The sequence below is a fragment of the Microcaecilia unicolor genome, chromosome 2 (genome assembly GCF_901765095.1).
Source record: "Microcaecilia unicolor chromosome 2, aMicUni1.1, whole genome shotgun sequence".
Classification (NCBI taxonomy): Eukaryota; Metazoa; Chordata; class Amphibia; order Gymnophiona; family Siphonopidae; genus Microcaecilia; species Microcaecilia unicolor.
The window spans coordinates 139,462,457-140,586,072 of NC_044032.1; the positions used below are offsets into that span (position 1 = coordinate 139,462,457).

Consider the following 1,123,616-nt stretch of genomic DNA (forward strand, 5'->3'; position numbering starts at 1 on the left):
TGGGCCTCCTTGTGGCACAGTGCTTTTAATAGGAAATGAGGATAAAGATGAGTATGTAAAAATTTGGGATTGTGTTTTTTAAATTCCTTGTATATTCATTATCTCAGAGGCATAGCCAGACATGATATTTTGGGTGGGTCTGAGCCCGAAGTGGATGGGCACACAATCCACCCCCGTGCTTTTTATCCCCACCCCTGCTCCTATACTAGTGACCCCCAGCAAATAAATACCTCAGTTAGTGGGGATCCCAAGCCCTGCAAGCTGGAAAGGAACGCCAGTGGTCAGAACAAGTCATTCTCCTACTTGCTGCAGCCGGCGACACTGTCCACATGCTGCAGCTGTTCCGGCCTCTCCCCTCCTGCACATGCTTAGTTTTCATGCCTGGGCCCACACGTAGCTATGCCACTGCATTATCTCCCTCATTCTATAATCTTGTGTGAACATTTTCTCGCTTAGCATATTAATTTATATATGCAGGTTATAGAATATTCCAGTTACACACATAATTGCTTAATTAGACGCAAACTGACACTAACAAACAATAAGTGGCAATTATTGGAGTTAATTGGTACTAATTTGTCTTAATTTGCAGTTATGTGTGTAACCCGGCTCTCACCCATGTACTAGCTCCAGCCCGGGGCCATAAAATAAACCTTACACAAACTTCACAGTTTTCGCTCACTCTCAGGTCACTCTTACCACACACCTCATTTCCAGTACACTTACAGTCAAGCTGGGGTGAGTCAATGGTCTGGAATAGTGATCCGGGGGTTTGGGAGACACTTTTCCAGTTCCAGGTTCCAATCAGCTCTTCAGTCCAGGAACCACACTGCACGCCAAAGGATTTACTAACAAACTCAACTTTACTGTAACTTCCGTAACAGGCAGTTTCCAACTTCAGTGATTCTTTACAACAGTCACTTATAGAAACTGTTATTTAAATCAGTCTCATACTGCTGCCATTCCAGGGGGTACACCTATACCACTTTCTTCCTGGGTGTATGTACAGGAGATTCTTTTCTCTTTTTTTTTCGGGGCTGTTCACAAACACCCCTGTCCATGCCTATCCTGTTCGCCAGATGTAACCTCAGGGCTGTTCTCTTCTCTACCAACTCACTCCCCTTCCACAAGGCACAGTCCCTTATGGCTATCCTTCTTCCATGGGTGTACTTCAAAGGGTAGCACCCCGGCCATGAGCAGGCTGCGCCCTACCCTGAACTCCACTTATGGACCAGACTCCTCAATCCGCCCAAACGTTCTGACTCCTTCACCAGTTATTATGAGTGTGGCAAAAACTGCTCCTCATTTCTAGCCCAAACTTAATGTGGCACTCCAGGATCCCCCTGCTCCTTCTTCAGGTCACTTGGCAAGGGCTTGCAGGCAGCAAAAGACCCCTTTAAAGAACAAACTATCATTTTTATCTCCTTCCAATCTCCTCCCCCCATCACTCTTCAGTCTCATGGCACCATCTCTCTGCATTTTACTTCCAAACTACTCCCCATGGGCTAGGCTTCCTCCCACCCAGAGACCTTCCAGTCACTCCCCCCAGTGAATCTCTATAGTGTGTAACTGTGAGAGGGATGTGGATCTGGGAGGGGAATGGGTGGGGTAGTGGCATGCCAAGCAGTTACAGGCTAAGTTTCTAGAATACTGTCAATTATATGCATAACTGCCATATTTACACCTGCCATAGAGCTAGTGTAAGTGTTCACACCTAAAATTACCTGCGTAAATGCAGACTCACACTAATATTCTATAATGGTGATTAATTGCTGTTATAGAATTTCCCACTTAGCACATACATTTTAGATAACTTGTACACAGGGCCACCGAGAGGGAGGGGCAAAATTCTCTGTGCCCAGGTCTCCAAGGGGGGCCCAGCGCCAGGGTCTCTATCTCTCTCCTGCTCCTGATGGGACCCGGGTAATCGCATCCCGACAGGAGCAGGAGAGAGAAAACTCTGGCGCCGAGCCCCCCTTGGAAGGTGGGGAGGACCCAAAGGAGCAGACACAGCAAGCTGGCGGGGGGGGGGGGGGCACCAGCAGAAGAGATCTTTCTCCTGCACTGCTCTTCACAGTCTGCCGCACTGCCTTCCAAGTGACTGCTTTTCCCCTTAGGATGTGCATGCTCAGTTTTGAAACCGAGCATGCATGACCTGAGAGAAAAAGCAGCCACAGGGGCAGGCCGTGCAGCAGAGTGAAGAAGAGCAGCGCTGGAGGAACACTCTTCTGTTGGCGGGGTCTTGGGAGCCTTGCCAGCCAAGGTATTTAAAGGTGTGGGAGGTGGCAGTGGCAATGATCCTGGGGGGGGGTGGGGGGTGGCAGCAGCAGCTATGATCCTTGGGGGGGCGGCAGTGGCGATACGACGATCTGAGGGGGGGGGGCGGGCCCGGCTCAGTCTCTCAGCAGCCCTGCTTATACAGATTTACCTCTTAAAAGCCCCTTCCCCAATTCCTGGATAGTATTTTTTTTTTTTCATTTCCTTTGATTTTGAGCATTTGTCAACCTGAATGTTTTTCTTTTATTCCTCCTTTTTTTCACCAGAGATTCTGAAAGAATTGGGCTACTTAAGTGCTTTAGCATATTTAAATGAAGCAGTGTGTGAGCAAGCATTTTTATTTTCTCTTTGTTTTGTACCGCCAGCTTGCATGTGTATACTTAGTGTCCTGCCTTTTTCCAGCTGGAAACATCAAGTGAATAACTCAGCACAGCACAACAGGATTTATGATGGTAATGGATATCATAATAGAAGATAATATTCTATTATACTGTCCTCTATGGACACTGATATAAGAAATATGTCCAAGGCAGTGTACAGAAACGAATAGTAAAACAAATAAAAATTAACAAACTTCACAACTTAATAAATAAAAGGTATGCGCCCCTCCTTTTTTACTAAGCTGTGCTAAAATTTTGCTGAAGAAGGGAAGGAAAGAGAAGGCATGAAGTACAGTGATTTTAAAGTTACCACATGTTAACGACAAACTCTCTGTGCAGTCTGTTGGTGGCATGCCCAAACATTTTCCCAGAGAGTTAACACAGAGTCAGCACATTTATGGGGCAATTCTATAAGTTGGCACCAAGATGTAGGCACCACAATGAGGCTCAATTAGTGCCAATTCTAGGCTGGCTTCTGGGTGTGCCTATGTCATTATAGAATACTAATGTACAGTTGCGTTGGCATGCCAAAATATAGGCGCACCCACTTACAACAGGTCAATGGCTGGTGTAAGTTTATCATGCAACAGTGCAGCTGATAGTATTCACTAAGTTGCATCGCTTGGTGACACACCCATGGCCCACCTGTGCTCCGCTCGTGTCTATGCCGTCCCTTGCAGTTATGCACTAACCCCCGGATTCTATATATGGTGCCCAAAATTGTGTGTACAAATTTGGGCATGCAACCCAATTTGTGCGTAAAATTAAATTAAGTAACGAGCAGATAACTAGCAATAATTGGACACTAATAATCAATTATTGCAGTTAATTAGCTCCAATTAAGATATGCACCTGCGCATCTTGCTAAGTACTATTCTATAAAGATGCACAATCAAATCTTTTAGTATGCAATTGAAAAGAGGCATGGCCATGAGAGTGGCTTGTGTGGGGCACAGGCAGGTTAGGAGCATTCACTAAAAAGGCATGCAGTGTTAAGGAATTTGGGGGATCCGCACCTGTCTCACGCGTGAGGATTTACACAAAGGTTTCAGTTGCAGTAAATGCTTGCGCCCAAAGCTGGCCGTGGATCCTGGTGCTCCATGCTATGTTATAAACAGTGCTGTTTATAGAATAGCGCTCAGCACACATTTTCAGCAACCAAATTTGGGCACTATTTATTTATTTATTTGTAGCAGTTGTATCCACATTTTCCCACCTATTTGCAGGCTCAATGTGGCTTGCATTGTGCCGTAATGGCGATCGCCATTCCGGAATAAGAAATACAGAATATTATTACATTTAAAGTGCAAGTTATAAGGAGTAGATATACAGTTCAATTCAAGCATTAAAGAACAAGGGTAAATGTAGAAGATTCAACAGTAATAATGTTAATAAATTAAAACAAAAAGAGTTCAATATTAACTTTTTTCAATAAAGTTTTGATGTCTGGTCATTTATGAATGAATGAATATTTAGTGAATCTAGTCCTAAGTGATTTTGGTGTGTACTTTATAGAATAGTGCCCAGCACTTATGTGTGCAAATGACAATTATTGGGCACCAATTATATGCGTGACTGCTAGATTAATAAAACCTACATGCATATTTGGTGCCTTACATTGTGCACCAGCTTATAGAATTGCCTTTCACAGATGCATTAGTTGCATTGCTGATAACACAGATGCACTAAGGCCACCTAATGAGGTGGCATTAACTGCTCCACATAATCTGCTGTTAACAGGTTAATACACAGTAAACTACTGTGCTTTAATTGCAAGGCAAAGTCCAAGCCCATAATTCACTCTATTCTACGCTATGCGGGGCCACCGAGAGACACTGCTGGGCCCGGGGCAGAACAGGAGTGCTGGGCCCAGGGCAGAACTGCACCACTGCTCCCTCCCACCCGCCCGTCTCTGCCTCCAAAGGAGGGCCCAATCCCAGCACCGGCATGCCTGCCTGCCTGCCTGCTTTCTGCCTGCCTGCTCCCATGGTCTGACCTCTCCTGCTCCTGTCCGTGCCGGGAGTCGGGACCCGGATGATTTCATTAATGCCCTAATGCAATCATCCGGGTCGTGGGCGGCATGCAGGAGCAGGAAATGACAGACCTAGAAGCAGGCAGGCAGGGAGAAGTTCTTGGAGGCCGGGCCTGGGAAATTTTGCTCCCTCCCCCTTGGCGGCCCTGACACTATGCAGTTAATATGGGAATTAGTGCACACTAACCCCCAGAATCTGTATAGGTCTCCCAAAGTTATGCACTCAGTTTTGGGCATGGATTGCAGATCTGCACACAAAATAATTGACTAAATTGGTGCTAACAATCAATAGTTGGTGTTAACAAGCACTTAAATGGCGGTAATTAGGAGTTAAGAGCAGATCTGCCCTACACCCTATTCTATAACATACGCATCTAAATTTCAGAATGCACAACTCCAAAGTGGGTGTGGCCATGGGAGGGGCATAGGTGGGTCAGGATCATTCCCAGAATTTAGGCACGGTGTTATTAAATGCCTGCATTTCTGCACCATTAGTTGGGTGTGAGCACTTACTGTACATCAGCCTTTGGCAGGCATAAATGTTCATGTTCAAATTTAGGTGTGAAATGCGCACTATGCTGGTATTCTATAAAGGTCGTTTTCTACAGAGCACCCTTTATGGTTTGGTTATGGTTTATTAGAATTTGCTATACCGCCATGACTAACTGGCAGCTCTCGGCAGTTAGGAAAAAGGAAAGGAGCTTCAAAATTTGCCAGAGAGGCAAGGAAAGTGGAAGGATTAGAGAGTAGAAGGAAAAGGCAGTAGCGGTTTTCCAACAAATCAGTCTGTGGTAAAAGCTTTAGCAAAGAGCCAGGTCTTTAATTTTGATTTGAATGTTTTAAAAGAGGTTTCAGAAACGGATATCAAGTGGGACAGAATTGTAGTGAGAAGGGGCAGCAAAAAAGAAAGCACAATGATGAGTAGACTCTATCCACTCTTAATTGTTTGTCCTTGAGATAGTCTAAATCCCTGGTTACTTACTACACATGTATTAATTTGCTTCTTGAACTTATTGTAATTTGTATTATATTATGTACATTTTTATGTTTTATTCACTTTATTGTTTGTAAGCCACATTGAACTTGAGTCTATTTTGGGCTAATGTGGGGTATAAATGTCATGAATAAATAAATAACTGGGCACATTTTGGGCCGGTGAGAATTAGATCATTTATTGAATGAAAGGAATGAGCCGGACAGTATGAGATAGGGAGGGAAGAAAGCTAGTGGGGTAGCCCACGCCTATGTAAGGACTAACAATTTGAAGAGTATGGGCTGATGGATTGGTAACCAGTGGTATTTCTGAAGTAACAGGGATGCATGATCATTATGGGCATGGCAGAAAAGCCAAATGGCTGTATTCTGAAGGGACTTAAGCCTTTTAAAAGATGTCTGAGTACAGCCTAAGTATATGATATTACTGTAGTCCAATCTTGTAGTAAGTAAATCATCCCGGCACCTAACTTTGGGTGCCATTTATTGATTCTACACCTAAGTGTCAAGCCACTGTGTTAGCAGTTGGTATAGGGGTATATTAGCACATGCTAATTCTCAAATTAACTGGCCTATATTCAGCCCACAGGAGGCAGGCCGGCTAAGTTCTGCAATCAGCGCTGAGCCTGGATATTCAATGCCGGGCAGTTTCCAGTGGCCGGCATTAAATATCCAGGGGATTTTTTTCGACCGGTTTAAACTTAACTGGCAAAGTTAATATTCAGCACTGGCCAGTTAAGATTATAGCGTCCAAAAGTAATTCTGCTATTTACGCAGTCCTATTTGGCCACTAAACTTAGCTGGTAATGCGCTGAATATTCACAGCTAGCCAGTTATATCGTACAATACAGCCTGTCAGCCGCTACGCACCAAACACTAATATTCAGTGGAGATAACCAGCTATCTCATGCTGAATATTAGTGCTTAGCTGGTTAAGTGCTATTTAACCAGCCAGGAGCTGTTCCTGGCCAGTTAAATAGCACCAAACATCGGCCGGTAACTATTTAACATACATTAGCAAAAGGCCCTTAAATCAACTACCAGTCAACAAGAGAAAGGGATGAAGTTGTTTTAGAGTGCTGTAAACCTCATCCAGATTACTATTTGTACAGTGTGAGCCAGTGATTTCCAAACCTGATCCTGGAAGCACACCAGCCAGTCAGGTTTTCAGGATATCCACAATGAATATTCATGAGAGAGATCTGCATGAGGTGGAGGCATGGCATGCAAATCTCTTTCATGAATATTCATTGTGGATATCTCGAAAACCTGACAGATTGGACCAGGTTTGGGAACCACTGGTGTGGGCTAAAAGTTCTCTAAATTAAATTAAAGGGAGAATAAGAGAAGAGAGGCTAGAGGGAAGGAAGAAGAGATAAGCGAAGAAGGGAATGGGATTTTATGGTTACAATCATAGTAACATAGAAGGGCATAATCGAACTTCGCCGGCCAAATAGATCGCCGGCTATCTATGTTGGAAGCGGCGCTACAGCTGGCCGGAACCGTATTATCGAAAAAGATGGCTGGCCATCTTTTTTTCGATAATATGGTTTAGCCCGGCCAAATGCCGTGGAGTTCGCCGGGTTTGAGATGGCCGGGTTTGTTTTTCAGCGATAATGGAAAGTTATGTCGGCCATCTCAAACCCTGGCCAAATTCAAGGCATTTGGCCGTGGGAGGAGCCAGCATTTTTAGTGCACTGGCCCCCCTGACATGCCAGGACACCAACCAGCCACCCTAGGGGTCACTGCGGTGGACTTCAGAAAAGCTCCCACGTGCATAGCTCCCTTACTTTGGGAGCTGAGCCCCCCCAACCCCCCCCCCAAACCCACTACCCACAAATGTACTGCACCCACTAAAATTGCTCCAGGGACCTGCATACAGCCTCTAGGACTTATTGCTGCTGTATAACTTTGGCACACCAGTTCACACCTGAAGACTAATCGCTCTGAAAAGTCCTTTCTTGAAATAAGCACGTTTACTCACAGTTAACTGCAGATCAGAAGTTGTGCCCCACTGGCAAAGAGTCCCCTGGTACTAAGATTAGCAGTAGGTCAGAGCTGGCACAATGGTGTACAATGCCCTCTTTTAGCACCATTCAAGGTAAGAACTACGTTCTCCAACGTGGGTAACACAGGAAAGGGAACTAAAACTGGCTTTCAAAAATGGCCACTACCGCATGGACTACAACAGGAAACAAAACAGGGCACACTCTGATCCAGTTAGCAGGGGGGAAAAGCACCATGGGAGTAGAGCCCAGTACCCTACACCCACCACAATGCATTGCTAATGTGACTCTGCAGGGCACCTAACAGAAAAGGTGTCACACTCACCCGAGAGCCACATCGCAACCAGGGAAAGGCTGTCGGAGGATACAACACATTCTGCTGTCATGGAGGTGGGTACGGCATTTGAGGCTGGCATACAGGCTGGCAAAAAAGGTTTTTAGTTTTATTTTTTTAGTTTGGAAGGGGATTGGTGACCACTGGGAGAATATGGGGAGGTCATACCCCATTCCCTCCAGTGGTCATCTGGTCAGTTGGGGCACCTTTTGAGGCTTGGTCGTGAAAATAAAAGGACCAAGTAAAGCCGGCGAAATACTGCTTAACGCCGCTTTTTTTTCCATTATCGGCGATAGCCGGTCATCTGGTAGCCATGCCCGCGCCCGCCCATGTCCCGCCTTCGCTAATCTACCGACATGCCCCCTTGTACTTTCGCCGGCGATGCTGTCAAAAATGCCGCTTTTGATTATACAGATTTCGCCACTTTTAAGAAATCGCCGGCCATTTCCCGATTTGTGTCAGAAGATGGCCAGCAATCACTTTCGATTATAAGCTGGATAGTAACATAGTAGATGACGGCAGAAAAAGACCTGCACGTTCCATTCAGTCTGCCCAACAAGATAACTCATATGTGCTACTTTTTGTGTATACCCTACTTTGATTTGTACCTGTGCTCTTCAGGGCACAGACCGTATAAGTCTGCCCAGCACTATCCCCGCCTCCCAACCACCAGCCCTGCCTCCCAACCACTGGCTCTGGCACAGACCGTATAAGTCTGCTCAGCACTATCCCTGCCTCCCACCACCGGCTCTGGCACAGACCGGATAAGTCTACCCAGCACTATCCCCGCCTCCCAACCAATCAAAATGGTTTGCATATTATATACAGATATACAGGTACTTATTTTGTACCTGAGGCAATGGAGGGTTAAGTGACTTATTTGAGTTAAAGGAGCGGCATTGGGAGTTGAACCTGGTTTCTTTGGTTCTCAGGTCACTGCACTAACCATTAGACTGCTTCTCCACTCAAAAGAGAGTCTGCAGTCAAAACCAAGTGAAAGCAAGAAAAATACACAATAGAAATGAAAGAGAAAAAAGAGCAGCACAAATAAATGTTAAGGACACATTTTCCCAGGCTCCTACAGTTTCTTGGCTGAGAATCAAGACCAAATAATACTGCATTTGCACGGGGAATGACTTTTGTATGTCATGGATTTGTTTGTAAAAGTATTTGCCAAGCATGTTAAGTGCATTGCTCCGAATACTTTGGCTTAGTTTAAGTGTCTTTAATGAGTCAGTGGATTTATGAGTTTTTGCCATTTTGTGTCAATGGGAAAGTTCTTAGTGTCTCTAGCCCACTGAGTGGTAACAAACAAATGAGAAGGATAGAAGATGTCAGCAACAGATACAGTAAAGACTACATGATCCTCCTGGTCATCCCATTTGTGTCTTCCTACTGTGCTGTCACTGAGCTCGATTTTTGGTCTTTTTCCTATGGCCCTTTGTCTCAAACATGCTTGAACTCTTTCACTATTTTGGCTCTTCTTGCATCTGCTGGAAGTCTGTTCTAGCGCTAAAGTATTTTCTCACATTCCTGTAGATAGGGATTCTCAATCCAGTCCTCGGGACACACTTAACCAGTCAGGTTTTCAAGATACCCACAATGAATATGCATCATATAGATTTGCAATCCCTACCTGTATGCTGTGCAAATGTATCTCATGCATATTCATTGTGGGTATCCTGAAAATCTGACTGGCTAGGTGTGTCCCAAGGACTGAGTTGAGAACCCTTGCTGTAGAAGCTTCTCTTCTTCAGCTTCATATGATGATCCCTTGTCACTGAACTTTTCAATCATTGGAAAAAAGATACCTTCTGATTTTTTTCTCTTTATTTATTGAAGCACATGTTTAGAAAATGATATCTCTTAACCCTCTGTTGTCCCAGGTACAACATTAGTACAAGGTACTATCTAGATTATGAGCCCACTAGGGACAGTCCCAGTACCTGTAAAATGAAACTGTTAGCCGCTTAGGTCTAAGTGGTATATAAATACTGAAATGAAATGAAAATGAAATCTCAGCCACTAACAACTATTGTCAAAAGTCAGTACTTAAAAGAACCAAATAGAAAGCACACAATATAACTTTACAGAAACAACAAAAGTCTATACCCCCTGGTGGACTCTTATTATTGAAGCCTGCTAAATATGAGAATGCTTGAATCATGTCTCCCTTTTTCCTTATTTCTTCTAGAGATTTCATGAAGGCATATCTCCCTGTCCCTCATCCACCCGGCTTTCCCTGTCTCTCACCTAACCCACCCTCATCCTGTTAGACTTCACTGAAATGCTTTGATGCTTCACTTATATATACTGTCATCTACCAACATTTGCTTATTTCCGATCTGACGAAGAAGGGCAACCTTCGAAAGCTAATCAAAAAATGCATTAAGTTATGTCCAATAAAAAAGGTATCGTCTTATTTCTTTTCCATGTTTTATTTTGTTTTATTTCTATTGATTACCTTTAAAAGTGGACTAACATGGCTACCGCATCTCTCTACTCATGAAGATAAAAAGAAGGCTCACCTAGGAAATGAGGGAATTTTGGATTTAGCACACACCTTTCAGCACAAGATGAACTACATTTAGATATAGTAGCTGTTTCCCTGTGCCCAGGGGGCTCTCAGTCATAAAGCGTATTTCTATAAATAGTGCCTACATGTAGATGTCAATTGTGCATACTAATTTATAGAATAGGCGCATTTATACACATGAATGATGTCACAAATTGGCATTTACACACTTGTGTGCTAGGTGCTATTCTATAAAATTGGCACACTAGTCGCATGGCACATAACAGCAAATGGATTGTACCAGTGGGCGAAGCATGGGCGTGTCATGGGTGTTCTGCCTAGCAACATGTGCACCTTATAGAATAGTATCAAATGTGCACATTGCAAGACACACTTAGGTGCTCCAGCTATGCAGGCCATTGGTCTGTTGTAAGCTCTTGTGCCTAAGTTTCAGCACACCAAAATGGCTTCGCGCCACTATTCTATTAGGTTATGTGCACCCAAATGCCGTTATAAAATTAGCACTAAGTGCACTTCTTTACCATGCCTATATTATAGGCCCCACTTTAGTATGCTCCTGAAGCAATGGAGGGTTAAGTGACTTACCCATGGTCACAAAGCGTATCAGTAGGATCTGAATGCTGGTTTCCCTGGTACCCAGGCCACTGCTCTAGCCACTAGGCTACTACTTCACAAGTATATGATGTTGAAGAGTAGGAACGCTAAGCTACTTAGCTTTTTAGCTGTCAATATTGTTAATCTTCATTGGTTATGAAGATTCACACCTTGGTGTATTTACTTGATTGGTGTTCAGTACCCTCTATTAAACCTTTGCTTTTAAATATTGAATTCATCCCATTCATGAGAATTCTCCGGCAGGTCTGAAATATTGAATAACTATAATTGCATATCATTTTCAGGTCAATCCTTGGTTACTCAAAGAGCTACACTGTCCTCCGACTTGAACTCTGTTCTCTTTGACCTTGTATTTGTGGATTTAGTTTTCAGTATGTCAGCAGTCATGATAGACTAGCTCAGTTTTCCTCTCCATCTGCTCCTACAGATGGCACCTTTCATTTCTTTGATCTAATACCCTCTAGTATATAAAAAAGGAAATTTAATCTACAGTCAAAAACGATACATAGTCTGTGTATAGAAGAATATTGAAACACTTACTGAATATGTCTAAAGAAAATACCGAGCATCGAATCCCTGCACTGCAGTTAAAAAGAAACATACATCTGTACAAAGTCAAAACAGGGAAACAATAGCAACCCCACATTGTTCATTTTTGGCATGCAAGTAGCATTTAATTATGAAAACAACTTGTATTTAAGCAATACAACCAAAAAGAAAGAAATCAGATATTATAATAATTGACTTAAAATTAAAGGACCGAGCAGAAAATTATAATAGAAGACTGTCTCTGAGACTATTAAATTTTCCCAAAGTACCAGGTATAACAGCAATTGATCTATTTAAAAAATACTTAATGGAGAATTTAAGTATATCTCCTCAAGCTATCCCCCCTTGTAATAAAGCCTATTATTTACCATTACCTTTAAAGAAAGATGCACCTGGACAAGAGGGAAATATCATAGATTTTCAAAATTTAACTGCAATTTTGGAAGAATCGCTTACTGAAGTGGAGACTCGCGGAACATTAATTGTTTCGTTAATATTTGAGCAAGATTTAAGCTCCTTGATGAGACTTTACTTTAAGAACTCAATGAAACCATTTTTTTGTCAAAAAATATGGATCTATCCTGACATCACTAGAATCACACAGGAAAGAAGAAGGCAATTTTTGTTGTTGAGGAAAAAAGTAAGAGGGATGGGGGCTATTCCTGCTTGCTTATCCCTGTAAATGTGTCATCAAATATTTGAGTAATAAGTATATATTCTGTGATCCAAATCAGTTGCAGATTTTTGTAGATAGGAAAAGCTTGAATAATAATAATAATAATAAACTTAGATGAGGAAACATCAGATGTTAAGCTACTAACAACTGGATAATTTCCTAAATGTTTCTACTTAAATGACCTCCTAATCATTTTCACCACCCCACCCCCCTATTATATATTGTGGTCTGAGGAAGAGAAGTGATTGTTTCATTTATGACCCTTTTGGCTCATGTTTATTTTCTTTTGAATGTAAAATGATCTTTGTGTTTCAAGAAGTATGTTTTGCAACTTGTAAAAATAATTGAATTAATGAATAAATAAATAAATAAATAAAGGACTGTTTTGAAGTTTGGCACTACCAAAATTAACACATGGTAGTTGCAAAGCCTGTATGCGAATTTGGGGGTGCTACCAGTGTGTTTCCACACAGTTAGGACCAGATTCAATATATGACACCTAAAAAATCATTTGCTAAAAAAACCTGCACTTAGAACTATTCTATAAATTTTGCCTAGAGTTAGGCGTGGTTTATAGAATATGCATAGCGCCCATCCCCTCAACTAAAATTTAGGCGTGATCATTTATGCCAACTAAAATCTGGTGTAAATGCCTGCACCTAACTTACCCCCCTGTTTATTAAGCTGCGATAGCGGCTATTAGTGCACTAATGCCAACACAGCCCATTCACTTTGAATGAGCTGTGTTGGCATTGCTGCATGGCAGCTGCTAGCATGGCTTAGTAAACAGGCTGGTTAGGCACAGATCCAGTGGCGTAGTTCCCAAAGGCATTTGGCATTAAGACTCCTGATGCAGGCCTAACGGCCGAAACATGACGTTGTGTCGACCTCAATAAATATCTTCATTATTATACATCCTTTCAGTCTTTGGAATCCTTGGTCGTCCTCCCACTTTTATCTCATTTCTTGTTGTTGTCCATGGGGTGTCTAGAGTTCTCCGTCCTCTGGCGGATTTCTTCCCTCACAATATATGTGCACCATTTTACAGAATATGCTTAGAAATTTGCATATGTAAATTCTAATTAGTGCCAATAATTGCTTGTTAGTGGCCAATTATTGGCGCTGATTGGCTTGTTAAATAATTAAGCTGCATGCACAAATTGGCCATGTGGCCAATTTGTGCATGCCACACTAGTTGCCAAATATAGAATCCAGGGGTTAGTGCATAGAAAAGCGCTTTACAACATGGCAAGAGTATTCATAGTTAGTACATCAGTGCTAACTGCAACACTAAAATACTGTGTACTAACTGCAATGTGCATGGTGAAGCAGTGTGTACCATTTGTAGTGTTCATGGTAGTGTGTACTAATTAGTTTATACTCAATATCTACCAAGTGGGAATAAGATATTCCACTTGTGAATCTTTTTATTGTTTAATCAACCCAAGACCTCAACACTACCAAGCCTGGCTATTCCGCAAGGAATACTTGCTCTCACTCTTGCACTTATTAGAGAGCGCCACCACTTTTCATTGGAGCTATAGTCCTATCACCGGTCTTGTTCTTTTTATTCTTATTTTATAGCGACAGGAGCACTCAACAGCCAATGTAAATAAACTCAATCCTCAGAGAGAAAAAAACATTGTCTGTTAAGTCTACCTATCACATCCACCACTCATGCTGTGAGAAAACTACCTTCTACTCTATATACTCATAACCAAACATTATCATTTCCTAATTCTATTACTTCCAGTTTTCTGTTTTCAAATTGAACAGCCTTCACCACACCCCCTTCGTCTTGTACTTATCTTAGGCATACGCTCAATTTCAGCTCTTGTACAGACCATCCAACTGGTTGGTGCGCCTTTCACCTTACTGTCCAATTATTTCATGTAGTATCCGCTGAGACTTCCTGTTATTACTACTACTACTACTATTTAGCATTTCTATAGCGCTACAAGGCATACGCAGCGCTGCACAAACATAGAAGAAAGACAGTCCCTGCTCAAAGAGCTTACAATCTAATATACAAAAAATAAATAAAGTAAGCAAATCAAATCAATTAATGTGAACGGGAAGGAAGAGAGGAGGGTAGGTGGAGGCGAGTGGTTACAAGTGGTTACGAGTCAAAAGCAATGTTAAAGAGGTGGGCTTTCAGTCTAGATTTAAAGGTGGCCAAGGATGGGGCAAGATGTAGGGGCTCAGGAAGTTTATTCCAGGCGTAGGGTGCAGCGAGACAGAAGGCGCGAAGTCTGGAGTTGGCAGTAGTGGAGAAGGGAACAGATAAGAAGGATTTATCCATGGAGCGGAGTGCACGGGAAGGGGTGTAGGGAAGGACGAGTGTGGAGAGATACTGGGGAGCAGCAGAGTGAATACATTTATAGGTTAGTAGAAGAAGTTTGAACAGGATGCGAAAACGGATAGGGAGCCAGTGAAGGGTCTTGAGGAGAGGGGTAGTATGAGTAAAGCGACCCTGGCGGAAGATGAGACGGGCAGCAGAGTTTTGAACCGACTGGAGAGGGGAGAGGTGACTAAGTGGGAGGCCAGCAAGAAGCAGATTGCAGTAGTCTAAACGAGAGGTGACAAGGGTGTGGATGAGGGTTTTGGTAGAGTGCTCGGAAAGAAAGGGGCGGATTTTACGAATGTTGTAAAGAAAGAAACGACAGGTCTTGGCAGTCTGCTGGATATGAGCAGAGAAGGAGAGAGAAGAGTCAAAGATGATCCCAAGGTTTCGAGCTGAGGAGACAGGGAGAATGAGAGAGCCATCAACAGAAATAGAAAATGGGGGGAGCGGGGAGGTGGGTTTGGGGGGGAAAATGAGAAGCTCGGTTTTGGTCATATTTAATTTCAGGTGGCGTTGAGACATCCAGGCAGCAATGTCAGACAAGCACGCTGAAACTTTGGTTTGGATGCAAGGTGAGATATCAGGGGTAGAAAGGTAGATTTGGGAGTCATCAGCATAGAGATAGTAGGAAAAGCCATGGGATGAGATTAATGAACCAAGGGAAGAAGTGTAGATAGAAAAGAGGAGGGGACCAAGAACAGAACCCTGAGGTACGCCGACAGGCAGAGGGATAGAAGTAGAAGAGGATCCACCAGAGTGAACACTAAAGGTGCGGAGGGAGAGGTAGGAAGAGAACCAGGAAAGGACAGAGCCCTGGAATCCAAGTGAGGACAGGGTATCGAGAAGTATGCTGTGATCGACAGTGTCAAAAGCAGCGGAAAGATCAAGAAGAATCATTACTTATGTTTCATTCTTCTACAAGCACGTCTTGTTTCGCAATCTTAGTTGCTGCTTCAGAAAGAGTCTTGTGTACTAATTGCAATGGGCAGTCCGTGCCTATTCTCTGCCCCATAACAGGCTGTGCAGTTAGCACATGAATTAGTGTGCTTTGTTATACTAGCACAGTAACATTTACCACTCTGGTATGCTAACGGCTCATGCTAATTAATTCATTTACTTCTTGGCACACTTTGATGAAAGTAGCCCTGATCATTATGTAGCACAATTGTTCAACACACTTCTTTCCCTCATAAGCAGGCTGTATACTTACTAACAATGTAAGAGCATGCACCACTTCAGCCGTTCTTTGATCCCATGGTCTAGTAGACAGTCAATGACAATTCTTGAGCACTCTCATATCAGGAAATTGTTATTGCTGAGCATTTCACTTCTACAAGAGATTATTTTTGTTATAATTATTTTCCAGGAATGCTAGCTACTGCATTACCTTATCTTGCATAATTACACTATTTGGATACATTGTGAAATTAGGTAAATAAACAGTTGCACACAGTGAGCAGACATTAAATTAGTATATTATATAGATATGAAAATTTTACTTTCTAACCTTGTTTTTTTAATTCAGTGCTATATTAGGGGCTCTGTAATAAAGTGCTGTAAATTTTGCATTTACCACACAGTTAACAGTGTAATTACCATGCGGTACGTGCAAAGTGTCTGCGGTAAATGCAGGGGACGTGGCCAGCATCTACCCTGTATTTACTGCAAAGGACACACAGTTAATACACGGCCACCATATTACATGCCTGGGCCTATAGAATGGGCCCTCTATGTATGTAACACGTAGTCATGTATTAACGAACAGCAGCAGATTATCTGTGGTGATGTCACTCATTCCGGCCCCACACCACATACAACCCCAGTACCCTGAGTGGCCAATCCAGGTTACAAGTACTTATGTAGTTAAATGAGCTCACAAATGGCGGCAAGGTAAATGTAGAAATCTAGAAGTTTCCAAAAGGATGCCTATGATGCTCTGCCCTTACACAAACTGTAATTTGAATCTACAAGGTCACCCTCAGTGTGGAAGCTGGCCATTTAGTGCCTGCATGGAAAAACATCTAACAAGGTTTCCGGCAGTAGCACTATACATATAGAGGCACTAAATGTTAACATAGTAACATAGTAGATGACGGCAGAAAAAGACCTGCACAGTCCATCCAGTCTGCCCAACAAGATAAACTCATATGTGTATCCTTACCTTGATTTGTACCTGCCTTTTTCAGGGCATAGACCGTACATGTCTGCATAGCAGTATTTCCCGCCTCCCAACCACCAGTCCCGCCTCCCATCACAGGCTCTGGCACAGACCGTATAAGTCTGCCCTCCACTATCCTCACCTCCCAACCACCAACCCCTCTTCCCCTACCTGCTCCACCACCCAAGTTTGGCTAAGCTGCTGCACAGGATTCCTTTATGCATATCCCACGCATGTTTGAATTCCGTTACCGTTTTCATCTCCACCACCTCCCGCGGGAGGGCATTCCAAGCGTCCACCACCTTCTATGTGAAAAAATACTTCCTGACATCTTTCCTGAGTCTGCCACCCTTCAATCTCATTTCATGTCCTCTCGTTCTACCGCCTTCCCATCTCCGGAAAAGATTCGTTTGCGGATTAATACCTTTCAAATATTTGAACGTCTGTATCATATCACCCCTGTTCCTCCTTTCCTCCAGGGTATACATATTCAGGTCAGCAAGTCTCTCTTCATACATCTTGGAACGCAAATCCTATACCATTCTCGTAGCTTTTCTTTGCACCGCTTCCATTTTTTTAACATCCTTCGCAAGGTACGGCCTCCAAAACTGAACACAATACTCCAGGTGGGGCCTCACCAACAACTTATACAGGGGCATCAACACTTCCTTTCTTCTGCTGATCACACCTCTCTCTATACAGCCTAGCAACCTTCTCGCTACGGCCACCGCCTTGTCACCAGGGGTGTATCTGCGTGGGGCCACAGGGGCCTGGGCCCCCGCAGATTTCGCCCTGGCCCCCCTCCCCGCCATCAACCCTCCTCCGCTGCTTACTTTTGCTGGTGGGGGGCCCCAACCCCCACCAGCCGAGGTCCGACCCGAAGTCTTCATATTTCGTCTTCCTCCGACACCTCCGTGGCCATGATGTAAGTAACGCTGCTGATTCGTTGAATCCAGTTCGGAGTCTGACGTCGCAGCATGAATTTTGTAGGGGCAACACTTGTGAAGACGGATGCTTTCTTGTCACATAATGAAGTCTGCCTGAACCTACCATGATCCATCTATTCTTAGGTGGTTTTATCCTTTGTGGTAGTGGTGATAATTTGGTATGATTCTGGCAGTAAGATATTGTACAGTCCTAAATGCTGCTTTAAGTGCATCTAGTTCCTGTTTTACTTTACTGAGCTCGTGTTTTAATCTAGTGAGCTGTAGACAGATAGGGCAAACCTTAAGTCTCCAGATGATTGGTCTTGAAACAAAAGCACCACAATTATTACAGAGAATAAAAGTCATCCTGATTGGTTGAAATGGGTATGAACAGGTGTACTATGATGGAGTTACCAGTCTGGAAGACTGCCTGGGTGTGACCGAGTAAAGCCAACAAGTTTTCGCTTTATATATGACTGGAAAACCCTGGGGTGGGTGGGATTATTACTCCCAGTGAGTCAGCCAAGTGCTGTGTTAAAATGTTCTCTAGGTATGACCAGAACTGATACAGTCTGATCAAGAATTTTCAATTGATTTAACTTTCAAATTGCACTATAATATAACTAGGACTGGTAGAGCCTTTCCTTAAAGTTAGAATACTACAGGACCAGAAGCAGTTATAAAGCCTATTCTCTATCAGAGCTAGGCAGGAAAGGAAAGATAGTAGATCTATGGGTATAGTTGATTAACAATGATTTATTGATTATCCTTCCAAGATGGTACTGCCAACAGCGAGAGAAGCTTGATGAACAAGTTTAAGGAAGAGAAGGTAAAATGGTATCCTATGTGATATATAGTGAGAATAGCAGCCTATGGATATGTTAACAGAGGTCCTTATTATCTAGAGCAGTATTCCTTAGCTGGTGAGTAGAAGACTGGGGATTCCTGTGATAATGAGGGGTTTTCTTTTCAGAGATAGTTGTAATTTGGGTGGAGCTAATTTGTGATAAGTAGTGTATTTGGGAAAGTTATTTATGAAGTGTCAGTCTTGGGGTGGGTGGGCTTAAGTTTAAGTCCTTTGGAATGTGTTTGCTGTAACCTATCTGTAGAGCTGCATTTAAATGTACCAGAAGAAATGTCCAGGTCCACAGCTCTAAGGATTGGGACAAGCAAATCACAATTTTAGCAGAGTAGATAAAAACAGTTTTTTTGGAAAGATATAAAGATATAAAATTAAAGCCAGAGCAATTCTTATCTGTGAGTGTCCTTTAGGCAGGAGTCAAGAAAAGACCATGTGGGTTAAAAATGCACCTCCTTCAACAGAGCTATCAGCCACACCTGAGCCTACAAATGGTCTTTTACAAAGCCAGATGGGGGAGGGCTCAGCACACTTTTAGGAAGCAAACAAAAAAGATCTAATTCTTTTGGTAATTATATCTAGTTTTCAGATTAAACAGAGATCAAACAGATATGGATGTATACAATTGCAGTATGCCCTTATAGTGAGTGGGCACAGTCTGGGCATGTTTTGGACGGAACTAGGGGGGACCAAAATATGGAAATCCAATTCCAATTTCAGAAAGGGAAGAGATGTCTATCTCCAAAAGGATGTCCATTTGTATTTAGTCCTGATACCTGGACCCAGATTACAGAAAGCTGCTCCATTTGTGCAACTCTTTACTGGAGTAATTAAAGTTAGTGACCCCTTAATCACCCAGTGGTTGCTGCCCCCTCTCCCAACCCCCAAATGTGTAACTAGCAAGGGATACTGGGCTCTTTAAAAGCTTCAGAACTATGATCATTCATGGTACTAAATTAAAAAAAAAAAAAATTTATCATATAACATCTGAAGGCCTAAAGGCTATTGAAGTGGTGTACATTCAAGTACAATAGGCATTTTTCTATCTCGGGCAGACTCACAATTAAAAAAAAATACAATCACAAACAAGCTAGTTCTCCTCTGGTTCTCACCACTTTGATCTAACAATTAGGCTACGCCTCCATTCTGCATGGACCTCTATGTGGCCATTTTATAACATGGATGTTCCTATCCTGCCACAATGACATTCATGTCCCTTGTTTTGCCCAAGTCATAGTTTTGATGTTTCAGTCTGAAAAATGGATGCTCATGCTGGATGTAACCAGCATATGGACGTCCATTATCATTTTTTAGAGCAGGCTGTACATTCGCAGATCCTGTTCTAAATACTAGTACCCCAGTGACGTATTGACTTGGTCATCCGTATTCTGAGTTGGACATCCTTTCTACAATGCCATTCTCTGTATCTTAAAATCTCACATGATTTTGACCTCATCATTTTCTAAGATTTTTCAATCGTGTCATCCTAGTAATTTTTGCTGACAGCAATACCAATTTTTCTACACAAGTTCTAATATGTGATCTTTGCAGCTCTATCATGGTATTGCATATATACAATTTGGGTGATTTTACTATAGCCACTAATCAGTAGATCTATAGTTTCATTCTTCATTTTATGCAATAGACATTTGCTGTCATCTGAAATATATTTGATTTTGGCTTTGATGGTACTTGTTTGCAGACCCTGTTCATGAGCTACTATGATTGTTCCCTCAGTTTTTTTTTTTTTTTTTACTGCTACTACAACGCTAAGCTTTAGTAAAAGACCCTCTCAGTTTTATTGTTTTTTTTTCTGCTGCAGATACAACAGCTGCCATGTCAGATTCTATCCTGCTTTTCCTTCAATGTCATGCAAATATTGACCTTGGAGTGGTTTGTTTTTCCAGGTGTTGATCTGGCTTTTAATTGTTTTTTTTTTTTTCTTGCATTCCACGTTAGTTCTTCAGGTGTTGTTTCTTACAAACTTCCATAAGCAGTGCTTCTTTACTTTTCTGGACATAATCATTCAGATTGTTTTTCTTCTTCTACTGTTTGATTTATTTAAAACAGCCCCCTACCTCCTCTTTTATTGTTTATGTTTATTAAAATCTTGATATACCATCCGGACTAGCGAACAGATCACAGTGGTATACATTCTAAAAAGAAACCTTTAGAAAAGAGCTACAAATAAAGTAGAAACATTCGTCCAAGAACAAAGACAAAGTGTATTTGTACTGTATGAGTAGCCACCCTCAGGCCTAGCAACCACCATTGTTCCATATGCATGAAGAGCATGCTTTCCTTATAGTTTATAGTTATAGTTTATTAAAAATTGCTGTACCGCCCATACTGACTCGCAGAACTAGGTGGTTTACAATCAATAAAATTATATAAAAGCAGGAATGGAAAGGAACTAGAAAATTCTGATAAGAAAGAAAAGTATAACAGTCATATCAAGACATTCACAATATACTAGGCTAGGAAGAGGCAAAAGGAGGAAACCAGAGGGAACGAAGTAGAGCTGGGATGCAGGGAAAGGGTAGGAAACACAGGCAAGGGAATGGTAACAATCTATGGAGCTCTTTTACTAAGCCTCATAGCATCTACATGTGCCTAACGCGTGCCAAAATGGTGTTACCACCCGGCTACCGCGTGGCTATCGCGGTAATTTCATTTTTGGCGTGCGTCTGATATGTGCATTTCAAAAATAATTTTTATTTTCGGACGCACATATTGGACATGCACCAAGTGGCATTTGACATGCGTAGGTCATTACCACCCGGTTACTGTGTGAGACTTTACCGCTAGGTCAATGGCTGGCGTTAAGGTCTCAGACCCAACATGTACGCGCAGCAATTTTCATTTTGCCGCATGTCCATTTTCAGAAAAAAATTTTTAAAGGCATTTTTTTACACATGTGCTGAAAAATGATTCTGCACGCACCCAAAACATGTGTCTGCAGTACCACAGGCCATCTTTCAGCGTGCCTTTGTAAAAGGACCCCCGTGTAAGGTTCTGAGAAACAATAAATTATTCCAAAGAAAATGACTGTTTAAAAAGCCAATGGCCCTGTTTACTAAGCCACGTTATAGGTGTGATAGCATTTTTAACACACGTTAACAGTGTACGCGTCTATAATATCCTTATAGGTGCCTACACAGTTAGCACGCATGTTAACACACCGTGTTAAAAAAGCTAACGCGCCTTAGTAAACAGGGCCCCAAGTTTTGGTCCTACCTTAAAAATTCTTAAAGGATAGCTCAGCCCAAAGGGAAAGAGATAGAGAGTTCCAAAAGAAAGGGACAGTAAAAAAGAAAGCATGGTGCTGGGTGAATTCTAATTGAGCCAACTTTGAATAAGAAAGAGCTAGTCTATGATCGTTTATAGAGTGGAGCACATGAACAGGAGACTATGGAATAGTAAACATGGCAAGATAATCTGTTTTATGGTGAAGACTGTCCAGTTCAGCTTGTGCCCAATCAGTTATTCCAGCCTAAGGGGTCCTTTTACCAAGGTGTCCTGCGGTATGTTCTGGGTTAGCGTGCTCACACCACATAGTAAAAAATTATTGTTATTTTTACTGTGGCGGGGGTTTGTCTGTGGGTGGATAGTGGATGTGTCTGTGGTAATCAGCACAGCTACATTGCCATGTGCTAACTGATTAGCATGTGATTAGTGTGTGAGCCCTTACCATCTACAAAACAGGTGGCAGTAAGGGCTCACGCACTAAGCTTTTTTTAATGGCCACATGCTAATGGCAATATTAGCACATGGCCATTAATACAAAAATTTAAAAATCAGCTATTTTACTGCTGCATTAAAAATTTCCTTTGCACACGGGAAAAATTGTAGTAAGATATTGAGAAGTCAGTTACTTTGGATGACATTTGCAACCGATACAACTTTCATCTAAGCGACAGTTTAAAGTCCCCAGAAGCAGGTCTTTTGATCAAAATGCTGTTTTTCGTGAGCGTCAGCGTTGGTTGTTAGAACTCCTTGACCAGCGCTAAGCCTGCAAATTTAGGATAAGTAGTCACTTATTTTCTTCTCATTTTCTTACGGCAAATTTTGTTGAAATTTTAGTGAGGCTCTTTGTTTAATGCTTTAGTGCAGTGATTTTAGAAGCTTTTGTGCAGCTTGTGCAGTTTGCATAAATACTCTTTATTATATTTGAATTTAACCCCCCTATTTACTAAATCTTAGCTCAAGTTATCTGCAGCAGGGCCCATTGTTTTTCTTATGGGCCCTGCAGCAGATAACTTAAGCTAAGGTTTAGTAAACAACCCCCTAAATGTCTTTATAATAGCTGTTTAAATATAAATTGATGAATAAAACAGAGGGTTTGGTCCTTGGGGGCAAATGATTGATTACATGCAGTAGGCTCAAGGGTATGGAATAGCTTTGCGCTATAAGAGACCAAATAACCTTGCCACTGATGGACATCTGATACCTCCAGGTCCTTTTTCTTCTTTTTTTTCACTTTTTTCACTTTTTCACTGAGCATTTATATCACAGTGTTCTTTGTTCCCTTTGGGTGTACAGCAATGTTTGAGAAGCAAGATTTTTTGGGATTGTTTCTGTTTTTCCCTTTTTCTTTGTTGACTAATTGGGTTTCTGCCAGGTACTTGTGACCTGGGTTGGCCACTGCTGGAAGCAGGATATTGGGCTAGAAGGATCATTGGTCTGACCCAGTATGGCTATTTTTATGTTCTTATGTTCTCTACCGCTAACCTCCCTATCCCTTGCTCCCCAAATAAAGTAGGCAAATTATGCCTATAGGCGGGACAGAAGACAAAACTAAAGCCAATGAAATATAGACCTGACACACTATCTTGTAATACCTACCATTTACTGTTTTAGGGCTGGAACAATTACATTTAATCTAAGGCAAAAAAAAATCCCTTTATTTAAATAAGATAATAACTATTTGCTTTTTTAATGAAATTAAAACAGATTTTATCAATAAATCTACAAATTCTTTTCTATCCCAAGCTTCAAATCACCAAGGCTCTAAGTAACGCACAGAGATTTTCTATTCTCTCAGAACTCACTCTAAAAAGAAGTTACTATGAAGTGTTCAATACCCAGAGACACTGTGGCACTGTATTTTAGTGGTGGGATCTCATGCAGGATGGCAGAACATCTCTATCTGTTAGGTACTTAAGTGCCACCCCTATCGGTAGCATTCCTCTGCTATATTGGTATCTATAGGCTTTGGTGTTGGTTCATGTGGGCACATTATTTATGCTTACCTTGCCATGGTCATTCATGCTGCAAGGTGATCTGGTCTCTGTCTACCTGGGCAGAGCAGTGTGCCCTTGTTAGAGACCACAGGCATGCCAGGAAGTCATTCTCTGCCTTACAGAAGCTCCTCTCCCTCCTTGCCGCCATGTTGGTGCTCTTTAAAGAAGGCCCACTAGAGGACACTATGCAACAGAGAAACAGAAACATGCTATCATGGCTCTGCAGGGCAAGCTGTGCCAATCATATGGGGAGCAAACGAAGGCATGTACAAGTGGTAGGCTTAATGCATCTTACATGTGAAACTATACGGACATCAGGATAAAATACCACCACTTGTATGTGGATATCACCATAAGACTCCAGCTATTTTTTTTGCGTGCAAATTGACACTGTACCAATAGCCACATGTATATCAATCTTCTAGCAATTTGATCATGCTACTGCTCTGCTGAGCAAGGGTACAATACATGTTTCTGTTTGCCACTGCATAGCATTTACACATGGATGTCACTTGTTCTGAATTTGTCATTGTCATGGTGGAGATATGCATATTTTAAAATGGCCTCCACTTTCACCACTGCTCTTGTAAAATGCACTTGCAGACGGATGGCCCTGTTCTCTCATATGAGGTTTTTTTTTTAATGAGGCTCCACATTACATACATATTTTCAAGGATTTTTCTCTGATTTTGAGCCTATGGCATAATTATTTGTAAATAAAGACCACAACTTTTTTCTTTAGTATAAAACTATTTTCAAGACTTTTACCATAGTTGCAACAGAAGAGAAAACTTTTTATAGAGTATCATATATTCTTATTGATGTCTTGAGCTTCTCTGAAACATCCTTTCAGCAATGGGATCCCATCAATCATAATGAAATGACCTTTTTCAAGAACAAAATCTTTGCTTATGTCTTTTCAGATGTGAATAAAGTTATGATAGAATAGCAGGACTTATGACAAGATTTATCATATTGAGAAGTTAGTTGACCTGTTCGACAATTTCACATTTTGCAGGGGATAGGCAAATGCAGATGTAATTGTTTATGCAATCCTGCAAATGCCAGCAAAGTCAAACATCTGTCATGCCAGCTGAAAAAGCACAGTTCATTTAGTGTACTTAGCATTCCACTCATCACTGAAAAGGTCAGTCAGACTTGAACCAGCTTTGTGTGATTAACCTGTTCCTAGCAAATGACCAAGAATCCACAGAGACACACAGATTGTTTCATCAACAGTAAAAGTGTCACTTCTCCCTTCTTCCATATAACAGGAAAAGATATTTGGTTTTCTACACATATTGCATGGATGGCTATATCCAGGGTACTTTGACTCATCTAATTTATTTAATATGCTAATTAATACCCACAATCTGTTCTTTTCTAAAAGAATATGATAAGCAGCTATTACATTTTAAAGCTGTGTATTCCCATACTAATTGGTACATTATTCATTGTGTCATATAGAATGCGTTATCATCTACAAAACAGATCCAAATGGTCTTAACATGGGGATCACCATAATGGTATTTTGCCAAAGAAACCAATACATAGCTTTCCAAGCACTGATGATTACAGAGCACCTGTGAGGCCAATTTATAATTTTTATTATGCATAATTTTGTACTAAGAAAGGACAAGAGGACATCTGTAAAAGGGAAAGTTTATAATTCCAGTGGTCTTGTATTCCTTAAACAACCATCAGTCTCATTTGTTCTTCATTATTTTAGCTAGCTAGCTAGTTTTACTTGAGTGTTAAAGAATTCAATTAAGAGTACTACTCTGTTCAAATAAAAAGAATACAAATTATATATCATCCAGCTTAAAACAGTTTTTAAGCTTTAACTTAGTGGATCCTCCAACCCATCAGCCAGCAGCGTTTTTATGTGTCCCAACTAAAGAAAGCTAAGAGGCTATTTTATTCTAAACTGATTCATGACTTCAGTGATTCTGGTAGGCAATTGTTCTCAGTTTTTTCAAGCCTAACTTTGCCCATTCTTTAAAGGCCCGTTTATCACCCTTGCCAGATGTATTTAGCACAATATTATCTTTCTAAAGTATCTTTCCAGTGTTCTTCTTTTCCAGCTAAGTTAAAACAGAATACTGCCCAACCTTCCAGTTCCTCCTTAAAAACTCATAATTGACTTCCTTTACCTTCTATAGAAGAATTTAAGTCTACCCTTTCAGGTTTGAACATCACAACATGTGCTTTAGACCCCATTCCTACAAACTGGATTAAAGTCTCTTGGCGTGTTACCTCTAGTTCTTTTCTTAGTAACTAAAAGTTTAGCTGATGCAATTGTTTCCGATTCTCTTAAATCTGCAGTAGTTAAGCCTATCCTCAGGTCATCATCTGAAGACCCATATATTCCTTCCAATTACTGCCCCATCTCAAATTTATCTTTTTTGACAAAAAATCTAGAAAAAATAATATTTCTCCAACTCCAATCACATATTGAGGCAATCTTAGCATTCCACCCTCGACTGTCCGAGTTTATGCAGGGTTACAGCACAGAGATGGTGTTGACCTCTCTCCTTAGTGAAATATTTAAGAAACTAGGTGAAAGCTTTATCACCCTGATTTCCTTATACTTGTTTGCTGTCTTCAACGCCATTGATCATGACTTGCTTCATAACCATCTTTGTATCATGCATTCATTGGTCTTACGAGCACAGTCCTTGACTGGTTCACATCATTTCTCCAAGGCTGTACATTTAAGGTTTCCATGTCAAATAATCAACCTGATTCCTATCCTCTGTCATGTGGAGTCCCTCAAGGTTCCATTCTCTCTCCCATTCTCTTCAATGTTTTCCTGGGTCTACTTGGTACTTTAATACAATCCTTAGGTCTGAACACCTATTTTTACACAGACAACACTTGTATCATCCATTACACTACAAACAATAATTCTGATTTGGCTCCTCTGCAAAATTGTCTGAACAAAGGATCAGAATAGTTATAGCAGCAGTGACATATTCTAAATCCTCAAAAGGCAACAGCTTATTGGATCACAGGTCGCGTATCCCCTCATTGATCCCCATCCTATTCAGTACGCTGATCCAACCTGTGAGTCAATTCAAATACTTGGAAGTTATCTTAGACTCGAAATTAAGCTTCTCACTGCAAATCTCATCAATTTTAAGGGCCGGGTTTCTTGCCCTCCACAAAATTAGATCTGCTTGAGCTTTGCTAGACATCAATTCAGTGCAAAATGCTGTGGTGAGGGTAATTTTTGTGCTTGGTAAATATGAACCTATCACGCCTCTTTTACTGCACTTACACTGGTTACCTATAGAGACAACCAGTTCAAGGTATCTTTGTTGATCTTTAAGGCTTTTCATGGGAAGATTCTTGCTTATTTGAATGATCATTTTTCTATTTTAAATGGAGGTCTTTTTTAGATCTACTAGGAATCATCTTTTGTTAAGTTTTCCTTCCGTTTAGAAAATTAAAGTCTTCCATCCATTTAAGGCCCCTTTATCATATCAAGCAGCATCATATTGGTATCTTCTGCCTTTTTTTCTTAGACAAATAGATAACTACTATCAGTTCAGAAAGCTGTTCAAGACTTTTCTCTTTAGAAAATATTTTATGAGTTTAAATTGATTTTTTGTTTTTGTTTTATTTAGGTGGGTTTGGTTTGGGGTTATCTGATGTACTATAAATATCTAGAGAATGCTTCAGATTCTTTATTGTTACCCACATTGAACCTGACTGCTATAATGTAATAAGGGGTTAAAAATAGAAAAAAAATATATATATATTTTTTTTTTTTTACTTACCTCGGGCTCCGGGATGTTGGGGCTGATCGGGGGCAGAAAAGTGAGGAGGAGCGCTGCTGGGGCCGAAGGAAGAAGTGCCGCACTATAGGAGCGCTGCAGGGAGGGCGCTGTCATTTGTTTTAGCTCCCGGGGACGTTTGGACACGTCCCCGGGTCAGATGGGGTGAGCGGGTTTTCCTCCACTCGGGGCGCCGTTGTTTTTCATGTCCGGGGATGATTGGCGACATCTCCGGACCAGAAGAGACGGGGTCAGGTCCCGAAGAGCGCCGAAGATTAAAAGAAAATGGCCGGTGAGTCAAGGGAGCTGTGCAGGCGTGTGCATGAGGCGGCGAGCCTCATGCACTAATCGGGAGCACGCCTGCTCGTGTTTTGCTGGAGCTCCGGCGAGGCCTAGAAGCCTGGGCCTCGATTTTTGACCGGAGTTCCAGCAAAATGGCGGTTTTTGGGGCCGTTTTCTTATTTTTGCTCCGTTTTCGCCCCAGGACCAGCGGGACCGGAATGGAGGGCAGGCGTCATGTGTGCAGAAATTCAGGATTCAGGTAAGGGGTCGTTTGACCCAAAATTTTAATTTATTTAATTTTAAAATGTGGAAATAGCGTTTTTTATTTTTAAAAATTCGGGGTTTTGAGTTTTTTAAATTTGGTTTTCAGTTTTGGGGTCAGGGAATTTTTGGGGATTTTTGTGGCGGGTTAGATTTTGAATTTGAATATTTTTAGTGGGGGTTTTTGGTAGGGTGTGGTTTAAAGGGGTTCTGAAAGAGTTAATTTTTTTTATTCGATGGGGTAGGTTTAGAGGGGGGAGTTTGAATTTTTGGGATATTTTTTGAATTTTTTGGGGATTTTTAAAAAGGGGTTTTGGGGGGAAATAGTGAGGTATGGTTTAAAAAGGGTTAAATTAAAATTTTGAAATTACAGCTAGGTAGGGAATAAAAGTATTATTGAGTATGGGAATTTTGGGGTAGATTGGAAAATGTTTAATTGGGTTTTTATTTTAATTATTGATTTCCCCATTATTTTCTATGGGAAATCAGTAATTAAAATGGGGATTTAGCACTGCTGGCCAAGATTCTGCCGGTCAGCAGTGAAGCTCGGAATGTTGAGGGAGATGGCTGGTTGGTTGGGAAGGGCTTGGAATGTCACCGAAAGCTCCGTATCCTTGGTTACGGAGTCATTGGCGGTTGGCAGAAGGAGTTGGGACAGCGAAGAGAGCAGATGTGTGTTGGTGGAGTGGATTTTGTGTGAGGTAGAGGAAAGATAGCTAGATTAAATTAGACTTGGGAAGGGGGTGATTAGTAAAAAGGGAGTTCAGTGGAAAATTATATTAAGCAAAGGAGTGATTGTGTTATCATTTAATAGTTTAGGGGAATTTTAGGAAAGTTAGGATTTAAGTTAGAATTGGAAATAGAATTGTTGGGGTGGAGATTATTGGGAATTAATTGAATGAGTGATTTAAAGTGTTGGGATTTATATATTGAATGTTTTGAATGATATGATATAGGTTATGTGTTATCTGATAAGTTTATAAATTAAGAAGTGATTGACTGCATTGGAGTGTGATTGGAAAAAGAATTTATGTTCCTGAAAACTTGTGTCCCTCCTTCAGTAGTATAGGACATAAAAAAAAACATAGCATAGTGGATCTAGAATAGGAAAATTGAATTATTTTGATTTTAAAGCTAGTTTTGGCCCAGTCTTTCTAAATAAAGAGATCCCTTTAGTAAGGAAAAGAAATCCTGAAATATATGTAAGGAGCTAGGGTTTTTCTCCCGTTTAAGTTATTTAAGATAGGTTTAGGAAGAAGATACAGAAGACGCTGCATCATCTAAAAAAAAAAAAAAACAACGGGCCCCCACGCAAGAAAGACCTTTGGTGTGAAGCAAGAAGTTGGACTGAGCTACGCACTGAAAGGGAAGTGACTTTCAAAAAGAAAGAAAGAGGGTAGAAAAGAGGGGTACTTACCTGGATCCGTCGGGAGGGTTAAGGGTAATTCTGAAAAACAAAAGGAAGTTGACACAAAGTATCAATTCTTGAAAACTTCGAGAATTTGAGAGAACATTATTTCACATTTCTTTTAGAAAGTAAGAGTTAATTTGATAATACTTATCTGATATCTTGTAGCTGGGAGGTGAAGGGTTAACCTGTTGACAACAAAAGCACAAGTTAAAATGAATCTGACATTGCTGTATAATAACAGCCTGATATTGTAGCATAAATAAGGGGTCTTAATTTAGGGTTTTAAAGAGTTAGTTTTCACTGTTCTGTTTAACTTTTAAATTGAATAAAACAAATTTATTTTAAACACCAAGGCTTGTTTCTTTCAAATCTGACGGAGCCCAACAAATTAGTTTTTTTCCTCCCATCTCTAGCGTAGACTTGGGATGAGGATAGTGAACTGTGTCCTGTCCCTTTGCTCTAGGGTGGGTGACATTCTCCTGCTCGACTACAGGAAAAAGGGGAACTCTGCAACCTAAAAGCTAAAGATCAAGCTTCCCGGAGCAGGGGGTCCGGATTACATTTACAAGATACAAGACTGCAATGTAATGTAACAAACCATGTCTTATTAAACCCTCTTTATAAAAGGGTTTCAATTGAACTCTCTGATCTCTGGTCCCTAGGCCAGTATAGGATGCCCTCATTGGAGAACATCAAGATAGTTAACTTTCTAAAAGCTAATGGGTTACAGTATCTGAGGCAACATGGCTTTATCAAAGGGAAATTCTGCCAAAAGAATCTGATTGACTTCTTTGACTGGGTGATGAAAGAACTGGATAAAGGACATGCACTAGATGTAATCTACTTGGATTTCAGCAAAGCCTTTGATATAGTCCCTCACAAAAAACTTATGAATAAGTCGAGAGGGCTGAACTTAGGACCCAAAGTGGTGAACTGGATTGGAAACTGGTTGACCAACAAGTGACAGAGGGTGGTAGTACATGGAATTTGCTCAGAGGAAAGGAAGGTGAGCAGTGCCTCAAGGATTGATGCTGGTTCTGATTTTGTGTAATATATTTGTGAGAGACATTGCTGAAGGGTTAAAAGGAGAAGTCTGTTTTTTTGCAGATAACACAGAGATAGCCAATAGAGTAGATACCCTTGAGGGAGTAGAAACCATGAGAAAAGATATCAAAAATTAGCAGAATGGTCAAGGGTCTAGAAGTTGAAATTTAATGCAAAGAAGTACAGAGTGATGCACTTGAGGTGCCAAAATCCAAAGGAGATGTATCAGATAGGACAGAACTTGATAAGCTCAGTTCGGGAGAGGGACCTTGTGGTGATGGTTTCTGAGGATCTCAAGGTGATGAAACAATGTGACAAGGTGGTGTCCTTGGCGAGAAGGATGCTAGGCTGCATAGAGAGGAGTATAGCCAGCAGAATAAAGGAGGTGTTGATGCTCCTTTACAAGTCATTGGTGAGACTCCACTTGGATTATTGTGTTCAGCTTTGGAGGCCGTGTCTTGCTAAGGATGTAAAAAGGCTTGAAGCAGTTCCAGAAAAATGAAGCAAATGGTATGGGATTTGCGTAGCACGACATATGATAAGAGAGTTGATGATCTGAATATATATATATACCTTGGAGGAAAGGAGAAACCAGGGTGATATGATACAGATGTTCAAATATTTGAGAGGTATTAATGTACAAACAAACCTGTTCCAGAGATGGGAAGGTGGTAGAACTTAAGGACATAAATTAAGGTTGAAAGAGGCCAACTCAGGAAAATTTTCAGGAAGTACTTTTTTACAAAGAGGGTGGTAGATACCTGGAATGCCCTCCAGTGGGATGTGGTGGAGATGAAAATGGTAGTGGAATTCAAAAATATGTGGGATAAACTCAAAGGAATCCTGTTTAAAAGGCATGGATCCAAATAAGCTTAGCTGTGATTAAGTGGCAACATCAGTAATTGGGAAGCAAAGCCAGTGCTGGGCAGACTTCTACAGTCTGTGCCCTGATCATGGCTAAACAGATTTGGATGGGCTGGAATGGTTTTTTTTTTTTAAGGGCTTCGATGACAACTTCAAAAGTTTTAGAACAAGGACAGTTCCGGGCAGACTTCTATGGTCTTTGCCCTGAAAATGGCAAGGACAAATCAAGATCAAGTATACATATGAAGTATCCCATCATGCCTTGTAGTTTGAGTTTATCTTGTTGAGCAGACTGGATGGACCATACAGGTCTTTTTCTGTTGTTTTCTGTTACTATGTAAGTATGCCAAGAGCTTGCTCTTCGCCTCAGCAAAGTTCTTCTTTCTGTGTAAACAGTATTACAGTAATCCAAGCATGAGCCTATGAATGCATGATACAAAGTGCAAAATTTTGTTTTTATAAATATTTTTTAGCAGAAAAAGGAGGAAGCTGTTTGGAATGCTGCCTTCTAGCATCTTTCCTGTTTCATCTTTCTGGGGTCACAGGCCTGAATGCTTGAACCAAGTACCAGACTCGCAAGTGAGGTATATAATCCAATGTCAACAGTTTTCATCTATTTCTCCTGATCCTTATTCTACATCTGTTACCCCTCCTTTACCTTCAACTGTGTCACTTGGTCTTCTAAACTATAGATTGGTTCAAAATAAATCCATTGCTATAGCTGATTTAATCTCTTCTTCCAGCCTTTTCCTCCTCTGCCTTGCTGAAACATGGCTGAGAGAAAGTGAGGACCCATTACTTCATAACTGTCTTCCAGCAAATGTCTTTTTTTCTCCACCCACCCCCAACCCCACCCCCATCCATCATGGCGGGGAGGAGGCATTGTTATCTTACTTAACTCTGCTTTTCTTTTAGCCAAGCTTCATTTTTCTATCCTGAGCTTAACCTTGCATGTCTTCTGTCTAGTCCTCCCTTATATCTCCTCCTTATCTACCTTCCCCCATCCGCAGACAATCATCTCTGGGAACAACTTGTGTAGATGTTTACAGAAGCTGTTATTCGTTACTCCAATCTTCTCATCCTTGATGATTTTAACTCCCATATTGATAATTTCCAATGCTAGTATGATAAATGCTTCCTAATTTTGCTGTCTGATTCAGATCTCTCACTATTTGTTCATGGTCCTACACATGTCACTGGCCATACTCTAGACCTTATATTTTCACCCCTCATCTTTTCCACTACTCTGAACTTTTTCTCTTCCCCTATTCCCTGGACTGATCATTTTATTGTAACCGTTAATCTATGTCTTTACATTTCAATTCCGCTAGCACCTTGTCCCCCCCATCTCAGTTTGGAACACTTCCATCATTAATCTTACCTCTTTACCTCTACTCTCAAACTCTTTTCCTTCTGATTTTATCACTGTTCCTACTGAGAATCAGGCCTCCCTTTTGGGATTCTATTCTTTTCTCTGCAGCTAATACTACAGCCCCTTTTCACCCTAACAAACTATTATTTCATTCTAAACTGTGGTATCACTCTGGTCTTTGTCTATATGACAAGCAAAAAGACAAAGGGAAAAATCTAGGTTTTCTACCTACCAAAACTTTTATCTATAAACTTTTAGTTTTTACGGAGTCAAGACAAAAGACAATATTATATCATAAAAGTAACCACAGCTATAAATAAACCTAAAAAAACCTTTTCTCAGTTTTGCATGATTTAACTACTTCTTCTCACCAGGCTATACCCTCATCAGTCCTATCTGCTTCAAAGTTACCAATGCATTTCTCTGCAAAAGATAGTTGCCTTGATGAGGTCTTTTCAACATTATCATCCTCTGATCTAACAGTTCACAATCTGACTCCATCTTTTACATTGTCCACTTTTAATGAAATTTCCCTACATTCTTTTGAGAAAAAAACAATTTTCTCTATGAAATAGTCTTTTTCACCTCAAGACCTAATTCCTCCAGCATGGTTTTGCATCCCTCATCATGTTTTTGCACCTATTATTCTTGCTTTAGTAAATAATATGAGTCTTAGCTCTGGTGTTTTCCCTACGCCCTGGAAGAATGCTATAGTGCATCCTGTTCTAAGAAAGGCGTCCCTTGACCCTTCGGTCTTTGACCACTATCACTCTATTTCTAAACTTCCTTTTAATGCAAAATTAACTGAAAGGGTAGTTTTCCAACAACTGCCTCAACATGTTGAAGCTGCCAATGTACTCCACGCACGCCAATCCAGATTCAGGATTTGTCACAGCACAGAGAGAGTTTTTACTTCTTTACTAAATGAGATTCATACTGCTTTTGACAATGATCAGATATCCTTAGCTGTTTCCCTTGACCTTTTGGCTACATTTAATGTCATCAAACATTCATTATTGTTTACAAGACCTAGGGATATCAGACTGGCAGATACCATTCTTCGATGGTTTTCTTCCTTTTTTTATGATCATTCCTTCACTGTCTCCTTGAAAGACCCTGTTTCCTCCCACTTTTCTCTGACTTCTGGAGTGCCTCAGGGCTCTATTCTTGCCCCCTACTGTTTAATATTTTCTTAAGCCCACTTGCATTGCTTATTCGGACTCATTGAATCAGTGCTTATATTCATGTGGACAGCATTCTTTTACTTCACTACACATATTCTGAGAAACCTGATCTTACTCAACAAGTGACTTTCTGCTGTCTCTAACTGGTTATGTTCCCATTGTCTGATTCTTAACACCATTAAGACAATGGCATGCTGGCTTACTGAACGTCCACCTCAACCTTTGCTGTCCCTTATCATTCCCTGGTGTCTCTTGTTGATGAGTTTAAAATAAATACTTGGACATAGTGCTCAATTTCCAACTCCCTTTCTATAAACAAATTACAACATTGATTAGATCCTGCTTCTATACTTCACAACAATTTTGGCTCATCTGCTCACATCTTGATCTATCATCTCTGATGTCTGTACTTCATGCTCTTTTCCTTTCAAAACTGGATTATTGTAACATAGTATATATAGGTATTCTTCAATATGCTGTTAAATGGATGCAAGTTATTCAAAATGCCACAATACTATTCTTTCCCATGCTTATCGCTCAGAACATGTCACTCCTTTCCTTATGTGCCATCACTGGTTACCATTCACATCTCATATAAAATTTTAGTCCTAACTTTAAAGATATGGTTCACTATCAGGCTTATTTTCGAAAGAGAAGGACACCCAAATCGGAAGATGGGCGTCCTTCTCCCAGGGTCACCCAAATCGGTATAATGGAAAGCCGATTTTGGGCGTCCCCAACTGCTTTCTGTCGCGGGGACAACCAAAGTTCCCAGGGGCGTGTCAGAGGCTTAGCAAAGGCGGGACTTGGGCATGCCTAACACATGGGCGTCCTCAACCCATAATCGAAAAAAGAAGGGCGTCCCTGACGAGCACTTGGATGACTTTACTTGGTCCTTTTTTTGTTATGACCAAGCCATGAAAAGGTGCCCGAATTGACAAGATGATCACCGGAGGGAATCGGGGATCACCTCCCCTTACTCCCCCATTGGTCACTAACCCCTCCCACCCTCAAAAAAAGTCTTTCAAAATATTTTTTGCCAGCCTCAAATGTCATACTCAGGTCCATCACAGCAGTATGCAGGTCTCTGGAGCAGTTTTAGTGGGTGCAGTGCACTTCAGACAGGCGGACCCAGGCCCATCCCCCTCCCTACCTGTTACACTTGTGGTGGTAAATGTGAGCCCTCCAAAACCCACCAGAAACTCACTGTACCCACATCTAGGTGCCCCCCCTTCACCCATTAGGGCTATGATAGTGGTGTACAGTTGTGGGTAGTGGGTTTGGGGGGAGTTGGGGGGGTTGGGGAGGATTTTGGGAGGGTTTGGGGGGGCTCAGCACACACGGTAAGGGAGCTATGCACCTGGAAGCAATTTCTGAAGTCCATTACAGTGCCCCCTAGGGTGCACGGTTGGTGTCCTGGCATGTGAGGGGGACCAGTGCACTACGAATGCTGGCTCCTCCCATGACCAAAGGGCTTGCATTTTTCATTTCTGAGATGGGCGTCCTTGGTTTCCATTATTGCTGAAAATCAGAAACAACCAAGTCAAGGGAGGACCATCTCTAAGGACGACCTAAATGTCAAGATTTGGGCATCCCCGACTGTATTATCGAAACGAAAGATGGCCGGCCATCTTGTTTCGATAATATGGGTTTCCCTGCCCATTCGCCGGGACGTCTTGCGAGGACGTCCTCAGAGAAAACTTGGGCGTCCTTTTCGATTATGCCTCTCTATGGCTTCTTCATATATGACGTCACTTATTACACTTCACACTCCTTCCTGTCCTCTACTGAACATTCATAGTTTTCAGTTGTCTATTCCCTCTGTAACAAGGCCTTGTATTGAGTCCACTCAATAAAGTGCTTTTTCACATATTGCACCTTTTCTCCAGAACATGCTTCCTTTAACACTACTCTCCAATCATGGCCAAAATTTAAGGTGGTCCTTAAAACAATTCTCTGTACCTAAGCCTTTGGTAGCCAGAGTTAGAATTGATGACATGTACCTTGCAGCTCGGTGTTCTACTTTTCCCCTACCCTCTTTCCTTTGTTTGCCCTTCCTCCACTATTTTCTCCTTCTTCTATCGCTACCTTATTTATACTATGGAGTTCCTTTCTATTTATGATTTTATTATTAATGTAAACTGCCCTATTGGCTTGTCTAGAAACACAGTATATCAAATCAATAAACATAAACATAACACGGGACTTTCCCATGTGCTAAGACCAGATTTACCACGGCATTAAAGTCAGGCATTTTCTTTTTTTTTTCAGGTCATATTCTAATGTTCCCATTAGTGCACAGCACTTGCAAACAAAATAACACAAGAGCACTTACTGCCTCCTATTTAGTAGTGCTATAGAAATGATAAGTAGTAGTAGTAGTAGTAGTAATCCAGCATTATCCAGTTAGCATGTGGCAATCCTAATGAACTAGTTGGATAATGCAAGAATGCCCATTCTCTGCCTATAGCATGCCCCCTCAAAAAATAATTAAAAAATAATTAATGCACACTTACCACCTAATTCTATAAAAGCTGCCAAATATTGCATGTACTCAACTCTATAAATAAGCAAGTATGTGTTCCTCTCATATTTCAAAACATTTGACTTCTATTCAACATAATACTTTGTATTTAAGACTTAAATTGTAAACTGAAGGAAAAGACTTCAGATGCTCGGTTGTCACTACCAGAATTGTCTTCACATGAATGTCGGGTGAGCTTCCTCACGAGTCAGAAAAACCTCCGTTATATTTTTAGATTTTTAATTACAGTAGTCAATTGAAAATATATTAAACTGAAATTGTAAAAGTGCACTTATCTTAAATAAGGCTCACATATGTTGGTTCACTCAACAGAGAGTCTCAGTTTCACCATTAGCTTCTTCAGGAGACAAACCACTGGCCAAAATCAATGTGATGCCCTAAAGTAAATAAATATATGAATGAATAAATGAACAGAGAGGAATATTATGAGAGACCCATGAATATATTTTTCTACTTTACATAGTGAATTCAAGTTTTCCTCCTACCTGCTCGTTGCATTAATGCTGGTTTCTTTGAAGGAAAAAAAACAATATGGCGTCCGTGTTTTGAAAGGATGCTATCATGGCTCATCAATCAGAAGCTTAGAAGACCTTTTGATTTCTTAAAGAGGTATTCTAGTTTAAAGTCCATCTTAATACCTATAAAGAATGTGTTAACTGAATGGACATGCTTAAAGAAAAACTTTCCAATCTATCTTATTATTTAGTCCTTTAGGTGTCTGAGATTGTAGTCTATAGATCCATCGTTCAGCTTGAATTAATTTACAATCTCTATCACCTCCTCTTATAGATTGTGGGATGTGGTCTATGACTACACATTGATAGTCATTGAAATTGTGTTGAGCAGCCTGACTGTGTGGGACTATGGGAGCCTCCTTTTTTCTATGAACTAAATTATGTTTGCATTCACTGAGATGTTGTTTTAAGGCTCAAGCCTCGAGTAGTTTTCCCCACATAATTTTTTTGCACTTACATATCAATACATAAACTACTTGTGTGCCTTTACAGTCTGTGCTATGTTTCAGTTGATATTGTTTATTGTCTAGTGGATTGAAAAAGATATTGGTGGTAATCATATAGGGCAATATATATGTGATCCACATTTTTTGTGACCTATAGCCTCAGGTGGAATTTTAGTGGAATTCTCGCCTTGTAAAATTTTTCTAAGATTCTTTCCTCAGGCATATGCTATTCTTAATTGGTGGTCTCAGAAAGCTGGATGCATTTGAATTATTCTCCAGTGACGTTTTAGAATCCAAGTGAATTGTGTTATTCCATTAGTTATTTCATCACACAGATTTGTAAATTGAGATCTTCTGTGTTAGTCTTCTTCTGTTGTAAAAGAGTGTCTCTATGATTATATTTTGTTCGAGTATATGCTGATTTTAATATATTATCTGGGTATCTTCTATTTGTAAATTTATGTCTTAGTGTTTTAGCCTGATCTTTAAATATCTGTGTTTAACTGCAGATTCTTCTAAATCTTAATAATTGAGACAATAGCAGGCTTTGTTTACTTGCCCTTGTTTGATTACTTTGATAATGTAGAAGTGAGTTGCAGTCTGTGGATTTTATATATACTTCAGTATTGAAACTCTGTTGTTGCTGTGTTACCTACACGTCTAAAAAATTAATTTGTGTTGTTGCTTGGTAAACTTGATGTGAGGATCCCTATTGTTCAACCATGTATAAAAGGATTGAAGTTGTTCATGGTTCCCTTTCCAAAACACAAATACATCATCGATGTATCTAAATCATTTATATATATATATATATATATACTAGTAAAAAAGGCCCGTTTCCGAAACCAATGAAACGGGCGCTAGCATGTGGTTTTTTTGTGTGTGTGTGTGTGTGTGTGTGTATGTGTCACAGAGTTATTTTGTGTGTGTGTGTGTGTGTGAGTGTGTGAGGGTGCGGTGTGTGTGCAGGTTGTTGATGATGGAGGTGGTGCGTCGGTGTGCGGTTGTTTCGTTAGTTTGGCAGCCTGTCTCCAGCGATTCCTAGGCAGGGAAGGAGTACTCCTCCCCCTTCCTTGGTCGCTGTTTGCTGCTGGCTGGGTCGCGGGTAATCCTTCCAGCTGGGCCGCAGCTTGTCCTGTTCGCCCACATCCCAGATGGTGACGGGCACGTTGTTTTCCGGCTCCTCTGACTCCATGTCAAGTGATCCCAAATATAGTCTGTGCTATAGGCCCTCTGGCACTCTTCAGTACTGGCATTAGGCATTTAAAACTTTCTCCCCCCCCTCCCCCGATCTATTTTTGCACATACCCACAGCAGGAATATTCTTCTCTCGTTCCAGCGGTGGTTCTGTGCTCTTCGTGCTGCACAGATAATGAGCCATTCTGCTGGGGAATGCTCCTCCCTTATTGTCACGTAGTTTCCTCTGATTGGTCCGTCTTACGTTGCCTAGTGTTGCCTGGGAACGGTGTTGTGATGGTCCTTTGTGTTTCAGAATGTTGAGGGTGTTTTTTCTGATTGGTCCGTCATGCGAGGGCGGGGCAGAGAGACATGGTCAGTGTTGTGGCTTCACCACCATGAATCCATGAACCCTTCAGTGTGTGACTGAGTGACTTCAGAACATTGTCTTCAGAACGTTGAGGGTGAGTTTTATTATAGTAGATATATATAATGGGACCATCGATTTGAGGTTAACCATATTTTCTCAAATTGGATCATATATAAACAAGCTGTAGATGGGGTGAAAATGGTGTGAAGCCCCACCCAGCATATCCCAGGATGCACTGGGCAGGGCTGGCACCGCCATTTTTGAGGTGGTGCCGATGGAAGAGGAGAGAGGCCGCCTCCCTCCTCCAACGAAGGTAGGGGTGGGGAAGAGCCGCTAGACCACCAGGTGGGGGGGGATTGATTCGCGGTCCACTGGGCCACCAGGGACATCTGAGGGAATGCTAGGGAGGGTTGGGGGGGCTGATGTAATAATTATTTGACATAATGTTTTGGGAAAAATGCCTAGGGACAGTTGTTCTTGAATCCAATCGTATAATCCTAATTGAAAGGTGGTGATGCTTTCATTAAATAAGACTGATAAAATTGTCCCAATGTATAGGGAGAAAATTGCTCCAAATTCTATCACCTGGGATCTCTTCAGTAGTAGATAATAAGGGTTCATCCTGTAATTCAAATTGATGGCCAGAGAATCCTATTTGTAGATTTTTAATCTTACTTTGAAAATAATCAGCTAATTGGTTTGAAGATGGTAATAAATCATCATTTTGAAAAAGTATCTTAATAAGGAAATTAATTATCTGAAATAATTGCCTTATATTAGGGTGATCTTTATCAATTAGATTAGAGTAAAATTTTTTCCTAGCCATTTTTAAGGCTAATTTATAATGGTGAATACTTTTTCTCCAGTGTAAGTGCTATTCTATAAACCGTGCCAAACTTTATGCGTGGCTCATAGAATAGTGATTTGTTTTTGGCACCAATGTTTTTGGTGCAATTTATAGAATTCAATCCTCAGCGTGCATTTGGCATATATTATGCTGACTCCTATTCCCAAATCAATGGGAGCTGACTTGTCTAAGCTTGAAAATTATAGACCAGTTGCAAGTATACCATGGCTTGCTAAACCTTTTGAATCTGTTGTGAATACTCAATTATGTGACTACTTGAGCAAATTTGACATTCTTCATATTTCACAACACAGTTTCAGACCACTACATAGTACTGAAACTTTGTTACTGGAAACAGTAACTGAAATCAGATTGGCTCTTAGTAAGGGAAAGCAAATGATTTTTCTACAGTTCGTTATATCAGCCGCCTTCGATGCAGTGAACCATGATCAACTGTTGAATAGGCAGATTGGAGTGAGTGGTACTGTTTTAAAATGGTTTAGTGAGTTTTTACAAAGGAGAATATATGGTGTAAGAAAGGATTCTAAGTTATTCTTGCAGTAGAATGCAGATTGCAGAGTTCCTCAAAGTTCATCATTGTCATTGTAACCAGAGTGGGACCAGGCTGCTGGCATCGGCGTTTAAGAAGGAGATAGAGCAGCTTTTAAACTAGAAATGGGGGGAAGGCCGACAGTCGCTCAAAAGAGCATGGTTCGGGATAAGGTATCTTTCAAAGATATCACCATAACAGGGAAGATAGAGTATCCTGATAGTGAGGTTGCAAAAGAGATTGTAGTAGATCGGGTATCTTTAAATAACAATAAAAATCAGACAAAAGATTGCCAATTAATACTGTCAAGTACTAAGCATGATGTACTTAGGAACAACAAACATAGTTTGAAATGTCTATATGCGAATGCCAGGAGCCTAAGAAATAAGATGGGGGAGTTGGAATATATTGCACTAAATGAAAAATTAGATATAATAGGCATCTCTGAGACCTGGTGGAAGGAGGATAACCAGTGGGACACTGTCATACCGGGGTACAAATTATATCGTAGTGATAGGGTGAATCGGATTGGTGGAGGGGTAGCATTGTATATTAACGAGAGCCTTGAATCAAATAGATTGAAAATTCTGCAGGAAACAAAACACTCCTTGGAATCACTGTGGATTGAAATTCTATGTGCAAAGGGGAAAAGGATAGTGATAGGAGTGTACTACCGTCCGCCTGGCCAGGACGAACAGACGGATGCGGAAATGTTAAAGGAAATCAGGGACGCAAACAAACTGGGCAACACAATAATAATGGGGGATTTCAATTACCCGCATATAGACTGGGTTAATGTAACATCTGTACACGCAAGGGACATAAGATTTCTTGATGAAATCAAGGACAGCTTCATGGAACAGCTAGTTCAGGAGCCGACAAGAGAAGGAAAAATACTAGACTTAGTCCTTAGTGGTGCTCATGATCTAGTGCAGGGGGTAACGATACGAGGGCCGCTTGATAACAGTGATCATAATATGATCGGTTTTGATATTGGCATTGAAGGAAGTGAAACTAGGAAATCAAGTACGCTAGCGTTTAACTATAGAAAAGGTGATTACGACAAAATGAGAAAAATGGTGAAAAAAAGACTGAAAGGAGCAGCTCGCAGAGTAAAAAACTTGCATCAGGCGTGGATGCTGTTTAAAAACACCATCCTGGAGGTTCAGGACAAATATATTCCACGTATTAGAAAAAAGGAAAAAAAGACTAAACGTCAGCCGGCGTGGCTAAACAGTAAGATAAAGGAAATCATTAGAGCCAAAAAACAATCCTTCAGAAAGTGGAGAAGAGAACCAACTGAAAGTAACAGGATAGATCATAAGGAATGCCAAGCCAAATGCAAAGCGGAGATAAGGAGGGCAAAAAAGGACTTTGAGAAGAAATTAGCGTTGGAAGCAAAAATACATAGTAAAAATTTTTTAGATACATTAAAAGCAGGAAACCGGCCAAAGAGTCGGTTGGGCCGCTGGACGAAAATGGTGTTAAAGGGGCGATCAGGAGGACAAAGCCGTAGCGGAGAAATTAAATGAATTCTTTGCTTCGGTCTTCACCGAGGAGGATTTGGGGGGGACACCGGTGCCGGAAAGAATATTTGAAGCGGGGGAGTCGGAGAAACTAAACAAATTCTCTGTAACCTGGAGGATGTAATGGGTCAGTTCAGCAAGCTGAAGAGTAGTAAATCACCGGGACCTGATGGTATTCATCCCAGAGTATTAATAGAACTAAAAAATGAACTTGCGGAGCTACTGTTAGAAATATGCAATCTGTCCCTAAAATCGAGTGTAGTACCGGAAGACTGGAGGGTAGCCAATGTTACTCCGATTTTTAAGAAGGGTTCCAGAGGAGATCCGGGAAATTATAGACCGGTGAGTCTGACGTCGGTGCCGGGCAAGAATGTGGAGGCTATTATTAAGAATAAAATTGCAGAGCATATACAAAAACATGGACTGATGAGACAAAGTCAGCACGGATTTAGTGAAGGGAAGTCTTGCCTCACCAATCTAATGCATTTTTTTGAGGGGGTAAGCAAACATGTGGACAATGGGGAGCCGGTTGATATTGTATATCTGGATTTTCAGAAGGCGTTTGACAAAGTGCCGCATGAAAGACTCCTGAAGAAATTGCAGAGTCATGGAATCGGAGGTAGGGTATTATTATGGATTAAGAACTGGTTGAAAGATAGGAAGCAGAGAGTAGGATTGCGTGGCCAGTATTCTCAGTGGAGGAGGGTAGTTAGTGGAGTCCCGCAGGGGTCTGTGCTGGGTCCGTTGCTTTTTAATGTATTTATAAATGACCTAGAGATGGGAATAACTAGTGAGGTAATTAAATTCGCCGATGACACAAAATTATTCAGGGTCGTCAAGTCGCAGGAGGAATGTGAACGATTACAGGAGGACCTTGCGAGACTGGGAGAATGGGCGTGCAAGTGGCAGATGAAGTTCAATGTTGACAAGTGCAAAGTGATGCATGTGGGTAAGAGGAACCCGAATTATAGCTACGTCTTGCAAGGTTCCGCGTTAGGAGTTACGGATCAAGAAAGGGATCTGGGTGTCGTCGTCGATGATACGCTGAAACCTTCTGCTCAGTGTGCTGCTGCGGCTAGGAAAGCGAATAGAATGTTGGGTGTTATTAGGAAGGGTATGGAGTCCAGGTGTGCGGATGTTATAATGCCGTTGTATCGCTCCATGGTGCGACCGCACCTGGAGTATTGTGTTCAGTACTGGTCTCCGTATCTCAAAAAAGATATAGTAGAATTGGAAAAGGTACAGCGAAGGGCGACGAAAATGATAGTGGGGATGGGACGACTTTCCTATGAAGAGAGGCTGAGAAGGCTAGGGCTTTTCAGCTTGGAGAAGAGACGGCTGAGGGGAGATATGATAGAAGTGTATAAATAATGAGTGGAATGGATCGGGTGGATGTGAAGCGACTGTTCACACTATCCAAAAATACTAGGACTAGAGGGCATGAGTTGAAGCTACAGTGTGGTAAATTTAAAACGAATCGGAGAAAATGTTTCTTCACCCAACGTGTAATTAGACTCTGGAATTCGTTGCCGGAGAACGTGGTACGGGCGGTTAGCTTGACGGAGTTTAAAAAGGGGTTAGATAGATTCCTAAAGGACAAGTCCATAGACCGCTATTAAATGGACTTGGAAAAATTCCGCATTTTTAGGTATAACTTGTCTGGAATGTTTTTACGTTTGGGGAGCGTGCCAGGTGCCCTTGACCTGGATTGGCCACTGTCGGTGACAGGATGCTGGGCTAGATGGACCTTTGGTCTTTCCCAGTATGGCACTACTTATGTACTTATGTACCTTCTCTATTCAACACCTATTTAAGTACAATGAGAACAGTGCTGTCCACCTTGGGAGTATTGGTTTACTCACATGCTGATGATATTTTTCTTCTGTGTGAAGCTCAAGAAAAGTGTGAAGATACTATGACTTTCTTGAGGGAGGTTGTCAACAAAACTGATAATTGGGCTAAAGCCAATTTTCTGAAATTAAATAGACAAAAGACTAGGGTTTTTTGGTTTGATGATTATGAGAATCTGACAGATAAGGGTTTGGAATTGGGTACAAGGAGAAACTAATGATTGAGGACCACTCAAACGTGTTAGGAGTCATTAATGATTCAGGCTTAACTTTTGAATTACATGTGAAGGCTTTATCTAAAAAAAAAAAAAAATTCCGATTACGGCAGCTGAAAGCAATTCGATCTAAATTACACCCGGATAACTTTAGAACAGTGCCACAGGCAATCCTGATTCCATACTTAGATTATTGTAACTTTCTATTTGGGGGCTTTACTAAAAAAACATACAAAAACCTCCATTTCTGCAGAATACAGCAACCCGATTAATTTAAAGCCTGGGAAAGTAAGAAAGAGCATCCCCACTGTTGAAGGATGTGAAGTGTCTGTTTACGCTTTCCAAAACGAATCAGAGAAAATATTTCTTCAATCAACATATAATTAAACTCGAATTCATTGCCAGAGAATGTGGTAAATTCTTTTGTTTGATAAGAAAGATGTTTTTTTAGCTTCAGTGTATTTAATGAGAAAGATGCCTTTTAGTTTCAATGTACTAGATATGCAACTGTAATTAATGTTTAAGATGTGCAACTGATGAGAAAGATTGATTTTTTTTTTTTAGCTTCAATGTATTAGCTATACAATTGCAAATTTTCCTGAAGAAGGACTTATTGTTTGTAATCTGCTTAGAATCTCTTTTGAATTTAGCGGAATATAAAAATCATATAGCATAGCATACTATAAACAGGGAAATTACCCCAAAATGCTTTAATGTTGTTTTTCAGTAAGCCTTTTCTCGCATACTAACCACGCATTGGGGCTTTATGTCCTTTAGTAAAAGGGCTCCTATACCACTGTATTTGTGTTTTAGCCAGCTGGTTTTCTTTCCTCATATACTGATCTAATTCTTTAAAGACCTTTTTCACTTGTTGTGCAAATTCTGTGTGCCTTGCTTGATCCTGCTTGTTGACTTTCCCTCATTCTTTGTGTTCATCAGAATGCTTGTCCAACTTTAAGGACTAATATTTGGCAATTAAAATTTAATGCAAAAAAGTGCAAAGTGATGCATTTGGGGAGTAGAAACCTAAGGGAGCTGTATGTCCTAGGAGGTTAGAGGCTAATATGCACAGACAGGGAGAGGGACCATGGGTGATGGTGTCTGAGCCTCAATGTGAAAAAGTGTGACAAAGTGGTGGCTGGAGCCTGAAGAGAGGAGTAACCAGCAGAAGAAAGGAGATGTTGATGCCCCTGTACAAGTCGCTGGTGAGGCCCCACCTGGAGTATTGTGTTCAGTTTTAGAGGCTGTATCTTGCTAAGGATGTAAAAAGACTAGAAGCGGTCCAGTGGAAGGTCATAAAAATGATATGGGGTTTGTGCCATAAGGCGTATGAGAAGAGACTGGAAGACCTAAGTATGTATAGCCTAGAGGAAAGAAGGGGCAGGGGAAATATGATACAGATGTTTAAATACGTGAATGGTATTAATAAACAAATCTCTTCCAGAGATGGAGAAATGATAAAACTAGAGGGCATGAGCTGAGGTTGTGGGGTGGTAGACTTAGGAGTAATGTCAGGAAATTCTTTTTCATGGAGAGGGTGGTCAATGCCTGGAATGCCTTCCGAGGGAAGTGGTAGATAAACAAACAGTGACGGATTTCAAAAAGGCATGGGATGAACACAGATGAATTCTATTTAGAAAATGGATGGTAGTAAACAAAGATATAACAAAAAAAACTTAAATGGCTGCATGGGGTGGATGTATGAGTGACACTTGGATGACTACTCCAGCTGTAAAGAACTAAGGCCGATGCCAGGCAGACTTTGTAGGTCTGTGTCTATGTATGGCAATCCGGTTTAGGATAAGCTGGAAAGGGTTTCAGTGGCAACTTCAGTAGCTGGAACCGAGGACAGTGCTGGGCAGACTTTTATGGTCTGGGTCTTGCAAATGACAGGACAGATTTGGATAGGTTGAGGTGGACTTTGATGGCAGCTCCAGTAGGTGGAACATAAGGACAGAGCCAGGCGTACTTCTATGGTCTATGTCCCAGAAACACCAAAGAAAGACTTGTGATAAAGTATAAAATATCACATTCATTGTTGATTTAATCATGAATTGATAATGAGTGTGAATGTTGGGCATACTAGATGGACTGTTCAGATCTTTATCTGCCATCACTTACTATGTTACTACGAAACAGACTCTGGACATTTACTTTTGTAGTTGAACTCTTTTTGTGTATTGGGTTTTTTTTTTGGTACTTTTAGGTAGATGCTGTTAGATATATGATAGATCTAGATGTGTAATCTATAAGGCCCCCACCACTTTTCGCTCTTAGAATATACAATTTGGCATAGTTTGGATCTTATAAAATTACCCGTTGGGCAAGATTGATGAACCTCTGAAAAAACGAAATCTATAATTTGGGGCTAATCCACAATTCTAAAGCTGTATGACAGCACATAGCTTGTATCTTATTCCATACTCCTAAAACACCATACTCACTAAAGGAGAACCATCTTTTGCTGTTGAATATAACTATAATGCTTATAGTCCAGTGAATCACACAGTTCTCCCTCAAATGATAAAAATGAGAGATTATTGAAGTGGCTGGTGACCATCAAAACTGTTGTTGCTGTTTTGATTCTGTTTGTGATATAACATAGTTTTTAGTGCAGACTGTCATTGGTAAAGTGGTAAGAGCTCTTAAAAGGGCATTGGCATTTGGGAAAATGTCCACATTAGAGTTGTCTAGCGTGTCAATTATTGATGGACTAGTAAAACAGGCCCATTTCTGATACAAATGAAATGGGCGCTACCAAGGTTTTCCTCAGAGTGTGTTTGAGAGAGAGAGAGTGTGTGTGTGAGAGAGAAAGTGTGTGTGAGAGATGGAGTGTGTGTGTGAGCAAGAGAGAGAATGAGGTGACAGAGAGACAGACAGAGTGTGTGTGTCTTTGTGTCAGAGAGAGAGAGTGTGTGAGACACAGAGTGTATGTGTGTGTGTGAGAGAGAGAGAGAGAGAGAGAGTGTATGAAAGAGAGATAGAGTGTGTGAGAGACAGTGTATGTGAGAGACTTGAAGGCTTCACTTTCTCGGCTTCAGAATGTTGGAGGTGCGTTTTATTATATAGGATAAAGTTTACCTTCTCCTTCTTTGCATTTTAGCTGCTGAACAACCCCCCTCCCCCGTTTACTAAGCCACACTGGCACCAAAGTTAGGCATGGAGCAGGTGTGCATGTAGATTTTCAGAATGCCCACAACCCACTCATTCCACACACCCTTTTTGACAGCACACACCACTTTACAGAGTATGCTTAGCAAGCTGTGCATGTAAATTCTAATTAATGCCAATTAGTGTCAATAATTGCTTGTGAAGTGTCAATTATTGGTGCTGATTGGCGTGTTAAGCAATTAAATTGCATGCGCAAATCCAGAATATGACCAGATTTGCACATACAATTTCAGTCATGCTATATAGAATCCAGGGGATAGTGTGGTTTCTGTACTGACATTACCCAAAATCCCAATTGGGAATGATGTAAAATATCAATATCAAGATAGGTCATTAAATGCATGAGAATGCTTTTATAAAATTACCCCACATTACTTACAAATCCTGAGTTTGTCAAGGCATGAAAGATTCCAAACTGCATATCAGAGCATCTGAAACTGCATAGCTTCGGAACCCTCCACATTATTTCCCCTCTCCTTCTCCTGCTACACTTCTATTTTACTGCCCACAAAAAAACCAAACAAACACAATTATGGCACTAAGCCAGCCTTTCTCTATAGTATACTAGCCGTACTTTTGGAATGGGGGGGGTTTCTGAGACCCCCCCCCCCGGAGTCGCTGCCGCCGCTCCTCCACCCTGCCCGAGCAGCACTGTAAACGTACATCAGCACGCAGCAGCAGGCACATCAGCAAAGCTGCCGTCAGGGCGGGCTTCCTTCTCTGCCTGTGTCCCGCCCTCGTGTGACGTAACGTCGGCAAGGGCGGGACAAAGGCAGAGAAGGAAGCCTGACAGCAGCTTTGCTGATGTGCCTGCTGCTGCGTGCTGATATAAGTTCACAGTGCTCGGGCCAGATGGAGGGGCGGCGGCGATTCCAGGGGAGGGGGAGCGGTTCCGACATCTGCAGCATTCCAGTAGAGACTTCCCTCTCTGTCCCGCCCCCATCATCACATATTGAAGCGGGGGCGGGGCAGAGAGGGAAGTCTCTACTGCGCATTTGTGAGTGAGTACGGTCACTCGCCGTTTATATGTTTGATGCTCCTACATGAGTTACTGAAACTTACATTATGCTCTATCAATAAGTGGGATTTCAATATCCTAGATACAGGTTTTTACCTAGTCTACATAAATAATGTTATATTCTTTTTTTTTTCTTGGGAAACAATTTTGGTGAATAGGTAATAAATAAAGATTTATCTGCATCTGTGTATTTTAGCACAATACTTTCATTAGTTTAAGCACAAGCTACAAAAAGAAAAGTGCCAGACAAAAAAATATGGTTCATTGATTTTGACTCACAGTGTTAGATCCCCTATAAAAGATATCTACTCGACAAATGGAAACTCGGACTGTCACTGGAGCAGATAATCCACCTGTCAAGCACATTTTATAGGTGAGCTATTAACCTTGCTATACCTATAATCTTATATTTCAATAATGAAAATAAAAACAAAAAGGGTTTGTCAGTGCTAACTAGCTATCTCATAAATTTTAATATAATCTTATTAGAAAGTGATATACTGTATACCTTTAGGCTTTGTTTGACTGATATATATATATATATATATATATATATATATATATATATATATATATATATATACTTTTAAAGTGTCTGTATACAATTTGGGTTCTATATTCAAACCACTTAATTTTCACCAACTGTGGTCAGCATTAATCTCAGAAATTCAATGCTGGGCCATGTCCAGGGCATTGGCATTGAATATCCGGGGCCATGCTGGCATATGCTAGTTGCTGTGTCTTATGCTGGCCTGACTGAGATAAAGGCTGGGACTCACATAAGAGAAGCAGGTGCTTTCACCACCTCTGAGTCCATCCCTCCCATCCCTGATGACAGGAAGTCTCTGATCAAGCCTCACACCCCCCACCACCATAAGCCCCCCAGGCCTACCTTGTATATCACTGGTGGTCCAGAGGGTCCTATGGGCAGGAGCCTTGCCTACTCAGTCCTGCCCATCAAGGCTTCATTCACTATGACACTGCTGTCAGAGGTTGTGGTAGCCATTTTGTGACTACCATCTGTGAAAACGAGGAGCGAGTGGAGAGAGCAGCAATTTACATGTATACTTTACTTGTAAAAATTTGCATCTGCACCTGAGCAGCCATAAGTGTCCACGGCTTCAGTTTAACTATGATTTCTGCAGATTTTCTGGAGTAATTTTATAAAGACATGTGCAGGCAGCTATGGAGCTCATTTTCAAAGCAGATGAATGGCTCAAATGGTCAGATAGACATTTTTCTGGCGAATCCGTCCAACATACTTAACCTAAGCTGGCTGGGTTGGCTGGGTTCACATCAAGCTCTGCAACTTAGACTAAATAACTACATTTTCTGCTTATCTTCTGCTTATTTACAACCCAAACTTTTACTGACTTCTGCTCAGTCTGTGTTGAGGTACCAGTCCTCAATTTTACTCAGAACTTCTTCCATTTATTTTTGGCTGGAGAAAGGAAATTTTATCTCCCCTAAATAACTCTCCTCATGCTCTGAGATTGGAGCTGGATTCTTATTTACATCTATCCTTCCTCTGGAACAATAAAGAAAAAGCCTACAGCAACCTGTATCAATTGGACAATCCAAGGATATCAGAACCAGAAACTCTAAAGTTCATGACTGCAATCCGTGAGTTAAAAAAATTATTTTAACTACATAATCTATAATCTACTTCTATAACTCTGAAACTTTTAGATTCCTTAAAACTAAAGGAAGCCTATGCACTGTCTCCAAGAATTTCACATAGAAGTGCTAAGTGCAGCCATTTGTTTCTCTATTTGATGGAAGACTTTGATCTCGCAGGCCTGGTCTGAATTTACAACTTTAAAAGGTCTGTTCTTTCAACTATTAAAGCCTTAACCCTGCATTGCCAACTAGGAAGACTGCTGATCTACAGGGTGTACCTCAAAGAGTGGTTTGCAGTGCCACCCAGTGAAATTTTGCCTAACTAGCTTCTGACACAAAAATGTGTCATGAAAGCATTCCAGTGGTGTGTGGGAGAAGGCAAAAGAGAAGGCACAAGTGCAAGAGGTCAAACACCTACATATCAGTACTTAAAAGATCACCTCATTGCCACACCAAAGCTACCCACAACACCCCCAGACCACCCTTGGGAACTATAGGATTGGTAAATGCCAGATCAGATGCAAAGAAATCCTCTGTGATCCATGATGCCACAAATGAACAGCATCTTGACATCCTAGGAATAAGTGAAACCTGGCTAGATGAAAGTGGGGGTTTAACACTGGCTAAACTATGCCCAACAGGTTTCAATATCCAACATCAACCAAGACCAGGAAGACAGGGTGGAGGAGTAGCAGTATTGATTCGGGACAAAATCAAACTGTGCAGATTATCCACCCCCCAGCTACATGGATCAGAATCTCTTTTAATCCAATTTAAAGAGGAGAAGCCAATCTGGCTGCTCATGATTTACAGAGCACCTCGTAACACATTATCTGTGCAAGAACTCCTAGACCTGATTACTCAAGTGACCCTGAATTACCCTAGGCTGGTGACTTCAATCGACTTCAATCGACACATCAAAACCCCAAATACCACCACAGCTGCCTTTCTGGACACGATGACAGCACTAGGATTTACACAGGTGATCAATTCTCCAACCCACGAAAAGGGTCACATACTAGACCTGGTATTCTACAAAGGGGTGAATATCCCAGAATTCTGGGATAACAGTATTGAAATAACACCCCCATCATGGTCAGACCATTTTCTAATTAAATTCTCCCTAAGTGACCACCTGAAACAAATGGCAGAGTTTGGAAGGAGTTTGGAAGGAGATCAGAGAAAAAAAAAAAAAGCTGACCGCTGAGAATTTCCTAGATGCCTTGGACTATCTGAATATAGATGAAAAGACAACAGTGGCAGAACAAGTTGGCATCTGGAATACACCCCTAGCCAAGACCTTAGAGAAAACAGCACCACTAAAAAAGGTCTTATGCCCCACTCACACATGCTCACCTTGGTTTTCTCCAGAACTTCGGATCCTTAAACGCGAAGGATGAAAACTGGAAAGGAGATGGCGCAAATCTTACCTGGATGAAGACAGGCTAAACTGCAGGAAGCACATGGCAAAGTACCGCCAAGCCTTACCAGCAACCATAAAACAGTATTTCTCTCAATGCATTGCACAGGCTGCCAATTCAACCAAGCAGCTGTTCAGTATAGTAAACAGCCTACTGCAACCCCCACAACAAAACCAGCCTGCCCAGTCTAAACTGAACTGCAATGATTTGCTGCATACTTTGCCAACAAAATTAAAAGTCTCCACCAGGATTTACAGGCAATCCCACCCAGTTCTCAACCAGTCAACCAGGGGTGCACAAACTTGGCCCCTCCTAACAGCTCCTGAGGCTTTCCTGGATGTGACTGAGAGTCTGGAGAGGAGGGCTAGGAGGAGGTACCCTTATCAGAGAGTTTTCAGACCAGGACTCAGTTTCTGGACCTCAGTGACCAGTAGTGTCTTATCAGGCACTGCTTTGATAGGGCTGCCATACAGTACCTCTGTCAGCAGCTAGGGCCCCACCTCCAGACCCAGAAATTCAGGAATAATCCAGTGCCAATGCACCTTAAGTTTATAGCCTTCCTCGACTTCCTTGCCACTGGTACCTTTCAGTCAGTGCTGGCAGTCACTGCAAGTCTCACCCAGCCCATCTCTGGCACACTTCCTTGATGCCTTCCTCACCCACACCTCCACACCTCACAGTACATCTCTTTCTCCTTCACTGTTCAGGCACACCGGAACAACATGACCCAGTTCTACTCCATAGATCACTTCTCCTCAGTCATAGGGGTCATAGACCACACAAGCACATGGCCCTCAGACCCCATGGGCACAGGACACCTATAGGAATAGGAAATACTATCACTTCATGAACATGCAAGTGGTGTGTGCTGCTCAGGGTGAGATAGTGGATGTGTGTGCTTAGTACCTAGGGTCTTGCCATGATGCGTACATACTATAGCACTCAAGAATTTATCAGTGGTTTGACAGAAGGGAGATCAGTGACAGCTGGCTCACAGATGAGCAGCACTGGGATTCCTTCCCCTAGTGCCCCCTTCCCCCACTCAAAAGGTGACCACACCGGCTTCCCCAAGACACCCCCTGCCCCAAACCATTCTTCTACTCCAAGATGTCCATCCCTAATGACACATGTCCATGCCTGTGATCTTTGTCCCCCCCCCCCACACACACACACACAGAGGTGACAGAGGCTACCCCCGCGTACCTGGCTCATGACCCCTATTGTACACTCCCAAAATGAGACAGAGGAGCACTACAATAAATCCCATAAGTCCATCCATTCCATCATTAAAAGGACCTTTGGCATCTGAAAAATCGGTTTTGATGCCTTGACCATTCTTGGGGGAGCTCCTCTACACCATAGAGAAGGTTGCCAAAATCTTCATGGCATGCTGCTTACTGCACTACTCTACCCAGGAAAGAAGGCAGCCCCTGCCAGAACTTACACAGCAGTAGACACAGCAGCAGCAGGCAGAACTTGATTGAGAAGAGGAGGACATCCACTCTCCACTGCCTGCAGAGCAAACCATGCACCACACCAGCTGGGGATGCAAGTGTTACAATTAATGTTACAGTTAGGGGGAATTACTCAGAGCATGTGGTCGCAGCATGTGCTATATTTAATAAATATGGGAAAATTATATTTTTGATTCTATGTTTTATTCTCCACCAATTACCTATAAGGTAATAAGATTTATAATTGCAAGAAAAAGGGAGAATTAAATATTATCTCTGTTGAATTACATTAACCTGCACTGCCAGGCTTAAAAGCATGTGCTCAGAAAAGAAAAGACCATATATTTAGCTTCAAAAGGGGTTTATTTACAATACAGGTAATGTAATCATGTTACAAGCGAGAGGTAGCTTAACAATCTTTACAGGAGAAATTTGCTACAAGATAACAGATCTGAATCATAAACCATAAGTTAACTTACAAAGTCTTTGTTTGTTGTCCAGCTTAGTGATGAGCAACATGTGGTAATAGGAGCCCAAGAATTCTTACAGCAGTCAGCAGTGGGGGAGGGGGAAGAGGAGAGCAGCAGAAGAGAGCCTGTCTGTCTAAGAGGGGAGCAGCTCCTGCTTTTATCATGTCTCTAGGAGCACTCCGTCTTGAGTGATTTGCAAAGATTCATGGTCCTGGATGTACTGAATCCTGGGTAATTGCAAAGAATCATGGTCTTAGGGTGCACTGAATCCTGGGTAATTTGCAAAGAATCATGGTCTGCTGACAAATGGTTTATTGTAGCAAATCCTAGGTCTGAATTTGGCTTCCTGTTTATTGAGTCTTTTGTCTTTAATAGGTGGAGGTTTCACACATCTCCAGACTCTGTGTCTTCTGGTGTCTTTGATCTTTTGTTGTGTTGATATTCACTCAGCCAGGATCTTTTGATCAGTCTTTCAGGTGGGAGGGGGAGAGGAACTTGGGATTTCTTTGAATCAGTTTTAACTTATTTGTTTCTGAATAGTCTTTTGTTAAGGGTCTCGGTAGTTTTCCAGGGGAGGGGGAAAGCCAGACCAGTTGATCTGCTTCTGTCTCAATAAGTCTTTAAAGCTGTATCTTTATATTGGTGTCTGATCCAGCAAAACAAACTGATATCCTGCTACATATTTCAATAATTCTGACAATTAAACTCATATCATGCTACACAAGCATGACAAAGGCTGATACATAGACATTTTCAATGAAAGTGAGTTCAAAATTTATTTCTTAACAGAATGTGGCAAACCCATCAGCCCCCTCTTCCCTCCTTTTCCCTCCCCCTCCTCCTCTAACCCTCCCCCTCGCTCCACCACAACCTCCCACAACTGCCTGACACACCTACCTACCCTAAACCAACATACACCCAACCTACCCCATTGCCCACCCTCTTCACCATCATGCCACCACATTGATGTGCCTCATAGAACACTCTCGGTACCCCATGCCCTCATCCACCCCTCCCTCTACCATGTTCCTGCTTTTCCCCAACCCTCTTGCCCCTCCCTTTGCTGATGGTACCATGCTTTTTGATGAGATGGGCGCTGTCATACCCCCCCCCCCTCCAAGCTGGTGGCTGCTATGTTGGCAGCTGTTGCCTGTGCTGAGGGTGCTGCTGGACCCCTGGTGCCAGGTGGGAGAAAGGGGACTGATGGGTAGGCCAGGCAGATGTCTGGGCTTTGGGCTTGGCCTGTATGTCACTCTGGAGACCCACAAATGTCAGCAACAGATTGTCCCAAGCCTCCCAGGAGTCCCTCTGCATCTCCCACAGCACTTGCAGGCTGCTCTCCTGTGCCTCCACAGTGTACTCCTGCAGTTTCAGAGCCTAGTGAAGAAGCTCCACCTTTTCGCAGTAAGAGTCCACCAGCAGCTGGTTATGTGGATGCCATATTGAATACCTGCCATCTGTGGTGGGGCGCTCCACTCCATGGCTCCTCATCAGGCTCCTCAGCCTCTGCAGCACTACCCTTAAACTTGGGGGAGGGAGGAGAGGGAGAGACAGATTCCAAGGCTAACTTCTGCACTCTTCCTCCCCTGCAGATGTCTCCTGGCCTGGTTCCACTTGCTAAGACCTGCTTCTGCCTCTGGACCTGCAAGGTCAGTAGAAACACATATCTCATGTTAGCCTGTCACACCCTCCCAGAACACATCCCTCAATATGCACTTGATCTCACAGGTGATGAGGACTGCTACCATCTGCCACCACCCTATCTATACCCTCACATCTCACAGAGGAGAAGAAGATGGGTATCATGCATTGTCCACCACAGAACCTAGGAAGAACTACAGCCCCACACCCAGGTGGGTAAAGGATGCATGTCAGTGGGAGTGCAATGTCTGGGGTCAGTGTAGACTGGAAATGCCAAAGGGAGACAAGTGTCCTTTTCAAAGGATTCACTTGCTCCCTTTTGGCTTTTCAGGGAGGTGGGGGAAGGGGAGAAAGAGTCCACATCAAAAGGAGACAGATTAGAATTTGAACCATGGCCTCAGGGCTCCCAGACCAGTGCACGTACCATTATGCTATGCTGTAGTATTAGGGCTAGGCCCCTACAAACCTGTTGCACTGCTTGTAGCATGCTACAAGTGTTCCCATACTAAGGTAACTGCTAGGACAGAAAGGATTCCTACCATCTCTATTGTCCCAGCTAGACACAGAGAGGAAGAGATACAGAAGGCAGCATGTACCATGATCCTACCCATTTCCCAAGAATCTGTAGATTTGTCCTGGCTTCCCACCCCTTAAATGGATTCTACGGAAATCTTTGCGAGCACCATCCACTCCACAGCAGTCAGCTAGGTGATGTCAGCCTTCCTATGCTCCTTTCCATCCTTGGCCTTGACATCCCAGTTCAGCTTCCACCACTTGCCCTTGCAGTCTCCCATATCTCTATTCGCATGGAAAACTGCATTCATTTTGTGGACTATTGCAAACCACTGTTTCTGCTTGGTATAGACCCCAAGTCACTGGCCTTTAGGAGCAAATAGGTCATGATTGTGTGCCACCACTTCCTTCACAAGGAGTTCCACTTCACCTGCACTGAAGTTCTCCTTCCTACTGAGTACACCACCATCTAGCTTCAGCACTGCTCTATCTCTATGCAACAGCTGGGATTGCTATTGGCCACAGTGATTACGGGTAAGTTGATTTCACTGAGACAGAGCAGTGCTGAAGTAAGGGGCATTACAGAACTTTTTTTTTTTTTTTTGCATCACAGACAGGATACATGTTTTGGTTTTTTTTCCAGAGTTTCTGGAGTGTGTATAACCTTGTAGGCACAGTTTTGCCTTTCAGTGACACACTGTTTCCCTAGGAGAAATGAAGTTGGACAACTGACATGGAGGCTCTTCGAGAAAAATGGAGATTCTATCAGGAGAAAAAGTAGATGTAAGAAGAAATGAGAAGCTACGTATACAAGGTTAACAGAATGGTAAAGAGACCCTTGGTTATGACATGGTCATCATAACTGGCCAGTTGATACGAGATACCGGGAAGAAGAAACATGTTACAGAGAATATGATGGGGATTGTGAACCCCTGATCAGTACCAAGAAGTGTGCAACAGTGTATGAGTACCAGGAAACACAGCAAGAAAAGAACCAAAGATTGGACAAGTGATATCAGAGAAGCTGATGTGAAAGTGAACAGGAAGAGTGGTATCAAGAGATGCAGTGAAGAGAACAGAAGGTAGAAGAGTGGTACCAAGGAATACAGTGAGAAAGGGAGCAGAGTCAGTGAGCGAGATGTGGGATAAAATGGAGGTTTCAGAGGAAATTATGGGAAGTTTGACAGAAAAATACAGGATAAGAAAACAGTTTGTTGTGGGAGAGGAAGCAAATCTTGGTGAGACAGATTAAAAAGGACCCTGTTCCTCTTCTGGAAGAGAAGACCACTCCCATGATGATTCTGAAATGGTGGGTAATGGAGAACATGAAGAGCTGGCTAAAGAGTTTGCTTGCCATGAGAAGGGGGCACTCAGAAGTCTACTGATGGGCAACTGCTTGACTCTCCAGAAATAGGCTCCTACAGTGAGGAGGTGCTCCTGAAAGAACCTGAGAACCAGGTGGAGAAGGAGGAAGGGGAGGAAACAGTGCCAATGCTGAACGAACAAACATAATAGTTCAATGGCAACAAAACAAGATCACCTCAGGTTCCTGCTGACATGGAAGTTCAAAGAGGCATGGAAGGAGTTACAGTAAAAGACCTTGATAGAAGAAGTTATGACGGGAAACTTGGGAAAAGACTGAGGTACAGAAAAGGCAGAAGAGCTGAATTGTTCTACTCCATAAGGAGTCCTGGATGAGACTGCTCTCTCGGTAAATGAGTGTCAGAAGGAAGTGTTAGCAGATGATGAACAATATTTTCTTTCCTCTGGGCCAGGATTGGAGGAAGATTTGGGGTTAGTCCTCAAGGAGGGGACACAAAGTAAAATGGAGTTGGGAGAAGATGTCTCTAGAGCTAGAGAGCAGGAACTGCAGGATTCAACTGCAGTGATGAAACTCCAGGAGAAGTGGGAGATTCTTTCCAAGCTCATTGCAAAGCTGAGGAAGGAGGCTGAAGAGGAAGTGTCAAAAGTCTCAAAAGGGAAGGAGATGAGAAGGAAAAGAACCAGAAGGAAAGCAGAAGTTCCTGTGCAAGAGAATAGTCAAGGGAAAAGATGTACATGATCGGGAAAGAGGAGGCCACCTGAGAAAGTCAGCGATGAACAAGGACATGGAAATGATAAGAAAAAGGAGATCTGGATGAAGAACGCCCTGCCATCAAGGAGTGGTCTCCCAGAGTGCCAAAAGAAAAGCATTACAAAGTGTCAAGAAAAGTAATATTACAATTTCTGGAAGGGAAAGAAGAAGAATGGATTCCATGGGGACTTGCGATTGGACTCTCTCTCAGAGATGGGGTGTTGCGGGGTATCCTAGTGTGGAACCCAATGTTTCAAGGAAAATATTTGAGCTCTAGGGAATAAATCAAAATATAGGCACATCAGAAAGAAAAAGAATACATAAATGCAAATTAACTTGTGAATTGGAAGTGTACCAATTTTATAAACCTAAGTAACAAAATAAGGAAAAATTTGTTTCTGGGAGTATGTACCTGACAAAATATACTGTTATGGGAAGTTAGTGAAAATATTACGCCTGGAAAGATGGCATTATTTTATGGTGTTATATCAATAAATAAGCCATATAAATGGAAGATGGTTTGTTTTGATATTGTACGTTTTTCCTAAAGGCAATTTATTGTGATATATTTAATTTACCACCTCTATTTGAGAGAAGGAAACTATGAAAGTTTATAAGATCAGAATTCATATTAGGGAGGTGACATGAAATGTCTCGACCCATGACTCTGATAATACAGTTCACACTTACTGTAGGTAGCAGGAAGGTTAGAAATGGGAAAGGCTTGGGGGCTATCTGGGGCATGAATGTGTGATTATGGGTGGGTTATGTGGATGTTACAGAAGTGTCGGGGATGACATTTTTCATTGGAGGGACAAATTTAAGCAGGGTTTTAAAAAAACATTGTTTTACCTTCCTGGGGGTGTTTGGGGGCTTCAGATGGCTGCTGCTGCTCGGCAGTGCTAGGTGGTTCTGGGCTGATTCAGGCTTGGCCCAGGCAGGTGGTATTGGGTTAGGACCCATTCAGGGTCCAGAATGTGTCCTGGAGGCTTTAGGGCTGCCAGCCATGGCAAACATGAACTATCATGAAGGTGCATCTGCTGCAATTTTGGAAAGCAGGAAAATGGCTTTTTCCAGGGCCTGGCTGCCAAACATCTGTTACATACATGGTTTTTCATGCATGCGTGGTAGATGGCCAGAGCATCTGCTATGACTGGCAGCCCCAAAGCCCCCAGGACCCATTCTGGACCCTAAACGAGTCCCAATGTGGTGTAACCTGCCCAGGCCAACCCTGGGTTGACCTGGGACCACCCAGCAGTAGCAACAGCCACCCAAAGCCCCCAAACACCCCTGGGCAGGTAAAACAATTTTAATACCCCTGCTTACATTCATCCCTCCAATGAAAAAATGTCATCTCTGAAATATCTGTGACATCCCCCCCTCCCCCAGGCTTTTCCATTTCTAACCTTCCTGCTACCTAAGTGTGAACTGTATCATCAGTGTCATGGTAGGCCACAGTTGAAACCAGGGTCTCTATTAGTTTTGGGAGTTCATGTCTAATTGTGGGTGGTTTCTGATGTTGAGCAAGTTCCATCTTGACTGTATTTGAAGATGGAGGTGCTCTCTCTAGTCCTATGGGGGAAGGTGGCTTGTCATAATGATTGAACCTTCAATACTTATGAAACTAACTCAATTAATATAAATCCTGTCCCCCAAGTACTAGCCAGCATAACCCAGGAAGCCATGATGCAGCAGGACACCTCATTTGCAAGTGTCTCTAGGTAAGCTGAAACCTCAGAGCCTACCCTTCCCCTTCTGATAGGGAGATGATCTGAGACCTGGTCTGCATTCTGTTTCTTTTAACAAGGGATTCCTTGTATTTTGCAGAAACTGGCAGCTATGACATTTGCAACCCCCCCCCCCCCTTTAATTTGATCCACTCTGTCATTGTCATATAATTTGTACCCTGATAACACAATGTCCCACTGAATATCCTCCTTCCACCAGGTCTCTGATTTGGAGGGATCCGCATCACATTTACCAGGTTTCAGTAGGTGTAAATCTTCATGTCAAAGTTGGGGATAGAGCTTGGCTCTACACTCTATTCCAGCATTTCCCAAACTGTGCACTGTGGCACACCAAACTCACTGTGGTGCCAAGGAGAGAGATGTGATAAGGGAGCGTGCACACTGCAGAAAATCCCAGGCCCTGCAAGATACTGCAAGAGCACTGAATCCTGCTCTCTGTTGCCGCCACTGCTGCTGAGAAAAGTACTGCAACTGCACCCATAACAGCGCCACTCCTGCTTCAATGGGTCTGAAGCAGCAATTTCAACATGCTGCCTGCTGCTAACCCAGGAGCAGGACATGGCAAAGGGAAAGCTTCTGGGTTAGTGACAGGTACCATGTAGGAATCGCTGTCACTGCTGAGGACACATTCAAGCAGAGGGAGAAGTGTGGGTGGGGTAGGGGAGGGAAGGAAGGAGAGATGTTGCAGAAGGAATGAGAAGCATAATTGTTGGACATGGGTTGGAGGGGGAGGAAAGGAGAGATACAGCAAAGGGGTAAAATCTTGTATATGGGGTCAAGGGGAGGGGGTGATGCTGCATAGAGAAGGGAAAGGGGCCAGCAAGGGAGAAATATTGGACATAGAGGAGGAGGGAAGGGAAAGAAGGTGCATGGAGGGAGAAATATTGAATATGATATGTGGTGGGTGCCGGGACCTGTGTGGCTGGAAGGGTGGAGACCTGTGTGGTGGGGGAGGGGGTGCCCCAAAACATTTCTCAGACACTATGGGTGCCGTGAACAGAAAAGGTTTGGGAACCACTGTGCTATTCTATAAATGGCACCCTACACAGATCACCATTCATAAAACAGCATTCAGTGCACATTTTTTCAGCACCCAAATTTGAGCACCATTTACTGAATCTAGCTCCTAGGTGTATAAATGTATGCGACCTGTTAAAGAATGAAGGGGTAGGCTACTCCTTCACTCTTTAAACTTTAATGAATGGTGTTGCTTGCATAAACCTACTTGAGTTGGCATTCCATATTTTTAATCAGTATCTGCACTGCGTACTTCATTGGGTTGGTTTGTGTGTCATTGATATATTATTTATATGGTTCAATAATAAATCTATGCCACTGCAAGGCAAATGTTCACGGCTACAGAAAAGGTCCCTGCTAAGGAACTGAAATGCTGGATGCTTTATGTATACTAAATAGCAAGTTATATTCTTTCACGGGATTTCTTTTGCTACCACCTGTTCATTACTTATATGGTTCAACCAAATCTTGAAACCAGCTGCTCAGAAAAATAGTTTCAGAAATTTATGTTTGGGATTGAATAGTTCAAGGGCTAGGTTCACTAACATGCATTAACATACATTAATGCAATTTAACTCACATTATTGAATGCAGGACTTATTTAACAGCTAAATATATAAATTGCATTAATTATCACACATTAACATGGTAATGCACAAAAGCAAACCTAGCTCTAAATCAACATATTTCATGCTGTGTTGATTTAGAGCTAGCTTAACTAATGTGAATTCAATAGTTTGTGTTAAAATGCATATATAGATATAGAAATAGAGAAAGATATAGATATATTCAAACTCATTTATCTGATAGCAGCTCCTGTAATCCAGATAAGTGATACTTACCAGGACCATCCATTAATTTTCAATGGCACTCTCCTAATAGTGCTGCAGAAAATCATTACAGACCCCTGGCACTATTAGGATAGTTCTGAGCCAGTACTAGGAGCAGAGCATGAGTAGAATCTAAGAATCTGCCTGCCTCTTGCAACTGAAAATGCAATATTGAAGCACCACACCCCACCAGCAGAAATGCAGCCGGTGGATTCCTTCGCAACTTAAAAAAGAACGTCACTAACCATGGAGTCCATATATTGACCCAATGGTTTGTTCACACTTTCTTCCCCATACATTGGAAAAAATAAGCCAACTGTGTGGTCTTCCTGCCAGCTCAGAAGCACCCAAATTAAAGTTCCTCTGCCAGAACACTTCAGAATTTCTGGTGATCTCATGATTCACATCTTAATAGCTTCTGTCCAGCATTCGCTCTGCCATAAGGTGGAAAGAAAAATAGAAATTCTGATAACCATAAAAATACTTCTTTATCCCTTTCTTTCAGCTCCCATGTATGACCTGCACTATTTCTAACATAAAGTCCGTTAGGGAGTTTAACAAATTATCACTAGCCAACTGCCTGTATAAGAATTAACAGAGAGGGAATATTGCGTACAGACAGATCCTGATTTGAGCATACCCTCAGGACACATTAAAATGGTGGGCTTTGCCATCTTATCTTGTTCAATCATATTAATGGTGTTATTTGTGAAAAGCTGTATTATAAATCTCTATGAAATCACATCATGGCTCTACACTAGTTCTCGTGGAGATTATTTTTTATGTGGTCAAAGACAGTCAAAGACTGTAGCAAAATTACTTTTGTAGAGCAGACGGACTCTGTATGAAGTAATGCAGGCTTAGTACACAGTGCCCCCTGCAGTTCATTACTATACATACTGATAAATACAATAAGGTAGAAGTCAGCTTACTTGCAGCTCATTGGACTAAACAGAGGTTTTGCTGTGCCCCAAGGATAGTACCTTAGCCAAAATGTGACATCTTGATATTGCTATACGGTTCAGATTGTCAGGCATGATGTTTGCCAGGTTGTAATCAGTAATAAGCAAAACCAGAAAACAAATGAGAACACTCAAAGATAATAGCATTTGCAGCCTCAGAATCTGTAGTTCTCTGGAAGCCTTGTTAAAACTATTTTCTTATTAATGCATATAGGAGGAAACATGTTTGTAGTATGGTATTCTAACAATCCATTTCTTTGCTCCAAACTGTTTACAGTTCAGGTAATGACAGTATTATTTAATTATCTTAAGTATATTTATTGACACGTGCAATAACATCCATTTGTCATGGCATATAGACATTATAATTTAATAATGCAAAGTCTAGAATTGAACAGCACATTAAAAGAATGTGACTGATGTATCCATGACTTTAACATGTGTATTATAGAAGCTTCAGACTAAGTGTGCCTTACAGTTATTTCAGATGTGGGTGCTCTGTGGCAGAATGAGCCATGGATGTAAGGGTGGGGGTGTGTGGGGTTTGAGGGGTTTGTACATAAATTGTTTCTATGGGTGGAAGCAGACTGCTTAAGTGTTGGTCCCAATGCTAAATATTGGTCCTATTGAAGGCCAGACCTTGGAACTTCATGAGGCTTTAGAAGAAACAGCTGTAGTTCATCGCAGGTGGACATGGGACAAAAATAAAATTAGTAAAGGCTCTCTCTGTATACACTAGCACTCTCCTAGACAGTGTTAGTACCATGGGAATATTATCGCTTAGACCACATATCTCCATTACTTCACTCCGAACATTGGCTTCCAGTCTCCAGCCATATTACATTTAAAATCCTCCTGCTAGTTTTCAAAGGTTGCTTTCCTCCTGCCCCAGTTTATATTAATAATCTGCTTATCCCCTATGTTCCCTTGTGTCCTCTCCATTCCTACCAAAGTAAATTTCTAGGCCTATCTTACCCTCATAAATCCAGCTGTTTTCCTGTCCCTTCTCCCTTCCCTTGCCTCTAGGCCATTTTTCTATCTCTTACCCTCTACTCCATCTTCTATTTCCTCTCTTTTGCCATCATTTTAACCCCATTTCCACCCTCACTCAGCTCCTTTAGAAACCCATCCCCTTCATCGTATACCCCTACCCAGTATCCCCATCTCTTTAATACCTTTCATCCTCTCTCCAGTTTTCCAGGTGAGGGCCGAGAGGGTGTGTACAGAGTATGGAAATAGAGGACTAGGGCATGGATGAAAGATGAGGGGAGGGGACTGGAGTAAGAGAGAGGGGGCGGGAATGGGAGTACTGGAAATGAGATAAGAGGGAGATGGGAAAAGTTGGTAGGTAGATGAGGTGAAAAGGAGACAGAGAGAATTAGGGTAAAATCAAATGGACAGATAAAAATGCAGAGAAAAGTAGAAAAAACCTAAAAAGAAAGATCAGCGGCAGACAGATGAGGAAATGGAAAAGAAGACAAGAAGAGAGAAAACAAATGGAAAGGCAAACTTGGAAAATAGTTTGGGAGAATACTGACCCAAGGAAAGTGGAAAATAGACTGGGACCAGTCCAATCAGAAAAATAAAATGCCCAGACAATTTTATAGAGTACAAGAGAAAATACATTTTTTGTTTCTCTTTTAACAGTATTGCCCTGTTTATAGGGTCTAGTTTTCTTGGGCATAGGGGAGGGAGGTCTCCATTTCAGTTTTTTTATGCATGTCTTTGTAGTGTATCAGGTGAGGACCTATCCATGTTCTGCATCTGCAACTGAGGTGAAGGATTCTGCTAGCATGTAGTGTCTGTGTAGGAATCTGTAACAGGCCAGTGTGTTCTAGTTTCCCAGTAATAGGTATATTAGTGCTCTAGGGCCCAGTGTAATACTTATAGCACTATGTTTTTGAAAGTGAGTTAGGACTGTTATGGTTTGATAAGTTTGATATAAAGGTTTTGAATGTGTCTTTGCTAGGATTATCATATGGCTCCAGAAAAAGGAGGACAGATTGAGCCAGTCCGGGTTTTACTTCCATTGATTTCAATGGAAATGAAACCCGGACTGGCTCATGGTAACCCTGGTTTTTCACGGTTTTTTTGTGTTTTTGGTCTCCACATCCTGTAGAGTCACCACATAAACAAAATCCTATCTGATTTAATCAAAGTGTCTGGTAGTGGAAAGAGCATGTGCTACTCCTGAGGGGATGATCACAATTTGAATATTTTATGTATGAAGTGTTGTAAGAGGGATAGCTCCATTGTTAGGGAATATAGAGTTTGTAATACAGAACTGTAAGTGCAAGGTTTATACTGAGGTTCTATCCAATCCTGTAGAGAATTCAGCTGTTATGCCATATAGAATTGATTGAATGATGTTATCAATTATAATGGTGGTTTTACCTGGAAGCTGAAACTAGCTGGATGAGGAGGGTTTGTTTATGCATAGGCTATGTTGTCTTATTTGATAATTTTAAAAATGGGATTGGGGGAGGGTGTTTAATGTAGTGGGCATGATGTGTGGAAATTTCACTTTGGCTTGCCCCCTCCATACCTAGCTTCCCCCACCCCCATTGGCACCCCAATTATTTCTATCTGGAAACACCACTGTGGCTCATCCTAGATCCCCAAGTTGAGATCTTTAGAAACTGTTATTAATGCATATTGCTCATTAGGCATGTTCATTCATTTGAAAAGACATATGTTGTTTCATGTTGTTGACTAATGAAATTGATCAGAAAAACCTTGAATTTTTTTCATGTCCTTTCAATAGTGTGTACTCTTCCAAAGAATGCACACTTTTCAAAAGAATGCACACTTTTCACAAGGAGTGCTTGCACTTTCAGAAGAGTGCACCCTCTCGCAGTTGCTCAGAGATGAATGAATAGTGCACATTGTTTCGAAAGAGCACGCATACATTCCTCATTCAATCTTGATTCTTTCCCTCAATTGACACTCAAGGAATTGAATACCTCTTTGAATACAGCCTACAACCAAATCACTCCTCTCATCTCTCGCACTGTTCTCTCTCCATTAGTACACTCAGGATCTGTGCCTTTATAAACAACAGCTTTGTCAAGCTGAATGTTGTTGGCATCGCCAGCCATCCTCACTTATCTCATGAGCCCTGTGTCGGTTAACACCAAATACAAAGGGCTACAATGTCCAAATCACTTGCGAGTTGTAAAGACAAGTCTGATTTGGCCATCACAAGTGATTTGGCCATCGGAACCCTTAGCATTTGCAGGCTTATTTTCGAAAGAGAAGGACGCCCATCTTTCGACACAAATCGCAAGATGGGCATCCTTCTCACATGGTCACCCAAATCGGCATAATCGAAAGCCAATTTTGGATGTCCTCAACTGCTTTCCATCGCGGGGATGACCAAAGTTCACGGGGGCGTGTTGGAGGTGTAGTGAAGGCGGGACTGGGCGTGCCTAACACATGGGCATCCTCGACCGATAATGGAAAAAAGAAGGGCGTCCCTGACAAACACTTGGACAACTTTACCTGGTCCTTTTTTTCTTACGACCAAGCCACAAAAATGTGCCCTAAATGACCAGATGACCACTGGAGGGAATCGGGGAAGACCTCCCCATACTCCCCCAGTGGTCACCAACCCCCTCCCACCCTAAAAAAAATTAAAAAAAATAATTTTCCAGCCTCAAATATCATACCCAGCTCCATGACAGCAGTATGCAGGTCCCTGGAGCAGTTTTAGTGGGTGCAGTGCACTTCAGGCAGGCAGACTCAGGCACATCCCCCCCCCCCCCCCCCACCTGTTACACTTGTGGTGGTAACTGTGAGTCCTTCAAAACCTACCAGAAACCCACTGTACCCACATGCAGGTGCCCCCCTTCACCCATAAACTCTATTCAGACTGTTATATCATTACCATTCTCATTTTCATACCAAACAATGCAGTATTAAAGTGTGTTTTCCAGATAGATGTGCTAAAAATGCTATATTTATCAGATGGGGAGGGAGGGAATAGCCTTCCTTGAAAAATACTTCTTAAAATTTGTTTTACTTAAACTACCTTGAAGAAAATGCTATTTTATGTAATACATAAAGCACGTGATTCCTGTCTGCAGTAACCAATGTGAAATGAAACCCCTCATACTACAAATCTCTTGCTGTACCTACAGTATAGGCACATATTTTATAACTGTTGATATTTTCCAATATATCTAATGTTAGATATATAAGTATCTCTCTCTCTCTCTCTCTCTCTCTCTCTCTCTCTCTCTCTCTCTCTCTCTCTCTCTGTCATTCACTTACTCATTCTCTCTCTCTCACACACACACACACACACACACACACACACACACACACAAAGTGGCTAGCAGTATCCCCAGCGCAGGTCTTTCCCATGTGCTGAGGCCACTTTTAGAGCAGCAGTAAAATGACTGATTTTCTATAATTCCCATTAATGGCCACGAGCTAATTTTCCCATTAGCGCGTGAGCACTTATCAACACCTATTTTCTAGGCAGTAACAGCTCACATGCTAACCATGTGCTAATCGATTAGTACACAGTGATGTAGCTGCACTAACTGATTAGTGCAGTACACACCTACTCTCCACCCCAACCCCCACCCCCCAGACACGACCCCAGCACTAAAAAATAAAATCTCTTTTTTAGCACCTGGGAAGCAGTCATCCAAAAACTATTGTGGAACACCTGGGTGTGCCCCACAGCAGTGGCTTTTAACCTTCGGTAAGTATGTGTTAGTGCGTAATGCAGCTTAGTAAAAGGGCCCCTTACAGGTAGTATAGTAAAATCGTGCAATACCCCTGGGCTTGCCGATGCTATTAAAGGGGTAGATAGCCATTTCCACTTTTAAATAAACACTAGTAAAAGAAGAAAAATTGTTGAATGTTTATTAGAACTTCTTGCTGTTCATTCATTATTTTAATGTAACAGTGCAAAATCTGTCTATGTCTAACACAAATTGAACAAAAGTTCTTGATTTAGTTTCATAATAGCTATTGTACTAACAACTTAATAAGATCTCATTTAAGTGAGCCTCTCTTGGACTATAATTTTAGATTCAATAAAATATGTCTGGTTCAGTGGTTTAACCTTATTTTAGAATATTATGGGGAAAAAATGGGATAGATTCATTTATCAATCTGTTCATGTAGACATATGGATAATAAATGTGTGTGCATTATACATTGAATAATATCCATATATCTTATCCAAATGAAGGCTCCACGATCAGACAATTTCATTTAGAAAATGTATATGGAACCATAAAAGAACTATTAATCAGTTTTAATTTTGTCTGTATAGAATCTTAAATTTATTGCATCCCCATAAATACTATTTAACATTTAAATCTGAAGTGTCACGGTGGATATTTGAGAATAGAGATTCACAAAACTTATGCCTTTTGAATTGAAATGAATCAGTCGATGACCCTCATTAAATGGGTTTCTTGGATCTTGAAAAAAAGATTGGTAAAGATTAATAACTGCCAGTGACTTTTTGCTAAAGGCCACATGGAAAGAGTAAGAAAACAGCTTGCAGTTTAGCAATGAGCACTCTGACAATGTTGTTGGTGATTGTACATCAGTATGTTGCCATTTGGTGAGCATTTAATTTGATGTTATCCTCTTCAATTTGGTCATATGATTAAGGAGCCCTTTAAAATATGCTAAGCAATTAGCACATGAATTAGAAACTGGTAACTTAGCACACAGATGCAGTAATTGTTCCCGCACTGACATGACAACCCATGCTAATTCACGCTCTGACTGAAAAACGCCTGTTACAGTATGGCACATGGGTGGATTATTGGTGGGGAATGGGTACAGAGTACAGACTACACATTGCAGCTAGCACATATCTGTACTGCCTAAATAGAAAGCAGGAAGTGAGTTTTAGTCAGGGCCAGCCCAAGGGTGTCTAATACCCAAGGCAAACCGTTGAGCATTTACCATGTTAAGTGCAAAATATTTTTCCTATGTTTAGGCATCATTTCTACTGTATTTTGTGGAAAATAAAGTATATAGAAAATAAAGGATATCAACAGATAACGAGTATAAAATATATGTATTGCCTTTGTAATCCTTTCTTTTCTAAATTTTGTAAGCTTCACTCCATAAGAATTTCATTTCTCGTGAGTTCTTTTTTTTAATCATTTCCAATTTATACTCATTTCTCTTAGTCCTTGTTGCTTTATTTTGGAAATATGATAGTTAACAATCCTGATGCACCAGTTACATATGTTTCCTTTATATTCTGTTCCTGTTTTCAGATCTTGGCCAGCTTTTGACACAACACCCAGATAGCTGTCTGCCGTGCTCTGTTTCCTTTGTGCATTCATTATGCCTTCTAGTGCAGAATTTGGCGGTTTGCAATCAGAACCTCTGCAAAGACGACCACCAAATTTTGTGGCCCTTTTACTAACGTTAAGCGTGTGTTAACAATAGCATATGCTAAATGCTGTATGTCCTATTTTATACCTATGGGCCACGTGGTACTTAGCGCACACTAATGTCCATTAACGCATACTAAGCTTTAGTAAAAGGACCCCTTCATTTTCTAACCAGATTTCTGCCTCCAATCATCACATGTTGTATTTCATCCTAAATCATGTCCTTACAATGAAATTGCAGTCTAGAAAAAAAAGCACAAAGGGATCTCAAGAATGGAACAAGTGTGCTTTATTAAAGACCCGACACAGACTGTGTTTTGGCATAACTACTGCCTGCCTCAGGGGTCAATTCTACCAAGCAACACTGTGAGTTATTTTTTAACTTAAACTACAGTGACTCAACACTATGAAAGTCTGCCTGAAAAAGTAGAAAAATGCCTTTTCTTGGTATTTTGCTCCACAACCAGGCATTATTCTACTTATTCAGGCAGACTTTCATAGTGCTCAATAACTGTATTTTGAGTTAATAATAACTCATAGTGTTGCTTGGTAGAATTTATCCCTGAGGCAGACGTTAGTTACATCAAAACATGGCCCGTGTCGGGTCTTTAATAAAGCACACTTGTTCCATTCTTGAGAGCCTTTTGTGCTTTTTTCTAGACTGTTTGTACAGTGTACTCTGACCCTCTCCGTTGATGTTGCCTTACAATGAAAATTTCCATTTTTTTTCCATAGCACCTGATGTCAAATAAACATATTTTGTATATAATTTCCTTGTTATAAGCTCATTTCACTTCCATATCATAGACCTAAGAGTGTATGCATTCTGTCCTACTACCACTCTTAAGAAACTCCTTACAATTCCCAAAATATTATTTATCTTACCCTATTATTTTACTTCTGGTCTAGTGCTAGTAAAAGGCATATCATTAAAGCATATCTTTAAAAAAATAAAAGGGGCAATTCTATCACTGGCTGCTACAATATAGGCACCTCAAAGATGCATGCTGAGTAGATTTAAGGGGTCCATCACTTTAGGGCAGTGGGCTAATAATTGGATGAGTAGCAGCAATATATATTGTAAAAGGGGGATTGAAGAGGTGGGGTAGGGTGGATGGAAAGAAGAGAGATAAGGGAGTCAGAAGAAAGTTGTTGAAAGGCAGAAGAGTGACAAGAAGGAACTTCGGGGAAGAAGGGGATTGGTGGTTTGAGGGGAGAAGTTTGGAAGGAATTGTAGTAAAGGAATTTTGACAGGCAAAGAGTTGGTGGGTTGAAGAAGTAGGTGGCGAAGGGTGAGGGAACTTGGTGGTGGGTGCTTTAAAAAAAGTTTCAGTTTTTCTTCTTTCCTTTCTTTTGATTACCTGGTATGGTGGTTCACAGTGCGGTAGAGTCCGTGCATTTGTGGTGCAGGCATCAGTGTTTCCACCTTTTAAGTGGCGATTGGTGGTGGAGCGCACCAGAGTTTGTGTGCTGCAGAATTGATGTCAGGTGGCAAAGCGGTATCGGGTGCTGAGTTCAGCGGTGAATTTCATTTTTAGCAGGAAAGTTGGGATTTGGGAGAGTCAGCAGCGTAAGGTCCCAGTTTCCCTCCTGGTGGCATTGCTGTCAGCTCTTTGGGAAGCGCTAAGTAGAACGAAGCCTGGCTGATCTGCAAGGCTTTGTTCTGTTTCTGTGAGTCTGCGTCCTGCACGTACAATGTGCAGAACATCAGAAACAGAACAAAGCCTTCACGGGAAGAAGAGGACCTCCTCGGCTGGTGGGGATTGGGGTCCCCCGCCAGCAAAGGTAGCCCACAGCGACAACGGGAGAGGGTTGGTGGCGGGAGGGGGTTGAGAGGGTTGGTGGCAGGGGGGTCCAGGGCCAAATCTACGGGGGCCCAGGCCCCCCTGGCCCCACGTAGCTACGCCACTGCTATAGAAGACTATCATTTGCAGTAGACCAAATAGGGGACATGACCAGCATGCCACATACCACCATTTCTCTCAATGGAGGAGGGTGAATATTTATTTATTTATTTATTATCTCATTTGTACCCCACAGTTTCCCAACAATGTCAGGCTCAATGTGGCTTACAATGCACCACAGAGGCAAGTGCCAATGTAGCAAAATGAAACTAATACAGCAAATCTACAAGTGATAATGGGGAAGAATAGGAATGGATGGGGATAGAGGGCAAGCTGGTAGGGAAGGGAATATGTCCAAATGTCTTTAGTTTGGTGTGCGTCCAGCAGTGGAGTCACTGGGAGAGCCAGCAGGGTAGGCATTTCTGAATAACATGGTCTTCAGTGATTTCAGGAATGTTGGATGATCTGCAATGGTTCTGATGGACCTTGGTAAAGAGTTCCAAAACTGAGTCCCAAGGAAAGAGAAGGAGGTAGCGTACGCAGTTTTGTACTTGACTCCAGTGCAGTTCGGATAGTGGAGGGTAAGATACGAGCAGACAAGACGGGATGCATTCCGGAGCGGTAAGGAGATGAGATCTATCATGTAGCCAGGCACTTCGCCGTAAAGTATTTGGTGTACTAGAGAGCAAAGTTTGAAGGTGATACATTCTGTGACAGGGAGCCAATGTAACTTTTTTCGAAGGGGCGTGGCAGGTTCGAACTTAGAAGTACCACAAACCAATCTTGCCGCTGTGTTTTGGGCAGTCTGCAGCGTCTTAAGCAGTTGCCGTTTGCATCCGGCATACACTCCGTTACAGTAGTCCAGGTGGCATAGTACAATGGATTGTATGAGGCTTCTAAAGGCTTCTCGAGGGAAAAACGGTTTTATTCTTTTTAGTTTCCACAGCAAGAAAAACATCTTCTTTGTGGTGGCGTGAACGTGTTGCTCGAGTGACAGTGAGCGGTCCAGGGTGACTCCTAAAATTTTAAGGCTATCTAAAATGGGGAGGCATAAGGTTGAGGTAATTAATGTGGGAGGCCTATACTTGTTGTGTTGAGAAGTTAATAGGAGGCAGTGGGTTTTGTCAGTATTCAGTTTGAGCTTGAAAGAGGATGCCCAAAAGTACATTGTAGTTAAACAGCCGTCCACTTCTCTTGAGATCTCCGACAAGTTGTTTAGTGGAGTGCCACAGGGATCTGTTCTGGGAAAGGTGCTATTTAACATAATTATAAAAGATTTTGAAATCGGAACAACAAGTGAGGTGATTAAATTTGCAGATGACACAAAACTATTCAATGTTGTCAAAACACATATAGCTTGTGAAAAAATGCAGGAAGATCCTTAGAAAACTGGAAGACTGGGCACCCAAATGGCAGATGAAATTTAATGTGGACAAATGCAAGGTGATGCACATTGGGAAGAATAATCTAAATCATATTTACCTGATGCTGGGGTCCACCTTAGGAGTCAGAACTAAAGTAAAAGATCTAGGTGTTATTATAGACAATACACTGAAATCTTCTGCCTAGAGTGTGGAAGCGGCGGCAGCCAAAAAAGCAAACAGGATGCTAAGAATTATTAGGAAAGGGATGCAAAATAAGTCCAAAAATATTATAATGCTTCTATATTGCTCCATGGTGCGACCAAACCTTGAGTTTTGTGTTCAATTCTGGTAACCCTATCTCCATTTCCGAAAACTTTTGAAAACCTTTTTCTTTATAAGCTATGTAGAACAGAACTTAGCATAATGAGATAAGGTCAAAAAGAAAAAGAAAAAAAAGGGTAGCTTAACTGTATATTAGATTTTTAATTTGTACTGATTTTATTATGTAGTTTATTCTGGTTTGCTGTGCTTTCCTGTCATGAATGGAATTCCCATGTTTGTTTATTTGTATACACTAGTTGTTTTTATACATATGTAAACCGTTCTGTTTTGGAGCCGCAATAAGATATGGTATATAAATTAACATAAATAAATAAATAAAAAATAAATAAATAAAAAAAGATATATTGGAATAAGAAAATGTTCAAAGAAGAGTGACCAAAATGATAAAGGGGATGGAATTCCTTCCATATGAGGAAAGGCTAAAGAGGTTAGGTCTCCTCAGCTTGGAAAAGAGACAGCTGAGGGGGGATATGATTGAGGTCCACAAAATCCTGACTGGACTAGAATGGGTAAAAGTGAATTGATTTTTCACTCTTTCATAACGTACAAGGACCAGAGGATGCTCAATGAAATTACATGGAAATACTTTTAATGCAAATAGGAGGAAATATTTTTCACTCAATGAATAGTTAAGCTCTGGAACGTGTTGCCAGAGGATGAGGTTACAGTGGTTAGCATATCTGGGTTTAAAAAAGGTTTGGACAAGTTCCTGGAGGAAAGGTCCATAGTCTGTTATTGAAACGGATATGGGGAAAGCCACTGCTTGCCCCAGGATTGGTAGCATGGAATGTTGCTACTACACTGTATTTGGGATTCTATCAGATACTTGTGACCTGGCTTGGCCACTGTTGGAAAGAGGATACTCAGGGCTGTGCCAACACGGTAAGCGCGGTAAGCGCTTCAGGGGGGCGCCTGCCTTCAAGGGCGCCCCGCGTCGCGTTGTATTTTTTTTAAAAAACCTTACTCCTCCGCTCCCCTCCATCCCCGATTCCCCGGTGCTTTAAATTTACTTTGCTTCACCTCCGACGTCTGCGCAGCGTCAGTGAAAGCGCTGCCTGTCTGACGTCTCTCCACCCAGCCCAGCCTTCCCTTCACTCGTTCATTCCCTCTATGTCCGCCTAAAGGAAATGACGTCAGAAGAAGGCGGGACACAGAGGGAACGAACGAGCGAAGGGAAGGCTGGGCTGGTGGAGAGACGTCAGACAGGCAGCGCTTTCACTGACGCTGCGCAGACGTCGGAGGGAAGTAAATTTAAAAGTCGGGGAGGCGGCGCACGCATGCGCACCAACTGATAGTCTGGGGGCGCCAACTAATGGTCTGCAGGGGGGCGCCAGAGACCCTAGGCACAGCCCTGAGGATACTGGGCTAGATGGATCATTGGTCTGACCCAGTATATCTATTCTTATGTTCTTATATTCTTAGTAATTGAGGTGTTTTTTGAGTTTCCTGTTAGGACTCAGCTTGGAGTGAAAAGCCAGGTAAGAATACAGAGGAAGAAATGCATAGATTAGTCACAGCTCAGTAAAAGCTAGAGAACAGTTTTATACTGGGGCAAAACTCAAATGAAATCTAGAGCAAGCTAATAACAGTAATGGTAAAGTAATAGTCAAACATTATAAGACCTGTATACATTTTAGTTATAACTGTGACTAAACAAAGACAAAGTCATAAAGCCTGATATTCCAAAACAGCTGAACCTCTAGATTTTTGCTTCTAAATTTGTGCACTATTATAAGTCAAACGCTCCTTAATTTGGGAGCTTAAAAGTGCTTTATACATATAGACTTGCCATTTTTTTGTCTAGACTTATAAGCCTAGTGCTGAAAATCAGTGATAAGCTTCTAAGGTTTTCCACCCCCTAAATCTGCCCAGTTTTTATGCTCCTAAATTTAGAAGTTTGACAAAATTTTGAATATGAATTTAGGGCACTTGGCTCTAGTAAATTTTCAAAGAGGCCAATTCAAGAGCATAACTTTCAAAGTTAGTAGCATAAATCCTTTCAATATCAGGCCCGTAATTTATAATTTACCATTCCTTCATCCCTTTACTGAGAAAAATGAAGTGGGTAAGTGCATTTCAAAGCTTGAGCATATACATGATGCTGTATGTGGAACAGTGAGGACCAGTTCAGAGACAGCAGGTGAGGGTGGTAGTATTAATAAAAGAAAAAGTTATAGATATGATAAATTGATGATGATGATGCTTATTTGGAAATAGAGAGAGAGAGAGAGAAGAAAGGGATCCTTGCAGTACAGAATAAAAGTACATTAGAGCCTGGAAGGGAAGAGAGAGAACCTTTGGAGATTTGAAGGAAGAAATAGCCAGAGGCAAAAGGCATACACAGTGCATCACGAAAGCAATTGCTCATCCAGACACATTGAAAGGACAATTTTATTGATTTTTGGCTAAAGTATCAATTCACATTTCCAAGTCAGCACATAATATATCACACCTATTTCGGCAGGTGATCCTTGGCAAAATAGCATGATATAAATTGACCTATAAATTTTACATACAGGATTATAAATAAAACAGCCACACAAATCTATAAGCAGTTAACAGTCTATAAATGAAGTAAATTCTTTGGAAACTCAAATGTCTTTGGGTCAGTTTGATAAATATATATTGCATTTTGTATAAAATCTATAATGAACATAAATGTGGTACCATTTAAATAGCTTTCACATTTGTAAATTACATTAACATTAAATACAACTATCATCCAAATTAACTTTTGTCTATTTTTTAATCTCCTTGTTTAATAAAATATAACTTCAATTCTTGTAAAAGTGAAAGGACTCTAAAAGTTATTAATCTGATTTAGGGCTTCATTCATTCTTTGTTTGTTTGTTTGTTTTAATATAAACTTTTGACATCTCTTCTGCAATAAATTACATTTCCTTCTCTGGCTCCAACATTTATCTTTCTCTCCCTTTTTTACCATTTTGAGAAACATTTTTATTGCATTTGTATCTGAAATTCAGAATAATAAAAATAAGTGGGTCTGTATGGCTCTTTTTGCTTTCACATTCCTTTAGGATAATTTCCTTTACAAATGGACACAAGAGGATAAGAATACAGGGAAAGGGAATTGGGAGTTGATATACTGCCTTTCTGAGGTCTTTTGCAACTACATTCAAAGCAGTTTATATATATTCAGGTACTTACTTTGTACCAGAGGCAATAGAGGGTTAAGTGACTTGCCCAGAGTCACAAGGAGCTGCAGTAGCAATCGAACTCAGTTCCCCAGGATCAAGTCCACTGCACTAACCACTATTCTACTCCTCATAGCAAAAACAATTGCATTTGTCTAGGCACCTTTCATGAAACATTGTTCGGAAAAGTCATTCCAAGTCATGTTAGTTTTTAGGATGCACTTTCATTCATGATGGTTTGCCTCCATTTCCAAAGGAGTGCCATGGAAACAGTGGGAAAGGGGAAATAAGGGTCAGCTTTATTAAACACCAGAAAATAGTCTTCAAAGAAACTTAGCAATTAATAGCCTATCTATGAATGAACTGCCAGCTTTGAAAATTGTCCCCTAATTTCAGCAAGAGACGGCAGGCTTGTGAGGAGAGCAGATTGGGGCAACACAGTCATAATAGTAACCACAGGAAATATATACCATAATGAATACCCTCAAACTACTCCTAATAATCTATTCCCTAACACTGATCCACTTAACACTAACCACCCCACTTGCAGAAAACAACAGCATACCCATACTACACAATCATCCATAGATTGATCAAATACACCACACCTCACCAAAACTGATAACCAACCTAAACAAAGGAAGAACACTTACATGCGAACAACCACATAGAAGGGAAAGACGGGCCCCAAACAAAGTCACTTCAACAAAGAAACAACTAACAAAAGTCCACTTAACACCAATACAGAAGAACCCATTCCAAACAATCCAAGTGGGCTATGTCAACGCCAGATCCACTGTAAATAAAACAGCAATACTAATAGACTGGATCATGTCAGAAAACCTCGACCTACTCTTCCTCACTGAAACTTGGATCCATGACCAAAAGGACCCTATAATCCTAAACCTGTGCTCTCCGGGATACAAAAATCACACACTGGACCAGAAAGAAAAGAGAAGCGAGACAAGCACTAATTATCTGGTCCCACTTTACCACCGAAACCACTGCCGAGTCCATAAACACTTCAACTTGAAATTGCCTAAATCAGAATCCACAAACAAAACCCTACCGATCATGTGAATTGTGTCCTTGTTTTACAGACCTACAGGTAATTGGAACGAAGGCCAGACCAACGTTCATGAACTTCATTTCAAACACTTGTGTAACCAACTCCAATATCCTAGTATTAGGAGACATTACCTCCACCTAGAAGACCAAACTCTACCAACGCACTAGAATGCAAGGAATTCCTCCACTCATGGGATCTTAAATGGCCACACAATGCAAGAAACTCATGTCAAGGGCACACACTCGACCTCATCTCACACAATCTGTCCACAGACCAGAACCTAATAAATAAACAGAAAATTAAATGGACAGAAACACCATGGACCGACCACTACAAAGTAAACCTATCCCTAAATGGGCAGGGAAAGGGTTCACACCATATACAAGACTATACACCTACAGCATAAGAGGCCAAATAGACTCGGGAAACCATTCTGGCAACAGATATACAAAAACGAATGGACAGCACAAACGGACTTCATATACTACCTCTCAGAATGGGATAAAAGATGCAGAAGCATACTGGATGAAATAGCACCCTTACGAACAAGAACCTCACGTAGGCATAACTCGATACCATGGTTCAATGAAGAACTGAAAAAAATAAAAACACAATCCAGGAAACTCGAACGAGCTTGGAAAAAAATAAAAGACAAACACACAATCAACGCATGGAAACAAATACAAACAAAATACAAATACGCAATAAGACAGACCAAAAGGTCATACTATAAAACTAAAATAGGGCCAGATTGCAAAGATACAAAGAAATTATACCAACTCGTGAACAAACTACTAGACATCACCTTGGTCACCACAACCAATACAGACATCCCATCTGCCGACAACCTTGCTAAATACTTCAATGAAAAAATTGCAAACCTACGTAACATGCTACCTCAGGACAACACCGATATCGAAAATATCATCACTGGCTTGGACCCAACCCTTGGTGAATACCCAGCGGACCGAACCTGGTCAAACTTTGCTCTCCTCACCGTGGAAACAGTCACCCAGTCGATTAATATGTTCTCCAACTCTCACTGTAAATTAGATACCTGCCCCAGCTACCTAATATAATCTGCCCCCCACCGCTTCATAGCAGACCTTACATCCCACTTAAACTACATGCTTCAACAAATTCTCTTCCCTAAGGAAAATGGCAGCATCCTATTCACCCCAATACCAAAAGATCCCAAGAAAAAATCAAATGAAATCACTAACTACCGCCCAGTTGTCACGGTCGTGCCCTGGTTTCAGGCTCTCAGTCATCTCGCCCTCTGGTGGCCAGGCCTGTGGCTGCATTGGATTGTCTGTGTGCTGTTTCCCGTTCCAGACTTCAGCCCAGTCCAGTCCGGATCTTCCGGCCTGCCAGACTTGCTTGGCTTGTTTGAGCCTGCACAGCACCCGTAGCTGTCTTGTGATTGCTGCAGCTGAGTCTCAGCTGCTGCTGGGCTTATTAGCCATTTGGAAACTCTCTGCTTTGCCTTTGCATCACCTAAGGCCCTGGTATGTGGGTGTACGCTGTGCACTTCTGTCTAGTCCAGTTCTAGTCTGAGTTCTTTGTCTGTTTCTAGTTTGTGCGTTGTTAGCTTTGATTTTATTGCTTAGGTCCTAGTCTTGTTTCTGGTCTGCCTTTCCTTGTCTTGTGTTTGTGTTTCTTGCTTAGTGGCTGCTTGCAGCTTTCAGTCCTGACTCTCTCCTGTCTGTGGCTCTCTTAGTGGCTGCCTGGCAGCTTTTAGTCCCTACTCTGTTGTGTGTTGCCTGTTGGGATCCAGCTCCTGCCCTGTCCTGCAAGTCCTGCAGGCCACCTGCACCCAGGGGCTCAACTCCTGGGGAAGGGCGGCTAAGTGCAGGTGAAGTCTAGCCGTGAAAATCAGCCAGAACAAACGCAGTATCTGCTAGAGTAAAAATAGTGTAACCTAATACTGAAGAAACAAACCTCTAGCAAAAAAATATATAAGGCTAGTGCTTAATTGGTAATATGGAGAAAAAGCCCTCAGAAACCCAAGGCAAGCTGCCTAAGGTTTTGTGCGTGGTTATGAGTGGTTGAGTCTATAACACACGCTACGGTTCTATCATTGGGCAAAAAACTCCATATAACACGGGCATTTAAACTTCTGCCTCAAAAGTATAAATAATCAAAGTGAATTGCTCCTCAAACAGTCATATAAATCTGTAAGGTCACTTTCTGATGACAACCCTTATCACAGCAGCGAAATGGACAAACGTTCACTTAGCTTTAAATGAAGCACTCGTCATTATCCGTTCGGGGACCACCGTTTCACCTAGAAACACGGCTTCTTCAGGAACGGAGTGCTCTGATGTGATGCTGAGGTTCTGAAACTGACAAACATGACCACAGAAATATTGTTAAACGGAAACAAAAACTTCATATAGAAAAAGTTGCACAGAAAGATGTTAACTCTCGGACAGGCATACTTAAGTGGAAGCATTAAACATTTCAAAATGGCGCCTTGGCGTCAACGTACAAACAGCTGATTTAAACATTAGCGTAATCGTGGCGTAAAGGGCATTAATAGAAATTGTGCCAATCAATGGAATTATTAAGCCAGTTCGGTTCCACAGTGTCAAGTTCAAAGATCCACTTAGCCTCCCTTCTCAAAGGTTTAAGTTTGCGATCCCCGCCTCTGTGTGGGGTCTCAATCCGATCAATGGCGAAGGATCACAAATCTTCAAATTTATGATTGTGTGCTATGCAGTGTTGTACAATAGGTTCCTTAACAGCTGATCTCCGGATGTTAGAATTTATTTTTTAGCATTGGGGCGTGTCTGGGGGTGGAGAGTTGGCATATTCTGCGCTAATCAGAACAGCTACATAACCACATGCTAACCAATTAGTGCATGGTTAGCGCACGAGTCCTTACTGCCTAGAAAATAGGTGTCGGTAAGTGGCTCATGTGGTAATGGGGAAATTAGTGCCTACCCATTAATGGGAATAATGAAAATGGGGCCATTTAACTGCAGCACTAAAAGTGGCCTCGCGCTTAGGGAACACTGTGCTGGGGATAGCAATGGCCACTTTTTAGCACAGCTTAGTAAGAGGCCCCCTTAATTTGTTAATTATTGAATTTATGGATCCTTTTCCTAAACTGTGGTACAACATGGGATTTACCGGCACAGTAGCTGCCAATTATAATGCTGCACCTATTGGGGGAATTTGCACTATTTTTTATTGTAGGTCAGCATTAACATTTAGATGAATGCACAGTGCCTGCTCCTTTTAAAGTTGCAGCACTTAGCATCTCCTATTTAGTAGGCAGTAAGGGCCCCTCTTTAACTCTCCATTACGAACATAAAAAGATAAGCAATGCCATTCTGGATCAGACCAATAGTCCACCTAACTAATATCCGCTTCCAACAGTGGCCATCCAGATCACATGTACCTGGTAGAATCCCAAACAGTAGCAAGATTCAGTGCTACCCACTCCAGTGACATGTAGTGGTTTTTCCTATATTACTAAGTTTATGAACTTTTCCTCCAGGAACTTGTCCAAATATTTTTTAAACAGATATGCTAACTGCTTTAACCCCAGCATCTTAACAATGAGTTCCAGAGCTTAACTATTCATTGAGTGAATACATATTTCTTTTATTCAATTTAAAAGTATTACCATGCAAATTCATGGAGTGTCCCCTCACTTTGTACTTTTGAAAGAGTAAATGATCAATTCATATTAACCTGTTCTACTCCACTCAGGATTATGTAGACTTCTGTCATATACTACTACTACTACTACTTATCATTTCTATAGCGCTACTAGATGTACGCAGCGCTGTACACTTGAACATGAAGAGACAGTCCCTGCTCGACAGAGCTTACAATCTAATTAGGACAGACAGACAGGACAACAAGAGATAAGGGAATATTAAAGTGAGGATGATAAATAAGGGTTTCTTAACTAGTGAACAAGGGTTACGAGTTAAAAGCAGCATCAAAAAGTGGGCTTTTAGCTTAGATTTGAAGACGTCAGAGATGGAGCTTGACGTACGGCTCAGGAAGTCTATTCCAGGCATATGGTGCAGCAAGATAAAAAGAACAGAGTCTGGAGTTAGCAGTGGAGGAGAAGGGTGCAGATAAGAGAGATTTACCCAGTGAACTGAGTTCCCTGGGAGGAATGTAGGGAGAGATGAGAGTGGAGAGGTACTGAGGAGCTGCAGAGTGAATGCACTTATAGGTCAATAAGAGGAGTTTGAACTGTATGCGGAAACGGATAGGAAGCCAGTGAAATGACTTGAGGAGAGGGCTAATATGAGCGTAACGACCCTGGCGGAATATTAGTCGTGCAGCAGAATTTTGAACAGATTAAAGAGGAGAGAGATGGCTAAATGGGAGACCTGTGAGAAGCAAGTTGCAATAGTCAAAGCGAGAGGTGATAAGAGCGTGGATGAGGGTTCTGGTAGTGGCACAAATCTGCATTTGGATGTTTTTCTCACAAAAAAAGTCCAAATTGGTTATTTTCAAAACCAAATTTTAGATGTTTTTTTAATGAAGTCCGTCAGAAGTGTTTTCAAATCACAAGGGGGGGGGGCATGTCAGGGGCATGTTAATGGCAGGATCTGGACATTCCTAACACTTGGATGTTTTTTTTAGCCATAATGGAACAAAACAAAACCATCCAGGACTAAAACTAAGATGTTTTGAGCTAGACCTATTTTTATAATGAATAAGGCACAAAAAGGTGCCCTGAATGACCAGATGACCATGGAGGGAATCAGGGATGACCTCTCCTTACTCCCCCACTGGTCACTAACGCAATCCCACCCTCATATACTCCCTCAGCCATCTCTTCTCCAAGCTGAACAGCCCAAACCTCTTAAGCCTTTCCTCTAATGGGAGGAGTTCCATCCCTTTAATCATTTTGGTTGCTCTTCTTTGAACCTTTTCGGGTTCTGCTCTAGTTTTGTTTTGTTTTTTTAAAACTGCACACAATACTCAAGGTGAGGTCCAACCATGGAGTGATATAGAGATATTACACACTAAGCACCTTCCCCTGAGCCAGAAACCTGACCTTCCAACTTATACCCAGCCATCCCACCCCAACACACACACACACACACACACACACACTCACAAGTTTGGAGGCCTTCCAAGCCAAAGCAAAAGACCCTCCTCCACAACTCCTAAAGTCCAATCCCACCACCCACTGCTCAGAAACCCTGCCTTCCCCAGAAGCTGTTCCTCCTTCATTATCCTCCTCCTACCCCCCAACCTCCTACTATGCTCTACTAGGAGATATGCAGAGTTATTAGGTCATCCAGGATATTAGTGATCCCTCTTCACAGCCACCCAGGTCAGTGTCTCCTCCAAAATAGTGCCTTACCCTCTAGCAGTTGTCTCATGGTGTTATTTCACGTAAGTAGCATCAACATACCTAACACTTATGCACCTGCAGTTACACCAGCCATAGACCAAACTACAGGTATAACTTACAGAATATTGTATAAGTCAAAGCCTCGTCCATTGCCCACCCAGGCCCTGCCCATGTGTGTGCCCCCTGGCATTTATGCCACTTATATCTGACCTTATAGAATAGCATTTAGATGTCTTGCTAGCACGTACAAGTGCACTGCAAAAGTGCTAGTATTCGGTATTATTTATCTATCTTAAAAACTTATATACCATTTAATTAAGATGCTCATTTTCAAAAGAGAAAAAATGTCCAAAAAGTGGCACAAATCTGCATTTGGATGTTTTTCTCACAAAAAAAGTCCAAATTGGTTAATTTCAAAACCAATTTTTAGATGCATTTCTATGAAGTCCGTCAGAAGTGTGTTCAAACCACAAGGGGGCGTGTCAGGGGCATGTTAATGGCAGGATCTGCACATTCCTAACACTTGGATGTTTTTTAGCCATAATGGAACAAAACAAAACCATCCAGGACTAAAACTAAGATGTTTTGAACTAGACCTGTTTTTATAATGAATAAGGCACAAAAAAGTGCCCTGAATGACCAGATGACCATGGAGGGAATCAGGGATGACCTCTCCTTACTCCCCCACTGGTCACTAACCCAATGCCACCCTCCAAAAATGTGATTTAAAACATTACTTGCCAGTCTCAGATGTAATACTCAGGTCCATAAGAGCATCATGCAGGTCCTGGAGTAGTCTAGTGGTAGGTGCAGTGCACTGCAGACAGGTGGACCCAGTCCAATACTTACTCATAAGTACATAAGTATTGCCATACTGGGAAAGGTCCATCAAGCCCAGCATCCTGTTTCCAACAGTGGCCAATCCAGGTCACAGATACCCGGCAAGATCCCCAAAATGTACAAAACATTTTATACTGCTTATCCTAGAAATAGTGGATTTCCCTCAAGTCCATTTAATAACGGTCTATGGACTTTTCCTTTAGGAAGCCGTTCAAACCTTTTTAAAACTCCACTAAGTAAACCGCCTTTACCACATTCTTTGGCAACGAATTCCAGAGTGAAGAAAATTTTTCTCTGATTCGTTTTAAATTTACTACATTGTATCTTCATCGCATGCCCCCTAGTCCTAGTATTTTTGAAAAGCGTGAACAGATGCTTCACATCTACTCGTTCAACTCCACTCATTATTTTATAGACCTCTATCATAACTCCCCTCAGCCGCCTTTTCTCCAAGCTGAAGAGCCCTAGCTGCTTTAGCCTTTCCTCATAGGGAATTCATCCTATCCCCTTCATCATTTTCGTTGCTCTTCTCTGCACCTTTTCTAATTCCACTATATCTTTTTTGAAATGCGGCGACCAGAATTGAACACAATATTCGAGGTGTGGTCTCACCATGGAGTGGTACAAAGGCATTATAACATCCTCATTTTTGTTTTCCATTCCGTTCCTAATACTAACGTCTATTTGCTTTCTTAGCCGCAGCAGCACACTGAGCAGAAGGTTTTAACATATCATCGACGACGACACCTAGATCCCTTTCTTGGTCCGTGACTCCTAGCGTGGAACCTTGCATGACGTAGCTATAATTCGGGTTCCTCTTTCCCACATGCACACTTTTGCACTTGCTCACATTAAACGTCATCTGCCATTTAGATGCCAGTCTCCCAGTCTCCTAAGGTTTCGCTTGTAATTTTTCACAATCCTCCCGCAATTTAACGACTTTGTGTCATCAGCAAATTTAAATTACCTCACTAGTTACTCCCCTCTCTAGGTCATTTATAAATATGTTAAAAAGTACCTGTTACACTTGTGAGGAAATTGTGAGCCCTCCAAAACTCACCAGAAACCCACTGTACCCACATATAGGTGCCCCCTTCACCCTTAAGGACTATGGTACTGGTGTACGGTTGGTAGTGGGTTTAGGGTGGGTCTGGGGGGGGGGGCTCAGAAGACAAGATAAGGGAGCAATGGTAAGATGTATACATGGCAGCATATTATGAAGTCCACTGCAGTGCACTCTAGGGTGCCCTAGTGCTTTCCTGGGATGTCTGGGGGACCAGTCTACTAAAAATGCTGGCTTCTCCTACATCCCAATGGCTTGATTTTGTGTCTTTTGCACTTGGACTATTTTTTTTTTTTTTTTTCAAAAATGGACCAAAAAACAAAATGCCCAAATCACAAAACCTTGTTCTAAACAGTATTTTGAAAAAAAAAAAAAGTAGACTTTTTTCTTTTTTTGAAAATGACCTACTTTCCTTTTCATTGCAAAATGTCCAAAGTCGGACTGAGACATCATATCGAAAATGCTCCACCATGTGGTTTCACAGTTACGTTCTGACAAAAGTGGTGTATAAATATAGGGACCCATATGGGATGATCAAAAGCAAATGCCAGCACTAGAGGCTGTTAGCGCCATACTAGCACCGGCGTTTGCTACTGCCCAATGATCAGAGTCCCCGAGCGCGTGAAACAACGCACTCGAGGGCACTGAACACAACTAGCATGCAAATGCCCGCAAAACAGGGCTAAACATATTCATCCCCAATGATCAGTGACCAGCGTGCCAAAGATTGGGTCACTGGCTGCGGCAAACCCTATGCCAGCTCTGAGCTGGTGTTAGGGTTTGCTGGTCATTGGGAGGAATGGTGAGCCCTGCATGCTAGCAGGCCCCCATTCCCCCCCCAAGAAAGCAAACCTGAAGACCCCCCCCCCCCCAGTGACAGAGGGCTGGAGGTCCTGGCGGACCCTCCAGATCCCCCTGAAAGATCCCCCCCCCCAGGTTCAGGGAGGACTGGAGATCCAGTGGGTCTCCAGCCCCCCCCCCCCCCAACTCCCCTCAACATTTCCAAAATAGTCCGCTGGATCTCCGGTCCCCCTGACAACCCCCCCCCCCCCCGGTTCATTGAGGGCTGGAGATCCAGTGGGTCTCCAGCCCCCCTAAACCCGTCAACAATGGGTCCCTGGTGGTCCAGTGATCAATCCGCCCCCTTCCTCCTCCAAACCTCAAGGTAGGGGTGGATGGGTGGGGGTAGGTAGGGAGGGGGTGGATTGATCACTGGACCACCAGGGACCCTTTGCTGGGGGGTTTAGGGGGGCTGGAGACCTACCAGATCTCCAGCCCTCCCTGAACCTGGGGGGGGATCGTCGGGGGGCAGGAGGTCCAGCGGACCTCCAGCCCCCCCTGTCACTCAGTGTGTGGGGGGGGGGGGTTGGTCGCCCAAAGGCCACCAGGGACTGTTTTGGGAATGTTGAGGGGAGTTGGGGGGGCGGGAGACCCACCAGATGTCCAGCCCTCCCTTAACCTGGGGGGGGGGATCGACGGGGGTACCAGAGGTCCACCGGACCTCCAGCTCCCGTTGCTCGGGGCAGGGGTAGTTGGGGCCTAGTGGTCCCATGGACCTCCAGCCCCTGTGTTTGACAGGTTTGGGCTTTTGACAGCCCAGACCTGTCAAACAAGTGCGGGAGAATTGTGCTGAGCGCATGCTCAGGCACAATTCTCCCGCACTTCTACCCCATGATCAAAGATAATTGTATGCTTAAATTTGCATGCAATTATCTCTGATCATAGGTCTAATAACGCCCCATGCTGTTCCAGCGTTATTTTTGGAGCGCTGTTTCGAACAGCACGGGGTTTTGATCATCTGCTTACCAGTTATAGAATTACCCCAGTGAGGGCAATTCTATAAAAGTCTATCTATTTTTAGGGACTAAGAAGGCATCTATTTGGAGGCTATTCTGTAGATGCATTCTCTTCTTTATAGAATATTTGCATAGTATGGTAAATGTACACATATATTTCAGGCACAAGCACTTATACCAGCCATAGAACTGGTGGAAAAACTTGCACCTAGAATGTCAAAAATGCATGTGAATTGAACTATTCCATAATTTACAGACATAACTATGCACCCTTCCCGCCTGCCCATGATCCCCCCAGACACTGTCCGTGTGTATGTCCACCTTCAAACTATACACCATTACATTTAGAAGCAACAGAACAAAGGTATTGCCATATGGGGTAAGGCCGAAAGTCCATAAAGCCCAGTATCCTGTTTTCAGCAGCAGCCAGTCCAGATCACAAGTACCTGACAAAATCCCAAAAGAGTAAGATATTTATGCTGCTTATCCTAGGTATAAACAGTGGATTTTATCAAATCCATCCTAATAACGGTGTATGAACTTTTCTTTTAGGAACTTCCCCAAACCTTTTTTAAAACTCTTCTAAGCTAAAACCTTTTGCCACATTCTCTGGCAATAAATTCCAATGTTTAATTACACATTGAGTGAAAAAAATATTTTTTCCAATTTGTTTTAAATGTACTACTTAGTAGCTTCATTGTGTATATTCAGGCCTCTGCAGGTCTTCTTACCAAGTATATCCTGATGTGTAAACCTGTGGCTGTTCTGAACCTGTTTCCTACCAAATAAGAAGGAAACTCCAAACAAATGGAACACTTGTAAATGGAATTAATCTGGATTAGGATTCTGCCCATAAAGAATGAGTTTGTGCCTGTAATTTACTTCTCTCCCAGAGAGGAGAATTGTCACTGGCTGATAAATGAGGTACTCACAAACCAGCATCAGCAGACAGCATTGGCAGAAGCTAACAATCAACAGCAGCAGTCAACAGCCAGCAGGTAAAAAAAATCACCATGTCTTTCTATGTTTGAAAGGGATACTAAGCAGCCGGGAGCTACTTCAGTGTGGAGTGTTCAGGCACTCTGTATACACACTGGATAGATTATTAAGGGATATTTCTAACAGCCAGTTACCATGCTCTTCCACTAGTGGTCTAATGGTTAATGCAGTGGACTTTGATCCTGACAACCTGGATCCAATTCCAACTGCAGCTCTTTGTGACCTTGTGCAAGTCTCTTAGTCAGTGATGTGCTGTTAAAGTTTTAACAACAAGTTCTCTCCCCGGGTATAGTCAGCCCTGCAATTTGGGGGGGGGGGCTCAGAGGTGGACTGGGGGGTCCCAGTCCACCTCTGTGCCCCCACCCCCCAAAATTGCAGAGCTGACTATACCCGGGGAGAGAGCCTGGGGGGGGGCAGTGCATTACTCGCTCCAGGAAAAAAAAAAGATTCTAAATGCTTCCAGGTCCAATCTAATTCATGTTAAAATTTGGGGTAAAATGCTATAAATAAGTAAATAAATAGAAACTCTGAATGTTGAGCACTTGATTCTCATAATATGATGTCTGTTTTAGTGGCCCTTTACCAGGAGAAAAAAAATGTCTGCACAAATATACCATGTGCTAGGGTGTCCCTAAACCAGCCCCCCTCAAATGACATACCAATTACGATTTATACAAATTACTACTCTAGCTATGAAAAGTTATTCCCTTATTATACTTCCTCTGTGTATATCTGTATGCACAAGCCTCCAAACTGATTCCAAGGACTTTCAGATTGTCTGAGATGGGGTGAGATGACCCCAATGCGGTGATGTTCGTGAAGCGTTCAGTATAGTGTGAGAATAAGAGTGTCAGACAGTGTGTTTTTTTCCCTGTTCAGTTTCAGCTTGAAGGCTGATGCCCAGGATTCCATGGTGTTCATACTGGTCGATATTTTGGAGGTGATTTCTGATGGGTCATTTTTGAAGGGACTAAATATTGTAATATCATCAACAAAGATGAAGTGGTTAAAACCTTGTTTACATAGGAACTTGGCTAGTGCGACCATCATTAGGTTGAAAAGTATAAGTGAGAGAGGTGAGCCCTGTGGGACTCCACATTCCACTTTCCAAGGTGGGGAGATTTCAGAGTTTGCCTTTACTTGGTATGACCCAGTGGATAGGAAGCCCTTGAGCCAAGTAAGTACCTTCCCTCCAGTTCCTAACTTATCAAGTATGTCAAATGTACTGAACATGTCAAACTGGAGTAGGAGGATGTTTTTGCCTATTGAGATTTCATATTTGAATCTGGCCAGCAGTGTGATCAGCACCATTTCTGTGCTGTGGTGGGGTCCGAAGCCTGAGTAGGATTTGTCTAATATGGAGAATTTGTTGATAAGTTCATAAGTATTGCCATACTGAGAAAGACCAAAGGTCCATCAAGCCCAGCATCCTGTTTCCAATAGTGGCCAATCCAGGTCACAAATACCTGGCAAGATCCCAAAAAAGTACAAAACATTTTATACTGCTTATCCCAGAAATAGTGGATTTTCCCCAAGTCCATTTAATAACTTTATATGGAGTAGCCTAGTGGTTTGTGCAGTGGACTTTGATCCTGGGGAACTGAGTTCAATTCACACTGCAGTTCCTTGTGACTCCCTGGTACAAAATAAGTACCTGAATATATGTAAACCGCTTTGAATGTAGTTGCAAAAAAACCTCAGAAAGGCAGTATATCAAGTCCCATTTCCCCCTTCCCTTCCTTTAGGAAGCCATCCAAACTTTTTTAAACTCCGCTAAGCTAACCGCTTTTAACACATTCTCTGGCAACGAATTCCAGAGTTTTCCATTAGTTACTTGGCCACTATACCTTCCATCATCTTGGTCATTGGTGGTATGGATGCAACTGGCCTATAGTTTGAGATTAGTTTGTACTCCAGAGAGTTCAAGCAATTAATGAGGCTGTTTACATGGTATACAGCAAGGACTATCTTTTGTTTCAGATATTGAACACATTTACATTAGTTTGGGTTTCATCTCATTATCGGCATATATCCATTTCATGAGACACCTGAGGAAGGCCCTCACGGGCCAAAACACAACTCGTGTCGAGTCCTGGATATTCAATAAAAGTGCAAGTTTGTACATCGTCTGCTGTTTGTTTTCTTTTCTCCATCACCCTTGTTGTGACTGACCTATAATTTGAGATATCATTACTGTTTTTCTTGCCAGCTTATTTTCGAAAGAGAAAGACGCCCATATTTCGACCCAAATCGGGAGATGGGCGCCTTTCTCTCATGGGCGCCCAAATCGGTATAATCGAAAGCCGATTTTGGACACCTCCAAGTTGATGGGGGCGTGTCGGAGGCGTGGTGAAGGCGGGACTGGGGCGTGTTTATCGGCTGAGGAGAGATGGATCATTTCTACCCCACATTTTCCCACAAATGCAGGCACAATGTGGCTTACATGAATTATAAAGAAAAGAAGTACAATACATGAATTTTACAGAAGAATAAGGATACAACCAACAATTAGGATGAGTAAACAGCAGAGTTACTAATGGAGTATGTTTTTTCAAAAAGGAACATTTTCAGCAACTTCTTGAAAAGATGGTGATCAGCTTGTGATTTCAAGTGCAAAGGTAGAGCATTCCAAGTCTTCGGGCTGGAGTAGTGGAAAGAAGAGGCAAAAGAAGCTTGTATTTGACACCTCTACAAGATGGATAATGTAGTTGGAGATAGGAGCGAGCTGTTTTGATGGCATTTCTTGGCGGGAGATCTATTAAAGGAATCATATAATCTGGAGCTAATCCGTAAATTATTTTATGTGTTATTGTGCAGATCTTGAAAGCTATTCATTCTTTTCCTAGAAGCCAGTGAAGATTGAGACATAGAGGCTGCACAGGAACCATGCGCAATTTACCCAAGATGAGTCTCGCAGCAGTGTTCTGGGCAGTCTGGAACTTTCTCAGTAATTGCTCCTGGCAGCCCGCATAAATCCCATTACAGTAATCAAGGTGAGACAGAACTAGCCAGTGAACGAGTGTGCGGAAGAGCTCTCTGGTGAGACAAAACCTAATATGCCGCAGCCTCCACATTGTATAGAACATCCGCTTGGTGACCGCTCGCACTTGCAGGTCCAGTTGCAGATGAGGGTCCAGCTCAACACCTAGAAGTCTTAGTCTTTTTGAGATAGGAAGTGTCTGGTCTTTAATGACAAGGAAGCTTGAGGAAAACTTGGTAAGGAGGGACGAGAGTATAAGACACTGAGTTTTATCTTTGTTTAACTTAAACTGAAACACCTTAGCCCATAGATCCATGATGGAAAAACTTGCTTCGATGAAATCTGTGATTTCATCCAATGAGGAATAGAAGGGGATGTATATGGTGATATCATCTGCGTAGATAAATGGATTTAGGCCCAGGTTAGCTAGTGCGGTGGTAAGGGAAAACAGCAAGATATTGAAGAGTGTTGGTGATAGAGGCGAGCCTTGGGGGACCCCACAAGAGGCTTTCCAAGGCGCGGAATGAACTGGTATGTTCTTGTTGTCAGAAAACCCTTAAACCAATGCAACATGCACCCTCCGATGCCTAAGGTTTCCAGTAGATGTAGTAAGATGTTGTGGTCCACCATATCAAACGCGCTTGACATATTGAACTGCAGCAGTAATATTTTTTTTACCAACAGAAATTTCCCTTTTAAAATCTGACAGGGCTGTAACCAGTACTGTTTCAGTGCTAAACTGTGCACGGAAACCTGACTGCAAGTAGTGCAGCATGTCAAAGTTCTACAGGAATTCATGTTGCTAAGGCAGCTGAGAGAGACCTGGAGGGGCATAATCAAAAGGGAGGGATCGCCAAGTAAGTGGAGCTGTGGCCAAGTTGTTACATCACTGGTCTTGTAATGCAGAGGTGGCCGGTTCAAATCCCACTGTTACTACTAAAAAAGCTGTGAGCAAAAACAGTTTTGATTTTCCAGTTCGGGGAGAATAACGGCCATTAAGGGAAGTGTAGGTCAGGGATGGCCATCAAGGGAAAATGCACGCCAGGGACTTTTTAAATTTGTATGGTCTTTATTGAACATTTCTCAAAACAGTATCACAAAATACAGCACTCCAGAACAAGTAAGTCATAACATAACTGATCAGCAAGATCTAAATATCCAGAAGTACCAGTGTACTACGAATGCTGGCCCCTCCCACAGCCAAATGCCTTGGATTTGGCCGAGTTTGAGATGGCCGGTTCCAGTTTCCATTATTGCTGAAAAACAAAGTCGGCCATCTCAAACCCGGCGATCTATGGCATTTGGCTGGCCCCAACCGTATTATCGAAACAAAAGATGGCCGGCCATCTTTTTCGATAATATGATCCCGGACAGCTCTTTGCGGCGGCGCCAAAATAGATGGCCGGCCGATTATGCCCCTCTATGAGTCTCTGTTATCATAAGCAGTAGTAATTGCATCTATCTTGCAGGCATGGACAGTGGACACTTACATCTGCTCTCAATGAGGCCTAAATATCCTTTCCTGGATTGTGCAAGTATGCACATTGATTAGTATATGTTAATAATGTACATGCATTCTTGCAAATTCTGCTCATGCTCCTCCAAACAATTCATCTTTGTACAAGCCTTCTGAAAAAGTACATGCCATCATCTTATGGCACATATTTTTATACCAGTCATTATTTAGAAGAGGCCATTTATGCCCATAGGGCAGATTTACCCCCAGTAATAGTACCATGAGACTACCACTAGAGATCACAGCTGCTGTTTTGAACACAGAGCAGCATGGTAGGAGAGGAGGATTGCTTCTGCCCTGTCCACTAGGCTGCCAGGGATATCCCCAAGTAAGACGGGGGGGGGGGGGGGTTGAGAGGCTAATAGAGTACAGGCTATTTAAGAGGGTCATGAGGTCATAACTGGGGCCTCCTAAGGGGAGGTGGTCACTGAGCTGGGGAGGTTGTTATGGCTTTGGAGGTTATTGGTTTGGTTTTTAACTGGTTTGTGGCTGCACTACCTTTCTGCTGGGAGCAAGGCTGCATTGAAACACCACCTCTTGACCCACCTGGATCCCACTCCTGCCTGTACCAAGCAGCTAGCATAGGAATTTTACCACACTGGCTTGTTTAGTTTACGGTAGCTGTTAGCATTCTTTAGGCAATAACATGGGACCACACTAACACCCATACTACTGCTTAGCGCAGTTTAGCAAGCATCCCCCTTTATAAAATTACCTCTCATTGTGCATTGTATTGTGAAAATAGTGGTCTATAGTGTAGTATGTAGTGATACATTTTCCTTCAGTATAAAGAATCTCTGCTCACTATCATTAAGGATATGTAAATCTAGGATCAGGATACATTTGTAGACACCATGTTGATTTTATCACACTTCAGATTTTCCAAATGTGAATGACCCACTTCATATTAGCTACTACCACATCTATACTTAGGACCACTAATATGGCTTCAAAATTGCTTTGGTAGGACATGAAATTAAATACATTTTGCAAGAAAGTTCCCATATAAACAACTTCAACAATTATTTCATTCTTTCTTTGATCTGAAAACAGAAGGATATTATAACCCTAACTACAAATAATATAGCTGTTTTTTGTGCATCCTTTGTAACTCTGGCTTAGATTTAGCTTTGTAGGCTGCCATAGGAAACAGTAATGAAAGGATGTCCAGGTGGCTGTACTTTCATCTTGGAGGTTTACTCTTTATTGATTTTACTATCCTTTCTAATTAAAGTGGCTCTTAGCTTTTTGAAACTATGCTGTTTACATTGCATCCACTGCTTTTTCAGTCCAGAACATTATGTCTGGTGTTCATAACAAGAAGAAGAGAAGCTGAAACACTTAAGTTGCACTTCAGACAACACAAAAATGTAGCCATCTGTGCACTTAGGTTTCATAATATTCTTATTGCAGTGTGAAGCATTTTAAAGTAGCAAAACCTCATTGCATTACGCACTTTAAAATTTTGAATGATGAAGTAAGCAATGTGCATGAAAAAGATTACTCCACAATGGAAGATTTAAGGGTCAATAACTGGACACTACAAGTTAGCTACCTAGATGCAGTGCACTAAGCACAAATTCTGTAATGGCATCTGGGCACCAAGATTCTGTTGGTAAAAGAGAAGGAAAACAACCCTTCCACAAACAATCAGAAAACAAACAAAAAGGTGGAAGGCACCATGACAAAAAAAAACCCCAGGATGACCAGAAAAGTACAGTTTATTCTTCAAATTCAAAAGTATGTCCATAATAGAAATCCAAAGGGTATGTTCAGAATAAAATCTTCATACACAGTGTACAGGACATGCTGACAAAAAACACCCAAGGTCTGTTCATAACAAAATCACCATATGCAATATACAGGATGTGCTGACCAGGGCTGGCCCAAAGCAAAATGCCACCTGAGGCGGAGCTAGCATGTACCCCCCCCCCCCCCAGGCCGAGATGCCGTCCATCCATCCCCCCCCCCCAGCTGCAAACCCGGCAGCGATTCCCATACACTGCCCTGCCACCGGCACCCACCTCTTCCCTTTAGCGTCGAAGCTCAATTTTCAGGGGGCGCAAGATAAGAATATGGACCACAGATATGGGTATGATGTTAGTACTTTCTGTGATAACTATCAATAGATATGGGTCGCTTGGGGGCAGCACCACCTAGAGCTGATGCATGGCTCAACATTAACATTAGTCATGCTAATATATGCTACAGTAAATGCTATGGAAAGAATGGGAAGCTAATTTCAATACCGAATAGCTCCAGGGCTTGAAAATGATTTGAGAGTTTACAATGTGTAATGAAAATTAATTTGAGTTGTAATAATATTTCATTACTTTAAGAAATAAAGCTGGTGTGAAAGAATTTTATTTAATGTTAGTGTGAGTGTTGTTCATAAAGAGACATGTGCAAATGTCAATGTTATGACCATTCTGACCAATAAAGAGATTAAAGGAGTAGCCTAATGGTTAGTGTAGTAAACTAGGAGCTAAGGGACCCAAGTTCAAACCCCATTTTAACCCTTATTGGTTGTTTTTTTTTTTTTTTAATCCCTTCCAGAAACAGAAAAATGCCTACTGCCCTAAATATGTAAGACATCTGCAAGCTTGAAGGCTATTGAAGTAGGTTATATTCAGGAACAGTAGGCATTTTTCAGGTCCTGGAGGGATCACATTTATAAAAAAAAAAGAGTTATAGAGGCGCATTTTCAATATGATGTATAAGTCCGACTTTGGACATTTTGCAAAAAACGCACAAAAATCAGCCATTCGGATGTAGGAGGAGCCAGCATTCTTTAGTAGACTGATCCCACTGATATCCAAAGAAAGCAATAGAGCACCCTAGAGGGCACCCTAGTGGACTTCATAAAATGCACCCAGGTACACATCTCACCATTTCTCCCTTATCTTGTCTGCTGAGCCCCCCCCCCCCCCAACTGTACACCACTACCATAGCCCATAAGGGTAAGAGGGCACCTCTATGTGGGTTTCTGGTGAGTTTTGGAGGGCTTAAAGTTTCATCCACAAATGTAACAGCTAGAGTAAGGTAGGAGCCTGGGTCCACCTGTCTGCAGTGCACTGCACCTACCACTAGATTTCTCCAGTGACCTTCATTCTGTTCTAATGGACCTGAGTATAACATCTGAGGCTGGCCTTAAGACTGGCAAGTAATGTTTTTCATCACATTTTTGGAGGGTGGGAGGGGGTTCCTTTTACTAAGATATACTAATGGATTTAGCGTGTGCTAAATGATTAGCAAGTGCTAAATGTCATGCAGTCCATAGGAATATAATAGGCTGCATGGCATGTAGCGCATGCTAATTGTTAGCGCATACTAAATCCATTAGCACATCTTAGTAAAAGGACTTCTTAAAGATTAGTGGAAGAGGAAGATAATCTTTTTAAAATGTTTGCTTTCTTTATGATATTCTCTCTTGATACTGAAGAAACATGTAGATATTAGAATGGTTTGTAATTGGAGTATTTTATTAGATATTCTAGTGTTTAGAGCCAACAGCACAGAACCTAAAGGGTTAGATCTGAGTTTCTTATCTGCTCACTGTGTGGCATCCTGTAGATTTTGTAAACCTTTCAAGTCAGTTTTCTTCCATGTTTGTGCTGTAATGCATCTTCAGCTAGAGGCTTTAATTACCTGCAAGTTCAGGAATGGAAAAATAATATACAAAAAAAACTTTGCAAGTAAACACTTTTACAAGAAGAGCTATGAAGTTTTTCCTGTTTCTTAAATTTAGCACTTGTGGGCAAAAGTAATTTTTTTGATTGCATATTTTAATCAATATTGTATCCCTTCAGAAGTTACAGGAAATTAAACCCTTGAGCCAAATAACTCTGTTTCAAAATTGTGGAAGCAAACTATTCTCAAGCTTTTGGCACTTTTTTGACCTATTTTTCTTTCAAAAACTAAATATGACCCAAAAAAGGATAGAAGATATGCATCAGAGGCCCATACCCCCCTACCTGTTACATTTGTGGAGGAAATAGCGAGCCCTCCAACGCCCACCAGAAACCCATTGTACCCACATATAGGTGCCCCCTTCACCCGTAGGGGCTATGGTAGTGGTGTACAGTTGTGGGTAGTGGGTTTTGGGGTGGGGGCTCAGCACACAAGGTAAGGGAGCTATGTACCTGGGAGCATTTTATGAAGTCCACTGCAGTGCCCCCTAGGGTGCCCGGTTGGTGTCCTGGCATGTCAGGGGGACCATTGCACTAGAAATGCTGGCTCCTCCCATGTCCAAATGACTTGCATTTGGACGTTTTAGACATGGATGTCTTTGGTTTCGAAAATCACCGAAAGTCAAAGACATCCATGTCTAGGGAAGTCCATGTCTAAGGACGTCCAAATTCAAGGACATCCTTGGTATTTTCGAAACGAGAGATGGACGTCCATTCGAAAATCCGGTTTTTCCCGCCCCTGGATTTGGACATTTTACAAAGACATCCAAATCCAAACATAGGCGTTTCTTTCGAAAATGCCCCTCCATTTCTCAAACCTCTCACTAAAATAGCAGGCCTAGGTTTGTATGGCCACTCCCAACTCTTCTAAGTTAAAAAATAATTCCCTGCAGAAACTATTTTTCTTCCTTCCTCCAGCTCTTTAGAATTAAGGGGGGAAAAGACACCCCCAGGCATCCTGTCCTCCCTGTCTCTCTCTTTCTATACATTTTTAAAAGGGACAATTCTATAAAGATGTTTCTACTGTTACAGCATGTTTTTCCTTGGAAAAATTCACCCCACTGTATACGCACACAAAACAATCAAAACAATCTAACAATCAAAAATTTAAATCCTCCTGGGTCAATGTTTCTATGCATCTGCTCCTAAAATGAAGGTGAGGATGACTGTTTTAATATATAAAATAGTCCCTTTTAAGATGGTTAGAGGGTTTAAAGACCTTGAAAGGAGATATAAAATAATAGAGGATACTCTTAACTCTATGCATGCTCTAGTGGCCTCTTTATATGCACCTAATGAAACACCTAAGGCTTTCTTTAAATCCTTTAAAGTCTCAAATATGCACAGGATCTTGCTAGGGGACTTTAACTCTATTTTAGATCTGCAGCTGGACTCTTCAGCTAGAAATCAAAGGGCGTATGTGGAGTGCCCTCCCCCTGGCCCTAGCAGGTAGGATCTTTCTGTACAATATATTGATCATTCCACAGCGGTTGTACTTTCTACAAACCTTACCAATTTGATTACATAGAGGAAATATAGAAAAGCTCCAGAAAGCACTCAGAGGTTTTCTATGGGGAGGTAAAAAGCCCAGGCTTTCGTTACAAATATTAGCACTCCCCAGAGATAAAGGAGGTTTTGGCCTCTTGGACTTCTGCATATACAACTTAGCATCTGGATTAAGACAGCTTAGAGACTGGTGTTAGAAGAAGAATTCTTATGCCCTATACCATGCCTATACTTGTTACATGCTAAGAAGGCACAGATAAACCAAATCCATCACACTCATATTGTATGGAATTATATGAGGCACATCTGGCAGAAGCTATGTAAAGCCTTAGTGACTAATTATTGGGTATCTCCTTTTTTGCCTATATTGGGTAATGCTGACTTCATCACTGGGACAGATAATAAGATTTCAGGTCATAGCATTTGAAGGGTATAAAATGTCTGGGAGGTTTCTTAAGTGATGAGTCTACATTATTACACTTAAGGGAATTGCAGTCTTTATATGATCTTCCTAAAGTGAACATGTTTGCTTACTTACAGTTATAGCATTATCTGGCTACTCTTAATGTCCTGTATTTGTCCAAAGCTGTGGTGTGACACAAAACTGTTTGCAGATTTTCGAGGACAAATACCTGAGAAATGAGCATTATACAACATTTCTCTTGAATCTTCTGCCTAATATTTGCTATGAGGCCCTGGCTTAGGCTTGGAGTGCTGATCTTGGGTGTAAGCTATCATCAGATCTGATTCCTCATGTGTTTGGTGGCATTCCCAAAATATCTGAAAGTATGCTGCATAGTACACAAGAATATAATTTTTTACATACAATCTATCACAGGTTTGAATTCAGATGGGACCTGCCCTAAATGTGGAACAGTCAGAGCTACCAGAAGACATATGTTCTGGCTGTGCCCCACAATGTTGAATTTTTTAAACAAAATATGGCATACAATAACCTATTGTTTTAACATTTCAGTTCTGTGTAACAAGGAAATAATACTGCTCAGAAAGGCATGTCATATTGACAAGTTATCAGAAGGTAATAAAATTCATTTCACCAAGACTATGTTAATAGCGAAAAAATAATTTTGATCTCATGGAGAGCAAGTGCTGCTCCACAGTTTTTTCTTTTCAGCAGGGCTTGTACAAACATTATGCATCCAAATGGCAGATGTTCAATGTGAGCAAGTGCAAAGTGATGCATGTGGGAAAGAGGAATCCAAACTATAGCTGCGTGATGCAAGGTTCTGCGTTAGGAGTCACTGACCAGAAAAAGTACATAAGTATTGCTATACTGGGACAGACCAAAGGTCCATCAAGCCCAGCATCCTGTTTCCAGCAGTGGCCAATCCAGGTCACAAGTACCTGGCAAGATCCCAAAACAGTACAATACATTTTATGCTGCTTATTCTAGAAATAAGCAGTGGATTTTCCCCAAGCCCATTTTAATAATGGGCTATGAACTTTTACTTTAGGAAGTCATCCAAACCTTTTTTTAAAACCCCGCTAAGCTAACCGCTTTTACTACATTCTGTAGCAATGAATTCTAGAACTTAAGTTACACATTGAGTGAAGAAATATTTTCTTCAATTCTTTTTAAATTTACTATTTTCTAGCTTCATTGCATGCCCCCCAGTCCTAGTATTTTTGGAAAGAGTAAAAAAGCGATTCACATCTACCCGTTCCACTCCACTCATTATTTTATAGACCTTTATCATATCTCCCCTCAGCCATCTTTTCTCCAGGCTGAAGAGCCTTAGCCACTTTAGCCTTTCCTCATACGGAAGTTGTCCCATCCCCTTTATCATTTTTGTCGCCCTTCTCTGTACCTTTTCTAATTCCACTATATCTTTTTTGAGATGTGGTGACCAGAATTGCATATCAGTCACAGCATGTTTCTGGGCCACCCAATGGGCCACTAATGGGGGCTTGTAAATTCTGATTAATTATACACGATTATTTATGCTCTGTTAATCTGATCCTAATAGGACAGCAGATCCTGCCAACATAAATCAGACTGCAAGGGCAAAGAATGATATAAACTACATTCCTTGTCCCACAGTCCGTATTATTTTTAGCTCTTAAATACCACCCAGTTTAGGGATCCATCCAGGATACACCATCCATAGTAAGGCTACACCACTGACAGTGTCCTCAGGAAGTATGAGTAAATGTACCTCCCAAAGTCGCAGGCTCAGAATACCTATTTTTCCCCAAGAACTCACCTATTTTACCCCGTTCATAGGCAGTAGTTGGAAACTCCCTAAAGCATGGATACAACTGCATAATATGCCAGTGAGTTTTTAAGGATCTGCACTACTTGCTGGCTAATACTTGTATAGTGGTGAAAACAGGTAAACAGTCTTCCCTTATCCTCCTTATATTCCTGCAATAACAATGGACACCGTGCAAAACGAACCCTCAAATAAGCCTTCCTAACTGCTGATTTAGGATACCCCCTTTGCAAAAATCTCTTTTCCAACAATCCTGACTGAAATTTAAATGGAAAGGGGGTATCTACTGAGAAACAGTGCTGCTTGAACATCATACCTAATGCCTCAATTTCATCCTATCTTACTTAGAAGCCAGTTTAAAGATACAGTCATTGTTATTGATCTGTTAACTTTTACACTGTATTGTTAAGTTATATTCACTGGAGGATGCCTGCTTGCTTCACCATCTCCATATCCTTAAGCCAGCAGACTTCCCTGCATAACTGTTGATCTCCATCAGCAAAGCAGTAATATAGCTTTGTTTGTTCACTCACCTGAGGTACCAACTGTGCCCTGACTGTTGTTTGCATATGTTTTACTTATATATAGATACAATTCTTTATGTAATACTCAATAAACAGTTGTGCTTCGAAGAAGCATTGTTTCCGTTTAAACACATGAATACATTTCATTATCTATAAAGCTCCATTATTTGGATTAACCATAGTCCCAACCTTTTTTTGGATATTAGGTGCATTATGAACATTGTGGCTGTTGTTGTTTTGCTTTTAATTTTAGCTGACAGTACTTTGGTTTTATGCTCTGTTTGTGATGTCTGCGTAAGAGAAAGTACTTGGCCCAAGACAAAATTGGCAAATGCTAAACGCCCAGTTACTCATCTTTGGGCAAGCCTCACACGTCTGATCGCTGAGGTGAATAATACTGCAGGAGGCACACATTTACCACCAGTGAGGGATAAAGTTAACTCAAGTGCTCATGCTGGAAACGAAATCTCACAGGCATTTGAGGAAGGTACAGACTAGCGTTGCACCTCATGTTTCTCAAGGACAGCATTCTGACAGCCAGCTGCTACATTCAGTAATTGCTTTGCAAAAAGGCTTTCATTGCATCAGAAGAGATGATATTTTCTTATTTTGAAAGCTCTTCTTTTTCAAGACCCATTTTATGGTAACTACAGTATTTTGATACCTGGATAACCGTTTCTTCTTCAGGGACTTCTGCATCAGTCTTGGACAAATTTCTGTTGAGTACCTAAAACAAAGTCCTTTACCCAGCCAGTGTCATTTTGTTTTAAAGTTATCTTAAAACTTTTGCAGCTGTCTCTAGATAAGCTTGGAAAAGGCAAGCCTCAAGACATCTTTAATGATTTTAGCTTACAGTGCTTACTCAAGTGTTCACAAAGACAAATAACTGCACTTCAGACACTCCAGTGTCACTTCCAAGCCACTCTTTACATTTCAGTGTGTCAGTAGTCCAGGAAAGAGTTTATTTAACAAAGGAAGTGTTTTGAGGGTCCGTTTAACTTGCCCCAGAAAACATTAGGATTTCACCTTCACCATTATGAGAGTATGAGCTCTGAGTTCCACACAGTTTTTTATTTTTATTTTTTATTTATTTATTTATTCTAAACCGTTTACAATTTTACAGGTACTGGCACTGTGCCCGTCCTAAATAGGCTCACAATCTAAGTAGTATATTGTACCTGTTATCCAATCAAAACCAAAAGTAGGTGATTGCATCCAGTGACTATAACTAGTACTTCATTTTTTGTTTCTGGGCTTTCTCCATGTGTAAATAAGGTTTAAGTTTCATAAAATCATTATTCCTTGTCTCTGCTAAATTAGTCCAGACCAATATATTGTGTCTATATATCAGTAGATGGGTAGAGATACTGAACTAGTCCAGAGATATCACTGGTATAAGGGCTGGTGCAGCCTGGAATTCTCCAGTATTTCTCTGCCTCCAGCAGATGGTAGGTTGTTCTCCGAGCACAAGCAGGCCTGTTTATTACATAAGTATCCTTATTACATAAGGATCTAGCAGTCATCGCTGATGATACTTTGAAACCCTCTGCTCGGTGTGCTGCGGTGACAAAAAAAGCAAATAGAATGTTAGGTATTATTAGGAAAGGAATGGAAAATAAAAACTAGGATAATAAAAACTATAATGCCTTTGTATCGCTCCATGGTGCAACCGCACCTTGAATACTGTGTGCAATTCTAGTCACCACATCTCAAAAAAGATATAGTGGAATTAGAAAAGGTACAGAGAAGGGCGACAAAAATAATAAAGAGGATGGGACTACTTCTACTACTAATCATTTCTTTAGCGCTACTAGACATATGCAGCGCTGTACACATTATATGTAGGTACTTTCTCTGTCCCTAGAGGGCTCACAATCTAAGTTTTGGTACCTGAGTCAATAGAGGGTTAAGTGACTTGCCTAGAGTCACAAGGAGCTGCAGTGGGAATCGAACCCAGCTCCCCGGATCAAAGTTCCCAGCTAGGGCTCTTCAGCTTGGAGAAAAGATGGTTAATGTAAATTGCTTAGAATATAAGGCACATTTTAGCCCCCTGAAGCAGTCCTTGCTGGGTGAAACACAGCCATGTTGGGAATTCCTTTCTAACTAATTTATTTGTTAATAAAGTTTCCTGTTTTCTAACCATTGTGCCTGCTCCTACATCTTCATTCCTTTTTGTTTTTTAGTTTTTTCTTAAGAAATTGTTCAAACCTTTATTAAACCTTACTAAGCTAAATGCATTTTACCACATTCTCTGCATCAAATTCCAGAATTTAATTACACAATGAATGAAGAAATATTTTCTCCAATTTTTTAAAAATTTACTACTTAGTAGTTTCATTGTGTGCCCCCTTGCTTTTGTATTTATTCCACTTGGTATTTTATAGACCTCTATCATAACTCACCTCAGCTGTCTCTTCTCCAGACTGAAGAGCCCTAGCCACTTTAGCCTTTCCTCATAGGGAAGTCATTCCATCCCCTTTATCATTTTCATTACCCGTCTCTATATCTTTTCAAATTCAGCTGTACCTTTTTACAGATGCAGTGGCTAGAACAGCACAAAACATTTAAGGTACAGTCACACTTAGGAGCAATACAGAAACATGATAATATTTTCTTTTGTTTTCCATTTCTTTCCTAATAATTCCTAACATTTTATTTGCTTTCACTGCACACTGAGCAGAGGGTTTCAATGTATAATCAACCATGATGCCTAGATCCTTTTCCTGGACAGTGACTCCTAGTGGATCATTGCATCATTTGGATATAGTTTGGGTTTCTCACATGTATCACTTTGCAACTGCTGACATTAAATGTCATCTGCTATTTGGATGCCCAGTCTCCCAGTCTCATAAGGTCCTTTGTGTCATCGGCAAATTTAATCACCACACTCATTATTCTCATTTCTAGATCATTTATAAATATTTTTTAAAGCAGCCATCCCAGCACAGACCCCTGGGGAACCCCATTGTTTAACTTTCTTCAATGAGAATACTGACATTTAACCCTACTGTCTGTTTCCAATATTTGAACCAGTTATTAATCCACATTAAGACACTGCTTCCTAGGCCATGACTTTCTAATTTCCTCAGTAGTTGGTCATGAGGAACTTTGTCAAATGCTTTCTCAAAATCCAGATACACAATATCAACTGCCTCACCTTTATCCACATGTTTATTCACCCCTCCAATGAAAAGTAGCAGATTGGTGAGCCAAATTTTTCCTTGTTTAAATCCATGTTGGCTTTGTTCCATTAATCCATACCTATGTATATGTATGTGCGCAGTAATTTTATTCTTTGTTATAGAATCCACTGCTTTGCTCGGCACTGATGTCAGGCTCACTGGTCTATAATTTCCTGGGTCACCTCTGAACTCTTTTTAAAAATTGGCAATACATTGTCCACCCTCCAATCTTCTGGTACTACATTTGATTTTAAAGACAAATTACATATTACTAATAATAGCTCTGTAAGTTCATTTTTTTAGTTCTTTCAGTACTCTGGGATGTATACTATCCAGTCCGAGTGATTTCCTACTCTTTAATTTGTCATATTGCCCCATTACATCTTCTAAGTTATAGAAATTTGTTTCAGTTCCTCCAAGACATCATCATTAAATGCCATTTCTGGCATGAGTATCCCCCCCCCCCCCCCACACACACACACACACACACACACACACACCACCACCACCACATTCCACAGTGAAGGTCAAAGCAAAAAAAAAATCATTTAGGGGCTCATTTTCAAAAGAAAAGAATGTGCAAAAAGTGGCCCAAGGAGCATGTGGATATGTTTCTCATGGGAAAATGTTTGAACTATTTAATTAAAAAAAAAAACATTTAAGTCTGATATTCGTTGACAGAAAAAGCATTGTGTGTTAATTCCCTTTCTGATAGCATGGTGGAAACATTCTTCCTTCTTCTCTCCTTCCATCAGGGCTTTCTAAACCTGTCCTGGGGACTTCACAGCCAGTTTATTATGTTTATTAAATTCTTAATATACCACTCAAACAGGGAAAGCACAGAGCGGTTTACAAACTATACAGCATGGAAAGAAAGGAAATCCATTATGATACTTAGGACAGTAAAGAGAAAGACATGAGACAGACAACAAGGGAAGGGTAAGTTGAGATTTCAGGATATCCACTATGAATATGCATGACAGAGCTATCCTTGTATGCAAATTTATCTCATACATATTCATTACCAAGGTTTGGGATGCCCTGCCTTACAATATTGTACTATTTTCCGCTAAGCAACAAAGATTGGCAAATCCCTGGAAGAAAGTGAGGGAGGTGCCCAATGATAAATGTCACTAATTGTCAAGAATACATTTGTAATATTCAGTGTCCAGTGGTTTAAAATCATTTCATAAAGTTTTCAAGAGATTTTCTACAGTTAACTGTAAACTATAGAAAACTCACAAATTTATTGTATCTGTTGTTTAAAAAAAGAAAATCATTGTTTATTTTATGTTAGCCAGTATCCAGCCCTCAGGGTTTTTTCTTGACTGAAGCAAACTTTTGTGTCTATTGAAACTGTTTCAATTTCTGGCCCCTTGCCCTTTCTTATCATGAGCTCTCTATTCCCTAAACCAGTAAGCATGTCAAAATCAAGTGTTCCAGCCATTTCAGTAACAATTGTGCTTTATGCAGTGAATCTCAGACTGTATCTTTTGCATCCTTGTTTTATTTTTTAATCTGTCACACCCAGAAAACTCATATCTACATCCAGTGTCTGACACCTTGCCTTATGTAGGTCATCCATTTGTTTAACTATTTATTGACTGGAAAATTGGCATGAATATACCAAAATATGCAGATGGAAAATACAAGGATGCAGTTATTTCACTATAATATGAAAAAGCAAAACGGCTGTCCTAAATTAAACCACTTAGCTAGATAGCAAGCTGAATACTGCTGCTATCCATTTAGTGGTGGTGGTTGCCGATTTGAATGTATATTCAGCACTACCATCTATGAATAACAGCACTGAAAATATTTAAATGTTGCATTCACTGTTTTTTATGACCATATGATTTAAATTCTGACACAATTATTGCACAAGGTATCCTGGATAATGGACTCCCCTTAAGAGAAACATTCTCCCACAATTACAAGTTTAAAAAAAAAAAAAAAAAAGCAAAAGGGTGTATATTTTAGAAGCCTTATTCATGATTTGGATGTGCATATACTAGCAATTAGACATTTATAATCACTCATTTTAGAAAGTTGGGATATATACTTCCGTACTCAATTTTTAGTTCTAGCTTTGAGTTGAATTGTGAAGTGAAAACCACCAAGGTCTTCATTGACTCCGGAGCAGGTGGGAAATTTATTGTTGAGGCTCTCATTCAACATTACAAAATTCCTATCCAGGATCTACCCTGGTCTCCTCAGTGTATGGAAGTATTCAAGGACATTGTAAAGTCGAGACTGAACCCCTACATCTAAGAATAGGGGCCCTCCAAAGGGAGGCTATTGTTTTCTATATTCTTCAGTTGTCCCTAAATCCTATCATTTTGGGATTATCGTGGCTACAAAAGCATAATCCGGTAATAGACTGGGACAATAGGGAAATTGCCGCCTGGAGTAACCCTTGCCATTGCTGCTGTCTAGATCCAGTATCACCAGGTATAACTTTAGATGCTGTGGATATGTGTATTGCCTCAGGTCTATGTGGCTTTTTCTGATGTATTTTCTATGAAGCAAGTGGAGACACTTCCTCCTCATCAGGAAAATGATTCCCTATTGATCTCCTGCCAAGTAAGATGCCCCTTCGGGGAAAGGTTTATCCCCTATCAATACCAGAGACCCAGTTTATGTCTAACTACATCTCCTTCCTTCTACCTCTCTGGCAAGCACCGACTTTTTATTTGTGGGGAAGAAACACGGAACACTACACCCCTGTACATATTACCTTTGATATCCAAGCTCTTTGATCATCATCAAGGAGCTCACGTCTTCACCAAGTTGGATCTCAAGGGGGCTTATAATTTGATTCGCATTTGCAAAGGAGATGAAATGGAAGATGGCATTTAACACGAGAGAAAGACATTATGAATATCTAGTTATGCCATTCAGGCTCTCAAATGCCCCAGCCATCTTCCAGACCTTTGTGAATAGTGTCTTCTGGGTCATGTTTCAGAGCTGCATGCTGGTCTACTTAGATGGCATACTGATATATTCCAAAACACTGGCTCAACACCGGGATCAAGTAAAACAAGTCCTTCAATGCCTCTGTAAGAATCACCTTTACACCAAACTGGAGAAGTGCACCTTTGAACAGAGTGAGTTGTCTTTTCTAGACTACATCATATCAGATCAGGGCTTCAAAATGGATCCTGCTAAGCTATCCACCATCCAAGACTGGTCTCACCCCTGAGGTGATGAGCCCTGCAATGTTTCCTAGGCTTTGCAAACTATTATTATCAGTTTATCCATGGTTACACTACTATCACTGCCACACTTACATCCTTGACTCTGAAGGAAGCCAATACCCTGAATTGGCCTGAGGAAGCAATATAAGCTTTTGATCTCCTTAAATGAGCTTTCACCTACAAGCCAGTGCTCCAACACCTTGATCCTGAAAAGCCTTTCTTTGTAGAGGTTGATGCATCCTCAATTGGGGCCAGTGCCATCCTGTCCCAATCTGCCACCAATGGTAAGTTGTTACCCTGTGCCTTCTTTTCCAAGAAATCTTCTACAGCGGAGAAGAATTATACCCTCGGAGATTGAGAACTCCTAGCCATTAAAATGGGATTGGAAGAGTGGTGCCATCTTCTCAAGGGAACTAAGCATCCATTCACTATGAACACTGACCACAAGAATCTCCTATACTTGCAGAGGCCTGAAGACTCAACCCCCAACAGGCTTGATGGTCACTATTCTTCACTTTGGTTTGATTTCCAAGTAGTCTTTCTCCTGGCTGAGAAAAATATGCAGGCTGATGCTTTTTCCCAAAGATGTACTGAGCCAAATTGACAAATTAAAGAGTAGTAAATCACCTAGACCGGATGGCATACTTCCAAGGGTACTCAAAGAACTCAAGCATGGAATTGCTGATCTGCTGTTAGTAAAAAGTAAACTGTCGATAAAATCATCCATAGTACTTGAAGATTGGAGGGTGGCCAATGTGACACCGATTTTTTAAAAAGTGTTGTGGGGGTGATCTGGGAAATTATAGACCGGTAAGCCTTACATCAGTGCTAGGAAAGATAGTGGAAAATATTATAAAGAATAAAATTACAGAACACGTAGACAAACATGGTTTAATGGAACAGAGTCATCATGGGTTCAGCTGAGGAAAGTCTTGCCTCACCAATTTGCTTCATTTCTTTGAATAAACATTGGATAAAGGTGAGCTGGTTGATGTAGTGTATCTAGATTTTCAGAAAGCTTTTGATAAAGTACATCATTAGAGACTCCTGAGAAAATTAATGAGTCATGGGATAGGAGGCAATGTTCTGGTGTGGATTAGGAATTGGTTATTGGACAGAAAACAGAGGGCAGGGTTAAATGGTCATTTCTCTCAATGGAGGAGGGTGAACAGTGGAATGCCACAGGGATCTGTGCTGGGGCTGGTACTAATTAATATACAGTGCATTCCATTTAAGTGCACGTCAGATAATCGCATGCTCTGTTTAACTGCATGCCGTACTTCGGTCCCGTTTTTGGCACCATCAATTTCTATGGGGACAAACTTCGGTTTAGCGCACCACTGATAAGTGCAAGATTCACTTATATGCATAGTTCAAGACCACTCCTCTGCAGGAAAGACTCCGCATAAGCGCGCGCATGGAATATGGAAGCCAATTGGCATGTGACAACCAACAAGATTTCAGATTTAATGCCTCTTTAATTGCCACAGGAAGAATAAGCGAAAGAATGCTGTTAGAGCATGCACCGGGGTCGTCGTCATCGCAGTGGAACTGTTAGACTTTAACACTGGCTGAACAAATAGTTCTTAAAAAATTAGAAAACAAACAAAGTCAAGCATCTATTGCTAAAGAATATGGTGTCAATCCCAGTCAAAGTTCACGTGTCTTGAAGCAGAAAGACCAGCTTCTGGAAGACTGGCAAAACAATACAAATCCACAACGGAAACGAATACGGGCGGAAAAAGCTGAGGAGGTAGAAGATGCTCTTCTTCGGTGGTTTTCTCGAGTCAGGAGCAGACAGTTTCCTGTCAGTGGTCCACTGCTTATGGAGGAAGCTAACCAGTTAGCTGAAAGTCTTGGACTAATGAATTCAAAGCCAATGTTGGATGGTTGGAAAGATGGAAGGAGAGGAACAGCATAAAATTGAAGAAACAGCATGGTGAGAAACAAGACGCTGATGACTTTGGTGCTGAAAACTGGGTTGTTTCAGTTCTTCCTACCATCTTGAATGAGTTTGCACCTTGTGACATTTTCAATGCTGACGAAAATTGCCTCTACTGGCGAGCGATTCCTGATAGAACACTTGCATTCAAACATGCCGAAACTACTGGAGGTAAAACATCGAAGGACTGACTGACCATCCTCCTCTGCTGCAAGATGGATGGGAGTGAGAAGTTGGAACCCCTCATCATTGGAAAGAGCAAACAGACCCATTGCTTCAAGAACGTTAAGCCAGGGTTAAGAAATAATTGGACTTTTATTGCTGGCAGTGGATGTAAATTATACATTTAATTGAAGACAGTCAGGATGAAGCTGTATATGAAGAATAGACATTATTTCTTAGAAGTTTGCAATGTGTACTCTTTTTTTGTGCAATAACCAATTTTGATTAGAATTGTATGAATGAGGCTAAGATATAGGAAGTTTTAAAATGATTGTAAACATTTTAAAATGATTTGTAATCTAAATATAAAGGCTTAATAAAATAGATTAACACAGTTAAAAAAAATGTAAAAGTGGTTACTTTGGTAGGTTGATATATTTGTAATCAGATTGAAATTAAATAACTCAAAAGGGATATAAATATAAAAGCAGCAATAAAGATAGGTCCAAAGCCTTACCAACACCTCACCCACCTAACTCTCCCTGTTCCTCATCTAACCCATCCCACCCTCTTCCTGTAAGACTGTCATTGGAATGCATTTGTGTTTGACATATATTCTGATATTTGTCAATATTCGCTTATTTCTGATCTGAAGAAGAAGGGTTAGCTTTGAAAGCTAATCAAAAAATGTATTGGTAGTCCAATAAAAAAGGTATCGTCTTATTTTCTTTTCTGTGTTTTATTTCTATCCAACCCCTTCTGGAATCACTGGAAATGTGAGTATCCTCCAACTCTGCAAAGTTGCAGCAAGTGACATTCTAGTCAGCCTAACATCTGTGTAGATAATCAAGATAATCCAGTACTGTCGAACAACCAGCCAATGGGACATGTTAAGATCTTTCCCAGCAAAGATGGAGGTGTACGCAAAATTAAAATCAGAGCTACTAATTAATAGACAAGGAAATAATCCTTCAGACCTCCTTGTCTCTCAGGACAATGCATGAATATTATGGCCAATTGTCTGTTCGAAAAGCATATGGCTCAGAGATTTTTTTTTCTGTTTGTGTTGATCAATGTTTCTTGTTGTCTGTATTTCACTGCAGATCTTTCAGTGTGAAAAAAACTCCTTAGACAACAGAGAGACTATGAGTTTGAATATGGACTTTGTATGTCTTTAATGTTTCATTCTTTATAACATTTAATAATGGTGGTATCAACAGATACCTACTAGTCTTTTCTGGAGCCCTTAGTTCTTGTGATAATCTATTATTCATTTATTTTATTTTAATTTAGTTCATTTGATTGGAGTTTGATAAACCACCATTTGCAAAACCTTCATGGCAGTGTGCAAAATCATGGCAATATACGCCACACTAAAAGACAAGACCAACAATAACAACATAAACCAAGACAAACAATGTATCCATCATAGGGAAGGGATGAATAGAACAACAACATTAACCAGGTCTAACTGTACACAAAAAGATCATGAAAAACATAATAAAAATCGTATCCTATAAGCAATCCAGTGGATTATGGAAAAGCCCTTGAGCGGGGAAAGATTTTCAAGCCAACCTTAAACTTCCAAGCGGTGAGGAAATGTATAAAAGACTGACAGTCCCCCTTAAAGAAACTCCCTCCCTGGGCCACCTTGAGGAGCCAGATTCCCTGTGACATAGTAGCGAGGAGCAGGGTCCATGCAGGGTAAACCCAGCCTAGAAACAAGTCAAGGCAGCCCCAGGAAGAGAGGAGCAGTCTTCAAGCTTCTGTCTCTACTATCTATGGATAAAAAATTGCCAAGAAAGTAAGCTCTTTTTTTTTACTCATTCTGAAGATCCTTATCCTTTATGTTCAGACCAGAGCAAGGTTTCAATCTGTCTATTTGGAACCACTGCACATTGTATTGGGCCTGGCCAAAAGCCAACCCTAGTAACAGTGGCGTACTAGGGGGGTGGGGGCGGTCCGCCCCGGGTGCACGCTGCTGGGAGGGTGCCGCGCGTCTATCGGCAACTCTCGTTCTCTGCTCCCTCTGGCCCCAGAACGGGTTATTTCCTGTAACGGGGCAGAGGGAGCAAGGAACGAGCGTTGCTAACAGACGCGCGCCGCCCCCCCCCCCCCCCCCAGCAGGTAAAGATGCACCGGTGGGGTGTCGTTTCACTGGGGGGAGCTGCCCCTTTCTCGTCCCCTGTCCCTCCCCTTCCACGCCCTCACCTCCCCCCTGTCATCTCTCCTCCCCCTCCCCTCCCCTTACTCTGCTATCCCAATCCCTGGTGGTCTAGAGGTATCTCTTCGGGGCAGGAAAGAGCCCCCTCTTTCCTGCCCGGAGCTGTTAGCTGCCCTGCATCCTCCTGTCCTGTGGTGAGTCCGGCTCTCGGCGTTTCAAAATGGCCGCCGAGAGTTGAAGTCTCGCGAGGCTGCTTCAACTCTCGGTGGCCATTTTGAAACGCCGAGAGCCGGACTCACCACAGGACAGGAGGATGTAGGGCAGCTAGCAGCTCCAGGCAGGAAAGAGGGGGCTCTTTCCTGCCCCGAAGAGGTACCTGTAGACCACTAGGGATTGGGATAGCAGAGTAAGGGGAGGGGGGTTAGTCGTGTTTCGCCGGGGGGGGGGTCGCGTTGCACCCAGGGGGGGGGTGCATCGGTGATCTGCCCCGGGTGTCAGCCCCCCTAGGAAAGCCACTGCCTAGTAAGATGTGTACAACAGTCCATGTTGCTTTCAATGGTACCACAAAAAAAGTGGGGGTTAAAAGGGAGAGCACCCTTAATCCCTTTAGTGGAGCACTGCACAAAATGAAACAACTTCTAAATCCTTAATATATCTGGCAACAGGTACATCCTGACATTCATATTGGTGGACATAAAAATACATTCCCCCTTTGAAATAGGGAATCCACATGTATTATTTTAATCCACGCTAGATCACCCAAAACACTCCCAGATCATGCCCCTTTTCATGTATATGTGTTCATGTTTTAAATACATATCTCCTGGCTTTCTGAAATTGGCATTTAAACATGTATGCAATATACACATTTAAATGCAAGTTTCTGCATGTACAAAATACAAATATAATTCTAAAATGACCGCCTTTATATTTAAGCTATAATTCACGGACAGAAGTGACCATTCCACTTGGATTAGCAGAGTACTTGTAAAATAAATAAACAAAAAAATGTTCCTTTCTCCTAATAATTTTCTTTTTGCTTTTTAGGCTTTATTGAGGTGTTTGAATATCTATTTCATATTTACTTTTCTCTTTGCCTCCAGGTCCTTAAAGTGCCAGTTCAGTAATGTGAGATAATTTGATACCATGAATAGAGTTAACCTCTAAAAGTTTGGGTGTTCATATGGTCAGTAGAGTTTTCTTCACAGTAATGTGACCATGCTAAGGGGGTCTTTTACATAGATGAAGTAGTGTTTTAAGCGCACACTACAGAGACACCCTTTGTAAAAGGCCCACTGTTTTTATGCAGAATATCATCATGACACACCCTACAATGTTATATGCAATGATGTAATTTCCTGTGGGGAATGCAGCAGAGGGAAGACCCAGGGCCTGGCTGAAGGTAGCCTGAAACTGCTTCTGCCACCACTAATAACTTGCACATAGGTTACAGGATGAGAGGGATCGAGGAGAAGGAGCAACACCAGACCTGGGGGGAGTGGGATGCGAAGGGAAGAGAGAAAGGCTAGGCCTGTGAGGGAGGCAGAAGTGATACAGGAGGGGCCTGCAGATGCAGGGGACTGCCAATGCAAGCTGGCTCAGGGCACCAGAATCCTTTGAGTGGGCCCTGGTTTAGTATTCTCTTTTTCTTCAATAGCTTGATAGGTCGATAGTTAGTTGCCTTCTGCTTGTCCCACTTCCATGAAGTGTGATCACTGTTCCCTCTAAACTAAGTGGAAGTCCTCCACCTTCATTGCGGCCAGTGAGGGGTGGTGCTTCAACATTGTGTTTTCAATCATTAGGGACAAGCAGGTTCTCTGGAGTCCTGCAGAGCTTGCCTGTCCCTCACTATTGAAAATATAATAGTGAAACAGCACCCCCACACACATACACTGGCAGGACTGTAGGGAAAGGATTCCTACTCATCTTGGAGGGAACTGTGAGCGGGATTATATCTGCTTTCCTCCAATTCTTTGGAACCTCACTCTTTCCAAGGGCAGGTTGACTAGAGATATGAGGGATGCAATTAGCACTTTCTTATGCTCTTTCAGTGTTCTTGGATGTGCTCCATCAGACCCTTATCTATTTTAGTTCTGCTAGTAAGTAAATAAACTTTCTCCACTTCAAATTATTTCTGACCATTTCACAGTCATTAATGCCCCATACCGTGCCTCTTGTACCTTGCCATTTCCTTTCATGTACTTCAAGCAACATAATATTGTTGCCTTCTGCTGCCAATTTTCCTCGCTATCCCTACTTTGTCCTACTGTATTTTACCTGCAAACATTGGATTTTTGAAACTTGCCCGCCCTTAAAGTAGATAAACTTATGCATGCCATCCTAAAATAAGCACATTTTTTCATACACTTCAAATTATTTCTGACCATTTCACAGTCATTAATGCCCCATACCGTGCCTCTTGTACCTTGCCATTTCCTTTCATGTACTTCAAGCAACATAATATTGTTGCCTTCTGCTGCCAATTTTCCTCGCTATCCCTACTTTGTCCTACTGTATTTTACCTGCAAACATTGGATTTTGAAACTTGCCCGCCCTTAAAGTAGATAAACTTATGCATGCCATCCTAAAATAAGCACATTTTTTCATACATCTTCTACGTCACATGATGGATAAACATTTCACTGCAGTTTCATCCAGCTTCATTTTAGCCCCATGCTACTTTGTTTTAGCATGTGTTAACATGAAAATAGCACCAAACACATCGTCAGTAAATTGAGACAGTGGAGGCAACAAAAACAAAAAAACATACAGTGTGTGGTTAATATAAAGTCCTTTATTCAAACAATTGCTGTTCAGTTGCTATGAAGGACTCGACACGGACTATGTTTTGGCATAAAAGCCTGCATCAGGTGTTGAAAAATTATATGTTCAAGCAAACTGCATGCCTGAAGTGTCTAATGCAATAACTAATGGTCTTATTCCAAACCAGCAATATAACTATAAATTGCGTTGAAGTGAACCATCATTGGTGTTGAGACAAATCTAAAATATTTCCATATTGAATCCATAACAGCGACTGAACAGCAATTGTTTGAATAAAGGACTTTACATTTATATTGACCACAAACTGCATGGTTTTTTTTTTTTTTTTGCTTGTGTTTGTTGCCTCCACTGTTTTGTGCTGCTTTTATTCCTGTGTAGACTGCCTTTTCTTTGTGTGCCTGTAACATGATAATATGTATTCTGACCAGTGGCGTAGCTATGTGGGGCCAGGGGGGCCTAGGCCTCCATAGATTTGGCCCTGGACCCCCCCTGCTGACGACCCTCTCGACCCCCCCCCCTGCCCCCAACCCTCCCCCGCTGTCGCCGTGGGCTACCTTTGCTGGCGGGGGACCTCAATCCCCGCCAGCCGAGGAGGTCCTCTTCTTCCCGCGAAGGCTTCGTTCTGTTTCTGACGTCCTGCATGTTGTACGTGGACATCAGAAACAGAACAAAGCCTTCGCGGGAAGAAGAGGACCTCAGCTGGCGGGGATTGGGGTCCCCCGCCAGCAAAGGTAGGCGAAGGCGGGGGAGGGTTGGCAGTGGGAGGGGGGTTGAGAGGGTTGTCCGCAGGGGTCATCAAAGCTGGCGGCGGTGCGGGGGGGGTCGGCAATGGCGGAGGGGTCAACGGCGGGGGGGTCGATAATGGCTGGGGGGGTCGGCGGCACCGGAGGGGGCTAAAATGTGCCCCCTTACCTCGGGCTCTGGAACCCCTCCCGCCGAAGTCTGGCTATGCCCCTGAATTCTAACACAATGTACTCTACCACGAAATACCATATGCTAACATGAAATGAAAAGGAGAAAAAGAGAAACACACATCCTTATTGCTTAGGTCAGGGGAGAGAAATAACACATGTACATAACAATTTTAAACCTAGGCATATTATTTCTGAGGGAGATAGCACCCCCAAGATAAGCAGATGTAAATTTTTCCCAGCTCAAAAGCCAAAGAAAAACTATGTGCTTAGCTTTGTTTTCATTACTGGTGTAAACTTGGGGGAGGGAAGAGGGGTAAAAAGCACCTGTAGGGGTATGCAGGCAGTTTAATTATTGCCCCCTTAATCTTTATGATCCTTCTTTCTCTCTCTCTACATAATGAAAAGATTTATCTCCAAATTTTACTAAATGGGACACTTTTTTTCACTTTTCAAGCCTCTGCTCATTTAATGATCTTTCCTATATTTTTTTTCTAATAGCTTTGCCAATCTTCCTCCTGTCTCATTCAATTCAATTTAGTTTGACTGTTACCATTCAATATATTTCACTATCATAACTAAGACATTTTAATTTTAGATAGGGTATAGAGTGTACGCGTTAGATGTGTCAGCACCTGAGTGGGGCTTAGAAATAATCTACTGAAAAACTTCAAGTAAGAAGCAAATCTCTTTTCATTATGTCTATTTCTTGACTGTCATTTTGTAATCAAGGAACAGGAGATTTAGTAGGAAATGAATCTATATGCAGCACAGTATATCATCTCTTTCAGTTCAGTGCTTAACAGCTAATCCTCTTCACCTGCTCTATTACATTATCACCCCTCCCCCACCCCACAGAACTAGAGGAGCTGATGTTGAACAATAAGTAAAGCCTGTAAAAGGCTCAGTGCAATTTAGTGACCCTTCAGTAGAAGAAAAAAGAGAAAAGCAATTGCAATGCAATGAAAAGTTCAGGATAATTCCTTCAGGAGTTGATGTTATCAATCTGAACTTATTGTCTCATAACGTCTGATCATGAAAGAATCATTGTAAAGGCTTTTTATTGTGCAGTAACTGAAAGTGTTCTCTCCACCCCAATTTTAAATCTTTGAACTGAGCGAGATATGACCTTCAAGCCATAGAAACTATCATACTGACTACACAAAATGTCTCATTTTTACAAAATTACTTTTAAGATCAGAAGCCTGCATTAAACTTTCAGATCTGTCTGTGTAATACGGAACAGGTTAAGGTCAACATTATAGAGGCTCATTTGAAATTTCTTTAGCATTTCAAATGTTATCCAAGCTGGACATTTGCAATGTCTTTCTTAAACAAGAGGAACAAATTCATTTCTTTTATTGATCAATCTGAGAAGAAAAATGTCAGTGTATCTTCACTCTAGTCTTGTACTTTGAAACAATTATGAAAGTGCATCAAGAAAGCTCTCAGGCATTAACTTAGAGCTAATAACATTGGTGGAGCCAATGGAGGAATTTTTGTTTCTTTTTTTAAGGAGTAGGGGTGGGGGTTGGGAGCGGGGAGAAGAGGACTTATGGTTTCAGGGAAGAGGTTTAGAAAGGACAAAGTGTGGTATGAAAGTATGAATGTTTGTTACTGGGAATGGGTTAAAATAGAGAATTGAATAGGAATCTATGATTGGTAGATGGTAGAGGCCGACCGAATTTTGGTATCAGCTACAATACCAAAACTAGTCCAAAATCCATTTTCTGCCTGGTGTCGGTTTCACGCAAAAGGTTATTTTAATTTTTGGCCTTATTTTTCAGTTTCAGCTGAAAATGACCATGTATTTTGGTGTAAGATGAAAAATTGTACATTATCCTGTTTATCTCCCTCCTTTTCTCCCCCCAAGCAGGAGTTACCCCTCCTCTGGTTGCCCCAAAGTGCTTCCCCCTTTCCACCCTTAGGCCCCCCCCCTGGGATATCTACATTCCTTGGTGGTCTACGGGTGTAACTGGGGCAACAGCATCCCCAGTTACTTCTGCCCATTCTAGCTCTGCTCTCAAAATGGCAACCATGACTGTGGCATCACTCCTACCCTGACTACATCACTAGACCACCAGAGATTCTAAAGTAGTCTTGGGGTGGTTCTCTTTATATATTTGTTTTGTATTACGAATGAAATTAATGCAGTTATGATCTTGCACAATACTTTATATGGTAAATACAGTGCTCCAAATAAATGTTTTTGAAACTATATTTTAGCAAGAATTTCAATATGTAAATTTGGGATGATAAGCTCCTTAGGAATTAGCCTATCTGTGGAGTTAGGACATCAACTGTCACGTCAAGTATGGCGCAAAGTCTGCCACTGTAAAACCACCATTGTTTTTAGTTTAAGCATTCATTAGCTGCAGTTCATGTATGTGGAGGCTATTTTGCTTTCATTATTTAAATTATTATATTTTGGCTTGGGTACTGTGCATTTCCAACTGCAAGCTCTAACAATCCCCAGCAGCCTTCACTGGTTTACATTCACACAACCAAACTTGAGTTTTCAGTTCTGGTTTTTATTTCAATTTCAGCCAAAACCAAAACTGCAGCCAAAACTCATCACCTGGTTTTGGCCGACAGCTTTCAGGCAATTTTGGTGGCAGTTTCAGTTTCAGCTTCGGCCAAAACTGAAAAAAGCATTTTCAGTTGGCCTCTAGAGGACAGGAATATTTGGCGGGGGGGGGGGGGGGGGGGGGGGGGGAGAGGAATGTTAGTGAAAAGATTGATAGGGATTTTTTGGCAGACTTCTAGATATTATTGGAAAGTTTGGGTGGTTGAGAGGAGGGGAGCAGTGAGGTGATTCAGTGGAGTGATTTGTTTGTCTTGCCCTCCCCTGTCCTTGAAAACTAGTGGTTGAGAGGGGAAGAGTGGAGGTAGAGAATGTGAGGTTTATTTTTTATAGTGGCTGGTGGCGTTGGGGTGGATGGGAGGAATAGAAAGGGGGGTCACAGCTCCAAAAAAAGGAATAATATTCCAGGTGGTCAATGTTATATAAGGGTTTGATGGAGTTAAGTTGGAAAGAAATTGGGATGTGATTTGCTCCTGTGTGCCTCAAGAGGTGGTGAGTGTTTGGCATGACCACAGATCGTGCCAGGAATGTGTAATTTAGTCTTAGGTGAGGCATGTTTTGGATATGTTGGGCAGCCAGGTCGTTACTGACAAGCCTGAGGTAGATGGGGGAAATGGTCTGAATTGAAAGGCCACTCTGGAAGAAGTGATGAAGAAAGCTAAGATATTGTTCTTGCTGTTGAGATAATGAATAAAGTTGTGGCCAGTGTTGTGCCATAAAGATAAATTGTTTCAGTTATTTTGTTAAATGAATAATATAAGTACATAATCGGTGTGAATGCCAATGTTATGTTGAGTTAGATGTACTAAGCATTTATCTTAAAGACACCTAGCACTTTACGATAGTACAGCCAATAAAGACCTATAATCATGGGGTCATCTCACCCACTTTAAAGCCAGAAAGAACATCGGAAAACTACAGGCCAGTAAGCTTTACCACAGTAATGGTAAAATTAGCCTGTTTGATGTACAAAGTATTTCATGGTTTAGCTCCTTCATACCCAATAAATTGTTTTGCTTTGTACATTTTAATGTGTTAGACCTGATCATCTAATCTGTTTTCTTTTCTGTCTTTAAAGGGAAAAATAAGGAACAAAATTATAAATTCTTTAATATCTTACCAGGCTGCCAAACTGGGTAAAGATATTTCTTTTTTAATAGTACAGGCATCAAGCTATGGACAATTTAAACGTTTGTTTAAGACTCGTTTGCTTTTTAAAATTTTAATAGTAAATGATTGTTAGCTTGTATCCATGCAACTTTGTATTTTTGGATTGTTCAGATTTGTTGTTTGTAACCTGCATCGAACTGCGTGGCATTGCGGACTATAAAAATAAACTGTTATGCTACGTTATATTATGTTATGTTAACTGCAACACTACTAAAAGAAAGGGTATATCAATATCTGCAATCCAGTATGAATTTACCAGAGGCAGATGACGGTATTGGTGGCCAGTGCTGCCTCCTGTGGTGGCTACGGTGCCAGTCAGGAGTCTCCAGCGGGAGCCACACATCCCTGCTGCCCGCCACAGTGCTGCACAGCCAAGTTATGCCATCTCCAGGTCGGGTACTCTAAGAAAATGGCCGGATTAGGCCTGTGAGAGGAGACTCCGAACATGCAAGCTAGCACTCCCAGGTCAGCACTAGGCCCAAAGTGAAGCCAAGGCCTAAATTTGAGAGGCATCCCAGTGAGGCTCCACAGGCATGGGATAAATTGCGATGATTCCCCGTTTTCACAAAGGGTCCTCCAGGACTCGGACCAGTGGTTGAACTTGAGTGAGGACCCTTCAGGGGACCAGGTAAGGGGTCTGGTGGCCCAAGAAATTGTTTAGTTTTAAGGGTTAATTGTTGGTAAATTCTAGTGATAGTTGAGAATTTGAGATTCTAGAGAACTGCTTTAGGTGGGCTAGTACTTTGAAGTTTTTGGCAAAAATCATTTTGGGGTGAAATGAGAAGGTTTTAGTTTGGGCCAATTCTGAACTTTAATTTTTTTTTTTTTTTTTGAGCGGGCGACGCTTGGGGATGTGCATGGGGCAATGCAGAATTTTATTAGAGTGGATGCCTCTGGTTTTATGTGGGGGTTGAGAGTATAACAAAAATTTGTGAACTTCTTTAAATCTGTGTTAAAATGTATGAAAAAGTACAGTATGTATGGTTTGACAGGATTAATGGTTATAGGTCATTCTGAACAAATTTCATGGTAATTTTTGTGGTGTTTTTATTAAAAATTCAACTTTTCTGCTAATCTGTATGGAGAATTTCTCTTTCAAAATGGAGATTGTGGAAAGTTCAGTTACTACTACTACTACTACTACTACTACTACTACTACTTAGCATTTCTATAGCGCTGCCAGGGTCCATGCTTCAAAACGTTCTGTATTCTGAGACCTGATTGGCTAGTGGAGGCTGCTGATGCAATCAGAGTCACTGTTTTCCATAGCAACAGCTTGCCTGGCAGTGGGGAGAGGGGCTAAAGACACCAAAGAGTGAGGACATGTTTGAGAGCTCTGACAGTGTGATAGATTTCTGAGCCAAAAAGTGTTTGAAAGTTACTTTTTCCCCATACAGGCTTACATACTGAGTAAAGGTAAAGTGAGTTGGAAGTGAAAGGTGTGGGTTTTCTTTAGAAAAATCTGAAAACTGATTTCTTATTATCTGTGTGCTGTTTGAAAGTTTTGTATTTAAGACTGATGTGAGAAAATGATTGTATGACTGTGTGAAACAGGTTTATTTGAGTGGATTAGCCCCACTTAAGTCCCAAGGGAAACTGGCCATCAAGGCCTAAAATGTGATTTGCTAGTGTGACAATGTGGGGAACTTGCACCCTTTTGGGGATTCTTAGTTGCTGTGGGCAGTGTGACTACAGTGTGTAAAGAAGAGTGCCCTTCTTTGGTTAGAGTATACAGTGAAAAGTACAGGAGAATTATTCAAGGTTGCAAAATTAACCTTTATTTTCTTAGCTAGAAAGCCCCAGTAATCCCTATTCCCAGCTAGGGCTGTTCCTGATGTTAGCCAGAAAGAAAATCTTTTTATTGTTATTTTTTAAAGTGTGAGGCAGTAAGTTCTAAAGATGGAAGAAAGAATTGAGCTCCAACAAGCAAGGAGAAGAAAAGAAGCACCAAGAGAGACCAAAGCAAAGCTAAGTCTGCATCACCACATACAGAAACAAAGGACATTGAAATTTAGTTTACTAAAGCCTCCCTTTTTGGGGGGGGAGGGATTCTGGGTGTCTGCACCTGGAAAACAAAAAACAGATCACAAAGAATCAATTCTTAAGGCATACACTACAAAAGAGAGTTATGGTTATAGAGTAAAAGCAAGGAAGTGAGACAAATTGGTCAATGCTTATCTGATGTGTCGTGTTGTTTTGGAACTGTACTACTGTGCCTGTTAAAGAGATTTGAATTGTTAGTTATATTGTTCTACCAGAAAAAAATGTTTGAATGTCAGTTTATGCAACAAAAGAATCAATTTTGTTAACTTCAACACATTTCCTATACCCAAATTGGGTTTGAATAAACAAAGTAACTTATACTTTTCCATCTGTCTGTTTACTGTCTCAAAATTCTTTAAGTTTCCATTCCTTTCCTTAGTTTAGAACTTTGGAGACGAGGTTATTTTAAATGTATCTGAGCTCAGAGATGAGATGTGAGTTTGAGGTATTCTGGCCATGGGTAATGGTAAAACTCGCAGGGCTCTCTGAGACCTAGCAGCTGCACTAAAATATATAGGAAAAGACAGGGTCATCTTATCTATGGGTAACTCCCCATAGCAGTAAAAATCAATTCCACCCCCCCCCCCCAAGTCGGTGGCACAATTCAGAATCTCTCCCTCCAGCAGCTTGGGATTTGGTATCTCAGTTCCCTCTCCTCCCCCCCCCCCCCCCCCCCCCCCCACACTGTGTACCTTCAAATCTCTCCTATGTAGAGACACTGGTACATCTAGACCACCTGCCACCTGCTGCCTCCAGAGTGCACCCTCTGACTTCTCCCGCCCATGCAGAAACAGGAAGTTGAGTCAGAGCATTGCATTGCATTACATTACATTACAAGTCAGTCTTATATTCCACAATAGCCTTTACAGTTCAATGCGGATAACAGCTACAGACTACCAGAACAATTTATCTAGCACGGGCAACAAATTAACATATCATAAAATCAATTCAGCCTACACACTTCCTGAACAAAAACGTTTTAAGTTGATTATGAAAGCACCAATACTCTCCTTGACAGTGCACTAAAAAGAAGAGAATTCCAAACAGAGGCAGCCTGATAAGACAACGATGAAGATAGCTGTCTAAAATCTTTTTTTAATTCACAGACGGAAATCTTAAGAGAAGCTGACCCAGCATTAGTTGTCTATCCAGAGGTGGAAAGAAACTTTCAGACCAGTCAGGAAGAGTCAGAGGGAGCACTCTGGAACAGACTGCAGGTGGCCTAGGTATACCGGTATATCTTTACCCAGTTTGGCGGGGGAGGGGGGGATGTGACCAAAGAAAAAAACTGTTCAGAGAGGGAAGTGCTGTGTATACCGGTAGGTGGGCAGTATGGAAAAAAAAAAGGCATGCTTGGGTGTATGTGTGAGGAGCAGCAGAGAGACAGATATAGTGGCTGTGTGGGGGATCAGCAGAGAGATATACTACTTTATGTGTGAAAAAATCAGGACATGCTGCCTGTGTTTTCAGAGTGAGAGGGGTGCAGTAGAGGGACATGCTGTCTGTATGGATAGAGGGGAGGAACGCAGCAAAGACGGACATGTTTATGGCCTCAACTTATACATGGGTGGCAACATTTTTGGTCATTTTTATTCTGAAAACTGCCCTCAACTTACAAAGGAAATCAGCTTATAGATGAGTATATACAGTGGTCTCTTTATCTGTCTTCATTTTCTCTCTTTCTCTAAAGTTTTGCAATATTTATTTATTTTGATTTTGCTCATACCTTTTTCATTAGTAGCTCAAGGTGAGTTACATTCAGGTACTTTGGATATTTCTCTGTCCCAGGAGGGCTCACAATCTAAATTTGTACCTGAGGCAATGGAGGGTTAAGTAACTTGCCTAAGATCACAAGGAGCAGCAGTAGGATTTGAACCAGCCACTTCTGGATTGCAAGACCAGTGCTCTAACCACTAGGCCACTCCATATTGTTACTCCATATTGTTATTAACAGCATTCCAGCACATGCACACCAGTCAAAGTTCCAATACAACAAACAATTTTTTTCAACAGTCCAACATTTCTTTGTTTCAGTTTCTCTTCTTCAAGGAAGACAGAAAAAGCTATGGATTCTGTATGCTTACTACTAAAGAGAAGAAATGGGTATAAAATCCTCACTAACGCTGAATACAGAAGAACAAGCTAACCTTTTACCCCTCCTCAGGTCTTGCATTAAAACCCCAGCATTAGAGAACCTTGCGCTCAGCCTTCAGGTCTTCCATGCGCTTCTCTACATCTGCGCTGAATTCCTAATACCATCATTAGGAAGGGGTTTAAATGTGCTGTGCACCAAAGTCTACCTAAGCCTTTGCAAAGTTACCTCATACACAAATTTCCTTTTTTCATTGTGTACTCACAAAATTGTGCTCTGAAGCTGAGCTAACCTCTGCTCAAAGCACAATGTACTTTATTGCATGAGCTCCAAAATGGGCCATTTCAGTCATTAGCTGTCTTCATCTGCTATGATACTATGAGACCAATGGCAATTTGGAAAGACTATCAAAAAATGCTCTTCAGAGCTGGAGCAAGGATCAAACAGCAATAAACTGGGTGATCATTAGTGTGTAATGAAGCTTTTTGAGTCCACAGTGCTGCGAGCCACATAATGTATTAGCTGCCTCATTTCACTGTGTATGGACCCAAATATCCTTTTCAGCCATACTGGACACTCCTCTTTAAAAAAAAAAAAAAAAGGTCATGTCTGAGAAGGTTCCTGTATATTATAATGAGGCCAACATATTTCTGGCTTGCAGCTGAATGCACCTCAGATGCTCCATTCTGTGTTCATTTATTACCCAGTTCACTATTATTCAGCCCCTTGTTCAGCCCCTGCTGCAGCATCAAATGAATTTAATTGTATTCACTGGCTTACCCAACTAGATATATTCCTTCCCGCTTCCCAGTTTCAGATTTGTGTGGATCATTCCAAAGGCGTTTTGTGCTAGCACATTTTCATGCTAAATTAACTTGACTGTTAAACCATTCAAAATATTCTCACTATATAAATAAGATATTTAACAAACAGTAAATAGCAGGGGATAAAGCAAGGTCTTTATTTCCATCAGTTATTAATGTCACAGAACTGGAATTAGCTAGTGTAAGGCATACACAGATTATCAGGGCTTTTTTGTGCTGGTACGCACTGGTACAGTGTAACTTTTTATTGCTTGCCCGCTCATCCCCTCATCCCCCACCTGCTGCTTCTCCCAACGAGTAGCAGTGCAGGCAAAGCAAACAGTAGTAGGTGCAGTGCACCAGTGCTTGTGTGCATGCTGTCGGCTCTGCCAGTTCCCTGTCCCTCTGACGTCAACTTCCTGTCTGGGGCAGGGGTCTGGCAGAGAGGACAGTACATGTGCGAGCACTGCAACCTCTCATCTGTTACATTTTGCTTTGCCTGCCGCTGTTGCTCATCAGAAGAAGCAGTAATGCTTACTATTTCTGAAATTGTGTTCGATATGTTTCTCAGTTCAATAAAAAGATTTTTAAAAAAAGAAGAAGCAGTAATGGACCTGGAAAGAATGGAGGAGGGGGGAGGGAGGGAGGGGGAGAGAAATGATGGACAGCAGAGGGGGGTAGAAGGATGCTAGATAGAAAGATGGGAGACATTGGATGGAAGGAGAAAGAAAGGGGGAGATGCTGGATGGAAGGATGGGGAGAGAGAGAGGGGAGACGCAGGAAGGATGGGGACAAAAAGAGTGAAGATGCTGAATGGAAGTTTGGAGGAGAGAGGGGAAATGCTGGGGGAAGTGGGGAGGAGTGAGAGGGGAAATGCTGAATTGAAGTTGGGAGGAGAAAGGGGCAAACGATGGAAGTGGGGAGGCAAGAGGGGCACATTGTAGGTAGACACAGTCAAAAGAGAGAAACTAAAGACTGGATAGTAAGAAAGAGGCAGAAAATAATCTGAAAAAAGATGAAAGGAAAAGGAGAAGAGAAAAATGACAAACAGGAAATCCTTGCAATAGAATTAAGAGAAGATGAGGAAAATAGAAACCAGAGAATGGGACCAACACAATTGAATAAAAGTATGTGGCCAAAGGTAGAAAAATAATTTTATTATTAGTTTCAGATAAAGTAGTGTGGTATCTGTGTTCATTTTTTGTTTTATTTGTAGTTATTAATTTGTAATATAGCGAATGGAGTATGTCATTTTTTAAAAAAATTTACATCTGCTATCTTTATAACAGTACAAAAAGAAAATATTTCTGTTTTTCTGGTGTTCTGCATGCCAGAGTCTAGTTTTTGGGAGTTTCAGCTGAACTTTTGTCTACATATTTTAATAGTTTTATGGTCACTCTTAGGGGTTCTTTTAGACCTAGGGACTGGTGTACTATTTTCAATGATGCCTTTTTTATATGCTCCAAGGCTGGTAAAATGAGTGTGGCTACTGTGGGGGTGTGGCTACTGTAGGGGGCGGAGTCATGGAGAGTGACCCCACCCTTAAGGTAGGATTACCAGTACCTTTTATCGTACAAAAAAAGCCCTGCACATTACATTCTTTTTGGGTGTATCTGGGAAGCTTAACTCTCAGTACAAATTATGGAAAAATATGAAATAGCAACACGTTGGTATTAGACAGTATACTGTTTGGATAGCAACTACTTTCCCTTTATCTATAAACCCAAATTCTAAAGTCCAAATACTAGCAAGCACTGACACCGCACCCAAAGATATAAACATAGAAAATAATTTATTTATATAGCAGCAGAAACAGTGAAAGAGGTGCAAACGCACACGAAACACTAAGATAGGCTTCAAGTTCATCAAGTTATCCTAGCCCAGTAGGAACAACACAGCAACTATACAACCTGGACAGAGATGGCACATAATGTTCAGCAGGCAGATCAGTAAGAAGGCAGAGCAGGGACAGCACTTCTGATCTGATGGAGAGCAAAGCAGCAACTCTTTTTCTTGGATAAAAGTCTCTTCTTATTCAGAGTTTGCAGCCTGCAGCTGGGTTAGCGATGTGCATTCTGGCCTTTCTGTCTATGCAGCACCTCCAATGTTTATCATAACAGCTATCTATTTCAGTTGTTGTGACTTGAAAAGCCACACCACTGTTCCACTGGTGTCAAGCTGCAGGATCACCTTATCTATGAGCCATGGTTCGATAATCAATATGCAGGTGTTGTCCCAGCCACTGTGTCAGCCCGGCTGGCATGGAAAATTCTCAAGTCCTTGGCTCCTCTGAGACAAGGCCTATAGTTTGTATGGAAGGCTTTGTCCCAACATGTATCAGGATGTTTGAATGAGCTTCTCTCTGACTTGTAGTGCTACATTTTATAGTTCTAAATAGCTACGTTGTACAGTGCCATGTAATGCTATATATAGTACTTTATGTAGAGGCATTTTGTCCCATCTCTAAAGAAAAGTATTTTGGCATATGCTGGTCTAGTGTGCCTGCTTACTTTGGAGACAGAGGACAAAGGATAAGAATGGCATACTGACAGTGGGGGTATGGAAACCAATTCAGCATTGGCATCCACAACATTTGGCAGGTTGCCATTCTCATTCCAAACTACACATTTGCTGGCATAATTGGTGAATTCTAGAGTCTTAAGTGATGCTTCTAGAATGCGTCATAAAATATTTCCAGCCACTCATGTCCTACTTCTACTTGCTTGGCTTACTTTTTTCCATGGAACGATTAAAGCACATACAAATTAGGCACATAACTAGGACCCACATATTTAATATGGGTTCTCTTAAATGTACTAATTCAATGGCTCCCAAGTCAGATTGTTCTCCTGGTACCACTGTTCCCGCTAAACTAGACGGAAGACCCCCAACTGCAATGCTGCCAGTAGGGGGTGATGCTTCAATATTGTGTTTTCAATCGCTAGGGAAAGCAGGTTCCCTGGAGTCCTGCAAAGCTTGCTTGTCCCTGACTATTAAAAACGTGATAGTGAAACAGCACCACTGGTCCGGACCAGTATGACTATTTTTATGTTCTTATGGGCAAGGAAATAAGAAATGTGTGCAGAACAAATGTGCGCAGGAAAAGAGAAAGGAGACAGGGAACAAAAGGGGTAGCGAACAGAAAATGAAAACTGGGGAAGGAAGCAATGTGGGAAGAGAAAGGAGGAGGGAGGAAGGAGGAATCATCGAGGAGAGAAATATGGGAAGAAGAGATAGTAGGTTAAATATAATTTTACTGAAAAATATTTTGCATTGCAAGATAAAGAGGCCCTTTTGGCAAACAGCAGAAAAGATGACCCACAGTGGCATCAGCCCATGGGATAACCATGCACTAAGACCACCTCTGTGGGTAAAAGTAGTTTTATTTTTAAGGGGCAGTAAATAGCCGTGCGGTAATTTAAAAATTGTCATGCAGCCATTTACTGCTGGAAATGGTGCACAGTGGTAGGGCCTATTTCTCACCCGCAAATCCTTAGTAGCCCTTCCACCGAGTGAGTGAAAGAAAGAACTCCAAAGTGACAGAACCGGAGCGTATATGGTTGTAAGCACTGGATGGAGCTAAGAGTATTATACTTAGTTCTTGAATATAATAACTTGGTATATTTGATTCACAAGATTTTTTTATGGTAATCTCACTTGTGATATACAGTATACTGTGATTTCTTACTACAGCAGTGAGCCATATTGGCCCTTAAGAAAACTGGAATATTAGGAAATTTTGATACATCTTTTCTGTTGGTCATTTAAACAACATCACAGCCTACAACTATTTTAACACTGAATGAGTTTTTAATATCCAACTTCTTTTAGGAAGATGGATTAACATTTTTTTCTTTTGTTGTGTTAATAGTCCACATTTCCGTAACTGCTAGTACATTTGGAGCGTTTACATGGCTTTTTGGTCCGCACAGAGATTTTGATTCTTCGACCTCAGAGCGGACTATTACTATGTTACTATGCTGCTTTGAGCAACGGCTTATGTAATTAGTGTCAATTGACTGAGTTGACCCCTGAGACAAGCATTTCTTAAGCCGAAACATGGTCCGTGCAGGGTTATCAATAAAGCACACTTGTACCACTCTTGAAAGCCCTTTGTGCTTCTTTTTTGGACTGTTTTATGTTCTGTACTTTGACCCTCTTCATCATATGCTGCTTTAAAAAAGGTTAGAACAAGTTCCTGGAGGAAAAGTTCATAACCTGCTTCTAATATAGTCACGGGGGAACCATAGTTATCCATGGGATGAGTAGGATGGAATCTTGCTACTCTTTGGAACTCTGCCAGGTACTTGTGACCTGGTTTAGCCACTGTTGGAAGCAGGATACTGGGATGGATGGACCACTGGTCTGACCCAGTATACCTATTCTTATGTTCTTATATCCCGATAAGTAGTAGAACTTACTTTAACAGAAAAAACTGTCCTGTACTTTTAAGGGGAAAATTGTTGTTTATAATAAGGTACGGGGGAAGGGAGGGTAGGGAAGAGGGGAAGGGAGGGTAAGGGAAGGGGGAGGGGGGAATATGAAAACTGTCATGAGCGGATGGAATATGGAATAGCTGGCTGGAACTCTGCTCAGGTGGGCCTATTAGTTTCTTTGTCTGGTGATATAAAAGAGCCAGAGACTGGGTGTATAGTCGGGTTTATTGAACAATTTTGCTTTGTTATTGACTGCTTGACCGAGGGATGTCTCGGCACTGTACTTGTTACATTCATGACACAATAAAGATATTTCAAAAAAAAATAAGGTATGGGATAAGTACTGGAGGTTTAAAGAATGATGTGCTCATAGATCAGAACTTAGTGACCTTTTATCATGGGCAAAGAAGAAGAGGGGGGTGATGATGTTCTGCTGTTAGTGGGGGTGCTGGGTGTGCCTAATATTTTGTATAACCTTTGATTGTGAAGTGCATTGCCTGTTAGATTAAATAAACAGTTTCAAAAAAGAATCACTTCTAATTAGATATTTATACCACAATAAACAGCATTAAGTTTTATGTTCACTCTCATTTTATATGCAATTTTTATAGTTCGTAAACTGCACTGAAATGATTCATCCCATCCTTGAGCAAGGCTCATTTATAGAGACTGAGACTTGTGCTTTCTCAGTTGCAAGAATCGGGGGGGGGGGGGGGGGGAGATCTGATTACTACGATTTATAGATTGTAAGATAATACTCACTCTCTTTTTTGAAAGAAACATGGGCAAGGTTTGAGGTCCATAGTTGACTTGTTTTGTTTTATTTATACTTATTTTTATTTTCAACACAAGCCTGGTGTTTTAAACATAGAGACCGATATTCAAAAAGCACATAGATATTTGATGCCATGACCCATAGCTCTATGCATGGAGCAGAGGGGACATGGTTAGGTTGTTCCACGGTGGTATCAACTATACATAGACATTATGAAGGCAATTCTATAAAAGGGTGCCCACATTTACATGTACAGAATGCTGTGACTTTTGCAGGCAAGTGTACACTATTGAACTCAATTGCAGTGAAACACCTAAGCACTATTCAGTAAGGGCACGCATAAGTGGCATAGGGCCAGATTAAGGGGCCCTTTTACTAAGCTGCAGTAAAAATAGCCCTGCACTAGTGGTAGGGGCCTGTTTTGCCGTTCAATGAGGCTCTTTATACCGCAGTGGTTAAAAAGGCCAAAAAAAGAAATGCCATGCGGTAAGATTTCACTTACCATGTGGCCATGCAGGAGGAGGCACTTACCGCCACCTACTGAGGTGGCAGTAAGGGCTCCTGTGCTAACCCAGTGGTATCCAGATAGAGTGCGGCACTGCCTGTTTACTGCCAGGGTAGCATATTCAGAAATATTTTTTGAACATTTCTGCTAGCACCAGGGGGCGGAATACCACCGGTGCCCATGTTGGGCCGGCGGTAGGTCCAGATTGGTGTGCGGTAAGCCCACGGTAGGCTTACTGCCACTTAGTAAAAGGGCCCCTCAGTAAATGGTGCTCAAATTTAGGTGCCATGGAAAATCCATGCTAAGCCTTATTCTATAAAGGATGCACCAGGCTGAGCACCCTTTATAGAACAGTGCTTAGAGCATATTCCCATATCTCACTTTGGGTGCAAGGACTTATGCCAGCTGAAACCTGGTGTAAATCCTGGCACACAAGTTGGGCATGGAATTCCCAGAATTCTATAACACTGCGCCTAAAGTTTTGAAATGTCTCTGACCCACGCATGCCCTTCCCATAGCCACGCCCCCTTTTGGGTTGCATGCAAGACATTTTGGGCATGCAGTGTTACAGAATAGCATTTAGGCTGATATGTGTGTAAATCTAAATTAGTGCCAATTAATGTCAATAATTGGTTGTTAGTACCTAATTGACTAATTTGTTTATGCACACATCTAGGCCATCTGGGCAACCTATATAGAATCTGGGGAATAGTGCATAAATGCAATGGGGCATTCACATGGGCGGAGCATGGGAGGGGCTATCACTTACGGGATACAATAAATTACCCAGACAGTTGCCACATTTGGGTACCCCAGTTATACCAGGTCTATGGCTGATGTAACCTCAGACATCTAAATGTAAGTTTATGCTAGTATTCTATAATGGACTTTGGGTGCCCAGATGCCATTATAGAATAGGTCTCACCATATGGAATAGGTGTCACCTAAAAGGAGATGCCCACTTATAGAATTATTCCTTATACATATAAGGTAACAGAAGTGCAATTTCTTGCTCAGTGATATGAGTCCCAAACTGGAAGTCAGATACTGCAGATCTTTATCTGTCCAAATTTATAATAAATATTCTTATGCTTTCATAAATATTCTTATGTTTTCATATAAACATAAGTTAATAATGTTCAACAAGTTAAAACTTACCTTGATAAAGGGGAAATATGTGCCAATAATTCATAATATAAAATCTCATAGTCTATTTAAACATCTATATTCTATACCTGTATATATATACTTTTTTAAATGGTCAAATACCTTACTCGGTGTAACACACTGTCATAACTTCCCCTATCTCAAAAATGGTTTCAGAGTCTGACTTACATTTAAACAGATGCCGAGGTCAAACAACTTATTCACCAATAGCAATCTTGGATCAGATGAGCGTCATCCACTCTATCTCCTTGCTATGACTACCTGGTTCAACCATATGCAAAGATTAAAACCATATCTGTTCCTTATAATTTAAACATTGTTCTAAATTGCCTCTCTCCCACCCCGCATGTACTGAATCTATTACTCACCTTTGTAAATCCTCAACAGAATGATTATTTTCCTGCCAATGTTGTACAAAAGGTGCCTCGTTTCTATTATGTAAAATTTTAGATTTATGCTCAGTGAACTGGATCGTAACTGGTCTTGTACGAAGACCAACATAAACTTTGTCACCTGGACATTGAATAAGTCACCTTGAACTACTACTGGAAAGCTGGGAATAAAATAAAAATAATTTTAAAAGAGGTATACAAATGAAAATGTGGTATAAAATTCAACCTAGCTTGTTATAATCCACTGTACTGTTGAAAAACTGAAAGATATGAAACATATGTTTGGAAATTAAATTAAATATACAGTCAAGGACCTTGGCATTTCCCTACCACTCTTATAGGACCTTACTGTGAGAACCTACAAAATTACAGTTAGGATTTATAATAGGTTTTAAAAATAGGGATCTAAAATTGTAATCTAAAAAGTGGGTTCCCTTCTGGAGCAGTAATGTAGTATATAAGTCAAATATACATTATTTAAGTTGCCTTTTTTGACTATTTCATTAAAAAAAAATTGTAATATTGCTTCTTTAAGCATCAAACATAAAATAATTGCCATCTTTCACAATGACTCTTTGTAATGCTGCTAGATATGAACTCTTTCTAGGGGAATAACAAGAGAGGTCTTCATTTCCAATAAACAAGACGTTTTGACCAATCAACCCATAGAAGAGAAAGCTATGTATTTAAGTCACAGCAGCTAACCAAAGGGGCCTCAATGTTTTAACTAGATACTTTGATGCAACATGAAGGTTGAAAGAGCATTTGTTCAAGGAAAGACTGAAGCTGGATGCTTGATATAACACAGCTGTACATTTTCAGAATGGATTGGTGCAATTCTGTTGTAAGCTGGAAGTGGAACACAGCAGTACCTCCCTGAAGGAGATCAAAGTTCTCTCCACTATTTACTTTGGCCTGAACTCTTTGCCAACATGAATGAATGAATACTGTTGTTTGAACAGTGGCACACCATGTTCCTTTCTGTTTGCAACCTATTTGAAACATCTGATTTTGTTCTTGACATATGCATCTGCTTTATTTTAGCTCATTACCTCAGATCAGTTCTTGTGGCCATTCCCTTTGATTTTATTAGAGTGTTCACTTTTTGTTTGGTCCAGAAAAGACAGTATTGACTTACTGAAATGTTAGATGAGAGAATCTCACATTTCAGTTAGTCAATTTTATTTTTGAGTGTCAAAAAGCAAGAGATTACAAAACTTGGCAATTCAAGCACGTGTTGAGAAAAGCACCCCAGGAACAACTATGTTCTAATAGGAGACAAAAATTGTTCCAATAATCAGCAGAGCTTATGATCTTCAACTTTTCTTGAAATTTCAAAATCTTTGCTAAGGTGCCTATGCAATAAACTATATGGTGTGCACTAAAGGTAGCCAGTGGTCATACATAATTGCATGCTGTACACCATATCCTTGAATGGAGGATAAATCACTTCAAAATAATGTTAGTATAAACATGCTATAATTAGGGCATATATGATAATAACATGCATATTAGATTTTAGCAGCCTTGTGGTTCTTAGGGGTCCTTTTACTAAGCTGGGTAAAACGTGGCCTCAGCGCATTCTTACGCAGGTCTTTCCCATGCATTAAAGCCATTTTTACCATGGCTGGAAAATAGCCAGTTTTTTTTAATTAATGGTCATGCACTAATTTTGCCATTAGCATGCGGCCATAAAAATATTAGCACGTGAGCACTTACCAACACCTAGAACCCCTTTCACTAAGTGGCAGTAAGTCCAATTCGAGCTTCCACTTGCTAAACAGGAAGTACTGTCGGACTACCACAGCAGCCCAGCGGTACTTCCCACCCCTAGCGCGCCATCATATCTGACACTACATGTACTGCCTGAGTGTACCCGGCGGTAATCGAGCAGTGCCGCATGCTGTCCAGTTACCACCGGGATAGCACGGGAGACCTTACCACCACCTCAAAGGGTGGCGGTAAGGGCTTCCCCCCAAAATGGCCATGCGGTAAGTGCTCTACTTCCCGCATGGCCATTTCCTGCAGGAAAGAGAGACTTCCCTTTTACCATGAAAAACATGCACTGATGCCAGCGCAGGATGCCTTCTGCTGCAGCTTGGTAAAAGGGGCCCATATTTTGTAGGCAGTTAGAGCTCATACGCTAATCTTGCACTAATGAGATACACAGTAATGTAAATGACCTAAATTAGTGCAGAAACACCCACTCTCCTCCCCTTCTGTGATAAAAATAAAAATAATTTTTAGTGTGCAATTTGCACACACAGATTTGAAAATTACCACAGGATACCTGAGCACATCCCGTGGTAAGCCATTAAGAAGAGAAAGCTGAGAATGGACATGATAGAGGTCTACGAAATCCTGAGTAGAGTAGAATGGGTAAAAATAAATTGATTGTTTACTCTTTAAAAAAGAACAAAGACTAGGGGACACACCATGAAGTTACAGTATATACTGTAGTAACACTTTTAAAACAAATAGAAGAAAATATATTTTTCACTCAATGCATAGTTAAGCTCTGGAACTCATTGGTAAGAGCAGTTAGCATAATTGGGTTAAAAAAAAAAGATTTGAATAAGCTTCTGGAGACTAAGTCCATAAACTGTTATTAGCGTAGACCCATCGAATTTCATTTTTGAACATTGTACATACTATAGGGTCAGTAGAATGGGTCTGTGCAATTTTTTTCACAACTTTGATGTTTTCATATTGTACCGCCTAAAAGCTGCAGGTACCTAAAATGAAGTATGTGATTTCTGGGGTTAATTACTTTTTTATTGATAAATATTCTCATTTTTTTTAAAGATGTAATTAGTCCATACCTGAGGCTGAAATTTTGCAGGATTACGCAGTTGATATCCCTTTATCTTCTGGAATAAATAAGTCGCATACCCATTATTGGTACCTTTTTTGCTCAGTGGATCACATATTCTACACAGCAAAACTCCAACCAAACAGATATTCTGTGAGCCTCTAACCTTAGAAAAAATTATCTTCATATAATACAGTTACCTGCCATACAATTAGGCAAAACAAGGCACTCATCTCTTTCAAATCATTATTAAGGGCCTCTTTCATCAAGCCAAGCTAGTAGCTTCCGGTGCGATAATGACAACAAAGCCCATTCTCTTTGATGAGGCCCTAAAATAGCTAGTTTGAAGTAATATATTGATTTAGGTGTCATTTTTTAATTGATTATTGTTCCTAAGACTTAGGTACCTAAGTTTAGGAAGATTTCCAGCCAAATTACAAGCCTAAGCATATGGCTGAAAATTGCCCTAAGTTTAGAATTAGGACAACAGGGGAAATGATATAGCACCACAAATAGAGGCAAAGAAGACCTGAAGAAATGGAAATCCACCGGAAAAAAAACACTTTCTTCAGACCTGCATCTCTCCTTTGTTTTTAAGTTCCTAAATGTAGGATTAGAGTTCATGCCTAGCTTATTGTAGGTACCTAATTAGATATCTTAAAATGAAAATCAGTACGAACCCTTTACCTTTTTATCCTAGCCCTAACTCTATCCTATAGCTACTCACTTTATAGAAACTTGCATTTAAGTACTTATAGCAAATAGACACCTATATTTAGACACAGCCCCAGTCAATTTTCAAAGGACCAATTTTGGTGCCTAACTACCTAAGGTAGACACCTAAAATCTTTGAAACTTATCTTATAGCCAACAATGCACACTCATGCTGTGATTTCTCCATAGTTTAGCTTAGTCAAGAAATTATGGATACTTTACAATAATTAGTGGTTCCTTTGACTTTCACTTAGTATTATTATACTATATTTTATATTGATTTTAGCACTCTCCTATTCCACACTCTTTGCATACTTGCTTAGGTAGGACATTTCTATACTCTATATATCTTGTACTGAAGCTCTTAGTTCCAGTATTTTTATTATTGGAGAAAGAATGTTTCTTATAATAAGCCTTTTTATTGCTCGTTCTATATCACTTAGGGTTGTGATGCCACTAAAGCACTTATAAGGCTATCAATAAAACAATACTTACAGCTTGGCTTATTTTTGTTCCTAATAATAGTCAGGATATGTACTATATTTCAATTTACCCTACAGTGATAAAAGCCAGTGCAATGGAACACAGGACACAAGAGGAATCTTTCCAAAGCTAACAAGATCAGATCAATGGAAGACTATATCTAATGAGGCCAGTTGCTGAACAAATCTTTCCTGGGCTTCCTAATAAGTTTTACTGTACAGTAATTGATATGCTTCAAATTATTCTAGCTGGACAACCAAACTAGGCAGAATTGGCCTCAAAGTCACAGAACATGGTCTGTTTGCACAGGTTACCAGAGCACTTAATTATTTTTTTACAGTGTGACATCTACAATTTGAGAAACAGTTTCTTTCTAGCAATCATATTTGTATCGTAAATCTTGCATTACTTTTTAATGGGTACACCGGCCTCTTACTAAGGGGGTGAGAGTAGCCACTACATTAAAAAATATATAAGGTTGCTTGGTGCTTTAATTTGGAGAAAAAAAAAAGAGTTTAAAACACAGCAGAGCAGGTCACTGGCAAAATCAAAGGGTCTTGCTGGACAGAAGAAGACTAAGTTTATGACCTAAATTGCAGCAAATTGCAAAGTATAATTAATCTCTATGTTGGAACTTGCCTGTGTATATTTTTTCAAATAGTACTCTGGAATGCAAGTTATACTCTCTTTGGAAACTTTCACTTTCAAACGGAGGAAAAGACTTCAGAAATTCTGCACAGTGCTCTTGCACTATTTCTATATGCAGACTGCTTCCTTTCCTTTGTCAGTGATTGACCATTCTGTCTAGGATAAGGTACAAATCCCACTGCTGCTGCTCTTTGTGATCTTGGGCAACTCACTTAACCCTCCATTGCCTCAGGTACAAAATTAGATTGTGAGCCCTCCTGGGACAGAGAAATATCCAAAGTACCTGAATGTAACTCACCTTGAGCTGCTACTGAAAAAAAAGGTGGGAGCAAAATCTAAATAAATTAGTTGCCACAATGTTTGGGCCTGGCAAGGAGACAGCCCCTATAAGAAAGATAAAGAGGAAGTTGTTTATCTAGGGACCATCACTAAATGAGATTCAGGAGAAGGATTTATACACAAGAACTTTGTATTCTTGTCTAGTCTATTTACTTTATTTGAGGTAAGGACTGTATATATTTTATTTTCAGGGATCTCTTAATAAAGGTGTTTCTTTACTTCTTGCCTTTGCAATTTGCTCAAATAGTACTCTGGAATGCAAGTTATACTCTCTTTGGAAACTTTCACTTTCTAACTGAGGAAAAGACTTCAGAAATTCTGCACAGTGCTCTCGCACTATTTCTATTTGCAGACTGCTTCCTTTCCTTTGTCAGTGATTGACCACTCTGTTTAGGATAAGGTGCAGAGTCATCATCAGTCTAAAAAACCTCCTTGTAATTTTAAAGATATGCTGTATAAATTGTTTTTCATTTAATCATCACGTTTTTAATTTTTTACTTTTACACTTATCTGAGTTGTGGCATATTGTAAAGAGTATGTAGGACAGGCCCCAAAGGAACCCTGGGATAGGCCAGAATTCCCCCGTTATAGGCAGGCATTCCCCAGGAAAAAACTAGAAATAAAGAACTACAACTCCCAGCATGCCCCAAGGGAGACCGGGGATAAGAGAAACTATGTGCATTCCCAGGAGTCTCCAGAGGAGGGCCGCAGGGGAAGGAATAAGGCTGATTCTCCAACCTGGTGGAAGAGGTGGTGGAACAGGTGGGTGGAGAAAGAAGAGCCACCAAAGAGCTTTAATGAAAGAAAGGGGGAGCAGCTGGGAGAAGGGCGGGGCGAGGAGAATATGGATTGGGCTCCTGAGGAGAGAGAGGCGGAGGGTGAGCCTTGCCCTATGGAGTTGACTGAATCGGAGAACACCCTGGAAGAGCCGATGGACTTTTCAGCTCTGGCTCAGCGAAAGCCAAGGAAGTAGCGGGGCCAAGCCGGGTCAAGCGGGAGGAGGTCAGGTAGGAGTATGACTGACCAAGAGGGTTGGACCCTAGGCTTTGAGCCCGCGCAGAGGAACTGTGTTTTTGAAAGCCTGGCTAAATTGAGCTGTGTTTTGGAAAGCTTGGCTAGAACTGAACTGTATTTTGAAGCTTGGCTAGGACTGAACTGTGTTTTGCAAGCCTGGCTAAACTGAGCTATCTTTTGAAAGCTTGGCCTAAAATTGAGCTGTGTTTTTTTGAAAGCCTAGCTGGACTGAGCTATGTTTTTGAAGCTTGGCTAGAACTGAACTGTGTTTTGAAAGCCTGGCTAAACTGAGCTGTGTTTTGAAAGCTTGGCCTAAAATTGAACTGTGTTTTGAAAGCCTAGCTGGACTGAGCTGTGTTTTGTAAAGCTTGACTAAAAGTGAACTGGGTTTTGGAAAAACCCGCTACACTGAACAGGGTATTTGTTTTCTTTTTTTTTTTATTATGTGCTGCTACTCTCCCCCAGGAGGGAGGGAGAGGAAGCAGCTGTGGAAGCCGGGACTGGGCAACTAACCGGCTTGAAAAAGGTGAACGATAACTGTGCTTTGTTTTGTGTTTTGGTGCCCCAACTGAGGGAAGGAGGGAAGCCCCTCCTAGGCAATAAAAAGCTTCATTGTTCTGAGGGGAAAAGGAGCAGTACTGGAAGGTGTTCTTCAGGCTGTGGAGAGCTGCAACCGCTGAGAAAAGAGGGGCCACTTTACAATATGCAGTCAGGAACACTCAACAGAGAGCCTCCGTTTCTCTATCCACTTCCTCAAGAGTCGTACCCTCAAGACTGGTGCTCTAACCACTAGGCCACTCCTCCACTGCTGTCTGAGGTTCCTTCTATACAGACACCAAATTCATATCCTTTATGAGTATTTTGCAAGGTTCTCTCCTACCTTGGCAGTCTTCTTTCCACATATATATCCAACTCCTGGAGGCTGATTTTACTTAGTTTCCTACCCTGGGGAAACACTTAGGCTCAGGCTACTCCTCTTGGCTCAGGCCTGAAGCCTTTTCTCTCTTTCTGTATTGGTTGCTGGGAGGTCCTCACTCAGGGCTGCTCCTTTAAGACTCTTGACTTGGGCATCTCTTGCTACTCCCTTGGAAACATCTTGCCTCAAGGCCTCCCTGATCTGTTCTACCTCAGGGCATTTAAACATCTCCCTGCCTGAGCCCTGTCCCTCTGACTCCGCAGGTATAACTTCACCTACCCTAAGGTGGCTCACTCTCAGTCTTAGTGAGGGAGTGATCCTATGGGAACCTGCCTATGTACCACCTGTTTCCTCACAGGGCACTTTTGGGGGACTTGAATAGGGGAGTTCTTGCATCCATGGGACATTAATGTGTGGGGACACTTCGGAAGGGGTACTGACTTCTGGTGGGGGGGGGAACTTGGAAGAAGGGGGGGATATGTGTGCTTGTGTGGCATCTGAAATTCGATATTGTGCCCCCTTTAAGATGTAGCCTGGAAGCCATGGGCTGCAGCTTGGTGGCCTGATGCTCCCGGGCAGTAAAATAAACCTAGCTTTTTGCTGGGGTTATTTTACCAGCTATACCACTGCTTGTGGTATATACCCAGTGTTCATCGCGAGCAGCACTATAGTATTTATATAGAAACTAATTGATAAACATGCATTTGCATGTTTTGCTTCTCTTTATTATGTACTGCAGGGTAACCAAAATAACACCGTGTTAGGGCAATGCAACATGTATTAAAAACCTTTAACATGTGCTAAGGGTAAATAAAACAGGTTAGCGGCCTAACACAGCTTGATAGCGAACCCTTAAATATCTGTTGGGGAAAAGGCTTGGTGTGAGAGTGAGAGTGAGAGTGAGTGAGAGTGAGTGAGTGTGAGTGAGTGAGAGAGAGAGAGAGAGAGAGCTCTAACACAGCTTGATAACGAGCCCTTAAATATCTGTTGGGGAAAAGGCTTGGCGTGTGTGAGAGAGAGAGAGAGAGAGAGAGAGAGAGAAAGAAACTCTGCTTAGAAGGACTTGAAGCCTATCACATAGAGCTGACTACAACCTTTTTGGTGTACATAAACACTTTTGACTTTTTACCTGCAACCTGTGTGTTTGTGTGCCAAATTTCTATGAGGTCCTGCAGTCAGCCGCAAGCCATGCTGCCACATGCCCCCACCCTGAAGCCCCCCCCCCCCCCAAGAAGTGATGTGCTAAGCCAAGTCACCCCTCCTTCCAATTAGAGCCAATTCTCCCAGTAGAAGGCCCCTCCCCCATGTAGGCCCTCCTATCTACCAGTAAGTCCCCCTCTCTTTTCCCTGGTGTCTAGTGGGGCCTGGGCAACAGCAATCCCCAGTCACTACTGCCTTTACTGGTACCAGGGTAAACAAATGATGGCAGTGACCCCTAGCGGTAATTTCATGGTACTACCGCTAGAGGTCATGTTTTTGTATAAGAGCAAGGAAACAGTCATTCATTTACCACGGATTAAGTAACCTGTGGTACCAGACTATTGCAAGTTGTTGACTCTTGAAGTAAATTAAGGTGTGATAAAAGCCCGACCTTTACTACAGTTTAATAACTTCTCCTCGTAGATGGTTACATCTTCCTGAGTATACCAGCAATTCTGTTACTTGGTTCGTCGTTCTCTCCCTTGTTTGCAGTGTAATGCTGGTCAAGCCTAGCCAGCTTAGGGCCAGATGGATCACAAAAAATGCTGCACCCAGGCTGGGCTAAACCCCTTGGGCTCAAACAGCCTCTTTCCTGGTCTCCTCGTGGAAGGATGAAATTAAAAAAAAAAAAAACCTGGGCATTGGCTTGCAAGGACCAGTTCTATGGAGGTGATTCCTCCTGTCCTAGTAGTAGGTATTACTTAGGGACAAGGGACTCCATCAATAACACCTCTGCTATACTAGTTTAAAAGTACTGAATTTGCAAACCTTAGACTGAGTTAAAATACCCTAAGCTTAGATAAAACTATTCTTACACAGTTTTCCATACGACTCTGATCATGTACAGTGGATCTTTTAAGTAATTTGAGTACCACAAACTGCTTTCTAATACATTTTCTTGGCTGAGTTGGGCTCTTAAACAACAAAATGGGGTAAGTCCTTAAAATTTCCTCTCTCTAGTTCATTACAAACTTAGGGGCCCTTTACTAAGCTGCGCAAGCGTGTATGCGTGCCCAACACACACCAAAATGGAGTTACTGTGTGGCTACTGTGTGACCCTCGCAGAAATTTCATTTTGGTGCACGTCCGCTACGCACGTCCGAAAAATATTTTGTATTTTCTGGCGCGCATCAGCTACACGCAACAAGTGGCATTTGGCATGCATAGGTCATTATTGCCCGGTTACCGCGTGAGACTTTACCACTAGGTCAATGGTTGGTGGTAATGTCTCAGACCCAAAATGGACACGCAGCAATTTTCATTTTGCCACACATCCATTTTCAGCAAAAATTTTTAAAAGGCATTTTTTTGAAGGTGCGCTGAAAAATGATTCTGCGTGCACCCAAAACACGTGACTACACTATCGCAGGCCATTTTTCAGTGCACCTTCGTAAAAGGACCCCTTACTTTTATATACTCTACCATTAGCTCTGAAATTTACAAACACATCACAAATGCTGCCAGGAGTCTAATGTACTCTTAGTAGTCGCCAATAAACGAGCTTTCATAAATACCAATTGGGCCTTTACCAAAGGCAAGGTTATCAGGATTTCACTTCTAGTGCTTCCAATGGGTGATTTTATATATATCACTTGAATTTTAAGCCAATTTAGTATTAGACTTCATCTGGAAATTTTTTGCAGTTCTACTAAGTATTTTCTTTAGCTCTTCCTTTAGTAAAATCTCCACACTCATTCTAGAGCAGGTAATTTCTTGCTGTCTGCTCATAAATTAACTTTAAAATACTTTCCATTCTCACCTATTTAAAAGGGGAAAATATTCAATCATTCATTCACACACCACAGAGCTAATTATTTTTTTTTCTTTCAGCTTCTCAGATACCATAGGGATAAATCAGTATTTTATCCACAGGCCTCATACAATTTTCCCTTTTAATAAAACAAAAAGTCTTGTTTATTCAATTTGCAACCATCCCAAATAGCTGTTTTTCTTCTCTATGGCACATAATCCCCACCTCCTTAACTGTGACTTTTGGAACTCTCTGTTACTGATGTTCCTACTGCCAGAACTGCTGTCTTATGCCAAGCTGGGATGCTTAAGTATTTACTTATCCCCAAACTGCAGCTTAGCTTCTCTTTTTGTACCTGCTCTGCCTCTCTTCACCTTCCTATAGCACTTTGCTACCCCCTCCCCCACATACATACACACACACACGCACACGCACACTTTTGCTCATGCAGTGAGTTTCTTCCATGATTTTCACCACTCAACTCCCTAAAGACCCATTCATTCACAACATGGGACAGCCTAATTTCCCATTGTACCAGCATCCCAACTGTGACCAGTCCTACAGCTTCTATCACTTCTGTGGTGGTGGGAGGGGGGGGGGGCTTCTGGTACTCTCTAAACCTCTTAGTTGCTTTCTTCTAGTTGAGATGCCAGCTAAGGGGAAAAGCCTTATTAGAATTCTCAAAATCAGGGGGTTGTTATCCCTCTGAAAATCCCACAGGGCACTTACCCTGTGTTTTGGGGGGGGGGGGGGCTACTATTTAGAAAGATTAAAAAGAACAGAAGAGATCATAAAGGAGAGAAAAGCAAGGCAAAAATGCGGAAGGGGTTAAAAAAAACTCTGCTCACAATGGTTATAAATAGCATTACTCTGGGGAATCCAAGATGACAGATTAGAGGCATTTGTATCCCTTTCCAATTGTTATGTAATTGAGATATTCACCAGCTTTCAATATTGCCCTTCCTGGTGAATCATAATGTTCTCTGGGATACAAGCTGGCAAGTTCAGGAAAGATACATTCTCAGCCAGTTCTTCTGCTCCCCATTTGGCTCGTATTCGTGACTGCTTTTCAAGTGACAAAGATAACTTGACAACACACCTTCTACGTGATAGTGAGAGTAGCAAAGGTTTCAAAGGGTTGGGTTCCTGGATATCATCTTCTTACTCCCTGCATATTCCAGGTTTGGATGAGGAGGTTCTTCATTCACTTGAGAGCTGGAGGATGCAGAATGATCTTTGGATAGGTCTTCTAATGAGTCCACCTTGAGGGTTAAGCCCAGCAGCTGTTCAGCAACATTGGGAATGCCTGAAAGTCTGTAAGAGTGTTGCAGCTGTACAACACTTAGAAGGACCAAAGGAGAAATGAGAAACCATTAAATAAGGTTGTTCAAAATACCGCCTTTACAAATTTTAGTGGGAGCAGTGGTTCTGCTGTGAAAGCCATGGATTCTGGAGATAACACAGTATCAGAACATTATACTTCAAATTATGTGAATGTGGCTAAATTAAGCAGCTTTTCTTCTTTATAATCTGACTCTGATTTGAGGAAGGATATTTGTGTTATATCTGATCATTCTGTAGCAATGGACTGTGAGAGAATGAAACATTCTATAGATATACTATTGCAGGCTTTTGATAGATTAGAAAATATAGTTTTGACAAAAATTGAATTACCAGTACAACGAAATGTTATGGTTAAATTTGAATCTCCTACACAGCATTATGAAAAAACAACAGATAGGAGTGAGGAAATAATGGTTAATGTGGGTTTAAGGATTAAAGAGGTTCGAGATTTTTCTATTAGTTACGTCAAATCATGTATTATTAAGTTAAAGAATACAGAAAATATTTTGATAGGCTGTAATACTAGTTTCATATATTTCCCTAAACAGAATAATGTGTCTGCTACTAATTTGTTTAAGTGTTATATGAAAGGAGATTTTTGGACATCTCTGATGCCTCATTACTTTCACTAATTTCTATTTACTACTTGCCATCAATAAGCAGATCTAAGGCAAATACCATAGTGGCATGAGTTTCAATAACTTCGCCAGATGACTCCAATAAGTCTGTGATGTTATTATGAATAACAAAATTACTGAGCATATACATAGGCATGGATTAATGGGAAAAGCCAACGTGGATTTCGCCAAGGGAAATCTTGCCTCACCACTCTACTACATTTCTTTGAATAAACATGTGGACAAAGGTAAGTTAGTTGATATTGAGGGGCAAAATGGAAAGATCGTCCAAGTACAAATTAGGGCGTTCTTACGATAACGTCCAAAAATAGACCTGTATAATGGAAAAATAGTGTGGGCGGTTTTCGATAATCGATTATCCCTGTAAGAAAACAATCAAATGACGAGCGCATAAGCGTGACTAAATTGGGCGCCCTAACACGGTCGACTATTGCAGGTGCAAATGACCAAATCACGTGGTGTGTAAAATAATGTACATAGGTGTATCGCAAGTACAGTACATGTTGTTCAGGCCATCCAGGTACGGAAATATATGACGAACGCATATATGTGTCAACTACAGACATATCATGCTGCTCCACCCATACATTCATCATATGTGCCCATCTGAATGTGCGGATCTGCATGCACTGTACACCTACTGAACATGCAGTAAATGTATATTGTGTATATGTGAAAATGGTCGGGTGGGGTGCGTCATACTCATCTATAGAAGCCACGTTTCACACTCCTGCAGGCATGTGCACGTCAAAGACGTCTATGCTTACGAGGGCGTCCACGTGCTGATAGGGGCCATATATGGAATGGTCATCCATATATGGAGCTGTGCATGAAACGACGTCCCTCACGCAAGGTCGTCTATATAAGGCACTTCTTTTCCAACACGTGGAAAAATGGCACAACGAAGGGAACCCAACTTCGGGCAGGAGGAGAGCCTGATGCTGGTGCGGCTGTGTGTAAGGCACCGGCACAGGCTCTTCATTCAGCACCATCACCTGCCCCCCAGGCTGCAGGCCATGCGAGCCTGGTCCCGCATCCGGGAAAGGTTAGAGAGGTAAGGTTATGGCCCAACCCCCCTCCCCTCCTGTACCTACACATATAACAGCTCCGTCATCAATGTTACCAGCAGTAACTGGAGTGTCCATGCAAGGATCATGAGTAATATAGGAACATGCACAATCACCAATAATTTGTATGTTATTGAAACGACCACCATTCCCACATCCCTACAAGAATGTATTTCGTTAGGTTAGGTATGTGACTATTCTATTAGTGTTATGTGACAATTTCGTTAGTTATGTGAAGGCCACATTTTCCAACCCCTCTTTGGAGCCTCCGAATAGTGGAAGCATGAGACCAATGAAACCTATACCATACTTTATAACATGGTCATGATAACACATATAAAGTAGTTTAACAAGCATACATTATAATGTATACAAACGGTACTGTCTGGCCTCATGCCCACCTCTCTGGCATCATCTGCATAGGAACCAACTCGGTGGCTGCTGTGGGTGCTTCACCACCCCACCCCCAATATCAAATATGTATGGAGGGAGGGGTCATCTCCACTGGGGGTTCCACCCCCCAAAATGGAAAAAAGGTGGCTCCTATGATTCACTACCAATGGAGGTCCCCCCCCCCCCCAACACTGTAGACCCTCTCTCTCTGGTATGTGAATAGCAAATGAATGTGTGCAGAGGACAAAAAGGACCAACACCCCTGACCCCTGCTCTCCAAACTTATATCTTACAGACGCTTTGGAGTCCACCGGGACCTCGAGTCCCTGCGGAGGCGGTTCCGCAGGGTGAGGCGGGAGAGGCCCGACGTCATCCGGGCGGTGCGAAGGCACCTCAGGGCTCGCCGTAAGTATTCAAAAACAGGACACCTGTACAGATTACTACATACATTTCATGAATAAAGCAAATGTGTTGTACAATATCACTTCCCATGTGCCTAATAGCCACCTAGTAATACCATATCTGTCCCAGATCAAGGATGCAGGTTGCAGGGGTTCTCCCATGAGCGTGCTTGCAACGTCCGACCATCCCCCCGAGATGAATGAGATGATATGCCACACTTTACTATTCCCCTTACTGTGGTGGCTGATTAGTGTGTCCTGGTACAGTTGCCTGAGGCCCTACTTTTACTGCATGTTATGGCCTAACTCACATAAAAGAATTGTGCTCAACACCCTTCCCACTGCCCCCCCCCCCCCCCCAATAACTCCTACAACAACTGCCCATCAACCCCTCGTTGCATCTCACAATGCAAACATGCTGGTCAGCAATGAATTTGGTATGGCAACATGTCCTGCGTGGTGTGTATCAGAGGAGGGTCCAGGGTTCTGTGTCATGTCATCTGATGCAGCTCATTCCCCATGGGCATAGGCTACGCCTTACCACACCCTGCCCCATCCCCTGCCTCACGCCACCCAGCTACTGCACTATGCAAGCCATGTTGTATGCACTGATCTCAATCACACTCCTTTTACATACACAGGGCTCCACCAGCAGGAAGCCGAGCGGGAAGATGAGGAGGGCCACCACCTCCAGGAGGAGGAGGAGGAGGAGGAGCAGGAGGAGCAGGAGGAGCAGGAGGAGCAGGAGGAGGGGCACATGGAGGAGGAGGAGGAGCAGCAGCCAGGCCAGGAGGCGGCCCACCAGGGAGAAGAGGAGGAGGAGGACTCGGAGGAGGGAGTCCTCATCATAGACATTCCTGAGGACCCCTCCCCACCTGCAGCTCCTTATGAGGGCTCTCCCTCCCCACCTGCAGCGCCATCGCCTGGCCCACCTCCATCCCCTGGGCCAGCTTCTGTGTCCCCTGGCCCACCTCCATCCCCTGGGCCAGCTTCTGTGTCCCCTGGCCCACCTCCATCCCCTGGGCCATCTTCCGTGTCCCCTGGGCCACCTCCAGCCTTTGGCCCGGCTACGGTAGTGCGCCTCCTGCAGCAGCTGGTAGATGGCCAGCACCAACTTATAGTTGGCCAGCAGCAACTTCTAGTTGGCCAGCAACAGCTGCTGCAGGAGGTGACAGCCCTACGGCAGGGCAATGAGCAGCTCCAGGGCCCACTAAGGGTACTGCTGGGGCTGCTCATTGCCCTGCTACAGAGGGCCTTACTAAGAGGGCGTGGCCGCCCTTAATTTAAATAGGGGGGGCCTGTTGGGGTTGTGTGTGGGGGGGGAGGGAGGGAAATGTTGGGGTTGTGTGTGTGGGTGGAGGGAGGGAATTGTTGGGGTTGTGTGTGTGGGTGGAGGGAGGGAATTGTTGGGGTTGTGTGTGTGGGTGGAGGGAGGGAATTGTTGGGGTTGTGTGTGTGGGGGGAGGGAGGGAATTGTTGGGGTTGTGTGTGGGGGGGGAGGGAAATGTTGGGGTGTGTGGGGAGTTGTGGGGGGAAGGAGGGCATTGTTGGGGTTATTTTGTAGGGGTGGGGGTGGGGGGGGGAAATAAATGTTTGTTATAATATAACTATCAGGGTGTGTGTGTGTGTGTTTGTCTCCCTTGTGCATTACATATCACCAAATGGTGCTGTTGAGTTGAGAGGAAGGAGGCAGCAATATGCATAGCATTAAATGTGCTGTGTGAATGAGAAGGTGATGTATGTCTGAGAATGTTGGCCAGACAGAACGCCACCTGTTCATTCCAACCTGCATGGCTATATATGTGCAGGGGGGTTGGGCCGGGGAGGCTGGCTGGATATTTGTGTTCATGAATAAAAATGGCCAGCCAGCATCTCTCTCTCCCTTCCTCCCTCCCCTCCACCATACTGACCCACAATACAGAGTGCCATCAATAAGAGATGAATATTGTACCACGTGTGATCTGCCAGGTACACACTTCCACATAACTCCAGGTACCACATACACAGTGTTTGCTGTCTGATGGACACATATCTTTACCCACACACAAGCCACATTGGTGGGGTGGGGGGGGGGGGGGCCCAAGAAGGACCTACAAACAGCTGGCTCATATTTTCACATTGAATACATCAGCTATGGTATATAATGCTGAGGAGCAAAAGGGAAACAATGGGAAACCCAATAGATGGATGGTTACTTCATCACAGTTGCAATGTAATACTTGTGTTAGGGAAGGGCACAAATAAAAATGGTGCTCATTATTTGCAGGTGTGATCACACTTTCTCCAGTAGTGAACCAAGGTGTGTTACATTCAAGTATTCTGGGTTTGTGTCCAACTTTGTCTCTGAAGTGACTTGCCTTAGGTGGGATTTGAACCAGCAACCTTATGATTATAAGGCTGGTGCTCTAACCACTAGGCCACAGCAGCCACCAGGCTTTATCCACCACCAGTTACTTTGGGTTGGTACCTGTACACACACCCCTTTCCCTCACCACCACGTCATAGGCCTCAGTGGCACTACCTGTAGCCACCTCGATCATTTTGTCCAGGCTACCGATTAAAAACAATGTAATGTGCATGTTCCCTACCCTACTACCTATGGAGCAATTTAGGAAGGTGTTGCATAAAGTGCTATACACATCCATTGCATTAATCATTCTCCCCTCCCCCGCCTATGGACCTTGAGAATGGGTGGCCACTTCATAAATGGGGACTGGGGTACACCACATAAACGAGGAAGATGGAAGCTACCGGGAACCAATACAGCACCTCCAACAGCTGGCCCACACCACTGAGGACCTGCCAACCCCACAGTACAGTGCACAGGAACCTGGTGAAAACAGAGCTACCTAACATCTGACTCCAGACTACATACATACAGTGAATGCACACTCCTTGACTATGAGCACAAAGAGAAGAGGTGGGTGGCAGACAAACGAGAGCTTACCATGAACGTCTGTTTCAAGACTGTGTAGTGCGCCTTTTATCTTCTGGAACATTAGCTGCACATCTCCCTGATTGAAATGACCCTTACCGAGGGGTGCTTGATTTGGGGTGAGTGTAGCAAATTCGTGGCCCCCACACACTGCCTGCTACAACCAGGCAGAGAGAATGGGAGAAAGGAAGGGAGCATCAGGCGATGTGGAAGAGAGGAAACGGAAAGCGTGGTGGCTGAGGGCCAACAATAATTTCCCCCCCCCCCCCCCTAAATACACAGGTGTACCCAAGCATGCTAAGTGAGGGTAAAACCCTGTAAATGATTATTACGAACAACCGGCAAGGTCTCAGTGCAGGAAATGGCAGGTAAAATGGCAATGAAGAAAGGGAAGGCAGGTGGAGACGCCCATACTTATCTACTCATAATCGAAACCATGTGTTCCTAATCGCTATCTGAGCTGGGCACGCTTAGGAATTATGTGTATAATTGAAAAAGTAGCGCCCAAATCAGAAACGCCTATTCCCCCGTCTCAATGGGCGTTCTTGGCGCCTATATAAACGCCCACTCCGTATTTTCGAAAACCCCATTGGTACAATGCCACCACGCATGCCGCCGACCCGGAAGGGTAATTTTCTCGAGGCAGAGGTGGAGCTCCTGGTACAAGAAATTGTACAGCGGCACCGGAGTCTGTTTGCTCCCACAGGGCAGAGGCTGGCAGCAACAGTAAAGCAGCGGGAATGGGAGGCAGTACGGGACAGCCTGAATGCTGTCTTCCATGCTGGGAGAGACGTGGAGGACTGCAAGAGGAAGTGGCGGAAGCTGAGGAGGGATGTTCGGAGAAAGGCAGGGGCCAATCCCCCAGGCAATGACACTGCCAACCTTACACCCATGGAGCTGATGGTGTACTCCCTCCTACCCCAGGAGGGCATCCACGGGATTGGCTCCATGGACACCTCGGGCCAGGCTGAGGACTCAGGTAGGTGTTTCATTATGCAGTTGGGGTATCTGTTGTGCTGCAGTACACTTGTGTTATAGAAGTTGGGGTGAGGGGGAGGGAGGTGAGGAGTGGGGGGCAGGAGGAGGGAGGTAGGTGGGGGTGGGGGGGGGGAGTATCTCTGGCTGTCTTTCTGTATATTAACAGGCCACCTTTATGATGCTGTTGTGACCTGGTAACCCCTACTCACTAGCTCTCTACCCTTACTCCCTATCCCTACCGTTGTCATTGGGTTTCCTCTTACTTGTCCTGTGTGCCCATATGTATAGAATTAATTGTAAGCTCTATTTGAGTAGTGGTAGTGGTCATGTGTATTATAGGAGCAAGCAGACAGGGTGGGTGCTGTGTGTGTGTGTGAGCACCCCCAATATTGAGGAAAGATCATGTAGCTGTGCAGGGAGGAGTGTTGGTCACTGGGCTTAGCACCCCCAATACTACTTTCCAGTTGGCTCCTATGGGTGTGTGTAGGTTACTACTGTGGCAGAACTCTGGGGGCCGTCCTTCCCTACTACTCCCTCCTATTTTCCCATTACCAAACTGTGCCTAGTTCCTCCTGTGACCTCTGTGCTCTACTGAGTGTGGGCCACATGCATTCAACTGAAGGAGCCTGTAATGGGGGTCATAAAGCAGTCCTATGCAGTTTAGCAAGTCAGTAGTAACACAACACATGCTGCAATGTTGTTCAATTTAACAATTATACAACTAACAGCTTGAGCACAACGTTGTGAGTGGTGTCCTTCTCTTGGCTGCTCATCCACCACCTCTACCCAGCTGCCTGCGGGCCTCTCTCTTTCGTACCCGTGTCAATTCCATTCCTCCTCACCATCTCTTTGCTGGGTCATCAGGTTGGGGGACATACCAATGTATATGAATGCTGAAAGACAAAAGTGGGTTATTTGCACCAACACTATTCCTCACTCTTGTGCTATACAGGTGAAGACTCAGAGGAGGCTGGCCCTAGTGGCCTGCAAGGCCAACGCCCTACACCATCCGTCCAGCCTCAACCTCCACAGCCTGCAGCACCAGCAGTCCAGCCTCCACCACCTGCACCAGCTGTGCATCCTCCGCGTCCACCACCACCTGCACCAGCTGTCCAGCCTCTGCCACCACCACCACCACCTGCACCAGCTGTCCAGCCTCTGCCACCACCACCACCACCTGCACCAGCAGAGGCCGCACCTCCAGCACCGGAGGACTTTGTTGAGGAGGAGGAGGGCCCAGCTCCCCGCCAGAGGCCATCTGGCCAAAGGAGGCAACTCCTGCGGCTGGCCACGGAGCTACTCCGCCACAACGTGCGCTTGGAGGAGTACCGCCAGCAGAAACTGGAGCTGCAGCGCCAAGCACTGGAGGCACAGCAGCGAGCACACCAGGAACTCCTCCAGGCGCACCGTGAAGGCCACCAGGAGGTGCTCCAGCAACTGAGACGGCTGGAGCAGAGCATCCAACACCTGCGCCCTCAGGGCACCGCGCCTACTCCAGCCCCCGTGCTGCTGGAGCAGCCTCTGCCATCAACATCTTCCTCCACTGACCACCAGCAACCACCAGCTAAGAGGTGGGCATTGCGCTCCTCAGCCTCCGCACCCACTCCTGCAGCACCCGCGCAATCTGCTCCCATTCTGGGTCCTGTGGCCAGACCACTAGAAGCAAGAAGGTGGCCCGATTTCCACGGTGCAGCCGAAGCCGCAGGCTGCCGTGGGGATAGGGAGGAGGACACTGGGAGCAGCAGCTCAGAAGAGACTTCCCATGCAGCACCAGCTGCAAAGGAAGGGCGTGGGAGGGGTAGGAGGGGACGGGGGAAGGGAAGGGGAAAATGATGGGACATGCTGTAGGGTGAGGGTTGGTGGGAGGGGGGTGGGTGTGGGAGGGGGGTGGTGGTGGTGGTGGTGACCAAACACATATGCACTGTATGTACAAAATAAATGTTCACTTACATTCACCTAAAACTTGTTTCAATGAGTCTTTGTCTTGCTCTTACGCCAAGCTGGTAGGCATTGAGCTCTGCTCTGTGGGCTGGGGGTGGAGGGGGCTCCTCTTCCAGCTCATCTGGGGCCTCTTCTGGTGGTGGCTGTGGCTCCTCTGGGAGAGGCTGTCCTCTGCGCTGGGCCAAATTGTGTAACATACAGCACGCCACAAAGATCTTGGCCACCTTTTCTGGACTGTAGAGCAGCTCTCCTCCAGACCGGTCCAGACAGCGGAAGCGGTTTTTCACTAAACCAAAGGTGCGCTCAATGATCCCCCGGGTGCTGCGATGTTTTCTGTTGTAGGTTTCTTCTGGCCCTGGTTGTGGGTGGATCAGGGGGGTCATAAGCCATGTCCTCTGCGGGTAGCCTCGGTCACCTTTGCAGAAAAGCAGAATGAGATAGATGAGTGTGTATCGCTTGGAGCAGGTACGGGGGGGCGGGGGGATTTGGATAGTGGGTTGTGGTGGAGGAAGCCAGGGCGGAGGGTTGGCCAGTGGAGGAGGTCTAGTATGGGTGGTACATGCATGTTGCACTTACCTAGTAGCCATCCACCAATGAACTCCCCTCGCTCGAACCTGCGGAAGATGCCCGAGTGCTGTAGGATGTAGGCATCGTGGCTGGAGCCGGGGTACCTGGCACACACGTCTAATATCTCCCCCTGGGCATCACATACAACTTGCATGTTCATAGAATGAAATGCCTTCCTATTTCTGTAGGTGGCTTCGTGTGCCCGGGGGGGGGGTCTGAGGGCTACGTGTGTGCAGTCTATCACACCGATGACCGAGGGGAATCTAGCAACAGCATAGAAGGCGGCCATGTTGTTGTGCAGGGCCTGGGGGGTGGTGGGGAAAGTGATGTAGTGTGAGGTGTGAGTCATGAAGGCATCCAGGAACTGGGTGAGACAGTGTGAAATAGAAGCCTGGGTGAGGCCTGTGTTAGCAGCTAATACGGATTGAAAACTGCCAGTGGCCAGGACAGAGAGAGCGGAAGTGATTTTGAGGTGGGCAGGGATGGGGTTATTCCTACGTGTCTGGGGCTGAAGGAGGGGTATCAGCTGCTCACACAGCTGACGAATGGTGGCCCTATCAAACCTGAACCTTGTTAGACACTGCTGGTCAGTGAGTTGTAGGAAGGTGGTGCGGGGCCTAAACACTCGGGGCCGTGAATACCTCCTGCGGTGGGTGGCCTCTTCGTGTAGCATGCATGCCACAAGTGCATTAAGTGCATCCATATCCCCACCACCAGTGCAAGTATTAGGACTAGTAGTCAAACAAACAGCAACACACACAGATCTGTCACTTCCAGCCACCACGCCCTCTGGCCACTCACTCGCCAAACAGTACAGGCACACAGAGACAAACGGAGGTCAGGGAATAGAGTATACACGTGGGAAGAGTGAATGGGGAGGGATAGGGGGAGGGGAAGGGGGCGATGGAGCAAAGGAGTAGGAGTAAGGAACAACGGTGAAAGGGTAAGACACAAAAAGAGGCAGGGCACACAGACGACCGTCACAGGTACTCAACACGCTCGGCTTTCTCTCTGCAACCACCACTTCAGCTCTTCCACCAACAATATCGCCATTCTCCAACTACACACAATCGCTAATGGGTCTAAAGACGCTTTCCCCCTTGCTCTGGTCGCTTTTATTTCGGGTCCATCATATTACGCCCATCTTCCCGCTCAACCAGAGCCATTTCGCTATTCGTTATACGTTGTACCCGTCCACGTCGTATCACCGCCCCTAACACGCCCCCGACACGCCTCTTATTTGGGCGTTTTTACGTCCACGTACGAGCGACACGGGCGCACTGAAACATTGCTTTCGATTATATGGATTTACTCGTTTTTGTGAGATTAACGTCCATCTCCCGATTTAGGTCGACTCTTGGGCGTTTTTTTCGTTCGATTATAAGCAGGATTGTGTATCTGGATTTTCAGAAGGTATTTAACAATTCCTTAGAAAATTAGGATAGGAGGCAGTATCCTATTGTGGATTAAGAACTGGTTAAAAGATATAAAATATGGTTAAAAGATAGAAAGTATGGTTGGATGGTCAATGTTCTCAATGGAGAAGGATAAATAGTGGGGTTCCCTAGAGGTCTGCGCTGGAACCACAGCTTTTTAACATATTTATACATGATCTAGAAACAAGAATAACAAGTGAGGTGATTAAATTTGCTGACGGTACAAAATGAAATTAGAAGAGCATTGTGAAAAACTGAAGGAGAACCTTAAAAGACTGGGAGACTGGGCATCTAAATGGCATGTGGCATTAGGGGTGAATTCTATAAACTGTGCCTAAAAAAAAATTAGTGTGGAAAAAAAGTTTAAGCCCTATTCTACAAGCTGCGCCTACAGGTAGGTGCGGTTTATAGATAGCACTTAAGTACAGGGGTTACAGATAAATTTAGGCATGTCCATTTACATCAACAAAAATGTGGTGCAAATGCCCTTGCCTAAATTCATGTGCGGAACCCCCTAATTCTATAATTGCACACCTAATTGGAATCCACACCCATACTCCACCTTGAAATGCCTATGACCCTCCCATTTCTATTTCCCCTTTAACAGGACAGGTATAAAATTTAGTCAGAGACCACACACCTAAATTTACACACATACATGTTAATTGATTTAAATAAGCACCAATAATCGTTTGTTAGAAAGCCAATTATTGGCACTAACTGGCTCATTATTCAATTAAATTGCATGCACAAAATGGGTGCACACTCAAATTTGTAGCACAATTTTTGATGACATATAGAATTAGGGGGTTAATGTAAGCCAATGCAAAGTGATACATATAGAGAAAAGGAACCCAAACTATAACTACATGATGCAAGGTTCCACATTAGGAGTTACCACCCAGGAAAAGGATTTAGGTGTTGTCGTTGATCATACATTGAAACCCTCTGTTCAATGTGAAGCAGCAGCTAAAAAAGCAAATAAATGTTAGGGTTATTTAAAAAGGAATGAATAACCAAACTCAGAATATTATAATGCCTTTGTAACATTATAATGCAACCGCACCTCCAATATTGTGTGCAATTTTGATCACCGCATTTCAGAAAAGTATAATGCAATTAGAAAAGGTACAAAGAAGAGCTACAAAAATGATAGAGGGGATGGGACTACCCCTATGAGGAAAAGCTAAAAAGACTAGGGCTCTTCGGCTAGTGAAGAGATGGCTGAAGAGAGATATAAAAGAGGTCTATAAAATACTGAGTTGAGTGAAATGGGTAGATATGAATCACTTGTTTACTCTTTCCAAAAAACAAGGACTAGGGGGCAAGCAATGAAGCTAGTAAGTAGTGAATTTAAAACTTGGAGGAAATATTTCTTCATTCAACATATTCGGAATTCATTGCAAGAGAATGTGGTAAAAGCAGTTAGTGTAGCAGGGTTTAAAAAGAGTTGGACAAATTCCTAACAGAAATGTCCATAAGCCATTATTAAGATGGATTTAGGAAAATCCACTGCTTATTCCTGGGATAAGTAGCATAAAATCTGTTTTACTTTTTTGGGATCCTGCCATGTACTTAGGACCTGGATTGGCCACTGTAGGAAATAGGATACAGGGCTTGATGAACCTTTGACCCATTCCAACATGGCAATGCTTATATTCTTATGGTTTTAAACTATCAGGGGATAAAACCTTCCATCTTTGCTTGATTTTCCCTCCTTGGAATACTGAGCAGGTAAAATGATCTTGAAATAGGAGGAGTTGACTCAGATGGTAACTTTAATACCTTCCTAAAATACCTGCTTATTATCTGGTGGATCTGCTGTCATAGTTTTAAGGAAGTTAAGAAATTACAAATTAAATCTTCCTTGATTGCTTGATTATGCATTTCAGGTCTCCTATGGATCACCAATTGATACCTCACTATGGTAGAAATACATTCCTGCACTGCTGATAGCTGCTTTTCCACTTCATCCAATTTAACTTCTTGCCTTATCAATCACTGGTCCTATTAATCCACCTGGGCCTTTAATTCTGTTATAGCAGGTCCTACAACTTAATCAAATCATTGGTAACTGCAGCCTCCAGTGATAATACTGCAGACAACAGTCTCAAGAATACCCCAGAACAGCAGCCATGAGCCCAGAAAAGTTACCAACCTTCACTAATTGGAAAGGGAGAGGGAGAGGGAGAAAGAAAGAGTGTATGTTGCATGGAGGGGGGGGGGGAGAAAGCAAAGATGTTGGATAGAAGGGGACAGGAATGGAGAGAGAGATGGAAAGAGAGAGGGAGGGAGGGAGGAAGACACTGGGTGGAAGGGGAGAAAGAGAGGAGATGTTGGATGTAAGGGCTGAGATGGGGAGAAGCTGGATGGAAGGGAGGATATAGAGAGGGGAGAAGTTAGATGGGGAGAGGGGAGAAATTAGATAGAAGGGATGATATAGAGAGAGGAGAAGCAGACTGGGAGGGAGAGCAAGGGGACATGCTGGATGGAAGGGGACAGAGAGAAGAGGAAACACTGGATGTTAGGAGAGAGAGAGGGGAGATGGATAGAAGGGGAAAAGATGGGGGGAGCTGGATGGAATGGAAGAATCTGGATAAGGGAGAGGGGAGAAGTTGAATGGAAGGGAGGATAGAGAAAGAGGAGAAGCTGATTGGGAGGGAGAGCAAAGGGACATGCTGGATAGAAGGGGGACAGAGAGAAGAGGAGACACTGAATGGAATGGGGAAGGAAAGAGGGGGAGACACATGATGGAAGGGAGTAGATAGAGACACCAGAAAGGGGGGGGGGGGGAACATACTGGAGGGAAGGGGGAGAGGACAGAGTTAGTGAAAGACTGAGGAATAGGAGGAAGGGAAATGGGAGGACAGGGGTGTGGGAAAAAAGATTGAAAGCTATAGGTAGACACAATAAAAGGAGGAAAATTGAAGATTATACAGTAAGAATGAATGAACAGAATGAGAAAAATAAATAGAAGAAAGCTGAGAGGAAAAGATCGAAGTTGGAGATGAATGTAGTAAAGGACAAGAAGAAGATAGGAGGAGAGAAAAAAAATGACAAATGTACATAAAACCCTGGCATGAAAGTTAAGAGACTATAGAGGAAAGTAGAAAGCAGAAATTGGGACCACCATGATTAGAAAAATGAAATGACCAGACAGCAAAGACAGGAAAAATGATTTTATTTTCAGTTTAGTAATTGAATTATGTCGATGTTGAGAGTTTGTATCAGTCAGCTTTATCTTGCACTGTGCAGGAGGACATGCACTTCATTCTATTTCTCTGGTGTTACACGACATGCAGAGTCTGGTTGTTCTGCTTTCAGTTTTTATCTGCATGTTTTTTGCAGTTCCCTGTTTTGTATCTGGTGAGAATCATGTTCTGCATCTACAACTGAGGTGAAGGATTCTACTAGCATATAGTGTCTGTGTAGAAACCTGTAACAGTCCATCTTGTTCCCGTTTCCTAGTAGCAGGTATATTGGTGCTTTAGGCCTGTCTTCATAGGTGGGTTAGGGCTATTATGGTTTGGGAAGTTTCCTATATAGGTTTTGAGTGCCTATTTGCAGGGTTTTGTGTTATTTTTCAAACTGTCTGGCCTGTTTGAAAAATAAAAAGGCTCAGGACTAGTGGAGTCTCCATTTCTGGTAGAGCAGTGCTGGGCACACCCAGCCAGTTGGGTTTTCAGGATATCTACAATGAAGATGCATGAGAGCAGGACCTTTTTTGAGGGGGTACTTGGGGGGTACTGAGTACCAGCACCTTTTCCATTGTCTGCTAAAATTGATCCATAGTCCCCAAGTTTTAATGAACGCTATCAGGCTCTACACACTAATTCTGCCTTGTCATAGATTCTGTGACTGGTTGCAGGGGGCCTGGCTATTGTGGGGGTGGGTCTCTCAGTGATCACCCCACCCCTGAAGGGTGGCCTGGCATTTGAGTACTGGCACCTTTTTCGCTAGAAAAAAAACGCACTGAATGAGAGAGATTTTCATAGAATGCCTCCTTGGTATACATACCTATCTCATGCATCTTCATTATACTGTAAATATCCCGAAAATCCAACTGCCTGGGTATGCCCCAAGGATCTATATTTTTACTGAGGTTCAATTTTTGTTTTGTATCGTGATTTAGGGAAATGCCCTTTTCTGCTTTGCATCCATTCTTAGAGGAAGAGCTATAGGGGTTTCTGTGGATGCAAAATATGTTTAAATTAACAGCTTGATATTCCAGTCTGCAGTGGATTTATTATTTATGTACTGTGAGCCCGAAGGGACTTAATGGTCAGTAGCAATTCAAGTTGGAAGTGGATTCCTGCTTGTTTGGATATTTCTGTTTGTTTGGAGCTTTAAATTGCTGACGTTCCCTGATTGAGAGTAAGTGATTGGATGCGCATGATTATTACGTATCCTTTCATGGGAGGAGTTGGCTGATGGCGTTCTATTTAAATGTCTGCCATTTTGTGAAGTGATATTCGCGATGGATTGCAACGAAAACCCTTTTTGGTTTATTGTTTTTCTCCTGATGAAGTAGCGAAACAGTTGGGTCCCTTGCTGTCGAGAAAATAAAAGAGACATTGCGAGTGTGGAATTATTTAATCCACAAAAGATGTTTTGAGATCCAGTTGGACGACAGAACAGAATCCACCACTGGAATATAAACGTTGTTTATCTATACACCGGTGTCTGCAAGAAACGGAAAATATGACTCAGAATCATTCAGATAAGTTTCAAGATAACATTTGCTGGTCACATTGTTATTAGTGACGTTTTACAACAAGCACTAGATGTTGAAAATTAAGAACTGTGTAGTTATTTAATCTTGTTCCGTTAGTGGTCAGTTTAAGTGTATAGTTTAGTGAGTGGATTGTTGTGTTTTTCACAGATCCATCACTAATCATAGATGTTTGGTGTGGGTGGTTTGATCAAAATTTGATAATTGATAAATGATTCACGTTCCGTTTTTTGGCCACAATATTTTTTCTCCTCATAGGAGTTTTTTTGATGATTGTGGTCTTTTTCGGAAGGTGGTAGGGCCTGTGATGTTAGCCAATTCAGTGGAGTCCTATGTATAGGTTCCCTGGGCATCTGAGGCTGTTTTTTCAATTATATTTTATTTATTTTCTGATCATAACCCTACACCAGCATCTTTTATGAAAAAGGAGTGGCGGTAGTAGTTTCTTTAGACACTTTTTCTCTCCTTGCAGTTGTTTAGATATTATTATTATTATTATTATTAAGGAGTATACCAAGCACTACTCACACCTGTATGCCTAGAGCTCCTCTAAGTTAAGTCTGGGCCCCCCGAAAATGTGAGGTCTGGCTACGCCACTGCTGCATACTGCATCACATTGTACCAACAGCACTCTCCTATAAACAGAAACTCCCCCCCCCCCCCCCCCCCCCCCGCCTCCAAGAGTTCAGCTGCTTCACTCCAGGCTCTTTTCCAAAGGTTCCCCTATTTGCACTAGGGGGAAATTCTATATACTCTGGCTCCAAGCAGTGAGAGCCTATTTTATAACAGCACCTGGGCACCTGGATTCCATCATCTGGATGCCTAAAATCTAGGTGCCTGCAGTTACGCCAGCCATGGACCAAGGGCCCTGTTTACTAAGATGCGCTAGCATTTTTAGCGCATGTACAAAATTAGCACGTGCTAACTGTGGGCACCTACACAGTTAGCACACGCTAAAAACACTAATGCACCGCTGCGTTCGGCACCTAACCCTTACCGTTCAGTGAATCCAGACTGCCCCAATTTGACTGCCCCTATCGGACCGACCGTTCACTTGTCTATTAGATTGTAAGCTCTTTGAGCAGGGACTGTCTCTCTTTGTTAAATTGTACAGCGCTGCGTAACCCTAGTAGCGCTCTAGAAATGTTAAGTAGTAGTAGTAGTAGTAGTAGTGCAGTTTAGTAAACAGGGCCCCTAGTGTAACTTTGAACACCTAAATGGCATGTATAACCTACTGTAGTCTGTAAGTTATGTGTGTAATGCTAGCCCCGCCTATGTTCGTTTATGCTCCTCCCATATAAACACCCCCTTGCATTTATGCACTAAGTCAGAATAAACACTCAGTTGATTTTTGCCACTTACACATGTAAATGACAGTTTTTCTGTACAATTTTGTGCGCAAGTGATTTGTGACTGTAAGCGGCCTGTTAAAGAACTGCCCTTCACATGGCAATGCTTGCTCCATATTTGCAATCAACGAAGGTTGCATAGGGAAAACCCTGGAAACACAGGTAGGTGATGCACCTTAGAACTCAGAGAGGTCTCTGCCTCTCTCACAGCTAGCGTCCTGCTCACAATGCTAGTCTTCTTTCTTAAAATTCTACAGGATGTCTAATTGTGCAGATGCTGTTTTTCACAAAGAAAATCAGGGTTAGGTCTAATTCGCGGTTTATGTGTTTTCAATAAAATTGAATGATGCAGAAGCAAACAGTACAATAAAACATCAGTATTATCTGGAAAAATCACAGCTAAACTGCATACTGCTTTGTAAGCCATAACCTTCTTTTTGACTATAAGTGCACAAAACAGATAAAGTCCATGAAAGTATAATTAATCTCCCAGCCACAAAGCTGAAAAGGAAAAAGAAAGAAACTCAAAACATCATAAATAAGGCAGAGGCAGCAGTAATGCAATTCATCTGCCTCCTTTCGCACACAACCACTGTAAATAGGAATACAAATCATATTATGTATAAGACATAATTCCAGTCTTCAATGATGGTCAGAGAAGTCTGGAAATGCAGATCTCACGTTAATAAGAATTTTAATAAAAAGCAGATAACCGTTCTGGGCATAAAAATATGACTTCTGATTAAACATAATCTGATATTTACAGAGACAATATTTTTACCAAGAAACAATGACAACCTTACATTCCCCCTCAGGATAAGTATAAAGCGCAGGTCATCAAAGTCACTTGTAAACAGTGATGACAGAAGACTGTAAAGATATACCAGCATTAGGAGGAGGACAAGAGACTAGATGAGGTGGCAAAAGAAAATTAGAAGTAGTATAATGAACAATACAGCAGAAAATACAGAGGAATAGAGTGTGAGAACAGGGAGAAAGATGAAGGAAAGAAGTAGGCTGCCTCATTATCTTAGCTACTGGATAGGGGATTGACTTCACAGGCAATAGCAATTCAGAGACCCAACTATCTGATGGATGACTAATAACAAAAGGCCACTCCATAAACCAGAGAGCAAGAAGTTAACATGACTGTGTTTTTCCTGTTCATGTCTTTCCCAGTCTCTGATTCTGCTGCTCTCTATCTGTTCCCTTAACTCCCGTTTCCAGGGATTCCTTTCCATTTATTTCTTTACGTTCATCCTTTCTTCTTCATTTCTTGTTCTACATCCATAGGTAAAAGCTGGGTCCTCCGCAGACTTGACTGGAGGAGGTATAGAGTGGATCTAGTTTTTGCCTATTTTCTCCATCCATGTGCAGTTTTTCTCCTCTTTTCCCTTTCCCTCATCTCCGTCAGTATGCATCTCCTTCCTATTCTCCCCACCCCATCATTCATGTGCATCTCCTTCCTCTGTCTTCCCTCTCCTCCATTCAAGTCCAGCATTTCTCCTATCTCCCTAACCCTCCATCCGTGTGTATCTCCTTCCTCTGTCTTTCCTTCCCTCCAACATTTCTCTTCCCTGCCCTCCACTCCATCCATGTCCAGCATTTCTCCTCTCTCCCCTCCCCTCCATCCATGTTCATCTCCTTCTTGTCTTCCCTCTTCTCCATCCATGTCCAGCATTTCTCCTGCCCTCCCCTCCATCAATCCATGTCCAGCAACTCTCCTCTCTCCCCTGCCCTCCCCTCCCATCCATGTCCAGGGTAAACGTCTACAAAACAGATGAAGATGTGATTCCATGTGCCCCAATGAAAGGAGAGTTTAATTCTACTTCCATTTAATTTTAATATATACCATCATCTTTATAAACACCAGACTTCCCAAGGCAGATTACAACCAGTTAAGATGAACCCATCAGGAAACAGAATATTCTCACTGACATCTGGCCATCTGAATTGTTCAGAAGCATAGTGAAGAAAAATGAGCACAAACTACAGAATTTATAATGGATGTTTCTACTAGCTACAATAATTTTTTAAGTTGTTTTAGTGATCTTCTTTATCAGAGAAAAGAGATGTAAGTTTAACTGACATTTTGGAAAATTCAGAAGTTATAGATAGAGTTATTATTAGTGACTTTCGTCTTTGATTTAGATAGGAACAATGTTTTGAAATTGTATTTCTGATACATGGTTGATAGTTTTCTGGGTTCAAAGATGCATATATTTCCTGACACATCAAGGGAATCGCAGACTGGGAGGTGTGAGGTCTTGGCTTTTAAGCCAGGAATCGTTGCCCTAGGTGGGACCTCCCTAGCGCGATTCCCTTGTAAGTGTTTTATTTCCTTATTACTTATTTGTTTGAACCTAAGAAATTATAAGAGTTTGTGGAAACAGATGAAGAATCCTCTGCAGCAACTTCCTTCAGTTACCACTGTACCGGCTGCAATAACCGATTAACCTTCCTCCCTCAGAAAATGTGAAGTGTAAGATTAACCATTTTAAGTTTTTCTTATTTTCTTTAAGATTGTTTTCCTGATCTTGGATCTTCCAATTGTGGACAATTGGGTAAATATATATTGTTGAAAGAAAATGTTTTCCTTTTTCTATTAATTTCTGTATTTCCTTACATTTATGTGATAAATGTGAATGTAATTAAGTAAAATGATAAATAAATAAAATAAAATAAAAAAGAAGAAGTTGTTTTAGTGATATTCAATTATGTTTTTTCTCCTCCACCTCATAAGGCACTGCCTATCCAAGAAAAACAATGTTAGACTTGTTACAGATGGCCCGACAATAAAGAACAACAACGTGGATGCAGCAGCTCACAGGTTTGCTTGCTGTGTTTTATTTATTTATTTATTTATTACATTTGTACCCCGCGCTTTCCCGCTCATCGCAGGCTCAATGCGGCTTACATAGTAACAAGAGGATATAGTCTATAGTAAATGAATCAACAAAGGGGGTATGTGATAGGACAAATGAATAAGGAGTAAATGGGATAGAAGAGGTATGAGAAAAAGGATAGGGATAGGTAAGGCGGTGGAGCGTTTTGAGTGAATGGCGACAGCTGCGCGGGGGAGTGGAAACAGAGATTAATCAAATGTCTTCCTTACTTACAGTTGACTAGATAGGCTCACTTCCACTCCACTCTCTATTTACCAAAGTCGCAGCGGCGAACTGGCGGGCAGCGGCAGTAAAGGCAGCAAGTAGGCAGGCTCACCTCCGTCCTTCGCTTCCCTGCCCTCTCAGCGTCCCGCCCTCGTGGAAAGGAAATGACATCAGAGGAAGGCAGGATGTTGAGAGTGCACGGAAGCGAAGGACGGAGGCAAGCCTGCCTGCTTGCTGCCTTTACTGCCGTCGCCCGCCGGTTCGCCGCTGCGACTTCGGTAAATAGAGAGTGGAGTGGAAGTGAGCATATCTAGTCCACTGTAGGCATATATATGGTTAACATGCGTTAAAGAAGCTAAAAATAATGTTTTTAAAAGATAATGGAAAGCTGAAGTTGAATATTTGAGAAATTGTGTTCCAAACTTGTCTCCAAAATTTTTGAGTTTGTTCACATTCAAAAGTAAGATGCAGGAAGGTGCCTTGCTCTTTCTTGCATGACCAACAAAGGTTGTTGGAGATTAATCCAGCAACTGACATTTTCTCAGTTGTCCATATTGCTCTATGATAGAAAAAGAATAGTGATTGGATGATGTGTGCGTATCATACAGGGCAAGCAAGTTTAGACCAGAACAGGGTCAATTGCTTTTGAGATAAATGATGCTCCATATCTTCTTCCCAAGTACAGGTAATTCCTGGTTTTTGAGTAGAATTCTTGGTTAAAAGTAGCTTATATAGATAAGAAGCAGCATATTCTTTGTTAAAAAGAATATGAATATATTGAAAGATAGAAGACTCTTGAGAAATAAGATTTTCCAAAAAGCCACTTTCCTTGAAGCTGTGTTTCATTTGTATCCATTTGAAAATCTGATAGCTTGATAAGGATAATTGTGATTGTAATAGTTGGCATGGTTTGGTATCAGTTGATGCAATGATGTGATCAAAAGTCCAAATACCATGTTGAAACCAGTCTGTCCAGAAAATCTTTTTCTTGTTGATTTTAATTTTGGAATTGCCCCAGATGGTAAAGAGAGGTAGCACTTGGAACATCCATAAGATTATCCAGTTCTTAAATTTGCATGTAAGGATACAATTATGCTTTTAAATGTATGCTTTTGTGGTTTAAAAAAAGGTAAACAATTAGAAATAAGATATGGTTCCCAGAAACATGTTTCTAAGGAGAACCAAATGGGGACTTAGGCTAAGTACAGTCTCATCTAATAAAAGGACTGTTGGGTTATAAATGTTTTATGGTATAATAAAAAGTCAGGGAATGTTACACTGGGTAGGTCTTTTAGATTTTTCAAAGTTTTTAGAGCAATCATAGGGTTTTTTGAAGCCTATAAAAACTGTGTGAGAAGCTTGTCTAATTGTTTACAAAACAAATTGGAAAACAAAACATGCATCATCTTAAAATGAAGTTAATCTTTGGCATGAGCATCATCTTTATAGTTTCTAGTCAACCACACCACATGAGATGAAGGGAACTCCATGAGTGAATTAAACCCTTGAAAATGTTTACGATTTTTTTTTTTTAGAATTCACATCTATTGTGATTTCTAGACTTGTATGTAATTCTAAACCCAAGTATTTTAGACCACTTGATGACCATAGCAATCCAAAGGAAGATGCAATGTCAGGGGTTGCATGAACATTAAGGGGAATAACTTCAGTTTTCTGTGTGATAATTTCATAACCTGAAAAGCATGCATACATGTCTACTAATGAATAATCTTTTTGAATTACCCCCTCATAATGCGGTTTCATCATTTAGCGAATATCTTGTCTTGCATTTCCCTATCTGTAAGAATGTAATATATAAACAGTCTGGCCTTTTTGAATACAAAGAACTCTATTTGAAATTTTACCCACACCCTTTCTTTAAATCTCGTTTCCCATCTAGTCCTGCCTAATTATGCTCTCACCTATCTGCCCTTAATTATTTGTTTGTCCTTGACATAGTCTAAATCCCTGGTTACTTACTGCACAGGTATTAATTTGCTTCTTGAACTTATTGTAATTTGTGTTATATTCTGTACATTATTATGTATTATTCACTTTATTGTTTGTTTGTAAGCAACATTGAACTTGAGTCTATTTCAGGATAATGTAGGGTATAAATGTCATGAATAAATAAATACATAAAATAAATACTAAATTGAGAAAATTGGCAATGTATTGTTTTGGATTAGAGAAGAATTTCATGGCATCATCATTGTAAACTGCTGCTTTGATTTCCAGTGAGCTACTACTACTACTACTTATCATTTCTATAGTGCTAGTAGACGTATGCAGCACTTCACACTTGAACATGAACCCAGGTGGAAACCTGTTATTTCAGAATTGGTTCTAAGAGCAACGAGGAGAGGTTCTAGAAGCAAGTTAAAGAGGAGTGGGGAGAGAAGGCAACCCTGTCGGGTAACTCTGGTTAATGAAATATAGTTTGACAGGGAGTTATTCTCCATAATTCATACTAGAGGTTGGGTATATAAACTTTTTACTTTATTGATAGAAAAGGTAGGTGCACCAAACCACTATAGTGTTTTAAACAAGCAATCCCATTCCACCCTATTGAATGCTTTTTCAGCATCAACTGTATGTTTTCCCTGCCCCTTGTCCCTTGGGAGGGGAGACACTTCAGCCAAAGGACTGAAAATAAGAAAGACAATTAGGCTTAGATATAGGCGCCACCAGTAAAAATATTTATTGGTATATCACTAAGCCAATACAAAGTAATCGTTCTCTCTGGAGCAAGTTGTCTTACAGCAAAGCCAGACGCAAACACTGAATAACAAAGACTGCTCAGCTAACACTGTCCCAGCCATCGCATATGTACTGTTGTAAGTTTCGTTTCTCTTAAATCATGTCATTTCTCCTAAACTAGAATCATTAGGTAGCCTATGCTATATATGGATGTTCCTATATACTGTATTATATCAGTATCTCCTGATGTATGTTCACATGCACACTCGGTGGCTATTGGCTAATTAGTTATCAGTACTGCGTGCAAACTAAAACAATACCCTTGTGTCCTCTCTCCCCAAGACTGAAACATTCTGGACATCTTAGGCTCACTGTATCCTCAGTTTCTCTCACCACCTCCCAAGGTTATATCCACCTTATATGAAAGACACAGTCTCAGCTCCAGCCAAACTTGCATCCTTAAAGTGTCATTCCTCAGTCCTGAGAAAGCACTGTATGTTACAAAGATGGCAACTTATTAGGCTAACTTGTGAGAACCAAACAGAGCAATGTAAAGGCTTTTGTAACAGGCCTAGCCTTTGTAACAGGTCTAGCATAGGAAGGAATATACAACCACCATGGCAACCATTTGGTGGGGCCGGGATTTTGAAAAGATAGAAATCTGATAAAATAAGCAAACATTGTCATTTATAAGCCTATTGGGCACAAACCCTACTTGATTAGGGTGAATGACTGATCTAATTATTTTTACAAGCCTGTTTGAGAGAATTTTAGCAAAAATGTTATAATCCACATTCAGAAGCCAGATAGGCCTCTAATTAGATACTTGTGTTGGATCTTTGGTTTAGAAAGTATCATGATAATAGCTTCTGCAAACTTACTAGGGAAGTTGGGGTTCTGTTCTAGGCCTTGAAAAAAGGATTTTAGGTGAGGAATTAAGTCTTTTTTTGAAGAGTTTATAAAACTCATTGATACGATTATTTTTAGAGATGAAATAGCCTCTGTAATTTCCTTGTCCAGTACAGGGCACTGTAAAGTCTTAGGACTCTGTTTACTAATGTACGCTACTGTTTTTAGTGCTCACTAACCGTGGTGATGCCCATAGGAATATTATGGGCATCTACATAGTTAGTATGTGCTAATGCTTAGTGCTCACTAAAAACACTAGCATGCCTCTAGCGTGGCTTAGTAAACAGGGCCGTTAGTCTCATTTTCAGACCAAGTAATATTAGAGAGTCCTTTTAAGAATTCTTCTAAATCTGCAGGTTGATATATAGATTCTGACTTGTACAGATTGTTGTAAATATTGAAGAAAGCATCTAGTATTTCTGAAGTTTTGGTTAGACACTTCTTGTTATGTTTAATTAATGGAATTTGTGTCTTAAATGCTTTTCTTTTTAAATAATTAGCTAGGGCCTGACTTTTTGGCTTCAGATTTTACTATAGTCGTATTTTTGTTTATATAGAATGTTTAATTTAATTGGATCTTGAGTTTCTATATATTGTTTTTCTAAATTTTTGATGGAATGTTCTAGTTGTGTTGAATGTTGATCTCTTTCTTTCTTTATTGTGATGGGCAAATACAGATATGAATTCTCCACTTAATGAGGGTTTAAAGGCCTCCCAGATTGTAATTGGATTGACCACCTGTTTGTTGTTCTATTCAAAAAAAGTTTGAAATGAAGGTTTGGATTCTAGTATGGTATTCCTTAGTGGATAAGAGTTGAGATTAAGTCTCCAGATAGCTTTCTGGGAAGGAATTTGTAAGTGGATATGCAGAGGAGTGTGGTAGCCGTGTTAGTCCACTCTTAAGGTTATCAATAGAAATCAAACAAAATAAAACATGGAAAAGAAAATAAGATGATACCTTTTTTATTGGACATAACTTAATACATTTCTTGATTAGCTTTCGAAGGTCGCCCTTCTTCCTCAGATCGGAAATAAGCAAATGTGCTAGCTGACAGTGTATATAAGTGAAAGCATTCAAGCATTACTATGACAGTCTGACAGGGTGGGAGGATGGGGGTGGGTAGGAGGTATGCATGGGGGCATCAAAGCATAGTAATGCTTGAATGCTATGTTTTATTTTGTTTGATTTCTATTGATAACCTTAAGTGGATATGTAAATCTAAAGTTATAGCAGTATGATAGGACAATGTAATAGGGTTAATATCTGACATTTTTACACTAGAAAGTAAATTATTTGAGATAATAAAATAATCTATTCTAGAGTAACTTGAATGAGGGGAGGAAAAGAAAGTGTGGTTTCTTGCCTCTGGATTTAATTGCCTCCAGGGGTCAGTAAGGTGAAAATTGTTTGTAAGTGAATGAAGAGTTGTGTGAGCTTTAGGGACATGAAAGGTTGCTCTAGATCAGGGTTATTCAACCTTGGTCACTGAGGGCCACAGTTCAGTTGGGATTTCAGGATTTTCTCAAAGAATATGCACGGAAATTTTAAGTGTGATATATAGAAACTAGCCATAGATAGATTGATAGATAAATATCTATCAGTAGTATGTGTATGTGTGGATTTCTTTCCCTTGGCATCTCCTAGCGATAGGAATAAAGAGCCAGGTATCTAATCTGCCCAGGTGGGGGGGGGGGGGGGGGGTCTCAAGCAAATAGAGCAAGGTACTGGGAACTAGAATCAGAATATAAAAATTATAATACAAATTAAAATTTACCATCCATTTCTGAGCCATACAATACTAAAATTGTTAAACCTTTTCCAAACAGACCTTGAAATGTTGCAATTCTTTTATCCTTTCCTGTAACTTATTTCAAACTGTAACCTCAAACCAAGAGCTGAGAAAAAGGAAGCAAAGGCTTAATGTAAAATACCATTTCAGTGCAAATGTACTGTTTACTACTTATACATGGCACCCCAACATAATAGCCCCGACAAAATAGCCTTATAACAAAATAGCCCTAGACAAAATGGCCCTTGACAAAATAGCCCCTGTAACAAATAGCTCTTTTCAAAAATGAAAAGTATAGGCTATCCAAATGGAAAAAAGGAAAGGGAGATTAAAACAAGTTTGATCATCAATTAACATTTCTCCCCTCTTCCCATCTCTTCCCTTCAAACGCAGCTTTCCTTCCTTCCCATCCCATCCTTTCACATGCAGGAATCCCGTCCTTCAGATGTCTCTCTCTCCATCAATGATGCCCCTCTCTCTCCCCTCTCCATCCAGCATTGCCCCCCCTCTCTCTCTCTCTCCTCCCTCTACCATCAACCCTCAGCCTCTCTTTTCCCATCATCAGTATTACCCAGTTCTCTCCCCCCCACCATTAAGCTTTGCCCCTCTGTCTCTTCCCTCCCTCAACTATCAGCTTTTCCCCTTGTCTCTCCACCACTCCTCTCTCTCTCTCTCTCTCTCTTTCTTTCCTCCCATTTCCTGTCTCCAACATTACCTTCTCTATCTCCTTTTCCTCCTAGCCCCAGCCCCAGAAAAGAAAAACAAACTGAGAGCTTCCCCTCCCACTTGTCTGTCTGCCCAACCTGCTGTCTCCCGGAGTCATTGGTTGTCAATAAAAACAGAGCTCTGCAAACCGCTGACAGTGCTGCTGTTCCCACACCCTATGATTCATCTTCTTCATGTTCAGGCAGGAATGTTAAAGCTGTCAGCATGAACATGCATTACATGCAGCATGAAAATCCATTTTAGTTCAAGATGGCAGTAGCAGTGCAATTTTCCATCTCATTTTCTTTATAATGTTTAGATATTCATGGGTAAGAGAAAGGGGAAGACAAGGGTTTTCCCCCTCAGAGCCCTCACAACCTCCCCCTTACCTTTGGGTCCTATGGACCAATTTGTGACGCACGGAATACTCCAACTACAAGGAGCTCAGGAAATGTTGCCACTTGGTGCAGCTATAAAGAAGGTGACCCCTGTGCGTGCCCTAGCTGAAGAAACTTCTTTCAGCCCTGCTGAGCGAATGCCACCGTTGCAGCCAGCTCCCTCTTCCAACAAAGATGTGAGACCCGATCAATTGTCTGCCGAAGACAATTTATCGGGACCGAGGAGGAAAGGCTGTTTTGAGCCTTGCAATTCAGGAGAATGTACTGCCCACTCCCTCACTGGCAGAGGCAACTCCGGTAGTTCCCCTTGCATTTTCTTCTCCAATTTGAGTGCCTCCCTCCAGTCCTGGTTTGGGCACAGAACCGGGACAATCAGCAAAGTTTTCTCAATTTGAGTTTCGTCCTCAGGAACTAGAACAGTTCTCTTTGGAGACAATTTGAGAAGCAATTTCACAACTGGGTCAAGCTTTAAAATTGTCATTGAATACGTTTAGAGCTAAGTTTCAAGCACAAGAAGAAAACTTTCTAAGATTGGCATGGGCTTAGTTTGACTGTTTCATTTGGGGGGTGGCATAGGATGAGGCGGAGCATATTAGCATATTCATTTGCATATATATATATATATATATATATATATATATATGCATATATATATATATGCAAATGAATATGCTAATATGGAGGAAGGAAGGAAGGAAGAAAGAAAGAAAGAGCTGGCTTTTGGGGGGAATAACCATAATGAATATGTATGAGATATCAAGCCAGCTCTTTCTCCCTTCCTTCCTTCTTTCCTCCTTACCCAGCACTCCCTCTTCCTTTCCAGTAGTATTTCCCCACCTCCTTTCCCATACCATGCCAGAGGTTTTTTTTTGTTTCATTTGTACCCCGCGCTTTCCCACTCATGGCAGGCTCAATGTGGCTTACATTGGGCAATGGAGGGTTAAGTGACTTGCCCAGAGTCACACGGAGCTGCCTGTGCCTGAAGTGGGAATCAAACTCAGTTCCTCAGTTCCCCAGGACCAAAGTCCACCACCCTAACCACTAGGCCACTCCTCCTTAGAAATGCATAGGCTCTATATGTGGATCCTTCAAGAGGTAGTGTGTCATGATTTAGGCTCTACACTCTTTTCTGATGTTTTGGTGCCACCTCAGTAAGGCCAACACACAATCTCTCCACTGCAAAAACGCTATACACAAACTTGTGCAAAAAACACACATAACCTTACTAAACCATAACAGCACTAATTCCAAGGACAGGACGAGCTACAACCTTATGCGTGAAAAGGCAGAACTGCAATTACACCAGGCTCTAAAACACCAATACCCTACCTCGTGAAAAAAAAGCAAAACAAAAAGGGCTGCAAATAGTACATGCTAGCAGAATACTGCACCTTGATCACACATGAAAAACACATGACACAACAGTCATGACACAAGGAACTAGAAATCAAAAAATAAGAAGGCAAAATACTGAACTGGAAAGTAACTCCAGAAGTCAGACTCAGCATGCAGCAATACCAGAAAAATTGAAACTTACATGTAAAATATCACAGATGCACATTTCAAAAAGCTGACATATTCCAATTAATAAATTCTGAATAAAATACTTTTTTCTACCTTTGTTGTCTGAGTCATTCAGTTTTTCTATTCGCTTTGGTCCAGTGTCTTCTGTTTTATGCAGTGTCTTCTTTCCATTTGATATTTTTTCTCTCACCATGTCCACCATCCTCCTGTGTCCTTATGTGTCCGTCTACCATCTGTAGCTCTGTCCCTATCCTTCCTCGAGTTTCAGTATCTGCCTTCAACGTGTTCCAAACCAGCCCTTAGACTCAGCAGTTTACCCTCCATCCATATCCAGCATTTCTCCTCACTCCCCTCCATCCATGTGCATCTACTTCCTGTCTTCCCTCCCCTCCATCCATGTCCAGCATTTCTCCTCTTTCCCTTCCCCTCCATCCATGTGCATCTCCTTCTAATGTCTTTCCTTCCCTCCATCCTTGTCCAACATTTCTCCTCTCTTCCCTGCCTCCACTCTATCCATGTCCAGCATTTCTCCTCTTTTTCCCTCCCCTCCATCCATGTGCATCTCCTTCCTGACTTCTCTCCCCTCCCTCCATCCATCCGCCCAGCAACTCTCCATTCTCCCCTGCCCTCTCCTCCATCCACCCATATCCAGCAAATGTCCTCTGTCCCCTGCCCCCTCCATTCATCCATCCATGTTCAGCAATTCTCCTCTGTCCTCTGCCCTCCCCTCCATCCATCCATGTCCAGCAACTCTCCATTCTCCCCTGCCCTCTCCTCCGTCCATCCATATCCAGCAAATTTCCTCTCTCCCCTTTCCCCTCCATCCATCCATGTCCAGCAATTCTCCTCCTTCCCCTGCCTTCCGCTCCATGTCTAGTGATTTCTGTTCTCTCCCCTGCCCTCCTCTCCATCCATCCATCTATGTCCAGCAGCTCTCCATTTTCCCCTACCTTCTCCTCCATCCATCTCCAGCAAATTTCCTCTCCCCTGTCCCCTCCAACAATCCCTGTTGTCCAACAATTCTCCTCTCTCCCCTGCCCATCCTGTTTCTTTCCATCCCCTTCCCCATTCTATCCAGCGTCACCCCCCATCTCTCCCCCTTCGCAGCATCTCCCATCTCTCTCTCTCTTTCTCTCTCCTACTGGCAGCTTGGAGGAACCGTGAACTTACATGCTCTTCCCTTTCCTTCTCTGCCTCTCGATCTCTCACTCCCTTCCTCCCTCCCCCTCCCTGGCAAACCATAGTACAAGTGTGTGCGGGGCCGTACTCCTGCTGCGCATGCCGCTGCCAGCTTCCCTCCTCTGTCTTCCCTCCCCTCCATCCATGTACAGCATTTTTCCTCTCCCCCCCCTCCATCCATGTTCATCTCACTTCTTCTCTCTTCCCTCCTCTCCATCCATGTCCAACATTTCAACTCTCTCCCCTCCCACCATCCTTGTGCATCTCCTTCCTCTGTCTTCCCTCTCCTCCATTCAAGAATTTATAATTGCTGTTTCTACTAACCAGAATAATTTTTGAAGTTGTTTTAGTGATATTCAATTATTTATTTTCTCCTCCACCTTGTAAGGCACTGCCTACCCAACAAAAACAGTGTTAGACTTGTTAAAGATGGACCAACAATAAAGAACGAGGATGCAGCAGCTCACAGGTTTGCTTCAGGGGCGTATCTGCGTGGGGCCACGGGGGCCTGGGCCCCCGCAGATTTTGCCCTGGACCCCCCTACCGCCGTCAACCCTACCCCGCTGCCGTTGCTTACCTTTACTGATGGGGACCCCAACCCCCACCAGCCGAGGTCCGCTTCCACCTGCCAGTGCCACTGCGATGTCAGACTCTGAACTGGATTCAACAGCTATACAGCACGGGCCGGCCACGGAGGAGGAAGAACTTTACAGACCTCGGGTCGGCTGGCGGGGGTTGGGGTCCCCTGCCAGTTGAAGACATATTTTTAAAGGCAGCGGCACTGGCAGGTGGAAGCGGACCTCGGCTGGCGGGGGTTGGGGTCCCCTGCCAGTAAAGGTAAGCAACGGCAGGGGGGAAGGGTTGGCAGCGGGGGGGGGTGGAGAGAGTCATTGGTGGCAGCGGGGGGGGGGGGTCTGGCAATGGTGGGGGGCTAAAATGTGCCCCCTCCCTCTGGCTCTGGCCCCCCCTACCGCCGGTCTCCAGATAAGCCCCTGGTTTGCTTGCTGTGTTTTGAGTGAACGGCGACGGCTGCGTGGGGGAGTGGAAACAGAGATTTACCAAATGGCTTCCTTCTTTACAGTGGACTAGATAGGCTGGCTCACTTCCACTCCACTCTCTAGTACCAAAGTTGCAGCAGCGAACTGTCGGGTGGTGGTAGTAAAAGCAGCAAGCAGGCAGGCTCGACTCCGTCCTTCGCTTCCCTGCCCTCTCAGCGTCCCGCCCGCCCGAAAGGAAATGACATCAGAGAAAGGCGGGATGCAGAGAGGGCAGGGAAGGGAAGGACAGAGTCGAGCCTGCCTGCTTACTGCTTTTACTACCGCCACCCGCCAGTACTGGCACAAAAAAAGCACTGGGTAAGACTAAGTCATTTGGGGGGGGCAATGCCCCCCCCCCCCCCCCCCCCCAAACTACGCCCATGCTTACAGGTAGATTTTGAAAGCTCTAAGGTACAGATATCCTCTATAAAAGAGGTACAGAATGTATTGATAAAAATAATTCTAACTTAGAATTTAAAATTGAAATGTTGGAAAATCAGGTGATTATCTTTCCAAGGTATCTTTAAGATCGCCTAGAAAAACATTTATTAAATATTTGACTGAAATCTTAAAACTATCAAAAGAGTCTTTGCCACCAATGACACAAGTTTATTTGCCTTTAATTAAAAAGAAAATGGAAAATGAAAAACAGCCTGATTAGGAGCTAAGGTTTAAAATGTTTCACAGCTCTTGGAAACTTCTGACTCAGTATTTGCCTTGAAATTTATTTATTTATTATCTCATTTGTACCCCACAGTTTCCCAACAGTGTCAGGCTCAATGTGGCTGCCAATGCAGTAAAATGAAGCTAATACAGCAGAAAACCTACAAGAGATACTGGGGAAGAGTAGGAATGGATGGAAGGAGAAGGGAAACTTTGAGGGAAAGAGGGAAGGGGGATGTGTCCAAATGTCTCTAGATCGATGCGCTTTCAGCAGTGGAGACACATGAAGAGGCCATGGGATAAGCACTTCCAAATAACATGGTCTGGTATTTTTTCCTTTTCTTTTTTTTCTTTTTCCTTTTTCACTATGATGTATGGGTTTAATTACTTTTCTGTACAAGTAGTGTATGCTTGGTGAATTTATGTTTGTATTCATAACTTATATAGCAATTTAAAAAAAAATAAAAATAACCCATCCATTTTAGAAAAATAATTTCTCATACCGGAATTGGCGATCGCCATCACGGTACTATGTATGCCACATTGAGCCTGCAAATAGGTGGGAAAATGTGGGATACAAATGCAACAAATAAATAAAATAAATAAAATAAATAAATAAATGTCTAAAATATCAACAGGTCAAAATAGACATAAAGGTTTATATGACTACTGTGAGGGAGTGGATGTTATAGGGAAGAGTACTCTATCACTGATGATACAGTTCAGCCACCTTGCAGCTGGTAGGGCTGGTCTGCCAAGGCTGATGCTGAGTCAGAGAGGGGGGGGGGGCTCAGATCAGGCTGCAGATAAAAGCCCTGAGGCTGAATAAAGTAGGGAGGCGCCAATACAGAGGTTTCCAGGAGGGAGGTACAGAGAGAAAAGGACTCCACTGCAAGCTGGGCTGTAGTACCTGAGGAGACAACCAGTGAAGTGGTGTGACTCAAGCTTTATTGATATCAGAGTTGTGTGGGAAGACTGGCAAGTAGGAGACACCTTGAGTTATGTTCAGAAAGTCCTTGTTTTGATGTGAATAGACAATGTGTTGAGCTAGGTTGGGAGCTAGACCTAATTAGAGACTGGACTTGTGCTGGATGAAAGCCTATGAAGTAACAGGGGCACACAGGGTGTCAAATCTTCTTATATAATAATACTCACCTCACCTCAGACATCAGACGCACGAACACAAACTGATTCCAACTTGATCACATCCAGTGACGTCAACTGGGGCTTCGGAGCCCAGCGAAGAAAGTTACGGACACAGGTACGCGATGGCAGCGGGGGAGGTTTGGCGGTGGGAAGGGGGGGGCTCGAGAGGGTCACGACAGAGGTCAGGAACTCTGAGGGGGGTCTGGAAATCGGAGGGAGGGGTGTCAGGAAATTGGAGGGAGGAAGGCAGGGAGGTGGGGCTGCAAATCGGAGGGAGGGAGGCAGGGAGGTGGGGTCTGGAACTCGGTCAGCGGGAGGGAGGGGTCTGGAACTCGGAGGGGGGGGTCTGGAATTTGGATGGAGGGAGGGGGTCTGGAACTCGGAGGGGGGTCTGGAATTCGGAGGGAGGGGGATCTGGAACGGGGGAGGGATGGGGTCTGGACTTCGGAGGAGGGGACAACAGGGGAGGAGGGGGGGAATGTACCATCTGTACCAAAACTAAAAAAAAAAACAAAAGGAGGGGGACGACCCTGGAACTCAGAGGGAGGGGGGCGACCCTGGAACACGGAGGAAGGGGGGGGCGACGACCCTGGAACATGGAGGAAGGCGGGACACTGGAACTGGGTGGGTGGGTGGGAGGGAGGGGGGGACGACCCTGGAACACGGAGGAAGGGGGGGACACTTGAACTGGGTGGGTGGGAGGGAGGGACCCCAGGCACACACACACTCTCTCTCACAGACACACACTCGCACACAATCTCACTCACTCTGTCACACACACACACACACACTGACAAATTCACTCTCTCTCTCACACACACTCTCTCAAACTTACACACACCGAGGAAAACCTTGTTAGCGCCCGTTTCATTTGTGCCTGAAACGGGCCTTTTCTACTAGTAATAAAATATTTCCCTTTTTCTTGAAAAGAAAACCCTTTGTGTCTGACTGAGTTTTTAACCGAACTAAGCCACACCCTTGAGCACATTACCACATATGGTGGCAGTAATGGGATTTTTGTTTCTCTGCGGAAGAAACAACCGTCAGATCTCCAGGGCTAGGGGCCCCAGTACAGTTTGAGGGGGGAGGGGAAGTTTTATACAAAAGACAAAGGAAATTAGCTCCACCTTAGAGAGAGAGGGAAAATACAAAGTTTTAATGAGAACTGGACAAGCAGGTTCTATTTTCTCTGTGTTTTGGAAAAGTATGCAGTAGTGTAGTGCAGCAAAAATCTTGTTTGGAGTACACAGGAAGACTGGCCAGGACTCAGGAGGGGCCAGAAAAGTGCAGCATTTTGTGTTTGGGGCTGTTGTACAAGCCATACCAAGCCAGAAGAGTTGGCAAGGTGGAAGAGAGGGGAAAAAAATTTTAAAGTGTGAAAGCAAGTACCTTGAAAGCTGTCCCTGTTGAAAGTGGTGTTTAGGGTGGTGGACTTTGGTCCTGGGGAACTGAGGAACTGAGTTTGATTCCTGGCACAGGCAGCTCCTTGTGACTCTGGGCAAGTCACTTAACCCTCCATTGCCCCATGTAAGCCGCATTGAGCCTGCCATGAGTGGGAAAGCGCGGGGTACAAATGTAACAAAAAAAAAAAAAAGCACAAAGTGAGAGTGTGTTGTGGCTTCAGACTCATCTACAAACAGCAGAGTGCTAAAAGCAGGGAGCTTGATTGAGCTGCAGTCTGTAGCTGAGAGTAATCAGCAGAAGCTGGTTAAAGGCAGGGAAAGCTTCCTACTAAACTGAAAGTAATATTGGTGCTGGAGCAGCCAGGGCAAACAGGTCCAGAACTGGAGCTGCTATTGAGAAGCTGGCTCTAGGAAACTACAAATCAAAGAAGTATAAGGTTACAAGCTGTGCACATAGAACAGTATTAAAAAGCTTAACTGCTGCCAGAGAAACTGCAACTGGGGCAGTTCAGGAACATGATTTGGAGTTCCTGAAGGCTCTTGAATAAACTAGGAGACTCTTGAATAAACTAGAAGGGCTGAGGATAGGACCCGAAGTGGTGAACTGGATTAGGAACTGGTTGACGGGCAGACGCCAGAGGGTGGTGGTAAATGGAGTTCGCTCGGAGGTAGAAAGGTGAGTAGTGGAATGCCTCAGGGATCGGTGCTGGGGCCGATTCTGTTCAATATATATATATATATATTTTTTTTTATAATAAGTTTATTAAATCATAACAATACACCACAGAAAATGCAACAGAACAGAACAAAACACACAATATGGTACAGAGTGCTGAATTCTAACCTTAAAATTAGTCCTTATTGGATAGAAAAAGGTCTAAAGACTTCCATTTGCGGATAGCTGATTTGTGTCCAGACAGGGAGAGTACTGCAGATTGCTCATATTTTTTATAAAGCAGAATCCAATTCCACCACACCACCACATTCACATGGGAATTATCCTTCCAGTGCGAAATGACCAGTTTCAGCGCAACTGAAACCAAAAAGTCATACAATAACTTATCATTGTCCGTGTAGAGAAATGATATACAAACAGATTTCCATATCATATATTTAGGTAAAAAAGATTCTTGGAAACCAAAAATCTTTTCCAATTTTTATTCAATATATTTGTGAGTGATATTGCCGAAGGCTTACAAGGTAAAGTTTGCCTTTTTGCGGATGACACTAAGAGGCAGATGCACTAAAGCTAAATGAGCCTTTAATGACTCTCCAACGAGGAAATTTGATCCGTTGCATGCATCAAAGGGCTTTTACCGAGGAAGCCAGCAGCTAACGAAACGGAATGGAGATGAGCAATTAGTGTGAAACCCCATTGAAACGACATGCACTAACCTTTTCCGATTGCCTTTACGCAGGAAAAAGGCAGGAAATCTAACGAGAGGTCTGGACCACTCGTTAGGACAGCTCTGTGCCAGGAAAAATCATTAAGTGAAAAAATAAACAAACTTTGAGCCAATCCCAGCGCATTAGCAGAGCTAAAAGCGCTGTGATTGGTCCAAAGGACGTCAGAAAACACATAAATAAATAATAAAAAAAAAGGATCGGGAGGGGGCAAGGGCGCTCATCAGGAGCGTCCTGTACGGACGGCCTTGCCCCCCCCCCCCGCTGCTCCCCACTTTCCGCCACTCCCCCCACCCCAAAAAAGCAAAATTCTAGCAGCCCCTGCCCCCCTCCCTTCCTCACTACTCTCTCACCTCAGCTCCGCCTCCCGACATCCTCCGTCCTGTGCCCCGCCCCCTTTTGGGGTCGTCGCCGCCATTCCCCTCCTCCATCGGGCCCCCCTCCCTCTTACCGGGCCCGTGCAGCACCTCTCTCCTCTGTCCGAAGGCGCTGCACGGGCAAGAAGAAAGCTGATGCCTGCCTTCGCCCAGCTTCGATGGCGCGTCTTTCTCCTGCTGGGCCCGCCCCTGTCTGACGTCGGTAATCGTCCATACAGGACGCTCCTGATGAGCGCCCTTGCCCCCTCCCGACCCTTTTTTTTTTATTTTTGTTTTGATTTGGGAGCCATGTGCTTGTGATTTGACTGTGTTTTGACTGTTTGTGGCATGCGCAGAGCAGCTAACATAACGCTTGGCTGCTCTGCGCATGATTTGGGGGCCGATTAACGATGTGTATTGTGATTCTTTGATACATTGTACGTTTCAATACCGATCTCAGCATGTGTGACTTTTTTTTTTTGTGCATTTTTCGTTATTTTAAAATCGTTAGGGACTTTAACGATTTAGATTTTTTTACGTTTGGTTGCTGCATCTGCCTCTAAGATTTGCAACAGAGTGGACACCCCGGAGGGAGTGGAAAGCATGAAAAAAGATCTGCGGAAGCTAGAAGAACGGTCTAACGTTTGGCAATTAAAATTCAATGCGAAGAAATGCAAAGTGATGCACTTAGGGAGTAGAAATCCACGGGAGACGTATGTGTTAGGCGGGGAAAGTCTGATAGGTACGGACGGGGGCGGGTGATAGTATCTGAGGACCTGAAGGTGACGAAACAGTGTGACAAGGCGGTGGCCGTAGCTAGAAGATTGCTAGGCTGTATAGAGAGAGGTGTGACCAGCAGAAGAAAAGAGGTTTTAATACCCCTGTATAAGACGTTGGTGAGGCCCCACCAGGAGTATTGTGTTCAGTTTTGGGGGCCGTATCTTGTGAAGGATGTTAAAAAAATGGAAGGGGTGCAAAGAAAAGCTACAAGAATGGTATGGGATTTGCGTTACAAGACATATGAGGAGAGACTTGTTGACCTGAACATGTATACCCCGGAGGAAAGGAGAAACAGAGGTGATATGATACAGACGTTGAAATATTTGAAAGGTATTAATCTGCAAACGAACCTTTTCCGGAGAGGGGAAGGCAGTAGAACGAGAGGACATGAAATGAGATTGAAGGGTGGCAGACTCAAGAAAAATGTCAGGAAGTATTTTTTCACGGAGAGTGGTGGATGCTTGGAATGCCCTCCCGCGGGAGGTGGTGGAGAGGAAAACGGTAACGGAATTCAAACATGCGTGGGATAAACATAAAGGAATCCTCCTCAGAAGGAAGGGATCCCCAGAAGCTTAGCCAGCGGTGGAAGGCAGGGCTGGTCGTTGGGAGGTGGGGATAGTGCTAGACAGACTTATACGGTCTGTGCCAGAGCCGGTGGTGGGTGGCAGGGCGGGTGGTTGGGAGGTAGGGATAGTGCTGGGCAGACTTATACAGTCTGTGCCCTGAAAAAGACAGGTACAAATCAAGGTAAGGTATATACAAAAAATGGCACATGTGAGTTTATCTTGTTGGGCAGACTGGGTGGACCGTGCAGGTCTTTTTCTGCCATCATCTACTATGTTACTATGAGTAAAAGTTACAGCCATAATTCGTGCTAGGTGTCCTGAAACAAGGCCAGATCCTGAATACACAGCAGACCAGAGGGAGTATGAGAAATCAAGCTGTGGGCTGAAGATAGATGCTGCTACAACTGAAGCAGTTGGAAATGCTGGAGTGAAGTAGCTGTTCCAATCCAGTACTTCAGTATATATACTAAATTGTAAGCTCTTTGAGCAGGGACTGTCTTTCTTCTATGTTTGTGCAGCGCTGCGTATGCCTTGTAGCGCTATAGAAATGCTAAATAGTAGTAGTAGTATATACTGGTGGGGGACCAGTAAGCTTGACGTAAGGATTGAAGTACTCTCAGCTGCAGGGACAGATAAGGAGCAGAGGATCCAGGAGGAGCAAGAGAAGGTCTGAGTACTGGAAGGCAGGATCGCTGATCTCCATGGACAAGTATAGGAGATGTGCCTTCGGGAAGAGGAGTACTGTAAAAGAAAGATAGCAGCCCAAGATGTATGTATCCGGCTGCGGAAAGAGACAGCACTGTTGTCCCTGATGTTGACAGGATTACAGTGCCAGGCACTGCTGAACATGTCAGTCAAGGTGTAGGTGTGGAATGAAAGCGTACAGATACTTCAAGGGCAGCTGGCCCATAGACAAACCCAGCTAGCCCAGATGAAAGTCTCGAGGAGGGAGACCCAGATCAATAAAGTTACACAGACAAGGATTCAGTTGGAGAACCATCTCCAGGAAGTCAAAAGGGAGAATGAACAAGAGACAACTGATGCAAAGTGTACATGTCCTGGCTGAAACTAGGGAGATGTCTCTCCAAATGAAAGCCTTAAGGAGACAGTTGACAAAAAAGTTGGACATTACGAAGGGCATAATGGATGCCCTACAGATGGGCAGCCGAGAGATTGAAAGGACTCATGCTGAAGGTGTGCTGGAAACAAGAAGTGAATGCCAGGGGGCGCTAGTCCAAGCAGTCACTAACTTGGTTCAGTGGCAAACCAAGAGTACAATGAATGGACAACAGACATCAGATGGGGCACACATGAAAGAGAATGGTCTGTCTGACCTGCAGTAAGAAGGAGGGCCAGTCCAGTGTCCCTGAGTTCTGAAGAACAGCTACAATGAATGCAGGTGTCCTAAGTAAGCTACTGCAGACCTATGAGGAAGCCACTGTGAAGCAGTTGAGGGACATTATGGTGCAGTTCTTTGAGAGTGGGAACCCCATGAGTTTCAGATTGGAGTTTCACCCAGAAGCAGTACAACAGGTGGAGAGTTGAAGGGCCCATTGTAAAGAGGAGCCTTGCGAGGAGGCTGGGTTGCTGGAGCATAAGCCAACATTTGAGGAGCAACTGAGAGAGAGCAGGAGAAAGAAGGAAGCACAACTCGATGAGGTACAGATTGCTCACTCAGAGTTCATGCTGCCTCAACAGCACTGGGGATTGGAGCCCCGAGAGCCGAAAATGATATGGAGACTTGGTGTATCAGGTCAGGAAGGTGTAACCTGACTGATACTGAAAAGGATGGTCAGTCTGACACCCCAGAGGTGGAGAAAACAGTTCAGACTGCTGATTCATGGAGTGAGGTACATCAGGGAGATGACAGCAGTGCTGGACAGAGAAGGACAGACATCACTGTGGGAAGTGACTGTCCCCCGAGCCGAGTGCCTGAGGACACGGCTCCAGAATGGAAGATGAATGGCCAAGTCCTGCTGTAAGGCTTTTGGTGTCATGGGTCCCAATCACTGCTGTGCTTACTGTGCCCTGTCCACATGGTAGTGATGGGCACAGTGCCTATTTAGAATTGGTTTCTGGGTTTGACCCGAGGAGAGGTTGGTACTCTCCGGGTGTCAGTGGGAGCCCTGGATAACCTAGTGAGTATGGTTGAGCTGAGGGAGAGGGTATGTGAGAGAGTGAATGATATAGGGAAGAGCACTCTCTCATTGATGATACTGTACAACCACCTTGAAGCAGGTGGTGCTAGTCTGGCAAGGTTGAGGCTGATGTTTAGTTAGAGGGGCGGGGCTCAGATCAGGCTGCAGCTAAAAGCCATGAGGCTGAATAGATCAGGGAGACCCTGATACAGAGATTTCTAGGAGGGAGGTCCAGAGAGGAGAGAACTCCACTGAAAGCAGAGCTGTAGTACCTATGGAGACAACCAGGGAAGTAGTGTGGCTCAAACTTCATTGGTATGAGAGTTGTGTGGGAAGACTGGCAAGTAGGAGACACCTTGAGTTATGTTCATAAATTCCTTGTTTTGATGTGAATAGACAATGTGTTGAGCTAGTCTGGAAGCTAGACCTAATTAGAGACTGGACATGTGCTGGATGAAAGCTTGTGAATTAACAGGGGCACACAGTGTGTCAAATAATACAATGTTTTCCCTTTTTCTTGAAAGCCTTGTGTGTCTGACTGAGTTTGTGCCCGATCGAAGTCACACCCTTGACCACATTAACACACTGCACATAAACTTTTTATGTCATGGAATAGCCTGAACATAAAGGGATAGATATTCAAAGCAATTTAAACAGCCAGGAGAGGCTCATGACCATTTAAATCACTTGTCTAGTGCTAAGCATCAAAATTCAGCAGCAGTAACTGGATAGTGCTGTTAAATATTATCTCTTAATGACCAACCCTTAACCAGCAAGGTTAGAGGAGGACTGTGGACAGAGTTTTAGTGGAGCGATATTCTAACTTTATGCAGCTGTTCCAACTTTATGTGGGGAAGGTAACCCAGCACCAGTCTAAATATTGGCCAGTGTCCACATAAAAAAATATTGCCCAGATCCTGATCCCCCCCCATCCCAATCCCCCCTTCCACGACCCTGGAATGGAAACATCTCCTCCAGCCTGGTTCCCCTCCTCCTCACCCACCTGAACTGTTGTCACCGTCCTCCCCACCCCTGGCCCTCCCTGGACCTACTGTGATGATTCTCTGGTGGTCCAGAGGTAAATAGGCAGGAACAATATCCATTCGCTCCTGCCCATGTCTTGAAATATCATGAGGCTGCCACTAGAGGTCGTGGCAGCCATTTTGAAGTGGCCTCTGAAGCGGAGCGAGTGGGCATTGTTCATGCCCATTTTCCGCAGGACCACCAGGGATTCATCATGGTAGATCCAGGGAGGGCCAGTGGGGGGGAGGCCTGACCCTACTCAATCCTCCCCTGGTGGAAGTTGGAGGGCCTGGGCCTACCTTGCTCTATTTTAGGGAGGGGGGGGGCGTGGAAAAGGGGTTCAGACCAGGATGATGTTTTCCTGTTCTAGGGGTTGGGATGGGGATTAGGATGGAGGAGGAATTGGGATCTGAGCAATAATTTTAATGTGAATCCCAGCCAATAGTTAGTTGCATAAGCTCTGGCAGCTAGGGTAATGTGAATTAGCCCCAGATATTCAGTGCCGATACCCAGACATGTCTTGAGCATGAATATCTAGGGCTAGTTATACCCGCAGCAGTCAATGTTTAAAAAAAAAAAACACTGACCACCACAGGCTGAGTATTGACCAGAATAACATTTATCTTAGCCATTTTAAAAACAAGCTTTTTGTTTTTCCTGAAGCTGTCTCAGGGGCCAGTATCCCTTCACTTTTGAGCATGACTTCAAGCACTGAGGAATTAAGATAAGTACCTTTTTGTTTTAGAATTACGAGTGAACACATAAATTTTTTCCAAGCACTTAAACATGATACATAAAGTCAGCAATGAGAAAAGCAAGGAGTCTAACTTAATACCTGCTGCCTTAAGTGACTGTCCTTGAGCTTTATTGATAAAGCGTCAAAGAATGAGTGAGTGTGTTTCTCAGAGCGAGAGAATGAGAGCAGGAAAGAGAAAGTCCCTCAAACAAAAAGAGTCAGAGAAAAAGTGAGTGTATTTGTTTATCTGAGGGATGGGGAGTGTTTCTCAGAAGGTATGTGTGTATGTGTTTCAGAAAGAAAATGAGTCAGAGAGAAAGTGAGTTTGTATGTTTATCAGAGACATTCTGAGATTGTGCACAAACATTTGTTAGAGAGAGAGAGAGACAGCCTGTTTCTCAGAAAGAGAGAATCTGTTTGAAGCCTTTAGGGGTCCTTTTACATAGCTGTGGTATGTGGGCACATCTTTTGGGCGCGCACTGGGCCAATTTCTACCACAGCTGGGAATAAAGTCATTTTTTAATGGGCTAGGAAATGGGCGTGCGTAAAAATTAAAACTAGCACATGCCTATTTACAGCCTTAGCGGCAATAGCTCATGCGCTACCCACATGGTAACCATGCAGCATGTGCCAATGTGGCCATGCTGCCATTTACCATGGGATTCAGTGCACGCCAAACTCAGAATTACCACTGGGCGCACCTGCTACCCCGGTAGTAGTGCCGATTTGGCGTGTGCTACCGACACATTAGCCCTCCCACGCCTTTGTAAAAGGGCCCCTTAGTTTGGAGAAAACTGAACATTCCCAGCTGAAAATTACCACATGGTCTTCCTTTTGATGACAATGCAATAACAGAAGAAAGGGTCAAAGCACACACAACCGTGAAGACCTTTGGTACTTTTTTTTGTTTCTTCCTTTGATGAAAAAGTTTCCCCAACCAAGTCCGGTTCCATTTACTAGAGTGTTGTCCAAATGTGTACAGAGCAATCAGACTTTTGAAAATATACAGATAATAAGAAGTGTATTGATTTCCAGGGAGCTACTATCTCTTAGTTATGATGCTCCAAATCCTGCTTAGAATTTTATTTTTAAGTACCATTTCTATTCACGGTATCAATAAAAAGTTCAATCTGAATATACTATTTTTCATTGACATTGGCTTTATTGATTGAATATTGTTAAATCTTGTTTACGTTTAGATTGAGTCGGAGACATGCATTATGGCTACCATCTACTATCAGTTATGTAGTCTATAATAATTCACTTCCTGGGTGGTTGCTTCTGGTCATTTGTTTATGATAGTTGTATACAGTGGCGTAGCTACTATGGGGCCACGGGGGCCTAGGCCCCCATAGATTTGGCCCTGGACCCTCCTGCCAATGACCCTCTCAACCCCCCTCCCGTCGCCAACCTGTCGTCAACCCACCATCTGCTACCTTTGCTGGCAGGGGACTCCAACCCCTGCCAGCCGAAGTCTTCTTCCTTCATTTTGTTTCTGAGTCTGACGTCCTGCACGTACAACATGCAAGATGTCAGACTCACAGAAACAGAACGAAGCCCTGCAGATCGCAAGGCTTCGTTCTGTTTCTGTGAGTCTGATGACATGCAGGACGTCAGACTCAGAAACAAAACGAAGGAAGAAGACTTCAGCTGGCAGGGGTTGGGGTCCCCCGCCAGCAAAGGTAGCAGATGGCGGGTTGGCGGCGGGAGGGGGGCTGAACGGGTTGTTGGCGGGGGGGGGGGTCAAAGTTGATGGTGGTGGTGCTGGTGGCGGTGGGGGGTGTCGGCAATGACAGCAGGGGGGTCGGTGGCGCCGGGGGGGGGGCGGGCTAAAATGTGCCCCCCCACCTCAGGCTCTGAACCCCCCCCCCGTCCCCCGTCCCGCCGAAGTCTGGCTACGCCCCTGGTTGTATAAACTGGTAGAATTTGCAGAATGGTTTATCTTACATAAAAGAGATGACTTTGCACTAAGCTACTTGCAGACTGTCAGTTCCTAATCAGTGAGAGCTACCTTTTGCATAAGTTCCACGTTATTTAAATTAATGTACTTCTCATGAGTGCACGAGCAGTTTATTGCTTAATGATGACATTAACTGCACTAGGATACTTTTATAATTAAATTAAATAGACCTTTTTGACTCAATGCACAACTAGTTAGAACGTCATGGCTTTTGTTTTAGAAAATTTATCTTTTTCAATTTTAATCCGAGTATCAACCTACAGGAATGTTAGTATCCTTGAGTTAGTGTACACGGTGAAAGGAAAAAAGAGAACCTGCATGTTACCTTTTAACATGAGTTGTTGGGTATCTATTTAGGTCACATTTTTTAGTAAACATGCAGAAATGCATTGAAAGCAAGGTAATAGTGATACACATTACCATGTCTTAATCTTGTTCTCAAATACTTCATAAAATACATGGCTCAAAAAATTTGAATAAAACATAACTTCCATATCATCAAGCTGATCAATCCATAGACTGGTGGGTTGTGTCCATCTACCAGCAGGTGGAGATAGAGAGCAAACTTTTGCCTCCCTATATGTGGTCATGTGCTGCCGGAAACTCCTCAGTATGTTCTCTATCTCAGCAGGTGGTGGTCACACATCAGCAGCAGCTCTGGCTAGGCCTCCAAGCCTAATTTTTAGGTTTTGTTGAGTGCCTGGGGTTGAGGGCTCTTTTGAGCAAGTGCAAACCTGGTGGTGCCAGGTCCCTCCTTTTCTCCCCCCTCCCGCTGGCTCCGTTAAAAAAAAAAAAAAAAAAAAAAAAATTTGAACGGCCTTAAAGGCGTTTATTTCGACGTTTATTTAAGCGTCTATTGCAGCTACTCACTGAGACACCAGGTCGTTACGACTCGGAGCGGACAGCAGGTAATTTTTACCTTTTTATAGCGGGCGGGGGTTCCCCGATTCTTCTCCTCGTGGCACATGGCGTCGGAGGGCGAGGGCGCAAAGGGTCGCTCCCCGGGTCGCTCGAGCGCTTCTAGAGGGGATGCGGGGGTCTTCAAGCCGGATTCGCCCTTGGTGGGTGACAGTTTCGCGACCGATGCATGTCCCGGTCCTTCCTCCGGCGTGGCGGTTTTTCCCGCCATAAACGCCCATCCCCCGCTCCTCGCCTCCGCCATCTTGGCCGGCCACGCGGCTCGGACAGCTTCTTCTTGGGCCGCCCTTGAGGTTGGAGACATTAATGCCATGAACGCCCTTAATTTGGGCGACGGCACAGAAGCGGCTAAAGTTAAGAGCCGTTCTTCCCGCGCGGCTCCTTCGCGGAGTTTCGCGCCGGACGCCATTTTGGATGCGCAGCATGTCTCTCCCCCGCTGTTGCGAGCGCCGGTTGAGAGAGCGCCTAGGGCTGTTGCCCAGGCTGCGGAAGTGCACAGTCTGGGGGGTTTCTCCCCCGAGTTTGTTTTGCTGCTGCATCGGGCCTTCCTCATGCACAACGCTGCCCCCGCTCCCTCCTCTGGTAAAGAGGTTGAGGTTCCCAGAGGTAAACGCCCTCGGGTTGATTCCCAGGCCTTGGAGGAATTTGTCTCCTCCGATGTAGATGAGGGCAGCGTGTCTGGGGTCTCCCAACGGTCCTTTGCGGATTCCTTGGAGGAGACGGATCCCCGCTCGGATGGAGCGGATGACCCCTCTGCAGCGCGGCTTTTTCACCCGGAGGATTTGCCCAACCTGTTGTTACAGGCCATGGACACTTTGAAGATTTCCTCTCCGGAGGACGTCTCTCCCTCAGCCCCTGTTGGCTCTGCCATTATGCTGGGGACGAAGCGCCCGCCTAGAACCTTCCACGTGCATGATGCCATGCACACCTTAATTTCGGCTCAATGGGATGTCCCAGAAGCGAGCCTTAAAGTGGCTAGGGCTATGTCCCGCCTCTATCCTTTGGCTGTGAGTGAACGTGAGGCCTATCTGTGGCCTACCGTGGATTCTTTAATCACTGCGGTGACTAAGAAAACGGCATTGCCGGTGGAAGGTGGCACGGCCCTAAAGGACGCCCAAGACAGGAGATTGGAGGCGGCCTTAAGGTCGTCCTTTGAGGCGGCTGCTTTAAGTTTGCAGGCCTCAGTTTGCGGCTCCTATGTGGCCAGGGCGTGCCTGACTATGGTGCAGCGGGCTTTCCCCTCGGATCATTCCTTGAGGGATGATTGGCCAGCCCTGGAATCGGGCCTGGCCTATTTGGCAGACTTGCTGTATGATGTCTTGAGAGCCTCAGCTAAAGGCATGGCTCAGACTGTCTCTGCGCGGCGGTGGCTTTGGCTGAAACATTGGTCTGCTGACCACGCCTCAAAATCCCGCCTGGCTAGATTGCCTTTTAAAGGCAAGCTGCTCTTTGGGGTCGAGCTGGACAAAATCGTGACTGATCTCGGCACGTCTAAGGGCAAGAAGTTACCGGAGGTCAGGGCTCGGGCTAGTGCTCGTCCCGGTACCTCCAGAGGACGGTTTCAGGAAGCCCGTCGGTACCGCCCGGGCAGGTCGGGTGCTTCTGCCCCCTCTTCCTTTAAGAGGAAGTTCTCCCCCAAGCAGCATTCCTTTCGCAGAGACCGCCGTCCCGGAGGTGCTCCCTCCGGTCCTCCCCCAGGGTCTCGTACCCAATGACGGGGTATTGGTCCACGCCCCAGTGCAGATTGGAGGACGGCTGTCCTCGTTTCTGGGCGAGTGGACCACAATAACTTCAGACGCTTGGGTGCTGGAAGTCATCAGAGACGGCTACAAGCTAGAGTTCTGCCGACCCTTAAGAGACGGGTTTGTACTCTCTCCCTGCAAGTCTCCGGTCAAAGCTGTGGCAGTGCAGCAGACTTTGGACAATCTGATCCGCCTGGGTGCGGTCGTTCCGGTGCCAGAAAGTCAGCTTGGCAAGGGGCGTTACTCCATTTACTTTGTGGTACCAAAGAAAGGAGGTTCTGTCCGGCCTATCCTCGACCTCAAAGGGGTCAATCGGGCCTTGAAAGTGCGGCACTTTCGCATGGAGACTCTCCGCTCTGTTATAGCGGCAGTGAAGGCAGGGGAGTACCTGGCATCCTTGGACATCAAGGAAGCGTACCTGCATATTCCCATCTGGCCTCCTCATCAACGCTTTCTGCGTTTTGCAGTCCTGGGCCGACACTTCCAGTTCAGAGCCCTCCCGTTCGGGTTGGCTACTGCTCCGCGGACCTTTTCCAAGGTAATGGTGGTCATAGCGGCCTTCCTGCGAAAGGAAGGAGTACAAGTCCATCCTTATCTGGACGACTGGTTGATCCGAGCCCCCTCTTATGCAGAGTGCGGCAGAGCTGTGGACCGGGTAGTTGCTCTTTTGAGCTCCCTGGGATGGATCATCAACTGGGAGAAGAGCCAGCTGCGCCCGACTCAGTCCCTGGAGTATCTGGGAGTTCGATTCGACACCCAAGTGGGCAGAGTGTTCCTGCCAGACAATCGGATTGTCAAGCTTCAGGCTCAGGTGGACCAGTTCCTAGTAGCCTCTCCTCTTCGGGCTTGGGACTATGTGCAGCTGTTGGGCTCTATGACGGCCACGATGGAAGTAGTGCCCTGGGCCAGGGCTCATATGAGACCACTACAACACTCTCTGCTGCAGCGCTGGACTCCGATGTCGGAGGATTATGCGGTGCGTCTTCCCTTGGATCCAGCAGTGCGCAAGGCGCTGAGCTGGTGGATGCAGACAGACAAGTTGTCTGCGGGAATGCCTCTGGTGTCCCCAGAGTGGATTGTCGTCACGACGGACGCCTCGTTATCGGGCTGGGGAGCCCACTGCTTGGGAAGGACAGCGCAGGGGCTCTGGTCTCCTGCAGAGGCAAAGTGGTCTATCAACCTCCTGGAACTCAGGGCCATTCGGTTGGCGCTTTTGGAGTTCATCCCGGTACTGGTGTTGAAGCCTGTACGGGTCCTGTCGGACAATGCCACGGCTGTGGCCTATGTCAACCGCCAGGGAGGTACCAAGAGCGCCCCTCTAGCCAAGGAAGCTATGAGTCTATGCCAGTGGGCGGAAGCGAACCTGGAACAGCTGTCAGCGGCCCACATTGCCGGAGTCATGAATGTCAAGGCGGACTTTCTCAGTCGCCATACCTTGGAGCCCGGAGAGTGGCAGCTATCTGCTCAGGCGTTCTTGGACATCACGAAGCGCTGGGGCCAGCCGAGCCTAGATCTGATGGCGTCATCGGCCAATTGCCAAGTGCCGCGCTTCTTCAGCAGAGGACGGGACCCTCGATCCCTGGGAGTAGATGCTCTTCTCCAACAATGGCCGACACAAGAGCTTCTCTATGTGTTCCCGCCCTGGCCCATGTTGGGCAGGGTACTAGACCGGGTGGCAAAGCATCCCGGCAGGATAATCCTGGTGGGTCCGGATTGGCCCAGGCGTCCCTGGTATGCGGACTTGATCAGGCTCTCAGTCGACGATCCTCTGCGGCTGCCAGTGGAGCAGGGCCTGTTACATCAGGGTCCCGTGGTGATGGAGGATCCCTCCCCCTTTGGTCTTACGGCCTGGCTATTGAGCGGCAGCGTCTGAGGAAGAAGGGCTTCTCAGACAAGGTCATCGCCACTATGCTGAGAGCGAGGAAACGCTCTACTTCTACTGCTTACGCCAGGGTTTGGCGTATCTTTGCAGCGTGGTGTGAAGCAGGCTCTCTTTCTCCTTTCACTGCTCCAATTTCTTCAGTGTTGGCGTTCCTGCAAGAAGGTCTGGACAAAGGCCTGTCGCTCAGTTCCCTTAAGGTCCAGGTAGCGGCTCTGGCTTGCTTCAGGGGCCGCCTGAAGGGTGTTTCCCTGGCTTCGCAGCCAGCTGTGGTGCGCTTTCTCAAGGGAGTTAATCACCTGCGCCCTCCTCTGCACTCAGTGGTGCCTGCGTGGAATCTCAACCTGGTGCTGAGAGCATTGCAGAAGCCGCCGTTTGAACCCTTGTCAAGGGCATCTCTGAAAGACCTGACGTTGAAAGCAGTCTTTTTGGTGGCTATCACTTCAGCCAGAAGAGTTTCCGAGCTCCAGGCGCTCTCATGTCGAGAGCCTTTTCTACAGTTCACTGAGGCAGGAGTGACTATTCGCACAGTGCCTTCCTTCCTGCCCAAGATTGTTTCTCGCTTCCATGTGAATCAGCAGCTATGTCTCCCTTCCTTTCGTAGGGAGGACTACCCAGAGGAGTACTCTGCTCTTAAATATCTGGATGTGAGACGAGTCATCATCAGATACTTGGCAGTGACCAATGATTTCCGGAAATCGGATCATCTGTTTGTCCTGTATTCAGGTCCTCGTAGGGGTCTGCAGGCTGCTAAGCCTACAGTGGCAAGATGGGTCAAGGAAGCCATTGCAGCGGCTTATGTGGCCGCGGGGAAGGTGCCGCCTATCCAGCTGAAGGCTCACTCTACAAGAGCTCAGGCGGCCTCGATGGCAGAGGCCGGTTCCGTCTCCTTGGAAGAGATATGCAAGGCGGCAACTTGGGCTTCGGCCCATACATTCTCCAAGCATTACCGCTTGACTGTGGCTGCTCGGGCGGAGGCCCGGTTTGGAGCTTCAGTGTTGCGGTCAGGGATTTCTATGTCCCGCCCTGGGTGAGTACTGCTTCGGTACATCCCACCAGTCTATGGATTGATCAGCTTGATGATATGGAAGGTAAAATTATGTATAATCATACCTGATAATTTTCTTTCCATTAATCATAGCTGATCAATCCATAGCCCCTCCCAGATATCTGTATTGTTTTTATTCTGGTTGCATTTCAGGTTCAAGTTTAGTCTTCAGTTACTTCAGAAAGACTTCGTGTTCAAGTTTTTTCACTTGGATTCTTCAAGAGTTAAGACGAGTTTGTGTTACAGTGAGCTGCTGCATTCCTCTCCCCTCCGTTTTACGGGGCTGGATTGAGACTTAAAATTCTGCCGGCACTCCCTCCCGCTTCGTGCGGCTGTAGGGCAGTTTTGTACCCCTCCCGCTTCGGCGGTGTTAGGGTCAGTCAGCTCCTCCCGCGGTTGCGGTTGCAGGATAAGCCAGATCCCCCCGCATCGGCGGGTGTGGTGTCCCTCCCCCGCTCCGCGGGGATGAGCTGGACGGATTCCCCTCCCCCACTTGTGTGGGGATGAGCTGGGTTAATTCCCCTCCCCCGTTTCGGCGGTGGTGAGCTGGGCAGAGTGTCCCTTCGTGGGTGTAATTCTCTAAGTGCTGAGTCCTGCGGATGGAGCTTTGATATCGACATACTGAGGAGTTTCCGGCAGCACATGACCACATATAGGGAGGCAAAAGTTTGCTCTCTATCTCCACCTGCTGGTAGATGGACACAACCCACCAGTCTATGGATTGATCAGCTATGATTAATGGAAAGAAAATTATCAGGTATGATTATACATAATTTTACCATCTGTCCAGCGTACATAAAGCAAAAACTTAATGTGGTTGTTTTCGATTAATAGCAAGCATGGAACTACTTTTGCAAAATAAATGATAAGATTAATCTGAGTCAGTTTGTTTGCAAAGTCCTATCCAAGCAGACACACAAGCGTGAAGACATGTATGCCACTGTCTTATTGCAGCATAAATCATGCATTGATCAAGTTCTTCCATGGTTCAAATGTACCAGTTTCATCAATCTGGTTTAGAAGTTCTTTGTCAGAAATTCAGTAATAAGTCGTTTTGCACCATAATGTTTAGTTTTTCACAAAACCTTGATACGTTTCAATGTGTGTGTACTACCCATGCGCTAAAAAACATTTATTATTTTTTGGCCAAGGGGGTGTGGCCAAGGAGGTGGGTCTGGGGGCGGAGAGTGGGTGTTATCAGCGCATTAGTATTGCCTCGCATAAACTGATCAGCGCAGGATTATGCTAATCCTTAATGCTTACATAATAGGTCACGGTAAGGGTTCACATGCTAATTTTTTTAATGGTAGTGCATTAATGGCAACGTTAGTGCATATGCATATAAATACAGAAACTCGGTTATAAATAGGTAAGCCAGGAAAAGTCCTTCTAAAGGAGGAAAACACCTCAAGACTGACCTCTCCCGTATTTAAAACAGGACAAGGGCTAGAATTTCATCATCATTGGCGATACAAAAACCTGCTAGTACTAAATATTTTATGATTTTTGAGGTTTTTTTATATGTTATAGTTTTTTGATAAACAAAATTGCTCTGCCATATAGTCTTTAAAGATTACTTAGCTTAGGCAGGCTGCCGCATACTTCTTCCCAGACCGTGATCAAACTGTGGTCAACAAGTCCCGTTTCACATAAGCTGCTTCAGGACCACAGCTTTTTAACCGATCAATTCAACGGTCATAGTTGCTGCTAGAAAAGGAAGAAGAAGCTTTAAACTTCTGTGTTTCTCCAAACAGAACACTATTTATATATAAATATTAATGCTTACAATCCGTTCATAATGCCGACGGCATAGTGTTCTGTTTGGAGAAACACAGAAGTTTGAAGCTTCTTCTTTCTTTTCTAGCAGCAACTATGACCGTTGAATTGATCGGTTAAAAAGCTGTGGTCCTGAAGCAGCTTATGTGAAACAGGACCTGTTGACCACAGTTTGATCACGGTCTGGGATGAAGTATGCGGCAGCCTGCCTAAGCTAAGTAATCTTTAAAGACTATATGGCAGAGCAATTTTGTTTATCAAGAAACTATAACATATAAAAAAAAACCCTCAAAAATCATAAAATATTTAGTACTAGGAGGTTTTTGTATCGCCAATGATGATGAAATTCTAGCCCTTGTCCCGTTTTAAATACGGGAGAGGTCAGTCTTGAGGTGTTTTCCTCCTTTAGAAGGACTTTTCCTGGCTTACCTATTTATAACTGAGTTTCTGTATTTATATGCATTTGATATTTTGCACTGGGTATACTGGAGCTGTAACAGCTTACAGAAATGATTTATAATGGAAGAAAATCATGTTATTTTTTTCTCCTATACTAGTATAATATTTTCAATGATGTCTGTTTATATGCGCCATGGCTGGTGTAAGGGGTGTGGCTATCATAGGGGTGGAGTCATATGTAGTGACCCCGCCCACAATGAGTACCGGCACTTTGCGATAAATAATTCGATTTTGGGTTGCTGTTTGGGCACTCGGTCTCTAAAAAGTTCGCCATCACTGTCCTATAGACTCCCTCACAGTGAGGAAGGGGAAAAGAGAGGAAAAAAAGACAAAACAAAAACTCGTCCTATTGTGTTATAAAGGGAGACATCAAAGATTCATAAATTTCAGAGAAAAACATTGCTTTAAGACTGTTTGAAACTGTGCCAGTGAGAAAGGGTGAATATTGTTTGAAGAGTAATGCAACTGGCCAAAGCAGGCTTTAAGTAGTTAAAGCAAATTGCTGTTCTGTAGCACTCCGTGGATCATGAATCCTACATAGGTAGAGTTATTGAGTAAATATGAGGTCCACAAATGCTGTGCCTCAAAAACAGCAAAATAAGTTTATAAATCTTTATTTCACACAAATTAGAATTACACAGTTTAAATAGCAATTTTTATTTTGTTCTTATTTAAGATATATACATATATATATATATATATATATTTAGATATAGATATATATATATAGATATATATATATAGATATATATAGATATATATATATAGATATAGATAGATATATATAAAGAAAATTTTCCATTACTCAGTACGATGTTGTCCTAGAACGCTTCTACACTGGATCAATAAAATATATTTATTTAGCTTACTGACTACTTTTTCTAGTTCTACTTTTGCCTTGCTTTCTTAGCTGTCAACACCAGCAATGTTCAAGGTGTCTGCTACTCAAAGTTGCAACATCTATATATATAAAACTCACCCTCAACGTCCTGAAGACAGTGACGTCAGTGAAGCCAAGCCCTGACTTCCTTCAAAAAGGTTCGAAGGTTCGTGGTGGTGAAGCCACCAAAATTGCTCCGGGCCCCACCCTCGAAGGCAGAGCAATGGCAGAACAACGAAGGGGTTGGCAGGGAGGGAGGCAGGGAGGCGAGGTGGGGGGTGGGAAATTGCTACGGGCCCTGCCCTCGAGGGCGGAGCAATGGCTGAACAACGAAGGGGTTGGCATGGAGGGAGGGAGGCAGGGAGGCGGGGAGTGGGAAATCACTATGGGCCCCACCCTCACATCAAACGTCATGACGTTGAGGGCGGAGCAATGCCACAACAATGAAGAGGTTGGCAGGGCGGGTGTTGCCGACGAAAACCTTGCTAGCGCCCGTTTCATTTGCTCAGAAACGGGCCTCTTTTACTAGTTACTGTATATTTGATGCTATTTCTTTTTCTCTATCTCTGAATGGAAGGCCCTTATCATGATCCAGGAAGAGATCCTCACTGCTTCCCTCACTCCTCCATGGACAAAATCAAAGAGTTTACCAAATAATAGGGTTGCTCAAGCAAACACAGAGCTGGCACCTATGCTCCTCTCTTGAATGATGTCCCTCCATAGCACATCCTTCAGGTCCCTCTGCTGGGCTAGAGATCTCCTTCTTCCACTGACTAGTGTTCAGGAAATGCTTTTCCTTTCATTGGCTGTAGACAGGTGTATTGCTTGCTTGACACTTTATGACTGATGTATCTTAATGAGATATGGTTATTCATGGGAGGTTGGTCTTATGATAAAAAGGCATAATTAGCTTAAGCATACATAATCCATCATTTTGACAGGTCTGTTAATTATGACTCCACTTTAGTTAAATAACAGACCTATTTATTTCCTAACCCATTGAATGGGAATATTTACTGGGTTGAGCTGACCTTCGGCTGTACTGGCATAACTATGCACATCATGGTTCTTGTATGTCCCATCACTTTTAGAATATACATTTAAGCTTCCAAGTCAACACATTCTGACACAGCAACTTGGATCGATAATTGCTGACAGCTTAGTTCTCTCAATATCATATTTCAGGCCTGGGTTTTAACAGCTAAACAGCAAAGCCCATCTTGGCTTGTAGCTCCCAAAGTTGCCCCAACTAACTGTAACAAAGTCTTAATTTTAGAGTGTGCAGGGTGAATGTCACCCCCTGGGTTTCTAAGAGTTAGTCATAATAGAGCTTGCAGTGGTTGGTAAACTGCACCCTTGGAAACAAACAACCCAACAGCAGCAGAGATCTAAGGAAGGATGACGTGACAAAAGTTAATCCAAATGCAACTTTAATGGAAACAAGACCCAACCTAGCCAAGTTTCAGTAAACGTTTGTCAGGAGTCACACATGTTCCTAAAGTGTATTCACAGGTACAATGTATATACTGCAATACCTGCGATGAGAAGTGCTCTGGTCCAATACCAAAAGATTAAAACAGCTAAACTTCTTTAATCTTTCAGGTGAACTTTTATCAAGTCATCCTTCCTTGGATCATTGCTGCTGTTGGGTTGTTTGTTTTGTTTCTGCAGTGGTTTGTCTCCTGTTTGAAACTGCACCCTTGGACCAATTTGCCTTGAGTTCCTGCAATCTTATGCCCCATTGGCCTTTATGTGAAAAATATGTCTTCCTAGAGTCCTATTTCTAATGAAACTTACTGCTTAGTCAAATACAGTTTTTACAAATAATTAACAAGGCTTCATATTTTGAGAGCTGAAATAGAAGAAAAATGCTTACAGTGGGAGAAAATACAAATGTCAAGAATTGGTTTGCAAACCTGAAAAGAGCACCAGCAACTTACCCTGAGCAGAGGTGAACGAGTTGTCAATAAAGAGAGTATTTATATTTGTTGAGGTATATCATAAATGATGAATGAAGAGGACACTAGTGCTGTAGCAGAAATTACCAAGCTGACATTATTAAATTCCATGATAGACGCATGGTAATATTATTTTCCCCTTAGTGGAAGTGCAGACTATTGTATTTGTATTATTTGTCTCTCTACATTCACTGCAGTAGTTTGTTTTTCTTGTACCAATATACATTTTCCATAAAATCAATAGAAAAAGTAATTTTAAAGCTAAACATTTTAGCAGTACTGTAATGGCTACATAGGCACGTCTGTGTTTGATTTTCAGCAAATTTGAGGTCTAGACAAACATGAATGAAGCAGAAGAGACTTGCTAATAAATGTTACCAGTTTCAACAAGATCACTAAAGTCATTTTTTGTTTTTGTAAGCTAATATCTTTCTTGGGGGTCCTTTTACTAAGGTGCGCTGAAAAATGGCTTGCGGTAGTGTAAGCGTGAGTTTTGGGCACATGCCGATCCATTTTTCAGCGCGCCTGTAAAAAATGCCTATGTGCATCAAATGCCACTTGGTTCACATCCGATATGCACATCTGAAAATAACAGCCACGCACCAAAAATGAAATTACCGCAAGAGCCACGCGGTATCTCCATTTTGGCACGCGTTGGGCATGTGTAGATGCTTACACGGCTTAGTAAAAGGGCCCCTCGGTTTCTTGCGCACTCTTTTTTTAATAAAACAGAATTATGTTCTGTTTCCAATATTCTGTAAGAGTATACTTACACACACAGCCAAATTACTATTGGCTTATAGGCAGAAAAAATTGCAAAAAATAAATAGTACTAGGTATTTATGAAACATTGATAAGCAAAATGGTCTAGGAATCCTTTACTGCTCACAATTGATAAGCAAAATGGTACTCTAGGAACACTTTATTGTTCAAGGTACAAGTTCATTGCAGACTAATCCCCCTGTTTACTAAGCCACGCTAGCAGCTGCTGAGTGGCAATGCCGATACAGCTCCTTCAAAGTGAATGGACTGTCCGCATTAGCGCACCAGCAGCCGCTAGCACAGCTTAGTAAACGGGGGGGGGGGGGGGGGTGAGTTAATGTTCTTCTTCTGCCTCTGTATATTTTATTTTACTTATGTGGATAACTGGAGTCCTAATAGATTGCAGGACCTAAGGACCAAAAAAAGATATGTCAGTGCATGATCTATTATAGAAGGCACTTGTGAAGTCCTGAAAGACTTTGTGGTTAGTCCTGTGCTGAATCCAGGTATCTCTACGACCAATATAAGTACTAGAACTGCACTGATAAATGTGAGTCCTGAAAGTGTGATCTTTAGGTGTATGTTTTGATCTTACCCTCTACCAAAAATTTTTACTTTTAATCTCTACTAAATAGTAGGAATTGTGATCTTAATAGTTGATGTCAGAAAGACCTAACATGAGAATAAATAGTGAAACTATAGTGGTTGTGTTCTTCTTGATTTTCTTTAGCTGAGAGGATTTTGCTGAGGAATTCATTTGGAAGAGGTTTTCAATAGATGCTGGTGAAGAAGGTCTCTCTACATAGTCTTATGGATAGAGTGAGCAATCAGAAGGAATATGGAAAAAGAAACTGATGCCCCACCTGGCTAGAGGTCTCATTCCTGTGTTCAAGTCTCCGAACTGAATAATTGAGGACCTACAGCAATGAACTGTATTGAACTGCCAGAAAGTATATTCTGGGGGAAGTAGAATTGTTTTTGCTGCTGCACTTTAATAGATTCTGTTTGCTGAAATTTTGAAGATATTTTTCTGCAAAGTGACGGTGGAGGTGGGGTGGTAGATATCCATATAACTTCATATGGATAAGATATCTGTGGTCTGTGATCTCTCACTGGGCATGCATAACTCTATGGGAGACCCTAGGAACATACTACCTAGGAGGAAGCACTATCATAATTAGGTCTACCATCCGTGGTATATAGTTTTCTTGAGGTTGGAAGCAATTAAGGATGGAGGGCCAGTGAATCCTGGGACCATTCCCTTTGGCAACTCCCACTTCCAAAAGTTCACAGTCCAGTCCAGTTTGTTTGTTCTGAACCATCAGTATTTACTTAGGGCCCATTATTCAAAAGGGTTTAACCAGGTAGGAGAGGCACCTGCCTAGTTAAACCCATAGCTAGCTCTCCACCAGTATTTAGCAGCACTTAACCATGCAGTGGTGCTGAGTAATAGCTCTGATCACTGCTGAACTGTCCAGTTAGTACCAGCAGAGCTTGGGCCGAGCAAAAAGGCTTTCCTAACTTTATCTACCAAGCTGGTCTGATTATCAGCTAGTATGTGGTTAGCTTCTGGATAACCACTGTAATCCGGAGATGGCCCAGCATGGAAAATCTGGGCTCAGTTCACCCACAGTTGTCGGCAGCTTAAAAACAGCTGACTGCCATGGGCTGAATATTGACCCATGTGAAGAAACAGTGTATTTTAAGCCTGTAAAATGTATTGCATATTTTCCTGCATTGATTATGTTCTGAAGTGTAGTTCTCCTATTTGGCCAGCAGATGCTGGCTGTTGTTTCAGTCTTATCCCGGAAGGAAAGAGAGACAGATCTCTTTGCTGAGGCTCTGTGAACAGGTCTATATCCTGACCTTCCCAGGTACTATTTAGACAGTATATAGATGTTTAGTTAATGTTATAATTAGTCCATATTTCAGTTACCTGTTATTGTTCTGCTGATTCACATTTTTGTTCATTGTTCAATTTTTAAGACAATAAATAATTTAGTTTATTGCCTTTCTGTCTGGACTGATAAGGAAATTCTGGTGGTTTATGTGTTGGGTCTATGAGTGCTTTCTTTGAACTGTGAAACCACTGGGAGTGTGGCTCCAGTAACCTAGAAATCACTGTGAATAATTTGAGAGTGCGAGACTTGCCCAGAGGCGGTTGTGACCCAGTCAGTGGGAGGAGGGTGCTAGTGTAGAGAATGAGCGGCAGGTACCAGGTGGACCTGAGCTGTGCTGCGGATAGACCCTCTAAGTGGCCGTGGGGTAACCCCAGGTGGGTGGCTAGGCACTTTGTGACAGACAACATCCTTCAAAGATCCTCCATCTCCTAACATATGGTAAAAAAGTAGATTTTGGATTCCTGCCACTGAAATGTCTTCCAGATTATTTTCTGCTCATTCCATCAATAACTTCACCTCTTTTGCAACTTGATTCCTCTTTATTTGTTTACATATGACTGCTCTGCAATATACTAGATGATAGAACTCTTTGAGATCTAGATGGATACCTCACTTCTCTATCACTGGCTTCATCCTGAAATCAGCGACATTGAGTCCACCTGACACCGCAATGTGCCCCTCAACCAGTGAGGCTTGCATCAGTCATTACTGGAATCCAATCCAGCATCACCAGATTCTTTCCTTTGAGAAGACTGTCACCCATCAACCACCATTCGAGACTTCTTGGTTTCCTGAGTCATTGGTAATACCCAGTCATAATCCTGCAACTTGAAGAGACCACTGAGATAGAAGAGACTATTGTAAGGAGTGCATGTGCATCTTGGCCCACAGCACTAAATCCATAGTTGCCACCAATGATTCCAACATCTATAGGTAATACCACTGTCAGATATAAGGAAGTAAGAAATTCCCCTTTTTGAATCACTACAAGCACCAACTTCAAGGTCTCCATCCAAAAAATTGGTATTCATAAAAATACTGATTTGAGATCTAGAATAGGCTGAAAAGTTTTTCCTTTCTTTGGAACTACAAAGTAAAATGAAGCGCATCCAGTCTTTTCTTCTGAAGGTGGCACCAAAACCACCACTTGAAAATGAATAAGTCTTACTAGAGACTGCTCGATTGCCATTATCTTTAGACTAGAGTGACAGGGATTCCAGAAATGCCTCAGTAACAGGACAAGCAAATTCAAATGCAAATCCATCATTAATGACCTCTAGTACACAGAGATCTGACATTGTGTCCACCTTCGAATGATGCAAGTTGTCTTCCCATGGGAGGTATCAGTGAGTAGACCCACAAACCTTCATTGTGTACCTTTTGGAATTCCCCATTGCAGATGCAGGGAATCCTCTGCCACTTCTATGAGAATCTCAAAAGGACTGTCCTCTGAAGGGAAATCTTGCAATTTGAGAAGAGCTTACTCTGCCTAGTCTAAATTTTCTAGCCTCTGCAAAACATCTTTTGCCAGAGAACCCTCTAGCTATAGATGATTTAGGCTGATCTTCTGGTAACCTAGACAACTTGGACCCAAAATAATTTTTACCAGCTTCTCTAAATCTTTACCAAACAGTAAACTTCCTTTAAAAGGCAACTTACTAAGTTTAACCACATCCACTGACCCAAAGCCATAGACAATGGCAAGCCTAATTAAGTCATACAGAGTATCTGCCAAATAGGAAGAGCCCAAATCCAAAAAGGTTAGAGGTAGAAGAACCCCAGGCGAGGTGTGTTCTGAATTCTGTACCAGCTGCATAGCCCATCTAAAATAAATGCAGGCTACATAACCTCCACAAACTGCTACCTGTAAGCCTAGAGTGAAGACTTAAGTCTTGCTTCAGGAAAGATTCCATTCTACAGTCCTGAAGTTCCTTCAATGCAGCACCACCTTCCACTGGTAAAGCAGTCTTTTTTTTGTTACAGCTGAAACAACTGCATCAAACTGAGGTAGCTTAAACTGATCAGCAGGTTGAGTCCACCGAACAAAGCTGAGACACAGATTGCATCGCCCTAAAATTCACATCAGGGATTTCCCATTCAGAAGTAATAATATCATTCACTATCTTAAGCAATGGTAAAGCATTAGATTGTTTGCAGATCCCTACTAGCAAGGGGTCCTGAGAGGAGGAAGAGAAGGGAAAGTGCTTCACTAAAATCATAAGAGTAGACAACACCTGCACAATTAAGGTAGGTAATTCTTCCTTAGAAAAAATGCAGACTACTGAAGGATCCTCCCCCAAAGGAACCTCCTCATTTTCAGGCAAAAACTTTCCGTCCAGCCCTTCTAGCTGCTCCTCTGCAGACATATGCTGAACCTTTCCCTTACCAGAGAAAGAACAGAGAGGAGTAGCCTTATGGGTAGTGCAGTGGGCTTTGATCCTGGCGACCTGGGTTTAATTCCCACTACAGCTCCTTGTGACCTTGGGAACTCACTTAACCCTCCATTGCCCCAGGTATAAAAACTTAGATTGTGAGCCCTCTAGGTACAGAGAAAGTACCTGAATATATGTGTACAGTGCTGTGTACATCTAGTAGAGCTATAGAAATGATTAGTAGTACCAGAGAATACTGACCTGAAGTTCTCCAAGGCCTGGTCCAAATCTAACCTAGGACATTTTGTAGGGTCCACCATACAAAGTTTTGGAGCTGTAGTAAGCTACAAGGTAGGGGAGAGCATCCCTTTCCCTATACAGAAAACTTTATGAAACAACAAAATGAACTCCAGAGAGAAATGCTGAACAAAGTCTAAGCCAGAATAAATACCTGACATCCCTGGGGCTGAAAAAGCCGACAAGAGAGGGAACAGCCAAGGCAGACCATTTCTACTTGACCCCAGACCTGACTGCAAAGAGCTTGAAAAACGCTATGTCGAAAAGGATTTGCCAGCCACAGGCAAACCAGCTGCAACTGGTATAGTAAGGGAAGGAGAGCTTTGACACAGAGATGCCAGTTCCTTCCCTGAAAGAGAAAGTGTGGCGTCAGCCACACAGAGGGGAATTTCCTGCCCTAAAGTTCGCCTTATGCGTTACACACACACACACAGCTCTTCTTTCCTTTTTCATGTGGTGCCGCCATCAAGTTTTTAGAACAAAACTCTGTCAGAGTAAAATATAAGTGTCCATAGTAACAGCATTTCCACACAAGGCTAACTTCATTCTCCCCAGCTGTGGCCACTTCTTCTAGAAAGAAGAATTGAAAAGTACCTGACTTGTACTTGGACAATATAAATTTAACAGAAAATAAAGTATCTGACTTGTATTTTGTATTAAAATATAGAGTAAAATGTAGAGTAGACAGTCTTTGATTTTATACAATGTGCAGTATGACTTGATGCACCTATTATGCACTTGTGTCAGCAGAATATCCTAGTGGGAGGATGCATATCACCCTGCCAGAAGAAAGGAGCTTCTGTTTCCAGGCATATGGCATAGTCGGAAATTTTGATTTATGGGGCTTTCTCCTATTAGCACTTTAAAACCATGCTGCAAATATGCAGCTATGACTCGGACCTAGGGGTGTCACACTCCCTGCATCTCCATGCTCTGCTGCTTTGGTGGTGGGTTCCAAATCCTCATTTCACCAGAGGTAGATGGCCAGAATGAATACTGGCACATGAGGTGGGAGACAGTAAATATTGGATATGAGTAGTCAGCTATTTCATTGCCAAATTCAAATTCAAGCACCCTGCTTAACTGAGAAACAAATTATCTGTTGAACTGTATAATTAGTTTAGGCACTCATGAAGTCTTGCACAAGGAACTCCGAAGCACAAATTACCTACCCCTCCAAAGAAAAGTGTGTGTGTGTGGGGGGGGGGGGGGGGGGGGGGGAGCGAAACCTACAACCTCCGGGTCTGACACCCCACACAAGAGTCTGAGTGAAAAATTCAGTACTTTCATTTTTAATGTTTCTCACCTTAAGCCCCAGTTATTTTGTTTTGTTTTGTTTTTGTTTAGACTTACTGCTTGAGAGACCGAAAGCTTGCTTCCAAGGAAAGAAGACAATAAATATTCCTACCAGACCACTGCAGACTGCACAGGATTGCCAGAACTACCACCTGCTGGAGAATGAAAAATACTGTCTAGCCAAGCTGCTGCACAGGATTCCAAAGCTATGACATCATAACTCACTAGTTTCTCAGTCTCCACATGCTGATAGGATGGCACAAACCCAAGCGTCAGGACTGGTGTGGTGGGACAACAGAATGGAACATTTTCTGTATCCTTCTGTAACATTTGCCTGTAGTTTCTGTGATTTACCTGAAATGACTGATTTTCTTTCTCCATTAGATTCTTGTTTCAATAGGGTTTTTTTTTTCCTATAGCTGCAATATGCCACAACTGTCATTCTCCATATCTCAGTCAGCTTCCAAAACAAGCCAGGAAAACATAATACAGCTTTTAGTGTTCATTTTAGATTATCAGCAGATGAAGCGTTAAACCTGTTTCTTACAGTCACGAGCTGATGAGTAGAATCTTAAAATTAAATAAGCGAATGTCCCAGAAGGGGTTGAGATTCAGAAAGCAGTATATTAATTTTTGAATGGCTTTTCCTCTTGTTCCCTTTCTGTTCGCATTATTTATACTTGTTGAGCAAGTCACCTTTTCCAGAGTAATGAATTATTAAACTGTCTTTTATAACTCAACTGCCAGTTATGTCAGAAACATATTTTCAGATTCAAAAGAAACTTTCAGCACAAAATGTAGAATCACAAAAGGGCAATTTTCAAACTGCACAGGTAGTTTGCAGGTCAACAGAACATGTATATGCTACCAATGTAAACGTTTTACAATGCAGTAATTCTCTGTTCACATCCCCCCCCCCCCCCCCCCCCCCCCCCCCATTTTCTTCTCTTTTACTTCCTTTACTATTCTTGTAAATCACTTAATTATATTGCTGGGAAATATCTCAGATAAAGATGACCAATCACCGATATGTTTTCCAGAACCTCTAACCCCCATGGTAGACACTGGCTGCAGTGTTTAAAGTTGCACCAAAAGTTTCAGCTCTGGCCAGGACCTGGATACTAGTGCTGAAAATCCATATACACCCCCAAATTCTATATATGTTGCTCAAAATTGTGGGTCAGATTCTATAAATGGCACCTGAAAACTCCACATGGAATTAATTTCCACCTAAGAGTATTCTATAAGCAGCGCCTATATTTAGGCACGGTATATAGCATACGCTTAGTTGATATCACAGTGTTTACAACTACGTGCATCCATTTACACGAAGGGACACATGGCGTAAATGCCAGTACATAGATTTAGGCACACAGGGATATATTTTATAACAGTGTGCGTAAATTTTGGAACACCCATGAAATGCTCATAACTATGCCCCTTTTTGGCTGCGCACATTAGAATTTAGGCACAGTGCATTACAAAATATGTTTAAAGAGTTGTGCGTATAAATTCTAATTATTGACAATTAGTGCTTACTATTGCTAGTTAAGACCTGTTATCCATGCTGATTAGCTTGTTAAGCCAATTAAGTTACATTCATTGTTATAGAACGCATTTGGATTTTGGCATGTAACACTAGGTGCGACATATAGAATCCAAGGGTTTATACACAAATTTGGGCACACGCCTAATTTGCGTGTGCAATTTAATAAAATAATGAGCCAATTAGCACCAATAATTAGACACTAATAATCAATTATTGGCGCTAATTGGCATCTATTTGAATTTATGTGCACATCCTCCTAGGCACTAATCTATAAAGATGTACTCATACGTTTTTTAGTCCAGTAATTCATGTTCATGTTTTGAAACCTATCTGTAGGTTTCAACACAGTTACCCTTGGAAACCCAGACCTCCCGTGGGGACCACGGGAGCCTTGAGGAAGAGGTACTGTCACGACTGTGGTCATGACTCCCCTTTCAGTCTCACCTTGTCTTCCAGTGGTCAGCTTCAGAGGTGGCTCCAGTCTGTTCTTTTTCTTTGCTTGGTTGCCCCTGCTGCCACTTCCTTTGTGTTCCAAGCCTCATTCTGGTGTTCAGTGTGTTTCAAGCCTCTTTCCTGTAGTGCTTCCACTTCCTGTATGATCCAAGCCTCGCTCTCTTAATTGGGAAATAAAACCGGTGCTGGGCAGATTTCTACGGTCTACGCCCTGATCGTGACTGAATAGATAGGGATGGGTGGAGTGTAAATTTTAAGGGACTTCAACGTTAGCTTCAGAACTTAGTACAAAACAGTGCTGGGCAGACTTCTACGGTCTGTGCCCTGAGAATGGCAAGGACAAATCAAATTCTGGATACATATAAAGTATCACATACCATGTAAATGAGTTTATCTTGTTGAGCAGACTGGATGGACCGTACAGTTCTTTATCTGCCATCATTTACTATGTTTTATAAGGAAGTTTAGGACATTCATTCAGGGCCTTTGCAAAGCCAAAGGTCTCCGGGTTTGTTGGTGTGCTTGTTAGCACTTCTGCCCTGTTTCCTAGTTAGTGTGCTTGTATAGCACTTCTATCCTGTTTTCTAGTTAGCGTGCCTATGTGGCACTTCAGCTTTAGTTCTTCTGTTTGTCTATGTGCTAGGGTTAGCCCTTCTGCCTGTGTTCTTCTGTTTGTCTGTGTGCAAGGCATAGCACTTCTGCTTAGTTCTTCAGCTTGTCTGTGTGTTGGTGTTAGCACTTCTGTCTTGGTTATTGCCTATTTGTTCTCTTGTGTGTTTGTGTGGCCTTGTGGCCTCACCTTGTACTCTGCCTAGCCTGTCCAGCCTTGAGCTCTGCCTAGTCTCTCTCACTTTGAATTCTTCCAAGTCTTTCCAGCCTTGAGTTCTGCCTAGTCTGCCTTGCCTAGAGCTTGTTCCAATCCTGCCTGCCTACAGTTTCAGCTCCAGTCCTGTTGGTCCAGTCCTGCTTGCCTTCAGCTTCAGCTCCAATCCTGTTGTTCCAGTCGTGCCTGCCTTCAGCTTCAGTCCTGTTGTTCCAGTCCTGCTTGCCTTCAGCTTCAGCTCCAGTCCTGTTGTTCCTGTCCTGCTTGTTCCAGTCCTGCCTGCCTTCAGTTTCAGTCCCAGTCCTGCTGTTCCAGTCTTGCTTGTTTAGTTCAGTCCTGGTTGGAGGGTTTTGCCTGCTGCTGCTGCTCGTCGACAGCAGCCCAAAAGCTCACATTGTTCCTGAGTCCATGACAGTTTGCTTAAAGCCTGAGTCCGTGACAATTTGCTTAGAGCCTGAGTCTGCGACAGTTTGCTTAGAGCCTGAGACCATGACAGTTTGCAAAGGCCCTCGAGGCCTTGACTATGACATATGTTTTGAACTTGTATCAGGGAATACAGAGGTTTGCAGCACCAGAGTCCACACTCCCTGACAATATGTACCTAACCATGACAACCCAAAGTTTTTTCCAAACCCTGGAAATCCTGATTATAAAAGCAAGAAGTAGCCTGCTTAGTACTACTACGACTATTTATCATTCCTATAGTACTGCTAGATGTAAGAAGTGCTTTATACAAACCCATAAGAGACAATAGAGCTTACAAGCTATTGAAGAAAGACAAACAGAATAAATAAAAGATTATGGAGATTTATTTATTAGGAGAATGATTAAAACAACATGGGTGATAAACAAGCAAATTAGGGGTTAAGAGTTAAAAGCAACTTTTAAAAAGTGGGCTTTCAACCTAGATTTGAATAGGGACAGAGATAGAGCATGACATACTGACTCAGAAAATGTATTCTAGGTGTATCATATAACAAGATGGAAGGAGTAGAGTCTGGAGTTGGTGACAAAAGAGAAGGCACAGATAAGAGTTTCTAAGCAGGGGTGTAGAGAGAGATGAGGAAAGATACTGAGGAGTTTCAAAAAGAATGCCTTTGTAGGTCAGTAACAGAAGTTTGAACGGTCTACAGAAATGGACAGGGAGCCAATACAGTGATTTAGAAAGAAGACTAGTATGAGAATAGTGGCATCGATGGAAGATAAGTCATGCAACAGATCTTTGAACAGATTGAAGGGGAGAGAGATGGTTCAGTGGGAGACCTGTATAAAGCAGGTTGCAGTAGTCTAAGTGGGAGCTGATGAGAGTCTGGATAAGGATTTTTTTGGTAGTGTGTTCAGAAATGAAGGGATGAATTTTGGTGATATTATAGAGGAATAAATGACTGGTTTTAGCAGCCTGCTGGATAAGTGCAAAGAGAAAGAGATATGACATCCCCCCCCCCCCCCCCCCCAAGATTACAAGCTGAGGAAACAGGTAGGATGGCAATGTTAGCTACAGAAATACAGAATGGCGGAAGATGAGGGGTGGATTTAGGGGGGGGGGGAATTCAGACTTGGCCATGTTCAGTTACACATGGTGTAATGTCAAGCAAATACACCACACCCTCTCTCACCTCCACAAACTAAAAACCACAGGAAGAGTATCAGCAAATCAATGAGGACCTGCAATAGGTTATTGAGCTTCTAACGGGTCATCTCATTCCAAGCCTGAACCTAAGGTCTCATGTTCTTTAACATGAGTAGATCATTAAAGAACATGAGACCCTGGGTTCGGGCTTAGAATGGGATGTCCCATAAGAGGCTCAATAACCTATTGTTGGTCCTCATTGATTTGCTGATGCTCTTCCTGTGTTTTTTTAGTTTGTTCAGGTGAGAGAGGGTGTAGTATATTTACTGCCTATTCTTAGGTAGTGGCTATTGATTTGAGAGTGGCAGTCATTCTATACTCCTTTTTTTATTGTAATGTCAAGCAAGCAGGCTGAAACATTGCCCTGGAATCCTGGTAAAATTTCTGGCATAGAGAAGTAGAACTGAGAGTCATCAGCATAAAGATGTTATTGAAAACCATGGGAGGAGATCAGAGCACCAAGGGAATAAGTATAAAGAGAAAAGAAAGGAGGTCTGAAGTACACTGACTGAAAATGGGATAGTAGTGAAGGAGGATCCACCAGAGCATGCACTAAAAGTGTGATGGGAGAGATAAAAAGAAACCCAAGACAGAACAGAGCACAAAATCCAAGTGAGGACAGTGCAGCAAGGAGTAGATGGAGATCAACAGTTTCGAAAAGCAGCGGGTGAGTCAAGAAGGATAAATATTGAATAAAGGTCCTTGGATATTGCCAGTCACAGGTCACTGGAGATTTTGGGAAAGACTGTTTCTGTAGAATGTAGAGGGCAAAAAAACATGGAATTCTATAGAGAGCACCTGGAAAAAGAGGTTGATTAGCGCCTTCTAACTATCTTTACCTTAATAGACTGACTATTTTGCTTCCAGTTTTAACACTGTAACAGCTGCAAGGATCCAGCTTTCTGAAATCAGTTCATCTCCAATCCTCAATGAGACAGAAATATATTTTTTTACAGGAATTGCTTCCTTTTAACCTTGCTTTTCTATCCAACTTTTCAGTCAGTAATATGCTTCCTGAACATGTTAATGAAGTGAGAGCTTTGTCTGATCATTAAAAGAATGTCTGCTTGTCTAAAGCAGTTCCTTGACAAAAATATTTTTAGACATTTCTCACATGAGTGCAATGAGTTTCTTTTCTTCAACACAAGAAAACATCCAGATCCTTTAAATCCATGTTGACTCACTTAACTTTACATAATCAAACACACTTACCAAATTTCTTAACTCATTCAGGAAATCCTATTCACATTTTTCCTTTCAACACTCTCACTCAGGTCATCTTATTTTGAAAATTCTACAGTTGTATTGTCTCAAACTCTTCTCCCTAACACACATCTACACACATCCTTTTTTCTTCAATCAATCTCTCCCAACTGACAACTCTTACCCATGTAGAATTTTTCAGCCTTCCTGCTCCTACCTTGCAGCAGCCACAGTCAGCTGTGAGTTCCCAATATCACAATTCCACTTTACTTCCCTCAGCAAAACCCTTTACTTCACCTCCTTTACCTTGCCAGGGTCCTCAGTGCATAAACCTTCTCCAACTAAGACCTTCTTTATGCAACCATAGCCCCCCTTCACTGAGCCACACTGCTCTACCCATTCTTTTATAGTAGGATTGCACCCACTGCTCCATGTGTCTACCATCTTCCAGGTTTGGGAATTATTTAATTTGTAAGGCAGCTGCTGCCCTTCATACCTTGTAGGGGTCTGTCACTCATTGATATTAATAATGCCATCAATGAAGAACACTAAGCAATTTCTTCAGATGACCCACTAGCAGATAGCATAACCACATTATGTATCCATCATCAAATGATGCTTTTGCAAAACCATTGCACAGTCAAACAAATGGTATTCATGTAAGGGGCATGCTGATCATGGAAGAGAGCATGAGACACTGGAATTGGATCAGTTTTGGGAGGCAGTAAGTAAAGGAAGTATGACAAAAACAATTAAGTGTACTTTTATGATTGCTGTTCACTGTTGGCAAGTTTTTCAGGAGTTGAAAACATCCTGTAACCTAAAGAAGAAATTCTTCTTAGCAGGGTCTCACGGGTCACTGTTTTGCAATATCATGGACCATATCAGTTCTAGTGACCAAAAATTTAGCTAAAGAATTTAGGGTCCCTTTTACAAAGGTGCAGTACGGCTACCATGTAGGTAGTGCGTGCGAAATTGACCCTACCACCAGGGTAGCACAGGAGCCCGGCAGTAGTCCCGAAGTTGGTGTGCACAGTTTCCCGTGGTAGAAAATTATTTTCTATTTTGTACCATGGGGACATTCCCAGCGGTAGTCAGCAGCATGGCTACATTGTCACATGCTGCCCGATTACCACGGGGTTAGCGTGTGAGCCCTTACTGCCAAGTAAATAGGAGGCAGTAAGGACTCACGCAATACATAGACAGGCACTAATTTGGAACTTAGCACCTGGCCACTAATGTTGTAAACAGAAATTCCAAAACAAAAGTTTTCTGAAATAATAACATTAATGTGGGAGAAATCACAAAAGGTATTCACAAGTGAAAATTTAAATTTACCCTAAATTAGTGAATGTAAAGCGGAAGCTCTCAGTACATCAGCTTATGTTCTAAAGCTAATGGCTGTGGGAGCCATTCTATAACTGGGTGCCTCCAGTTAGTCACACCAATGCTGTGCACTGAGGGCTAGGGGTCCTCTCCCTACCTCCCTCCCTCTGTCCTCAGATCTCCCCCCCATCCCCTCAACCTCCCTCCCTCCTCACCCCCGCACCTCCCCGTACCTCCACCCTTTCCACTCCCCCCTCCCCTCCCCTCCTCCTCTCCCTTCCTTCCCTCCTCCCCCTTCCCCACTCCCCCCGTACCTCCCCCCTTCTCCCACCCCTCCTATTCGAGCACCCCTCCCCCTTCTGTTGTCTCAGGACCCCCATCCCCCCTCTTCTGTTGTCTCAGGACCCCCTTCTCCCCCCTGTCACCTCAGGACCCCCCTCTGTCGTTTCAGGACCCCCTCCCCCTTCTCTGTCCCTCCCCTTCGTGAGTGCCAGCTATTTAAAAGTTTTTACCTCCTGCTCTGCTGGCAACAGTGAAGCCCTGCACGCATGCACGCCGGTTCAGACAGACTTTGCTTTCGGTTCTGTTTCAGCTGTTCCTGTGGTCCTGCCCACATTTCCTGTTTGCGGAACGGCGGGACCACAGGAACAGCTGAAACAGAAGTGAAAGCAAAGGCAGTGTGAAGCGGCGTCCATGTGTGCTGGACTTCACTGTTGCCGGCGGACTGCGGAGCTGGAGGTAAAACGTTTTAAACAACAGCTGGCACTTACGAAGGGCCGGGGCACCCGCACACGTCCTGCTTGCAGTCAGAGGACACAGAGAGAGAGAGGGAGGGAGGTGGTGGGTGGAGGAAATCGGAGGAGGGGGTATCGTACTCGGACGGCAGTGGGGCCGTCGGACTGGAGCGCGCCCGTGGAACTGGGACGGACGGGAGTGGAGGGAGGTAGGGGGAAATTGAACAAATTTTGAATAAGTATGTTTTAGAATTACGTTCTTGGATACGGTGACATAATGTGATCTGGTTGCTGAGATAATTTTTGACTATTGATGTATATCCCTGCACATTTATTTATTTATTTGTTACATTTGTATCCCACATTTCCCCACCATTTTTAGGTTCAATGTGGCTTACATAGTACCGGAGAGCTGTTTGCAGACTCCGTAGTAAACAAATACAGGTGATGTTGTGGTAGGATAAGGTCCATGTGGTAGGACCACAGAAAGGAATCGTACAACGGGAGAGTTGTGTAATGACCATTACGAACTTTAGTGTTGTTGTGTCGCAGAAATCAGGCATTTATGTTGGGTCGGTAGAGTATGCCTTTTTAAACAGGTGGGTTTTAAGTGTTTTTCTGAAGTGTAAGTGGTTGTATGTAGTTTTCAAGTCTTTTGGTAGTGCGTTCCACAGTTGTGCGCTGATGTAGGAAAAACTAGATGCGTAAGTTGATTTGTATTTGAGTCCTTTGCAGCTTGGTTAGTGGAGAATTAGGTACGTTCGTGTTGATTCGGATGTGCTTCTAGTTGGTAGGTCAATCAAGACTGTCATCTATCAATTTTGTGAACCATAGTGCAGATTTTTAAGGCAATACGTTCTTTGATTGGGACCCAGTGTAGTTTTTCGTGGAGGGGTTTTGCGCTTTCAAATCGTGTTTTTCCGAAGATGAGTCTTGCTGCCGTGTTTTGAGCAGTCTGAAGTTTCTTTAAGGTTTGTTCTTTGCATCCCGCATAAATTCCATTGCAGTTGTCTACTTGGCTTAGTACCATTGATTGTATCAGATTGTGAAATGTTTCCCTCGGGAAGAATTGTTTCACGCGTTTGAGTTTCCACATTGAGTAGAACATTTTCTTTGTTGTGGATTACTTGGTTCTCTAGTGTTATGTTGCAGTCCAATGTAACGCTGATGATTTTCAGGCTGTCTGAGACAGGGAGGGTGTGGTCTGGGGTGTTGATAGTTGTGGGGTTGTCCATGGTGTGTTGGGATGAAAGGATGGGACAGTGTTTAGTTGAAATGCATTTGCCCAAGAGTCCATAGTATTCAAGCCGATCTTGATTTCGTTAGCAATTTCTGTCAGTGTAGATCTGTAAGGGATGTATATAGTGACATCATCTGCATAGATGAAAGGGTTAAGGCCTTGGTTGGATAAGGTCTTGGCTAGTGGGGTCATCATTAGGTTGAAGAGGATCGGCGATAGCGGTGATCCTTGTGGTACTCCGCAGTCTGCTTTCCACGGTGATATGTTTGATTTTGATTTTACATGATATGTTCTTGTGATTAGGAAACCCTTGATCCAGCTAAGTATGTTGCCAGCAATCCCGAATTTGTCGAGTAATCTTATTAATATATTATGGTTTACCATGTCGAATACACTAGACATGTCGAATTGGAGGAGGAGGAGGATGTTGTTACCTATTGCTATTTCCTGCTTGAATTTGGCTAGGAGAGTGAGCAGTACTGTTTCTGTGCTGTGTAACGGGTGAAAACCAGACTGTGATTCGTGTAATATTGAGAATTTATTTATATAGTCTGTTAGTTGTTTGGCTACCATGCTTTCCATCAGTTTGACTGACAGCGGGATGGATGCTACTGGTTGGTAGTTGGTGATTTCTTTTGCTTTTTTCATGGTGTCTTTTGGTATCGGGGTGAGTAGAATATTGCCCTTTTCCTTCAGGAAGAGACCTTGCTGAAGCATGTAGTTTAGGTGGTATGTGAGATCTGCTATGAAGCGGTCAGGGGTAGATTTCAGTAGGTAGTTGGGGCAGGTATCTAGTTTACAGTGAGTGTTATCAAACCTCCTGAGCGCCCGTGCTACAGTATCGATAGTAAGGAGGGCGAAGTTTAGCCAAGTGCGGTAAGCTGAGTGTTCTCCAAAGGTTCGGTCCTGCTCGTTTAGGAAGTTTTCGATATCAGTGTTGCCTTGGGGTAGCGTGTTGCGTAGGTTTACAATTTTTTCGTTGAAATACTTAGCAAGTCTGTCTGCAGATGGGATGTCTGTGTTCGATGCAGTGACCAGGTTGGTATCTATGAGTTTGTTCATGAGCTGATATAATTTCTTTGTGTCTTTGTAATCTGTTCCTATTTTAGTTTTATAGTATGATCTTTTGGTCTGTCTTATTGCGTATTTGTATTTTCTTTGTGATTGTTTCCATGTGTTGAGTGTGTGTTCATCTTTTGTTTTTTTCCATGCTCGTTCGAGTTTCCTGGATTGTGTTTTTAGCTTTTTCAGTTCATCGTTGAACCATGGTATCGAGCTATGCTTGCGTGAAGTTCTTGTTCGTAAGGGTGCTATTTCATCTAATATGCATTTACATCTTTTATCCCATTCCAAGAGGTAGTCTATAGATTCTGTTTGTACTGTCCATTCATTGTTGTATATCAATTGCCAGAATGTTTTCGTGTCTACATGACCTCTTGTTGTGTATGATGTGTGTTCTTGGATTTGGTGTATTCCCTTCTTTCACCAGTGTAGGGATAGGTTTAGTTTGTAATGATCAGTCCAGGGTGTTTCTATCCATTTATTATCTGTTATTGTTAAGTTCTGGTCTGTTGAAAGTTTGTGTGAGATGAAATCAAGTGTGTGCCCTTTGACGTGGGTTGCTTGCATTTGTGGCCATTTGAGATCCCATAGGTAGAGGAATTCCTTACATTCTCATGCGTTAATTGAGTTTGGGTCTTCTAAGTGAAGATTGATGTCTCCTAGTACATTGGAGTTGGTTACACATGTGTTTGAAATGAAGTCCATGAAGTTAGTCTGGCCTTCGTTCCAATTACCTGTAGATCTGTAAAACAAGACACAATTTAAGTAATCGCGTAGGGTTTTGTTGTGGATTCTGATTGACGCGATTTCAAGTTGGGGTGTCAAGGACTCAGCAATGGTTTCGGTGGTAAAGTGAGGCTACATCAATGCCAGATCCGCAGTAAGCAAAACCACAATTCTAACAGACTGGATCATGGCAGAAGACCTTGACCTATACTTCATCAGTGAAACCTGGATCCATGACCAAAAAGACCCCATAATCCTAGACCTGTGCCCTCCAGGATACAAAATCACACACTGGACCAGAAAGGAAAAAAGAGGTGGAAAAAAACACTTGACTTGTTTGGTATGGGTCTTCTGCGTTTGGTATTGTGTGGACTTTTATTAGTTGTCGTTCCTTAGTTGGGGTGAGTTTGTTTGGGCTCTTCTTTGCATTTTGAGTTGATTGTCTACATATTGGTGTTCTTCCTTTGTTTAGGTTGTTGTCGGTTTGATGAGGTGTGGTGTGTCTGATCAATCTTTGATGATTGTGCAGTATGCGTATGATGTTACTGTCTGCAGTAGGGGTGGTTAGTGTAAAGTGGATCAGTGATAAGGAGTAGATTATTAGGAGTAGTTTGAGGGTATTCATTTTAGTTTCTTTTCACTGTGGGCTAGTAATGGGGCTGTTCCTGATGACTGGATGTGTGGGAATAGTTTTGTTCTTTGGTGTGAGTCTGGTGTTTTGATCTTGTGTGTTATTTCAACTTGCCTTTCTAGCTGTAGAGGTCAGTGCTGGATTAGGTTTCAGTGGTGGGTTAATGAGCAGTCAGGCAGGCAGGCAGCTAGGAATTGGTGCCTTCATGACATTCACAGCTGCACATATCCCCAGGGTCCCATTGCAACTGTTTTACAACAGTAAATAGGTGATAGCAGTTTGTTAATGAGCAGGGGGGGGGGTGAGGGAGAAGAGACATACAGGGTCAATGATCTCCTTTAGCAGCTTTATGTTTCCCTCCCTCCTTGCCCAGGGAGACTTCAGGGCTCTTGTTACTGGCTTTAGCTGGAGGTGGAGGGGAGAGGGAGGACTTCAGAGCTCCTTCGCAGGGGGGGTGTCACACATGCAGCCCAAAGGACTTAGAGGCAGATGCAGCAACCAAACGTAAAAAAATCTAAATCGTTAAAGTCCCTAACGATTTTAAAATAACGAAAAATGCACCAAAAAAAAAAGTCACACATGCTGGAATCGGTATTGAAACGTACAATGTATCAAAGAATCACAATACACATCGTTAATCGGCCCCCAAATCATGCGCAGAGCAGCCAAGCGTTATGTTAGCTGCTCTGCGCATGCCACAAACAGTCAAATCACAAGCACATGGCAAATTGAATTGACACATAAAAAAATAAAACTAAAAAAAGGATCGGGAGGGGGCAAGGGCGCTCATCAGGAGCGTCCTGTACGGACTGCCTTGCCCCCCCCCCCCCCCGCCGCTGCTCCCCACTTTCCGCCGCTCCCCCCACCCCGAAAAAGCAAAATTGTAGCAGCCCCTGCCCCCTCCCTTCCTCACTACTCTCAGCTCCGCCTCCCGACATCCTCCGTCTGTGCCCCGCCCCCTTTGGGGGTCGTCGCCGCCATTCCCCTTCTCCATCGGGCCCCCCTCCCTCTTACCGGGCCCGTGCAGCGCCTCTCTCCTCTGTCCGAAGGCGCTGCACGGGCAAGAAGAACGCTGAATCAGCTGATGCCTGCCTTCGCGATGGCGCGTCTTTCTCCTGCTGCGCCCGCCCCTGTCTGACGTCAGTAACACTGGGAGCAGCGGGGGGGGGGGGCAAGGCCGTCCGTACAGGACGCTCCTGATGAGCGCCCTTGCCCCCTCCCGATCCTTTTTTTTTTATTATTTATTTATGTGTTTTCTGAAGTCCTTTGGACCAATCACAGCGCTTTTAGCTCTGCTAATGCGCTGGGATTGGCTCAAAGTTTGTTTATTTTTTCACTTAACACTTTTTCCTGGCACAGAGCTGTCCTAACGAGAGGTCCAGACCTCTCGTTAGTTTTCCTGCCTTTTTCCTGCGTAAAGGCAATCGGAAAAGGTTAGTGCATGTCGTTTCAATGGGGTTTTCACACTAATTGCTCATCTCCATTCCGTTTTCGTTAGCTGCTACTGTCGTTGGAAAATAGGCTTAAGTGCATGGAAAGGATCGGAAATTCTTCCCCGAGGGCTCATTTAACGATGAAAAACGTTTAGTGCATTTGCCTCTTAGGTTGGAAGATTTCAATTTCACAGCACCTTCACGGAATAAGCAGGGCGGTGTCATAAATGCATCACAAAGAATTCAGGTTGGGATTTTCCTTCTCACTTTGATCCTGCTTCAAGATTTCTGATCAATTTGCAACATACACTTTAAGTTAGTTTCAGTTCAGAGGTTTTGCTCTTGGTCAGGGAAAGGTGCTTGAATAACAATAGGAAGGCACTTGACTCAATTGCTCTTTGGTATGTGATCAGCAGGGGATGTTGGCTCTTAGATACTGTTTCAAACCTCCACAGACTCTTCTGCTCTTTCCCAGCCAGCTCCCCAGCAAATGTGCCAAACAGTCCCAAGCATTGCTTTCCTTAACTAAAATCTCGCCTCTATCAACATCCAGATCTATACAAGCAGAGCTACTTGATTCACTTTCCCACTGGTTTGGTCAATACATACAGATCTGCCTCTTCACAGCTTAGCCTCCCAACTTGGTCAGATGCAGTGCAGAAGGCTCTCAGCAGTGGCGTTCTAAGGGGGGCGGTCCGCCCTGGGTGCACGCCGCTGGGGGGGTGCCGCGCGTCTGTCGGCAATGCTCGTTCTCTGCTCCCTCTGGCCCCGGAACAGGTTATTTCCTGTAACGGGGCAGAGGGAGCAGGGAACGAGCGTTGCTGACAGACGCGCGTCACCCCCCCCCCCCCCCCAGCAGGTAAAGATGCACCAGGGGGGTGTCGTTTCGCTGGGGGGAGCTGCCCTTTTCACGTCCCCTGTCCCGCCCCTTCCACGCCCTCACCTCCCCCCCTGTCATCTCTCTCCTCCCCCCCTCCCCTCCCCTTACTCTGCTATCCCTGGTGGTCTAGAGGTACCTCTTCAGGGCAGGAAAGAGTCCCCTCTTTCCTGCCTGGAGCTGCTAGCTGCCCTGCATCCTTTCCTGTGGTGAGTCCAGCTCTCAGCATTTCAAAATGGCCGCCGAGAGTTGAAGTCTCGCGAGGCTGCTTCAACTCTCGGCGGCCATTTTGAAACGCCGCGTGCCGGACTCACCACAGGACAGGATGCAGGGCAGCTAGCAGCAGCACTCCGGGCAGGAAAGAGGGGGCTCTTTCCTGCCCCAAAGACGAAGAGGTACCTCTAGACCACCAGGGATAGCAGAGTAAGGGGAGGGGGGATAGTCGCGTTTCGCGGGGGGGGGCGGGGGTCGCGCTGCACGCGGGAGGCGCTGCACCCGGGGGGGGGGCGCATCGGCAATCCACCCCGGGTGTCAGCCCCCCTAGGAATGCCACTGCATTTATACCAGCTATAGGACTGGTACTGGTATAAGCGATTGCACCTAAATGTACATATGTCTTTCCAATAGAGTGGACACCCCGGAGGGAGTGGAAAACATGAAAAAAGATCTGAAGAAGCTAGAAGAATGGTCTAACGTTTGGCAATTAAAATTCAATGCGAAGAAATGCAAAGTGATGCACTTAGGGAGTAGAAATCCAAGGGAGACGTATGTGTTAGGCGGGGAGAGTCTGATAGGCACGGACGGGGAGAGGGATCTTGGGGTGATAGTATCTGAGGACCTGAAGGCGACGAAACAGTGCGACAAGGCGGTGGCCGTAACTAGAAGATTGCTAGAGAGAGGAGTGACCAGCAGAAGAAAGGAGGTTTTAATGCCCCTGTATAAGACGTTGGTGAGGCCGCACCTGGAGTATTGTGTTCAGTTTTGGAGGCCGTATCTTGCGAAGGATGTTAAAAAAATGGAAGCGGTGCAAAGAAAAGCTACGAGGATGGTATGGGATTTACGTTCCAAGACGTATGAAGAGAGGCTTGCTGACCTGAACATGTACACCCTGGAGGAAAGGAGGAACGGGGTGATATGATACAGACGTTCAAATATTTGAATGGTATTAATCCGCAAACGAATCTTTTCCGGAGATGGGAAGGCGGTAGAACGAGAGGACATGAAATGAGATTGAAGGGGGGCAGACTCAGGAAAGATGTCAGGAAGTATTTTTTCACAAAGAGGGTGGTGAATGCTTGGAATGCCCTCCCGCGGGAGGTGGTGGAGATGAAAACGGTAACGGAGTTCAAACATGCATGGGATATGCATAGAGGAATCCTGTGCAGAAGGAATGGATCCTCAAGCTTAGCTGAAATTGGGTGGCGGAGCAGGTGGGGGAAAGAGGGGGTGGTGGTTGGGAAGCGAGGATAGGGGAGGGCAGACTTATACGGTCTGTGCCAGAGCCGGTGCTGGGAGGCGGGACTGGTGGTTGGGAGGCGGGAAATACTGCTGGGCAGACTTATATGGTCTGTTCCCTGAAAAGGACAGGTACAAATTCAACTCAAGGTAAGGTATACACATATGAGTTTGTCTTGGGCAGACTGGATGGACCATGCAGGTCTTTTTCTGCCGTCATCTACTATGTTACTATGTTACTATGTTACTATGTCATTTGCACTAGCATTCTATTTTTCTTATAAAATAAAATGGTGTAGGGTTTGCGCCAAACGATGTATGAGAAGAGACTGGAAAACTTGAATATGTATACCCCAGAGGAGAGAAGGGACAGGGGAGATATGATGCAAACATTTAAATACTTGAAAGGCATTAATATAGAAACAAATATTTTCCAGAGATGGAAAACGGTAAAATTAGAGGACATGAATTGAGGTTGTGGGGTGGAAGACTTAGGAGTAATATCAGGAAATCATTTTTCATGGAGAGGCTGGTTGATGCATGGAATGCCCTCCCAAGGGAGGTGGTGGAGGAAAAAATGGTGACGGAATTCAAAAAGACGGGATGAACACAGAGGATCTCTAAGTAGAAAACGAATGATATAAAAAATAAAACTTAAATGGTTGAATGTGATGTTTGCGTGTCGAGTGGTGCTTAGATGGTGACTCTGGCTGTGAATAACTAAGGCCGGTGTTGGGCAAGCTTGTACGGTCTGGGTCCTGTATATGGCAATCCAATCTAGGATGGGCTGGGGGAGCTTTGACAGAAATTCCAGTTATTTGGAATGTGAGGACAGTGCTGGCTGACTGTGTCTCGCAAGTGACAAGATGGATTTGGATAGGCTGGAGTGGGCTTCAGCAACTTCAGTAGTTGAAACCTAAGGACAGGGCTGGACAGACTTTTAAAGTCTATGTCACAGAATTGCCAAACAGAGACAATGAACAAGTATTTTATATCGCATTCATTTTTGGTTTAATCATGACTTGATAATGAGATTGACTGCTGGGCAGACTGGATGGACTGTTCAGGTTTTTATCTGCCATCATTTACTATTTTAGAATAGGTTTAAAATATGTGCCATAATCAATGCCAATACTGGGCATCCTGTTATAATATTACCATGGTGCATTTCTATAACTGGGTGCCACAATTTAAGTGCCCAGTTTGGGGTGAATTCTATAAATCACACCTAAAAAAATCAGCGTGGAAAAAAACACTTAAGCACTATTCTATAAGCCGCACCAAATTAGGTGTGGTTTATAGAATTGTGCTTAAGCACTGAGGTCACATGTAAATTTAGGCATATCCATTTCCACCAAGAAAACATGGCGCAAATGCCCCCACCTAAATTTAAATGTGGAACCCCTTATTTTATAATTGTGTGCATAACTGAAATCCACACCCATGCTCCACCCTGAAACATCCATCACCCTCCCTTTTCCATACCCCCTTTTCCAAGATATGTGTAAAATTTAGGTGCAGATCATGCGCCTAAATTTACACACATAAATGTTAATTGATTTCAATTAGCACCCATAATTGCTTGTTAAAAAGCTAATTATTGGCACTAGTTGGCTCGTTATTCAATTAAACTGCATGCGCAAATTGGGCACATACCCAAATTTGCCTGCACAATTTTTAACAACTTATATAGAATTAGGAGTTTAAGTGGGTTGTCAGCCTATTCTATAATGGCAATTATGCACATAATTTCCATTACAGAACACTAGCGTAAGTCGACAGTTACATACCTTATACTTAGGCATGTCAATAATAGGCATAAAGGCACATGCTTAAATGTGGCACTTACGAGCATCACTTACAATATTCTGTAAGTTATGTGCATAAGTGGGAGACACGCCTATGGCCTGCCCAGGCACCTCACCCTGTGAAAATTTTCTTGCATTTACATACTAAAGTTATAGAATACCACTGAACATATTCCTAGCACTTAAGTGTGTACATTCTATAACTTAAGCACATAATTGGCACCTAACTTAGGTAACCTGTTTTAGCGGGTATGTGTTTCAATGTTCTTTCTCTGTGTTGGATTCTTGGATACACTATAGGAGTGAGGATTCAGGCCCAGCATCATTCTACTGCTTTCATGCCCTTTCATCGTAAGGTGTTTATTGCTATCCTTGTTCAAACTAGTGTCCCAGAGAATCGAACCCACAGTTGATCTAGATCAAATCAGAAACCACTTTTACTGCACATATGGAGCAAACATCCAGCCAGTGAGGTTTGGCATAGCAGCTGCTTGAGTTCCCCATATACAATCTTAGGGGCCCTTTTACTAAGCCATGTAGGCACCTACGTACGCCCAATGTGCGCCAATTTGGAGTTAGTGTCCAGCTACCGCGTGGCCCTTGCGGTAATTTCATTTTTGATGCACATCCGCTACACGTGTCCAAAAAATCATTTTTATTTTCTGACGCGCGTCAGCTATGTGTGTCTAGTGGCATTCTAAGCGAGTAGGTCATTACTGCCCGGTTAACACATGAGACATTACTGCTAAGTCAATGGCTGGCGGTCAGGTCTCAGACTCAAAATGGATGCGCACCAATTTTGTTTTACCGCACGTCCATTTTCTGGAAATTTTTTAAAAAAGGCATCTTTTACAGGCGCGCGCTGAAAAATGGATCTGCACGCGTCCAAAACCCACAAACTAATGTAAAAGGACCCCTTGGGGTATTCAAGCCATTTTGAGCTCTGACAATATCAAGTCCTATTGCGCTTACTTTGGGAATAGGTGAACAGCCCTTTTGGAAGCCAACAGCAACTTCATATCCTGTTGTCTGTGATTTAAAGCATCTGCTTTGCCAGATTTGTTCCTGTTTAATGCTTTCTTGCTTATATTCACACTTCACATTAAAATGTTATATGATATTTATTAGACATAGCTCTTGCTCACTCAGCAGCCATCTGTCTCTGAACATCACTGCCTCAAAATCTTAGAACACTGAGGAGTGTTGTAAGATAAGGACATTATAGAATAAATCTGGGAAGATGGCTACAGAATTCAATATATATTTAACTGACTAATATAGACTTTTCACTTTTTCTTCTGGCACAGTAATTTTTTTGCATGAGGCAGCATTAGCACACATTTTTAAATCAAATGTATTACACTGGATAATACCTTGTGGTCCTGCCATGTTATCCTTTCTCCTCTCTTCCCTGCCCTCCACTCCATCCATGTCTAGCATTTCTCCTCTCTTCCCTCCCCTCCATCCATGTGCATCTCCTTCCTGACTTCCCTCCCCTCCATCCATCCATGTCCAGCTACTCTCCATTCTCCCCTGCCCTCTCCTCCATCCACCCATAACCAGCAAATTTCCTCTCTCCCCTGCCCCCATTCATCCATCCATGTCCAGCAATTCTCCTCTCTCCCCTGCCCTCCCCTCCCCTCGATCCATGTCCAGGAACTCTCCATTCTCCCCTGCCCTCTCCTCCATCAACCCGTATCCAGCAAATTTCCTCTCTCCCCTGCCCCCATTCATCCATCCATGTCCAGCAATTCTCCTCTCTCCCATGCCCGCCCCTCCATCCATCCATGTCCAGCAACTCTCTATTCTCCCCTGCCCTCTCCTCCATCCATCCATATGCAGCAAATTTGCTCTATCCCTTGCCCCCTCCATCCATCCATGTCCAGCAATTCTCCTCTATCCCCTGCCCTCCCCTTCTCTCTCCCCTGCCCTCCCCTCCTCTCCTGTCCAGCTATTGTCCCTGCCCTCTCTCAGCTCCATGACAGCCCTCCTCTCCATTCCTTCCTGCCCTCCCGGCACGTTTAACCCTTTTACTTTCAGGCGCAGAGACGGCAGTGAAGAAGACAACACAGTGGGTTCTCCTCCAGCTTTTCCGTTCCCTCACACAGTGTCCCGCCTTCTGCGATGATGTATTTCCTGTTTCCACGAGGGCCTGTGCTGGTGCCAGTGCATGTTTTTGATGTGCACTGAGGCCCCTTTTTACTGCAGTGGGTAAAAGGTAGGTCTTTCTTTTTTTTTGTCTTCTTCACTGCTGTCGCTGCGACTGAAAGTAAAAGGGTTAAACATGTGGGGGGGGGGGAAGAAACGGTCGGGGAGCTGAGGTCGGGAAGGAGGGACCATCTGAGAGCTGCCTGCTGCGTTGTGCCGTGCTGGCCCTGCGTTTTGGGGGGCAATGCCCCCCCCCAAACTACGCCCATGGGCAAAAGGGGGCCTGTGCTGGTGTCAGCATGTGTTTTTGATGCGCACTGAGGTCCCTTTTTACCGCAGTGGGTAAAAGGTAGGTCTTTCTTTTTTAAAAGAAATGGCCGTGCTGCAAGTGCTTCACTTGCTGCACGGCCATTTCTGGGGGAGCCTTTACTGCCACCCATTGAGGCACTGCCCGATTACCGATGGGTACACACCGGCCTTACTAAAATAAATACATTTTTGTAGCGCCGGATATGATGGTAGGCTGCTGCGGTAGCCCAGCAGTACTTCCTTTGTAAAAGGGGCCATTAATGAGGTGATCCTAGACTGGGGAAATTATTTGAGTAACAAAAGAGTTTTCCAAATGAATCCCCCAAGCCGAATATGTCTCTGCTTTCAGGAAGCAAAAGTGCTTGCACTGTTTCACAGCACACATATTGCAAGTGAAAGGGACGTGGCCGGATTAGCATGGGGAAAGAAAAGTCATGCACAGGTAAAGCAGCTGTAGAGTCCACATGTACTTTTGAACCTGTCCTTTTCACCAACCCTGAAACTGTCAAAGGTTGCTGATCCTGCAAGCTATCCAGGCATTTGTTAAACTAACCCTAAATTTCCTAGATCTTAGAAGACTCCTCATCCATGTCTGCCAACACTCATCCATGTCTGCCTGTCAATCTCTTCTCTCTTTCCCTTCAGCTCTTTTATTTGCTTGCTGTCCTTCTATGGCTCTCTCTTTCTCTAAGAGTATGCAACATCCAACAGATGCCTCTGAAGTGGCAAAAGGGAGCATACTTTGGCCTATCGCTTTTATAAAGCAGGTTATTCAGGCTGTATTTTCGGCTTGCAGCTGGTGATAATTTCCTGACATTATTTTTTCTGTACGTGCCTTTTCACAACTTATCTCATTTTAATTAATAGCACCTGCTTACTCAATTTTGTGCTTTTGCCACATTTGCATGCCATTTGCATTCTGCGCAATATAGCAGGTCATTAATGTACAGGCACTTACGATGTTCATTCATTTGCATGCTCATTTCCATTTTGGTTTCTTTTCATGGAATAAAGTTATCGCTGCAGTAAAAAAAAAATAGTTTACTGAGCAATAATTCCTTCCAGCAATGGCTGAAAGCATTCCGAAAGCAGATATTCTAAAGGGAGGAAAAAAGAAAGCAAGGATGCACTATTCAGTACACCAGCAGTGTTACACAGAGCATTTTGGGCTTGATTTTGTAATGAAGAATCTATATAAAATGTCAAAAAGGACACCTATTTATGTCAACTTTCTACAGGCACTTAAGAAACAAACCAGAAAAATATTAATGGTGAGATAAATAATGCTAATCAAAATACACCTTATCATATCATGCAGGGGTCCTTTTACTAAGGCGAGCTGAAAAATGGCCTGCGCTACTTTAAGCGCATGTTTTGGACACGCCCAGACCATTTTTCAGCGCACCTGTAAAAAAGGCCTTTTGGGGGGGGGGGGGACCAAAAATGGACATGTGGCAAAATAAAAATTGGTGTGTGTCCATTTTGGGCCTGAGACCTTACCGCCACTCGTTCTCTTAGCAGTAAGGTCTCATGCGTTAACTGGGTGGTAATCGTCCACGTGCATACAATACCAATTACTGCCCGGTTAGCGCCGCGCGCCGGAAAATAAAAAATATTTTCCAACGCACGTAAAAAATGGAATTACCACCCAGGGCATGCTGTAGCCGGGTAGTAGTTCCAAATTGACGCATGTTGGATACGCATAGGCACCTACGCGGCTTAGTAAAAGGGCCCCACAATGACTTATTGGAAATAATTACTTCATAGTAGTGGTAGTAATAATGGGACTATCACAGGGGAGACTTCAAAATTCATTCATACGTCCTTCATATTTGAACCATTGTCTGCAAGTATAATCATCAGTCCCATATCTTATACAAGTTCTTTTCTTAATAACAGCTTTTTCAGATAAAGAGGGGGAATTCTATAAATGGTGCCTAAAAAATCGGCGTCAAAAAAGAACATAGCAGTATTCTATAAACTGCACCTAAAGTTAGGCACGGTTTATAGAATAGCGCTTAAGCCCAGGGATCTTGCCTATATTTAGACACGACCATTTGCAACCACAAAAACATGGTGCAAATGCCTACACCTATATTTAGGTGCAGAGTCCCCTTATTCTCTAATTATACTCATAACTGTCATGCCCCAATCCACTCTTGGCCCTCCCATTTCTGCACCCCCTTTTCCGACTCATGAATAAAATTTAGGTGCAAATCCCGTGCCTAACTTTATGCATTTACATATTATTTGAATCTCATTAGTACCAATAATTGCTTGTTAAATAGCCAATTATTTGTGTTAATTAGCTCATTGTTCAATTAAATGCGTGCAGAAATTGGGCACACACCCAAATTTGCATGTGCATTTTTAGCACTTTTTATAAAATCAGGGGGATAGTTGCAAAATGAAAAAGCCATTATGACAACAATTATTCAATATTATCCAAAAATTGTATAAAAAGCATTTAACTTTGCAGCAAACAAAAAACTCCAATGCAATCTCGAGCACTGGCTCTGCTTCAGGGAGTTGCATTCCACAAGGTGGCTTAATCATGGTTAACTGAAAAAAATATCAAATCAAATTATTTAATTAAAAAATCAATATTCAAAAGCACACCAACCCCAAGAACTCATACTTTCAACTAAATGATTCCACAATCTTAAACCCGTGACTTCAGGGAAACCAGAACAAAATGGCGCCAAGCACATACACAAATTAAAGAAGAATCAGCCATTTAAAATCACTCTCATGACAGCCACTTCACGAATCATAAAAAAGTTAACAATTTAATGGCTTCATTCAGTCCTCCTGGTTGGATAGTCTTTAATTTGTATATTATATACTGTTCCCTGTAAGTTAAAATTTGCACATGCTTGCCAACAAGGTGTAATGCAGGAACATTATCTATTACATGGTACCAAATATCATCCAAAGAATGCACATTCTTGGATAAAACTGTTTTTGTCACAATGGCTTTTTCATTTTGCACATATCTATGCATTATATCTTAAAAAGATGTTGTTAAGAAAGATTTTTGCCTAAATATCTCAGTGATGATTGCAGATGGAGGCTCTAATGTGATAGACATATGAATGAATTTTGAAGTCCCATTATTACTACCACTCATACGAAGTAATTATTTCTAATAAGCCCTTGCATGATTTGACAAGATGTATTTGGATTAGTATTTTACAAAGGCAACATAGACTTTTGTATGCCTTTATAAAATAGACTCCAAAAACTAGCCCCAGTAAAGCAGAAATCCTTTTGCATAAACTTGCACCTGTTTTGAGTCAGGTGCAAATGTGTGCATGTACTTGGGTATTTTACATATGTATAATCATAATTCTGCCTCAGGTCTGCCCAGCTATGTCCTAGGAACTCATATGTTTGATCCACATAAAAGTAGATGCTCTCTTTTCATGCTCTGCTTTTTACATGTGTATACCCGTATACAATTTTATAAGCTTTCCACATTAAAAAGCTCTATAAAATTACCCCCTGTACAACATACTGTCAGAGGGGAGACCAACAGGAGATAAAATGTCCACAGTAGATTGCCCTAATCGGCACTGTGCTCAGGAAAATGTACAGAAAACAGTAACAAACTTTAATAACTGTAAATCTTTCCTGATATGTCTAGCAAATAACTATACAGGATTTCATATACCTTGATGCAGTTATTCATACGATTCTTATTATTAGATAAGGGAATACTTTTGCATTCAGTTGGCACCATGCATGGTTTCTTGACACACTGAACTGAAGTGCTTAAGGTAAAACCAATTATGTAACACTTTTATATTATTGTTATTACAGTATTAGTGAAGTAGTTTTCCTGAGAGTATCCCATAATTTTCTATTTCAGTACTTTGGGGTGAAAAGTATCTGTTTGATACATGATGCTATTCTGCTTTTCAACCTTGGTTTTCTGAATTACTGGCTTCATAAAGCTCATATCCCAACACATTTTTAAAACCTCCCAAGAGACTCTAAAACAGTCCTCAAACTGTTGGATGGTGGAGTTTCCAGGATTCTCATTAAACTAAATGGGTTCTTTCTTCCTTATCATTCTCCGATACTGAATTCTTAATTCCTTTCCTAAACACATCAATGCAAAATAGAACCTTGAGGAGTTAAACAGGAAAGGGCTTTCTGATAAAGTGCTGCCTTCTAAGCCCTTAATGACACACTGATTTGAAAAACTTGGAGCTGTTTCACTCATTGTGAAAATAGGTGTGATATGCATCTGTATCTTTCTGAAAATGCAAATGGAACAATTTGCATAACACAAAGGTCCATTTCCAAAGAGCTGCTAAGTGCAGATAATTGACTAATTTTAGACAATTATCTTTAGGCAAATTTTTAACAGAGCCTAGCCAGCTAGATTTACAAAATTTGACCAGCTAAAATGAATGTAGCTGTCTTCCATGGCAAAATTAAGTCAGTTGTAAAAAAACAAAAGGTAACAATAAACAGAGAAACTGAAAATGACAGCTGATAAAAATCATATGGCTTATCCTGATTGCACTAGTCTTGGAAGAGAACTAAGGAATATGTTAAACAGCAATGGAGTGAGGATGGAGCCTTGAGGGACTCCGCAAGGAAGAGAACAGATGGTGGAAACAGCTATAGCTCCAGGGACAGCAAACATCCTATCCTTCAGGAAGGAAGCAAACCAGAGATCTACACCAGAGACACTAACAGAAGTAAGCCTAGACAGCAAAATGGAATGATCTACCAGATCAAAAGAGGAAGAAAGGTCCGAAGAGATCAGTAGTGCCACCTTGCCACAGTCAAAGGCCAAGTGGACTTCACTGAGTAAGGCAGTCAATATCATCTCAGTGCTATGCTATGGGTGAAAGTCTGACTGCCAGGGATGTAAGACGTCAAGGGCCTCAATATGCTGGTGCAGCTGCTGAAAAACTATGCTTTCAGTTAAGTTTGATAAAAAGCCCATAATCTGCCAAGGGCTTTTTTGACACCCATCTTACTAAAGCATGTTTGCAAGATGTAGGGAATTCACCAGTAGTTAAACTCTTGACAATCAGATTTAAGGCAATCAGAATGAGACCATGCTTAGATAGTTTCAACCAGGTAGATGGCATAGGATCCAAGGCACAAGTTGTAGCACATACAAAGTAAAACAGCTTATTAAAAGAAATTAAAGATAGTAAACTAAAAGACCAGTGCACCAGCAAAGTCAGAGCCTGAGTCTGAGAGACCTTATCTACAAAGTGACCTGCTATAGCCTCAGGCGAAAGAACAATAGCAGGGTCGGTCTGAGGAACAATAGAAGTTCGTTCAGCGAGGACAGAGAACAATTTTGGGGGGCTGATTAATGGCATTAAGTATAGAGGTAGAATAGTCTCATTGTGGTAATTCTTATAAGAAAGCTTGTAAATTCTCAGAGACTCTGTGTTGGATTCTTCCTCCAACAACGTTCAGCATGTCTCACCTGCCAACGAAGAAGTTGAAGACACAACTAAGACCCTAGCATCACGTAAAATATCATTCCAGAGTGAGACCTGCATCAACAGTGAATATGAATCATAATCCAAGGGAAAAAGGAAACAAAGTGGCTGCAAAGTAGATGGGTCTACATGACTACAGAAAACATGAGATCTGTGGAGAACAAGGGGAGGTTGTAGTGCAACAGAACAAATGAGCTGAAAGAACTGAAGGAAATGATTTGTTCACGGTATGATCAGAATAGCAAAGTGATTCACAGAAAGTTGACTTGTGCAAGGGGAAAGAACAAGATCTAAGGTATGTCCAATAGCATGTCTCAGAAGGACAACATGTTACTTCAAAGCTGTCAGAAGAGTGAGAAAATGCTTATCCTGAAAGTGAAGTGGATTATCCACATGAAAATTAAAATCACCTATAATAACCAACTAGGGAAGTGTACAAGCGCAGACGCCAAAGACAAAGAAAGAGAATCCCACATGTGGACATCATGAGAAGGAGAGAAATAAACAACTAGAAGGTGAATAGGTACAGAAAGGGACAACTTAACCAGAAATAGTTCTGAGTAAGGCAAAAAGTCAGCCAAGAGTGGGACTGGTTGCCAAACAGTCAGTGACATGCAGCATCACCCCACCTTCTCATCTGGATGAACGGGAGGCAGAGAATGCGGTGAAATTAGGGAGCAGACATTGAATGAGAATGGATGCTTCTCCAGGCCTAAGCCAAGTCTCAATCAATCCCAGTCACTAATAAACTTCATAAATGGCAGCAGATTTATTTTTCAGAGAGCAACAATTAACCAGAAAGGTAGGGATTGGGGAACAGAAACTCAAGCCTTTAATATTTGGACAATATTTGATGGCTGAAAAGAGCAATAGGTCAACTGTCTAGCTTTTGGCCTCAAGAAACGGTAATAGGGTAACCTGAGACATTATTATTATTATTATTATTATTAACATTTGTATAGCGCTACCAGACACATGCAGCACTGAACACCTGACATAGAGCGGCAGTCCCTGCTCAATAGAGCTTACAATCTAAAAATAATACAGACAGACAAGACAATTAAGGGCGAGGGGAAGTACTGGGTGAGAAGGAACAAGGGGAGGCAATTGAGTAGTAGCTAGGAGTCAAAAGCAGTGGTGACAAGGTGGGTTTTCAGCATAGATTTGAAAACAGGTAGAGACGGAGCTAGACGTACAGGTTCGGGAAGTCCACAAATGGGAGTATTGGTGAAGGAGTAGGGGAGGTCATGTGATACGAATTAAAAAATAGAGAGAATACTTCAGTGATGTAGAAAAGAAAAGATGAAACATAATTGTAGAACGATACCTGACCATATTAAGTCACCCCCAGAGTTGCCCCAAGGATCTCGCCCAAGGAGCATGTCCTGCTCCATGTGTGTGCTCTTTAGGCATGCACCAACATGGTGCAAAATGCCATTTGGGCAAGTAATTTAAATCAAAGAACAGCACACTTTACTACTGATGCATCCAAGGGGCCTAATCGGGAAGGGCTGGCAATGAAGAGCAATTGAGGGTCTGGATAAGGCAGGCAGTACCTGTAAAAGCAACAACAGAGGTAAAGTTACGGGAGCAACAGCAAGCAGTAGACAAAACACAACTTGGAAGAGCAGGAGAATCATTGGTAGAAAATAAAACAGCTGTAGTTTTAATGTGATTAATTTTGAGTCAGTTATTTATGAGCCAATCAGCTATGGTGTCCAACTTACTTGAGAGGTCAGGGATCAAATTTGGGGAGTTAGAGTCAACAATAGAGAGTAACTGAATGGCATCTGTCTAATGATTGATATTGAAGAGAATGGGTCCCAGAATGGAGCTCTGGGGCACACACCACAAGGAACAGAGTGAGAAGTAGATGTGGACTCCTGCCATCTAACCTGAAATGTCCTGTCCAAAAGACAGGATTCAAACAATAAGAGAACAGTGCCAGTAATATGTAAGTCTGATAGCCAGTGAAGAAGAATGGAATGGTCCACCAGGTCCAATTCAGGGTAGAGATCTAATGAGAGCAGAAGGACTTCCCTTTCCAAATCAAGAATGAGACTAATTAAATCAGTGAGTTTTACTAGGTGAATTCTGTACCATAGTGATGTCAAAAATCAGTTTGCTTTGGATGGATGGCATTAGTGTGCCCTGGGCCCCTGCCCAACTAACACCTGTACTGATCTCCGTACTATCGAGAGGTGAATGTTAGGAATAAAAATGTGCCTTAATATGGAAAAAAAAGAAGAAACTATGGGACCCTTTTACTATGCTGGATTAAGCAGCTAGTGCAAGTTTTACTGCACGTTATACATTAGCTCAGACCCAGGCTAGCAGTCACGGTTGGGGAAGGTGACCTCTTGGACTGTGATAAGGCTGGCTCTACCTGTGCAGCTTAAGCACAGCACAGGTCCTTGTCAACAGTTGCTGACGGAACCATCTGGCAAAGTCTGGGAGCTGGAAAAGGCAGGGCCGGACTCGGACTAGCTGGTGTAGGACTAGGCAACGCCTAGCAGACTAGCTGGAACTAGGGTTACCATAAGTCCAGGTTTCCCCGGACATGTCCTCTTCTTAAGGGCACCGTCGGGAGTCCAGGCGGGTTTTTAACTTTTCATTATTTCAATTTTATTTGTACAGGCGGTCACTTGACCTGCACCTGATCAGCTGATCTACTGGCGGTGCCGCCACATGTGTGGCAATCCTCTTTTGGAACCTGCTCCCCCTTAACCCTGCACGCAAGGTCCTCATGCAGTGCACACGTCACCTTGGCAGGCAACTAAGGTCAGGTGACAGGTCAAGTGAGCGAGAGAGAGGAGATCCGCGAGAGATCAGGACGGCGACGGCCAGTGCTAACTACAGTGTGAAATGTAAATAGAGTGAGAGAGAGACAGGCCAGAACTGCAGGCTTTGTCTGAAGTCTCCTGTCCTAAACTTGTGTGGCGGGCAGTGGCACGCGGCTCACTCACTCACCATATACCTGCTGCACAACACAGAAGGATTTGTCGCGTTCGGGTCAGATCCAGTCAGGAACATAATAAATTCAATCCTCAATTAATAAGCCTGGCCCTCTAAACTGAGCAGGAGTCCTCCAACTGCATTGCCGCCAGTGGGGGGTAGTGCTTCAATATTGTGTCTTCCATACTAGGGACAGGCAGGTTCCCTGGAGTCTTGCAGATCTTGCCTGTCTCTCACTAATGAAAATGTGATAGTGAAACAACACTCTCAACTGGCAGGACTATAGGTGGAGGACTCCTGCACACTTTACAGGGAACAGTGGTTGGGGGACATTTTGGAGGAGAGGGTTCTGACTGATGCAGCTGGAGAGAAGGGGAAGAGAAGGAAGGGGGCTGTATCATGGGGCAGAAGGTTGCTCCCTACGTCACCCTCTGTACTGCTGTGATCATTCCATTTTTTTATGGGCAGTCAGAGGCAATATTCAGCAGCACTGTCCAGTTAAGTGCTGCTACTACTACTACTATTTAGCATTTCTATAGCGCTACAAGGCATACACAGCGCTGCACAAACATAGAAGAAAGACAGTCCCTGCTCAAAGAGTTTACAATCTAATATCAGCACTTGGTGGCCAGAAGTAATTTAAGTGGACCTGAGTCTCTCCTGCCTGATTAATATCAGGCAGTATGTATTTTGCTAAGTAAGTCAAACTGTGTTCTTACAGCCGCTAGATACAGTACTTAACAAGCAAAATTCAAAAACAGCAAAAGTTCACTAGGTAAAAATTGATGAATAGAAATGGCTTGCACCACTTTTTTAAGTGAAGACATTTCTTAAAGCAGCAGTACTTATATAATTCAACCAACATTTCAATGAAACTCATCATGATTTGTATTCTGTGCTGGAGGATATGAGGAGGGGCATTTTTGATATGTCTAAATCTGAATTTGGACATTTTACACAAAACGTCCAAATTCTGAACAGGAAAGAAGGTCATTTTCAACAAAAAAAAGTCTATCTTCTTTTGAAAATACTGTCTTGAAAAACGTTTTGTGATTTGGACATTTTGTTTTTCGGTCCATTTTCAAACAAAAAATGTCCAAATGCAAAATGCACAAAATCAAGCCATTAGGATACAGACCATAAGAAAAGTTTCAGTCACAGGAAAGCATTCATAGAGGATAACAAAGTTCAAACTGCTGTAGAATCAGTCCTGTTACACTTGTGGAGGAAACTGTAAACCCTCCAAAACTCAACAGAAACCCACTGTACCCACATATAGGTGCCCCCTTCACCCTTAAGGGTTATGGTAGTGGTGTACAGTTGGAGGTAGTAGGTTTTGGGTGGGTTTTGGAGGGCTTAGCAGACAAGATAATAGTGCAATGGTGAGATGTGTACCTGGGAGCATTTTACAAAGTCCACTGCAGTGCCCCCTAGGGTGCCCATTTGCTTTCCTCAGATGGCACATTTCCATTATTCTACCTGATGGCAAGCTTTCTATTTTTTATAACATCTGAGCCTTGTGTTTATTGTTTATCAGTAGATTTGGGCTTTGAATTCAGATCTATATATAAACAGGAGGTCTCATTACATATATCTAAATACCAGAGTGCTATTTTTCCATACCTCATAGCAAGAGTGTACATTCCCTAATTACCTGTCCCAATGCAACTGAAGCCTTTACCTCCTCAGTGCATGTATATGGTTTCATTCCTGTGTGGATTCTCTGATGGTGTGTGAGGCTTTCTTGCCAACCAAAGCTTATACCACACTCAGAACATGTAAATGGTTTCACTCTATTATGGATTTTCTTGTGTATTGTGAGGTCTGCCTTCTACCTAAAGCCTTTACCACACTCAGGGCATGTATATTGTTTCACTGCAACATGGATTCTCTGGTGGACTGGTCTAGAAATGAACCATAGAATCCATTCAGAAGTTAAAACTGTTGCATATAGAAAGTGTGGCAAAAGCGTCATTGAGGACAGCCTCAGAGTCTTAGGAATGCCCAAGTTCCATCCTGAACATGCCCCTGGCACTCCCCCTTGAGATTTGGACACACTTCTGGCGGACCTCAGAAAAAAACATCTAAAAATAGGTTTCAAAAATGCTGATTTGGATGTTTTTTTGAGAAAAACATCCAAATGTAGACTTATGCCACTTTTTGGACGTTTTTCTCTTTTGAAAATAAGCCCAATTAGGGTTTAAAGATTTTAAACGTTCCTAATGGAGGAAGAGTTTTTGAGTGCTTGGAGGTTAGGCTATGCATCAGAATACAAGACTGCCCTTTACCACTGAAATTTGCATGACTGTGAAATCTTTGCTTTCCTTCTTAAGTGCATTATCTGTCAAAAATCAGGGTATTGCTGTGTAAGTTTATATCAGAACCATATGGTGTCATTGCATTGAATAAATGTACCAATGAAACCAAAATATTGTCTTAGTGATTATTAATAAATTATATTTTTTTTATTTAATGAGAGTGCCCAGCTTTACTGTTTTTGTTCTGATAGAAAGCAGTGTAACAATGACATGTTTGCATTGCTATGCGCACCTGATTTAACTAATATTATTTATTTGGAATGTCATGGGACATTTTCTAAAACTTTATTAATTTAAACCAGACATGAACTAAAGCAACAAACAAACTCATCAGGAAATGTCACAGGATTGTAGCTAATTTATCAAAAGAGAGCTGTACGTACTTTACTTTAGTACAGCTCAAAGAGAATTTAAAAGAACTATTATTTTAGGAGAGAGGGATTTGGATTTAGCACATACCTTTTCAGCGAAAACTCAAGGTGAATTAGCTTCAAGTACAATAAGTAAAGGGTAAAGGGCATAGGCATCTTTATAGGGTGGTAAGTGCATCCCCCCAAAATTGCATTGCCAGCCCAATCAGAATCACCTTATTCTGGCATCACATCCCTACTTTCCTCTTCCTTCCTTCCTTATCCATCAAGTTCAGTTTCCCTCCCCTCCACTGCAAGTTTACAAACTTTTTGCAGTTCCTGGCAGTGATTTGATCATCTGGCCAGCCCCAGGATCTTTCCTCTGTCACAACTTTCTTTTGCCACAAGGGCATGATGCAGCAGAAGGAAAGCCTCGGGGCAGTCAAAGGAAGGCCTGAGCTAATCACTGCTGGGAACCACAAGATGTATTATAAACTCACAGGAGAGGAGAATTCGGACCCTCGGGGGAGGGAGGAGGAAGAGGGGAGGGAAAGATATTGTACTCATAGGAGGGAACTGGGGTGGGAAGGAGGAGAGACAGTACCACAGAGGGAAAGAGAAAGGGAGACATGCTGCCCATGAAGGGAAGGGAAAGAAAGAGGAGAGAAATGCTGCCCATGAAGGGAAGAGAGGAGAAATGATGCCCACAAAGGGAAAGAAAGGAATGAAGGGAGAAATGCTGCCCATGAAGGGAAGGGAAAGAAAAGGAGGAAAGAAGGACGGTATACTCCCATGAAGAGAAGGGAGAGAAAGAGGGGATAAATGCTGTAAAAGGAAAGAGAAGGCAAAAAGAGAGAAATACGGCCCATGAAGGGAAAGGAAAAGAAAGGAAAGAGGGGAGAAATGCTGCACATGAAGGGACCAGGAGGGAACGGATGGGGGAAATGCTGCATACGAGGGGAAGAGAAGAGAAGGGAAAAGTGGGGAAATGCACATAAAGGGATGGGAAGGGAAGAAGGGAGAAATGCTGCATATGAATAGAAGGGACGAGGGGGAAAATCCTGCACGTGGATGGAAGGGACAGGATGGGACAAGGAATACTACTAAGCTTTCAGGCAGAAAAATGGAAGAAAACTAAACATGAAAGATCAGTGCCAAACACAGATGTAAGGCAGGAAGTAAAGAAGAAAGGAGATAAGAAAAGAAATAGCAAATGGACAGGAGGCCCTGGAAAGAGTTAAGAGCACAGACAGAGGGATTCAGAATCAGAGACTAGGAACAAGATAATCAGAATAATAAAATGGGATGTGTGCAGGGGGATGGGGGTGGTAGTGAGGGGTGATGTTAGAGGTGTTGCGCACTGTGAAGAGTCCAGGAGCATGGATTGGGAAACAGCTGAGGGAGGAAGAAAGTCCCCTTTGTACCCTAAAACCTCACGGGAGAACAGAACCTGAAGACACAGGTCCAAACATGTCAAAGAGAGCAGCTTGTCACCTTCCCCAGAGACAGCATTAGGATCTAAGGACTGCAAGTCCCAGCAACGCTTGAGGGAGACTCAGGGTAGAACCAGGAAGAGTTCTCCACACCACCAGTTGCAGAATTCCAAGGAGACAGAGGAGGATCTTGGGAGGATTAATCAGGAGAATGAGGGACAGCTGGAGGAGAGGGCTGTAGAGGAGCTTATGGATTGGCAAACAGGAGAGCAAAAATAAATTGTACATTTACCTTTACTCCCTGGTCAGCAATGTGGGCAGGAGGGAGGGGGCTCCTCATCCTCTGGGTCTGGATGCTGCTGCTGTGGTTGCTGGCTTTCCTTTGGCAGGGCCTGTCTTCTTCAGAAAGCCAGGTTGTGCAGCGGCAGCAGACCATTAATATTTTGGCCACCTTTTCAGGGCTGTAGAGGAACTCCCCTCCGGAATGGTCTATGCATGGGAATCTATTTTTGAGCTGACCAAAGGTGCATCTTATGATGATGCAGATGTTCTTATGCCTCATGATGTACTCCTCCTCTGCTTCATTTTGAGGTTGCACTATGGGGGTAGCCTCTGTCTCCAGTGGAGAGGAAGCAGAATCACAGGCATGGGTGTGTACTGGCCGATGGTGACTTTGTGGAGGTGGGGTAATGATTGGGGGTTGTGGGGGCATCTAGAGTGAGGTAGTGTGTTGAAGGTTAGAAAGGGGAGAGAGGTTATGTAGTTTGGAAATCCCTGTACTGCTTACCTAGGAGCCAGCCGCCAGTGATCTAAATGCTGAAGGACGTAGGCATCATGGGTGGAGCCTGGGTAGCAGGCAAACACATTCACAATCTTCCCCTGGCCATCACATACAACCTGCATGTTCATAGAGTGAAATGATTTTCTCTTCGTGTGCATGGGGCATCTGAGAATGATGAGTGTGAAACGATGATGCCTAAGACCGAGGGGAACTCAGCCATGTTGTTCTGGAGTGCCTGGGTGGTAGTAGGAAAGGTAATGTAATCAGAGGTGTACATGAGGAAGGCATCAAAGAACTGGGCAAGGCAGTTGGAGATGGTGGGCTGGGTGAGGCCTGCATTGACTGCTAGCAATGACTGGAAGGTGCCAGTGGCCAGAAAGGCTAGGGATGCACTGACCTTCAGGTGGACTGGCACAGGATTATTCCTGCATGTCCTGGGCTGAAGGAGGGGTTGTAGCTGGTCACAGAGGTGCTGTATGGCAGCCATGTCAAAGCAAAACCTAGTCAGGCATTCCTAGTCAGTGAGGTCCAGGAAGCAGGTGCGGGGCATGAAGACTCTCTGATAGGGATATTTCCTCTGGGGTCTCCCCTCCAAACTCATCCACCTCCAGAAAGGCATGAGCCACCAAAGCATTCAGCTCATCTATGATTGGGGGGCAGTTATCCCACCACCACAGGTGCAACCCACTGACCCTAGAAATACCTCCACCTACTGATCTGGCATTTGCACCTGCACCTACACTAGCACACAGTCATGAGACACACACCAGCAGCCCAACACACACACTCTCCCATCACCAACAAACAATCCAGACACACAGATGCAGTACTAAGCATGCACTCTCCCAACAGCAACAAACATCAGCACAAAGCACTCACTCTCCAAGGAGCAGCACAGTGACAAACTGGGAGTGGACAAACAGGGGAACACTGAGAGACAAAGCAGGTAGGGATGCAGAATAGTAGTCTTGGGGGTTTCGGGACAGTGAGTGTTTGGATGAGGGAAGGGGGCAAGATACAGAGGAAGGGATGGGTGTGACTGCAGGGTTAGCACGTGTGGGCAAGGAGTTGAGGAAGTGAGACACAGAGGAGGCAAGTCAGGAAATGTAAAAGTCAAAAAGTTCATACTGCGGCAAACAGACAAAGGTAACAAAGTACTCAGCAACTCTCCACTATTTCTCACAAATGACCATTTCCACCTCTCCACTTTCCAACTCAGCAAACTCACACATGGATCTAAAGACAGGTTTGGCCTTACCATAGACACTTTTAAAGCAGGTCTAATTCCAGACATTTTTCTTCCTGCCCCTAGGAAGTCATTTTTCTATCCATTATGGGCAATAAATATTCATCATATAACGCTACTTATGCCATGTCCACAAAACGCCTTCTCTGGGAATGTCTTCTTTTTGGTGGCTAGCAGATTTGGGAGATTTTTATTTTATTTGGTTTGACTATACACTTTAGATGTTTTTCTGTGAGAAAAAAGTATATCTGCTTGTTATGCCATTTTTTTGGATATTTTTCTGTTTCGAAAATGAGCCCCATAGTGTAGTTATAATAGTGGGATAGAAAATAGGTTTCTTACATGACGATATATTTCCTGATGATGATGGGTGGGTCTATTAGAACTGGAATGTGATCAGAAGTGGCCATATCTATTTCTGACCCAATTTTTTTAAAACAGTTAAAAGAGACAAATAAGAAAAAATATACATTACAACATTTGTGTACATGCAAGAAGGAGCATGTCCTGCTCCTTATGCATGCCTCGTTGGCATGCACATGTGGCACATGTGATTACATTTAAAGTGCTAGGTGTCTAACATCACATCCTGTAGGTGGAGAGATAGGCAGGGCTTGAACCTGCCGCGTTCACAGTGCTGGTAAGCTCTGGTACAGCATCAACGGGATGATTCAGGGCATCAAGTCTAGCCTTCAAACTTGTCTTTGAGGTAGCCCCAATATTATGGGGCCATTTTCTAAAGCTTAGTGTGCAGTAATGGACAATAGTGTGCTTTAAATGCTATGCATCCTATGTTTACCTATGGGCCATGTGGCATGCACCAAGCTTTAGTAAAAAGGCCCCTATATATATTTATATTTTAATATATTTCAATTGTATTATTAACTGCCATGCTACATAGGCACCAACATTTCAAAATGATTTGGGGTACCAAATACAGTACAAATGACCTCTTGCTGGACACAATGAAGGAGCTTGCTCAATACTAGGGATGCTCAGCACCCACTAGTACCCTCAGAGCTGGCTCCTATGCTTTGCTGTACTTTCCAGTTTGAAAGGCAGCGTATTAAGAAACTAAACCACGCAAGTTACTTACCTGCAGTATTGAGTTAGTGATTCATGTGGTAACTTTTGCTGTAGTAGAATGCAATGTTTTACTGCAGCTTAGTAATTACGGCCCTAAGGCACCCAAACAAATTATGGGGCCCTTTTACCAAGCTGTGGGAAAAAGGGCCCTGCGATGGCGGTGGGGGTAATTTTTCCCACATGTCAGGACCCTTTTTACCGCAGCAGGTAAAAAAGCCCCCAGCACACATGGCCATGCGGTAAGAGAATTCTTACCGCATGGCCATGCGACAGGAAGCCCTTACCGCCACCCATTGAAGTGGCGATAAGGGCTCCAGCGCTAACCCAGCAGCATGCGGCAATGCCCAATTACAGCCAGGTTATCACCACGCAAGCCATTTTCAAGGGTTTCTTTTTCCCCCGGAAATGGTGCACTCTCGCGGTGGGGCTACCGCTGGTGGCTGCATTGGACCAGCGGTAGTCCCAAAAGAGTGAGCAGTAATCCCGCATTGGGCTTACTACTGCTCTGTAAAAGGGACCCTATTTATTTATTTGGATTTTGCTCACACCATTTTTAGTAGTAGCTCAAGGTGAGTTATATTCAGGTATACTGGATATTTCTCTGTCCCAGGAGGGCTCACAATCTAAGTTTGTACTTGAGGAAATGGAGGGTTAAGTGACTTGCCCAAGATCATAAGGAGTAGCAGTGGGATTTGAACCAGGCACTGCTGGATTGCAGGACTGGTGCCCTAACCACTAGGCCACTCCTCCACTCCCTATGTCAATCAGACTACAAAATTCAGCTACAAATAGGCACTGCCCTAGTAGCACAGTGACCAATATATCCATTTTTTGTTAGAAAGGCTCAAGCATCTGCAACATTCTTTAATATTTTTTGCCTGATCCAGACAAAGCCAAAATATTGAATAATGTTGGGATTCTTATTGAGTTGAATCAGAATACTATCTGACCTTCAAACTATTTAAAACAAAGAAGGCTCCATTTAGTTTAAGACATTGGCATCATCAGTGTTTAAATGACTCCAGTCACTGAACATATCATTAAACAAAGGAAAGTAACCACAGATCCTGTTCCCAATTCTTTTGGTTTTATTTGCATTATATAAATAAAAAAAATTGTGCACAGATGAAAATACCCTTTGAACTTTTAACAAAGGACTGTTTGACTGTGGAGTAGAACAAATAAGGCAAAATGTTAGATATTTAAGAGTGGTTGCAACAGATCAATAATATAGTGCAAATCCAGTTGATATCCCTGCTGCTCTGTTTTAGAAGTGTTTGTTCAGGCGCACTGACTTATCTACAGTTTATTTTGGTGCCTTAATCCTCTGTCAGTACTTCATTTTTCATTTAGTTATATTACAAAATCTCTCAGATATTGCTCTAGAAATATTTTTATAATGCCACAAAAGTATAATTATGAGGGCAATTTTTAAAACATATTGCTGCATGTAAAGCAATATTGTATGCACAGAAATAGACACTTGAAGAATTGTGCATCTGATATATGGTGTACAGCGCTGCGTATGCCTTGTAGCACTAAATTATAAGTAGTAGTAGTATATATATATATATAGAGAGAGAGAGAGAGAGAGGTAGATAGATAGATAGATAGATAGATAGATAGATTGTATCTTTACCTATATATATATATATATATATATATATATATATATATATATATATATATATATATATATATGACTACGTGCATGTACCTTTATGAGTATAAATTTACCCAAAATGAATGGAGGTGTTCCTGTCAGCAGGGTTGAGACAGGGCTGCCGAGAGATCAAGCCAGGGCCAGGGCAAACAATCTTGAGGTTGCCCTCCCCCCCAAGCACACACACACACAGGCCTCCCACACGACAGTAGATTACTGCCCACTCGGTCTGTCTCCTGCTCCTGCATGACGGGTTATCACGTAAACTCTGCTCTGCCGGCCATGAATCCTTCTTCCTGCCGTGTCCCCTTTCACCTATGTGGAAATAAGAAGTACTTCACATAGGAGGCAGGACATGGCCAGCCAAGCAGAGTTAACATGATAACCCAACACACAAGAGCAGGATACCAATCCAGCCTTCTGCCTGTGCTTGCCACCAAAAGCCTGAAGAAAGCGTCTTTTCTATTGCTGGTGCTGGGCTCCCCCTCTGGGGCTGAACCCAGAGGAATCTTGCCCCCCCCCCCCCCCCCCCTCTGCTCCTCCCTCTCGGTAGGATCAGAAAAACAAACAAGGGTTGAAGAACGCCAAAAAAGTCCAATAATGACCACTTCTGAAACCACGGTAGTAAGAGCATACATTCCCTGCAGTAGTTTCAAAAAGGAAATATGCACATACTTTTCTTTTGAAAATCACTGGTATCCTGTGGTACCAAGGGCAAGCATCAGAACCCTGGCCTTTAATTATGCAGGCAGATCACAGATTAGATGCAACAAAGCATTCAGCTTTTCCTCTAGTCCTACCTTACAGACAATATCGGTCTTTTTTCTTATGACAATTTTGATAACCTGACAGCTGTTCCTTGCTATTATTATCACATTTCACACGTGGAGGGGCATAATCGAACAAAAACGTCTATCTCCATGGGCGTTTATCTCTGAGAATGGGTCCGTGAAGGGGCGGACCGAACCGTAGTTTCGAAAAAAATAGACGTCCATGTTTTATTCGACAGTTTGTGAGCTGGGCGTTTTTGCTTTTCAACGATAATGGAAAATGAAAGAGCCCAGCTCAAAAACGAATAAATCCAAGGCATTTGTTCGTGGGAGGGGCCAGGATTCGTAGTGCACTGGTCCCCCTCACATGCCAGGACACCAACCGGCCACCCTAGGGGGCACTTTTACAAAAACAAAAAAAAAGGTAAAAGAGCTCCCAGGTGCATAGCACCCTTCCCTTGTGTGTTGAGCCCCCCAAATCCCCCTCAAAACCCACTGCCCACAAGTCTACACCATTACTATAGCCCTAAGGGGTGAAGGGGGGCACCAACATGTGGGTACAGTGGGTTTGGGGGGGGTTGGACGACTAAGCATTAAGCAGCACAATTGTAACAGGTAGGGGGGGATGGGCCTGGGTCCACCTGCCTGAAGTCCACTGCACCCCTAACAACTGCTCCAGGGACCTGCATACTGCTGCCAGGGAGGTGGGTATGACATTTGAGGGTGAAGATAAAAAGTTGTGAAACATCATTTTTTGTGGTGGGAGGGGGTTAGTGACCACTGGGGGAGTCAGGGGAGGTCATCCCCGATTCCCTCTGGTGGTAATCTGGTCATTTAGGGCACTTTTTGGGGCCTTATTCGTGAAAAAACAGGGTCCAGGAAAAGTGCCCTAAATTCTAGCTACAAACGCATACTTTTTTCCATTATCGGCGAAAGGCGCCCATCTCTGTTCGGGTGATAACCATGCCCCAGTCCCGCCTTCACCACGCCTCTGACACGCCCCATCAACTTTGTACGCTTCCGCGATGGAGTGCAGTTGAAAACGTCCAAGTTCGGCTTTCGATTATACCGCGTTATTCGTTTTTGTGAGATAAACGTCTATCTCCCGATTTAGGTCGGAACTTGGGCGTTTTTCTCGTTCGATTATAAGCAGGATATTGTCCTAAATGTTACAGGTTAGGCCAGGAAGAGTAGCTAATATGCCTCTGAAAGTGTTCATCCTCTGCCCCTAGTTTCTAACGTTTTACCAGCCTTTGAGCTAACGTATGCGCTCACACCCAAAGTTAGGCACATAACTTCAGACTTACCCTAGTATTCTATAATGGCAGTTATGTGCATAATTGCCAATTCAGAATTTGCACTTTGGGCGCATCAAACCGTTTGAGAATTAACTGCATAGGGGAAGATTCTATATATGATGCCTAGGAAATCGACGCGGAAAAGATTTCTGACTAAGTGCATTCTATAAGTGGCACCTAGATTTAGGCATAGTATATAGAATACGCTTAGTCAATATCTTGGCACCTAAAACTACGCACCTCCATTTACACCAACAAAAATGTGATGTAGATCCCAGCGTGTAGACTTATGTGCAGAGGGCCATATTTTATAACTACGCATATAAATTTTTGAATGCCCATGAAACACCCATTTCCTCACCCATAACCATGCCCCTTCTTGCATGTTCACATTAGAAGTTAGGTACACTGTGTTACAGAATACGCTTAGCGCGTTTTGCGCATAAATTCTAATTATTGCCAATTACTGCTCTTTATTGCTTGTTACTTGCTGTTATCAAAGCTAATTTGTTAAGCCAATTAAGTTATGCACATTGTTATAGAATATGCCTGGATTTCAGCGCAGATATCTAGGCGTGCTATATAGAATCCAGGGGATAAGGGCTTACGATATTTGCTTGTTATACGAATTTCATGCTTTCTCACTATCATGATACCAAGATCCTTATGCAATACTAAATGTCTATTTTCTTATGTATTTCCACTACTCATGATGTAATGTAAGCCACATTGAGCCTGCAAAGAGGTGGGAAAATGTGGGATACAAATGCAATGCAATAAAATAAATAAATAAATAAATAAATGTTTTACAAAACTGGTCATCCAGGAAGAGACAATTAAGGAATTGAGAATCAATGTTCTTTTCTTTTTGGGGGGGAGGGAGCATGATTTATGATCAGAGTTAAACACCAGAGAGGTCAGCACAATTGCCCCCTTTAGTCACTCATGTAGACCCCAGGTCCACACGGGCAATTATCTGACATTTATGTACAACATAGCAACAAAGAAAAGACCATCCCCACTGCCAACGTTCAACCCAGATATTCATTGCTGGATTTATTTTCTAGCAACCAGCATTGAATATCTGGGTTTTTCAACACCGGCTAGTTCATACCGGTTAAGTCGATATTCAGACTTAAACATTAGCAGGCAAGGATAGGCCTGCTTTTTATGCAGCCTTATTTGGCCGCTAAGCCTGGCCAGTAAAGTTCCAAACATCAGGACTTAACCAGTCACGCCCCTGGAAAGCCCTCAACATTGCCAGCTTTATTTTTGGCACTAATCAGGCATTTTCAGCAGTGATAATGGTTAAATGCCACTGAAAATGACCAGTTATCCTCTGAGACACGAGTTAACCAGTCGGGCCCCATATGACCCATCTAGTCTGCCCATCCATACTATCTACTATTCCTTTCTCTCCTTTTAGAGATCCTATGTACTCATCCCAAGCTTGCTTCAATTCAAGTTTCCAAGTTTATTATAACTTGATATACAGCACTATCGAACATCTTCTGGGCAGTTTACAATAAAATCCACAAAAGAGAAAGAAAAGGAATTATAAAGTAAATAGGATAGGCAAAGATTGAGAGAAATATAGGAACAAATCCTAATAACTAAAGCAGTCCTACACATACACTCATAAAATCATACCCCATATACATATACACTCATTTCATAGAGCCCAGGAAGTCACACACTGTGCAGCAAGCAAGCAGTCAACGCGGAAAAGCCAAAGTAAATAAGAGAGTTTTTAAACCTTCCTTAAATTTCATTAGAGAGGATTCCAGAAGGAGAGGCAATGGGAGCTCATTCCAGAGCTGAGGCCCCACAACCCCAAAAAAAACATTTACGTAAAGTCACTGAAAGCATAGAACCATGAGTAGGCACTACCAATAAATGAGATTGCGAAGATCTTAGAGAATGGCTAGGTTCATATGGAATCAGATAGCGAGCCAGTTTTCACCTCCACCACCTCTGCCAGGAGGCCATCCCACTTTTTCACCACCCTTTCTATGAAGATGCATTTCCTTAGGTTACTCCTGAGTTTGTCCCCTTACACCTTCACCTTATGTCCCCTCATTCCAGAGTTTTCTTGCTGACCGGCTCCTCCACCACAGACTACAGCTTAATTTGAATAAGTATACCACATTTTTCTTTCATCGTGCTAGGGTTTTTCCAATTGTACAATGTGTTCAGATGGGTGGTCACATGCTGCCCGAGGTAGAAACTGTCCAAGTCCTTGGAGTGACCTTGGATTGTACGCTGTCCTACAGCCAGTATATTTCAAGTGTTAAGACCTGCTTCTTTAAATTACAAATGTTGTACTCTATCTGCTGGTTGTTCACCATCTCTGCCCTTCAAATCTTAGTTCACGCATTGGTAATTTCCAATTTAGATTAGAATAATGCTTTACTACACGGAGTTAGGCAGAAGGATATTAACCACCTTCAACTGGTATAGAATGCTGCTTTGTGATTCTTGACAGGTGCAGGATAGTTTGATCACATTACTCTCTTACTATGAGCAGAACATTGGCTCCCTGTGTCCTATAGAATCTTGTATAAGTTGCTGCCCAGTCAGTTAGAGCACTATAATAAGTAACTATAAACTATATAAGGTTCTTCATTCACGCTTTCCAGTATATCTCTCTCGGTTGTTACTGTCTTACTAGCTATCTAGGTCTGTTCATTCACCTCAAGGCCACCTTCTTTAAGTTCCTTCACATCATTCTGTCCATCTTTCTACTGCTAGAATGTGGTTGTTTAATGTGCAAGGTCCTACTCTTTGGAATTCTATTCCATTGGATCTTCAGATGGAGATTTCTTTACCAGCCTTTAAGTCTAAACTTAATACGTATCTTTTCCTTAAGGTTTTTTGGCCATAGAATGTTGCTGCTGTTGCTGCCGATTTGGGGTTATGGATTGGTTTTGGGAAGTGTCAGCGTTTAGCCTACTTTCTTCATGCTTTCTGTCCACTTTCCTATATTATTGTAGTTCTTTTCTATGCTGCAGTTTATATTTTTGCTATTGTAAAGCACTCTGATAATATAGTTTCAAGAGAAAACTAAGTCTATAATAAACTTGAAACTTAAACTTGAAATTAAGAGACTCGCCTTCTGTGCATTTGTGCCAGAGATATTTAAATGTCTCTATCATATCAACCCTTTCCTGCCTTTTTCTAAAATATGCATATTGAGATCTTTGTCTGGTCTATACGCTTTATGATGAAGACCAATGACCATTTTAATAGGCTCTCTCTGGACCAATTCTATCTTGTTTATATCTTTTTGAAGGTATGGTCTCAGAAATTATGCACAGTACTCTTGAACTGGGTATCACCAGACACATACAAAGATGCATTATCATCTCCTTTTTTACTGCTGACAATTCCTCTCTCTATACACCCAAGTATCCTTGTGGCTTTTGCCTTCACCTTTTCTACCTATTTGATCACCTTAAGATCATCATATACACCCCCCCCCCCCCCCCCAAAAAAAAAAAAAATCCCATTCCTTTTTCATGCACAGAAATACTTTACCCCCTAAACTGTACTGCTCCCTTGTGACTTTGTGGCCCAAATGTATGACCCTGCATCTTTTAGCATTAAATCTTAGCTGCCAAATTCTGAACCTTTCTTCAAGCTTTGCTAGGTCCTTCCTCATGTTATCAACAGCTTCAGGGTGTCTGCAGTATTGCAGATTTTAGTGTCATATGCAAAGAGGTAAACTTTCCAGACAGCACTTCCATAATATCACTTATAGAAATGTTAAAAGGAAGCTGACCGAGAATCGATCCTTGTGGCATACCCACTTGTAAAATCCCTTTCCTCAATGTGAGCTCTATTTACTATCATCCTTTATTGCCTTTCACTCAACCAGTTCCCAACTCAGCCAGTCACCACAGGGCCTATAACGAGGGTATTTAGTTTATATGTTGTCTATGTGGAACTATGTCAAATCCCTTTGCTAAAATCTAAGTACAACACATCTAACGCTATTCCTCACACCAACTCTCTAATCACCAAGCCAAAGAAATTAATTTGAACTGTCTCTAGTAAAACCATGCTGCCTCAAGTCTTGCAATCCACTGGATTGCAGACGCCTCACTATTCTCCAATTTGGAATTGTTTCCACTAACTTATTTACCACAGAGGACAGACTAATGGTCTGTAGTTCCAAATCTTCCTTAATTATACTGTTGTGGAGAGGAGCCTCTATGACAGCCTCAAATGTTAAAGTCAGGTCTATTAGAGCAGCATGCAGGTCCCTGGAGCAGTCTAGTGGTCGGTGAAGTACTCAGTAAGGGACCCACGATCTCCTCTACCTGTCACACTTGTGGTAGAAACTGTGACCCCTCCCAAAGTCACCAAAACCCTACTGTATCCACATATAGGTGCCCCCTTCACCCATAAGGGCTATTGTAGTGGTGTACAGTGGGGGACAGTGTGTTTTTGGTTGGTTTTGGAGGGCTCAGGGGACAAGATAAGGGAGCAAAGGTGAAATGTGCACCTGGGAGCATTTTCATAAAGTGCACACAAGTGTCCTTTAGGGTGCCCCATTGCTGTCTGGGGAATTGTGGGGGATCAGTCTGCTAAATTTGCTGGCCCCTCCTATTTCCCACTGGCTTGATTTTGTGCGGTATTAACTTGGGCGTTGTTTTTTTTCCGAAAATGGCCTGAAAAGATAAATGCACAAAGCACAAAACTTTGTTCGAAATGGTATTTTTGATAAAAAGATAGACATTTTGTTTTTTTCAAAATAAGCATGTTTTCTATTCGGATTTTGGACATTTAGCGCAAAGACTGACTTAGATGCACAATCAAAAATGTCCCTCATTACCAACTGCTAGAACAGTTCTTCCTGTAGAGAATCCATGATCTCCCTACTTCTGGATGACCCAGCAAAAGAATGATCCCAACCAACATTTGACATAGTAAAATTGCCTATTAATAGCACTAAGAACAGAAGAACAAAAGTGTAGCCATACTAGGACAGACCGAAGGTCCGTAACCTGTTTCCAACAGTAGCCAATCCAGGTCACAAATACCTGGCAAGATCCCAGAACAATAAAACAGATTTTATGCTGCTTATCGTAGAAATAAGCAATGGATTTTCCCAAGTCCATCTTAATAATGGATTATGGACTTTTCCCCTTTCTCAGCTATATTTTGAATGTCTTCAATTAAATCTCTGTCCACTACTTCTGCCTGTGAGGGAGGCCTGTATATCAAACCAATTATTTCACATATAATGCCACTCCTCCTCCCTTTCTTCCAACCCTATCCTTCTTAAACAGATTATAGCCCAGTATAACTACAGTGCAATCCGCTTAAGTGCAAGGGTCTGGGACGAAAGAAATGCATGCAGTTAACAGGAGCGTGCACTTAACCGTTATGACCTAAAGAAGCTTGACATCTGATAAACATATGTACAGTACTGTTTATTATTATAAATTTAGATTGTAAGCCCTTTTGAGCAGGGATTGTCTTTTTTCATGTTCAATTGTAAAGCGCTGCGTACGACTGGTACCGCTATAGAAGTGATTTATAATAGTAGTAGTAGTACAGTATACAGTCTCCATTAACTGACGATAGGCTTACTTGAAGTAAACAGTTATAGTCCTCTGTAGACTATTGGGTCTGTGAGTTCCATAGACTACGTCTGCCAGACTATAAAAACTGTCATAGCACTGACATCCAGTGGCCTGATAGGCTCGCACGGTGTTGAGACTGTCCAGCGCTCTTGCAAAAGTGACAGGAGGAGGTTGTTGAATTTCATCAGCATGTGCCTCGCTGCTCATTTCATTATCTGTTTCATCATTAGCTGTTGTTGCCTGCGTGTAGGCGCATATCTTGACATCAGTGCTGTTGTCAGCTGTTCCTAGATCGTAATCAACAGTTATGTAGCGATGAAACTCCTCTTCAGTCACACTGGCTGGGATGTCAATAACCTGTTCATCTGACGCGTTTGCAACAGCTGCATCTGTTTCATCCCTCTCCACATCCTTAACAAAGCTTGCCCGCTTCTAGCAGTTCACAATGGTTGCCTGTGTAACATGATTCCAGGCTTCTTTCTGCATATGTAGGGAATCCAACAGTGATAGATTACGAGCCAGTTCAACAGCACATTTATCCTTGCCAGTCTGGTCATCCATAACGCTCATCAGATGACGTAGCACAAGAGCCCGATAATGTTGTTTGAAATTGGCTATTATGCCCTGATCCATAGGTTGGATCAGAGAGGTAGTGTTTGGTGGCACCTTGACATTAGACAGCCTGACGTCATCCCTGTGTGCAGCACAATCACCACAAAGCAACAAAATCTGACACTTTTGTGCCCACATTCTAGTGTCTGACTTCTTTAGCCACTGCTTCCAAATTTCCCCAATCATCCATGAATTTGTGTTAGCCTCGTATGACACAGGAAGTCGCTTAACTTTCTTGAAGCAATGGGGCTGTTTGCTCTTTCCAATGACGAGGAGTTCCAACTTCTCACTCCCATCCATATTGCAGCAAAGGAGGATCGTCAGTCGGTCCTTTGACGTTTTACCTCCAGTAGTTTCGGCATGTTTGAATGCAAGTGTTCCGTCAGCATTGAAAATGTCAAAAGGTGCAAACTCGTTCAAGGTGATAGGAAGAACTGAAACAACCCAATTTTCAGCACCAAAGTCATCAGCGTCTTGTTTCTCACAATGCTGTTTCTTGAATTTTATGTTGTTCCTCTCCTTCCATCTTTCCAACCATCCAACAGTGGCTTTGGATTCAGTTAGTCCAAGACTTTCAGCTAGCTGGTTAGCTTTCTCCATAAGCAGTAGACCACTGACAGGAAACTGTCTGCTCCTGACTCGAGAAAACCACCGAAGAAGAGCATCTTCTACCTCCTCAGCTTTTCCTGCCCGTTTTCGTTTCCGTTGTGGATTGGTTTTGTTTTGCCAGTCTTCCAGAAGCTGGTCTTTCTGCTTCAAGACACATGAAATTTGACTGGGATTGACACCATATTCTTTAGCAATAGATGCTTGACCTTGTTTGTTTTCTAATTTTTTAAGAATTTCTATTCGTTCAGCCAGTGTTAAAGTCTTACAGTTCCGCGACGACGATGACGACCCCAGTGTAAACTCTAACAACATTCTTTCACTTATTCTGCCTGTGGCAGTTAAAGGAGCGGTAAATTTGAAATCTTGTTGGTTGTCACACGCCATTTGGCTTCCATATTCCGTGCGCACGCTTATGCGGAGTCTTTCCTGCAGAGGAGTGGTCTTAAACCATGCATATAAGCGAATCTTGCACTAAACTGAAGTTTGTCCCCATAGAAATTGATGGTGCCAAAAACTGGACTGAAGTACGGCATGCAGTTAAACAGAGCATGCGCTTATCCGACGTGCACTTAAATGGAGTGCACTGTATATCCCAGTCATGGTTCTCCATGAACCACATCTCTGTGCCCACCACTAAATCCAAGTCAGTTCTTTTATCATAATGTCTAGATCCAGAACCTTATTTCCCATATTGGGCTATATTCTGTATATAGCGCCAAAAAATCAGCACCAATAAAATTAGCACTAAGCTCTATTCTATAAAGGGCACTCATAGTTGGATGCCGTTTATAAAATAGCATTTGATGCTGAGATCTGTGCCCAATTTTGGGCATGAGGATTTACATCAACTGAAACCTGGTGTAAATACTTGCACCTAAATTACACATGGATCTCCCTTATTCTGTAACACTGCTTGCAAAACCAGGAACGTCCCTGATCCGCCCATGCCCCTCCAATGGCCACACCTCCTTTTTGAATCCACGTGTAAAATTTATGCACAGATCCCGGCACCTAAAGAAGCATGCATAAATTATAATTAATGCCAATTAGTGTCAATCATTGTTTATTAATGCCCAATTATTGATGCTAATTGGCTCCTTTGGCAATTAAATTCCACACAGAAATTGGCCGTGTGCCAAAATTTGTGTATACAATTTTCAGTGCCATACATAGAATTAGACTGATTATGGGCATTAGTATACAGCGCTTTCAAGATGTTGCCTATTTTTCCCATTTCTATAGAGGTTTAATGTTTCACCTACCTAAGGGCTTTCACTTCGCAATCCAAATTATTCTAGTTTAATTTGCCCGCAATGTATCCAGCACTGTATTGTCAAAACCCATCACAACAAGGTCACTGCAGAATTGAGCATAGTTGAAGCTTACTAAGAAGGGTAAAATACCAAGAGTAACAAAAGAATATAAGAATAGCCATACTGGGTCAAACCAATGGTCCATCTAGCCCAGTATCCTGCTTCCAACAGTGACCAATTCAGATTACAAGTACCTCACAGAATTCCTAATAGTAGCAAGATTCATGCTACTGATGCCAGGGAAAAGCAGCGGCTTTCCCCATGTCTGACTTAATAGCAGACTATGAACTTTTCCTCCAGGAATTTGTCCAAACCTTTTTAAAACCCAGATACATTAGCTGCTGATACCACATCCTTTGGCAATGAGTTTTAGCACTTAACTATTTGCTGAGTGAAAACATATTTCCTCCTGTACATTTTAAAAGTATTTCCGTGTAACTTGAGTGCCCCCTAGTCTTTGTACTTTTTGAAAGAGTAAAAAATTGATCTACATTTACCTGTTCTACACCACTCAGCATTTTGTAGACCTCTATCATATCCCCCCTCCTCCCCAGCCATCCCTTTTCAAAGCTGAAGAGTCCTAATCTCATAAGCCTTTCCTCATATGGGAGGAGTTCCATTCCCTTAATCATTTTATTTATTTTTATTTATTTATTTGTAGCATTTGTATCCCACATTTTCCCACAGATTTGCAGGCTCAATGTGGCTTACATTTGCCGTAATGGCGGTTGTCATTTCCGAGTAACTGAGTACAAAAGGCATTACATTAAGGTGCATATGTACATGGTAAAGAGGATTGCAAAAGAATTCTGCTATATCGTTTTTAAGATACAGCTACCAGAATTGCACCCAATACTTAAGGTGTGGTTGCACTATGGAGTGATACAAAGGCATTTGTCTTATTTTCTATCCCTTTCCTAATAATTCCTAGCATTCTGCTTGCTTTCTGGGCCACCACCACACACTAGGCAGAAGATTTCAGTGTACTGCCCATGAAGACACCTAGGTTGAACCTAGCATCAAATAGCTATGATTTTGATTATTCTTCCCAATGTAAAAGTTTATACAGAAGCCAAAGTTCTTTGTTCCCAAATGTTTTATTGCTTTGTTCTGAAGGGCTTTTACATTCAAAACAATTCTCAATAAATTTGGAGAGAAAGGTATGTCACAGGGGAGTGAATGGCTTATTGGTTAGTGCTGCAGGTTGCAGACCTGGGGAACTGGGTTTAATTCCCACTGCTGCCTAACAGACAGCAGTAGGTTGAGATCCTAGGGAACCAGGTTCAATTCCCTCTGCTGCTCCATATCTTCCTTCCTACAGAAGTCATTTAGCCCTCCATTGCCCCAGGTACAATATACTCCTTAGAATGTGAGCCTATTTGGGACAGTGCAAATACCTGTACAATGGTACATAAACCACCTCAGTTCATGCTCAAAAGAAGAAGAATATCAAAACAATGAGCAATATTATTATCTTAAAGTATTTTCTCATTGTCTAACTGCACTTTGCTTCTGGGGATCTTTTAATATAGCTTTTGTCTTTATGAAAAATGCCACAGAACATTACAGCTGTGCCATTAAAGGCCACCCTGCTTTTCTAAAATATTTCATAGTTTAGGACACAGCATTCATGTCTTCTCAAAATGTAGTCATGTTGTATATTAGCTAATACTGACATCTAGTGGTACTATCCATATGTAAGAAAATCACAATTATTGGTATTCATTTTTGCAGGGTAATTTTTTGCAGTGCTCCATATCTGAAATCAATCTATTCATAGGGCTTCATTGATCATTTCTCTTTCAAATATGTTTGATGCTAAATCAGACTTAATTATATCGCTAAAAACAGAAATGAATGAAGAATGTCCTGTGCACACCAGCTATACAAGCTGAGTTCATTAACATTTGATGGACTATTTCTTAGTCTGTGCAAACTAACAGTCTCATGTAATAAAACTGCATTAAAAATCTGCATTAGAGATTTCTTTTAGTTAGATTTAAGGGGTCAATATTAAAAGCAGTTTAACTCAGCAGGAGAGCCTCCTGACTGGTTAAATTGCTTGTGCAGGGTTATCCGTATTAACCACCAAACTCATAGCAAGCAACTTTTGTGGGTGCACCGGAGGCAGAATCAGCACTTATGCAGTTAAGTGCCAATATTTATTACTTAATCCCATAAGTTAGCTGGACAAATAGGACCGAATAAAACATAGTCCTATCATTCTCCAGTTTAGCTTATGGTATTAAGTGCTGAATATCGCACTTAACCACCTAAATGATAGCCAGTCATACATAACCAAATATTCAATGATAGTGCTCGGATATGGTCTGGCATTGAATATCCAGGTATACCACTGGCCAAAAAAATGCTGATACAACAGACTGAATATTTACCCCTACATTTTTATTTTACTTGGGAATGGGCTGTAAAAGCAGTAAAGTAAAATAGTGTAAAAATGGAAGTAAATAAAATAGTGCTAAACCAGAAGTAATGCAATAAGCTAAAATAAAGTTAACTTCAAAGTAAACTTTACATGCCTTTTAACTTCAACATTAAAATGGAAGTAAAGTGAAGAGATGCTGGTTTTAGTAAAATGAGAGTTCCTGAAGAAAGCACCAACGGGATGGGAAGATATAAGATGTAAAGAGATGAGACAAGACTTTTTCAGGTATATTGGAGAAAGGAGTTAGACTAGAAAAGGAATTGTGAGACTGAAAGATGCTGAGAACAGCTATGCAGAAAGTGATGAGGGAAAAGCAGACATGCTAAGTAATTACTGCTGTTCTGTGTTCATGCAAGAAAAGTCAGGAGAAGGATCACAGTTGACTGACAAAGATATATGTGGGAATGGAGTAGATATCACACCATTCACAGAAGAAAGTGTTTATGAACAACTTGAAAAACTAAAAGTGGACAAAGGCATGGGACCAAACGAAGTCCATCCTAGGATATTGAGGGAGCACAGAAAGTTCTTGTGGGTCCTCTCAAAGATTTGTGTAATAAATCCTCGGAGACATGAGAGGTTCTGTGGGTTTGGAGAAGAGTGAATGTGGTCCCTCTTTACAAAAGTGGTAACAGAGAAGAAGTCAGAAACTACAGGCCAGTAAGTCTCACTTTGGTGGTTGAAAACATAATGGAGACTCTGCTGAAGGACAGAATAGTAAACTACCTGGAATTCAATGGGTTACTAGATATGAGACAACATGGCTTCACCAAGAGAAAATCATGCCAAATGAGTCTGATTGATTTCTTTGACTGGATGACCAGAGAATTGGACTGAGGAAATGCACTTAGATGCAGTCTACCTGGATTCAGCAAAGCCTTTGACTCGGTTCCCCATAGGAAGCTCATCAATAAACTTAGCAAGTTGAAATTAGGACCCAACGTGGTGAACTGAATTAGAAATTGATTGATTGACAGACGATGGAGGGTAGTGGTAAATGGAATTGCTCAGAGGAGCAGTGTGCCTCAGAGATTGGTACTGGGCTGAAAATGTTCAATATATGTGTGAGTGACACTGCTGAAGGATTAGAAGGAAAAGTGTTACACAAATATTTGCAACCGAGTGGACACACCAGAGGGAATAGAAAACACGAGAAGAGATCTGCAAACATTAGAAGACTGGTCTAACGTTTGGCAGTTAAGATTTAATGTGAAGAAGTGCAGAGCGATGCTCTTGGGGAGTAAAAATCCAAAGGAGCTGTATGTACTAGGGGGTGAGAAGTTGATATGCACAAACCAGAAGAGGAACCTTGGGGTGATAGTGTCTGAGGATCTCAAGGCTGTGAAACAATATGACAAAGTGGTAGCTGCAGCCAGAAGGATTCTGGGCTGCAGAGAGAGGAATCACTAGCAGAAAAAGGGAGGTGTCAATGCTCTTGTACAAGTCATTGATGAGGTCCCAATTGGAATTTTGTGTTCAGTTCTGGAGGTTGTATCTTGCTAAGGACATAAGAAGACTTGAAGTGGTCCAGAGGAAGGTGATGAAAATGATATCAGAATTTCGCCAAGATTTGTATCAGAAGAGACTTGAAAATCCAAATATGTATACCCTACAGGAAAGAAGGGATAGAGGAGATATGACACAGAAATTTAAATATTTGAATGTATTAATCTACAAACAAATCTTTTCCAGAGGCAGAGAAGCAGTAAAACTAGAGAACACAATTTAAGGTTGCAGGGTGGTAGACTTAGGAGTAATGTCAGGAAATACTTTTTCACAGAGAGGGTGTTGGATGCCTGGAATTCCCTCCCGATAGATGTGATGGAGACAAAAACAGTGACAGAATTCAAAAATGTGTGGGATAGACAGAAAGGATCCCTAAATAAAAAGAGGATAATATCAAAACAAAATTTAACACATCAACAGCTATAAATTCATTTATGATGCGCAGAAGTGGTGCTTAAATGGCAACTCCAGCAATGGAGAAGTGAAGCCGGTGCCAGACATTCTTCTACAGCTTGTGTCCCATATACAGTGGTGGAAATAAGTATTTGATCCCTTGCTGATTTTGTACGTTTGCCCACTGACAAAGACATGAGCAGCCCATAATTGAAGGGTAGGTTATTGGTAACAGTGAGAGATGGCACATCACAAATTAAATCCGGAAAATCACATTGTGGAAAGTATATGAATTTATTTGCATTCTGCAGAGGGAAATAAGTATTTAATCCCTCTGGCAAACAAGACCTAATACTTGGTGGCAAAACCCTTGTTGGCAAGCACAGCGGTCAGACGTCTTCTGTAGTTGATGATGAGGTTTGCACACATGTCAGGAGGAATTTTGGTCCACTCCTCTTTGCAGATCATCTCTAAATCATTAAGAGTTCTGGGCTGTCGCTTGGCAACTCGCAGCTTCAGCTCCCTCCATAAGTTTTCAATGGGATTAAGGTCTGGTGACTGGCTAGGCCACTCCATGACCCTAATGTGCTTCTTCCTGACCCACTCCTTTGTTGCCTTGGCTGTATGTTTTGGGTCATTGTCGTGCTGGAAGACCCAGCCACGACCCATTTTTAAGGCCCTGGCGGAGGGAAGGAGGTTGTCACTCAGAATTGTACGGTACATGGCCCCATCCATTCTCCCATTGATGCGGTGAAGTAGTCCTGTGCCCTTAGCAGAGAAACACCCCCAAAACATAACATTTCCACCTCCATGCTTGACAGTGGGGACGGTGTTCTTTGGGTCATAGGCAGCATTTCTCTTCCTCCAAACACGGCGAGTTGAGTTCATGCCAAAGAGCTCAATTTTTGTCTCATCTGACCACAGCACCTTCTCCCAATCACTCTCGGCATCATCCAGGTGTTCACTGGCAAACTTCAGACGGGCCGTCACATGTGCCTTCCGGAGCAGGGGGACCTTGCGGGCACTGCAGGATTGCAATCCGTTATGTCGTAATGTGTTACCAATGGTTTTCGTGGTGACAGTGGTCCCAGCTGCCTTGAGATCATTGACAAGTTCCCCCCTTGTAGTTGTAGGCTGATTTCTAACCTTCCTCATGATCAAGGATACCCCACGAGGTGAGATTTTGCGTGGAGCCCCAGATCTTTGTCGATTGACAGTCATTTTGTACTTCTTCCATTTTCTTACTATGGCACCAACAGTTGTCTCCTTCTCGCCCAGCATCTTACTGATGGTTTTGTAGCCCATTCCAGCCTTGTGCAGGTGTATGATCTTGTCCCTGACATCCTTAGACAGCTCCTTGCTCTTGGCCATTTTGTAGAGGTTAGAGTCTGACTGATTCACTGAGTCTGTGGACAGGTGTCTTTCATACAGGTGACCATTGCCGACAGCTGTCTGTCATGCAGGTAACGAGTTGATTTGGAGCATCTACCTGGTCTGTAGGGGCCAGATCTCTTACTGGTTGGTGGGGGATCAAATACTTATTTCCCTCTGCAGAATGCAAATAAATTCATATACTTTCCACAATGTGATTTTCCGGATTTAATTTGTGATGTGCTATCTCTCACTGTTACCAATAACCTACCCTTCAATTATGGGCTGCTCATGTCTTTGTCAGTGGGCAAACTTACAAAATCAGCAAGGGATCAAATACTTATTTCCACCACTGTAAGGCAAGAGAGATCAGGATGGACTGGAGTGGGCTTCAGTGGCAACTCCAGCAGTGGGAAAGTGAGGCCAATGCCAGATGAATTTCTATGGTCTATGTCCTGTATATGGCAAGACAGATCAGGATGGACTGGAGTGGGCTTCGATGGCAACTCCAGCAGTGGGAAAGTGAGGCCAATGCCAGAAGAATTTCTACGGTCTATGTCCAATATATGGCAAGACAGATCAACATGGGCTGGAGTGGGTTTTGACGGCAAATCCAGTAGCTGGGAAGTAAGGCAGGTGCAGGGCAGATTTGTTTATGGTCTGAGCCCTAAAAATGGCAATGATAGATCAGGAGCAAGTATGCATATTTTATACCACATTTATATTGTATGAGTGTGGGTCTTGTATATCTCGGTGGGGGAGGGGAAGACCATGTGGAGGGGCATTTTTGAACAGGGACGCCCATCTCTAAGGGCGCCCATCTCTGAGAATGTCCCTTCAAAGGGGCGGGGCATCCCGTATTATTGAAACAAGATGGGCATCCATCTTTCGTTTTGATAATACGGTCAGGAACGCCCAAATCTCAACATTTAGGTCGACCTAAGAGATGGTTGACCTAAATGTTGAAATGGTCGAACTTAGAGATGGACCTCGGTTTTTGCCGATAATGGAAACCGAGGACACCCATCTCAAAACAACCAAATGCAAGCCCTTTGGTCGTGGGAGGAGCCAGCATTCATCATGCACTGGTCCCCTTCACATGCCAGGACACCAACCGGGCACCCTAGGGAGCACTGCAGTGGACTTCACAAATTGCTCCCAAGTGTATAGCTCCCTTACCTTTGGTGCTGAGCCCCCCAAAACCCACTCCCAACAACTGTACACCACTACCATAGACCTAAGGGGTAAAGGGGGGCACCTACATGTGGGTTCAGAGGGTTTCGGGTGGGTTTTGGTGGGCTCACATTTACCACAACAAGTGTAACAGGTAGGGGGGATGGGCCTGGGTCTGCCTGACTGAAGTCCACTGCATCCACTAAAAACTTCTCCAGGGACCTGCATACTGCTGTGATGGAGCTAGGTATGACATTTGAGGCTGGCATAGAGGCTGGAAAAAAATGTTTTTTAATTTTTGTTTGGGGTGGGAGGGGGTTGGTGATCATTGGGGGAGTAAGGGAGGTCATCCCCCATTCCCTGGTCAGTTGGGGCACCTTTTCGAGGCTTGGTCGTGAAAAAAATTGAACCAAGTAAAGTCGGCCAAATGCTCGTCAGGGACGCCCTTCTTTTTTCCATTATCGGCCGAGGACGCCCATCTCTTAACCACACCCCCAGCCCGCCTTTGGTACACTTCCGACACACCCCCGTGAACCTTGGTCGTCCCCGTGATGGAAAGCAGTTAAGGACGCAAAAAATCAGCTTTGATTATGCCGATTTGGGCGACCTCGGGAGAAGGACGCCCATCTCACGATTTGTGTCGGAAGATGGGCGTCCTTCCCTTTCGAAAATAAGCTAGTATGTGTCATTGTTGATGATACGTTGTAACCCTCTCCTCAGTGTGTAGCGGCAGCTAAGAAAGCAAATAGAATGTTAGGTATTATTAAGAAAGGAATGGAAAACAAAAGTGAAGACATTATAATGCCTTTGTATCACTCCATGGTGCGACCGCACCTCGAATATTGTGTGCAATTCTGGTCACCGCATCTCAAAAAAGATATAGTGGAGTTGGAAAAAAAACGTGCAGAGAAGAGCGATGAAAATGATAAAAGGGGAGAGCAAGATGGCCGACGAGAGCAGACGTGTCTGAAAGTGCTCCGCTTACCAGATCGTTCAGCGGTGCTGCAGATTCCAACCCCTGAGTGATTATGGGGAAACAGAAGGGAAAACCCAGTGCGCCAGCCTCCTTGGCCCCTGGGAATGTTCCTGCTACTCGGCAGACGGTCTTGGGGCAGTTCGGGCTTCAGCCACTGGCCATGCGGTTACCAGCTTTGGATTGTTCCGCTATTACATCAGCAGAACACAGCGCAGGGGCAATCTCCTTGAGCCCGCCGGCAACCACAGCGCCTCCACAACCCGGAAATAGTATGCTGTTGGCGGGGGATATCAAGGGACCGCCCGAAGTGGAAAGAATCCCCCAAACCCAAGGAGGCCTCGCCACAGCGTGTTACCCAGTGGTGAGTGAAACGGAACAGAGGGGTATGAGTACATCCACCCCCACTCTAATGGGCTCTATTCCGGTGATGTTGGATGTGAGAAGACCGACTGTGGTAACTTTAGATAATCTTTGGGATGCTATTCAGGGAATGAATTCTCTACTCTCAAAGGTAACTAATTCCTTCACTGAAGATTTGCTTAAATTGAAACAGTCTCAAAAACAACTGACTGAGAAAATTCAGAGTCAAGAAGTTCAAATGGAGTCTTTAAGGACTGAACTTTCTAATCTTCAGAATTTTGCTGGGGTTGTCGTTAAGGATAGAGAAATTCTGGCAAGAAAGCTAGAACTCCTCGACAATCAGGGGAGAAAAAACAACTTACGATTTATTAATTTTCCTAAATCACCATTGAACCCAGCTTTGGATATGCTTCGTAAATATGTCAAAGAAATTTTAGGAGTTCCAATAGAGGGGTTTCCCCCTATTGTACGATCCCTGTATATAACTGGGAGAAAATTAAATCCTCTGAGCCCTCAACAACAACCTGAGATGAATTTGACAGAATTTCTGGAAAATTCTATGGACTTAGTGTCAGAAAGGACTACCCTTATAGTTTCCTTTGCACTTGAAATGGATAAGATGAATATTTTCAAACTGTATTTTAAGCATTTGAATGATAAATTTCTTGGGGGTACCGTTAGGATTTATCCTGATTTGAACAAGGACACTCAGGCCCGTCGGCGAGAATTCTTGAGTTTAAAGCCAAGAGTTCTTGCAATAGGGGGAGTCTTTAAGTTAATTTTTCCTTGTCGTATTTTGTCCTTGAATGCTGTGAATTATATGTTTACGGAACCCAAAAAAGTGAAAGATTTCTTAATTGCCAAAGAAAGTAGTGAAGGACTTTCCCAGAACTCCCAATAGAGAAAATACGCTGATATATTCTGGCTGCTGATATCCGCATGTCCCTGCTTTATTATTTGTCTTTTTTTCTTTTTTGAAGTATAATTATTCCTTGTATCTTGCTCATACATTGTGGTCTAAATAATGTGCTACTTTTCCTATGTTAGAATTGTGATTTAATTTTGTTTCCATATCTTACATTTATGTAATAGATGTACTTAAATTTTAAATGCAAAAAAAAAAAAAAAAAATGATAAAAGGGATGGAACAACTTCCCCATGCGGAAAAGCTACAGTGGCTAGGGCTCTTCAGCTTGTTTGCAAGTTACCTGCATTCTTGTCACCTTGCTTGCAGTCTTATGTGCCTAGGTCCCTCTGCTCTAGCCAACAATCACTGCTGTCTGTGCTGTCTGTCTTCAATGCGTATAATTCCATCTTCTACTTTTCGAAAAGTGATGTTTATGTGATGGGACTGTCCCTCTGGAACAACATACCCATCCTTTTGCATACCGAGATCTCTCTCTCCTTTCATTTAAGGCTATGCTTAAAACTCCTCTTCCAGTTGGCCTTTTCTGATTAAACTTTGGTTTTTCATTGTTTCTGTGCTCTGGCCTTAGGATACTGCGAGACACATCAGGACTGTTTGCTTGCTTCTGCTTGTCTCCGCTTGCATCTGCTCATATTTGTTTATCTATATTTGATTTGTTACTTTTTTTTATTTTATGTGTGCTGCTATATTTACTTATATTGTAAAATCTTAAAAATGTAATGTACTGTGCTGTATGTGGAATTTTACTTTATGTAAATCGCTTTGATGGCTTTGGCCTTAGGCGATCAATCAAATAAATGTAATCCTTGAACCCTTGGAGAAAAGCTTGAGGGGAGATTTGATAGAGGTCTATAAAATAATGACTGGAGTGGAACGGGTAGACGTGAATTATTTGTTTACTCTTTCCAAAAGTACTAGGAGTAGGGGGCATGCAATCAAACTACAAAGCAGTAAATTTAAAACAAATTGGAGACAATATTTCTTCATTCAACATGTAATTAAACTCTGGAATTCGTTGCCAGAGAAAATGGTAAAAAGCAGTTCGTTTAGCGGGGTTTAAAAAAGGTTTGGGTAACTTCCTAAAAGAAAAATCCATAAGCCATTATTAAGATGGACTTGGGGAAAATCCACTGCTTATTTCTAGGATAAGCAGCAAAAAAATGTATTGTGCTATTTTGGGATCTTGCCAGGTACTTGCAACCTGGATTGGCCACTGTTGGAAACAGGATGCTGGGCTTGATGGACCTTCAGTCTGTCCCAGTATGGCAATGCTTATGTTATGCCGACACAGCTCATGCACTTTGAATGGGCTGTCAGCATTGCCGCACAGCTTTGTAGACAGGGGAGGGTATATTTGCTGATCTCGATCTCCCCCATGAGGTTTTGCTCCTTCTTTGTTACTTGATAGAATTACCCTCCACATACCTAAAAAGCATATATTAGGCATGTAAAATCATTTGTTTCTCTAATGGAGTTTTACAGCTCGAACTCTTTTCCCTTCCAGTCATCTTCCTTGTTCCATAGTTCACTTGTTAGGACTGCAGGAGATAGAAAATGCAGTTGAATGGCACATTTGCAATAATTCTGTGTGCTGAACCACTGAGTGTTAAGCAGAACACCAAATTCCTACTGGCCACATTAAAACATTTGTGGAAAATGTTCAAATCTCATGAAGAGGACTAAGAATGCCTCGTGAGTCCCATAACAAGTCACCATCATTCCACTGGTCTTGTTTACATTCCCACACATCACATTACACTGGAAACACTGCCAGGTGTGTGAGTAATATAATAAATGTAGTGTAAGATTGTTTTGGAACTCTGGGTTTCATATTAGATAGTACAAGGCAAACATACTGATGCATTTAAAATCCAGCTGTTAGGATATCTGTTTTAGACCAAGTCACCAATGCTTACAAATTACTCTTTATGTGCATACAGCCCCTTCAGTCAGCCTAAGACACAGATCGTCAGGTTTTCTCTGCAGTTTCTGTTTATTACTTTTGGCACTGCATAAAAAAACAGAGCTTGATTTCACCTCTAATAAGTCAAGTAGTAAGAGAAGAACTTATGCCAAGTCAAAAGAACCCAATGTGGACCCTAAAGTGACTGACTGGATTAGAAACTGGTTGAATGGAAGGCAATAAAGAGGATTGGTAAATACAATTTACACTGAGGAAGAGGGCAATACCAGCAGTGTGCTAGATGGATCAGTTCTCAGTACGGTTCTTAACATTTTTGTATGCAATATTACAGAAGGGCTATCTGGTAAGGTTTGCCTCTTTACAGTTGATACTAAAATACGCAATAGGGTAGATACCCCTGACAGTTTGGGTAACACGATGAGAGATCTAGCAAGTTTGAAGAATGATCCAAAATTTGGCAACTAAGATTTGAAGCTAAATATTTCAGGGTCATACATTTGGGCTGCAAAATCCTGATGGAGCAATATAGTATAGAGAGGTGAAGTACTCACAAAACAGCTTATTATTGTGTTGTCAAGTAATCTTCCATGAGAAATAAGAATAGAAGCAAGTTTTATCAAATTTAAGAAATTATTGAAGACAGTTGTTTAGGCAGGCTTTTGGTGACAACTGGGATATCAAACGAGGGATGCATTAGTGGGTCTGTGGATTGCTATCTTGAAGTAGAGACATAGATATTATTGCATGATTGGGTCTTGAGTGAATGATGAGTTTTTCCTATCAGAAAATAATGGAGATCTTTTAATACTCGTTTATTTTATTGTTAACTAGTTTTTAAAGTATTAAGGCATCTCAGAGACCTGGTAGGAGGACAATCAATGGGACACTGAGTTATCAGGGCACAAATTGTATCTCAACGATAGAGTGTATCAAATTGGAAGAAGGTTGCACTGTATGTTAAAAAGGAAATTGAGTCAACAAAATAAACATTCTACATGAAACAGCAGTGTGGAATCCTTATGGATAGAAATTTCATGTGTGAAAGGAAGGAGTTTACCGATAGGGCTGTACTACCATCCACTGGAACATAACAGACAGATGAAGAAATGTTTACAGAAATTAGGAAAGCTGGCAAATTGGGCAACAATTACCCCACTATTGACCGGATAAATGTTACAACAGGTAGCACTAGGGAGGTAAAATTCCTAGATATAATAAATGACTGCTTCTTGGAGCAACAGATCCAGGAACCAACAAGAAGAGGAGCTATTTTAGGTCTACTCCTTAGTGAAATGCAGGTCATAGTACAAGAGGTAACAGTGTTGGATTACCTGGGAAACAGTGACCATAACATGATCAAATTTAATGTGATAGCTGGAGTGAAGTCACTAAGGAAATCTACTATAGCAGCATTTCATTTACAAAAGGGCGACTACGCTAAAATGAGGAAAATGGTTAACAAGAAGCTAAAAAGATTGGCTGCAAAGGTTAGGACTTTAAATTGGGCATGGAGGCTGTTTAAAACTACCATCTTGGACACCCAGATCAGATGTATTCCATGTATTAACAAAGGTGGAAAGAAGAGCAAACAACAGCCAACATGGTTAAAAGGTAAACTGACAGAGGCTATTAGAGCCAGAAAAGCATCTTTCAGAGACTGAAAAAAATGTCAAATGAAGAAAACAAGAAGCAATATAAGTACTGGCAAGTTAGATGCAAAGCATCGATAAAATAATATTAAAAAGAATATGAAGAGAAACTTTCCACAGAGGCAAAAACTCATAGTAACAACTTTTTCAGGTACATCAGAAGCAGAAAGCCTGTGAGGACATATGTGGGACCATTAGATCATCAAGGAGCAAAAGGGGAATTCAGGGAGGACAAGGCCATAGCAGAAAGACTGAATCAATTCTTTGATTCTGCCTTTACAAAAGAAAATATAAGAGATCTACCTTTATCAGAAATGGGTTTCAAGGGTGATGATGTGGAGGAACTGAAAGAAATCTCATGAACCTGGAAGACGTACTGAGCCAAATCGATAAATTAAAGAGTATTAAATCTCCTAGACTAGATGGCATGCACCCTAGGGTTCTGAAAGAACTCAAAGATGACACTGCAGATCTGCTGTTGGTGATCTGTAACCTGTCATTAAAATCATCCAGAGTACCTGAAGAATGTAATGCCAATTTTTAAAAAAAAGGTTCCAGGGCTCATCCAGGAAATTACAGACTGGTAAGCCTGACTTCAGTGCCAGGCAAAATAGAGGAAACTATTATAAAGAATAAAATTATGGAACACCTAGACAAACATGGTTTAATGGGACAGAGTCTGTATGGATTCAGCTAAAGGAAGTCTTGCCACATCAATTTGCTTCATAAAGGTGAGCCAGTTGATGTGATAGTGTATCTAGATATTCACAAAGCTTTTAACAAAGTTCCTCATGAGATATTCCTGAGAAAATTAAAAAGTCATGGGATAGGAGGCAATGTTCTATTGTGGATTAGAATTGACTACTAGACAGAAAATAGAAAGTAGGGTTAAATGGCCATTTTTTTTCAATAGAGGAGGGTGAATAGTGGAGTGTCACAGGAATCTGTACTGTGAGGGCTGGCCCTAGCTCAGAGCTAACAGCCAATAGGGAAAGCTCACTAGGAGTCAATTACAGGATACTGCAAACTATGGGGGGGGGGGGGGGGGGAAGCACCAGTACATAGTGCTATCTATTACACAGACAATGCAATTAAATACAAATAATACTCATGTTAAATATACATAACAATACACCCTGCCTCCATGAATATGGGGACAGAACAGTGACCAAACAGGTAGAAAAGACAGGCCGCAAAAAACCTTGGTGAACATGGAGAGGCATGGCCATCAAGAACAAAAGAAGTGATAGTGCCTCTGTATAAGTCTCTGGTGAGACCTCATTTAGAGTACTGTGTGCAACTCTGGACACTGTACCTTCAAAAAGATATGAACAAGATAGTCCAGAGGGTGGCTACAAAAATTGTCAGTTGTCTTCATCATAAATCGTATGGGAACAGACGTAAGGATCTCAATATGCATACTTTGGAAGAAAGGAAGCAGAGGGGAGATTTGTAGAGACATTTAAATACCTCCATGGCATAATTTATTATTTATTTTTTTATTTTATTACATTTATATCCCACATTTTCCCACTGATCGCAGGCTCAAAGTGGTTTACAAAATCTGTAGTGCAAGCTACAGTACAAGAAAAACAATTATACAAATTGAGAATAATATATAAAATAATTAAATGTACAGGAGGCTAGTGTCATTTGAAAGGAAGCTCTGGAACAAGTGGGCATGGCATAAAGGTGAAAGGGGATAGACTCAGAAGCAATCTAAAGAAATACTTCTTTGGGTTATGGATGCATGGAACGTCCTCCCAGTGGAGGTGGTAGAGACAAAGACTGAATCTGAATTCAAGTAAGCATGAGACAAGCACCTAGGATCTCTTAAGGGAGAGAAAGGGATAGTGGATGGTATGGATAAGCAGACTTGATATGCCATATAGTCTATCTGTCATCATTTTCTGTGTTTCTATGTTTCCATTGCACAGCTAAAATTTGTGCTTTTAGTGTTCAGTATAAAATTAATCTTCTGTTGCAAGATTATTCCTCTGGATCCCTTTCTTACTTAGCCAACCTTTTAATTCTCTCTCATTCCAAATCACCCATTCCACTCCGTGTACTAGTGAGCTCATACTTTCTCCAGCTACAATCATTCAAAAGAATGCACACGACGGACCATTTCTTTTCTGGAACAATCTTCCTAGCATGTTAAAAAGCAAGGCCACAAGATCCCATTTTAAGATCAGACTTAAAATCCATCTTTTTACTACAGCCTTTGTTGCGTAAAGATCTCAGCTAAGATTGCTGTTGTCTTCTTCCTTCAACTGGTCTCCCTCTTTTCCTTTCCACCTTTCTAGGCAGGGAGGGAGTGGTTTTTTTTTTTTTTTTTTGTCATGTAAACTCTTTTGTTGCACTTCTGCACAAAAGGTGTATCAAGAGACTGACTAAACTAATTTAAACTAGATAAATACTGTGTGGTGTAATGCCAGAATAAGATCAGAAATATTATCCTCTTTTTTCTTTCTTGCATTATATTTGTTCTTTTCCCTTATCACAGAGTAGTTGACCCTGTACCTGGCACAGAGCCCTAAGTTCTGTCTCTGAGTCAGTTTGGTAAAGCATCCACAAAAAACAGTGATTTGCGCCAAATGATTACACATGAAACATACTGAACAGGGAAAAGTAAGCTTTTCCGGTGGCAGCTGGCCAATTTCACAAAAGCCAGGCAAGAGCTCATTTATATAATTAAGTCAGTCTCATTAGATAAGGATAACTTATACAGCATTTCTAAAGAGATGGAAACATAATACACTACTAAAATACATTTATGTAAGCACATCTTAATGAATAAATATCCAGTGAGCTTAGCAAACTAAATAGACTCTTAATAAATGCCCACTTCAGTTTATAAAAGAATATGTTTGGGCTGTTTTTCTGACTTTAATGGGACAATGATAATGAGGGCAGAGAGAGATTTATCTTTCTTTCATGGCACATCTACGGTTGTCACTCAACTGTATGTGATAGACAAAGATTTGATTCTAACCGTGGGCCAAACAAATGCACAGTTCAACTAAATGGGACACTTTGTAATAATTATTATGTTAGGTAAGGGAAGAAAACAGAACCAAAGCAGAAAGTACCCTAATATTTTAATGAGCACATTGACTGTTTTCATCTATATTTATCTCTGCTTTACTAAGCATTCAAGTTTGTGTCTAGAACATTTCTTACTTCTTTAAAGCACTACCACATATACAAGATACCATAATATTAGCAGCAGAGCCAGTCAAGTATCCCCCTAGGTAAATCTTCAGCCTTACACCCGCTCAATTAACCTTCAGACCCCTACCTGCAGCCCTCCTTTAATATTTTGATATTTAAACTCAATAATCAGAAACATCATACAAAAATCCTATAAAATACAGGTTAAAGTATGTGCTGCTGGTCCTTTGAGATTGTGTAACTCAAAATCTATTGTTTTGCTTTGACTGTAGTTGCTGTTTGCTGCCCCCAATAAACTGCTAGTCCTGCCTAAAGGTTGGTCCGGCTCGCATTAGCAGCAGATCCTTCATTTAATGCATACGGTCAAAGGTTTTCCTATGGATTTTGCTGCTCCATTGGGAAAGGGAAATTTTTTTTAGTATATTAAAAGCAGGAAGCCAGCAAAAGAATCGGTTGGGCCGCTGGATGACCGAGGGGTAAAAGGGGCGATCAAGGAAGATAAAGACGTAGCAGAGAGATTGAATTAATTTTTTGCTTCGGTCTTCACCGAGGAAGATGTGGGTGGGATACCGGTGTCGGAAATGGTATTTCAAGTGGACGAGTTGGAGAAGCTTACTGACTTCACGGTAAACATGGAGGATGTAATGGGGCAGTTCAGCAAACTGAAGAGTAGCAAATCTCCTGGACCGGATGGTATTCATCCTAGAATACTGATAGAACTGAAAAAAGAGCTTGCGGAGCTACTGTTAGTGATATGCAATTTATCCTTAAAATCGAGCGTGGTACCAGAAGATTGGAGGGTGGCCAATGTAACGCCGATTTTTTAAAAAAGGTTCCAGGGGAGATCCGGGAAATTATAGACTGGTGAGCCTGACGTTGGTGCCGGGGAAATTGGTAGAGGCTATTATCAAGAACAAAATTACAGAGCACATCCAAGGACATGGATTACTGAGACCAAGTTCAGCACGGCTTTTGTGTGGCGAAATCTTGCCTGACCAATTTACTTCAGTTCTTTGAAGGAGTAAACAAAACATGTGGACAAAGGGGAGCCGGTTGATATTGTGTATCTGGATTTTCAAACGGCGTTTGACAAGATACCTCATGAAAGGCTACAGAGGAAATTGAAGGGTCATGGGATAGGAAATGTCCTATTGTGGATTAAAAACTGGTTGAAGGATAGGAAACAGAGAGTGGAGTTAAATGGGCAGTATTCACAATGGAGAAGGGTAGTTAGTGGGGTTCCTCAGGGGTCTGTGCTAGGACCGCTGCTTTTTAATATATTTATAAATGATTTAGAGATGGGAGTAATTAGCGAGGTAATGAAATTTGCTGATGACACAAAGTTATTCAAAGTCGTTAACTTGCGACAGGATTGTGAAAAATTACAGAAGGACCTTACAAGACTGGGAGACTGGGCGGCTACATGGCAGATGACGTTTAATGTGAGCAAGTGCAAGGTGATGCATGTGGAGAAAAAGAACCCGAATTATAGCTACGTCATGCAAGGTTCCACATTAGGAGTTACGGACCAAGAAAGGGATCTGGGTGTCTTCGTCGATAATACACTGAAACCTTCTGCTCAGTGTGCTGCTGCGGCTAGGAAAGCGAATAGAATGTTGGCTATTATTAGGAAAGGTATGGAAAACAGGTGTGAGGATGTTATAATGCTGTTGTATATAAAATAATTAGTGGAGTGGAACAGGTGGATGTGAAGCGTCTGTTCACGCTTTCCAAAAATACTAGGACTAGGGGGCATGCGATGAAACTACAGTGTAGTAAATTTAAAACAAATCGGAGAAACTTTTTCTTCACCCAACGCATAATTAAACTCTGGAATTTGTTGCCAGAGAACGTGGTGAAGGCAGTTAGCTTGGCAGAGTTTAAAAAGGGGTTAGACGGTTTCCTAAAGGACAAGTCCATAAACCACTACTAAATGGACTTGGGAAAAATCCACAATTCCAGGAATAACATGTATACAATGTTTGTACATTTGGGAAGCTTGCCAGGTGCCCTTGGCCTGGATTGGCCACTGTCGTGGACAGGATGCTGGGCTCGATGGACCCTTGGTCTTTTCCCAGTGTGGCATTACTTATGTACTTATGAAATGGGACTTGATATACCACCTTTCTGAGGTTTTTTTGCAACTACATTCAAAGCGGTTTACATATATTCAGGTATTTATTTTGTACCAGGGGCAATGGAGGGTTAAGTGACTTGCCCAGATTCACAAGGAGCTACAGTGGGAATCGATCTCAGTTCCCCAGGATCAAAGTCCACTGCGCTAACCACTAGGCTACTCCTCCACTGGGAAAAAAAGACAATAATTCACTATGAGGTTCAAACATTGTCCTAAAAGAAAGTTATCAGTTCTTTGGCTGCTAGAAAGGTAGCACTGCTGATGGATAGGTAGCACTGCTACTGAACTGAATTAGGTGTTAATTAAGGTGTGAGGAAGTAGAAGAGTTGCAAAACTTACTAAGGGCAATCTGATTACTGGGTTAGTTTCAAAGGGTCTGTTTGAAGCAGTCCCCTTATAATCAAAACTATATAGAGAGGAAAGGTCCCACTTAACTTTCTGTGAAGTTCTGAGACAAGAGGACATTTCTCTGAGTAAGTGAACATTATTTTGCTCTGTGCTTTAGTAACTTAAAGACTGGGTTTTAAAACAGGAATTATAGGTTATTGATAAAGACAGAATAAAAAAAGAAAGCAAAATTTATTAACTAGTCTCCATACCCTTTTCCCCAAAGTCTTAGAACTTGAACTTTCTGCCACATACTAGATGGCACAGCAGGGCCTAGTTTATTCATCATTCCCATCCCATATCCCCACTCCCACCAACCCCTAGCACATCTCTTCATTTAGGGCCCTGTTTACTAAACCACGTTATAGGTGCGTTAGCGTCTTTAACGTGCGTTAACCATGTATATGTGTTAATATCCCTATAGGCACATATAAGGTTAGCACATGCTCTAATTGTAGGTGCGTTAAAAAGGCTAACGCGCCTTAGTAAACAGGGTCCTTATAGTCAATTATTCTAATTAGGATAACAAGAGGAGAGTTTTTATTAGAGTTTTAATTACATTTAATTAATCTCTGAGAAGCAAATACTAAATAAATTAAACATTATACCATATAATCTTAAGGCTCATTATACTCATCTAATATCCTTAGTACCTTAAAAAGTTTTAATTAAACAACTCTCTAATACTAAGATGCAGACAGCAGTCTAGCAGAGAGAGAGCTGCTATCCAATCTTTTGCACTGTAACATGTATGATTCTCTACCAGTTGGTGAGAGGTTATATGTGTGTGTTTGATGATGCAAAGAGCTCCTAGCTCTCAGAGAATGAGTCCATTCTCTTGAGGTTAGAGTAGCAGAGTTAGAGGAGCCGAGGGAGATAGAGAGGTAATAAAGGACGCCTACAAGGACGTTGTAGTGATTACCACCTCCAGTCTGGCAGCCCCTGTGCTGCCTTGGTGGAAAGAGGTCTCCTAAAAAGGAGAGCATCAACCTGAAGAAGGTGGAAGTAATCCTATAGCCAGGACCAGTCCACCATGTAGATAGCTGGGTGGCTGGTCCAAAGGTGGCAGACATCACGCGTCACCTAGATAGGATTTTAGATAATGCTGGGGAGGAGCCGGCTGTCTTGGTACATGTGGGTACCAATGAAATAGGAAAATTTGGTAGGGAGGTTCTGAAAGCCAAATTTAGGCTCCTAGGTAAAAAGCTGAAATCCATATCCTCCAGGGTAGCATTTTCAGAAATGCTCCCCCATTCCTTGCACAGGACCCAAGAGGAAGGCAGAGCTCTGAAATCTCAATGCATGGTTAAGAAGATGGTGCAGGAATGAAGATTTTAGATTTGTTAGGAATTGGACAAGATTCTGGGGTAGCGGGATCCTGTTCCAAAAGAATGAGCTCTACCTTAACCGGAATGGAACCAGGCTGCTAGTATCAACATTTAAAAAGGAGATAGAGCAGCTTTTTTAAACTAGAAATTGGGGGAAGGTTGACAGTCACTCAAAAGTGCATAGTTCGGAAAAAGGTATCTTTAAAAGATATCACTAAAACAGGAAAGGTAGCTCATTCCGATAGCGAGGTTCCAATTGAAACCATAATAGATCAGGTGCCTTTAAATAAAGAGCAGACAGATTTTCAAGATTGCAAATTAACTCTGTCAACTGCAGAGCGAGTTGTAAATAGGAACAACAAACATTGTTTGAAATGTTTATATGCAAATGCCAGAAGCCTAAGAAATAAGATAGGAGAGTTAGAATATATTGCATTAAATGCATTGATAGGGTGAATCGAATTGGTGGAGGGGTAGAATTATATCTTAAGGAGGGACTTGAATCAAATAGACTAAAAATTCTGCAGGACACAAAACACATCTTAGAATTCCTAGGGATAGAAATTCCATGTGTAAAGGGGAAAAGGATAGTGATAGGAGTGTGCTACCATCCACCTGTCCAGGATGAACAGACTGATGTAGAAATGTTATTAGAAATTAGAGAAACTAACAAACTGGGCAACACAATAATAATGGGTTATTTCAATTACCCTGATATTGACTGGGTAAACGTAACATCAGTGCATGCTAGGGAGGTAAAATTCCTTGATGAAATTAACTGCTTTTTGGAGCAACTGGTTCAGAAACCAGCAAGAGGGGAAAAATTCTAGACCTAGTTCTTAGTGGAGCGCATGATCTGATGCAGGAGGTAATGGTGCTGGGTACGATTGATAATGGTGATCATAATATGATCAGATTTGATATAAGATCTGGAGTAAATACACACAGGAAATCCAATATGTTAGCATTTAAATTTCAGAAGGGAGACAAAGATAAAATGAGAACAACGGTCAAAATAAACTTAGTGGAGCAGCTGCAAAGGTCAAAAATTTGCATCAGCATTTCTTTGCACTGTATTAGTTTTATTATTATTGGCACCTGCAGAGGGGCAGGCCCAAAGCACCTTAGGAAACTCAGTGCTGGTAGGCATACCAGCATAAGCAGCCAAAGTTTGTGTTTGGGCCAGTGGAGTAGCTACAGGGGGCCACAGGGGCCTGGGCCCCCCCTGAATTTGCTCTGGACCCCAAAGTCCAGCACACTCATTTTAGTGAAACTAAGCATGCCAGACGTGAGGGGAAGAGAGAGCAGGGCAGGCAATGCAGTGGCACCAGAGACCTACGCTGGATGAAGGCTTCAGCTGGCGGAGGTTGAGGACCCCCATCAGCCAAAATATATACAGTGGCCGCAGTGGGTGGGGAGCAGCATGGCAGTGGGAGGGGGGGGGGGCGGGGGTGGACCAAAATGTGCCCCCCCCCCCCCCACTTTGGGCTCTGGCCCTCTCCCACCTCAAGGCCTGGCTATGCCCTTGGTTTGGGCTATCAACATAATAGTGCTGACATAGGGTTGCAGAGAGCACACAGTACCAGTAGCTCAGCACTACACTTCTGTGCCAGAACCCTGGTATTCCACAGCAATGCCCAATGCTGAGAAGGGGTGGAAAATTGCAGTGACCTCTGTGCCAGCAAGCTGGGTTTTCAGGTTTTTCTGACCTCTAAGTCAGCTAATCCATCCTTGGAGCTGTCAGATGACATCACCAGTGTCAGGCTGATTCTTTCTGCTTGTCCATAAAGAAAAGCTATGACTGAAGGATAATTACTTATTATGACCAGCCCTCTTGGTTTAAGGTGTACTTTTCCCTAGTCTATATAGAGCCAGTTACAGTGATGTTTTCATGGAACAACAATGACATCAAGTGGGCAGAAATATATTTCTTGCTCTTTCTCAGACAAAAGATCTATTTTATCTGAAAGTAGCATTCTGAACTAATTTGTATTTCATAGTATATTTAATGTGACAACATATGCAAAACATTTTTGGTATATTTACTGCAGATGTACTACTAGTACTTATCATTTCTTTAGCTCTACTAGACATTCAAGGTGCAGTACACATTATGGGGGAGATTCTATATATGACGCCTACACAATTGGCTTGGAAATCAGTGCCAACTAAGCATATTCTATAAGTGGTGCCTAGATTTAGACATGGTATATAAATGCACTTAGCTGATATCTCAGCACCTATAACTACGTGCCTCCATTTATACCAATGAAAGTGTGACATATATCCCGGCGATTAGATTTAGGCACACTGGGCCATATTCTACAACTACGCGCATAAATTTTGGAATGCCCACAAAATGCTCATTTGCAGTGACTGATAACAAAGCAAATACATTCCAATTATCAGGGGAAGCCTATTTAGCATTATGAGAGCAGTATTGGATCTTTGAGTTTAATTCAATTACACCATGTGGATTAAACGAGGGAATTGAATGGAATGCTACCATTTGATTTGCTAGGCGTTTATAACATGGTGACATCAGATGTTCCAAATGCATGACGGTCCTATTATTCCCCTGTTTAAGGACTCTTGCAGCCAAGCAGTGAAGAACCAGTAGTCAACAGACCCAATTAAAGGTAGCACTGGAGTCCCTGAGGAAGGACCTGAAACAGAAATTTCTGTCGGACGTAGAGGAATGGACAGTGAAAACTGCAACTAAACTGGGAAGCTAAGTCTTGCTTCTGTCCTTTTCCATATTTTCTGGTGCTTATTATATCCTATTTAGTTTATGTCTTTTTTGAAGGAAAACCAAATTTGAATTTCCGGGAGAGAGATGGCCCCGGATTTTTTTCTTCTCTTTTGAGGGTCTATTTTTGTATTTAATGTCTTGGAACAAAAAAAAACATTATATTTTTTAAATACATTTATAGATAGGTGCATTGGAGCCGACTCTGTGGGTGCTGTGGGTGCTTGAGCACCCCCAATATTGAGAAAATTCCTTGTATGTGTCCAGGGAGGGGTCATTTCCATTGGGCTTAGCACCCCCAATAATTTTGAAAAGTTGGCTCCTATGGATAGGTGTGGGATATTACACAATTTAATTAATTTTTTCTCACTAAAATATTGAGGGCTTGAATTAAGAGAGTACTACTATGTATAGAGCTTAAAAGTGAGCCGCTGCCTAGCGGCTAGACTCACTGAAAGATATGCTCGGCTCTATACTCTTTTCAAGCAAAAACAAAAGACTAAAAGATACAGCGAACCGCTATGTAGATAATGATGAAGAAAAAGCCAATTTACTAAATAGATACTTTTGTTCGGTTTTCACTGAAGAAAATCCTGGAGAAAGACCGCGAGGGACTGGCAAAAGTACACCTGAGAATGGAATGGATATAGCACCGTTCACGGAAGAGAGTGTGTATCAACAACTTGGAAAGCTAAAGGTGGACAAAGCCATGGGACCGGACGGGATCCACCCCAGAATATTGAGGGAGCTCAGAGAGGTCCTGGCGGGTCCTTTTAAAGATTTGTTTAATAAATCCTTGGAGACTGGAGAGGTTCCGAGGGACTGGAGAACGGCGGAGGTGGTACCTCTTCACAAAAGTGGTGATAGGGAAGAAGTTGGAAACTACAGGCCGATAAGCCTCACTTCGGTTATTGGAAAAGTAATGGAAGCCATACTGAAGGAAAGGATAGTGAATTTCCTAGAAGCCAACAAGCTGCAAGATCCGAGACAACATGGTTTTACCAGAGGGAAATCGTGCCAAACGAATCTCATTGAATTCTTTGATTGGGTAACTGAAGAATTGAATCATCGACGTGCTATAGACGTAATCTACTTAGATTTTAGCAAAGCTTTTGACACGGTTCCTCACAGGAGGCTCTTAAATAAACTAGATGGGCTGAAGATAGGTCCCGAAGTGGTGAACTGGATTAGGAACTGGTTGACGGACAGACGACAGAGGGTGGTGGTAAATGGAGTTCGCTCGGAGGAGGGAAAGGTGAGTAGCAGAGTGCCTCAGGGATCGGTGCTGGGGCCGATTCTGTTCAATATATTTGTGAGTGACATTGCGGAAGGGTTAGAAGGTAAAGTTTGCCTATTTGCGGATGATACTAAGATTTGCAACAGAGTGGACACCCGGGAGGGAGTGGAAAGCATGAAAAGGGATCTGAGGAAGCTAGAAGAATGGTCTGAGGTTTGGCAATTAAAATTCAATGCGAAGAAATGCAAAGTGATGCATTTAGGGAGTAGAAACCCACGAGAGACGTATGTGTTAGGCGGGGAGAGTCTGATAGGTACTGAGGGGGAGAGGGATCTTGGGGTGATAGTATCCGAGGATCTGAAGGCGACGAAACAGTGTGACAAGGTGGTGGCCGTAGCGAGAAGGTTGCTAGGCTGTATAGAGAGAGGTGTGATCAGCAGAAGAAAGGAAGTGTTGATGCCCCTGTACAAGTCGTTGGTGAGGCCCCACCTGGAGTATTGTGTTCAGTTTTGGAGGCCGTACCTTGCGAAGGATGTTAAAAAAATGGAAGCGGTGCAAAGAAAAGCTACGAGAATGGTATGGGATTTGCGTTCCAAAACATATGACCAAAGACTTGCTGACCTGAACATGTATACCCTGGAGGAAAGGAGGAACAGGGGTGATATGATACAGACGTTCAAATACTTGAAAGGTATTAATCCGCAAAAAAATCTTTTCCGGAGATGGGAAGGCGGTAGAACGAGAGGACATGAAATGAGATTGAAGGGGGGCAGACTCAAAAAAGATGTCAGGAAGTATTTTTTTCACGGAGAGGGTGGTGGATGCTTGGAATGCCCTCCCGCGGGAGGTGGTGGAGATGAAAACGGTAACGGAATTCAAACATGCGTGGGATATCCATAAAGGAATCCTGTGCAGCAGGAATGGATCCTCAGAAGCTTAGCTGAAATTGGGTGGCGGAGCAGGTGGGGGGAAGAGGGGTTGGTGGTTGGGAGGCTAGGATAGGGGAGGGCAGACTTATACGGTCTGTACCAGAGCCGGTGATGGGAGATGGGACTGGTGTTTGGGAGGCGGGAAATACTGCTGGGCAGACTTATACGGTCTGTGCCCTGAAAAAGACAGGTACAAATTCAAGATATGAGTTTATCTTGGGCAGACTAGATGGACCATGCAGGTCTTTTTCTGCCGTCATCTACTATGTTACTATGTTACATAAAATATAAAATAATAATAAAACTCTATTATATTTAGTGGAGGTATTTGTTCTAAGACATCCAATCTTTTTGTTATTGACAGGATTGACTAATTTTGAATTTTGTATCAGGAGACTGGCAGGTGTTCATAAAAACACACTTAAGGATGAACAATATATGGCACAAATACACTTCACCAATCAAAATGCAAGTTTTGAACGTCAAACAACAGAACAATTAAATCCCAAAGGTGGCTTCCACACTTCGTGATGCACTGTCGCACAACTTTATAAATCTGGCTTTTCTTGACCATAGAGGTATTTAGTTGGTCTTTTTCCTTTTCATTTCCTTATCAAGCCTTGGAATTTATTGTCACTCAAAGACAAGATCTCTGACTAGTTATGATGTTTTTAGAAAAGCCATAAAAATGACTGCTCTGTGAATATGTTCTTTCTAAGAAATTGTAACTTCCCACTTATTTCTATCCACTTATTGATAGTGCTATTTTTTTGATTAATTGTAAATTCCTAGATATATATTCTAGCTCCTCATTCTGTAATCCACTTTGAACTTTATGGTATTAGTGAAATATAAGAGACGGGAAAGTAATGTAATGCATTTGTATTCTTGTTTTATTTGTAGATTATTTAAGTATTAGATGTTTGTAAATTTCTAATTATATGTTTTGATGTAAGCTACCTAGAATTAGTGAGCATTATTGAAATATAATTGTAATACAGTATACAGTTCCTTTACATCATTATTTCATGGCTAATTAATAATAATAATATTTATAATCCATATTATCTAAGAATTCTAAACACAGAACAATGTACATACACAGTAGAATAAACAAACTGTCAAAAATGTTACAGATTGACTTATAATATCATCATAAAAACAAAACATAAAATTACAGCTATCATGACAGACAGAATAAAACCTAATTATTCCTCCATCCCAAATACTTGTTGAAAGAAATAGGTCTTTAATCCTTTCTTAAATTGTGTTACATTCTTTATTACCTGAAGCTCTAATGGTAAAGTGTTGCATAGTTTGGAACTGATGATGAAAAAGATGGAGGACCTATATTCTTCCAACCTGACCGTGCGATAATTCCAAGAAACTCTGATAATGAGCAGCTGCTTTCTTTACTGTCTTTACAGCAGATCTCTCAGATAATGGGGCTGAGTGTTAACACCAGAGGTGGGTACACAATTTCAGTAGGGTCTGTGACCAAAACTGTATCTCTCCCAAAATTCCTCTCGCAATGCACACAGACTAACAAAGGGTCTCCTAATAACAGAAATAGTCAGGTGCAGCAAGGTTACATGGAAAAAGTAGCAGGGAGGACAAGATGGCCGCCTGAGTGGTAAGATTATGCAGGAATTCTGTGGCATTCCTGAGTTTGGGCTTTTTGTTTTCCTACTACTTACCATGCCGAAAAGGAAGGGGATAGTAAAAGGGGTACCTCCCAGCCCTTCAGCAAGTACCCCTCAACAAACAATGATCTCAGTGCATTTTGCCAGCATTTTAGGATTCCCTGGAGGTGAGCTTGCAGGGAAAGGGAGTCCTGCCTGTCTGGAGCTCAAGGTCACACTATCTCCAGAGGAGAGGTCCCGATTTCCTTATTCAGTTGTGAGTTCTGCAGCCAATGATCTTGGAACTTCAGTTTCTCAGCAGAGTTTTGCTGTAGTCCTACTGGAGGAGGTGATTGGAGGAGGCACCCAGGATATCGGGTGTGAAGTGGAAGAGTGTTCTGGAGTGGTCTCGACTCCATTAGAGAAGAGGGAACCAGATTTAGGAGCCATATAATGATATGGAATCTGTGCCACAAGACTTATGAGAAGAGACTTGAGGAATTGAATATGTATACTTTAGAGGAAAGGAGGGATAGGTGTGATATGATGTTTAAATATTGAAAGGTATTAACATGCAAACTAATCTTTTCCAGAGAAGGGACAACAGTGGAACTAGAGGACATGAATTGAAGTTGCAGGAGAGTCGATTTAGGAGGAATGTCGGGAAGCACTTTTTCGCGACGAGGATAGTGGATGCCAGGAATGCCCTCCTGCAGGAAGTGGTGGAGACAAAACAGCAATAGTATTTAAGAATACATGGATTAAATATAAAGGATTCTGATATAGAAAGTAGGTAAGGCTAGTGCCGGGCAGACTTCTATGGCTAGACAGATCTGGTTGGGCTGGAGTGGGCTTTGATGGCAATTCCATTAGTTGAAAATTATGCCAGTGCAAGACAGACTTCTATGGTCTGTGCTCTGAAAATGGCAAGGATAGGTCAAGATCAAGTATGCATTTATTATCATATCATATACTATGGGCTCAATATTCAGAGCAATTTAAGTGGACAGGAGAGGCTCTGGCCTGTTTAAATCACGGTGAGCCACCCAACCGCTGATATTCAATGGCACGTCAGTGCCGCTGAATATCATATCTGTTCACCCATGTTAAAAGTGGACAGGTCAGGGTGGCACTAGGGAAGAGTCAATGGTTATATAAGTGCTGGCTATATTCCATGCAGAAACCCACATAGCTAACCCAGCCAAGTTAGGTTAACACAAAAGCTGTCCTAACTTGGCTGGGTTAGAATGCAGGTACTGGCACTGGCACCAAAGATTGGGTCACTGGCTGCGACAAAACCTACGCCAGCTCCGAGCTGGCGTTAGGATTTGCAGATCATTGGGAGGAATGGTCAGCCCTGTCCAGCATGCATTTGCAAAATTTGGACGTCCTCAACTGCCCCGTCACAAAAACATCCGAATTTTGGACGTCCTCAACTGCCCCGTCGCTATACCTCCGACACCCCCTTGAAATTTGGCCATCCCTGCAACAGGGCAGTTGAGGACATCCATCTTCCGATTTAAAGATGGGCGTCATTCTCTTTTCATTGGTCTCCAGCCCAGACCTGTCAAACAAGTGCGGGAGGATTGTGCTGAGCACATGCTCAGGCACAATTGTCCTGCACTTCTACCCCATGATCAGAGATAATTGCACTGCTTAAATTTGCATGCATTATCTCTGCTCATAGGTCTAATAGTGCCCCGCACTGTTCCAGCACTATTTTAGAGCGCTGTTTGGAACAGCGTGGGGCTTTTGATCATCTGCCTGTGAGAGCAGAACACAGGGCTCATAAAGGCCAGTCAGAGAGGACAGCAGAAATGCAGGGACCTGGCCCATTATACACAGCTTAGTAAATATATAGACATGTAGTCTATTACACACAGACAACACAAGCCACCCCATGTAATGGGGATAGAACAGCCAGTGAGTTTATCAATAAATAAATCTTGTTGGGCAGACTGAATGGACTGTGCAGGTTTTTATCTCTCATCATCTACTTTGTTAAGATATACTAAGTGCAATAACCTCTAAGTGAACTATTGGAAGAATTCCCAGCTATAAAGTTAATGCAAAGCAATAGTTACTACTATGTGTTAACAACACAAACAATAATACAGAATGCAGTTAGAGTCACCACTTGAGGTGTAGATAACTGCATATCGTTAAGTGCAATGCTAACAGTTAACACATGGTAAAAATATCTGCATTAACTGAAAGGCAATCCCCATACACCCCATGATCCCTAGTAGGAATTTCCAATTATGAGGGGAATTCTATAAATGGCGCTTAAATTTTGTCTCCAGAAAAAAACACACTGTAAGCGTGTTTCTATAAAAGGCACATGCCCTTTATAGAATTGCTCTTAGTGTCAATTCCAATGCCTAACTTTAGGCGCCAGACTTATGCCTGCTGAAACCTAGTGTAAATGCAGGTGCCCAAGTTAAGCACCCTGAGGCAGTATTCTGTAACAATGTGTGTCATTTTTCAGAACACCTCTGACATGTTCATCCCTTCCCATGGCCATGTCCCCTTTTGAGTTGCAAGCTATTACAGTTAGGCACCATACTTTATAGAATAGCGTGCAGCTAGATGCAAATACAAATTTTGATGAATGCCAGATAACTTCAATAATGGTTGTTAGCACCCAATTATTGACATTAATTAGCTCATTAATCAATTAATTTGCATGCGCATCTCGGGAGGGCACCCAAAACTAGGTGCCATATATAGAATCTGGGGGGGGGGGGGGGGTAGATGTTTAACACAGCAGTTAGTATACTTTAAAAGCTTTGTGAAACAGCCAGAATAGCTTAGTAAATAGGCCCCCTTAGCAATAACATCTCTGGCTTGCCATAGAATTGTTTTTTTCCCAGATTTACAATAAGCCCAGAGTTGAATCTAAGAGTCTGTTTAGCCCAGAGTAATCATTTAGGATTCACAGTAAAATCTCATTATTGAATAGTGATCAAGTACAAGTAGGATTTGACAGTATTTTAAGATGGCATAGAGGGGCATAATCGAACGGGGACGCCCATCTATAAGGGCACCCATCTCTAAGGACGGCCCCATAAAGCGGCATCCCCGACCGTATTATCGAAACAAGATGGGCGGCTATCTTTCATTTTGATAATATGGTCGGGGACGGCCAAATCTCAACATTTGGGCCGCCCTTAGAGATAGCCGCCATTGGTTTTCGCCGATAATGGAAATTAAGGACGGCCATCTCAAAACTGGCCAAATCCAAGCCATTTGGTTGTGAGAGGAGCCAGCATTTGTAGTGCATTGGTCCCCCTCACATGCTAGGACACCAACCGGGCATCCTAGGGGGCACTGCAGTGGACTTCACAAATTGCTCCCAGGTGCATAGCTCCCTTACCTTGTGTGCTGAGCCCACCAACCCCCCCCCCCCAAAACCCACTCCCCACAACTGTACACCACTACCATAGCACTTAGGGATGAAGGGGGGCACCTACATGTGGGTACAGTGGGTTTCGGGTGGGTTTTAGAGGGCTCCTATTTACCACCACAAGTGTAACAGGTAGGGGGGGGGGGATGGGCCTGGGTCCGCCTGCCTGACGTGCACTGCAGTACCCACTGAAAACTGCTCCAGGGACCTGCATAGTGCTGTGATGGAGCTGGGTATGACATTTGAGGCTGGCATAGAGGCTGGCAAAAAAATGTTTTTAAATTTTTTATTTTGGATGGGAGGGGGTTGGTGACCACTGGGGCAATAAGGGGAGGTGATCCCCGATTCCCTCCAGTGGTCATCTGGTCAGTTCGGGCACCTTTTCAAGGCTTGGTTGTGAACAAAATGGAACCAAGTAAAGTTGGCCAAATGCTCGTCAGGGCCGCCCTTCTTTTTTCCATTATCGGCCGAGGATGGCCATCTGTTAACCACACCCCCATCCCGCCTTCTGTAAACTGCCGATACGCCCCCTTGAACTTTGGCCGTCCCTGCGACGGAAAGCAGTTGAGGCTGGCCAAAATCGGCTTTTAATTATGCCAATTTGGCCGGCCCTGAGAGAAGGCCACCCATCTCCTGATTTGTGTCGGAAGATGGGCGCCCTTCTCTTTCGAAAATGAGCTGGATTGTGAACTGTGACCTTAATCTTATTTGCACCATGCGTTTGTCACTGTACTGAGTGACACTCCATACAATGACAAAAAGGCATGGTGTAAATCATATTCATCTTGCTCTGTGTCTTCCACTTCCCTATTCATTCCACAGCATCAGCACTCCTGACCAGAATTTTATTTTATTTATTTATTTATTGCATTTGTATCCCACATTATCCCAACTTTTTGCGGGCTCAATGTGGCTTACAATTCATCGTGGATATGGGAAATAGAGGGGAGCATACATTTGTTATAACAGAGAGTTTAGGATTAAATGATAGTAATAGAGCAAAAGATAGTATAGAACATTTCTGGATAGTCAGAGGTTATTCACTTACATGTGTTGCTCTTTTTTGTATATCTTATCGAAGAGATAGGTTTTCAATTGTTTGCGGAAGTTTGTCAGTTCATAGACAGTTCTCAAGTTGCGTGGCAACGCGTTCCAGAGCTGCGTGCTCATATAGGAGAAGGTAGATGCGTGCATTAATTTGTATTTCAGGCCTTTGCAATTTGGTGGGTGAAGGTTGAGGAAAGTGTGAGAAGATTTTTTTGCGTTCCTGGGTGGAAGTTCTATTAGGTCTGACATGTAGGCTGGGGCGTCACCATGGATGATTTTATGGACTAAAGTACAGAGTTTAAACGTGATGCGTTCTTTGAGTGGGAGCCAGAGTAGTTTTTCTCGTAAGGGTTTTGCACTTTCGTATTTTGGTTTGCCGAATATTAGTCATATTAGAATATGAATAGAAATGAGTTTTTTGTGCTGTACATTCAAAAGAAAAGAATAAAATAATAGATTTGGCTTTTATTGGTTATAAGTTTTATGTTTTTAGATATTGAATCTAGCATTTCAAGAAAGAAAGGATATTATAACAGCACCTACTTGCAATTCATAAGCATAAAAGCATTATTGCATATCCTTTTCCTTAGTGTTCAGTGTTAAAGATATGTTTCTTAATGCCTTGTTACTGAAAGTATGAGTCAGATTTATACTTTTAAATTGTTTTTAATTTTGTTGTAAATATAACTAAAACAGTCTCCTACAAGCTGTGAATGTCTGGGAATGAATTTGTGGAGGTGGAGGTGGAAATGAAAAAGAACAGTGCACAGAAAAATGTTGTTCTTGGTACAATGCCTGTGGGAAAGTAATACAGAAGGAAATAAAAATCGGAGTTGTTAATAAAATGGTGTGGCATCTGAATTAGAGGAGCTTATTCTCAAAAGTGCAAGACTAAACAGTTATTCAAAACAGCATTTAACAGGCATGCAGTAATACAGCCTCTTTGAATGAGAAGTGTAATACTTAAGGGTTAATTAGATGCATTAATTGCCTTTTTAGGAAGGCATTCATTGCCTTTTCATTGCTACATTATACCAGTATGGAAACATTTTGTTTCCTTAAACAAAAGCAGGCATATAAAATGCAAAATATTTCAACAAGAAATATATAGAAGATGCTATGAGATGGTTATTAAATATCAGCATGCTAGGAACACCAGAAATGAGGTGAAGTGAGCTTAAAGATTTGTGTGTAATTATCTCAAGCTATTACAAATCTATAGAGAGTAGTACATAGATAATGTTTTAATATGTATTTTAAACAGATGTTTCACTTGATTTATAGTGTACATTTTTGGTATTTTAATTTGAATGTCTATCTATAGCTTCTCAGAAAAATGTCATGTCACTCAAGCTACAGCAGAGAATGACATATTTGCTTCAGTGTTCCAAAACCAACAAGCTGATTGGTGACTGTGAAGTGCTGGAGGCCACTACAGTGGAAGTATTTATTAGTACTGTCTTATTAACGATTCAAATCAATTTGCTGAATTGATTTGTCTAGGGGAAAGATTGAGAATTCCCCACCTCCCTCCCACCATCACCTAAGCCACTGCTGCTGCTTCCTTAGAGCAGCAGTGGTGGCAACAAAAGAAGCAAACTCATCACGGAACCAGACTCTATATTGGTACAGGCTGCCGGCTCTGCCCCGGAACAGGAAGTGACATCAAGGAGGCGGAACCTGCAGCTACACCATGGAAAGTCTGGCCCTGTGGTGAGTTTAGCTTCTTTTGCTGCTGCTGCTGCTACTGCTGCTGCTGCTGCTCTATAGAAGCAAAAGCAGCAGTGGCAGGGGTGTCAGGGTGGGAGGGGAGAACAGAAAGCAGAAGACACTGGATTGGGGGGAACAGAGATGGGACAGTGACTGGATGGAAGAGATGGGGGGAGAGAGAGGGCAAAGGATGGATGGAAAGGGGGCAGAGAAGGAGGGAAGAGTCTGGATTGAAGGGGAGAGAATGGGAGCAGACCGTGGATATATGGAGGAAAGAGAAGGAAGACAAATGCTGGTATTTCATCCAGATGTCCAAAAATGAAACTTCTTGATATCCAATTGAGGCAGCCATGGCATAATTATATATATAAGAAATCATATTAAGTGTTAAGTCTGTTAAAATCTGGGATTTAAAAGTGGTGTTTGAATTCCTATTTCAAAATCAGCTTTTTACCTTGCAAGCAGAGCAAAGGAATGCCAGATGGTTCATATTATTTGAAAGTCTTGGCCGAGCTAAGGTTAGGAAAGGTCAGTGAGAAATGAAACTCTGTCCCTTGTGAATTGCCAATGCTAGCTGGCACAGCTGTAAACTATTATGAATGAATAAAGGAATGAGCCAGACATATGATTAATTGTAGTTTAAAATGCTTAGATAGAAAATACTATTTAGAGAGAGAGAGGCAATAGATTAGTATTTACAAGTTTTTGATATTTAGAATATGTCTTATAAGAAATACTGATTCTGTGTAAATTAATAAGGTTTGTGTCTGTGTAGAATATCTGTTAAATTCTGTATTACTCTTTGTCTGCTGTTTAAGACTGCAGTGAGGAGATCCACATGTGGTTTGACTTAGCCATAGTTCTGGCTGGTTCAATGTATAAGCTGAGAGGTGAAAAAGGTCAGAACTAGTCAGCTCTCTTCTCCTTGATTAATTATAGCTAAGTGTAGGACTGGCCTCCTGGAAGTAATAACCTGATATGTATGCTATTAAGTAAGATTGGCTTTTGACCTCTTTAATGAATGCCAGAGTTTAGTTAGCAGTTAGTACTAGGAATATGAGAAATCAATCATAATAACATGTAAGAGACTGGAGACCAAATGTCTGGCTTGAGGGGCCCCAGGTCAGAGGTCAGTTTAGGATGTCTGGAACCTATGTAACTGATATTTCAAAAGTAATGATTGGTTGAGGCAAGGTAGCCAATCAATTTCTTAACCAATTGGGAGTAAAGGGGGCTAGGCTAGGAGGAGGGCTTAGGACCCTATTTAAGTAGGAGCAGAAGCAGTTTACGTCAGAAGGAGCTCAGAAGAAAGAGAAGGACAGAAGGAACAGACAGAAGAAGGAGAAGACAGCATAAGAAGAGAAGCAGCTGAGACAAAGACACAGAGAGCTGAGAGAAAGAGAAGAGAGCTAGAACTGATGTCTTGCTTTGTTTGCTGGCAAATAAAGAAGATTTTTCTCTCATTCTGGTGTGTGCTGTCTGACTCCTGAAGTATCACAAATTCATGCATCCATTCCTGCAACAATTCTTGGTGGCAGCGGTGGGATGAATCCTGCATTAATCCCAGCACCCAACAGACTGGAGAACATTCGCCGGGTATGTATTCTGTATTTTGTATTGTAATTCTAGCTAGAAAATTGTAAATCAGCCCCTCAAACCAATTGAGGAAGGAGAGCCTGATCAACTCTCAGCGAAGGCCCTAGTACCTTCTAATCTAGAGGAGATTAGAAGCGAAAACGCTTGAGCTTATCTGTATCTGAGAAATCTGAAATTGTTGGGTGGGATTTTCTGTATGGAATGTGTGATGCGTGAATGATTATTGAGTGCGGACTTCTTATAGCTGCATTTCCAATTAACGCGAGTTCAATTGGTCAGCAACGGAAGGAAGCGATTGCTGTCTGTCTACCTAGTGTCTCGAGAGTGCAGACCCCTTACTGCACTTTCAAAAATTCCCTCCCTTTTTGTGTGTTGTAACTGTAAGCATTATGGGTGGGACATCATCTAGACAAATTGATACCCCCCTAGATTGTATGCTTAAGAACTTCAAGAAAGGATTTTTAATTAATGACTATGGACAGACTTTAAGCTCAAGTACTCTAAGAACCTTGTGTGAAGTTGAGTGGCCATCTATGGGAGTGGGGTGGCCCCCTAGTGGCAGCTTAGATATTGAAGTAATCCGGAAGGTCTACAGCATAGTTGTAAGAGAACCAGAATATTTTGAACAACTCCCTTATATAGATTCCTGGGACAGCCTTGTGACTGACCCTCCCTCCTGGTTGAAAACTTATATGGGATCCCCAGTAAAATTCATGTTAGGTCGTGTTCAAAGAAAGATTAGAAAATCTAAACTAGAAGAGGGAAAGAGCCCTAGGAAGCTTACCACCCAATCAGTGGCTTCCGCCCCTACCCTGTCTGAGAAACCCATACTCTCTGATGACCCCTCAGATCTTGAGCCACCACCTTATGGCCCATTGTTGGGGTTCCGTGCTACCCCTAGAGATCCACGTCGCCCAGCCCAAGCTTCTCCAGCACAGGCTTCTCCAGATAGTTCCTCCCCCACTGTGCGAACCCCACCACATCCTAGGTTGGACTTTTCACCCGGCCTCTACCCTTCTGTGCCACATCCTCTCCTGTTAACCTCTGAAGACCCGCTTTGGGTTCCACTCCCTGACTCCTCAACTCCTGACAGCCCAGCCTCTCCCTCTAATACCCCTACCCACTCATCAGGGGCCCGGCATCCCTTTCAATGGACTGACTCACCTGTGACCACCTCTCAGTCTATGAGTACCCCTCCCCATCCCTCAGGGGTTCAACATACCTCCACTGAATGGGTTAGACCCGCTGCAATCACCTTTGAGCATGATAGGAGGGTAGCTCCTAGCTCTACCTCAGATTCCATTCCCACCTCCTCGAGAGTTCTGCCACTCCGCCAGGTAACTACCACTCGACCAGATCCTAATAATCAGGGTCAGGTTATACAGGCACAGGCCTATCAGTATGTACCCTTCACAACCACCGATCTCCTGAATTGGAAGACGCATTACCCCTCTTATACTGAAAAGCCTCAGGCAGTGGTGGACCTAGTGGCTAGCATTATGGCCACCCATAACCCAACCTGGACTGATTGTCAACAACTTCTCCTGACCCTCTTCACAACTGAGGAGAGGCGGAAGATTTTGCAAAATGCTGAGGCCATCACGCGAGAGCGTGTCCCCGGGGGGACACAGGACCCAGAGGGATGGGTTAGAGCTCGGTTTCCTCGCGCAGCTCCAGATTGGGATCCAAATGATGGGCAGCACTATGAACTGTTGTCTGGCTATTGCCGGGACTTACTGGAAGGTATGAGGAAAGGTATAAAGAGGCCCATTAATCTGGCAAAGGTCTCTGAAATTCTCCAAGGGGCAACTGAATCCCCTGGGGCCTTTTTAGAGCGACTAATTGAAGCCTACAGAACATACACCCCATTTGACCCTGAAGCCCAAGAAAACCAGAGAATGGTGAATAGTGCATTGGTGGCCCAGAGTATGCCAGATATCCGGAAGAAGTTGCAGCATCAGGAGGGATTCGCAGGGATGAATACCACCCAGCTAATTGAGATCGCAACCAAGGTTTTCATTAATAGAGATCAGGAGGTGCGCCGAGAGGCTGACCGGAAGATGCAGAAGAAGGCCGACCTTTTAGCGGCAGCCATTACTAATTCCACCCTTAACCGAGGTCGACCTCTAGCTAATGGGAAGCCAAAGTGGGATCCCGGACCACCAGTCAGGCCCCGAGATTCCTTCAATCAATCCCGGCCAAGGGGGGAGAATCCCAGACCAAGATTGGAGAGGGACCAGTGTGCCTATTGTAAGGAAAGAGGGCACTGGAAAGATGAATGCCCCCAGAGGCGCCAGGGACTGAGAAGGGGACCAGGAGATCGAGGAAGCCGAGGCCGAGTTCGAGAGGGAAGATATGAGCCTCCTGAATCTGACATCATCGGGATAGCCGAGATGGCAGAATGGGACGAATAGGACAGACCGGGTTCCTACAAACTGGGCTCCCAGGAACCTATGGTCAAGTTAACTATAGGGAGCCGCTCAATTCCATTTATGATTGATACAGGAGCTGAACATTCTGTTGTGACGGAGCGATTAGCGCCTGTGTCTGGAAAAACTGTCCGAGTGGTGGGTGCCACGGGGGTGCAGAACCGGAGGCCTTTCCTGACAACCCGTAGATGCCAATTAGGCTCACACATAGTCACTCATGAATTCCTGTATATGCCAGACTGTCCAATCCCTTTGTTAGGTCGAGACCTGCTGTCCAAGCTTAGGGCCCAAATTTCTTTTGACTCTGATGGCCAGACTTCAGTCTCCTTTCGGCCCCCAGCATCCAGCCCTAAGGGTATATTGAGTTTCTGCTGCCCTCTTGAAGAAGAATGGCGGCTGCATCAGTCGCAGGGCCAAGTTGACCTACCCCTGGCAGACAGCTTTCAGGTCAGTGGGGTATGGGCAGAAGATAATCCCCCAGGGTTGGCCCGAAATATTCCTCCTGTACATGTAGATTTACTTCCAAGTGCCCGGCCAATCCATCTTCGTCAATACCCAATTCCCAGAAAGGCTCTGGAAGGGATTCAAGCACATTTGAATCGTCTGTTATCCTATGGAATTATTCGTCCTTGTCAGTCTCCATGGAATACGCCACTATTGCCAGTTCAGAAGCCAGGGACTGAGGACTACCGGCCAGTCCAAGACTTACGAGTGGTTAACAAATCCACTATCTCATTACACCCTGTAGTGCCTAATCCATATGTCCTGCTAGGATTGATACCTTCTGGAGCTACCCATTTCACGACACTAGACCTAAAAGATGCCTTCTTTTGTATTCGGGTGGCCCCCGCCAGTCAGCTGCTTTTTGCCTTTCAATGGGAAAACCCAGTAACAGGAAGGAAGCTTCAGTATACATGGACCCGCCTGCCACAGGGGTTCAAGAATTCCCCCACCATTTTTGGGACTGCCCTAGGACAAGACCTTAAGACTTTTAAATCTGAGCCTTCCAGGCGAGTTTTACTCCAGTATGTAGATGACCTCCTGATTGCAGCAGTGACCCAGGAAGAGTGTTTTGAGGCTACTAGAGAATTGCTGGAGCTACTCTTGGATGCAGGCTATAAGGTCTCACGCTCAAAGGCCCAACTTTGTCAGTCAGAAGTGAAGTATCTGGGCTTTTGCATTTCCCAGGGAAGTCGGAGACTGGATGCTAGTAGGAAGCAAGCGGTAGCTGCAATTCCCCAACCCAAGTCCAGAAGAGAAGTTAGGGAATTCCTGGGAGCAGCTGGATTTTGCAGAATTTGGATTCCAAATTTTGCATTGATGGCGAAACCCCTTTACCAAGCCACAAAGGGGGGTGAAAAGGAACCATTTGAATGGGGACCTACTGCTCAACAATCCTTCATTGCCATAAAGAAAGCCCTACTCCAAGCCCCTGCGTTAGGCCTTCCTGATGTGGAGAAACCTTTCTCATTGTATGTCCACGAGCGACAGGGGGTTGCTCTGGGTGTGCTGACCCAGATGATGGGATCCTGGCAGAGGCCTGTTGCATACCTGTCTAAACAGCTGGATGGAGTGGCTAAAGGATGGCCAGCCTGCATGAGGGCCATTGCAGCAACAGCCTTACTGGTCCAGGAAGCTGATAAGTTGACCTTGGGGCAAGAACTGGTTGTTAAAGTCCCCCATGCAGTTCTCACCCTCATGGAGTATAAGGGCAACCACTGGTTTACAAATAACCGCATGGTTAAGTACCAAGCTAGCTTGTGTGAGAATCCACGGATACACCTGGAAACAGTGGCTACATTCAATCCTGCTACTCTTTTGCCAGCATCTGAGGGACCACCGGATCATGACTGTATCCAAACTATGGATGAAGTGTACTCCAGTCGACCAGATCTTAAAGATGTTCCTTGGAGGGACCCAGATGTAATTTATTTTACAGATGGAAGCAGTTATGTGGAGAACTCCAAGCGACTGGCAGGCTATGCTGTGGTGACAGAAGACAAGGTGATAGAAGCAAGAGCCCTGCCCCAAGGAACTTCAGCCCAGAAAGCAGAACTTGTGGCCCTCATACGAGCTCTGGAGTTAGCAGCAGGACTGGTAACCAACATTTATACTGATTCTAAGTATGCCTTCACAACCCTACATGCTCATGGAGCTTTGTATAAGGAAAAGGGACTCATAAATGCTGCAGGCCAACCTGTTAAGTATGGACCTGAAATACTTCAGCTGCTAGAGGCTGTTTGGGCCCCCAAGAAGGTAGCTGTCATTCATTGCAGGGGACACCAAAGAATAGATACTCCAGTGGCCCGAGGGAACCGCCATGCTGATCGGGTGGCCAAGGAAGCTGCTCGAGGACCCCCAGCAAGTACTGTGACTCCCCTGTTCCAAATCCGATTGCAAGAATGGACACCTATGTATACCCAAATGGAAGAGAAATGGGCTCAAGAGGAAGGTGCAGTAAGGAGACCTGATGGCTGGTTACATCTCCCTGATACCAGAGTTCTGGTGCCACGCCACCTAGCTTGGCCTGTAGTGTCTCAAGCTCATGACCTATCACACTTAGGGAAAACAGCACTAGCCCGTCTACTCAATCGAGTAGTGGTGCTGGAAGGATTGGATAGTCTGGTTGCCACTGCCTCTGCCCGATGTACTCTCTGTGCCCAGAATAATGCTCGTCAGGGACCCCGTATTCCACCAGGAGTTCAGTCTAGAGGACTAACACCCTTTGAGTCCCTAGTTATAGACTTCACAGAAATGCCCAGGAGCGGTAGGCTCCGATATCTCTTAGTCATGGTCTGTACCTTTTCTGGGTGGGTGGAAGCATATCCTACAGTCACTGAGAAAGCCACAGAAGTAGCTCGAGCCCTCCTTAGGGATGTCATCCCCAGGTATGGACTGCCCCTTGCCATAGGTTCAGATAATGGTCCCGCCTTTGTTGAAGCTACACTTCAGGCCCTGTCCCGCGCATTGCGCATTACCTGGAAATTGCATTGTGCCTACCGTCCCCAGAGTTCAGGGCAGGTTGAGCGAGCAAACAGAACCTTGAAAAATAGCCTAGCAAAGATTTGTCAGGAAACCCAATTGAAATGGCCACAGGCATTGCCACTAGCCCTCTTTCGCCTCCGATGCACCCCAACTAAAGGAACAGCCCTCTCTCCCTTTGAAATTGTGTATGGGAAGCCCCCAGCCATTTTACAGGGAATTAAGGGAGACATAGGGATTTTAGGGTCTGCCCAGGTGCAGGAGCAGGTAGCCCTCCTGGGTAAGATAATTTCTGAGCTTCAGTCTTATGTGAGAGAAATAAACCCTGTCCCCTTCCAGGCTCAGGTACATTCCTTCCTGCCAGGGGATAGAGTTTGGGTGAAAGACTGGAAGCTCCAGCCTTTGGGGCCCCGATGGAAAGGACCTTTTACTGTTTTGCTTTCTACTCCTACAGCTGTGAAGGTCGCAGGGATAACTCCATGGGTCCATTGGTCTCGAATTAAGTCTGCTGACCAGACTGAGCCCAGCACGGATCAGACGGAGCCTAGACAGTGGAGAGCAGAAAGAGATCCAGCGGAGCCATTGAAGTTGCGCCTGACCCGAACCAAAGAATCTACTAGCTGAAAAGAAGGGTCAACTGCATACTGCAGGAGCTGCTGAACTTCGGCTTCATACTGAGACTCTTTCTGTCCAGATTCTGGCTTTCTTGGAATTTGAAAGCTTGATCCTTATCAGTTGAGGGTCTATCCCAACTGGTATAAGAACTCAAAGACTGAGAACACTATATGAGAGTAATCTGTGATTAGCACAGACTGTTGAAATATTATTGCTTAATTAGTTTGCTGTATTTGTTTTAGATTAGGAAGAAAGAAAATGTTAGTAGTTTGGATGTTTTTGTTGTTTTCTACTCCTTGCCTCCTTGTTCCTAATACCCCAACTCGCTCCAACCTTTGGTTACACTCTGTCCAGGAACTAATTAGCCAGGCAAAGATTACTTCCCCTTGTATTGTGTGTTCCCGATTTTCTCCTTATACTACAGATGTCCCAGCTGTACCTGTCCCTGTGCAACTCCCAGCTCTTATACCTCCCTACTTTTCGAGTTCAGGCCCTTGGAGCCAGGATTATACTTGGTGGTCCTTTATAATGCTACTTCCCCCTCTGACTCTTCTCTAAGGCCAGTCTTTACGTCTCCCTATCCAGCCTCTGGAGTGTTTTGTTTAACAAGAAACATCTCAACTGTTCTTCCCATTCCCTGTAACTATACTAATGTTCTCCCAGAAAAAGGAGAATCTGTGTGGGTAGTTTCTCCAGGTACTCCTATGTGCCCTGCTACCATACCTGTAGATTATGACCCAGGTGATTATCTGGCTCCTAAGCGTACCACTGAGAAGACTATAGTGTCCAAGCTTATTTTCTACTTTCATAAGTCCCCGGGGTATGAAGAGTTACTAACAAATGAGCAGCCTGTCACAATTGGGGATTGGCGCCTATGGTGTGCACAGTCTCCATTTCGTCTTCGTTCCCCCTGGGATAGGGGCTCGCATTATGGGCACCCTAAGTACCCTGTCCAGCCTGAGCCAACATTTATTGGGAACTTTCCTCACCCTCTTCTTGGTCATTACTGGCTCTGTGATAATGTCCTCCACATGATTCTTCCCCCTACATATGATTTTTGTGTATTGGTAACCTTGAATTATTTTCCTAAAGTTATTCCTCTTAAGCCACTATCCCCGCACCGCTCTAAGCGAGAGGCTTTGTCCTTACCCTCCTCCGTTGCCACAGAGGATGAGGCGATTGAATTAGCCCTCCAGTATATTAATTCTACTTATCCTCTGACTAAAAAGAGACTTGTAGCCCTTTCTGCCACAGCCTGGATTCCAATTGGGGGCCCGGTAGCGGGTATTACTGAACTAGGTATGGCTACCCGGAGACTTCAATCCCTACTCCATGTTTTAGTTCATGAGCTGAACGTGGTAGTCAATGCATTGCAGGATCAAATTAATGAATTAAGTATAGTTTCTCGGTATAATCGTATGGGCCTTGACTATCTCTTTGCAGCTCAGGGTGGCCTCTGCACAGTGCTAAATTCTTCAGAGTGCTGTACTATTGTCATAAATAGGACGCATGTAGTTAGGCATGCTATGGATAAAGTCCTACAGTTGGCTAGCCTTAATGTGGAGGATTACCGAGGAGGATTAGATCTTACCTCCTGGTGGTGGTCATTGACCTCCTGGATACGTCCCTTGTTCATTTCCCTAATAGTCTTAGTTTTAGCAGGGTTGTTGTTTTGTTTCCTGGTCTCATGTGCTTCGGCAGTATGCCGTCGGACCTTAACAAGTAGGGTAATGGTGATTCACAAGTCTATTCCTAATTAGGATCACTATAATCTCCAGAGTTTGAGTTGTGAGACTTATCTCTGCATAAGCTGATTTTAGTCTCAAAGGGGGGAATGAGGCAGCCATGGCATAATTATATATATAAGAAATCATATTAAGTGTTAAGTCTGTTAAAATCTGGGATTTAAAAGTGGTGTTTGAATTCCTATTTCAAAATCAGCTTTTTACCTTGCAAGCAGAGCAAAGGAATGCCAGATGGTTCATATTATTTGAAAGTCTTGGCCGAGCTAAGGTTAGGAAAGGTCAGTGAGAAATGAAACTCTGTCCCTTGTGAATTGCCAATGCTAGCTGGCACAGCTGTAAACTATTATGAATGAATAAAGGAATGAGCCAGACATATGATTAATTGTAGTTTAAAATGCTTAGATAGAAAATACTATTTAGAGAGAGAGAGAGGCAATAGATTAGTATTTACAAGTTTTTGATATTTAGAATATGTCTTATAAGAAATACTGATTCTGTGTAAATTAATAAGGTTTGTGTCTGTGTAGAATATCTGTTAAATTCTGTATTACTCTTTGTCTGCTGTTTAAGACTGCAGTGAGGAGATCCACATGTGGTTTGACTTAGCCATAGTTCTGGCTGGTTCAATGTATAAGCTGAGAGGTGAAAAAGGTCAGAACTAGTCAGCTCTCTTCTCCTTGATTAATTATAGCTAAGTGTAGGACTGGCCTCCTGGAAGTAATAACCTGATATGTATGCTATTAAGTAAGATTGGCTTTTGACCTCTTTAATGAATGCCAGAGTTTAGTTAGCAGTTAGTACTAGGAATATGAGAAATCAATCATAATAACATGTAAGAGACTGGAGACCAAATGTCTGGCTTGAGGGGCCCCAGGTCAGAGGTCAGTTTAGGATGTCTGGAACCTATGTAACTGATATTTCAAAAGTAATGATTGGTTGAGGCAAGGTAGCCAATCAATTTCTTAACCAATTGGGAGTAAAGGGGGCTAGGCTAGGAGGAGGGCTTAGGACCCTATTTAAGTAGGAGCAGAAGCAGTTTACGTCAGAAGGAGCTCAGAAGAAAGAGAAGGACAGAAGGAACAGACAGAAGAAGGAGAAGACAGCATAAGAAGAGAAGCAGCTGAGACAAAGACACAGAGAGCTGAGAGAAAGAGAAGAGAGCTAGAACTGATGTCTTGCTTTGTTTGCTGGCAAATAAAGAAGATTTTTCTCTCATTCTGGTGTGTGCTGTCTGACTCCTGAAGTATCACAAATTCATGCATCCATTCCTGCAACACAATGATAGCACAAAGTTATGTTAGGATCACACCTATTCAAATAGTTAATGAACTATTTAATGACTGAAGATCACCCTACCACTATATCAAGAATAGGTCATCTATAAATCTTTTCCATGTAACAATTTGGGACCAAAAGACCGAACTGTACACAAAGTTTTCTTCAAATTGTTCCATATATAGACATGCTACAGATGGAGCAATTGTGGCTCCCATAGCTACCCCTTTTGATTGTAAATAAAACTTAAATCCAAACAAGCAGAGTGGTGTTGTCTATATCAAAACAAGGACATCAAAATAGTCCAACTTATTCCAGAAAAAAAGGGGGGGAAAAGTCTCAACAAGTGCTGCAATATTGAATTTTAATCATTAATTGTACACACAACAAGTCATCATAGACTAAAAAAAACCCAAAATAGGTCTATTTTTATTTTCTTCTCATATATTTATAAATGCTTTTATTCACACATGGTTCCAGCTCTAAAAAATCAAAAAAACACAAAATAACTTATCTTTTGTGGAAGAGAGTCACTGACGAATCTGTCCTGCGTATAGACTCCGACGGTCCCGTTTCGTATTTCTTCCTCAGGGAACCCAGACGTGGACTTGTAAGAAAATTAAGTGACTCTGAAAAAAATAATAATAAATGCCCGACAGTGAAACAACTGGACAAAAATAATGCTTAAAACAAATACAATATAGACAGCATGTCTTCATAACAAAAGACGCTGGACTGGACGCTGAATCAGCTGACATCTAACTTGTTGAATCAGCTCAGCTTTAAAATTAAGCAACCCAATAGGAAACTACCACATCAAGCAACGTCACCAACGTGATGACGTCAGCCTACGAGCTTGACACTCAGCTGATGTTGAAAAAAAGTGTCTATATATCGGAGCAGCTGCTCAAAGAAAAGCTGCCCACTGAATCGTAGAATTTAACCCCAGAGGTTCCAGGGATTGCAGTCTATGGATCCAACGTTGCTCGATCTGCAAAAGTCTTTTGCTGCGATCCCCGCCCCTGATGTGTAACTTAACACTATCAATGACCCAGCATTTAAACTGTTCAAACGAATGCTGAGCTGCTCTACAGTGAGATACCATAGGAGCTCCTAGCTTCTGTAGTGAAATACAAGACTTGTGCTCACTGAGTCTTCGATTAAGACATCGATCAGTTTTGCCAATATATAGTTTATCACAAGGGCATTGAAAAGCGTAGATCACATGGTCAGACCTACAGTTAGTGTCAAATTTCAACGTGTATATTTTACCATTAATCGGATTACAAAAACTACTACAGGCCAGAAAATCATCATGCTGCAAAAAATACAATGACCACAAGGTTGATGATGTGCTTCGATAGTAGTAGTTCTAGATAAAACATCCGCAGGGCACAACAACTTCAAGTTACGTTCTCTCAAAAAAGCAATTTGTAAATCCACATTCTTGAAGATATCATGAGATTGAATGATATCCCAGTTACTACGGATGATATTGGCCACCTCTTCCCCTCCCTGCTGATATCGCAAAACAAAAGTTTCTTTTCGATGAGTATTTTTGACATCAGAACCTGTATTATTCTTCAATAATAAATCTCTGTTATTGTACTTTGCCCTGGTATAGGACTTTTTCAAAACAGCGACAGGATATCCTCTTTGATGTAACGAACCAGCTAAACTTTTAGCTTGTTGTTTAAAATCATCCTTATCACTGCAAATTCTCCTATAATGCAAAAATTGCGAAAAAGGGAGGCTGTTTTTGAGAGAGCTGGGATGACAACTTTTATATTGCAAAATGGTGTTACGATCGGTTGGTTTCTTAAAAATCTTAGTACAAAAACAGCCCTCAGTCAATTCAATGGTAACATCCAAAAAATGAATGCAAGTGGAAGAACTTTCACAAGTGAACTGAAGAGCAGTATTCAAAGAATTTAACCAGTTGACAAAATGCTCTAATGTGGACCGATCGCCCTTCCACAATAAAAAAATATTGTCAATGAAGCGCTTCCATAATATTATGGAGCCCTTCCAATGATGATCTTTCAACCACTTGGACTCAAACATAGCCACGTACAAATTAGCCACAGAAGGGGCGAATGAAGCCCCCATGGCTACTCCCGAAATTTGCTGAAAAAAATCATGTTCAAAAAGAAAAAAATTTTTGCATAAAGCAAGCTCAGTCAATTCCATAAGGAATTCTGTAGGGACATCCATTGGTCTTACCCGCGACTCCAAAGTCGATCTTACAACTTGCAAGGCTTCTTGTTGAGGGATTGAGGTATATAAAGACTTCACGTCCAAGGTGACCATCAGAATGTTATCATCTGGATATATCATCACCTCATCCAAAACATTTAAAAAATGTGTGGTGTCTGAGGTATGACAAAGTTTCTTGCACAAAAGGTTTCAAAAATTGATCAACAAAAATCGACAAGGGTTCCAGCAAAGAATTTGTCAATGAAAGAATCGGACGACCAGGCGGTCGCTCAAGACTTTTATGAATTTTTGGTAATATATATAGTACTGGAACTCTTGGATACTTAGGGTTTAAAAATCTCCACTCTTTCTTGGTGATAAAACCTGATTCCAAACCTTCGGACGTTACAGATTTAATAACATCCTGTAATTCCACTGTAGGATCTGCCAAAATTTTTTGATAGGTGGTAGTATCAGATAATTGCATGTGAACCTCTTCCAAATATGCCTCTTTGTCTAAAACCACAATAGCACCCCCTTATCGGCTTTTTTGATGACTATTGAATCATCAGACGCTAGGCTACGTATTGAAGATCTTTCTTCTTTGGATAGATTGTCTTTTTTCCAACCAAACAAACTGGGAGATCTATTAATATCTCTCAATAAAACATCTTTAAAGATCTTTACAATTGGATCCAAAGAACCCGGTGGATTCCAAGAAGATTTAACATTCACCCTCGAATTATCAAATTGTTGTTCTTTATTTGCAAAATAAATACGCAACTGCAGTTGTCTAATAAATCGTTCTACATCGATGTGAGGAATATTAGTAAACTAGTAAAAGAGGCCCGTTTCTGACACAAATGAAACGGGCGCTAGCAAGGTTTTCCTCGGAGTGTGTATGTTTGGGAGAGTGTATGTGAGAGTGACTGTGTGAGAGTCAGAGTGAAAGTGTGAGTGTGTGTGTGTGAGAGAGAGAGTGAGTCTAGGTGTGAGTGTGTTTGTGAGAGTGTGTGTGTGAGAATGAGAGTGTGTGCAAGTGTGTATGTGAGACACAGTGTGAGAGTGTGTGTGTGTGCGAGAGAGAGAGTGTGTGTGAGACACAGATTCTCTGTGAGAGTGAGTGTATGAGACCAAGCGAGTGTGTGAGTGACTGTGTGGCACAGAGAGTGAATGTGATACATTGTGAGACAGAGTGTGTGAGAGTGAGAGTCAGAAAGACATTGTATATGAGAGAGAGAGTGTGAGCCTTGCCCTCCCAATCCATGCCCATCTGTCCCCTGCCCCCTCCATTCATCCTTTTCCAGCAATTCCCCTCTCTCCCTGAGCCCTGCCATCTCAATCCATGCCCATCCATGCTTCTCTGTCCCCTGCCCCCTGCATTCATCCTTTTCCAGCAATTCCCCTCTCTCCCTGAGCCCTGCCATCTCAATCCATGCCCATCCATGCTTCTCTGTCCCCTGCCCCCTCCATTCGTCCTTTTCCTGCAATTCCCCTCTCTCCCTGAGCCATGCCATCTCAATCCATGCCCATCCATGCTTCTCTGTCCCCTGCCCCCCTCCATTCATCCTTTTCCAGCAATTTCCCTCTCTCCCTGAGCCCTGCCATCTCAATCCATGCCCATCCATGCTTCTCTGTCCCCTGCCCCCTCCATTCATCCTTTTTACAGCAATTCCCCTCTCACCCTGAGCCCTGCCATCTCAATCCATGCCCATCCATGCTTCTCTGTCCCCTGCCCCCTCCATTCATCCTTTTCCATCAATTCTCCTCTCACCCTGAGCCCTGCCATCTCAATCCATGCCCATCCATGCTTCTCTGTCCCCTGCCCCCTCCATTCATCCTTTTTACAGCAATTCCCCTCTCACCCTGAGCCCTGCCATCTTAATCTTGCCCATCCATGCTTCTCTGTCCCCTGCCCCCTCCATTCATCCTTTTCCATCAATTCCCCTCTCACCCTGAGCCCTGCCATCTCAATCCATGCCCATCCATGCTTCTCTGTCCCCTGCCCCCTCCATTCATCCTTTTCCAGCAATTCCCCTCTCTCCCTTCCATGACCCCCCCTCGCATCCATGCTCTTCTGTCTCCCATGTCCCAGCATGTCCCGCCCCCTTCTTCCCCCCCCCTTCGCATCCTTGCTGTCGTTTCTCCTCTGCCCTCCCGCTCCCATTGTTCAACTGCCCACCCTCTTCTCTTCCCCCTACATCCCTTTTTTTTTTTTTTTTAATTTACCTCCGTGGCGGCGGTTCCGGCAGCGCAGCGTCAGGGAAGGAGGCGGCGCTTCCGACGTCTAGCCTTCCCTTCGTTGTGTTCCGCCTTCTTCTGACGTCATCCTTGACATCAGAAGAAGGCGGAACACAGCGAAGGGAAGGCTAGAGACGTCGGGAGCGCCGCCTCCTTCCCTGACGCTGCGTTTTTTTTTTTTTTTTTGCGCCGTCGACGTCATGACGTTTGCCCTGGACGTCATGACGCTTGACGCGAGGGCGGGGCAGAGACGGCTGGCAGCCTGGCTGGCTTCACACCACGAACGCCACGAACCCTTCAGGGAGTGTTTTAGTGACTTCAGAACGTTGTCCTCATTAGAACGTTCACGGTGCGTTTTATTATATTAGATAGCAAATTTGCATCTAAAGTTACCAATATTGTAGACCATTAAGCATATGAATTAAATGTGTTGAATCTCGAACCAAAGAAGCAATCTGGAGAACAAAAGGTTCTAACTATACATCCACATATTGTGATAAGGGTTCTAATATTGATCCACAACCAGACACTATAGGGGGGCCAAGAAGTTGAGTCAGAGGTTTATGTATCTTAGTAATAAAATTTAGGGAATTTTAGGAAATTGACAATTGAAAAAGTTATAATCCCTATAAGAAATAGTCCCCTATTGGTTAGCTTGTGATAGTAATGCTAAAATTTCATCCTGTAGTTGTTTAGGTGGATCTTCAGAAAGCTCCCAATAGAATTCAATATTAGAAAGCTGTCAGTTACTTTATTACACACAATTTGAATAGTATTTAATAATTTTGAGAGGGGTAATAGTTTTTCAAATACATTTCTCTTGTTTTTCTTTAATTAAGATGGGTTGGGATCTACCATGGTGACAGAGGTCTATTCCAGTGCCTCCAATGGTATAAAGGGTTGTGGGCAGAATGATAAACATACTGAGAACCAAACAGAATTACAGAAAGGAACCATTGTACCCAGGAGGACACAAGTGAGGGGAAAGGGGTACTTGGCATGGTATTGAAAGGTGGGGGAAGAACCAGGTATGGAGAAAGAGGGATTTGAGATGACAGATCTGTGCATAGAGAAACTGTAATCAGGCTACAAACTCACTCTCAACTCTCTCACAGTCAGCATCAACGTAAACAGTTACAGGGACATGCTGCAGTGGCACTTGTGATTTAAAGGTAGTCTAAGTCCCAACATTCATCCAGTGTTGGATGTACGTTAGCTTGCTATCATAATCAGGGATAGATGTCACTGACACAGATACTATTTTCATCTTCACCACTTCCACCAGGAGGCCATTCCATGAGTTCACCATCCTCTCCATGAAGAAGTATTTCCTCAGGTTACTTCTGATTCTATCCCCTTTCACCTTCATCCTATGCCCCTCGTTCCAGAGCTTCCTTTCAATTGAAAGAGACTTGCTTCCTATGCATTTATACCATGTAGGTATTTAAATGCCTCTATCATATCTCCCCTCTCCTGCTTTTTTACCAAAGTATACATATAGAGATCTTTAGCTCTTTCCCTACATGCCTTATTGTTGGATTATTTGTAGTAAATAATTAGCAGATTTTAGTACACACAGCTTCAGCTTTAGAAATGTTAATTTCTTTCTTCATCTCTCTCTCATACACCCCTGAATAATTCACTGCTGAGTCACTTTAAAGTTGAAGTAACAAAACATCTGTTTACTCACAGTTTGTAGTTAGATTATAATCAGACAGGCTTATATATACATATTACTATACATTTGTATTATCAGCTCCTTCCATGTGCTTAGATGGTAATGGATGCTCACACCACCATAGATCCTCTCAGGTTAGGAGAGATCATGAGCTCCATGTGCTCCATGTGCTGCATCTGCTGTGTCTGACCCCCACAGGAAGTTGCATAGCTATGTGACCTCTCTAAGTAATTCACATCAGAGGTCACAGAGTAATCACAGAGAAATAATAGGTGACAGGCAATGCATGTAAAAATACAATTACATTCCAACAAACCCCTTCTCATGCATAACTGTCATGCAATTATTTATTCATACAAAGTCCAAGCTTTATACGCAGATTCACAAAATGTTCTCTGGGTAATGGTTTGGTCATGATGTCAGCTGTCATCTCACTGGTGTGACAATAGTGTAGACTGATGACCCCTTCTTTCACCAACTCTCGCACGTTGTGGTATTTCGTTGCGATGTGCTTGGTGCGTGACTGAACCTTGTCATTCTGTGACAGTCGGATGCAGCTCTGATTATCTTCCATTATCTGGATTGGTCTCTTTTCAGCTATTCCGAAATCCAGCAAAAGTTTTTCAATCCACATCAGTTCTCTGCACGCTTCCGATACGGCCACATATTCAGCTTCTGTAGAAGACAAACTCACAATACTTTGTTTATGACTGGCCCATGAAATTTGTACATTTCCATACATAAACACATATCCACTTGTGGATTTATAATCAGAATGATCCCCTGCCCAATCTGAATCACAGTAACATATTAGTTTTGGATTACTATTGGCTGAAATCTTTAATTTACAATCAATGGTACCCTTTAAATACCTTACCATCCTTTTAACTGCAGTCCAATCTGATTTGGTAGGTGAGCTGACCCTTCTGCTCAAAATTCCTACTGCATTTGCTATATCAGCCCTGTATGTGGTAGCTAGATATAAAAGCTTACCTATGGCTGATCTATATTGGATGTTATCTGGTAAAGGTTCTCTTACTGTTTCATCCTTCAGAAAATCAGTGATCATGGGAGTGCTTACAACTTGGGCATCTTGCATACCTAAACTTTCAATAAGCTCATTTATTTTCTGCTTCTGGCTTAGAAGATAAGAACCATCATTTTGTTTCTCAATTTCTATACCAAGATAGTATGACACATTACCAAGTTCTTTTATCTCAACATTGTGGTTTAAACACTTTACAATGTCCTTGTACTCTTGCTCACTTTTGCTTGCAATGAGCAGATCATCAACAAAAGCTAAAATGTATGCATATTGTCCATTTCTGCACCTAGTGTACAAACATTTATCTGCTTCACCTTGCTTAAATCCTAAATTTGTCAATATTTCATGCAATTTATCATTCCAACATTTTTCACTTTGCTTTAATCCATAAAGACCTTTGTTTAATTTACACACTAGCTGTCTTTGTTTTGTATTTATGAAACCTGTTGGCTGTTCCATATACAAGTCTTCAGTTATATCTCCGTGAAGAAACGCTGTTTTCACATCAATGTGGTTGACTTGCATGCCTTTTGAGACTGCAATGCTCAGAAGTGTTCTAATTGTCGTGTGTTTCACTACAGGTGCAAACACTTCATCAAAATCTTCTCCATATTTTTGAAGATATCCCTTTGCCACTAATCTGGCTTTATACCTTTCCACTTTTCCTTGTGCATTCCTTTTTAACTTGAATACCCATTTGCATCCTATAGCTTTCTTGCCAGGAGGTAATTTTGTAAGAATCCAAGTATTATTTTTATCCAATGCATCAATTTCTTCTTGTGCAGCTTTATGCCATTCAGCAGCTTCTTCTGCTGGCATTTTCTCAATCTCATCCCATGTTAAGGGCTCTTGAGCTTCTGCTGACTTTGTTAGGTAAGACAGTCTTGGGGGTGGAATACCTTTGTTTTCCCTGGATGAGCGTCTGACAACAGGTTGGTCTGACCTTTCCGCATCCTCTAAATCTGAGAGTTCTTCTCCAATTGATTCCCCTTCTCCAACTGTACTGTCTTCTTCAATGATTCTTTCTGTGTCTGCTTCCTCTGCCTGTTCCTCGTTAGATACAGGTGAGTTGCTTTCAGACATCTGCCTTGGTATGGCATTTATATACACTGGCATGTCTATTATGGTTCTAGTTTCATATTCTGGATGATAAGGCTCATCTGGGATAATCCAGCCTTTATCAACCCTTTTGTTTTCATCAAAATATGTAACATGTCTTATGCCAACAATGCCAGTTTTCAGATTTAAAATTCTATATCCTTTGTGTCCTGGAGTATAGCCAACTAAAATGCCCCTTTCTGTTGTGGAATCCAGCTTATGCCTTCTTTGCTTTGGTACATGAGCATATGCTGTACTTCCAAATGTTCTTATGTGTGACAGGTTTGGCTTCCTACCATGCCATGTCTCATGTGGTGTGCGCTCAGCGCCTTTAGTTGGCATTCTGTTTTGTAGGTACACTGCTGTGAGAATGGCTTCCCCCCATAGTCTTTTAGGGAGATTGCTATCTGACAGCATACATCTGGTCATTTCCACAAGTGACCTAAATTTTCTCTCTGCAACAGAATTTTGCTCTGGTGTATAAGCTACTGTTGTGATATGCTGAATGCCTTCTTGTTCTAGAAATGTGCGCATGCTTTGTGAAGTGAACTCACCACCATTGTCGGTCTGAAGAACCTTTGGTTTTCTTTCAAATTTATTGCTCACCATGGCTACGTATTTCTTCAGCATGTCTGTGACTTGACTTTTCTCTTTCAGCAAATAGGCCACACAGTATCTAGAGAAATCATCCAAGAATATTAGCACAAATCTGTTATTTCCCAATGATGGGATATTAAACGGTCCACATAAGTCACTGTGTATTAAGTCCAGCACTTTATTACTCCTATTTCCTGTGTATGCAGGAAATGAGGGTCTTACACCTTTTTGTGTAACACAGTCTATGCATTTCTCAATTTTACCAGCATCTGCACTTATCTGAATGCCGGTGGCCAGTTGCTTACTGTAAAGATCCTGGATCACCTTAGAATCACGATGTCCCAGGCGGCGATGCCAGATTTCCAGACTACATTTACCATCATTCTTCCTTACTTGCGCCATATGTGAGGCTTCACCTGAAATGTTCAGCTTATAAACATCATTATGCATAAAAGCTTCAGCATACACTTCATCATTTTTAGAGATTGTGCACTTACTGTTTTCAAAATGAATCACAAATCCCTTCTTATCTAATGTAGATACACTAAGCATATTGCAAACTGCTTGGGGAATATACAAAACATCACTTACAGGAATTTCTTTAACTTCATTAGACACTTTGCATTTTAAGAATCCAATCCCTTTTGCTTGGATCTTAGCAGTCCCTGCGTTTGCAGTTTTAAGAATACCTTCCTCTGGACACATTTCCTGAAAGAAATCTTTACAATTGGTTAAATGGCATGTGCTCCCTGAATCCAAAATCCAAGTACTTTCATTTGAATTATTATTTACCATAGTCAAAGATTTTTCTGCCATTAGAAAGCCCTTGTGTTTATCTTTGTCCTTCATACATTTCCTGGTTTGAAAATTCTTTAGTTCCATTGGCTTAGGTGAGCTAGAGGGAGTGTTTTGTGTTTCCTTACACCATTTAGATACATGTCCCTCCTTTCCACATGAGTAGCAAATCAGCTTGCCCTTGGGTGGAGTTTTCCCATAGCTCCGCCTTCCTCTGTTCTTTGCCAAGAAATTTGTTTCATTTCTCTCTGACTTGCTTTGAGAACACATCTCCTCAGAATCATTTATTATGCATTCCTGCCTTAGTTTTGATGTTGCCTGTTCAAAAGATTGCCCTTCAATGGCCTCATTTACAGACCTAAAAACATCAAACTTCTTTGATAGTGAGGTAAAAAGAAATGCTCTTTTCAATGCATCACACATGGGAATTCCAGAAAGTTCTAGCTTTTGAAATGAAGACATAAGATGCATAATGTGATCATTACATTTACTTTTATCCCTTAATTTGGTTTCATTCAACTCTGCCAACCAAATTGGTTGCTGCTTTGCATATGTAGTTGCATACATAGTTCTCAGTTTATATAAAATGTCCTTTGGTGTATCTTTTCCCTCCACTAATATGGCTTGTTTCTCTGAGAGAGCTTCCAAAAGCATGCACTTCACATAATAGTTTGCATTGTCCCATTCAGCCATATTTTCAGCTGTTCTGTCTTGGTCTAAGCATATATGTAATCCTTTTGCTCGAAGGAGACATATGAATCTTAGTTCCCACTGCTGATAATTAAACTCAGTTAATTTAGGCACCTTGAGAGAATAGAAAAATGGTGAATTTCCTCCCTCAGCCATTTTCTTAGCCTTCTGTCTGCTGTGTGGGGGAGAGAGAGACAGACTGAATCTTTCCTTTAAAACTTAAGAGAAAAAATGTGGCCTTTTTTTCTGCCTGGTAATATTTCTCTTCTTTTTCAATTCCTGAGCCCTGGGCCCATAACCCTTTTGTTGGATTATTTGTAGTAAATAATTAGCAGATTTTAGTACACACAGCTTCAGCTTTAGAAATGTTAATTTCTTTCTTCATCTCTCTCTCATACACCCCTGAATAATTCACTGCTGAGTCACTTTAAAGTTGAAGTAACAAAACATCTGTTTACTCACAGTTTGTAGTTAGATTATAATCAGACAGGCTTATATATACATATTACTATACATTTGTATTATCAGCTCCTTCCATGTGCTTAGATGGTAATGGATGCTCACACCACCATAGATCCTCTCAGGTTAGGAGAGATCATGAGCTCCATGTGCTCCATGTGCTGCATCTGCTGTGTCTGACCCCCACAGGAAGTTGCATAGCTATGTGACCTCTCTAAGTAATTCACATCAGAGGTCACAGAGTAATCACAGAGAAATAATAGGTGACAGGCAATGCATGTAAAAATACAATTACATTCCAACACTTATGACAAAGACCACTGACCATTTTAGTAGCCTCCCTCTGGACCGACTCCATCCTGTTTATATCTTTTTAAAGGTGTGGTCTCCAGAATTGTACACAATATTCTAAATGAGGTCTCACCAGAGTCTTATACATTGGCATCATCACTTCCTTGTTCCTACTGGCTATTCCTCTCCCTATACACCGATGCATCCTTCTAGCTTTCACCATCGCCTTTTATATATCACTAGTAAAAAAGGCCCATTTCTGACACAAATGAAATGGGCGCTAGCAAGGTTTTCCTCGGAGTATGTATGTTTGAGAGAGAGTGTGTGTGAGAAATGGAGTGTGTGTGTCAGAGACAGAATGAGAGAGAGACAGAGACAGCGTGTGTGTGTGTTTGTGTGAGAGAGAGAGTGTGTGAGATACAGAGTGTCTGTGTGTGTGAGACTGTGTGTGTGTGACAGAGAGATAGAGTATGATAGACAGGGAGTGTGTCAGAGAGATTGTGAGAGACAGTGAGTGAGTGTGAACCCCCACCCCCCCTCTCGCAGGGCCCCCCTCCCCACCCCCACCTCTCTGATCTCAGGACCCCCTCCCCACCTCCCTCTCCCCTGCCCCCCCTCCAGCCATCCATGTCCAGCGACCCTCCTCTCCCCCTGCCCCCTGAATTGATGTGCTCTTTTCTGACCACTGACAGGTCATTTATGACTTATGAACTGCATAGTTATAAGGCTCAAACTTTTCTATACTTTTGCTAAAGGCTGAATCTTTCTGAAAGCCCTGACTTCAGCATTCTGTGTAATACAGCAGCAATTTTGCTGAGAGCTGTGAAAAGCTGTGTATCCGAGGTCACTCTGACTCTTAAGAGCATTATTCCACCCTCCCTGACAGAGTTGGTGCCACTGAGACTACTCCACAAGGTTGGAACACAGAGAAGGGTTGAGGATCTAGATAACACTTTGATAAGCCCTGGGTACTAGGAAATTCCTATAACAAAATGACGTCTATAATCCTCTGTAAAAGAACCTTGAACTTATTTTAAGATACTGAGTTTTATAAACATTATTCTGTAAGCACTGAGTGCCAATTTTTTTGGTAACAAATTTTGAGTGCGACAGGGAGGGGTCCAAGATGGCGGACGCTGCTCGTTGACGCTCATCGAGGCTCTGCGGACTCTTGTTCCTACTTTCCTGAATTTATCTTCGAATTACTAACTATGCCCCATACAAAAAGGAAAGGGTTGGTTAGGGGCTTACCGACTGCGCCAAGAACCTCCCAAGTAGTCCAGCGGACCCTTGATGGATTTGCGACGAGTACTCCACGGAATAGAGAGGCGAGGAGCCCTGCTGTGGAAGCGGTCGGAGGAGCGGCGGCTCCCCTAGGGCTAGAGACGACGCTTTCCTCGCCCGAATTGAACCCGCCTCCATGCCCAGCAGAACTCCGCGGGGAGGCGGAACCTTCGGAGGCGTCCGAGTTGGCGTCGAGGAGGGTATCGCAGTCGGAACCACCCCCGGAAAAGCTGCTGAAGGTTTTCACCAGGAGCTAGGAGCCCGCGTGGAGGTTTCCCTGGAAGGCATTTGGGTAATGCTACAGAATCTTCATAAGACAACTTCGAAAGCTGCCTTGGACACGGCTTCATTAGTGACTAAGGTAGACTCTTTGTATGATTCTTTTGAAAAATTCAAATTAGATTCTGAGAAGCAAAAGACTTTGATTCAACAAGAACTTACCTCACTAAAGAATACAACTGAAAGTTTGATTAAGGATAAAATTACCCTACATAACAAATTAGATCAAATTGAAAATTTCAACAGACGCCTCAACTTGAGGATATTAAATTTTCCAATAATGACAGAGTTGGGCCCAATGGAGTTATTTAAAAAATATCTAAGTGAAGTTCTCCACTACTCCTCTGATTGTATTCCTCCGATTAATAAAATATATTACCTCCCAATGCCACGAAAAAATGAGGAACAGCGGAGAACAAAGGTTCAACAGGATTTACAACCTTCAGGATTACAGGATTTGACAGCATTTCTTGAGAATTCGTTGACTGAGATCCAATCTCGTGCTACTTTATTGGTATCTTTTATTTTTGAGCCTGATGTTAATTCAATTATGAAACTATTCTTTAAGAATTCTCAAAAATTATTTTATGGTGCTCGAATATGGATCTTTCCGGATGTTATAAAATCTACTCAAGAAAAGAGACGGAAGTTTTTGTTATTGAGAGAGGATGTTAAAAAGCTAGGAGCCAGCTTTTTGCTGGCTTATCCTTGTAAATGTCTTATAAAATATCAGGATAATAAGTATACCTTTTTCGAGCCGGAACAATTGAGAAGTTTTGTTGAATTAAAGAAGCTTGCTAAATGACTTTCCAGGATAAAGGTTCAATATAGTGTTAAATACATCTGTGGTCAGGTCTAGGCCTTAATTCCTTTAAAATTTGATTGTGTTAAATTTCTCCTCAATTTTTCTGACCCCCCTCTTCCATAGTTGTGGTCTAAGAAAGGGAGATTTGTTTTCTTTGTTTTCTTTTTCATGTAATCATTTAATTGATTTTATATGACTTATCTCTCTGTATTACCTAAAGCAAGGATATCTTGTATATTATTGTTTGAAATTACAAATAAATAAATAAATAAATAAATAAAACATTATTCTGTAAACAATAATGTAAGACAGGATTTAGCTGATGTTACAATAAATTTGGCTGACATTGCAAGTTGTAGACTGGATGGGAGGGGATTTTTGCTCAGTCCAGTGTATATAAGACGCTGCTGTGCTGGATTTAGTCAGAGGGCTGAGATGACCAAGAGAGAGTAATTCTTTGCAGCTGTGGTTTCACTCCCTCTCAATAACAAATTACTATTTGTTATTTCCTAATTACCTAATTCCCAACCTACTCTATCTAATTACCTTATCTAATTACTATGTCCAATTACTCTACCTAATTACTCGTTCATCTAATTATTCTGTCTAATTACTCTAATTACTTCCTAATTCCAATTACTTTCTAATTACTTTCCAATTACTGTCCAATTGCTTCCTAATTCCAATTGCTTTCTAATTACTGCCTAATTACTTTGCCTAATTGTTTTATTGCCTAAATAGATTATTGTCTAATTGCTTTATCATCTTATTGCCTTGTTATTATCTGTACTGGAATAAAGACTATCCCTTTGGAAATAAAATAGCTTCTGTCCTTTCCATCACCCCTTACCTCGGGGTGGTTGGCCAATCATATCTGGGGTGGGTGTAAGGAGGTAGAAAAACCTTATTTGCCCCATGCTTCCAAATTGTGTATTTCTTATGGTATGTAGATATATCAGAAAAATAATCCCCACATAATCACGATCCTCACTGATACTAGGCTGTCAGAGGAGGCCCTAACAGACTCCACTATAAACACCCCCCTGCAGCCACCCATGTCCAGTGACCCTCCCCTCCTCCCCCCCCCTCCAGCTACCCATGTCCAGTGACCCTCCCCTCCCCCCCAGCGCATCAAACCCCCTCGCCACCTGCAGCTCCCAGTGGTAACGCTGTCCAGCCGCTGCTGCTTCTCCAGTTGAGCAGCAGCGGCCGCTACAAAAAGAAAAAAAGCAAAAAATGTTTTTAAACCCAGCCCAAATCATTCACAAATGCCCGAATCTTAAAACGCAGTCTCTGCAGCCGCTCCTCCTCTCGCCTGTCACGTCGCTGCTCTCCTCCGGGGTCTTAATCCAGGGGCAGTGACGTGGAGGCGGGAGGAGGAGCGGCTGCAGAGACTGTGTTTTAAGATTCGGGCATTTGTGAATGATTTGGGCTGAGTTGAAAAACATTTTTCACTTTTTTTTTTTTGTAGCGGTCGCTGCTGCTCAACAGGAGAAGCAGCAGCGGCCGGACAGCGTTGTGGCAGCTGCGGGTGGAGAGGGGGTTGATGTGCCCGAGGGGGGTGTTTGATGTGCTTCGGGGGGGGGGGGGGGAGAGGGTGTTTGATGTGCCAGAGGGGGCTTGGTTGAAGCGCCGAGGGAGGGGGGGGTTCTGTGGTGCCACGCTTGTAGTTTTTTGATGCGCCGCTCCGAAGTGGCAGGGAGTGACGCATTGACAGCTGATTCCCTGGCAGGGGGAGGAGTAGGAAACACGCTCCGTGTGTTTCCCTACTCCTCCCCCTGCCTGGGAATCAGCTCTGAGTGACGTCATCCTGGCTACGGAGCCTAGCTCAGCAACTCCAGGAGCCACGGACACAGGCAGTCCCACATTAGAACGTTGGTGGTGAGAATTATTATGTAGGATATGATCATATATGAAAATCTTAAGATGGTCAACATCTTAAGATTTTCATATATGATCATATCCAAGTCCCACTCATCTTTCATGCACAAAAGATCTTCACCCCCTAAACTGTACCATTCCCTTGGGTTTTTGCAGCCCATATGCATGACTCTGCATTTTTTAGCATTAAATCTAAGCTGCAAAATTCCAAATCATTCCTCTAGCTTCACTATGTCCTTCCTCATATTATCCATACCATCAAGGGTGTCTATCCTATTGCCAATTATGGTGTCATCTGCAAAGAGGCATACCTTACCAGACAGCCCTTCAGCAATATCGTTTACAAAAATGTTAAAAAGAACCAGCCCGAAAACAAAATGTTGCGGCACACCACTGGTAATATCCTTTTTCTCAGAATGAGCTCCATTTACCACTACCCTCTGTCGCCTTCCACTCAACCAGTTCCTAACCGAGTAAGAGGGGCATAATCGAACGAGAACGCCCATCTCCATGGGCGTCTATCTCCGAGGACGGGTACGTGAAGGAGCGGGCCAGACCGAATTTTCAAAAAAAATGGGTGTCCATCTTTTTTTCGATAATACGGTTTGTGCTGGGCAAATGCATCGGATTTGTGCGGATTTGAGCTGGGCGGTTTCGTTTTTCAGAGATAATGGAAACCGAAGGCGCCCAGCTCAAAAATGAACAAATCCAAGGCATTTGGTTGTGGGAGGGGCCAGGATTCATAGTGCACTGGTCCCCCTCACATGCCAGGACACCAACCGGGCACCCTAGGGGGCACTTGTAACAATTACCAAAAAAAATTAAAATACCTCCCAAATCCATAGCTCCCTTCCCTTGGGTGCTGAGCCCCCCCAAATCCCCCCCCCCCCAAAACCCACTGCCCACAACTCTACACCATTGCCATAGCACTTATGGCTGAAGAGGGGCACCTAGATGTGGGTACAGTGGGCTTTGGGGGCAGTTTGGAGAGCTCCCATTTACCAGCACAAGTGTAACAAGTAGGGGGGGATGGGCCTGGGTCCACCTGCCTGAAGTGCACTGCATCTACTAACAACTGCTCCAGGGACCTGCATACTGCTGTGATGGAGCTGGGTATGACATTTGAGGCTAGCATATAGGCTGGAAAAAAAGATTTTTGGGGGTGGGGGGTTAGTGACCACTGGGGGAGTCAGGGGAGGTCATCCCTGATTCCCTGCAGTGGTCATCTGGGCAGTTGGGGCACTTTTTGGGGACTTGTTCGTGAGAAAAAAGGGTCCAAAAAAAGTGACCCAAATTCTCGCTTCTGGCGCCTTTCTTTTTTCGATTATCGGCCGAGGGCGCCCATCTCTCCTCGGCCAATAAACATGCCCCAGTCCCGCCTTCACCATGCCTCTGACACACCCCCATCAACTTTGTCCGTTCCCGCGACAGATTGGAGTTGGAGACGCCCAAAGTCAGCTTTGGATTATACCGATTTGGGCGCCCACGGGAGAAAGACGCCCATCTCCTGATTTGGGTCAAAATATGGGCGACTTCCTCTTTCGAAAATAAGCTGGTAAGTCACTTTAGGATCCATACTGAGGGGACTTAGTTTTTTTATTAGACATCTATGTGGAATCATGTCAAAAGCTTCACTAAAATCTAAATACACCACATCTAGCACTCCTCCTTGATCCAGCTCTCTGGTCACCCAGTCAAAGAAATTAATCAGATTTGTCTGACAAGACCTGCCTCCAGTGAATCCATGGTGTCTTGAGTCCTGCAGTCCATTACTATTCTCTGTTTTAAAAGTGTTTCCATGAATTTACTTACCACAGAAGTCAGACATACCGACCTGTAGTTCCCAACCTCTTTTTTACTTCTGCTTTTGTGGAGAGGGACCATATCTATTATTATTATTATTAGCATTTGTATAGCGCTACTAGACGCACGCAGCGCTGAACACCTGACACAGAGAGACAGTCCCTGCTCGATAGAGCTTACAATCTAAAAACTATAGACAGACAAGACAATTAAGGGCGAGGGAAATACTGGGTGAGAAGGAACAAGGGGAGGGCAATTGAGTAGTGGCTAGGAACCAAAAGCAGTGGTGAAAAGGTGGGTTTTCAGCATAGATTTGAAAACAGGTAGAGATGGAGCTACCTCTTATCTACTCTTCTTCAGTCCTCCAGGACCACTCCCGACTCTAGAGAGGCATTGACTAGGTCAACCAGTGGAGCTTCTAGAACTTCTTTTTGTTGCTTGAGTATCCTTGGATGTATGCCCTCCAGCCCCATCGCTTTGTCCACCTTTAGTTTAGCCAGCTTCTCACGAATATAATCCTCTGAAAATCGTTCAGTGACTACCACCCCTCCATTCCTATTTGTATTTGTCTTCTGTGGTCCTGCTCCCTTCTCTTCAGCTGTGAGCACAGAACAGAACAGAAATATTTGTTAAGCAATTCCACCTTATCTTAGCTTCCACATATTCCTTTCCTTCACCTTTGAGTCTCACAATGTCATGTTTGCACTTCCTCCTATCACTAACATATCTAAAAAAATGTCTTCCCCCCCCCCCCCCCCCCCCCATTTTACCATACTGGCTATTTTTTTCTTCCATTTGCAACTTTGCTTTCCTGACTACTCTACCAGCTTCTCTTAGCTTTTTCAGATATTGTCGCCTGTCTTCCTCTTTCTGCAATCTCTTGTAGTCTATAAAGACTAACCTCTTTTTCCTTACCTTTTTAGCTACTACTTTTGAGAATCATACCTGTCTCCTTTCCTCTTACTTGTATTTACTTTCCTTACAGAAAGGTTTGTTGCTTTTACAATAGTTCCTTTCAGTTTTGCTGACTGCTTTCCAACTTCTTCCAGATGTTCTCATCCAAACAGCAGTTCTTTGAGGTAATCCCCCATCTTAATAAAGTTATCTCTTTTGAAGTCTAGAATCTTCACTTTTGAGTGAACACTCTTCACACCTATCTTAATATTAAACCTTACCATCTGTTGATCACTGAATGCCAGAAGATGAGCTACTATAACATCAGAACCACTCCCCATTAGTAAGCACTAAGTCCAGTATGACCCCATCCCACATGGGTTCTATTATGAACTGCTGGAATAGTTCCCCCTGTAGAGAATTCAGGATCTCCCCGCTTCTAGAAGTCCTTACAGTAGGGTTATCCCATTCAATATCTGACCTATTAAAATCACTTATTAGTAATACTTCCCCTTTCACTGATATATTTTGAATGTCTTCAATTAAATCTCTATCCACTTCTTTCTATGAAGGAGGCCTGTATATCACAGCAATCTAAATACTAAAGTGAGAGGTGACTTTGCAGAAGTGCACTTCACCCAAACAATTGTGACAGGGCCAACTGCCTGGAAGTGCTCAAATACATTTTTTGCACAAAGTGCACTTTTACAATGTCATTTTGTAAAAGTACACCTCACAATAGTAAACTTTTCTGTGAAGCATATTTAAATCATGCAAAGCAGCTTATTAGAGCAAAGAAAGTGAAAATGAACACCTGAAAAAAACTTTGCTGGCCCATTTTCCAGAAAAAAATGGCTTTAGTTCAAAAGCTATAGTTATATTTCTGTAGATGGCCTCCATTAACAGCCCTCCTTGCATGGCAACAGTAACACAAATTTAAGGGGCCCACCAGCCCAATTAAGAGGTTTCTCCAAATTCTTTTCCCCAGTGGGACCTCAAACCCCTGATGACCCAGTGGACCTAACCTCATGATACAAAAGTCGTCCCTCCCACCCCCCACCCCCGATGTGGAGTTAAAACCTCCCTTCTTCCCAAAGCCCTGATCCTTTCAGAAACTCCCCAATGTAAAAGGTTGGTCCAGCATCCCGAATCATCCCAAGATGTCCAGGGGGTGATACAGGCAGGAGTGATTCTCACTCGCTCCTGCTCTGTGGTTGTCTATCTCAAAATGGCCCTAACTGACCCCTGGTGCATACCCTTATTTGGCAATATAGCCCTTAATGAGAGTATCATGAGAATATTGCTTATGGTCAGCCTGCACCATTTTGAGATAGGCAGCCACCAGAGCAGGAGTGAGTGGGAATTGCTCCTACCAACATCACTTCGTGGACACTTCAGGTGTGTCAGGGTACTGGGGTTATCAAGAGGTGCAAGGCCAACCCTTTGCATTTGGAAGGGGCTTCATAGGTGAAGTTTTTAAAGGTTTAGCCCTGCCTTGGGCCTGAGTTAAGGGAGGCATCAAGCCCTCACGGCCACCAGGGAACTGAGGTTCCTCAGGAGGAGGGCCTCTGGGGGATGTTTGATAAAGGTCTGAGGGCTCTTTAAATGTTTAGTGCTGCTGTGCAAACAGACTTTTATTAACGGATTGCCACACAGTCCAGCATGTGCACAACTCTAATGAAGAATTTACTCACAAGAAACATACCACTAAAATGAAAGAAAGTACTTTGTGGTTGGCTAGGTGCCTGGGTGGAGCATTTGTGACACTAAAGTCTCATTGAAGAATAACTGCTAGCTCAAGATGGTCACTTATGCCAATTGTTTGACCAAATAGTAGCAGGTCAGGCAATGGCATAACCACGGGTGGGCCCAGGCCCTCCCATTTTGGGCTCAGACCCACCCAGTAGCAGCAAGCCTATGACGTGGCTGGCAGAATTCCCCAAGCCCCGACAGCTGAAAACATCCAACAACTCTTCCTCCCACATACCTTTTAAATAGTAGATCTTCACCAGCAGCAAGCAGCACCTATGCGGAAACAGGAAGTTGCATCAGAAGGAAGGTTGTGTGGCCAGCACAAGCAGTGAGTCTCAGTTGATGCTCACTGCAGGCAAAGATCTATTTAAAAGGTACGCTTTGGGGGAGGGGGGTTGAGAGACCATAAGGCATGCTGGCAAATTGGAGAGCGAGAGACCGAATTGCCTGTGAAGCGGGAATGGGGTTCTTCTGCCCACACACCTTGGGCCCAGGCACACCTAAAATTGCATATCTGGCTATGCCCCTAAGGCCAGATATATTTGTTAATAATCAAAATAACTCTCTAGGCTGGAATGGCTTATGCACTAAGAATAGAAAAGATTTGGTTTTTGATGCCTGGGCATGCAGTTCTGTTTTAATAATTCAATGACAAGTGAACTGATTAGATTATGATCCACATCATAATGAACTCATCCATACAAAGAAAATATGCAAATCATTTTCTAGCTTTTGATCCATTTGCATTTCAGTGCAGCACAAGTAAGAAGAATGAATGCTTTCTATTAGTACTAATGAGTGCTAGTAATATTCTTATATTTACTGATTAATGAAAAAAATTAAACAAAACATATTGTTTCATTGTTAATGTTCCTCAGGGACCAGAGTGGAATTTAATTCTATTATCTTAAAAAAAAATTCCAAGATAAAGATCTTTATTGTATGTGAAAGCTAGGAACAGTTTAACAATTAAGAAAAATTCAGATGTTAAACTTGAATAATATAGTAATGCTAACCCTAGGGTCCTTTTACTCGGCTGCAGTAAGCACTAGCATGCACTTACCACAACTTAAAGTGGCTTACCACAAAAGTGCTCAGACGTCCTGCGTTAATTTTTGGATCCGCGCATGCAAACCACATGCTAAAAAATATTTTATTTTTTAGCACAGAGGAGGAATGTCTGGGGGGAGAGTGGGTGTTTCAGCACTAATTAGTTAGCATATCTACATTTCTGTGCACTAACTGATTAGCATAGGATTAGTGAGTAAGCCCTTACTGCCTACAGAATAGGTATTGGTAAGTATTTATGTGCTAATATTTTTAATGGCCATGTGCTAATGGCAGAATTTGCACATGGCCATTAATGCAAAAAGTAGAAAATCGTCCATTTCCGGCTACAGTAAGAATGGCGTTAGCACACGGGAGAGACCCATACTAAAGCTACTTTTTACCACAGCTTAATAAAAGGACCCCCTTGTGAATTATACTTTCTGTTAATTAGAATTCAAAACTGTGATCATTTTTATAAGTAGTTTTGCTGGCTGGTTTAGAGACTAATAATTCTGTTACCCTCCCCTATTATGATCAAAAGGCTAGAATTTCAAATAATGACAACATATAAGGCAGTTCAGCCTGTTTCAAATACTCTTCTCCTTCTTTAAGAAAAATCTTCTCAGTCATTCTCTGAAGATGACGATAAATCTACTTGTACAGTTATTTTCACAAGTTTAATGTATGGATGGCAGAGATGTTAGGCATACACAGATTACACCCTTTTGGGTGTAATTGGGGAACGTGATTCTCAGTATGAATTACGCAAAAATATGAAACAGAACACTTTGGTAGTAGACAATGTACTGCCTGGAAAGTAACTATGTTCCCTTTATCTATAGACCCGAGTCCTCATGCCCAAATATACACTAACAAATACTGACACAACACACCAAGGTATTATAAAAATAGATTGCTTATTTTTTTACATAGCAGCAATAAAATATGAAAAGGCAAGAGTAATGACACAGAAAGTCTTAGCATAAAAGTAACTCAGAGTAAATGCACATGAACCCCATATTGGAGCAAGGAGAAAAGATAGGAATGGAATTGCGAGACTGAAAGATAATGAGAATGGCTATGTGGAGAGGGATGAAGGTAAAGTGAACGTGCTAAACAATTATTTCTCTTCGGTGTTCACAGAGGAAAATCTTGGAGAAGGACCGCGGTTGGCTGCCGAGGGAACATCTAGGAATGCAGTGGATACTGCGCCGTTTACAGAAGAAACAGTTTATAAACAGCTTGAGAATCTGAAGGTGGACAAAGCTATGGGGCCGGATGGGATACATCACAGAATATTGAAGGAGCTCAGAGAGGTCCTGGCGGGACCTCTTAAAGATTTATTTAATAGATCTTTAAAGACTGGAGAGGTACCGTGAGATTAGAGATGAGCAGATGTGGTCCCTCTCCACAAAAGTGGAGACAGGGAAGAAGTGGGAAACTACAGACCAGTAAGTCTCACGTCGGTGGTAGGAAAAATAATGGAGTCGCTGCCGAAAGAAAGGATAGTTAACTTTCTAGAAGCCAATGGGTTACAGGACCCAAGGCAACATGGCTTTACCAAAGGAAAATCATGTCAAATGAATCTTATTGACTTCTTTGACTGGGTGACCAAAGAACTGGATGAAGGATGTGCGCTAGATGTAATCTACTTGGATTTCAGCAAAACCTTTCATACGATCCCCCAGAGAAGACTCGTGAATAAGCTGAAAGGGTTGAACTTAGGACCGAAAGTGGTGAACTGGACAGGATACTGGTTGCCCGACAGGTGGCAGAGAGTGGTGGTAAATGGAATCTGCTCGGAGGAAAGGAAGGTTAGTAGTGGAGTTCCTCAGGGGTCGGTACTGGGGCATATTCTGTTTAATATATTTGTGGGAGGTATTGCTGAAGGGTTGGAAGGAAAGGTTTGACTTTTTGCGAATGACATGAAAATAGCCTATAAAGTGGATACCCTGGAAGGAGTGAAAACGATGAGAAGGGATTTCCGAAAGTTAAAAGAATGGTCAAGGGTCTGGCAGTTAAAATTTAATACCAAGAAGTGTAGAGTGATGCACTTGGGGTGCAGAAACCCAAAAGAGAGATACCAGATAGGAGGGGAGAGATTAGTAAGCTCGACTCAGGAGAGAGACCTTGGGGTGTTGGTGTCTGAGGATCTGAAGGTGAAGAAACAATGCGACAAGGTGAAGGCTGCATAGAGAGGGGTATAACCAGCAGAAGAAAGGAGGAGTTGATGTCCCTCTACAAGTCGGTGAGGCCCCACTTAGAGTATTGTGTTCAGTTTTGGAGGCCGTATCTTGCTAAAGATATAAAAAGACCTGAAACGGTGCAAAGAAAAGCTACGAAAAAAGTATGGGATTTGCGTTGCAAACCATAAGAGGAGAGACTTGCTGACCTGAATATGTATACCTTGGAGGAAAGAAGAAACAGGGGTGACATGATACAGACATTCAAATATTAGAAAGGTGTTAATCCGCAAACAAACGTTTTTCGGAGACAGGAAGGCAGTAGAACTAGAGGATGTGAATTGAGGTTGAAGGAGGGCAGACTCAGGAGTAATGTCAGAAAATATTTTTTCACAGAGAGGTGGTGGATATGTGGAATGCCCTCCCACGTGAGGTGGTGGAGATGAAAACGGTAATGGAATTCAAACGTGCGTGGGATAAACACAAAGGAATCCTGTTTAGAAGGAATGGATTCACGGAATCTTAGCGGAGATTGGGTGGCAATGCCAGTAATTGGAAAGCGAAACCGGTGCTGGGCAGACTTCTACGGTCTACGCCCTGATCGGGACTGAATAGATATGGATGGGCTGGAGTGTAAATTTTAAGGGGTTTCGACGTTAGCTTCAGAACTTAGTACAAGAACAGTGCTGGGCAGACTTCTACGGTCTTTACCCTGAGAATGGCAAGGACAATCAAACTCGGGTATAAAGTATCACATACCATGTAAATGAGTTTATCTTGTTGGGCAGACTGGATGGACCGTACAGGTCTTTATCTGTCGTCATTTACTATGTTACTATGTAATTCATCCAGCTACCCTAGTCCAATACAGCAATTACATACAACTATACAACCTGAATGCTGATGAAGTCAGACGTCCAGAATGTGTCAGAATGTTCCTCAGATGGACCAGTCAGGTGACTGAGTAGGAGCTGCACTTCAGATCAGATGGAATGTAAAGAGCCATTTGCCTCAGATATGAGCCTCCTTTTATACATTTCTAGCCTTGTCATCAATGCACAGCAAACTGTCTCAGATGTTGTGACTCGAGGGGTCACAATATTGTCCCACTGGCAGCAAGTTGAAGGGGTACTTTAACCATGAAGCCATTGTTCAAGTAAACAATATGCTTTTCTTGGGTGAAAATGAGCCTCAAAGTCTGCAACAGCAGTTTTGTGAATTCCCCTTGTGGTGAGGTAACCCTGGTGATGTTTTGCAGTCCTTGCTGACTGCACACAAGGCCGAGGCCTAACATGCAGCAGGCCTTGGCAGTGAAAGATGAAGTTAGCCAATGTCTGTATTTTAATGTCAGGATGGTAATGCTGGATAGCCATGTATTATAATCCTATAAAACTTTGTTATACAGTGGCATGTGGTTGTGCATATAATACCTTTTGCTCCTACAGAGACCTCTAGTGGTCCTACTAAATTACTGTACTGTGACTTTTTTATACCATCCAGTGTTTCCAGAATTTGTGAGAGCCTTCCTTACTAGTGATGTAATGTTAGGAGGAAACTTAACTCGGAAGGAAAACTGAATAGTATAGATACCAACTCTAAAGACAGTTTTTTGTGTTTCACTGACTTAGCCACTGCATCAACATAGGGAGCAAGAGTCTTTGGATGGCTAACAGGCTTATTTTCGAAAGAGAAGGATGCCCATCTTTCAACACAAATCGGAAGATGGGCGTCCTTCTCACAGGGTCGCCCAAATCGGCATAATCGAAAGCTGATATTGGGCATCCCCAACTGCTTTCCGTTGCAGGGACGACCAAAGTTCCCGGGGGCGTGTCGGACGTGTAGCGAAGGCGGGACTTGGGCGTAACTAACACATGGGCATCCTCGACCCATAATGGAAAAAAAAAGGATGTCCCTGACGAGCATTTGGATGACTTTACCTGGTCCAGTTTTTGTTACGACCAAGGCACAAAAAGGTGCCCGAACTGACCAGATGACCACCGGAGGGAATTGGGGATCACCTCCCCTTACTACCCCAGTGGTCACTAACCCCCTCCCACCCTCAAAAAAAGAATTTTAAACATATTTTGTGCCAGCCTGTATGCCAGCCTCAAATTTCATACTCAGGTCTATCACAGCAGTATGCAGGTCCCTGGAGCAGTTTTAGCGGGTGCCGTGCACTTCAGGCAGGCGAACCCAGGCCCAGCCCCCCCTACCTGTTACACTTGTGGTGGTAAATGTGAGCCCTCCAAAACCCACCACAAATCCACTGTACCCACATCTAGGTGCCCCCCTTCACCCATAAGGGCTATGGTAGTGTTGTACAGTTGTGGGTAGTGGGTTTGGGGGGGGGCTCAGCACACAAGGTAAGGGAGCTATGTACCTGGGAGATTTTTCTGAAGTCCACTGCAGTGCCCCCTAGGGTGCCCGGTTGGTGTCCTGGCATGTCAGGGGGACCAGTCCACTATGAATGCTGGCTCCTCCCACAACCAAAGGGCTTGCATTTGGTTGTTTCTGAGATGGGCGTCCTTAGTTTCCATTATCATCAAAAATCAGAAACGACCAAGTCTAAGGATGACTATCTCTATGGACGACCTAAAAGTCAAGATTTGGGCATCCCAGACCGTATTATCGAAACAAAAGATGGACGTCCATCTTGTTTCAATAACGGGTTTCCCCGCCCCTTCGCCGGGACGTCCTGTGAGGACGTCCTCAGGAAATCTTAGGCGCCCCTTTCAATTATGCCCCTCTAAGCCACAGAATTACAAAAATAGAAAATCAGTGGAAACCACAGGCCTTATACTACTCCAAAAAATATATATATAACTAGTAAAAAAGGCCCGTTTCTGGAACAAATGAAATGGGCGCTAGCAAGTTTTTCCTGGGAGTGTGTATGTTTGAGAGAGTGTGTGTGGGAGTGACTGTGTGAGAGAGTGAGCCAGAGTGAATGTGCGGGTGTGTGACATAGAGTGAGACTGTGTGTGAGCCTCCCCTCCCCCTCCACCTCCCCTGTTGCTTAGGCCGCTCACCCCCTTCCATCCTCCTTCCTCCCCCTTCCCCCCTCCCAGTTCCAGCGTGGCCCCCCTCCCTCCGTCTTTCAGGTCTGTGCCCCTCCCACCCATGTTCAGGGTCCCTCCCTGTGTCTGTCATTCAGGGTCCAAACTTCAGGGTCCCTGCCTGCCAACTTCAGGGTCCCTCCCTCCTACTACTACTTATCATTTGTGCAATGGCTCCCTCTGACGTTCAGTGTGTCTCCTTCGCTCCCTGAAGCCCCCCCCCCCCCCCGCCACGCAGGCTTCAGGCAATCAGGTGAAGCGAGGCATGTGCGAGGCCGTCGGCAAACGGGATCTGAGTCCAACTCCTGCCTTCCCCACCCCCGACATCATTGCGTTTTGAAACGAGGGTGGAGCTACAGTTCCCTGTTATCTAGTATAATACTGTTTTTCGCTGTGTGTCGGGGGGGAGCGTCGGAGGGCAGTGGAACTGGCGATTGGCTGAGTGTCATAGCCCCATCCTCCACGTCATCACGTTGTGACGCGAGGGCGGGGCAGACACTCATGGGATCTTGCAACTACAAATTTACATTTAGAATGTTGGGATTGTGAATTATGTGTGGATGGGGCACGGCTGAGGGCGGGTCTATGAGTGAGAGTGAGAGTGAGTGGTGCTGACAGCCTAGAAGACTACAGGGCTTCAGTGTTTCCCTGCCACACAGTGAGGTTCAGAACGTTGGAGGTGAGAATTATTTATATAGATAAGTTTATGGGAGAAAATACCTCATATGGCCAGCACAATAGCTGTAGCGCCAATGGGCTTGTGAATTTCTGCACAAACAGACCCCTTTATAATCATAGGTCAAAAACTCCCAAAATGTCACTCATGCAAATGTAACTCATGCAAAAAAAATTATTCTTTTCTCATTTCTCAATTTTCTTTTTTTTTCAATAATAATTTTAAACACTTTTTCAACAGTAGAACTTCTTTTCTGTTCCTTAATGATATGCAATACTGCTCAAAGTCCCATTAAATACCAAAGTTTGCACACACATACAGTGGGGGAAATAAGTATTTGATCCCTTGCTGATTTTGTAAGTTTGCCCACTGACAAAGACATGAGCAGCCCATAATTGAAGGGTAGGTTATTGGTAACAGTGAGAGATAGCACATCACAAATTAAATCCGGAAAATCACATTGTGGAAAGTATATGAATTTATTTGCATTCTGCAGAGGGAAATAAGTATTTGATCCCCCACCAACCAGTAAGAGATCTGGCCCCTACAGACCAGGTAGATGCTCCAAATCAACTCGTTACCTGCATGACAGACAGCTGTCGGCAATGGTCACCTGTATGAAAGACACCTGTCCACAGACTCAGTGAATCAGTCAGACTCTAACCTCTACAAAATGGCCAAGAGCAAGGAGCTGTCTAAGGATGTCAGGGACAAGATCATACACCTGCATAAGGCTGGAATGGGCTACAAAACCATCAGTAAGACGCTGGGCGAGAAGGAGACAACTGTTGGTGCCATAGTAAGAAAATGGAAGAAGTACAAAATGACTGTCAATCGACAAAGATCTGGGGCTCCACGCAAAATCTCACCTCGTGGGGTATCCTTGATCATGAGGAAGGTTAGAAATCAGCCTACAACTACAAGGGGGGAACTTGTCAATGATCTCAAGGCAGCTGGGACCACTGTCACCACGAAAACCATTGGTAACACATTACGACATAACGGATTGCAATCCTGCAGTGCCCGCAAGGTCCCCCTGCTCCGGAAGGCACATGTGACGGCCCGTCTGAAGTTTGCCAGTGAACACCTGGATGATGCCGAGAGTGATTGGGAGAAGGTGCTGTGGTCAGATGAGACAAAATTGAGCTCTTTGGCATGAACTCAACTCGCCGTGTTTGGAGGAAGAGAAATGCTGCCTATGACCCAAAGAACACCGTCCCCACTGTCAAGCATGGAGGTGGAAATGTTATGTTTTGGGGGTGTTTCTCTGCTAAGGGCACAGGACTACTTCACCGCATCAATGGGAGAATGGATGGGGCCATGTACCGTACAATTCTGAGTGACAACCTCCTTCCCTCCGCCAGGGCCTTAAAAATGGGTCGTGGCTGGGTCTTCCAGCACGACAATGACCCAAAACATACAGCCAAGGCAACAAAGGAGTGGCTCAGGAAGAAGCACATTAGGGTCATGGAATGGCCTAGCCAGTCACCAGACCTTAATCCCATTGAAAACTTATGGAGGGAGCTGAAGCTGCGAGTTGCCAAGCGACAGCCCAGAACTCTTAATGATTTAGAGATGATCTGCAAAGAGGAGTGGACCAAAATTCCTCCTGACATGTGTGCAAACCTCATCATCAACTACAGAAGACGTCTGACCGCTGTGCTTGCCAACAAGGGTTTTGCCACCAAGTATTAGGTCTTGTTTGCCAGAGGGATTAAATACTTATTTCCCTCTGCAGAATGCAAATAAATTCATATACTTTCCACAATGTGATTTTCCGGATTTAATTTGTGATGTGCTATCTCTCACTGTTACCAATAACCTACCCTTCAATTATGGGCTGCTCATGTCTTTGTCAGTGGGCAAACTTACAAAATCAGCAAGGGATCAAATACTTATTTCCACCACTGTATTTAAAAACATACACAGTTCATAAGGCAGTACTTTGTCGCAAAAAATAACAGCACTTATCTTAAATATTCTCTGTCTCGCCAATGGCTTCTTCAGGGGATATATGGGTATTGTTGTTAATGTCATTCAGTGTTGTGTGCAAACATCAGGAACTCTGTTAGACAAAATTATTTTTATTGAGAAGTATGCAAAATCAAAATACAGGCTATATTAACATCATAAATTCATGGTGAACATACCAATATGCAGCCAATGTATCAACTTCTGCAAACAGTAGCCCCTCAAAATGGCAACAGAATAAAACAGCAATGCCATAAAAAAACAGCCAATCAGCAACGGAGCAAGGTGTCTGCCCAATCATGGAGAGCTGGCCAGGGAGTTGTCAATTTAAAGAACACAAGGTGTCAAAAATCAGTAGAAAACAGACCATTGTATACTAATGTTGAAACCCAAAGGCTCTACACATTGCAGCTGATGTATCAACCACTGTTCCAGGGGCGTAGTGTTCCTGCAAGTAGATTGCAGCAATTTCGGTCGCAGGGCAGGCTCGGCTGGCAGCGATTCCCACACGCTGCCTGCCACTCAACAATCTCCTTGCAGCTACTAAGCGCTAACCCGGAAGCCTCTCCTCTGCCACAACTTGCAGTTTCTGCCCAGTCAAGATGCGGCAGAGGAGAGGCTTCCGGGTTAGTGCTTAGCGGCTGCAAGGAGGTCGAGCACTAGGCGGTGAGGTGTGTGGAAATCGCTTGCGCTACCAGCAACCGGGAGAAAAGAAGAGGATGAAAGATGAGGGTGAGGGAAGATGGGGTGAAAAATGCTCCATGGGAGAAGGGATGATGGGGAAAAGATGTTGCACAGGGAAGGGAATATGGGGGACAGATGCTGCACAGGGGTGAAAGAAGATGGAAGGAAAGATGCTGCGCAGGGGGGAGGGAAGAGGGAAAGATGAGGCAGGGTGGGTGGGGGAGATGCTGCACAGGGAAGAAGGGAGAGATGCAGCAAAGGGGTGGATGGGTGAGGAAGGGAGAAGTCTTGGCTGCATATGAGGAGGAGGGGAGGGAGACACGCTGCATAGAGAGGGGATAGGTGGTGATGGGGGGAGAAATGTTGAACATAGGGGTGGAGAGGAGGGAGAAATGGTGGGCATAAGGGTGGAGGGAAGGGAGAAATGTTAGACATGATGGTAGAGGGGAGGAAGGGAGAGATGCTGCATGGGAAGGGGAGAGAGATGTTGGACCCAGAACACAAAGGAGAGGGAGAGAGAGATGGTGAACAGTGGGAATGAGAGGGGGAGATGGACATGGGGGTGGATGAGAGGGAGGAAGAGGTACACAGTAGGTGGTGAGGGGAAAAAGAGGGAAAATGCTGGGCCATGGGGGAGAGGACAGGAATGAAGAGAGAAGGGGCAGGAAAATATAAGGCTACCAGGGTGGGGTGGGTGGGGAGGGGATCAGATGCTGGTTAGAAGGGTGGAGGGAGGAAGACGATGGGAATGGTGAAACCCTGTGGGAGATGCCAAGAGGGGGAGGAGGGGGTGGCAAGGAAATGAATGAGAGATAGTGATTACAGAGGGTAGAAATATGGTAATGGGGAGTAGATTAAAGATGAAAGGGAAAGTAAGGATGGGGAGGAGTAAGATGGGGAATGAGAGAGGTAGTGGGTGAAAGAAGAAGATGGAAATTTGATAGGTAGTTGAAAAGTAAAAAGGAGGCGAAGAAGGGTGAGAGAGAGGCAGAAAAGAGCTAAAAAGGAATGATCAATATGTCAGAGGCAGGAATAGTGAGGGAACAGACAGGAGAGAGGAGAAAAGACAAATGGACTGCAGCCACTTGAAGAAGAATTAGCAGACAACAGAGAGGAAAGCAGAAAAGAGAAATTGGAACCAGCAAGATGGAAAAATAAAATGTCCAGACAACAGAAACAAAGCATTTTATTTTGAATGTTTTAAATGGAATATGTTAGCTTTTGGAAATGCCTTTGTAATGTGTTCTGTAGAAAAGGAAATGCATTTCTGTTTTATGTTTCCAGTATTGCAGTAATGCTGTGTTTAACTTCTTGGGGTTCCCTTTCAATTTTTGTCTAAATATTTTTATTTCTAATTTGTGATCCTTGTTCTGTATTTGGTGAGGGTCTGTTGGTGTGATAGTAATGGCAGGTGGGAAATTGGAGGGGAGGCAAAGAGGAGAGGGAATCGGGAAGAGGAGCCCTCCTTTATTTTCTGACCTGGGCCCAAGCAGGTCTAACACCAGTCTTAACCCTTGCTATATAGCTGGTGAGGATTCCCAGGCATCCCCAGCTAAGGACCTCCTCAAAAGGCGGCCAGAACTCCCTTCTACCAAGCTCTGGCAACAGCATCCTTGAGCCATCGACAGCTAAGCATGTGTGTGGTGCTGGCATCAGTGACTTAGGGTCATTGCTGCTGCCTGCTAAGCTTGATAAAAGAGAGTTCTGGCCACCTTCAGAGAAAGTCTTCAGCTGACAGAGCTTGAGGATCCTCATTAGCTAAAGTATTTATATTTTGAGGTGGAGGTAGGCGGAGCAGAGAACATTTTGTGCCCACCCACTTTGGGCTCAGGCCCACCCAAAACTGGCTGTCTGGCTACGCCACTGGTCACATGTTCAATAGCATAACATACAAATTGACCAAAAGGATGACCCAGCATGGCACAGTGAGAAACCAACAGAGCCCCCAGTTTCCCACAAGAAATACAGAGTCTGTGCTCATTGATCCACATATGTAGACTCCATGTGGTTTTACCTACATATAACTTGCTGCAAATACATTTCAAAATGTATACAACATGGTTTGTTTTACAATTTGTGCTACATATTAATATATGCTGTTTTGATTTGAGAGCAGACATTAAACATTATTGAGTGAAAAAGTATCTAATTGAATATACTCCTGTTTTTCATTTTAGAGTTTCTACAAATTGAGTTTGAGAGGGACTTGACATTTAACTACATTAGAGTACACTAAACATCTAAATTACATTATAGAGGGACAATGGCAGGAGTTTCCTGCCAGTAGACAGGCAGTTGGTGAGTTTTGTGTGGAGGGACAAGCATATTAGGCCTTCTCTGCAGTGCTCTAGGAGAGCTTCATTTTGAACTCCTTAGGGCAGCATCCCTGGGAGAAGTCTTGAGAAAGGCCACCTTTCTGATAGCCATTACATCAGCTAGGAAAGTTTTGGAGCTCTAGGCCCTCATCTATAGAGATCCATATCTAATAATAGCTAAAGATTGGGTAACTTTGGCATGGTACTATCCCTCTTGCTGAAGGTAGTTTCTCCCTTTCATCTCAATCAGCAATCAAGTTATCTAATCCTATGAGGCTTGAGGACAAGCAAAGCTAACAGGGGCTAAATCTTCTGAATGTTTGGAGAATACACCACAGATATCTGAAGATGGCAGAACCTTTTTGAAAGACTGATGGGATTTTTCTGTTCTGTTTGGCAGTTCCCAAAGAGGTGAGGTAGCTTTGAAAGCCAGTATGGCCAGAAGAATAAGAGAGACCATCATAGTGGCATGTGGCTCACTCAGCTGTGAAGCTCTGAAGGACTTAAAAGTACAATGAACTTGAACTCCAGGACAGAGTATAGGTTGGTTTCGCTCAGATTCCTCCCACCCCAGATGAAAAGACTTTTATAAATCCCACAGATGAGAACCTGCATCTCCAAAACTTTCCTTGCTGCGTAATGGTTATCAGAAAGGTGGTCTTTCTCAAGTTATCCCATACCTGTTAACTGTCATTCTTTGAATCCTGCCAGTTCAGTTCAAGAACCTGCCCAAGGAATCTGAGAATGCTGAGAGGGATGGAGGGAACACTGCAGGTTGCACACTTTGTGTAAATATTGGACAATAGGCAATAAGAGATCCAAAGGCTTAGCTACACAAACAAGCATATTAGACCTTCTCTGCAGTGCTCTAGGAGAGCTTCATTTTGAACTCCTTAGGGCAGCATCCCTGAGGGAAGTCTTGAGAAAGGCCACCTTTCTGATAGCCAAAAGAAATACTGACAGACTACCTGCTATATTGGCTTTATCTAGTCTGTTGCATGGAGGTTATAGTCCCCTTTGGCATGGCTCAAAGAATCGCAGTTATCAGGTAAGGCATAGCTGTACTGTTATAAACTTTCATCAAGCTTTGTACAAAAAATGTAGTCAAATCACCATATCTGAACTCATATCTCAAACTGAGTAGAAGTGACTACCACAACAAGGAGGGGAGGGGGCCCTTTCCAGAGAATGCTTATTCTCTTGTTTTGAATAGACTCTACCTCATAAAAGAATGAATTAACAAGTGCAAATATTAGCTGGAATGCTGGGGTTTAGCAAAATCATTTGGGGATAGGGTTGTGTTTCCAGAGTACAAGGAAAGGTTTCTCTACTTGTAGCTTTGGGATGGATTTAGAGAGAAGAATGTGTTTTTTTGCAGCGTCTGATAAGAGGAGGGGTCCTAATGGCGTAGTTATACAAAACAATAAATGATATCCCCATGTAATTCTGATGCATTTAAGTAATTTTAAGCGATTTTAAAATCCACAATAAAAAGGTTGGGAATCATATGAAATTGTGAAGGGGGGAATAAAACCGCTAGAACACAAGCAGAAGGAAGGGGTGGGGAGAAAATGTTAAAAGTTTGATGACGGACTGTATTACATAGTTTTAAGGTGTTCATGTTTGTTTCGGAAGCTATGTGTAATCATATTATTGGATGTATTTCATTTAAAATGTCATCAATAAAAAAGATGAAACATAAAATGGAGGAAAAAGCTCAAATATTAAGGGAGCACTCCGTCGTTGATAAAACCAACATAAGGGAGGTCCCTTAAATCATCACGGACGAAAACCTCCTTCTTTTCATACAAAAGTATGGCTATGTGGTATTTTGCACTTTTTCTACAGATCTTATCAGTCAGACACCACAGACCCTGAGGCAGAAGTCGGGCCGTAGAGGGTGTCTAAGCGACTGTAAAACTAAAAGATAAGTGCATTTTGAACCATTTAGTAAAATTTACATGGTTAACATTCGTTCAAGAGTATTAGAGCAGAATAGCCATACTTTTGTATGAAAAGAAGGAGGTTTTTGCCCCTGATGACTTAAGGGACCTCCCTTATGTTGGTTTTATCAATGACGGAGTGCTCCCTTAATATGTGAGGTTTTTCCTCCACTTTAAAATCACTTAAAATTACTTAAATGCATCAGAATTAAATGGGGATATCATTTATTGCTATATGAATATTTGATTATTGGATATCCTAGATAGCTCTTTTTGTTATTTAGGTAGTTATACAAAGGTCAGGGACCTGACTTAAATACTTTCTTGTGCTTGTCAGCCCAGTTACAGAGAAAGGTATAGACAAAGCATGACTGTGTTCTACATATATTAGTAGCCCCTTGAATTCCCCTATTTTACACTCAAATTATTTTTTCTATAAGCTCACGTAAATAAACACACCATAATGAATCTGCTATTTAGTCTATATGTAAGCAGAAACTAATTGTCTTTTATTCAGTTGCATAAGCAACACATACTTAATTAAACTCTTGGGAAACCAGCAGGAGATTGTAACTAAGTATCAAATTATTGTGCGTTAGCAGCATTTAACAATAAAAATCCTCATTGCTAGAGTCATGGTGGGACGGAGAAGGTGGCTACTTAATATATTAAACATCTGTGAGAAACATTTATCTGTCATCCAACAAGGCATTTCAAATGAATTGACTGTCAACCAGCTATAACACAGAAACTAATTGTGGCTAAACTAGTATACTGATTGATATCATTAGTAACTTGCCATGTTTTGTACTGGACAGAGTAACGTGCTCAATTACATTTCCAATAAGTTTCAAAAATCTACAGTTTCATTAATGCCTGAGCTATAGAATGTAAAGACAAGGTAAGCACACAGCTCAATATTTCATCTGAAAAATGTCATCTCCACATACATAGGTTCTATAAATGGCACTGAAAAAATGCCATTCTATAAGCGCTTAAGTCTCAGGGGTCACATTTAATTTTAGGCATGTCCATTTGCACCAAAACCACACCCATGATCCACCACAAACCGCCTATGACTCTTTAATTTCCACGTCCCCTTTTTCAGGATGCATGGATCACGTACCTAAATTTATGCACATACATCTTAATTGATTCCAATTAGTGCCAATAATAGCTTGTTAAAAGGACAATTATTGGTGCTAATTGGTTAATTATTTAATTAAGATGCACATACAATTTGGCACACACCCAAATTTGCACACACATTTTTAGCATTTTTATAAAATTAGGCAAAGAAGTGCCCAAACACATTTATTCACAAAGATTAACCCAATTAGGTCATCCATATTACTTCCTGTACAGTACTGCATGTATAGTACAGAGCTGCATGGGAACGGGGTTTGCGGGAATCCCGCGGAACCCGCAGGATTCCCGCAGGGATGGAAGCAGTTCTGTGGGATTCCTGTGGGGTTCCTGTGGGGTTCCCGTGGGGACGGAAGCAGTTCTGCGGGGTTCCCGCGTGGGTGGAAGCAGTTCTGCAGGGTTCCCGTGGAAGTGTAAGCTACACCTGCACCAGCCTCTCATCTACCGAGTACCAAGTTCTTTGAGTGCTGTCTCCTCCTCCTTCTCCTCCTCTTCCTCCTTGCTTTAACAGCACAAATGTGGAAAATTTTCCATTAAGGAGGTGGTAGAGACATAAATGATGATGGAATTCAAAAAGGCGTGGGATGAACACAGAGGATCTCTAATTAGAAAATAGAAGTTATAAAAAACCTAACCTTAAATGGCTGCATGTGTGTGGATGTGTGAAGTAATGCTTAGATGGCGACTCTAGCTGTGATTAACTAGGGCCAATACCGGGCAGATTTGTATGGTCTGTGTCTAATGTATGGAAGTCTGGTTTAGGATGGGCTGGAAAGGGCTTAGACAGCAACTTCAGTGGCTGGAACATAAGTACAGTTCTGGACAGATTTTTACGATCTGTGTCCCACAAATGAGAAGACGCATAGACTGGAGTGGGCTTCAATGACAACTCCAGCAGTTGGAACATAAGGATAGGACCAGATAGACTTCTATGGTCTATGTTCCAGAAACACAAAAGAAAGACCATAATCAAGTATATAAATATCACACTCATTGATTTAATCACGAATTGATAATGAGTGTGACTATTGGGCAGGCTGGATGGACCATTCAGGTCTTTATTTGCTGTCACTTACTATGTTACAATTAATCCTCTTTGCTCCCGGGCTGATGAGCAGACCTCAGCTCTGACACAGGCATGAGCATCAGATGTCACCTGACCTACTGGCGGGTGCATGTGGTGACCTCTCAGCACACAGTGCCAGTAAATCAGAGACAAATCTTATATGTGCACAGTACACCAGAGTGTTCCAAGTTTCAGCTTCCATTCCTTCCTTGCCTACAGTGCTGTGGCTCAAATCCAGAGAGAGACTGAGGGAGCTGACTGGAATTTTCTTTTATGTACCATTAAATTCTTACAGGGATGGGTGGGTATGGGTTAAATTCTTGCGGGGACGGGTTGGGATGGGTTACATTTTTGCGGGGATGGATGGGGATGGGTAAGATTCCAGTGGGGACGGGTAGGGACGGGTAAGATTCCAGCAGGGACAGGCGGGGATGGGTAAGATTTCTGTCCCCGTTCAACTCTCTAATGTATAGCCCTTTGAAGTATTCCAGTTTGGTCTGACTACATTGAAAACTTCTTAGCCTCATAAGAATGAAAAACTTCCATATGTGCTAGTGTAGCGCCTCCTAGGCTTCAGCGCTGCTCGGTTTCTATAACGATAGCTAACTTTGCTATCGGTCACAATGGTCGGAGTAGGATGGTTCACCCTGAGACCCTCTCTCTCTCCACTGCAACTGTCCCTGACACCTTCAAGCACGCCATAGTCACACCACTCCTCAAAAAACAATCACTTGACCCTACCTGTCCTTCCAACTACCGCCCCATCTCCCTCCTACCCTTCCTCTCCAAGATACTTGAACGCGCTGTTCACAGCCGCTGCCTTGATTTTCTCTCCTCTCATGCCATCCTTGATCCGCTTCAATCTGGTTTTCGCCCTCTACACTCGACAGAAACAGCACTCTCTAAAGTCTGTAATGGCCTGTTCCTTGCCAAATCCAAAGGTCACTACTCCATCCTCATCCTCCTCGACCTATCCGCCGCTTTTGACACTGTCAACCATGAGTTACTTCTTGCCACACTGTTCTCATTTGGGTTCCAGGGCTCTGTTCTCTCCTGGTTCTCCTCTTATCTCTCCCACTGTACCTTCAGAGTACATTCTCAGGGATCTTCCTCCACCCCCATCCCACTCTCTGTTGGAGTTCCTCAGGGATCTGTCCTTGGACCCCTTCTTTTGTCAATCTACACCTCTTCCCTGGGCTCGCTGATCTCATCGCATGGTTTCCAATATCATCTTTATCCTGACGACACCCAGCTTTTTCTATCCACACCAGACATCACTGCGGAAACCCAGGCCAAAGTATCGGCCTGCTTATCCGACATTGCTGCCTGGATGTCCAACCGCCACCTGAAACTGAACATGGCCAAGACCGAGCTTATCGTCTTTCCACCAAAACCCACTTCTCCTCTTCCTCCACTCTCTATCTCAGTCGATAACACCCTCATCCTCCCCGTCTCATCTGCCGCAACCTCGGAGTCATCTTCGACTCCTCCCTCTCCTTCTCTGCGCATATCCAACAGATAGCCAAGACCTGTCACTTCTTTCTCTTTAACATCAGCAAAATTCGCCCTTTCCTCTCTGAGCACACCACCCCGAACTCTCGTCCACTCTTTCATTTCCTCTCGCCTTAACTACTGCAACCTACTCCTCACTGGCCTCCCACTTAACCATCTATACCCCCTTCAATCCGTGCAGAACTCTGCTGCACGTCTTATATTCCGCCTGGACCGATATGCTCATATCATCCCTCTCCTCAAGTCACTTCACTGGCTTCTGATCAGCTACCACATACAGTTCAAGCTTCTCCTTCTAACCTACAAATGCACTCAGTCCACAGCCCCTCATTACCTCTCTACCCTCATCTCCCCTTACGTTCCCACCCGAAACCTCCACTCACAGGACAAATCCCTCCTCTCAGTACCCTTCTCCACCACTGCCAACTCCAGGCTCTGCCCTTTCTGCCTCGCCTCACCCTACGCTTGGAATAAACTTCCTGAGCCCTTTCGCCAAGCCCCCTCCCTGCCCATCTTCAAATCTTTGCTCAAAGCCCACCTCTTCAATGTCGCCTTCGGCACCTAACCCTTATGCCTCTATTCAGGAAATCTAGACTGCCCCAATTTTACTGCCCTATTTGACTGACTGTACACTTGTCCTTTAGATTGTAAGCTCCTTGAGCAGGGACTGTCCTTCTCTGTTAAACTGTACAGTACTGCGTAACCCTAGTAGCACTTTAGAATTGTTAAGTAGTAGTAGTAGTAGTACTTACTATTTATAAGTACAGTTAACAAAAACATTAATTAAGTTGAGATCTGAGAGCATTTTACATCTTTTTTTTTCCTGTGCCTACATCAAAAGAAAAAGATGGCATGTGGGAACTTGCTCCTTTTGTTTTGTGGAATGCAGTGGTATATTATAAAAATGTACTTGCCTTTTATTTTTTAATTACTACTGTTTCACAGAGAAGTTATTGAATAATTAGGGAAGGGTTTCCTTCATGCAGAACTGTCCAGAGTCAGTCTAAATGTGCCAACATTGTCTAGTTCAGTACATTATTAGGCACTAAGTTCATATTATGTTCAGTGGAAAATAAATCTGCTTGCTATGTGAAATTTCCATCACTGTTTCATTATTGCTAACTTGTATTTCATATTAAGGGCATTTGCTTTATACTTTGTTTTAATTCATCTATCCAGTCCTTACATGCACATGATTCTGCTTTTAAACCCAGAGGTGAATCCTAAGAGTGGTTGAACAATTAGGTATAAACTGTGTTGTTTCTGACTTTGGTTGTTTTGGACTGCTTTGGGTCCTATTGATCTGTACATCTGCTAGCTAGGATTTCGGAAGATGGAAATGAGAAAATAAAATTAAGTTTATCAATTGTTTACTTTTGCAATGTGTGTATGGATGCCTGTTCTATTATGTGCATATCTATACATATGGCTATGATTTTTGAACATGCGGCATCATTAAAGGAAATGCCCATTTGGGTATATATGTTAATCTCAACTTTGTTAATTGTTTCAGACTTACTCATCTACTTGTTCCCATGCTATAATTGAATTCTATTATTCTGTCTCACTGTATTTTCAAATGTAAGCCACATAAAGACTAACTCAAAATAACCTGGTCTTTAGCTGGGCTCTAATATTACCATATTGAAAATGCGACCATACCATGGCTCTGTGGTTATGTTCCACTAATAAGTTAAATGATTAACTGTCTTTCTTGAAAGGATTATATAACCTTTTGATGCATGACTAGGAACACAAACATATACTTATTTATTCAATATCACAATTTCTCATGTAAGGGTGAAGGGGGTGGAAGGAACATTGTCAGGAACTCCAGGGAGAGAAAGCAGTAGAACCAGAGGAAGGGACAAGAAGACTTATTTTATTAATACAGCTTAATAAGGCATTTTATATTTGTTATAAAGCAAAGTTGAAGGATATGTGCCACTGAAGTAATTATTTTCCAGGAAACGGTGATGTTTGTTGAGAGGTTGACCAGACTCAAGTCTACTACAATGGCAAAGTTTAGGTTGTCGGATAATGCAACTTCATTTAAAAATGTCAGTGCTTCCAAGGTTTCCATAAGCGTGTATGTGGTTTATGTTGCTGCAGAACAGACTGTTTACTTAGAACTCCATTATCAAGTGCACTCTAAGGCATTATTTAGAAGTGTACCAAGCACTAGTTACACCTATATGCCTAGTATCCCCCATGTTAACTCTGCTCCCCCCCCCCCCCCAAAAAAAAAACCCCCCAAATGTCAGGTCTGGCTATGCCCCTGGTCTAGACAGAGTATGGGCAGGTCTTACACTTAATTTCTAGAATGTAGACTATGGGGTACTCTAAAAACAATATTCCCCTCCACATTCTCAGGCTGTTTAAAAAGAAAAAAAATCTTGTATTAAGAGAACCAAACAAAATGTAAGAATAAAGAAGGACTATGGGAATCATTGAAGAGCTGTCTCTTGCTGACAGAAGTCTCCACCTAACCACCTTTAAAACAGTAAACAGTTCTAGACCTGATCAATGATTTGTCTTTCTCATCTTTGTACATTCCAAGGAGTATATGGTCATTTAAGCTTATGATACTTATCCTTGGACCATGAAAGAAATTAAAATGTACTGCTGCTGCTGCTGCTGCTGCTGCTGCTAGTGTTCACCCTCCACTGAATCCATGATGGCCCCCCCCACAAAATAGATAGTGCAATTGTAAACATAAAAACTTAGAAAATGATGCCAGATAAACACCATGAGGTTTATCCAGTCTATCCATTCATGCCATCTACTAATCTCTACTATTCCTTCCTCAGCCTTAAAGATACTCTGTGCTTGTTCCATGATTTTGTAATATGGTTAAAAATAAAATACAAACGTTACCTTTTCCTTTTGGAGTGCTGGAGGGGTCCTCAGGGCTGCAGAGATGGGATTTTTAGGGGCAGGAGTTGTTTGCAACCAGCCCTGATGGATGGCTGGCTGGCTTTAAGTGAAGTAGAGACAGAGAGCATTACTGGGTAATGGCAGGTTCTGCACATGCTCAGTAAGGTTTTGAAGCTCTGAGTAGGCCTGAAATCGGGGCCTGGGCAGGGCCTTGGGAGGATTAATTAATTAAACTTTTTTTGGGGTAGTAAGGGCATTTGGGGGTCCTGTTTGGGGGAATTAGGGGGATCTGGCAAAATGAATATTGTTTATGTCGCGTCCCGCATTCCTACCTGCTCCTCCGCCGTGGAGGGCGGAAGCCAGCGTCCTCCGCGGCGAGGGGTAGCGGCCCAGAGGCCTCGGCGGGGATCCGGGGGCCGCCGCAGTGATGGCCGTTCCGGCCGGGACCGAGGCCAGAGACCGGTGACTGCGGCCACCAGTCTCTCGGTCGCCAGCTGTGGGGGCTATGTTCGCGCCGCCAAAGGAGGCGGCGCCGAGGCGCGATGGTCAGCATCTTCTTCCCTCCCGGGCGGGAGGGCCCGGAGCTCCGCCTCTGAGGCGCCGGATTGGGAGGCCAAGTTGGTGGTCCCGCCTGGGAAATCGGACAGAGCCAATCAGAAGGGCTCTGCCGATACCCAGGGCCGGATTGGTCGCCTTTACCTACGGGGGCGGGGCGGCTGATAGTGTACTGTATTTAAGGAAGGGAACTGAGCTAGCACTTTGCTTCAGGTTCTGTTCCCAAGGCCATTCTCCGTGGTTCCTGTGTCTCGTCGTTTCCCTGGTATTGCTGTTTCTGGATTTTGGACTGTTTCCTGGTTATCCCTGCCTAGCTGCCTGCCTAGACCCCTAGCCTGACTTTGACCCCTCTACTAGCCGCCTGCCTTGACCTCTTGCCTGACTCCGACTTCACAATTGCTGTCCGCCCTGATCTGCTGCCAGTTTGTGGACATTTCTTTTCCACCTGCCCGCTTCTCTCCCGGTTCCAGCCAGGTCAGTCCGTCAACCCCGCGGTTCCTGAAGTCCCGTTGACCGCCCGCAGCTGGGGGCTCAACCCTTGGTGAACGGCGGTCGCCGCGGGTGAAGACTTGGGGTTGCACGGCTGTCCTCTGAGGTCCTTCTGGGCCTTGCGGGACCTAAGGGCTCACCCACCTTGTGGACAAGACAGTTTATAAGTTGTCTATAGGGAGATATGCAGTTTCAAGGAGGCTGCGCATCTTTGGGGGGGGGTGTTTTGAAATTCCAATGGTTATATAGGATGGAGGGGGGTGTAAGGGAAATTATTAGATGGTGATCAGAGAATTTTATAAGTTATTTTATGGGGGTTTTTTAGGAAAATGCGGTGTGGTCAGGAGAAAAGGTATTTTTAAATTCTAAGGTTATCAGGGTACCAGGAGAGATGTGCTACACCCGCTCAGCGAGCGGGAGGGATGTGACATGAGCGGATGTCAAAATATTTAGGAAAGGTTTCTTCTCAATTAAGTCTATGGGGTCTGATGGTTTTCAAATGGAGCTGACACCAGGGAAACTCAGATTCCATATTCTCAGCGCAAACTGTAGCTTAAGTGCTGGAGAGGTTGATTGGCTCAGAAGGGACCGATGATGTCATCTGATTCTGGTTACCTGGACTACGGCTTGGGGACAAGGTTGCCAATTGGGCGGTTTTCCCGCCCAATTGGGCGGTTTTCTGTGACCCGCGGCAGGAAATTTTTGCCCGCCGCGGGTCGCAGTTTTTTGGGCTGTTTTTTTTTTTCCGGTGGTTTTTGTGCGGTTTTTCGGGCTGGTTTGGGCGGGGCTAGTGATGTTGTGGGCGGGGCTATTGACATTTTGGGTGGGGCTAGTGACGTTTTGGGCGGGGCCATGATGGAGGAGGCGGTGCCGATGACTGAAGAGGCGGGATTGATTACTGCGGAGGCGGGGTCGATGATGGCGGGGGCGGGGTTGATGACGGCGGGGTGGGGGTGTGAACTTTTTGGGCGGGTTTCGGGGCCGAGTACCTGGCAACACTGCTTGGGGAAGCAGGGAGAAGGATAGGAGAAAGAACTGACAGGGAGGTTTTTTTCTATGCTGAGAGAAAAAAAAGGTTTTTTTTCTGTAGAGTCAGCTGATAACTCAGAGGCAGTACTGGTAAGGGAAGGGACTTTTAAGGGGACTCTCCAGTACTCCAAAAGAAAGGGGGGTTTAGCTGTATTGGGAAAAGCCAGGGTGAAAGGTTTCCATCCCACATTTGTTAATTAACATATATGTTTTAATTAATTTTCATATATCCTTGGGGAAAATCCTTGAACAATAAGGATGAATGAATTCCAGGAAAAAGAAATTATGTGAATATCAAAATTTCTATAGCACTGCACAATTTTTTACAGTTAGTCAACATTGTTCCAGAAATAATGAAAGATTAATTTGAGTTTTATTCACTTGACATTGAGATCTCTTGGTCCTACTACTTCATGTTTTGATTAGTAATTAGTGCATTGATAATTTATTAACATTTAAAATTGTTAGTTGTTTCTTGCTAATGGCATCCAAAGTAAGCATTTTAAGTTTGTGCATAATTTAAATTATGCAATTTATCAACTCTTAAGCCAATTAAAGCATGAACATTACCATTCCCCATATTACAGAAATAAAACATTTAGTAACTGATCTTCATTATTATTGGTTACTAAATGAGCATCTATAAAACTATTTTTCTCTTAATTAGTCTATTAAGTGTAATGTTTGACAGCTACGTCTAAAGTATGTTTGCTTCAGTGGAATTAATTATGTCTTAATTATTATTTTAACTTTCTAATAGTCTTTAATACTGAAAGCTTGAATGCTAATTATCCTTACTACACAAATTGCTTTTGGCAAAATTGCATTGCCTTTTAGAAACATATAGTATTCCTGAGGGAAGGATGACTTTTAATAGTAACTTGATAGGCTCTCTGACGAGAATTGCTCAGAAAGCAAGCAGCAAATTATATGGAGCACCTATATGATGCAGTTTAAAGTGTGCCATCCACTAAAAAAAGAAAGAACATATTATATATATGTTTTTCTTTCCTGTGGATTCCATTGCTAACTTTTTCTAAATCTAAGCTCACAGCAAATTTTGTATTTAAGTTCAAATAGCAGGTCCCTTCTCAAGAAGGCTTATAATTTAAGTTGCACCCGAGGCAGTGAAGTGACTTACCCAGGGTCACAAGGAATGTCAGTATACTACTACTACTACTACTACTTATCATTTCTATAGCACTATTAGACGTACGCAGCGCTGTGCACTTGAACATGAAGAGTCCCTGCTCGACAGAGCTACAATCTAATTAGGACAGACAAACAGGACAAACAAGAGATAAGGGAATATTAAAGTGAGGATGATAAAATAAGGGTTCTGAACAAGTGAACAAGGGTTAGGAGTTAAAAGCAGCATCAAAAAGGTGGGCTTTTAGCTTAGATTTGAAGACGGTCAGAGATGAAAAGGGTTTACAGCTTGTTAGTCTAGCCATGAGGCTAGTCCTTGACCCAAAACTGTTCATTGTATCAGGCATTCATTATTCACTGTAGTGTATCCTACTAGTGATATATTTTGATAAGAATTTTAAGATGCTGTGGGAAACAATGATAAGTAGTAGTAAAATTGTGAGGAAATCAATCTCCTCTGATTGATCTTAAGCTTGCTAATGTTGCCAAAACTATAGATTTTTCAAAACTATAGATTTTTCAAAACCTCAGCTTCCCATAGGTTTACACAAGATCTGACTGACTCCTGGGGCTTTATTTTCAAGAAAACTTAAAGGTAGGTCATTCTCTGGTCTCTGTTTTACAGAAGGCTTTCGTACACCTCATTAAGGATCTTTTCAGTGTTTCATCTGTAGTGAGCACAGGATGAGGGATCTTCTTCATCCTGTGTTCACTACAGATGAAACACTGAAAAAACACCTATCATAACTAATAAATAACTTCTGAATCTACTCATCAGAAACACACTACTATCTAACCAGGCAACAGACATTAAAGGATTTCTTTTTTTTTAATTGCAAGTTTCGAGTTATAACGTTCAAACTTAAAAAGGACAAGGAAATGCAGATTGTATTAAAAACATAATCAAGAAAAGAGACATAACTATTTTATATAGGCCAAATCTAGAGGACTGATAAGAATATAGACCTTAGAACTATCTAACTTGAGCTAACAGCTGACTGCATCTGGGCCAATGAAATTCAGTCTTCTTCAACCTTTGCTCTATCATAGTAATTTTCTAGTCATGTTCAGCAAACTTCACGGAGGATACCTCCATGTATTTGCACAGTTAATTCAAAGTACCTTGAAAACAAGTTTCAATTCTATTCAAAGCAGTCAGTATGTCTTCTAATGTAGCAGACAACCCAGACCGAGGCAACATGGATCCAGTTATTATAGGCTATATGACAGGAGCAGGAAGTACTACTGGTACAACAGAGCCCAATAAAGAAGTAGGAAGAGATTCCACCGGAGAACTCACCACTCCGGCAGCGGCAGATAAAGCTCCTATCTGACTGATAGTAACTAACTCCTCAGTCAAAACTCCAGGCTGAGGAGGCAGGCTTTGCTCAAACAATGAAATGGACTCCACAGCCAGAGAACCTACTGTATCTTGGCTCACAGGAATTACAGAACACACATGTTGGTCCATTGTTCCTTCTACCGGTGCCATCTTTTTCATGGACCCCTTGATCTTCCTCTTGCCCATAAAGAAAAACAACCAGAGTTCCCAGCCCTTGGCTCCTCAGTAGGCTACAAAGGGGCAGGACCTGCCAATTTGGTCCTTATTTGTTAATTTGTACAGCGCTGAGTAACCCTAGTAGCGCTCTAGAAATGTTAAGTAGTAGTAGTAGTAGTGTTCCTTCTACCGGTGCCATCTTTTTCATGGACCCCTTGATCTTCCTCTTGCCCATAAAGAAAAACAACCAGAGTTCCCAGCCCTTGGCTCCTCAGTAGGCTACAAAGGGGCAGGACCTGCCAATTTGGTCACCCCACCCTCAACTCCCTCCTCAAAGTGCCCTCAGCTCCCACTCCCCCCTCACTCTCTCCACAATCTCTGGCCGACTACTTCCGTAACAAGGTCCAGAAGATCAACCTTGAATTCACCACTAAACCTTCTCCTCCTCCTATAACTCACTCTCTCAACCAACCTACCCAGGCCTCCTTCTCCTCTTTTCCTGCTATCACTGAAGAGAAAACCGCCCATCTCCTCTCCTCCTCGAAATCCACCACCTGTTCCTCAGACCCCATCCCCACCAACTTACTTAACACCGTCACTCCTACTATCACCCCCACCATCTGTCATATCCTCAACCTCTCTCTCTCCACTGCAACTGTCCCAGACACCTTCAAGCATGCCGTGGTTACACCACTCCTCAAAAAACCATCACTTGACCCTACCTGTCCCTCCAACTACCGCCCCATTTCCCTCCTACCCTTCCTCTCCAAGATACTTGAACGCGCCATTCACAGCCGCTGCATTGATTTCCTCTCCTCTCATGCCATCCTCGATCTGCTTCAATCCGGCTTTCGCCCCCTACACTCGACAGAAACAGCACTATCTAAAGTCTGCAACGACCTGTTCCTCGCCAAATCTAAAGGTCACTATTCAATCCTCATCCTCCTCGACCTATCCGCCGCTTTTGACACTGTCAATCACAACCTACTTCTCGACACACTGTCCTCCTTTGGGTTTCAGGGCTCTGTCCTCTCCTGGTTCTCCTCTTATCTCTCCCATCGTACCTTCAGAGTGCACTCTCATGGCTCATCCTCCTCCCCTATCCCGCTCTCTGTTGGAGTCCCCCAGGGTTCTGTCCTTGGGCCCCTTCTTTTTTCAATCTACACCTCTTCCTTAGGTTCCCTAATCTCTTCTCATGGTTTCCACTATCATCTTTATGCTGACGACACCCAGCTTTATCTCTCCACACCAGAAATCACTGCGGAAACCCAGGCCAAAGTACTGGCTTGCCTATCTGACATTGCTGCCTGGATGTCCAACCGTCACCTGAAACTAAACATGGCCAAGACAGAACTTATTGTGTTCCCACCCAAACCCACTTCTCCTCTCCCTTCACTCTCTATCTCAATTGATAACACCCTCATCGTCCCTGTCTCATCTGCCCGCAACCTTGGTGTCATCTTCGACTCCTCCCTCTCCTTCTCTGCGCATATCCAGCAGATAGCCAAGACCTGTCGCTTCTTCCTCTATAACATTAGCAAAATTCGCCCCCTCCTCTCCGAGCACACCACTCGAACTCTCATCCACTCTCTCATTACCTCTCGCCTTGACTACTGCAACCTACTCCTCACTGGCCTCCCACTTAGCCATCTATCCCCCCTTCAGTCCATCCAGAACTCGGCCGCACGTCTTATCTTCTGCCTCAACCGATATACTCATATCACCCCTCTCCTCAAGTCACTTCACTGGCTTCCGATCAGATACCGCATACAGTTCAAGCTTCTCCTACTCACCTACAAATGCACTCGATCTGCAGCCCCTCCTTATCTCTCTACTCTCATCTCCCCTTATGTCCCCACCCGTAACCTCCGCTCTCTTGACAAATCCCTCCTTTCGGTACCCTTCTCCACCACCGCCAACTCTAGGCTTCGCCCTTTCTGCCTCGCTTCACCCCATGCTTGGAACAAACTCCCTGAGCCCATACGCCGGGCCCCCTCCCTACCCATCTTCAAATCATTGCTCAAAGCCCACCTCTTCAATGTCGCCTTCGGCACCTAATCACTACACCTTTTCTCAGGAAATCTAAACTACCCCAACTTGACATTTCGTCCTTTAGATTGTAAGCTCTTCTGAGCAGGGACTGTCCTTATTTGTTAATTTGTACAGCGCTGCGTAACCCTAGTAGCGCTCTAGAAATGTTAAGTAGTAGTAGTAGTGTTCCCTCTACCGGTGCCATCTTTTTCATGGACCCCTTGATCTTCCTCTTGCCCATAAAGAAAAACAACCAGAGTTCCCAGCCCTTGGCTCCTCAGTAGGCTACAAAGGGGCAGGACCTGCCAATTTGGTCACTCCTATTCGGGCACACATCCACAGCCGCTTACCATGGTAGGGCATCCTCTAAGTAGCAGCTAGTCCTGGGAACAGCCCAATGGAAAGGTGACCATTCAGGTGCCTGCACTCTCCCACGTCAGTGAGCTTCCCAAAAAAGGAACAGTAGGGCATCCTCTAAGAAGCAGCTCGACCTGGGAACAGCCCAGTGGAAATGTGACCTTTCAGGTGCTTGCACTCTCCTGTGACACTTGCTCAGAAGTCAGTAAGCTGTTAGCTCATCTGTGAAAGATAGTTTGATTGTGCATACCAGATTAGAAATAATGGAGACTAGATCACTGGCCAGAAATTACCTTACTCCCTAGAATTATTAAAGATGTATTTGAAAGCGATTCTTCCATTCATTGACCTGGATTCTCTGGGTGTAGTGAATGTTATTTACTTGCCCAGGGGTAGCAAAGTAATTAATGAAGAAAGAGCCCATGACACTATTACCTCTCCTGGTAGTTTGGATCTGTCTACATTTTTAGAATCCACATAAGACTTGATAAATAAAAGGAATACTTTGTTAGTATCATTTCAGACAGAGAAACAGAAACAGGCTGTATTTCCTATAAAACATTTAGGGCCCTGTGTACTAAGCTGTACTAGAGGAGCGCTAGAGTTTTTAGAATGCGCTAAGCATTAGCACGCACTAACCGTGAAGATGCTCATAATATTTCTATTGGCATCTACACAGCACGAGCTAAAAACGTTAGTGCACCTTAGCAAACAGAGCCCTTATTGTTTTGTGGACAGACTGTACAATTGTTTCCTGATGTGGCCAGAGCTATGTAGTTATGTAGAAAAGCATTTCTACAGCTGAAGCCTAAGGTTTTGGCTGTGGGTGCATCCTTTATAGCTACAATTTCCATTTTATTGTCTTATCACATATAAAGAAAATCGGTTTATATTTCTGGACCCTTCCGTTTTGAAAAGTTTTCTCAAAGTGTGAGTAATTTTCTTGTATATTCTGAATTTAGGTGAGGATAGCTAACTGGGTTCATATGATTATTGGCTATCGTATCTCTTCTGGGGGGTGGTTAGGTTAGTTTAATTTTTTCCTTTTTTTTTTTTTATTTACTAGATTGTATAATGGGCATCCTTGTTATGTGGGCATGTTGATGAGTGTTTTTATTTTATATCTTTATTAGAATTCTTTTTTCCTACATTTTCTTTATACACTGTTTTGAGTTGTATAATATATAAATTACTACTAAATATATATATATATATATATATATATATATATATATATATATCAAACATATAAATGGTGAGTGACTGTACTCACTCGCAAATGCGCAGTAGAGACTTCCCTCTCTGTCCCGCCCCCACGTCAATACGTGATGACGGGGGCGGGATAGAGAGGGAAACTGCACAAAGCCGCCAATGTCGCTACCGCTCCCCCCCCCCGAGGTCGCCGCCACCGCTCCCCCCCCCGAGGTTGCCGCCACCGCTCTCCCCCCGAGGTCGCCGCCACCCCCCCCCCCCCCCCCGGCCCAAGCACTCTCTTCGGTATTGAACTTACATCGGCGAAACGCAGCACGCAGAACAGCTGAGCTCCCGCCGCCCTTTCTTCCCTGCCTGTGTCCTGCTTGCCGATGTTACGTCACACGAGGGCGGGACACAGGCAGAGAAGGAAGGCCAACGGGAAATCAGCTGACCTGCGTGCTGCCTGCGTTTCGCCAGTGTAAGTTCAATACTGAAGAGAGGGCCCGGGCCGGGTGCAGGGGTAGCGGTGACCTCGGGGGGGGGAGGGGCAGCAGCGAGGGGAGGGGGCCTTGCCAAAACCCCATACTAGCCCGTTTTAAAGGGCTCAACGGCTAGTATATATATATATATATATACCTAATATATATACCTAATCGTGACATGCTATGTTCAAAGAGAAATCTTTCTGTGAAGGATACCCAAATATATATTGGTTCCCTCGATAGGTAGTTAAAGGCTTACAAGGGAACTTAGAAAAAAAGTAGCCCCCGATGTTAACACTCTAGCTCTCAACTGAGCCGGCAACATTGGGAAAGATCTGAATCCACTGTCCACACAAAAATCTCATCATGCTTTTTAAAGTAGGCCCTAAAAACTAGGAACTTATTTCTATCATGAAGAAAGAGAGTTGCCCTAGATGCAATGGTGTCTGAGGAATCTTCAAATCAACACTATCTATAGGAGCCACTATCAGGCTTATTTTCGAAAGAGAAGGGCGCCCATCTTTCAACACAAATTGGGAGATGGGCGTCCTTCTCTCAGGGTCGCCCAAATCGGCATAATCGAAAGCCGATTTTGGGCATCCCCAACTGCTTCCCGTCACAGAGACGACCAAAGTTCCCGGGGGCGTGTTGGAGGCGTAGCGAAGGCGGGACTGGGGCGTGCCTAACAGATGGGCGTCCTCGAGCAATAATGGAAAAAAGAAGGGCATCCCTGACGAGCACTTGGCCGACTTTACTTGGTCCATTTTTTTCTTACGACCAAGCCTCAAAAAGGTGCCCGAACTGACCAAATGACCACCGGTGGGAATCGGATATGACCTCCCCTGACTCCCCCAGTGGTGACTAACCCTCTCCCATCCTGAAAAAAACAACTTTAAAAACTTTTTTTGCCTGCCTCAAATATCATACTCAGGTCCATCGCAGCAGTATGCAGGTCCCTGGGGGGGGAGGTGTGTGTGTTTCAGCGGAGGCATAGCGAAGGCTTGGACATCCTTCTTTCAAACATTTTGGACGTCCTGAACTGCCCCCCCCCCCCCCAAGGGAGTGGAGTGGAGGAGTGGCCTAGTGGTTAGAGCACTGGTCTTGTAAATCAGAAGGGGCCAGTTCAAATCCCACTGCTGCTACTTGTGATCCAAAATCCAAATAAATAAATAAAGGGGGTGTCAGAGGCATAGCAAAGGCATGGACATCCTTTTCACAGAAACATCCACATTTTGGATGTCCTCAACTGCCGTCACAGGGACATAGCAAAGGCGCCTAACACTTGGACGTCCTTCACCCATACTCAAAAAAAAAGATGTCCCTGACGAACATTTGGATGTTTTCACCTGGAGTTGTGTTTTTTTAAGGTTGTAGATGGCAATTTATTTAAGGTTGTAGACGGCTATTATACACACAGCTTGTCTGCGTGTATGAAGCTGTCTTTGGCATGTGCAGAGCAGCCACGCATAATGCTTGGCTGCTCTGCACTGGCTTCCCCTCCTTAGGAAGGAAATCATGTGCAAATAAGCTAACAGCGAGCAGCTCATTTGCATGCAATTTCCTTAATGCATGCCTGTTCCTTTCCGAATCGCTAAGGGATCGGTAAGGGAAGGGCTTTTTCCATTCAGTTAGTGCATCAGTTTGTCCACTGCAGTGCCCCCTAGGGTGCCCGGTTGATGTCCTGGCATGTCAGGGGGACCAGTGCACTACGAATGCTGGCTCCTGCCATGACCAAATGAGTTGGATCTGGTCATTTTTGAGATGGGCGTCCTCAGTTTCAATTATCGCCGAAAACCGGGGACAACCATCTCTAAAGTCGACCATCTCAACATTTAGGTCAACCATCTCTATTTGGGCGTCCCCAACCATATTATCGAAAAGAAAGATAGATGCCCATCTTGTTTCGATATTTGCGGGGACGTCTTGCGAGGACGCCCTCAGGAAAACTTGGGCACCCCTTCATGGGGACATCCTCAGGAAAACTTGGGTGCCCTGTTCAATTATGCCCCTCCACATGTGCATCATATTTAATTACCTACTGTATATGTGGTTGGCATGATGACAAACTGCTAACCAGTGTTTAAGCATGAATTTATTTATTTAGATTTTGCTCACACCTTTTCAGTAGTAGCTCAAGGTGAGTTACATTTAGGTACACTGGATATTTCTCTATCCCAGGAGGGCTCACAATTTAATTTTGTACCTGAGGTAATGGAAGGTTAAGTGACTTGCCCAAAATCACAAGGAAGAGCAGCAGGATTTGAACCAGCCACCTCTGGATTGCAAGACCAGTGCTCTAACCACTAGGCCACTCCTCTAGTGATTATAACCTGCATATAGTGGAGGATGCAGCTTCGCCTTGTTGGGCAGACTGGATGGACCGTGCAGGTCTTTATCTGCCATCATTTACTATGTTACTGTATAAAACCATCCGCCTTAGGAAGGCATAACTGAGTAGTATCTCAGCTGAAAGAAGAAGAAACCAAGGACAATTTAGAAACTAAAGTTTCCTTATTCTTTCAGAGTTTTCAATAACCTTGCCATGCAAGGAGAATCCATCTTTAATGGCTGTAATACTGATAGAATGCAATGAAGGAACCTTTATCTCAGTAGCTAACTTCTATTTTATAAATGGCACCTAACTTTAAGCGCTGTTTATAGTATAGCACTAAGTGCTTTTTTTCTGCACCAATTTTTTAGATGTCATTTATAGAATTTAGTCCCTAAGCTTTTAGCAACTACGGGGGTCTTTTACTAAGGTTTGTTAGCTTTTTAGCTCACGTTAAATATCAGTTAGCACTAAATGGGTGTCTCAGCATTTAGCACCTGCTGATTTGCTAGCACACCTTAGTAAAAGACCCTCTAAATTGGGTTGATTTGCTGGAGAAACTTTGGAGGACTTCCTGCAAGGCTGTGAGAAGCTTTTTACTTGTTCAGTACTTTTGTTTTTAGTTCTCAGTTTTTTTGGTATAGAGACATTGCTGCTATGCTTACAGTCTCATTGTTAGTTCTAGAGGGAAACATGATTTTCTAGTTTTACCTCTATACAGTGGCGTACCAAGGGGGGGCGGTGGGGGCGTTCCGCCCCGGGTGCACGCCGCTGGGGGGGTGCCGCGGCACGCACCTGCTCCTCCGAATTCACTAAACTTCGTTCGTTCGCTGCAGCTCCTTCTGCCCCAGAACAGGTTACTTCCTGTTCCGGGGCAGAGGGAGCTGCAGCGAACAAACGAAGTTTAGCAAACTCGGAGGAGCAGGCGCGCGCCGCGGCACCCCCCCAGCGGCGTGCACCTGGGGGGGGTGTCATTTTGCCGGAGGGGGGGGTGTCATCTAGCGGGGGGGGGGGGCGCATCGGCGCTCCGCCCTGGGTGCCATCCAGGCCAGGAACGCCACTGCCTCTATAGGTATGTATTGTTATTAACCCATAATTCTGCTTTCATAATTTGAACATTCACTGATATGATTGATCATCTTCACAAGTATGTTTCACTGTTATGCATTTTGATGTATAATTTTGGCCACCTGTCATATCTTGTTCACTGCAAGTAAGTTTTATGCAGGAACTATCAATGTTTTCACTTAGATAGATTTGTTGCATTTCTTGCATGGTTCTGATATGATTTATTTTATGTACTTTTACTTATTTATAAGTTCAACATTTATATAATTTCATGTTTTATTTTTATATAATTAACAGTACGTGTTTTTAATTTTGTTTGTTTTGCTCTACAGTTTTGCCTCCGATGCAGCCTTTGGCAAAACGTAGCCACGTCAGGTATAAGTATTTATTTGGTTGAATTAAAAGTCTTTTATATTACTTTCTGCATTTGTTGGTCTGCTGTTTGTCCTGCTGTGCTTGCACTGAAGGTCTTTTGCCTCTTTTGGGTTCCCCACTGCCATTGAACATACCAGTCACAGAGGCCACCCAAAACTTAACCTCATACTACATAGTAACATAGTAAATGACAGCAGATAAAGACCTGAATGGTCCATCCAGTCTGCCCAACAAGATAAACTCAGTTTACATGGTATGTGATACTTTATATGTATACCCAAGTTTGATTTGTCCTTTCCATTCTCAGGGCACAGACCATAGAAGTGTGCCCAGCACTGTTCTTGTACTAAAAGTTCTGAAGTTAACATCGAAGCCCTTTAAAATTTACACTCCAGCCCATCCATACTTATTCAGTTATGATCAGGGCGTAGACCATAGAAGTCTGCCCAGCACCAGTTTTGCTTCCCAATTATCGGCATTGCCACCCAATATCTGCTAAGATTCTGTAGATCCATTCCTTCTAAACCGGATTCCTTTGTGTTTATCCCACACATGTTTGAAAAAATACTTCCTGACATTACTCCTGAGTCTGCTCCCCTTCAACCTCAATTCATGCCCTCTAGTTCTACCAGTTTCCCGTCTCCAGAAAAGGTTTGTTTGTGGATTAATAACTTTCAAATATTTGAACATCTGTATCATGTCACCCCTGTTTCTTCTTTCCTCCAAGGTATACATGTTCAGGTCGGCAAGTCTCTCCTTGTATGGTTTGCAACACAAATCCTATACCATTTTTGTAGCTTTACTTTGCACTGCTTCCAGTCTTTTTCTATCTTTAGCAAGATACGGTCTCCAAAACGGAACACAATACTTCAAGTGGGGCCTCAGCAACAACTTGTAGAGGGGCATCAACACCTCCTTTCTTCTGCTGGTTATGCCCCTCTCTATGCAGCCTAGCATCCTTCTGGCCATGGCCGTCACCTTGTCACATTGTTTCTTCATCTTCATATCCTCTGACACCAACACCTCAAGGTCTCTCTCCTGAGTCGAACTTACTAATCTCTCCCCTCCTATTCGGTATCTCTCTTTTGGGTTTCTGCACCCCAAGTGCATCACTCTGCATAGTTAGACTGATTCATGATTAGCTTGGCAGATAAAGTTAGTACAAGCTTTTTGCTCTGGCGGTCAGAGATGATATTCAGCAGCACTGCGCAGTTACATGCTTGCTGAATATCAGGGGCCAGTGTTCTGAGCACAATTTAACCATGCAGAAGCCTCTCCTATAAAGATTAGGAGCTTCTTCTATTAGTGTGTCTCCTAATGTTTGAAATTTCCTTCCCTTGGATTTTAGATTGGAACCTTCCTATAATAAATGTAAGGCTGGTGTTAAAACGTAGCTTTTTTGGCACTCTTAATTCTTTTTAGACTGCTTAATTTTATAAAAGGGTTTATATCATTGTTTGTTAGATAATTTTTACCCTTTTATTGCTACTATATGCAGTTTTCTTCCTTATGTATGCCCATTATTTTATCTTTTTGGTTTATTTTATTGTGAAGTAATGGCAGCAGTCAGTTGAAGCATTGTATCCCTGAAGAAGCCTGAGGGTGAAACGGTCCCCTTTGGAAACAGATAAGTGCGCTGCATGATACATATAAGTTCATGATTTTGAATATGTTCACGTGCAGGACGTCAGACTCACAGAAACGGAAGCCTGCCCTTACAGATCAGCAACGCAGCCGCACCAGAGAAGAGGACTTCAGTTGGCGGGGTTGGGGACTCCCGCCAGCAAAGGTACCCGACGGTGGCGGCGGGGGAGGGTTGGCGGCGGGAGGGGGGTCGAAGGGGTTGGCGGCGGGGGTGGGGGACCAGGGCCAAATCTACAGTGGCCCATGCCCTCATGGCCCCACATAGCTACGCCCCTGATTAGCGCATTCTAAAAACACTAGTGCACCTTAGTAAACAGGGACCACGGTGTCAAGCCATTTACTTTGATAGTAACCTTCGCGTTAGATCCAGATTGTGACTGGTTACTGAAGATGTTTTTCTATTTTTGAATTGTAAAGTGAGAGGTTTTCCTAATGTGTCTAGGTCGACACAGAAGAGACGCCAGCAATTCCTGTAATTAAGACCTACATTTAGATTCAACAATTAGGAGCACTTTGTTGGCTCAGTTTTCCTTGTAAATGTGTAGTTAAGCTAAACTCAGTGAAATATATTTTCTTTGAACCTAACCAATTGGCTACTTTCTTGGATGCAAAAAGTGTTGTTTCTCCCTTTCAATTGCCCTCTAAGCCAGCAACATCTACTCTGTAGCTTATTTAGTTTAGCTCAACAGGCTTTCTTTCTTTTCCTTTATTGTTATTATATAGATATTATCCTAGAATTGTGCCTTGTCTCCTGCTATAATTGTGGACTTTAAGTTAGAGATAATAATACTGATATATCATTATTAGAATATTGTTAATGTTTATCTTAGCATTTGTTTGATGTCTAAGAGCAATCATGTGTGCCCTTTCTTTTTTCTGTATCAAGAATATTCTTGGATCTTTCAAATAATATTCATAAATAAAAAGTTTAAAAAAAAATAAACACAAATAAAAGGCCCTTTATCTGCTTTGTATGCCACTTTGTTGTCTTTGATGGAAGGCAATTAATCAAGTCAATAAATCTTAATCCTTAAAATGCACAGATAAGCAAGCTATGTGAATGCATTACTTGTTTTGAATAGTAGCACAAGAAGTTTTACAAAATGATAGATTTTTCTTTCATAGATCAGCTTAATAGATCAGTTTTCAGCCCTCCCCTCCTTCTATGATTCTAGTCTGGTCTTTGACATTCACGTTGCATTGAAGCCAAATGAATGTAAAAAGCAACAACTTATACTTTGGGTTCTATTCCAAAACCGTATTAATCCAGCACTACTCCACCCTCTTCTGGCAGTCTGACTAGTATCAGCATGAACTGGCAGTGGCAGTGGTTGGAGCTAATATCACATCAGATACTTCACTGCCAAACAACATATACTCAGTGCTAGGCATGAATAAACTGACTTGTGAGTTTGTTCTGGCTCTAGATAACAAATCTGCTTAAAGACTTCCAGATCTTCGTTCCCATCTTCACACACATACACCCACAAACGCACACACACACAAACACTATACCATAGAAAACATATTCATAGCTATGGTACTATAATCTGGAACATTGCCACTCCTTATCTCCCACCACCACCACTACCACTTGGAGCCAAAAAAAAAAAATCATAATTCTGTCCTGACATGGTAAGCAACTACACTCTATAAGAAGATTCATAACTTGCATTTTAAAGGTTTCTCTCTCTTGAACAGCAGGAACTACGTGCTTCGCTCTTGGTAGAATTCCAAAGTAGATTGTAACCTAATTAATTAGAATACTGAAGTCATGTCTGTGCTTCAGCCCTCCATCCATTTTTGTTTTGATTTCTTGTTTAACAGTGCCACCGTGTGGTGCATCACTGTGGTGCAGTCTGTTCCCAATTTCTCAAAGGAATACACAAGCAGGCATCATTCATTCCACTGAAACGGACAATACTACCATCCAGCATCTGTGCACATGCTTAATCGGTTATGGATTGGATGACTATTGTGCGTTCATTTTAATTTTCTTATAATCTGCTTCGGATTTAAGTGGAATATAAATGATTACAAATAAATAAATACTACTATTGTAACCCTCCCAGAATATTCTGCAGAGTCCTATCAACTGCTAAAAGTAATAAAAGGCAACACTGTAAAGATGAATCATCTTTAAAACTAAACACAAAAACAAGGTAGAAGCATTTGATAAGGAAAAATAATTTTTGCATCTTTTGGAAAGCAATTTTCATAATGCTGGCAGAGCTTGCAGGCCTGTTTGTACCTGGTACCTGTAGGCCTTTCTTTCAGAAACTGCCTGGCCACAAGTGATGGGAGGTTGCTTTTTCCCCACATACTTTGCAGGTGCAAAACTATGAAAGAAAAAGTAGGCAGAAGCAGGTGCAGGGATTTCATGCATACTTCTATCACAGTGGTTCTTGACCCAATCCTTGGGACACACTCAGCCAGTCAGGTTTTCAGGATACCCACAATGAATATGCATGACATAGATTTACATGCACTACCTCCATGGTATGCAAATTTATCTCGTATTCATTGTGGGTATCCTGAAAACCTGACTGGCTAGGTGTGTCCCGAGGACTGGGTTGAGAACCTCTGTTCTAGCAAACTGTCCTGGTTTAACCCCCAGCACACTCTATTTTCCCTATGGAAGGCAATTTTCAAATGGGGAGTTGTGATTCAGCTGAACACAGCAGTGGTATTACTACACTGTGCTTCCTCGAAGGCACTGGTGTCTCAAGACAGGAATATTTGGGGTGCCAATAGGGTGGGCAAGCCTAAGTGGCATTTCTATATATCATGCCCCTTTTTCCCCTCCACTTTAGTAATATAAGACACCATGGCCTTCTGTGCATAAAGAAACCCTCCCCCCTCTAGCCAGTTTCTGCTACCCACTAAAGTTGCCATTATAATTGATAGCTTCAGTCAACAAATGTTTATGTGGGAGTAGTAAATTACGCCCGTTAATTTCACAGAATGACTTTTGTAGGTTGCTACAGAGCTTGGTACTGACTGGACTAATGTAGTATTTGTTATGTGGGGCTGCCTGCAGTGCGTATACAGGCTCTGCAGGCAGTGATGGATTCGGCAGTACGCTTGTTATATGGATTGTCAAAATATGACTGAACTGGTTATCCACACAAGATAGAATCAAATTTAAGCTTTTGACGATGGTTCATTATGGTGTGCACCGTGACTCTTCTCAGTATTTAACTGACTGTCTTCATTCATATTGCCCAAAGTGGGTGCTCCGTTCGGACAGTACCTGTTTGCTAACAGTACCAAATTGTTTCATTTAGAGGATACTAAGAGGCATACCTTCTCAGTAGTTGGACCTACAGAGTGGAGCAAATTACCTGGACCTCTCAGGACGCAGAAGAATTCAAGGCTGATTAAGAAATTGCTGAAACAGCACTTGGTGGTGCAGGCCAACTAGTGCTTTATATAACTGACTAGCCATTAAGCCCGTAAAAACGGGTGAGATTTCCAGCTACCCTCATCGCCGCCGCTCCCTCCCCCCTCCATGCCGGGCCCCCTGCACTGACCTGACAGCGCCTCTCACCTCCGTGTGAAAGCGCTGCAGGCAGCAGCAGATTGCTCTGCTGCTGCCTGCAGCGCTTCCACATGGAGGTGAGAGGCGCTGTCAGGTCAATGCAGGGGACCCGATACGGAGGGGGGCAGGAGCGGTGGCGGGGATGGGGGGAGGGGGGAGGTTGGCGCGCGCGATGTTCGTTTCCAGGCTCCAGCGGCAGCAGCAGCGTCTGACAGTCCGACTCCATTTCCCTCTCTGTTCCGCCCTCTGACGTCATCACGTCTTGACGCGAGGGCGGGACAGAGAGGGAAGTCTCTACTGCCCATTTGCAGGTGAGTCGGTCAGTTGCCATTTATATGTTTGATGGTCAGGTGGCCTGTTAATTTGTGATGTCTTTATTGACATCTGTATTGAATTTAAGTGTTAAAGTGTTCTGTTATTTTATTTTATTTTTTTTTATTTTATTTTGTAAATCATGGTTATTCACCAATCCAACAAGTGGAGGAGTACACTAGTGGTTAGATCACCGGTCTTGACATCCAGAGGGTTCAAATCCCACTGCTGCTCCTTGTGATCTTGGGCCAGTCACTTAACCCTCCATTGCTCCAGGTACAAAATAATTAAATTGTGAGCCCTCTAGAGACACAGAAATACCCAGTATACCTGAATGTAACTCACCTTGAGTTACTACTGAGAACAAAGTTGTGAGCAAAATCCAAATAAATAAGTAAGTGGAGGAGTGGCCTAGTGGTTAGAGAACTGGTCTCAACATCCAGAAGTAGCTGGTTCAAATCCCACTGCTACTCCTTGTGAAACCCTCCATTTTCCTCAGGTACAAATTTAAATTGTGAGCTGAGCCTGACAAGGAAATACCCAGTGTACCTGAATATAACTCACCTTGAGCTATTACTAAAAGGTGTGAGCAAAATCCAAATTGACTGGGAACAAAGAAACCAATAAACCCTCCCCCCCAACCTATCTCCTATTGCCCACCCCATCCCATAACTTAACAACAACACACTGGCACTAGTACTATGCACCCATCCAAAAGCTCCTCATCTATTAATGACTCTGGGCTTCAGAGGATCTCAAGTGTGCTGAAATCATTTGCCTGGTGCTCTATCTATGTCTACAATTCCACAGTGTTTCATTGCTGCAGCATTAACATCCAAAGTGTTCTGTTATTTTTATTATGTACTAGTAAAAAAGGCCCGTTTCTGACACAAATGAAATGGGCGCTAGCAAGATTTTCCTTGGAGTGTGTATGTTTGAGAGAGTGTGTGTGAGAGTGACTGTGTGAGAGAGAGAGAGAGAGAGAGTGAATGTGCAAGTATGTGTGTGTGACAGAGAGAGAGTGAGACTAGGTGTGAGTGTGTCTGTGAGAGAGAGAGTGTGTGTGTGAGCATGAGAGTGTGTGCCAGGGCCCCCCCCCCCTCCGAGTTCCAGGGTTGTTGTCCCCCTCCCTCCCTCCCTCCCTCCCTCTAAGTTCCAGGGTCGTCCCCTCCCTCCCTCCCTCCCTGCCTCCCTCCGAGTTTCAGGGTCCCCTCCCTCCCCTGCATTATGCTGTCTCCCCTGCATTCATCCATATGCAGGCAATGTCCTCTGTGCCCTGCCCCCTCCATCCATCCATGTGCAGCATCTCTCCCCTGCCTGCTCCACCTCCCTCCAAGTTCCAGGCCCCCCTCCCTCCCTCTGAGTTCCAGTGTCCCCCTCCCTCCCATTTCCAGGGTCCCCCCTCCCTCTGTCCCTCCGTCCCTCCCTCCCAGTTCCAGGGTCCCAGGGAACTGGAAGGGAGGGGGGATGGAGGTTGGAGGAGTGACGTCAGCAGGTGGTTACAATCCCAGTGACACACATTGGAACGTTGGAGGAGAACGTTGGAGGAGTGATGTCAGTAGGTGGTTACGATCCCAGTGAGACACATTGGAATGTTGGAGGAGCAAATTATTATATTAGATGTTTTGCTTTCTACACCACTCTGGTTAAAGACAGTATATAAATGGTAATAAATGAAATGAAATGGGTTCTCTACAAGATTGGTCAGAATCTCAATATAAACTCTGAAGTTCCAGTTCTGTATTACAAACTTCATATTGCACAGCAATGGAGCTATCTGCCATACAACTCACCATAAAAAATATATTCAGTTTGCAATTGTCAATTCAGGAACAGCATACACTCCTTCCAGACAAGGCCAGATGCTTTGTTTAAAGCAGATGGGTTTTTGCTTGTGTGCTGACTTTCTTTAGGGGCCCTTTTACAAAGACACGTTAGGCACTATGTGCGTGCAGTGCACACCAAAATGATAATACCGCTAGGCTACTGTGCCCCCCTGGTAGTAATTTCAGATTTGGTGCATGCTCATACTGCCTGGATGATTTATTGATTTATTTCCTGCCACACGAATCGTTTCCGGCTGTAATCGGCATTTGGTGTATGCCAACCAGGTCACCGCATGTGTAGTGCATGAACCCTTACCACTAGATCAATGAATGGCATTAAGGGCTCGGGCCAGTTTTAGGTATGCGCTAGTTTCAGTTTTATCACAGGCCCTTTTCCCGTCTCATTTTTAAAAAGCCCTTTTCTGCAGACATGGTAAAAACTGGCCTGGTGCGCGCCCAATACATGCACCAGGCCACTTTTTACCGCGGCTTAGTAAAAGGACCCCCTAGTGTTTTTCAATTTCTCAAGTCAAGTATCCCCTAAGTTGAACAAATTTCAACTGAATACCCTCAAGCTCCTGGGTATTACTAAAGTGATAGATTTTTTCCAGAGCCCTGGAGTGGTAGGATGTCCCTGGATGGGAGGAAGCCCAGCCCATGGGGAGTAATTTTGAAATAGAATACAGAAAAATACTGCCCTATGTAAGGCCTCCACCACCGGGAAACTCTTGAGGTCCCTCGGCCCTTTAGCTGAGCTGTATGCTGTAATCCACTGCTAAAGAGCACACGGCAATCCACAAGGTCAGATCATTATACTTTATTGTAATCCCTTTGTGTCAACTGCTCCTCCAAAGGTAGTTCCCCCCCCCCCCCCCCCCCCCCCCCCCCACACACACAGCATTTTTCAAGAAGCATAGCAGTTCATCAGCATAGTATTCAAAACAAAACAAAAAAAACCAAAAGGTTCCAAAATCTCTGCAGTTCATATCAAGCAGTTATGCAAAGCAATTCTTCAAACAAAGTAGCTCAGAAAGGGTTCAAACTCCCAGCATTTCATGTATAGCAGTTATGCAAAGTAATTCCCCAAACACAGCAGTTCAGAAAGGGTTCAAACTCCCAGCAGTTCATGTATAGCAGTTATGCCCAAAACCACCACTCTCCCTTTCAAAAGAAATCAACCTAGGGAGAGTGGCAAGGGTCCCTCCCCAACCAGGCCAGCATTATACCCTGACCCCCACCCGCATGACCCTTCTGTGATAAACGTGTTCTCTCAGCTCCCCTCGTGGGATAGCCACTTTTTCCCTTCTTCTGCCAGTCTCTCCTCCCGAGCAGCCCTCTCCTGTTTTGACTCCTTTCCTTCCAGTTTAGTCATAACAGCAATCTCCATCGGCTCCTCTTGCTCTAGTTCCTCCCCCTTTTCTTCCCCTTGCCAGTCCATAGATTTCTCCCCACACCCATTGCTCAGCTGCTCTCCGTTTGCTTGATTGGGCAGGTTCAGAACTCCTTCCCTCATCCTGGCTCTCTGGGACAGGTTTTTCCAACTCCCTTCTCTTGCCCTTCTCCTGACCTCTTCTGGGGGCTGTTTTTATTTATTTGTTTCATTTGTATCCCACATTTTCCCACCTATTTGCAGGCTCAATGTGGGGTGAAGTCCCTGTTTCTGCCATGGGACCTACTGAAGGGCTGCTGGGAATTGTAGTCTTTTCCTTTTCTCCAATCCCCCAGGGGAAAAGCCTCCTTCCTTTCTCTACCCAGTCTCCCTCCCTCTTGAGCCTCCTCATTCCTCCATGTGCCTTCATTCTCCCTCTCACCCTCATATTCTTCACACCTGGGACTGAAACGTGACAGGAGGGAGGAGTTTGGAAGGAAATAAAGCTAAAGTTATGCCCTTTAGGGGGGGGGGGGGGGTCTTTGGTTGCCTATACCCTCACCAGGACCTTAGGGAGTAGAGTGGGATCCTGGAGTGCAAGGAGTAAGCTCAGGCTGAAAATAAGGAGCATCAAATGATCTATAAGGCATCTGGTGAAGGAGTCAGAGCTTCAGCTGGATTGGGAAGTCCAGACCGAAAGCAGAAGTCAAGGCAAGAGAAGCCTGCTCAAGGCTAAGGTGCAGCCCTGCGAAGTGCATCACTGGAAGGACAGCCAAAATGGTCTGTGCCTGAAGGAAGTGGATTGTTATCTAGAGGAGAAAAAAGGACCAACCTTTGGGATTATCACTGGCTTGCAGGATAGGCATGGAGAGGAGAAGCTATAAATACCTGTAAATATAACACCAAGTATCCTTTTAGCTTCTTTTTAAATATTTTCCTCATTTTATCATAGTCACCTTGTCAAAAATGAAATGCTGCTACAGTAGATTTCCTTTGCAACTTCACTCCAGATATTAACTCAAATTCGATCATGTTATGATCATTGTTTCCCAGCAGACCCAACACTGTTACCTCTCGTGACATGTATTGCATATCTAAAATAGCTCCCTCTCTTGTTAATTCCTGGACCAGTTGCTCCAAGAAGCAGTTATTTATTACATCTAGGAATTTGACCTCCCTAGCGCTCCCTGATTTGATATATAGTTCCAGAACTACTCATAAAGGAGGAGGGGTTTTTGATATTGTATAGAAGTTAGTTGACAGTGAAAGTACAACAGAATAACATTGTGAAAATCCTAGAATTTATAACTCTTGGTATAGGCATTTTGGCTAGTTATCCTCTAATAAGCTGTTGATCATTATGTCACCCCCCCCCCCCCCCCCCATGAGTACTGGTCCTCATTGGAGGAAACTATATTTGAAATCATTGCTCAACACTGTTTAAACTTTGCTGATAATATAGCATTAAGGGATTTTAATGTACATCTGGAAGATACTGAGGATTCTAATGCACTTTATTTTAAAGGTTTTTTGTCTTCCATTGATCTTAAGTGGATCAATACATCAGCAACTCATACTGCAGGACATGCCTTAGATGGATTTCTTTTTTTCCAGCAAGACTAAATTCTCAGAAATTGACTAGAGATATGTTTCCCCCTTGCTATGGTCCAATCATAGTAAGATAGAGTTTATTTTTTCTTTGCAAGGAGAAACGCTTCCAGTTAAAACTCATCAGTCATCTGGTAAATGGATTAGAAAAACATTTGATTATAGCAAATTCCAAAACATAATTTTTTCATACTTATCTATTTCTCAAACCAATGTGCAGGAAGTGATAGCCACATGGAAATGAAACACCCAATTAGCCATCACAGCTGAATTTTCTGCCCCTCTAAAATGGATTAATCTGAGAAATCATCACTCTCCTTGGTTTTCAGCAGAAATGAAAAATTTTGAAACTCACCTTGAGCTACTACTGAAAAAGGTGTGAGCAAATCCAAATAAATCCAAAATAAAAGTGCCAGAAATTTGAGAGATTATGGCAGCATTCCAATTTACAACAGGGTAGAATAAATTGGCAGGCATGTATTAAAATATATTCTTAAAAACCTATTGCCAAAAGATCCTATTTAAATGACAACATTGTAAAAGGAGGGAATGAGTCTAAAGAACATTTTTGTATAGTAAGGTCGATTTTCTACCCCTTCAGCAAATGAATTGGCACTGTATTTTGAAAATCAAAACATTAGGAAGCAATTTACTCATGTTACAGATGTTGTATCAGATGATTATGGCTGTCCTAATTATGATAACATCTTAATGATGCCAGTGATCAGTTCTGGTCAGAATTTAGGCCTTTGACAATGGAGTATTTAATAATATATTTAAAACAATACAGTAAAAGTAACTGAATATTGAACCCTTACCCCACATTGATGTTAGGCTCTCTATCTCACAGTATAACACCTTGGTTGTTAAATCTAATTAATTCAATGTTTCTTTCAGGAACTGATATAGGCACTAAAATTTTAATTCCTATCTTGAAAGACCAAACCAGATCGGCAGAGCTATGTTCAAATTATAGACCTGTGGCCAGCATTCCTTTTTTTAGCTAAAATATCAGAATCTTTTGTAATGTCTCAATTGCAGGATTATCTAGATAGATTTCATTTGTTGGACCTAATGCAATCTGGTTTTAGGAATATGTTTGGTATGGAACTTGCCTATTAACGCTGGTTACTGATCTTAGACTACAGCTTGATAAGGATGTTTCCTATATATTAATGCAACTAGTTCTTTAAGCCACTTTTAATATGGTTAATCATGATCTGTTGCTGCTTAAGTTGGAGTCTATAGGAATTACTGGTGGGATATTGTCCTGGTTAAAACATTGTTATTATGTTGTTGTAAAATCTGGTATAATATCAGCTACTTTAGTCCCCTAGGTTTAGAATTAAGAGCACTGGGCCTGAAATACTATATTTATGCAGATTACTATTATAGTTGGTGATTTGATCATTAGGCATGTAGATAGCTGGGTGGCTGGTGAATGTGAGGATCACCTGGTCACTTGTGACCTGGCTTGGCCACTGTTGGAAACAGGATACTGGGCTAGATGAACCATTGGTCTGACCCAGTACGGCTATTCTTATGTTCTTATGTAGATCATCTTTCCAATGTTGGGATCGTTGGGGAAAACTTTTCAAAGTATTGACCACAACTTTCGCTCAACTATCTAAATGGATACTGGATCAAAAACTGAAGTTAAACACTGAAAAAACTTAGGGCCTCTTTTCAAAGCTGTGCTACCGATTCTTGGTGTGGCAAATGAGGGAAAGCCCATTCAATTCCTCTCATTTGCCATGCGGGAATCGCTAGCTCGACATTATAAAAGAAGCCCTTAATTACTTTGGGTTGGAGGAAAGAACGTTCCATCATCAAATTCAAATTTGCTCTTAGAAGGAAAAATAATTACACTGCAATCTGCTGTACATAGTCTAGGCGTATGGTTAGATTCTAGTTTAGAAGGTCATTCACAAGTCAATCATCTGATAAGTACATAAGTATTGCCATACTGGGACAGACCAAAGGTCCATCAAGCCCAGCATCCTGTTTCCAACAGTAGCCAATCCAGATCACAAATACCTGGCAAGATCCCCAAAAAGTACAAAACATTTTATACTGCTTATCCCAGAAATAGTGGATTTTCCCCAAGTCCAAAGGCTGTCGGTAAGGTCACAGACCCAAAATGGATGCGTGGCAATTTTGATTTTGCCGCACGGCCATTTTCGGAAAATTTTTAAAAAGGCCTTTTTTACAGGCACGCTGAAAAATGGATCAGTTCGCACCCAAAACCCACACCTACACTACCACAAGCCATTTTTCAGTGTACCTTAGTAAAAGGACCCCTTAACCCTCCATTGTCCCAGGTACAAAAGCTTAGACTGTTAGCCCACTATGTACAGAAAAAAAGTACCTGCATATAACATACACAGCACTGCATACATCTAGTAGCACTACAAACATGATTAGTAGTAGTATTGCTCTGTTCAAAAAAAAAAACTATTTAATTATGCAATCTTATATATGTGGAACGCATGGCCATTATCGATCAGAAGTCAGTCTAAACCGAGATTGGATAGCAGAGCCGGTAGTGGGAGGCGGGGCTGGAGGTTGGGAGGCGGGGATAGTGCGGGGCAGACTTATACGGTCTGTGCTAGAGCCAGTGGTGGGAGGCGGGACTGGAGGTTGGGAGGCAGGGATAGCGCTGGGTAGACTTATACGGTCTGTGCCAGAGCCGGTGGTGGGAGGCGGGGATAGTGCTGGGCAGACTTATACGGTCTGTGCCAGAGCCGGTGGTTGGGAGGCGGGGCTGGTGGTTGGGAGGCGGGGCTAGTGCTGGGCAGACTTATACGGTCTGTGCCCTGAAGAGCACAGGTACAAATCAAAGTAGGGTATACACAAAAGTAGCACACATGAGTTGTCTTGTTGGGCAGACTGGATGGACCGTGCAGGTCTTTTTCTGCCGTCATCTACTATGTTACTATCCACCTTATAATTGAAAGAGAAAAACGCCTAGATTTCGACCCAAATCGGGAGATAGACGTTAATCTCACAAAAACGAATAAATCGATATAATGGAAAGCCGATTTTGGACGTTTTCAACTGCACTCCATCGCCGAAGCGTACAAAGTTGACGGGGGCGTGTTGGAGGCGTGGCGAAGGTGGAACTGGGGCGTGGTTATCGGCCGAGGAGAGATGGGCGCCTTTCGCCGATAATGGAAAAAAAGTATACGTTTGTAGCTAGAATTTAGGGCACTTTTCCTGGACCCTGTTTTTTCACGAATAAGGCCCCAAAAAGTGCCCTAAATGACCAGATTACCCCCAGAGGGAATCAGGGATGACCTCCCCTGACTCCCCCAGTGGTCACTAACCCCCTCCCACCACAAAACATGATGTTTCACAACTTTTTATTTTCACCCTCAAATGTCATACCCACCTCCCTGGCAGCAGTATGCAGGTCCCTGGAGCAGTTGTTAGGGGGTGCAGTGGACTTCAGGCAGGTGGGCCCAGGCCCATCCCCCCCTACCTGTTACAATTGTGCTGCTTAATGCTTAGTCGTCCAACCCCCCCAAACCCACTGTACCTACATGTAGGTGTCCCCCTTCACCCCTTAGGGCTATAGTAATGGTGTAGACTTGTGGGCAGTGGGTTTTGAGGGGGATTTGGGGGGCTCAACACACAAGGGAAGGGTGCTATGCACCTGGGAGCTCTTTTACCTTTTTTTTGGTTTTTGTAAAAGTGCCCCCTAGGGTGCCCGGTTGGTGTCCTGGCATGTGAGGGGGACCAGTGCACTACGAATCCTGGCCCCTCCCACGAACAAATGCCTTGGATTTATTCGTTTTTGAGCTGGGCGCTTTCATTTTCCATTATCACTGAAAAACAAAAACGCCCAGCTCACAAATTGTCGAATAAAACATGGACGTCTATTTTTTTCGAAAATACGGTTCAGTCCGCCCCTTCACAGACCCGTTCTCGGAGATAAACGCCCATGGAGATAGATGTTTTCGTTCAAATATGCCCCTCCACGTAATTAGTTAAGGTTCAGAAAAAAACTGAAGGCCTGATTGTTTGGTAAGTACTTAGGATAATCATATTTTCTTGTTTTATGCAACTAATTTTAAACCTACTTTTGGGTTCTTTTTTAATTTATATTCATTATATACTGTATGTAATTCATATAATCTTTTGTAAACTCAATCTTGAACTAACAGCACATACAGTATATAAAGCTATCGCTATTGTTGTTGTTTATTTTAGATGATAGTGGTAGCCTTTGGTGGCCTTTGCTCCAGAGCCTACTTTCAAATAGGTCCAGACACTTTGTAAAATAACACAAAACCCTTCAAAAAGACACTCAAAACCTATGAAAATTCATCATAGCCTTAGCATGCACTAAAGAAATTAGTGCATGCTATATGTTAAAGTACCCATGTCATACCTATGTCCATTAGCGCATGCAAAAGCTTTGATGAATTCTCCCCTATATATTATATTAGGCCCTAGAGCAGCAATATACCTACAGAACTGAACAGATGTTATTAATATATCTGGGAAACGGGAAAAGGCTGAACTGTTAAACATTCCTAAACAGGCCTTATTCTATAAAGGTTATGCTCCTAAATTTACACTCCTAAAGTTCATGAGCATAATTTATGCTTATAAATTTATGCTCATTAATTAGAAGCATAATCTATTTTGGAGCATAGAGTATGCTCCTAATTTAGGAGAATACATTTAGAAGCATAAATTATGCTCATAAATTTAGAAGCATAAATTTTAGGAGCTTAAATTTAGGAGCATAACCTTTATAGAATAAGTGTTTTGGAAGTTTAAAAAACACAAATTTAAATATCGAAAAGAATTTTCCAGAGTCTCTACACGTCTATCAGTAAGCGTTTTATTTTTCATAATAGCTGGTTGAGCCTTCTGCAAATCAGCAGCCTGATTCTCCAATTTATCCAGTCTCATATTTTCCATATGTTTTAGAAGTATCCAGGTCTGCCAGGACCATTGAAATTAAGGTAGAAATAGAATTATGCATCACCACAATCCCCAAAGTAACAGTCTGTGATTTCTCCAATGGCAGTATATCTACTTTAGATCTTGGAGCGTCCATTACCTGGACAGACTGAGATGAACCTGGCACTACAGTTGAACTTGGCATCTCAAAAGCATTTTCTCCAAATGCTAGTTTCTCTGATGGCGCCTTAACAATCAGCAAGGGACTCCCCTCGGTGGTTGCTACACCATCCTGCGGCGCTTCTGACTGCTGCTCCCCACTCGATGATGCCATTGCAGGTGGGGGAGGCGCAACCCGCAGCTCAGGGCTCAGAGTAGTTTTGAGCATTCCAAGAGATGTCTCTTCTAGCACTTCAGCAGAACTTGTCTGCAGCAAACCTGACTTAGCAGTAAGGAGCTCCGGTATGGTGAGCTGTGGTAAGAAAGAGTCACCTGGGCATCAGCTAGGAAATCCCTGGTCTTTCCCTTACGTTTTTTCCCCATGCCTGAGGAAAACATAAGAGCACTCCTTACTGCATCCTCCTATCAAGTTGCCATCTTGGTTCTCCCAGAGGAATGTCATGCTGACCTCTCTTACCCCAATTTTATACCTTCACTCATAATCTCAACCATCAACACACTCCCACTCATACCTACCAATTGCCAGGTCCTGACTATCCCCTCAAAATTCCCACTCAGTATTCCCTGCTCTGCCCCCCCACACACACACTCCCACTCAATCACTGTCCCAATCATCTGCTCAGATACTCTTCTCTCCCCCACCCCCACTGCCATTCTGATATGTTCCCCTTCTACCCCTCCCCCCAAGATCCAAACATCTTCTCCTCTGTTGCCTTTCAGCCTGTCCCTGTCACTCACTTCTGCATTGTTCCTCTTCTCCAACCCCTAAGTCTCATTCAACTTCTGCTCTTCTCCCCCCCCCCCCCCCCCCCCCCACACACACACACAAATCTTCAAATCCTCCTTGGACCAGATTACTCTGAGTCAACAGTTGTTAATGGTAGCTGGTCTTGTAGCTGCCAGATCCTTTCTCCTTCACAGAGGTAGGACTGTTTTGTACAATTCTATTTATATGGTTATCCTAGCTGATTAAGTGCTGAATATTGGCACTTAACTGGCTAAGGGCTCTGTTTACAAAGGTGCATTAGCATTTGTAGCGCTCACTAACTGTGTAGATGACCATAATATTCCTAAAGGCGTCTACATGGTTAGCAAGTGCTAAAACTGCTAACGTACTTTTTCAAACAGGACCCTAAGTGTTGTCCTCCAGAATGCCCACAAAGTAGGCAGTTTCAGCTTAGGCACTAACCAGGTATTTTCAGCAGCCCTGAACAAGCAAGTTAAATGGCCAGGAGCCAGTTCAGGGCATTTAAATAATTTTGAATGTTGACCCTTTACAGAGTTGCTCCTATCTTGGGCACATATTAGGCAGATGCCTAGGTTAAGTAATAAAACCTCTGACTACACCTAGAAGGCTATGATGTCTTTTATTGCAAATTTAAAAGAGGGAGAAAAAAGGGGTATGGAAAAAAGGGCGTCCCTGACGAGCACTTGGACGACTTTACCTGGTCCTGTTTTTCTTATGACCAAGGAACAAAAAGGTGGCTGAAATGGCCAGATGACCACCGGAATCGGGGATGACCTCCCCCAGTGGTCTCTAACCCCCTCACACCCTCAAAAAATATTTTTTGCGAGCCTCTATGCCAGCCTCAGATGTCATACTCAGGTCCATCACAGCAGTATGCAGGTACCTGGAGCAGTTTTAGTGGGTGTAGTGCAGTTCAGGCAGGCAGACCCAGGCCCATCCCCCTCCCTACCTGTTATGTTTGTGGAGGAAACAGCGAGCCCTCCAAAACCCACCACAAACCCACTGTACCCACATCTAGGTGCCCCCCCCCATTCACCTGTAAGGGCTATGGTAGTGGTGTACAGTTGTGGGTAATGGGTTTTAGGGGGGGTTTGGGGGGCTCAGCAGACAAGGTAAGGGAGCCATGTTCCTGGGAACATTTTATGATATCCACTGCAGTGCCCCCTAGGGTGCCCAGTTGGTGTCCTGGCATGTCAGGGGGACCAGTGCACTAGAAATGCTGGCTCCTCCCACAATCAAAGGGCTTGCATTTGGTCGTTTCTGAGATGGGCGTCCTTGGTTTCCATTATCGCCGAAAATCAGAAACGCCCAAGTCTAGGGACAACCATCTCTAAGGATGACCAAAATTTCAAGATTTGGGCATCCCCGACCGTATTATCGAAACGAAAGATGGACGTCCATCATGTTTCAATAATACTGGTTTCCCGCCCCTCCATAAGGAAGGTTTGCAAGGACATCCTCAATAAAACTGGGGCGTCCCTTTTGATTATGCCCCTCAATATCAACTGACTCACCTTTATCCACATGCTTGTTCACCCCTTCAATGTAATACATTGGTGAAGCAAGATTTCCCTTCATTAAATCCATGTTAGCTTTGTCTCATTAATCCATGCTTTTGAATATGCTCTGTAATTTTGTTCTTTATAATAATTTCTACCATTTTGCCTGACACCGACGTCAGGCTCACTTGTCTATAATTTCCCAGATCCCCTCTGGAACCTTTTTTTAAATATCGGCATTACATGGGCTACCCTCCAATCTTCCGGTATCATGCTTGATTTTAAAGATAATTTACATATTACTAACAATAGTTCCATCAGTTCACTTTTCAATTCTATCAGTACTCTGGGATGAATACCATCCAGTCCAGGAGATTTGCTACTCTTCAGTTTGTCAGATTGCCCTATTACATCCTTTATTAATCCATGCTTATGTATATGCTCTATAATTTTGTTCTTTATAATAATCTGTACCATTTTGCCTGGCATCGGCGTCAGGCTCACCGGTCTGTAATTTCCCAGATCAGCTCTGGAACCCTTTTTAAAAATCAACATTACAGATTGTACCAGGGTACGGAAGATGTATCTCGGGAAGAAAGATTTTACTCTTTTAAGTTTCCACATGGTGGTAGGCTCTCATTGAAGGCCTTGTTGATGAAGAATGTTTTCAGAGATTTTCGAAAGATAGTTGTTTCGTTGATTGCTTTCAAGTCTGTGGGTAATGCATTCCTTCTCTTACATGAGCATGCAGATATGGAATGCATTACCCACAGACTTGAAAGCAATCAACGAAATAAACCTCAATAAGTCACCTCACCAACCCGCTCAATTATGAATGCCCACCTTCTGCAACTACCCCAATCACTCTCTTCCTTCTTCTCTCTTCCCTTACTTGATCGCTACACATTACTAACTGTATCTGATATCCTGAAATGACAATGTCAACAAAACTATGTAAGCCACATTGAGCCTGCAAATAGGTGGGGGAATGTGGGATACAAGTGCAATAAAATAAAATAAACAAATAGCCCAAATATGCACAGCTGTCTTTAAGATGGCTGCCCCCACCAGAGACGCCCTCAAGCCCAAATATGGGCTCCCTTTCTGAGGCTGCCCAGCTCCAAGATGGCCGCACCATCCTAAGGTACCCACCTCTGAGATGGCCGCCCTATCCTGGAGATGCCCAAATCCAAGATGTCCATACCTTGCATAAATAGGAAACATGACACTGGAACACCAGAAACACCTGCTTAAGTGTATTCCTATCTGAAGTGAGAAGTCTATTTGCAAAAAATCTGAATCTGCAAATGATTTTGATCAGCTTTACTAGCAGAATATGCAACTACAAACTTCATTCTAGAACTATACAGACACAATCTATACAGAGTACAATCATAAATTCATCCCTTTTGATTCCCCTGACATTCACATTTATGTATTTTACATAATGAACAATCCCACTTAAGTATAGCTCTCATCATTCCTAAATTTAATTGGTCATTTACATGCATTCTAATTAGCTTGCAATCATATTTGTCATTGACCTCAGTTGATTCATTCACATCAAAAACTATTCACTTAATACATGCATATATTATTTTACTTCAGTGTGCTTAAAATTGACACTAAAAATGACATGGTAATACCATCTACATAAATAAAAGTGATGTGCAAATGGTACAAAAATATGATTGAGATTACATTAAATTCTAGACTTTCAGATTTAATTACTAAGCTAGGAAATTTGTCCTGTCTCATAAAATATGCAAAGTAAATTTATATCAATCTCTTTTAGATGTAATGTTTTCCTGACTTATTTTCCATGGAAAGTATAATGCAATACAGTCATGTTGATCATATGCTGTGATTGAACTGTCTTTTAACTAAGCTCTATTTTGCTTTAAAGGGCAAAAAGAATTCCTCAGGGTACTCAATAAAAAGCAATTAGTAAAAAAAATGATATATCCTTTTTATATTATTTTGAGGCTACTTGCTTCAGCTTCCACTAATACTGTGTTTACAAATATGAACCTAAAACTGAGTGGACAGCACTACAGGATCATTCCAGTAGAAATCCTATGGAATGTCACCCCATAATTCTGGAGGACCCAATTTACTGCAGAAATTTATCTACAAAAATTATTAAGACACAACAATTTTAAGGGTACAAACATCGGTGGTCCTAAAAAAAAACTCCATGATTCAAATATGCAATAATGTTAAATATGCATCAAACAACTAATGTCTTGTCACATAAAGGGGCTCATTTTCAAAAGAGAAAAATGTCAAAAAGTGGCATAAATCCATCAGAAGTGCGTTCAAATCAAAAGGGGGGCATGTCAGGGGCATGTTACGGGTGGAATCAGGGTGTTCCTAACACTTGGACGTTTTTCAGCCATAATGGAACAAAACAAAACCATCCAGGACTAAAACTAACACATTTTGAGCTAGACCTATTTTTATAACAAATAAGGCACAAAAAGGTGACCTAAATGACCACTGGAGGGAATCAAGGATGACCTCCCCTTACTCCCCAATGGTCACTGACCCCTCCAACCCACCAAAAATCTGATTAAAAACATTACTTACCAGCCTCTATGCCAGCCTCAGATATAATACTCAGGTCCATTAGAGCAGCACGCAGGTCCCTGGAGTAGTCTGGCGGTGGGTGCAGTACACTGCAGACAGGTGGACTCAGGCCCATACCTCCCCCTACCTGTTACACTTGTGGTGGAAACTGTGAGCCCTCCAAAACTCACCAGAAACCCACTGTACCCACATATAGGTGCCCCCTTCACCCATAAGGGCTATTGTAGTGGTGTACAGTTGGGGGTTGTAAGGGTTTGGTGGGTTTGGGGGACTCAGCAGACAAGATAAAAGAGCAACGGTGAGATGTGTACCTGGGAGCATTTATATGAAGTCCAGTGCAGTGCTCCCTAGGGTGCCCCATTGCTCTTCTAGGATGTCTGTGTGGCCAGTCTACTAAGAATGTTGGCTCCTCCCATATCCCAATGGCTTGATTTCTTGTGTTTTTCACTTGGACGTGTTTTTTTTTTTGAAAATGGACCAAAAAGATAAACGCACAGAGCACAAAAACAGCTAGCAAATAGCCATTTAAAAAAATGTTTAGAAAATGGCTATGTTCCCCACTAGAATTTTGGTCATTTTGAGCAAAACGTCCAAAGTTGAACTTAGACGTCATATCGAAAATGCCCCTCCACGTCTCAGAAAAATATTTCTTCAAGATGATAATAGTAAAAATTCAAAGGTGTACTTATCTTTGAGGAAAAGTTCTTCCAAACATCACGACGATCCAGCACTGCAAGAAATCCAAAAGTAGGAAGCAATTCAACTCCTAGAACCATTTTCAATCACGGCAACATAACTGCCACGCTAACAGGAGTCCTGACAAGGGTGCCTTGTTTCACCTGAAGAAGCTATTTCAGGGGACCACCACATAAATTAAAAAAAACACAACTTTAAAATTCAATAAATAATTAATAGTCTCCTTCAAAGAATTTCAGCTTAAAACTCACCAATTATTAGAAAACCTTCAGCCCAGCAAACAGAATGCAAAATGGTAGCTCGGCGTTTCCAACATCATCCTGACTTAAAACAGAGCTCAGCCTTGCAAGAGATGGAACCTGTTACAGTGAAAGAAAAAAAACTTCAAAAGGTATAAATGAATATAGCCCACTGATAGAAAAATATAAGCTATGCATCCAAAAAAGAGGGATTATACACCACAGAAAAAAATACTATAGAGTAATAATAAACTTTAGACTTTAGCCTAAAAAGATAGAAAAATAAACTGAAAAATGAATGTATATAATTAAGTTCTTCTTCCTGTTTTTATCTGAGGATACAAAGCGAAGAAGAGGTCCATGGCGAGGCAGAGGTTGCCAGGGACAGAGATTTCAGGAGACAGGCCCTGTAAGCAGATGTCAGCATCACAGGAGAAAGTTGTAGTGAATTTATCTTATTCATTATCTCACGCAGTAAAGTCTTTACTTATTCATTGTATGATGCCTGTCAAACTAAGGGCCCTGTTTAGTAAGCCGCACTGTAGGCGCACTAACTTTTTAGTGCATGCCAAAAATTAGCATGCGCTAATGATAGAGACACCCATATTCTTATGGGTGTCGCTATCGTTAGTGCGCACTAAAAAGTTAGCGTGCCTACAGCGCGGCTTAGTAAACAGGGCCCTATGGTTGATTTTGAAATTTTTTTCATAAAATACTTCTAAAACACCTTTTTTTTAGCATGAGTACCCTGGTCTGCAATCGATTGGTGATCCGTGATGAATCCAACTGGATTCCAGGTGACCCAATTGACGCGACTTTGCTTACTTTTAAAAGACTAGTATTGAGTGATAAAGTACACGTGAACAGCATCCATATTTTTACATCCATAATTTAGCACATGCTGAGAAGTTAGCTTTCAAGACTTTACAATCTTTCATTTCACTAGTGATAAGAAGAGCAGACAGGGAAGCCTATGTAGCAGAAATTCAAAGACAACTGCAAGATACTACAATGTATTTAGTACTCCCTCAGAATCTTACTTTGAAACTTCAAGAAAACATTTTTTAGCCATAACTTTGACAGGTCGTCAAGCAGGGTTTCTGACAGTGGCAGAGTTTCAATTGTGCAGGCTTTATTACTCAGTTTATTATATTATTGTAGTGATATTTATCTTGGGTGTTCTGCTTCATTATTGAAAAAGTTTCAAACCATCCAAAATATGGCTATGCATTTGATTTTTTTTTCTCTAAAAAAATGTCTGATAGACTTTCATCCTTTTATAGCAATTGTTCTGCCCCCATATTCATGGAGATGTGTATTTAGTATGAGTATTATTTGTATTCAATTGCATTGTCTGTGTATAGATAGCACTGTGTATTAGGGCTGCTGTCCCTATAGTTTGTCCTTGCCTGTGATTGACTCCTTTTGAGCTTTCCCTATTGGCTCTTAATTCTGGGCTGGGGCCAGCCCTCCTTCTCTCTCCCTGGGGGCTGTGATAGAGAGTCTCAGTCTTCCTAGCATACCTTTGTGATCAGCAGCTGTTCTAGGGGCAGATCCCTCCTTTATCTACTGTGATTAAAGTTCTTCAGCATTATTCCCACACTTTATTATTCATTATTCATATTATTCACTCAGCTGGGCTGAGGTTCTGGTCATCTCCTTGCCTCTGAGATGGCTAGATATGGATTCTGCAGAAGACAGCAATTCCAAGCAACTGAACTGTAATATGATTTTCTTTGTTATGATTGCTACATTAAAGAAGAGTTGGACTAAGAATTGAGTGTCTACTGGTAAAGTTTTTATTTGGGAATGGTTTATGCTGGCTGTTCAAGCTTTGTAATCATCACTTTGCCTAGAACAGCATATCAATCTACACTGGCTTCCCATTCGTGCACAAATGTTGTTTTCTTTTTTTACACAAGGTACTACACAACATGGCTCCTCTTTATTTAAATGACCATTTTCTTTTAACTATCCTTTTCGGATCCTTTAGATTTAAACTTTTGTTTTCCTACCCTTCTCTGAAGGGTACAAAGAAATTTAAATTCTTGGAGAATTCCTTCTTTTTCCAGGCTGCAAAACTTGGAAAGAAACCCCCAGAATTTTATTAACTGTCTTAAATTATAAGAATTTTAGATGTAAGATTAAAACACATTTATTTCAGAAGTCTTTTAATAACATTGAATCTGATTCATTTTTGTCCTCACACAATTTGTAAAGAAATATTAGTTTTGCTATTCTTAGAATTGTGGTATTGTTAATTGGATCTTGGTTCTTAATTGTAAATTCCTGGATCTTCCCAGTCTCTTTAACTGTTGTTCACATAGAACTGAAAGGTCAAAGAGGAATATAAGATAGATATGTAATGTAAATCTCAAGCATCCTTGGATTCCAATTTTTTGTACTCTGCCCAAGATCCATAAAGGATTAAAATCCCCCAGGATGTCCGATTGTCTCCTCTTGAGGATCTCTCTTGGAATGGGCTAGTACATATGTGGACCAGTTTTTATGCCCTCTGGTTCCGCAAGGTAGATCATATGTTCGAGATACTACTGTCAGACCTGTGAGTTCTTGTACCAAGTAGAGCTCTGCCAAGCCCGGTACTCAGACCAGGTTCTGCTTGGCATCCGGACAACCCCGGGTTTCACCTGTGCTGACCACCGTTCCCCAGAGGTTGAGCCCCTAAGTGCGGGCGGCCCGCAGGGCTTACGAGATGGAGCAGGAAGTGGGGTGATGAACATGACAGCCAAACAGGCAGCAGGCAAGAGAGTGATCCAGGTACAGGCAGAGTCAGTAGGCAGGCAGCAGGTCTAGAGAGTAATCCAGGTACAGGCAGCGTCAGTAGGCAGGCAGCAGACACGAGAGTAATCCAGGTACAGGCAAGGTCAGGAGGCAGGCATCAGACACAAGAGTAATCCAGGTTCAGGCAGAGTCAGTAGGCAGGCAGCAGACAGAAAAGTAATCCATGTACAGGCAGAGACAGTAGGCAGGCAGCAGACACAAGAGTAATCCAGGTACAGGCAGAGTCAGTAGGCAGGCAGCAGACACAAGTGTAAACCAGGTACACGCAGAGTCAGTAGGCAGGCAGCAGACACAAGATTAATCCAAGTACAGGCAGAGTCAGTAACGAAGAACAAAGTAGAGGAGAAGCACACTACTGAGCAAGTAACACCTACCAAAGTAGAAGCTGAAGCAAGGAGTCTAGGGAGATCTCAGCTGTTAAAGTGCTGGCGTCTGACATCAGCAGGGAGAAGGGGCACAGCCATAGGACAAGAGCAGGGGAAGGAGGAACCAGAAGACCAATAGGAGAGAAGCAAGGGAAGCCAGGCAGAGGAAGAGCAGACCCAGGTGGGTGGATGCAAAGCAATCAAGGAGCCTGGAAGCCAGGCAGAGAGAGCAGAGCCAGGTGCATGGAAGCAAAGCAATCAAGGAGACTGCAGCCAGAGAAGAACCACACACACATGGCTCAGGGCTGTGCCAGTCAAGTGTGCCTGTCGACAGGACCCTGCGTAGCCCGAGGACACCGCTTGCGTTGAGGTAGGGGACATGACAACTACCCATTTTTAAAAAATATTCTACAGAGAGAGAGAGATCCGGATTCTATTCAGCTCTTGGTTACAATGGATGTTTACTTTCTTTATACGAGTATACCACAATGAGAAGCTATAGAAGCGGCCAGACTGGCATTAGAGGAACACCCTTGTCTCCAGCTCATCCCTATGGACTTTCTGATTCAATTAATAGAGCTGGCACTTGCCAACAATTATCTTCAGTTTGGCAGAGTAGTTTATCAACAAATTTCAGGCACAGTAATGGGTACTACTTTTCCCCCTCACTTCAGTCTACAAATAGACATAGCAAAAATAGAGTTCAGGAACAAATCACTCAGCAACAGGGGTTTTCTTTGATGCCCAGTAATCTATCAAGGTGCTCTTTAGAGACCACCCAGGCTGCGAGTTCCCTTTCTTAGCACCTTAATACAAACTGATGGTTCATCCACCACCACTGGTAAATGTAGGGCAGTCTCCTTGCACAAGAGTTAGATTTCTCCCACCCCTGTAGCTCCTTCTCTTAAAATCTACTTGTTATAAAATTAAAAAAAGAAAATCTCTGCCATCTCTCATGGGTGTAGAGCCTATTTGTGAAATCTAGGAGATTAGACTTATCTTCTTTTAGAAAAACTCATATTAAGACTTCTTTAACATAAAAGAGTATGGGGCCACTCCCTAAAATAGGCCTCCACACTTAACTCTCAGTGCCCTATGCACAAAGGCAGCCATAAAATGCAAACAGCAAGTAATGCACAAAGGGGATCTCATGCAAATGAGATGCATGGATCTCCCTTTGTGCATTGCTCGCTGTTTGCAAGCCTGAGCTGTCAAATGCATTTGACAGTTCCAATGCACTGGACCCCCAAACCCCCCAACTGACACTAAACTCCCTCCATCTGACACTGACCCCTCCCCCCGCACCTGACATCTCTATGCCTCTGAAATCCCCCCCCCCCCCACTTCCCTGACAAAATTCTCTGGTGGTCCAGTAGACCCCAGACCCCCAATACCTCCCCCCCCCACATACCTGCTGGCCCCTCAGACAAAATTCTCTGGTGGTCCAGTGGACCGAACACCCTTCCCCGACACCTATCAACTCTCCACACCTCCCGACCTGGTGGAGGTTTGTGGTCCCCAGACCTCCCCCCCCCCCCTCCGCTGCCTCCCAACCAACCCCCATGCACGTTCCAACCCCTCTGTGCACCTCCCGACAAAATCCCCTGGTGGTCCAGTGGACCGCATATCCCCCTCCACGGCAAATGACTCTGGTGGTCTAGTGACCCCCCTCTCTCCTCCCCTGCCCTCCACAGTACCTTACAAATAGTTAGGCAGGAGCAACAGCTCCTCCCTCCTGCCTCGGCACTGCTGCTTTCAAAATGGCAGTGTCCAGTTCCTGCCTTGTGCATTCTGGGATGCACTGAGTGAGGCAAAATACCATATAAGGAGGCCAAGGTAGGATGGAGGAGCTGTTGCTCCTGCCCTCCTGCCCAACCTTTTTTAAGATACTGGGGAGGGCAGAAGAGGAGGGAGGGAGGTCTCTAGGCCACCAGGGTCATTTGCTGGGGAGGGGGGAGTGAAGTCCACTGGACCACCAGGGAATTTTGTCAGGGGAGGGGGTTGGGAAATGCATGAGGGGTTGGAAGGTGTATGGGGGGGGGGGGGGTTAGGAGGCCGCAGGAGGGTCTGTGGTCCACCGGACCATCAGAGAATTTTGTCCGGGGTGCCAGGGGCGTGGGGATGTCGGCAAGGGGCATCAGGTGTGGGGGGGGGTCGACATCAGGTGCAGGGGACAGTCTAGGGTCTACTGGATCACCAGGGAATTGCCTGCACGGGGAGTCATGAGGGAGGAGAGGTAGGGAGCACAAGAAGGCAGCCTTTGTTGCTGCCTGCGTTTCCTTCCTCTTCCGACAGCTCCAGAGCAGCCGTAAAATTAGCTTGTTAAAGCTAGGAGATCTGGAGCTGTGCATCACCTGGAATGTTCATTAAAATACTATGAGCTCATTTGCATGGGGTTTTCGGTGGCTGCTAATGGCACACATTAGGGCCATGAAAAACCTCTTTGTGCATTGCTCACTAAATAACTTTTGTTTTAGACTGGCTAGAACCAGTCTAAAGCAAACATTAACAGCACGGTAAGCTTTGTGCATCGGCCCTCAGACTTTATTCATATCTTCTAAGCTTTACTCCTGGAGTCCCAAGCATTCCACAGAGCCCCGAGTTCCTGTCCTTCTTGTAAGAGAGCCATAAGAAAAAAATAAACTTTGGGGATTTTTCACTATTTTGAACCTCCTAATCCTTAGAAACTTCTAATTTAGAGAACATCATAGCAAAACACAGCATCTCCTTTTTGACATCAAGCTATGTGGGGTTACATTCACATTTAATACAGCTGCATGCTTTCTTCTGGCAACATTTTCTTTCCATATGGTACCATCAGCAATTGCTTAACCCCTAGACCTGTACTTGAAATATCTTTAATAAAACAGATATGACTAACTACATAGGTAAGTAAACTTACTCCTGCTGGCAGTCCAGGATGGATAATCTAAAGTTTCCATGGGTCAGCCAACAGGATGCTGGTCCTTTAACCTCTTTCCACCTCTGTTTTTTGCCATATGCTGTCCTTGAACAGGATGTGAATCTTGTTGGAGCAAGGCCTGTGTGCTTGCAAAGGGTTTGAATTAAATGAGCCCAAAAAGCATAACCTTTTCCATCCCTACTCCTCATATTGGAGGCTTTTAAAGCTGTCTTGTGTTTTTGAATTTATTCATATTTGTACTGTATATAAATATTTGTGTGTGTGTTTTTGTGAGCACACAAAGAGAGACAGAGAAATATATTTTCCATTCCACTTCTGAAACCCAGAATATCCATAACATCCTGCAGCATATATAATTTATGAACATGCTGTTTATCTGCTAAAATAACAATAAAACATTGTCCTTATAACTTCAATAAAACAAGCAGGATGATGGAGAGAACTTTGACAGAAACAGGAAGCCACCAGGCTGGCTGAGTTTGAATAATGTCTAAAATACCACATCAGCAGCTCATGGTTATGATACCTTCAAAATGGAAATACTTGTCTCTTAAATGAACATGATTTTTGAATTGTTAATAACTGAATAGACAGTAAGACAGGCTTGGTGCACCATCACTGAATAACAATCTATGGTGTTAGGCTGTCATTGATTCAACACACAAAACAGCTGGAACTTTCACAGCACTCAATTCACAGCCAGAAAAAGTGACAAGACTGTTGTATCAAGTTAGAGCAAAGTACACAAGATGCTTTTCAGAAAAGCAGAAATATTTTTTGAAATGTTGCTCATCACTATGCATTAAAACACACTAGATTAAAAAAAAACTGTGTCACATATCCATGATTAGGTTTACTAAAAAATGATAGAGTAAAGAAAAAATTATCGCACAACATAAAAACAAAATGCATTTATTTGACCAGGAAGACTTTAAAATGATCCAATGATTATTTCAATTTCCTCACATAAGAATTTAGGCCCTGATGCTCAGAAGCAAATGCGGGCGCTAGAGGCCATTTGTGCTGAACTTGCGCCCGTGTTAGTAAGCGCAGAATGCTCAGACGGTCTGGTGCAGGAAACAATAAGCACGCCAGAGATTAGCGCAAATAGCATGCTACTGTAGTCAAACACATGTTAATGAGGTCATTTCCTATTCCCTCTAGATGCTCAGAGAACAGCGCACAAAACAAAGCCGCCTTACCGATGTAAAAAATAACGCTAGCTCAGAGCAGGCATTAGGGAGTTTGAAGATAGGACTTCAAACTCCCTAATGCCTGCTCTGAGGACTTCTCATGGTTCTTTCTTTAAAATCTGCCTGTTTTTATTCAATTTGGACACAGAACGAAGTCCATGGAAACCCCTAAGTGCCAGTATTGAGAAACAAATGTGCACAATTCTGAACAAACTTGAAATTGAAAGCACACCATGGCACCTGTTTTCTGCATTTAAATATAAGCCTTCCGATTTAAAAAAAATCGAAATGCTTATATTTACAGGCAAAGAAAACAGAAACCCTCTGCTTTCTGTTCCATAACCAATTCCTAATCCAGAGAAGGATATTGCCTCCTGTCCCATAACATTTTAATTTTCTCAGGAGTCTCTCATGAGGAATTTTGTCAAAAGCTTTCTGAAAATCCAGATACACTACATCAACACTTGCTGTATGCATTTCTGCCATTGTTCTGGAAGAGAAGGAACTGCATGTTCTTTGAAATTGGCTTTTCTCGGAGTATTAATCATTCAAGTACTCAATATACTGTTGGAAGACTCCTGAAGAAGGCACCACGGCGCCAAAACACGGCTGTGTTGAGTCAACTTGTTATAATAAATATTATACATTTTTCAAATATACGTCTCTCCTATTGATTAGAAAGAGCCTATCTTCCCCCACTCTTCTCTTTTTCTCGACGTATGTCCGTGGGACATGGATTTCTTCTAGTGATTTTAGGGAGTTTCTCCATGTATTCCACACTTGTTTTTCCTTTTGTGGCAATGGGGTATCCCATTCTTTTGAACTTGAAGAGAGCTCACGAAGCAATGATCTCCCTTGGATAATGATTGGTGCCACAAATCCTAATGGGTCATACAGGCTGTTCACTGTAGACAAGATGCCTCGTCGAGTGTATGGTTTCTCTTGCATGCAGACCCAGAAGGTGAAGGTGTCCTTTTTCAAATCCCAATTTAAGCCAAGACTGCGTTGAAGTGGGGGAATATCCACTCCTAAGTCTAGATTCTTCAAGTTTGTAGTGTGGTCTGCTGAAGGGAACGCTTTCATTCCATTGGCGCTGTTGGCTGCAATTTTGTGAAGCCTCAAATTAGCTTCCGCTAACATCATCTGCGTTCTTTTCAGCAGGTCAATAGCTTCTGTTTCAGTGGGGAGGGATTTCAACCCATCATCCACATAGAAATCTCTTTCTATGAACTGTCTGGCATCAGTACCACACCTTTGGAGATGTTTAAAAAATATTTGAAAGAGATATTGCTTATTCCGATGGAGAATCTCCCACCTATTACCAGGATACAATATATCGCTGGTGTTAGAGATGGGAGAACTCCTGTACAGGTTAATGTAACTGAATTTCTTCAAGATTCCCTTGAGATAATTACAGAACCACCATGCTAGTGTCATTCGCGTTCGAGATGGACCGAAATAATGTGTTCAAGCTATATTTCCGTCATATAAATGAAGATTTCTTAGGAGCAAAGGTACAAATTTTTCCGGACTTATCCAGGGATACGCAAAAGCGGAGAAAAGCATTTTTACAGCTTAAATCTAGACTGTTAGCTATAGGAGGAACCTTTCTGCTTAAATATCCCTGTCGATGTGTTGTGGCTCTCAATTCTCAAAACTATGTGTTCTTTGAACCTGAGAAACTTCTTGAGTTTGTTACTAGTAAGGAAGAGTGAATTAGTCCCTGTATATTGTGCTATGCATCGGCTGCGTTCTAAGAAGAAGCCTTCAGCCTCTGATATTTCTTCATTTCCATTTTTTTATTTTGTTTAATTTCCTTGATCTTGAACAAATTTGTTGTGGACTTAGAATGGTATAATCGTTTCTTTATTAATATTGTAATCATATGATTGTTTTCTTATTTTCCAAATTTATATATATGCATGAATGAAAAATGAAAATTCATAAATAAAAAAATGAATAAATAAAAACGTCTTTTTTGGCAGTGCTTCACTCAGCTGAGAGACCAGGAAGTCTCTGAGCCAATCACAGTGCGTTTAGCTCAGCTGAGGGTGGGACACTGAGAATGAATGAATCAGGAAGCTTCTGCTAGAGACGTCAGGACTCGGGAGGGGAGCACTTCCAGTGACGCTGTTACCCATGCGGTTGGACTCGGAGGACAGATAAATTTAAAATAAAAGAAAAAGGATCCTTGGGGGAAGAAGAGGGCACCAGGGCGGGCAGGCAGGCAGGCAGTTGGAGATGGGAGCGGGAGGGCAAGGGAGAGAGGACCATCTGGACATGGATGGCAGGGCTCAGGGAGAGAGGGGAATTGCTGGATAGGGATGAATGGAGGGGGCAGGGACAGAGGTGCATGGATGGGAGGGCAGGGCTCAGGGAGAAAGGGGAATTGCTGGATAGGGATGAATGGAGGGGGCAGGGACAGAGGAGCATGGATAGGAGGGCAGGGCTCAGGGAGAGAGGGGAATTGCTGGATAGGGATGAATGGAGGGGGCAGGGGACAGAGGAGCATGGGAGGGCAGGGCTCAGGGAGAGAGGGGAATTGCTGGATAGGGATGAATGGAGGGGGCAGGGGACAGAGGAGCATGGAAGGGCAGGGCTCAGGGAGAGAGGGGAATTGCTGGATAGGGATGAATGGAGGGGGCAGGGGACAGAGGAGCATGGGAGGGCAGGGCTCAGGGAGACAGGGGAACTGCTGGATAGGGATGAATGGAGGGGGCAGGGGACAGAGGGGCATGGATGGGAGGGCAGGGCTCAGGGAGAGAGGGGAATTGCTGGATAGGAATGAATGGAGGAGGCAGGGGACAGATGGGCATGGATGGATATGGATGGGAGGGCAGGGCTCAGGGAGAGAGGAGAAATTGCTGGACATAGAGGGGAGGGAAGAGAGATGAAGGAGATGAAATGAGGGAAAAGGAAGAGAGGAGAAAAACTGCACATGGATGGAGAAAATAGGCAGAAGCTGGATCCACTGGACAGTCAAGTCTGCAGAGGACCCAGCTTTTACTTATGGATAAAGGGCAAGAAATGAAGAAAGGAGGAAAGTAAAGAAATAAATGGAAAGGAAGCCCTGGAAATGGAGTTAAGAGGACAGATAGCAGCAGCAGAATCAGATACTCCGCCAGCATGATCAGAAAAACAAAGTCACCAGATAACAAAGGTAGAAAAAAATCATTTTATTTTCATTTTAGTGTTTGAAATATGTCCAATTTGAGAACTTACATCTGCTGTCTTAATTTGCACTGGGTATACTGGAGCTGTAACAGCTTACAGAAATTATTTATAATGAAAAAAATCACATTATTTTGTTCTCCTATACTAGTATAATATTTTCAATGATGTCTGTTTATATGTGCCATAGCTGGTATAAGGGGTGTGGCTAATGTGGGTGTGACTATCATAGGGGTGGAGCCATGTGATGACCCCGCCCATAATGAGTACTGGCACCTTTTTTTCTACAAAAAAAGCACTGATTATTTCACTGCTAGGTCATATGAGCTAGGCATTGTGTGTAGTGTAGTTTACGTTAATGCAACCTATCTTGCCACCTCATTGACAGGCTCTGTTTCTATTGGTCTTTACCTTCTTCTCTGTGTTTGTGTGTGCCCTACTTTCTGGCCCTCTCTCTTTCTCTCTCTATGATTCTGGCTCCATTTTACTTCAGTCAGCTCATGTCCTGTTAAACGCTCTGAAGAGAACTTCGTTTTTTACCTTGGACATATCTTTGTGTTAAGATATAACATTTCCAGCAGACCAGCTCTGATCCTCTCCTGTAAACCCAGCTGTGTTTTTTCACCTGCTCAGCAAAGCTAGGTTTCTCAGATTTACATAAGTATTGCCATACTGGGAAAGACCAAAGGTCCAGCAATCCCAGCATCCTGTTTCCAATAGTGGCAAATCCAGGTCACAAACACCCGGCAAGATCCCAAAAATCTACAAAACATTTTATACTGCTTATCCCAGAAATAGTAGATTTTCCCCAAGTCCATTTAATAACAGTCTATGGACTTTTCCTTTAGGAAGCCGTCTAAACCTTTTTAAAACTCAGCTAAGCTAACCGCCTTTACCACATTCTCTGGCAACAAATTCCAGAGTTTAATTACACGTTGAGTGAAGAAACTTTTTCTCTGATTCGTTTTAAATTTACTACATTGTAGCTTCATCGCATGCCCCCTAGTCCTAGTATTTTTGGAAAGCGTGAACAGACACTTCACATCTACCTGTTCAACTCCACTCATTATTTTATAGACCTCTATCATATCTCCCCCTCAGGCGCCTTTTCTCCAAGCTGAAGATCCCTAGCCGCTTTAGCCTTTCCTCATAGGGAAGTCGTCCCATCCCCTTTATCATTTTCATCGCCCTTCTCTGCACCTTTTCTAATTCCACTGAAGCAACTGTCAGAATCACGAAGTCTCTGTGCCAAGAGGCAATCTTCTGAACTGCTGACTGTGAGTACTTTGTTGTGTTATTCAATAAAGAAAATATCAGAAAAGAAAGAGACTTCAGGTGTGCTGATATTTCAAGGTTAACTGCAAGATACTGAGACTTTCAGGTAACAGGTCTTAGGAAACTTGTACAGTAAAAAACCAAGCTGAATAGTTATAAAGAAAGTTCAGCAGGACAAGTCTTCTGAATTGCACTCAGTCAAACCAGAAAGCTGAGCTTGTGAAGAAGCAGACTTTGGGGAAGATGCACTAAAAAATCGTTAGAGCCCTTCCCTTACCGATTCCCTTAGCGAATCGGTAAGGAACAGGCATGCATTAAGGAAAAGGAATGCAAATGAGCTGCTCGTTGTAGCTCACTTGCATTCTCTATTCTATCGGTAAACACTCGGCCAGTCGGCCGGTCGAGCATGCGCAGATCAACCAAGCGTTATGCTGGCTGCTCTGCACATGCCAAGGACGTCCTTAATGGACGTCCTTCACTTAAAACACAACAACAACAAAAAACTCATCCGATCCATTTCAAAGCCTTTCAAATAAGGACACACTCACCCGATCCATTTCAAAGCCTTTCAAAAGTCCCAGAAGCATGGTTTATTTATTTTTAATTTTATTTTAGTTACATTTGTACCCCGCGCTTTCCCACTCATGGCAGGCTCAATGCGGCTTACATGGGGCAATGGAGGGTTAAGTGACTTGCCCAGAGTCACAAGGAGCTGCCTGTGCCTGAAGTGGGAATTAAACTCAGTTCCTCAGGACCAAAGTCCACCACCCTAACCACTAGGCCACTCCTCTAGCTCCCCCCAGGCAGTTGCTCAGACTGCCTGCCTGCTGGGACGAGCTGCAAAGAAAAAAAAAAAAAGAAACATCTCCTGTAACTTCTTCGCAGCTCAAATGTCTTTTTTGGCAGTGCTTCACTCGGCTGAGACCTGGAAGTCCCTAAGACAATCACAACGCGTTCAGCCAAGCTAAGCGCACTGTGATTGGCTCAGAGACTTCCTGGTCTCTCAGCTGAGTGAAGCACTGCCAAAAAAGACGTTTTTATTATTGCAAGGGGGGGAAGGTGGCCAAAATGGGTGCCCATCCCAAAAAAAAAAAGAAAAAGGATCCTTGGGGGGAGAACAGGGCACCAGGGCGGGCAGATAAGTGGCGGTAAGCATGGCGCGGCGGCGCCCTCCAGAGGTTGGTGCCCCCCTGCCATGCTTACCTTGCTTACCGTGTCGGACCGGCCAGGCTCCAGCACACCACGCCCCTGGGGGACTGAGAGGAAGTGCAGGGCAAAAAAAAGGTGCTGGTACGCCGTACCGTTGCGTGCCAGCACAAAAAAAGCACTGGAAATAATAACAAACATTAACCCATTCCAGGGTTCCACTGTAACTTAGGCAAGGCTGTCAAAAGACAGAACACTGGTGGTTTTGATTGTTTTTATGTAGATTGAGAGTCAATTTTGTTAAAACTGATATCTCTCCCACATCTTCCTCGGTGAAGGCTGAAGCAAGGAATTCTTTTAATCTCTCCGCTATGGCTTTGTGTTCCCTACATGTCCCTTTTACCCCTCAGTCATCTAGGGGTCCAACTGATTCTTTTACCAGATTCTTGTTTCTAATGTACCTATAAAAGTTTTTGCTATGTGTTTTTGCCTCCAATGCAATCATTTTCAAAATCTCTCTTTTCCTTCCTGATCAATGCTTTGCAATTGACTTGCCATTCCTTATGCTGTTTCTTATTATTTTCAGTAGGATCCTTCTTCCGTTTTCTGAAGGACTTTCTTATAGCTCTAATAGCTTCTTTCACCTCACTTTTTAACCATACCAGCTGTCATTTGGCCTTCCTTCCTCCTTTTTTAATACATGGAATATATCTGGTCTGGGCTTCCAGGATGTTATTTTTGAATAGCATCCATGCCTGATGTAACTTTTGACCTTTGCAGCTGCTCCTCTAAGTGTTGTGGTTTGTTGTTGTTGTTTTTTTACCATTCTCCTCATTTTATCATAGTCTCCTTTTTAAAGTTAAATGCTAACGTATTAGATTTCCTTGTGTACTTACTCCAGAGATTATATCAAATCTGATCATATTATGATCACTGTTATCAAGTGGCCCCAGCGACATTACCTCCTGCAGCAGATCGTGTGCTCCATTAAGGACTAGGTCTAAAATTATTCCCCTCTTGTTGGTTCCTGAACCAGCTGCTCCATAAAACAGTCTTTGATTTAATCAAGGAATTTTACCTCCCTAGCATGACCTGATCTTACATTTACCCAGTCAATATTGAGGTAATTGAAATCACCGATTATTATTGTTTTACCCACTTTGTTAACTTCCCTAATTTCTGATATGTCTGCATTTGTCTGTTCATCCTAGCCAGGTGGATGATCCTTTTCCCCTTTCACATAGAATTTCTATCCATGGGGATTCCAAGATGTGTTTTGTGTCCTTCAGAAATTGTAATCTATTTGATTCATGGCCTTTCTTAATGTATAATACTACCCCTCCACCAATTCGATCCACTCTATCACTGTGATATAATTTGTACCCCGGTATGACTGTGTCCCATTGGTTATCTTCCTTCTACCAAGTCTCAGAGATGCTCATTAATATCTAGCTTTTCATCTAGTGCATCATATTCTAATTCCCATCTTATGTCTTAGGCTTCTGGCATTTGCATATAGACATTTAAAACAATATTTGTTCCTATTACAACTTGTTCAGAAGTTGACAGTGATAATTTGCAATCTTTAAAATGTCTGCTCTTTATTTAAAGACACCTGATTTTCAGTGGTCTCTTTTGCAACCTCGTTATCGGGATGCCCTATCTTCCCTGTTTTAGTGATATCTTCTAAAGATACTTTGTTCCGATCCATATGTGCCGTTCTAGGCAAGGTGATGGTCTACAGTCAGCTAAACCATTCTCAAGTAAAAACTTTACCAGTAGACTCTCAATTCTTAATCCAACTCATCTTTAATGTAGCAATCATAGCAAAGAAAATCAACTAACAGTTTAGTTGCTTGAATAGAAATGTTGCCTTCTGCACATAGAGTCTGTATCTAGTCATCTCGGAGGCAAGGAGATGGCCAGAACCACTTTAATAGTTAAAAAGGAAAATGACCTGGAAAAATGTGGGAAATGGTAAAGAATTTTGATTGAATCACAGTAGATTAAGGAGGGATCAGCCCCTAGAACAACTGCTGATCACAAAGGCATGCTAGGAAGACTGGGACTCTCTCACACAATCCTCAGGGGCAGAGAGGGAGGGCTCAGAACTAAGAGTTAATACGGAACACTCACAAGGAGTCAATCACATGATACTGCAAACTATAGGGCAAGTAGCCCTATGGCACAGAACTATCCATTACACTGACATTGCAATTAAATACAACTTATACTCATACTAAATATACATAACAATGCACCTTGCCTCCATGAATATGGGGGCAGAACACCATGCACTTTGAGCACTAGATGCTCCATCTGGGGAAGTATACAGCAGAAAAAGACCAAGATGGCTCAGCCAGTCTGCCCAGATGCATTAGAGTTCCTGTATGCAGCCCAAGGAAGCACATCTTTTATCCAACTTTCACCATTACTCCGTATCCTCTCCAGTACACTCAAAATTTGCTTTCATAATGGTCTGTATCACCCTTGTTGGTAGGCCACTTCAGGTCTTTCAATTTTGCTTTAGACAAGACCAGTTTCCATGTAAAACTTCAGCATCCTCTTACCTTCTGAAGTTTTGAGTTCATCCATCTCCCAGCGTCCTCAAAGGTTCAATGCATCTATACTATTTCTGATCACAGTTGCAGCTACAATTCCATGCACGGGTAGCAGAACATCTTTTTTTTCGGAGGATCCTGCCCCCTTCCCAGCACCCTCCCAATCTGGTTCTGATGCTGTATGGTGAAAACATTTGGTAGGGCCATAGTCCCCATGGTCTACTCCATTCCACTGCTTATGATTCCATGCAAACTATCCTAATGACCATGAGAAAGAGTAACATAATGCAGTGGTGTTCCTAGGGGTGCTGACACCCGGGGTGGATCGCCGATGCGCCCCGCCCCCCCCCCCCCCCCCGGAGTGCAGCGCCCCCCCTGTGCAGCGTGACCCCGCCCCGGCAAAAGAACACCCCCCACCCCAGCGAAAGAACCCCCTCATCCCCGGGTGCACGCCGCTGGGGGGTTGCCGCGCGCCAGTCAACGTTGTTCGTTTCCATGCTCACTCTGCCCCGGAACAGGAAGTAACCTGTTCCGGGGCAGAAGGAGCATGGAAATGAACGACGCTGACCGGCGTGCGGCACCCCCCCCAGCGGTGTGCACCCGGAGCGGACCGCCCCCACCGCTCCCCCTTTGGTACGCCACTGACATAATGGTTAGTGCAGTGGGCTGAGAACCTGAAGAACTGGGTTTGATTCCCACTGCGGCTCCTTTTGACTTTGGGCAAGTCACTTAACCTTCCATTGCCCAAGGTACAAAAACTTAGACTGTGTGCCTACTAGGAACAGAGATAGTACCTGCATATAATAAAATGAAACTGTTTTGGGGTTGTAACTGCCATTCCATTTAGGTTACTTCCTTGTTTTATTGGATGCACAAAGCTGATGTGGATTGTATTCATTGCTCTGGTTAGGTTACCCAGTACTTCATTCCCATCATCTTGCTGCCCAATATCCTCTGTGTATATACCATGCTTTTTTTAAAATTCCATTACTGTTTTTGTTTTCACTACTTCCTGTGGAAGCGCATTCCAGGCATCTGCCACACTTCCTTTGAAAAAGTATTTCCTGATGTTGTTCTGTAGTTTACCCCCTTAAAGCTTGATATTATGTCCCTTAGTTCTATAGTTTTATTCCACTGGAAGAAGTTTCCTTCTAGCACATTAGTACTTTTAGATATTTAAGGAGGTAATTTCATAAAGCCTTTTCTGTGTAAAGCTTGTTTTACATGAAGAAAAGGACTTGTATAAAATTACAGGACTGCATACATATATATAAAATACAATCACAGAAAGTTTGTACCTACTTTTACAAGATGTGCGTGTAGGTATTCCCCAGGATGTAGTCTGCATGGAGTGGAGGCAAGATTGCAATGTACAAGCCTATTTTATAAAATACACAAACACACTTAGCGCCAGATTCAGTAAATGACTCCCAAAGTTAGGTGTCATTAAGATCTACACTAAGGGCTAGATTCTATATATGACACCTGAAAAATCGGCGCTCCATGAAGTACACCTAAATTTAGATGTACTTTGTAGAATATACCTAAATTTCTGCACGGATTATAGAATGCACCAAACGCCCATCCACATGACTAAATTTAGTTGGGGGCAGTTACGCCAAGTAAAACTTGGTGTAAATGCCGATGCCTAAATTAGGCGCAGACCGGGTGTATTCTATAACAATGTGCATAGATTTTAGAAATGCCCATGGCCACGCCTCCTTTTCAACTATTCGACTTAGAATTTACATGCATCACGTTATAGAATATGCTTAGACAGTTATGCGCATAAATTCTAATTAATGCCAATTAGTGTCAATAATTGCTTAAGTGGCAATCATCAGCACTGATTGGCTTGTTAACTAATTAAGTTGCATGTGCAAATCCAGAAAATGACCAGATTTGCGTGTGCAATTTAAGTTGCACTATATAGAATCCAGGGGTAAGTGCCAATTGTACAAAGATCGCTTAGCACTAAACAACCTTTATAGAATAGCACTTAAGGATCCTTTTACAAAGCTGCGGCAAAAGGGGGCCTGCACTGGCAGTGTGTGTTCTTGACGCACACAGAGGCCCCTTTTTACCACAGCGGGTAAAAGGCAGAGTTTTTTTTAAAGAAATGGACGTGCAGCGCCCATTTTGGGGGTGGGAACTACCACCAAGTTGCTGCGGTAGCTCGATGGCACTTCCCTTTTAGCGAGTGCTAAGCCCATGTTGATCTTACTGCTGCTTTGTAAAAGGGCCCCTTAGTGCATTTTCCCACACCAAGAATTTATGCCTGCTAAAACCTGGTGTAAATGCTGGCGCACAAATAATGGTATTTGGATGCATAAACAAACCTATTCTATAACACTGTGCCTAAATTTTGGGACCCCCCCCCCCCAACTTGCCCATGCCCCTCCCCTGGTCACACCCCCTTTTGAGTTGCACACAAGACAATTTAGACATGCAGTGTTAAAGAACAGTGCATAGGCAGATCTGCATGTAAGTTGTAATTAGTGCCAATTAATATCAATAATTGATTGCTAACAGCTCATTAACTAATTAGTATACAACCTTTATAGAATCTAGGGGTTAGGGGATAATTCTGTAACAGTGTGCATATATATCGGCATCCAGAGGGCATCTATGTGGTGTCTATTTAATAAAGGATAGTAGGTGCCTACTTTCCTTTATAGAATACTAGCCTATAATTTAGATGCAAGCACTTACACTTCAGCAACAATCACGCCATTGTTTGGCAATGATTCACAGTGCAGTACATTTTACCAGGTCCAGATTTTGATCCCCCGCTTTTCGGCGTCTCTTTCTTTTAAGCTCGTAGCGGACATGTCTGTTTCAAGACAAGTTTGTTTTTTGTCTTTGGACCATGTGTGTCAGTTATCAAACACAGACCTCTGATGCAGGCTTTGTTGCCGAAACACGGACCATGTCAGGTTTGTCCTACTAAAGTGTAGCTGAGATGCTCTTCATTGCTACTGGGCTAGCATCCTTAGAGATACTACCTTGTCTGCTTTCCCCTTCACAGCCCCCCTCCCCCACTCACACTGACCCTCAAGGATTTTAGATTTATTACTTACTTTTTTCCAAATCCAGGCTCAAGGCAAGTTGCATGCAGGTAGACAAATAAATAATTTTCCTACTCAAGAGGATTCTCAATCTAAGTTGTACCTGGGGCAATAGAGGGTGAAGTGACTTGCTCAAGGTCACAGTGCCAGTGCTAGAAGCACGATTTGAACCCTGGTTTTCTCTGGTACATAATCTGCTTGTCTAACCACTAAGCAACTCCTCCACTCCTTTCTAGGTGAAGTCTCACCAGCACCCTGTTTAGAACATTACCTCCTTTTGTTTCTGCTAGTTATACCTCTCAGAAACATCAAACATATAAAAGACAAGTGACCGACTCACCCGCAAATGCGCAGTAGAGACTTCCCTCTCTGTCCCGCCCTCGTGTCAAGATGTGATGACATCAGAGGGCGGAACAGAGAGGGAAACGGATGCTGCCTGCCTGTCGCTGGAGAGCCTGGAGACAAAGGAAAGGAACATCACCGGCACACCAACCTCCACCCTCCCCCCATCCCCGACGTCGTCGCTGCTGCCACCGCTCCCTCCCCCCTCCGCATTGGGCCCCCTGCACTGACATGACAGCGCCTCTCACCTCCATGTGGAAGTGCTGCAGGCAGCAGCAGAGCACGCTTTCACACAGAGGTGAGAGGCGCTCTCATATCAGTGCAGAGGGCCCGGCACGAAGAGGGAGGGAGCGGCGGCGAGTAGGGTAGCTGGACATGGAGGGAGGGCAGGGGGGAGAGAGAAGGGTTGCTGGACATGGGGAGAGAGCAGGGCAGAGAGGAGGGTTGCTGGACATGGGGAGAGGGCAGGGGAGAAAGGAGGGTCGGTGGATAGGGTGAGGCCAGGGGAGACAGGAGGGCTGCTGGACATGGGGGGGAAGGCAGGGGAGAGAGCAGGGTTGCTGGACATGGATTGATGGAGGGGAGGGGAAGGCAGGGGAGAGAGGAGGTTTGCTGGACATGGAGGTGAGAATTACAAATCTCGCCCATTTTAATGGGCTTAACGGCTAGTATTAAAATAAAATAAAAAGTTGTTTTACAATGCTAAATTTCAAATACGGCAAAGGGATAACAAAGCTATGAAGTTTTAACAAGAGCTGGCATCCAAGGTCAAAATATGTGAAAATGTACAAGGATACTTTTCCTCCAACTCAGCAATGTTTGTTTTCCTTAGTGAATCAGTGTTTTTGCCCTTGGTCTTAGTAGGCAAGGTATTTTGTATCTTTTTTTCTTAGGATTAACAAATGTATAAGACAGTTCTACAAATTAACACTTCTGAAAGATTTTGACACGTTTGCTACATATGTTTTAAAGCTGTAGTTAATCACACCAAATTCTGTGGGGTCTCCCTTTATTTATGAATACAATGTTTTTAAAATGTATTATAATTTTTATTGTAAACAGATATTCTATAAACAAAGTGAAAGAAGTCATGAAACTGGGTTAACATGAATTTTTATTCCCATACTAATTGATTCTTCATTGCTACTGGGCTAGCATCCTTAGAGATACTACCTTGTCTGCTTTCCCCTTCACAGCCCCCCCCCCCCCCCCCCACACACACACACACTCATATTGACCCTCATTAACCTTTCTCAATATCTATATACTCTTAAGTTGGAATGATACCCAGACCTTTAAACTGCAACATTTCTATGAGATGGAGTCGGTCCAGAGGGTGGTTTCTAAAATGGGCAATGTTCTTTGACCATCAAGGACATGGGGACAGACTTAAAGATTTCAATATGTATAGTTTGAAAGAAAGACGGGTGACGGGAGATATGATAGAGACATTTAAATATCTCCATGGCATAAATGCAGAGGAGATGAATCTCTGTCAATTGAAAGGAAGCTCTGAAATGAGGAGCATAGGATGAAGGTGAAAATGGACAGACTCAGAAATAACCTAAGGAAATACTTCTGCATGGAAATAGTGGAGTTTTTGAAAGTGTAGTCTCCAGAATTGTACACAGTTCTCTAAATGAGGTCTCACCAGGGACTTGTACAGAGGCATTACACCTCCTTTTTCCTGCTGGCCATTCCTCACCCTAGACACCTAAGTATTCTTCTGGCTCTTGCTGTCACAAATTCTACCTATTTGTCCTCCTTAAGATCATCATATATGATCACCCCCAAGTCTCACTTGTCTTTCATGCACAGTACTCCATTAAATCTTAGTTGCCAAATTCTGGACCATTCTTCAAGTTTTGCTAGGTTTCTCCTCATGTTATTTACACCACCAGGAGTGTCTACCATATTGCAGGTTTTAGTTTCATTCACAAAGAGGCATACTTTAACATACAGCACTTCCACAAAATCACTTACAAAAGTGTTAAAAAAAACTGAACTAAAAACCTATCCTTGTGGCATACCACTTACAATGTCCCTTTCTTCAGAGGGAGCTCCATTTACCATTACCCTGTCTCCTTAAAGGCTCTGCTAAAATCTAAGTATACCACATCTAGTACTCTCCCTTGATCCAACTCTCTGGTCACTCAGTCAAAGAAATTAATCAGATTTGACTGACAAGACCTGCCTCTAGTAAAACCAAAGCTGCCTTGGGTCCTGCAATCCATTGGATTCCAGAAGCATCACTAGTATCTGCTTTAAAAGTGTTTCTATTAATTTACTTACCAAAGAGGTCATAATAACTGACCTGTAGTTCCCAACCTCCTCCTTATTTCTGCTTTTGTGGAGAGGGATCACATCAACCATTCTCCAGGACCACTCCTGACTTTAGAGAAGCGTTGAAAAGGTCAGACAATGGAGCCATCAGAACTTTCCTAAGTTCCTTCAGTAACCCTGGATGTATGCCCCATTGCTATGTCTACCTTTAGTTTGAATACCTTCCCGTAAACACAGTCCTCTGAAAATTCTGTGGTCCTATTCTTTGCCCTTCATCTGTGAACACAGAACACAAATATTTGTTAAGCAGTTCCACTTTATCCTTATTAGCTTCTACATATTCCTCCCCTTCATCCTTGAGTTTCACAATGCCACCTTTGCTATTCTAGGGCCCTGTTTACTAAGGTGCGTTAGCGTTTTTAACGCGCTTACAATTAGCGCATGCACTAACTGTGTAGGCGCCTATAGGGATACTGTAGGCACGTACATGGTTAACGCGTGTTAAAAATGCTAACGCGCCTATAACGCACCTATAACGCACCTTAGTAAACAGGGGTACTACTGCCTTAATACTCTTAGACTCTGAAAAGAAGTCTGTAAATTCATTTATTTTCTCTCTGAATTGGCCTGTAACCTACCACAATACAATACTGAAGTCTAGCGGTATGCTGTCACCTTTGTAAGTGAGGTTATCGGACATCTAATTATGACACAATGCATAGTTATGCAATATTGGAATGACAGCAGCTCTTTAGATGCTCACTTTTGGTGTCAGATGGTTTTGCAAGTACACAAGTGTGTGAATTAATCATGACAGAAGGATCAACTTGGAATGAAAATGTTGCTCTATCTGAAAGCCAATAGAACAATATCTTACTACACAATCATTGAGTACAAGGTTTATTTTAGCCATGTACTTTAAGAGAGAGAGAGAGATGCTGATCCTTTGGAACTATTTCTTTATTTTAGGATAATTTCAGTTTGTACTGTAAAATACAGCTATGTTCTTATATCCAGTATCCATCTGTCGGGTTGTTCTGTTCAATCATCATGTTTGTTTATTTACAGTTATAGTTGCTTTTAATGCATTGTCATAATCATACTCACATGCATTTTGGAATTGTATTTTCAGAATAATATAAATAAAGAAACTTGGACAAAAATGTTAATGTCAATGTGATCTTTTTTTCCTATATAAATGAACTTTATCGCCAAGAGTAATAGAAAACTCATGAATTAAACAGTGCTCTAAAAGCAGGAGTCTCACTCCTACTCACATATGACACCCTTCTACTGAACTTTATCACATGGGAATTATAAAGTGATGATGTCTGCTATAAAAAGGAGAGATGAAATCACTTGGCCTCAAGAAACACTTACCTCAGATTCATCAACATTATGAGAAATGACATCATGTAGTGATCAGTGCCATTTTACCAAGCTTTTACTACGAGAGTCTGATGGGGAAGAAGGTGATGGGGAGACACTGAGTCATTTGGATTGCAATCCATGATGGACTACTGAAGTTGTTACTGGTCCTATTTCGTAAAGGGGATGAAATCAGATCCTCATAAGCTCATTTCAACTAGATGATAGATCTGTTGCCCTCCAAGTTGCTGCTTTATGCACAACTGTTAAATATGGTCAGAGCTTATATATAGCAAAGGGAACAGACTTTTACCAAGCTGTGGCAAAAGGGGGCTAGCGCTGGTGTCGGAGTGTGTTTTACACGCGCGCCGTTGCTCCCTTTTACTGCAGCTGGTAAAGGGGATGTCTCGCCTTCCTGCAGGAAATGGCTGTGCGGCAAGTAAAGCACTTGCCACGTGGCCATTTCAGGGGGGATCCCTTACTGCCACCCATTGAGGTGGTAGTAAGGGCTCTCGCGTTAACCCAGTGGTAACCGGGCAGCGTGCGGCACTACCTGATTACCGCCGGGTACACTCTGGTGCTACAAAAATAAATACATTTTTGTAACACCGGAAATGATGGCGCGCTAGGGGTGGGAAGTACTGCCGGGCTGCTGCCGTAGCCCGGCAGTACTTATTTTATTTATTTTTATTTTACTTACATTTGTACCCCGCGCTTTCCCTCTCATGGCAGGCTCAATGCGGCAGGCAATGGAGGGTTAAGTGACTTGCCCAGAGTCACAAGGAGCTGCCTGTGCTGGGAATACTTCCTGTATAGCGAGTGGTAAGCCCGCATTGGGCTTACCGCCACTTAGTAAAAACAGCCTTTAGTGCATAAATGCAAGACGGCATTCACAGAGGGAGGTGCATAGGCGTGGCATGGGCATGTCCAACAATTACACACATAAGGGTCAATATTCAAATGGGTTTAACTGTGCAGGAGAGGAAAGTACCTGCATATGATAAAAAATGTGAATCACTTTGCCTGTACCATTTACCCCCTACTCTTTATACCCTGCTGAGCTGACCAGTGACAGATATTCAGTGGCACTTAACTGGGTAGTGCTGCTGAATAGTAATTCTAACTGGCCATGTGCAAACTGGCTAGGTTGGGGCAGTCTAGGGGCAGTGGAGGCAGTGCATGCAAATCTCTCTCATGAATATTCCTTGTGGGTATCCTGAAAACCTGACTGATTGAGGTGCCTCTAGGACCAGGTTTGGGAACCACTGCTATAAGTTTTTGGCCCAATACTCAACCTGTGGTAGTAAGTGGCATGTAAGCCACTCACATGTGCGGGCTGAATTAACCCTAGATATTCAATGCTGGGGCATGTCCAGCCTCCACCATTGAATATTCAGGTTAGTGCAGCAATCTGAAAGTTAATTGGGCACCAACCAATATTCAGACCTGTCTTGGCAGATAAAATTATGTATTTATTTATTTGTTTGTTTGTTTGTTACATTTGTATCCCACATTTCCCCACCTATTTGTAGGCTCAATATGGCTTACATAGTACCAGAGAGGCATTTGCAGACTCCGGTGAGGACAAATACAAAGTGATGTTGTGGTAAGATGAAGTTCATGTGGCACAGCCCCATTAGGGAAATGTACATCGGAAGAGTTGCGTTTTGTCCAATACGTACTTTAGTTTTATTGTGTTGCAGGGATCAGGTATTTAAGTTGGATCGGTGGGGTATGCCTTTTTGAACAGGTTAGTTTTTAGTGATTTCCGGAAGTTTAGGTGGGTCGTAAGTCGATTTCCAGGCTTTTGGCAATGTGTTCCATAGTTGTGTGCTTATGTAGGAAAAGCTGGATGCGTAAATTGATTTGTATTTAAGTCCTTTGCAGCTTGGATAGTGCAGATTTAGATATGATCATGTTGATTCTGATGTGTTTCTAGTTGGTAAGTCGATCAAATCTGTCATGTATCCCGGGGCTTCACCGTAGATAATCCTGAATTGGCCATTTTGAATATGTACAATGCTGAGTACCTAAACTTACGCTCAAAGGTTCACTAAAAACTCCTACATTTAGGTACCTAAAGACTAGGTGGCAACATGGGTAGATTTAGAATTGGGGGGGGGGGGGGGTTAGGTACTTAGCACTGATTTTTAAGCACTAGACACTTAAAGGTAAATGAATAGAAATCCTACATTTATGAGGAAGCACAATGTTTAAGCTCCTAAATTTAGGTGAATTTTCAACAGAAAACTTAGGAGCTATGTTTGACTTTTTAAGCCTAGATTAGGAACCTGAATTTAAGAGTTCAGCCTTTTTTTTTTTTTTAATATCAGGCCTTACATCTTTTCGTACAGTAGGAAACATTTGAGTAGGGGACTGGACAGTACATAGCTTTATTGCTATCCTGCTTACTTAGCCAGTTAGTGGACTGAATATCGACACTAATCAGCTACATAGTGGCTCCGTACAAACTCCACCCCTAGACTGCCCCAACCTAGCCAGTTTGCACATGGCCAGTTAGAATTAATATTCAGCAGCACTACCCAGTTAAGTGCCGCTGAATATCGATCACTGGCCAGCTCAGCGGGGTTTAAAGAGTAGTAAGGGGTAAATGGTACAGGCAAAGTAATTCACATTTTTAATCATATGCAGGTACTTTCCTCTCCTGCACAGTTAAACCCCTTTGAATATTGACCCCTATGTGTGTAATTGATCTTGTGTTCAAATTAATTTATGCCTTTTGCATTCTACATTCTGACAGTTTCAAATCATTCAAAACCCTTTGCTGAAATGCTGCTACTACTGCATTGTTTGGGCCAGGTGGGGTCTAAGTGGAGGGCAAACGATAATTCTGAAGAAAAGATTGCCAACCCTTCAAATCTTCAGTTATAATTATCATCCCCCAGCTAAAACTGAACAAATATGATCATGTAGAAAAAGAATCATAAAATTGCCAACACTTGTTGTTGATGACTACTTAACTCTTAGATGATCAATTAAATACTATCAATTTTGTTTTTTGCTTTGTCTTTTGGGTCTGTGTTAGAGTCCTCTAGGCTATATAGTGGAATTGGAAAAGGTGCAGCGAAGTGCGACTAAAATGATAGCGGGGATGGGATGACTTCCCTATAAAGAAAGACTAAGGAGGCTAGGGCTTTTCAGCTTGGAGAAGAGACATCTGAGAGGAGACATGATAGAAGTATGTAAAATAATGAGTGGAGTGGAACGGATGGATGTGAAGCATCTGTTCACGCTTTCCAAAAATACTAGGACTAGGGGGCATGCGCTGAAACTACAGTGTAGTAAATTTAAAACAAATAGGAGAAAATGCTTCTTCACCCAACGCGTAGTTAAACTCTGGAATTCATTGCCGGAGAACATGGTGAAGGCGGTTAGCTTGGTAGAGTTTAAAAAGGGGTTAGACGGTTTCCTAAAGGACAAGTCCATAAACCACTACTAAATGGACTTGGGAAAAATCCACAATTCCAGGAATAACATGTATAGAATGTTTGTACGTTTGGGAAGCTTGCCAGGTGCCCTTGGCCTGGATTGGCCGCTGTCGTGGACAGGATGCTGGGCTCGATGGACCCTTGGTCTTTTCCCAGTGTGGCATTACTTATGTACTTATATGCTGAAAGGACTCTACTGCCATGTTTTAGCAACTAGTGCCTGCGTCAGGAGTCTTTTAACCTTTCATTTCTGACACAGAGACACTGAAGTACATAAGTACATACGTGTTGCCATACTGGGACAGACCGAAGGTCCATCAAGCCCAGCATCCTATTTCCAAAAGTGGCCAATCCAGGTTATAAGTACCTGGCAAGATCCCAAACAGTACAATACATTTTATGCTGCTTATCCTAGAAATAAGCAGTGGATTTTCCCCATCTTAATAATGGCTTATGGACTTCTCTTTTATGAAGCTATCCAAATCTTTTTTAAACCCCACTAAGCTAACTTCTTTTACCACATTTTCCAGAGTATAATTACACATTGAGTGAAGAAATATTTTCTCAGATTTTTTTTAAATTTACTACTTTGTAGCTTCATTGCGTGTCCCCTAGTCCTAGTATTTTGGAAAGAGTAAACAAATGGTTCACATCTACCCGTTCCAATCCACTCATTATTTTATAGACCTTTATCATATCTCCCCTCAGCCATCTTTTCTGAAAGCTAAAGCACCCTAGTCACTTTAGCCTTTCCTCATAGGGAAGTCATCCCATCCCCTTTTATCATTTTCGTCACCCTTTTCTGTACTTTTTCTGACCAGAATTGAACACAGTACTCGAGGTGTGGTCGCACCATGGAGCTATACAAAGGCATTATAACATCCTCATTTTTGTTTTCCATTCCTTTCCTAATAATACCTAACATTTTATTTGCTTTCTTAGCCACCACCGCACACTGAGCAGAGGGTTTCAGCTTATCATCAACGATGACACCTAGATCCCTTTCCTGGTCGGTGACTCCTAATGTGGAACCGTGCATCACATAACTATAGTTTGGGTTCCTCTTTCCCACATGCATCACTTTGCACTTGCTTACATTAAACGTCATCTGCTATTTGGATGCCCAATCTCCCAGTCTCGTAAGGTCCTCTAGCAATTTTTCACAATCTTCTTGAGATTTAACAACTTTGAATAACGTTGTGTCGTCAGCAAATTTAATTACCTCAATTACCCAATATGAAGAACAATATGTTATAAATCTCAGTATAAACCACATATTATACAATGGAAGCAATTCATAGCTGTTGTGATGATAGTACATTACAGGAGTTGTACTAATTTCAGTATTTAAATAGATATGATAAAAAAATATATAGTTTACTTCACACATAGGGGGCCAGAGTGTTATTTTTTTAGATATTCTAATACAGTAGAACCAGGGGGAGTTTGTTACAAAAGCTTTCCACAAAGAGACAGATAGGAATGCTGTTCTACATTACTGTAGTCACCATCCAGTTAAGCTGAAAGACAGCATCCTGGCAGGGCAACTTTTTCGTATCTGCAGGCTATGTACACAGCAAAATGTTTTTGTTCAACAGGCACAGGAAATGAGAAGTCATTTCATGCAAAGAGGATATCCCTCTAAAGTGGTATGTAAAGCTTTTGAACATGCTTATAATGTACATAGAACCTGGTTATTCCAAGCAAAGAACAAGAGGATAGAATAACCTGTGTCTTAACTTCCAAAATCGATTGTGTATAGTAAAAAACTAATTTGTAAATACTAGCCCGTTTTATCCTAGCACTTTCAATTTGCAGAAATATGCTGTTTTGCTTATATGAGAGGTCATAATCTAGGAGAAAATTGTCAATTAACAGAAGTAAAGGTACAGAGTAGAGAATGACACGGGGACAGGGAACTGCAGTAACCGTGGGGGTAGGGACGGGGACAGATCCCACGGGGATGGGGACAGAGCCCACGGGATGTGAACAAACTTTGTCCCTGTGTCATTTTCTAGTTTGAAGGGTGGAGGGTGGCTGTGGGAAGGACGGTTATTATAGATGCTCATTGTTATTATTGTTTTCTATTTGTAATTTATACACAACAGTTGCACAGCATATTGTTCCTTTTTATACTTTAATAAAAAGATTTAAATATAAAATCATAAGTGTTCAAGGCTTCTGTAGATGAGGGCAGAGCCCACAGGAATGGGGATGGAGTGGGGATGGAGACAGAACCCACGGGGATGGGGCGGGGACAGGGACAAACTTTGTCCCCATGTCATTCTCTAGTACTGAGGACCAAAATGTAGGACATTTTAAATGTGGAGGATGTTGTTAATGTCCATATGTAATAGAAACTTGTTTGATTGAGATACCTAATAGATCTCCGCCCCCCCCCCCAATTTTTTCTTACAGAATAGAACAGACTGTAATTCACAAGGTGTAATTTATGGAATATCATGCCCTTGTGGTTCATGGTATATAGGGCAGACTATTAGGAAGATTAAGCATCATATGGCTCAGCATTTAAGCAATATTAGATTAAAACAGATTGATGCCCCTCTTGTGGAACATTGTATTAGAAGACTTCAGGTTTGTTACAGCAAATAGAACAGAGATTTATATTTGATTGGAGAGCAGTAATTCCTACGGGCCACTTGGCTGAAGTACACTGCGGTACCCACTAAAAGTCCTCCAGGGACCTGCATACACGCAGGCCTCTAGGACTGGTTGCTGCTATATAACCATGGCACACCAGTTGACACCTGAAGACTAATCTCTACGAAAACGTCCTTTATTGGAATAACCGCCTTTACTCACAGTTAAGTGCAGATCAGAGGTTGTGCCCCACTGGCAACGAGTCTCCCTGGTACTGAGATGAGCAGTAGGTCAGAACTGGCAGAATGCTGTACAATGCCCTCATTCAGCCACATTCAAGGGAAGAACTAAGTTGTCTAACGTGGCTAACACAGGAAAGGGAACTAAAACTGGCTTACAAAAATGGCCACTACCGCATGGACTACAACAGGAAACACAACAGGGCACACTCTGACCCAGTAGGCAGGGGGAAAAGCACCATGGGAGAAGAGCCTACCAACTACCAACATTGTGAGACTGTAACACAAGCTAATGAAATCACGGAGCCCAATACCCTACACCCACCACAATGCAATGCTGATGTGACCCTGTACTGCACCCGAGAGCCACATCTGACCCAGGGAAAGGCTGTGACAGGATCGAACACATTCTGCTGTCATGGAGGTGGGTACGGCATTTGAGGCTGGCATACAGGCTGGGAAAAAAGTTTTTAAAGTGGGTTTTTTTTTGGTGGGAGGGGGTTAGTGACCACTGGGGGAGTCCGGGGAGGTCATCCCCGATTCCCTCCAGTGGTCATCTGGGCAGTTGGGGCACTTTTTTGGGACTTGTTTGTGAAAAAAAAAGGGTCCAAAATAAGTGACCCAAAATTGCGGTAAAAATGCCTTTTTTTTCGATTATCAGCTAAAGACGCCCATCTCTCCTCGGCTGATAACCACGCCCCAGTTCCGCCTCCACCACGCCTCCGACACGCCCCGTCAACTTTATTCGTTTCCGCGATGGAGTGCAGTTGGAAACTCCCAAAATCGGCTTTCGATTATACCGATTTGGGCGCCTTTGCGAGACAAACGTCTATCTCCCGATTTAGGTCGCTCTATAGGCATTTTTCTCTTTCGAAAATAAGCTGGACAGCCTGGAGTTGCATTCTCAAAACATGACACAAGCTGATTAAGGTACAGAATTTTTAAGTAGTAATTAAGTTTGATGAGGAATTACTATAGTTTTAGTGAAGAATGCTCTTTACATAGTTTTTTCTGCAACACCTTTTTGTTTTCTGTAGTCTGATCCCTGATGACACCATAGTGCAAAACACAGGACTGTGTTGGATTTCAGCAGAAGAATGTAACTGAGTTGTGAATATCTATTCGAAGAATTCAGAGTTTATTGATGAACAATGGAAGGAACGTGGATAAATTTTGTATAAGTGCTCATTGAAGATATACAGAGGGGCATTTTTGAAAGGTCGACCAAGTATGAATTAGGACGCTCTCACGGTCGGCCAAAATCAGGTAGGTATAATCAAAAAAATAGTATGGACGTCCTTAGACATTCCATTATCGCAGTGCAAAACGCCCAAATCAGGGACACCAAAGTATAGTAAAAAGGACACCCATCTTCCAGAACCGCGAAAGGACATCCCTAAAACATTCACTGTTCTTGCCAATTTGTCATATCAATGTCCTTCGCCAATTCTACGAGAAAGACGTCCTTATTACTATACTTTGGACTTCTCTGATGCACCTGGTTGCTCCGTTAGTACAGTGCATGTAGTTGCGGACATCCAGGTACGGGAAATATAAGGAACATTCATAAGTGTAAAGTACAGTAACAAGGACGTGTTTCTCACAGAACTGCTGGACGCCTCTCTTACAGGCCCGCCGTCCTTTGGAGGGCCTAGTAAGAGGATGTCCTTCGGCAGTTCTCTGAGAAACAAGTCCTTGTTACTGTACTTTACACTTATGAATGTTCCTTATATTTCCCGTACCTGGATATCCGCAACTACATGCACTGTACTTGTGGAACATTCAGCTATGGGAAATATAAGGAACATACATATTTTATTGTGTATATATGAAGAGGTTTGCATGCTTGATAATGATCTATATAAGGAAGACTCCGCACGTGTGAACAGGTACTCATCCAAATAAGGCCCCGCACGTGTGACGATGGTCCATGCACGTCATGGACGTCCATGCGTCATGGTCGTCCACATGCTGACCCATCATATGGGGCAGGACGTCCACGTGCTGACCCATCCATATATGGAACTGTGCATTTAAGGACGTCCATCATGCATGGGCATCCATATAAGGCGTGCACATTTTCCAACAGTTATTCACTGAGAAACATGGCTCTCAGACGCAAGCCAAACTTTAGTGTGGCTGAGAGTCTGCTCCTGGTACAGCTCTGCCTGAGGCACCAGTGCAGGCTCTTTATGCACCACCACCACCTGCCCCCCAGGACTGTGTTCATTAGAACATGGACTCAGATACGACAGAGCCTGGAAAGGTAACTGCTTTTTTTCTCCCTCCCCCTCCACATTTTCCTCACTGTGCATCACCACCTCTTTGCCATAGAGCAAATGTCAACAATAAAGTGCTCTAAGCCAGCCACAAGTCCCCATGCCCACCCAAGGCCAGCCAGAACATCTAGCTGTGCAGTGGCTGCATGTGGTAAAAGCAGTTAGCTTAGTAGGGTTTAGGTTTGGATAATTTCCTATAAGAAAAGCCAATAAGCCATTATTAAGATGGACTTGGGAAAATCCACTGCTTATTTCTAGAATAAGCAGCATAAAATCTATTTTACTGTTCTGGGATCTTGCCAAGTACTTGTGACCTGGATTGGCCACTGTTGGAAACAGGATACTGGGCTTGATGGACTTTTGGTCTGTCCCAGTATGCAACGCTTATATTCTCACCCTCCAATCTTCCACTGTGGATGATTTTAACAACAGGTTATAGATCACTAATAGCAGATCTGCAATTTCATATTTGAGTTCTTTGAGTATCCTGGGTTGATAACCATCCGGTCCACATGACTTACTACTCTTTGTTGATTTGGCTCAGTACATCTTCCAGGTTCACTGAGATTTCTTTCAGTTCCTTTGCATTGTCACCCTTGAAAACTATCTTGGTACAGGAAGATCTCTTACAACTTCTTCAGTAAAGATTGAGGCAAATAATTCCAGGGCCGGCTTAACCTATGGACTAGATGAGGCTCTGGTCCAGGGCACCAGTGCTAAAGGGCGCCAAATGTCCAAGCCCATGATGTCACTGGCCACTTTTAGTACTTACCATGATTCTTCTAAACAAAAGCGGTCCCCACTCCTGACTCCCAGTGCTGGAAACAAGAGAAGCCAGCAGCTTGGGTGCATTCCTCCTTTATTTATTTATGACATTTTATCCCACATTAGCTCAAGAAGAGTTCAGGTTCAATGTGGCTTACATTACAAACATCAGTAGAATGGTATACATTTTGAATAATATCAATTCATATAATACATCATATAATACTAGGTTGAAATGTAAAATGAGCTATTTCAACGTAACAATAATCCTAAAATATACAATTCTATATTGAGAAGTGATACAATAATAAAAGCAACTAAGTTGACAATTTCAATAAAGAATTGATAAATAAGGAGACTCAACTAGAATGACAATGACTAAAACTATACTAAATAATATTAGATAGGTAATCTTAAATTATAGAGTGAGAGCTCTTTGCTGAAGCCCTGTAAAAAAAAACAGTTATATTTGATAACCGGTGAACAACTATATATGTCCCGATCTCCCTAGGTACTTTCCAGGAAGTATGCAAATGTTTAGTTACTTTTCTAATTGATCCATTTTTCAGTTACTTGTTACTGTTTGCTACTCGCACATTTTTTGTCCACTGTTCCAAGTTCTGAGAATAACACAAATTTGTGTGTTCGTTCTGCCTGTCTGGACTGATAAAGAATCTTGGTGGTTTGTGTGTTGGGTCTGTGAGTGCTTTCTGGGAACTGTGGGATCACTGGAAGTGTGGCTCCAGTAACCTAGAAATCACTGGAGATAATCTGAGAGTGGGAGACCCACCCAGAGGTGGTTGTGACCCAGTTGGTGGGAGGAGGGTGCTAGTGTAGAGCACGAGTGGCAGGTACAAGCAGACCTGAGCTGTGCTGAGGATAGACCCTCTAAGTGGCTGCAGGATAACCCCAGGTGGGTGGCTAGGTGTTTTGTGACAATTATCAATTGTGAAGTTTTTAAGAGTTGTAGGTGATGAGGATTGGTTACTATTAGTTTTCTTTATCTGGCCATTCAACTTGACTCTAAACTGTCTTTTGAACCTCAGGCTGCACACCATTCACAGTTACCTCAATACCTCTTCTTTACAAACCCTTATGCATGCTTTTCTGGTCTCATGATTAGACTACTGCAATGTGGTCTGTTCTGGTATTTCTAATTCTCTACATTGTCGATTACAAACTGCAAAATGCTGCAGCACATTTACTCTTCAGAGCACGTAAATTTGATTAAGTTACACCACTTCTTGCATCCCTCCACTGGCTCCCAATCCTATATCTATAAAGTTTAAAATTTTTTGGTTAACCCACAGAGCTTTTCACTCTGGCTTCCCCTCATATCTTCTCTCACTATACCCTATACTCCAACTTGTACCCTGAGATCACTTGACTCAAATTGCCTTGTTTTACCCTCACCTCGAATAGCTCACTATGAATTGACAAGGTCCTCTGCGTTTTTCTTTATGGCCCTTATCTCAGGAACAGCCTCCCCTGTTAATAGAAGCATAACCTTCATTTGCAAAATTTAAGTCACTTTTAAAAATGCACTTTTTCTGCCTTGCCTTTGGTCATGACCCAGTCATGACCTGGCATTGAGCGTGGCATCCTGCATGACCAGTCCCTAGCATCTCAGTGATTCCTTCTTGTATAAATGGAATTTTGGTATGTGTGACCCAATCCTATCAAATTAAGGCATTCCATTTTTTCATGTTTTTATGTTAATTTAGTATATGTAAACTGCTGTGACCAATGCTGTTGTAATGGTGGTATATCAAGTTTTAATAAACTATAATTTAGTTTTCTCTGTGTTAAGTTTTTATTTATTTATTTATTGCATTTGTATCCCACATTTTCCCACCTATTTGCGGGTTCAGTGTGGCTTACAATACATTGTAAATGATGGAAATACAATTTGTTACAACTCGGTTATGGATCACATTGTGAGGAGTTATGCGAAGACAAAGTCAGAGTATCGTTGAGGGAAAAGAACAATGGAACAATGGAAAGAGACAACGGGAAACTGATAGGGCAAAAAAACAATAGTAGGAGATCATTCGGTATAACATTTTTCTGTAAGTAAAGCTATAAATGTGGTAAAATTAAAGGGGGATAAAAATTCCAAGAGAATGTATTGATGCATTACTGACAGTGTGTGTGGACCTCATGTGTTTTGATCCTTTCAATAAATGTTATCAAAGAGATGAGTCTTCAATAATTTTAACTTGAAATTGGATGCCCAAGATTCCATCAGTGTTATACCTAATCTAATTTTATGTATGATTTCATTTAGATTCTTGGTGAATGGGATATATATAGTAACATCATTGGCATAAATAAATGTTGGAAGACCAGTTCTTTCCAGTAAATTTACCAACACTGATGCTAACACTCCTCCCTCCCAGGCCCTCTGGCCTCTGATAGGTGCACAGAATACCTGGAACCGCCCCCTACCACCCACCTCCCAGAAGACATACTGGGATTAGATGCCCAACATCCAATCCCAGCGTGCCTTGCAGGGAGAAGTGGGATGCTGAAGCATTTAAACTGCTTCAGCATCTACTGCATTCTTTTTATTGGCCTGCCTCTACTGCTGCTGCGCTGCTAGAGACACCCATTATATTCCGATGGGTGTCTCTAGCAGCGCACACTAAAAAGTTTGTGCGCCTACAGTGTGGCTTAGTAAACAGAGCCCTTAGGTATAAACTGTATTGTTTCTAACTTGACTTGTTTTGGAGTGCTTTGGGTCCTGCTGATCTGTGCATCTGCTGTCTGGAATTTTAGAAGACGGAAATGAGAAAGTAAAAATTAAATTTTGGATGTACTCTGTAGAAGTTGTTGCTTACTTTTGCAATGTGATGGATGACTGTTCTGGTGTGTGCATGTGGTAATCTTTGAATAACTGCCTATACTTATGGCTATGATTTCTGAATATGCAGCATCATTAAAGGATAGACTTTTAAATGTCCAGTTGGGTATATATGCTAATCTCAACTTTGTTAAATGTTTCAGACATATTCATCTAATTGTTCAATATCACAATTCCTCATGTTCAGCCGCAAAACAACCTTTTAGAGTGGATAGTGTTCACAATGAGCTCCTTTTATTATTGACAAGTTAGAAGAGATAAGTCTTGGCACAGTATAAGTCATCACAAGAATAAAATATAAAAAACTAATGGACTGCATTAGGGGCTTACAGCCCAACAAATGAGATCTGATGAAACAAAATATTTATTTTTATTTTGACTTATAAAACCACTTGTCCCTGAAACATGTTTGAAAACAGAATAATCCATTTGTATATCTAAAATGTAAACTTCTACAAAACAGAAGCAGATGTGATTCCATCCAGCTTATTTTCGAAAGAGAAAAAAGCCTATATTGCGACCCAAATCGGGAGATGGGCGTCTTTCTCCCGTGAGCGCCCAAATTGGTATAATCGAAAGCCGATTTTGGGAGTTTCCAACTGCAATCCGTCGTGGAAACGGCTAAAGTTGACGGGGGCGTGTCGGAGGCGTGGTGAAGGCGGAACTGGGGCGTGGTTATTGGCCGAGGAGAGATGGGCGTCTTTAGCTGATAAGCGAAAAAAAGGCGTTTTTACCGCGATTTTGGGTTACTTTTTTTGGACCCTTTTTTTTCATGAACAGGTCCCAAGAAAGTGTCCCAACTGACCAGATGACCACTGGAGGGAATCAGGGATCACCTCCCCGGACTCCCCCAGTGGTCACTAACCCCCTCCCACCAAAACAAACCCACTTTAAAAACTTTTTTTCCAGCCTCTATGCCAGCCTCAAATGCTATACCCACCTCCATGACAGCAGAATGTGTTCGATTCTGTCACAGCCTTTCCCTGGGTCAGATGTGGCTCTCGGGTGCAGTACAGGGTCACATCAGCATTGCATTGTGGTGGGTGTAGGGTATTGGGCTCTGTGATTTCATTAGCTTGTGTTACAGTCTCACGATGTTGGTAGTTGGTAGGCTCTTCTCCCATGGTGCTTTTCCCCCTGCCTACTGGGTCAGAGTGTGCCCTGTTGTGTTTCCTGTTGTAGTCCATGCGGTAGTGGCCATTTTTGTAAGCCAGTTTTAGTTCCCTTTCCTGTGTTAGCCACGTTACAGAACTTAGTTCTTACCTTGTATGTGGCTGAAAGAGGGCATTGTACACCATTCTGCCAGCTCTGACCTACTGCTAATCTCAGTACCAGGGAGGCTCGTTGCCAGTGGGGCACAACCTCTGATTTGCAGTTAACTGTGAGTAAAGGCGGTTATTCCAATAAAGGACGTTTTCGGAGAGATTAGTCTTCAGGTGTCAACTGGTGTGCCAATGTTATACAGCAGCAACAAGTCCTAGAGGCCTGCGTGTATGCAGGTCCCTGGAGCACTTTTAGTGGGTACCACAGTGCACTTCAGCCAGGTGGACCCAGGCCCATCCCCCCCTACCTGTAACACTTGTGCTGGTAAATGGGAGGCCTCCAAAACCCACTGTACCCACATGTAGGTGCCCCCTTCACCCCTAAGAGCTATGGTAGTGTTGTACATTTGTGGGTAGTGGGTTTTGGGGGAGGGGGGTTGGGGGCTCAGCACCCGTGGTAAGGGAGCTATGCATGTGGGAGCGTTGTCTGAAGTCCACCACACTGACCTCTAGGGTGCCCAGTTGGTGTCCTGGCATGTCATGGGGGCGAGTGTACTACGAATCGTGGCCCCTTCCACGACCAAATGGCTCTGATTAGGACGTTTTTGAGCGGGGCGTTTTTACTTTCCATTATCGCTAAAAAAAAAAAACGCCCCGCTCAATAACATCCATTTTTTCAAAAATACGGTTCGGCCCGCCCCTTCACGGAGCCGGTCTCGGAGATAAACGCCCATGGAGATAGGCGTTTCCGTTCGATTATGCCCCTCCATGTATCCCAATGAAAGGACAGTTTCATTTTACTTCCATTTAATTCAGTATATTCCATCTTTCTAATACCAGGCTTCCCAAGGCAGATTACAACAGTTAATATGAACCCATCAGTAAATAGGATATCTTCACTGAAATTTAGCCATTAATGTACTGTATAGAAACAGTGTAGAAAAATGAGTACAAAATAGAGTTTATAACTGCTGTTTCTACCAGCTACAATAACTTTTAAAGCTGTTTTTGTGACATAAATATCATGAAAACAATTGAATATCTACGCCTTGTAGCGCTATAGAAATCATAAATAGCAATAGTAGTAGTATAGGAAGCTTTCAAATAAATTAAAAAGCTGTCAAAATAATAAAAAAAATAAAAATAAAATCTTTTGTCCTCCACCTTTTAAGGTACTACCTATCCAACTGGTACAGCTTTTGACTGTTTACAAATGGACCACAAATAGGTAGTCCCTTATTTCTAATAATCTTTTTTGCTATTGCTTTTTAATAGCGGGTGAACCGGTGTGTTGGCAATCTCAGCCTACTGGCTTCAACCCATATGATGAGCTAGCTAGATAAGCTGGCTCATAACCTGCGGCGCCTCCGGTCCGGTCCGGTTTTATCTAACCTCCTTGGGTACACAATTCATACAAGTAGTGCAACAAAAGAAAACGCAGGAGGGGGTGTGGCAACGCCGAATGTGTGTGCACGAGTCAGTTGCGTCTGGGATCCAAGCTCCGTGGAGACCAACCTCCTTGCATGTAACCTTCTTGTCTGGGACAGCACGCCGGGATAGGGTCGGGAGTCGGGACGGGTGAAGGGTTACGCCACGGTACACGCATTCGGACGCATGTAGAAGGCGGGCGGCCGCTGACGCGCGTGCGTTGTGACCCCACCTTCCTCTGCTGCTGTGCTGGGTTCCTCGAGCTCTGTTCTTCGTTCTGAAGTGTCGCGCGATTCTTAGCGGCCGCTGGTTCTCGGCACGTTCTTCTTTGCAGCTGCCGTTGTGGACGATGAAGTGGCTACAGCAGCTGGATTGGAGCTGGGTCCGCGAAGCGGCGCTGTAGTTGCGAACTTGTCGGACCCCTGTTTGCCACTCCCCCGGGTTATTTTTATAAAGTTTGTGTTTTTTTTTATTCCGCGTTGCGGTGGCTTGCTTATTTTCTTTCTGTTGGCGAGTCGTTTTCTTTTGTTCGTGGGCGATTGGTGAAGGAGAGGGGGGTAGAACGTGAATTAGGACATGAATATGACGGAGGTAGGGAGTGAAGAGGGCGGCGGCGGCGACACGGGGCATTACCCGAACTGTGGCGTGACTGTAACCAAGTTGACTGCCCCAACACCGTATCATCTGACCTCCGCTGTGTTGGTGTTACCGGGCCCTATGGTTGGGCCAGAGCATAGCCTCAGCACACAATGCAGTCACTCAGAGAATTTTGCTGCCGCCGCGGACACAGGAGGCCCTGGCTTTCCACCGCTTCCTCCCCCGCCACCCCCGTCAACTGCCCTGAGCACGGTGGACGAGGTGGACTCTTTGGACGGACCGGAGTACGAAGAGGAAGAGGTGGAGATCCCATTGAGCGCGCCCCCGACCAACCAGTAAGTGAATCCTGGTCTTTCAGTCCTTTCCCCGTTGTCTGTGGAGTGCCTGATTTTACTATTTCATCCCTGGCGCACCAGCAATTTTACAAGTTCCACCGCCTTGTACCGGGCTAGGATATGTTTTTGTTCTCTACTTGTGCGTCTTCGTGGGTGATGAATGCTCAGTACGAGTGTAGAGAGCGAGATTGGGCACTTTATCTTGTTTTGTTATGATTTGCTTTTAAATCTACAATAGTAGTGGTCTCTAGACAAAATATGAACGCCGGGAGCGTTCTGTAAGGACGAAACACTGTGCTCTTTGTATTGTTTTAAAACATTTTCCTTGGCAAGCGGGCTGTGTATCTGTTTCACATAGTCTGGCGTGCTTTCGCACGCTGTTATTTTTTTGACATTTTAATTTCACATCCCAGTTGACATTGTAGCAGCGGATTATTAGAAGGGACGCGCACTTTTTATTCTTCTGTAAGAGTAGTTGCCGTTTTCCAACTTGATTGCAGGGTGTGTTTGTACGGTGAAGGCTAAATGTATGAATATTTTGCCATAGACAAATTTCTTGATTCCATAAAGTTGGGCCCCCAAATTCTAACAAACCAGCAAATGTGGGCACCCAGTTTATAGTACCAAAATTAAAGCCAATTAACACCACAGTTAACAATTAAGTACCAATAAGCTGTTGGTGCTAATTGGCACTCATTTGTAGTTAACTGTATTTAGGCACTATTCTATAAACGGCACCTAAATGCTGTAGCATGCCTCTAGAAAGGAATACATGGTTAGGTCAGGGGTGTGTCTTGTGTCAGTTGCACAGGCAAGTTACAGAATACTATCACTTATGTGCGCAGTTGCCAACTTCAGGCACCAGCATTTACACCAGCCCCTGACATGGTGTAAGTGCTTGCGCCTAAAGTTAGGCATGCACATGGCGCACAGCAGTTGTTACAGAATTGGCACTTGGCGCCCTTTGTAGAATCTACCCCCAAATAGGAAAATTTCTTACAGGCTCTAAAACAAATTTGTTTTCTAACAAAAAGGGAGCTGTGTTGTATAAATCTGCCATTTGTCAAAATTTGGGGAAATACTAACAATGGTCAGTTCAAAACTGTTCCCAAACATGCATAAATCTTTACAGCTAATTCATATATAATCCCAGACACATATCTCTCATCTCAAATATCATTCAAAGTAGTGATAACAAACATTATACTCTGAATATTTTCTCGGGGATCTTCAGATATCCAATTCATTTATACCTTATGGGGAATTGTACCCCATTCTTAATGGTATTTTACAGATCTTCATAGATCTACCCGACCTTGTAATATCTTCTAAAAATATCTATTCTATCTTATCCATTAGTTAACATTACTTAACTTCAAATAGGTAGTAGTGGAGCAGCAAATTTTCTTTCTATTCAAACCTCCGCCGACTTGGCCAGGTTTCGTATGTACTTCATCAGGGGAGAGGTTTGCTGCGACAAAATAAAAACATTAAGAATTGTTTTCAAGTCTTAATAGTATCACCACTTTCTATTTTAGTTCATTCTTATATAACAAATTTATTTACCATCGTACGTTCACTTCCGTGTTCCCAGAAAATGGCTGCGGCGTTCTCTAACGCTGTTACAATTTAAATAGCCCTCAGCTGATTCTAAATACTCTATTCTGATTGGGTTCCATATTTCTGTTAACCACCAATCAGATAAGAGACCACCAATCTAATTCAGAATTTAACCCGTAGGGTTGCAAAGAACGTAATTGAAAAATCATTTTTTGTTCTTTATAGTTTAACAAAGAACCAGCATTACCACCCTCCCAACCCAGCTGAATATGATCTATAATTCTCCATTTAATGTCCGTTACATGATGATTTTTATCAATCCAATGTTGGACAATTGGAGCAGATATAACTTTGTTATTAATGCGAGATTTATGTTCAGTGAGTCTAGTTTTAATAGGGCGACTAGAACGCCCGATATATATCATTTTGCAAGGACAAACAATGGCATACACAACATTCTTCGAGGTGCAGTTTGTATAGGAACGAGAGGTCAAAGAACGTGTAGTTCCTGGAGGAGTCCAAGTTATACCCTCAACAGTGAGATCACACCATTGACAGGATCCACATTTAAAGTGGCCCAGTTGTTCCTCAAAATTAGACATGTACTCCAACCTTTTATATGTCAACATCTCTCCAATCGTTTTACCTCTTCTGAAAGCACAAATTGGATGCTCCTCAAAACACGCATGAATCTGTAGGATTTTCCAATTATTATGTATAATTTCTGTAATACGAGAGCTAAGGGTGGAATAGGGGATTACCATCACTAATCTATCTACTTCAGATGTACTGTTATATTGTAGTAGTAAATCACGCTGCGAATATTTAGCTCTCAAGTATGCTGCTTTGACAATTGTTTTAGGATAACCTCTCTCTTGAAAACGAGTAGCCATTTTAGATGCTTGTACCTCAAACATCATATCTTCTGAACATATTCTCCTTGCTCTTAACATCTGACTCACTGGTAAACTTTTTTTCAAATGGTAAGGGTGGAAGCTGGTGAAATGTAGCAAAGTATTACGTGTCATAGGTTTTTGATATAAATTAGTATGCAGATGACCATCTTTCTTATAAATCCAAACATCCAGAAACTCAATACCTATCATATGATACTTAGCTGTAAATTTCAAATTTTGTTGGTATGCATTAAGTTTAGATATAAATAGTTCTAGCATCTGTGAAGATCCATTCCAAATAAAAAAGATGTCGTCCAAAAAACGTTTCCAAATTGTAATATTTTGATATTCTTCCAATTTATATACAAATTGTTCTTCAAATTGTTCTTCAAATGATGCCCCCATTGCAACTCCTTGAATTTGTTCAAAAAATTGTTGTTGAAAAAAGAAATAGTTTCGCTCTATCACCAATTGAGCTAACTGCATCAAAAAAATTTTGGAAATTCGTTGAGGAGAAGGACGCTTATCTAGTTCTTCAGCAATGATCAATAATGCATCTTTCTGTGGAATAATGGTGTATAATGAAGTAACATCCACCGTAACTAGCAGAGCATTATCTGCTACATCTAAACTTTGAATACATCGAAGTAGATCTGTAGTATCTTGAAGATACGATATAACCTTCTTTGCTGCTGGTTTCAAAAAAACATCAAGAAATTTAGATAGTGGTTCCAAGATGGTATTACACAGTGCCACTATCGGACGTCCTGGAGGTTTGGAAACATCTTTATGTATCTTTGGGAGGAAATAGATCCTTGGGATCTTAGGATACTCTTCCATTATGAATCGCGCTTCCCTCGATGTTATCATAGATGTCTGTAATGCATCTTCTATTAATTCTTTTATAACCCCTTTTATCTCATCAGTAGGATCTGTTGTCAATTTCTTATACGTTGTAACATCATTCAGTTGTCTCCAAGCTTCATCCAGATATTCAGTCCGCCCCCAAATCGTTGTAGCTCCTCCCTTATCTGCTCTCATAATAAGGGCTTCAGTTTGAGTTTGTAATGTAATAAGGGCTTCACGCCCTCCCTTTGTTAAATTCTGTGTTTTAAACTCAAATTGTAAAACTCTTTCCATCTTCTCCAATTCATAAAGTATACATTTTTGAAAAGCTATAATCGAGGGGTCTAAGTTTTCAGTGGGCATCCAATTCGATTTTGGTTTAACAATCGAAATATCTGGGTAAGTAGGTTGATCCTGAAAAAACTTTTTTAAATGAAGTTTTCTAAAGAACTTATATAGTCCTATTCGAGTGGCAAAGGGGTCATAATGCAGGGTAGGTACAAAGCCTAAACCCAATCTTAACACTTGATCCTGTGCCGTTGTTAATTGCATTTTCGAGATGTTTACAATTGTTGATGAGCCACAGTCGAACGAGCTCTGGTTTGATAATAGCGATTCTGTTCTAATGGGGTATATTGATCTTGTTGTTGGAATCGTGTTTGGCGTGGTTTTCTGCCTCGATTGCGTCCTCTGCGAGTGTCTAAAAAAGTAGAGGATGTTTGTACAATCCTCTCATTCGATAAAGATCTTCCTACTTCTTCCCCACTAGAGCCACTATCAGACAATGGGCCCCCAAACACTGTTTCTGGAGAGGTTTTAACTAGTCTATCCTTCTGCATCCAATAATATACATGATTTGTTGCATAATCTTTCTCATCCCGTTTTAGTTTCTTGATTTTAAATTGTCTAATAGAGTCTCTTGCTATTTTCAATTTTGTTGTTAATTCTTGTTGTAACCTAGAGTACTCATCTACCGTAGTACTTTGTTGTAATTTTTCAGACATATCTGCAACTTTCTTTTTAAGATCTTGTTCTACTTCCATAGTAGTTTCTACAATTAATAGCATCAGATCTCTACTGCTACATTTCACCAGCTTCCACCCTTACCATTTGAAAAAAAGTTTACCAGTGAGTCAGATGTTAAGAGCAAGGAGAATATGTTCAGAAGATATGATGTTTGAGGTACAAGCATCTAAAATGGCTACTCGTTTTCAAGAGAGAGGTTATCCTAAAACAATTGTCAAAGCAGCATACTTGAGAGCTAAATATTCGCAGCGTGATTTACTACTACAATATAACAGTACATCTGAAGTAGATAGATTAGTGATGGTAATCCCCTATTCCACCCTTAGCTCTCGTATTACAGAAATTATACATAATAATTGGAAAATCCTACAGATTCATGCGTGTTTTGAGGAGCATCCAATTTGTGCTTTCAGAAGAGGTAAAACGATTGGAGAGATGTTGACATATAAAAGGTTGGAGTACATGTCTAATTTTGAGGAACAACTGGGCCACTTTAAATGTGGATCCTGTCAATGGTGTGATCTCACTGTTGAGGGTATAACTTGGACTCCTCCAGGAACTACACGTTCTTTGACCTCTCGTTCCTATACAAACTGCACCTCGAAGAATGTTGTGTATGCCATTGTTTGTCCTTGCAAAATGATATATATCGGGCGTTCTAGTCGCCCTATTAAAACTAGACTCACTGAACATAAATCTCGCATTAATAACAAAGTTATATCTGCTCCAATTGTCCAACATTGGATTGATAAAAATCATCATGTAACGGACATTAAATGGAGAATTATAGATCATATTCAGCTGGGTTGGGAGGGTGGTAATGCTGGTTCTTTGTTAAACTATAAAGAACAAAAAATGATTTTTCAATTACGTTCTTTGCAACCCTACGGGTTAAATTCTGAATTAGATTGGTGGTCTCTTATCTGATTGGTGGTTAACAGAAATATGGAACCCAATCAGAATAGAGTATTTAGAATCAGCTGAGGGCTATTTAAATTGTAACAGCGTTAGAGAACGCCGCAGCCATTTTCTGGGAACACGGAAGTGAACGTACGATGGTAAATAAATTTGTTATATAAGAATGAACTAAAATAGAAAGTGGTGATACTATTAAGACTTGAAAACAATTCTTAATGTTTTTATTTTGTCGCAGCAAACCTCTCCCCTGATGAAGTACATACGAAACCTGGCCAAGTCGGCGGAGGTTTGAATAGAAAGAAAATTTGCTGCTCCACTACTACCTATTTGAAGTTAAGTAATGTTAACTAATGGATAAGATAGAATAGATATTTTTAGAAGATATTACAAGGTCGGGTAGATCTATGAAGATCTGTAAAATACCATTAAGAATGGGGTACAATTCCCCATAAGGTATAAATGAATTGGATATCTGAAGATCCCCGAGAAAATATTCAGAGTATAATGTTTGTTATCACTACTTTGAATGATATTTGAGATGAGAGATATGTGTCTGGGATTATATATGAATTAATTGATTAGAATCCCCACACTTGTAATTAGGTCTACTTAATAATAAATCTTTACAGCAGCATCCTACCCAACTGCAAAATCACCTCAGGAACCAATTATAAACAGCCTTCCCTATTCCTCTCTTCAGGGCTTATTATTGGGAAAAACATATCCATGTTTTCAGCAGTTTATGGTACTTAATAAAATTTGCCTCTATACTTGTTCCACCATTTAGAGGCAAATACCAAAAAAATGCTTTTCCAAGATTTTGCCTGTTCACCTCTCTTACTGTTGTGAACACTTAACAGACAGTTCTATTATCTCCAACTTCCAAAAGTAGTATCTCTTGGTGCAGTTTTAGTCGGTGCAGTGCACTTCAGGCAGGCGGACCCAGGCCCATTCCCCCTACACCTGTTACACTTGTGGTGGTAAATGTGAGCCCTCCAAAACCCACCAGAAATCCACTGTACCCACATCTAGGTGCCCCGCTTCACCCGTAAGGGCTATGGTACTGGTGTACAGTTGTCAGTATTGGGTTTTGGGGGGCTCAGCACACAAGGTAAGGGAGCTATGTACCTGGGAGCTTTTTATGAAGTCTACTGCTGTGCCCCCTAGGGTGCCCGGTTGGTGTCCTGGCATGTCGGGGGGACCAGTGCACTACGAATGCTGGCTCTTCCCACGACCAAAGGGCTTGCATTTGGGTGTTTCTGAGATGGCGTCCTTAATTTCCATTATCGCCGAAAATCAGAAACGACCAAGTCTAAGGACGACCATCTCTAGGGACGACCTAAATGTCAAGATTTGGACGTCCACGACCGAATTATCAAAACGAAAGATGGACGCCCATCTTTTTTCGATAATATGGGTTTCCCCGCCTCTTCACAGGGACATCCTGCGAGGATGTCCTCTGGAAAACTTGGGCATCCCTTTCAATTATGCCCCTCTTTGTGGACCTGTTTTCACTTAGACCCCTGTTATTTTTCCAAGAGCTGCCAAAAGGGCCTGCACAGGGGGGAAACATTTTATTTGGTAATCTGACCCTAAATGGTAGTAACAGACTGCTGCTAGGACAGCTGGTGCTGTTTTCATATAGGCAGCATTGAGTGGACACTGTTCCTGCTCTTAGTGCCCCTGGAAATGAGTGAGCTGGAGAGGAATGGATGGTGAACCTTTATGCTGACCCTTATTTTTACTTTAAGGAATAGGGCTTCAGGAAGAGGGGGTTTAAGCATCTTAGCCCTCTCTTAGGGGTAGAGTGAATTTACTGGACTACTAGGGGTCAGGGAGGTGGGCCCTCTAATTTTATCTAATCTGACACTTTTACACTGCTGGGTTCCCACAGTGGGTTCATAGCGGTTTACAGCAAATAAGATACAAAATGTCTAAGATTAATAGGCCAATAAATATATAGGCTTAAATCAATAATCATTCCTAACCTAGATTTACAAATAAATATTCTTCAAACAAATAGGTCTTGAGATTTTTACAGAAGGCCATATAAGAATGTTAGTCTTCAGTTAGTTGGGAGAGATCTCCAATAGGCCTGAACGGAGAACGATTTTTCATAATTTATTTTAGATACAAGACTGCTTTAAACAGCGTTTCCCAAATTAGTCCTGGAGTACCCCCTTGCCAGTCAGGTTTTCAGGATATCCACAATGAATATGCATGAAAAAGATTTTCATATAATGGAGACAGTGCATGCAAATAAACTTTGTGTATATTCATGAGGGAAATCTGAAAACCCGACTGGGTTTTGGCCCTCAAGGACTGAGGTTGCCCACACCTCTTGTATGATCTGTATCCTGCCTTTCCCCAACATTCATCATTTTAAGTAGTTACCTACCTCTTGAAGTACACGTCATCTGATGAAGTTGGGTCTTGTCCTCTGCAGGCAGCCAAGCCATGGTGGGCAATCAGAATGTAATAATGTTGTGTGCTGTTCCTGGAATGATAACTTAATCCCCCCTCCAAAAACCCTCCTCATATCTCAATGAATTGGTTATTCGATATCCTTATTCAGACTGATTATTCTATAAGGTTCCACCAGACTCCTATTCATTGCTATTCCAGACCAACATAGTTAAATTATTTTCATTTATGTCCAATAGAGTACACTTGTTGCTTGCAGTATTTTTTTTTTTTTTTTGTGAATTAGTGGTTTCACTTTTTCAGTGGTAAATAGAGAATGACACGGGGATAAAATTTGTCCCTGTGGGTTCTGTCTCCGTCCCCACCCCTTCCCGTTCCTGCCCCATCCCCGTGGGCTCTGTCCTCATCTGTAGAAGCCTTGAACACTTATTTTATATCTACATCTTTATTAAAGTATAAAAAGGAACAATATGCTGTGCAACTGTTGTGTATAAATTACAAATAGAAAACAACGATAACAAGTAGCTATAATAAACTCTCCTACCACCACCACCACCCTCTACCCTTCCAACCCCAACAATAGCTGACTTTTTCTACCCCAAGGAAGCCTAATCCACCCTGTTAAAATGTCCAGGGGTACAAAATACAACCCGCTCTATATGCCCTAGAGGGGAGAAATATGCCCTTTGAAGCACTGTTATGATATTTTTAAATCTATGGATTAATAAGTCATCTACAATCTCAGGATTCAGGCTAACTCTCCTGTCTTCCACAGTCCTTCCTGTAACAGAAGATGTCTTCTTAGAAGATGCACTGGTAGCAGGATGTACAGGATCCCCCATGCAAATTTTGCTAGCTGTGGCCAGCATGTTTGCTTGTTTTTTCCCCCCCAAAATAAGCATATTGTAGTCTGCATCAATCAAACATAGATAACAGTCCAGTTCATTAACAGGCTTCAAAGTAGAAAGTGACACGGGGACAAAGTTTGTCCCTGTCCTCACGGGCTCTGTCCGCAACCCTGCCCCTTCCCCGTGCCATTCTCTAGTAGTAAAGTAGGTTGGTGTGGAATGAATTAGCAAAATCATTTTTGCTTGTAGTAACTGGAAAAGGTACATGGTATTTGTAGACGTTAGTGTATATTATTTGCCTTTTTATTGTGCTAGGCTCTTTACAAAAAAATTTATCTTTTTTAGGGAGCAAATTTTATGTATAGTTTTTATCCTGAAATTTCTAGTCTAGTGGTCAGCAAGCTGTTGTGATGCAAAATCATACCAAGCAGTTTTATGTGCATAGTTAAGCTGTTTGTGAAATTAGCTTTATTTATTTTAGATTTGTGCTGCCTATATTCACTCCTGGACAATTATCAACTTGCACAATAAAAGAGCAATTCTAAAACAGGGCATCCACATGTGTGCACCATTTGGGTGTGAATGTATAGAATGTTGACACTTTCACATGTAAGTATACACGTGTGTGCATGAATGGGGTTTCTTTATAAATAAAACTGAGGTTTCTTTAAAAAAAAAGTTGTTGGTGAGCAGCAGAGTATGTTGGGAGTAGCCATAGCTGACTCTAAAGAGACGTATATCTGCAGTGAGGGGCACCCCCACCCCAAATCTGTAGATTGCCACTGGGGAAGGAAGCGTATTGCTGTAGAGATGGTGGTGGTGTTTGGAAGAGTGTTTGAGCTGGCAAAGGGGAGCATTTGCACCTTGACTGGAGTGGTGGTTATGTTGCCGGTGGCAGCATGGAAAGAGCCACAGGCTGGGCTTCATCATGGAAAGTTGCAGGTGGAGCTGAATTGAACTGCAGGTTGTTGGCACCTTCAGTGGTTGGGCCTTTGTCGAGGCAGACTGAATTCAGTGGGCTGAAAGCTGATAGTTGTGGCTGCTGGGGTTCCTGAGGTTCCCATGCAGGGAAACAGCCATCTTTGACAAAGGAAGGAGCCTTTCCACATGTATGGGTGGTGATTGTGTCCGTGGGAGTTGAAACGCTCAGATCTTATCTTAATGGATGGGTAGTGGGCAAATAGGTAAGAAACCAGGTTCAGTGTCCACTGCCACTCTGGGTGATTTGGATCAGCATGTTCCATTCCATATCCTGTGAGACTAGTCCAACAGGGAGCTGTGGCCTCCTGTCAGCAGATGGAGGTAGAGAAACTGATCTGTTCAAGTGACATAACATAAGCGTTGCCATACTGGGACAGACCGAAGGTCTATCAAGTCCAGTATCCTGTTTCCAACAGTGGCCAATCCAGATTACAAGCACCTGGCAAGATCCCAGAACAGTAAAACAGATTTTAGCATTTTCAGACTTGGTTTGATTGGTAACTGAGGTTACCTGTGTCCTAGTCCCACCCACCCCTAGGTAAACTCCCTTTATATAGGGCAATCAAGGGACAAGTATCTTCATTACACTTAATTGGTCAATCCAAATTCTTGTTATTCCCTCTCATAGTTCACCTTTTCACACTTGTGAATCACATCATTATGACCTTCATTCAGTGCAATATATGTTCTGCTTTAATCCTAAGGCAAACTATCTAGAACCTTAGAGCTTGTCCTATCTGTCTCTAAATATCAGCCTTGAAAGAAGATCAACAAACTCAAGAAGGAATCAATTATCATTAAAGAAGCGTCCAGGATTAGTCATTTCCTAGCTAATTTACCACCACCACTGCCTCAGAATGAAACATCAGAGGAATAGACGGGTCACAGTAGGCTCTGGTAGACTAAGATCTGTGACACAGAAACACTTGCTTTTCCAAGCTTTGCCCCTGTCAAATTCTTTTGCAGCGTTGCATCATTATGATGGCGAAAAAAGAAGTACTGTGGTAGAACCAGAGGCAATGAAAGTAGCACAACCCCAGAAACATCCCCCAACTAATGACAGAATTGTGAAAAGCAGAAAATTATTACTGCTCAGAGACTCCATTGTCAGAGGCATTAACAGTTCAGGGGTTCCAACGTAGTGAAATGTCTTCCAGGGTTTTCAGCTACAAAATGTACAGACCAAAAACTGAAAGTGATCCGAGAAGAGAGCGAGGCTTCAAACGCTGATGTTGTAATTCACCTGGGGACAAATGACCTGGCCAACAATAGCAAGTTTACAGCACATAGAGAGTTCCAGAAGTTTGGGGAGGGACTGAAATCTTTGGTTTGGACTGTGGCTGTTTCTGAAGTAATTCCTACATTGGGGAGGGAAGAGGTAAGACTACGCAAAACAGAGGAATTCAATAAGTGGCTTGAGTCTTGGTGTAAAGAAGATGATTTTACATACATAGGAGAATGGGGTAATACGTGGAAAAATAAACACATTTCCCGCACGGGGAGTGATGCCCATGACCACCCCCACCCATGGTGGGTCTTTGAAGCAATTCTCCCAAATTCGCTGTGCAGGAATAAGCTATTTTAGGATGCTCAGTTAAAATTTAATGCCAAGAAATGTAGAGTGATGCACTTGGGGTGCGGAAACCCGAAAGAGAGATACTGGATAGGAGGGGAGAGATTAGTAAGCTCGACTCAGGAGAGAGACCTTGTGGTGTTGGTGTCTGAGGATCTGAAGGTGAAGAAACAATATGACAAGGCGACGGCCGTGGCCAGAAGGATGCTAGGCTATGTAGAGAGGAGCATAACCAGTAGAAGAAAGGAGGTGTTGATGTTCCTCTACAAGTCGTTGGTGAGGCCCCACTTGGAGTATTGTGTTCAGTTTTGGAGGCCGTATCTTGCTAAAGATGTAAAAAGACTGGAAGCAGTGCAAAGAAGAGCTACAAAAATGGTATGGGATTTGCGTTGCAAACCGTACAAGGAGAGATTTGCTGACCTGAACATGTATACCTTGGAGAAAAGGAGAAACGGGAGATATGATACAGGCTTTCAAATATTTGAAAGGTATTAATCCACGAATGAACCTTTTCCAGAGACGAGAAGGCGGTAGAACTAGAGGATATGAATTGAGGTCGAAGGGGGGCAGAAAGTATTTTTTCACGGAGAGGGTGGTGGATATGTGGAATGCCCTCCCGTGGGAGGTGATGGAGATGAAAACGGTAATGGAATTCAAACATGCGTTGGATAAACACAATGGAATCCTGTTTAGAAGGAATGGTTCAGCGGAATCTTAGCGGAGATTGGGTGGCGACGCAGGTAATTGGGAAACAAAACGGGAGCTGGGCAGACTTCTATGGTCTACGCCCTGATCGTGACTGAATAGATAGGGATGGGCTGGAGTGTAAATTTTAATGGGCTTCGATGTTAGCTTCAGAGCTTAGTACAAGAACAGTACTGGGCAGATTTCTACGGTCAGTGCCCTGAGAAAGGCAAGGAAAATCAAACTCTGGTATACTTATAAAGTATCACATACCATGTAAAATGAGTTTATCTTGTTGGGCAGACTGGATGGACCATACAGGTCTTTTTCTGCCATCATTTTCTATGTTATCCTAGAAATAAGCAGTGGATTTTCCCAAGTCCATCTTAATAATGGCTTATGACATGTTCTTTTAGGAAATTATCCAAACCTTTTTTAAACCCTGCTTAGCTAACTGCTATTACCACATTCTTCACTCAACTTCTAATTAAATTCTCCAGTTTGTTTTAAAATGTACTACTTAGCTGCAGTCCTAGTATTTTTGGAAAGAGTAAACAAATGATTTATGTCTACACATTCCACTCCACTTAGTATTAAAAAATATATCTTTATCAGTGGCAAAAGACGGACAGAACAATAGGAAAAACTGGCAATAGTCTCAAAGTACAACCCATTGCCACTAAAAACAACCTGCGAGTTTGTCCAGTTCCAAAATTTCTACATAAGGATGCCTTCCACCCTATAGAAATGATTTGTATTAGTAGTAGTAGTAGTAGAGTTACCAATAATAAAACAGAAATGAGAGAACCTATAAAGAGAAACAGCAGGTTACCATCCTCCACTGAACATTTTTAACATGGCAGTCCTGCATTCATACATACACCCTGTGCCCAACTCAAGATCACATCTTTGCACTCACACAATCCACTCAGTATTTTATAGACCTGTCATATCTTCCCTCAGCTGTCTCTTCTCCAAGCTGAAGAGCCCTAGCCACTTTAGCCTTTCCTCATAGGGAAGTTGTCCCATCTCCTTTATCATTTTTGTCGCCTTTCCCTGTACCTTTTCTAATTCCACTATATCCTTTGAGATACAGTGACCAGAATTGCACACAATATTCGAGATGTGGTTGCATTAAGGAGCGATACAAAGGCGGCATAATATCCTCATTTTTGTTTTCCGTTCCTTTCCTAATAATTCCTAACATTCTCTGCTCATGGTGGTTACCAATAAGACTACTATCCTGGTTGAGGGAGGTTTATCCCTTAAGGATAATCAAGACCAGAAGATGGAGCTGTTCCTTAAATGGACCTCCTTGGCTTCAGTAATGAGGATTCAAATCTTAGTCTGTGGAGGCTATGTAGCCTGAGCTTTGCCCCTAGAAGATGCCAAGTCCCTGGACTTTTTCAGCGTGCACTCCTTGGATCAGGGGGAGTGGGAGCCCTTGGCTTTTCACAATCCTAGAGTATTGCTGGGGCTGCCTTACCACTTCATGCTTTCCAGCTAGAACACAAAATGCCTACACTTTTCAGCTGCAGGAAGGAAAGGCTTTGGCATGGATTGATACCCTTCAACCCTGACTGGAGGTGGAGCATCTGTGTTCCCTCCATGGCTCTTGATCAGATGCATCCCTTCAGAAGGTGGTGAAAAATATTAATTTCTTATAATCCTGGTAGCGTTGGATTGGTCTTGGCAGCTGTGGTATACACATGTGGCTTGGTTGTGGTTTTTTTTTTTTTGCAGGGTCCTCTGGTCTTTTTCAAGAGGGTCTGGGTTCCATTGGCAGGGCCAGTGTTTATGGAGGATCAGATCCCTTTTGACTTATGGCCTGCCTTTGAGAAGCAATGCCTGAAGTGGTGGGGTTACCATCCCTCTTCTCGTAGTAACCTTGCTGCGAGCTTGTCTGTCTTCCAAGTCTCTGGAGTATGTCTGTGTCCAGTGTGCCTTTGAAGATTGGTATGTTAGCGCAGGAGTTATCTCTGCAGTGTGCAGACCTGCCCTTGATCCTGGCTTTTTGCAACATGGTCTTGAGCAGGGCCTAGCCCTTAATTCCTCGAAGGTTCAAGTGGAGGCTCTCTTACTTTAGAGGTAGGATTGGTGGACTCTGGCTGTGTAGCCAGATGTGGGTGGGGTTTTTTTGTAAGTGGCCAAGCAAATTTGGCCCTCATTTAAGGAATTGTGCCTCCTTCGGATCTGTTGGACATTTTCTAAGCTAGCATTTGACGTATACTTCACTGAAAGATTTGTCATTGAAGACAGTATTACCATCTAGAAGGTATCTGAATTGCGAGGCATTTCCTGCAGTGATCTATCTTTCTTTTTAGGTTGACTGTTTCTATCAGGGTGATGCCTTACCTTCTTCTGAAGATGATGTCCGGTGTAGTATAGTAACTATGTAAATGTAGCTAGTTACTATTCATAAGTAAAATTTTTGTCACTTGTGAAGAAGAACAGGAAAACTTTTTTTTACTTTTACTGAAGTAGTAATTTCCCCAATTTTTACTACTTTACACAGTTACATATGATGCTTTTAGTTAAAATTAGAAGTGGAAACAAGATGTAAATGATGATTCCTCAGTAATCCAAGTAAAACAGCAAAACCTGGAACAGGATTTTTCTATTCAAATGTCAGCTTGCAAACCGTGGATCATCTCTTCTTAAATTTTGCTGTTGGAGTTGCCCATCTTTGTGGAACTGGTTACTGGTTTCCATCCAAACTGACCTGTGATGAGTTGGGTCACTTTGAAGTGGAGATGAAGCTGAAGCTAGTTGCAATTCTCTGTGAACAGACATGTCTATATCACAACAGACTGCTAGTCATCCTATGGAAAATTCTACATTGGAGTGACTTTCCACTGGATTGACGGCCTTTAGAGAGGAAGTCTCCTTATCTGGACTTAAACATTTGACATTGTATCAGTTCTTGAAGATATAACACTTTGCCATCAGAACAACATTCCAACTTTGTGAAAGCCATCTGTAATTAGATAGCATGATAATGAAGTTGAGGAATTAGCACGACTTTTAATGCAGATGATATTGATAATGATAAAACATTTTTTGCTATAAATGTTTGACAGATTCCCCTGATTAATACCTGGAGACCCAATCAGAAGGTATCGGTAATATTGCAGGCTGGCCTGATTTAAAGGAACCTCTCTTTTTTTTTTTTTTTTTTTTATCAGACTGAACACTCCACTTCTTGCTAGTCCAGTTGTTGAACATGTTTTCAGCAGTGTTGGATTAGTGACTCAAAGTGCAGTCACATTTTCAAAATTTAGCTTTACTGAATGCAAAGTGGATTGAATTGTAAATCAATAAAGTTGTTGGATAAAAACAAACAATTGCATTTATTGTAGTTGTGGTATTTTATTATATTAGACAATAACTTTTACACTTTTACTTAAGTACATTTTTTAGTGTGCTCACTGTACTAAAATATTAAAATGTACATCCTTGTCATCAAGCAGATGAAGCCATTACGTATGGGTTGTGTCCATCAACCAGCAGGGGGAGATAGAGAGCACTCAACTTTTCACAGTGCCTCATGGCCAGCTAGCTCCACTGCCTCTTCAGTATTCTCTATCTCCCCAAGCAGGGTGGCTGCAGCTTCTTCGAGCTCCATCAAAAATCTGCCTGGGGGTGGCTCCTGGCTTGCCAGTTGTTAGCCGGGGTGTTAGAGGCTATAGCAGCTTCACTTTGAAGGCACATAGGTCAGCCCTTTCCCTGCCTTACCCATGCCCCCGTGGATGTGGACATATTAGCTTGCTTTTCCCTGTCCTTTCCCACTCAGTAGATGCAGGCACATTGGTTCGCCTTTCCCTGCCTTTCCCACTTATCTGAGCCTCCGGAGTGTTTTTATTTACCTCTTTTGCCTCTGCTTTCCTTACAGCATAAAAAAAAAAATAATAATTAAAGTCGCGTCGCGCTTTGACGCAGCGATCTTGGAAAAGAGGGTTTTTTCTTGAGATTCTTCTGCAGGACCGGAGCTGTGATACTCGGTCTAGTGAGGTAAGAGTGTTCTCTGACTCCTCCGGGGTGGGCCCGCAATTGGGGCGTTTTTGGCGCAAACCGCCATTTTTGAATTTTACCTCCGTTTTCAGCGATGGCTGCGGAGACTGTAAAGCGCTGTTCTAAATGTGGCAAGCGCAAATCAGCAGCGGGGCTCTGTAATTCGTGCTGTACAGACGGTAGAGCCGGCCCGAGCATGGCGAGCGGCAATCTTTTGCGCTTGGAGCTGGCAGCGGACGCCATTTTGGATTTTCCACATGGCGCGGCCTCCGTTGCGACGGAGAGCCCTGAATCCGGGGAGGGTCCTCTGAGTGAGGCTAATAATAGAGTTGATAGCCCTTGGCAGGATCCGGGCGGTTTTCTCCCCTGATTTTGTTTTAATGCTGCATAGGGTGTACATGCTTAAAAGAGCTCTTCCACAGGGTTCTTTGGACCCTCTGCCGCCCCCCCCCCCCCCCTGATGGATCCTGGCCTTTTGGTGGAGGGTCCGGTGGCCATGGAGGACGCCTGCCGCTTTGGTCTTATGGCATGGCGATTGAGAGGGCGCAATTGAGAGATAAAGGCTACTCAAATAAGGTAATTTCCACTCTTCTGCAGGCCCGTAAGTGCTCCACTTCCGTGGCTTATGCCAAGATTTGGCGCCAGTTTGAAGTCTGGTGTGTTTCAAGAGCGCTTTCTACGTTGCGGGCTCCTGTCTCGCCGATTCTGGACTTTTTGCAGGATGGTGTACACAAAGGCTTGGCCTATAATTCCCTGCGGGTGCAAGTGGCAGCATTGGCCTTCCTGCGTGGCAAGGTTGAAGGCGTGTCCTTAGCTGCTCATCCAGATGTGGCACGGTTTCTTAGAGGGGTGCTTCGGTTCCGTCCTCCCGTGCGGGCACCTTGTCCAGCTTGGAACCTGGGGTTAGTATTGAAGGCCCTTCAGGTGGCTCCCTTTGAACCGCTTCGGCGTGCTTCAGAGAAAGGTTTGACACTGAAGGCCGTCTTTTAGTGGCCATTACCTCGGCGAGACGGGTGTCAGAGCTCCAGGCGCTGTCCTGTAGAGACCCTTTTCTGCAATTCTCAGAGTCAGGGGTCACGGTTCGGACCGTGCCTTCCTTCATGCCTAAGGTGGTTTCAGCGTTTCACCAAAACCAGCCTATTTTTCTTCCTTCCTTTTGTTGAGGAGGAGTTTCCAGATTCATTTGGGCAGTGGCACCTTTTGGATGTGCGCAGGACTCTGTTGCAGTATCTTCGAATTACAAATTCTTTCAGGACCTCTGATCATGTTTTTGTGCTGTTTGCAGGTCCTCGCAGAGGGTCTTCAGCGTCTAAAGCCACTATTGTCCGTTGGCTCAAAGAAGCTATCTTTTCAGCACATTCCACAAGAGCGATTTCCTCTTCCTGGGCGGAAACTGGAGCACTATCTCTTCATGAGATTTGCAGTGCTGCAACATGGGCTTCTAAGCTGTCTTTCGCCCAACATTACAGGCTGGATGTGGCTGCCAGGAGGGATGCGTGTTTTGGAGCACAGGTGCTAGCGCGTGGTGTGGCTTGTTCCCACCCTATTTAGGGATTGCTTTGTTACATCCCATACGTAATGGCTTCATCGGCTTGATGACAAGGAAGGGAAAATTAGGTTCTTACCATGATAATTTTCTTTCCTTTAGTCATAGCAGATGAAGCCATGAGCCCTCCCTGTATGATTGTCTGTATTGCAGTGATTCTGATTTTAGGTGCTGTTCTTGTTTCCTGAAGTTATATTCCTTCTTTGGGGAGTCGGAAAACAGTCTTCAGGATTCTTGTTACAGTTATAGGAGGATGAGTTCATTCCCTCCAGTTCATGTTTTGGGAGGATGAGTTTATTCCCTCCAGGAGGATGCAAGTATTCCCTCCGTTTATACAAAGTGGAGGACGAGTTTATTCCCTCCAGGAGGATGAGTTCATTCCCTCCTTTTTTGGAGTTTATGCCCTTGTTAAGGGGCCATTGTTCGCTGTGAGGGAAGCTCATGTAATTCCCATTGCGGTTTGCCATACTGCTTTGGAAGCTTCAAATACTGAAGAGGCAGTGGAGCTAGCTGGCCATGAGGCACTGTGAAAAATTGAGTGCTCTCTATCTCCTCCTGCTGGTTGATGGACACAACCCATACGTAATGGCTTCATCTGCTATGACTAAAGGAAAGAAAATTATCATGGTAAGAACCTAATTTTCCCATGTATATATGTCCCTTTTAGTTGACTATTAACTTTGGCATTACCATACTGAGATGTCTCAGGCTGCACCACTCCCTTTGTTGGTGATGTCACTGAAACACTTCAGATTTTGTGCCTCCCATCTGGAGTAGGTTGACATAAACCTGTCAGTCTGGACTAATCTATCAGGACTCAAACAAAGAAAAATCATCAGGTAAGGGTAAACTTTACTGTTTGAACTTTCCAATAGAAAATGTTACATTTTTGGCTGGTAAGAGTGTGTAGAAATTGGATAGTTCATTCTTTTTGCTTTTGATCCAGTCAGTATTGCCAGTGGAAGTAGCTATCAAAAATGGAGGGGGTGGGGGAGGAGAATGGCTTCTGTGCATGTAGTGTCTGCTAAATTAGAGTGTTCAGATACACAATGCACATACTTGATTCCCTTTCTTTGCCAAACATGGAGTGCTGCTTCTTGTTATTTTCAGACGGTTCCTTCTTCCATTTTCTGAAGGCGTTTCTTTTAGCCCTAATAGCTTCCTTCACCTCACTTTTCAACCATGCCGGCTGTCTTTTGGACTTCCGTCTTTCTTTTCTAATTCGCGGGATATGTTTGGCCTGGGCCTCCAGGATGGTATTTTTGAACAGTGTCCATGCCTGTTGTACAGTTTTTACCCTCTCAGTTGCCCCCCTAAGTTTTTTTTTTAAACCGTTCTTCTCATTTTATCATAGTCTCCTTTTTTTAAAGTTAAACGCTAACGTATTTCCTGTGTATAGTTACTTCAAGGTTGATATCAAAACTGATCATATTATGATCATTGTTATGAAGAACAAAGATGGATCTTTAAGTTAGATACATTGGCCCCGATGGGGCTCAATAATCATATAGAATGGAAAGCATTTTTGTAATACCCCTAAGAAAAAAGCAGACGGGAAAATTAGGTTCTTACCTTGGTAATTTTCTTTCCTTTAGTCATAGCAGATGAATCCATTATGAGAGGGTTGTGTCCATCAACCAGCAGGGGGAGATAAAGAGCACTGAAAAACCATAGTGCCTCATGGTCAGCTAGCTCCATCTGCCTCTTCAGTATTTGAAGCTTCCAAAGCAGAAGAAGCAGCAGTTGCTGAAAAGCAGTAGTATTAGAACATAGAAATAGCCATACTGGGTCAGACCAATGATCCATCTAGCCCAATATTCCAGCAGTGACCAATCCAGGTCACAAATACCTGGTGGAAACCCAAATAGCAGCAACATTCCATGCTACCAAACCTGGGCAAGCAGTGGCTTACCCCATGTCTATCTCTATAGCGGATTATGGACCTTTCCTCCAGGAACTTGTCCAAACCTTAATCGCTGTTACCACATCCTCTGGCAGCAAGTTCGAGCTTAACTATTCTTTGCGTGAAAAAATATTTCCTCCTATTTTAGAAGTATTTTCATGCAATTTAAGCGTCCTCTGGTCTTTGAAGTTTTTGAAAGAGTGAAACATTAATTCATTTCTACCCGTTCTACACCACTCAGAATTTTATAGACCTCGATCATATTCCGCCTCAGCCGTCTCTTTTTCCAAGTTGAAGAGCCCTAACCTTTGTAGCCTTTCCTCTTATGGGAGGAGTTCCATCCCCTTTATCATTTGGTTGCTCTTCTTTGAACCTTTTCTAATTCTGCCATAGCTTTTTTTTTTTTTTTTTGAGATAAGACGTCCAGAATTGAATGCAATATTCAGTGAGGTCGCACCGTGGAGCGATTCAGAGGCATTCTAATATTCTTGGTCTTATTTTACATACCTTTCCTAATAATTCCTAGCATCCTGTTGGCTTTTTTGGCAGCTGCCGTACACTGTGCAGAACATTGCAGCATATTGTCTACAATGACACTTAGATCATTTTCTTGAGTGCTGACTCCTAATGTGGACCCCAACATCAGATAATTATGATTTGGATTATTCTTCCCAATGTGCATCACTTTGCTTCTCCGAGGACAAGCAGGCTGCTTGTTCTCACGACTGGGTGACGTCCGCGGCAGCCCCCACCAACCGGAAAAGGCTTCGCGGGACGGTCGGCACGCAGGGCACGCCCACCGCGCATGCGCGGCCGTCTTCCCGCCCGTGCGCGACCGCTCCCGCCAGTTCCTTTTTTTCCCGCGTCTGGAGAGAGTCGTGCTTTGCCGCTCTCTCTGCTTTCAGCCGCCGGAAAGTCGATCGCGTTTACGCGGGTCGTTGTTTTTTTCTATTTAGTTTTTGTTACCGCCCGGTTTCCTTTTGTTTTTCAAAAAAAAAAAAAAAAAAAAACCTGAGCGTGTGGAGCACGCGCTCCCTTTTTCCCTCGTTTCCAGCGGGGACGCCGCGTTGCGGCCTAGTGGCCGCACGGTCGTTTTCTTTTTTCGAGGTGTGATTTTCGCCACCATTGACGACTTTGACTTCGCCGACGCGATTTTTCCGTCGATGTCCTCGAAGGTCCCGAGTGGATTTAAAAAGTGTGGTCGCTGCGGCCGGCCGATCTCGCAGACCGACACCCACGCTTGGTGCCTCCAGTGCCTCGGGCCGGAGCACAATATCAAGTCGTGTTCCCTGTGTCTCGGTCTCCGGAAACGGACTCAAGTTGCGAGGCAAGTTCTGCGGGACCGTCTTTTTGGAACTTGCGCCGGCCCCTCGACGTCGACCTCGACGGCATCGGTATCGACGCCCGGTCCTTCGGTACCGGTATCGATGCCCGAGACATCGGCACCGATGGCATCGACCCCAGGAGAACAGGTCCCGTCGGCCTGCCGGTCCGCCGGCGAGGGTGGAGGTGAGCGGCCGCGTGGGCAGTCGACCCCGGTCACTCCCTCAGCCCGTGGTCCACGGGACCGAACCCTGTCTGACCCGGCTCCTCGAGACCGAGGGGGATCGTCCTCCTCCTCCTCCTCCATACCTCCCGGCGCCGGTGACGCGCATCGAAAGAAGGACAAGAAGCGTCGTCACCGGTCGCCCTCAGTGCATCCGGACATCGGAGAGGAGGCGACGCCGAAGCGTCATCGCCGAGAGGAGAGGTCCCCGTCGGTTGTGGAGGTACCGACGCGTCAGGGTTCCGGCACCTCGGTGCCGTCTCCTGGCCCCCATCAGCTTCTGGCACCGACACCCCTACCGGCCCCACCGCCTTTCCCGGCAGCGGGCCTGGACGAGTGCCTCAGAGCCATCCTTCCGGGGATCCTGGAAGGGCTGATGCGCCAGGCTGTGCCGGCGCCAGGGGTGCTTGCGCCCTCGGCGCCGATGTCTGTGGCGCCGGCGAGCTCTAGCCCGGCGCCGGGGCCGTCGACACCGCCGCCGCTTGCGGCGCCGGTCTCAACCGCCACGCAGGTGGAGTCCCCGTCGACGTCGACGGAGGGAGCTCCGTCCCCGCCGACGCGGGAGTCCACCGCTCGACGACACCGAGACCTCGGTGCCTCGACGTCGAGCCGGGCCCGGTTCAGGACTCAGCTACATGAGCTTATGTCCGATACCGAGGATGAGGCCTCGTGGGGGGAAGAGGAGGACCCTAGATATTTCTCCTCAGAGGAGTCTACGGGCCTTCCCTCGGACCCCACGCCTTCACCGGAGAGGAAGCTCTCACCTCCGGAGAGTCTCTCCTTTGCCTCCTTTGTGCGGGATATGTCTATTAGCATTCCCTTTCCCGTGGTCTCTGTGGAAGAGCCGAGGGCCGAGATGCTCGAGGTCCTCGACTATCCATCACCACCTAGAGAGTCCTCCACGGTGCCGCTGCACAATGTCCTCAAGGAGACACTGCTTCGGAACTGGGTGCGACCGTTAACTAACCCCACCATTCCCAAGAAAGCAGAGTCCCAGTACAGGATCCACTCTGACCCAGAGTTAATGCGGCCCCAACTGCCCCATGACTCGGCGGTCGTGGATTCTGCTCTCAAGAGGGCACGGAGTTCGAGGGATACCGCCTCGGCGCCCCCGGGGCGGGAGTCTCGCACTCTGGACTCGTTTGGGAGGAAGGCCTACCAATCCTCCATGCTCGTGACCCGCATCCAGTCATACCTGCTCTATATGAGCATCCACATGCGGACTAATGTGCAACAACTGGCGGACCTGGTCGATAAGCTCCCGCCGGAGCAGTCCAGGCCTTATCAGGAGGCGGTCAGGCAGCTGAAGGCGTGCAGAAAGTTCCTGTCCAGGGGTATCTATGACACCTGTGACGTGGCATCTCGTGCTGCGGCCCAAGGTATAGTGATGCGCAGGCTCTCATGGCTGCGTGCCTCTGACCTGGACAACCGCACCCAGCAGAGACTGGCCGACGTCCCTTGCCGGGGGGATAACATTTTTGGTGAGAAGGTCGAGCAGCTGGTGGACCAACTGCATCAGCGGGAAACCGCCCTCGACAAGCTCTCCCACCGGGCGCCTTCAGCATCCACCTCAGCAGGTGGACGTTTTTCCCGGGCCCGGCAGGCTGCGCCCTATTCTTTTGCAAAGCGTAGGTACAACCAGCCGGCCCGAAGGCCTCGCCAGGCACAGGGACAGCCCCAGCGCGCTCGTTCTCGTCAACAGCGTGCGCCTAAGCAGCCCCCTGCGCCTCCACAGCAAAAGCCGGGGACGGGCTTTTGACTGGATCCTCGGGAACATAGCCGCCCTCAAAGTGTCCGTACCGGACGATCTGCCGGTCGGGGGGAGGTTAAGTTTTTTTCACCAAAGGTGGCCTCTCATAACCTCCGACCAGTGGGTTCTCCAAATAGTGCGGTGCGGATACGCCCTGAATTTGGCCTCCCTGCCTCCAAATTGTCCTCCGGGAGCTCAATCTTTCAGCTCCCATCACAAGCAGGTACTTGCAGAGGAACTCTCCGCCCTTCTCAGCGCCAGTGCGGTCGAGCCCGTACCACCCGGGCAGGAAGGGCAGGGATTCTATTCCAGGTACTTCCTTGTGGAAAAGAAAACAGGGGGGATGCGTCCCATCCTAGACCTGAGAGGCCTGAACAAATTCCTGGTCAAAGAAAAGTTCAGGATGCTTTCCTTGGGCACCCTTCTGCCAATGATTCAGAAAAACGACTGGCTATGTTCCCTGGATTTAAAGGAAGCATATACTCACATACCGATACTGCCAGCTCACAGACAGTATCTCAGATTCCGCCTGGGCGCACGGCACTTTCAGTATTGTGTGCTGCCCTTTGGGCTCGCCTCTGCCCCACGAGTGTTTACCAAGTGCCTCGTGGTGGTAGCGGCCTACCTACGCAAGCTGGGAGTGCACGTGTTCCCATATCTCGACGATTGGCTGGTCAAGAACACCTCAGAGGCGGGAGCCCTCCGGTCTATGCAGTGCACTACTCGACTTCTGGAGCTGCTGGGGTTTGTGATAAATTACCCAAAGTCCCATCTCCAGCCAACACAGTCTCTGGAATTCATAGGAGCTCTGCTGAATGCCCAGACGGCTCAGGCCTACCTTCCCGAAGCGAGGGCCACCAATCTCCTGGCCCTGGCTTCGCAGACCAGAGCGTCTCAGCAGGTCACAGCTCGGCAGATGTTGAGACTTCTGGGTCATATGGCCTCCACAGTTCATGTGACTCCCATGGCTCGTCTTCACATGAGATCTGCTCAATGGACCCTAGCTTCCCAGTGGTTTCAAGCCACCGGGAATCTAGAAGATGTCATCCGCCTCTCCACCAGTTGCCGCACTTCACTGCTCTGGTGGACCATCCGGACCAATTTGACCCTGGGACGTCCATTCCAAATTTCGCAGCCCACGAAAGTGCTGACGACGGATGCATCTCGCCTGGGGTGGGGAGCTCATGTCGATGGGCTTCACACCCAGGGTCTGTGGTCCCTCCAGGAAAAGGATCTGCAGATCAACCTCCTGGAGCTCCGAGCGATCTGGAACGCACTGAAGGCTTTCAGAGATCGGCTGTCCTACCAAATTATCCAAATTCGGACAGACAATCAGGTTGCAATGTATTACGTCAACAAGCAGGGGGGCACCGGATCTCGCCCCCTGTGTCAGGAAGCCGTCGGGATGTGGCGTTGGGCGTGCCGGTTCGGTATGCTCCTCCAAGCCACGTACCTGGCAGGCGTAAACAACAGTCTGGCCGACAGACTGAGCAGAGTCATGCAACCGCACGAGTGGTCGCTCCATTCCAGAGTGGTACGCAAGATCTTCCGAGAGTGGGGCACCCCCTCGGTGGATCTTTTCGCCTCTCAGACCAACCACAAGCTGCCTCTGTTCTGTTCCAGACTTCAGACACACGGCAGGCTAGCGTCAGATGCCTTTCTCCTTTATTGGGGGACCGGCCTCCTGTATGCTTATCCTCCCATACCTTTGGTGGGGAAGACCTTACTGAAGCTCAAGCAAGACCGCGGCACCATGATTCTGATAGCGCCCTTTTGGCCCCGTCAGATCTGGTTCCCTCTTCTTCTGGAGTTGTCCTCAGAAGAACCGTGGAGATTGGAGTGTTTTCCGACTCTCATTTCGCAGAACGACGGAGCGTTGCTGCACCCCAACCTTCAATCCCTGGCTCTCACGGCCTGGATGTTGAGGGCGTAGACTTCGCTGCGTTGGGTCTGTCTGAGGGTGTCTCCCGGGTCTTGCTTGCCTCTAGGAAGGATTCCACTAAAAAGAGTTACTTTTTCAAGTGGAGGAGGTTTGTCATTTGGTGTGAGAGCAAGGCCCTAGAACCTCGTTCTTGCCCTGCACAGAACCTGCTTGAATACCTTCTGCACTTATCAGAGTCTGGCCTCAAGACCAACTCAGTAAGGAATCACCTTAGTGCGATTAGTGCTTACCATTATCGTGTGGAAGGTAAAGCCATCTCTGGAGAGCCTTTAGTCGTTCGATTCATGAGAGGCTTGCTTTTGTCAAAGCCCCCTATCAAGCCTCCTACAGTGTCATGGGATCTCAACGTCGTCCTCACCCAGCTGATGAAACCTCCTTTTGAGCCACTGAATTCCTGCCATCTGAAGTACTTGACCTGGAAGGTCATTTTCTTGGTGGCAGTTACTTCAGCTCGTAGGGTCAGTGAGCTTCAAGCCCTGGTAGCTCATGCTCCGTATACCAAATTTCATCACAACAGAGTAGTGCTCCGCACCCACCCAAAGTTCCTGCCGAAGGTGGTGTCGGAGTTCCATCTTAACCAGTCAATTGTCTTGCCAACATTCTTCCCCAGGCCGCATACCCGCCCTGCTGAACGTCAGTAGCACACATTGGACTGCAAGAGAGCATTGGCCTTCTACTTGGAGCGGACACACCCCCACAGACAGTCCGCCCAATTGTTTGTTTCTTTCGACCCTAACAGGCTAGGGGTCGCTGTCGGGAAACGCACCATCTCCAATTGGCTAGCAGATTGCATTTCCTTCACTTACGCCCAGGCTGGGCTGGCTCTTGAGGGTCATGTCACGGCTCATAGTGTCAGAGCCATGGCAGCGTCAGTGGCCCACTTGAAGTCAGCCACTATTGAAGAGATTTGCAAGGCTGCGACGTGGTCATCTGTCCACACATTCACATCACATTACTGCCTCCAGCAGGATACCCGACGCGATAGTCGGTTCGGGCAGTCGGTGCTGCAGAATCTGTTTGGGGTGTAAATCCAACTCCACCCTCCAGGACCCGAATTTATTCTGGTCAGGCTGCACTCTCAGTTAGTTGTTCTTCGTAGGTCAATTTCTGTTGTACCCTCGCCGTTGCGAGGTTCAATTGACCTGGGTTCTTGTTTTGAGTGAGCCTGAAAGCTAGGGATACCCCAGTCGTGAGAACAAGCAGCCTGCTTGTCCTCGGAGAAAGTGAATGATACATACCTGTAGCAGGTGTTCTCCGAGGACAGCAGGCTGATTGTTCTCACCTACCCTCCCTCCTCCCCTTTGGAGTTGTGTTTCATATTTTATTGCTTGTCATTCAACTGGCGGGAGCGGTCGCGCACGGGCGGGAAGACGGCCGCGCATGCGCGGTGGGCGTGCCCTGCGTGCTGACCGTCCCGCGAAGCCTTTTCCGGTTGGTGGGGGCTGCCGCGGACGTCACCCAGTCGTGAGAACAATCAGCCTGCTGTCCTCGGAGAACACCTGCTACAGGTATGTATCATTCACTATTTGTCCACATAACATTTCAGAATGTTGCCCATTTACTAACAAATCTAAATCCCTTCATCCCTGTGCCATCGTCTCTACTACGCATTGAGACTGCAGAGCTCTGCCTACCTCTTGAGACTGAACTAGGTCCTGCTGTGCCTTCCAAAGGCTATCTGTTTATTCTGTAGGCTGTGGTTCAAGTTTTGAAACTGTGGGGAAAAGGGTATGGAGACTAGTTAATAAAGTTTGATTTTTAAAAATTCTGTCTTTATCAATAAATCTACAATACCTCTGTTAAACCCCAAACTTTAAATCACCAAAGCACAGAGTTCAAAAAACGTTCACTTACCCAGCGAGATGTCCTCTTATCTGAGCTTCTCAGAAAGTTAGGAGGAGAAGCCAGGGTCCTAAAAAGAGTAAAAACTTGATCCTTGTCCCCGCCCTTCATAGCACTTTGGCTGTGTCTAATTATCCCATTAGAAGAAAAACAAAATCGAGCAGTTGTGCTACTTCATTGCACAGTGAATTCACTGTAGTTTTGATAACATGATCATGCAAATTGTGCTACTAAGTAGTTCATACAAATATTTCCTTTGTTTTGCAAACTCATTATATGAGGATGGTTTAAGTATGGTGGCAGTTATACATTTTTTTTCCAGAATCAAATCGAGTTACCTTTATCTTTAACTTAACTTTTTTTTTTTTTTTTTAAACAGGTGGTACCATGGAAAGCTGGACAGAACAATTGCAGAAGAACGTCTCCGTCAAGCAGGAAGACCTGGTAGTTACCTCATAAGGGAGAGTGACCGAAGACCGGGATCATTTGTACTATCATTTCTTAGTAAAATAAATGTCGTTAATCATTTTAGGTATGTTTGTGCATTTCATTCAATGTTCTTGTGATTATGCAGGATCAGTGTGTCAGCACAGTAGTTGTAGAATAACACTAAGGTTTGAGATTGTTTAAATTTTGAAAGTAGCATTGTATTAGTGTGGAACTTGTCTAATTTGTTTTTTGCTGACTTTTTGTTAGTGCTTAGCATATAAAGAGCATGTTTGCAGAGTCAGACAAATAGGTCATGTGCCTGTGCATTGTGCTGAACAAATGGGAGGTTCTATCGCAGGGGTTGCAGCTTGTGGGTTTCAGGGTGCCCACATTGAATATGAAAGACTTGGAATATGATGGAGGCAATGCATGTAAAATCCACAATGAATATAAATGAGAAAATCTTGAAAATCAGACTTGCCTCATGTGTCCTGAAGACTGGGTTGATAACCTCCGCGCTAGAGCTTTCTGGAAAGGCCTAAAAACCTTTCACTCCCTGTGTAGTAATTGTATATTGCTGTAGTCATTCTTTGTAGGATTTTTGACATTTGTAAGGTTTTTTTTTTTCCCTTTAAGCTGTGCAGGACCACAGTCACATCAGCAAGTCTGCCTATTAACTCCTCTTCAAAGAAGATAGATGTGTCTTAGACATAGCCACTTCAGTTTTTCTTATTTCAGAGAAGTAGACCAGGTTCTGTCCTAAGTGCAATGTCGATTTGGAATGTGGAACCTAGTGTGAGGATGTCTGTTTGTCATTCAGGCTTAGATCAGGTGGCTTCCTGGAAAATAAAGATCAGCTCGTTGGAGCTGACTTAAAGCTGTGTTAAGACCATAGAACCATGCTAGTGGCCAAGCTGTGCTGGAGGGCTTTTAAAACTCCTCATTAGAGATCTGCATGGGAGCGGGGTTCGCGGGAATCCCATGGGATTCCCGCAGGGACGGAAGCAGTTCTGCGGGGTTCCCCACGGGGACGGAAGCAGTTCTGCGGGGTTCCCCACATGGATGGAAGCAGTTCTGCGGGGTTCCCCACATGGATGGAAGCAGTTCTGCGGGGTTCCCGTGGAAGTGTAGGCTGCACCTGTGCCAGCCTCTCATCTACCGATTACCAAGTTCTTTGAGTGCTGTCTCCTCCTCCTCTTCCTCCTTGCACAATGTGGAAAGTCTTCCATTAAGGAGGTGGTAGAGACACAAGTGATGATGGAATTCAAAAAGGCATGGGATGAACACAGAGGATCTCTAATTAAGTAAAAAAAACAAACAAACCAAAAACTAACCTTTAAATGGCTGCATGTGTGTGTATGTGTCAAGTTACACAAAGATGGTGACTCTGGGTGTGATGATCTAGGGCTGATACCAGGCAGACTTGTATGGTCTGTGTCTCATATATGGCAATCTGGTTTAGGATGGGCTTAGACAGCAACTTCAGTGGCTGGAACATGAGCACAGTGCTGGACAGACTTTTATGGTCTGTGTCTCACAAACGAGAAGACAAATAGGCTGGAATGGGCTTCGACAGCAACCCCAGCAGTTGGATCATAAGGATAGGGCCGTATAGACTTCTGTGATCTACGTCTCAGAAACACCAAAGAAAGACCATAATCAAGTATATAATATCACACTTGTTGATTTAATCATGATTTGATAATGAGTGTGACGGGCAGACTGGATGGACCTTTCAGGTCTCTCTTTGCCGTCACTTACTATGTTACTATTAATCCTCTTTGCTCCCAGGATGGTACGCAGACCTCAGCTCTGACACTGGCACGAGCATCAGATGTACCTGACCTACTGGCGCATGCATGTGGTGACCTCTCAGCACACAGTACCAGTGAATCAGAGACAAGACTTACATGTGCGCACCAGAGTGTTCCAAATTCCATCTTCCATTCCTTTCTTGCCTGCAGTGCTGTGGCTCAAATCCAGAGAGAGACTGAGAGAGCTGACCGGAATTTTCTTTTATGTACCATTAAATTCTTGTGGGGATGGGTTGGGATGAGTTAAATTCTTGCGGGGACGGGTAAGATTTCTGTCCCTGTACAACTCTCTACTCCTCATCTTCTCAGTCGGAGGACAGGCTCAGGAGTGCGCATACATTCTTGCTTGATCTGTGATGATGGTGATAGATTTGAGACATGCTGAAGAGACCATGTTCGCTTCTGACCCTTCACTCAAGCAATTTTGCACAGGTCTAAAAGCAAGGAAATGCAAGAGATTTTGAACCATTCAGAGTGATAATGTCTGGAAGTGAGCTGTGCAATAGGATAGACACCCCTGATGGTGTGGATAACATGAAGAGAGATCTAGCAAAGCTTGAAGGATGGTGTAGAATTTGGCAGCTAAGGTTGAATGCTAGAAATGTAGGGTCACACATTTGGGCTGCAAAAACCCAAGGGAGCAGTACAGTATAAGAGGTGAAGTACTGTGAAGTACTGGTCTTGGTGGTAATCATATTTGATCTTAAGGTACACAAAACAGGTGGAAAAGGTGACAGTAAAAGCCAGAAAGATGCTTGGGTGCACAGGTACAGGTATGGCCAGAAGAGAAATAAGAGGCAATAGTCCCTCTTTATAAACGGAGTCTCACTGGAGACTCAGAGTACTGTATACAGCTCTGGAGAATGCACCTTCAAAAAACAAAACACAACCAAAAAACAGGATTGAGCCAGCCCAGAGAGTGGCTATTAAATTGGTCTGTTGTAAAGCATATGGGGACAGACTTAATGATCTCAGTGTGTATACTTTGGAAGAAAGGTGGGAGAGTGGAGATCTAAGTACCTGTGTGACATAAATGCATCTCATTTAGTTGAAAGGAAATTCTGGAATGAGGGTAAAAGGGGATAAGAATCTAAGGAAACACTTCTTTACATAGTGGATGGTAGATGTATACAATGGCCTCCTGCTGGAGGTAGTGGAGATGAAGACTGTATCCAGAATTCAAGCAAGCATGCATGAGTCAAGCGCATAGGATCTTTGCGAGAAGGGATAGTAGATGGCTTGGATGGATAGGCCATTGTTTTCTATATTTCTGTGAATTTGTTAATGAAGTAGGCATGCTGTGTTTGAACATTGAGGGAGGAACAGGATTATATCTCCTGTGTTGGAAAATTGTAAGAATGTGGAACTTGGCCATCTCTTGTATGATGACCCTAAGCCACACATGTGTTGGAGAAGGACCTCATCATGGACATCTTTTTTTTTTTTTTTTTTTTGTTACATTTATAACCCGCGCTTTCCCACTCATGGCAGGCTTAATGTGGCTTATATGGGGCAATGGAGGGTTAAGTGACTTGCCCAGAGTCACAAGGAGCTGCCTGTGCCTGAAGTGGGAATCGAACTCAGTTCCTCAGTTCCCCAGGACCAAAGTCCACTACCCTAACCACTAGGCCACTCCTCCACTCTCTATCCTTCCAAGCCATCTTGAATTGCGTCCTTCAACCTCTTGAATGATCCTTGTACAGAAGAGTAGCAGATTGGATATTCAAAAGTGTGGGATCAGCATGGTTCTTTGCATTCTAGTAGAACTTTGTGTTTCCTCTGAACTGGAAGCTTCCTTAGTTCTTTTTCTAGGACAGAAACTCAGTGCAAATTAGCTTCAGGTGCCTTTTCCTTTGGTGGCATATCCTATATAATAAAACACACCTCCAACGTTCTGAAGCCGAGAAAGTGAAGCCTTCAAGCCTTGAAGCATTCCTGCAACATTCCGGAACTACGTGTCGTCAATTGAGGAGATGGAGCCTTACAGAGCGCACGAATGCTTCAAGGCTTGAAGGCTTCACTTTCTCTGATTCAGAACGTTGGAGGTGCGTTTTATTATATAGCATGTGCTCGGTGCTTTTCTGTAGCACATGGGGGGAATTTAATATATGCTGATTAAAGTGGAGGAGTGGCTGGAGGGGGTGGGGGCAGGGGAGAGAGGAGAATCGCTGGGTGGCTGGAGGGGAGGCAGGGGACACAGGAGAATCGCTGGGTGGCTGGAAGGGGGAGGCAGGGGAGAGGAGAATCGCTGAGTGGCTGGAGAGGGGCAGGGGAGAGAGGAGATTCGCTGGGTGGCTGGAGGGGGGGGGCAAGGGAAAAAAGGAGAATCGCTGGGTGGCTGGAGGGGGGGGGCAGGGGAGATAGGACAATCGGTGGGTGGCTGGAGGGGGGGGGCAGGGGAGAGAAGAGCATCGGTGGGTGGCTGGAGGGGGGCAAGGGAAAAAGTAGAATCGCTGGGTGGCTGGAGGGGGAGCAGGGGAGAGAGGAGAATCGCTGGGTGGCTGGAGGGGGGACAGAGGACACACTCGCACCCAGCAGTCCCACTCTCTCTCTGTCACACACTCGCACATTCACTCTCTCTCACACACACACAGTCAATCTCACACATACTCTCCAAGTAAACCGCCCCTTAAGGGTATCGTGCAGCCTGGGATGTTCAGTATTTTCTCTGTCTCCTAGCGGATGGTGGACGGATCGTGCAGCTGCTCTGGCTTGCTGGCTGGTAGCTCTGTCCCAGATTCTTCTGGTGACAGTGGAGCCAGGGGTGTGCTGGTAGCCGTGTTGGGGCTAGTTTTAGATGATACTCAGTGGTCCTGAGTTCCTCATCTGCCAGCTAGGGTGGTATCCAGTGACCCTGGTTCCCTCCCCTCCCCTACCTTCCCTGGCTGTCTTTCTAGCAGGGTGATGGTTGATTGTGGCATGGAGTACCTTGTCTCCTCTGTGGGGTTCTTCTCTTCTGTGGTGGTAGGTATATCTGAATTTCTGCCTCTGAGGTAAGCCTTTATTTATTCCTGTCACTAGTGAAGAAGGTTATTTAAAAAAAAAAAAGGAAACTGTTTTTCCTTGTCATCAGCAGCAGATGAATCCATTACAAACAGGTTGTGTCCACCTACCAGCAGGGGGAGATAGAGAACACTGAAAACCATAGCGCCTCTAGGACGGCTAGCTCCATCTGCCTCTCAGTATTTTATTTTCTGCATATCTGCTATCTGGCCGGCCTCCGCCTGACGCCTTTAAGGCACATTCCACAAGAGCGATTTCTTCCTCTTGGGCTGAGACGGGAGCACTCTCTCTTCAAGAGATATGTAGTGCAGCTACTTGGGCTTCTAAACTCTCTTTTGCCCGTCATTACAGGCTGGATGTGGCTGCCAGGAGGGACACGCTTTTTGGAGCACAAGTGCTTGCGCGTGGTGTGGCTTGTTGCCGCCCTATCTAGGGATTGCTTTGATAATCCCATTCGTAATGGATTCATCTGCTGCTGATGACAAGGAAGTGAAAATTAGGTTCTTACCTTGGTAATTTTCTTTCCTTTAGTCACAGCAGATGAATCCATGATCCCTCCCTGATTGACTCTGTTTTGTATTCAGTTTTTCCTGCAGACATGTTCCCTCATTGGGAGAAGTTGGAAAACAGTCTTCAGGATTTCTGGTCTACTACAGGAGGTTGAGTTCGTCCCTCCTTTGTGTTATTGCTCCTGTTCTGGGGCGTTCGTTCGCTGTAAGGAAAGTTCATGTTATGCTACTTTACGGTTTAACACTGCTTTGGAAGCTTCAAAATACTGAGAGGCAGATGGAGCTAGCCGTCCTAGAGGCACTATGGTTTTCAGTGTTCTCTATCTCCCCCTGCTGGTAGGTGGACACAACCCATTCATAATGGATTCATCTGCTGTGACTAAAGGAAAGAAAATTACCAAGGTAAGAACCTAATTTTCCCTTCCCTCCTTTTCTGGCTCTGAGGTAACCCTTTTTTTAATGCCTGTCACTAGTGAAGAAGGTTGTTTAAAAAAAAAAAAAAAAACAGAAGAAGAAACTTTGTTTTTCCTTCTTTCTCTTGTCTGTTACCTGATTTATTTTCCCGCCTTTGGCAGTGTATTCTAGGGAGCCGCTTGCGAAGTTTCTTTGAATTTTGCTGGCCGGCATCTGATTCTGATCTTGGATCCTTCTGAGCTGGTTCCAGTTTCTTTGCTTTTTTTTTTGTGGGTGTATCTCGTGTCTGGATCACGAAACTCAGTTGTTTTTCTCCTCTTCATGGGGTACTAGGCAGCGGCTGGTTCATAGGGGGGCCCCGTTGCTGGAACTTGTACCTTTGCGGTTTGGAGGTCTTAGTCTGCCATTTCCAAAGTGGGGGAAGTCTCTCGCTGGCTCTGTTTGGCTGCAGGCTCGGTCTTTTTAGTCCAGGGCTAATTTTTCATTCCTGTCAGCCTTATGCAGCTGTTAGTTCTTTTTCAGACTGTCCAGTCTCTGCTGCTTCTGGCATCTTGCTTGAGATTCCCCTGCTATTTGATTCTTGTTTTGGCAGCAGTTTTTCCTCCCTTCCTTAGGGAGGTTCTGGTTCTCTCGTCCCCGTGGATCCCTCCTGTCTGCACTAGTTTGTCTGCAGGGTACTTTCCTTCTGGTGGGTGTCCGAGTTGCCGTTGATGTGCAACTGCTAGCTCAAATTCCTCTTCTGAGTACCCTTGGGAGTGACATTCTTGCCAGGCTTTTGCTTGGACTCAGTTCAGTGTCTCTTTACGGGAATGTGCCTTTGTAGGACTAGTTTGCCACAACTCTTCCTTGCTTCCCTTGCTTTCAGGCGGGAGTTTTAGCCTGGCACAGTCGGATTTTGCTTTTTCTAGTTTCGGGCACCTCTCTCCTGGCACATTTGGCACTCTTTCCTTTTTCTGTAAGGGGCGCAGAGTTCGTTCCTGCTGAGCAGATCTATTGCTGTGCATCTGGATTATCTCCTCTTAGCTCTGTGCTTTTCTCTATTTTTCTGTAGGGAAGTGGCTCTGTTCTAGGTGTGGCGTTTGACTCTCCCTTAGCTGGTTTTTCCTCAGTTTGGTGTTAGTGGCCAACTTCCTCTTTGTTCCTGGCCTGGTGAGAGTTGTTTCTTCCTCACTGTCTTATGGCTGCATTTTGCTCCCTATGGTCTGAGGATTCCAGCTCTGTGATGCTTACCTCCTCTTGGCGGGAGTTCTTTCTCAACGTTGACTGCTGCTCCATATCGGTTGCCTAGGAGGGCGGTCATTGTGGCTCAGAGACCACTTGAGGGCCGAGAGTGTGTCTTGGGGCACGGGGCTTTCTCTTCTTGTAGTTTTAGTCCCTCTGGGCCAGGGGAGTGCAGCACCAGGTCTGCATTTCCACAAGTTGTGCTCTTTTCCTGTTGGCCTCCTGGCAACACCTTCCTCTCTGGCTGTTCCCCGGGACTCCATTTATGCATTTTACACGTTGAGCACAGCTCCATCGCTGCATGTTGAGCGCGGCTCCATTGCTGCACATTGAATGTGGCTTCATTATTCCATGCAGTTCCACCGTTCCATGCTGGGCACGGCTCCATTGCTGCATGCTGGGCACGGCTCCACAGTGCCAGGTTGGCTTTAGCTCCATCGCTGTATGTTGAGGACTGCTGCATGTTGAATGAAGTTCCTTCGCTGCTTATTCTGCAACCTTTCATCTCTGCACATTGAACGCAGCTCCATTGTCACATGTTGAGTGTGGTTCTTTCTTGTCAGGTCTCAGTGTGGGGCACAGTCCTGTGTCTGCGTGTGGAACGCAGCTCCTTGTGTGTGTGTGGCATGCAGCTCTCTCTTTGCGTATGGAACCCAGCTCCCTGTTTGCGTGCAGAGCGCAGCTCCACCGCCTGTTGAGTGTAGCTCCATCTCTGTATGTTTAGCACAACTGTTCTCTGCAAATTGGGTGAAGTGGTGCACAGCTCTGTGACGGCAGGTGCTACACAGCTTCATGTCTGCGTAGGAAGCATAGCTCCTTGTCGGTGTGTGGAGTGCTGTGCCTTGCTGGCGTCGGGAACACAGTTCCTTGCCGGTGTGGGGCGCGCAGCTTCTTGTTTGTGTGTGGAAAGCAGCTCCTTGTCTGCGTTTTATACACAGTTCCATCGCTACCACAGCGTCAGTTCTGCAGGTACCTCTAACATCCAGCTCTTTCAGTGGGGCACTGCTCATCCTCTGTCTGTTACTCTGAGCTTCTTCTCTGCTTGTTCAGTGCATTTCTATCTTTGCCAGAGGTGTGCAACTCTTTCTTTGCCCGTGGTGCTTGGCTCAGTTTGTGTGCTTTGAGTGCAAATCCGTTTGTTCTCGTTGGGCACGGATCCTACTCTGCCTGATGAGCGCAACTTCTTTTCTGTCCCTTGAGCACAGTTCAGTCTCTGACTGTGAAGCATATTTTCACCTTTGCCTGTTGGACACTGTTTCACCTTGTCGGTCAACCCCAGCTTTTTTCTGCAGGTTGGATACAGTAACTTCTCAGCAGCTGTGGCATACCGCAGTTTAGACTGCTAGACAAGGCTGTCTTGTCTCCTGTTAGCTACCATTCCTGTGGCACCTTTTCTTGCCGTAGGCTGTTGTTGGTTGGCGAGAAGTTTCTCTATTGCTGGAGTTTGAATTACTCTGCTCCTTTTGTGGCTACTTGGTACCTTGGGGGTCTTTTCCCCACAGTGTGGCTCTCGACTCTTTCTTTTTGTCTCCTTTTGTTCCCTTGGCTCTGTTCTTTCATCCTTAAGTCCAGAGCGAGCTGGTTGAGGAGTACTCTTTCTACGGTTGTACCCCGTTATGCTGCTGCCCTTTTCTTCATGGTTCTCCTGGAGAGACTGGCGCTCCAGTTAGTTGGTTCTCTCAACTCTGGAGTCCCTTCTTCGGTCGAGTTTGATTCTCTCATTAGGTGCGGGTCTGGGTGGTTCCTGGGCCTTTCTTCCTTTCTTCTATGAAGTGTGGCACACTGTTTAGGGTTGCGTACGCCTAGTACTTGTTAGTGTCGCTTCATCTGACCATCTTGAACTCAAGGCAGACCGGCAAGTTTGGGAGTTAGTCTTTGTCCTGCCAGGGTTCGGAGAAGTGGAACCTGGTCTAGGAGAGACAGTTATTCTTCTTGTTGCTCAGATACAACTGTTGCCTTCCTTCCAAGGGGAGAGTCCTTTGGCATGAGTATCTTTTGAAGCTTCTTTTACTACTCTCGGGACTGGTACGTAATTTTTCTTTTGCTCAGGACATTTGTTTTATGTCCTATGGCTTCAGTTCCTTTTCTAGTGTCTAACTCTGTTCCATTTGGTAGCCTGGTGGTTTGGATATTCGAATCCTTTTCTGCTGATCAGTATTTTGCTGTGTGTATAGCTTTGTTGATTTTTCAACCTTTTGCATTCTTTTTTTCTCCTCCCCACTTTGGGGAAACTGCTTTGCTACATCCCATTAGTCTTGACTGGTCTGGTATAGATGACAAGGAAGGAAAAATTATGTTCTTACCTGATAATTTTCTTTCCTTTAATCATACCAGACCAGTCCAGATGCCCTCCCTGGCTAAAGTCTGTCAGAGTGTTGTTTCCTTTAGGTAACCCTGGCTGTTCCACGACGCTTCAATACGGTGGGATGTCCTACAGCACTGCCTACTACATCTTCTCTATTCAATCTCCTGCCACTTGTTGTTGTGCCAGCTCAGTATGACTCCTGTTACTTGGCATCACGGAGTTCTTTCCCTGGATTCAGTGGTAGATCTCTATGTGCTTGAGCAAGCTCAGTATGGACCATTCCCTCCCGCTTACTTTACTGTGAGGGGAGGTTGCAGTTGCCTTTGGTCGAGCAGGAACAGTGAGGTTCTGCATATTGGCTGGAAGAGTTTGCCTGTTTGGTATTAACTGCATACTAGATGAAATAGCACCCTTACGAACAAGAACTTCACTTAAGCATAACTCGATACCATGGTTCAATGATGAACTGAAAAAGCTAAAAACACAATCCAGGAAACTTGGATGAGCATGGAGAAAAACAAAAGATGAACATACACTCAACACATGGAAACAATCACAAAGAAAATACAAATATGCAATAAGACAGACCAAAAGATCATACTTTAAAACTAAAATAGGGACAGATTACAAAGACACGAAGAAATTATACCAACTCATGAGCAAACTCCTAGACCGAGCTTCTCTGGGTCCCTAACACAAGTGGATACATACCTGACATCAAAATCCCTTTTGGGAAGTATGAACTCCCCCTCAAATCTCAAGTCAGGAACCTTGGAATACCATTAGATTCAACACTTATTCTGATTCCCCAAATCCAAGCAACCTTCAAGAGCTGCTTCTACTATTTGCGACAGTTACGCTGCCTCTCTCCTTACATCGAGAAGGTAAATCTTATCTCAGTTGTGCATGCCATGGTAACATCAAGACTGGATTACTGCAATGCACTATACAATGGTCTGACTACAAAGGGCCTTCACCAGCTCCAGTTGATTCAGAACGCAGTAGCAAGCTCATAGAAGGTTGCAAGCGACGTGACCACATCACACCATTTTTGCAAAAACTTCATTGGCTGCCAGTACAATACAGGGCTAAATTTAAAACTTTGTCTGATCTTCAAGGCCCTGAAAGGAAATGGCCCCGAGTATCTGAAGAATAGGATGATCCTCCACACACCGCAAAGGACAATAAGGTCCTCCCAAGGACTTTCACTAACTGTACCCTCTCCAAAAGACCATTACATGACGTGATACCCGCAAGCGCGCCTTCTCCGGAGTAGCCCCCACACTCTGGAATGCATTGCCTGAAAGACTCCGCTTAACACAAGACTACCTCTATTTCAGAAAGCAGGTGAAAGCTTGACTTTTCAACCAAGCCTTTAATGGAAGAAGTAACTAACTTGTTAGTCTCACTCACACACACAAGGATTGGCTCGGGCTGCACATACTGCAGCGGGACATGTTTATCCACTCCTACCCTAGCTGAGATAATATTTAACCATCTCTCTCACCTCACATGCAACTTTCTTCAAATCAATCACCTTACTCCCTAATTCTTCCTACTTTCTTACTCATCTATATGTTACAACTTTGCCTTACCCCTCACTACCAATTATAATGTTCTAGTACATATTGTGTTGTCATTGCTAGTAGTATACCATGCCATACTTTGTATTGTTTGAATATTTTTACTGCTCTAATTGCCTACTGCTCATGTTTGATCCATTTTTACTGTACACCGCCTTGAGTGAATTCCTTCAAAAAGGTGGTAAATAAATCCTAATAAATAAATATAATAGACACCAACCTGGTCACTACATCGAATACAGACATCCCATCTGCAGACAAACTTGCTAAGTATTTCAATGAAAAAATTGCAAACCTACGCAACACACTACCTCAGGACAGCACTGACATCGAAATCTTCTTTAATGAGTTGGACCCAACCACTGGAGAATACCCAGCTACTACTACTACTATTTAGCATTTCTATAGCGCTACAAAGCATACGCAGCGCTGCACAAACATAGAAGAAAGACAGTCCCGGCCTCCTTAATGTTGATGCAGTTCCACAGGCGATCAGCAGGTTCTTCCAACACTCACTGTAAACTAGATACCTGTCCCAACTACCTAATGAAATCCGCCCCTGACTGCTTCATAGCAGACCTCACATCCCACCTAAACTACATGCTTCAGCAAGGTCTCTTCCCTAAGGAAAATGGCAATATCCTACCAAAAGACACCAAGAAAAAAACAAATGAAATCACTAACTACCGTCCAGTAGCATCCATTCCATTGTCAGTCAAACTGATGGAAAGCATGGGTAGCCAAACAACTTAAAGAATATATAAACACATTCTCAATATTACACGAATCACAGGTTTTCGCCCCCTCCACAGCACAGAAACAGTACTACTCACGCTCCTAGCCAAATTCAAGCAGGAAATAGCAATAGGCAAAAACCTCCTCCTCCTCCAATTCGACATGTCTGGTGCATTCGGCATGGTAAACCATAATATATTGATAAGTTTACTAGATAAGTTCGGGATTGGTGGAAACATACTTAGCTGGATCAAGGGTTTCCTAACCACAAGAACATATTAAGTAAAATCAAACTCAAATATATTATCACCGTGGAAAGCAGACTGCGGAGTACCACAAGGATCACCGCTATTACCGATCTTCTTCAACCTAATGATGACCCCATTAGCCAAGTCCTTATTCAACCAAGGCCTTAATTCTTTCATCTATGCAGACGATGTCACAATATTCATTCCTTACAAATCTAAACTGACAGAAATCACCAACGAAATCAAGATCAGCTTGAACATCATGGACTCTTGGGCAAATGTATTTCAACTAAAACTAAACAAAAATAAATCACACTCTCATCCTCTCATCCCTACACAGCGCGGATAACCCCACAATTATTAACACCCCAGATTACACCCTCCCTATCTGAGACAGCCTGAAAATCCTCGGCGTTACAATGGACCGCAAATTAACGCTAGCGAGCCAAGTGACATCCACAGCAAAGAAAATATTCCACTCAATGTGGAAACTCAAATGCGTGAAACAATCCTTCCTGAGGGGAACATTTCGCAACCTGATACAATCAGGAGGAGGAGTGGCCTAGTGGTTAGAGCACCGGTCTTGAAATCCAGAGGTGGCCAGTTCAAATCCCACTGCTGCTCCTTGTGATCTTGGGCAAGTCACTTAACCCTCCATTACCTCAAGTACAACTTAGATTGTGAGCTCTCCTTGGACAGAGAAATATCCAGAGTACCTGAATGTAACTCACCTTGAGCTACTACTGAACAAGGTGTGAGCAAAATATAAATAAATAATGGTGCTAAGCCATGTAGACTACTGCAATAGGATTTATGCAGGATGCAAAGAACAAACCTTAAAGGAACTTCAGACCGCTCAAAACACGGCAGCTATAGGCTTATCTTCGGAAAAACGCGATTTGAAAGTGCAAAACCCCTCCGCGAAATACTATACTGGCTCCCAATCAAAGAACGCATTGCTTTCAAAATCTGCACTCTGGTTCACAAAATTATTTACGGTGAAGCTCCAGGATACATGACAGACTTGATCGACCTACCAACTATAAACACATCCGAATCAACACGAATGTACCTAAATCTGCACTACCCAAGCTGCAAAGGACTCAAATACAAATCAACTTACGCGTCCAGTTTTTCCTACATAAGCACACAACTGTGAAACGCATTACCAAAAGCCTTGAAAGCTACGAATGACAACCTAAACTTCCGGAAAACACTAAAAACTAACCTGTTTAAAAAGGCATACCCTACCGATATAAATGCCTGATCTCTGCAACACAACAAAACTGAAGAACGTAATGGATATAACACAACTCTTCCGTTGTACGATTCCCTAGTGTGACTGTGGCACATGAACTTTATCTTACTACAACATCACTTTGTATTTGTTTACACCGGAGTCTGTAACGCCACTCCGGTACTATGTAAGCCACATTGAGCCTACAAATAGGTGCTAAAATGTGGGATATAAATGTAACAAATAAACTGTGTTTTCTTCTAGACTTCAGAGCACCATTGCTTGGCTATTCGAAATACTGAACATTCCAGGCTGCACGATACCTTTTAAGGGGTGGTTTACTTGGAACTATTTTCTCTCTCTCCTTCCGCTGGTAGAGGGACACAACCCATTAGTCTGGACTGGTCTGGTATGATTAAAGGAAAGAAAATTATCAGGTAAGAACATAATTTTTCCACATGGTGTAAATGCACAGGACACAAGTCTTTCAATTGAAAGGAAGCTGTGGAACGAGGGACCATAGGATGAAGGTGAAAGGGGATGGACTTAGAAGTAACCTGAGGAAATACTACTTCACGGGAAGGGTGGTGAATTTATGGAATGATCTCCTGGTGGAAGTGGTGAAGACGAAAACAGTATCTGGTTTCAAAAGAGCTTGGGACAAGTACATATGATGATAGGGAGAGTAGATGACCTGGATGGGCAGACTGGATAGGCCATATGGTTTGGCAGAATAGTCAAAATTACTCCAGGGCAATATGCAAAACCGATAAACAGGTATAGAAGATGTTAGGCATTAATAAAAGTTTGACATACTCTTTCACACAATTGCTGAATCTTTTGTTGAATATAATTTTTTTTTTGTCTGAGTTATTTACTCAGTTTGACTTTCTATCAGTCTGTCTAGTAGTATCTAACCAGATTTGTAATAAAAACTGTTAAAATAGACAATCCTAGTAAGTTTGCATACTTTTTGTTGGCACCATATAAATGTGTGGTGTCAAGAAAATTGCTCTAAATCTAGGTAAAAAGAACCAGCAAGCTGAAACTGTTAATGGAGCTTGTTTTTCACATGAATTTAAGGATATGTAATCCTGAGCTGATAGCAGTAGGATATATGGGCCTCTTATTAGACAACAATAAAAGTGGGAGGGCGACCAAGGATAGCAAAGACTGGAGGATGTATGTTGGTAAAGGAGTTTATTGAAGTAGGGAGACTCGACACAGCGTTGTGTTTTGGCCGTTAGGCCTGCATCAGGAGTCTTATTCACAGAATACTTCTGAAAGGCGATGAAGAAAAATCTTCAGAGTAGCAAAATAGTCTTTAAAAAGGCTGTTGTTGAAGTAAACGTGCTTATCTGTCTAAATAGATTGCTGCACTCGCTGCGGAGTACTTGAATTAGACAACATTTATTCTTCAACACTTTAGTTGTAAAATTAATTTCAAATTAATTTCTGCCTCATATTTTTAAAGTTCAGATTTCTTAAACTTTTTACACATAACGATTGTATCATCTTCAGTGGTAAACATAGCAATGCTGTACACCAGACTGTATTTGATATTAGGGCTGCATTTCAATTAAATTTTCTAATCTTGATTAATCAGAAGGCAGAAGGTTTTAAATCTCGTGATTAATCGCATAATCAAAGTTTACTTATATATCTAATTTATTTCCTGCTGCAGCTCCTTGTGACTCTGGGCAAATCACTTGAATACAAAACACAATCAGAACTTCCACAAAATGATTTGTTATTTTTTTTATCAGGAAAAAGGACCTTGGACAACTCTCAATGTCATAACTGCCATTATAATTGCAGCTACTCTTGTCATCTAGAGCAAAACCATATTTTTATTTCACTTTATTCCCTTTTCTATAAAATTTCTGAACTTTTTATATTTTTACATTTTTCTTAAAATGTAGGCTATATTCATATATCAGTTACCTTTTCTTAATGGAGATCCTGATCCTGACAGGTACCCATTTCGTCTGGCTGGCTTCTTCAGATGATCTTTTGAAACAGCAATCTAAAACATAAAAAATGTATTAACTTTTTTTTTTTTTTTTAATGGAATTGTAAAACTTCAAAAAGCCACTTGTTTCTTCTCACTTACTGCGGAGCTGATAAAAAACCTCTCCTGCTGCAAAAAAAATACAAAATGACACCTTGCATTTAAAAGGATTCTCATTACGTCCTCCAGTCAGAACATATGACCTCATTAATTCCTAACCTAATTCACAGTACTCTTACCACATTGCTCATTAAGCTTAAGAAGAAAAACTTCAGAAAAAACAATTCCAATTTATGGATGAGTTCAAACCAACTGGTTCCAGGGACTTCAGAGGATGAATCCATTGTTCTTTTTGTAAAAGTTTCCGATTTTTGTTACTCTCTCTAATTGAAAAAGGAATATGACCTACAGCAAAACACTTAAAGGGATCGAAACTATGATTTGTTGAAGCACATATACCACTTATTGGGTTCTACAATCAGTAGTGTGTCTTGGAGAATAGCATTTACTGTCAACTGGATTAGTGACGTGTTCCTAATCCAGTGGTTAAATGTGTACCAATGAAGCTCTGCAATTTACTACCAGTCATTCATATGAGGTTATTCATTTTTTAGATGTGGAAGTATGAAGAAGTGCAGATAGCTTTATCATAACTGTATGTGTCAAACTTGCAAGTGGATACACTTTTCGTGAATTCCAAAGTTGCCATCTGAGAAGTGAATAACAGTATTATTGGGGTCCCAGGTCTGACTTTGGGTCAGGATTTAAAATGAGATAAAAACTTACAGGCCTGTGTCTCTGACTTGAATTTCAGTATTGAAACACTGCAGAAAACCACAAGTGTGGGGGTCTGACAGAGTAACATTATTTAGCAACATGGTGGCCACAGATGTGTTAGTGAAAAAACGGAACAAAGATGGCTTCATAGGAAGATGATCTGATGTCACAGAAAATGTTTTGAGGAAGATGTGGTCAAAAGTGTAGAAGTGAGGGGTCTTGCAAGAACATGACTTAGTCATCCAGTAAGGAGTGGTCTATTGCTAGCTTTTCCAGGAAAATACTAACCAGTTCATTACCATAGCCAATCGGTGTTAACCATGGCATTAACATAGATCCAATCAGGTGTGCTTACTGTCATATTACCTGTATCCTGAATGGACCTATAAAAATCAGCGTACTTCCTACTTCAAGTTAGAGGGGCGGCTGTGGCTGCACTCTTTCCATGAGAAACAAATGTAGCGCATCAGAATTGGCAAATTACCCAATGTCTTTCTGATGAATACCTTTGAGTGGTAAAATGTATCACATAAGACTAAGCCCCAAATAGCACCTGTTTGCAGCTGGGATACTATCAAACATATAAATGGCGAGTGACCGTACTCACTCGCAAATGCGCAGTAGAGACTTCCCTCTCCGTCCCGCCCCCGCGTCAATACGTGATGACGGGGGGGGGGGGGGGCGGGACAGAGAGGGAAACTGCGCCGCCGAGGTTGCTACTGCTCCCCCCCCACTCGGAGTCGCCGCCGCCACCCCTCCACCCGGCCCGGGCCCTCTCTTCCCTTCTGAACTTACACATCCATTCGCTGAACGCAGCAACGCACATCAGCTGAGCTGCACTGAGCCCTTCCTTCTTTGCCTGTGGCCCCGCCCTCCTGTGACGTAACGTCAGCGAGGGTGGGACACACACAGGCAGAGAAGGAAGGGGCAGCTCAGCTGATGTGCGTTGCTGCGTTCGGCGAGTAGATCTGTAAGTTCAGAAGTGAAGAGAGGGCCCGGGCCAGGTGGAGGGGTGGCGGCGGCGGCGACGACTTCGAGGGGGCGGGGAGCGGTGGCGACTTCGCGGGGGGAGGGGAGCGGTGGTGACCGCGGGGGGAGGAAAACCTCAATACCAGCCCGTTTTTACGGGCTCAACGGCTAGTATCCCTATAACCAATTGATTGCACATGCCACTTGTATATTCCTTGGTGTCTCGGATATTAAAGTAATTTCATGTATAAATATTATGTAATAAACTTGAGAGATAATTTCTCATATTCACTAGTTCTTCTTGGTTATTGTCTTCTGAACTACCTTGAGTGTATATCTCTGATAATTAAGGAGTTCAGATAAACGAGGTAAATATATTAAAAGCAACCTTGGGAATTTCCTGTGTTCGGGATGCCTCCATTTGGTCTGGAGTGTCTCGAGGACAGGAAATAACCCAGAAAAATATTAAGAAGGTTCAAGGAGAGTCTTCCATATTCTAAGTTCCTGAGGTTCAAACAGATTTGTTCAGAAGACAGAGTTTAAGAAACACTCTCAACTGTTATATCACAATTTAACTAAGAGACTGTTCTAAAAACAAACAAACATATAAATGGGTTAAATACAACAACAGAGATTTACTACTACATGGAGGTAATCATAAGAGGGAGGAGAATCAGATGAACACATTTATATTATGCTTTACGAAGGGAGGGGAAGAGGTGACTAAGGCGATTAGAAATAATCTGGACATTTTAAAATCACATCCTGTGTTTGCTCAACATAATTTTAGAATTGCATTTGCACGGGGTAAAAACTTGAAGGAGCTGATAAGTCTTGCGCAATTAACACAGCCTATTATGAGGCAGGTTGAAGGTAGACACAAGAAATGTAGGTTGTGCAAAACAAAAGTGCATAAATATTGCCACACTGGGACAGACCAATGGCCCATCAAACCCAGCATCCTGTTTCCAACAGTGGCCTATCCAGGTCATAAATACTTGGCAAGATCCCAAAAAAGTTCAGTACATTTTATGCTGCTTATCCCAGAAATAAGCAGTGGATTTTCCCCAAGTCATTTTAATAATGGTATATGGAATTTTCCTTTAGGAAGCTGTCTAAACCTTTTTTAAACCCCACTAAGCTAACCGCCTTTACCACATTCTCTGGCAACAAATTCCAGAGTTTAATTACATGTTGAGTGAAGAAAAAGTTTTTTTGATTTGTTTTAAATGTATTACTTTGTAGTTTCATTGCATGCCCCTTAGTCCTTGTATTTTTGGAAAGAGTAAAGAAATGATTCACATCTACCCTTCCACTCCACTCATTTTATAGACCTCTATCATATCTCCCCTCAGCCGTCTTTTCTCAAAGCTGAAGAGCCCTAGCCGCTTCAGCTTTTCCTCATAGGGAAGTCGTCCCATCCCTTTTATCATTTTCTTCGCCCTTCTCTGTACCTTTTCTAATTCCACTGTATATTTTTTGAGATGCAGTGACAGAATTAAACACAATATTCAATGTGACGTTCAGATATTTGAAAGGTATTAATCTGCAAATGAACCTTTTCTGGAGACGGGAAGGCGGTAGAACTAGAGGACATGAATTGAGGTTGAAGGGGGGCAGACTCAGGAGTAATGTCGGAAAGTATTTTTTCACGGAGAGGGTGGTGGATACATGGAATGCCCTCCCGTGGGAGGTGGTGGAGATGAAAACGGTAATGGAATTCAAACATGTATGGGATAAACACAAATGAATCCTGTTTAGAAGGAATGGATCCATGGAATCTTAGTGGAGATTGGGTGCGACATTGATAATTGGGAAGCAAAACCAGTGCTGGGCAGACTTCTACGGTCTACGTCCTGATCGTGACTGAATAGATATGTATGGACCTGAGTGTAAATTTTAAGGGGCTTTCACATTAGCTTCAGAACTTTTAGTACATTAGCTTCAGAACTTTTAGTAGAAGAAGAGTGCTGGGTAGACTTCTACGGTCTGTGCCCTGATAGTGGCAAGGACAAATCAAACTCTGGTATACATATAAAGTATCGCATACCATTTAAATGAATTTATCTTGTTGGGCAGACTGGATGGACCATACAGGTCTTTATCTGTCGTCATTTACTGTGTTACTATGTTACCATGGACTGATACAAAGGCATTATAACGTCCTCATTTTTGTTTTACATTCCTTTCCTAATAATACCTAACTTTCTATTTGTTTTCCTAGCCACTGCAGCACACTGTGTGAGATCAAAGGTTTTACTAATCCTGTTGAAGGTAAATGCTATTCTTTGCGACACTACTGATTGTAGAGCCCCAATATGTGGTATATGTGTTGCAACGTGTATGTAAGAATTTGTATGTGGAGGGAAAAACTTCCAGATCTTTACACACACAAATTACTGAGCATCATTTGTGTGTGTTAAGGTCAAAACAAGGAGCACCTCTTGTTAATTACTATGTTTTCAACGAATTATAGTTTCGATTCCTTTCAGTGGTTTGCCGTAGATCATATTCCTTTTTCAATTAGAGGGAGCAATAGGAATCGGAAACTTTTCAAAGATGGATTCATTGTCTGAAGTCCCTGGATCCAATTGAACTCATCCATAAATTGGAATTGTTTTTTCTGAAGTTTTTCTTATTAAGCTTAAGCAATGTGGGAAGAGTGCTGTGAATTAGATTAGGAATTAAGATCATATATTCTGACTGGAGGATGTAATGAGCATCCTTTTAAATGTGAGGCGCCATTTTGGATTTTTTGCAACAGGGGAGGTTAAGAGAGTGAGATCAGCTCCACAATAAGTGTGAAGAAACAAGTGGCTTTTTGAAGTGTTATAATTCCATAACGTTAATACATTTTTTATGTTTTAGATTGCTGTTTTGAAAGATCTTCTGAAGAAGCCAGCCAGGTGAAACAGGTGCCTATCAGTATCTCTGTTAAGACAAGATAAGTGATATATGAATATAGCCTCCATTTTAAGAAAGAAAAATAGAAAAATTTCAGAAATTTCGATACAAAAGGGAATAAAGTGAAATAAAGGTTTTTGTATCTATGATTGATGTTTCACTCTAGATGACAAGAGTAGCTGCAAGTATAATGGCAGTTATGTCATTGAGTGTTGTCTGAGGTCCTTTTTTCCTGATAAAAAAAATAACTGAAATCACTTTATAGAATTGAAGTTCTGATTGTGTTTTCAGTTTATGCTATTGTCTTTGAAGGAACTTCAGTTTGAGCCAAGTTGTATTGGTGTGCAAACCACTTATATCTCCATTTCCCCAGGTACAAAATAAGTACCTGTATATAATATGTAAACCACTTTGAAACCGCGGAAAGGGGAAAATCCACTGCTTATTTCTGGGACAAGCAGCATAAAATGTATTGCGTTTTTTGGGATCTTGCCAGGTATTTGTGACCTTGATTGGCCACTGTTGGAAACAAGATGCTGGGCTTGATGGACCTTTGGTCTGTCCCAGTGTGGTAATACTTATGTACTTATGTGGTATATCAAATCCCTCCCTCCCTCCCCCCAGATTTAACATATCTCCCTTTCTCTTCCTTCTCCCCCTTTCCTCTTCCTCCAGGTCCATTATCTTTTTCACTCTCTCTCCCTCCTTTTCAGCACTTCACCCTCTATCCCCTCCACCCTCATAAGTAGCAACACAAACTTCTTTTCGTGGCTGCTGGAGCTTACTGCTTTGGCAATAGCTTCAACTGATGACCCCTCCAGTTCTGCTTGCAGGTCTGCAGCTTGCTCACTCCGCCCACTCATGGTTTGGCATCTGTCCCCTCTCAATAACCCTCCCCCCAGTCTTCCTTCAAGGTGGTCTTCTGTTGGTTCCTGGTACTGGCTGCCTGCGGCCAAGTCTGAAGCTTTCCCTCTGACCCTTCCCACCCATGCAAAAACAGGAAGCGATATCGGAGGAAGCAAAACGGGCCAGAGGGAAAGCTTTGGAGCAGACCATAGGCAGCATATGTGCACCACTGCCGCTGTTAGGGACTAACAGAAGAGCATTTTTAAGGTAGGCTGAAGTGCAGGGGGTGATGTAGAATCCTGGTTGGAGGGAAATATGCTGGATCATGCTGAGGACGGGTTGGGAGTGGAAGAGAGCAGAAGAGACGTTTGAAGGAGATGGGAGATGCTACAGTGTGAGCTAATTCTTTAATCACAGTTTTTTTTAAAATCACGATTAATGATTGATACATTACATTGTTAACAGTGATTAACTTGCAGTCTTAATATAAATCACTATGAGAAGAGTTAACATAATTCTCAGTCCAAATGGCTGCACAATGCAGTGTGCCCTTTATTTCTGCCACTTTATACTGTACATTGAGAGGCATATTTTCAAAGCACTTAGCCTTCCAAAGTTCCATAGAAACCTATGGAACTTTGGAAGGCTAAGTGCTTTGAAAATATGCCTCTAAGTATACAAGATTCCACCAATTATGTATCGGTAAATTTGTGCTATGTTTTCATTAACCTAAAATAAGTTCTGTGGGTAAACATAATAGAGAATCCACGTTTTGAATGTTTAATAGTATGGGATTTACGTTTCAAACTGTACGAGGAGAGACTTGCTGACCTGAACATGTATACCTTAGAGGAAAGGAGAAACAGGGGTGACATGATTCAGACATTCAAATATTTGAAAGGTATTAATCCGCAAATTAACCTTTTTTCGGAGACAGGAAGGTGGTAGAACTAGAGGACATGAATTGAGGTTGAAGGGGGGCAGACTCAGGACTAATGTCAGGAAGCATTTTTTCACGGAGAGGGTGGTGGATATGTGGAATGCCCTCCCGCCGGAGGTGGTGGAGATGAAAACAGTAATGGAATTCAAACGTGGAATAAACACAAAGGAATCCTGTTTAGAAGGAATGGTTCAGTGGAATCTTAGCGGAGATTGGGTGGCGACGCCGGTAATTGGGAAACAAAATGGGAGCTGGGCAGACTTCTACGGTCTATGCCCTGATTGTGACTGAATAGATAGGGGTGGGCTGGAGTGTAAATTTTAAGGGGTTTCGACGTTAGCTTCAGACTTTAGTACAAGAACAGTGCTAGACAGACTTCTATGGTCTGTGCTCTGAGAAACTCAGGTATACATGTAAAGTATCACATACCATGTAATTGAGTTTATCTTGTTGGGCAGACTGGATGGACCGTACAGGTCTTTATCTGTCATTTACTATGTTACTATATTTCTGATTGAGATGTAGCTAAGGAGACTTCCATATAACTGTTGCATACAATGCTATGATAGTACAAATATAATCTGAAAATGTTGAAAGACTTTCGTCCAGTGAGGTTATTACAGTAGAATAATATGACACAGGGTCCCTGCCAGAGCCTTAGAGGGACCAAGAGGAAGTACCTGCTTTGGCTGCTTTGACAAGGTTCCAGAGAGCAATGTGCAACAAAAAATGTAGACTGGATGAGCGTGGCTTTCTCAACCTAGGCCCAAAATCTTCACCAGTGACACAGATCACACTTTGCAGTTTCTGCAGCCTATTTTAATTCCACTCCTGTACAGCTAGGAGACACTAAAACCAAGAGGCTGAATGGCCTGATGTGAGACAAACTTCTTTCAGTTCCCACTCATTTGTTAGGTTTAAAGTTATTTTTTCATCTCTGCTTTCTCAATCTGAGGCTATATTGTTTGTTTAAAAACATTTCTAGCCTACAAGTCACTACCATGGCACATATGGAATAATAGTTGATAAAGAAAACAAAATACAATACAGTCACATGGAAAATATATTAGCTATAAGTAATATAATCCTAAAATATAAAATCAGGTCAACTACTAAAAACTAAAGAAAAAAACTGTTACGAAAGACATACAAATCTTACACTTACCGTAACCATTCAGACAGGGCAGTCCAGAACTCTGGTCCATTTTCCACCACATTTACGTTTTTATTCACATCTGCAGGTTTCTACTTCACAACCCTTAGCTTCTTTTCCAGGTCTTCCTCTATTATTGGATGTAGTAAATGCAGTTGCCTGTATGTTGACTACATTGTTGATAATCTTTTCATCTGCCTACTTCAGTTTGCTACTCGTCTCCCCTATTAGCACTCCCATATTGAAACTGGACTCAAAAGCTGGGGAGGCAGGCACTCAGAAATACAGTCTCCTCTGTCACAGCAGCACCAATACCACATTCATTCTCAAAACTCTGCAGTGTCAGTTGGATTTACAGAAAAATTATTCATATGCTATGAGCTATATGTCAGTAGTTATCCTCTTTCCAAGCATATACCCAACCACTAAACCTACCAGTCTATGGTCTTTGAGATGGCAAGCCACATTATACAATAGAGCCCCAGTCACCTTGTCATAGGTTCAAAGGGTTCCTTCTGTAACAAGTATGTTGTTGTGCTAAATTGCTATTAAGCTACATGTAAACCAGTGATAATTTTTATAAAAGAAGCACATGACCTGTCTCTGCATATCTAGCCTCAGAATGCCTTTTATAGTGTCTGAATTCTAGAATTGTCTGCCACTGAATCCTAAGGAAATTAATCATTTTGAAAGTTGAATCTACACCATTTAATATTTGTTACTAATTAAAGGCATTTTTTTTCTCTAACAGGATTATTGCCATGTGTGGGGACTACTACATTGGAGGGCGACGTTTTTCCTCATTGTCTGATCTTATAGGTTACTATAGTCATGTGTCTTGTTTGCTGAAGGGGGAAAAACTACTTTTTCCAGTAGCACCTCCAGAGGCAAGTAATGACACTACTACTAATTCAGTTTTAGCTGTATGAACTAATCTATCACTTTTAGAAAAAAAAAAAACAAATAACAAAAACCTGATTTGTTTTCTAACAAAGTATATTTTCTCATACTCCGTTTGTGCTTTTGATTTAGCATTAAAGATTATTTTAAATTAGAGAATAACACGGGGACAAAGTTTGTCCCCATGGGTTCTGTCTCTGTCCCCATCCCCGCCCTGTCCCCATGGGCTCTGTCCTCATCTGCAGAAGCCTCAAACAATTATGATTTTATAATTAAATCTTTTTTATTAAAGTATAGAAAGGAGCAATATGCTGTGCAACTATTGTGTATAAATTACAAATAGAAATCAATAATAGTGAGCAGCTATAATAACCTTCCTCACCATCACTCTCTACCCCCAACCCCAACAATAGCTGATTTCTACTACCCCAAGGAATCCTAATCCACCCTGTTAAAATGTCCAGGGGTACAAAATACAGTCCGTTCTGTATGCCCTAGAGGGGAGAATATGTGAAGCACGGTTTGATTTTTTAATCCGTGGATGAATAAGAAGTCAACAATCTCAGGATTCAGTCTGGCTCTCCTATCTTCCACAGTCCTTCCTGCAGTAGAAGATGTCTTCTTAGAAGATGTGCTGGTAGCAGGATGTATAGGGTCGCCATGCAAATTTTGCTAGTTGTGGCCAGCATGTTTGCTTGTTTTTTCAGAAAATCAAAATATTGTTGTCTGCATCATCAAACATAAATAACAGTCCATTAACAGGCTTCAAAGTAGATAATGCCACGGGGACAAAGTTTGTCCCCATCCCTGTGTGCTCTGTCCCTGTCCCCATCCCTGCAGTTAATGCGTGTCCCCGTCCCTGTGTCATTCTCTATTTTAAATCCTTAGAGCAGTTGTGGAATGATTAAACGTAGAAATTTCTGATGTGTTGCGAACTCTTATGAAAAGGTTAGTTTTAAGTTTATATACCCATTTTAATTTTACTTTATCTAATGACTAGTAGGATGACAAGCCCTCATGAATGATATCATTTGAAGGAGCCAACATGGGAAAAAGCTTCTTTTGGTTTAGAACTCTTCTAGAATCTTTCTCATATTGCCTTGCATATGCAGTGCAGCCTGTGCTACGTTGCTGAGCACTGATTCCTCGGTTTGTAGTCTCCCATGGAGCCAATTGGATATATTTTCTGTTGCAGTAACTAATCTCTTCCCCCCCCCCCCCTCTTTTTTTTTTTTTTAGTATCTTTTTCTTTATGCGTGTGGATCTTTTTTTTTTTTTTTTTTTTTAGTACCTGTTAGGTTTTGTTGATGATTACAAGTTTTCTTGTGTATTCCACATTTCACTTTGTCACTTTCTTTTCTATACTTGGTGAGTTGGCTTAGCCTTTCATTTAAAAACAGACTTTTTGATTTTGCTGTGGTTATTTTTCTTGGCGATATGTCCCTAGCAGCTTTAAGAAATGAAAGTGGTGTGATAAGATCATATCTTGTACAGTAAGACATAACTTCTGCATGCAGTGCCTAGACCTGGGTCATAGATAACTAAGGAGTTTGACCCAGGTCCAGGCAGATAAGTCTTCAGATGACACAAAGAGACTTTGTGGCTATGCGGAGCAGAAGGCTCTTCAGTTCATTTAATCCATGTTCATCAGCATCAGAGGTGACAAACCCAAAAGGTACTCTAGCTGCATTGGACACTAGTGTGCTTCAGCACTGATCATAGATTAAAAAGCACTGACCATACTTAGAGCATGATCCTGGGAGCCCCAAGATGCTGGATGCCAGTATCTGAAGTGTCCTAGAAGAGGACTATTCATCCTTGTTGGAAAAAGGATGTATTGGTCTCAGTCCAGCCTTGAAGCTACTGGTACACCTCAGATATGGCATCACCACCCATGCTTCATTTAGCTTTAGCATCAGTACACTTTGAAGAGGAACTGGATAGGAGGATTGAGGAGTGGTTCACTCAGTACCCGGCTCAAGTTATTGTTCTGGCATCAGATATGATTCCTTGAGCCTTGTTTTATTGTCTTATGCTATTTTATTGACACTGGGACTTGAAGGATGTCTTGAGTTGGTTAGCTGCCTTGATGTCTATTTCAAGCCTCTCTGTCAATGTTGGGACCTCCCGGGAAAATGTCTGATAAACTCCTTGGAGTAAAGGAAGTGTGAAGCACACTAAATGCATTCAGGGGTTGGTTGGTCAACAAAAGTTTAGTCTAGACCACTATTGTGTTCATTATATCTACCATCAAGGAGGAACAAGATCCAGCCTCCTGTGTTGGGAAATTGTCAGGATGTGGATCTGAATCTATTATGAAAACCAATTAGATCAGGGTTCAGTTGCATGAGATTTGTAGAGCTGTGACATGGACCAGTTCATATGTTCATATCTCACAACTGTTTATAAGGGGACTCCCGATGTGATAGTAGTTTTTTCCAGTTGGCCTTCCAGAATCTCTTTGGAGATTAGAATTCAACTCCATTCCCCCAGACCCATTTTTCTCTGAATTTCCAGGCTGTCTTCAGTGGGGAAAGGGGAACTCGTGCAGAGCATTGCTCATTAAGTTCTTTGACACTGTCCCACACACATGTGCATGTGTATCTGCAACACCTGTGTGCTACCTCTGTGTTTATTGGCATGTGTGTTTGTGAATGCTTGCATGTGTGTGCATGCATAGTTGTGGTTTATGCACATATTTGGCAAGAGATTAAGGGATGGGCTGGAGAAGGCTTTGATGGCAACTCTAGTAGTTGGTATGTAAGGATAGTGCTGGCAGACTTCTACAGTCTGTGTCCCAAAAATGGCAAAGTATCAGATCAAGTATTTTTATACCACATTCATTGTTGATTTAATCTTAAATTGATAATGTGTGTGTCTATTGGACAGACCATTCTACTATCATCTATTATGTTAGTATGCTTGTGTGTATTTATACTGTATTGGTTCTCGTTATCTGTGATTGGGAAGAGATGAGAGGAGAGCTGTTTGAAATGTGCAGTTCTTTAATTCACTGCAATATAGTGATTAATGGCTGTATGCTGCAGTTGCTGGAACTACCTCTTCCAAAGAAATGAATTTGGAGGTGGGAGTTCTTCATTTCTCTTACCCATCCCCCCACCACATGCAGAAACCTCACTTCTGTAGTACAAGAACTTCCCCCAACTCATTCCCTTTGACTAGAGCCGCCTTCAGTGCTCCATACCAAATACCTTTCCATTGACTAAAACCTTCTCACAACCTCTGCTGTTTGTTACATTGGAAAAGGGCAGAGCAGACTCACGTACACAAGAGGGAGGATGCAGATAGAGGTTTTAAACTAAGAAAAATGTTCATAAACTAAGAAAAAAATTCATAAATATTAGCCATCCTATTTACCTTTGGACAGGCAAAAATCTGAATCCTCAAAAAAAGATAAAAATGGTGACAGTTGGCAGTCTTAACTTTATGAGTTCTGAGCACATCTTAGAGAGCCTTTAAATATTTGGACTTAAGTATGTGTGTGGCTTGCAACTGCCTTAATTTGACTTTGCCTACATCAACAGAAATTAGTTGGTAGTACACATCACCAAAGTAGAATCAGAACAAAGAATATAAACTGTAGATTGACTAAAATGTACCCAGACAGGGATAGGGAATTGTTTACAATCCCGGTCTTTCTCTTAAAACAGGATAATTTGGTGGGTGAGACTAGTTTATGGGGTGGTGGAGCAGCTGTGAGGATGATTAGTTTGGGGGGGGGGGGATGGGAGAGTAGAGAACAGGAGGAAGCAGTTTGAAAGGAGAAATTATTTTACTGCTATGGGTTCAGAAGCTGAAACTCCTATAGAAGTACATTGGTGTGTGTGTGTGTATATATATATATATATATGTATATTTTTTTGGGGGGGGGGGGGAGGGAGAGTGAAGGGGATTATTTCTCTGAACAAAACTTTTTAAAACCCAGTTAAGCTATTGCTTTTACTGCATCCTCTTACAACAAGTTCCAGAGGTTTAAATATGTGTTGAATGAAAACATTTCTATGAGGACAAGCAGGATAATGCATTCTTATATTTGGGGAGACATCATCCGTTGGAGCCCCCTCGGGAACACCCATCAGCTTCTAAACTGCAACTTTTAAGAGCATTGCACTACACATGCACGTTCCTGTCTGCTGCTGGTACATGGGACCTACCATTACTACTAATAATTTCTATAGCATTACCAGACATACACTGTACACATATGTAGGTATTTTTTTCCCTAGAGTGTTCACAATCTAAGTTTTTATACTTGGGGCAATGGAGTGTTAAGTGACTTGGCCCAAGGTCACAAGGAGCTACACTGGGAATCAAACCTAGGTTACGAAGATCAAAGCTCACTGCACTAACCATTAGGCTACTTGGAGTGGTCTTGTTTTTTCTTTGGAGCAAGGAGTGTATGCTTTTTCACAGCTCTCCTCAGCTTGCATATTGAGGATTTTTTTGTGATTGTTTTGTAAAAATTTACATCTTTGCTGTTTTGTATGTCCTGTCACTGCTCTGCAAGGCTGCTGTGTTCCTAATAAGAATACCTTAGGGTTTTGGTACTTTTTTTTTTGTTTGTTTGTTTGTTTGCTTTTGTGGCCCTTTTACCTAGTTAGTTGCCGAAGACCTTTCACAATCAGGTTTGATTTTTCTTGTGGCTGCTTTTCCAGATATGTCAAAGCTCTCAGTGGCTTTAAGAATCATGCTAGGTAAAACAGGACCATATCCACCACAGATACTTATAATTAGTGACCTGCAATGCCTGAGATCTGATCGTGATCCTTCTTGTAATCTGTATTCACAGATGTCAAGTAGTGCTGTCGGATCATGAGAAGCAGCGTGGAAGGATTTTTGGTGACGATAACTCTAGTGCCCCAATCTCCGTGGCTTTGGGAGTCACACTAGAGATGGACTGGCATTGAGATTTTCTCAACTACCCTCAACATCAAGTGTCAGAGGCCATTGGGGTCAGGCATACGCCGATCCCCTTCCAAAGAAAAGAAAGGATTCACCTTTGTCCTTGGCCCCTAGGAATACAGATGTAGGATGTTAGGTGGAGGTCAGGGCACACTGACATCAGTACCACTTGAGGCATGGTGCCAAGAGCATTGAGGCACTGAGGTCAGAAGTGCCCTCAGTGCCCCGATGTGGAGACAGCTCATTCTCCTTGACATTGGAGGGGGCGTGCCAGCCTCCCAGGAGCCAAAAACCTTGCAACCGATATACCCCGAGTGTCTCAGAAGGATGTGATCACAGCCAACTGAGCCCTAGTCTTTGTCAATGGCGGCACGTGAGCTTCTGATGGGCAGATTCGAGGAATGCATAGAATTTGTCAATGGCTGTGGCCTAGGTCTGACCAAGCTGTTGGTCATTGGAAGCAGGCAGAACTTCTGAGCGTTCATGGGTATCTGAAGATCATCTAGAAGTTTTCTCGGAAGAAGGGTCCAATACAAGAGAGATGATCTCCCCAGAATAGCTCTCTTTGATACTGTTTAGGAGATGGACAAGTTTGTCCCATTTCAGTTGAAAACTGAGGATGAGCCCAGGGCAGAAATGACGAGCATCCTTGAGTTCACAGATGTCCCCAAAGGAAGCTGTTACAGAGCCCAGATGCAGAATCTTTAAGCAACTACAGATAAAGATGTGGGAGATGACGCCCTCTCCCCCCGAACAGCAAGTGAACAAGAAAGTTCTGGGATTTGAGAAGATCCAGCTTCATTCCGTGGTGATTAAATCAGCACTTCAGAGCTAAGAGTATGAAGACTCACTTTTCTATGTCTCCGGGCAGTGAGGTGAGGACCTTGGAGTCTTTTGGAAGAGATATTTTCCAGAGTGCTATGCTTACATCCTGCATAGCTTTGCACATGGGTATTGCCATACTGGGAAAGACCAAAGGTACATCAAGCCCAGCATCCTGTTTCCAACAGTGGCCAATCCAGGTCACAAATACCTGACAAGACCCCAAAAAAGTACAAAACATTTTATACTGCTTTTATCCCAGAAATAGTGGATTTTCCCCAAGTCCATTTAATAACGGTCTATGGACTTTTCCTTTAGGAAGCCATCCAAACCTTTTTAAAACTCAGCTAAGCTAACTGCCTTTACCACATTCTCTGGCAACAAATTCGAGAGTTTAATTACATGTTGAGAGAAGAAAACTTTTCTCTGATTCATTTTAAATTTACTACATTGTAGCTTCATCGCTTGCCCCCTAGTCCTAGTATTTTTGGAAAGCGTAAACAGACGCTTCACATCTACCCGTTCCAACTCCACTCATTATTTTATAGACCTTAATCATATCTCCCCTCAGCAGCCTTTTCTCCAAACTGAAGAGCCCTAGCCGCTTTAGCCTTTCCTCATAGGGAAGTCGTCCCATCCCCTTTATCATTTTTGTCGCCCTTTCTCTCCGTTTCTAATTCCACTATATATCTTTTGAGATGTGGCAACCAGAATTGAATACAATATTCGAGGTGCAGTCGCACCATGGAGCGATACAAAGGCATTATAACATCCTCATTTTTGTTTTCCATTCCTTTTCTAATAATACCTAACATTCTATTTGCTTTCTTAGCTGCAGCAGCACACTGAGCAGAAGGTTTCAACGGGGGGAATACCTGCTACAGGTAAGTATCTTCGCTATCGGGGCTGGATGGTATATACCCCAGAATTCTAAAAGAACTCAAGTGAATCACTTATCATTAAAATCAGCTACAGTACAAGAGTGGCAAGTGTAATGCCATTTTTAAAAAAAAGAGTTCCAGGAAGTAACAGCTTGATGTACCAGGGAAAATTTTTAAAGCTGTTCTGGAAAACAATTGCTGGCCATATGGATTGATTTGAAGGTCTCACCATACTAATCTGGTAGATTCTTTCTGTAAGTGCTAATAAGGGTAAGCTTGTTCTTGAATGTTTCCTAAAAATTTAGATACATAGTTCCTTATAAAGTGAGGTTGGTTGAGTAAGATCCCAGTTGTTTACAAGACTTAAGTACATAAAAATCTTTAAAAACTCCATAAAAATAACCCGAAAGACCTGCCACACTCATACAAGAACAAGTATACTATTTAACTATCTCCTTCCTTTTCTCCTTTGTTTTCCTGAGTTTTTTTTAACTGCATAGCTGCCTCTTGACGATTTGTGGTATATCAAATATAATAAAATAAACGAATTTTGAGTTCTATCTTCATTTTAAATGTTGGATCGTAGGTTAGAGACTCATCTGTAGATTCTTACCTCATCCTCCATCGCTATATCAAAGGTGTGGGAAAAGACTCTCAGCAGAACATTACATTTTTTTTAAAGTTTGTTTTTGCACTAATAGATCTTAGAAGTCTGTTCCATAGAGAGGGTTTCTTCCAAATGTGCATTTGCTGCATAAGGCATAAACCACCCCCTACATTGATCCCAAAACTTTATTAGGTATGTAAGAAATAACAAGGGAACTCCAAGTGGTTGATGTTCGTAAAAAACCTTATAAGCAGTGGTGGCTGTCTTAAAATAAATTCTATAATGAAATGGCAGCCAGTGATGTTTCACAAAGTGATAATATAATCACAATTTTGAGTGTTCCCTAGCATTCTAATAGTCACACTCCTCTAGAGTCTGTGAATGTTTTCAATCCAGTTGAGAAAAAAGCAATGCATGTAATAGTAAAGGTGTAAAAATGGCCAAATATAAGCACAAAAGGCAATGAGGAAAACCTAGAGGTGGCAGAGAAGGGTGATGAAAATGATAAAGGGGATGGGATAACTTCCCTATGAGGAAATGCTAAAGCGGCTAGGGCTCTTCAGTTTGGAGAAAAGGCGGCTGAGGGGAGATATGATAGAGGTCTATAAAATAATGAGTGGAGTTGAACGGGTAGACGTGAAGCGTCTGTTTACACTTGCCAAAAATACTAGGACTAGGGGGCATGCGATGAAGCTACAAAGTAGTAAATTTAAAATGAATCGGAGAAAATATTTGTTCACTCAACGTGTAATTAAACTCTAGAATTTGTTGCCAGAGAATGTGGTAAAGGCGGTTAGCTTAGCGGGGTTTAAAAAAAGGTTTGGATAGCTTCCTAAATTAAAAGTCCATAGACCATTATTAAAATGGACTTGGGGAAAATCTACAGCTTATTTCTGGGATAAGCAGCATAAAATGTTTTGTAGTTTTTTGGGATGTTGCCAGGTATTTGTGACCTGGATTTGCCACTGTTGGAAACAGGATGCTGGGCTTGATGGACCTTTGGTCTGTCCCAGTATGGCAATACTTACGTACTTATGTAGTTTGACTCCTAATACTAGGACTAACCTGATTTAATAGCATTGTAAAATCGTATAACAAATGATAAATGTCAACAGAATATAGATGATACCATAATGGGCAGGATGGAAGAAAATATTCATATAACATAACTCACAATATCAGCCCAATACAAATGCATTTGCTGCTTACTGTACTCAATCCCAACTTACTGCTTAACCAACCCCTTCTAATGTGTCTTGTTTTTTTTATTTTGTATTTCTTGAGTCTCATGGCATAAGCACCCAGTGTACCCACTAGAGGATATAAGATAATATTCCAAAAAGCACAGCAAAGTGGGGGAAGAGGGTGGGGGAAGAGGGGCTGGTGGTTGGGAGGCGAGGATAGTGAAGGGCATACTTATACGGTCTGTGCCCTGAAAAAGGCAGGTACAAATCAAGGTAAGGTATACACATATGAGTTTATCTTGTTGGGCAGACTGGATGGACCATGCAGGTCTTTTTCTGCCGTCATCTACTATGTTACTATGTTACAAATGAAACACCTTAATAGGCACGCTTATAACATTCAAATAACATAGATGTAATGTTAATGTTTGTACAGTACAATGAAACATCTTAATAGGTAGCTGAGGGAGCTAGTGTAGGTAGTGTAGCCGGAACAAGATGGGTAGTATAAAGTAATTGAGATAAATCGATTGGTGACTAAACTGAAGGCAGATATTATTATTATTTATGACATATCACGCATTATCCCAAACAAGTTTGAGTTCAGTGTGGCTTACACTTGAATAAGTGGAGGAGTGGCCTAGTGGTTAGGGTGGTGGACTTTGGTCCTGAAGAACTGAGTTCGATTCCCGGCACAGGCAGCTCCTTGTGACTCTGGGCAAATCACTTAACCCTCCATTGCCTTCCGCATTGAGCCTGCCATGAGTGGGAAAGCGCGGGGTACAAATGTAACAAAAAAAAAAAAGTATGAGAAACTGGACTGAGTTCCAGGGCGTGTGGCAGGCTGGTCCAGGTAGAGGGTAAGTAGAGTAGTCTGTTAGATTTTTTTTAATGCCTTGTTAGAAGAGCCAGTATTTTACCTTCTTTCTAAACAGAGCTAGTCTTGAAGTTCTGCATAGCCCCTCTGAGAGTTCCAGAATTTGGGGGCTATGCTTGAGAAGGCTCACTGGTGGTATCACATTGTAGAATTTGTTTTGATCAGTAAATGGATAGTGATGCTCCTTGAGAGAGGACCTCAGAGGCCTCAAAGATGTGTTGAGGGCTAATCTATTCTTTAGATACTCTGGTTTAGATTGAGCAACATGGAGAGGATCTACTCTTTGTGATGCTACTGGGACTCAGATTGCCTACTGTCAAAGACAGGATGCTAGACTCTGAACTTTTGGCCTGCCCCAGTTATGACATACTTTTTGTTCTTATAACCACTGGTAAAATGTGCAGTGTGTTAATTTTTTTTTGTTTTGTTTAGGATAAACTACTCCTTGGGGATTGGGGAATGCTGCACAATGCAGAATTTACATAAAATACCCCTCCTATTTAGAATTGTGCATTTCTGGCACAATAGTGCATTGGGACTATGCAGCAGCAGCAGTGATGACTCCTCACTTGGTCCCCATCCCCTGCCCCTATGCTGATCATAGTAAGAGGTGAGGAGTGGTTGCAGATTGGGCTGCATTCATTCCTGCCTTCCTGGGCTTTGACTGCTGATTTGACCTACGTGGTTCAAATTAGGACTTGAACTCCGGGTGATAGAGGAGGAGGATTCAGTCTGATTTGCAATTATTTTCCTTTTGTTAAACCACATGATTGGGGGTGGGGGGAAGTGGGGAAAGCTGAAGGTGCATACGTTTTTAGAGGATGGAAAGAGGACTAACGGGCAGAAACACATCTGGTGGTGATCACTCTAAAGAAGGGGTAGAGAAAGATGGATGTAAACCTGCTTTGGAGGTGGGTGGGTAGATAGAAAGAAAAAACGTTGGGAGGGTTTCAGATTGAGTTGGGGGGGAGAACGAGGATTGTTGGGGAAGGGGATGTTAGACTTGAGGTGTGGTGGAGCTAGGCCTTATGTGGGGAGACCCTGTACAAAAGAAAATTACAAATGATACAGAATTTTGTGTGTATAATTCTCAAAAGTTTTGTGCAGAATTCCTCTGGAGTAATATACCCTAATTAAGCTTTGAACTTTTGGGCTATTATATAAGGATTTTTAGTCTGTCTGCTTAATTGCTCTGAATAATTCCCAGCATTTGGATTTAGTCTCATTCATACTTATCTTGATTTGCAGCCTGTGGAGGACAGACGGAGAGTGCGAGCAATTCTTCCATATACTAAAGTGCCAGATACTGATGAGATAAGGTATTATGATGCATGATTTGTGTTTCATTATTTTTATTTACTTTTTGGCTAAATTATGAAGTTGAATGTTAGTAACACTGATTCATTTTTACATCAGCTTCCTGAAAGGTGATATGTTCATTGTCCATAATGAATTGGAAGACGGGTGGCTGTGGGTGTCAAACCTTCGAACAGATGAGCAAGGCCTTATTGTACAAGACCTTGTTGAAGAAGTGGTAAGCTATTGATACTGTTTTGTGAATATGTCTACTGAATTGTCTGTCTATGAAAAGCAATGCTCATTGCAACTTATTCTCAAAGCCAGGGCTGTGGAGTCGGTACACCAAACCTTTGACTCGTACTCCTACTATGTATAGTAGATCTAAGAGAAATTCAGTTAATTGCAGAACATAGGATCTTTCTTTATTTGCAGAATTAGGACTGATACACCACAACATATATTTATTTCAAGTTTGAACAAAAAAATGCTGTCGTCTAAAAATATGCAATACACTTACATTCTTAATTATTTATTATTTTGAATTACAACAAGCAAAAATTAACTGGTATTCAAGGGAAAAATTCATCATTTGTAAGTTACAAAGTAACCTGTATCTTCATGATAACTGTCAGAAATTTTACATTATTGTAATATATCCAACTTAAGCTCACAAATTGGGGAATACAATAGCACACGGGGGAAATTTTTAAATAAATCTTTGAAGAATTGCATCAGTCAGATACTCCTTCATGGATGCCCTCAATTCTGATCTAATTATTCTCAGGGCAGAGAACACACCCTCTCAACACTAATTTGGGTTGGTGATAAAGCAGTTACTACCAGAGAAACATCTCTAACAATTTCAGGAGATAAAGGAATGGCTTTTTGCACTGTTAGTTTTGATGAATGATCATTTTTTTCAACTGCTTTTAGTGCAAGTGAGAAGTTTAAACTTAATTTGTTCTCTGTGTTTGGAGGAATCCTTATCTGTGCGGAGATGGTTTGCATTCTTTTTCTGATCCACATATTTATCAAAATCAAATTCATCTTCATTTGATGTTAGTGCTGCAGTGTCTTCAGCCTTCTCAGTGTCTTTCTCCTGATGTTCCTGCAACACATTCATCCTAATTGCAACCTCACATAGAGCACCTTTCCCTTTAGTCAGCTGTTCGTCGTCTGGAAGAATCTGGTGCATTAGGTCTACATAAACAGCTACGAAATGAATCTTTTCTAATAATTATGCCTCTCCTTTTCATTGAAGCAGAAATGCAATTTGCAATTAACCATCTAGGTTGGTGTGGGTTCAAGGTCCTGGCTACATGGAGATCCATTTGTTCACACCTCCACAATGGAATGGTAGCAGTCCTCCTAATGCAGGCTCTTCTCGGGGAATGGATCCTTTGGTGCCCCGGTCTTCCTGGCACTGTTTGTCAATGGGATTATATGCCAATGTTTCTTGGCCTTCGCCCAATGCCGGTCATCGATTCTCCTCAGTGCTGATGAGGACGACATCAAATTCTCACACCTCCTCAGTCTTGATGCTGATTGGTCTCGGGGGCCTGCATAGCGGTCGACATCCTGCTCGATGCAGACTACTCTGTGTCTGATAAGGGCCTAGCAGCCATAGGGACTGATACACCTGATACTGGTGCAAGACTCAACAGCAATGCCGATGTCGAGGTTTCGGACTGGGCTCTCAAAGTTTCTCCCTGAACCTCTCTGGCCTGCTGAGGCCTTTACTTCATACGAAGGCAAAGAACACAGAAGGGGTACGTTCAGGACCCAAACACTGGAGACACCAAGAATGGATGTCCTTACCAGAGATAGTTCTGTTGGATCGGGCATAGCGCTTAAAGCCACTATGCTTGTTACTAAAGCTGTGTATGTAAGCAGTTTCAATGTATAACAATTTTATTTTTAGTGGAAGTGTTTGAGTCTGGTTTATTAGAAATCGGTTGGCATAGTATCTAGATGCTAAGAAAGTTTTGAAGAGTGAGGTTTGGTGTATAAATGCCTGTGTCTGAACTCAACCTAAACAGGTAGGATGGATCATATATCCTATCCAGTCTGCTTAACTACTGGTCAGTACTACACCTTCTTTTATCTTAGAGATCCCCTGATTGAATTCAGATACAGCTGTTGCTGTCCTCGCCTCCACTGTGAGTATGTTCCACTGTTCATCACCTGTTTTGTGAAGTATTTCCTTAAATTACTCCCGCTATCCCCTTTTCACCCTCATTCTTGTCCCTCTAATTCCAGTCTTTCCTTTCAATTGAGAGGCCCGTCTCCTATACATTTATGCCACAGAAGTATTTAAATATGTCTATATAGCTCCCTTTTCCCACCTTTCTTCCAAAGTATATGTATTGAGATCTAAGTCTGGCCCTATACGCTTTGACGAAGACCACTGACCATTTTAATAGCCACCTCTAGACATGCTTCATATTTTTGTGTCTTTGTCTGCTCACTTTGAGATCATAACACATGATCACTTCCAATTCCTCTTCCTTTGCACACAAATTTGGCACCTGTTGTCTCTGCCAAATTTGCAAAACAGAAAAAACAAAAAACTTGAGGTAAAAAAAAAGCTATACCTGGAGTGGAGGAGTAGCCTAGTGGTTAGTGCAGCAGACTTTGATCCTGGGGAACTGGGATCGATTCCCACTGCAGCTCCTTGTGACTGTGGGCAAGTCACTTAACCCTCCATTGCCCCAGGTACAAAATAAGTACCTGCATATATGTAAACCGCTTTGAATGTAGTTGCAAATTACCACAGAAAGGCGGTATATCAAGGCCCATTTTCCTTCCCTTCCCCTCTTCCCTTAAAGGGAGCGTAGTACAAGGAAAAAAAACCTAACCTTTTTGAGATCATTCCACCTCTGACTATGAAATTGACATCACAGGCATACAGTGTAAATTATCACAAGCAGACAGTGTCGTGAATTCCAGTGTTGTAGTAGTAATGGAAATTTGGAAGCATACTTGTTCCGTTGTACTTGGCACAGAAGGTAAGTTGTTGAATCTCAGAACATAGAAGAACAAGGCAATTACTAGCCACCTTGTTGAGCTGCTAATTAGATATTTGTTGAAAAGTGAAAGGCTAGAAGAAGAATGCCATTATAAAGGACAGGATTTTTGAGTAGCAAACAATTTGTTAGTACACTCACAGCCCATTGTATTTCAAATTTGAATTGGTGTATCTGAGGACAAGCAGGACGATGTCATCCGATGGAGCCTGGGGCGGAATGTTCCCCAGCATCATCTCTAAGAGAGTTTTGGAAGCATTATACCCCACGTGTGCAAGTACTTTCCTGCCTAACATTGGCTTGCAGGACCATCAGTCTCTTGTTTTCTGTGAAACGGAGAGGCTGCATTATTTTGTTCTCTCCTCAGTGCATCAAACTTTCATTTTAGTGCCTTCTTGTGCGGGATTCTTTTGAGTTTTCCTAAAATTTTCCCTTACCTTTTTAATGCTGCCATAGTTTTCAGCCTTTTTAAGTTACAGGTTACAGTGATTGTTTTTCCTCACCATTGAGTTTGATTTAGTATCCAAGTTTTTTCCTTCATGTCTCGAGTAAGCAATTACAAGCGTTATTTGATGAGCTCCCCACGATCACACCAAATGCAGCTTTACAAGACATACAGTACATAGTTCACATCAAGAGGCAATGGGGATGGGGTTGGGGGTCACATGATGCTCTGTAGCTGAGCGGATGTCTCTATTCACGGCTCCGCTCCTTCAACCCTGAAATCTTAAAAAATTGTCTGCAAAAAACTCCTGGGGAGTCTCCATAGCCACACAAACGAGAAGCGAGGGGAACGTGGGTTTTTCTGCCAAATCTGGGCAGCTTTAGGTGTCGTGGAAGTTTGTTATGCCCGTGAAGACCCCGCACGCCTGGAAGCCCTGCACACAGGACTCACGCTTCAAAATGGCGGCGACGCAGGAGGGCACTCGGGTGGCAGGCCTGCCGGTGGAAGCCGTCCAGGAGCTGATCCAACAGATTTCCACAATACTGAAGGAGAAATTGTCTTAAGCTCCAAGCTTCAGTGGACGAGATCTGAGAGTCAGTGGAGAGGCAAGGTGCGCGCTTGCAGCAGGCTGAGGACCGCATCTCATGCCAGGAAGACCGAACGGAAGCGGCGGATGTGAGGATCGCAGCATTGGAGCAGAAGTGTGCTCAGTTAGTGCAGCAGGTCGATGATCAAGAAAACAGAAGCAGAAGGAATAACCTTAGCATTATAGGGGTCCCGGAAAGAGTGAAGGACAAAGACCTCTGGCAGCTGGTCGAGCGCTGGCTGCTGTATCAATTGGGCTTGCAGTTCCCAGAAAGCACGTTGCGGATCGAAAGAGACCACAGAGTGGGAGTGCTGTGTGAGGGTGAAACATGGCCACGGCTAGTGCTGGCCAAGATTCTGAGTTATGCAGACAAGGACAAAATATTACAAGCATTCAGAGGAAAGAAACAGGTGGAATACGAGGGCAGCAAGATTCTGCTCTTCCAGGGCTACTCGGTGCTGGTCTCAGACCAAAGAAAGCAGATGGGGCGCCACTGCAAACGCCTCTTCAATAAAGGAGTACGTTTTGCGTTGTATGCAGCTAAAGTGCGAGTTCAACAGGATAACAAAGTACTGTACTTTACTGATCCCAAGGACCTTGGGGCTTTTGTGGATAGACTACAATGACCCCACAGATATACCCACTGTTGCTGGAGCAGCCTTGGTGGAAGTCGTAAATGCTACCGAATGGTCTGTGGCCTAATGTTAATTTGTTTGCCAGTTGTTGAGTTTGCGTACTCATTGCTAGTTTACTGCCGCCGCAGAGTTTAGAAGGACCGGAGGTCTTGGGGAGGTGTCCGAACCCTGAGATCTTTCTGGAGAACTAAAGCCTTAAATTTGGTAGCTGGAGAGGAAGAGCAGCTCCCAAGAGGCCTCTGAGGCAAGACATGACAACTTACACCTTGCTACCGAAAGCGACCCTGCAGAACCGACTTTGCTTGTTTGCTGCAGCAGTGACATTGTTGGATCTAGGTTGAGCAGCGGCTATCCAGTCGGTCTGGAAATATTTAAAGTTTGATTTACAGTTTTATCACTTATGACACTATAAAACAGATGTGGGGGGGGGAGCAGAGGCGACAGGGGGTGGTGAGTTTTCTTTATGGAGTGTTATGTATGATTTGGGGGGTGGGGGGGCAGCAGGGGCACAGGGGGGAGGGGGTGGGGGTGAGCAAGGGGGGATGAATGTTGTGATATGGTTGTATGTGTGGCTGGGGCTATTTAAGGTTGTTATAGTTAATAATGGGAGGGAGGAGGAACGTGGGTGGTATATTTCTTCTGAGGGGGGAGGGAGGGAGGGAGTGGGGAAATTGGGCAGGACTGTCCAGTATCTCCTTGTCCGGATATACAAATTGGTCACAAAGGGAACTGCACCTTACTGTGTCAGGAGGAGCACTTTTCCTACTGATCTACCCAGATGGTTATAGCAATGTCGGGTGGGTCCAGCTGGGAGAGACTCTGGGCAATTCAAAGTCTGTAATCAGCTTGTTTAGAACCTTACAATCAAGATTGTTTCCCTCAATGTTGATGGCATCCATTCCCCCATAAAAAGGACCAGGGTGTTGCAGGCACTTAAAAGGCAGCATGCTGATATAGCAATTCTTCAAGAGACACACTTAGGGAAGCCAGAGCATCTTAAAATAAAGTGGGATTGGGTGGGAGACTTATAATAGCAGGCAGCGGGGAGTGGCTATATTAATAAAGAAGTCATTTAGCGTTTGAGATACATAGGCTTTATCAAGATCCAGAAGGCCGCTATGTGGTTGTTGCGGGGCCCCTACAGGTGGTCAAGGTGGCTTTGTTCAGTATATATGCGCCTAACTATTACTCACATAAATTTTTTACTCTCCTTGAATCTAAACTGGTGACTTTTGATGAATATCCATTAATCTTAGGGGGCGATTTTAACATCACTAGTGATATAGATTGATTGTCAACCTCCAAAACAGCCAGGTAAATACCATGAAGAGCAGGGGTTGAATTTCATTTTTAAGGAATTGGAAGTAGTAGACATCTGGAGGCTCCAGCATATAGATGAACGTGATTACACTTTTGTTTCCCACCCACATGGGGTTCAATCACGCTTAGACTATATTCTTTTGTCCCACTGTCTGGCCCAAGCGACTGATCGCACCAGGATAGGGGAGACTGTCATTTCGGACCATGCCCCGGTATGGGCCACTTTTAGGTGGGGGGAGAGGGTTGGAACCTTTCGCTGGCGAATGAACCCTACCTTGTATCAGGACCGAGCTTTCCGCACGTATTTGCGACAGTGATGGCTTGATTAGGTAGCTGAGAATGATGCCCATTCAGTAAGTGCCAGAACCTGTTGGGAAGCTGCCAAAGCCATGTTCTGCGGTAAGATTATTTTTATTTTTTTATTTTTGTTACATTTGTACCCCGCGCTTTCCCACTCATGGAAGGCTCAATGCGGCTTACATATAGTATACAGGTACTTACTTGTACCTGGGGCAATGGAGGGTTAAGTGACTTGCCCACAGTCACAAGGAGCTGCCTGTGCCTGAAGTGGGAATTGAACTCAGTTCCTCAGTTCCCCAGGACCAAAGTCCACCACCCTAACCACTAGGCCACTATATGTTTCTTTAAGTAAGCATCGAGAGCAGGAAATCAGGGATCTTATGATTAAGTTGAAAGAAGTCTGGAGACTTTATTCTTTCTCCTTCTGAAACCTCCCGTAAGGAATACTTTGAGACAAGGAAGCAGCTGCAGGCGGTATTGGACGCCAGGGCGCTTTACAGTGTAAAACTTTATAAGTACCGTTTATTGGCCAGCTTAGACGCGGAGAAAACCTTCGATAAAGTAGTGTGAGAATATCTGTTTTGGGTCTTACAGCGCTTCGGTATTAAGGGGAGGTTTTTAGTGTGGATTCAGGTGCTCTATTGAGCCTACAAATAGGTGGGAAAACGTGGGATACAAATGTAACAAATAAAATAAATAAATAAATAAATAAATAAATAGTAACACCACGGCCCAGATTATTCTTAATGACTCTTTGACGGAAGTGCTCTACCTGGGAGGTGGTACTAGGCAGAGGTGCCCCTTGTCCCCTCTTTTAATCATCCTTACACTGGAGCCCTTAGCAGCTAGAATCCGGCAAGACCCATCTTTGAAGGGAATTGTTGTTGGGGGCAGGAGTACTGAATAAACTTATTCGCGGATGACATGTTGTTGCTACTTGATGCTACTTGGTGATGAAAATTTGGTGCTTTTTCAGGCCTTTGTATAAATTTTGGGAAGTCGGAGGCCTTATCTATTAGCAATCCTTGTGTCAGCACTACAATGCCCAACTGCCCTCTATCCTGGGCTAAGACTGGTATCAAATATTTGGGGGTATATCTTAGTGCGGATCAAGCATGGGTTTATAGGAAAAATGGGTTGGATAGGCTGGAGGAAGTAAGATGACTTTGCCATCGGTGGAGGGACCTCCCAGTGAGCTTTATGGGAACGATTGCACTTGTAAAAATGGTATTACTTCCAAAACTCTTATATCCCCTGCAGATGCTCCCCCTCTGGGTGCGCAAGCACAAGGATAATCTATATCGCAGTATAATCAGCTTGTTTATTTGGCATGCTAAACGCCCGAGAATATCTTTTGCTAAATTGATGCTGGAGAGGGCTCAGGGGGGGACTTCGCCTACCTGATCTGCGGGCTTACAATGTCGCTGCGCTTATGCGCTGGATCCACGAGGCTCACTCGGGGGCCAGTTCTTCTCCCCTGTCGATTTTTGGGCAAGCTGGTGTGCACCTTACGACCCATTTGTTGTACTAGAATCTCGGCATCCCCGGAGGCTGGAGGAGCTGGGGGGGGGGAGAATCCTTTTTTGGCTGTGGTGCGGCTCGCTTGGAGGTGGTGGAGGGAGCGTGGCGGAGTGATGAGAGGGTTGGGACCGTTTCTAAACTCTGATGGACAACATTGACTTAACCGCGGGTATGGAGGAGTCTGTGTTTAGACAGTGGAGGCGAGACGGGTGTCGGTACTTGGGACACTTTAGACAGTTGGGAGGTGAGACCTTTCCCTCATTTGAGCAAGCTAGGTGTGCATGGCAAATCCCCAATTCACAATTTTTTGCTTTTCTTCAGCTGAGAGATTACATTTTGGTAGCTGAGCGTAAGCAAAGAGGGCAGGTGACCTTTACGCAATTGGATTATTTATTTTTACAAATTCCCCTTGGTTTAAACAAACTGTCACAATGGTACCAGCTGATTCGTACCACCAGGAAGGCCCCTTAACCTGGCACAGATGGCTGAGACTTGGAACAAGGACATAATAGATCCTGTATCAGAGGACATGTTGGGGGGCAACATTTGGGAGTTTTCACTCTGACGCCTAATGCGGCACTCCAGGACATCCAGTATCGCATCATGCATAGAGTACACATCAGCAAACAAAAATGGAGAGTCATGGGGTTATGGGCAGATGATACTTGTGTCAAATGTAAGGCGCATGTGGGCACTTTTCTACACTCCTTTATGGAATGCGGCACTTTGACACCGCTTTGGTCGGGTGCTCTGGGGACTATTGAGAATACCCTGCAATGCACACCTGAGTGGTCATGTTCGGCAATACTGTTGGGTTGCGCGGCTACTCTGAGATCAGGGGTTGGGAGAGGCACAATGTAAGTTTATTCTGGTAGCCACCTTACTTGTTAAAAAAAAATGCATCCTACAGGCTTGAGCAGACAGCACACCCCCTTCAGTAGTTGCTTGGTACGGCCTCATGTGCAAAATGGCCAGTTGGTTACTTAGTTCCTTTAGGTTTTCTACCTCAATGGGGCAACGCCAGTATCGTGATTTGTGGAGCAGAGTCTCTTCTTTGCTTATGGCAGAGCATCAAGCTGAAGATGCTACTCTCTGATAGTCATCCTAGCCACGTGGGTGAGGGTTGAAAGGGGGTGATCCCGATTGTCAGATACTAATGGGTAGGGGCTGCTTCCTAAAGATGTGGTGAATGGACAGTGGGGAGGGGGGTACATTTTAGTTCAAAAACTGAGTCAGAGATGAGTCTTTTATGTTCTGTTTTCTTCTGAATAGTGTGTATTACACATAGGCTAAGCAACTATTTGCAAACAAATCTCTTTTGTATTGGCAGCAATGTGTTCTTACGGTTTACCTTTTATGAATGTCAATGTTATGCTCTGATAAAGACTTTAAAAAAAAAAAGACAATGGGGTAAGAGGATGGGAAATTGGGAGGATAATACGTGCATTAAATGTAGGACTTCAACAGGCTCTGTTCTGCATTCCTTTTTGGAGTATTCCTGGTCACAGGTGGTCACAGGCCCTAAAAGTTATTGAGAGCATTGTGAAAAGCTCTTTTAACTAACCCTATATGGTGGTGTTAATGAGGAGTGGAGCAGCACTGAACAGAGTGGGGCTCAAGGATGCACAGCGTAAACTTGTGGTGTCTGTTTTACTTGTTAAAAAAAATGTATTTTACAGTCATGGGCCAACCAGGTGAGCCGTTGCGTAAAGGTCTGGCATGCAGCAATGCAAGAAATGGCGGGGTGGATCCTTATCCAGCTAAGACTGACTGCATCGTTGAGAAGATGCCATTCACTGGAGAAGCACCCCATGACTGAGACAGTTTATCTAGTTGGAGATCATTGGGGGAGAGTTTGGGTTTTGCTTCAGTTTATTTTGACTTGTTTTGTTTTAGTGGGGTTAGTATTTTGGAAAATGTTTAGGGAGGGGTTGCATCTTTTTTGCACCATTTAATTTTTTGTGCTGCTGATTCCAGTGCAATTTATACCTCTGTGGGTGATAACTGTCGTATTGTTCTTGACAGGAGCAGCTGCATGTTGTACCTGTGCTCTGTACCTAATAGATATAGATATAGGAAGAGATTTTTAAATTTTTTATTTATACAGTTTTTAAAATTAAACAAGCGTTTAAGGAAAACAAATTACAGTGATCAAGTAATGATTAAAAGAAAAAAAATTGGAAACAGATCAACATCTATAATCAATAACACTGAACTTCTATAAGCCCACAAAATAGAGAGAGGGAGCCTGTAAGAGGCTAACATTCAAAAAGAAATTAAAACCCAAACACCAAACAAGTGTTACTCTAGGCATATACTTATCCTTTATAACTTGTCTATAGTTCTTAATTCATATACCCCCTAATCTATGGGAAGCTGTACTGGATGTTTATTAACAAGGAGAGCCCTAAGCTGTTTTGGGTCATAGAAAAGGTTATCTAGTAGAATTCAATTGTATTTAACATTTACATGAAAAATGTAACATATGCACACCCAGAGACAAAACATCTGGGCGCATAGTCAAAAACTTTTCTCTTTTCTTGTATATGTACTGAAATATCAGGAAACACCCACACTTTTCCTCCCAATACAATTGGAAAAAAAATGGTAACCCCTCAGTACATAAAGGCATAGAGTTCCCAATGTTCAAAAATTCTTTAACAGCACATTCTGCAGCATGATTTGAGTGCTAAAACAATTACTGTACTATACCGTAAAATAAGACCAATACTGTATAAACAGTAATGTATAGTAGCAATGCAACTGGTAAACATAAATTATAAATCTTGTAAAATTTTATGATGTATGTTTTCCCATTTTACTTCTCTTCCTCGCTCAAAGTCTCACCAGCGTTTCAATAACATCACATTGCTGTCACTTCCTCTTGTTGTTCCACATATGCAACCTCAGTTGCCTTGTTGCCATCACTATGAGTGACTTTTACAAATGTATGTTCAGCCTCACTTGAGGTGTCTGCATCATCTCCATTCACATTGCTGTTCCCCATAGCAATCGCATTATTGTCAGCACTTCTTGCTCATCTGCCTGTATCCATTCTTGTATGTCAGCCTCACAAGCATTCTCACAGCCCCATATTTAAAGGAAAGATATTTTCCTCGGCTGCTCTGTGTTCAGTGTCATATCCTTGTTCATTTTCATTCTCAAGAATTAACTTTCTCCATGATTTTGCTAGGTTTGGGGCGATCCATTAGAATAACATCTTTGATCACTTTTTTAAAAACTCAGTTCCTTTCCCTTCTGCCAGTGCAAAAAGCATTGTAAGAAGCTTACGGTGGTAATTTTTCTTTAAGGCTTCCAGTATGCCCTAGCCCATTAGCTGGCACAATGGTGTGACATTGGGAGACAGAAGAAGCACTCTGTCAGCGCTTCTTAGTTCGTCCTTGTCAGGATGAGATAATGCATTATCCAAGAGAAGGATTGCTTTCCTTGGCAGTCTTATTTTCAAGAAGTATTGTACTGATGGAACACATTCCTTGAAAACACCAGTTACAGAAAATGTCTTTGTCCATCCAGGCATTCCTCTAGTTCCTATAGGACATCAGAAGTGCAGCAGCAGCAGCCATGTTAGACCCTAGGATGTGTTGACTTTCCAATGAAAGTCGGTGATGATTTGTGTTTACTAGTTGCATTGTTACAGGCTAGAATAGTCACTTTCTTTACTCTGTTTATAACCTGGAGCCAAGGCCTCAAGCCATGATGCAAGAGTTCTTGATGGCAATATTTTAAAATTTAAACCAATTTCATCACAGTTGTATATCTGGTCCCTTGGTACACCTTCCTTTTTAAGGTGACACTGAAGTTTCACTTTGAATGTGACAAATTCCTCAGAGTTTGCGGACAGCTTCTCCCCAGCAATGTAGAGCTGCCTTATTCCATATCTTTTCTTCCAATGATCAAGCCACCCGATACTAGTGAAATCGAGGTCACCTTCATTGAATTCCTTTTGAAAAACCAGGGCTTTTTCTTGCAATATAGGCCCAGATATAGGTATGCCCTTGTCTCCTTTCTGTATGAACTACAGGACTAAGGCTTTGGTCACCTCATATTCACATTTTTTCATAATTTTTCTAGTGTCCAATGAAAAAGTAGAGGCACAATTTGAGCCCCATTTCTCCAGCTCACTGTGTTGCTTTTTCCAGTCAACTGTTACTCTCTCTTCACTCCTAGTTCTATTTTTTTTTCCAAGCGTTAAGTTTCTGCTCTGTAGACAAAAACAACTTTTTCCACTTTTGACTGGCCATTTCAGAAGTGATCTTCTATAGATCTGAAGGGGAAGAATAAAAATACAGTACTGTAGTGTGTTGCATACCTATTAAAAGTGTTAAAGAAAAACTAAAATACTGCAGTAAAAGCAGGGTCCCAGTGCACAATGGTGCTGTTTTCTTGTGAAAGTAGCATCCTGGTTTGAAAATACAGTACTGTGAAACTTTCCTCTGTGCTATGCTGGAAAATGAGAAGAGAAGCCGCGTGTTTAACAGTGACGTGATGACAGATGGGTAGTCTGTCAGATATGCTGGATGGTCACATAAACGAGACTGTACTGTTATAGCTCCTGACTGGTCTTGTCATCCTTGGTATGCAGATCTCATGTGACTTATTAGTGGGCCTGCCAATAATTTATTGAGAGGACTGGGCTGCCTTTCATCAAGGTCCTTTGTTTTTTGGAAAATCCAGATCCCTTTTGGCTTATGACTTGGCTCCTGAAATATATTGCCTGAAAAGGGGATTTTCAACCTCTGTAATTGCCACTTTGCTGAAGACCTGCAGATAATCTACTTGCTTTATGTGAGTTTTAGTTTATAATATAGTCACTTGGAAAGTGGATGTTCTTTTGATTCATTCTTTTGTAGGAGGGGCTAGAATGAGTTTTCTCCCTTTTGTGGGTTGTTATTGGGAACGTGACAGTAAAGATTACAGAAGAATGTGACTGTGCCACGTTCTGCAATGGCAATGTAGTGTCTGGAAATAAATTTTGTTCCCTATATTTATAGACCCAAATTCATAATGCCCAAATAATAGCAGAACTAACACCATGCCCAAGAGTATTGTAAAAAAATAGATTGCTTATTTACAGTAGCAGCAAGAACAGAATGAAAATGTAGGCGTCATGAAATAGAAAGGGTCTTATCATGAAAATAGCACTGAGTAAATGCACATAGATCCCTAACATAGGCTCATAATTCAGCCAGTTACTCTAAACCCACAGAACTTACAAAACAACTGTACATGGCAACTATACAACCTGAATGGAGATGGTACTGGATATCTAGCAGGTGACCGTGTTCTTCAGGTCAGTCGGACGCAGAGCAGGGGCAGCACTTCAGATGGACTTTAAAAAGCAGCCTCTTTGCTTAGGGTATATAGCCTCTGTTATACAGAAATCACAAACTACAGCTGGGTTAATAACGTGCATTCTGGCCTTGTTGTCGATGCGAAATGACTTTGTTTATTTCAGATGTTGTGACTTGAGAGGCCACTATATTGTCTCACTGGCACCACTTTGAAGGAGTCAGCTTGACAACAAGATGGGTTTCATAAACAGTGTACAGTATTTTCCAGCCATAGTATCTCTCCTGCTACAAGGGAATTTCTGATAGTCCTTTGCTTGTCTGGCCACGACATCGGTGCTGAAAATGTTGTTCTGGTACATTGGCACTCTTGGCAGCGTTCTCTTGTCTGTATGCAAGGCGAGGCTTATCAGACAAATTCCCGTGCATTCAAGATTAAATCAGCTAGAGTCTGCATTTAGTGTCAGATTGGTAATTCTGGATAATGCAATGTATTATAATCCCAAATACCTTTGTTATATAGTAGCATACAGTGCTGTATATAGTGCTTTATATAGTGCCTCCACACCTTAACTCGCTTAAGGTACAGATGACAATTTCTCTTGTTTCATGGGCAAAATTGGTGGATTCTCTGTTGCAGCCAGCCAGATGTAGTTTGTTTTTTTGTGGGTGGACAAGCACATTTGTCCACCAGTTGGAATGGTCATGCTCCAATGGGTTTTAAATTGGTTGCTATTGCTGCTGGCTAGACCTTCTTATCTGTCATTTTATGCAGACTTGGATACAATTAGCTTTTTTTGGGGGGGGGGGGGGGGGGGGGAGGAAATCCCCTCTCCCCATACCCCCCAAAACCTCCCTGTCACTAAATGGAAAATGAAGGTACAGGGTAAAAATATTTAAAATGCTTCTAGATTTCAACCTAATTCATGTTTAATGCAGGGATATAAGTAATAAAATACATAGATGGAAACCCTGAAGGTTAAGCAAAACATATGCTAGGTGTCCCTGTAATCAGCCCTTTAAAATGACACACTGATTATGAATTATAACAAATTACTATTCTACCTATTGAAAGTTATTCAGTTGTTATACTTCCTCTGTGTACATTTATCTGTTGCAGAAATGATCCTCCCTGTCAGTGTCTGAAACGTGACACACCTACCAGTATTTATGGGAATTCACTCAGAAAACAAAATAAGAGACACGATAAAAGAATGAAAACAAGGTTAAAAAAAAATAAAAAGATAAGGAAGGTGGGAAATGATGGGGGTGGGGGGAGTTCTGGGTTGAATTTCCTTAGGTGGGAATTGCTCTAGTTGGGCTGGATACCCTATATATAAAGATAAATTGCACACCTCACAGCATACCCTGAAGAAGGCCACAGCATGATGGCTGAAACATTGGTTCCACTTAGACTCAACAAGACCTGGATAACTGCAACAATCAGGTGGTTTCCCTCCCTTCTCCTAGATCAGTGATGGGCAACCTTTTGAGCTTGGTGTGTCAAAATTCGCCAAAAAACCGAGCATAACTCGGGTGGTGTGTCACTTCGAGAAAAAAACCATAATTTCGCTATATTTATAGTTTAAATAACAAAAATGTATAATTGTAATATAAAACTGTATTTAATAAACCAAAAACTAATTATTTAACTTACCTACTTAGTGACTTCTTTGTTCATCTGTCAGTCGGTTTCTTTTGTTGGTCTTGATATTATTTAACTTGTGTGGGGTGCCGTGAACTAAGATAAGTGAGGGGGAGGGGGAATTCTTTAACTAATCTGCCTATTAGTGACTTTTTTGTTGCTGAATTTCATTGGCTAAATCTTCAATTGAAGGTTGGTATTTTGTACACTTCAAGCCCAAGCAAGCGCTACTAACTTCATCTGTCAATCTGTTTCTTTTGTTGGTTTTGATATTATTTAACGCTGAGAATAAGGTTTCACAAAAGTACGTAGAGGGAAAAATTGTGAGTAAAGCCATTGCTATATTTTTCAGGGTGCTAAAAGTGTCTGGTAATCGGATCCAGGCACTCCAAATTTCCTGGTAACTCAGATATTCTCTTAATAATTGCATCTTTATTCTGCATATCGTGAAATAGAACTGGTGCACATCTTAGGAGAGTTTCTTTAATAAATTCTCCCTCACTGAGTGCTTTTCCATGCTGAGCTATGGAGTGAGCAATGCTCAAACTTGCAGATGTTAAATTTGTAGAACCTTTTACAAATTTAAGGATGGACTTAGATTGGCTCTTATAAAAGTGTAACTGCCTGGAAATGTATTCCTTCCGTTCATCCTCACTTTTTTTCAAGAGCTGGGAATGATTAGTTTCAAAATGTCTATTTATATTCCACGTTCTGCTTACTACCGTTTCAGTACATAGAACGCAAAATGATTTGCCATTTTTTTCTATAATGCCATACATCTCGGTCCATGTCTCTTGAAAGGGTCGGCTACTGCTACTACCACTTCCTTTACTTAACCTTGGTTTTTTATTTTTTGAGTTCTCCATCAGGGGGGCAGAGACAGAAGATAGAATTATAGATAGCCTGTTAGCCCTAACTAGCCTAACTGACCACCTTATGTAAATTAAGATGGCTGCCGCTATTTCTAATGGCGGGAAACGGCACCCATAGCACATGCCCTCGCCTCTCCCAGCCTCCCCCTCACCTATCTCAGTAATGGTGGTCAATTACAAATCCACGACACCCCAGAACAGTAGATTGGATGATGGTTGCTGGTAATGGTGATCACAGGGCCCTCAGAGATGCGTCCCCCACGGCATTCCGCTGCTCTCTGCTCCGCCGGCCGGAAGTGAGGAGCCGGGGCAGAGGGAGCAGCAGGGAGGGAGCCAATAGGAGCGCACACGGCACACCCCCAGCGGGTAAACATGCACCGGGTGATTTCGCCGGGGGGGGGGAGGTCGCGCTGCACCGGGGGGGAGGGGGGGCGCATCGGCGATCCGCCCCGGGTGTCAGCAAGGAACTCCGCTGCTTCTCTGTATGCGGCCACATGCGGCCGCGTGTCACTGAAAATGGCTACGCGTGTCAGTACTGACACGCGTGTCATAGGTTCGCCATCAGGGTCCTAGATGCTTTTCAAAGGAGAACTATGTATCACTCTGCATAAACTGAGGCGGGGGGGGGGGGGGGGGGCTGCGATATTCAAAACCAGTTAACCGGGTATGAGACCCTCTGAGTGGGCCCTGAGGAAATATTCAGTGTATTTAACCTGAATAGTGCCTCTAAATATCCTCTGTAACCACTAAAACCAAACCTGGCTATTGTGTGGGTTGAGTCAACTGCATTGGCTCCCAATCAAAGAATGAATCGTGTTCAAAATCTGCACCCCGGTTCACAAAATTATTCACGGCGAGGCCCCGATCTACATGGCAGACCTCATAGACTTACCAACCAGAAACACAAACAGGTCAGCACACACATTCCTAAATCTCCACTACCCAACCTGCAAATGAATAAAATACAAATCAACATATGCATCCAGCTTCTCCTATATAAGCACACAAATATGGAATGCACTACCAAACACCACGAAAACAATGCATGACCTAACAACCTTCCGGAAATCATTAAAGACCTATCTGTTCAAGAAAGCCTACCACAACGATCCAACCTAAACACCCGGACCCTGCAACAGAACGAAACTTGTACCAGAAAAGGACACTTAATTCTTCCTCCTCAACTATCTAAGACACTCTGTTACTCTTGAACTTTAACGCAATTACCACTATGTTTCTGACACTGGAATTGGCGTTCGCCATCACGGTACTATGTAAGCCACATTGAGCCTGCAAATAGGTGGGAAAATGTGGGATAGAAATGCAACAAATAAATTCCTAGATATTTAATGTCTATACCTACACATGGCCTGTGATTGAATATCTAGACATAATTTTGGTGGCTGCAGTCAGTGTTTAAATAAATGCTAAACATCCCTGGCTGAATATATTACTCCCTGGATGTTCACAGGGCACTTTTTATCCATTACCTGAAAGTCACTAATCCCTTTTGCAAATCAGATTATCTATTTATATGTTTAGAAATGACTTGCATAAAGGGAAAGAGTCCTATAAGTTTCTGGTGCATTAGATCAAGGCACCAGACCTACATTCATAACCAGAATGTAGTCCCACAAGATGTCCATGCTTATTCAGTGAGAGCTCAAGTAGATTCTTAGGTGGAAGTCAGAGCACTGTCTTCAGCAAATATTTGTAGGGCAGCAACTTGGTCATTGCTGTATGATAAGGTTCATATCTGAGTCAAAGGGGACAGTAACTTTAGTAGGGCCATTTTGGAGGCTAGTATGCCTGCCTTCCACTGAGGTATAAACTGAGCTAGGGTGGAAGGGTCTAGCAGGATAAAAATTTACCCTTTCCTGATTATTTCCTTTCCTTTCCTTGACTCTACATAGATTAGTCCAGGACCTGCCCTGGAAGACTGAGGATTTTGGAATATCCTTGTGCTCTTTGCCTGCCACTGGTTTGTAAATAGTTTCACATTCTGCAGAGGTGTCCTCCAAAGTGTATTTTTCCACTATTACATATAGTTTTGGAATTAGCATATTGACATGATTGTGGCTGCATCACTTGTTTATACTGATGATGTCAATAGAATTGGATATTTTTTCTTTGCCTTCATCTGCTGGTAAGAGTACGGGCGCAAAGCAGTTAACTTATTGGGGTGTTATGGGTGTACCTGACACTCGGTGTAAGTTTATAACAAAAATGAGTCCCAACCAGACTAACATTGGCTAGGGAAGTTCAGAAGTAAATGTGTCACCCCTTATCCTTAGATCCAAGCCAACTGTGCCAAAAATAATAATAAAAAACTAACTCCACACCCAGATGCTATAAAAATAGGGTCTCTGCGCATATCCAGCAGATAGCCAAGTGCTGTCGCTTCTTTCTCTTTAACATCAGCAAAATTCGCCCTTTCCTCTCTGAGCACACCCACCCGTACTCTCGTCCACGCTCTCATCACCTCTCGCCTTGACTACTGCAACCTACTCCTTACTGGCCTCCCACTTAGCCATCTATCCCCCCTTCAATCTGTTCAGAACTCTGCTGCACGTCTTATATTCCGCCTGAACCGATATACTCATATCACCCCTCTTCTCAGTTCACTTCACTGGCTTCCAATCAGATACCGCATACAGTTCAAGCTTCTCCTTCTTACCTACAAATGCACTCAGTCTGCAGCCCCTCATTACCTCTCTGCCCTCATTTCCCCTTACGTTCCCGCCCCTCCGCTCACAGGACAAATCCCTCCTCTCAGTACCCTTCTCCACCACCACCAACTCCAGGCTCCGCTCATTCTGCCTCGCCTCACTCTATGCTTGGAATCAACTTCCTGAGCCCTTACGCCAAGCCCCCTCCCTGCCCATCTTCAAATTCTTGCTCAAAGCCCACCTCTTCAATGTTGCTTTCGGCACCTAACCTTTATACTTTTCAGGAAATCTAGACTGCCCCTATTTGACTGACTGTACATTTGTCCTTTAGATTGTAAGCTCCTTTGAGCAGGGACTGTCCTCCTATGTTAAATTGTACAGCGCTGCGTAACCCTAGTAGCGCTTTAGAAATGTCTAGTAGTAGTAGTTATTTGCAGTAGTAGCAAATGACAGAGTAAACAGGAATGAAGACAGACAATTGTATTGCAGAGATAGCTTGGAGTAAAGGTATTTAAAGGCCCTAGCTAAACTTAAAGTACAGAGTCACTGTAACCCTAGGAGCACTATGCAAGGATGCTTGGCACACATACAACCTGATGTAGTCCTTAAGATGTCAGCAGATTCTTCAGATGTTAGTCTGGTCCAACGCAGAGTCTTGCCTCTTGGATGTGATGTTGGCACAAGGCAGCTAAGCTTGGCAAGAGCTACCTTTTATGGAGAAATCGGGAGCCTTATCTCTCTCATGATGTATGTTCTTGAAGAACATAAACAAGTACCTCCAAGTGTCTGGCATTGACGTCAATTCTGGTAACAACTTGCTGCATTGACGTTCATTTCTGATAACTTGCATCAAATGCTGATAAAACCGTCCTGTATCATCAGTGTGTGTCCAGTAAACAAGAGTTATTCTTCTGTGAGACTGGATGTGTCCAGTGTCTTAGAGTCAAGAGAGTGTCTGAATTTGCACATCATAATGCTGGATAGTGTCATATAGGTCTGTATAGTCACATGGATGGTTAGGCATAGTGCTACAGTAGTGCTTCAGTAGCTTTGTTCCTTCAAAGGGATGTAGTCCACGAGTCTAGATTGGTCTAGCAAGATTGAGAGAGAAAATTAATAGGTAAGAGTAAATTTTGTCATTGCTATTTCACACCAAAAATATATGTGAAGCATGCTGGGGGCCTTTATCTCCTTCTCCCTCTACCTTTGATAGACAAATGTGGAAAATAACAAAAGCTACATCTCTATCCTCATGTCTGGCAGAGCCTGCACAGTGCAAAAAAAAAAAAAAAAAATCCTGAAAAGGAGTGAGAATAACTAGATAAATATTCCAGGAAAAATGGTGAAAATGGTCTTTGGCAAATACACAATCCGAAATTATAAATGGAAGTGCATCAACGTAATTGTAGGCTCCAGTTATCTACTGAGTTAATATTTCAGCAGGTGATCTCATATGCATATTGGTGCTCCTTTCTTCTCACTTCGCCTGTCTTCCAGCTAGGGGAACAATGCTGGGAACAGCCTGCAGACTTGGCTTTCTGCTTCTCTATATAAATGAAGCTTGCCAGAGTGTCCTTAAGGTCTGCATTAGGATTGTGATGCATGAATTGTTGCAGCCTCAGAATAATAAAAAAAAATAAAAATTGGGTGATCCTTTTTCGACAGCACCTTCAAGTTCTGCTTTGAGCCCTTCCGAACACTTATTTGTTTTTTGGCATAGAGGGAACCACAGCTTGACCTTAGCAGTGTTTGGGGTTCTACAGCATTCCATTGATAAGGGTAAAAGGAAGAGAGAGCCCATTCAGGAGATAGAGGGAGATGCTTCAGTGGAGAGGTGGTTTGGGAGAGAGAAACTGGGGACTTATTTTCTAATCCTTGATTTCTGGGTATCTTTCAAATGGGCCACAAGAGACAACAGTCTTTAGGAGGGATTCTCTGTTCCTTGGTAGTCATAGATCCTTCACCCCATGCCTTCCTGTGCTACATTGGATAACTGGAGATGGGATAGTCTCAGACTGAGATGCCTGATTCTGAGCTTTTAAACTCTCTTCCTGGTGAAGAGGATATATAAGTACATAAGTAATGCCATACTGGGAAAAGACCAAGGGTCCATCGAGCCCAGCATCCTGTCCACGACAGCGGCCAATCCAGGCCAAGGGCACCTGGCAAGCTTCCCAAACGTACAAACATTCTATACATGTTATTCCTGGAATTTTGGATTTTTCCAAGTCCGTTTAGTAGTGGTTTATGGACTTGTCCTTTAGGAATCCGTCCAACCCCTTTTTAAACTCTGCTAAGCTAACCGCCTTCACCACTTTCTCCGGCAACGAATTCCAGAGTTTAATTACACGTTGGGTGAAGAAAAATTTTCTCCGATTTGTTTTAAATTTACTACACTGTAGTTTCATCGCATGCCCCCTAGTCCTAGTATTTTTGGGAAGTGTGAACAGACGCTTCACATCCACCTGTTCCACTCCACTCATTATTTTATATACCTCTATCATGTCTCCCCTCAGCCGTCTCTTCTCCAAGCTGTATAGCCCTAGCCTCCTTAGTCTTTCTTCATAGGGAAGTCGTCCCATCCCCGCTATCATTTTAGTCGCCCTTCGCTGCACCTTTTCCAGTTCTACTATATCTTTCTTGAGATGCGGCGACCAGAATTGAACACAATACTCAAGGTGCGGTCACACCATGGAGCGATACAACGGCATTATAACATCCTCACACCTGTTTTCCATACCTTTCCTAATAATACCCAACATTCTATTCGCTTTCTTAGCCGCAGCAGCACACTGAGCAGAAGGTTTCAGTGTGTTATCGACGACGACACCCAGATCCCTTTCTTGGTCCGTAACTCCTAACGTAGAACCTTGCATGACGTAGCTATAATTCGGGTTCTTTTTTCCCACATGCATCACCTTGCACTTGCTCACATTAAACATCATCTGCCATTTAGCCGCCCAGTCTCCCAGTCTCGTAAGGTCCTCTTGTAATTTTTCACAATCCTGTCGCGATTTAACGACTTTGAATAACTTTGTGTCATCAGCAAATTTAATTACCTCGCTAGTTACTCCCATCTCTAAATCATTTATAAATATATTAAAAAGCAGCGGTCCTAGGAGGAACCCCACTAACTGCCCTTCTCCATTGTGAATACTGCCCATTTAACCCCACTCTCTGTTTCCTATCCTTCAACCAGTTTTTAATCCACAATAGGACATTTCCTCCTATCCCATGACCCTCCAATTTCCTCTGTAGCCTTTCATGAGGTACCTTGTCAAACGCCTTTTGAAAATCCAGATACACAATATCAACCGACTCCCCTTTGTCCACATGTTTGTTCACTCCTTCAAAGAATTGAAGTAAATTGGTCAGGCAAGATTTCCCCCCACAAAAGCCATGCTGACTTGGTCTCAGTAATCCATGTCCTCGGATGTGCTCTGTAATTTTGTTTTTAATAATAGCCTCTACCATTTTCCCCAGCACCGACGTCAGACTCACCGGTCTATAATTTCCCGGATCTCCCCTGGAGCCTTTTTTAAAAATGGGCGTTACATTGGCCACCTTCCAATCTTCCGGTACCACGCTCGATTTTAAGGATAAGTTGCATATCACTAGCAGTAGCTCCGCAAGCTCGTTTTTCAGTTCTATCAGTACTCTAGGATGAATACCATCCGGTCCAGGAGATTTGCTACTCTTCAGTTTGCCGAACTGCCCCATTACGTCCTCCAGGTTTACCGTGCAGTCAGTAAGTTTCTCCGACTCGTCCGCTTGAAATACCATTTCCGACACCGGTATCCCACCCAAATCTTCCTCGGTGAAGACCGAAGCAAAGAATTCATTCAGTCTCTCCGCTACGTCTTTGTCTTCCTTGATCGCCCCTTTTACCCCTCGGTCATCCAGCGGCCCAACCGATTCTTTTGCCGGCTTCCTGCTTTTAATATACCGAAAAAAAGTTTTACTATTTTTTTTTGCCTCTGTTATCTTTTTTTCATACTCCCTCTTGGCCTTCTTAATCTGCGCCTTGCATTTGCTTTGACACTCCTTATGCTGTTTCTTGTTATTTTCAGACGGTTCCTTCTTCCATTTTCTGAAGGCGTTTCTTTTAGCCCTAATAGCTTCCTTCACCTCACTTTTCAACCAGGCCGGCTGTCTTTTGGACTTCCGTCTTTTCTTTTCTAATTTGCGGAATATGTATGGCCTGGGCCTCCAGGATGGTATTTTTGAACAGCGTCCACGCCTGTTGTACAGTTTTTACTCTCTCAGTTGCCCCCCTAAGTTTTTTTTTTTTTTTTTAACCGTTCTTCTCATTTTATCATAGTCTCCTTTTTTAAAGTTAAACGCTAACGTATTTGACTTTCTGTGTACAGTTACTTCAAGGTCGATGTCAAAACTGATCATATTATGGTCACTGTTATCAAGCGGCCCCAGTACCATAACGTCCCTCACCAGATCATGCGCTCCACTAAGGACCAAGTCTAGAATTTTTCCTTCTCTCGTCGGCTCCTGCACCAGTTGCTCCATAAAGCTGTCCTTGATTTCATCAAGGAATTGTATCTCTGTAGCGTGTCCCGATGTTACATTTACCCAGTCTATATTTGGATAATTGAAGTCACCCATTATTATCACATTGCCCATTTTGTTCGCGTCTCTGATTTCTTTTATCATTTCTGTGTCTACCTGCTCATATGATGTTGGGTCACTTGGTTGGGGGGGTTCTTTTAAAACATAATCAGAGGGAAGCACAACATTCATGGACCCCTAAAGTAGAAAGATTGAGTCTATTAAAGTTATCTCTCTAGGTAGTTATATGTAGTGGCTCCATTTCAGAATGATTGAAGGTGCCAAACACAATGCAAGTTGCTCAGTATTTGGGGTGCTCAGCACCCACAGGGCTAGCTCTTATGTGTGAAACTGATCTTCGTTACAGGCTACATGTTAAGTTAGACCAGATGGAGATTGAGTTGGGAGATGAGTAATTGCTTAGTTTCTTTGCTGATCTGAAATCATGTTGCAGTAGGGTTTCTTTGGCATTGTAGTGCAGGAGCTAACTAATTAAAGATTATCTATTAAATTGTTTTGTAATGTCAGCTGTTGCAGAATTTATACATTTTTTGACCATTACAATCTAATAAAATGGTTTGTATTTTTTATTTTAAAGGGACGAGAGGAAGATCCACATGAGGGAAAAATGTAAGTGTGCTTTTTTACTGTAGACAAGGTAAAGATGTTTCTCAATTCAGGTTCTTAAAATTAAGTGAAATTTGTGCTTGTTAGAGAGTTGATTACATCTGGACTTGACAGTCAAATTATTAACACAATCAAGAAAAAAATAACTTTTCTTTTTCTTTTTAAAGATGGTTCCATGGGAAGATATCCAAACAGGAGGCTTACAGCCTGCTAATGACAGGTATTGTCGGTCATTGTTGAAGTTAAACATGAGACTAACGAGATCATTTTAAAAAGACTTTTCTCTGTAAGGTGTCTTTTTATATACAGTTGGCTACAGTTCATTTATAGCCTACTAATACCCATCAAATAGTTCATAATGGATTCCAACAAAAAATACTAGATCAAAATGGATCTCTGATGTAACAGTAATAAAATAGGTGTAAATAGCAAAATCATTCCGAAGTCTCACATTCACAGAATCACTTGACAGTGTATTACTTTTGCAGTGTATTACTTTCCAATCACATTTCCTAAATGAAAACGTTTTCAACTACTAAAGATGTCATAGCTGAAAATATGCCTTATTTTAAAAGGGACAGAGTTCCACCAACTAACCGCCTGGTAGTCAAATAAAGCAGTAAACAATTTCTTTGAAAAAATTCCACGAGGACTAGGAAAAGAAAACAAAATACCAGTTCCATATCATCAACCAGATCAATCTATAGACTGGTGGGTTGTGTCCATCTACCAGCAGGTGGAGATGGAGAGCAATCTTTTGCCTCCCTATATGTGGTCATGTGCTGCTGGAAACTCCTCAGTATGTTCTCTATCTCAGCAGGTGGTGGTCACACACAGCAGCAGCTCTGGCTAGGTCTCCAAGCCTAATTGTTTAGGTTTTGTTGAGTACCTGGGGTTGAGGGCTCTTCTTGAGCAAGTGTAAACCTGGTGGTGCCAGGTCCCTCCTTTTCTCCCCCCTCCGGCTGGCTCCGTTCTTTAAAAAAAAAAAAAAAATCCCAAAACGAAAGCGCTTTGAATCTGCAACAGCTTTCCTTGCAGCTGCTCACTGGGACACCAATTCATTGCAGCTCGGAGCGAGAAGCAGGTAATTTTACCTTTCATAGCGGGCAGGGGGTTCCCCAAATGGTCTCCACGTGGCTAATGGCGTCAGATGGCAAGGGTGCGAAAAGATGCTCCCGGACCGCGTGCGCGCGTCTAGCGGGGAAGCGGGGGTTCGAAGGCAGAGTCGCCATTTTTGGGCGCCTTTTCGGAGTCGGAAGAGTTCCCCGGTTTTTCCTCCGGTGCAGCGGTTTTTCCCGCCTTAGGCGCCCATCCCCCGCTGGCCGCCCTCCCGGTTGTGGCTCAGACGGCTTCTTGGGCCGCCCTCGAGGTGGGAGACGTTAATAGTATGGTCGCCCTTGACTCAGGCGACGGTAAAAAGTCGGCAAAATTAAAGCGCCATTCTTCCCGCGTGGCTCCTTCGCAGAGTTTCACGACGGACGCCATTTTGGATGCGCAGTGCGCCTCTCTCCCGCTCTTGGGAGCGCAGGTTGAGAGTGCCTCTAGGGCCGTGGCCCAGGCTGCAGAAGTGCACAGACTGAGGGGTTTCTCTCCTGAGTTCATTTTGCTGCTGCATCAGGCTTTTCTTATGCAAAACGCTGTCCCTGCTCCCCTGTCTGATAAGGGTGATGAGGCTTCTATGATCAAACGCCCTCCGGTGGATCTCCAGGCCCTAGGGGACTCTGTCTCCTCTGATGTGGATAAGGTCCTTAGGGGATTCTTTGGAGGAGACTGATCCTCGAGCGGATGACCCCTCTGCAGCATGGCTTTTTCGCTCAGAGGATTTGCCCAACCTGTTAGTGCAGGCCATGGGCATTTTGAAAATTTCCTCTCCGGAGGAAGGCCCTCTCTCAGCCTCAGCTGGCTCAGCCATTATGCTGGGAACTAAGCGCCTGCCTAGAACCTTCCATGTTCATGAAGCCATGCAGACTTTAATTTTGGCTCAATGGGATTCCCCTGAAGCGAGCCTTTAAGTAGCCAGGGCTATGTCCCGTCTGTACCCTCTACCTGAGGGGGAACGGGAAGCCTTTCTCTGGCCTACAGTGGGCTCTTTAATCACTGCGGTGACTAAGAAAACGGCTCTGCCGGTGGAAGGTGGCACTGCCCTGAAGGACGCTCAGGACAGGAGATTGGAGGCGGCCTTAAAGTTGGCCTTTGAGGCGGCCGCCCTGAGTTTGCAAGCCTCGATTTGCGGCTCCTATGTGGCCAGGGCGTGCCTGACTGTTTTGCAGCGGGCTTCCCCCTCGTCTTCCTTGAGGGTGGACTGGCCGGCCCTGGAGTCGGGCTTGGCCTACTTGACAGACTTGCTGTATGATGTCTTGAGAGCTTCGGCTAAAGGTATGGCTCAGACAGTCTCTGCCCGGCGGTGGCTCTGGCTTAAGCACTGGTCGGCTGACCATGCCTCAAAATCTCGCCTAGCCAAGTTGCCTTTTAAAGGCAAGCTGCTCTTTGGGGACGAGCTGGACAAGATCGTGATGGAGCTCAGCACGTCTAAGGGCAAGAGGTTGCCGGAGGTCAGGGCATGGGCCGGCAGTGCTCACCCTGGTTCCTCCAAGGGCCGATTTCAGGAAGCCTGTCGGTATCGCCCGGGCAAGTCGACCTCCTCTTCCTTCAAGCAGCATTCCTTTTGCAGGGACCGCCGTCCAGGAGGTTCGTCTTCCGGCCCTCCCCCAGTGTCTCGTACCCAATGACGGGGCCCTGGTCCATGGCCCAGAGCAGATAGGAGGACGGTTGTCCTCGTTTCTGGGAGAGTGCACCAGGGTAACTTCAGACGCTTGGGTTCTGGAAGTCATCAGAGACGGCTACAAGTTGGAGTTCTGCCGGCCCTTGAGAGACGGGTTTGTGAACTCTCCCTGCAAGTCTCCAGTCAAAGCAGCGGCAGTGCAGCAGACTTTGGACAACCTGATCCGCCTGGGCGCGATGGTCCCAGTGCCAGTAGATAACTTGGTAAGGGACGTTACTCCATTTACTTTGTGGTGCCAAAGAAGGGAGGTTCTTCTCGGCCTATTCTCGACCTCAAGGGAGTCAATCGGGCCTTGAAAATACGGCACTTCCGGATGGAGACTCTCCGCTCCGTAATAGCTGCGGTGAAAAAAGGAGAATTCCTGGCAACCTTGGACGTCAAAGAAGCTTACTTACATATTCCCATCTGGCTGCCTCATCAGCGCTTCCTGCGCTTTGCGGTCCTGGGCCGACACTTCCAGTTCAGAGCCCTCCCGTTCGGGTTGGCTACTGCTCTGCGGACCTTCTCCAAAGTAATGGTGGTCATCGTGGCTTACCTTCTGCAAGGAAGGAGTGCAAGTCCATCCCTATCTGGACGACTGGCTGATCCGAGCCCCCTCTTATGCAGAGTGTGGGAGAGCTACGGACAGGGTTATTGCTCTTTTGAGCTCCCTGGGATGGATCGTCAACTGGGAGAAAAGCCAGCTGCGCCCGACTCACTCCCTGGAGTATCTGGGAGCTCGATTCAACACCCAAGTGGGCAGAGTGTTCCTGCCAGACAACCGGAGCGTCAAGCTTCGGGCCCAGGTGGACCAGTTCCTACCATCCTCTACTCTTCGGGCTTGGGACTATGTGCAGCTGTTGGGCTCCATGACGGTCACGATGGAGATAGTGCCCTGGGCCAGGGCCCATATGAGACCACTACAGCACTCTCTTCTGTGGCGGTGGACTCCAGTTTTTGAGGATTACACTGTACGCCTTCCCTTGGATCCAGCGGTGCGCAAAACGCTGAGTTGGTGGCTGAGGCCAGGCAAGCTGTCCGCAGGAATGCCTCTCACAATCCCGGAGTGGGTTGTCGTCACGACGGACGCCTGTTTGACGGGCTGGGGAGCCCACTGCCTGGGAAGGACAGCGCAGGGGCTCTGGTCTCCTGCAGAGGCGAAGTGATCTATCAACCTCCTGGAACTCCGAGCCATTCGGTTGGTACTTCGAGTTTCTCCCGGTCCTGGTGCTGAGGCCAGTGCTGGTCCTGTCGGACAATGCCACAGCTGTGGCCTATGTCAATCGCCTGGGAGGTACCAGGAGCGTCCCTCTAGCCAAGGAGGTCATGAAGCTATGCCTGTGGGCGGAAGCAAATCTGGAACAGCTGTCGGCGGCCCACATTGCGGGAGACGTGAGTCGCAAGGCAGACTTTCTCAGTCGCCATACTTTGGATCCCGGGGAGTGGCAGCTGTCTGCTCGGGCGTTCTTGGACATCACGAAGCGCTGGGGCCAGCCGATTCTGGATCTGATGGCGTCCTCGGCCAATTGCCAGGTGCCGCGTTTTTTCAGCAGAGGATGGGACCCTCAATCTCTGGGAGTCGATGCTCTTCTCTGGCAGTGGCCGGCACAGGAGCTTCTCTACGTGTTCCCGCCCTGGCCCATGATGGGCAGAGTTCTAGGCCGGGTGGCAAAGCATCCAGGCCGGGTGATCCTGGTGGGTCCAGATTGGCCCAGACGTCCCTGGTATGCGGACTTAATCAGGCTTTCAGTGGACGGCCCTCTGAGGCTGCCAGAGGAGCGGGGCCTCTTGCATCAAGGTCCCGTGGTGATGGAGGATCCCTCCCCCTTTGGTCTTACGGCCTGGCTCTTGAGCGGAAGCGGCTGAGGAAGAAGGGCTTCTCAGACAAGGTCATCGCCACTATGCTGAGAGCGAGGAAGCGCTCTACTTCTACTACTTATGCCAGGATTTGGCATACCTTTGCATCGTGGTGCGAGGCAGGCTCTCTATCGCCCTTCACTGTTCCAACATCTCCAGTGTTGGAGTTCCTTCAAGAGGGTCTGGAGAAAGGCCTGTCGCTCAGTTCGCTGAAAGTCCAGGTGGCGGCTCTAGATTGCTTCAGGAGCCGTCTGAAGGGTGCTTCCCTGGCTTCACAGCCAGATGTGGTGCGCTTTCTCAAAGGAGTTAATCACCTGCGCCCTCCTCTGCACTCGATTAGTGCCTACGTGGAATTTCAACCTGGTGCTACGGGCCTTGCAGAAGCCGCCCTTTGAGCCCTTATCGAGGGCATCGCTGCAGGACCTGACGTTGAAAGCGGTCTTTTTGGTGGCTATCACTTCAGCCAGAAGAGTTTCCGAGCTCCAGGCACTCACATGTCGAGAGATGTTCCTGCGGTTCACTGAGGCAGGAGTGTCTATTTGCCCAGTGCCTTCCTTCCTGCCCAAGTTTGTTTCTCGCTTCCATGTGAATCAGCAGCTTTGTCTACCCCCTTTCATAGGGAGGATTACCCAGAGGAGTACCCTGCGCTCAAATGTCTGGATGTTAGACGAGTCATCATCAAATACTTGGAAGTGACCAATGATTTCCGGAAGTTGGATCACCTGTTCGTGCTGTTAGCAGGCCCTCGTAAGGGTCTGCAGGCATCTAAGCCTACTGTGGCACGTTGGGTCAAGGAGACGATTGTGGCAGCTTATGTGGCTGCAGGGAAGATTCCGCCTATTCAGCTGAAGGCGCACTCTACTAGAGCACAGGCGGCCTCGATAGCAGAGTCCAGATCCGTCTCCTTGGAAGAGATTTGTAGAGCGGCATCTTGGGCGTCTGCTCATACCTTCTCACGACATTACCGCTTGGATATGGCTGCTTGGGCCAAGGCCCAGTTTGGAGCTGCAGTGTTGCGTTCAGGGATTTCCATGTCCCGCCCTGGGCGAGTACTGCTTCGGTACATCCCACCAGTGTATGGATTGATCTGCTTGATGATATGGAAGGTAAAATTATGTATCATACCTGATAATTTTCTTTCCATTAATCATAGCAGATCAATCCATAGCCCCTCCCAGACATCTGTATTGTTTTTGTTCTGGTTATATTTCAGGTTCAAGTTTAGTCTTCAGTTCCTGTTCAGAAGGACTTCGTGTTCAAGTTCTTCCAATTGAAGTTTCATCGAGTTGAGACGATTTTGTGTTACAGTGAGCTGCTGCTTCTTCTATCCCCGTTTCGACGGTGGCTGGATTGATAACTAAATTATGCCGGTGCTCCCTCCCGCTTCGTGCGGCAGTAGGGTAGCTTTGTATCCCTCCCGCTTCTGCGGTGTTAGGGTAAGCCAGCTCCTCCCGCGGTTGCGGTAGCAGGATAAGCCAGTCCCCCCCGCGTCGGCGGGCGTGGGTTCCCCTCCCCCGTTTTGGCGGTGGTGAGCTGGGTTGATTCCTCTCCCCTGCTTCGGCGGTGGTGAGCTGGGCAGTGTGTCCCTTTGTGGGTGTAATTCTCTAAGTGCTGAGTCCTGTGGATGGAGCTTTGATAGCGACATACTGAGGAGTTTCTGGCAGCACATGGCCACATATAGGGAGGCAAAAGATTGCTCTCTATCGCCATCTGCTGGTAGATGGACACAACCCACCAGTCTATGGATTGATCTGCTATGATTAATGGAAAGAAAATTATCAGGTATGATACATAATTTTATTTTTGCGAAAGTTGAAATTTTGAATAGCAAATGAGAGAGATCATATAGTGGGGTATCAAACCATATATAATCTTGAATAGTAATTGCCTAATTAAAAAAAACACCCTGGTTTCAATAGGAAGCCAGTGTAATTTAATAAAATAGTGTAATTTGGTCTGATTTTTTTTTTTTTTTTAGAGAAACAAATCAGGCACACAACCACATTTTGGATAATTTGAATTTTTTTCAATATATATTTTGATAAATCCAAATACATAATATTACAATAATCTAATATGCTAAGAAATAATGATTGAACCAATAATCCCAACATATTTTCTGAGAGATATTTCTGAATACTTCTTAAATTTCTCGTGATGTAAAAGGAACTCCTCACAAGTAAGTTAACCTGATGTTCTATGGATAGTTTATCATCCAGTAAAAGTTGTGTAAAATTGTGTGGCTGTATATATGGATGTAATATAAATGTTTTAAATATGTTTAAAATATTTACGTCATTGGAGGGCAGGGTTGAGGGAGAGTTGTGATGTATGCAGAAACTTTAAAGTGTGTGTGTATGTGTGTGTATATATATATATATATATATATATACACACACACTTTAAAGTTTCTGCATACATCACAACTCTCCCTCAACCCTGCCCTCAAATGATATATATATATATGTGTATATATATATATATATATGTGTATATATATATATATGTGTATATATATATGTACGTGTGCCCGAAATATATATAAATGGGCACACGTTTACACCTGCCTCAGGAATGTGTATTTTCTGCATTGGCTCTTAGCACCATTGTTGTCTTTATTAAAGAGGTATGAATTAGTGCATCATTCATTGATTTTTTTTTTTGTTTATTTTAAAGATTCCAAATTACCCTCTAAATTTATATACTCTAAAATATCTGTCTTCTAGAAAAAAAAAACGTTGAATAGTAAATTGTCAATTCCTCAGCAACCCTCCAGACCGGTCAAGACGCTTGGGTTATGCATGCCTACCAGCAGAGGGAGACTGAGAAAACTAACTTCAAACTGAGTACATATAACCTGTGCTAGCCCTCTATCTCCAGTATTTTCTCAGTCTCAGCAGAGGGTAGACATGCAGCTGTGCAGCTTGTCCGGTCTGGCAGGATTTAGGTCCATTTTGTGAGACTAGTTTATTTTCAGTTGTTTCTAAGGAGAAGTTGGTGAAAGATCAGTTGATCCCTGTGCCTGGAACTCTGTGGTGTGCAAGGGGTTGGTAGGTCCGGTGGGGCCTACCATTGTCCCCTCTGGGGTGTCACACCCGGGTGGCCGGGTCCCTCCCCCGACTGGCTCTCCCGTTTTGGGCAGCTTTGTGCCTCGGCTGCAGTGTTAATCCTGCAGCCTTGAGTGCCATTCAGATTATAGCAGCAGGGCTCAAATAAAGTTAAAAAAAAAAAAAAAAAAAAAAAACACCTCGTGTGGAGAGCTGCAGCAGCTGCACTCCGGGGTTTCCAGAGTTGTTCAGCCGGTCTGGGAGAGCTGGGCCAGTGATTCAGCGCCGGTGAGTGTTATTTCTTGATTTTTACTTCGCCGGTAGTAATCAGCTGTTTAAGAGGCGCGAGTATGTCGGGGAAGTTTCTTCGTTGCCGGCTGTGCGCGCGTCGGGGTGTTGAAGCGGCTGGCGGTCCCTGCCGCTTTGTGGAGAGCCCAAGGCCTCATCTCCCGCGCCTCCGGTGTTAGCAGCGGAGATTCCTTCTGCGGGAGCGCAGGAGGGTGGTGCGGCTCAGTTTGGCGCTTCAACGGCGGTCCCGATTTTGGCGGGAACCGCCGCCATCTTGGATTCGGGTCTTTTGGGTGCTGAGACGGTCGTGGGACCGCAGCCTTTCCCGATTTCGAGTCCCGCTGGGGGGGAAGCCTCGGGCAGCATGGGGTTCCCTCCAGAGTTTGTTTGGAGTTTGTTTCAGGCTTGGAAGGCGGGCCCATCGGGTGCGGAGTCCCTTAGTCCAAGGTTGGGGGGGGGCTACCGCTAAAAGACCGCGAGTGGAGTGCTCTGAAGATGTAGAGGTCTTTTCTCCTCCAGACTCGGAGGGTGATTTTAGCCCCCTGGAAGAGGAAGAGGGGTCGGTGGCAGGGCAGGATGGGGACCTGTCTTTGCCGGGGGAGGACCCCTCGGTGGTTAGAATTTTTCACAGGGATGAATTGTCGGAACTCATTGAGCAGGTGTCTGCCACTTTAAGGTTTGATTCTGCGGCAGCTCCCATTGGGGATGGGAAGCAGGTGGATCCTTTGGTTAAGGGGATCAGGCGGGTCTCTCGCTCCTTTCCTATGAATGCGGACTTGAGAGATATGATCTCGCAGGAGTGGCAGTCGCCGGAGGCTCAGTGTAAGGTAGCTCGGGCTATGGCCAAGCTCTATCCCCTTCCTCAGGAGGACAGAGAGTCTCTCAGGCCTCCGACGGTGGATGCCGTGGTTACGGCAGTGACTAAGGCTACTGCTATTCCAGTGGATGGGGGGGGCCGCGTTGCGGGACCCTCAGGATAGGAAATTGGAGACCTTCCTAAAGCGGAGTTTTGATCTGTCTGCCTTGGCGCTGCAAGCGTCTGTTTGTGGAGGTCTGGTGGCGCGGGCTTGTTTTCGTTGGGCGGAGAGGCTCCTGGATGGCCCGCAGGCTGATAGGGCTTCTCTGGTTCAAGATCTGGCCAAGTTGGAGATGGGGTCGTCGTTCTTGGCGGATGCACTGTACGATTTGTTGAGGGCATCGGCTAAGAACATGACTTTTGCCGTGGCGGCTCGGCGGGCCCTGTGGTTGCGGGGCTGGGTGGCTGATGCCGCTTCCAAGACTAAACTTTGTTCCCTCCCCTTTAGAGGCTCTTTGCTTTTCGGGGAGGAATTGGATAAATTGGTGAAGGGTCTTGGTGATGCTAAGGCGCCTCGGCTTCCTGAGCTTCGTCCCAAGGTGTCTAAGGGGGCAGCAGGACGGGGGCGTTTTCAGGAGGCTCGGCGGTATCGACCCGGTAGGTCTTCTGGGGGGACTAGGGGTCGGTTTTTCCAGAGAACCCAGTCCTTTCGAGGTGGCCGTCGCGGGGGGCGAGGCTCCTCTTCGGGAGCGTCCGGTACGTCCCGTGTGTCTCAATGATGGTTTGGGGACCCAGCCTCTGGTTCGCGTGGGGGCTCGCTTACGCTTGTTTTACCAGAGGTGGGTCCATATCACGTCAGACCAGTGGGTACTGCAGATAGTGCGAGACGGGTACGCCCTAGAATTCGACAGTCCCCTCTCCGACTTCTTTCTCGTGTCTCCCTGTCATTCAAGAGGCAAGGCGAGAGCAATAAGGGACACTCTGTCGCGTCTCATCGGTTTGGGGGCGGTGGTACCGGTCCCCAGGTTAGAAAGAGGTACGGGCTGTTACTCCATTTATTTCGTGGTGCCCAAGAAGGAAGAAGGTGCCTTCCTCAAAAAGGTCAATGCGGCCCTAAAGGTTCCCTCCTTTCGGATGGAGACTTTGCGCTCAGTGATTGTAGCGGTGCAAGAAGGAGAGTTTCTGACGTCTCTGGACCTGACAGAGGCTTACTTACACATTCCCATCCTAGAGGCGCACCAGCGTTTTCTTCGCTTTGTGGTCTTAGGGAGGCATTTTCAGTTTTGTGCACTACCTTTCGGCCTGGCGACTGCGCCTCGCACCTTCTCCAAGGTGATGGTTGTGGTGGCGGCGGCGCTGCGCTTGCAGGGCATTTTGGTGCATCCATATCTGGACGACTGGTTGATTCGGGCCAAATCAAGGTCAGAGAGCGAGGAGGCCACCGGCCGTGTGGTGACCTTCTTGCAGTCGCTCGGTTGGGTGGTCAATCTGGCAAAGTGTCACCTGGTGCCTTCCCAGTCTCTGGAGTATCTGGGAGTTCGCTTCGACACGAAGAAGGGCCGGGTGTTTTTGACAGCTCCTCGCATCTCCAAGCTGCAGGGACAGATCAGGCGGCTCCGAGCACAGAGAGCGCCTTCGGCTCGGGCGTATCTTCAGGTGTTGGGTCTGATGGCAGCAACAATAGAGGTGGTTCCTTGGGCCAGGGCCCATATGAGAGAGTTACAGAGAGCCTTGTTGTCTCGTTGGTCCCCTCAGTCTCAGGACCTGGAGGAGAGGTTCCCTCTGTCGGGGGTTGCCCTTCGCAGCCTTCGCTGGTGGCTACACTCTCCGAATCTGGTGAAAGGAATGCCGCTGGACTCTCCCACTTGGACGGTTCTGACCACGGATGCGAGTCTCTCGGGCTGGGGAGCGCATTGCCTGGGGCAGGTAGCTCAAGGACTTTGGACGGTGGAGGAAGCATCGTGGTCCATCAATCGCCTGGAGACTCGAGCAATTCGGTTGGCTCTTCGGTCCTTTCACAGCCTGATAGAAGGCAAGGCAGTCAGGGTTCTTTCCGACAATGCCACGGCCGTCGCTTATGTAAATCGGCAGGGGGGAACGAAGAGCCAAGCGTTAGCTGTGGAGGCGGCGGAGTTAATGTTGTGGGCAGAAGCTCATCTGCAGAGCATCTCGGCGGGCCACGTGGCAGGGGTGGACAACGTGAGCGCGGATTTCCTAAGCAGACACACGTTAGACCCCGGAGAGTGGTCCCTCCATCCCTCAGTGTTCAATCGACTGGTGTTGGCATGGGGGCGGCCGGTGCTGGATCTCATGGCATCGGCCGACAACGCTCAGGCCCCTCGCTTCTTCAGTCGTCGAAGAGATCCTCGGGCCGAGGGCATCGACGCGTTAGTGCTCCCGTGGCCGACTCAGCAGTTGCTTTATGTATTTCCGCCATGGCCGCTGGTGGGCCGCGTGGTGCAGCGGATCGGGCACCATGCAGGTCTAGTGGTTCTGATTGCGCCCAATTGGCCTCGACGTCCGTGGTACGGAGACCTGGTTCGGTTATTGGTGCAGGATCCCATTCCGTTGGGCTCCAGGGTGAGATTGGTTCAGGGGCCGATCGAGATGGCCGACCCTGCTCCATTCTCGCTTACGGCCTGGCTCTTGAGAGGCTCAGATTAAGGAAGAAAGGTTTTTCAGCCAGGGTAATTGATACCATGCTGCGTTCTCGTAAGAGGTCTACTTCTTTGGCTTATGTGCGGGTGTGGCGCATTTTTGAGAACTGGTGTCAAGAGCGGCAGTATGTTCCTCTACGGGTTTCCATCGCGGAAGTTTTGGAGTTCCTGCAGGACGGTCTGGACAGGGGGCTCTCGCTCTCTTCCCTGAAAGTGCAGGTTTCAGCGTTGTCTTGTTTCCGTGGAAAGATTCAGGGGATTTCCTTGGCGGCTTCGCCGGACGTGGGGCGGTTCTTGAAAGCTGTCAAGTTGCTTCGTCCACCTCGTCGGCCGACGGTTCCGCCTTGGGATTTGAATTTGGTGTTGGAGGCTCTGGTAGGTCCTCCGTTTGAACCGTTGGCGTCCATCTCGTGTAAAGATCTTACGTTAAAGACAGTGTTTCTGGTGGCCATTGCTTCGGCGCGTAGAATTTCGGAGCTACAGGCTTTGTCTTGTAGAGAGCCTTTTCTCTCCTTGGCTAAGGAGAAAGTGACTTTGCGGACAGTTCCTTCGTTTGTTCCTAAGGTGGTATCCTCCTTTCATGTTAATCAGGTGATTTCGTTACCAGTGTTGGGGGATAGGTCGGGTGATCTCTCTCAACGCCGTTTGGCTAAGTTAGATGTTCGACGCATTTTGCGGTCGTATTTGAGCAGAACGCAGGACTTCCGAGCGTCGGATCGTTTGTTCATTTTGTATGGAGGTCCCAGAAAGGGGGAAGCGGCTTCCAAGGCCACTTTGGCTAGATGGTTAAAGGAGACTATTGCCTCGGCGTATTTGTTGAAACGTCGGGCAGTTCCCTCGGTACTGAAGGCACACTCTACTCGGGGGGTAGCCGCCTCTTGGGCGGAAAGTAGTTTTATTCCCCCTCAGGACATTTGTAAGGCGGCGGTGTGGTCGTCCATTCATTCTTTTGTAAAGCATTATAGAATTGATGTGCAGGCAAAAGAGGATGCTCGGTTTGGAGCGGCTGTGTTGTCTTCTGCTTTTCGTGGGTCCCACCCTTAATGTGTCTACTGCTTTGGTACTTCCCAAGCGTCTTGACCGGTCTGGAGGGTTGCTGAGGAAGGTGAAATTAGGCCTTACCTGCTAATTTTCTTTCCTCTAGACCCTCCAGACCGGTCAAGAGCCCACCCTGGTTCGTATCAGAAGTAATTCAGCAAAAGTAATTTTCAGCCGGGTCAGTTATCAGAAGTATTTTGAGCCGTGTTCTGCTATGTCTGTTCATTTGATATTCAGTATGGTCGGAGACATTTTCTTTGACTCTAATGTTCTGCAGAGTGGGACGCCTGAGCGTTTCATCTGTTTAAGCACACTGTTGGTGTTTACCTATTAGTTTTCCAGGTACAGGGGTTTTATTAGTTTCGGAGTTACTGTTACAGGGATGTGTTTCTCTGCTTTGCTAACTGTATACTGGAGATAGAGGGCTAGCACAGGTTATATGTACTCAGTTTGAAGTTAGTTTTCTCAGTCTCCCTCTGCTGGTAGGCATGCATAACCCAAGCGTCTTGACCGGTCTGGAGGGTCTAGAGGAAAGAAAATTAGCAGGTAAGGCCTAATTTCACCTTTGCAGGTTGCCTACAGTCTACTTGTTTACATAAATTTCAACTTCCTTAGCCTCAGCAGCAGATGAATCCAGAAATTGGTGGGTTGTGTCCGTCTACCAGCAGGTGGAGATAGAGATTACTAGACTGAAGACAGTGATACCAGATGAACAGCCCCTCCAATGGTCAGTATATCTCTATCTCCATCAGGTGTTGGATGGCTTCTCACCAGCTCCTGGATTCTTCTATTTTAGCTTGTTGAGTTTCGGGGTGATTGTCCAGACAGAGCCATCCTTTGGGCATACCTGGTCTCTGGATCCCTGCCTCACCTTGTTGTCCCCTGCCTCCCAGTGCTTTCTGCTGTCTTGGCTGTTTTTGTAGGCTGTTGCAACACCCGGCCTATCAAGAGCCATAGAGTGAATACTTAGAGGGGCCAACTTAGGTCAGGGTAGGAGCAGGGTGTCCAGCCCTTTGGACTCAAGCTCCTTCTGTCTGCTGAGGAATCTGGCCACATTGGTGTTCACCCGGGATACCATCAGATCCAACTTCGGTGTCCTTCAAGTCTAGCAAATCTGGAGAAAAACCTCAGCAGAGAGCTGCCATTTCGATGGGTCTAGCAGATGATGGATGAGAAAATCTGCCCACACGTTGCTTTGACCTTGAATATGCACTGCCGAAAGACACTGAACGCGGGCTTCTGCCCAAACTAGAAGGTGAGATGCCTCAGTGGCGAAAGCCAGTCTCTGAGTACCACCCTGACGATTGATTGAAGTTAAGGAACTATATAGATAGTGGAAAATTGGACAAAGTTTAATTTCCTTAAATAAGCAGAAAACAAAATTACTTTGGGTTGGAGACATGCATAAGATTACATCAATCAACAGTACTTTGTCTTCTGGGGAAATTCTTCAGTTTGATGACATCTAAAGTTTTGGGAGTAATTTTAGATTCTAGACTGTCTTTTGAACTACATATTAATGAATTAGTATGGAAATTCTTTTTAAATTTATGTAACTTTTTGGTTATTGCTCATGCAGTTCTAACACCTTAACTTGATTATTGCAATTCTTTACATAGCGCTATCGATGTGAATTTAAGGAAAAGAATGCAGTTTTTACAGAATATAGCAACTAGGCTGATGAAGTTGAATACATTTTGGGAAATTTTCCAATTTTCATTGGGTGATGATGGAACAGCGTATTTATTTTAAGGTAGCTTGTCTGGTTTATAGAGTTTTTATGGTCTGGGATTGGAAAATGTGACCCAGCTCCTATCAATTCCAGTTGTGCAACCATCTTTGAGAAGTAGCTCTAAGTTAACTTTGTACTATTTTTCAGTGAAAAAAGTCAAAGTCCATTAGAAACGTTCTTTTGTGTATCAAAGCACTATTTGACAGATTTAAGTAGTCTTAAAAACTCATCTGTCTACAGTATCTTTATTTTTAGTGTGCTTTCTCTCTCTTGTGGCTATTGTAACTCTTATTGTAAATGTGATTTCCTTCATGTGACTCTCAGTGTAATTTGCTTTACAGCTTTGGTTAAAGGCAGAATACAAATGATATGAATAGAATAGAAAACCCAGTATGCTAGGAATAATGCTCTCATGGGGGGCTTCAGCTTTTATTTAATTTGTGAAGCTTTACAGACCCTCTTCTTGGCCAAAAACATTCAAGAGGGTTCACAAATTTAAAGCCATGTGCATCCGACATACTATCAGAATAACAAGAATGTATTAAATAAATATTGTCATCTGCACCGTGGGGCAAGTACAAAGGCATTATAATATGTTCTGCCTTATTCTCCATTTGTTTCTTAATAATTCCTAGCACTGTTTGGTTTCTTGGCCACCATTGCACACTGAGCAGAGAATTTTAAAATATCAACAGTGAGACAAAGATCCTTTTACTGGGTGATGATTTCTAATGTGTAACCTCACATTATGTAGCTATAGTTTGGTTTGCTGTTTCTCCCAGTCTCAGTTCTCTTTTAATTTAACAAATTTGAATAGTGGTCATCAGCAAATTTGATTTTTCATTGCTGCTTCCAGGCCATTTATAAATGTTAAAAAGCAGCAGTTCTAGCACAGGTCCAACAAAGCCTTTGAGAGAGTTCCACATAGATGACTTAAAAATAAACTGAATGTCCTAAAGTTGACAGGATTAAGGACTGGTTGAGTGGAAGATGACAAAGGTAGTGGTAAATGGAGCTTACTCTGCATGGATCTGTTCTTGGTCTGGTTCTTTTCAACTTTTTGTAATCAATATTGCAGAAGGGGTTGTCTAATAGGTTTTGCCTGTTAGTAGATACCACACCCTGCAATAGGGTAGACACCCCTGATGGTGTGAATAACATGAGGAGGGACCTAGCAAAGTCTAAAGAATGGTCCAGAATCTGGTATCTAAGATTTAATGGCAAAAAAAATGCAAGGTCAAGCATTTGGGCTTCAAAAATCCGAAGGAGTGGGACAGTTTAAAGTACTATGTACAGTTCTGGAGATCACACCTTCTAAAAGATATAAACAGGATGGAGTCTGTCCAGAGGGCAGCTATTAAAATGGTCAGTGGTCTTTGTCATAAAGCTTATGGGGACAGGGAAGAGGGGAGATATGATGTTTAAACATTTCTGTGGCATAAATGCACAAGAGGTGAGTCTTTCTGTTGAATGGAAGCTCTGGAACGAAGAGACAGGATGAATGTGAAAGAGGACAGACTCTGGAGCAACCTAAGGAAGTAGTACTTCATAGAAAGGGTGGTGAATATTTTGACAAACCTCCCAGTGGAAGTGGAGGAGACCAAGACTATCTGAATTAAAGCAAACTTGGAATAAGTACATAGGACTCTCTTTTTTTTTTTTTTTTAATTGTTTTTTTTATTGTAAACCACTTCAACTTGTTTACAAAGGAAACAGTATAGTAAATGATAAATAAGGAAGAGAAAGGGATAGTAGAACGTACGAGTGGGCAGACTGGATAGGCTATGTGGTCTTTATTTGCCTTCAGTTTTCTGTGTTGCTGTGTGACTGTTCAACCAAATGCCCTTCCCTTATTCCTTTTACTTATCCCCCATCTTCTCGTACTGTTGCGTCCTGTTTCTCCCAATGGGGTGTTAATTTTTTTCACAATTTTGGTTGTTACTACTTCTGCTGCTAAGCTATTACAGACATATACTGTGTTCTCTTTAAAAATGTTTTCCCATGTTTCCTCTGAGCCTGCCTTCTTTTCCTTTTTTAAACTAAATGTTATGACCCCTTGTTTTTGAGTGTTTTTTTTTTCCCCATATGGAACTTTAACCTTTGTGAAATCAGATATTGAATTAGTATGTTGAGGGTTGTGCTATAGGACCTATAGTTATTGCCTCTATCTTTACCCAAAGCTATTTACATGAACAGTATAGGTTTACATTTCACTAGAAACCTTCCTAATCCCACCTGACACATTACATATTCTGTTCCTACCCAGGTTGTCCCTAGTATACGATAATTTTATTCTCCAATATGCCAGGTGTCATACTGTATGCCCATCAATTTCAACAGCCCACTCTGTCCTTTCAAAACTAACCATTTAAATTTTCCCCTAAGCACTATCTGTGCAGCATCCAATATACTTCATTTATATCACCCTCCAAACTTTCATACCGTACCTGGATTCCTAGCTTGTAAACCTTTTATCACTACCATATTCCTTCAATCAATATACTTCTTCATAATGAGAATAGCCAAGCCTTCACCAACTTTTGCGTGTAACACTGGTCTACAGCCAAAATGCTGCTGAAATAAATGCAGTGTGATTTTGTTAATTATGGGCCACAGAGCACAAAATGGTGCTTAAAACTGATTGGCTCTAGTTTTCAAGATATGCTACTGGGTCAGAATATACGAACTTTGATATGTGGATGGTGGAGGTCAATTGAGGTATAAAGGGTAAGGGATCTGTTTTAAACCAGAAATGACTAATTTACATCTTTGCATCTATGAATAAATCTGGTTGGGTTTGGACAGTACTTTTTAAGCAAAACAATGAATAGTGCAATCTGAATGTAATAATGTCATACATGGTATGAATTGCATTGTGTTCATAGAGGGCAGCTGATTTTAATAAAGCTGTATTCGCTCTTTTATCTTTGGTCTGCTCTGTTGGTTTGAGGACTGTTTGCTTGTGGATGTAAGCCTTTGTTTTCCATGTTTTAAACAATGCAGATAGCTTGTGTTTGAGGTGAAGTGACTCTTGCATCACAAAAGTAGAATTATAACCATTGTGATTAAGAGAGCCCACCACCTTTATTTTGGCTGTAAAATTGGAGATCAGGATGAGCTGGGCCCCACACATTTGCTGTAACACCTGTGCAACAAATCTTTGTCAGTGGTTGAACAGGAAAAGGATATCTGCCTTTTGCAGTGCCAGTGATTTGGAGAGAGCTGGCATCAGATTGGCATTTGTTACTTTTGCATGGTGCCCCTGGTTGGAAAAGGTTTATCAAAGAAAAAAAGTGAACTGTTCAGTATCCAAGCTTTTCATCAGCTGTACACCCAGTACCCCAGGACTGCAATTTTCTGATGCACCAGAATTATTCTCACTTGAATCTGAAGAGGATGAAATATCTGGTCCTAAACAATCAGTGTCACCCAAAGCTAATTTCCTCCCATCCTCTTCATTTGAACCACAACTCATAACCCAAGGTGAACTGAATGACCTTCTCAAGGATTTGTAAGTATTTAAGAGTAAAGGCTCAACTACAAGAGTGGAATCTCCTGGCTGTTACTCTTAGGGTTTCTGTTCCGTGACCATCAAAGGATCTTGTTCCGTTCTCCATGGAAGGTGATCTTGTAGCCTGCATCAACATCGATGATCTAATGGCAGCCCTCAACATTGTTCATGATCCAGATGAGTGGAGACTGTTCGTTGATACATCGAAGATGAGTCTTTAAACTGTTTTGCCATCAATTCCAGTTGGTCTTGCACTTCATGTAAAGGAAAGTTATGATAACATGGATCAACTTTTGAGGTGCATAAACTATGACCAGCATCGGTGACAGCTTAGCGGTACCTTGAAGGTTGTTGGTGCCTAGGAAGGAAGAGTTCAGCATCCACTGCTTTCTTTTTTTTTTATTAGAATTTTTATTTGAAAATAAGTCAAAATACAACCCAAAACATATTCGTTGTACAGAGTATCATATAGAATTATCACAACCTTTTCCCAACTTTCCCCCATCCTCCCCCATCCCCCCTACCCCGATGGTGAATGATTCTGATCATTGAACTGTTCGTATAGCTGTCATATTTTAGTGAAAGCTAACATGGAGCCTCTCATGGCCGTCAACTTCGACATCTGGTAGAGGTAGTCAACCTTCTGAGTTACTACTCACAAGTCTGGTAATTCCAGTTGCTTCCAAGCACGTGCAATTGCTATTTTTACTGCTACAAAATATTGAGTGGCCAGTCTGTGATGCCTGACGGGTATTGTCGCCGGTCTAAAGTGAAGAAGGCAATGTTCCGCCCCAAGTGGGTATGACTGTTGGAGCACTTGGTCAACCAGCTTCCCAACAGTGTCCCTATAAGTCTTCACTTTCGCACACTCCCACCAAATGTGATAAAACTTGCCCCTGCATCTACTGCTTTCTGAATTGAAGAAGATTTTGTTATTATCCTTACACATTAAGGCCTAATAAAGACATTGTCAAGGTCATGGACAAGACAAAAGCAGTTTTCAAGTACCTCCATGAAAACTTACCAGGCTAAAATGAAGTTAATATAAAGGAAGGTGTCTTTGTGGGTCCTCAGATTCATTGACTTCAAGCTTATCAGGTTAAAATGCAAAACGTCATTTCTTCTACTTGGAAACTCCCATGTGGGTCCCTCAAGGGTTGTCTTTCTGTTCAGTGTTCTTTAATGAGTACATGACTTTTTCTGTCAAGATTTCTTGGAGTATGGAGCAAATTTTTTTCTTATGCTGATGACATATTTTTGTTAATTCCAGTAGATAACATGCTATCTACTTTGTTAAATATTTTTGATTGCATTAACCTGATTTAAAAACTACATTATCATTCATAGTTTCAAACTTAATAAAGATAAAACTAAGTTACTTTAGTTAAACCATAGTGAAGCTTCTGTTCCACAGGGTTTAACCCTGACAGTCTCCTTGAAAGATCACATTTAGAAAGTTATGTGGCTATTTAGGTACATTCTTTAGAACCTCAAGTCAGTGCAGTACTTTGTACAGTTTTGTTTTCAAGCTACATGATGCAAGGTTCCACTTTAGGAGTTACCGACCAGGTAAAGGATCTAGGTGTCATCGTTGACGATACTTTGAAACCCTCTGCTCAGTGTATTGCAGAAGCAAAGAAAGCAAATAGAATGTTAGGTGGTATTAGGAAAGGAGTGGAAAATAAAAACGAGGATGTTATAATGCCTTTGTATCACTCCATGATGTGACTGCATCTTGAATACCTTGTGCAATTCTGGTTGCCGTATCTAAAAAAAAAAAAAAAAAAAAAAGGTGGAATTAGAAAAGGCTTTTCACTACCGGAGTCATAGGAGCAGAGACGCCATGCTATAAGATATCGTGATTAGCCAAAAAAGTTGCTTGGCCCCCTGAAGAAGCTTATTATATATAGCGAAACGGAGAGCCCCGTAGGGCAAGATTAAAGCTAAGTAACATTAAGTATTGTTTCTAACATTCGATATAGAGGAAAGAAATATCACGATTGACTATCATTGATCTTTACATTCATTATTTACTATATAGAGCAGAGTTTTTTAAGACCGAGGATTATAACGGAGTCCAAGGAACGCTGGCGTTTGAGCACATTAAGCGCAGTAACGCCAAGCTAGGACTTATGAGGTCTTTTTCTCTGCTTAGAGTTTAATATAGATAAAAGAAGAAAAAAGAAAAAAGATAAATAATTAAAAAAAAAGGGATACCGTTTAATACTTTGATTAGAAGTTCAAAAATATTCAGCTCATCATTGCTATTACGATGGAATTAGAAAAGGTACAGAGATGGGCAACAAAAATGATACAGGGGATGGGACAACTTCCCTATGAGGAAAGGCTGAAACGTCTTGGGCTCTTCAGCTTGGGGAAAAGATGGCTGAGGGGAGATATGATAGAGGTATATAAAATATTGAGTGGAGTGGAATGGGTAAACGTGAATTGTTTGTTTACAATTTCCAAAAATACTAGGGGGCACGCAATGAAGCTACAAAGTAGTAAATTTAAAATGAATCTGAGGAAATATTTCTTCACTCTCAACGTGTAATTAAACTCTGGAATTCGTTGCCAGAGAATGTGGTAAAAACAGCTTAGTGGGGTGTAAAAAAAGGTTTGGATAGCTTCCTAAAAGAAAAGTCCATAAACCATTATTAAAATGGACTTGGGAAAATCCACTGCTTATTTCTGGGATAAGCAGCATAAAATGTAGTGTACTGTTTTGGGATCTTGCCAGGCACTTGTGACCTGGATTGGCCACTGTTGGAAACAGGATACTGAGCTTGATGGACCTTTGGTCTGTCCCAGTATGGCATCACTTATGTACTTAAGTTACTATGTACTTCAGCAGCTCTTCAATATGCAATCTCAATTGGCTGAGAATTTTTCTATTTGGGGGCAGGCACTTATCCTAGCCCACTTAGACTACTGTAATGAATTATATTCCATATCTGTTCAGTTAATTTTGAAGTCTCAAATGTTTTAAAACTTTGCTGCTAAAATAATTTTTCTCCTTAAAAAATTTGATAGGGCAGTGCCCTCTCTAATCTTCATTGGTTACCTTTACAGATGCATATTACTCAAGTTAGTTTGCTTAATATTTAAACTGTTTGATGGTAGCTGTCTAAAATATTAATAGGTTTATTCTCATTTCTTTTTCACCTTAACATTTCACAAGCAGGGCCCTCTAAGTTACTTTTCTTTCCTTTTTCTGGAATACAGTATAAGATTTTTGCAAGAATCCTTTTATCAGGCAGTGTGCTTTTCCACCTGCATTAAAAAAGTTTAAATAAACTTATTCTAAAGTTTAAAACATTTATTTAGGAAACATCTGTTAGGATACATCTTTGTTCTTTTTCTTTTGTATTGTGCTGTGGTATTTTGTAATCTGCTTTAAACCTTTTTTGGAATTTGGTGGAATATTAAAATATTAAATTCCATCATATATTGATCGTGCACTGCGTGGCAAGGGAAAGACAGAATGGAAAGCCTTTCAGTTAGTGGCAACAAATGTTCTGGGAAATAAAACAGAAAACTATAAGCACTTCATAGAAAACCTCTCAAGGCATACAAAAGCCTTGGCTACAGCATGTCACTAAAGATACATTTTTTGCACACTCATCTAATTTTTTTTTTCACCCAGAGCAGTGTGTGAGCTTGGTGAGCGGTTTCACCAAGATTTTGTAGGGATAGAGCAATACTATCGGGGCAACTAAAGCCCATCAATGCTTGCAGACTAATGCTGGACATTGGCAGGAATTGTTCCATTTCACAAATACAAAAGACAAACCAAGAATCGTCAATAAATGAAGACTAAATTATAATGTACATATGTATATTTTTTTCTTTTCTTTCATAATATTTATATATCTCTTGTGCAGATTTTTAAAGTTTTACTTAGAGGACAGGTGACACATGTAAAGCAACCATAGACAAATGAAGACCTACGTTTACATTTTTTTAAAAACTATACTATCTAAACAGTATACACATATGTAAAAACTTAAATATTTTGGAAACAGTAGCTGCTTTCATTTTCATATTTGAATTCAGCACATCAAAATCCATAATAACCTATGTCTGAAGCAGATTACTTTCTAAAAAATTATAGACCAGTGTAATTTGTATAATTACACATGCTCTGGTAACTGGTTCTAGCACAGTGGCATGCAAACTGATGTCCTATTTTTCACTTTATGTAGCTGCACCCAATTTTCCTTAGGCACCACCAGGAGCCCTTTCACTGTGAGCCTCAGTGTTCACATACATAGCTACTAACTGGTACCTTGGAACTAACTCATGTAGTGCCTTGAATGCAACTGTCATTTTTTAGTTAAATTCTTTTTATTAGAAGTAACTGAGCATCATAGAAGAGGTAGCCATGAACATCTTACATGCTTAGCAAAATATGATAAAACAAAAAAAGGAAAAACAAAGCAAAAGCAGCACACAAACCGCAAAGGTGACGACAAAAGTCCAAAAACAATGGTGTGGTTCAGAACCTGATTAATTGGTATCAATGACTCAACATGAGCCATCTTTCGGCTATAAGGCGTACCTCAGGAGTCAATAATGGACAATTACACAATGGTCTAATCCTGTGTACTGAGAATAAATAACTGCACCAGCATGTTGATTGAGGTGGTTCACAGCACTACTGAAAGGCAGAATATCTTTAGATGTGTGATACTGGTGCAGTTATTTATTCTCAGTACACAGGATTAGACCATTGTGTAATTGTCTGGTATTGACTCCTGAGGCAGACCATATGGCTGAAGCACAGCTCATGTTGAGTCATACCAATTAATAAAGTTATGCACCACACCATTGTTTTAGCAGACTATGATGCCATGGATTAACAATATGAACAAGCTTCTTACCCACCCCCAAAACATACAAATTGTATGAATAGCCTACTAACTGATGAGGATCTTGACTCTTATGACACTGCACCTACTCATTAAACTATTAAACCCCACCACCCCTGTAAAACCGCTGCCCTTACCCACCCAATCCTTGAACCCTTAAGGATCTATTGTATTCTACGGTCTGTATCTTGAAATCCATTCGTTACTTGGCTTCGTGCTTTCAGGGGCAACAGTCAATTTTTTAAACTTCAATATTTATACGGAAACCAATGTAATGCTTTCATAGTAGGTGATGCACTTTCAGTTTTCCCACCAGGGAATACGCTATAAATTATAAAGAAGATTGTTCATATTGTTAATCCATGGCATCATAGTTTGCTAAAACAATGGTGTGGTGCATAACTTTATTAATTGGTATGACTCAACATGAGCTGTGCTTCACCCATATGGTCTGCCTTAGGAGTCAATACCAGACAATTACACAATGGTCTAATCCTGTGTACTGAGAATAAATAACTGCACCAGTATCACACATCTAAAGATATTCTGCCTTTCAGTAGTGCTGCGAACCACCTCAATCAACATGCTGGTGCAGTTATTTATTCTCAGTACACAGGACTTTAAGTGGCTGTCTTTGATTGACTTATGAATTGTAATAGTTTAATTGTGTCAGAATGAGAACATGACAAAGGCGAAAAAGTCACTGGATCATCCTAATCTTCTGGGAGGAGCTAATCAGGGCTGACATTTGGATAAAGTACTTTATCCTATTCTCCAGACTATTTTTGTGTCCGTAGGTATAGACTTAACCATTCAGACTCACACACTTGTCTCCTTAGCTATGATAACATTTGTGTTTACGTTTCTATGATTTGCTTAAGTGCCTTTTGCACTGATGGATGGCAAGGTTATATACATCAATAAGACAGAAAAAGAAAATTCATACTTAAATCTCTGACCTTGTAGTTTGTGTTTTGTCTTATTGTATGACTGGTATTATAAATTTTTAAATTGGCTTTTGTAAACTGCTCTGTTTATTTTTAAGGGTGGTTATATGAAATTAAGTTAAACTAAGCCAGAACTTAGGGAAAGTTTCCAGGCTGCTGTCTACAATTACTATTTGTTTCTATAGTGCCACTAGACAGTACATACGAGCTTACAACCTGTTCAGGATAGAAAAAAACAAATAAGATTGTACAGTTTCATTTAGCATGAGATTGATTAAAATAACTTAAGTATTATACAGATGACTAGGGAGTTAAGATTTAAAAGCAGCCTCAAAAAGGTGAGTCTTAAGTCTGGATTTGAATAGAGCCAGAGGGTGGAGCACGATGTACAAACTCAGGAAGTCTGATCCAGGTGTATGGTACAGTAAAGTGGAAGGACCGGAGTCTGGAGGTGGTGAAGGAGAAGGCCTCAGATAAGTGACTTCCATTATGTTGTTTCCCACTATTTCAGGACTTTTGGGAATAGTCATGTTCATCAACCAGCAGATGGCGATACCGAACTCAGAACCGAGCTAAGCCAAATATTCCCACTCAGCCAGCCCAGTCCTTCAGTATTTTCTGTCTCCAGCAGGTGGATGGACAGATATTCAGCCCTGGGTCTGAGGTCTTTGCTCCTCGTCTAGTTGGTCTGCACCCATTTTGGAGTCGGGTGCAGGAATGGGGGAGGGGGCTGTGTGTTCTGGATCTGAATGGCCTTGTGGAGAGAGGGAGCTGATTCAGACCACAGCGGTAAGTCTTTCCTTACCTCAGAACTGAGGTCTAGGCTATATGGGGATACAGTTAGTATTTGGTGCCGGGGGAAAAAAAAACAAACCAACAAAGCTGTGGGGATCAGCATGGCAACCCCTGCGGAGGGGGTAAAGCATTGTCCGCATTATAGAGACAGACATCCTCTGGTCGCTTTACAGTGTGCAGGCTGTTGATCCTGAGGGGTACAGGAGAGTGGGAGACAGAAGCTGCTGCAAAACATAGTGCTCAGCAGTGGGCAGCATCAGCCACATCCGGCTCCCCCTCAAGTTGAGGCGGGAATGGCAGCCACGCTAACCCACTCGACAGGCAGGACAGCTCTGGAACAGGATTTTCCTGCATAGGTCATGGCCTTTGGTTAGGCCTTTTGACGTAGCACAGTTTTAGGGGGGGTCACCATTTTCACCGGAGTTTTGCTTTTGCTACACCAGGCTTTTTTTTTTTAAACTTGCAGGGGACACAACAGCTTGCTACGGGTGGGGGTGGAGGGCTGGCAGCACCTTCAGTTTCTAACAGATCCTGTTTGGATTTATGGAGGAGGTGGATCTTGTCTCAGGCTTCTCCTTTGTTGGAAATGGCCTCACTGTGCTCAAATAGGGCATTGCTGAAAGAGCCCTTGGAGGGAGGGCGAGCTTTCTCTTGAAGGGGGGTGGGGGGTGACCTGAGGGTGCTTAGGTTATTTTATCAGGAGGAATTGAGCTCACTTTTTTTTGTTTTTTAAGCTCTGGCTGCCATCTCGATTGAGGAGCCCTCGCTGGCACCCTCGGGGATCGGTCTTCGGTTGTTATGAGGGGGCTGTCTAAGGCGTTTCCTATGCATGCAGCCATTCAGAAGTTGATTAAAACAGAATGGGTGACTCTGGACACGAGCCTTCAGGTGGGGTGAGCCATGGCGTGCCTTTATCCCCTAGTGCCCGAGGAGAAGAATAAGCTGAGCCTGCTGAAGGTGGACTCCTTGGTGACATCTGTGACCAAGAAGACCCTTCCAGTTGAAGGGGCATTGCCCTGAAGGAATCCATAGGTCAGGCAACTCGAACATGCCTTCAAGCAGCGGGTTGAGTTTGCAACCCTGGCACTTCAGGTGTCCATTTTGCTAGTCTTTTGTGGCAAGGGTTGTCTACAGTGGCATCAGCAGACCAACTCGCAGGAGGCTGCCTAGGCCATGCAGTTGGAGGCTGGCGGATGCTGTGTGTGACGTGTTTCAGGTATTTGCCAAGGGCAGTGCCCTTGGCAATCACAGCACCAGCTATGGTTGCAGAACTGGGCAGCAGATGTGACTTCTAAGGCCCACCTGGTGAAGTTGCCCATCAGGGGCAAGCGGCTGTTTTTGTGGAAGACTTTAGCAATTTGGTTAGAGCTGAATGAAGCAAAGTCTCAGCAGTTGTTTGAGGATAGATCCAAAGCCCTCGTTTCACTCAGGGAGACCTATGCGGCCGATGTTTTGGGACAGTAGGCAGTACAGGCTGGATTGGCAGACATATGGCCAGAGGCCCTGGAAGGCCTGCCTCGCAGGCAGCCCGTGCACCTACCACCTCCAGACGGTCTCAATGATTCTAGGCTGGTCCCTTCGTAGGAGGGTGCCTTCAGGTGTTTAAGGAAGAGTGGGCCAATATAACTTCAGGCCAGTGGGTACTGGATATTCTACCGGATGTATACAAGTTAGTTCTCCCGTCTGGTCTCTCCTTTCTTCTTACAGTTTGTGTTGAGGGGGGTTCCAAAGTGGCTCAAGTTCTGGGTACAGTGGCCTTCTTGTTGGAGCTTAAGGTGATTGTGCCTGCCCCTCACCGAACAAGGACAGGTACTCTGACTACTTGTGCTTCCAAAGAAAGTGGGCACGGTGCAACCAGTTTTGAATCTCAAAGGCCTGAACTGTTGCCTCCGCATCTCCCACTTTTGCATGGAAATGCTGTAGTCAGTCATTGCGTTAATGCAGCCAGGAGTGTTCCTCAACACTTTTCGACCTCAAGGAAGTGTATCTTCACATTCCTATTTGTCTGCCTCATCAGCAGTTCTTGTGCTTTGTGGTGGTTGGTCATCACTTCAATTCATGGCCATGCTCTTTGGGCTGGCTACAGCACCAATGGCGTTTTTCAAGGTCATGGTTGTGATGGTGGCCTTTCTACAGTACCAGGACAGCAGGGTTCACCCTTACATGAATGACTGGCTGATTTGCACGGATATTCTGTGATGCCTTCCGTTCATGGGCAATGGTGGCCAGCGTTTCAACTTGCTACTTTAGGGTATGTGGATTTAAATGTAAGTAAAACAGAGATTATTGTTTTTCCCAGAGTTCCGGGTATGGCTCCTAAAGTTTTCCTCAGAAATATTTCCTCAATTACTACTTTAAAAGGAGTGAAGCCTGTGAAAACTGGGATTACTTTAATCAGTGGGATTTGAATTAGAGACTTAAGTATATGTATTGTTAAATAACTTCTGGTTTTTAAAAGAGAGAGAATGTAATTAGATGTTTTATTTCTAACTAATATTGGACAATAAGTATGTTTTCAATGAAATGATTTGACTATACACCGTATTGGCCTTGTAGAAGCCAACCAGATGATCAATGTGGCATAATGAATTAGATGAGTAATATCTGGGAATAATCAGGTTAATACCACTTTTTTTTCTGTTTACTGTTTAATTGATCTCTTGTTTCACTCTCCCTATTTAGTGGTCTAAGGAAGACTGAAATAATTCCTATATATTACTTTCTCTGTATTTCTGGCAAGTTGTTTTATCACTTGTAAAAATTTAAGTTATAAATAAAAAAAAAAAAAACAGAAGGATCAGAGCACAGACATTTAAAAAAAAACAAAAACTTTAAACGTACACCCACTCAAGAACTCCAAATCCGTGGCTGTTCACTGCTGGAATTCACAAGATCAAAAATGGCTCTCTCAGATATAAGATGACATCAGATGCTGGGAAATGACTTAACCATTCAGATTTCAAGCTTTCACTTTAGAAAAAAATCCCAAATTAGAAGAAGTGACACCATTCTATTTTAAAAATTAATCTTAAATGCTCTGAAGTTCTTAATCGGCGTATCCAATTTTGCTCAAGTTGTAACAGGATCCTCTGCCGATGAGTAGAAAAATTGATGTGTTGAGTAACAGCAAGATCAGCAATAAGTGAAAGGAAATTTCTTGTCCTTATAGATTTTAATTTCCATATAGATAATCACTACCACTTTTATGTTAAGTAGGTTATCAATCAAGATTACAATTTCCATTAAAGACTTGACTAAAGAGTCCCAGGCAGTAATATTAAAAGGAGGAAAGTAAACCAAGAGAGATGTAGGGGAACTTAGAAGGAGAACTTAAGGAGCAGTTCCTAATAAAGAGCTTCAGTAGAGAGTTCACATACCCAACTGTCAAGTACAAAAATGGCTTCTCTACCACCAGTGCAGGAAAACCTGTAGGTGGAAACAAAGACAATCAGAAAAACAAGGGGAGCACACTGATAGAGTAAGGCTTCTTCCCTTCTATGAAGCCAAGTCTCAGGAAATCCCAGAGTGAGAGTCAGACATAATATCAAAAAGGGCAGTAGTTTTATGTCAAACAGATCTACAGTTCAGGAGAGCAAGTGGAATAGAGGACACAGTCGTAGAGGGATTTGGTTGCCCAAGGGGACAGACAGCCAGCCAAAGGGCAGGAAATACAGGTTCTTACCTTGGGAAAAGGAGGAAAGGAATAGCCTGGCGGGTGGTAGCTCCAGAAGGAGGGAGTAGTAGAAACATCCATTGGCTGCATTGATGTTAAGACAAGGGAGCTTACAGAAAACAGAACAGAATAAAAAAAATACCAAAAATAGGCTTATACCAGGCAGAAGTAAGGTCACCCCGAGGAGCATGACCTTGGGTGCGCGCTACTGTGGAGCGAATGCTGCCATAAGACTCAATTAGACTGGGGGTGCTCCTGGGTGTCCTGCACGGGGTGGGCAGAGCCATATACTTGGGACAACAATGACTGAGAAACACCAGGTCTTGGACTCAATCACCTGCACCGCAGAGGTGGGGAGCACGCCTGCTGAAGCGCATAGTTAACCTCTCTGTGAAGGTCTCCAACGAGGCAGAAATGGAGAGAGAGGGCAGCTTCGGTACTGTCGTGTCAGTGACACCTGCTGACTTGGGATGGGCGTGCACTCAAGGGACGGGGGGAATAGAGGAGGCAGGGAGGATGACGGTTAACTGTCTTCAAATATTTCCAAAACTTAAAATTTTTGGTTATCATTTTGATCTTATAGAATGTCCAACCGATTTCAGTTTGAGAATTCATAAATAAATTTAAAACGAATCGGAGAAAATGTTTCTTCACTCAGCGTGTAATTAAACTCTGGAATTCGTTGCCAGAGAATGTGGTAAAGGCGGTTAACTTTAGCCGGTTTAAAAAAGATTTGGGTGGCTTCCTAAAGGAAAAGTCCATAGACCATTATTAAAATAGACTTAGGGAAAATCCACTGCTTATTTCTGGGATAAGCAGCATGAAATGTTTTATACTTTTTTGGGATATTGCCAGGTTTTTGTGACCTGAATTGGCCACTGTTGGAAACAGGATGCTGGGCTTGATGGACCTTTGGTCTGTCCCAATATGGCTACTTACATACTTATATGTACTTATCCATGAAAGACTTTAGAATTTAATTATTTTTTTATTTTTAAATTCATTTTCAACAATACACATTCCAAAACTGGAAAGGTAAATGGGTTTACACCAAAAAGCCCACTTCCAGGAAGAAACAGGAACAAATTACAAACAACGATATAAAGGCAATCAAAAGGGAAAAATAATTAATCCCCTAATATGTGGTGTATATAAACTTTGAACCCACCAGAAATTTAGGAAGCAGAGTCTAAGGCTGAAACATTGGATTCTAAATGTTGTAGGATATTTTCTAATTGAGCATGATCCAGAAAAATATAATCTTTGCCAGAGATAGTAATCCACATTTGAAATTTAAGAATACAGTGAAACCTCGGTTTTCGTTGACGTTGGTTATCATCGTTTTCAGTTTTCGTCGTTTATTTCAAAAAATTTCTCGGTTTTCGTCGGTTGCCTCGGATTTCATTGGCGTGCATACTGTACTTGTGCTCTGAAGACAGGGAAAACATTAATCCGGCAACATAAATCTTTCTGAGAGGGGAGGAAGAAGGGATTACCCTGAACTCTATAAAGCTGAAAAAGACCCTACTGCTCCGATGCACCAAGACTTTCTTCCTGCCCCTAAAAAGGATGTCCTCGAGGAAAAAACAGCAACTTTTTTTTTTTTTATTCAGTAACATCACCGAGGACCCTTCTCTTTTTCTCACCTAACCTAACGCTTCCTGCCTTTACATCTCTCCCCCTGTGGACGAACTTGCCTTCCTGTGCACAAACTTCAACCTCTCAGATCAATCAACTCTTGGCCCCCCTCCCCCCACACACAAAATAAATGCAAAAGATCCCAAGGGAGTCATGCACCCCATCCCTGGATTTTGACACCTTCTCTGCACTGCTCAGGCTGGAAACTGAACGAGGCGATCCAGGACTCATCCAGTTTCTTACAGCGGTCGCTCGTGCGTCTTTTTGCTTTCTTGGTGGGGGAGGGGGTTATCTTCAGATCCACACGGCTCCCTCTCGAACAAGACCTGGAAGGAGGCCAGGGTAAGATCCTTGGTTGGAGAAAGCAGGGTGGGAGCTGGTTGCTGGTATTGATCTCTATAGGAGACGGTGAGAGACATCCAAAGTGAAAGGTGGAAAAAAACCCCCTATAAAATACTTTTCAAAATTATTGCCTCGGTTTTCGTTGGTTTCGGATTTTGCCGATTGTTTTCGGACGGATTACCGACGAAAACTGAGGTATCACTGTAAAGTTCCACCTAAAGACAATACTTGAGCCTTTAAAAGTTAAAAAAAAAAAAAAAAAAAAGCCTTTCTGTGCAACTGAGTAGCTCTTTTAACATCGGGGAAACATCTGTATAGCCAACCAAAGTATGCAAGATCTCAAAATTGTGTATCGGCCTTTGTCAGAAAACTTACAAATAATGTAGCTGTTGTTGAGAGAGTGACTTGAAAATCATCAAGAAATTGTTAGGTTCAAACTGTTATGTGGTAGTAAGGCATCCATCTCCCCAGCAGCTATACTAGTAGTGTGTTGTTTATTAGGATTGTAATGACTAGCAATAGAAAACTGTTCTGCATTTTTCAGGAGCCAAGACTTCCTTGAAATATTTCTGTAACAAGATTTAAGCAGCTGCTTATGTTGTCTGTGGAAAATCTAATAAGCACGTATTTTTAGCACTCAGTCTATTCTCAATTGACTCTAATTGCATGTGTATAGTTAGGGAATCTTCTATAAAAGAACTAGAAACTGATTGCACAGAAGACAACTTAGCATCCACTATCTACAGTAGCAAAATTACTCCACATTAGTAAATTTAGTCAGTCTCTTGAGAGTAACTTAAAAATTGGAATCCATATTCTGTGGCTTCATAATCCTACTTCATAAATTGCAGACAATGTATCCAACGAAGATATATCCTTATTTGTTACCGACTCCATGCTCCCTAGTTTATTCCCTAATGTGAACAAAATAGGAGTAGGTCCAGGAGCAAAGGATAACTAAGGGCTGATCAAGATATATAGAGACAGACAGACACATTGCAGGATCATTTGAGAAAGATACAGCATATTGTATATTTGAAAGGTGTTAATCTGCAAACAACCCTTTTCTGGAGACGGGAAGGCGGTAGAACTAGAGGACATGAATTGAGGTTGGAGTGGGGCAGACTCAGGAGTAATGTTGGAAAGTATTTTTTCACAGAGAGGGTGGTGGATATGTGGAATGCCCTCCTGCGGGAGGTGGTGGAGATGAAAACGGTAATAGAATTCAAACATGCATGGGATAAACACAAAGGAATCCTGTTCAGAAGGAATGGATCCATGGAATCTTAGCGGAGATTATTTATTTATTGGGATTTATTTACCGCCTTTTTGAAGGAATTCACTCAAGGCGGTGCACAGTATGAATAGATCAAACATGAGCAATAGGCAATTACAGCAGTAAAAATATTCAAAAACTGTTTACAAGGTCAACAGAATATGTGATAGAACATTATAATTGATAGTGAAGGGTAAAGCAAAGGTGTAACATATAGATAGCTAAGAAAGTAGGAAGAGTTAAAAAGTAAGGTGATTGGTTTAAAGAAAGTTGCACATGAGGTCAGAGAGATGGTTGAATATTATCTCAGCTAGGTTAGGAGTGGATAAACATGTCCTGCTTCAGTATATGCAGCCAATTAGGTGGCAATGCTGGTGATTGGGAAGCAAAGCTGGTGCTGGGCAGACTTCTACGGTCTACACCCTGATCGTGACTGAATAGGTGTGGATGGACTGGATTGTAAACTTTAAGGGGTTTTGATATTAGCTTCAGAACTTAGTACAAGAACAGTGCTGGGCAGACTTCTATGGTCTGTGCCCTGAGAATGACCAGGACAAATCAGACTTGGGTATAAAGTATCACATACCATGTAAAATGAGTTTATCTGGGCAGACTGAATGGACCGTACAGGTCTTTATCTGCTGCCATTTACTATGTTACTGTGTATTTTATATCTGGTGTGGTACATGCTATTAGTGTGTCTCAATGCTCAGCTAGAGGTAAATATGTGTGTGGTTTTTAAATTGGTATGCTTTTTTGGGGGTTAGCTCTAATTGTTATAATCTACCTTGTTGAGACCAATTCTATAAATTCAGTCTAAATATTAAAAACAAATTTAGTGGCAATCGGTTGTATGCAGTTATTTTTAAACAGGTACCCCTGCCTTCTGTTTTATGTAGTATTTCAGGTATGTTGAACAAGTAGAAATATACAAGGTGTCAATGTAAACTTTTAGTTTTGGTTTTGTGGAATCAGCAATATAAAGCAATCACTAATTTATGACTCAGCTTTCAGACTGATTTCTGTATGTGACAGTTCTTCACTCTTGCATAAATAGCTATTTGTAGGTATTGAACAAGCAGAAGTATACAAGGCGTCGATGTAAATTTTTACTTTTGATTTTGTGGAATTAGCAGTGTAAAGCAATCACTAATTTGACAGCTTTCAGACTAATTTCTCTGTGTGACAGTTTTTCATTTTTACATAAATAGCAGTTTTGCAGGTATTGTAGAAGAAAGTAGCTTAGTTGTTAAAATGATTGGAAAATGTCTGAGACAGTTTATTTCAACCAAAAAAATGGAATCTGTATCAATAGAGAATGATTCTGTTAAAACACAGAGGAAGACCCAACAACCGGATTAGCAGGCATATTCAACCAGTCTGCCTTTATCTGTTCTACTTATTGGTCTAAACCTCGGTGCATTTTTTCAACACACACATACCATGATTTCAAAATCCATATGTTAAAGTTTTTTGTTCAATTCCAAAACAGGTATTGAGCACATTTTCTAAAAGTATAAAATTATGAATACTTGTCCAAAATCCCTTTTCAGTGCTTTAGCTGTAATTCATGTCACCATGCAAAATTGAAGCACAGTGCCAAATTAAAGTGCTCTGGAACAACAAACATCAGTTAGAAAATGCCTCTTACCTTCAAGCCAGATTTCTAAAACGTCTTATTCACTTACCTGTACGTAGAGCCGCCATTTACAGCAAACATGCTGATGGTTAAAATGGCTCCAGTATTTCACGAGAGAGCTGATTTGTGTGTAAACATTCTAATACAACTCTTAATGCGCCATCTGTTGAAACCATGGGGTAATTAAATCCCCCCAAAAAATTCAAAAAACACTCTTAATTGTATTGAATCCATGAGACTCTAATGAATTTTATTGGATTTACAGATTAACTTCCCTCTGTTGTAAATGATTCATCCTATCCCACCTCCTGTTTTTCAGCAGAAATTGTTTCTATCACTAAACATCTTAAACTATCAAATGTATGAAGATTCTGAATACAATGTGCAACCAATGGTTTTTGTAGTCTCCCTTTTTAAATTAGACTGAAGTTCATACATCTTGGTCCTCAAGCATCTTGGAGGTCATACCAACATACAGCTTTGGGCAGGGACACTTTACAACATAAAGGTGTGAGCAAAATCTAAATAAATAATAATAATATAATGTATTCAAATCTACATGTGGTGAAATTACTCAACAAATACCATCAGTTGGATTTATAAACTCCCTGCCTTGTAGTGTGATATAACAAATGTTGCAGTTGCCACATCTAAAATGTCTTAGAAGGGCATTCTTTTGTTTCTTGGTTCTATTAACAACTGGACTCAAAATTTCTTAAGTTTTTGTCATTCGTGAAGGCAATTCTCAAAGATGTTTATTGAAAAACGAGATGCCAATGACCCAATTCCTAGTTCTTCTAATATTGGCAATTTCATTGCTACTAGAGAAATATCGCAAAACACAAATGGAGACAATCTCTTGTTTATCTGAATAACACTGAACTGAACAATAAATCCCAGTTATTAAATTTAGCTCTTGTATATGCTGTTCTTAACACTTTATGCGGATATCTTTTATCTTCTAATCTGGACATTAAAATACTTGCTTGTTCTTTAAAGGATTTATCATCAGAGCAATTATGCCTAATGCTTAATATTTATGAAAAAGATAAATTATCCTTTAACCTTATAGGATGATAGTTAGTATAAGCAAGAAAAAGTGTTGAAAATATGTAGGGAGGTTTTTTAGACCAATAATGAGAAATGGAAACGGGATAAAGGCAGACAGGTTGAATATGCCTACTGATCCGGTTGTTGAGGTCTTTTCCTCTGTTTTAACAGAATTATTCTCTAATATAGTTTTTGGTTGAAGTTGATTCATATGATCTAATGTATTCTCCACTGGATTGGTATAGTTTAAATATTGCAATGTGTGGTGTGTGAAGTATGATTTACAGATAGTCCTTTGTTAAATTTTTCAGTTACTTTTATGTGATAGCATATTGGACTGAAATGTGAAGATGGATGTTCTGTAATTATTTTAAGAAACTTTTCTAGCTTTACAAATTTAAAATCAAGCTATAATTGATTTGCATTTATTTTTGTTTTTCAGTGGGTCAGGTATGCAGTTTTCTTGCAAGACCTTCAGATAATACTCCTGGTGACTATTCTCTTTATTTTCGGACAAATGAAAACATCCAACGTTTCAAAATATGTCCAACACCAACCAACCAGTTTATGATGGGGGGCCGTTATTATAACAGGTACTTTACTAGTAATTGGTTTAGGGAATTGCTACAATATATTGTGGTTTATAAAATATCAAAATTGCATCAGACTCTGAATATGAAAAGTAGTATGATGACTCAGGCACCAGTCCAAAGTTTTATAAGCCAGGAAAACATTTTTTCCTTATAGTTTACTCCTTTTTGGTATTATTTTTTACAAATTATTTTTCTCCATCAACAAGCAAAATGAATTGGTTGAACAAGCAGGTGATGCCCTCCTCCTAGAATGAACTAAAGTTTTCTGGGCATGTGTGGGAGTTTGTGTGAGCTGCTCCTTTTTCCCCCTGCCAGACTTGTAATTCTCTAAAACCTTGTGCATGTTGTTTATTTTTTTTTCCTTTTTTATCTTCTTACTTTCATACCAAACAAAAAAAAAAGAGCAGGCTCAGTTTTCCTTCCCCCCCCCTCCTAATTCTGTTTTTGTTCCTCATGGGAACTAACAAGCTAGGGTTCTAGAAATGTTGCTCATGTCACAGAAAAATGACTTGTTTTGACACCATTAATTTTTACATGATGAAGAAAAACTGCTGTGGGTGTTTCCTATAGCCAGAAGAAGCCTAAAGAGTAGGCTTATAGAATTTTTGGCGTCTCCTGTAAAATCGCCAAACGCAGGTCTCTGGCATGACTACTTTTAAAGGGCCTTCTGTTTCTTCCAAACATTTTAAAAAAATGCAATGAGAGGAGTAAGCAAAGATAGAGAGGCACAACAGTATAAAAAAAAAATCTTATGAGCAATGAAGAGGATCTTAATTCTACTTTGGATAAGCACATCCAACGGGGTGACACATGATCCAGTTTCCTCACATTATAGATAAACTTTAATGGCTGTGTTCAATATAAGTTGTATTGCTTTATTCTTGGAGGTGTTTACATCTACCAAAAACACATTACAGTAGTCCAATGAGTTAAGAATAAAGGCACTAATCAGAGTTTTCAGATCAAAAGGATCTAAAAATGGTTTTAAAGACCTAAGCTTTTGAAGGAACACAAATGACAACTGCACCACTTGAGAAATGTGAGGCTTAAAGGAGAATTATCTGAGGACACCCAGGACAGTGTTCTCACATATGGGTGATGTCATCCAACGGTGCCCCATTGCAGATGCTACCCAGCATTCTGTCTCTAAGAAGTCTTTTGCAGAAACCCACCATGCATGTAAAGTGTTCTCCTGCCCAGTGTAAGTGTGCGGGACCAGCAGTGTTTCATTTTCTGCGGAGCAGAGAGGTTGCATCTGTGAGTTCTCAGCATGTCGGCATAGTTTTAATTTTTGGCAGTACCTTCCCTTGCAGTACCATTCTTTTTTTAATAAAATTTTTGTTGATCCTTCTTGTGCTCCCCCTTTTTTAACAATTGTAGTTTTTGGCAAACTTGTTTCCATTGTTTTGTTGAGGCCCACTTAGGCTTGAGCACTGGCCAGGGTACTTTCTCCTTTTCTCTCTCCTTTGAGAAGCTTCTCCTCTCACAATTGAGCCATTTGATTTTGCATCGGTATTTTTCCCTCCATGTCTGAAACTTCCCAGTGGTTCAAACGATGTTCTAGGTGCAACAATCTGATATGAGGGATAGACCCCCATAATTGTTGTCTGTCATGCTGAGGCCTTTGACTATGTTTTCTGTTTGAAAATGCAGAAAAGAACCCAGAAAAGAAAAGGTGTCCAGTGGTCTGTCCGCGGCATTGGTACTTATTGATGCAGGAGCTGTGTCCGACACTAGGAGTGCACCAACATTGAAGCCTCCCCCTGCCTTGACATTGGAAGCTAATAGAGCCCCACAGGACCAGTCTACATCAGACCAGACAGTAAGGATGTGCTTGGAATCGATAACCTTGTCGGCAAAGAAAGATGCCGAGAACTGAGCGAAGGTGAAGAAGTATCTGTCTTTTTTGAAGCAATGTTGGGAGCTCCAGAGCGTCGGTGGCACCAGGAGAGTTATTCCCCCCTCAGTTGAAGTGGTGCTGATGCGTTACTCTCCCCCCAGCCATGACCTCGCTTCTGATATGGCACAACATCATCTCAGGCTACCCCCACACCAGCACCAGCCCTGCGTTCAACAGTGCCTGCCTTTGAATGGTTCCGTGTCATGTGCCAAGAGGAGCTGAGCTATTCCAGCCTGTTTTGGAGACCCACCTCTTGCCTATGGAGCAGTTGTCAACACTGGTGTCTTGCCGGGTATCGGAGCAAGCATTGATGCGGTGAGACTCTCCAGCCTGTCAGGAGAAGGAGCTACTCCAGGGTCTCGGAAAGGCTCCATACCTCAATGCCTTTCATTGGATCCTGGCCAATCTTCCAGTAGGCTGAGGCAGGCACAGACGCAGTCCCTTAATGATGACTACTTTGCTGAATCTGAGATGTACCATTCCTGGGTATCTGAGGAGCAGCCAGAGGATTTCTCAGGAGAGGTCCCTTGGTCTAACTTCAGATCCCTCCCTTCCACAGGAGAGGCGATGATCTCTCCAAGAGGAACTCTCCTTTAATTTTTTGAGGGAAATGGTGGAAGCCATTCCATTTTGTTGGAGGTTGAGGGCAAGCCCAGAGCAGAGCTATTGACTGTCCTCAATTATGATTTGCCCTGTAAGGAAGCTGTGACAGTACCTGTTCACAATGTCCTCAAGGACTCTGATGAGGAACTAGGAGACCCCCCCCTTGCCCCAGTTCAGGTAGTACCTAGCAAGTTAATTCAAAATGTAGGGTTCGAAATGGTGCAGCTGCCATATCACTCCATGGTAGTCAAATCTGCAGTCAAAAGAGCCAGAAGCTTGAAGGACCCATGCTTCAGCTCTCCCAAGCAGGCATGCATGCATGCACTCAGGGTTTGATGCTTATCTCCCGCATCCAGGTATACCAGCTCTACACGAGCATATACTTGAAATCCTTGATGGGCACTGTGCTTGAGATTGCAGATACACTTCCAGAGGAGCAGACTGCATGCCTTCACCAGGTAGCCAATAAGCAGAAGGAGTGCAAACAGCATCTGGCTCAGGCTACCTTTGATGTGGAGTCCAGACTTTTCGCTATAAGTATCGGTATGTGCAGTCTTTTATGGCTGCATATCTTTGGAGCTGGAGCCAGTAGTTCAGGAAAAGCTGGTGGATGTCTCCTGCCGAAGCAATAATCTTTTGGAGGACAAGGTGGTAGAGGTGGCTGATCTCATTAAAAAGAGAATGGACACACACAATTCTATCTTGGCCCATTCCTTCTATACGCTCCACATCTCGGAGGTTTTCGGGGGGGGGGGGGGGGGTGTCATAGGTGAATCTGTCCTCAGCAACAGGCCCAACCCCTGTTCTCCTGCCCTAGGCAGCAGCAGGTGCAGAAGTCAGAGCCTAAGCAAGGGATAAGCTTTTGACTGGCTCCAAGTGAGCATAGATGTTATAAAAATGCTGGTCATGGATGAAAGCAAATAGAATGTTAGGTAATATTAGTAAAGGAATGGAAATGAAAAATGAGGATGTTTTCGCTTTGTATCACTCCTTGGTGCGACCGCACCTTGAATACGGTGTACAATTCTAGTCACTGCATCTGAAAAAAGATGTAGTGGAATTAGAAAAGGTACAGAGAAGGACGACGAAAATAATAAAGGGGATGGGACGACTGCCCTATGAAGAAAGACTAAGCGGCTAGGGCTCTTCAGCTTGGTGAAAAGACGTCTGAGAGGAGATATGATAGAAGTCTTTAAAATAATGAGTGGCGTGGAACGGGTAGAAGTGAATCGCTTCTTTACTCTCTCCAAAAATACTTGGACTAGGGGGCACGCAACAAAGTTACAAAGTAGTAAATTTAAAACAAATTGGAGAAAATATTTCTTCACTCAACGTGTAATTAAACTCTAGAATTTGTTGCTAGAGAACATGGTAAGAGCAGTTAGCTTAACAGGGTTTTTAAAAGGTTTGGATGTCTTCCTAAAAGAAAAGTCCATAAACCATTAATAAAATGGTCTTGAGGAAAATCCACTGCTTATTTCTAAGATAAGCAGCATAAAATGTACTGTTTTGGGATTTTGCCAGGCACTTGTGACCTGGATTGGCCACTGTTGCCAACAACAGGTCCACTTTTGTTGGACCTTCAGTCTGTCCCAGTTTGGCAACACTTACGTACTTATGACCTGCTGGTAAGAGGGAGACTGAATTATTTTCTAGAAAAGGAGACCACTTGTAACCTCAGACCGATGGCTTCTCCAAACAGTCTGAGTAGGCTACCCCCTCAGTTGGCAACAGACACCTCCAAATTGCTCACTGAGAGCAACAAAGTTCAGCTTGCAGCACCAGGAAGTGCTCGCAGTGGAATTCGCTTCCCTTCTAAAGGCCCATGCAGTCAAGTCTGTTCCACCAGGGAACAGGGGAAGGGATTATGTGTGAAGTACTTTGTGCCCAAAATACAGGGGGGGGGGGGGGGGGGGAGATTTTATCTCATACTAGACCTAGGGGACCTGAACAAATATCTGCTCAAAGCAAAGTTCAGGATAAATACAGATGTATTACCGTACTGGGACAGACCGAAGGTCCATTGAGTCCAGCATCCTGTTTCCAGTGGTGGCCAATCCAGATCACAAGTACCTGGCAAGATCCCAAAACAGTACAATTCATTTTATGCTGCTAATCCTAGAACTAAGCAGTGGATTTTTCCCCAAGTCATGATTTTCTTGGGCACCCTTCTTCCTATGATTCAGACGCGATTGGCTGTGCTCTTAGGATTTAAAGATACTTATACCCACATATAGATGCATTCAAGTCCCAGGAAGTATGTCAGATTTCGAGTGGGGAAATGCCACTACCAGTATTGTATTCTGCCCACTTGGCCTCGCATCTGCTCCCAGTGTGTTCACAAAAATGCCTCACCATAGTCAGCATCGCTATGCAGACTGAGAGTTCTGGTGTTTCCCTACTTGGATGATTTGCTGGTCAAGAGCATATTAAAGGAGGGTGTTCAGAGTTAATGCAGAGAACTATTTGGGTGTTAGAGCTACTAGGATCAATTACCCAAGTCCCAGTATAACAATTGGAGTACATTTGAGCCCTGCTAGACGCAGCTCAACCTTGGGCCTACCTATCTCGGGTGTGGGTGGATGCCCTCGTTGCCATCACCACTCAGCTTCAGAGCAGCCAACTGGTCACAGCTTGGCAGATATTTTTATTTATTTATTTATTTATTGCATTTGTATCCCACATTATCCCACCTATTTGCAGGCTCAATGTGGCTTACAGAGTTTTGATACGACATATTCATTACAGGAAATCAGATCCAATTGGTAGTGTACCGAGTTTTGTTATGACATAGTCATTACAGGATATAAAATACAATTGGTAGGAAACAAAGATTAAGTAAGGGAAGAGAGAAGGAGGTGTTAGGGAGGATAGTATAGAATGTGGGCTATCATAGCTGGGTGGATTTGTGTTGAGGTTGATGGGGCCATATGGCCTCTGTAGTGCATGTCATTCCCATGGCTCACCTCCACTTACCTCTGAGAATCAAAGATCCACTGGGGGCTGTGTCAGAGCCACAGGAAATCTTGCAAAAGTCATCATGGTTACTCCAGAGTTTGCACAGTCGCTTCTCTGGTGAATGATTTGACCCGGGTACTCCCATTCCAAATTCTTCTGCTGCAGAAGGTTCTAACTATTGATGTCATCACCCTGGGGTGGGGAACACATGTAGATGGGCTTCACATCCAGGAGACCTGATCTGTTCGAGACCAAACTCCGAACCAATCTGCTAGAGCTACAGGCAGTCTGGAACTCTCTAAAGCAATGGTTCCCAAACCTGGTCCTGGAGGCACCCCAGCTAGTGAGGTTTTCAGCATACCCACAATGAATACTCATGTGAGATTTGCATGCACTGCCTCCACTGCATGCAAATCTCTCATGAATATCCTTTGTGGATATACTGAAAACCTGACTGGCTGGGGTGCCTCCAGGACCAGGTTTGGGAACCACTGTTCGAAAGGCTTTCAAGATCAACTGTTGAACCAAATTGTACTCGTTGAAACGGACAATCAGGTTGCCTTGTACTATGTCGACAAGCAGGGGGAATATGAGATCCTACCTCCTTGTGTCAGGAAATAGTCGGGATGTGGCAGTGGGCTACCAGTCACAGCATGGTGTTCCGGGCCATATACCTGGTGGGGAAAGACAAGTCTGGCGGACAGCATTTTCCATCTCACAGATAGGCTGCAGAGAATACCTTCTTCTGCTTTAGACTTCGTCCCGCCCACCCTTCCCCTCTACCCACCCACCCCTAGAGTGACATGTCTTATATAACTTCCCTATCAACCCACTCATCACTTTTACCTCACCCATTTCTATTCTTCCATCACCTTCCCCCACTACTCCAACCAGAGTTACACCTAATTACACTGACCACCCTTCAACATCTTCAGTCCTTCTGTGACTGTTCTCTTGTGCTTGACTGCTTAAATATTTTAAATTTAAATGCTTTACTTTTTGTCTATTAGATTGTAAGCTCTTTGAGCAGGGACTGTCTTCTGTGTTTGTACAGCGCTGCGTACACTTTGTAGCGCTCTAGAAATGTTAAATAGTAGTAGTAGTAGACTGAGCAGGGTGATGCAATCGCACTAGTGATATCTCAGCAAGGACCTTGCCCACAAGATTTTCTGAGTAGGTCACTCCCTTGTCATCTTAACAAAGCCCCTCAGTACTGCTCCAGACTCGGGTCACATAACAGGCTAGTATTGGGTGCCTTCCTTCTGGATTGTGGAGAGTGTCTCCTGTACATATCTATCCTTTGACCCCTCTGTCGTGGAAAACTTGGCTGAAACTCAAGCAGGTTTGAGGAACTGGAACTATGATCCTAATTGTGCCTTACTAGCTGAGGCAGATATGTTTATCTCTAGTTCTGTGGAAGTCTCATGAGGCCGCTACTTGAACTCTTAGCAGCCATTTTGAAGCAGCACTGGAAGCGAGAGGTTTGTGGCAGCACATGGCAAGAAAGAGGGGGCTCTTTTCTGCCCCACTAGAGACCACCAAGGCACAATTGTAAGGTTCGGGAGGGGAGGACAGGACACCCTGAGGCCCGCTTGTCCACCCACAAGCCAGCCTGCCTGCAAACCCGGACAAACAGGCAGGCTGGCAAAACCTGCCCGGACATCCCGCGGTGTCCTCAAAAAGAGGACATATTCGAGTAAAACCAGACATATGGTAACCATACCCTTTAACCCATCTATGGCTTCAGTTTATATACTTCCTGGATCATGACCTCGTGGCTCCACTCTTCCTTTGTCACTTCCCCCTTGGGTAGTACTTTGGGTTTTCAGGTGACTCTGACACTGAGGTAGTGCTATTGAGGGAAAGAGGCAGCATCCCATAGTCTCCTCCCTTGCAGGGCTATTTTTTTTTTAACTTATCCCTGGAAATGTACTATGAACTAGCAACATAATTCTCTTGTTTTCTTTAGCTCTGACCAGTTGTCTGGGGTTTTTTGAAGCATTCTCTGCAGATATTTAGGAATGAGATGATTGTTCCTTTGTGTTCTTTGGAAGATTGGATCGTGGATTATTTTTATTTAATATGTCGTAATCTGATTGGCTGTCTTAATTAAAATTTTGGGTCTCTGTTGGTGGATATCATGTAATTTATAACTTTTGGGAGTTAATGTATATAGTATTGTACTGTAAATGAAAATAGCTATACATAAGGTAAACGTACTAGCTTATGTCATAAAATTGAGTCTTTTAAAACTTACTGTGCATTAAACATAAACTACAGGATCAAATATAAATGCATATATTTTATCTAAACAGTATTGATGACATCATTGAGCATTATAGAAAAGAACAGATCGTGGAAGGCTTTTACCTGAAGAATCCGGTCCCAAGGCAGGTAAGAAAATTAAGAAATATTGTGTAAGTTGTTTCCCAAATTTTCTTTTTTTTTTGTAGTCTTCTTTTTATTGAGATTACTGGTACAAAGAATGAAGAACAAAGTAAAAGTCAAAAACCTATTGGAACTCGTAATAGTTTGTAACCACAGCAATTAAAAAAAAACAACTTAAACCTTAGTTATATTTATTCACAACAGTGATTTTCATTTTATGCCCTTAACCTTCTGCCTACCCACACCTCTTCCCTACCCCTCTTCACAACCCTGACTTTGCTCACTATAATAGTAGAATAAATATGGTATTGAAAGTAATCCAACATGCTGGTGATCATGGCTTTAAGGCTACTTAAACTTCCAAATTTTCCAAGAACAGACTACTGATGGAGGAGTTCGGCTCTACTGCTCCATTGTGTAAACAAAATCATCCTTAAAGTAAAATTGAACATACTGTCCAGCACTCAGTATTTGCTGTCACTCCCCCCACCCTTCTCATATTGGAGGGGGTGGGGGGAGAATATGTACAAGGCAGAATGTTAGTAGTGCTTGCCAGTACAGCTTCCCAACAAAATGAGTTAAGATCTAACTACATGCCCTCAATGAGAATGATAAACTTGATTGAGAGGCTTGTAAATGTTCTATTGGTTTTGTTTACCCTTACTGATTTTTGAAATCACAGATATTTTACAGGTATCTGACTCCTGAAGCAGGCAATCTTTTTGCTGAAATACAGACCTTGTCGAGTCTGGTTTCTTAATAAATTCATATTTGACTACAATCAACCTCTGGATAATTGTCTGCTTGGTTGGGCTTACATCCCTTCCCTACTCCTTCGGCTATTCTAGTTTTCCCGTATGGAACCGCTCCTTGTTTCATCATACTTTGTAGCGTCCCATCATAGACTGCAATCTATGCATCTTGTGAACATGGCACTTAATACTAGTGTGCAGAATTTAGTCGTTTTGTCTAATCGATAATCCCCGAAGTCAAAAATTAAACTTCAGCTCCAGCAGTCCACCAAGAATAAAGCAGCAAAATAATCCTCCAATAACAACAACGTCTAGATTCAAAAACCATGTTTATCTTCACAAAGCTTCCTCTGTCTGGTAACTGCTGTAGATATTGTAGCACACCAGCTGCTGTGTCGAATAGGTGCATTTTGCCTCCATGCTGCATACTCAGTGGCACTGAGTACAATAGCACAAATGAGGTCATCTTATGCAATTTATTCTAACTTGTACAAATTCCTTGCGCAATGCAGCCAACATGGTGGAGAGGTTCTAGAATTGGAGGATTTTTTTTTTTTTTAATTGTCATAGCTAAGTAGGCCATTGACACAGCCCTCAAAATATCCGTATAGTTGAGAAGTTTGAAAATTATCACTCTAGCGTGTGGCCTTATACCTCCATGGGCCCAAATGATGTGCACACTCTACATGTAGGGGGCCCATTGTCTACTTGTAGAATTATCACTTGCCATGACTCCAGAAAGCCTCAGTTCATCCTCTAGAATGGATTCTGGCAAAAGCCAACTAAATTTAAAATGAATCATAGAAAATATTTCTTCACTTGGTGTGTAATTAAACTCTGGAATTTGTTGCCAGAGAATGTAGTAAAAACGGTTAGCTTAGCTGGGTTTAAAAAAGGTTTGGATAGCTTCCTAAAAAAAAGTCCATAAGCCATTATTAAAATAGACTTGGGGAAAATCCACTGCTTATTTCTAGAAGCAGCATAAAATGTATTGTACTGTTTTGGGACCTTGCCAGGCATTTGTAACCTGGCTTGGCCACTGTTGGAAACAGAATGCTGGGCTTGATGGATGTTTGGTCTGTCCCAGTATGGCAATACTTATGTACTTATGTCTTGAAAATTCCTATGCTGGACCTAATAGCTCCTGGACAGCTCAACTACTAGTGTATCTTGCATGATGAAGTGATGCTAGGAGCTCTCTTAGTTGGTTCTTGTATATTTCAACACAGGACCACAATGTTTGTCATACTTTTTGGTAGCTCCCATGCAGAGCAGCAAACATGACCACCTTGAACAGGCTATGCAGTTTCATTCTCTGTCAAAGTTAAATGTCTTCTGAAGACATCCTGGAACTTGAGACCACAGTTCAGAGGCTGGCTTGAAATACTTATGAGAGTTCCTCCTTCACCTCAGGCCCCTCCTTCGAGTATTGGTCATTGGTCTAAATTCTGAAGCCAATAGCAATATTTTTCTGGCAGCTCCCTCTTTTCCTGAGGAAGGTTGTCCTAGATAGAAGGTTTGACTGGAATGGACCACTCATTGTTGTAATAACTCAACTCTTCCGTTCACAATTCCCTAATGTGGTTGTGCCACATGAACTTTAGCCTATCATAACATCTCATTGTATTTGTTCACACCGGAGTCTGCAAACGCCTCTGGTACTATGTAAGCCACATTGAGCCTGCAAATAGGTGGGAAATTGTGGGATACAAATGTAACAAATAAAAATAATTTGTTGCATGCTAACTGTTCTTTCAAGAAACATATGGAATTTTCTCATTGAGTGGCTGGACATTACTTATGGGCCCTTCCCTTCACCCTTACTGTAAGCTTAAGGGGCAGTTTTAGGCAGGTGATGAGCTTACATGGCTTTGAGCTCAAAAGAAGACTTGGAGTCTAACTATTCTTGGGGTCCCCATTCTGAATGGCAGATATTTTCTCATGTAGTTCTCCATATGGATACACAGGGGCATTCCACTGAAAAGTTACAACTAGGCTCTCTCCCCTTGGGCTAACTGTGGTCCCACTTATCTGTTGGTTAAAGGGTAGTAAATTCAGATATCTGGCTATTTAGGACATGCGTGCGTCTGGTAGTGCTATATAAATGCTAATAGTAGTAGTAATGTACAAAAGAGTTCAACAGTTTCAGGGTTCTGCAAGATTGGAATCCCTATGCTGATGATTATCATGAAACACAATTTTGGCCTTCCTAGCTTCTGGAACATAGGGGAAGCCACCTTGTCTGCTAAGAAAAGCGTGATCTTGTGACTTTGGACAGCAGGGACTCAATCTCATTCCCAGTTCCATATCATCATGCTGATCAATCCATAGACTGGTGGGTTGTGTCCATCTACCAGCAGGTGGAGATAGAGAGCAATCCTTTTGCCTCCCTATATGTGGTCATGTGCTGCCGGAAACTCCCCAGTATGTTCTCTATCTCAGCAGGTGGTGGTCACACACAGCAGCAGCTCTGGCTAGGTCTCCAAGCCTAATTTTTAGGTTTTGTTGAGTACCTGGGGTTGAGGGCTCTTCTTGAGCAAGTGCAAACCTGGTGGCGCCAGGTCCCTCCTTTTCTCCCCCCTCCCGCTGGCTCCGTTAAAAAAAAAAAAAAAATTTTGAACGTCCTTAAGGGCGTTTATTTCGACGTTTATTTAAACGTTTATTGCAGCTACTCACTGGGACACCAGGTCGTTACAGCTTGGAGCGAGAAGCAGGTACTTTTTACCTTTTTATAGCGGGCAGGGGGTTCCCCGATCGATCTCCACGTGGCCTATGGCGTCGGAGGGCGAGGGCGCGAAGAATCGCTCCCCGGACCGCGTGTGCGCTTCTAGCGGGGATGCGGGGGTCTTAAAGTCTGACTCGCCCTTGTTGGGTGTCAGTTCGGAGGCCGGACAGTGTCCCGGGTCTTCCTCCGGTGCGGCGGTTTTTCCCGCCATAAATGCCCATCCCCCGCTGCTCGCCTCCGCCATCTTGGCCGGCCACGCTGCTCGGACGGCTACTTCTTGGGCCGCCCTTGAGCTGGGAGACGTTAATGACATGGCCGCCCTTGATTTGGGCGACGGCAAAAAGGCGGCTAAAGTTAAGCGCCGTTCTTCCCGCGCGGCTCCTTCGCGGAGTGTCGCGCCGGACGCCATCTTGGATGCACAGCATGTTTCTCCCCCGCTCTTGCGAGCGCCGGTTGAGGGTGCGTCTAGGGCTGTGGCCCAGGCGGCTGAAGTGCACAGTCTGGGGGGTTTCTCCCCAGAGTTTATTTTGCTGCTGCATCAGGCCTTCCTTATGCAGAACGCTGCCCCTTCTCCCTTGTCCGATAAAGGGGTTGAGGCCCCCGGAAGTAAACGCCCTCGGGTGGATTCCCAGGCCTTAGAGGACTTTGAGGCATATTTTCAAAGCACTTTGGGAGGCTAAGTTCCATAGGTTTCTATGGAACTTTGGGAGGCTAAGTGCTTTGAAAATGAGCCTGTTAGTCTCCTCTGATGTAGATGAGGGCAGCGTATCTGAGTTCTCCCAACGGTTCTTTGCGGATTCCTTGGAGGAGACGGATTCCCGCTCGGATGGAGCGGATGACCCCTCTGCAGCGCGGATCTTTCGCTCAGAGGATTTGCCCAACCTGTTACTGCAGGCCATGAGCATTTTGAAGATTTCCTCTCCAGAGGACGTCTCTCCCTCAGCCCCTGTTGGCTCCGCCATTATGCTGGGGGCGAAGCGCCCGCCTAGAACCTTCCACGTGCATGATGCCATGCACACCTTAATTTCGGCTCAATGAGATGTCCCGGAAGCGAGCCTCAAAGTGGCTAGGGCTAAGTCCCGCCTCTATCCTTTGCCTGAAAGTGAACGGGAAGCCTTTCTTTGGCCTACCGTGGATTCTTTAATCACTGCGGTGATTAAGAAAACGGCGTTGCCGGTGGAAGGTGGCACGGCCCTAAAGGACGCCCAAGACAGAAGATTGGAGGCGGCATTAAGGTCGTCCTTCGAGGCGGCTGCCTTAAGTTTGCAGGCCTCAGTTTGCGGCTCCTATGTGGCCAGGGCGTGCCTGACGATTGTGCAGCGGGCTTCCCCCTCGGATCCTTCCTTGAGGGCTGATTGGCCGGCCCTGGAATCGGGCTTGGCTTATTTGGCAGACTTGCTGTATGATGTCTTGAGAGCCTCGGCTAAAGGTATGGCTCAGACAGTCTCTGCGCGGCGGTGGCTTTGGCTGAAACATTGGTCTGCGGACCACGCCTCTAAGTCCCGCCTGGCTAAGTTGCCTTTTAAAGGCAAGCTGCTCTTTGGGGTCGAGCTGGACAAAATTGTGACCGATCTCGGCACGTCTAAGGGCAAGAGGTTACCAGAGGTCAGGGCTCGGGCCAGTGCTCGCCCCGGTATCTCCAGAGGACGGTTTCAGGAAGCCCGTTGGTACCGCCCGGGCAAGTCGGGCTCCTCTGCCCCCTCTTCCTTCAAGAGGAACTTCTCCCCCAAGCAGCATTCCTTTCGCAGAGACCGCCGTCCTGGAGGTGCGCCCTCCGGTCCTCCCCCAGGGTCTCGTACCCAATGACGGGGTCCTGGTCCATGGCCCAGTGCAGATTGGAGGACGCCTGTCCTCGTTTCTGGGCGAGTGGACCAGGGTAACTTCAGACGCTTGGGTGCTGGAAGTCATCAGAGACGGCTACAAGCTAGAGTTCTGCCGACCCTTAAGAGACGGGTTTGTACTCTCTCCCTGCAAGTCTCCGGTCAAAGCTGTGGCAGTGCAGCAGACCTTGGACAATCTGATCCGCCTGGGTGCGGTCATTCCGGTGCCAGAAAATCAGCTTGGCAAGGGACGTTACTCCATTTACTTTGTGGTACCAAAGAAAGGAGGTTCTGTACAGCCTATCCTCGACCTCAAAGGGGTCAATCGGGCCTTGAAAGTTCGGCACTTTCGCATGGAGACTCTCCGCTCTGTTATAGCGGCAGTGAAGGCAGGGGAGTTCCTGGCATCCTTGGACATCAAGGAAGCGTATTTGCATATTCCCATCTGGCCTTCTCATCAACGCTTTCTGCGTTTTGCAGTCCTGGGCCGACACTTCCAGTTCAGAGCCCTCCCATTCGGGTTGGCTACTGCTCCACGGACCTTCTCCAAAGTAATGGTGGTCATCGCGGCCTTCCTGCGAAAGGAAGGAGTACAAGTCCATCCTTATCTGGACGACTGGTTGATCCGAGCCCCCTCTTATGCAGAGTGCGGCAAAGCTGTGGACCGGGTGATTGCTCTTTTGAGCTCCCTGGGGTGGATCATCAACTGGGAGAAAAGCCAGCTGCGCCCGACTCAGTCCCTGGAGTATCTGGGAGTTCGATTCGACACCCAAGTAGGCAGAGTGTTCCTGCCGGACAATCGGATTGTCAAACTTCAGGCTCAGTTCCTAGTAGCCTCTCCGCTTCGGGCTTGGGACTATGTGCAGCTGTTGGGCTCTATGACGGCCACAATGGAAGTAGTGCCCTGGGCCAGGGCTCATATGAGACCACTACAACACTCTCTGCTGCAGCGCTGGACTCCGGTGTCGGAGGATTATGCTGTGCGCCTTCCCTTGGACCCAGCAGTGCGCAAGGCGCTGAGCTGGTGGCTGAACACAGACAAGTTGTCTGCAGGGATGCCTCTTGTGACCCCGGAGTGGATTGTCGTCACGATGGACGCCTCTTTGACGGGCTGGGGAGCCCACTGCTTGGGAAGGACAGCGCAGGGGCTCTGGTCTCCTGCAGAGGCAAAGTGGTCTATCAACCTCCTGGAACTCAGAGCCATTCGGTTGGCGCTTTTGGAGTTCCTCCCGGTACTGGCGTTGAAGTCAGTACGGGTCCTGTCGGACAATGCCACGGCTGTGGCCTATGTCAACCGCCAGGGAGGTACCAAGAGCGCCCCTCTAGCCAAGGAAGCCATGAATCTATGCCAGTGGGCGGAAGCGAACCTGGAACAGCTGTCAGCGGCCCACATTGCCAGAGTCATGAATGTCAAGGCGGACTTTCTCAGTCGCCATACCTTGGATCCCGGAGAGTGGCAGTTATCGGCTCAGGCGTTCTTGGACATCACGAAGCGCTGGGGCCAGCCGAGCCTAGATCTGATGGCGTCATCGGCCAATTGCCAAGTGCCGCGCTTTTTCAGCAGACGACGGGACCCTCGATCTCTGGGAGTAGATGCTCTTCTCCAACAGTGGCCGACACAGGAGCTTCTCTATGTGTTCCCGCCCTGGCCCATGTTGGGCAGGGTACTAGATCGGGTGGCAAAGCATCCGGGCCGAATAATCCTGGTGGGTCCGGACTGGCCCAGACGTCCCTGGTATGCGGACTTGATCAGGCTCTCAGTGGACGACCCTCTGCGGCTGCCAGTGGAGCGGGGCCTGTTGCATCAGGGTCCCGTGGTGATGGAGGATCCCTCCCCCTTTGGTCTTACGGCCTGGCTATTGAGCGGCAGCATCTAAGGAAGAAGGGCTTCTCAGACAAGGTCATCGCCACTATGCTGAGAGCGAGGAAGTGCTCTACTTCTACTGCTTACGCCAGGGTTTGGCGTACCTTTGCAGCGTGGTGTGAAGCAGGCTCACTTTCTCCCTTCACTGCTCCAATTTCTTCAGTGCTGGCGTTCCTGCAAGAAGGTCTGGAGAAAGGCCTGTCGCTCAGTTCCCTTAAAGTCCAGGTAACGGCTCTGGCTTGCTTCAGAGGCCGCCTGAAGGGTGCTTCCCTGGCTTCGCAGCCAGATGTGGTGCGTTTTCTCAAGGGAGTTAATCACCTGCGCCCTCCTCTGCACTCAGTGGTGCCTGCGTGGAATCTCAACCTGGTGCTAAGAGCCTTGCAGAAGCCGCCTTTTGAACCCTTGTCGAGGGCATCTCTGAAAGACCTGACGTTGAAAGCAGTCTTTTTGGTGGCTATCACTTCAGCCAGAAGAGTTTCCGAGCTCCAGGCACTCTCATGTCGAGAGCCTTTTCTGCAGTTCACTGAGGCAGGAGTGACTATTCGCACAGTGCCTTCCTTCCTGCCCAAGATTGTTTCTCGCTTCCATCTGAATCAGCAGCTCTGTCTCCCTTCCTTTCGTAGGGAGGACTACCCAGAGGAATACTCTGCTCTCAAATTTCTGGATGTGAGACGAGTCATCATCAGATACTTGGAAGTGACCAATGATTTCCGGAAATCGGATCATCTGTTTGTCCTGTTTGCAGGTCCTCGTAAGGGTCTGCAGGCTGCTAAGCCTACAGTGGCAAGATGGGTCAAGGAAGCCATTGCAGCGGCTTATGTGGCCGCGGGGAAGGTGCCGCCTATTCAGCTGAAGGCTCACTCCACTAGAGCTCAGGCGGCCTCGATGGCAGAGGCCGGGTCCGTCTCCTTGGAAGAGATATGCAAGGCGGCAACTTGGGCATCGGCCCATACCTTCTCCAGGCATTACCGCTTGACTGTGGCTGCTCGGGCGGAGGCCCGGTTTGGAGCTTCAGTGTTGCGGTCAGGGATTTCTATGTCTCGCCCTGGGTGAGTACTGCTTCGGTACATCCCACCAGTCTATGGATTGATCAGCATGATGTTATGGAAGGTAAAATTATGTATCATACCTGATAATTTTCTTTCCATTAATCATAGCTGATCAATCCATAGCCCCTCCCAGATATATGTACTGTTTATATTCTGGTTGCATTTCAGGTTCAAGTTTAGTCTTCAGTTCCTTCAGGAGGACTTCGTGTTCAAGTTTTTTCAATTGGATTCTTCAAGAGTTGAGACGAGTTTGTGTTACAGTTAGCTGCTGCATTCCTCTCCCCTCCGTTTTACGGGGCTGGATTGAGACATAAATTCTGCCGGCGCTCCCTCCCGCTTCGTGCGGCTGTAGGGCAGCTTTGTACCCTTCCCGCTTCGGCGGTGTTAGGGTCAGTCAGCTCCTCCCGCGGTTGCGGTTGCAGGATAAGCCAGATCCCCCCGCATCGGCGGGGTGGTGTCCCTCCCCCGCTCTGCGGGGATGAGCTGGACGGATTCCCCTCCCCCACCTGTGTGGGGATGAGCTGGGTTAATTCCCCTCCCCCGTTTCGGCGGTGGTGAGCTGGGCAGTGTGTCCCTTTGTGGGTGTAATTTTCTAAGTGCTGAGTCCTGCGGATGGAGCTTGGATATCGACATACTGAGGAGTTTCCGGCAGCACATGACCACATATAGGGAGGCAAAAGGATTGCTCTCTATCTCCACCTGCTGGTAGATGGACACAACCCACCAGTCTATGGATTGATCAGCTATGATTAATGGAAAGAAAATTATCAGGTATGATACATAATTTTACCTTCCCAGATCTCCCATTTCCATGTCCTTCATGAGCATGTCATCAAGCTTAGGACTTGTAGAAAGGACAAATGGACCTATGTGTTGTACCTTGGGCTCAGATCCATATGCGTCTCCCCGATCAGACTACTTTTAGGATGACTTTATTAGCTCAGTGTCACAAAGCTGCTTTCTTTTATCTAGGGAGACTGGAAAGTGACTTGCACAGGTTTCTCTGGTATGGCTATTGTGCACTGTAGAAGGGAACCAGAGAGGCTGGGAGGGGAGTTGTGGTCTGGGATAACTGAAGTGGTGACACTGGTCTTGGTGGAATACTAACAGGTTCAAGTCTAGATCAAGGGCCAGAATTGGCCATCACTCCAGCAATCCTGGTCTCTCTAGCTTGGGAGATGACAGGTCAGATGGTTGCGGGCAAGACAACACTCTTTGCTGATAGGAACAAGGTTAAGGGAGAGTAATAGCCCTTGGGTGTCCTGTTGCGTTCAGGTTTGATCTGGAATTGAGTTCCCTTGCAGGATTTGGCAGCAGCACACATCTGACACTATTATCAGATGAATTTTCTGAGCCAGCCCGGACCCTAAAGTATAAGGATTGGAAGAAGTGACTGTGGCTCTGCTAGTGGCCAGGTAGGGCACCTACACTAGTAGAGCCGTTGTCACTTACTGGCTCAGCAAAACTTCATGGCAAACAAGTTCTTCAGCCACAGAAAGAGAAGCAGGAGATTGGGGGGGGGGGGGGGGGCACCATGTGGATATCCTAAAAGAACCAGTCCTGACTTCGTCTCCTGCTGGGAACCTGGATATGCCCTGATCTGTTTTCTGAAAGGGCCTATCAGGAGGGGCATGTTTTCTCCACTAGGCGATTCATTCCTGCAAGATCCCTGGCGTTCTACTACATCCCTTAGCTGCTGGGAGAATAAGGCATTATAGCAAGGATACTTAGTATCAGGTGGTGCAAAGATGCCCATGTAGGAGATATATGTTGGAGTTTGAAGCCTGTGGAAGTTCAGTTTTTGGGGGACACCATTCCCTTGAGGGATCTATTTCTTCAGCATTTTTCTTCCAAAAGATTGGGATGAAAAAACTCTCAGAGGACATAGGTTGGCTGTGGGACATATGCATAGAAGCTCCCTGAGTCGAGCATGCAAGACTGCTTTTTGAAAGTTGGGTGTTCTTTCTTCTTCTACAAGCCTAATGGAGTAACATCTCTTTTGTAGAAGAGGTTGGTCCTTGGGTAATTTTAAACCAAAGTATATCTGTGCCCAACACACACCTGCATTTGAGGGTGGTGGTTTTGTTCTGAAGGAATCGGGTTTCCTGTCTTCCCGACGATTTAAACAAAAAAACAAATTTCAGCCAGCTTTGAGATTTTGTAAGAGCCCAGGTCCTTCTCTTGACGTGTCCAGTAAGGTACAGTGGTCTTTAACGCATCAATTCCAGGAGGAGACAAGGAAATGGATCAACTCAGTCCACATCAGCAAGAGTTGGCAAGCCCCAGTTAGACCGCAGCCCCAACCTCAATTTGAATGCTTCTCCTTTTCTTATTGTTAAAGATTGAGGAGTTTAATGTAGCTAAAACTTTATGTCCCAGAAGCCTCTCGGTGGTGACAAGCAGTGCACTAAATGTCGCTGTGTATTTCACTCACAGACCCACACGACCGGTACATTGGGTCAGATCATATCCTCTCTACTTGTGATCTTTTTCTTCATATGCAGGCCAGGACACAGTGTGCGCGCTTGACTCAACAGGAGAAGCTTTTTGGCTCTTAGAGGCCTGGACCATCAGCTTTGGCACTGACAGCATCTACCTCTATGGCTGCTCCGACACCGGTAACCACTGGGAGTGCACAGTCTTCAAGTGGGTCTTCACCTACCTCGACACTGGACACTGTTAGCAGGCCCCAGGACCGGTCAACATCTGACCTATCACTGAGGAGACGATCAGATTTGGCGGCATCCTCGTTGGTACCAGGGCATCCGAAACTACGATACCTGAGAAGTGCTGGCATCAAGAGGAGCTCTCTCCCTCCTTGGAAGAGGTGCCAGTGCACCAGTCATCGAGCGGCCTGGTCCCCGTCACTGGTTTGGCACCGATGACTTCGTAGGCTGCCTCAGGACTGGCAGCTTCCCTGTTGTCCGAGAGAAGGGCTGCACCTCAACACTCCTCGAAGCATGGACATTGATCCACTAGTTCGAGGCTGGTGCAGACTTGTCTCCTGATTCTCAAGAGAAAGAGGAGTTGACTGGAACCGCGCATGGGTATTGGACAAAGATCAACATTATTCCTTGGAGGAGTCGTATGGAATCCCATCTGATCCCTCACCACTTCAAGAGAAATGAAAATTTCCACCAAAGGTGCGCTCTATTACTGGTTTTGTCAAGGAAATAGCTGTGGCCATCCCACTTGATGGAGGAGGAGCCCTGGGCAGAGATGTTACATCTCTTGGGTTTTAAGTCTTCTCCTAAGGAAGGGGTCATTGTGCCATTTCTCCCTATCCTTAAGGATGTACTGATGAGGAACTGGAAATCTTCCTGCTTGGTGCAGGTAGCACCCAAGAAGGTGGATACATAGTATCGTATCCAGAAGACTCCTAGATTCGAGAGGGCCCAGTTGCCTCACCACTCTTTGGTAGTCGAGTCCATTCTCAAACGAACTAAGATTTCTCGGTCTCATGCCTCGGCACCTCCCGGGTTAAGAGGCCAGAACCTTAAACTCATTTGGGAGGAAAACCTTTTCAGCCCTTGATGCTCATTGCCTGCATCCGGTCCGACCAGCTCTACACGAGCCTTTACTTGGAGTCTCTAGTTAATAGTACACTTAATCTGGTGGATTCTCGCCCTGAAGATCAGGCTGCCGAGCTTCGTCAGTTGGCCAATAAGCAGATGGAGAGTCGGCATTATTTGACCGTGGAGCTTACAACACTTTTGACATTGCTTCCAGACTCTGTAATGGATGTGGGGATGTACAGATTCTCATGGCTGCATGTCTCTGTCCTGGAACAGGTTGCTCAAGAGAAGTTGGTAGACATGCTGTGCTGAGGGGACAACTTATTTGGAGAGAAAGTGGGAGGTTGTTAACCTTATTAAAAAGCACACTGATGCTATCCATACTCTCTCTTGGCAACCTCCATCTGTATCTTCTTCAACAAGAAGATTTTCAACTGGACAGAGGCACAGGTCCTACTACTCTCAAAGACATAGGTACTAGCCTTCCGCTTGGTCTACTCAGGTGACTCAGGGCCTCTGTACTGGGCCTCGCCATCCCCATCCCCCAAAATCCCAGCTGGCTCCCCAGTCAAAGCAGGGCACGGATTTTGACTGGCTTCAGCAGAGCATAGCCGCGCAAAGAGTATCCGTTCTGAATAACCTACTGGTTTGAGGGAGACTTACTTTTTACCACCACAGATGGCCCACTTATATCCTCGGAACAGTGGGTGCTTCAAATAGTCTGTTGCGGGTATGCTGTAAATTGGCGTCAGCAACCTCCAAATTGCCCACCTAGAGTGTCTTATATCAGCTCTCAGCACAAGCAAGTAGATGTATAGGAAACCTCTTCCTTTGTAGGTCTCGGTGGTTGAAACCGTACCATCCTAGACTAAGTGCCCTGACCAAATTCCTGGTGAAAGAAAAGTTCAGGATGATTTTCCTGGGCACCCTACTTCCTCTCATTCAGGAAAATGATTGGCTACGCTCTCTGGACTTAAAAGATGCCTATACCCACATTTCGATACTTCCCAGTTACAGAAAGTACCTCAGATTTCAATTGTGGAAACACCAGTTCCAGTATCATGTTCTGCCATTTGGCCTAGTGTCGTCCCTCCGAGTTTTCATCGTGTCTGGCTGTAGCCACAGCATATCTAAGCAGACTGGGAGTGTATGTGCTTTCTAACTTAAGAGCTGTTAGTAATATGTAATTTAGCTTTAAAATCAAGTATGGTACTGGAAGATTTGGAGGGTGGACAATGAACACTGATTTTTAAAAAGGGTTCCAGAGGTGATCGGGGAAATTATAGACCAGTGAGCCTAACGTCTGTGCCGGGCAAAATGGTAGAGACTATTCTAAAGAACAAAATTACAGAGCATATACTTAATCATGGATTAATGAGACAAAGCCAACATGGGTTTAGTCAAGGGAAATCTTGCTTTACCAATCTACTACATTTCTTTGAAGGGGTAAATAAGCATATGGATAAAGTGAGCTGGTTGATAAGGTGTATGTGGATTTTCAAAAGGCATTTGACAGAGTACTTCATAAAAGACTCCTGAGGAAATTAAAAGGTCATGGGATAGGAGGCAATGTCCTATTGTGGATTAAAAACTGGTTAAAAGATAGAAAACAGAGTACGATTAAATGATCAGTATTCTCAATCGAGAAGGGTAGATAGTGAGGTTAATGATCTAGAGATGGGAGTAACTAGCGCAGTAATTAAATTTGCTGATACAAAGTTATTCAAAGTTAAATCGCAAGAGGATTGTGAAAAATTGCAAGAGTACCTCACGAGACTGGACATCCAAATGGCAGATGACTTTTAATGTGAGCAAGTGCAAAGTGATGCTTGTGGGAAAGGGGAACCCAAACCATAGTTACATTGATGCAAGGTTCCACATTAGGAGTCACCAATCAGGAAGAGGATCTAGGTGTCATTGTTGATGATACATTGAAACCCTCTGCTCACTGTGCAGCGGTGGCTAAGAAAGCAATAGAAATTTAGGAATTAGTAGGAAAGGAATGGTAAAACTGAGAATGTTATAATGGCTGTGTATCGCTCCATGGTGCGACCGCACCTTGAACACTGTGTGCAATTCTGGTCATCACATCTCAAAAAAATATAGTGGAATTAGAAAAGGTAGAGAAAGGCGAAGAAAATGATAGAGGATGAGACGACTTCCCTATGAGGAAAGGATAAAACGGCTAGAGCTCTTCAGCTTAGAGAAGAGACGGCTGAGGGAAGCTTTCTGAGAAGTTCTGAGAGAAGAGGATGTTTATCAAATAATAATCAGAACAAGTGCAGTGCGCTGTAGTGAAAACGTATAGAATAATACAAAATAAACACTACAGCCTAGATCATAAATGTTGTGTTGGTGTTGGCAGAGAAAAAGCCCTCAGAAACCGCTGGCCAAAAAAAGGTCTGCGGTTTAGTGCAAGGTTATGTTTGATTCAGTTCATAACTCTTGCAGCGTTTCTATCATTGGGCAAAAAACTCTGTACCACAGGGCTATATTTAAGCCTCAAATGAAATAAGACTGACTAACAGCAATGATTTATCAGGCCCTGCTAATGGCCCGAAACACATCAGCAAATCAGCAAAAAAAGAAAACTTAGCTTTTGAAACTGAGATCTCAGTTTCAAAAGCTAAGTTTTCTTTTTTTGCTGATTTGCTGATGTGTTTCGGGCCATTAGCAGGGCCTGATAAATCATTGCTGTTAGTCAGTCTTATTTCATTTGAGGCTTAAATATAGCCCTGTGGTACAGAGTTTTTTGCCCAATGATAGAAACGCTGCAAGAGTTATGAACTGAATCAAACATAACCTTGCACTAAACCGCAGACCTTTTTTGGCCAGCGGTTTCTGAGGGCTTTTTCTCTGCCAACACCAACACAACATTTATGATCTAGGCTGTAGTGTTTATTTTGTAGAAGAGGATGTTTCTCTGTGTGAGTGAACATATTTTGCTCTGTGTTTTGGTAACTTAAAGGTTGGGGGTTTAAAAGAGAAATTGTAGGTATGTTAAGGCTCTTTATATTCATCTAATATCCCTAGTACCTTAAGAAATTTTAATGAAACAACTCTATAATACTAAGATGGAGGCAACAATTTAGCAGTCAGAGGAGTGCTATCCAGTCTTTTGCACTGTCACATGTATGATTATCTCCTAGTTGTTGAGCGGTTATATGTGTGTGCTCAATACAAAGAGCTCCTAGTTCTCAGAGAATGAGTCTGTTCTTTTGAGGCTAGAGTATCAGACCTGGAGGAGCTGATGGACACAGAGGTACAGAGAGGTGCATACAGGAGGTCTACAGGGACAACATAGAGAATTCCCACCTCTAGTCTGGCAGCCCTGGTTCTGCCTTGGAGGAGGGAGTTTTCCTAAAAGGAGAGCCATCACTCTGGTGAAGTTGGAAGTAAATCCTGTAGCCAGGACCAGCCCACCGGGGAATGCAGTATCCTCTCGCACTGAGGATGTGTCTCTAGGAGCTTCTGCCCAGGAGGGAAGAGTTAGGACAGATGATGTAGTTGATGATTGGATTATTAGACATGTAAAAAGCTGGGTGACTGGACGTGAGGATCGCCTGGTCACTTGCCTGCCTGGTGCAAAGCTTTTGGACCTCACACGTCACCTAGATAGGATTTTAGATAGTGCTGGGAAGGAGCTGGCTGTCTTGGTATATATAGGTATCAATGACATAGGAAAATGTAGGAGGGAGGCTCTCTGGAAGCCAAATTTAGGCTCCTAGGTAGAAAGCTGAAATCCAGATCCTCCAGGGTATCATTTTCAGAAATGCTCCCCGTTCTATGCTTAGGGCCCCTAGAGACAGGCAGAGCTCTGGAGTCTCATAGTAACATAGTAGATGACGGCAGAAAAAGACCTGCACGGTCCATCCAGTCTGCCGAACAAGATAAACTCATATGTGCTACTTTTTGTGTATACCTTACCTTGATTTGTACCTGTCCTTTTCAGGGCACAGACCGTATAAGACTGCCCAGCACTATCCCCGCCTCCCACCACCGGTTCTGGGACAGACCGTATAAGTCCACCCAGCACCATCCCCACCTCCCAACCACCAGTCCCGCCTCCCACCACCGGCTCTGGCACAGACCGTATAAGTCTACCCAGCACCATCTCCACCTCCCGCCACCGGCTCTGCCACCCAATCTCAGCTAAGCTCCTTAGGATCCATTCCTTCTGAACAGGATTCCTTTATGTTTATCCCATGCATGTTTGACTTCCGTTACCGTTTTCATTTCCACCACCTCCCGCGGGAAGGCATGCCAAGCATCCACTACTCTCTCCGTGAAAAATACTTCCTGACATTTTTCTTGAGTCTGCCCCCCTTCAATCTCATTTCATGTCCTCTTCTACCGCCTTCGCATCTCCGGAATGCGTAGATGAGGCAGTGATGCAGGGAGAAGGATTTTAGATTCGTTAGGAACTGGGCAACATTCTGGAGAAGAGGAGCCTATTCTGAAAGGATGGGCTCCTGCTTAACCGGGGTGGGACCAGTGGCTGGCATCTGCATTTAAAAAGGAGATAGAGCAGCTTTTAAACTAGAAACTGGGAGAAGGCCGACAGTCGCTCAAAAGTGTATGGTTTGGAATAAGGTATCTTTCAAAGGTATCACCAAAACAGGGAAGATGGGGAACAGCGATAGCGAGGTTGCAGTAGAGAGCAAAGTAGACCAGGTGTCTTTAAATAAAAAAGACAGATTTTCAAGATTGCACATTATCACTGTCAACTGCTGAGCAAGATGTAAATAGAAACAACAAATATAGTTTGAAATGTCTATATGCAAATGCCAGAAGCCTAAAAAATAAGATGGAAGAGTTAGAATATATTGCACTGAATGAAAAAAAATAGATATAATAGGCATCTCTGAGACCTGGTGGAAGGAGGATAACCAGTGGGACAGTGTCCTACCACGATACAAATTATATCGCAGTTGTGGTGGGGTTGCATTATATGTTAAGGAGGGCCTTGGATTGAATAGACAAATTGTGCAGGACACAAGACATGTTGGAATGCCTGTGGATTGAAATTCCTTGTGTAAAGGGGAAAAGGATAGTGATAGGTGTGTACTACGGTCCAGGATGAATAGACTGATGTAGAAATGTTATCAGAAATTAGGGAGGTTAAGAAATGGGGGAACAGAATAATGGGTTATTCCAATTACCCTGATATTGACTGGGTAAATGTAACAGGGCATGCTAGGGGGGTAAAATTCCTTGACAAAATCAAGGACTGTTTTATGGAGCAGCTGGTACAGGAGTCAGAATGAGGAGGAAAAAACTCTTGACCTACTCCTTAGGTTCTCCCATTCTTAGCTCAGGTTCACCCTGAATGACTTGCTCCAAAATACTTTCCATCAGTGCACAGTTTGGCAACTGTTCTAGCTGTTTTCAGTGGACGGTGTCTTTCCTGACCTGCTGTTAGTTCCAACAAATAGAACTTGGTTCACTTTCACTTCTTCTGAATGGTCTCAAGTGAATGTGCTTTATAGAAAATGATAAATCTGGACAACTCATCTATTCTAAAGACTGCTTCTTTGGATTTCAGATGCCAACTTTATGGTTGGCTAGAAGCAATGCTATCCTTAGGTATATTTCAACCAGATCTGAGTGAGATAATTATCACTTCCATTGTGAAGAACAATAAAGAACCTAGCGAGCATCTGTCAAATTGCCTCAGTACCCCTTTTTGCTAAGCTAATGGAGGGTGTAGTGGCTCACCAATTAACAATACCTGGATTGTCATAACGTGTTGCACAGTTCTCAGTCAAGTTTTAGATCACATTTCAGCACGGGAACTGTAGTGGTCACTTTGGTGGATAATATTTGCTTATTGCTTAGTGAAGGTAAAAAGCACTGATTTTACAATTTGATCTGCCTTTTGACTTAGTGGACCATTTGTTTTGCAAATTCTAGACAATATTGGGATATCAGGTCATGTAATACAGTTGGTTTGTGGGATTTTTGAAACTGCATTCATACAGGGTTAAAATGAAGACCTGTCTGCCGGTTGGGAGGAGGGATCCCTACGGGGTTCCCCCTTATCCCTGCTCTTATTTAATGTATGCATGCATGCCTTAGGCCAGTGGTTCCCAAACCTGGTCCTGGAGGCACCCCAGTCAGGTTTTCAGGATGTCCACAATGAATATTCATGAGATATTTTCATGCACTAACTCCACTGAATGCAAATCTCTTTCATGCATATTCATTATGGATATCCCGAAAACATGATTGGATTACCTCCAGGACCAGTTTTGGGAACCACTGCCTTAGGCTATGAACTGGAAAAGCAAGAGTTTTATATTATAGCTATACTGATGACATAACATTTCTTATCCCTTCTCTATTCTCTGTCTTTTTAGAAAGTGCTGTGATTCATAAAGTACTATATGCTCCAGTTCTTTATTTTATTTTTAAAACTGCTAGCATTTGTATATAGAGATTTCAAATTGTCTAATTTGAGCAAGTATATGGTCTCTAAAAGCTGTTGGAGCTTGCTCCTTTTCAGACTTGCAGCACCTGGCTGTACTTCAGACTGCATGAGCCTACTTGAACTTGTACCTACAGAGAGCTTTGTAAGGGTTTACCCTAATGCGGAGCGGCAGGAGCCTGCTCTATTTTGAGGCTGCACAGGCCCACCATGATGTTGGTCAGTGGAGCCCTGTGCTGCTACTTCTCTTCAGCAGTTTATTTTAATTTATCTGCACTTTTGCCTGCCATAGCTCAGATCTTTGGAAGACTGCTTTATTTGTGTCTCAAGTGCTTTGGTCTGTCTTACATCTGCAAGTCTCTACTTCGTTGTCTGGGAACCTCTTCTCTCCTTTTTTGACCTGATCAGTTTGCTTGGGTTTAGCCCTGCCCGAGTAAGTCTGTTTTGACATAATAGCCTGGGCAAAATGGCCCCTGTAACAAAATGGCCCATAGCCCTTCAAAAACAAAGTATAGTAAAAACGGTCTCCTTACCTCTGGGAGTCCACCAACTCTTCTCCACCTCTATCCCCCACTCCCTCATGTGAGCTCTCTTCCTTCAACTCCCTCTGCCATGCAGAATCTTTCTCTCCCCACCCCCAAATTCTGTCATGTGTCCTACCTTCTTTCCTGCATCCTGGCATCTGTCTCCCTCCTCCCCCCCCCCCTTTCCCATGGTCTGGAGATGTATCTCTTACCCTTCCTTACCTACCACATCCCAACATAGTCCAGCATATCTTCCTCCTGCCTACCCTCCATGGTCCGCTATCTCTCTCGTCCTCCACCCCCTCCACGGCAATCCTCCAACATTCCTGTGGGCCACCAGCAGTGTCAACAAGCTGCTTCTGCAGGCCCTGGAAGCATTCTCTCTGTTGTGTCCTGCCTACGTGGACATAGGAAGTTGTATCAGATGAGGCGGGACACAACAGAGGGAACGCTTCCGGGCCTGGCCGAAGCAACTTATTTTCCTTTTTGATGCAGCTGACGGCCCAGAGGAATGTTGGAGGGTTGCCAGGGAAGGGCGAGAGAGATATACCAGACCACGCAGGGCAGGCAGGAGGAAGAGGAGGACGTTCCAGACAGTGAGCACTGAAACTGGGGTGGCAAAGGGGAGACATAGATCGGCTCAAAGGAGCAGCGGGACTCAAAGATCCACAGTTGCAGTGGCATGAGCAGAATAGGTAAAATACCGGGGGCGGGCCCTTTTGTCAGAGGCCAAATTGTGGGCAGGCCATTTTATCGCGGCTATTTTGACCAGGTACCCTAAGTAAGTCGTGTTTTAGGCTACCTTTCATTTTGCAAAGCCACACAGGCTACTTCTGATTCAGATGGATTTCAAGCTATAATCTTTAACTGGGGCCATGCCAGCTGGGCTGTCAGCTCTGGAGATTGGCTACCTTTCCGAACCCTTTGTCACAGGCTGTGGACCTCTCCTGTCTTTCACAGCTCCAGTCATCTCCTCTCTTTTGAGGTTTCTATGAGCCATATTGTGGATTACAGCGTTTTCTTTTCTCCAAATCTGTTGTGGTTTTCTTCTGGGCAACTCCATGGGATTTGATTGGGTAGTCTTTCCGTGCCGGGGACAATGATTCTTCTGTTTATTTTTGGGCTGCTGGTCTCAGTTCACCCTTGATTCTGCACAGAATTGGTTAGCTATATAGGGAAAGAGAAACGATATACCGCCTTTCTGTGGTTTTGCAACTACATTCAAACTATAGTTTACATAGTATGTACAGATACTTATTTGTTCCTGGGTTAAGTGACTTGCCCAGAGTCACAAGGAGCCACAGTGGGAATCAAACCCAGTTCCCCAGGATCAAAGTTCACTTCACTAACCACTAGGCTATTCCTCCGCTCTCTGTTTTTGAGAGTTTCTTCAAGACTTTTCCAGTGTCATATTTCCACTGCTGTGCCAAAGGCCTGCCTTCTTGGTCTTCTCACTGGGGGTTCTTTTCCTGGGTTCTGGTTCCTTGGCTGTAGGCTGTGCCTTACGGAGATCCTTCAAGAGAAACTTAGGAAGTATCTTGGTACCCTTGGCTACATGTGTGATGTTAAGTTGGCACATTGCCTTTTAGTCTCCAATTTTTTTATTTCCAGAGGCAAGATTCTTCCTCTTATTCCTGAGGAATGCATTGCCTTCATCATTTCTCTGGTTTCAGGCTGCTATCGTCAGGCTTGTGCCATTTTTATTATTATTTTTTTTTAGAATCTTAGTCCCACCCTCTTTGGGAAACTGATTTTTTTATCCCATTGGTCTGAACTGGTCTGGGATGAACTCGAAGGAGAAATTCTTACCAGATAATTTTCTTTCCTTTGGTCCTACCAGACCAGTCCAGAAGCCCTCCTTGTTGATCCTTTTTTATTTTTCATATCTTCTTTGACTCCTTCGATTTCATGCTCCATTTTGTGCGCCTCCTGACTCAGCGAAATATCTGCATGTCATAAAATCTGCCTGTCTTTTTGTAGTTACGCTTTGAGTCTGCGCCTCTTGACTACATAGCTTATCTGTTTGTCAGTAAAGTATATATCGACATTTGGGATGAGACCATGATCATTCTTTAGTTGCGATGTGACCCAACAGTATGCATGAGAGCACCATTGCTTGACCAGTCGAAACAGTGAGCATTCTAGGGCTGCGCAGGACATCCACTGGTGGAGCATGCACAACAATCCCATTGGTCTGGATTGGTTTGTTTATTAAAATTTAATATACCGCTCATATCATCTTGCAGACCTGAGCGATGTACAATAACAGTATAAAATCAAAAGAACAGAAGGGAACTCCATAGTAAAATAGGAAAGATACTCAGCATTCATTCCATATGAGCAGAGAGAACTATGTAAGAATAGAATAAAAGAGGTAAACAAATAGGGATAAAAAGGGTAAGGGATGCAAAGGGAAGAGGGAGTGGGGAGGTAGGAAAACAGTGATAACCCAATGAGTGCACCCAAACTGGTCTGGTAGGATTAAAGGAAAGAAAATTATCATGTAAGACACAATTTCTCTTATTCCAAAGTTCTATTTACTTGCTGTGACTGGGAGGTAGAGAAGCAAGTTTCCAAACTGCTCTTAGTTTCCATTTTCAGAAAGGGCTTGTTACATTTAAAGTTACCACCAAGTCCACATAGTCTTGGTGCATTTAGTGAAAGTCTATGTGAACCAGTAGACAGTTTTACTATTATCTGACATAAATGAAACCAACAGGTTGTTGGGTAACTGAAAAGTTGGACAATCCAAGACTCTACACACTGCACTGTATCCCTCTTCCATTCCCAGATCCCCCTCTCCCAAGTGCCTCCCCACCGACCCAACTAAAGTATTTTTCTCTCCCCCCCCCCCCCCCCCCCCCGGGTCTACTGTTGAAGCCTGGGAGGTCCAGTGGTGAGGTGGGGGCAGACGCAATCACCACTTTCAAAATGGCTGGCATGACCTCTGGCGACACACTCCCAAGGGTGCCACTAGTGTTCACAGCAGCCATTTTGAAAGTAGAGCCAGCATAGGCAGGAGCAACTGGGGATCGCTTTTGCCCTGATCTCACTGCTAACTTCATATCTAGGGTATTGCGTACAGTGAACTGACACACTTTATATATGGTGCCATGTGATAATCCATGTGTAGGAATGTTCATTGCGCTGTCCATGGAGAATACTGGTTACAGATGAGCGGTTTTCTTTTCTCTTATTAAGGCGTCTTACCATGTTGCTTTTTCGTTGCTTTCTCGTATTAGTTTGTCTTGTACATGTCTGCATCTCATAAAACCATATTTATCCTGGCAGGCAAATTTATAAATGTAGGATTTATATTTGTGGAAAGACTGAAGACTAGGTGATGACACTACTACTCATAAGTGTCATACATGCTAGCTAAACTGTTTTTACTATGCACTAGTGTGTTAAATGTTTGTGTACTGTAATGTATAATAATCAAACTACTGTATATACATGACTATAAGCCAAGTTAAGTTTTCCCCTGAAAAAGGGGGAGGGGGGTGGACTGTTAACTTTAGTATAAGCCGGGGTGGGTGCTGTTCAAGTATACTGATGATCTTTTCTCCCCTGTAGTGTACTGCATTTCTCCATTTCCCCCTTAGTGTGCAGCATTTTGCCCTCTTACCACTGCCTCCCACCAGTGACTTCTGCCAATTCTCTACCTCTCCCCCCTCCCCCCCCCCCCCCCCCCCCCCGGCATGACTGGCATTTTTCAGTGTGAGGGAGGGGGGAGCAAGAGAGAAGTGCTGGTCACTGAAGGAAGCACAGAAATTGTTTGACACTACTGTAAGCTATGGGCTTCTTTTTTTTTTTTTTTGGGTGGGCCCAAAAATCTCTGCTTATAGTTGAGTATATACGGTATGTGTTTGAAATGTCCTTTGTCTCTGCTATTGCAGTTTCTGCTTTGAAATGTCCAAATATGACTAGATCTCATAGGATGAGACTAGAATATCTTTCGTCCTAAAAAAGGAGAAAAGGTTAATGTCACTTTATATGTGGAGGATGGGGGGGGGGGGGGGGGTGCTCAAGAGAAAAAAAAATTAGAGTAAAACAGTTGATAATTGTACTGTAGGAAATGAATGATTACTGCATTTATTTGGTATAAGACTGAATTGAAACATTGGTGTTGCATTTTCTGTTTACCAGCATCAAGAGCAAGTTCTTAATGATTCAGTGGATGGCAAAGAAATTTACAATACAATTCGCCGCAAAACAAAGGATACGTTTTACAAAAATGTTGTCAAAAAAGGCTATCTTCAGAAGAAAAGTAAGACTTCCTTTAAAATTTGAAACAGCAATTTAACTGTAAGGTTAAGAAAATGGTTTGTTTTATTTTTGTAAATTATATTTGGCAGTTTTTGTGCTTTGCATCCCTTACGTCTCTATGCTATTCCTAACACCTACTAGGGATTTAAGCTCTTGTTAGCTTGAGAGTGCTAGCAACAACTGCCTGTACATTTGCCCCTGTCCTGGTAACCACTACTACTACTACTACTACTATTTAGCATTTCTATAGCGCTACAAGTCGTACGCAGCGCTGCACAAACCTAGAAGAAAGACAGTCCCTGCTCAAAGAGCTTACAATCTAATAGACAAAAAATAAATAAAGTAATCAAATCAATTAATGTGAATGGGAAGGAAGAGAGGAGGGTAGGTGGAGGCAAGTGGTTACGAGTCAAAAGTAATGTTAAAGAGGTGGGCTTTCAGTCTAGATTTAAAGGTGGCCAAGGATGGGGCAAGACGTAGGGGCTCAAAGTTTATTCCAGGCGTAGGGTGCAGCGAGACAGAAGGCGCGAAGTCTGGAGTTGGCAGTAGTGGAGAAGGGAACAGATAAGAAGGATTTATCCATGGAGCGGAGTGCACGGGAAGGGGTGTAGAGAAGGACGAGTGTGGAGAGATACTGGGGAGCAGCAGAGTGAGTACATTTATAGGTTAGTAGAAGAAGTTTGAACAGGATGTGAAAACGGATAGGGAGCCAGTGAAGGGTCTTGAGGAGAGGGGTAGTATGAGTAAAGCGACCCTGGCGGAAGATGAGACGGGCAGCAGAGTTTTGAACCGACTGGCGAGGGGAGAGGTGACTAAGTGGGAGGCCAGCAAGAAGCAGATTGCAGTAGTCTAAACGAGAGGTGACAAGGGTGTTGGTGAGGGTTTTGGTAGAGTGCTCGGAAAGAAAGGGGCGGATTTTACGGATGTTGTAAAGAAAGAAATGACAGGTCTTGACAATCTGCTGGATATGAGCAGAGAAGGAGAGAGAAGAGTCAAAGATGACCCCAAGGTTTCGAGCTGAGGAGACAGGGAGAATGAGAGAGCCATCAACAGAAATAGAAAACGGGGGGAGCGGGGAGGTGGGTTTGGGGGGGGGAAATGAGAAGTTCGGTTTTGGTCATATTTAATTTCAGATGGCTTTGAGACATCCAGACAGCAATGTCAGACAAGCACGCTGAAACTTTGGTTTGGATGCAAGGTGAGATATCAGGGGTAGAAAGGTAGATTTGGGAGGGAGAGGTAGGAAGAGAACCAGGAAAGGACAGAGCCCTGGAATCCAAGTGAGGACAGGGTATCGAGAAGTATGCTGTGATCGACAGTGTCAAAAGCAGCGGAAAGATCAAGAAGAATGAGGATGGGAATATTGACCTCTGGATTTAGCCAGTAATAGGTCATTGGAGACTTTAGTAAGCGCAGTTTCGGTTGAGTGGAGAGGGCGAAAACCAGATTGTAGTGGGTCAAGAATAGCATGTGAGGAGAGAAAATCAAGGCAGCGGCGGTGAACAGCATGCTCAAGTAATTTGGAGAGAAAGGGAAGGAGGGAGATGGGTCGGTAATTAGAGGGACAAGTAGGGTCGAGTGAAGGCTTCTTAAGGAGAGGTGTGACCACAGCATGTTTAAAGGCGGCAGAGACAGTCGCAGTGGAAAGTGAGAGGTTGAGAATGTGACAGATAAAAGGAATAAGAGCAGGAGAGATGGCATTAAGAAGGTGGTGGGAATGGGATCAGAGGAACAGGTGGTACATTTTGAGGAAGAAAGGAGAAGTGTAGTTTCCTCAATAGTAACTTCAGGAAAGGAGGAAAGGGAATGAGGGGAAGGAGAGAGAAGGGAACGGACTAGTGGAGGGAGAGGTGGTGAGGTAGAGAAAGCAAGGTTTATCTTTTGAACCTTGTTGTGAAAGAATTCAGCAAGGGTCTGAGGAGATAATGAAGGGAGAGTTGGGGGAGGGGGCACCTTGAGGAGAGAGTTCAATGTGGTGAAGAGAAGTCGAGGATTAGAGCCAAGAGAGTTGGTCAGTTGGATATAATAATCCTGTTTGGCACGTAAAAGAGCAGATTGGAAGGAGGTCAGCATGAACTTAAAGTGTAAGAAATCAGCAAGGGCCCGAGATTTCCGCCAGAGGCGTTCGGCGGAGCGGGTACAGGAACGTAGGTAGCGGATATTAGAAGTCAGCCAAGGTTGGGGTTTTGTACGCCTTACAGGGCGGGTCATCAAAGGTGCAAGAGTGTCTAAGGCAGAGGATAGAGTATTGTTGTAAGAAGAAACAGCCTCGTTGACAGACGTGGATGGTGCCACAGTAGAGAGGAGGTTTGAAACATGGGAGGATAGAGATGAAGGGTCAATATCGTGAAGATTCCTAGATAAATTAGATAAGATAGGACGGGACTGGGAGGGAGGAGATTTAAGTGTGAAAGTTATAAGATGGTGATCAGAGGAGGGAAGATCAGAGGCAAGGAAACTAGAGGGTGAACAGTTGGAGGAGAAGATGAGATCAAGACAGTGACCATTTTGATGAGTGGGGGAGGTGGAGCATAGTTGGAGATTAAAGGAGGACGTTAAAGCGAGTAACTTGGAAATATAAGAGTTGGAAGGATCATTAGCAGGAATATTAAAGTCACCAAAGATGAGAGAGAGGGAGGAAGGATCATGGAAGAAGGCAAGCCAGGCGTCAAAGTCACTGAGAGAGGATGAAAGGGACTTATCAGGGGGACGATAAATGACCGCTATTCGAAGAGGCAGAGGAGAGAAAAGGCGGATAGAGTGGACTTCAAAGGAGGAAAAACAGTGAGATTGAGGTGGAAGAAGAGGTTGAAATCTGGAGGAGGGAGAGAGAAGTAGTCCAACACCGCCCCCACGGCCAGCAGGGCGAGGAGTATGTGAAAATAGATAACCGCCATGGCGCAGGGCTGCGACTGAAGCAGAGTCATCAGGGCAGAGCCAGGTTTCTGTTATGGCGAGCAGATGGAGGTGACGCGAGATAAAGAGGTCCTGGATATAGGCGAGTTTGTTACAGATAGAGCGGGCATTCCATAGGGCGCAAGAGAAGGGCTGAGAAGAGGAGGGGAGTAGAGAAATAGAGATGAGGTTAGAGAGGTCGCGGTGAGATCTGTAGAGTTGGGATAATAGTTGGTGAGGGGGGCCAGGATTGGGATTGATGTCACCAGCTGAGAGTAAGAGAAGGAGTAAAAGAGAGCGGAGGAGAGTAGGAGAGGTGTGGCCACGAAGGCGTCGAAGGCGAGAGGTATTTAGGTGGAATGGGGAAGGCAAAATGGACGGAAGAAAGAGGCGGAGATTAAAAGCCAAGAGGGTAGGAGAGAAGGTGAGGTGATGAAGTCGATGGATGGGCAGTGAGTTCCTGTAGCGGAGAGAGGTAGGGGGTGAGGGAAAAGATTAGGAAGGGACAGGGCTAGGAAGAGAATGGGAATAGGGGCCATAAATGACTGAGGTACTTTAGCAACTGGGAAGAAGATTAGATGTAAAGAGAAAAATGCCCCGCGGCACCTAGAGCGGAGGCCCTGAGTGGATCGGAGTGGACCTGGGTGTCACCCTGGAGAAGGCTGTAAGGATATGCAGATGAGCTGCAAGTCCTCCACAGCACCTGAAAGGCAGCCGGTGGTAGAGCTGGGCACCTCTCAGCTGAGGAAAGGCTTACCAGGGGTTAGGCCGAAGCCAGCATTCCTCCCCCTGAGGGTCGCCTGATCCTAGCCAAAAAGCACCTGGAAACTCTGTGCACTTGGAGTGAAGGCCCTGGGAAGATCGGGGTGGAACCACATACATACAAAATGCATTCCTGCATGCTTCTGAGCAAATGCCTGGTGTACCTTGGCCACAAAATGCACTGGAATTTTTAAAGAAAATATAAGCACCTGTCAATTTTAGCCAACAAGTACATTTTTATTTTTCTCTGTTTTTTTATTTTTTACATTTTTAAATATAACTTCCTAGTTTATATTTGCTGCTTATGCTTTATTTTTATGAATATGAGGCACAAGATGCCAAAATTCAGGTGCCCAAGGCTCCTGATATATTTCAGACCCATTAATAAATATAAGCTCTCGGAACTATTAGACAATATCTAAACAAAAAAAACTCTCACTCTCTCTGTTTAAGATAGATTTTACCACTAGATTTATGTACTGTGCTTTATATAAGTTAGAGTTTCAGACTGGTTAGGACTTTTGTTGTTACTTTGCTATTATGCATTTTTTTCTTTTAAAAATTTATACTAATATTCAGAGGACTTGGGTTTGATTGCATGGTCATTTTTCTCACTTGAGGTATATTTGACAGACTTTGGAGAAAGAAAGTCTGTCATTATACAACAGCAACACCTAGTGGTTGGATGAGGCCACAAGAACATAATTTTCATACTGGGTCAGACTTGAAGGCCCATCTAACCCGGTATCCTACTTCTAACAGTTTCCAATGCAGGTCACAAGTACCTGGCAGAATCTGAGTAGCAAGATTTATTTATCTTGACTTCTATATCACTCTAAAATGCTAGGTGGTTTGCAATATAACATACATAATCAGAAATGACAAAAACAAAACTTATACACTAGAAAAATATAAAATCAAGTATTAAAACATCCAGTTATCTAAGATTATAACTCTGTCAAAGGCCTGTTGAAACAGGTAAGCTTTCAGCAGCTTCCAAAATTGTAAATGTTTCATTTAGCTTAGTGACTTGGGGAGTGTGTTCCATAATCATACACCCTCTGGCATATATTTCTCTGCAGACTTCAATGTACATGAAGGGCAATACACTGTCAAAGTAGGGCGGCATTTCTTTTAAAATCTTTAATTGCGCGATTAAAAAGAAAAAGGGGGTCTGATGAGGGGTGGGGGGCAGAAGGGAAGAGAGATGCATTCACACAGGTTGTGACTGCCTGCATCTGTTTCCCTCCTCCCCAGACTGCCTACCTGATCTGGCTGCAGATTAGGCATGCAGCTCACAGTCTGGGGGAGGGGAAGACAAATGCAATCACTCAGGCAGTGAATGACTGCAACTGTCTCCCCCTCAGTCCCTCCTTCACAGACTCTGTGCTGCATCCCTGATCTGTGAGCCAGATCAGGCAGGCAGTATAAGGGGGGTGGGGTAGGGGGAGGGAGACGGATACAGACACTACCTGTGTGACTCCATTTCTCTTCCCTTCTGTTCCCACCCCCAGACTGCCTGCATGCCTGATCTGATGCATAGATCAAGCATGCAAGCAGCACACAGTCTGGGGATGAGAGGAACGGGAAAACAGATGCAGTTACTCACAGCCTGTGTGACTGTCTCTCTCTTCCCTCCTGCTCCTCCCTTCCCCCCCCCCCCCCCCCCCCCCGACTGCACACCTGCTTGCATGTCTGATAACATAAGAATAGCCATACTGGGTCAGACCAGTGGTCCATCTAGCCCAGTATCTTTTTTCCAATAGTGGCCAGTCCAGGTCACAAATACCTGGAATGCCCTCGCGTGGGAGGTGGTGGAGATGAAAACGGTAATGGAATTCAAACATGCGTGGGATAAACACAGAGGGATCCTGTTTAGAAAGAATGGATCCACGGAATATTAGCGGAGATTGGGTGGCAATGCTGGTAATTGGGAAGAGTGCTTGGCGGACTTTTATGGTCTGTGCCCTGATCGTGACTGAATAGATATGGATGGGCTGGACTTTGACGTTAGCTTCAGAACTTTTAGTACAAGAAGAGTGCTGGGTAGACTTCTATGGTCTGTGCCCTGAGAATGGCAAGGACACATCAAACTCTGGTATACATATAAAGTATCGCATACCATGTAAAATGAGTTTATCTTGTTGGGCAGACTGGATGGACCGTACAGGTCTTTATCTGCTGTCATTTACTATGTTGCTATGTTACTTGGCAGAAACCCAATTAGAAGCAGCATTCCATACTACCAGTCCCAGGGCAAGCAGTGGCTTCCCCATGTCCATGTCTGACTTAAAAATCAATCGACAACCACCAGCTATGTCAACAAGCTCCACTAATGTAATAACTTCATAATAAAGAAGCTTGCATCTAAGGTACTTATTGAAAAACGTTTTGTGTTTATGGACCTCAGCAGGGATTTCAGGTGGGCCCATTATTTCCTGGCCAGTTTGAACAAAAAAAATCTCAATCTTTTCACTGGTCAAAATGTAACTTTTTGTTATTTTTTATATTATATACAAATGTGTTCTGTTTCCTATATGTATCTCTCCAAACTTTTTCATTAGTCTTTAAATGCTTCTATGATGCATATATATGTCAAACAGTACTTAGCTTACAGATCAAACATGCAGACAGGGAGTTGTGTGGAGATTGAGGGGGCCTTGACTTTGCGGGGGGGGGGGAACTAGACCTTATTGGGGGGGTGGGGGCAGTGGAAGGACTTGTAGTGTCCGGGCAGGCAGGAGCAGCGGTGTCCAGCGGTCGGGCAGAGAGGGGGGAGCATGTGCTTATATTCAGAACGCTCCCTAATAGGATACTCCTCAGTGGCTCCCTGTGCAAAGAACCAGTCAGGAGCGCACAACCTGCAATGCTGATGTCTTGAGTGGTGAGGAAGCGAAGGGGAACAAAATGGCAAATGCTGGGAAGGTAAGGCACTGGGAGACGAATTAGATTAACCACAATTTTTTTAATCGCGATTAATGAATTGTGTTTCTCGCGACATTGATCGTGGTTAACGTGAAGTCTTATTTCAAAACTGTAGCCAGCGACAGGGTGAATTCATTTTTCAGCATTTCAAAAATAAGAACCAAAATTTAAAAATAAACCCTCCCATCACATAGGCAGTCAATATAATGTCTACAGAACCAGGGAAATATGATCAAACCTTGAGGTATTAGACAAAAGCCTAGCTACCGCATTCTGAGCCAGTTGTAGAGATTTAAGTAGGTTTGCTGGAACTCTCAACAACAAAGAATTACAATAATCAAGCAGTGGCATAAGTGCTTGCACTTGCCGCTTGTGCTCTACGCTAGCACCCTCCACCCCACTGACTGGGTCTCGCCTCTGGGCGAGTCTTCTGCTCTCATGTTATTCCCCCATGATTTCTAGGTTTCTGAGGCCACACTCCCAGGGGACCCACAGTTCCTAGAAAGCACTCACAAACCTAAAACACAAACCACTAGGATTTTTAGTCAGTCCAGGATATCAGCGCCAATAACTAATAGGTTTATTGTCACAAGATTTGAACAGTGAACCATATAAAACAGATGGAAAATTAACAGACAATAACAAAACTGAATATGGATCAAATATAAAACTATCTAAACATTTGTTTACTGTTTCAGTAGTACCCGGGAAGTTCAGGAAATATAGCTGCTCACAGGTTATCAAGTCTTAACTGTTCACAGGAAAGAGAACCTTCTCTTTCCACTTCCTTATCTGCCACTAAAAAAAATACCTCACAGTTTAAGCTAACAGCTTTTGGCGGGAAAAAGAAACTGACAGTTCTGGTACAGCTTTAAAAAAAAAAAATAATAATTTTCATCTTCTGGCCAATTAGGAGGATATTCAAACAGGTCCTTTGCAGCTTCAAAGGTTTCCAAGTTTTCCTGTGTGCTTGTTTAGCTCTTCTGCCTTGTTTCTTGCTTGTTTGCTTTGCAGCACTTCTGCCTTGTTCCTTGTTTGTTTGCTAGTGTGCTGTGTAGCTCTTCTGGTTTGGTACTTGTTTGTTTGCTAGTGTGCTGTGTAGCTCTTCTGCCTTGGTTCTTGTTTGTTTGCTAGTGTGCTGTGTAGCTCTTCTGCCTTGGTTCTTGTTTGTTTGCTGGTGTGCTGTGTAGAGGCCATACGCCAAGCCCCCTCCCTATCCATCTTCAAATCCTTACTCAAAGCCCACCGCTTCAGTGTCGCTTTCGGCACCTAACCATTGTACCTCTACCCAAGAAATCTAGACTCTCCCAATTTTTGATTGACTGCACTTTTTGTCCTTCTTGTCCTTTAGATTGTAAGCTCCTTTGAGCAGGGACTGTCCTCCTTTATTTTTTGTACAGCGCTGCGTAACCCTGGTAGCGCTCTAGAAATGTTAAGTAGTAGTAGTACTGTGTAGCTCTTCTGCCTTGGTTCTTGTTTGCTGGTGTGCTGTGTAGCTCTTCTGCCTTGGTTCTTTTGTGCTTGTGTGAGCTTGGGCTTGCCTCCATCCCTTGAGTTTGTGTGGGTTCCAGTGCAGCCTTGCTGCTTTATGTGTGCTCTGCCTTGTTGTGTTATTTTCTTGTTAGGCCTCTGCCTGTGTGCACGCGCCTTCTCTTACGCCTTCTGCTATTGTACTTGGGTTCTAGTTCGGCCTTGCGGCCCATTTGAATGTCTTCTAGCTTTACTTGGCTCTGTTCCTGTGTACCCTGTTACTGTCTAGCCAAGCTCTGCTCCTGTGTATCCTGTTCCTGCCTAGGCAAGTGCTCTTTCCTTGTATTTGCCTGTGTGCTTATTGCACTTCTAGTCTGTTCCAGTCCACTTTTCCAGTTCTTGTTTGGGTGGTTCGCCTGCTGCTGCTGTTCACCAGCAGCAGCCCAGGCTCACTTTTCCCTTGGTTTGTGACAATCCCTGAAGGGATTCTATGCTGTATTGACAATTTTCCTTTTCAATGGATGCTGCTCTCAACAGAACAGGGATATAGTCCTCATCTTTCTGAATTTTCTGGTGTTTTGATAGTTTTTCCTGTCTGACACAAGAATTTTTCAGATTTAAAAGAGATTGATTCTAGACTTGTATGAAATTTTTTTATGTTCTGTCTGTGAATAATTTCCTGCAACTGAAACTTTTCTAACACTTAGTACTTGAAACTGGTCTCTCTGTTGGCTGAATTTTTGCATTTCTTGTGGAGCTTTCTTCCTGGTTGAACTACTGTCATAACCAGGACATGAAGATATTCTCTCATCAGTATTTTTCTGATATTCTGTAACGTTTGCTTTATTGTTGCAGTTTTTCCCATATCCTATACTTTTACATATTCCAGTTTCTTTATTATTTTCCATGGGCTGTATTTTTTTTTCATACTGAAATCTTTCTCATACTTAGAGCAGGTAAAATGGGTCTCTTTTATGTTTCCTCTTGTCCATGTGGTTCTCCCTTTTAACAGAAAGTTTTTCCACAGTCTGTACATTTAGATAGTTTCTCTTCAGTGTTGGATCCCTCTGGTAATGTCTCTGTTAACAGGTTAGATATGTAATCTCTGTCCTGACACACTTCTAGTGGGCTGCACATCTAACACCAAAGCTGTGCAATCGACATAGGCTTTTAATATATTTACGTGAAAGGTATACTGCTTTCTGTCTTGAGTCCATAAATATAACACAGTTTGTATTATTTAGGTGCTGTATGACCTTGTAAGGTCCTGCCCAGTTAGCCTGAAGTTTATTCTGATGTATTGGGACTAAAACAAGTACCTGCTGACCCTCATGAAAAATTCTATTTTGGGCTCTATGATCATACCAAAACTTCTAATTTCTGGCGCATACTGACTACATATTAAAGGGGTGTCAGAGGTGTCAACTTTGCCGTCTCAATGTTCTCTTATTAGGTCAAGTAAAGCTAGAAGACATTCAAATGGGCCGCAAGTCTATAATGACCTGTTCCTCGCCAAATCCAAAGGTCATTACTCCATCCTCATTCTCCTCGACCTATCCGCCGCTTTTGACACTGTCAATCACAACTTACTTCTTGACACACTGTCCTCTTTTGGGTTCCAGGGCTCTGTCCTCTCCTGGTTCTCCTCTTATCTCTCCCTTCGTACCTTCAGAGTACACTCTCATGGTTCTTCCTCCACACCTATCCCGCTCTCCGTTGGAGTCCCTCAGGGTTCTGTCCTTGGACCCCTTCTTTTCTCTATCTACACCTGTTCCCTGGGCTCCCTGATCTCGTCTCATGGCTTCCAGTATCATCTCTATGCTGACGACACCCAGCTTTATCTCTCCACACCTGATATCACTGCGGAAACCCAGGCCAAAGTTTCGGCCTGCTTATCCGACATTGCTGCATGGATGTCCAACCGCCACCTGAAACTGAACATGGCCAAGACCGAACTTCTTGTCTTCCCACCCAAACCCACTTCCCTTCTACCTCCACTCTCTATTTCGGTTGATAACACTTTCATCGTTCCCGTCTCATCTGCCCGCAACCTCGGTGTCATCTTCGACTCTTCCCTCTCCTTCTCTGCGCATATCCAGCAGATAGCCAAGACCTGTCGCTTCTTCCTCTATAACATTAGCAAAATCCGCCCTTTCCTCTCTGAGCACACCACCCGAACTCTCATCCACGCTCTCGTTACCTCTCACCTTGACTACTGCAACCTACTCCTCACTGGTCTCCCACTTAGCCACCTATCCCCCCTTCAATCCGTTCAGAACTCTGCTGCACGTCTTATCTTCCGCCTGAACCGATACACTCATATCACCCCTCTCCTCAAGTCACTTCACTGGCTTCCGATCAGGTACTGCATTCAATTCAAGCTTCTGCTACTAACCTACAAATGTACTTGATCTGCAGCCCTTCCTTACCTCTCAACCCTCATCTCCCCTTACGTTCCTACCCGTAATTTCCGCTCTCAAGACAAATCCCTCCTTTCAGTATCCTTCTCCACCACCGCCAACTCCAGGCTCCGCCCTTTCTGTCTTGCCTCACCCAACGCGTGGAACAAACTCCCCGAGGCCATACGCCAGGCCCCCTCCCTGCCCATCTTCAAATCTCTGCTTAAAGCCCACCTCTTCAACGTCGCCTTTGGCACCTAACCTCTACACCTCTACCCAGGAAATTTAGACTGCCCAACTTGACATTTCGTTCTTTAGATTTTAAGCTCCTTTGAGCAGGGACCGTCCTTCTTTGTTTATTTTGTACAGCGCTGCGTAACCCTAGTAGCGCTCTAGAAATGTTAAGTAGTAGTAGTAGTAGTAGGTCAAGGGGCCCTCTCACCCTCAGGCCGTAGAGCAGTTCGAATGGGGGGAACCCAATAGACTACCAGGGTACTTCTCTATGTGTAAATAATAGGTAGGGCAAGTACTTTTCCCAGTCCTGGTCTCCTGTTTCCACAAAAGTCTAACATATGCTTTACTGTCCCATTAAATCTCTCCACAACCCATTATTTTTAGGGCGATATGGGGTAGTACGTACAGATTTTACTTCACTTTTTCCCACAGATTCTGGATTAGCTCAGACATTGTGTTCCTTGGTCTGAGAGTATTTCTCATGGATACCCTACCCGGGAAAATATTTCTAGCAGGGCAGTGGCAATTTTCTCTGTTTCTATGGCGGATAAGGCTAAAGCTTCAGGATATCTGGTAGCAAAGTCCACCACTGTCAATATATATCTTTTCCCAGTCCGGCTAGGGACAGTTAGAGGCCCCACTATATCGACGGCTATCCTCTCAAATGGCTCACTGATAATGGGTAAAGGTTTCAGGGGAGCTCAAGGATGCCTGCTGTGCCTCCCAGGCAGTGGCAGCAATACTCATGCTGCCTGCACTGGGGCTTTCCCCCAACTCGCCTGGGCCCCTTCTGATGAAACTGCCTTTTCGTCAGGAGGTACGAGTTAGAAGAAAAGGCCTGGTGCAGGCTGCAAGCAGCGTATGAGTTATCTGCAGCTGCTGGGAACAAGAGATTTGATTTTCAGGTACACACAGAGAGGGGGAGGGAGTAAAGGGAATTCAGAGAGCTGTAGAAATGTGAATGGAAAGGGTCTGAAAACGGTCTATGAATTGACTAATTTCTGCAAACTATTGAAAACTTATCTCTTTGACAAGATATATCACAAAGATCAACATGTGTAACTGTATAATCTTTAAAACTTCCAGAACTGTCTTATAATGTCTTTTGCTTTATCACCATCATGTATTTCACCACCGTGTAACACAAAACCCTCTGTAAACCAAATGTATATTCACTTCTATTTCCAGTATCCATGATGAATTGTAAGCCACATTGAGCCTGCAAAGAGGTGGGATAATGTGGGATACAAATGCAATAAATAAATAGATGCTGGAAGGTGCATGGGGGTTGGGGAAAAGAGGGAGAGATGCCAAACCGAGGAAAAAGAGGGAGAGTTGTCCGTAGCCTGTATAAAATGAGGGCTGGCAAATTGGAAATTTTTTCTCCAGGTACATTGCACTTCCCTTCTTAATTCATGGCTCGGGGCATTCTTGGTGCCTGATATTAACCATCTTCATTATAACTTGGCTAATTGTGTCCCGTATTGCAAACCACTTTTATCCAACACAATCTGAATTATGGGAACCACTGGTTTTAATCTAATTCCTTATTCTATTTCCCAGTTGGTAATCAAGTATTGATCTCCCAGGTATCTAAGTTACTACTTTTATCCAATTGGACCACAACGCTTCCAAGCTTGACTGGTCTCAAAGAGATCACACTTTGCTCAATATTTAAATGAGCTGCCACGCTACTAATGGAGCTAATGTTATCATTGGTCCATTTTCAGAAGGACCCGGTGCTCACCAGTTAATGTAAAAAAACAAAACAAAACCCAAACCTAGGAGGAAAAACCATTAACCACGAGCCCTATGTCCATAAATGTATCTTACTATTGAGAGAACAATATTCAACAAACAAATTAATAGAAATCTGTCACCTGTTGACTTTTCTTATTTTGTTAATATTTTCACTGACTTTCTTACTTTCTTATTTATATCCACATCAGTCAGTAACACTTCTGTAGAGATTCTGTTAAACGCATAATGAAAATGACAATTTATACCGAAGGATCTAAAAACTTATTAATAGAAGCTGACCAGTACTGTGGGATGTATAGTAGCAAGCTTGGGAGGTAGTGCACAATATAACACTCTCAAATTTTATCAAACATAACCTAGCTAAATACAACAAACATTGTTCCAAAGAGGCCTCTGCAAACCTCTGTCAATCTTAAGGAAGTAGTGAACTGAAAACAAAAAGTGATAATATTGGAGACACCAAAACCAAGAGGTAAGAATACCCATGTATATCTAGGTCCGATGTAGAAATGGCAATGTGTATGCTTTAAACAGAAACTGTGACTTTCATAAGGATAGACAGTGCAAAAAAGGGGGGAGGGACCATCAGTCATGAAAAAGACTTGTTTAGAAGAAGTCTAAACTATTCCAAAAATACAGAAAATAGTATGTAACATGGATATAAACATTTTGGAATGCACTATACATAAATGACTTTTACACATAGTCTTCTTTTTTAGATATAAGTGGTATTTATGTATAATGCATTCCAAAATTTTTGTTTTGTTTTTCGTAGGGATAGTATGTGGTCGATCTCTTCCTTGCCCACAGTCACAAGGTGCTGCAGTGGGAAATAAATAAAATACCTTTTAATTGTGCAATTGCGATTAAAAATGTTAATTGAAATGCAGCCCTACTATTTGTGTGTAACCTGTGGGTCAACATTATTCATATGACTGTATTGCGTTCATAAACATCTTTTCCCTGGATATTCTGTCATTACACTTCTGTGTTGTAACACAATAGGCACTCTTTCAGTCATAATGGCTGTATAAAATGACTGTATATAAAAAGTGCTCTTCTAAACCTTAATAGACCTAAAAATTGACAACCACTGATGAGCCAGTAACATTGTAGCCTACATCCAAGGCAATATCAGTGCACAGATGATTCAGATGAAATAGTAAACTGTTAAACTGTTAGAAAAATATTTTGTAACCATTGTATATTTTACTGTTTCTCTGCAGGCAAAGGCAAACGGTGGAAGAATCTGTACTTTATCTTAGAAGGAAATGATGCCCAGCTCATTTATTTTGAAAGTGAGAAGCGTGCAACAAAACCCAAAGGATTAATAGATCTTAGTGTGTGTTCTGTATATGGTGTTCATGACAGTTTGTTTGGCAGGTGGGATGAGCTTCCAATTTATCCTGTTTGAAATTTATCATACAATAGGTATTGTCATGGCATATTAATTTAACTGATTCATTGTTGATAAATATCTTGCTTACTTGCTCTTACTGAATGTGTAGCATTGTTGTTTGAATGCATATAGAATTCTGTGTTTAGTGTAAACTGTAATCATTTTCTCTTACTAGCACCATATTCTCTCTTTACTATCTGTTACTGCAGTTCTCCGAGGACAAGCAGGCTGCTTGTTCTCACTGATGGGTGACGTCCACGGCAGCCCTTCCAATCGGAAACTTCACTAGCAAAGGCCTTTGCTAGCTCTCGCGCGCCCATGCGCACCGCGCATTCGCGGCCATCTTCCTGCCCGAACCGGCTCGTGTTCGTCAGTCTTCTTTTGTCCGCGCTCGGGACGGTTGTGTTTTGCCGCCGTTTCGTGCCCCTCAAGTTGACCCTCGCGCGTCTTCACGATTTCGCTAAAAAAAAAAAAAAAGAGAGAGAGACCTTTTGGTCTTGTCCCTTCCCGTGTGTCCAGTTCCCCAGCGTAAGTTTCCTTTCGCTTTCGGGATCGGCCTTTTTTTTGGCCTCGGTACGGGTTTTCTGTCCCTTATTTTTGGTGCCTTTCGTCGTCATCGAGAATTTTGATTTCGCCGGCGTGATTTTTCCGCCCATGTCATCGAAGTCTCCCAGCGGCTTCAAAAAGTGCACCCAGTGCGCCCGGGTAATCTCGCTCACTGATAGGCACGCTTCGTGTCTTCAGTGTCTGGGGGCTGGGCACCGCCCGCAGGCCTGCAGTCTTTGTGCTCTTTTACAAAAGAGGACTCAGGTAGCGAGATTGGCCCAGTGGAACGTGTTGTTCTCGGGCTCTTCGTCGACAACAGCACGGGATGTATCGAGTACATCGACGTCGACAGCATCAAAGTCTTCGACCTCGGCATCGACGGCATTGAGGCTTCGACGCTCTGCATCGTCGGTACTGAGACATCGGAAGGCTGCGTTGACGTCGGTGGTACCGGGACCTCCGCTGTTGCTGATGTCGGACGGTGATGCTTCGACTGGAGTGCAGGTGAGGGCTGTCCATTCCCCTGCTGGTGGCGGTGAGCCTTCGGGTGGGTCTCCTCCTGCCCTGAGGGCTCCTGCGGTACAGCCCCCCCGAGACCGATCTTCTTCGGCCTCGGCCCCGAGGAAGAGACGGTTGGATTGTACGTCCTCCTCGTCGGTACCGGGAAGCTCCGGTGACATGCTTCGTTTGAAGAAATCAAAGAAGCATCGACACCGGTCTCCTTCCCGCCTCGGTACCGAGAGCTCTGGGTCGCCGAGGGAGTCGGCACCCAGCAGGCATCGGCACCGGGAGGACCGCTCACCCTCTGTTCAGGAGGTGTCTATGCGCTCCCCCTTGGACAGCCCGGAACCGCCTCCACGCCCGGAACAGACTCTGACCTCGACGCCTGCATCGGCTTCCCAGTCTTTCTCCACAGCCGCTCTGCACGAGAGTCTCTGGGCCGTTCTTCCAGAGATTCTGGGAGAGCTGTTGCGCCCTTCTCCGGTACCGGGGGTGCTTGCGCCACCGGTACCGTCGAGCGAGGCGCCGGCTGGCCCTTTGCCCGGGGTGAGGTTTGCGACATCGGTACTGGCTGCGGCCGCCTCCCAGGAAGACTCCCCGACGACGTCGGTGGAGGGAGCTTCGCCGGTGCTGGCGAGGGAGTCTACCTCTCGGCGCTCTCACCGTGGCCGTGTTTCCACGGAGTCGAGTCGGGCACGGCTTCAGACACAGGTTCATGAACTTGTGTCTGACACCAATGGTGAGGCCTCGTGGGAGGAGGAGGAGGAGGACATAAGATATTTCTCTGACGAGGAGTCTGATGGCCTTCCTTCTGATCCCACTCCCTCCCCTGAAAGGCAGCTTTCTCCTCCCGAGAGTCTGTCTTTCGCGGCCTTTGTCCGGGAGATGTCTATGGCCATCCCCTTCCCGGTGGTTGTGGAGGATGAGCCCAGGGCTGAAATGTTTGAGCTCTTGGACTATCCTTCTCCACCTAAGGAAGCGTCCACAGTACCCATGCATTATGTCCTAAAAAAGACATTGCTGGCGAACTGGACCAAGCTTCTAACTAATCCCCACATTCCCAAGACGATCGAGTCCCAGTACCGGATCCATGGGGACCCAGAGCTGATGCGCACTCAGTTGCCTCACAACTCTGGTGTGGTGGATCTGGCCCTAAAGAAGGCTAAGAGTTCTAGGGAGCATGCTTCGGCGCCCCCGGGCAAGGACTCTAGAACCTTAGACTCCTTTGGTAGGAAGGCCTACCATTTTTCTATGCTCGTGGCCAAGATTCAGTCCTACCAGCTCTACACGAGCATCCACATGCGGAACAATGTGCGGCAGTTGGCGGGCTTGGTGGACAAGCTCCCTCCTGAGCAAGCCAAGCCGTTTCAGGAGGTGGTCAGGCAGCTGAAGGCGTGCAGAAAATTCCTGGCCAGAGGGGTATATATGATACCTTTGATGTTGCATCCAGGGCCGCTGCTCAAGGTGTGGTGATGCGCAGACTCTCATGTCTGCGTGCCTCCGACCTGGAGAATAGGATCCAGCAGCGGATTGCGGACTCCCCTTGCCGAGCGGACAGCATTTTTGGAGAAAAAGTCGAACAGGTGGTAGAGCAGCTCTACCAGCGGGATAACGCTTTCGACAAATTCTCCCGCCGGCAGCCTTCAGCATCTACCTCTTCAGGTAGACGTTTTTATGGGGGAAGGAGGACTGTTCCCTACTCTTCTGGTAAGCGTAGGTACAATCCTCCCTCTCGACAGCCTGCGGCCCAGGCTAAGCCCCAGCGCGCTCGCTCTTGTCAGCAGCGTGCGCCTCAGCAAGGCCCCACAGCTCCCCAGCAAAAGCAGGGGGCGAGCTTTTGACTGGCTCCAGCAGAGCATAGCCGAGGTCAAAGTGTCCGTGCCGGACGATCTGCCGGTCGGGGGGGAGGTTGAAAGTTTTTCACCAGAGGTGGCCTCTCATAACCTCCGACCAGTGGGTTCTCCAAATAGTCCGGCAAGGATACACCCTCAATTTGGCCACCATGCCTCCAAATTGTCCACCGGGAGCTCAGTCCTTCAGCTTCCAGCACAAGCAGGTACTTGCAGAGGAACTCTCCGCCCTTCTCAGCGCCAATGCAGTCAAGCCCGTGCCACCGGGGCAAGAAGGGCTGGGATTCTATTCCAGGTACTTCCTTGTGGAAAAGAAAACAGGGGGGATGCGTCCCATCCTAGACCTAAGGGCCCTGAACAAATATCTGGTCAAGGAAAAGTTCAGGATGCTTTCCCTGGGCACCCTTCTTCCCATGATTCAGCAAAACGATTGGCTATGCTGTCTGGACTTAAAGGATGCTTATACACACATCCCGATACTGCCAGCTCACAGACAGTATCTTCGATTTCGTCTGGGATCACGTCACTTCCAGTACTGTGTGCTACCCTTTGGGCTTGCCTCTGCGCCCAGAGTGTTCACGAAGTGCCTAGCTGTGGTAGCAGCAGCGCTTCGCAGGCTGTGAGTGCACGTGTTCCCTTATCTCGACGATTGGCTGGTGAAGAACACTTCCGAGGCAGGAGCTCTACAGTCCATGCAGATGACTATTCGACTCCTGGAGCTACTAGGGTTTGTGATAAATTACCCAAAGTCCCACCTTCTCCCAGTACAGAGACTCAAATTCATAGGAGCTCTGCTGGATTCTCGGACGGCTCATGCCTATCTCCCGGAGACGAGGGCCAGCAATCTGCTGTCCCTCGTCTCCCGGGTACGAGCGTCCCAGCAGATCACAGCTCGGCAGATGTTGAGATTGCTTGGCCACATGGCCTCCACAGTCCATGTGACTCCCATGGCTCGTCTTCTCATGCGATCTGCTCAATGGACCATAGCTTCCCAGTGGTTTCAGGCTGCTGGGGATCTAGAGGACGTGATCCACCTGTCCACGAGTTTTCTCAAATCGCTCTACTGGTGCACGATTTGGGCCAATTTGACTCTGGGACGCCCCTTCCAAATTCCTCAGCCACAAAAGGTGCTGACTACGGATGCGTCTCTCCTGGGGTGGGGAGCTCATGTCGATGGACTTCACACCCAAGGAAGCTGGTCCCTCCAGAAACGCGATCTGCAGATCAATCTCCTGGAGTTACGAGCGGTCTGGAACGCTCTGAAGGCTTTCAGATATCGGCTGTCCCACCAAATTATCCAAATTGAGACAGACAACCAGGTTGCCTTGTATTACATCAACAAGCAGGAAGCCGTCAGCATGTGGCTCTGGGCTCGTATCTGGCAGGCGTAAACAACAGTCTGGCCGACAGGTTGAGCAGGATTATGCAACCTCACGAGTGGTCGCTCAATTCCGGAGTAGTGCGCCAGATCTTCCAAGTGTGGGGCACCCCCTTGGTAGATCTCTTTGCATCTCGAGCCAACCACAAGGTCCCTCAGTTCTGTTCCAGGCTTCAGGCCCACGGCAGACTGGCATCGGATGCCTTCCTCCTGGATTGGGGGGAAGGTCTGCTGTATGCTTATCCTCCCATACCTCTGGTGGGGAAGACTTTGTTGAAACTCAAACAAGACCGGGGCACCATGATTCTGATTGCTCCCTTTTGGCCTCGTCAGATCTGGTTCCCTCTTCTTCTGGAGTTGTCCTCCGAAGAACCGTGGAGATTGGAGTGTTTTCCGACCCTCATCACACAGGACGAAGGGGCGCTTCTGCATCCCAACTTCCAGTCTGTGGTTCTCACGGCCTGGATGTTGAGAGCGTAGGCTTTGCCTCTTTGGGTCTGTCAGAGGGTGTCTCCCATGTCTTGCTTGCTTCCAGAAAAGATTCCACTAAGAGGAGTTACTTTTTTTTATGGAGGAGGTTTGCCGTCTGGTGTGGCAGCAAAGCCTTAGATCCTCGCTCTTGTCCTACACAGACCCTGCTTGACTACCTTCTGCACTTGTCTGAGTTTGGTCTCAAGACCAACTCTGTAAGGGTTCACCTTAGCGCAATCAGTGCATACCATTACCGTGTGGAAGGTAAGCCGATCTCAGGACAGCCTTTAGTTGTTCGCTTCATGAGAGGTTTGCTTTTGTCAAAGCTCCCCGTCAAACCTCCTACAGTGTCATGGGATCTCAATGTCATTCTCACCCAGCTAATGAAATCTCCTTTTGAGCCACTGAACTCCTGCCATCTGAAGTACTTGACCTGGAAGGTCATTTTTTTGGTGGCAGTTACTTCAGCTCGTAGAGTCAGTGAGCTTCAGGCCCTGGTAGCCCAGGCCCCTTACACCAAATTTCATCATAATAGAGTAGTCCTCCGCACTCACCCTAAGTTCTTGTCGAAGGTAGTGTCGGAGTTCCATCTGAACCAGTCAATTGTCTTGCCAACATTTTTTCCCCGTCCTCATTCCTGCCCTGCTGAACGTCAGCTGCACACATTGGACTGCAAAAGAGCATTGGCCTTCTATCTGGAGCGGACACAGCCCAACAGACAGTCCACCCAATTGTTTGTTTCTTTTGATCCCAACAGGAGGGGAGTGGCTGTGGGGAAACGCACCATATCCAGTTGGCTAGCAGATTGCATTTCCTTCACTTACGCCCAGGCTGGGCTGGCTCTTGAGGGTCATGTCAAGGCTCATAATGTCAGAGCCATGGCTGCGTCAGTGGCCCACTTGAAGTCAGCCACTATTGAAGAGATCTGCAAAGCTGTGACGTGGTCATCTGTCCACACATTCACATCTCATTACTGCCTGCAGCAGGATACCCGACGCGACAGTCGGTTCGGACAGTCAGTGCTTCAGAATCTGTTCGGGGTTTAGAATCCAACTCCATCCCCCTAGGCCCATGTTTTATTCTGTTCCAGGCTACACTCTCTGTTCGTTGGATAAGTTTTTAGGTCAATCTCGGTTATGTCCTCGCCGTTGCGAGGCCCAATTGACCATGTTTGTTGTTTTGAGTGAGCCTGGGGGCTAGGGATACCCCATCAGTGAGAACAAGCAGCCTGCTTGTCCTCGGAGAAAGCGAATGCTACATACCTGTAGAAGGTATTCTCCGAGGACAGCAGGCTGATTGTTCTCACAAACCCGCCCGCCTCCCCTTTGGAGTTGTGTCTTCCCTTGTCTTTGTCTTGCTACTTACGGGACTGACGAACACGAGCCGGTTCGGGCGGGAAGACGGCCGCGCATGCGCGGTGCGCATGGGCGCGCGAGAGCTAGCAAAGGCCTTTGCTAGTGAAGTTTCCGATTTGGAGGGGCTGCCGTGGACGTCACCCATCAGTGAGAACAATCAGCCTGCTGTCCTCGGAGAATACCTTCTACAGGTATGTAGCATTCGCTTTTTCTGCAACTTCCAGTTCCACTTCTGTTAGTATGCTCATTTCACAACACCATATTTAAAAAGCAAAAGAAAAATTAGAGAAGTAAACTATATTAACCTATTGCCCTCAGTCATGTAAGATAGTATAAGTCTTCAGCCCAGGAACATTCCAGAAATGGCTCTCTTGTACCAGTAAGTTCTTCAGTCCAGGATGTAACTGCTTGTTTCCAACAGACAAGAATGTCCTTTCTTGGAAATATTTCCTTATTTTGGAATAATCCCCATGTCTAAATGGCAGTGATTAAAAATCTAGTGCGGCCCAAACATCTAAATGCCATTTTTGAACAGGGGCCATTCAGATGTGGGGAGGCTGAGTATGTCAAGATAGCAAGGGGATATGGGAAGGGTGGGGAGAGAATGTGGACTGGAAAGGACAACAATGTAGAAATACATTACCTATTTCATTTAAGGAATCCATGTCTGCATTGGGAAATCTAGACTTTGGAATTTACACCTGCTCCGAGGCATGCTTAAGAGCCCGCTGACATGCCTGTTCTGTGCGATGCCAGCTTCCCCAACTCCCACTCCCCCCCACCCTTGGAGACTCTGGGAAATTACCGATGAGATTTATTTGACAGGAGATGGCAATTGGGGTAGACGGAACTTGCCACCATATTGAGTCACCCAAAACAATAGCAAACACTTATTAGAATTAAGGACTGCCTATGCGTGGCTTGACATGGACCAAAGGTTTGCTTTGATTTGAGTGTATCAAGATGGTTACGTCTTCAGCCTTGTCACATGACGGTCTCCCTCCTTGGAAGTTACCAGCAGAGGTCCTGGTATCCATTTTATGTTGTGTTATCAAGGATTTCTCTCTCGCCAACTCTCATATTAGATTCAAGGTGAGTTACAAACAGTAAAGAAACTAATAAAACAACAGGAAAATACAATAAACATAAAAGAGAAAAATATTATATTTAAATTAAAACCCATCTAGTCTAGTAAACAAGTTTTCAGATCTTTACGAAATACCAAATAATTCTTCATCAGGTGTAATTCAAGCGGAAGATCATTCCAGTAACAAGCCACCAAGAAGAAAAATGAGAGAAGGCAGCCCTAAAACATAAATGTTTAACTGAAAGGAAAGTTACAAATAAATAATTTCACCTACTAGAGGTGATCTTAGATCTTAACAGTCACCAACTGAGGACCACTTTCAGAGCACATACCTTCCAGAAAGTGGAATACTAAACAAAGTATTTTAATGACCTGGGACTTTTCTGAGAAGTTCTGAGAGAAGAGGACATTTCTCTGTGGTAAGAGAAAATTATTTTGCTCTGTGCTTTGGGAACTGGGTTTTGGGAGACAGTCTTGGGTTGGAGAAGTATCCTTCCAATTGGACAGATCTCTATGTGTGGTTTAAGACTGAAGTAGCTGGTCCTGGGCGCCGGGGAATGCAGATGTGTGTCACTAAGGGAAGGCCAGACTTGAATTAAAGGTTTTAAAAGTCACTCTTCGATTAGAGAGAGACGCTTAGCTTGCATCTCAGGGTTGCGTGTTTCTAGTAGTCTTTGTACTTGGTAGCTGTAAAGAAGCATCTACCAAATACTTGATATTTTACTAATAATTCATTATAAGGTGTGGTGAATACGAGGTATTTTAAAAATGTATGGATAGCTGCTTATTTTACCTAGTGGTTAAATGTTGACATGTTGGAAGGGGAGATGGTTGGTGAGACTTCTGTTTGGAATTGGGTTTCGCCATTGTTATAGAATGATAATTTTTTTTTAGTTAAAAGAAGGCCCCATGTAAAGCGTGCTTCCTGCCACTCCCTAATAAGAGCCAAAGGATCAGTTGCTATTTTTGCATGTCTATAATTGCTAAAAGCCTTGAAGAAAGAGGAGGGGGCTGTGTTTAAAGCTCCTTGTGACTCTGGGCAAGTCACTTAACCCTCCATTGCCCCTGGTACAAAATAAGTACTTGAATATATGTAAACAGCTTTGAATGTAGTTGCAAAAACCTCAGAAAGGCGGTATATCAAGTCCCATTTCCCTTTCCCTTCCCTTTACTCTGAAGACTCTGCTTCAGTTGCGGCCCTATGCCATGGAGGTTAGCTTTTCTTCCATACTCCTCGCACAGTTGGCCGCGGAGGTGTTATCAGGCTACTACTTTCACCCTCTTGTAGATTTCAACCTCTTCTTTCACCTCAGTTTCACTGCTTTTCTTCCTTCGAAGTCCACTCCATCCGTCTATTCGCTCCTCTGCCTCTCCGAGTAGCAGTCATTTATTGACCCCCTGATAAGTCCCTTTCTTCCTTTCTCACTGACTTTGATGCCTGGCTTTCCTTCTTTCTTGAACCTTCATCTCCTTCCCTCATTCTTGGGGATTTTAACATTCATGCTAATGATCGCTTTGACTCTTATCCTTCTCAGTTTCTTCCTTTAACATCCTCTTTCAATCTTCAACTGTGCTCCACTGCCCCTACTCACCAGAATGGCCACTGTCTTGATTCTATCTCCTTCTCAAACTGCTTACTCTCCAGTTTTTGTGCCTCAACTCTTCCCCTCTCTGACCATCATCTGATAACTTTCACACTTAAACACCCTCCTCCCCAGTCCCGTCCAATATTAACCAATACATTTAGGAATCTTCAGGTTACTGACCTTTCTACTCTGTCCTCCAGTGTTTTATATCTCTTCTCTACCACTATGTTATCCAAGTCTGTCAATGAGGCTGTCTTTTCCTATAATACTATTCTCTCCTCTGCTCTGGATACTCTCACTCCTCCCATTCCCCGTTCTGTAAAACGTACCAAACCCCAGCCTTGGCTGACCTCTAGAATCTGCTACCTAAGTTCCTGTGCCCGCTCTTCCGAACACCTTTGGCTGAAATCCCATGCCCATGCTGACTTCATACATTCCAGATTTTTGCTGACCTTCCTTCCAGTCTGCTCTTTTACTTGCCAAACAGGACTATTACATCCAGTTGACAAATTCTCTTTGCTCAAACCCTCGACGTCTCTTTGCCACATTGAACTCTCTCCTCAAAATGCCTTCACTGCCAACTTCCCCTTCACTTTCTCCCCAGACTCTGGCCGAGTACTTTCATGATAAGATTCACATGATTAAACTTGAATTCTCAACCCAGTCGCCTCCACCTCTCCTTCCCTTAGTCCATTCTCTCAACCCTCCAAACCCCTGCCTCCTTTTCTTCCTTTTCTGAAATCACTGAAGAGGAAACTACACATCTTCTTTCCTCCTCAAAACTAGCTACCTGTTCCTCTGATCCTATTCCCACCCATCTACTTAACACTATCTCTCCTACTGTCATCCCTTTTATGTGTCATATCCTCAATCTTTCACTTTCCACTGCGACTGTTCCTGATGCCTTCAAACATGCAGTAGCCACACCACTCTTTAAAAAAAAAACCTTCATTGGACCCTGCCTGTCCCCATCTCCCTCATCCCTTTCCTATCCAAGATACTTGAACATGCTGTTCACCGCCGTTGCCTTGACTTTCTTTCATCTCAAGCTGCTATTGATTACTCCGAGGACAAGCAGGCTCCATATTCTTACGTGTGGGTCGTCGTCCGCGATGGCCCAGGAGACCGGAACTTTTCTTTAGAAAAAAACAGAAGTTTAGAGAGGCTCTCCCACGCGGGCCCGAGCGTGCATGCACAAGCGTGACTGAACTAGTTTCTTTTTTTCCGCGATTGAGGAGAGTTGTTTTTCGGACTGCTCTTCTTCATTTTAGCTCAGGAGACCATGATTTTTTGCGTTTTACGCGCCCTTTTCTTCTTTTTTTTTTTTTCTCTTTTCTTCTCCGTCAAAATACAAAAAAAAACCCAGTTCCTTTATTTTTTAGTTTTCTGCCTGGTTGGAAGTTTCCTTTCTTTTTCCGTTGCAGCCGCCCTTAAGCCGCTCGGTCGCGTTTTTTCCTATGCCTTTTCCTTTGGCACAATTGAGCCGTTTAATTTCGCGGACACTATTTTTCCGTCCATGACATCGAAGACTCCCAGCAGCTTCAAGCGCTGTACTCGCTGCAACCGGACCATCTCGAGTACCGACCCCCACGCATGGTGCCTGATCATCTTCCGGCTGCTTGTAAGCTGTGCAAGTCGATGAAAAAGAGGACCCAGGTAGCTCGAGCAGCTCAGGCTGAGCGGCTTTTCCCAGATCGGTCCGGTTCTTCGATGTCGGCATCAACATCGGTACCGAGGTCGGTGGCATCGGCATGGACATCGAGGGAAGCAGCACCCAAGAGTCCAAGTAATGGCTGCCGAAAGACCACTTCGAGCTGGGAGCAGCGAGGCATCGAGCGGGTCTCCACCTGTCTCGAGGCCTACTGCTATGCAGGCCCCCCCGGGACCGACCTTCGTTTGACCTGGCCCCGAGGAGGCGTGAGAATTCCACGTCCTCTTCGTTGGTACTGAGGAGTGTCGATGATGGGTGTCGAGCGAAGGTGAAGAAGCACCGTCATCGATCTCCTCCTCACAGTACCGAGAGCTCCGGGGAGCCGAGGGAGTCGGCACCTGAGAAGTGTCGGCGCCAGGAGGACCGGTCACCCTCCATTCAGGAGGTGCCGATGCGTCGGCCTGGCAGGCTGGGAGCCCCTTCAGATTCTGGCACTGACTCCTGCACCGGCCCCACAGCCTTTTCCGAAATCCAGATCCTCCAGGGTAGCATTTTCAGAAATGTTCCCTGTTCCACATGCAGGGCCCAAGAGACAGGCAGAGCTCTATTTGAATGAGACAATGGTGCAGGGATGAGGGGTTTAGATTTTGTAAAGAACTGGGCAACATTCTGAACAAGGGGGAGCCTATTCCTAAAGGATGGTCTCCACCTTATCCACAGTGGGACCAAGCTGCTGGAATCGGCATTTAAAAAGGAGATGGAACAACTTTTAAACTGGAAACAGAGAAGGCCGACAGTCGCTCAGAAACTTATAGTTCAGAATAAGGTATCTTTCAAAGATCTCATCAAAACAGGGAAGATAGGGCATCCTGATAGTGAGGTTGGAATAGAAAGCGTAGTAGACCAGGTGTTTTAAAATAAAAAGTGTACAGATTTTTAAGGTTGCACATTATCACTGTCAACTGCTGAGCAAGATAAATAGAAACAACAAACATAGTTTGAAATTTCTATGTGCGAATGCCAGGAGCCTAAGAATTAAAATGGAAGAATATATTGTACTAAATGAAGAAATAGATATAATAGGCATTTCTGAGACCTGGTGGAAGGAGGATAACTAGTGGGATACTGTCATACCAGGATACAAATTATATCGCGTTGATAGGGTTGATTGACTTGGTGGAATGGTAGCATTGTATGTTGGGGGCCTTGAATCAAATAGACTAAAAATTCTACAGGACACAAAACACATCTTGGAATCCCTATGGATTGAGATTCCATGTGTAAAGGGGAAAAGGATAGTGATAGGAGTTTACTACTGTCCACCTGGCCAGGATGAAGAGACGGATGTAGAAATATCATCAGAAATTAGAGAGGCTAACAAACTGGGGAACGTGATAATAATGGGTGATCTCAATTACCCTGATATTAACGGGATAAATGTAACATCAGTGCATGCTAGAGAGGTGAAATTCCTTGATGGAATCAAGGACTGCTTTATGGAGCAGCTGGTTCAGGAGCCAACAAGAGGAGGAACAATTTCCTCCTCTTGTTAGCGCCTGAACCAGCTAGACCTAGTCCTTAGTGGAGCAATTGATCTGGTGCAGGAAGTAATGTTGCTGTGGCCTCTTAATAACAGTGATTTTAACATGATCAGATTTGATGTAAGCTTTGGAGTAAATAACACAGGAAATCCAGTACGTTAGCATTTAACTTTCAAAATGGAGATTATGGTAAAATGAGAAGAACGATGAAAAAAAACTTGCAAAGATCAAATATTTACATCAGGCGTGCATACTGTTCAAAAATACCATTCTGGAAGCCCAGACCAAAGATATTCCATGTATTAAAAAAGGAGGAAGAAAGACCAAACAGCAGCCAGCAAAGTTAAGAAGTGAGCTAAAGGAAGCTATTAGAGCTAAAAGAAAATCCTTCAAAACATGGAAGAAGGATCCGAATTAAAATAGGAAACTGCATAAAAAATGGCAAGATAAATGCAAAGCGCTGATAAGGAAGGCAAAGAGAGACTTTGAAAAGTAGATTGTGTTGGAGGCAAAAACGCATAGTAAAAACTTTTTTAGGTATATTATAGAAGCAAGAAGCCAGCAAAGAATCGGTTGTACCGCTAGATGACCGAGGGGTAAAAGAGGCACTCAGGGAAGACAAAGCCATAGCGGAGAGATTAAATTAATTATTTTCTTCGATCTTCACCGAGGAAGATGTGGGAGAGATACCGGAGCCAGAAATGGTATTCAATGCTGACTAGTCAGAGAAACTGAATCAAATCTCTAAACCTGGAAGATGTAATGGGGCAATTTGACAAATTGAAGGGTAGCAAATCGCCAGGACCGAATGGTATGCATCCCAGAGTATTGATAGAATTGAAAAATGAACTTGCAGAACTATTGTTAGTAATATGTAATTTATCTTTAAAATCAAGGATGATACCAAAAGATTGGCCAATGTAACGCCAATTTTTTAAAAGGGTTCCAAAGGTGATCCAGGAAATTATACACCGGGGAGCCTGAAGTCGGTGCTGGGCAAAATGGTAGAGACTCTTATAAAGAACAAAATTACATAGCATTCTCAATAGCATGCATTAATGAGACAAAGCCAACATGGATTTAGTGAAGGGAAATCTTGCCTCACCAATCTACTACATTTCTTTGAAGGGGTGAACAAACGTGGATAAAGGTGAGCCAGTTGATATTGTGTTATCTGGATTTTCAAAAGGCATTTGACAAAGTACATCATGAAAGACTTCAGAGGAAATTGAAGTCATGGAGGTAGTATTCTATTGTGGATTAAAAGCTGGTTACAGAATAGAAAACAGAGAGTAGGGCTAAATGGTCAGTATTCTCAATGGAGGAGGGTAGGTATTAGTGTTTCGCAGAGGTCTGTACTGGGGCTGCTGCTTAGTAACACATTTATAAATGATCTAGGTATGCGAATAACTAGCAAGGTAATTAAATTTGCCGACCACACAAAGTTATTCAAAGTTGAACAAGTGCAAAGTGATGCATGTGGGAAAGAGGAACCCGAACTATAGCTATGTGATGCAAGTTTCCGCGTTAGGAGTCACCAACCAGGTAAAGGATCTAGGAGTCATCATTGACGATACTTTGAAACCCTCTCCTCAGTATGCTGCGGTGGCAAAGAATGCAACTATAATTTTAGGTATTATTAGGATAGGAATGGAAAATAAAAACAATGATGTTATAATGCCTTTGTATCACTCCATGGTGCGACTGCACCTTAAATACTGTGTGCAATTCTGGTCACCGCATCTCAAAAAAGATATAGTGGAATTAGAAAAGGTATAGAGAATGTTCATGAAAATGGTAAAGGTAATGGGATGACTTCCCTATGAGGAAAGGCTAAAGCAGCTAGGGTTCTTTAGCAATAACATAGTAACATAGTAGATGACGGCAGAAAAAGACCTGCACGGTCCATCCAGTCTGCCCAACAAGATAACTCATATGTGCCACATTTTGTGTATACCTTACCTTGATTTGTACCTGTCTTTTTCAGGGCACAGACTGTATAAGTCTGCCCAGCACTATCCCCGCCCCGCCTCCCACCACTGGCTCTGGCATAGACCGTATAAGTCTGCCCAGCACTATCCCCGCTTCCCAACCACCAGTCCCGCCTCCCACCACCGGCTCTGGCACAGACCGTATAAATCTGCCCAGCACTATCCCCGCCTCCCACTACCGGCTCTTGCCACCCAATCTCGGCTAAGCTCCTGGGGATCCATTCCTTCTGAACAGGATTCCTTTATGTTTATCCCACGCATGTTTGAATTCCGTTACCGTTTTCATCTCCACCACCTCCCGCGGGAGGGCATTCCAAGCATCCACTACTCTCTCAGTGAAAAAATACTTCCTGACATTTTTCTTGAGTTTGCCCCCCTTCAATCTCATTTCATGTTCTCTCGTTCTACCGCCTTCGCATCTGCGGAAAAGGTTCATTGGCGGATTAATACCTTTCAAATATTTGAACATCTGTATCCATATCACCCCTGTTTCTCCTTTCCTCCAGAGTATACATGTTCAGGTCAGCAAGTCTCTCCTCATACGTCTTGTAACGCAAATCCCATACCGTTCTCGTAGCTTTTCTTTGCATCGCTTCAATTCTTTTTACATCCTTAGCAAGATACGGCCTCCAAAACTGAACACAATACTCCAGGTGGGGCCTCACCAACGACTTAATACAGGGGCATCAACACCCCCTTTCTTCTGCTGGTCACACCTCTCTCTATACAGCCTAACAACCTTTTAGCTACGGCTACCGCCTTGCCACACTGTTTCGTCACCTTCAAATCCTCAAGATTCCTCTCCCCGTCCATACCTATCAGACTCTCCCCGCCTAACACATACGTCTCCCGTGGATTTCTAGTCCCTAAGTGCATCACTTTGCATTTCTTCGCATTGAATTTTAAATGCCAAAACTTAGGCCATTCTTCTAGCATCCTCGGATCCTTTTTCATATTTTCCACTCCCTCCGGGGTGTCCACTCTGTTACAGATCTTAGTATCATCCGCAAATAGGCAAACTTTACCTTCTAACCCTTCGGCAATGTCACACACAAATATATTGAACAGAATCGGCCCCAGCACTGATCCCTGAGGCACTCCACTACTCACCTTTCCCTCCGAGTGAATTCCATTCACCACCACCTTCTGGCGTCTGTCTGCCACCCAGTTCCTAATCCAGTTCACCACGTCAGGTCCTATCTTCAGCCCATCCAGTTTATTTAAAAGCCTTCTGTGGGGAACCGTGTCAAAAGCTTTGCTGAAATCTAAGTAGATTACGTCTATAGCTTGTCCCTGATTCAATTCTCCTGTCACCCAATCAAAGAATTCAATTAGATTCGTTTGGCACGATTTCCCTTTGGTAAAACCATGTTGTCTCGGATCTTGCAACTTATTGGCTTCCAGGAAATTCACTATCCTTTCCTTCAGCATCGCTTCCATTACTTTTCCAATAACCGAAGTGAGGCTTACTGGCCTGTAGTTTCCAGCTTCTCGCCTATCGCCACTTTTGTGAAGAGGGACCACAACCTCCGTTCTCCAATCCCTCGGAACCTCTCCCGTCTGCAAGGATTTATTAAACAAATCTTTAAGAGGACCCGCCAGAACCTCTCTGAGCTCCCTCAATATCCTGGGGTGGATACCGTCCGGTCCCATGGCTTTGTCCACCTTTAGCTTTTCAATCAAAACGACTTACACTATTAAAATGACACAAAAATAAAATTGATATTGTAAAGGAATTTGATTCTGAGAATTTACCAGTCAAAATGATTTGTCCACTGCTTCTGGATGATATTTGGTCAGAATTTCAGTGGATTTCTTCATCTCAGTTGGAGAAAGCTTTTTCAAGTGAAGATTCTTATTGTAGTTTGGATGTTTGTAATCTATTTATAGAAGTCTTGAAGGATTTTTGTGTACCTGTTTTTTCTTGTATTATACAGGTATGGTTCCTGTCGCCTTGAGAAAAGCAGTAGTGAAACCTTTAATGAAGAATAGAGCACTTAATCTGAATTTGACAATTGTAGACATATCTCTTCCTTATCATTTCTTGTTAAGGTTGATCAGTTAATTGATTACTTGGAAAAATATGTCAGATCCAAATCAGTTTGGATTTTGGACAAATCATGATAGATATTTTGATTTCTCTCTTGGATATAATTGAAACAAGGTTTGATAAAGGAAACTTTCTTATTGGTAACACTGGACATATCTGCAGCTTTTGATAATGTGATTTTGGTAGAATGATTGAAATCTGTTGGGTTTGAGAGAATGAGTTTTGAAATGGTTTTCATTCTTCTTTATTTCTGTGTTAAACGGATGATATTTCAAGCTTTTTTCCTGATCATTGTAATAGGTTGCTGGGCGTTGCTCAGCCTCTAGGGCTATCCGCCCTTCTCAGCAGCCTTTAGCATACAAGTCTTGTTCAATAAAGAAACAAACGAAAAAAAAACACATCAGGATCAAATACAAACTTTTCCCTTTTATTGTTCTCCCATTCCGCTTGGTAGAACACAGCCCAGGCTTCAGCCGCTGATTCCCCTTTCCCGGTTTCCTTGGTCGGAGAGGCTCCAAAAGAGAGACCCTAATTTAGTCCCTACCCGGGCTTGTTATAACACAGTCCCCATACAGCCTGGGTTCAAAAAAAAAGAACAAACAAAAAAAAACAGCTCAATACACCTTGGTTTTTAAATCCACAGTTCATGTAGTCAAGCTCTTCAAAACCGCAATATAACCTGGCTTTTTAAATCCACAGTTCATGTAGCCAAGCTCTCCAAAATAGCAATATAACTTGGCTTTTTAAATCCACAGTTCAGGTAGCCAAGCTCTCCAAAATAGCAATATAACTTGGCTTTTTAAATCCCCCAGTTCAGGTAGCCAAGCTCTCCAAAATAGCAATATAACTTGGCTTTTTAAATCCACAGTTCAGGTAGCCAAGCTCTCAAAACAGCAATATAACTTGGCTTTTTAAATCCATAGTTCCTCTGGCTTTGCGCGGGCTCAAAGCCTGGGGTCCCACCCTCTTGGTCAGACTTTTACTTACTCTCTGACCTCCTCCCGCTTGACCCCTTTCCTTCTCTGGCCTGCTTAGCCAGGGACTGTCTTACTTCTGTGGCTTTCTCTGGGCCAGAGCTGATACATCCATGGGCTCCTCCAGGGTTTGCTCGGGTACTGTCAGCTCCATGGGCCAAGGCCCAAACTCCTCTTTCTCCTTCTCAGGAGCCCAGTCCATACTCTCCTCGCCCCACCCTCTTCCCAGCTGCTCCTCATTTTCCTCATTAACCCTTTCGGGCTTTTTCTCTTCTTTTTCCCACCTGTTCCACCTCTCTTTCCCCCAGGTTGGAGAATTAGTATTACTCCTTCTCCTGCAGCCCCCTTCTGGTGACTCTTGTGAATGCACCCTGGTTTGTCTCTCCTTTTCACAAGGTGGCTGCTGGGATTTGTAGTTCTTGCCCCTAAGTTGTCTCTTGGGGAAAAGCGGCCGGTAAGGGAGAATCTCCTCTGTGGCTTTTTGGGGGTTGTAGGATCTGGTTCCGTGTGTTTCTCCCAGGTCCCTATGGTTTTCCACATTCCCTTTACATCATACAGGAGTTCCATCAGTGGAGGAGTGGCCTAGTGGTTAGGGTGGTGGACTTTGGTCCTGGGGAACTGAGTTCAATTCCCACTTCAGGCACAGGCAGCTCCTTGTGACTCTGGGCAAGTCACTTAACCCTCCATTGCCCCAGGTACAAATAAGTACCTGTATACAATATGTAAGCCGCATTGAGCCTGCCATGAGTGGGAAAGCGTGGGGTACAAATGTAATAAAAATAAAATCATACCTCTCAGCTTTTCATTAAATTTTTTTCTTTTACCATTATGCTCAGTGTTTGAATTTGCAGTTCAGAATTTATGCTCATGACATTCAGTTTATAATTGCCATTGAGAAATTGGAGAAATCAGGGAACCAGTTTATAATTGCCATTGAGAAATCAGGGAACTGACATTGTATTTGAATTCAGACAATGGATGAGAACCAATCATTTAAAATAAATATTGCAGAAATTCAAATCGTATTTCTAACAATCTATTCCAGCTCTGATTTTCCAACTTCTTTTAAATTTGAAGATTATACGATCCCTGTTGTGAATGAACTTGGGGATAATTAAAGCGGGCTATAAATGTAAAAGCAAATATTGATTCATCACTTAGTATGAAATTTAACAATTGTAATTTAAAAAAAGACAGCTTGAAATTTCATACTAAGTGTAATTATCCCCAAGTTCCAAATTAAAGATTTACTTTGGTGAATTTTCATATGGTGATCCAAAGTATTATTTCTCCCTGTTTAGACTATTGTAATAGTTGTCTTGTGGGAGTACATAAGAATCAGTTTAAAAGCTCTTCAGGTAGCAGAGAATTCAGTAGCAAGGGTTTTAATGGGTTGTAGCCACTGTTTTACTCGTATAGTAAAACAACTTCACTGGCTCCATATAGAGTAAAGGATTAGATTCAAGATTTTATGTATGGTTTTTAAAGTGTTTTTGCAGCAGGTCTCTGTGATTATTGCTACTAAGTTTCGGATTTATCAGCCATTGAGAACACTGTTGGAAGTTCTGTCGTATATTATAATCAAGCTGGAAGAATATCGCTCATCAATATTTTATGTGATTGGATCACAACTTTTGAATAATTTGCCACAGGAAAAGAGAGATGCTTAGCCTGGAGGCATTCAAAGAGGAAGCTTGAGAGAAGCTCTTGACCGGATGCACAAGATGTGATTTAAGTGATCTATGAACATTTTTGTCAACCTCGGATGCACGCTGTTGCAAAAAAAAAAAAAAAAACATTTTACATCTTGATGGTGTCTGGTGTATTTGGTTGCTTCAGCACTGAACACTGCTGTGGCAGAAATCATTGGTTTGCAATTTTTGACAGTTTTTTTTGAATAAAGCTTAATTGGCGTTTTTATAAATATTTCATCAGATGCTTGAGTTTATTAGAGGTTGGAGTGACAAGTGGTTTGAGTTGCTGTTGGAGGTCTGGATTTGGAATAGTGTGCTATAAGAGGTCCTATGATCTGTTTTTTTTACCATATTTATCATGCCCTCTTCTCAATTTTTAGTTGTCAGTCTTTTTTGTTGATTAACTGTAACAACATTTTTTGTTAAAATTTACTTTTCCTTTTTGCCACAAGTATACCTATTTCCTTTTTTGTTAGTATTTGTTACTTCTAGGTTAGGTCTTACTGTTCCCCCTTTTTGTTTTCCTTGAGCATAAGAGTAGAAAATGGAAAGCTGATAGGGGAAAGGAAGGAAACTGAGGGCTAGGAAAGAATATGAATGAGAGATGGGGAGAAGATGCATAACCATAAGACATGGGAGAGACGACAAGGAGAAGGCAAAGAGATGGTAATCACAGAGTATGAGGGGGTGACTGAATTGGATGGGAGAACATGAAAGGGGATTATTGGAAGATGTCAGCAGGCACCAAATCCAAAGCTGCTGATATGATCAGTTAATTTGAGGAGTATAGGTTATGGTTGAAATAGGAGGCTGAAAGTGTATTGCCATCAACTGGATCTGGTTATGAATTTTGGCCAGACTGCTTGTCGGATGGATTGTACAGGAACTTTCCTAGCAGATATCCTTGGTGGTTTTAAGATGAAATTATTTTTGACCTATGCCCAGTTTCTCATGTGTGAGTGGAGTGGGTAGTATTGCAAGACAATCTTTGATGTAATGTTTTTCTGTTGTTGAGAGCATTTTTCTTTGAATTGAATACTGGTCATTCAGCCTGTGTTGAAGAGGCTGTCATTAGATGGTAGGCCTAGTTGAGAATTTTGAGCCAATTTCAAATGAACCCTTTTGGGTAAGATTATTGAATGGTGGCTTAGAGGGAACATTGGTGTGGGAGCACCCATACTTGATGCATCTTGTTTACAGGATGGCAGGTCTGAAGCACCTCTGTTGTGCAACTACAGGATTCCTTTGCTAAACAAAATACACTTTTCAGAAGTGAGATCTTGTTCATTTTCAGTTGCTGGTCCAGAGGAGTGGAGCAAGGTCCAATACTCTCAGGTTGCTGTCTGGCACAGCAAGATTTCAAAAAGCAACTGAATACATTCCTGTTTGTACAGGCTTTGGGCTGTTAGCCAACATAATTTGACAGCGATATTTCCAGCTTGATAAGGTCTTTATAAGAAAAGAAAGTCATAAAACTTGTTTATATTGATTGTTTGCTGACTTGTAATCCTCTTAGTTATAGGAAGAATATAAATGATTAAAGGTAACCTGCTTAGCCTGAGCATGGTGGTCCACTCTGCATTGAACAATTTTTAAGTGCATTTGGGTATCCAGGTATCATTGAAAAGTAGCAGTTTCAGAAGACTGCTCTCCACTCACATAGCATTCTAGCTAGCATATCTATATAGTAAGTTACTTCTGCCATCTGGGAAGAACTGCAAAATTTTATCAGATATGTAATCAACAAATATTGTTTTCAAAATGTGTCTCTGCTATGCACTTTGTGTGAGTGCAGGCACTCAGTTGTAGATAAAATATATGAGTGATTCACTGACATGCCATTCTTGTTCAGGAACATATTCAGTGATAGCAACCTCATTCCATATCATCATGCTGATCAATCCATAGACTGGTGGGTTGTGTCCATCTACCAGCAGGTGGAGATAGAGAGCAAACTTTTGCCTCCCTATATGTGGTCATGTGCTGCCGGAAACTCCTCAGTATGTTCTCTATCTCAGCAGGTGGTGGTCACACACAGCAGCAGCTCTGGCTAGGCCTCCAAGCCTAATTTTTAGGTTTTGTTGAGTGCCTGGGGTTGAGGGCTCTTCTTGAGCAAGTGCAAACCTGGTGGCGCCAGGTCCCTCCTTTTCTCCCCCCTCCCGCTGGCTCCGTTTAAGAAAAAAAAAAAAATTTTTGAACGTCCTTAAAGGCGTTTATTTCGACGTTTATTTAAACGTTTATTGCAGCATACTCACTGGGACACCAGGTCGTTACAGCTCGGAGCGGAAAGCAGGTAATTTTTACCTTTTTATAGCGGGCAGGGGGTTCCCCGATTGATCTCCACGTGGCCTATGGCGTCGGAGGGCGAGGGCGCAAAGAGTCGCTCCCCTGATCGCTTAGGCGCTTCTAGAGGGGATGCGGGGGTCTTAAAGACTGATTCGCCCTTGGGTGACAGTTTCGTGACCGATGAGTGTCCCGGTCCTTCCTCCGGTGTGGCGGCTTTTCCCGTCATAAACGCCCATCCCCCGCTGCTTGCCTCCGCCATCTTGGCCGGCCACGCGGCTCGGACGGCTTCTTCTTGGGCCGCCCTTGAGGTGGGAGACATTAATGCCATGAACGCCCTTAATTTGGGCGACGGCACAAAAGCGGCTAAAGTTAAGCGCCGTTCTTCCCGCGCGGCTCCTTTGCGGAGTGTCGCGCCGGACGCCATCTTGGATGCGCAGCATGTCTCTCCCCCGCTCTTGCGAGAGCCGGTTGAGGGTGCGTCTAGGGCTGTAGCCCAGGCTGCGGAAGGGCACAGTCAGGGGGGTTTCTCCCCCGAGTTTGTTTTGCTGCTGCATCAGGCCTTCCTTATGCAAAACGCTGCCCCTGCTCCCTCGTCTGGTAAAGAGGTTGAGGCCCCCGGAGGTAAACGCCCTCGGGTTGATTCCCAGGCCTTGGAGGACTTTGTCTCCTCCGATGTAGATGAGGGCAGCGTATCTGAGTTCTCCCAACGGTCCTTTGCGGATTCCTTGGAGGAGACGGATCCCCGCTCGGATGGAGCGGATGACCCCTGTGCAGCGCGGCTCTTTAGCTCAGAGGATTTGCCCAACCTGTTAGTGCAGGCCATGAGCATTTTGAAGATTTCCTCGCCAGAGGACGTCTCTCCCTCAGCCCCTGTTGGCTCTGCCATTATGCTGGGGACGAAGCGCCCGCCTAGAACCTTCCACGTGCATGATGCCATGCACACCTTAATTTCGGCTCAATGGGATGTCCCGGAAGCGAGCCTTAAAGTGGCTAGGGCTATGTCCCGCCTCTATCCTTTGCCTGAAAGTGAACGTGAGGCCTATCTGTGGCCTACCGTGGATTCTTTAATCACTGCGGTGACTAAGAAAACGGCGTTGCCGGTGGAAGGTGGCACGGCCCTAAAGGACGCCCAAGACAGAAGATTGGAGGCGGCCTTAAGGTCGTCCTTTGAGGCGGCTGCTTTAAGTTTGCAGGCCTCAGTTTGCGGCTCCTATGTGGCCAGGGCGTGCCTGACTATGGTGCAGCGGGCTTCCCCCTCGGATCATTCCTTGAGGGCTGATTGGCCGGCCCTGGAATCGGGCTTAGCCTGTTTGGCAGACTTGCTGTATGATGTCTTGAGGGCCTCAGCTAAAGGCATGGCTCAGACAATCTCTGCGCGGCGGTGGCTTTGGCTGAAGCATTGGTCTGCTGACCACGCCTCTAAATCCCGCCTGGCTAGATTGCCTTTTAAAGGCAAGCTGCTCTTTGGGGTCGAGCTGGACAAAATCGTGACCGATCTCGGCACGTCTAAGGGCAAGAAGTTACCAGAGGTCAGGGCTCGGGCTAGTACTCGCCCCGGTACCTCCAGAGGACGGTTTCAGGAAGCCCGTCGGTACCACCCGGGCAGGTCGGGCTCCTCTGCCCCCTCTTCCTTCAAGAGGAACTTCTCCCCCAAGCAGCATTCCTTTCGCAGAGCCCGCCGTCCCGGAGGTGCTCCCTCCGGTCCTCCCCCAGGGTCTCGTACCCAATGACGGGGCCTTGGTCCACGCCCCAGTGCAGATTGGAGGACGGCTGTCCTCGTTTCTGGGCGAGTGGACCACAATAACTTCAGACGCTTGGGTGCTGGAAGTCATCAGAGACGGCTACAAGCTAGAGTTCTGCCGACCCTTAAGAGACGGGTTTGTACTCTCTCCCTGCAAGTCTCCGGTCAAAGCTGTGGCAGTGCAGCAGACCTTGGACAACCTGATCCGCCTGGGTGCGGTCGTTCCGGTGCCAGAAAATCAGCTTGGCAAGGGGCGTTACTCCATTTACTTTGTGGTACCAAAGAAAGGAGGTTCTGTACGTCCTATCCTCGACCTCAAAGGGGTCAATCGGGCCTTGAAAGTTCGGCACTTTCGCATGGAGACTCTCCGCTCTGTTATAGCGGCAGTGAAGGCAGGGGAGTACCTGGCATCCTTGGACATCAAGGAAGCGTACTTGCATATTCCCATCTGGCCTCCTCATCAACGCTTTCTGCGTTTTGGAGTCCTGGGCCGACACTTCCAGTTCAGAGCCCTCCCGTTCGGGTTGCTACTGCTCCGCGGACCTTCTCCAAAGTAATGGTGGTCATCGCGGCCTTCCTGAGGAAGGAAGGAGTACAAGTCCATCCTTATCTGGACGACTGGTTGATCCGAGCCCCCTCTTATGCAGAGTGCGGCAAAGCTGTGAACCGGGTGGTTGCTCTTTTGAGCTCCCTGGGGTGGATCATCAACTGGGAGAAAAGCCAGCTGCGCCCAACTCAGTCCCTGGAGTATCTGGGAGTTCGATTCGACACCCAAGTGGGCAGAGTGTTCCTGCCAGACAATCGGATTGTCAAGCTTCAGGCTCAGGTGGACCAGTTCCTAGTAGCCTCTCCTCTTCGAGCTTGGGACTATGTGCAGCTGTTGGGCTCTATGACGGCCACGATGGAAGTAGTGCCCTGGGCCAGGGCTCATATGAGACCACTACAACACTCTCTGCTGCAGCGCTGGACTCCGATGTCGGAGGATTATGCTGTGCGCCTTCCCTTGGACCCAGCAGTGCGCAAGGCGCTGAGCTGGTGGACGCAGACAGACAAGTTGTCTGCAGGAATGCCTCTGGTGACCCCGGAGTGGATTGTCGTCACGACGGACGCCTCTTTGTCGGGCTGGGGAGCCCACTGCTTGGGAAGGACAGCGCAGGGGTTCTGGTCTCCTGCAGAGGCAAAGTGGTCTATCAACCTCCTGGAACTCAGAGCCATTCGGTTGGCGCTTTTGGAGTTCATCCCGGTACTGGCGTTGAAACCTGTACGGGTCCTGTCGGACAATGCCACGGCTGTGGCCTATGTCAACCGCCAGGGAGGTACCAAGAGCGCCCCTCTAGCCAAGGAGGCCATGAATCTATGCCAGTGGGCGGAAGCGAACCTGGAACAGCTGTCAGCGGCCCACATTGCCGGAGTCATGAATGTCAAGGCGGACTTTCTCAGTCGCCATACCTTGGAGCCCGGAGAGTGGCAGCTATCTGCTCAGGCGTTCTTGGACATCACGAAGCGTTGGGGCCAGCCGAGCCTAGATCTGATGGCGTCATCGGCCAATTGCCAAGTGCCGCGCTTTTTCAGCAGAGGACGGGACCCTCGATCCCTGGGAGTAGATGCTCTTCTCCAACAGTGGCCGACACAAGAGCTTCTCTATGTGTTCCCGCCCTGGCCCATGTTGGGTAGGGTGCTAGACCGGGTGGCAAAGCATCCGGGCCGGATAATCCTGGTGGGTCCGGATTGGCCCAGACGTCCCTGGTATGCGGACTTGATCAGGCTCTCAGTCGACGATCCTCTGCGGCTGCCAGTGGAGCAGGGTCTGTTACATCAGGGTCCCGTGGTGATGGAGGATCCCTCCCCCTTTGGTCTTACGGCCTGGCTATTGAGCGGCAGCGTCTGAGGAAGAAGGGCTTCTCAGACAAGGTCATCGCCACTATGCTGAGAGCGAGGAAGCGCTCTACTTCTACTGCTTACGCCAGGGTTTGGCGTACCTTTGCAGCATGGTGTGAAGCAGGCTCATTTTCTCCATTCACTGCTCCAATTTCTTCAGTGTTGGCATTCCTGCAAGAAGGTCTGGAGAAAGGCCTGTCGCTCAGTTCCCTTAAAGTCCAGGTAGCGGCCCTGGCTTGCTTCAGGGGCCGCCTGGAGGGTGCTTCCCTGGCTTTGCAGCCAGATGTGGTGCGTTTTCTCAAGGGAGTTAATCACCTGCGCCCTCCTCTGCACTCGGTGGTGCCTGCGTGGAATCTCAATCTGGTGCTAAGAGCATTACAGAAGCCGCCTTTTGAACCCTTGTCGAGGGCATCTCTGAAAGACCTGACGTTGAAAGCAGTCTTTTTGGTGGCTATCACTTCAGCCAGAAGAGTTTCCGAGCTCCAGGCGCTCTCATGTAGAGAGCCTTTTCTGCAGTTCACTGAGGCAGGGGTGACTATTCGCACAGTGCCTTCCTTCCTGCCCAAGATCGTTTCTCGCTTCCATGTGAATCAGCAGCTCTGTCTCCCTTCCTTTCGTAGGGAGGACTACCCAGAGGAATACTCTGCTCTTAAATATCTGGATGTGAGACGAGTCATCATCAGATACTTGGAAGTGACCAATGATTTCCGGAAATCGGATCATCTGTTTGTCCTGTTTGCAGGTCCTCGTAAGGGTCTGCAGGCTGCTAAGCCTACAGTGGCAAGATGGGTCAAGGAAGCCATTGCAGCGGCTTATGTGGCCGCAGGGAAGGTGCCGCCTATCCAGCTGAAGGCTCACTCCACTAGAGCTCAGGCGGCCTCGACGGCAGAGGCCGGGTCCGTCTCCTTGGAGGAGATATGCAAGGCGGCAACTTGGGCATCGGCCCATACATTCTCCAAGCATTACCGCTTGACTGTGGCAGCACGGGCGGAGGCCCGGTTTGGAGCTTCAGTGTTGAGGTCAGGGATTTCAATGTCCCACCCTGGGTGAGTACTGCTTCGGTACATCCCACCAGTCTATGGATTGATCAGCATGATGATATGGAAGGTAAAATTATGTATCATACCTGATATCAATCCATAGCCCCTCCCAGATATCTGTACTGTTTATATTCTGGTTGAATTTTAGGTTCAAGTTTAGTCTTCAGTTACTTCAGGAGGACTTCGTGTTCAAGTTTTTTCACTTGGATTCTTCAAGAGTTGAGACGAGTTTGTGTTACAGTGAGCTGCTGCATTCCTCTCCCCTCCGTTTTACGGGGCTGGATTGAGACTTAAATTCTGCCGGCACTCCCTCCCGCTTCGTGCGGCTGTAGGGCAGCTTTGTACCCCTCCCGCTTCGGCGGTGTTAGGATCAGTCAGCTCCTCCCGCGGTTGCGGTTGCAGGATAAGCCAGATCCCCCCACATCGGCGGGGTGGTGTCCCTCCCCCGCTCCACGGGGATGAGCTGGACGGATTCCCCTCCCCCACTTGTGTGGGGATGAGCTGGGTTACTTCCCCTCCCCCGTTTCGGCGGTGGTGAGCTGGGCAGAGTGTCCCTTTGTGGGTGTAATTCTCTAAGTGCTGAGTCCTGCGGATGGAGCTTTGATATCGACATACTGAGGAGTTTCCGGCAGCACATGACCACATATAGGGAGGCAAAAGTTTGCTCTCTATCTCCACCTGCTGGTAGATGGACACAACCCACCAGTCTATGGATTGATCAGCTATGATTAATGGAAAGAAAATTATCAGGTATGATACATAATTTTACCTTATGGACTATCAAATCATCATTCTCCTGCTATTCCTTCCATATCTGGTACATCTTTAAGATATTTGTTTTAGAGCAGGTTTTATAGAAGGCAACTTTTTCAATAATTGATGCGCTGTTCATACTACTTTTATCTTGATCGTGCCTGAGCTGCACTTGTCTTTGTGTTTTGCCATCAATGTTTATTTTGTGAATTTTGTGAGTTGTGGCATCAAGATAAAGTAAATAAGGGAGAATGGCTTAAACAGCAGTCTACAAAGGACACGTTTCTGCTGCAGAGCCCACCAGTGAGTGATGATTTTATGAACGAAAATATATGCATAGAGTAGAAATTCTGTGGATTGAAGATTTAAACAGTCCATTTGTCACATAATCACAATTTAAACAAAAAACAAAACTCCCTGTAGTTGCAGTCAGATTATTTGTATTGAGTTAATTAGAACTAAACTGGCATAAAAATTGCATTAAGGAGATGTTGAAATTTGTTTTCAGTTGACTTCAGATTTTATAAAACTTTTCAGTAGAAGATTTGCATAGATGCATTGGGTTGCAAAAATCTTAGAAATTGAACAGTTTAGGCACTGTGTTATGAAGCACAAAGTAATTAACTTGAATTTGATGAGCAAGTCTAAATGTCTAAAAGATAGGCAGGAAAAATCAAAAAGAGACTACTCATTTGCAAGAAATGATTAACAATTGTTAGCTCCATTTATCTTCAAAGAATGAAGCCAACATTAATACATCTATACATATGCTTCTGTCTGTGCTCACTCATATAGTGTTTCAGATTGTTGTATAAATTGTTACTGAAAATTTTCTACAAGCTATTTGTTACGTTGTCATCATATTGACTTGTGACTTAAGCGTACTCTGCACTGTAAGCTTATTTTCCCCTTTTTTTTTTAATTTAAAGGCCAAACTGTTTTCAGATAGTAGTTCAGCACTTTAGTGAAGAACATTACATCTTTTACTTTGAAGGAGAAACCCAAGAGCAGTCACAGGTTAGTATTGGTATCATTTATAGGCTAAACTTGTAATATACCGATGAACATTGTGATTTATAAAATATTAACTTTTTTTCATCTAAAGTTGTTTTTTTTCCTAGTATTTTAATATTAGTCCTTTCATTGATTGTATCCATGGCTTGTGTTTAATACCTTCTTATGTTTAATATTTAGCAAGCAGAGCACTTGGTTTTCAAAGGACCTCCATTATGGATAATACTGGAGAAATGCAAATGAGACCATATGTTCTGCAAATAGGACCAAAAATGTGGGCATTTTTAGTTTGGTGTATTTAAATACTGTCATTGATAGTAATGGCACAAATGGATGTATGTCTTGATAACATAGTAGATGATGCCAGAAAATGTCTAGTTGACAGTACAGTTTCTCCAGTAATCTGTTCATTTTTTTCTATGCATCCCATCTGAAAGCTGATCACTTGTCATTCCTTGTCCAGGACAGTTATCTTCCTTTCCTGTACCTCACCATCTTTTAACAAAATAATTCCTTACTTCATACCCAGCATCTCTCTTCCTATGTCTAACCTCAAAGCTTTGCAATCTAAATGCCTGAACATCCAGTTTTTCTGGGTTGTATCTTGCCACACTGACTGAGCAGGCCTCTGATAGCTTTATTTACATCACTGAAAATTAAGAGTAGTCTAAAATGGTCATATCACATCACGTTTAACGTTTGAGGTTCCATGGTTATGGTTTGATTCTGTATGTTTATGTATACCATTTGTTATACAGTCATTTGACAATCAAGATCATGGTGGTTTACACAATTCCAGATAGTTATTGTAACAGATCATGGTTAAGGAATCACATGGACAGATCACAAGGGGGTGGGGGTGGGGGGGGGGGGAAAGGAGTACCACTAAAATATATTCCAGAGATAAGTACCAGCTTATGAGGGAGGGAACTATTTGTTAAAATAAGGTTATTTTAAAAATAGACTTCGTTATTCAATTGTTGAACATAACAAGAATTTATTTATTAAACTCCAAAACATATATAAAATTAAAACATGTTAACTAAAGCCATTAATAATAATTTTTCAAAGTGTTTCCAGGATGAAAACCTCCCAGTTTTCTCCCTCTGTTCCACCTTTTCAATTCAACAAACAAAGAAGTGAGGTAAACTCAGCGAGGATATCCAAAAGTCTTTAACAGCAGCATACAAGGCGACCCGACACGGCCGTGTTTCAGCACAAAGGCCTGCCTCAGGGGTCAGATAAATCTCTTGTGTTATAATGAAACAACTTAAAGGATAATATCAAAATCCTGGCTGTTGAATCTCTGTGTAATTCTCAGTGGAGAAGACGCTGGGCTGCAAACACAGTCTAACCGGCGAACATCAGTGACATAAATATGCAACGTTTGTAGCCCAGCGTCTTCTCCACCGAGGATTGCAGGAGTATGTATCAGTTAAAAAGAGGCAGATGGGGCTTCTTGCCCATTCATAAATAATATTGTAATATATGTCCCAGCTGCCGCTCTTCCCAGGTACGCAGAAAAATGTACAGCCACTTAGGGGCCAAGATCATATTAAGCAGGTGTATTCAACCCCAAAGTGACAAAAAATATGCCTTCCAACTTCCCACCCATTGTCTGATAAAACGGGAAAAACATTGATAAAGTGTCTTCAAATCTTCTGGTAGCAATACCATGAAATATTGCAAGGGCGTAGTCTTCCCAGGTAAGAGGAAAATATCCCACCCAATTCTGTTGCACTGAAGGGAGCAAGGGCAGTACCTTAGATATTGTATAATTGAGGGAAAAATCTGAAAAACTTCCAAAAGGTCCAACAACCTTAAAGGAGGAAGGGACTCCAATGGCTGAGTTAAGACCACCATAATATCTGCATATGCTAACATGTTTGTAAAGGAAATTTTTGATGAAAGGAACCATATTTTTTCTTATGAACTCTTACTTTAAAAGTCATTCATTCCTTCCAGTCATTTAATTAGTGCTTTTTCTTGAGCTTATAAATTATAAAACTTCAGATTTTGACTACTACAATAAACATGTATTTACAGTATTAAGATATTATTGTGTTATAATAAAAATGATGAATGTAGTTTTTACTTGACATATCAAAATACAGTTAATGTTAAGATGCTGCTTGGTTTTAGGACTGGATGAGATGTCTACAAGCATTTTGTAACTTACGAAAAACAACTCAGGCAACATCCAACAAACGTCTTCGACAGGTAAATATTACATATCATTCTGGTATTTTTTTTTTAAGGTGGCTTATGTCACTGTGAAATAGCTCAGTTGGACCTCATGTTCACTTATATCTCTGAAGCTACTAACTTCTAAATGTTGAAGATTTGTGTATTCTGGAGATCTTGGGCTTGATTATTTTGCTGCTATTCTTACCATCTTTCTTACAATTTAAATAGTGTGTGCAGGTCAGTAACATTTGCTAGTGGACACTTAAGCAGCTATTAAGGACATGACAATGCTTACTTTAGCTAAACTTCAAAAACTGTTACAAAAGTTCTAGATCGCAGGTAAAGCAGATTATCGCAGATTAATGCTTCATAGAATCTTTGTCCAGGAATTCTCTTAGAACACAGCATATGCCCTCTATCTGTGTAAGTGTGGAATACTTAGATTTCTTGGTCAATTATGTCCCACAGGGACCTGATTTGAAGGTTCCACACAAGTCCTCAGGAACTGTCTCTTGGTAGATGCAAGTTACTATTACTGTATGCTGCCTTGAGTGAATTTCTTCAAAAAGGGGATACATCCTAGTAAATTTGAGAAATGTCATGCTGGTGGAGATCAATGGCCTTGGCCCAACATCCTTTTTCTGGCAGTGTCCATTTCGGGTTTACTTGGAAGAAGAACCCAACAGACCTTAATGGAGAGATACATTTGTTTCATGTTCTACATTTGAGGTAATCGTATTGTTTCTGTTTTTCAAGAAAAAAAATGACAGGACTCTAAACATTTATTTGATACTTTTTTCCCTCAAACATTGTGCATTCTTTACATGCCACAATGGTGCACAATGCAGGCACTGATAAACAGATAAAAGCAAAGTTTATAGAAGGACATAATTAGATGTTTTGTAGTAGTTAAACATTCTACAATAAACGTTCAACAATAGGAACTATTTGTCTCGTATGTTCATCCATCAGTTAGATTTTGGCTTGTACATGCCCAAATGTGTATGGACTCAAGGAGTAGGAGCATCAGGAACAAGGGTGTGGCAAGACTAGGCACTGCTACTGGAATACTAGGAGCAGCAGTGGCTGAAGACCTTTCCTGGAAGAAACCTGAGGATGAGCGAGGCTTCCTGGAACTTCCGTTGGATCCTGCCTAATAGTGCTCACTTGGCCAGGCTGAGACTGCACTGGTATAGTTGGTGAGAGCAAAGGAGGATGAGTGGGAGCGTGGAGGTGGAGGCAGGGAAAGAGCCCTGGAACATTCTTTTGATCAAGCAGTGCATAAATGGAAATAAGAGGACTAGAAAATGTGCCCCTACATCAATTACACGAAGCAACATGTCAAACTCCCCCCCCCCCCCCCCCCCCCATAAGTTAACATACACAGCCCCTCTACTGAATCACACATATGCAGAAACATATACCCCATGTAGAAAAAAATTAGACGTCACATCTCACACCTAATACCCCTCATGAACCTCCCCCCCCCCCAATGCACACATCTTCATTCATGCATACAATCCCCTCTTCTCCACATATATGCATACCTCCTATCTCAATCCTCAGTCATGCACCATCCCCTCCTTCAGGAATTTTTTCACACACCTCTACGTATCTTCCCCTGCCTACGTTTCCCATTCTGTCACATGTACACAAACATACATGTACAACTTTATAGCTTCTGTCCCCACCCCAAGACTTGTACATCACCTATAACCCTACTGATAAACTTCAGGACACATGAATGAACACTGGCCCAGGTGAAGTGACTAATTTTTGGCTCAAGAAGTTAACCTTACTCCACCAAGATCAGACAGATAGCAATAGTTTTCACTGAGGAAGATTTGAGAGACATACTGATGCCAGAAATGAAGACTAAATTAGGTCCTGCAGTGCCTGCTAGAATCTGTATGTTAATGCTGTGGTACAAAATTCAAGTTTTAAAACTAGGGGGGAAAGAGTGTGGAGATTAGTTGATAGTTTGCTTTTTTATATTTTTATTCTGCCCATCATTAACCTTCAATTCCTCCTTTAAACCCCCAATCTTTAAGTTCCCAAAGCACAACACAAAATAGTGTTCCCTTACCAGTGAAATGTCCTCTTCTCTCAGAACTTCTCAGAAAGAAAGTTCAGTGAGACCTTTCCTCTGTATATAGTTTTGAATTTAAGGGGACTTTTCAAAACAGGCTCTTTCAAGCTAACTCAGTAATCAAGTTGCCCTTAGTAACCTTTGCAAACATTCTACTTCCTCACACCTTAATCAACACCTAATTGAGGGCAGTGGCAGTTCTACCTCTCCAGCAACCAAAGAACAGAAAATAACTGTCTTTTAGATCAAGATTTGAGCTTTCCCTCTATCTTTTAAAGTTTTTTGGTTGTCAAGTTTCTACCTGTAGAAAAGGTTTCAGTTTAAAACTATGGGGAAAAATGTGTACTTCTAGAGAAACTTTCAGTTTAAAACTATGGGAAGAGGGTTGTACACTATGGAAACTAGTAAATAATGCTTGCTTCTCTCTCTCTTCCCCCCTTCCCCTTAATACTAACCTAGGTCCTGCAGTCAATGCTGTGGTACAAAGTTCAAGTTTTAAAACTAGGGAGAAAAAAGTATGTAGATCAGTTGCTATGCTGTCCTCACTTGGACTTCAGGGCTCTGTTCTTTCCTGGTTTTCTTATCTCTCCCTTCACACTTTTAGTGTAAACTCTGGTGGATCCTTCTCCAGTTTTTCCCTGCTATCAGTTGGTGTACTTCAGGGCTCTGTCTTGGGATCTCTTCTTTTCACCATCTATTCTTCTTCCCTTGGTGCTCTTATCCCATAGTTTTCAGTATCACCTTTATGCTGATGACTCCCAGATCTACCTCTCCACACCAGAAATTTCAGCAGAAATCCAGGCCCAGGTATCAGCCTGTCTGTCCGACATTGCTGCCTGGATGTCTGACTGCCATCTGAAACTAAACATGACGAAGACTGAGCTTCTTAATTCCCCATAAACCCACTTCTCCTCTTCCCCCATTCTCTATCTTGGAGGGTAACACTTTCATCCTTCCTGTTTCATCAGCTCGTAACCTTGGGGGTCATCTTTGACTTCTCTCTCTCTCTTTCTCTGCACATGTCCAACAGACAGCTAAAACATGTCATTTGTTACTCTGTATTATCACCAAAATTCATCCCTTCCTTTCTGAGCACCCTACCAGAACCCTTATCCACACTCTTATTACCTCTCGCTTAGACTGTTGCAACTTGCTTCTCATAGGTCTGCCCCTAAGCCGTCTCTCTCCCCTTCAATCTGTTCAAAATTCTGCTGCATTACTTATATTCTGCCAGTGTCGCTATGGTCATATTAGCCGTCATCTCAAATCACTTCATTGGCTTCCTGTTTCCACATACAGTTCAAACTCCTCTTATTGGCTTATAAGTACATTCACTCTGCAGCTCCTCAGTACCTCTCCACCCTTATCTCTCCCTACACTCCTCCCAGTGAACTCTGTTCATTGGATAAATCTCTTTTATCTGTACCCGTGTCCTCCACTGCCTGCTCCAGACACTGTTCTTTTATCTTGCTGCACTGTGTGCCTGGAATAGACTTCCTGAGAAAGTACGTCAAGCTCCATCTCTGGCTGTCTTCAACTCTAGGCTAAAAGCCCACCTTTTTGATGTTGCTTTTAACTCCTAACCTCTATTCACTTGTTCAGTACCCATGTCTGTTTTATCATTCCCACTTTAAGTAATTCCGTTATCCCTTATTTGTCCTGATTAGATTGTAAGCTTTGTCGAGCAGGGACTGTCTCTTCATGTTCAGGTGTACTGTGTTGCATACATTTAGTAGCGCTATAGAAATGATTAGTAGTAATAGCTGTACTTTTTAATAATGAATACCAAACAGCAAGACGAGTTGATTGCCATTTGATTGAAGAATACTGAATGTGTATAGGGAATACTATAAAGGTAAAGCAAGCTAAATGGTGGGTTGGTGAGGGTAAGGGTAGGAAGGGTTATAAGTGAAAAATAAATATACTTAGTCTCTCAAAAATATTGTAAGATGGTTACAAGCTGTGTTTGAAATTCAATGCCAGAGAACCCTGCAAGGCAAATGTGAACTTAATTACCAGGACTGTGCTCATGTATAAGTACAGGCAAAGGTTAACTGTTGCTTAGTAGCAAAGACTGAAATTTAGAACCTTAACTACTGATTATTCAGAGGCAAAAAAGCTAGCTATATTGTAGAAATCAACAAAAATCTCTATAGACTGTTAAGCAATTGTGGGAAAACATCTATTGATAAAACCAGTCTTAAACAGTTTTGTTTTCCAGAACAAACTTAAGCAAAGACAACAATTAACCCAAAACAGCAATTCAGATCTTTGTTAGTAACATTGCTAAATATACATCTAAAAATCTTACACATTGAATCTGAATAACGTTTTAGAATTACTTCTAGTACGTGCATCATAGTATTACAAATGCAAGCTATCTTTGTTTGCCTATTAAAATATGCATACGTTCTCTCAAGAAATATACTTATTTATATTTGTGTAAATTAGTTTTAATTGTATTTAGTTGCTCTTATCCTGTATGAACCATTATATTTGTAATGAAAATAACTTTTTTTTTTTTTTATAAATAGGTTAGCAGTCTCGTCTTGCACATAGAAGAAGCTCATAAGCTCCCTGTAAAACATTTTACTAGTCCATATTGTAATATCTTCCTGAACAGTGTGCAAGTTGCAAAAACTCATGCCAGGGAAGGTCAGAATCCTGTGTGGTCAGAGGAGTTCATCTTCGAGTATGTCTTTTTGATATTACATTATTTTTAAAGTATAAGAAATTTCTGAACAAAAAGGTGCATTTGTAGAGGGATTCAGACTGTTAACAGGAGGAAAAGTAATGTAACACATTGCAAAGATAAATTGAAAAAGTAAAGGACTAATAATTCACTGCTTTTTGTAAAGAAGCTTACTGATTAGGGAAGTAATTCAGCTTGTCATCTTATTTAATAAAAGGGACACTTCTGTAAGGAAACCATATCTTGTATATATTGAATATCTTTGTGGTTCTGGTTGAAGAACACTGGTGGGAAAAAAAAATTATATTCTTTGAGCAGTTATTATTGGGATATTTTTATGTTGACAAGCAGAGTGATTCAGCCACACAAGTGAGTTATTCCTACGACAGTTCTGACATGAATGGCATTCTCATAACTGAGAGAAAAGCAGAATGATTTTGGAACATATATGCATGATTCCTGTGCAGCTGCTAACTTCTCAAATTCCCTCAGCCTACAGTGGTGGAAATAAGTATTTGATCCCTTGCTGATTTTGTAAGTTTGCCCACTGACAAAGACATGAGCAGCCCATAATTGAAGGGTAGGTTATTGGTAACAGTGAGAGATAGCACATCACAAATTAAATCCGGAAAATCACATTGTGGAAAGTATATGAATTTATTTGCATTCTGCAGAGGGAAATAAGTATTTGATCCCCCACCAACCAGTAAGAGATCTGGCCCCTACAGACCAGGTAGATGCTCCAAATCAACTCGTTACCTGCATGACAGACAGCTGTCGGCAATGGTCACCTGTATGAAAGACACCTGTCCACAGACTCAGTGAATCAGTCAGACTCTAACCTCTACAAAATGGCCAAGAGCAAGGAGCTGTCTAAGGATGTCAGGGACAAGATCATACACCTGCACAAGGCTGGAATGGGCTACAAAACCATCAGTAAGACGCTGGGCGAGAAGGAGACAACTGTTGGTGCCATAGTAAGAAAATGGAAGAAGTACAAAATGACTGTCAATCGACAAAGATCTGGGGCTCCACGCAAAATCTCACCTCGTGGGGTATCCTTGATCATGAGGAAGGTTAGAAATCAGCCTACAACTACAAGGGGGGAACTTGTCAATGATCTCAAGGCAGCTGGGACCACTGTCACCACGAAAACCATTGGTAACACATTACGACATAACGGATTGCAATCCTGCAGTGCCCGCAAGGTCCCCCTGCTCCGGAAGGCACATGTGACGGCCCGTCTGAAGTTTGCCAGTGAACACCTGGATGATGCCGAGAGTGATTGGGAGAAGGTGCTGTGGTCAGATGAGACAAAAATTGAGCTCTTTGGCATGAACTCAACTCGCCGTGTTTGGAGGAAGAGAAATGCTGCCTATGACCCAAAGAACACCGTCCCACTGTCAAGCATGGAGGTGGAAATGTTATGTTTTGGGGGTGTTTCTCTGCTAAGGGCACAGGACTACTTCACCGCATCAATGGGAGAATGGATGGGGCCATGTACCGTACAATTCTGAGTGACAACCTCCTTCCCTCCGCCAGGGCCTTAAAAATGGGTCGTGGCTGGGTCTTCCAGCACGACAATGACCCAAAACATACAGCCAAGGCAACAAAGGAGTGGCTCAGGAAGAAGCACATTAGGGTCATGGAGTGGCCTAGCCAGTCACCAGACCTTAATCCCATTGAAAACTTATGGAGGGAGCTGAAGCTGCGAGTTGCCAAGCGACAGCCCAGAACTCTTAATGATTTAGAGATGATCTGCAAAGAGGAGTGGACCAAAATTCCTCCTGACATGTGTGCAAACCTCATCATCAACTACAGAAGACGTCTGACCGCTGTGCTTGCCAACAAGGGTTTTGCCACCAAGTATTAGGTCTTGTTTGCCAGAGGGATTAAATACTTATTTCCCTCTGCAGAATGCAAATAAATTCATATACTTTCCACAATGTGATTTTCCGGATTTAATTTGTGATGTGCTATCTCTCACTGTTACCAATAACCTACCCTTCAATTATGGGCTGCTCATGTCTTTGTCAGTGGGCAAACTTACAAAATCAGCAAGGGATCAAATACTTATTTCCACCACTGTAACTTTTGTCAGGATAACTGCAGGTGCGGTTTGTCACATTCAGCATACTGTTGATCCTTGTGCTAATTTTTTTTTCTCTTCTCTGCCTTCCTCCCACCTATCCCTTCCTCCCCCCCCCCCAAAAAAAAAAAAAATGTATGTATATATATGTGTGTGTGTATATATATATATATATATATATATATATATATATACACACACACACAAAGAAAAAGGTATTGTCTTTGTCTAAAATTTAGTCTATTGATCTCTTCAAGAAATTCACTTGTGTGGAAGGTAGCCTCCATGAACACCTGTCAGAAGTGCTATTGCTATTTGAAACTGGACTGTGATGTCCGTTATTGCTGTACTGCACAAAGATATCCTACAGGGCAAGTCAGTTCAGAAGGTACAAAATGAAGTCCTCACAATTTGCTTTGCCTTTGGTATTTCCTGCATTCCAACTGGGCTTTAACACCCTATTTTTATCCACAAAACTCTTGTAATTGACAAAGCACAACCTTTTTGACAGACCTGGACAACTGGGTGCTACAAGTCAATTAGGCAGCAGAATCCAAGGAGGCCACGACCAGAGTCATCCAGCTCCTGTAAGGGCTTGGTAGGGTAATGAAATATTCTAAGGTACCTGGAGGTTTGGTTCAACACTTACCAAGGGTTTTGTTTTCCTGAGTCATGAGAGACTAGCCCAGCTTCAGTTGCAGAGAGTCCAGTTCTCTGCCAAAGGGTCCTGCAGCTTCTGGGCTTGATGGCAGTGACTTTGGAGATGGTATTGTGGGTCTGAGCACACTTGTGGCCCCTCCTTAAGGCACTGTTGTCCTGGTGGAGCCCCATGTCCCAGGACTTCTTGTCCAATCTCAAACAGCAGCCCTTAAAGAGGGTTCCTCTGGAGCCATCAGAGTGGACAGTGGTAATTAACAGTGCAAGCCTCAAAGACTGAGAAGCCTACTTTCTGAACCGTTCGCTTCAGGGTGTGTGGTTAACAATGGAGGCATCCTGGTCATCACTTATCTAGAGGTAAGAGCTGTCAGGCTGGCCATGTATAGATTCCTCCTGCCTTATCCAGGGAAGGCTGTATTGGTAATGTTGGACAGTGTAACAGTGGTGACTTGCATCGACAAGCACAGCAGAACCTTAAGTGAATTCGTGGTTCAAGAGTTTTGATGGCTTTGTGCCTGGGCAGTCTCTCAGCAATTTCAGCAAATCACATTGATGTAAGGGAGAATGTTCAAGCAGACTGCAACAGATGCAGGATTTTGAAGCTGGAGGAATGGGAGCTGAGTAGTGCAGCCTTCCAGTTAGTTGTGGACTATGGGAGTTCACCCAAAATTTGATCTGATGGTAACTTGGGAGAATGCCAAGTGCCCTGCTCTTCAGCCAACGATCGATCATTGCTGGAGTCAGCAAGAATGGTTGTGCCGTTTATGGCCCAGTCAGAAGCCTGTTTCTCTCCTCCCTGGCCCCTGATCAGTCAAATTCTTTGAAGTTAGAACAGACCCATTCCTAGTCATACTAGTAGCACTGGACTGGCCAAGAAGATGCTTCTTGGTCATCCTCTGCCACTCCAAGGGGATGAGGTCTGTTAGTGCAGCGCTTTTCAACCCACAATGGTTAATGCTTGAGAAATTTGCATGTACTAGGGACCCACTGTATGCAAATCTCATGTATATTTATTGTGGTAATCGTGAAAGCCAGACTGGCTAGGTGAAGGGAATTGAGATGCACTGTGATAGTGCAAGGCCCAGTCGTGATAGAAGACCCAGATCTCTCCTGTTTTATGGATTGACCCTTAAGATACATCACTTCAGTCATAGGGGCTATCTAATGAGACTGTTGAAGATGATCAAGCCCTCCATCTCCCTTTATACATCAGGATATGAAGAACCTTTGAATTGTGGTATCAGAACAGAATATCTCCTAGGCAGGTGGAATTAGCAGTAATATTGTCCTCCCTTTAGGAAAGGTTTGTTCAAAGCTTGACGCTTAGCTTCCTGAAGGTGCAGGTAATGACTCTGACCTTCAGAAGGGCAGGTTTGAAGCAAGTCTTTGGTGGCTGTGCCAGATGTGGTCCAGATTTTGAAAGGAGTGAAACACTTATGGCCTCTGCTGCATGCTGTCTTGCCACAGTGGGATCTGAATCTTGTCCTGTAGGCCTTGGCTGCTCCTCCCTTTGAACCAATCTCTGAAGGATCTCTGCTTGAAGACTGTTTTCATGGTAGTAATTCGTTTCACTTGTAGAATATCTGAGCTGTAGGCTGTCATGTAGACATCCTTACTTATCTTTCACCACTGACTTGGTCTCTATGTGGATGGTGCCTGCCTTCTTGATAAAGGTGTTTTTTTCCATTCTTTGTGAGTTGGGTGATTTCGCACCCATCGTTTTACCCAGAGATGAGGTTCAGAGACTTCCTGCACAATCCACAGACTTAATGTGCATAGAGTTTTGTTGCAGTATCTCAAGGCCATGAATGACATCTGGAAATCTGATCATCATGGCATTCCATAAACCGCATAAAGGGGAGGCAGCTTTAAAGTGTCTCTGGTGCAGTGTATTAGTGCTGCTATCAAAGTAACCTACGTTCTGGCTCAGAAGGTGGTGCCAGTGAACCTCCAAGCCCACTTAACAGGACCCAGGCATTGTCACCGGATGACATTTATAGGGTGGTTACATGGTATTCTCTGCATTCCTTTGTAAGGCACTCAAGATTGCTTTTACCCTTAACCTAAATATTACCTTTGGAAGGATAGAGCTTTGGTACATCCTGCTTGTTTGATCTAGCAAGGAAGAAAGGTAAAACTAACTCATGCCTGTTAATTTCATTTGAGTCCCTGGAAGACAATAGGTAGGAATAGCTCTGTGGCTCTGTGATTTGGTATTCACCATTCTTCTCTGTGGTAGGTCTGTTGGGGAGTATGCTATTTTTACCCTTTGTTCCTTCAGGGTTCCTGGGGGGAATTATTTTGGTTTAGGTTGTGTTTTGCTCTGCTTTGGCAAGAGTATACTGACAAGTGACAAGCTGCACCTCATACAGCAGTGAGATTACTGGAGAGTGTCTTGTTCTCTTCATCCATCTGCTGGTTGGGGGACATATAACCCACTGGTTTGGACTGGTCTAGCAGAACTTAAGGAAAGGAAATTAACAGGTATGAATACATTTCACTTCAGTGTGATAAAGCCTATGCAGAAACAGGAAGTTACTTTACAGGAGTCAGGATCTGGTAGAAAGAAGGACCGTGACTGACAGAGCACTCTCTCAATTGCCTTCTGTGGGGGGGGGGGGGGGGGGGGGGGGGGGCGGTGGTGGCGGCAGCGGCTGAAGATTGTTTATAGCGGCCCTGGACTGAACTGATGCAGTTCCTTCCCTATTGATGCTCCTGATGGACATCAGAACTACTGATTCAGTACATATTCTCCCCCCTCCCACTCCATTGGCTTTTCCCAATATGGCCCTGACCAGGAGTGACGGTGGGACTGAGGTTAAACCTGAGAAAGTATGTGTATGTAATATGTAAACTGCTTTGGCTGTACCACAGAAAGATGGGTATATCAAGAATCTAATAAACATGTTTTACAGTCATAGTTCCTTTTATAGGAAAAAAAAATCACTAATGAATTGCTCTGCAATTTTTATTTTTCTTATCTTTAGAGATCATTTGTTACAGGTAGGCAGTTTGCTTCATTACTTTCATGTGTGCTGTCTTGGCTATGTAATTGCTAAGGCTAGGTTTGAATGATGTGAAACTAAGTCATAATACATGCTTTTAAACTTGGATTTATGATGTGATGTAAAGTCCATCATTAATTTGTATTTTATTTTCTTTAGTGATCTTTCATCAGATATCAACGGATTTGAAATAAGTCTTAGTAATAAAACAAAGAGAAACAAAGATCCAGATATATGTAAGTTTGCCACATTAGTCATTTTTCTGTTTTTAAAAACTGTCTTGGAAGAGTTCTTTTTTTTTTTTTTTTTTGTATGCCTGTCTTTTTTCCATTTTTGTGAATATGCTTTATCCTGTAAGAGCATTAGTTTTTGATGACGTGCATAGTCCTCGATATTTACAATTCAAACCTCTTGAATTCTTTAGTATATATCGGTGTTTCCCCATCGTGTCCTAGAGGCATACCTATTCAGTCAGGCTTTCTGGATTGCCAAAATGGATATATGCACATGAGAGACATCTGTATATGTTAGATCTCCAGTGTATGCAAGCCTCTCGTGGATTCTGTGATCTTGAAAATCTGACTGGCTAGGTTTAATTTGAAGTCAGGGTTGAAGAACGTTGGTGTATATGAAAGACATATTGAGAGAGATGTTGTTTCCTAGAGTTTTGCTAGTAGAAGTTTATGATTAGGATTGAGCTTTTTTAAAAATGTAAATTTTCATTATAGATGCATTGTTCTCCTTTTAATATGTACTTGGCTGTCTGTGTTATTTCTTTAATACAGTTTCTTTTAATAATTCCTACAAAGGAATAAAGTTTGTGATTTAATCATGTTAATTGAATTTTTTGTTTCTTGCATTTTAAGACATATTTAATATTCCAGATTAATTTGAGTTTTTCATATTTAAATGACAAAAGTCAAACAGTACCTGAATACAGAGCATATCAGAAATTGTTCTTTAAAATATTACAACTAATTTTAATGTTTTTCTATATAAGTGTTTATGCGTTGCCAGTTAAATCGATTACCGAAGGGCCATACAACAGATGAATGGTTTCAACTCAGTTCCCATATACCATTAAAAGGTATTGAACCAGGTTCCCTGCGTGTCAGAGCACGATATTCTATGGAGAAAATCATGCCTGAAGAAGAGTACAGCGAGTTCAAAGAGGTATTGCCATTTCCATGTTTATTTTTGGGAAGAAGTTTTGAGTTCATATCACAGTGAATTATGAATGTAGTCTTTTCAAAGTTGGAAAAACCATCTGTTTTGATAAAACTTTAAAATTAATAGGTCGTAGCTGGTGGAGTATTGCTTAATTCATTTGTGTAATATGTACATCATTTGGATTGAAAAATTAGCTTGAGAAAAATATTTTCTCCTTCAGCAAGCAGGATGAATCTTCTACAAAAGTGGACGCTGTCACCTGACAGTTCTGATACAGATCACTCAGAGCTTATCGCTCAGAGCTAAGGAAAAGCTTAGTCTTCACAAGTATGTGTGGGTGTTAATGTACAACTGTCTTCTTGCTCAGTCCCTTCAAGTGTCTGTAACTGTGCTGTTGCCCAGATATGTTGAAGTGCACTTTAATCAAGAATTACTTTTTGCTACTCTTAATGCCCTTCCAGCTTCTTTTCTGCTTTTCTCCAAGGTAAAAAGACCACCTAAACTATTTTTATTTTCATTTCTCATAAAATTCTTCTTGACATGTGCCATCTTCATGCTGGCAAGCTCTAAACACTTTTCTTGTGTGCAATAAATAGCTCTCGTTTCCTAAACCTGCTTTGTGGGAAAATGTCTCTTCCTCAGCAACCCTCAAGACCGGTCAAGACGCTTGGGTTATGCATGCCTACCAGCAGAGGGAGACTGAGAACACTAACTTCAAACTGAGTACATATAACCTGTGCTAGCCCTCTATCTCCAGTATTTTCTCAGTCTCAGCAGAGGGTAGACATGCAGCCTGTGCAGCTTGTCCGGTCTGGTAGGATTTAGGTTCCGTTTGTGAGACTAGTTAATTTTTCAGTTATTTTCTGGGGATAAGTTGGTGAAAGAACAGTTAATCCCTGTGCCTGGAACTCTGTGGTGTGCAAGGGGTTGGTAGGTCCGGTGGGGCCTGCCATTGTCCCCTCTGGGGTGTCACACCCGGGTGGCCGGGTCCCTCCCCCCGACTGGCTCTCCCGTTTTGGGCAGCGTTGTGCCTCGGCTGCAGTGTTAATCCTGCAGCCTTGAGTGCCTTCAGATTATAGCAGCAGGGCTCAAATAAAGTTTAAAAAAAAAAAAAAAAAAAACACCTCGTGTGGAGAGCTGCAGGAGCTGCACTCCGGTGTCTCCGGAGTTGTTCAGCCGGTCTGGGAGAGCTGAGCCAGTAATTAGGCGCCGGTGAGTGTTGTTTCGTTTCTTTTGTTTTCGCCGGTTGTTGGGATCAGCTGTTTTCTGAGGCGTGAGTATGTCGGGGAAGTTGCTTCGTTGCCGGCTGTGCGCGCGTCGGGGTGTTGACGCGGCTGGCGGTCCCTGCCGGTTTTGTGGAGAGCCCAAGGCCCTATCCCTCGCGCCACCGGTGTTAGCAGCGGAGGTTCCTTCTGCGGGTTCGCAGGAGGTTTGTGCGGCTCAGTTTGGCGCTGCAGCGGCGGTCCCGATTTTGGCGGGAACTGCCGCCATCTTGGATTCGGGTCTTTCGGGCGCTGAGGCGGTCGTGGGGCCTCAGTCTCTCCCGATTTCGAGTCCCGCTGGGGGGGAGGCCTCGGGCAGCATGGGGTTCCCTCCAGAGTTTGTTTGGAGTTTGTTTCAGGCTTGGAAGGCGGGCCCATGGGGTGCAGAGTCCCTTACTCCAAGATTGGGGGGGGCTACCGCTAAAAGACCACGAGTGGAGTGCTCTGAAGATGCAGAGGTCTTTTCTCCTCCGGATTCTGAGGGTGATTTTAGCCCCCTGGAAGAGGAGGAGGGGTCGGTTGCAGGGCAGGATGGGGACCTGTCCTTGCCTGGGGAAGACCCCTCTGTGGTTAGGATTTTTCACAGGGATGAATTATCTGAACTCATTGAGCAGGTGTCTGCCACTTTAAGGTTTGATCCTGCGGCGGCTCCCATTGGGGATGGGAAGCAGGTGGATCCTTTGGTTAAGGGGATCAGGCGGGTCTCTCGTTCTTTCCCTATGAATGCGGACTTGAGAGATATGATCACGCAGGAGTGGCATTCGCCGGAGGCTCAGTGTAAGGTGGCTCGGGCTATGACCAAGCTCTATCCTATTCCTCAGGAGGACAGAGAGTCTCTCAGGCCCCCGACGGTGGATGCCGTGGTGACGGCAGTGACTAAGGCTACTGCTATTCCAGTGGATGGGGGGGCCGCGTTGCGGGACCCTCAGGATAGGAAATTGGAGACCTTCCTAAAGCGGAGTTTTGATCTGTCTGCCTTGGCGCTGCAAGCGTCGGTTTGTGGAGGTCTGGTGGCTCGGGCGTGTTTTCGCTGGGCTGAGAGGCTCCTGGATAGCCCGCAGGCTGATAGGGCTTCTCTTGTTCAAGATCTGGCCAAGTTGGAGATGGGGTCGTCGTTCTTGGCGGATGCGCTGTACGATTTGTTGAGGGCCTCTGCTAAGAACATGACCTTTGCGGTGGCGGCTAGGCGGGCCCTGTGGTTGCGGGGCTGGGTGGCCGATGCCGCCTCCAAGACTAAACTTTGTTCCCTCCCTTTTAGGGGCTCTCTGCTTTTCGGGGAGGAATTGGATAAGTTGGTGAAGGGTCTTGGTGATGCTAAGGCCCCTCTAAGGGGGCAGCAGGGCGGGGGCGTTTTCAGGAAGCTCGGCGTTATCGGCCCGGTAGGTATTCTGGGGGGACTAGGGGTCGGTTTTTCCAGAGAACCCAGCCCTTTCGAGGTGGCCGTCGCGGGGGGCGAGGCTCCTCCTCGGGAGCGTCCGGTACGTCCCGTGTGTCTCAATGATGGTTTGGGGACCCAGCCTCTGGTTCGCGTGGGGGCTCGCTTGCGCTTGTTTTACCAGAGGTGGGTCCAGATCACGTCAGACCAGTGGGTCCTGCAGATAGTGCGAGACGGGTACGCCCTAGAATTCGACAGTCCCCTCTCCAATTTCTTTCTCGTGACTCCCTGTCATTCAAGATACAAGGCAAGAGCAGTACAGACCACTCTGTCGCGTCTAATCGGTTTAGGGGCGGTGGTACCTGTTCCCAGGTTAGAAAGAGGTACGGGCTGTTATTCCATTTACTTCGTGGTGCCCAAGAAGGAAGAGGGTGCCTTCCGGCCCATTTTAGACCTCAAGAAGGTCAATGCAGCTCTAAAGGTTCCCTCCTTTCGGATGGAGACATTGCGCTCAGTTATTGTAGCGGTGCAAGAAGGAGAGTTTCTGACGTCGATAGACCTGACAGAGGCATACTTACACATTCCCATTCTAGAGGCGCATCAGCGTTTTCTTCGCTTTGTGGTCTTAGGGAGACATTTTCAGTTTTGTGCGCTTCCTTTCGGCCTGGCGACGGCGCCTCGCACCTTCTCCAAGGTGATGGTGGTGGTGGCAGCGGCGCTGCGCTTGCAGGGCATTTTGGTTCATCCGTATCTGGACGACTGGTTGATTCGGGCCAAATCAAGGTCAGAGAGCGAGGAGGCCACCGGCCGTGTGGTGGCCTTCTTGCAGTCGCTCGGTTGGGTGGTCAATCTGGCAAAGTGTCACCTGGTGCCTTCCCAGTCCCTGGAGTATCTGGGAGTTCGCTTCGACACGAAGAAGGGCCGGGTGTTTTTGACAGCTCCTCGCATCTCCAAGCTGCAGGGACAGATCCGTTGGCTCCGAGCGCAGAGAGCGCCTTCGGCTCGGGCGTATCTTCAGGTGTTGGGGCTGATGGCAGCAACAATAGAGGTGGTTCCTTGGGCCAGGGCCCATATGAGAGAATTACAGAGAGCTTTGTTGTCTCGTTGGTCCCCTCAGTCCCAGGACCTGGAGGAGAGTTTCCCTCTGTCGGGGGTTGCCCGTCGCAGCCTTCGCTGGTGGCTCCACTCTCCGAATCTAGCGAAGGGCATGCCGCTGGACGCTCCCAATTGGACGGTGCTGACCACGGATGCGAGTCTCTCGGGCTGGGGAGCGCATTGCCTGGGTCAGGTAGCCCAGGGACGTTGGACGTTGGAGGAAGCATCTTGGTCCATCAATCGCCTGGAGACTCGAGCAATTCGGTTGGCTCTTCGGGCCTTTCACAGCCTGTTAGAAGGCAAGGCAGTCAGGGTTCTTTCCGACAATGCCACGGCCGTCGCATATGTAAATTGGCAGGGGGGAACGAAGAGCCAAGCGTTAGCTGTGGAGGCGGCGGAGTTAATGTTGTGGGCAGAAGCTCATCTTCAGGGTCTCTCGGCGGGCCACGTGGCAGGGGTGGACAACGTGAGCGCGGATTTTCTAAGCAGGCACACGTTAGACCCCGGGGAGTGGTCCCTCCATCCCTCAGTGTTCAATCATCTGGTGTTGGAATGGGGTCGGCCGGTGCTGGATCTCATGGCATCGGCCGACAATGCTCAGGTCGCTCGCTTCTTCAGTCATCGAAGAGATCCTCGGGCCGAGGGCATCGACGCGTTAGTGCTCCCGTGGCCGACTCAACAGTTGCTCTATGTATTTCCGCCGTGGCCGCTGGTGGGCCGCGTGGTGCAGCGGATCGGGCGCCATGCAGGTCTAGTGGTTCTGATTGCGCCCAATTGGCCTCGTCGTCCGTGGTACGGAGACCTGGTTCGGTTATTAGTGCAGGCGCCGATTCCGTTGGGGCCCAGGGTGAGATTGGTTCAGGGCCCGATCGAGATGGCCGACCCTGCTCCATTCTCGCTTACGGCCTGTCTCTTGAGAGGCTCAGATTAAGGAAGAAAGGTTTTTCGGCCAGGGTAATTGATACCATGTTGCGCTCTCGTAAGAGGTCTACTTCTTTGGCTTATGTGCGGGTGTGGCGCATTTTTGAGAACTGGTGTCAAGAGCGGGATTATGTTCCTCTACGGGTTTCGGTCGCGGAAGTTTTGGAGTTCCTGCAGGACGGTCTTGACAGGGGGCTCTCGCTCTCTTCCCTGAAAGTGCAGGTTTCAGCGTTGTCTTGTTTCCGTGGAAAGATTCAGGGGTTTTCCTTGGCGGCTTCGCCGGACGTGGGACGGTTCTTGAAAGCTGTCAAGTTGCTTCGTCCGCCCCGTCGGCCGACGGTTCCGCCTTGGGATTTGAATTTGGTCTTGGAGGCTCTGGTAGGCCCTCCGTTTGAGCCGTTGGCTTCCATCTCGTGTAAAGATCTTACTTTAAAGACAGTGTTTCTGGTGGCCATTACTTCGGCGCGTAGAATTTCGGAGCTTCAGGCTTTGTCTTGTAGAGAGCCTTTTCTCTCCTTGGCTAAGGAGAAAGTGACTTTGCGGACAGTTCCTTCGTTTGTTCCTAAGGTGGTATCTTCCTTTCATGTAAATCAGGTGATCTCGTTACCAGTGTTGGGGGATAGGTCTGGTGATCTCTCTCAACGTCGTTTGGCTAAGTTGGATGTTCGACGCATTTTGCGGTCGTATTTGAGCAGAACGCAGGACTTCCGAGCGTCGGATCGTTTGTTCATTTTGTTTGGAGGTCCCAGAAAGGGGGAAGCGGCTTCCAAGGCTACTCTGGCTAGATGGTTGAAGGAGACTATTGCCTCGGCGTATTTGTTGAAGCGTCGGGCAGTTCCCTCGGTACTGAAGGCACACTCGACTCGGGGGGTAGCCGCCTCTTGGGCGGAAAGTAGTTTTATTCCTCCGCAGGACATTTGTAAGGCGGCGGCGTGGTCGTCCATTCATTCTTTTGTAAAGCATTATAGGATTGATGTGCAGGCAAAAGAGGATGCTCGGTTTGGAGCGGCTGTGTTGTCTTCTGCTTTTCGTGGGTCCCACCCTTAATGTGTCTACTGCTTTGGTACTTCCCAAGCGTCTTGACCGGTCTGGAGGGTTGCTGAGGAAGGTGAAATTAGGCCTTACCTGCTAATTTTCTTTCCTCTAGACCCTCCAGACCGGTCAAGAGCCCGCCCTGTCTCTTATCAGAAGTATTTTTCAGCCGTGTCAATTATCAGAAGTATTTTGAGCCGTGTTCTGCTATGTCTGTTCATTTTATATTCAGTATGGTCGGAGAACTTTCTTTGACTCTAATATTCTGCAGAGTGGGACGCCTGGGCGTTTCATCTGTTTAAGCACACTGTTGGTGTTTAACTATTAGTTTTCCAGGTACAGGGGTTTTATTAGTTTCAGAGTACTGTTCCAGGGATTTGTTTCTCTGCTTTGCTAAGTGTATACTGGAGATAGAGGGCTAGCACAGGTTATATGTACTCAGTTTGAAGTTAGTGTTCTCAGTCTCCCTCTACTGGTAGGCATGCATAAACCCAAGCGTCTTGACCGGTCTGGAGGGTCTAGAGGAAAGAAAATTAGCAGGTAAGGCCTAATTTCACCTTGTGGCCAGGAAGATTAGATGCACATTTATCAACTTTAGGCTCCTGACACTACCAACGCATTGGAATGCTCCAGCGATGACTAGAATCCTGCCTAACAAAGGAGTCCAAATGCTACTCGGATACTAGTTCATCTTCGAAGGAAAAGGAGACTAGAAGGCAACACCAATAAGAAGAGGATGTCTCTTTAAAAAAAGCAGAAAACCCTTCTCATCCCATGCCTAGTGGGTTGAAGGAACTTGGACAAAGAGAACATGGATGGAATTTGATATACTGTCTTTTTGTGGTTACAATCAGAGCGGTTTACATATTATGTACAAGTACTTACTTTGTACCTGGGACAATGGAAGGTTAAACAACTTGCCCAGAGTCACAAGGAGCTGCAGTGGGAATCAAACCCAGTTCCACTGGTTCTCAGGCTGCTGCACTAGCCATTATACTACTCCACTCCAAAGGGCTTACACTGAGCAAAAGAGGTCTGCTCTGACTGTGTTTGCGCAGTTGAGACTGCATTCAGACTGCATGCCATATTTGAGCACACATCTCTGTGTACTTCACTGCCAAAACACAGAAAATTAGTGCAGAAGTCTGAGAACAAGGTTTTGTTATTGCACCCTGTGCAGACATTGGCACAAAAGGGAAATCACCAATTGAAAGGTTATGTGGCACAGAAAACTCCCTCTTCCACAACATCTTCACTGAAAATTTTAGTAGAGGAAGCTAAATATTTTACATCGGGTACATTGCCACATGGGCCTCTCTACCTCAAATCTTTATTCAAAACTTCTTTGAGGATTTCATGAGCATTTATTTCAAACCTCTTTCCCAACTCTGTTTCAAGGAGCGAAAAGCACTTCATTTGCTAGACATATTGGACCTCATATTCTCTTTCCAGCAGCTAGAGAAGATTCACCACCACCATTGCCTCAAGCAGTCCTGGAGGGCTATATCAATCTAGCAGGTCCTCCTCCAGTTAGCACAGATTGCCCTCGCCTTGAAGAAGAAAGGTACACCAGTCGAGTCTGAGGAATATACTACTACTGCTACTATTTAACATTTCTAAAGCTCTACTAGGGTTACGCAGCGCTGTACAATTTAACATAGAAGGACAGTCCCTGCTCAAAGAGCTTACAATTTAATGGACAAATGTAGGGGCAGTCAAATTGGGGCAGTCTAGATTTCCTGAAAGGTATAAAGGTTAGGTGCCGAAAGCAACATTGAAGAGGTGGGCTTTGAGCAAGGATTTGAAGATGGGTAGGGAGGGGGCTTGGTGTAGGGGCTCAGGAAGTTTATTCCAAGCATAGGGTGAGGCGAGGCAGAATGGGCGGAGTCTGGAGTTGGCGGTGGTGGAGAAGGGTACTGAGAGGAGGGATTTGTCCTGTGAGCGGAGGTTTCGGGCGGGAACGTAAGGGGAGATGAGGGTAGAGAGGTAATGAGGGGCTGCAGACTGAGTGCATTTGTAGGTAAGAAGGAGAAGCTTGAACTGTATGCGGTATCTGATTGGAAGCCAGTGAAGTGACCTGAGGAGAGGGGTGATATGAGTATATCGGTTCAGGCAGAATATAAGACGTGCAGCAGAGTTCTGAATGGATTGAAGGAGGGATAGATGTTTAAGTGGTAAGGCCAGTGAGGAGCAGGTTGCAGTAGTCAAGGCGAGAGGTAATGAGAGCGTGGATGAGAGTTCGGGTGGTGTGCTCAGAGAGGAAAGGGCGAAGTTTGCTGATGTTAAAGAGGAAGAAGCGACAGGTCTTGGCTGTCTCCTGAATATGTGAAGAGAAGGAGAGGGAGGAGTCGAAGATGACTCCGAGGTTGCGGGCAGATGAGACGGGGAAGATGAGGGTGTTATCAACTGAGATCGAGAGCGGAGGAAGAGGAGAAGTGGGTTTTGGTGGAAAGACGATAAGCTCGGTCTTGGACATGTTCAGTTTCAGGTGGCGGTTGGACATCCAGGCAGCAATGTCGGATAAGCAGGCCGATACCTTGGCCTGGGTCTCCACGGTGATGTCTGGTGTGGAGAGATACAGCTGGGTGTCATCAGCATAAAGATGATACTGGAAACCATGAGATGAGATCAGTGAGCCCAGGGAAGAGGTGTAGATTGAAAAAAGAAGGGGTCCAAGGACAGATCCCTGGGGAACTCCAACAGAGAGCGGGATGGTGGTGGAGGAGGATCCATGAAAGTGTACTCTGAAGGTGCGGTGGGAGAGATAGGAGGAGAACCAGGAGATGACAGAGCCCTTGAACCCAAATGAGGACAGTGTGGCAAGAAGTAAATTATGATTGACAGTGTCAAAAGCGGCGGATAGATTCATGAGGATGGAGTAGTGGCCTCTGGATTTGGCAAGGAACAGGTCATTACAGACTTTAGAGAGTGCTGTTTTCCACTGATTCTCCAGCTTTGAGACCTTCATCAGTATTAGGTAGAGTCGCAAGAAAAATTGAATGCAGATGTGAAAAATATCTCCTTGTTATGTCCATTGGTGTGCATACATTCAAGCGAGCTTAGACTTCAATTAATTCAGTTTTACCACACCAGTTGGTTGTGGCTGAATCAATCTTAAAGAAAACTAAGGGATCCAAGGAATAAATTTCTGACCCAATAGAAAAGGAAACTAAAACATTAGATTTATTGGACAGAAAAATATTTGAAGGAGTTATGCTGAGCTTTAGAATCCTCTGTATACTCAGAAAGTTGAGTCATTTCTGTTTTCTCAAGGGAAAGATAAATTCCTGAACAACTCCCAGGCTTTTGGCATGTCAGATCATACCTCATCTGAATCTGTTGGAACTAGAAGACTAGCTTTGCTGAGGACTTAAGGGCTGATGAAAAGTGTTTACAATAGAGTAGCAGATTAAAAAAAAAAAATCCAAAACCTTATAGCAGCCATGAGGGGACCATTCTACCCTTATGAGAAGCAATATATTTTCCAGCAGAGGACTTGCCAGTAGTGCCTGAGAGAAATATACGAATAACAGCATCAATATCAAACCCAGATTCCTCTTTAGAGTGAAGGGACGATTAAAGATCCAGCTGCCTTCATATGCACCCAGAGCTTTGTCTTTCTGAGATCTAGATACATAACCACCCTTTCACCATCCCATCTCTCTGCGCTCCTTAAGAGAGAACACTTTACCATTTCAAACAGTGTTGGTCTCAGGACACTTGGGTACTAAAGAGAGTTCTGACAATCACCTTCACTCTTTCCTGATTTCCACAGATCATCCAATCTGATCTTCTGCTGTGGACCAGTATTAGGAACTACTTACTTCACAAGGTGATTAACTACCTTTTCTACCAATAAGTAGTGGGAAAAGTTCCAGTAAAGGCAGTAAGATGGAATTAGAAAAAATTGGCACAAGACTTCTCCTTCCACTTTTTGCCTCGCAACCAGATTTAACAACTGACATGTTAAAGATGGGTATGGGTTGCGCTTACTTAGTTCATGAGCACACAAGTCACACATATGAAGAACAGTTGAAGAACTTATTTCCATATTAGTTGCATTGGATTTATAGGGTTTTGGAAATAAGCCTTTCAATTACTGACCAACTAGTAAAAGCATACCATTTCAGGACCATTTAGATCAGCCACCATAGAGGATATATATGTAAGTCTGCAAAGTGATCTTCAATTCACACTTTCATCAGACCTACTGTTTGGATGCTACATCCAAGAAATGTGGTAGCTTGGTCAGTTTTTGCTGAAGAATTTATATAATGCCTTTTCAGCTTCCCCCATTTAAGCTAAATTACCAGGTTTCTATTTAAGAATAAAACTGATTCTCCTTTAAAACTCTCAGCTGTGAGAATCCCGCCAGTAGTGTGGCTGATGCTTGTCAGCAGAAAAAAACAATCTTGTCTGTAATGAGTTCTCCATTAATGGGATCAGACACAGAGGCCTGCTTGCTGTTTAGGGGGGAGTCAGCTGCTAAGTTAGATACTGACTGGATTGAGTAAGGATGTGGCTGTGCATGTTCAGAAATACCACCAGGGTTTTCTGAACTCTGAAAGCAGCATTCACTTGGTGCCATCATAGTAACATAGTATATGAAGTGGCCCATTTAGTCTGTCCAGAAGACATTAGGATTCATCAGATTTTCTTTTACATGTACAAGGTATTTCAGTGCTTTTCTGAATTTAGGCTCCATGCTTAGTTTCTATCAACTTGCTTCTGAGGCAGCCTGTTAGATATTCCATTAAGTTCTTCGGAGTTCTTAGTAAACTGAAACATCCAATCTCATCAGAGCTGACCAAATGGAGTCCAGTATGACCACGAAAGGTTTTACCAGAAGAGCGTGTATACACTGCTGTAATCCAGCTGTTAGGCCTTTGGGTCATTTGGGTCAAACTGTGTGGGTTCAGAGATGGTATCTTCAGAATCCCTTGCTGCTGAACCTCTGTAGATGATATCTCTCCACCTTGACCCAGCCTACAGCTGCTGGTTCAACCGGAAGTTCCTTCATATCCAGCGTGATAAAGATACTACCGCCCACTGCTCCTAGCAATGAAGACTGATTCTGCACTTCGGCAGTCAACTCGAACCTCAGGATGTAGAGTTGACTACCGAAGTGCAGAATCGGTCTTCCTCCGGACTATAGTTAGGTGGATGAGAAGGACTTCGCATTTCAGAGCTCAATGAGCAGCAGATGTTGGGTAAGTGTCTCCTCTACAAATAGCTCTTTTGCTGGAGACACCTTCGGGATCAAAGGAATAATTGTGTTTATTAAAGGCTGTTTTGAGGCGGAAGGCTGTGGAGGCTCGGAGGGGTAGCTCCTAACCTAACTATTCCACTGTGGGTCACATCAGAAGAGGTGAGCTGACAGGTCAGCCAGATGGAGAGGCCTTGAATGGTGGTCTTGAGGATGGGGTGTGTGTGGGTGGGGAGGGGGGTACATGGTAGGACCTGCAAATTTGTTTGCCTAGGACTGATTATTCTGGCTCTGACTATACTCTTCTCTGTTGAGATCTCAGTTGAATGTAGGAAAAAATATTATGGTGTTCTTTTTGTATTACCAAATACAGTAATAGAAATCAAAACGTAGAAAAGAAAATAAGATGATACCTTTTTTATTGGACTAACTTAATACATTTTTTGATTAGCTTTCAGACGTAACCAATTCGTAAACTTCGAAAGCTATCAAAAATGTATTAGTATCTTGTTTTCTTTTCTATGTTTTTTTAAATTTCTTTTTATTACCTTTAAAATGGATTAACACAGCTACCATATCACTGTACTCAAATACAGTAACAAATAATATCAGACAAGATGTGCACTGAAGGATTTTGGCAAGCTTCTCTGCACAGTAACACTTTATAATGCAGGACTTCTAATTGGAGATTTTTCAATTATAAATGTAAAAATAATCAGGAAAGAATTTATTTGTATTCAGTTTTCAAAGCTTATCTGGCAAGGTAGTTTTAATGGTTCTTGATGATTTATGAAATCTGGGCTTACTGAAATGTTGAATTGTTAAAGGTAAAAAAATTGGTAAAATTTAAAAAGAAAAATCCATATATTTAATTCGTCATTTTTAAAAGTGCATATGGTATGTTGTTGTTTGCATTTGATGATTTTAACTCATATTGTTATTACCTACCTGCTATGAATTATTCATTTACTCCTAATTCATTTGATATTTTATTTCTCACATCTAATTTACTTGATATTTCCATATACCTTAACTGTAACACTTCTCTGTACTTACCATTCCGTTAACGGTGATCGCCATTGCTGCATAATTGTAAGCCACATTGAGCCTGCAAATAGGTGGGAAAATGTGGGTACAAATGCAGCAAATAAATATTGTAGGTACTGAGTGCTCATGGTCCTTGGGTGTGCATTGTGATTCTGTAATCACCATTAGAACAAATGATGTGTGTATCGTGATGATAAATATATGTAATAACGGCTATGATGCTGTAATATCCATTACGTCCCAAAGATCAGTCCAGACAAATGGGTTGTGACCATCCACCAGCAGGTGGACATAGAGAACTCTAATAAATTGTGCCTCATAAGCTCCTGTGCCTAGCAACCAAGCCAATATTCTCTATCTCATGCAGGCGGGATAGCAGCTCCTGTGCGCTATGGTGACTTCTGTGTGGCCTCCTGTCCTGCTTGCAGGTTCAGTTGAGTTTGAGGTTGAAAGTACCCTGTGCCTTAGGTGTAAATTTAGTGCTCTGGGTCCCTCCCTGCTCCCCCATTGCCACTTTTTACCTCTTTATTTCAGTTTTCCCTTCTCTTTGTTATGATACTTCTGGGACAAGCATGATAGCGACAGGTTCTTGGTCCTGATTGGCTATGTCAGGGATTGAGATGACGTATGAGGCAGATGATGTCAGATGCAAGACCCTATTTAAATCTACCTCTGCTTGCATAGGACACTCTAGCATTAATTCTTTCAGCTGTGAGCTTATCTTGTGATTCTCCATTTTCTGTGCATGTGGCAGTGTGAGTTCATTCTCTGTGTGGTTTATCTTTAACCCTGTACTTCCTGTATTTGCTGTTTGAGTCTCTGAGAGTTTGCTCCTTGTGCTGTAGCTCAGCGGTGAGCTGTTTCTTTGTGTGGTTTGCCTTTAACCCTTTTCCTTCTGTGTTTGCTGTTTGTCTGTGGGAGTTTGCGCCTCCATCTCCTCGTGCTGTAGCTCAGTTGTGAGCTGCCTCTCTGTGGTTTGCCTTTTCCTTCTATTTGCTCTTGGTGGTACTGTTAGTAGCTGTGTGTTTGGTCTTGTGACCTTTTGTTGGTAACTGTGTTTTACGCAGTGTGCGCGACCTAGTTAGTATTCCCTTCTGGGACTTGTTCTGTTCCTTTTTCCCTTCCTTCTTGTTTGGGTTCCAGTTCGGCCTTGCGGCCCGTATGTGTGTCTTATCTTTCCTTTCTGGTGGTGCTCTCTGTCTGGTCTTCCTGAGCATACTGAGCTTCCTAGCCTTTTGGCTCTGTACTTGCGCGGGTTCAGTCTGCCTTAGACCTCGGCCTAGGTCCAAGGGCTCACAATTCTTCTCCTGCCTCTATCTTTAAAAGAAAAAAAAAAGCAGCTAGTGGGGTCCTTTTTTAGAGCACTTATGCTGTGGGAAGATTGTGGGGTTTCAGTGCCTTGGTGGTCATGAGGCTGGCTGTGTTCTGTGAGTATATTTATTATTATCTGAGCCTGTTAAGTCTTCTGCACGCTGCGGGGGTAAGCTCTCAGCTACTGGTTCCTGCACGCTTTGCTTATGTGAACTTGCCATTTTTGCTTACTTTGGCCATCAGTATTCTGTCTCCGGGAGTTCAATCTGGCCCCACTCCGATGACAGTTTTGGCAGACTCAGTACCAACAGTTACTGTGCTCCATGATGCTTTGGCAGACATTTTGTCAGTGGGTTCCTCGCCTACTACTGTATCCCAGGATGTTGGTTTTACATGGGCAGAAGTGTCTCTCCTGCCTTTTTTGCCTGAATTTGTTCTTTAATTACATTAGTCCTTTTTATTAAAGTCTGCTCAAGCTGTCTCTCCGTCTCCTCATGTTGCTTTTGAGGAGCAGTTTTCTAAGAAACGAAAACTTTCCATTTCGCAGGATTTGAAGAATTTCCTCAGGTCTCTGAGGAGGTTTTATCTGCATATTCTGACTGTCTTAGTTCTGGTGTTGACCGCAACATGGACATTTCAGAGGCTGACGGGGATGGGGGTGATGCTACGCTAGCCTGATTTTGAGAGTAGAATTGCCTCTGTTGATCACAGAATCTATGGAGGCTTTAAAAATGTCTTCCCCTTCTCCATTCTTTGGTCCTGCTCAATCTATTATGTCAGGTACTAAGAGACCTGAATCTTTCCATGTTCACGAGGCTATGGAGGAGCTTATTGCCTCCGGGCGGCTCACGCTATGTCAAAATTATATCCCCTTCTGCTGTCTGACTTAAAGCAGTTTGCTTTGGCTAAGGTGTATACCCTTATTACGGCGGTTACTAAATGTACCACTATCCCTGTTGAAAGCGGCACTGCATTAAAGGATATTCATGACTGCAAGCTTGAGGCTTCCTTGAAGCTTGCCTTTCAGCTGCATTAAATTCTCAGGCAGCAATTTCTTCTTTTGTAACCAGGGCCTCTTTATCGTGGATTCAACAATTGTCCACATTGCGCTTATCTCCAGACTTTCTCCCTACCTTTGAGGCAGAGTTGTCCTATTTGTCAGATGCTCTTTGATATTCTCCGAGTGTCAGTTAAGGGTATGGCCTTGGCTGTTTCGGCATGATGCTGGTTGTGGTTGAGGCATTAGTCCACTGATGTGCCATCCAAATCTCATGTCGCGAAGTTGCCCCTTTTCAGGGGAGACTACTCTTTGGTACAGATTTGGAGAAGATTAAGACCTGGGATATTCCAAGGTCCAGCGATTACCTGAGGACAAACCTAAGCCTCCTCTCTGGGTGGCGAAGTCTCATTTTCTAGAAGCGCAGTGATATAGAACAGGGATGGCTTTTACTTCTGTTCAAAAACTTACTTTCCTCAGACTTGGTCTTCTTTTCGAGGAGGCAAGAAGCCCTTTTCCTCTTCCTCAAGAACCTGTCCCTCTGCAGCCTCCTCAGTGACGGGGTTGAGGTTCATTCCTTGTACGTAAACATAGGTGTGCATCTTTTCCATTTTCACAAGGAGTGGACCATCATTACTGCAGACCAGTGGGTCCTCAATATCATTCTCCATGTCTACAAACTAGAATTTTCAAAGCTACTCACAGATCTTTTTATGCTGTCCCCTTGTGGCAGCTCTACAAAAGGTTGGGCAGTGCTAACTACTTTAAGGTAGTTCCTCCAGCAGAGAGGGACATGGGTCGATATTAATTTATTTTGTCGTCCCAAAGAAAGAAGGCTCTCTTTGCCCAGTTCTGGTTCTCAGAGGGGTGAACAAGTGTAAGTGTTGCACTTATGCATGGAGACTCTTTGTTCTATCATAGTCTTGGTCTATCCAGGCGAGTTTCTCACCTCATTGGACTTCAAGGAGGCTTATTTTCTTATCCCAATTTGGTCTCCTCACAGGAAATTTCTCCGGTTTGCGATCCTGGGAAATCAGTTTCAATTCAAGGCCTTACCTTTTGGCCTTGCTATTGCATCTCACACATTTTCAAAGGGTATGGTGGTGGTGGCGGCAGCCTTTCTTCACCTGCAAGGAATCCAGGTACATGCTTACCTGGACGATTGGCTAATCCAGCCGCATTCTTATCAAGAGAGCCTTTGCAGTTCACAGACAGTCGTGTCTCTTCTTCCTTTGCTGGGTTGGGTGGTGAATTACAGCAAGAGTCATCTCACCCCCACCCAGACCCTGGAGTTTTTGGGAGTGTGCTTCAATACCCAGGCAGTGAAGATTTTCCTGCTTCAGCATCGTCAGCTCAAGCTCAAACAGCAAATTCTCAGACTTTTCTCTCTTTCCTGCTCGTGGGCAGGGATTACATAAGTACATATAAGTACATAAGTAATGCCACACTGGGAAAAGACCAAGGGTCCATCGAGCCCAGCATCCTGTCCACGACAGCGGCCAATCCAGGCCAAGGGCACCTGGCAAGCTTCCCAAACGTACAAATATTCTATACATGTTATTCCTGGAATTGTGGATTTTTCCCGAGTCCATTTAGTAGCGGTTTATGGACTTGTCCTTTAGGAAACTGTCTAACCCCTTTTTAAACTCTGCCAAGCTAACCGCCTTCACCACGTTCTCTGGCAACAAATTCCAGAGTTTAATTACACGTTGGGTGAAGAAAACTTTTCTCCGATTTGTTTTAAATTTACTACACTGTAGTTTCATCGCAAGCCCCCTAGTCCTAGTATTTTTGGAAAGCGTGAACAGACGCTTCACATCCACCTGTTCCACTCCACTCATTATTTTATATACCTTTATCATGTCTCCCCTCAGGCGTCTCTTCTCCAAGCTGAAAAGCCGTAGCCTCCTTAGTCTTTCTTCATAGGGAAGTCGTCCCATCCCCGCTATCATTTTTGTCGCCCTTCGCTGCTCAGATTCTATGGTGGCAACTTTGGATGTTCTGCCTTGGGCTAAGTTCCACATGCAGCCCATACAGTTGTCCCTGTTGATCTGCTGGTCTCCAATCTCGGGAACTTATGACCAGCTGGTGCCGTGGATGCCTCAAGCCAGACCGAGTCTGAATTGGTGGCTTCTCCCTGCACACACTTTGATGTTATGGCCTTGGTCCTGAGAGGGCGCGATTGAGGAAGAAGGGCTTACATGGATGATATTACTACCTTTTTTACAAGACCGAAAGTGGTCCACTTCGTATGCTAGAATGTGGAGAACATTTGAGAGCTGATCTGCACAGAATGGTGTTTCTCCATTTCTTGCTTCTTTGTCTCAAAGTTTATCCTTCCTTCACGAGAGGCTTGGCTCTCAATTCGCTCAAGGTTCAGGTGGCAGCTTTGGCATGTCATAGAGGCAAGATAAAGAATTCCTCATTGGCTGGTCACCCTGATACAGTTCGATTCCTCAGGGAGTTGCTCATCTGCATCCCCCCTCTGCAATATTTGTCCTCAGTAGAATCTTCAAGTGGTTCTTAAGGCTCTTCAGTCGGCCCCCTTTGAGCCCCTTCATTTGGCAACTGTCAAAGATCTTACTTTAAAGGCAGCATTTTGTCAGCACGGAGAGTTTCAGAGCTTCAGTCTCTCTTGCAGGGATCCCTTTCTCCACTTTTCTTACTCAGGAGTTTCCATAAAGACAGTTCCGCCCTTTTTGCCAAAGATTGTATCTTCATGTCAGACTATTTCTTCCTTCTTTTTCCAGGCAGGTCTGTTCTGTAGAATACGTTTCCCGTGACTAAAGCGCAACCTTATGCACTATCTTACTGCTACCAATGATTTCAGGTGGTCTGATCATCTTTTTGTCCTCTTTATGGGACCCCAGAAGGGTTTGCTGGCCTCCAAACGACTGTGGCTCGATGGCTTAAGAAGGCTATTTCTTTGGCTTACATTCTGTGGGGTAGATCTGCTCCCCTGCTCATCAAGTCTCATTCTACCAGGTCTTTGGCGTGTTCTTTGGCTGTGTTTAGGGCAGTTTCGTTGGCAGAGATCTGTCTGTCAGTGATGTGGTCATCTCATTCTTTTAAGTATTACTGTTTGCTGAAGCAGATGCTTCCTTCAGGGCCTCTGTTTTCACTGCAGGGATATCACAGTGCCTCCCCTCTTAAGAATTGCTTTTGTACATCCTATGTGTCTGAACTGATCCTTGGGACATATTGGAAGGAAAAATTAGTTACCTGATAATTTTCTGTTCTTCAGTCTCAAAGGATCAGTCTTCAGTTTTTTTTCTGGGTTCTATGTAATTTCAGGTGTTTGTATTGTTCTAGTTCCTTTAAGGATCAGTCTAGAGCCTGCCCTTCTGTGATTAGTTTTTTTTCTGGGGTCTATGTAATTTCAGGTGTTTGTATTGTTCTAGTTCCTTTATTTCTAAGGCACCAGTTTTGCCCTTTATTTCATAGTTCTTTTTGTATCTAGAGGCTGAAGTTTTTTCTCTGGAAGTCACTCTTTCACTGCTTTGTTATTGAATACTGACTTGGTTGCTAAACGCAGGAGCTTATGAGGCACACCTCAGAGTTCTGTAACTCCACCTGCTGGCGAATGGTCACAACCCATTTGTCTGGACTGATCCTTTGGGACTAAATGAAAGAAAATTATCAGGTAATGAATTTTTCCATATAAAGGGCTGGCTAATTTGTGATAGTGTTCAACTATCGTGTTTATTGTGTGTATTTATGAACAAACCTTTGCCAGAGACGGGAAGTCAGTAGAACTAGAGAACATGAATTTAGGTGGCAGAAGGCCTGACTCGGGAATAGCGTCAGAAAGTACTTTTTCACGGAGATTGTGGTAGATATTTGGAATGCCCTCCTGCAGAGGCGGTGATGAAAAAGATAATAGAATTTTAAAATATTTGAGATAAATACAAATGAATCTTGTTTGGAAAGGATGGAACCAAACAAACTTAGCGATGATTAGATGGCAACTCCAGTAAATAGGAAGCAAAGCCAGTGTTGGGCAGACTTCTATGGTCTGTGCCCTAAAAATGTCAAGAACAACTCAAAATCAAGTGTGCATATGTAGTATTACATCATACTTTATGCTATGAGTTTATCTTATTGAGCACACTGCATGGATCATACACATCTGCCGTCATCTGCTATGTTACTATATTTCTGTAAGTGTTAGTGTGTGTCTGTATTACGTTAGAACATTTTGTTTTGAGGGAATAGCAAGCTATTTTATAGATTTATTATTATAAACTATTATTATTTCTTTTTAGCTAATACTTGCAAAGGAGCTGCATGTAGTCGATGCCTTATCCCATGTATGTGGACAAGACCGAACACTACTGGCTAGCATTTTATTGAGAATTTTCCTTCATGAAAATCTTGAATCCTCGTTGCTACGAGCACTAAATGACAAAGAAATAAGCATGGAAGGTATAATGAACGAGTTTTATATTTCAATTTTATTTGTTTAGTATTGTAAACTGCCTTTTTATACCAGTAGGAAAGGAGGTATAGTAAAAAAAAAATAATAATAATAATAAATTAAATCTTAAACCATAAACATTTTGCAACTCTGTTTGGAGTGCAGATGTAAAAATTTAGGGCCACGTTATAGGCACGTTAGTGTTTTTAATGTACGTTAACTGTGTACGCACTTACAGTATCCTTATAGGTGCCTACACGGTTAGCACGCATGCTGATTGTAAGTGGGTTAAAAATGCTAATACGCCTTAGTAAACAGGGCCCTAAATGCCATCAAGGTGCTTTGTTTTTGTAATTTATTTCCAGCAAGAGGATGATGTGTTTTTCTCACTTAGATGAAGCTACAACATTATTTCGTGCCACTACACTGGCCACCACTCTTATGGAGCAGTACATGAAAGCCACAGCCACACCTTTTGTGCATCATGCCCTAAAAGAGACCATCCTAAAGATAATGGAGAGCAAGCAGTCTTGTGAGGTAAGACTGCAGTACTGAACTTTTACATGTTATATATAATAACACAGTATATAATGACATTAACCCTAATGTCACATCCAGTCTGTCCACTTGAAATTTGTGTACAGGCAATCCAACACCAACTCTCCCTCCTCTCATCTTTTAGCCTTTTCTTAGAATTTCATTCATCTGTGCCCTGCACACCCCAAAGTTTTACTGATGCCTCTTCCTCCTCTGCTAGTAGGCTATTCCAGATTGTACAAGGTTTGTTCCTCTTTGAGATTTGATAGTTATAATTATAAAATGGACTATGTTTAAAAACTTAAGTATGATAACATTTATTTGACATTCATTTCAGACTCTTAGAAAGTAAAATTTTATCTTTATTGAATTTTGTTGTAAACCATTCTAAATTAGCTTTTCAAGAAGCGTATGTATACATTTTATATGTAAGTAAATCATGATTTGTTTTTATAGGTAATGACTGTCTTGTAGGCACTCTTGCTATGGTTAAATTTTTGCTTCCGTGTATATTAAGTGCATACCTTCGAATGGTTTTAATTATTCTTGTAATTAATTCACATGCACATCTATTGTGTAGACCTGTAAAATTCATTTTTCAATGTGTTAACCATAAACTAATAAATTATTTCTCAGAGGAAAATCAGGATTGAAAGCCCTCTCAGATGGGTGATATCATCAAATAGCGTCCAGAGTGGGAAAGTGTTTCTCCAGCTTAGAAATCTTCTAGAAACTTTTGAGAAGCACCACCACACATGTACATCACTTTCCACCTATTGCTGTTGCGCAGTCTGTTTTTCTGTGGAGCTCTTCAGTTGAGTTTCCTGGCATTTTCTTCCAAATATGTCTAATAAAAATGTTATAAATGGGCTTTCTGTGTCCCTTATAATTCTTAGGTTTTTGACTACTTTTTAATTTCTGGGGTTTTTTTCATGTCCGCCAATTGAAGCCTGTTATTTTTACAGGTCTTGTTGGGCCCTAGTTGGCTATCTCTAATCGCTGAGTCATTGGATTTCACTGCAGCAGTATTGTTTTGGTGGCATGTTCCAGTACAAAGTGGTTATAAAAAGTGCATCCAGTGCAGCAAGACTGTATCTGTCATGGATAGTTATATTTGGTGTTTGCTGTGTGTAAGGGGCAGATATCAGAGAGAGGCAGTGAACAACAGTGAGAGAATTTTGGCACTTCTAGGTCTGGTTCATCAATGTTGGCATCAGAGGAATTGGTTTCTGTGGGTCTAGGGTCTATATGGGGAATTCATCAACCACTCTTGATATCGGGATCAAACATGTACAGCATCCTACCTAAAGAAAAAAAGAGGATTTGTTGGCTTTTGCATAGACATATTTGGGCTCCTGAAGTATATAGGGGACCAAAGGCTATGATTGCAGTACCAATTCATTTCTTTCTACATGAGCATCAGTTTAGTATGTATCAAACTCCATTACTGTTCAGTGTGTCTACAAAAAGATAGACATGAAACACGGTTCATCAAGCATGATAGTCATGAAGTAAGGAGGATGTACAGAGAGATTTAAAATATACTCCCTGGCAAAGATCCCAGACTTCTGTACTTGGACAAGAGAAATTTTCTAAGAGGCAGTGCTAGCTGTATGAATTCTCTCATCAGTTCTGTATGGTGCAGTATATGCAAAACTCTCTTTCAGAAGGCACAGGCTTTTTTGCCCAACCTGTCTTCACGGGTACAAACTGTTCGTATCCATTTTAGTAGAACCGGATGGTTCTAGACAAACCATTTGATATACTAAACAGTGCCTTGATGTCAGCTTCCAACATTGTTGATTGATGTCTCGGGTGGTTGTTTCCCCTCAGTTTGCAAAATGTCGACCATGCAAAACTTGCAGGTGCTCCCTAGAGACTCACTTGAGGATATGGTAAAGAAATTGGGAGCACTCTTAAAGGACCACTGCTTCACTTTGCAGCACCTTTCTGCTGTATCACAAGATAGAATGAGCATGTCTCAGTATAGTAATGGTTTCTTCATGACAGGCTTAGCAAATTCAACATCCTGCTGTCACCAGCAAGAGAGGAGACAGGCAAAGCAGGCTGCACCTGTTTAGCATCTTTCTTTTGAATGTTTCCAACAGTCACAGCTATCAAAGGTAAAGTACACATCATTTCTTCAACAATGAGAGCGCATAAGAGCATAAACATTGCCATCCTAAGACAGACTGACAGTCCATCAAGCCCTGTATCCTGTTTCCAACAGTGATCAATCCAGGTGACAAGTACTTGGTCAAATCCAGAAAGAGTAAACAGATTTTATGCTGCTTAACCCAGGAATCAGCAGTGGATTTTCCCAAGTTCATAATGGTGTATGGAAATGTATTTTAGAAACTTGTCCAAACCTTTAAATCTTGCTAAGGTAACTGGTGTTGCCATATTCTCTGGCAACAAATTCCAGAGTTTAATTATACGTTGAGTGAAGAAATATTTTCTTAGATTTGTTTTAAATTTTAATTTTTAGTAGCGTCACTTTGTGTCCCCTAGTCCTTATATTTTTGGAAAAAGTAAACAGGTGATTCACAGTAACCAAAATTGCAACAAGGATTCCTGTGTTGTCAGCATAATACAGTCTGGCTACCACTTTTAAGGTTTCTTACTCTTCTGGCAGACAGGCCTCTGCCATGGTCTCAATTGCTTCACCCTTATACATGACAATTCCTCCCTTAAGGTCCTAAGGCTTCTAATACCAGGTACTTTCAATCCCCAAGCAATGGGAGGCCACTTAGCCATCTATCCCCCCTTCAATCTGTTCAGAACTCTGCTGCATGTCTTATATTCCGCCTGAACCGATATACTCATATCACCCCTCTTCTCAGGTCACTTCACTGGCTTCCAATCAGATACCGCATACAGTTCAAGCTTCTCCTTCTTACCTACAAATGCACTCAGTCTGCAGCCCCTCATTACCTCTCTACCCTCATTTCCCCTTACGTTCCCGCCCGTAACCTCCGCTCACAGGACAAATCCCTCCTCTCAGTACCCTTCTCCACCACCGCCAACTTTAGGCTCTGCTCATTCTGCCTCGCCTCACCCTATGCTTGGAATCAACTTCCTGAGCCCTTACGCCAAGCCCCCTCCCTACCCATCTTCAAATCCTTGCTCAAAGCCCACCTCTTCAATGTTGCTTTCGGCACCTAACCTTTATACCTTTCAGGAAATCTAGACTGCCCCTATTTGACTGTACATATGTCCTTTAGATTGTAAGCTCCTTTGAGCAGGGACTGTCCTTCTATGTTAAATTGTACAGCGCTGCGTAATCCTAGTAGCGCTATAGAAATGTCAAGTAGTAGTAGTATAGTAGTAGTAGTATATGCTAGAACTCAGGGACATCACTTTTTTTTTTTTTTTTTTTTTGTAACTTTGAAAAGTTCCCTTAAAGAAGGAAGATTGACTATGCATACTGGACCTCAGATGTTCTACATGCATATTCTCATCCATCTATATTGCAAAGATACCTCTGGACCATTTTCCATATGGACCATCATCAGTACATGGTCTTCTCTTTGGTCTGTCAGCCTTAGGAGTATTTATGGAGTGCCTTATAGTTGTGGCTACACAGCTCTGCTACCAGGGTTACTTGGTGTTTCTGTATCTTGATAATTGGCTTCTTGTTGCCTCTGAGCTTAGCTTTAGTTCTCAGAGATGATCAACTGTTATAAAATGTAGGCTGCTTCTTCATTGACTTTGGGTAATCAGTGTGTTCTCTGAAGTAAGCAGGACATAATATCTTAGATGGTAGCAACATCGGCAGAGACGCTGCTCAGCCATCACTGCGTGAGACGAACAGTCTCTTTTCACCTGTAGCATAGAGTGAATGTCTTTGATCTCTTCTCAGCTCCTATCTTTGTTACATTTTTGGTAGGGTTTTGATGCATTTTCAAGTTCTTGTTTATAAGTGTTGTCAAGGAGCCAGGTTCCCTTTCTCTGAGTGCTTCTAGTTTTTTTTTTTTTGGGGGGGGGGGGGATTTCTTTATTTTTCTGCAGCTCACCGGGCCACCTCTTATTCCTCAGGTATCCTAGTCAGGTGGCCCTTTTATAACAGTCGAGTCATTTGATTTTGGCTCTGTCGTCTTCCCTGATGACTCAGAAAACTCCTAGTATTTTAAGAAAAGCTTCCGGTGTGGCAGGACCATGTCTCTTACAGATTCCCATAGCTAGTGCTTGTCATATCTGGGATCCAACCATAATTATTCTTGTAAACTGTGTTGACAGAGGGGCAAGAAGATGCATTCAGAGTTGTGAAAACAGTGCAAAAGGAAGCTGCATTGGACACTGGGAACACAGCATCAATAGCAACTACCAAGATTGAGGAAGATCCCATCCCAAGAACAAGTAAGGATTTGACAACATCTTCATGCTTGAGGCATGGATGTCAGGCAGAGGCCAAGAAGCATCTGTATTGGTCTCCATCGAATCATGGTGTTGAGAGCACAGGGGCATCAGCATCCTCAATATGAGAAGCATCTGCATTGAGAGGGCCACTCACTGTCCAGAGACTGGGAGTAGACTCATCAACCTCCATCGAGCTAGCACCAGGTAGTTGATTCAACCCCAATGTTTTCTGTGGATGTCCACACCAGTTGGCCCACAGCCCTTATTGATGGCTGACCTTGAGGGGTGGATCCAGGCAGTGCTTCAGGAGGGGGATGGAACACACCCTTACCTAACACAATGCTGACATGATGCTGAGGCATTGAGAGGTTTGATGTTGGGCCCCAACTCATGCAGCCCCAACTCATCCTGGAGGTCCATGCAATTTCTGTTGCCTGCCCATACATCAACAGCAGTGCATCAGCAGGCATCTGAGTCTGTACAGTTGAGACAGTGGCATTGTCTAGCCATTCGGGGGAGGAAGCTTCCTTGGGTCTCAGGATAGCCCCTGTTCCTCAGTGTACTCACCCAGAGCCCAGACAATAGTTCAGTAGACTGAGGCAAATAGAAACAGTCACCGAGGGAGGATGTTTTCTGAGTTTGATTTGGACTGGTCCTCAGAGTCTCAGGAGGAACCAGAGGTCTTCTTGGAGGAAAGGTTTCTTGGTGTATCTTCAGACCCTTTTGCTCCCCATGAAAGGAAAAAATCTCCTCCTGATTTTTGTAAGGGAAATGGCCAAGTCCATTCAGTTGGGTGTCAAGGATGAGCCTAGGACTGAAATATTGGACAGTCTTGACTTGGGACACCCTTCCAAAGGAAACCGTGACAGTCCCTGTGAACAGAATTATTTAGTTTATACAGATGAAATAGTTTGAAACACTACTCTCTGAGTTTATTTTTATTTATTTTATTTGTTAATTTATATACCATATCTTATTGCAACTGCAAAACAGAACTGTTTACATATGTATAAAAACAACTAGTGTATACAAGTAAACAAACATAGGAATTCCATTCATGACAGGAAAGCACAGCAAACCAGAATAAACTACATAATAAAATCAATACAAATTAAAAATCTAATATAGTTAAGCTACCCCTTTTTTTTTCTTTTTCTTTGTGACCTTATCTCTTATGCTAAGTTCTGTTCTACATAACTTGTAAAGAAGAAGGTTATTCACAAGAAGGCTGACTCTATAGAGTCCAGAGTACTCCAGTAACTGGTTGAGTGGAAGGTTAAATGTATCTCTCTGAGGAAAGGGATGTTACTAGCTGCGCATAGGCGACTTATAAAGTTTCAAGTTTTATTTAAGACTTGATGATATACTGCTATGGATAGAACCTGTCAAAGCAGTTTACATCACATCAACAAATATTGATGGAATAGAACTACAATAAAAATGAGAGTGAGAACAGGATATTGGGGAAAGGCTGTAGATACAAAGGTAAGAAAAAGGTAGTAAAGAGACCAACACTGCTATGCACCAAATTCTTAATTCAGTTAGGCCATAAAGGCCGCTCAAGGTCCAAAAGCATTAGTAAATAAATGAGTCTTAAGCTTAGACTTAAAAACAAGCATCGAATGTTCCAAGCGTAGATCAACCAGAATAGAATTCCAGAGCATGGGGCCCAATCCACTAAATATCTTGTTCAGAGGCTAACATGATGTGACGGTACCTGAAGGTTAAATTGGGATGAGTGGAGGACCCTGGAAGGAGCTGTAAAGTAGCCAGAGTTGCAATAGGTAGGAAGTAGCTTATAAGAGATTCAATATGATACTGGAAGCCAATGCTGTTCCTGCAAAAGGGGAGTAACATGGTCAAAGTGTCCAGCACTTCTGAGAGGGCGCATCACTGCATTCTGTACTAGTTGGAGATGGATGTCCTTCTGTCTTGCATCCTGAAACAAGGCATTGCAGTAATCTAGACTAGAGATGACCAGAATGTGAAGAGCCAAGTCTGAGCACAGCTGACAAATGCAATATAGCATGCTCAGCTTTCTGAGATGTGCTGTCCAGTGTTGCTTCTAGAACCCGCACTGACTCAGTGAGAGTGAACTACCTAGACTGGCAAGGCCAGAGTAGTTTAAGATGGTGCTTGTACATTTTTCAGTTTTGAGTTTGACTTCATCTTCACAGGCTCAATCAGCTATCTGATCATTTCTGATTTAAAGAAGTAATGGACCAGACATTGTTCGAGTGAATATGGGCCAAGATCTGAATATTGTCTGCATAAGTGAATACTGTTAGGCCAGGGGATTCAATAAAGAATAGTAGTGGAGAAAAAGACATTTAAAAAGTAAGGGAGCCAAAATTGAGCCCTGAGGAGCACCACATAATACAGTATACATAGAGGATCAAGAATCATGCCAATGAACTAAGACAGACCTATAAGCCAGATAAGATTGGAGCCATGCAAGAACCTTCTCTCGAATCCCAGCTTTATATAAATGATCTAGGAAGAGGGCATGATCCAACAGATTGAAGGCCACGGTAAGGTCCAAAGAAATCAGTACCATGATTTCATTCCGATCTTGGTGTTGAAGAACAAGTGTAATTAATTTTTTTTTCTCCTGCACCCTGATACTGTTTTTTGTTGGAGGAGAGGCTGCAAGTCAGAATAAAAGAACCTCAAGTGGAGCTGCCAAAATAGGAGTGCCCACCCTTCTTGCCACGCTGATTTAGATAAATGTGTAATCTGATAGGACGGTCGGAGAGAGGTAAGAAATGTTTTGGTTAGTAAGCCAAGTTTCTACTAGACAGGCCATGTCAAGAGACTGCTGGGTGATAAGGTCTTTGATAAGGAAATGTTCACCTCACAGAGAATGGACATTAGGCTGGCCAATCTTAATAGTGATGCTGTCTTGAAAGATAACAAGAGAATGGAGTAGAAGAGCATGAGATTGGAAAGAGCTGTCTTACCAGAGAGCATTGCCCTGAAAATATGCGGACAGGATGTTGGCCACAGAGTACTGAGATGGGCTGGAGGAAAGTCATAGAGAGATTGAAAATCACAAAGACAGGAAGCTACTACACTAAGATCCCAAAAAGGAAAATCGCACATAGCGCCCGGGGACTTCAAGTATTGCGTACTAAGGAGCACGTCCAACTCCTTGTGTGTGCTCCTTAGACATGCACCACAGTGAAATATTCCTCTTATTCAGTTTGTTACCAACATCACTTCCTAGAGGGGTGGAAAGTGGGGCCAAAGTTACTGTGTTCACAGCCTGCTTGGATCCAGGAGAAGGCACAACAGCGCCAAACTGAGTGCCCTTGGAATGGTCCCTCAAGTGAGTGAGTGAGTTAGAAACTGGTTGAGTGGAATTTGAACAAGGTGTACTGGTAAGTGAAGTTCACTCTTGAGGAATGTGATGTTGCTAGTGGGGTGCCACAAAGTTCAGTTCTTGGGCCAATTATTTAACATTTTTGTAAATGATATTGTGGAAGGGCTTGTCTGGTAAGGCTTGCCTCTTGGTGGATGATACCAAAATCTGCAGTAGGGTAGACACCCATGATGGTGTGGATAACATGAGGAAGGACATAGCAAAGCTTAAAGAATAGTCCAGAATTGGGAAGGCGGTAGAACGAGAGGACATGAAATGAGATTGAAGGGAGACAGACTCAAAAAAGATGTCAGGAAGTATTTTTTCATGGAGAGGGTGGTGGATGCTTGGAATGCCCTCCCGCGGGAGGTGGTGGAGATGAAAACGATAACGGAATTCAAACATGCGTGGGATGTGCATAAAGGAATCCTGTGCAGTAGGAATGGATCCTCAGAAGCTTAGCCAAAATTGGGTGGCGGAGCAGGTGGGGGAAGAGAGGTTGGTAGTTGGGAGGCGAGGATAGTGGAGGGCAGACTTATACGGTCTGTGCCAGAGCCGGAGATGGGAGGCGGGACTGGTGGTTGGGAGGCGGGAAATACTGCTGGGCAGACTTGTACAGTCTGTGCCCTGAAAAAGGCAGGTACAAATCAAGGTAAGGTATACGCATATGAGTTTATCTTGTTGGGCAGACTGGATGGACCATGCAGGTCTTTTTCTGCCGTCATCTACTATGTAATTTGGCAGCTAAGATTTAAAACTAAAAAATACAGGGTCATGCATTTGGGATGCAAAAATCTGAGGGAGTGGTACAGTTTATGGGGTGAAGTAATTCTGTGCACGAAAGAGGAGCGGGACTTGGGTGTGATCATATGTGATGATCTTAAGGTGGCCAAATGTGTAGAAAAGGTGACGGCAAAAGCTAGTACATAAGTAATGCCACACTGGGAAAAGACCAAGGGTCCATCGAGCCCAGCATCCTGTCCACGACAGTGGCCAATCCAGGCCAAGGGCACCTGGCAAGCTTCCCAAACGTACAAACATTCTATACATGTTATTCCTGGAATTGTGGATTTTTCCCAAGTCCATTTAGTAGCGGTTTATGGACTTGTCCTTTAGGAAACTGTCTAACCTCTTTTTAAACTCTGCCAAGCTAACCGCCTTCACCACGTTGTCCAGCAACGAATTCTAGAGTTTAATTACGCGTTGGGTGAAGAAATATTTTCTCCGGTTTGTTTTAAATTTACTACACTGTAGTTTCATCGCATGCCCCCACTAGTCCTAGTATTTTTGGAAAGCATGAACAGACGCTTCACATCCACTTGTTCCGCTCCACTCATTATTTTATATACCTCTATCATGTCTCCCCTCAACCGTCTCTTCTCCAAGCTGAAAAGCCGTAGCCTCCTTAGTCTTTCTTCATAGGGAAGTCGTCCCATCCCCGCTATCATTTTGGTTGCCCTTCGCTGCACCTTTTCCAATTCCACTATATCTTTCTTGAAATGCGGTGACCAGAATTGAACACAATACTCAAGGTGCGGTCGCACCATGGAATGATATAACGGCATTATAACATCCTCACACCTGTTTTCCATACCTTTCCTAATACCCAACATTCCATTCGCTTTCCAAGCCGCAACAGCACACTGAGCAGAAGGTTTCAGTGTATTATCGACGACGACACCCAGATCCCTTTCTTGGTCCGTAACTCCTAACGTGGAACCTTGCATGACGTAGCTATAATTTGGGTTCTTTTTTCCCACATGCATCACCTTGCACTTGCTCACATTAAATGTCATCTGCCATCTAGCCGCCCAGTCTCCCAGTCTTGTAAGGTCCTTCTGTAATTTTCCACAATTCTGTCGCGAGTTAACGACTTAGATTTGGGAGAAGTTGAAAGTTATAGATAAACGTGCTGTTGAACTGGCTCGTAATCTATCACTGTTGAATTCCCTACATATGCAGAAAGAAGCCTGGAATCATGTTACACAGGCAATCATTGTGAACTGCTTACAAGCAGGCAAGCTCTGTTAAGGATGTGGAGTGGGACGAACCAGATGCAGCTGTTGAAAACGCATCAGATGAAGAGGTTATTGACATCCCAGCCGGTGTTACTGAAGAGGAGTTCCATCGCTACGTAGCTGTTGATTGCAATCTACAAACAGCTGAAGACAGCACTGATGTCGAGATATGCACCTACACACAGGCAACAACGGCTGATGATGGAACAGATGAAGAAATCAGCAGCAAGGCACATGATGACGAAATTCAACAACCTCCTCCTGTCACTTTTGCAAGAGCGCTGGAGAGTCTCAGCACTGTGCGGGCCTATCTGGAGGCCACTGGATGTCAGTGCTATGACAGTTTTTACAGTCTGGCAGACGTAGTCTATGGAACTCACAGACCCAAGAGTGTACAGAGGACTATGATTACTTCAAGCCAGCCTAATATGTCAGTTAACTGAGACTGTATACTGTACGTGTAAGCCGCATTGAGCCTGCCATGAGTGGGAAAACGCGGGGTACAAATGTAACAAAAATAAAATAAATAAACAGTACTGTACATATGTTTATCAGATGTCAAGCTTCTTTGGGTCACAACAGTTAAGTGCACGCTCTGGTTAACTGCATGCATTTCTTTGGTCCCAGACCCGGGAACTTTGTAAAACTGGTGGTCCTTGAAGCACACACACTCTTGGCGCATGAGCAGAAAAGTATTCTAGGGTCTGTTTATTATGGTGCACTAGCGTTTTTAGCCTTTGCACAAAATTAGTGTGCACTATGTAGGCGCCAATAGGAATCTTGTGGGAGCCTACACAGTGTGCGCTAAAGACGCTAACGTGCCTCTAATGTGGCTTAGTAAACAGGGCCCCTAGTCTTTATCAAAAATACTGAAATCTTGTTCTGCTCAGTGTTGGATGTAATCACCTGGTGCACTTATCTGATGAGCTGGTGTCTTCAAAGAATGACTGGTAAAGATAACTTTACATTACTTAACATTGTTTTATTATTAAGAATAGTATTTTGTTTTCTACAACTGAGCAAACTGTTGTAGGCTGATGAAGAAACAGTGCAAAAACTATGCAGTATTAATCATATGGTAACTTGTAGTACTACAGTGTGAAACTTTAACTCAAATTGTTTAAGCTTTTGATTAAATAGAACTGTTTTCAGTTATACATATTTTTATTTTAGTTAAATCCTTCAAAGCTAGAAAAAAATGAAGACGTAAACACTAACTTATTACACCTGCTGAGCATCCTTTCAGAACTGGTAGAGAAGATATTTATGGCTGCAGAGATACTGCCTCCGTAAGTTGCTACTTTCCTGCTTTTTGAAAATAGCAGTTTGTAAAATATGTAATGTCATGAGCACTTACAGATCTTAAACTTGCAACAGGACTAAATTACTGGAAAGGTAGCAATATTGTTGCTGTTTGGACCTAAGCTTTGTCACAGGGGAAATACATATGGTTTCACATTCTATTTTATTATGCCAGAATATTACACAAAAAAGAAGCATCCATAAAATATTTTTATTTAAACCAACCTAAAAAAAATGACTAGAACAAGGAGGGCATATTAAGTAACTTGATAGTATTTCATAAATAGATTGCTTTTTCAGATAGAGTAATTGGTATCATAGACCTGTAGGCTCTTTAGTTAATATGAAAGTGGTGTTAATACAGTATTCATACTTATATGAAACTATCATTTTCAGGAAATATTGAAATGCATAATTGTATGACAAAAAGTGTATATTTTACTGCACCTCTTCGTGACGCACTTTTATTGCAAGACCATAGCTACCATTTAGTGAACCCAGCAGAAAGCCGGGGGCCACTCTGATGGTAGAGGCTATTTCCTTTATCCAGATATGCAATCACAGAAAGAACTGTCCTGATTGGCAGTCAAAGTGCGCCCCCGCCCCCCAATCTTCCACACCGGGCACCAGATCAATGCAGTAGAAAGAAAGTAGTAGCACAGGGTCTTGTAGTCAGTGCAATAAGACATTGTACCGGGGGGGGGGGGGGGGGGGGGGGGGGGGAGGGCACTAGCCTTCAAGGTCCTCACTGCAATTTTGTGTTTCTGTTTTAGGCCTTAAGGTGGCAGCATGGGAAATGAGGGAAAATAATGGACATGGAGCAGATGAAAAGAATAAGAGGTAGAAGAGGAAATCAGGGGACATGCTCGCTATGGGGAAGGTGGAAAAGGAGATCGGGAGACAGGAATAGAAGAGATGTTGGACTTAGATTTGGGAGCAGTTGAAAGCTATAGATAGAAGCAGTATAAAAAGGAAGCTTGAACCATGGATAGTGAGAAGGAGGATGAAATTTGAGTGGATTGAGAGGCAAAAAAATAATAAATGGAGAAAGCTGAGCTTGAAAGATCAGTCGGATGAATATAGGTGAGGAAGTGAAGACAGGAGCAGAGAGCAAAGAGGATAGAAGAAAGAAGAACAAAAGACTGTGACAATATGATCGGAAAAATAAAATCACTAGACAGAAAAAATAAATGTATTTTCCTATTAGTGACTACAACGTCTGTTTTGAGAATTGACATCTGCTAGCTTTATATTTCATATAGTACAGCAACTTACAACCAAAATGGAAGTTTTTTTGTTTATTATTTTAACTGAATTTTTCCTTGATCATATTGATAATAAAGTGTGGAGGAAAAGACTTCAGTGTATTATCAGTACCTTATTAGCCATATGATAGTTTAAAGGATTAATGATTCAGTCCCATGAAGAGTCTGAAAAACCTACACCTCCTTTATTTTCTTTTATCTTCTGTTTAAAAGGTTACAAATCCTCATCAAAATTTCAGCACCATATATAATGTCTTTTCACATAAATGCTTCCTCAGGAGCTACCAAACCTTTTCTGCCAGCGCTAAGTTTTCTCAATCTAAACACTCAAAATATATATTTTTGACTGTTTAGATTGAGAAAACTTAGTACTGGCAGAAAAGTTTTGGTGACTCCTGAGGAAACATTTATGTGAAATGGAAAGGCTCCATAGAGCCATGCTGATAAAAAAGCTAAGTTTCTGCTACAGTTAAGTCTATTATATGGACACGTATAGTGTTGAAATTTTGATAAGGATTTGAAATCTTTCAAACAGAAGATAAAACAGAAAAACAATTAAAAATAATTAAAAGAGGGAGGAAGTGACGTCAGCCCCTGGAGATGGCTGCCTAATTGCAGAGCTCCGTCCACTCCAGGACAATTCTCAGCGCTTCCCCGATAAAACGAAGTGAAAAACCCCTCAAACACATCAATCGCGGAAGCGATGGCAGCGAAGAAAAAATTGGCCAAATTTAAATTCGCGTCTGAGGCCCCGAATGCAAGCAAAGCAGCAGGTTCCCGGGCGGTAACACGAGGGACCAAGATGGCGGCTGAGGATTATGACTCGGAGCCAGACCTCGAGGAGAACGCGACTAGCGATACTGTGATCAGTAAGCAAGATTTTGTACGCTGGTTCAAAGAACTCAAAACGGAGTTGGTAACAACGAGACGCAGTATCGGAGCTGCGAGAAGAGATGCGGGAGATCGGGAACAGGCTGGCAGAGACGGAGGAAAAGGCGGAGGCCTTAACGGAAGAGGTGAGAGAGCTACAGAAGTCCCTAAAAGCAGAGAAGCAAACAACAAAGGAGATGGAGGCAATATTGGAAGACCTATAAAATCGCACACGACGATGCAACCTGCGCTTTAAGGGAGTACCAGAGGAAGACCAATTTAAAGACGCAGTACAAACAGTTAAAGAATTCTGCACATTCCTGTTCCAGCAAGACAGTAGCTCTAGCGAGGCCGTGGAAATGGAGACTGTGGAAATAGAAAGGGCACATAGAAGTTTACGCCCGCAGAGAGGTGGAACACCGAGAGACATAATAGCTTGTTTCCACAAATTCCCAATTAAAGAGGCAATATGGCGGAAAGCGAGATCCATGGGAGTAGTCGAGTGGAAAACAGGGAAAATTACAGTATTTCAGGATTTGGCGCGAAAAACATTGCAAAGGCGCAGAGATTTTAAAGAAGTCACGAGCTATTTACAGAAAGCAGGGCTGCGGTACCGGTGGTTGCACCCGTTTGGAATACAAATAACAGCTGGTAATATCACCCGGAGGCTACACTCGCATGTGGGGGCCTGGAAAGTACTGAGTGCAATGGGATGTACAGACCTCCCGAAAGAGGCGGCTGGGACACAGCAGCAGCAACAACGAAGCCCAGACAGAAAGGAGCAGAATGGCTGGCAGAAGGTGCAGGGGCGGCGGGAGCGCCTTTCGCAGTGTGCGGAGAGACAGGACCTTGAGACTGAAGATGGAACCTGAACAGTATAGAGTGCGGACTTTCAGGACATAATTTTGGTTAGAGGGAAAGCTGGAAGGGGAAGGAAGGGGGGAACAATTGTGACACTGGTATGAGGGGAAAATGTTTAGAGTGGAAAATTGAGGGGGAGTGCTGATTAGAGATTGTTTTCACTTTAAAGGCTGCTTGGCCCGGATCTGGGGGGGATTCACTTCCTTAAGGGCAAACTGGCTGGAGAGGGTGGCAGCCAGTTACGGGACAGGCCCATTGGGGGGGAGGGGGGGTTCCGGGGAGGGGCGGGAGGGGGGTTAAAGGTGGGATCGTGGAATATAAATGGTTTAAACTGCCCAAAAAAGAGAAGTATTATCTTTAGAGAACTGCGCAGAATGAAATGGGACATTGCTATGTTACAAGAAACCCATGTTAGGACACAGGACACACCATTAATTTTGAATAAGGGTATAGGAGAAGGCTTTACATTGGCTGATCCCAGAGGGAATAAAACAGGAGGTTTGGTCATTTACGTGAAAGAACACTTGCAATTTGTTAAAGAGGCCATCTATAAAGATGGAGAGGGAAGATGTATTGCAATTAAGGGGAAGACTAATAGTGGTCCGCTCACATTAATAAATGTTTATGCCCCTAATGTAGGTCAGGGAAAGTTTTATGAACATATCAGAGCAGAATTGACGAACTTTGTAGAAGGCAGGGTCATTTTGGGGGGGGACTTTAACTTCCCGGTTGATGAAATGGATCATTCCAAAGGACGGATGGGAGGGGGAGGGAATAGTAGACGCCTACTACTAAAACTGATGAGGGAACTAGATCTAATTGATGTGTGGCGACTCCACCATCCAGCCCAAAAAACATTCACTCACTATTCACATGCCCAAAGCTCTTACTCAAGGATTGATGCGATTTGGTGTAGTAGGGAGCTATGGAGAGTGGTGAATAATGCAGAAATTGAAAGTATACATGCATCTGATCACGCCCCAGTATGGATATCATTGGGAGGTATGGGCCACCGAGTTGATGGACAGGTCTGGCGGCTTAATGAGACCTTATTGGATCAGGAGGGGGATTGTCAGGAGATTCGAACAGCGATTAAAGAATATTTAGAAATCAATGACAACAGGGAGGTGAGGGCGGGGACCTTATGGGATGCCTTAAAGGCGGTGATCAGGGGACACCTTATTCGAAAGGGAACATATCAGAAAAGGACACGGGAACAGCATGAAATGGAGGTGCGTAGAGAATTGGTGAGGCAAGAAGCCAGGCACCAACGGGAAGGGGGCACACAACAGTTACAGGAACTCCTTAGGTGGAGATCAGAATTGCAAACTATACAGATGAAAAAGATGGAATTTCAGAGACGCTTGATACAACAGCGATTCTTTGAATTTAGCAACAGGGCGGGAAGCATGCTCGCTAGGAGGCTGCGTGAGAAAAGGGTGAAAAACACAATTGTTAAAATAAAAGGAGCAAAAGATGCATTGTTTTATAGGGATGAAGACATTAGAGAGCAATTTGTGAAATACTATACAAAATTGTATACTAAAGGAAAAGAACACCAGAAAGAGGTACTACAAGAATATTTGCAGGATTTAGAATTGCAGAGGATTACACCAGAGCAAAGGGAGGTACTGGAAGCCCCGATTGACTTACAAGAAGTACTGTCTGTCATAAAAGGCCTAAAGGGAGGGAAATCACCTGGTTTAGATGGGTACACGGCAAAATTTTATAAGGTTTTCCAGCAGGAGTTAGGGCTGTTATTGGGCGGGGTATAATAGAACATACATAAAGGCTGCGTGAGAAAAGGGTGAAAAACACAATTGTTAAAATAAAAGGAGCAAAAGATGCAATGTTTTATAGGGATGAAGACATTAGAGAGCAATTTGTGAAATACTATACAAAATTGTATACTAAAGGAAAAGAACACCAGAAAGAGGTACTACAAGAATATTTGCAGGATTTAGAATTGCAGAGGATTACACCAGAGCAAAGGGAGGTACTGGAAGCCCCGATTGACTTACAAGAAGTACTGTCTGTCATAAAAGGCCTAAAGGGAGGGAAATCACCTGGTTTAGATGGGTACAACGGCAAAAATTTTATAAGGTTTTCCAGCAGGAGTTAGGGCTGTTATTGGTGAGATTGGGAATGCTTGCTTTGTAGAGGGCAATCCGCCACTTAGTATGCGAGAAGCAGGGATCTCAGTATTGTTAAAACCTGGCCGAGACCCAACAGTGTGCGGATCCTACAGACCAATCTCCCTTATTAATATAGATGTTAAGATTCTAGCTAAAATTATGGCTGAGAGGTTGAAGGAGATACTTCCCACCCTGATACATGAGGACCAATCAGGCTTCATAGCACGACGACAGGTAGCAGACAACATTAGACGCACCCTAAATCTCACCTGGGGGGCACAGAAAAGGGGTGACTCCATTGCACTCCTCACGGTCGACGCTGAGAAAGATAGAGTGGGTAGAGAAACTTAGATTGATGGCTGCTATGGAAAAGTTGACAGATAGACGCAAGGGGCGCTATAATCCTAATGCAGAGAAATGGGAACATTTGGAAAAGTTTTTTCTTTCTGGTTGAAGGGGAAATTTAATGAGGAGGGTGGGATAAAACCAAAGAAATAAGAGAAGGGGGTGGGGGGGGGGAGGGGAAGGGGGTAAGGGGGGGAGAAAAAGAGGTGTGTGAAAATGTTCGTATATTTATAAGTTGAATTGTTGAAGGAACCTGAGGTTCTGGAATGTTGTAAACCTGTTCGATCAATAAAATTTTATAAATGAAAAAAAAAAAAAATAATTAAAAGAGGTGGAAGTTTTTCAGACTCATGATGGGAATGAATCGGTAATCCTTTAAACTGTCATATGGCTAATAAGGTACTGATAATACACTGGAGTCTTTTCCTCCATGCTTTTCTTTAATAAATACAAATATCAAGGAAAATATTCAGTTAAAATAATATACATAAAGCCTGCCATTTTGGTGGTAAGTAATTACTGAGGCAAGCTATTAGCTATAGACATCTGCAGGCATAGTAAAGGAAGAAATTTATTAATTTTTTGTAAATTCTGCTCTTACAAATTTTTAGGCGGGGTATAATAGAACATACATAAAGGCTGCGTGAGAAAAGGGTGAAAAACACAATTGTTAAAATAAAAGGAGCAAAAGATGCAATGTTTTATAGGGATGAAGACATTAGAGAGCAATTTGTGAAATACTATACAAAATTGTATACTAAAGGAAAAGAACACCAGAAAGAGGTACTACAAGAATATTTGCAGGATTTAGAATTGCAGAGGATTACACCAGAGCAAAGGGAGGTACTGGAAGCCCCGATTGACTTACAAGAAGTACTGTCTGTCATAAAAGGCCTAAAGGGAGGGAAATCACCTGGTTTAGATGGGTACACGGCAAAATTTTATAAGGTTTTCCAGCAGGAGTTAGGGCTGTTATTGGTGAGGATTGGGAATGCTTGCTTTGTAGAGGGCAATCCGCCACTTAGTATGCGAGAAGCAGGGATCTCAGTATTGTTAAAACCTGGCCGAGACCCAACAGTGTGCGGATCCTACAGACCAATCTCCCTTATTAATATAGATGTTAAGATTCTAGCTAAAATTATGCTGAGAGGTTGAAGGAGATACTTCCCACCCTGATACATGAGGACCAATCAGGCTTCATAGCACGACGACAGGTAGCAGACAACATTAGACGCACCCTAAATCTCACCTGGGGGGCACAGAAAAGGGGTGACTCCATTGCACTCCTCACGGTCGACGCTGAGAAAGCGTTTGATCGGGTCGAATGGGAGTATTTATGGGAAGTAATGCTGGAGATGGGATTGGGAAGTGTTTTCGTGGGATGGGTAAAAGGCCTATACTTCACTCCGGTGGCGAAGATTAAAGTAAATGGGGGCTGGTCAAGTCAATTTGCTATTCAAAGGGGAACTAGGCAGGGGTGCCCCTTATCCCCACTACTATTTGCGATCTCGATAGAGCCGTTGGCCCAAAGAATTAGAGAATTAAGGGATGTTAAAGGGGTTAGGATGGGGGGGAAGGATCACAAAATAGCATTATTTGCAGATAACATCTTATTCTATGTGGGAGCACCATTGCTGACATTACCTATAATTGTGAGGGAATTAGATGCATTTGGAGCATTGTCGGGATTCAAAGTAAATTTCGACAAATCTGAAATAATGGGAATAACAATATCAGAACATGAAAAAGAACAAATGGGAAGACATTTTGCATTCCGGGTAGTAACCACTAGTTTTAAATACTTGGGTATTTGGATTCCATGTGACTTAGCCTATTTGTGTTGAACTATGTTCCCCTGATCAGAGAAATACGAAAGGACCTAAATAGATGGAAGATGAGCTGGCTGTCATGGTGGGGCAGGATAGCAGCCATAAAGATGAACATTTTACCTAGATTGCTGTTTTTGTTCCAAACCCTACCAATCCCAGTCCCAAAGGGGGAGCTTCAAAAGATACAAACAGAGCTGGGGGGGTTTGTGTGGGGAGGGCAGCGAGCTAGACTATCCCGGAGGACCCTATGGAGGGCGGTGGAGCAAGGAGGGAGAGGTATGCCAAATATTTTTTGGTATTACTGGGCAGCTCAACTGAAACAAATTGGTGTTTGGAGCAAAGTGGATCTGTCACCTATCACAAGGTTGGAACAGATTTTTGTTCAGGGGGGGCGGCTTGATGCCCTTCTATGGGGTTCTACCCCAGAAGTTAATTATAGGAAGATGGCATTAAACCCTTTTGTTTCACATCTTCTTACGCTGTGGGCAATGCTCAAGAAAAGGTTACGGGGAACACAGCACAGATCTACTTATGCTTGGATTACCCAGGAACCTGGATTTCCAGGAGGGAGGGATGGTAGGATATTTTCCACATGGTTCCAAAAGGGCTTGATTAGATTCCGGGATTTCCTAGACAATGGTTCAATTAGAAATTTTACGGACCTTAGAAGGGAATATGACTTGCCTGAGACGGACGTGTATGCATACCTTCAAGTGAAAGATTATATTATAAAAGAGAAGGGGATGAAAGAGGGCCCAATTAAAAGTGAAAAGTTTGAAAATTTGTGGGGGGACATAGACCTGAGAGGGAAAGGGATCACTAAACTTTACGAATATATCAGGGGAAGGGATTTTGTAAAGTTGCCATTTATGTATGCATGGGAGCGAGATCTCGAGACCGAATTTACAGAAGCAGAATGGCAGAAAATATGTATGGAAGTTAAGAAAGCATCCATTTGTGTTCTTATCAAAGAAAATGCTTAAAAAATATTGAGTAGATGGTATTACACGCCAGATAAAATAAAGGCAATGTTTCCCAATGCCTCAGACACATGTTGGAGATGTGAGAAAGAGAAGGGCACCTATTTTCATATTTGGTGGGAATGCCCAGTTATACAGGTGTTCTGGAAAGAAGTGATAAATTCATTAACTAAGATCAGTGCTTTTTTTGTGCCGGTACGCAACGGTACGGCGTACCGGCACCTTTTTTTTTGCTCCCCCCGCCCCGTGAGTCCATGTCCTGCACGCAGTGCCAGCCCCCATTTCCGGCCGCTGCTGCTTCTCCTGTTGAGCAGCAGCGGCCGCTACACAAGGAAAAAGATTTTTTAAAAAACTTCAAACCTGGCTGAAACGCGGCACCCCATCAATGTAGACAGCCATTAGGCATTGGCTGTTGCCCCGCAGCCGCTCCTCCTCTTGCCTCTACGTCACTGCGCTCCTCCGGGGTCTTCCTCCAGGGGCAGTGACATAGAGGCAAGAGGAGGAGCGGCTGCGGGGCAACAGCCAATGCCTAATGGCTGTCTATAGTGCCGGGGTGCCGCGTTTCAGCCAGGTTTCAAAAAAATTTTTTAATCTTCTTTTTCTTTGTGTAGCGGCCGCTGCTGCTCAACAACAGGAGAAGCAGCAGCGGCCGGAAATAGGGGCTGGTGCCGCGTGCGTCGCGACTTCGCGCCGTTCGCGGGAAACGTGGCAGGGAGAGGGAATCCAACAGAGGGAAGGATTGGGGAGAGAGAGAAAGAGGGAAACCAACAGAGAGAAGGATTGGGAAGAGAGAGAAAGAGGGAAACCAACAGAGGGAAGGATTGGGGAGAGAGAGAAAGAGGGAAACCAACAGAGGGAAGGATTGGGGAGAGAGAGAAAGAGGGAAACCAACAGAAGGAAGGATTGGGGAGAGAGAGAAAGAGGGAAACCAACAGAGGGAAGGATTGGGGAGAGAGAAGAGGGAAACCAACAGAGGGAAGGATTGGGGAGAGAGAGAAAGAGGGAAACCAACAGAAGGAAGGATTGGGGAGAGAGAGAAAGAGGGAAAACAACAGAGGGAAGGATTGGGGAGAGAGAGAGAGAGGGAAAACAACAGAGGGAAGGATTGGGGGGAGAGAGAGAGAGGGAAAACAACAGAGGGAAGGATTGGGGGGAGAGAGAGAGAGGGAAAACAACAGAGGGAAGGATTGGGGGGAGAGAGAGAGAGGGAAAACAACAGAGGGAAGGATTGGGGAGAGAGAGAAAGAGGGAAAACAACAGTGAAGGATTGGGGAGAGAGAGGGAAAAACAGATGGAAGGATGGGGGGAGAGAGGGAAAAACAGATGGAAGGATTGGGGAGAGGGGAAAACAGATGGAAGGATGGGGAAAGAGAGGGAAAACAGATGGAAGGATGGGGAGAGAGAGGGGGAAAACAGATGGAAGGATGGGGAGAGAGAGAGGGAAGACGCTGGATGGAAGAATGCAGAAAGAAATAGGGGGGACATTGGAAGGATGGGGAGAGAAAGCAGAGCTGCTGGATGGAAAAGGGGAATAGAGAAAGACTGGAGAATAAGAGGAAGGGGCATGGGGAGAACAAGGGTGAGGAAAAGATGAAAAGCCACAGGTAGATGAAGGAAATTAAAGAATGGATAGTAAGAATGAATTAAATCTGGACAGAGAGAGAGCCTGAAAAATATTGAAGAAAGCAATGAAAAAGGAGACAAAAATGACAAATGGCACAGAAGAGTTAAGCGAAAACAAAGGAAAGGAGAATCACAGACTGGGACCAATATGGAAAGAAAAACAGTCACCAGACAACAAAGGTAGAAAAAAATCATTTTATTTTCATTTTAGTGTTTGTAATATGTCCAATTTGAGAATTTACATTGGCTGTCTTATTTTGCACTGGGTATACTGGAGCTGTAAGAGCTTACATAGATTATTTATAATGAAAAAAAATCACGTTATTTTTTTCTCCTATAGTACTGTAATATTTTCAATGATGTCTGTTTATATGCGCCATGGCTGGTATAGGGGGTGTGGTCAATGTGGGTGTGGCTATCATAGGGGTGGAGCCATATGTGGTGGCCCCGCCCATAATGAGTACCGGCACCTTTTTTTCTACAAAAAAAGCACTGACTAAGATGGTGGGTATAGTGTTCCCCCGTGATCCAAAATGGTGTCTTCTAGGTTGGGGAAACAGAGGGCGGAAGAAATGGCAAAACAGAATATTGCATATGGGTCTGGCCGCTGCAAAAACAATGGTGGCACTAAAATGGAAACAAACTAGGGGACCCACAAAGATAGAGTGGGTAGAGAAACTTAGATTGATGGCTGCTATGGAAAAGTTGACAGATAGACGCAAGGGGCGCTATAATCCTAATGCAGAGAAATGGGAACATTTGGAAAAGTTTTTTCTTTCTGGTTGAAGGGGAAATTTAATGAGGAGGGTGGGATAAAACCAAAGAAATAAGAGAAGGGGGTGGGGGGGGGGGAGGGGAAGGGGGTAAGGGGGGGGAGAAAAAGAGGTGTGTGAAAATGTTCGTATATTTATAAGTTGAATTGTTGAAGGAACCTGAGGTTCTGGAATGTTGTAAACCTGTTCGATCAATAAAATTTTATAAATGAAAAAAAAAAAAAATAATTAAAAGAGGTGGAAGTTTTTCAGACTCATGATGGGAATGAATCGGTAATCCTTTAAACTGTCATATGGCTAATAAGGTACTGATAATACACTGGAGTCTTTTCCTCCATGCTTTCTTTAATAAATACAAATATCAAGGAAAATATTCAGTTAAAATAATATACATAAAGCCTGCCATTTTGGTGGTAAGTAATTACTGAGGCAAGCTATTAGCTATAGACATCTGCAGGCATAGTAAAGGAAGAAATTTATTAAATTTTTTGTAAATTCTGCTCTTACAAATTTTTAGGCGGGGTATAATAGAACATACATAAAGGCTGCGTGAGAAAAGGGTGAAAAACACAATTGTTAAAATAAAAGGAGCAAAAGATGCAATGTTTTATAGGGATGAAGACATTAGAGAGCAATTTGTGAAATACTATACAAAATTGTATACTAAAGGAAAAGAACACCAGAAAGAGGTACTACAAGAATATTTGCAGGATTTAGAATTGCAGAGGATTACACCAGAGCAAAGGGAGGTACTGGAAGCCCCGATTGACTTACAAGAAGTACTGTCTGTCATAAAAGGCCTAAAGGGAGGGAAATCACCTGGTTTAGATGGGTACACGGCAAAATTTTATAAGGTTTTCCAGCAGGAGTTAGGGCTGTTATTGGTGAGGATTGGGAATGCTTGCTTTGTAGAGGGCAATCCGCCACTTAGTATGCGAGAAGCAGGGATCTCAGTATTGTTAAAACCTGGCCGAGACCCAACAGTGTGCGGATCCTACAGACCAATCTCCCTTATTAATATAGATGTTAAGATTCTAGCTAAAATTATGGCTGAGAGGTTGAAGGAGATACTTCCCACCCTGATACATGAGGACCAATCAGGCTTCATAGCACGACGACAGGTAGCAGACAACATTAGACGCACCCTAAATCTCACCTGGGGGGCACAGAAAAGGGGTGACTCCATTGCACTCCTCACGGTCGACGCTGAGAAAGCGTTTGATCGGGTCGAATGGGAGTATTTATGGGAAGTAATGCTGGAGATGGGATTGGGAAGTGTTTTCGTGGGATGGGTAAAAGGCCTATACTTCACTCCGGTGGCGAAGATTAAAGTAAATGGGGGCTGGTCAAGTCAATTTGCTATTCAAAGGGGAACTAGGCAGGGGTGCCCCTTATCCCCACTACTATTTGCGATCTCGATAGAGCCGTTGGCCCAAAGAATTAGAGAATTAAGGGATGTTAAAGGGGTTAGGATGGGGGGGAAGGATCACAAAATAGCATTATTTGCAGATAACATCTTATTCTATGTGGGAGCACCATTGCTGACATTACCTATAATTGTGAGGGAATTAGATGCATTTGGAGCATTGTCGGGATTCAAAGTAAATTTCGACAAATCTGAAATAATGGGAATAACAATATCAGAACATGAAAAAGAACAAATGGGAAGACATTTTGCATTCCGGGTAGTAACCACTAGTTTTAAATACTTGGGTATTTGGATTCCATGTGACTTAGCCTATTTGTGTTGAACTATGTTCCCCTGATCAGAGAAATACGAAAGGACCTAAATAGATGGAAGATGAGCTGGCTGTCATGGTGGGGCAGGATAGCAGCCATAAAGATGAACATTTTACCTAGATTGCTGTTTTTGTTCCAAACCCTACCAATCCCAGTCCCAAAGGGGGAGCTTCAAAAGATACAAACAGAGCTGGGGGGGTTTGTGTGGGGAGGGCAGCGAGCTAGACTATCCCGGAGGACCCTATGGAGGGCGGTGGAGCAAGGAGGGAGAGGTATGCCAAATATTTTTTGGTATTACTGGGCAGCTCAACTGAAACAAATTGGTGTTTGGAGCAAAGTGGATCTGTCACCTATCACAAGGTTGGAACAGATTTTTGTTCAGGGGGGGCGGCTTGATGCCCTTCTATGGGGTTCTACCCCAGAAGTTAATTATAGGAAGATGGCATTAAACCCTTTTGTTTCACATCTTCTTACGCTGTGGGCAATGCTCAAGAAAAGGTTACGGGGAACACAGCACAGATCTACTTATGCTTGGATTACCCAGGAACCTGGATTTCCAGGAGGGAGGGATGGTAGGATATTTTCCACATGGTTCCAAAAGGGCTTGATTAGATTCCGGGATTTCCTAGACAATGGTTCAATTAGAAATTTTACGGACCTTAGAAGGGAATATGACTTGCCTGAGACGGACGTGTATGCATACCTTCAAGTGAAAGATTATATTATAAAAGAGAAGGGGATGAAAGAGGGCCCAATTAAAAGTGAAAAGTTTGAAAATTTGTGGGGGGACATAGACCTGAGAGGGAAAGGGATCACTAAACTTTACGAATATATCAGGGGAAGGGATTTTGTAAAGTTGCCATTTATGTATGCATGGGAGCGAGATCTCGAGACCGAATTTACAGAAGCAGAATGGCAGAAAATATGTATGGAAGTTAAGAAAGCATCCATTTGTGTTCTTATCAAAGAAAATGCTTAAAAAATATTGAGTAGATGGTATTACACGCCAGATAAAATAAAGGCAATGTTTCCCAATGCCTCAGACACATGTTGGAGATGTGAGAAAGAGAAGGGCACCTATTTTCATATTTGGTGGGAATGCCCAGTTATACAGGTGTTCTGGAAAGAAGTGATAAATTCATTAACTAAGATCAGTGCTTTTTTTGTGCCGGTACGCAACGGTACGGCGTACCGGCACCTTTTTTTTGCTCCCCCCGCCCCGTGAGTCCATGTCCTGCACGCAGTGCCAGCCCCCATTTCCGGCCGCTGCTGCTTCTCCTGTTGAGCAGCAGCGGCCGCTACACAAGGAAAAAGATTTTTTAAAAAACTTCAAACCTGGCTGAAACGCGGCACCCCATCAATGTAGACAGCCATTAGGCATTGGCTGTTGCCCCGCAGCCGCTCCTCCTCTTGCCTCTACGTCACTGCGCTCCTCCGGGGTCTTCCTCCAGGGGCAGTGACATAGAGGCAAGAGGAGGAGCGGCTGCGGGGCAACAGCCAATGCCTAATGGCTGTCTATAGTGCCGGGGTGCCGCGTTTCAGCCAGGTTTCAAAAAATTTTTTAATCTTCTTTTTCTTTGTGTAGCGGCCGCTGCTGCTCAACAACAGGAGAAGCAGCAGCGGCCGGAAATAGGGGCTGGTGCCGCGTGCGTCGCGACTTCGCGCCGTTCGCGGGAAACGTGGCAGGGAGAGGGAATCCAACAGAGGGAAGGATTGGGGAGAGAGAGAAAGAGGGAAACCAACAGAGAGAAGGATTGGGAAGAGAGAGAAAGAGGGAAACCAACAGAGGGAAGGATTGGGGAGAGAGAGAAAGAGGGAAACCAACAGAGGGAAGGATTGGGGAGAGAGAGAAAGAGGGAAACCAACAGAAGGAAGGATTGGGGAGAGAGAGAAAGAGGGAAACCAACAGAGGGAAGGATTGGGGAGAGAGAAAGAGGGAAACCAACAGAGGGAAGGATTGGGGAGAGAGAGAAAGAGGGAAACCAACAGAAGGAAGGATTGGGGAGAGAGAGAAAGAGGGAAAACAACAGAGGGAAGGATTGGGGAGAGAGAGAGAGAGGGAAAACAACAGAGGGAAGGATTGGGGGGAGAGAGAGAGAGGGAAAACAACAGAGGGAAGGATTGGGGGGAGAGAGAGAGAGGGAAAACAACAGAGGGAAGGATTGGGGAGAGAGAGAAAGAGGGAAAACAACAGTGAAGGATTGGGGAGAGAGAGGGAAAAACAGATGGAAGGATGGGGGGAGAGAGGGAAAAACAGATGGAAGGATTGGGGAGAGGGGAAAACAGATGGAAGGATGGGGAGAGAGAGGGAAAAACAGATGGAAGGATTGGGGAGAGAGGGAAAAACAGATGGAAGGATTGGGGAAAGAGAGGGAAAACAGATGGAAGGATGGGGAGAGAGAGGGGGAAAACAGATGGAAGGATGGGGAGAGAGAGAGGGAAGACGCTGGATGGAAGAATGCAGAAAGAAATAGGGGGGACATTGGAAGGATGGGGAGAGAAAGCAGAGCTGCTGGATGGAAAAGGGGAATAGAGAAAGACTGGAGAATAAGAGGAAGGGGCATGGGGAGAACAAGGGTGAGGAAAAGATGAAAAGCCACAGGTAGATGAAGGAAATTAAAGAATGGATAGTAAGAATGAATTAAATCTGGACAGAGAGAGAGCCTGAAAAATATTGAAGAAAGCAATGAAAAAGGAGACAAAAATGACAAATGGCACAGAAGAGTTAAGCGAAAACAAAGGAAAGGAGAATCACAGACTGGGACCAATATGGAAAGAAAAACAGTCACCAGACAACAAAGGTAGAAAAAAATCATTTTATTTTCATTTTAGTGTTTGTAATATGTCCAATTTGAGAATTTACATTGGCTGTCTTATTTTGCACTGGGTATACTGGAGCTGTAAGAGCTTACATAGATTATTTATAATGAAAAAAAATCACGTTATTTTTTTCTCCTATAGTACTGTAATATTTTCAATGATGTCTGTTTATATGCGCCATGGCTGGTATAGGGGGTGTGGTCAATGTGGGTGTGGCTATCATAGGGGTGGAGCCATATGTGGTGGCCCCGCCCATAATGAGTACCGGCACCTTTTTTTCTACAAAAAAAGCACTGACTAAGATGGTGGGTATAGTGTTCCCCCGTGATCCAAAATGGTGTCTTCTAGGTTGGGGAAACAGAGGGCGGAAGAAATGGCAAAACAGAATATTGCATATGGGTCTGGCCGCTGCAAAAACAATGGTGGCACTAAAATGGAAACAAACTAGGGGACCCACAAAGATAGAGTGGGTAGAGAAACTTAGATTGATGGCTGCTATGGAAAAGTTGACAGATAGACGCAAGGGGCGCTATAATCCTAATGCAGAGAAATGGGAACATTTGGAAAAGTTTTTTCTTTCTGGTTGAAGGGGAAATTTAATGAGGAGGGTGGGATAAAACCAAAGAAATAAGAGAAGGGGGTGGGGGGGGGGGGGGGGGAGGGGAAGGGGGTAAGGGGGGGAGAAAAAGAGGTGTGTGAAAATGTTCGTATATTTATAAGTTGAATTGTTGAAGGAACCTGAGGTTCTGGAATGTTGTAAACCTGTTCGATCAATAAAATTTTATAAATGAAAAAAAAAAAAAAATAATTAAAAGAGGTGGAAGTTTTTCAGACTCATGATGGGAATGAATCGGTAATCCTTTAAACTGTCATATGGCTAATAAGGTACTGATAATACACTGGAGTCTTTTCCTCCATGCTTTCTTTAATAAATACAAATATCAAGGAAAATATTCAGTTAAAATAATATACATAAAGCCTGCCATTTTGGTGGTAAGTAATTACTGAGGCAAGCTATTAGCTATAGACATCTGCAGGCATAGTAAAGGAAGAAATTTATTAAATTTTTTGTAAATTCTGCTCTTACAAATTTTTAGGCGGGGTATAATAGAACATACATAAAGTGCATATTTCTCAATTTCTCTGGTGTTGCATGCAGTGTGTGGCTTCTTAGGGGTTTCAGGTTAATTTTTGATTTTTTTTTTTCTTTTACTTCTAGTTTGTGGTCAGCTATACTGTATTTGAGGAGGATCTATCTGTGTTCTGCATTTTTGAATAAGGCCAAGGATTATGTTAGCGTTAAGTGTAGAGAGAGATAGTAATCCATCTTATTCAATTTTCCTAATACATTCCTTGATGTTCTAGAGCTTACTACATAAAATTTTCTCCTGCACCCCAGTCTGCCATCTCTCCATCTCTTCTCCATTCCTCTTTTGCCTGTGAGCCAGCATCTTTTCCCCCCATCCTCACCCTGTGCTTAGGCGGTCGGTGGCCCAGCTGTTTGGGGAGGCTAAAGGGGGCGGGGTTAGGGGGTGGGGCTTAAATCCATAATTGTCTGATAACACACAGAAAAAATACCGTATTTTTCGGACTATAAGACGCACCGGACCATAAGACGCACCTAGGTTTTAGAGGAGGGAAATAGGAAAAATTTTTTTTTCCTTTTTCCCTCCTCTAAAACCTAGGTGCGCCGGTGCGTCTTGTCCAAATCCCTCCTCCCGGCCCTGTCACCACTTCTCCCTACTCACGCGATCTTCCCTGGTGGTCTAGTGACGTCGGGGCAGGAAAGAGCTCCCTCTTTCCTGCCCAGCGCGCTGCTCTTCATCCTCCTGTATGCAGCCTGACGGTCTCGGCGAGATTCAAAATGGCCGCCGAGAATTGAAGTCTCGGCGGCCATTTTGAATCTCGCCGAGACCATCAGGCTGCATACAGGAGGATGGAGAGCAGCGCGCTGGGCAGGAAAGAGGGGGCTCTTTCCTGCCCCGACGTCACTAGACCACCAGGGAAGATCGCGTGAGTAGGGAGAAGTGGTGACAGGGCCGGGGAGGGGGGGGGGGAGGAGGTAACCCTGACGGCGATCCGGAACTCGGAGGGCGGGCGGCCTGCCAGCCAGCCAAATCTACCTTCGAACTATAAGACGCACCCCCCATTTTCCTTCCAAATTTGGGGGGAAAAAAGTGCGTCTTATAGTCCGAAAAATACGGTAAATAAATAAAAGTCAAAATTAATACCTTTTATTAAATTTAGATATTAGCTATGTATCATATGTCAAAGAATAAAGTGGTTGCTCAAAGCATATACTAACCACAATTGCTCAACTGCAAAACACTATGCACAACTTTGTGCAAAAACACACACAGAACCTTACTGTACCATAAATATTACACTGGGCAGAACCTAATACACCAATATACCACCCATACGGAAAATGCAGACTGTCAACATTATGAAACAAGGGATCATAATATCACAATTCTCATGTAGAGCCACAAAACATCCTAATTCATGTTTAATGTGGGATAAAATGCCATACATAAGTAAATAAATATAAACTTTTAATGTTGAGCACCTGATTCTCAAAGTGGACATATTCCAAACAGTATAATGAAAATAAATGTTGTCTGGTGACTTTGTTTTTCTGATCATGCTGGCCCAGTATCCGATTCTGCTACTATCTGTCCTCTTAACTCCGTTTCCAGGGCTTCTTTCCATTTATTTCTTTTACTTTCCGCCTTTCTTCTTCATTTCTGGTCCTCAGCTTCTGCCTATTTTCTTTATCCATGTGCAGTTTTTCTCCTCTCTTCCTTTTCCCTCATCTCATCTCCTTCCTCGCTTTTCCCTCCCCTCCATCCATGTCCAGCATTTCTTCTCTCTCCCCTCCTATCCCCTGCCCTCCATCCACCCATGTCCAGCAGTGACCCTTCTCTCCCCTGCCCTCCATCCACCCATGTCCAGCAGTGACCCTCCTCTCCCCTGCCCTCCATCCACCCATGTCCAGCAGTGACCCTCCTCTCCCCTGCCCTGCATGCACCCATGTCCCGCAGTGACCCTCCTCTCCCCTGCCCTGCATGCACCTATGCCCATTGACCCTCCTTCCCCTGCCCTCCATCCACCCATGTCCAGCAGTGACCCTCCCCTGCCCTGCATGAATTATTCTCCTCCCTCCCTCCGGATCCTGACTCTTCAAAATCTTCGGGGCGGGCGCCGGGAGGACAGGCAGTTTTGCCTGCCCGCTGCGAGCACTGACTCCCCCCCACTGGCGCTGCCGGCATTCACGCTTCAAAATGGCCGCCAAGAAGTCTCGCGAGGCCGCTGGAAGTCTCGGCGGCCATTTTTAAAGCGCGAACACCAGCAGCGCAGCGCCAGCGGGGAATCAGCGCAGGCAGGCAAGACAGCCCCGAAGAATTAGCACACCACCGTTGCTGCAGCCTCCAATACCGGGCGCCTATGACCCTGTGTACCTTTTAAACTTCACTTCTTGAGCTCGCAAAGTGAGCAGGGATTCACACCCACTGCTCATGCTGGCCCCAGAGCCTTCTCTCTGACGCACCTTCCTGTTGTCACATCGACAGAACTGTGTGAGAGGGAAAGCTCTGAGGCCAGCAAGAACAGTGTGTGTGAATCGCTGCTCATTATGAGCACCTCTGGAAGAGAAGATTTTTTAAAAAGTACACATGAGAAGGGGAGTTGAGAAATGGAGAGAGAAGCCATATCGTACCCTGTGGCTACCCCACTGATAAATAGACAAAACTCCCTCACCAAAATAAAAAATCTAACCACATCAATAAATTAAATGTACAACATAAAAAATACAGTATGGAGTGGAGGAGTAGTCTAGTGGTTAGAGCACCAGACTGACAACCAGGGAAGCCTGGTTCAAATCCCACTGCTGCTGTTTGTAATCTTGGATATGTCTCTTAACTCTCCATTTACCTGAGGCACAAACCTAAATTGAAAACTCTTCAGGGTCAGGGAAACATCTAGTGTACCTGAACATAACTCACCTTGTGCTACTACTTAATGCAAATATTATAAAATTAACAATAATTTTAAAATTATTATTCACAATTTAAACTGGTTTTGGTTTGAAAGTTTGACAGAACAAGGAAACATTCTTCCATGTGTCTTGGCTGGCTAGGCTTCTTTGGCCTTGGTGTGTGTTCAAGAAAGGTCTTGGGATAATTCTTATGTTGTTGCCTCCAAATAGTGTTCTCCATGGATATTTTTACCAGCCATTTAGCCTGAATGAGTAGCTGGGTTGGGGTGGGGGAGTACCGCACATCTTATAACATTTTCTGTTAAGTTAACCGGGTAGCTGATTTTGATGCTCATTTTCAAAGCACATAGACCTATATAACTTTGTAAGTTTATGTGCTTTGAAAATGAGCATCAAAATCAGCCAGAACTTGGGTGGGAGACACTGTCCTCAACAGTGGACTGAACACAGAAATTTGATGAACAGGAGGCTGATGTGATATTCTGGATGGCTCCTCTGCTTAATTGTTGCTCTGAACCTAGTCTTTGGGTCATACCGCTGTTCCCTCTAAGCTGAGCAGGAGTCCTCCATCTACAGTCCTGCTAATAAAGGGTGCTGTTTCACTATTATATTTTCAATAGTAAGGGACAGGCAAGTTCTGCAGACTCCAAACCTATCCCTCTCTAGAGATTGAAAACTCAACATTGAAGCACCACTCCCTGCTGGTTGCAGTGCAGTTGGATGACACCTGCTCAGCTTAGAGGGAAACAGTGGGTTTCTCCCAGTCAGTTGGTTATTTTAAGAGTGCCACATTATGTAGATTTGCATATTACTTGCTTAGGGGGGAAGGCTGGTGAATAGGGCAGTTCTTATAATTTGTAATGACACAGACATGAATTGGGTTTGGAAGTTGCCTCCTGGAGTAAGAAAATAGTTCACAAAATGAAAATCTTATTTTTGTATGGTTGAAAAAGTACTTTTCACACAAAAAACAAAGGCCAAGATGAACCCAGAGGACCAGCATTCAAGGTTTCTAAGCCCCAATTTCTTTGAAAGACAAACCCATCTTCTCCTGAAGAGGAGTGAGGTGTAAAACACTTATATCCAGCATTTTGGGGCCACTTTCCCCATAAAATGCCTTGAAAATGGCTGCTGCTTACCATTTTGTCTTTAAAGAATTATTTAAAAAATTTCAAACCTGCATCTGTTTTTTTTTTTTTTTTTTTTACAGCCATAGAGAAGATGCCATTCTAAAAGCAAAAATATAGTTTAAAACCATGATAGTAACTAAATTATTCAAAATACCGGGCTTCATTTTTCTTCACACCCGTTTTTACTGATTTAAAAAGTGAGCTTAGAAATAAGACTGATGGTGGGTTTTTGTTTTTTGTGAGAATGATACTCATTTCTCTGAGAAAAAGCAGGAGTGTAATGAGTGTATTCTTACAGATGGGTGATGTCCAGTGGACACTATGCAGGAATGCTCTCCCGCTCTTTTTCTTGAAGCTTTTGGAAGCATTACCTGTGCATGCGAGCCCCTTCCCTTTCTACCAGAAGGTCATCTGGGACAGTTAATAAGATTGACACTTTGCTTTCATAAACTTAATCAAATCTCATAAGTATTGCCATACTGGGACAGACCAAAGGTCCATGAAGCCCAGCATCCTGTTTCCAACAGTGGTCAATCCAGGTCACAAATACCTGGCAAGATCCCCAAAAAGTACAAAACATTTTATACTGCTTATCTCAGAAATAGTGGATTTTCCCCAAGTCCATTTAATAATGGTCTATGGACTTTTCCTTTAGGAAGCCATCCAAACCTTTTTTTTAAACTCCGCTAAGCTAACCACCTTTACCACATTCTCTGGCAATGAATTCCAGAGTTTAATTACACGTTGAGCAACGAAAAATTTTCTCCGATTAGTTTTAAATTTACTACATTGTAGCTTCATTTCATGCCCCTAGTCCTAGTAACATAGTAGATGACGGCAGAAAAAGACCTGCACGGTCCATCCTGTCTGCCCAACAAGATAAACTCATATGTGCTACTTTTTGTGTATACCTTACCTTGATCTGTACCTGTCCTTTTCAGGGCACAGACCGTATAAGTCTGCCCAGCACTATCCCCGCTTCCCACCACCGGTTCTGGCACAGACCGTATAAGTCTGCCCAGCACCATCCCCACCTCCCAACCACCAGTCCCGCCTCCCACCACCGGCTCTGGCACAGACCGTATAAGTCTGCCCAGCACCATCCCCGCCTCCCGCCACTGGCTCTGCCACCCAATCTCGGCTAAGCTCCTTAGGATCCATTCCTTCTGAACAGGATTCCTTTATGTTTATCCCACGCATGTTTGAATTCCGTTACCGTTTTCATTTCCACCACCTCCCGTGGGAGGGCATTCCAAGCATCCACTACTCTCTCAGTGAAAAAATACTTCCTGACATTTTTCTTGAGTCTGCCCCCCTTCAATCTCATTTCATGTCCTCTCGTTCTACCGCCTTCGTATCTCCCGAAAAGGTTTGTTTGCGGATTAATACCTTTCAAATATTTGAACGTCTGTATCATATCACCCCTGTTTCTCCTTTCCTCCAGAGTATACATGTTCAGGTCAGCAAGTCTCTCCTCATACGTTTTGTAACGCAAATCCCATACCATTCTCGTAGCTTTTCTTTGCACCACTTCAATTCTTTTTACATTCTTAGCAAGATACGGCCTCCAAAACTGAACACAACACTCCAGGTGGGGCCTCCCCAACGTATTTTTGGAAAGCGTAAACAGACGCTTCACATCTCATCCCCTCAATTCTTTTTTTTTTTTTAACTGGGAACCAGTTGGGGGTAGGTACTGTCTCGGGTGAGATTGAGGTCCCTGAGTCATCTGGAAATACTTCCTGGATGAGGAAACTCAGCTTCTAGTGAGCCTGACGAGTGACTTCATTGTATCAGTGCTTCCTGATGATTTTATTGGTCTCCTGCATTGTCTCCAAAATGACTATTTCTATATCCCAGAATGTCCAACAGCTTCTTGTGCACATCTGGATGGATATCTGAAACCTGTATCTAGGTGAGGCTGTGAATCTCAGTCCCCATTGCACAAGCTCATGACACTGAATCAAAAATATCATATGCTGCCACGATCATATATTTCAACCAAAAAGAAAAGATTCTCTATTAACAAAATTAGGAGCAGTGGGCTACTTACAAACAAAATATCAAAAATAAGGAGGAAAAAGCCTCAAGAAGCTCCCCAGCCTAAAGCTGCAAGAGCAGGACTTCATTGTCATCGGTAAGAAACCTCCTTAAGAAATAACAGCAACAAAATAACTGCTAAAGCAAACTTGTCAAAAAATGTTTTTTTTTAATATATATATCAGCTGTGGAGTCTCTTCCTTCTATAGCACAGTAGACCGCAACCCACAGTGGCCAGCGTTTCATCAAGCTGCATCAGGGTCTAACAGTCAAAAGAATCTGCACAGGAGAAGAGTCGTAGACAAAAAGTCTCTCAAGCTTGATTAAATGCTTCACTAACCCATCAGTGATCACTTAACTTCATTCATCTGAAGACGGAACTAAAGAGACACATTCCTGGAAAAAATGGCAGCCCCTATAAAAAAAAAAAACATGATGTCACACGCCTAAACCAGCTACAGCCAATCCTCTTTAGTGTCATTCAAAAAAGTAATCACAAAAAGATCAGAAACAAAAATTAAAAGAAAGTAAAAAAAAAGTGACACCATTCAAGCTTGGCGTTAAGACCCTGTGAAAATAATGTGTTCAAGCTGAAAATTCATTGTTACTCTTTCTGCAGCAAGATACGGCATTTGTCTCTAGTGCTCTTAGATGCAGTGATCTGTTGCAATACTAAACAGCACAGAGTCGCAAACGGGTGCTGGTAGGATACACAGTGACTCGCCAGTGGTAATGAAGTCTTCTGAGTGTTAATAGCGCTCTTGTGTTTCACCAGACGCGTATACAACTGATGAGATGTCTGTCCCACATATAGCTTCTCACATGGGCAAATGATACAGTAAATAATGTGGTCCAATCTGCAAGTGGTATTAACAAAGTATATTCTCTGTTGGTCACAGGATCTTTAAATACTTTTGTCTGCAGCATGTTGGGGCACATACCACATTCATTACACTTTTTATGTCCTTAAAATTCTTGCGCAACCAGCCCAACCACTGGTAATGTAGAAGGGCATAAAAGCTCTTTGAAATTCCTGCATCCAGGGTACGCAAACCGTACCCTGGATTGAGAAAAAAACAGGAAGGGTTCTTAAAATGTTCCAATGTCTTATTATATGTGTCACATTCCAGGTTTTAGAGGTGTACCTCAGCACACGTCTGTACGGAGTCGTCGTCCTCAAAAGCTTGAGATGGCTGCAGAAGAAGGTCTCTATTATTGTATTTTGCCTGTCAATAGGTATTTGACACCACATTTTTAGGGTATCCCCGGTCCAGCAACCGTTTGCAGAGACTACGAGCTTGACAGCGGTACTCCACGAACTCTGAGCAGATCCGGTGATATCTTAAAAGCTGTGAAAAAGGAAGACTGTCTTTCAGAACTCTTAGATGACAGAGTAGTCCAAAAGGGTATTAGCATCAGTACATTTGCGATATACTGTAGTGGCAAAGCCATCCATTCTCTTCTGCGCCTTTATATCTAAATATGTGATTTCAGTTTCATTACATTGAACAGTAAATTTGATTCTTGGATGACGTACGTTCAGATAGTCTACAAACTGGGCAAGTGCAGACCTGTCTCCTTGCCATAGTAAAAATACATCAATAAAATGAACCCATATTTTGATATATTTATTAAACATACTAGGATAAACATGCTGATCCTCAAAATCATGTACGGTGTAGTCCCAGGATACATGACAGACCTTATGGACTTACCAATAAGAAACAAAGTCCGATCATCAAGATCCTACCTAAACCTACACTACCCAAATTGCAAAGGACTGAAATACAAAACAACTTACGCAGCCGGCTTCTCCTACATAAGTGCACAACTATGGAATGGGCTCCCAAAAGCTGTGAAAACAATCCACGGCCACTTGAACTTCAGGAAATCACTAAAAACCTACGTCTTCAAAAAGGCCTACCCCAACGACCCCACCTAACTCTCTTCACCTGTCAACACAGCATGACTATGATCGAACAGGACATCATGCAATCTTCATCCATTCCGACCCTCCACTTATACCTGATACGATCGCTATACAACTTTGTATTTGTTATCCACCGACTGGGCAAACGCCTTTGACGGTACTATGTAAGCCACATTGAGCCTGCAAGTAGGTGGGAAAATGTGGGGTACAAATTCAATAAATAAAATAAAATGGTTCATTAAGAGATTTGCCACAGAGGGTGTCATCGTAGCCCCCATGGCGACTCCAAAGATCTGCTAAAACAATTCTGCCCCCAAACTGAAAAAAATGTTTCTTCATCGCTAAAGAAGCTAAACTTATGATGAATGAAGTGGGGATATCATCACTTGCCCATCGCTCCAAAAAGATGTAAAGCACTCGTAGGGCATCGTCTTGAGGAATGGCAGTGTAAAGCAAGACCACATCGAGTGTCACTAGCAGACAGCCTTCCAGAGTTCCTTCCCAACCTTTGAAATTGTGTGGAATCTTTTATATAGGACCTCCCTGTAGACACCAAAGGATGCAAAAAGGTGTCCTCATAAATTGACAGGAGCTCCAAAAAGCGAACCCCGACTTGAAACAATAGGACGCCCTGGAGGGTTCACCAAAGTCTTATGGACCTTAGGAAGCATATAGAACACTGGTATCCTATAGGAGTTTACAGTTAGAAATTGCAATTCTTTCTGGGCAATCAAGTAGTAAGCAAATGCTTCTCCTATTAAACGAAGGATTCTAGCTCTTAACAACGGAGTAGGATCTTCATCTAGTTCAATATAATCCAATACATTGCCCAGTTGTTAGAACACTTCCTTACATATGCAGATCGATGTTGAAGAACAACCACACCTCCCTCATCTGCTCTGTGAATTAGAATTTGAACATTATTCCTCAATCTGAACATAGCATAACATTCAATTGCAGAGAGATTGCTGTAATGTTCCAAAGAAGCTTGCTCCATGGTTTCAAGATCTTTCAAGACCACTTGCCTAAAAATAGAGTAGAGTCCATAGGACCAGGAGGCATCCACATAGATCTAGGTTTGACCCTAGACAGATTCACCACTTGATCATCCTGCTGTGCAAAAAATATAAATCTTTCCAAATCAATGCCGCCCTGGAACATATGTTTCTGCGAGGGTACAAAAGAGGGACCTTTGGAGAGAATCATTAATTCTGGCACTGAAAGGGTATAAGAGGATAAATTTATCACAGTTGAACCTCTCATTGTTGTGACTGAGTTTGCAGGTACCCCTGTCTGTTGGGGGACTCTGCTGGTCCAATCGTTGCATGCCTCTTCTCCCTTTCCTGAATTGACTGCTTCAGCCACGGCCCCTTCGTCCCCGGCCATCCTCTGAGAAAAAAAGTGCCACCTTCGGAATCTGAAGACCTAGAATCAGAACAGATCACTGCATCCTAGAGCGCTGGAGACAGATGCTATATCTTGCTGCAGAAAGAGCAACAATGGATCTTCAGATTGAACTCGTTATTTCCACGGGGTCTTAACGCCAATCTTGAATGGTGACACTTTTTATTTATTTTTTCAGATTTTATTTTTGATCTTTTTGTGATTACTTTTTTGAATGACACTAGAGAGGATTGGCTGTAGCTGGTTTTGATGTCTGATGTCATGTTTTTTATAGGGGCCACCATTTTTTCCAGGAGTGTCTCTTTAGTTCCATCTTCAAATGAATGGAATTGAAGTGAGTATTGATGGGTTAGTGAAGAATTTAATTGAGCTTGAGAGAATTTTGTCTACAACTCTTCTCTTGTGCAGATTCTTTTGACAGTTAGACCCTGATGCAGCTTGACGAAACGCTGGCCACCATTGGTCGCGGTCTTTTTTGCTATAGAAGGAAGAGACTCCACAGCTGATATATAATGAAAAAAAAATTTTTGAGCAGTTTTCTTTAGCATAGGTATTTTGTTGCTGTTGTTTTTTAAGGAGGTTTTTTGTTGTTGATGAAGAAGTCCTGCTCTTGGTTCTCTTCCTACCTCTCCCTCCGCACCTTTAGTGTTCACTCTGGTAGATTCTCTTCTACTTCTATCCCTCTGCCTGTCGGCATACCTCAGGGTTCTGTTCTTGGTCTTCTCCTCTTTTCTATCTACACTTCTTCCCTTGGTTCATTAATCTCATCCCTTGGCTTTTCCTACCACCTCTATGCTGATGACTCCCAAATCTACCTTTCTACTCCTGATATCTCACCTTGCATCCAAACCAAAGTTTCAGCGTGCTTGTCTGACATTGCTGCCTGGATGTCTCAACGCCACCTGAAATTAAATATGACCAAAACCGAGCTTCTCATTTTCCCCCCCAAACCCACCTCCCCGCTCCCCCCGTTTTCTATTTCTGTTGATGGCTCTCTCATTCTCCCTGTCTCCTCAGCTCGAAACCTTGGGGTCATCTTTGACTCTTCTCTCTCCTTCTCTGCTCATATCCAGCAGATTGCCAAGACCTGTCATTTCTTTCTTTACAACATCCTTAAAATCCGCCCCTTTCTTTCCGAGCACTCTACCAAAACCCTCATCCACACCCTTGTCACCTCTCGTTTAGACTACTGCAATCTGCTTCTTGCTGGCCTCCCACTTAGTCACCTCTCCCCTCTCCAGTCGGTTCAAAACTCTGCTGCCCGTCTCGTCTTCCGCCAGGGTCGCTTTACTCATACTACCCCTCTCCTCAAGACCCTTCACTAGCTCCCTATCCGTTTTCGCATCCTGTTCAAACTTCTTCTACTAACCTATAAATGTACTCACTCTGCTGCTCCCCAGTATCTCTCCTCACTCGTCCTTCTCTACACCCCTTCCCGTGCACTCCGCTCCATGGATAAATCCTTCTTATCTGTTCCCTTCTCCACTACTGCCAACTCCAGACTTCGCGCCTTCTGTCTCGCTGCACCCTACGCCTGGAATAAACTTCCTGAGCCCCTACGTCTTGCCCCATCCTTGGCCACCTTTACATCTAGACTGAAAGCCCACCTCTTTAACATTGCTTTTGACTTGTAACCACTCGCCTCCACCTACCCTCGTCTCTTCCTTCCCGTTCACATTAATTGATTTGATTTGCTTACTTTATTTTTTTTTTTTGTCTATTAGATTGTAAGTTCTTTGAGCAGGGACTGTCTTTCTTCTATGTTTGTGCAGCGCTGTGTATGCCTTGTAGCGCTATAGAAATGCTAAATAGTAGTAGTAGTAGCTTCTTGAGGCTTTATTCTCCATATTTTTGATTTTTTTTGTTTGTAAGTAGCCCACTGCTCTTGATTTTGTTAATAGAGGATCTTTTCTTTCTTTTTGGTTGATTTCTGTGATTCTCTTCCTCAAATATATTATAGCTGATAATCATTTTCCACACTCCTGCTCTTTGGTGACTAGCTGATGGAACTCATAAGCCTTCTGAAAGAGAGCGTTGGCAAACTCCTGCACACTATGTGCAATGTTCTGCAAGAGCATGTTTGTTTTAGAGCTGGTAAGAATCTATGTGAGATGCAAGCATAGCAATTTAGGTTCTCACCGCCTTCTCCAAGGCATGAAGGAGTGAGGTTTTGTATGCTTCGTCCTTTTGCAAGCATATTCAACCACCATAGAATGGTGAGGAAGCTACATGTAAAACTTCTTGAATACTGGTGCCTTCTTGTTGAGCTGCTGTAAAGAGAGAGGAGTCTCCTCAGGGAGAGACTGTCTCCTCGTATGGTGGAGAGGGATCTGAGAGAAGATTGGGAGACCCCTCCGAGAAGACCTCTGGTACATCCAGGGACCCCCCGGTACATCCAGGGACCCCCCTCCTCCGAGAAGACCTCTGGTACATCCAGGGACCCCCCGGTACATCCAGGGACCCCCCTCCTCCGAGAAGACCTCTGGTACATCCTAAGATATCCAGGAGTGCTCAGAATCCTGCTCAGAATTATTACTCTGGAGACATCTTGCGCCTCTGCCTGCCTTGAATCACTGACACCATGGTCAGGCATAGGCATGGGCCTGGGGACACGGAAGTACCCATGATCTTCCATAATCTGGGAAGCTTCCTTTCCCAAATGGTTAGATATCAACACTGGCACAGTGTGCACTGATCCTGATGCCCCTCAAGGCCTCAGTATTAATACATCACTTGCAGGCAGTGTATGGACCGCATCAATGCTCTTGATGCCATAGCTGCATGCCATGCAAGGAAGCATCCCATCAGTTCCTGGAATCTGCCCACGAGTCACTCCTCGAGAGCTACTATTGACAAAGATTGGGACTCTATCAGTGAGGTCACGTCCTTCAGAAATACCTGGGGTGTTTCAAGCCAGATCTCAACTTCTTGGAAGCTGGTGCACCTCATCCAAGGAAAATGAGCCATCCTCGTTAGAGCACCAGTGTGACCTCATCTTGATGTTCTCAGCACTGTGCTTCAATGCCCCTTTTCCAGACAAGTTGGTCTTGTATAACCTCAGATCAGTGGGTTACATTCTACAGTTGAAAGCAGTTCCACCTAATTGCCCACTGAGTGTGTCAGACATAAGCTGCTATCATCAGGAATTGTTTACCAAGAAACTCTTCCCTCTTACAGGCTAATGCGGTTGAACCCAGTCCACCAAGGGAAAGAGGGAATGGATTTTTTTCCCCAAGTACTTCTGGTCAGGAGATGGGATCCTATCCTAGACCTGTGAGCCCCAAACAAATGTCTGGTCAAGCAAAGTTCCGGATGGCTTTCTTGGGCACCCTTCTTCCTATAATTCAACTAGGAGATTGGCTATCTGTGGACTTGAAGGATGTCTATATGCTTGTACAGATACATCCAGGCCACAGGACGTATTAGAGATTCCTAGTAGGGAATCAGCACTACCAGTATCATGTACTGCCATTTGGCCTCACATGAGCACCCAGATTATTCATAAAGGCCCCGATATTCAGACCGTGGGAGATAGCTGGGCTTTCTTCCATGGTTGGTGATAAACCCGATATTCAATGCTGGTGTGTGATCCGTTTTTCTTTGTTACACAAAAACTGCTCGAGTAAGTTCTACTTCTAATGGAGTCCAGAATTCAAGACTAGCTCTGTTAGGGTTCACCTTGATGCAGTTGGCATGTACCATCATGGAGTAGAAGGTAAACCCATCTCTGATCATGCTTTAGTTGCTTGAATCATGAGGGGCTTGCTTTTGGTGAAGCCTCCCGTTAAGCCCCTGGCAGTGTCATGGGATCTTAGCTTCATATTAACCCAGCTGTTGAAAGCTGCTTTTGAGCCGCTGGACACCTTCCAGTGGGAAGTGCCTGACCTTGAAATGACCTATTTTTGGTGGCATTCACTTCAGCTCAAAGGGTCATTGGGCTCCAGTCCTTAGTATCTGATCCATCTTACACTAAGCTTTTCAACAACAGAGTGGTCTTGCACACCCATCTTAAGTTTCTTTCTAAGGTGGTATCAGAGTTCCATCTTAACCAGTCAATTGTTCTACCAACATCTTTTCCGAAATCTTATTCTGACAAAGGTGAAAACACCCTGCACATTTTGGACTGCAAGAGAGTCGTTGCCTTTTATCATGAACAGACTATGGCCCATAGAAAGTCCACTGAGCTTGTTTCTTTTGATCCAAACAAGATTAGGGCTTCTATCAGCGCAAACACTCTTTCAGATTGACTAGTGGTCTGACATTCACATATAAGTACTGTTTGAAACAGTACTCCCAACACAGATTGGTTTGATTGGACAGTCCGTCAGAATTTTCAAATCTCTGCTTAAAGCCCACCTCTTCAATGTCGCTTTCGGCAACTAACCTCTACACCTCTACCCAGGAAAGCTAGACTGCCCCAACTTGACATTTCATTCTTTAGATTGTAAGCTTCTTTGAGCAGGGACCGTCCTTCTTGGTTTATTTTGTACAGCGCTGCGTAACCCTAGTAGCGCTCTAGAAATGTTAAGTAGTAGTAGTAATTTATTTGAGGCCTAGCATACAACGCCACATCCCCAAATTCATTTATTTCTTTACCAGTCTGCCTAAAGAAATGAAAAATAGATTAAAAAAAACTGTAGTTTCAGAAGCCCTTAAGCCCCGTCCATTGCAGGTCTTAATGTTCCCTCTTTTTGTTTAAGATAGCTTGGGTAGCTAGGGATTCCCATCTGTAAAAATATATCATCCTGTTTGTCGTTGAAAATTACAAAGTTACCTGTATCAAATGTTCTCCAAGGACAGCAGGACCCATATTCTTATGTATCTGTCTACCTTCCCTTGGAGTTGAATTCTATAAGCTGTACATACTAGACTGACCAGGTGCCATGCAAAAGCAGCTGTAGGGAGATGTACATGCATGGTGCAATGCTTCCAGAGAATGAGCTGGGGAGCATTGCCACGTGGGCTCTATCAGAAGGCATTATCCATCTATGAATATGTTTCCTGCTGTGCTCTGAACACTTGCTACAGGTGAGTAACTTAGTTTTATTGCTGTCTTATCTGGTTTAGAACACCCTTTTCCGAATCTACTCATTGGTCATTCTATGTTCATTCCTTACATGTAGCCATGTGATGCCTGTGCAGCTGTTGAAGTTTGTTTAGAATTATAGTGGTGGGAATGGTTAACAGGAACTTGAAGGGATTGTCTAGTGTTCTAGGAGCAAATTTATGTTGTGTTTCTAAAATTTGTTGTTGAATTTGTGATAGGCTATAATTTGTTTATAGCTCACACTAACTTAATAGACAATAGCACATAGATGAAAATGGCCCATCTAATCTGCCCAGCAAGGTATAATTTTTGTCATTTCTATTAAAGTTGATGAGAAAAGCAATGCATCCTTTTTTTGAATATAATATTTGGGTTTTTAAAAAATTAATTTTCAACAAAAATACTTTCGTCAACGCTCAAAAAAACACTGTATAACAGTATAAATTCTGAACAATGAAAGAGCAAAGACCCTACTTAAAGCCTCCCTCCCCTCCCCAACAAAACAGTGGAGAAGACTATAACAAGGGTTAAGTATATGGAACCATGAACATTGTCAGTCTGAGCAACTCTACCAGCTCTCCAAGGAGAATAGGGGTTCCAGGCACAATGAAATGGAATCAGTTGTCTAGTACATAAGGCAGTTGAGTCAGATATAATCCATCTCATGCAAAATTACAGCTGTTAATGGAGTTGCTGATTGTTTCCATGCCACCGCTATCAGTGTTAGCAGTGACAAAATAGCTAGTCGCCAACTTATGCACCTCTGCTTTAACCCCCAGAAGCCTGAAATGTAACAGGCAACATTCTGCCTTGAGAGGATGTTCAGAATCTCTGTCCAAAAAAACTGCACTTTAGGGCAGGTTCACCATACATGATACATAGTCCCCATATTGCCACAGTCTCTCCAGCAGAGGCCCATGCCCCTTCCATATATCCTTTGGAATTGAGCAGGTGTATACCACCGATGGTAGAGAATCTTATAATCATTTTCAGTCAGTTAGCTGACAACAGAAACTTTTAACAAATAACCATCTGCTACACTCCCACATTTTTTGATCAAATGTTTCCCCAATGTCCTGTTCCCATTTCTTTCTGTAAGATAAGAGGCATTGTATGAGACAGCAAGGCATTGTAGAGACGGGATACACTACCCCACCCCCTCCCAGCACCTGCTCCAGTGTTGTCTCTTTAAGGCCCAATTCACTCTGTGCCCTATGATAAAGGTAATCCCATACCCTGTGATAATGAAAGTGATGGTGAGGAGGGAGCCTAGACTCCTCCTGCAGACCATAAAAATGCAAAATCTCTTCCTCTTCTCTTATTTGACCCAAAGTATGGAGACATGACCATCCTAGAATCAATAAGTGTGTTCCATTTTCCCCCATAAAAGGCAAGGTGCTGAATGGATGGCTATTTGTCAAAAGTAACAGTGAGCCAGAAAAAACTTGTGTAGAAAACCAGGTCTGGAGGGGAAAATGTATCCAAGAGAGGCTTTGCGGATAATAGCAAGGAAGTTCCATTTTGGAAACCAAGAGAATAGACCCTAATGGTGTGGGTGTAAGCCAGCCCTGTTCCTGTCTGACCCAAGATTTCAGAGCACCCAGAGACCATAAAGGACGTTTTCGGAGAGATTAGTCTTCAGGTGTCAACTGGTGTGCCAATGTTATATAGCAGCAACAAGTCCTAGAGGCCTGCATGTATGCAGGTCCCTGGAGCACTTTTAGTGGACACCGCAGTGCACTTCAGCCAGGTGGACCCAGCCCCCCCCCCCCCCAACCTGTAACACTTGTGCTGGTAAATAGGAGGTCTCCAAAACCCACTGTACCCACATATAGGTGCCCCCTTCACCCCTAAGAGCTATGGTAGTGTTGTACATTTGTGGGTAGTGGGTTTTGGGGGAGGGGGGTTGGGTGCTCAGCACCCGTGGTAAGGGAGCTATGCATGTGGGAGCGTTGTCTGAAGTCCACCGCACTGACCTCTAGGGTGCCCAATTGGTGTCCTGGCATGTCAGGGGGCGAATGTACTACGAATCGTGGCCCCTCCCACGACCAAATGGCTCGGATTAGGACGTTTTTGAGCTGGGCGTTTTTAGTTTCCATTATCGCTAAAAAAAACAAACGCCCAGCTGAAAAACGTCCATTTTTTCGAAAATACGGTCTGTCCCGCCTCTTCACTTACATGTTTTGGGACATAGACGCCCATGGAGATAGGCGTTCACATTCGATTATGCCCCTCCACACCTCCCTGTTTAATAGATTAATGCAACATGGCTGCTTTAACCCGAGGAGGACACTATTTCCAGATATAAAGGGCAACTTTACGTTTCAATTGTACAAAAAACTGTGCCAGGATGGCCAAAGGAAATGTCATAAAGAGGTACAACAATTTAGGAAAAATCATCATTTTATAGCCTGTATCCTTCCCAACCAGGAAAGGCCCCCAGTCCCTCCTACTTATCTAGTCAGCAAAAAGCTCTCAAATCTTAGGGGGAGAATTCACTTTATATAGCCCATCAAGCTTGGGAGTGGGATTGGATACCCAAGTATCTACTATACAGAGGAGCCCAACAAAAGGGAAATTGGTGCTGCCAACATATCTATTTATTTATGGTTCATTTGTACCCCACATTTTCCCACAAATGCAGGCACAATGTGGCTTACATGAATTACAAAAGAAGAGAAGTACAACACATGAATTTTACAGAAGAATACGGATAAAACGCTAGCAACAATTAGGATGACTAAACAGCAGAATTACTAATCTACCAGTTCCAGAGCCAGTCCCACATTCAGTATTTCTGATTTGCTCATATTGACTTTAAAATCAGAAACTGCACTAGAGTTAGACAGCTTTACCAGAACTGCTGGGAGGGAGACCATGGGGGGCCCCTAAAGTGAGTAAGATGTCATCCACGAAGAGCATAATTTTGTGCTTTTCCCTACCCAACCATATACCCCGGATAACCCCCCTCCCCCGGTTTTCCGAATGATCTGCACTAGTGGCTCAATAGCAAGGGGAAATAATAGGGGCGACAGTGCAAGCCCCTGCTTAGTGCCTCAATGTAAAGAATAAGTTCCTGTTCATTTACTATTAATAGTAAGATAGGCAAGGGGGGGTTAGTGTAGAGCAAATGGAGCCATTCTAGATAGTGCCCCATGAATCCCATCCTCTCCAGTGAAGAGAGCATAAAAGACCACTGCACCTGATCAAACACCTTTTCTGCACCAAGAGATGATAAGATCCCGGAAGCATCATTACTGTTGAGATGGTGTATCAGGTGAAGAGACATACGAATATTATCGAAGGTTTGGCACCCTGCAATGAAGCCCACCTGGTCTTCGTGAATTACTACTACTATTTAGCATTTCTATAACGCTACAAGGCATACGCAGCGCTGCACAAACATAGAAGAAAGACAGTCCCTGCTCAAAGAGCTTACAATCTAATAGACAAAAAATAAATAAAGTAATCAAATCAATTAATGTGTACAGGAAGGAGGAGAGGGAGGGTAGGTGGAGGCGAGTGGTTACGAGTCAAAAGCAATGTTAAAGAGGTGGGCTTTCAGTCTAGATTTAAAAGTGGCCAAGGATGGGGCAAGACGTAGGGGCTCAGGAAGAGACGATATCACTTTTTGCAGTCGCCTAGCTAAACTTTTTGTGTAGAGTTTATAATCTGATTCCAAAAGGGAAATCAGACAATAGAGCTACAGAAGTCGGGATTCTTCTCAGGCTTAAGAATGACTGTGATCACTGCCAATCACCAAGAATGGGGCATCTTCGGTAGACTCTCAAACTCATTAAAGACACATAACAGCAGTGGTGCCAAGATTTTTCAAAAACACTTGTAAAATTTATTCATAAAATCCATTGGGCTCCAGTGCTTTATTATGCGGAAGATCTTGGATAGCCTGTTGGATCTTATCCTGGTCAACTGGTTTAGAAAGAGCCTCCTGCTGAAAAGATGAAATCTGGGGTAGCTGAGCCCTGTCTAAATAACTTTGAATCTTCTCATCGAGGGGAGTAATATCTAGCTGATAGAGGATCTCATAGTAGCAGTTAAAGACACCCTGAATGGCCTCTGTCATATGATGTCATACCCCATGGTCATCTAGAATAGTAAGAACATGATTACAGGTTGCCCTCTTTTTTTAGCTTATAAGCCAGCAACCAAGAATTTTGATTCCCAAACTTGAAATGAGCCAGTCGCACCTTTTGCAAGTTCTTTGCTATCACAGGTAGATGAAGGGTATTAAGTTCAAAACACAGATGATGTACCTGCTCAACATATTGTGAAATCTTAGGATCCCCATTAGCCGCCTGTTCCACCTGTGCCAGTTCTAGGCACAGCTGCTGTTCCTTCTCTAGGCGCTTACGTTTGAGGTGTGTTTGCACTGCTATAACGTTATCTCTCATAACTTTAAGGTCTTCCCAAAGAGTCACCAAACTCACTACCCCATGTCATTAAATTGCAGATATTCCAGGAGGGCTTTTCTCAATTGCATGACATTGGGATCTGACAGGATAGCATCATTGAAGCACCACAAGCACATAGAAGGCGGGGTGTGATCTATTAGAAGAGTAAGTACTACTGGCACATGGTCTGACCATGTGCAGGTATGTATGTGATGGGCTCTTCTGTATGACAAAATACTTGGATCTCCCAACCAGTAATCTATGTTCTTGGTTAATAGGTATAGTCCCGGGTCCCTGAATGCATGTGCATCCAGAAATCAAACACATTCCATTGAGCCAGGAATGTGTGCAGTCTGCCTTATCTGAGCATAGCGGACACTTAGGGCAGTGTTATATAGACTAGGGCAAAAGGTAAGATTAAAATCCCTTCTATAAGGAGTCTACCCTCTATATGCCAAGAAATAAGCTCATCCAAACAGTCCAGAAAGATCATCGATTTTCATTAAGTGCGTAAACATTGTCGATTCCAAAGCTAACCCTAAAAGTAAATACCTCCCCTCTTTATCCTGAACTACCCATGTAACCTGCCAGGGATGTCTTGCAGACAGTTCCACCATCCCCCCCCCCCCCCCCCTTTGTTGTCACTACGACTTATAGCAAAATAGAGAAGGGGGGTAATCTTTGTCTACAATACTTTTTGTGAATTGGCAGTAGATACTTCTCCTGTAGTAAAGCGACATCATCTTCAGGCAAGTTCGTTCTTTAAAAAGTAGCTGACATTTCATAGGAACATTCAGCCCCTTAAAACATTCAAGGTCAAGAAAACCAAATCAGTCATACCACAAGATATAGGGTAAAGATTAAGAATGAAAAATAGTGGCCCCCATAAACTCTGCGAGACATCCTCAGACTATCCCCAAATGAAAAAACTACTAGGCCAAATTTCTGAATAGCCGCCCCCTGTGTCTCTCTCCAGACCCCCCCAACAGGCTCATTGGTGACCCGGCTAAATTTGCTAACAGACACTATTGAGAGAAAGCAACCTCTGCATCAGCAAAAGAGCACACCACATCCCAAGACAACAAGCACAAATAAAACAAGGACTGCAATTCCCAACTGCAGGAGCTAGTACCAAAATGAAAATAGCACACACAAACTCCCAAAAGAGCAAGAAACTAAGAACCTGAGGGGGTCTCCCCCAGGAATCCAGGAAGTCTGTAGCACAGTCCCTATCGGGGAATATCAGTCATGCCTGTGAAGAATGCTGCAGGGCAACATCAGACTGCTGGTTTTTGAAACGGCCTTTCCCATGTGTGACAAGTTGCCACAGAGGCCGTAGGCGAGGCGTAGAAGCCAGCTTAGATGAACGCTGTTCTGCTGCCACTGATCTGTGCAAAGAGCTCTCTTGGCAAGGGAAAATGTGGTAAAGCTTGGTCCCCTTGTTTAAAAAAAAAAAAAAAGGCAAAAGGATGGCACCATCTGCATCGTATACCCTGTTCATGTAGATGCTGGGTAAATGACATCGTCAGTTGTCTTTAAATTGCTGCCACCAGTGCTCGATAAACCTCAATGGGGTCAGAGTGTCAGTGAAACTCACTTGCCACTCGAGCCGCTTGCAGAGCTCTTTCCTTCAATTTATAGTCCTGGAAGCAAGCCACTAGATCTTTTGGCTTGTTAGCACGAGGGGCACCCAGAGATCTATGCATCCTCTCCAAATTAATTGCAGCCAGTTCAATCTATTCCGGAGTCTCTGGCAGAAGGGCTCTCAGTTTTTTTTTTCATCACCTCATCCGTGTTCTCATAGATAGGGGTCTCGGGCAAGCCGCAGAACTGGAAATTGCAGGGATGGCTCTGATTTTCTAAATCCTCAATTTTGTAACACAAGCATTGAGATTCAGCCCGAGAGTCCTACAGCTGCCATGAGAGCTGTGGGTACCACTCTGTTTGTTTATCTAGGCTATTTTCAGTATCGTCCATTCTGCGGGCTGCAGTCTTGCTCTGCAAGTCTATCCCAAGGATCACAAATCTGCATGCACCGCTTTAAGATCTGCTTGAATGTCTTTCAGCCAATCGCAGATCTCATTAAGTGATTCTTGGCATGGCTGGTCAGAGTGTGCCCAGCGCAAGGAGTGCAGATGAGTGCTGCGTCAGCTGTATCTGGGGTCGCAATAATGCCATATTCTGGTCAGCCATGCGGACCAGCACTGAAGACCCCACGTAGGTGAAATCGGTATGGTTCATTGCTCATAGTGAAACAGTCATCTGAGGGCTCCAATGCAAGTACCCAAAACCAGTTAGTAGTTTTTACGGGTGGGTGCTCGTGGATTGCTGTGTTATAGCTGAAAGTAGCTGGGTATTGCTTGGAGCTCAGCCTCAAGCATCCATCTCTGACGGTGACATCACTTTCTCCAATATTTAGGTTTTCTATCCAATTTTTATTAAAATTATAGGCAGGCCTCATCTCAATGCAATAATAGATGGGCAGAAAGAACAATGGTATTAACATGTCAAGAACCTACAGAGTCGAAGCATAGAGAATAGTATGTGCTGCAATAACATTTTTGTTTGTTCTTTTATGTTTAAGGCTTTTTTGATTCATTTGCGTGCCCCCTAGTATTTTTGGAAAGAGCAAACAAGCGATTCACATCTACCCGTTCCACTCCACTGATTATTTTGTAGACCTCTGTCATATCTCCCCTCAGCCGTCTTTTCTCCAAGCTGAAGAGCCCTAGCCACTTCAGCCTTTCCTCATGGGGAAGTCATCCCATCCCTTTTATCATTTTTATTTCCCTTCTCTGTACTTTTTCTAATTCTACTATATTGTATATAATATTCGAGGTGCTGTCGTACCATTAAGCGATAGAAAGTCATTATAATAGCCTCATTTGTTTTTTCCATTCCTTTGGTAATAATACCTAACATTCTATTTGCTTTCTTAGCTGCCGTTGCACACTGAGCAGAGGGTTTTAATATATCATCAACGATGACACCTAGATCCCTTCCTGGTTAGTTACTCCTAATGTGGAAACTTGCATCATTATAGTTCGGGTTCCTCTTTCCCACATGCATCACTTTGCACTTGCTCACATTGAATGTCATATCTTCCATTTGGATGCCCGTCCTCTTGTAATTTTTCATAATCTTCTTGCGATTTAACAATTTTGAATAACTTTGTGTCATAAGCCAATTTAATTATCTCACTAGTTACTTCCATCTCTAGATCATTTATAAATATGTTAACAAGCAGCAGTCCATCTCCTATCCCATGACTCTCCAGTTTCTTCTGGAGTCTTTGATGAAGTACTTTGTCAAATGGCATTTGAAAATCCAGAAACAAAGTATTGGCCAGGTCACCTTTAATCTACATGTTTGTTCACCCCTTCAAAGAAATGTAATAGATTGGTGAGGGAACATTTCCCTTCACTAAATCCATGTTGTCTCATTAATCCATGCTTTTGAATATGCTCTGTAATTTTGTTCTTTATAATAGTCTCTACCATTTTGCCCGGCACCACCATCAGGCTTACTGGTCTATAATTTCATGGATCACTTCTGGAACCATTTTTAAAAGTCTTCGTTAAATTGGCCACCCTCCAATTTTCCAGTACCTTTCTTGATGTTGCATCCCAACATTAGCCCTCTCTCACTGCTAGGATTTTGAGAGGGTAATTGTTAGCTTCCTTGTAATGTATCACTTCTTGGCTTCTAGGAGAGTCACTACTAGGCAGCCTTACACTAATTGGAGGAGGTTTGCAGTGTGGTGACAGGCCCTAGATCCCTTTTTCTACCCCGCATAAGAACTTTAATACCTTCTACATCTGAATCAGGTTTAACAGCCAATTCCTAGAGTTCACCTTAATGCAGTTAACACTTATGACCACCATGCAGAAGGAAAATCCATCTCCGGGTTTGCTTCTTTGGAAGCTTTCCAACAAGTCACCCACTGTGTCTTAGCATTTTGATGTATACACAGAAGAACAAAAACCTCACAGACTTTAAATTGCACAGGAAACAGCAAAGGTGACTCAGAGGAGGACTGGACAGTGCTCTTGAATACAGAGTTTATTGATGAATACAGACTCACATGGCCATGTTTCAACCAAAGGGCCTTCCTCAGGAGTCTGTGAGAACAAAATTAAAAACAATCATAGAAATGGAAAATAACAAAAATGATAAATATCTAAATGATTGATAAAACTATGACAAAATAAAAATTAATAATTAAGTGATAGCAAATATGACACTAATAAAATTATGAAGAAAAACAGTGGTAATGCCAATACTGTAAAAAAAAGTAAATTATAAACTGTTACTTAAGTGGTTGAATAATCTAGACAGAAGCATAAAGCAGCTAAACATCGAACAATACTGTAAAACTAATTACAGTGCACTCCATTTAAGTGCACGTCGGATAAGCGCATGCTCTGTTTAACTGCATGCCGTACTTCTGTCCCATTTTTGGCGCATCAATTTCTATGGGGACAAACTTCAGTTTAACGCACCACTAAGTGCAAGATTCGCTTATATGCATGGTTTAAGACCGCTCCTCTGCAGGAAAGACTCCGCATAAACACACACACGGAATATGAAAGCCGATTGGCGCATGACAAAGGGGCGGTAAATTTGAAATCTCGTTGGTTAACTTCCACAGGCAGAAGAAGCAAACGATTGTTGTTAGAGTGTACACTGGAGTCATCGTCGCACAACTGTAAGACTTTAATACTGGCTGAACGAATAGAAGTTCTTAAAAAAATTTGAAAACAGTCAAGCATCTATTGCTAAAGAATACGGTGTCAATCCCAGTCAAATTTCACGTATCTTGAAGTAGAAAGACCAGCTTCTGGAAGACTGGCAAAACAATACAAATCCACACCAGAAACGTAAGCGGGCGGGAAAAGCTGAGGATGTAGAAGATGCTGTTCTTCGGTGGTTTTCTCATGTCAGGAGCAGACAGTTTCCTGTCAGTGGTCCATTGCTTATGGAGAAAGCTAATCAGCTAGCTGAAAGTCTTGGACTGACTGAATTCAAAGCCACTGTTGGATGGTTGGAAAGATGGAAGGAGAGGAACAACATAAAATTCAAGAAACAGCATGGTGAAAAACCTATGGATCAGGGCATAACAACCAATTTCAAACAACATTATCGGGCTCTTGTGTTACGTTGTCTGATGAGTGTTATGGATGACCAGATTGGCAAGGATAAACGTGCTGTTGAACTGGCTCGTAATCGATCACTGTTGGATTTCCTACATATGCAGAAAGATGCCTGGAATCATGTTACACAAGGAACCATTGTGAACTGCTACAAGCGAGCAAGCTTTGTTAGGGATGTGGAGAGTGACGAAACAGATGCAGCTGTTGCAAACGCGTCAGATGAACAGGCTATTGACATCCCAGCCAGTGTTACTGAAGAGGAGTTTCATCACTACGTAACTGTTGATTACGATCTACAAACAGCTGATGACAGCACTGATGTCGAGATATGCGCCTACACGCAGGCAACAACGGCAGCGAGGCACATGCTGACAAAATTCAACAACCTCCTGTCACTTTTGCAAGAGCGCTGGAGAGTCTCAACACCGTGCGGGCCTATCTGAAGGCCACTGGATGTCAGTTCTATGACTGTTTTTACTGTCTGGCAGACATAGTCTATGGAATTCACAGACTCAAGAGTGTACAGAGGACTATGACTGTTTACTTCAAGTAAGCCTAACGTCAGTTAACGGAGACTGTATAACGTCAGTTAACGGAGACTGTATACTGTACGTATAATAAACAGTACTATACATATGTTTATCAGATGTCAAGCTTCTTTGGGTTACAACGGTTAAGTGCACGCTCTGGTTAACTGCATGTATTTCTTTGGTCCCAGACCCTTGCACTTAAGCGGATTGCACTGTATTACCAAATCATGACAGTCTGACACTTTGGTGCCAACAAAATATGCAAATACTAGTACAGCATATGAAAGCATAAATAGCCATATCCAAATATGAACATATAAAATATGTATATATGACATAATGCAAAGGTGAACATGTGAACAATATGCAAAATGTACCTTAGGATGCTGTAAGTGTTACCTATATCTCAATCCAGGATAATTAAATTGAAATCCTAGATTGAAAATGCAGAAAGTTGTATGCGAAAACAATTTTAACAAATGATGTCATATAAATTCACTAACAAGCCAGAACACAGTGCTAAAAAGTTCTTATGAACCAATGCAAAACCTTGTGACTACGGAGATATGGTGTATGAAAAGATCATAGTGATATTTTAGAGTCTGTACTACTGTGGTAAATATAGATATAAAACATGGACAGTATTAATATTTGAAAAATGATAGTAATGAAAACGCAAACGTGATGAGAGAAAAAAAAATACAAATGTGTGAACTAAGTGAAAAATATGTGTAAAGAAGTGTTTATCCTGCTGAACGTGAACTGTGCTGCTTGATCTGTAAACAATGGAAACTGTTATTTGTACAAAAAATGTTGTGAAACAAAAGTAAATGTTTGTTTCTTTCATCACATGTTTGCACTTTATAAATATTTATCATTGCTATCATTTTTCAAATATTTGTCGTTAATACAGTCCTGTTGCAAAGGTGGCAGACCTCATGTGTCATCTAGATATAGGATCTTTAGTGCCGGGGAAGAGCCAACGTTCTTGGTACATGTGGGTACCAATGACATTGGAAAATGTGGGAGAGAGGATCTGGAATCAAAATTTAGGCTCTTAGGTGGAAAGCTGAAGTCTAGGTCCTCTAGGATAGCATTTTCAGAAATGCTACTACTACTACTACTATGCTCCCTGTTCCAAGCGCAGAATCCAAGAGGCAGGCAGAGCTCTGAAGTCTCAATTTGTGGTTGAGACGACGGTGCAAAGATCAGGGATTTAGATTCCATAGGAACTGGCAACATTCTGGGAAAGGGGGACACTTGAGAAAGGACGGATGCCACTTTAACCGGGATGGAACTAGGCTGCTGGTGCTAACTTTTTAAAAAAGGAGATAGAGCAGCTTTAAAACTAGAATGGGGGGGTGGGGGGGGGGGGGGGTGGAAGTTGGCATTTGCCCAGGAGCGCATGGTTCAGTGTGGAGTATCCTTGAAGGATACTATTGAAGCAGGTCATTCAGGGAATCCCAGTAGAGAGGTTTCAACAATGCTGAAAGAAGGCCAGGTGTGTTAAAGGAGAGAACAGGATAAAGGATGCACATTGTCCTCATCAACTTCTATGCAGCTTGTAGATGCAAGACCCCCCCCCCCCCAATTTGCAGTGCCTGTGTACAAATGCTAGAAGTCTAAAAAATAAGATAGAGGTAGAGTATACAGCACTAAATGATAAGGTAGATATAATAGGCATCTCAGAGATTTTGTGGAAAGAGGACAATTAATGGGACACTGTGTTAACGGGGTACAAATTGTATCGCAGTGATAGGGTGGGTCGCGCTATATGTTAAGTAGGGAATTGAATCAAATAAAATATTCCACGTGAAATTGTGTGTAATCATTATGGATAGAAATTCCATGTGTCGAGGAAAAGAGAAATGAAGAAAAGTTTACAGAGATTAGGAAAACTGGCAAATTGGGCAACACTGTAATAATGGGTGATTTCAATTACCCCGATATTGACTGGATAAATGTTACATCAGGGAGTGCCAGGGAGATAAAATTTCTAGATGAAATAACGACTGCTTCTTGGAGCAACTGACCAAGAACTGACAAGAGGGGGGAGCAATTTTTGATCTTGTCCTTAGTGGCGTACAGGGCATAGTACAAGAGTAACAGTGTTGGGTCCTCTGGGAAACAGTGATCATAACATGACCAAGTTTGAGCTATCTGGAATGAAGCCACAAAGAAAATCTATAATTATTTGTTACATTTGTATCCCACATTTTCCCACCTATTTGTAGGCTCAATGTGGCTTACATCGTGCCGGAGAGCTGTGTGCAGACTCCGGAGTAAACAAATACAAGGTGGTGATGTGGTAGGATGAAGGTTCAGGTGGTAGGATCACATAAAGTAATCCTACAACGGGAGAGTTGAGTAGTGACTATTACGAACTTTAATGTTGGTGTGTCGCAGAGATCAGGCATTTATGTTGGATCGGTAGGATAAGCCTTTTTAAACAGGTTTTAAGTGTTTTTCTGAAGTGTAAGTGGTCATGCATGGTTTTCAAGGCTTTTGGTAGAGTGTTCCACATTTGGGCACTGATGTAAGAAAAGCTGGATGCGTAAGTTGATTTGTATTTGAGACCTTTGCAGCTTCGGTTGTGGAGATTTAGGTACGTTCGTGTTGATTCGGATGTGTTTCTAGTTGGTAGGTTGATCAAATCTGCCATGTATCCCGGTTTTTCACCGTAGATAATTTTGCGAACCATAGTGCAGATTTTGAAGGTGATATGTTCTTTGATTGGGAGCCAATATAGTTTTTCGCGAGGGGTTTTGCACTTTCAAATCGGGGTTTTCCGAAGATGGGTCTCTCTGCCGTGTTTTGTGCTGTCTGAAGTTTCTTTAAGGTTTGTTCTTTGCATCCCACATAAATTCCACTGCAGTAGTCTGCGTGGCTTAGTACCATTGATTGTATCTGATTGCGAAATGTTTCCCTCGGGAAGAATTGTTTCACGCGTTTAAGTTTCCACATTGAATGGAACATTTTCTTTGTTGTGGATTTTACTTGGCTCTCTAGTGTTACGTTGCGGTCCAATCTAACGCCGAGGATTTTCAGGCTGTCTGAGATGGGGAGGGTGTGGTCTGGGGTGTTGATAGTTGTGGGGTTGTCTGTGATGTGTTGGGATGAAAGGATGAAACAGTGTGTTTTTTCTTTGTTGAGTTTTAGTTGAAATGCATTTGCCCAAGAGTCCATGGTATTCAAGCTGATCTTGATTTCGTTAGCGATTTCTGTCAGTGTGGATCTGTAAGGGATATATATGGTGACATTGTCTGCATAGATGAACAGGTTAAGGCCTTGGTTGGCTAAGGTCTTGGCTAGTGGGGTCATCATTAGGTTGAATAGGATAGGCGATAGCGGTGATCCTTGTGGTACTCCGCAGTCTGCTTTCCACAGTGATGTGGTTTTTTTTTTAAATTCTTTATTTATCATTTTCATTAATTTACAAGAATACATCTTGAACAGGTGAAGCAGTTTAACAGTTTACAGATAATTTACCATAGAAAAAATAACAAAAGGAAAATAATTATAATCAACTTGTCTTAGACCCCAAGTTGAAGGGGCTGGAACTTAATACTACTCAGGAGATGTTTCAAATATCTTTCAAAAAAAAAAAGAAAGGCTTAACAGTATATATCGCACACATTTTTTTTTAACATGTCTCTATTTTCAAGGCTAGTCAGATCTATTCCATATCATCAAGCTGATCAATCCATAGACTGGTGGGTTGTGTCCATCTACCAGCAGGTGGAGATAGAGAGCAAACTTTTGCCTCCCTATATGTGGTCATGTGCTGCCGGAAACTCCTCAGTATGTTCTCTATCTCAGCAGGTGGTGGTCTCACACAGCAGCAGCTCTGGCTAGGCCTCCAAGCCTAATTTTTAGGTTTTGTTGAGTGCCTGGGGTTGAGGGCTCTTTTGAGCAAGTGCAAACCTAGTGGTGCCAGGTCCCTCCTTTTCTCCCCCCTCCCGCTGGCTCCGTTAAAAAAAAAAAAAAAAAATTTTGAACGTCCTTAAAGGCGTTTATTTCGACGTTTATTTAAGCGTCTATTGCAGCTACTCACTGGGACACCAGGTCGTTACAACTCGGAGCGGACAGCAGGTAATTTTTACCTTTTTATAGCGGGCAGGGGGTTCCCCGATTCTTCTCCTCGTGGCATATGGCGTCGGAGGGCGAGGGCGCAAAGGGTCGCTCCCCGGGTCGCTGGAGCGCTTCTAGAGGGGATGCGGGGGTCTTCAAGCCTGATTCGCCCTTGTTGGGTGACAGTTTTGTGACCGATGAATGTCCCGGTCCTTCCTCCGGCGTGGCGGTTTTTCCCGCCATAAACGCCCATCCCCCGCTCCTCGCCTCCGCCATCTTGGCCGGCCACGCGGCTTGGACGGCTTCTTCTTGGGCCGCCCTTGAGGTTGGAGACATTAATGCCATGAACGCCCTTAATTTGGGCGACGGCACAGAAGCGGCTAAAGTTAAGAGCCGTTCTTCCCGCGCGGCTCCTTCGCGGAGTTTCGCGCCGGACGCCATTTTGGATGCGCAGCATGTCTCTCCCCCGCTATTGCGAGCGCCGGTTGAGGGTGCGTCTAGGGCTGTTGCCCAGGCTGCGGAAGTGCACAGTCTGGGGGGTTTCTCCCCCGAGTTTGTTTTGCTGCTGCATCAGGCCTTCCTCATGCACAACGCTGCCCCTGCTCCCTCGTCTGGTAAAGAGGTTGAGGTTCCCAGAGGTAAACGCCCTCGGGTTGATTCCCAGGCCTTGGAGGAATTTGTCTCCTCCGATGTAGATGAGGGCAGCGTGTCTGAGGTCTCCCAACGGTCCTTTGCGGATTCCTTGGAGGAGACGGATCCCCGCTCGGATGGAGCGGATGACCCCTCTGCAGCGCGGCTTTTTAGACCAGAGGATTTGCCCAACCTGTTGTTACAGGCCATGGACACTTTGAAGATTTCCTCTCCGGAGGACGTCTCTCCCTCAGCCCCTGTTAGCTCTGCCATTATGCTGGGGACGAAGCGCCCGCCTAGAACCTTCCACGTGCATGATGCCATGCACACCTTAATTTCGGCTCAATGGGATGTCCCAGAAGCGAGCCTTAAAGTGGCTAGGGCTATGTCCCGCCTCTATCCTTTGGCTGTGAGTGAACGTGAGGCCTATCTGTGGCCTACCGTGGATTCTTTAATCACTGCGGTGACTAAGAAAACGGCGTTGCCGGTGGAAGGTGGCACGGCCCTAAAGGACGCCCAAGACAGAAGATTGGAGGCGGCCTTAAGGTCGTCCTTTGAGGCGGCTGCTTTAAGTTTGCAGGCCTCAGTTTGCGGCTCCTATGTGGCCAGGGCGTGCCTGACTATGGTGCAGCGGGCTTCCCCCTCGGATCATTCCTTGAGGGCTGATTGGCCGGCCCTGGAATCGGGCTTAGCCTATTTGGCAGACTTGCTGTATGATGTCTTGAGGGCCTCAGCGAAAGGCATGGCTCAGACAATCTCTGCGCGGCGGTGGCTTTGGCTGAAACATTGGTCTGCTGACCACGCCTCTAAATCCCGCCTGGCTAGGTTGCCTTTTAAAGGCAAGCTGCTCTTTGGGGTCGAGCTGGACAAAATCGTGACCGATCTCGGCACGTCTAAGGGCAAGAAATTACCAGAGGTCAGGGCTCGGGCTAGTACTCGTCCCGGTACCTCCAGAGGACGGTTTCAGGAAGCCCGTCGGTACCGCCCGGGCAAGTCGGGCTCTGCCCCCTCTTCCTTCAAGAGGAATTTCTCCCCCAAGCAGCATTCCTTTCGCAGAGACCGCCGTCCCGGAGGTGCTCCCTCCGGTCCTCCCCCAGGGTCTCGTACCCAATGATGGGGTCTTGGTCCACGCCCCAGTGCAGATTGGAGGACGGCTGTCCTCGTTTCTGGGCGAGTGGACCACAATAACTTCAGACGCGTGGGTGCTGGAAGTCATCAGAGACGGCTACAAACTAGAGTTCTGCCGACCCTTAAAAGATGGGTTTGTACTCTCTCCCTGCAAGTCTCCGGTCAAAGCTGTGGCAGTGCAGCAGACCTTGGACAATCTGATCCGCCTGGGCGCGGTCGTTCCGGTGCCAGAAAGTCAGCTTGGCAAGTGACGTTACTCCATTTACTTTGTGGTACCAAAGAAAGGAGGTTCTGTCCGGCCTATCCTCGACCTCAAAGGGGTCAATCGGGCCTTGAAAGTGCGGCACTTTCGCATGGAGACTCTCCGCTCTGTTATAGCGGCAGTGAAGGCAGGAGAGTTCCTGGCATCCTTGGACATCAAGGAAGCGTACCTGCATATTCCCATCTGGCTTCCTCATCAACGCTTTCTGCGTTTTGCAGTCCTGGGACGACACTTCCAGTTCAGAGCCCTCCCGTTCGGGTTGGCTACTGCTCCGCGGACCTTTTCCAAAGTAATGGTGGTCATCGCGGCCTTCCTACGAAAGGAAGGGGTACAAGTCCATCCTTATCTGGACGACTGGTTGATCCGAGCCCCCTCTTATGCAGAGTGCGGCAAAGCTGTGGACCGGGTAGTTGCTCTTTTGAGCTCCCTGGGATGGATCATCAACTGGGAGAAGAGCCAGCTGCGCCCGACTCAGTCCCTGGAGTACCTGGGAGTTCGATTCGACACCCAAGTGGGCAGAGTGTTCCTGCCAGACAATCGGATTGTCAAACTTCAGGCTCAGGTGGACCAGTTCCTAGTAGCCTCTCCCCTTCGGGCTTGGGACTATGTGCAGCTGTTGGGCTCTATGACGGCCACGATGGAAGTTGTGCCCTGGGCCAGGGCTCATATGAGACCGCTTCAACACTCTTTGCTGCAGCGCTGGACTCCGATGTCGGAGGATTATGCTGTGCGCCTTCCCTTGGACCCAGCAGTGCGCAAGGCGCTGAGCTGGTGGATGCAGACAGACAAGTTGTCTGCGGGAATGCCTCTGGTGACCCCAGAGTGGATTGTCGTCACGACGGACGCCTCGTCGGGCTGGGGAGCCCACTGCTTGGGAAGGACAGCGCAGGGGCTCTGGTCTCCTGCAGAGGCAAAGTGGTCTATCAACCTCCTGGAACTCAGAGCCATTCGGTTGGCGCTTTTGGAGTTCATCCCGGTACTGGTGTTGAAGCCTGTACGGGTCCTGTCGGACAATGCCACGGCTGTGCCCTATGTCAACCGCCAGGGAGGTACCAAGAGCGCCCCTCTAGCCAAGGAGGCTATGAATCTTTGCCAGTGGGCGGAAGTGAACCTGGAGCAGCTTTCAGCGGCCCACATTGCCGGAGTCATGAATGTCAAGGCGGACTTTCTCAGTCGCCATACCTTGGAGCCCGGAGAGTGGCAGCTATCTGCTCAGGCGTTCTTGGACATCACGAAGCGCTGGGGCCAGCCGAGCCTAGATCTGATGGCGTCATCGGCCAATTGCCAAGTGCCGCGCTTTTTCAGCAGAGGACGGGACCCTCGATCCCTGGGAGTAGATGCTCTTCTCCAACAGTGGCCGACACAAGAGCTTCTCTATGTGTTCCCGCCCTGGCCCATGTTGGGCAGGGTGCTAGACCGGGTGGCAAAGCATCCCGGCAGGGTAATCCTGGTGGGTCCGGATTGGCCCAGGCGTCCCTGGTATGCGGACTTGATCAGGCTCTCAGTCGACGATCCTCTGCGGCTGCCAGTGGAGCAGGGTTTGTTACATCAGGGTCCCGTGGTGATGGAGGATCCCTCCCCCTTTGGTCTTACGGCCTGGCTATTGAGCGGCAGCGTCTGAGGAAGAAGGGCTTCTCAGACAAGGTCATCGCCACTATGCTGAGAGCGAGGAAGCGCTCTACTTCTACTGCTTACGCCAGGGTTTGGCGTATCTTTGCAGCGTGGTGTGAAGCAGGCTCACTTTCTCCCTTCACTGCTCCAATTTCTTCAGTGTTGGCGTTCCTGCAAGAAGGTCTGGAGAAAGGCCTGTCGCTCAGTTCCCTTAAAGTCCAGGTAGCGGCTCTGGCTTGCTTCAGGGGCCGCCTGGAGGGTGCTTCCCTGGCTTCGCAGCCAGATGTGGTGCGCTTTCTCAAGGGAGTTAATCACCTGCGCCCTCCTCTGCACTCAGTGGTGCCTGCGTGGAATCTCAACCTGGTACTAAGAGCATTGCAGAAGCCGCCTTTTGAACCCTTGTCGAGGGCATCTCTGAAAGACCTGACGTTGAAAGCAGTCTTTTTGGTGGCTATCACTTCAGCCAGAAGAGTTTCCGAGCTCCAGGCGCTCTCATGTCGAGAGCCTTTTCTGCAGTTCACTGAGGCAGGAGTGACTATTCGCACAGTGCCTTCCTTCCTGCCCAAGATTGTTTCTCGCTTCCATGTGAATCAGCAGCTCTGTCTCCCTTCCTTTCGTAGGGAGGACTACCCAGAGGAATACTCTGCTCTTAAATATCTGGATGTGAGACGAGTCATCATCAGATACTTGGAAGTGACCAATGATTTCCGGAAATCGGATCATCTGTTTGTCCTGTTTGCAGGTCCTCGTAAGGGTCTGCAGGCTGCTAAGCCTACAGTGGCAAGATGGGTCAAGGAAGCCATTGCAGCGGCTTATGTGGCCGCGGGGAAGGTGCCGCCTATCCAGCTGAAGGCTCACTCCACGAGAGCTCAGGCGGCCTCGATGGCAGAGGCCGGATCCGTCTCCTTGGAAGAGATATGCAAGGCGGCAACTTGGGCTTCGGCTCATACATTCTCCAAGCATTACCGTTTGACTGTGGCTGCACGGGCGGAGGCCCGCTTTGGAGCTTCAGTGTTGAGGTCAGGGATTTCAATGTCCCGCCCTGGGTGAGTACTGCTTCGGTACATCCCACCAGTCTATGGATTGATCAGCTTGATCATATGGAAGGTAAAATTATGTATAATCATACCTGATAATTTTCTTTCCATTAATCATAGCTGATCAATCCATAGCCCCTCCCAGATATCTGTACTGTTTTTATTCTGGTTGCATTTCAGGTTCAAGTTTAGTCTTCAGTTACTTCAGAAAGACTTCGTGTTCAAGTTTTTTCACTTGGATTCTTCAAGAGTTAAGACGAGTTTGTGTTACAGTGAGCTGCTGCATTCCTCTCCCCTCCGTTTTACGGGGCTGGATTGAGACTTAAAATTCTGCCGGCACTCCCTCCCGCTTCGTGCGGCTGTAGGGCAGCTTTGTACCCCTCCCGCTTCGGCGGTGTTAGGGTCAGTCAGCTCCTCCCGCGGTTGCGGTTGCAGGATAAGCCAGATCCCCCCGCATCGGCGGGTGTGGTGTCCCTCCCCCGCTCCGCGGGGATGAGCTGGACGGATTCCCCTCCCCCACTTGTGTGGGGATGAGCTGGGTTAATTCCCCTCCCCCGTTTCGGCGGTGGTGAGCTGGGCAGAGTGTCCCTTCGTGGGTGTAATTCTCTAAGTGCTGAGTCCTGCGGATGGAGCTTTGATATCGACATACTGAGGAGTTTCCGGCAGCACATGACCACATATAGGGAGGCAAAAGTTTGCTCTCTATCTCCACCTGCTGGTAGATGGACACAACCCACCAGTCTATGGATTGATCAGCTATGATTAATGGAAAGAAAATTATCAGGTATGATTATACATAATTTTACCTTAAACTCCAACATGAATTATAAAACCTTGTTCTGTGTAATAAATTGTTTCAAGTGCTCAGAAACAAAAAATACATATTTAACCCCTAGATATTTTACATTGCATTTACATGGGTAATTTAGATTGAAAGAGGCTCCCAAGGCTAATGTAGCAGATCTTAGTGCCAAAACCTCTTTCCTTCTAGCCTGGGTCTGTTTAGTAACGTCTGGAAAGACTAATACTTTTTTCCCATAAAATGGGGTTTGTAAATGCTTTAGTGCAATTTTTCTAACCAGTTTCAGATCCTGTTGGAAAATGAAGGATACCAAAAGAGTTTGTCTTTCAGTTAAGGAAGATTCTAGTAATTCAGAAACATTTAAATCAGACTGTGCTTGTGGTAGGTCTTGAGTACCATCTTTCAATTTTCTTGCTGGCAGATAATATATTTTATTCAATGGAGGTATATTTTCTTCTGTAAATTTCAAATTTTCCATCAAATATCGTTTAAAAATTTCTAAAGGGGAATAGACTGGAGTTCTTTGAAAGTTCAGAAGACGCAAATTAAGCCTTCTATTGTAATTTTCGAAATACTCCAATCTGCTATGAATCAATGTATTATCTTGTACAAGTTTTGCTGAAATTTCTTTCATTTTTACATTTTCATCAGATAAGTGATTTATTTTTTCTGAGACTTCATTTTTCATTGCTGTAAGGTCTTTAGACAAAGTCTGGACGTTACTCACAAGAGAGTCGATCTTGCTAGTTGAGGCTAGGACCGTCTGAAGTATCTCCCATATAGCCTCGAGTGTTACCGGTGCTTTCTGGGCCTTAGATGGAACAAAGGCATCGGCTGGGGATATCACTATGGGGCCCAGTTGACTCACCGCTTCGCCGTCATCGCGGTTGCGGTGGTTGAGAACGCGTTGGAGGGGACAACGAAATATCCTGTCCCAAGAGCTCAGCCTCTCCTAATGCTGATAGCTCAGCGAGATCTCCAGACGCCGTCGTCGCGATTCCTACGAGAAAGCTGTTGAGCGTCTGCTGGGTTGGTGTAGAAGTTAGAGCTGTCTGGGCCGCAGCTCTAACAAACGCCTTTCTCTTTGTATGCGGCATGTTTCCGAACAGGTAGAACAGTTTTTTAAGGTAATAGAGAAAAGGTTTGGACTGCTGCTAGGACCTCGATGTTACTCGCGGGGTGATGTTGCTGCCGCCATCTTCCTCTGCCCCCCCCATCCCACAGTGATATGTTTGATTTTGATTTTACTTGATATGTTCTTGTGGTTAGGAAACCCTTGAGCCAGCTAAGTATGTTACCAGCAATCCTGAATTTGTCTAGTAATTTTATTAATATATTATGGTTTACCATGTCGAATGCACTAGACATGTCGAATTGGAGGAGGAGGATGTTGTTACCTATTGCTATTTCCTGCTTGAATTTGGCTAGGAGAGTGAGTAATACTGTTTATGTGCTGTGTAACAGGCGAAAACCAGATTGTGATTTGTGTAATATTGAGAATTTGTTTATGTAGTCTGTTAGTTTGGCGACCATGCTTTCCATCAGTTTGACTGACGACAGGATGGATGCTACTGGTCAGTAGTTGGTGATTTCATTTGCTTTTTTCATGGTGTCTTTTGGTATCGGGGTGAGTAGAATATTGCCCTTTTCCTTCGGGAAGAGACCTTGCTGAAGCTTGTAGTTTAGGTGGGATGTGAGATCTGCTATGAATCGGTCAGGGGTGGATTTCAGTAGGTAGTTGGGGCAAGTATCTAGTTTGCAGTGAGTGTCGGTGAACCTCTTGAGCACCCGTGCTACTGTATTGATGGTAAGGAGTGCGAAGTTTAGCCAAGTGCGGTCAGCCGGGTGTTCTCCAATAGTTGGGTCCAGCTCATTTAGGAAGTTTTCGACGTCTGTGTTCTCTTGGGGTAGCGTGTTGCATAGGTTAACAATTTTTTCATTGAAATACTTAGCCAGTTTGTCTGCAGATGGGATGTCCGTGTTCGATGCAGTGACCAGGTTGGTATCTAGGAGTTTGTTCACGAGTTGGTATAATTTCTTCGTGTCTTTGTAATCTGTTCCTATTTTAGTTTTATAATATGATCTTTTGTTCTGCTTTTTGCATATTTGTATTTTCTTTATGCTTGTTTCCATGTGTTGAGTGAGTGTTCATCTTTTATTTTTTTCCATGCACGTTTGAGTTTCCTGGATTGTGTTTTTAGCTTTTTCAGTTCATCGTTGAACCATGGTAACGAGCTATGTTTGCGTGAGGTTTTTGTTCGTAAGGGTGCTATTTCATCTAGTATGCATTTACATCTTTTATCCCATTCCAAGAGGTGGTCTATGGATTCTGTTTGTGCTGTCAAGTCATTGTTGTATACCAATTGCCAGAATGTTTTTGTGTCTACATGACCTCTTGTTGTGTATGAGGTGTGTTCTTGGATTTGGTGTAATCCCTTCATCCGCCAGTGTAGGGATAAGTTTAGTTTGTAATGATCAGACCAGGGTGTTTCTGTCCATTTAGCATCTGTTATTGTTAAATTCTGGTCTGTTGAAAGTTTGTGTGAGATGAGGTCAATTGTGTGCCCTTTGACGTGGGTTGCTTGCATTTGTTGCCATTTGAGATCACATAGGTGGAGGAATTCCTTTCATTCTCATGCATTGATTAAGGTCTTCTAAGTGAAGGTTGATGTCTTCTAGTACTAGTACATTGGAGTTGGATACACATGTGTTTGAAATGAAGTCCATGAAGTTAGTCTGTCCTTCATTACAGTTACCTGGAGGTCTGTAGAACAGGACACAATTTAAGTAATTGCTTAGGGTTTTGTTGTGGATTCTGATAGAAGCGATTTCAAGTTGGGGTGTCATGGACTCGGCAGTGGTTTCGATGGTAAAATGAGATCGGTATATTAGTGCTGTACCCCCGCCTCTTTTTTTCCTTTCTGGTCCAGTGTGTGATTTTGTATCCTGAGTGCATGGAGGATTATGGAGTCTTTTTGGTCGTGGATCCAGGTTTCACTAATGAAGAGTAGATCAAGGTCTTCTGCCATGATCCAGTCTGTTGTAATTGATGTTTTGTTTACTGCGGATCTGGTATTGATGTAGTCCACTTGGATTGTTTGGTATGGGTCTTCTGCATTTGGTGTTGTGTGGACTTTTATTAGTTGTCGTTTCTTAGTTGCGGTGAATTTGTTTGGGCCCCTCTTTGCATTCTGAGTTGAATGTTTACATGTTGGTGGTTGTCCTTTGTTTATGTTGTTTGATGAGGTGTGTTGTGTCTGATCGATCTTTGATGATTGTACAGTATGCGTATGATGTTAACTGTCTGCTAGAGGGGCGTTTAGTGTAAAGTGGATCAGTGATAAGGAGTGGATTATTAGAAGTAGTTTGAGGGTGTTCATTTTGATTTATTTTCACTGGATTAGTTATGGGGCTTGCCTTTCTAGCTATTGAGGTCAGTGCTTGGTTAGGTTTCAAAGATGGGTTTGTGAGCAATCAGGCAGGCTGGCAGCTACAGACGGGAGCTTTCATGACATTTACAACTGCACATATCCCCACGGACTCATTGCATCAGTTTTACAACAATAATTAGTTGATAGTAATTTGTTAATGAGCGGGGGGGGGGGGGGATAAGGGACATACAGGGTTAATGTTCACTTTTAATCTGTCTCTTAGCAACTTTGTTTCCCTCCCTGCTTGTCCAGAGAATTTTCCGAGCTCTTGTTCCTGGCTTTTGCTGGAGGTGGAGGAGAGGGGAAGGACTTCAGAGCTCCTTCAGGTAATTAGCAGTGGGGTGTCACATATGCAACCCAGAGGAACTTGGGTTGGAAGATGCCAGCTTTAGAGCACCTTCACGGAATTAGCATGGAGGTGTCATATATGCATCACAAAGAATTCAGGTTGGGCGTTTCCTTCTCACTCTGATCCTGTTTCCAGGTTTCTGATCAGTTTTGCAACATTCACTTTAATTTCAATTCAGTTTCAGTTCAGAGGTTTAGTTCTTGGTCAGGGACGGTGCTTGAATGGCAATAGGAAGGCACTTAACTCAAATGCTCTTTGGTGTGTGATCGGCAGGGGATGTTGGCCCTTATGTACAGTTTTAAACCTCCACATACTCTTCTGCTATTTCCCAGCCCGCTTCCCAGTAAATGTTCCGAACAGTCCCAAGCATTGCTTTTCCTACCTAGAATCTCACCTGTGTGCAGATCTCAATTATCTTCCAGATCTACATTAACAGAGCTAATTGAATCACTTTCCCACTGGTTTTATCAATACATACAGGTCTGCCTCTTCACAACTTAGCGTCCTATTTTGGTCAAATGCAGTGCAGAATTCTTTCAGCAGGCATGCTTGTCTAGCCAGAATACCCTCCTATCCCTTTGCAGTCATTCAGCTCTGCTTTTTTGTTTGCTGTGAAGTACCACTCTGGACACCGGCAGACACCCGTAGCCCCCACCGCGTCCCTCATTGAACAAACACCCACTCTTTACTCACGATCAACTGTTCAGAGGTGTGCCCGAGGGACTCCGGCTGCTCCCGGTGTAGACTCTGGCTGCTCCCACCACGGCCATCGTGAGTGGTGTGGTGGCTGGCTGCATGCTGCCCAGGTCGCCGCATCGGGGTTGCTCCTCTTGTCTGCCCTCCTGGCTCTACAGCCTCGTGCGTGGTGCTTCTCTCTCTCTCCACTATTCCCTGCGGCCACGGTTGGACGACTGGCCGGTCGGTGCTCCCCGTGTTGACCGTGTGTAGGGGTGCTGCCGGCGATGCGGGGGGTGTGGGTGGGCGCCGATGTCCATTCCAGTGCAGTGCTGTAGTCCTCGGCTGGGAGGAAGCCGTGGTCGGCTCTCGGCTCCGACCTGTCCGGGTGGGATGTTCGTGGGGTGCTCGTGGGGTGTCCTGGACTCAGGGCTTCCTCCCTCCAGAGCTCAAGTGTGACCTTCTATCCGGGGTGCTGCGTTTAGTTTTTGAAAGGGTAACTATAATAAAATGAGGAAAATGGTTAAAAAGAAGCTAAATGGATCAGCTGCAAAGGTTAGGACATTAAATCAGGCTTATATGCTTTTCAAAAATATCATCCTAGAAGCACAGACCAGATGCATTCCACGTATTTACAAAGGTGGAAAGAAGAAAAAATGACAGCATTGTTCAAAGGTGAAGAAAAAGAGGCCATTTCAGCGAAAAGAATGTCCTTCAAAGAATGGAAAAAAAACCCACATGAAGAAAATAAAAAGCAACATAAGCACTGGGAAGTCAGATGCGAAGCATTGATAAAGGAGGCTAAAAGAGAATATGAAGAGAAACTTAACGCAGAGGCTAAAACTCACAGTAACAACTTTTTTAAGTACATCAGAAGCAGAAAGCCTGCGATGGAATCCATGAAACTGTTAGAGCACGAAGAAGCAAAAGGGGCACTCAGGAAGGACAAGGTCATAGTGGAGAAACGGAATGAATTCTTTGCTTTGGTCTTTATAGAAGAAGATGTAAGAGATCTGCCTGTACTGGAAATAGTTTTCAAGGGTGATAATGCGGAGGAACTGAAAGAAATCTCGATGAACCTGAAATACATACTGCTCACAGTAACAACTTTTTCAAGTACATCAGAAGCAGAAAGCCTGCAAGGGAATCCGTGGGACTGTTAGACCACGAAGGAGCAAAAGGGACACTCAGGGGAGGACAAGACCATAGTGAAGAAACGGAATGAATACTTTGCTTTGGTCTTTACAGAAGAAGATGTAAGAGATCTTCTTGTACTGGAAATGGTATTCAAGAATGATGATGCAGAGGAACTAAAAGAAATCTCGGTGAACTCGAAAGATGTACTGAGCCAAATTGACAATTTAGTAAAGCAACTGGACTGGATGGCATACATCCAAGGTACTCAAAGAACTAAAGCATGAAATTGCTGATCTGCTGTTAATAATATGTAACCTGTCATTAAAATTGTCCGTAATACCTGAAGAGTGGAGGGTGGCCAATGTAACACCGATATTGTAAATAGGATTCCAGGTGTGATCCGGGAAATTACAGACGTCAGTGCTGGGTAACATAGTGGAAACAATTATAAAGAATAAAATTACGGAACACATAAACGTGGTTTAATGGGACAGAGTCAGCTTGGTTTTAGCCAGTGGAAGTCTTGCCTCACCATTTTCCTTCATTTCTTTGAAAGTGTGAATAAACACGTGGATAAAGGTGAGCTGGTTTAGTTTTGCCATAGTGAGACAGACCAAAGGTCCATCAAACCCAGTATCTTGTTTCCAACAGTGGCCTATCCAGGTCACAAGTACCTGGCAAGATCCCAAAACAATATAATAAATTTTTATGCTGCTGTTGTGAAGCGTTGCGTACAACTGGGAGCGCTATAGAAATGATTTGTAGTTATCACTTAACACACTGCAGAGGGTTTCAACATATCATCTCAAGGGCATGGAGTAGTTTTCTCATTCACACATCTCGTTTTTCAAGGTCTTTAAGAGGCCAGTTTACAAATACCAAGGCTATACGATTGTGCAGTAAGTGCCAGTTGATTAATAGCCTGTATCTTGTTCCGTGATGTATCTGTTTTGGTCTGTTTGTAATGTTCTTTACTGATTTTTTTTTTTTCTTTTAGCAATTTCTGCTTGATAGTTGCAATTTCCTCCACTCCTAGTTATTTATTTATTGATTGATTGATTTTCAAATTTAATAACAAGCATAACTTGTTAGTGAAATACAGCCAAAAGTTTAAAAAAAATACACAATCATTGTCAAATTAACTAATTTACCAAGAAACAATTTTGACTTCCTCGGACCACAAAATTTAGGAAAGGGGGACAAATGAATAGAGAAATTTAAATGTGGAAATTACAATTAAATTTAACAGAAAATTCGTTACATACTCCCAATAATATATATATAGATGTTATTTAAATTGCTTCAAATCTAAAAATGATTTTAACTGGTCTGGTGAATAAAAAAACATATTTGGTCATACCCATCTTGACTATACATTTACACGGATATGCAAGAAAAAAAGAGCCTCCTATCTCTAGTGTCCTTTTTCTCATTGCCAAAAAAAGCTTCCCTTTTTGCTGGGTTTGTTTCGTGACGTCTGGATAAATCCATATCTTTTCTCCTCCAAGGAGGGTATTATTATTCTTAAAGTAGTGTCTCATAATGGCATTTAAGTCCTGCTCAAATACCAAAGATACTTTGAGGGTTGATCTTTCAGCACAGTTATCCAAAGTTTGTTCTAATAGAGCTGAGATATTTTCCAAATCCACATTTGTTTGTATTGGATCAGTTTTTTTCCCCTCTCTCCCTAGTGAATTCGCAATATAATATATTTTATTTACAGGGGGAATGGCTTCAAGAGGAAATTTTAAATTTTAATTTAAGTATCTTTTGACCAATTCAAGCGGAGAGTTCCCTGGGAGTTTTGGAAAGTTCAAAAAACGCAGATTTTGCCTTCTATTATAATTTTCAATTTGCTCAGTCTTACAACGGACATCATTACTATCTTTTACTACAACATTTTTAAATGCTTGAAGAGAGTCTACTTCTTTCTGAATTTTCATAACTTTAGTTGAAGTTTCTTGTTTTACCAGCTCTATCGTTTGTTTCAATTCCTCAAACTTCTCATTTAAAACATGGACTTCTCCAGAAGTTTTTAGTAGAGTTTCATTCATTTTATTCAACATTGTCCAGATCAAGTTTAGATTTACCTCCGGAATTTTTCCTGAGAAAGACCTCTCAGGGCACAGCGTCGGTTGTAGCAGCTCAAGTCCCTCTCTCGGCGCCTCTCCAACCACACTTCCGGTGGTGTACTGGGTCGTCCCTGGGGCTGCTAACGCTGCTGGACACGGAGGAAGCAACTGCAATGGAGGGGAAAGGGAGGCATCTTCAACCCGTGGAGATTCCGCTTCTCCGGTTTGCTCCACAGCGGGGCTGCTTTCCCTTAGCAGTTGGGAGGTAGGTGTAATAAAGCGATCCAAGCTTAGTTGAGTCTGTATTGAGGTAGCAGAGGGCGAGGGGACCCTTTTCACGACCCCTTTTCTTTTAGTATATGGCATTTTTTAAAGGAAAAACACGTAATACTCAAGTAAGCAGGAGCGTTGTTCACACCGTCTCTATGTGGCGGCCATCTTGTCCCCCCATTCCTAGTTATACACCTTGTTCAAGTTACTTCATCTCAGTCATCGGTCAGAGTGGTGTTTTCAGTTCACTATGGTAATGCTTGCATTCTGAGAAGAGTAGTTTGTTGCATATCTCGTCAATTCAGCAGTTTCATTTAAATTAGTAGTGGCCCCATTTGAATGCAGTAGTCTTTACTTTGAAATAAAGATTGTTGTTGAATGATGTATCTGGATTTTGAAAACAATTAAACTGCTTTTTGTGTAAGTATGTGGTCGTTAAACAGAAGTGCTGGATTGTATCTTATCAGGTTTGAGATTTTAACTCAAGGAATATGTGTATGTGATATGTGAGGGTTTTGAGATCGTGTGTGAACTTGTTTCTCGCCTTGAACAGTGGATGTGAGTGATATTTTTAAAATTAAATAAAACAAAAATAGGGTGCAAAATACTTATGGGGTGGCGCTACCAAGCAGTTAGAACAGCCAACTGAGCCAGAGTTAAAATCCTGCTTCTCTCAGTGATGCTTCATGTGATCTTAGACAAGTAGTTCCACCCTCCATTGCCTCGGTTATAACTTAGATCATAATTTCACTTGGAAAGGGAACTATCTTGTATACCTAATTGTAACTCTCCTTGCACTCAGATATGGAACAGGTATGTAATTAAATTTCAAATCTAAATCCACCAAGATTAGAAAATCGAACCTGATACTAAATTTCTTCTATAGCACATTAATTATAGCATTTAAAAATAAAAGCTCTTTACACAAACTGTCATATTTTTGTGGAGTATAATTGGACTGTTTATGTTTCAATCATACTGTTGTCTTTAATACAGAATCAGCTTGGTGCTGAGAGACAGTGAAGTCAACCTTAAACGCATACCACACAAACTTCATATCGAGCCAGTTTGTATGTTTTGTTCTGCTGTATATTGAATTGAGGATATCATACTATTTATGAATAAGATGAAAAGCCAATATTTTAGCCACTGGGATTGATGTCCACACCTGTGTTCTAGTGGAAGATTAATGGTCCTACTTTTCTTTTATAATGAAAGTGGTTCATTCCAGTACCTTAAAATTTGTGATATAGTACAGTTTCAATTATCTGACTTAACGGGCCTGACCTGCTGTCAGATAAGTGAAAAGTCGGATAATACGGAAAACAATGGCAACCCCTTAAAAAATGCACAGAAACCACACTTCATGCATGAAGAAAAAGCATCGGGTATCTCTGTTTAAAATGTTTATTAACACTAATCAACAACAAAAAAAATAAATGAAAAATAATTGTATAGGGCATGATTGTGCTGCTTGTACCGCATGCAATTTGACCACAAATATACAAAATACTGTATTTCACAATACAGTACAGTACTATTCAGAACAATTGTACAGAGGAACTGTGAACAAAAATACAGAACTGAGCAGGGGAACCATATTTATTTACTGCATGTTCAGCCTCAATAGAGTTGTCTTCTACTGCAGGCAGTGTAATCAGATATACAGAACTGAGCAGAGCTCTGTGCTTTGTCTTCTCCAGTCAATAACAGTATGAAGCAGTCATCAAGACAGCAGAACTGAAACTGTAAACTCTCCAGCTCCAAGTTCACAAGCAAAACAGATCTAAGAATAAGTAAGAATAAAGAAAGTGCTGTAAATGTAAATGAACAAACAGGAGTAGGTGTATGTGCAGTACTGCCTAAAACTCATTGTACACAAGAATCTTACATTGTTTCGTTTCTGCAAAAGCGCTGTCTCGGATGAAAAATGGTTCCCTGGCAGGAAAAGCAAGATCTCAGCTCAAAACATCTTTAATGTTCACTTTCTTTAGCGTTTCCTTTACCGGTATCAGGTAAGTTCCCACCCGACAATTCCCACCAAGGACTCCCCCCCCCCCCCCCCCCCCCCCCTCGGTGATTTCTCGCCCTCCCTATCCTTTTTTTTTTTTTAACTGATGTAGCTTGTATGTATCTATTTACTTATTTATGACATTTAGATCCCAAATTAAACATGAATTACATTGAAACATAGTTTGGAGGTGTGTAGGGGGCAATGTTTAGAAGGGGAAAGGGATGTGTAAAAGATAATTTGGGAGGGGATGAGGTTGTACTGCCCCCCCCCCCCCCCAATGATCTGGAAGAGGAAAGGGAGGGGAGATTACTTGTCCTAGTATGTTTTGTATTTTTTTGGGTTATGGGTGGGAATTGTCCTCCCTGGTGTGGTGGGAATTGTCCTGATTGGATTTGGTGGGTGGGAACTGACCTAGAACCCCTTTACCATCATCCAGTGCACAAACAAGCATTATTAAAAGCAGCATCTAAAATCAAAAATGGTTCCCTTGCTGCAAAAGCAGGATCACAGGTCCAAAAATTGATTCCCTTGCATAGAAGCATGGTCTCAAATCAAAAACATTTTCCTCACTGAGAAAACGGGGTCCCAGGTCCAGACATTACTCCATAGAAGCATGGTCTCAAATCAAAAATGGTTCCCTCACTGCGGTCCAAAAATTACTGCACATAAAATACAGTATTCGAAAACTGGAAAAGGAGCCGCACACTTAATAGCGATGAGAGGTTCATGAAGGAGGAGTATCGGCTACAAAGTGTAGATCCCTTGCAGAGAAGCATGGTTTCAGATCAAACATGACTTCCTTGCAGCTTGTGAATCCAGAAAACAAAGAGAAGCCGCACACTTTTTAACAGTAGTGCAGTGACATCACTGGGGGTCTGTCAGATTAGCGAAGGTCAGATAATTGAGATTGTACTGTAATTATAGAACTATTTTAGAAGTAAGCTGTGAAGAAATGGTGTGTTTTAAGCCTGTAGAATTGCCTTTATTGATTCTTGAAATGCATTTCTTGGCCAGCAGGTGGTGCATATTATGTTTTAAGCTGTTACAAAGAACTGACCTTTCCCTTCTTAGTTAACACAGATAAAGAAAATGCCTGTAGTGATGTAACCAGCTTTTTTTGAATGTTGTTGTTCTTGGGCTCTAATTGGCCTGGAGTTTGAAATTACCCAGCAGTTGCTGGCTGTTGCTTTAGTCTTAGCCAAGGAGAAGAGAGATGCAGACCTCTTTGCTGAGGCTCAGTGAACAGATATATCTTGATCTTCCCAGGTACTTTTCAGAAAATAAATAAATGTTTAGTTAGTGTTATAATTGATCCATATTTCAGTTACCTGTTCTGTTCTACTGTTCAATATTTTTAATGAGAATAAACACATTTGTTCGGCCTGGTTGTCTGGACTGATAAAGAATCCTGGTAGTATGTGTGTTAGGTCTATGAGCACTTTCTGAGAACTGTGGGAACACTGGGAGTGTGGCTGCTGTAACCTAGAAGTCACTGGGGATAGTTTGACAGCAGGAGACTTGCTCAGAGGTGGTTGTAACCCAGTCGGTGGGAGGAGAGTGCTAGTGTAGAGCACAAGCGGCAGGTGCAGGCGGACCTGAGCTGTGCTGGGGATAGACCCTGTAAGTGACTGTTGGGTAACCCCAGGAGGGTGACTAGGCGTTTCGTGACAGCCTTAATGTTTTTCTAATTTTGTTGCAAGCTTGTCAAGTCTTCATGATTATACAACACTAGTAAAAAAGGCCCGTTTCTGACACACATGATACGGGCGCTAGCAAGGTTTTCCTCGGAGTGTGTATGTTTGAGAGAGAGTGTGTATGTGAGAGAAAGTGTGTGTGAGAAATGGAGTGTGTGTGTCAGAGAGAGACAGAGACTGTGTGTGTGACAGAGAGTGTGTCAGTGAGAGTATATGTGAGAGACAGAGAGTGAGTGTGTGCCCCCTCGCCCTGTATCCCGTTCCCCCCCCCCCCCTTTATGGTCTCAGGACTCCCTTCTACCCCCACCTCTCTGGTCTCAGGACCCCCCTCTCTTGTCTCAGGACCCCTTCCCCCCATCTCTCGTCCATGGACCCCCTCCCCCCTATCATCCCTGGTCCCCTTCCCCCCCTTCCCCCCCTTCCTCTGGTCCCATGCACCCACTGTCAGTCTCTGTGGCCTCGGACTGCAAACAGGACGTGTGCTGCAGCCCGTGCTTCCCTTCACTGTTGCGCTGAAGCTGCTGCTCTGTACGTGCAGCGCCTGAGCTGTAATATTTCCCAGTTGACTCCTAACTGGTTGGATTTAGATCTCTGAACAGATCTTCGGGAGCTTTCCCAGGTCTGCCTTAGCCCTGCTGGAGTTTCCTACTGAAACCTCTTTGCAGGGGACAAATATGTAAGAGAGGCGTTTGCTTGCCTCATTCTTCTCCCCCGGGATGGCAGCGATCAAAGCCCTGCAGCAGAGGAACCTGTCAGATGCTCCGGACTGCAAAGACTGGGAGAAAAGGAAGTTTCACTTTTGTTTTTCCTGCTCCTATCTGAAGGGGGATGTGTTCTGCAGCCTCTCCCCTTCATTAGTGCTGGCTGTTAAAAACAGAGTGAAGGCTCCTTTGCTTTTGTTTCAGCTGTTGGGAAATGAGGGCAGGACCAGAGGAACAGCTGAACCTAAAGGCATCTTGAAGCACCGTCTGTCCGTGCTCCCCTTCACTCTTGCTAAACTCAAAGCTGCTCCCATCTCCTGACCTGAGGCAAGCAGGCTGCGATGGATTTTAAGGGGGGGGGGGGGGGTGCGCGCGTGTGTGTGTGTGTGGGGGGGTGTTAATCCGTTGTTACCGGCAGTGTTGATGCCCCTTTCCTTTCTTTTCTGAAGAACTTTTTGTGCCTTTTGGCGTTTTTTTTTTTTTTTAACTGTGTTGGAGTTTGCTGGCCCTAGTTTGCTTTGATTGGGCACTGTGCTGCTGATGCTCCCTGAAGTGGGAGACGTCATCGTGTCAGGAAATGGATACAGAAGCACGAATGCTTCAATGTTTTTGTCCACGCTGCCAGCTTCAGAACGTTGGAGGTGCTTTTTATTATATAGGATATTTATCTAAAAATATATAGACACAGAAGCAAATAAATTCCACTTGCCATGATATTTAGAAATTAGTTATGGCAGCTGTTAAAATCTTCCCCCTGTTCCCTCCCTCCCCCAAGCTATGAAAAGGAATGCAAAACAAACCAACACATACCATATAGATTGGGGCACTTGTTGTTGAAACTGGAAAATGTTGATCAGCATCAAGAGGATAGCATGTGGAGCATCACTGTCGCACTGACTTGGAGAAAGGAGAAAATAAGTATAGGATTGTGGGGCGGGGAAATGGTGAGCAAATATATGGGGTATAAAGAGGTGTGATATTGGGGTCAGGTTGTCTACATTTTTAAATAATGTAATGTGGTTGCCATGATAGTCCATTTTGAAAGTTATTAAATGCAAGGAAAAAAGAAAAGTAAGGTGATACCTTTTTTTGACTAACCATACATTTTAACTAGTTTATGGAGGCTAAAACCTTTTGGTCACACCAGTAAAGGCTGAATTCTATAAACCGCTCAAAACTGGGTACCAGAAAAGATTGGTGCTAAGTGCAATTCTAGAAAGGACGTGTGCCCATAATAGAATCATGCTTATAGGCAATTCCCACACCTTAATTTTGGGCATCAGACTTATATCTGCCAAATCCTGGTATACATGCTGGTGCTGAGGTTGGGCGCAGAGACCCTGTATTCTGTAACAATGCACACAACCTTTTGGAATGCCCCTGATATGCCCATGCCCTTCCCATTGCCGTGCCCACTTTTTGAGTTGTACACTATGGGGTTTGGGCACCAAACATTATAGAATAGTGCACATCCAGATGCCTGCACAAATCCTAATTGGTACCAATTAATGTAAATTATTGGTTAGCAGCCAATTATTGCTTGTTAATGGCTTACATAGTAGATAACGGCAGAAAAAGACCTGCACGGTCCATCCAGTCTGCCCAACAAGATAAACTCATATGTGCTACTTTTTGTGTATACCTTACCTTGATTTGTACCTGTCCTTTTCAGGGCACAGACTGTATAAATCTGCCCAGCACTATCCCCACCCCCCAACCACCAGCCCCGCCTCCCACATCTTGGGATTGCATCCAAATCTGGGTGCCATATATAGAATCCGGGGATAAATATATTGTTAGTCCAATAAAAAAAAATTCACCTTTATATTCTGTTTGTTTTTTTTTCTAATCAATTTTTAGAGGTACCATGTAAATCTGGACCAGAATTGTCCAGGTATATGCAGAATTGCTTTTTTTCTTATATAGTATATTATTATATAATTAGGTAGCTATCTCAACAATTATTTTTATTCTTTAAAAGGACATTGCGATTTATTTATGGGTGTTTACAGAAGTCTGTTCAACAAAAGTGGCCTAGCAACACCACCATGAAAACCAGGGCTGTGAGGTGAGTTGATTGCAGTTCTACACTTTTATAGCATGTAGTTACACTATAATTATGTTGGTAAATTTGCTATCATACTAAAACCATGAGCCTAGAGTTATACATTAACTGTTTAGTAATTGCTATTAACGTTTTCTGACACTTGCTACAATTAACTACCTTTTGGGGAGTGTCATAAACAAGTGCAACCACTAGAGAGACTACCAGATTATGGGCATTACAGCTTTTTGCCCACATATGTACCAGTATCATAGCACCTTTCCTGTAGTATTAGGACTGACTTCTGTGAAGAAGGGCAATGTTTCTGCAGTAGTGATGATTTTAACATTTGAATTTTGTTGTAATATATCTCACTAGGAAGGCAGAGAACCCTATCACTAGAGTTCTCGGACCTGTATTTTAGCATGTTGGATCTGTGAGAGAGTGAATAGTGGTTTCAGCAACCAGGAATATTTGCAAATCAAAGGATGAGAATTCTGAAGGCTATAAGGCCTCTGAAAAACTGGAACAGCACGGTTGAGTGAGACAATGTTGAATCTGATTGTGGAAGCTTTACTATTACAATACCAACCTTAAAAAAAAAAAAAACCCTGAGAAAATCTTACAAAGCCACATTTTCTGTGGATTAACAGGACTGAGTCAAGTGGCATTTTGATGGTGCCAGGATGGAACAGCTCTCACGAAGTTCTGGGAACATATGGGCCTTCCTACGTACAATATTCCTCAGTGTTCTCTTTTCCACTCTGCCAAATGGATGTGAAAATAAAGCTTTCCTGTAATGGAAAAAAACATTTTCACTTCTGCTTGTCTGTTGTCTCTTATCTCCTAAAGTTGTTTGCTGTGAATTTTTCTTCAGAAATGTCCCAGATCAGTGTAGAAAGAAATCTAGAAATTCAGTACTGACTAGAGGTGCCTGATTTTATCTGGGCTCTGAACATAATCAGGCTGACTGTAAGCATTGTGGCAGGATGGTCTCCCTGTGCTCAAAAAGAAGACTTTAACTTCCTTGCAAATGCTATGAAGAAAAGACTTCTTGCCCAGCAGAAGGAAGAGAGAACATTGTATGTGCAGAGATTGGTTGTGGGTGCATTCTAGCAGATCTGCTCTCTGAATGTTGCTTCTACCTCCCTACATAGCTGCTTTGAGTCCAGCTGCAAAGGAACAATACCAGGGCTCTTCTAAATGGATGTGAACCTCCTCAGAGGCGTCCAGGCCTACAGTGCCATCTTCAGCACACTCAATTCTTTCTCCTGTTGGTCTCTGATACCTTACTGATACCCATCTGCTTCAGGAAGAAGCCATATTCCTACTATCACATATTAGAATGTGGTCCAATTCAGGAAAAGAATCAGGGCTTCTACTTCTTGATTTCCCCGCACCCCCCCCCCCCCCCCCCCCGAAAAAATAAAAATGAACAAGAGGATTATGTGCCCTATTAGATGGTGAGGTCAATGAGAGGGCCATAAAGCACCATACTAATGTTGGCTGGTCTGTTCCAGAGGGAGTTCCTCTACAGCCCACAAAAGGTTGCATGCTGCACAGCAAATACAGCCCCTGCCGCAGAAGCAGCAGCAGCCAGACCAAGAGGTTGATGACACCACCCCCTCTTACCCACAGAGCTGACAGGGACCATGCCAGCTGGGGATCGGCATCTGGGACATTTTTAGTATAGTTAACAGGGGCGTAGCCAGACTTCGGCGGGAGGGGGGTCCAGAGCCTGACATGAGGGGGCACATTTTAGTCCCCCCCCCCCACCCGCCGCCATTGCCGACACCCCCGCCGCCAGCACTACCACCAACAACTTTGACCTCTCCTCCCCCCCCACCGACGACCCTCCGCCCGTCGTTTTTTTTTTTTTTTTTTCTTTTTTTTTTTTTTTGCAAAAGAGAGCAGCACCAGCTTGATAGTCACAGGACACTCTACACCTCAGGGAATAGAGTGTGGAACACTTGTTAAATACCGTTAAATACCTATGATAAACCCAAAACCCTACATATTTTCACAAATTTTATATTTTGTTGATTAGTTATTAGTATTCTGAATTTGCAAAGAATTTCCCAACAGTTGAGTGACATGAGTGCATTAATATAATTTTACTGTGAATTTTGTTAACACCTATAAACTAGCTAGAAAGGTATTACATTTTTATTAAAGTAGAGCAAAGTTTGTGTTACTCTAAAAGAAGAAACCTGAAAGATTTAAATAAATGGAGAAGGAACATAATTTATGAAGATAAAGTAACAAGATGTATGTAAAAGAGATTGTGACACATTCAGGGCACCTTTTACAAAGCAGCGCTACTGATTAGCGGTGCGCTGAATTCGAAGAGTCTCATTCAGTTCCCATGGGCTTCTTCGCATTCAGCGCATGCTAATCTGTAGTGCTGCTTTGTAAAAGGAGCCCTTAATTTTAAACTATGATAAGCTTGTTTTAAAATAAACATGTTAATGAAATTTTTTTGGTAAATGCAGCACAAAATCGACTCTGAATTTTTAACCTAATATGCAGAATTTTCAAGTGCTTGCTATGGTCATGAGAACATAAGCATTGCCATACTGGGACAAACCAAAGGTCCATCAAATCCAATATCCTGTATCCAGCAGTGGCCAATCCAAGTTACAAGTACCTGACAAGATCCCAGAACATTAAAACAGATTTTATGCTGAACAAGTTGAAGTTGTGATCAGTAGATGTACACATTCACTTTTCTTCCCAGTTGTGGTTGATACTTAGTTTTTACATATTGAATACATGTATTTGTAGTACATTTATTATGGCTTTTAATTTTGACCGGTGTCCTTGTTTGTTATCAATTATGCCCCTGTTACCATGGAGTTCTTAGCCATGACACAGAAAGTTGCACAGTTATGCCTATTTTAAACTGCATCAATTGAGAAAGTGGAAATTATTAGAATCATTATTTCCATTTGACTTTATGGCAGACAGTAAAGGTAAGATAAGGTTAAAGCATTTGATACACCGCCTTTCTGTGGTACAACCAAAGCAGTTTACATATTATATACAGGTACTTTCTCTGTTCCTAGTGGGCTCACAATCTAAAAATAGCTTATTTTTTTTGTTCTCTAGTGGCTTTGTTTTCCTTCGATTGATCTGTCCTGCCATTTTGAATCCAAGAATGTTTAATATCATCTCAGGTGAGAAGGTTTTGAAATTATTTTCAAATGAATAGATTATTACTTTATGATCTGGAAACAATTTATGATCTGTTTAACCACTTTTAAAGTCATACTTTTAATCTTGAATTTTCATAGAGATATCACGTAAATGTGGCACCCTTCTTGACCAGCATATATATATATATATATATATATATATATATATATATATATATATATATATATAAATAAAGGTAAGAAGCAAAAGAGTGAAAAAGCAGCCTGCACCAGCCGGATAGCCACAGGATACCCTACACCTCAGGGAATAGAGTATGGCACACTTGTTAAATACCTGGGCAGTGCCTTCCAAAAAGTGGGGCAAAATAGACAGAGATAACTTGCTGATTGATGTTTTGATGGTAGATGGCAACCGGTACAAAAGGGGATTAGGAGAGTATTCAAGTAGTGATAGATCCATGAATAGGAAGGCTTATGAACCAGTAAAAGAATTTTATAACAAATGTGGAAAAGAACAGGAAACCAGTGGAGGTCAGCAAGTGGTCATACTTACTTTTCCAAAGAGTAAATAAGCAGTAGTATTCTGAACTATTTGCATACAGTGGTAAAATAAGTTTTGTACTGCAATAGTGAAAATTAAAATAGTCCATATGAATTCACAGAAGAGCAGTAACCAGAGAACACATATCTTTGGGCCCATAGAAGAGCTTGACAAGCACAGGCAGCTCCTTGTGACTCTGGGCAAGTCACTTAACCCTCCATTGCCCCATGTAAGCCTTATTGAGCCTACCATGAGTGGGAAAGCGCGGGGTACAAATGTAACAAAAATAAATAAAAAAAAATATATGCCATAAAATGAAAAATGAGGATTTGACATTTGAGTCATAAGAAAGTAGGGGGGAGTCAAAATGCACTGCCAGTCTGAGTGAAGCAGCTGTACCCTTAACCAAGGGGGGTTAGCAAGATCAGGGCAGTAATCTGTAAGGCTTCTGACTTATAAGCATTTAGTATCTAGATTTTGCCAGAGAGCCAGTCAAATGTGGCATCGAGACAGGTATTTCAGACTTCTAAGGTCAGGCATGGAGGGGTTTCTGTGGGCTATAACTTGAATGTCATCTGCACAAGGAAAGAAACTGAAGCCTGAATCCAAAATTGGGGTAGCAAGGGAGGGCTAGAAATAGATTGAACAAAACTGGTACAAGTACAGAATCTTAGGGAGAACTGTTCGAAAGGTGTAGAGAGGTAGAGAACAAGAGACTGGGCATCTAAATGGCAGATGATGTTTAATGTGAGCAAGGGCAAAGTGATGCATGTGGGAAACAGGAACCCAAATTACAGCTGTGTAATGCAAGGTTCCACATTAGGAATCACCGACCAGGAAAGGGATCTAGGCGTCATTGTTGATACGTTGAAACTCTCTGTTCAGTGTGTGGCGGCGGCTAAGAAAGCAAATAGAATGTTACATATTATTAGGAAAGGAATGGAAAACAAAAATGAGGACGTTAAATGCTTTTATATCGCTCCATGGTGCGACCACAGCTCAAATACTGTGTGCAATTCTGGTCACTGCATCTCAAAAAAGATATAGGGGAATTAGAAAAGGTACACAGAAGGACACCAAAAATGATGAATGGGATGACTTCCTTATGAGGGAAGGCAGAAGTGGCTAGGGCTCTTCAGCTTGGAGAAAAGACGGCTTAGGGGAGATATGATAGAGGTCTATAAAATAATGAGTGGAGTGGAATGGGTAGATGTGAATCACATGTTTACTCTTTCCAAAAATACTAGGACTAGGAGGCATGCAATGAAGCTAGAAAGTAGTAAATTTTAAACCAAATCGGAGAAAATATTTCTTAACGTGTTATTAAACTCTGGAATTAGTTGCCAGAGAATGTTGTAAAAGTAGTTAGCGGGGTTTAAAAAAGGTTTGGATAGCTTCGTAAAGGAAAATTCCATAGACCATTATTAAAATGAACTTGGGGAAAATCCACTGCTTATTTGTAGGATAAGCAGCATAAAATGTATTGTACTGTTTTGGGATCTTGTCAGGTACTTTTGCCCTTGATTGGTCATTGTTGGAAACAGGATGGTGGGCTTGATGGACCTTCGGTCTGTCCCAGTATGGCAGTACTTATGTAGGTCATATTGGTGCTGAGCCATCTAACCAGATGTGTCTGCCTATTATGTTATACTTTGCATGGTTTTCGTTAGTGGCAGAAGTTTAAATTAAGAGCATCCAAGCAAAATATTTAGAAGGATATTCACTTCAAATTAATAGCTGAAGTGGGGACCACCCCTCATTCAGTGGTCCCACCCTGCACTTTAGGGACACTGTAGGTGGACTACATGGAGGCCCCATTTAGATTACTGTGTGCAAATGTGGAAACCATACCTTCAAAAAGATATAAACAGGATGGCATCATTCCAGAGGGCAACTACAAAATTGGTCATTGGTCTCTGTCATAAAGCATATAGGGACAGACTTATAGACCTCGATATACATACTGTGGAAGAAAGGTGGGAGAAAAGGGATATGATAAAGAAGTTTAAATATCTCTGTGTTATCAATGTACTGGAGGTGAACCTTTTTCAAATGAAGGAAATCTCTGGAATGAGAGGCATAGGATGAAGTTAAGAGGTTATAGACGCGGGAGTAATCTATGAAAATACTTTTTTTTACAGAAAGGGTGGTAGATGCGTGGAATAGTGTCCCGGTGGAGACAGTGTCTAAATTCAAGAAAGCGTAGGACAGGCACGTGAGAACTCTTTGGGAGAGGAAAGGATAGTAGATGTTGCAGAGGGGCCCACTGGATGGGCCATTTTACCTTTATCTGCTGTCATGTTTGTACGTTTCTATATGGCAATGGTTTTTATACTGCTTTACTTTATTCCTTTTATATATTGTCCTCCCTAAGTTACAACTGAGCAGTTCACAATATTAAACCTTGGAACATCTCAGCATAATTTACAGTATGACTCTCTTCCCCCCCCATTTCCTCTCTACCAAAATATTGAATGAAAAAAACAGGATGTTATAACCTACTAGCAGCAAGCATCTCTTATTTAAGTGGTTAACTTGCATTGTTCTAAGTTTGTAACTTCCTGATTTTAGCTTTTCTAGCCTTTTTTTTGTAGTGTTGGTATAGATAATTATATCTAATGTAGGTAAAATATTGTTACTATGGTTCACCAGTTTCTTGTGCAGAAAAATGTTTCCATTTGTAGTTAGGGAATGCAAGGACTTTCCTTTAGCATAATTTGTACTTGTTTTCATGGATTTCAGTATAGCTGAGAAGTTATTTGATCCATTATCTGAGTTGAACGCTATTCTCATCTTAGCCTGCTCTACAGTATCTCTGGAACATGATCTTACTATCACCATATGGAGGTATAATTGGCAGTTTTACTTTCTAGCTATGGTTAATGAGAGAGACACTCCTGAATATACATTTTTGCAGTACATTCTTTCTGTACCTTTCATTCCCTCACCACATTCCACAGAACCTCAGATCACTTCACTTGCACTCTCCTTACCCTGCCAAATGCCTTCTGATTCTTCATTCTCTCCCCACACCCATCTCTGATCCCATGATTCTCACCTTGCAGCACTTCTGGTCATCTCTTTAATCATTCTGTTTGTCCTTCTTCCTTCCATCTTGCTGCTGCTGATTGCCTTAAGAACTTCAAAGCTGGTAATTTTTTTTTTAACACTTAGTTTTAATTCCTTCTGGTGACACCTTGCGATGACTTGTCTCTCTGTGGTATGCAGCCTTAGAGCCATGAAGGGTCTGAGCCACTTATGAACTTGTTTAGCCTCACCCCCCTGTGGGTGTGAAAGTACTGGAAAAAGCCCTCTCCGTTGATAAGCGAGGAAATCATTCATGGTTGCCTTGGGACTGTTTAGGTCTCTGTGTGTAACAGTTGGTGGCTGGCCTTTTTGTACACTGATGTCACTGATTAGTTGCTGGCAAGCTGACTTGTATGCGGCATTGATCACTATGTGAAAGTCAAAGATAGGCGCAGTGCCCCAATGGGTGCACGGAGCCGCCCATAACATGGCGCCGTGCCCCAATGGGCATGCGCACCTGTACCAGCGGGGTGTGAGCAAGGCGTGGCGGGCATGTTCCTGCCGCCCATGGGCACCCTGCTGGTAAGGGCGGGGGACAAAAAGGGGTTTATTTTCAACAGTTTTTATTGATGACTCAAGATTATATAATTTAACCATGAAATATGACATTTGAAATAAGACAGCATACTTATATACATATCCAGAACTGTATCATCAATATTTTATCATTTTCTCCCTCCCTCCCCTCCCGTCATTGTGCCATAACCAATAGACCTACATTTGTATTATTAAATGAGGAGAAAAAGAAATCCTATTAACAACATGACTCGACTAACATAGCTTCTAAAATTCTACAAGCAATTAGTTTAACAACTTAGCCTTCTCATGTGAGTAATCAGGAGCGTGTTTCATCAATGCCTTGTAGGATTCTCTCCTCCCCCTCTCTCAAATCAGTATCTCCAGAGCCCACATGGATGCATATTTTGTAAAATGATTACCTAAAATATTAATTTCAATTAGAATCTCATATTATACAATGTTGATATTACTACTGATTCTTAGAATATCGAGCCCACCCATATAAGTCTGGGAACCAAGAACTGAATTTCCTAACCAGGTATCCTATCCCACCATCTAAAACTCCCTCCCCCCCCCCCCCCCCTTCCCAAAGGAGAAAAGAAAAAGAAAAAAAAAACCAACCTCTTCCTCCTAATCCGCTCCCTCTCCCCGCCCTCACATACCATTTAATACTAAACTACGCGCCCGAACAGACAAAGATTGTATATAAGGTCGCCAGATTCTCAAAAATCCCACTCTTGTCTTCGGGGAGGGTCCCACCGCCCGCCGCTCATGCAGCAAAAGATCATGTAGCTGATTTCTCCAGTACCAAAAATCAGGGGGATCCGCACTCAACCACCTATTCATGATCAACTTCTTCCCCAAAGTGCAAGCTTTACGTATGAATTGGCTATTGCCTCTCTTTTGGAAACCAAATAGTTCAAATTTGTCCAATAAGATCCCTGATGAAGAAAGAGGAATCCTAGATTTCAACAACCCTTCTAAATATTTAAAAATCTTCTTCCAGTAGGCTTGTATTAAAGGACAGTCCCAGAGACAATGAAAGAATGTCCCCTCCTTCCGCCTGCACTTGGAGCAAAGAGGGTCTGACACCCCCCCCCCCCCCCCCCCCCATCTTAAATACCTGCACTTTAGACATATAAGCTCTGTACAAAATTCTATATTGGCATTCTCTAAGATTAGCATTGACTGATACCGCCGGAATACGGGACACTAATTTCCTGTAATCTAATTCCAAGTTGGCTCTCTGCAGATCTCGCGCCCAATGCGCCTCGACTGCCCTCACATCTTTGTCAGGCCCTACCTCCCATAGAATCCTATATATACCCGAAATAGTGAGTCGGTCCCCTGGCACTGCCTTAAAGAACTCTCTAAACTTCCTCCCATGTCCACTATTCAACTGATCTTGATTGAGGGTCCTAACATAATGTGCCAATTGTTGGTAAGCAAATTCGTGTCTAAGATCTATCCCCACTCCCAAAGCACCTAAACTCAGTAATCCTCCCCTCAACCCCAACACGTGTTCCAACCGTGTGATTCCCAATGAGGCCCAGCTACGAAATACTGGATTCTCTGAGCCAGGTGAAAATAATGGGTTCCCCTGCAATGGCAAAAGATCCGTAACCTCCGACGACAAGCCCCAATATCCAGTGAGATCACTCCAGACCGCCCTCAAGGGCCCTAACAATAAACTGTCCTTAAATGTAGCTGGCACCATTCGCTTTGGACCATGTAACAAAAAATACAGATGATACGGATGGAAAAAATCCTTTTCTAATTTCCTGTTCGTGTAGTCCTGCCGATCTAATAACCAATCCCCTAAGTGCCACAATAGACATGCTTGATTATAGCGCTTAATATCCGGGACCCCCATCCCTCCCACTCTCCAAGATCCTAACAATAAGCCCATGGGGAGCTTAGGCTTCTTTCCCCCCCAAATGAAAATTTGCAGATGTTTATAAAATTGCCGCATGTCTGCACTACGTAAACGTAATGGCAACACCTGAAGCGTATACAGCCATCTGGGGAACTCCACCATTCGGAACAGTTGTACCCGCCCATGAAGCGTAAGCGGCAATACTGCCCACTTTCTCAACCGCTCTCGCATGTTTTCCAACAACCTGGTAAGATTTAAATGATAAAAATCTGCAGTCTGCAGAGTCACCTGCACCCCCAAATAGGTAAAATGTTGCTGTGCCCATTTTAAGGGAAAGAATTCCCCCCATTCACGTTTCACTGTATCTGAGGCCGTAAGAGCCAGGGATTTAGAGACATTTATTTTAAAACCAGTGTAGTCCCCATATTCTTGGAATAATTCCATCAGAGCCTCCAGGGATCTCTTGGGATCAGTAAGGTGTACCAATATGTCGTCCGCAAAAGCTGAAACCTTGAACGTAGAGGATCCCCAACCCACTCCCTTCACTTCAGGGTGAGACTCTATCTCTCTAATCAAGGGGTCCAACGTAAGGACGAACAACAACGGGGATAAAGGACACCTGTGGCGCGTGCCCCGCCTTATCGGAAATACTTGGGACCTTTCTCCATTGATCCACATGTAGGCCTGCGGATTCAAATAAAGGGCCCCCACTGCATCTCTGAAAAACCCCTCAACACCTATCTTCTGCAAAACCGCAAACATAAACCGCCATGCAGCTCGATCAAACGCCTTCTCTGCGTCAAAACTGACCAGCAGAGAAGGCGTTTTCTGCTCCCCCACCCTTTCCAACGAAGCTATGAGAGCCCTCACATTACTTACCACTGAACGCCCCCTCACGAAACCAACCTGTGGCGATGCTATGATATCTGGGAGCACCCTTGCCAGTCTATTTGCCAGAATTTTCGCATACAATTTGGTGTCGCAGTTCAACAGGGAGATTGGTCTATAAGACCCCATCTCCTCTGGGTTTTTCCATGGCTTTGCTAGTACAATTATTTTCGCTGTATTAAAGGCATCAAGCGCCGATTCTGACCTGGCCAAGGAGTTAAACAGTTTCAACAAAAGAGGCATCACCTGCTCCCGTAACATCTTATAAAACGCTGTTCCATATCCATCAGGGCCTGGCGCCTTGTGCATGTCACTCTGCTGCAACGCCAACATTAATTCACCTTCTACAATGGGCGCATTCAGAAACTTTGCCTGAGCCGGGGAGATCCTCGGGATTTCCATATTGTCCAGAAATAACATGCTATCCGACATCAACTCTGTCTGTTCCTGATATAACTCTGCGTAGAACCTCTGGAACCCCGCCACTATTTCCTGCGGAGACCTCAGCATGGTGCCCCCCTGCCCTTTCACCTGCAGAATTCCAGATGGCCCTTTCTTTCCTCGGATTAAACGCCCCAGCAAAGTCCCTGCCTTATTTCCATACATGAAAAGCTAATGTTTATAGTATTGTTGTGATTTCTGTACTCTCTCATGCAGCAATTCATTTAATTCTCTCTGGGATGCCAGATAAGCTAGCTTCTGTTCTCCCGTCGGGTCCCCTCCAAACTTTATCCTCTGAATCCTTACCTCCCGCTCCAAACGGATGATCTCTGTATCCCGTCTTTTCTTAACCCACGCTTTGTAGGCAATGATCTCTCCTCTCATCACTGTCTTTGCAGTCTCCCAGTATAAACTAGCCTGTTCCTCATGTGCCTTATTATGATCCGCAAATTCTCTCCATTTTCCTCCCAAGAATTCCTGAAACTTCGTATCTCTATAGAGCTCCAGTGGAAATCGCCAACCTCCTCCCTTTCCTACCTCCCCTACTCTTTCCAACATCACCCATAGGAGAGAGTGATCTGAGATCTCACAAGGTCCGATTTCTGCCTCTACCACCTTTGAGAATAAAGCCTTAGAGAGAAAGAGGTAATCAATACGGGACATGGAAGAATGTGCCCTTGATAGATGGGTATAATCCCTACTTGTAGGATGCAAGACTCTCCAAACATCCACCAAGTCCAAGGTGGAACACAAAAAAGGCAGACCTCTCTCATAGTGTCGTTGCCCCTGTCCCAACCCACTGCTCTTATCCACCAATGGATCAAACACTGTATTGAAGTCACCTCCTAAAATAATATTACCCCCTTGGTATGAGGACAACAATGCGAAAAGCTCCCTGTAAAATTTTTTATCATATACATTAGGCGCGTAGACATTGCAGAGAATATAGGTAAGTCCCCCCAACTCCACCTCTACTAATACGTATCTGCCCTCTGTACTCCTCTTGATCAATTTAATGGACGGCTGCAATCCCTTACGAAAAAGTATTACTACCCCTGCCTTTTTGTTACAAGCTGGGGAACCCACCACTCCTCCCACCCAACCTTGGTGAAATTTATCATGCTCCATGGCAGTCAAGTGCGTCTCCTGCAAGAATGCGATGTCCGCTTTATGCCGGTTCAATGCCTGCAAAATTTTTTTCTGCTTTATGGGCGATGAGACCCCCCCCCCCCCACATTCCAAGATATTAATTTAAAGAGCCCCACCAATCCCATCTATTACACTGCAAATCCAACTTCTATCTATACAATCTTGAGAGTGCACCCCCCAGCCCTTGGGTGCCCTCCCCGATCCCCACCGTACTTGTTTCTGCCACCAAATGCTTTTCCTGAAGATTAGGAAGAAGAGCAACAACCAAGAGAAAACAAAACAACAAACCAAACCCAACATCCCCCCTCCTCTCAACCCCTCCCCCTTCCCAGTTCTTCCATCCCCTCCCCTCCTCCCTCTCTGACCTCTCCCCCTAAACCTCCTCTCTGTGTTCTCTCTAGAGAACTAGTCACGGCTCTGCCCCACCCCCTCCCTCACAGCACAACTATGGGCTGAACTTAGTAGAAACCCCATCTCCTCAGAACTACTACAAAGCATTGTTGCTATGCTATCTCTATAAACCAACCATAAACTTACACATGCCTGCCCCAACTGTCAGCAATATGAATGTGCTTACAGTTTCAACATCAGGCCCCCTCCCCTCAGTAACAGATGAATGTTCCCATGCTACATACTCTTATAGCGAGGGGCCAGCTTCTTGCCCTGTCCTTTTAACATTCAAATGAATTCCTCTTGCATTCCTGTGCTTCTCGATCCGCTCCAAACTAGTTGCTCTCATTCTTCGCAGCTTCAGCTCGGTCTGTGTGCCCTCTCTCCCGCTTCAGCCTCTGAACTGCCAGTCAGCTGTTTAGCATACTGCAGAGCTTCGGTCGGTGAGTTGAAAAATCTGGGCTTACCATCCTGCTGCACCCATAGCCTTGCTGGATATAGTAAAGCAAATCGAGCTCTCTTCTTGAACAACTCCGAGCATGCTTCCCCATACTGTTTTCGCTGCAGCGCCACTGCTGCAGAGAAGTCCTGGAAACATAAAATATTATGCGTTTCATATATCACTTTGCCAATCTGACTCCAGGCACGTAGTATTTCATGCTTATGGGTGTAATTAAGAATTTTACATATTACAACCCTCGGGCGCCCAGCTTCTTGCCGCTGCTGACCTAGGCGATGTGCCCGCTCTATTTTCAAAGTTTGTTCCAGGGATTTCAGCTGCAATATTTTAGGCAGCCAGGATTCTAGGAATTCTCTTAGATCGACCTCTCTCAGGGACTCAGGGAGTCCAACCAGCCGAAGATTATTCCTCCTCGCCCTGTTCTCAAAATCTTCTAATTTCTGTTCCATCTGCACAAACTTCTTCCGCCATTCCTCGTTCTGGCCTGCCTGCTGTGTGCAACGATCTTCAACCTCAGACAGTCTTTGCTGAAATCCCACCATATCGGTGCGTAACCCCTCCAGTTTGCCATCCATTGTGTCCAGTTTCTCCGCAATCTTTTGTAACTTTAAATCTACAGAGCTCTCCAGCAACTGCGAGACCTCCGCTGCAATTTCCGCTGCCCAGACAGAGCTTACAGTTTCTGCCGAGGGGCCGGTGTCCACCATCTTGCTGTCCCCTGCTCACCCTCGTGTGCCTTCTTTCCTCTGTGCTTTGGAGGCCATCGTGCTTATAATTGATTGTCTCTGTTTTGACCGCTCCACTGTTCCAAACCTGTTTATGCTGTATTTGGGTTTCAAAAATCGCTTCTCGTGCTGTCAGGGGTCGATTTTACTATGGGGGCCTCGGAGCTCTATCCTGCGGCATCCTACCCGCTGCCTAGCATCACGTGACTCACAAAAAGGGGTTTAAAAGCCCCTGGGCGGTGCCCGGACGACCTCTTCAGGCATCCGGGCACCAGCATGCACCCGGCCCCCCCATCCCCAGTTTATTGTGAATTGTACCTGTATATATCTTGTTGCAGCTTTGGCGGGGTACCCAAGCCTGATGGTGTAAGCTAGGCAGCTGGGATAGCTGTGCCTACGGTTGAGATCCCTTGCTGTGCGGCGGGGAGCTCTGTTTACAATTGGTCAGTCTTGCTATGACGGCGGACTGGGGTTGGATATTGAGCTGAGGCTGGATCGGCTTGGGTATACCTAGGGTTAAGATGTTTTGTATCTAAATAAAGCTGCGGCCGAATTGTGCCATGTTAAGAAAATACCTTGTGTCATGTTATTATTGTGTGATTGTTGTAAATATCTGAAAACCTTTAAGCCCGAGGGGTCTCGGTTGCCTATGTTATGGTTAGAATTCCATGGGAAGACAGGCCACAACCAAGAGAGCAAATGTTTGTGTGAGAGGGTTTGGTAATATATTCACAGTGGTGGTGTCTCTGGCATGCATTAATCTCTTGATCTCTCCATAATACTTTGACTTTGGGCTTCTTTAGTAGTCTGCAAACTCCAGTTCCTGACATGTCACCTCGGCAGAGCAGCTGAAGGTTTGCAGTGGGGGCAAAGGTGGTGAACCAGATGAAGCAGAACTATGGGTCTAAAACAGCCCATGGCCCATTTGACACTTCTAACTTAAGGGATTAATAGCTGGTTAAAACATAGGAAAAAAAGTTAGACTAAATGGCCAGTTTTCTCAATACAGAAAGATAAATAGTGAAGTACTGTAGGGACCTATACCAGAACTGATGCTTTTTAACATTTATAAATGATCTAGAAAAGGGAGTGACGAGGTGAATAATCTTGTAATCTACAGAACTTTTAACTGGAGTTACTAAGCCCTACATAGATTACTCCTACCTGGATACAGTGAAGGAGTTTCCTCAATATCAGATGTGCCAAGCATGCATGGAGCTGGCATCTGTGAATGTATTCTAAGTTAAATCACAAATGGATTATGCGAAATTGCAGGAGGACCTGGAAAGACCAGGATAGTGACAAACAAATTTAATCTGGTTAAGTGGAAAATGGTGCACAGAGAAAAAAAAATCTTAACTTATAGCTACATGACATTGGGTTCTGTATTATAAGTGAACACCCATGGAAAGTATCTTGGGGCCATTGTGGCAATACATTGAAATCTTCAGGTTGGTGTACAACAAGGTAAGTGAGAACATAAAACAAACAGAATGTTAGGAATTATTTGGAAAGGAGTAGATATGAAAATTGCATGCTGTGATGCCTCTATCAATATATGGTACAACAACATTTTGAATATGATGCCATACCTGTTCCTTAACACCTCAGTCACTACACACGCACCCGTAACACCTCAGTCGTTACTTATGGCCCCCATACACATTCTCTTCCTTGCCCTGTCCCTTCCTAATCTTTTCCCCTTCCCCCCACCGCTGTATACCGCACGATCTCACCGCCCATCCATGTCCTCTCCCGTCCTGCTCACTACTGCATTACCCTACCCACCCCCGTCCCCCACCACCTCACTGGCCTCTCACTTAAACATCTATCCCCCCTTCAATCTGTTCAGAACTCTGCTGCCCGTCTTATCTTCCGCCTAGACCGATATGCTCATATCACCCCTCTCCTCAAGTCATTTCACTGGCTTCCGATCAGGTACCGCATACAGTTCAAGCTTCTCCTACTAACCTACAAATGCACTCGATCTGCAGCCCCTCCTTACCTCTCTACCCTCATCTCCCCTTACGTCCCTACCCGTAACCTCTGCTCCCAAGACAAATCCCTCCTTTCAGTACCCTCCTCCACCACTGCCAACTCCAGGCTCCGCCCTTTCTGCCTCGCCTCACCCCATGCTTGGAACAAACTCCCTGAGCCCATAAGCCAGGCCCCCTCCCTGCCCATCTTCAAGTCCTTGCTCAAAGCCCATCTCTTCAATGTCGCTTTCGGCACCTAACCACTACATCTCTACTCAGAAAATTTAGACTGCCCCAACTTGACATTTCGTCCTTTAGATTGTAAGCTCCTTTGAGCAGGGACCGTCCTTCTTTGTTAATTTGTACTGCGCTGTGTAACCCTAGTAGCGCTCTAGAAATGTTAAGTAGTAGTAGTTCTGGTCATCCCATCTCCAATAAGTTATAGTGGAACTAGAAAAGGTACAACAGAGAGCAGCAACAATAATGAGCGAGGGGGTGAAACAACTCCCTTTTGAAAGGCTAAAGAAGTTTAGGGCTCTTCTGCTTGGAGAAGAGAAGGATGAGAGGAGATAAGAGATCTGTGAAATCATAGGTGAGATGAATATGGAACTATTTATGCTTTCAAATTGTACTTTTTTAAAGGACATGCCATGAAACTTTAATAGGTAGAAACAAAACAGCAAAGATGACCAACAAAAACAAAAAACATAAAAAAAAAATATATATATATATATAAAAAAACGTCAAAATTTAAAATTAATCATAAGATATGTATTTAAAAGATAAAAAGGTTTGACTCATTTAAGAGCAGCAACCACGGCCTCTCTGGGCATATAGGAACAGAATGAATAGAAATGGAATAGGAGGGGGAAGGCTGAGCTACTTTGGGGAGGACAAAAATTCAATCTGCAGTGGCTTTTTTTTGGCAAAGTTGTGAACTGTGTTTGAATTTGTATACCTTTTTTGCAATAAAGAGATTTAAAAATTACAATATAAAACATGGAAAACTGTTTAATGTGGATGTGAGCAACAAGAATTGGATCTACTGTTCAGGATCCTGCAGATTACTTTTTACCTGGATTGATTACGTTTGGTGGCAGGATGCTGGGCTTACTGCATCCTTTGGTCTAACCTCTTATGTTATTATGTAAGCTATAAGACAACTTAATATAGTGGTTGCTAGCTCTGTTTTTTTTAGGATATTAATGGTGAATACACATGAGATAAATGTTCCTATACTTGATCTCCAGTGTACACAAATCTATCTTCTGCTTATACAATGTGGCTACATCAGACTAGTTATGGTATGGGACCAGATATGGGAAACACTAGCTTCAGGTTAATTGATGTTGGCTTTTGGGCTTTGTAATTCCAAAAAAAGTTGTGCCTCTAGAGATCCTAAAAACAAGCAGTTGACCACAAACTTTAGGGGCCTACTCGGAGACATTGCTGTGCACAACCAAACAGAGACTTAGTTTCAGTTCCTAGCTCTGGTGTTCTATTCCTTGGATCAGGTGGAATGCTATATAAGCAGTGTTCACAGCCACTTGGGGTGGAATAGGGAGCAGACAAGGATGGAGAGAGTCAGCTGTTGTGCAGCAATGATACCCTGATGCTGGATTTCAGTGACATGATGAAAGTAAGTTGGGAAGGGAGTCTTTTTATCTCTGATGTAACTTCCTGCTTCTACATAGGCGGGAAGCTTCAGAGTGGCCTCGAGTTAGCACAAGCAGGCTGTTTGAATCACTTGCTGCCACTGACTGCTACAGGAAAAAAGGTGAGGGAAAAACAAACAGGCTAAATTACCCACATGCCATAAGGAAGTTAATGGAACCTTCATGCTAAATATACTTTAACTTGGCCATACATTAATTGACTCAATTATAGTGAGTCCTTGGGTTTGCTGTGTATGTTCCATGGCAGTTTGTTAGTTCTCATAACAAATTTTAACCAGATTAGTACAGATATTTTCTGATTTCAAAAACACAGGAGGAATACGTCCAATTCTCGATCTACGAGACTTAAACAAATTTCTCCACAAAGAAAAGCTTTTTGCATGGTATCTCAGGGGTCACTATTCCCTGTGATACAGTTCAATAATTGGCTTTGCTCTCTAGACCTCAGGGAGCTGCATATCCGCATTCATATTCTACTTGCTCACAGAAAATATCTTTTCCGCTGTAGGTTTCTATCAGTACACGGTCTTACCCGTTTGGCTTGGCACTTTAAGTATTCACAAAGTGGTAGTTGTAGCTGCAGTACTTCGGAGATGGGTCTTCCACATCTTCCCTTACCTGGATGACTGATTAATGAAAGCAGCCACTCAGAAATCTGCCACCGCACCCATGAAGTCAACAATGCAACTCCTAGAACTCGTAGTCAACTACCCCAAATCACATCTTCAACCAGTACAGACTTTGGAATTCATAGGGGCTCTTCTCAACACAACTCAAGGTCGAGCGTTCATTCCTCAGCAGAGGGCAAACAATATAATACATATCACCACTCGGGTATCCCTGGTGATTCATATCTGCACGTTGGATGCTCCACTTCCTCAGTCACATGGCATCAACAAACACCATTGACTCTCACCATTGTTTTCGAATTCCTCAGTGGATGCTGTTATCACAATGGACTCAGGCCACAGGGCTCCTTCCTGCCTGTATTCAGGTAACTCCATGGCTCCGCCAGTCTCCTCATTGGTGGATGGTGTGGTGCAATCTAACCCACGGCCTCCCATTCCAACCCCTTCCATATCACAAGGTTCTCATCACAGATGCTCCTAAGACAGGGTGAGGAGCACACCTTGATGGTCTCCGTACACAGGGTTCTTGATTCCTTCAAGAACAAAAGATATCATCTCAGTCTCCTAGAGTTGCAAGGAGTCTGGAATGTTCTCAAGACCTTCCAAGATTGAATTCTCAACTAGGTGTAATACAAGTATGCTCAGAAAATCAGGTGGTGATGTATTACCTGAACAAGTAGGGAAGAACCAGATATTACCTCTGTCAGCAAGCAATCCAGATTTGGATGTGGGTGGCTTCCTGAAACATGTTCCCCAGAGTTTACTTAGCCAGAAAGCAGACTATCCTGTCAGACAAGTTCAGCAGAGTCCTTCAACTTCACAAATGGTCTCTCAGCGCCTCGGTCGTCCATCAAATATTTCAGCAGTGGAGAACACTGGCGATAGATCTGTTTGCTTCTCCTCAGAAGAACAAAATTCACCAATTCTGCTCTAGACTCTGTGCTCCCAACCGCATAGTCCCATATGCCTCTCTACTTCATGGGGGAAAAATCTTCTCTATGCTTTTCCCCCACTGCCCCTAATTAGGAAAACTCATCTCAAACTCACCAAGACCAAGGAACCATGATTCTAGTTGCTGCTTACTGGCCTCAACAGATTTATTTTCTTCTACTCCTAGAGTTGACATCCAAGAAACTATTCAGGTTGGATCCTTTCCCAACCCTCATAACTCAGAATGGAGGATCCCTTCTTCATCTGAGCCCTCGTTCTCTAGCCCTCAGAGCATGGTACCTGATGATGAAGAATTGCAGTCTCTGAGGTACTTCTTGCTTTCAGAAAAGTCTCTACAAGAAAATGTTCACACCTAAAATGGAAAAGGTTTTCCTTCTGGTGTTTTTCTATCGCTCAACCCTATCTCATGTTCTTTACCTACTCAGATAAAACTCCTCCATCTTTCTGATTCTGGCCTCAAGACTAACTCAGAGTACATTTGAGCACCATCAGTGCATTTCATGCTAAACTTCATAATAGACCGATTTCAGTGCATCAACTGTTTTGGCCCTGTTGGAGAATTCAGCAGCCTTACATTCATATTTATGTATCATAAGAATAGCTGACCACAAGAATGTTATATTCAGTGAAGTGGTAGATTTCCAATTATGTAAAATCATTTGTATAGTAAGAGCAATTAGTATATCAAGCAATTTGGAATGCCAAATAAGTGTTCAGTAATTGCTAAAGAACAAAACATTATCAAATCAAAAGTTAATGGAGAAGTGATGGGTAGTATATGTTTAATAACAGACCAGACTGAATCCCAAAAGGGATGAATACATGGACAAGCAAAATCATATGTTCTAAGTCACCTAATTGAACATTACAATGCCAACATAGGTTGGATGGACTAAGGTTAGCTCGATGTAACCTACTAGGTGTCCAGATAGCTTTATGGAATACAGAGAAAAGTGATTACATTAGACTAATGGATGCTGTAGGGTGTAAGGTATGGGAAAATAAATTATTCCATGCTGGGACATCACCAGACCCTGAAGTATTTTCTGACCATAATGAGGTGGTAGCTTTCTTAAGAAGAAATTACTTGGTTATCATAATTTTATAAAATAAAGACTTTGTATGGCCTTGTACACTGCTAATAAGGCAGAATTGAAGCAATTCAGAGGACAGTGGTAAAGGTGAGAACAATTTGAGGAAAGAAGATAAGGCAGTGTTCCAATTGATGCCAGTGATAGAATTCTATATATGGTAACTGGTATTTCTCCGAGGACAAGCAGGCTGCTTGTTCTCACGACTGGGTTGACGTCCAAGGCAGCCCCTCTAAACCGGAAGAAAAATCTCGCGGGAGGTCCCGCACGCGGGGTACGCCCACCGCGCATGCACGGCCATCTTCCCCCCCCCCCCTTGCGCTCCCGCTCAGTTTTTTCGATTTCCGCGCTGGAGAGAGACGCGTTTTCGTCCCTCTCCGTGACAGCCCCAGAAAACCGTTTTGCGGCCTAGTCCGCTATTTCTTTTGATTTTACGTGCCCCTTTTTTTCCTTTCTTAAAAAAAAAGTTCCCTTTCGTCGAGTTTTCTCTTTTTTGTTTCGCTTCGTCGCGGCCGGGTCTTCGGTATCGGTACCGATGTCGACGTCTTCGGCGCAGACTATGGCACCGACCCCAGGAGTACAGGTTCCCTTGGCCCAACGACCTGCCAGCGGCGGTGAGTGACCGAGTTGGCAGTCCGCCCGGCCGCTCCCGCTGCTCAGGGCCATTGGGATTGAACCCTGTCGGATCCGACCCCCAAAGGGCGCAGACACTCCACCTCGTCCATGCCGCGGAGCGCCAATGATGGGCATCGAAAGAAAGTTTAGAAGAAGCACCGTCATCAGTCACCCATGGCGCATGGGACTAGCAGCTCCGGGACGTCGAGAGACTCGGTCCCTAAGAAGCACCAGTGCCGGGAGGAGCGCTCCCCCTCTATTGAAGAGGTGTTGATGCGCAGGTCGTCAGGTAACCCGGTACCGTCTCCTGGGCCTGGGCAGCTTCGAGCACTGACGCCCGCTCTGGCCCCCCAGCCTCTCCCGACAGCGGGCCTAGACAAGTGCCTCCGAGCCATCCTCCCAGGTATCCTGGAGGGGCTGATGCGCCAGGCCTTGCCGGCACCGGGGGTGCTTGCGCCTGCGGTGCCGTTGATGGAAGCACCAGCTGGTTCTGGCCCTGTGATGCGGTCTTCGACACCGGTACCGCTTGCGGCACCGGTCTCGATCGCCACTCAGGTGGAGTCCCCGCCGGCGCAGGAGTCCACCTCTCGGTACCATCATCGAGGATGTGGTTCCTCGGGGTCGAGACGGGCCCGGTTGCGGTCTGAGCTCATGTCCGACACCGAGGAGGAGGCCTCGTGGGGGGAGGAGGAGGAAGACCCCAGATATTTCTCCTCCGAGGAGTCTGCGGGTCTTCCCTCCGACCCCACTCCTTCACCGGAGAGGAAGCTCTCGCCTCCAGAAATTCTCTCCTTCGCCTCTTTTGTCCGGGACATGTCTATTAGCATTCCCTTCCCAGTGGTCACCGTGGATGAGCCGAGGGCTGAGATGCTCAAAGTCCTCAACTATCAATCACCACCTAGAGCAGTGATGGCGAACCTATGGCACGCGTGCCAGAGAGGGCACGCGGAGCCCTCTCTGTTGGCACGCGCGCCACCGGTCGCCTCACCCGAGACTTTGAGCCATCCCACCAACCCGGCGTCAAGCATTCCTTCCTCCCTCCCTCCCACCCGGCACCAGCCCGCCCAGCCTCCATCCCTCCCTCCGAACCCGAAGAAATTTAAAAGTCTTCCCTTGTCCAAGTAGGCAGCATCAGCAGTAGCAGCGAAAAGCGTGCTGCTGATTCGGTGCGTCTTCAGCCTTTTGTCTCTCAAGCTCTCTGGTCCCGCCCTCATTTCCTGTTAGGGCGGGACCAGAGAGCTTGAGAGACGGAAGGCTGAAAACGCGCCGAACCAGCAGCACGCTTTTCGCTGCTACTGCTGATGCTGACGCCGCCTACTTGGACAAGGGAAGACTTTTAAATTTCTTCGGGTTCGGAGGGAGGGAGGGATGGCGGGCTGGTGCTGGGTGGGAGGGAGGGAGCCCTGGTGCACACCGGGTGGGAGGGAGGGAGTGAGCCCTGGTGCTTGGGTGGGAGTGCTGGGTGGGAGGCCTGCCTGGTGCTTGGGTGGGTGCGTGGAAGGCCTGTCTGGTGCTTGGGAGGGAGGGCTGCCTGGTGCTTGGGTGGGTGTCCTGGTGCTTCGGTGGGAGTGCTGGGTGGGTGGATGGACCTGGTGCTGGGTGGGAAGGAGGGAGGCTTGGGTGGCCTGGTGCTTGGGTGGGAGTGCTGGGTGGGTGCATGGCCTGGAGGGAGGGAGGCCTGGTGCTGGGTGGGAGGGAGGAAGGCTTGGGTGGGAAGCCTGGTGCTGGGTGGGTGCATGGCTTGGTGCTTGGGTGGGAGGGAGGGAGGCCTGGTGCTGGGTGGGTGGCCTGGTGCTGGGTGGGAGGGAGGCCTGCCGCTGGGAGGGCAGGGGGGAGAGGAGGGTGGCTGGAGGGGGGGAGGGCAGGGGAGAGAGGAGGGTGGCTGGACATTTGTGGCTGGAGGGGAGGGGAGGGTTGCTGGACATGGATGGAGGGCAAGAAATGAAGAAGAAAGGAGGAAAGTAAAGAAATAAATGGAAAGGAAGCCCTGGAAACGGAGTTAAGAGAACAGATAGAGAGCAGCAGAATCAGCGACTAGGACCAATATGGATAGAAAAACAAAATCACCAGACAACAAAGGTAGAAAAAATCATTTTATTTTCATTTTAGTGTTTGGAATATGTCCAATTTGAGAATTTACATCTGCTGTCTTATTTTGCACTGGGTATACTGGAGCTGTTATAACTTACAGAAATGATTTATAATGAAAGAAAATCATGTTTTTTTTCTCCTATACTAGTATAATATTTTCAATGATGTCTGTTTATATGCGCCATGGCTGGTGTAAGGGGGTGTGGCTATCATAGGGGTGGGGTCATATGTGGTGACCCCGCCCATAATGAGTACCGGCACTTCGCAATGAGTAATTAGATTTTGGGTTGCTGTTTGGGCACTCGGTCTCTGAAAGGTTCGCCATCACTGACCTAGAGAGTCTTCCACGGTACCGTTGCACAGTGTCCTCAAGGAGACACTGCTTTGGAACTGGTTGAAGCCCTTATCTAATCCCACCATCCCTAAGAAAGTGGAGTCCCAATACAGAGTCCACACGGACCCGGAGTTGATGCGGCCTCAGCTGCCACATGACTCAGCGGTCGTGGACTCTGCTCTCAAATGGGCAAGGAGTTCGAGGGATACCGCCTCGGCGCCCCCGGGGCAGGAGTCTCGCACTCTGGACTCGTTTGGGAGGAAAGCCTACCATTCTTCCATGCTCGTGACCAGAATCCAGTCATACCAGCTCTACACGAGCATCCACATGCGGAACAATGTGCGGCAACTGGCGGACCTGGTTGACAAGCTCCCCCCGGAGCAGTCCAGGCCTTTTCAGGAGGTGGTTAGGCAGCTGAAGGCATGCAGAAAATTCCTGTCCAGGGGTATTTGACACCTGTGATGTGGCATCCAGAGCCGCGGCCCAGGGTATAGTGATGTGCAGACTCTCATGGCTGTGTGCCTCTGACCTGGACAACCGTACCCAGCAACGGCTGGCGGATGTCCCTTGCCGGGGGGATAACATTTTTGGTGAGAAGGTTGAGCAGTTGGTGGACCAACTACACCAGCGGGAAACCGCTCTCGACAAGCTCTCCCACCAGGCGCCTTCAGCATCCACCTCCACAGGTGGACGTTTTTTCCGGACCAGGCAGGCTGCACCTTACGCTTACAGCAAGCATAGGTACAACCAGCTGACCCGAAGGCCTCCTCAGGCACAGGGACAGTCCCAGCGTGCTCGTTCCCGTCAACAGTATGCGCCTAAGCAGCCCCCTACAGCTCCACAGCAAAAGCAGGGGCCGGGCTTTTGACTGGATCCATGGGAACATAGCCGCCATCAAAGTAGCCGTGCCGGTCGGGGGGAGGTTGACAGTTTTTCACCAAAGGTGGCCTCTCATAACCTCCGACCAGTGGGTTCTCCAAATAGTGCGGTGCGGATACACCCTGAATTTGGTCTCCACCCCACCAAATTGTCCACCGGGAGCTCAATCCTTCAGCTCCCACCACAAGCAGGTACTTGCAGAGGAACTCTCCGCCCTTCTCAGCGCCAGAGCGGTCGAGCCCGTGCCACCCGGGCAGGAGGGGCAGGGATTCTATTCCAGGTACTTCCTTGTGGAAAAGAAGACGGGGGATGCGCCCCATCCTAGACCTGAGAGGCCTGAACAAATATCTGGTACGAGAAAAGTTCAGGATGCTTTCCTTAGGCACCCTTCTCCCCATGATTCAGAAAGACGATTGGCTATGTTCCCTGGATTTAAAGGATACTGCCAGCTCACAGACAGTATCTGCGATTCTGTCTAGGGACATGTCACTTCCACTATTGTGTGCTGCCTTTTGGGCTCGCCTCTGCACCACGGGTATTCACGAAGTGTCTCGTGGTGGTTGCGACGTACCTGCGCAAGCTGGGGGTGCACGTCTTCCCGTATCTCGACGATTGGCTGGTGAAGAGCACCTCAGAAGCGGGAGCTCTTCGGTCCATGCAGTGCACTATTCAACTACTGGAGCTGCTGGGGTTTGTAATAAATTACCCGAAGTCCCATCGCCAGCCAGTCCAATCTCTGGAATTCATAGGAGCTCTGCTGAATTTACAGACAGCTCATACCTATCTTCCCGAGGCGAGGGCTCAGAACCTTCTGTCCCTCGCCTCCCAGGCCAGAACGTCCCAGCAGATCACAGCTCGGCAGATGTTGAGACTCCTGGGCCATATAGCTTCTACAGTCCATGTGACTCCCATGGCTCGTGTTCACATGAGATCAGCTCAATGGACCCTAGCTTCCCAGTGGTGCCAGGCCACCGGGAATCTAGAAGATGCCATCCGCCTGCCCATCAGTTGTCGCAATTCGCTGTGCTGGTGGACAATTCGGACCAATTTGAGCTTGGGACGCCCGTTCCAAATTCCTCAGCCGCAAAAAGTGCTGACGACGGATGCATCTCTCCTGGGGTGGGGAGCTCATGTCGATGGGCTCCACACCCAAGGGGTGTGGTCCCTCCAGAAAGCAGGTCTTCAGATTAATCTCCTGGAGCTCCGAGTGGTCTGGAATGCGCTGAAGGCCTTCAGGGATCGGCTGTCCTCCCAAATTATCCAAATTCGGACAATCAGGTTGCAATGTATTACATCAACAAGCAGGGGGGGCACCGGATCTTGCCCCCTGTGTCAGGAGGCCGTCAGGATGTGGCGATGGGCAGGCCAGCATGGCATGCTTCTCCAAGCCACGTACCTGGCAGGCGTAAACAACAGTCTGGCCGACAGGCTGAGCAGACTCATGCAACCGCACGAGTGGTCGCTCCATTCTAGGGTGGTACGCAAGATCTTCCGAGAGTGGGGCACTCCCTCGGTGGACCTTTTCGCCTCCCAGACCAATCACAAGCTGCCTCAGTTCTGTTCCAGACTTCAGGCACACGGCAGACTAGCGTCGATGCCTTTCTCCTCCATTGGGGGAAGGGCCTCCTGTATGCATATCCTCCCATACCTTTGGTGGGGAAGACCTTACTGAAGCTCAAGCAAGACCGCGGCACCATGATTCTGATCGCGCCCTTCTGGCCCCGTCAGATCTGGTTCTCTCTTCTTCTGGAGTTGTTTTCCGAAGAACCGTGGAGATTGGAGTGTTTTCCAACCCTCATTTCGCAGAACGACGGAGCGCTTCTGCACCCCAACCTTCAGTCTCTGGCTCTCACGGCCTGGATGTTGAGGGCGTAGATTTTGCTTCATTGGGTCTGTCTGAGGGAGTCTCCCGTGTCTTGCTTGCCTCTAGGAAGGATTCTACTAAGAAGAGTTACTTTTTTAAGTGGAGGAGGTTTGTCGTTTGGTGTGAGAGCAAGGCCCTAGAACCTTGTTCTTGTCCTGCGCAGACCCTGCTTGAATACCTTCTACACTTATCAGAGTCGGGTCTCAAAACCAACTCAGTAAGGAATCACCTTAGTGCAATTAGTGCTTACCATCATCGTGTAGAGGGAAAAGCCATCTCTGGAGAGCCTTTAGTCGTTTGATTCATGAGAGGTTTGCTTTTGTCAAAGCCCCCTGTCAAGCCTCCTGCAGTGTCAAGGGATCTCAACGTCGTCCTCACCCAGCTGTTGAAACCTCCTTTTGAGCCACTGAATTCCTGCCATCTGAAGTACTTGACCTGGAAGGTCATTTTCTTGGTGGCCGTTACTTCAGCTCGTAGAGTCAGTGAGCTTCAAGCCCTGGTAGCTCATGCTCCTTATACTAAATTTCATCATAACAGAGTAGTCCTCCGCACTCACCCTAAGTTCCAGCCAAAGGTGGTGTCTGAGTTCCATCTTAACTAGTCAATTGTCTTGCCAATATTCTTTCCCAGGCCTCATACCCGCCCTGCTGAACGTCAGTTGCACACATTGGACTGCAAGAGAGCATTGGCCTTCTACCTGGAGCGGACACAGCCCCATAGACAGTCTGCCCAGTTGTTTGTTTCTTTCGACCCCAATAGGAAGGGGGTCGCTGTCGAGAAACGCACCATTTCCAATTGGCTAGCAGATTGCATTTTCTTCGCTTACGCCCAGGCTGGGCTGATTCTTGAGGGTCATGTCACGGCTCATAGTGTTATAGCCATGGCAGTGTCAGTGGCCCACTTGAAGTCAGCCACTATTGAAGAGATTTGCAAGGCTGCGACGTGGTCATCTGTCCACACATTCACATCACATTACTGCCTCCAGCAGGATACCCGGCGCGACAGTCGGTTCGGGCAGTCGGTGCTGCAGAATCTGTTTGGGGTTTGAATCCAACTCCACCCTCCTAGACCCGGTTTTTATTCTGTTCAGGCTGCACTCTCAGTTAGTTATTCTTCTTAGGTCAATTTCTGTTACCTCCTCACCGTTGCGAGGCCCAATTGACCCTGTTTGTTGTTTTGAGTGAGCCTGGGAGCTAGGGATACCCCAGTCGTGAGAACAAGCAGCCTGCTTGGCCTCGGAGAAAGCAAATGATACATACCTGTAGCAGGTGTTCTCCGAGGACAGCAGGCTGATTGTTCTCACCTACCCTCCCTCCTCCCCTTTGGAGTTGCGTTTTTTCCTCATTTCTTTGCTTGTCATTTAACTGAGCGGGAGCGCACAGGCAGGAAGACGGTCGCGCATGAGCGGTGGGCATACCCTGCGTGCGGGACCTCCCGCGAGATTTTTCTTCCGGTTTCGAGGGGCTGCCATAGACGTCAACCCAGTCGTGAGAACAATCACGACTGTCCTCGGAGAACACCTGCTACAGGTATGTATTATTCGCTTTATCCATTAGTTGAGAGAAAGTAACTGTGGAATGCTTGACATGCTGCAAAGTGTTAATACCTCTAATAGACCAGGAATACCAATAAATAGGGTGCCAGTCAATCAGTATGTGAGCATTATTGCAAAGAGGAGCCATCTATTCTGAGGGGGAAAATGGAATCAAAGCATGTAGTGGCTTGAAAAATCTCAGATTTACATTGAATTAACTTTTTTGGAACATAAAGTAGCCTAGCAAGAGGGATAGGATAAACCATATTTGATTCTATTTGAAACCATGCGAGACAAAAAGAGGAATCAGTGAGCCAGGTTAACCAAATAGTCTCATAATGAAGAATGACTGCAATATGATACGAGTAGGTGTTTGAGAAACACTCCCCCCTCATTTTTGGTGGCTTTCAAAGCAGTAAGGGAGATTCTGGCAGTTTTGCTATGTCATAAATATCTTGATAACTTGGATTAAAATTTTTTTATAAAAAGATGGGGGGAGGGACAAGCTTCAGAAGCGTACTCAGGTAGTAATTGATTGGGCAAAAATATAATTAACAGGTACCTGACTTGAATTGTCATTAAGGAGTTCTGAGGCTGATCCAGAAAGGGTCATTGTAGAGCTTTGTCTGGATGTCTAAGCATGTGGCTTCTACTGTGAGCATAATACCATGTCATGCAAAAAGCTGATGGCATTCAAATTTTACATGTAGAAAACTTACTGCCAATGGGGGTGGGTGGATAGCGTTCCAGACATGTGCACAAAGGTTTTGTAGTAAGTGCGGCTTCTTGTGCACAGGTCCAAGCAAAAATTGAAAGTATCTGCACGCATGGCGCTTGTTCTAAGCCTAAATATGAATCTTGCACATAACTTTTATGAGGCTCATATTTAGGCACAGAAGAACAGGCACTGATATGTACTTTCACTTTCATTTTTGTTCAAATGCATAAGCGTCTGTTACCTCCTGCCTGCCTTTGAACTTTGCAGGGTCTTCCTTCTGGTTGCAAAAGGAGACAAAACAGGCAGTTAAGTATCAAAAACTGGCATGAAATCCTTTTCGCAAACCCGTGTATGCTTCCCCGGATCTGGTGAAAATATTCTTGTGGTAACTGCTCTTCAGAAGCCCCTGATTACCTCTCTGTATTGCCATGGAATACTCCATGGCCCCATTAATATTCATTTTAATGTAGTATGTGGCCATATATTCCACACAAGTTAACATTTGCAAGCCAACCCCTAACTGCATGTACAACCTACATGTACTAGTACCAATGAAGGGGAGAACGTCAGCAGTGAGCAGAGCACTTTTGCTTTTCAGGGTCTACTCTCCATTAATTACTGCTGGCTGTTTCAACAAACCATTATTTGTAGTAATATTTTTAGACCCTCAGAGTTTTAATGCCATTAAATCAGGGAAAATATTTGATGTAGCTCTGCCTTTTTTGATAATTTATCTTACTGTTTTTCAGTCAGCTTGAACTGATTTCAGTGTTGACCAAATTTATAACTCTCTGAACACTATGCTTGTAGATTCTCCGTCTCCTATTGCTGCAAGAACACTGACGCTGGTCGCCAAGTCTGTGCAGAACTTAGCAAATCTTGTTGAGTTTGGAGCAAAGGTGAGTATGCAGTCATAAAAGCTGTTTAGAAAATTTGAAAGCATATTGTAGCAAAGGGAAGCTAAATTAGAAAATTAATTTTGATCTGTTATCCAATAAACACAGTTGATATGTAGACCATAAAGAAATACAAAAATATTTCTCCTGATTATTTGGTGATATTTTTATTATATAAAAAAAGAAAAGAAATAACATAGTAACTTAGTAGATGACGGCAGAAAAAGACCTGCACGGTCCATCCAGTCTGCCCAACAAGACAACTCATATGTGCTACTTTTTGTGTATACTCTACTTTGATTTGTACCTGTGCTCTTCAGGGCACAGACCGTATAAGTCTGCCCAGCACTATCCCTGCCTCCCAACCACCAGCCCCGCCTCCCAACCACAGACCGTATAAGTCTGCCCAGCACTATCCCTGCCTCCCACCACCAGCTCTGGCACAGACCGTATAAGTCTGCCCAGCACTATCCCCGCTTCCCAACCACCAGCCCCGCCTCCCAATCTCGACTAAGCTCCTGAGGATCCATTCCTTCTGCACAGGATTCCTTTATGCTTATCCCATGCATGTTTGAATTCCGTTACCGTTTTCATTTCCACCACCTCCCGCGGGAGGGCATTCAAAACATCCACTACTCTCTTTGTGAAAAAATACTTCCTGACATTTTTCTTGAGTCTGCCCCCCTTCAATCTCATTTCATGTCCTCTCGTTCATATGTTCTAGCTCCACTAATATAATTGCAGGGATGGGGGGCAGATAAGTGCCTATTAAACCTTTTTTAAGTTATGTTACTACTAACAGTAGTAGACACCAGGTGTCCACGAATGACTCTTTAAATGTGAGATATACTCAATTGTAATGACACATTCACTTTCACAAATGCACAAAGACTAGAGGAGAGTCTGTGGTGGTTATCATTTCTTGGCGCTTTCATTATTTTAAGTTCTTTGATTATGGTTTCATTTCCGTAACCAAGACTCTCCTCTTTCACATTGTTCTTTTTGTTTGGAATTGGGTCTTTGTGGCCCCATATCAGAATAGTACGTTTTTGTTTTACTACCCCAAATAAAGGTTTTCTTGTTTGGAAGTAGCTACTAATATAAGAAGCATGTATTTCCTAAATGTGAATTTTTCAGTTATAGAGTGGTAATAATGCTGCCATTAATCTCAAGTACAAAGATTTTTGGTTTGTTTTTTGTTTTTTTAAAGAAACTACAGCTGAAAGTCTCTCACCCTGGTTGTTATTTAAAAGAATCTTCAGTGTCAGTACTATCCATGTGCAAAGGATTTCACCAAACAACAATTATATATCTGACTACACAAGCATTCTTTCTAAGTTTAGAAGATATGTCAAGTACAGGCAAGATATATAGTCCACGTTTATGGGTGGTGTCATCCAACAGAACTAGGACGGGAAAGTGTAAACAAAGCTCTCCAAGCTTTCTAGCATGGTGAACTGTGTATGTGTGTGAGTCCTCCATGCTTGTGGTGTCACATGGGATCATATCTATTCTTTCTTTCATAAAGCCTGAGGGTTATATTTTTTCCATGGTGTCAATATATTTTCCATATCATCAAGCTGATCAATCCATAGACTGGTGGGTTGTGTCCATCTACCAGCAGGTGGAGATAGAGAGCAAACTTTTGCCTCCCTATATGTGGTCATGTGCTGCCGGAAACTCCCCAGTATGTTCTCTATCTCAGCAGGTGGTGGTCACACACAGCAGCAGCTCTGGCTAGGCCTCCAAGCCTAATCCTTAGGTTTTGTTGAGGCCTGGGGTTGAGGGCTCTTTTGAGCAAGTGCAAACCTGGTGGTGCCAGGTCCCTCCTTTTCTCCCCCCTCCCGCTGGCTCCGTTTAAAAAAAAAAAAAAAAAAATTTTAAACGTCTTTAAAGGCGTTTAATTCGACATTTCTTTAAACGTTCATTGCAGCTACTCACTGGGACACCAGTTCGTTACAGCTCGGAGCGGCAAGCAGGTAATTTTACCTTTTTATAGCGGGCAGGGGGTTCCCCGATTCTTCTCCTCGTGGCATATGGCGTCGGAGGGCGAGGGCGCAAAGGGTCGCTCCCCGGATCGCTGGAGCGCTTCTAGAGGGGATGCGGGGGTTTTACAACCTGATTCGCCCTTGATGGGTGACAGTTTAGTGACCGATGAATGTCCCGGTCGTTCCTCCGGCGTGGCGGTTTTTTCCCGCCATAAACGCCCATTACCCGCTCCTCGCCTCCGCCATCTTGGCCGGCCACGCGGCTCGGACGGCTTCTTCGTGGGCCGCCCTTGAGGTTGGAGACATTAATGCCATGAACGCCCTTAATTTGGGCGACGGCACAAGCGGCTAAAGTTAAGCGCCGTTCTTCCCGCGCGGCTCCTTCGCGGAGTTTCGCGCCGGACGCCATTTTGGATGCGCAGCATGTCTCTCCCCCGCTATTGCGAGCGCCGGTTGAGAGTGCGTCTAGGGCTGTTGCCCAGGCTGCGGAAGTGCACAGTCTGGGGGGTTTCTCCCCCGAGTTTGTTTTGCTGCTGCATCAGGCTTTCCTCATGCAAAACGCTGCCCCTGCTCCCTCTTCTGATAAAGAGGTTGAGGTTCCCAGAGGTAAACGCCCTCGGGTTGATTTCCAGGCCTTGGAGGACTTTGTCTCCTCCGATGTAGATGAGGGCAGCGTGTCTGAGGTCTCCCAACGGTCCTTTGCGGATTCCTTGGAGGAGATAGATCCCCGCTCGGATGGAGCGGATGACCCCTCTGCAGCGCGGCTTTTTAGCCCAGAGGATTTGCCCAACCTGTTTTTACAGGCCATGGACACTTTGAAGATTTCCTCTCCGGAGGACGTCTCTCCCTCAGCCCCTGTTGGCTCTGCCATTTTGCTGGGGACGAAGCGCCCGCCTAGATCCTTCCACGTGCATGATGCCATGCACACCTTAATTGCGGCTCAATGGGATGTCCCGGAAACGAGCCTTAAAGTGGCTAGGGCTATGTCCCGCCTCTATCCTTTGGCTGTGAGTGAACGTGAGGCCTATCTGTGGCCTACCGTGGATTCTTTAATCACTGCGGTGACTAAGAAAACGGCGTTGCCGGTGGAAGGTGGCACGGCCCTAAAGGACGCCCAAGACAGAAGATTGGAGGCGGCCTTAAGGTCGTCCTTTGAGGCAGCTGCTTTAAGTTTGCAGGCCTCAGTTTGCGGCTCCTATGTGGCCAGGGCGTGCCTGACTATGGTGCAGCGGGCTTCCCCCTCGGATCTTTCCTTGAGGGCTGATTGGCCGGCCCTGGAATCGGGCTTAGCCTATTTGGCAGACTTGCTGTATGATGTCTTGAGAGCCTCAGCTAAAGGCATGGCTCAGACAGTCTCTGCGCGGCGGTGGCTTTGGCTGAAACATTGGTCTGCTGACCACGCCTCTAAATCCCGCCTGGCTAGATTGCCTTTTAAAGGCAAGCTGCTCTTTGGGGTCGAGCTGGACAAAATCGTGACCGATCTCGGCACGTCTAAGGGCAAGAAATTACAAGAGGTCAGGGCTCGGGCTAGTACTCGTCCCGGTACCTCCAGAGGACGGTTGCTGGAAGCCCGTCGGTACCGCCCGGGCAAGTCTGGTTCCTCTGCCCCCTCTTCCTTCAAGAGGAATTTCTCCCCCAAGCAGCATTCCTTTCGCAGAGACCGCCGTCCCGGAGGTGCTCCCTCCGGTCCTCCCCCAGGGTCTCGTACCCAATGACGGGGCCTTGGTCCACGCCCCAGTGCAGATTGGAGGACGGCTGTCCTCGTTTCTGGGCGAGTGGACCACTATAACTTCAGACGCGTGGGTGCTGGAAGTCATCAGAGACGGCTACAAGCTAGAGTTCTGCCAACCCTTAAGAGACGGGTTTGTACTCTCTCCCTGCAAGTCTCCGGTCAAGCTGTGGCAGTGCAGCAGACCTTGGACAACCTGATCCGCCTGGGTGCGGTCGTTCCGGTGCCAAAAAATCAGATTGGCAAGGGACGTTACTCCATTTACTTTGTGGTACCAAAGAAAGGAGGTTCTGTCCGGCCTATCCTCGACCTCAAAGGGGTCAATCGGGCCTGGAAAGTGAGGCACTTTCGCATGGAGACTCTCCGCTCTGTTATAGCGGCAGTGAAGGCAGGAGAGTTCTTGGCTTCCTTGGACATCAAGGAAGCGTACCTGCATATTCCCATCTGGCCTCCTCTCCAACGCTTTCTGCGTTTTTCAGTCCTGAGACGACACTTCCAGTTCAGAGCCCTCCCTTTCGGGTTGGCTACTGCTCCGCGGACCTTTTCCAAAGTAATGGGGGTCATAGCGGCCTTCCTGCTAAAGGAAGGAGTACAAGTCCATCCTTATCTGGACGACTGGTTGATCCGAGCCCCCTCTTATGCAGAGTGCGGCAAAGCTATGGACCGGGTAGTTGCTCTTGTGAGCTCCCTGGGATGGATCATCAACTGGAAGAAGAGCCAGCTGCGCCCGACTCAGTCCCTGGAGTATCTGGGAGTTCGATTCGACACCCAAGTGGGCAGAGTGTTCCTGCCAGACAATCGGATTGTCAAGCTTCAGGCTCAGGTGGACTAGTTCCTAGTAGCCTCTCCTATTCGGGCTTGGGACTACGTGCAGCTGTTGGGCTCTATGACGGCCACGATGGAAGTAGTGCCCTGGGCCAGGGCTCATATGAGACCACTACAGCTATCTCTGCTGCTGCGCTGGACTCCGATGTCGGAGGATTATGCTGTGCGCCTTCCCGTGGACCCAGCAGTGCGCAAGGCGCTGAGCTGGTGGACGCAGACAGACAAGTTGTCTGCAGGATTGCCTCTGGTGACCCCGGAGTGGATTGTCGTCACGACAGACGCCTCTTTGATGGGCTGGGGAGCCCACTGCTTGGGAAGGACAGCGCAGGGGCTCTAGTCTCCTGCAGAGGCAAGTGGTCTATCAACCTCCTGGAACTCAGAGCCATTCGGTTGGTGTTATTGGAGTTCATCCCGGTACTGGTGTTGTAGCCTGTACGGGTCCTGTCGGACAATGCCACGGCTGTGGCCTATATCAACCGCCAGGGAGGTACCAAGAGCGCCCCTCTAGCCAAGGAGGCTATGAGTCTTTGCCAGTGGGCGGAAGCGAACCTGGAGCAGCTTTCAGCGGCCCACATTGCCGGAGTCATGAATGTCAAGGCGGACTTTCTCAGTCGCCATACCTTGGAGCCCGGAGAGTGGCAACTATCTGCTCAGGCGTTCTTGGACATCACGAAGCGCTGGGGCCAGCCGAGCCTAGATCTGATGGCGTCATCGGCCAATTGCCAAGTGCCGCGCTTTTTCAGCAGAGGACGGGACCCTCGATCCCTGGGAGTAGATGCTCTTCTCCAACAGTGGCCGACACAAGAGCTCCTCTATGTGTTCCCGCCCTGGCCCATGTTGGGCAGGGTGCTAGACCGGGTGGCAAAGCATCCCGGCAGGGTAATCCTGGTGGGTCCGGATTGGCCCAGACGTCCCTGGTATGCGGACTTGATCAGGCTCTCAGTCGACGATCCTCTGCGGCTGTCAGTGGAGCAGGGCCGGTTACATCAGGGTCCCGTGGTGATGGAGGATCCCTCTCCCTTTGGTCTTACGGCCTGGCTATTGAGCGGCAGCGTCTGAGGAAGAAGGGCTTCTCAGACAAGGTCATCGCCACTATGCTGAGAGCGAGGAAACGCTCTACTTCTACTGCTTACGCCAGGGTTTGGCGTATCTTTGCAGCATGGTGTGAAGCAGGCTCACTTTCTCCCTTCACTGCTCCAATTTCTTCAGTGTTGGCGTTCCTGCAAGAAGGTCTGGAGAAAGGCCTGTCGCTCAGTTCCCTTAAAGTCCAGGTAGCGGCTCTGGCTTGCTTCAGGGGCCGCCTGAAGGGTGCTTCCCTGGCTTCGCAGCCAGATGTGGTGCGCTTTCTCAAGGGAGTTAATCACCTGCGCCCTCCTCTGCACTCAGTGGTGCCTGCGTGGAATCTCAACCTGGTGCTAAGAGCATTGCAGAAGCCGCCTTTTGAACCCTTCTCGAGGGCATCTCTGAAAGACCTGACGTTGAAAGCAGTCTTTTTGGTGGCTATCACTTCAGCCAGAAGAGTTTCCGAGCTCCAGGCGCTCTCATGTCGAGAGCCTTTTCTGCAGTTCACTGAGGCAGGAGTGACTATTCGCACAGTGCCTTCCTTCCTGCCCAAGATTGTTTCTCGCTTCCATGTGAATCAGCAGCTCTGTCTCCCTTCCTTTCGTAGGGAGGACTACCCAGAGGAGTACTCTGCTCTTAAATATCTGGATGTGAGACGAGTCATCTTCAGATACTTGGAAGTGACCAATGATTTCCGGAAATCGGATCATCTGTTTGTCCTGTTTGCAGGTCCTCGTAAGGGTCTGCAGGCTGCTAAGCCTACAGTGGCAAGATGGGTCAAGGAAGCCATTGCAGCGGCTTATGTGGCCGCGGGGAAGGTGCCGCCTATCCAGCTGAAGGCTCACTCCACGAGAGCTCAGGCGGCCTCGATGGCAGAGGCCGGATCCGTCTCCTTGGAAGAGATATGCAAGGCGGCAACTTGGGCTTCGGCTCATACATTCTCCAAGCATTACCGTTTGACTGTGGCTGCACGGGCGGAGGCCCGGTTTGGAGCTTCAGTGTTGAGGTCAGGGATTTCAATGTCCCGCCCTGGGTGAGTACTGCTTCGGTACATCCCACCAGTCTATGGATTGATCAGCTTGATGATATGGAAGGTAAAATTATGTATAATCATACCTGATAATTTTCTTTCCATTAATCATAGCTGATCAATCCATAGCCCCTCCCAGATATCTGTTCTGTTTTTATTCTGGTTGCATTTCAGGTTCAAGTTTAGTCTTCAGTTATTTCAGAAAGACTTCGTGTTCAAGTTCTTTCACTTGGATTCTTCAAGAGTTGAGACGAGTTTGTGTTACAGTGAGCTGCTGCATTCCTCTCCCCTCCGTTTTACGGGGCTGGATTGAGACATAAATTCTGCCGGCACTCCCTCCCGCTTCGTGCGGCTGTAGGGCAGCTTTGTACCCCTCCCGCTTCGGCGGTGTTAGGGTCAGTCAGCTCCTCCCGCAGTTGCGGTTGCAGGATAAGCCAGATCCCCCCGCATCGGCGGGTGTGGTGTCCCTCCCCCGCTCCGCGGGGATGAGCTGGACGGATTCCCCTCCCCCACTTGTGTGGGGATGAGCTGGGTTAATTCCCCTCCCCCGTTTCGGCGGTGGTGAGCTGGGCAGAGTGTCCCTTCGTGGGTGTAATTCTCTAAGTGCTGAGTCCTGCGGATGGAGCTTTGATATCGACATACTGAGGAGTTTCCGGCAGCACATGACCACATATAGGGAGGCAAAAGTTTGCTCTCTATCTCCACCTGCTGGTAGATGGACACAACCCACCAGTCTATGGATTGATCAGCTATGATTAATGGAAAGAAAATTATCAGGTATGATTATACATAATTTTACCTTCTCATGAATCTGCCTTCATGTAGGAACCATCTCTGTTTTATCACTTTTCCCTTTCAGAGAGCCCTAGATAGCTTTTTCATTTTTTTAGCATTTCCTTAAGTTTTGGTGCTGGACCTCGAGGACTGGCGACCCCTGTTGTACACTGTACTATCTACAGGCAACCTATCAAGGTGTACTTGGAAATTATTTTTATTCAAGCTGATGGCACTCAATACAACTGAGAATGATTGTATTTTTATTTTATTGTTCTTCGATTGCATTTCTTGGTATTTGAGCATCTTCTGTCTCGCATGCATAGCTCAGAGTGGTAGCTTGGTCCTGATACTTATGTTGCTAATGCTATTACTCAAGAGGGAAGTTCTTTTTTTTATAAAACAGTTTAAACCAGCTAACTCTCAAAACTGATTGGTTCTAGTTTAAAACGGACTTGTCAGTTTGTATAATTGTGTCTGTTTAATTGAATGTGTTACTGTCTACTTTATTTTCTAGCCAAGAATCACTTTTTCCTTTTCATCCTACTAGGCCATTCCAGATCAGTGGGTTCTGTCCCTCTACCTGCAGATGGAGGTAGAGAACATGACAATTTTCAGTGAAATTAGCAGAATAAGAATTGCTGCAGCCTGGACCATATCAGTATTTCTCTACCTTCAGCAGATGGTTTAGATTCTTCTACTTAGGCTGGGTCTCCCAAGTTCAGAGCCTGTGGAGCTTTGGGACAGCCCTGTACTGCAGTGTTAGGGCTCCCCAGATGATAAATGTTAATGAAAAGAAAGAGAGATGAACTTTGTGCAGAGGTAGGCTCAGAGCAGGTCCTGGAGTTGGATGGCTGGGATCCCCAATACTGGTGAGTCTGGTGGGATCTTAGGTTGAGGGAGAAATTGCTGGCATGTTGCAAGATACTGGGCAAGAGGTGTAGGTTTTTCGGGGCCAGTGTCTGAGCAGCAAACAGGGAGATGGGAGAATAGTGACAACGCTTGGTTTGTTTGGCCCACCCAAGCAAAAATATATTCTGCTGCCCCTGATTTGATGTACTTAACCTAAACTAGCTATTCTGCAGATGATTTAGATGTTTAAGGAAATGTCAGTGAAATAATACTAGAAAATCTCTAAAATTCACAAAAATATATTGTTGAGTTTCAAGGCACCAGGACACCACAACAGTTCACTGCATGCCTGTCAGTGGAGAAAGAATTCCTCAGTAAAGCTATCCAACCTGCAATACGTCTAAGGTATGGGCACAGCTCACCATCATAGGGAAATTCCACTTACCACAGTGTAGGAACGTTATCACTCTTGGTCCCAATGTCAAAGAAGTATTGCAGGTTGGATCGCTTTACTGAGGTTTTTTCTCCACTGATAGGCGTGCAGTGAACTGTTGTGGTGTCCCGGTGCCTTGAAACCCAACAATATAATTTTGAGAATTTTTGAGATTTTTTTGTATTTAAATTTTTGAGCTTGATTGTTACTTTTGTCATTAGTGAAATAATACTGTCATACCAAATTGACTATACTTGGGTGCGTTATCATTTTTAAAAATGTCATAGGAGGGGGGTCACGTGATGCTGTGAGCAGCGGTAGATGCGTTTAAACCGGCTGCTCGGAGATCCCCTTCGACTCATTTAAGTGGCACTTAACAAGCTGTTATACTTAAAACCTTTTCCTTGCTACTCTGAGAACCTATGGACAAATTTATTAATAGAACTCCACTTCCTATGCCTTCAAAAACAATGCGAAGAGGCCAGGATCGGGTGCGCACTGTGGAGGACAAGATGGCGCCGTCTCTCCCATCGACGCTTCCTATATCAATGCTTATACCAGAGATAACTGAAGCTGTTGTTAAAGCTCTGGATTCCCGGTTTGTGCAGTTATTGGAACAAATTGCGGGAATAGCCCAGACTATGGCAGATTTGAGTCGACGGGCAGGTGACCTCGAATGTCGGGTCTGTAAAGTGGAAGATATGGCGGAATCACATAGATATACAACACCTGGAGGCTCTTACATGTGCTCAACAGGAAAAAATAGAGGATTTAGAAAACAGAGCCCATCGGGACAATCTTCTATTTGTTGGATTCCCGGAATCCTTACAAGAGTCATCTCTGCTGACTACCTTGCAATCCTGGTTGTTGGAAAAATTCCCATCGGCGGGAGACACAAGTGTTACTACCCTGGATCAAGCGCATCGCTTGGGGCCTATTCGCACTTCGGATAATATGCCCAGAGTAATTATTGTGAAATTCCATCGTTATTTACAAAAAGCTCAGATTCTACAACTCTATAAAAACAAACCTGAAGATCTGCAATTTGAAGGACATTCGATTAAGATATTCCAAGATTATTTGGCTGCTCATTCCGTGAAACGACGCTCATTTTTGCCAATCTGTTCACTTTTGATCACTAAACATTTGAGGTTTTCTTTACAATATCCAGCTATTTTGAAAGTCCAGCATGAGAACTGATGGCATTCATTTGCTACTCCAGAGCTTGCTATTTCGTGGATACAATCCTTGGACAAGGGGTCATGACTGGTATATGTAAAAATTTCTCTCTGTTGACTGGATCATCTCTCTATATAAAACGCACCTCCAACGTTCTGAAGCCTCCACAAGTCCCAACGTTCTAAATGCATGGTAGTGAAACCAGGAATTCGCCCATGAGTGTTGGCCCCGCCCCCCAGGTAAAACGTCATGACATCGAGGGCGGACCAATGACACTCAACCAATCGCATCGCGAACCCGTTACTAAGCGACGGAACGTGACATAACACACATCGCGGAACAATGAAAACCAGCAGCAACAGTTGCTACGCGACGTCAACAGCAACGCTACCATATAGATCTCTGCTCTCCACACAAACAACGGACACGGAGGGCATATGAGGGAAGGAAAAAAACCAGCACATACACACACACACTCTCACTCTTAACTGGCTATAATGAGCAACTGACCTGCCACTTTCACAGGGACTGCTAGCACCTCTCTCTCTCTCTCTCTCTCTCTCTCTCTCTCTCTCACACACACATATACACGGGACACAGAGGGGATGGAAGACAAGGAACGAATCGTTGGGTATGGAGGGGGCGGCAGGGGAGATAAGGCAAGAACTGCCTCAAATGTTTGTGCTGTGCTACGTACAATTATAATGCTGTCTCTTCATTTTGACCCTACCCTTTCACACTCACTTAAACACACACACACACACACTTACACTGTCTATCTCACACACACACGCACCCACACACATATACACTCACACAGACACACAAACACGTCTCAAATGGTTCAGCTGTCCTATGTAAAATTTCACTGCTGTCTCTTCATTTTCACCCTACCTGTGCACACTCTTTCACACAGAGACACACACACACTCTCTGTGTCACACACACACACAGACACACATACATATACACACTCTCACTCTCTCTATAGCCTTGCTAGCGCCCGTTTCATTTGTTTACGAAACAGGCCTTTTTTACTAGTATGTTATATTCGCTAGATAATTTAAATGTAATGAGTATGTTAGAGTCTGGCTTTGTGGAAAAGCGAAATAGAGATATGAATGGATTCTGTTTAGAGAAGGAGGGGGTATCCCCATTTAAGCATTGTTCACTGACCATTGTTCTTATCCTTATATTTAAGGCTTCGGACATGTTCACTGGAAATAAGGGTGTAGAGTTGGGGAGGGGAAGAGATAATGTTTTTTACTTGATTTTGAACGTACAAAAGGCTGAAAGAGTGAATGTGGTTTGTGTTGATCAATATGAGGTTTTACACGCCATTTTTTTTGCCCGGACTGAGTTTCTATGTTAACTTGAGTGACCCCTCTCTGACAAGGGGACAGTGGTTGAAAGAGTATGTATGGGCTGTGACAACAGGAAGCTGTGTGAGTGAGGGGGTGGCTCTTGGCTCTGAATCATGTATCGGATGGACCCCTGGGAGAGGCTGGGCGCCCCGGGGTTCTAAAATTGAGCGGGATAATTTATGGGTTCCAAATTGACTAGAGATATCAAAAGGTGACTTAGCACTTTGTATAGTCTCTTGGAACGTTTCAGGCATTTCGTCACCGGTAAAACGTTCCAAGATTTTGTTGCAATTGAAACGTCATCGGGTAGCTATTGTATGCCTGCAGGAAACCAAGCTATCAGATGTTGAACATGCGAAACTTAAACAACAATGGGTGGGAAATTATTTTTCGTCTTCAGGTAACCAACGTATCAGAGTAGCAATCTTACTGAAAAAAGGACTACAATGCCAGACAAAGTTAGTGCATAAAGATGAGGGCAGGATTGTATTAATTCACATTAACTATCAAGGCCAGAAATTTTACCTTTGTACAGTGTATGGCCCAAATGTCTACTCACTGCCTTTTTTTCAGTCAGTTGTGACTTTGGGGCATAAATCAAGATGCCCCCTGGATTTGGGCTGGAGATTTTAATCAGGTAATGGACCCCTCAATAGATGGATTTTCCCCAAGGGCCTGTCACGGAGTGGGGAGGGGCCCTGCCCTTCCTCTGCTCATCTCTACAGTTCGTGGATCCATGACGCTTGTTAAATCCTACTGTAAGAGACTATTCACATCAGTCCAAGGTCCACCAATCATGCTCTTGAATAGATTATATTTTGATATCACAGATCTGGTTCTTTCGGGTACAGCAAGCTATCATAGGACCGTTAGCAGTGTCTGATCACTCTCCTATTTGGATAGATCTTGCGGTGGATAGGGGAGGTCATATGCCTTGTATTTGTAGATTCCCTTCTTTTTTGAAGCGAGAGAGTAAATTTTTAGACATTTAAAATCTTGGTGGGAATTTTATGAAGAAACAAATGCAGAATCTTGCACCTCCCCTATACTTTTCTGGGAAGCCTCTAAGGCTGTTCTTCGGGGAGAGGTGATAGCTTATATGAGTGCAAAGGCCAGACGTTTGTTGGCAGGTATAGTGAAACTGGAAAAGGACTATCGGATAGGGAAAAAAACATATATCCAGACCCCATCGGGCGTAAATAGAGAGAACTTGACAGCTGCACTGGTTGCCCTGAATTCATTTATAAATGAAAAAAACAAATTGTGTTTATTGGCACGTAGACATGATTTTCAAAGATTTGGGAATCTGGAAGGTTGTTAGCTTGAGTGGCTTGTTCTTGGATACACCAGTTTATCCCTACAATACTACAAAGCAAGGGAACCGCATCTCCAGCCCAGAGGGCATAATTTCTGCTTTTCATTCATATTTTAAGAATCTGTTCTCGGCAGAGCAGCGAGATTCGGGTCCTTCCGTATTGGACTACTTGGGGGACGCGGGTTTGCCGCGCCTCTCTTCTGGGATCCGATCTCAACTATCACAGCCCATAAGAGTTCCCAAAATTCAAAAGGTAATAAAATCACTTCCATTGGGATCCGCGCCAGGCCCAGGTGGCTTTTCCCATGAATATTACAAAATGTTAGAGTTTCAAATTTGCGGGCCCCTTTTAGCATACTATGAACATTCTGTCCAATGCTACTGACATAGACTTAGTGGATTTTGGAAATAAGCCCTTCATAGGGTCCTAGTGGCTTTAAAGAAGTGCAGATGATTTGATAGGTTGACACACTTCCTCCTGTATCATTGGCATTTCCTCACTGATGAACACAGACCGATATAACAGACATGTGTCACATGCAGTGGGTTACCTGGAATGCACAAGGCTATTCATGTATCATAGTGAAGGCTTGAGCCATCAGGCAGCAGAGCTTTCACATACTGTAATAGATACATCAGGAAACCCTGCCCAGGAGGAGCATTGGTATGGAGGCATCTATGCAGTCATTGTATGTGAACAAGACTATGAACTGTGTGCTATTGTTTCCTACCCTGCCTTGACCATCTAGAACCAGCTGAAGATGTCCTAAGTGCTAATCCACATTACTACTACTGTTTAGCATTTCTATAGCGCTACAAGGCGTACGCAGCACTGCACAAACATAGAAGAAAGACAGTCCCTGCTCAAAGAGCTTACAATCTAGTAGACAAAAAATAAAGTAATCAAATCAGTGTGTACAGGAAGGAGGAGAGGAGGGTAGGTGGAGGCGAGTGGTTACGAGTCAAAAGCAATGTTAAAGAGGTGGGCTTTGTCTAGATTTAAAGGTGGCCAAGGATGGGGCAAGATGTAAGGGCTCAGGAAGTTTATTCCAGGCGTAGGGTGCAGCGAGACAGAAGGCGCAAAGTCTAGAGTTGGCAGTAGTGGAGAAGGGAACAGATAAGAAGGATTTATCCATGGAGCGGAGTGCATGGGAAGGGGTGTAGGGAAGGAAGAGTGTGGAGAGATACTGGGGAGCAGCAGAGTGAGTACATTTATAGGTTAGTAGAAGAAGTTTGAACAGGATGCAAAAACGGATAGGGAGCCAGTGAAGCGACTTGAGGAGAGGGGTACTATGAGTAAAGCGACCCTGGCGGAAGACGAGACGGGCAGCATGATGGCTGTTGGGCAGCTAGTAGCTTTGAAAGTAGGTGCACGTTTCTACCAGGCATGTTGTAGATTATGTCCCTTAAGTATTACTTTTAAACTATTATCTTGGGAGAATACAAAAGAAAATAATTCCGTTTCTAGGATATTTTGTTCAAATATCCTAGAAACGGATAAAACACTAGCATAAAAACACTAACATACTGTGAAACAGTAATAGACTTAACTTGCTGTTCATAAGTGCTGATTTAAAGAGTAAAACCTCTGAGAGAACATCCAATTATAATAAATCCTTTTCCCTATTAGACACCTCCAAGGTATAAATGCACAGGAAATGGGCCTTTTTTGACAAAAAAAAAGCTCTAGAATTCTATTTATTTTCAAGCTACACTGTTTCCACAAAAAAAAAAAAAAAAAACAGAAAAAAATTGCATAACTGTCAAAACTTTACCAGTTTCAATAAAAATTGGGATATATCATCCATTTGCAAGAAACCTATGCCAACCACTTCACCTAAACGACTTTCCCACTGCAGCAGCTTGACCTTAGGCAAGTCACTTAACCCTCCATTGCCCCAGGTAGAAAAAAAAAAGATTGCAAGTCCACTAGGGACTACAAAAGTACCTGCATATAATATATGTAAACCGCGTTGGTTGTATCACAGAAAGGCAGTATATTAAATCCATGATCCCATTAACCTCTCTCCAGATACAAATCTACTATAATAAAACTCACCCTCAACGTTCTGAGGACACTGACGTCTGTGAAGCCAAGCTCTGACTTTCTTCAAAAAAGGTTCGAAGGTTCGTGGTGGTGAAGCCACCAAAATTGCTCTGGGCCCCGCCCTCGAGGGCGGAGCAATGGCAGAACAACGAAGGGGTTGGGAGGGAGGGGGGGAATCGCTCCGGGCCCTGCCCTCGAGGGCGGAGCAATGGCAGAACAACGAAGGGGTTGGCAGGGAGGGAGGCGGGGGTGGGAAATTGCTCCGGGCCCCGCCCTCGAGGGCGGAGCAATGGCAGAACAACGAACGGGTTGGCAGAGAGGGAGGCGGGGGGAATCGCTCCGAGCCCCGCCCTCGCGTCAACGTCATGATGTTGGGGGCGGAGCAATGCCAGAACAACGAAGGGGTTGCCCAGGGAGGGAGGGGGTGTTGGCGACGAAAACCTTGCTAGCGCCCGTTTCATTTGCTCTGAAACAGGCTTCTTTTACTAGTTTTTAATAAATGGTACGATTCTCATAGACTTGTGTAAGAGTTTCCAAAAAAGAGGTTGAAGAGTGTAGGCATAGCATATATACCGAACAATTAAAGGATCTTATTTGTAAAATATTATTGATGATAGGGAATTAAACACTGGTAATATTACAGCCCTAATGTATGAGGTTATATTTTTATTGTAAAATAATTGGGCATGCATCAATTAAAATTCTTTATATCTAAAATTATTTATAGTATTCCTGCTGCTAAATCAAAATGGTGTTAGTGTTATTTTTAAGTATTTATAAATCACAAAATACTGATAATATAGAAAAGCCACTTTTAAACAGAAGTTTAAATATTTAGTTCTATATTGCATGTTAAATAGAATTGTTTTTCAGTTCCTGAAAGTCAGTTGCTACAAATATTTAATATTCTTGAGGCACCATTTTTCCTACTTTAGATAAGTTTTCCTCCTAGTTTGCCTAGAAAGTCAGTCTGTTAGTATCATTCAAGACATGTCAGAATAGTGTAGAAGAGGTTTTCCATAAAGTTGCTGAAGATGGCTTTACAAATACTATAAATAAGTGGGAAAATGTTGCGGATAACTTGGCACATGTATCGGTTCTATATTTGAAACTTGCCAGAAAGCTTGAATGGGATTGCAATATTAGTATTTCTACATTTAATCTGACTAGATAGTGGTTAGTTATTACTTCTCCTTGGAAGCATGTGTTAGCATAATTTTTCTGCACAAACTAACCCCCCCCCCCCCCCCCCCCCCTTTTTACAAAGCCACGCTAGTAGCTGCTGGTGCGGTAATGCTGACACAGCCCATTCAAAGTGAATGGGCTGCGTCAGCATTACCGCGCGGCTTTGTACAAAAGTGTGTGTGTGGGGGGGGGGGGGGGTAAAACAATTGTCTGTTCCATATCATCAAGCTGATCAATCCATAGACTGGTGGGTTGTGTCCATCTACCAGCAGGTGGAGATAGAGAGCAAACTTTTGCCTCCCTATATGTGGTCATGTGCTGCCGGAAACTCCTCAGTATGTTCTCTATCTCAGCAGGTGGTGGTCACACACAGCAGCAGCTCTGGCTAGGCCTCCAAGCCTAATCCTTAGGTTTTGTTGAGGCCTGGGGTTGAGGGCTCTTTTGAGCAAGTGCAAACCTGGTGGTGCCAGGTCCCTCCTTTTCTCCCCCCTCCCGCTGGCTCCGTTTTAAAAAAAAAAAAAAATTTTTAAACGTCTTTAAAGGCGTTTAATTCGACGTTTCTTTAAACGTTCATTGCAGCTACTCACTGGGACACCAGTTCGTTACAGCTCGGAGCGGCAAGCAGGTAATTTTACCTTTTTATAGCGGGCAGGGGGTTCCCCGATTCTTCTCCTCGTGGCAATGGCGTCGGAGGGCGAGGGCGCAAAGGGTCGCTCCCCGGATCGCTGGAGCGCTTCTAGAGGGGATGCGGGGGTTTTACAACCGGATTCGCCCTTGATGGGTGATAGTTTAGTGACCGATGAATGTCCCGGTCGTTCCTCCGGCGTGGCGGTTTTTTCCCGCCATAAACGCCCATCCCCCGCTCCTCGCCTCCGCCATCTTGGCCGGCCACGCGGCTCGGACGGCTTCTTCGGGGCCGCCCTTGAGGTTGGAGACATTAATGCCATGAACGCCCTTAATTTGGGCGACGGCACAAAAGCGGCTAAAGTTAAGCGCCGTTCTTCCCGCGCGGCTCCTTCACGGAGTTTCGCGCCGGACGCCATTTTGGATGCGCAGCATGTCTCTCCCCCGCTATTGCGAGCGCCGGTTGAGAGTGCGTCTAGGGCTGTTGCCCAGGCTGCGGAAGTGCACAGTCTGGGGGGTTTCTCCCCCGAGTTTGTTTTGCTGCTGCATCAGGCTTTCCTCATGCAAAACGCTGCCCCTGCTCCCTCTTCTGATAAAGAGGTTGAGGTTCCCAGAGGTAAACGCCCTCGGGTTGATTTCCAGGCCTTGGAGGACTTCTGTCTCCTCCGATGTAGATGAGGGCAGCGTGTCTGAGGTCTCCCAACGATCCTTTGCGGATTCCTTGGAGGAGATAGATCCCCGCTCGGATGGAGTGGATGACCCCTCTGCAGCGCGGCTTTTTAGCCCAGAGGATTTGCCCAACCTGTTGTTACAGGCCATGGACACTTTGAAGATTTCCTCTCCGGAGGACGTCTCTCCCTCAGCCCCTGTTGGCTCTGCCATTATGCTGGGGACGAAGCGCCCGCCTAGAACCTTCCACGTGCATGATGCCATGCACACCTTAATTGCGGCTCAATGGGATGTCCCGGAAACGTAAAGTGGCTAGGGCTATGTCCCGCCTCTATCCTTTGGCTGTGAGTGAACGTGAGGCCTATCTGTGGCCTACCGTGGATTCTTTAATCACTGCGGTGACTAAGAAAACGGCGTTGCCGGTGGAAGGTGGCACGGCCCTAAAGGACGCCCAAGACAGAAGATTGGAGGCGGCCTTAAGGTCGTCCTTGGAGGCAGCTGCTTTAAGTTTGCAGGCCTCAGTTTGCGGCTCCTATGTGGCCAGGGCGTGCCGGACTATGGTGCAGCGGGCTTCCCCCTCGGATCATTCCTTGAGGGCTGATTGGCCGGCCCTGGAATCGGGCTTAGCCTATTTGGCAGACTTGCTGTATGATGTCTGGAGAGCCTCAGCTAAAGGCATGGCTCAGACAGTCTCTGCGCGGCGGTGGCTTTGGCTGAAACATTGGTCTGCTGACCACGCCTCTAAATCCCGCCTGGCTAGATTGCCTTTTAAAGGCAAGCTGCTCTTTGGGGTCGAGCTGGACAAAATCGTGACCGATCTCGGCACGTCTAAGGGCAAGAAATTACCAGAGGTCAGGGCTCGGGTTAGTACTCGTCCCGATACCTCCATACCGCCCGGGCAAGTCGGGTTCCTCTGCCCCCTCTTCCTTCAAGAGGAATTTCTCCCCCAAGCAGCATTCCTTTCGCAGAGACCGCCGTCCCGGAGGTGCTCCCTCCGGTCCTCCCCCAGGGTCTCGTACCCAATGACGGGGCCTTGGTCCACGCCCCAGTGCAGATTGGAGGACGGCTGTCCTCGTTTCTGGGCGAGTGGACCACTATAACTTCAGACGCGTGGGTGCTGGAAGTCATCAGAGACGGCTACAAGCTAGAGTTCTGCCAACCCTTAAGAGACGGGTTTGTACTCTCTCCCTGCAAGTCTCCGGTCAAGCTGTGGCAGTGCAGCAGACCTTGGACAACCTGATCCGCCTGGGTGCGGTCGTTCCGGTGCCAAAAAATCAGATTGGCAAGGGACGTTACTCCATTTACTTTGTGGTACCAAAGAAAGGAGGTTCTGTCCGGCCTATCCTCGACCTCAAAGGGGTCAATCGGGCCTGGAAAGTGAGGCACTTTCGCATGGAGACTCTCCGCTCTGTTATAGCGGCAGTGAAGGCAGGAGAGTTCTTGGCTTCCTTGGACATCAAGGAAGCGTACCTGCATATTCCCATCTGGCCTCCTCTCCAACGCTTTCTGCGTTTTACAGTCCTGAGACGACACTTCCAGTTCAGAGCCCTCCCTTTCGGGTTGGCTACTGCTCCGCGGACCTTTTCCAAAGTAATGGGGGTCATAGCGGCCTTCCTGCTAAAGGAAGGAGTACAAGTCCATCCTTATCTGGACGACTGGTTGATCCGAGCCCCCTCTTATGCAGAGTGCGGCAAAGCTATGGACCGGGTAGTTGCTCTTTTGAGCTCCCTGGGATGGATCATCAACTGGAAGAAGAGCCAGCTGCGCCCGACTCAGTCCCTGGTGTATCTGGGAGTTCGATTCGACACCCAAGTGGGCAGAGTGTTCCTGCCAGACAATCGGATTGTCAAGCTTCAGGCTCAGGTGGACTAGTTCCTAGTAGCCTCTCCTATTCGGGCTTGGGACTACGTGCAGCTGTTGGGCTCTATGACGGCCACGATGGAAGTAGTGCCCTGGGCCAGGGCTCATATGAGACCACTACAGCTATCTCTGCTGCTGCGCTGGACTCCGATGTCGGAGGATTATGCTGTGCGCCTTCCCGTGGACCCAGCAGTGCGCAAGGCGCTGAGCTGGTGGACGCAGACAGACAAGTTGTCTGCAGGATTGCCTCTGGTGACCCCGGAGTGGATTGTCGTCACGACAGACGCCTCTTTGATGGGCTGGGGAGCCCACTGCTTGGGAAGGACAGCGCAGGGGCTCTAGTCTCCTGCAGAGGCAAGTGGTCTATCAACCTCCTGGAACTCAGAGCCATTCGGTTGGTGTTATTGGAGTTCATCCCGGTACTGGTGTTGAAGCCTGTACGGGTCCTGTCGGACAATGCCATGGCTGTGGCCTATATCAACCGCCAGGGAGGTACCAGAGCGCCCCTCTAGCCAAGGAAGCTATGAGTCTTTGCCAGTGGGCGGAAGCGAACCTGGAGCAGCTTTCAGCGGCCCACATTGCCGGAGTCATGAATGTCAAGGCGGACTTTCTCAGTCGCCATACCTTGGAGCCCGGAGAGTGGCAACTATCTGCTCAGGCGTTCTTGGACATCACGAAGCGCTGGGGCCAGCCGAGCCTAGATCTGATGGCGTCATCGGCCAATGGCCAAGTGCCGCGCTTTTTCAGCAGAGGACGGGACCCTCGATCCCTGGGAGTAGATGCTCTTCTCCAACAGTGGCCGACACAAGAGCTCCTCTATGTGTTCCCGCCCTGGCCCATGTTGGGCAGGGTGCTAGACCGGGTGGCAAAGCATCCCGGCAGGGTAATCCTGGTGGGTCCGGATTGGCCCAGACGTCCCTGGTATGCGGACTTGTTCAGGCTCTCAGTCGACGATCCTCTGCGGCTGTCAGTGGAGCAGGGCCTGTTACATCAGGGTCCCGTGGTGATGGAGGATCCCTCTCCCTTTGGTCTTACGGCCTGGCTATTGAGCGGCAGCGTCTGAGGAAGAAGGGCTTCTCAGACAAGGTCATCGCCACTATGCTGAGAGCGAGGAAGCGCTCTACTTCTACTGCTTACGCCAGGGTTTGGCGTATCTTTGCAGCATGGTGTGAAGCAGGCTCACTTTCTCCCTTCACTGCTCCAATTTCTTCAGTGTTGGCGTTCCTGCAAGAAGGTCTGGAGAAAGGCCTGTCGCTCAGTTCCCTTAAAGTCCAGGTAGCGGCTCTGGCTTGCTTCAGGGGCCGCCTGAAGGGTGCTTCCCTGGCTTCGCAGCCAGATGTGGTGCGCTTTCTCAAGGGAGTTAATCACCTGCGCCCTCCTCTGCACTCAGTGGTGCCTGCGTGGAATCTCAACCTGGTGCTAAGAGCATTGCAGAAGCCGCCTTTGGAACCCTTGTCGAGGGCATCTCTGAAAGACCTGACGTTGAAAGCAGTCTTTTTGGTGGCTATCACTTCAGACAGAAGAGTTTCCGAGCTCCAGGCGCTCTCATGTCGAGAGCCTTTTCTGCAGTTCACTGAGGCAGGAGTGACTATTCGCACAGTGCCTTCCTTCCTGCCCAAGATTGGTTCTCGCTTCCATGTGAATCAGCAGCTCTGTCTCCCTTCCTTTCGTAGGGAGGACTACCCAGAGGAGTACTCCGCTCTTGAATATCTGGATGTGAGACGAGTCATCATCAGATACTTGGAAGTGACCAATGATTTCCGGAAATCGGATCATCTGTTTGTCCTGTTTGCAGGTCCTCGTAAGGGTCTGCAGGCTGCTAAGCCTACAGTGGCAAGATGGGTCCAGGAAGCCATTGCAGCGGCTTATGTGGCCGCGGGGAAGGTGCCGCCTATCCAGCTGAAGGCTCACTCCACGAGAGCTCAGGCGGCCTCGATGGCAGAGGCCGGATCCGTCTCCTTGGAAGAGATATGCAAGGCGGCAACGTGGTCTTCGGCTCATACATTCTCCAAGCATTACCGTTTGACTGTGGCTGCACGGGCGGAGGCCCGGTTTGGAGCTTCAGTGTTGAGGTCAGGGATTTCTATGTCCCGCCCTGGGTGAGTACTGCTTCGGTACATCCCACCAGTCTATGGATTGATCAGCTTGATGATATGGAAGGTAAAATTATGTATAATCATACCTGATAATTTTCTTTCCATTAATCATAGCTGATCAATCCATAGCCCCTCCCAGATATCTGTACTGTTTATATTCTGGTTGAATTTTAGGTTCAAGTTTAGCCTTCAGTTACTTCAGGAGGACTTCGTGTTCAAGTTCTTCTTTCACTTGGATTCTTCAAGAGTTGAGACGACTTTGTGTTACAGTGAGCTGCTGCATTCCTCTCCCCTCCGTTTTACGGGGCTGGATTGAGACATAAATTCTGCCGGCACTCCCTCCCGCTTCGTGCGGCTGTAGGGCAGCTTTGTACCCCTCCCGCTTCGGCGGTGCTAGGGTCAGTCAGCTCCTCCCGCGGTTGCGGTTGCAGGATAAGCCAGATCCCCCCGCATCGGCGGGTGTGGTGTCCCTCCCCCGCTCCGCGGGGATGAGCTGGACGGATTCCCCTCCCCCACTTGTGTGGGGATGAGCTGGGTTAATTCCCCTCCCCCGTTTCGGCGGTGGTGAGCTGGGCAGAGTGTCCCTTCGTGGGTGTAATTCTCTAAGTGCTGAGTCCTGCGGATGGAGCTTTGATATCGACATACTGAGGAGTTTCCGGCAGCACATGACCACATATAGGGAGGCAAAAGTTTGCTCTCTATCTCCACCTGCTGGTAGATGGACACAACCCACCAGTCTATGGATTGATCAGCTATGATTAATGGAAAGAAAATTATCAGGTATGATTATACATAATTTTACCTTTTATACGTGGTGATTTACTTCTTTTTTTATCCTCTTTCTTGCTGCTTTATTTGTATTCTCTAATAGTAAAGTTTTGTTGGGCAATTAATTGATTTTATGTTCTCTATATTTTATAAGCATTCTGTTTTGACTACCTGTTGTAAAGTCTTGATTTTGAATATCAGCCATCTGTGGGACATTAAAGACAAAACATAGTATGATTTAATAGTTAAAATTAAATATATATATATATATATATATATATATATATATATATAGAGAGAGAGAGAGAGAGAGAGAGAGAGAGAACACACACACATGTCTCTCAGGGAATATATATATATATATATATATATATATATATATATATATATATATATATATATATATATATATTTAAAATTGAGACTGTACATGTTTGTATTTTCTTAAGAATTGAAAGTATTGTATCACAATACATTTTACATTGCTGAAAGGAGTACCGGTGTCAGATTGCATTCAAGTTCTAGATAAAACACAGGTTTGACAGCTATCCATAATCCAGAGCTGCATTAGAATCTTGTCTTATTGTAATTTCTTTCTATCATGATTTCATTGCCATCCTACTAATTCCAGTAAGAGATTTAGTCCAATATAAAAGTGTTACCTACAACTTGTTGGCCATTATTTTCTAAAAAGTAACCCAAATTATTAGAAAACTTTTGCTATGTGTAATACTAATTTTGAGCCTAATGTGTGATCACTTTGTAGGAACCTTATATGGAAGGAGTAAATCCATTCATTAAGAGTAATAAACAACGCATGATCATGTTTTTGGATGAGCTTGGGGTAAGAATATTTTGTGTATATATTGTATCAAAAAGGCATGCTACATCATAAGAGCTAAGATGCTGATGTCCACAAAGGGGGAAGAAATATCAGGATTTATATGTAATGATTTCAAGGTAAGGCGACAGAACAGTCGGAGATGAAGAGAAGCTAGTGTACATAAGGAATGATACCTCACGACAATAAGTCTAGAAAGAGATTACCAAAATGGTATGGGGTTTTCATTGGAAACCTAGTGAAATGAGACTTCTTACCTGACTGGCATCCATTGGCTTATATGACAAGTGTCTTCAGTCTATAAACTCCATTGTGGTGTCACTAGGAATCGGTGCTCTCACCTTTACTTTTTAACATGTTGGTCCATTAGTCTTCCGGCATTTAGTGCTCATTACCATGCAGATGACATTCTTCTTCACTGTAATGAGCCTTCCAATTCTGACCTTTGTCCTTTTCAGTCTTACCTGGCCTAGATTTCTCTCTGTCTTATTTGAATCCATCTAAATCAGTAGCATTCCGGTTTACTGATCAGTCAGTACATCTGTCCTTTTCTTCCTCATTGTTCAGCTCCCCTTTCCAATTAGTAGATCACTTCAGATAGAAACTAGTATAGACTACCAACTGCAATTTGATTTTAATATTTATTTGCTGTCATTAAGTGCTATTTTTCCACTCATCAGTTTCATTCGATCCAGACATTTCTAAATAATGGAGATCAGCAGACAGTTATTCATGCTCTGTTATGTCCCATCTGGTCTACTGCAGTTTGTCCTAGACAATTTACCACAGTTCTCTCTTAAATGTTTACAATATGTTCAGAATGCGGCAATTCAAGTTATGTGTCAGACTGCGTTTCCCCACTCCTCTTATAAGTTACGTTGGCTTCCAGTACATTTGTTTTCAATTCAAAATTCTTATGTTTACACACAGCACTATTTTTAGAGATACTCCATTTTATCTGTCATTCTTACTGGTCTTGTACAAACTGCCTTACCTTCTGAGATCCTTAAGTGAATGGCTTCTTTCTCTTCCTACATTGCATAAAGCTTGACTTGACAACTCATCACTCAGCATTCTTTTTCCTGACTCCAACTCTGTGAATTCTTTGCCCCAACCCTTACATCAACCATTCCCAACCCAGTGTTTGGGGCACATCTATTCCCACTGGGTTTTCAGGATATCCACAATGAATATTCATGAGTTAGATTTGCATGCAATTGAGGCAATGCATGCAAATCTATCTTTTGCATATTCGTTGTGGATATCCTGAAAACCCAATGGGACTAGGTGTGCCCCGAGGACTGGGTTGGGAATGGCTGCCCTACATACAGAATGCTAAATTCAAAGTTGCCTCAGGACTAGTCTTGCTTTTCCTTCCTGAGTCACAGGTCAGTGGCATTTCAGCATTGCATGGGTTCAGCACCTTACCATTGAGTTAATATTTGCATTTGCCCTGTCTTGTCTCTTACATCTAATTATAATTTTTTTTCTTGTCCTTTTTAGATTGTGGAGTTCTTTTCTTTATTCTATATGTCAGTTTTTTTTCTCTGTAAACTGCTTTGATGTGTTTTACAAAAAGCAGTATAGAAAATAGCTAATCTATATAAATAAATCCCACCTCGAAGCACTGAACTCCTGTTGTCTTCAACACCTGTAGTCTTCTTAGGCTAGGCTAGCAGGACCACTCACCCTAACTCATAGACCCGCCCTCAGCCACGCCCCCCCAGCCACACCCCATCTGGACATAAAACGCTACCTCAACGTTCTGAAGACAACCTGCTGAAAGTCATCCCTAAACAGTTCGTAAGTTCATGGTGGTGAAGCCTTCCAAATCATCATCTCTATGCCCCGCCCTCGCGTCTAATGTCATGACGTCGAGGGCGGAACACAGAGAGTGAAGGGACTGCAACCCCCTCCAACAAACAACGAACCAGGCATCCCTACTCCTCCCCCTGACTAGGAATCGCTACACAACCTCCATTGCCCCAGGTAAAAATATCGACTCAACATCACGAAGCCCCGCCCCCTACCCCCTTCCTTCCTCGCCGCATCACGAATCCCCTCCCCCCCAATCCACCGCCTCCCCACCCGCAACGGCTAATACAAACTCTGTCGTGCTGCTGCTGCTTCTCCTTTCCAGCAGCAGCAGCCAGTACATAAAGACAACAAAACAAAAATCTAATACAACGCACCTCCGTAGAGACCCATCTCAGATTGGCAGATGTCTCTGCAGCCGCTCCTTCTCTACCCTCAACGTCACTGCCCCTGCAGGGACACCCCGGAGGAACGCACAGATGTCAGAGGGGAGAGGAGGAGCGCCTGCACAGATGTGTGCCACTCTGAGATGGATCTCTACGGAGGTGCGTTTTGCGACAGTGTTCTTTTGTTTTTCTACTCTATCTACCAGCTCCTGCTGCTCAAAAGGAGAAGCAGCAGGGGCCGGCCACCGTTAGCATTCGCTGTTGTGGGTGGCGAGGGGGTCCATGAAGGCACGGGGGGAGGGGCCAAATTAACTAGTGTACCTGAATGTAACTCACGTTGAGCTACTACTGAAAAAGGTATGAGCAAAATCCAAATAATAAAATAAATATATTTGACCACTTGGAAAAGAAAATATCTTTTGGTTCCATACCATCAACTCTTCCTGGCACAATATATAGCTACTTTAATTCAGAAAGTACAAAAGAGATTCTCCGAGGACAAGCAGGCTGCTTGTTCTCACTACTGTTTTCTTCTATTCCGCGCTGGAGAGAGACGTGTTACCGTCTCTCTCTCTCTGTCAGCCCCGGAAACCGGATGAGTTTTTCTCTTTACGTACGCGTTCGCGTATTTTTTCTTTCTTCTGTTAAAAAAAAGAAAAAGAAAAAGTTTGTCCCCTTGTCGTCTTTTAGCCGCGAGGGCGCCGCGTTGCGGTCGTTTTCTTTTTTCGGGTGTGCTTTTCACCGCCACCATCGACGACTTTGACCCGATCCCTCGAGGCCGGGGGGGTTCTACCTCCGCTTCATCTCTACCGCCGAGCGCCGATGATGGGCACCGAAAGAAAACCAAAAAGCACCGTCATCGGTCGCCCACGGCGCACGGGACTACCAGTTCCGGCGCCTCCAGAGATGATTCGACACCGACGAAGCGGCAGTGTCGAGAGGAGCGTTCCCCCTCGGTTGAAGAGGTGTCGCTGTGTCAGTCCATGGGTGCTTCGGTACCGTCTCCTGGACCCGAGCAGCTTCCGGCACCGACACCCACAATGACCGCGCGGCCACAAGACCGCAACGAGGCGCCCCGCAGCTAAAAGACGACAAGGGGACAAACTTTTTTTTTTTTTTTTTTTTTTTAACAGAAGAAAGAAAAAATACGCGTACGTAAAGAGAAAAACTCGCGGGCGATCCGGTTTCCGGGGCTGACAGAGAGAGAGAGACGGTAACATGTCTCTCTCCAGCGCGGAATAGAAAAAAACAGTCGTGAGAACAATCAGTCTGCTGTCCTCGGAGAACATCTGGTATGTATCATTCACTGTCTGGCACATTTCACTAAGGCTGATTTTAATGTCATATAGTAGAGACTGAAGAACGTGCTTTTGAAATTGCTTAAGGGATTTCTGCCTCAGCCATTGCTGCCTTGAAGGCTTGCTTAGTTAAGAGCTTCAGAGCTTAGAGAAGACATCAGTATCAAGTTAACTGATGTCCCTTGTACAGGAAATGGTTAGTAATAGAAAAGACCACTGCATTACGCTGAATTATCCTGCAGTATTTGCTCAGGTCTCAGAACACTCATCTAGTTGAACCAGCACCTTACATTGAATACGTTTCTGGAAATTCTCTGGCCCAGCAAAAAACTTAAACTAGGCCACAGCAAGGGGTAGAATATAACCCAGAGAGCCTGCTACAGCTCAGTCTAAGCAACCTTTATCTTTTTTGACTAAAACATATTTTTCGAAAAAAAAGGAGACCATAATGTCAGACTCCTGGGTGCTTGGCATCAACTCAGGATATCACCTTCACTTTCTATCTCCTCTTTCAGAAGGCCCATTACAGTCATATGCCCAGTTTTTTTCAAGAACAAGTTAACTTGCTTCTCCAAATCAAAGCTACAGAACTAGTTCCATTCAGAGAAATAAAGGTTCTCATTTTTGTTAGGAAAGTATTATTCTCCAAATGATTCGGTGTTTCTGGTTTTTGAACTAGACTTCGGCATTCCTGTTCTTTCAGTGAGTCAAATTTCGTGAGTTTTTATCCCTTCTTTAGAGACATGTTTCTCCCTCAGACAGACACAGAACCATTTTTGCATAATTCTTCAAATATTTAGTATTTGAGTTATAATTATATGATTGTGGTATTTCATGTGATTTAACGGCATTGAAATGTGCTCAGATATATGCCCTTTTGGCAGATATATTTGGAGTCTGTTTATAAATGCTTTATACGCTTTCCAGTATACGGAAAGGAGTCCATGTCTGTCCTTTTGGCATGGGATACAAACCAACTCTCCAAGGTACAGAAAGTCAGACATTTTGGCTCACTGAGGAGAATAGGCATATTTTAGATAATTCTGAAAGCAAACACTGTATCTGTATTTTTGGGGAATGAAATATTCCAAGATAGCATCGTTGTTTTACTACAGGATGCAGTTAGTCTTCTAGTCCATATCTACCCTTCTGGCACCCACCTGAAAACAAAATCCCTTACACACACATACTCATAAATTCCTACATCATCTCACCAAATGCAAATTATCCCCAAAGCATAAACTGTTCCTTTTCCCCCTGTATATATAAAGATGTTGTGAAGCTTTGCAGTGCCTCGGGAAGAATGATGCTGAGGGCCAGAGGGATTGGCAAAGCCTTAGGGTGATACAAGAGAGAGGATGGGAGTCTCCTGCTGGGATGGATGTCCATGGCCCCTTTGGAACTGCATAAAAGCAGTTGTGTACGAATTGGATTCTTCTCCACCACTGTAATGTCAGCAGCATGAGTCTCCTGGGTCTGACCAGTGACAATCGTGTGGTGGCTGTCTCATTTCTTTTGACGGTCCTGACCTCCAATGCACATCACCACAAACCAGAAAAAACATCCCTACGGTAAACCCAAAGAAGGTAGAAGTACTAAGGAATGCTGGCCAACCAATAAAACGTCTGTCCAGAGGTTAATTGTAGCAATTTTTAAAAATTGCAATATATATACAGACTCAACATGGACCATGTTTTCGCAGTAAAACACGGAGGAGGAGTGGCCTAGTGGTTAGAGTGGTGGACTTTGGTCCTGGGGAACTAGGTTCGATTCCCACTGCAGGCACAGGCAGCTCCTTGTGACTCTGGGCAAGTCATTTAACCCTCCATTGCCCCAGGTACAAATAAGTACCTGTATATAATATGTAAGCCGCATTGAACCTACTATGAGTGGGAAAGTGCGGGCTACAAATGTAAGGAAAAATAAATATTGCCTGCCTCCGCAGTCAAGTATCTGTTGGTATTTAGCTCAACTATAATAAAACTGGTGAACCAAAAGGTACACTTCTGATTTTCAAGCTTCCAAGAAGCACTGTTTCCGCACATATATGCCAGATTAGATGTATTTGCAGAGCAGCTGTTATAGTGGAACTTGAACCCTGATTGGTAGGTTCAAAGGTTGGTGTACTAGCCATTACATCACAGTATCAAGCTGAAACACTGGCTGTGTCAAGTCTGTATATATCTTGCTATTTAAGAAATTATTGCTACAATTAACCTCTGGACAGACATTTTCTCCGAGGACAAGCAGACTGCTTGTTCTCACATATGGGTGACGTCCAACGGCAGCCCCAGGATCGGAAATCTTCCTAGCAACAAAGCTTGCTAGAGCCCTCGCGTGCACGTGCGACCGTCTTCCCGCCCATAGCGCGAACGTGCCTCAGTCTCTTCTTTTCCGCGGCTCAGTGCGGCTGTTTTTTGGCTGTTCTGCACCCCAGAGAGCTCTCACAGCGTTTTTGGCGTTTTTTTGCCATTTTTTGTTGTTTTCTGAGCGAGTCGCTCGTGTTTCTTTGTCTTTAAAAAAAAAAAAAAGTTAACTTTTTTTCCCATAAGTTTCCTTTCGTTGTCGTGAGCGGCCATTTTGGCCACCCGTACGGGTTTTTCCTTCTTTTGTGCCCTTCTTTTGGCACCATCGTGGATTTTGACTTCGCCGCGATTTTCCGTCCATGACCGCGAAGCTCGCCAGTGGCTTCAAGAAGTGCACGCGGTGCAGCCGGGCAATCTCAGCCACTGATCCACACACTTCGTGTCTTCAGTGTCTTGGGGCTGGTCATCGCCCCGACGCTTGTACTCTGTGTCTTTGCCTAAAGAAGCAGACACAAGCGTCGAGATTGGCCCAGTGGGGAGCGCTTGTTCTGAGCCGTGCCTGGTCCTTCGACGTCGGTAGCGGTACCGAGATCATCAGGGACAGTATCGATGTTGGCACCGGAGAGCATCGACGTCAGGAGTGCAGGTAATGGCTGTCCAGAGACCTTCTCATGCTGGCAGCCGTGAGCCATCGAGTGGGTCTCCACCTCCATCGAGGACTCCTGCGGTACAGGCCCCCCAGGACCGACCTCTTTCGGCCCCGAGGAGGCGTGTGGATTCCACGTCCTCGGTACCGGGAGGTACCGGCGACGTGCTTCGTTTGAAGGCAGAGAAGCATTGTCATTGGTCACCTTCCCGTCACGGTACCGAGAGCTCCGGGACGCCGAAGGATTCGGCACCCTTGAAGCGTCGACCCCACAGCCTTGTTCGACAGATGCTTTAGATGAGCGCCTCCGAGCCATCCTTCCAGGGATTCTGGAAGGACTGCTGCGACCATCTGTTCTGGTACCAGTGGTGCTTGCGCCGTCGGTACCATAGAGAGATACGGCGGTTGGTTCCACACCCGTGGTGCGGACTTCGACGCCGATACCGCTTGCGGCATCGGCCTCAGCTGCCACCCAAGTTGACTCCCCGTCAACGTTGCTGGAGGGAGCTTCGTCGCCGGCGGCGCGGGAGTCTTCTCAGCATCGCCATCGAGGACATGGTTCCTCGGCATCGAGACGGGCCCGGCTTTGGACTGAAGTCAGAGAACTCGTGTCCGATACCAAAGGGGAGGCCTTGTGGGAAGCAGAGGAAGAGCCAAGATATTTCTCTGAGTCTTGCAGTCTTCCTTCTGATCCTACTCCTTCGCCAGAGAGAAAGCTTTCTCCCCCTGAGAGTCTGTCTTTCTCTTCCTTCTACGGCCATTCCCTTCCCTGTGGTTACTGAGGATGAGCCCAGGGCCGAGATGTTCGAGGTCCTGGACTATCCTTCGCCACCTAAGGAATCATCCACTGTTCCTCTGCATAATGTCCTGAAACAGACATTGCTGACGAACTGGGCGAAGCCATTAACTAATCCCTCCATCCCCAATAAGATTGAGTCCCAGTATAGGATCCATGAGGACCCAGAGTTGATGAAGACCCAGTTGCCTTATGACTCTGGCGTTGTGGATTCTGCTCTCAAGAGAGAAAAGAGTTCTCGGGATTACGCCTCGGCGCCCCCGGTGCGGGAGTCTAGAACTCTGGACTCTTTTGGGAGGAAGGACTATTGTTCTGCTATGCTCGTGTCCAAGATTGTCATACCAGCTCTACACGAGCATCCACTTGAGGAACAATGTGCAGCAGCTGGCGGACTTGGTCGATAAGCTCCTGTCGGAGCAGGCCAAGCCTTTTCAGGAGGTGGTCAGGCAGCTGAAGGCGTGTCAAAAATTCCTGTCCAGGGGTGTTTACAACACTTTTGATGATATGTCCAGGGCCGCTGCTCAAGGGATAATGATGTGCAGACTCTCATGGCTGCGTGCCTCTGATCTGGAAAATAGTCCAGCAGCGGATTGCGGATGCTCCTTGCCAGGGGGATAATATTTTTGGTGAGAAAGTCGAACAGGTGGTCGAGCAGCTCCACCAGCGGGACACCGCCTTCGACGCCTTCAGCTTCTACCTCACCAGGTAGACGTTTTTATGGGGGAAGGAGGAATGTTCCCTATGCTTCTAATAGGCATAGGTACAATCCACCTTCCCAACAGCCTGCTCAGGCTAAACCCCAGCGCGCTCATTCACATCAACAGCGTGCGCCTCAACAGGCCCCTGCAGCTCCCCAGCAAAAGCAAGGGACGGGCTTTTGACTGGCTCCAGGCGAGCATAGCCGCTATAAAAGTGTCCATGCCGATCTACCGGTTGGGGGGAGGTTAAAGGTTTTTCACCAAAGGTGGCCTCTTGTAACCTCCGATCGGTGGGTTCTTCAAATAGTCTGGCTAGGATACTCCCTCAATTTGATATCCACACCACCAAATTGCCCACCGGGAGCTCAGTCCTTCATCTTCCAGTACAAGCTGGTACTTGCAGGGGAACTCTCTGCCCTTCTCAGCGCCAATGCGGTCGAGCCCGTGCCACCGGGGCAGGAAGGGCTGGGATTCTATTCCAGGTACTTATGCAAAAGAAAACAGGGGGGATGCATCCCATCCTAGACCTAAGGGCCATGAACAAATATCTGGTCCGAGAAAAGTTCAGGATGCTTTCCCTGGGCACCCTTCTTCCCATGATTCAGGAAAACGATTGGCTATGCTCTCTGGACTTGAAGGATGCTTATACTCATATCCCGATACTACAGCTCACTGGCAGTATCTTCAACTCCGTCTGGGGACACGGCATTTTCAGTATTGTGTGCTACCCTTTGGTCTCGCCTCTGCGCCCATAGTGTTTACAAAATTCCTGGCAGTTGTAGCGGTGTCGCTGTGCAGATAGGGAGTGCATGTGTTCCCTTATCTCGACGATTGGCTGGTGAAGAACACCTCGCAGGCAGGAGCTCTACAGTCCATGCAGATGACTATTCAACTCCTGGAGCTACTAGGGTTTGTGATAAATTATCCAAAGTCCCACCTTCTTCCAGTTCAAAGACTAGAATTCATAGGAGCTCTGATGGACTCCCAGACTGCTCATGCCTACCTCCCCAAGGCGAGGGCGGACAACCTTCTGTCTCTTGTTTCCTGGGTCCGAGTGTCTCAGCAGATCACAGCTCGGCAGATGTTGAGATTGCTCGGCCACAAGGCCTCCACAGTCCATATGACTCCCATGGCCCATCTTCACATGCGATCAGCTCAATGGACCCTTGCTTCCCAGTGGTTTCAAGCTGCCGGGAATCTAGAGGATGCAATCCAGCTGTCCACGGGGTTTCTCAAATCCCTACATTGGTGGACAATTCGATTCAATTTGACCTTGGGAAGTCCCTTTCAAATTCCTCAGCCACAAAAAGTGCTGACAACGGATGCATCTCTCCTCGGATGCGGAGCCCATGTCGATGGGCTTCACACTCAAGGACGTTGGTCCCTCCAGGAAACCGGATTTCAGATCAATCTCCTGGAGTTGCGAGCAGTCTGGAACGTTCTAAAGACTTTCAGAGATCAGCTGTCCAATCAAATTATTCAAATTCAGACAGACAATCAGGTTGCCATGTATTACATCAACAAGCAGGGGGGCACCGGATCTCACCCCCTGACATTACTCTTGAGTCTGCCCCCCTTCAACCTCAATTCATGTCCTCTAGTTCTATCGCCTTCCCGTCTCTGGAAAAGGTTTGTTTGAGGATTAATACCTTTCAAATATTTGAACGTCTGTATCATGTCACCCCTGTTTCTCCGTTCCTCCAAGGTATACATGTTCAGGTCAGCAAGTCTCTCCTTGTACGGTTTGCAACACAAATCCCATAACATTTTCGTAGCTTTTCTTTGCACCACTTTCAGTCTTTTTACATCTTTATCAAGATACGGCCTCCAAAACTGAACACAATACTCAAGTGGGTCCTCACCAACGACTTGCAGAGGGGCATCAACACCTCCTTTCTTCTGCTGGGTATACCCCTCTCTATGCAGCCTAGTATCCTTCTGGCCACGGCCGTCGCCTTGTCACATTGTTTCTTCACCTTTAGATCCTCGACCCCAAGGTCTCTCTCCTGAGTCGAGCTTACTCGAGGGGAAGTGCAGTGAGATGAATTGTTCTGAATCCATTTTATGTTTTTGAACATTGGGAGGAGGAGTGACCTAGTGGTTAGGGTGGTGGACTTTGGTCCTGGGGAACTGAGGAACTGAGTTCGATTCCCGGCACAGGCAGCTCCTTGTGACTCTGGGCAAGTCACTTAACCCTCCATTGCCCCATGTAAGCTGCATTGAGTCTGCCATGAGTGGGAAAGTGTGGGGTACAAATGTAACAAAAAAAATAGTCATGTTTGCTAAATATGATATACACACTCATACCTGTGCACATGAAAACATAGACACACAGGGACTTATAAGAGATTTACTATCGTTTACTGTTGTTTGTGCATGTGTCAGTGTAGTGTATCTGTGTAGCTAAATATCTCTTCCTTGCTTGTAATTTCAAGTCTGAATTTACACCTGAATGTTTTATGGTAACTGTATCCTGGGATACTGCTTCAGATTTTCTCATTGCGAGTGGAGGTGCTTTAAAAATAGAGCACTTGTTAAACTTATGTAGTATCCTGTAAGAACAACATCCTTGTATGAAGCTACATATAGACATGCTCACACAAACACATGGCCATGTCGGGTATTTGTATTAATAAATCTGCCCAGCACTCTTATTACCTTGGTCTGCTTTTGTTTGCTGAAGTTACATACAGACATGCTCACACAAACACCTTTCAAGCTATTATCTTCTTCTCCTGTGATTGCGACAAGTGAAACGTAACAATTAGAAATAAGGTACTATCTCATAAAATATACAACAATGAATAATTAAGAACTTCATTCTACAAATTTATGTTGGAAAGGATTCCCAAAGCCATGCCTCTGTATGTTTGCCCCACTTGTTTAAATGTGCATGCCACATATATTTGATAAACATTTTAGTCCATAGTTGATAAGCAGTGACATGAAGTTATACTCATATCTAAAGCATTTTGGAACTACTTCCTCTTGCCCTTCCCTGGACCATGCTCATGCATGTTCTAGTTGCCTCTGCTTGCTGTTGATTTCTGTTTCTTGCACTTCTGAAGAAAAGCCATACTTGTATGGTTAGCTTGAATTGAGAGGCATTTGTGGGAAAGGTGTGTACAGTGTCATGATGGTTAGCTAAAGATAATTTGTACGTAATTTTTATTGATCAAGGTGGGATTAAGGCATGGGTAAATTAAGCACATGCCTAGGGTCCTCTCAGATTTGACCAGGCAGAATTTTGCCCTGCTATGTCTGCTGCTGGCAGAAAGAATTGTGGGAAGGAAACGAGCCTCCACTGCCTGCAGAGGTTGTCAGTTTGCAAATGAAGTTAGCAACCAATATTCTTTCGCTGCTGCTGCTGCTGCTTCATCCACTGGTTTCTCTGCATGTTGGGTTTTATTTGTCGGGGGTCCATCATGCTTTTTTGTTTGTGAATCTGCTATTAATTACACCTTTTTGTATCTCAGACACTTGCTTATGGCAGGTGTTCCCAAACTTGGTTCTTAAGGGCTGCAATCCTATCTGACCATCTGCTGCTTCTGAAAAGTCAGGTTAGGTAGACAATACACTGAAATTTTCTGCCCAGTGTGTGGCAGCAGCCTAAAAAGCAAACAGTATGCTAGGAATTATTAGGAAAAGGATGGTAGATAAGACCAAGAATACTATAATGCCTCTATATCACTCCATGGTGTGACTTCACCTTGAGTATTACGTTCAGTTCTGGTCACTGTATCTCAAAAAAGATATAGCAAAATTAGAAAAGATTCAAAAAAGAGCAACCAAAATGATTAAGAAGAGAGAACTCCTCTCATATGAGGAAAGGCTAGAGAGGTTAGGGGTGTTCAGTTTGAAAAGAGACAAGAGGAGATATGATTGAGGTCTACAAAATCCTGAGTTGAGTAGAATGGGTAAAAGTGGATCCATTTTTCCCTCTTTCAAAAAGTACAAAGACTAGGGGACACTCAATGAAGTTATATGGAAATACATATGGAAATACTTTTAAAACAAAAGGAAATATTCCCTATCATCAAGCCGATCAATCCATAGACTGGAGGGTTGTGTCCATCTACCAGCAGGTGGAGATAGAGAGCAATCTTTTGCCTCCCTATATGTGGTCATGTGCTGCCAGAAATTCCCCAGTATGTTCTCTATCTCAGCAGGTGTGTGGTCGCACAGCAGCAGCTCTGGCTAGGTCTCCAAGCCTAATTGTTTAGGTTTTGTTGAGTACCTGGGGTTGAGGGCTCTTCGTGAGCAAGTGCAAACATGGTGGTGCCAGGTACCTCCTTTTCTCCCCCCTCCCGCTGACTCCGTTAAAAAAAAAAAAAGATTTTTAAATACGTTCAAAAAGGACGTCCATTTGCAGCTGCTCACTGGAACAAGTCGTCACTGCTCGGAGCAAGAAGCAGGTAATTTTTACCTTTTACTAGCGGGCAGGGGGTTCCCCGAACGGTCTCCACGTGGCTATGGCCTCGGATGGCAAGGGCATGAAAAGACGCTCTCCGGAACGCGTTCGCGTGCCTAGCGGGGGGGCTCGAAGGTAGAGTCGCCTTTTTTTGGGCGCCCTTTCAGAGCCGGGAGAGTTTCCCGGTTTTTCCTCCGGCGCGGCAGCCTTTCCCGCCTTAGGCGCCCATCCCCCGCTGGCCGCCCTCCCGGCCGTGACCGGCCACGCTGCTCGGACGGCGTCTTCTTGGGCCGCCCTCGATGAGGGAGATGTTAACAGCTTGGTCATCTTTAACTCGGGCGACGGTAAAATGTTGGCGAAATTAAAGCGCCATTCTTCCCGCGCGGCTCCTCGGAGTTTCGTGACGGACGCCATTTTGGACACGCAACACGCCTCTCCCCCGTTCCTGGGAGCGCAGATGGAGGGTGCCTCTAGGGCTGCGGCACAGGCTGCAGAAATGCACAGACTGGGGGGTTTCTCCCCTGAGTTCATTTTGCTGCTGCATCAGGCCTTTTTTTTTTTTTTTTTTTTTATTTATAACTTTTAAATTACATACCAAAGCAAAGCTTTATCAAGAAATAACACAATATCAATAACAATAATCGTTATTTGGGAAAAATCCCATAGGAAACTATTAATCTTCATAGTCCTCTACTTAGCGAGACTGAAATGAAACCTTACAAGAGGATAAGGATATTTACCAAAGAAATATAAAAATATAATACAAGTATGGCATCAGGTTGTCACTAATAAACAGATAAAGTCCGTTCTGTTGGGTCCTTATGGCGGGTTAGGTAGCTTTGCATTCAAAAATGAACGAAGTTGCAAAGGCTCAAAGAAATGATAAATCTTATTTTCATAAAAAACTACACATTTGCAAGGAAATCGAAGCTGGAACTTAGCTCCCATCTGTACTGTCTCTTGTTTCATCATCAGGAATTTTTTCCTCCGTTCCTGTGTGGTTCTTGATACATCTGGAAATAGTTGAAATCGTTCACCCAAAAAAACCATAGAGGAGGTTTGTCTCAGATATTGCCTCAGGATAGCTTCCTTGTCCGCCAAAAAGACAAAAGATACCAATAAAGTGGATCTATACTCAACCACCTCTTGTGACTGCTGGAGCAACGCGGATACATCCAAATGTTCCAAAACTTTTTCAGTGAGCTCTTTATCCTTTTCCTTAGGTGCTCGAGCAGGTATCATATAAAGTTTTTGTATTGGGGGAAAGTTCGTCTCAGAATAATTGAAAATTTCCTTCAACAGCTTATGAAACATGTCTCTTAATGGGGTGTATTTAACAAAGGGAAAGTTCAAAAACCTCAAGTTTAGATTTCTAGCCCCATTTTCTAAATTTTCAATCTTCCTATGCATCAAGTCCGCATTTTGGAACAGTTTACACTCTTGTTCTTTCAGTGAAGAGATGGTTATCTCACATTGCTTTAAATTGCTAGCTTGAGAAGCCAAATTAGTCTGAAGAGATTCTATCTTTAAAGTGTTAGCTTGAGAACTAGAAACAAAAGTTAAACATATTTTGTGTAAAGATTCCATCGCCCCCCACAAAGACTCCAACGTCACCTTAGGTGGCTTCTCCAGGAGTTGCAGTGCAGGTCCCAGCTGTCGATCCGCCATCTCCTGTGCAGTTCGGGCTTCCACCTGGATGTTATCCATGTTACCCCTACTCCTGGGGGTGTATGTTTGGCTCGGGTCTTCGCTGGAAAAACTCAGCGGGAACAGCGTAGCGTCGGAGGAGTGCTCCTTCCCCAAGACCGCAGCTTCGAGTTCGGGCTACTGGACGGGACTTCCTCCAGCGTCACTTCCTACTACACGAGGCAAACGCGGGCTTCTTGGGCTGAGTGATAATTCACTCTCCTGGCCAAGGATCCTCTCTGCCTCGGCTAACGGATCGCCCAAATTAGCGACGAAGACGGTGAACTCCGTAATCAAAATTTGCCCTCGAGGAGGTATCGTGGAGGGTAAGGAGCTTTTACCTCCCCTCATCTTTCCCTTCCTTTTGGGCATAGTTTAAAGAAGAAAATAAAGAGATTAGAAAAAACACCATCTGAGGTAGGATCGCCACGTCCTAACCTGACGCCATCTTGAATCAGTCCCCCAATCAGGCCTTTCTTATGCAGAACACTGCCCCTGCTCACCTCTCTGATAGGGGTGATGAGGCCTCTATGCTTAAGCGCCCTCGGGTGGATCTTCCACCCCCGGGGGACTCAGTCTCCTCTGATGTGGATGACGGCAGCGTGTCTGAGTTCTCCCAGAGATCCTTAGCGGACTCTATGGAAGAGACTGATCCTCGCTCGGATGGAGCGGACGACCCCTCTGCAGCGCGGCTTTTTCGCTCGGCTGATTTGCCCAACCTGCTTGTGCAGGCCTTGAACATTTTGAAGATTGCCTCTCCGGAGGAAGGCCTTCTCTCAGCCTCTACTGGCTCCGCCATTTTGCTGGGAACAAAGCGCCCGCCTAGAACCTTCCACGTTCATGAAGCCATGCAGACCTTAATTTCAGCGCAATGGGATGCCCCTGAAGCGAGCCTGAAAGTAGCCAGGGCTATGTCCCGTCTGTACCCCTTGCCTGAGGGGGAACGGGAAGCCTTTTGTCTGGCCCACGGTAGACTCCTTAATCACTGCCGTGACTAAGAAAACGGCGCTGCCGGTGGAACGTGGCACTGCCCTGAAGGACGCTCAGGACAGGAGAATGGAGGCGGCCTTAAAGTCGTCCTTTGAGGCGGCCGCTCTGAGTTTGCAAGCCTCGGTTTGCGGCTCCTACGTGGCTAGGGCATGCCTGACTGTTTTGCAGCGGGCTTCCCCCTCGGATCCTTCCTGGAGGGTGGAATGGCCGACCCTGGAGTCGGGTTTGGCCTACTTGGCAGACTTGCTGTATGATGTTTTGAAAGCCTCGGCCAAAGGTATGGCTCAGGCGGTCTCTGCGCGGCGGTGGCTCTGGCTTACGCATTGGTCTGCTGACCATGCCTCTAAATCTTGCCTAGCCAAGTTGCCTTTTAAAGGCAAGCGGTTCTGTGGGGACGAGCTGGACAAGATCGTGATGGAGCTTGGCACGTCCAAGGGCAAGAGGTTGCCGAAGGTCAGGACTCGGGCCAGCAGTGCCCGTCCTGGTTCCTCTAAGGGCCAACTCCAGGAAGCCCGTCGGTATTGCCCGGGCAAGTCGGCCTCCTCTGCCTCCGCTTCCTTCAAACGGAACTTCTCCCCCAAGCAGCATTCCTTTCGCAGGGACCGCCGTCCCGGAGGTTCGTCCTCCGGCCCACCCCCAGGGTCGCGTACCCAATGACGGGGACCAGGTCCATGGCCCAGTGCAGATAGGAGGAAGGTTGTCCTCGTTTCTGGGCGAGTGGACCAGGGTAACTTCAGACACTTGGGTTCTGGAAGTCATCAGAGACGGCTACAAGCTAGAGTTCTGCTGATCCCTAAGAGATGGGTTTGTAAACTTTCCTTGCAAGTCCCAGGTCAAAGCAGCTGCCGTGCAGCAGACTTTGAACAACCTGATCCGCCTGGGCGCGGTGGTCCCGGTGCCAGTAGATCAGCTTGGCAAGGGGCGCTACTCCATTTACTTTGTAGTGCCAAAGAAAGAAGGTTCTGCTCGGCCTATTCTCGAACTCAAGGGAGTCAATCGGGCCTTGAAAGTTCGGCACTTCCGGATGGAAACCCTCCGCTCCATAATAGCTGCGGTGAAAAAGGGAGAATTCCTGGCCTCCCTGGACATCAAGGAAGCTTACCTACATATTCCCATCTGGCCGCCTCATCAGCGCTTTCTGCGCTTTGCAGTACTGGGCCGAACCTTCCAGTTCAGAGCCCTCCCGTTGGGGTTGGCTACGGCTCCACGGACCTTCTCCAAAGTAATGGTGGTCAAAGCGGCTTACCTCCACAAGGAGGGAGTGCAAATCCATCCCTATCTGGACGACTGGCTGATCCGAGCCCCTTTCTATGCGGAGTGCGGGAGAGCTACTGACAGGGTCATTGCTCTTCTGAGCTCCCTGGGATGGGTCATCAACTGGGAGAAAAGCCAGCTGCGCCTGACTCAGTCCCTGGAGTATCTGGGAGTTCGATTCGACACCCAAGTGGGCAGAGTGTTCTGGCCAGACAACCGGAGCGTCAAGCTTCGGACCCAGGTGGACCAGTTCCTAGCCTCCTCTACTCTTCGAGCTTGGGACTATGTGCAGCTGTTGGGCTCCATGACGGCCATGATGGAGGTAGTGCCCTGGGCCAGGGCTCATATGAGACCACTACAGTACTGTCTTCTGCGGCGGTGGACTCCAGCCTCGGAGGATTACGCCGTACGCCTTCCTTTGGATCCAGCGGTGCGAAAGGCGCTGAGCTGGTGGCTGAGGCCGGGCAAGCTGTCCGCAGGAATGCCTCTTACGACCCCGGAGTGGGTTCTCGTCACGACGGATGCCTGCTTGACGTGCTGGGGAGCCCACTGCCTGGGACGGACAGCGCAGGGGCTCTGGTCTCCTGCAGAGACGAAATGGTCCATCAACCTCCTGGAACTCCGAGCCATTCGGTTGGCACTTCTAGAGTTTCTCCCGGTACTGGTGCTGAGGCCTGTGCGGGTCCTGTCGGACAATGCCACGGCTGTGGCCTATGTCAATCGCCAGGGAGGTACCAGGAGCGCCCCTCTAGCCAAGGAGGCCATGAGGCTATGCCTGTGGGCGGAAGCGAATCGAACAGCTGTCGGCGGCCCACATTGCGGGAGTCATGAATGTCAAGGCGGACTTTCTCAGTCGCCATACCTTGGATCCCGGAGAGTGGCAACTGTCTGCTCGGGCGTTCTTGGACATCACGAAATCTGGGGCCGGCCGAGCCTGGATCTGATGGCGTCCTCGGCCAATTGCCAAGTGCCGCGTTTTTTCAGCAGAGGACGGGACCCTCGATCTCTGGGAGTCGATGCTCTTCTCCAGCAGTGGCCGGCACAGGAGCTTCTCTACGTGTTTCCGCCCTGGTCCATGATGGGCAGGATGCTAGGCCGGGTGGCAAAGCATCCGGGCCGGGTGATCCTGGTGGGTCCGGATTGGCCCAGACGTCCCTGGTATGCGGACTTAGTCAGACTCTCAGTGGACGGCCCTCTGCAGCTGCCAGCGGAGCGGGGCCTCTTACATCAGGGTCCCGTGGTGATGGAGGATCCCTCCCCCTTTGGTCTTATGGCCTGGCTCTTGAGTGGAAGCGGCTGAGGAGGAAGGGCTTCTCAGACAAGGTCATCGCCACTATGCTGAGAGCGAGGAAGCGCTCTACTTCTACCACTTACTCCAGGGTTCGGCGTACCTTTGCGTCGTGGTGCGAGGCAGGCTCTGTATCGCCCTTTACTGCTCCAACATCTTCAGTGTTGGCGTTCCTGCAAGAGGGGCTGGAGAAAGGCCTGTCGCTCAGTTCGCTGAAAGTCCAGGTGGCAGCTCTAGCTTGCTTCAGGAGTCGTCTGAAGGGGGCTTCCCTGGCTTCACAGCCAGATGTGGTACGCTTTCTCAAAGGAGTTAATCACCTGCACCCCCCTCTGCACTCGATAGTGCCTATGTGGAATCTCAATCTGGTGCTACGGACCTTGCAGAAGCCGCCCTTCGAGCCCTTGCCAAGGGCATCGCTGAAGGATCTGACGTTGAAAGCGGTCTTCCTGGTGGCTATCACATCAGCCAGAAGAGTTTCCGAGCTCCAGGCGCTCTCGTGTAGAGAGCCGTTCCTGCGATTCACTGAGGCAGGAGTATCGATTCGCCCAGTGCCTTTCTTCCTGCCCAAGATTGTTTCTCGATTCCATGTGAATCAGCAGCTTTACCTACCCTCCTTTCGTAGGGAGGGTTACCCAGAGGAGTACTCTGCGCTCAAACACCTGGATGTTAGACGGGTCATCATCAGATACATGGAAGTGACCAATGATTTCCGGAAGTCTGATCACCTGTTCGTGCTGTTCGCAGGCCCTCGTAAGGGTCGGCAGGCATCTAAGCCTACGGTGGCACGTTGGGTCAAGGAGACGATCGCGTCAGCTTATGTGGCAGCAGGGAAGATTCCGCCTATTCAGCTGAAGGCATACTCTACTAGACCACAAGCAGCCTCGATGGCAGAGTCCAGATCTGTCTCCTTGGAAGAGATTTGCAGAGCGGCTACTTTGTCGTCGGCTACCTTCTCACAACATTACCGCTTGGATGTGGCTGCTCGGGCCGAGGCCCAGTTTGGGGCTTCAGTGTTGCGTTCAGGGATTTCCATGTCCCGCCCTGGGTGAGTACTGCTTCGGTACATCCCACCAGTCTATGGATTGATCGGCTTGATGATAGGGAAGGTAAAGTTATGTATCATACCTGATAATTTTCTTTCCCTTAATCATAGCCGATCAATCCATAGCCCCTCCCAGATATCTGTATTGTTTGTGTTCTGGTTATATTTCAGGTTCAAATTCAGTCTTCATTTCCTGTTCACGAGGACTTTGTGTTCAAGTGCTTCCAATTGAAGTCTCTTCGAGTTGAGACGATTTTGTGTTACAGTGAGCTGCTGCTTCCTCTCCCCCTGTTTCGGCGGTGGCTGGATTGATAACTAAATTATGCCGGCGCTCCCTCCCGCTTCGTGCGGCTGTAGGGTAGCTTTGTATCCCTCCCGCTTCGGTGGCGTTAGGGTAAGCCAGCTCCTCCCGCGGTTACGGTAGCGGATAAGCCAGTTCCCCCCGCGTTGGCGGGTGTGGTTTCCCTCCCACTGCCCCGGCGGTGGTGCGCTGGAATATTTCCCCTCCCCCGCTTCGACGGTGGTGAGCTGGGCAGTGTGTCCCTTTGTGGGTGTAATTCTCTAAGTGCTGAGTCCTGCGGATGGAGCTTTGATATCGACATACTGGGGAATTTCCAGCAGCACATGACCACATATAGGGAGGCAAAAGATTGCTCTCTATCTCCACCTGCTGGTAGATGGACACAACCCACCAGTCTATGGATTGATCGGCTATGATTAAGGGAAAGAAAATTATCAGGTACTAGTACAAAAGGCCCGTTTCTGACACAAATGAAATGGGCGCTAGCAAGGTTTTCCTCGGAGTGTGTATGTTTGGGAGAGTGTATGTGAGAGTGACTGTTTGAGAGTCTGAGTGAAAGTGTGAGTGTGTGTGTGTGAGAGAGAGAGTGAGTCTGGGTGTGAGTGTGTTTGTGAGAGAGTGTGTGAGAATGAGTGTGTGCAAGTGTGTATGTGAGACACAGTGTGAGAGAGAGAGAGTGTGTGTGTGGGCGAGAGAGAGTGTGTGTGAGAGACACAGATTCTCTGTGAGAGTGAGTGTATGAGACCAAGCGAGTGTGTGAGTGACTGTGTGGCACATAGAGAATGAATGTGATACAGTGTGAGACAGAGTGTGTGAGAGTGAGAGTCAGAAAGACATTGTATATGAGAGAGAGTGTGAGCCCTGCCCTCCAATCCATGCCCGTCTGTCCCCTGCCCCCTCCATTCATCCTTTTCCAGCAATTCCCTTCTCTCCGTGAGCCCTGCCCTCCCAATCCATGCCCATCCATGCTCCTCTGTCACCTGCCCCCTCCATTCATCCCTATCCAGCAATTCCCCTCTCTCCCTGAGCCCTGCCCTGCAATCCATATCCATCCATGCCCATCTGTCCCCTCCATTCATCCCTATCCAGCAATTCCCCTCTCCCTGAGCCCTGCCCTCCCAATCCATGCCCATCCATGCTCCTCTGTTACCTGCCCCCTCCATTCATCCCTATCCAGCAATTCCCCTCTCTCCCTGAGCCCTGCCCTGCAATCCATATCCATCCATGCCCATCTGTCCCCTCCATTCATCCCTATCCAGCAATTCCCCTCTCCCTGAGCCCTGCCCTCCCAATCCATGCTCCTCTGTTCCCTGCCCCCTCCATTCATCCCTTTCCAGCAATTCCCCTCCCTCCCTGAGCCCTGCCCTGCAATCCATATCCATCCATGCCCATCTGTCCCCTCCATTCATCCCTATCCAGCAATTCCCCTCTCTCCCTGAGCCCTGCCTTCCCAATCCATGCTCCTCTGTTCCCTGCCCCCTCCATTCATCCCTTTCCAGCAATTCCCCTCTCTCCCTGAGCCCTGCCCTCCCAATCCATGCCCATCCATGCTCCTCTGTCCCCTGCCGCCTCCATTCATCCTTTTCCAGCAAGTCCCCTCTCTCCCTTCCATGACCCCCCCTCGCATCCATGCTCCTCTCTCTCCCATGTCCCAGCCTGGCCCGCCCTCTTCTCCCCCCCCCCTTCGCATCCATGCCCCCCCCCCCCCTTCGCATCCATGCTGTCGTTTCTCCCCTGCCCTCCCGCTCCCATTGTTCAACTTTACTGCCCACCCTCTTCTCTCCCCCCAACATCCCTTTTTCTTTCTTCTTTTTAAATTTACCTCCGTGGCGGTTCCGGCAGCGCAGCGTCAGGGAAGGAGGCGGCGCTTCCGACGTCTAGCCTTCCCTTAGCTGTGTTCCGCCTTCTTCTGACGTCATCCTTGACGTCAGAAGAAGGCGGAACACAGCGAAGGGAAGGCTAGAGACGTCGGGAGCGCTGCCTCCTTCCCTGACGCTGCGCTGCCGGAATTGTTTGTTTTTTTTCCGGCCTCGACGTCATGACGTTTGACGCGAGTGCGGGGCAGAGACGGCTGGCTGGCTTCACACCACGAATCCACGAACCCTACAGGGAGTGTTTGAGTGGCTTCAGAACGTTGTCTTCAGAACGTTCACGGTGCGTTTTATATTAGATGATACATAATTTTACCTTTTTTCACCCAATGAATAGTTAAGCTCTGGAACTCATTTCCAGAGAATGTAGTAACAGTGGTTAACCTATCTGGGTTTAAAAAAGATTTCGACAAGTTCCTGGATGAAAAGTCCATTCTCTGCTATTGAGAGAGAGACAAGGAAGCCACTGCTTGCCCTGGGATTGGTAGCATGGAATGTTGCTTCTGTTTGGGTTTCTGTCAGGTACTTGTGATGGACAATTGGTCTGATCCAGTATGGCTCATATTCGGGTTTTCAGGTTTTGTACAAAATATATACGAGATCTATAGACATACAGTGGAAGTAGTACGTGCAAATGGATCGCATACTTTGTTGAAATCCTGAAAACCCAACTTAGCTATGTTCTTCAAGAACAGAGTTTGAGCACATCTGATTATGAGAGCATTATTTTTGGTTTGGGGGTTTTGTTTTATTTTGTGTTCTGTTTTTTTTTGGTGTGTATGTTTTAAACTGTATTTTGTCAGCTGGTAACAGGATGTCAGGGAGGATGTTAGAGGGCATGGTAGGTCTGAAGTAACTGACGTAAGCAAAACTCAAGTTAATAAATGAATGATTACAATGATGTCTGATTATGGCTTTAGAAATTATTTGGAGTAATTAGTATGAAAATGTGCCAGTTCTTATATTGACTGTTGAGTGATATGTTAATATTATATAGTCATAAAAAATAGCATAACCTTAGCATTGCTTCAAGGATGGCTTTTCATATTATTTTATAATTGAAGATTCTTACTTTTATATCACTTATTTGTTAAAGAACGTCCCTGAGCTACCAGACACTACCGAGCACTTTAGGACTGATTTGTCCCGTGACTTGGCAGCCTTGCATGAAATGTGTGTAGCACATTCGGATGAACTTCGAACACTCAGTAATGAGCGTGGTGCACAGCAGGTAAGAAACTCTAATCATTACTTTAAAACTGTTCTTTCACAACAAGGATCACAACACTAAGAACCAATAAAAAGAGACGCAGCATCTAGGATCCCAGCCGAAAAACTCACAGACCAGTGTTTTTTAAATTTATCTTATAAGCCATATCATTTGGAACATGCAGAATCTTAAATGCTATTTATTCACCTTTCATTGCAAAAAAATATATATTTTTAATTTTTGAAATTTCTAAAAAGTAAATCAAGCAAATCGTGTACAGAATAACTGAATCAAGTAGATACAGAATTGCTAATAGGAAAATAAAATATGAAGTAATGAAGAAATAAACATCTTTGTTTAGCTTATGTCTTCAGTATTGAGAGTTCCAATTTTAATAATAATGGAGGAATAAGAAAAGAAATATTAACTTTCAAAAGGAAAGGATCCCAGTATATGAGCAGACTACACTCACAAATCCCCAGCTGGGTGAGGTCTCCCCAGAGAGGCCTTAGTGGCCAAGGAAATAGTCAAATGTTTAGGTTCCCAGAAGACACACTTTGCAGAAAACAAAACCATGACATATTTACAAGGGAATTTTAGGTAAACTTTTGCAGCCATGTGGAGCACTTAAGAGTGAAGAAGCAAAAATTGTTTTCTGTACTTCTGGTCTCCCTTGAAATATCAAAAACACATGTATCTTCTTTCCCCTAAACAAATTCTTAGCATTACAGTTGTGTTAATAGTATGACCAAATATAAGCATTAATACCATAGAAGCCAGCTCTGTGGGTGCTCTGGGTGCTTGAGCATCCCTAATATTGAACAAACTCCTTGACTCTGTCCAGGAAGAGATAATTTCCACTGGTTTAGCACCGCCAATCATTTTGAAAAGTTGGCTCTTACGATAAACAGTAAATGAGGTAAACTTGGAGATTGGCAGAACTATACACAACAGTATAGTAGAACAATCATACAGTAGTGTGAGAAGTATTTACCCCATCCTGATTTCCTCTTTATCAGTTTTCTAATCTTTAAACATAATAAATTGTCATTATTTGGGAATCTATAGTTATCCAACACCCATGTGAAAAAACAAATTTAATAACGGTTACACCACCTGTAACAGCAATAATTGCAACCAAAAGCTTCTTATAATTTGATGTCACATTGCTGTTGAGTAATCTTAGGCCACTCTTCTTCATAGAATTGCTTTTATTGAGACACATTGGTAAGCTTTTGTGCATGAACTGCTTGTTTCATGTCCCGCAGCAGAATTTCAGAGTAGACCAAATCAAAATTTAATTTTGTTTCTCCTCAGCAGCTGAGATGTAGGATGTAGAATATAAGAATATAAGCGTTGCCATACTGGGACAGACTGAAGGTCCATCAAACCCAGCATCCTGTTTCCAACAGTAGCCAATCCAGGTTACAAGTACCTGGCAAGATCCCAAAACAGTACAGTACATTTTATGCTTCTTATCCTAGAAATAAGTAGTGGATTTTCCCCCAGTCCATCTTAATAATGGTTCTCCGAGGACAAGCAGGCTGCTTGTTCTCACTGATGGGTGACGTCCACGGCAGCCCCTCCAGTCGGAAACTTCACTAGCAAAGGCCTTTGCTAGTCCTCGCGCGGCCGTCTTCCCGCCCGAACCGGCTCATGTTCGTCAGTCTTCTTTTGTCCGCGCTCGGTACGGTCGTGTTTGCGCCGTTCGCGCCCCATAAGTTGATCCTCGCGCGTCTTTTTGACTTTCGCTTATTAAAAAAAAAAAAAAAAAAAAGGATTTCGGAGAAGGGCCTTTCGATCTTTTTCCCCTTCCCGTATTTCCAGTTTTTTGCCCCATTAAGTTTTCTTTCGTTTTCGGGGTAGGCCCTTTTGAGGCCTCGGGTCGAGTTTTTTCTCCCTCTCATTTTGGTGCCTTACCGCAATTACGAGTTTTGATTTCGCCGGCGTGATTTTTCCGCCCATGTCATCGAAGTCTCCCAGCGGCTTGAAGAAGTGCACCCAGTGCGCCCGGGTAATCTCGCTCACTGATAGGCACGCGTCGTGTCTTCAGTGTCTGGGGGCTGGGCACCGCCCGCAGGCCTGTAGTCTTTGCGCCCTTTTACAAAAAAGGACTCAGGTAGCGAGATTGGCCCAGTGGAACGTGTTGTTCACGGGCTCTTCATCGGCATCGGCACCGGGAGTATCGAGTGCATCGACGTCGACAGCGTCAAGACCTCCGCCCTCGGCCGCGACTGTATCGATTGCATCGAGGCATCGACCCTCTGCATCGTCGGGCCGAGACATCGGAAGGCAGCGTCGGTGGTACCGGGACCTCCACTAGTGCTGATGTCGTTGGACGGTGGTGCTTCGACTGGAGTGCAGGTGAGGGCTGTCCATTCCCCTGCTGGTGGCGGTGAGCCTTCGGGTGGGTCTCCCCCTACCCTGAGGGCTCCTGTGGTACAGCCTCCCCGAGACCGACCTTCTTCGGCCTCGGCCCCGAGGAAGTGACGGCTGGATCCTACGTCCTCCTCGTCGGTACCGGGAAGCTCCGGTGACATGCTTCGTTTGAAAAAGTCAAAGAAGCATCGACACAGGTCTCCTTCCCGCGTCGGTACCGAGAGCTCTGGGTCGCTGAGGAAGTCGGCACCCAGTAGGCATCGGCACCGGGAGGACCGCTCACCCTCTGTTCAGGAGGTGTCGATGCGCTCCACCTTGGACAGCCCAGAACAGCCTCCACGCCCGAACAGACTCTGACTTCGACACCTGCATCGGCTTCCATGTCTTTCTCCACAGCCGCCCTCTACACAAGAGTCTCCGGGCCGTTCTCCCAGAGATCCTGGGAGAGCTGTTGCGCCCTTCCCCTCCGGTACCGGGGGTGCTTGCGCCACCGGTACCATCGAGTGAGGCGCCGGCTGGCCCCTTGCCCGGGGTGAGGTCTCCAACATCGGTGCCGCTTGCGGTACCGACTCCGGTCGCCTCCCAGGAAGGCTCCCCGATGACGTCGGCAGAGGGAGCTTCGCCGGTGCGGGCGAGGGAGTCTACCTCTTGACGCTCACACCGTGGCCGTGTTTCCACGGAGTCGAGCCGGGCACGGCTTCAGACACAGGTTCATGAACTTGTGTGTGATACCGATGGTGAGGCCTCGTGGGAGGAGGAGGAGGACATCAGATATTTCTCTGACAAGGAGTCTAATGGCCTTCCTTCTGATCCCACTCCCTCCCCTGAAAGGCAGCTTTCTCCTCCCGAGAGTCTGTCTTTTGCGGCCTTTGTCCGGGAGATGTCTACGGCCATCCCCTTCCCTGTGGTTGTGGAGGACGAGCCCAGGGCTGAAATGTTTAAGCTCCAGGACTATCCTTCTCCACCTAAGGAAGCGTCCACAGTACCCATGCATCATGTCCTAAAAAAGACATTGCTGGTGAACTGGACCAAGCCTCTAAGTAATCCCCACATTCCCAAGAAGATCGAGTCCCAGTACCGGATCCATGGGGACCCAGAGCTGATGCGCACTCAGTTGCCTCACGACTCTGGAGTTGTGGATTTGGCCCTAAAAAAGGCTAAGAGTTCTAGGGAGCATGCTTCGGCGCCTCCGGGCAAGGACTCTAGAACCTTAGACTCCTTTGGGAGGAAGGCCTACCATTCCTCTATGCTCGTGGTCAAAATTCAGTCTTACCAGCTCTACACGAGCATACACATGCGGAACAATGTGCGGCAGTTGGCGGGCTTGGAGGACAAGCTCCCTCCTGAGCAAGCAAGCCATTTCAGGAGGTGGTCAGGCAGCTTGAAGGCGTGCAGAAAATTCCTGGCCAGAGGGGTATATGATACCTTTGATGTTGCGTCCAGGGCCGCTGCTCAAGGTGTGGTGATGCGCAGACTCTCATGGCTGCATGCCTCCGACCTGGAGAATAGGATCCAGCAGCGGATTGCGGACAATATTTTTGGAGAGGTCGAACAGGTGGTAGAGCAGCTCCACCAGCGGGATACCGCTTTCGACAAGTTCTCCCGCCGGCAGCCTTCAGCTTCTACCTCCACAGGTAGACGTTTTTATGGGGGAAGGAAGACTGTTCCCTACTCTTCTGGTAAGCGTAGGTACAATCCTCCTTCTCGACAGCCTGCGGCCCAGGCTAAGCCCCAGCGCGCTCACTTTCGTCAGCAGCGTGCGCCTCAGCAAGGCCCCTCAGCTCCCCAGCAAAAGCAAGGGGCGAGCTTTTGACTGGCTCCAGCAGAGCATAGCCGACATCAACGTGTTAGTGCCGGGCGATCTGCCGGTCGGGGGGAGGTTAAAAGTTTTTCACCAAAGGTGGCCTCTCATAACCTCCGATCAGTGGGTTCTTCAAATAGTCCGGCAAGGATGCACCCTCAATTTGGCCTCCAAGCCTCCAAATTGCCCACCGGGAGCTCAGTCTTACAGCTTCCAGCACAAGCAGGTACTTGCAGAGGAACTCTCTGCCCTTCTCAGCGCCAATGCGGTCGAGCCCGTGCCATCCGGGCAAGAAGGGCTGGGATTCTATTCCAGGTACTTCCTTGTGGAAAAGAAAACAGGGGGGATGCGTCCCATCCTAGACCTAAGGGCCCTGAACAAATATCTGGTAAAGGAAAAGTTCAGGATGCTTTCCCTGGGCACCCTTCTTCCCATGATTCAGGAAAACGACTGGCTATGCTGTCTGGACTTGAAGGACGCCTACACGCACATCCCGATACTGCCAGCTCACAGACAGTATCTGCGATTTCAGCTGGGCACACGTCACTTCCAGTACTGTGTGCTACCCTTTGGGCTCGCCTCTGCGCCCAGAGTGTTCACGAAGTGCCTGGCTGTAATAGCAGCGGCGCTTCGCAGACTGGGAGTGCATGTGTTCCCTTATCTCGACGATTGGCTGGTGAAGAACACATCCGAGGCAGGAGCTCTACAGTCCATGCAGATGACTTCGCCTCCTGGAGCTACTGGGGTTTGTGATAAATTATCCAAAGTCCCACCTTCTCCCAGTGCAGAGACTAGAATTCATAGGAGCTCTGCTGGATTCACGGACGGCTTGTGCCTATTTCCCAGAGACGAGAGCCAACAACTTGTTGTCCCTCGTCTCGCGGGTACGAGCGTCCCAGCAGATCACAGCTCGGCAGATGTTGAGATTGCTGGGCCACATGGCCTCCACAGTTCATGTGACTCCCATGGCCCGCCTTCAAATGCGATCTGCTCAATGGACCCTAGCTTCCCAGTGGTTTCAGGCTGCTGGGGATCTAGAAGACGTGATCCATCTGTCCATGAGTTTTCTCAAATCCCTGTATTGGTGGACGATTTGGTCCAATTTGACTCTGGGACGTCCTTTCCAAATTCCTCAGCAACAAAAAGTGCTGACTACGGATGCGTCTCTCCTGGGGTGGGGAGCTCATGTCGATGGGCTTCACACCCAGGGAAGCTGGTCCCTCCAGGAACGCGATCTGCAGATCAATCTCCTGCAGTTACGAGCGGTCTGGAACGCTCTGAAGGCTTTCAGAGATCGGCTGTCCCACCAAATTATCCAAATTCAGACAGACAACCAGGTTGCCATGTATTACATCAACAAGCAGGGGGGCACCGGATCTCGCCCCCTGTGTCAGGAAGCCGTCAGCATGTGGCTCTGGGCTCGCCGTCACGGCATGGTGCTCCAAGCCACTTATCTGGCAGGCGTAAACAACAGTCTGGCCAACAGGTTGAGCAGGATTATGCAACCTCACGAGTGGTCGCTCAATTCCCGTGTAGTGCGACAGATCTTCCAGGTGTGGGGCACCCCCTTGGTAGATCTCTTTGCATCTCGAGCCAACCACAAAGTCCCTCAGTTCTGTTCCAGGCTTCAGGCCCACGGCAGACTGGCATCGGATGCCTTCCTCCTGGACTGGGGGGAAGGTCTGCTGTATGCTTATCCTCCCATACCTCGAGGCACCATGATTCTGATCGCTCCTTTTTGGCCACGTCAGATCTGGTTCCCTCTTCTTCTGGAGTTATCCTCCGAAGAACCGTGGAGATTGGAGTGTTTTCCGACCCTCATCACACAGGACGAAGGGGCGCTTCTGCATCCCAACCTCCAGTCTCTGGCTCTCACGGCCTGGATGTTGAGAGCGTAGACTTTGCCTCTTTGGGTCTGTCAGAGGGTGTCTCCCGCATCTTGCTTGCTTCCAGGAAAGATTCCACTAAGAGGAGTTACTTCTTTCTATGGAGGAGGTTTGCCGTCTGGTGTGACAGCAAGGCCCTAGATCCTCGCTCTTGTCCTACACAGACACTGCTTGAATACCTTCTGCACTTGTCTGAGTCTGGTCTCAAGACCAACTCTGTAAGGGTTCACCTTAGCGCAATCAGTGCATACCATTACCGTGTGGAAGGTAAGCCGATCTCAGGACAGCCTTTAGTTGTTCGCTTCATGAGAGGTTTGCTTTTGTCAAAGCCCCCTGTCAAACCTCCTACAGTGTCATGGGATCTCAATGTCGTTCTCACCCAGCTGATGAAACCTCCTTTTGAGCCACTGAACTCCTGCCATCTGAAGTACTTGACCTGGAAGGTCATTTTCTTGGTGGCAGTTACTTCAGCTCGTAGAGTCAGTGAGCTTCAGGCCCTGGTAGCCCAGGCCCCTTACACCAAATTTCATCATAACAGAGTAGTCCTCCGCACTCACCCTAAGTTCTTGCCAAAGGTTGTGTCGGAGTTCCATCTGAACCAGTCAATTGTCTTGCCAACATTCTTTCCCCGTCCTCATTCCTGCCCTGCTGAACGTCAGCTGCACACATTGGACTGCAAGAGAGCATTGGCCTTCTATCTGGAGCGGACACAGCCCAACAGACAGTCCGCCCAATTGTTTGTTTCTTTTGATCCCAACAGGAGGGGAGTGGCTGTGGGGAAACGCACCATATCCAATTGGCTAGCAGATTGCATTTCCTTCATTTACGCCCAGGCTGGGCTGGCTCTTGAGGGTCATGTCACGGCTCATAATGTTAGAGCCATGGCAGCGTCGGTAGCCCACTTGAAGTCAGCCACTATTGAAGAGATTTGCAAAGCTGCGACGTGGTCATCTGTCCACACATTCACATCTCATTATTGCCTGCAGCAGGATACCTGACGCGACAGTCGGTTCGGGCAGTCAGTACTTCAGAATCTGTTCGGGGTTTAGAATCCAACTCCACCCCACTAGGCCCATGTTTATTCTGTTCCAGGCTACACTCTCAGTTAGTTGGATAAGTTGTTAGGTCAGTCTCAGTTATGTCCTCGCCGTTGCGAGGCCCAATTGACCATGTTTGTTGTTTTGAGTGAGCCTGGGGGCTAGGGATACCCCATCAGTGAGAACAAGCAGCCTGCTTGTCCTCGGAGAAAGCGAATGCTACATACCTGTAGAAGGTATTCTCCGAGGACAGCAGGCTGATTGTTCTCACAAACCCGCCCGCCTCCCCTTTGGAGTTGTGTCTTTGTCTTGCTACATATGGGACTGACGAACACAAGCCGGTTCGGGCGGGAAGACGGCCGCGCATGCGCGGTGCGCATGGGCGCGCGAGGACTAGCAAAGGCCTTTGCTAGTGAAGTTTCCGATTGGAGGGGCTGCCGTGGACGTCACCCATCAGTGAGAACAATCAGCCTGCTGTCCTCGGAGAATACCTTCTACAGGTATGTAGCATTCGCTCTTATGGACTTTTCTTTTAGGAAGTTATCCAAACCTTTTTTAAACCCTTCTAAGCTTAACTGTTTTTACTTCATTCTCTGGCAACAAATTCCAAAGTTTAATTACACATTGAGTGAAGAAGTATTTTCTCCGATTTGTTTTAAATTTACTACTTTGTAGCTTCATTGTATGCCCCCTAGTCTTAGTATTTTTGGAAAGAGTAAACAAGCAATTCACTTGTTCCCGTTCCACTGTACTCATTGTTTTATAGATCTGTCATGTCACCTCTCAAACATCTTTTCTCCAACCTGAAGAAGCCCTAACCGCTTTAGCCTTTCCTGATAGGGATGTCATCTCATCTCCTTTATTATTTTCGTCACCCTTCTCTGTACCTTTTCTAATTCCACTATATCTTTTTTTAGATGTGATGACCAGAATTGCACACAGTATTCGAGGTGTGGTCACACCATGGAGCAATACAAAGGCATTATAACATCCTCATTTTTTTCCCATTCCTTTCTTAATATCTATTTGTTTCACTGCCGCCACACACTGAGCAGAGGGTTTCAACGTATCATCAACGATGACACAGAGATACATTTCCTAGTCGGTGATGCCTAATGTGGAACCTTGCATCACGTAGCTATAAATTTGGTTCCTCTTTCCCACATGCATCACTTTGCACTTGCTCACATTAAACATCATCTGCCATTTGGATGCCCAGTCTCCCTGTTTCATAATGTCCTCTTGTAATTTTTCACAATCCTCTTGCGATTTAACAACTTTGAATAACTTTGTAGCGTCAACAAATTTAATTACCTCGCTCCCATCTCTAGATCATTTATAAATATGTTAAAAAGCAGCAGTCCCAGCACAGACCCTTGCAGAAGGCCACTATGTACCCTTCTCTATTAAGAATACTGACCGTTTAACTCTACTCGGTTTTCTATCTTTTAACCAGTTTTTAATCCACAATAAAATACTACCTCCTATCCCATGACTCTCCAATTTCCTCTGGAGTCTTTCATGAGGTACTTTGTCAAATGCCTTTAGAAAATCCAGATACACAGTATCAACCGGGTCACCTTTATTCACATGTTTGTTCACCCCGTCAAAGAAATGTAGAGTGGTGAGGGAAGATTCTCCTTCACTAAGTCCATGTTGGCTTTGTCTCATTAATCCATCCTTTAGAATATGCTCTCTTGCCCGGCACTGATGTGAGGCTCATCAGTCTGTAATTCCCTGGATCACCTCTGGAACCTTTTTAAAAATCGGCGTTACATTGACCACCCTCCAATCTTCCAGTACCATGCTTGGTTTTAAAGATAAATTCAGTATTACTAACAGTAGTTCTGCAAGTTCATTTTTCAATTCTAGCAGTACTCTGGGCAGAATATAGAGTTGTTTTGTGTGTTGAATCATTGTCTTGCTGCATAACCCATTACACTTCAGCTTCTGCTCACAGACGAATGACTGGACATTCTCCCTAAGAATTTTATGGTACAGTGCAGAATTCATGGCTCCTTCAATAATGACAAGTTTTCCAGGTACTGAGGCAGCAAAGCACCCCCACAGCGTCTTACTACTACCACCATGTTTGTTGGTATCATGTTCTTTCTTTGAAATGTTGTATTTGTTTTACACCACATAATGGGACCTGTGTTGCCCAGATAGTTTACTTTTGACTCGTCTGTCCATAGAAAAGGCTTGTGGGATCATCCAAGTATGTTTTGCAAAGTGAGATGAACATTGATTCTACTCTTGGATAGAAGCAGTTTCTGCCGTACTACTTTCCCATTAATCCCATTTTGATCCAGTCTTTCTTATTCTGGAGTCATGAGCTAAAGAGGCTTCCAGTTCTCTGGATATTCTTTTATGAAGTTTGTGACTTTATGGATGAGTTGTTGCTGTACCCATGGAGTCATTTTGGCAGACCTGCCACTCCTGGGAAGATTCACTACTGTTATACGTTTTCTCCATTTGGAGATAATTGCTCTCACTGTGGTTTAAGGGAGTCCTATTAACTTTAGAAATGGCTTTGTAACCCATTTCAACAAATTTTTCCCATCTCTTCTGGAACTTCCGTTCATCATGGTATAGTAAGCTTGTAGAAACTTTGTGGCGACTACTGCATTCTCATGGTAAGGTTGTAGTGAGGCTGGGATGGCTACAGTGAAGCTTGGCTGTTTGATCAGCTGAATCTAATCAATTATATTTGGTCAATTGGAGTAACTGAGGGGGCAGTTGCACCCATACATTCATATGATCTGCCTCCGCTCTTACATTAAAACATACTGTCCAAGGGTTATTCTGCAAAGATTGATATGTTCAGAATATAATCTGTGTTTTTCCTTATTCCATTAGAAAAGCAGCATTTTGTAATGTTTCAGTTCTTCTGATTCAGCTAAATAATTTCTAAAGCATATAGTTCTTTTCACTACAGTTTGCCCGCACCTGCTGCCATCAGGAAGTAATAAAAATAAGTATGTACAAATAATCTTGCAGGGGGTTCAAATCTAGATCTTCAGAGGTCCTCCTGATGTTAACAGATGTCACAAGCTGAGCAGATTCAAAGAAAACACATTTGCCAGTATGATACTTAACAAAACATTTACATGGATGTTTGAGAAAAAAAAAGCAAAGCACCCGTTTGAAAGTACTCCAGGCCTTAACAACAGTAATTACTTCCTTATGTGAGTTTCCCTAGTTGTCAGAAACAATCTGTACAGTACAAAAAGGAACTATCATGATGCTTAAATGTAACAACCTGTCTTTCTGCACTTGAGTACTATGGTCACTAATGTTGTGTAAATCAATTTGTTTTTTAATAAGGAGGTAACATCCAATGAATCCATTGTTTGACCCATATCTTGCTGACAATCCCCAAACATCATCTTAAATGTAAATTGATACATTGTTGAAAGAGGGAAATGATGCCTCTGGAGCCTTCAAAACATCAAATACGTTTCAAAAATCCCTTGAAAAAATACAAGAGGCACAATAACCTGAAGGTGAAGGTTAATTTTTAGTAACATTCTCTAATGCCTCAGTCTTGTTTTAAGTTAGTGATATCCTTAGTCACCACATTTAACTCCTGGGAAAACTGAAGTCTGGTTCTAAAATTCTCCATTTGTATCTGTCTAATATCCTCAGCTTTTATCTTGAGCTCAGTTTCCTATATTTTTACAGATCACAATTTGAGGCACAAGAGCTTGACCCAGCTCTGGTATTGCCTGCCATATGGTCTCAAAGGGAAAATTATTTTGGGCATACCAGAGAGAATTCATGAAAAAAAAGGAGCACTCTTGGACCAACTTGGATCGTTCACAGCAGTACCGTATACTTCTGTTGCTTGGATTTCCCTCAGTCTGCGCTTCTGTCGCAGTAGTCTCACCTTCGGGACACCCAGATTCTGTATATTCAACAGTCTCTCCCATTCACTTGAGGTATCTTCTGTGGGGAGATCAATAAAATTTTCTCTGTGTTCCCCCCTAAAGCTGTTGTCATTTCCATATCATCCCATGATGCAGCTTCTCAAAGCAGGCTGTAGAGGCACCTGCTGTTCAGGGAGGTCTTCATCCCAAGGTATAGCACTAACTCCCTGGCCTCAGTGTTGATACAGCTGGGCGGGTTTCTGAAATTGCTTCCTGTATCTCAGATCTTTAAAAAGATTTCCGTAAAGGACTACCAGGGTTCAAAGGGGAAAATACAAGTACAGCTGTGGTGTCTTTACAATCTTGAGCAGGATTTGAACTCCAGCATCCCTGGTCCTCAGCCCACTGGGTTTTAACCACTAGTCAGCAACTTTATCCTTTGAGAGATTATTTTTCTTTGAAGATTTTTCTCGTCCATTTTTTTTGTTGTTTCTTTTTCCATCTGCATTTCAGGAAATGTTGAAATTTAAATATGGAGCTTTAACTGGTGAAAAATATCATTGTGGGTCTCTGTATGAAATCCACTGCAATACTTATGGGTGGTGATCACTAAAGCTTAGTTTGTACTAATAGACAATAATATGTATTAAGAGCTGCCTAAGAATAAAATTAGTAGTATGACATTTAGTATACACTAATGTCTACTGTCACATGCTAAGCTGTAGAAAACACGGCTGATTGTGTGTTGTTTTCTAAGCCTGAAAAGAAGCTTCATGTGTACTGTATTCAATTGGTATGATATGTTAAATAGGTCTTTGAGTAACAAAAATTCACGGAAAAAGTATTCTTTCTTATGATGGGACAAAATTATTAATATTGCAATTAAAATAACACGCCTCCTCTGTTTTATTTTACAGCATGTTCTCAAGAAACTTCTGGCCATTACAGAACTTCTTCAGCAGAAACAAAACCAGTATTCAGCAGCTAACAACATCAGGTAGCAGTCTTCTACCAAGAATTCTGCATAAGTCCAGCATATCCAAGCTGGAAATTCACAGTATCACTTCTTCCTCTTGCCAAAAACAGCACACTTCCACGTTCACAGTGTTGTATGAACTATGCAAAAGTAGACGTTCTGCTGTTGAATTGTGCCAGGAGCCAATTAAGCTATTTGTGCAGGATAATTGCACTTTTCCACTTTGAAACAATTTTTACAGACCTCTGAGCCTTGGTATATTGATTGCCTTCTACAAAGCAAGATGGTGCGATATGCCTTGAACTCTGAAACATTTTCAATACATTAGATTGCCAAAGTATTGCTGTCTACCATAAAGTAAAGAGCTGGCACAAGAAAAAAAAACCCTGTTCATATATTTTGTCAGTTGTGTATAAATGGGTTACAGGTTGTTTTTATACTGTAATTTAAGTGGTAGGAGTTGTTGCTCCAAGACTATTTGATCAACTTATTTTGTAGTTACAATTTTTAAACTGACATAACTGTAAAAACAATCTTTGCTGTACATGTTGGAAAAAAATTATATAAAATAGCAATACTGTTGCTGGAATTGTTTATAAAGAAAGTATACAGAATGGGTCATGCTGGGTTTATTTTTAATGTATCACTGATTCTGTTAAAATAATTTTTCCATCCAAACCAAGTATTCTGCAAAGCTTTTGTTAAAATGTTTACTACAGTCAATTTGAATGCAATAATTTTATTGATGTATCGGACATGCATGTATTCATTAAACCATTTTGTTAAAGTATTAGCTAGTTGGTCGTTGTGTAATTAGAATATCTATTTCTTTATAGGCTTCTGGAATTTGCAGGTGAATGCTTAAAATATTTTGAAAATGTTTATTTTTAACCTTTCCTCCTATTTTGAATCCATATTCATTGTGATGTATTCAGCACAGAAGTTAAACAGATAAAAGGTGGAAAAATATAGCCTTGCCTTACTCCTTTGTCTGTTGATAACCAATCTGTTTTACCATTCTCTTTCTTGACTTGCTTTTTGTCCAGAATAAATATTTCCTCAGAGTAGTAAGGTATTCAGGAACACCCATTTTAATATGATCAATTCATTTGAATTGCTTAAATATTTCTGATCTGTTCACAGACATATGGGACCGGGAGTGGAACTGAGTACCCTATTTCTGATTGTGTTTGTTTAACATTGACCCAATACGGTGTCTTGTAAGCCACATTGAGCCTGCTAGTGTGTGGGAAAATGGGGGATGCAAATACTGCAAATAAATAAATTGTAGAATGCAAATAGGAATGGAGGTGAGGTAGACCTTGAATGATTTTTTCAGAAGACTCTTCATGATGAGTTACCTAAGCTAAAAGTAGACAAAGCATTGGGGCTAGCTGGAATACATCCAAGGATACAGAAGGAACTTAAGGAAGTTTTGGGGTGGGAAGCTCCACTTTCCTGCCAAATGGTCAGAAGACCTGGAGAAGGATGAGTGTTGGTTCCTCTCTACAAAAACAGGAGGAACTACAGACCAGTTAGCAGATTAATAGAAATGCTTCTAAAAACAGAGGATGGCAGGACCTGCGGCAGCATTTACTAGAGATAAAGCTGATTCAATTCTTTGACTAGGTAACCAGAAATTTGGATAAAAGGAGAGCACATCCTTCTGGCTTTTGCCATCACCTTTTCTACCTGTGTGACAACCTTAAGATTGTCTGATGTGATCACCTCCAAGTCCTGTTCTTCTTTTGTACACAGAAGTACTTCACCCCCTACACTGTACAGCTCCCTCAAGATGTTGCAGCCCAGATGCATGATCCTATATTTTTTAGTATTAAATGTTAGCTGCCAAATTCTAGACCATTCTTCAAGCTTCACTAGATCTATCCTCATGTTATCCATTCCTTCCTTTCTTCTGAAAGTGGTATTAGCATTTCATCTCAACCAATGTGGAACTTTTGTCCTTTTGCAGAGGAGGAAGAGGCTCAGTATACTTCCTTGAAGCATCTCGATGTGCATAAAGGCCTCAGATAACTAGAAGTCACAAATGAGTTTTGCAAATCAGACTGCTTGTGCTTTTTGGTAAACAGAGGCATGGCTTCATGGTCCACAATTGCTAGATGGTTAAAGAAAACTGTCGTCAGTTTTGTTGGAAAGCAGGCTCCTTGGGTCTTGCGGACTCATTCTACAAGGTATACAGCGACATCCTGGGTGGAGACTATTGTTTCCAGCGAATATTTGCAAGATGGTAACATGGTTGATACTGCATACTTTTGCGGCATGCTCGGAAGCCAGTTTTGGGGCAGCGGTGCCAGGATCCCACCCACTCTACGGATTGCTTTTATACATCTCACAGGTTCTTGAATAATGAGAAGCTATGCAATGGAAGGAGAAATTAGGTCTTACCTGATGATTTTTTTCCATTAGTCCTTCTCGCTATTCCAGAGGCCCTCCCAAGGTTTCTGAGATGTTTGGTTGATGCAAAATAATGGGCCAAAAAATTATATCTTGCATGGTGCTTCCTGCTTATCTCTTGTTCTCTATACGTTGTCCAGAAATGAGGAGGCCCGCACGTTTGCTTATCCAATTAATGTTAGGTTAGCGAGTTAAGGTTATTGTGGTTACTGCTTGTCTATGTCAGGTGTTCTCAACCCAGTCCTTGGGATACACCTAGCCAGTGATGTTTTCAGAATATCCACAATGAATATGCATTATATAGATCTGCATGCCTTATCTCCATTGTATGCAGATCTTTCTCATGCATATTCATTGTAGATATCCTGAAAACCCAACTGGCTATATGTGTCCTGAGGACTGGGTTGAGAACCCCTGGTCTATGTAAATGCTGAGTAGCTGGACTGGATGTCAAGAAAGAGATGTATCAGCTCTCTATTTCCACCTGCTGGTTGATGGAGACAACTTTTCCACAGGGAATAGTGGGGAGGACTAATGGAAAGAACATTTATTGGGTAAGACCTAATTTCTCCTCCTTGGATAATAAATTGTTTTGAAATATACAAATAAAACTCTGGCTTGATAGAGTACAAGTTCACCTTAAAAATGTGGTAGACCATACTTCATCTGAAGTATGAAGATGGACAGTTTATTATTCCTAAAAAGGATCCAGCAAGGAATATTCCAGGGCTATGATCTGTGACCACTTTTGTTTGGCACTTAATCCACTGAGTACTCTAATTATTAGTTGGGCTACTGGTTTAGCCTTAATACCAAAACTGTTAATGATCAAGGGGTAAGATCACACTATTTGTAGATGATTATAAAGCTCTACAGTGATCAACAACACAATTCTTGTAGGCTTCTCGTATAAAATCAAGATGTCTCGGCACAGACAAATTTCTTAAGACAACCTTTCTTAGAGGAAAATTAAGCAGAACTGAAAACATCTTTCCAATTGCTTATTGGTACATAAGACAGGAAAACCTATATAGAGGAGGAAGAATTATAACAAAGCATAAATTACTAAGCTAAAAGACGAGTCGCAAATATACTAAAGTTGAACATAATTGCCATACTGTGTCAGACCAAAGGTGTCATCTAGTCCAGTATCATGTTTCCAGTGGCCAATTCAGATTGTAAGTACCTGGTAGGATCGTAAAATGTAGAAAGCTTCCATCCTACTTACCCCAAGGATAAGCAGTAAATTTCCACTGATCTGCAGTAACAGTTTATGGATTTTTCTTCTAGGAATTTGTCCCCATTATACAGCCTGCTTTTACCCTATCATCTGGCAATGTGTTTGAGTTTAATTATGTACTGAATGAAAAATTATTTTTTCTATTTTGTTTTCAAATGTACTATTTCAAGACTTTAATTTGATGGGTGTTGGATTTCTTTGAGGTCCTTTTACTAAGCTGCAGTCAGTACTAGCACATGCTTACCATAGTTTAAAACGGGATTCCATGGGACATACTCAGGCATCCGGTAATTTTGTGATCTGCGTGTGCAAACCACGTGCTAAAAAATATATATATATATATTTTTAATGCAGAGTGGATATTTCTGCACTAATCAGTACAGTTACATTATCATACACTAACTGATTAGTGCAGGATTAGCGTGTGAGCCCTTAACCTACAAAATAGGTGTCAGTGCACACACACTAATGGCAACATTAATGCATGGCTGTTAATTGAAAAAAAATAGAAAATTGGCCATTTTACTGCTGCAGTAAACATGGCCATAGCATGTGAGTAAAGCCAGTGTAAGGGCGAACTAAAGCTACTTTATACCATCAGTGAGCTATGGCACAACCATCCATAGAGACTGTTATCAGACATCAGGGGCACAACACTGATAGAAAAAATTATTGCTTAACAGAGACAAAGACTTTGCATGGTTGCAGTTCTCTTTGGCATGTGTTTCCACTGTTGGTTAGTTCCAGTGCAAGAATTATTTTTAAGATAGGCTGTTTTGTTTTTAAAATTTTAAAAGGATATTATGTCACAGTGGGAGCTGGTAGAGATCAATGAACTTGTACTCATCTCACAGTAAGAGTTCCCTCGTTTAGAGGAATTAAGTTCAAAAGTATTCAGGAGAGCGCTATGATTTTTCAAATAGCAAAATTTTGGAATTATACATCTAGTAGAAATTAGATCTTGTCTATGCTATGTTAAGTTTTGGAAATTGTTGAAGTCACACTTGTTTCATGAGTACTTAATCTTGAAAGTGCTGGTAACGTAAGTATGTTCACTTGTAAACTGGATTGCTGTTGTCTGTATAACATGTAAATTGGGATTGTTGTTTATAACATGATTTGCTGAACTATTTTTGTGGGATAGTGGTGGGCTAGTACTCCATCATTTTGCCATGTCCATGGTTTTCCTACAGGCATTTACCCAAGACATTAAGGGGCATATGTCTGAGCTGCCTTCTTCAGTTGCGTACCTAAGAAGCAGACTGCACTGGCCAGTGTACTTTCCTGATTTTTGACCCTTGATTACTATGGCCCTCTTCTAATGTTCACACTCAATGCTTGCCCTCCAAACTTGAGCTGCCATTGGAAGAATAAACACTTGCTTTAAGAGCAGCTGTTGCTTCCTGGGACAAGACCTGGAGTTGGTCATGCCCATCACCAACAGTTACATTTAATAGTTTAGAAAGCGAGTCAGATTTGATATTGTGGATTTAAGATTTTTTTTGTCTTAAATAAACAATTAGAAAGTAAGACAAGAGAAGGACTACTGTGATATTGGCTTTTGCTTTATTGCCTATATATTTTGCCAATAAATCACTATTTCCATGGAATTGTTTTCTGGTATATACTGTATTTACTTCAAGCCTGGTAGATTTATACTTAATATTTTGAAATAGTGAATAATGCACTATGTCATTTGAAAGACAGTGCAAGAGGTTTTGCGGTGATTATATCAGGCAGCCGGTATAGTACAGAATTTCATCCTTAATGTATCCTTCATTACTACTGAGTTAGGGGTGCACCTTTTTCCTCAGCACTGGCACATGATTTTTTTTATGGTACTGTACCTTTATTTTACTACATGATTTAAGGCATTGAAAAATGATGTCCTGATAATTCTCTTTCCTTTTGACACAGCAGATGAAGTCACAGACTAGTGGGGTTGTAACAAAGTACCAGCAGGTGGAAAGAGCGCTGAACTGAAGTGCCTTATGAAACAGAATGCTCCTTGGTCTGTAGTATTTCTCATAACAAAGCAGAGGAAAAACATCTCCTTCCCAACAGCAAAACAACATACACAAACTGAACTGAAAACTTGAATGTATGAAATGCCCTGAAAAAAAAAAAAACACACAAGAACTACCAGGCCAAGCCGAGAGAACAACCAGTCTCCTCCGACTAACCAGGGTGGGCCTCTGCATCCATCTGCTGCAGCTAAAGGAAAGAAAATCATCAGGTAAGACATAATTATTTGGATTCATCTGCTGCTGTCGCTAAGGAACAGAGTCTAGTGGGATGTAGCAAAGTAGTAGTTCAAAAAAGGGTGGGAAGCCAGAAATGAGACCCCAAATGAGGCATCTGTGTGCACAATATCCAGAAGGTAATACCTGGCTAAGATATGGATCGAGGACCATGTCGTGCCCTGCAAATCTCTTCTGAAAACAAACGCAGCTCCACCAAGGAAGTCACGACCACCCTAGTAGAATGCGCCTGAAAACTGTGCAGCAGTGGCTTCTTTGCCAAAATATAAGCTGAAGTGATGATAGCATCTTTCACCCAGCAAGTAACAGCAGTTGCTTTTGATGCAGCTTCACCTTTCCAAGGACCTCCAAAAAGAATGAACAAATGGTCGGAATGGTGAAACTCCTTGGTGATCTCCAGATATTGAAGTAGGACACCAAGAAGGCACAGAGTGGAAAAATCCTGAGGGTACAAAACTCACCTCTTTCAAAAAACAAACAAGGTGCGATACCAAAAGCACAGTGAAGCATCCTGCCACTATAACAGGCCAAAGCAACAACTTGCATACGTAAGAATCGTATGCCAGACCTTCCTGCAGAAAAGGCTAAAATTTGGGGTGTAGAAAACGAAGGGTTAAATAGCCCTTGCTGCACACCAAGACTCAGAGCTGCCAGACTCATGCATATGCCACAGAGGGTGTATTTTCACCTGAGGAAGTGTTGCAATGACCTATGGACCTTTCTTAACTTTGCCCATCAACAGCCAAGCCATAAGACCAAAGGGAGAGGAAACCTCCATTTGAAATGGGCCCTAAACCAGCAGGCCAGGGTGAAAGGGCAATTGAAGTGGAGAATCCACCTGCAAGCAAACCAGGTCCACATACCACGGGTGGCATGGCCAACACTATCTCTATCATCTGTCACTCTCCACTGCAACTGTTCCTACGGCCTTCAAACATGCTGTTGTCACTCCACTCCTTAAAAAAACTCACTTGACCCTACCTGTCCCTCCAACTATCGCCCCATCTCCCTTTCCTCTCCAAATTACTTGAACGCGTCGTGCACCGCCATTGTCTTGACTTCCTCTCTTCTCAACCTATTCTTGACCCACTCCAATCTGGTTTCCGTCCTCTTCACTCTACTGAAACTGCACTTACCAAAGTCTCTAATGACCTGCTGCTGGCTAAATCCAGAGGTCTCTATTCTATCCTTACCCTTCTTGACCTATCTGCTTTCGAAACTGTTGACCACACCATACGCCTAGATACACTTTCCTCAATTGGATTCCAGGGCTCTGTTCTTTCCTGATTCTCCTCCTACCTCTCACTTCGCACTTTGTGTTCACTCTTGCGGTTCCTCTTCAACTTCCATCCCGCTTTCAGTTGGTGTCCCCCAAGGTTCTGTCCTTGGACCCCTCCTTTTCTCCATCTATACCTCTTCTCTTGGTACCCTGATTTCATCCCATGGCTTTCAATACCATCTTTATGCAGATGACTCTCAGATCTACAACTCCCCCCCCCCCCCCCCCCCCCCGAAATCTCAACTGTAATCCAGGACAAAATTTCATCCTGCTTGTCTGACACTGCGGCTTGGATGTCTCAATGCATCTGAAGCTAAACATGACTAAAACAACTTCTCATTTTTCCCCCTAAACCCACTTCCCCCATTCTTCTTTTTCCGTTAATGGCTCTCGCATCCTCCCTGTCTCGTAACCTTGGAGTCATCTTTGATTCCTCTCTCTTCTTCTCTGCGCATATTCAACAGATCGCCCAAACCTGTTGTTTCTTTATCTACTTAATCCTAATAGGGGATATATATATATATATATATAAAAAATAGGAGGTACCTAAAACATTAACAACGAACAGTACTCCTGTTCTATATAAATTACAAAATCTTTATTAGTGAAAACAAACCAGTGCATTAAAAGAATTACCAAATAGTATCCCTGCAACACACTCACACTGCCATCCACACCAGACTTATACCCTGATCACATATGTAAATCCCACAAAGAACATAAACCCTAAATTGCAGTTTCTTCAGTCTCTGTGTATCATCAGAGCACAATCTCAATAAAGATCAGTCAGTGAGCCCTAAAAAAACACAAGGTTTCTTCGCAGCAGTAGCTACCAACAAACAGCCTTGCAGACTACCTGGGCATTAGGAAAAACTGTTCCACTAACATCATTCCAAGAGTGACTTAAAGAAAGTTTGTAGCATGAAATCTCAGTATGAAAAATCAAGAGTAGCATACATTTGATTTTATTTACATATCTGACAGCTCTGCTTTTATCCAAATAGCTGAGGCAGTTTTTGAAAGAAAAAGAGTAGCAATTTAATTTCATGCTGTATCCTTTAATTCTTATAAAAGATCTGCAGCAGAAGTTAGGAAACCACTGCTAAAAGCATTAAAAGTTAAGGACAGTAAATGTTTATGGGAAAAGTGAACATCTGAGCTGTGCATTCCTTTCCAAAGCAGACTATAGCATCAACACAAAAATTTGAAAAAGAAAGTATTCTTATGTTCAAACTGAAGAAGGAGATTACAGAGGGAGACATCTACATGAATAAAAAATCTCTTTTTCAGGTTGCCTTTCTTTTCCCTCCTCCACCCCACATCTGAATTGCCTGGTAGGAAAATATCTCCAAAGGTAGAAGGGAAACCTCCTTAGACACTCAATCCATCAGTTCTAGTCAGGTGGTGGTAAGAACCACCATTATAGAAGAGTCATCCTGCTTCTTCAGGCTCCAACAAGACTAAGGTCAGAATATGCCTCTGTGCAAACAAACTCGAAGACACCACATTTTGTTTTTCTTTTCATTCTGATGTTTAATTATGCAAGTTTTCTATGGTTTTGTCCACTAAATTCATAGTGAATCTGCCAAGTCATCATCAGTCCATTCTTCCTAAAATCAGAAGAGAACACCAGAAATCAGTGCAAAGTTGTACTTTCAACTAAATATAAGGAAAAACAGTGAGTGAATGAACATTTCTCTTTCCTAACTGCTCTGTGCTTACTGGAAATAACCCCAGAAGAACTGTGGTTAATTTGTTCGTGTGATCTTACCTGTGGGTTACAGCAGTGGATAGACAGATATCTGATGTGCCTGCAAGTAGTTACCTAAAAAATTCTGCAGGCATCATCCAACATAACATTGAACATTTTCCCCAGTGTAAAGGCATAACCTAATGGTCAGACCAGCAGGCTAAGAACTAGGGACACTGGGTTCAAATTGCACAGTTTCTTCTTGTCATCTTAGCAGGTTACTTAAGTCCCCTGGATGCAGCAAAAAAAAAAAAAAAAACCTCACTGTACCAGAATGTGATTCTCCTTGAGCTACAACTGAAAAAGGCATAAGCTAAATCCCAAACCCCCTTCCTATAACCAACTAGAGGTCATCTGGACTATGGCCATGAAACAGATTTTGATGGCTTAACAGCAACAATGCTGTGGTCACAGGCTTACACATATAATTTCTTGCCACTTTATTACTTCCAGACATCTGACTTTGTAGACCCCAGGTTAACCCCCTCCCCCAAAATTATGAACGGCAAGTAAAATACCTCAAAATTCAGACTATACACTGACCAGCTCCTACAAGCTGCTCTAAATCCTCAAATTATTAAGCAGCACATTCTTCATTCTACACATAAAGTAACCAAAAAAAGGTGTCCACAATTGGATAAGTTTGTTTTCTTATCTCCACCTCCTTTGATTGATTGATAATCTTTCTATGTGAAGCAGCAGTACATCTGATTTTGCCCTATCACCACTATGGGAGGTTTGGATTATATCCAGTATAATAATATACATCTCTTAGCAATTAAACAGGACTTCCGTGAAAGCAAACTAGCTGCAAGAGTGTTCTATTACAAAGGCATTGTCTGAGTCTAATAGACAATTGGCACAAGCTTTATTTGTCAAAGCCTGCTATCATGGGCAATACCATTTAAGAAGCAGCTGCAATCATCACAGGCCCTCTGGCTATGACTGCATTAGGGAAGAGGGTTATTTTTGTTTGCTCTCCTCAACGATCAGTCTTTCACCCCCCTCCCCCCCTTCTAGGCCACAGCCATTATTCAAAAAATTTGACACACGAATATGCTATCTTCCCTGATTTACTGAGAGCAAAAACATGCAAGAAATGAAAACTGCATAAACAGCTTTAGAAGCACTACTGAATATGAGCAGCATCCAAAATGAGACGGTAAAATTTTCTTCTTAAAAGAAAAGCTGAAGATACTAAGGGATGGAGCAGCAGCTGAAACCCTGAGCTCCTCCAATAGTCCTACCTACTCTGTATGCTCCCCCAAGAGATTATAGTTTAGATTTAGCTATCAATGAGGTGATAAAAAAACTTGGCCAGCAAATGATAGATATTATTTGAGCCCAACATGATTTTTAAATCAGTGAAAAAAAAAAAAAAAGACAAGCTTCACATGGTAGAGGCCAAGATGGCAGCCCCCTACAGTCCTCCAAACCCCTCTGCTCTAAATGGAAATAACAGCTACAGCTGAGGCCACGCTGGAAAAGAAATTACAGCGGCTATATGACAGGATGGAAGCAGCCCATGAAAGGCCAGACAACCTGGATCCTGAGAAGGATTCACAGCAACAACATCTAAGCAGGCTGGAGGTCCAAGCTCAACCCAGGATGCAAGAGCAAGGCATGATCCAGAAACAAGAAGCAGAATTGGAAGATAAGCTAGATGACCTGGACAGCAGGTCACGCCCCAACAATTTGTACTCGGTGGGCCTTCCTTTGCTAGATGGAGAACTGTTGGAGTTTTTAGAGCCGTGGTTGCCACAGTCCTTACAGCTGACCAATGACATGCCTTCCTTCAGGATTGAAATAGCACACAGGTTGGGGCCGCAGAGGCCAGAAAATGAAAGTCCCTAGGTGATGGATCCTAAAGGTACTTAATTATGGACATAAGCAGCTAATTACAAAAGCTCTTCAACTAGGGAAAGCTCTGTCATAAGAAAAAAGATGTCTTCCAAGACTATTCAGTGCAGGTTCAGGCATAATGGAAGGAGTTTTCCCCTATCTGTTCTGCACTAAATGAGCAGCCAAATCAAGTTTTTGCTACTTTAATCAGCAAAACTTCTAGTCACTTATGAGGGAAACAGTTTTTTGAGGAAGTGTCCGCTGCTAAACAATTTCTCTCCCGTTTCCCGCCCAAATCCACCGACCAGGAACAGTCTCATAGGGTCTGGATTGAAAGTGGTACTCTTTTGACACGGTTCCCCACAGGAGGCTCTTAAATAAACTAGATGGGCTGAAGATAGGTCCCGAAGTGGTGAACTGGATTAGGAACTGGTTGACGGACAGACAACAGAGGGTGGTGGTAAATGGCGTTCGCTCGGAGGGAAAGGTGAGTAGTGGAGTGCCTCAGGGATCGGTGCTGGGGCCGATTCTGTTCAATATATTTGTCAGTGACATTGCCTAAGGGTTAGAAGGTAAAGTTTGCCTATTTGCGGATGATACTAAGATTTGCAACAGAGTGGACACCCGGGAGGGAGTGGAAAGCATGAAAAGGGATCTGAGGAAGCTAGAAGAATGGTCTAAGATTTGGCAATTAAAATTCAATGCAAAGAAATGCAAAGTGATGAACTTAGGGAGTAGAAACCCACGAGAGCCTTATGTGTTAGGCGGGGAGAGTCTGATAGGTACTGAGGGGGAGAGGGATCTTGGGGTGATAGTATCCGAGGATCTGAAGGCGACGAAACAGTGTGACAAGGCAGTGGCCGTAGCGAGAAGGTTGCTAGGCTATATAGAGAGAGGTGTGATCAGCAGAAGAAAGGAAGTGTTGATGCCCTTGTACAAGTCGTTGGTGAGGCCCCACCTGGAGTATTGTGTTCAGTTTTGGAGGCCGTACCTCGCGAAGGATGTTAAAAAAATGGAAGCGGTGCAAAGAAAAGCTACGAGAATGGTATGGGATTTGCGTTCCAAGACGTATGAGCAGAGACTTGCTGACCTGAACATGTATACCCTGGAGGAAAGGAGGAACAGGGGTGATATGATACAGACGTTCATATACTTGAAAGGTATTAATCCGCAAAAAAAATCTTTTCCGCAGATGGGAAGGCAGTAGAACAAGAGGACATGAAATGAGATTGAAGGGGAGCAGACTCAAAAAAGATGTCAGGAAGTATTTTTTCACGGAGAGGGTGGTGGATGCTTGGAATGCCCTCCCGCGGGAGGTGGTGGAGGTGAAAACGGTAACGGAATTCAAACATGCGTGGGATGTGCATAAAGGAATCCTGTGCTGTAGGAATGGATCCTCAGAAGCTTAGCCAAAATTGGGTGGTGGAGCAGGTGGGGGAAGAGAGGTTGGTAGTTGGGAGGCGAGGATAGTGGAAGGCAGACTTATTCAGTCTGTGCCAGAGCCGGAGATGGGAGGCAGGACTGGTGGTTGGGAGGCGGGAAATACTGCTGGGCAGACTTGTACGGTCTGTGCCCTGAAAAAGGCAGGTACAAATCAAGGTAAGGTATACACATATGAGTTTATCTTGTTGGGCAGACTGGATGGACCGTGCAGGTCTTTTTCTGCCATCATCTACTATGTTACTAAGTTACTATGTAACAAGCACAGTCAGGAACTTGAGGCCTGGTGAATTGGGCTTTGCTTATTACATAAGTATTACCATACTGGGACAGACCAAAGGTCCATCGAGCCAAATATCCTGTTTCCAACAGTGGTCAATCCAGGTCGCAAATACCTAGCAAGATCCCAAAACAGTACATTTTATGCTGCTTATCCCAGAAATAGGCAGTAGATTTTTCCCAAGTCCATTTTAATAATGGTCTATATACTTTTCTTTTAGGACACCATCCAAACCTTTTTAAACCCCACTAAGCTAACCACTATTACCACATCCTCTGTCAACTAATTCCAGAGTTTAATTGCACGTTGAGTGAAGAAAAATGTTCTCCGATTCATTTTAAATTTACTACTTTGTAGCTTCATTGAATGCCCCCTAGTCCTAGTACTTTTGGAAAGAGTAAACAGACGCTTAACGTCTACCCTTTCCACTCCACTCATTATTTTATAGACCTCTATCATATCTTTGTATGTAAGCCGCATTGAACCTGCTTTTAGTGGAAAAGTGCGGGATACAAATGTAATAATTAATAAATAAATAAATAAATATCTTCTCTCAGCTGTCTTTTCTCCAAGCTGAAGAGCCCTAGCCGCTTTAGCCTTTCCTCATAGGGAAAATTGTCCCATCTCTTTTATCATTTTTGTTGCCCTTCTCTGCACCTTTTCTAATTCTACTATATCTTTTTTGAGATGTGGCGACCAGAATTGAATACAATATTCAAGGTGCGGTCGCACCATGGAGCGATACAAAGGCATTATAACATCCTCATTTTTGTTTTCCATTCCTTTCCTAATAATACCTAACATTCTATTTGCTTTCTTAGCCACAGCAGCACACTGAGCAGAAGGTTTCAACGTATTAACGACGACACCTAGATCCCTTTCTTGGTCAGTGACTCCTAATGTGGAACCTTGCATTACGTAGCTATAATTCGGGTTCCTCTTTCCCACATGCATCACTTTGCACTTGCTCACATTAAACGTCATCTGCCATTTAGACGCCCAGTCTCGTAAGGTCCTCTTGTAATTTTTCACAATCCTCCCGTGATTTAACAACTTTGAATAACTTTGTGTCATCAACAAATTTAAATACCTCATTAATTACTCCCAGCTCTAGGTGTAAATCATCAAACGTATGCTGCTGTGTATACTTATGTTCAACCAATGGTTTCTCACATGCATTCCTTTTTATTGTACTCATGTTTGATGATACGATTATATGGGCAGATTGCTGCATATATTACATGTGTTTGGCAATTTGAATCATCTGAGCATAGTCACAACAGACTGTGTATGAAAATGGTACATTTAAGACATATCATAACCTACAGATACAAATTGTTGCATTATGAGAGTTGCCATAGCCAGGCCCTCAAATGGAACTTGCTTACAGTCAATGTCTAAGGGTTAAAAGAATCTGTTTTCTAAAAAGATGATATGAGGAATCAGACTAAATTTATAGCTAGAAGATTTTTTGATTGAGGCCATCCCTTAAAACATACATGAGAAGGTTGGATTAGCGCTGAACAACATGAAGGAGTCTTGACATCTCATCTGAAAGACAGCAATAATAAGATTGTATGCATCCTCTTTATGATCCCTTCTCTTAAAAGATCATCAATGCATTAAGGAAATATCCCATTGTGCAAAATATTCCACATTTTGCAGATAAGGATATTTTGGCTTCTCGCATTTTGCTCTTCTAGATCTTCCTCAATCTTTTGTTCTTATCGCACAGATCTTATTAGACCCTATTAGATCATACTATATAGACATTTCTGTATCCAAAAATTGTTGGTCCTGCAATAACGTTAGATTCATTGAAACATATTATATGTTCACGATTACTAGAAAGCTATTTTGTCCATCATTTTCAAGATTATACCTATCGACAGCGAAATCACAAATATGTCATTCTGCATTCTAAGTCTATTTTAATCAACATGAATGTTCCTTACTAGATACTTTAGTTTCATTGGCTCTTAAAATTGTTTTAAAACCATGGAAAGTTAGCTATGATAAACGGTGGAACTCAATATGTTTAACTTATAGATTTGAAGCCTACACTGCCAAAAAAGCAAACCTTTTAGTTAAGTTTAATGCTAAATGGTCATCTTTAAAATCTTCTGTTAAACATAATACCCGATTTGTATGTCCATACATCTTTGCCCTCTCAATATATACCTCTTTCAATTTTTCTATTTTAACTATATCCACACTGTCTTTTGTTTACTATTATTGTTATGGTTTTAATTTTTATTATTATTTTCATGAAAATCTTAATAAATAAACCTAGGCTCACAAAGAATTTTCAAGCTTATGCGCAGATTCTTCCAGAGTACCTGTATTTACCTCCTCCATTGACCAGTTTCAATGTGATTGTTTAAGCAACTTACGGGCATATGATCGTAAGTCCCGCGATATTCCAAACAGCGCTCTAAAAATGGCTCTGGAACACAACGGGGCTTTACCGCCCCTATGATCAGAGATAATAGCATGCAAATTTAAGCATGCTATTCAATCTGATTATAGGTAAAAGTGTGGGAGGATTGTACCTGAGCATGCGCACAATCATCCTGCACTTGTCTGACAGGTCAATTCTCCTGCGCCTGCTTGACAGATCTAGGCTGCCCTCCTTACCCCCCCCCCCCCCCCAAGCATCCCCTCAAACAGAGCCCTGGTGGCCCAGTGGGCCGTGAGTCAAACCACCCCAGTCCCCCAAGGATGCACTGGGCAGGGCCGGGCACCGCCATTTTCAAGGCAGCGCTGATGGAAGAGGAGGTAGTCCACCTCCCTCCTCCACTGAAGGAAGGGGGGGTGGGGAAGGGCCATTAGGACACGTGGGGTGGGGACTGACTCACGACCCACTGGGTCACCGGGGCTCCATTCATGTGAGGGGATGCCAGGGGGGATATGGGAGGCTGGAGACCCACCAAATCTCCAACCTCCCCCCCCCCCCCCCCCGAATCTGTGTCAGGGGGATCAAGGGGAGACTATAGGTCCACCAGACCTCGTTTTGCTGGGAAGGGTTCGTGGTTCCTGCTCCTGCGGGGGGGGGGGGGGGGGGGGGGGGGCTGCTGCATTGGGGGGAATGAGAGGCATGCTGATCAGGGCCCACCATTCTTTCCCAATGGTCTGCAAACCCTAACGCCAGCTCCGAGCTGGCGTAGGGTTTGCTGCAGTCAGCGAGCCAATGTTTTGCGTGCTGGTCTCTGATCACTGAGGAGGCATAGGTTTAGCATTCATTTGCATGCTAGTTGCGATCAGAGCCCAGGAGCGAATTGTTTCACGCGCTCGGGGGCTCTGATCATGGGGCGGCAGCAAAAGCAGGCGCTAGCTAGTATGGCTCTAACAGCTTCTAGCGCCTGTGTTTGCTTCTGATCATCAACCCATTAGTGCCCCAAAGGCTTGCAAAACTTTCAAGGCAAAAAAAGCAAATTCAGATTTATTTTAGGTGTTGTAGAACTGATCAAATATTGAAATAAAATATATATCTTCCACTCAAGTTACACAAAAGCCACAATGTACTTCATAGAGTAGGACATGGATCCTTTAAATCAATATAGAAAGAAGGGAAAATAGGCTGATCTGACCTCGTCCAGTTTAGGTTTCTTGGTAACATATTCATCATCTTCATAGCCTTTTCTCTTCCTCCTAAGGGGGGAAAAAACAGTAGTTTTTCCCTGAAGACAGCAACTGAATAGCCTCAAATAGATCATGTGCTGAGTTGAAGGAGCTCCTTCCAAGCTCTACAACATTCAAGAAATGTTCTTCAATAAAAAGCACCTGCTTCAGCGCCATTTTGACAAAGCAGAAAAGTAATGATGCCATCATATAAGGGAAGTGGGTACGTGGTTGGTTATGTGACTGTGCATGTAACTTTGGAGAATAGTTATAAGAAAAGCATTATCCTTTTTCCCAACAGGTAAGCATTCTTACTAGGATTACTAGACAAAAACAGAAAGACACAAACAGATTTCTTCCCTTTGAAAAGGGTAGAAGGGCAGGGACTAGAAGACAAAACAATACAGAAACCAACAACTCTGTAGATAAACAAAAACTGAGGCTTCTGAGAGTTGCAAGTTAGATATTATCCCTCCAAACAACTTCTGTAAGAACATTCAAAGTCAAAATCACTAAGCTGACAAAAGGCAGTGTCTAGGCAAAAGTACTTGGCAATTGTGTGGACACTTATGATATGATATGAGAATTCTGTATTGCAGTATTTCCCAACTTTTTCAAGCTCAAGCATTACTAACATTAATAAAAATGTTCTCTGGCATGCCGGCCTCTGAAGAAGGCAGGCTGAACACAAGAGGACTATGTGATCAAACGCAGAGTTAAGGAAGCAGTAAAGTCCTACTAGTCTCTTCCAAATTTAAATAAAGGGGTGAGAAGATAAATACATATGGACTCATTAAAATGGCATAGCATTCCAGTAGCTTGCTGCCTTTTTTTTAAATATATATGTTCACATTTAATTGATGTATTTATTGCATTTGTATCCCACATTATCCCACCTTCTGATAGGTTCAATATGGCTTACATGGCACAAAGGGGGCAGTTACAAGTTATCAAGCAGGTTAACAATCGATAGAATATTGTGAGTCTGTGAGGTTGTCTCACGGAGAGTATAGGGCTAGGTTGCGTTCACAGGGGATTGTTAGAGAAGCAGTATCAAATATGAATAATTTCCTCAAAGATATAAAAGTTCAGCGCTACTCTCCACACTCCTCCCACCCCCCATCATCTTTCCACTCCAAGCAGAAACTCCAAACCTTGACATTTTATCTGTGTTTTTCTCCAACATAGACACTTCAGCCACCTACCATTTTCAGTTTTCCAAGCAAGGCTTAATTTCCTAATGGAAGGTAATAGTTATAGCCTAGCTGCATGTACAATGTGAACCAGTTATTTCTCAATATGCACTAGTGACTCCTTGATGTCACAGCGTCCAAGATGACAAATTGATGGAGTCACCGAATAGGCCTTAAATGCTAACAGCAGCAAGAAACTATCCTCCTGAACAGAAAAAGAGTAAAAGTATCCTCCTGAACAGAAAAGCAGAATCCACCTAACTCTGCTCAATAGCTTTCACTGAAACAGCCCTCCAGCTTAATAGAAGGCACATCAGTATAGCTCACTGTATCCATTTGCCCATCAAAAATCTGTTTATTTTCCTAGGAACAATACTTACAAACTCTCACCAACACTGCTTAACCTAATGATGATACCTCTAGCCAAACTATTAGCCAATCAAAACCTCAACCCCTATATTTATGCAGATGACGTCACAATCTACATCCCATTCAAACAAGATCTAACTGAAATCACTAACGAGATCAACCAAAGCCTCCAAATAATGCACTCCTGGGCAGATGCATTCCAATTAAAGCTTAACGCAGAAAAAACACAATGTCTTGTACTCACCTCACAACATAACACAAAAACCTTCAGCGCCATAATCACACCACACTGTTCTCTTCCGATCTCACAAAACTTGAAAATTCTCGGAGTCACCATTGACCAAAACCTCACTCTTGATACCCACGTGAAAAACACGACGAAAAAGATGTTCTACACCATGTGGAAACTTAAAAGAGTAAAACCTTTCTTCCCGAGATACATCTTCTGTACCCTGGTACAGTCAATGGTAATAAGCCATCTGGACTACTGCAATGCACTATATACGCCGGGTGCAAAGAACAGACAATCAAAAAACTCCAAAATGCCCAGAATTCAGCCACTAGACTCATACTTGGAAAAACCAAATTTGAAAGCGCAAAACTCCTAAGAGAAACTTCATTGGCTCCCTTTGAAGGAACGCGTTGCGTTCAAGATCTGTACGACTGTACATAAAAATTATTCATGCAGAAGCCCCAATCTACATGCTAAACCTCGTAGACCTACCTCCCAGAAACACCACAAGATCATCCCACAAATTTCTCAACCAGCACTACTCCAGCTGCAAAGGACTTAAATACAAGATGATGCACGCCACTACCTTCTCTTAAAAGAGCACGCAGAGATGGAATGCATTACCCACAGACCTGAAAGCAATCAAAGAAACATCTATCTTCCGAAAAGCTCTGAAAACATTCTTCTTCAACAAGGCCTACAATGAGAACCTAGTACCTCACTAAGTCCACTCAACTATGAACGCACACCTTCTATAATTACCCTAAGAACTCCCTTCCTTCCTCACCCTTCCTTATTCGCTACACATTACTAACTGTATCCGATATCCTGTTATGACAATGTTATCAAATCTATGTAAGCCACACTGAGCCTGCAAATAGGTGGAGGAATGTGGGATACAAATGCAATAAATAAATACACTTATAAATAAATTGAGTGCCTAAAGTGACTAGCTTGGTTGGTTGAGTGGAAAGCATCAGAGTGTAGTGGTAAATGGAGCTCACAGAGGAAAGGATATTGCCAGTGGTATGCTACAAGGTTGCGTTCTAGATCCAATTCTTTTAAAGATTTTTGTAAGCGATATTGAAGAAGGGTTGTCTGGTAAGGTTTGCCTCCTTGTAGATGATACCGAAGTCTGTGATGGTGTGTATAACGAAAGACCTAGCAAAGAAAGAATGGTCCAGAATTTAGCAGCTAAGATTTAACGCTAAAAAAATGCAGGGTCATGACCCAAAGGTGTAGTACAGTTCAGGGGGTAAAGTACTTCTGCGCACAAAAGAGGAACAGGACTTGGGAGTAATCGTATGTGATGATCTTAAGGTGGCCAACCAGGTACAAAATGTGATGATCAAAGCTATAAGGATTTTTGGGTGCACAGGAAGAGGAATGGCTAGCAGGGGAAATGAGGCAATAATGCCTTTGTATAAGTCTCCGGTAAGACCTCATTTAGAGAACTGTGCACTGCTCTGGAGACCAACTTCGAGAAAGATATGTATTTATTTATTTGTATCCCACATTTTCCCACCTATTTGCAGGCTCAATGTGGCTTACATAGTACCATAAGGCATTCGCCTAGTCCAGTAGAGGAACAAATATAATGTAATGTTGAGGTCGAATAAGGTAGATAAATACAGTGTAAGGTCAAGGTCAAATAAGGTAGGTATGTTTCAGGCACAATAGGGTCGCAGAAAGGGGGTTATATAATGTTCAGTACGATCTTTGGTTTTGCTGTGTTGCTGAGTTGAGGCATTTAAGTTGGGTCGATAGGGTACACCTTATTGAACAGATAGGTTTTTAGTGATTTCCTGAAGTTTAGGTGGTCGTGGGTTGTTTTCACGGCTTTTGTTAGTCCGTTCCATAGTTGTGTGCTGCTAGCGTTTTGTCCTTATTCTACTGTACAATTCATGTGTTGTATCTCTATACTTTTGTAATTCATGGAAGCCACATTGTGCCTGCATTTGTGGGAAAATGTGGGGTAGAAATGAACCTTAAATTAATAAATAAATAAATTTAGGAGAAGTTAGATGCATGGGTTGCTTTGTATTTGAGACCTTTGCAATTTGGGTAGTGGAGGTTCATGTGTGATCGTGATGATCTGGTTCTATTTCTGGTTGGTAGATCTATAAGGTCTAACATGTAACCTGGGACTACGCCGTAGATGATCTTGTGGACCAGGGTACAGATTTTGAAGGTTATACATTCTTTGATTGGGAGCCAGTGCAGTTTTTCTCGGAGGGGAGTGGCCCTTTCGAATCGTGTTTTACCGAATATCAACCTGGCTGCTGTGTTTTGGGCTGTTTGGAGTTTCTTTATGAGTTGTTCTTTGCATCCCGCATAGATTCCACTGCAGTAATCTGTATGGCTTAGTACAATTGATGTATGGCTTAATACGGAATGTTTCCCTCGGAAGAAAGGTTTTACACGTTTGAGTTTCCACATTGAGTGGAACATTTTCTTTATAGTGGAGTTTACTTGGCTCTCAAGTGTAAGATTGTGGTCAATCGTGACGCCGAGTATTTTGAGGCTATCTGAAATAGGGAGGTTTGTGGTCTGGGGCGTTTATGGTTGTGGGTTTGTAATTATTGTGTTGGGATGAGGGGATGAGGCAATGTGTTTTTTCAGTATTCAGTTTCAGTTGAAATGAATTTGCCCATGAGTCCATGGTGTTCAGACCACGTTTGATTTTGTTGGTGATTTCTGTCAGATCGTGTTTGAAGGGGATGTAGATTGTGACATCGCCTGCATAGATGAACGGGTTGAGGCCTTGATTGGATAATGACTTGGCCAGTGGGGTCATCAGTATGTTGAAGAGTATTGGTGATAATGGTGATCCTTGAGGTACACCGCAGTCTGCTTTCCACGGTGGTGATGTTTGTATTTGATTTTACTTGGTATGTTCTGGTGGTTAGAAAACTTTTGATCCAACTAAGTATCTTTCCACCAATCCCGAAGTGGTCTAGGAGACGTAGTAGTATATTGTGGTTTACCATGTCAAATGCACTCAACATGTCAAATTGGAGAAGACGTATGCTTTTACCTGTGGCTAGTTCATGCTTGAATTTGGAAAGGAGGGTGACTAGTACAGTTTCAGTACTATGGAGGGGGCAGAATCCTGATTGTGATTCATGTAGTAATGAGAACTTGTCCATGTAGTCAGTGAGCCGTTATATAAACAGGATGGCGTTGATGCAGGGTGTGGCTACAAAAATGGTCTGTGGTCTTCATCCTAAAGCATATGGGGACAAAGATCTCAACAAGTATATTTTGGAAGAAAGGCAGGAGAGGGGAAATATGATAGAGATGTTTAAATATCTCTATATCATCACTGAAATGAAGCTCCGGAATGAGGGAACATAGGATGGAGGTGAGCGGGGACAAACTCGGGAATAACCCAAGGAAATACTTCATAGAAAGGGTGGTGAATTTGTGGAGGTGGTGGAAATGAAGATTATCTGATTCCAAGAAAACTTGGGAAAATAGGATCTCTAAGGGAGAGGAAGGGACACAGTAAATGGCATGGATGGGCAGACTGAATGGTCTTTATCCACTTTCATTTTTCTGTTTCTATATAAATGCACTAGCATTGTAAAATATATATATTTCCTTATTTCATTTCATTATTTATATACCACTTAGACCTAAGTGGTTTACAGTTTCATTTTACAGGTACTGGGTCTGTCCCTAGTGGGCTCACAATCTAAATAGTGCATTGTAGTATTGTTGTACCTGGGGCAATGGAGGGCTAAATGATTTGGCCAGGGTCACACGGAGCTGCAGAGGGAACTGAACCTGGTTCCCCAGAACAGCAGTTCGGATGAGTGAGTTATGTCCCCTACCAGCAAATGGAGCCAGAGAAAAACAGCTCGGAGCTAACTTTATCCCCCCCCCCCCCCTTTTATAGGGGGGTAGGTGCTACCTTTAGCTCCTCAGTGTTTCTCTGGCTCCAGCACATAGTTAATACACCAGGCCAATTCTCAGCACCATCAGTAGGCTGAATAGGTTGCCCCTAAGAAGGCTGTATTCCCAGCAGAGTACAGACCAAGTCTGGGGGATGTTGTAGGCAATAAACCTTTGGGGCCGATTCCTTCCCCTCTTGGAAACAATATTAGAGGGCTAAGGAGCAGTTGTCTGTGGCAGGGAATGGATCAGGGAACCCCTTCATGGTTATCGTGTGCTATACAGGTGAACCCAAAAGGCTGGGAGGGCAGATGAAGTGATGACAATGATCCGAGTAGACTACCAACAGGTCCAAATCTAGGCTGAAGCCTGAGTCAACCAACTAGCACCCCAGAAATCCTGACCTACAGTTTGGAAGAAGGCATCAAAGTTGTTGCAAGCAAGACAACATTTACTTGCTGATGAGAACCAAACAAAGTAGTAGCCCTCAGAAGTGTGTCAGATTTAGTTTGGGATGGAGTTCTCCTGCAGGGCCTGACAGCAGCACACATGGCTGACACCATTATTTGTCAGATTAATTGAGCCAACCATGTTTGGGACCCTGAAGTATAAGGATTGGAAGAAGTAGCTGTGGCGCTAGTAGGGATGGGGCACTACTATGAGTAGACCTCATATCAACTTGGTAAAACTTCAAGACAAGCAAGTTCTTCAGCCACAGGCAAAAAAAAAAGAAAAAAAGCAGGAGCGAGGGAAGCTGGATGTCTTGGTAGAACCAGGACCAACATTTAGTTTCCTAAGCATGTTCCTGCTGGGATCCTGGGTCTGTTTTCTGAAGGGGTTAGTAGTGAAGTTACTCACCTGTAGTAGGTGTTCTCTGAGGACATCAGGACAAATATTCTCACATATGGGTGATGTTATTCGATGGAACCCAGTGCAGAGATGCTCTCCAGCTGTCACTACTGTAAATGTTTTTGGCAGCCTCCACTGTGCATATGTGTGCTTTACCACCTGCCACTGTCACACTGGACCAAGGCAGTCTAATATTAACAGCTAACAGAATAAAACTCCTAGAGGAGGTGGATGGGTATGTGAGAATGTGTGTCCTGCAGTCCTTGGAGAACACCTGCTACAGGTGAGTAACTCTGTTTTCTTCAAGAACATTGCATTCAAACATATGGGACTCCCTAGCTACCAGGCTGTCTGAAACAACAGGGAAAACAATGAGGTCTGCAACAGGCAAGGCCTACAAGTCTCTTTTCTTCTTTGGATTCTGGGCCTCAAATAAAATGCTGACGGACTGGCCAAACTGACCACTACACCAGAAATCCTGTTCTAGGAAGTAGTAAGATGTGAATGTGTGGATGAATTACCATGTCGCAGCTTTGTAAATCTCTTCTTTAGAGGCTGATCTTAGGTGGGTTATCAATGCAGACATGTTTCTGACATTATAAGCTGCAACATGACTCTCCAAAGCAAGCCCAGTCCGGGCATAAGTGAAGGAAATGCAATCTGATATCCAACTGAATAAAATGTATTTTCCAATGGCTGCCCCCATCCTGTTAGAGTCAAAAGAAACAAAAAGCTAGGTGGACCATATGGGCTTTAGTCAGCTCCAGACAGAAGGCCAAAGCTCTCTTGCAGTCTAAATTGTGCAGTACACTGTATAAATCTGTGGTCAATAAGATGGTGGACCACTGTATAACTCTTAAGATGCCTGCCTTTTTTTCTATGGAGCAGAGTTTGCCCTACTCTGTAAAACAGCAAAGTAAGGTCAGACAGTATTTCAGTATAATCTTATCTTAATATTCCACTTGAAAACACAGCAACAGGGAGGGATGAAGGAGGTTAAATAAGCCCTAGGACTATTCTGTGCAAAGATTTATTGTTAGAGGTCGTGAGACTGGTTTTGCTGGAACAAGTAAATCAAATGTTTTTAGATAAGGGGCCATCAATTGAGACAGCAGGAGCTGAAACAGCAGACTGGGAATCCGGTACATATGGTTAGAAAAAAAGGTATAAAAGGAATAGTTTATCACTGCAGAAACAGGAATCTTGCTAGCACTGCGTAGCACTTTTGCTCCAGGCTGGTAAATTCCTCCACAGGAACATTAGAAAGGAAAAAGACTATTTGCATGTACTACTTATGAATTGTAATTGGCAAAGCAGCAATTAGATGTCTATTTTTCTATTTGTAATAAATAAGCTTCTATGATAAATTTATGATTGGCTAATGGTGTATCTCTTCCTATGTACTTTAATCCAAAATATTTTATCCAGGGAATAAATGTCTGAAAGTTTAGCCTTGCATCTTGCAGCGTGTCTGATAAGGGGACATAGGTGATTGTAAGTCCTTCTTTGTTAAACTGTACAGCGCTGTGTAACCCTAGTAGCACTCTAGAAATGTTAAGTAGTAGTAGTAGAAGTTAAACTCAGCCAAGGAGTTTTTCTCCAAGCAAAGAGAACTTCTCTTAGGCTGAAGTGTAGACCCCTCGCCAGGGGTTGGGATTACAGCACTTTCACCAGGATGGGCATGGGGTTTGGGAAGAAAGTTGGCAAAACAATTGACTAGATAAGATGGAACTCAGACATCACCTTAGGAAGGAACTTAGGATGTGTACATAGAACTACTCTGTTGTGATGAAAGTGTGTTTGGTGGATCAGCAACTACAGTCTGGAGCTCACCGACCCTGTGGGCTGAAGTGAATGCCACCAAAACTAAGAATCTTCCTGTCAGGTACTTCAGATGATTGTCAAATGGCTCAAAAGGATTGTCAATTTGATCAGCAGGGTGTGGATGACACTGAGATCCCATGACATTGTTGGGGCTTGAATGGGGGGGGGGAGGGGGGTAGTAACAGCAAGCCCTGGAAAAAGCGAACAAGTGAACAATTAAGACTGAGCAGAAATGGGCTTAGTCTATACAGGGATAAGCTCCAAGTGTACAACTTATTTCCAAAACCATTAAGACCACATTAGTTGCATTGAACTTAAAGGGTTTTCTCTATGAGAGGTATGGGAGTATATATGGGAGTATACAAGCACAGAAGTCCCCTCCCCCAATCATAAAGTTATCTGAGACTAGTCTGCTGTGTGACTCCAGTCTGGCGCAGTTCCGAGGGACTTTGTTATTCAGGCGAGTAGCGAAGAGATCTCTCTAGGGGGTGCCTCACTCTCAAAAAAATCTCTTGGGATATGCCTATGTTGAGAGACCACTCATGCAGCTGAATTACCCAGCTCAGTCTGTCAGCCATATAGTTGCTCTTCCCTGCCAGGTAAATGGCTCTGAGCACTATGCCATGTCTGGATGCCCAACGCCATATCCTGACTGCTTCCTGAACAGGAGGTACAACCTCATGCCTCTCTGCTTGTTTACATAATGCCTCACATTAACAGATCTCTGAAAGCCTTTAGGGCATTCCATATGGATCAGAATTCCAGGAGGTTGATATGATGCTGGGTCTCCTGAGAAAACTGCTGATCTTGAGTGTGACGCCCAGGAAATTGGAATGGCAGTCCCATTGCCAAATTACTCTGAATTATTCACCACGACTGATACTCCTGAGAGACAGAATGCTAGCAATCACATTCACTAGGTTCCCCATGGCCTGGGACTACTGAGAAGCTAGAGTCCACTGGGCCAACCTCAAATTAAAGCATACCATGGGAGTGACATGCACAGTGGAGGTAATGTGGCCTAACAATCGCAACATCTGCCGAACTGAAACCTGCTGGTTCTGATAAACTTGCAGCACTAAAGAGGTCAAAGCCTCTGATTGCTATTCAAGAAAAGATTGAGCCTGAATTGTGTCTAGCAGAGCTCCTATGAACTCCAATTGTTGTCAAGGAGAGTGAGCTGCCCTGACAGCTTTGAGGACAGCATCTGCATCTCTTGGTGCAGTCGAGGACCATCTGCATCCCTTAGTGCCGATGAGGACAAGGACGAATCCTCCTCCTTGTGAGAGGGTCAGAGAATGCTTGATTTCCAGGCTGGTCGAGACACTCTCAATGTGTCCCCAGTGCCATGGAGACCAGTGTTTCCAATGCAGACACTGAAAGATTGGCCTTATCTGCACCAAAAATCCTTTTGCACCATTTCTCATGACCTCTGATGCCTCTCTCTCCTTGACAATTACAAAAAGAGTAATCATGATTGAGTCCCAGGCTATGCAGGCAGAGGTTATGAGTATCTGGGATGGATATGGTCCTGTTGCAACTAGTACACGTCTTAGAGCCACTGGGAGCTTTTTTTCTGGGACATGTCCAGAAAATAGTAGCAAAATAGCAGCAGCAAAATCAAATTGTGAAAAAAATACGCAGATGGATTCCCGAGGCCTTAGAGGTCCTAGTGGGCCACAGAAAATGTTTTGTGGCACCCAAGATCTTTCACCAGAAACCACAGCACTGCAAAGCAACAGGACTCATGCCAATGAAGCAAACTCTTGCCCAACAGAGTCAATGAATAAAATCAAGATGCAAGCTGAGGCGAGTCTGTACCAGTGCGTCCAGATCACTCTGTGGAAAGGTCCCGCGTGACAGTGGAAAGCAGGAAGGCATGCACATATTTGGTGCAACACTCTAAAAAGTTGTGATAAACAAGTTGGCTAGCATTCCTGTGTAGCCTCCATTGGATGATGTCACCCAGATGTAACAATATGCTACCCTGCTTGTCCTCAGAGAAACTATTTAGTAACTTGATTTGTGCTAACTTTTTTAACCTATCGATAATCACTGAAATCACATCACATGCTGTAAATATGAAAAAGGATTTCAGGCATGCATAACAAGTCACTGAATGGACTAAACTATTCAGAGATATAGAAAAGGCTATCAAGGGAGTAATCACATGATGCTTGGCAACGGCTGAAAGATAAATGTCGTGATTCACTAGTGTATATTTGCAGACTGACCAAAAACTTAACTGCAGTCAAATGCAAGAACAAGTCCTTTTTTCATTGCTTAAAGCAATCAGTCATGAACATTTTGTTATGCAAATCTTTAAAGTGAGTATTAAAGCAGTGGTTCAATTGATAAAGAAAAACTTAACACTGCAAACAGCAGTGGCTGGTGAGGAATCATGTGTGATTGACTACTGATGGCCCTTAAAATAAGTGCTTATTAGTTGTGGTTACACTCTAAAAAATACTGAAAGCAACCCTTGTAGGATTTGGGTTTTTTTTAAGCACAGTAATGTTTGTCTGAGATGAGATGACATCACATTACTTTGACGTGTGCTGAACAGCACCCTCTATATGCTGCATTTTTGTAAGTTTTTATTCCTTTGAGGCCACACATGTGACCAGAACTCATGGAACATTTTATCAATTTCTGATACCCTATGGCAGTGTGATTTTGCAATACCCCTTAAAAGTCGTGTCATTAATAAAATATGCTGCCTTTGATGTGTCCTGTTGTGTCTAGCTTGAACTTTTCTGCTGCCAGGAGATGGGATGGGACAAACGAGAGATTTTTTTTTTTTTTTTTTGTCTGAGCCTGTTGAGATTGGGATGCAGAGTCCACAGAGAAGTCTAGCCCATGACAGGAGTGGGAAGAGAGAATATAGTGGAGAGAGGTGGAATGCAGAGCACACCTTGGGAAGGAGGAGGTCAAGAGGGGAATAATAGTGCTTGGTAATACATGGGAAAGGCATGAAAAGAGGATGAGGCAAGATTGGGGTTGAGAGAAAAGAGAGAGGGGCAGAGGTAGAGTTCAGGAGGTTGATAGAGAGGAGAGAATGAAGGTGGGGAGTATGGGTTTAAGATAAGAGTGACTATTGGATATAAAGATTGAGAGCAAATGCGTATGCTTGTAGCGCTATAGAAATAAGTAGTAGTAGAGCGAGAGAGAGACTGCTTAGCTGAGGAGAGTTTGAAAAAAAACTAATGGAGACTGTTGGTCTGAGGGGATATATAGTGAGAGAAAGGCTGCTGGGCCAAAGGGAATGACAAACAGCATGACTGTTAGAGATTGGAGTTGATAGAGAGATTTTGGGACAGAGGGACAGAGAGAACAAGTAACTGATCTGAGTGAGGGGACTGAGTAAGAGAATGCTGGTAAAGGGGGTTGAGAGAGAGACTGCAAGGGATGTGGGGTGATTTACAGAGAGAGAGAAACAGGGATGGGGAAAATGAAAGAAACAGCTGCAGAGGACACAGCCATCTGGTTATGTCTGACTGGGGGACAGGCTCAAGGTTCATCAGACTAGTGGTGCCAACAGTAACTCTGTGTATGGGACCGATATTTGGAGTAATTACTGAAACCTACAGTGAAAGTCACTGCACACACTGAATTCTAAACTTGTATTGGGTAAGACATGCTAACAGGGTCACCCTTAGGAGGACTATTATGCCATGCAAGTGGAGTAATTTCTTGATACGACCTATACTTCACTCTCTCTGTGTTGTTAAGAAATGTGTGAATTACTGGCTCTAATATTTGAATCAGCAAATATAAAACATCTCCAGTCTCTACTTACAGGTATGCAGTTACAGCAAGTTCTGAACTGTGACACCTCTCTAATTTCTGTTTCAGAATGACAATATCATCAGGTCTTGGTGATTCATACATCTTTACCGAATTATTGATGCCTATATTAGAATGTTTAAAAGTGTGATTTAGTGCAAAACAAAGAATACAAAACCAGAGGTTATACATTTATCCAAAAAAGCAAATTCAAGAGTAATAGAATTCCTAGCTTTCATTTTTATGAACATTTATTTCAAAAGGTGTCTCAAGTGTGTCATTTGCTATGGTATGTTTGAACCATCATTTACAGCACTGCTTCCCAACCCTTTGGGAGATATACCTAGCCAGACATGTTTTCAGATTACTACAATTAATATCCATGAGAGATTTACATACACTTGGTCTCCAATACATATTCATTTAGATAATCCTAAAAGCCTGCCTGGTTAGGTGTGCTTTCAAGAGAGGATTGAGAAATACAGGGCAGTGCTGAAATATTGTAAAGGCAAAATATTTCTAAATGTCTGTTCTAACAAATTATTTTTGTTTTGAAATCAGTTTATATAACTTAAATATCTTATTAAAGAAGAGCAGTATGACATAGACCATCTTGACTCAAAGAGAAGAGAAACCTCCATAATGAAGGAAACATCAGGCTGCAAGAAGCCTAAACTTTAATATGAAGTATGCTTGGTGTTTCATATCAAAGTTAAATGGGACCTAGTTCACAGAGACACCTCTGAATGTTTACTTTTACTACTAATAATCATTTCTTTAGAACTACTACACGTATGCAGCGCTGTACACATTTATCCTGTTTGCAGGAGATATTTTAGAAATAGTTCCTAACATAAAAGATACTTTAGAAACACTGGCAACAACTTTTAAATTGACGTTGAATAAGGAAAAAAGTACATAAGTAAATAAGTATTGCCATACTGGGACAGAGCAAAGGTCCATCAAGCCCAACACCCTGTTTCCAACAGTGGCCAATCCAGGTCACAAATACCTGGCAAAATCCCCCAAAAAGTACAATACATTTTATGCTCTTAATCCCAGAAATAAGCAGTGGATTTTCCCCAAGTCCATTTTAATAATGGTCTACGGAATTTTCCTTTAGGAAGCAGTGCAAAACCTTTTTAAAACCCGCTAAGCTAATCGCCTTTACACATTCTCTGGCAACGAATTCCAGAGTTTAATTACACATTGAGTGAAAAAAAAATCTTCTCCGATTCGTTTTAAATTTACTACTTTGTAGCTTCATTCCATAGCCCTTAGTCCTAGTATTTTTTGAAAGAGTAAACAAATGATTCACGTCTACCAGTTCCACTCCACTCATTATTTTATAGACCTCTATCATTTCTCCCCTCAGCTGTCTTTTCTCCAAACTAATGAGCCCTAGCCGCTTCAGCCTTTCCTCATAGGGAATTCGTCCCATCCCATTTATCATTTTTGTCGCCCTTCTCTATACCTTTTCTAATTCCATTTTATCTTTTTTGAGATGCAGTGACCAGAACTGAATACAATATTCGAGGTGTGGTTGTATCATGGAGCGATACAAAGGCATTATAACATCCTCATTTTTGTTTTCCATTCATTTCCTAATAACACCTAACATTCTATTTGCTTTCTTAGCCACCGCTACACACTGAACAGAGGGTTTCAAAGTATTATCAACGACAACGCCTAGATCCCTTTCTTGGTCGGTGACTTCTAAAGTGGAACCTTGCATTACATAGCTATAATTCGGGTTCCTCTTTCCTACATGCATCACTTTGCACTTGCTCACATTAAACATCATCTGCCATTTAGACGCTCAGTCTCCCAAGGTCCTCCTGTAATTTTTCACAATCCTCTCGCGATTTAACAACTTTGAATAACTTTGTGTCATCAGCAAATTTAATTACCTCACTAGTTACTCCCATCTGCAGATCATTTATAAATATGTCAAAAAACAGCAGTCCCAGCATAGACCCCTGGGGACCCCCACTAACTACCCTTCTCCAATGAGAATAGTGACCATTCAACCCTACTCTATGTTTTCTATCTTTTAACCAGTTTTTAATCCACAATAGGACACTACCTTCTATCCCATGACTCTGTAATTTCATCTGGAATCTTTCATGAGGTACTTTGTCAAATGCCTTTTGAAAATTCAGATATACAATATCAACCAGCTCACCTTTATCCACTTGTTTGTTCACCCTTCAAAGAAATGTAATAGATTGGTGAGCCAAGATTTCCCTTCACTAAATCCATGTTGGCTATTGGGCTCATTTTCGAAAGAGAAGGATGCCCATCTTTCGACATAAATCGGAAGATGGACGTCATTCTCCCAGGTTCGTCCAAATCAGTATAATCGAAAGCCGATTTTGGACGTCCCCAACTGCACTCCGTCACGGGGATGGTTAAAGTTCAAGGGGGCGTGTGGGAGGCGGGACTTGGGCGTGCCTTACACTTGGACATCCTTGACCCATAATTGAAAAAAACAAGGACGTCCCTGACGAACACTTGGATGTTTTCACCCAGACTAGTTTTTCTTACAACTAAGACACAAAAAGGTGCCTGAAATGACCAGATGACCACCGGAGAGAATCAGAGATGACCTCCCCTTACTCCCCCAGTGGTTACTAACCCCCTCCCACCCTCAAATAAAAATTTTTTTGCCAGCCTCAGATGTCATACTCAGGTCCATGACAGTGCATGCAGGTCCCTGGAGCAGTTTTAGTGGGTGAGTGCACTTCAGACAGGCGGACCCAGGCCCATCCCCCTCCCCCCCCACACCTGTTACGTTTGTGGAAGAAACAGCAAGCCCTCCAAAACCCACCACAAACCCACTGTACCCACATCTAGGTGCCCCCCTTCACCCGTAAGGGCTATGGTAGTGGTGTACAGCTGTGGGTAGTGGGTGTTTTTTTTTTTTTGTTTTTTTTTGGGGGGGGGGGGGGTTAGGCGGCTCAGAACACAAGATAAGGGAACTATGTACCTGGGAGCAATTTATGAAGTCCACTGCAGTGCCCCCTAGGGTGCCCGGTTGGTGTCCTGGCATGTCAGGAGGACCAGTGCACTACAAATGCTGGCTCTTCCCACGACCAAATGGCTTGCATTTGGTCATTTCTGACATGGACGTCTTTGGTTTCGAAAATCACTGATAATCAGAAACGACCATGTCTAGGGACGTCCATCTCTAAGGACGACCAAATTTAAGGATTTAGACGTCCATGACCGTATTTTCGAAACAAAATATGGACGTCCATCTTGTTTCGAAAATACGGGTTTCCCCGCCCCTGGATCTGGACGTTTTGCAAGGATGTCCAAATCGAAACGTGGATGTCCCTTTCGAAAATACCCCTCCACGTCTCATTAATCCATGCTTTTGAATATGCTCTGTAATTTTGTTCTTTACAACAGTCTCTACCATTTTGCCAGGCACCAATGTCAGGCTCATCGGTCTATAATTTACTGGATCTCCTCTGGAACCTTTTAAAAAAATTGGCGTAACATTGGCCACCCTCCAATCTTCCGGTACCACGCTCGATTTTAAAGATAAATTACATATTACTAACAATAGTCCGCAAGTTCATTTTTCAATTCTATCAGTACTCTGGGATGAATACCAATCAATCCAGAAGATTTGCTATCCTTCAATTTGCCAAATTGCCCCATTACATCCTCCAGGTTTAGAGAGATTTCATTGTTTCTCCGACTCGTCAGCTTTGAATACCATATCTGGCACCGGTATCTCTCCCAAATCTTCCTCTGTGAAGACCGAAGCAAAGAATTCATTTAATCTGTCCACCATGGCCTTGTCTTCCCTGATTGCCCCTCGGTCATCCAGCAGTCCAACCGATTCTTTTGCCAGCTTCTTGCTTTTAATATTTTTAATATATCTAAATAAACTTTTACTATGTGTTTTTGCCTCCAACACAATCCTTTTTTCAAAGTCCCTCTTTGCCTTCCTTATCAGCGCTTTGCATTTGACTTAGCATTCCTTATGTTGTTTCTTATTATTTTCAGTTGGTTTCTTCTTCCATTTTCTGAAGGATTTTTTTTTTTTTTTTTAATCTCTATTAACTTCCTTCAGCTCACTTTTTAACCATGCCGGCTGTCGTTTGGTCTTCCTTCCTCCTTTTTTAATACACGTAATATATTTGGACTGGGCTTCCAGGATGGTATTTTTGAACAGCATCCATGCCTGAAGTAAAATTTTGACCCTCCCAGCTGCTCCTCTAAGTTTTTTTTTTTTTTTAACAGTGCTTGTCATTTTATCATAGTTTCCTTTTTGAAAGTTAAACACTAACGTATTGGATTTCATGTGTATACTTACTCCAAAGCTAATATCAAATCTGATCATATTATGATCACTGTTATCAAGCGGCCCCATCACCATTACCTCCCACACCAGATCATGCGCTCCACTAAGGACTAGGTCTAAAATTTTTCCTTCTGTGTCAGCTCCTGTCCCAGCTGCTCCATAAAGCAGTCCTTGATTTTGTCAAGGAAGTTTACCTCCCTAGCATGCCCTGATGTTACATTTACCCAGTCAATATCGGGGTAATTGAAATCATCCATTATTATTGTGTTGCCCAGTTTGATAGCCTCCCTAATTTCCGATAACATTTCTACATCTGATTGTTCATCCTGCCAGACAGACAGTAGTACACTCCTATCACTATCCTTTTCCCCTTTACACATGGAATTTCAATCCATAGGGATTCCAAGATGTGTTTTGTTTCCTGCACAATTTTCAACATATTTGATTCAAGGCCCTCCTTAACATACAATGCTACCCCTTCATCAATTCAATCTACCCTATCACTACGATATAATTTGTACCCCGGTATGACAGTGTCCCAATGGATCATGCTCAGTACTTGACAGTATTAATTTGCAATCTTTTGTCTGATTTTTAGTTTTATTTAAGGACACCTGATCTACTATGATTTCTTTTGCAACCTCACTGTCGGAATACCCTATCTTCCCTGTTTTGGTGATATCTTTGAAAGGTACCTTATTCAGAACCATGTGCTTTGAGCGACTGTCGGCCTTCCCCCAGTTTCTAGTTTAAAAGCCGCTCTATCTCCTTTTTAAATGTCAATGCCAGCAGCCTGGTCCAACCCTGGTTAAGGTGGAGCCCATCCTTTCAGAACAAGCTCCCCCTTCCCCAGAATGTTGCCCAGTTCCTAACAAATCTAAAACCCTTCTCCCTGCACCATCATCTCATCCATGTTGAGACTCTGGAGCTCTGCCCGTCTCTTGGGCCCTGCACGTGGAATGGGTAGCACTTCAGAAAATGCTACCCTAAAGGTTCTGGATTTAAGCTTTCTACCCAAGAGCCTAAATTTGGCTTCCAGAACCTCTCTCCCACATTTGCCTATGTCATTGGTACCCACGTATACTAAGACAGTCATCTCCTCCCCAGCACTATCTAAAATCCTATCTAGGTGACGTGTGAGGTCCACCACCTTAGCACCAGGAAGGCAAGTGACCAGACGATCCTCACATCCACCAGCCACCCAGCTATCTACATGACTAATAATCGAATCACCAATTACAACAGCCGTCCTAACCCTTCCCACCTGGGCAGTAGCTCTCAGTGCAAGAGGACATTGCATTCCCTGGTGTTATGGTCCTGTCTACAGGATTACTTCCAGCTGCACTAGGGTGATGCTCTCGTTTTAGAAGACCTCCCTCCTCCAAGGCAGCACAGGGGCTGCCAGATTGAACTTCTCTACAACGTCCATGTAGGCCTCCTCTATGTACCTCTCTGTCTCCCTCAGCTCCTCCAAGTCTGCTACTCTAGCCTCAAGAGAACGGACTCGTTCTCTGAGAGCTCTTTGCATCAAGCACACACATATGACATTTCACCAAATGAGAGATAATCATACATGTGGCACTCAATGCGAAAGACTGGATAGCACCCCTCTCGGGTGTTATTTCAATATATCTAAGTGTTAGGTATATTGAACTATAGCAGATTTCAGAAATTGTTGAAGACCTATTTATTTAGCAAGTATATGATCGCTAAATAACTATCTGGTTTCTACAGTTAAATTTATAATGATCCTAGGAACGTCCAGTCTTACACCTTGCTAGCCACACTGAACTCAAGTGGCAAGTCTGAGATACAAATGTCGTAATGTCATGTAATACTGTAAGCCACACCATACAAGAGGCCGGCTGCTGTGGCTGTGCAATACTGCTGGATTCTCAAGCCTTATAATAAAGCTGACATCTGAAGCAGCGCTACACAGTTATCTTATCCAGCTACAACTATAATCAACTTCAATTATGCTCTGTAGTCAAGTTTTCCAGTTGAGGAACACAGACTTTACAGCTGACTTCTTCAGCTATGTGATACAGCTGACATGCTCAACTTTGCAATACAACTATTTGAGCTTTGCAACACTATTGACTCCATCTTCATTGGAAAATAGATGAGCAGATCTTGCTTATCAAACAGCTGGCTTCTGTAAGCTTGAAACACAGCTGAGCTGTTGAAAATTAAAATATAGCTGACTTTTGATCAGCTCTGAAATACAGCTAATTTCTTCAGCCTTGGAATACATCCGTCTTCTTCATATTTGAAATACAGATAACTTTTGAGCTGTGAAATATATCAGATGACTTCAGCCATGAACAACAGAGCATACTTCTGCAGCTCTATAGAATATATATGTGACATCTTCAGGTTGAAATAGAGAGAACTTGTCTAGCTCACTCAGAACTGAATTCTTCAGCTTTGCCATACAGCTAACTTCTACAGCTTTCTGATGTAGCTGACATTTACAACTTTGTTGCACAGCTGATTTCTACCATCTGTCAAACAGTGGACTGCTATAGGCTCGCCATAAAGTTGATTTATGCAGATTGGCTACACAGCTGACGTGCCCACCCTCTTTCTTTGTGGAATGCAGTAAAGTCATTTTCTTTAGCTTGCAGTGCAGCCGACACCTTCAGCTTAACACAGTCTAGTACTTTGGGATAGCAAAATAAAGCCCAGCTGCTCAGATTCACAACAAAGACAACTCTATATGCTTGCAATAGAATGCAATACAGCTGAGATATTTAGTTCACCAAATACTGCCGTAGCAACTGACTCTTACAAGAAAGAAATATGAGAGCATTCGCCATGTGCCATAAATAGCTGCACAATAGAGCAGAGACTTAGCTTGTCAACATAAGGAGTATAAGACAAAATCTACATAAGCTGCTATTATTAACATCTACTGGAAAGGTAAAATTCCTCTCATCTGAGGAAGAGCCCGTTTCCCTTTCTTTTATACAGAACATTTAGCACTCACGAAGTTGCAACTCCTACCGCCCAAAAGAAAAGCTGACCTCTCCGACAGAGGAAAATTAAAACTAGAGGCTATCAGGAAACTAACTGCAGAAGGAGCCACATGTCCTGCACAATTTCATCAGGGGTAGAGTCAGAACAAGAAAGTGTTGACCATCATTATAAACAGAACATAAGGCATGGAGGCTTATAGAGGAACTCAAGAAGTTAAAGTGGCTCAGGGTGACAAATTTCCTGCCCTCCATCTGATCACTGGAATCAAAACAACTACACACTAGCCACTTACGTCAGCCATGAAAAAACCTGTTCGTGGATTTCACAAAACCCAGAGAGAACTATAGGTAGAGGGAAAAAAACCCACAAGATATCCTAAGTACAGACAAAAAAAAATAAGCCAGGCAAGAATGTAAGGCTTCAAAAGAACCACTGGAGATTGCATAACTTACCTCGTATTAAAAAGGGAACACCTACATGATGTCAAAATTACTAAATATATATAGAATATTCAATTTTGTTTCAGTATTGAGAAATCAGTCAAGGAAAGCTTTATTTACATTTGTGTTTAAGATCAATTGGAACATGGATGAAAGCTAACAGTTTGAATTTGAATATGACTAAACCTCAAGTTTTATTATTACCTAGCTATCCCTCTATTTCCTTACTTCATTGATTGTTGATGTAAGTTTTATAACCATTGTACAAGAAATTCACTATCTTGGACTTTGTTTATATTCATCATTGTCTATGAAAGCTTATGTGAAACAAATTGTACAAAAAGGTTTTTTTAATAGATTAAGAATTGTTTGTCACCTGAAAGACTACTTGAATTCTTCTAATTTTAGAAGTGTAGTTCAATATCTTACAACATTTTTTAATTACTTTAACAGTCTTGTATTGGGTTTACCAAAAAACTTACTGAGATCCCTTCAGGTAGCTCAAAATGCTACTGCTTGTGTCATTGCAAGTATCTCTAAATTCGCACATATTACTCCTTTCTTGATGAAATTTCATTGTTCCGATATAAACAGCGATTGTGTCTAGTTTTCTCTTATCAACCTACTTAAGCTTTGACCACAAGATCACCTGATGTCCCTTCCTTTCATCTAGTTAAACTGGAGGCACACTGGAAATCTGTTTTTTTATATAGCTGGTCCTAAACTATGGAATATGTTACCTGCAAGCTTGAGGTCTATTAGAAATCTGGCACTTTAAAAAAAAACTCTCTCTCTATATATATATATATTTTTTAATAACACTATTTTTTATGTTTATTTTTTATTTTGTTATGTTTAATAACATTATTTTTTTAACAAGCATTAGGGGGATTTTTACAAACGCGTGCTAGCGTTTTTAGGGCACACTAATGATGCCCGTACGAATATATGGGTGTCTTTATGGTGTACAGCGCTGCGTATGCCTTGTAGCGCTATAGAAATGATAAGTAGTAGTAGTAGTCTTTAGCCTTAAGCAGACGCTCATTTTTAGCACTCACTAAAAATGCTAACGCGCCTTTGAAAAAGGCCCTCTAGATGATGTTTTAATTAAATGGCAGTATGCTTTGTTTAAATTGCACAGCAATTGAATTTCTTTAATGTTGATGTGATTTTTTGTATTGTTTTATTTATTGTGTGTTGTGTCCTGACCAGAATTTTTAGATAGTGAGGATTATACATTTTTTAAATAAAAATAAATTAAAAAAATAAAGTACACAAGTAATGCCATACTGGGAAAAGACCAAGGGTCCATTGAGCCCAGCATCCTGTCCACGACAGCGGACAATCCAGGCCAAGGGCACCTGGCAAGCTTCCCAAACGTACAAACATTCTATACATGTTATTCCTGGAATTGTGGATTTTTCCCAAGTCCATTTAGTAGCGGTTTATGGACTTGTCCTTTAGGAAACCGTCCAACCCCATTTTAAACTCTGCTAAGCTAACCGCCTTCACCACTTTCTCCAGCAACGAATTCCAGAGTTTAATTATACGTTGGGTGAAGAAAACGTTTCTCCAATTTGTTTTAAATTTACTACACTGTAGTTTCATCGCATGCCCCCTAGTCCTAGTATTTTTGGAAAGCGTGAACAGACTCTTCACATCCACCTGTTCCACTCCATTCATTATTTTATATACCTCTATCATGTCTCCCCTCAGCCGTCTCTTCTCCAAGCTGAAAAGCCCTAGCCTCCTTAATCTTTCTTCATAGGGAAGTCGTCCCATCCTCGCTATCATTTTAGTCGCCCTTCTCTGCACCTTTTCCAATTCTACTATATCTTTCTTGAGATGCGGCGACCAGAATTGAGCACAATACTCAAGGTGCGGTCGCACCATGGAGCGATACAACGGCATTATAACATCCTCACACCTGTTTTCCATACCTTTCCTAATAATACCCAACATTCTATTCGCTTTCCTAGCCGCAGCAGCACACTGAGCAGAAGGTTTCAGTGTATTATCCACGACGACACCCAGATCCCTTTCTTGGTTCGTAACTCCTAACGTGGAACCTTGCATGACGTAGCTATAATTCGGGTTCTTTTTTCCCACATGCATCACCTTGCACTTGCTCACATTAAACGTCATCTGCCATTTAGCCGCCCAATCTCCCATACTCGTAAGGTCCTCTTGTAATTTTTCACAATCCTGTCGCGATTAACAACTTTGAATAACTTTGTGTCATCAGCAAATTTAATTACCTCGCTAGTTACTCCCATCTCTAAATCATTTATAAATATATTAAAAAGCAGCTGTCCTAGCACAGACCCCTGAGGAACCCCACTAACTGCCCTTCTCCATTGTGAATACTGCCCATTTAACCCCACTCTCTGTTTCCTATCCTTCAACCAGTTTTTAATCCACAATAGGACATTTCCTCCTATCCCATGACCCTCCAATTTCCTCTGTAGCCTCACATGAGGTACCTTGTCAAACACCTTTTGGAAATCCAGATACACAATATCAACCGGTTCCCCTTTGTCCACATGTTTGTTTACTCCTTCAAAGAATTGAAGTAAATTGGTCAGGCAAGGTTTCCCCTCACAAAAGCCGTGCTGACTCAGTCCCAGTAATCCATGTCCTCGGATGTGCTCTGTAATTTTGTTTTTAACAATAGCCTCTACCATTTTCCCCGGCACTGACGTCAGACTCACCGGTCTATAATTTCCCGGATCTCCCCTGGAGCCTTTTTTAAAAATCGGTGTTACATTGGCCACCCTCCAATCTTCCGGTACCACGCTCGATTTTAAGGATAAGTTGCATATCACTAGCAGTAGCTCCGCAAGCTCATTTTTCAGTTCTATCAGTACTCTAGGATGAATACCATCCGGTCCAGGAGATTTGCTACTCTTCAGTTTGCTGAACTGCCCCATTACGTCCTCCAGGTTTACCGTGAAGTCAGTAAGTTTCTCTGACTCGTCCGCTTGAAATACCATTTCCGACACCGGTATCCCACCCAAATCTTCCTTGGTGAAGACCGAAGCAAAGAATTCATTCAGTCTCTCCGCTACGTCTTTGTCTTCCTTGATCGCCCCTTTTACCCCTCGGTCATCCAGCGGCCCAACCGATTCTTTTGCCGGCTTCCTGCTTTTAATATACCGAAAAAACTTTTTACTATGTTTTTTTGCCTCTAATGCTATCTTTTTTTCGTAATCCCTCTTGGCCTTCATCTGCGGTTTGCATTTGCATTGACACTCCTTATGTTGCTTCTTTTTATTTTCAGACGGTTCCTTCTTCCATTTTCTGAAGGCATTTCTTTTAGCCCTAATACCTTCCTTCACCTCACTTTCAACCAGGCCGGCTGTCTTTTGGACTTCCGTCTTTCTTTTCTAATTCGCGGAATATGTATGGCCTGGGCCTCCAGGATGGTATTTTTGAACAGCGTCCACGCCTGTTGTACAGTTTTTACCCTCTCAGTTGCCCCCCTAAGTTTTTTTTTTACCGTTCTTCTCATTTTATCATAGTCTCCTTTTTTAAAGTTAAATGCTAACGTATTTGACTTTCTGTGTACAGTTACTTCAAGGTCGATATCAAAACTGATCATATTATGATCACTGTTATCAAGCGGCCCCAGTACCATAACGTCCCTCACCAGATCATGCGCTCCACTAAGGACCAAGTCTAGAATTTTTCCTTCTCTCGTCTGCTCCTGCACCAGCTGCTCCATAAAGCTGTCCTTGATTTCATCAAGGAATTGTATCTCTGTAGCGTGTCCCGATGTTACATTTACCCAGTCTATATTTGGATAATTGAAGTCGCGCATTATTATCACATTGCCCATTTTGTTCGCGTTTCTGATTTCTTTTATCATTTCTGCGTCTACCTGCTTGTCCTGGCGAGGCGTACGGTAGTATTTATTTATTTATTGCATTTGTATCCCACATTTTCCCACCTCTTTGCGGGCTCAGTGTGGAGATATGCGTCTTGCAGGTCCAGGTACACTCCTATCACCGTTTTTTTTCCCTTTTATACATGGAATTTCAACCCACAATGATTCAAAGGTGTGACTTGTGTCCTGCTGAATTTGTAATCTATCTGAGTCAAGGCTCTCGTTAATATACAATGCTACCCCTCCACCAGTCCGGTCCACCCTATCACTACGATATACTTTGTACCCCGGTATGACAGTGTCCCACTGGTTATCCTCCTTCCACCAGGTCTCAGTAATGCCTATTATATCCAATTTTTCATTTAGTGCAATATATTCCAACTCTCCCATCTTATTTCTTAGACTCCTAGCATTTGCATATAGACATTTCAGAGTATGTTTGTTGTTCCTATTTGCATGATGCTTAGTTCCTGACACTATTGATTTGCCATCTTTTGTCTGATCTTTAGTTGTATTTAAGGGCACCTGGCCTACCACGGTCTGTTGTGCCACCTCACTATCCAGAAACCCTATCTTCCCTGTTTGTGAGGTATCTTTGCAAGATACCTTTCCCCAAACCATGCGCTTTTGAGCGACTGTCAGCCTTCCCCCCATTTCTAGTTTAAAAGCTGCTCTATCTCCTTTTTAAATGCAGACGCCAGCAGCCTGGTCCCACCCTGGTTAAGGTGGAGCCCATCCTTTCGGAATAGGCTCCCCCTTCCCCAGAATGTTGCCCAGTTCCTAACAAATCTAAAAAGCATAATAGACAGTAAACTCTTGTGAGTGACCAGTCTGTCTCACAGTGAAAGCAGTATAAAAGCCCTTTAGCCTCTTCAGAATCCTTATCAATCTGAAGCATAGAGTTGTGGGGAGGGAGGGAGAGACTTGGCACCACCAAATATCAACACAGATCCAGTCTCAAATCCTTGGTATATTTTAAAAGAATACAATCTGTCCAATAGGAACCCCCTTGCTCTACTGACACATGATAGTTACCCACTGGGTCAAGAGTTGGCTGAGAAACATCAACAAGGAGATGCACAGTCTGCCCACCATCCACTGCCGTCAAAGAAAATACTGAGCATTCTTTGGCTGCACAGTACCCTTAAGTTAATACTTATTATATTTCTGCTCATCACTTATAGTTATTTCATATTATTAGCACACTGTTTGAATTTAATGTATTTTTCCCATGTCACATAAGTTTGCAACCACACAATTATTCATATATTCAAATGTCATATATTTAATCACCATCATATTTTACTGTCACCCATGATTGTATTTATATGTTGAGTTACATATTTATGTATTGTTACTTTATTTAACTAATAGTCAAGACCCCTGAAGAAGGCTTATTGCCCAAACAGGGTCCATGTTGCACCTGAATTGTTTGTGCAGCCTACCTTGCTAATTGAAGAATAAAACCTTATATGTCTTTGAAGACTCTGGACTTCTGTTTTCTTGGAACCTTCCCTTTGGAGTCTTTGACTCCTTGTTGGTTTGATTGCTGTGAAAGCACTGTTCTCCCTTTTTGTTTGACTTGTCAAATGTTTTGGGAGCATATCGTATTTCTTTAGAACGTAACTTACTTTTTATTTCTTCTAGTAACTGGGACATTGCTTCACAATTGTCCTTTGGCTCAAGACATTCTTTTAAATAACTGTAAAACCAGAGAAAATCTTAAATTAGAGATGTAAATCCTTATTTTCAATACAACTAATGCTATGCATAGAAAGAGGCATGAGAATTCTTCAAGAGGTATGATTATTTTTTTAATGAAAAACTTAATGTTAAACAAATAGCAACAATCAGTTTTATGCCACGTTACAGTTGATGTGATCAAGTATATTGAGGTTAAAGCAGTGATGCCTAAATAGGAAGATCAGTTACATGGGCAACTGATATCCTCAGCATAACTTTTACACCACAGAATTTACAAAGCTGGAATGCAATTGCCACTACAGCTTAAGTAGAAGGTACTCAAAACATTTCCAGTAATTCCTCCAACCTCAATTAGACCTGAAATAGAAAATACAAAATTTCACACCCATCCATGTTTGTTTTTTTGATTTAATGATTTGCAAGATTCTGGATTTGGAGCACTAGTACAAGTTTCCTGCTGGCACTAGCCTCCGATATTTTTTATTTTTGTTATAAAGGCTCTGATTACAAGAAAAGTACTGGTGCTGCTGGATCCTTTTTTTGTACATTCCCACAGCAGTACAGAGCTCCCTCCCAACGTGGCCCAGTACTACAGAGCCTAGAAAGAACAAAGCCAAAACAAGCTTTTGAAAATGGTCAGCTTCTCAATTCATTAACTAAAACAAGGCTGCCTGCAAATTATTCTGTGCATCTTTTTCAGGCAAGACTTGCAAAACATTTTTGGGAAATTTACCATTTATGTTACCTTCTCTTTATATTGTGTTATAATAAATTAAATTAGTGTCTCCCCTTAGAAAAGGATTAAGCTTTAATATTCAGTAATTGTGACATTTTTTTTCATACCTGTTAATTTCCTTTCCTTGAATCTTGCCAGACAAGTGGGTTGTACCCCTTTCCAACCAGCAGATGGAAGAAGAGAAACTGACAAAACCGGTATAAGAGCTGGCACACACTGCTTTACCTCAGTATACTACTGCCAAAGCAGATCCCATACCTCTACTTGGCACACAGGAAGCAACCCAAACCAAACAACTATATATATGGCCTCACTAATCTTCACAATTATATAGGAGATAGCCAGTAACCCAGAACCTACCCTGGACTGGTGTGGCAGGATTCAAGAAAAAGAAATTAACAGGTAAGAATAAGTGTACCTTCCTTTTCTTCCTGCTATATTGGTCCAGATACGTGAGAGGTACCAGAGCAGTGCCCTATGAGGAGGAAAAAGACAGAGCAAGTCTGGTTGCTATATCTTAAAATAAGATATAGCAGAATTAGATTAGGTTCAAAGAGAAGCAACCAAAATGATTAAGGGGATGAAACTCCTCTCACATGAGGAAAGGCTTAAGAGGTTAGGACTCTTCAACTTGGAAAAGACAGCCAAGGGGAGATATGATAAAGGACTATAAAATACTGAGTGGTGTAGAACGGGTAAATGTAAATCGATTTTTTTACTCTGCCGAAAAGTACAAAGACTAGGGGATACTCATGGAAGTTACTACTTTTAAAACAAACAGGAGGAAATATTTTTTCACTCAACAAATAGTTAAGCTCTGGAACTTGTTGCCAGAGGATGCGGTATCAATGGTTAGTGTATCTGGGTTTTAAAAAGGTTTGGACAAGTTCCTGGAGGAAAAGTCCATATAGTCTGCTATTGAGATAGACATGGGGAAAGTGAAATGGGAGATAATCGATCATGTGACACTCAGTGCAAAATAGTAGACAGCCCCCATCTCACTGCTGGACTGCTGCCTGCATTTTATTATTGTGATTTCTCAAGCTTCTAATGGAGTGGAAATATGTAAACTAAGTCCCCAAGCATTGCTAGTTTTATGCTAGGCTATGATAATATTTAGGGTTTGGTGTTTTTCTTTTAAGGCTGCAAGTTCATCACAGTCAACTATTCGATTTATGCAATCAACCACGATCAAGAAAATTAATCACGATTAAAGGATTTAATCACATTGCAGCATCTCCTGTCTCCTACAAATGTCTCTTCTGCTTTCTTTTTTTAAAATTTTTGTTACATTTGTACCCCGCGCTTTCCCACTCATGGCAGGCTCAATGCGGCTTACATGGGGCAATGGAGGGTTAAGTGACTTGCCCAGAGTCACAAGGAGCTGCCTGTGCCTGAAGTGGGAATCGAACTCAGTTCCTCAGTTCCCCAGGACCAAAGTCCACCACCCTAACCACTAGGCTACTCCTCCACTCCTACTCCCGACCCCTGTTCTCAGCATGACCCAGCATCTTTCCCTCCAACCAAGATTCAACATCACCCCCACATGTCAGCCTACTTTAAAAATGGTCCTCTGTTGGTCCCCAGCAACTGCAGTGGCGCACATATGTTGCCTGCGGTCTGCTCCAAAGCTTTCCCTCATAGTAACATTGTAAATGATGGCAGATAAAGACCTGAACGGTCCATCCAGTCTGCCCAACAGTCACACTCATTATTAATTCATGATTAAATCAACAATGAACGTGACATTATAGACTTTATCACGAATCTTTCTTTGACGTTCTGGGACATAAATCATAGACGTACGCCTGGTTCTGTCCTTATGTTCCACCTACAGGAGCTGCCGTCAAAGCTCACCCCAGCCTATCCAAATCTGTCTGCCCAGCTCGGTCCTCAGTTCCAGCTACTGAAGTTGTCATTGAAGCCCTTTCCAACCTATCCTAAACTAGATTGCCATATACAGACACAAACTTACAAAGTCTGCTTGGCACCAGCCATAGTTCTTCACAGCCGGAGAAGGCATTCAAGTGTCGCTCAAACATCCAACCACTGCAGCCATTTAAGGTTTTTTTTGTTTGTTTTCTACCATCTATTTTCTAAACAGGGATCCTCTGTGTTCATCCCACGCCTTTTTGAATTCCGTCACTGTTTTTGTCTCTACCACCTCCCTCGGTAGGGCATTCTAGGCATCAACCACCCTCTCTGTGAAAAAGAATTTCCCGACATTACTCCTAAGTCTACTACCCTGCAACCTCAGCTCATGTCCTCTAGTTTTACCATTTCCCCTTCTCTGGAAGAGATTTGTTTCTATATTAATAACTTTCAAGTATTGAAGCGTCTGGTATCATACTTCCCCTGTCCCTTCTTTGCTCTAGGCTATATATATTCAGCTCTTCCAGTCTCTTCTCATATGTCTTATAGTGAAGCCCTATATCATTTTTGTCCCCTTCCTCTGGACAGCATCTAGTCGTTTTATATCCTTAGCAAGATACGACCTCCAAGACTGAACACAATATTCCAGGTGGACCCTCACCAATGGCTAGTACAGGGGCATCAACACCTCCTTTCTTTTGCTGGTTACTCCTCTCTCAATGCAACCTAGCATCCTTCTGGCTATGGCCACCGCATTGTCACACAGTTTTTTTCGCTTTAAGGACCTCGGACACCATACTCCAAGGTACCTCTCCCCATCTGTCCATATAAGCCTCTCACCTCCTAGGAGATACAGCTCCCTTGGTTTCTACTCCCCAAATGCATAATTTTGCACTTTTTTGCATTAAATTTTAATTGCCAAACTGGTCACAGTCTTGTTCAAGTGCTTAATGCTCCTTCTGAAGAGAGCCAAGCTCTGTCTAAAAGAGTAACCCGCGCTTTAACAGCTCCTTTTGTGTCTCTCAGATTTCAAATGTTCATCTTTCACAGCATTGAGCAACTTTTGGAGGTGGGTCTGCTCTGTCTCCAAAATAGCCTTAGCCTTTACCAGTTCAATATTCTCCCTCTTCAGACCCCAGACCTCTCCCTGGAGAGTTCCACGTTCCTTCTGGACCCCAACAAAGTCAACACGTGCGGCATCCAGCAACCTTTGGTGTTCAATTATGCGCGTGCTTGCTGCCTCCAATGTGCCTGTCAGTTGCTCCCCCCGAGCATATAGGGCTTCACACTCTTTGATCACCCCTTCCAATTCATCATGAGTGGTATCCCGTTCACTCTCCAGCTCACTGCTACACAAGTTTAAAGCCCTCGACTCATCTGCTAGCTTGATGGCAGCCACTATGTGAGCAATCCCACATTTAGATGAAGCATTCAAAGAGGAGAACCTCCTTCCCTCCATCACATCAATAAACATTGTGTTGAGGAAGTCACAGTTACCAAACAACACCTCAGGCATGGTGATAAGTGTTTCTCATCACGGCTATAGGCAGTTCATATGCCTCAACACCAACAACCTGGCCTAAGTTAGCTTAAAGCATGGGCTTTTACCTTCACAGGCTTCATAGCCAGGACTCTCCACAAAAGCCTAGTGGAGGTGAATATATACAGAAGAGCTTCACCAGTCTTCTGTAGGGAGGTGAACTTGACTGATACCAGAGATTCACACTAGTCTCTTGAGCAGGTGTATCAAGTCCTCTCTGAACAAACTCTGACAAGAAGGAAATAGCACCTATGTCTGCCTGACTTGAATATGTGACACCAATAATTCACAGTTAACAATAAAACCAAAAGGTTGCTATGTGCAGCTAATATGACTTAATTCTGTAGAAAACTAATTATAACACACGGCATGAAGATAAGAGATCAGCAGCATTGTCTCAGTAATTAACATACTTTCACTCTTCTTACAGAAATGATACACTCCTGCTGCTACCATTCACGTGTTAGTGTTAATTAAGTTACTATAAGTAATTACTTTTCTAGGGGGCAGCTGTAACATTTGCCCAGTAATACTTACAGATGACACTGAATGAGACATAAGTGACACCAGCCTTAGTGAGTGAAGTGTCAGAAGCAAACGTGTTACACTCTTATCTTTAGACCCAAGCTCACAGCGCCATAAATAATAGAAAGAACTAACTCCACAACCAAGTACTGTAAAAATAAAGAGCACTTATTTACAAAAGCAGCAAAGAATGTGCAAAGGCGGCAAGAAAAACGACAGGAAGTTTTATCATAGAAACAGCTTAGAGTAAATGCACATAAATCCCTAAGTAGACTCCTGAGTAAGAGAGTCACTCTGAACCCACAGCACGTATACAAAGGTACATAGCAAGTATACAGACTGATACAGATCTCTAGATGGCAGCATGTTCCTCAGATGGTCTGTTGGGTCCAATGCACGTCTGCTCTTTTAATGAGAAGTCAACACAGCAGCCCTTGTAACAGATAAGAGCCCCAGTTGCAGCTGTCCTGATGACGTACATTCTGGCTTTGGGAGTGACACAAAACTTTGTTTACCCCAAATATTGTAGCTTCACGGCCAACTGATTGTCTCATTAACACCATACTGATAGAATCACTTTGACAAGAAGCCACGGTTTCATAAACAATGCACAACTTGCCAGCCACAGAGTCTCTCCAGTTGCAAAGGTAATTCCAAGAATCCTTGGCTGTTCTAGCCACAACGTCGATGCTGATAATGACCTTTTTATTCCAGCACATCGGGACCCTTGTCAGCATTCTTCATCTGTATGAAAGGTTGCAGTTTCAGCAAACAATAGGCTTTGCATTGAAAGATGGTATAAGCTTAGGTCTACGTTTCTGAAATCAGGTTAGAGTCAGGTATTATAATCCCATATATCTTTGCTATACATAGGAACACACATAGTGCTTCATAGTGCTTGTTTTGCTCCTACAGAAAACAGCTTGTACCACAGAAAGGAGGTATCAAATCCTTGCACTCTCCCCTCTCCCCCCCCCCCCCACACACACTTGACCAGAGGATGGTCCGAGGACTAATCCTTGGAAAAATGCTTAGGCCAATACTCAACTTTAAGGGCTCCAGGCCATGGTCTGCACACTGGGAAGAAAGAACTGTTCAAAAGAAATGCTGCTGTACCAGTCAACTTGCATCATCAGCTGGAGGTAGACAAATACTGGAAATATTCCTAACTGTACCACTTGCTACTGATGATGTCATCAGAATCTTCAAGTCTCTGCCTCCATCTGCTGATAAGGACAAAGAACCCATCAGTCTGAACTGGTCAAGCAGGATAAAGCAGCATTATTTTATAACACACATTTGTACATCACAACTTCTGTCCTACTCTGCCAAGACTACATCCACAGGACCAATTGCACACAATGAGAATGCAAATGCTGCCATACTGCTACTCATAAAGCGAAGATACTTTCCTGTAGCAGGTATTCTCTGAGAACAGCAGGCTGATTGTTCTCACATGTGGGTCGACGTCCGCGTCGGCCAAGGAAACGGCAATTTTTTAAGCAAAAAATATGTATACATAAAAAATTTTGCCAGAGTCTTCTGGCGCACATGCGCGGAGGACTTCCCGCCTGTCGCGCATGTCCCTTCACTTAAATCAAAAAGCAAACAAATAACTCCAAAGGGGAGGTGGGCGGGTTTGTGAGAACAATCAGCCTGCTGTCCTCGGAGAATAACTGCTACAAGTAAGTATCTTCGCTTTCTCCGAGGACAAGCAGGCTACTTGTTCTCACATGTGGGGTATCCCTAGCAACCAGGCTCACTCAAAACAATGAACATTGGTCAATTGGGCCTTGCAACGGTGAGGACGTAACATAGATTGACCTGAAACTATAAACAACTAATTGAGAGTGCAGCCTGGAACAGAACAAAAATGGGTCTAGGGGGGTGGAGTTGGATTCTAAACCCTGAACAGATTCTGCAGCACTGACTGCCCAAACCAATTGTCACGTCGGGTATCCTGCTGAAGGAAGTAGTGAGATGTGAATATGTGGACTGATGACCATGTTGCAGCCTTGCAAATCTCTTCAATGGAGGCTGACTTTAAGTGAGCCACTGACGCAGACATGGCTCTAACATTATGAGCCGTGACATGGCCCTCCAAAGTCAGCCCAGCTTGGGCATAAGTGAAGGAAATGCAATCTGCTAGCCAATTGGAGATTGTGCGTTTTCTGATGGCGACTCCCCTCCTGTTGGGATCGAAACAAACAAACAAACAACTGGGCGGACTGTCTAAAGGGCTTTGTCCGCTCCAAGTAAAGGGCCAATGCTCTCTTGCAGTCCAAGGTGTGCAAACTGCTTTCGCCAGGGTGGGCACGAGGACGGGGAAAAAATGCTGGCAAGACAATTGACTGGTTTAGATGGGTATAAAAGGCCACGAAGCCATAATTAACCCCAAGGAAGGTAGGACATCAAATGCCTCTATATAAGTGAATAAAAAGAGTAAAATCTGGAGAGTCTTGTATACCAATGCCCGTAATATGGGAAACAAACTTCTAGATTTTGAGGCTACAATGATGGAAGCGGACTTGGATTTAGTGGCGGTCAAGGAGACGTGGTTCACGAAGAACCATGACTGGAATGTTGCTATACCTGGCTATAATCTATTCAGAAAGGACAGAGTAGGAAAAAAGGGTGGAGGTGTATCTATATCGGAGTGATATACAGACCTCCCTCACAGTCGGAGGAAATGGACAGGGACTTAATTGAACGCATTCGCAAGATAGCTAGGAAAGGGGAAGTACTACTGATAGGTGACTTCAATATGCTGGATGCTGACTGGGGTGTCCCGGCTGCGGGGTCGGCTAGAAGCAAAGAGATCTTAGATTCCCTACAGGAAGAATTGTTCCAGCAGTGGGTAATGAAACAGACACGGGATGGAGCTGTTCTGGACCTGGTGCTTACGAATGGAGAGTACGTTTGTGACGTCAAGGTGGCGGACCATTTGGCATCTAGTGATCATCCTATGGTATGGTTCAATATAAAAACAGAAGAGAGGGCTTATTCGAGATTGAAGGTCCTGGATTTCAAAGGAACTAACTTTGCCGAGATGGGGGAATTTCTCAAGGAACAGTTAGCGGGATGGGAACAGCTGAAGGATGTAGAACAGCAATGGACAAGACTGAAAGGAGCTATATTAAAGGCAACTAACCTTTATGTTAGAAAATTACATAAAAGTAAGAGGAAAAGAAGGCCTCTCTGGTACTCGATTGCAGTAGCTGAAAAGATAAGGGAAAGGAGGCTAGCCTTTGCACGTTATAAGACGACTAAGAAAGGTGAAGACAGGAGAGAATACCTAAATAAGTGAAGAGAAGCTGGAAAAGCTATCAGGAAAGCGAAGCAGTAAATGGAGAAAAAGATAGCTAAAATGGTAAAATTGGGGGACAAGACCTTTTTCAGATATGTAAGTGACAAGAGGAAGTGCCATAATAGCATTGAGGCTCAAAGCTGAGGGAGAGAAATATGTGGAAGATAAGGATAAAGCTGAACTGCTTAAGGATTATTTTAGCTCTGTGCTCACGAATGAAAAACCGGGGGGTAGGGCTGCAGAAAACAAAAGCTAAAGGGGATGGATGTATGGCAGACCAAGACCAGTTTACGGAGGAATGTGTTCATGAGGAGCTTGCCAAACTAAAAGTAGACAGAGCAATGGGGCCTGATGGGATACACCCGAGGGTGCTTAAGGAACTCGGAGAAGTTCTGTCGGCTCCACTGACGGACCTCTTCAATGCTTCCTTAGAAACTGGAGTGGTCCCAGTGGACTGGAGAAGGGCGAATATGGTTCCTTTGCACAAGAGTGGAAGTAAAGAGGAGGTAGGGAATTACAGACCTGTCAGTCTGACCTCGGTGGTGAGTAAGCTAATGGAAACGCTTCTGAAGAGGAGGATTGTGACATTTCTTGAACTACATGGAAAGCGGGACCCGAAGCAGCATGGCTTCACTAGTGGCAGGTCATGTCAGACGAATCTTACTGTCTTCTTCGACTGGGTGACCAAACAGTTGGATGTGGGAGGGGCGCTTGATGTGGTATACTTGGATTTCAGCAAAGCCTTTGACACTGCTCCACACAGGTGACTGATAAATAAATTGAGTGCCCTCGGTGTGGGACCTAGAGCAACTGATTGGGTAAAAAATTGGTTGAATGGTAGGAGATAGAGGGTGGTGGTAAATGGAGCTTGCTCTGAAGAAAAGAATGTCATCAGTGGAGTACCGCAAGGATCGATCCTAGGACCAGCTCTTTTTAACGTCTTTGTGAGCGATATTGCGGAAGGGCTGTCTGGTAAGGTTTGTCTCTTTGCAGATGATACTAAACTCTGCAACAGAGTGGACACCCTGGAGGGTGTGAATGACATAAGGAAGGACCTAGCAAAGCTACAGGAATGGACTGATATTTGGCAACTAAGGTGTAATCCCAAAAAATGCATGGTCATGCACTTGGGTAACAAAAATCTGAGGGAACGGTACAGTATTGGGGGTGTAGTGCTTCAGTGTGCGAAGGAAAAGCGGGACTTGGGGGTGATTGTGTCTGACGACCTTAAAGCTTTCAAACAGGTAGAAATAGCGACGGCCAAAGCCAGAAGGATGCTTGGGTACATAAAGAGAGGCATGACCAGCAGGAAAAAGGAGGGAATGAGGGGACATATGACAAAGTTAAGAGGGAATTGGCTTAGGAGTAACCTAAGAAAGTATTATTTCACAGAAAGGGTGGTGGAGGTGTGGAATGGCCTCCCGGTGGAGGAGTCGAGGACTGTTCTAGAATTTAAAAAGGCATGGGATAAGCATGTGGGATCGCTTAGGAAAAGGAAGAATTAAGGGTTTTAGAGGATGGGCAGACTGGATGGGTCATATGGCCTTTATCTGCCATCATATTTCTATGAACTCCGACACCACCTTTAGCAGGAACTTAGGGTGCATGCGGAGGACTACTCTGTTGTGATGAAACCTAGTATAAGATGCATCCACTACTAAGGCCTGAAGCTCACTGACCCTACGAGCTGAAGTTAACAGCCACCAAGAAAATGACCTTTCAGATGAAGTACTTCAGATGACAGGAATTCAGTGGCTCAAAAGGAGCTTTCATCAGCTGGGTGAGAATGACGTTGAGATCCCATGACACTGGTGGAGGTTTGACCAGAGGCTTTGACAAAAGCAAACCTCTCATGAAGCGAACTAAAAGCTGTCCAGAGATAGGCTTACCCTCTACACGGCGATGATAAGCACTAATCGTACTAAGGTGAACCCTTACAGAGTTGGCCTTGAGACCAGACTCTGATAAATGTAGAAGGTATTCAAGCAGGGTCTGGGTAGGACAAGAAAGAGGATCTAAGGCCTTGCTCTCACACCAGACGGCAAACCTCCTCCATTTGAAAGAGTAGCACCTCTTCGTGGAATCTTTCCTGGAAGCAAGCAAGACTCAGGAGAGACCCAAGGAGGCGAATTCTAAGCTCTCAACATCCAGGCCATGAGAGCTAGAGACTGGAGGTTGGGATGTAGAAGCAACCCCTCGTTCTGGGTGATGAGGATTGGAAAACACTCCAATTTCCACAGTTCCTCGAAGAACAACTCCAGAAGAAGAGGGAACCAAATTTGGCACGGCTAGAAGGGCGCAATCAGAATCATGGTTCCGCAGTCTTGCTTGAGTTTCTGCAAAGTCTTCCTTATTAGAGGTATGGGAGGATACACATACAGAAGGCCTGATCCCCAATGCAGGAGGAAGGCATCTGCCGCTAGTCTGTCGTGGGCCTGAAGCCTGGAACAGAATTGAGGGACCTTGTGATTGATCTGAGTGGCAAGAAAATACACCAAGGGGGTGCCCCATGCACGGAAAACCTTGCGGGCAACGCCCATGTTCAGCCACCACTCGTGAGGTTGCATTACCCTGCTCAGTCTGTCGGCCAGACTGTTGTTTACGCCTGCCAGATAAATGGCTTGGAGAAACATGCCGTGACGGCGTGCCCAAAGCCACATCTGGACACAGAGGGCGAGATCTGGTGCCCCCCTGCTTCTTGGTGTAATACATGGCAACCTGATTGTCTGTCTGAAACAGAATGATGTGGTTGGACAGCTGATCTCTGAAAGCTTTTACAGCGTTCCAGATCGCTCTTAATTCCAGGAAATTGATCTGAAGACCTTTTTCCTGAAAGGACCAGGGTCCTTGAATGTGAAGCCCATCTACATGAGCTCCCCACACCAGGTGGAATGCATCCGTCGTCAGCACTTTTTGTGGCTGAGGAATTTGGACTGCACGTCCCAAGGTCAAATTGGATCGGATCATCCACCACTGAAGAGAATTCCGAAGGTCGATGGATAGCTGGATTACATCCTCTAGATTCCCTGCAGCTTGATACCACTGGGAAGCTAAGGTCCATTGAGCCAATCACATATGTAGACATGCCATGGGAGTTACATGAACTGTGGAGGCCTTGTGCCCTAGAAGTCTCAACATCTGCCGAGCCGTGATCTGTTGAGACACTCAAACTATGGACACCAGGGACAGGAGGTTGTCTGCCCTTGGCTCGGGAAGATAAGCTCGAGCTGTCTGTGTTTAACAGATCTCCAATGAATTCCAACTTTTGAACTGGGATGAGATGGGACTTGAAGTAATTGACCACGAACCCCAGTAGCTCTAGCACCTGAATATTCATTTGCATGGACTGTAGAGCGCCCACCTCCGAGGTGCTCTTTACCAGCCAATCGTCGAGATAAGGGAACACAAACTCCCAGTCTGCGTAGCGACGCTGCGACTACCGCTAAGCACTTTGTAAACACTCTGGGATCAGACGCCACACCAAAGGGCAGTACACTGTACTGATAATGGTGTGTTCCCAACCGAAATCGAAGATACTTCCTGTGAGCTGGAAGTATCGAGATGTGGATGTAAGCGTCCTTTAAGTCCAGAGAGCATAGCCAATCGTTCTCTTGTATCATGGGAAGAAGAGTGCCCAGGAAAACCATCCTGAACTTTTCTCAGATTAGGAATTTGTTCAGGGCCCTTAGGTCTAGGATGGGACGCATCCCTTGTTTTCTTTTGCACAAGGAAGTACCTGGAATAGAATCCCAGCACTTCTTCTCCTAGTGGAACGGGTTCGACCGCTTGGGCCTTTAGAAGGGTAGAGAGTTCCTGCAAGTACCTGTTTGTGCTGGGAGCTGTAAGAATGAGCTCCCAGTGGGCAATTTGGAGGTTTGGATTCCAGATTAAGGGTGTATCCTAACCGGACTATTTGAAGGACCCACCGGTCAGAGGTTATGAGAGGCCACCTTTGGTGAAAAAATATCAACCTCCCCCCAATCAGCAAGTCGTCCAGTACAGACACTTTTACTGAGGCTATGCTCAACTGGAGCCAGTCAAAAGCCCATCCCCTGCTTTTGCTGGGGAGCAGCATGGGCCTTGGACACACGCTGTTGACGCAAACGAGTGCACTGGGGCTGAGCCTGGGTCGGCTGCCGAGAAGCAGGAGAGTACCTATGCCTAGGATAGGAATAGGGAGCACTCCTCTTCCCCCCAAAAAAACTCCTAGATGAGGAGGTAGAAGCAGAAGACGCCCGGCAGGAGAGAGAATCCATAGCATCATTATGCTTCTTGATCTAATCAACAAGATCCTCTACTTTCTCACCAAAAAGGTTGTCCCCACAACAAGGAACATCCGCCATTCGCTGCTGGACTGAATGATCCAGGTCAGAGACACGCAGCCATGAGAGTCTGCGCATCACTATACCTTGAGCAGCAATTCTGGATGCTACATCAAAAGTGTTGAATGTAGCCTTGGCCAGGAATTTTCGACACACCTTCTGCTGCCTGACCACCTGACGAAAAGGCTTGGCTTGCTCCGGAGGGAGTGCATCAACCAAACTAGTTGCCTCACCAAGTTCCAAAAGTGTACGCTCATGAAGAGCTGGTATGATGGTGGCAAGCATAGCGGCCTGATATGTCTTCTTCCCAAAAGAAAAGAGTCCTAGCTTCTCTGCCTGGGGGCGCCGAAGCATAGTCTCTAGTACTCCTGGCTCTCTTGATGGCGGAGTCCACCACCATATAATTGTGGGGTAACTGAGACCTCATCAATCCAGGTTCACCGTGGATCCGATAATGGAATTCAGCCTTCTTTGGGATCACGGGGCCAGACAGAGGGGCAGACCAGTTCCGCATAAGGACTTCCTTCAGTACCTTATGCAGAGGAACTGTTACAGCCTCTTTAGGTGGAAAAGAATAGTCCAGGACTTCGAGCATCTCAGCTTTGGGCTCATCCTCAACTTCCACAGGGAAGGGAATAGCCGCAGCCATATCCCAGACAAAAGACGAAAAGGATAGATTCTCCGGTGGAGATAGTCTCCTCTCTGGTGGGGGGGGGGGGGGGGGGGGGAGGATCTGAGGGAATTCCAAAGGACTCATCAAAAGAAAAGTACCTGGGATCTTCCTCTGCCTCCCACGAACGCTCCTGTTCAGCATCGGTTAACATCTCTCTTAAGGTACTCCGAGACTGAGCCTGCCTCGACGCCAAGGAACGATGTCCTCGATGGCGATGTCGAGAGGCTGACTCCCGCTCGAACTGAGGCAAAGCGTCCTCCACCGAAGTCGAAGGAGAGTCGACCTGGATAGCAGCAGACGCTGATGCCGTAGGCAGCACCAGGGTCGGATACCTCACTGCAGGAGAAGGGCCAGACATCGCTGCAGCAGATGGTGCGGAAGGCGTAAGCATCCCCGACACCGAAGCTGACTGACGTAGCAGTACCTCCAGAAGTTCTGGAAACTTGACCCGGATGCGCTCGTCAAGAGCCGCCATCGGAGAAGGCTGCGGGGCCGGTGGAGCAGGCGGTGTTAGAATCCGTCAAGGCTCGGGTACCGGGCTGCTAGACCGACGCATCGGCACCTCCTGTATAGAGGGAAAGCGATCCTCTCGGCGCCGACACTTCTCGGATGCCGAGTCTCTCAACACCCCGGAGCTCCCGGCAACGTGTGCTGAAGGAGAACGATGACGGTGCTCCTTCACCTTCGCTCGACACCTGTCATCGAGACTCCTCGGTACCGACGAGGACGTGGAATCCTCACGTCTCCTCGGGGCTGGATCCAACGAAGGTCGGTCCCGGGGGGCCTGCACAACAGGAGGCCTCGAGGCAGGTGGAGACCCACTCGACGCCTCACTACTCCCAGCGTGAGTTGGTCTATCAGCAGCCATTACCTCTGCTCCCGACGTCGCCAACCTCGGTACCAATATCGACGTCAACATCGAAGGACCGGACCGAGCCCCAAAAAGCTTTTCTCGTTGGGCTTGACGCTCGAGTCCGTTTCTTCATACGAAGACACAGACTACAAGCGGCTGGGCTATAGTCGGGCCCAAGGCACTGGATACACTAGGCATGGGTATCGGTACCTGAGATGGTCCGGTTGCACCAAGTATAACGTTTGAAGCCGCTGGGTGTGTTCGATGACATGGAAGGAAAAACGGCTTCGGCGAAATCAAAAGACGTGATTGTGCCTGTTAAAGAAAAAGGGCACAAAACAAACAGGGAAAAAGCCGGCCACGTCGAAAAGAAAGAAAACTTAGAAAAGGGCAAAAAAACTAAAAGAGAACTACGGGAGATAGTTTTTTTTTTTTTTTTTTTTTTTACAAATAACGAAAAGAAAACAGCGAAAAAGGTCCGACTCTGTTCCTGGGCCTAAACGAGAACAAGAAAAATCCTGTCACCTCGTTGCAGACGCTCGTGCGACAGGCGGGAAGTCATCCGCGCATGCACGGTGCAAGCAATTTGCGCGCCATAAGACTCTGGCAAAACTTTTTATGTATACACTAGTAAAAGAGGCTCGTTTCAGAGCAAATGAAACGGGCGCTAGCAAGGTTTTTGTCGCCACCCCCCTCCCTCCCTGGCCAACCCCTTCGTTGTTCTGCCATGGCTCCGCCCCCAACGTCATGACGTTTGACGCGAGGGCGGGGCCCGGAGCGATTTCCACCCCGCCTCCCTCCCTCCCTGCCAACCCCTTTCGTTGTTCTGCCATTGCTCCGCCCTCGAGGGCGGGGCCCGGAGCGATTTTGGTGGCTTCACCACCACGAACCTTCGAACCTTTTTGAAGGAAGTCAGGGCTTGGCTTCACTGACGTCAGTGTCCTCAGAACGCTGAGGGTGAGTTTTATTATAGTAGAGATATTTTTTGCTTAAAAAATTGCCGTTTCCTGGGCCGATGCGGATGTCGACCCACGTGAGAACAAGCAGCCTGCTTGTCCTCAGAGAATTATCCTATATAATAAAACGCACCTCCAACGTTCTGAAGCTGGCAGCGTGGACAAAAACCTTGAAGCATTCGTGCTCCTGACATGATGACGTCACCAACGACCGTGCCCAATCACAGCACAGCAGCGCGAGTCACCGTCACCTTCAACGTATTACAAACAAAAAAACCTGCCAACGGCACAAAAAAAAAAATCATAAGAAGAAAGAAAAAGGGCATCAGCACTTTCGGAAAAAACAGGTTAACCCCCCCTTCCCCACAAACAAGGAATAAAATCCAACGCCCATCCAAACTGAACAGAAGATCACATCAACTGGCCACAACCCCCCTCACCCGCCCTCTCACATTTCCAAACGTTCTAAAAATGTAGTTGTGTAGAACGAGCCTCCTCCATGAGTGTATGCCCCGCCCTCGCGTCACAACGTGATGACGTTGAGGGCGGAGCATACACTTATGGAGGAGCTTCGATCTACACAACCCGGTTCATACGCTACAAAACGTCACATCAAATGCATCGCTATCGCCCCACCCTCGCGTCACAACGCGATGACGTTGAGGGCGGAGCCCTGAGACTTGGGAGAAAGCGAGGGAGAAAAGCAGCATGAATGTGGAAGCGAGGGAGCGAGCGAACCAGCCTCAATGTGAGGGAGAGAGCAGGCAGGCAGCCAGAACGTCGCAGGGAGGGAGCCAGCCAGCCTGCCTGAACGTGGGTGGGAGGGAGCCAGGGAGCCAAAACAAAACCAATATGCACGTTATAGATGAATGTAAGTATTACAGGACTTCAAGTGTGATTTTAAAAGGCAAGCAACATTATCCTCTTTGTGATATTATGTAAATTTAACGATTTATCTATAACCTACTGAAATACTAATAGAAATTGTGTTGAGCATATTGGGGTGTTAACACTGTATTCCTGTGCACTTTACTTAGCCAAGAGATGGATTTTTAATTATTATTATTTTAATTGAATCAGGAAATTAAACAGTCTGAATAGCGGTGGAAAGGAGAGACGGACGGACCCTGGACCCTGAAGCTGGGAGGGGGGAAGGGAATAAAAAGGGGAGGGGGAGGGCCCTGAAGCACCCTGTCATTCTCTCTCACATACACACTCTCATTATCACACACACACTCTCACATAGACAGCCTCACTTTGTCACACACACACTCGCACATTCACTCTGTCCCTCTCACAAAGTCACTCTCATACACACACACTCTCTCAAACATACACACTACGATGAAAACCATGCTAGCGCCCGTTTCAATGGTCTCAGAAACGGGCCTTTTTTACTAGTATGTACATATTTGGCCATGCTATTTTATAAGGACCCTTTTCTGCCTGTAAAACATGCTTTACAAGGAAAAAATAGATTTCCCCTTAAGATTAACTAAAGAACTTCTTCTAAAGACAACAATTCTACAAAAGACTACAGTTTCTTATGTTTTAACTAGTAAAAAAGGCCCGTTTCTGGAACGAATGAAACGGGCGCTAGCAAGGTTTTCCTGGGAGTGTGTATGTTTGAGAGAGAGCCAGAGTGAATGTGCAGGTGTGTGACAGAGTGAGACTGTCTGTGTGACAGTGTGTGTGTGAGAATGAGAGTGTGTGACAGGGCCCCCTCCCCTGTTCCTAATGCCCCTCACCCCGTTCCCTCCCCTCCTTTTCCTCCTCCTTCCCACACTTTGGGTTCCTTAAGGCTTTCAAAAGTCTATGTACCCCCGTGGCCCTAACGCTCAGTATCCGGATACCCCACCGCTTTCCTCCTCACCCCTCCCCCAAGATGTAATACTTTCACGTCCTTCATTTTTTAAAAAAAAGTGTCCTATCTACCCTGTGTACAAATGCTCGGCATTCAGATTGTGTTCCTCTCGTAAATTTTAATTTCTTTCATTCATTCAGAACTTGCCCCCCCCCCCCCCCCCCCCCGAACACTTTTGGTTCCTTCAGTCTTTTAAAACTCTCCTATGTACCCTGTGTGCTAATGGCCAGCATTGACAAGTCCATAGACCGCTATTAAATGGACTTGGAAAAATTCCGCATTTTTAGGTATAACTTGTCTGGAATGTTTTTACGTTTGGGAAGCGTGCCAGGTGCCCTTGACCTGGATTGGCCACTGTCGGTGACAGGATGCTGGGCTAGATGGACCTTTGGTCTTTCCCAGTATGGCACTACTTATGTACTTATGTACTTATGAGATTGTTTTCCTGTCCCAAATTTGCATGTCTTTCAGTCATTCACAACTCCTCCCCCCCTCTCCAGTTTAACACTTTCATTTCCTTCAGTCTTTTAAAAGTCTCCTATCTACCCTGTGTCCTAATGGCCAGCATTCATAGTTCAGAACTCCCCCCTCCATTTAACACTTTCGGTTCCTTCAGTCTTTTAAAACTCTCCTATCAACCCTGTGTCCTAATGGCCAGCACTCAGATTGTTTTGCTTTGCCAAATTGTCTGTCACTGAGGTCACTGAGGTCAGTGCGTGCCTGCCTAGCAGACCACTTCCGGCAGGCACGGTCCCAGGCACATCCTGTTGGAGGTGAGAATTATTATATAGGATTTGTCTACCAAAATTCCCAGTCCCATTACTGTGATGCTTAGCTGATAACCATACCTCTAATTAATACTGTTGTCAGCATTCTTCAAGTACCCACATAATAAAATTCAACATATTTTTTGTGTGTATTCTCAGATTGTTCTTCTAGGGTGAAATCAGGAGAGCAACACATACAAATATTTATAGAAATAAATGTACAAGACAAAGTGCATCACAAAATACTCATAAAATGCAACCACATGGTGAATTAGCAAACTAGACCAGGCTTAACTAAGTTTTAGTGTAGATTTGTGGAAGCAACAGAAAGAAAGAAAAAATTTCTACCTTTCTAAATTAATTCCTGCCCTAGATGCACTAGATAAGATGGCAGCAAGAGCGATCTTCGAAGGTGTAAACAGCAGACAGGCATCGGTTAATGCTACCCGATTAAGGAACTCATCAGCAGCTTTCCTTAGAACTTCTGGATTCTCCAACATTGGATACCGAGTCTAGAAAGATTTACATATATATTATTTCTGGTGCTTTTATCTAAACACGCCCAAGTTCACAGACTCCTCACTCTGACAAAAAAAAAAAACATCCATTTAGCATGGTGTGGCTCAGTGTCCTGCAAAATGTGTTCCACTCCAAATTAACTTGCCCTGCACTAGGAACACAAAAATACCTAGGCAGAATAACTGTGTGGTGATGCAGTGAAGGCACTGTATCTCCACGAGCACTTTGCTTTTTACAGCTAAGTACAAACATGAAGTACCACAATGCTCTTTAAAGGTTCTGCTCCCACAGAACACTACAGGAGAACATTAAAATTGTACCAAAATCTGCATTTTGAATCCATTAATCTAATTATCAAACAATGCTATATCTAAAAAACCAGAAAGCATCACAGCCCTAGAGTAGTACAACATTCAATTGTTTACAGAATTGGCAGAATCTATCCCTCTGAATGGGTCAAGCGCGTACTGTTTCAATCTTCTTTAACTAAAGGTGTGAATTAAAGCACAGGCAAATCAGACACGTACTAGGGTCCAAACTTTTAGGGGGTCCATGACAGATGCCTTGTGTTGACTGTTTCTTCTACTCAGCTTGATGGCAGAATCAGTTGCAGTTAAGAAGCATTGCTCATTGGATTGATCAGTAAGGGGATGTGGTCAGATGATCATACTGAGAGGAAGAGCAGGGGAATAGACACAAAAGATTATGCCAGGGAAGTAAAGGTCAAAAAAAGGAAGGAGAAATTTTAATTATTCCAGGAAGGCTAGGGAAATGGAAAGATGATTATGGCATAACTAGTGAAAAAGGCCCGTTTCTGACAGAAATGAAACAGGCGCTAGCAAGGTTTTCCTCGGAGTGTGTATGTTTGAGAGAGTGTGTGCAAGATTGACTGTGTGAGAGAGAGTGAATGTGCGAGTGTGTGTGTGTGTGTGACAGAGAGAGAGTGAGACTGGGTGCGAGTGTGTCCGTGAGAGGGAGAGTGTGTGTGTGAGAATCAGAGTGTGTGCCAGGGGCCCCTCCCTCCTCCCTCCCAGTTCCAGAGTGGATACACTTGCTACTGAATAAAAGAATCGAAAGAGTGTACAGAACCTGGGCAGGGCCTGGTCCGGTCCAGAGGGACTAGCAGGTAAGATCTAATTTCTCCTTCCTTAGCGTCCCTCTGGACCGGACCAGGATTGGACTGATGGGAAGTACCAAAGCAGTAATCTGAAGGGAGGGACCCTACGAAAACCGCATAGAAATATTCATACTGCATAGGCCGCCTCCTGGCAACAACTAACATGTAGTGTGGCTCAATGAGCAAAAGAATGAAGCTAAGAGTAGGTGGCCATCTTACCAATGCTCACCGAGAGCACCAAAAATCGCTGTAGTAAGAATAGGGCCCGTTTCTGAAATTGTGGGATATGTTGTAATACTCTGTGGAACTGCCCTCTCAGTGAGAAGACAAATAGAAGTTCTCATTTCCTCAATCCGTCGCGATATAGCGGGTTAGAAACAACCAAACCCATATGTTACTGGCTAGAAGGACGAAACAAATAAGAAAAACACCAATTGGGAAAGGTGAAAACGCGAAACTACAGCAGGCCGAAAAGAAGTAACCAACTGTAGGAGTACTCCACACATAGATCTACTTACTACAATGGCTACTAGGAAACACTACTTGAAGAGGAAAAACATTATAGAAAAAGGCTATGGCTACCAGGAAACAGTGGTTTAAGAGGAAAACCTAAAAGAAAACCGTGGTTTAGGTGAAGGCCCTGAAAGAAAAAACAAGGGCTACCCGAAAAACAGTGCTGTAAGAGAAAAAACCGTAAAGGACACCAGAAGAAAACAAGCCAAACAGAGGACCTACGAGAGCTGAAAGATTAAGATTGTGAGACTAAGATCCTTAAGTAAACGAGAACTTCCAAAAGGACGAAGCCATATCGGGCCTCAAAAACAGGAAAAAACAAAAAACTGCAGAAGAAAAGAGAGTAATCCTTTATGAAAACCAACAAAAAATGAATCAAGAACAAATAAGAGAGACGAGGCTCAACAACGCAACCGCCGCATAGAAAGAACTACTTAAGCTTAAAAACGCGTTCTTAAGTAAGAAAACTCACAAAAGAGTCAAACCATAAGACCAAATAAAGTGTGGTATGGATGAAAGATGGAATATATATATATATATATATATATATATATATATATATATATATATATATATATATGTATTTCTAAAATATAAGACAACGCCTAGTGAGTTGACGGAAGAAAGACCCCTGCTAAACGATGGTGTCTATCCCTGTCTCCGCCAAGAGTGTTGCTGGATGGAAGAAGCAAGAAATGTTTGTGAAGCTGAAGGCAAAAAAGAGATAGCCCTGAAGAGTCGCAGTGAGGTAGCAATGCTGAAAGGATGAGTGTCCATTCACTTAAATGCAGGGTGAGAAAACTAAGAAAAAATGACTTGTAATGATTCGACTGCCGCCACATGGTCAGCTGAAGGCAGTTAAACGAATATCCACCCATGACAAGAGCCTCACTGATTACAAACTCAAGAGTATACTGTTAGTTCTTCCGCGGTGGATGGCAGAACCCATTGCCATGGCAAAGACCAACATAACTCTCCCCACCTTGTTTGTCCGTAAGGGAACAAACTTCACCTGCAGGTAACCGAAATGCTGTGGTCCCACAGAAAATACCATATACAAATAAGCTTCTGCCAAAAGGTATACTGCAAGAAGCACCCCTATGACTGAACTAAAGTTCTTATGATAAGTAGATGATACATAAATATCGTGATTGATGACCCTGAAATTCCAAACAGGATGAAGGAAAAAGTCCTTCTTGGGAACTAGACCGGAAAATTGTACTCTGTAGAATAGAACGAGGAAATGGCCGAAGACTCAAGGTCCCCAAGAAAAATATAAAGCTGCAGAGAAGACGAAAGTCTCTGCGCCAACCTGACTAAAGGGAGAACATTAGAGATATCTGAAGAGAGATCCAATAAGAGGCCTGGCTACATGCACCACCCAACCTAGAGACTGTAAGAAATGCACCACCCGGTGCATGACTTGAGAACTCTGCTGATAAGACTCTCTCCAATTAGCCCGTCATCTAGGTAAGGATGAAAACGATGATCCCTTGTTTCATGAGCAGTGCTTCTACTACGACCGTAGCTTAGGAGAAAGTGCGCATAGCTGCCGCGAGACCGAAGAGCAGGGCACGAAACTAGGAATGTCAACCTAGAATCGTAAAGCACCAGAATCTGCAATGAACCTGCCAAATAGGAACATGAAACTAAGCCTCTGACATATGCAAGGCCGTTAAATACTCCCCTCGCTGAACTGTCACCATGACTGACCGAGGATTCCCCATACAAAAAATTACGACCCTAAGAACGCGATGAACATCCTATTAGATCTAAAATAGAATGGAAGGAAGAGTACTGCCGAAAATGACCGGTTAATGCTTAAGCAAAAAACTAGCCATTTTCTGGGGTCTGGGGAGAAGAGGAAGGGTGACCAAGGACACTACCTAAATAGGGCTGCAAACCCCAGCCCTATCCCTGTGGCGTCTCTTAGCTGGTTAAACTCTGTCTATAGGTATCCACCAGTTCTGGTAGCACGCTCTGGACAGGAAAATTTATTTATTTATTTTTTATATATTTTTTATTTATTTATTTATTTTTTAGTAGGTTCAACCATTTGCTCAGCATGGACATATGATTCACTGGCCTTTAATTCCCTGGATCTCCCCAATCCTCGTACCATGGTCATGTCTCCTCCCCTCACGGACATGTACCAAACCCACACTGCTGACAGACAGTATTTTTTTTTTAACCTTTTTTGCAAAGCTCTGGCGCTGACAAAAACATGGCTCCTCAACCTGGCAGGGCTCTGTCTGGCCTAGCCCCAACACTTTGCGCCACTTTTTTTTTTTTTTAAACAAGCTGGACATTGCTGACTGTACCCGAAGAGGCCCTAAAGAAAACGCAAAACTCCAGCGCTGACCCAGCAGATGCTGAAGCCTCCTCTGCATGGCGGAGCTGTGTCTGACTGAGCAACAATGCTTCACACCGTTTTCTCTCTTTTTTTTTTTTTTTAAAATAAGCTAGCTTCTGCTGCACAAACGTACAGAAACGGAGAAACAGCTGCTGAGGAAGAAAATGTTGCGTCAAAAAACCCCAGACACCATTAAATTCTTGTCCTTTTTTTTTTTTTTTAATAGCTAAGCCTGCTCGTTACAATTATGGTGCTCGTTAGCCATCTGAGTATTGTCTCTTTTTTTTTTTTTTTTTTTAAACAACTTGCTCGTTTAAAATGCTGTGGAAGGAAAAAAAAATACTTGTACTTTTAACTTTCCATAGTGGCTGCCTCTCCCAAAGACATACACCTTTCTAAACAAAGGGTAGCCCTTCCCAGCTACATATGGGAGATGGGGAGGAAGGGGGGAGGGACCCGGGGACACCCGAGTTTAACACCCCCAGAGGCTGTAAAAGAAAGAAAGGAAAAGAAATCCCTAGCTGACCAGCGTCTTACAGAGAATTCCTAGGCACAGAAGAAGAGGTAGCATTGTAGTTCTTATTATTAACCTCTAAAAGAGAAAGAGAGAGACTAAAGGGCTCGCTTCCTACCTGCTGGGAGACTGAGAAAATACTGAGGCTAAGATCACATGACCAGGGCTCCTATTGGCTCTCTAGAGTCAGAGTTTTTTCTCAGTCTCCACCTGCTGGTAGGTGAGCACAACCCATCAGTCCAATCCTGGTCCGGTCCAGAGGGACGCTAAGGAAGTTTGTATTGTTGACAAATGATCTGACAATACAGAGTTTTAAATTGCTGTTTCTACCAGGTAGAATATGTTTTAAAGCTGTTTTAGTGATATTTAATTTAGATTTCATGATATTCATATGTACAGATGGGTAGCTTTCAAATAAATTAAATTAAATTAAAAAGGCGTGCAGTAAGAAAACAAAAACCTTTTGTCCTTTACCTTTTAAGGCGCAGTTTATCCAGTAGAAACAGCTTTAGACATGTTTCAGATGGAAGAAGAAAACAAAACCGACAATGTGAATCAGCAGCTCCTAGGTGTGCTTGGTTTTGAGTGTATGGGAATGACGGCTGTGTTGGGGAGTGGAAACAGATTAACCAATGAGCTTCCTTGCTTACAGTGTAGTTGACTGGGTCACTTTCACTCGTGTGTAGTAATCGTCCTGCTGCCCTGCTGCATGGCCAGAGTCGGAGAGGAGAGGGGACTGTCTCTCTTTGTTAAATTGTACAGCGCTGCGTAACCCTAGTAGCGCTCTAGAAATGTTAAGTAGTAGTAGTAGTGAGCGATCGGCTGCAGGAGGGTGGGTGAGGGGGACTGTGGGCGGGGGGACGGGGTGCAGCGGCGATTTTGTTTGGTTTTGAGTGTTTGGGAATGATGGCAGCGTTGTGGAGTGGAAACAGAGATTAACCAATGGGCTTCCTTGATTCGTTGAGTGTCAGTGCTCCGCCCTCAACGTCATCGCGTTTGGCGCGAGGGCGGAGCAGACACTCTTGGGCAAACCGGATATCTATGCCACTTCAAGTTTCCAGCTTGAGGCTTCATTAGACCGTTGGAGGTGCGTTTTATATAGAGAGATTAAGAAAAATATCAGGAAGTATTTTTTCACGGAGAGAGTGATGGATGCTTGGAATGCCCTCCCGCGGGAGGTGGAGGAGAGGAAAACGGTAACGGAATTCAAACATGCGTGGGATAAACATAAAGGAATCCTCCTCAGAAGGAAGGGATCCCCAGAAGCTTAGCCGGCGGTGGGAGGTGGGGATAGTGCTGGGCAGACTTATACGGTCTGTGTCCTGAAAAAGACAGGTACAAATCAAGGTAAGGTATACACAAAAAATGACACGTGAGTTTATCTTGTTGGCCAGACTGGGTGGACCGTGCAGGTCTTTTTCTACCGTCATCTACTATGTTACTTTCTAGAAGGAATGGTGATTATGTTGGCAGAGTGAGGAACCCAATAAACATTTGTTACCTTTAGGGTCTAAATCTAAAATTAAATCTTTTCAAAAGTAATCCAAACAATAACAAAAGTTTTAATTTACAAATTCAATTCATATCTCTGCATGTCTAAAAATCACAAGTAAACCATCCTGAAAAGTTTCCCTTCAATCTTTTAAATACACATACTTAATCTACAGTAAAATGGGAAAAAAAGCAAGACTGCAACCTGCATTTCAACCAATGGCATAAAAATAAACATGCCCCTAAATATCTGTCAAGAAATAAGAATGCTAAAATGATGTCAGAATACCTTTAGATCAATCAGGAATCCTTCAAATGGTCTGTAGGGATTGTGTACTACTAGATGAAAATTTAGCTGCTGAATAAGTAGTAGCTCATATTCCAAGATCTGTTCAAGTGCTTTCTCCTGCCCCAGGGGAACTTCTCGAAGGTTACCAACAAACTGGATGCTGGATACATTAAATTCATCTACTTTGCATGCCAAAAACACACAGGTAAGCCTTAAATAGGAAAAAAAAAAAAACATTAATCTGATATTCACTCCATATACATAAACAAAAGTTCTCTTGATCTATATCTAGAGGAGAGGGGGGGAGGGGGATATGAGCATTTGTTTCAATGGCATTTTCCATGTTTCACGTTTTTAGTTATACATTTTGGATTTTCTTGTGTCAAAGAGTTTGCATTCTTCATGAATAATGTGAACTATTAACACTGCCCACAACAACAACAAAAAACACACACACAACCAAACAAAACTGAACAAAAACTCCTGCACAGGACACAGGAAACTAAAGAGTGAACATTGTGATCCTGCACACTCTTTATACATGACTGGTATCTCAACAACCTATACAAAGCTTTAAAAAAAATACTAAAGTAGTTAAAAATTTACAAAGCTGTTTTGAGCATGTAAGTTATCATATCTGAAGAGACCAATGCACACTTAAAACAGAAGTACAATGATCTCCAGTGTACAGAAAGGCGTTTTGTTTTTTTAAACAGCATCCATGCAGAACTTGATGGCTGCATGGATTATTGTCTATTAAGACACTGATATTGTATAAAAGCAAAGTTGAAGCTAATGAAACTTGAATGACTCAGCAGCAGAAGCCATCCCTATAACTGCTGCTGAGCATATCTGTGATGCATATGCAAAACAAATTGTGAATGAAGGGTTTAGAAGCTGGGTATAAGACAAGAAGGGGTGTAGAGAACGGAAGCTGGTATTGTCATATAAATTTCCGTATGTAATCCATCAATCCAAGGGAGAAATCCCAGCTAGGTAGGCTCCATGAATCAACATGGTCTTTACTTGTCATCTACTAACATGCTACCATGTAGTAGACCACATGCATAAAGTTCCCATAGTTTAACAAACCACTGGAATGGACCAGGCAATTCTCTGGATTAATGCCACTGAAAACAATTGTCCTGCTGGAGCATCATTCTACAAACTATATCAGAGTACCCAACAGCATCAGCAAAGAGTTGTACAAGATGTGAAGCTGATTCATCACACTTTAAACAAAGAAGTCAGACAACAGAAAAGAGAATAAATGCTAGGCTGCACATTAAGAGCAATTTATAAAAGGTCCCCTGGGTTCAAAATCCAACTAGGCACTATTTCAGATGTCTGTGGATTCAAGTGTGCCTTAAAAAAACAGCCTCACACAACCTGTTACAATTATATCTAATAACACACCCATGTACATTCACACTAGTTCGGGTGCTCAAGAGCTGGTGAAAATTTTCAAATCTATAACATACTTTGGGGCTATTTTCAAAACAGGAAAACATCCAAAAAGTAGCATAAAGCGGCATTGGATGTTTTGTTTGCGAAAAAGTCCAAATCGCTATTTTCAAAACTCATTTTTGAGATGTTTTTCTATGCAGTTCATCTGCAGTGCATCCAAATCAAAAGGGTGTGTTTCTGGGGCATATCAGGGTCAGGATTTGGGCGTTCCCAAAACATGGATATTAATGGAACAAAACAAAACATCCCGGGATACAATTTAGATCTTGGTCTAGACCTGCTTTTCATCACAACTAAGTCAGAAAAAAGGTGCCCTAAATGACCAGATGACCACTGGAGGGATTAAGGCATGACATAGTAACATAGTAGATGACGGCAGAAAAAGACCTGCACGGTCCATCCAGTCTGCTCAACAAGACAACTCATGTGTGCTACTTTTGTGTATACCCTACTTTGATTTGTACCTGTGCTCTTCAGGGCACAGACCGTATAAGTCTGCCCAGCACTAGCCCCGCCTCCCAACCACCGGCTCTGGCATAGACCATATAAGTCTGCCCAGCACTATCCCCGCCTCCCACCACCGGCTCTGGCACAGACCGTATAAGTCTGCCCAGCGCTATCCCTGCCTCCCAACCTCCAGTCCCGCCTCCCACCACTGGCTCTGGCACAGACCGTAGAAGTCTGCCCCGCACTATCCCCGCCTCCCAACCTCCAGCCCCGCCTCCCACTACCGGCTCTGCTATCCAATCTCGGTTAAGCTCCTGAGGATCCTTTCCTTCTGAACAGGATTCCTTTATGTTTATCCCACGCATGTTTGAATTCCGTTACCGTTTTCCTCTCCACCACCTCCCGCGGGAGGGCATTCCAAGCATCCACCACTCTCTCCGTGAAGAAATACTTCCTGACATTTTTCTTGAGTCTGCCCCCCCTTCAATCTCATTTCATGTCCTCTCGTTCTACCGCCTTCGTATCTCCGGAAAAGGTTCATTTGCGGATTAATACCTTTCAAATATTTGAACGTCTGTATCATATCACCCCTGTTTCTCCCTTCCTCCAGGGTATACATGTTCAGGTCAGCAAGTCTCTCCTCATACGTCTTGTTACGCAAATCCCATACCATTCTCGTAGCTTTTCTTTGCACGCTTCGATTCTTTTTACATCCTTAGCAAGATACGGCCTCCAAAACTGAACACAATACTCTAGATGGGGCCTCACCAACGACTTATACAGAGGCATCAACACCCCCTTTCTTCTGCTGGTCACACCTCTCTCTATACAGCTCAACAACCTTCTAGATACAGCCACCGCCTTGTCACACTGTTTCGTCACCTTCAAATCTTCAGATACTATCACCCCAAGGTCCCTCTCCCCGTCTGAACCTATCAGACTCTCGCCACCTAACACATACGTCTCCCGTGGATTTCTATTCCCTAAGTGCATCACTTTGCATTTCTTCGCATTGAATTTTAATTGCCAGACCTTAGACCATTGTTCTAGCTTCTTCAAATCCTTTTTCATGTTTTCCACTCCCTCCGGGGTGTCCACTCTGTTACAGATCTTAGTATCATCCGCAAATAGGCAAACTTTACCTTCTAACCCTTCGGCAAGGTCACTCACAAATATATTGAACAGAATCGGCCCCAGCACCGATCCTTGAGGCACTCCACTACTCACCTTTCCCTCCTCCGAGCTAACTCCATTCACCACCAACCTCTGGCGTATGTCCGTCAACCAGTTCCTAATCCAGTTCACCACTTTAGGTCCTATCTTCAGCCCATCCAGTTTATTTAAAAGCCTCCTGTGGGGAACCGTATCAAAAGCTTTGCTGAAATCTAAGTAGATTACGTCCATAGCTCGTCCCTGATTCAATTCTCCTGTCACCCAATCAAAAAACTCAATGAGATTCGTTTGGCACGATTTCCCTTTGGTAAAACCATGTTGTCTCGGATCTTGCAACTTATTGGCTTCCAGGAAATTCACTATCCTTTCCTTCAGCATCGCTTCCATTACTTTTCCAATAACCGAAGTGAGGCTTACCGGCCTGTAGTTTCCAGCTACTTCCCTATCACCACTTTTGTGAAGAGGGACCACCTCCGCCGTTCTCCAATCCCTCGGAACATCTCCTGTCTCCAAGGATTTATTAAACAAATCTTTAAGAGGACCCGCCAGGACCTCTCTGAGCTCCCTTAATATCCTGGGGTGGATCCCGTCCGGTCCCATGGCTTTGTCCACCTTTAGCTTTACAAGTTGTTCATACACACTCTCTTCTGTAAATGATGCTGTATCCACTCCACTATCATTTGTACTTTTTCCAGTCCATCGCGGTCCTGCTCCAGGATTTTCTTCTGTGAAAACAGAACAAAAGTATCTATTTAGCAAATTTGCTTTTCCTTCATCACTATCTACATAGCGGTTCGCAGTATCTTTTAGTCTCACAATTCCCTTTTTAGTCATTCTCCTTTCACTAATATACCTGAAGAAACTTTTGTCACCCCTCCTTACATTTCTAGCCATTTGTTCTTCCGCTTGTGCTTTTGCCAGACGTATCTCTCTCTTGGCTTCTTTCAGTTTCCTCCAGTATTCCTTCCCATGTTCCTGTTCTTGAGTTTTTGTGTATTTCTGGAACGCCAACTCTTTAGCCTTTATTTTCTCAGCCACTTGCTTGGAGAACCATATCGGTTTCCTTTTTCTCTTGCTTTTATTTACTTTCCTTACATAAAGGTTTGTAGCCCTATTTATAGCTTCTTTCAGCTTGGACCACTGTCCTTCCACTTCTTGGACTTCCTCCCAGCCCATCAGCTCCTTCCTCAGGTATTCCCCCATTTTAGTAAAGTCAGCACGCTTGAAATCCAGGACTTTGAGTTTTGAGTGGCTGCCCTCCACTACAGCAGTCATATCAAACCAAACCGTTTGATGGTCACTGCCGCCCAGGTGGGCACCCACTCGGACATTTGACACGCTATCCCCATTTGTGAGCACCAGATCCAGCGTCGCTCCCTCCCTCGTGGGTTCCGTCACCATTTGTCTGAGCAAAACACTTTAAGCATCCATGATCTGTCTACTTCTCTCCGATTTCGCCGATGGAACCTTCCAATCTACATCCGGCAGATTGAAATCTCCCAGCAACAGCACCTCCCTCTTCTTTCCTAACTTTTGAATATCCGCGATCAGATCCCTATCTAGTTCTTCCAGTTGTGTCGGGGGTCTGTAGACAATACCCACATGGACTGAGGTTCTATCATCTCTTTTTAAGGTGATCCATATCGCTTCTTCTTTTCCCCAGGTCCCTGTCATTTCAGTCGCCGTGATATCATTTCTCACATACAGAGCTACTCCTCCACCTTTGCGACCCTCTCTATCCTTCCTAAATAGATTATAGCCTGGTATGTTTGCATCCCATTCATGGGAACCATTTAGCCACGTCTCCGTGATTGCAACAATGTCTAAGTCTGCCTCCACCATCAGGGCTTGAAGGTCATGAACTTTATTGCTTAGATTGTGAGCATTTGCGGTCATTGTATTCCATCTACATTTCCTGGTATGTGTTTTAGTGATTTGGGGGTGTCTTAACCCTTTGGGTACCTTCCTATCTTTTTGTTCCACCTTCATTCCTTTTTCTTCTGCATCCGTTCTATTTTCAGGCATATTATAGTGCTGTAATGGTGCAAAAGAATTCTGTAGGGGCATCACTTGTGAGGGCGGATGCTTGTGTGTCACATTACGAACTCTGCCTGAGCCTACTGTGAACCATCTATTTTTAGGTGGTTTTATCCTTTGAGGCAGTGGTGTGAATTTGGTTTGATTCTGAGCAGTATGATTTTGTGGAGTCTTTGAAGCTGCTTTAAGTGTATCTAATTCCTCCTTTAGTTTACTAAGCTCCTTTTTTAAACTAGCGAACTGATGACATATAGGACAAGCTTTTAGTGTCCAGATGATTGGCCTTGAAACTAAAGCACCACAATTATTACAGAGAATAAGAGTCATGCTGATGTATTTGGTATGAATAGGGATGCTATGATGGGGTTAAGAGTATGCAAGATGACCTCTCCTTTACTCTCCCCCTCCCCCAAAAGATGTGAAAGAAACAGTACATACCAGGCTATAACAGCATCAGATGTTATGGCCAGTCCATTCAGAGCAGCAAGCAGGCCCCTGGAGTTGCCTAGCGGTTGGGGTGTAGTGCACTATAGAGAAGGGTACCCAGGTCATATCCCACTCTGTAACACTTGTGTGAGCCCTCCAAAACCCACCAAAAACCCACATATAGGTGACACTTGCAGCCATAAGGGCTATTGTACTGCTGTACAGTAGGTGTTTGGTGGGTTTTATAGGGCTCCCCATACAATATAAGGGAGTAACGGTGAGATGTGTGCCAGGGACCTTTTACATCAAGTCCACCTCATGTGGGTTCTGTAAAAGTACATGCTGTACTATCACCCTGTATACTTTTATACACACCTACCATTGGATAATCTTATAAATGCCCTTTTATGCATAAAAAAATAAAAATAGCCATAATGGGTCAGACCAATGGTCCATCTAGCCAGTATCCTGTTTCCATCAGTGACCAGTTCATCAGTGATCAGTTCAGTACTTGACAGAAACCCAAATAGTATCAACATTCTATGCTACCAATACCAGGGCAAGCAGTAACTTCCCCATGTCTGTCTCAATAGTAGACTATGGACTTCTCCTCCAGGAACTTGCCCAAACCTTTTTTAATCCCAGATATGCTAACCACGGTTAGCACATCCTCCAGCAACAAGTTCCAGAGATTAACTATTCGCTGAGTGAAAAAAATATTTCCTCCTATTTGTTTTAAAATTATTTCCATGTAACTTCATTGAGTGTCCTCTAGTCTGTTCTTTTTGATTCACTTCTACTCCTTCTACACCACTCAGGATTTGGTAGACCTCAATCATATCTCCCCCTCAGCTGTCTATTTTTCAGGCTGAAGAGCCCTAAACTATTTAGCCTTTTCTCATATCAGGAACACTGGTAAATAGAGGCATTATAGTATTCTTGGTCTTATTTACCATCCTTTTCCTAATAATTCCTAGCATCCTGTTTGCTTTTTGGCTGCCTCCACCAAATGCTGGGCAGAAGATTTCAGCATATTGTCTACAATGACACCTATATCTTTTTCTTGGGTGCTGACTCTTAAGGTGGAACCTAGCATCAAGTAACTATGACTTGGATTATTCTTCCCAATGTGCATCACTTCATTTCTCCACAATAAATTTCACCTGCCATTTAGATGCCCAGTATTCCAATTTCCTAAGGTCTTCCTGCAATTTTTCACAGTCCGTATGTGTTTTAATAACTTTGAATAGTTTTGTGTTATCTGCAAATTTAATCACCTCACTTGTCATTCTTTCCAAATTATTTATAAATATGTTAAATAGCACCAGTCCCAGTACAGATCCCTGCAACACTCCACTATTCACCCTTCTCCACTGAGAAAAAATTAATTTTACCCCACCCTCTGTATTCTGTCCAATAACCAATTTCTAATAGCAACAGAACATTGCCTCTTAGTGGCTAATTTTCTCAGGAATCTCTCATGAGGAATTTCTCAAAAGCTTTCTGAAAATCTAGATATACTACATCAACCGGCTCACAATTAATAGGCATGTTTAATCACACCTTCAAAGAAATGAAGCAAATTGACAAGGCAAGACTTCCCTTGGCTGAATCCATGCCAACTGTCCCATTAACCCATGTTTATCTATGTGTTCTGTAATTTTATTCTTATTAGTTTCCACTATTTTTCCCGGCACTGAAGTCAGGCTTACAAAGTTGTAATTTCCTAGATCACCCCTGCAACCCTTTTTAAAAAATCACTATTACATTGGCCACCTTCCAATCTTCAGGTACTACGGACAATTTTTAACGACAGGCTACAGATCACCAACAGCAGATCGGCAATTTCATGTTTGAGTTCTTTCAGTACCCTGGGATGTATACCGTCTAGTCCAGGTGATTTATCGCTCTAACTTGTGGATTTGGCTCAGTACATCTTCCAGGTTCACCATGATTTCTTCCAGTTCCTCCCCACTGTCATCCTTCAAAACCATTTCTGGTACAGGTAGATCTCTTATACCTTCCATAAAGACCGAAGCAAAGTATTCATTCAGTCTCTCCACTATGGCCTTGTCCGACCAGAGTTCCTTCTGTGCTCTTTCACGATCTAACGGTCCCACGGATTTCCTCACAGGCTTTTTGCTTCTGATATACCTGAAAAAAAAAACTGTTACTATGAGTTTTTGTCTCCACGGCACATTTTTCTTCATATTCACTTTTAGCCTTCTTTATCAATCCTTTGCATCTAGCTTGACAGTGCTAATGTTGCTTCTTCTTATTTTCATTCAGATCCTTTTTCCATTTTTTGAAGGATGCTCTTTTAGCTCTAATAGCCTCTTTCAATTCACCTTTTAACCACCCTGGCTGTCGTTTGCTCTTCTTTTCACCTTTGTTAATACATGCAATATATCTGGTCTGGGCTTCCATGATAGTATTTTTTAAACAATGTCCATGCCTGATTTTAAGTTCTAACCTTTGCAGTTGATCCTTTTAACTCTCTTTTTAACCACTTTTAACCATTTATCATAGTCATCCTTTTGAAAATTAAATGCTGCTACAGTAAGTTTCCTTTGTGGCTTCACTCCAGATATTACGTCAAACTTGATCATGTTATGATCACTGTTTCCCAGCGGATCCAATATGGTTACCTCTTGTACCACGCCTTACATTCCACTAAAGACTGGATCTCCCTCTTGTCGGTTCTTGACCAGTTGATTCAAGAAGCAGTAATTTATTATGTCTAGGAATTTTACCTCCCTAGCGCTCCATGATGTAATATTTATTCCAGTCAATACTGGGGTAAATGAAATAACCTATGTTACCTAATTTGCCAGCTTTCCTAATTTCTGTAAAAATGTCTTCATCAGTCTGTTTATTCTGTCCTACCAGACAGCAGTACAGCCCTACAAGAATACTCCTTCTCTTCACATATAGAATTGCTATTCATAAACGATTATACGCTGCTGTTTCATGGAGAATGTTTATTTTATTTGATTCAATTCCCTCTTTAACATATAGCGCGCAACCCTCCTTCCAATTTGATTCACTATAATCGTGATATAATTTGTACCCAGTTAACAATGTGTCCCATCGATTGTCCTCCTTCCACCAGGTCTCTGAGATGCCTATTATATCTATCTCATCATTTAGTGCTATATCCTCTAAATCTCCCATCTTATTTTTTAGGCTTCTAGCATTGATAATTCAAATTCTATTTTTTCCATGCATCTACAAGCTGCTTAGAAGTTAATGGGGATAATGTGCATCCTTTACTCTGCTCTCCCCTTAAACACTCCTGGCTTTCTTTCACCATTTCTGAAACCTCTCTGTTGGGATTCCCTAAAGATGCTGTTTCAACAGTATCCTTCAAGGATACTGCACACCAAACCATGCACTCCTGGGCAACTGTCAGCTCCCCCCCCCCCCCCCATTTTAGTTTAAAAACTGATCTCTATCTTTTTTAAATGTTAGTGCCAGCAGCCTGTTTCCATCCCAGCTAAGGTGAAGTCCATTCTTTCAGAATAAGGCTCCCTCTTTTGCAGAATGTTGCCAAGTTCCTGCACCATGTAAAATCCTTTATAAGATTACTACCAAATATACTAAGATGGACCCCCAGCCTCTGCACCATGTAAAACCCTTTATAAGATTAACCCAGATACACTAAGTTGGACCCCCCCCCCCCCCCCCCCCATATCTCTATTCTGTGGCCAAGACAACAGTCTCAGAATTACCATATATACTGATATATAAGTCAAGGAATTTTAACTTCAAAGTTTCATCAATAAACAAGGTTTGTCTTATCTATGGGTCTTTCTCGTCAGTGCCATAACACACTTGCAATTGGTAGCTTCATGGAAGTATGTAACTGGCTGTGCTGAAGTTGTTTTAGAGAACAGAGCTGGGGCTACACGTGTCCCTGGTGAGGGAAGAGCTCTTAATTCAGGGTGAGCTTATAGAGTGCTCAAAATTAAAGAGAAGAGGTTTGGAGGATGTGTGCAAATGAGACTGGGAGGTGATAAAAATAGTAGTGATTATTTAAAATCTGTAAATGTTCTGGCTGGTTGAAAGTTTGTGCTGAGCATGTACATTGAGAAGAAAGCATGCCTGCAGGAAAGTGTGCATGACTATCATCAGGAGAACTGGAAAAAGCTAAAAGCCAGTTGACTGGCTGATAGCTCAAACAGTAGGTTCAAAGAAGAATTTTAGCAGAAACAGTTGGTATGGAAACAATGAGAGTGAAATTCTGATTGCTTTGCTTTTTTTTTTTTTTTTTGTAAAAGAGAAACAGGAGTGTGTTGGGTGCTGAGAAATACTGATTCCTGAATAAAATATTCTCCTTGGACAGGAACAATGAGTTAGAGAATGGCACAGGGACAAAGTTTGTGCCAGTCCCCACAAGCCTGATTCCATATGCACAAGCCTCGAACAGTTAAGATTTTATATTTCAATCATTTTATTAAAGTATATTCTGTATAACTCGTTTAAATCACTAACAATACAGTACAAAGATCAACAAAACTCCTGTCTCCCCTCCCCCCATACAAATATCCCCTCCACTACTGGGAAAACTAAACAAGCCAAATTACTACACAATGCTACATAGAAAACTCATGCTACCAGAGGAGTGGCCTAGTGGTTAGGGTGGTGGACTTTGGTCCTGGGGAACTGAGGAACTGAGTTCGATTCCCACTTCAGGCACAGGCAGCTCCTTGTGACTCTGGGCAAGTCACTTAACCCTCCATTTACCCATGTAAGCCGCATTGAGCCTGCCATGAGTGGGAAAGCACGGGGTACAAATGTAACAAAAACAAAACAAAACCTTGGTCACACACACAGAACACAAATGCTAAATACCTAATAACTGACTAAAAATGATAAAACACAAATTAAACCAAAATCTCAAGAAGCAACAACTTGCATATAGTACACCACCAATGAAACAGAGATTTATTTCTTCCTATACCATGCAAAATATAAAGATGACATGCCAGGGATGGTGTTAGGAAAGTGCAACTAAGGCAACTGCCCCCTGGCCAAAGAGAGCCCTAAGCCTGCTGGAAGCTGAAGGAAGCACGGCCTGGTAGGGTCCCCTCCCAAATTTCTGGCCCCATCCATGTCTAATACCTGCTCTGGCAGGATACACGTGTCAAATCTGACATATTCTAATCACAAAATATAAAATACAATTATTTTTTCTACCTTTTGTTGTCTGGTCATTTTAATTTTCAAATCATGTTGGTCCCAGGCTCTGGTTTCTGTTTCCCTTCTGTCTTCTCTTAACTCACTCGACAGGTTTCCTGCCCATTTGACACTTCTTTCTCCATGCTCACCATCCATCTTCTATCTCTGTGTACCTATCTTTCTCCATGTTCAGAATCTTTGTGTCCCCTATACTTCTCTGTCCAGCATCTCCCTGCATTTATCACCACTTTGTACCTATCCCCTCCACCTGTGTCCAGCATCACTACTCTGTGTCCCTATGCGCACCCCCGCCCCCAAGTTCAGCATCTCCCTTCTGTGTTCCTATTATCCCCCATGTCTAGCATCTGCCCTCTGTGTCCATACACCCTCCCACATCTGGCATTGCCCTGTGTGTCAATATACCATCCATATGCAGCATCTCCCCTTTGTGTTCTCCCTCCCTATGCTCCTCCCCATATCTGTATACCTCCCTGTGTCCAGCTTCACCCCTCTCTTCCTCCCCCACACCAATGTCTCCCTTTGTCTGCTGTGTGTTCAGTATATCACTCCCTCTTCCTTCATCCCCATCACTTATGCAGCCAAACAACAGCGATCTCCACAGGCTTCCTCCGGGGCCTTCTCTCCGCCAGGTCCTACCTTCTGATACAACTTCCTGATTTCGCTAAACAAGTTGTATCAGAAGGCAGGACCCAGCAGAGAGAAGGCCTTGGAGCAAGCATGAGGAGATTGCTGTCGGCAGGTGCATAAGGTATAGCTACTGCGAGGGGCAGGAGGGAAAAGGAAGGCAGACACGGAGATGTCAGACCCGCAGGAGCTGTAACCAAAGGGTTTTATTTGGGGGGGTGGGGGGGTGGTTAACCATGGGAGCAAAGCTTTTTACCATTCCTGGAGGGTGGTAAAAAGTTAGTTCCTGCACCCGCAGTAAACGCACAAATTGTTTTCCTTTTACCCTGAGTCCCCATCCCCTTGTGTTGAATGATTTGTGAAAATATTTTTTCTTGAATATTTTGCTTTAGTGAATTTGCCAATGCTTAGAGAGAGAGAGAGTGGTGAATAAAACTGAATTGAAGACTTATTGAGGGATAAAGATATAATCCTCACATATTGAAATTTGATGATTTAGCCGTTTCCTTCTGGCTTTAAGTCTGTACTGATCGCTGTTGAAATCTGTGAAACTACAGGCTATGGGGCAGGGGGGGGGGGGGGAGCAATGTTGGACTAGAGGTGAAGGGGAGGAAGAGAGAGGAAGTAATGTGGGACCCAGCCTCAACTTATACACAGGTCAATGAGTCACAGCATTTTTGGCCATTTTTAATCCTAAAACTGCCCTCGATTTATACACGAGATCAATTTATACATAAGCATATACGGTAACCCACTACAGCAAAAATCCAAGCAAATACTTCTCTGCCCTTGTCAACTAGTCTTCAACTACACCTAGCTTCAGTTCCAGCTCCAATCACTACTCTGGACCGGGTTTTCCAACTGCTTCAGCACAAATTCAACTGGCAACAGTTCAAATTTTCACTTTCTCTTCCACACTAAGCACCCTGCTCCAGGAGTTACATCTCAGTTAGCTGTGACAGATCTTACTAAATGCCAATTAATGCTGATAATTGCTTAACATCCAATTAACAGCACTGAGTAGCTAGTTAACCAATTAAGTTATGCGCATTGTTATAGAATGCCTTCGATTTCTGCATGGAAACTAAGGAACCACATATAGAATCCTGGGGTAAATGGCAAGATCATGCATTATCTGGCAAAAATTGCACATTATTCTCTTACTATATATTACCAACTACCCTCCTGGTGTGCATGTTATATCATGTAATATATATTCAAGTGTGCTACAGAACTCTCCATCCCTTCTTGCAGATCTACTCTGAACCTACTTTTGAAAACCCAGGGACCTTGGAGGAGCAGCATAAACAAACTTATTCCATCAATCAGGCTTACCCAGGTCAAAACATCTCTACCTAAGAATCCAGATGGCAAAGGGTTAGAAACAAAAGTGCCTACACACAGTTGACACTATGTATTATGAATAGAGAAAAACCTTTAGTTCTTTGGCTGATCACTGCAAATCTCAGATTCTACATCCTGCCATTCACGGAAAAGATCGTGAAGTAACTGAGGATAATATGCTGAAATCTTACGTTCAGTGTGCAGCAGTAATCAAAAAGTAAATAAAATGTTTATTTTTATTATTTTATTTGTTGCATTTGTATCCCACATTTTCCCACCTCTTTGCAGGCTCAATGTGGCTTACAATACATCATGAATAGTGGAAATAAGAGAATAGACATTTGGTATTACAGAAGGATTTGGGGTTACATGATAATGATAAAGCATAATAGTGATATAACAAGAAAACATTATAAGACAGTTCTGGATACATGTGGGGGATTTCACATGTGTTGATTTTTGTGATTTTTGTTAGTCTTATTCCCTAATCTTCTCTGAATTAATCCATAGTACGACCTCACCTTCAGTAATGTCTAATTCTGGTTGCCTCATTGGTCATCTCATCTCAAAAAAGATAAATTTTATAAAAGCATTTTTGTTCACATATGACAGCATACAATCTTAAAATGTATTTTATACATGTTTAAAAATGCACATGACCAGAAAGCAAAGATACTTACCTGTTGCTGGTGGTCTCCAAGGACAGCAGCCACTTATTCACACACGTAGGTGACATCATCCGACACAGCCCTGGTGCAGACGCTGATTTGCTAGCATTACAAAGTTCTAGCAGTGTCCCACCTCGCATGTGTTAGTGCCTTCCCGCTTGATGGTTGAGCATGGGTCCCTCAGTCAGATGAAAAGCATAAAAAAAATACAAAAACAACTCTTAGGGGAGGTGGGAGGGTGTGTGTAATAAGCGGCCTGCTGTCCTCTGAGAACACCAGTACAGGTAAATATCTTTGTTTTCTCCAAGGATAAGCAGGCTGCGTTATTTCCACATGTGAGAATCCCTAGTTACCAGGCTCACCGAAAACAAGAAAGCTAGGATAATGGAGTCTCAAAACATTGAGACTATCAATCAATCTTAAACGATATACATACTAGCTGTAAGTGCAGCCGGGAACAGAACAAAACAGGGCCTTGGAGGGTGTAGTTGGATTCTAGACACCAAACAAATTTTGCAGAAATGCCTGTCCAAACCGACTTTTGCATCAGGTGTCCTGATCCAAACAGTAGTGAGATGTGAATGTGTGGACTGAAGACCACGTTGCAGACTTGCAAATCTCCTCTATAGAGGCTGATCTCAAGTGGGCAACAGACGCAACCATGGCTCTAACATTGTGAGCTGTGACATGACCCTCAAGAGTCAGCCAGGCCTGGGCATTAGCAAAGGAGATGAAGTCTGCTATCCAATTTGAAAGTGTGTGTTCGCTGATGGCTACCCCCAACCTATTGGGGTTAAAACAAACAAAAAGCTGGGTGGATTGTCTATGGGCTGTAATCCACTACAGATAGAAGGCTAAGGCTCATTTGCAGTCTAAAGTATGTAGTAAACTTCTACCAGGATGGGTACGAGGTCTGGGGAAAAATGCTGGAAGAACAATTGACTGGTTAAGATGGAACTCAGACACGACCTTAGGAAGGAACTTGGGGTGCATGTGGAGAACTACTCTCTTGTGATGGGACTTAATGTATAGTGGGTGAGCTATTAGGGCTTGGAGCTCATTGACTCTGCAAGCCAAAGTGACTGCCATCAGAAACACAACTTTTCAAATCAAAAACTTCAGATGACAGGTATCCAGAGGCTCAAATGATGCTTTCATCAGTTGGGTGAGAAGGACCATGTTGAGATCCCATGACACAACTGGAGGTATGGTAGGGGCCTTTGTCAACATACCTCTCATGAAACGCACAACTAAGGCTGCACAGAGATTGACTCACCCCCTACACGCTGATGATAAGCGCCAATTGCACTAAATGAACTCTTACCGAGTTGGTTTTCAATCCAGAGGTGTAGAAGGTATTCAAGCAGTTTTTGTGTGGGGCAAGAGAAGGGATCTAAGGCTTTGCCTTCACACCAGATGGCAAACCTTCTCAATTTAAAAGAATAACACCTCTTACTACTACTACTACTATTATTTAGCATTTCTATAGCGCTACAAGGCGTACGCAGCGCTGCACAAACATAGAAGAAAGACAGTCCCTGCTCAAACAGCTTACAATCCAATAGACAAAAAATAAAGTAAGCAAATCAAATCAATCAATGTGTACAGGAAGGAGGAGAGGAGGGTAGGTGGAGGCGAGTGGTTATAAGTAGTTACGAGTCAAAAGCAATGTTAAAGAGGTGGGCTTTCAGTCTAGATTTAAAGGTGGCCAAGGATGGGGCAAGACGTAGGGGCTCAGGAATTTTATTCCAGGCGTAGGGTGCAGCGAGACAGAAGACGCGAAATCTGGAGTTGGCAGTAGTGGAGAAGGGAACAGATAAGAAAAATGTATCCATGGAGCGGAGTACACGGGAAGGGGTGTAGGGAAGGACGAGTGTGGAGAGATACTGGGGAGCAGCAGAGTGAGTACATTTATAGGTTAGTAGAAGAAGTTTGAACAGGATGCGAAAACGGATAGGGAGCCGGTGAAGCGACTTGAGGAGAGGGGTAGTATGAGTAAAGCGACCCTGGCGGAAGACGTGACGGGCAGCAGAGTTTTGAACCGATTGGAGAGGGGAGAGGTGACTAAGTGGGAGGCCAGCAAGAAGCAGATTGCAGTAGTCTAAACGAGAGGTGACAAGGGTGTGGATGAGGGTTTTGGTTGTGTGCTCGGAAAGAAAGGGGCGGATTTTACGAATGTTGTAAAGAAAGAAACGACAGGTCTTGGCGATCTGCTGGATATGATCAGAGAAGGAGAGAGAAGAGTCAAAGATGACCCCAAGGTTTCGAGCTGAGGAGACAGGGAGAATGAGAGCCATCAACAGAAATAGAAAACGGGGGGAGTGGGAAGGTGGGTTTGGGGGGGGGGGGGGGGGGAGAAATGAGAAGCTCGGTTTTGGTCATGTTTAATTTCAGGTGGCGTTGAGACATCCAGACAGCAATGTCAGACAAGCACGCTGAAACTTTGGTTTGGATGCAAGGTGAGATATCAGGGGTAGAAAGGTAGATTTGGGAGTCATCAGCATAGAGATGGTAAGAAAAGCCATGAGATGAGATTAATGAACTAAGGGAAGAAGTGTAGATAGAAAAGAGGAGGGGACCAAGAACAGAACCCTGAGGTACGCCGACAGGCAGAGGGATAGAAGTAGAAGAGGATCCACCAGAGTGAACACTAAAGGTGCAGAGGGAGAGGTAGGAGAGAACCAGGAAAGGACAGAGCCCTGGAATCCAAGTGAGGACAGGGTATCGAGAAGTATGCTGTGATCAACAGTGTCAAAAGCAGCGGAAAGATCAAGAAGAATGAGGATGGAATATTGACCTCTGGATTTAGCCAGTAATAGGTCATTGGAGACTTTAGTAAGCGCAGTTTCGGTTGAGTGGAGAGGGCGAAAACCAGATTGTAGTGGGTCAAGAATAGCATGTGAGGAGAGAAAATCAAGGCAGCGGTAGTGAACAGCAAGCTCACGTAATTTGGAGAGAAAAGGGAGGAGGGAGATGGGTCGGTAATTAGAGGGACAAGTAGGGTCAAGTGAAGGCTTCTTAAGGAGAGGTGTGACCACAGCATGTTTAAAGGCAGTAGGGACAGTTGCAGTGGAAAGTGAGAGGTTGAGAATGCGACAGATAAAAGGAATAAGAGCAGGTGAGATGGCATTAAGAAGGTGGGTGGGAATGGGATCAGAGGAACAGGTGGTACATTTTGAGGAAGAAAGGAGAAGTGTAGTTTCCTCTATAGTTTCCTCTTAGTGGAATCCTTTCTGGGAGCCAGTAAGATACAGGAGACACACTCAGGCAATCCGAGGAATTCTCAACATCCAAGCTGTAAGGGCCAGAGTTTGGAGGTTGGGATGCAAAAGGGATCCCTCATTCTGTGTAATGAGGATAGGGAAAAAAGTCCCATCTCCACAGATCTTCTGAAAATAATTTCAGAAGAAAAGGGAACTATATCTGCCGCAGCTGATAAAGAGCAATCAGTATCATGGTGTCCCGGTTTTGTCTGCGTTTCAGCAAGGTCTTCACTATGAGAGGTATGGGAGGAAACGCATACAGAAGAAGTCTTCTCCCCTAATGCAGGAGGAAGGCATCGAAAGCGCTTATATGCCATGTGACCCAAGCTTGGAGCAGAACTGAGGGACCTTGTTGTTGAGGTGAGTGGCAAAAAGATCCACTGAGGGGGTGGCCCCACTCTAGAAGATCTTCCGCCCACACTGAGAGACCACTCATGCAGTTGCAATATCCTGCTCAGCCTGTTTGCCTGGAAGCTCATCTTGCCAGGAAGGTAAATGGTACAGAGGTTCATCCCATGAAGGAAAACCCACTGCCACATACCCACATCTTCCCGACACAAGGGATAGGAGTGTGTACGCCCCTGCTTATTGTCATAGAACATTGCAACCTTGTTGTCTGTCTGAATTTGAATAATTTGGTTTTGGAGTCTCTCTCTAAATGCCTTTAAAGCATTCCAAATAGCCTGTAGCTCAAGAAGATTGATGTGAAGTTGACCATCCTAAACAGACCACCAACCGCTAATGTGAAGCCCATTCACATGTGCTTCCCGGATGCATCCAATATCAACACCTTTTGATGTGATGGAATTTGGAATGGGGAATGTCCACCAGAGAAGGGTGTGAGTCAACTCCGGTGGAATGCGAAATGACATCCGTTAGGTTCCCTGTGGTTTGAGACCACTGGGAATATGAAGTCCACTCACCTTCAAATGGAGCCGTGCCATGGGAGTGACATGCACTTTGGAAGCCTTGTGGCCCATCAGCCTCAAAAGTTGCCGAGCTGAAACCTATTGGCTGCTGCGGACCTACGAGGCAAGCACTACCAAGGTATCCGCTCTCTCTAGAGGAAAGAAGGCCCAGAGTCTGTGCCATCTAGCAGAGCTCCTGTGTATTCCAGTTGTCAGACTGGATGAAGATGGGACTTGGGATACTTTATAACAAACCCAGTGGCTCTAGCACCTGAATAGCCATCGTATTGACTTGTTTTCCCCCTCCTGAGTTGTGTTTTTGACCAGTCTATCGTCCAGGTAAGGAAACGCATACACTCCCAGTCTGCACAGATATGCTGCAACTACCATCAGGCACTTGGTGAAAACTCTGGGGATCAGATGCTAAGCCAAATGGCAGAACGCGATACTGGAAGTGTCATTTCCTTACTCGAAATCTGAGATAGCTCCTGTGACTGGAAAGTATCGGAATGTGGGTATTGACATCTTTTAAGTCCAAAGAGCATAACCAATTGTTTTCCTGAATAAGGTGTAAGGCACCCAGGGAATCACCTTGAACTTCTTTTACCAGAAATTTGTTCAGGGCCCTTAGGTTTAGGATGGGCCGGAATTTCCCGTTTTCTTGGTCACAAGGAAGTACCTGGAATAGAACCCCCCCCCCCCCCCGGTGGTACGGGTTTGACCGCTCGGGCCTGCAGAAGGGCAGATATTGCCTCTAGAAGTACTTGTTTGTGCAGAGAGCTGATATAAGACACTCTCGGTGGGGAATGTGGAGGTCATTGACATCAATTTAAGGCGTACCCGTATCACACTATCTGAAAAACTCATTGGTCGGAGGTTATAAGGGGCTATCTGTGTTGGAAAAAGTTAGCTTCCCTCCGACTGGTAGACCATCCAGAACTGATACTCTTTGGGCGGTTATGCTCTGCAGAAGCCAGTCAAAAGCTTGTGCCCTGCTTTGACTGGGAAGCCAGCTGGGACTTCTGAAGGCGGGGCTTGTGAAGCCTGAGACGCTGGCCTTGAGTCGCCTGAGTGGATCGGGCTGAGGGCTGGTATCTATGCCTTTGAGAGTAGTAGGACCCATCTCTCTGCCCGGTTGAAAATCTTCTTGTGGAAGATGCAGATGGAGATTGCCGAGAGAAAATGTGGATTGTGTCCGTATGTTTCTTAATGAGGTCAGTGACCTCTTCCACCTTCTCTCCAAATAAGTTGTCCCCATGGCACTGCATGTCCACTAACCTCTCTTGAATAGCTTATTCCAGGTCTGAGACATGCAACCATGAGAGTCTGCAAATCCCTACCCCAATACTAGAGAGTCTGGATACAACATCAAAGGTATCATAAGCGCCCTTGGCCAAATAATGCCTACACTCCATCTGCTTATTGGCCAACTGGAAAAGCTCAGTGGCCTGCTCCGCAAGGAGAGAATCCACCAGATACTGTACTATTAACCAAAAACTCCAAGTAAAGGCTCATGTAGAGCTGGTAGAACATTGAAGCCTGAAAGGTTTTCCTCTCAAATGAGTCCAAGGTTCTGGCCTCTCGCCCCAGGGGCGTCGAGGCATGAAAACAAGAGCCCTTGGCTCATTTGACAGCGGATTAATCTACCAAACAGCGGTGAGGCAGCTGGGCCCCCTCAAATCTGGGAGCCTTCTGGACATATCCACCTTCTAAGGTGCTACCTGCTGAGAAGGGAGATTTCCAATTCCTCATTAGTGCATCCTTAAGGATAGAGTGCAATGGTTCAGTGACCCCTTCCTTAGGAGGAGACTTATAGCCCGAGACCTACCCAGAGCACACATTTGTGCTCTAGGCTCCTCCTCCGTCTCCAACTTAAATGGGATAGCTGCAGCCATCTCCTGTACAAAACCAGTAAAAGAGAGCACCTCTGAAGGAGATTTCCATCTCTCTTGAGATGGTGAGGGATCAGATAGTATTCCATAAGACTCCTCCTCTGAGAAATAATGTGCATCTGCACCCGATTCCCATGAGTGGTTCCTCTTGAGGATCAAGAGACTGGGTCTGCACCAGCCTCCATCTAGTGGAACGGCATCCATGCTCTGAGAAGCGTTGAGGTCCAGCCCTTCCCTAAGACTCCAGGGAAGCTTCCTCCCCTGATGTCATAGGAGGTACTGCCTGCTCAGGGTATGGCACTGGCACCCTGCAAGGTACTAGTGTCGATGATCTGGGCACCAGTGTCGGTGGAGCCTTGAAGAGGGCCTGGGGCTGTTCCGCTGAGGGTGCAAACACCCTAAATGCCAAAGCGGGAACACCCTGCAGCAACTGTGCCACCACTTCTCACAGCATGCTCCAGAACCACTCATCTAGGGCAGGCTTCAGCAAAGGCACAAGAGCTGGGGCACAGGCAGTCTGCGAAGTTATCGGTATCGAACCAGTAGCTGGGGAACTGGCCACTTAATGACTAGTGCACCGCTTCTCAGGTATCAGTGTATCCAATGCCCTGGTGCTCCTGGCACCATGCGTCGAGGAGGACTGATGCTGATTCTTCTTGGGCTTCCCCTGATGCATAAAGTCTCGATCACCTGGTACTGAAGAGGATGACGCCAAATCCAAGCATCTCCACAGTGTGGGGTTCGATGCTGATTGGTCAGCAAACAGCGCCCAGTGTCAAGGCAGGTTGAGTTCCACTTGATGCCAGTGCACTCCCAGTGTTTACCGGTGTCAAAGCACCCATGGAGGTCAATGCTGCCAGTGCCAAAGATGATAGTCCGGCCTTCAAAGAGTAAAAAAGCTGCTCCTGTTGAGCCAGTTGCACTCTCTGTGTTCTAATCTGCATATAAAGACAAAGATCACAAAGAGAGGGGTCATGATCTGGCCCAAGGCACCCAATGAACCAGCTGTGCGGGTCTGTCAATGAAATAACCCAGCGACATTTGGTGCACTGCTTGAAGCCACTGGGGGTCTTCTTGGACAATGAAAAAGAATTGCGGCTAAACTCCTCTATCTTGAACAAAAAAAGGGGGCAGCGTTCAAATTGAGGTCAGGGCTGAGGCCTAACAGCACAGCAATCTGTGAAAAATAAAAAAAAATACAAAAAATGCCAAAAATAATAAGGGAACTACGAGGAAAAAAGAAACAAATAATTAAAAAACAAAAATAATACTTACCCACACAGGAAGGCACATCGCAAAAGTGAAAGCATAAGGAACACAGAGTGAGGAGAGGACCACGCTAATGTGTCCTCTCAGCTCTGCGGAAAAAAAAAAGACTGAGGGACAATCACGTGGGAATACACCAACGCATGTGCGGTGGGACGCTGCTACACATTTCTCTAATGCTAGCGAATTAGCGTCCGCACTAGGGCTCCATCGAATGACATCACCCACATGTGAGAATGGCACAGCCTGCTTGCCCTCGGAAAACATATGTCCTATTAACACAACCCAAGATAGGCATGTTTTGGGACAGGCTTTGAGTAGAACATAGGCAGAGTTGGATTTACATGTGAACATTTATGTCTGCTTCCAAATAGGCACAAATATCTGCAGCTCCATTTTAAGTGCAATTTCTATAGGTCTTGTGCTGATATTCAATAAAGACATAAAAGTAGGCTACAAATACTGGTCTTCTTTACCTCTAAGTCTAGGTAACCTGCTACAAAATTATCCTCATGGTGGGCCTACAAAAAGGTATAGAGAAGGTTTGACAGATATATATAAAATCGTGAATAGTGTGGACAGGTTAATAGGGTCTGTGAGCATTTCTCGGAAAAGGTGACAAATTTCCAGAAAAAATGAGGTTTCAATTAATTCTGTTAGAGCAAATAATTTGTAACACAACAGTCCAAACCCAACCTTTTAGGTGAAAAATTAAGGAAGTTACATAAGTTCAAGCATGTAACTTTTTCAGACTACTTATAGACCAATGGCATAAAAAAGATCTGGTCATTCTCAACATCTTTACAACAGCTTCTTTAATCGCCTTTTCCCCCAGAGATGATCACATATTGCAAGGACTGGGAACATGTCATGAAACTAACTGGTCACAGATTTAAAACAAAATATTTAAGGTAGGCGGATACAACCCATCAGTTAATGGATTCCTTGATGACAAGGAAATGGTCAATACTTGTAGTACATATGTGCTTTATAAACCATAGAAACATAGAAAATGATGGCAGACAAGATCATAGGACCTATCTATTCTACCCACCTATACCATTTTTAATCTCTTCCTCTCTGAGATCCTATGTGCTTGTCTCATGCTTTCTTTCATTCAGATACAGTCTGTCTCCATGACATACACAAGAAGGCCATTCCATGCATTCACCACCCTTACTTTCTTTAGATTATTCCTGAGTCTATCCCCTTTCACCTTTATCCTATGCCCATTCATTCCAGAGCTTCCTTTCAACTGAAAGAGAGACTTATCTCCTGTGCATTTATGCCATAGAGATATTTAACCCTCTATATCCCATACTTTTTTTTTACAAAGTATTCATATTAAGATTTTTAAGTTTGATCAAGGTTCTGGCGCACATATCCATTACAGGAGTGAGAAATAGGGATCTCTCCATTAGAGTTTACTTCCAAGCTACCCAGATTGGCTACCGTTGGAGACAGCACACTGGAGACAAATAGACTGTTGGTTTGACCTAAATGATATCTTATATTCTAATTCCAACTGAAAAAAATCACTTACATTATTATTCGAGGGTGATACTCCATCACTGAATTGTTGAGGTAGAAACGCTTGAAATACATACAGGCCGTTCCCTAAGTTTAAAGAGAGAAAGCACATTAAGATTCCTTCTAAAAACTGAATATACATACTGATGTCTGCAGTCAGTGTCAACATCTGTGAAAAACAAGCCAAACCAGCCTCATTCCTAATAATCCAAGAGCCCAATTTAACTTGGAACTAGGATCAAGCAGCCATGTTCCAGTAGAGACACTTCTTGCATCATTCTATGCCTCAGTGCCCTGGCATTGCTTACAAGAAAGCAAAATGAGAATATGTTAACCTGTTTTTGAAGGTACAAAACTGGGGCTACAAAGAAGAAACAAGCCTTGAGAAACTTTTTTTTTTAATCTAGCCTTGGCACTTGCTCAAAAAAAAAAAAAAGCAAACAAACCCCCTTAGCTCTCAACCCCCCTGGTTTCCCCTTAGGGCAGTGGTTCCCAAACTGTGCGCCGCAGCACCCTGGTGCGCCACAGTGAACTCTCAAGGGTGCCACGGCAAATCCTGACCTCCCCCCTGCTGCCATCCAATCCGAGATGGCGACCTCCCAATCACCCAGAATCCACTATCACTTCCAACTTATCCCTCACGCAGGTGCGGAATCTGCCGTTTCCTCCTTCTTCCCTCGCCACCGCTGCAGTGCTTGCGGTTTACATTTTCAGGCCGTCCAAGATTCACACAGGCACTGCGGGGATTTCCCTCTGCCACGTCTGGGCCTCGCAACAGGAAGAAGCTAGCATTGTTAAAAAGCGAGGCGAAGGAAGCTACTAGAGCTGAAAGAAAATCCTTCAAAAAATGGAAGAAGGAACCGACAAAAATAATAAACAGCATAAGGAATGTCGAGTCAAATACAAAGCGCTGATAAGGAAGGCAAAGAGGGACTTGGGGAAAAAAAAAAAAAAAACTGTGTTGGAGGCAAAAACACATTGTAAATTTTTTTTTAGGTATATTAAAAGCAAGAAGCTGGCAAAAGAATCGGTTGGACCGCTAGGGGACAGAGGGGTAAAAGGGGCAATCAGGGAAGACAAAGCCATAGCAGAGAGATTAAATGAAATCTTTGCTTCAGTCTTCACAGAGGAAGATTTGGGAGAGATACCTGTTCCAGAAATGGTATTCAAAGCTGATTAGTCACAGAAACTGAATGAAATCTCTATAAACCTGGAAGATGTAATGGTGCAATTTGACAAACTGAAGAGTAGCAAATTGCCTGGACCAGATGGTATTCATCCCAGAGTACTGACAGAATTGAAAAATGAACTTGTGGAACTATTGTTAGTAATATGTCATTTATCTTTAAAATCAAGTGTGGTTCCAAAAGATTGAAGGGTGGAGGAGTGGCCTAGTGGTTAGGGTGGTGGACTTTGGTCCTGGGGAACTGAGGAACTGAGTTCAATTCCCACTTCAGGCACAGGCAGCTCCTTGTGACTCTGGGCAAGTCACTTAACCCTCCACTGCCCCATGTAAGCTGCATTGAGCCTGCCATGAGTGGGAAAGCACATGGTACAAATGTAACCAAAAAAAAAATATATATATATATAACACCGAGTTTTTAAAAAGGTTCCAGAGGAGATCGGGAAATTATAGACCAGTGAGCCTGACGTCAGTGCCGGGCAAAATGGTAGAGACCAAAGAACAAAATTACAGAGCATATTCAAAAGCAAGGATTAATGAGAAAAAAGCCAACATGGATTTAGTAAAGCAAAATCTTGCCTCACCAATCTACTACATTTCTTTGAAGGGGTGAACAAACATGTGGATAAAGATAAGCTGGTAGATATTGTGTATGTGGATTTTCAAAAGGCATTTGACAAAGTACCTCATGAAAGACTCCAGAGGAAACTGGAGAGTCATGGGATAGGAGGCAGTGATTAAAAACTGGTTAAAAGATAGAAAACAGAGAGTAGGGTTAAATGGTCAGTATTCTCAATGGAGAAGGGTAGACAGAGGGGTTGGGGAACAGCAAACAGGAAAAATCTCTATGACAGTAGAACAGGAGTAAAGGCTGATCACAGACCAAACCAACTTGGGAAATGGTGCTGGGAAACACTTTATTGATTACACAAAGAACTTGACAGTCCGTGTTTTGGCGCAATGAAGCACCTGCCTCATGGGTCACAAATAGTATTCGCAGAGTACACTGACTAGATAAGATTGCAACCAATTATGCACTCTGTGAAATTGAAAACAAAGTTTCCACCAAACATAAACTCGAAAGAAATGAACAAACAGCATGAATTCTTGCTGGCATGCTGTTTTGTTCATGTCCTTCGAGTTTATGCTTGGTGGAAACTTTGTTTTCAGTTTCACACAGTGCATACTTGGTTGCAATCTTATCTAGTCAGTGTACTCTGCAAATACTATTTGTGACCCATGAGGCAGGTGCTTCATTGCACCAAAACACAGACTGTGTCAAGTTCTTTGTGTAATCAATAAAGTGTTTCCCAGCACCATTTCCCAAGTTGGTTTGGTCTGTGGTCAGCCTTTACTCCTGTTGTGCTGTTTAGTTACAGGGTTTTTCCCCAGGGGACTGTGCTGGGACCGCTGCTTTTTAACATATTTATAAATGACCTAGAGATGGGAGTAACAAGTGAGGTAACTAAATTTGCTGACAACACAAAGTTATTCAAAGTTGTTAAATCGCAAGAGGATTGTGAAAAATTACAAGAGGACCTTACGAGACTGGGCATCTAAACGGCAGATGACGTTTAACTTGAGCAAGTGCAAAGTGATGTGGGAAAGAGAAACCCGAATTACAGCTACATAATGAAAAGTTCCAAGTTAGGAGTCACCGACCAGGAAAGGGATCTAGGCATCTTCGTTAATGATATGTTGAAACTCTCTGCTCAGTGTGCGGCAGCAGCTAAGAAGGCAAATAGGATGTTACATATTATTAGGAAAGGAATGAAAAACAAAAATTAGGTCGTTATGCCTTTTTATCGCTCCATGATGCGACTGCACCTCGAATAGTGTGTTCAATTTTGGTCACTGCATCTCAAAAAAGATATAGTGGAATTAGAAAGGTATAGAGAAGGGCGACAAAATGATAAAGGGGATGGGACGACTTCCCTATAAGGAAGGCTCAGCTAAAGTGGCTAGGGCTCTTCAGCTTGGAGAAAAGATGGCCAAGGAGAGATATGATAGAGGTCTATAAAATAATGAGTGGAATGGAACTGGTAGACGTGAATCGCTTGATGACTCTTTCCAAAAATACTAAGACTAGGGGGCACAAAATGAAGCTAAAAAGTAGTAAATTTAAAATGAATTCCACTCAATGTGGAAATAAGCTCTGGAAGTTGTTGCCAGAGAATGTAGTAAAAGCAGTTAGCTTAGTAGTGTTTAAAAAAGGTTTGGATGGCTTCCTAATGGAAAAGTCCATAGACCATTATTAAAATGTTTATTTCTAAGTTAAGCAACATAAAATGTATTGTACTTTTTTGAGATCTTGCCGGGTACTTGTAACCTGGATTGGCCACTGTTGGAAACAGGATGTTGCGCTTGATGGACCTTCGGTCTGTGCCAATATGGCAATATATTTAGGTAGATGGCTGGGCAGAGGGAAAGCCCCATAGTTCCTGTGTGAATCACAGAGAGCCCAAAAATGTAAGCTGCAAGCACTGCAGCACCGGAGGAAGGAGAAGGAAGCGGCAGCGATCCTGGACCTGCGGGAAGGAAGGCAGCAAGCGATGCTGGATTGGGGGAAGGGAGAGGTGTGCTGGACTATCCGGGAGGAGAGGGGCTGCAGGGAAGGGAGAGGTGTGCTGAACTTTCAAAGAGGAGAGGTGTGGTGGAGTGAGAGGAGGGGTTGCAGGGAAAGGGAGACGTATGTGGCCGGACCACTGCCTTAGGGATTTTGAAGGTATGGGTGTACTGGGGAGGGGAGGAGCAATGCAAAGCTTAGACAGAAGTCGGCTGCTAGAGAGCTAAAAGGTTTGGGGAGGGAGAGGGTTTGCTGCAGCTGCTTTAAGGCCTAAATGACACTTTTCCTATTTTATATTGGGGAGGGGGACAGAAACCTATTAAAAATGAAAAATTATGTCTTACCTCATAGTTTTCTTTCCTTTAGATGAATACAGAGACTTGTGGGTTGTGACCATCTACCAACAGGTGGAGAATATATATATATATTTTTTTTAATTTTTGTTTATTAAAGTTTCTGAACAATGGTACATAAACAGTATTCATGTATCAATCATACTTCGCATATGCAAAGCTTAAATAACATGTAACAGAAAACAACATTTCCCCGCCTTCTTCCCCTCCCCCCCACCCTGGTATCAAAACCCCCGATTACTAGTGAAGGTTAGAGTTGCTAGGTCCAAGAGTAAGTCCTTCAGAGTCTGGGAACACTCAACTTAGGCGCATCAAGGTCTATCCCATTTTGTACTTTCCATGTTCTATATCGTTCTCATTGCAGATTAAACTTTGTTATATGTCCAGATCTCATTGCTGTCAGTTTTGACACTTGATAAAGATAGTCCATCTTATGCACCACTCTTATCACCGGCAGTGCCATCACACTTTTCCACGCTGCCGCCAATGCTATTTTCCCCACTATTAGCCATATGGATGTGATCCGATGATCTGAGAGCCGAACTCCTGGCAGGCGAATATGTAACAAGTATACTACTACTACTATTTAGCATTTCTATAGCGCTACAAGGCATACGCAGCGCTACACAAACATAGAAGAAAGACAGTCCCTGCTCAAAGAGCTTACAATCTAATAGACAAGCTTACAATCTAATAGACAAGTATACCTCTGGCTTAGCAGGATATCGTACCACAGTCACTTGGGCAAACATATCAAGCAGCTCCGCCCAATAGAGTTGAATCTTAGGGCAGGCCCACCAAATATGGAGCATATCTCCCACCACTGCACAGCCTCTCCAGCACTGATCAGACCCCCGCCCATACATATTTACCAATCTCTTCGGTGTATAATACCACTGATATAGTATTTTATAACTATTTTCAATTAGTGAACTAGATACGGAGGCCTGTAACATATGTTCTAAAGCTTTGTCCCATTGAGTATAGTCTATGGTTACTTGTAAATCTCGTTCCCATCGCTGTATATAGTGCAATATTGATCCCCGATCAGCAAGTAATGCCTCAGAGTCGAGACACACATCCCCTATGGCTTCTCGCCCTCACCGCTTTTTCTATAGCCATCTCTTCTAAGGCCAATTCTGTTTTAACCCTCTTATTTACGTAATCTCTAATGCAATTATAGTGGAACAGGTGAGAGGATGGCAATACGTATTCCTCCTGTAACTCCACAAATGGTATTATCTGGCCCTCTTCCCATAATTGGCCAAGTGTGCTAAGACCCCTCCTCTCCCATTGGCCATAGAGTGGGGGTTTGTCCATCCCCAGCGGGCAGCCCGGAGCAGATTTTACTGCCATCTGTTGAAAATATAGTCTGTTGGGGGAGATATCTCTTCCTGATAGCCATCCATGTCTGTAAGAGATATTGCACCGCCAATGGTGCCCTCTTAATATAAGCCTGGTTGGCTCTTTGGCAGCCATAATATAGAGCGTAGATTTGTTAGCCCCATCCAGTGTTGTTCCATTTGGATCCATGATTTAGTACTACCAGCGCTCCACTCCGCTAGCACTCGCAACTGCGCCGCTTGGTGGTACAGAGCAAAGTTCGGGACCCCCATGCCTCCCCTTTTTTTGGATTGATACATGATAGCTGCTCGCACTCGTGGCGGTTTATGTTGCCATATGTACGCAAAAACCTTTCTATTAAGCTGTTGAAAAAAAACCTTTGGCATTGGTAACGGCGATGCAAGAAATAAATATAAAAGCTTAGGCAAGATCATCATTTTTATGGCTGCCACCCGTCCTGGCCAGGACAATTCTAATACCTCCCATCTGTCAAGGTCTCAAAAGAGTTCTTTAAGCTTCGGGGGAAAATTAACTTGATGAAGGTCCACTAATTTGGGTGTTAATTGAATACCTAGATATCGAAGGGATTGCTTAACCCATTTAATCCGGAATTGTTGCCGCAATGAGGCTTCTTCCCCTGCCGTTAGCCCAAGTCCCAAAACCTCTGACTTATCTATATTTACCCGAAACCCAGACAATTTGCCATAGTGGTTCAATTCCTGCATTACTTGAGGCAAAGACTCACTCGGGTTGGTCACCATTAATAGAACATCAGCAGCAAATAACATCATTTTGTGTGTCAGGTGTCCCACCGTGAGGCCATGTATGTGCGGGTGTTGTAGTATGCTCTGAGCCAATGGCTCCATTGTTAAGGCGAATAACAGTGGTGACAGTGCAGATCTGAATTAGTCCCATTGATTCTCAAAACTGCCAATGGTTGGGTATATATTAATCGAAGCCATGTTATAAATCGACCTGTAAATCCCATATGTTCCAATACAGCAAACATAAAGACCCAACTGACCCGATCGAATGCCTTTTCGGCATCTAAAGAAAGAAGCAACGTTGGCTGTCGGGTTTTGACTGCTTTATGAATCAAGTGGATTGCCCTTTGAATATTATCAACTGCTTGCCTTCCTGTAATGAAGCCCGCCTGGTCCTCATGTACCAGCTTCGGCATGAGCTTTTGTAGTCTCTTAGCTAGTATTTTAGTGAAAAGCTGATAATCAGATCCCAGCAGTGATATCTGTACGAGCTACAGTGCTGCGGATCTTTCCCCGGCTTGTGCAGGACCACAACATTTGCTAATCGCCAAGTATAAGATAACTCCTCTTGAGTTTCAAGTTCATTGAATGCCCGAACCAGTAAAGGTATTAAGAGTTTACTGTAGCATTTGTAGAATTTATTTGTGAACCCATCCAGCCCCGGGGCTTTATCATTAGGCATGTCACTTATGGCCCACGCCACCTCATCTGATGTGATAGGGGCTGAGAGCGTCTCCACCTCTACTGATGATATTTTGGTGAGTCCAGCTCGTGTGAGATAATTCCTGGATTCCTGTGAGTCTAAGGTCCCCTTCAGCTCTATACAGGGTCATGTAAAAAGTAGAGAAGGCTGTCCTGACATCCTCTCGCGTTGTGCACATTTTCCCCTCCCTATTTTGGACAGAGGGGACATGTGTGTTGGTAGACCGCTTTTTCAGCTTACATGCTAGTAATCGTGAGGCCTTGTTCCCAAATTCGAAATGGGCCTGTCTCACCCGTTGGAGATGCTCTTCTATCTCTGCCATTTGGATTTCCCTAAGCTCTGTCCTTAATGCATGCATACGATTGTATATGTCCCCCGTGTCCTTTTGCCGGGTGACTCGCTCATTAAGGGCTATCAACTCTGTATGTATTTGTTGGGTCCTCGCTCTCACCTGCTGTTCTAGGTGTATCTGTAGGGATATAACTTTTCCCCGGATCACTGCCTTGTACCCTTTCCCAGAGGATCCCAGAGGATACCTCATTATTATCATTAATATCGATATATTCTTTAATATCTGTTTCTAATCTAGCAGCTATAACCGGGTCCGCTAATAACTTATCACTGAAGCGCCACTGCGGTGCTTCGGGACTCATTACCTTCAGTTTCATCTCTAGCACAATTGGCGCATGGTCCGACCACGTCCTAGGGTATATCTGAATATCCATGACATTTGACATTAAAGTCGACTGTCCCATCCAGAATTCTATACGGGAGTGAGAATTATGTACTGCCGAATAAAATGTATAGCCTCTGGCCTGGAGATTTCTGTGCCGCCAGATATCTATTAATTGCCATTGCCTCATAAATTTATATAGTTGGGACCGGTCTGCTTGTGAGTAGCGTATCTCCTGTGTAGTGTTGTCTAATGTTGGTTGCAGCGTGAGGTTAAAGTCACCGCCCATTAAGAGGGTTCCCTCAACATGCTTGGAGAGGAGCGCTGATAAATCCAAATAGAAGACACTCTGCTGGTTATTAGGAGCTGTTGAGAATTGGGGGGTCCCAAGCCCCCCCCCCCCCCCCCCCCCCCCCCCCCCCCCCCAAGAAGGCTAGAGTGACCTTAATCTGACTCCATCTCCAAATAGCATTAGTACTGGGGTAATCAGGGAATTGTGAAATTCTAGGAGAAATTGCCACTGAGAGAGACGTTAGATCTAAGGGACCCGCATTAGTCCGCCTCTCAGCACTGGCAAGGAATAGATACCAGCCTTATGACAAACTGGATTTAGGTTACAGGTTATACAATGCAGCGAATGATAGCCTGATGTAGCAAAAGCATTTATACTTACAGCCTTTCATCATTAAGTGAAGCCCACAAATCATCATTTGGAATGAAGAGTTTATTTGCAAATCAGACTTTAATCAGGTACATTCAGCAGACAGATTCTGGGTTCAGCTGACCGGAGCTCTGTGTCCTAGATGCGTTGGGGAGATCCTCCGAAATATGCTTGGGTGACCAGTCCTTATATACCATCTGGTCCCCATACAAGTCTATTGAGAGGGACTTTTTCTCTAATCTTGCTCAATCTCTCTGAATCATACCCGGTCAGGTGCCCATGTTTCCGTTTTAGCTATTGCAAGTTATTGTGCAATTTCCCTGTCCTCTCCTTTCCGTTTCAGCTATTGCAAATTATTGTGTAACTTCCTTTCCTGTCAACAACTTGTTCTTATGAAGATATCTAAATATGGATATATCAATTTCATAACATCTTGTGATCTGGGTGCCAACTTATTAAAGACAGACTCCGTGTTATGAACCAAACTTCTTATCATTTCTGTCTTTAATTTCTACACCATGTGTGTTACACTCAATTTGGAAGTTGCACCAGGTTTCATTAGAACTCACCAAACAGTCCTGCTCTTGCAGGCTCTCTGCTATAAGGCCATCAGCTGGTTATCATGCCTAATCAGTGCTCTTCAGCTGTTTAAAGCTATGTAGCTTGGCCCACCACTATTCCAGTGGATAGGTCTCAAACTAGAACGCATATTAACCTGCAGGAAAAGCAAGTCCTTGCTCAGCCAGTCATAGATTTTTAAACCTAGCTGGTATTTTTACAGCCTGAGTCCTAAAATCTGGCCTTCCACCCTTCCGGTGGGCATCCAGTGAGGGCCTCTTGCTGTAGTATAATTATACATTCCCCACTTGTCACCCCCTCTGAGGAGGGGTGACACAAAACTAGTTTGTCACTATGTATTCCAGAAGGTGCCAAACTCTCAAACGAAAGGACGAGTTTTGCTCTTATGGATTGCTAGCAGATATTATGCAAGACAGAAAACTTCATTCTTAGGTGGTATATTTTTGGGCATATGGAATATATGTTTAAGAGTGTTAATAGCTCCCCCTCCACTTTTACTATCAGCAACAGATATCTACCCCTCTTATCCCTTACAATTCGTTGCACCCACCAGGGATATTTATGTGATAGCACTATCACGACTCCATTCTTTTTCTTTTCTAGTAGATTAGATGCAAAAAAATACTTGCTGAGATTTCGTAGTTTGGCATAGCCGCTCAGCCGTCTGGAGTAAGTGTGTCTCATGTCTTTAAACATAAGCTGTCTTTTCCCTGGGGAATTAAGTCCCTTTACATTAAGGGTCATACATTTGACACTACTCATCTTGTCCATGGGGCTATCCCCCCTAGCCCTCCCCCTTGCCCAATCCTCTGTTCTGTTTCCTCTTTGAATTCCTGCTCCCCAACCTTCAACTGGTGTCTAATCTGATCTAATTTCCCCCACCTCGTAACTCCCTTACCCTCCCATCTCACCTTAAGATATCCCTGTAGCAAAATCATAAGGATGCCACCGATGGAAGTGACCCACACCCCAATACATTATCTTTTAATATCTTGAACCCCACTGCATAGAACAGTTCATTGCTAACAGCACAACTGGTAAACACCCCATTCACACATTAACGTTCACATTTCTAATGAGAGCAGCATTATAAGATTCAGTCTTACAATCACCCTCTTGCGGCTTGCGTCTAGGATCTAGAGCTTCTGATTCCGTCTCACTGCTTTATTTCCTTGCTCTATCCTCCAATCTTCTTAGCTGAGTGTCGGAGTGTTGGCGTTGCACTCTTCCTTTTCCCGCAGTAACTCGTTGCCATCTTGGTTTATCTCCTATCACCGATACACGCTTCTTTGAGGTATTGATATCCCCGCTTGGTCCTTCTTCCGGGAAGATATCCGTTGCCTCTGCGATATCTCGTATTTGGTACTGCTTCCCATCTTTGTAAAAGCGCAGCACAAAGGGATGGCCCCAAAGATATTTAATACCTTTGTCATTCAAAAATTTCGTGAAAGGCCAAAGTTCTGCTCTTCTTTTCAGGGTAGCTGCAGCCAGGTCCTGGTAGCATATGAGTCCCATTGAAATCCTGGCGTGGAGCGTGAGGCCTGCATGATCTGCTCTTTTAGTTTAAAATCGCTGAAGCATGCGATGATGTCCTTTGGTCGGTTTGAAGATGTGCTGCCTAAGGCTCCGTGCGCGCGCACTAGGTGGATCGCTGCGGGGTCTTTAGTGACCTGAAGTTCCTGAAGAAGGGCACTTGCAATTTTTTGTACCATCTGCTCACAATCCATACACTGTGGTGTGTCCGGGAGACCGTGGAACCTCACATTGCAACGACGGCTCCGATTCTCCAGATCTTCTACTTTTTCCCAGATCTGCTGGGTTTCCTGTCTGGTCTCCCGTACCGGGGTTTCGAGAGCCTGTATTAGTTCTGTTTGCTCACCCAAGCGATCTTCTGTCTCTGCTACTCTTATGCCCAGCGCGCCTATTTCTCCTCGTAGCTCCGCCCCCATCACAATATCCGCTCTTACTGCTGTAATAATCTCCGTTTTTATTTTTTGCAACCACCCACGGATTTCTTGCATATGAGTGTCCTCCGGGATTCGTCCCTCTCCCGTTGCAAACAGCGATGGAGAAAGCGGCAAGGGACTCCCCCCCCCCCTTCCGGGAATCAGGCTGGCGGTGTTCGTGGATTGGCGCACTCATACTCGCAGCTGGGCCCATGTATGCAAAAGCTTGTAAGTCGACTATCGGGGCTTTCAAATTCGTCATGGATCGCTTACCGCTGATTTTAGACGCTGTCTTCATGCGTTTATCAGTCGCGGTTGTTTAATCTTTTCTCAGTGGGTGTCCTGATTGCGCGGGGCTAGTCGGAGCTCGTGGCTCAAGCAGCCATTTCGGGTGGTGATGTCACTTCCTCTCCAACAGGTGGAGAATATTGAATTGCACTGTCTTATAGGATGGAAAGCTCCTTGGGCAGTCAGTATTTCTCATAACAAAGAAGAAGGAAACAGAATTAACATTTATCCTTCCCCGCAGTGAAAAGTGATACATCAAGAACTACAAAGACGTAAATAGACTACACCATGCCATTCGAAACGAAAAAAATGCAGCAACCCAGTCCTACAGAGAACTATCCGCTAGAAACCGTTGAAAAATAATACAGGGTGAAGATTCTGGATTCATCCGCTGTGACTAAAGGAAAGCAAATTATCAGGAAAGACATAATTTTTTGTTCCTTAGCGTCAGCAACAGATGAATCCACAGACTTGTGGGATGTAGCAAAGCAGTCCTTAAGAAGGGTGGGAACCTGAAACTCCCACAGAAAACACCAATACACTGAAAGGAGGACCCCAAGAGAATATATCCATCCAAATGGTAGCATTTGGAGAAGGCAGCAAGGAAGACCAAGCACAGCCCCCCAGGATTCCTCCATGTAAAACCGAAGGGTTTTGCCCAGGAAGAAGTGCCAACCCAGGCAGAAGACTCCCAAAATCCAGCCGGCAATGGGATAGCCGCTAGCACTGACCTGGATGCAATAGCCTCCGAGACCCAGGAAGCCAGCGTGGCTTTGGAGGCTGCAGTACCAATGTGAAGCCCTGAGCAGAGCCGAAAACAATTAGTAGACCAAAGGCACTCGTTGGGCACGCAGAAATAGCAGAAAAATACACGTGGAATGCCAAGGCCACAAGAAGAAACGAAGACTGAAATTACCCTAGGAAGGGCGATATTGAGCCCACCAACCCCCGGCAGAAGAAACTCGGAGGATCGTGACAGGACAAAGTCTGGAGTACTGAGACTCTGCATGGATGTAACCTGGATCTCAGAGAACACTAGGCTACCCTGGGCGACAAAACCCAGTAGAAGTAAACAAGGGCGAGCCTGCCCCAACCGGAAAGAACATGAAGTCTGGTGCTCAAGAAGAAGCTACATCTTTGAGACACCCGGATCTAACCCCGACCGTACCAACTGCACACTAAACAACCTGCCCTTCACGAGGGCCGAACCAATTGCCATTAGAAGCTGAAGCTGCCACCAAGAAGCCCAATCACAGCCACCAATGGGTAGTGCCTGCCCAAGATCGCTGCCGGGTCAATGTCAAACTCCCAGTCGACAAGAAATCCGCCAGACAGGACAGCTCAGCTCCACATCTGGAAATTCAGTAGGCAAGTGGCTGTGGGACCCCCGACGGAATCCAAAAGTCACTTCCAGGTAAAGAATGAACCTGCAGATATTCAAAGAAAAACAAAACAAAATCTTTAGAACTGTCAAGGGAAGGCAGTGCTGCCTCCACAAGCTGAGACTGAGATTAACCTGGAGCATCCCAGAGGGATGGAGATCAACAGCTGAAAAGGGATCACTAAAGTAGTCTGAAATTGAATCTGGCTCAAGAAGAATTGTCCAAGATAGAGGCCATTCAGCCAGAATGCACACATATTCCCAGACCCTAGTACCTGGTAGAGAAAGAAGAACCTGACATATGGAACCTGTACAAAGGAGCAACAGGAAGAAATGTCATCCCGAAGGCCATGGCAAATATGACTCTCAGATACTTCAAGATTTGGGATACAAACAACAGACTCCTGGTGAAAGGAATACCCAACAAAAGGACCACAAACAGCAGGTATCTTGGAGGAAACCTGCAGACTTATTGATAGGATAAACTCACAAAGTAGCCAAACGGGCGACGTGGAAGAACCTGCAATCGACTCCTGGAAAATGACCATGGCAAAGCAGAAAGGCTTAATGCTAGGGCCATAAACTGATAATGTTCAGCAATGATTACAAAGCACAAAACAGTTCTGTGTGAAGGCGGAAAGGGGAATAAAACAGCACATCTCCTGGAGAACAAGGAAGATAGACACGCCCCTGGCTGGCTGGTACTATTGAAGACTATCATGGCCCCACTACAAAATGCATACTCGTTGCAGTCCACACCTAAGTGGAAGGAATCTCCCTCCTTGAAACTACAATGTAAACAGAATAAGTTCCCATTCCCCATATGAACTGGAGACAGTCTCTACTGTGCCCAGAAGAAGAAGCATGTGCAAGCAGGTTGCAACCACTAAAAATTTATAAAGGCAGGCTGGAGCCTGTAAAAAGATTACAAGGAAACTCTGCAGAGGAATGGGTGAACCCCAGTTATAACCCTGCCATAGTATGCCCTTGACTCAGAGGTCCGAGGCAATTTGATCCACTCCAAATGGAACCTGGAAGAGGCGACCATCCATTATAAAACCTAAAGAGTGAACCAACACCCTAACACTGGGACAAGCTGAAAGTGTAAGTAGACCTGGATGGAAAGCCCAGTATTGGCCGTAAACACAAAAGTCAGTTTGTACTTGTTGAAGTGGGAGCCCAGAAGGTAGATTGCCTGGGCTACAACTTTGGCCCCACGCATCTTCAGATGAGAAAGATATGAGGCTTGTCCTCCAGCAAACTCTGAGACATGGCGATTCCTAGGTCTTAAATCAACAACTCTAGAGGTCCTCCAAACCAAAATATAACTCTTAAGGGAAGCCTGCAAACTAAGACTAGAAGATACAACAGCTGTCCAGTGCCCAAGCCACATCTATCCTCTTGAAGAGGAGAGTGCCAAGAATTGGTTGGGGTGGTTGTGCCCTAGAACAGTGAAGTTGAGAGTCAGAGCCAGATGGTATAGCAGAAAATGGCTGTTAGCCCCTTGAGCCTTATTGATGGCAAGCTGCGGTGTACCCTGCACTAGTAACCTCCGGATCTAAGAGCTCACTCTCAGTCATTCACCATCATCTGAAAGCTATACAAGAGTTAGCAGTCCAATACAAAGACAAGGAGGAAGTTGAGAAACTACAACCTACAGCAAGTGGCACTGCGGACACAATTGCGGCAGCATGCAACAGGTGGCGCCAGAGACAGTGCGTCAAACCAGAGAGCTGTGGAAAAACCACACCGTCAACCTAACACTGTAGCATGGGGTTAGCCAGCCTAGTTCTGCTGGCCCTGAGACTGGTAGCGTGGAAAGGTGCTACTCATGGGGATAGGCCACTGTTGAAGAAGAATACTGGGCTAAATGGGCCATAGGTCAGACCCAGGAGGTCATACGCATGTTCTCAACTACTGTGTAACAAGCCAAGTCATATTGGAAACAGCAGAAAAATATGCCCCATGAGAAACAGAACTACATGCCACAGCTTCCAATATGTAGCATAAACTAGTCTTAAACCTATGCCCTTAAGGTTGGATGCCAGTTACCTAACAGAAAAAATGCTTGTGCATCTCAAAACACAATAAGCACTGGCATACCCAGGAAATCAGGGAACACCTAGCAAGAGTACCCCAGCCACCTAAAACAAGACCCCCCCCCCCCCCCCCGAAAGAGGGCGCCAAAACTAAGGAGAACACCCTCATAGACAAAGACCAGAAAAAAATGCTCCAGCAGTCAAGGGAGGCCCCCCCCCCCCCAAAAGGCAGACTATAGCACAGACCATGTGGTTTATCTTTTTTTTTTTTTTAAACCGCCCCTGACCAAAAAAAGCAGAAGTTTCCAAGCATCCCCAATAAAGGGGCCCAAAGAGTATCTTGAATGCAGTAAGCTGTTTAACTCACCATGACAGATCTGGGCATTGTAGGTTTAAAAGCAGAACAGAATTCCAGAAGCTTCTTTTCATAGTATCTACAAATCATCAGCTCTTCATGTGGTTCAAGAAGTGAGACATCAGCAGGCAATACCTTTTGAAAAACAAGATAAGATAGACAGCAATGTTTCCGGGATTGTACTCTATGTTTACTTCTGTCTAATGACCTCATTTTCTTGCATAAACAAACTTTTTAAAATCATGTGCACAGCCTAGAACAATACCAAATTCTACTGTTCAACATACTTAGTGACAAGTCTAAGGGTCTGGTGGTACTTGCAAAAAAAAAAAAAAAAAGCCTTTGATAAATCATACCCTCAAACTTTTTATGGCTTTAACAGCAGATAGATATACAATTTTAAGGTGGGCTGCCTTTGATGTGCTTTGCTCTACTAGGTACTACTACTAGACGTACACAGTGCTGTACACTTGAATATGAAAAGACAGTCCCTGCTCAACACAGCTTACAATCTAATTAGGACAGACAAACAGGACAAACAAGAGGTAAGGGAATATTAAAAGTGAGGATGATAAAATAAAGGTTCACACTTAAGAACTTAGTTCCCATGTTAGAATTTGATAAATGGCTTTATTATGATCTGCCAGACAAAAGCGTGAATATATCTTTCCCTTTTTGTGTTGGGTTTAAATTAAACCACTAAAAATACATGATCAAACTATTTCTCACATGACACAGAATAAAGTAGCACTAATGACCAGGACTCAAATAGCAATGTGGTGATGTGGAAAGGCTGAATGACATGGTCATAAATTGGTAATGTTTCCCAAGGATTGCAAATCACAAATCTTCTGTGGGAAGGTGAAGTGGGAATATGAAAGCACGCTTCCTTGAGATCCAGGGAGGTTAGAAACTCTCCCTGATGGTCTGAAACTATTACAGACTGCAATGGTCCCATTGTGAAATGTTGAACCTTTAACACTCTTTTGACTTCCAAGCTCAGGTGGAAGAAAGCTCCTTTCTTTGGAACTACAAAGTAAATGGAATAACTTCCTATTCCCCAATTGCAACTGGGGACAGTCTCGACTGTGCGTAAAGGAAGCATCTACAAGGTGGCTTGAACTGCTCGATATTTGGGCTAGAGCTTGCGTGGAGATTCGAAGAAAAAAATCTGCAATGGAATGTGAGAATTCTGTTTGTTACCGGGCTTTAGTATTTCGAAAACACATTGGTCTGAGGTAATTCTGGTCCACTCCTCATGGAACCTGAAGAGGAGTCCTGTTGTTGTGAAACCCGAGGAGTGAACAGAGGCCCCCATCACTGGGAATTACACATGGCAACAGTAGATCTAGAGTTTGAAGCTGAATTCTCTCTGTCAGCATGAAAGGCAGCTTGTCTTTGTTGAAGTGGAAACCCTGAAAGTTAGATTTGCTTGGGCTGTAGCACTTGGGCTCACAAAACCTAAGATGAGGTTGAGAGGATTTTAAAGAATCTTTAGACTTGCCCCCTGGCAATCTCTGAGACTTGGAGTCCCCCAGGTCTTTACCCAACTTCTCTAGATCTTCTCCAAACAGAAGTTTACCTCTAAAAGTTAGCTTGCTAAATGTGACTTAGAAGCCACATCAGCTGTCCAATGCCTAAGCCAGAGCTACCTGCTTGCTAAGAGGGTCAAGAATTGGCTGGTGTGGCTGTGCACTAGAACTGGCTGGCATAGCTGAGCACTGGAGTTAACTAGTGTGGCAAAGAGCCAGAGCTAGATGGTATAAGCAGAATATGGCTGTTTTGTACCATTGTGCATTATTGATGGCAAGCTGCAATGGAACTTGAACCAGCAACCTCTGTGCTCTCTCTGCAGGATGCTTTATTCCTCTACACTGAAGTAGCTCTGTATTATTGCTAGCTGTCCAATACAATGAAAAAGTGCAAAAGTGCAACAGAAGCATTTAGAGAAACTACAGCATACAGCTAGTAGTGCCGCTGATACAGTGGTGGCTGGAGCTGATATGCAATAGTTTTGGCCAGTGTCAGTGTACAATACCAGAGAGCAGAGCTGCTGTGGCAAACCAACACAGCTAACTTCTAGCTCTGTAGCATAGTGTTAGCTGTCCCAGCCATGCAATGAACTGCTTGTCAAGGCAAGCAATATGGGAAAGTGAAGTAAAATATGCCTCAGTTTAAATGAGCCGAGTTCCACAGCCTCTAATACGATGCACAAATCAGCCTTGAACCTGTGACCTTCCAGAATAAAATTATTTTGCAGTAAATACTGCACCTGGAGAAAATGCCACCATGGAGACATGGGAGGAGTGTACTAGCCCCAGAAAATAACTCAATACGTAACACTTCTCACAGAAACATGAAGCCAACACACTAAGCCTGACTAAACTCCTCTGTAAAGATGCTGGAAAAAAGGAATACCTGTACTGCCAATAAAAAGAGAGCTCTGGTAACAACAAAGCTCCACAAAAGAAGTGAGGGAAACTTTCAGGGTTTTTTTTTCTTTTTTTTTTAAGTAACTGCCCTCTGTGAAAAAACCGAGGGGACTCTAGCTCTCTAAATGAAAGGTATCTAAGAACATGAGAACACTAAATAGGCCTTTTCAGAGGACCTAACAAACATGTTGCACTGTCCTGATGATATTCACTGGCTCCCACACTAGGAACAGCATTTAACCAACTCTGGAACAATAAGCAAAATCTTAACTCACCTCAGTGTGGCCTTTTGGTGACTGCTGCCACCAATGAATCCACTTTAGGCAAAGATAGCTTTTCCAGCTCAGGCGTAGAAATGGGGTAAAGACGTAAAGACGTGACATTGCTGCCACCACTCGAAGTGCACTGTCTGGGATGACCCACTGAGCAGAAATGACTTCCTGCGTGGCCTTATGCACTGGGAAAAAAAAGACTGAAACAGTATTCTAGTGCTCACCATTTTAAGATTAGCTGATGTAGGTGTAGCTGGATCAGAAGAAATATTAAGAACTTGGAAATCCTTAGGTATAAAGGAAAGCAACTCTTCCTTTAGGAAACACCTGCACCACAGTGGGATCATCACATTCCTTTGTAAATAGCCCCCCCTCACCCATTCCTCCTGCATCTGTGCAGAAAGCCTGAAATGACTCTCTCAGATTGAGAGGGAAACGGAGAGAAATAGACCCTACTTCTGAGCTGGAGTGCAATTATCTCCTCTTTGGAGCAGGGTCCATCAGTGGAGACTGAGGAAGGGAACAAACCAGAAATCTCCAAAGGCTGAGCTAAAAAGGAACTGTCAGTTCCCGTACCAGACTTCTGCAACACATAGGCGTTATGGAGCAGCAGAATGAACTCAGGGGGGGGGGGGGGGGGGCAGAGAAAGCCCCAGAGCGGCTGACGTGTGTAAGGACCACTGCAGCAGTGCTGGGTAAAAGTGCTGCCGGCAGTGCTGCTCCAGAATCGTGCTGCTGTATAAAAGGCTGCCAGATCACTTTCAGCCCCATAAGAATAATGAACCCACATCTCTCCCGAAAGGGAAACTGAGGCTTCCCCAAACACGGCCCCTTCTGCCAGAGAGCCTGCACAGCAACCTGGACGCTGCTCCCCGCTTCCCACAGTGGGACCAGCTTAACAACTTCGGCAGCTATTGCAAAGAAAACAAAAGTAAAACCGCAAACGACCCAAAGGTGAAAGAAAATGTAAAGATACACTCACCCTGGTACAGCCAGCTGTCAGGAGTCCTCACTGTGCTGCTGGAAGAACACTCACCTCCTCTCCATCATTAAGTCCTTTATACTGGCCCAAACCAATATCCCTCCTGCAACCAAGACTGGGGGCTTTAAAAACTTATGCCCTATTTTTTTTTCAGTGAGGAAGAGTTGGAGAGGGGAGAAGGGTGGGGAAGGGACCTGGTATCAACAGGTGTACCCCCTAAAGCTAGCACCGCTGAGCTGCGTACTCCAAAGCTCTACTGAACTGAAAGACCCTGAACAAGAGCCACCATCAGATGAGACCAGGAGCTTGTGAGAGACTATCCATCTGACTGCCAGAGACAGAATACTGACTGACCAAGGAGCATCCCATCCTATAAGACAGTGTAGTTCAGCTCTCTATCTCCACCTGCTATTAGATGGTCACAACCCACAAGTCTCTGGATTCATCTGCTGCTAAGGAAGCAGAATTCACAGTTGATCATAACAAATGGGGAAAGCATGCAAAACATAGATCAGATATTCTTACCAGCATCTGAATGCAGGCATGTATGTGTGTAGTTGTGCAAGAGAAAGCGGTGGCTTGAATGGAATGGCTTTCAAACATTCCGTTAGTTTGAAAAGAATAAAATAAAACCAACTCATTAAGTCACTGTCAATAGATTTCGAAGAATGTATTTCACGTTTAAACTATTCCATGATTCTTCATCACATTGTGTACACAGCTCCAGTAGCTAACTACACAGTTCAGCCACCAGGTGTCACCATACTACCCATTAAGAAAGGTAAAGTTCAGTCACTAGGTTTCACACAATAGTTAAGGCGGTGGTTCCAAAACCTGTTATGGAGGAACCCCTAAGCCAGTCAAGTTGTCACGATATCCATAATGAATATGCAGGCACCGCCTCCACTGCCTGCAAATCTCTGAGTATTCATTGTGGATATCCTGAAAACCTGACTGACTAGGGGTTCCCCCATGACATGTTTGGGAACCACTGAGTTAAGGTGAGGTGAACTGAAACCTAAGGGTGCTTGATTGATAGTATCAGCACAGGACAATGAAATACAACAATAGAAAAACCAGGTGCCACAGACATCTATAAATTATGTATAAGGAAGAGCTGGAAACAGTCATCTTGCAGCTGGCTATGACGTTCTGTTGGCAGAAAATCTCTATACAGAAAGGCACAACAAGGTGGCATGTCTCATCCACTGAAAACTTCGTAAAAAAAGTGGCCCAGTGGTTAGGGTGGTGGACTCTGGTCCTGGGGAACTGAGTTTGATTCCCACTTCAGGCACAGGCAGCTCCTTGTGACTCTGGGCAAGTCACTTAACCCTCCATTGCCCCAGTTACAAATAAGTACCTGTATATAATATGTAAGCCGCATTGAGCCTGCCATGAGTGGGAAAGTGCGGGGTACAAATGTAACAAAAAAAAAAAACTACATCATTGCTGTGCCAGAAAAGCATTGGGATCATGACCCTAAGAAAATCGTGAAAGATGAAGACGTTATGATCACTCGGGACATCCAATTTTGACAAATAAAAAGTTGAGTACCAGGAAACTGGACACAATGATGAATGCTGTTATACAGTTCTCATCTTTCATCATAAATATCTCAGTCCTAAGCAACTACTCAGTGAATCATGTACATAAGTACATAAGTACATAAGTAGTGCCATACTGGGAAAGACCAAAGGTCCATCTAGCCCAGCATCCTGTCACCGACAGTGGCCAATCCAGGTCAAGGGCACCTGGCACGCTCCCCAAACGTAAAAACATTCCAGACAAGTTATACCTAAAAATGCGGAATTTTTCCAAGTCCATTTAATAGCGGTCTATGGACTTGTCCTTTAGGAATCTATCTAACCCCTTTTTAAACTCCGTCAAGCTAACCGCCCGTACCACGTTCTCCGGCAACGAATTCCAGAGTCTAATTACACGTTGGGTGAAGAAAAATTTTCTCCGACTCGTTTTAAATTTACCACACTGTAGCTTCAACTCATGCCCTCTAGTCCTAGTATTTTTGGATAGCGTGAACAGTCGCTTCACATCCACCCGATCCATTCCACTCATTATTTTATACACTTCTATCATATCTCCCCTCAGCCGTCTCTTCTCCAAGCTGAAAAGCCCTAGCCTTCTCAGCCTCTCTTCGTAGGAAAGTCGTCCCATCCCCACTATCATTTTCGTCGCCCTTCGCTGTACCTTTTCCAATTCTACTATATCTTTTTTGAGATACGGAGACCAGTACTGAACACAATATTCCAGGTGCGGTCGCACCATGGAGCGATACAACGGCATTATAACATCCGCACACCTGGACTCCATACCCTTCCTAATAACACCCTAATATCTTCAAGAAATGCAGACTGAAACCAAGAAAATGTGACAGAGTCAGTCCAACAGAGATGGTTTTGACAATCAGGAAGGTGAGGGGAAGAGCGCTCCATAGCAGGGAAAGCATGCAGAGCATGCCTCGTAGAATAACTTCCATTCCCTCTGTAACCATCTGCATACATCTGCATCTGTGTCTATGTTTATTAGGAACATGTGGAACCCAAAATCTTTTTTGGCTTGTTTTCATATTTTCTGGAATTGGTTTGGTTCATTTTGCACATTTCATAAAATATGTGTGTGTGTGTGTTATCAACTGAACACGCACAAATCAATTCAATGCACATAAATTCATAATTAACACACTACACTGATTTTGCATGTACTGTTTACTGCATGTAAAACTGAAAACATAATAATGAATGCACAATCCTATATGTATCTCTGTACATATGTGTGGACAAGTGCATGTCTGTGTCTGGGATAGCAGAGCAGAGGGAAGTTTGAAAAGAGATAACTACCTTCACTGCATCAATGCTGCTATGTTGCATGTTTGGATCTTCTCCCACAGAAAAAAAACTGGACCAGTTTTTTTATTTCTCTAGAACTCCTATATCCAATTTGGCCCATCTTTTACCTTTGTGTGTCTTTTCCCTGGTTTCCCCACATGCCAAGCCTGGTCCCGTTAAGTTTTGATTCCTTATGCATAATTTCTTTTCAATACTCTGCTGATTTGGAAAAACTAAAACGTGATATGTGTTAATTGATTCACAGAAAAAACACAGTGCCAGTCTCAGCTTCTCTTTTGTCAGAATCACAATTCCTATTTACAGTATTTAAAAGAGCACTTTACAAGGGGGATAAAAAGTACAGTGATTTCATATTTAATAAGGCCTCTACTGCAAAGCTGAGTAGGCCTCTCCCCAAGGGAAAGGTGCCAGCTAGTGAATGACACGGTGACGGGGAACCACAGTAACCGCGGGGATGGGGACAAACTTTGTCCCCATGTCATTTTCTACTTTGAAGCCTGTTAATGAACTGGACTGTTATTTACGTTTAACTGATGCCTACAAAGATATTTTGATTTTTTTTTTTTTTTTTAGAAAAACAAGCAAACATACTGGCCACAACTACCAAAATTTGCATGGAGGATCCTGTACATCCTGCTGCCAGCACATCTTATAAGAAGACAACCTCTATTCCAGGATGAACTGTGGAAGACAGGAGAGCTAGATTGAATCCTGAGATTGTTGATTATTTCTTATTTATCCAAAAATCATAACAGTGCTTCATAGGGCATATTTTTCCCCTCTATGGCATATAGAATGGGTTGTATTTTATATCCCTAAACATTTTAACAGTGTGATTATTGCTTGGTTTAGTAGAAATCACCTATTGTTGGGGTTGGAAGGGTAGAGGGTGGTGGTGGGAAGAAGGGTTATTATAACTGCTCATTGTTACTATTGTTCTCTATTCGTAATTTATACACAACAGTTGCATAGCATATTGTTCCTTTTTATACTTTAATAAAAAGATTTAAATATAAAATCATAAGTGTTCAAGAATTCTGACGATGAGGACACAGCCCACAGAGACAGAACCTGCAGGGACGGAGTGGGGACAGAGACAGAACCCACAGGGACGGGGACAAACTGACAGGGTGGGAGGAAGGGGGTGGGTAGGAGGTATGCATGGGGACATCAAAGCATATCATTGATATTCTAACAGGATGGGTGTGGATAGGTGTTAGAATATCAATGATATGCTTTGATGTCCCCATGCATACCTCCTACCCACCCCCTTCCTCCCACCCTGTCAGACTGTCATAGTAATGCTTGAATGTTTTCACTTATATACACTGTCAGCTAGCACATTTGCTTATTTCCGATCTGACGAAGAAGGGCAACCTTCGAAAGCTAATCAAGAAATGTATTGTGTCCAATAAAAAACGTATCATCTTATTTTCTTTTCCATGTTTTTTTTTGTTTGATTTCTATTGATAAAAAAAATAGAAACGGTTATGAAATGCACACTGAAGCCTCAAAAACGAAGTAAAGAAAGATTCTTTTCAAAAATACATTAAAAAATATATATGCTGTCAGTAGTGGAAGAAACGTGAATATTAGTACAATCACAAGGGAAGCTAGAGTTCAGCAGGCATTGCCCTAGTCTGCAAGGCATCGTAGAAAAAGAGCGTACTGGGTAACCATAAGCCCTTTCACTGGCTTATTTCATGTCCAACCGCATGTACAAACTTCAGACCTGCTCTTCGCAGTTACCGAATACTATCGCACTTGTCATCCCGTTAGCGTCTGCAGAACCGATTTTCAATAATCCCTTCTTTTTTTTTTTTTTTTTACCTTGCCGACGGGACAGATTTTGGTTCGAACCCTGGCATTGGCTTCGGCTCGGAGATGGCCCGGTTCCTGCTCACTGGAGAAGGTCCAGTGTAACCTCTGCGTGCTGCTGTGATACATGACAGCGCAGGTAGCCAACTTTTTTCCTAACGTTCACAGACCGGCCATAGAAATACGCGCCTCCAAGCATAAGCAACTGTTCGATATCACAATAGCCTCGCGAGGCTACAGCTAGCTAATCGCGGCCAAGACGTGGTCATGGGTATGTATGTTTGGGAGGCAGCACGTGATGACCTCATCATGGCACGTACTGCAGCCATTTTTGATTTGGGCATGGACACCAAGGCGGTTGGATGAAAACTGAAGACGGGATGACGTCAAATGTTTAAGCCAATTAGGTTGGCATCTGTTTCCCCTTCCCCGCGCAGCCGTCACCCAGTACACTCAAAAACAAAAAAGTAACATGCCAACAAACCTATGAGCTGCTGTCGTTCTTTATTGTTGGTAGCATTTTTATTTAATCTCATTTATAGTTTCAAACATGTCGACTTGTGCAGCATACGGATGTACACACAGAAAGTATAATAACGGAATAACTCATAGGTAGAGTAGTAATTTGTTATAAATCGTAATCAATGTGTCACTAGAGGTTCTTGTTATAGGGACACCGTTGTGTTATATTCGTTCAGAGATTTTTTTTTTTTTCCTGGTAAAGGGCTACTAAAACAGACATCATGTTATGAGAATCAGGTGCTCAACATTTAGAGTTTCTATTTGCTTATTTATGACATTTATATCCCACATTAAACATGAATTAGGTTGAAACGTGGGAGCATTTAAAATCTTTTTTTTTACTGTACCTAGATGAAAAGAAAAACATGGCTTGTGGGAACTTGCTCCTTTTGTGGATTGCAGTGGTATATTATAAATGTACTCAATATTTTTTTATTACTGCTATTTAAAAGACAGATATTGAATAATGAGGTCAGAGCTCAGTGGCGTAGCCAGATCTGAATTTTTGGGTGGGCCCAGAGCTAATATGGGTGGGCACTATATATATAGGTAAGAGTACCAGGCATACTGTGAACAGAAGCAGAGCCAGGATGAGGCAGGTTGATGGCGCGGGGGGAGCGAGAGCGGACTTCCGCCGGCGCTGGCACACATTTTCAGTGCAACAGGATGAAAAAAAATAGGTGCCGGCGCTGGCAGAACTCCGTTTGTGGGCGCAGCCGCTCCCCTGGCGCCCCACCTAGCAATGCCACTGACTGTGAAGTAATACAAAACCCAACAAAAATCACTTAGGACCTATAAAGCAATTCTACCATAACACAAAACCTTCAGGAGTCACCATAAATTGCAGTGGGCAGAACATCATCAATATACCTATTGGAAAGCTAAACAAGCTGGATTAGTACAGATCAGTCCTACATAGACACTCAGTGCTAACAGAATACCCAGCCTTTTTCATACATGATCACAAGTAGACCCTCATCAAGTATAGAATAAGTAACCACAAACTAAAAATAGAAATATGTAAACAAAGATTAAACTGAACCCCAAGAAGCCAGAATCTGCATACAGTGCAAAACCAAACAAATAGAAACAGTGACACATCCCTTTGTACCGTGAAAAATCTAGAAATCAGATGTAAATTTCAAAAAACTAAGATATTTCAATTGCTACATTAAAAATTAGCAAATAAAACAAAACCAAAAAATAAGGTGATATCTTATTATTCGACTAACATAACATTTTTGGCTAGTTTTCAGAGACCAAAAATTCCTTAAGTCAGGACGAGCATACTGTTACAGCAGTATACTGTCCTGACCTGGAGAATTAGGTTTTGGTCTCCGAAAGCTAGTCACAACAATGTATTTAGTCCAATATAAAAGGTGTCACCTTATTTTTTTGTTGTTTTGTTTTTTTATAACTATTTATTAACTTTTAAAGTGGACTAACATGGCTGCTACATTACTTCATCCTAAATTAAAAATAAAATTCTATTTTCTACCTTTGCTGTCTGCCCATTTAATTTTTCTAATTGTGTTGGTCCTGGTCTCTGGTGACTGCTTCCTTGTTTTCTTTTAACTCTCTTTCCTTTGGTCTCCTGTCCATGTGTCATTTTTTCTTCTACTTCTGTCTTCTTCACCTCTTCCATAACAAGTAATATCAACACTAATCTGTTCCTTTCAGCTTTCTTCCATTTTTTGTTACCTAGCCATTCAGATTTCATTCATATTATCCAGTCTTCCATCTCCCTCTTTTTACTGCACCTACCTACAGCTTTTCATCTGTTTTATCTTATTCTCCAGTCTTTCACTAGCTTTTTCCTCTCTCCCACTGCCATTCAGCATCTCCTCTCTCTTTACCTCTGCCATCCAGCATCTCCTCCTTTCTGTTTCTATCACCTGCCATCCAGCATATTCTCTCTCTCTCTCTCTCTCCCACCACCATCCAGCATTGCATCTCCCCTCTCTACCTCTGCCATCCAGCATCTCCTCCCTTTCTGTTTCTATCACCAGCAATCCAGTATCTTCTCTCTCACTCTCCCACCACCATCCAGCATTACCTCTCATCTTTCTTTCCCACCTGCCATCCTGCATCCAGTCTCCCGTCTCTCTCTTTCTCACACCCCCCCCCCCCACCAGCTAGCATCCGTTCTTGTCTTTCTGCCCCATGTGCACCTATTTTTTTAGCCTGCCCTCCTCAGATCACGTCACGAGTGAGCAGAGGAGCCAAGCTGAGCGAGAGCAAGGCTGCAAGCATGCCGCCGCACACAGCCACATCCGGGTCCGCTACCACGTAGGAGGGTGGAATCTATCTACCACATGCACTCTCTGCCTCTCTCTAAGCCCGAACTTAGGTAGGTGGGCTGAAACTGATGGGATCGATCATCAAAGATCTGAGCCTGAGCGCAGGTGCCCACGACGCGACATACGCTATGGCTACGTGTGTGCGCTTGGGTGGTGGGCGGGCCTGAAATCGGAGCCTGTGTGGAGAGGGGAGATCAGCTGCTGCCAGAGTGCCACAGGTGCTGTCTCTGCCTCTGCCATCACGCTAGGCTGCTGCTGCAGTTGTGTGGCGCTTGGGTGAGTGGGTGGGCGGGCGGGCCTGGGCCCACCCAGGCCCACCCGTAGCTACACCCCTGTCAGAGCTACCTTCATGCAGAAGTCCAGAGTCAGTCTAAATGTGCCAACATTGTCCAGTTCAGCACACTATTAGCTGCCAAGTTCATACAAAGTTAATTATGTTCAATGGAAAATAAATCTGTTGGCTCAGGCTGCTTACTATGTGAATATTCGATCACTGTTTTATTATTGCTACCAAGTATTACATATTAAGGGCACTTACTTTAAACTTTGTTTTAATTAATCCAGTCCTTTCATGCACATGGTTTTGATTTTTATGCCCAAAGGTGGTGGAACAATAGGTATAAACTGTTTTGTTTCTGACTTTCTTTGTTTTTGACTCCTTTAGGTTCTGCTGATATGTGCATGTGCTATCTGGAAATTTGGAAGATGGAAATGAGAAAATAGAAATTAAGTTTTGGATGTACTTTGTGGAAGTTGTTTACTTTTGCAATGTGTGTATGGATTTCTGTTCTGTTGTATGCATGTGGTAATCCTATATAATAATTCTCACCTCCAATGTTCTGACTTGCCTGGGACCATGGCTCATTCTGTGTTGGTCTTCTAGGCTCCTTAGATCAGGCTGACATCACCGTAGCCATTATTATGTCAACTTCAGAACCCGGGGCAAAAAAAAAACATGCCTCACAGCTGATCCATGTCCAGAGGAGGGTTGCTGGACATGGGTGGCTGGAGGGGGGGCAGGGGAGAGAGGAGGGTCGCTGGACATGGGTGGCTGCAGGGGGGGCAGGGGAGAGAGGAGGGTCGCTGGACATGGGTGGCTGCAGGGGGGGCAGGGTGTCACTGGACATAGGTGGCTGGAGGGGGGTAGGGGAGAGAGGAGAGTTGCTGGACATGGGTGGCTGCAGGGGGACAGGGGAGAGAGAAGGGTCACTGGACATGGGTGGCTGCAGTGGGCACAGGGGGAGAGGAGGGTCACTGGACATGGGTGGCTGCAGGGGGAGAGGAGGGTCGCTGGACATAGGTGGCTGCAGGGGAGCCGAGAAAAACCTTGCTAGGGCCCGTTTCATTTGTGTCAGAAACGGGCCTTTTTTACTAGTATTTGAATAACTTTCTATACTTATGGCAATGATTTCTGAACATGCGGCATCATTAAAGGACAGACTTTTAAATACCCAGTTGGGTTTATATGCTAATTTCAACTTTGTTAAATATTTCAGACATATCCATCTATTTGCTCACATTATATAACTGAATTATATTATTCTGTCTCACTGTATTTTCTAACGTAAGCCACATTGAACCCGACTTTGCTTTGGATAATGTGTGATATAACTAACAAAAAAAATCCTTTATCCTCCACTTTTTAAGACATTAACTATCCAGCTGGATGGTGATGGCACAAGGAAAGCAAGTTTGGTCCAGTGAAGACTAACTCAGAATAACCTGTTCCTTAGCTGGGCCCTAGTATTACCATATTGAAAATGTGACCATACCATGCCTCTATGGTTATGTTTCACTAATAAGTTAAATGATTAACTGGCTTTTTCTTGAAAGGATTGTATAAAGTTTGGATGCATAATTAAGGACACAAACATACACTTATTTATTCAATATCACAATTCCTCATATACAGCCACAAAACAACTACAGTGTGGGAAAATGAGCACGAAATACAGAGTTCAATTGACAGTCTATTGGTAAAGCTTCTACTTGGGGATGGTTATCTCAGCTGTCTGTTTAGCTACACTATACTTTGACTAGAACAGCACAGTAAAAAATCTTGCATACTAAAGTACAGAAATCTCAGGGGGGAGTGAAGAATATGTAATAACTAAGTGGATTTTACTGACAAAGATTTTAGTGGACATTCTCAAAGTATCTCATGTGTAGATAACAGGGCTTGTTCCAGTTGAAGTGCATCTGTGCATACAGAGTAATTATAAGCATTCCTCATTATGAAAGCAACAGAGTTAAAATTGTATTGCCTCAAAGAACTTGTAGTGTCAGATTGACTGGAAATCTGAACTGTTAAAGTAAAAGCCTGATCGCATTTGCTGCTGGAATGTTATATAGAAGGCAGTTTTGGTGCAGTAAAAGTAGGGTTACCATATGGCTCCAGAAAAAGGAGGACGGATTGAGCCAGCCGGGTTTTACTTCCATTGCTTTCAATGGAAAGCAATGACGGATTGAGCCAGCCGGGTTTTACTTCCATTGCTTTCAATGGAAGTAATTGAGCCAGCTGGGTTTTACTTCCATTGCTTTCAAGCAATGGAAGTAAAACCTGGCTGGCTCAATCCGTCCTCCTTTTTCTGGAGCCATATGGTAACCCTAAGTAAAAGGAAATACTCTCTCTGAAGAAGTTTATCAAAGCTAAAAAGAATTGTATGGCTTGGAACATTAATGTGTGAATTAAATGACACACTGCTCTGTTTTGAATAACTAAGAATTAGAGCTTGCATTCAAGGCCATAAGAAAAGATTTGTGCAAATTCTGTAGCTATTGCAGACAGTGTGGAGCCAGCTTCCCTGCACAGAGAATGATACCTTCATAATCTATTACCTAAAGCCAGGTGTTTTGCACAGAGTAAGAGGCTGTGCCCTTCCCCCATCTTTGCTTCTTCAAACAAAGTGGCACATAATCTCTGCCTGCAGGCTATTTAGAAAAAAAGGGGAGTGCCATATAGGGACTTCCTGTTTTCTTCAGTTCAAGCAAAGTATCTATCTGAGCTCAGTCTCCCCCCACTGCCTGTACTCTTACCCCTCCTGCTGTGCCTACAACATTTGGGACAAAATTAAGGGTCTTTCTGCAAGGTATTCTGAAAATAAAAAAAAATAGGGAAAGGGGGTTTATTTTAATAGTACAAGGCTATGGCAGACAAAGATGTAACTGAGCGATAACAGAACACAACACAGCACAAGCCAGCATGGGAGTGAAAAAGGCTCTGAAAGATCCAGAAGGACACATGTGCTTACATATAAATCTAAAGAGCAGTATGAAACAGAGGTAGAGATACCTCTTTCTTCTTGACAAATTCTCATTCAAAGTACAGCAAGAAATGCTTGAGGTTTCAAAGCGGAGCAAAGCTGGAGGCCTCAATACTGAGCAGCTGCAAATAGCCTATAACTAGTACCAGCAAACATCAGAAGAGTACTGTCAATTTCTAGGCAGTTTGGCCCAAAGAGAGACACAACAGACTATAAATCTCACATGCCAGGCCATGGTGGCAGAAGCAATTAAAGAAACAGCAACACACATCGCTCCTGCAGGAGAAAATCAATCTCAACACTCTGGCAATTATAGGTACAGCATTAGAACTTCTAAAAGTTGCAGGTTTCAAAAATCACATAGGACAAGACATTCCAACAAGTCCACTATGGACTCTGTTGCTCTTAAACTGCAAATGGATGCAGTGCTGCCAAATCAAAAATTATTTATAGTAAGCAAGAAGCAGATATAGAACTTGAGAAACTCCGACTAGAAAAGGAAGGAAAGAAAGCAGCGGCTGAGGCTGCTGCTAATGCCACTGCTAATACTTCCACCATTGCTGCTGCCTCTGAATGTAAGAAAGCAGAGTTATACATATTACTACTACTTAACATTTCTAGAGCACTACTAGGATTACGCAGTGCTCTACAGTTTAACAAAAAGGACAGTCCCTGCTCAAAGGAGCTTACAATCTAATGGGCGAAATGTCAAGTTTGGGCAGTCTAGATTTCCTGAATAGAGGTATGGTGGTTAGGTGCCGAAGGCGACATTGAAGAGGTGGGCTTTGAGCAAGGATTTGAAGATGGGCAGGGAGGGGGCCTGGCGTATGGGCTCAGGGAGTTTATTCCAGGCATAGGGTGAGGCGAGGCAGAAAGGGCGGAGCCTGGAGTTGGCGGTGGTGGAGAAGGGTACTGAAAGGAGGGAATTGTCTTGAGAGAGGAGGTTACGGATAGGAACGTAAGGGGAGATGAGGGTAGAGAGGTAAAGAGGAGCTGCAGATCAAGTGCATTTGTGCAAGAGAAAGAAGCAGCTGTCCTCAAGGTCCAAGTAAATACACTTGAAGAAGCCACAAGGCATGATGGCGGGGAGAATCAGCTCAGCTACATCACTGAAGGTTCTGCCCAGTGAACAGCAGAATATGTAAATGCTCATACCCTGGCTCACAAGGGCACAAATTCACAGTCTGACTCAGAAGAGTCGTCAGTTTCTGAGCAAGCACATTCCTCTACACCAAAGTCTAATTCACCCGAATGAAGCAAGCCTAAGGCAAAGCATGCTGCAGAGGTGAGCCGCCACCACAGTGATCCACTTGCTCCCATGCAAATAGATGCAGTACCATGGGCTCTGTCTCCAGGAAAGCACACCAAAGGAAATGCTTCCTTTGAACCACAAACTCTGATGCTACCCAGAAACTGAGCTCAGACAAAAGTTGAGTAGTTACACCTAGCAAAACACCCTGTGATTAAGCAACAGCCATCTGACCAGCCACATACCATGCCTGACTTCAGACAAACCCCGGCACACAGACAGCCATAGGCATCTACTGCCAGTGTGCTAGAAACTTCAAAAAGGGAAGATCTGGCAACATATATGGTACACAAAAAGATGGTGGACATGGGGCTTTACCAGTTCTATGACTACCGAGAAAAGTATAGAGGGTGGAAATCTAACTTTAAGGATGCCACAGCAATTATGAAGCTCACTCTCATGCAAGAGATAAACCTGATGATAAAGTGGCTGGGAACTGAGTCAGCCAATTGTGTAAAGAGATCACTGGATGCATATCTGCACAACCCCTCGAGAGGTGGGAAAGAAATGCGAGAGAGACTTGACCAGTGCTATGGCAGCCCAGAAGCTATCAAACAGGCACTGATGAAAAGAATAAGAAGTTACCCAAAGGTAACAAATAGAGATAATGACAAGTTACAAGAATTAGGTGTTCTCCTCTAGGAAGTGTAAGCACTTAAGGGAAAGGGAAATGATATACTGCCTTTCTGTGGTTTTTGCAACTACATTCAAAGTGGTTTACATATATTCAGATACTTATTTTGTACCAGGAGCAATGGAGGGATAAGTGACTTGCCCAGAGTCACAAGGTGCTGCAGTGGGAATTGTACTCAGTTCCGCAGGATCAAAGTCCACTGCACTAACCACTAGGCTACTCCTTCACTCCTGGCTGATTCAAACCTTCCTGGCCTGTGCTACTTGAATACAGCTTGGGGCATAAATGAGGTTATATCAAAGCTGCCATATGACATAAGAAAAAAATGGTCATCAGTAGGCACCAAGAATAAAGACAGTTATCAAGAGAGATTTCCTCCCTTTTCAGTCTTTGTGAAGTCCATCCAAGAATAAGCAAAGAGTTTTATGTTTGATGTACCTGAAGCAGTCAAGGAGTGAATAAAGAAGCAAACTGCCACAGAACTTCCATAAAAAGTTCAATTTATTTACCAGTACAATATCAAATAAATAATAAGAAGCCTGACACAGCATTGCTGGTGCTGCTGCTTTTCAAGAGAGATGCTGTTTTAAGTCCGGTAGGTGAGATTGTTTAGAATGCATCAATGGGCAAAACGTGACCATGTCGAGCTTCTGATTATTTATGTATTTGACACTGTAGTGGTGAATAAATTGAACTTTTTATATAAGTTCTGTGACGATTTGCTTCTTTTTTCACTCCGTGCTGGATTTTGTAAATCACCTGCCTACTTGTTTTCTTGAACCTGAAACAGTCAAGACAGGCTACTTCCCAAGTGATAGGCCAGTCAAGAAGTATGGCAACATCAAGAAGCCTATAGCTGTACATATGACAGATGTGTCACCCATAGCAATCCCACTATCCAATCATCCTTGTCCTATAGAGAAAGTAGAGGATCCTGACAGTGTCCTGTACATAAGAAACCTCATCCTCTCAAGAAATGTAGAGGGTTTAGGGAGAAACCTTTAAGAGAATGTAAAGACCTGTTGAAAAAGTGCAGAATCTGCTACAAATGTTGCTCTTCATCCAAGACTGTAAAGCAGCCATCAAATGTACAGAGTGCAATAGTGACCAGCATGTCAGTGCCTTACACCCTGACAAGAATAAGCCTACTTCTACAGGAACTGTAGCCTCAAAGTCCAGCCATGGTGGGGAGAAGAAAGTAGTGCAAGCTTTACCACTGAACATAACTCCAAACTGTACACAAGTGTGCAGAGGAGGCTGCAGTGGATAGTCATGCACCAAGATATATGTAGCTAAGGTATATCCAAAACAGCAACCAGAAAAGGCAGTAGAGATGTATGTCATCATAGATGAACAGAGTAACCAGTCCCTGGCAAGAACACATTTGTTTGACCTATTTGGCATCCAAGGAGCTCGCTATCCGTACAGCCTAAAGACCTGTATAGGGAGGACGAGGACAGGGAGAAGATACATGGATACATGATAGAAGCGATGGATTGTAGCAACAAGACCCATCTACAACTCTTATTGAATGTAATCAAATACTTGATAATCGAGAAGAAATTCCCACACCAGAGGTTTCGCAACACCATCATCATCTCCATCCTACAGCGGAGTATCTGCATTCCTTGGAGTATCTGCATTCCTTGGACCCAAATTCCAAGATCTTATTCTTGTTGGGAAGAGATGCTCCCACATTGATCAGAGTTTGAGGGTCATGTGCAGGTCCACTCAACGCCTCATGTGCCTACTGACTTGCCCTGGATTGGTTGATAGTAGGTGGCATCTGTCTTAACAGACTGAGGAGACCAGGTGTAGATGTATACAAAAGGTGTGTCTTGGGAAACTGGGCACACCACCTTGTTCAAGCCTTGTTATGACCATTTGCATATAAAGGCGGTTTACTACTGGAAAGATCCAGACCCTGGCTCAACCATTTGTCAGGACACCTCTCCACCAGATTTAGGAGATCATCTGAGGAACTCAATGTTCCAAGTCACTAAGGATGATGACAAACCAAATCTTTCATTAGAAGACAGAGAGTTCATGAGAATTATAGATAAGGAATTCTACAAGGAAATAGCTGGGTGGCTCTGCTACAATTCCAGACACTCAGAACACAAATATCTAACAACAGAGAGCAAGCTCTCATCTCACTTCATTGCAACAGACCCTGAGAAGGAAAGCAGAGAGAAATCAGCACTTTAAAACATTCATGCAGAACATGCTGGGTAATGGCCATACAGATCCAGCCCCACCATTAAAAAATAGCAAAGAATGTTGGTATTTACCTACCTTTTGCTGTGTATCATCCACAAAAACCAAGCCAGGTTAGGATTGTGTTTGATTCCAGTGCTCAATTTCAAGGAATCACACTCAACAATGTGCTGCTTTCTGTGCCTGATTTGATCAACAGCCAAATAGGAGTCTTGATCCACTTCAGAAAGGACCCTATTGCCATAACAGCAGATACACAGCAAATCTAGACTACAGAATCTACTTAAGATTCCTGTGGTCCCATGACAATGACATCAACCAGAAAATCGTGTAATACAGAATGAAAGTTCATGTCTTTGGTACAGTATCAGTCCATCACCTGCAGTGGCAACCAACGGGTTTAGGAGGACATCCCAAGAGAGAGAAAGAGATTATGCTACAGTCCCAGATGTTTCATTGAGAGAGACTTTTATGTAGACAATGGTTTGAAGTGCTTATCTACTGAAGGAGAAGCCATTGACTTGCTAAAGAGAACACAAGCAAAGCTGGCAGTGGCCAGTATGAGACTTTATAAAATTGCCTTCAATAGTCCAGGAGTAATGAAAGCATTTCCAGCAGAAGATAATGCCAAAGATTTAAAGGATCTGGATCTAATTGTAGAGACCCTTCCAGTTCGGAGAAGCCTTGAATTATATTGAGATTTAAAAAGAGACATTTTCACCTTTCAAGTCTCTACCCAAGAGAAACCATATATTTGGAGAGGTACCTTATTTACAGTCAATAGTCTCTACGACCCACTGGGGTTTGTGGCTCCAGTCGCCGTTCAAGGAAGATCCATTCTGACAGAGGTTTCCCAAAGTACTGATGAGTGGGATATTCTATTACCACAAGAAATGTGACAAGAATGGGAGAAATGGAAAGATTCTCTAAAGGCTCTTGAACAATTGCACATTCAATGCACTTACATCCCTGCAGCACTTAGTACTGCCTATCACAAAGAGATTGCATCTTCAACTTATTAACCAGCTGATGAAAGACCAGACATTGACCACCAAAGTTCCATCAGAGAACAGAACTACACGTCATCAATGACAACTTGGTACCACTTGGAAGACAAGAAACTTCTTCAGCAGAGCTATCATTGAACTAGTGATCCACACCACAAAGAAATAAGGACACTGTGGACCACTGTCCACTCCAGAGCCTCAAAGACTTTTCTCTCTCCTTTGTGTTGTTTGTCTCTCATTTCAGCTCCTGCGAGACTGCAAGAGAGAAGTCGCCAGAGCAACAATGAACTGCAGAAAGCAAGACGTTTGCCAAGTTTAAGATCAAGATATTGTGAACATGATGAGGCTATTGTGATGATGGTGAAGCTCCCACCTCAGGATCCCAGGTCCCTCTTTCACTCAGGGTGAGCTGGTTCTCAGTATGCAGATTTTATGCAAATTAATCTACTACCCTTTTCTGCTCAGGGTGACCTGCTTCTCACAAGGCAAACATAGTCAGGTCTCACCTAGGGTTACCATATGGCTCCAGAAAAAGGAGGACGGATTGAGCCAGCCAGGTTTTACTTCCATTGCTTTCAATGGAAAAGCAATGGAAGTAAAACCCGGCTGGCTCAATTACTTCCATTGAAAGCAATGGAAGTAAAACCCGGCTGGCTCAATCCGTCCTCCTTTTTCTGGAGCCATATGGTAACCCTAGTCTCACCAATCAGGCTATTTTCATACACATCTTTATTCCAGCCTCTGGGGCACACTTCTTTTAGCTTAAAACACTTTCACAAGCTTAAACAGTTCTTCCAGCTTAACCATTTCATTTCTTCCTACTCAGTGCAATCTTCCATTTTAAACATTTCTTCTTGCACAGTTCAATGTCCATAGATTTCTTCCCCCTGAGCCCTCTCACACAGGCCTTTGGGCTCCGTACTAACTCAGTCCCTGGACACACAGTCCCTCCTTGTAGCACACAGCTCTAGACACAGTCTTTTCATCTTGGACCCACAGTCCCTCTTCACTGTTCTAGACACACAGCCTTTTCCTCTGGGACACACAGTACCTCTTCACTGCCCTAGACACACAGTCTTTTCAGCTGGGACACACAGTACCTCTTCACTGTTCTAGATACTCTAGGGCCTTCTTACCCCAGCCAGCTTCCTTCTTGGGAACACCCAGTTCTACCACCAGTCCAAAGGGCACAGCCAGTACTTCTCATAGGGATTCCTCTGCTTCAGTTACCAGCCCCTTCTTCAGCTGCCAGCTCTCCTCCCTCCCTTCACAACTCAGGAGGAGTATAAGTAGTTAATAGCCAAACAGGACCCAGCCCATAACCTGCTGCACCTGTTTCTATCCCCAGGACTCTCCCCGGTCCTAACGACCTCCAGCTATCCTCCAGGACTCGCCCCGGTCCTAGCGACCTCCAGCTATCCTCCAGGACTCGCCCCGGTCCTAGCGACCTCCAGCTATACCTCCCCTTTCTGGCTCCCTTCAGCAACTCACCCAGCCCTTTTCCCTGGACATTTTAGGGCTACAACGCCCTCTAGGGGCCTAACCCGGGTAGGATAGCCTCTTCCTTATCACAATATAAATGGACTTTTGGATGCTTACAGTGTTTATAGTTTGAGGAATTAAATTGTGGTATCTAACGACACCAGGCGGGGAGTGTTTACCCCCATATTCATGGAAAGCCTTGTGCCCCGAGGTTGACAGCCTTTGAACTTTGAAGCTCTTTTGAAGTAATGCTCAAGTTTAGTGATGCCATCTGTGTCCTTGTTATAGTTTCCTCAGAATAAACCCATGGTTGGGCATTTACAGTGAACTAGCAAGAGGCATCATAAAAGAGCTTTTGGATTAAGCAAACTCTTACAAGAGGTCATTGAAAAGTACTGACACCAAGTGCACCTTAAAGATAAGTACTGATTTCTAGTTCTCTTTTACTCAAGCCTATCCGAATCTAGCTTGTCATTTGCGGGACAAAGAGCGTAAAAGTTAGCCCTGCACTATCCTCACATTACAAATAATTGGAGTTTCCATCAAAACTCTCTCCAGCCCATCCTAAACTGGATTGCTATATGTGGGACTGCGACCGTACAACCAGCCCAGGACCGGCCTTTAGTTGATGCAGCCAGAGTTGCCATCTAAGCACCACTTGACTCACAAACACATATAAAAAAAACCCCCCAAATTTAAAGGTTGCATATCATTCATTTTCTAAATTAGAGAATCTCTGTGTTCATCCCACGCCTTTTTGAATTCCACCACAGTTTTTTTTCTCCACACCTCCCTTGGGAGGGCATTCCAGGCATCAACCACTCTCTCTTTGAAAAATAATTTTTTTGACATTACTCTTAAGTCTACCACCCTGCAACCTCGATTCATGTAATCTAGTTTTACTATTTTCCCTTCTCTTGAAAATATTTGTTTCTATATTAATACCTTTCAAGTATTTAAATGTCTGTATCATATCTCCCCTGTCCTTCCTCTCCTCTAGGCTATACATATTCAGATCTTCCAGTCTCTTCTCATACGTTTTTTGGCGCAAGTCCCATATCATTCTTGTCACCTTCCTCTGGACCATTTCAAGAGCTGATAGTGGGAGGCGGGGCTGGTGGTTGGGAGACGGGGATAGTGCTGGGCAGACTTATACGGTCTGTGCCAGAGCCGATGGTGGGAGGCGGGGATAGTGCTGGGCAGACTTGTACGGTCTGTGCCCTGAAAAAGACAGGTACAAATCAAGGTAAGGTATACACAAAAAAGTGGCACATTTCTTGGGCAGACTGGATGGACTGTGCAGGTCTTTTTCTGCCATCATCTACTATGTTGGGCCAAACCAACGACTTGTACAGGGGCATGAACACCTCCTTTCTTCTGCTGTTTACACCTCTCTCTATACAGCCTAGCAACCTTCTGGCTATGGCCACTGCCTTGTCACACTGTTTCGTCACTTTCAGATCCTCAGATACTATCACCCTAACATCCATTTCCCCGTCTGTGCATATCAGACTCTTGCCATCTAACACATATATCTTCTGTGGATTTCTGCTCCCTAAGTGCATCACTTTGCACTTCTTTGAATTGAATTTTAATTGCCAAACACTAGAGCATTCTTCTAGCTTCTGCAGATCCTTTTCATGTTTTCCACTCTCTCTAGGGTGTCCACTCTGTTACAAATCTTGGCATCATCTGCAAAAAGGCAAACATTACCTTCTAACCCTATGGCAATGTCATGCACAAATATATTGAACATAATTGGCCCCAGCACTGATACTTGAGGCACTCCACTACTTCCTCTGAGTGAATTCCATTGACCACCACCTTGTCTATTCATCAACCAGTTCCTAATCCAGTTCACCACTTTGGGTCCTAACTTCAGCCTGTCAAGTTTATTCAAGAGCCTCCTATGAGGAAACATGACAAAGGCTTTGCTGAAATCTATTACATCTAGTGCACATTCTTGATCCAAGTCTCTGGTCACCCAGTCAAATAATTCATTGAGATTTGTTTGGCATGATTTACCTTTGGTAAAACCATGTTGTCTCAGATCTTGCAACTTATTTGATTCTAGGAAATTCACTATCCTTTCCTTCAGCATCACTTCCATTACTTTTACAGGCTAACTGGCCTGTAGTGTCCAGCTTTTTCTCTGTCACCACTTTTGTGAAGAGAGACCACATCCACTCTTCTCCAATCCCATGGAACCTCCCTCGTCTCAAGAATTTATCAAACAAATCTTTAAGAGGTCCCACCAGAACCTCTCTGAGCTCCCTCAATATCCTGGGATGGAACCCATCCAGTCCCATGGCTTTGTCCACCTTCAGATTTTCAAGTTCATAAGCTCTTCTGTGGAAAGTGCTATATCCACTCCATTCTCATATGTACCTTTTGCCAATCAGTTGTCCTTTTCTAGGATTTTCTTCTGTAAATGAAAAACAAAAGTATTTGGTTAGCACATTTTCTTTTTCCTTATCATTCTCCACATAGCGGTTCACAGCATCTTTCAGTCTCACAATTCCATTTTTAGTCTTCCTCCTTTCAGTAATATACCTAAAACATTCCTGTTGACTCTCCTTACATTTCTAGCCATATGTTTGTCTGCTTGCACATTCACCAGATGCATATCTCTTTTGACTTCTTTCAGTTTCTTCTGATATTCCTCTCTGTGTTCCTTTTCTTGAGTTTTTCTGTGTTTCATGAACACCAAGTCTTTGGCCTTTATTTTCTCTGCCACTTGATTGGAGAACCATATTGGTTTTCTTTTTACTAGAGTCAGCATGTTTGAAATCTAGGATATTGAGTTTTGAGTGGCTGCTCTCCACTTTAGCTGTTATATCAAACCAAACTGTTTGATGGTTACTACTGCCCAGGTGGGCATTCACTCGGACATTAAACATATTTTCCCCATTTGTAAGCACCAGATCCAGCGTCACTCCTTCCCTTGTGGATTACATCACTATTTGTCTGAGCACAGCACTTTGAAAAGCATCCATGATCTCTCTACTTCTTTCCGATTCCACAGATGGAACTTTCCAATCTGCATCTGGCAAGTTGAAATCTCCCAGCAACAGCACCTCTCTTCTTTCCCAACTTTTGGATATCTGTAACCAGATCTTTATCTAGTTCCTTCGATTGTGTCGGTGGTCTGTAGACAGTACCTATGTGGACAGAGGTTCCATCACCTCTTTTTAAGGTGATCCATATCGCTTCTTCCTTTCCCCAGGCCCCTGGCATTTCAGTCACTGTGATATAATTTCTCACTTAGAGAGCTACTCCTCTACCTTTTTGACCATCTGTATCCTTCCTAAGTAGATTATAGACTGGTATGTTTGCATAATCATTGAACCATGTTTCTGTGATTGCAACAATGTCTATGTCTGCCTCTAGCATCAGGGCTTGCAGATCATAAGTACATAAGTACATAAGTAGTGCCATACTGGGAAAGACCAAAGGTCCATCTAGCCCAGCATCCTGTCACCGACAGTGGCCAATCCAGGTCAAGGGCACCTGGCACGCTCCCCAAACGTAAAAACATTCCAGACAAGTTATACCTAAAAATGCGGAATTTTTCCAAGTCCATTTAATAGCGGTCTATGGACTTGTCCTTTAGGAATCTATCTAACCCCTTTTTAAACTCCGTCAAGCTAACCGCCCGTACCACGTTCTCCGGTAATGAATTCCAGAGTCTAATTACACGTTGGGTGAAGAAAAATTTTCTCCGATTCGTTTTAAATTTACCACACTGTAGCTTCAACTCATGCCCTCTAGTCCTAGTATTTTTGGATAGCGTGAACAGTCGCTTCACATCCACCCGATCCATTCCACTCATTATTTTATACACTTCTATCATATCTCCCCTCAGCCGTCTCTTCTCCAAGCTGAAAAGCCCTAGCCTTCTCAGCCTCTCTTCATAGGAAAGTCGTCCCATCCCCACTATCATGAACTCTGTTGCTTAGATTGTAAGCATTTGTGGTCATTACTGTCCAGCTACATTTCAGTGGCATTCTTGTTTTCTGGTTAGTTTTTTGTTTAGTCTCACTTCCTGCTGTGTTGGTAGGAAGTGATTTGCTAAGCTTGTTGTTTTTATTGCTTTCATTTCTACTGTCACATCTTTAGCTGGGGGTGACCACTAGAAATGACCTGCCTTCATATGCCACCCCCACCTTCTAGTTTAAATGCCTAGGAACATGTTGCCTAAATTTCTCTCCAACGATTTTTTTTTCCTGTCACAGTGAGATGCAGCCCATTGTTACAATATGTCTTTTGTTTTTTACTGTATTGCCCCATCTTCCTACGTACCTAAAACCTTATTGGTGACACCAGGCTTTGAGCCAGATATTGGAATTTTCAGTATTTTGCAAACTTTTCTCTCCCTTTCCAAAAGTAGCTAGTACTTCAGAAAAAGCTGTTGTTTGTACCAAAGGTTTTAACCCCTCCCTCAGCTCTTGAAAAGTTCTCTGCACTGCAAGTGGGGTATTATTGGCCAGGTCATTTGTTCCCTGGTGGATAACAACATCAGTGTTAGACTCCTTAGTTTCTTCTCTGATTATAGTAAGTATTTGCCTGGTACTCCTGGTAGCTGAGGAGCCTGGAAGGCATTTCACTTTGCCTGGCCCCTTGAACTGTGTTTCAAAGTTAATGCCTCATAATGGAATCCCCTAGCAGCAACAGTTTTCTGGTATGAGTTTCTTTATTATTGTTTTGGTGGTGTCTTTTTTCTTTGGGCACCTTCATTACTTTTTGTTCCACCTCAGTTCTATTTGTTGTGGAGCAAAAGAATTCTGTAGGGGCAACAATTGTGAGGGCGGATGCCTCTGTGCCACATGTAGTCTACCTGAGCCTACTGTGAACCATCTATTCTTAGGTGATTTTATTCTTTGAGACAGTGGTGAGAAATTGGTATGATTCTGTGCAGTGTTAGAAGCTGCTTTAAGTTCATCCAATTCCTGCTTTAGTTTACTCCTGTTTTATACTGGGAAGCTGAACACAGAACAAGCCTTAACTCTCCAGATGGTATGCCTTGGAACTAAAGCACAATAATTACTACACAGAATAAAAGTAATCTTGATTGGTTAGAATGGGTATGAACAGGTGTACTATGACAGGGTGAACAGTCTGCAAGATTGCCTGTGTATGACTGAGGAGTAAAGTTAATGATTTTTGGTTTGTCTATGAGTAGAAATCCCTGGGGAGGGTGTGGTATGAGGTGGGTGGGTGGGTGGAACTATAAGTCCTAGTGAGTCAGCCAAGTGCTGTGTAAAAAAAAAGTTCTCTAGGTGTGGCAAGCAATGACACAGTTTGATAAAACAAATTCAGTTTGACCCAACAATCAAATTCATCTAGACACTAACTTTCTTCTGTAAATCTAAATATCCCCAATAATTATAGTAGTTTCATCAATGTAAATGTAAATTAAACCATTTGGAAGACTAAAGTTGTTTTCTTTGCCCAGGACTAGCAAAACTTGTCCCCAAAGTTAGAATGCTACAGCAAGAGAGTTCGAGTGAAGGACAAGAAGCAGTTAGAGATGCCTACCTTCTGTACTATCAAAGCTAGGCAAGAAGGGAGAGAGAGCTTTTTTGTTTTTGTTGTTTTTGTCTTTTTTTGGGGGGGAGGGGATCAGGGTTAGAAGACAGAGAATACACCACAATACAGATTCACAGGACAAATTTAGCAATAAGCAATAGAGTCTACAGAATAGATATATCAGGTAGCTAAACCTGTAAAATAATCAGAAATCACTTAGCAGTATTTTGGTTCAAGTCCCAGCACATGAAATGTTTCAAAGTAGTCTTCCCTAAGCAGAGCCCAACCCCCTCCTGTTGTGCAGTGATTACCTCACAGTGAGTCAGCCAAGTGCTGTATCAAAAAAGAGGTTTCTCTAGGTGTGTGGAAAACAATGACAAAGTCTGATAAAACAAATTCAGTTTGATCCAACAATCAAATTCAGCTAGATCTATTCTGAATATCTGGTTTTGTAGTTGCAGAATGTTGCAATGTTTGTAGTTGCAGAATGTGAATTGTTTTTCAATTTTAAAAACAAAACAAAACATAACATCAATTTAAAATCTAAGAATTTTTGCATGGGTTGTGGAGTTCCCCAAACAGGTACCAGCCATACTTAACAAGAATAAAATAATAATTATTGTATTTAAAATTGTGGATGTAATTCATCAAAAAAGAGCAAGACAATGAACACATAATTGGAACAAAAAGGTTTGAATCATCTAACCATTTCCTTAGTTCTATAAACCTGTGTGCACAATTTGACGTTTGGGTCTAGATTCTATATATGGCGCCTGAAAATTCCATGTGGAAAAAAATACGCCTGGGTGTATTCTGTAAAGTACGCCTAAACTTTATAGAATAATCTTAAATTTCCATGCGATATATAGAATAACACCGAGTGCCTCTCCACGTGACCAAAATGCAGTTTTGGCCATTAATGCCTTGTTTTCCTTGGCATAAATCCCGATGCCTAAATTAGGTGCAGAGCGGGTATATTCTATAACAATGCACATAGAATTTAGAAACTCCCCTGCCCACCCATGGCCACACCCCCTATGCAACTTAGAATTTAGGCACACCACATTACAGAATATGCTAAGCAAATTGTGTGTGTAAATCTTAATGCCAATTGGTGCTGATAATTGCTTGTTAATATCCAATTAACACTGATTAGCTAGTTAATCAATTAAGTTACACACATTGTTATAGAATACGCTTTGATTTCTATGCGGAAACTAAGTTGCCATATATAGAATTCTGGGGTTGGCGTGCAACATTGCACAAACAATTTAGGGAGTCTTTTACAAAGGGTCCCCTAAAGAACAGTGCTAGTTACATGTGTAGCTTAATTGTTAAATTAGCTGCTAATTGGCATTAGCTACCAACAATAGGCTATAATTGGTGTTAATTGGCACTAATTTACAGTTAGTTATATGTACACTTTCCCTTAGTCAGTATGCTACAAACTGAGCGTGCAAAATCCAAAGAAAGCAAAAGCAATGAGAGTGAACCTGGGAGGATCATGGGAAGGTCAGGGGCATGCTTAGCACTTGTGCACATGGGTTATAGAATACTATCCGTTACGTACTTAACTGACAGCTGTTAGGCCCAAGCATTTCCACCAGCCATCAAACTAGCATAAGCACTAACTGCAGACTTATGCTAGTATTCTGTAACAGCAATGTATGTAATTGCCGATACAGAATTTGAACTTAGCAAACATCATCTTGGTATCCAACTTTAGGCAACCTGTAAAGAATTACTCCCAAAGGGTTTCAAAATTGTATCAAGAAGTACAAGAAAACTGATATTTTGCATTATTGCCTTTGATGTTTGCTATTCTGTGCTACTACACTTGATTTTAACCAAATACTTTTGCTTCTTAAAAGCCAAATAAGCATTTTCATAGTCTGCAAACTTTTACACTTGATTGGATACTGCAAGTGATTAACAACTCTACTGTTGTAAAAGTGAGATTATAATGCTAGTGAAATTAACTTTACATTTCTAATTCTCTGGCCCTCTAAACATTTGCTCAGCAAGCATTCCTGCAGTTAATAATTAAATTGTTGTGCTTCTCTTTTGACTTTGGTTTCTATTTTAATTTTCATTTGTTTTAAAGTCTTCTTGATTTATGCTGAGTTTTTAGTGGTTCTACTGTTCTTGCATTTTATGATAATTTCATGTAAGTAGCTGTTCAGTTAAAATGTGTTACCAGATTTATTTTATATTACATAAAGGAAAAGAAATTTAAGAAGACTTTGTCCTTAGTAAAATAAAGTATCAACTTGAAATATACCCCCATGTTTACTAAGCCGTGTGCTAATGCCAACATAGCCCATTCACTTTGAATGGGCTGTGTCGCACGGCTTAGTAAAAAGGGGGGATAATTTTTTGCTCATTGAGGGGTCCTTTTACTAAGCTGCACCAAGAAATGGGCTCAGTACATCCCAAGTCACTTAACCCTCCATTGTCCCAGGTACAAATAAGTACCTGTATATAATATGTAAACCGCTTTGAATGTAGTTGGAATAACCACAGAAAGGCAGTATATTAAGGGGCAGATGCACTAAGGTCCTCGGAAGAGCCCTTCCCTTACCGATTCCATAGCGAATCGGTAGGGAACGGCCATGCATTAAGGAAAGGGAATGCAAATGAGCTGCTCATTGTAGCTTACTTGCATTCTCTATTCCCTCGGAAGCCAGCCAGCCAGTCAAGCATGCGCAGAGCAGCCAAGCGTTATGCTGGCTGTTCTGCACATGCCAAGGACGTCATTTATGGACGTCCTTCATTCAAAAAACAACACAAAAAAAAGGACGCCCAGCCTGGCAGCTAAGTCTTTAGAGACTTTTTAAAAGACTCAATTTTTCATTGACTGCAGATCTATGTGCAGAGCATTCCACAACATGAGCCCTGCACTATGAAAAATATTTGTCAAGTTTGAAAGGAGGGTACAAAGAGCATTAAAATAATGTGCTAAAACTGGGATCACTTCTTTACATATCTCCTTAATGGAACATATTTTAAACGTTGATCTAATAGACCTTTGTCCCTCTTATTTTCCATTACAATCAGGGGTTGACTGACCATTTTGAGCAATGGGCACTGCCCGAGGGCCTAGAGCAGTTGGGGTCCCAGCACTTCATGCCCTACGTGTTCAACATCTCTCTCTCCCTCCTCTCCGCCCCAGGTCCCCTCTTTCTTGATCCCTTCCCCCTGGCCATGGACCGGTATCTCCCCCTGTTGCTGAACCTTCCCGCTTAAAACTTGCATTTCTGCAGAGAATGTCACCAGCAGTGACAGTGATACAGTTAAACAATCTACCACCCAGCCAGGCACCTACTCTCTGCTGCGCCCCACCCCCTTCTGATGTAACTTTCTACTTCCACAAGGGCAGGACACAGCAAAGAGCACAGGTGCTGGGCTTGGTGGCAGATGACTTAAGCAGATGGCTGTCACTGCTGATGACTTTCTCCACAGAAATGCAAGTTTTAAAGGGGGAAGGATTGGCAACAGGGGGAGATAGCAGTCTGCGGGTGTGTGGGGGGGGGGAGGGGTTGAAAGAGAGGAGCAGTGCCAGGCCAGAGGGGAGAGAAAGAGGAACATGTGGGGCAGGGTGGGTAAGGAAAGGAAAAGAGATGGAGAGACGTTGGACCAATAGCAGAGGGGGAGGGAGGGAGGGAGAAAGTTGTTAGACCCCAAGAGAGGGAGAGAGATTTTGGGCCCCAGGGCAAAGGGGAGGGAGGGAGAAATGTTAGACCTCAGGGTAGAGTGGATGAAGGGAGAGATATTGGACCTGGGAAGGGGGGGGGGGAGAGGGAGAAAGAGAGAAGGATCCAGGGACAGGTAGAAGGAGAGATGTTTGACCTGAGGGCAGAATGGAGGGAGGTAGAGAAGAGAGAGAGATGCAGTGGACCTGGGAACAGAAGGGAGGGAGGGAGAAATGCTGGACAATGGAAAGGAGAGAAGAGAGACAATGCAGGATCATGGGGAAGGGAGAGACAGGGGTGGAGAGGAAGAGATAGATATTGATCTACAAGGTTGGGGGAGGGAGAGATAAGGAGAGAGAGGGGAGAAGATGCTGGGATATAAGGATGGAGAGAGGGAGGGAAGATACTGGGAATTTTGGAACAATATGGGAGAGGCCATGGGGGGTTTTCAAGGTGATGAGTGAGAGGAGGATAGTGAGTACAGAGGGTAGAAATGTGGTACTGGGGAGTAGATCAAAGATAGAATGGAATAGGAGGCTGTGGAAGGAGTGAGATCAGGAATGGGAGAGCTATGGAGTGAGAGAAGGCGATAGTAAGTTGATAATTAGGTGAAAGTAAAGAAGAGCTGAGAACTGGAAGGTGAGAAAGATGGTGAAGCTTGAGTGGACAGAGGAGCAGAAAAGAAAAAAAGGGAGAAGAGATAAAAGAGAAAGATCAGTATGTCAAAGACAGGTGTAGTGAGGGAATGGAACACGACAGGAGGAGAGAGCAGAAATGACAAATGGACAACAGCTGATGGAAAGAAAACAGAAGGCAGGAAAACAGAAAAGAGAAATTTGGACCAGCATGATGGGAAAATAAAATGTCCAGACAACAAAGGTAGAAAATAAGGGCTCCTTTTGAGGCAGCCTGGACAGAGAAATCATATTAATTTGTTAATTCTGTTTAAGTTTGGTTCAGGCCTGCAAGTTGTCCCGTCCTGGGCCCTTACCTGGGCTCCCGCGGCGGGAAGCGATGGTCGACGGGGCCCGCAGGGTCCAGTGCGGCGGAGACGAGCCGCCGACGGGGCCGGCGCTGCCGCGGGTCGGCCCGAGGCCAGCGACCCGCTGGAGCGAACGCCGGCCTCGGAGAAGGGAATACGCCGGCCAAGATGGCGGCGCTGGCGTCGTCGTCTCCCCGGCCAGAGCAGACTAGCGGGCAAGCCCCGCCCACTCGCGCCGGATTGGCGCATTGAAGGAGAGACTCCGCCTGCTAGGCAGGCCTGCCAATCCAGGCGCTCCTTGCCTGTCAGGGCCGGAGGGATTGGCTCCTCTTCCAGGGAGGGGATGGACTGGCGGGGAATTTAAACCTCGGAACGGGAAGGGTCCAGGGCTTCCGTTTCTAATGTCAGGAGCCGACACAGTGGATCGCGGAGTGTTGCCCTTCAGAGACTGTGTTTCTTTTCATTGCTAGCCGTCCTTGCTAGCTCCCTTCAGAGACTGGGTCCATCTTCATTGCTAGCCGTCCTTGCTAGCTCCCTTCAGAGACTGGGTCCATCTTCATTGCTAACCGTCCTTGCTAGCTCCCTTCAGAGACTGGGTCCATCTTCATTGCTAGCCGTCCTTGCTAGCCACCCTCAGAGACTGGCTCCATCTTCATTGCTAGCCGTCCTCGCTAGCCACCCTCAGAGACTGGGTCCATCTTCATTGCTAGCCGTCCTTGCTAGCTACCTTCAGAGACTGGCTCCATCTTCATTGCTAGCCGTCCTTGCTAGCCACCTTCAGAGACTGTGTTCCTTTTCATTGCTAGCCATCCCTGCTATCTACCTTCAGAGACTGTGTTCCTTTGCATTGCTAGCCGTCCTTGCTAGCCACCCTCAGAGACTGGGTCCATCTTCATGGCTAGCCGTCTTTGCTAGCCACCTTCAGAGACTGTGTTTCTTTTCATTGCTAGCCATCCTTGCTAGCCACCTTCAGAGACCGTGTTCCTTTTCATTGCTAGCCGCCCTTGCTAGCCACCTGCAGAGACTGTGTTCCTTTCAGTGCTAGCCATCCTTGCTAGCTGTCTTCAGAGACGGTGTTCCTCTTCAGTGCTAGCCGTCCTTGCTAGCTGTCCTTCAGAGACTGAGTTGCTGACTACCAGCCAGGCCGGCCGTCACCCCGCGGTTCCAGCAGTCCTGCTGGCCGCCTGCAGCTGGGGGCTCAACCCTTGGTGAACGGCGGTCGCCGCGGGTGAAGATCGGGGTGCGCGGCTGTCCTCTGAGGTATTGCGGGGCCTCAGGGAACCTAAGGGCTCACCTATAACCGACACAGGACAGGAAACGGAAGCCATGAGCTCGCCTACGCAGCCTGATCTACGGGACCTGGCCAAGGTACTTCAGCAGCAGCAGGAGCAGCTGAACGCCCTGTCAGGGGCGCTCCAGAACGTATGCTCTCAACTTTCAACGCTTCAGGTACAGAACCAGGCCGCTGCGGTCCAGGGGGCCGCAGCAGCTCCCCGTTCGGGAGGGTTCCGCACGGGACCTCAGTTCCCTGAACCGGCACGCTATGATGGGGCCCCCGGAGGTTGCCGGGGGTTCCTCAATCAGTGCAACCTGGCCTTCCGGATGCAACCGGAGGCATTTGCTTCGGACTAAAGTAAAGTGGGATATATCATGGGCCTATGCGAAGGGAAAGCCCTAGCCTGGGTGGCCCCACTAAACGAACAACAGGACCCCATCTTGGATGACTATAGTGAAATTCAGCGCCGTTTCCGTATGGTGTTCGACCTTCCTGGTAGACCCTCTTCCGTGGCGTCGGAACTGCTGCGAATTCATCAGGGGGAGGGGACGGTGGCCGATTATGCCATTCGTTTTCGGACCTTAGCCACGGAGCTGCGTTGGAACCCGGAGTCCTTGATGGCAATTTTTATGGAAGGGTTACAAGAACGGATCAAGGACGAATTGGCAGGACGAGAGGTCCCAGGCCAATTGGATGCCCTGATTTCGCTCTGTATACGAGTAGATACCCGGTTCCAGGAGCGAGCAAGAGCCCGGGCAGAACGGCAAAAGTGGGTGCGGGGAACGTCCCGGACTGGTAAGGGGCCGTCCCCTCGCCGTGGGAACCGGGACTCCAAGGAGAATGGGGAGGAGCCGATGGTGATGGGCCGTCAACGGCTGGCTCCCTCCGACAGGAAGAAACGCTTGTGGGACGGACTGTGCCTCTATTGTGGTGAGGCTGGACATTTCATCCGGGCCTGTCCCGCCCGGGCGGGAAACGTCAAGGCACCTTGAGGGGAGGGGTCTTGGGGCACTCCGCTCCCCTACCGGATTCCCTGATAACACTGCCGGTAATACTACGATGGCACGAGACCACGATCCAGACCCGGGCCCTGGTGGACTCTGGGTCGGGGGGCAACTTCATCGGGCACGAACTGCTGCAACAAATGGGCTGGCCTACGCTCCCGCGGCGGCCGGCGCTGCAAATAACCTCCATCCAGGGAACTACATTACCGCAGCCGGTCATGGAGATCACCCCCTTTTTGGGATTGCAGGTGGGGGAGGATCACCGGGAAGAAGTTCAATTCCTGGTACTATCCCGGACCATTCATCCGGTGGTCCTAGGATTGCCATGGCTATGGTGTCATAGCCCTGTTATTGACTGGACCGGGGGAAGTATCCGGGCTTGGGGTAGTTCCTGTCGGGAGAACTGTTGTAAGGGCCGGACCGGCGGCTGCCCTGCATTAGCTATTGTGCCCGGGGGGGGGCACGGGTAGAGCTGGGCTCCCTGCCTATGGACTATAGAGACTTTGCAGATGTGTTTAGTCCAATGGAGGCGGAGGTTCTACCGCCTCATCAGTCTTTCGACTGTGCCATTAATTTGATGGCAGATACCATGCCACCTCGGGGCCGACTGTATACCCTGTCCCGAGGAGAGTCCAAGGTAATGCAGGAATACATCCGGGAGAATCTGCGGAAAGGGTTCATCCGGCCCTCTACGTCCCCTGCCGGGGCCGGATTCTTTTTTGTGACCAAGAAGGATGGCTCCTTGAGGCCCTGTATTGATTATCGGGGGCTAAATGCCATCACGGTAAAGGATCGCTTTCCCCTACCGCTCATTCCCGAACTCTTTGACAGGCTGCAAGGAGCCCAGATGTTTACTAAGTTGGACTTGCGGGGGGCCTACAATTTAGTTCGAATCTGGCGAGGGGACGAATGGAAGACGGCCTTTAACACCCACGAGGGACATTTCGAGTATCGGGTGATGCCGTTTGGCCTATGTAATGCCCCTGCGGTGTTTCAGCGACTTATCAACTTTGTGCTTGAGGATTTGTTGAACTCCACGGTGATTGTATTCCTGGACGACATCTTGATTTTTTCCAAAGACCCCGCGGAACATGTGAGTCATGTTCGCGCAGTGCTGCAACGGTTACGGCAATCCCGCCTATTCGCTAAGCTCAGTAAGTGCGCTTTTCATCAGAGGTCGCTACCGTTTTTGGGACACATTCTGTTACCCGGGGGGCTACAGATGGAACCGGACAAACTCCGTGCGATTCGGGAATGGCCACAACCGCTGGGATTGAAAGCACTACAACGTTTTTTGGGATTCGCGAACTATTATCGCCAGTTTATTCCTCAGTATTCACAACTGACGGCGCCGTTGACGGCGCTCACTAGGAAAAACGCGAATGTCCGGGACTGGCCGCCCGAGGCGCAAGTGGCTTTTCGCCAGGTAAAAGAGGCGTTCAACTCAGCGTCCATCTTGTCAGCCCCGGATCCAGAGAGACCCTTTATTGTGGAAGTGGACGCGTCCGCTTTGGGAGCCGGGGCGGTCCTCTCTCAGGTGAATCCCAAGGGCCGGCGCCAACCTTGCTCTTTCTTCTCTCGTAGATTCTCCCCGGCGGAATGTAATTATACAGTAGGGGATAGAGAACTCTTAGCATTAAAATTAGCCCTGCAGGAATGGAGGCATCTGCTGGAGGGAGCTGAACACCGGTTCACGGTGATCACTGACCACAAGAATCTACTGTATCTTCAAGAGGCTCAACGGCTCAATCCCCGACAAGCCCGTTGGTCATTGTTTTTTGCCAGATTTCATTTTCAACTGGTCTTTCGGGCTGCTGCTCAGAATACCCCTGCGGACTCTCTCTCCCGAGCATTTGAGGTTCCAGAGGAGACAAGGGAGATCCATTCCATGTTGGATCCGGCATGCCTCAGCGCGGCCGTGGGGGAGGTCGCTCCTACGAAAGAATTAGTGCCGGCCGCTGATCGAGCGAGGATAATGCAATGGGGGCATTCGTCCAGATGGGCGGGGCATTTTGGATATCAAAAGACTCTTCGTCTCATTGCTAGACAGTATCGATGGCCTCAGATGAGGCGAGACATTCTTCAATTCGTCACCACCTGTCCTGTGTGCGCCCGAACTAAACCAGTAATCGGAGCCCCCATGGGGAAGTTACAACCGCTGTCCATACCGACAGTCCCCTGGACAGAGCTTTCCATGGATTTTATCACCGACCTCCCCAGCTCCCGGGGACACACGGTGATTTGGGTGGTAATTGACCGTTTTTCCAGGATGGCCCATTTTGTTCCCTTGCCGGGACTTCCTTCGGCGGTCTCCTTAGCCCAACTCTTCATTCAACACATTTTTCGACTTCATGGGCTGCCTCTTCGGATTATTAGTGACCGAGGACCCCAATTCACCTCGCGTTTCTGGAGGGCTTTGTGTACAGCATTGGGGGTAAAGACCCATTTTTCATCAGCATACCATCCTCAGACCAATGGCATGGTCGAGAGGACGAATCAAACATTAAAAGGGTTCTTGCGAGCATTTGTCAACAAGCGTCAAGATAACTGGGTCTCCCTGCTTCCTTGGGCCGAGTTTGCATATAACCACAGCGTCCACTCGGCCTCGGGAGACTCTCCATTCTTCTTGGTATATGGACGACATCCTCGGCTTCCAGCACCTTTCCCGTCTGGATCTCCGACCCCCATGGTTGATGTAACTCTGGCAGATCTGCAAAGGGTCTGGGAGATGGCCCGAGAACAATTGCAGAGGGCAGCTACCAAATACAAGGTCTTCGCAGATCGTCACCGGCGAACCGCTCCAGTCTTGCAACCAGGGCAGAAGGTATGGTTAAGCACGAAATACCTCCGACTCTGGGTGCCCTCTCAGAGATTGGGGCCTCGGTATATTGGACCGTTTGCAATCCAATTACGAATTGGAGCTGTGACATATCGGTTGCGATTACCTAGTACCCTGCGGGTGCATAACGCCTTCCATATTTCCCTATTGAAAAGTTTTCGAGGATCTCGATGGCACCCCCAACGGCAGGAAGCCGAAGATCTAGAAGCAGATCCCGATCCGGAGTATGAGGTGGAGGATGTTCTGGATTCAAAGAAGCGGCGGGGAAGGCTATATTACTTATTGTCCTGGAAGAATTTTGGTCCCGAAGACAACTCCTGGGAGCCCGCGGCGAATGTACATGCGCCAGAGTTGATCAAAGCCTTCCACGCCCGGTCTCCTTCCAAACCCGGGCCCGGGGAAAAGGGGGCATCCGGGGAGGATACTGTCCCGTCCCGGGCCCTTACCTGGGCTCCCGCGGCGGGAAGCGATGGTCGACGGGGCCCGCGGGGTCCAGTGCGGCGGAGATGAGCCGCCGACGGGGCCAGCGCTGCCGCGGGTCGGCCCGAGGCCAGCGACCCGCTGGAGCGAACGCCGGCCTCGGAGAAGGGAATACGCCGGCCAAGATGGCAGCGCCGGCGTCGTCGTCTCCCCGGCCAGAGCAGACTAGCGGGCAAGCCCCGCCCACTCGCGCCGGATTAGCGCATTGAAGGAGAGACTCCGCCTGCTAGGCAGGCCTGCCAATCCAGGCGCTCCTTGCCTGTCAGGGCCGGAGGGATTGGCTCCTCTTCCAGGGAGGGGATGGACTGGCGGGGAATTTAAACCTCGGAACGGGAAGGGTCCAGGGCTTCCGTTTCTAATGTCAGGAGCCGACACAGTGGATCGCGGAGTGTTGCCCTTCAGAGACTGTGTTTCTTTTCATTGCTAGCCGTCCTTGCTAGCTACCTTCAGAGACTGGGTCCATCTTCATTGCTAGCCGTCCTTGCTAGCTACCTTCAGAGACTGGGTCCATCTTCATTGCTAGCCGTCCTTGCTAGCTCCCTTCAGAGACTGGGTCCATCTTCATTGCTAGCCGTCCTTGCTAGCTACCTTCAGAGACTGGGTCCATCTTCATTGCTAGCCGTCCTTGCTAGCCACCCTCAGAGACTGGCTCCATCTTCATTGCTAGCCGTCCTCGCTAGCCACCCTCAGAGACTGGGTCCATCTTCATTGCTAGCCGTCCTTGCTAGCTACCTTCAGAGACTGGGTCCATCTTCATTGCTAGCCGTCCTTGCTAGCCACCTTCAGAGACTGTGTTCCTTTTCATTGCTAGCCGTCCCTGCTATCTACCTTCAGAGACTGTGTTCCTTTGCATTGCTAGCCGTCCCTGCTATCTACCTTCAGAGACTGTGTTCCTTTGCATTGCTAGCCGTCCTTGCTAGCCACCCTCAGAGACTGGGTCCATCTTCATGGCTAGCCGTCTTTGCTAGCCACCTTCAGAGACTGTGTTTCTTTTCATTGCTAGCCGTCCTTGCTAGCCACCTTCAGAGACCGTGTTCCTTTTCATTGCTAGCCGCCCTTGCTAGCCACCTGCAGAGACTGTGTTCCTTTCAGTGCTAGCCGTCCTTGCTAGCTGTCCTTCAGAGACTGAGTTGCTGACTACCAGCCAGGCCGGCCGTCACCCCGCGGTTCCAGCAGTCCTGCTGGCCGCCTGCAGCTGGGGGCTCAACCCTTGGTGAATGGCGGTCGCCGCGGGTGAAGATTCGGGGTGCGCGGCTGTCCTCTGAGGTCTTGCGGGGCCTCAGGGAACCTAAGGGCTCACCTATAACCGACACAGGACACAAGTGGTAGAATGCCATCTGGTTTTAATTACTCAAATGTCTAGCTTTTGCTAGACTAGAGGTTAGAGAGGTCAGCGAGAAATAAAACTTTCTTTGTCTCTTTTTGAGTGATGGATTGTTAAGGCATAATAAATAAACCACATCTGGATGCCATTCTAAGCAAGGCATACTGGACAGTCTCGAGGGGATCAGTAAGCAGGCAGTTTTAAAAGATTAGGCTGAATGCTGTTTAGAGAGAAGGAAATAGGTGATAATTTAGATTTTGTCTTATAAGGAATTCTGATTTCTGCTTATTTTAAAATATGTTTTATTCTGTTTAATTAATAAGTTTTATTTCTCCCTGTAAAATATCTTTTCAATTCAGTGTCTGACTTTCAAGTGAGATTTGTCTGCAGTTTAAGAGGTCATCATCTGGTTTGAATTATCCACAGTCCTAGCTAGTTCTGTGTATGAAGCTAGAAGGTGAAAGAGGTCAGGAAAAGTCAACTCTTCTCCTTGATGGATTATAGATGAGTGTAGGACTGGTCTCCTGAAAGTAATAACAAACCATGTCTGTGTGCCATTAAGCAAGATTAGCCCCTTAATGAACCCAGCTCAAGTTATGAAGTTAGCTGGGAATCTGAGAATTTAATAATAATAAAATGCAGGAGATAGATGCCACATTGTCTAGTTTGAGAGGCCCCAGGTCATAGGTCAGTTTAGGAAATATCTGAAACCTATGTAACTGATATTTTGAGTAAATGTGTAGAGATAATTAGTTCAAGACAGGGTAATCAATCTATTCTTTACCATCTGGTGAGAAAGGGGGGCTAGAGGGGTTTAGGACCCTATATAAATGAGAACAGAAGCAGCTTACGTTAGATGAGAAGGAGCTGAGACGAGACAGGAGAGCCGAGACACAGAGACACAAGACACAGAGAGCTCAAGAGAAGGAGAGAGCTAGCGCTGATGTCCTACTTTGTTTGCTGGCAAATAAAGAAGACTTCTCTCTCATTCTGGTGTGTGGTGTTTGACTCCTGAAGTACCACAGATTCTGCTAACAATAGTGGTAATTCCTGCAACACTTTTACTAAGCCATGGTAGTGATTCCCATGAGACAAATGCGACAAAGCCCATAGGAATTGGACGGGCTTCATTGCATTTTCTGCACTGGGAATCACTACCGTGGCTTTGTAAAAGGAGCCCTAAGTGTTTTATTATGATTTATTAACTGGAGTATGTTAGCTTTGGGAAACGTGCATTGCAGATGGCTTTCTATTATGTTCATTATAAGAGGAAAAATGCATTTCTGTTTTTATTTCTTCAGTGGTGCAATACATACTGAGTTTGACTTCTTAGGGCTTTCACTTCACTTTTTGTCTTCATATTTCTACTTGTAATTTTTGTTCTGTATTTGTTGAGGGCCTGTCTGTGTTTTGCATGTGATTGAGGTGTGGTGTTCTGTTTGCATGTAGTTTTTCTGTAGAGATCTGTAGCAGTCCCACTTATTCTGTTTCACCTGTAGTAAGAGTATTGGTGTTATAGGGAACAGTGTAATAGTTGTAGTACTGCTTATTTATAGGTAGGGTTCTTGTTGTTTGACTCATAGGATTAGTGCTACTGTCATATGATATATTTGCTACATGTATGTTGGGTTAGGAAGTTTTCAGGTTTTGTATTATAATTGTCCTGTTTCTACTATAGGTGAGCCCTTAGGTTCCCTGAGGCCCCGAAAGACCTCAGAGGACAGCCGTGCACCCCGTGCACCAGAGGACTGCTGGAACCGCGGGGTGATGGCTGGCCTGGTTGGTAGTCAGCAACACAGTTTATGGTATCACAGTCCCTGAAGGGCAGCTAGCAAGGGCGGCTAGCACGCTGTGAAGGAAGTAACACAGTCTCTGAAGGGCAGCTAGCAAGGGCGGCTAGCACGCTGAGAAGAAGTCACACAGTCTCAGAAGGGTAGCTAGCAAGGGCGGCTAGCACGCTGAGAAGAAGTCACACAGTCTCAGAAGGGTAGCTAGCAAGGGCGGCTAGCACGCTGAGAAGAAGTCACTCAGTCTCTGAAGGGCCGCTAGCAAGGGCGGCTAGCACGCTGTGAAGGAAGTAACACAATCTCTGAAGGGCCGCTAGCAAGGGCGGCTAGCACGCTGAGAAGAAGTCACACAGTCTCAGAAGGGTAGCTAGCAAGGGCGGCTAGCACGCTGAGAAGAAGTTACTCAGTATCTGAAGAACCGCTAGCAAGGGCGGCTAGCACGCGGGGAAGAAGTCACACAGTCTCAGAAGGATAGCTAGCAAGGGCGGCTAGCACGCTGAGAAGAAGTCACACAGTCTCAGAAGGGTAGCTAGCAAGGGCGGCTAGCACGCTGGGAATCCACTGTGTCGACTTCTGACATCCGATCCGGAAGCCCCGATGTCAGTCACCTTCGGGATTTAAATCCCGCGCCTTCCCGCCCCCCCGAGAGCGAGTCTCACCAATCAGGAGTGGGGAGGTGGAGCCTCAGAGCCTTCCCACTCCGAGGCGGGGAAGACGTCGGGCCGTGCTCTAGCGCCGTCATCTTGGGTTGCGCGGATCTTCCATGGCGCCCCCCTGGCGAGACCGGCGGTCGCCGCCGCCGTGCGCCGGTCCCGACTCGGCCCGCCGACCTCCACGGCCGCGCCGTGGCCGCCGACTCCCGCCCTCCGCGGGCGAAGAACAGGTAGGCGCGGAAGACACGACAGTATCTCCCCCGGATGCCCCCTCTCCTCCGGGGCCCGGTTTATGAGGGAATCGTGTGTGGAAAGCCCTTACCAGGTCTGGGGCATGCACGTTGACAGTGGGTTCCCAGGAATTGTCTTCGGACCCAAAATGCTTCCATGCCAGTAAATAGTACAACTTCCCCCGTCGCCTCCGGGAGTCCAGAATGTCTTCCACTTCATACTCCGGATCAGGATCCGCCTCAGGGGCCACCGTCTCCTGGTCTTGTGGGTGCCACCGAGAGCCTCTGAAGCTCTTCAGTAGTGAGATATGAAAGGCATTATGTACTTGTAGAGTACTAGGTAGGCGCAACCGGTACGTGACCGCCCCAATCCGAGATTGGACCTGAAAGGGCCCAATATACCGGGGTCCCAGTCTTCGCGAGGGGACGCGAAGTCTCAGATGTTTCGTACTGAGCCATACCTTCTGGCCCGGTTGCAACGCCGGGACCGTTCTCCGGTGGCGATCAGCAAAACTTTTGTTCTTGGCAGCCGTTCGTTGTAGTTGCGCTTGAGTCATCTCCCAGACTTTCTGTAGGTCAGTTAAGGTCTGAGTAACCATGGGCGCCGGGGAGTCAGAAGGAAATGGTGCTGGAAGCCGAGGATGTTGCCCATAAACTAGGAAGAAGGGGGAGTTCCCCGAGGCCAAGTGATCACTGTGGTTGTAGGCAAACTCGACCCAAGGAAGCAAAGAGGTCCAATTATCTTGACGCTTATTGACGAAGGCCCGCAGAAACCCCTTCAACGTTTGATTAATTCGTTCGACCATTCCATTGGTCTGGGGATGATAGGCCGAAGAAAAATGAGTCTTAACTCCCAGAGCCGCGCACAAGGCTCTCCAGAAACGTGAGGTGAATTGGGGTCCTCGATCGCTGACGATTCGAGTGGGTAGCCCATGAAGCCGGAAAATGTGTTGAATGAAGTGTTGGGCTAAGTCAGTCGCCGATGGAAGCTCCGGTAATGGGACGAAATGGGCCATCTTGGAAAAACGGTCAACCACCACCCAAATCACTGTGTGTCCCCGGGAGCTGGGGAGGTCGGTGACGAAATCCATTGATAACTCCGTCCAAGGGGCTGTCGGTACGGACAGCGATTGCAAGTCCCCCACCGGATGCCCAACTACCGGCTTAGTCCGGGCGCAAACCGGACAGGAGGTGACGAATTGGAGAATATCTCGCCTCATATGAGGCCACCGATACTGTCTTGCTATGAAACGGAGGGTCTTTTGATATCCGAAATGCCCGGCCCACCGGGACGAATGTCCCCATTGCATTACTCTTTCTCGCTCGGCGGGCTGCACTAACTCTGTCGTAGGCGCAACCCCCCCTGCAGCCGCACTGAGACATGCTGGATCCAACATAGGATGGATCTCCTTTGTCTCCTCTGGGACCTCAAATGCTCTGGAAAGAGTCCGCCGGGGTATTCTGAGTAGCAGCCCTGAACACCAGTTGGAAATGAAATCTGGCAAAAAATAATGACCAACGGGCCTGTCGGGGATTCAGCCGTTGGGCCTCTTGAAGATACAGAAGATTCTTGTGATCAGTGATCACCGTAAACCGGTGCTTGGCTCCCTCCAGCAGATGCCTCCATTCTTGCAAGGCTAATTTCAATGTCAAGAGCTCCCTATCCCCCACCGTATAATTACGTTCCACTGGGGAGAATTTACGAGAGAAGAAGGAGCAAGGTTGGTGCCGACCTTTGGAGTTAACTTGAGAGAGGACCGCCCCGGCCCCTAACGCGGAGGCGTCCACCTCCACAATAAAGGGTTTCTCTGGATCCGGGGCCAACAAGATGGACGCTGAGTTGAAGGCCTCCTTTACCTGGCAGAAGGCTGCTTGCGCCTCTGGTGGCCAGTCCCGGGCATTCGCGTGTTTCCTCGTGAGCGCCGTCAGTGGCGCGGTCAGCTGCGAATACTGGGGAATAAACTGGCGATAATAGTTCGCGAACCCCAGAAAACGTTGTAACGCTTTCAATCCCAGTGGTTGAGGCCAGTCCCGAATAGCGCGGAGTTTATCAGGGTCCATCCGCAACCCCCCCGGGAAACAGAATATGTCCCAGAAACGGCAGAGACCGCTGATGAAAAGTGCATTTACTGAGCTTGGCGAACAAGCGGGATTGCCGTAAACGTTGCAGCACAGCGCGAACATGACTCACATGCTCGGCGGGGTCCTTGGAGAAAATCAAAATGTCATCCAGGTATACAATCACCATGGAGTTCAACAAATCCTCGAGTACGAAATTGATGAATCGCTGGAATACGGCAGGGGCGTTGCATAAGCCAAACGGCATCACCTGATACTCAAAATGCCCCTCGTGGGTATTAAATGCAGTCTTCCATTCATCCCCCTGCCGGATCCGAACCAAATTATAAGCCCCCCGCAAGTCCAACTTAGTAAAAATCTGGGCTTCTTGCAGTCTGTCAAGGAGGGCTGGAATAAGCGGTAGGGGAAAGCGATCCTTTACCGTGATGGCATTTAACCCTCGATAATCAATACAGGGCCTCAAGGATCCGTCCTTCTTGGTCACAAAAAAGAACCCGGCCCCGGCAGGGGACGTAGAGGGGCGGATGAACCCTTTCTGAAGGCTCTTCCGGATATACTCTTGCATCACCTTGGATTCCTCCCGGGCCAAGGTATACAGTCGGCCCCGGGGTGGCATGGTGTCTGCCATCAATCTAATGGCACAGTCGAAAGACCGATGAGGCGGTAGGATCTCCGTCTCCACTGGACTGAAGACATCTGCAAAGTCCCGATAGGCCATTGGTAGGGAGCCCAGACCTGCCGGTGCCCCCTCGGGTGCCATAGCTAATACGGGGCAGCTGCCGGTCCGGCCCTTACAACAGCTCTCCCGACAGGTGTCACCCCAAGACCGGATCTTCCCCCAGGTCCAGTCAATAACGGGACTATGACGCCGTAGCCATGGTAGGCCCAGGACCACCGGGTGAATGGTCCTGGATAGTACCAGGAATTGAACGTCTTCCCGGTGATCCTCCCCCACCAGAAGTTCCAGAAAGGGGGTGATTTCCGTGACCGGCTGTGGTAAGGTAGTTCCTTGGATGGAGGTTACTTGCAGCGCCGGTCCGGAAGCCCCGATGTCAGTCACCTTCGGGATTTAAATCCCGCGCCTTCCCGCCCCCCCGAGAGCGAGTCTCACCAATCAGGAGTGGGGAGGTGGAGCCTCAGAGCCTTCCCACTCCGAGGCGGGGAAGACGTCGGGCCGTGCTCTAGCGCCGCCATCTTGGGTGGCGCGGATCTTCTACGGCGCCCCCTGGCGAGACTGGCGGTCGCCGCCGCCGTGCGCCGGTCCCGACTCGGCCCGCCGACCTCCACGGCCGCGCCGTGGCCGCCGACTCCCGCCCTCCGCGGGCGAAGAAGAACAGGTAGGCGCGGAAGACGCGACATTCTGGCATAACTATGTGACATCATAGCATCGTTAATGAGATGCATGAAGGTTTCTTTCTCTTTCTTGGTGTCACATTTAGTTAAAAGGCAGCAATGCTAGGTAAGATTCTTGGGCACATTAAGCTTGTAAACTCTTGTTACTGCTTCCTCTTTTGAAACATGCATTCAATATGGCTTTTTTTTTAATCCGTCATCCACTCTTTCTGTATTGTCCAACTACCTGTTAGTCCCATTTAATTGAGAGTTTATTGTATTTCACAGTGTGCCCAGTAGTGGAGAGATTTATGTTGCTATTGCTTAGATGATATAAGAATCAGAATATATTTTTTTTTAATGATAACTTCCATGGAGAAATTTCCTAGTTCAGTTCTGCATCTGTTGTTGGGGGTTGGTTGGAGTTTTGTGGCTGCAGAGCCAGGGGCATAGCCAGACTTCGGCGGGAGGGGGATCCAGAGCCCGAGGTGAGGGGGCATATGTTAGCTCCCCCTGGCGCCGCCGACCCCCCCCGCCATTGCCGACTCCCCCCACCGCCATCACCACCAACTTTGACCCCCCCCCCCTGCCGACGACCCTCTCGACCCCTCTCCCGCCGCCAACCCTCCCCCACCGCCGCAGTCGCCTACCTTTGCTGGCGGGGGACCCCAACCACTGCCAGCCGAGGTCCTCTTCTTCTGGGGCGAAGGCTTCGTTCTGTTTGTACGTGCAGGACGTCAGACTCACAGAAACAGAACGAAGCCTTGCGGTGGAAGAAGAGGACCTCGGCTGGCGGGGGTTGGGGTCCCCTGCCAAAGGTAGGCGACGGCAGCAGCGGGGGAGGGTTGGTGATGGGAGGGGTCAAAAGGGTCATCGGCAGGGGGGTCAAGGGCCAAATCTACGGGGCCCAGGCCCCCGTGGCCCCACATAGCTATGCCACTGTGCAGAGCATGTTTACATTAACTCATAAGCACTGCTATACTGTGTCAAACCAAAGCTCTGTGAGGGTCATATATGCAGTATGTCACATATGTGAGCATCACCCATTAGGTGTGTCCAAATGAATAAAGGTTGGGCCTCAGCAACATTTAGAAAGCAAAACATGCAGATCATTTCAAATGTACACTTTGGATGCACTGCTAGCAAGATTTAATGACTTTGTATATTTCTACATCTTTTCTACAGGATGCTATGTTGGAGAGATAAGCCAAATGCTTAAGACAAGATTGAATCTACACAGACACCGTATCAGAAACTATAGCGCTAACCAGGATGACACCTCTGTAGGACAGCATTTTGCCAGACCAGAACATTGTACTAATGACTTTATAGTGAGAACAGGAAAAAGAAATTTCAAAACCATCCAGGAACATAAAACCTTTGAAGTTAAAATGATGAAATATTTTGGCACCCACCAGACAGGATTTAACAAAGATCTGGGTTTCCATAAAATTATAAACCATAAAATTATACAGCTTTGTCACCCTCTGATCACCCATCCTCCCCACCCACCCCTACCTTCCCCATGAGATTGTCATTGAAATGCTTTTATGTTTCACAGATATATTTTTATATATGTCATTTGCTCGTTTCTGAATTTCTCATCTGAAGAAGAAGGGTTACCTTCAAAAGCTCATCAAAAAATGTATTGTTAGTCCAATATAAAGGGTATCATCTTACTTTCTTTTCTTTGTCTATTTTTATTTATATTTATTACTTTTTTGTCTAAAGTGAGTTTTATAAATATTATGACAGATGCAAAACCAGTAATCTCAGTAGGAGGGGAAGTTGGGGGGGGGGGGGGCATGACCCTTATTGCCCAGCAGCCCAGATCCCTATCAGTCTATCTCTGATTATAATGACTACTATATCTCACTAGACCTGTAACAACAGGGATAGATGACTTAGAGGGGCATAATCGAACGGCGCCGGCTAACTAGGATGGCCGTCTATATAGCCGGCGGCGAAAAGCGGTGGCAGAACCGTATTATCGAAAACGATAGCCAGCTATCTTTTGTTTTGATTATACGGTTGGAGCCGGCCAAATGTCAGCGTTTTGGCCAGCTTTAGAGATGGCCGGGTTCGGTTTTTGGCCATAATGGAACCTGGGCCCGGCGATCTCAAACCTGGCCATATGCAAGGCATTTGGTCATGGGAGGAGCCAGGATTCGTAGTGCACTGGCCCCCCTGACATGCCAGGACACCAACTAGGCACCCTAGGGGTCAGTGCGGTGGACTTCAGAAAACACTCCCACATGCATAGCTCCCTTACTTTGGGTGCTGAGCCCCCCAACCCTCCCCCAAAACCCACTACCCACTACCGTAGCTCTTAGGGGTGAAGGGGGCAACTATATGTGGGTACAGTGGGTTTTTGAGGTCTCTCATTTACCAGCACAAGTGTTACAGGTTGGGGGGGATGGGCCTGGGTCCGCCTGCCTTAAGTGCACTGCGGTACCCACTAAAAGTGCTCCAGGGACCTGCATACATGCAGGCCTCTAGGACTTGTTGCTGCTGTATAACCCTGGCACACCATTTGACACCTGAAGACTAATCTCTTTGAAAAAGTCCTTTATTTGAATAAGCACGTTTACTCACAGTTAACTGCAGATCAGAGGTTGTGCCCCTGGTACTGAGATTAGCAGTAGGTCAGAGCTGGCAGAATGGTGTACAATGCCCTCTTTCAGCAACATTCAAGGTAATAACTAAGTTCTCTAATGTGGTGTCACGTTTTCAAAAGCAGGAACTAGGATCGTGAGCCCTTAGGCAAAACCACCCCACACAGGGATAAGACAGAACTCGGACTGGGACGGCTGGACTTCACCTGCACCTGGCCACTCTTCCCCAGGGCCGGAACAGGATACCAGCAGGATACACAAAGGAACTAGAACACACAGGGAGGCTAGGCAGAATACTAGACTAGGACTCTCAGACAGACAAAGGACAGAACTGAAAGCTGCAAGCAGCCACTGAAACAGGGAGCAAACACTGATTGCCAGGAGACAAAACTGAAAGCTGCCAGGCAGCCACTGAACATGAAACACAGGCAACCAAGAACTAGACAAAGACATACAACAAGAAACAAGACTGAGAAGCAAGCAATACAGTACAAGAAGCTACACAAAGACTAAACTAGAATCAGGCAAGAATATAGACTATAATCTGGACTAGGCAGAAGTGCAGCAGCACCCCAACATACCAGGGCCTTAGGCGATGCAAAGGCAAACACAGAAGTTTCCAAATGGCTAATAAGCCCAGCAGCAGTTGAGATTCAGCTGCAGCAATCACAAGGCAGCTACGGGTGCTGTGCAGGCTCAAACAAGACAAGCAAGTCTGGCAGGCCGGAAGATCCGGACTGGACTGGGCTGAAGTCTGGAACGGGAAACAGCACACAGACAATCCAATGCAGCCACCAGGTCTGGCCACCAGAGGGCAAGAGGAACATAAACCAAAACACAGGCAGAAAGCATACTGAAGCACAGAGAGGCTCAACACACACACAGGTGCAGTATAGTGGAGTAATCAGAGCCATGCTGGATGCAGCCAGCACACAGAGACAGAGACAGAACTAACTCAGAAAGACCAGACAGAAGCCAGCTTAGAAGCTGACCGCCAGAAATAAGATAAGCCTGAGAGGGGTCACGACCACATGAAAGGGATCTAAAACTGGCTTACAGAAATGGCCACTACCTCATGGACTACCGGAAACAAAACAGGGCACATTGTGACCCAGTTAGCAGGGGGAAAAGCACCATGGGAGTAGAGCCTACCAATTACCAACAGCGTGAGCATTTAACAGAAGCTACTGCAATCATGTAGCCCAATACCCTACACCCACCACAATGCATTGCTGATGTAACTCTGCAGTGCGCATAACAGAAAAGATGTCACACTTACCCGAGAGCCACATCACAACCAGGGAAAGGCTTTCAGAGGATAGAACACATTCTGCTGTCATGGAGGTGGGTACGGCATTTGAGGCTGGCAAAATATGTTTATAATTGTGTTTTTTAGGGTGGGAGGGGGTTGGTGACCACTGGGGGAGTGGAGTGGGGGAGTGGTCATCCCCGATTCCTTCTGGTGGTCATCTGGTCAGTTGGGGCACCTTTTTGAGGCTTGGTCGTGAAATACTGATTAACGCCGCTTTTTTTTCCATTATCCGTGAAAGCCGGCCATCTGGTAGCCACGACCATGCACGCCCATGTCCCACCTTCGCTATGCCGCCGACACGCCCCCTTGAACTTTCGCTGGCTCGGCGACAGGAAAGCGGCGATGGTGTCAAAAAAGGGGATTTCGATTATACCGATTTGGCCACTTTTGAGAGATCGCCGGCCATCTCCCGATTTATGTCGGAAGATGGCCGGCGATCACTTTCGAAAATAAGCCTGTTAATCCTCCCAGAATCTATCAAAACTTTTTCATGCACATTTCTCATGAATCCCCTTCTTCTTTTCTTTTGTGAGAGTCCCTCCTCTCCCACAATGTAGATGTCCTCATATCTTCCAAATCTGAGTTTGGATTAATCTTACTAAAAAGTTCCAGCAAATATAAACTATTAAAAATGATGATAAAATTAACTAAACCTTTATCCCCCCCCCCCCCCCCCCAGCTAATATGCCTGCTTTTCATCCTCCCAGCCTAGTGACAGATTTAAAATATTCACATATGTCACAGACCTGGTAGGGTGAGCCCTTGGGCTGCAGCCGAGTTTACGCTGCCTAACTAACCCGAAGGCTTGGTAGGTCCTGACTGGCAGCAGGCGAGTTACACCCAGGCTAGGATCAGGGCTAGCCAAGTCTTGAGATTCACCAGAAGAGTAGGCAGGGTCTGTAAAATGTAAGGATGACTAGGAGCAGCCCAGAAATGGTGCAAGTTTTCGCTGAAAAAGAGGTTCAGGGATGAGTTGGGTTGCAGTCGGCTGAAGCTCCCAAGTCGTATGTTGACCAGCACATGTGGTAGCAGGTGAGCTGGACCAACTGTATGTCAGCTTGCAAGCCTTACATTTCAGAAAAGGCACAGACGGAGAGAAAATGTATTTCACAGAAAAAGCAAAGTTAATGGCTGCCATGTTACAAGTTACAGCTTCTTTTAGCTAAGCACAATAGATTGTCCTTTACAGCAAAATCTAACTCTAGTATAAACTGACTCCAGTTTCAGCAAAACAGTCAAGCTGCCCCCCCGCCCTACACAACTACCAACAGTGGTACTGGTGAGGCCCATGAAAGTCCAAATAATATTGGAGAGGGTCATGAAAATCCAAGCTATTCAGGAGGTCAGGGCTAGCTGTGATCAAAGCACAGTGAGGCAAGCAGGAGTCAGGGCAGGCAGCAGTCCAGAAGAATGGAGGAGACAAGCCGGGGTCAAATCCAAGAAGCCCATCCAAGGGGTAAGCAGGGACAAGGGCAGACTTGCTGGAGATACTCACACCACCCCTCTCCTCAAGTCACTTCACTGGCTTCCGATCAGATACCGCATACAATTCAAACTTCTCCTCCTTACCTACAAATGCACCCGGTCTGCGGCTCCTCACTACCTCTCTACCCTCATCTCCCCCTATGTCCCCGCCCGTAACCTCCGCTCACAGGACAAATCCCTCCTTTCAGTTCCCTTCTCCACCACTGCCAACTCCAGGCTCCGCTCATTCTGCCTTGCCTCACCCTTTGCCTGGAACAATCTTCCTCAACCCCTACGCCAAGCTCCCTCCCTACCCATTTTCAAATCTCTGCTTAAAACTCACTTCTTCAATGCTGCGTTCGGCACCTAACCTTTCGTGAAATATAGTATTCCCTATCAGACGGACTCCACACTTGTCTTTAGATTGTACACCTGTCTTTTAGATTGTAAGCTCCTTGAGCAGGGACTGTCCTTCCATGTTAAATTGTACAGCGCTGTGTAACCCTAGTAGCGCTTTAGAAATGTTAAGTAGTAGTAGTAGTAGTAGTAGTAGATACAGACTGGAACAAGGACAGGCTGGCTGAAGGCACAGACTGGAACCAGGGCAAGGGCAGGAACAGCGAACAGGAACAGGAACCACACCTGGCAAAATCTAGGAGACTTGTTGCAAAAGCAGTGCAGAAGAGTCCCAAGATCCCTTATAAAGGCCTCAGCTCTTGACATCATCATCTGGTGTCCCATCACTAGCCCCTTTAAATGAATGCCCACAACATATGTGCATGCCTAAGGGGAGCCAGCATTGGCTGGAGGCAGCAGCGCTGATGGCCCACCATGCCTGGGAGGCAGCCCGAAGTCCCAGGGAGAGGCATGATGCCCACCGACATTGAGAGGTGAGTTGGGACATGGGGCACAGCCATGGTTGTGACAACATATATTTAATCCTCAATAACAAGCAACCAATAATTTAGCCTTCTAAATCCCATCCTTTTAAACTGTGCCTATTACACAACAGTTCAAGATATAAATGTTATTACATCCAAACCAATTCTCATGGAGGTCTTACTTTAGTAAACATACCCCTCAGTCTTGTTCATTAAAAAATTGCAAAAGCCTGCCTAGTGACATTGGAGGCAGTCCTATGAGACACGGAAAATAAAATAATTTTTTTTATTTACAATTGTGAACAATTTTTAAGGGCAGCTCATAGATGTTATTGTCTAACTGCTTTCCTTGAAACAAGAGTGCATAGTGCTCTCCAGATTTAATCTGATCAATGAACAATCTCATTATAGAGGAAGACTTCCAGGAAAAACACATTAAACAATAGAATGCCATCCATAAACACCATTTTTTTAAACCAGAAAAATGGGATCAAGCAAAATGGGTTTCATTAGAAATTTCTGGAAGAAAATCCACTGACAAATTAACAATTTTGTGTATTTTTTAATTAACTCAAGCAATGATGTCTTTCAAAAACAGGTGTTTGATACTGTGTTATCGGGTAGGGCATATGAATTACAGTTAAACTGGAGCTGGGTAAATTGTACAAGATCATACTTTGCAGTCTTCCTCCTTTGTTGCAAAGGTAAAGCTTTTTATCTCCCAAGCAATGAAAGAAGTAGGAGTATTCTCACTATTTCCCTTTCAGTAATTCCTCTTTGTGCATGTAGGGGAAGGGCAGATAAGATTCTACTAAGAAAGGAATTGACTTTCTATAATGGATTTCCTTTTGCAGAGTTAATGGTTACGGGCACCAAAACTAATTTTGAATGTTGTAGTGTATGTTGTCAGGAATCATAAACTGTTGGTCACACTTTGCTGATAATTGGTTTGTAGACCGCGCTGAGCTTGGGATATATAAAAGATACTCGGTGTACAGGAATAGGTAACTACATTTCTAGTGAAACAAGCATCGTCTGTACATTATCCAGTCTTAACCAGTGTCAGCAAGGTGTGTTGTGGACCAGCAGAATACCTTTTTTTTCCCTCTGGGCAGCCATAGTACCCCTGAACGATGAACTGGCACTGACAGAGATGAAAACGTCCTGCCCCAGCACTTCCTGGGCCAACTTGCCACTGATTCCCCCCCGCCCCCCGGCAATCCTCTATGTAGTGAGGGTGCCACTTGAGCCTACGACATGGCCTCCTACAGCAGTGCCAACACCTGGACTGGAAGGCATCCAACTATCCTTCCCATGATTTTAACTACACCAGCATCACAAATGTGCCGGCATAAACCTCAGAGTGCTCAATTCTGAGTGCTTCTGTGGGAGTCGGAGCAGAGCTCTCTGTGGTTTTTGCCATTGTGCTTCTGATGCTGGGGTTGCTAGAGTCAGGGCAGGAGCTAGCTGAGTTTAGGGTCACTGAATACTGATGCCTCACTGGACTGTCAGGGGCACCGGAGTTGTGGTAGGCATCCTGGTCTGAATCTCCACTGATCCCCCCTCTCTGGCAGTCATCTGTGTAGTGAGGGTGCCGCTGGAGCTGGCAACAATACAGACACTCCCGCAGCAGCAGCACCTGGACTGGAAGGCACCCAAGTGTCCTTCCATGACTCTAGTGACCTCAGCATTAGGAGTGAGCTTGCAGAAACCACAGAGAGCCCTGTTCTGCTGTGGGGTTGCTAGAGTCAGGGCTGGCATAAGCACTGCTGCAGAAGTGTACTGCTTTGAAAAGTCAAAAGGAAGCCTATTTTAAAAATAGGCACTTGACTTTTGGCTTTTAAGGGCAGTGTAGGTGCAGAATTGCTGGAAACAAAGTAAAAAGAAAAAAGGATCCTTAAGATCTTCACTGTACCTGTACAGATGACTGCAGGGCAGGGGAGGATCAGGGAGACTTGTCCCAGGACAGCGGTCTCAGGAATATTGGTAACACATTAGTGCTGGCATCCTGACTGGCTGAAAAGTTGGAGAAGAATCATGCTGAAGCTCGCTCCCACCAGAAAGGCAGGCTATGTGGAGGATGGTGGGCAGTGCTCAGTAGATCTCACCTGCATGTTGCAGAATGAGCTCTGCTCTGAGCAGAGAGACTAGTAGCGGCCTGTTTGATTCCCATTTGCATCAAGGAGAGAAACAAAGAATAGCTGCCAGCTCAGCCAGCCCTTGTGGAACAGTCAATTTTGACCTGGTGTTGCCAGATGGCAAAAACATTTCCAGCCCAAAAGTAGCACAAAATAGCCCAAAATAGCCCAATATTAATAAGGTCAATATGAATATTAAGAAGGTCAATATGAATATTCATATTGTAATCATCATAATCAGCAGCATAATTGTAATAATCAGCATAATCATCAGTATAATAATCAGCATAATGAGCATAATAATCAGCATCAGCATATTCATCATCATATTCAGCAGCATAATATTATTATTCATATTTTCAAACTATTTTCATTTTTCTTTTTCATAAAAAGCAGACTTTAACATTAATTTGTGTAAGCACTTAGTAATCCACAACAAGTAAAGTCAGAAACACAGTGTATACCTAATTGTGCAGCCACCCTTATTTATTTATTTATTTATTACATTTGTACCCTGCTCTTTCCCACATACAGCAGGTTCAGTGCGGCTTACATAGTAAAAAGAAAGCATTTTACATGGTAAAGAATAAATCAAAACAAGGAAATGTAGGAATGATGATCATTACTACTTACATTGTGAAATGTTTTACAAAGGATATGTGAAAAGAATATTAGGAACTGAGAAAAAAACCCATAAAACACAGTGGCAACAGTGCCCAGGGATATATGAGTTAGAATAGGGAAGGTAGACAAGGATAGGATAGGTGAAAGGTAAGGAGATTGGGAGGGAAATAGTAAAGGATGGAGGGGAGAAGATAAGGGATTGAATATGAGGGGATTAGTGAATAAGGTCAAATGTGTCATTGGGATTCACCTTTGGGTTTAAACCATCTGCATTTAAGGACTGGATAAACGAATGAAAACAAAGTTCAAAGCAAATGCCCTTAATACTTGTCAGCGTAATGAAACAGTGATGGAATATTCACAAATCAAGCAGCCTGAGCCAACAGAAAATATGTCAGATCAAATAAAAATGCTACCAACAATAAAGAACATGGATAGAGCAGCTCAGATTTAACAGTTCTTTCTCCCTCCATATTACCAATATGTTGCTTTACTTTTATATGTTGCTACATTGTGATTTTAATGTACAATGATTGTATGCTTTTGTTTCATTCATTTACAATTTGCTGGTTAATGTAATGTTTTTACATTGGCCTTTTTTCTGTGTCGATTTGTTTTTAAGTTTTTATAATATCATTTTCTACTTTATACTTTCATTATATTTATGTGATTTTGATGTTTTTATGTTTAGACTCCTGAGGCAGGCCATTGGGCCAAAACATTTCTGTGTCGAGTCAAGTTGTAGTGCTGTTCAATAAATCTTGTAGACCACACAGCATCTTTGTCTCATTGTGTCATCTTCGCTGTCTCCCGAGTGTGATTTTTTTCTGTGAAATCCTCATTCTTCTATATTTTTGACAATCTGAGTTAGGCCATAAGAACATAAGAGTAGCCATACTGGGTCAGTATCCTGTTTTCCAAACAGTGGTCAAACCAGGTCACAAGGCCAAAGACAGACAAAACAGCAAACAGCATATGAGTATATCCCACACTAGGAGTTAATGGCAAATTATAATCTCCTAACACTACAAGTTTAGACATGTTCACTGGTAGAGCAATAAGAGCATTCCACAAAGAGGAACTATCATATTGCAATGCCAGTGGAGGACAATATAGCATGCAAATGGACATTTGAGCCTTTTTTAACACCAATACATCAACTTTATCAATGTGATCAACATATACCTTTTCAAAATCAAAAAAGTCATGATATATCACCAATTACCCCCCCCCCCCCCCCCCCCCTCCAAGTTCATCCTCTCTACATGTGCATTCCCAGATATAACCCTTTGGACAACACAGTTTAACAAGGGCTATATCAGAAAGTTCGAGCCAAGATTCTGTAATTGCAAACACATCCATTGCATGCTGCGTAATAATATTATGAATTAACATAGTCTTGTTCTGAACTGATCGAGCATTTAATAAGCCAATCCTCACAGGCACACTGGACCCTTAATTACAGGCACCAAAGTACTTCCCATCCACATGTCAGCCCCCCATATCACCCATGTCCGGTAATAACTGAAATCCTACATATATTGAAAAACTGCCAACCAGCTCACCAGTGTTCCAAGGCTCCAAAACACCCAAAGTCCACCCAAAGGAGTACCCTAAGGAGCTCCTTAATCACGTTCCTTTGTCGCCACGACAAAGTCAGTGCACGCACTCCGGCACACCACTGGCATCAGCCTCCCAGTCTTCAGCACACACACCCAGTGATGTCATTGGGGGCAGGGCTAGCGATATTCCTACATGGGAGCTGAGTTGAAACACCAGGCACAGAAGTAAAGGCAGGAGATGGATCCCAGCAGCTTCTCAGCATTATAATACAGCACCAAACATGCTATTAGTCGTCTATGTGGAACCTTGTCAAAGGCTTTGCTAAAATCTAAATACACCACATCTAGCACTCTCCCTCGATCCAACTCTCAAGTCACTCAGTCAAAGGAATTAATCAGATTTGTCTGACAACACTTGCCTGTAGTGCAGGGTTTCTCAACCCAGTCCTTGGGACACACCAAGCCAGTCAGGGTTTCAGGATACCCACAATGAATATGCATGAGATAGATCTGCATACAAATGGAGGCAGTGCGTGCACATTTATCTCATGCATATTCATTGTGGATATCATGAAAACCAGAGTGGCTTGGTGTGTCCCAAGGATTGGATTGAGGGCTTCTGCTCTAGTGAAACCATGCTGTCTCAGATCTTGCAATCCACTGGATTCCAGAAACTTCACTATTCTCTGATTTTAAAGCGTTTCCATTAATTTGCTTTCTATAGAAGTCAGACTTACCAGTCTGTAGTTTCTAACCTCTTCCTTGCTTCTGCTTTTGTGGAGAGGGACCACATCTGCTCTTCTCCAGTCTTCTGTGACCGCTCCTAACTCTAGAGAAGCATTGAAAAGGTCAACCAGTGGAGCCCCCAGAACTTCACTAAGTTCCTTCAGCTCCCTTGGATATATGCCATCCAGGGGCGTAGCCAGACAGCAGGTTTTGGGTGGGCCTAGGCAAGAAGTGGGTGGGCACCAAGTGTTCTCCCCCCTACCCTCCACCAAAAAAATATCTCAGCTGGTGGGAAAATGCTTTGCTCCACCTTGGCAATCTGCAGAAGGCATGTGCTGAAAACTGAGCAGTCGCTGGTACTAGTATCGTGGAGAGCAGCATTTTTGTTACCATCAGGGGGAGGTCTTCAGCTGGCAGAGCTTGGGATCCCCACCAGCTACCGCTAAACGTGTACTACTGTTGGGTGGGCCTGAACCCCAAGGCCCACCTATGGCTACGCCACTGATGCCATCCAGCCCCATTGCTTTGTCCACCTTTTGTTTAACTAGCTCCTTACATGCACAGTCCTCTGAAAATCATTCAGGGTCTACCACACCCTATTTGTGTTTCTCTTCTGTGGTCCTGCTCCCTGTCCTTCAACTATGAACACAGAACATAAATGTTTGTTAAGCAATTCTGCCTTATCTTTATCAGCTTCTACATATTCTTTCCCTTTTATTTATTTATTTATTTTATTTGTTACATTTGTAGCCCATATTTTCCCACCTATTTGCAGGCTCAATATGGCCTACATAGTACTGTAATGGCATACGCCAAGTCCGGTAAAGAAACAAACACAAGGTGATATTGTGGTCGAATAAAGGTACATGTGTTTCAGGTATAGTGGGGATTGAGGAGAGGAAAGGTTATATAGAGGGGCATAATTGAACGCGAACGCCCATTTGTAAAAACGTCCATCTCCGAGAACGGGTCCGTGAAGGGGCGGGCCGAATCGTATTTTCGAAAAAGATGAACGTTTATCTTTAGTTTCGAAAATACGGTTTGTGCCGGGCAAATGCATAGGATTTGGGCGTTTTTTGAGCTAGGCGTTTTCGTTTTTCAGCGATAATCGAAACCAAAGCGCCCCAGCTCAAAAATGAACAAATCCAAGGGATTTGGTTGTGGGAGGGGCCAGCATTGGTAGTGTACTGGCTCCCTGAGTTGCCTTTATGCCAGCCTCAAATATCATTCCAAGCTCCATGACAGCAGTATGCAGGTCCCCTGAGCAAGTTTAGTTTAGTTGGTGCTGCCTGGACCCATGCAGACAGCAAAAATTGGAAGAAAAAAAAAAACATGCAAGTGCAGTTGGGGACGTCCAAATTAAAAAATAGTAAAAGGGAGATTCAAACCAGCCACTTTCTGATTCCCAGGCCAGTGCTCTAAGCACTGCATTACAGAGTCAGTTGATTAGACATTCTTCCCTTTCCATTAAGTCCCTCCAAGTTTCTGTCAGCCAATCACAGCTGTTTAGCTGACACGATGTCAACTAAACGAGCTGTGATTGGCTGACAGAAACTTGGAGGGACTTAATGGAAAGGGAAGGACATCTAAACAACTGATTCATGTGGTGCAGTGCTTAGAGCACTAGCCTGGGAATCACAAGGTGGCTGGTTCAAATCTCCTTTTTTTTTTACTAATTTTTCATTTGGAGGTCCCCAACTGCACTTGCATGTTTTTTTTTCTTCCGATTTTTGCTCTCTGCATGGGTCCGGGCAGCACCAACTAAACTAAATTTGCTCGGGGGACCTGCATGCTGCTGTCATGGAGCTAGGGATGATATTTGAGGCTGGCATAGAGGCTGGGAAAAAAGTGTTTAAAGTTCGGATTTTTTTGGTGGGAGGGGGTTAGTGACCACTGGGGGAGTCAGGGGAGGTCATCCCTGATTCCCTCCATTGGTCATCTGGTCATTTAGGGCACTTTTTTGGGACCTGTTCGTGAAAAAACAGGGTCCAGAAAAAGTGTCCTAAATTCTGGCTAAAAACGCCTTTATTTTTTCGATTATCAGGCGAGCGCGCCCATCTCTCCTCAGTCGATAACCACGCCCCAGTCCCGCCTTCACCATGCCTCCAATACGCCCCCGTCAACTTTATGCGTTCCCGCGACGGAGTGCAGTTGGAAACGCCCAAAATCGGCTTTCGATTATACTGATTTGGGCACCCACAAGAGAAAGACGTCCATCTCCCGATTTAGGTCGGAATTTGGGCGTTTTTCTCTTTCGAAAATAAGCTGGATAGTGTCCATTACAAGCTTTGGTTTTGCTGTGTTGCAGAGTGTAGGTATTTATGTTGGGTCAGTGGGGTATGCCTTTTTGAACAGGTTGGTTTTTAGTGATTTCCTGACGTTAAGGTGCTCATAGATTGTTGTCACAGCTTTTGGCAATGTGTTCCATAGTTTTGTGCTTAAGTGGGAGAACCTGGATGCATAGGTTGCTTTGTATTTAAGTCCTTTGCAGTTTGGGTAGTGAAGGTTTAGGTATGTTCGAGATGATCTGGTTATGTTTCTGATTGGTAGGTCTATGAGGTCTGTCATGTATCCTGGGACTTGACCGTGGATAATTTTGTGGACTAGGGTGCAGATTTTGAAGGTAATAAGTTCTTTGATTGGAAGCCAGTGCAGTTTTTCCCTTCACCTTTGAGGCTCACAATGACACTTTTGCACTTCCTCCTATCACTAACATATCTAAAACATGTCTTGTCTCCCCCATTTTACTGGATTTACAGATACTGTTACCATGTACAGGTCTGTGATAGGTTCATAGTGTGCTTTTTTTTTTTGTTACATTTGTACCCCGCGCTTTCCCACTCATGGTAGGCTCAATGCGGCTTACATGGGGCAATGGAGGGTTAAGTGACTTGCCCAGAGTCACAAGGAGCTGCCTGAAGTGGGAATCAAACTCAGTTCCTCAGTTCCCCAGGACCAAAGTCCACCACCCTAACCACTAGGCCCCTCCTCCATCATTGTTATCCTCTATCTTTTCCTTTCATAATACTCAGACACAAGTATAATTGTTTTGTGATCACTTCTTCCCTTTTGTTGTTTTTGGAATCCATTGCCTTTTGGATTATGTTCAGCAGTACTGTAATCATTCCCATAAAATCTTCCTTTCCTTTTTAGTATGTGCTACGAATGATTATAATTTGCTGAATTCAATATTAATAAGGACAAATGCTTATAACAAATTGCCAGCTCCTTAGACAAAACATCACAGGCTAATGTTTAACAATTTTCCAACTTGATTAATGGCCATGAAGTTGTATGTCAAGGTTTGAAGTGTTTACTGAAATCCTTGGGAAACATCGGAAATGACAGAGCCAATTTAATGTTAAAACAAAATGGTCTTCTTTTGTGTTTTTGTTATAAGAAACTCAATAAACATATTTGATCCCCACCCCCACATAACAAGATTAAATATGGCAAAGAAATGCAGGATTACTATAACAGAGATTTAGAGCGGTCTATTTTTCCATTATACTCCAGTGAGGATACACAGGAAGGGTTGCCTCAGGCAGTAAGGTAAGACAATATTGTTGAATCTGAAATAAATTGATATTGTGGTTTTAGACATACAGGGGCCCTTTTACTAAGCCACTTAAGAGTGTACGCGTGCCAAAATGGAGTTACTGCCCGGCTACTGCGTGACTCTTGTGACAATTTCATTTTTGGTGTGCGTCTGATACATGCTGCTGAAAAATAATTTTTATTTTCGGACATGCGAATTGGATACGCACCGAGTGGCATTTGACGTGTGTAGGTCATTACTGCCTGGTTACCGAGTGAGACTTTACCGCTAGGTCAATGGCTGGTGGTAAGGTCGCAGACCCAAAATGGACGCGCGGCAATTTTGATTTTGCCGCACATCCATTTTCGGGAAAAATTTTAAAAAGGCCTTTTTACAGGCGCGCTGAAAAATGGATCTGCGTGCACCCAAAACCCGCGCCTACACTACCGCAAGCCATTTTTCAATGCACCTTAGTAAAAGGACCCCACAGTATTTTGGTACAGAAGATTAGGGAGTATGTGTATAATATATATGTTGCTGATCAGCTTTTGTATTGTAAACTACTTAGGTATATAATTCAATGAATGGTATATAAAGCAAATAAGTCAAAGCTAATAACATTTCTGAAGCAATATTGCAAATATTCACATATGTTCTTAGAATTATACTATACTAGCTCATGCTACAAAGAAAATTTAAAGTAAGGCTATGAACTACAGTTTTTATGCTCTAATATACCACTAGAGGCCATCATATACTTCCTTAAAGAGGATATGTGCTATATGTAGCTGGATATGCGTTTTCCACCACATGCTGGAAATTGCCCAATTTAGAAAATCTGAAGTAAAAAAAACTGTCATTCTTAAATTGACTTTTTATTGTATTTATCCATTCTACAGGATGAAGATAATTTTATAAAAGTAGACTCAGTGCTAAAAAGTGCCTATATCAGTTCATAGAAAAATAGGCAAATATTTTCTAAAAGGCTCAGTGAGTGCTCAGCCTTTTATACTACATATATATATATATATATAGTGCTGTCCAGTGCATATATGGCAAGCACACTATAGTGCAGGTGAGTTTGTGAATGAATTCATCAAAATAACTTGCTTTTCTAGGCTGGGAACATATCTGTATATGTAGTGCCACATTTATGTATGTAAGGTAGCTTTATAAAGTGCAGGGACATATGTGACCATCTCTGGGAAAAGCATACTAAAGTCACCAGAAACAAAAAATAAATGAAGTTTTAATGAATTCTGTCAGAGCAAATAATTTGTAATATATTCTTTTATGGAAAAAAAAAGTTACAGACGTTCAAACATGTAACTTTTCCAGACTGCTTATGGACCCATGACATGAAAAATTGATCATTCTCAACATTTTGGATCTGCTAATTTAGGGGCCCCTTTATTAAAGGGTTGCCGTGCGACAACGGGCTTCCTGCATGACAATCCGGAACTACCGCCGGCCCACCGCAACCGCCGGCGGTAGTTCTGCCCCCAGCACGTGGCATTTCCAGCACTATTGGAATTTTTCAAAGATTATCACCGAATGGGGTTACCCAGAGCTAATGGGGCAGCACCGCATGCTGCCCTGTTACTGCTGGGTTAGCGCGGGAGACCTTACCACCACCTCAATGGGTTGTGGTAAGTGCTCCCACCAAAATGGCCATGCGGCAAGTGCGAACTTACCACAAGGCCTGTTCTTTTTTCCACCTTTTTACCCGCTGCGGGTAAAAGGGGACTCTTCACACGGCAAAAACTCACGCTGCTGCTAGCGCAGAGCCTATTTTACCACAACTTAGAAAAGGGGCCTTTAGTCACCTTTTCCCAGAGGTGATCGTATAAGTCTATGTAATACCAATACCACTTAGTTTAGTATAATAAGTTGCATTTACTGAATACCACAGTGGTTAACCCAGATTAAAAATAGACACTGGGTTAGAAAGAAATGCAGAAGAAGAGGAGGAGTAGTGATTAAACCTACTTATAAATACATAAAAGAATCAATTGTGATAGTAAAATAGGGAAAGTATGAAGGATGACTGCCAAGCAATTTCCAGTGCAGCTATCCAATCTACTAGCAGGGAGGGGGGTCATTACTTTTTAAAAGTACTTAAGTAAAAAGTGAAAGTACTGGCTTCAAAAGTAGTGAAGTAAAAGTAGAAAGTCTTATTTAAAAAAAAAAACCTCAAGTAAAAATAATAAAGTACAGCTCTTAAAAAACTACTTTTATACTACAAAGTAAAAAGTATTCTTAACAGTTGACCACAGAATCTAGTATGTTTACAACAAAATTCCAGGGGGTCACCAGGTTCTTCCTAGAAATAACAACACCCTGGACACTACAGAAAAAAACAACACCCTGAGCATTGCAGTGGGCAGAAGAACACTAATACATCTATTGGAAAACAAAACAAGCGGGATTAGTACAGATTAGTCCTACATAGACACTAGGGGCCAGGTTCTATATAAGGCACCTAAAAATCCGTTCTCTAAACATTTCCACCTAAGCGTATTCTATAAAGCGCAGTGTATAGAATACACTTAGTTGATATCCCAACACCGAAAACTACGCACCTCTTTTTACACCAACAAAAATGTGATGTATATCCCCATGCATAGATTTACATGCACTGGGCCATATTCCATAACCACACATGTAAATTTGGGAATACCCATTTCCTCACCCATAGCCATGCACCTTTTGAACTGTGTGCATGAAGAATTTAGGTGCAGTTCATTACAGAATATACAGTGCACGTCGGATAAGCGCACGCTCTGTTTAACTGCATGCTGTACTTCGGTCCCATTTTTGGCGCCATCAATTTCTATGGGGACAAACTTTGGTTTAGCGCACCACTGATAAGTGCAAGATTTGCTTATATGTATGGTTTAAGACCGCTTCCCTGCAGGAAAGACTCCGCAAAAGCACACGCACAGAAAATGGAAGCCGATTGGCACGTGACAAAGGGGCGATAAATTTGAAATCTCATTGGTTACCTGCCACAGGCAGTAACTACTGAGAGTTAATTTGTTAGAATAAGCGCACACACGGAATATGGAAGGCGATTGGAATGTGACAAAGGGGCGGTAAATTTGAAATCTCGTTGGTTGCCACAGGCAGAATAAACAAAAGAAAGCTGTTAGAGTGTACACTGGAGTTGTCATCGTCATCGCGCAACTGTAAGACTTTAACACTGGTTGAATGAATAGAAGTTCTTAAAAAATTAGAAAACAAACAAAGTTAAGCATCTATTGCTAAAGAATATGGTGTCAATCCCAGTCAAATTTCACATATCTTGAAACAGAAAGATTAGCTTCTGGAAGACTGACAAAACAATACAAATCCACACTGGAAACGAAAACGGGCGGGAAAAGTTGAGGAGGTAGAAGATGTTCTTCTTTGGTGGTTTTCTCAAGTCAGGAGCAGACAGTTTCCTGTCAGTGGTCCACTGCTTATGGAGAAAGTTAACCAGCTAGCTGAAAGTCTTGGACTAACTGAATTCAAAGCCACTGTTGGATGGTTGGAAAGACAGAAGGAGAGGAACAACATAAAATTCAAGTAACAGCAGGGTGAAAAACAAGACGCTGATGACTTTGGTGCTGAAAATTGGGTTGTTTCAGTTCTTCCTACCATCTTGAACGAGTTTGCACCTCGTGACGTTTTCAATGCTGACGAAAACGGTCTCTACTGGAGAGCGATTCCTGATGGAACACTTGCATTCAAACAAGCCGAAACTACAGGAAGTAAAACGTCGAAGGACTGGCTGACGATCCTCCTTTGCTGCAATATGGATGGGAGTGAGAAGTTGGAACTCCTCGTCATTGGAAAGAGCAAACAGCCCCGTGCCTTCAAGAAAGTTAAGCGACTTCCTGTGTCATACGAGGCTAACGCAAATTCATGGATGACTGGGGAAATTTGGAAGTGGTGGCTAAAGAAGTTAGACACTAGAATGTGGGCACAAAAGCGTCAGATTTTGTTGCTTTGTGATAATTGTGCTGCACACAGTGATGATGTCAGGCTGTCTAACGTCAAGGTGGTCTTCCTGCTACCAAACACTACCTCTCTGATCCAACCTATGGATTAGGGCATAATAGCCAATTTCAAACAACATTATCGGGTTCTTGTGCTATGTTGCTGATGAGCGTTATGAATGAACAGACTGGCAAGGATAAATGTGCTGTTGAACTGGCTCGTAATCTATCACTGTTGGATTCCCTACATATGCAGAAAGAAGCCTGGAATCATGTTACACAGGCAACCATTGTGAACTGCTACAAGCGGGCAAGCTTTGTTAAGGATGTGGAGAGGGACGAAACAGATGCAGCTGTTGCAAACGCATCAGATGAACAGGCTATTGACATCCCAGCTGGTGTTACTGAAGAGGAGTTTCATCACTACGTAGCTGTTGATTACGATCTACAAAAAGCTGACAACAGCACTGATGTCGAGATATGCGCTTACACGCAGGCAATGGCTGATGATGAAACAGATGATGAAATGAGCAGCGAGGCACATGCCGACGAAATTCAACAACCTCTCACTTTTGCAAGAGCGCTAGAGAGTCTCAACATCCAGCGGGCCTATCTGGAGGCCACTGGATGTCAGTGCTATGACAGTTTTTACTGTCTGGCAGATGTAGTCTATGGAACTCACAGACACAAGAGTGTACAGAGGACTATCACTGATTACTTCAAGTAAGCCTAACGTCAGTTAACGGAGACTGTATAACGTCAGTTAACGGAGACTGTATACTGTACGTATGATAAACAGTACTGTACATATGTTTATCAGATGTCAAGCTTCTTTGGGTCACAACAGTTAAGTGCACGCTCCGGTTAACTGCATGTATTTCTTTGGTCCCAGACCCTTGCACTTAAGCGGATTGCACTGTATATGTGTTAGGAGAAGTACAACTAGAGAGATGCAATATAATAACATAACAAACAATGGCAGATATGCATGGTCCATCAAATTTGCCCATCAAGGCAGCCAGTCATACTGTTACTCTGTGCAGGTTATGCTCCTTCATGATTAAATATTGGATTTGCAAAACAGGGCACTCAGCAATTTGCCACTATGCCAACCAGACACAGACAGTTAAATAGGATACAGTTTTAAAACACAATACCACAACAGCATGTCAGTTGTCTGAAGAGTAGTGGTATTATTATGGCTGCATCAGAGTCACATTCATTATAGATATGGTTAAACCAACTATCAAACAATATTGCTAATTAACATTTTACTTGCTAATTTCAACCGTAAGGTGCCTTTCTCTTGCCCATAAAATACATAGTACCCACGCTCACAGCATATGATATGAATGGGTTATAAAATATGCAGACTTGTTCCTTATCTGATTTGCCATTTTCAGGACACAGTCTGCATGACACTGACTTTATTTTCCAACTACTGGAGTTGCCATCGAAGCCAACTACTGCCCATCTTGACCTGTCTTTACCATTTACGGGACATAGACTGCAGAAGTCTACACCTTAACTCCCAATTCTCATCCTCCTCCCATTACCTTACATCTTTCACCCTCCTTTCCTTGCCTATCTTACATATCCACTCATAAATGACCATCTCATCTCTTACAATGTTATAACTGTACCCTTTCTGTATCACTTTGTTACCTGATATATTATGTAAGCCGCATTGAACCTGCCAACGAGTGGGAAAGTGCGGGACATAAATGTTACAAATAAATAAATAAATAAATAAATAAATACGTCTGCTCGGCGGTGGCTGTATTTCCCAACTGCTGGAGATTCTATCATAACACATCAACAGCCATGAGGTCATTGAAGTTTTGTTTTGATTGTATCCTTTTTCTATTTAGGGTTCCTCTGCTTTAATGTCATGTATTTTTGAACTCTATCACTATCAACTCTATTGGGTGGGTATCATCTACCACCCTCTCCATGAAAAGTATTTCCTGATAATACTCCTAAGTCTACCACCCTGCAACCTCAATTTATGTACTCTAGTTCTACAGCTTTACCATCTTTGAAAAATATTTGTTTGTGTATTAATGCCTTTCAAGTGTTTAAACATCTTTGAGGTCTACAAAATCCTGAGTGGTGTGGAATGAGTAGAAGTGAATCGATTTTTCACTCTTTCAAAATGTACAAAGACTAGGGGACACTCAATAAAATTATATGGAAACACTTTTAAAACAAATAGGAGGAAATATTTTTTCACTCAATGAATAGTTAAGCTTTGGAATTCTTTGCCGGAGGATGTAGTAACAACAGTTAGTGTGTCTAGGTTTAAAAAAACGTTTGGACAAGTTCCTGGAGGAAAAGTCCATAGTCTGGTATTGAGACAGACATGGGGAAGCCACTGCTTGCAGTGGGATTGGTAGCATGGAATGTTGCTACCATTTGGGTTTCTGCCAGGTACTTGTGACCTGGATTGGCCACTGTTGGAAACAGGATATTGGGTTGGATGGACCATTGGTCTGACCCAGCATGGCTATTCTTATGTTATTACATACCTGTTAGTCTCCAAGTTCCCCTGTTAATCTGTCTCTATCCAGATAACTAGTAGTTTTATTCTTTAGGATAGCTTTTACTATTTTGCCTAACAGCAATGTCAGGCTTATTAACTGTCAGATTCCTGAAACAGTCTTGCCATTTTAAAAAAATGGATGTTCCAGCTTCCCTCCTTTAATAGTTGGTCATGTACAGAAGAAGAAGAAATGGTTTTGTGGTCGGAGCAGGGAAACCAGGGTTCAAGTCCCACTTCTAGTGATGTTCCTTGTGACCTAAGTAGCCAGTTTATTTTCCATGGTCATAAATTGTAAGTTCTTTGGGGTACAAATATACTGTTAATATATTGTAAGCCACCTTGAACACTTTTTGTAATGGCAGGCTAAAAATTCAAAAATATCTACTATAATAAAAAGCACCTCCAACGTTCTGAAGCTGACTCCGTGGCTTCACTGAAGGGTTCGTAACGGTGTAGACATCTCTCTCTGCCCATCTCTCTGTGCCCCGCCCTCATGTCAAAACATGATGACGTCGAGGGCGGAACACTGATAGTGAAGGGATCGCTGAACAGTTCCCAGGCAACGGTACGCGATGTCACACGCTTAAGGGTCCTATCAGACGCAAGTGTATGCAAAGAAGGGAGGAGCGTAAGCAGAAGGGGTCATTTTGTGTGCAGCACGCAGCACAGGAACATCGCTGGAACGAGAAGAACATTCGCGTGGATGCTGGTGCTGTGGGTATGTGCGATCACAGACGGGGGGGTTACGTTCTGTGGTTTGATGGGTTTTTCCTGGCTACTGCAGGTAGTGAACAGCGGTGGAGGCGGTATAGCGGCAACTATATTGGTGTTGTTTGGTCTCTCACTCACACCCACACACTCCCCCCCAACACTAAATACATCACCATCTCTCATCACACCCACAGACACAACCAAACTCCACCCCCCCCCACAAGAATATACACACACTCTGCCATGGACAGACAGCATCTCTCTCTCACACACACACACACTTCCAGACCCACCCCCCCTTAATACACAAACTCTACCAAGGACATTCAACATATCTGTCTCCGACTGACACACACATCATACACAAACTCTGCCACCCTCCCCACCACCCCCACCACCCCCACCACCACCCACATCATACATACACTCTCCAAGGGACAATCATCATCTTTCTATCTGACACAGACAAACATTCCTGCCACCACCACCCCTCCCCAACATCATACACACACTGTGCCATGGAGAAACAGCATCTCTCTCTCTCACTCACACCCACACACTCCCCTCCCACCCCCCTTAATACACAAACTCTAAAATAGAAAATCAAGATCTCTCTCTCTCTCAGTAACACACACACACACACACACACACACACACATTCCCCCCAACCACCACCACCACATCATACACAAACTCGGGCATGGTGAATCAAGATCTCTGTCTCTCACTCACAACCACACACTCCCCCACCCAATAAATACACAAGCTCTAACATGCAGAATCAGTATCTCTCAGTCACACCCACACACAGAACCAACACAAAGAAAAACAACAAAAAACATATTACACATAATACAACAATGTCAATTATTCATTAGCATGACAACGCATTTCTCCTAACAATCCCTTTCAAAACATTAATTGCAGGAAGCCAATACCTTGCTAGCGCCCGTTTCATTGTTTTCAGAAACTGGCCTTTTTCCCTAGTTATATTAATATATTATAATACTCCTTGCCATGTTGATTCACATTTAAGACAAGGGATAATCCACTTATCAAATGTTTTCCCTGGAGGTAGAAAAAGAAAAGTTGTAACCCGGAAAAATAGAAAAGGTAATCAAATCAATTACTTTTAACTATTACATTAAATTCTAGTTTAATTCTAGGAAAATTTAAGGAAAATACGTTTTTATTTTCCACAAGAAGTCTTCCTTTTCTTTTTGCTTTGAAGAAATGGCACAGGTTGATTATTTCAATTGTTTGGGTCTCGCAGCAAGACACGGACAACCACAACAATTATGATGTCAGCCACGGAAGCCTAAGAGAACATGACGTGGGTTATTATTTTAAAGATTACTCATAAATTATGTGTATTCCCATACAATTAAACTTTGATTTCTTTTTGGTCATTTTCTCTGAAATAGGTTCAAGTCCATTTAATAAACTAAGGGGCCATTTTACTAAAACCTGGTAAACTTTGTCGCTTCCATGGCTTAACACAGGATTTTACCATGGGGTAGCTGCAAATTTAGGGATCCTTTTACTAAACCACATTAAGCACTTAGAGGGAGATTCTACATATGACCAACTAAGTGCATGCTGTGATCAGCAATACGAGTAGTGGATATTTCAGCACCTAAATCTAGTCTTCCGCTTCTGTGGCTTCTTTACCTTTTTATCACCTAAATCTACACATATCCATTTACACCAATGAAAATGTGGCATAAATCCCAGCACATAGATTTAGGCGCACTGGGCCATATTCTATAAGTAGACACAGAAATTTCAGAACACACACAAAATGGCCATTTCCCTGTCTATAACCACGTCCCTTTTTGTCTGCACGTGTTAAAAGTTTGGCGCACATCATTATAGAATAAGCTTAGCGAGTTGTGTGCCTAGATTATAATCAGTGCCAATTAGTGCTAATTATTGCTTGTTAAGTACTATCAGCACTCATTAGCTTGTTAAGCTTGTTAAATTATGCACATTATTATAGAATCCATGCCAATTTCTGCACAGATCTTTAGGTGCACTAAATAGAAAATGGGGGTTAATGCTCAGTTTACGCCATGTTTTTTGTTTTTTTTTACATTTTTATTTATGAATTATTCAATTTTACATTTATGCAATATAACATAAATTTGAATATCATAAATTAAGAAATACCAACAAAGAAAATCAATCAAATAGGCAAATTACCCTGATAGTTTTTGTCTACATTAATTGATCCAAGATCTAGGAAATAATTCAGTTATACTAAATAGCAAAGAAAATTACAAATTAGAGCAGAGAGAGCTTAAGAAGTCGCAGCCGGGAAATAAACGCCAGCAATCCAGGCCTTCTACAGCATTATTCTTTAGAGGAAATAAATTCTGTTAATTTTCCTGGGTCAAAAAAGATATAATTCGTGGAATTCAAAGAAATACAACATTTACAAGGAAATCTTAACAGGAAAGTCCCTCCAATTCGAAGGACTCTCTCTTTAAGCAACAAAAACTCTTTTCTGCTTCTTTGAGTGTCTCTGGAAAGATCTGCACTTTTGAGCCAAGAAAGGGTGAGTTCATGTGGCAAAAATACAGTTTAAATATGTTATTGCGATCTAGTTGCAGAGCAAATGGAACCAACAGTGTTGTTCTTTCAGTTATAATCTCCATAGAGTTCTCTAGGAAATCCGTTAAATTGAATCCAGGTTGAGAATTAATAGACGTATTACCTCTAGCAGCACCAGAAATATATTGTACCTTAGTAATAGGTGGAAAACCCTCAAGGGGAACTCCCAGTACCTCTCTAATATATTTTTTTAACATCTCTAGCGCTGGGACTAGAAGCGATTTAGGAAAATTAAGAAAACATAAGTTGTTGCCTCTAATCTGGTTTTCTAAATATTCTAATTTACGCCATGTTAACGGCTAATGTAGAGATGCATTAAGGGACTGTGTGGGGTCTGATTACGATTATCACATGTTAGACAATCACCCCATGCACTTACTCCAGCTGACTACAGCTGGAGCGCTTAAGTCCCTGAATTTCTTACACTAATAAGACAAATAATACGTATTACTCATAAGTGAAATAAAGAAGAAAAGTTTGTTCTGGAGATAAGTAAATAATGGCTCAAGCAGAGGCTTATTGCAAGTCTGAAATACAGAAAAGAAATGATTAGAGAGACCCTTTTTCCCCAAGCCAGTTCACCGCCTCAGGAACAAAGAAGCCCCCTGAACCCTAGTCTGTCACTCATATTTATACAATACATAATATACAATAATCCGGAAATTTATTACCATCTTAACATATCCCACTAACCAATCATCTGATCACACCCGCTTATGTCGCCCAACTACTAGAAACTTCTCTGCCACCCATACCTTTGTCCTAAATTCCGTGCCCCCTCCTCATGCTACTTCAGCAGTTTTTGTATCCAATATCCAAACTGTAACTAAGTTATATTTACTGAACCAGCTGACCTTGTGGTTGGCTAGCAGACTTTTCCAACTTCCCCTTTTCACCATCTAAATACAATGTAGTTTCAAACTGTATAAAACACAGGAAATCTGACCCAAAGATTAATATAAAATCTAAATATCCATTAAAGGTTATCATGTATAGAGTGGTTGCATTGGACCACTCTATATACATGTTCTTATCTTCTAAAGCTTGTAACAAAGTTCACAATCAATAAATTCTTAAGCTGTCTTGTACAGTATCTTGCCCTAGACATGACCTTAACATTGGTCAGCAAAAATACAGAAAATCAGTTTTTTGTTTCATTCTCAAGATGCCTCTCTCTCTCCATGATCTTAAGCAAGCGTCTATAACCATCTCCGCCCCCACACACATCTGTGTTTCAGTGAAGGGTCCACTCCCCCTTCTCCCATGGCTTGCCCAACAAATCAAGCTAAATGTGTAAACATGTTTTTGTGTCCAATCTAGTCAGGAGGAGTGCGGGTCACATGGCTATCCTTGCACAATTTCACAAGGTCACCCAGCAGCCTAAATAGTTAGCAAGGATTGAAAACAGCACACAGAATAATTAGGGAGGGGGATGAAATAAATCTTACAGTTAATCCCGTTTCATTATTCAGAGGGGTGCTCTGAAAATACAAACATTAGGGTCCAAGCCCTCCTCCCCCCCCCCCCCCCCCCCCCCCCCGGTTCCCTACAGGACTTTCTGGTAATTTTGCAGTTAGAGCGAATGCTACATACCTGTAGAAGGTATTCTCCGAGGACAGCAGGCTGATTGTTCTCACTGATGGTTGACGTCCACGGCAGCCCCTCCAATCGGAATCTTCACTAGCAAAGTCCTTTGCTAGCCCTCGCGCGCCCGCGCGCATCGCGCATGCGCGGCCGTCTTCCCGCCCGAAACCGGCTCGAGCCGGCCAGTCTCGTATGTAGCAAAAGAGAAACAAGGGAAGACTCAACTCCAAAGGGGAGGCGGGCGGGTTTGTGAGAACAATCAGCCTGCTGTCCTCGGAGAATACCTTCTACAGGTATGTAGCATTCGCTTTCTCCGAGGACAAGCAGGCTGCTTGTTCTCACTGATGGGGTATCCCTAGCCCCCAGGCTCACTCAAAACAACAACCATGGTCAATTGGGCCTCGCAACGGCGAGGACATAACTGAGATTGACCTAAAAATTTACCAACTAACTGAGAGTGCAGCCTGGAACAGAACAAACAGGGCCCTCGGGGGGTGGAGTTGGATCCTAAAGCCCAAACAGGTTCTGAAGAACTGACTGCCCGAACCGACTGTCGCGTCGGGTATCCTGCTGCAGGCAGTAATGAGATGTGAATGTGTGGACAGATGACCACGTCGCAGCTTTGCAAATTTCTTCAATGGAGGCTGACTTCAAGTGGGCTACCGACGCAGCCATGGCTCTAACATTATGAGCCGTGACATGACCCTCAAGAGCCAGCCCCGCCTGGGCGTAAGTGAAGGAAATGCAATCTGCTAGCCAATTGGATATGGTGCGTTTCCCTACAGCCACTCCCCTCCTATTGGGATCAAAAGAAACAAACAATTGGGCGGACTGTCTGTGGGGCTGTGTCCGCTCTAGATAGAAGGCCAATGCTCTCTTGCAGTCCAATGTGTGCAGCTGACGTTCAGCAGGGCAGGAATGAGGACGGGGAAAGAATGTTGGCAAGACAATTGACTGGTTCAGATGGAACTCCGACACGACCTTTGGCAAGAACTTAGGGTGAGTGCGGAGGACTACTCTGTTATGATGAAATTTGGTGTAAGGGGCCTGGGCTACCAGGGCCTGAAGCTCACTGACTCTACGAGCTGAAGTAACTGCCACCAAGAAAATGACCTTCCAGGTCAAGTACTTCAGATGGCAGGAATTCAGTGGCTCAAAAGGAGGTTTCATCAGCTGGGTGAGAACGACATTGAGATCCCATGACACTGTAGGAGGCTTGACAGGGGGCTTTGACAAAAGCAAACCTCTCATGAAGCGAACAACTAAAGGCTGTCCCGAGATCGGCTTACCTTCCACATGGTAATGGTATGCACTGATTGCACTAAGGTGAACCCTTACAGAGTTGGTCTTGAGACCAGACTCAGACAAGTGCAGAAGGTATTCAAGCAGGGTCTGTGTAGGACAAGAGCGAGGATCTAGGGCCTTGCTGTCACACCAGACGGCAAACCTCCTCCATAGAAAGAAGTAACTCCTCTTAGTGGAATCTTTCCTGGAAGCAAGCAAGATGCGGGAGACACCCTCTGGCAGACCCAAAGAGGCAAAGTCTACGCTCTCAACATCCAGGCCGTGAGAGCCAGGGACCGGAGGCTGGGATGCAGAAGAGCCCCTTCGTCCTGCGTGATGAGGGTCGGAAAACACTCCAATCTCCACGGTTCTTCGGAGGATAACTCCAGAAGAAGGGGGAACCAGATCTGACGCGGCCAAAAAGGAGCAATCAGAATCATGGTGCCTCGGTCTTGCTTGAGTTTCAACAAAGTCTTCCCCACCAGAGGTATGGGAGGATAAGCATACAGCAGACCCTCCCCCCAATCCAGGAGGAAGGCATCCGATGCCAGTCTGCCGTGGGCCTGGAGCCTGGAACAGAACTGAGGGACTTTGTGGTTTGCTCGAGATGCGAAGAGATCCACCAAGGGGGTGCCCCACGCTTGGAAGATCTGGCGCACTACTCGGGAGTTGAGCGACCACTCGTGAGGTTGCATAATCCTGCTCAGTCTGTCGGCCAGACTGTTGTTTACGCCTGCCAGATATGTGGCTTGGAGCACCATGCCTTGACGGCGAGCTCAGAGCCACATGCTGACGGCTTCCTGACACAGGGGGCGAGATCCGGTGCCCCCCTGCTTGTTGACATAGTACATGGCAACCTGGTTGTCTGTCTGAATTTGGATAATTTGGTGGGACAGCCGATCTCTGAAAGCCTTCAGAGCGTTCCAGATCGCTCGCAACTCCAGAAGATTGATCTGTAGATCGCGTTCCTGGAGGGACCAGCTTCCTTGGGTGTGGAGCCCATCGACATGAGCTCCCCATCCCAGGAGAGACGCATCCGTTGTCAGCACTTTTTGTGGCTGAGGAATTTGGAAAGGATGTCCCAGAGTCAAATTGGACCAAATCGTCCACCAATACAGGGATTCGAGAAAACTCGTGGACAGGTGGATCACGTCTTCTAGATCCCCAGCAGCCTGAAACCACTGGGAAGCTAGGGTCCATTGAGCAGATCTCATGTGAAGGCGGGCCATGGGAGTCACATGAACTGTGGAGGCCATGTGGCCCAGCAATCTCAACATCTGCCGAGCTGTGATCTGCTGGGACGCTCGCACCCGCGAGACGAGGGACAACAAGTTGTTGGCTCTCGTCTCTGGGAGATAGGCGCGAGCCGTCCGAGAATCCAGCAGAGCTCCTATGAATTCGAGTCTCTGCGCTGAGAGGAGATGGGACTTTGGGTAATTTATCACAAACCCCAGTAGCTCCAGGAGGCAAATAGTCATCTGCATGGACTGCAGGGCTCCTGCCTCGGATGTGTTCTTCACCAGCCAATCGTCTAGATATGGGAACACGTGCACCCCCAGCCTGCGAAGTGCCGCTGCTACCACAGCTAGGCACTTTGTGAACACCCTGGGCGCAGAGGCGAGCCCAAAGGGTAGCACACAGTACTGGAAGTGGCGTGTGCCCAACTGAAATCGCAGATACTGTCTGTGAGCTGGCAGTATCGGGATGTGTGTGTAGGCATCCTTCAAGTCCAGAGAGCATAGCCAATTGTTTTGCTGAATCATGGGGAGAAGGGTGCCCAGGGAAAGCATCCTGAACTTTTCTTTTACGAGATATTTGTTCAGGGCCCTTAGGTCTAGGATGGGACGCATCCCCCCTGTTTTCTTTTCCACAAGGAAGTACCTGGAATAGAATCCCAGCCCTTCCTGCCCGGATGGCACGGGCTCGACCGCATTGGCGCTGAGAAGGGCGGAGAGTTCCTCTGCAAGTACCTGCTTGTGCTGGAAGCTGTAGGACTGAGCTCCCGGTGGACAATTTGGAGGTTTTGAGGCCAAATTTAGGGTGTATCCTTGCCGGACTATTTGCAGAACCCACTGATCGGAGGTTATGAGAGGCCACCTTTGGTGAAAAGCTTTCAACCTCCCCCCGACCGGCAGATCGCCCGGCACTGACACTTGTATGTCGGCTATGCTCTGCTGGAGCCAGTCAAAAGCTCGCCCCTTGCTTTTGCTGGGGAGCCGTGGGGCCTTGCTGAGGCGCACGCTGCTGACGAGAGCGAGCGTGCTGGGGCTTAGCCTGGGCCGCAGGCTGTCGAGAAGGAGGATTGTACCTTGCCAGAAGAGTAGGGAACAGTCCTCCTTCCCCCAAAAAATCTTCTACCTGTAGAGGTAGATGCTGAAGGCTGCCGGTGGGAGAATTTGTCGAATGCGGTATCCCGCTGGTGGAGATGCTCTACCACCTGCTCGACCTTTTCTCCAAAAATATTGTCCGCACGGCAAGGCGAGTCCGCAATCCGCTGCTGGAGTCTATTCTCCAGGTCGGAGGCACGCAGCCATGAGAGCCTGCGCATCACCACACCTTGAGCAGCAGCCCTGGACGCAACATCAAAGGTGTCATACACCCCTCTGGCCAGGAATTTTCTGCACGCCTTCAGCTGCCTGACCACCTCCTGAAAAGGCTTGGCTTGCTCAGGGGGGAGAGCATCAACCAAGCCCGCCAACTGCCGCACATTGTTCCGCATGTGTATGCTCGTGTAGAGCTGGTAAGACTGGATTTTGGCCACGAGCATAGAGGAATGGTAGGCCTTCCTCCCAAAGGAGTCTAAGGTTCTAGAGTCTTTGCCCGGGGGCGCCGAAGCATGCTCCCTAGAACTCTTAGCCTTCCTTAGGGCCAGATCCACAACTCCAGAGTCGTGAGGCAACTGAGTGCGCATCAGCTCTGGGTCCCCATGGATCCGGTACTGGGACTCGATCTTCTTGGGGATGTGGGGATTACTTAGTGGCTTGGTCCAGTTCGCAAGCAATGTCTTTTTCAGGACATGGTGCAAGGGAACAGTGGACGCTTCCTTAGGTGGAGAAGGATAGTCCAGGAGCTCAAACATTTCAGCCCTGGGCTCGTCCTCCACAACCACCGGGAAGGGGATGGCCGTAGACATCTCCCGGACAAAGGAAGCAAAAGACAGACTCTCGGGAGGAGAAAGCTGTCTCTCAGGAGAGGGAGTGGGATCGGAAGGAAGACCCTCAGACTCCTCGTCAGAGAAATATCTGGGGTCTTCTTCCTCTTCCCACGAGGCCTCACCCTCGGTGTCAGACACAAGTTCACGGACCTGTGTCTGCAACCTCGCCCGGCTCGACTCCGTGGAGCCACGTCCGCGATGGGGGCGTCGAGAGGTAGACTCCCTCGCCCGCATCGGCGAAGCTCCCTCCGCCGACGTAGTCGGGGAGCCCTCCTGGGAGGTGGCCGCAGTCGGCACCGCACGCGGTACCGACGTCGGGGACCTCACCCCGGTCGATGGGCCAGCCGGCGCCACGCTCGACGGTACCGGAGGCGCAAGCACTGCCGGTACCGGAGGGGTAGGGCGCAACAGCTCTCCCAGAATCTCTGGGAGAACGGCCCGGAGGCTCTCGTTCAGAGCGGCTGCAGAGAAAGGCATGGAGGCCGATGCAGGCGTCGACGTCAGAACCTGTTCCGGGCGTGGAGGCTGTTCCGGGCTGTCCAGAGTGGAGCGCATCGACACCTCCTGAACAGAGGGTGAGCGGTCCTCTCGGTGCCGATGCCTGCTGGGTGCCGACTCCCTCGGCGACCCAGAGCTCTCGGTGCCGACGCGGGGAGGAGACCGGTGTCGATGCTTCTTCGACTTCTTCCGAAGCATGTCACCGGAGCTCCCCGGCACCGATGAGGAGGACGTAGAATCCATCCGTCGCTTCCTCGGGGCCGAGGTCGAAGCAGGTCGATCCCGGGGGGGCTGTACCGCAGGAGCCCTCAGGGTAGGGGGAGACCCACCCAAAGGCTCACCGCCACCAGCAGGGGAATGGACAGCCCTCACCTGCACTCCTGACGATACACCACCGTCCGACGACATCAGGAGACGAGGTCCCGGTACCACCGACGTCGATGCAGCTATCCGATGTCTCGGCGCCGATGCAGAGGGCCGATGCCTCGATGCACTCGATGCACTGGCGGCCGAGGATGAAGGTCTGGACGCTGATGACGTCGATGCACTCGATGACCCCGGTGCCGATGCCGACGAAGAGCCCGAGAACAAAACGTTCCACTGGGCCAATCTCGCTACCTGAGTCCGCCTTTGTAACAGGGAACACAGACTACAGTTCTGAGGACGGTGCTCGGCCCCCAGACACTGAAGACACGAAGAGTGCCTATCAGTGAGCGAGATTACCCGGGCGCACTGGGTGCACTTCTTGAAGCCGCTGGAAGGCTTCGATGTCATGGGCGGAAAAATCACGCCAGCGAAATCAAAATCCGAAATGACGAATTCAAGCACCAAAAACTTTGAGGGAGAAAATCTCGACCGAGGCCGAAAAGAGGCCTACCCCGACGACGAAAGAAAACTTACCGGGGCAAAGACTGGAAGTACAGGAAGGGGCAAACGAAACCCGAGGGGGTTTTCGGAGCACTTTCCGCACGAAATTAGAACTTTTCCGAAGAAAAAACACGTCGATTGAAACAACGGACGCGCGAGGTCGACTCTCCGGGGCTCGACACGGCAAAAACTCAGCCGTACCGAGTGCGGACGAAAGAAGACTGGCCGGCTCGAGCCGGTTTCGGGCGGGAAGACGGCCGCACATGCGCGGTGCGCGCGGGCGCGCGAGGGCTAGCAAAGGACTTTGCTAGTGAAGATTCCGATTGGAGGGGCTGCCGTGGACGTCACCCATCAGTGAGAACAAGCAGCCTGCTTGTCCTCGGAGAATGTATGGTAAACCAGGTATTAACGGCTTTTTGGAGTGGAGGAGTAGCCTAGTGGTTAGTGCAGCAGACTTTGATCCTGGGGAACTGGGTTTGATTCCCATTGCAGCTTCCTGTGATTGTGGGCAAGTCACTTAACCCTCCATTGCCCCAGGTACAAAATAAGTACCTGTATACATGTAAACCACTTTGAATGTAGTTGCAAAATACCACAGAAAGGCAGTATATCAATTTCCATTTCCCCCTTTTTATGTCGAGGTCATGGGCAGAGAGTGGCATTTGGCAGTTAACACACTACACTTACCATATGCTAACTGCCTAACAGAATTAACACAGAACCATTTCCTCCTAAACAGGAGGCGATAAGTGCTTCTGCCTTAATAGGGAGCAGGTATCATGTATTGATCTGAATGTTAACATATGACCAGCAATAAAAAAAATAGAGGGAACTCCCTTAATATGTGATGTGTGAAATTTGCAGTTACCCCGTGGTAAAATCCCGGGTTAAGCTGTAGTAGATGCAAATTTTACTGTGGTTTAGTAAAAGGATCTCCTAATCTGGCTCCCATTGTGGGCATTCCCGCCGCGTAGGTGCATACGCACGTCCTACGTGCATCAATTTGGAGTTACAGCCCGGTTACCGTGTGGCCCAGGCGGTAATTTTGTTTTTTATGCGCGTCTGCTACACGCACCGGAAAATAATTTTTATTTTCCTGAGTGTGGCAGAAACTGGGCGGTAATCATCATTCTACGTGCGTAGATGATTACCGCACGGTTACCGCATGAGACCTTACCGCTAAGTCAATAGGTGACGATAAGGTCTCAGACCCAAAATGGACACGCTCCAATTTATTTTTTGCCGCACGTCCATTTTTGTCAAAACTTTTAAAAAAGGCCTTTTTTACAGGTGCGTTGAAAAATGGATCTGTGAATGCCCAAAACACGTGCCTACACTAGCACAGCCCATTTTTCAGTGCACCTTCATCTACTACTGTGCTGAAGGCAAATTTAGCAGGGTTCTTGAGGATCCAGTACAAATCAGCTGATCCTGATTGTAAATGACCTGCATCTGTTTCAGAACCTCTGAATCTTATTGCAGCTAACACCAGAACTGTAAGTGAAAATAATACTGAACTATATTATTCTGTCATGTTTAGCAGTAGGTTTACAGGACAGGTTTATGGAGCAGCTGGTGCAGGAGCCGACGAGAGAAGGAAAAATTCTAGACTTGGTCCTTAGTGGAGCACATGATCTGGTGAGGGACATTATGGTACTGGGGCCGCTTGATAACAGTGATCATAATATGATCAGTTTTGATATCAACCTTGAAGTATCTATACACAGGAAGTCAAATACGTTAGCGTTTAACTTTAAAAAAGGAGACTATGATAAAATGAGAAGAATGGTTAAAAAAAAAAACTTAGGGGGGCAGCTGAGAGGGTAAAAACTGTACAACAGGCATGGACGCTGTTCAAAAATACCATCCTGGAGGCCCAGGCTAAACATATTCCGCAAATTAGAAAAGAAAGACGGAAGTCCAAAAGACAGCCGGCGTGGTTGAAAAGTGAGGTGAAGGAAGCTATTAGGGCTAAAAGAAATGCCTTCAGAAAATGGAAGAAGGATCCGTCCGAAAATGACAAGAAGCAGCATAAGGAGTGTCAAAGCAAATGCAAGGCGCAGATAAAGAAGGCCAAGAGGGATTACGAAAAAAAGATAGCATTAGAGGCAAAAAAACATAGCAAAACTTTTTTTTCGGTATATTAAAAGCAGGAAGCCGGCAAAAGAATCGGTTGGGCCGCTGGATGACCGAGGGATAAAAGGGGCGATCAAGGAAGATAAAGACATAGCGGAGAGATTGAATGAATTCTTTGCTTTGGTCTTCACTGAGGAAGATTTGGGTGGGATATCAGTGTCGGAAATGGTATTTCAAGCGGACGAGCCGGAGAAACTTACTGACTTCACGGTAAACCTGGAGGACGTAATGGGGCAGTTCAGCAAACTGAAGAGTAGCAAATCTCCTGGACCGGATGGTATTCATCCTAGAGTACTGGTAGAACTGAAAAATGAGCTTGCGGAGCTACTGTTAGTGATATGTAATTTATCCTTAAAATTGAGCGTGGTACTGGAAGATTGGAGGGTGGCTAATGTAACACCGATTTTTAAAAAAGGTTCCAGGGGAGATCCGGGAAATTATAGACCGGTGAGTCTGACGTCGGTGCCGGGGAAAATGGTAGAGACTATTATCAAAAACAAAATTACAGAGCACATCCGAGGACAAGAATTACTGAGACCAAGTCAGCACGGCTTTTGTGTGGGGAAATCTTGCCTGACCAATTTACTTCAATTCTTTGAAGGAGTAAACAAACATGTGGACAAAGGGGAGCCGGTTGATATTGTGTATCTGGATTTTCAAACGGCGTTTGTCAAGGTACCTCATGAAAGGCTACAGAGGAAATTGGAGAGTCATGGGATAGGAGGAAATGCCCTATTGTGGATTAAAAACTGGTTGAAGGATTGGAAACAGAGAGTGGGGTTAAATGGGCAGTATTCACAATGGAGAAGGGTAGTTAGTGGGGTTCCTCAGGGGTCTGTGCTAGGACCGCTGCTTTTTAACATATTTATAAATGATTTAGAGATGGGAGTAACTAGCGAGGTAATTAAATTTGCTGATGACACAAAGTTATTCAAAGTCGTTAACTCGCGACAGGATTGTGAAAAATTACAGAAGGACTTTACAAGACTGGGAGACTGGACAGCTAAATGGCAGATGACGTTTAATGTGAGCAAGTGCAAGGTGATGCATGTGGGAAAAAAGAACCCGAATTATAGCTACGTCATGCAAGGTTCCACGTTAGGAGTTACGGACCAAGAAAGGGATCTGGGTGTTGTCGTCGATAACACACTGAAGCCTTCTGCTCAGTGTGCTGCTGCGGCTCGGAAAGCGAATAGAATGTTGAGTATTATTAGGAAAGGTGTGGAAAACAGGTGTGAGGATGTTATAATGCCGTTATATCGCTCCATGGTGCAACCGCACCTTGAGTACTGTGTTCAATTCTGGTCGCCGCATCTCAAGAAAGATATAGTAGAATTGGAAAAGGTGCAGAGAAGGGTGACTAAAATGATAGCGAGGATGGGACGACTTCCCTATGAAGAAAGATTAAGGAGGTTAGGGCTATTCAGCTTGGAGAAGAGACGGCTGAGGGGAGACATGATAGAGGTATATAAAATAATGAGTGGAGTGGAACAGGTGGATGTGAAGCGTCTGTTCACGCTTTCCAAAAATACTAGGACTAGGGGGCATGCGATGAAACTACAGTGTAGTAAATTTAAAACAAATCAGAGAAAATGTTTCTTCACCCAACGCGTAATTAAACTCTGGAATTCGTTGCCGGAGAACGTGGTGAAGGCGGTTATCTTAGCAGAGTTTAAAAAGGGGTTAGACGGTTTCCTAAAGGACAAGACCATAAACCACTACTAAATGGACTTGGGGAAAAACCTACAATTCCAGGAAAAACATGTATAGAATGTTTGTACGTTTGGGAAGCTTGCCAGGTGCCCTTGGCCTGGATTGGCCGCTGTCATGGACAGGATGCTGGGCTCGATGGACCTTTGGTCTTTTCCCAGTGTGGCATTACTTATGTACTTGTGTTGCCACGTGTTGCCCATTGTCTTGTGTTTTCCTCTTCTACATTGTGTTTAATTTGCCTGAAGAAATTTGACTTAAGTAAACAGTTGTTTCAGAACAGCCTTTGCAGTGGACTAGCTTATTGACAGAATGCTGAATATGGAGAGAGAATAAAGCCTTCCAGAGGATTATGGTCCTGACCCTAGTCCCAACCAATAAATATCATTTAAAGATCCAGGTATTCACTAGGCATCTGCCTACCAAACAGTAAAACCTCCCAGTTACACTGCGATGGAATGGGATTATATATAACAAACCAAAAGACTATAACTGATGGAGTTTGAGGATAAACTAAAATGGTGTAGCTGTGCTGTTCCCAACCCAATATCACTGTACTCTCTGTTAATTTATTAATACTTTTAATTCAAACTGTATAAACCTTTTAATAAAAAATAGTTTTACACATATAAACACAAAACCCGTGTGACATGCAACACATATCCCCCACCAGTGCTTATAACGTTACTGGAGCTTCTTATTTAATTAAGCATATACATACATCCTCTGCTAAGATATTCTAAATATATCAATATAGCCTTGATGATTATTCGTAGTCCATAATCCATATCATACTTATATTGTCCACTCTATCTTTGAGGTATATAGATGCCAGGTGAAATATATATATACCAAGAGCTTTGTATGGGAAGACCCCTTTCAAAGTACTCTTTAATCTTTTGTCTTTTGTCTTTTCAATCCATCCAGTATAGAAGCTTCCAGTGCTAGAAGCACCTATGGCTCATCTTTATTCCACCTTGTTCTCTCATTCAAATCACATTTCCTTCTTCGGTTCTCAATGCGAGTTCGCATTTCGCTCTCAGCTTCATCAGGAGAACCACAGTCAACACCCTAGACGAACACATATAAACCTATATAACATAACACCACACACTCCTCTACAATCCTTATCAAAAAAATATATATATAACAACCATCATTCATCTATTAATATCAAAAACAAGTAATTGGCAACTTACCCAGCGGGCTAATTTCCCGGTCTGGGCCAACAGGAAATGACGACATTCAGTTCTTGAGCGGAGTCTGGATGTCGCATATATATACCACATCAAGCCCCGCCTCCTAACTACCGACTAGTTCAAATCCATTCCACCTCTAAATTTAATCCCAGAGGGATTACAGTTTTCCACTGATAAATAAAGCGTTGTTCAATGTTAAATAAGATTTCACTCACATTGCCAGCCCGATTCTCTACGGGAACCTGTAGCAATGCTATGCACTTTATATCTTCTATAGTATGTTTGTGTTCCTTCCAATGAACAACCAAAGGGGCATCATCCCTCATATTCCTGATATTACTGATATGTTCCGCTAATCTGATCTTCAATTTCCTTTTTGTGTGTCCAATATAATATTTTTTACACGGACAAATTATACAGTAAACTACCCGTTCACTATTGCAATTCGTAACAGATCGAAGATAAAAATATTTATTTTGAAAACCTGGTATATTTAAAACATTCGTGGACATCGCGTATTTACAATACACACAGTTGTTACATGGGGAATGATGTCCCCCAGATTTGTTCCTGCGAGGACGTTTCACCAACTCACCTAAATTTAATTTACGACTATATGCCATTTTTGGGTGTTCTTTGAACACTGGATGAATACTTAAAATGTGCCAAAACTTATGAATTATTTGTCCGATCATTGGAGCCCTGCGGGAAAACGGAAGAACACAAGCAATTGGTTTAACCTTTGATTTCTGTTTTGGGATAAAAAGCCAATCCCTCTGGGCATATCGGGCCCGTTTGTAAGCCCGTTTAAGTACTGATAGTGGGTACCCTCGTTGGAGAAATCTCTCTGTCATATTATAAGCCTGATTTTTAAATTCTTCTAAAGAAGAACATAACCTACGTAATCTCAAATATTGTCCAACAGGGACCCCTTTTCTTAACGCTGTATGATGGAAACTTGAATAATGTAACAGGGTATTTCTATCAGTACTTTTCCTATAAATGGAAGTCGATAAGTCATCATAATTCGTTTTACTAATTTTGATGTCCAAAAATTCCATGACCTCCCTGGAAATTCGCGCCGTAAATTGAACACATGGATCGGCCCTATTCAGATATTTTATAAATTTACCCAATTCTTCTTCCGAGCCTTTCCAGAACAATATTACATCGTCTATATACCGACGCCATAGCACGATATGTTCGTGCCATGGGGAAGGATAGACGTATTGCTCTTCAAATCTTGTCATATATAGGCAAGCTAATGAGGGAGCAACAGTAGCGCCCATAGCTATACCTCTCTTTTGGCGATAAAACATCTTTTCAAATTGAAAATAATTAAACCCAATGACCCAAAAGAGAAGCTGGCGAAAAGCTAATCTCTTTTCATTAGGGATGTCACACCGTTCCAGATAGGCACCAGCTACTTCAACAACTCCATCTTGGGGTAAATTTGTGTACAGGGCTACTACGTCAAGGCCCACCAAAAAGGTAGTATCCCTAACTAGCCCTTGATCTTTAATCTGATCCAAAGTATGAATAAAATCTGTAGAGTCACGGACATATGAGGCCGCTGTACTAATCCAAGGTTGAAGATACTTATCAACTAATTTTGAAAGAGGTTCTAGTACAGAATCTCTGGTACATACTATCGGGCGTCCCGGGGGGTCCACCATGGATTTGTGAACTTTTGGAACAAAATATATATAAGGGATTTTCGGATTAGGGTGGCAAAGGAATTGTTGTTCTCTTACCGAGAATATCCCATTCATCACTGCCCTTCCTACATACCCAGTTATCAGATTTTGTAGATATCCAGTAGGATCATAGGATAAGCTATCATAGAATTCCCTTTGTTGTAGCTGACGCAACCCTTCTTTTATATACTTTTGTTTATCTAAAATCACTGTGGAACCTCCCTTATCCGCTCGTATTATTATAATTTGCTCATTATTTGCCAGCTGTTGAATACTCAAATATTGATTCAAAGAGAGGTTATACCTGAATGGTATCTTAACCGTCTCCATCCTTTCTAATTCTCTCAACACTAATTTTTTAAATGCCATTATAGATGGATCAGGGGGACCAGGCGGGGACCAACGGGACTTCACTCCTGTGCGTGGTAAAAAACCACCCTCTTCATTTTTGGCTTGAGGGGCATCGAAATATAACCGTAATTTTAACTCTCTAAAAAAATTATACAGCCCTTGTCTGGTGGAAAATGCATCATAAGTCGAGTAAGGGACAAAAGACAGTCCTTTATTTAATACTTCAATCTGATGACGCGAAAGGGCATAATTAGATAAGTTAATTATCGTATTTATTTCTTGATCTTGCGTCCTCTCGTGCTGCTTTTGTTTGTCGTCGATTTGACTACATCTGTTGGTTCCTGAGTCTGTGGCAATAGCCGTAAAAAAGATTCAGGTAAAAGATTGTCAGTATCTAAACCCCCAATGGGCCCCGTCTCCCTTTGTTGTTCTTTTCCCCTTTTAAAATTTTCTTCTCCTGAGGAATCACTTGATGACATTTTAAATTGAACCTTTCTGCTAGACCCTCGGCCCCTCCGTGTTCTACTTCTCTTATCCATCCATCCGTACACATAACCTTTTGTATAATCGTACTCATCTCGTTTATATTTCGACACTTTTAATTCTCGTTGTTGATTTCGATATTGGTCTACTCTGGAACTGTGTTCCTCCCATTGTTTATCAAAGACCGATTTCTCATATGCCAACTTAATAGTAGCTGTGCTGTTCACCATTTTCCACTAAGCAGGAGGATAGAGAGCATATATATCCTGCCTGTTAGAGACAGCTAACGAGTGATTGCTATTACCTCTACTAGAGTGCTGTGTATGAACCTTTGGCCTCTTTCAGGAATAGGAGAGTGAACTCTTAACTGGATTAGATCATGTAGTTTCCAGCAAGAACCAGGGCTGATCCTTTTGCTTAACAACAGCAGTAGGAGGAAACATTGTTGATATTCTGTCATTCTGAAAGAGGGAGCATTTAAAATGATTCATGCCATTATTTCATATTTTTCTATGAGAAAAAAATAGATAGATAGATAGATAGATAGATAGACAAGGTCCAATTTACTCAAATTACTTTTTGGCCTGCAGGAAATATTTGGGCTTTCTTCACTATCAGCTGTTCTGAAAAAAGATATTTTGAGACAAAAGAAATTATTTGTTGTGACATGTGAAAGGATATTCCTGCCACCTAGTAGCGAAAGCTGCCATCGATATTCTGCTAATGCTCTCAACTCTGTCAATGGCCTCTAGGACTAATTCACCCAAAAATATTCCCAGAATTTTTCCAGCTCTTGCAACCATGAGATATAAACCTAAATACTTGAGCTCTAGGAAGCCTCACATTGAAAGGTATTTACTGCAATCCCAGTCTTTCTGGGAGTGCTTATTATGCTTATTAAAAGCTTTCCATGAATTCTCAGTTTTGCTTCCTCTTTCACTGCCAAAAATTTTCATTCATGCCTCCTATTTTTTAATTCTTTGGTATCCTTTCTTTCCCTTGAAGCTACTTTTAAAGGACCAATGTTGCTTTACCATGCCGTTTTTTTCTCATGTCTCTTTTTAAAAGGCACTTCTCTTACTCCTGAAGGGCTCAGTAAATCATAACCATGAAATCATCTTTGTTTTCCTTTCCTCAAGCTCTTTTGCCTGTCACAATATGAGTTTCTATCTTTAGATCACACTTTACTAGAGATACCTTTAATCTTCATACTTTAGCTAACCACAGGGGGTCTTTTACTAAAGCTTAGCTCAAGCTATCTGCAGCAGGGCCCATAGGCATAAAATGAGCCTTGCTACAGATAGCTCAAGCTAAGCTTTAGTAAAAGACCCTCACATTTTCTAGATAGATATGACCTCTTGTACTATAAATTGTATATGTTATTTTGTTATATTTAAGTTATGGAATAGACTAAACTAATTGTTTTTAAACCAATGTCCATAATTCTATAAAGGTTGCAAAAAATTGTGAGCACTAATTTAGGCGCATTCTTGATTTGCATGCACAATTTAATAGAATGAGCCAGTTAATTGTCTTTTAATAAACAATTATTGGCACTAATTAGATTTAATTGGGACTTACCCATGTAAAGTTAGGTGCAGGGTCCGCACCTACAATTTACGTAAAAAAGGAGGTGCGGAAATGGGAGTGCCATGGGTGTTTTGGGACAGATCGGGAGTGTGGTTGTGAGTTACGCACAACGGTTGGAATAAAAAGAACTAGATTAGATTAGGATTTAGATAAGGTCATGCATAAATTTAGGTGCTGCCATTTGCACCAACAAGAACGTGGTGCAAATTCCCGCACCTCAATTTATGCATGACCTTATCTAAATCTAATCTAATCTAGTTCTTATATTCCAACCGTTGTTCCTGTCAGGATTCACAGTGGTTTACAGCATGAGGTTTAACCATTGGGGAGGAGAGGTAGAGAGGCGCTAAGGAAGAGAAACTCATTGTTGGAGGGGTGAGGGGAGGTTGCAGAGAGACTGAAGGTTAGTGTGAGTATGGGTTAACCATTGTATAAGTGGGTTTTAAGCAGTATCTTTCTTCTATGTTTGTGCAGCACTGCGTACGCCTTGTAGCGCTATAGAAATGCTAAATAGTAGTAGCAGTAGTTTCCTGAAGACTGAGTTATGATATTAGGGCCAGAGGGAGCATGTTCCATTGGCATGCCCTTAAGCGTTAATTCTATAATCCATGCTGAATTTTAGGTGCAGTGCTTAGAATACCATTTATGCAGATGATTTTTTGGTGCCGATTTTAGGCACTATATATAGAATCTAGTCCTATATGTAGAATAAAAAAAAAAAGAATAATGTCCCCCTTTTAGTAAGCTGCACTAAAATTCTGATACTACGCTTTAGCTGCCAAAATGAATGCACATTAGTCCCCAAACTCTATAAATGGTGCTCAATTTGCGTGTGCAATTTAATTGAATAACAAACCAGATAGTGGCAATAAATGGGCGCTAATATCCAATTATTGGTGATAATTGGCAACAGTCAGTATTCTATAAAGATGCATAGGTACATTTTTGATCACACATCTGAAAAGGGGGCGTAACCATGGGAGGGGCATGGATGGGTCAGTATTATAGAATATGGGAAATCTGCACCTAATTTAGGTGCAAGGATTAACACTAGGTTTCAGTTGCTATAAATTGGGCGCGGATCCTGGCGCTAAGCACTATTCTATAAATGGTGCCCAACTTGGAATGCTGTTTATAGAATAACGCTCAACGCTCTTTTTTTTTTGTGTCCAGATTTGGGTGCCGTTTATTGAGTTTAGTTCCAAGTGCAAAGCCTCTGTGTTAACTGTTGAATGCGTTCCTCACCACTTTCCATACAGTTAGTGCAGAGACATGTTAATTGCATTGCAGATTGCTCTGATGCATTTAAAAGCATATATTGAGGTGGTGTTATCTGCTTTGCATTACATGCTGCTTTAACAACTGAGCGGCCCTTTTACAAATGCACATAAGGGCCTATGCATGTGCAACGTGCGTCAAATTGGCATTACTGCCTGGCTAGCGTGTGCGCCTGGTGGTAATTCCGAGTTTGGCATGTGCCAAAAACCTGTGGTAGAAAATGATTTTCTGTTTTCTACTGCAGGGGCATTCCCAGCGATAATTGGCAGTTGGCATGCGCTGGACGGTTACCACGCTGGTAAAGTGTGAGCCCTTACTGCTAAGTCAAAGGGTGGTATTAAGGTCTAAGGCCATAAATAGACACACACTGGTTTTCATTTTGCTGCATGTCTGTTTCCTGGCCCAAACCCCCTCTTTTTTCCAGACGTGGTGGAGAAATGGTCCAGCGCGGGTCCAGTACACATGCCCACACTACCGCAGGCCACTTTTTGGTGCACCTTTGTAAAAGGACCCCTAACTGCCTTGATTTTTGAACACCACTTTGATTTTTGATTGAAAGGCGGTATATCAAGTACACAATACACATAAACATGTAGTACATTGCCATGTAATAATCGCAAGTCTCAGTTCATGTCCAATCCACATTTTGTAGGTGGAGTGTAATTTTATAAAAGAGCAGCTAGGATAAGAGACCACGGGACCCTTGTACTAAAGGGTTGCCACGTGGCAACCTGGAAGTACCGCCAGCCCAACGTGGCCTCTGGCGGTAGTTCTGCATCAAGATTGTGCCATTTCCAGTGCAACAAAACTGTTGTTGAAATTTTTACCCAGGGTCTCAGCTCTCACTGTTGAAGAGAGAGAGACTGGGGTTCATTTTCTGTGTGTGTGTTTTTTTGTGGCTTTCTTTTTTATATCAGTTGAGGGACTATCCGTGTTCTGCATGTGCAACTGAGGTGAAGGATTCTGCTAGCATGTAGTGGCTGTAGGAATCTGTAACAGTCTAGCTTATTCCATGTTCCCCATAATGGTTATATTGATGTTCTAGGACCCAGTACAATATTTATAACACTGTCTTTTTATAGGTGGTTCAGGACTGTTATGGTTTGGCACACTTTTCCTTTATAGGTTTTGAGTGTCATTTTGCAGGGTTTTGCATTATTTTGCAGTGTATGACCTTTCTGAAAGCAGACTCTGAGGCTGTTCATGACTAGTGGTCTCCACATCATATAGAGTTAACATACAAACAAAAACCCATCTGTTTTAAAAACACAGTGTCTGGCTGTGGAAGGAGTGTGTAGTGTTGATGAGGTGATAATCATAATTTGAATGTTTTTTGTATGGTGACTTCTAAGAGGGACTTCCATTGTTGGGGAATATGAAATTTGTATTATGGAACTGGACCTTCAGGTTTATATAGAGATCATGTAGAGACCACTCCCATACAGACAAAATTTGTTGAATGATGCTAGCTATCAATTATAATGGCTGGTCATCCAGTCAAAGAATCTTATTGACTTCTTTGATTGGGTGACCAAAGAACTGGTTTAAGGATGTGCGCTAGACGTAATCTATTTGGACTTCAGCAAAGCCTTTGATACGGTCCCCCACAGAAGATTCATGAATAAGCTGAAAGGGTTGAACTTAGGACTGAAAGTGGTGAACTGGATAAGAAACTGGTTGACCGACAGGTGGTAGAGGGTGGTGGTAAATGGAATCCGCTCGGAGGAAAGGAAGGTGAGCAGTGGAGTTCCTCAGGGGTCGGTGCTGGGGCCTATTCTGTTTAATATATTTGTGGGAGATATTGCTGAAGGGTTGGAAGGAAAGGTGTGCCTTTTTGCAGATGACACAAAAATAGTCAATAGAGTGGATACACTGGAGGGAGTAGAAACAATGAGAAGGGATCTACGAACCTTAGAAGAATGGTCGAGGGTCTGGCAGTTAAAATTTAATAAAAATCATACAAAGAAACCAATCCAAGCAGAAACTGAATGGATTTAGTTACCCCAGAGGTCAGTATAGTTAAAATTTAATGCCAAGAAGTGTAGAGTGATGTACTTGGGCTGCAGAAACCTGAAAGAGAGATACCGAATAGGAGGGGAGAGATTAGTAAGCTAGACTCAGGAGAGAGACCTTGGGGTGTGGGTGTCTGAGGATCTAAAGGTGAAGAAACAATGTGACAAGGCAACGGCCGTGGCCAGAAGGATGCTAGGGTGCGTAGAGAGAGGCATAACCAGCAGAAGAAAGGAGGTGTTGATGGAGGAGTAGCCTAGTGGTTAGTGCAGTGGACTTTGATCCTGGGGAACTGAGTTTGATTCCCACTGCAGCTCCTTGTGACTCTGGGCAAGTCACTTAACCCTCCATTGCCCCTGGTACAAAAAATAAGTACCTGAATATATGTAAACCGCTTTGAATGTAGTTGCAAAAAAACCTCAGAAAGGCGGTATATCAAGTCCCATTTCCCTTCCCCCTCTACAAGTCGTTGGTGAGGACCCACTTGAGTATTGTGTTCAGTTTTGGAGGCAGTATCTTGCTAAACATGTAAAAAGACTGGAAGCGGTGCAAAGAAAAGCTACAAAAATGGTATGGGACTTGCGTTGCAAACCGTACAAGGAGAGACTTGCTGACCTGAACATGTATACCTTGGAGGAAAGGAGAAACAGGGGTGACGTGATACAGACGTTCAAATATTTGAAAGGTATTAATCCGCAAACGAACCTTTTTCAGAGATGGGAAGGCGATAGAACTAGAGGACATGAATTGAGGTTGAAGGGGGGAAGACTCAGGACTAATGTCAGGAAGTATTTTTTCACGGAGAGGGTGGTGGATATGTGGAATACCCTCCCGCGGGAGGTGGTGGAGATGAAAACGGTAATGGAATTCAAACATGCGTGGGATAAATACAAAGGAATCCTGTTTAGAAGGTGGCGACGCCGGTAATTGGGAAACAAAATGGGAGCTGGGCAGACTTCTACGGTCTATGCCCCGATTGTGACTGAATAGATAGGGATGGACTGGAGTGTAAATTTTAAGGAGCTTCGACGTTAGCTTCAGAACTTAGTACAGGAACAGTGTGTCAGGTACTCAGGTTCAGAGCCCGCGGGGCCGGGCTCTGGAGCAAACGTGAGCCCTTGGGCTGCTGACGAGGAGCGACAGCAGCAGGCAAAACCCACCAACTAACGCTGGGCAAGCACACCGACATTGGCAGGGACTGCAGGCACCGCCCAGCGAGCCAGAACACACGGACTGGAACACGGGACTGGAATTCCCCGGACTGGAGGACACAGGACTGGAACACTGGACTGGAATCCCCCGGACTGGAACACTAGACTGGAATCCCTCGGACAGGAGGACACAGGACTGGAACACTGGACTGGAGCACACCGGACTGGTCCACACAGCTTCACCTGCACTTAGCTACTAAGCCCCCCAGGAGTTGAGCTCCTGGGTTTGAGTAGCCGGCAGAACTTACTGGACGACACAGGGACCAGGACTAGAACAGGCTGTAGCTGAAGTGCACCTAACTCCTAAAGTGACCAAAAGTGTTCCTAAGCCCAGCACCAACAGAAAAGCTCCTAAGCCCTCCACTAACAGCAGTGCTCCTAACAGAAACTAACAGGGGTGCCCCTACACCCTACACTAACAGAAGTGCAGGGAAGCCACAAGGGAAAAGGAAGGGAAGACAAATGCCAGACCTAACACTGGTGCTTCCTAAGCACCAAGCTGCAGCAGCTAAACATGGGTTCTCACCACGGTGCTTCCTAAGCACCCAGCTACAGCAGCTAAACACAGGTCACGAGGAAAAGTGGGGAAAGCACAAGGAAACAAGCAGGAAAGCCAAATACCCAAACAACAAAAGGTGCTTCCTAAACACTTACTAACAAGGGTGCTCCCAGCACCAAACTCCAGCACTGCACTAACAGCAGTGCTACACACCGTAGTAAAAGGGAAAGCAGAGGAGCCAAAGGGAAAAACAGGGAAGTCAAACACACAAGTCACAAGTGCACACTGACTGCACTAAACTAACCTGGACCTAAAGCAAGTAGCCAGAAGCAAACGTTGTGAAGGCTCTCAAGGAAAGAACACCACTTCCTTATCAAGGCCCTCCCTGATGATGTCACACTCCCTAGACCCAGGCAACAGCACACTGACCCAGAGAGCACACTGAAACCCATAGAGGCCCAACCCACACCAATGCAACACCTTGAAACACTTGAAGCCAGTACACCCAAAGAGAGTTAGAGCAACTCAGACTACACCCACAGCTGCATTGAAGTGAGACAATTAGCCCCATGCTGGCAGCAACCGGCACAGAGAGAGAGAGAGAGAGAGAGAGAGAGAGAGCTAGCTCAAATAGGACAGAAAAACAGAACAGAAGCCAGCTAAAAAGCTGACCCCCAGGCAAAAGGTAAGTTTGAGAGGGGTTCTGACCACGATCATAACACAGTGCTGGGTAGACTTCTATGGTCTGTGCCCTGAGAAAGGCAAGGACAAATCAAACTCGGAGATATATATATATAAAGTATCACATACAGGTCTTTATCTGCCGTCATTTACTATGTTACTATGTTAATGCTAATTTAAAAGTGTGTGTTGGGGAGGAAGAGGGGTACGATGTGAAAAAGGTAATTTTCACTTCCCTCCCATTCCTAGCTTGCCTCCCTGGTGCCACCCCAAATATTTCTGACTAGAGACACCACTGATATAGACATATCTATACATTCCCTTTCATACAAATATATGCAACTTCTACCAGACAGACAGACAGACAGACAGACACACACACACACACACACACACACACACACACACACACACACACACACACACACACACACACACACACACACTCCCTCCATCTATATATCTTCCTAACCTACCAAACAACACTTCACTATGCTCCACCCAACCACACCTCATGCAAAGAACCTACCAACAGAGGAAGGAGACATGCTCCATTACATCACTGCTTTCCAATTTGTGTAAATTCACTCAGCCTTCCTAAGAAGTATTCACCATCACTTCCTTTCTGGCCTTGAACTGGATGAATCAACCCCATTGCTGGTTTTCTTGTAATCAACACAAAACAAATCACATATTTTCGTGATGTATAATGGTCTATTTTAGCAATGTAAGTTGCCTGGATCTTTTTTTGGTAAGGCGGGATATCAAATTTAATAAATTGTAATTGTAAATTGTACTGATCTGTACATTTATTTTACAGCCAAACAAACAGTGATCTTTGATTATCCAAACTCCTGGAAGTCCAAATAAATTCATTGTCTCTGCAGCAGTTCAATAATTGGGATTCTGTGATGCTTGCCATGTGTTCTGTTAAGTACTGAATAGCAGATGGTGGGTATAGTTTTTTTAAAGCTCAAATGTCATACGAAAATAATAGAACAAATTGATGTATAGTTGATAATATCAACTTGGTGTTCTTGTTTAGTTCTTATACATTAAAACAGACAATGAAATCATAAGTTAGAGAGTAATGTAGTTTTTTTTGAGGGGATATGAAATTGTGAGAGAATTTGTGTTGTCATTGCAAGTAGTATACCATGCCATACTTTGTATTGTTGTTCAAATATTTTTACTGCTCTAATTGCCTACTGCTCATGTTTGATCTATTCTTTCTGTACACCACCTTGAGTGAATTCCTTCAAAAAGGCGGTAAATAAATCCTAATAAATAAATCTCTAATGTTTTTCTTTTTAAACATTGTAATAGTGATTTTAGGGCTGAATGGTGTCCAAATTAAGTAGAAATGGGTTGATTTATCTCTCCACTATGGCCACAGAGGAATATCTGGCAAAATGTAGGGTTTGTAAACATTCTATGTGGGCATTCAAAAGGTATTCCATGCAAAAACAAAACATTAAGGGATTCTTTTACAAAGGCGTGGTAGTGCGTTTAGCGTGTGCTAATGATTAGTGCATGCTAAACGCTAGAGATGCCTACAGGAATATACGGGCGTCTCTAGCATTTAGTGTGTGCTTATGTTTAACGCGCACTAAAAACGCAAGTCAGCATTGTAAAAGGACCCCTAAAGTTGGAATATGCAGATGGTGGAACCACCATGAAGACCCCATTAACTCCATCCATTGTACCCATGAACTAGCCTATACTTTTCCATTCACTGTCCTGAAAAACAGTATATATGTAATCCAGGTAATAGAGAGATCCTATACCATAGTCATGTATCGTCTGTTATAATTTATGGGAATGATTTTGTCACTTGTTAAATTTTTGTTCTTCTCGTGCTTAAACCAGCAAACTTCACTTAAACAAATTATAACGTTTCAGCTGCAATGAGAGCAGACCATTACAAAAATTGCAGTGAAAAAAAGCTGGCTACACGTTTTATAGAAAAAGGCACTTTTAGGGGCCCATTTACTAAGCTACTTTAGGAGCTAATCCAGCTTATAATTGAAAAAGAAAAACGCCTATATTGCGACCCAAATCGGGAGATAGATGTTTATCTCACAAAAACGAATAAAGCGGTATAATCGAAAGCCGAATTTGGACGTTTTCAACTGCAGTCCGTCGCGGATGCGGACAAAGTTGATGGGGGCGTGTCAAAGGCGTGGTGAAGGTGGAACTGGGGCGTGGTTATCGGCCAATCAGAGATAGGCGCCTTTCGCCGATAATGGAAAAAAAATATGCGTTTTTAGCGAGAATTTAGGGCACTTTTCCTGGACCCTGTTTTTCCAAGAATAGGGCCCCAAAAAGTGCCCTAAATGACAAGATGACCACTGGAGGGAGTCAGGGATGACCTCTCCTGACTCCCCCAGTGGTCACAAACCCCCTCCCACCACAAACATATGTCGTTTCACAACTTTTTATGTTCACCCTCAAATGTCATACCCACCTCCCTGGCAGCAGTATGCAGGTCACTGGAGCAGTTATTAGGGGGTGCAGTGGAAGTCAGGCAGGTAGACCCAGGCCCATCCCCCCCACCTGTTACACTTGTGCTGGTAAATGGGAGCCCTCCACACCGCCCCCCAAACCCACTGTACCCACATGTAGGTGCCCCCCTTCACCCCTTAGGGCTATAGTAATGGTGTAGACTTGTGGGCGGTGGGTTTTGAGGGGGATTTGGGGGGCTCAACACCCAAGGGAAGGGTGCTATGCACCTGGGAGCTCTTTTACCTTTTTTTTTTTTGTAAAAGTGCCCCCTAGGGTGCCCGGTTGGTGTCCTGGCATGTGAGGGGGACCAGTGCACTACGAATCCTGGCCCCTCCCACGAACAAATGCCTTGGATTTATTCATTTTGAGCTGGGCGCTTTCATTTTCCATTATCACTGAAAAACAAAAACGCCCAGCTCACAAATTGTCGAATAAAACATGGACGTCTATTTTTTCCGAAACTACGGTTCGGTCTGCCCCTTCACGGACCCGTTCTCGGAGATAAACGCCCATGGAGATAGATGTTGTCATTCGATTATGCCCTTCCACGTGTGCTTAACACAGCAAAAATAGCATGCGGTAATTATTTTTGTTGGGAGGGGGCATGTAAGGAGCAGAGAATGGGTGTGGATGCACTAATCGGCTAATACATCTATATTACCGTTGATTTTACTGGTTAATGCGGCCATAACATGGGAGCCTTTAGCATCCCCTAAAAAGGAGGTGGTAAGTGCTCAGATGGTCATTTTTTGAAAAATAGCTGTGTGCTAATGCTAATATTAGCGCATAGCCAAAAATGAAACAAATAGGAAACCCCCATTTTTTATGGTCTCTCTAGAAATGGACTTACCCTCAAATTCTATATAGGGTACCATAAGTTGTACGCACTAATTTGGCCACACAGCCAAATTGTGCGCACAACTTAATTGATTAACAAGTATTGGATGTTAACAAGCAATTAGTGACACTAATTGGCTTTATTGGCTTTAATTAGAATTTATGTGCACAACTTTCTAGGCGTATTCCATAACGCGGTGCATATAAATTCTAATGCGCACAGTTGAAATGGGGGTGTGGCCATGGGCGTGGAATGGGGGGGGGGGTATTTAGGTGGCCTAAATGGGTGCACCTAAATTTTAGGCACAAGAATGGTGTGTGAGCATATTCTGTAAACTATGCCTAACTTTAGGCATAGTTTATAGAATCACACTAACTGCGTGTTTTTATGGTTCCGATTTTTAAGGTGCCATATATAGAATTTCCCCCTTAGTGCGTGGGGAAAAGCCTGTGTAAGGGAGTGCTAAGCCCATTTCTTAGCACAGCTTAGTAAAAGGATCTCTTAAAGAGATAGTCTCACTTTCTCTACAGAAGATCACAACATTTGTCCTTTTAAAAACACTTCTCCAAACACTTCCTCTTACACAGTTAGTTTAATGCTCTGGGATTGATGCAGAAAGCCTCATGTTAGAACTGCATGCTGATGGCTGATGTGTGGCTTTTATCATGAGATTAAAGAGAAAAATATTCTGCAGTCATGCTGTAACGTAATAAGATGCAGAACATGCTCACTAATCAGGGAAAGCACATGCACAGGAAGGCTCTGTGGAAAGGACACCACCACTGTGTGCATGTCTGAAGAAAATGGATAGTGCCAGCACATATATGTGCATGAATGGGAATGATATTCTCCACTTAAATATTAGTCTTGCAAAAATTGTATGCACATAACATTTTTGTGAGGCTTAAGTTTATACACAAACAAACAAAATTCCAGTTTAGGCACAGATGTGTGTTGCCATTTTTGTGTTTGTTCGGACATGCATAGAGACCTTCTGCCTCCCACTCTATTTTAAAGTTGCAGACACTGATCTGATTGCAGTCAAATTTTCCAAGCTGCCCTGCATCTGGCGAAAATCTTCTCAGGCTGTACATGCGTTAAATACCTTTGTTCACTTATGTGCACAGTGGAGGAATACCTAATGGCATAATTACGTGCATTTTAATATATTGTGTGCTTATGCGTTAACTTCTTCGCAGAACCCCTTTTTGTTTTGTGTGCCCATTAACCTCATGGTATTCATGCAGTTCTGCTTGTAGCAGCTTTCTACACTGGTCCCTCATTCATGACACATTCCTCTCCTTTCCTATTGCCTCTGACCCTCACATTTCTCACACACAAGCACCGACTCTTTAACCTAACACCACCCTTAACAGCACGGGGAGAATACCAGTGGCATAGGAAGGGGGGGCATTGGGGCGGTCCGCCCCGGGTGCACACCGTTGGGGGGGGGAGGTGTTGGCTCCGCTGGTTCCCTGCTCTCTCTGCCCCGGAATAGGTTACTTCCTGTTCCGGGGCAGAGAGAGCAGGGAACCAGCAGAGCCGATGCAGCTCCCAGCGACATGCACTCGGGGCGGAGCGGCCCTCCCACCCGTCCCCTTTCCTACGCCAGTGGTAAGAATGCGCTCTGGGGGGGGGGTGTGCGCACTGAGGGGGGGTGCGACGTGCTGCACCCGGGGGGGGGGGAGGTGCGCAGCGGCGACCCAGCCCGGGTGTCAACCGCCCTCGCTACGGCACTGGAGAATACTACACATGGTGCTCTGACATGGGCACTGGAAAAGTCTGATGTTAAGCGCTATTCTATAAAGGGCGCTCACCCTTAGTGCTGGTTTCTGTGCCCAACTTATACCTGCTGAAATCTGGTGTAAATTCTGGTGCTAATTTGGGCGCAGAAATCTATTATTCCATAACACTGCACACAATTTTTTCAAATGCCCATGATCTGCTCATGGTCACAAACCCTTTTGAGTTACACACTATGGGATTTATGTGCCCAGCATTATAGAATAGCACAGAGCCAGATGCGCACGCACATCCTAATTGGTGTCAATTAATGTCAATAATTGGTTGTTCTTTATTGTCCGGCCATACGATTCACTTTATAGCAGGGGTAAATAGCACAAATAGCACAGGGGTAATTAGCACATCAAACTCAAAATGCCCAGGGCTAAATTAGTTCTACTTCAATTCATATCATTGCATATAAATTACAAACTAAATATGTGACAGGGAGTAATCTCCTCTATTAGTTAAACAAGATATCTGGACAAATGGGAGATTCTATGAATAGAGTATCGGCGTATCAAACTACAACACTATTATTACCCCGCTCTGACGTTTCAGAGGAAAAAGGCCTTAAGAAGCCCCCAGCTCAAATTTGGCTTTGGGGGCTGGACTGCTTCATCATAGGCCAAAAAACCTTGTTACTTTTTTTAATTTTTTTAATTATAATTATTTGGTTTCATTTCTACCAACATTCAGAGCATGGGCTAGTTTAAATAAACTTAACTTGTCTGTTGCTTCTTCTCCTTTTCCTTCTCCTTCGGGTACTTCCTGCACCTTTGATCCTGACCACGACCTACGGTGGCCAGCAATTCGATAACCTGCCTCAGGGTCCAGTGGTCTGCATTACATCTGATGAGAAAGAAAGAGATAAATTATAGTCTATACCGGTTCCACCGGGATTTGCTTTAATGCCCAGCTGTAACTTAATACCTCCGCACAGGTAAATCACGGGAAGACAAGCATATCAGAAAATGGCTGCTCTTATTTATAGCCGGCCATATAAAAAATAAATGGCCGTTCTTTATAGCCGACCACATCAGACGCCTTACTTTTGTATGAGCCAATCAGTTAATTCCTTAGCGGGGGGGTGTATCTTTTATATCTTTTCATTAGTTATTTTCATTCAAAAGTTTGAAAATTCAAAAATAAAATTAAAAAATTCAAAAAAAGTGGCACCATTCTATCCTTACATTCAGTCCTTCAGGGGCTAATGAGTTTAACCGAAAAATCCAGCGCTGTTCACTTTGCAAAAGTATCCGTTTTCTATTGTCTCCAATACGATTGGGGGACTTCTCGATCTGCTGTAACACAAAACACTTGAGCTGGAGAAAAGTATGTTGTAACAACTCACAATGACAGGCCAGTGGTGAAGTACATTTTTATTGTGCTCTTGTGTTCTATCAAACAAACTTACAGGGGGCGTGTTGTTTGCCCCACATATATTTTATTGCAAGGGCATATAATGCAATATACCACAAAATCTGATCTGCAAGTGGTATTCACCTTCAGGATATACTCCTTGGCCGTTCGTGGATGTATAAAGCATTCTAGTTCTAGCAATCTAGATACTATTCATAGAATCTCCCATTTGTCCAGATATATTGCATATAAATTAGCAGACAACTTCTCTTTTTTTTTTTTTTGAAAGACCTCAGTGGTTACTATTCACATGCCTCTTGGAATGGAGGAGTAGCCTAGTGGTTAGTGCAGTGGACTTTGATCCTGGGGATTTGAGTTTGATTCCCACTGCAGCCCTTTGTGACTCTGGGTAAATCACTTAATTCTCCATTGCCCCTGGTACAAAATAAGAACCTAAATATAGGTAAACCACTTTGAATGTAGTTGCAAAAACCTTAGAAAGGCACTATATCAAGTCTCACTTCCCTTTTCCTCTTCATCAGTCAATTCTTTTTCAATTTAATTGGCATTTCAAACAACTACTATTGCTTCTTGTTTTAAAATAATGCACCAACGTGCTTAAATGTACTTAGGTCAAAAATTTATTTGTTTTTATTTATTTATTAGGATTTATTTACCTCTGTTTTGAAGGAATTCATTCAAGGCAGTGTACATATGTACATAAGTATTGCCATACGGGGACAGACCAAAGGTCCATCAAGCCCAGCATCCTGTTTCCAATAGTGGCCAATCCAGGTCACAAATACCTGGCAGGATCCCCAAAAAGTACAAAACATTTTATGCTGCATATCCCAGAAATAAGGGTGGATTTTCCACTAGTGGAGGAGTGGCCTAAAGAAGAGCTACAGTTACGGTTACAGTGAGGATTTTGTTCCCGCCCACTTGCTCTACTCCTTAAAAAAGCTCTTTAAAAAAGCTCTTCTTTAGGGTGACGGGTTTATCAGAGCTGTCATTGGCAGCTCAAATAGGGGTCAGTTGATTCACGCATTACGCGTGTGACGTAGTTGTTGTTGATTGGACAATTTTTTCTTTTAAACGTCAAATGAGTTATTAGCGAGGACGCCAATTTTTGAGGAACGTTTGTGATAAAGACAAAGGTAGGAGGACATGACATGTTTGCGGGGGATAAATCCTCAGGAGATCTGTTTTAATTGGGAAAACAAGATGTGATCTTTGCAAAGCATGCAGTGTTATAGTGAGATGCGATCATTGACTGTTTAATAAAAAATATTTTGTTTGCCTTTAGTATCTACACTGTTGAGACCTCTGTGCTGCTTGGTTCCCTGTTGAAGACAACCGAAACGGGACCGTAGGAATCAGCACATTATTAGGAGGACAACATGGCGAGATAAGTGCAATTGATGTACTCTATGTTTTTTAAGGACATTGAATGTTTCGTATTTTAAAGGGATATGAACCCTTAAACTGAAAGTATTAATGAAAAATTCAAAAAAATATTAATTGGAAAAATTGAAAAAAATCACTGAGGGTTTTTCAGTCAGTGATGACTTTTTCTACGTGCAATTAAACAAATACAATTTTTGAATATTGCCGTAGTAGTTGAGACTTTTCCCTTGTTTACACATAAACACTGCTTAGTGGGGTTGTTAGATTATCTTTGGTGCCAGCAATGGTGATCTGGTGTTGGAATTTATGTCTTGTATTACTGCATTAGAAAGTTTGCTTCTGAAAGGCACTGAAGGAAAATACACTTAGGTGTATTCTGTAAACCGTGTCTAAAGTTAGGTGTGGTTTACAGAATATGCCTGAATCTATCCATGTGACTAGTATTTAGGCGCAGCCATTTAAGCCAATGAAAACCTGATATAAGTGCCAACACCTAACTCTAGGCATGGAGTGACATATTCTATAACACTGAGTGTGAACATTTGGAACACCCATGACCTGCTTATGCTTCCTTCATAGCTTCCTTCATAGCCAAGCCCCTTTTTGGGATCTGTGCAGTACAATTTACATGGACTAAGTTATAGAATACGCTTAGTGACTAATGTGCATAAATTCTAGTTATTGCCAATTAGAGCTAATTGCTTGTTAGCATCCAATTATCTGCACTGATTGACTTGTGATAAAATTAAGTTACTTGCGCAAATCAGAATATACCTAGATTTTGTGCATGTAACTCAAGGGGCTATATATTTCTTTGTGACATTTATATCCCACATTATTCCAAACAACCTTGAGTTCAATGTGGCTTACAATAAACAGTATAGGATACATAATAAAGAATAATGCACAAGAAAGTAATTTGTTGTAAGAATTCAATTTTACAATACAGTATCATAAACATATTGGGATAACTATGGATGTTAAACATTTAGAAAATCTATTATGAATGAGAAATTGCACATGAAGCAAAGAGAAAGTTAATGGAAAATAGAGTAATAACCAATTCAGGTAAAGTGAAGATACTTACCTGTAGCAGGTATTCTCCGAGGACAGCAGGCTGACCATTCCCACAAGCGGGTCGGGGCATATAGAATGCAAGTGAACATTTACACCTGCTCCCAAGCAGATATAAATGTATGTGATGATTTTAAGGTGGCCAAACAGGTAAAAAAAGGTGATGGTGAAAGCTAGAAGGACATTTGGGTGCATAGGGAGAGGAATGGGCAGTAGGAGATGATGCCCTTGTATAAGACTCTGGTGAGACCTCATTTAGAATATTGCATACAAGATCATATTTTCAAAAAGATATAAACAGGATGGGACTGGTCCAGAAGGCGGCTACCAAAATAGTCAGTGGCCTTTGTCATAAAGCGTATAGGGACAGACTTAAAGATCTCAATATGTATTCTTTGGAAGAAAAGCAGGAGAGGGGAGATATGCTGGAGACATTTAAATACCTACACAGCATAAATGCACAGGAAGTGAGTTTAATTCAATTGAAAGGAAGCTCTGGAACGAGGGGGCATAGGATGAAGGTGAAAGGGGATAGACTCAGAAGTAACCTGAGGAAATACTTCTTCACGGAAAGTGTGGTGAATTTGTGGAACAGCCTCCTGGTGGAAGTGGTGGAGACGAAAACATAATCTGAATTCAAGAGAGCTTGGGACAAGTACATAGGATCTCTAAGGGAGTGATAGGGGGAGTAGATGGTAAGGATGGGCAGACTGGATAGGCCATATGGTCTTTATCTGTCTACATTTTCTCTGTTTCTATGATTTTGTGCTAATATTAAAAAAAAAAGATACATAGGGGCAGGGGCATAGCTAGGTGGGGCCACGGGGGCATGGGCCCCCACAGATTTAGTCCTGGCCTCCTCTACTTTCGATCCCCCATGACCCTCCCCCGCCACTTTCAACCCGCTGCCTCCACCCCGCTGTAAGTCCTGATGTCCAGCATGTCCTGCACGTTCCGTTAAGTGAAACTGCTCAGTTTCACTTAAAGGAACATGCAGGACGTCAGGACTCGCAGCACAGATCAGTGAACGCGCTGGAGACCGGCGCCGAAGAAGACTAAGGCTGGTGGGGGTTGGGGACCCCTGCCAGCAAAGGTACCTTGCGTCGGTGGGGGCGACGGGGTGGGGGTCGAAAGTGTTGGGGGAGGGTCAGCTGTGGGGGGTCGGCGGCTGGGGGAGGTGGGCTAAAATGTGTCCTCCCCACCTTGGGCTCTGGACCCCCCCTCCCGCCGAGGTCTGGCTATGCCCCTGCATAGGGGTCCTTTAACTAAGCTGTGTTAAAACTGGCCTTAGTGTGCACTTACGTGGGGTTTTCCTACACACTAAGGCCATTTTTACCATACCCAAAAAAATGGTCAGTTACCTATGTGTAATCCGGGTCTTATACTTGCTCACCAGCATCCTGGGCACCGACTAACTCTCAGGGTCGGGCACCCTTGATCCGGCCCACAAAAGTTAATAACTTAAATTCCTTTACACATATTGAGCTGGCCGGAAGGCTGTAAGGATTTGAAATGGAGCTTGATTTCTCTTTTACTTTCCTTTACCGGTCTGGAAGTTAATAAGTTTCACTGTCATTCAAAGAAAAGACTCCAGTCCAGAGTTTATGCAAAATAACAGGCAGTTCAAATCCTCTTTCAACAAACAGTCAATTTGTAATCCAAATGGGTATCAGATGCAAACTATACATCCAGAGCTAAATTTAGGGATATGGTGTATCTTCATTGCAATTTATAATCCTACAGTACGTACATATTTACAGCTCCTCCTGTCCATACCCATTCCTTCTGGATATAACACCTTCCTTTGGATCAGACCTCTCTATCTGTTCACACTCCTCTCCTCCAAAGGAGTACTTCTCCGGGCTACCACATTTGGCTCTGAACAGGCTCTTTTCTTGCTCCCAGGCTGGGATCCCCTACTTCCCACCTAGAGCACTTCTCCATGGTTAATGCTTTACTGGCAGAAACCTTCCTCTTTGGTTAGCTTTAGTTTCTTGAACCCATCCAGGACACCCCCCTCTTCTCAAGGGTCCCGGTGGGGGTAAAAGCTTTGCCCAACAATATTTATCAACTCCTATCTCCTCCCCTCCCATCATTCAACAACCAGAAACATTTCTTTCTGCAACTTACTCAGGAACCCACCCCCTTGGGCTGGATCCTTTACCATCCACAACCTCAGAACCCTCCCCTTAGTATCTTTGGAGAGTTATCTCATGATATATAGTAATCCCCATTATAATGGGGTATAACACTCTCCCCTCAGTAAATAATAAGATCATTTTCCTAATTCCATCAAAAGAAACCATCTTCTCTTGTTCTCTAACCTCCCTTCTTCTCTTAGGGGTCACCAACACATGTTTAATAACACCAATATTTTTTCAAACATAATCATCATCTTGCTCGATACCTTCTCATGTTACTTTCCAAACACTTATTCAAAATGTTTATACCACACCACCACCCCTGTGTTCCCTCAGTTCTTTTCCCAACACAAAGGTTATCATTTACCGTTTTTTCTAAGTTTCCTTCTCCTTACTGTTTAAGTCAGGACACCGGGATGGCTTCCAGGGTGGCAACCTGTTTAAACTTTATTTCATACTCATCATTTCTTCTTCCCCCCCTCCCCCAAATTCAATTTACATGTCTTTCCATTTAAGACAGGTCACCCAGGTAATAACAGAGAGTGGCAACCTGCTTAAACTGTTTTTTCCCGTACCCTTCATTCACTTTTCTTTAGCATGAGTCAGGATACCTTGGTCTAACTAAGGGCCTCTTCTATTAAGGCACACTAGCGTTTTTAGCACACGTTAATATTTAGGGCATGCTAAATGTTAGTGACATCCATGACACGCTAGCATTTTTAGCATGCGCTAATAGTTATGGCACCTTAAAAATGCTAGCATGCCTTAGTAAAAGACCCACTAAGGTAGCAACCTGCTCAGCACTTTACACTTGTTTTTCCTCTTTCAAGGGAACGCATGTTATCATCCCCACACTTCATTGCTAACCCATGATGTTTCATTTGGAGGGGCATAATCGAACGGCGCCAGCCATCTCCGGGGCCGGCTCCGTAAATGGGCGGAGCCAACCATATTTTCGAAAAAGATAATATTTTCTTTCGATAATACAGTTGGGGCCGGCTAATTCTCAACATTTAGGTCAAATGTTGAGGATCGCCGAGTTTAGAGATGGCCGGCTTTGGTTTTCGGCCATAATGGAAACCGGGCCCGGCCATCTCAGACCCGGCAAAATGCAAGATATTTGGTTGTGGGAGGAGCCCGCATTTGTAGTGCACTGGTTCCCTGTGACATGCCAGGACACCAACCGGACACCCTAGGGGGCACTTCTAAACATTAAAAAATAAAAATAAAAATTGCTCCCAGGTGCATAGCTCCCTTGCCATGGGTGCCGAGACCCCAAAATCCCCCTCCAAAATCCACTCCCCACAACTCTAGACCACTACCAGAGCCCTAAGGGGTGAAGGGGGGCACCTACATGTGGGTACAGTGGGCTTTGGGGGGGGTTTGGAGGGCTCACATTTACCACCACAAGTGTAACAGGTAGGGGGGGATGGGCCTGGGTCCACCTGCCTGAAGTGCACTGCACCCACAAAAAACTGCTCCAGGTACCTGCATATTGCTGTCAGGGAGCTGGGTATGACATTTGAAGCTGGCATAGAGGCTGGCAAAAAAAATGTGTAAATTTTTTTTTTGGGGTGGGAAGGGGTTGGTGACCACTGGGGGAGTAAGGGGAGGTGATCCCCGATTCCCTCCGGTGGTCATCTGGTCAATTGGGGCACTTTTTTGAGGCTTGGTCGTAAAAATAAATGGACCAAGTGAAGCTGGTGAAATGCTCATCAGAGCCGGCCATATTTTTTCCATTATCGGGCGAAGCCGGCCATCTCGTAGCCACACCCCCGTACCACCCCCGTCCTGCCTTCTGTATCCTGCCGAAACGCCCCCTTGAAGTTTGGCCAGCTCCGCGACGGAGAGCAGTTGGCGCCGGCCAAAATCGGCTTTCGATTATACCGATTTGGCCGGGTTCAGGAGATGGCCGGCAATCTCTTTCGAAAATAAGCTGGTTGGTTACCCCTTGGCAGTCAAAGAGCAAACATTATTAACAAATAACCAAAAACTTTATTTTTATTCAACATAATTTTTTTCCAAAGCATTTTTTCCTTTTTGTTTGTAGCACATTCCTTTCATATGCTGACTCAATAGCTCACAATCCATTTTTCCCTACCACATTACCATCATGTGATCTTTGTTCCCCACAATCATTATTCTTTGGTTTCTCAACATCAACTCTACTTAATATTTTTTCTCAGCAACATTTCTATAACATAATACATATCCACAAGGTTATTATACTGTGATTTCCAACCAAAACTAGACCTGGGTCCTTTCAGAGATCCATCGTTCACCCACACCACTTTATGTCCAGCTTTCTTCTCCTCCACTCTCTTCTAGATTCTTCAACTATTTCCACATGTACATCTATCTATAAAAATTTAGATGTTGCAAACTGGTGAATAGATAATAAATTAAAACTTAATCCCACCAAGTCCATTGCCATGACATTTCATTTTCAACCCCCCATCACTATTGCACCTACTTTTCTCATTAAAGGAACCCCTTTCCCTGCTTAATACACCTGTTAAAATCCTAGGAGTCACTGTTGATAATACCTTGACATTCCATTCACATATCTCAAATGTGGTATCTCTCTTTCTTTACCCTCAGATGGATTCATTCCATATGGTTCCTCCTAGAACTTTCTTTGCTACAGATCCTTGTACGTGCACTGGTTCTGTCAAAATTGGATCAATGTAGTTTGATTTTTGTTGGTTTACCTACTTATCGGCTTCATAGACCTCAAATAATACAGAATGCCACAATCAAACGTATCCACAGGCATAAGAAATATGATGACCCCTGTCACTCTGCTTCTTTTCATTGAACTTTGGCTCCCAATGGCTTACAGGATCCCTGTCACCAAATACAATCCTCCGGTCTCCCCTTGTTCTTAGTCAGTCTCCTTACTCCTTATACCCCCTTAAGGGCTCTGCTTTCATCACAACACCTCTTAAAATGCCCTCATTTTGTCAGGTCTACCTAGACACTACTAGAACATCCTCCTTCAGTATGGCTGCCCTTACCTTCTGGAATAGACTCCAACTTTATCTCAGATGGCAATGGAAAATTCTTGACAAATTTAAATCTCATCTGAAAACATATTACTCCAATACACCTCCAAATTTAACTTAGCAGAGAGATATGTCTCATATTTTACCTCTCTTATAAGAGATTTTCCTACTCTCTTTTTTCTACATGTTGCAATTGTAAGTCTTCCCCGTTGTATTGTCTCCCTTTTGTGGATGTCTCTTTATGTTATTGTCACTACATCTATTGTTGGTGTATGATGTCCATGACTCCACCTACCCCCATATGTGCATAAGACTTTGTAAACCACTTAGACTGTTGCAATATAGGGGGTATATCAAATAAACTTGAACTATTCCCTCTGTGTGTCAGTTGCACATTTGTGTTAACAATTCTAATGTTGAATACAAAATATTTTCTTCATTTTAAGACCTGGATCCATGTTTCCATGACATTTGGTGAGCACTGTTTATTGATACATATTCCGCGAATTAGAAAAGAAAGACGGAAGTCCAAAAGACAGCCAGCCTGGTTGAAAAGTGAGGTGAAGGAAGCTATTAGGGCTAAAAGAAATGCCTTCAGAAAATGGAAGAAGGAACCGTCTGAAAATAACAAGCAGCAGCATAAGGAGTGTCAAAGCAAATGCAAGGCGCAGATAAAGAAGGCCAAGAGGGATTACGAAAAAAAGATAGCATTAGAGGCAAAAAAACATAGTAAAATTTTTTTTCGGTATATTAAAAGCAGGAAGCCGGCAAAAGAATCTGTTGGGCCGCTGGATGACCGAGGGGTAAAAGGGGCGATCAAGGAAGACAAAGATGTAGCGGAGAGACTGAATGAATTCTTTCCTTCGGTCTTCACCGAGGAAGATTTGGGTGGGATACCGGTGTCGGAAATGGTATTTCAAGCGGACGAGTCGGAGAAACTTATTGACTTCACGGTAAACCTGGAGGACGTAATGGGGCAGTTCAGCAAACTGAAGAGTAGCAAATCTCCTGGACCGGATGGTATTCATCCTAGAGTACTGATATAACTGAAAAATGAGCTTGCTGATCTACTGCTAGTGATATGCAACTTATCCTTAAAATCGAGCGTGGTACCGGAAGATTGGAAGTGGCCAATGTAACGCCGATTTTTAAAAAAGGCTCCAGGGGAGATCCGGGAAATTATAGACCGGTGAGTCTGATGTCGGTGCCGGGGAAAATGGTAGAGGCTATTATTAAAAACAAAATTACAGAGCACATCCGAGGACAAGAATTACTGAGACCAAGTCAGCACGGCTTTTGTGTGGGGAAATCTTGCCTGACCAATTTACTTCAATTCTTTGAAGGAGTAAACAAACATGTGGACAAAGGGGAACCGGTTGATATTGTGTATCTGGATTTTCAAAAGGCGTTTGACAAGGTACCTCATGAAAGGCTACAGAGGAAATTGGAGGGTCATGGGATAGGATGAAATGTCCTATTGTGGATTAAAAACTGGTTGAAGGATAGGAAACAGAGAGTGGGGTTAAATGGGCAGTATTCACAATGGAGAAGGGTAGTTAGTGGGGTTCCTCAGGGGTCTGTGCTAGGCCCGCTGCTTTTTAATATATTTATAAATGATTTGGAGATGGGAGTAACTAGCGAGGTAATTAAATTTGCTGATGACACAAAGTTATTCAAAGTTGTTAAATCGCGACAGGATTGTGAAAAATTACAAGAGGACCTTACGAGACTGGGAGACTGGGCGGCTAAATGGCAGATGACGTTTAATGTGAGCAAGTGCAGGGTGATGCATGTGGGAAAAAAGAACCCGAATTATAGCTACGTCATGCAAGGTTCCACGTTAGGAGTTACGGACCAAGAAAGGGATCTGGGTGTCGTCGTCGATAATACACTGAAACCTTCTGCTCAGTGTGCCTGCTGCAGCTAGGAAAGCGAATAGAATGTTGGGTATTATTAGGAAAGGTATGGAAAACAGGTGTGAGGATGTTATAATGCCGTTGTATCGCTCCATGGTGCGACCGCACCTTGAGTATTGTGTTCAATTCTGGTCGCCGCATCTCAAGAAAGATATAGTAGAATTGGAAAAGGTGCAGAGAAGGGCGACTAAAATGATAGCGGGGATGGGACGACTTCCCTATGAAGAAAGATTAAGGAGGTTAGGGCTATTCAGTTTGGAGAAGAGACGGCTGAGGGGAGACATGATAGAGGTATATAAAATAATGAGTGGAGTGGAACAGGTGGATGTGAAGCGTCTGTTCACGCTTTCCAAAAATACTAGGACTAGGGGGCATGCGATGAAACTACAGTGTAGTAAATTTAAAACAAATTGGAGAAAATTTTTCACCACCCAACATATAATTAAACTCTGGAATTTGTTGCCGGAGAAAGTTGTGAAGGTGGTTAGCTTAGCAGAGTTTAAAAAGGGGTTGGACGGTTTCCTAAAGGACAAGTCCATAAACCACTACTAAATGGACTTGGGAAAAATCCACAATTCCGGGAATAACATGTATAGAATGTTTGTACGTTGGGAAGCTTGCCAGGTGCCCTTGGCCTGGATTGGCTGCTGTCGTGGACAGGATGCTGGGCTTGATGGACCCTTGGTCTTTTCCTAGTATGACATTACTTATGTACTTATGTACTTATGATGTGGCTAGTTATTTTTCTACTTAGCAAGTTTTTGTTTCGATATACATACACACAGATCTTGCATGCTCAGAGGGTTATGCTTCTATATTAATCTATCAGTGTATCTATATATAAGCTATTAAATATTTAGTAGGAAAAATCCAACTGAAACAGACTCCAATTAACATTGTAAGCAGCTACACAACTATTATTTTATTGTTTTATAAGAGGCACAAAAACAATGTCTAATAATGTAACCAAGACAGTAAATTGCTTTTTTGGTAGATGCACAATTTTTTCAGCATATGTGAGGTATGAGATACATGGTTTGTTAACCACAATTGCTAGGATATTATGATTGTCATAACGGTAATATTAACAGCCTAGTTTCCAAAACTCCTTGCAGCCATTACTGAAACTACAGGCCTGAGAAGATCAATATGAATAATCATATTTATTTCTTTTTAAACTGGGTTAAAATAGATCAAGGTAATTATTTTTGCAGTTTTATTTACCCAATAGTTAGACTATCTTATTCTATGGTTAAATATGGTCATTCTTCAAGTACAGCTTGGCTGTTTACTGAGTTTTTCAATTAAATGTAATAAATCCATCTCCCAGAGGAAGGGGCAATGTTATTTCTGATACAAAGCTGACTCACTAAAAAGGTATAAATAAGATCATGACAATAAATGCGTTCTTAAATGTACTGCAAATTTGTCTATTCAATGCTAGCATTACAGATATAGAACTAACCATGCTAAGGAATTTGTTGTAATGGTATGCAAAAAGCCTATATTTTCAGTTTGTGAATAGATTCCAAACTATTCCCCATAAGAACATAAGAATAGCCAGGCTTTCCCATTCTAAGAGGCACTACTACACAGGGAAAGAGGTGTTTTACCCTGGTTCAATATGATTGATTATACATAATTTTCACTACTCCATGACTTTTAATGTTTATATAACTGATTTGGTTATTAAATCATTTCAATGATATATGCAATTCTTTATTATTCTTTATTGTACATTTGAGCACTTTACTTGTATTGTGAATTTCATTTTCTTGGTGTTCCTTGCATGTTTTTATACACAATATTCTGGATTTATATATCTTTTTATAGACCATTGTTTTTACCCATTGCACCAAGTAGTGATTACCCATTTGTGATTTATGTATATTCAGATGAAGGTCAGTTTATTTACCTTGATTTTATATTTTTGTCTTTACTTTATGTATATTCAATTTTTTTTCATGTTCGTTGCATGTTTATACACAATATTCTCTATTTATATATTTTTTTACAGACCATTGTTTTTACTCATTGTACCAACTAGCGATTACCCATTTGTGATTTACATATGTTCAGATGAAGGTCAGTTTGTTCATTTTTATTTCTACTGTTGATGTGAAATTTTTCCTAGTATTCCAGTTTTACTTTGTATACATTATCCAGCTCATTTTCGAAAGAGAAGGGCGCCCATCTTCTGACACAAATCGGGAGATGGGCGTCCTTCTCTCAGGGGCGCCAGAATCGGCATAATTGAAGCCGATTTTGGGCGTCCCCAACTGCTGTCCATCGCCAGGATGGCCGAAGTTCCCGGGGGCATGTCGGAAGGGTAGTGAAGGCGGGACAGGGGTGTGCCGGGGCGTGGTTAAGAGATGGACGCCCTCAGCTGATAATGAAAAAAAGAAGGGCGTCCCTGGCGAGAATTTGGTCCGCTTTATTTGGTCCCTTTTTTTTCAGGTCCAAGTCCCAAAAAGGTGACTGAACTGACCAGATGACCACCGGAGGGAATCGGGAATCACCTCCCCTGACTCCCCCAGTGGTCACTAACCCCCTCCCACCCTAAAAAAATCACTTAAAAAACTTTTTTTGCCAGCCTCAAATGTCATACTCAGGTCCATTGCAGAAGTATACAGGTCCCTGGAGCAGTTTTAGTGGGTGCAGTGGACTTCAGGCAGGCGGACCCAGGCCCATCCCCCCCTACCTGTTACACTTGTGGTGGAAAATGGGAGCACTTCAAAACCCACCCGAAACCCACTGTACCCACATCTAGGTGCCCCCCTTCACCCCTTAGGGCTATGGTAGTGGTATATAGTTGTGGGGAGTGGGTTTTGGAGGGGGGCTTTGGGGAGCTCAGCACCCAAGGTAAGGGAGCTATGCACCTGGGATCAATTTGCGAAGTCCACTGTAGTGCCCCCTAGGGTGCCCGGTTGGTGCCCTGGTATGTGAGGGGGACCAGTGCACTACGAATCCTGGCCCCTTCCAGGACCAAATGCCTTGGTTTGGTTTGTTTTTGAGATGGGCGCCATCGGTTTCCATTATGGCCGAAAACCGATGGCGCCCATCTCTAATGTTGACCTAAATGTTCAGATTTGGGTGCCCCCAACCGTATTCTCGAAATGAAAGATGGACGCCCATCTCGTTCGAAAATACAGTTGGCCCTGCCCTTTCGCGGCATCGTCCTCAGAGATGGGCGCCCTTAGAGATGGACATCCCCGTTCAGAAATGCCCCTCTATGTGTTTGTAAATATAATTTGTTTATGTATATTTTACTATTATTGTATTGTTTTTAATATAGACTTCTGAAGCAGGCTCACCGCCGAAACACAGGTTTGTGTTGAGTCTCTGAAATAAATGTTTTATCATCATTAGAAACCTCTGCATTGTTCCTGGACAGCCTGGTCTACTTCCCACTATCCTTGTCTGTCTGTCTGCCTGTCCTTATGGGATTTCAGTGTTCTTCTGCTTCAGCAGACTCTCACGAGAACACTAGATGTGCCATTCTACGGGGCCAAGCTCCAGTCCTATCACTGGCCTCCATCCCCCTACAGGATTTCCCATTCCAAGAAGCATTGCCAAGCAGGGAATGAAGTAGCATTATGGTTAGAAAATCCTGCGCTGCCCTAGGGCCACCTAACCACTACAATCATGAATATAACTTGTGCACAACACTTTGTATACTTACATCACTGGGGAAGGAGGCTTGAGAATTATAGGAAGTTATGAGGCTCTCCTATATCATAAATAAGACCTCCTGTGGCCTGGGAGGACAAAATTCCTTTTCTCCTTACAGAGAAACAGCCTAACTAGCAGGACAGTGACAGCATAGCAGAAATTCAGCTGTCTCCACCTAGAAGCCATTTTTGCCAGTGCCCCGGGCATGACATCTTTACACACTGACGTCAAATCAGCACTGATTGGTTTCTATACAGTGCACAGAAATTTTGGTGATTCTATATATAGCGGGGAACAAAAGTACGTGTATTCTATAAAGAGCGCAGATTTTAGGCAATTGCATGATGCACAAAATCCATAAAAAGTAAGTGCGATTCAATAAAGGCCATGTGACTTTTATCAAATCGTGCTTAGCATGCTTTTAGTCAATGCAATAAATAGAATTTGGGTCAAATTCTATATGTCCAGTTCCATGAGGAATTGTCATTATATAATACTAGCATGAATCCACAGTTTCACGCCTAACTTAGGTGTAAGCACTTATGCCATATCAAAGGCTAGTGTAAATTCTTGTGCCTAACTGTTGACAGGTGCATAACTTCTGGTCTGCATACAACTCCTAGCATGCCTCTGACCTGCCCATACCATATCCATGCCCCCCCTAAAAGTTGGGTATGATATAATTTACACGCACAACTTCTAGAACAGTGACTAAAGGGCAGTTGGGGCATACAACTTCTAATTAGTGCCAGTTTGGGGGGGGGGGGGGAGGCTCATACTTAACATGAGGAGTCACTATTTATTTATTTAGATTTTGCTCACACCTTTTTCAGTAGCAGCTCAAGGCAAATTGCATTCTGGTACTCTGGATATTTCTTTGTCCCAGGAGGGCTCACAATCTAAGTTTGTAGAGGGTTAAGTGACTTCCCCAAGATCACAAGGAGCAGCAGTGGGATTTGAACTGGCCACCTCTGGATTGCAAGACCGGTGTTCTAAACACTAGGCCACTCCTCCACTCCACTAGGCATATAGGTGTGAGTAGTGCTTGGTAAATTCCTAAATAATACCTTACCATGCACTTGATGATAGATTTCTAAGTAAACAGTCTATCCTGCATCAAATATAAACTCCATATATACTTATGGAAAATTTGGACTCATTTTACAAAAACACGGTAGTAATTCCCAGCTTGGCAAATGCTACAAAACCCATTCAATTCCTATGTGTTTCGTCACATTTGCCATGCAGGATTCACTACTGCAGCTTTGTAAAAGGTGTCTTTTGAAAATACTGGCATTTTAAAATAAATTTGCATTATCCTGTAGCTTAAACTTTGCTATTACAGTAATTTGAGTATGGTCAACATGTCAGCAAGCATCACAATATCCTGCAAAATAATTACTACAATGGTACATATCCTTCAACTTTGCTTTATAACCTTAATAAGCTGTATTAATAAAATAGGTAAATACTTTTGAAGTAACAGTTTAAATATGTAGCATAAAATCTAATATACAAAAATACTGATCCCAAACACTGCACACTGGACTATCAAGCTGTTAATTTAGGGTTACCATATGCCCTCTTTTAAGAGGACATGTTCTCCTTTTGAACTTCTTCAGATATGTCCTCCAGGATTTTTATTTTTTAGGGAAACATCTTCTTTTTCTTTTAAGTGCCTGTGACAAACACACCTATTCACATAATGAGAGAAAACATCTGTGGCCTATTGTCAACGGGGGTGCTAAAGAGAGGGAAATACATTGTTGATCCCCTCTTTGTTCCCCTGTTGGTTGAATCTGTAAAAGGAATTTTGTTTGTGCAGCACAATTTTAAGCATAGGTCATACAAAGACTTTTACATGTATCTCAGAAGCCAGACAAAGTTGTTGAGGGATATGCACTCTTCTGATAAGTACGCTTGGGCTCAGACTTGGTCAAATTGAAATCCTGAAGTTTTTGAAAATTAGATTGTCTACTGCTGTACTATAAGTAAATTGCTGTTTGATGTGTGTTCATTAACTAAAGGCTACGATTAAATATTTCTTTGGCAAATGTAGCAACCATTTTTATATTTTCTGTCCCCAGTTTTGTCTCCGTAAATATGGTAACCTTATGTTAATTTAAACAAATTTTTGGCATTCACAGAAACCCAATAGCTCCTCCTCTAAGAATGAATGCAAAGCAGAAAAAGGGCATTTCCCCAGGAACTTTACACCAAAATCAACTTTTTTTTTGTATGGCATCTCAGTAAAAACAGAGATCTTTTCCAGTCCGAAGCTTATTATGAAGTAACTGTAATACAAAGCCTACAAAAATCACTCAGGACCTGTAGAACTAATCTACTTTACATACATAAATACATAAGTGTTGCCATACTGGGACAGACTGAAGGTCCATCAAGCCCAGTATCCTATTTTCAGCAGTAGTCAATCCAGGTCACAAGTACCCGGTAAGATCCCAAAACACTACAATTCATTTTATGCTGCTTATCCCAGAAATAAGCAGTGGATTTTCCCCAAGTTCATTTTAATAATGGCTTATGGACTTGGGAAAATCCACTGCTTATTTCTGGGATAAGTGGCATAAAATGAATTGTACTGTTTTGAGATCTTGCCAGGTACTTGTGACCTGGATTGGCTACTGTTGGAAACAGGATACTGGGCTTGATGGACCTTCTCTGTACCTTTTCTAATTCCACTATGGGACTCATTTTCAAAGTACTTAGACTTACAAAGTTCCATAGGTTACTATGGAACTTTGTAAGTCTAAATGCTTTGAAAATACACCTCCATATCTTTTTTGAGATGTGCTGACCAAAATTGCACACAGTATTCAACATGCAGTTGCACCATGGAGCAATACAAAGGCATTATAACATCCTCGTTTCCTAATAATACCTAACATTCTATATGCTTTCTTTGCTGCCACAGCACACTGAAGTGAGGGTTTCAAAGTATCGTCAACGATGACTCCTAGATCCTTTTCCTGGTCAGTGACTCCTAACGTGGAACCTTGCATCACGTAGCTATAGTTTGGGTTTCTCTTTCCCACATGCATCACTTTGCACTTGCTCACATTAAATATCATCTGCCATTTGGATGCTCAGTCTCGTAAGTTCATTTTACAATTTTTCACAATCCTCTTGCGATTTAACAACTTTGAATAACTTTGTGTTGTTGGCCAATTTAATTACCTCACTAGTTATTCCCATATCTAGATCATTTATAAATATGTTAAAAAGCAGCAGTCCTAACAAAGACCCCTGCAGAACCCCACTATCTACCCTTCTCCATTAAGAATACTGACCATTTAACCCTACTCTCTGTTTTCTATCCTTTAACCAGTTTTTAATCCACAATAGAACACTACCTCCTATCCCATGACTTTCCAATTTCCTCTGAAGTCTTTCATGAGGTACTTTTTCAAATGCCTTTTGAAAATTCAGATACACAATATCAACTGGCTCACTTTTATCCACATGTTTGTTCACCCCTTCAAAGAAATGTAGTAGATTGATGATATCGAGGCAACTGAAATGTCAGGGACCTGGGGAAAGGAAGAAGCGATATGGATCACCTTACAAAGAGATGATAAAACCTCTGTATACGTGGGTGTTGTCTACAGACCTCCGACACAATTGGAGGATCTAGATAAAGATCTGGTCACAGATATCCAAAAGTTGGGAAAGAAGAGAGAGGTGCTGTTGCTGGGAGATTTCAATCTGCCAGATGTAGATTGGAAAGTTCCCTCTGCAGAATCGGAAAGAAGTAGAGAGATCGTGGATGCTTTTCAAAGTGCTCTGCTCAGACAAATGGTGACGGAACCCATGAGGGAGGGAGCGACGCTGGATCTGGTGCTCACAAATGGGGATAGTGTGTCAAATGTCCGAGTGGGTGCCCACCTGGGCGGCAGTGACCATCAAATGGTTTGGTTTGATATGACTGCTGAAGAGGAGGGCGGCCACTCAAAAATCAAAGTCCTGGATTTCAAGCTTGCTGACTTTAGTAAAATGGGGGAATACCTGAGGAAGGAGCTGATGGGATGGGAGGATGAACGAGAAGTGGAAGAACAGTGGTCCAAGCTGAAAGAAGCTATAAATAGGGCCACAAACCTTTATGTAAAGAGAGTAAATAAAAGCAAGAGAAAAGAGAAACCGATATGGTTCTTCAAACAAGTGGCTGAGAAAATAAAGGCTAAAGAATTGGCGTTCCTGAAATACAGAAAGACTCAAGAAGAGGAACAAGGGGAGGAATACCGGAGGAAACTGAAAGAAGCCAAGAGAGAGTTACGTCTGGCGAAAGCGCGATTGGAAGAACAAATGGCTAGAAATGTAAAGAGGGGTGACAAAACTTTCTTCAGGTATATTAGTGAAAGGAGGAAGACTAAAAAGGGAATTGTGAGACTGAAAGATGCTGAGAACCGATATATAGATAATGATGAAGAAAAAGCTAATTTGCTAAATAGATACTTTTGTTCTGTTTTCACAGAAGAAAATCCTGGAGCTGGACCGCGATGGACTGGCAAAAGTACATATGAGAATGGAGCAGATATAGCACCGTTCATGGAAGAGAGTGTGTATGAACAACTTAAAAATCTAAAGGTGGACAAAGCAGTGGGACCGGATGGGATCCACCCCAGGATATTGAGGGAGCTCAGAGAGGTTCTGGCGGGTCCTCTTAAAGATTTGTTTAATAAATCCTTGGAGACGGGACAGGTTCCGTGGGATTGGAGAATGGCGGAGGTGGTCCCTCTTCACAAAAGTGGTGATAGGGAAGAAGCTGGAAACTACAGGCCGGTTAGCCTCACTTTGATTATTGGAAAAGTAATGGAAGCCATGCTGAAGGAAAGGATAGTGAATTTCCTGGAAGCCAATAAGTTGCAAGATCCGAGACAACATGGTTTTACCAAAGGGAAATCGTGCCAAACGAATCTCATTGAATTCTTTGACTGGGTGACTGGAGAATTAAATCAAGGACGTGCTATGGACATAATCTACTTAGATTTCAGCAAAGCTTTTGACATGGTTCCCCACAGGAGGCTCTTGAATAAACTAGAAGGGCTGAAGATAGGACCCGAAGTGGTGAACTGGATTAGGAACTGGTTGACGGGCAGACGCCAGAGGGTGGTGGTAAATGGAGTTCGCTCGGAGGAGAGAAAGGTGAGTAGTGGAGTGCCCCAGGGATCGGTGCTGGGGCCGATTCTATTCAATATATTTGTGAGTGATATTGCCGAAGGCTTACAAGGTAAAGTTTGCCTTTTTGCGGATGACACTAAGATTTGCAACAGAGTGGACACCCCGGAGGGAGTGGAAAGCATGAAAAAAGATCTGCGAAAGCTAGAAGAATGGTCTAATGTTTGGCAATTAAAATTCAATGCGAAGAAATGCAAAGTGATGCACTTAGGGAGTAGAAATCCACGGGAGACGTATGTGTTAGGCGGGGAGAGTCTGAGAGGTACAGATGGGGAGAGGGATCTTGGGGTGACAGTATCTGAGGACCTGAAGGCGACGAAACAGTGTGACAAGGCGGTGGCAGTAGCTAGAAGATCGCTAAGCTGTATAGAGAGAGGTGTGACCAGCAGAAGGAAAGAGGTTTTAATACCCCTGTATAAGACGTTGGTGAGGCCCCACCTGGAGTATTGTGTTCAGTTTTGGAGGCCGTATCTTGTGAAGGATGTGAAAAAAATGGAAGGGGTGCAAAGAAAAGCTACGAGAATGGTATGGGATTTGCGTTACAAGACGTATGAGGAGAGACTTGCGGACCTGAACATGTATACCCTGGAAGAAAGGAGAAACAGAGGTGATATGATACAGACGTTCAAATATTTGAAAGATATTAATCTGCAAACAAACCTTTTCCGGAGAGGGGAAGGCGGTAGAACGAGAGAACATGAAATGAGATTGAAGGGGGCAGGCTCAAGAAAAATGCCAGGAAGTATTTTTTCACGGAGAGAGTGGTGGATGCTTGGAATGCCCTCCCGCGGGAGGTGGTGGAGAGGAAAACGGTAATAGAATTCAAACATGCGTGGGATAAACATAAAGGAATCCTCCTCAGAATGAAGAGATCCCCAGAAGCTTAGCCGGCGGTGGGAGGCAGGTCTGGTGGTTGGGAGGTGGGGATAGTGCTGGGCAGACTTATACGGTCTGTGCCAGAGCCGGTGGTGGGAGACGAGGTGGGTGGTTGGGAGGTGGGGATAGTGCTGGGCAGACTTATACGATCTGTGCCCTGAAAAAGACAGGTACAAATCAAGGTAAGGTATACACAAAATGTGGCACATATGAGTTATCTTGTTGGGCAGACTGGGTAGACCGTGCAGGTCTTTTTCTGCCGTCATCTACTATGTTACTATGTTACTATGTTATATGAGGCAAGATTTCTCTTTACTAAATCCATGTTGGCTTTGTTCTTATTAATCCATGCTTTTGTATATGCTCTGTAATTTTGTTCTTTATAATAGTCTCTACCATTTTGCCTGGCACTGACGTCAGGCTCACCGGTCTGTAATTTTCCAGATCACCTCTGGAACCCTTTTTAAAAATCGGCGTTACATTGGCCATGCTCTAGTCTTCCGGTACCATACTTGATTATAAATATAAATTACATATTACTAACAATAGTTCTACAAGTTAATTTTTCAATTCTATCAATGGGATGTATACCATCTGGTCCTGGCGATTTGCTCCTCTTCAATTTCTGAAATTGCCCCATTACATCTTCCTCCAGGTTTACAGAGATTTGATTCAGTTTCTCTGACTTGTCAGCATTGAGTACCATTTCTGGCACTGGTATGTGTCCCACATCTTCCTCAGTGAAGACTGAAGCAAAGAATTCATTTAATCTCTCCGCTATGGCCTTGACTTCCCTGAGTAGCCCTTTTACCCCTTGGTCATCTAGCGGTACAACAGATTCTTTTGCCAGCTTCATGCTTTTAATATACCTAAAAAAGTTTTTACTATGTATTTTTGCCTCCAACACAATCTTCTTTTCAAAGTCTCTCTTTGCCTTCCTTATCAGCACTTTGCATTTGATTTGCCATTCTATAATTTTCAGTTGGATCCTTCTTCCATGTTCTGAATGATTTTCTTTTAGCTCTAATAGCTTCCTTCACCTTACTTCTTAACCATGCCAGCTGTCGTTTAGTCTTCATTCCTCCTTATATTTGGCCTGGGCTTTCAGGATGATATTTTTGAACAGCATACACGTCTGATGTAAATTTCTGACCTTTGTAGCTGCTCCTAAGTTTTTTTTCCAACGTTCTTCTCATTTTATCATAGTCTCCTTTTTGAAAGTTAAATGCTAATGTATTGGATTTCAAGTGTGTACTGACTCCAGAGCTTATATCAAACCTGATCATGTTATAATCACTGTTATCAAGAGGCCCCAGCACCAGATCATTCGCTCCACTAAGGACTAGGTCTAGAATTGTTCCTCCTCTTGTTGGCTCCTGAATCAGCTGCTCCATAAAGCAGTCCTTGATTCCATCAAGGCATCTCACCTCTCTAGCATGCACTGATGTTACATTTATCCTGCCAATATCGTGGTAATTGAAATCACCCATTACTATTGTCTTCCCCAGTTCGTTAGCCTCCCTAATTTCTTTAAACATTTCTACATCTGTCTCTTCTTCCTGGCTAGGTGGACGGTTGTACAGTCCTATCACTATCTTTTCCCCTTTACACATGGAATTTCAATCCATAGGGTTTCCAAGATGTGTTTCATGTCCTCTAGAAATTTTAGTCTATTTGATTCAAGGCTCTTCTTAACATACAATGCTACCCTTCCACCAATTCGATCAACCCTATCACTGCAATATAATTTGTATCCTGGTATGACAATGTTATCTTCCAATGGTTATCTTCCTTCCACCACATCTCAGATATGCCTATTATATCTATTTTTTCATTTAGTACAATATATTCTAACTCTACCATTTTATATCTTATGCTTCTGGCATTCGCATATTGACATTTCAGACTATGCTGTTTCTATTTACATCTGGCAGTGGTGAAGAGATGTCCGATTTTGTGAATTATTTAAACCATTGTCACTCAAGGATTAAGTTCACGGACCATCATGATCTGACTAATATTACTTTTTTAGATGTGACGGTACAAAAAGATTCACTAGACTTTAAAACCACTGTGCATTGTAAGAAGACAGATCGGAATACATTTCTGCAATATAATAGCTGTCACCCGAGGAAATGGAGAAACAGTCTTCCCTTCTCACAGTTTATTCGGTACAGAAGGATCTGCTCTGATATATATGATTTTCGTGTTCAAGCTAAAGAGATGCAGAATCGCTTGGTGGAACGTGGCTATACGCCAAATGTGGTGCGAATGGCTTATAAGAGAGCCAAATATAATAATAGAGAATTGCTACTCCGTTCTACGACCAAGAGAAGTGAAGATAAAGACATGCATACTTGTGTTTTAAGATATACACAATTTTCCAACAGGATAATAAAATTTTTTAAAGAGCACTGGCATGTGGTACAAACACTGCCTGCCTTTGCAGAATCTACAGTATGGTTTGCTTTCACAAGAGGGCGTAATTTAAAAGAACTTCTCTGCCCTGCAAGACTTCCACCTCAACACCCCATTACTCCAGAGTATAAGGGACATCAGAAATGTCAAAATTGTAATATGTGTGACATTATGGTTGAGACTTCTGTCTTCACACATCCGAATACTCAGGAGCAGTTTGTTTTTGAAGACTAACACGACCCGTAAATCTAGTTTTGTTGTGTATTGCATTATCTGTCCCTGCAGAAAGATTTATGTAGGTCAGACTTCCCGTACGTTATATGTACGTTTGATTGAACATAAAAGTGCAATTAAGATTAAAAAACATACTTCTCCTCTAGCTCTTCACTGTGAGGAATTTCAACATCAGTTCAGTTCTCTACGGTGTTTAGTGTTACAACAAATTTCAGTAGAACGAAGAGATAAACACCAAGTTCTATTACAATCTGAACAAAGATGGATCTATAAGCTTAAAACCTTTATTCCAACAGGTCTTAACTCTAAAATTGAGTGGATCCATTCTTTGTGAGAACTATGACTTTAAATGTTACCAGTATGCTAGTATGGAACAGCACACATTTTTTAACCAATCATGTCCCAATCATTACCCTCCTCCGAGAGTAAACTATTATGCAAGTGGCAAGGTCCTTATGAAGTTGGGACCTGTCAATTATACGGTGGCCCAACCGGACAAGAAGGACAAGGTGAAGATCTTCCACATTAATTTGTTGAAGAAGTGGATCCCCATGGATTTGTTGAAGAAGTGGATCCCCATGACTGTAGCACTGGTCCAAAGAGACAACTTTGGGTCAGAGGTCCTGACAGAGTTCAGGCCCTTGCAAGTTACATTTGGCAACCAGCTCTCTGTCTCTCAGAAGGCCAACCTAGAGCAGTTGGTAGAACAGAATCAAGATGTGCTTTCTGGACTGCCAGACTAGACCCACCTTGCAACTCATGACATTCTCACTGAGCCGGGAATTGTAGTCTTGCAATGTCCCTATTGGATGCCAGAAGCCTGGTAGCAGGGCTTAAAAGCTGCACCTTTTTTCCTCAGGGCTCTCTCTGTGATATCCGCCGTAAGGATCGAGCGGAAGTAAGTACACTGTCTTGAAGATCAGCTGACATGACTTACAGTTTCATTTTGGTTTGCTCTCTTTTTTAGATTTATCCAGTGATCCTGAAGAAGAAACCGCAAATTCGAAACGCTGGCCATCGTCAATCACTGCTTTAACCAACAAGGGAGCACAGAGACTGACTCGTTCTTGAGCTAAGTTTTGTTCTAATATTCTTTAGCTAATAAAGTCTGCACATAGAGGTTTTTTTTGGGCCGATGATGAGGAAGTCCAACCCCAGTTTGACTTTTTTAGCTGTCAAGGGGTTTCTCGAGGTCTTTTTCCTCTTTAAGATAAGAGTACTTGCTTGAAGTAATTATTTCTTTGAGTACCTAATTAACTTTTGACTCTCAACTGACCAACCTAGGTAACTCACCCCACTACATAGATTGGGCATAATGTAAGCCACATTGAGCCTGCAAAGAGGTGGGAAAATGTGGGATACAAATGCAGCAAATAAATAAATAAATAAATAAATAAATAAATAAATAAATAAATAATGCAACACAATAAATATTACAGTTGAGCCTAGAACATCAATACACCTATTGGGAAACTGAACAAGCTGAATTATTACAGAGTGAATTGATTTGCAAGAGGCTTAAACAGAAACTCCAAGCAGACTACCTGGTCTCGGTCACAAACGCTGAACACAAACAGATGCTTGCCAGCTACAAAACAAGTGACCACAAACTTAAAATATGGATTCGTAGACAAAAGCCCAAGAAGCCACACTTTGCAGGCAGTGCAACACTAGAGAAAGGGAAATAGAAACAGTATTTTGCCTCTTCAAAATGTAAAGAAAGCACTGTAAATCTACTTGTAAAACTGACATTTTCCATTCACCGAATTAAGAATAAAATTCTTTCTACCTTTGTTGTCTGGTTGTTTTGTTTACCTGACTGGAGGGGGCCTCCATCAAGATTGGCCTGGGCCTCCGAGGCCTCCCCGTAGCTAAATCCCTGGTGCAAATTAGTGCCAATTACCACCAATTTAAGCCAATAATTGGCTGTTACTCCAATTAACAGCCAATTATTAAATTAAGTTGTGTGTGCAACTGACCTTAGTGTATAAATTGTGCGTGCAAAGTTGCATGCTAGGCATAAATTTGGGCATGCAGGTTTATAAATTAGGGCGTAGGTGTTTAACACGTGCTCAGTGCAATATGAAATGTTTTTTGACCATCACATTAACTGTTATCTCTTGTTACAACACACATTAAACACACAGCACAGCTTAGCAAGTAGACTCCTTTCATATTATGCATATTTGTTATCAGTTGGCTTGGTTGAGGCATCACTGCCATATGAATCATTCTGTTCTTGTCTCTTTTTTGGTAAGCAGCACGTGCAGGCCTTTTCAGCTGAATAAATGTGCTGAGGATGTGGCTATTGCTCAGTAAATCAATCTTTCACCTTCAGCTTTGATACTGGTGTTACAAAAGTAGACTTCCATTTACAAAAAAATCTGAGATAAAGTGAAAGGAATAACTTACTAGAAAACTGTATTACTAATACATATTCCTCATTTTGCCATTTCATACTTTAGAATTGCTTAATTGTTCTCTAGATTTACAAAGGAAAGCCTTTTATTTTCTTCTGCACTTAAAGAGATGACTAACAGTCATTTATCAATTGGCAGCACAAGAAGTCATTGTACAAGTCACATTTTCTATTTTTCCTTAATCTTGTTAAATACCTAATTTTATTAGTTTAGTAGTCTTGAATAAAGAGCAAAAGACATGCCTGTCACCAGTTCTCTGTCTTTGGTAATTTGAGACAACCTAGATAACTCACCTATGAGACTCCCTCTTCTCACCCTACTTTTATTGTTCATATTCTCCTCTGCTTGTAATTATCTCCTCCTTGTTCCATGCTTTCTTGTATTCTCCTCCTGGCCTTTGTCTCCAATGCTAGCCCCATTGCCTCTCTTACCAGTAGAAATAGCCATCTCTATGTATTATACGTCACTGAAATTTCCTGTTTCCTGACTATCCACTCACATGGCATCTGAACTAGCTTGCCACACAACCTATATCTGAGACCAGTTCCAAATATTTTAGTCTGTTGTACATATAAGGCTAGGTGCTATATATGGCACCTAAAAAATCAGCAGAAAAAAAAAAATGCTCAGCGCTATTCTATAAAGTCAAAGTCTATCAATTTTTGATATACTGCCTTCTATTGAAGCATAAATCAAGGTGGTTTACATATATAACTATTCAGGTACTTGAACTGTCCCAGATGGGTTCACAATCTAAGTATACTGTACCCAGGGCAATGGAGGGCTAAGTGACTTGCCCAGGGTCACATGGAACAGCAGAGAGAATTGGTTCCCCAGGCTCTTAACCCACTGCTGACAGTGGGAATTGAACCTGGTTTCCCAGGTCTGCAATGCATTCTGCTGCACTAACCATTAGGCCATTCCTCCACTCCAACCACATTTAAAGTTGGGTGTGGTTTATAGAATAGTGCTTATGCCCGAGAATCATGTCTAATTTTAGAAAATTAATTAGGTCCTCAAAGAAATTACTTCAAGTAAGTACTCTTTATGTCCTTAAGAGGAAAAGGCTGACACGTAGAAAAGTCAATAGGGAGTTGGACTTCCTCATCATCAGCCAAAAAACCTCTGTATGAAATCTTTTATATTGGCTAAACAATATTTAAACAGACCTAGCTCAATAGAAAGTCGATCTCTGTGTTCCCTTTGTTGATTTTGACTGTGATCAATGGTGGCCAGCGTTTCGAATTCGCATGTTCTGCTTCAGGATCACTGGACAAATCTACAATCAACAAAAGAGAACAAATATAAGAGTTTATAATCTTATCTACAAGTTTTCTAGACAGCGTACTTACTTCCGCTCTCTTTTGTTGATTGTAGATTTGTCCAGTGATCCTGAAGCACAACATTCGAATTCGAAACACTGGCCGCCGTTGATCACGGTCAAAATCAACAAAGGGAACACAGAGATCGACTTCTTATTACAGTGCCTTTGTTTTCTTGCAAACACACTCAGTACTCCACAAAAGATCTTATATAGCAAAGCTGGGAAGGAAAAGCCTTAAAGTAGCTTGAACCACAATTTTACAGAGCTATGGCTTTCAAAAAAAGACCTTGCTTCATCATTGGCAAAAACCTTCCCACAAATAGAGTAACTTCATCCAAAAATGCAAACTACATAACATATCAATGCTGAAAGAAAAATCACTTATCTCATGGCTAGAATGAAGTACTCAAAGCGCATCTGGTGGGGATTTAAAGATGCAGAAATGCCTGGGGGATTTGCATTTTTGGATGAAGTTACTGTATTTGTAGTCATTATAGAATACTAAGTTTGCATTTTGGTGCTTAACTCTAGGTGCAAGCACTTATACCATTTCAAGGGTTGGTGTAAACGTTTATGCCCAAATACTGGCATTTATGTGTATAACTTGTACTCACTTCACAATACAATAAGAATAAATTCACCACCATCAACACACCTAAACTAAACCTACCAGTTTCGGACATCCTAAAAATTCTTGGAGTCACCATTGATCGACACCTAACACTTGAGAATCATGCGACAAACATAACCAAAAAGATGTTTCACTCAATGTGGAAACTAAAAAGAATTAAACCATTTTTTACAAGGTCTGTCTTCCGCAATCTGGTACAATCACTAGTACTCAGTCATCTGGACTATTGTAACTCACTATACGCTGGTTGCAAAGAGCAAATACTTAAAAAACTCCAGACAGCCCAGAAAACGGCAGCCAGATTAATATTCGGCAAATCAAAATATGAATGCACGACACCCCTACGAGAAAAACTACACTGGCTCCCACTTAAAGAATGCATCAGGTTCAAACTTTGTACCCTAGTCCATTAGATCATCCACGGAGACGCCCCAGCCTACATGTCAGACCTAATAGAATTACCACCCAGGAACGCAATAAAATCTTCTCGCACATTCCTCAATCTTCATCCTCCCAATTGCAAAGGTCTGAAATACAAATTGTTGCATGCATCTACCTTTTCCTATATGAGCACACAGCTATGGAATGCACTACCACGCAACCTGAAAATGGTCCAAGAATTGGCCAATTTCCGCAAACTACTGAAAACTTATCTCTTTGACAAGATATATCACAAAGATCAACACATGTAACTGTACAATATTTAATATATACAGGAATGTCTTATAACGTCTTTTGCTTTAATACAACCATGTACTTCACCACCATGTAACCCAAAACCCTCTATAAACCAAATGTATATTCTTTTCTATTTCCAGTATCCACGATGAATTGTAAGCCACATTGAGCCTGCAAAGAGGTGGGATAATGTGGGATACAAATGCAATAAATAAATAAAATAAAATAACTGACAGTATTCTATAACTTAGTGCCTAATTGCTTGGCCTGCCCCTCCCATAGCTACATGTCCTTTGGAGTTAGGCAGCATAGACATTAGGCACTATTCTATATATGATACCTACAAAATTGGCACTGAAACCAGTGCTGACTAAGTGTATTCTATAATCGGTGCCCGGATTTAGGCGTCGATTGTAGAATATGCTTAGCTGATATTTAAGTGCCTAAATCTACGTGCATCCATTTACAGCAACGAAAATATGGCGTAAGTCTCAGTGCGTACATCTAGGCGCACTGGACCATATTCTATATTTCAGAACACCTATGAAATGTCAATTTCTCTGCCCATAACCATGCCCCTTTTGCTTGCGCAAGATAGAAGTTCAGCGCATATCATTACAGAATATGCTTAACGAGTTCTGCGCCTAAATTATAATCAATGCCAATTAGTGCTCATTATTGCTTGTTAAGTGCTGTTATCAGCGCTCATTAGCTAGTTAAGCTTGTTAAATTATGCGCATTCTCATAGAATCCGTGCCAATTTTGGTGCATATCCCTAGGCGCGCTATATAGAATCCAGGGTAAGTTTATAGAAGAGGTGCATAAGTCATTTGTGCCTTTAACTACAAATTAGTGCTTGTCAATGCCAGTTATTATTACTTTATTTCAATTTAGCACCAATTAGCTAATTTAGTGGGTCTCTTACAAAGTCGCACTAGTGTTTTTATCTCATGCTAAAAATCAGCTGATGGTAAATGCTGAGATGCCCATAAGAATGTAATGGGCATCGCAGCATTTTCCGCCAACTGATTTTTAGTGTAAGCTAAAAATGCTTGCATGCTTTGTAAAAGACTCCCTTACTTATGTGCATAAAGGGCATGGGATTTGAGGTTACAATGAAAGTGATTTGCATATAGGCAATTAGGGCCCCGTTTACTAAGCTGCGTTAGAGGAGCGTTAGTGCTTTTAGGGCGCGCTAACTGTGTAGGCGCCCACAATATTCCTATGGGCGCCTATACAGTTAGCACGCATGCTCTAAAAGTGATAGCACACCTTAGTAAACAGGGTCCTTATTTTGTATCTGTGCAATGAAGAGTGACTTGCCCAGAGTCAGAAGGAGCGGCAGTGGGGATTGAACCCAGCTACCCTGGTTCTTAAGCCACTGCACTAAGCTTTAGGCTACTCCTTCTAGGGCTACTGACCCCTGCATGCCCTATTATATATCCACTTTTTAACGCCCTTTAGAGAATTTGGGTGAAATGTACTGGGACGCATGTTATATTCTGTCAGGAAAGTTTTGCTGGTGCAGGAGACCAGATTATCTAGTACTCATGATGCTGCATTTTCTTTGGCTGCCCCTGCTCTGTGAAATCCACTGCCAAATGAGCTGTAAAAAGAGCATGATTATGTGTGTTTTCAAAAACAACCTAAGGCTTGTCTGTTTACAGAGATCTTTGGATGGTATGGTTGTAGCTCTGGAGTTGAGTGGGCTGGTCACTGGCTGGGTTATTTGAGTTTAAGCTTTGTTGTTTCTCTGAATACTTGTTTGTGCTTTATCATCAATGTTTCTATTTTCACTGCAGTAATCATATGTATATTTTTTTTAGATTTTAATTGAAAATGTTTAGTGTATTACATTCAGAATATATCAAGAAAATTCATAATAGAGAAAAACAATAATAAGCATAATCACATCAAAACCACATCAAGAGACAACAAACTCCAAGCTGTGGGTACAAACATCCCTCAGACCATTAAAGAAATATCAAGGTACAGATAAATCAAATCAGAACCCATTTAACTATTCCCATCTGTTAACTGTTAATATAAAGAACATTATCCTATGATACACTTTCTTGAACAGCTGGTTTATCCATGAGAAAGTTATCTAGTTGAATAAGATCTAAAAATGCATGGCAATTTTTTTTCCATAAGGGACTGGACATTTACAAGGAAATATAAGTAAAAAGAAACCCCTATAGCTAATTCCTTTGACTTCAATTCCAGGAAGGCTTTCCTTTTTAATTGAGTCAGAAAACATAGTTATAGCTTGTCTACAAAAGGGAACATCCTTCTTAGTAAAATAAGACTTCAATATATCTAACCTCAAACTGAAAAGTTACAAGTATAACTCACATAGTTATCAAATCTTGAGAAGATTCTAAAACTGAGAGACATACAAACTTTCAAAAGAGGCTATTGAATCTTGAGCTCCTTTTTCATTACCCATACTAGACTCCAGGAGTGTAGCCAGAAGTCCATTTTGGGGGGCCCAGAGTGGACTGAGGGGGCCACATTACAACCCTCTCCCCCCTACCACATGTGTAATCCTGTCCCTTTCTCCTGGGGAGGGGAAAACATTTCAGCCCTAGAGGCTGGAATAAGAGAAACAATCAGACTTAGATATAGGTGCAACCAGTAAAAATCTTTATTGGTATCTCACTAAGCCAGTACAAAATAATTGTTTTCTCTGGAGCAGGTTGTCACCCAGTAGCCAGATGCACAGACTGAATAACAAAACTGTTCAGCAAATACTTTCTTAGCCATCACATATAAACTGTTGTAAGTTTCGTTTCTCCCAAATCATGTGATTTCTCCTAAACTAACTTATGGTCATATATGGATTTTCCTGTTTCCTTCCATCACACAATATAGTAATATACACAAATGGCAATTTCCTGTATTCTACCATCCTCTCCTACTTGTGTTCACATGCACACTTTGTGGCAATTGGCTAATTCCTTATCAGTAAAGTGTGCTCACAGCATGGAAAACCAGCTAACAAATAAGTAGTATGAAAAAACCTGGTGTCCTCCTTCTCTGAACACATATTTCCATTGGAACATCTTGGAGTTGCAGGGTCCTCAGTCTCTCATCACCACCAAGGTTATATCTATGTGTATCTGCCATATATGGGCCACATAGCCTCATTTCCTCCCAAGTGTCACCTTGACACGTAACATGTACTTTCCATTTACTGAGAAAGCACTGTAACTTACATGCAGCTGCAGGAAGAAACTAAAAATATCCTGAAGACAGCAAGGCTAGGAAAACTGAGGGCTAGCAGGGCCATATTACAGGCCTAGTATAGGAAGGAATATACACACATTAAACCATACCTTTGCTGGTGGGGATCCCTACGCTCAACCAGCCGAAGAGGTCTCCTGCACAAGTCCCTAAATGTGCTGCAAGTACAGCACTTAAGTTGGTGGGTGCATATCAGCTGCTGATGCTGGTACTCCGGTATATGCATGGAGTGTTGGCACTGGCTGCTGAAATGCACATGACGATTTAAGTCCTGCTCAGACAGCATGTGCAGGGACTTTCCCAGGAGACCTCTGGCTTGTGGGAGTTGGGCATCCCTGCCAGCCATTAAAGTGGAGGAGGCTTAAACCCAATGGAGGGGTCCCAGGCCTTTGAGGACCCCTCCCCAGGCAAGTAATAAATATTAACCACAGTCAATGATACAACCCCTCAATTTATCATTAAACCAGTGATTTCACTGGGGCTAGTTCATCCAATGATTCTACAAGTACAGTATTCCAACTCTCAATTGCATTCACAACATTTAATTTTCCCACCCCAGTCAAACAAGATGCCAACAAAGTTTTTAAAGCCATAATGTCAAAATTGCCTCACTTCTTAAAATAAGATCTAGAATCTGAACTATTCAATACAGCTTCTAACTGATACCAGAAATAGATTACATAATGATCTGACCAAGGGACTGGGTTAATACATCTAATACATTCTTCTTCAAATGCAGTCCTTTTATCCATAAAAATCAAATCTAGTGTATGCTAATTAATATATGTTGCTTCTGACACAATCTGACACCAACTTAATCCCCCCCAAATTGCAAAAACTCAGCAGTTGATTCATCCTGCAAATCATCTACATGAAGATTAAAATCACCTAAAATAATCATTCTAGTAGGATACAAATTTAGCTTAAGCATTAAATCAGTCACTTTAGACATATGCTTAACTAGGACACCTGCAGGCTTATTTTCAAAAGAGAAGGGCGCCCATCTTTCGACATAAATCGGGAGATGGGCGTCCTTCTCCCAGGGTTGCCCAAATCAGCATAATTGAAAGCCGATTTTGGGCATCCTCAACTGCTTTCCGTCGCAGGGACGACCAAAGTTCATGGGGGCGTGTCGGAAGCATAGCGAAGGCGAGACTGGGGCGTGCTTAACACATGGGCGTCCTCAGCCGATAATGGAAAAAAGAAGGGCATCCCTGATGAACACTTGGCCGACTTTACTTGGTCCTTTTTTTTTTACGACCAAGCCACAAAAATGTGCCCTAAATGACCAGATGACAGCCAGAGGGAATCGGGGATGACCTCCCCCTACTCCCCCAGTAGTCACTAACCCCCTCCCATACTAAAAAAAATATTAATATTTTTCCAGCCTCTATGCCAGCCTCAAATATCAAACCCAACTCCATGACAGCAGTATGCAGGTCCCTGGAGAAGTTTTAGTGGGTACTGCAGTGGACTTCAGGCAGGCGGACCCAGGCCCACCCCTCCCTACTGGTTAAACTTGTGGTGGTAAATGTGAGCCCTCCAAAACCCACCACAAACTCACTGTACCCACATCAAGGTGCTTCCCTTCACCCGTAAGGGCTATGGTAGTGGTGTAGAGTTGTGGAGAGTGGGTTTTGAGTTTTTTTTTTTGGGGGGGGGCTCAGCACACAAGATAAGGGAGCTATGCACCTGGGAGCTTTCTCTGAAGTCCACTGCAGTGCCCCCTAGGGTGCCCGGTTGGTGTCCTGGCATAAGAGGGGGACCAAGCTGAAGATCCCTAGATGCTTTAGTCTTTCCTCATATGGAAGTCGTCCCATCTACTTTATCATTTTCGTTGCCCTTCTCTGTACCTTTTCTAATTCCACTATATCTTTTTTTAGATGCGGCAACCAGAATTGAGCACAATATTCAAGGTGCGGTTACATCATGGAGTGATACAAAGGCAAATATCTAAGTAGTACATTGTACTACTGTTATACCTGGGGCAACAGACTTTCTCAGGGTCACAGGGAGTTGCAGAGGGAATTGAATGTGGTTCCCCAGGATCTTAACCCACTTCCGATCATCAGGCAGTAACAGGAATTGAACCCAGTTCATCAAGTCCACAACCTGCTGCACTAACCATGTTCTTCCATATGTTCCTCAATCAGCAACTTCGTGGGAATTCTGAATTCAAAGCCAGCACTGGATGACTTAGAAATTTTAAACACTGCCATGGAATTAGGAAGGTTGAAATTTATGGTGAAAAGCTTTCTATGAAATTACCACTGGCCAATGACTTTCTCATACAATTTAATGTTACTATCAAAAACTATGACCCTGATTGTGTTTAAAATGAAGACAAAATGGGTCTGAATTGCAAATCATTTCCCGTCATCAGGAGCAATCGGCTCCTGGGTTCAAGACACCCAAAGAATGTGTCACACTGTTGTTGGTGTGGGGTGTGGGGTGTGGGGATGCAACCAGAAGTCATAAGTTGGAGTTATTGCTAATTGGTACATGTACTTTCAAAAAGTACATAAGCTACCACTGTTAAATAGAAGCCAAAAAAAAAAAAAAAAGCCTGGATGAATTGTGAAGTTTTCCTTGAGTGGTACAACAATTGCTTCATACCAGAAGTGAAAAGTTTTCTGCTTCATACAGGAAAAGGTGGAAACATAATTTTATTGTTGGACAATTTGCTGTCACATCCTACAGCTGAAAGCTTCGAGTGAGAAGAAGGTAGATTCAAAGTGCTTTTGGTGCCTCTAAATGTGACATCTGTAATGCAACCATTGGATCAAGTCTTCTCGTGGTTCTCTAGTTATCCTAGCAACTGTTCCTACCAGCTCTGCTTTCAAGGTACTCTACTTTTACTTTCCAGAATCCACCAAGGTTCTATTCTTGCCTCCACACTTTTTAATATTTTCCTCGCTCCTTTTCTCACCATTATCCAAGAGCACTCCTGTACTGTATTTGCTATGCAGATGATATGCAAATTCTCTGCAAAGCATCTGATGTCTCAACACCTCAGCTCCTTCTTCTCCTATGTATCCTTCTGGTTCAAGTCCAACCTTCTCTTTCTCAACTCTTCCAAGTGTGAATCTATTCTTCTCTTCCTCTCCTGCTGATTCTCTTCCCCTGCCATCACTTTTAAGATCCTTGGTGTTATCTTTGATTTCTTTCTCACATTCAAACCCCAAATTGATTTTGTGTTATGCAGTTCATTCTTTGCTCTCCATCATGTCCGCTTGTCACAGTCCTACCATGACTCCAGGTCTGGATCACGCTGTCGGCATGCAGCAGGAGGAGCTACCTATTGCAGGATTTGCAGTGTTTGGTGTGCACTGATGACATCAGACACCGAAGTAGGATTTAAACCCCTTTGGATCTCTGCTCTGATGCTCTTGCGTCAAAGTCGCCCTGCTGCATTCTGCTTCTTGTGGGTCCTGAGACGCCATTCCCACTCCTGTTCCTCTGGATTCCTGCCAGCTACCTTGTCTGTGTGAGTGAGTTCCAGCTATGTGCCTGTGTGAGTGGGTTCCAGCTGCCTTGTGCTTCATTGTGTGTGTGGGTTCCAGTAATCTTATACTTCATTGGGTGAGTGGGTTCCTGAGAAGCCGCCAGCTTCTGTGTGCCTTCGAGTCTGAGTTTCTGAGGCTTGCTTACTCAGCCTTCTCTGGCCCTTACTCTGTTTCCGATATTAAATCTGTTGTGGACCTGTTTGAGTCTGCTACCAAAATTCTTGTAGATTTCCACTACGCACCAAGGGCTCACTACCCTGAAACATAACACCATTTAGTTCATCTTTTCCTCTCTGCCTCTCACCTCCATCCTCTAATCCTAGCTCTTATCTTTTATCTTTTATCTTGAGTACTGTAATTCTCTTTATGCTGGGCTTCCTCTAACGTCTTCAGTTGGTTAAGTCTTCAGCAGTTAAACATCTTCACAACTCCCACCATTTTGATCATGTCACCCTCCCCCCTTCTCCGCTCTGAACACTGGTTATCGGGTTCTGCCCGAATTACATATAAAATCCTGCTTCTGGTTTACAAGTCAAGATCCTTTACTCCTCCCACTTATCTCTATAACCTTCTTATCCCTACACACTCCTCCAATGCCTCCACTTTGCTGATAATAACCTCCTAGCTTTACCGCCTCCAATGCAACTCCACCTCTCTTCCTCATGAGACACTGCCTTCCGCTACATCAGTCCAAAGCTTTGGAATAATCTGCCTCTTTTTATTAAGAATCAGACCTCTCTTCAAACCTTTAAACAGGCTCTTAAAATCCACTTCTTTTCAACATGCTTCTCCCCTTCCACCTAATTCTCCTTTGTCACCTTTTTTGCTTTTTATCTATTTATTTATTTGTTGCATGTGTATCCCACATTTTCCCACCTTTTTGCAGGCTCAATGTGGCTTACATTATGCCGTAGTGGCGATTGCCATTTCCAGCATGAGAAATACAGAGTGGTGTTACATTAAAATTCATAAATGTTAAAGTACAATATAAAGTAAGTTAGATAAACAGTTCATTTCAGTATAAGAGATAATGGGGTAAATCGTTAATGTTCATTGGTGACAAATTGATTGAAGCAATCAGAAGAAGAGCATTCACTTTTATCTGGTTCTGATAGAGTTTAGATGTTAGGTCAATGATGATGGGTCATTATGGTATGTCTTCTTTTAATAGGTTAGTCTTCAGTAACTTCCAGAATGCTGTTAAGTAGTGCATTGCTTTTAAGGCCTTTGGCAGTGCATTCCACAGTTGCGTGCTGATGTAGGAGAAGCTAGATGCATATATTGATTTGTACTTAAGTCCTTTGCAACTGGGGTAGTGGAGGTTCAGGAATGTGCGTGTTGATCTTTTTGTGTTCCTGGTTGGTAGATCTATAAGGTCTGACATATATCGGGGCCTCACCATGAATGATTTTATGAACCAGGGTACAGATTTTGAACGCAACTCGTTCTTTCAGTGGGAGCCAGTGTAAATTTTCTCTTAGGGGTTTAGCACTTTCGTATTTCGCGTTTCCAAATATAAGTCTGGCTGCAGTGTTTTGGGCACTATCTGTTACTTACTTGTCTTTCAGTCCTGCCATTTGTTTTAAACAGTCGATTTTTATTGTAAGCAGCTTAGCTGCCTATTGTGTAGCCTCTGCTTTTTTTTTTTTTAACCCATTTAGTTTCTTTTTGTAAACCACCTAGTTGCCTTGTATGTCTTTGTACAGTATATCAAATATACACAATGAATAAATAAAATTAATATTTAAATGTCAGGGTATGGATATGCAGCGATGCTAATGATCCAGGGCATTGGATCATAACAGATGATGAACTTGTGGACTCAGTTCAAGACAAGGAACATGAGGAATCAGAAACTGATGACAATCACCAGGTTAATGCTGATGTGGGACCAACACATGCAGAAGCCTTTGAATGTTTAAATACAGCAATGGATTGGCTGGAAAGGCAAGAAGAAAGCTGTGTGACCCAGCTCCTTTGTCTGAACAGATTCATTTTCAAAAGAGATAGACATCCAAAAAGTGACCATTTGGACATTTATCTCACAGAAATGTCCAAATCAGTATTATTGAAACCTCTTTTTGGATGTCTTTCTCTGAAGTCTGTCATAAGGATGTCCAAATCTCAAGGAGGGGTGTGTGTGTGTGTGTGTGTGTGCTTAAGGCATTCCTAAGACATGGATGTTTTTCAGCAATAATGTCCAAGACTAAAACTTGGATATTTTCAGCTAGACCTGTTTTTATGATGAGTAGCTGAAGTGGGAATTGAACCCACTTCCCAAGGATGAGGGCCTGCTGTACTGATTACTAAGCTACTCCTCTACTCCACCCATGAGGTGCCCCAACTGACCAGATGACCACTGGAGGGACTTGGGGATCACCTCCCCTTATTCCCTCACATCACAAAACATTTTTCCAAACAACACTTTCAAAAGGAAAAGATAGACTTTTTTTTTGTAGAAAATGACCTTTCCTGTTCTGATTTTGGATGTTTTACAAAAAAACGTCCAAATTCAGATTTAGATGTCATATCCAAAAATGCCCCTTGTACATTTCACTTGCCCAAAGTCAAAAGGAGCAGCAGTGGGAATTGAACCCATGTTGCCAGGATCAAAGCCCGCTGCACTAACCATTAAGCCACTTATCTTCCATTTTGAATGTGTAGTATTTGGACGTCTTTTGTTCAAAAATGGATCCAAAAAAAGGACGTTCAAATCCCCCCCCCCCCCCCCCACAAAAAAAGGCGAAATCACAGGATGTCCATAGTATTTTCAATCACAAAAGATAGACATCCCTCATTTTCGAAACACCTTCTTTCCTGTTTGGAATTTGGACGTCTTTGAAAAATGTCCAAATTCTGATTTAGACGTTTCTTTAGAAAATGCCCCTCTAAGTGATCTTGCAACAAAGAAATGAAAATCAGTACTGAAGCAATTAAGAATTAATTCCTTTTTAAAATAGAAATACAGTGTATTTCTATTTAGTGTATATACTAAAAATACAGTTCTATACTGTAGTTTAGTATTTTCCCCCTTTATTGTTGAAGATAAAAAATTAATGTTCAATATGCAACGCTTTTCAAAAAGGTATGTCCAATGTTTTCTAAAAGGTTTGTCCAATCAACTGGATTTTTCATTATCCGGACTGCCTCTGCCGAGGTTAGTCCGGATAATCGGTGTCCTACTGTACTGCCTTTCTGTGCTTACTATCAAAGTGGTTTACATATTATATACAGGTGCTTATTTTTTTACCTAGGGCAATAGAGGGTTAAGTGATTTGTCCAGAGTCACAAGAAGTTGCAGTGGGAATCAAACTCAGTTCCCCTGGTTCCCAGGCTGCTGCAATAACCACATGGCCACTAATACAAAAATTTGAAAATTGGCCATTTTGTGGCTGTACTGAAAATGGCCTTAGCACAGGAATGATCTGCATAGGGGCACAGTAAGGCCACTTTTTAGCACTGCTTTGAAGATTCCCTCTCCTGGTATTATGACCTTTCCCAGTGCTGAAATTAAAGTACACAATGTTCAATATGGTTTTACTTTCAATGCCATGGAAAAGGAGTTTATTCAACATTTTTGACATATATGATTTTTCAGACCTGTGTTTTTTAAACATAGGAGGTTAATATTATGTTTGTTGAAAAAGGTAAACATTTGTTTTTGCCATTATCCATGATGTATTGTAAGCCACATTGAGCCTGCAAAGAGGTGGGAAAATGTGGGGTACAAATGCAATAAATAATAATAATATTAATATGTATATCGAATCCTTTGAGGTTTTCAGGAGCAGAATGATTTCTTTCTGCTGTCTCACTCAACCTTCCTCCCCTCTCTTTGCTCTTTTATTTCCTTATTTTCTTTGTTCTTCTGTTTTCTTTTCAAACTTCTTTCCGATTTATTTGCTAATAATAGTATCCTTTACCTTGTTCCCTGTTCTAGCTTCCTGTGTCTGTTCCTTTCTACTTCTCTGCCAGTCTCCACGTTCTCACACAGCACAGTGTCTTCAATTCAACCTCCCCCACTGACATGTTGGTAGAAATGGACCAGAGTGGCAGATCATGTAGGAAAGCCAAAATACTATATGGACATGCCATTCTCATTAGCAACCCATGCAAACATCAAGAAAGTGACACCTGTGATTTATTTGTATTTCTAGTCATTTTTGGCTCACTTCTGGATCATATAAAAACTGATACTATTACTACTCAGTTCAAACTGAGTAGTAAATAGAACAAAAAACTAACAGCCATGTCTATGATGAAGTAAACTAACAAATAAGACCATAATTTATTACCTCTTAACAGATTTCTTGTTTCCAAGAAAATAAATCTGCAAACATGTTATTATATGCTGAATAAGTAAAAATAAAATAGGTGTTAGTATTTATTACTAGTGTGTGGTTATAATATATATATTTCCAAGCAAGATATTTTATCTTATTTATGAGTCTGTATATTTACAGTCATTATTTAATAAATTTGGTGGCACAATGTGGGTTGCATTAATATCAATGCCCTCTGTGCTTTCCTGCCTGGCTATATTAAAGACAGCATGCTCATAAAAATACATCCATGAATTAAAATTAAAATTAACTTTTCCACTACTTTTTGGCTACATATATATTTTTATATGTCTATTTTTTTTGGTAATTATCATTTTTTTTGTGGGCTGTATGACCTAGACAAAGGTTGGGAAGCTTTGATTTAGGAAAAAAAATTAGTACAATCTAGCACAGAAACATTAGACAGGTGAGAAACGATAAAATTAGGTCAATCCGTTTATTTGCCATTATGATGCATCTAGCATTAGCAATTTTTTAAGGTCCTTCTTTTGTTCTTTCTGAGCTCTGTTTTACACATTTGTTTGTTGCCATTTTTTCCTGCTCCACAAAATCTGTGTAGGCTAAGCAACCAATCCCCTTGGGTTAGCTTTTGTTTTGATTTGCATAAACATGGCCATGATATGAATATTCAGCGAGTGGCTTCACATTAAGTGCCTCTAATCAGCTTTTCAGTTCATCTTTATTGGGTGTACAAGCACAGTCAATTATTTCATCCAGACAATCTGAAGGCCCTACAAAACTAACCAGGTAAGGACTGAACCACCGCCTTACATTTCTACGAAGGACTATGATCAGTATGACTTTCGTGGCTCTCAAAATTCTCCAGACACAGTGTCTTTTTTCTTTTCTTTAGCTAGTCTTTCTTTTTTTCTCTTCTCCTTCTCTGTGGTCAGGTGGGCACACACATTCTCATTTGCATAAACATCAATTTGCAATGAATAATGCATGAGGGTTATTTTAAACACTAGGCTTCTTGTTTAGATAGAACTATGGTGCTACAGTTTGATTGGTTGCACACATGCTATTCTCATCACCAGAAGCATTCGTATGTCTTGAAAAGCCACCAAAGAAATCAAAGTGGCTACATAGGGGTTGTTTGTATAAAAAAAAAAGTGTGCAATATTTTCAAAACAATTGCTCTCAGTATTTGATTGTGATCGGTGTTTGCAGCTGATGATGACAAATACATTGTAGGCTTGACTGTGACTGGTATGTGTCACTTGGGCTGGTGTCTGTGATTTCTAGAGCATGCACTGGCTGCATTTATCCTCACTTTGCATAAACATGAGCAATATGCAAATGACAAGCTATCACATCTGCACACAGGGTGCTGCTGAACTCTGCACAATTTCTATGTATTGGCTGCACTATATTTTTCTTACCATCAATATCTTCCCAGTGAATTGTGATATGATTTGAAGAAAACATTTATTGCTTACTGCATAAGTAATTTATAGTTTATATCAAACCTGCCTTGAATAACAATTTTATCTTGTTCCTGTAACTCCTTTAAATTCTGTTGGGTCAGGGGTTTATAAAAAGCCCTGTGATGACAACCATGACTTTAGACAATAATGGCTAATTTTTAGGCTTAAGCATTACAGATATATGCTATAATAAGAGTTTTTTTTGTTCTTTTACTGCCTTTAATATGTAGGGCATATTTGATTTCCCTCTTCTTGTGGAAAGCCTTTATTTTGCCAGTCATTTGGGGCATTCTGGCATGATTGGCAAGAACTGGAATAGCTTGTTGTTAGTCTTTCTGATCTAGAATCATTAGATGACTGGCTTCAAATCATTCTGAATCCAGATCATTATTTAACCATAATGATTAGTACATAGATACTTACAAAGAAGTCAGAGGGAACAGTTGGCACATAAGGTGAGAAAAAAAATACTCTCCCTCAACTAAACTGCAAGAGATTCCATAGATATAAATAGCTAGAAACTGAGCTGTGTTAATACTGCATTGCCAGTGATTTTTTAAAAAATGGGCAGTAGATTCTTTGAATCACATGTTTGCAGTTTTCCATAAACTGTCGATATTGAGCAGTAAATTTTGCAACGATCTGTAGCCTTAAGCAATGAGAGATAGAAACACTGGGATATAGCTGATGTGGCACGAATGTGATGATGGATTATTATAGGAAAGATTAATTTGAACACCACTATTAAGAGCAAGGCTGTGATTTGCATGTTGTCCAAGCTATTTTGTGGCTGTTCATTTTAAATAATACATTATCATGTGAAGAAATAAAGATTTCAATATTTTCCTGATGAGAACTTGAGTGGAAAAATATCTCCTAAGCTTTGAAAAGAAGTTGAAAGCTTACACCTTCCAGCAAAGTCGATATCTAGATATTGACATAGGAAGGGACAGAATTATTTGTTTTTTTTAACTAGGTACCGGGATATAGATGTAAGGAAGAGGTAATTGTGGAATTAGGCTGCAATTGAGAAGGAGAGATTGGACTTATAGGAATTAGATTTGATGAAGACAGTGATAGTTGAGCTGTTATTATGCTGTTTTGTATAAATTTTTGCCCATGTGATGGTAGTGGTGATAGAGGGTGTGGTAATTTCAAAACAGAACATTTTATGCAGGCAACACATTAAAAAGGCTCCCTTTTAAAATAGGTTCATACAATGATGTCCAGCAATATACAAAAGCTCTCATACAAATTTATACCTGCTCCAACAAGGTTCAAATGTAAGTGTATATGCATGTATTTTATAAAATACCCGAGTACCTTACAATTATGCCTCTGCTCTGCCTAAACTCTACTCATGAAATGCTTATACAAGGTATGCATATAAGTATGCCAGCTTGTTGGCTCACACGATTATACAAGTGTATTCTGCTTGCAATGTTGTAATATCCTTTTCCCCGTGTTTAAAACATGTCTTACATGTGGACAATGTTTATAAAATAACCCCCCTCCAAAAAAATGTGCACAGCTGCAGTGCACACAAGCTTTCTTTTAGCAGCGTACATAGCAAGCACAGATTTTGCCAGGACCCATGCTATTTAACCTATTTTCCTATGGGTCCTGTGGGAAATAGCCCTCACTAATGCCATTTTGGCAAGCACTAACAGTGAATAAATAATCTCCAAAGAGTATAGCAATACTAGAACAGAAACATTAAGAGTTAGGTTTACTAAAGTGTGTTATGTATTAATGTGCCCAATTCTTCCCCATCCCATCAAAGATGACCCAGCAAATTTCTGTCTAGAAACAAGCAGTGTTGCCAACTATTAGAGATATGCAACAATCGGTAGCCAATATGTAGTGCAATATCAAAACATTTTGCTGCAATGAGGGAGAACAGAGGGGTCTTTTTATGAAACCGTGGCAAAAAGTGGCCTGCAGTAGTGTGGGAGTGTGTTTTTGGCATGTGCCAGGCCAGTTTTTATCACAGCTGGGAAAACGGGCTTTTCTTTCAATGGGCCAGGAAAAGGGCCTGTGGTAAAATTGAAACCTTTGTGCGCCTATTTACGGCCTGAGCCCTTAACGCCACCCATTGATCTAGCGGTAAGGGCTCATGTGCTACACACGTGGTGGCCAGTTGGCACATGAAAACTGCTGATTAATACCGAAAACGCCTCACATGGTAGGGAATTAAAAAAGTGGTATAGGCACATGCCAAATCCAAAATTACCACCGGGGGGTGCGCTGGCCTGGCAGTAGTCTCATTTTGGCGCATGCTGCAAGTGCTTAGAGCCTACCATGCCTTTGTAAAAGAGCCCAGAGTAAATAGGGAACAGACATTTTTAAGAAGGAAAAATACCTCAAGGATATTAAGCCCCTATTTCTTTAAAAAAATGTTTTTCTGGGCTGCAGCTCTGAATTACTCATCTAAAAAAATCATCCTAAAATTAAAGGGCCTGATATTCAGCCAGTGGCAATCAGCGTCGTGATGACCACACTGGTGTTAAACCTGGAAATTCAATTCTGGGCCATGTTCGGGCACCAGCATTGAATTTCTGGATTTGTAAAGCCAGCTAATGCAGAGCCAGTTAACTCAGATATTCAGCACTTAGGGACCCTTTTACAAAGCTGCAGGAGGGCTAATGTGCGGGAAGCACGCGCCAAATCGGCATTACCACCGGGGTAGCATGTGGGCCCGGTCGTAATTCTGAGTTTTGTACACGCTGAATTGTCCAGTAGAAAATATTTTTCTATTTTCTACTGTGGGGGGACATTCCTGGCGGTAATTGGCAGTGTGGCCACATTAGCATACACTGCATGATTACCATGTGGGTAGCGTGTAAGCCCTTACGGCTAAGTCAGTGGGTAGCGGTAAGGGCTCAGGCTGTAAATAGGCATGCACTAGTTTTAATTTTTGTGCCCAAAAGACACGCACCCACACTACCGTATGCCACTTTTTACCGCGGCTTATCTTGCTATGGGTTTACCAATCCTTAAGGCTTCCACCCCTGGCCTGTCAATTCCGCTAAAATATGTTAAACTGTTCAATTTAATGATTTCTCTTGCTCTGCATCTGATTGTTTTGCATTGGAAAAATAATCAGCTTGTTTTGTTTCATGAATGGTGGAACTTGCTGTGTTCATATAGGCGTTATGAGGAAATAGCTGCCGTAAAATTTGGTCATACTTCATCCTTTCATAAAGCATAGTCACTGTTAGACAGCTATGTAGCTTTGCAAGATGGAATTAACTCCTTTGAAGTATGCTGCATACACTGTTTTGCTTTACTTCTTACCAACCCACTGATTTATTTATTTTTGGTTTGTTGTTTTCAGTTTAACGCTTTTTGTGTTTCACTTTAACATTGTATGTTGTTGTATGTTCCTATAAGCATGTACTATTCTAAAATTAATAAATAAAGTTTGAAAAAAAAGATAGGACTGACTTTTATGTAGTCCTATTTATGCAGTTAATCTGGCTGGTTAAGTGCTGAATATGGACACTTAACTGGCCAAGTGCTAATCCTCCCCGGAACGCCCCCCAAATAGCCGGTTTTCAGTTTGGTGCTAACTCGTTATTTTCAGTGGCACTAACCAATTATGTGCTAATGAAAATTAGCGGTTAGCCCCGAACAGACGATTTAACTGGCCAGGAATCGTTTCTGGCCGTTTAAATCATTTTGATTATCAGCCTCCATTTGTGCTGAAACCTTTCTGAAAAAATTCAGAACTAAATTAAAGACATGGCTCTTTACTGATGTTTTCTCTGCTGTTTAGGACCCTACTGCATTTTTACTACTGCCCTCCGCATGCTGCCCTTCTCTCTTACTTTACTCTATCCCCTTGCAGCTCTATTTTCTCCGTTCTATCCACTTTCCTATAAATTATTGTAGTTCCTTTCGTTTTCTCTAATCTTGTATTTTCATTGTAAACCACCGAGAGCTCTCAGTTAGTCAAGGCGGTATAGCAAATAAACCATAACCATAAATGTTCACAAAAATGTATTTCTCTCAGGATTAATTTAATAAAACCTTACAAAACCATTCATGCGTGATAACCAAATAACATATCTGTGTTCATCAATATTTATACAGCACAGCATATCTTGAATGTTCATTTTTGATTGATCTTCTGGTCAGCCTCCCAATAAAAGCCTGAGCTTTGCATATGAGAGTAATTCTGTGAAGTGGGTGTTAACCATTTATTTGCTCATTATATGAGTAAATGATTGGATTAATGGCATATAAGTGCATCTGTGTACACATATGCATGTAAATACCAAAATTCCGTCTAAGCACTGGTAGGCATACACATGGATAGAGCCTGGGTGGGACGCTTACTCTTTACCATGGGGCTGATTTTCAAAAGAGAAAAATGTCCAAAAAGTGGTATAAATCTGAATTTGGACATTTTCTCACAAAAACATCCAAATTGATATTTTCAAAACCAATTTTTAGACTTTTTCCCATGACATCAGTCAGAAGTGCATTCAAATCACAAGGGGGCATGTCAGGGGTGTGTTGAGGGTGGGATCTGGGCGTTCCTAACACTTGGTTGTCTTTCTGACATAATGGAACAAAAAAACATCCAGGGCTATAAGTTGGATGTATTGGTCTTGACCTGTTTTATTAACAAATAAGCCACAAAACAAAAGTGCCCTAAATGACCAGATGACCACTGCAGGAATGAAGGAATGATACCACCTTACTCCTTCAGTGGTCAATGACCCCCTCCCACCCTGCAAAGATGTAAATGAAACAGTACATACCACCATCTATGACAGATGTTATGGCCAGTCCTATTAAAACATCAAACAGGTTCCTGGAATAGCCTAGTGATTAGTGCAGTGCACTGTAGAGAAGGTGATCCAGGCCCATAATCCATTTTAACTTACATGTGGTGAAAAGCGTCATCCCCTCCAAACCCCCACCAAGCCTACTGTACCCACATACAGGTGACATCTGCAGTCATAAGGGCTATTGTAGTGGTGTATAGGGTTCAGTAGGTTTTTATTGTGTGTTTTGAAGGGCTCACCATACAATTTAAGGGGGTAATGGTAAGATGTGTACCTTTAATATGAAGTCCACTGCAGTGCCCCCTAGGGTGCCCCACTTCTCTGCTGGGATGCCTGTGTGACCAGTCTACTAGGAAAGCTGTCTTTGTAATGGCTTGATTTTGTGCATTTTTCAATTGGACTTGTTTTTTTGGAAAATGGTCCAAATATTAGATGTACTAAGCACAACAGCATCTAGGAAATGGTCATTTCCAAAGAAAAAAAGATAGGTGATTTTCTGGTTTGAAAAATGGTCATTTTCATGCCTTGATTTTTGGATGTTTTCAGCAAAATGTCCAAAGTTGGATTTAGCCATCATATAAAAAATGCCCTTCCATGTAACTTACAGAATACTGTAAGTTATGGGGAAATTTCTATAAATGGGAGCCTCAAGTTAGGCATCCAAATGCCATGCACCTAGCACCAATTCTATAATGGCATCTTGATGCACTGATGCGTAGGTGCACCCTATTATCCATGTCAATGGAAGACAGAAGCTGGTGTATCTGTGTGTGCCAAGTGATGCATGTAGTTCATAGTATTCACCCAAATATATGCCCTCCCTTGTGGTTAGACACCATACAGAATAGCGCCTAGTGCACATGGGGCCCTTTTATGAAGCCGTGGGAGGGCTAGCGTGCGGGTAGCATGTGCCAAATCGGCACTAAACCTGGGAAGCACGTGCACCTGATGGTAATTCTGAGTTTTATGAAAGCCAAATCCCATGGTAGAAAATATTTTTCTATTTTCTACAGTGGGGGCATTCCCGGCAGTAATCATCAGTGCGGCCACGTTGGCACATGCTGCATGGTTATATATCACCAATGAAAGGGAAGAGAGTACCAAATCCAGTCATATAAATATAACTCTCAAGGTAATTGACAAAAGAAAACTCTCAAAAGAATAGAACAACTATAACTCTGTGAGGTACAGTCGTATTGTTTGAAAGGGTAAGGGAAAAAGCCTCTGATTCAAGCCCAACCTCCAACCCAATACTTATAGGTTAATAACAAGGGTGGAGTATTTGTGTATGTAAATATTGGGTATATTTTTCGTCATAAGCAAAAAACCCTTTGATATACTTGAATGCTATCTCCACAGAGTATATGAGGGATCCAAATAAAACATGAAAGAATCAAATCAAAACTTAGCTTTCAAGTGCGAGTGCAGGGAAATGTGTGAGTCATTGGTTCAGCACGCCGACTCTGGCCATAGTTTCGCTAGAGACGTGCTGTATCAAGGCATGAGTAACCTTCAAAAATGATAAAAGGTTAAATAAAAAATGTGATATCTAAAAAATGTGATACCTACAAAATTACAAAACTAAACATAGCTCAGTAGAAGACCAAACTCAAGTCAAATCAAACTGTGCAAAAAGTGAATAACGCTGGATCCTAAAAGATAAAATTGTTAAGAAGTCATTGAAACAGGAGTACTTGCCAGAAGTAATCACTCATGAACAAACTTCCTCCTTGCTAGTCCCTGGCAAAGATGGCTGCTATATCGTAATTTAACAAATCTGTTGCCTGAAACACGTGATGTCACATCCTGTAGAGTAGTGCAGGGCAGCTGTTCTCTATCTGCCTAAGAGTCACTTAAAGGGATAGTCACCTAAAGTTCTAAAATCATTTAAAGGAGTATGGTACTAAATCCTAAAGTGAAATAGTTATTTATACAGAATCAAACAAATCTTTACTCTCTTTCCTACCTCTCTCCTTTTTTAAGGCGAGAGGGGGAGGGGGAAAAAGAAAAGAGGAAAAGGAAGAAAAAAGCCTTAATCCATTTCAGAAGAGAAAATAAAAAAAGGAAATCCTGAAAAAGAAAAACCTGACAAGGAAAATCCTGAAAAAGGAAAACCTGATAATGAAGGAAATCCAGGAAGAAGGAGTTTTTACAAACAACATTTCCAATCTAGTCTTAGGTTGAGACCCCGAGGTTCTTCCGTATTGAGGGTAAAGATCAAAAACTGTTCTCTTTGCAAAAGTCATATTAATCTGTCAGTGCAATTCACAGGTATCAAGTCTATGGCACAAACCCGTAATGAGGGAAAATCATGCCCAATCAACCAAGCATGCTGCATGGTTGCCTTGTGGGTAGCATATGAGCCCTTACTGCTAAGTCAATGGGTGACAATGAGGGCTCAGGCCATAAATAGGCACGCGCTAGTCTTAATTTTTACACACGCCCATTTTCCGGCCCATTAAAGAACGGCCTTTTTCCCAGTCACAGCAGAAAATGGCCCAGCGCGTGCCCAAAAGACGCGCCCACATTACCACAGGTCACCTTTTACTGCGGCTTTGTAAAAGGATCCCATAGGCACCTACCTGTCAATTAATGGTATCTTTGTCAGACATGCCTACATTATAGGCACATAGTTCACCTGTTACACTAGTATTCTATAACGAAAAGTAGGCTCCAGGTGCAATGTTATAGAGTTGGCCTCAGGGGGATAATTTTTTAAGGAACCACCTAGATTTAGGTGGCAAGAATTGCATGTAAATGCCAATACTCACTCTATTTACACTTGTATATAGATACATATATGTGTAAGAGACCAATTTCTGGCTATGCACCAATATTTGATGGCATGCAATTTACAGTGGGGCATTCTCATGGGCAGAGAATGGGCGGGCGCACATTTATATGCATATATAATAACATATGATAGAATACATGCATTCTTTATGTAGGTGTGAGCATTTACACAAGCACCACGGCTGGTGTAAATGATCATGTCTAAAATATAGGCATGTATTTGACCTGTTATTCTTGTAAGCACCTACTACTACTACTACTACTACTTATCGCTTCTATAGCGCTACAAGGCATAAGCAGCGCTGTACACCATACATGAAAAGACAGTCCCTGCTCAAAGCGCTCACAATCTAAATAGGACAGGCAAACAGACAGAACAACTAAGAGGTAAAGGAACTAAAGAGATGGGGATAAAAGGGGTACAAGGCAAGTGAGTAGTGGTTAGGAGTCAAAAGCAGCGTTAAAGAGGTGGGCTTTTAGCCTGGATTTGAAACGACCAAAGACGGGGCTAGACATACAGGCTCGGGAAGCCTATTCCAGGCGTGAGGTGCAGCTAGATAAAAGGAATGGAGTCTGGAATTAGCAGTAGAGGAGAAGGGGACAGACAAGAGAGATTTATCCACAGAATGGAGTACCTGAGGGGTACACCTGCTTTCCTTTGTAGAATAGGCTCCAAATTGGGGCCCCTTTATACAATTATCTTCACAATGCTATTTCAGGGGAGACTCGGGCTGTCGTAGAAAGTTATCAGGGGCAGCAACACAGAGAAAACAAGAGGAATACACAAATGCTTGTGGGAGAATCATGTAGGAATGGGTTCAGAGAAGGAGTTATTTTGTGCGATAGACAGTGCATAACATATTACATTACATGGAGGCCGATTTTTAGACCGCAGGAGTTAGTCCGACCAATTCCCGCAGTCAGTACTGAGCCTGGATATTCAATGCTGGGCTATTTCCGGTGACTGGCATTGAATATGGGTTTATTTTTGGTCGATTTCAGGATAACCAGCTAAGTCGATATTCAGACTTAGCCGGTTATCTTGAAATCGGCCAAAGATATTCTACAGTTTCACATGAACCAGGGATATTCAGGTTAAATAGCACTGAATATTGGGGAGGGGGGATGATAATTTTATGGTTTATAATGTGATAGCAACCCAGATTTTTAAAGTCCTGTCTAGGTTTCCTATCACATTATAAACCATAATATAATACTGCTTTGACACCCTCTGGATACCTATCTATCTCTCTCTGTTTCTTCTTTTTTCTTTCCAATAATTTTTATTTTATTTGTTAGAAAATAGTACAACACAATATAGGAACAGTATTTTAGAACTAGGAGAAAAAGAAGAAAAATGATACAGGATGTTACAGGCTATAGCACCATAATGAACAGGACTCTTTACAGAATCTCGGGTAAATAACTGGAACAGTAACAATCAAGAAATGGTTGACTAGGAACTTTTGGTTGGAAAAAATATGGCACGTTGCTGAGATGGAGAAACTTGCTTGGCTAGTGGAAGTATTGTCAGATCTGGAGCCCATTTTTAAGTATTCCTCTCCTTTAACTGTTTTCAGGTTAGCCATGTTGGATGATATTTTGATTCATATTTTGTTTATGTCACTAACATTCCTTTACAGCATATGCAAATAGGATGACCCTCTTCTTATCATTACTATACTATTAGCGTACATCTCATTTAAAAAATCTTTTCTCCTTTTTTCTTCAAATATTGTTATATCTCTCCCTGTTTCGTACCCCCTCCCCACCCTACCCTACCTTTCCTTTCCTTGGGCCCCTTTTACTAAGGCGCGTAAGCATCTACGTGTGCCCAATCCATGCCAAAATGAACTTACTGCCTGACTACCGTGTGGCTCTTGTGGTAATTTCATTTTTGGCGCGTGTCTGCTAAGCGCATCTAAAAACTACTTTTAATTTTCTGACATGCGTAGCAGATGCACACCAAGTGGCATCTGATGCGCATAGGTCGTTACTGCACAAATTCTTTACCGCTAGGTCTATGGCAGGTGGTAAGGTCAGAGACCCAAAATGGATGCGCGACAATTTTGATTTTGTCACACATCCATTTTCGGGAGAAAAAAAGAGGGCTTTTTTACAGGCACGCTGAAAAATAATTCTACGTGCACCCAAAACCCATGCCTACACTACCGCAATCCACGTTTTACCGCGGCTTAGTAAAAGGACCCCTTTGTGAGGCTATCATTGGAATGCTTTTATATTTTCACCTTTATATTCTGATATTTGCTATCATTTGCTTATTTCTGACCCAAAGAAAATGGTATTTTTTTATTTTTTGTTACATTTGTACCCCACGCAGGCTCAATGCAGCTTACATGGGGCAATGGAGGGTTAAGTGACTTGCCCAGAGTCACAAGGAGCTGCCTGTGCCTGAAGTGGGAATCAAACTCAGTTCCTCAGGACTGAAGTCCACCACCCTAACCACTAGGCCACTCCTCCGCTCTGACTTTGAAAACTGGTCAAAAAATGTAAGAAGTTAATCCAGTAAAAAAAAATGGTATCATTTTATCCTCTTTTAAAAACATTTCTATGACAACATAAACTTGCACATTGATAATTTCTGGAAAGCTGAGGCACATGAAAGTTGTAATTCGCTACAGTAAACTGATTGAGAATTACAAATCTGTGATTGAAGCTGTATGAAAGAAGTGAGATAACTAGGGCCGAGAGATGAAAAGAATCTAGCTTTCACATTTTATTCATCAAGTGGGCACAATTCTGATTCTTGGAACCAACAGGGGCACAATTGCCTAGTTCTGAAATATAAACCATGCCTTTGGTGTTAGTCTGCAACCCAAGTTGAATGCTTTCTTATTGAAAAATGGCAGATGTAGCACTATTATTTAATTTCTATATACTAGGCCACTAACAATGGGAACTTTGGTTATATTTTTCTGTGTGCAAATTTTACCAACGTTTTCTTTGGCCAGCATTCACCAAATTGGTGAATTCCTTAAGTTTCATAAATACATTAGCTCATCGACTTGAAAAGAAGCATTGTGCTTCTAAATGCTTAGACAGTTCATTGTGTTACTAGTGTTGCATTTTACTTCATGCCTGTGTTCAGCTAAGATTACCAGCTGGCTAATCTAGTTCAAGCTTTGATCTGTTACATATATACATGCATAGTTTTGCTATTCTTAGGAATATCAGGATTATGGCCCTATAGAACTAATAAGACAAAACCAGGACAGACTATCATGGTACACGTATACAACTCTGAGGCATCTGGGACTTGAACCAGTGAACTTGCAACCTGGGTAGCTGCTCTGCAGTTCACACAATAAAAGACCATCTTACTGACTAAACAGAAATACCCACACACGCTATAATCTGAAATTAATGGGTTAAAACACAAGGAAATCATTTTAAAGTTACTGCTACAGCAGTTAAAATTATTGTTCAGTTCAGTAGGTAAGTGCAGCTACCCCAGTGGGCAGTCACTTGTTTTACATCTGCTGAAGTACTGCACCAACTTGTCTGTGGAAGGGAGAGGACAACTGGTTAGCCACATTAAGGGCAGCTGGGGTATAAATCTGCTGCTGGTTAAAATATTAAAAATTGAATAGCATATTAAACAGTAATGATGACTCTGGTTGTTTCTATTAGGTGAACTAATAAGCTGCAAGCATCATTTCAAAGATAAAAAAAAATGTCCCTTACTGTCATACTGAGGAGTGAGATAGTTATGCATAGTTATTCCCTCTAAAAATATTTAGCAGTTGTAAATGAATTTTGTGCAAGTCTTTAATTCATGCCTGGTCAACTAGATTGCATGACAGAATAAGGACATGTTTTACAGAGAAAGCACAAAATATATCTGAATTTTACATAGAGGGGCATAATTGAAAGGGCCAGGTTTTCCTGAGGACGTCCTCGCAGGATGTCCCGGCGAAGGGGCAGGGAAACCTGTATTATCGAAACAAGATGGGCGTCCATCTTTCATTTCTATAATACGGTCAGGAACGCCCAAATCTTAACATTTAGGTAGTCCCTAGAGATGGTCGTCCTTAGACTTGGTCGTTTCTGATTTTCGGCGATAATGGAAACTAAGGACACACATCTCGGAAACGACCAAATGCAAGCCCTTTGGTCATGAGAGGAGCCAGCATTCATAGTGCACTGGTCCCCCTAAGGGGCACTGCAGTGGATTTCAGAAATTGCTCCCAGGTGCATAGCGCCCTTACCTTGTGTGTTGAGCCCCCTAAAACCTACTCCCCACAACTGTACACCACTACCATAGCCCTTATGGGTGAAGGGGGGCACCTAGATGTGGATACAGTGGGTTTCTGGTGGGTTTTGAAGGGCTCACATTTATCACCACAAGTGTAACAGGTAGGGGGGGATGGGCCTGGGTTCGCCTGCCTGAAGTGCACTGCACCCACTAAAACTGCTCCAGGGACCTGCATACTGCTGTCATGGAGCTGGGTATGACATTTGAGGCTGGCATAGAGGCTGGCAAAAAATATTTTGTAAAGTTTTTTTTAGGCTGGGAGGGGTTAGTGACCACTGGAGGAGTAAGGGGAGGTGATCCCCGATTCCCTCCGGCGGTCATCTGGTCAGTTCAGGCACCTTTTCATGGCTTGGTCGTAACAAAAAAAGGACCAAGTAAAGACACCCAAGTGCTCATCACGGACGTCCTTTTTTTCCATTATGAGTCGAGGATGCCCATGTGTTAGGCACACCCAAGTCCTGCCTTCTTTACACCTCCGACACGCCTCCAGGAACTTTGGTCATCCCCACGACGGAAAGCAGTTGAGGCTGCCCAAAATCAGCTTTCTATTGTGCTGATTTGGGCGACCCTGGGAGAAGGACACCCATCTCCCGATTTGTGTCAAAAGATGGGCGTCTTTCTCTTTCGAAAATAAGCCTGCTAGTGACCTGGCAAGACGTTGAGGTGTTGTATGATCTTTTCATTATGAACACAAAGATATTCATTCCACAGTCTGCTTCAGCATTAGAAACATACCGTCTATCTTGAAATCTTGGAAACCTGAGCACACATACAGTATACTATTATCAGACTCGGAATAAAACGTATAAATACCTCAGGATTAGGGGAAAGCTTTTTAGGAATTCCAGAACCAGATAAAATTTGCCTTTCTTGAATCTTTAGAAACAAATTATAGGTGCTGCCTTACATAAGAACATATGAACATAAGAGTAACCATACTGGGTCAGACCAATGGTCCATCTAGCTTACTATCCTGTTCCAAACAGTGGCCAAGCTGGGTCTCAAGTACCTGGCAGAAACCCAAATCGTGGCAACACTCCTTACTACAAATCCCAGGGCAAGCAGTTGCTTCCCATGTCTGTTTCAATAGCAGACTATGGACTTTTCCTCAACCGGGAGGTCATTCCATGAATTCACCACCCTTTCCATGAAGAAGTTTAGAGCAGCAGGCTGAGAACCTAGGAACTGTGGTTCAAATCCCAGTACAACTCTGTAGGTTTTTTTTTTATGTGAGTCCTCCAGGGATAGAAACAATGAATAATATCTTATATATCACCTGTAAGCCTGGTCTTCTCCTCCTTCCTTGACATGCACAGCACCTTCACCTATAACATATGATATTAATATAATATAAAATATGCAGACTTGATCCTTATCTGTCTTTTGACATTTATAGAACACAAATTGTAGAAGTTTTCAGAGCACTGGCCTTATTCCCAACTACTGGAGTTGCCATCAAAGCCCACTCCAGCCCATTCTGATCTACTTTGACTTTTACAGGTTTTCATACATATATAAATTATATGTAGTTTTGAAGTAGGGTATAAGAAAATATACATTATTTTTATTTATGGTTATAATATAGAGATGATAACAAAAGAGAGGGCAAAACAGTATAGAAAGATAAGCAATAAACAAAAAAAAGCATTGCTGGGCCTTCAAGATGGAGATAAACAGAGTCCCTTATTTCAAAAAAGACCCAACACGGGCCATGTTTTGGGGCAACAATGCCTGCCTCAGGGGTCTATCAACAAAAATATAAAACAATTATATAGTGGCCTAGTGGTTAGGGTGGTGGACTTTGGTCTTGAGGAACTGAGTTTGATTCCCACTTCAGGCACAGGCAGCTCCTTGTGACTCTGGGCAAGTCACCTAACCCTCCATTGCCCCAGGTACCAATAAATACCTGCATTGAGCCTGCCATAAGTGGGAAAGTGCGGGGTACAAATGTAACAAAAATAAAAAAAATAAATAATATGAATTGGGGGAAGCACACACAGACATGACAGAAAAATTGTGCAGATAGCTTACCTTAAAATAATCATTAAAAGTAAAATAGCATGCATTTGTAAACATATCATTCCTTGTGTGTATACTAATCAACAAAAAACAATGATATGAAAATATCTATTGTCATGTTGCAAAATAATGTATATGATATTGTAAAGGACACCAATGCCTGACAATCAGTGCAGAAGGAGTGGGAAGGAACAATCTTAATCAAAATGTGAGTATACTAAGAAGAACATAAAAGTAGAAAAAGCAGATTACCAACAGAAGCAGTGCAGTAAAGAAAACAAAGAAAAGGAAAAAAAAAAAAAAAAAAAAAAAAAAGAGAGTTGGGGGGGGGGGGGGGGGGGGGCTGTGCAGAGAAAGCAACAATGTAATAGTCTTACCCAAAGTCACAATGTTTCAAAAAAGCATAGTATCAAAAAAGACTTGTAAGGGCAAAATGTATCTCCTGGCAGAAGACAACCCCCCCCCCCCCCCCCCCCAAATAAATAATTAGAAAACTGTAATGCTAGCAAAAGGTATAATTTGGGAGTCAAAAGATGATCTTACACAAAGGCATCAGCGGACACCAAAACAACGCAACAAAAAAATAAAATAGATATTCTAATGGAATTGCCAGTGTAATGTGTGATAGGGAATCACAATAAATATAGAGATTCCTTAGATAATCTATTTGTTTGGTTCAAACAGAATATTCCAATTTATAATGTACAGCCTTGGTATTCATTCCCAGTTCTTGAGAGCCACCAACAATCAGTTTTTCAGAATATCACTAATGAATATGCATGAGAGTTCAAAAAAGGCAGGGTCCCGTATTGGGAAGCTTTCTGTGGCAGCCTCATGTTTATGGAATTTTCAAAAACATCTGAAAGCCTGACTGTTTTCTGATTAAGAAAGGTCATTGTGATGGGGCTGTTGGGTGATCATCATGTTCTTATAGGTCTCTGATGAGTTTTTAAATGGGGGTTGAGGTTGCATAGCTGTATTGACTGTCATTTTAGTAGGTAATCAGGTATTTTTGTTCAGTAAATGGCGCTCAAAATTTGACACTGAAATAAATCAGTGCCAAGAGCAATTCTATAAAGGGCACCACACTTATGCTGAAACCTGGTATAAATGCTGGAACCCAAGTTAGGAGCTTTGAGGTTGTATTCCATAATTCCGAGTGCAGCTTTTCAGAACGCCCCTGACATTTCCATGGCCATGCCCTCTTTTGAGTTATATGCTAGTAGAGTTAGGCACCAAACCTTATAGAATAGCATGCAGCCAGATGCTCATGCAAATATTCATGTCATTTTATTTATTATTTGCAATATATCTCACAAGTAACAATACTTGCTACAGAAAAACAGAGAAACATTTGTTAATTAAGGAAACAACTCATAAAAAGAAATATCATAAAACCTTCTTAGACCACCAAAACAAGGGAGAGAGACCTAAAATATAAGGAATAAATAGGGAACAAAAAATAATAGAAGTGTAAACTATAGCACGCAAATCCTCAAGTCATATTACAATAAATCCAACTAATTATTTGAGATTTTCTTAAGGTCCAATAAAGCTCTTAATTGGGTTGGAACAAAAAAGGTAACCTAACATCTAAACCTAAGTATTGCAGTAGACACTTGTAGGGGTAAACTAATAAATATGTAGCTCCCAAATCCTTTGTCTCCACATGCATCACTAAAAATTCCTTCCTTCTATCTAGGAAATAACCACAGTTTTTGACCACAAAAAGTCACTCTGGAGTCAACAAAAATACAACTTTAACACAGAATTCAGATCTTGCTCAAAAACAAATGAGACTAACAAAGTAGCGCTTTCTTGAATGCCAGAGAATGACTCTTCCAAAACTGCTGATAAGTCTTTTAAGGCATTTTCTTCTTGAACTGGTACTTGCCGACCCACTGCAGATCCCATTATATCCCTTGAAGCACTTGGCAAATAATAAATCTCATTAAAGAAAGGCATAGCATTTAAAGGAAACTTTAAAATTTCAACCAAATATTTTTGAATTATTCAATGGGATCCAGACTAATTGCCTTAGGAAAATTAAATACCTATAAGTTCAGTCTTCAAGCTGTTCAAATTTGTGTTGTATCATAGTTGATAATTGTAGAGATGGTAGCTTTTAATTTGTTGAACTCTGAATGGGTCTGCTGGAAAAGTCCCATATCATCCTGCTTAACTTTCTCAACAGATTTTGATAGTAATTCAATCTTGCCCGCCAAGCCAGAAATCTCACTAGATGCATTACTAACCATCAAAGCCAGCTTCTTTAGAGCTTCCCAGATTACCTTTAGTCACCATCGTGGGTTCAAACGAACATGTCGCAGACCCTGTTTTCTCAACTTCGTCAGCTAATTCCTCAGTGTCCCTGATCCTCGTGCTTTGGGGTTCTGATAGAGCACCATCTGCTTCTGGATCACCTACAGTCAGGGTGCTAACAGCTGCTGGACACAGTGGTGTAGTGGATACTGGAGGGGACAGAGAAACATCTTGCCCCAGGAATGTGGACATTTCCTCTCCTAGACACACAGCAGGGACCTCTTTTCTCGGCAAGTTGTGAGATTGCTTGGAAATATACTGTTTGAGCAAGTGTTGGTCAGGGGAGGAGGTTCAGGCTGGCATGGAAAAGGCCTTCAAAGCCCGCTTACGCTTGGTATGAGGTGTAATTGAGAAGGGAAACAACGAGTAAAGAATCAAAAATGCCAAGCAGGTATGGAACTCAAAACTAGTGGGCCACCATCTTAGCCACTCCCAACCTGCAAATAATTGTTGGCACCCAATTAATGATGTTAATTGGCTTGTTAATTAATTTGCACGTACATCTTGGGCACGAGCACAAATTTGGGATGCAATTCTGGCCACCATATATAGAATCCAGAGGATAGTGTTTTTCACAGTAGTGCAACACTATAATATACAGTGGGGGAAATAAGTATTTGATCCCTTGCTGATTTTGTAAGTTTGCCCACTGACAAAGACATGAGCAGCCCATAATTGAAGGGTAGGTTATTGGTAACAGTGAGAGATAGCACATCACAAATTAAATCCGGAAAATCACATTGTGGAAAGTATATGAATTTATTTGCATTCTGCAGAGGGAAATAAGTATTTGATCCCCCACCAACCAGTAAGAGATCTGGCCCCTACAGACCAGGTAGATGCTCCAAATCAACTCGTTACCTGCATGACAGACAGCTGTCGGCAATGGTCACCTGTATGAAAGACACCTGTCCACAGACTCAGTGAATCAGTCAGACTCTAACCTCTACAAAATGGCCAAGAGCAAGGAGCTGTCTAAGGATGTCAGGGACAAGATCATACACCTGCACAAGGCTGGAATGGGCTACAAAACCATCAGTAAGACGCTGGGCGAGAAGGAGACAACTGTTGGTGCCATAGTAAGAAAATGGAAGAAGTACAAAATGACTGTCAATCGACAAAGATCTGGGGCTCCACGCAAAATCTCACCTCGTGGGGTATCCTTGATCATGAGGAAGGTTAGAAATCAGCCTACAACTACAAGGGGGGAACTTGTCAATGATCTCAAGGCAGCTGGGACCACTGTCACCACGAAAACCATTGGTAACACATTACGACATAACGGATTGCAATCCTGCAGTGCCCGCAAGGTCCCCCTGCTCCGGAAGGCACATGTGACGGCCCGTCTGAAGTTTGCCAGTGAACACCTGGATGATGCCGAGAGTGATTGGGAGAAGGTGCTGTGGTCAGATGAGACAAAAATTGAGCTCTTTGGCATGAACTCAACTCACCGTGTTTGGAGGAAGAGAAATGCTGCCTATGACCCAAAGAACACTGTCCCCACTGTCAAGCATGGAGGTGGAAATGTTATGTTTTGGGGGTGTTTCTCTGCTAAGGGCACAGGACTACTTCACCGCATCAATGGGAGAATGGATGGGGCCATGTACCGTACAATTCTGAGTGACAACCTCCTTCCCTCCGCCAGGGCCTTAAAAATGGGTCGTGGCTGGGTCTTCCAGCACGACAATGACCCAAAACATACAGCCAAGGCAACAAAGGAGTGGCTCAGGAAGAAGCACATTAGGGTCATGGAGTGGCCTAGCCAGTCACCAGACCTTAATCCCATTGAAAACTTATGGAGGGAGCTGAAGCTGCGAGTTGCCAAGCGACAGCCCAGAACTCTTAATGATTTAGAGATGATCTGCAAAGAGGAGTGGACCAAAATTCCTCCTGACATGTGTGCAAACCTCATCATCAACTACAGAAGACGTCTGACCGCTGTGCTTGCCAACAAGGGTTTTGCCACCAAGTATTAGGTCTTGTTTGCCAGAGGGATTAAATACTTATTTCCCTCTGCAGAATGCAAATAAATTCATATACTTTCCACAATGTGATTTTCCGGATTTAATTTGTGATGTGCTATCTCTCACTGTTACCAATAACCTACCCTTCAATTATGGGCTGCTCATGTCTTTGTCAGTGGGCAAACTTACAAAATCAGCAAGGGACCAAATACTTATTTCCCCCACTGTACTTGGACGCCCCTGAATTGCATGGCTCCCCACTAAAGCTATGACCACTGGATGCATAGGCGTAGTTTGACTGTTTCATTTGGGGGGGCAAAGGATGGGGCGGAGCATATTAGCATATTCATTTGCATATATACATATGCAAATGATATGCTAATATGGAGGAAGGAAGGAAGGGAAAAAGAGCTGGCTTTTTTTGGGAAGAACCATAATGAATATGTATGAGATATCAAGCCGGCTCTTTCTCCCTTCCTTCTTTCCTCCTTACCCAGCACCTCCTCTTCCTCTCCTGTAGTATTTCCCCACCCCCTTTCCCATACCATGCCAGTGTTGACCTTAGAAATGCATAGGCTATATGTAGATCCTTCAAGAGGTAGTGTGTCATGATTTAGGCTCTACACCCTTTCTGATGTTTTGGTGCCACCTCAGTAAGGCCAACACACAATCTCTCCACTGCAAAACGCTATACACAAACTTGTGCAAAAACACACTCATATTCTTACTAAACCATAACAGCACTAATTCCAAGGACAGACTCAGCATGCAGCAATACCAGAAAAATTGAAACTTACATGCAAAATATCACAGATGCACATTTCCAAAAGCTGACATATTCCAATTAATAAATTCTGAATAAAATACTTTTTTCTACCTTTGTTGTCTCATCATTTAGTTTTTCTATTCGCTTTGGTCCCAAGTGTCTTCTGTTTTATGCAGTGCCTTGTTTATGCAGTAGCCCTGTCCCTACCCTTCCTGGAGTTTCAGTATCTGCCCTCAATGTGTCCCTCACCCCAATCTTCATCCTGTTATTCCTGTTTTTTTTTTTTTTGCTAATTCTCCCCTCTTCCAGCACCCTCTCTCCCTATTTTCACTCCTCTGACCAGTATATTCTCTTTCTCTCACCCTCTTCTGTCCAGCATATCCTCCTTCCCTTACTTCAATCCAGCATCCCTCCATGTCCCCTTCCATGTCAGCTTCTCCATTATATCATTATTTCTCCTATGTCCAGCATATCCCCTCTTTGTCCCCATCCCCGTACAATGTCTAGCACCCCCCCATCATTTTCTTACGCCCCATTTCCTGCATCTCCCCTGTCCTCTTACCCACCCTATGTCCTGCATCTTCCAATATCCCTTTTTCCCTCCCAGCATTGTCCCTGTATGCCCTTATCCCCTCTCTGTCCAGCATTGTCCCTTTGTGTCCCTGTCTCTATGCTCCCTCAATGACCAGAATCTCGCTTCTCTGTCTCCCTGACACTCTCTTTTCTCTTCCCTTCCTCCTACCATCCATTCTCCCTTCTTCCCTCCTACCAGCTAATCCACATCTAACAATCCCTTCCCCCCCCCAATCCATCACCTCTTCCTCTCTGTTCATCATCCCCCCCCCCCAAAAAAAATATCCAGCACAGCAGACCTGCACCTCTCTCCCTCCATCCTGTAGATCCTCCTCCTGCCACCATTCACCCCTACCCACATGGTTCCATCACCTCGCTCCTCCCAAAGGTGCAGCTGAACAGTACCTCCATTTTTCTCACCTCCCCCCCAATCCCGGTTCCAGCGTCTCTCCCTTTTCCTTCCTCCTCACTCACTTGCATTGATCGCTGCCAGTAGCGGCACTGCAGCCAGCCAGCAATAACAGCAGTCTGCTTCGGACTTCCCTGCTACATGTCCCGCCTCCTCTGGTACAACTTCCTGTTCCGCATAGGCGGGACGTGTGGCAGGGAAGGCTGAGGCTCCGAGGCAGACTGTTGTAATCGCTGCAGCACCGCTACCAACAGCCCCTGGTACCGAAGTTGAAGCGGCGAACGGGTGGCCAGCAGTAGTAAAGGCAGCAAGCAGCAGACAGGCTCGACTCCGCTTCTCTGCCCTCTCTGCATCCCGCCTTCCTCTGATGTCATTTCCTTTCGGGCGGGAAGCAGAGAGGGCAGAGAAGCGGAGTCGAGTCTGTCTGCTGCTTGCTGCCTTTACTACTGCTGGCCACCTGTTCGCCACTGCGGGTCGTCGTCGTTTGGAGGGGCAATGCCCCCCCTCGCCCCCCCAAGTCTACGCCCATGACTAGATGTATGAACATGAGTTTGTTTTAAACAATAGAGCATCACAAAACTTAGATGTCTGAAAACAAGTACTATACATGCCAGGGAGCATCTGTAAATCCTAATATGGAAATGCAAGGTCATGCACCTGCATTCCCTGTATGAAATAGGGAACACACATGTAGATTTTGACCTGCCAGGCCTTGCAATTTGTATTACAGACATCCACATGTAAATAAAGCCTTTCTAAAAGTGCCATTTATACATGGATGCTGTGAATAAGGCTTATAAAACAACCCCCAATGTATTTTTAACAGCTTTTGATTGTAAGACTTAGGACTTCCATGTCCCTGCTATTCTGCACTGCAAAATGGGAGGTGACAAGTTCATTCATGGCTGACAATTCACATACTGAATGTTATATAACCCTGTGGTTTCTTGTCACTGAGGGTTAACATTCTATCCGTGCTCAAAGCAGCCATTCACAGAACAGAAGAAATCATTTCAACTGATAGTCTGATGTTTAGGGGGACTGCACATCTTTCCCAATAAGCAGAAAATGGTTTAAAAAAACATACAACCCTTTAGTGTATCAGAGCCCAAATCTCCAATGTATTTCACTTTGCGCCATATATTGTTTTGCAGATTTAATCATTTGTTTTAACAGAGAAACACCAGGCAGTACCATGGTAAAATGCAAATAATATAGTCTAGGAAACCTAATATGTAAACTTGATTCTTTTCATCAGGGCAAAAATCTGAAGAGTCAAACTGAAAGGTTAGATTTGTTGAGATGTGTTTAACAAGGTTTACATTTAGGGCTAGATTCTGTCTATGATGCCGAAAAAATTGACACCTCAAAAGCGCTATTCAATAAGCTGTGCTTAAAGTTATGAGCTGTTGATAGAATACTGCTTAAGTCCTGGGGGACGTGTGTAAATTTAGGTATGCCCATTTGCACTGTCACAGTCTCAGGGTCTTAGCAAACTGTCACAGACTCAGGGACATCGTGAGCTCTTGGGCTGCTGTTGACGAACGGCAGTAGCAGGCAAATCCTCCAACCAGGACTGGACTGAACAAGCAGGACTAGAGCAGACTAGAAGTGCAATAAGCACACAGGCAGAAACAGACCAGAAGTGCACAGAGCACACAGGCAGTACTAAGAAACAGTACTTGACTAGACAAGGAACACAGGGACAGAACCAAGTAAAGCCAGAAGAGAAAACACTCAAATGGGCCGCAAGGCTGAACTGGAACCTAAGCACAACAGCAGAAAGCAAAAGAGACTAGGCAGAGCTCTAAGCAAGGCAGACTAGACAGAACTCTAGGCTGGGCCACACAGCCACACAAACAAGTAACAAAACAAAGAGGCAACAACCAAGACAGAATTGCTAATACTAACACACAGACATGCTAAAGAACTAAGGCAGAAGTGCTAACCCTTGTACACAGAGAAACAGAAGAACTCAGACAGAAGTGCTAACCCTAGCACACAGACAAACAGAAAAACTAAAGCAGAAGTGCTAACCCTAGCACACTAATTAGGAAACAAGACAGTAGTGCTACACAAGCATACCGACTAGGAAACAGGGCATAAGTGCTACAGCAGCACAAAGACAAACCAGGACACCTTTGGCTCTGCAAAAGGCCCTGAATGAATGTCCTCACCTTTCTTATGAGGGCCTTCACTGATGTTAAGACTATAGGCAGTGGTGTGCTGGTAAATGTTTAACAACAGGCTCTCTCCCCGGTCCCCCTCTGCGCCCCCCGTCCCCCTCTGCGCCCCCCCCCCCCAGATTGCAGAGCTGGCTATAGCCGGGGAGAGAGCCTGGGGGGGGGGGGGCAATGCATTACTCCAGGAAAAAAAAATTAAATGATCCCAGGTTCCAATCTAATTCATGTTTAATGTGCGATAAAATGCCATAAATAAGTAAATAAATATAAACTTTTAATGTTGAGCACCTGATTCTCAAAGTGAACATATTCCAAACACTATAATGAAAATAAAATGATTTTTTTCTACCTTTGTTGTCTGGTGACTGTTTTTCTGATCATGCTGGCCCAGTATCCGATTCTGCTGCTATCTGTCCTCTTAACTCCGTTTCCAGGGCTTCCTTTCCATTTATTTCTTTCCTTTCCTCCTTTCTTCTTCATTTCTGGTCCTCAGCGTCTGCCTATTTTCTTCATCCATGTGCAGTTTTTCTCCTCTCTTTCTTTTCCCTCATCTCCTTCCTCACTCTTCCCTCCCCTCCATCCATGTCCAGCATTTCTTCTCTCTCCCCCTCTCCATCCACCCAAGTCCAGTGACCCTCCTCTCCCCTGCCCTGCATGCACCCATACCCAGTGACCCTCCTTTCCCCTGCCCTCCATCCACCCATGTCCAGCAGTGACTCTCCTGCCTCCTCTCCCCTGCCCTGCATGCACCCATGTCCAGAAGTGACCCTCCTCTCCCCTGCCCTGCATGCACACATACCCAGTGACCCTCCTTTCCCCTGCCCTCCATCCACCCATGTCCAGCAGTGACCCTCCTGCCTCCTCTCCCCTGCCCTGCATGCACCCATGTCCAGAAATGACCCTCCTCTCCCCTGCCCTGCATGCACCCATACCCAGTGACCCTCCTTTCCCCTGCCCTCCATCCACCCATGTCCAGCAGTGACTCTCCTGCCTCCTCTCCCCTGCCCTGCATGCACCCATGTCCAGAAGTGACCCTCCTCTCCCCTGCCCTGCATGCACACATACCCAGTGACCCTCCTTTCCCCTGCCCTCCATCCACCCATGTCCAGCAGTGACCCTCCTGCCTCCTCTCCCCTGCCCTGCATGCACCCATGTCCAGAAATGACCCTCCTCTCCCCTGCCCTGCATGCACCCATACCCAGTGACCCTCCTTTCCCCTGCCCTCCATCCACCCATGTCCAGCAGTGACCCTCCTGCCTCCTCTCCGCTGCCCTGCATGCACCCAGCCATATTCAGTGACCCTCCTTTCCCCTCCATCCACAAATGCCCAGCGATTCCCTTGTCTCCCCTGCCACCCCCTCCCGAGTTGTTGGTGAATTCTCCTCCCCTGCTCCCTCCCTCCCGATCCGATTCGGTCCCTCCCTCCCGATCCCTCACATCACCGACCCGACCTGACTCTTCGCATTCTTCAGGGCAGGCAGTCTTGCCTGCCCGCTGCCAGAACTGACTCTCCCCCACTGGTGCTGCCGGCCGGTTCGCACTTCAAAATGGCCGCCGAGACTTCAGCAGAAGTCTCGCGAGGCTGCCTCTGGAAGTCTCGGCGGCCATTTTTAAAGTGCAAACGGGCAGCGCCAGCAGGGGAGAGTCAGTTCTGGCAGTGGGCAGGCAAGACTGCCTGCCCCGAAGAATGCGAAGACTCAGGTCGGGTCTGTGACGTGAAGGATCGGGAGGGACTGAATCGGATCAAGAGGGGGGGAGCCAGGGATCAGATTGGGAGGGACGGACGGGACCAGATTGGGAGGGAGGGAGGAGAAGAGCCGGCTCGCGCGTTTCAACAACCGGCTCGCAAGAGCCGAGCAAAGTTAACCAGCTCTTGCGAGCCGGTGCGAGCCGGCTCCAGCACACCACTGACTATAGGAAAGAGACTTGAAGCACACTGAACATCAGAGTGAGGCTTGGAACACAAAGGAAGTGGTAGCAGAGTCAACAATACAAAGAAAAGAACAGATTGGAGCCACCTCTGAAGCTGACCACTGGAAGACTAGGTGAGACTGAAAGTGGAGTCACGACCACAGTCGTGACATGCACCAACGAATACATGGTGCAAATGCCTTCACTAAATTTACATGCGGAATCCCCTTATTCTATAATTTCACATGTAACCAAAAACCATCCTCATGATCTACCCTGAACTGTCCATTACCCTCGCATTTTCATGCCCTCTTTTTTGGGATGCTTATAGAATTTAGACATGCTGTGAAGACCCTGGGTCCCGGGATCTTTCAGCCCTCTGGGTGGTTTCTCCACTCTCCCAGCCTTGTATTTTCCACATGTCCAGGTCAAGGCCGTAAAATGATCCAGTCTGGGTTTTCTCACTTTTTTTCAACCAAATACTGTTCAGCAAACAAAAGAAGAAAAACAAAATGAACAGTCCAATAATCTTAAATTGATCTTAGTATCTTTGGTGCCCTGTGTGCCCCCCCCCCCATTCCTTTAAGGTGTGTCCAGTTCCAAAGTTCCACAAACACTTGGCTTTCAACAGTCTGCCCTTTTATTATAGAAGGGCTGGCAGCTCACCTCCCTCTCCACAGCACTAATTTGGCTATTTCCTCCCACAACTGCATTTTCAGGATCAGGAATGGTCCTTCAGGAGACTTCCCATTCCATCTCACCTCCTTCGTCCCATTCAGTAGGGTTCAGAGTGCCCTCCTCTGTGTAATCCATAAATTCCATACCTCCCAAAGAGCCACCGGCCTCTTCTGGTTTAAGCCGGTCTGTCATCAGCTGGGTTGAAAGAAAATTCTCACCTTCCCTTTCCTTGAGGGGAGGCATTACATATAGTTTCTTTACCCAAGAGAACTGGGTTTCATCCTTGGGGGCCCCACCTAGTGACCATCTGGGGTAAATTCAACGTTACTCCAGAAGGAATTACCCTGTTCCTTTCTCTCTGAGTATGCCCCAGGTCTTCCTTTTCTCCCTTATATATATATGGCCCAGTGCCCTTTCCCTGGAGATGGGTTTCCTAGGAACTTTAACCCTAGCAGGGATCACTAAGCCTGCCTCATCACAACGTGTGCAACTTAATTGGCTCATTAATCAATTAAATTGCATATGCAAATTGGGCATGTGCCAAAATTCACGTGTGCAATTTTTGGGAATATTTATAGAATTAGGGCCCTGTATATTAAGCTGCGCTCTAGGTGCGCTAATGCTTTAGTTCATCCTAAAAATTAGCGTGAACTAACTTGTACAGCGCTGCGTAACCCTAGTAGTGCTTTAGAAATGTTAAATAGTAGTAGTAGTAACTAACACTAGAGACACCCATAGGAAAATATGGGTGTCTCTAGCATTAGTACGTGGTAATTTTTAGTGTGTGCTAAAAATGCTAGCACGCCTTAGTAAACATGGTCCTTAGGGAGTTAATGCTGAATTGGGGAACATCTAAGAGGTTTCCTCTTGACTAGCTCTGAAATTGCCATCTTTGTTTTGTTTTTGTGTCTTGCTTACATACTACTGTAAAGTATGTATTTACTTTTGATGTTTTTTTTTAATCATGATTGAAAAGAAAGAGAAATTTCATAAGCTACCAAACTGTGTGAAAGGAAAAAGAAACTGAAATATTTTACATTTTTAAAATTCTTCCAACAATATTATTATTTTTTTTTATTATTTGTTACAATTGTATCCCACATTTTCGCACCTATTTGCAGGCTCAATGTGGCTTACATTGTACCGTAGAGGCGTTCGCCATCTCCGGCATAGAAACAGATACAAGGAGTTAATGTGGTCGGATAAGGTTCATGTGTTATAGACACATTGGGGAATTAAAAGAGTTATATAGAGTTTGTTACAAGCTTTGGTTTTGTTGTGTTGCAAAGTTTAGGCACTTAGGTTGGGTCGGTGGGGTATGCCTTTTTGAACATTTAGGTTTTTAGTGATTTCCGGAAGCTGAGGTGGTCGTACGTTGTTTTCACGGCTTGTGGTAGTGCGTTCCACAGTTGTGTGCTTATGTAGGAGAAATTGGATCCATAAGTTGATCTGTATTTGAGACCTTTACAGATTGGGTAATGGAGATTTAGGTAAGTTCGTGTTGATCTGGTTGCGTTTCTTGTTGGTAGGTCTATGAGGTCTGTCATATATCCCGGGGCTTCGCCGTAGATAATTTTATGGACCAGTGTGCAGATTTTGAAAGCAATATGTTCTTTAATTGGTAGCCAATGTAGTTTTTCTCGGAGGGGTTTGGCGCTTTCAAATCACGTTTTTCCAAATATAAGCCTGGCTTTGTTTTGGGCGGTTTGTAGTTTCTTAATGAGTTGTTCTTTGCATCCCACGTAGAGTCCATTGCAGTAGTCTGCATGGCTTAGTACCATTGATTGTATTGATTGTATCAAGCTGCGAAATATTTCCCTCGGGAAGTATGGTTTCACGCGTTTCAGTTTCCACATTGAGTGGAACATTTTCTTAGTTAAAGAGTGAACTTGGCTCTCAAGTGGGAGTATTTTCAGGCTATCTGAGATATGGAGGGTGCAGTTTGGTGTGCTTATCTTTGTGGGTTTGTACGTATTATATTGGGATGAGAGGATGAGACAATGTGTTTTGTCAGCATTGAGTTTTAGTTGGAATGCATTTGCCCATGAGTTCATGATGTTTAGGCTGAGCTTGATTGCAATCTTTTTAAAAATCAAATGTATTATTTTTTATACAAAAAAAACAGAGAAAAGTTTAGCAATAGAAAAAATATTTAGTCACATTGTTTTCAGGTCTATTTTATGCAAGGAAAATACAAACTGTCTCATAGTATATGAAGAGGAGGAAGATAGGCTAATTATTCTAAGATTAAAAGATATAATTAAAATATAAATCACAGAAATAATTATACTCCTTTAGCTATCATCAGTTACATCTGGAGTAATTACTATATCTAAACTCCTAAAAGAAAGGAAAGTTGTAGTCTTGTCAGAATTATGGATTATTTTAATATTTAATCAGTCATTAAAAATAGAGGCCATTAATGTCCAGGTTAAATGTGTATTAATAATGCAGGTGTGAGCTAAAACTCATGCATATGGAACCTATTCTATAGGTGCTTACTTTTCTTTATAGAATACTTTAAATGGGCATTTACGTGTGTATTATTTAGGGCTCCTTTTACCACAGGTTTGCCACGTGCTGAGGCTCTCTTTTACCACAGCCAGTAAAAGGCTTTTTTTTTCTTTTAAGAAGGAACTGGCCATGCAGTAAGTTAAACACTTGCCGTACGGCCATTTCCTGGGGGAGCCCTTACCGGGGCTCTGGCAGTATCCAGGCAGTGTATGGCACTACCTGTTTACCGCCGGGCTCTGGCAGTATCCAGGCAGTGTATGGCACTACCTGTTTACCGCCAGGCACACTCCCGGTGAAAGAAAATTAAAAAATATTTTCTAGCACCAGAATTGGTGTGCAGCAGTAGGGCCCAATCACCACACAACAAGCCTGCTGTATCCCTACTGCCCTTTTGTAAAAGGGCCCTTTAGTGATGGGCAAGGGCATAGATCTGCTCCCGTGAAATAGCTGGATAGGCGTGGATATTCAGCGCCCAACCGGTTATGTTGAGTGGCCAAATAGGCCGCTTAAATTGCAGGCCTATCTTTGACTGCTAAAAAGCTAATCAGTTAATGCTGAATATTGAGGGGTCCTTTTACTAAGCTGTGGTAAAAAATGGCCTGTGCGCCGGGTGAGTTTTTACCGCATCTACAAAAATGGTTTTTAATGGGATGGGAAAAGGGCCTGCGGTAAAAATGAAACCAGCGCGTGCCCAAAACTGGCCTGAATCCTTAACACCACCCATTGATCTAGCGGTAAAGGCTCACTAACTACACACACAGTGACTGGATGGCGCATGCCAAGTACCAATTGCTGCCGGAACTGGCACACGTAGGAGGAAATAAATAAATAATTCATCCAGGCGCTATGGGCACACGCCAAATCTGAAATTATTGGCCTGGCAGTAGTCTCATTTTGACATGCACTGCACTTGTGTACAGCCTACCGTGGCTTAGTAAAAGGGCCCCTGACATAGCTGGTTAACATTTTAGCGGCCAAAATAAACCTGGATATTCAATGCCGGTCACCGAATTCAGCCCAGCACTGAATATCCAGGTTTAATGCTGGAGGTGGACATCAAACGTGCTGCCTGCTGCCAGTTGAATATCGGGCCCTTTGTGTAAACAATCATGCCTGGATTTAGGAGACATGTGATGTGTGTAAGTTATAGTATGATAAAAGCTAACAGGGCAATTCTATAAATTGACGCCTCAGTCTAGGTGTCCCAGTGCCATGTGCTTAGCACCAATTCTATAATAGTGCCAAGACTGTGTTAAAGAATACTAGCATAAGTCAGCATTGGTGTGCCTTAGGTGCCCCCTCTTAAGCCATGTCAAAGTGCGCTAAGTGAAGCATGTAATTTATAGTAGTCTATTAAACAATCCACCCAATATTCAGTGCTATTTAACTGGCCAGAATGGCTACTGACCAGTTAAATAGCACTTAACCGGCTATCTGCTGATATTCAGTGGAGAATAATTGGCTATTCCCCACTGAATATTCCTGGTCAGCGGCTAACAGATAGCCAGTTATATCACCCAATATAACCGGCTATCTGCCTATTTTTAAACCAGGTTTAGCGGCCATATTTGGCCGCTTGAAAATCTGGTATATCTTTGGCCGGTTTGAAGATAACCGGCTAAGACTGAATACTGACGTAGCCAGTTATCTTCAAACCAGCCAAAATTAAACTGGATATTCAATGCCGGTCACCGGGAACGGCCTAACATTAAATATTCAAGCTTAGCACTGACAGTGGGAGTTAGCCGGTCTAACTCCCGCGGTCTGATTATCGGACCCTATGTGTCTAATTGGGAGACACAACTATGACCAGCCCATGCTCCACCCATGTGTGTGCCCCCTCCTTGCAATTATATGCTATGGCAGTTACATACTACCTTTAATGCACCAGCTTACAAAATTGTCACATAAGTGCATAAAAGTTTGTTTTGCCCATGCTCTGCTTGCGTGAATGCCCACCTGTACAATTCGTTCTATCAATGATATGCGAGTAGTTATAGAATTGCACATAGCCAGAATACTGGCATTTACATGTGAATGTGGACACATATGCACAAATACGCTGTTATTCTTGTCATTAGTAGTATGAGTGTATTTGGCATCTAAATATTGGCGCCCACTTCATAGAATTTTACCCTGTAAGTGCATTAATGTGTTCTCTTTACATGTGTGCTATTGTTACCATTGAATTACCAGGACTGTTTCTTGATAATATTGCTAATCAAATGCCCAAAAGTTAAAACAAAAAAAAGAGGTTAATTATTCAGGGGGCGATATAGACAGCTACTGCAAGCCTAACTGTGCAGTTACTCCTAGACTTTACTGGCTGGGCAATACAGACAGTAGTTGAGCGTGGGGATTAACTCACATAGAAGACATGGTCGCACAGTGCATTGAAATGGAAGGATGCTAATGAGGCCATTAAGCATTCCATTTCCAATGCACAGAAAAAAAGGGGGCAAACGTATGGTTACCACAACAGTTTTTCTTTTTTACCAGGGCCAGGGCAGTGTAGCCCAAACTGAGTCCTCTGCCCTGTTAGCTTTCCTGTTAGTGCCTGAGCAGTGGCTTATGCAAAGGTGCCTTGACTTAAGCACATCCCTGGTCTCTAGTGCACCCCCACCCCTCCCTTCTATGCCCTAACCACAACTGTAACCCCCCTCCTTTCCCTGGTATCTTGTGCATCCCACACCCTTTCTTTCCTCTGTGACCCTGACTGTATAAAAAAATCCCCCCCCCCTTTCCTGGTGTCTAGTGCACCCTCATGCACCAGGTGGGGGGGGGGGGGGGTCAGTCTGCCATATAAGGGATTGTTTCACTTTATTTGGTAGTTGGGCGAAGACTACCAAATAAAGGGAAAATTCTCTTAAATGACAGACTGACCCAACCTGGTGCATTCCAGGATGCATAGAAGGGGGCTGGGCTCCACCATTTTTCAAGATGGCAGTACCAGAGTCAGGATTGAGTAGGCATCACTCCTGCCTCCTTTAAGGTATGACCTGGGAGTAGGTCAAGGGCCTAGGGGAGTGGCCATGGGGTTGGGGGTCCACTAGACACCAGGGAAAGGTTTTTTTTAACAGTCAGGGAGAAGGAGTGAGGGACTCCAGGACAAGGTTTTTTTTTTTTTTTACAGTCAGGGTCTGGGCAGGGGAGGAGGGTGGGAGGAGTGGGGGATGAATAAGACTCCAGGTATGTGCTTAAGTTGGACATTGGGGGGGAGGAGGTTGGTTTGTCAGAGCATGGGTTGGAGGGGACTGATGCAGACTACCACAACTTTTCTTTTTTAAAAAGTCACCTATCTCATGAATATTCATTGTAGATACACTGAAAACCTGACTGGCTGGGGTGCCTCCAGGATCAGGTTTGGGAACCACTGCCTTAATCCTTCTAGTGGTCATCTGGTCATTTAGGGCAACATTTTGTGACTTAGTTGTGATTGAAACAGGTCTAGACGAAGCTGTCACATTTAGCCCTGGACGTTTTTGCTTTGTTCCATTATCGCAGGAAAATGTCCAAGTTTTGAGAATGCCTAAATCCCACCCCAACACACCCTGGCACACCTCCTTGTGATTTAGATACATTACAGATAAACTGCATAGAAAAAAAATCTTAAAATGGGTTTTCAAAATAGCGATTTGGATGTTTTGAACCAAAATGTCCATCTGCCACTTTTTGCATTTTTTTCTGTTTTGAAAATGAGCCCCTATATGGCCTTGCGCCAGAGTACCTTTTAAGTTCAATTGTACTGTAATTGGCCACACTTCATTCTACATAGAAAATTAGGCTCTCTATTGGGGTCATTTTCGAAAGAGAAGGACGCCCATCTTTCGACATAAATCGGAAGATGGACATCCTTCTCCCAGAGTCGTCCAAATTGGTATAATCGAAACCCAATTTTGGACATCCCCAATTGCTTTCCGTTGCAGGGACAGCCAAAGTTCAAGGGGCCATGTCGGAGGCATAGCGAAGGCGGGACTTGGGCGTGTGTAACACTTGGACATCCTTGACACATAATCGAAAGAAACAAGGATGTCCCTGATGAACACTTGGATGACTTTACCTGGTCGTGATTTTCTTACGACAAAGGCACAAAAAGGTGCCCGAAATGACCAGATGACCACCGTAGAAAATCGGGGACCTCCCGTTACTCCCCCAGTTGTCACTAACCCCCTCCCACCCTCAAAAAATACCTTTCAAAATATTGATTGCCAGACTCAGATGTCATACTCAGGTCCATGACAGCAGTATGCAGGTCCCTGGAGCAGTTTTAGTGGGTGCAGTGCACTTCAGACAGGCGGACCAAGGCCCATACCCCCCCTACCTGTTACGTTTGTGGAGGAAACAGCGAGCCCTCCAAACCCCACCAGAAACCCACTGTACCCACATCTAGGTGCTCCCTTCACCCGTAAGGGCTATTGTAGTGGTGTACAGTTGGGGGTAGTGGGTTTTTTTTTGGAGGGGGGGGTTGGGGGGCTCAGCACACAAGGTAAGGGAGCTATGTACCTGGTAGCAATTTATGAAGTCCACTGCAGTGCCCCCTAGGGTGCCCGGTTGGTGTCCTGGCATATCAGAGGGACCAGTGCACTATAAATGCTGGCTCTTCCCATGACCAAATGGCTTGCATTTGGTCATTTCTGAGATGGATGTCCTTGGTTTCGAAAATCGCTGAAAATCAGAAACGTCCATGTTTAGGGATGACCATCTCTAAGGGCAACCAAATTTCAGGATTTGGACGTCTCTGACCGTATTATTGAAACAAAAGATGGACGTCCATCTTGTTTCAAAAATACAGGTTTCCCTGCCCCTGGATCAGGACATTTTGCGAGGGCGTCCAATTCGAAACGTGTACGTCCCTTTCGAAAATGCCCCTCCATACCATTTAATACCATGTGTCATAAAGTATCTACCAGAAAGAAATCTACTGTGAGTTGTGGTCCAGATTTATGGAATAGATTACCTTGTACTATAAGATGAATATATAAGAATGAATATAAGACTATGTATGTGGATATTAATACCTGCCTTGGATAAAGACGGGATATAAATGTAGTAAATAAATAAATGTTAAAACTGGTATTCAGAAAACAGGTGAAAGCTTATTTATTTGATTATTTATTACATAAGTATTGCCATACTGGAACAGATCAAAGGTCCATTAAGCCCAGCATCCTGTTTCCAACAGTGGCCAATTCAGGTTACAAGTACCTGGCAAGATCCCAGAAAAGTAGAATACATTTTATGCTGCTTATCCTAGAAAGAAGCAGTGGATTTTCTCCAAGTCCATTTCCTTTAGGAAGCCATCCAAACCTTTTTTAAACCCCGCTAAGTTAACTGCTTTTACTATAGTCTCTGGCAACAAGTTCCAAAGTTTAATTACATGTTGAGTGAAGAAAACTTTTCTCCAATTTGTTTTAAATTTACTACTTTGTAGCTTCATTACATGCTCCTTTGCCCTAGTATTTTTGGAAAGAGTAAACATGCGATTCACGTCTACCTGTTCCACTTTACTCATTATTTTATAGACCTGTATCATATCTCCCCTCAGTTGTCTTATCTTTCCCACCTTATTAATTCCCTTATCCCTTATTTATCCTGTTTGCTTGTCCTGATTAGATTATAAGCTCTTTCGAGCAGGGGCCGTCTCTTCATGTTCAAGTGTACAGCACTGTCTACTTCTAGTAGCGCTATAGAATTGATAAGTAGTAGTAGTAGAATCATGTGGGAGAGGCCAGGAGGGGTGACAAGGAAATGAATGAGAGGATAGTGACTACAGGGAGTAGAAATACAGTAATGGGGATTATATTAAAGATGAAAGAGAATGGAGGGCTGGGGAAGGTTTGCAATGGATAATGGGAGCGCTATTGGGTGAGAGAAGATGGAAATTTGATAGACAGCTGAAAAGTAAAAGGGAGGAGAAGGGTGATAGAGGGTGAATTTTGAATTGATAGAGAACAGAAAAGAAATAAAAGAAAGAGCTAAAAAGGAACTATCTATATGTCAGAGGCATAGTGAAGGAATTCACTCAAGGCGGTGTACAAGAAGAATAAACCAAACATGAGCAATATACAATTACAGCAGTAAAAATATTCAAATAACAATACAAAGAATGGCATAGTATACTACTTACAATGTCAACACAATACATAATAGAATATTTTAATTGACAATGTAAAGTATAAGCAAAGATGGAACATATTGATAGGTAAGCAAGTAAGAGGAGTTAGAAAATATGGTGACTAATTTAAAGAAAGTTGCACATGAGGTCAGAGAGATGGTTAACAAATAGATAGGTAAGAGAATAAATGGAGTTAGAAAGTAAGGTGAGGGGTTCACAGTTCAAATTTTGTCTAAATATTTTCATTTCTAATTTGTGATCCCTTGTTCTGTATTTGGCGAGGGTCTGTCAGTGTATTGATCAAGTCTCTACAGTGCTGTAATCTGCAAATCTCTGTTTTATTGTCTTTTAAAAAAAAGTTTGTTACAGAAATGCATTTTTATGTAAAACAAATAAGACATTGGATGCAAATGATTAAGACAAATTGGAGAGCTTCAGATCTAGAATAGCAGTGCACTATAGGATTTCCAATAGTTCATTTTAGAGAGCCATACATGATGCCACATTGTCTTTAAAACTTAAACAAAAATTACATATGTTGATGCAATAAATTGATTCATAGTGTGTTTGGTTAGTAAGCATTTTGATATTGTTGCCTCATAGTGTACAGTCCTGTACCCTTTGTGGTGGGGAGGCAGAAAGGAGAGGGTTTCAGGGAGGGGGGCTCTATTTTCTGACCTGGGCTCTAACATGGCTAACATCAGTCCTGACCCTTGCTGTATAGCTGGTAGGGATCCTCAAGCATCCCCAGCTGTGGAATTCATCCAAAGACAGCCAGAACCCCCTTCTCTAAAGCTCTGCAGTTGACAACAGCATTCCTTGAGCCACCGACAACTAAACATGCACGGGGTGCTGGCATCAGTGGCTTAGGGACGATGCTGCTGCCTGCCAAGCTTGGTAAAAGGCAATTCTGGCCACCTTACGAGAAAATGTAATTTATATTTTGAAGTGGGGGTAGGGTGGGGCAGAGAACATGTTGTGGCCACCCTCTTTAGGCTCAGGCCCACCCACAATTGTCTGTCTGGCTACACCACTGAGTCAGACTCTGCTTCCTCATCAGAACAATTTTGAAATTACATTTTTATGCAAGTAAATGCTCAGTTTACAGCTTTTTAAAATTGCCCCCTATATCTCACACAAGAAGTTGAAACTAATAGAAAAGAAGCCAGAGATCAAATACCTCTAACACTTGTTTTGACCTTGGCCAAGTCACTTCACCCTCCACTGCCTCAAATGCAAATTAGATTGTGAACCGCTGGAGACAGAGAAATGCTTACTGTACCTCAAATATAAATTGCCTTTAGATACCAATGAAAAGGCATGAACTAAATGCAAATACTGATCACGTGTCCCTACTTTATACCAAGAAAACCAGGTTACTTATTTGCAGCAGATGTTCTTCATGGACAGAAAGTTACTTCACAGCATGGGTGATATCACCTAATGGAGCCCGCACGGGAAAGCTTTTCCAGCCTAGTAATTACTAGAAGATTTTCATATTGCATATGAACACCACCTCCTATCTGCACTGCCACATGGGATCACCTCAGTCTATTTATACAGCTAAAGTAGAATACAACTCCTTGGGGACATGGTTTTTCTCAGAGTGCAACCAGGATAGAAAGTCCTCACAGCATGGGACTTCATAGCTACAGGCTGCCTTCAACAGAATAAAAAGGGGGATCAAGTGTTAGAAATGTTATGGGGGAATGGAGCCAGGGCTTCTTTTATCTAATCTAATGTAAGTATTTGTATTCTGCGTAATCTGATCATGCTCAAAGTGGATCACAATAAATATAGAAAAAGACAATGGGCATGGTCCCACAAATTATAAAATCACCAGTAATTCAATTCAACATAAAGTAAGATAATCTCCTAACTATTTAATAAATCAAAATGATAAAGGGGATGGGACGACTTCCCTATAAGGAAAGGCTAAAGAGGCTAGGGCTCTTCAGCTTGGAGAAAAGACAGATGAGGGGAGATATGATAGAGGTCTATACAAAAATGAGTGGAGTATCCAAAGCAGAGGAGAGAATAGTATTATAAGATGAGACAGCCTCATTGACAGACTTGGATAACATAGTGGTTGACAAGAGGTTTGAAACACAGGAGGGAAGAGTAGAAGAGTCAATAGCCTGAAGATTCCTAAATGTATTGGTGGAGATTGGATGGGACTGGGGGGGGGGGGGGGGGGGGAGGGTGTTTAAGTGTGAAAGTTATCAGATGATGAACAGAGAGGGGAAGAGATGAGGTGCAGAAACTGGAGATTGAGCAGTTGGAGAACAAGATAAGATCAAGACAGTGGTCATTCTGGTGAGTAGGGGTAGTGGAGCACAGTTGAAAATTGAAAAAGGAAGTTAAAGCGTGAAACTGAGAGGCATAAGAGTCAGAGGGATCATTAGCATGAATGTTAAAATCGCCAAGAATGAATAAAGGAGATGAAGATTCAAGAAAGAAGGAAAGCCAGGAGTCAAAGTCAGTGAGAATAGAAGAAAGGGACTTATCAGGGGGTTGATAATGACAGCTACTTGGAGAGGTAGAGGAGTGAATAGATGAATGGAGTGGACTTTGAGGGAAAAAAGGCAGTGAGACTGAGGTGGAAGAAGAAGAGGCTGAAATTTACAAGAGGGTGAGAGTAGTATCCCAACACCACCTCTGTGGCCAAACAGATGAGTGGTATGGGGAAAAAGGTAACCTCCATGACACATGACCACTGCTGAAACAGAGTCTTCAGGGCAAAACCAAGTCTCAGAGCAAGCAGATGGAGAGAATGAGAGATAAAGAGGTCATGGATGTAGGAAAGTTTGTTACAGACAGAGCTGGCATTCCACAGAGCACATGAGAAAGAGAGAGAAGAAGGGGAGAGGAGAGGAACAGAAATTAGTTGGAGATATCACTGTGTGACCTGCAGGAATAGGATGAGAGCTGATGTGGAGGACCAGGAGGAAGAGGAGCAAGAGATTACAGAGAAGAGTAGGAGAGGCATGATGACAGTGACGAAGACGAGATGTATGCAGAGTGGAGATGGTTGAATGTGATATTAAAGGACTACATTTTTCTCAATCCTGAAGGCCCAGTGTTTGCTTTTTTTGTTTGCCTTGTTGTATTTGTATGCTGTTTTCCCTCTCTTTTGTGACTGAATGAAAAGAATGAAATGTTGAAGGCTGAGAGCTGAGGAGAAGGGAGAAGACAAAAGGGATGGTGAGATGATGAAAGCTAAATGTGGGAAATGTGTTGCTGCAGTAGAGGCTATTATTAAGAATAAAATTACAGAACACATACAAAAACATGGGCTGATGAGACCAAGTCAACACGGATTTAGTGAAGGGAAGTCTTGCCTCACCAATCTACTGCATTTTTTGAGGGGGGTGAACAAACATGTGGACAATGGGGAGCCGGTGGATATTGTGTATCTGGATTTTCAAAAGGCGTTTGACAAAGTGCCTCATGAAAGACTCTAGAGGAAACTGGAGAGTCATGGGATCGCAAGTAGGGTATTACTATGGATTAAGAACTGGTTGAAAGAAAGAAAGCAGAGAGTAGGATTGAGTGGTCAGTATTCTCAATGGAGAAGGGTAGTTAGTGGGGTCCCGCAGGGGTCTGTGCTGGAACCGCTGCTTTTTAACATATTTATAAATGACTAGAGATGGGAGTAACTAGTGAGGTAATTAAATTTGCAGATGACACAAAATTATTCAGGGTGGTCAAGTCGCAGGAGGAGTGTGAAAGATCACAGGAGGACCTCGCGAGACTGGGGGATTGGGCGTCCAAGTGGCAGATGAAGTTCAATGTTTACAAGTGCAAAGTGATGCATGTGGGTAAGAGGAACCCGAATTACAGTTATGTCTTGCAAGGTTCCGCGTTAGAAGTCACAGACCTAGAAAGGGATCTGGGAGTTATCGTGGATAAGATGTTTAAAACTTCTGCTCAGTGTGCTGCGGCGGCTAAGAAAGCACACAGAATGTTGGGTATTATTAGGAAAGGGATGGAAAACAAACACAAGGATGTTATAATGCCATTGTATCGCTCCATGGTGCGACCGCACCTCAAATTTTGTGTCCAATTCTGGTCGCTGCATCTCAAAAAAGATATAAAGGAATTGGAGAAGGTGCAGAGAAGGGCGACGAAAATGATAAAAGGGATGGAACGACTTCCCTATGAGGAAAGGCTGAGAAGGTTAGGGCTCTTCAGCTTGGAGAAAAAGCAGCTGAGGGGTGATATGATAGAAGTCTACAAGGTAATGAGCAGAGTAGAGCGGACAGATGTGAAGCGTTTGTTTACACTTTCAAACAACAATAGAACCAGGGGACACAAGATGAAACTAGAATATGGTAGATTTAAAACACACAGGAGAAAGTTTTTCTTTACTCAGCTTGTAGTTGGACTCTGGAACTCGTTGCCAGAAAATGTAGTGACAGCAGCTGGCCTTACGGCGTTTAAAGGGGATTTGGACAGATTCCTGAGGGAAAAGTCCATTGAACATTATTAAAAACTAGTTAAAAAAGGCCCGTTTCTGACACAAATGAAACGGGAGCTAGCAAGGTTTTCCTCGGAGTGTGTATGTTTGAGAGAGTGTGTGTGAGAGTGACTGTGTGAGAGAGAGAGAGAGATTGAATGTGCGACTGTGTGTGTGTGAGAGAGAGAGAGAGAGAGAGAGAGAGAAAGAGAGAGAGAGAGAGAGAGTGAGACTGGGTGTGAATGTGTCTGTGAGAGAGAGAGTGTGTGTGTGAGAATGAGAGTGTGTGCCAGGGGCCCCCTCTCCCTCCCTCCCTCCTTTCCTCCTTCCCAGTTCCAGGGTCCCCCCTCCCTCCCTCCGAGTTCCAGGGTCGTCCTCCTCCCTCCCTCCGAGTTCCAGGGTCATCCCCCCTCCCTCCCTTCTTCCGAGTTCCAGGGTTGTCCCCTCCCTTCCTCCCTCCATCTCCACAGTGCTGCCTGCACTGCTTGAAGCGAGGAGAAGGAGAACATCATTGAGAGAGCTGAACTCTCTCAATGACGCTCTCCTTCTCCTCGTTTCAAGCAGTGCAGGCAGCACTGTGGGGGCTGGGCCCTCCTCACCTCAAGCATGGCCGGCTCGGTGTGTGTGGTGCAGGCTGTTCAGCACTTAGACTCCGCTGTTCGAGCTGTTCTTCTCTGACTGCTGGCTGTACTGGGGTAAAGGACCATTCCACGGCGCGTGCTTGCTGGCTCGCAGACTGTGTCTATGTGCTGCTGGGGATGGAATTGGAACGGGTTCCGCATCTTGCGTGCGGCTGCGGGGAGTGTCCATCGGGGAGGAGGGTGGGTGAGGGGGCTCTGGGCGGGGGACGGGTAGAGGAGAGTGAGGTTGGCTTGACAGCTTCCGTGTGGCTGCGGGGTGTGTCCATCGGGAAGGAGGGTGAGTGAGTGAGTCTCTGGGCGGGGTATGGGTTCCAGCGGCGACTCAGGAGGGGCATGGGAGAGAGCAGCACGTCCCCTTCCCTCTCAGTGTTCAGCCCTCGATGTCATAACGTTATGATGCGAGGGTGGGACAATGAGACAGATAAGGTTACAGGCAGCATCAACCCTATGAACCGCACGGACCCTACGAACCCTTCAGTGCTAGGGGGAGTCAGCTTCAGAACGCTGGAGTTGGAAATTATTATATAGGATTATTTTTTTTTTTGGGGGGGGGGGGGGTTGCCGGGTTCTTGAAGCCTGGATTGGCCATTGTCGGAGACAGGATACTGAGTTTGATGGACCATTGGTCTTTTCCCAGTATGACAGTGCTTATGTTCTTATGTTCTTATATAGTGGTTTCAGATGAAGAAAGAGATTGGGAAGGAAAGTGCCAAAAAGAGGAACTGTACTGGAGCCTTAAGAAATAGCAGAAAGAAAGTATAAAAAGTTTAGAGAAGATGTTTCGTTCCTACAGCTAAGGCCCTGGAAGGATCAGAGTGGACCTGGGAGTCACCCTGGACTAGACTGTGAGGATATGCAGATGGGCTGCAAGTCCTCCACAGCACCACCATCCACTCCACCCTTCTAGCCCAGCAGCTTCTCCCTCTTTCTCCCCATCTCCACTCTTGTAGCCTGACATCTCCCTGTCCCTTCTCTCTTTCCTCCTGCTTGCTTCCCCATTTCTCCAGCATTTCTCCCTCTCTCTTTCCTCACTCCCACTGTCCAGCATCTCTCCATCACTCCCTTCTTCTCCTGGATCCAACATCTCCCTCTTTCTCTCCTTTCCCTCCCTCTCATCTACCCCATGTCTAAAATCTTTCCCTCTCTCCTATTGTCCACTATATCTCTCTTTCCCTCCCTTGTGCCCAAAATCTCTCTTCCCCCTCCCCATGCAGCATTTTCTCCTTTCCTCCTGTCCACTACCTTGTCCAGCATTTCTGCCTCTCTCCCCCGTGCACCATCTCTCCCTCCCCGCCACTCCTATGTCCAACATTTCTCCGACCCCTCTCACCCTTCATGCAGCATCTCACCCTCCTCTCCATCCTTATGTGGAGGTGTTCAGTCATTGAAAAAGTATGTATTAAAAACCATGACCAGACATAAAATCCATCTAATCATTTGTAAACTAGCTTGTCATTGACAAATTTGGTTCACTCCTTATACAGTTGGGAAAGTCAGGGTTAAAAGTTCCCTATCATACAGTGATTTTTTTCTTAGTAGTTATGGAAGTCATATAGTACACACATGGCAACTAACTTTTTGACAACTCGAGAACAGAAAAAAGGGCTGGTTAGACTGAATAATTTCTTTTAAAATAGGATGTTATATTGTACTTTTCTTCCAAACAGTCTAGCTACTCTCAGATCTGTAGCAACTCGGAGGGAAGAGCATCTCAGAAAATTGACAGCTTTGTGGATGAATTGAAAGCAGGAGAAGGATATATTAAAAATACCAGAAAGCAGGAGTGAGGCACAGAGATGCAGGGAATCCAGTGATTGAGAGCACTGGCGATAGATTCTGACAGTAGGCAAGCACAGGGATTGGAGGTATTTCAAACACTGAAACCATCACAGCAGAAAAACAAGCAGATCTAGCAACTGTTCCTTTTACCCCAGTTCTATCACTATCGATAAGAAAAGGATTCCATGTACTGCATGTGATCCATTTCAGCAGCATTTTTCAGAAGATGGTTAATTTGGAATGAGGGTTACATGCATTAGATTTAGAACAGTGTAAAAGGTCAAGGTGATGCAAATCAGAAAATGTCCAATGCCCAACTGATCTATTATTTCAGAATATCATAATATAGTACCTAAGCCAAAAAAGTACAGCATGTTTGACTTTTCCAGAGTTATTAAAACTGAGATGGTCTTTGTATTGATAACCCTCTTGCCAGTCTTGTGTTTGAGTCAGCTTCATTTTGACCTGAGCTCTGTATCTAAGTCAACATACATTTTCATAATGGAGCGAGCTCACTTGTAATGAATTCTGAGTACTCGATGCTCAGTGTAATCTCTGTAGGTTGTGACTTTTTCTTTACAGTTTGAGACTACATGGGGGATAATTACATTGTCAGTTATAGCACTCCTCCAATCAGGGCCAGTTTTAGACATGGTGGGGCCCAGGGCAGAAATTAAAGAGGGGCCTTTGATTTTTGATCTCCCTGATTTCTCTACCCAGGGCCGTGCCTAGGGTCTCTGGCGCCCCCCTGCAGACTATCAGTTGGCGCCCCTACCCCCCGTGAAAATGATCACGCCCCCCCCCCCCCCGGTGAAAATGATCGCTCACCACTTGCCACACTGACAGGAATTGTCAGCAATATTCTTAGAAACAAATTGCTATACATTGCAAAATAAGATAGCAGATGTAAATTCTCAAAGTGGACATATTCCAAACGCTATTTAGACAAAAATTAAACTGAACCCCCAAGATGCCAGACTCTGCATACAATGCAACACCACAGAAACAGAAAATGTCCCCTAGTACAGTGCAAAATATAAAGACTGCAGATGTAAATTTGAAAAAAACTAACAAGAACCAATCACCACTTTACAAATTAACAAATAGAAATAAAACAAATATAGAAAATAAAATAATACCATTTTATTGGACTAATACATTTAGCTTTCAGAGGCCAAAACATCCTTCCTCAGGTCAATACAGTATAGTGCTGTTACAGTATCCTATCCTGACCTGAGGAAGGGGGTTTTGTTCTCCGAAAGTTAGTCAAAATGTATTAAAATTAGTCCAATAAAAAGATTACCTATTATAAACATTTATTAACACAGCTACAATACTACTGTATCCTAAAGCAAAAAAATAAAAGTAAATATTTTATTTACAGTTTGTTGTCTCTGGTTTCTGCTTTCCTCATCTTCTTTTCACTGTCTTCCTTCCTTCCATCCAGCATCTGTCTTTGTTCTCTCTCTGCCATCCAGTGTCTGCCCTCTCTGCTGTCCCCTTCATCCAATGTCTGCCCTCTCTCCCTGCTCCTTCCATCTACATCTGCCCTCTATCTCTGCCCCTTCCATCCACCATCTGCCCCTGTCTGCCCTCTCTCTCTCCCCCTTCCATTCACTGTCTGCCCTTTCTATCGCTTCCATCCACTGTCTGCCCTTTCTCTCTGTCCGCTCAATCCACCATTTGCCCTCCCTCTCCCATCCATCAAGGTCCCTCTCACTCCCCCTTCCATCTAGGATCTGTCCCCTCTCTCTGCCCTTTTTTCAGCCCCCAGTTCCAGCCCCACTATCCCACCAGTCCCCAGTTTCAGCCCTAGCCCTTTTCTCCCACCAGTCTTGAGCTTCGGCCCCCAGCCACTTCTCCCTGTCCCCTTTTCAGCCCCCAGTTTCAAACGCAGCCCTTTTCTCTCACTAGTCCCGAGCTTCAGCCCCAGCCACTTCTCCCTGTCTTCTTTTCAGCCCCCAGTCCCCACAGTTTCAGCTCTTGTCCCTTTTCAGCCCCGTCCCAGTACTAGCCCCCTTATCCCACCTACCCTCCTTTTCAGCCCCCAGTTCCAGCTCCCTTCATCCACATGCCTTGCATTAGGGCCTCCCCTTTCAGCCCCAGACCCCATCTGGGCTCCCCTCCCCATCCCCTCCCCATCTCCCATCTGGGCACCCCATCCCCTTCTCCCATCTGGGCTCCCCACCCCATCCCCTTCTGTCATCTGGGCACCCCACCCCATCTGCCATCTGTGGGCTCCCCTCCCCATCCCCTTCTGCCATCTGGGCACCCCACCCCATCCCCTTCTGCCATCTGGGCTCCCCTCCCCATCCCCTTCTGTCATCTGGGCACCCCACCCCATCCCCTTCTGTCATCTGGGCTCCCCATCCCCTTCTGCCATCTGGGCTCCCCTCCCCATCCCCTTCTGTCATCTGGGCACCCCACCCCATCTCCTTCTGTCACCTGGGCACCCCACCCCCTTCTGTCATCTGGGCACCCCACCCCATCCCCTTCTGTCATCTGGGCTCCCCATCCCCTTCTGCCATCTGGGCTCCCCTCCCCATCCCCTTCTGTCATCTGGGCACCCCACCCCATCTCCTTCTGTCACCTGGGCACCCCACCCCCTTCTGTCATCTGGGCTCCCCTCCCTATCCCCTTCTGTCATCTGGGCTCCCATCCCCTTCTGTCATCTGGGCTTCTGTCATCTGGGCTCCCCTCCCCATCCCCATCCCCATCCCCTACTGCCATCTGGGCACCCCTGATCCGACCCGATGACAGCGGGTGGGGGGGGGGGTGCTCCGCTCCCGCTGCTCCCACCCTACCTTCTTAAAAAAAAAAAAATCAGTAAAGCGGCGTGGCAGGCAGCGCAGCTTCGCGTCTGCCCTGCTTGTAAAACAAGTAGATCTCCTCGTCGGGCCTTCGCTCACTGGGTCCCGCCCTCGAGGAAATAGGAAGTTACCTCAGAGGAGGGCGGGACCCAGTGAGCGAAGGCCCGACGAGGAGATCTACTTGTTTTACAAGCAGGGCAGACGCGAAGCTGCGCTGCCTGCCACGCCGCTTTACTGATTTATTTTTTTTTAAGAAGGTAGGGTGGGAGCAGCGAGAGCGGAGCACCCCCCACCCGCTGACACCCGGGGCGGACCGCCCCCACCGCGCTCTCGGTTCCCTCAGTGTCAGCCTTCTTCTGACGTCAGAAGAAGGCGGGACACTGAGGGAACCAATGAGTGCAAGGGAAGGGAGACGTCGGCAGCGCTTTCACGACGCTGCTGCAGCTTGCGACCGAGATAATTTAAAGTCCTCGGCGGCGCGGGGCGAGGGTAAGCACCGCAGTGGCGCCCTCCAGAGGTAGGCGCCCCCCTGCGGCGCTTACCTCGCTTACCGCATCGGCACGGCCCTGTCTCTACCTGCATTGCTACTACATGGTCCAGGCATCTCTTTCCCTTTTCCTCACCATAGTCCGTCTCCCTCCCTTCCCCTCACCTTATGGTCTTCTTTAAAATTTTTATTTCCCTTTTCAGAGGGGCCCTGGCACGGCAGCCATCCTCACAAGCTGCCTCTGGCTGTCTTGAAGCTTCCCTCTCTGCTGCGATCCACCCAGGCAGAAACAGGAAATTGCATCAGAGGGGGGAAGATTGCAGCAGAGAGGGAAAGCTTCAGGGCAGTCACAGGCAGCTTGTGAGATTGGCTGCCGTGCTGGGGGCCCTCTAAGAAGGGAAATAAATTAGGATTGGGAAGGGATGAGGAAATGGACTATAGTGGGGAAAAGGGGAAGAGATGCCTGGACTGCAGGGCTCCCTGGAGCTGTGGGGCCCTTGCCTTATTTGGCCTCCCCCAATGCAGGCCCTGCCTCCAATAATAAGCTTAGTTTCTTCTTTTTAAAGCTTGTCAGTTTCCTTCTGCTCCTTTGAGTTGCCGATTCATGTAGAACCAGTTTCTTTGTGTTACATCACCATAAGCATTCATTTGTGCTACCCAATGATACCTTCTCCTGTTTTTACCCCCTTCTCCAACTCAACTTGGTGCTAGCAATTGCAGTGTCTTCCAGAAACTGGTTACCATGGACACAAAGTCTGAGCATTGGGTGTCACTGCTGTATGATAACATAACATAAATAACATAAGATTTTTATAAACTGTCCTTACCATTAGCTCTAGACATTTAGAAATAAATCAGTAAATAAATTACAAAAGTAAACACATACCAACTAACTAAACAGTGATATCCAAAACTAGCAGTGTAAAAAACACCAGAATCAGCTGAAATTGTTTTGAAAAAGCCAAAATTTTAGAGATTGCCTAAACCTCAACTAATCTTGTTCCAGCAAGCAACATGTTCCAAGATGAAACTGCAGTAAACTGATTCTTCCTCTTACCCAAGAAGCTGCAGCATCTCCGTGCCCAGCTGGGGTGGGGAATGGAGGATGGTATCTACAAATCCAACTTGGGTCTTCAGAATAGGAATGCACAGCACTGCATCTGAACGTCTGGATTGGCCTCATGAGTTCTTTTTAAACACAGAAGTGAAAGTATAGATTTAAACATGGATTTTGATTTTAAAAATCAGGTAATTTTATTTAAATTTTGATATGCATTATGGGGCAATTCTATAAGGGGGTCTTTTACTAAGGCACGCTAGCATTTTTAGCACACACTCGCTAGAGACGCCAATGTATTTCTATTTTTAGTGTGTTCTAAAAACGCTAGCGCGCCTTAGTAAGACCCCTTAAATTGGCAACCACAAATAGGTGCCAATTTTGTGTGTAAGTTATAGAATAATAGCACTTACCCATGTGAATGGTCGCACTAATTGGTATTTTCACATCTAGGGCCCCTTTTATGAAGCTGCGGTCAAAGGGGGCCTGTGCTGGCATCAGGCAATGTTTTTGACGCACGCCAAGGCTCCCTTTTACTGCAGTGGGTAAAAGGTAGGAATTTGTTTTTTAAAGAAATGGCTGTGGAGCAAATTAAGCACTTGCCGTGCCGCCATTTCAAGCAGGAGCCCGTACCACCACCCAGTGAGGTAGCGGTAAGGGCTCCCATACTAACTGGTGGTAACCTGGCAGCGCACGGCATTGAACGATTACTACCGGGTAAACAACGGCGCTACAAAAATTAAATATATAGATTTAATATTGGCTGTTATAACTTGTTTACTGTATCAAGGAGCTGGAAACCTATAACAATTTAATGCACTATTATTATTCCAACCAGTTAAGCTGATATATTGAGTCTCTCTTTATTAATTATACACATTGTCCAAAATAATGAAATGTGAATATATGCATTTTGTTATATATAGTTAATATGTTCCCACCTACACTATTAGGACAGTACAAACAGGAAAAACCATCTTCTACAAAAGAATCAAACAAAACACAAGAGAGGAAGAAGCCTAACCACAGTCCTCACGTAGATCACCCTCCTACAGGACACATACCATCCAGAAACTTAAATAACAGACAAAGTACTTTAAAGATAATCTGAGCTTTACGGGCAACCAATGTTTATTTATTTATTTATTACATTTCTATCCCACATTTTCCCACCTATTTGCAGGCTCAATGTGGCTTACATAATACCGTAAGGCGATTGCCAAGACTGGTAGAGAAAAAAAAATAAGGTGAAATTACATTTGAATCAGATACAATGGGGTCAAAGAGAGGGAAGGTTAAATAATGTCCAATACAATCGTAGGGTTTGCCGTGTTGCAGAATGTAGACATCTATGTAGGGTCAGTAGGATATGCCCTTTTGAACAGGTAAGTTAAAAAAAAACAGGTAAGTTTTTAATGATTTCCTGAAGTTTAGGTGGTCGTAGATTGTTTTTAATGTTTTTGGTAGTGCGTTCCATAATTGTGTGCCTATGTAGGAGAAGCTGGTTGCATAGGTTGCTTTGTATTTGAGTCCTTTGCAGTTTGGGTAGTGGAGGTTTAGGTATGTTTGAGATGATCCGGTTCTGTTTCTGTTTGGTAGATCTATGAGGTCTATCATGTAACCTGGAACTATACCGTAGATAATTTTGTGGCTCAAGGTGCAGATTTTGAAGAAAATGCGTTCATTAATTGGGAGCCAATGTAGTTTTTCTCGTAGGGGTTTGGCACTTTTGAATCGTGTTTTACCAAATATCGGCCTGGCTGCTGTGTTCTGGGCGGTCTGGAGTTTCTTTGTGAGTTGTTCTTTACATCCCGCATAGATTCCGTTGCAGTAGTCCATGTGGCTTAGTACCATTGATTGTATTAGTTTATGAAATGTTGCTCTCGGGAAGAAAGGTTTTAGAAGTTTAAGTTTCCACATTGAATGGAACATTTTCTTTCTTGTGGAGTTTACTTGGCTCTCAAGAGTAAGGTTGTGGTTGATTGTGACGCCGAGTATTTTTAGGCTGTTTGAGATAGGAAGGGTGTGGTCTGGGGTGTTTATGGACTCACGTGATCTAATCTGGTTTTTCGAAATATTAACCTAGCATTTGTGTGGCGATAATCCGGCGGTAATTGGGCATCACTGCATGCTGCCCAGTTACTGCCAGGTTAGCGCAGGAGCCCTTATCACCACCTCATTGAGTGGCGGTAAGGGCTTCCCGCCGCATGGCCACGTGGTAAGAGTTATGTCTCCGTGTGGCCATTTTTTTTTTGGGGGGGGGGGCTTTTACCAGCTGCGGGAAACAGGGCCCTGGCATACTGGAAAAATGGCCCCCGCCACTAGCGCAGGGCCCTTTTTCCTGCAGCTGAGTAAAAGGACCCCTAAGTTATGTGCATGTGAGTCCCTCTCAAGCTTCATCCATGTGTACACCCCCCATGCAAATATGTGCTATGTAAATTAAGTGCATATTTACAGAATGGTGCTCAGGTGGAATTTTGCCAGTTACACCCATATGTGCACTCGTACATGTGTAAACATCATTATTCTAAGTATTTACATACATAAACGATGCATAAATATTTGCACTGATATTATAGAATTTTTCCCTAACTGTTCCTATGCTAATTCCCATGATAAACAACTAAGGGACAATTCTATAAGTCGCCACCCCAATGTAGTGCTGGGAGAACCTATTCTATAATGACATCTGGGCACTCAGATTCTATTATAGAATACTAGTAAAAAAAGGCCCGTTTCTGACACAAATGAAACGGGTTCTAGCAAGGTTTTCCTCGGAGTGTGTATGTTTGAAAGAGTGTATGTGAGAGTGACTGTGTGTGAGAGAGAGAGTGAATGTGCGAGTGTGTGTGTGTGAGAGAGAGAGTGAGTCTGGGTGCGAGTGTGTGTGTGAGAATGAGAGTGTGTGCAAGTACGTATGTGAGACACAGTGTGAGAGAAAGAGTGTGTGTTTCACACAGATACAGTGTGTGAGAGAGAGAGAGAGAGAGAGAGAGTGAGTCTGGGTGCGAGTGTGTGTGTGAGAATGAGAGTGTGTGCAAGTACGTATGTGAGACACAGTGTGAGAGAAAGAGTGTGTGTTTCACACAGATACAGTGTGAGAGAGAGAGAGAGAGAGAGAGAGTGTGTGTGTGTGAGACACAGACTCTCTGTGAGACTGAGTGTATAAGACCAAGAGAGTGTGTGAGTGACTTTGTGACACATAGAGAGTGAATGTGATACAGTGTGAGACATAGAGTGTGTGAGAGACAGTGTGTGAGAGTGAGAAAGAGAAAGACATTGACTGTGAGAGAGAGAGAGTGTGTGTGAGAGAGAGTGTGTGTGTGTGACAAAGATACCTCCCCCCTCTCTGGTGTCAGGCCCCCCCTTCCTCCCTCTCTCTGGTGTCAGGCCCCCCCTCTCTCTCTCTGGTGTCTGAGCGTTACTGTGCAGGATGCTGAGCTCTGGCTGTGCTTCAAGGAACTGACCAATCCTATTTAATAGAATGCACCTCCAACATTCTGAAGCCGAGAAACCTCGTGTGGTTGGTCCCTTCTGCTTGTGACGAACCCGAAAGTACGTGATGTCAATTCAGGAGATGGATACAGAGAGCAGGAATGCCTCAGCCATGCAGTCAGCTTCAGAATGTTGGAGGTGCGTTTTATTATATAGGATTAGTGTAACCTGGCATCAGCACTGCTAGCATTTGGGTGCATGCAGTTACACCAACCATAAACCTGGCATGATAGCAGACACCTAAATGCAGCAAGGACATGCATAACCTACCATGGGGTCTTTTTACCAAGCTGTGGTAAAAAGGGCCCTGCGCTAGCAGTGGGGGCCCTTCTTGACACGCACTGCGGCCCTTTTTTATCACAGTGGGTGAAAAAAGTAAAAAAATGGCATGTCCATGCGGTAAGATTTCACTTACCATGTGGCCATACGGGGGGGGGGGGGGGGGGGGGGGGGGGGGGGGGAGGGAGCACTTAATGCCACTCATTGAGGTAACATTAAGTGCTCCTGTGCTAACCCGGTGGTAACCGGGTAGCAAGTGGCACTGCGTGATTACAGCCGGGTTAGCACAACACTGGAAATTAGCTATTTTCCATAGAATGGGAAATGGCATGCGCCAGGACTGGGACTACCACTGGCATCCACGTTCAGCCAGCGGTAGTTCCAGATTAGCATGCGGTAAACCTGTGTTGGGCTTACTGCCGCTCTGTAAAAGAGCCACCATGTTCTGTAAGTTGCATGCATAAATGGCAGCCTGCCCCTGCCCTTCCTATACCAGATCCATGTCAACATCCCCTTGCATTACATGCTATGCCACTTACATATGCTGTTACAGAAGAGCGCTTACTCACTTTGCTGCCACTGATGTGCATTAAGAATTCACTTACCTGAATAAAGTGGCAATATTCTGTACATTTACGTTTACAAGGGGTGGCGCCCGGTTATAGAATTGCCATTTTAATGTGGTCTTGTTCTTGTTGAATGTCTCACTTTTTCAACAAAAATGTATTAACAGGAAAATGCTATTTAGGGTGGGAAATGACTGGGGACTGTACCTTATAGTTAGTGCTGAGGTTGTTACCAGAAATTAACTGTCAGTGAGGTACATAACGAAGAGCACTGCATTATGCACATTCAACCAGGCAGTTAACAACTTTTTCTTTGTCTGAAAATACGCAGCAACCCTCCCCAGTTCACTAGAAACATCCCCAATGGTTAACGTGAAGATTTGCATTAACGTGAGCATTAATATTGGCGATTACCACATAGCAATTGGTCCCTAATATCTGAATGCACTAGTGTGATTGCCAACTAATTCTGCTATGGATGCAAATGAACTAATATTGTGGGTAACCAATAGTACTGCCTGTCTTTCTGTAGTCTTCTATACAGTACATTTTAAACACATTTCCAGCTCTTACTGGGAATGTAGTGTGCCATATTTTCCACAGCCCAAAAACCTCTTGAAATTTGTACATTCCTCTATCAAACTCCCACTCAAAAAATGCCCTGCATTTCTTTCCATTTCAAGCCATGCCAAGGTTCTAATTTGTATACATATCTTTTTGTCCTTATGGGAACATATTTGCCAATATTTCTATTAGCAAGCAATTATTTTATAGATGAACTGCTATCACTGAATGGATAAATAAATGTATAAAGATGAGGAACTAGAAAACTAGATGGAACTAGCAAAACATTAACTCAGGTAATGTGCTATAAAAAAAGAGTAGTTAAGAATGACAAAAGTACTATCCTATAATGAAGGACTGTATTTATGAATCTATTGAGAAAGAAAAAAAGAGAGCAGGGGGAAGAAAAGCAAGAAAGGAGGAGGGCATGCAAGAGAGAGAGAGGGAGATTAACCAATATATACATATAAGTACATAAGTACATAAGTACATAAGTACATAAGTAGTGCCATACTGGGAAAGACCAAAGGTCCATCTAGCCCAGCATCCTGTCACCGACAGTGGCCAATCCAGGTCAAGGGCACCTGGCACGCTCCCCAAACGTAAAAACATTCCAGACAAGTTATACCTAAAAATGCGGAATTTTTCCAAGTCCATTTAATAGCGGTCTATGGACTTGTCCTTTAGGAATCTATCTAACCCCTTTTTAAACTCCGTCAAGCTAACCGCCCGTACCACGTTCTCCGGCAACGAATTCCAGAGTCTAATTACACGTTGGGTGAAGAAAAATTTTCTCCGATTCGTTTTAAATTTACCACACTGTAGCTTCAACTCATGCCCTCTAGTCCTAGTATTTTTGGATAGCGTGAACAGTCGCTTCACATCCACCCGATCCATTCCACTCATTATTTTATACACTTCTATCATATCTCCCCTCAGCCGTCTCTTCTCCAAGCTGAAAAGCCCTAGCCTTCTCAGCCTCTCTTCATAGGAAAGTCGTCCCATCCCCACTATCATTTTCGTCGCCCTTCGCTGTACCTTTTCCAATTCTACTATATCTTTTTTGAGATACGGAGACCAGTACTGAACACAATACTCCAGGTGCGGTCGCACCATGGAGCGATACAACGGCATTATAACATCCGCACACCTGGACTCCATACCCTTCCTAATAACACCCAACATTCTATTCGCTTTCCTAGCCGCAGCAGCACACTGAGCAGAAGGTTTCAGCGTATCATCGACGACGACACCCAGATCCCTTTCTTGATCCGTAACTCCTAACGCGGAACCTTGCAAGACGTAGCTATAATTCGGGTTCCTCTTACCTACATGCATCACTTTGCACTTGTCAACATTGAACTTCATCTGCCACTTGCACGCCCATTCTCCCAGTCTCGCAAGGTCCTCCTGTAATCGTTCACATTCCTCCTGCGACTTGACGACCCTGAATAATTTTGTGTCATCGGCGAATTTAATTACCTCACTAGTTATTCCCATCTCTAGGTCATTTATAAATACATTAAAAAGCAACGGACCCAGCACAGACCCCTGCGGGACCCCACTAACTACCCTCCTCCACTGAGAATACTGGCCACGCAATCCTACTCTCTGCTTCCTATCTTTCAACCAGTTCTTAATCCATAATAATACCCTACCTCCGATTCCATGACTCTGCAATTTCTTCAGGAGTCTTTCGTGCGGCACTTTGTCAAACGCCTTCTGAAAATCCAGATATACAATATCAACCGGCTCCCCATTGTCCACATGTTGCTTACCCCCTCAAAAAAATGCATTAGATTGGTGAGGCAAGACTTCCCTTCACTAAATCCGTGCTGACTTTGTCTCATCAGTCCATGTTTTTGTATATGCTCTGCAATTTTATTCTTAATAATAGCCTCCACCATCTTGCCCGGCACCGACGTCAGACTCACCGGTCTATAATTTCCCGGATCTCCTCTGGAACCCTTCTTAAAAATCGGAGTAACATTGGCTACCCTCCAGTCTTCCGGTACTACACTCGATTTTAGGGACAGATTGCATATTTCTAACAGTAGCTCCGCAAGTTCATTTTTTAGTTCTATTAATACTCTGGGATGAATACCATCAGGTCCCGGTGATTTACTACTCTTCAGCTTGATGAACTGACCCATTACATCCTCCAAGGTTACAGAGAATTTGTTTAGTTTCTCCGACTCCCCCGCTTCAAATATTCTTTCCGGCACCGGTGTCCCCCCCAAATCCTCCTCGGTGAAGACCGAAGCAAAGAATTCATTTAATTTCTCCGCTACGGCTTTGTCCTCCTTGATCGCCCCTTTAACACCATTTTCGTCCAGCGGCCCAACCGACTCTTTGGCCGGTTTCCTGCTTTTAATGTATCTAAAAAAATTTTTACTATGTATTTTTGCTTCCAACGCTAATTTCTTCTCAAAGTCCTTTTTTGCCCTCCTTATCTCCGCTTTGCATTTGGCTTGGCATTCCTTATGATCTATCCTGTTACTTTCAGTTGGTTCTCTTCTCCACTTTCTGAAGGATTGTTTTTTGGCTATAATGATTTCCTTTATCTTACTGTTTAGCCACGCCGGCTGACGTTTAGTCTTTTTTCCCTTTTTTCTAATACGTGGAATATATTTGTCCTGAATCTCCAGGATGGTGTTTTTAAACAGCATCCACGCCTGATGCAAGTTTTTTACTCTGCGAGCTGCTCCTTTCAGTCTTTTTTTCACCATTTTTCTCATTTTGTCGTAATCACCTTTTCTATAGTTAAACGCTAGCGTACTTGATTTCCTAGTTTCACTTCCTTCAATGCCAATATCAAAACCGATATATATATACATACCATACTCCTGCAGGAGTCGACCTAAAGCCATGAATGCATTTTCCTGATGTATTAGTGTGATAACTTGTCTGAAAGGACAAGATAATTTAGATCTTCTAGACTAAAATGATAGGATATTAAGCCTTGTTTAAAAAGTCCAATAAAGCATAAGCAAATTTTATATTCATGCCTCTTGATGCGTAGGAATGAATTATAGTGGTATGTTTTGCAAACTAAATATTGGCTAGTTTCTGCCTTTGCTTGAATTTCATTGGATGGATGTCAAATAAGAGGATCAATACAGAGGATCAAAATTACTCAACACCTCACTGAGATAGTGAATTTCATATGGAGATAATATGAATAATAGAACATTCACATAAATAGATGTCAGCAATGCCTACAATTTAAGACATATCACAAACAAGCACAAATCTACTACTATGAAGTAATTTTATGTTGCAAATTAATTTATAAAGCTGGGTACCAACTCATCATAAATGATAATTCAGTGAATTAACAATGGTCTGATTCAGGGGCACTGTTACAAAGGTGTGGGAGGGCCTATGCACATACAGCGCACGCTAAATCAGAACTACCTGGCTAGCACGTCAGTCGGGCAGTAATTCTGAATTTGGAGCGTGCCGAATCTCGCGGTAGAAAATAATTTTTTATTATCTACCGTGTGCCGCTTACCCAACCGTAAACAGCAGTTGGTGTGTGCTGCATACTTACCACGTGGGTAGCGTGTGAGACCTTATCTCTAGGTCAATGGGTGGCGGTAAGATCTCAGGCTGAAAATGGACATGCGCTGGTTTCAATTTTAACGCGCGTCCGTGTTCTGGACCCTTAATAAAAGGCCCCTTTCCCTAGACATGGTAAAAAATGCCCCAGCGTGCACCCAAAATGATGCACTCGTATTACCACAGGTCATGTTTTACTGTGGCTTAGTAAAAGGACCCCTCAATGCCTTAACAGGCACTGCCTTTGAGACTGACCTATTTATCAGCTTAAATAAGTTGGTACCATCCCAAGTTGTTTGCTCAAGTATTGAGGCAAAACTGTCAGGGATGTACAGAAAGTATGTTTTAGAAATAAGCAGGTCAATATAAAACCCCATATGTTCGGAGACTTGCTGAACATTTAACTGCTTGTTCTAAAATAAAAATTTGGGGGCATTCTACATAGGCAAGCCCATTTTAGATAGCTTGGGTATGTAAGGAAATAAACATGGATGTGTCAGTATCCAAATTGGGGGGGGGGGGGGCATCATTTTAGAAAAGGAGGTCTGCACATGTATTCCGATGTAAAATCAGCACATCTCCACAGTGGCGTTCCGAGGGACGCTGACACCCGGGGTGGATCGCCGATGCGCCCTGCCTGCCCTGGGTGCAGCGCCCCCCCCATACAGTGCCCCCCCACCCCGGAAAAAGAACCCCCCGGGTGCACGCCGCTGGGGGGGTACCGCGCGCCGGTCAGCGTCGTTGGTTTCCATGCTCCCTCTGCCTCGGAACAGGTTCCTGTTCCGGGCAGAGGGAGCATGGAAACCAACGACGCTGACCGGCGCGTGGCACCCCCCCAGCGGCGTGCACCCGGGGCGGACCGCCCCCACCGCCTCCCCCTTGGTACGCCACTGCATCTCCACCCTTCCCCTCACCTTGGAATGGGTAATTATTAAAAATCTTTGAGTGGAAGAAAGAAGTGGAAGTTTTGCAAAATAAGGAGACCTACATGTGCAAAATGCCAATGTATCATAGTGGGGGAAAAGACAAGCAATTTGTGGGTAAATGAAGATACACATGTATCCTAGGCATGCAAGTCTATAATCCACAGGCTGTGGTTGGAGAGTTCCACGTACCTGTGTTCCCATTTGTAACAGTTGCATTTGTAGAATGTTCAAGTACGTGGCAGCTGGCCATCACACACACATACCTTCCTGCACTGACCTGTGGCCTGGTGACATGCTTCAAATCCATGCTAGGGATGTTCTGAACCTGTTTGCCCCCTATTTCTGCTGACAGTTGTGTTACCCCAGCCACAGCCTGCACACTCCAGTGCATTACAGGGACCCTGGTGCTCCCTGACCTCCATGGGATTTCATAATGTGCTGCTAGATAATGTGTCACCATCCTCCTCTGGGAGCAGTGGCAGCCCCTCTGGTACCCCAGAACTTCATGGCAGCTGGGGTTTGCAGATGGTAGAAGTTGTAAATGTCAAGAAGGGTAGGAAATGGGGAAGTAGAAGGGGAAGGATCTAGTAAATTCACACATGAGAGATAGGATGAGGAAGATATTGCAACTGCTATCACTACTGGGGAGATGGAAAAAGGAATGAAGAGCACTGTCATCACTATTTGCTGAAATATAGTTACTTAAGTTCACTGAAAATGCCTGTGTATGAGTTGATTTCTTGCTGTCTGGCCCAGCTGGTAGGGATGGCATGTCTTCTCCTGTCCACTGCACCTTACTCCTTTGTATCCTGTGAAACTGCTGTAGCGGTTGTGTTTTGTTCCTCCACTTCGGTGGCTTTCCCTTTACATAAATAGGTGTCAACAATGCCACATTCTCATCAAACATCATAAACAAGCAAATATCTACTACTATGAAGTAATTTTATGTTGCAAATTAATTTATAAAGCATCATTCTCTATGTCCTGTTCTTATACCTCTACTCCCTCTGGAAGGAGTTGACTGTTTCTTAGTGTGAAATAGCGGATTATACAGCATACCATGAATATGTGACAGACTTTATCTGGCCTATAGAGCAGATTGCTCCACGAACCAGAAGTGGCTTTTGAGCATGCCAAAGGTTGTCTCAAAGATGGGCCTGATTTGGTGGTAGGCCCTATTATATTGCTCCTGAGCATCTGTGTGGGGCACCACAATAGGGGTCATGAGCCAACTTCTTTGAAGGTAGCCCCTATCACCTGTATGAGATGGAAGAAAGAAGCCAACAGCCATAATATGAGAAAGAGGCTGTAAGCTCTGGAGAGTAGGCACTACAACGGTGCCTCAGGGTATGTGTTGAGAGCTTTGTGAGGGCACAGGGACTTCATCACTTGTACATGAAGAGATATCGGCACTAGGCTTACTGAACAGACAACCATTAGTAATCTGGCTGCTCTCAAACTTCACATAGATTCTACAGTATAAGAGGGTATATCTACCTGGGTGTTGTAGACTACAACTATGTTGACCAAATAAAAGACCATTCTATTGTGGTAGGTAGCCTTCCTCTCTCATGGAGGGTCTGATGGGCACATGTGTGTAGTCTATGGCCCCAGATTAGATGGCAAATGGACAATTTCATAGGACTAGGTTTTTATACCTCCCTTATAAGTAAATGCCACAAGCCTCTATACTGGGATGTTTCCTTTAGTGTGAAAAACTGCTGCAATTATCTTCCCATTGAGTCTACAAACCCTACAAACTATCTCCCAACCACCCTTTCTCTCCAAGTTTGCAGAAAAGCTTGTAGCTAATCATCATAATTTACTTCTGGAAAAAATGAACACTTTTCATCCCTGGTAGATGGATTTTAAATCTCATTATTGTACAGAGCATGCTCTTCTGTCCCTAATAGAGTTTATTTACATTAACCATGATCAATGTCTTGATGTGCTTCTGATTTCCTTAGATATTTCTGCAGCCTATTATTTAGTTAATCATGACATTCTTTTGCAGAGATTATTAGATTTGGGGATCTAGGGAACCATTTTATTATGGTTCCAGTCATATCTTAGCAATAAGCTGTTTCAAGTTTCATGGTCTAGGACTCCGTCTTTGCCAACCCAGCTCACATGTGGAGTATCGCAAGGCTCTGTCCTAGGACTGATTCTTTTAAGTATAGTTTTAGTCTCCTTTGCTTTAGTAGCACAATCACTGGAGATTCAGTTTTACATTTATACTGACCACATTCAGTTTTTATTCCCCTTTGAATCCTGTTTTGTTGTTATTTAATCCAGTAAACCCAACAGACTAAACTTTTTAGCTGAGTGGCTAGTAAATAATGGCCTCAAAATAAATGTTGCTAAATCTGCAGTGTTACTTTTCCCTTGGTTAGGCTCCTGTGCCCAGCTTGCTCACCATCTTAGGAACTCCGATTCCCTTACAAATAACTGTGAGAAGTCTTGGCATCACAATTGATGCTGATCTATATTTTCTGCATATATTTCAGGCCATAGGAGCCAACTTTTGAAAATGATTGGGGGTGCTGAACTCATAATGCACAATAAATTTCCTCTCAACCAGGAAAAAAAAAAGAGTGAGTGACCAGCTTACATCTAAATGCCAAGAGCAGGGTAGGTCAATCTATACATGAGGAAGAGTTATGTGGCCAAATCAAAAGCTAAGGTCCTGCCAGTCTCTCTTCCTTTCCACCCCGGGCGGATAGCATCATATTCTCCCTCTCCTCCCATTCAGACCATCCATAGCACGTGTCCCAGACTAGTTCCTCTCTGTCCCATCTAAAACCACACTGTTTCCCCCCAATTTTTTTACTTTCCCCTAATTTCTTCTTCTTCCTCTCTTCTCTGTGTCCGCTTTTCCTGTCCTTACTCCCCCTTCACTTTTTAATTTTTCTCCTTCTTTACAGGTATAACTTGATGTTTTATATCTGGAGACAGAGAGTTTAATAGCTCTCTGCCTGCCCAACTTCCTACATCCTTTTAGCCTGCTCAATTCTCATTTCCCCTTGGCCCAGCCTTATGTTTTCCTCCACTCTCCAGCAAGCTCCAATGCACCTCTCCCTACCCAGATGCCATTCCATGTAGGTTTGGTTTAGCCATTCTTTCAATACTTCTCATTTCTCACTCTCCTCTACAGGTGAGACTTCTTTTCATTGGTAGGTTTAACTCATCTTCAGTTTGTGACTCCCCATCTCCCACAGGCTTGAATCCCTGACCCCATGCACATCCCTAATTTCTGAGACTGGTCCTGCTTTCAAAGTACTATAGTGCAGGAGATGGGAAGCAGGACCAGTCTCAGAAAGTAGAATAGTTTGCAACCTTTATAGAAAATGGAAAAGCTTGTGCACTTTATAGAATTGTTGCATTTATGTGCCTAGCTGCCATATCTTTCTATTTAGCTCATTAGTTCCATGAAATTGACACTATACTTGGAAGGTGTCCAGATGTACCAGACACACTTGGAAGGCAGAAAACACCTAAAGACTCTGGTTACTAGAGCAACTAAGCAAATCACAATCACAGACTAACTTCCTTTTTGTGTTCCCTAATGCATGATTGAAATGCAGGATAATATTAACTTGATAATAATTAGACTGTTAACCTCAGCAGCGTACGAAGAACCAATAGGTGCAGGATTGAGAGGTGATGAAGATTAAGATACATACATTGAAAAATAAGGAATAAGAGATGAGGTTAGGAGTTAGTTGACTTACCAGCTCATTTTCAAAAGTGATCGCTGGCCATTTCCTGACATAAATTGGGAGATGGCCGGCGATTTCTTAAAAGCGGCGAAATCGGTATAATCGAAAGTGGCATTTTTGACAGCATCGCCGCTTTCCTGTCGCTTCGTCGTCGAAAGTTCAAGGGGGCGTGTCGGTAGCTTAGTGAAGGCGGGACATGGGCGGGCATGGGCGTGGCTACCAGATGGCCGGCTTTCGCCGATAATGGAAAAAAAAAGCGGAGGTCAGCAGTATTTCGCCGGGTTTACTTGGTCCTTTTATTTTCACGACCAAGCCTCAAAAAGGTGCCCCAACTGACCAGATGACCACTGGCAGGAATCGGGGATGACCTCCCCATACTCCCCCAGTAGTCACCAACCCCTCCCACACTAAAACAACAAAACTAAAAACCTTTTTTGCCAGCTTGTATGCCAGCCTCAAATGCCGTACCCACCTCCATGACAGCAGAATGTGATCTATCCTCTGACAGCCTTTCCCTGGTTGTGATGTGGTTCTCGGGTGAGTGTGACACCTTTTCTGTTAGGTGCACTGCAGAGTCACATCAGCAATGCATTGTGGTGGGTGTAGGGTAGTGGGCTCTACTCCCATGGTGCTTTTCCCCCTGCTAACTGGGTCAGAGTGTGTCCAGTTTTGTTGCTGGTAGTCCATGAGGTAGTGGCCATTTTTGTAATCCAGTTTTAGATCCCTTTCATGTGTTACCCACGTTAGAGAACTTAGTTATTACCTTGAATGTTGCTGAAAGAGGGCATTGTACACCATTCTGCCAGCTCTGACCTACTGCTAATCTCAGTACCAGGGAGACTGTTTTCCAGTGGGGCACAACCTCTGATCTGCAGTTAACTGTGAGTAAACGTGCTTATTCAAATAAAGGACTTTTTCAAAGAGATTCGTCTTCAGGTGTCAACTGATGTGCCAAAGTTATACAGCAGCAACAAATCCTAGAGGCCTACATGTATGCAGGTCCCTGGAGCACTTTTAGTGGGTACCGCAGTGCACTTAAGGCAGGCGGACCCAGGCCCATCCCCCCCTACATGTAACACTTGTGCTGGTAAATGGGAGCCCTCCAAAACCCACTGTACCCACGTGTAGTTGCCCCCTTCACTCCTAAGTACATTTGTGGGTAGTGGGTTTTGGGGGGGGGGTTGGGGGGCTCAGCACCCAAAGTAAGGGAGCTATGCATGTGGGAGCTTTTTCTGAAGTCCACCGCACTGACCCCTAGGGTGCCCAGTTGATGTCCTGGCATATCAGGGGGGCCAGTGCACTACGAATGCTGGCTCCTCCCATGACCAAATGCCTTGCATTTCGCCGGGTTTGAGATGGCCAGCAGTTTTTTCCATTATTGCTGAAAAACAAAACCGGCAATCTCAACCCCGGCGAACTCTGGCATTTGGCTGGGCTAAACCGTATTATCGAAAAAAAGATGGCCGGCCATCTTTTTTTGAAAATACGGTTCCGGCCAGCTGTAGCGCCACCGCCAAAATAGATCACCGGCGATCTATTTCGCCGGCGACGTTCGATTATGCCCCTCTTAGGGGCCCTTTACAAAGAGGTGGTAAGCACTAACACATGCTTACTGCATGCTATAAAGGCACTACCACGGGATGTACTGAGGCATCCCGTGGTACTTCTGGGTTTGGGGCATGTTTGGAAGTGGAGAGTAGGTGTGTCTTGCACTAATCAGGTACCATCTCTAGTTAATAAATTCACCAGCCAACCTCCAGCTGGGTAAATAATACAGTTCTTCAAAACCCCAAGTTGAACTAGGTCTACCTGACTATTATGGTTGCAGTTCACAGATGTGGAGGAGTGATGGAAACTTATGCAGTTGGGCATTCCTGTGCCCCTCTGGGCCTACATATACTAGCTGTGCTGTGAGCTTTTATCTTTCTGGACCATGCCTTCCTGGCTCCTCTCCTACCATGTCATTTTCCCTCTGGGTGGGACTGTAAGTTTTAAGATGGTCCCACCACTATGTGTCATTAACGGGGGAAGGGGAGTGTTAGCTTTCTATAGACTCTCTCACATAGGGGTACTTGATAGCATTGGCATGAGTGCACATGCATGTGAAAGCTCCAGTGCTGGTATTTTTGTTAGCTTTGCTTGCATTAAATAGAAGCAGAACTTTATCTAATGGATCCATATAAAAAGGGAAGGTGAGGAGCTCCTCTCCTGAACCTCTTCATTTGGGACCTGAGAAACAGCTGTTGATCCCAATTTTCACCATTCCTCTGCCTGCTTGTGCTATATCAGAAGTCTCCAGTAGCAAGGCATAGAAAGAGTTGGCAGCCTGGAACATGATGTCACCTTAATCCCTAACTAAGGAGGTATTCCCCTGGTTCTCAGAGCAAGGACTGTGGTGACACATAGCATTTTTGATAATGCAGTTTTCATTGCTTGGGGGAGCAGAAATGTGTGTGGGGAGGAGGAGGGGGGAAGATGATCTACTAACCACTCTATAACTGAGCACCTTGTAGGATCATATTCTATTAGGAAAGAAAAATGCTCTGATTCTAGTACAAAAAACAAGAATATACTTGGCAAATCTGTAAAAGTGGGGGGACTAGCTCAAATAGTTTTGCAAAATGATGCCGTTATTAAAACTTGCACGCTAGTTAGTTTTTCAAAAATCATGCATTGCCTAATAGTTTTAAAGTTGACCACTTTTTACAAATTATGAAAATTTTTGTCTGACATTGTATGAATTCCACAAAACATTCAATGAAAAACGTGCAATTTTCAAGTGTATTCTGCAACTTTTTTTCAAAATCAATCTAAAGGTTTAGTGTTTCATTTGCATCCCACAAAAGTGTTGGTTATTTGAAAATACCTGTGAGGCATGAGCGTTAAGGGTAAAGTAAAGGCTTTGTAGTTATCATATTGCATATGGAGGAAACTGTGACAATTAAGGTGAAAATAGAATACAGACAACAGTTTGACTGTGTTTAGTATTTTAAAAATTCAATAAAAAGTGAAATTAGAAAGGTATTGAACTATGTTGGCGTTTGGAGTCTCTTTGTTTATGGGGATATATGGGAAAGGCCAGATCTCCAGCCCCTTCCCAGAATAGTTGTTTATAGTTGGTTGGTGGTGCGTTAGTTTGGCAGTTTTCTGCCCCTTGAGCTTGTTTACTAATAGGTTAAATAGGTAAAAGTTAAAAGGTGAGAAGCTTGAGTAAAAAGAGAAACTACAATGGAAAAGTTGAAGGAATTAAAAAAGAAATTTCACTTGAAAGTTTGTGTAACTTGTGTGAGCGGAATAAGTGTTGGTGGGGGAGACGTTGCAGACTATACTTGAAAATTGCATATTTTTTGTTGAATGTTGTGTGTATGTGCATGTATACACAGCATATGCCATTATTACACTGATTTACATGCTTAATAGGCATGTAAATGTTAGGGTGTACTTTATAAAATTATCCTCTTACAGCTTTTGGCGGAACCTCAGGTAACAAGCATGAATCAGGAGGAACTAGGAAATAGCATACTAGAGAGGTTACCTTGGCTCTTGCTCCATCTGAATCTACAGTGATTTGCTTGATAAAACCTTTTGTTGTTACACTGGAATTTTTATGGTTTGCACTAGTTGGAATGGAGACCGTGTTGACTTAGGTCTATAAAAATATTAACTTAATAACATATTAAGTGATGGTAGATAAAGACCTGAATGGTCCATCCAGTCTACCCAACAGTCACATTCATTATCAATTCAAGATTAAATCAACAATGAATGTGATATTATACACTTGATCATGGTCTTTCTTTGGTGTTTCTGGGACATAGACCATAGAAGTCCACCCAGTTCTGTCCTTATATTCCAACTACTGGAGTTGCCGTCAAAGTCCACTCCAGCCTATCTAAATCCATCTTGTCATTTATGGGACACAGACCATAAAAGTCTGCCTGGCATTATCCTCATGTTCCAAATTATTGGCATTTCCATCAATGCTCTCTACAGCCCATCCTACAACCAAATTGCTATATACGGGACTCAGACTATACAAGCCAGCCCAGCACTGGCTTTAGTTGATAAAGAGTTGCCATCTAAGCACCACTTGACATGCAAACACATATGCAACCCTTTAAGTTTTTTATTGGGGTGTTGTCATCTAATTTAGACTTGCAAGCTGCAAGAGACTGTTACAGGGCTGTGTGTCTGGAACAGTCATCTGAGAACTTTGAAACAACTGGGGCCATGCTGATATAGGATAAGATGGTAATCCATCATACACCAGAGACACTAGGAAGTCCAAGAGTCTAGAGGTTTGCAAATTTTCAAAAGCACATTTGGAAGATATTAATGCTCTCAGGGTGTAACACTCTTATGAACCTGTACTTGTGGGAAAAGTTTGAATATTTTTGCCACCTGGGACACTAGAGAAAGAACAGAAAGACCCAAGTCTTTCTAGTGATAGTTAGAACTTAATAGTAATATTGGAAAAATCTTTAGTGGAAGAGATAGAGTCACGCCATTAGTGACATTTGACTTTGAGCAAGTTAAAGAAAGGGTATTTTTCATGTTTATTTTTATTTTAAGATTAAAAATTTCAGCACGTTTTCTGATGTTAATAGCTATAACATACATTCCATTCTTGAATCTATGACCTTTGGGTGCGAAGACAACCACTTTCCAGGAGGTACTATACTACTACTTGAGAGTCAACTATAGCCAGCTCATTCCTGTTGTGTCTTGTATTTCCAGTAATCTTAGTTTTTGTTTCCTGATTGGCAGGAAACAGGACAGGTTTGGATATTTCTTCCTCACATCTGGGGTTGTTTCCTGTTGCTTCAATTGTGACCTAAAAATAAATTATAAAAACAAAGCAGAATAAAATTTTAAAAAGCCCACAAACAATATAGGAAGCTAAACAAAATTATTATTTTTCTGCCTATACATCCTATAACATGAGAATAGAAATTTCAAAGTCTTACAATAAAAGTTGCCAGCATCAAATCAGAAAAAAGATTGTTTAGGTCTGAGGACAACTGGCAGCAAATAAAAAGTGATCATATATTTAGTTGAACAAACCTTTGAGAGCAGAATCTTGGGCAGAATGGATGGCCTTAACAAAGTCTTTTTTTATTTTATTTTGTAGAATAGTTGTTCAAGTATTTTTTCACTCAATTTTCATTCTAGATGCTAAAAAAGAAAAAGAAAAAAAATGATCCCTTTATTCTTGCAAGAATTACTATATCAGTATCGTTGCTCATCTATAGGATGTTGCTTAAAATTATCTAATGGTTGGTTTAGCAAATAATCAAAGCAACATGGAAAGGCATAATCTTTGAGACTCTTTGTAAGAAAAGTGGCATAAGAAATGGTCCAGTATGATAAAATACTAATCAATTAGCCTATACTGATCATTTGAGAAATTCCTTTGATAAAAAAAAACAAATTACTAATAGGTGGGGAGAGATTAGTAAGCTCGACTCAGGTGTTGGTGTCAGAGGATATGAAGGTGAAGAAACAATGTGACAAGGTGACGGCCATTGCTAGAAGGATGCTAGGCTGCATAGAGAGGGGTATAACCAGCAGAAGAAAGGAAGTGTTGATGTCCCTGTACTAGTCATTGGTGAGGCCCTACGGAGTATTGTGTTCAGTTTTGGAGGTCATATTTGGCTAAAGATGTAAAAAGACTGGAAGCGGTGCAAAGAAAAGCGACGAAAATGGTATGGGATTTGCGTTGCAAACAGTACCAGGAGAGACTTGCCGACCTGAACATGTATACCTTGGAGGAAAGGAGAAACAAGGGTGACATGATACAGATGTTCAAATATTTGAAAGGTATTAATCAGCATACAAACCTTTTCCGGAGACGGGAAGGTGGTAGAACTAGAGGACATGAATTGAGGTTGAAGGAGGGCAGACTCAGGAGTAATGTCAGGAAGTATTTTTTCATGGAGAGGGTGATGGATATGTGGAATGCCCTCCCGTGGGAGGTGGTGGAGAAGACAACGTTAATGGAATTCAAAAATGCGTGGGATAAACACAAAGGAATCCTGTTTAGAAGGAATGGATCTATGGAATATTAGTGGACATTGGGTGGCGACGCCGGTATTTGGAGAATAAAACCGGTGCAGGGCGGGCTTCTATGGTCTGTGCCCTGAGAAAGGCAGGGACAAATCAAACTTGCATATACATATAAAGTATTACATACCATGTAAAATGAGTTTATCTTGTTGGGCAGACTAGATGGACCATTCAGGTCTTTATCTGCTGTCATTTACTATGTTACTATATGATGAGCAAAAGATTAGCTCTCTTGTACAATGCCACACACACAGTTTTTAAAAGGTAAGAAACAATCTTACAGTATTTAACAATTGCTAAAGGAATGTCTTGAATTTGGCTTTATGTAGCATGTTACAGAACCCCCAAACAAATTACAATGAGGTATTTCACTAATGAGTATGCAGACTTTGATGTTCACATCACAGAACTGAATTCATTGCCTGGAATTGAGATGTTGAAAATTACAAAGAAAGAATACTATCGGGGAATTTTCAAGGGGAAATTTACAAATGTTTTCTGCAGGTAAATAGGTGTTTACTTGTGGAGAAGATCTCCCTGCTGGGTACAGTGGTGGTATGGGAGAAAAAGTTAGGGTGGGTCTTTGAATGAATTTGTGGGGATTTAATTTTGAAATTTAATTTAATTTTGTGTTCTTTACTTGTCTTTACCTCTGCAATGTACATGGGGGTAAAGAACTTCTGAACAAGACAAAAACAGTCAACTTTTATCATGCTTGTTCCTTCATCAATACACCACAGTTTACATTATGAATTTACTTTCAATATTAACAGAATCAATTCATAAAGGCCCTTATTCTAGAAACCCTATTGGTTTTATACATATAAACATTGGCATTTAAACCTGGATGGCGAATAAACGTGGAAATCCCAATTTTAGAAAGACAGAATTTACATGTGTAAATTTGCAATATGTGTCAATGGCAAGGGAGCATGGTTCAGACATGGGTTGGGTAGGTTTCCCATTTTACAAGGAGTATGCCTGTCTATGATCACCATGATCAACATTGGGATTCACAGCTGCTCCTGGGTATCTATGTATTTTGTAAAAATGTTTGTTTGCGGCAGCATTCTAAAAGAGGGCTTAAGAGAGGTCATCCTCCATTGGTTTTTCCCTGTAAATAAATTGTGATGAATGATTGCAGGTTCTGCACTTAATTGGGGACATTTAGTCCTGTAGGTTTCAAAAATGCCGCACATACACATTTATGTGTCTAGGTTCTGCAATACCAACTTATACTTTGTGACATGTACAGGTAGTGTTCTGTCACAAAGATAACACTGGGGGAGCTCTGGCTCCCTGTTGCCATGGTAAAGCTAAGACAGACAAAGGAAATGATGCTTCCCCTTTAAGGTTTGACAGGTACTGGACCTGTCAGGGTGAAAGAGGGTCATTTCCCTTTAAAAAAACAAAACAAAGGGAGGGAGCTAAGAAAGTGCTGGCCTAGCTATGAGAGATATTGAAAGAATCCTAGAAGAGTGGGGGCAGGGAAGCCTACTAGCCCAATAGGAAACACTGCCCATGTTTGGGAAAGCTGGGAGGAGTAAGGCCCTTATCCTAATTGGGAGGGGAAAGAGACAGGCTCACCTAAAGATGGGGAGTTAAGCAGGTGGGAGGGGGTTAAAACTTTAAGACCTATAATATAATTTCTTAAGAGAAAAGGAGGCAGAGGAAGGATCCACAGCTTGCTGATGAAGGACAGCCTGACCATTGATGCCAGGAGGAACAAGCAAGGAAAAGGTACCTACCTTTAAGACTTTAAGCATGGATTTTGAAGTTTGTCAGTGAACTGGAGATAATAGCTATGGGTGGAGGACAGGATGTTATGGTCACATTGAGGTTTGTGGCTGTTGAGCTGAAACTCCTGAATACTTTGCCCAGAAGGAGTCAGTCCAGTTTTTTTGAGCTTAGTATAAGGAAAACAGGCTGGAGAAAGCCTCCCAGAAAAAAATGCCAGTCTTTTTCTGAAGAAAGTCTGTTTGCCTAAGGTGTGGAGTTTGCAAGAGACTAACTTGCATAAGTACAGGGATTTAAGCACTGATTGCTCATATGAACCTTTACCAAGTGGAATTGTAATGATATAGAGGGGAAAAGGTATTAATTATTCTCCAAGTAGGAACAACATTTGTCTGAGGAAGAGTCCCATTGAGTGGTAGAGAGAAATCCATTCTGAGTGGATGGTGGGAGGGAAACCAGGAATATTGATGCAGAATGAGCTAAATAACTTATGATCGACCACATATTTAAATAGTGAGGAAATAACAAATCACCACATCAATGTCCCAGTTCTAAATAATATTATTAAAAAATCTCACATGCTGATTGTGGGATTTGTATACTGTACATATATAATGAACCTCATATTTATGCCCTCAGTGGTGACTCATTTCACATGAGCATGCTCTTAATAGTTCATGACTCACCTCACTCTTCATCGGGCTACTGTGCTTTTATTACTCATAACTTTATCAATTAAAATTTCATTATTTATTTTTTGCTTATATTTACTTGTATCTTTTACAAAATATATAAAAAAATATAGCTTAGCTTTTGTTCTTCTTATCAATTATCAAGAGACCATGACCGACATGGTCTATGTTTTGTGGTCACTGCCTCAGGGAGTTGGTCCCCTGAAAAAAATGATTTAAAAAAATCATGTTTTAAATACAAATATTTAACTGTGTGAATAAGTACCTTATCCCACATAATACCTGCCTATCTTTTACTTGCTGCTGGCATCCTAGACTCAATGCTTGTAAAATGGCCACCATGTTTGTTTGAATTGTTATATAGCCCTCTCACATGACTACCAACCAATCAAAAGCTTAGTTTCACAATAAAGGCTGTCAATCAATTTCAAGACAAGCCTACTGGTGATATACCCCTGGATTCTATAAATGGTGCTTTAAATTGTATTCTTAAATTTACATGTGCATTTTTATTGAATAACAAGCCAATTAGTACTGTGGTACTAACTGGCATTAAGATCTACTCACATAAATTCATGTGCCTATATTCACTCATAAGTTTTACGGATGGCTCCAAACAAGAGGCACAGCCATGTGAGGGTCATGGGCAGATCAGAGGCATTCCAGTAATTTATGCGTGTTATTATAGAATAAGGGGGATCCGCACCTAATTTAGGTGTGAGAATTTACACCAAGGTTCAGTTGGTATAAATGGTCATGCCTAAAAGTAGTTGTGGATCCTGGCACTAAGAGCTATTCTATAAATGGTGCCCAATTTGGAGTGCCATTTACAGAATAGCACTTAGTGCTTATTTTTTGGGGCACCATTTTCAGTGCCATATACAGAATCATGCCCATAGTGTTTAAAATAAATATCCAACATTGCTGTTTGTAATTTAGAAAATACTCTAAGTAAAAGTCCAATAAAGTTTTGACTGCTCTGTTGGAACAACATTGGGTTGATAAATCACATTCTATAAAAGATATTAAATGGAGAATTTTAGACATCATTGAAATGGGGTGGGAGGGAGACAACAGATTATTTTCTAAATTGCAAAGAGCAATCAATGATGGGTGCTGGTTTTGGTTACTACTATGATCTGCCTCCTGGTGGAAGTGGTGGAGATGAAAGAGAGATCGGGACAAGTACATAGGCTGTCCAAGAGAGTAATAGGGAGAGTAGATGGCATGGATGGACAGACTGGGCCATACAGTCTTTATCTGCCTACATTCTTCTCTGTTTCTTCTATGTCTATGCAATATGGATATCTAAATGCTGGTTTTCAGTTGACCAAAACACAAATAGAGCTTCCAAAATAAACACCTTAATGTTCCCATTCATTACCAGACATACCACCTTATAATCGAAAGAGAAAAACGCCTAGATTTCGACCCAAATTGGGAGATAGACGTTTATCTCACAAAAACGAATAAATTGGTATAATCGAAAGCCGATTTTGGACGTTTTCAACTGCACTCCGTCGCAGATGCGGACAAAGTTGATGGGGGTGTGTCAGAGGTGTGGCGAAGGTGGAACTGGGGCGTGGTTATCGGCCGAGGAGAGATGTACGCGTTAGGGCGATAATCGAAAAAATAAAGGCGTTTTTAGCGAACATTTAGGACACTTTTGTTGGACCCTTTTTTCACACGAACAGGTCCCAAAAAAGTGCTCTAAATGACCAGATGACCATCGGAAGGAATCGGGGATGACCTCCCCTGACTCCCCCACTGGTCAATAACCCTCTCCCACCATAAAAAATGATGTTTCACAACTTTTTATTTTCACCCTCAAATGTCATACCCACCTCCCTGGCAGCAGTATGCAGGTCCCTGGAGCAGTTGTTAGGGGGTGCAGTGGACTTCAGGCAGGTGGACCCAGGCCCATCCCCCCCTTACCTGTTACAATTGTGCTGCTTAATGCTTAGTCGTCCAACCCCCCCAAACCCACTGTACCCACTTGTAGGTGCCCCCCTTCACCCCTTAGGGCTATAGTAATGGTGTAGACTTGTGGGCAGTGGGTTTTGAGGGGGATTTGGGGGGCTCAACACACAAGGGAAGGGTGCTATGCACCTGGGAGCTCTTTTACCTTTTTTTTTTTTTTTTTTTTTTTGTAAAAGTGCCCCCTAGGATGCCCAGTTGGTGTCCTGGCATGTGAGGGGGACCAGTGCACTATGACTCCTGGCCCCTCCCACGAACAAATGCCTTGGATTTATTTGTTTTTGAGCTGGGCGCTTTCATTTTCCATTATCACTGAAAAACAAAAACGCCCAGCTCACAAATTGTCGAATAAAACATGGACGTCTATTTCTTTCGAAAATACGGTTCGGTCCGCCCCTTTACGGACCCATTCTCGGAGATAAATGCCCATGGAGATAGACGTTTTCGTTCGTGTATGCCCCTCATAGTTTTCTTAACATAAGAACATAAGCGTTGTCATACTGGGACAGACCAAATGCCCATCAAGCCCAGCATCCTGTTTCCAACAGTGGCTAACCCAGTTTACAAGTACCTGGCAAGATCCCAAAACAGTACAATACATTTTATTTCTTTATCCTAGAAATAAGCAGTGGATTTTCCCAAGTCCATCTTAATAATGGCTTATGGACTTTTAGGAAGATATCCAAACCTTTTTTTAAATCCCACTAAGCTAACTGCTTTTACCACATTCTCTGCTAATGATTTCTAGAGTTTAATTACTTTCTCCGATATGTTTTTAATTACCTACTTTGTAGCTTCAATGCATGTCCCCTAGTCCTAGTATTTTTGGAAAGAGTAAACAAGCGATTCACGTCTACCCATTCCACTAAACTCATTATTTTATAGAGCTCTATCATGTTTCCCCTCAGCCTTCTTTTCTCCAAGCTGAACAGCCCTAGCCACATCAGCTTTTCCTTATAGGGAAGTCGTCCTATCCCCTTTATCATTTTTGTTACCCTTCTCTGTATCTTTCTAATTCTACTATATCTTTTTTGAGATGTGGTGACCAAAACTGCAAACAGTATTCAAGATATGGTCGCACCATGGAGCAATACAAATGCATTATAACATCCTCATGATTCCTTTCCTAATAATACCTAACATTCTATTTGCTTTGTTAGTTGCCGCTGCCCATTGAGCAGAGGGTTTCAACGTATCATCAACGATGACACTTAGATCCCTTTCCTGGTTGGTGACTCCTAATGTGGGACCTTGCATCACGTAGTTATAGTTCAGGTTCCTCTTTCTCACATGTAGCACTTTGTACTTGCTTATACTAAATGTCATCTGACATTTGGATATCCAGTCTTCCCTTCTTGTAAGGTCTTGTAATTTTTCACAATCCTCTTGCGATTTAACAACTTTGAATAACTTTGTGTTGTCAGCAAATGTAATTACTTCGCTAGTTACTCCCATCTCTAGATCATTTATAAATATGTTAAAAAGCAATAGTCCCAGTACAGACCTCTGCAAAGCCCCACTATCTACACTTCTCCATTGAGAATACTGACCATTTAACCCTACTCTCTGTTTTCTATCTTTTAACCGGTTTTTAATCCACAATAGAACACTACCTCCTACTCATGACTCTCTAATTTCCTCTGGAGTCTTTCATGAGGTACTTTGTCAAATGCCTTTTGAAAATCCAGATACACAATACCAGCCAGATCACCTTTATCCACATGTTTGCTCACCCCTTCAAAGACATGTACTAAATTGGTGAGGCAAGATTTCCCTTCACTAAATCCAAGTTGGCTTTGTCTCATTAATCCATGCTTTTGTATATGCTCTGTAATTTTGTTCTTTATAATAGTCTCTACCATTTTGCCTGGCACTGAAGTCAGGATCATCGGTCTATAATTTCTCAGATCACCTCTGGAACCTCTTTTAAAAATTGGCTTTACATTGGCCATCCTCCGATCTTCCGGTACCATGCTTGATTTTAAAGCTAATTTACGTATTACTAACAACAGTTCTGCAAGTTCATTTTTGAATTCTGTCAGTGCTCTGGGATGAATACCATCTGGTCCTGACAATTTGCTACTCTTCAATTTGTCAAATTGCACCTTTACATCTTCCATGTTTACAGAGATTTCATTCAGTTTTTCTGACTCGTCAGCTTTGAATACCACTTCTGGCACCAGTATCTCTCTCACATCTTCCTCAGTGAAGATGTAAATGTTGTTGCTTGATTCCTTCAGCTTTTCTACCCCTCTGCAAATGCATCATTGCAACCCATGTCCATTTGCAGCTTTGACAATAAAATCTAGCACACTGCCTCTGTAATTCAGTATTCATCTTAGTTGTATATTCATCAAATTCTATATGTAGCTCATGTCCTCTATTTGAAACCATTTTACTCCCAAAGGCATTTTGTACCTTGTAAAATAGCTATGGCTGCCTTTATCTAATGGGAGATTACTAAAGAAATACAGTTTAACTTGTAGTGGAAATCAAAGAGGTACGGATGTGAAGAGAAATAATGGTTTAGGTATTGCTCCTACTTCCTGAAGTCCAACCAAGACTAGTGGAGAACGGAAATATTTCATTTTTGTACAAACCGTTCACGCCTGCTCACTGCCCAATCTAACTCATTCTGCTTTATTTAAAGCTGGAAACACATGATGGGAAACACTAAGAGGGAATTATCAATGTGGGCTACCGTTAAGATGTGTTATATTAATGGCAAAGACATATCAAACTCGGGTATACATATAAAGTATCACATACCATGTAAAATGAGTTTATCTTGTTGGGCAGACTGGATGGACTGTACAGGTCTTTATCTGCCGTCATTTACTATGTTACTATCCAGCTCATTTTTGAAAGTGATCGCTGGCCATCTTCCGACACAAATCGGAAGATGGCCGGCGATCTCCTGAAACCGGCCAAATCGGTATAATCAAAAGCCAATTTTGGCCGGCTTCAACTGCTTCCGTCGCGGAGCTGGCAAAATTTCAATGGGGCGTGGCGGTAGGGTAGTGAAGGCAGGACGGGGAGTGCTCACGAGATGGCCGGCTTCGCCCGATAATGGAAAAAAAAGCCAGGTTTGAAGAGCATTTCGCCTGCTTTACTTGGTCCCATTTTTTTCACGACCAAACTTCAAAAAGGAGCCCCAACTGACCAAATGACTATCCGAGGGAATCGGGGATGACCTCCCCTTACTCTCCAACTGGTCACCAATCCCATCCCACCCAAAAAAAATAAAACATAAAAATCCAAGTGCTCCTCAGGGACGTCCTAAATGAAAACTATTTTTGCTTGGCTTTTTCAGTAGTACCAGTGGGATTTGAACTGGCCACCTCTGGATTACAAGACTGGTACTCTAACCACTTGGCCACAGCTCCACTTACTTGGATGGCCCTCCCTTTTGATTATGCCTCTTCAGGTCTCTCTCAGCGAATCTCAGCCACTCACAGCGCATTTAGCTGTCTGTGAGTGGCTGAGAGAGACCCCTGTCTGTGATTGGCTGAGAGAGACCTGAAGGGGCATAATCAAAAGGGAGAGCCAGCCAAGTAAGTGGAGCTGTGGCCAAGTAGTTACAGCATTGTAATCCAGAAGTGGCTGGTTCAAATCCCACTTGTACTACTGAAAAAGCTGAGCAAAAATAGTTTTCATTTAAGACGTCCCTGACGAGCACTTGGATTTTTTTTCCACTTTTTTGAAGTCAGTCATCTGTAAACCCGGCGATCTCAACATTTGATTTAAATGTTGAGATTTAGCTGGCCCCAACCGTATTATCGAAAGAAAAGATGGCCGGCCATCTTTTTCGATAATACGGTTGGCACCGTCCCTTTGCGGAGCCGGCCTCGAAGATGGCCAGCGCCGTTCGATTATGCCCCTCTATGTTACTTCAACCTCAGTTGCACAAGTTAGTGGTAAAATAACACATCTTAACAATAGCCCCTGTTGTTTATTCCACACTTGATACACTGCTTTTCTGTAGATACAGTCAAAGCGGTTTACATATACTACTTTTACAGGCACTTTTCTGTCCCTAATGGGCTCACAATCTAAGGTTATTTGTACCTGGGGCAATGGAGGGTTAAGTGAGTTGCCCGGGGTCATAAGGAGCTGCAGTGTGAATTGATAACTATGTCTTTAATAGTAATCTCAGTTGCTTGAAAACACTATGGTCCCTGTTTACTAAGGTGTGCTAGCGTTTTTAGCGCATGCTAAAATTAGCATACGCTAAACACTAGAGGCACCCATATATTCCTATGGTGTCTCTATCATTAGCGCATGTTCATTTTTAGTGTGTTCTAAAACTGCTAGCATGCCTCTAGCATGGCTTAGTAAATAGGGCCCTATAATTCTGTTCTTCCTGAGGGGGCTATAAAGAAACCAGCTTTAAGATTGGACTAGGTTTTTTCCAACTGAAGGAACGTCTCCGCAGAAAGGGAGGGGAGCCATTCTCTAGAAATGTAGTTTAGGGATGTCTTTTATTAATTCAAGGTGTGACCCCCACAGACTGCTTATCACTTTTCCCATACAGATTTGTCGGGCTTTCCTCCCAGCTACATTCAGTTGACAGTGACGTGATAAAAAAGTCATAGATCCTGAAAGCTTTCTACAAATGTTATTGCAATAATACAGTCTCATCTTCTACAGCTTTTTGTTGACATTTACTTTTGCCCTATTACTATATAGCCTTCTATCTCCAGTACTGATTTGGTGGTGTTTCTTCTTGGCTGATGAATGTCCTTTTTGTCCTGCTGTCTTTAACTTTGGGACCACATCTGTGCCCCAAAACATAAAAGTTTATCCAAAGCAGAACCTTATAATGACAGCCCATACTTACAGGGATTTATGTACCAAGGGATCATGATTCTTCCACAGAATACAGACATGACACTTCCATGAGCATTTACAGAATCAGTTTTCAATGTGGCTTTGCTAAACAGATCAAATACTATTACTTCTACTGTAATATTTTGGAAGTAAAACTCATTTAAGAAAATGAAACTGTTGTTTCCTTCTGTTAAGGATGAAAACAGGTAAAATAGGTATAAGAATCTGATATTTATATGCATAGTAAAACAAAATTTGTTTGATTTGGCATCTCTGGATGGAGGACTTCTTAAGGTTTTCTTTTTTACAAAGTTAAATAAAAATTAAGGTGATTTTCATCTTTCTGGATTCAGTCTGGTCTTGCTCAGTTTTACAAAAATGTATTCATGCTTGGGAAATAAGAAGCCCCGAACAAGATGTTATAAGATAGATAATGCGATACCATGTCCTTCAAGAAGTCTGCATAAAATTGATTGAGCATTGGGATTCTGCTGCATTACCTGTCCCTTGCAATGAGCCCCTAACATGAGAGAGTTGCATCCGTGGTCACCAGAATCCACTGTGGGGGTATATAGCTCCATGTCCTGATCCAAATGATTCCAGGCTAACAACTCCTGGAGACTGTGACACATAGACCTTCTGAGTCCTTGCATTCCTGGGGGTGTATACTCTGGTTCTCTGGGTTCCTTGAGTACCTCCCCTCAGACTAAATGGAAAAACTGTGCAACAAGACAGACAAACCCAAAAGGTCAGTGCCTTACCAAGTGTGTTTTCAGCTCTGGACATTTTCAGGGCAGGAGTCTATTGCTGTGAGTGATGGGAAGCTAATTAGCTGGCACCCTGGGGACTGATCGGTGCACTATGGCAGCTCACTCTGACAAGGCATGCTGCTGTGCTGTTTGTGCGATGCGTCATGTTGTTTCTTTGGTATGTAGCCTGTACCACACTTGTGCAGATTCAGTCCCCAGAGAGTCAGTGACCCAGGAGACCTCATCTCATGGAGCTTCTGGTGGCCCTGCGAAGGTGACTTGGGCAGTCCTTGCTGGACTGCAAGGCTTGGAGGGGTTGATTCTGGTGGGGAACCCCACCATATTTGAAACACTCATGGAGATGCACTCTTTACCAGATGAACCCCTGGTGCTGACCAGACAGGATTCCTCTACAGCTTCAGCTCTATTCTCTTCAGAGTCTGTATTTTTGCTGCACCAGGCCTTCTTTATGAAGAAGGGATTGCCAGTTGTTCCTCCTATGGAGTCCCCTGCTGCCCAGGATACATGGGCCTTTAAGAGCCAAAATGCTGCATGTAAGTTGCAGAAAAGGGCAGGAGGATGTAAAATCTTTAGGATCCCTGGCTCCTGGGGGTGATTCCTTGGGTAGGGAGGACTCTTGGGATGCAGATGTTCTGAAGGAGACAGCTGATGTTCCTCTGGGGGAGGATCCATCCATGGTTAGGATCTTTCAAAAGCTGGAGTAGCCAAATCTGATTTCTGAAGTTCTCCATGTTCTCAATCTCTCCAAGGAATCGTCCCCTGTGACTAGAAAAGGTGATCTTCTTTTAAAGCTCATACAGAAACCCCCCCAAACTTTTCTGTTCAATGAAGACCTTAAGGAAATGGTTAAGCCCCAGTGGCAATTCCCAGATTCAGCTCTGCAGATCACAGAGCCATGGCTTGACTTTACCAGCTTCCCTTAGTGAAAAATGGAGGGTGTTAAGTTACGTAAGGTGGATATGCTAGTCACACTGGTCACCAAAAAGACTATCCTCTATGGCTGAAAAAAGTCCACCAGATATTCAGCACTATTTAACCGGCCAGGAACAGCTCCTGGATGGTTAAATAGCCTTTAGCCAGCTAAGCACTAATATTCAGCATGAGATAGCCAGCTATCTCAGCTGAATATTAGCGCTCAGCGGCTAGCCCGGTCACCAGCTATGTCACGCGACATAGCCAGTTAATTCCAATATTCATTGCCTGACCAGCTAAGTTTAGCAGCCAGATAGACCTGCATATATAGAAGGTGTATATGTGTCGTTATAACTTAGCTGGACAGCCACTGAATATTGGCTTAACCGGCTATTTGAATAGTGGCCCCCCCCAAAAAAATTCACAGAATTTCAATGCCAGTCGGATACGGCCCGGCATTGAATTTCTGGGTTTGCCATGGACTGCGGGAGGCAGCCCAGCTAACTCCCATGGTCTGAATATCAGCACCAGTGTGTTTACTGACTAGTTCTTCCTTCAGTAGATGATGGGCTACCGTTATCTCTAAGGAAAGTGATGGCCCTTGTGATTAGAGTTGAATACTACTGATGGCATCATGCTTCAGCACTCCATGGACCACTGAACTATATGCCAAAGTAAATTCTTCTGGAAGCATTAGTGAACAGCTTGCTGTTGAACTATGGGGTCATCCTATTACATCACTCACAAATTGGGGCCTCAGTGCAATAAAATGCACTTGATTTGTGCAGAGGTTAGCACAATATTTATGCAGAATATTCTGCACAATCATGGGCGCACAATGCAAAAAGAGGTTTTGTGCAAGCAGAATCAGAGTGCAAGTGGCAGCACAGATAACAGTGCTCTGTTTATTATAATTGCATGGTGATGAGGTCTTTAGCCATTTTACATGAACGCAAGGAAGTGCACAGAAGATTGGAAGGGTGCATGCACAGCCTCATGGTGCTGCAGCCAGGGCAGTCTGAGGGCTGTGCGGGTGGTGTGGCCACACAGGGGGCAAGAAAAACAGTGTGCAAAAATCACTCCCCCATCTGTTACCTCCCCTGTGGTGGTTGCAGTACAGTGGGTGCTAGGGGGGGGGGGGAGGTTGTACAGAGTTCAATTCTAGCTCAAGGAATTCCTAGCTGCACTTTAACTCTTGGTCCAAGGAGGAGTAAAAGTGCTGTGTTCTGCTTTTGACCCTTGTTCTTGAGCCAAAATATTTTTTGTAGGTGTGAGCAACTCACAATTTATTTTGTTTACAAGTCTGTTACAGAGGCTTGGAACAGGAGAAGAAGATGAATTAGAAGGTGGAGAAAACACAGAACAAGGAGATCAGGCCAATGATACAGAAGAAAGTAAGGGGTCCTTTTACAAAGGTGCGCTGAAAAATGGCTTGCTGTAGTGTAGTCATGGGCTTTGGGTGCGTGCCGATCCATTTTTAGCACGCCTGTAGAAAAAGCTTCTTTTCTTGCCGAAAATGGACGTGCGGCAAAATCAAAATTGCTGCACATCCATTTTGGGTCTGAGACCTTACCGCCAGCCATAGACCTAGCGGTAAAGAATCTGGGCGGTAATGACCTACGCATGTCAAATGCCACTTGGTGTGCGTCTGTTATGCACGCCAGAAAATAAATATTATTTTCCAGATGCGCGTAGCAGATGCGCGTCATAATTGAAATTACTGCAAGGGCCACGCAGTAACCATGCAGTAATTCCAATTTGACGCACATTTGGTGCGTGTAGGCACCTACGTGGCTTAGGAAAAGGGGCCCTAAGAGAGGAGAACATTATCCTAAGCCGTCACCATGAAGACCTGTATATATTCATTTTGACCAAGGGCAACATTGCAGGGACTTCAACAAAGACATATGAAGGGTATTGACCAACAGATGCTAATGTTTATGTACCAATTATGTGTGTAAATGTTTAGAATACTAGCAACTATGGGGTATATGTGCACAAAATATGCTTACATGCCAGATAAAGTATGCACCTATGTGCTATTCTATAAATACATAATAGTGTGAATTTTACTGGCGAATGTGCACATTGATGGACTCTATTTGTTACCTTTATATCACAGGCACTTAGATGCACATAGTTATGCCAGCTCTTTGGCTGCTGTAATTGCTTGTACCTAAGCAGATATGCCAGTATATTCCCAGTTACTCTATTATTCTATAAAGGAAAGTACTGTAGTCCTTTAAAGAATTACCCCCATTGCAAGTACCTATCATTTTTGCATAAGGATGATTTTGTCTTTGTATGAAGACATGAATAGTGATATAGATCTAGTCACAGCCTATGGTCATGCCACAGTAGGGCTGTTGACGTTACTCAACACCTTATTACTTCCAGGGCAATGAATGCTGTTGGAGTAGCTTGTGGAATGGACCAATCATCTTTTTTCCAGACATTATAACCAGATACTTCAAACCCTGAAAAAAATGTCTCTTTGTCTATATCTAGTACTCTGAGTAGTCGGCACAATGGCAAGGGAAGAAGTCAGAATTTTTAAATATTGCTGGTATGCTAAATGCGATGGGTGAATTCCACAGTGCAGTATTTCCTTATACTAAAATAGCATAGTATAAGTCATAAGTATATAAGTGTTGCCACACTGGGACAGACCAACCTGCTTATAATCGAACGAGAAAAACGCCCAAGAGCCGACCTAAATCGGGAGATGGACGTTAATCTCACAAAAACGAGTAAATCCATATAATCAAAAGCAATGTTTCAGTGCGTCCGTGTCGCTCGTACGTGGACGTAAAAACGCCCAAATAAGAGGCGTGTCGGGGGCGTGTTAGGGGCGGTGATACGACGTGGACGGGTACAACGTATAACGAATAGCGAAAGGGCTCTGGTTGGGCGGGAAGATGGGCGTAATATGATGGACCCGAAATAAAAGCGACCAGAGCAAGGAGGAAATCGTCTTTAGACCCATTAGCGATTGTGTGTAGTTGGAGAGTGGCGATATTGTTGGTGGAAGAGCTGAAGTGGTGGTTGCAGAGAGAAAGCCGAGCGTGTTCAGTACCTGTGACGGTCGTCTGTGTGCCCTGCCTCTTTTTGTGTCTTACCCTTTCACCGTTCCTTACTCCTACTCCTTTGCTCTATCGCCCCTTCCCCTCCCTCTCCCCCTATCCCTCCCCATTCACTCTTCCCACGTGTATACTGTATTCCCTGAGCTCCGTTTGTCTCTGTGTGCCTGTACTGTTTGGCGAGTGAGTGGCCAGAGGGGCGTAGTGCCTGGAAGTGACAGATCTGTGTGTGTTGCTGTTTGACTACTAGTCCTAATACTTGCACTGGTGGTGGGGATATGGATGCACTTAATGCACTTGTGGCATTCATGCTACACGAAGAGGCCACCCACCGCAGGAGGTATTCACGGCCCCGAGTGTTTAGGCCCCGCACCACCTTCCTACAACTCACTGACCAGCAGTGTCTAACAAGGTTCAGGTTTGATAGGGCCACCATTCGTCAGCTGTGTGAGCAGCTGAAACCCCTCCTTCAGCCCCAGACACGTAGGAATAACCCCATCCCTGCCCACCTCAAAATCACTTCCGCTCTCTCTGTCCTGGCCACTGGCAGTTTTCAATCCGTATTAGCTGCTAACACAGGCCTCACCCAGGCTTCTATTTCACACTGTCTCACCCAGTTCCTGGATGCCTTCATAACTCACACCTCACACTACATCACTTTCCCCACCACCCCCCAGGCTCTGCACAACAACATGGCCACCTTCTATGCTGTTGCTAGATTCCCCTCGGTCATCGGTGTGATAGACTGCACACACGTAGCCCTCAGACCCCCCCGGGCACACGAAGCCACCTACAGAAATAGGAAGGCATTTCATTCTATGAACATGCAAGTTGTATGTGATGCCCAGGGGGAGATATTAGACGTGTGTGCCAGGTACCCCGGCTCCAGCCACGATGCCTACATCCTACAGCACTCGGGCATCTTCCGCAGGTTCGAGCGAGGGGAGTTCATTGGTGGATGGCTACTAGGTAAGTGCAACATGCATGTACCACCCATACTAGACCTCCTCCACTGGGCAACCCTCCGCCCTGGCTTCCTCCACCACAACCTACTATCCAAATCCCCCCGCCCCCCCTGTACCTGCTCCAAGCGATACACACTCATCTATCTCATTCTGCTTTTCTGCAAAGGTGACCGAGGCTACCCGCAGAGGACATGGCTCATGACCCCCCTGATCCACCCACAACCAGGGCCAGAAGAAACCTACAACAGGAAACATCGCAGCACCCGGGGGATCATTGAGCGCACCTTTGGTTTATTGAAAAACCGCTTCCGCTGTCTGGACCGGTCTGGAGGAGAGCTGCTCTACAGTCCAGAAAAGGTGGCCAAGATCTTTGTGGCGTGCTGTATGTTACACAATTTGGCCCAGCGCAGAGGACAGCCTCTCCCAGAGGAGCCACAGCCACCACCAGAAGAGGCCCCAGATGAGCTGGAAGAGGAGCCCCCTCCACCCCCAGCCCACAGAGCAGAGCTCAATGCCTACCAGCTTGGCGTAAGAGCAAGACAAAGACTCATTGAAACAAGTTTTATGTGAATGTAAGTGAGCATTTATTTTTACATACAGTGCATATGTGTTTGGTGAACCCCACCACCACCACCACCACCCCCCCCTCCCACACCCACCCCCCTCCCACCAACCCTCACCCTACAGCATGTCCCATCATTTTCCCCTTCCCTTCCCCCGTCCCCTCCTACCCCTCCCACGCCCTTCCTTTGCAGCTGGTGCTGCACGGGAAGTCTCTTCCCCCTCTTCGGAGCTGCTGCTCCCAGTGTCCTCCTCCCTATCCCCACGGCAGCCTGCGGCTTCGGCTGCACCGTGGAAATCGGGCCACCTTCTTGGTTGTAGTGGTCTGGCCACAGGACCCAGAATGGGAGCAGCAGGAGTGGGTGCGGAGGCTGAGGAGCGCAATGCCCACCTCTTAGCTGGTGGTTGCTGGTGGTCAGTGGAGGAGGAGGTTGATGGCAGGGGCTGCTCCAGCAGCACGGGGGCTGGAGTAGGCGCGGTGCCCTGAGGGTGCAGGTGTTGGATGCTCTGCTCCAGCCGTCTCAGTTGCTGGAGCACCTCCTGGTGGCCTTCACGTTGCGCCTGGAGGAGTTCTTGGTGTGCTCGCTGCTGTGCCTCCAGTGCTTGGCGCTGCAGCTCCAGTTTCTGCTGGCGGTACTCCTCCAAGCGCACGTTGTGGCGGAGTAGTTCCGTGGCCAGCCGCAGGAGTTGCCTCCTTTGGGCGGATGGCCTCTGGCGGGGAGCTGGGCCCTCCTCCTCCTCACCAAAGTCCTCCGGTGCTGGAGGTGCGGCCTCTGCTGGTGCAGGTGGTGGTGGTGGTGGTGGCAGAGGCTGGACAGCCGGTGCAGGTGGTGGTGGTGGTGCTGGCAGAGGCTGGACAGCCGGTGCAGGTGGTGGTGGTGGTGCTGGCAGAGGCTGGGGTGCAGGTGGTGGTGGTGGTGCTGGCAGAGGCTGGACAGCTGGTGCAGGTGGTGGTGGACGCGGAGGATGCACAGCTGGTGCAGGTGGTGGAGGCTGGACTGCAGGCTGTGGAGGTTGAGGCTGGACGGATGGTGTAGGGCGTTGGCCTTGCAGGCCACTAGGGCCAGCCTCCTCTGAGTCTTCACCTGTATAGCACAAGAGTGAGGAATAGTGTTGGTGCAAATAACCCACTTTTGTCTTTCAGCATTCATATACATTGGCATGTCCCCCAACCTGATGACCCAGCAAAGAGATGGTGAGGAGGAATGGAATTGACACGGGTGTGAAAGAGAGAGCCCCACAGGCAGCTGGGTAGAGGTGGTGGATGAGCAGCCACGAGAAGGACACCACTCACAACGTTGTGCACAAGCTGTTAGTTGTATAATTGTTAAATTGAACAACATTGCAGCATGTGTTGTGTTACTACTGACTTGCTAAACTGCATAGAACTGCTTTATGACCCCCATTACAGGCTCCTTCAGTTGAATGCATGTGTCCCTCACTCAGTAGAGCACAGAGGTCACAGGAGGAACTAGGCACAGTTTGGTAAAATGGGAAAATAGGAGGGAGTAGTAGGGAAGGACGGCCCCCAGAGTTCTGCCACAGTAGTAACCTACACACACCCATAGGAGCCAACTGGAAAGTAGTATTGGGGGTGCTAAGCCCAGTGACCAACACTCCTCCCTGCACAGCTACATGATCTTTCCTCAATATTGGGGGTGCTCACACACACACACAGCACCCACCCTGTCTGCTTGCTCCTATAACACACATGACCACTACCACTACTCAAATAGAGCTTACAATTAATTCTATAAATATGGGCACACAGGACAAGTAAGAGGAAACCCAATCACAATGGTAGGGATAGGGAGTAAGGGTAGAGAGCTAGTGAGTAGGGGTTACCAGGTCACAACAGCATCATAAAGGTGGCCTGTTAATATACAGAAAGACAGCCAGAGATACTCCCCCCCCCACCCCCACCTCCACCTACCTCCCTCCTCCTGCCCCCCACTCCTCACCTCCCTCCCCCTGACCCCAACTTCTATAACACAAGTGTACTGCAGCACAACAGATACCCCAACTGCATAATGAAACACCTACCCGAGTCCTCAGCCTGGCCCGAGGTGTCCATGGAGCCAATCCCGTGGATGCTCTCCTGGGGTAGGAGGGAGTACACCATCAGCTCCATTGGTGTAAGGTTGGCAGTGTCATTGCCTGGGGGATTGGCCCCTGCCTTCCTGCGAACATCCCTCCTCAGCTTCCGCCACTTCCTCTTGCAGTCCTCCACGTCTCTCCCAGCATGGAAGACAGCATTCAGGCTGTCCCGTACTGCCTCCCATTCCCGCTGCTTTACTGTTGCTGCCAGCCTCTGCCCTGTGGGAGCAAACAGACTCCGGTGCCGCTGTACAATTTCTTGTACCAGGAGCTCCACCTCTGCCTCGAGAAAATTACCCTTCCGGGTCGGCGGCATGCGTGGTGGCATTGTACCAATGGTGTTTTCGAAAATACGGAGTGGGCGTTTATATAGGCGCCAAGAACGCCCATTGAGACGGGGGAATAGGCGTTTCTGATTTGGGCGCTACTTTTTCAATTATACACATAATTCCTAAGCGTGCCCAGCTCAGATAGCGATTAGGAACACATGGTTTCGATTATGAGTAGATAAGTATGGGCGTCTCCACCTGCCTTCCCTTTCTTCATTGCCATTTTACCTGCCATTTCCTGCACTGAGACCTTGCCCGATGTTCGTAATAATCAGTTACAGGGTTTTACCCTCACTTAGCATGCTTGGGTACACCTGTGTATTTAGGGGGGGGGGGGGAATTATTGTTGGCCCTCAGCCACCACGCCTTCCGTTTCCTGTCTTCCACATCGCCTGATGCTCCCTTCCTTTCTCCCATTCTCTCTGCCTGGTTGTAGCAGGCAGTGTGTGGGGGCCACGAATTTGCTACACTCACCCCAAATCAAGCACCCCTCGGTAAGGGTCATTTCAATCAGGGAGATGTGCAGCTAATGTTCCAGAAGATAAAAGGCGCACTACACAGTCTTGAAACAGACGTTCATGGTAAGCTCTCATTTGTCTGCCACCTCTTCTCTTTGTGCTCATAGTCAAGGAGTGTGCATTCACTGTATGTATGTAGTCTGGAGTCAGATGTTAGGTAGCTCTGTTTTCACCAGGTTCCTGTGCACTGTACTGTGGGGTTGGCAGGTCCTCAGTGGTGTGGGCCAGCTGTTGGAGGTGCTGTATTGGTTCCCGGTAGGTTCCATCTTCCTTGTTTATGTGGTGTACCCCAGTCCCCATTTATGAAGTGGCCACCCATTCTCAAGGTCCATAGGCGGGGGAGGGGAGAATGATTAATGCAATCGATGTGTATAGCACATTATGGACCACCTTCCTAAATTGCTCCATAGGTAGTAGTAGGGTAGGGAACATGCACATTACATTGTTTTTAATCGGTAGCCTGGACAAAATGATAGAGGTGGCTACAGGTAGTGCCACTGAGGCCTATGACGTGGTGGTGAGGGAAAGGGGTGTGTGTACAGGTACCAACCCAAAGTAACTGGTGGTGGCTAAAGCCTGATGGCTGCTGTGGCCTAGTGGTTAGAGCACCAGCCTTATAATCATAAGGTTGCTGGTTCAAATCCCACCTAAGGCAAGTCAGTTCAGCGACAAAGTTTGACACAAACCCAGAATACTTGAATGTAACACACCTTGATCGACTACTGGAGAAAGTGTGATCACACCTGCAAATAATGAGCACCATTTTTATTTGTGGCCTTCCCTAACACAAGTATTACATTGCAACTGTGATGAAGTAACCATCCATCTATTGGGTTTCCCATTGTTTCCCTTTTGCTCCTCAGCATTATATACCATAGCTGATGTATTCAATGTGAAAATATGAGCCAGCTGTTTGTATTGTAGGTCCTTCTTGCCCCCCCCCCCCACCCCACCAATGTGGCTTGTGGGTAAGGATATGTGTCCATCAGACAGCAAACACTTTGTATGTGGTACCTGGAGTTATGTGGAAGTGTGTACCTGGCAGATCACACGTGGTACACTATTAATCTCTTATTGATGGCACTCTGTATTGTGGGTCAGTATGGTGGAGGGGAGGGAGGGAGGAAGGGAGAGAGAGATGCTGGCTGGCCATTTTTATTAATGAACACAAATATCCATCCAGCCTCCCTGGCCCAACCCCCCTGCACATATGGGCCATGCAGGTTGGAATGAACAGGTGGCGTTCTGTCTGGCCAACATTCTCAGACATACATCACCTTCTCATTCACACAGCACATTTAATGCTGTGCATATTGCTGCCTCCTTCCTCTCAACTCAACAGCACCATTTGGTGATATGTAATGCACAAGGGAGACAAACACACACACACACCCTGATAGTTATATTATAACAAAAATTTATTTGGCCCCATCCCCACCCCCACCCCTACAAAATAACCCCAACAATGCCATCCTCCCCCCCACACCTCCCCACACACCCCAACAATTCCCTCCCCCACCCCCCACAGAACCCCCAACATTTCCCTCCCCCCACACACACAACCCCAACAATTCCCTCCCTCCCTCCCCCCACACACACAACACCAACAGGCCCCCCTATTTAAATTAAGGGCGGCCACGCCCTCTTAGTAAGGCCCTCTGTAGCAGGGCAATGAGCAGCCCCAGCAGTACCCTTAGTGGGCCCTGGAGCTGCTCATTGCCCTGCCGCAGGGCTGTCACCTCCTGCAGCAGCTGGTGCTGGCCAACTAGAAGTTGCTGCTGGCCAACTATAATTTGCTGCTGGCCATCTACCAGCTGCTGCAGGAGGCGCACCACAGTGGCAGGCCCAAAGGCTGGAGGTGGGCCAGGGGACACGGAAGAAGATGGCCCAGGGGATGGAGGTGGGCCAGGGGACACAGAAGCTGGCCCAGGGGATGGAGGTGGGCCAGGGGACACAGAAGCTGGCCCAGGGGATGGAGGTGGGCCAGGGGACACAGAAGCTGGCCCAGGGGATGGAGGTGGGCCAGGCGATGGTGCTGCAGGTGGGGAGGGGTCCTCATGCAGGTCTATAATGAGGACTCCCTCCTCCGAGTCCTCCTCCTCCTCTTCTTGCTGGTGGCCCGCCTCCTGGCCTGGCTCCTGCTCCTCCTCTTCCTCCATGTGCCCCTCCTCCTGCTCTTCCTCCTCCTCCTCCTCCTCCTCCTCCTGGGGGTGGTGGCCCTCCTCATCCTGGCGCTCACTTTCCTGCTGGTGGAGCCCTGTGTATGTAAAAGGAGTGTGATTGAGATCAGTGCATACACCATGGCTTGCATAGTGCAGTAGCTGGGTGGCATGGGGCAGGGTGTGGTAAGGCGTAGCCTATGCCCATGGGGAATGAGCTGCATCAGATGACATGAAACAGAACCCTGGACCCTCCTCTGACACACACCACGCAGGACATGTGGCCATACCAAATTCATTGCTGACCAGCATGTTTGCATTGTGAAATGCAACGAGGGGTTGATGGGCAGTTGTTGTAGGAGTTATTGGGGGGGGGGGGCAGTGGGAAGGGTGTTGAGCACAATTCTTTTATGTGATTTAGGCCATAACATGCAGTAAAAGTAGGGCCTCAGGCAGCTGTACCAGGACACAGTAATCAGCCACCACAATAAGGGGAATAGTAAAGTGTGGCATATCATCTCATTCATCTCGGGAGGATGGTCGGACGTTGCAAGCATGCTCATGGGAGAACCCCTGCAACCTGCATCCTTGATCTGGGACAGATATGGTATTACTTACTAGGTGGCTATTAGGCACATGGGAAGTGATATTGTACAACACATTTGCTTTATTCATGAAATGTATGTAGTAATGTGTACAGGTGTCCTGTTTTTGAATACTTACGGCGAGCCCTGAGGTGCCTTCGCACCGCCCGGATGAGCTCAGGCCTCTCCCGCCTCACCCGCCGGAACCGCCTCCTTAAGGACTCGAGGTCCCGGTGGACTCCAAAGCGTCTGTAAGATATAAGTTTGTAGAGCAGGGGTCAGGGGTGTTGGTCCTTTTTGTCCTCTGCACACATTCATTTGCTATTCACATACCAGAGAGAGAGGGTCTACAGTGTTGGGGGGGGGGGGGGGGGCACCTCCATTGGTAGTGAATCATAGGAGCCACCTTTTTAACATTTTGGGGGGTGGAACCCCCAGTGGAGATGACCCCTCCCTCCATACATATTTGATATTGGGGGTGGGGTGGTGAAGCACCCACAGCAGCCACCGAGTTGGTTCCTATGCAGATGATGGCAGAGAGGTGGGCATGAGGCCAGACAGTACCGTTTGTATACATTCTAATGTATGCTTGTTAAACTACTTTATATGTGTTATCATGGTGGTCGTTTAAATAACATACAAATTATTAGTGATTGTGCATGTTCCTATATTACTCATGATCCTTGCATGGACACTCCAGTTACTGCTGGTAACATTGATGACGGAGCTGTTATATGTGTAGGTACAGGAGGGGAGGGGGGTTGGGCCATAACCTTACCTTTCCAATCGTTCCCGGATGCGGGACCAGGCTCGCATGGCCTGCAGCCTGGGGGGCAGGTGGTGGTGCTGGATGAAAAGGCGATGGCGGTGCCTTAGGCAGAGCCGGACAAGCAGCAGGCTCTCCTCTTCTCCAAAATTTGGCTCCCTGCGTTGTGCCATTTTTCCACGTGTTGGAAAAGAGGTGCCTTATATAGACGACCTTGCGTGAGGGACGTCGTTTCATGCACAGCTCCATATATGGATGACCATTCCATATATGGCCGCTATCAGCACGTGGACGCCCTCGTAAGCATAGACGTCTTTGACGTGCACATGCCTGCAGGAGTGTGAAACGTGCCTTATATAGATGACGCACCCCACCCGACCCTTTTCACATATACACAATATGCATTTACTGCATGTTTAGTAGGTGTACAGTGCATGCAGATCCGGACATTCAGATGGGCACATATGATGGAAGATTTGGTGGAGCAGTAGGTGTACAGTGCATGCAGATCCGGATATTCAGATGGGCACATATGATGGAAGTATGGGCGGAGCAGCATGATATGTCTGTAGTTGACACATATATGCGTTCCTCATATATTTCCGTACCCAGATGGCATGAACAACATGTATTGTACTTACGATACACCTATGTACATTATTTTTCACACCACGTGATTTGGTCGTTTGCACCTGCAATAGTCGACCGTGTTAGGGCGCCCAATTTAGTCACGCTTATGCGCTCGTCATTTGATTGTTTTCTTACAGGGATAATCGATTGTCGAAAAACGCCCACACTATTTTTCCATTATACAGGTCTATTTTTGGACGTTATCGTAAGAACGCCCTAATTCGTACTTGGACGATCTTTCCATTTTGCCCCTCCAAGGGTCCAAGCCCAGCATCCTGTTTCCAACAGTGGCCAATCCAGGTCACAAGTACTTGGCAAGAGCCCAAAACAGTACATTTTATGCTGCTTATCCTAGAAATATATCACAAAAATTATCACTGAATGTGTATGAATGAGTAAGCATAAAACAAGAGCTGTTGAAATAACTAGGTGGATTAGAGTCTCATATATTACACACGATTATGCACATCTCACCCAATGGTGGATCACTTGTATGTGTCTGTTTGCTAATCATTGACTCAACCTCCACCGCACTCGATACAAAATACATTCAGCACTTAACTTGTGCAGGCTCAACCGCACACACAGCCACGACATGCTGAAATCCGATGCGGCGATACTCCCCCTTGAAAAAGATTAACGAAACAGGGACCTGTCAGGGTGCAAGAGTTCGCCAGCCTGCACAAGCTAAGTGCTCAATGTATTTTGTATCGAATGCTTTAAAAGTCACAAGTACCTTGTATCATTCAGCCTCAATAATTTTGTACTAACGGGGCTGAATGAATTGGTAGCCATAGGGCAGTGGAGGTTGAGTCAATGATTAGCAAACAGACACGTACAAGTGATCCACCATTGGGTGAGATGTGAATAATCGTGTGTAATATATGAGACTCTAATCCACCTAGTTATTTCAACAGCTCTTGTTTTATGGTTACTCATTCATACACACTCAGTGATAATTTTTGTGATATAAGTCTGTAACTGAGTGAGGTCACTATTATATTATCCTAGAAATAAGCAGTGGATTTTTCCCAAGTCCATCTTCATAATGGCTTATGGACTTTTCTTTTAGGAAGCTATCCAAACCTTTTTAAAACCATGTTAAGCTAACTGCTTTTAACAAATTCACTGGCAATGAATTCCAGAGTTTAGTTACATGTAAAGAAATATTTTCCCAGATTCGTTTTAACTTTACTACGTTGTAGCTTCATTGTGTGCCCCCTAGTCCATTTGTCCTTTGCTATTTCTTCCTTGATTTAGTGGAGTATGTATCTGAATGATAGGTGATAGTGCAGAGGTTGAAGTACATGTGTGCAGGGTAAGTCATGATAGCATGTGTTTGTGAATGTGATTATGAAAAATAGATATGAATTGGGGAAGCATCACAAGGGGCTAAATACTTTCCTTTTTGATCCATTTTAGACAAACTGCAGTACAAAATTATTACTTTTATTTGCATTGTGGGGGGTAATTTTGTAACAGGACATCTAAATCAAAGTTCCATGAAGGTATCTATTTTATGCCAATTTTTTAAAGGCTCAATCCCACAAAAAATTCACCCATATCATTATATAAAGTTATTTGAGGACCATCATAGAGAAGCAGAATTCAATCACCTAAGAATAATGCTTCAGTGATTTAATCATCAGTCTAGATATTTTTATTCAGTTTGGTGAACTTTGCTTAGCCTAATTAATATTCCAAAGATCTTATGTGACATAAAATATCTTTCATACAAAAACACTCACTCAAATGAAGAGTATTTAAGAAACAAAATTACTTAACTCAAAAGCTGTAGTCTTCAACTTGAGTGCTGCAGAAAAAGTCTTCAACTGAAATAACTGACATATATTCAAATAACAGGACTGTACCACCAAGCCATACTCTTCAAATCGAAAGCTGTTGATGTATGCCAAAATAGTTATATTGCACTGTCATCTTAAATGTGTTTCGAGCAGAAGATCTGCATCAGGGTTGTAAAATCTGCAGAGTTCAATGAAGTGCCATAAAATTAGTTATTGGTTTCAAACTTCTTCACTTTCCTTTATTGTGAATCACTTAAAATTAAAGGTGGCAGCGGAATTAACTAACAAATGGAAGAGAAAGAACCAACCAATTTTCCCCTTATGTGTGAACATGTTAAATTCATCCACTTATAGCAGAGCAAACCATTCTATATCTTCATTTAAACCCCTCAGGTGCAATGTTTTCAGTGTATGAATTTAATTTTGCTCTCTATATAATAACTGACATTCATGATTGCCTCCTAATGCACATTGTCAATCACTCTCCAGCATAAATCTTCAGCACGATGACCTCTTTTTTGCCAATGTGCAACCAAAGGAACCAACAGTACTCTCATCTTTAGTCAGCTCTTATCATCATTGAGCCGAAGGCACAGTTTTTTCTTTGTTTTTGCCTGCATAAAGGGCAGGCACATATGGCAATACTGATAAATGACAATTGTCAAATTATATCACTCCGCATGGTGAGAGCCTATGGGTGCCCAGATGCCATTATAGCATACTAGTGGAACCCAGTATAGGGTCATCTAAAATCTAGGTCCCCGCAGTAACACCAGCATGTGTAACTTACAGTATTCTGTAAGTGGTGTGTGTAAATCGCAGCACTGTGAATGCTACTCCCTATGCTCTGCCCATATGAATTCCCTCTTTGCATTTGTGTGCTATGATACGCACTCCCTTACAGAATAGAACTTAACTTTTGCTGCCACTTACATCCTTAAGTGTACCCTTGTCTGCGAATATGAAGATATTCTGAAAATTCACTCAAGCAAGTGGCACTGAAAATGTAGGTGCCCAGTTAAGAATTAAGTTTAAGTTTCAAGATTTTAATATACTGCACCAATAGCATATGCCATCTAGGCGGTTCACAATTCACATAGTCAGGATAAAAGAAAGGAACTACAAGCTCAATAGGAGAGAGAAAAATGAAATAAATTATTTAACAGAGTTAGCTAAAGAGGCCAAGAAAAGAATCAAGTAGCATGAATAAAAATAAAGTATAAAAATTCAAAAAATGTATGCTTTCAATCGTTTATTGTTCTCCTGCCTTTCATGAAAGAAATTGGCACTTTACATTTCTCTGGAATTCTGAAATTGATAAAATACACAGAAGCAAATTTTTTCCAGACCTGATATTTTTCCTTGTCGCTGACAAGAAAAAAAAAACAACACTGAATTTCCAGTTCTTGAAATTAGTGTACTCTAGAGATCCAATTAAACATTATTCCCATATTTCCCCTCTTTCTTAATATCCTTTTCTACTGTTTTCTGGGACAATTTTTTTTTAACAATATGGGAGATGGTGTCATCAGGCTAATTTTGGGATAGCTATCATTACAATGTCAGTTTTGCAATTATGTGTAGACCAGGTGGCAAGACAGGATGGCTTTGCATTGCCAAGGTGCAAAGCAAATTCAGTGTTCAATCAACCTGAAAGAAAAGTGACAATTCTCATTTACATAAACATGTAGCCACGGAAACGAGAGGCACAGAGGTATGAGGGGAAGAGACCTATTTTACATGATGTGCATAGAATATTTGACAGTTCAGATCAGAGGAATCATTGGTGTCAGTAGGAATGGTAAGACCGGTTGCCATGGATATAGTTTTCCCTTCTGGCAACACAGAGATTGGCAGGGATAAACGATGAGGAGAAACCACCCAGTCTCTGCAAGACACTGGCATCCTCATTCTATTCTTTCCTTGTGTGCTGACAGCTTTGCTTATATTTATTATAAGAGGTAAACATTGTTTTTACAATAAATAAATATATCTATGTACATGCATTGAATTCCAAATTAGAGGGTAATTTTATAACAGGTTAGGTAAGTTAAGAGAACAAGAAGATGGCTATTTGTAGCCTATATGTCTTGATAAAATTGCTCCAGAAAGGCTGCAGGAATTGTAGCTTATTTATGTATTTATTTGCAAGATTTTTTTATTCTGCACTGTCTACATAATTCTAAGAGGAGAACAAATTAACATACATAATAACAATATCAATACACCATTAAACAAAACAAGATTTAAAAAGTACTAAATTTAAAACAACACTAGACAATTCAAGCTATAAAATTTAAGATCAATTAAAAACAATTAAAAGAGATGAAATAAATACATTAATAAAGTACTGGTGCTAGCATTATTACAGAAAACAAAAAACGGGGAGGAGAATCCTCACGCAAAGAAATAGGCCAATCCGATTAGGAGGGGCCGGACACAACTGGGCTGAAGGCCAACGAGGGGTAGGATTGGGGGGGGGGGAGGGAGGGAGGGAAATGTTGCAAGGAAGGAGGAAAGGTCTGAGATAGGAGGTAAGGAAAGGGTTAAGGGGAGGGAGGGGGGAGGAGGGAGAGGGTGATAAAGTAGAGCTGCTGACATAAGGAGGGGTCATTGCGAGGGAGCAGCATCTGGGTCACGCAAATCAAAAGCAATGAACACAAAAAGTGAGGACGAGTTAAAGAGGAAATCCAAAAAAAGTTTTTTTTGGATTTCCTCTTCAACTCGTCCTCACTGGGTTTCTGGTGGGTTTTGAAGGGCTCACATTTACCACCACAAGTATAACAGGTGGGGGGGATGGGCCTGCCTGAAGTGCACTGCACCCACTAAAACTGCTCCAGGGACCTGCATACTGCTGTCATGGAGCTGGGTATGATATTTGAGGCTGGCATAGAGGCTGGCAAAACATATTTTTAAAATTTTTTTGAGGGTGGGAGGGGTTAGTCATAACTGGGGTAGTAAGGGAAGGTTATCCCTGATTCTCTCCGGTGGTCATCTGGTCAGTTCGGGCACCTTTTTGTGGGTTGGTCGTAAGAAAAAAAGGACCAGGTAAAGTCGTCCAAATGTTCTTCAGGGATGCCCTTCTTTTTTCCATTATGGGTCGAGGATGCCCATGTGTTAGGCACACCAAAGTCTCGCCTTCGCTACACCTCCGACACCCCCCCGGGAACTTTGGTCGTCCCCACGATGGAAAGCAGTTGGGGACGCTCAAAATAGGCTTTCCATTATACCAATTTGGGCAACCCTGTGAGAAGGCCTCCCATCTTGCGATTTGTGTCAAAAGATGGGAGTCCTTCTCTTTTGAAAATAAGCCTGATAGTGTTCTAACTCATCATCACCATGGACACTGATCTGCGGGGTACCACAAGGATCAATACTGTCACCTATTCTGTTCAATATTTACCTCAAGCCACTAGCTGAGCTGATTCGGTCAATGGACTCTCAGTTCTACATCTATGCGGATGATGTGCAGCTACTCATACCCATTGAACCTGACTTACCTACAGCCTTGAATAAACTGATTACCTGTCTAACATCAATTCAAGAATGGGCTAAAAACAACAAACTTTGCCTGAACCCAAGTAAAACTGAGCTTCTCTGGGTCACCAACACAAGTGGATACATACCTGACATCAAAATCCCTTATGGGATGTACGAACTCCCCCTCAAATCACAAGTCAAGAACCTTGAAATATAGTTAGATTCAACACTTACTTTGATTCCTCAAATCCAGGCAACCTTCAAGAGCTGCTTCTAATACTTGCAACAGCTATGCTGCCTTTCTCCTTACATCGAGAAGGTAAATCTTATCCCAGTTGTGCATTCCATGATAACATCAAGACTGGACTACAGCAATGCACTCTACAATGGTCTGACTACAAAGGGCCTGCACCAGCTCCAGTTGATTCAGAATGCAGCAGCAAGACTCGTAGAAGGTTGCAAGTGATGTGACCACATCACACCATTTTTGCAAAAACTTCATTGGCTACCAGTACAATACAGGGCTAAATTTAAAACTGTATGTCTGATCTTCAAGGCCCTGAAAGGAAATGGCCCTGAGTAGCACAGGGGAAGGAGAAATCAAATGCAAAACCTGTCTTTGAATATAAGAATGTCCTCCATGGCCTGCTCCTACAGGACCACTGCAGTTCGGTCTCTTGGTAAGGCAATACTTTCTCTTGACTCTGACCTGGTTTCCAGAGTTATCAGTACAGGTCTTAGTACATCACCTGCCAGCCTGCCTCAGGCTGAATCCAACATGCAGAGCTACACGGTCTAAGTTTAACTTTGCCTACCTGACTGTTACGGTTCCTTTCCACTGATGGGGAGTATGTAGTAGGTCTTTGCTACTTCCCTCTTGGCCCCTTAACCCCGCTTTGGCCTGCCTTTTATTGTTCCTAGTTTCGGCTCTACCCCTCCCATCTCACTTACTCCCTGGGAGGAGGGGGCTAAGGGTTTTAAGTTGGCTCACAGTACCTGAGGGATCCTTCTTATGGGTGAGAGGCAGTGTTCTGTATAACACCTCACAGGTACTAATAACATAGTAAATGACGGAAGATAAAGACATGAATAGTCCATCCAGTCTGCTCAACAAGAAAAACTCATTTTACTTGGTATGTGATACTTTATATGTATACCCAAGTTTTGTTTGTCCTTGTCATTCTCAGGGTACAGACCGTATAAGTCTGCCCAGCACTGTTCTTGTACTAACAGTTCTGAAGCTAACATCAACCCCTTAAAATTTACACTCCAGCCCATCCATATCTATTCAGTTATGATCAGGACGTAGACCGTAGAAGTCTGCCCAGCATTGGTTATGCTTCCCAATTACCTGCGTTGCCACCCAATCTCCGCTAAGATTCCATAGATCCATTTCTTCTAAACAGGATTCCTTTGTGTTTATCCCATGCATGTTTGAATCCCATTACCCTTTTCATCTCCACCACCTCCCGGGGGAGGGCATTCCATGTATCTACCACTCTCTCTGTGAAAAAATAATTCCTGACCTTGCTCTTGAGTATGTCCCCCTTCAACCTCAATTCATGTCCTCTAGTTCTACCACCTTCCTGTCTCCAGAAAAGGTTTGTTTGCAGATTAATACCTTTCAAATATTCGAACGTATGTATCATGTCACCCCTGTTTCTCCTTTCCTCCAAGGTATACATGTTCAGGTCAGCAAGTCTCTCCTTGTACGGTTTGCAACGCAAATCCCATACCATTTTTGTAGTTTTTCTTTGCACTGCTTCCAGTCTTTTTATATCTTTAGCAATATATGGCCTCCAAAACTGAACACAATACTCCAGGTGGGGCCTCAAACCAGTTAAGTGTCACTGAGAATGACCAGTTAGCCCCTAACAGATGACTTAACTAAGCAGGAGTTGTTTCTGGTCAGCTAAATCACTTTGAATATCAACCCGGATATTTATTGGAAACTGTTGGAATGAAATATAGAGCTAAATGTTGATGAGAATGCTACATTAATATTTTCTATACATTTTTGTTTACATAGGCAAACTGTTTCTTTATGAAGCCTCAATCACATTAATCTCAGCATCGGCTCACCTGTCGGGTGAAACGCGGACCAGGTTGGAGACTTGAGATACAAGTGATCCTTTCTAATTGGTAGTCATGTTGTTGGAATATTGAGTTTCTTCCATTATCAATTATTTTCAAGAACCATTAACTATTTTGGAGATATTGGAGAGTTATCAGATATTTTGGATTACAGTAGAGCATCTTAAAGGCATTATAGAGGTAATTCTATAAGTGGACGCCTCCCTTAAGGTGTCTCAATGCTTAATGGTGAAAGCCTATTCTATAATGGCATCTGGGCATAGAAAGGAAGAGGTAGGGAACACAAGCAGGCAGCCTTTGCTGCTCTCTGCTTGTGCTTTCCTTCTCTCCTACAGCTCCAGAGCAGCTGTAAAATTTAGCTTGGAAAATTAGTGTGCATCACCTGGAATGCTCATTAGAATACTAATGAGCCAATTGTAATACAATTGCATGGGGTTCTCAGTGGCTGCTAACGGCACACGTTAAAACCGTGGAAAACCCCTTTGTGCATTACTAGCTAAATAACATTTGCTTTAGACTGGCTACAACCAGTCTAAAGCAAACATTAACAGCACAGTAAGCTTTGTGCATTGGGGTCTGAGGACTATCAGGCTAAAGCAGAAGTAGAGTAACCGTTGGCAGCATCAGTCCCTGGTGGCAGCATACTGAGCTGCAGAGGTAGCTAATGGAAATCTTGCAAAGTTGTGAGGAGCTGAAAACAAGGACACAGGCACTGAAGAACCTGAATGCCAGGCTCCAGAGTTAAGTACATAAGTACATAAGTACATAAGTAGTGCCATACTGGGAAAGACCAAAGGTCCATCTAGCCCAGCATCCTGTCACCGACAGTGGCCAATCCAGGTCAAGGGCACCTGGCACGCTCCCCAAACGTAAAAACATTCCAGACAAGTTATACCTAAAAATGAGGAATTTTTCCAGTCCATTTAATAGCGGTCTATGGACTTGTCCTTTAGGAATCTATCTAACCCCTTTTTAAACTCCGTCAAGCTAACCGCCCGTACCACGTTCTCCGGCAATGAATTCCAGAGTCTAATTACACGTTGGGTGAAGAAAAATTTTCTCCGATTCGTTTTAAATTTACCACACTGTAGCTTCAACTCATGCCCTCTAGTCCTAGTATTTTTGGATAGCGTGAACAGTCGCTTCACATCCACCCGATCCATTCCACTCATTATTTTATACACTTCTATCATATCTCCCCTCAGCCGTCTCTTCTCCAAGCTGAAAAGCCCTAGCCTTCTCAGCCTCTCTTCATAGGAAAGTCGTCCCATCCCCACTATCATTTTCGTCGCCCTTCGCTGTACCTTTTCCAATTCTACTATATCTTTTTTGAGATACGGAGACCAGTACTGAACACAATACTCCAGGTGCGGTCGCACCATGGAGCGATACAACGGCATTATAACATCCGCACACCTGGACTCCATACCCTTCTTAATAACACCCAACATTCTATTCGCTTTCCTAGCCGCAGCAGCACACTGAGCAGAAGGTTTCAGCGTATCATCGACGACGACACCCAGATCCCTTTCTTGATCCGTAACTCCTAACGCGGAACCTTGCAAGACGTAGCTATAATTCGGGTTCCTCTTACCCACATGCATCACTTTGCACTTGTCAACATTGAACTTCATCTGCCACTTGCACGCCCAATCTCCCAGTCTCGCAAGGTCCTCCTGTAATCGTTCACATTCCTCCTGCGACTTGACGACCCTGAATAATTTTGTGTCATCGGCGAATTTAATTACCTCACTAGTTATTCCCATCTCTAGGTCATTTATAAATACATTAAAAAGCAACGGACCCAGCACAGACCCCTGCGGGACCCCACTAACTACCCTCCTCCACTGAGAATACTGGCCACGCAATCCTACTCTCTGCTTCCTATCTTTCAACCAGTTCTTAATCCATAATAATACCCTACCTCCGATTCCATGACTCTGCAATTTCTTCAGGAGTCTTTCGTGCGGCACTTTGTCAAACGCCTTCTGAAAATCCAGATATACAATATCAACCGGCTCCCCATTGTCCACATGTTTGCTTACCCCCTCAAAAAAATGCATTAGATTGGTGAGGCAAGACTTCCCTTCACTAAATCCGTGCTGACTTTGTCTCATCAGTCCATGTTTTTCTATATGCTCTGCAATTTTATTCTTAATAATAGCCTCCACCATCTTGCCCGGCACCGACGTCAGACTCACCGGTCTATAATTTCCCGGATCTCCTCTGGAACCTTTCTTAAAAATCGGAGTAACATTGGCTACCCTCCAGTCTTCCGGTATTACACTCGATTTTAGGGACAGATTGCATATTTCTAACAGTAGCTCCGCAAGTTCATTTTTTAGTTCTATTAATACTCTGGGATGAATACCATCAGGTCCCGGTGATTTACTACTCTTCAGCTTGCTGAACTGACCCATTACATCCTCCAAGGTTACAGAGAATTTGTTTAGTTTCTCCGACTCCCCCGCTTCAAATATTCTTTCCGGCACCGGTGTCCCCCCCAAATCCTCCTCGGTGAAGACCGAAGCAAAGAATTCATTTAATTTCTCCGCTACGGCTTTGTCCTCCTTGATCGCCCCTTTAACACCATTTTCGTCCAGCGGCCCAACCGACTCTTTGGCCGGTTTCCTGCTTTTAATGTATCTAAAAAAGTTTTTACTATGTATTTTTGCTTCCAACGCTAATTTCTTCTCAAAGTCCTTTTTTGCCCTCCTTATCTCCGCTTTGCATTTGGCTTGGCATTCCTTATGATCTATCCTGTTACTTTCAGTTGGTTCTCTTCTCCACTTTCTGAAGGATTGTTTTTTGGCTCTAATGATTTCCTTTATCTTACTGTTTAGCCACGCCGGCTGACGTTTAGTCTTTTTTCCCTTTTTTCTAATACGTGGAATATATTTGTCCTGAACCTCCAGGATGGTGTTTTTAAACAGCATCCACGCCTGATGCAAGTTTTTTACTCTGCGAGCTGCTCCTTTCAGTC

At 43.8% G+C, this 1,123,616-nt stretch overlaps 2 protein-coding genes and 1 long non-coding RNA gene across 5 annotated transcripts; 1 reads left to right on the top strand and 2 right to left on the bottom strand.

Moving 5' to 3' along the window:
* Positions 1-401,121: 401,121 nt before the first annotated feature.
* On the top strand, positions 401,122-787,107 carry RASA1 (RAS p21 protein activator 1). Of its 3 annotated transcripts, XM_030193361.1 has the most exons (25): positions 401,122-401,821; positions 428,497-428,649; positions 451,967-452,102; positions 462,658-462,728; positions 462,826-462,943; positions 486,198-486,229; positions 486,394-486,446; positions 520,587-520,737; positions 528,514-528,592; positions 551,412-551,532; positions 565,204-565,360; positions 592,679-592,766; positions 594,906-594,983; positions 599,574-599,731; positions 605,642-605,718; positions 606,483-606,655; positions 625,164-625,323; positions 625,710-625,852; positions 636,764-636,879; positions 701,642-701,728; positions 704,813-704,880; positions 730,104-730,192; positions 752,756-752,833; positions 774,715-774,849; positions 786,718-787,107. In XM_030193361.1, exons 1-25 carry the CDS (start codon positions 401,466-401,468, stop codon positions 786,799-786,801), a joined length of 2,961 nt encoding a protein of 986 aa, XP_030049221.1. In that variant the 5' UTR covers positions 401,122-401,465; the 3' UTR covers positions 786,802-787,107. The 3 variants fall into 3 exon arrangements, with proteins under 3 accessions (XP_030049221.1, XP_030049222.1, XP_030049223.1); XM_030193362.1 differs by lacking the exons at positions 701,642-701,728; positions 704,813-704,880; positions 730,104-730,192; ... (1 more) ...; positions 774,715-774,849; positions 786,718-787,107 and adding an exon at positions 672,153-672,246; XM_030193363.1 differs by lacking the exons at positions 701,642-701,728; positions 704,813-704,880; positions 730,104-730,192; ... (1 more) ...; positions 774,715-774,849; positions 786,718-787,107 and adding an exon at positions 645,058-645,073 and having other exon boundaries at positions 636,764-636,883.
* On the bottom strand, positions 446,705-465,125 carry LOC115463128. The gene is made up of 3 exons (XR_003940999.1): positions 465,054-465,125; positions 463,558-463,559; positions 446,705-446,722 (listed from the first exon to the last, which is right to left on the bottom strand). It is a non-coding gene; the product is annotated as an uncharacterized LOC115463128 (long non-coding RNA).
* Positions 787,108-794,795: 7,688 nt separating the features above from the next.
* On the bottom strand, positions 794,796-898,302 carry CCNH (cyclin H). Its single transcript, XM_030193364.1, has 9 exons — positions 898,055-898,302; positions 889,687-889,809; positions 874,853-874,926; positions 852,593-852,803; positions 846,145-846,308; positions 828,309-828,379; positions 815,068-815,179; positions 802,874-802,934; positions 794,796-795,581 (listed from the first exon to the last, which is right to left on the bottom strand). The coding sequence occupies exons 1-9, from the start codon at positions 898,169-898,171 to the stop codon at positions 795,543-795,545; spliced, it is 972 nt and encodes a 323-aa protein (XP_030049224.1). The 5' UTR covers positions 898,172-898,302; the 3' UTR covers positions 794,796-795,542.
* Positions 898,303-1,123,616: the final 225,314 nt, after the last annotated feature.

What these genes read in the sequence shown, in the direction of transcription:
- CCNH (XM_030193364.1), bottom strand. Translation starts at nt 898,171, where the DNA reads ATGTATCACAGCAGCACGCAGAGGTTACACTGGACCTTCTCCAGTGAG. An exon ending in GCAGGAATTAATTTAGAAAG is followed by an intron (nt 828,380 to 846,144) that starts GTAGAAATTTTT and finishes CTGGTTTTACAG; the next exon opens with TTATTTAAAAGAATGTCTTG. An exon ending in CTTGCTGTAACTGCATACCT is followed by an intron (nt 802,935 to 815,067) that starts GTAAGTAGAGAC and finishes TTCCCCCCTTAG; the next exon opens with GAGGAAGAGAAAAGGCTATG.
- RASA1 (XM_030193361.1), top strand. Translation starts at nt 401,466, where the DNA reads ATGAATATGACGGAGGTAGGGAGTGAAGAGGGCGGCGGCGGCGACACG. An exon ending in CCAACAAACGTCTTCGACAG is followed by an intron (nt 594,984 to 599,573) that starts GTAAATATTACA and finishes TTTTATAAATAG; the next exon opens with GTTAGCAGTCTCGTCTTGCA. An exon ending in ATGAAAACCAGGGCTGTGAG is followed by an intron (nt 701,729 to 704,812) that starts GTGAGTTGATTG and finishes TTTGTTCTCTAG; the next exon opens with TGGCTTTGTTTTCCTTCGAT.